Here is a 1,153,433-nt window from a genome sequence, read left to right as displayed (position 1 = left end):
CAGTTTTATGAGATCCCATTTGTCGATTCTTGATCTTAGAGCATAAGCCATTGGTGTTTTGTTCAGGAAATTTTTTCCAGTGCCCATGTGTTCGAAATGCTTCCCCAGTTTTTCTTCTACTAGTTTGAGTGTATCTGGTTTGATGTGGAGGTCCTTGATCCACTTGGACTTAAGCTTTGTACAGGGTGATAAGCATGGATCGATCTGCATTCTTCTACATGTTGACCTCCAGTTGAACATGCTGAAAATGCTATCTTTTTTCCATTGGATGGTTTTGGCTCCTTTGCCAAAAATCAAGTTACCATAGGCGTGTGGGTTCATTTCTGGGTCTTCAATTCTATTCCATTGGTCTATCTGTCTGTCTCTGTACCAATACCATGCAGTTTTTATCATGGCCTGGAACATTCTTAAGAGAAAGGGTTAATGCCAGTGCCCAGTAAGGGGGAGGGAGTGGATGAGGAGGTGGGCAGCTAGCTCAGTAGCACACAGCACACTCTTGCTGACTACTTCCCTCTGCCCAGTGTCCACACTTGAAAACACCTTGCCCTTTAGTAACTTTTAGCTTCATTGAAGCTTTTTTGAGAGAGACTTACAAGAGGTCTTAAGAATAACAGTGCATCTCCTACTGAGACTGATCGACAGAAAGTAGGGATCTGGGCCAGCTTTGAGTATGAGAGTGTTCAATCAGGCTCGCTGTTATCATTAACCTTAAATGTAGACCTCAAGCAATGGCACGTAGGCTGTTTCCTCTTAGTTTCAGTGTACGTTGCAGGTGGACATATCAAAATGTAATGACGTCCTAAAGCCCCCGGGAGCCTCGGACCACACCGAGCCGGATGCACAAAGGAGTTCAGACTTGGAAGCAGGTTGATGGGTGCTGACACCAATGCGGTGCCTTCTTTCATAGGAAGTTTACAAGAACTGTGTTCTTGCACCTCGTGTTTGCCAGCTCTGAGACGTTTATATGTTTGAGAAGTTGGGTATCAAATGCCACAGATGGTTTTTAATAAGGCCCAGCAGGAAATGTGCAGTAATTCTTTAAAATGCACACGTTTTCGATCATGGGCTCTGGACTCCCCAGCCTCTTATGCCGTACCTGCGCTACAAGACATCCTTGCAAACACTGCTCCCCAGAGAGAGGGGTTGTCATTACAAAAGGGGTTCTTTACTTCTCATTCATTCTTGCGGCCTTCCACTCCTGCATGCTCACGGACTTGTCCCTCAGCTCCCCTCGTACAAATGAGGGGATACAAATGAGGAATTTAGCATGGGAAGAGAACCAGACACATAGAACACTCTGAACAGAGTAGTATTGAACCAGTAATCAGAAACTTCCTGATAAAGTAACTCCAGGGTAGGTAACTCAAATACAGGACCTTGTACATGTTAGGCAAGCACTCTGCCACTGAGTTATAATCAAACACTAAGTTTACTTTGATACTTAGTTTCAATAAACTGCCCAGACTAAACTCACCCTGTAGCTCAGATAGGTCTTGAATTTATAATTCTCCTGCCTAGGTCTCTTAAGTAGCCTATACCAAACCAAACCAAACCAAACCAAACCAAACCAAACCAAACCAAACCAAACAAACAAATGAAAACATCTAAGATCTAAATCTTCAGTAGTGGGTAAACGAATAAATAAAATTCATGTTATAGAATATTTTAAAGCCATTAAGATGATGGTTAACAAGGTGATAGATAGTATTAAATAAGGCAATCAGTGTTCTATACTGTGCAATGTTTTGCATAGTATCTACTCACTTATTTTTCTAACCATCCTGCAACTCAAAATAAGAAGTGTTCATCTTTTGACAGTGAGGGAGTAGGAGGAGGCTAGATATGCTTCTCTATACTTTATTTTCCAAATGTTCTGTAATAAACATACTATTTCACAGAACATATATTTTAGAAGTCACAGAAAGTGGGGCTGGAGAGAGCGCTCACCAGTTAGGAGTACTCACTGCTCTTGCAGAGGATCTGGGCTCAGGTCCCAGCACCCACATGGTGGCTCACAACTGTCTGTAACTCCAGTCCTAGTGGATCTGATGTCCTCTTTTGATCTCCACAGGTATCAGCCACACATGTGATGTACACTCATATGTTCAAGTAAAATACACACATAAAATAAAATTAAATTAACAAATATTTTTAAAAAGCATAGAAGGACTAAGAAAAAAGTTTCCAGACCCTCCTTTCTGTGTGGAAAACCCGGCACACAATGGGACTTCAGTTGCAGCTGCAGCCTTCCCAAGGCTCTGATCCTTTTAGGAACAACTGGGAAGCCAGTAACAGGGTGCACACCCGACTCGTTTAGTTGCCAACTGGGCATCTGTGAGAACTGGCAAAGAACCAGCACGTTTGAACAGTTCTTTCTAAGTGCCTGTTAAAATTATATTCATCAACAAATGCAAACAGACTCGTGTTTCCAGATAAGAATAGTACAGAATCCCAGAAAGAAAATGTCTTGAAGGTTGTCTTAGTTTCTTTTCCTGTTGCTGTGATAAAATGTACTCAAACAAAAGCCATGTAAGAGAGAAAAGGTCTATTCTGCCTCATATTTCGAGGGTCCAGTCCACTGCACAGGAGTCAAGACAGTAGGAGCGTGAAGCAGTTTATCATGTGACATCCACAATCAGGAAGCAAGGAGTAATGGATACCGGATGCTGCTCACCAGTCTCCCTTTATACCTTCCATAACCCCACCAGGAAGTGTGCCACCCACAATGGGTACAACTCCCTGCCTCAATTAATCAAAATCATCTCCGACGGGCATGCCCAAAGGCCCTCGTCACAAGTGACTCTAGGTTCTGTCTAATTGATAATTAACACTAAGTAGGACAAAGATCAAGACAACCACAGTGCTCCGTTCTTGTGTGGTGGTGGTGGTGGTTCTCGGTCTCTTGTTTTAGAGTTTTAGAATTTCCTGGAGGTCTGTGAAACCAGGCTGGTGTGCCCCATCTCAGAGAATCTGGCTTAGTAGATGGGGATGTGGAACTTCCAGTTCTGCCAAGATCCCAGATGTCCCTGCTGGCTTGGTAGCCACACACTCCTGGCAGAACCACATGAGAAGGAAATGAGAGGACCTGTGGCCTTGAGACTCACAGCTTATAACACAGGAAGTTTTGACTCATGTTTTCCCTCCCTTTATTTAGCCTAATTACTCTTTCTTTATTGCTCTATTTAAAAGATGTTTATTTACTCATTCAGCAGAGTAGAGCACTCCTCACCCAACAGAGTCCTAAGATGGGTCAATGAATGGGCTAGGCAAGGTCTTGAGGGAAGCTTTGCATTAACCCAATTGTAATGTCCATTTCCAGAATTATTTATGGACATCTAATTCTACTGTAGAAGACATGAAAGGCATGAGATGTGCTAACAAGAGGTAATAAGCCATTTAATATTCACATATGCTAATTTGGCCTTCCATTGGCCATATCTACTCTGACCCACCACATGTATTCTGGCTAGGAAAGCACAAACTGCAAAGCTTCTGGCCACACCACTATGCCAGTTACAGCTGGGCCAGTGAGTCTATGCCTGCGTCTTTCCCATTGAAGAAGTGTGTAATTTGGTCCCCATTGTTTTTTGCTTTTGGGACCTGCTTGCTACACCTCAACTCTGGACTTTATGATACCCTGTGAGGAAGTCTGTTGTGTCAGACTTTACCTATAAGCATGCTGATGGTGTTGTGGTCAACCATCATGGCTGTACCTTTACATGTATGCTGTCCTGTCCCAGAGTTCTGACTTCTGGGTCTGTGTTGCTTTGACTTCAAGACTCTCTGTCTTGTCCATGAGACTCTGTTCTGTGATGTGTAGAATAGTTCACCTCTCAGCATATAGGAAATTTACCCTTGGCTTCTAGGTATTTTTCCTACAGGGCCATAATAGTCAAGCAGACAAACGGCAGACCATGATGTCTATTAACACTTCTTTTCTTTCTATCATATCTTGCCTTCGCCCCAGTTTAACCAAGGGACACAGAACAAAGCTGAATAATACCTGTCTGGTAGGCTTCTGTGAAAATCAGAATAAGGACGTGTGGCGTGTGCAGCAGAGTCTGGAGGGGATCATAGCTCTTCTGTTGCCCAAAAGACAATAGCACATCAATGTGAACAATTCAAAAATCAAAGGCCTCCTTCATCAATTAAAAGAAAATTCTTTTTTAGCTGGCAACTAAGTTACATGTCAAGCTTATACCATCTAGTGTGCATGGACAATGGCTTGTTTCTGTTGCTCTCCCCAGAGCAAAGGGTTTTCCTTGCTCTCTAGTTATTTTAAGGGACAGTTTCTCAGATTACATTGGAATAATTAGTGTGTAAGCCACAAAGCAAGGATCATGTCTGGGTTCATCTCTTAACACTATTCCCCTTGGTCCTAATCGTTATTGCTTAACATATATGACATATATGGTGTACATGTATACACACACACACACTTGCACTCTCTCTCTCTCTCACACACACACACACTTGCTCTCTCTCTCACACACACACCACACACACACACTTGCTCTCTCTCTCTCACACACACACACACTTGCTCTCTCTCTCACACACACACCACACACACACACTTGCTCTCTCTCACACACACACAAACTCACACATACACACACACTTGCTCTCTCTCTCACACACACCACACACACACACTCACACATACACACACACTTGCTCTCTCTATCTCTCTCACACACGTACACACCACACACACATACACACCACACACACATGCGCACACACACTTGCTCTCTCTCTCACACATACACTTGCTCTCTATCTCTCTCACACACACACCACACACACACACTCACACATACACACACACTCGCTCTCTCTCTCTCACACACACTCACACATACACACACACTCGCTCTCTCTCCCACACACACACACACTCACACACACACACTTGCTCTCTCTATCTCTCTCTCACACACACACACATACCACACACACGCACACACACACACTTGCTCTCTCTCACACACACATACACACTCACACACACACTTGCTCTCTCTATCTCTCTCTCACACACACACACATACACACACACATACACACCACACACACATATGCACACACACATGTACACACACACATACACACCACACACACATATGTGCACGCACACACATGCACACACACACACACAGTCTCTCTCTCTCTCTCTCTCTCTCTCTCACACACACCACACACACACACTCACACATACACACACACTTGCTCTCTCTATCTCTCTCACACACGTACACACCACACACACATACACACCACACACACATGCGCACACACACTTGCTCTCTCTCTCACACATACACTTGCTCTCTCTCTTTCTCACACACACATACCACACACACACTCACACATACACACACACTTGATCTCTCTATCTCTCTCACACACACACACCACACACACACACTCACACATACACACACACTCGCTCTCTCTCACACACACACTCACACATACACACACACTCGCTCTCTCTCCCACACACACACACACTCACACACACACACTTGCTCTCTCTATCTCTCTCTCACACACACACACACCACACACACGCACACACACACACTTGCTCTCTCTCACACACACATACACACTCACACACACACTTGCTCTCTCTATCTCTCTCTCTCTCTCACACACACATACACACACACATACACACCACACACACATATGCACACACACATGTACACACACACATACACACCACACACACATATGTGCACGCACACACATGCACACACACACACACACACACAGTCTCTCTCTCTCTCTCTCTCACACACACACACACACACACACTAACCCTTCATGATGCCCCACCAAAAGGTGAGCTCCTACTGAGAACTGGGTGGATCCATCTTTTTCTTTGAAATATCTGCACCCATCTGTACCAGGGCCAACAAAGCTGGATTACATCTAACATGGCTTTGTTTTGGATTCTGAGGCTGCAGCCTGGTGGGATCCTTCCCCCTTTTGTAGCTCAGAAACTGACTGAAGGCAGCGACCCCAGCAGCAGCCGCGTGTTATTTCACCATGAAGTGTCCTTGACAGCCTCCTGCTGTCCCATGTGGTCTCTGGGCCACATGCTGGGCTGCAGGAAGCCAGCTCCCTCTCCCACTGCCACTTGAATTACTTATGATCCCAGCATGTGTGCTTGAGAGGCAGTTGCACAGAAAGGACCCCGGACTCTGCGGACTTTTCTTCCTTATTAACTTTTATTTGGATAACTCACAGCACTGTGATTTAATGTATTTATCTTGTGTACGGGTTCTCCATCCATTGAGGCTGCAGGATAACTTGAATCTAGAGCAGCTCAAAGAAACAAATGGAATTGCTACCCTTGAAGAGCCAGTCGTTAACAGCAAGCAGTTCAGTGGCCGCTGCACATGCAATGGACTAGTTGATGGCTCACACACAACCGCTATTTAAACTTACAGTCCAAGGGCTGGCAGTCTGGGGCCTGGGTGGGACGTGATTAGGTTCTGGTGAGATCACTTCTTCGGGATTCAGACTGATGACTTGTCCCTGTGACTTCCCACAATTCAAAGAGGGTCAGAGAGCTCCCCGAGAAGACCCTTTTCATGATGGCATTAACCCCTCTCATGAGGGCTCACTGGACAATAAGCCTAACCTACTTGAAAAGTTCACAGACCCAGCAGTCAGTGTCTGAAAACACCAAGCTGGAGAGCATCTGAAGAATAGCAACAGAGACTGTCCTCTGAGCTCCACACGTGCACCTGCATCCACACACATAGATTACATGCAGACAGTCCATGTGTCTCCCACATTACTGAGCACATAGCTGGCAGGAGAAAACTCTGCCTTAGTTAGGTACTGAGGAGCTGAACTGTCTACATACAATGTCTGAGGGTTAGCGTTTGCAGAGCCCAGCATCCAGCCCCGTGCTGAGGAACTGAGCCAGCGTCTAGATCCAGACACTGAAAACTGATTTCTTCCCCTCCATCCGTGTATTTCCAGTGTTGATGTTATAGGAGATCTCTCATCAAAGTAAGGCCTGTCCTGAATGTTCCTTTGGGCCCCAACCCCACAGTGGTCACAAAGACACTCCTCAGCTTTTCCAAACAGGAGTGACCAGCAAGAACTTCATTATATCTGAGAATGCAGTAAAACCATGAAACCAAAACTACACATTCACTTTATTTCTCTAATTGGGATTCTTAAAACCCTCCGGGCTATCTCCTTGCTGGGGCATGTGTTTGAGTACTTGGTTCTCAGATGGCGGCACTCTTTTGGAAGGTTGTGGAAGCTTTAAGAGGTGGAGTCCTGCAGGGGAAAATGAGTCTCTAGGGACAAGCTCTGTGGTACGATACCTGGGCCTTTTTTCCTACCTTCTTTCTGCTTTCTGAGAAAGGATACAATGAGACCCACTGCCTATGCCCCAGCCCCCCATGTCTTCCTCACCAAGAGTGTCTGGATCCCTTCTTAACATACGAGCCAAGTTAAACCCTCACTTCCAGAGGTTGCTTCTTGGTTTCTGGTCACAGCAGTGAGAAAAGTGAACTGTAGAGTAAGCGTGGGCAGGTGGAAGGCAGCGTGTAAAGATGTGCTTAAGCAGCTGCTGTTAAAACCTTACTGTTTTCAGGAATTAAGTGCTATGATCATGGGAACATGACACTTGGGCTCTTGCCAGTTTTGTCAGATTCCTACATGGGAAAATGTCTCATGAACCAAGATCAGAGAGATGTACAGTGACTCTACTCTTTGTCTCGTCCTGTGTGTGCCTGACAAGCTTAATAAAGCCCTTAATGATAACTGGATACACGTATACCCAACTGATTTCATGCCATGTCTCTTCAATTCCCATTCATACATTTCCATAGCACATGTTATGTAGTATGTTTCTAACCCATGTTTACTGAGTGCCTAGAAATAAATAAAGCAGTGGACAGGCATGATTACAGCCGTGTTACTTGTGTGGTCACTGTGATCTAGGCTAACTAACTTTCTCAGTCCCGCTGAGTCAGAAAATGCCTCAGTGCTAGGAACACATAACACATCTGGTTCTCAGAAGGGATTTACGGTTTCCCTCCCTCATTGGCCTTGGTTTATTAGGATGAGCATTTAGACAAAGACCAAGCCTTGGAATGCCCATGTATTTTGAGAGACATAATCTCACAATTATTTCAATATAGAGTTTGTACTTTTTCAAATTTATTTGAAGGGAAAGCAATGTTCTCTTGAGTTTGAGCACTTAACCTACAAAGGAACTTCAAACAAGAACAAATAAGGTAGCCCAGAAGGATGTAAGTGTGAAAACAGCCATTTGCCTTTATGTGTCTGTGCTTACGTAAAAGTGTTCCGTGGATATGTGGGGGCACATGCATGTGTGTGTGTGTGTGTGTGTGTGTGTGTGTGTGTGTTACAATATCCCTATAGACGAGATGAAGCTTATTGGTGAGAAGACTAATGAATGAGACACAGTTTGTCTGGTTTTCAAAGCCAATTGCTATTTATGTCTTTTTCCTCTGTGACCCAACAAAAGCTTACGATGTGAGGTTAAGATGGCTGAGGGTTGCTGAGCAAACCAGCAGGACCGCTGCAGAGAGAGTAATGAACTTCAACCCTAGCGATAGTAAAACAGAGCACTCAGCTGGAAAGGATTTTCATCCTCTCTAGAGTAACCCAATAATGAAAGAGTCTGGATTCCTTGCCCCCAGGTCAATCTGTCCCAACCTTCCAAGCACTTGGGGGCCCTGGTGATGCCAGGCAGATGGAGTTACAGAAATAATCACCCAGCCAGAGCACTCTGCCATGTGGCAGTGGATTTGCTGGGATTCTGCTTGCCCAAACAGGATGGAGTGCTTTAGTGGCTTCCACTTGGTTCCATATGGCCACTCAATGCGCATTCTCCCGGTGGTGGGCTTTTCTTGGCCGAACTTCTTTCTATGAAATTTATTAAGAGGGGAAAAAATGAGTAACGATGAAACCCCAAACCCTCACTCGCTAGAATCTGGCTGAAGAAGGGAAAATCCTATTTAAAAATTATGGAAAGACCAGACGAAGGGAAACTGTAGCACCTTTCCAGCCCTTGACCATAACCTCAATAAATGATCATTCCTTGAAGCCATTTGCACAGCACTCTGTGTTTCCATTAATTCAGCTGAAAAACAAAACAAAACAAAACATGTCCACGGACATAAAGATTACTTTGTACTGTAACAAAGGACCCAAGAATGGGTAATTTATAAAGGAAATGAGTTGATTCCTTGTATCTCTGGAGTTCAGTAAGTTCCAGTGCACTGATTTGGGCCATTTTTGCTGAGTCTTGTTTGAGGCATCCCATAATGAGATCGTAAAATCACAGAAATGGGATCTCTCTTATCTTCGTATGAAATCACTATCACAGATGATGCAGCCTCATAACCCCAACTAATCATTATTTCCTTCCAAAGTAACATTAACATACAAAGTTAGGGCTACTTCTAATACATAAACTTTAGGAGGAATGCATTCAAACCATAGTTAAAACAGAAACACAAATATTAATTCTATTTGAAATGTTCATTACGTCAGTTCGAGGTTCGCTGCATGGCTGTTGTGTTATTGGTTCACAACTTCCTGGCCGTGGAACCTTGAGCACAGCACTCAACAGAATCGATTAGTTTCCTTAGTGTTAAAACTCTGGTCTGCAAATCTCAGTGTGTAAGGAGAAGAGTAAAGCACATTATCCAAAGTAGATAGAAAACTTGCAAAAGTAACTGTTAGAAGCTAAACTAATAGTGTATCAACTCTTAGCAGAACAGAAAGAAGAGGCAGCATTAAATACTAATCTTTCTAACTGAAAGATTAACAGATATTATCTGTGGGTGGTAGATTTAAAAGGGAAATGTATGTATTATTCAAGTTTGGTGGGTTCTAATATAAATATAAAAATAAAAAGTAGTTTAAAATTAATAATGAAACAAAGTGAAAAGAATAAATAATCTTGTAAAAAGTTTACAAATGGTTACATTTTAGTAAAAGAGAACTATGTGTGGCCCACGGCGCCGGCTGTGCCTAAGCTGAACCAGGGTGTCTGGAGCGCCTATGATTCCCTCTGCTGATTCCCAGCCTGTGGGCATGGGCAGAGCTCCTGTGGTTTCCTGAGTGGGAAGGCTTTATACAGTAAGCAGTGTTTCCTGTACTTGGACTCCGACAAAACAGAATACCTGGATAGAAGATGTAGAAAATTTTCTCTGGAATAATTTCAAAGAACCATAACATAAGGAAGCTTATCACAAGATCCTCTTGTCCCAGGCCAGCCGAGCTGAGAGAAGGACCATGGGGGAGGAGCTTGTTGCCCCTCCCATTCCGCCTCCTGTATCCAGTTTGGGAAACAACAGAAGCCCTGGCAGTTTTTCAGTTTGAAGAGCACCAGGGGGCCATGCCCCAAGAGGGAGAGTGATAATCTGGAGACCACACTGCAGTAGCCTTGATATGGGGATGTCCCTCCAGGCCATAGATCTCAGTGGCTTACATGGGACACCACTCTGCCTTCCTTGAATGCTGGGGCGACTTTAATGCTGGACTGAGATTCTGAAGTATTAGTGATAGGGCCTGAAATGAAAATTAGGCTACCACGTACGACCTTTTGATTCTCAAATATCCCCAGGAGTATTGAAGACTTTGTCCTTGGCTCGGTGCCTTTGGGAAGGTGTAGACTCTTTAAGAGGCGGTGCTTAGACGGAGTCTTAGGTGTGGCTGTGGGTGTGTTCTTGAAGGAGATTATGGGATTGCTGCCTTGTTCTCTCTCTCTCTCTCTCTCTCTCTCTCTCTCTCTCTCTCTCTCTCTCCCTCTCTCATTGGTTTCTCTGCCACACTCTCTCCCTCCAATATATCTTTCCCAAAGCAACCAGCCAACCAACACACTGAGACCTCTGATACTATGAGCCCAGGTGAACTCACATTAACATAACCCTGTCAACTGTCCTGGGGCTAAAATAGGTGCATTCTTGAGAGGGGTGCTGGGAAATTCCATGGAGTCTGACAGCCCCAAATCTCCAATTGTTCACACTTTACAATCTTCTGGCAATTCCTTATCTTACTTACTAGCTTCTTTAACATATTCTGTCTGGGTTAGGTTCTATGAAATGCTTACAACTGTTGATCTAACGAGTGCTTTTGGCAACCCTAACTATTCATGCCCAACTATTAATTGCAATAAATCTGCATGGATCAAGAGTCAATAATGCATGGTTACTTGGCTTTTGTTTTTCATTTTGTTTTGAGTGCTGGGGATTTCTGAGCACCATGTAAGCTAAGTGGTTGGTATGCTAATGAACTATATGTCTAGCACTCACAGTTCCATTTTAAACCCTGAAGGATGAGGTAAACTTTGTCTCCTTCTTTATGTATAACAGCTTACTTGGGGAATTCTAATGTAGTATTTGTTAAGATTCAGAAGAACCTACCAAAATCTTAGATGGTGTCACTTTGGAAGACAGAAAATGTGATTCTATTGATAGAAATTATCTTAATTCACATTCCAAATTCCTAATAAGAAAATGGTGACCATGGTGACCATGATAATGATGGCGGTGGTGGTGGCTTTGATAACCGTGGTGATGATGATGGTGACGATAATAGTGGTGATGATGATGACTAGGATAACGATGAAATTGAAAGTGATAATTAATTTGGACTTTCCAGGCAACTTCTACCAGAGGTATAAATATACCTACAGTCTATATATTCTTCAAAATGTGAAAAAAAATCTGATGTGTGGTTTAAGTAAGTTTCTTACTTTAGGTAAGTTTTTTGGAGGGAGGAGGGAAGAGAGTGGCTGAGTTGGACATGCAGGTTTGTGGCTCACTGATTTGGGAGAACCTGGAATCCAATCACTGAGATGGAGGAAAGTGGAAGCAACACAGATGTGGTAAGAGTCAAGCCTTCCGCTGAGGGTCAGCACAGTTTGAGAAGTTCATCGGATCACAAAGACTGTAGACAAGAACCGGGAGTTCAGGAGAAATAGTCCGAGAACAAGTATGTGTTGCCGTTAATACAGAGCTAAACAATTCAATGTCAAGTTTAGGGACTTAGTAAATGCGGGCTGTACTCTTCTTGACTGATTAGCCTCCCCGTGGCCCTTCAGCAATCCCTTGTGGTTTTAGGGTCTTTGAGTGCAATTCTGCAGCTCTTCACACCCTCATGGGGGTTTCTCAGCCGTCCCCACAATCTGACTTTTAGCACTCATCAGAGAGAAACACTAGTACATCAGCAGCCATCCACTTTCTTCTAAGCTGTTGTGATAAACGTTCTGACCATTGGGGAGGGGAGGGTTTATTTGGCTTACACTTACAGGTCTCAACGAATGTCGGGAGAAGCCAGTGTGGGGACATAAGCGGAAACCGGAAGCAGAAGTCATAAAGGAACACTTCTTACTGGCTTGTGTTCAGCTAGCTTTTTTTTTTTTTATCTAATATTTCTTTGTAAGGCAATGCATACGGTACTGTTTCTGGGTCTTGTTACTTCACGTAGGGTGATAAGTGATCTTCTTACTAGTTGCATCAATTCTACTGTAGGTTATATTTCCTTTTTCTTTCTTTTTTTGACATTTTTTCTTTTTTGGATTTTTTTAATTTATATTTCAAATGTTATCCCCTTTCCCAGTTTCCCTCCAGAAACCCCCTATCCCATCCCTCTCCCCCTGCTTCTATGAAGGTGCTCTCCCACCCACCTTCCCACTCCCTCCCACCTCCCCACCCTGACGTTCCCCTACAATGGGGCATCAAACCCTGACAGGACCAAGGGCCTCTCCTCCCATTCATGCCCAACAAGGCCATCCTCTGCTACATATGTGGCTGGAGTCATGGGTCCATCCCTGTGTACTCTTTGATTTGTGGTTTAGTCCCTGGGAGCTCTGGGGGGTCTGGTTGGCCGATATTGTTGTTCTTCTTATGGGGTTGCAAACCCATTCAGCTCCTTCAGCTAGCTTTCTTATACTAAGAAGAGAGCCAAGCAGGCTCTCTAATGGTGATGTCAACCCAGGTCAATCATCATTCACAAACAGTCTCTACACAGACATGACCACAGGCCAGTCTGATCACAACCAATTCTTCTACTGAGGTTCCCTCTTTTCAGGTTACTCTAGGTCGTAAAGTTTAGGATCACGCTGATATTAACATTTACTAGGATATCCATAGCCACCCTTCCATTGTCCCTCCAAGGCCTAGTAACCAGGATCTGTTGCTATGGGTTTGCCTATCCTGGATATTTTGCACAAATTAAGACTGCAATAGGTAGGCTGTCTTCTTCCTCCTGGTATAAGGTTTATAGGCAAAGTATGAACTCGTGCCGAGTATCAATGCCTCATTCATTTTGTATGGGAATATCATTCCACCGCTCGGGTACACAATTAAGTTCACTCACACTTAGGCCACAGTAACTGCAGTCACTGTGCAGTAGCCATTGAATTGTGCATCTCTGAATGTTTGTCTACATGTTTTCAATGCATCCAAGATTTTTCTCTTGGATAGATACTGGAGAAGGAGATTTCTAGGACACAAATGAAGTTTGATTGGCCATTCAGAAACTGGACAAATTTTTACCAAAGTGGCTATGCCCTTTCACACCTCACCCACCACATCTCATAGCAGGACTCTCTTGGTGTCTTAATGGCATTAAATATCTTTCCATGTGTTCTGACAATCTTTACATGTCCTTTGAAGCAATGTCTGTACAAATACTTTCCCCATTTACTGAATCACTTGTCTTGTTATCGTTGAATGACACATTCTTTACATATTCTACAAAAAAGTCTGTTTTATGAGATATGTGATCTGACATATTTTCTCTCATTCTGTGTATTATCCTTTTACTTTCATGATGCTCCCCTGGAAACAGAAAAGCCTTACTTTTGTTATTTGGTTACTTTTGCTTTTGTTGTCGTTACTAAGAAACCATTGCCTAACTCTAAGTCACAAAAGTTCAACCTCATGCTTTCTTTTAAGAGCTTATGGTTTTCTTTAAAAAAAATAATTTATTGATTCTTTGTGACTTTCACATCATGTGCCCCAGCCCTGCTCACCTCTCCATCCCCTCGTAAGAAACCATCCTTCATCTTTACAACTCCCCCCCCCGAAATAAAACACACACACACACACACACACACACACACACACACACACACGAACAAAAATATCGCATTGTGGAAAGTGTAGTACACCACAATATGTCCCACAGTAGATCTCTCTGTCCACACATCTTCACTTGTAAATGTTCATTGCCATGAGTCATGGGTCTTGGTTTGAGGTCTTTGGCTTCTGTGACCCCATTAATATTGGGACTCCCCCCAGCTATCCCGTGTTACACTGTGTCATGGAGATTATAACGCTTTGGATCAGGAGGACTGGCCCTTCACATGTCCCAACCATTTCTGTGGATTTTGGGGTGGGCCAACTCAAGAGTCCTAGATCTGGCCTGGGTAGAAGCTGAGCTGGTCAGCTCTCCCCTATCCAGACCAGCAGATCGAGCTCTCTGAGCTCTCCAGCACGAATCTGACTAGGCCGCCCAATGCCCCATCTGCAGAAAGGAGGTCAGCTCTCCTGCGCTCTCCTGCAGGAGACTGGCTCACCCGTGCCCCCCCCCCCCCCCGCACACAGGCTCCACTGTATTGCCCAGGCAAGGTGCAGGGCCTGCTCTTCCGAGTGCTGTACCTGGTGACAGGCAGGGCCAGCTCACTGGCACTCATAACTGCTACAGGCAGTGAGAGATGAGGGTGGGGTGCATCACTTCTGCACCCATGCCACTGCACAGCAGACAAGTGGCACAGCCGGCTCTCCCATGGTCTCACCCTTGGGACCACCTCACCTGTGCCCCCTGCCCAAACAGGGATCAGTTTTGCTGTGGTGTTCAGGCAAGACCCTCTCTGCTGAGCAAAGTAGGGTGAGGGGGCAGGACCAGTGCTCCCACATTCATGACCCTGTGGGCAGCTTTCCTGACTTACAGACTCAGGAGTCAGCTCTCCCACATTCTCCCCGTCCGGGCTGGCTCACCCACACCCCTGCTGCTATGGCTAGCTCTACTGTGCTGCCCGGGTGAGGCACGGGGGCCTGCTCTCCCAAGTGCAGAAGCTGGTGAGAGGTGGTTCCAACTTACCAGCGAGGAGTAGGGCCAGCCCCTTCCACTGCACTGCCAGGGACCCAGATAGGACTCTCAACCTCACCTTGGGCTGGGTTCTCACAACAGGTTACTCCTCTCCACCCTCCAGTCTCCAGCTCCACCTCGTGAGTGTGAGGAAGGGCTGTCCGCTAGGAAGCACGCAACTTTCCCCATCCCGATAAGCCTCATTTTTGATGAGGCCCACAGTTTCTTCCACTCTGCCTGAGACATGAGCAATAAAGAGAGTTGAGCATAAGGAAGATTGGGGAGGTTTCAGAATTCCTGAATGAAACTTATTTACTATCACCATGTGGATCTTACATGATCAAACGCACCAGAGCCTGGCCTCTTATGTTTATATATAAATATAATGGTTTGAATGAGAATGGTACCATAGGATCCCATATTTGCTTGCCCAGTCAGTCCCCAGTTGATTATCTGTTTGGAAGGGTTAAGGGGGTGTGGCCTCATGGGAGAAGGTGTGGCCTTGTGGGAGGAGGTGTGGCTTCGTTGGAGGACATGTGCGGCTAGGGGCGAGGGAGTGAAAGGAGGTATAAGATAAATTGTAAAGGTCATTATTACAGCCACTGATCAGCTTCCAGACTCGAGCCTTTATGGATTGTAAATCTCTCAAATGAAGGGGATTCTAGGTTCTCTTAAGGACCCCAGCTTGCCCCAAATTTATGCTGTCTTTTCTCCTAGCATCCCCACAGCAATTCTAAAATCTTTACAAGGATAACCATGCTTTGCAGAAAGGGAGGCAATGAAAGCTTTGGCAAACTGCAGGACATTGACTCTGAGCTGACAGGGTTCCAGAGAAACAGTGCATCACTGTGGTTCACCAATGAGAGAGGTTAAGCGGTCCATGGGTCTTGGAGAATGACAGAATATTATCATAAGCTCAGCCAGGAAGCAACTCCAGTTGTATCTGCTATACCAGACACAGCTTCATTGTCTGAGCAGCTCAACTCACCCCTGGTGTCTGATATGAACCTATTGACCCAATGGATGTCTTTCTGCATCCCAGACAAAGAGATGCACAAGAAAACTTGGCAAGGCCAGCAATACCTCACTACCTAACTCCAACCCTGTGTCATATAATTGTTAATGGGGACTTGACTACCTTTCTTTCCCATAAGACAGATATTTTAATGAGAAGCTGGAGAAATGGTTCCATGGACAACATTATTTGCTGGGAAAGCACGAAGACCTGAGTTCAAATCTCCAGCATCAACATGAGCCAGGCAGATCTGCCTATGCTTGTGGGCCTAGTGATGGGGAAGGCAGGGATATGTGGATCCTGGGAACTTTCTGGCCAGCTAGCCTAGCCTGAAGGATGAGCTTCAGGGTCAGTGAGAGAACCCAGCCCCAAAACCGTAAGGTGTGGAGAGCAACAGAGGATGGAACATAGAGTTCTCTGGCAGTTACACACACATGTGTGAATATAGCACACGCAGGAGGTGTAACAACACTGTGGGCAGCACACTTGCATGCCAGAACGTAGGAAACAACTCTAACACACTTGGCGAGCTTTCTCCTGTACATGAAAATTCAATGGATCTGCTGTTGTCGGCCATGTTAAAATGTCCCCCTAGGCTGAAGATAAGCTGTGGCATCCCGCTCTTCCTATGTGATATGGTGACAACTGGATGTCTATGGCCTACCTGTGCTGTGCACTGCAGGACAGGTCTGTAGGTGGCTCGGCAGTCTGCAGGTCTGTCTGTCTTCCTCCCTCCCCGTGTTGCCTGGATTGGATTTGACTTGATTTTTATGTGTCCCAGGCATAAACACTTCTGGCCACCAAGCCGGGCATCACGCTGGAATGAACAAAGGACTGTCCTCAGCTCGTGAGTTTTCATGTGTGGAGAAAGTCCCCCAAGTTTGTTGGGGCTGTTTCCTACCTTCTGACTGGCACGCATGTCACCAACAGTGTTGTGACAACTTGTCTGGGTGAGCTATATTCACATGTGCACACGTTAGTGCCAGAGGACGTTAGGTGCCATCTGCTTACGCCTGACTGATACAGGACACCACCGACAAGGTGTTTGTTGAGGTGGTTTTATTTTCTATATAAGTGAGGTAGGGATCAATTTCTATTGCTCTTCACAGGAGTGTCCAAACATGGTGTCATTATCAGAAACATGGCATCATTAGTTTAAATTTTATCCTTTCTCCATTTCCTGTTGTAGCACCCTTGCTAAAAGTCAGCTGATCACACTGGATGCAGTGCTGAATGCCTTTAAACTCAGGAGGCAGAGGCAGGCAGATCTCTGTGAGCTGAAGGCTGGCCAAATCTACACACTGAGCTCCAGGCCAGCCAGGGTTTAAACCTGTTTAAACCTGTTAAACAGATAAACAAATACAAATGTTATCACAAGTAGTAAAAATTCCCCAAATTCTGGTGTGTTTTCAACTACTAATTTTATTTCATGTGCATGAATGTTTTTGCCTGCATGTGTATCTGTGTACTGTGTAGGTGCCTGGTGCCCCTGGAGGTTTGAAGAAGGTACCAGATACCCTAGATAGATCTGGAGTGACCGACAGCTGTGAGCTAACTTGAGGGTGCTGGGGATTGAACCTGTGAAAGAGCAGCCAGTGTCCTCAACTGTTGAGCTCACAGCTTTTACTTTTAAGCCACCGATCCTGCAGAGGCAGGGGATAGTATTATTCTGATATGAATAATTCACCATGGTAACACTGTCAAGCTTTTAATCCTCACACAAAGCCTCACAACCATTTGTCTTTGAAATTTGCTTTCACCTGTGCTGGGTTTCACTCACATGTCTCAAATTTGTTCAGTTTATTCTGAATTACTTTATATTTTTGGCATCCTTACAAATGGAATTATCTTATTAGTTTTCTTTTTAGTTTTTTGTTACTGCTAGTAAATAGAAACAAATGTATTATGTTATGATCTTCTATCTTGCAATCTTACAGAGGTAATAAGAGCATTTTTGTGGGTTTCTTAGGATTTTTACACACACACACACACACACACACACACACACACACACATACACACACACACACACACAAATGTCACCTGAGAATAGTAGGGACTTTCAACATGGCTAAGCAAGAGTGGGCAGGGAAGACATCCTTGTTTATTTCAGGTCTTGGGCAGAAATAAGTTTTTTGTGTTGTTTTGGGTTTTTTTTTTTTTTTTTTTTTTGGTTGTTGTTGTTTTGCTTTTGTCTTGCTTTTTGAGACAGGTTTCTTTAAGTAGACCTGGCTATTGTGGAACTTGCTATGTAGACCAAACTGGCCTCAAACCTACAGAGATCTACTTGCCTCTGCCTTCCAAGTACCAGAATTAAAGGTGTGTGCCAACAGAAGCCGATTTTAAATACTGTACTATAGATGCTAGTTGTCCATTTTTCACATTTGTTTTATTATATTAAACATTTCATTGTTTTAGCCAGAGAGTATATATCTCAGGATGACCTTGAACTCACTTCTTGACCAAGACTTGCCTTAAATTCCCAATCCTCTTGCTTCAGCTTTCCTAGAGCTGGGGTTGCAGGCATGAGCCAGCCTAGTCCTCACTCTCGAAAGTCTTCACCCTGTGTCAGTCTTTTCAAAGAACCAGTATTCATCTATGTAGGTATTTCTTCTCATCTCCGCTTTAATTGTTCATCCCCTGGAATAGACTTGGAGACTGCCAATCCTGCTCTCCAGCAGAGATCTAAACTTGTAGCCTCCAGATGTGTAAATGGGAGTGTAGCAGTGCTGATTCGTCTTTCAGGAGTTTCTCTGCTCAGCCTCACTAGGAGATTGGAGCCAGAGAACGTTCTGTGATCTGCTGCAGAGTCCCGAACTGAAAACCAAAACAAAGCAAAAAACGAAGTCAAGGAAGAGAAACGGGTCCTCCAGTCCTTGCATCCTGGATGTTCCCAGCGTGTAACAACAAACAAACAACAAATCGTTTCTTCTGGGGATCCCAGGTCACGGCAAAAACATGATCAGCACTCTAGACAATGCCCATAAACTTCCCTCAAGCAAATCATGGCTCCTTCCAACACTTAAGGTGGCTCCCAGTTGGACACCAAATTTTTTACTTAAGATTTACGGGTCTGCATTTTAAGATTAGAAGCCTATGCAAATAAATAAATACATAATATAAATATATAACATATAAGTAAAACAAAATACACATACACACACGTGGTGTTGGGAAAATGACTGAAGTTGTAATTGTCATTGAGAAAAACAACATTAGCATGGTCACGCCTGTTTTGGATACCAGGTGCTTTCAATAACCTCACTCATTCATCCCCAGACCTGGTCTCTCAGTGGGATTCTCTTTTTCCCACTGAGGGATTAGTTAGGAGAGTGTGTTATTATATGCACACCTGAAACTCTGAGTTTGCCATTCCTCTCTCCCGGAACTTCTGAAATGCTCATTAAAGTCTCGAGATCTTGTGAGGTACCTAGAACACTACTGAGTGTTTACTCTTTGCCTGCAGGAAGGACATTGGGTGGGGCACAAGAGAAGTAAATCTCAAAGAAACAGATGCTTGAAAACCTAATTTAATGTCTGAGGAGATGGCATTTTGGAGGATGGTTTTCACACTGCCTTTCTCTAGGTACAGGAGAAGGAAAACTATGTAATACTTATGATAGAACCATTCAAAGTAACTTTAATTTCTGCTTATGCTAAGACAAGTCAGAGCTGGTTTTACATGTTATTTCAGCAATGAAAAACTGATGTATTGGTCATGGAAACTGAACAAGGAAAATACACTTTGGTATGATGACTAATAATCCTGCTTCTATTGACATATGCTGTGAGAAGGGTTGGAGAAATGGCTCAGTGTTCAGAGAGATTGGCACTCTTCCAGAGGACCTGAGTTTGGTTCCCAGCACAATATGACTCCAGCTCCTTGGGACCCAATGCCCTTTACTGGTCCCTGGTGCCCCACACATGGGGCATACACTCAGTGAGACATATACACATACACATAAACAAAATATTTTAAATATATGCCAGGAATATAACTATTACTACAACTTCTGATTAGTCTATGGCCCTCAAGAATATGACCAAAGGCTTGTCTGATTTTCCCAGATCTAGGCACAGGCTTTACTAGAAACATACATTCCTGGAAGGGCTTAAACAACCAAGATGGTTTCTCTTCAATTCCATTGATATAGCATAGATCCTGGCTACACTCTAAACAAGTGTTCACATGGTCTGGTACTGGTGAACGGGAAAAGCACACCTTGGGAAAAGCATCCTCCCTGAGTTCCTGTCTGGGCAGAGAAGGTTAAAATGATGTAGCTACAGAGCCAAAGCACAGTTACAAAATAAACATTGATTAAATAACCAATTCACCTAATCAACCAAATGTATCAACCACTCAACATCTAGTAGTTCATCTGACCAAACAAACAAAAAACAATGTACTAAAATTAGACTTTCTTCAACTTAGTTGGGCTGAGGTCTAGAGTCAGAGATTACACATTCCAAAGAGATATGTGAAACCATAGGGCAGAACTTGTCACCAGGATTTCCTCAACTGACCCTCAGTCTCTAGCCTTTAGACTGAGGAAAGAGTGCAGGTATAACAAAGACTGTGAAAGAAGAATGGATAGGTGTAAGTCCTACCTTCTCCCTGAGAAAGAGATGGACATTTCCCCCTTCGGGAATGATGCTGGCTAGTTTTATGTCATCTTGCCACAGCTAGAGTCTATTGGGAGGAGGAATTCTCAGTTGAGAAAATGTCCTCATAGGAGCTACCTATAGGAAAGTCTGCAGTGATTTATCATCAGTGGGGGAGGTCCCAACTTACTGCGTGTGGTGTCATCCCTGGGTATAAGCAAGAAGGCTGAGCAATCCACTGAGAGCAAGCCAATAGGGAGCCCATCCCCATACCCTCTGCAGCAGCTCCTGCTTCCGGGTTCCTGCCCTGACTTCCCTGGACGGTGAACTGTAGGCTATAAAATGAAATAAATCCTTTCCTCCCTAAGTTAGTTTTGAGCATGGCATTCTATCACAGAAATAGAAACTTAAGGCAGACATGTTTATCTTTCTCTAAGCCATCAGTAGGGAGGGGCTCTCAGGATTGTTGTTGGGGTTTCCTATGTCTGGAGACAAAACAAATAGGTCCTGACTGATGCTAGGGGTTGAAAGGATGGTTGGGAGTGACTGGAGGGGGTTTTCTGTCTGTGGCTGAGCCTTTTATACCAAAGGGCTTTTTCTCTCCTGCCCTTGTTTCATGAAGAAGAAACACATGCCACAAAGTGATTAATTGTTGAACTTCTGGATACCCTGATGAGGTAGTTGGGTATCATTATCGCCAACATCCAGCTGCACAAACAGGGAAGGTTGGCCATGTTGACCTGAGTCCCACAGCGGTAGCTCTGAGGAGAGAATGGGCCATTGCCTCCCCCAGTCAGAGTGAAAACTTTGGTCATATCCCCAAGGGAAGGTTTTCAAGTACAAGGCCAGAACTTGGAGCATGCCCCCTTCAAGTGTGACAATGCATGGGACATTTTGCAACTGTCAGAGTATGTGAGTACCATGGTCACGAAATCTGGCGAAAGCTGTTTTGTTTTGTTTTTAATTTAAAAATATCCTGCTTCTGAATTACACCCAATTAACAATCAGAAAATCATGCTGTTTTATAAATTGGTAATTATATACACATCAGCACATGAACTCTCTCGCACACACACACACACACACACACACACACACACACACACATGAGTATTATCTACTTTAGTAAAGTTTTAGCAGCAGCAAGAGCAGCATCCCCTGAGCCCTGTAGAAATGCGAACCTATGCATTTCTAAGTACGATCCCAAAAGAGAAGATCAATACCTACAAAAATAATTCCACAAGGAAGCTGCATCACAGTGTCTCTGCAGTCAGGACACAGAAGAAGAAGATGGCTCACGTTCAGTACAGTTTCTCCTTTTCACACAGCCCAGGATGCCAACTTGGGATGGGAAGATGCCACCCACATGTAGGCAGGCTCGACCTATCCAGTTAACATAATTTAGATGGTGCCTCCCATACACATCCAGAAGCTTGTTTCCATGGCAAGTCTAGATACTGTTAAGTTGACCATCAAGAGGAACCAAGCTCCAGTCTCCTGCAAGAGCAGAATGACCTCTTTTTCACTGAGTAATCTCTCCAGCTCCTCCATTGATTTTACTTTTCTTTTCTAACAGAACTAGAAGCAATCCCAAAATTCATATTCAAACATAAAAAGGCCAAGATAATGGATTCAATCCTTAAAAGAAAGAGAGAAAATCTAGAAGAATCACAAAACCCAGTCTCAGATTATATTATCGAGCCATAGTAGCAGGGATTAACAATGTACTGCCAAAAAGAAAAGAAAGAAAGAAAAAAAAAAAAGACATGCAGACCAATGGAATAGAACAGAGGGCACTGAATCAGACAGTTATAACAACCTAATTTTTGACAAAATATTAACATACATTGGAGAAAAGACTGTTTTTCCAACAGTCCCGGAAAAACTAGGTATCTACATGTAGATGAATGAAATTCTATTCATATCTCCCACCCTCTAAAAAAATTAATCTAAAACAGATCAAAGACTTTACTATAAGATCTGAAATTTTGAAACAGTCGGAGGAAATCAGGTGAAACCCTTCAAGATGCAGGCGTGAGCAATGAAAGCAACCATAAGAATTGGTAAATGGAATGACAAGAAATTAAGAACCATTTGTGCAGACGAGGAAACCTTCAGCACAGGGCTAACTTACTTTTACTGACTTATCCTTATACCCACGGCTTAGTGCCTCTCTCAGGCCCCGTTAGAGAAGAGTTTGTGGCATTAGATGGTGATTAACCCAGAGTTCCACAACTGGTCAAGGTGCAGAGAATAAGTACCCAGCCCTAAATAAGACATCTAGCTCATATCCTCTCCTCCCAAGGTTCAGGGGTCATTGTGGAAGATGGGACAGAAATATTGTAAGAGCTAAAGATGGTGGATCACTACAAGGAAGTGCTGTCTTATGTTCATAACAAAAACAGTTGAACATGCAAGCTCACAGTGGTTGTGACAGTATGCACAGATATGGTCAAGCTCAAGCCAGACCTTCAATGTGGATCAGGGCATGAATGCCAACGACTGTCCTCATCTTGGAGAGGGGTTCCTGAGAGAAGAGGTGTTTGAGAGTGGTGGAAAAATGACTTGAAGTCAATGGTGGGGTACAAGCTGATGGCCTGTGTTCTGCTTGAGACAGTTTTCTCTGGAGAGCTCCAGACAGTTCATCCAAATACCTCCTCTCTCACAGAACAAGGCCCAGTCTTTTACTTACATATCAATTCAATCATTTGCTCTACGTTCTTTTTTGATTATTCCATGAATCAGCCCCCCTTATTTTTAGAAAAAGACATCAAGCACATTTTTCTAAAATATTGCAAGTGAATTCAGAGATCTGTCTTTGCAAGCACAAACTATAAACTTAGCTGGGAAAGATTGCCCTGTGATCTCCACTCCCCGAATTTCTTTTCTCTCCTTCCTTAATACCGTTCTGACAGCATGGCTCATATGGAAGTTGCTTTTGTTCTTTTAGGTCTATGAAGCACCTCATATAATTCACACTGCATTCTAATATTTTGAATTATACATTTTTGAAGTCATGTTGTTGGGGTAGAAATCTTGGCTTATATCCAGACAAACCATACCAGGTCAACATGGTTCCACATGGAAAGGTTTAATGAAAGGATGAGAGAAGAGAGAAGGACAAGAGAGAGGAGAGTAGAAGAGAAGAGGAGTACAGAACAGCCATGAGCATGTGGAGGGAAGGGGGGATGGGGAGAGAAGGGGCAAAGGGAAAAGAGGGAAAGAGCAAGAGAGCAAGAGCAAGAGAATGAGGAGGGGGCAAGCAGCCCCTTTAATAGTGTCAGGCACACCTGGCTATTGCCAGGTAACTGTGGGGGTGGAGCTTAGACAGAATGCTAACACATGTTTTCAGAGTTCTTTCCCACAGCCTTAAGGGCTCTCCTAAATGTCGTAACATTTACCATTTTTGCTAAGGACATAAACACATCCTCACCTCCCTGACTTGTGCTGTCTCTGATTATCATGCAGTCACTGACTTGGCAGAGAGGACATTCCCCAATAACCTTGGCAGGGAGATTATTTCCCGAAGGAGGAACATGAAGTAAAATACATACATACATACATACATACATACATACATACATACATACACACACACATACATACACATACATACACATACATACACACATACATACACATACATACATACATACACACACATACATACACACATACATACACATACATACATACATACACACACATACATACATACATACACACATACATACACACATACATACATACATACATACACACATACATACACACATACATACACATACATACATACATACACACACATACACATACATACATACATACATACACACATACATACATACACACATACATACACACATACATACACATACATACATACATACATACATACATACACATACATACATACACACACACACACACATACACCCACACCTCATGACCAGCAACTGTCCACGCTTGTGGAGGCCCACACCCTGCTGGCTTTGTTCCAGGGGCAGGAAACAATACCACATCCTCCCTTCCGCGTGGTCATGCAGGACACAGCACATGAAGTCCCAGCTCTTGCTGAAGAATTATGGGTAACTGGTAGCTATCAGGAGAGGGAGAGTTAGTTTTCTTTAAGAATGTGGTCCTGTGTATAGTACACTCTAGAGGATGGCCATGTACCTAAGAATATATAGACAGCGCTGATTGGATTCAGTGGGTATTCTTTTTTATTGTATGTGTGTGTGCATATGCCTGCAAGTGTGTGTGTGTGTGTGCATGTGTGTGTATGTGTGTGTGCATGTGTGTGTGTGTGTGTGATGTGTGTTTCATCTATATGTTTATCTGTGCGTGCATACTTGGTGACCATAGAGGCCAGAAGGGGGCATCAGATGACCTGGAACTAGTTAGAGATTCCTGTGAGCCACCATGAGGGTGCTAGAGAGAAAATCCACATCTTCTGTAAGAACAACTGGTCCTTTTTACCACTGAGCCATCTCTCCATCCCGGACTCTATGGATTAAAAAATATTGATAGGTGAATATATATTGTGGGGGAACAGATCTGGGTAAATATGATGAAAATAGAGTCTGGAGTCAACAGATTTCAAAAAAATAAAAAGAGCACACTTTGGGGCACAAGTTGGGTAGAATGGGAGGGGATGGATCTGGATGAATATGATAAAAACAATGTATGAAGTCCTCAAAGAATTCGTAAAAATATTTTTCAAAGCAAAGCCAGTAAAATTAGCAATAAGAAACGATGTTGGGAAAAAGGCACGCTGAAGTCCTGCTCTTGGCCAACTAAAATTGGCTCATCCCATTGGCTCAGGCAGCCAGAGAGGCTCTCCAGACTGTCCAAAAGTAACACGTGACTCATTATAATGCTAAAACCACACCCCTGGGTGGAGATTTAAATACAAACGAGATGTGTGAAACATGAAGTTCTGTGTAGAACTAAATGTACCAGAGTATTCCCAGAAAGCCCGTGATATGCAAATGAGACCAAAAGCCGGTACATGCAACCAAGCCCTAAATCTGTGACACGTGACACAACGCTGTCAAGCCTAGTGTGGCAAAACCATCCAGTTGGTGATCTTTGTCTTTGCTCCAACCACTTCCTTCCTAACAAATGTTTCGGGGACACAAGATCCAAGAACCCCTCTGGAAGTGCCCTCTACATATGTCATCCAGGGGACAGGAACCCTGCTATTTTGGAAACACGCCACCAGATCTGACCCCCAAGGATTTCTAAGAAAGTTTAAAGGGGAGGATAGCAGTGCGAGCAGATTTATCTGGTTCTGTGGGCGATGCTCCGTCTAATAGTGGAGATGGATATGAGGTAGAGAAGAGGTCCAAGAAGAGAGCCAGGTCAGAGATCAGAGTCACGGTCAGATGGACCGCCTAAAGGTTAGTCTTGAAGGAAGGGCTCTAGCTCCAGCACGAGATAGTGGTGAGCTCTCAGCAAATCCAGGCAGAAGCTTGACTACAAGCAGGATATGGGATAATGAACCATTCTGAGCAGAATGGGACTGTACTGATAAAAGTTTAAAGGGACACAAGGCCAAAGGAAGCTTAGTTCAGCACCGAAGCAATCATGCTTAACTGATTGAGTGGAGACTGTCGGACCCTGGAAAAGGCTGATGTCAGTTCAAAGATGCTCATGAAAACCGAGAAAGACAAAAGTATGGCGATAAGAGAAATGCTCACCAACACCTCAAAATGATTTCTAACATTCAGAGGGGTGATGCTTGACACCATAAACATTATCTTTTAAAGGATTGGGAACGTGTGGTTTTATTTATAGATTGATGCAGTGTTTACTCTGAATAGAAACATGAGTTCCACATGTGGTTAGTGTCTGATGACATCATCATTGCCTTTTCCCTCTCTCAGGTTTGATACCTGGTCTGTCTCTTTCTGTGTGAGGTCCAGGTCCCATTAGCAGCTTAAAGCATTTGTCTTATCAGGACAAAGTGCAAAAGAGTTACATCCTCAGGGAGAATCTAGACATTGAGCGTCACAATCTGTGTCCCATATTACAGATCAAGTGGGACCCACATCAACTTTCCCAAGCCTCCCAGTGAAGGGGAACCCTGCTATTTTGGAAATGTGCCTTGTGCTCTATAATCAAAAATAATGAATACCTTCTGTGTATTCATTCTCAGTGTATTTTAATCTTAGTGAATATGTGTGTGTATGTATATGTGTGTGCATTTATTTTGATCTGAAGTTTTTCCCTGAGAGCTTAGCCATAGAACCAAGGACATAGCAGTTTGAGCTAAACAGAAAATAACTTTTCTACTTCTCTGAAGGATTGTAAAAATTATTTTATGTGTGTTTGTTCGCCTGCATAATGCACCACATATGTGCAGAGTCTGAAGATGCCATAAAAGGACATCAGATCTCCTGCAACTGGGATTCCAAGCTGCTGTAAGCCACCATGTGGGTGCTGGGAATTGAACCAGGGTCCTCTGGAAGAGCAAGCAGCACTCTTAACCTTAGCTAGTCACCTCTCTAGTCCTCTACATGGGCTTTAGCGCTAAAGTGTTTGGCTCGAGACCCCATATGAACAACAATGCCAAGCAACCAGAGCTTCCAGGGACTAAGCCACTACCTAAAGACTATACATGGACTGACCCTGGACTCTGACCTCATAGGTAGCAATGAATATCCTAGTAAGAGCACCAGTGGAAGGGGAAGCCCTGGGTCCTGCTAAGACTGAACGTGATTGTTGGGGGGAGGGCGGCAATGGGGGGAGGATGGGGAGGGGAACACCCATAAAGAAGGGGAGGGGGAGGGGTTGGGGGATGTTTGCCCGGAAACCGGGAGAGGGAATAACACTCGAAATGTATATAAGAAATACTCAAGTTAATAAAAAAAAATTATGTTAGCAAAGAACCAACGCAGAAGATAGCAACCCTAACTAGTCTTTCTTCATAGTGAGTTCTGCCCAGAAATGTTAAAAAGAAACACTTTTGAAAAGGAATCTATAGTAAATAAGATAGAAAGTGTCTAAGGAATTAAGTTAATGCAAATATAAATCAATAAGGCTATTAAAAAGGGGTTGATACAAAAATAAATTTAGAAATACAGTAAAAACATTTCATTTGACAACATTTAGACAATATTTCTAATTATAAAAGTGATGATGATAATGATGAGATAATAACCAAATAGTACATCTCTCAAAGTTACCAGAACCAGGTGGTTTAATTGGTGACATTTATTTTAAAAGTTCAAAGAATATACAATTCCTATGTCTGAAAAGTTCTTCTGCAATATGAAAACAAGAGGAAACAAGAGGAAAGCAAGCTCTATACTGATTTTAAAACCAGGTAATAAAAAACCACTCTCACTTTCAGCACAGAGACAAAGATCCTAAATGAGATGTCAACCAGCCTTACTGAAATGTTAGTAAGCTTCACCAAGCGTGCACTGGAGGAATATTGTGACACAACTCGGGAGATTTTCACCTACAAACACCGTGGCACTGTTCCCTTCCATACAGTCAATCAGTATTTATTCTGCTATAATAAGTTGCACACAAGTGTCCTTGTAATTTCTAAGAAGAATGTGCTAAAATACAGAACTATTCCTTGTTAAAGCAACAGCAAAATGTCCGGGTACAAACCTGAGGTAAGAGTGACTAAAAAAATGGCAGAGGGGAGCATGATAAAGTGCAGAGTTCACAAGCCAATGATTCTCCACAGAGGTACGCATTCAGACAGGAAACGATCCTAATAATAATAAAATGTGCAAGAGTATAGAAGGAAATCATCCCAAGTCTGGAAGCCTAGATGACTGATCAGCATACTATGTTTCCAGGACAGAGTATGTAAACTATAAATATGTCGGTCGTCTTGAGTTTGCAAATTTAGTGCATTTCCATTGGGAAAACGAGCAGAACCTTTCATGGCTATTGAGCACTGACTCTAAAATTCACCTGGAACTATAATAGATACCAGATCTTTAAGAAATAGTAATTCCAGAGACCAAACACTAGCAGATACTGAAATATTCAAAACCAAGACGAGATTTAAGAGATGAAAACACAAGTAGATCAATGTCAAGAAATTACAAAAGAGATTTGCATATATGCAAATATAGTAAACAATGAACACATCATTTTTATTTGGACTTTTCAATGGGTAGTGCAGTGAAAATTGGCTGTCCTACCCCTGCCCCCAAAGCAAACTGGATGCTTAACTCGCCCTACATAAAAAGTAGACTACAGATAGCTATTCATTCAAGGTGTCCATTACGTTAGTAAATCAGACCCCTACAGAGGAATCCAAAGCCAAAGGCATCATGTGGCTGTTGGGCCAGATTCCGTTTACTGCAGGCTTTTGGACTGAGGTCTGCAACTTATGTTGGATGCATTCGTCCCTTGGGGCTCACCATGTTGGCGTTCTCAATATGGCAACAGACTTCATCGAAATTTACAAACGAGAGCCAGAAATGAGTCCAAGGAGGCAGAGGAAACAGTGTTTCATGATCTAACTGCAGAAGCAAAGTCCCATCTGCTTAGCAATGCTCTGTTTGCCAGACGTAAATTAATTGAGGTCCAGCTCACATCCTAAGGGAGGTGATTATATAAGATGTAGACACTGGGAGGAGGTCGCTCAATTGATCCTAGGAGGCTGCTTACCACAGGAAGCCGTGGTTCCAAATTTAAGTAATGAAAGAGGGAAATAAAGGCCAGCAACCCCAAACTAAGAGGGATCATCCCATACAGACCGGTGTAATTCAGTCAGAACCAATATTCCATTATCTCCTGTTTGATATAAGCCAAGCCCTTGGGGTCATGTTGCCTGGGTGAGTGAGTATCCAGCCTCACCTTTTACTAACTGTGACTTTAGGCATTGTTTTTTTTTTTCTGACTTCTGTTTTCTCAACCATGAGTAGAAGATAGTTATAGAATTCTGCACAATTCATACAGCACTATTGAATTGTGGTTATGTTGAAATGCACAGAGCACGCAATGCCTAAGACACGGCGAGTGTTCAGTAAGTGGTTTAAAGTGGTTGCTATTTAAGATGTGAGGCAGCTAGATATAACCCCAGAAGGTGAACTGGTGGTTTTGTCTATTATTGGAAGGACTTTTATTATTTATACATCCCTTTCCACTCAGCAAATCTACTTGTCTAGGACCCACCTTTTTAAATTATGTATTGTGACATAGGTCACATAACTGTGAAGACTGAAAAACTGACAACAGTAAAAGGTTTCCGAATGCTCAAAGACAAAAACTAACTTAAAATAACGCACAATGAGTCTTAAATATTTCTGGAGTCCTTGTTTTTGTCAGATTGTATGACTGCACTGCAATTACATGCATGCACACACATATAAACACACACATATAACTTAAAAACAAACGGTTGTCTATTTTTAAAGAAAAATAATGATTTAACTATGATAATCAAAGACTTTTACTATTTCCCTACCGTCATTCTTTGGTGCATAAGTGTCAACATATTTGTGGAATGTACTACGTTAGAATGTCTGCCTTGAAAAGAAACCTGTCGTTTGGGGATACCTGGTGCATCAGTTTTTGTCTTGTGAAGTTGGTGCAGTGGTGACAATGATGTCCTGAGATAGGCAGGCTGACGTGGCAGGCATCCCAGGAGTGGGGGTAGAAGAGATAGGTATATGAGTTTCCTGAAAGCAGAGAGCAGTTGTTGCTATGCTCTGACCATTGAGGCAGTATGCAGCCACAATGTTACCTTTGGTGTGTATGTGGGGCAGACACAGCCAGTGGTTTGCGAGATCACCACTGAGTATTCTGTAAATGGCCTGCTAACCACCATGTCACGGGGTGCAGGCAGAAAAGACGCTCACAGACGCACCCTCCAACACACAGCACAGAGCCCTGCCCGCCGCAATGCCATGAAGCATAGGAGAAAGACATCCAGAGACCCGCCCACTGCCATGCTTCGCTTCAAGGACTGTAGATACCCAGAGATCCTTTTGATGTCGTAGTGCAGAGGTCACCCAGAGGCCTGCCTGCAGCAGGAGCCACTAAAATGTGCAAGTACGTGATGGGCAGATGGGAGAGAAAGAGAAGTGAAACAGCTTGAGCATTGTGAAGAGGGATGGAGCTGGAGACGTAAGGGCGGAGAGAAACAGCCCGTTGTGGATGGCCAGCCTCACACCTGAGGCCACGGTGAAGTCACCACTCACACTACTGCTGAGGGCCACGGCTGGGTCAGTGGCTATGCAGCTACAACATTTGTGTAGCTCATTACCGCTAGAAAACATGGGATGTTCCTGATTTGGGACCACGAAGATGTCCAAAGACTGGAAAGAACTGGCCCCGCCCCTCACCAGTTCCTCACCAGCGGAAGCACTAAGGAGAGCAGGTCGGGGCAGCACAGTGGAGCTAGTCCTGGTGGCCAAGGTGGGGGTGAGCCAACCCTGAGGGAAAGAATGTGGAATGGCTGACCGCACCACTGCTCTGTAGGGTTAGGGTGAAGTTGCATATATGTGGGGGTAGGGGACTGGGCAGGGTAATGTCCTCCTATCCCTCACCCTTGCCACCTGCAGTAGTCAGTAATTGAGAGAACTGGCACGAGGTCATGAGAGTTGACGAGCTGGCCCTGTACCTCACCTGGGCAGCACAGTGGAGATGGCCCTGATGGTGAAGACACAGGTGAGCCAGACCCTAAAATGTGAGGACCAGAGAGCTGGCCAAGCCCCTGTGAGCTGCAGCCCCTGGGAAAATAGGTCCTAAGATTTGATTGGGCACCACAGTAGAACTGACTCTGGAGGCATGGGACCAGGTAAGCCGGGCCAAGGGCATGAGAGCAAGCGAGCTGTGTCTCCTGCAGATGGAGACATTGGATGACCTCGCTGGATAAGGGAGAGTGGACAGCGTGCTGACCAGCTCAGGGGCCATGCGCACCTAGATCCAGGGTTTTGAATTGGCCCATCCCAAAATCTACATCATCTGTGACTGTCGGGCACGTGAAAGGGCCAGTCCAGCTGATTCAAAGCTGTAGGATCTCCTTGACACAGGGCAATGACAGGATAACTGAGAGGAGTCCTGGTGAGAATCCAGTACTGATGGTGTCACAGAAGCCAGAGACCTTGAACCAGCCCAATGACTCGTTGCAATGAACGATTGCAAGTACTGTGGGACAGACACACTGTGACACACTACAGCTTTGATAACACGATGTTTTCTATGCTTCTGGGTGTGTGTGTGTGTGTGTGTGTGTGTGGTTGCAGTGGCAGAATACAGATATAAGGGGATGGGGAGATGAGTGGGACTGGGGTACATGATATAAAACTCACAAAGAATCAATAAAAAGTAAAAAAAAATGATTTTTTTTTGCCTAGAATTAGAACAGAATTTTCAACAGGTTCCGAAATGTCCCTTAATATAGTTTTCCCGTTCTAGAATATGTATCAGTGTGACAATTATAATTCAAAATATCTTACAACTCTAAAAGGTGCTGAAGATGTTCGTGTCCTACCATAACAAATACTCAAGTAATAAATGTGATTTTTGCTTGTAATACATGGTAAAAATCATATACAAAAGAATTATTTAAAATAAAAATTCTTGAGCTGGAGAGATGGCTCAGAGGTTAAGAGCACTATCTGCTCTTTCAGAGGTCCTGAGTTCGATTTCCAGCAACCACATGGTGGCTCACAACCATCTGTAAATGAGGTCTGGTGCCCTCTTCTGGCCTGCAGGCATACATGCAGGCAGAATGCTGTATACATAATAAATAAATCTTTAAAAAAAATAGAAAAGAAAATGTCTTATTTATTAGCAGCATGTTTGAATTTTATGCCTGTTTTATAAAATTCTACACCCAGACCAAGCAAAAAAAAATTCCAGCTGAAACTTAAGGAGCTTCAAGAAGTTCTGATCTAGCATTGTCCTCACACAGTAGCTGCCTTGGTACATTAATGAATTACTGGACCATGCCTGGAGCTGAAATCACAAAGACTGTATCCGATCCATTTCCCAGGATACACTAGGTGAGTTCCTCTTCTTTGAAGACCATAGTATAGGGTGTTGGCAACTGATGGTGCCCAAACTTCTCATTGCAAAGGGCTTAGGGGATCAAAAGACCAGAAAGGTCAAAGTCATTGCGTGAGGCAGGTCAGCAAAGCTTCAAAGCCTACAAGCGAGTTTTAGTTAATTGTTTGAAACCTACATCCTGTTGTTCTTCACAAAGAGAAAGTTATGTGAAATTTTGGAAATCAAATAAGACAAAACACATTTTTCCCACCTATAAAGTGTTCAATCACAGGATTCTTCAGAATATCATGTTTCGTGTGCATTCTCAGTAATGTCTTAGCTCATAAAATCAGTTCAAGAACAGTATATAACTGTAGTGCCAAGACTGGAAGGGAGGGGAACAGAAGTAGATAAAAGGTACCATTATTTTACCTGACCTTGAAATTCAGCATTTTTCCAGCTCAGATTGCTATGTTTTGTTTTGTTTGTCGCCCGTGGGATTATTTTCTGGCAATCATACATATACAGTGTATTACAATCATATTCATCTTGTTACTCTCTCTTAGGTCCCTCCCGCTTTCTCTGAATCCTTTCCTCTCAACTAGACTACCCTCATACCTTTAAGACCACACACACACACACACACACACACACACACACACACACACACACACACACACATATTGGGGTTTAGTCATGGTTGCTTGCATAAGCACAGGTAGGGAACTCTTTGTGGAGCATGGGCAACCCACCAGTGGCTACACTCTCAACTGCCAAAAATACCTCCTGAAGAGGTAGAGCCTTGTAGACACTTCCCCTACCTAAGATGGATGCCAAAGGGTACAGTCTTTGCAGGTCCTGGGAATAGCTGCTCTGTTTATGATGTCTGTGGCCCATGCTGTACACAGATGTCATCGTCACATACCATTCCTCTATATCCTTCAGGTCTCATGTTCTATCCACCTCCCATTCTGGGACTTGGTGGGGGTGATATAGGTTTATAGCTGAGCAGTCAACAGCCAATAATTCTTGCACACTGGCCAGATAGATGCAAGTTTCTGCCTTAGCTTTTTCCCTCTGCAAATCGACTATCTCTGCCGAAGGTTGAGAGCCACACTGGTCTATGGGTATAAATGTATGTATTTAGAAGGCAGTTTGAAAGCATGTCCACCTAAGAAAACAGCAGTCATAGGTGCTCCTTTTGAGCCCGTAATATCCCAACCCGTAAGATTTTGGTTTAAGGGGATGGAGAGGTGGCTCAGCAGTTAAGAGCCCTGATTGCTGTTCCAAAGGTTCTGAGTTCAATTCCCAACAACCACATGGTGGCTTGCAACCATCTGTAATGGGATCTGATGCCCTCTTCTGGTGTGTCTGAAGATAGCTACAGTGTAGTTGTATACATTAAATAAATAAATAATTCTTTTTTTAAAAAAAATTATTTTCATTTAACTTCCAGCACCAGTTGTGTATTCCCTCCCAGGAAGCAGTCCCGAATGCAATCAGAAAGCGGTTGGTTACTCCCCAGTTCTGCCACCATTATTGCAAGAGTAAGTATATCCTAGCAGGCTGGTATGCAGGCTCCACAGCTGGGTGAGATAGTTGAGGACTTTTCTCCCTGTACAGCCAAAATAGCACCTTCTGGCTCTGTGTGCTCTAGTCAGCAGGGAGGAAGCTTCCGGCTTGATTTCTCTGTAAACAAAGCATGTGGCGTCTTCAGCAATAGGCTCTTACCATCTACTGCTAATAGGCAGCCAGCGGTGAAGGCAAAGGCCTGTATGGCTTTGGGAGCCCGTGGGACCTCTGTACCCAAAAGCAGAGGAAGGTGTCCTACATCTACTATGAAGACTGTGACTTCTTAAGGAACAACTTGTAAGGAATTAAGCCATGTCAGGTGTGAGAACTCATGATCTCTGGAAACGATATCATCCACACATACAAAGAAATTAATGACACGATGTTTCCAGCCATTAATAGACCCCAAAGGCATCTCAGTTTTGTAAGGAAGAGACTGTTACTACCAACTCCACCACTAATCCTGTTGGCAGATTGTCACTCATCATGAAAAGGCCAAGTGTAGACGTGAGTCACGCCTGAACCTCACCTTAAAAATCTGTTTAAGAGTTTTGCTGTGAAGGGGATCCACCCTCTCTGCTCCACATCATGCAGTGTGAAAAGAGGTGGGTCAGAAGGTCTGGGAGTTAGGCTGAACAGAAGCTGAAGAAATCTGCATCAGTTTTGGCAATGAGTCCCGGTGTCCAGCAAGCTGGGTGTAACCACAGAGGATGGTGGCAGACCTTTAAAATTGATGACAACATGTCTCCCAAGAACACGAGCGGCCAAAGGGGGAAACAACCTGTCCCGCAACCCAGGCAGGGACTGAAAGTGATGCAGTTGATGAGCTCTCTGCAGAGAACGAGTTTTCTCCACCCCTGTGGCTTCGCCAATGTTTGTTTTTCGGAGCACAGCAGCGTACAGAGCAGAGAAGCAGGGAGCTCTGGGAGATATGGAAACCAGCACAGGTCATTGTCCATGGGGTGAAGAGAGTGTTAGCATCTCTCTGATGGGATTGCACGAGTTGATCTGGCATCCTGCCAGATGACCTATCAGAGGGGCACTGCTAAGGTGGTACCTAACTTAGGTGGGCGAGCACAGAGATCAACTCCCTTGTTCCATGTCTCATGCTGGCCACATTCACTGGCTGTTCCCAGAGGCCCTGCGTCTGTCTCAGCAGGCACTTGGATGGAATGGGCCTTGTGATAACTGGATCCAAGATCAGGTGGTGCTGTGCGGAGAGCAATTGATATGCAGAGACTCTGAAAGGAACTTGGGGAATGAAACATCTGGTTGGAAGGTGGCCTTGTAACTCAAGTCCCGAGAGACCAGGGTAGGAGAGGAAAACAGGAAATTTTATTCATCTTCTTTCTTGGTTTGTCAAGTTACAGCCTCCAGCTGTGTACATCAACTTTGTCCTGAAGCAAGGGAGATAGGGAACAGAAAGCTCAGCGAGCCACACTCCATGAAGTGCGCCTTTGTGGAAAGTCCGAGTGACCCTTTGACCTGGTTTGCACATTTCGGTGTGTCTCTTCTTCTCCCAGAGCAAATGCTTTTTTTTTCCTGGCTCCTTTTCAGATCTGAGTAAGTTGTGGAGAAGAGGAAAGAGATGAGCTGAGGAGAGACAACTCGAGTAGAGAGGAAGGGAATAGGAGAAAATTCCCAGAGAGAACAGAAGGATGGAGAGGTTACAGCCTCCACATTAAGATTCAGATGGGTTTGCAAGGCTGCAGGTTCTGCCAGGTGCATATGGGCCAGACAGGGCACTCAGGTGGGCAGTCACCCAAGGGGCTGAAGGAAAATAGAGAGAAGGCTGAAATCAAAAGCTGGATGGGAACCACAACAATACCTGAAAATATGCGGTGTTGTTCAATATTACAGAAAATACATGATATCATTAATCCTTCGTGGTTCTCATATCCCTTCTCTCCCAAGAAGGGGTAAGATAACAGAATGTGCTAAGTTACAGGAGCTCAGACCCCAGATGAGATACTTGGCATGTAGGTGACCATGGGCAAGGCACTTAACCCTTGGCTTCAGGTTCCTTAGTGTAGAATGGAGAGAAGGAAAAGTGGGGGGAGGGGGGAGAAGACGAAAAGGAGGGAGAAGGGAAGAGGAGAATTCAATTGCAACTTAGGCTACTAAGAGGGCCAAATGGATATGTATGTATGTCTTGGCCATACAGTAAATGCTTTAAGAATGTGTGTGTGTGTGTGTGTGTGTGTGTGTGTGTGTGTGTGTGTGTGTGTGTGTGTTTGTGTGCATGTGCATGCATTGCTGTGTTTTGTCTGCATGTATGTCTTTGTGAGGGTGTCAGCTCCTCTGGAACTGGAGTTACAGATAGACAGTTATGAACTGCCACATGGGTGCTGGGAATTGAACCTGGGTCCCCTGAGAGAGCAACCAGTGCTCTTAACTGCTGAGCCATCTCTCCAGATTCCTCCCACCCCCCCCCAATGCTTTAAGGCTTTAACTACTCTTGTCCTAGCTCACACTTAGTGAGTTGTTTCAATTCTATACCATGAAGTAGAATGAGTCGCTTCTCTGCCGTTTTTCTACCTGCAGGCATGGGTATGTGCACATAACATGTGAGGAACCATGCCTGACAGCACAGGTGCACTATTATTCCCCATATGGTACATGGAGAATCTGAGTAATAAAGAGGTTACATTACTTTTTAACGTCGCATATTGGAATACTGTTAGGACTGACCAGAAGTCCAGGTAGGTTAGTTCTAGAACAAAAGTCAGCAAACTAGCGCCCACCAACTGTATGTGCTAGTAAAGTTTTATTGGGTGGCATCTGTGACTACATTCACTATCACCCATGACTGCCTTACACTACATTGATGAACTCAGAAGAATCTCTTACCTGACATTTTTATAGTAAATGTTTGCTGACATCTACTCTGTCTACAGTCTTAACCACTGATGTCAATGTGATGGATAACATCAGTTGTCAGCCTGATGAAGCCTCGGGCTGTGATTCTGGAGGATAATCTTTGACTAGATTAGTTGAGGCAAGAAGACAAACTCACTGTGGATGGCACCATCCTCCGGGCTAGGATCCTGGACCATAAAAAAAAAGAAGCGATGAGCTAAGCGTAAGCACTCATTACTTTCTGCTTCCTGGCTGTGGATATAATGTAACCAGCTGCTTTTAGCTCCGGACTCACTCATGATAGGTTAAACCCTTTAACTGTGAACCAGATACACCCTTTCCCCTTAAGTTGCTAAGTGCTTACATCCCCTGCTGCAAACACAATGCAGAGGGAGAGAACAGAAAGTGGGATGGGGTTATATAATCTCAAAGCCTGCCCCTAGTGATGTTTTCCTCCAGCATGGCTGCACCATCAACTACAAAGCAAGTGTCGAGATACCCAAGCCTTTGGGGAACATTCTTCATTCCAAGTGCTGCAGCGTCTGAATCATACTGGGGTCTGAGGCAGTGTATGTGACTTGTTCGGAGTTAGCTCAAGACCTAATGACAGTGCTGGGTACAGTCACCTTCTTATATGACATGTGGCCTTGTTAAAGTTTAAATTGTGATTGTTCTAATTTTCTTTCTGTTGCTGTGATAAAAAATATTGACCACAGAGAACGTAAGGGAGGAAAGAACTTGTTTGGTTTATATTTGTAGGCCACAGTCCATTGTTGAGAGAAATCAGGGCAGGAATGCTTAAGGCAGACCTGCTTGCTATTCCAAGCAGTATTACACACAATCAGGGAACTTACAGCCAAGGAGGTATAGCAGAAAACCATGGAGGAACACTGCTTGCTGTCTTGCTGGTACTTAACTAGTATTCTCTTATATCCCAGAACCGCCTACCTAGGGAATGGTGCTGCCCACAGTAGACCATGCCTGCCTACACCAATTAACAACTAAGACAATATCTCACAGCTATGTCCATAAGTCAGTCTGTCAGTCTGATCTAGGCAATCCCTGAGTTGAGACTCTCTTCTCAAATGGCCGAACCTTTAAAAAAAATAGTGCAATACAGAAAGATATCTCAGTGACTTCATGACTACTGGCTACCTCCCCATCCTTCTCCCATCAGTAGATCTGATATATATATATATATATATATATATATATATATATATATATATATATATATCCAATTGACCAATTGACTTTCCTTCAAACCATTGTAACTGTCTTTTTCAGTCTTGTGTAATAAAATTAGTAGCCTCCTGATTGAGTGAGAATTATGGAAAAGTAATTCACAGGCATGGAATTATCTATTGGATGAGGTAAGCAAAAAAAGGACCTCGAGTGAAAAAACTGTTTCATCATATTGGCTTGTGGGCAAGCCTGTGGTGCATGTATAATTGATGTGGGAGGACCTCACTGACAGTCACTCCTGGGCTGGTGGTTCTGGGTGCTACATGAAAACAGGCTGAGGAAAGCCATGGGAAGCAAATCCAGCAAGCAACATTCTTCCATGCTCTACATCAGCTTCCTAACTCCAGGTTTCTGCCCTGGTTGAGTTCCTGCTCTGACTTCCTTCAATAATGGAGCATGATGTGGCAGTGCAAGCAAACCCAATCCTCCCTTCCTCCAGTTGCTTACGGTCATGGTGTTTTAGCATAGCCATAGAATGGCTAAGGAAGACGGGAAGGGAAACTGCAAGGCATCCGGACTAGAAAGGGAAGGCGGATGCTCTAATCAGCAGGGTGAAAGTGCAAACCGAGGGAATGAAGATCGGACAGACCCCTACGCTCGATGATTTTTCTCCCTCCCCCATGTCTACACAACCCTGAAGCTACTGCCCAGCCTGCCAGCATGCGGGTGTTCCTCCAGGGGTGAGCATGCGGGTGTTCCTCCAGGGGTGAGCATGAGGGTGTTCCTCCAGGGGTGAGCATGCCGGCGTTCCTCCGGGGGTGAGTGGCTATTTTGCTGTTGAGCAGCAAGCAAGGTGATCTTTTAAAGTCTTTTTTTATTTCACATTCTCCTCTTTAGGAAATTAAAGTCACAAATCCTAGGTCATGAGAGGAAGAGTCCGACTTGTTGGTTAAATTACCAACCTACGCTGGTGTCCTGAGAATAAAGTTGCTTTGGTCTCTTCTGGGTGTTTAAAAATCTTCATGTACACCAAATAAGATAAATTCACCTAGTTTTATGGCCACAAACTCTCTAATATTACTCCCATCAAGAGGCAGAGGAGAGCCATTCCTCACTCATTGGGGTGCCGCTATGTCTGCCTTTGCTGCTAGATGAGGTCGTAAAGTTTTGCGATTTCCAAGATCATTCACTAACATGCTCACACTGAGAGCCGTGCAACACTACGTAAGGAACTCAATAACCCCTAGATGCCCTAAAGCAGCGATTCTCAACCTGTGATTCTCATGACCCCTTTGGGGTCACAAATCAGGCACCCTGCACACCAGATATTTACATTAGGGTTCACAACAGTAGAAAACTTACAGTTAAGAAGTAGTGAGAAATAATCGTGTGGTTGGGAGGTGACCTCAACGTGAGGAACTGTTTTCAAAGGTCACAGAGTTAGGAAAGTTGAGAATCACTGCCCTAGAACAAGGAAGATTACCTCACGGATCACATATGTGCACGCTCAGGGAGAAAGCTCAGCTGACCTTGTACTTGCAGAAGGCTCCCTACACACCAGCACCCGAATAGTCACATGACCTCAAACTGCTGAAGTCCTTCACGTTGACACCACGAGGCCACCGAATATGATAAGCCAGCACTTACTTCACGTCTGACCCAAACTCCCGATCAACAGACCTACAAATGTTACGCCATAGTCCTTGTTGGATGTCATTCATTTGAAGTAATTTGTGAGACAGCAATAGGATTTAGAGCAGACCAGCTATTGGCTAAGATAGAGGACAGCTAAACAGTCAGGCAGACAGACAGATGGACAGAAGTGTCCACATAACACTATAGTATAGGCATTTGGGGAAGTTCCACATTAAAACTTGTATTTTGAGGAACATGAAGAGAGAAGAGAAACGAATGAGGCTGACCACTGAGCGTGTAAAAACGATTTGCACCACTTCGAATGGCTCATCCAAAATTCTCCTGGGAGAGGCCTGCCTGAGGAGGACCGGCCAGCTCGGAAGAACTTGTTCCTGAACAGGCAGCATCCTGGGAGTTGAGCAAGCAGATGCTCCTCAAGAAGACTGATTTGACCTTACTTCCCCAGAGGTTCTACCTGACCCATGTCCCTACCACCACTCCCAGTTATTCTGTCGTTCTTCCTTCCTGCTCATGACCCTTCAGCATGGGGTCAGACTCTGTTTCACAGACATGGGAGAAAGAACGACCAAGGGAAAAACTTGGATCTGAAGCAGTTCAGAAAGAGAGAGAGAGAGAGAGAGAGAGAGAGAGAGAGAGAGAGAGAGAGAGAGAGCCTTGTAACTAGGAAAGGTGCCATTTGCATGTTTACTTTATGTACGATTTTGAATTCTTCAGGATCCTCGAGGACTATGGTTTGGCAGACTAGGGACAAGAGTCCGTCTACGTGCCCCAGAGCTTAGTTAGCCCTGTCTTTGGAGCTAGGCTTTGCCCCTGCCTCAGGTCATGCTTTTTGTTAGAAACAAGCACAATTGGCACTTGAGAATCTAGACTGGGGGAGGAGCAGAGGAATTAGGAGAAAATTAGAATACAGCAGGAGTTGAAGCTCTGAGTGATCCGGACTGGTGGCAGGCATACAAGCTCACGAAAGAAGAAAGCACTGCACCTGTGAAACCACCCTTTCCCAAGGATTAAACTAAGTCAAAACACAACCGCTTCTTAAAATGGGGACGATCATAGGAAGAGGCTTGGAATGTTTCCTATGCTACAAACGATCTGATTTTTGGCATCAGTCACGTAACCGGAGAGTTTGGGGTGTCTCTGAAGGCTCCTTTTCCCCCTAAAACTTTTCTGCGTGTGGTCATTATGTTTGTCTCCTCGCAAGCTAGCTTCATCTTTGTGAGCCAGAGAATCTTTTTTTTTTTTTTTCAACCATTCTGTCTTGGATGAGCAACGCTGAAAGCTGCAGAGACAATTTAGCCAAGGCACGCCACGGCATCCGGAGCAAGAGGCAGCTCATAGCATCTCCAAGGAAACTACGGACTCCCAGAGAGGGAGATGGTGAGAGCTGTAAAGAGTGAGTTAGCTCAGGAGGAGCCAGACCCCACGGGCTGCTGTACCCTCCCTGGATCTGGTGTGACCAGACGCCCCTCCAGCCTCTCACTCAACGTACGCACATGCGCATAAGGCTCTGAAGCCTTTGGGGATGTACTGGGTGCGGGAATGTTCAGGATTATAGTTCCTGCCTCTCTGCCCACTCTAATATGCAAGGACAAACAGGATTGTCTAGGAAATGACCATAAGGCTCCCTCTTAGGTTTTTCAAATAGCCTATCTAGGACAGCATTAGATGTCACAAAAGCTTTGTCCCCATTCTAAACTTCCTACGTGCCTGGGCCTCTGCTCCTCTGTCCCCCCCGGGCCTTCATTTTCCAGCCTCGTGTGAGCATCTGGCCATCATCTCAGACAGTGGGTTCGCTCACTCAGGCTAACCAGGCTCATCTGCGAGCTCAGGTTCACAATGGTTGGACCGAGGGAGGGAGGGTAGAGTGCTCCACCACAGTGCAGCCTGTGTGTTCAGCAGGCTGGCCTGGCACTGAGCAGAATAAAAATGAGACAATTGGGAGCTTCAGCTCGCTCACCTTTAACCTCTAATACTCCTGTGTTTTTGATTCCCTCTGTGGCATTGTGGGATTCACCTTCTCTGACATTGCTATGGCAATTCAAATCTAACCAGTCTCTTGCTGACTTAGAACCTCCCACGCCTCTGACTGAAAGGCCCTAAGCAGAGCTCTGAGTTACTTTCAGCTCTCTTCCTGCTGGGGATTAGAGATGCTCACAATCCTGGCGCCCATTACAGCAATGAGGAGTTCTTTAATTGAACAGGTACTGGGTGCCGGACCCTCAAGTTTTTCATTTAATCCCATGCAACCTTTTTGTAGGTACTGTTGTTATCTATGCTTCATTGCACAGTGCATGAAATGAGAGTTGCTGCATTCCTAAACGTTCAGGGACGGGACAGTGTCCCATCTTATCACCCCCCACGTCCCCACTCTTCACAATGGTTTCTTTTGGTTTCTTAAGTTGCTCTGGGAGCTGGGTTCTAGAGATAGGAACTACAGATGAGAGAGAACAGAGGACATTTCCTTTCTGCATCCGGGTGACCTTACCCAATATGCTCTTTATTTCTTTACAGCTGAATAGTATCCCATGGTGTAGACACACCATATTTTCTATATCTATTTGTCAGTTGAAGGGCATGTAGGTTGCTGTTTCAGTTAGAAAGTGAAGGAGATGAAAGCCGGGTCTGTTTCCCTCTTAAGTACATCAAAGAAGATAATGGATACACAGAAAGGAAGAAAGGAAAAAGAAATATGATAGAACAATAAATGATAGGTAGGTAGGTAAGTAGATGGATAGATAGATAGATGATAGGTAGAGATAGATAAATGATAGATAGGTGATAGGTAGATAGATGATAAGTAGATAGATATATAGATGACAGATAGATGAATAGACGACAGGTAGATAGATGATAGGTAGATAGACAGATGATAGACAGATAAATAGACAGATAGATAGATGATAGATAGATGATAGATAGATAGATAGATAGATAGATAGATAGATAGATAGATAGATGATAGATAAATGATAGATGATAGGCAGATGGATAGATGATAGGTAGATAGATGATAGGTAGATAGACAGATGATAGATAGATGATAGATAAATGATAGATAGATGATAGATAGATAGGTAGATGATAGATAGATGATAGATAGATAGGTAGATGATAGATGATAGATGAATGATAGATGATAGATAAATGATAGGTAGATGATAGACAGATGATAGGTAGATGATAGATAGATGATAAATAAATGATAGATAATAGGTAGATGATAGAGAGATGATAGATGAATGATAGATGATAGATAGATAGATAGATAGATAGACAGACAGACAGACAGACAGATGATAGACATACAGGCGAACAGATAGCTGATGGATGACAGATAGTAGAGAGAGCCAGCTCCTTATTATGCAAAGTAATGCTATAACATTTCTGGAAATCATCTTTAAATTTAATATAAACAACTTTCTAGTCTTCTTTTACAGTTTCACTGAAAAACATCTGTCCTCTCCAGAGGCCCATGCTTATCAGAAGTCTGTTGAATATTCTCAGAATTGCACTTGGCACTTTTAGGTAAGTATGTCTATGCATTAGTTACAGAGTTTCCCATGCTTACGGATCACATCTCCAAAGATGTAGCGCCCGACACCTGTGCTATTAATCTCCGTTCTTACCAGCTATCACCTGTGTTCCCTTAATACAACACAGCCATTATGGGGGCCAAGACTAACTGGGGTTGAATTTTTACCTTCCCCTCCTTTTACAGTGGACAAAATCACACTTTTAGTGCAAAATGCCCTTCATCTGGAACCCTTGATTTCTGGATCAGCAAGGCCCTCAAACAGAAGCACATATGCAGGGGCATTGAATCTTGAGTGCCTCCTCAAACACCAATGTGTTAAAATCCTGGTTCCCAGCCTGTGGTGCTATTTGAAGGTGGTTGAACCTGTGAGAGGCAGATTACAGTGGGAGGATATTAGGTCCTCACACAAAACTGGAGGCATCCAACACACTTGGAATCTTAGCCTTTTCCCCATCTCTCCCTGCTTCCAGGCAGCCATAAAGTGAACACCTTCTTCGATCACATGCTCCCATCACCATGTTACAGATCTGTAGGGAAGGTGACCAAACAAGCAACCATGGGCTGAAACCTCTAAACCATGAAATAGAGCAAGCCTTTCTCCTTTATAAATAGTTTACCTTGAGCATTTTGACACAGTGGTAGAAAGCCAACTGACACAGCAGTGTTTGTGTGGCAGTGGTTTGGGGATTTCTGATTAAAGGATAGAATTTTCAATCAAATGCTTTGGCAAAACCTTGGTATTTACTCTAGGATCGTCTTGTGCTACAAGCTCTTGGGGAATTAAGCTTCCACATGAGCTTGGCTTTATTATTCTGGGGTGGGTCCTGTTATACTAGAACCATTGGGGGTATCTGCCTCATGGAGAAACCTGCACTCTGCTCCAATGAATAAACTCCTTTACCCTTTCAACACGACTGGTGTTTTGGGCTGTGTAATCGCTGGGATAGGGGTACAGTTCTTACAGGTAATTTGTAGCTTTTATCTGTAATGTTAGTGCCATGACTAATAAAATAACCAGGTAAGATCCCGAGTTCCAGTAAGCAAGCATACACAAAAAAGCAACAGCCAGCCTTGTAAAAATATATACCTTATCCATATCCTATATTCATCCGTAAGTTCAAGGTACATTTCCCAGAGTCACTTGCCCCCCCACTCCCAAGCAATTCTTCAATGACTTTTTATTGACAAAAGAGAAAGAGCCAACTGCCAGAGCATGTAGATAACCTTTGTAGTTTATAGAAAACAGCAGTGGGAAGCTCTGGCCTGACTAAGTAGGACAGTGCTCGCTGGGCACGTATGTTAGGTCATGGCATAAGCCAGAATGAGCTATGAATTTCCCTTGGAGGAGTTTCTCTTTATTATTATTACTGCAAAGTCCACTAAAAACAAAGTTATATTAACTTGTTTTCCCCTTCTCATCTAGAACTAATTACAGTTAACATATTAGGTGTATCCATCAGCAACTTAACATTCACCGTGCGTGTGCTTGCAGATCACAGAAAATGTAAAATTACCCACAACGGAATTACTCTAGACTGGAGCCAGACTTTTAAATCAGTACTAATGGGAACCACAGAAAGCCAGGTTCTCCCTGGAACCTCTTAAAATTGCCTCTAAGTACAGCATAGAAATAAGAAACTCAAAAATGTTAACAGCACACTTGTGGCACTCTTCTTTTTCTAAAATAGAAAAAGAGAAACAAAAAAACCAACAAGTTTAGCACAGTGGGCATGAATAAAATAGACAGACTTGCTCTACAAGTGTAGAGGCAGGAGAATCATATTCGCTCACACAGGAATGAACATCTGTGTGGTCCATTGGTATTCTCAGTGGTTCTTTGTGGACCCCCTGAGGACGCTGGGTAAAATCCAGAGACATCATTTTATTGCCGTGGCTGGGACTAGAGCTCCAACTTGGCAGCTAGGAAGACATGTTAAATAGTCTGTGATGATGAACCGAACAGCACTCCTTCTGCCTACCCCAGTAAACAATCACACAACTCAAAGTGTCACTAGTGCTGACAAGGAAAGGGGGTTTATTCATTAGAGCAGACTTGTCAGTGTTACAGAGACCTTCAGTGGTTCCAGTGTGAACCCCCCACCAACCCTCCAGAAAAATGAAGCCAAGCGAGTGCTGAAGCTTAATTCCCCCAATATGGCAAGGTGAGGAGTTGGGACCTTCGGCAGATGGTGGGCAATGGTCCTTACGAATGGATTATGCTTTTTTCAAAAACCCCAGTGGTCTCTCAGGGATGGATTAAGGTTGGCCATGGTGGTGAAACCTGTTTGAGCCTAGCCTGGGCCGAATAAAGGATTTGTCTCAACAATCAACAGGCCAGGAGGATGGCTACATTGGCAAAGCGCATGCTGAGCAAACATGAGGGCCCAAGTTCAGTCTCCAAGGTCTCCAGAACTAAATAGCCTCATTTTGAAGTCTAACATTTACGTGGGTGAAAGGTGGCACTTGGTTGTTTTCTGAATTTGCATTTATGTAACTCCTGATGAGGAGAGCAATTGAAATGTATATACCAATGTGATGGTTTGCATATGCTTGGCCCAGGGACTGGCACTATTAGAAGGTGTGGCCTTGTTGGAGGAAGTGCGTCACTGTGGTGTGGGCTTGGAGACCCTCCTCTTAGCTCCTCCTAGGATGCTGTGTCTGTTCCTGGCTTCCTTCAGGTTAAGATGTAGAACTCAGCTCCTCCTGCACCATGCCTGCCTGGATGCTGCCATGTTCCTGCCTTGATGATAATGGACCTGTAAGCCCAGCCCCAGTTAAATGTTGTCTTTATAAAACTTACATTGGTCACGGTGTCTGTTCACAGCAACAAGACCCTAAGGCAACCAGTCACTATGCTCCATCTTGCTTATTTTCTAGCTCCCCTTTGTTCATCTGGTCTCTTCATAAAATTTATCCTTTCATATGCTTTTTAAAAAACACATTTTAGTGATTCTTTGTGAATTTCACGTCCTGCACCTTAATCCCACTCATCTCCCCGTCCCTTTGTATCTGTCCCCAACCCTTACAACTCCCCAAAGAAAATAAACAACAACAACAATAATAAAGCATAGATAACATTTTATCATAGACGCTCTAGTGTGTCAGTGTGTCCCACTGTAAACCCCTCTGTCCATATATTTTCACATGCAAATGTTCATTGCAATGAGTCATTGGTCTGGTTCAAGGCCTCTGGCTTCTGCTACACTGTCAATATTGGATCCTTACTGAGTGGGACTCCTCTCAAACATCCCGTTGTTGTCCTGTGTCATGGAGATTCTGCAACTTTGGATCTGCAGGACCAGCCCTTTCACACACTCCAGCCATAGATTTCCGGGTGAGCCAACTCAAAACCCGGTGGTAGCTGAGTTGTCAGCCTGCCAGCTCTCCCACACCTACACCACCAGGGGGAGCTCTTCAGCACTGCCCTGGCTAGCTTACCCAATTTGGCATCTGGCAAGGGGGCAGGGTTATTTTTCCTGGCTCTCATGCCCTCTGGCCCACCTTACTTCCTTAGTAGGTGAGGTGGGAGAAGGGTATCTAGACTGTCTAAAACATATACTTTCTTTATATGCATGCATGCATGCATGCATGCATGCATGCATGTATGTATGTATGTATGTATGTATGTATGTATGTATGTATGTCCGTATGTGAATGCATGTATTCTGTTCATGGGGAAAACACGTAGCATTTGTCTTTGTGAGCCTGATTATTTTGCTCAACCTACTGATCTCTGATTCCATACATTTTCCTGCAGGTGTCACAACTTTGTCTTTTGTTATGACTGTGTAAGATTTCTCCATCAAATACACATATCCCGTTTTCTTTAAGCATTTGTCTACACAAATGGACATCCAGGCTGATTCTATTTTCTGTGAATAGGGCAGCAATACGTATCTCTGATGTTGGCTTAGAGGAATATTGGTAAGTCATATATTAGTTCTGTTTTTAGTTTCTTTCTTTTTTTTTTTTAAAGAAGGCTCCATACTGACGTCAAAAGTGGGAGTGAGAGGCCAAACCTACTCCATCTTGGAACCAGCGTCCATCTTAAAAGGAAAAAAACTTGATCCACAGCTGAACCCAAGATGCACCCAAGTACCAGAAAGGACCCCACAGCCTTTCCTTTGCCCAGAGTTACTCCTTAGCTGCTTCCTAGCAACAGTTAGTCAATGATTAATCTGTTTCAGATGTACATTCAGAGCGTTCATGATTGTATATGGACAGAGCACCCACCTGTTGGCTCACAATGGCCATCAGATGCTTGCCAGGCTGGACCCCCCTCACTTGCTTCCATTTTCTATAAAACCTTGTCCCAATGAGAGTTCAGGGCTGCTTCACCAAACTGTCCTGTGGGTTGACATTGAATAAGCCCAAACTTCAGTTTGTAATAACGAGACCCTAATGTAATTACATGCAAAATGGCTCCTTGGTAGTCTTTTGGGGCTCACAAACGTTTCCTGGCATAGCCTTAGCAAGGCTACTTCAGCAGAGGTTTCTTCCCATCCCTGTCCTCTTTAACCACAGAACACACAGACACACACACACACACACACACACAATTACACACACACACATAATTAAAAATAAAAAATCAAGTCAAAAAGTCAGGGTCATGAAAGCCGAGGCTAGAATAGCAGTCTTCAGGGAATGGAAGGAAGGTGTGTGGGGAAACAGTAGAAGGGGTCAGTGCTGCAGGGCAGGAAAGATCTACACAACCCCAGGTCGACAGTCAAAAGCACTGACGTTGAGAGTTGATCTTAAGTGTTCTCAACACACACAACAAATGATCATAACTCACTGTGGCAGTGGATGTGTAGACTCAAATGCTGTCATTGTCTAATGACATAGATCTATCTCAAAATATCAACGTTGGATCTGTGAAATACATACGATTTTTGTCAAGTAGGTCTCAATAAACCCAGGGGGATTGAGGGATGTTGTGAGAGTAGAAAAAAAAAAAGTCTTCATTAGCCTTTCCCTCACCAGAGACAGTCTTGGCCCCAGGGCCCCGCTGTTTGTGAGTCCAACAGAATGAAACCTCAGAGCCCCACTGAAGCTGGCTTACAGAAAATGTCCAGTTATTTTTATGCCAAGGTTAGTGAAAGAAGATTCACATATTCAAAAACCCTGACTCTTGATGGTGCTTTAGAACCCACTAGGACAACTGTTCTCATTCGATTTAACAAGGGAATGTTCCTCCTCTGAAATGGGACATCTTCAAAGACCAGCAATTCTGCTAAAGCCTTTGCTTAATTGAATCTCCTTCTCCTATGCTTGATGCAAAGAAGAAACACATGTTCCAGAGAAAGACATATTTTACAAGGCGTTACACTGGGTCTCCAGCCAAGAGCTTGTGGCAAGATGTGAGATTATAGCTGGCTTGCCAGTGCTGGGCCCTCAGCTCGCACCAGTCACTTACACGCCTTCCCAGCATCTGCTTCAAGCCTACATGGAAGCCCTGTGCCAAGCATTGAAAAGAGAGGGAGAGAAATAACACTTTTTCCATCATCTCCTTTGCTTACAACTGAACTCACTTAGCAAACAATGGAAAAATAGACGGAACAACCTTAGCCCGTTTTAATAGCTGACATTGCTATTTTGATCTTTTTCCATACAATAGTAGCAATGCTAGTGCCAGTAATGGAGTTGACTCCCGTCAGTGACATTTTCTTGAAGAACTCCCAAGTTTAAGAAAGTGGAGAAACACTTCTCCCAATCGACATAGAGCTCTGTGTCCACAAAATCTGGAAGAAAACTCCACTGATATTTAGTCTAATGTTGCTGTTTCCCCCAGGGTGGTTAACTAACAAACACACGGACAAGCAATAAAAATTCGGCTGTGTGTCTGCCAAGAAGGGAAAGGCTATTGTTAAATCTGCTGTAGTAAGTAATTAATATGAGACAAACAATGGGATTAGAGGGAGGGGACTTTAGATGTCCTTTGTGTGTACTTACAGAGGTTTACATGTTCAAGTGGATTACACCAGACAAGTTACCTTTCACAGCTGTGTAATTATCCACAGAATCCGATGCCTATACCTTGGCTAACCTCTTCTGAGCTCACCAAGGTGAAAGCCAAAAGGGGCTAGGGCTTGGCCAAGAAAGAGACATTCTCTGTTCCTTGCAGCCTCTGTCTTTGTCATGAGGGAGCTCTCCGCTGGCTTTCAGGAGGTGCACGTGCAGAGGACAACGATCCTTGCTAGACATGGTGGCTCTTTCTTCTTCCTATGGGGACAGCCCAACCTCGGCTCTCTTTCCTAAGCCCACAATCTTCCTTTGATGGGACTTTGATGATTCCTAACGCTGGAGAGGAGCTCCTGCTTTATTGCATTGGGTGGCCAACCTTTGAGCATAGTTATGGAATTCATCTCCCTTTGCTATCTTTGCAAACAACTGGGTAAGCAAGTGATGGGGGGGGGTGGCTACTCCAGTCAAATTTCATCCATGTGTATCATCCCAAGGCCTGCATTTCAAAATGATTAGGACAAACGACACTTTCTGGCTCTCAGAACCCTACCCCTCCTCTCGTATGTGGAGGAACAGACATGCTTGGTATACACACGAAGAACAGAGGACCACAGATCTCTCACTGGCTCAGAACTTTGCCCACGGGCCAGGTAAGCTGGTTCCTGAGCTGGTCCCTGTCTCCGCCTCCCATCTTGCTATCACTGGGACTGTACATGCATGACACCACATCCACCTTTTTCCATAGGTTCTAGGTAAATGGGGAGAGAGAGAGAGAGAGCGAGCGAGCGAGAGAGAGAGAGAGAGAGAGAGAGAGAGAGAGAGAGAACAAGAAAACATGAGTCATTACAGTACCAGCTCTTTGATGGTTTGTTGTTCTTGTTTTATTCAAGTTTATATCTCTAATTCTAACCACAATCTAGCCTTAATATTTCTAATTCTAGCACATAATGGATACCCATAAAATGCTTAGTTCAAGTGATTTTTTTTACTCATTCTTCTAACCAATAGAAATTATGATGTGTCCAGCACCAGCAATCATTTGATCAATGTATAAAGAAATATATCAGCAAATGATTCTGATAAACTACATGCTTTGTGGTTGTGATATACCTTCATTATACAGTATACATTACATGCTCTTATATTTCATACTCAAGAATACATAGTAATATACAACACCCCCAACACACACCAGCCCTCATAGTTGGTAGCAGTCAGTATCATTAATGTCAAGGGCAAACTCCTTTTCAAGCAATGGTGAGTACATGTAGCTCCGTGATTATTCATGGTTTACCAAAGTGCTTTATGAATTTGCAATTTTTAGTGTATTCTTATACGTTCAACTAAGCCTTGACTCTCGATACTGCTTGAGGTTTATACGTTGTTTCTTACGTACTTCTCACAACAATCCTTTAAGGTTTATCTTACCATCATCCCCATTCCAGCAGAGGAACCGAGATGCAGAGAGCTAAGTTGCCCAGGTTTGCACAGCTCGCCAGTGAGGGGCTCGACATCAGCAGTGCGGTTGGACTCCAGCCACCAGCTTGTCAGTATGCTACACTCACTCCCGCCTGCACAGTTTCACTGCCCACTCCGTGCACGTCCCAGACGCCTCAGGAATCCCTACTTCCTCACAGCAGGTTCCTTTTATTACCCACACTCACAAGAGCTTCAGTAAGGAATGGAGACAGCAGATTGGGCTTGACTGCCTTCAACACTGTTCTCCTCAGTGACTGTGTCCTTAGGTCCTGCTCACTGACTAACAAACAAGAGCTTTTGGAGTCACTGTGCATGTGTGTGTTTTCACACATGCATACATGTGTGCATGCGTGCTGATCACATGTGTGGAGGCCAGAGGACAACTTGCAGGCAGGAGTCAGTACTCTCCTTCCCACCCAGGGATTGAACCTGGGTCATCAGGCTCAACTGCAAGTGTCCTTCCCTGCTGAGCCATATTGCTAGACTATCTTATCTGAAAGTAAGAACTCTAATAAATATCAATGTCTAATGTCACAGAGCATTGGTTTTTGCCCCCTCCCACCACCAAGGCGGAAGACCATGGCTGTCGCTACTAAGTCCTGAGCTTTGTGACTATGGGTACAAGTCTGGTCTTCCCCAATCCATTATCACTGTCCGAGTGTCATGTGACAAAGGCTGTCACCATGAAGCAGAGACACAGGAGAAGCTCTCCAATGAAAGCCCTGAGCAGGGAACAGCAGGGAGTGGCTGTGTGGACTGCATACGTTTCTTCAGATTATAAATACTTCTAAAGAGACTGTGCAAAAGGATGCCCAGAATCAAGACAGGGCTATGGGTCATTTGCCCTGAAACAAAGAACCTCGGTCACAGGTCCTTACCACAGGAGCGGGTTTATTAATGGTTTCAGTGTGTCAGGCAGCAGTTGTAAGCCAGCAGCCAGGTGTTCTTGGTTGGCTGGCTATCATGTGACTTGAGTAGCAATCTGTAGTTTGAAAGGGGAAAAAAATCCATGTAGGATTTTTGTTATTGTTTTTATGCAAGGGGAGCTAGCCCAGCAGGGCTTTGCGCATGCTTTGTGAAACCCACCTGAGGTCCTTTTTGGTACAGACCTAGCACTGAGCATGACTGTTCGGGGTGATTTCCTAGCACCACTTCTTTTGGGTAAGATAGGACTTCATCTGAGCACTGAGGACTTTCATGGGGTGCTTTACCACGGCGTACATTCTGAATCTCTGAAACCCAATTCTCTTGATATATGAGTCTCCAACCCCAATATCATTAACAGCCCTCCAACTCTGCTACACGTTACAATCATCAGGAGAGCTTTAAAAAATGCCTACTGCTAGACTCATACTCCACATAATTTAAACTAAAGTCCCTAGAGTGGAATCCAGGCACCATTAATTTTTCAGTTCCCCAGATGATCCCAATCTGTAGCCAAGTCTCCAAAGGAATGGTCTGGCGAATGTTTCTCAGTATTCCCCTGGGTAGCATTTCCTGAGGGGTGTTGAAAATGTCCCCCATTACCTACTGACTCAGAACTTGTTGGGTCCTGTGCCTCAAGCTGCACTTAGGATTATCAAGGCCCCCTGGGTGACTTTGCTGCACCACCAGGTTAAAAGAACTCAGGACTAAATCACTCTCTTGGGGTTATAGTTTAGGCATGCTAAGATTTCCTCTTTCTGGTCACTTCTTTAGAAAAGTTTAATTCTTACCATTAATGGCCATCTGCAAATTTCTAATAGAGAACTGTTCATGTGTTCTGGGATGACTTTCAAATAAGCTTTATATTCTAGCATACTCAAGTATAAAGTGGTCCAGTATTCCTGAAGGCCTAAATTATCTATGGAATTACTTTTTCTCAATTAGATTATGTTTCCTTCATTTAAAAAAGGCAAGTCTGGGAAGTCCCACACCCGCGGATCCCGGCCTGCAGCAGCTCTCTGCTCCCAAACCCCGTGGGAGAGAGACCTCACCGCCTGATCAGGAGGGCACTCCTGAGGCTGCAGAGCGGAGGAGACCACCAACACTGCCCACCCCTGCCCACATCCCTGGCCCAAGAGGAAACTGTATAAGGCCTCTGGGTTCCCGTAGGGGAGGGCCCAGGAGCGGCAGGACCCCTGCGCCTGAGACACCGCCGGAACCTGAAGGAAACAGACCGGATAAACAGTTCTCTGCACCCAAATCCCATGGGAGGGAGAGCTAAACCTTCAGAGAGGCAGACACGCCTGGGAAACCAGAAGAGACTGCACTCTGTGCACATCCAGACGCCAGAGGAAAACACCAAACGTCATCTGGAACCCTGGTGCACGGAGGCTCCCGGAAAGAGCGGCGCAGATCTTCCCGGTTGCTGCCACAGCGGAGAGGACTTAGGCAGTACCCCACGAGCAAACTTGAGCCTTGGAACCACAGGTAGGACCAACTTTTCCCCTGCAAGAAACCTGCCTGGTGAACTCAAGACACAGGCCCACAGGAACAGCTGAAGACCTGTAGAGAGGAAAAACTACACGCCCGAAAGCAGAACACTCTGTCCCCATAACTGGCTGAAAGAAAACAGGAAAACAGGTCTACAGCACTCCTGACACACAGGCTTATAGGACAGTCTAGCCACGGTCAGAAATAGCAGAACAAAGTAACACTAGAGATAATCTGATGGCGAGAGGCAAGCGCAGGAACCCAAGCAACAGAAACCAAGACTACATGGCATCATCGGAGCCCAATTCTCCCACCAAAGCAAACACGGAATATCCAAACACACCAGAAAAGCAAGATCTAGTTTCAAAATCATATTTGATCATGATGCTGGAGGACTTCAAGAAAGACATAAAGAACTCCCTTAGAGAACAAGTAGAAGCCTACAGAGAGGAATCGCAAAAAATCCCTGAAAGAATTCCAGGAAAACACAATCAAACAGTTGAAGGAATTAAAAATGGAAATAGAAGCAATCAAGAAAGAACACATGGAAACAACCCTGGACATAGAAAATCAAAAGAAAAGACAAGGAGCTGTAGATACAAGCTTCACCAACAGAATACAAGAGATGGAAGAGAGAATCTCGGGAGCAGAAGATTCCATAGAAATCATTGACTCAACTGTCAAAGATAATGTAAAGCAGAAAAAGCTACTGGTCCAAAACATACAGGAAATCCAGGACTCAATGAGAAGATCAAACCTAAGGATAATAGGTATAGAAGAGAGTGAAGACTCCCAGCTCAAAGGACCAGTAAATATCTTCAACAAAATCATAGAAGAAAACTTCCCTAACCTAAAAAAAGAGATACCCATAGGCATACAAGAAGCCTACAGAACTCCAAATAGATTGGACCAGAAAAGAAACACCTCCCGTCACATAATTGTCAAAACACCAAACGCACAAAATAAAGAAAGAATATTAAAAGCAGTAAGGGAAAAAGGTCAAGTAACATATAAAGGCAGACCTATCAGAATCACACCAGACTTTTCGCCAGAAACTATGAAGGCCAGAAGATCCTGGACAGATGTCATACAGACCCTAAGAGACCACAAATGCCAGCCCAGGTTACTGTATCCTGCAAAACTCTCAATTAACATAGATGGAGAAACCAAGATATTCCATGACAAAACCAAATTTACACAATATCTTTCTACAAATCCAGCACTACAAAGGATAATAAAGGGTAAAGCCCAACATAAGGAGGCAAGCTATACCCTAGAAGAAGCAAGAAACTAATCATCTTGGCAACAAAACAAAGAGAAGAAAAGCACACAAACATAACCTCACATCCAAATATGAATATAACAGGAAGCAATAATCACTATTCCTTAATATCTCTCAACATCAATGGCCTCAACTCCCCAATAAAAAGACATAGATTAACAAACTGGATACGCAATGAGGACCCTGCATTCTGCTGCCTACAGGAAACACACCTCAGAGACAAAGACAGACACTACCTCAGAGTGAAAGGCTGGAAAACAACTTTCCAAGCAAATGGTCAGAAGAAGCAAGCTGGAGTAGCCATTCTAATATCAAATAAAATCAATTTTCAATTAAAAGTCATCAAAAAAGATAAGGAAGGACACTTCATATTCATCAAAGGAAAAATCCACCAAGATGAACTCTCAATCCTCATCTTCGGTTGGTTTATATACAAGTGTGCAATTTCTAGGCTTGAAAGTAAAATGATGCTATCTGGTGCTGGATAGAGGAGCCTTATTTTTTATTATGGCAGCTTGCTATTTTTGTAACATGGTGATTTGGTTGAACACAATAAAGTACAGTAGTAACTGATCTCCCCTTCTTCCTGGATGAGTGAGGAGATGATTAAATGTTGATGTCAGCATCCGTGAGCATATTCAGATGAGCTTCTGCTTCTGTTGAAAAGGATGCTGTGTTTGTGGTCCGAAGCTTTGAAGCACTACTTGGCATCTCCTTCCTTGGAGGTCTCACTGTTTAAACATAACAGATTTGATAGCTTGTTGGTAAGGTGAGGTCCAGCTTGTCTCCACTAGGTCATCTTCATGTGAATCCGGTGGTTATACGGTTTTGTTCTAGGGATATTTCATTTTTTTAATAATGGTTTTAGCTGACATTCATGGAGAGAATGAATCCTTAGAACTGTGCCACTAGTGAAAGGAAATCCTGTCTAGAGTATGTTTCTTTACAAAGCTGTGTCACACCATCCTTTGGGCCCTCTGCTGGAAAAGTAGAATCAAGTCTCAAATAATGCCTTTTAAATTGTATCCTCTAGTATTATAGATGTAGGACAGTACTGTATCATACCTCTGTGGATGTAAAATAGCTTGTACCTGCTTTATGATACGTAGTAGTGACCGTGCTTTATCAGAGCTGTTTTTAATGATGTTGCTCAGAATGTTTTCTTTCCAGATGATGATTGAGAAGCTAATTTAAAAAAAATGGTGCCAGGTACCACAAGAGTAACAGAACTGTGCTGTTTTCTCGGGTTTTGTTTTTTTACTTTTTTTTTTTAATGGAGTGTGCTGGATGTCTCTACAGTTTTGTTCAGATGACTGCAGAACCTGGAAAAGCTGTTGCTGCTGTTGATGCATAACACACTGCTATTATTGGTCTTTTTATATAAATATAAATATATATATAGATATATAATTTGAATTTTTTGAAACTTTAGCTGTGCTGTCAACTTTGGAAAAAAGTATCCCCGTTTACTGTGTTGAGTTGGCACTGTACAGAAATTAACAGCCATATTGGTCTAGAAATGTTGAACTTAAGTTTTTTCCATTTGTACAGGGGTAACGCACTGTATTAAATTTGTAAGGTCTTACCTAAGTGGGTTTGATTACAAAAACTAATAAAGTATTCTCTAAATTTAAAAAAAATAAAAAAATAAAAAAGGCAAGTCTGAGGTAGAGAGTCGGCTCAGTAGTTAAGAGCACTGGCTGCTCTTGCAGAGGACCCTGGTTTGGTTCCCAGTACCCGCACTGTGATTTCCCACTGTCTGTAAATGAGATGAAAGGGATCCAACGCCCTCTTCTGGCCTCCGTGGACTCTAGGCATGCATGTGGTTCACGTGCACAGACAGGCAAGTCCTTGTATGTCCACAACATAAATAGATGAGACTTTTTTCAAAGTCGAACCCAAATTGCTGAGATGATAAAACCGTAAGTCTTAATCTGAGATGTGAATTACGAAACACATCCATTTCTTCTCTCACGCAGTCATTTCATACACACAGTCTCGTGATACCCTGTCCATCCCCTGGCAGTAGCCAGGGATCCAAGGGGCAGGAAGAGGCTTACACTCGAACAGGAGAGGTATATGAGCTGCTGTGTTGTTTGACCCAGAGCAGCAGACCCCAGGCAAGGGAGTTATCTGTAACCTTGCCAGTGTGAGAGAGGATTAAATAGACCCGCCTTCCCTGCCAGCTTCTGCCAAGCAGTAGAATGGGAGAAATGGCGGTGAATCTGGAGTCCTAAGTTCTATCAATGATTTCACGGTTGTTCGTTTCTTTACTGCCATTGGCACTGTCCTGGCAGGGACCACTTGGAGTTCTTCCAATACCATCACCCACGTGACCCTTGTAAACTCAAAGAAGGATTTTGTTTGTTTTCATCCAGTCCTAAAGAGGGCACCTTCCAGAAATCCGGAAAGCAACAGTTGTGGTGAGTTTGAGCCACAGGTTTCCTTCTCTAGCCTATAAAGCAAAGCAGAACTCTGGGATTTTAGGTCCTCACATAAGAAAATCAGAGGTCATTCTATAAATGTTGTGCTGAGACTGGGGGAAGGGGGGGCTCAGTGTGAAAAGTATTTGCCTTGTGAGCATGAACTTGGATCCTCAGAATCCACAGAAAGCCAGATAAGATAGCATATGTCCATAACCCCACATTCCTATAGCAAGATTATGGTGGAAGACAGGACAATTCCTGGAAGCTCACAAGCTAGCTGGCTTGGTGTACACAGTGGTGAACAAGACACTGTCTTAAACAAGGGGAGAGCAAGAACCAAGGCTGACCACTACATACACACTCATACACACACACACACACTCATACACACACACATACACACACACACATGAGCGTGCACGCACACGTACATACACATCACAACACAGATACCCACACATACATATACATCATACACACATACACACACAGAGACACACAAATATACATACACATTATACACACACCACATCCCCCAATACACACAGCACACAGACCACACACACATAGACATACAGATTACAAAAACATGTATACATACACAGCACACAGACCACACAGATAAAATACACATCACACACACACACATATATACATACACACCACAGCACATACATATTGCTCTGCTAAGTAAGGTCGAAGAAGTCTGACATTACCAGAAAGCCCAGAGCTCAGGGCAAAATGGCATGCTTCCTTTGTCAGCAGGGTTTCTCCTTCTCTAACCTTGTCTGGGGAGCTCACTTTAGTGAGATTAAAGGTTCAGCTTTCTCTCTCCAGATAAGAAGTCATTCAGCAAACACCTGATTCCTGGAGTGTCTCCCCACGCTAATGAGACATCTCAGTACCTGAGCCTTCAGCCAATGACCTTCGCCCACCCTGGATATTCCTTCCTGCTTCCACAACACTATATAACCCTTGATTCACCTTGATTAAAGTTGATCTATCTCCCAGAAGATGATCCTGGAGTGATATCATTTCTGTTAGTACTTACCGGCCATCCAAAACCCTGTTTGTCAACCTGGGGAGAAGGGAGACACCCTCTCTCTCTCTCTCTCTCTCTCTCTCTCTCTCTCTCTCTCTCTCTCACACACACACACACACACACACACACACACAGGTTTAAAAGAAAAATGCTATATCTATTCTCTTTATGATATGCTGTTTGCCATTCTTAAAGGGACATAGTACTGAGCATCCAATCGCCTTCCATGAAGGGCCCACTAAGGGAGCAACAGGCAACTTCCTAATGAAGTGTGCACCATATCTCATGCAGTAAATGCCTAAAGACACAGAGGGTTGTAGGAGCTTAGGAAGAAGAAAATGAAACCCAGGTTCAGAAGTAATGGCTCATGGTAATCAATGTTATCGTCAATAAACTAAAACAATACAACTTGGAGGTCCAGGCAGATAGCTCTTACCACAGTCTCACTTCAGCCCAGTGGGAGGCAAGGCTGAGCTGGGACCAGCAGGGGTTACCACGAGTTAGGGAAGAGGGAAGGGGATTCAGTCAGGTGTGGATGCTGGGACCTAAAGCATGACCCTTAGGAATGACATAAGGGCTCAGTGTGGCTGAAACACACACCAGCACTCGTTTGCTTGTTTTAGAGCTTTGGATTTTCCAGGACCACTGAGGAATCTTTGGAGGGCTTTCAAACAGGGAACAGTCACGGTCAGATTTGAGTTTTAGAAAGACGTTCTGGCTGCCGCCTGGAAAATGAATTATGTTTCAATGGTTTCTGATCAGAGACAGGAAGACCTTACCTGGAACCAGTCTGTGTTGAGTCTGGATTTGTGCTCATCCAGAATGAGTGCGAGGTAGACCAGGTAGCCTTCTGGTGGGTGAAGGACTAAGTGGCCAAGTACACAGACAACCGAGTTGTTCCCGAGTCGCTCGGACTGTGCATGTGAAGAATTCCTGACCTATATGTGATCCCCATGGTGTTGTTCTGTCCCCCTGCTCACCTGAGTTTGCCTGTAGTTCAGGTGGCTTCTAGTCCACTGACCTTGGACGTATACAGTGCAGCAAAGCCAGACTACAATATGATTCTCCATGCTTACTCTCTTCTTTCTCAAACGGGACGTCTTGTGGCACTTTTCCTGAAATACTGGAGAAGTGGCATGGGTTAGTCAAGACTTTATTATCAAATAGACTTTGTGTTACAGTGGTGTCTGCCAAATCCTGTGGATGCAAGTGTTCAAGGTAAAGTGGGAAGGGCTACTTGGCAGATTATACCTGTGTAGTAAATACTTGCTTGGCATGCTATCCTTTCTGCCTTCTGATGGATTCACGGGAACATAACTCCATAGGAAATCTCTACCAGAACTCCAAGTGCATCTCTGGACTCTTGTGTGTTTAGATAGACTAACCAGCTAAATATAAACAAGTATTGAGTACCACAATTGTATTTCTTTATTTAAAAAAAAAACTAATGAAATAAGAAAACACTATTGTCTTTGCTCCCAGGCACTTTGTTTCTCCCTCACACAGCCAATGCTCGGGAACTAGCTGTTCATTTCCTTGTTTAAAAAGAAAGATGGAGAAGCCAAGGAGCCAGTTCAGTCTGTAATGCATTCACCACAACATAAGGACTGGAGTCCATCCAGTGGCATAGACATACATACGGGTGACACAGTCTTCCAGTGGTACCTGGGAAGCAGAGATCGGTAGATTCCTAGAGCTCACTGCCAGCCAGTGACTTTCAGGTCCTAGGAAGGAACCCTGTCTCAAAACAAAGGGCGGTGACACTCAATGAAGGACTTGTATCCATATGTGTGTGTGTGTGTGTGTGTGTGTGTGTGTGTGTGTGTGTGTGTGTGTGTGTGTGTGATTAAAGGGGGAAGAAAGAAGGAAAGAACAAAAAATGGAAACCTAGCAGAGATGTAAAGAGCTGATTCAAACAGCAGGAGGCAGCAAGAGACAAAGAATGCAAGGCTGGACTTGGCTTCCCCAGCCCCCCATCCGTGTCTGGCTTAGAAGAGTATGAAGTGGGGAGAGGCCGGTGGAGGGGCAGGAATGGAATCCAAACCACAAAATCCCAATTCACAAAGATAAGTGGATGCAGACCTTGCTGGAGCAAGATTTACTGAAGACAATAGCCAGACTGGAGTTTCTCTGAAGAAACCACGCCGTGGAATTCTTAAAGAAACCAGGCTTTCTTAGGTGGTATCCGCTGCGTTGTTTGGGAAATATCCCCATACATAAGACAACAGAATGTAGTTTTCTTTGAATAAAATTCGGTGACCTCAAGTTTTTCTGCTGTGAGTGAGAAGCATAGGTCTCAGAAGCCAGAGGTACCTGGGCATCTAGGGGTGCCTGGCATCTAGCACTGGACCACTCTGGACTCAGCTGGTCTGATGGGACCATGTGTGAAATACTGGGTCTGGAGGGGAGTGGTTTTAGTGTCTCACATGCCTCAAGAATCCTTGTCATATGTGAAAATCCGAGCCTTAATGCAGGATTCTCCGAGCCAAAGTAAAAACTTAATCAGGAAAAGGATAGATTGCCAAATGTTTTTATGGAGTCCTGGACTGGAATGGCGGAATTAGAAGTCCTGGCATAGCTTCGAGGATCCTGTCACGGCCTGAGCATTTCGGCTAGGCACGAGTGTGGAAGCAGCTAGGGATTGGCACCAGTCCTGTTCCGACTTTGAATAGTTGATGCACTGTGGACTAAAGCCACAGAGTGTGGTACTCAAATTCCCACGGGATTTTTCCCTTCACCGTCTCCCCAAACTCTGGCTTTCTCGTCGGTAAAATAACATACTTAATAGGGATCTTGGGTGGATGGGAAATGGAACTGGGACGCAACTGTGGTCCAGGCTGAGCTGGATGGAAGCTCCTCTCCCCTGCTCACAGGAAGCCCCACCGGGTTTACCCAGACCTCCAGGAGATTTCCAGGCACCCAGCCAACTCTTCCTTAAATCTTATCCTCTGGAGTGTTGTCTATCCCGGTTCAGTTTGAAATACGATATATAAATTTTTTTTACTTATAAGTCGCTATAAGTCTTCTTTCAAGTGAGATGTACTTGAAAGGCAGTGTCCTCTACTTTGAATCTGTCTTAGCGATCATGAATAGTGCTATGCCTTTTACAGACGGCTGCAGCACGGCCAGAGAGAAGCAGGCTTTAGAGCTGGGTACAGCCCACGATGACAGGGTCAGTCCTGACTGTAGCCCGGCTTCATTTTAGAAATTTGGTACCGACTTTCCAAATCCTAGCAGGAGAGGCAGGGTCAGAGACATCAAGAAAGCTGCAGTGGAGGCTTGTTGTGGAATATTTAGCATATTTACTGTATCCGGTGACCCTCTCTTTGAATCCGATACAGATTCTCTACCTATAACTCAGGGTCTACAGTCAGCGTCTGCACCAGACACATTGTAATAGATGGCTGCAGATGGCTCTCTGTTTTGATCTTGGCATGTACCTGCTTATTAGTGTGAGATCTGTGTTATGACTCTGAAAAAGCCCATTGCTTCTGAATGGAGTTTTGAATTTTTGTTTTTTGTTTTTTTGTTTTTTGTTGTTGTTGTTTTGGGTTTTTTGTTTTTTGTTTTTTGTATTTGTTTTGTTTTGTTTTGGTTTCTGGTTTTTGTTTTTTGGGTTTTTTTTGTTTGTTTGTTTTTGTTTTTAAATTGGTAACAATTTCTTTGGCTTAATTAAAGCTTTTTGGTGAGGAGTAGTGTTCACTACGTCACTATGCAACTTGGGCTGGCCTGGAACTCACTATGTAGACCGGGCTAGTCTTGAACTTGTAGACATCTGTCTGCTTCTACCTTGGAAGTGCCTAGGATTCAATGTTGACCTCACCAGGCTCAAGGTCATTTTTCTATGTACTCAGAAGTTTAATACATTCTATCTTCTTTGGGGAGGCCGTCATAGCTTAGGTAATTCTTAACCTCTATAGCTACATGGACAGGATCCAAGGAGACACAAACCAGCAACCTGAGGAAGGATCCTCCTGTGCCCTGGTGAGTCCACAAAGATAAAAACACCCAACTGCAGCAGTAGCCTGTCATCGTGGGACCCTCAATAAAGTGTGCTTGGTCTGTGTTTAGCTAGACAAATGGCCATGTGGTTGGCTCAGACTGTACTCACAGCTCTTCACCCAGTCAGCAGATACCCAGGCACCATGTTGAGGCAGCTTCATGACTGGAGTGGTCCTCATAGGCTCACATATTTGATTGCTTGGTCATTAGGGAGTGGCGCTACTTGACAAGAATTAGGGGGTGTAGCCTTGATGAAGTAGGGGTGGTCTGGTTAGAGGAAGTATGTCACTGGGGGTAGGCTTTGAGGGCCAGCAGATCTGGATATAGAGCTCTTGCTACTTCTCCAGCACCATGTATGTCTGCCATGCTTCTGGCCATGCTGATAATGGACTAAACCTCTGGAAGTGGAAGTCAGTCCCTATTAAGTGTTTTCCTTTATAAGAATTGCTGTGGTCTACCTGACATGACCCCTAGCCAGGCACCATGTGGCCCAGGTGAGCAAAGGAAGCCTGAGATCACCCTGAGCTGGGTATTACCTAGCACAGGCAGGGAATAGCACTCCTGAGGTGACCCCAGCTACCCAGAGGCTCTAAGTGGCACTAAGATGTAAAAGTAAGTGGTGGAGAGAGGGACGAGCAGAAGAATGTGTGCACAATGAAGAGAGACAGAACTGGAGGTTCAAGGGATGTGAGTAGCCACCTACGGCCATGATGAAGTCCTGACCTGTCCATCTCTGTCCATGACCCTGCAGCAAAGGGGAGTCTTACCACCAAAGACCAGGCATTCATCCTTGGTCTGAGCTACCTGCTGGGGTCATATTAATGTCTGATGTGCCCAGCTGTCCCCACCCCTCACCAGCTGAGGCCCCCAGGAGAGCGGGCTCTGCACCTCACCTGGGCAGCAGAGTAGAGCTGACCCCAGTGGTGAGGCAGCAGGTAAGCAGGCCTCGGGGACATAAGTATGGGAGAGCTGGCCCCACTATTTGTCTGCTGTGTGGTGGCACGGGCAAGGAACAGGTGCTGCCCACAGCCCTCGCAACTCACCACCTATGGCAGGGGAGAGAGCTGGGAGAGCGAGCCCTGCCCCTTACTTGAGTAGCACAACAGAGCTGATTTAGTCTGGGTTTCCTGGCATGCACACGAGTGGGCGGCTATTCACATTGTCTTGTGGAATTGTGGAAGCTCGTAGGGATTTCTGTTGCTGTTGTTTCTTAAGAACTGGTTCATTTTATCTAAATTTATTAGCCTCTGTCCACAGAATGTCAAATGTGTTATCAGTAAACATCAAATTTATATATGTGGTGATATTCAAAGTGTTCCTTTATCATCTTTATGACGTCTGTGGAGTCTACAGGGACAAGCCGTCCCTCATTCCTCATGTTTCATTTCTCTTTGTTTGTCATTCTTGCTGAGGGTTCCTGATTCAATTGATCTTTTAAAAACAAAATCCACTTTCTTCCACTGACTTTATGTATTGAGTTTCTTCAGCCTTGGGCTCTTATCTCTGCTATGCCCTTCTATTTGCCTCGAGTTTACGGAACTCTGGTTTTCTAAGTCTTCAAGGTGAGAGCTGTATTACTTCTTCATAACCTTTCTCCCTTTCTACTGTGCACTTTTACTGTAGCAAATTTCTTAGGGCTGCTGCACAATGCCATCCATAAATATTTAGGGATAATTTATTTTCCGTTCAGCTCAACATGTTTTGTTTCTCTTCAGAATTTCTCTTTGGTTTGTAAATAATTTAGAAGTATACCATTCCCATGTTTTTCGAGACAGTCCTGTTATATTTTTGTTACGGACTTTCAGTTTGAGTCTCTTGTGCTCGAAACAACATATTCAATATGTTGTTTACAGTTCTCTTTAAAATGTTTAAGGTTTACTTCATGGCCCAGGTTGGGGGCAGGGGTGTTCTGCTATTGACAGTTGGAATATTTGATCTTGCTGATTGATGTTACCATAAAGTTATTCTATATCCGCAGTGATTTCAAGTCTATTAAAGGCATTATTTTGAGAGGCGGCTGAAGCTACCAAGTATAATAAAGGATTTGTCTATTTCTTCTTTCGTCTGAGGCTTTTTTGCTTCACCAGCTTTATAGCTTTATTGAATTACATTTTGGTTATCTGCTCTTGTGGAGTGCCTTTAATTTTTATACTACATTAATTGTCTTCTCTTACACTCACTTTGTGACACACTAGAGTGTCTATTTGTGCTCCCCTCTGATTGAAGTCTGTAGGCTTTCTCCATCCTTCCGCTTCCCGCTGAACCGTATCGTCACGTTTGAAGTGAGTTCTGCATAGTTTCACAACGATTAGATGAGTTATAGTTTTCACTCTCTGCTAATATCTCTTTTAACAGGAACAGTTATAATTGATGCAAGTTTGCTATTGTGTTAATAAGTTATTTTCTTTTATTTGTCCTGCTTTTCTGTGACCTAGTACATTTTTCCCAATTCAATTTTGATTTATTTGAAGTATGTTGAATTGTAACTTACCAGAGCTTTTTATAGTGGTTATTCTAGATACCATTTTATATATGTGTGTGTCTTAACGTAAGTGTCTTAGTATTTTATTGCTGTGAAGAAAGGCCATTACCAAGGGAACTCTTATAAAGAAAAACATTTAATTGGGGCTGGCTTACAGTTTTAGAGGTTCTGTCCATTTTCATCATGACAGGAAGCATGGCAGTGTGCCAGCAGACATGGTGCTAGAGGAGCCAAGAGTTCTACATCTTGATCCAGAGGCAGCAGCAGGAGACTGGCTTCTGCAGGCAGCCAAGAGGAAGCTTTCTTCCACACTGGGCGGAGCTTGGGCATAGCCCCTCAAATGCCACCCCCACAATGAGTCAAAACCTCCTTCAGTAAGGCCACGCCTCCTAAAGGTGCCTTCCTGTGGTTCAAGCATATTCGAACCAGTACGATAACCTACCAGGGCTATTGTTTTATCGATTTGAGTAAAGGACAGAAACTTGATTCTTTTTGTGTTTATTTTTCTTCCATTTATAATATATAACTATCCTAACATTTCCCCTACACATATTCACACCCACATGTTATCTTTTTCATTTCTACCATCAAATATATTTTCAAAACTCAAGAGAAGGAGACATCTCATATATACATATTTCATTGGTTCACTAAATTGGACTTTGGTGGTATCCATGCTGTGGTCCGTTGTGGGTTCCCTATCGGGTGGAGAGACGTGTGTGCATCTCTCCAGGGGTTGCGTCTTCTCAGTACACGGATGTATCCTTGCTCACCAAACAGATGCCCTGAGACCATCCTCTTGGGGCTTTATGGGGTCTTGATGATGTAGGCATCATTTTCATTGCTGCTGTGCTTGGGAAAGAGCGTACAAGTTCCAGGTCATGGAGGTTCCACGAGTAACCAGATCCCACTTCCAAAGGCCCAGCCAGGTGACACAGCTCGGATATGCTGGCAAGGGGTTGCCTCTAGGCAACAATGGCGAGTATTTCTTATCAGCCAAAAGGCTAAAAATTTAGCCAAAGATAAAAATATTATTCTAAATCAGCTTAGGAAATTGCAAGGGTTTTAGGAACTGTGAGCCTTGAACAAACGCTAGAAGAGACATGTTCTGTTCTTCCACAATCTTTTGCTTACTGTGTTAAAAGGAGCATGGGACGGAACCATTGTTCTTCCTTTTACTGTTTTATTTGGGGTTAGAGGACTTCAGGTTACCCTTCCTATAGGGCAGGAAAACATCTAAAGGCAAATCGTCTTACTTTCCTTTGTCTGAGAGTGTCTTGATTTGTCCTTACTCCTGAAGAGTCCTGTTGCTGGGCTGGTCCTTCTTTCCTGTCAGTCGTGAAGGCTTTGCTTTCACAGCTTCCTGGCTGACAGACGTCCACTTACTGAATTTGTTGTCCACTTTGGCTGAGGCTTTGCTGTTCTCACTACTTCCAAGTGTTTAGCTTTGTCTTTAATGTTCATGAGTTTGAGCCTCTATGTCCTGGGAGTTTTACCTAGTCCCTTTCATCTTTAGACAGTGGGTCGTTTATCAAATGTGCCCACTTTTCAGTCACTCCTGCAAGACATCTTTCAGCCCCCCCCCCTCCCGGATCTCTCTTTAGGACGCAGATGACATCAACCATGGGCACTTTTGTTTTATCTCCTTCTCAGACTCTGATAGTGTAAGAAACATCATTCTGCGTATGCGTATAGATGGCACATACCATTTTTCTTATATCCACAGCCACACATTTATTTCTGCCACCTATACAGAAGAGAAGCCAAGCCAACTGTGAATCCATTTCTCTCACAGTGCAGTGGTGACCTTCAACTAAGGCTTCTACTAAACATTCCTCCCGTGGAGAAGGCAGGTGTGAACTGCACAGCATTTAATGGGCGCTTTATATCTTAAAGGAAATTTTACAGAGAAGGCATAGAAAAGGCAAAATGAAACTTGCAATAACAAAAGTCAATTTTTTTAGAGAAAAAGATCAAAGTGGCAACAGATGCGGTATGGTGCTTTGTATAAAGGCTGCCCAGAACATAAGACTCCATCAAAAAGGCTCGAGAAGAAACAAGACTGTGCACGAAATTCCAAAAACAACCTTCACCACTTGATTAGCAGCAGGGAAGCCCCTTGGTGAGAGGGCATGGAGTTGCCACTATTGAATGAAGGTGCTCAGAGCTGATTGGCGCTTATAAAGATGACTTCCCTCCCCCTTTCACTATGGTCCCTGCATCATTGGCTTCCAGGCCAAACTGAACCTTTAACTGACAGGTTGAGGGTCGAACTGAAGTAGGACAGAGAGATGGTGAAATTACAGGACGTAGGCAGGGAAAGAACTCTTCACGCCTTTTGGGTAGGAGTCAAAATTCAGCAAACAACACTGAAAACCATGTTTGTAGTCAATATTCACAGGTTGGTTTCTTTCTAATAAGGATTTCTTTGGCCTTTTGACCTATGCTTTTCCCTTAGCCTATAATCCTGTGCAGTGCCCCTCAGAAGCCACTCAGAATCCACTTACTAAAGGAAAGTTCCCAAGCTAAGAAAAAAATACACAAAACACTTTTACTGAATTCTTATATCCTTCGGACAATGTAATTTCAAAATCATGCACCAAAACCACGCACGCACGCACGCACGCACGCACGCACGCACTAGATCTGGATCTGGTTTATTCCCTTTGTCAGTTAAAGAAGGCGGGAGAAATCTCAAGAGTGACAGGTAGCAGTGAAGAAATCTCAAACACAGAAAACAGGAGCAGACAGAATTTACAGTTGAAGAAAGGGGATGAGGAAACATGCGTGCAGTGGACGCACAGAGGGGATAAAACCCTCTGCTAAACAGAGAGGACTCGGGAACCTCCCCTAATTTAGGGTTGGTTGGTTTGAAAAACAGCTAGGACAGTTGTTGATGTAACTTGTCAGACCTTGAATTTGTCGAGCCAGTCCATCAGCAGAGGGTGCTGCTGAGAGACAGCAGTTAGCAAGCCTTTGTTTTAAACTGTCTGGCTTTTGTGGAAGGTCAGGAAGGTAAGGAAGGAGCCATCTTGGAAGTTCACCACCTTTAGTACCTAGCCAAGGCCTTCCTGTCTGTCTTGTGAGTCTAACTCCTAGTCTCTCTCTCTCTCTCTCTCTCTCTCTCTCTCTCTCTCTCTCTCTCTCTCTCTCTCTCTCAGAATTTCTCTGCTTCTATCGGTATTAATAAACTCTGACTGTCTCATAGATACTTATCCTGGAATGTCTTTTTGCTGTGTAAATCAAGAATACTGGCTTCTCTGAGTAGAAATGTCAGAAAAAGACACCTTAGGCTGCTACAGAGGACAAGGTAGGGTTTCACACTGCTGCTGTTGTGACCGTTGTGTTTTATGACCGTTGTGGTGGTATAATGCAGTAGGCCCATGCTGGGGTGTCCCCCTGAGGAATCAATCAGCTCAGCGGTCTGGCAGGCCTAATATAAAAGGAAGTTTATTTGGGGAAGAGAGCCAGGGAGCAGAGTGGAGACCTGGGAAGGGGTAGCGAAGGGGGTGGGGGTGGGGCAGAGAGAGGAAGAGAGGAAGAAGCCAGCTGGGAACACATGGGGAAAGGAAGAAGGAGAGGGAGATGGAGGGCAGAGGAGGACAGAGACAAAGAGACAGACAAAAGGTGAGAGGGGGAGGCACGGGGTGGGGGAGGTGAGGAGGGGAAGAGAAGCGCAGAGCACAGAGTGGTCCTTTTAATATGGGCCAGGTTGGCTAGCACCTGGCAGGTGGCTATGCTAGCCATTGCTAGGTAGCTGTTGGTCAGAGTCTAAAGAAATCCAACATTCCTCCATTTTTGTTTAATTAAAAAACGAGGAACTGAAAAGGAGTGATGGTGGGGCAGGAATGAGGTTGTCCTGTTCTTTTAAGTACTTCCTGCTGACTTTGGGGTGAGGATTCTTCTGGGAACCTAAGAAAATTGAGATGGGATGTTGGTCAAGTCCTGGCAGCTCTGTTTCTTTTATTGCTATCCAGGGTCTGTGGGACCATTTGTGGTTAGGAAAGTGCAGGCCCAGAGAAGTGCCTGTGAGGGGAGAGTGGAGCCTCTGTAGGCTGTTTCTCTGGAGCTGTCCTGCGTAGAGATTTTGAGTAAGAGCCTGGACTTGGCAGGATACTGAAACACATACATGTTAGAGACAGAAAATAAAGTTAAGTGGGTTTGGGGAAAAAACCTTTTTCTTAAGTGTACATTTGAAACCTTTAGGCTCATGGTCTTGGTGGTTGAAGAGGAGAGTCCCAGAAACAAAGAACAGGAAGGAGTCCCTCCCCCTGGAACAGGCAACAGGTGGGAAACTTAGGCTACTGATTGACAGCTGTCCTTATCCAGATGGAGTCCACTTGACACACAGAGAGGTAGAGCTGAATGGGTTTCCTGGAGCTTCACACAATCTTTTTAAGTTTACAAAAGAGATAAATTTGTTAACAGTGTGGACATTCTTTAAGGTGAGCTCTGGGAAGACAAAAACCTTTTGTGGAGCAGAAGGGGAAGAAGGGCTTTTCCCCTCTATTTAGAATGTATATAAATTTAGCATAATGAGAAATATCTTTAAGTCTATATTGGAAGGACAGCCAAAGGAAATTTAAAATTGTGAGCTGGTGACTATGACAGCTGACTGTATAGATTTGGCATGAGAAGTATCTTTATGTCTATATTTAAAAGACAACTAAATTGGAAACTTTAAATCTTGATCTTGTGATTATGAAAATGGATTGCACAGTGGAATGTCTTTTTTAAATCAGAGTTAGGTTAATAATTTATCAGAACTCCACTGATTAATGTTAGAACTCTGAACTTTCAAAGTCCTAATATAACAGCAGTAGAAGGAAAGGAAGAAATGTGAAGCATTTTGTATGTTAAATCATTTTTCTGTTCTCACCCAAGTTTTTTTTATGTCCTCTAACCTTTATGTCTTGCAATTACCAACCTCAAAAATGCCTTCCTAGACCTTTAAATATTTTCTTAGATCCTCCTACCTTAAGCTTTCATGTCCTCAGAACTTACATAAGTTTTACATCTTTTTCTATCCAATTATTTACCATGAGACCCAGGTGGCTGGTCACTGGGGAACAGCCACTACATACTATTTCTCTGGATGACGGAGTAGCAAAATGTTATAAATGTTACGAAACTTGTGCATCTTTTATCACGAAGCCTGGGCAAGGGAAACCTGTTTGTCTTTTTAATAAGACGTCTGGTAGTTAATGAGCTGGTGGACTAATGAGCTAACCCAGAAGTGGATTCCTTTGGAGTAAGGAGCTAGTCGCCTGTTCTCTAGCTGTCAAGCTAGAGTTGGCTTAGCTGTCAACCAGAGACCTGAGAAGGAGAAAAGATAACCTAGATGTCATTAAGTGAAATGAGAGAGTTTAGTCTATAGTCCACTGTCTAAACAGCTCTTCCAGGTTCCTGTGGTCTCTGTCGCAATGCAGGCAGAGGCAGTCTGGCCCTCAGGCCCAGAAGATGAGGGCCTTATTTCCCATGAAGGAGAAACATGGGGGAAATGATCTCACCTTGTTTCAGATAACATAAGACATTCAACTTTTCAGGTGTCCTTTGTTTATCCACAGTTCAAGCTGGGTACTGGCAGCAGGCAAGGTACTGGGGCAGATTTTCCCAGTGGTTGGTGTACCACAATCCAAGTAAAGTCCTTTGTCGCTATACACATATCTTCCTGGAGACCTTGGAGTGGGGGAGGGGGGAGTCACTGTTAGTATTTGGGGATCTCTATCTTAGTAAGTTAAACATTTAATGCCATATTCATTGGATCTCTGATAGGATTGAGAGCTAGTATCTATTAAGGATATATGAGTTAGACAATCTGTGTCTGTATCTAATTATCTGCCCTGGCTGTAACTAGCATGCATAAAGCAGGAAGATAAAGCTTACTATTATAATTAACTACATAGGTTCTAAGCATGGCTTTAAATATTTCTGAACATATTAAAGGACATCGCCATTCATAAGATTACTGGCTATCAGTTTGCATCTTTAATTATAATAGCTTTTATGAGACTAGAACTGTTATAGTGGCTTTTGAGAGTAAAGTCTGTTAGGGCTGATCCTTAAAAATCATGATTTTGAACTGAAACTCTTTTAGTATTACAGCAAAAGGTTTAAAATCTATAAGCATAGTTCATAAAAAAGACATTGGGAACCTTTGAATTTTATGTGGTGTATCATTATAAAAATCTATAGTTTATAAAAATATAAGGCTATATTATAACTTGATAATATTAGCAGAAACAAGACTAAACATATCTCTCAGGTAGTGATCTTTGAACTTTTTAAGGTTGTAAACCTCTAAAATGATATCAAAAAAACCCCATCATTCAAAAATGAAAACATAGAATATTTTGCCAATTTACTAAGACAGGATAGAAACCATATTATCATTTTATCTCAATTGAAAATTATCTTTAGAGCTCTGCTTTTTTGGTGTGCTCAAGTCACATGTTATTGCCCTGTTGCTGAAGGGACTGAGGTAGCAGAATAAACTCCATTTTGTTTTTAAGATTCCATTCTAAGTTAACTTGACCTTAGAGAGGCATGGCCCCCACCCTTGAGGTCTGAGAAAAATCACAAAATGTTCCTAGCAGTTTCAAAATAGACACAGAAGCTGCAGCTAGCTGATAACAACAGAATGGCCTAAGAAAACCCTTCTTGTGGTTTAACCAGGTGCTGTAAACCTATTAACTTAGAGGTCAACATTCCTCTCAGGTAATGCTGAGGCTTGGAAACTCCCCCCTCCCCCAGCCCCCACTTGCCTTTTTTTCCTTTATAAATATCCTTCTCCTAGACTTTGGGGCACTCTCCTATCCTGTTCCATCAGGAAGGTTTGTGGACCGCTTGAGCTTGAATAAAGACTCTCAGGTGCTTGCATCAAAGCTGTAGTTCCTGATGGTCTCTTTTGGGTTTTCTTCCAGATCTGGGCACAACAGTTGCAAGCACCAAGCAAGATGGTGGTAAAGCCAGGACTTTCCATAACAAAGATGGCTGCCTGTCACATGACTACACTTAACCAAGATGGCAACTACAGTTCTACCTTTTCCAGCCCTTAGCAAAGATGGCGATGAGCCATGTGTTGGTTATATCCCAGGATGTAATGTCATGTGATTAAAAATTACCTGAGCATAGACTTTTAATTACTATTTTCAGCCATGAACTTTAAAAACATGCCTGAGTCTGAAAAGGATGAGCAATAAAACATTTTAGACCCAGCCATAAGGAAAATCATCAGAAAATAGCAGTAGAGTATAGTCTGAAATAACTTTAAACTTATATATATATATTTAAATAAGAAAACCAAGGGATAGATTGAGCCTGTGGCTAATGAAAGGAGAAAAAAACAACATCCTTCGCACAAGCATGCAGTAGCTATGTATCAGCAAAGAGACAAATGGTTAGATGCACATTTTGCCTGGTGGGCATGGTAGGTCTGGGACATACAGGAGGGCATTTGCGCACAAGGTGTTGCTAGGTAGCTGTTGGGTAGAGCCTAGAGGAATTGCTAACAATGACGACTGGACCCTGCCAGAGAGTGCCTCTATAGACTATGAAGCCCTTTTGTGCCAGCCCCTTTTGGACTTTGCTGATACTGGCTCTGACTCTCTGCTTCCCTAACTATACACTGTGCTCAGTGAGGGCTGAAGCAAATCCCACTGTCTTTACTTCACTCCAGGATGTGAGACTTAAAGGACACTCAGTAGATGCCTGCCTAAAGACATCTGAGTGAACTATGAATCTCTCTGGAGGTATGGAAAAAAGATCTTCCTATTCCAAATGCAATATTCATTCAGTTACCAACTCCAAAAGATTTTACTGAGTGTCTACAGAAATAGAAGCTCTGACTTCTTTTCTATCCACAAGCTTCCATGGAAGTGCCATGTCAGAGTTGTGATCTCACATGTTGGTTGTGGCTTCCACATTGAGGCTAGAAAATAAGTAATGAGTCAAGTCTAGCCACACCCCCTTTTTTGCAACACAGTCTTATCGGGACACAGTCATACTCACTTATTTATACATTGTCTACAACTGTGTCCATGTTAAAATGACCTGAAATTTAATATCTGGCCACACATAGTAAAGTGGGAGATCCTGACAGAGGGATGTCTACATAACATCTGATACTCACCTGGCAATAGCTACAGTATCAAGCAGGCAGACCACAGATTGATCCCTCAGCTAACACTCACAGCCAAAGGGATGGATATTAAGTTAACAGACAAAAATATAAATACTTGTCCACTGAAAGCTTCAAACATATTAGTGACAAAAAACTTCCTATTTTCATTGCAACTGGGTTGTTTGTTTTGTTTTGTTTTTTGTTTTGATCTCTCTGGGGTTTTTGTTTTTTGTTTGTTTTGTTTTTGTCTACATTAAAACCTACATGCAGAACAGAGGCAACCAGAGGGGTCATTGCAGACAACGCAGAAATATTATGTTTAGGCATATGTATAACTCGTGTGTCATTGACTCTGAGGATTTCGCCTATTTAGTATGTTTAAGGGAAAAGCTGGGAGCTCACTGTGGCTAGAGAGTCACACACACACACACACACACACACACACACACACACACACACAAGTAAATATTTAAAGATAGACAATGAATGGAATTCCCTAAGAATATTCTCATGTTTTAGTAATTACATAAGGAGTTCCCAAGAAGGACCTTTGAAAGATAGCTCTTGGTTGGAAGTAGAAACTCCAGTGTGTCTGTTAGAAGCCTGACTCCAGCTTTATAGTAACTTCAATGTGTATGTGATGCAAAACTCAGAGAAGAGGGAGTCCCTGGTACCAACGTGAGAATTCCCTGAATCAGAGCAAAGGCATTTTGTTTCAGAAAGCTCCAATCAAGGTGATCTTGCACTGCATTTTCTCCACATGAGCAGTCTGTCAGGACACCTCAGTGACTACCTTTCTATTCTGTCCAAGGTCCTGCCTGCATTGTGGACTGTCTAGTCCCCACCCCTATGAGCAGTTGGTACAGGCTCCATAACAAGGTGAGCTTCCCTAGACCTCCATCTGACTGCGAAATAGCAAAGAAACTTCTGCCAAGCAGTGTCCTATTGCTGCAGCAGGAGCTACGGATAAATGCTGGCATCTACACCTGTGACTGCCTCTGAGGAAGTAACCAGAATAATCCAGATTCTGCATATGGGAGAAGTGACTCTCAGCAATGTGACCTAAAGATAATAAAAACACAAGAATTGCAATGACTGCACAATAGTGTGGGGATTGGCCCACAGGATGTACAATGCTGTGTGGACATTTTGGACATTTTAAATAGAAAGCTTTTACATTTAAAAAAAATGCTTCCAATGCTACAAAGTAAACGCCTCACTGTGGCTGCGTATAAAATGTCTGTGGATAGGAAACCATGGGCAGATGATGGGCAAAGGTTAAAATGATCACTTGAAAGCATTGGAAATAGCATTTTTCCCCTTCAAGATAGTTGCTATGACAACTTTCCATTTTTAAAAAGTGTTTAAAATAATTGAGTAAGCCCAAAGCACCATAGAACTCCCCTAAGCTGGATGAGGTGGCACTCTCTCATACACACCACTTACAAAATGTTTTCTTCTCCCGTTGCTTAGTCATGGGTTATAGATTGCCCACTGACATGCATCTTTTCTCTTGAGGCAGGAGACCACCACTGCGGACTGATAAGTCTTTCTATGTGACTCACAGGCATCAAAACCTCAGCCCTACACAGCCAGCACTATAAACAAAGATTCCACCCAGGGAGCAATGCTGATTGATTTCCTGTCTAGAGAAATTGACTTTGAGTGGAAGAAAACGTTTGACTTCTAGCCCTAGTATCTGTAAGAAGCATCTGGTCTATACTTCAGAATTAGTCCCTAGACCAGGATAAGCTTAAAAACAAACTCATTTCTCCCGCCTCATCGAAATCCATTTGCTAGTTTATTCACTCACCAAACCTTTATGGAATATCTTCTATTAATCCAGCAACTTCTCTGCACAAAATACTAAAAGGTATAAAAGACAATCTATTTGTGGGGCTCAAAAACCTAATCAAGAAGGATAGACGAATCTTGAACTCGCTCTGCACAAAGCTCTTGTTTTCACCATCTGTGCCACAGACAAAGGAAGTCCTACCTCACAGCAGAGGGAAGATTTGGTGAGACAACCTATGCAAAGAAAATTGAAATTACTCAAAAAAAAAAAAAACAAAAACAAAAACAAAAAAACCCTGCTCTTTTATTCCCTGTGGACATTGTATGCTGGCTGCTATGGGCATCCCAACAGGAGCAAGGATGAAATTCCCTGGATTTTGCATGTAAAAGGCAGGGTAGGCTCTTAAGAAGCAGGAACCTGGAAGGGATGGATTACTCCAGGGAAGGGAGAAGAGAATAGAATCCTTCCAGGGGAAAGAACTCAGTGTATGGCATACAAGGTGGGAATCACACACACACACACACACACACACACACACATACACACATACACACACATACACACACACATACACACACACATATATATACACACACATACACACACATACACATATATACATACTCACATACACACATATACACACATACACATACACACACACATATATATACACACATACACACACACATACACACACATACACATGTATACATACTCACATCCACACACATATACACACATACACATACACACACATATATATACACACATACACACACATACACACACATACACATGTATACATACTCACATCCACACACATACAGACACATACACATACACACACACATATATATATACACACATACATACAGACACATACACATACACACACACATATATACATACACATACACACATACATATATACATACACACACATACACACATACATACACACACATACACACATACACACATGCACACACACATATATATACACACATACACACACATACACACACATATATACACACATACATACACACACATATATACACACACACATCCACACACATATACACACTACACATACACACACATATGTACACACATACACACACATACACACATACATACACACATACACATATACACACATGCACACACATACATATATATACACACATACATACACACACATACACATATACACACACGCACACACATACATATATATACACACATACACACACATACACACACATACACACATACATACACACACATACACATATACACACATGCACACACATACATATATATACACACATACACACATACACACACACATATATACACACATACATACACACACATACACATATACACACATGCACACACATACATATATATACACACATACACACACATACACACACACACATATATACACACATACATACACACACATACACACACATATACACAGATACACATACACACAAACATATATACACACATACACACACACACACACACACACCTTTCTGTGTACATACCACCATGCTTTAGTAGCTTGGAGTTCAAGGTTATGTTGCATTACTTACAACATCCTCATGAAAACGAAGGAAGACCCATCCAATGAGAGTCAACAAATTCTAAGATTGCTGCAATGGGGAAGCTACCACTGTTACTGGTTTTCAGCAGACGCAGGCAGAAGGGTAGAAAAGCCCCATGGCAGAACACAGGAGGCACTGCCTGGGTATATTGGTCCAAATGAAGCTGCAGTTGAAAAGCTAGAGGTGGAGCACCCATTCCTGTAGTTGGTTGGTGTGTACTTTGGGCTTTCTCTGGTTGCCCTAAGTTGGAAGCAGCAGCATTGAGAAAGGTGTCCATTACTTATCAAGTCTAAGCCATTCAAGCCAATTCTTTTTGGGCAGCTGCCTACAAGTCTGGCATGGCTGACTGGCTTCCTAAGATGGCCATTACAGATGATTAGCTGGTTCCCCAGGGCTGGGCACTGCTGATTGAGACAGAGTTCTCATTTTCTACATGATCTGGCCATTGTTTTCTATCTCTCTGTTCAAAGTAAACACCTTGGGTTGCCATCTCATTTATAGTGAAATGTCTTTCCTTTCTCCCTATGCTTAACATGTCTGAAAAATGTGTGGACTGTGAAGAAAGTCACAGCATGAATGCATCTCTCTAGATGAGGGATGACACCCCTCAGTATCCTTTCTTACTCTAGAGCACACTCCTTTCCTCGGCACCCCATCGTCATGACATCCTGGAAGCCTAGGGAGTTATGAACCCTTCCCTCTGGCACTCACGGTGCTGGGTTGGGCACTGGCCCATACTTGGTCTGAAGATTCATCCTGGCTTCTCCTGCCTGAAACCAGACTCCAACTCTTTCTTAGAACTTGACGCTGCATTATAACCCACAGCATCTTTGGCTGTGAATTTACAAAGACAGCTCTTTTTCTCCCAGATGGATGTGTCATGTATGTCACTCTTCGGAGAGAAAGAGCGAAATTGCTGCCCAAAGTGTTTCTATGAAATGTCTGTATAATAATAGAGGCTGGACCAAACCCGTTGCTTCCTGATGAGCTGACATTGTGCAGAGCCTAGCAAAAAGGAAGTCAATACTCCTCTTAGACAGCTTGTCTGAGAAATCAGATGTCTTGATCACACTTCTGGCAAATCCAGGGCTGCAATCAATTCTTGGATGGGTCCTCTGACCGGCGCTCATGCTGGCACTATTCTATGCTGTTGATTAAAGAAGGATCCATATGCTTTAGACACCAGATGTGTGAGGAGCACACAGTTAGCCAAGAAAAGTGGAGAAGCCTGACTGAAGTTTTCTCCAGATGGACCACAGGGGTGTCTGAAGTAAGTAAACTATTTTTAGTAGGTTAGGTCACCAAGGTCGAAAGAAAAAGAAAGGGCATTCAGAAATCATGTTTAATCTGCTTGGATGCCCATGAGTTTATTTCTTAAACTTATTATTTCTTATTATTTCTTATTATTCTTATCTATATCTTAAACTTCTTATTTCTTAAGAAATTTAGTGTATACCAAATGCCTGTTATAATACATGATGCTTACTGAAGAAACACTTTAAAAAGAAGAATAAAAAAAGTTAGGTCACCCCTCTTTGCTTTTTGTAGCATCACTCCAAGTCAGGGCAGGACCATTGACTAATGAAAAAGATACTGTGGGTTCAAAGGAGATGTATCATCGTATTGGTCAAAGAACCGTGACATGTAAAACTCTATGCTAAATTCTGTGTGAGAAGTAATCAAGGCTACGTCTGCTTGATGCTGTTTTCAACCAGAGCCATTCCACACCACCCCCCAAGGAATATGAGATGAGATCTGGACACAATTCCCCAGTGTCCAGAATTTAGAAGAGATGCTACTGTGACCTAGGGAGAAGCCAGGGATGATGTCCACCATTGTAAAATGCACAGGACAGCCTCATCATCAAAGAACTATATAGCTGGAAATGTCAATTTTCCAGGGAAGCTAAGAAGCCCTGTCCTCACATGAGTCATCTACTCCCCTCTCTCAGGAAGTGGGAGTAGAGAAACAGCTTGAGACTGAGAGTTCTGAAGAGAAATATATTATAAGTTACCATTTTTCTCCATCCTCCTCCTCACTATCAACTTGCCATCAAAGACCTGCTCACCTTTCGAAGTACCTCTGTGTCCAGCAGTAAACTCTTTGCCAGTTGCTCCATGGGTAATCCATGGTTCTTGACCATCATATGTTAACCCCTGGTTAGCTATTTTTAATGCCATGACAAAATACATAATAAAAAAGCAACTTAAGTAAAGAAGGATTTATTATGTTTGAGGGGATATCATGGTAGGGAAGACATGACAGAAGAAACATGAGGCGACTGGTCGCGCTGTATTCTGCAGACAGGAAGCAAAGGGAGATGAATGGCGGTACTCAGGTGACATCTTCCATTTTCCTTTCGTGTTTAGCCTGGAAGCTGGGCTCTGGATTGGTGCAGTCCACATTCAAGTTGGGTTTTCCCACTTCTGTTAAACCTCTCTGGAAACCACCTCTAGAAGTGTGTCTCCTAGGTGGTTCCAAATCCAGTCAGGTTGACAGTGAAGGTTAACCATCTCGAGCCCAACTGCCCCCTTTTCTCTGGCAAACTACTTGTTAAGACCCCACTCAGATGTTCACTCTGTCTTCCTATCCCTGCCCCTCTCAGCAGAGAAAAATCCTCCCTCCCTCTACCTCCAGCACAACATTCATCTCACTGGTGTGATGGTTCTTTTGTGTTTTAGAAAAGCTAAGCTTCCCAGGCATGAAGTCTTTCCCATGCCTGTGCCCCTCAGTTCTGACAGTATGTCTATCACTCAGTAGGTGAACAACTATTTTATATCGAATTCCTGATATAAAATATATCCCGAATTCTGGTGCTTCTCCCACAGAGAATTCAGATTTCATAAACAGAGACAGCTTTTGTTGTGACTCAGAGAGAACATGTGTTGTCTAGGTTATATGGAAATCACTCAGCACAATGGCTGACACATAAATTTTTAGTAAATGAGGATCATTTTCGTTGAATTTTCCTTCAAAGCACCTCAGCAAAATGCAGGTCACAGCTACCAGGAATATGCAGGTAGGAAGCTGTCATCCACCCTGCTGTCATGAAGACTTATGATTATCATTGAGCGAAGCACAATTCTGCCTGGTACTTATCATTGCCTAGTACCTGTACTCTGGGGCTGGACATGTCATATGAGGTAGACCAGATGGCAAAACTGATTTACCCTTCACTCTATCCCATGGAGTCATAGCTGGGAAGTGGCTACCTGGACTGGGACTGGCTCCTTGGATCTCCCATGAGAATAGGACTTGCTCTCAGTCCCCAACAGTAGCAAAGCAGATGTATGCTGCTGAGCCAAAGCTCTTAAGAGGCAAATACGTCTCCTCCATGCTCTCTCCTCATCCACTGCCTATGAACAGATCCTAGGAGGCCCAGGGTCCTAGATTCACTGAGGAGAGCCACTTCCAGAAATCTTGAATCATTGCACCAATTCAAACCACATTATTATAGCTGATGTGTTTGGGTCACATCATTACAGTTTATCCTAGTTTAATGCACACACTATGGGTTTGCAATGAAAATAAATGGAGCTGTGTTCAAAGTAAAAATTGAAACATGACGTTTAGTCTTTCTTCCTTCTAGAATAACATCGATATGATGCTAAGGAACAACAACCTGGGCAGAAGAGATTCACAAGAGTATGGAGATACTAACAAGTTTCTGGGAGGTAGGAAGCAATATAGAAGACAATTGGCTGAGCTGGGATAGACAGTGCAGAATCCTACTCCAGACTAGCTTCACATGGAAAAAGCTAGGTGTCTGCCTAGAGGAATTGTGCAGCCATGCAGCTAGGGAAACTCCAGTGGAGGGCAGGAGTGGGAAGTAAAGTAGAACTTGCAGGTTCAAGAGAAAAATATTTTCTAGTGACTCCCAGTCAGTGCTCAGAACAAAACAGGCAGGCATCTGGCTCCCTCGTTACTGCAAATGGAAAGAGAATGTTTCTCTAAATGACCAGACAATCTGTCCAGAATAAAGCAGGCTAATTAGAGATGATGTCAGTGTCTCTGATAAACCTCCTTGTGTTATGATATCTGGAGGGCTGCCAGCATCGAGAATGGCACCATCCCACTCATCAAAAGTAAGATTTGTGGAAGAGCAGCTTGGCTCCTATCAACAGAGATCCTCACCTCCCATTGGTTGATGTATGTAGGAAGATCAAGTAGCCAAGCATCTTCTCAACTTTAAAAACAAAATAGGAAGCATCAGAGAAGATTCAGATAGAGAGACTCCTGAAGAAACAGGGAAATATAAAGAATTGACAAGACCATCTCTGCCAAAACCCTAGAAAAAGTATAGAAGACACAGCATCTATGAATCACCAGGCACAAGAAAGGGTCAGGCAGAGCAGGCGTGGACTATGGGGAACTAAAAAGGTGGTTACTGGTGGTTGCATGCAGATTGCAAGTAAGTTTTTCAGATACTCCTATTTGATTTGGAGATATGGTAGTTAATATAGATTGTAAACGTAACAGGGTCTGGAATCACATAAGAGACAGGTCAAATGTTGTCCGTAAGTCCTGAGAATGACTTTGTTCTCCTAGCACCTCGACTGATGCGCTCGAGAAATTCAAATTGCTTTGGGTTGGCAGAACATTAGATCAAATGATGGGCTCATAGAGAACCCCTTGCCTCCTCTCTGCTTACCTAGGTTCCCTGTGGTTTTCTTGCTTTGTCTCTCAGGAGGGAAAAAAAAAGAATAACCTAAAGAATGCAGGACACTAATGCTGTTGAAAACTAACTAAGTCTCCTGGAGGTCGAGTCAGACTCAGATTCCAAAGTCCGACTTTACCAAAGACTTTGTAACGAGAGGACAGAAAGAACTTCCATATATTTGTATATGTGCTACCTAGAAAATATGCTGGTGAGGATTTTTAAATAGTCTATGATATCTAATCTTCACAATAACATCTTATAATCCTCTAATTTTCAAATGAGGAAATTAAATTCAGACATATTGGTGACCCAGGGAAGACCACACATCTGGTCAGAATTTGAAAGCAGGTCTAACCATGAAACGTAATTGTCGGAGACTTCTGAGAACAAAGATAAACAAATATTAAGAACCCACTGCCATCCTGAGGATTCAGTGATTGGAGAATGTATAGATGGATGTAAAGGAGTTGTTTGAATTCTAACAGATACTGGTAACCAATTCAAATCATTAGTATAATCTCAAAGTTTACAAGACAAAGGGCAGTTGGAATTTAAAGTTTCTGAATAATGTGGGCTGTGTCCAGTACTGAAACTCAGGGGGTCTGAGTGAATCAAAATAGATGCCTTCTAACTAATTAAAACCAAATGCAAGTCTTTGACAAACATGATTAGTGCAAGTTACACTCGATAGACCGACAGATCATCTGAGATTGTGTGAGGGCAAACATCTGGACATGCAGATGGGTGAGAGGCTGAGCTGAATCGCCCATGTTTGGACAGCTGGATCATATCATATTTAGGGCAATATCTTCTCACCCCTACACCCTTGCTTCCCACCAAACAAAATAAGTTACTTCTCCGAAGTAGCTCCAGGTCACGTACCTGACCTCTGCTGGTATACAGAGTTGGGGCCAGTGGCTGCCACTTCATCAAACTGTTAACCTGCAGTCTGGGGACTACTGGGGTTCTGCAGGAAGCTGGAAGTCTTCCAATCACAATTTCAGCATTCATGAGGCTTTGGCAGGGACTGTCTCTCTTGGCCTATGAAAGGGCAAATGCATGTCATCTTGCTGCTGTTCTAATTTTTCTTGCTCTTGGCTCATAGGTGAGATGACCTGAGGAAATATCTGTTTTATTGACAGGATCTTACCGTGTTGCAGCATGTCAGGGTCTGAGTACTAGAAAGGTGCTTAACACCACACCCAAATGTGGTGTTTTGTATTTACAATTGAAGGTCTCTGTTTAAAGTGACATTCTAGAATGCTTTTGTTTTCCTTATGCCTTACTCGATTCCTATTTGTTTAGTTTGTTGCAAGGTAGGAAAGTAGGAAAGAGATACATGGTAATCGGATGAATATTCATTTATGGCATCGTTCACTGTATATTTCATATACATGCTGCACGACTGTGGGGTTGTTCGTTAACATTTTCATTATAGTGTTCATCATTATAATGAGTAAATAGACATGGATAAAATATCTCATAAGAGGTGATTAAATAAATCATGGGATATCCATAACTACATACTATCAAAACCTGAACTGATAGAGAAACTATGGAGAACTAAATGGGGAAAAGGAATGTTCTAGAGAGAAAATGGAAAGGGGGAATGTTGTAATGTGATTTTCGTGAGTCCCTCAAAGCTTGATGCATTGCAATTTCTCCATTATGGATATTGCCTAATAATTATGAGGGTGGTGACTTACTCCACTTACCTGTTTGCCAAATGTCCTTTGGGAAGAGACTAGGGCATCAGCAATACTGGTGACTTTATAAGAAGGGGAGGAGAGACCAGAAGAGACAGACAGGAATAGACACACCCTCCTTTGTGTTTGGCATGCTCTGCCCTGGACCCTGCCAGTAAGAAGATAATCCTCAAATTTGGGCCCTTGAAATTCTAGAACTATGAGCTAAGTGGATATATTTCTTTATAAGGTTTTTACAGTTGTTTGAATAGAAATGCCCCCTATAGGTTCCTAGTTTCCATGTTTGGTCACCAGAGAGTGGCACCATTAGGAGACAGGACCTTGCTGGAGGAAGTGTGTCACTTGGAGTGGGTTTTGAGTTTCAAAAGCTCAAGTCAGGCCCAGTGTCTTCTCTTCCTGTTTTATGTAGATCTGGATGTAGAACTCTCAGCTACTCCCCAGGAGTAGCTGCCTGTGTGCCATCAATGCCCCCCACCATGACGAAAATGAACTAAACCTCTGGAACTGTAAGCCAGCCCCAAGTAATTAAATGTTTTCCTTTATAAGAGTTGCTGTGGTCATGGTGTCTCTTCACAGGGTTAGTAGAACCCTGCCTAAGACAGTTCTCAGTCCCAGAGCTTTCACAATGATACTGAGCAATGGGATAATAACAGGAGCCATAAAGGAGAGATGAAAAAATCATGAAATGGCAGACAGAAAAATTTAGATGTGACCAGGTGTTTCGGTGGGAAGCACCGTTAAGTCCTCAGTAAGAAGCTGATAGAAGTAAAGTCTTATGTGTGTGTACATACTTCATATGCATGTACTGTATATGAATATACAGAAACTTTAGCCGTGTTAGCTCTACCCGCAAGTTTTAGCATATTTGTGTGTTTTCCGTACCCTTGTCTCTTCAGCTTTTGCTTTTCAACTCAAAGAATTTTGTTATTAAAGAGAGACATTTTTAGAGGGTTATTTATTATTAAAAATAAAAGTGGTATGTTATTTGGCATAAGCTAAAAAAAGTTAAAACCCTTGACAATAAAACTTTATTATTAGATTCATACTGTCAAAAGTCTGGACCTGAAATCTGTTCTAAAAATGTTATTTAGCCAACAGCTAAATTGTGCTGACAAGAAACATTCTGATAATTTCTAGAATCAAAGGGACTAGAAGCAAATTGAAAAAGGAACAGTGGTGTTCTCCAGATGTCATGAGATGTCACTTACAGAAATATTTGTGTGTCCCTTAAAATCACATAAGTCAGAACCTCGATTTGGTAAACACTGTTCTAGGAAAGAGCCTTCTTTCTGTCCAGAACACTGGAAATTTCTGCACTCCCCTCTTGGATAGGGGGATCCAGTGGCTACAGAGACAGAAGGAAAAGCAGAGGCATGTAATAGGGTCTGCCCAAGAATAAAGCCACTGTGGTTGAGGCTGGGTGATCAGTAAACACACAACACAGAAAACAAACCATTGGCGAGAGCAAAACCGTAAATAATCGCATATGTACGTCAATGCCCTGAGAGGGTAAAAGAAATCTGATGCCCACAGGAACAAACAAATGCACACGCAGGACCACCTGGGGAGCAATGCTGGGTAAGGTGAGGTCAGCTATGAAATGTAAGTGCACCGTATTTCTTTTCTATCTGAGAAAGGCAAACCAAAATCTAGACATGGATCTCTCAATTTATGTGGTTGATTTCTTGGTCTTTGGGGATACATTTCCCCTTAGCAGTTGGTGGAAGAATGGACCGATATCTTCTTGTCCTCTCTACTATCCTACACATATTTGCAAAAATTGCTTTACTTTCACAGCAACCCTGAATTTATTAATGGTACCTCACTTGTACAGAGGCACCTAGAAGCAATGGTAGTGACAGGCCACTCAGCCAGAACATGACAACCACACCTTGCCACTGGTCCTCTGGCTCTTAAATCAAGCAACATGATCTTTGGTGATCTTAAAACACAAAAGGAATCATTTAAAAAAACTTTCCTGTTTGTATCACTATTGGGTGGTACAAAAGCATCTCTCAGCAAGTTTCTGGTTATGAAATACTTAATTATTATGCTTCTTGGACTCCAGACAGCCCATGGACCTCTAAATTAGATCCAAGTCATCTTCAGAAATCCTACTTAATTCCTAAGACAGGAATTTTCACATTCCATGGCTACTTCTCTTTTAAAGGAGCTACAATTTGGGAGTTGGGCTATGTCTTCTGGGTTGATGGGTAGATATTAGCATCCTTAAATAGCATTTCTCTAGTGCCCACACAAGTCTGAAAAATGCAAGGGTTGTTTGGTATCCTGCAAATTAATGAGTGTCTTGAATACTAATAAGTATGTTAAGAGCCCCTCCAAGAGAAGATGCAGGATGAGTATTTGCTGTTGGTGTATGGGAAGGTCATGAGGTCTTTGTTTGTTATCAGAGGGCTGCGGCTGTAAGGTCTTCTTGTTTCTAAAGAGGCCACAGAGCTGGAGGATTTAGTTACTGACTTTAGTGTCAGCTCAGGAGCCCATGCTTTGGGACTAGTTGTGTTCTCAGAGTACAAAGTGTGGGTGGACAGAGAGAGAGCTAAGCAGAGGCATTGCTCATGGTGTGTGGGGACCAGGAAAGACCCGGTCTTGATTTCTTGCTAGGCTTTGGCTTATGTCCTGCATATTACCCCTGTAGAATGAGAAAAATTGTGTAGGGTCTTCAGGAATGAACCATCAGGTCAGGGGTGGTGCTCATGTGTATAATCCCAGCCCTTGGGCTACAAAGGCAGGAAGATCACTGCCAGGTGTCATAGTTCCACGACAGCCTGGGTTACCCTGTCTTAACTCTAATGACATAAATTAACTACTTTTTAAATAAAAATAAACGAACATGCATCTGTGATTTGGTCCTCTGGAGCTTGAGCATTGATGTAGGAAAGACTATGAAGTCCAGTCAAAGCCAGAATGCTAAGCTCTTGTGGCTTACTGGATTTGCAGGAAGCTGTAGAAACGTTTCCACACCACTAATCATACATGGCCTCTGCCTGTCCACTGAAGGGTTCTTAAAGCAGGAAGAAACAAGGTGGGGCCTGGTTCTTCCAGCTCATCTCTCCTGTAAGCACTGATGGTGCAGGGAGAGGCATGGGGGGGGGGAGTTGAGGGGGAGGAGGTGGAGTCCCTGCAGGCTTCGTGGCCAGCAGCAAAACAACAATCAGCAACTAGAAAACTAAGAAAGGAAACTAGGCTCAGCCAGACTTAGTCAGTCAGGCTGGGTCAAACTTCTGAAGTTTGATGCTGTGCAGTTTATTCTGAGTATTGTTAAACAAAATACAACTTGGAAAAGGTTTCCTGGTGTAATAGAATCCCCAGTGGACAAGGAGACAGGATTACATTGAAACGCAATTCAAAGTACATGTCACTTCTTCCAAAAAGAGGGGCTCTAGAGATGGCCACGTGAATTAGTGTAAGGTCCTAGCGAAGGATCAGTCATGGTGTCAGTCACATATACAGAGACTGTAGAGGTCGTTTGGGTTATTAGCCACCTTGAGTCCTGGTTGTTGGATCAGGGGTTCCCCCAAGATCCAACATCATATCCAATCATATAAGGTCATCTAGATTATGAAGTTTCTCTGGTCCTGGTCATGGGAGCTTGATATGGCCTGTCCCTTTAGATAATAAAACAGGTCGCCTAGACTATTAACCACCACTGGGGCTGGTTGTGGGAGCTTGATATGGCCTGGCTCTTCAGATAGCCCAGATCTCCAAGCTATTAATCACCTGTTTCTGGGTGGAAAAGCAGGCTATACATCTTGTTCTCTGAAAGCACAACCCTGCATGCTTAACATTCCTGGTTCCCCTGGTGGTTTGTAGGCTCAAGGACCTCTGTGCTTCCAATGCGATGGGTCAGTCAGTGGACCAGTGAGACTTAGGAACAGAAGCCCTTGTAAGTGGATACTACCTGCTGTCTACATAGGATTTGAAAATAAGAAACATGTTGTCAGATCAGCATGTGTCCATCTGCTCAGAGTGACTACCACCATTGTAAAACTGGACACTAAGATTGAATTCTGCCTGTGGTCAAGCCTAAGAAGAAGGACTGCCTTTTGATGCACTTAGCTTTGGTTAAGAGAGAAGAACAAAGCCTAGAGAAACAGTGCCTTACACATGCTTGAAGTTGTTTTTTTTTTCGCCCTTTGAGATAAATCTAGAGTAGTCCTGTGCAGAAGAATTAACAAAACAGATCTGGTAGGAAAAGGTTGGCACCATGCTGACTCTTAGCTGAACTTTGGTTCTTGAAATGTCCCCAGTCAACAATTAAATAACATTGAGGGTGTTTAGAAAGATGGCTCTGTAGTTAAGAGCTGTTCTTCTGGAGGCCCCAAGTTCAATTCCCAGCACCCACATGACCACCCCCAGTTGTCTATAACCCCAACCTTCAGGAGATGCAAAGCCCTCTTTAGGCCTCCAAGGCACCAGGTAGGCAAGTGATACACAGACACACAAGCAGCGAAAATACTTATACCATAAAACTAAATAATAAAAATTAAAAATAATAATGTTGGGAAACAATTAGCACTTTCTGCCCTCAAATGCAAGAAGAAAATGCAGTTATATTTTCATTGACTCAAGAGCCTTAAACACTTAAGTCTGCGGCTGGATCATCTGTCTGCTTTTCTTGTCGGAGTATGGAATTATAGAAAATGATAGCCAGAGGGGGTCTAGCATGACCAGCTTCCTTGGGGGCTTCCCTGCTTGCAAACATCACACTCCGTGCTTCTACTAGTGGGGTAGTGGCCTCACAGAAGGAAGAGAGGCCAAAGAGTCCTGCGAAATGAATCTCCACAGACTCTGCCTGACGTTTTCCCTGATGATAGGGCTGGTATGCTTGCTAGATGACTGAGGGAAGTGGCGGCCATGTCTACCTTCGAGTCCTCCTAGCAAACTTCTGGGTGTATAAGTGGTCCAGAGGAGACTGTAACGGTCTGGACCAGGAACGAAGGAAATTCACCACCAATCAGGAACCCAGGATCCTGCTAGCTTTTGGATAGCTGCCCTCAAATGTGCCTAAATGTTATCCAGGGTGGCTCGTCCTTCTGCCTTTGTTTTAACAGTCAGGATGGAGGAAAGGCGAGGAATGGCCAGCTCTCTCTCTCTCTCATCACCATTCTGCATCTTCCTCTGCAAGGGACGTGTTCCCAGCCCCGTCCCCATCCCTCACCCCACCGCCCCGCCCCAGCGGCATAGTGCTGAGTTCTCTATATACTGTGGCTTTTTTCCCTATGCATATATACCTATAACAAGATGTACTGAATAAACTAGGAAAGTAACAATAATAAGGAACTATAACAACCGTCAGTAGAACCACCAAACAGGCCACGGTTAAAAAAATAAATGTCACAATGCAACAACCTTGCAACTATGAGTCTGGTAAGAAGCCAGTCTCTGACAAGTGAGTGTGGTTTGCGGTGTGAGTGCCGATCACTAACGGATACTTCCTGTCCAGGACAGAAAGGGGCGGAGCAGGGTGCATTTCATCGCATCACTCAAATCTATACACCTTTAAGCCATATGTGTTCTTTACTTCAGGAATATTCCACATGTGATGTTTAGATGGCAACTGAAACCACAGAAAGCAACATTATGCATAAGGCGGGAACTATTGTGGTTATTATGATGTAACTGTTGTACTAATCAAGTTCTATCAAATTCATCAGAATTTTATCAAATAGCCACACCCAGCTTTGGGGGTGGGGAGACGGGAGGGTGTCCTTTTTCTTCTTTCAATCTTGTGTTCCCCTGGCAGTCTGGAGTTCTCCACTGAGGAGGGAGAAGGTTGGTCCCGAGGAACAGCTGACAGACTTTGTCACAAAAGTAAGAAAAAAGAATGAGTGCAATTTGTTTTAGATCGAATCAAGGACCTTGAAACAGAATTAAGCAGGTCAAAGTCTTACATTAGCTTTAGGCTGAATTTTAAATGGGAAAGGGACAGGCTGCTTGCCCGTAAGAAAATTTATTCTGGGACCAGTGACCAGCTGCTGTGTCCGTAGCACACCATTAAATGATTACACATGGCTAGAATTGAGAATTGCCTTGACATTAGATCCCTGAGACTCTCTCTCTCACCTCATCCTCAAAAAGTTTCTAAAAATACAACATTTTCACCGGGAACTCTTTAAAGCAAATGGAAAAATCAAGACAGAGATACTTGGTTCTCTACACAACTCAGAAACTACCTATTCACAGGGAGGGGCCAGCGAATTAGAACTCTGTCCTCAAACGACTCGCTTGGCCCATGACCACACGTTTGAACTCTATGTGGCATGGATGCCCTGCCTCTTCAAGCTCTAGTTAGAAAAGCTTCACACATCACACACAAATCAATCAATGGTTGCTAAATAAGTAAGTGAAGAAAATCCTTCTTGGCCACCACAACTCAATGGTGCAACCACTACATATTCTGAAGAACAATTTAGTAATTGTCTGGTAAAGAAACATGTTGTGGATTAGAGAACAAATTACTGAAGGCCTAATTGTTCTAAGGAAGTCAGAAAATATTAGGTTGCATTGAGAAATCTTGGCCTTCTCCATGAGTCAGGGCCCTCTTTGCTTTATTTATCTTATATGTCGATTAACCTCATGACTCCTCATTCTTCCTAGGCCCAGTGAGAATAATTGTTGTCCTGCCTACCGTTCGTGGTTGCTGTGAGATGCTAATGCTTCTTCAGGATGTAGATGAAATCACTAAATCACTGTGAGAGATGAGCTCAGAGTTCTAGTAGGAACTTGTCATTTTATGGAACATAAAAGTTAAGCTTCCAGTTTTGACCTCCTGACCCCATAGCCATATAATCCTTTATGGCCCAGACTAGCATTTCTTGTTTTGGAGTGGTGATCTATCATCTCTCATAGATCAGAAGTCTCGAGTCTGAGAGGTCACTTAATAAAGAATTATGAGTTCACTCAGTAAATCAAAGAATTCCATGATCTGACCTGGCCTCTTGTGTACTGAAGACACCACGTCTGCCTTTCCCTTTTCTTTTGTATTAAGAATGAAGTTTTCTGTCTTAACTTCTGTCCTAGATTGTACAGTAATCTACCATCTCAGAAAGAAATTCTAGAAAAATAACATTCAGCAGAAATGATGGATGAAGGCCACCACCCCCTGTGAGAAGATGTAAGGGTTCCACAGAACAGAGTATAAATTGAAACCTAATCAGGTAGCACCGATATGCCATGCAGTCTGCTTCCCTAAGGTTACAATCTACAAACATTACAAAGGGAGTTTGATTGAAGACAGTCTTAAAATTATGCCAAAGTGGAAGAAGAAAAGCCCAAAATCCTACAGGAGACAGGCCAGGGTTTGGGAGATGAAAGGCCCTTATTCCCAAGGTAAACTTCCATTATTCTAATGGTCCTTCCTAGGGAACCAAAGCTTCCTGAGGAAGCACAGCAGATAAGCAGAATTTGAATATGGAAGGCCTCCTCCTGTGTGCAAATGGAATACAGAGCAGTAATTGAGCAGAGAGAGTTGCTGTTCGTTGGGGATGCAGGGTGGATGGTACTCCAAACTAGGAGAGCTTGGGAATGTGGTGCGTTTAGAGTTTTCCCCTTGTGTGTGCACCGCTGTTCTCAATGTATACATTTTAATATGAGAGAGAGAGAGAGAGAGAGAGAGAGAGAGAGAGAGAGAGAGAGACACGTTCCGAATGTGGCTGAAGAATGCCACATTGCCTGTTTATTTTATAGAGATATAAATGGAGTAGGAAAACTGATGAGGGACGAGGGATCAGATTCTCTGATAGGCAGAGAGAGAGAGAGAGGCGCCATGGCCAACTAGATAATCAAGATGATGAACTCCCAAGACATCAGCTCCTTCCTCATCCTCCTGACCTGAAACAAAAGCCCAGCATCTTAAAACAAAGGCCTTGTGGGCTCCTTTCTCCTTGCAGTAGGACCCTGCTATTGGAACAGCTCAACAAGTTCAAGGACAGACATGCTTACACAGCAATTGGGAGCCATCCTCCTGTCTTTCTTCAAACTTATCAGTTCTAACTTAGGGGAGGAAGACCCTTCAGAGACTTAAAAAACTCAGGCCTTAAAATGAGACAGAATTTTTTTTTTTTTAGCTTCCTGGGTCCCTCCTCCACTTTGCAGAGTATCTCGTTCTCTGTATGTCCACTAGATGTCTTTGCTTCCTCACCTCCAATAAACGCCTTGCTTTAACTACTGGTTCTATCTGCCCTGTTACGTTAGAGATTTCTCCACTACTACTTGTCAAGCTTTGAGACTTTTTTTCCTGCTTTTTAATTCCTTAATTGTCAGAAGAAACAAACACAATCATCACCCTTAGATGGTGACATAGTTCAAGCTACCAGGCTTTTCCGTCTCAGGTTAGGAGGATGAGGAAGAAGGTAGCCATCTCGGAAGGTTACCATCTTGATTTCTTAGTCATGGCCTGTCTCCCTATCTGCCTGCCTGTTGGGACTCTGTATAACATTCTAAGTTAACTTGCCAGTAGAGAGGCACGGCTCCCTCCCTTGAAGTCTGAGAAAAATCACAAAATGTCCCTGGCAGTTGCAAAATAGACACAGCAGCTGCAGCTGGCAGATAAGAACAGAGTGGGCTAAGAAAACGTAAGTTGTTCCCAGGTCAAGATGCTCTTTTTTGATATGTACTCCCTCCTTGTAGTTTAATCAGGTGCTATAAACCAATTAGCTTAAAGACCAACATTCCTTTACCCTCCCATGTAATGCCAAGGCTTGGAAACCCCCCTCTTGGAGTTTTTTTCCTTTATAAACCCCCTTCACTTAGACCTGGAGGTTCACTCTCCTTCCTGTTCTGTCAGGAAGGTTGGTGGCCCAAGCTTGAGCTTGAATAAAGACGCTCATGTGCTTACATTGACACTGTGATTCCAAGTGGTCTCTGGGGATTTTACACTCTGGCACAACTGAGTCTCTGAAGGGTCTTCCTCCCCTAAGTTAGAATTGGTGAATTTGAAGAAGACCATGCCCCTGTAGGAGGAAGCCACTATAATTGGAAGGAACTATAGGTAGAGACCAGGTGTTATAGCTTATATCTAAAATGTCCATCTAAGCTTAGAGTCTAAGTCCATGTTAAAAGCATGGTCTTCCATCAATGGTCCGATTGAGATGTAATGGATCCTTTAGATAGGGCCAAGTAAGAGGAAGTTACCTCTTTACCAGTATGACTTTGAAGAGGATAAAGATTTTCAGCTCTTTTCTGTCTATTTCCCAGCTACCACAGGGGAATGAACACCTTCCTCTACTTCTAAGATGCACTATCTCACCACAGGGCCAAAGGAATGGGTCCAAGTAACCACTGATCAAAACTACTGAGGCTGTAACCATGAATCAAAACACATGTGGATTTTTCCTTCTCAGCTGATTATCCCATCCAAGTACATTGTCAGAACAATGGAAAGCTGACTGACAGGGAAAGTAACAGATGAATTTCAGAGGCATAGTGGTCATACTTATCACCCCTGTAGATATCTGTGTGAGTGTTTGGGAGAGAGAGAGACTAAGATGCTTTTCAGGCCCAAGATGGTGACCGGATGGTTTATTGGAAGACCCACCCCAGATGTGGACTACATAGTCTGGTAACAGATCAGATGAGAAAAGGCTCAGTAGAAGGAAGAATATTCATTCACCTTCTATTTGCTTGGTCTTTCCTGTTGCCATGGAGCTGATTTACCTTGCTGCTGATATACCACACTCTTTCCCTGACCTCAGAACCAGTACTCCTAAACTTCCGTCATTCCCTAAAGACCAATGGCTCTCCAGGAACACTTTTGACACCCATTTGGAACTATGGAGGCTCAGGAACTGCATTCTCCGCCTCTCGGATATGATTTCAGCTGTCATTACTTAAAAGAGGTTCAGATATTATTGAAACTTGTACTTTCTAAACTTAAGTTGGGTCAAATGGCTAGAGAGCAGAGTAACGCCATCATTGCCTGCCGGGAATGCAGACTGAAGAATCAATAGCCACCCCTCAGTGGGAGGACCAGGTGCAGGGTTGACTCCTCCTGGATGCTGTAATCAGAGAGGGTGCGGCCATCTTCCAGCTGCTTGCCGGCAAAAATGAGCCTCTGCTGGTCAGGGGGGATGCTCTCCTTATCCTGGATCTTGGCCTTCACATTCTCGATGGTGTCACTGGGCTCCACCTCTAGGGTGATGGTCTTGCCGGTCAGGGTCTTCACGAAGATTTGCATTTTGACCTGTTAACGAATGCAATGAAGGCACAAACCAACCAGCGCACCGAAGCACCCTCACAGAAGGACCTCGGAACCAGACAAAGCCTCTCGTCACTGTCGGTACTCTTTTAACATTAGCTTATTCAAGAAATTATATAGGCATATATAATTTATGTATATTTATATTGATATGTCTATACATTTATATAGATTCCCATTCATATATATTCCCATATATATGTATCTTATCAGTTATGTTCCTCTAGAAAACCCTGTCTCCTAGGGAGGGCATTTTAGATTACGAGACAAACATGAGACTTTGAGGACAAGAGATAAAATGTTGTATGGACATGACAAAGGGAGAGTTGTGGTGGTTGACATACCTGTCACTGTGACCCAGTGACTCAGCTGGGAAGGAGATTCAATAAGGAAGTAGACTAGATTAAGTCTGCCTGCAGACACCACATCAGGGCTTTCTTTTCTTCATTGAGATAATGACGGTGGGAAACCCCATATTGAATACGGTGGCACCATTCCATGGGCTGAACCCAGGCCTGCATCAGAGGGGAGAAAGTGAGCTGAATATTGTTACCCATGAACACACACTCTCTCTGCTCTTGACTGTGGACATGATGTGACTAGCTGCTTCAAGCTCTTGACCCTTGACTTCTCCACATTGGTGGACTGTAATCTGAAATTGTGTGTTAAAAGAAACTCTTCCCCAAGTTCTTTTATCAGGGTGTTTTATCACAGCAACAGAAACAAAACTGAAGCGATAACTAAGGCAGTATTTATCTAAGGCAGTCTTTATTTTCTGAGTCTTAACCTTAAAATCACTGAATTCATTCCAATGGTATCTATGACTAATTTTTATCCAGATTCCAGGGCTTTATTTTCCTACTTAAACATTGTAATAACTTATTTTTATGGCTTACTTATTTGTTGCTGGCTTTGTTTGTTTGTTTTTGAGATTGGTTCTCTCCGGGTAGCTTATGTAGCCTCAGGTAGCCTCTAACTTGAAGTCTTCCTGTCTTAAAGGCCTGGGTTCAGGTATTGCAGATATGTACATAATGCCCGGTTCCATGATTTTTGATTTCTTTTCTACTACAATCATTTTATAAAGCAATTTATATAATACATCCTAGAGAATGTTAGAGGAGGTGTGTGACGATATTTGCAACTTCTTTTGAAATGTATCAAATGGCTGAATAGGTACTGGCATTTGCTGTTAAGCTTGATGACCTGAGTTTGGACCCCAGTAACCATGGATATCTTCCATCCCCAGAGGACGGTAGAAGGAAAAACTGACACCTGCAAGTTCTCCTTTGACTTTCATACATGTACCATAGCATGCACACACACACACAAACACACACACACACAAACACACACACACAAACACACACACAAACACACACACACACAAACACACACACACATACTCACATTCAAACACACATAAACACACACATCATATACTCACATTCAAACACACACACACACACACACACACACACACACACACACACACACCTCTAATCGTAGCAGCCACAAGACTGAGACAGGAGGATTGTTGTGAGCTCAAGGCCATCCTGGATTATACAGTGATTCCTATACTAGCTAGGTCTGTATAGTAAGATCCTATCTCAATAAAAAACAAATTAAAAAAATCTTTTTACAAATTAAGTTTTAAGACCCTTTATAACCTGTTGCAAATTTAAAGATTATATGTTTATGAAAGATGAACATTTTATAAATAATTAACAGACCATAATTTTTATTCCAATAACATTTTGTTATTACTCCTTTCAACCTAAAAGATCATAAGAATCTCAGTTGAATAGAGATGTATAAAAGGACAGTCATTTTAAATTCTCTACAAACTTTCCTTGTAAAACTTAGACACAATAGACTAATTGAGTCCTCTCCCTCACCCCAGTGAATTTCTATGAATTGTTAAATGTATGATTGCTTGATAATTTTCCCCTTTCAAATAGCCTTAAACTAATTCAGCCTGCCTATTTAAAACTCTGATTCAAGGTAAAAATACAATTCAAAAAAGAACACATTTTCTTTGGCTCAAACTTATCAACATACAATTAATGTATTTTTGTTACAGCACAGACTTCTCTTTTTAAAAGATGGGTTCCGATTCAACAATTGACTGGAGAGAAAATTACCTTACTTAAATATCTGGCCTATTCGAGTCGACAAGAAGAGTTAGCCAAAAGGGAAACTCTGACACTGCAGACCTTAATGCGTTTATTGACGTGTCTTTCATTAAGGAAAGTGTTTTGGATGAGAGATGCCCCTCGCCCCTCTCACCCTTGTCCCCCGCCCCCAGGCTCAGGCAATTGAGTCCCGGGTTCCCATTTAGTGGCACTATTTAGGAAGGTTGAGCTGGTTCACCCTTTGTGGAAGAAAGGGGCGAGCGTCAATATTACACACCCTCCCTCTACTTCGTTTTCTCTCTACCTCATGCTTGCCTTTAGAAGAAAGATGTGAGTTCTCAGCTTCCTGCTTTCTTATCCATCAGGAAACATGTAAGGAGTTCTAACAGGTATCTACCTGCTTGGCACTCCGTTCCTTGGCTCTGATAAGCCTTTCTTATCCATCAGGATCTTTAAGTCAAGTGAGCAGCTTTCTGATACCACAGAGTTTGTAGTGACTGCATGTGGCAACAGGAGCGAACCCAGTACATGTCCCCATGAACAGTCACCTTATGTCCAGGTCTACCAAGGCATCCTGAGAAAGGGAAGTACATAGTTGCTGTAAGTATAGAGAATAAATACCATTCACTAGTACTAGGCTACTATCTGGCTACACAAATAGCACGCATGGGCTAACAAGAAATGCGATGTTTGCTCCATCTTTATAGCGTGAACACAGTTCAGTCATTCCCTTTGTATTGATTTCCTATCACAGAACGTAAAGGTCCGCTGCATTTGCGCTCGACAGGTAAGGAGTTCTAATAGGTATTTATCTGCCCGGCACTCCGTTTCTTGGCTCTGACATTTCCTACACAAAGCCTACGATGGTATCTGCTACCTTTCATAACACCCTTTGCTTTTCAAGGAAGCTTTGCCGAAAGCAAGCTTTGTGCTTGTGAGGCCCCATGGGGAGCACAGTTAACTTCTCAGTACATAAACAGAGTCTTGTCTTCCAGAGGAAAGAAAATGACTTGTGAGCTGGCCAAGACAAGACTGGGGTTCTCTCTGTTCCTTCCAGCGTAATACCAGTGCCTCACAATCCTGCCTTCTGTGAAGTAATTGCAGGCACTGCCCTTGTGGCCACTTAGGACCAAGTAAAGGAAAGCTACCCCAGTAACTGCTATAAAGCCTGAAGAAAGAACGTCACCGCTGTGCTTCAGTAAGGGGCTCTTACACAGCATTTAGCCTTGTTTCTCTGCTAGACTGGCTTCCGCACACAAGGGCTGACCTGCAGCAAGCAGGTAGCTGTGACTTACCTCCATGCCTGACAAAACAACGCTCCTTCTGGTGGGAGCAATCAATTCACAAGAAATTACAAGGAGTTCAGCTTGCCATGTACCGGCTTAGTGCCAGTGTCCATAACAAGTTGGTTTCTATTAGCGGAAAGCAACTTTGAAGAGAGAAAACACTTTCAAATCCTCTAGCTTTACATGCCTTCACCTGCTAAGGCTCACAAAACTACCTGAGTGGCAAAGCAGACTGTTTGCCATAATTAGTCTACGGCAGGACAACACCGCTCCTTCCAAGGAGTCGGTTAAAATAAATAGAACGTCGTCTTGCACTAACTCCAGTCTGGAAGATTCTCCCCATTTGCCTTCTTCTTCATAATCAGTCATCCATCAACTTCATTTTCTCAGACAAGGGGCCATAAATCAAAACGGGAGCTTCAGCACAGATTCAGGGCAATCCGTGCTCTCTGTATATAAAAGCAACATTGGCCCCGGCCAATGGCACTGAGATACTGCTCACTAATAGACTGAAAATGCTAAACGCATGGACCGACATGAGACATGAGCTTCAGCAGCAAGTGGTTCTTCTTTAACAGGGGAAAACAACCCTGGCTTCCAAACCCTAGTCTGCTCGGACTTAACCAAATGGGGCTTTCAACGCCGAGCTCTCCAATGCAGCAAGCATTTGCTGTAAGAAAGTTTGGAATGGCAAATGGCACGAGGACACTGCCCAGGTCTCGGCCGATGTGAAGTGGAAGGCCTGGAGGTGGACGCAGGATTTGCCAGATATGTTATATTTGTTTTATCTCACTCTGGTCCTTTATGCTTCATCTTCAGCGATGCTTTTCTGCATTTTCCTTAGCGCTATGGCTTGGTGTGCAAAACGGTTCCTCTAGGAGTGGAAGGAGGAAGGAAGACAGCAGAGATCAGGGGTGAGGTGTGGATTTCCTCTGATGGGATAGGATGGGATTGGGCTGCTCAGGGGAATTGCTGCCACAAAACAGATTCAGAGACACTTCGGCAGGATGGAGCCCTCGTAATTCAGAGGTTTCTGCAGCTTGCTTCTAGCAAAGGTGTTCCAGCAATCCCATCTGAGGCTCTAAGTCTTAAGGAATTGCTAAGAATACGTTTAAAACCTGTTTTTAAATTTTAAATACAATAAAGTCCCTTACGCTTACAGCTCTGTGCGATTTTTGTTTGTTTGCTTTGGTGCATGAATCAGTGAAACTATCTTCTCAGTCATTCCCCTCCTGAGAGACATTTAGCAGCCATATGTTCTACCTCTTACTCCTAACCACTTACAACAAGCATGCGTCCTCCACTTTGGGCTCTTCTTGGACACCATGTAAGTAGATAGAGATCTTAGCTTCCGCAGTCAGCTTGCCACACAGTTTAGAGTCATCTGATGGAGTCTCAATTGAGGAGTTTCCCAGATCAGATTGGCCTGTGGCCATCTCTGTGAGACACTGATGATTGACATGGGAGGACCCAGCCCACCATGGGTGACACCATCCTTAGGCAGGTAGAGACCTATGCTGAATAAGAAAGCTAGCTGAGTAAGAGCCAGCGACGAAGCCAGTAAAAGCACCTCCATGGTTTGTGCTTTCGTTATTGTCCTGACTTCTCTCAGCGATGGACTATGACCCAGAAGTGGAAGCCAAATAAACCCTTTGCTCCCCAAGCTGCTTTTAGCTAAAGTATTTTATCCAGCAACAGAAGGGAAGTGAGAAGACTAGAATAATGTTTGGGTTAATGTTTGGGGTTCTCTCATTTAGAAAAGTCTGTGTGAGATTTATCCACACCATCTACAGTATCCCAAGTTCATTCCTCCATATTACTAGGTAGTATTACCCTATACCGATACAGTGTATCCACACATTTGCCTGTGGCAGGCTGTGGAGGATTGCTTCTAAGTGACTATAAATAAATGCTACTGTGAGCATTTTACAGATTTTTATGTGAGCATAAAAAGTCATTTCCCATTGCTGGGCCATATGGTAGATGGTTGTGTAAGCTTATAAAAACTGATAATAGATTTTCTAGATTGGAAAATCAGCCACTCAGCCCCCTCCTTTCCCTTCCTTCCCCCCCTTTCTCCATTACTTCTCCAGGTTTGTGCTCAAATTATACGGAGCACACAGAATGGATGAGAACATGTACAATTGATAATCCATCATCCTATAATATCTGATATAATCCCCACACCTCACAGGCTGCATCCATCCTCAGGGCAAAGCAACCAGAAGCCATAGGGTCCATGAGTTAGGGAGGAAGATCCTGTCATAGGTGCCCACTGCCCCACAGCATCTGCGGCTACTGTGGAGGTACAGCTTCTCACATGACCTTGCGCCGGAGCAAGACTGGGCGAGTAGAAATAGAACATCACAGGAAGAGGACATTTCTACTAACCCTTGTCCTCCAAGGCCCCACTTCCTGCTTCTTTCTTCTGCCAAAAAGCTGAGGGTTTACCTTGAAGCTGTCTACTCATAACTACGGAGGTCCAGTGCTGTGCTGCCTTTAAGTGTCAGCCAGAAGATAGGGTGAACCATCAAAAGAAGAAAGCAACCGGCCCCATAGCAGTCCCTCTTCACCATTTTGGTTCCCTTTGTAACCTGTCTACTCTCAGTTGTCAGACAGGAGCTTTCTGTGTTCTGTGAGGATTTTAGTTGTCATAGGGAGATAGAGTGAGGCACACTCAACCTATCACAGACCTTCAAGGTCCAGTTCCTGTGTGAACTGCTTTTGTTTTATAAGCCCTTTTGTTTTAGAACAGAAATCCAAATTCATGTTTCCTTCAGCGTGTGTTGAGGTATTTTGACATCTTGAGAATTGAGTGGTTTCAGTTTGTTCCTTTTGTAATACAAAAGTACTTGAAGCTCATAGGTTATCGAACATGTTAAATCAAACATCAGGTGTGCAGACTCTGCCTATAGTAAGCTTTCTAGAAAGGAGAACTGCTTTTGTAATTAGAATCCTTTACACTGATGATATTCTCTTAGACCATTGGAGCCAGCTGCAGTAACCATTAGACCTCAATAACAGACAGCTGTTAAAGGATTCACAAGTATCTGAGAATGAAGGCCTGTTAGCAATCCTGTCCCTGTGCTCCTCTCTCTCTCTCTCTCTCTCTCTCTCTCTCTCTCTCTCTCTCTCTCTGTGTGTGTGTGTGTGTGTGTCTGTATGTATGTGTCTGTGTGTGTATGTGTGTGTGTGTGTGTGTGTGTGTTCAGAATGTGGTTATGGAACAGGACATAAACCTCAATGACATGCAATAAAAACAAGCCTGTTGTGGAGACACGGCGACCAGGGGTCTGACTACCCAGAAGTCAGGAATCAAGTGATCGCGGAAGCACTAAGAAGGGCTGTAGAGGGGTTTTTGTTGTCATTGGTGGTGGTGGTGGTGGTAGTGGGTATTCATTTTGATTTTTAGTTCAGAAACATAAAAACATAAAACATAAACTAAAATATAAAACATAAAATAAAAACATAGCTGGGGCCCATTTATTTCTTTGTTCCATAAAATATGTCTGTTTTCTAATCATCAACCTTTCACATTAAAAACTTGTCAGTGCCTGGAACTTCTTTGAGAAAACCAAAGTAGCGTTCTTAGTTCAGCTGTCTTTGAGGTCTGATAGTCTCTTCTCTTTCCCACTGGCTAATTTACGGTGGTCGTTACTGTGGTTCCCCCACCCCTCGCCAGCTTCCTGTTCCCTTTCTATTATCAGGCGGGTTATAACTTGTGTGAACATTCCCTGCTTGATATATATTTTTCCTCTCCAGCTTTCTTGTGTCTATGCTTACAATGCTTGCCTAGGACTTTTTAATTGCAGCCTATTTGAACACAAATGGCTTGTGAACTTTTCATCCTTCGCATTCCTGCGACAGTAAAAGGCAATAGAGTCAAATTTAACTACAGAGGACAATTGTGGAAGGTTCTCTGGAGCAGAACACAGAATAATAAGAATGTTTCATTAGCTTCTGCGCCCCACAGAGCACTCGTGACTGTTCTTTTCCATCCCTGCTCCTGTTACTGCACTTACAATGTCTGCCGTTCTCTCTCAAGGGCCAAAATAAAGAGATGATTTCTTCTTCAGGCTAAAAATGAGCTGACTGTTAATGAGGGAGAAGTGGCAGCTACACTGACTATGAAATTCCACATCACCCAAAAACCAAGTGTCTGCTCACTGTCAATTGTACGCCTACCTAGTGCCAGATGAAAATGAAAGATGTGGAAAGCAGCTCCCTTCTTATCCTCCCATTCTCCCCCATCACCTAAGTGTATCAGAGGTCAAACCCAGATCCCCTTATTTACACATCAAGCGCCCCTACCCATGGAGCTATCTCCCCAGCCTCTGTGTCTTAGTTAGGGTCTTACTGCTGTGAACAGACACCATGACCAAGGCAACTCCTACAAAGGACAACATTTAATTGGCACTGACTTACTGACTTGAAGGTTCAGAAGTTCAGTCCATTATCATCAAGGCAGGAACATGGCAGCATCCAGGCAGGCATAGTGCAGGAGGAGCTGAGAGTTCTACATCTTCATCTGAAGGCTGCTAGCAGAATAGTGGCTTCCAGGCAGCTAGGGTGAGAGTCTTATAGCCAGTACCCACAGTGACCCACCTACTTCGGCAGAGCCATATCTTCTAATAGTGTCACTCCCTGGGCCAAGTATATATAAACCATCACACTCTGATTCCTGAATTCTAATTAACCCCATTTTCCTTCTGATATTTTTTCTTGGAAAATATAACCATTGATTTAACTTACCAATACCCAGAACATACATTTATGCTGAAATCTTAATCCTTCTGGTGATAGTCTTAGGAGATGGAATTTGGGAAGAGGTGATTGGTTATAGGCAGAGAAGCCTCATAAATGGGATTATGGTTGGCATAAACAGGACCCCAGAGAGCCCTGTCTGTCCTACTGTGTGAGCAAATAGCAAGAAGACAGGCATCTGTTATCTAGGGAGGGAGCCCTCACTCCCAAATCTGCCAGCTCCTGCTTCTAATAAGTACAACCTCTAGAACTGTAAGGGATAAATGGTATTTCTGCTACAGCAGCCCAAACAAGGTAAGACAGTGTCCAAAGAACAGAGAATGGGACGCACATGGTTATAGATATGTATACGAAGTTGTTATTGATGTAGTCTGGGAGCAGAGTGAAACAAGGCACAATAGGACTCTTCTGGTTTAAACTGTGGGCTCTGAAACCCTGTTTGTGCAATGTATTTTTTTTTTTTTTTGTAAACGGATATTGCTGAGATGATGAGAGCAGGTGTGTGTTAAGTTAGGACTTACCTCAGCAACTATTCCAACAGGGGGCTTACCGCCATCTTTTGCACTTCCATGATTTTAAAATTCTGGCTTGCTAACGACAAATATATCTTAAAATTATAACGCTATGTCAGAAGTGAATTTCTAGGCGAGACAATGGGAGTGATGTCTGCGTGAATGGCTGAGAAAAAGACAGCAAATTGAAAGCTTTCTCTTTCTTTCTTTTTCCTCCTCCTTCCACTAAGGGAGAAACTGGTCTTGGCCCAGAGGTGACAATGCAAACAGCCATAAGACTGGGAAGGAGAAAGGAACTCAGAGAACAACAAAGAGGAAGGCCTTTGGCTCAGAGACATGACAGAAGACAGAAGTGACCACAGGCTCGCCACATGTCTGGATGGGGCAAGGTGGTCAGAGTCTGCCTGGCTAAGGTCTAAGTTGTGTGAATATTTGGGGAGCTTGCCGGTCAAGGAATAACTGCCGCCATATTGATTTCCAGCATTAATATATACAGAATATTAATAATCATCTTTTACAGAGTCATTACACAATTGTATCCGTTTGTTGAATGACAATGTTGTCCCTCATAAATATGCATAACATCTGATTTAAAATGCTAAACAAGGGGTTACTATGTGGCCCAGAAATTCTTACAATGGCGATATACCCATGAGAACTGAAAACATAGCATCCCAAAATGGAAACCAACCAAGCCATCAGTTTATTAACTAATGAATTATTGATAGGTAAAATATGGTTTCCATATTTTTTGGATATTATTTGGCCATGAGAAAAAAATGGTGTTCTGATACATGATAAAGCAGAAGAACCCAAATGAAAAGATTATGTCATCTAATTTTTTTTTGTTTTTGCTTTGTTTTAGTTTGGTTTTTTGTTTGGTTGGTTTTGGCTTTGTTTGTTTTGTTTTTGGTTTGCTTGAGACAGTCTCTCTACACAGACCTGACTGTCTTGCCACTTGCTATATAAACCAGGCTGACCTGGAAGTCACAGAGATCTGCCTGCCTCTGCCTCCCATGCTATGTAGCACCATGCCCACTTAACCAACAGATTGGAAAAAGATCTTTACCAATTCTACATCCAATAGAGGGCTAATATCCAATATACACAAGGAACTCAAGAAGTTAGACTCCAGAGAATCAAATAACCCTATTTAAAAATGTAGTACAGAGCTAAACAAAGAATTCTCAACAGAGGAATATCGAATGGCTGAGAAGCACCTAAAGAAATGTTCAACATCCTTAGTCATCAGGGAAATGCAAATCAAAACAACACTGAGATTCCACCTCATACCAGTCAGGATGGCTAAGATCAAAAACTCAGGTGACAGCAGATGCTGGCGAGGATGTGGAGAAAGAGGAACACTCCTCCATTGTTGGTGGGATTGCAGACTGGTAAAACCATTCTGGAAATCAGTCTGGAGGTTCCTCAGAAAATTGGACATTGAACTACCTGAGGACCCAGCTATACCTCTCCTGCTCCAACATACAACAAAGACACATGCTCCACTATGTTCATAGCAGCCTTATTTATAATAGCCAGAAGCTGGAAAGAACCTGGATATTCTTCAAAAGAGGAATGGAAACAGAAAATGTGGTACATCTACACAGTGGGATACTACTCAGCTATTAAAAACAATGACTTCATGAAATTTGTAGGCAAATGGATGGAACTAGAAAGTATCATCCTGAGTGAGGTAACCCCCAAACACACAAGAACGCACATGGTATGCACTCACTGAAAAGTGGATATTAGCCCAAAAGGTTAGAATACCCAAGATACAATTCACAAACCACACAAAGCTCAAGAAGAAGGGAGACCAAAGTGTGGATGCTTCAGACCTTCTTAGAAGGGGGAACAAAAATATTCACAGGAAGAAATACAGAGACAAAGTGTGGGGCAGAAACTTTAGAAAAGGTCATCCAGAGCCTGCCCCACCTGGGAGATTCATCCCATATACACCCACCAAACCTAGACAATATTGCAGATGCCAAGAAGTGCATGCTGACAGGAGCCTGATAGAGCTGTTTCCTGAGAGACTCTGCCAGAGCCTTACAAATACAGAGGTGGATGCTCGAAGCCAACCATTGGACAAGGTACACAATGGAGGAGATAGAGAAAAGACTGAAGTAGCTGAATGAGTCTGCAACCCCTTAAGAAGAACAATGTCAACCAACCAAATACTCCAGAACTCCCAAGGACTAAACCACCAACCAAAGAATACACATGGAGCATCCCATGACTCCATCTGCATATGTAGCAGAGAATGGCCTTGTTGGGCATGAATGGGAGAAGAGACCCTTGGTCCTGTCAAGTCTTGATGCCCCAGTGTAGGGAAATGGCAGGGCGAGGAGGTGGGAAGGGGTGGGTGGGTGGGTGAGGAAGCACCCTCATAGAAGTAGGGGGGGGTGGATGGGATAGCAGGTTTCTGAAGAGGAAACCTGGAAAGGGGATAACATTTAAAATGTATAAAAAATACTCAATAAAAAGAAAAATAATATTTTAAAAATAATTTATTTGACGCAAGGTTTCAAGATAGTGGCCCCTGGGTGCTTGGCCCAGAAGCAGAGGTGAAGGTCCCTTCGCAGAAAGTAACCTGGGAGCTGCCCGCTAGTCTCTTTTGCAGTCCCAGGAACCTTGCAGTCCTGTGAGTGTGTGAGTCCTAGGTGCTCCGTTTCTGCGACCCTCCCCAGAACCTGAGAAGTCACCTCAAAAACACCAGGCCCAGGGGCCATGCTCTTCCTCCTCTGGGTCCTGGTCACAGGAACCACAGACTTCAGATTTCCGGGGCTGCCATGACGCTGCCTCCGACAGGTCCTGTGCCAATCATGCCAGCTGAGCTAGGTCCATCTCCTGAGCTTGTGTCAGCATCAATCGTTGCTATGGTTTCAGCAGGTGCTGTTGAGGCCTCCTTCAGTGGACCTGGACCGCTCGGGTTGCATTTGTGTTGTCTGGGTTCCCTTGGTCTTTTGACCTCTCCCAACTACTTTTTTTTTTTTTTTTTTGGAGTTTCTTTTGTAGACGAAGGCACTATGGTCTTGTAAAAATTCCCCTTGACTCATGACTGATGTGTTTTTAGTTGAGGGGGTGGGTGGTGGCGTCAAAACGTGAGCCTGAGGCAGGTTTAAAAAGGGAAACACTAAAGATATCATCAAAAAGAGAAAAGGTCGAATCCATGCCTTTTTCTAGTTCTCTATAATCAGTACGCTTTCCTTCCTCCCAAACTCCTGCCCCTCTGTTTTCTGATGAACATTTATAATGAAATAATGGACACTGATCAGTTCTGAAACATCTGGGAAATAGCAGGGAGCTGGGCAGTTGAACGCTTGATGAAAGAACCATTAACTAAAACAACTTACAAAGTCTCCACCAAGGAGCCAAGAGAATCACAGTTGTAGAGTCTTACATTTACCTCGGGATCTTCCCATTCCCAACCTAGAAAGAAAGTAGATTTATTTACTGCTCAAAGTGAGTGACAAGAGGGGCAGCCTATAGGAAAATGTCATGCACTTTCAACTGGAAACATTTGTTCCTTTTTTTACTATGGGCAAGGTTAAATTTTGAAAGTTTCATTCATTTGAAATGGAAGAGAAACAAGTGATACTAATGAAAGCAGGGCTTGAAAATATTTCCCTACAGTGACTACCACTTTTAATTACCTTAAAATATATAAATCAGGAGTCATATGTGCTAGTAAGAAAAATATATATCTTAATTATTAAGTCTGGGGAGCTCTAAAACTTCATTTTTTTTTTGTTCTTTTTTTCGGAGCTGGGGACCGAACCCAGGGCCTTGCGCTTCCTAGGCAAGCGCTCTACCACTGAGCTAAATCCCCAACCCCTTCATTTTTTATATTTGTTTTGTTTGAGGGTCACGAATCATTTGACTTGGTATTAAATTAAAATAAATATGTTTGAATGAATTGCTTTCTGCCCTCAGGGTTGTTGAATAGTACACATCCAGGGAGAAAAGTAAAGAGCATGTGTTTGTCTTTGAACCTAGATTCATTATCCCCGCTCCTGTTTCATTTACCGTGTGATGCATGTGATGGCTATTCTTGGTTGTCAATTGACTACAACTGGAATGAACTACAACCAGGAATGAGGGCTCACCTGTGATCCAGATCCTAAGCCTAGAAGACACAGGTGTCTGACCAGTATCTTATCATGGAGATCTTGAGGCATAGGGGCCATGAAAGGCTTAGGCCTGGGCAAGGTAGGGCAGGCCTTCAATCTCAGGAGACTGAGGCCATCAGACCTCTGGGACAAAGCAAGTTCTAGATCCAGACCTGGTGGCATACACCTTTCATCTGGGCCATGCCTTCTGCCAGAGGCCTACATAAGGATATTGGAAGAAGGGGAACCCACTCTTCTTGACTAGTTGCACTTACCTGACAGCACATCTGTTGGAACCGACTTCTTCAGGATTCCAGTTTATACAGAAGACCAGCTGAAACCACGAGCCTCGTGGGACTGAACAACTACTAGACTCTTGGACTTCCCATTCACTGCTGACCACTGTTGACTTAGTTGGACTGTAGACTGTTTTTTAAATGAAGAAGTAAATCATATAAATTGTCAATATGGGATGAAGATCAACATCCTCACCAAGAGTGGAAAGTTGATGAATCCCACAGACCAAGCCCAAAAGGAAGCCCGGAAAATAGAATTGGAAAAGAACAAAGACGGTCGACGGTCGCATGACGGTCCGAGCTGTGGCTTTGAAGATGAAAGACCCCAAACGGATTATCCGGGACAGGGAGAAACTGCATGAACTGGGGTTTAACCCAGTGCACAGCCACAGTTGAGTGAGAAAGTACTGAAAGACAAGCAGAAAAAGCTGTGGGAAAGCTTTGAACAAATTTTACAACTTGATGAGAAAGAAAACCCAGATACTTACAAAGAATTGAGAAAGCTAGAAGTAGCATATAAACAGAAGAGAACTCAACCGAGCCAGTGCTTTGATGCGGTCAAGAACGCTCAGCATGCGGAAGTTGAGCACTTCCCTTTGCCAGACATGCTGCATGCTCCTTCCAACATCTTGATCCAGAACATTCCTCTTCCTGGTGCCAGCTACCCTCCATCCTGAAGAAAACTGAGCATATGGGCCTCCAACACGAGCAATTTCGATCCTTCCTCCCCTGGGACATGGTGTGCCACATTTGCCCCCTGGCAGAAACCTACCGGGCCCTCCACCTGGCCCACCTCCTCCTCAAGCTCTGCAGATGTGTGGCCGTAAAGTGGGCTTTGCTCTACATCTTCCCCCTCAGAGGCGAGATGAAGACATGCTGTACAGCCCAGAGCTTGCTCAACAGGGTCATGATGGTGACATGTCCAGCGCTAGCGAAGACGATGGTTATCCCGAGTACATGGATCAGGATAAGCAGGATGACAGGACTGAGGACAGTGACACTGACAGATCAGATGCGTTCAGTCACCGCTATGACAGTGAGCACACAACGCTGAGGAGAAGTCAGGTCTGAGCATCCGACTTGCCGATGTGACTGGGAAATCAAGGAAGGAGAGGAACATGAGGGAGCTGACTCCTCTTCAAGCCATGATGCTGCGAATGGCAGGTCAGGAAATCCCTGAGGAAGGATGGGAAGTAGAGGAGTTTTCAGAGGAGGATGACGACGACGACTGACGATTCTGAAGCAGAGAAGGAATCGCAGAGCAGCATATAGAGGATTCCCACTCTGGTGGCTCGTCTGAAGCCTCTCCACAGCAGCAGGCTCCTCCACAGTCCGTTCCTCCTCCTCCGATACAAGCCCCGCCCACCCATGGCAGGACCGCCGCCTCTTGGGCCACCACCTGCCCCACCCTTAGGGCCTCCTGGACCACCTACAGGCCTTCCTCCTGGGCCATCACCAGGGGCTGCTCCATTCCTGAGACCAACTGGAATGCCAGGAATCTGAGAGCCTTTACCATGATTTTTACCTCCAGGACTACCACTGGGCCAACCTCTTGGCCCTTTCCCAGGCCCACCTCCAGGTCTGCCCCCTGAACCTCCTCCTCCAGGACCCGCACCAAGGCTACCTCCTCCTGGCATGATGCGCCCACCTTTGGTGCCTCCTCTTGGACCTGCTCCACCTGGTCTTTTCCCACCAGCTCCCTTGCCCGACCCAGGGGTGTTGAGCGACTGAAGGCGGTTGATGCAAGTGCAGCCACCATCCAGATGAAAGCCACAGCGACCATCAGTGCCAAGCCCCAGATCACCAATCCCAAGGCAGAGGTCACACGATTTGTGCCCACTGCACTGAGGGTGTGCCCAGAGAATAAGGGGCTACTGCTGTTTCCCGAAGAAGGACAGAGGAGGACTCTGCAGCCCCCAGATCTGGTCCTTCAGTTCCTGTATCGGTACAAACTAAGGACGATGTTTATGAAGCATTTATGGAAGAGTTGGAAGGGCTGCTGTGACAGCTTCTCTTGTTAAACTTAGATCCAGACTAGCCTGATAAAAAGGAAGGAACAAAGGACAGTGGGGGGAAAAGGAAAGTTAAGCAAAGCCATACTTGGTGCAAGTCAGTAATCCCAGCTCTCAGATAGGAGCTGAAGTAGGAAGATTACAAATACAAAGACAGCCTGGGCTACACTGTGAGTTATAGACCAAGCTAGGAAGTGAGACTGCATCTCAAAATAGAATTTATGCTAAGTAGAGTGTGGTGTTCAGTGGCTATAAACCCAAATGATGCAGGAGGATGGAGAACTTGAATTAAGCCTGGGCTAAGAGAAAAATTACTTGGAAACGATCCAAAATAAAAATTCCAGAGAAGAGCACCTCTGTCACTCATACCGTACTCGTGCAGTTAGGATCTCCAATGTATCCAAGGGGACATCCAAATCGGTAATTATCTGACTCCAAGGTCTGCGCTTGTGAGTGTCACAGATCTTCCAGCTCAACTACAGCTTACTGGGTGAATTCTGCCTGCCTAGAACAAGGCAGATCCCCCACTCCTTTACACACCCACCTGGAGAGCTGACTGTAAAAGAGGATTTGGGGGTTTTCTGTTTGTTTCTGTTTTCTTGAGTCTTTCTTTGTGTAGCCCTGGCTGTCCTGGAACTCACTATGTAGACCAGGCTAGCCTTGAACTCAGAGATCTGCCTGCCTCCCTAGTGCTGGGCTTAAAGTTGTATGAAACCACCACTTGGGACAAAAGCTGGTTCTTCAGCCTGTCCTACCTAAACCACAGGAGGCTGGTCCTTGAACACTGTTGCTCACGGGGACAGTTCTTTCCTTCTCAGGGTCTCACAGCCACAGTCACAGACTAGGCAGGAATGCTGTCCTTGTGGATAGCATGGATGAACCTGATAAGGAATTACTCTGTTCTAGGACTATGTATGAGCTGGAGAGGAACCACTGGGTTCCAGAGGTGAGGACCCTTTGCCTCTGCTCGCCTGCTATGGGTCATCACTTGGTGCTCCATCAAGACTTTAGATTGCTCTTAGGCTCAGACACTGGAGGAAGAATGCCTCAGCTTGTTCTTACATATTCAAATTATAGGCCCGTGGCATTTGAAACAAAACAAGGCGTTTTCCCCCACTGGTTTACTTGGGTACTTCAATTTACCAGATTTCTAAAATTACACAACCAAGTGATGTAAAACGGTGATTAAATGTCATATACGTTTTATATACATTTAATTAAAAGATCATAAATTTAAAAAATTTATCTTTTTAAATTTTAATTTGTGTATGGGTAATTTGCAGACATGTATGTCTGTGTGCCATGTGCATGCAGTGCCCACGGATGCCAGAAGAGGGTAGGCTCTCCTTGGACTGAAATTAGAAACTGTCGTGATTCTCCAAGTGGGCGATGGGAATGGAAGAATGGTCAGGTCTCTTAACACCCAGCTTCTCACTATTCCCCGAAGCTTCGTTTTTATTGAATGTCTGTAATGGGCAAATTTACACATGCAGAAAGTAGGTTAGTGGGATCTGGGGATTGAGAAGTGAGAAACAACGGCTGCTGTTAGTGGTTAAGGTTTATTTGGGGGTGATAGAATTAGAGATGGTGGTTAAACGCTAGAATGTACTGAAAAACAGTAACTTGTCCACTTTAAATGAGATGTGTGAAAAACTAAGATGAAGACTGCTGGAGAGACAGCTCGCTGACTGAGAACTTGTGATTTTGCAGAAGACCCAGCTTTAGTTCCCAGCACCTACAGGGAGACTCACCATTGTCTATAACTCCAGTTCCAGGGGATCCAGGTCCTTTTACTGACCTTTGCAAGTTCTTCTGCACACAAATGGTGCACAGACAGACATGTGGGCAAAACAGCATTACAGATAAAATAAATAAGTCTTTAAATATATATATATATATTTATATATATATATATATATATGAGACACCTAACATTGACTTCTGATCTACAACACACACACATATACACACACACTCACAGAGAGAGACAGCCCTGAGCAAGCCCACCTGAAAGTGAACACTCACACACATACACATAAATATATAATGATCAGTTTTTTGCAGTCATAAAAACAAAATTTGTGTTAATTTGTTCCTAAAAGTCACTGTTGACTGAACCTAATTCTCATTGTCTCAGTGAAGTGAGCAGGTCTATCTTACCTGCACAGGCATCGGACATGACACACTCATATTAACTCTGCCATGGCAAGAGCTTTCCTTATGTCTGAGCCTGACAACGCAAACCAAGAACCTAGTCTAAGAGGCAGACTGCTCACGACACTTCCTGGTTCCAGGGCTTTGCTTGGACCATGTTGATAACTGGTCCATTTGAAGTCTGTCTTCATTGCTTTAAAGAGACACCACGACCACAGAAACTCTTATAAATAAAAACATTATTGGAGCTGGCTTACAGTTTCAGAGGTTTAGTCCGTTATCATCATGGCAGGAAGCATGGCAGTGTGCAGGCAGACATTCACTGGACACTGGAGGAGCTGAGGGTTCTACACCTTGATCTGAAGACAGCAGAAGGAGACAACTGTGCATGGCACTGGGTGTAACTCGGGCCTCAGAAACCTCAAAGCCCAGTCCATAGTGACACGCTTCCTCCAACAAGGCCACACCTCTCATTAGAGCCACTCCCTATGGCCAACCATTCAAACACGTGAATCTACAGGTGCTGTTCCTCTTCAAACCACCCTGGTGGCTAAGCTCTAAAGGGTACTCTCAATCAGCACGCAAAAAGCAATATATTGTGGTTTCTATGGAGACTGGAAAAGTCACAGGAAACGAGATCAAATGTACTGCATTACAAGCAGCTGACTGCAACTTTGAGTCAAAAACAGTGTTTTCTCATCTGCATTATGACCTGGAGGATACCATGGCCCTGAAGATCTAGATCCCATCCTAGATTAGTCACCCTCCAATCTGTAGGAGACATATCATGGCTGCCAGCACCAACTGCCTCCATTTGTCATAAACAGGGACAAAGCCAACAGCTCCTAATCTGTGTTTCCTTTTAACTAAAATATATCTCAGGATATGCAGTGACGGAACCCCGCCCCCTCACTTATGTGTCTATTCTAACAAACTGGCTGATGCAGTCCTAGAAGCTGACGAGTCTCAATGTTCCAACATCTGTGGTCAGTAAGCTGTTGACCCGAGAGAGCTAACTGTATTTCCATTCAACTCTGAAGGCAGGAATATGCTAGCATCCTAGCTCCAGTTGGCTGGGCAGGAGTGCCCCCTCAATGTGTGTATTTGGGTGTGTTGGGGTATTGGGGGGAAGTTCGGTCTTTTGGCTCTAGGTCTTTAATGAATTAGAGAAAGACCACTCACATGGTGGTTGGCAATCTGCTTGATTCATCCTATCAATCCAAATGGTCACTTCATCCAAACTATGCCACGGACAAATTTAAAATGATGCCCAACCAAGTAATGCACACCCAAGGGCCAAGAAGTTGACATACAAGATTAATCACCACAACCAGGTAAGCTAAATTCAAGCAGTATCTTAGAGACAAGCCTGAGTTGTGCTGGCTGGCCATTACCATATCTCTTTCCCAGACCAATGGTGATCCAGAGATAGATGCAAAGTGACAGGCAGGCCATCTATAGGCCAAGGCCATCCATAGGCCCAAGGCCATCCATGGATGCCTAAACTATGCCAAAAGAGAGGGTGTGGTGAAGGCTCACTGCTCTCTCTGCCTTCGAGCCCAAATGCTCGTTATTTTCGTTCTTAGCATAAAGCCATTCTGCATATGCACCCTTGTAACTGTAGGGCCAAGTTCTGGCCAAAGGCTTTAGAATAGAGAGATATATGCCATTCTAGGCCCTGCCCTTACAGGAAACAAACACACCTGCATCTTTCTCAAGCACACTAGAATTCAGACATACAGATGCATCATCTCAGGCCCGGTGGGTGATGACATCACTGTATGGTTGGCAGGTCAAAAAAGAGAGATCCTGGGCTCCCAGTAATCATGCAGACTATAGCTTTTATAGTATTACAAATTTTTGTGTGAGAGAAAAATCTAATTTCTCATCTATGGTTGACTTTGACATCTATATCTCTCAAATATTACTGACTTTGTGTCTGTTATATGGAGCTGTAACCTAATAGAAAACACATTCATCAGAATTTTTATGGGGGAGAATAGTGGGTTAAATAAATGGAGTGGCAAACACCCGTTAATGTGTCACCACGTCTCAGCGTTCAGTGTGACTATTCACTGCCCACTCCACATTTCCATTAAACGTTTTCTTGAGCCATATATGCCTCTCTTGATCAATTGACAACTTAGTATTTTTAGTAACTCTTTTTTAACATTGTTCTTCTTCAGTATTATTTCCTTCAAGACACAGGCCATTTCTGAGTTTCCCACTACTGTATTTGTCAGTTTAAGATGCTGATCACTCTCATAGACAAAATCTGACAATTTGTAGAACTCAAGCCACAAGCCCATCTTTGTCGTCTCCTCTCCCCCACATTCTCCTGCTCCCTCTTCTTCCCTCTCCCTCTCTCTGACAGAGTTAAGAAGTCATGATATGTTGTGACCTTCCAGCTCTTGCCCCTCAAACTGTGAGAGGAATGTTTGACTCAACTCAATACCTAGCTCCTTGGCCTGTAGGCTATGTTGAATTAAGTCACATGATATAAAACTTCCCATGAAAGTCAGATATTACCTTTGTCCTAGGGCTTCCTCTGGAGCCGTGTCCCCACTGTGCTGCTTGTGAAGCTCCTCTCTTGGACTATCTGTCTGTCTGTCTGTCTATCTATCTATCTATCTATCTATCTATCTATCTATCTATCTCTATCTGTGTGTGTGTCTGTCTGTCTCAGCAATCTTTCTACATGATTTTGTTTCCTTTTAATTTTTGTTTTTTATATAAAAATTTACTTAACTATTTTACATACAATATATTTTGATCATATTCCCCCAACGCCTCCAGACCCTTTTTAACCCTACCCACCCACCCAACTCCATGTTCTCTCAAATAAAAACATAGAACAAAGGTCAAAACAAATAAACCAACAAAAATGAAAGATAAAAGAAGTATCAAAACAAAGCAAAGGGCTAGAGAGATGGCTCAGTGGTTAAGAGCACTGATTGCTCTTCCAGAGGTCCTGAGTTCAATTCCCAGCAACCACATGGTGGCTCACAACCATCTGTAAATGAGGTCTGAGGCCCTGTTCTGGTGTGTCTAAAGACAGCTACAGTGTACTCATATAAACAAAATAAATATAAATCTTTTAAAAACACATGGAGTCCATTTTATATTGACCAATTGCTCCTGGGCCTGGGGATCTGGGCCTGGGGCTCTGGAATGTGGCTGATATACCTGGTGATATTTTATTGGAGAAAATTGATTTTCCTTTTGCCAGTTGGCATCAACTGCAAATAGCTTCTTGGTTAGGGGTGGGACCCTGTGTCTACTTTCCCTTCTTAGTGCTAGAACTCTATCTGGCTTGAACTGCATAGGCCCTGTGCATACTGCCACTCTCTCTACGATTTCATGTGTGTGCAGTCCTGTTGTATCTGGAATAAGCTGTTTTCTTGGAATAACTCACCACGTCTGGCTCTTAGAATCCTTCCATCTCTTCTTCCACATAGCTGCCTGAGTCTTGAGGGGAGGGATTTAATAAACACATACCATTTGGTACTGAGAACGCCAAAGTCTCTGTCTCTCTGCTCATTGACAACTGCGGGCCTCTGTGTTAGTTGCTATCCATTGCAAAAAGAAGCTTCTCTGGTGAGCATCGAGTGGTCATCTGTAGATGTAACCGTATGTCATTAGAAGTTATGCTGTTGCTATGCTCCTTTAGCAGATCCTGTAGTAGGATCCTGTGTATGTCATCTACCTAGTCTCGGGTGTTTGGCCACTTTATCAGTGTCAAGCATGGGTTCCATCACATGCAGTGGCCCTTAAATCCAGGTTTTAAAAAGGGGTTGGTTATTCCTATAACATATGTGCCACTATGCACCAGTACATCTCTTGCAGAGCCTCTCTCTCATACTCATTTTCTTTAAGCTCTCTTTCTTAGTGAGGCTCCTACACAGGTTTTAAAGGGAAGCTTCTCTTTCCCCCCAAGGCCTTATCGTGTTGTCCTGAGATGGTGTTCTATCCCTCCTAATTGCCTTCTTACCTTAAGTCCTGGTCATGGCCCCCACCTTAGTGAGATCTCTTCATTACATGTCAGATCTTTTTCCAAAACTGCCACTCTCTGTTTATCTGTTATAACGGTATTCTCTGGGTCCAGAATAGCATATGACATAGAAGAAGAACTCAACTAACATTTATTGCATCAATATATTTACTCATCAGTGAAACCTGTCTTAGGAACTGGAACACGGAGAAATTTCTTTGCTCCTTTCAATATAAGCACTGTCCCTACCTGGGGATTGTAATATATTTTGACTGCAACAACTCATTACACTCTTAAGCTATAGAATCCCACAAAGTTTTGTAGACACTCACTTAGAACCACAAAACTTAGAAGGAAGCCAGATCTTCAGTAGCTCTAATCTTCAATGGTTCTAATCCAAACTATGGAATATTTTTTCATTTATAAAAAGATATGAGCGATCAGGTCATTAAAGGACAAAGCAATATATTTCTAAGTAAATAAAAATCATCACAAAAGGTTACATCATATACATATACATATATATACATATACATACATATACATATGTGATATATATACATATGTGATATATATATATATATATATATATATATATATATATATATATATAGAGAGAGAGAGAGAGAGAGAGAGAGAGGGAGGGAGATAGATTCTGGGAAAATAAAACCATGGAAACAATGAAAAGATCTGTGATTGCTAGGGATTTAGCGGGAAGAAAGGATGAGAAGAAGACAGATTTCTACATCCAAGATACAATTGCATCACAAAAGGTTACATCATATATATACATACATATACATACATATACATATGTATGTACATACATACATATACATATCATATACATAATGAGATTTACCGTCAGATATTTGTCAAGACACATGGACTTACAACAAAGAGTGGAAAGTCTAAAGAAAACTATGACTGTCAGACTGTTTCATAAGTTGCCACAAATGCATTGAAATTTAAAATAAAGGCACATGGTAACAGTACATGAGCTAAGAAGGAGTAGGAGAAACCTTAATATCAGGAATATTAAGACAAAGATCAAAGTCTAGAGCAACTACTGAACTAACACAGACACAAATTCTGATTGGAGGGATGAGGATATGGCTCAATGATTAAGATCACTTACTTGTCGTCCAGAGGTCCTGAGTTCAGTTCCCAGCACCCATGTGAGGCAGCTCACAAGCACTTGTAGTCCAGCCTCATGTGTATGATGGCTTCTTCTGGCCTTTGAGGACACCTGCATACACACATGGCACACATACATACATAAAAATAAATATTTTTACATTGTAATTAAAAACATGTAAATGAAATTTTTATAATGGTATTATAAAAACTTACCCTGGGGTGGATAAGTAAACAGGAAATAAAGGCAAAGAATAAATTTAAAGCAAATAGCAAAATGTTAATTTAACTATGTCCATACAGTAGAATATTCAATAATAAAAATGAACTTTGTGTACATGAAAAAGAATGAATGAATCTCAAAATAATTATGTCACAAAAAAGAAACTAAGCAAGTGCACATAATGTATCACATATTTATAAAATTCTGGAAATGCAAACTGAAATGGAGCGACAGAAAGACTGTTGACTTTGTAGAGTACCTGTCCTCATCTCGTGATATCTGACAGAAGTAACTTAGAGATGGAAATGTTTGTTTTGGCTCAGTCTTTGGAGAAACTCAGCCTATCACATGGAGAAGGCAAGGGGTGGGCTTAGTCCCAGAAAACATGGTCAACAAAAAAGAGAGAGCTTGGGTAGAAGCAGGTTGACTCAGATCCCCAATGTCTACCCCGTTCATGCCTCTCTTCCTCTAGCTGTGGTCCACTGCCTAAAAGTTTCACTGCCTCTCCAAATAGCACAATCAGCTAGGGACTGAGCATACAAACCCATGAGCCTGTGAGGACATTTTTCATCTGAACACGACACCTAGAAATCAGAGTGGGAAGAAGAGAGAGGTAGAATAGGAAGGTAAAAGGAAGAGAATGTGGCCATATTCATGAACTAAAGCCAAGCTTTCACAGATGTATTCCCATGTCAAAATTTATCAAATTGTACACCTTAAGCATGTGGTTTATTGTATTTCAATTATACTATAATAGGGGCATTTAAAGAAATAACTATATTTTCTGAAACAAATTAGTGAGACAAGTGTCATTACTTGATGTTATTGAACATCTGTTTTGTGTCACAGTTAATAAAAGACAGCTGGATTCCCATCTCCATCTCCTGCATTCAAAGTGCTGCATTATGTTGTTTTAGCCTAAGAATATAAATAAAACCTACCCCCCGATAAGTACAGCGTTAGAAGATGGAAGAATAGCTCAGTCGTCTTCAGATCTTTGTAGATGTGTCTGATACCACAGCAGAACTTGACAAGCGGTAGTTTGTTGAAGTTACAGTTTGAATCTGAGAGGAAATTAATATGCCTTTTGATACTGATGTGTTTATCTCCCTTGCTTCATTGTGTATTGAATAAAATGTGTTACAGATCATTTTGTGTGTATGGCTTTTTAATGGCATGATGATTTGGAAAATATTGATGCCCTGAGTTGTGTAGATCTTCTTAAATGTAATAGTGCTTCATTATACATACATATATATACATATATATATGTGTGTGTATATATATATATATAGAGAGAGAGAAGTACATGAATATATATACTATAAAATGTGCCTGTGGGAATATAACTACTATAACATCTTAGTAGTTTCATAGAAGTATTCGAGTATATAATATACACCTGTGGAAATATAACTACTCAAGATAAAGATATGAGCAATGGTTTCTTTATTTTTTTAAAAGATTGATTTATTTATTTATTTTATGTACATGAGGACACTGTAGCTATCTTCAGACACACCAGAAGAGGGCATCAGATCCCCATTACAGATGCTTGTGAGCCACCATGTGGTCACTGGGAATTGAGCTCAGGACCTCTGGAAGAGCAGTCAGTGCTTGCTCTTAAACACTGAGCCATCTCTCCAGCCTGCAATGGTTTCTTTAATGTGTGTGTGTGTGTGTGTGTGTGTGTGTGTGTGTGTGTGTGTGTGTGTGTGTATATATAATATTTTTTTCAATGCATATCAATAAATTATGTGAATATACACACATAGCAGTAGGAGACTACTGACAGCATCAAAATGTCTTCAATTTTTAAAGAGTTGTCAAACTCTAATTAAGTATAAGATCTCAGAAATTCTAATTTTCACTTGAAAGCTCAAATTTTATTATTTGGCAAGTGCTGTCTGCTGTTTTTCTTGAAATGACAACCTCATTTTATTCATTTTCTAAAAAGAGTGCCCATCAAGTACTCAAATCTGAGTCACTTCAAATTCTAAACCAGAAGTCTGAATGCCTGTGTCTCACAAAAGCCCGAGTGTCAAGACCTGAGCCTGTGTGGCATTAGCAATGAGACCCTTGGGAGATGGTGAGAATATGAAGGCAGAGCCCTTGGGAATGGCACAGTGTACTTAACAGAGCACCATGAGCACCACCTTCTGTCTTCCCTCCATGGGAGGATGATGGAAATGGGCCCTCACCAAGCACAGGACCTGAGGAAGCTTTGATGGTGGGCTTCCAGCTGTTTTCAAAGTTCATGACCCATGATCTCTTCAACTAAGACCATCAACAGCTGTGCAGCTCACTCAAAGTTACATTCCTCTCAACAGCCTATGAATCCTCCCCTCCCCTGCCCGTCTTTCCCTTCTCCTTCTGCTGCTGCTTACTGCCCTCTCCTGCCTCAGCCCTACTGGCTCCCTATCTCTCCTACATGTTCCTCAAGACGTTTGTACCAAGTATACCACTCCCTAAAATCTCCTCCCCCCCACTTCTCCACAGGTGCTGGTAAAGTGACTTTCTCAGTGACGTCTCTCCACGCCATCCTATACAACCATTAAGTTGTTCATTTCCTGGGATCCTTTTTCCTTCTCTACCCCATTTCTCTTCATCATTTATACAATTGTCTGACATAAGTTACAGTCCTCTCCAGCCTTTATTTGCTGTCTGTCTCTAGCAAATAGAGTGAAGTCTCCATAGAGACTTTTAGAAAAAAAGTTTTGTGTATTTTAGAAAAATGGTAGCCCCTAAATCCATTAATAATAGCTTGCCTTACAGTGAGTGTTAAGAAAATAAAGGAATAAATATGTTGGCTGCTCTAACTCTTACTTGAGCTCTTGTCCTATAATCACATCTGTTTATTACATGTTCTCCATAGCCCACTCCATAGCGCCTCGTCTCGGCAGCCGGCATGGCACATGAAGTACATGGAGCCTGGGAAAGTACCGCCTATCGTCGGAGACCTTCCAGGACAACACACGCTACTCTTTATCTGCTTTGCACCCAACTGTTCCTGTCATCATTCATACATTTGGAATGGATACTGACAAAGCAAAGTTTGACTCAGGCTGTGAAGCAGATAGAACTAGAAGGGGACCTCCCATGACCCTATCCGGGGTCCAGTTGGACTCTGGCAAAATCCCCAGAATTCATGGATGCTTCCTCACCAGAAATGCCAATCCTACTATGTTAGGCCACTCTCCAGAGAAATTCGTGTCAAGCATCAACAGTGACCATTGTGCTAACACGAGGCCAATGCCCCTACGATCCCTACAATATTTATTTACACCAACTATCTAATGGTTTTTAGATTAAAACAATGATCTTGGTGTGTGCTGTGCCTCTGTCCATTCCACAGGCTAATAGCAGACTTCCACATGCTTTCTGTGAGAACTGGGGACATTTTATAATGAAAAAACCAACTTTGCATGTTTGCTTAGTCAAGGTGCTTGGATGAGTCACTCTAATATTCAATGTCTTCTTTATTATAACTCACCTAAATAGTGGAAGGATTAGACATCTTGATGCTTTGATAGGACAGATTTCAACATATATAATAGATGAGTTGTGTCCTCTTTACATTTCTATCTTGAAGTCCTAAACCCTCAGAAGACCAGAATGTGACCTTATTTAGAAATATGGCTTTCAAGAGATAATGCAGAAAAAAAATGCTAGTGTAAACCTCTCATTCAATATGACCCATAAGAAGAAGGAGGTGAAGATTTAGTGTATGGTAGAATATTTGCTTATCAAGAACAAGGTCTTGAACTCACTCCTCATATCTAGAAAAAAAATGAAGAAGAGGAGGAGGAAGGGAAGGACAAGAGGAAAAAGGAGGAGGAGAAAAGGAACGGGAGGAATAGGACTATGCAGAGAAGGCCAACCATGTAGCAGAGTAGTAAGAAGGTAACCATCTTGATTTAGCTCTCCCTGTGTTCAAAACTACAGGAGTATGCATTTCTGGGTATGAACCAGTCAATATGTGGTATTTTATTATGGCTGCCTAACATACTACTTCATTTCTTATATTGTATTTATGTTCCCATTCCATAGATGCACATCTATTTACATGCTCTATCACAAATCACAGAAAATCTTCTGAAGATGCAAATGTCTTCCAACGCAAAAGAATTTTGAGAGAGCCTGCTACAAAGGTCTTGTAAATGTCTTAACAAATTATCACCCACAAAGCAATGCTCAGACAGGGCTGAGAGAGTTTTTATTCCTTCATGAAAACAAGAGATGAATTAGGGGCTACCATAAAGCTGGTTTACAGAATGCCAGCCAGAATCTCGTATTTCACTTTCCTGTGGTACCAGGATTGGGTTAGCACAAGAGCTGTGGGGCCAGCAGTTAAAGTAGTTGCTCCTCTTGAGGTGACTCAAAGCTCAGTTACCAGCCCCCACTTCACACAATTGCCCATAGCTCCACAGGGAAGATCCAACACCCGTCTCTGGTTTCCACCGGCCCATGCCCTTACATGCAGATACCCACCCACATACAGACATATACTCATAATTAAAAAGAAACATTTTTTTAAAAAAGAAAACTGGATTTTTGCCAGTCAGCCTTGCTGAATTATATAAACTAGACACCAAATGTATTTCTTTACAGTGAAAGATACTACTTCCTAATATGTGAGAAATTTTTATTCCTTTCCAAACCAGGGTCTTTTCCCTAGCAAACTGTTGGGAAAGATATATTGGTTACAAACAAGCGGAAGTGACAAGGGATTGAGGCACTCATGAAAGGAAGAGAGCTGCAGGAGGTTATCAAAGACTGAGCACCATGGGTGCTCCTGGCCCCCACAGAAGCCAGAAGGAAATACAGGCACCCTAACCTCAAGCAGCTGAGAGCAGCTTAGTGGACGCAGGAACTGAACCTGGTCCTCTACGAGACTGTCAGTCTAGCCCCTCAGAGTTTTGCAGTCTTCCTGCCTCTGTCATCTCATCTAATATTCCATTTCCTCCCACCATGCCTTTCTCATCAGTTCCCCAGAAGCTGGGTACCGTTTGACTATGTTGACAGGCGTGAGTAGATTTGATCAAACTGACTAAAGGATGAATACAGGTCACATACAAGCTTGACAGGACACACATGGCAAACAGACCAATAGATCTCTGGTCACCGTTCTTCTTCATTACCCAGCTCTCCCCTGCTTTGGAAGCCAGGGCTCCTGATGTTCAACCCAATGCCACAGTCGATGGAATGTTTTTAATATCTACACTGACAGTGAATTTTCTGTGTCGAGGAATATACCCAACACGTGTGCAGTCTTGGTTTATGACTGAGATAGCATTCCAGGCAGAAAGGACAAAGTCTTCTATAAGTAGTGTGGTAATTGCATATCCACATTACTTCATATCGCACTCGAAAGTTCATTGAGGATGAAATCCAGATAGATATAAAAAGCTAAAATGATCAACTGTCTATTACATACATCTATTCCACAGAGGGCTGGCACGGCATGAGCAGGCCCTGATGTCGGCCACATGGACTGTGACGCAGGAGGAAACTGGCATGGAAACTGGCGAGGTAAAGCATGTTCAAACCCCAGAAATCTCAAAACTTGAGACCTGAAGGAGTAGATCTAGCTCCCTTCCTGTTTCCATGCTTGCCCTGGAGCCTGTAACCTGGAGACCCCCCAACCAGGTGGTCACAGTCAGTCACCTAGCACAGCACCTGGAATTCTTCCCCATGCAAATGAAGCATCTCCGTTATCTTATGCCTTCACCCAATGAGTGACCTTTTCCCCTTCCTGGATGGTCTCACAACCCTCCCAAAAACTATAAGCCCTTGATTCACCCTGAATAAAGTGTATGTGTTCAAACCCACCGCCAATAAAGAAATACAAACCAGATAAGATTCTCTCGGAAAGCTGCTTGCTTCATTAAAGATCTTCAGAGAAGGCCCTCGCCTAAAAGAGCCCTAACACTAAGATTCTCAGAGAAGGCCTCTTCTCTCCCCTCCATCCCAGGCACTTGCTCCCAACCAGACCCAGATCCTGCCCATTCGAGGCTCTGCTTCGTCATTTCAGCTCAGTATGCAGTGGCATCTGAACACCCTGAGAGGGAGAAAGTCTGTTTCACTCTTCTGGCCTGGCATGCAATGGTATCTGACGACCCAGAAGCACTTTGCCCTGTCCTCTCCAAGCTGGCACTGGCACGCAAACACCCAGAGAGAAGAGGCAGACCCCAGAACCACACCCTAAAGTTGATCCCGAATAAATAAGTAAATAGATCTTATGAGAGTATTTTCTGTGGCTAGGCGAATAGTTTTCTCAACAGTATATTACAAAGCCACAAACTACAACACTGTAAAAATTTTTAATAGATTGGGACTCAAGAAAATTAAGATCTCTCATTCTTTATTATCATGATAAACAGAAGCCCCAGAATAAGGGAAAATATAATACATAATACAAGATAGAACATATGAAGAATATAGAAAGAATGTAGTACTACTTGGAGGCTTACGAAAGAAAGAAAATTGCTTTAATATATCATGGTATGACTTTGGTTATGGGAAGTCCTCCGCAATGCCTCTTAGAGAAAGACCAGTTTTAATTCCATAGAACCTTTAGGTTCATCTTTCTTGCTTTACAACCCCAAAACAAATAGTCTACCAAGTCCAAACTAGAAAGGATGTCACATTAAAAAGTATGGAACTGCCTACGATCGTATAAAATATTGTTAATATCCCAACTCTCCGGGGAAATGCAAATGGAAACCATGGGTTACAACAATATACTCAACAGAATGGATAAACTAAAAGAGACAGAGGCACCAAACTCTCAAAGGGACACGAAGCAACTAATAAGGACTTGAACAACTCTCATTCATTGTTGCTGGGAGTCTAGGCACCACAGTAAAATATCATTTGTCAATGAACACTAGAGAGAAATGTACACCTGTACTCCCCAGTGTAGTCTAAATAAAGATGAGTACTTGGAGGAACTCTGAGGCATAAGCCAATGCTTCTGTAGTTACTTATAACTGGGTGCTAAAAACAACCATAAGCCCATCAACTGAAGGATGAGGAACTTCTCATATCCTTATGATTGATATGAACAAGTTTTAAAAGGAAAGACTATACATGTAAGTATCAAAATGAATGAATCTTTAAGCCATGCTGGAGCAAAAGAAGACAGACAACAAAAGAAAATTGTTGTGTGAATCCATTAAAAGGAAGTTTGTGAGGAGACAAATCTAATGAGAAAAACAACAGAAGAGTAGTTAATTCAGTCAGGGGCTGGGTATGGACAGGACAGGACAGGACATGAGGAAATTCTCCAAGACTCTGTAGATGTTTATATATTAAAGCAGATGGTAATTACACAGCTTTCTCTCCATGTGTATGTATGCACACATGTGGGCATGTGTGTTTGTTCAGGTGTGTGCATGTGTGTTTGTGTAGGTGTACATTGTGTGTGCTAGTGTGTGTGCATGTGTGTGCATGTGTGTAAATATATTGTGTCCCATATCTGTATCATGTTATAAATTTGTGCATTTTGATTTAGTGCCTCAGTAAAAAATTGAGTAAAATACATTCTAAGTAAGTGACCAAATGGGCAATGGTAATAAACTTTTGCAATTTTTTTTTGCCTTTTCTAGACTATGTTTGGAGCCACGATGAAATCGAAACTAAAATTAATAGCACTGATAAGATATTGGCCACAGAGTTCCCAGAGGCACCCAAAACAGCATAGGCAATGCCACTGCTCTTGGTTACTCTATATAACTAGATGGCAAGATCCCTATTGTGGAACACACTACACACTGTAGTCAGAGAACACAGAGAAGTCAGTCTCAAACTGACCTCCCTTCTGGTTGGCTTTCTTGAGTCCAAAAGGTGTCATGGAGGCTCCTGAATGAAAAAGGACATATTTCTTAGAGACATTGTAGTAGTAGCATGTTGTCTTATCCAGCAAGATGCCCACTGGTACAATAGTGGCAAAATTGTTGGCCAACTGCTGTCTTGATTGGTTCAAAGCCTGCTTCAGGAAGTGACTTCATGCCTGATACTGTTAACATGGTCAAAAACCATGGCTAGGAAAGTCTTGATCTCTAGGAAAGAACCTATTGATTGTTGTTTTTCTAAATGGCCATGTTGTCAAAGTGACCTCTAAATATTTATGTTTATACCCTTAGATATAAGTCATAGACCCAACCTTGGTAGAGAAACTTCTTATTGAAACATGCTGGTGCAGAGATGCTCTACTGTTCGACATTGCTTTAAATAAGTGCTGGCAGACTACTCAGCCTTTGACGGGACATCTATTTCTCCCCACACAGCTCAGAGAACTTCTCTGAAGATGATATAGAAGAATATAAGAACCAGAGGATGGGAGGGGTGAGGTGAAACATTATCCTCTGGGCATCACATGACTGTCACTAATGAATTCATAACAGTGATGATTGAAGACTTCCATATGATCAAGTAAATTAAAAATCCCAGCATGGAGCTGGGGAGGTGTTCTCTAGGCCCTGCCCCTAACTGTGGAGTTACTAGCAGTTGATGGTTGATTGGGGAAGGAGAGTCACCTTAAGAATGTAGCTAGTCAGGCTAAAGAGATGGCCCAGTGGTGTAAGCACTGTCTGCTCTTCCAGAAGTCCTAAGATCAGTTCCCAGTTACCTCATGGTGGCTCACAACCATCTATCCTAGGATCTGATGCCCTCTTCTGGCATGCAGGTGTATATGCAGATAGAGCAGTCGTATACACAAAATAAGTAAATAAATAAATCTTAAAAATAAAACAAACATCAAAAACAAAACAAAATAAAGCAAAAACCCAAATGTAGCTAGTAACCTGGATCCATCGGGGCTTACAGAGACTGAACCATCAACCAAAGAGCATGCCTTTGACTGCCTCCTTACATGTATGTAACAGAAGTGCAGCTTGGTCTTCACACAGGACCCCAAAACCAGAGCTCGGACTGTTTCTGACTCTGTTCCCTGCCTTTGGATCCTTTTCGACTAACTTGGCTCCCTTGTAATGGCTCAGTTGGAGAAGCTGTACCTAGTCCTACTACTGCAACTTGATGTGCCAAGGCTGGTCGATAACCATGGGAGGCCTCCCCTTCTCTAAGGAAAGAGAGGGTTGGGGGAGGGAAGGTAAAAGGGAGGGACTGGGAGGAGAGAAGGGAGGGGAAGTTGGGAAGGAGATGAAGGAAATGTGAAGAAAGAGTGGATACAATCAAGATACATTGTGTGTGTGTGTATGTGTGTTAGTGTGTGTGTGTGTTAATGTGTGTGTGAAATTTTAAAAAATAAATAGAAGTTGACATTGTAAAAAGAACCTAATAGCATTGAACCAGTAGTGATTCAAAGTGACTTTAACATCACATTATTTAAGCTTCTAAAGTTATCTTTCAAGTAAAATCCATGTGTCCATAAGTAGAAAATATCAAGTTCTGGAGTTTTGATTTTTCTCACAGTTTGCTGTCTAATATTGTCTAACAACCTAACAGCTGTTGCAACATCTGGCCCTAAGCCATTCTTGAAACCATTATTAGGTGAAGGCCAGTAAACCAAGGAAGTAGTTTTATCTTCTCCAATTGGGAAAAAATGCTAAATGTGCTTATGCAAAGAACGAATTTAAAGGACTTGTTAGTGCTGCTGAATGGGACCCTTCTCTGGTGGCAAAGCCACCTCAGTAAATCACCTTTGACCTGGGGGGGGGGTCTTGTTTGTTAGGAGGGGAAATCATGAGCAGAGGTCTCTACCAGAGCAGCCACCAACATTGCCTGAAGAGGAGAGGGGGAAGATGTGTCCATTCAGGTAAAATCTAGGCTTTTCTGGAAGCAACATTCAGGAAAGCAGATATAAATTTGCACAGAAGGCAGCCCTTGAGTCCTTGGCGCTCTCTTGCTGACCTACAAAATAAATTTCCCTCCAAGGAAAAGCAATGTCTTTTCTTAGTCATCCTTTACTTACAAATCATATCAGATAAGGAAATAAGATTTAAAAGGCAAGATGGAACATAGGAAGTGTCTATTTCAGGCCTAGTTCTACCCCAAATGGTAGAGCTCCCAACTTCCCACAGTTGTAAAATGGGTTAAGTCAGCTAACTGATGTCAGCTCTCCCCACCATAACAGTACATTGTGGTCCACATTCTCTAGTGTAAAAACTTGAGGACCGTAAAGTTGGCTCAGAAGATACAGAGATCGGGCCTGAGGCCCTGAACTGAGTCCCCAGAACCCACCTAATGTACTGAGAGAACTGACTCCTGCAAGATGTCCACACACGGGGTTGGGGATTTAGCTCAGTGGTAGAGCGCTTGCCTAGGAAGCGCAAGGCCCTGGGTTCGGTCCCCAGCTCCGAAAAAAAGAACCAAAAAAAAAAAAAGATGTCCATACACTCACAGTGGCACACACGTGCCCCAATACCACACACACACATACACACACACACAAACACACACACACACACACAAACACACACACACACAAACACACACACACACAAACACACACACACAAACACACACACACACACACACTGAGAGAGAGTGAGAGAAAATTTTAAAATTAAAATGTAATTTAAAATTTGTAAAGGTTTTTTAAAAAGTTTTTTAACCTTGTAATAAAGTTTTAAAGATTTTCATTAACTGTGCTTTTTTAAAAATGAAACATTGTTGCCTGAGGGGTGACAGGACAGTAACAGGACATTTCGTTGTCTCTGCATCTCTCCTGGTGCTGTGTCTTCAGGGCGTTCCCTTTCTTCTAAAATTTTGTTCCTGGAGTAGCATCAGCCTGGAGTCAGACTGCCAACCGCCCCTGTGCTATTTCCCCTCCAGGACTCTCTCCGGAGCGCCAAATAGAATGCCACTTAAGAACAATCATTTTGTCTATTCACACACAGAGAAAGGAAGAAAGGCCACAATCACAGCCCAGATCCTTCCTCCAAACTCAGGAAATGTAGCAGCTTTCCTCGCAGGACTTCACTGACCTTCAAGGGCAGATCCTGTGGGATCCGAAAAGGTTGACAGATCACTCACCAGGAAAGAGCTGCAGCCTTCTTCTCGCTCACAGTGTGTTAGATGTTGATGTCATGCTGCTCTTAAGCCTAGATCAGATCTGTAAAATAACTTGGAAAAAAATCAGTTGATAAATGTATTATTGCCAAATGCCCTTAACTGTGCATTAATCTAACAGGGATACAACTCACCTTGCATCGCTTTGAGGTGAGATCACCTTTTCTCCTAAACATCCTGGCTGAAGTTCATCACTCAAGTGCAACAGAAAGACGTGGTATACAGGTTTCAAGATTGAGAAATTAAAAATCCTCTTGATCAGAAAAATGCTCTTTCTTTCCAAGGGGGACCAATAGAGTTTGAAGACAGTTGACCTCAAAGACGGCTACTCAGTTGACTTCGAATGGGGCTAATATAAATACAACATTCAACAGAATTCAAAAGAAGGAAAAATCTACACGTCTAAAGTCACATTCATCTTGATAATGTCTGTGGCGGGAACCTCTTCTTATCTTTTGCTGCTTCTGAAGCTTAGGTTTTTTAATTCCCTAACTACAGCCATAAAAGGTTATTTTGAATGTAATCCCCCAAACTTGATTTGAGAACAACCAGCATAAACATCTTCAAGTGGGAGGGAAGAGGGAGGAGCATGAGGTCCATATTAAAATACTGAGTGGTGGGTCCATCCAACCCTGAGGTACTAAATCAGGATCTCTGGAAATGAGAGTGGTGATACATACATATATATACATATACATATATGTATATGTATTTATATATATCAATAAATCCTAGGACAAACAGTCCTAGGCAGCAACACTGAAGGTAAAGAGTTTCCTATTTAGTTTCAACATCTACTAAAACCAAAAGAGCCCCTTAAAACAGAAGTCTAAACAAACTGGAGAACTTGTGAAAATGCAGGTGGGGTTTGGGGCATCCTGTGTAGATTCAGGAGTCCTCACAAGCTCTGGGGTGGCTGATGCAGCAGACCCGAGAGCCACTCTCACTAGGCACAGAGCCTTTGGGAGAATTCTAAGTTCCACATTTGCCTCATGGCCAAGGGGCCTGGTCTCCGCCACTCTGAAATACTTTGAGGTGACTTTGCTGGCAACAGTAGTATCTAAAACCAGCTGTTAGAGTTGGGCTCCACATCTAGCCTCCTCTCCCCAAGCCCATTTTCCCCATGTGTAATCCTGGGCCGGATGTGTGATCACTTCTGCCTCAGTGTCTGCACTCATAAAATAGTTACATTACTAATGAGCAGGCCCGACGGCATGTTTGGAGACTAGGGAGACGTAATGGAAGGAACAGAAAACTGGATGTCTGATCATAGTAGTTCCCGGGGATCCAATACCCTTCCTCCTCAGACAATGCACACCTGTGAGGCACGTGCATCCATGCAGGCAAACACCTGCACATTTTAAAGACTGGTCAATGCACAGTCCTACTTCCATCCAAACAACTTAATGGGAGGGAGGAGGGGACGCCTTCGTATGAACAACGTAATGGAATGTGAAGTTCAGAGCGACCAGCCAGTCATCACCCTGCTGTCTGGCAGGCTCGGGGGGACCGGGCTGCTTTATAGTGAGATAGAGAGAATAATATCCCCATAGCCAACACCAACAATGTCCATGTTCTAGTTCTTAGAATCTGAGTATGACAAAAGGCCCCTGGCAGATAGGACTCTAGAGCAGGCCCTGGATAGGGAGATTGGCCTGGGTGATCCAGCCAAACCCATCGCAGTCACAAAAATCCCCATTAGAGAGAACCACAGCGTGACGTGTGTGGTAACGAAAGGGAGAGGCTGGAATGGTGTGGAGAAGAGACCACAGCCAAGGAATGCCTACTGCTTCTAGAATCTGGTAATGGCAAGGAGGCAGAGCCTCCCCGGGAGCCGCCAGGAAGAATGCGGGCCCATAAACATCTGGATTTGGGGCTTCTGAAATCAGATCAGCAAGAAGAAAAACATGTTAAAAGGGTGAAATTGGTGGTGACTTGTTCCAGCAGCCATAGTGAAGGAATGGGGGTGTGGGTGTGGGTGTGGGTGATATTCTGGTGTTGAGAGCCAACAGGCCTCAAGGAGAAGATCAAGGTGGGTCTCTGAGTACAATGTGGGTATAGAGCTTAACTGAAAGAATGTGGACTCTGGTTTAAAATGACCTCCCTTAGGACCTCCTCCCATGTAAGGAAGTGGTGTCACATTTGTGATTGACTAAGAGGCAGCCACGTACTCTGGGAGAGTAGGTCTGTCTGTTACAACGTCAAAGTTGCAGCTTATTAGTTATAGAGACACCTTAGGCCAAGTTTAAGTATATAAATGTAGCTGTCAGCCAAAAAATTCACTTCACCAGGAGGAAACCCTGACATAGGGAACCAGAAGAGCTCCAGTCACTAAAAGAACCCACTTATCAACCAACTGGCAGCGGATGTGAGAACACCACTCTTGACGGAGTGTGGTGCACATCTACATTTGTTGCTCTTGGAAACAGCAGTAATTGCAAACCACAAACAAGACCATGGGCCTTGGCCTAGGAGTAAGAAGATGCCAGAATAAACCATATCGGCCCACTCAGCCTGGGCGGCCTGCAGCTGTGCTCCAGCTGACGTAGAGGTGGTCCTCCCACAGAGTGCTTAGATGGAGTATAGGGAAGATGGAGGGATCAGAAATAACCTTAGCTTAGATAGCATTTCAGGACTGATATACATCAGTGTGCATCTTTTAAGGGATTTCTGAAAATAGCCCATTAAGACTGAGTCATGGAGGTAACAAGAAGTAAGATGGCCAGGTGCAACCATCAGCTTGCACACTCACTACCCTGCTTCCCTCTGGCTCTTGTCCGTCTTTCTGTTTCCCTCACCTTTCAGAATTAGGGAGTTCTACCACTTATAAAAGATCTCAGAATATACTTCCCCAATAACAACAAATATCTAAAATATCCAGCACTCATCATTAACTTGTTTCCCACACAACACACACACACACACACACACACACACACACACACACACACACACACACACACCCCTTACCTCTATATGACCTCTATAGCAAAACACAGCCTTCCATGGAAAAATCAGTTCCTCATCTGACTGGCAGTCAGGAGGGCATGTGCAAAACTGTGCATGGACCTCTGGGAATCATGGTGGGTCAGACAAACAGGGAGGAAAAGCTTAGAGAGCCCGTCAAACTCTACTACAGAATGTTTTAGAGATTCATTCGAACAGTCTAGGGAAATCTGTTTTTAAAAAATCAAAAGTTTTGGGGTGGAGAGATGGCTCAGCGGTTAAGAGCACTGATTGCTCTTCCAGAAGTCCTGAGTTCAAATCCCAGCAACCACATGGTGGCTCAGAGCCATCCGTAATGGGATCTGGCGCCCTCTTCTGTTATGCAGGCAAATATAGAGGCAGAACACTACATACATAGTAAATAAATAAATCTTTTTTAAAAAAAAAGTCAAAGGTTTCATTAGCAGAGATGTTGGGACAGTGGTCAACTCTAGGGTGAAGGGAAGGTGTTGTCACCAAGGACCACACTGAAAACCTCTGGGCTTTGGGTAGGGATTATTTCCTGGCCCATGTTGTGGATAACTACATGCCACATACTGTTCTTCAGCGTTCTACACATAAGCTTTGAACATTCTTGTACGCCCAGGCTCCTCACCGCCTTGGTTTTCATCTTCTGTACGGCACACTATAGAAAGGAGTCAGCCTCCTGTCTGATGCCTCCTCTCCTCACACCCTGACTCCCCACCCCCAACTGCTTGCCCTCTGTTGTTCCGCTTAACTCATCTTCTTCACAACACGAGGCGTGGCTTCCTAGAGAGTGCCTTCCGCTTGTGTGAGGCCCTGGGTTCAATCTCCACCATCAATACTCAAAGTAAAATGAACCGAGGACCACAGAGGTATTATCTGAATGCATAATAAAGGGAATATCAGAATAAATATTTAATATAAAATATCAAGACTGTAAATGGTAAGGTCAATAAACAGATCGAGGGTGCCTAATGATATTATTTAACACTGCCCGGCTTTTATACTTCAGTAGAGTTAAACCCAGCTGGAACTGTGGCTCTGCCCCCTGGGCATCCACTTCATTTTGCTCACACTTTTTATTCATACATTCATTTGGTATGGATGAGAACTCAGCTCCCTCTCTCTGTCCAGCCGACATCATCTGCATCTTTATATTCCAAGGCTTGAAAGCACTACTAACTCCAAGTCAGAGCTTGCTAACACATAGAAAACAACCCGACTGTTGGCTTTCCATGTTTCCCTTTAGAAAGGAAGACAAGTGAAATTTTGCTTGCAGTCATAGAATAATAAGATTTTTCTGAAACAGCGAAGCAATCTTCCTCTCTTCATGATGCAGTTGCAATTTTACGTCCTTTCTTTTCCTTCTGCTGTTAAAGCCAGACTTGGGGAGGGAACTTGATTCCACCTATAAAAAAGTAGACACCATGGAGCTTAGCATTGCAGAGTTGACTTCTTACTTAAGGAAGTGGAAAGAAAGCCTTTTCTCTTTTATCTATGTGTGTGTTCATGAGTGTACCCGTGTAATATACTCATGTGTGCACTCATGTGTTTTCCTGTGTGCCTGTGTATGTGATTCATGTGTGTGCCTGTGTATGTATTCATGTGCATGCCTGTGTGTGTGGTTTATGTATGTGTTCATATGTGCACCTGTGCATGTTCTCATGTCTGTATATGTTCACATGTATATGTTCATGTGAGTGCGTACATGAGGAGACCAGATGTTAAGTACATGCTCCTACCTCTGTCCATTTTAATCGTTGAGACAGGGTTTCTCTCTGAAACTGGGGTTCACTGATCAAGACTAGCTAGCGGGCCAGGGACTGTCCTATCTCTTCCTTCCCAGTGCTAGATGTGTAGGCGTGACCAACCACACCTAACTGTTTCTTATGGAGATGCTGGAGAGCCAAACTCAAATCCTCATGCTTGGGCACCTTTGCAAATGACCCGTCTGTCCTACCCCTCAAAGAAAAGCTTGAAATGTAACAGATCATTGGGGATGGGGAGATATTGGCGGGAAGCCTTGCTACCCCTAGAAGAGGAGACCCTCCCCATGCTGAGGCAGAGTCAGATTTCCTACTTTGTAATAATAACCCAAATTGCAGGGTTATTATTACATAAAGGAGTCGGGAACTAGGCTCAGCATAACTAGATTCACAACAATGGCTGGTGCGGGAAGCTGCAAGTACAATAGAACATAAAACTAAACTGCACCTAGGGAGCCAAACTTTCCGGGAAGGGGTCATTCACTGACTGACATTACCAGAACGGTAAAACTCAGGCTTGCTATTGAGTCCATTATCAAAAGCCTAAGATTTTTTCTCTCACTTGTAGAGTTTCCAACTTAAATTCTCTTTAAATGTGTGGCATACCTAGGTTAGCACCGCTCTGGCAATAAGAGTTTCAGGTACCATCAGGGCCAGATGACTAGCTAAAGTTGCGGGTATCTGGCACCTGGCACTGATGCGTTTCCAAATCCTGGACTGAGGTTCTGGTGCTCTGAGTCAGAGTGTTCTTTCTCTAAGAGCAACCTGTGGCAGCCAAGTGACCCACTTACTTACTTGGTAAACAGCTTAGCAAACAGAATTCAAAGCCAGGGAAGATGGTGGTCAGGATGGACCATTCTGTCAACTTGGCCCAATCTAGACTCACTCAGGAAGAGAGTCCCAATGAAGGGCTATCAAGATCCAGTTAATCTGGATGGTTGTCTTAATTATGTTAAATGATGTGGGAAGACCCAGCCTGAAAGGAGGTGACATGATTCTCTGGGTTTGGGTCCTGAGTTGTATGAAAGTCTAGTATTAAAAGCAAGCTGGCAATAGGCGTTCAGACATACACACACAGACATAGACACACACACACACACACACACACACACACACACACACACAATCTCTCTCTCTCTCTCTGCTCTTGACTGTGGGTGTGACCAGCTGTTTCCAGTTTCTGCCTTGACTTGCTGGCAATGATGGACTATAATCTGGAATTCTGGGCCAAATAAGGCCTTTCTCCCTGAGCTTCTTTTTGCCTGGAAATTTTTATCACAGAAACAGACTCAAAACTAGAACAACGAGCCCACTGGTTGCTCTTGCTCAGCCAGTCCTCAACCTAGCAGACTGTGGAGCATCTTCGAACTCACAGTAGAACTCCTCGTGAAAGCAGAATTCTTGCTGATAGAAACAGCTTTGTGTACACTCACCTCCAGCCCCCCTTCTTCTTCCTGGGCACAAGCCTAGCCTCATTTCCCAGCCTTCTTTGCAGTTAAACAAATCAAATGGCCGAGCTTCAGCCAGAGCAATTTGAATAGGAGCAATGCGTGTCCTCCTGAGTCTGGCCAAGAGAAAAGCCTTGTGCAGAGCCAGCTCTCCAGGCCTCGAGAGACCTGAAGCCATGCGAAGGTCTTAGAATCACAGCTCTTCAGATGTCTGTTCATAAGTCATGCAGTTATTGTCTGGATATAAAATGCCTTCCATGGGCTCACTTGCCACAGCTTAGGTCCCCAAATGGTGGTACTATTTTGAGAGGTTCTAGAAATTTTAGGAGGTTGGCCCTAGCTGAAGGAAATGAGTCTCTGGAGACATGTTCTTGGAGTCTCCATCTTGACATGGTCCTCTCTCTCTTCCTGGTCACCGAGATATGAGCTTCTCTATCTCACCTTTCTTTAACCTGTGATGGGCTGAAACCTCCAAATTTATGAGCAATAATATCTCTTGCCTACCACAAGTTGTCAGGTGATGAAAAGCTCATGAACAACGCTTCAACTCAGCAGTACTGCCTACCACAGCTTCTATATTTTTGATCCATGTATCCGTGAATTTCTTACAAATTCAAGAATCACCCTAACAGCCACATCTGTCCCAATCATTATAAACTTGTCCTTCCTAGAATATGATATTCCTCAATATTCCGAGAACACAATATTCCTTAGTATAATGACCTCAATAGAAACCCAGGGTTTTATTAGGAAACAGAATCAGTGGTTGAAACACACTAATGGTCACCATCTCCACTCAGGTGGCAGACCCAGAACTTTGCAAAAGAGTTCAGCCATTTACATTTGTGAAATCGGAATATGGAGCTAGGAAGAAATGTAAGCCAAGTTCGTAGCTCTCAGATTTCATCAGTCAGACCCACCAGATGCAGAATTACCTGATGCTATTTCATTCAGAGACCGTGGAAAACAGAGCACTGGAGTCTACAGGAAGCAATTACACTGTGAGAAGACTCTGAATAACACAATCATGGGCAGCTATTTAAAGAGAGTAGGCCATGGGGATTGCAGAGGATATTAGGTTTGCACAAATGGACTCAATTATAAACTGAAGGAGCAGAGTGGCCCCAGAGATGGTCTTGTCCTGAGACAAGAGGGTTCACAATAAGAGAACAAACAATAGTAACCAGAAAACAAGCGAATGGCTTTGTGGCAGGATGGAGCATCCTTTGAGTATATCCCATGGTATACATCTCTATTTGTGTGCATCCGGGGCCAGAGATTGGCATCATGTGTCTTCCTCAGTCACCGTCCATCTTATTTTCTACTGACAAGGTCTCTCAATGAACCTGAAGCCCATTTGAGAAGAGGGAGGCTCAATGAAGAAAAATGCTCCCACCAGACTGGTCTGTGGGCAGGCCTTGTGATGCGTTTTTCTTAACTGATGATTGCTGTGGGAGGGCTCATCTCACCTTGGGCTGGTGATCCTGAGTACTATAAGAACTCAGGGCGAGCAAGCCATGAGGAGCAAGCTAGTAAGCAACATTCTTCCAGGTCACCTGCAGCAGTTGCTGTCTCTAGGTTTGCCCTGACTATTCTGTGTGATGGACTCTAAGCTATAAGATGAAATAAACATTTTCCTTCTCAAGTTGCTTTTGCCCATGGTGTTTTAACACAGTAATGGAAACCCTAAGTCACGGAGTAAGCTGCCTCTCCAGCCGCTCCAAACGACTTTGTTTCCCCTCAAAAGTTCTTCACAGCAACTTGCAGTCGCCACCAAGGGCACATCAAGTTGCAGATCACTAAAAACATCTATATATTTCCCACTCTCTTTTCTAAACAATGAAGCAAATTAACAAGTCTCCCCACCTCATAGTTGACTCTCTGTTAAAGAGAAAAGCAGTCTAACCAAAGCAGGTGGCAGCCTAAAAATGTGTTCTTGGACCAGAAGATCATCAACAGGAGAATGGCGTTGGAGGTGAGGACTGAAGGCAGCATGAAGATGTATGTGGCATAGTTTGGAATCTGGTGCACCCATGGGCCCCACATAAAGGGAGATACTCACAGTGTTTCTCTACACGTCTGCCCTACAACACTACGTTCTGTGTATTGTGACCCTACTCTGGTGGTTGGACAGATGCAGACATAGAACCTCAGGGTATTCCACTTAGAGGGAGCCATCAGGTGACCTGGTGAAAAGTCTCTGCCCTGTGGCAATAGTGGGAGTTAGGCCTTCAGAACCTACTCCTCAGGGAGATGGCGTGACAGTCTCAAGAATGAGAAACACGTAGAGAAAGCGTCTATGTCTGGTAGCAAGAGAAAGGGTCATGGAGAAAAAGCAGGCATGTTAGATTTTAAGTGGTCAAGGAAGGCAGACAGTATGAAACAGAAGGCACTAGAGGGCAGATGACAAAATGCATGATATATACTGGGAATGACAGGCTTAGAGCAGGCTTGAGATAAGAATAGAGGCAGTCCGTAATAGCTGACCATTAGAAAGTCAACACATTGAAGTTTCGGAATGAGGCAAATACTAGAGGAGGCCTGGGGAGCCGGATGATTTGTGGCCCTGTGTCCTGGGACAGTGAGGTTACTCGGTGGCTCTCCAGGTCCTATCATTTATTCTGAACTCTGGTTTGTTGCCTTGGGGTATCTTTCTCTTCTATGGATGTCAGGTGGCTTTCCATTTGAAAGTTCAGAGAGCAGCTCTGAGAAGCCTGTTTACATTATTTCCAAATATTTCTAGTGGTTCTCCTTTCCTGGAAGTAACACAAAAGAGTCAGCCCCTCGTTTACAAGAAATGGCGTGAGTGTGTATATGAGTGTGTGTGGTGTGTACATGCATTTGTACATTTTCACAATGTACATGTGTTTTATAGAAGGTTGGATAAGAGTCCAAACAATGTAGAGGTCAAAACATCCATGATACATTTGAGAGGATGGGTAAGCACCAGAGTGTGGGAGTCTGGGCATGCACTTCATGTTTGGGACATCTTCTTGTTTGCATAGAGTACCTGGTCTGTGGTTTCCCTCAGATTATCCTCTCATAAATACACTTAGTGTTAAATAGACAGTAAAGGGTATGTGTATGTCCCTTCTGCCTCTACCATAAACCATTTTGGATTTATTCAGAAACTTGTTTCATCTTCTATAAAAAATGAATAGGCTGGAGAGATGAATCAGTGGTTAAGAGCACCAACTGCTCTAACTGAGGACTCACATGGCCTCCCCAGCCTCGCCCCCCAACATCCTGAGAGCAGCTGCTCTGCCATCTTCCCCATATCCTGCTGCTGCACCGTTAGGCCAGTGGGAGGCAGCATTGACCCTCCTTGCCTGCTCAATGTCTGGTTACCTTGACTCCTGGCTTCTAGATAAACAGGAGAAGGGTTGGTAAAAAAAAAAAAAAAAAAAAAAAAAGATTTTTGTCTTCACAAAATTCTATCATTTCTCAACTGCCAAAAATTTCCCAGATTCTACTAGATCTTCCTTCTCTTTTCGAACCTCAAATTTTAAGAAAGAATCATAAAATCCTTAAGCCAGAAAGAACTTCTGGCTTACCAGAGCCAGCCCTGGTTTGAAGATGAATGGTCCATGGGAAGTGCTACTCATAGAGAGTGTGGTCTTGTACGGATAGCTGTGTCCTTGTTGGAATAGGTGTGTCTCTGTTGGAAGAAGTGCCACTGTGGGAGTGGGCTTTGAGGACTCCTAGCGCTTAAGCTCTGCCCTCTACAGGACACAGTCTCTGCTGGCTGCTTACAGAGAACAGAGTCTCCTGGTTGCCTTTGGATCAAGACGTAGAACTGTTTCTTCTCCAGCATCATGCTTCCTGCCGGGAGGATAACAGACTGAACCTCTGAACCTGTAAGCAACCCCAACTAAACGTTGTCCTTTCTAAGAGTAGTCTTGGTCATGTTCTGTTCACAGCAATGGAAACCCTAAGATACCTCCTTACTTGCTGCACGTAATAAATCTTTCTCCACTCTCAGAAAAACAAAACAAAACAAAGCAAGAACCAAGTACCCTTTAAGAAGAAACATTTGAAAAACATAGCTGGACCAACTCTGAACGATAGAAACACAACAGAAGTCACAGCTGCAGGTCAGAGATGTAATTTAAAGTGGCTAACAAAAATGCTTTATATAAAAAGAAACAGAAGAAAGGCCATCAAAGATGGCTCAGTGGGTAAAGGTGCTAACCCCAAGACTGATGACCAGCGATTGCTCTCTCTGTCCCACATAGTGGAAAGAGAACGAACACTTGAAAGTTGTCCTCTGACCTCCACAAGCACACAGTGGTGGTACATGAGTACACACACACACACACACACACACACACACACACACACACACACACACTAAGTAAAATGAAAGAAGGAAGAGAAGAAGAGAAACAGGAGAGGCAAGGGGAGAACAGAATACACGGTGCTTTCTTATTTAACCATAGACCAAATATATATTATTTCACCAAGTAACATTTTTTTTCTGTTTTAGGTGTTTGGCAACTGGAGTGCTCTTTGCATTTTCTGTACATTTGAACCTAGACTAGCCACATTTTATGTGCTTTGTGACATGCCACCGGGACTACAAAATAGGACAGGGCATCATCAAGCAAAGGGTCTGTGCTGAAAGAACCTGGCAGAACCTTCAGAACAGACTGCAGCAGACACCTCAGCTCCAGACAGCCCTCTGGAGAAGTGTCTTGCACAAATAGAACATGATGAGCTGGTGCGTTTTTACTTCAAAGTTTGCTATTCCAAAACCACAAACTTAACTCGGTGTCCCTTCTCAAGTCAACTCCTGAGAATGACAATGGTACCATCGTACTTCTTAAACAACGACCTATAGCAATGGTTCTCAACCTCTGAGTCACACCCCTTTGGGGGTCAAGTGACCTTCTCACAGGGGTCACCTGAGACCACTGGGAAACACAGATGTTTACATTATAATTCAGAACAGCAGCAAAACTACAGTTGTGAAGTAGCAATGAAAATAATCTTATGGTTTGGGGTCACTACAATGTGAGGACCCTGTATTAAAGGGTCACGTCATTTGAAAGGTTGAGAACCACTGGCCAACAGGGACACGGGCAAAGAGCCATGTCTGGAGTGCGTGGAAGAGGTTGCTCCGTCCTGAGTGGGGCCGGAGCGTGTTTGAACCAGTAGTGCTATGTACAGAGTCAGCGTGCTCACTGAGAGCAAGTAAGTGCCTTTGCCCCAGTATGAAAAGTGGAGCTTGAAGGGAGAGGCAGGCTGTAATCACAGAGTGCTAACTGAGGACAAAGTAGAGTACACCAGGCAGATTGGTCTTTCTTGACAACAACTGGCCAAAACAAACACAGCTTTGAGATTCCAAGTAGCTTTTAAGTATTTCAGAAAACAAGTAAACAAATAAAACCCCCATAGCAGCTCCCAGCTCAAATCCAAGATCATTCCGGGTCCCTTAAGAAGCAGATTAACAGGGACACCCACTTGTGTCCCTAAGCCTGTCCCCTACAACTTACATCAGTGTTCCTCTTGGGTGGTGTTTCACACTGTTCTTGGCAGCCTTTGGGGTCTGCTATGGGTATAGCTATACAGGGAAGGCTTGTTCATGTCCCTAAGGTACCCTAAGGACTGCTGTTTCTCTCTTGGCAGTGTAACCCTTAACAGTGGGGGCTTCTCCAAACAATGAACAGTCCCACGGGCACATTTTGGTTTGCTCTTACGCATTTGAGCAGCCCAGACTCCGTTTGGTGGTAGATCCCCTGTCTTTGCAAGAATCTATGGTAATCATATTTACTCTTCAGAGATTTTGTTCTAAAAATAAAGGCTGGCATTTACTGACAGTTCAGTAGAGGCTCCATCTATTCATATATAATTTACTTAATGCTCAGCAAGAAACAGTGATGCTAAACTGCACTCTACAGAATGCATATATAGTATGAGTTAGCTAGGGCTGCCATAACAAAAGAGCACCAACTAAGTAGCTTAAACCAGGGCTTCCTATTTGATGTGCATTTACTGGGGACACCATAACAAAGCAGCACTGACTGAGACTTTCCCCTTTCAAGGTTTCTTTTTCCCTGTCCTCACTAATGTCAATACTCTCTCTCACATCCAGTCTGCTTCTTTTTCTCTCTGATTTGGACTCTTCCAGATGCCTTTGGATGTTCTCTCTCTTATAATAAAACCTTCTCCTCATTCTTGGAGTGGCCATTTTGAAGTGTGTGTGTGTGTGTGTGTGTGTGTGTGTGTGTGTGTGTGTATGTGTGTCTGCCTTCAGTTACATATAGTTGTGTAAAGTAGACTTACATAGGTAACAGTTTTACTGATAACAAATTATCTTAGGGTTTTATTGCTGTGAAGAGATACCATGACCACAGCAACTCTTAAAAGATAACCTTTAGCTAAAACTGGCTTAAACTTCAGAGGTTTGGTCCATATCATCATGGTAGAAGCTTGGTGGCATGTAGGCAGACATGGTGCTATAGAGTAGGTAAGAGTTGTAAATCTACAAGAAGAGTAAATGTCACTGGAGCTGGCATGAGCTCTGGAAACCTCAAAGCCTACCCCCTGTGACACACTTTCTCTAACAAGGCCACACCTCCTAATCTGCTACTCCCTATGGGCCTATGGGGCTATTTTTATTCAAACCATCACACAAATCATAAATAAATATATTTTAAGATGAATTTGGTGGGGATGGTAAGTATTTGAACTCCATCCTGAACATGTGCTTGGCCACAGGGGAGGCCTGATAGAGGTGAGAGCTACCGGAGGCTACCGTGGCTAAATGAAGAGAGATCTGTAAGTGAATGTATTTCAAAGAAGCCCATCATAGAGACTTCCTTCTCTTTTTCCTCCATTCCTCCTTATGTTCTAGGGAAAGCCACTGAGTTCGAACCCCCAGCTCCCCAACCTTGCCAAGGCCATTGGTAGGTTGTTGTTTGAAAGAACTTCGGCTGCTCTCCACACACATTTACCTGGAATCCTGCGTGCTCTTAAGTATAATGCCACACCAGCTTTTATGTGATTGATTCTAAGAGATATTGTCTATTGTTTGTTCAGTACTCCAAATGCATCAATTTTCTTCATAGTCATCATGTAAAATTCACCAGGGCAGTAATTACATTTTCTCGTTCACTCCTGTATCCTGAGGCCTGTATACTGTATCCTGTTTACTGATCATATTATATAATAATAATGTCCCATCTTAACTTGAAGGCATATGTCCCAAATGTTTGCTGTTGCTTATCCCTATAGCACGAAGAGTGTTGGCATTTATTGTATCCTGAGGCAGAAGACAGACTCTTGTATCGACATAAGGGATTCCAAGCAGGATAAAAAGCAATTCTCCACCCATGCGTATATGGAATAATGCCAGGAATCAGGCACCACCCAGCATGAATTAAATCTGCCTGCTGTGAAGGGCCTGCAGTACAACCCTCATATCTCTCTCTTTTTAATCTCCGACTCACAGCATGGCCACTGTTTCCTGCACGATAGGCACGCATGATCCAGTTAATCTTTAAACACCTATTTTGCACCATGGATTCCAAATATGGTATTTCACATGGTGGACATTCAGATGTGGGGAGGGTGTGTGGATAAAGTCTAAGGTGTCCTAATACAGGCAGATAAGAGGAATAAACTAGGGGCCGGAGAAATGGCTCAGCAGTTAAGAGCACTTGCTGCTGAGGAACTGGGTTCAGTTCTGAGCACCCACAGAGCAACTAACGACCATCTATCACTCCAGTTCTAGGGGATGTGATACCCTCTTCTGACCTCTTCGGGCACCAAGTACGCATGTGGTATACATACATACAGGCATGCATGTTAAAAATAAGACATGTATAAAAAGAGAAAAGGAACCTCTGATGTTCTGACCCATGATAGGAAGCTTGTAGTTCGTGACTATTTACTGTAATATTTTCTGGCTATCTAGAAGAGGGAAGTTTGAACACGAAGAATTAACAAATGTTTAAGACTGTGGGAATGTTAACTACCCTAGTTTGCCCGTTATACATTCTATAAATGGAATCAACTTATCACTACACCGAGCAAATATGAACATTTATTCTATGTCATCAAAAGATGCCACAAGTTACATTATTTTCCTAGTTAAGGTGTGAAAGTGGAAGCTAATACATTTTTATTTCTGCTCTGGCTAGTTTTCTATCATCCGACAGAAGCTGGAGTCATCTGAGAGGAGGGAAGCCTAGTTGAGGAAAATGCATCCATATGACAGAGAGGTAGGCAGACAGCCTGCAGGGAATTGTCTTCATTAGTAATTGATGGGGAAGGGCCCAGCCGCTGTGAGTGGGGACACCTCCGAGATGGTGCTCTTGAGTTCTATAAGAAAGCAGGCTGAGCAAGCCACAAGGAGCAAGCCAGGAAGCAGCACCCCTCCATGGCTCAGCTCCTGCCTCCAGGTTCCTGCCCTGTGTGAGTTTTTGTTTCCAAGTAGACTGTGACTTGGGCCATGCTGAGTAAATAAACCCCTTCCTCCCCAAGTGGTGTCATATCAATAGAAACCTGAACTAACAATTCCCTTCACTGCACAATGGGGATTAACACAATAGGCTCTTTTTAAGATCCCTTCTGTAATACAGCCTGATGCCTGAGCCTTGACCCACTGCATTGTCTATTTAGATTTGGGTGTGTGTCACTTCTGCAATGTCAAACCAATGATTTGAGATTTTGATGGCAAAATTGAAGTACAGAAGTTCTGATTAATGGCAGCTTGGCATAAACATTGTGGAGTGAGAAGAGGATTATAGGCCAAACTCTTGGAGTCTAGAAATTGCAATAGGATGATGGAGACATCAGAAAACAGAGGAGATGTTTTATGGATAGCTTTTATCAGAGATTTCGTTTCCTCGGAGTCTTACATCACTTCTGAAGTGTTTTCTCTTTCCTTCCACAGAAAAGCACATTTTATGAGGACAGAATGTATTGCTCAGTATTGTATATTCAGGCCCTGGCATACAGCATACTTTTTAATATGTACTTGTTGAATGAATGAAATAAACAACAAGAGAAAAAGATTGAGGCAACCCTTGCCTTCCTACTATTTCCAGTCTGTGATTGTCCTTCTGATGTCTTGACCAACTCTTCCACAGAGGAGAATTATACAGAAACGTTACTACAAGGAAGTGAGGCTCTTTTGGACCCATCTTGGAAGTCACCTACCCACAGCACTTAGATACATTTTCTGAGATGAGAATGGATTGTTCGGATCCCCCGTGAGCACTCTGAACTCAATCCACTTGGAACCTATCATGAGAAGCTCAATACCTAGCAATGTCACTTTATAACCATTAGTGTTTTCACTCTGGGGGACAGTAGATGAAAATATTCTACTTCTATTGTATCTCAAGTCTTAATATGGGTTTTGTAAAATAACTATGAAATTAAGTAATTTTAGGACCATGGAGAACATGTGTAACTAAAACTCTCCCACGGGGTCAGCCCCCAAGCAAAATCGTGGATCTGAAAAAGTTTCTTATTTCTTACTTGCCCCTGCAGCCCTCCCCTGCTCCCTTGCCCTGTGTGTGCACTATTCAGCTCAATAGGGAGAGACACTTACTGTGCAGGGTGTACTTACATACCCTGAAAGTGTCAGTTGGAAATAACAATCATGTACAAATGAATATCTCATTCAATGTCAATAAAAGCAAAAAAACATTTCGCCCTCACTCTAAAAATACATCACGAAAATTTTGGTTGAGCATATGGTAAAAATTGTTTTCTAATAAGGAGCTGAGATGTATGAAAATCCTTAAGGCTGGAATATTTGCTGTGGAGAGATTATTGGGTATCTAGATACCCCCGAGAGGCGGTAGATTCCCGTGCCTCAACATCAACTCACCTGAAGAGTGCGTACTGAGTGGAAGGACACTCAGAGCTTGCTTGTGCATTTAGCTCATGTTTTCTGAGCCCTGCCTTTGTGCCAGACTTGGTGAGTGATGTTAACCTATCTTTATACCTCAGGGGATTTGCTCAAATATCTTCTTCATTTCGGTGAAGGTTAGGCTGATGTCGTATAAAAACCTGCAGTGAAATACTGAAATAAACTAAAGCCCTAGCAGCTGGGCACTCATGTGAGAAATTTTTTAAAACAGATCACTTGAGATGAAAAGACCTGCTCTAAATCTTGACTATCTGAGGTCATAAGACCCGCCCTAAATCTGGGCCACACCTTCCAGTGGCAGCTTGTCCAGTGAAATTGCAATAGGATGACGGAAACATTAGAAATGACTATCTGGTTCTTGGGTTTTCCATTGGGAGATAAATCATTATTGGACTAGCCAGATTGTAGACTGTAAGCCACTCTAATAAATTCCCTTGTATATATGTATAGTTGTATATAAATATATATGTTAATATTTGTATATCATATATATTATATATTCATTTTATCAGTTATGTTCCTCTAGAGAACATGGACTTATACACATGTGTTAATTACCAATACATTACGGTTTATTTCTCTATTGCCTTTTATGTTGTTGTTTTCTCCAACCCCAAATGATACTAAAATTTCAACTCTATGATTACAGGAATCTGTTTTCTTCATTGGTACAATGCTTGGTTCTTAAGTGATATTGAACCCCCACATAAAGTGAGTGAGTACTACTGGCAGTACAAGAAAGAGTAAGAGGGGCTGGAGAGATGGCTCAGCGGTTAGAGCACTGACTGCTCTTCCAGAGGTCCTGAGTTCAATTCCCAGCAACCGCATGGTGGCTCACAACCATCTGTAATGGGATCTGGTGCCCTCTTCTGGTGTATCTGAAGACAGCTACAGTGTACTTATATATAATAAATAAATACATCTTTTTAAAAAAAGAGTAAGAAAGATAGCATTATCTGTCTTGTGAAAACTTCCCATGTTGCAGGATATTTGATCATACTGTGCCCTGAGATTGTGTTGTTTACTGGAAAAACCTTTTCTAGTTGTGGTGCAGCTCAGCCTTGACTCACACCTTTAATCCTAAACAAGGAAGGTAAAGTTAGTCTATAGAAGGAAGCATCCATGTTTGAAAGTAATGTCTAACTGAGTGGCAGACAAAGCGATGAATCAGAGAAAGATTTGACAGAAAAAGGCTACACCCAACTCTCATAAGAACAGAGAGAAAAGAGAGCGGAACATGGAGAGAGGAAGCAGTCTTACCAGGAGAGTTTTACAGAGACAGGTTGAAGTGAGAACAAGTTAGACACTGGTGAAAGACAGAACAGCCAGAGAATGAGAAAGCACCAAGAGATTAGAACAGATCGCCAAAGTTAGAACGAGACCAGTAGAGTAACTCAGTGAGAAACTGAGAGAAGCCAGACTGAACCAGTCAGTTTGGAGAGGAATTTTGAGCTAGAACAGCTGAGCTGACCAACCAGCCAAAGATCAGAAAAAAACTAGGAAGTGGGGAGTCATTCAATAGTAGGTCTCGGAGGTTGAGAACATTCTAGGCCTGGATAACATTGTACAGAGGCTAGAGGTTTCCAGGACTAGGCCTAGACTAGCAGATGGTGACAATAAACCTCTGAGATGACAGTTACATTAGGAGAATAAAAGATGCTTTTACATTACACTCCCCATACACACATTCATACAGATGCTACTCATGGCTTGGTAGTCATGGTGTTGCTGCGATGTTCTTAACTTTAGGTTGTTTCCTACAAATGTCCTTGGAGCAGAGTGTGGTAGGTAACACCTATAACCCCAGCACTTGAAAGACAGAGGTAGGAGGAGTGCCATGAGTTTGTATCTAGCCTGGGTTACATATTATTTCTAGGCCATCCTGGGCTATAGAATAAGACTGTCTTGCAAATAAATAAAGGGATAGAGAGATGGCTCAGTGGTTAAAGGCACTTACTGTTCTTGCAAGGGACCTCGTTCAGTTCCCAGCATTCACGTGGCCTCTCACAATGGTCTCTAACTGCAGTCCTAGGTAACCCAGTGCTGTCTGTAGCCTCCAGAGATTCCTGTACACACAGGCACTCAGGCACATAGATGCACATAAAATTAACCCAGTAAAACTTTAAAAATAAACAAGAATATAAAAACAAATGCCCCAGCCAGACTATGACTTTCCTCGGGACACTCTCCATGTCTTGTGACAAAGCCTAGATTCTCAAGGCGCTGGGCCTTCCAATTTCACACTCTTTTTTTGTGTGAAAATATAGTTTTCCTTTCAAATGTAAATGTTCTTGAACCACAGCCATGCTCTCTTTACTCTGCCAGTCAACATCTCTGAGGAAGAAAGCATGCTTGTTTTTGTCTCAAGCCAGGTCAAACCAGGCCACGCAGCTACTACTTAACTCCTGTCAGTAAAGTTGAGATGACCAGAGCCCCTTCCCCAACGAGGAAGAAGACAAACCTTGTTACCCTCCAAAGGCCACAGAAAAGCAAGTACATTCCACAGACAGTTTTACTAAAGCAGGACAGGCGTTGGCGTCGCAGGAAGCACAGAGCGTGACAGCTGGAAGGGAGCTGCAGAAGACGGATTAAACAGCCTCAATGCACACAATCAATGGGTGTTTAAAAGACTTTTAATTAAAGTGTGTGAAATTGGCAACTGACTTACGGCAGCATCTACACGATCCCAGCAGAGGTCACTACGCTTGTCTGTACGATGAAGGGAGACATAAGGAGCTATTTTTTTCTGGATAGAAAACAGAGTGGGAACAAAAAGCATTATATATCAAGACCGGCCCTGCCACAGCCAGAAACAGAATGAAGACAAGGAGAAGGGGGTGGGGGGAAGTCCTGAAACCAGCAATTAAGAGCTGTCTCGGGAAGTAAAGGAATGGTTTTGGTGGGAGGGACATGCACACGCAAAAGCAAACCTTTGTGGTTTTGTTTCTTGTGCTGAAGGAAGAAAGCAGTAATTGGCCTTGCAACATGAGACAAGATTATCAGACCTGGTTGAGAAAACAAGCAGCTGCTGGCCATACAGATGGTTTCCGCCCAAAACCCAATTACCTTATAAGTAAAGAACTTGACTTCTCCAGTCACATTAGTGAAGTCCTCAGTAGTAGCCACATGTGACCCAGGCATAGGACATTTTCATCAAGGCAGAACGCTTTAGAAGACAGCATTGCCCTGAGATAGACCAGCAAATTCCAGTCAGGGTCTACAACAGTGGACCTAGTGTTCCCTATCGAAAAGAGAAGCAGGAGAGACTTTGAATGTGAAGATCACCAAAACCTTGGCAACTGAGGTCAGAATTCTCAGCACTGCTCCTTTCTTAACTGTATATCAGTTAGATGTGATGGATTCTACGGTGGCATTTCTATATCTGTACATAATGCATTTTGATAATACCCAATCCCCTTTGCCCTTTCACTCCTGATGATCCCCTTTCTCTTCCTAACTGCTCTCCAGGTACTTTCTTGTCTTGTTTTGCTGCTCCGTTTATTTTTGTTGTTGTTGTTGTTGTTGTTGTTATTGTTGTTATTTTTGTGTTTGTTGTGGTGGTTGGTTTGTTGGGGGGCTGGCTGGCTGCTTGCTTGCTTGCTGGTTGCTTTCTTGACTGGTTGGCTGGTTGGCTGGTTGACTGGTTGGTTGGTTAGTTGCCTGACTAGCTGGATGTTTGGGTGAGTGTTTGGTTGGGTAGTTGGTTAGCTGGTTGGCTTGTTGGCTGGTTGGTTGACTGTTTTTTGTGAGACACAGTTTTTCTATGTTGCCCTGTCTATCCTAGAACTTGCCCTGTAGACGAAGCTGACCTCAACCTGTGTTCTTCTGCCTCCGTAGTGCTGGGATTAAAGGTATGCACTACCACAGCCAGCTTTTCTTGTTTGTTTTGTTGACCCAGTGAGTTAGGATACAGTTGCTTACAGGAACATAGGCATGTCACAAAGAAAGAAAGAAAGAAAGAAAGAAAGAAAGAAAGAAAGAAAGAAAGAGAGAGAGAGGAGGAGAAGGAGAAGGAGGAGGAGAAGAAGAAGGAGGAAGAGGAGGAGGAGGAGGAGAAGGAGGAGGAGGAGGAGAAGAAGAAGAGGAAGAAGAAGAAGAAGAAGAAGAAGAAGAGGAAGAGGAAGAGGAAGAGGAAGAGGAAGAGGAAGAGGAAGAGGAAGAGGAAGAGGAAGAAGAAGAAGAAGAAGAAGAAGAAGAAGAAGAAGAAGAAGAAGAAGAAGAAGAAGAAGAAGAAGAAGAAGAAGAAGAAGAAGAAGAAGAAAAGAGAAAAATGCTCGCCCTCCCCCGGTATCCATTACCTATAAACTTCTCAGGGAGGGATGAAAACTCATAAGCCCTACCTCACTCTGTGGCAGGAGCTGCTGAGCACAGCCTTGTGAGGACCTTGTACAGCTGATCACAGCTACTGTGAGCTCTAGGGTAAAAGCACAACATATCAAAAAGTTGAGTCCTATCTATAACCATCCCATCTCGACTTCCACCATTCTTTCATTCTTTCCACCTGTCCTTCCACTCCTCTGAGCCTTGTGCAGGAGATTCAATACTTCTCCAGACAAGAAGCATCCCCATGCAGATGACTGTGAGGTCATTTTGGAGCACTGAAGTGCATATTCATACTAATGTGAATAGAATGCAGTCTGAATCCTGTAGTCATCCACATACTTTGTCAAGGATTAATGTAAATCAATGTTGTAGCAGAGATGGGATCTAGAAACGAATCCATGGTTAAGATCATGTCACATACTGTTCTTACAGAGGACCTGCATTAAGTTGTCAGCAGCCATGTCAGGCAACACACCACTGTCTGTAATTCCAGCTCCAAGGGATCTGACACCTCTGGTCTCCATGGAAACCTGCACTCTCTCGTACACACAAACACATGTGCATTTATAGAATGAAATTATTTTTCAAAGTAAATATCACAGATGTTTACCACTGTACAGCAGATCGGTATTCCAAAGCTCACCAAGAAGAGTGAATCAGGTTTCTGTCACCAAATGTAACAAAATACCTCAGATTCACCTTGGGAGAGCAAAGCTTTATTTTTGGTTTAACATTTTAAAAGTTTTAGATCATGATCACTGGGCCCTATCATTTTGGAGCTTGTCGAGAGCTTTTGGTGCCACTTCTAGGAATTTGGTATTTGTCACTGGGCTCGGACAAGGAAGTAGGCTCAGATAAGAATACCAGAAACAGTGACTGTGGGGCTTTCTTTTCCACTTTGCTGAATTACGACCTTCTGTGATCTCTTTGTTGCTACTTTACTTGATTCCTATCCTGTGTGATCTCCTCATTTACTATTTCCCTTGATTCCTTTGTCTTTGCTCTAAGAACTGACCATATGGTTTTTTGGATGTACCTAGAATGACATAAAAGCAGGCTGGAGAAAAATAAACCTCCTTCAGCCTCAGCACTGGCTAGAGTCATTTTATAATTTTGTCTAATTATTTTTTTGTCTTTTACAATCCTCATTCCCTCCCTTGAGACCCAGTTGACTGACTGAGCTGGCTTGGTCAGGAGCTATAGTATACTTCTTTGGGTTCAAAGAACTTTCCAGTGCATTAAAAAGGAGCACATGGACTTAGCAATGCAAAGCTGAGTTGTGTCCAAGCAATGCACCTAATCCTGGCGGAGAAAGTGCTAGAGTTTTGTTCATTGAACCATCAAGCTAACATTCTCTCTTATCCAGTCCAGCCCTGGGCTGGGCTGCTAGTGGGTATTTCAAACAGATGAAAAATGCTTCTAACATGATAATAAAACTATATACATAACTCCTGTCAATTAGGAAGGTCTAATTGTCCTGTAGCCTCGTAGAATAAGAAATGCCCATCATGTCTGTAGACTTTATATATTAATACCAGAAAGACATATTGAGAGTGTAAATTAGCCTTGAAAGATGATCTATGTAAGGAAACAAAACAAATAAAAGATTTGACTGCTAGATCTTTCTTTTGTCTCAAACAATACTTAATCAGGAGATTTGAAGCATCCAGAGATGAAAATGGAAAATGTCTAACTGGCTCTGTGGATGACTTTTGGAAAAGGTTTGTACCACTTCTTGGTTCAAGTAGGAATGGAGAGGGAAGAAAAGGACCAGGATGACTGCATCTAAGATGCTGAACTCTCTCAGTCACATTTATCCCAGGGTGGAATGAAAAGCAAGACAACACCTGAGGAAACCAGCAAGAGTTGGGCTATGCCGTACAGAATCTTGTAGAACCAAACTTAACTCCCTCTCTAGAAGTAGCATCCGTCCGATACTGATCTGATGGGGTCAAGCTTTAAGAGCCTACTCACCTGGCTTCCAGTAGACGACTGTAGGAAGAATGGAGGGATGTTGTTACACTAGATATTCTCCTGGGCTCAGCAGCAACCTTCCTTACCACTCTTCTCTCTAGCCACACCTACTTCATTCAGTACTACCCCTGTATGTAATGATGGTAAGAGCACTGCTCCCAGCCCTGATCTTACCTCCGGTGTGCAAATTTTACTTCAAAGTTCATTTGGTAGGAACCCCCACAGTGGCTTCACTCACCTCCATGACTCTCATTAACATCAGCCATATTCTGGATATAGATTTCCTCAAAGATCTCACCCAGTGGTACAATTAGTTGTCTTGATTACATATCCCTATAAGCACAGCACCAGAGAGGTTGCTGTAACTGACACCATCTTTAAACTGGTGTCTTAAACCTTCAGAGCGCTAGCTTCAACATTTTCTAAGTCCCCCTCTGGGACCAATGAGAGACAGCAAAGTCATCCAGGTGGGACACACAAACCTAAATCAAGACCTACCTGCCCCTGAGCCCCCTTCCTCTCCTTTCAGACATTCTCTGATGCCCCTCTATATGGATGAAGACCACCAAGATGCCCTGAGAGATCACAGAACTCTCCCTTCTGTGAGTGCTGTTTCTCTGTGGCTAGCACCAGTTCTAAATGGGTATCTGGCAAGCAGACAGCTCCTCCCAGCCAGAACATGTCTCTCTTAGGATCACATAAGACAGGGCTGACAGATGGTACCAACACGACACCCTGATTTGGACCAACATATCATACACAGGAAGAATTCTAGGCTCTGGGCTATCACTCTTACCCTACTTCTAGGCTTGAATTCTGTACATAGAAGGTAATAAGAATGCTAATGACATTTATTGCATGTTACCAGCACACACACACACACACACACACACAGACATACACACACACACACACACACACACACACACACACACACACACACGTCACCTTGAATCTCTACAAGCTACTTGATATGTCCAGCTGCCTTCTGTGCAACTATGCCTGTGTTACTCAGATATTTTGAGACCTTTACTCTGAATGGGTCCTCTGATTGATTTCCCCCTTACCTTCAGTTTATATTGTCCCATGTTTGCACCTCACACTGGGAAAGGGACAGACCTTCTTTGTGTATACTACACTGATCTTCAAAAGCACCTCATCTCTCTCGCCTTTGAATGGCCACATGGAGAGGTTGAGGTATGATCTGCACCACAAGAGGTCACACTCTAGGATTGCACCAGTAATACACTAAAGAGTTCAGGAGAGGGAGAGGCCTCAGTGATTAAGAATTCACAACTGCCGGCAACTCCTCCAGGGGATACAACACTTCTGAATTATTCAGGCACCTATGCTCACATGCATATACCCACACATAATTAATTAAAAATAAAATAAGTCTTTTCAAAAAAATCAGTTCAAGAATAGCCATATTAAGAGATATACTTACTAGTCTATATTTATGGAAAAAAACCCATGACCCCTCAGTAAAGGGCATTAGCATCCACATCTCCCAGCATTCCAGGTTGCTTGTGTGGTCCTCACCAACGAAGTTCAGGTACAGCGTTTAAGGGAATTTGAGAAGGCCAATAATCACAGTCGGTTTGATGGGTGACTTGGTGTTACGCATAAATGATGTAATAAGCTTTGTGTAAATGGAAATTTGGGGTTGGAGAGACAAGAAACCCATACCACTTCAGTAAGAAAATGTTTACAAAATACTAACGCATAATGGACAGTCATAGCATATGCTGTCATCATAGAGTTGCCACACAGGACCTGTGACGTTACCTGGGATGGCATTTAACAATGAAGAAGACAAAGCAATGGTTTCTGAACCTAGCCAGAAACGGTCGCTAAATTACATGACAAGCCTTCTCATGCACTGATTTCGCAATACATGAAGATGTAACTTTTTCTTTTTGTCTCAGTTGGGGTTTTTATTGCTGTGAAGAGACACCATGACCATGACAACTTTTATAAAGGAAAAGAATTAATTAGGGCTGGCTTACAGGTTCAGAGGTTTAGTCCATAGTCATCATAGTGGGAAGTTTGGCAGCATCCAGGCAGATGTGATGCTGGAGCAGCTGAGAGTTCTACTTCTGGATCCGCATGCACCAGAAGGAGACTGCCACATTAGGCTTAGCTTGAGCATATAAGACCTCTAACCCCACCTCCACAGTGACACTCTTCCTCAAACAAGACCACACCTCCTAATAGTGCCACTCCTTATGAGTCAAGCACACAAACATATGAGACTATGGGGGCCATTCCCATTCAAACCAACACACTTTTCTACTCACATTCTAAATCTCCATAGATAATCACTATACATTACATGGGCCCATGAACTGTGCAGTGTAGCTAACTGAGGATGACCCTAGTGATGGCTAGCTGACTCCGGTATCCATCCTCTTGGGCAACCCCAATGCTTTTGGTTCAGGAGCTGGATTCTCAGAGTCTCTACTTTACTGAACACGACAGACATGAAGGGAATCACTTTTGAAATTGTGTTGTAAAATAACTGGCTTTCAATTTAAGGACTTCTCTTGTACTCTTAATCCTGTCTGTTTCACATTCTCTCAAGTTCAGGGATACGCACTACCATGTTGTAGACTACCCTAAGCAGACACAAGAGGGTGAAGAACTGAGATCTCTAGCCAGCACCCAGAAATCTTAGCCATCTGAGCTAGGTAGAAGCAGACACTCTGTTGCTTTCCAACAGCGACCCGAGTGAGGTAAAAGCAAGGTCTTCTCTAGCCCTTAGCAGCTCCACTCCTAGTCTGATGGAGACCTGAGCAAGGGACCCTCAGCTAAGTATCAATGAAGTTCTTAACCCAAAGAATTGGGAAATGATAAGAATGTTAAAGCTATTTTGAGGTTATTTGTTTTAAGTGATGAATGATCCATACATTGTTGGCGAAGAACATTGCAGCCTCAGCTAACAGGAGGAGAGATACAAGGGCCTTCAAACCAGAAGTTTTAATATTGTAATGAGTAGTTATCAGAATTGTTGGTCACCAAATTCCCTTTGAGCTTGTCTTCCATTTATCAAATCGGCCACCTGCCCCTCTTCCCTCCCTAGACAGAAGTCAGCTACCTCTTTTTTAGGTCTTTTGCTCCTAAAATACATACTTTACCCCGTAAATCAGTGACTTTCAATGAAACAAGCAATGGTTGGTCACAGGCAATCAAGGAGGCTGTACAGAATTCCCCAAACCTAGACATGGGATCGGTCCCTCCCTCCCTTCATCTTACTCTGTGCAACCCTGTCTTCCTCCCTATATTACGTATTCCTGGATAATCAACTACCCCATACTACAGCAACTTAAAGCCTGTATTATTTCAACTTCCATGAGTTACAAGTCTGGCTGGGGGCCCGCCATGATTAGATCAAGCTGCTGGTCATGGCTGATGTCTCAATTGAAAGCTTTGTAGGAGAATACATTATCCGTCCAGCCCATCTTCTAAGATCACAATTCAGACTGTGAGCTCTCTCAAGTAAGGACTTGATACAGGTCTCTTTGAAGAACAAATCCGGTCTTTTTTCAGAGCAGGATACTGAGAAGATGAGCTACACAGAAATACTTGCCTCTGTGTAGCTTAATCCCAGAAGTGATATGCCATCGCTTTGCCTTCCTGCTTGTTAGAAGCAAAGTTGCCAAGTTCAGCCTACACCCAAGTGAGAGGATTGTGTGAGTATGAGAATGCCATGGAGCCAAAGAATACTTGGGAGCTACTGAGGGACTGACTGCCAAACTTCTGAACTCATTCACTGTCACCAAAGTCAGCTCAGGATAAGTTCTGAGTGCTGGTACCATACACTTGAGGCCACCTCTCTTCAAAACCTGTTCATCTGGTGCCATGTAGGTTTTCTTAGTGTTTTGTTTGGAGACAAGATCTCCCTGGGTAGCCCTGGCTGGTCTGGAGCTTGTTATGTAGACAAAGCTGTCCTCAAACTCACAGAAATCCACCTGCCTATCCCTGAATTGCTGGGATTAAAGATATGCACCACCAGCGCATTTGTGTTTACATGTTTAGCTATGGTATACACAATCTTGGTGTTTCAGTCCCAGTGTCCTTACCTTGCTTTACCATCTTGCAAGAGAAACATCAACTCCCAAGTAAATCTGCCTAGGACGTCCAGTTATGAACTCACTCCTGGTTCCCGGGCAGCTTGTGAATGCCCTTTAGAGCTTACACCCCTAGCTGTGCATATGTCTGAACTCCTGAAGAGTTGCCTGTAGAACCATGTTCATCCCTGTTCACTGTGAAGAGTGATGCTTTTATTTTCATTTTCTATTGGCAATTACACGCTAGCCAGAGATTCCGGGCAAAAGTCGATCCCTGTGGACTTAGGGTCCCCCTACTGATCTCTACTCCGATTTTCCCATCATCATCATTATCATCACTATTGACAAGCACCTTCACTCATAATTTACTGTGTGTACTGGGCTCAAACATTGTCATTTGTGTTACATTTCTCTGCAAAACAACCTGTGAGTTAGTTGTTATTTTAATTCCACATGGTAAGTTTTAAACCAATAACCTGGAGTAGTTAGGTAGTTCAGCTACAGGCAGACAGCGTACAGTGATGCAGCAGGCAGGAGTCAGTTCTACAGACTTGGAGGCTAGAGCCTCTCACCGGGGTGCTCCCCATGGCTTGGTGCAGTCTTCCCTCTGGATGCTTTTCTCTCTAGACCATGGATGTAACAGAAGATAACAATTAAAAATAATAAAGAGGCAAATTTCTGCTCTGCTGGGAGTAAGAAAACACAGATTTACCCACACTGTGCTATTAAATGGTTTGATATATTGATATATTTTGGGTGACATCAGAAAGAAATCCTCTCAGGATTCAGAAGAAAAGATAATTTTTCCACTTCAAACACGGTGAGTTTATGGAGTCCATGGCAGCCCCCGAGTTGTTTGATCGCATGATTGCTTCCTTATGGAGAATCTGACCCCTGGTGCCTACAGAGTGTGAATAACCTCTGCGCCTCCACAGAGCCACCGTGGCAAAACAGACATCTAAGCCAATATTCCTCCTGGGGTGGGAACACTTTAAAGTCGACCCTTGCAGCGAAATTTTTCTCATATTTTTGTTTTTCAAACTAATCTCCATTGTCTCTTAAATTTCTTTTTTTAAAAGAGAATCAATAGATTGTTGAGTTAGAAGTCAGGAGTCATGAGAATATTTACCCACGAAGTAGCTTGATCAACTTTAAGAGAACAGGACCGTGTCAGCCGTGGTAACATACATCAGGGCAATGTCAGTGAGGGAAAAGCAAACGAAGCTTCTTGGAAGGCTGTGGAGATGCCCTGGAGGAGAGGCAATCTACAGAGGTGGAGTTCTAATGGGGATTCCATGGCAACCATCACTGAGGGATATGGCTGTAATAAGAGAAGGCATAGAATTAGCCTTTATCTTGCAGATGCTGCAAATCCTCTCACAGCTCTCAGCTCTCTTTGGGGGTTGCCTGTTGGAAGAGCCAGCCAAATTGGTGACCCATCTTCCAGAGTGTCACATAGCCTCTTTGCTGACATCATCCTACATCTCTACCTACCTTTAAAATGCCTCATGAACTAGCTCAGGAACCAAGTTAGGGATGGTGGGGACGCCTTTGCTCGGGCCCTGTGGACTGGTGGGTCCTGGGTCTGGGATGTCAGGAAAGCTATTATTAAGTCTTATGCACCACAGGCTTCATTACTGAGGGCTCTAGTGGAGCTCCACACTCCATGTTGCTACTGGGCTCTCTGTCATCTGTAGGGGACACTACAGCCTTGGAACACACTGCTCTAGCGGTACGGGTACAGTCGAGGCCACTTCCGCACTGAACTCCCCCTGATGAATTTGCACCCATCAGACTAGTAAGCCAGTGTCTTCCCCTGTGATTATTCTCTCCAGAGAGTTTGTTCTCCAGATGACATCCAGCAGGTTTGAACCCAGGAGGACTGAGAAGCTGACAGATCGGGCGAAGCTGTTCATTCTGAACTGGGCACTCTCTCCTGATACTCTGAGGGCACAATATAGTGAAGAACCAGGAGAAATCTTTGCTTTCTTGACACTTCCATCCTGCTGGGAATGTTACATTTAAACATAGCAAGGCTAATTTTAGGAAAAAACCTATCCATTTGCTTTAACATAGTAAGAAAAAAAACTGTTATACAATTAGATATCTACACCCTAGCAAGCTCAGAAGAATGGACACACTGGCCATGGAATGGTGGCAGTTGGAATGATTACCCACCATGGAGGGTCTCGACTAGCTGTCACCGACCTCTCGCTGATAGGTTAAAGATCTAATGTTCCAACTTTTAATGTCTACTCCTTCTGTACTGGGCCCAGAAACAAGTGTAAGTGCAGAGGTTAAACATCAATGCTATGGCGCTGGCACTAGGAGCCCTCCCTTCTCCTCCTGTTGGTCAAGGTCTAGAGTATTCCTATGTGTTTCCAATAATATTTCCTCTATCAGAAAACTCATTCTCCAAAGGATACTTTGGATTTACACTCTAGATAGCGTTCATCACAGAACCCCATAGTTAGCAGTATTGGAGAGCTCTTTTACTGTGCAGGGTATCAAACACATCATGTTATCAAGGCAGAGGGCACAGGTTTAAACAAGACTGTTAACAGGTATCTGCTGGTCTGGGTCATCCAGTGTCCTTTCCCCTCCTTCCATGAACAGACGCTGTTGGCGTTTCCTCTCGGAAATCCATTGCTCCCTGATTTCCTCACAGGATCCAAGTGCATGCTACACCCCAAAAAATGGCTTTGCAGAATGCATGTGACCTCAGACAAGCTGTGCATTCAAAACTTTCACACACAGGAACTGGCTTGAGTTCCAAGGACGTTCTTTCATCAGGACTAATGAAACTCAATGGGGTCTTCAGCAGAAAATCTAGGGTAAGCAGCAGGTATTATTAATGAGTTTAAAACCTTAGACCATGGAAGACCTTTGAACCTGATGGACCCAAAGCATAAAGAGAATAAATGGAATTAGGGAAAGAAGAAATAAAAGATAGATGTCATCACAGAAAAGAGAGAAGATCCTGGGATGTTATTACAGCACTGAATCAAACCACACTGGAAGGCAGAAGCAGAGCTTCCCAGCTAGGAGAATGGGTAAGCTGTCAGCTCCACATCGCTACAGCAAGTGCCTGAGACAACTTTATAGGAAAGGTTTACGCTCACTCACAGTTTCGGAAGTGTCGGTCCATTGTTGACTGCTCCTTTTGCTTTTGAAGCAACCATGGCAGGGAGCATGTAGCAGAACTAAACTGCTTACCTCAGAGGGTATCTGGGAGAGGATGGGGACCAACAGGAGGGGACGGAATGGTCAAGGGATGTGAAGAGTCGGTAGATGCATGCAAAGTATAATGATTGAGTTACATATGACAAAATATATGATATATATTGTGATATATATGATACATATGACATATGAGGCAAGAACAATAATTGAGATATATATGTGAAAATCTCACAATGAAACCCACTATTTTGTACACTATAATATTCGGGCATGGGTATGAGTGCTGGGACTATGGCTCAGTGGTGAAGAGCACTGCTTTTGCAGAAGCTCCATCTGCATCTCCAGTTCCAGATCTGACGCCCTCTTCTGGCCTCAATGAACCCTGCACTCATGAGGTGCACAAAGTCACGTGTAGGCAAAACACTCATATACATAAAAATAACTAAGTCTTCTAAAAAAAAGTTATTTTTTAAAAAAGAATTCCCTGCAATCTAGAAATTCCCTCTGGGTATGTACCCTAAAGTACCTGTCCAGATGTGCAAAGACAAAAACGTGCTTGTATTTTAGTGGTGTGGGTTAGGTGAGAAGCAACCACAATGTGATTTACAGGAGAATTAGCTAAACACACAGTTTTCCAATAGAATATTATTCTGCATGTTACCGCAAATTAATTTTCAGAGACAGCAACATGAGTGAATCTCACAGAGTTTAAAGAAGAGTTGATTGGGAATGCATAGAGTATTTATCAATGTACGCTTTTTTTTTAGCATATGAGAATGCTAACTGCTAAATTCTGAAGAACAGTTGTCTCTGGATGTTGGTGAAGGAGATCAGTCAAAAGCTTCACAGGAGTCCTGCTGGGCTCTGATCTCGGCTTCATAGGGCAACCTGGAGCGCTCACTGTTCCTTACATTCTACACCTCTTGCCTGGCTACAAAATGTTTCACAATGCATTAAAATGTGCTTACTGGAAAGGAAGAAAGGAAGGAAGGAAGGAAGGAAGGAAGGAAGGAAGGAAGGAAGGAAGGAAGGAAGAAAGAAGGAGAAAGACAAATGAACAAAGGAGCAAAGAAGGAAGAAAGTTGCTTATATCATTACAGGAAGTGACAACAAAGATGAGAATGGGGCCAGGATCCACTGTCCCCTTGGAAAGCATGCTCCCCAGTGATCTGAAGACCTGTCACTAGGTCTCATCTTACAGTATGATGATGAACCAAGGACCACGTCTACAACAGACACACCCTAGACTCCTCTGTTTTTTGGGTTTTTTTTTTTTACTTCAATCTGTTTATATTAAAGTTACAACTTCTTCCAAAGCCAGAGCCCAGATATTAAGCTGATGTGGTTACCATCACAAGCAAGAAAGGAATTCCCACTGATTTGAAGGAAAGCAGGTCCCTCTCTAACTGCCAACCAGAAGGCTTGTTGGGAGAGATGTACAAACAACAGACCCCGGCCACCTGGAGCTTAGAAAAGGGATGCCACTCCATCAGAGAGGGTGATGCCTCTGTTTATAAACTGAGGGAGTGTCTGTGACGTAAGGGTTTACAATTGGGGGGCCAACAGGCTGCCTTGTTAAGATAGACTCCCAGGTCTTCCAGACCCCGTTAGGGAATGTGACTTTCACAGGGTGCTACCTGGATTGCCCCTCCCCAGTCAGTCACTTCTAAACCCCAGAATCCCTTTTTGAAGCTGGCGTGTGAAGTAAACCACAGGATGCTGTAGGGGCTCAGAGCAGTCCTGACACATTTACATCTCCAGCTGGTCATAAAGCTGGTGTGGCTTTTCAAGGCTGCTCTAGCAATTAGACTCTTGACCCAGAGCGTTGGCCTACTTCCCAAAGTGCCCTGTTTTTACAGAGTGCATAGGGTTTGTGCTGTATTTTTCTTCCATCCAAGCCTGAGCCTGCTTTCTAAAATGGATACGCTGCCCTTGGCAGCTGACCAGACTGATCTTCTAAAGACTCAGTCAAGAGAAGTAATTCTGTCCCTCATATGAAAGACCCCTGCTGCTCAGGCTTACCTGAGACCACATTCCACACACCACACCGCCCCAGGAAAGCCTTCTCCCCAAATGCGGGATTGCTCTTGAATGTTTTTCCAGTAGCTCAAGGCTCTGTAAATCTTATGAGGGCTTCTCCATGGGATAATGAGATTTGGGAATAGGATTAATACCAGAGCATGTGTTCCTGAAATTTCAAAGAATTCATATTCTTTAAGCCTGCTTCTCAGTTTGTTAGAAAATGAAGTAAAAGGGACATCAAATTATTCCTTGCCTTGATGTTTAATTAAATGAACAGAGAGCAAAAATGCTATCTTTGGTCCACTGAAAGAAAGGAAGAAAGAAAGGGGGGAGGAAAGGAGAGAGGAGAGAAAGAGGAAGAGAGAGAGACAGAGAGAGAGAAGGGAGGGAGAGAGGGAAGGAGGGAGGGAAAAAGGAAGGAAGAAGGAAGGAAGGAAGAAGGACATTCACTACCTAACTGGTTGAAGGTCTCTGTCTGGCTAGAAATAAAACAAAACAAAACAGAAATATGAGTATTGTCGCCTGCTCTCACTATACACACATTATTAAGGCAAATAACCCGATCCCAATGGCTTATCCCAATCAGTTGGACTGCTGCCACTGCTGTACTTGTTAATGGAGAGCTCTGTGGCTACTGGGGAGGCTCCCTAATGGATCTATCATAGTTTATCTTGCAGGTGTCCGGGGAGCCCCTTCTTTAGCAGTAGAGAAGGAGAGCAGACAGAACATGCAAGAGAACACACGGGCCAGCTGTTAGTCCTGGTCCTCTGTGCTGTGGTTTAATGTAAAATGTTGCCGATAGGCCATGTTTTGTATGTTAGGCCCCTAGCTTGTGATGACATTTTGGAAAGCTGTAGAACCTTTGGGAGGTAAGACCTGGCTGGAGAAAGTAGGCCACTGGGCTAATCCCTGAAAGTTCTACTGAGGTTCAGCGCTGTTCATTTCCTCTACTTCCTGTCAGCCATGATGGGAAGTGTCCAGCATGCCTTCCCCATGAAAATACAGCCAAGTGGCTGAAGCACTGAGCCCGTGCCATTCTTCCCACCTCACATTGTTATTTGGGCTAAAATCATGCAAAGGTAACTAACGTGTTGGTTAATATGTTTCTCCACCAACATAATAAGCCAAATTAAAAGTATAAAAGCTTACTTAGAAACAGCTCCCGAGAGAGTTCACCAGACTCAGAGACCATGGCCAGAGCAGCTGCACCCAGGCCACGGCATGCACAGACGTTTTTATGGATTGTAGGAGAGGAAAATGACTGCTCTTGCACCCACTTTGGCAGAGGTCTAGGTGGCGGGTGACATCAGGGGAAGAGGTTGTGACAGCTGTCAATAATGCAGAACTGGCTTCTGTCATCTCTGTTCAGAGGCTTACTACACAGGCAGGGTTTACTAGACTATGGGGGGGGAGCCTGAGGCTCCAACCAAACAACCCTTGCTTGGGTAATCAACCCTTGGGCCAGAACTCAGTGTGGCATCCCTACTAACTACAAGGGAGGCTGGGAAATGCTTTTCCACTCTGCTCCCAGAAAGAGGACAGTGTTGGGTATTTCAACTGTCACCTGTGCTATGACAATCATTCATCATAGTCCTTATCAAAACCAAGGCCTGTTTCTTAATTTACATTTTATAAAATACTTCAACGCCACTTATTCCAAACGATCCTTGGAAACGCCCCGAGAACCATCTAACCTCTACTCTGAAGATGAACAGAGTGAAGCGAGAGAGAGAGAGAGAGAGAGAGAGAGAGAGAGAGAGAGAGAGAGAGAACTGACAGCAAGGCTGAAACCTTAGCCCAGTGACTATAGTGGGTGCAGGGAGGTGTCCAAGAAGCCAGCCTGTGCCATGGCTCTGTTAAGTGACAACAGCCCATGGCACTTTGTTAAGAAGACTCACTCTCAAGAATTCAGCATGAGGCCGTCTTTGATCAGGAAACTCTACCACAACAAACTCTTCAACACCATGGTAAATTTATAGTTATAACGACACCATACTTCCAAGGACTCCATAACTTATGGGAGCCCAGCAAACAGGACTGGGTGTGGAGGGGTGTGCCTTTAATCTGGCGGTAGATGCAGTAAGATGGCGTATAGCAAACAAAGATCTAGGCTATGGGACCTGGAGGACAGTGGGCTGTAGGGCTCTGAAACACAGGGTTCTATTCAAGCATTATTTTCTTTCTTAGGATGGTCCTCAGGGTCTCGGTAGGAGTTCATGAGAAACAGACTACATATAAAGTATTCATTTTCGAGGCTGTCTTAGAAAGTGAGAGGAAAGAGGGAATTTACACTATAGAGCAAGTTATCCTGTGGATAATTGAGGCTCATCTTCTGGGGAACTCCTAGAGGCACTGTCACCAAGTTCCAGTTACTGATTGACAGCTGGCCCCAGAGCCATTAGCCAATCAGCTCAGAGCCACTCTTGTGTGGAGCCTCCTTGGGAGTTTACAGTAAAAATTTGTCCATTTGTTTTTTAAGATGGTCTCACCATGTTGCCCCAGGAGGCCTGGGATTCTGTACGTACAGCCAGTAAGATTCTTCTGGGAGAGAGAAAGTGGCTTTTCTCTGACAGTGTAGCCTTGGTAATTTGACCACGTGGCAGTGGAAGGCCACATAGCCAAGAGTATTTGGGCCATACAAACTGGTCTTGGTGGGGGAGAGGGGGGACACAAGGTTGGGTGGGAGGGGAGTAAGGGAATGAATCTGAGAGGGACTTGGGAGAAAAGGTGAATAAGATCAGAATATGTTATACGAAAGTCTCAAAGAACTGAGACTATAGACAGAAAGAGCAGATTCTTTTACAACAGAGGTTCTCAGCCTTCTTTTTTTTTTTTTTCTTTTTTCTTTTTTTCGGAGCTGAGGACCGAACCCAGGGCCTTGCGCTTGCTAGGCAAGCGCTCTACCACTGAGCTAAATCCCCAACCCCGGTTCTCAGCCTTCTTAATGCTGGGACGCTTTAATACTGTGACCTCATGCTGTAGTGACCCCCAACCATAAAACTATTTGTCCTGCTACTTCATAAAGTAATTTTGTTACTGCTATGAATTGTAATGTGAATTACGATATGCAGGAGAGCTGATGTGCAACTCCTATGAAAGAGTTGTTTGATCCCCAAAGGCATCACAGCCCACAGGTTGAGGACCACTGTTCTACAGGACTAGGAGAATAAAAGAGATACGTTGTGGACCAACAGCATTTTCTAGGCGACTGTGTTAGACTGGAAGCCTCTTGTCCCTGCTCCTCCCCCCTCAACCCTATCCCATTCTCGTGGTTCCTCCGCTGTCTGTAGACACTTGACTTTCTCAAGCGTTGCCCAGGACGTCATACATTTCCTGGTGCTGAATGTTATGCTTAGAACACACGTGTGGGCATCCGAGTGGATGATTGGACGTAGGCAGGCTGGAGGGAGGAGTACCCGCGTACCTAGCAAAAATCCCTGGACTCCAAACGGCTCTCATCAACGTTGGCTCTCATCTGGCCTTCGCATTTCTGTGCCCTGGTGATAGACTACATTAACTGCCAAGTCAGAATCAAATAAAAACTGTATGCATTGATAAATGTCATTTCATTTTACAGGGGAACCATGAAGTACAAAGCTAGAAAAATACCCTTCCCCCTCCCTCGTAGCTTAGTGTCTACTGTAGCTTGTAGCTATGACTCACTGTCTAGACTTCCTTCTGTCCTTTCCTGGCCTGGTCTTGCTGTTCCCCCTTTTGATCATACTGGCGATTTACCTGTCCAGAGCACAGGGCAGCTCACAGCTCTGCTTGGCTTTCTCTTCACAGCATACGGCCAACTACACATTACCTCCACCTACCTCCCACCTTGGGTCTGAGGAATGTCACAGAAGATTTCTAAACCCTAACTATCATGAGCCTTATGGTCTGAAAGCACATCCCTTTCAGTAAAAAAAGAGACATGACTTACTACATGCATGGTCATAGACAAGGTTGGAGGCTACAGTTCAGTGGTAGAATATAAGATCCTGGGTTCAATCTCCCTCTGGTACACATGCCTAACACACACACACACACACACACACACACACCATGTCAATGCCAAAACACCACAGAGGAATTCACTTACTCCAAAAAACTTTTAAAACTTTTCTAAAGATATTTTTTTAAAGTTTGTTTAATTTCAACTACACAAAAGGTGTGCTTTGTAAGAGAGAGAAAGAGAGTGCAGATTTTATTAGCAGAAATAAAATTTCTAGGCCAACTTCTACTTTCCACAGTTTTGATTAAAAGCTCTTTATTACTAAGAGAGGTCAACCGTGCCCTAAGGTGGCCATACCAAACCACCATACATTTCACAGCTTGAAACAACAAATACCTTCTCTGTTCTGGCAGAAGACAGCGACCAAGGTGTTGATAGAGCTGGTTCCCTCTAAAGACTCGGAGAATCTAATCGGTTTCTCAGATCACCTGGTCTTGCCTTTGGCAGTGGCCACCATCTTTGTCCCATGTTCTTGGTTCCTGGCGCATCACTCCATCCTCCAGCTAGCTCATTCCCTGGCTTCCCCTGGACTCTGTGCCAATTGCCTTTCCTTTCTGTGGAGACCAGTGTTTTTATGCAGGACCTCCGCTAAGTTTATAGCGGTCTCATCTGAGAGCCTTTACTAATTGTGTCTACCTCTTTACTATGACTTCACATTCACAGGTATCGGGAGTTAGGACTTGAACACAGTGTTCCAGAGGCTAAGACTGAACCCACCATATATATATATATATATATATATATATATATATATATATATATATATATATATATATGTGTGTGTGTGTGTGTGTGTGTGTGTGTGTGTGTGTGTGTGTATGTATGTATATATATATGTATATGTATATTAGAAAATTAATTGCACATGCAGGAGAGTCAGGGAGAGGGGAGGGAAGAGAGTTTACAAGTTTTAAGGATGTATAGAAAAACATCTGCTTCCTCTTCCCTGCCAAACATTAATTTACTGTAGTTGTTTGGGGTTTTTGTCTTCCTAAGATGCCCCAGAGGAAAGCAGGGTTTTCAGTAGTTACCCTGAAGTTTATGCGTAAACACAGGAAACAAAGAATTTGTTCCATGGTTCATGGCCTTGGAGATGTATACAAGTTCTTTCAAGCTAGGACTAATTATTTAGTTTAAAGGCTGATAATTTATTTGCCAAAGAGTCAGAAAATAACCAGAGATTAAAGAGCAGCTGTGGATGAATTAATTTTATCCTGTCACATGAATGAGAGCTGGAAATGTACCAGGAACAAAACGAGTAAAAGAGTTGGAAACCCCGAGCATAGACATGAGACTTAAGCTGATTATTTTTCTGTCTGTGTTTCGCAACAGAGAAAACTCAAAATATGGAGTTTTCGTTCCATGCTTACACTTGCCATGTTTCCTCTCATTTCCTCCTCACAACAGCCTGTGAGGGTGACCATCCCAAAGCCACTACATGGGGAGACTAAACCTTAAAGAGAGGCAAGATACCAGAAGGCCTACTTCCAATGCCTACTGTTTTAAAAGATTTTCTTATTATTACTTAAAACTACATAGAAAGCAGAGATTTCATTTCGCTCTTACAAAAGACCAAAGTATTGGGTGGAATCTTTATTTCCAGGCTTCATCTTCCTACCTTCAAATTGCTTGATCCATTGTATATCTTTCTCCAGATGAAATAAGAGGTGAAAATATGCTTCTGAGAACAGTGTCGCCACTGTCTATCCATTCAGCTCTGAACTCTAGGCACTGCAGACAAGGCTCACACAGAAGATGCTCTGGTAGTTTGACTAAGAATGGACCCCACATGCTAGTGTTTGAATGCTTGGTCCTTAGTGGAACTGTTTAGGAAGGATTGGGAGGTATGGCACTGTTGGAATAGATATGGCCTTGTTGATTGGGCTTTGAGGTTTCAAAATCCCTCAACAGGCATGGTGTCTGCCTGCCCCCGCCCTTTCTCTCTCTCTCCCTTCCTCCCTCCCCCCTATGGATCAGGATGTAAAGCTCTCAGCTGTCACTCAAGCACCGTGCCTATCTGCTTCCCACTGTGATGGTCCTGGATCAGCCCTCTAAAACTGTAAGCAAGCCCCCAACCAAACGCTTTCTTCTGTAACTTCCTTTGGTTATGGCGTTTCATCCCAACAAAAGAACAGTGACTAAGACATGCCTTCCAATATCAAAGCCAAGACAGTCCAGACTACAGACTGTATAAAAATTTTTAAAAGGGGGGTTGGGGATTTAGCTCAGTGGTAGAGCGCTTGCCTAGGAAGCGCAAGGCCCTGGGTTCGGTCCCCAGCTCCGAAAAACAGAACCAAAAAAAAAAAAAAATTTTAAAAGGTAACAAAAGAGAATTAAGAAAAAATTATAAGAAAAAATTGAATTGAATGATTGTGTTCAACAATGTGTACTAAGAACAACGTGTACTAGGAACAGTGTGTATTAGAAACAATGTGTACTAGCAACGATGTGTACTAAGAACTATGTGTACTAGGAACGATGTGTACTAGGAACAATGTGTACTAGGAACTATGTGTACTAGGAACAATGTATACTAGGAACAGTGTGTACTAGGAACGATGTATATTAGAAACGATGTGTACTAGCAACGATGTGTACTAGGAACAATGTGTACTAGGAACGATGTGTACTAGGAACAATGTGTACTAGGAACGATGTGTACTAGGAACGATGTGTACTAGGAACTATGTGTACTAGGAACAATGTATACTAGGAACAGTGTGTACTAGGAACGATGTGTATTAGAAACGATGTGTACTAGCAACGATGTGTACTAGGAACAATGTGTACTAGGAACGATGTGTACTAGGAACGATGTGTACTAGGAACAATGTGTACTAAGAACAACGTGTACTAGGAACAGTGTGTATTAGAAACAATGTGTACTAGCAACGATGTGTACTAAGAACTATGTGTACTAGGAACGATGTGTACTAGGAACTATGTGTACTAGGAACGATGTGTACTAGGAACTATGTGTACTAGGAACAATGTATACTAGGAACAGTGTGTACTAGGAACGATGTGTATTAGAAACGATGTGTACTAGCAACGATGTGTACTAGGAACAATGTGTACTAGGAACGATGTGTACTAGGAACAATGTGTACTAGGAACGATGTGTACTAGAAACAATGTATACTAGAAACAATGTATACTAGGAACAGTGTGTACTAGGAACGATGTGTATTAGAAACAATGTGTACTAGCAACGATGTGTACTAGGAACAATGTGTACTAGGAACGATGTGTACTAGGAACGATGTGTACTAGAAACAATGTGTACTAGGAACAGTGTGTACTAGAAACAATGTATACTAGGAACAGTGTATACTAGGAACAATGTGTACTAGGTAGCAAAATTATTTTTAAAGACCCACGAAAGTGATAGCTATGCAAGTGAGGGGAGTGGTTGCTCTTGATTAGTGCAGGACATGTGGGAAACCTTCCTGAAGGATCTACCAGCATTCTGTTTCTTGGCATGTAGTAACTACCAGAGTGTTCGATCAGAGTGTTAACCCCTGGCTTTGTGTGCTCTTCTGGGTCTGCTTTATTTTACCTTAGACACACTAAAATCTTTTCAATAACACTTCAACTTTAAAACAATTTATATTATTCATAAATGCAGAGCAATGATCATACAAAATAACCAGAATAGCTAAGGATGGTTCTTCTGTGCTACTACATATCTAAGAGTGATAGTTGTCTGGGTTCTGTACTGCATATCTAAGAATGATGAATGCCTGTATTCTGTCAGGAATCTTTTGGTGCTGTTTGGGTTTTTAACTTACACACGTATGAGGTACAGATTTACAAAGCAATTCTAACATAAGATAATCTAGGGATAATAATGATTTACTTGCAGAACTCCAAGGATGATTTATTGATGAACACAGGCCACCCAGCCTTGCATTCAGCTGGCGGTAGATTCTTGGTAAATGGTTGGTTGTGCTCATATTTATTCTCTGTAAGATGAGGACATCAGTCCACAGATTCCCCAGCACTGCATAACATATGCTGTACACTCACTCAACAAATATGTATTTATTAAACAAGCAAGTGAATAGAGTCTTTTTACATCAAATCCAAAATAGCTTCAACATTAATGAGTTTCCCAGCCTGTCCTTTACCACTGTGAACTAGTTAGGAAATGTGACATCACACGGAGGCACTTGCTATCAGTATTAGGGAGATATTCAGGCTAGAGTTGATACGATTCAAAAGAATACAGCCACTCCATCCCAAAGTGATTGAAAAGAGAAAAAACCCAAAGTTTACAATCATAAAATGAATACATATACTAAAAACCATTAAGGTTGTTAGGCTTATCTCCACTCCTTACCCACATATGGGCTAGACTCCGTGATTTATTTCTGAAAACTGAACATGGAGTAAGAAATATAAAAACCTGTGTAGGGTTTAATGTTGTACGCCTTTAATCCCAGCACTTGGGAGGTAGAGGTAGGCAGATCTCTGTGAGCGAGCTCAAGTCCAGCCTGGACTACATGGCAAGTACCAGGCAAGCCAATGCTCCAGACTCAATTAACTGGTCATCAGTGGTGCCGTGTTGAAAGGAACCCCTCCTGATTCAGTGCCGTGAGGAGAGCACCTTGCATCTGTGGAATTACCAAAATCCACAACCCAACTTCATCAGGAAAACAGAAACAAAAATGAAGAAGCCCAAACTGAAGGATAAAATTTCCAAATAATATTCCTCAAAACTGTCAAAAGTATGACATACAAGGAAAGAAATGCAGAGCCATCTCAGACTAGACGAGACGAGGGAGACATGGCCACTAAATGGAACGCTGTTTCCTGGATTACATCATCAGACAGAGAGGGCTCATTAGTGGGAAGGTCGGAATGAAGTCTGCAGTTTAGTTAATAGTAAAAAGATGGCAATGTTGGTTTCCCAGTGTTAACAAATGAATAGACTGAGTCTACGGTGGATAGTGATAGCTGAGACTGGATGAAGAACGCAAGAGACATCTGCAATATCTTGTCAAGTTTTCTGTACATCTGTTCTAAAATTATAATTCCTATATGCCCTCCAAGTGTCTGAGAACACTTCTGTACACAGAAAGTGGGAGCCATATAGGACCAGGCTCTCATCTCCCAGCTCACTGACTGTGGACATCTTTGGACTCCAACGCTATTCCTTTGTAAACAGCTTCCCCTATACCCATCTCTCCATCTCCAGAGCACCAGGCATGTAGGGTCTACTGTGAATCAAGGTGTTCAATCTGGAGTGGGCTTATAGCACATATTACAAGTAGTAGCTTACCATCTTTACCAAGAATTCTAAGTGGAATTATTTAACCCTCTCTCTAGCTTTATAAATATTAGCACACTTACTTCCTACTCCTATGAGACCAAGAATGTTTTGAGTAAAAACACAAAATATCTTAAAGGTTTTGGGAAGCTACAACAAGATCCTCTTGTCCCTCCCCCCCCCAACCATCCAAAATCTTAAAACACAAAACAAGGAAATGCTGGAGTTATGTGGGGTTAGTGTACTGGCTTAGTTATGCTCTGATTGCTGTTATAAAACATCATGACCAAGAGTAAGTTAGGGAGGAAAGGGTCTATTTCACCTTAGACCTTAGAAGTCCATTATTGAGAGAAGCCAGGGCAGGAACCTGGAGGCAGGAACTACAGCAGAAGCCATTGAGGGATGGTGATTACTGATCCCCTGCTCATGGCTTCCTCAGCCTGCTTCCTTACACAACCAGAACCATCTGCCCAGGAGTGTCGCCAACTGGGCCGTCCCACCTCTAGCATTAATCAAGACAACACTCCATTAGACTTACTGACTGGCCAATCCAGTGGAGGCATTTTCTCAGTTGAAGTTCACTCTTCTCAGATGACTCTCGCTTGTGTCAAGTTGTCATAAAACAGCCAAGTACAGATGCTCTGCCTGTAATTGTTTGGTTATTCTAGCTCTACAAATATGTGAGAGAAACTAAGGAAATATATTTAGCTCACAGATTCAGATGTTTCCATCCAGGGTCATTTGCCCTCCATTATTTCTGGACCAAGTGAGGCAGAATGTTATGGTAGAAGGGCTTGGTACAGCCAAGACACTTACCTCATGATGGCCACGAGGCAGAAAGCAAGCAGGTCTTCGTTACATGGCTTTCATCCTCCCCCTTCTGATATATCTAGGACCAGCCTATTGCATGGTACTGCCCACATTCAGGGTGGCTTCCCACACATACTTAATGGATGGTAGAAACACTCTTCAGACTCACCAGAAGGGTGCTTTAATAATCTAGGTGTTTCTTATCTCAAATCAACTGCCAATCCAGATTAATTCTGTCTTAGTGTCTTATTGCTGTGAACAGACACCATGACCAATGTAAGTTTATAGATAACATTTAATTAGGGCTGGCTTACAGGTTCAGAGGTTCAGTCCATTATCATCAAGGCAGGAACATGGCAGCATTCAAGCAGGCATGGTGCAGTAGGAGCTGAGTTCTACATCTTCACTGAGGGAAGCCAGGAGCAGACAGCATCTTCAGACAGCTAGGAAGAGGGTCTCCAAGCCCACCCCCACAGTGACACACATCTTCCAACAAAGCCACACCTTCTAATAGTGCCACTCCCTGGGCCAAGCATATGCAAACCATCATGACCCCAATTACTGCTTCTTACTCAAAAGTTGAAAGTGAAAGCTAAAGGTTGTAAAAAACAAAAACAAAAACAAAAAACAAAAACAAACTCGTGTACAGACACTTCCTTTCTCTTGTCCATAGCTAAATTCTTGCGATGAATGGGTTAAATAGTGGGAATCAGAACAGAGTGGAGAAGCTTTTAGGGAAGATGCTTGACTTGGTGGAGAACTTGGACACAGCCAACAATGGCCAGGACTTAATGAAAGGAAAATAGGACAGGATAGGAGCAGACTAGTGGTAAGCCCTCGCCGACCAAGGCCCAGAACTTTAACCCAGGGAGATGCCCCTGGAGCTTACAAAGCTTGGCAGAGAAACCATCTACCTCTGTGGTTTAAAGGACCCTCTGCTCTACCCTACCAATGGTCTGCTCCAGGGGAATCCTGCAGCAAACGCAAATGGAACAGCCATCTGTTAGTGGTCAGCACCCCCTAAAGTCCTGACTGAGGAGGCAGAGCAAGCCTTAAAACGGCTGAAGATACATAAGGAAATATACAGATCTTCCCCATCTAGAGGGAAGAAATTACTGCACATGCTGCCTTCTAGACCAACTGATAAAATGTGCATGAGGACTGTTTATAAGATAATAGTCGTGACTCAGTGAACAATTTCTTGAATTTTATCCTAGTGCTATGGGATGGAATAAGAAAATGCCCGCTAAGGAGGTCACAAATTCAAGTGTTTAACGACAAAGCATCATGCTGTCTTCAACATAGCAATGGGCCAACAGTTACAAAAGACCACATGTATGTAGATATAAGTACAAAGATACTTATATCTACATATCTAGTTATATCTATGTATCTATATATATGTAGATATAAGACGACAGTGTTATTAAAAATCAGAAAATCTACACAAAGAGTAAATACGCTTATTACTCTACTACAACTTTTTGGTATGGTTGATGATCTTTCAACGTGAAATATTAAAGAAATCTCCCAAAGCTGTTATTGTGGGAGTATACTGGATTGAGAAAGAAAGAAAGTCAGAGCCAGGAAGAGTGAAAGGTTGGACTTGGGCTCAGAGGTTGGTGGTGGGTATGGAGGAATCCTGTTGTTGACAAGTCTTGAACGGTAGAGGGATAGCCCTGGGGGATGAAAGAAAGACTATGTTTTATGTATGCATGTCAACAGAACTGCACTAGTTAGTTTATAACAATTGATCTAGTAATGTAATGCTAATTTCCTAGGTATCATGTCGTTAAGATCACCACCAATGTGCTAAATGTCACATCGTCATTGTGACTATTATCAACTTCATAATAACTTGTCTCCATTGTTGTAATAAATTATCACGAATGAATATGCCAAAACTCCAGCCAAATGCATCTGGGTCCAGGAGATGTTGAGAGAGGCAGTGATGGCGTGATGCTGGTGGTGGTGGTGGTGGTGGTGGTGGTGGAGGAGGAGGAGGAGGAGGAGGTGGCATTAGTGGTACTGGGTTATGTTAATATTCTTGGTAATGATGATTGTTGGTGATGGTGGTATTGCTGTTTGTGCTATTGTCATTGGTGTTGGTGGTCTTAATGATGTTGGTGATATTGATTATTGTAGATAGTGTTGGAATTGGGGGTGATTGTACCGGTGGTCATGAGATGTTTGCTGTGGGTGATGGTGGTGGCAATGGTAAAAGCCTCCCACGATTCTGAGGTACAGTCAGGTCAGTTATTCATTGCCTTGGTCATAGTCTATTTAAATTCTAGACAGATAATGGTGCCTTTGGCTTCTCTCAGTGTTTCAGGCTACAACAGCACAAAGGTTGTCTGACAGACAAACAAAATTATGTAAGAGACCTTAAAGTTAAAGTGAGGCAAGGTGTCATCTTTCATAGAGGGCTTGGAGTCAGTAGTCCACTGAGCCTTCTTTACAAACCCCAACCTTCAACTTTTATTTATATATATATATATATATATATATATATATATATATGTATATATGTATATATATATACTTTTTATCTAAAAAAACAGGCACACAAAGAAGTGAAAGTAAATTTTGTTTCATTTAAATGCCCATGGCGTGACTTTGGCAATGATTACAAAATAACTACAAATCAAGGAGACAAGTGTCCCAGTTACACTCACTGGAAACTCTAGACCCTGTTGAAAGGGCAATAATGGAAAAATACACTATCAACTTTCAAGCCTCTCTCAGGCTTAGGAAACTTGAGAAGAAAAAAATTCCACACATCAGAAGAGGACAGACATTAAACAAATGATACCGTCTTCTAGCAAACTCGAAATCGTGTCTCAGTTTACCACACTCGGATGATGGCGGTGCGTATCAACAAACATGAACTTCACATAAGGCTCTCTTGGCTCTAAAACCAGGTGGTGCTGGGTTTCCATGTTCTCTCTTGGTCCAAAAGATTTCATGAGTCTGTCTGATATATTCAGTTACATTCTCTGGGCTAATTTGACATTCACACATGAATACAGCCTTCCCTTCTAGGCCTGCTAGTGTAAATCCTTCATGCTTAGTAGAAAAGATTCCAAGTTAAAACAAAAAACCCTGTTCATTCAAAGATAGGTACAAAGATATTCACAGCAAGGCTGCTGATAACAGCAGAACACAAAACACGAGAGTTACAAATGATCTTTAAATAAATCACACACATCCATATTTTGAAAATATATGTGATGGTTTTAATGAAAGAGCTTCAAAACTATCAATCTTGGGGGGGAAGCAAGCTGCAGAATAAAATTTAATAGTGTTAATTTTTAGAAGTCAGTGTATTTGTTGTGTGGTACACACGCCAATATGTATGTTCAAGGAAGGAAGTTCAGTAAGGGCCTTCTGCAAACATTCATTTGTGAGAGAAATGTAGGTGGATTAAGTAAAGAGGACTTTTCTGCTTTTTTTTTTCTATTTAACAGAGTAGTCTAAAATTTTAACTATAGTCGATATTGGTATTCATTTTTATAATTTTACCAAGAATACATGTATTTAAGTCAATGGCAATAAAATGAGAGAAGAATTTTTAAAAAGATTTAAGGTTGTTCTGTAATTTATTTCTTAATTGTCAACTCTCATTTATTTATGTAAGAATGTATTTATTTGGTTTTGTTGAGACAGGGTTTCTCTGTGAAGCCCTGGCTGTCCTGGAACTTGCTCTGTTGAACAGTCTGGCGTCTCCGAGATCCATCTTTGTCCAGAGTGCTAGAATTAAAAGTGTGTGCTACCATCACTTGATTCAACACTTACTTTTTTTTTTCTTTTTCTTTTTTTTTTTTTTTTTTTTTTTTGGAGCTGGGGACCGAACCCAGGGCCTTGCGCTTGCTAGGAAAGCACTCTACCACTGAGCTAAATCCCCAACCCCAACACTTACTTTTAAAATACAGTGTCTTGTCTGTGAGTAGTGATGCTGCTTAGGAAGCTGAGGCAGGAGGATAATTGGACTCAAGAGTTCAGCATAGGGAGAATCTGTCTCAAAAAAATAATAGACCAGAAACCCCAGCACTTACGAAATTGAGATAGGAGGATTATGAATTTGAGATAAGCTTGGGCAACAGTGAATTCCAGGCCAGCCTGGGCTACATAACAAGTGCTAACTGAAGTTTTCAGAGAAAGCTCATACCCATGTTAAAGACTACACAATGCTGATCAACTGCTTAGGACTTCACTGACTGAGGACGATGGGACAGACAACACTACAATTACAAGCCCAGAGCCTACTTATCTTGAGCTTCTTAGTTCCCAAGTTTGCTGCCTGACTCTGCTTGATCAAACATCTTATGACTGTTAGGTAAATCCCTCTGAAATGTCCAAACGGACCTGAGCTTTCACCAGCCCAGAAACTAAGAATGCCGTGAGGTAGGACCTGCGGCTATAGCTGAGAGTTCCCTACTTTATAGCCTGCCTACCTACAGTTTATACACACACACACACACACACACACACACACACACACACTCCCCACACACCTCAAACACACATACCACACATTCCACACACATACATACCACATACACACCAAACACACAAACACCACCATATCACATACACATACACACCACACACCACACACACACACATACACACATACACACACACCATCATACCACATACACACCACACACACATGCAACACACTCCACACATGCCACACATACCACATACACCACACACGAACACACACACCACACCACACCACACACACACACACACCACACACCACCATTACACATACACATACACACACATGCCACACATACCACACCTCACCACAACACACACACACACACACACACACACACACACACACACACACACACACAGAGGAGAGACAGAGAGAGACAGAGACAGAGAAAGAAGAAGAAAATGTTTTAGTTTATTACCTTCTTTGTTCTGTTACTATAAAAACTTCATGAAACTGTTGCCACCTTGGAGCATGGAATTTAAGGTGACCTAAATCTGTGTCCCTAGGCCATGACCACTCACATTTGGCTCCAGAATAAACTCTCTCTTAGCCTGTTTGAATGAGAGCTGCTTTTCACATTGACTAGCTCATGTGTCTCAAACAAAAGTAAACAGAACGTAAAGTGTTTGGAAACAAAATTATTAATAAGTTTCCATACTGAGATGTGGAGACCGGAAGGCAGTTCCACATAGAAGAGCCCAGAAGGAGACACCTGAGTGTCCATGGGTGGCTACAACTTCAAAGCAGTCTGTGTTCTCAGGGCAACTTTAGGCGATGCTTCTGAACTTCGAAGGGTCTGCTGATTGGCCTTCAGGTAGCATGTGCCTGTGTGAGGATAGATGCCCTTCGCCCAGCCCCATGCACAATAGCGTAAGAGCTATGGCCGGCAAGGCTCTGCCTTCCAGGAAGTGCAGAAGCAGCCCTTCTAGAGAAAACACTGACTTAACCACACACCCCTGGTAAGACAAGCTCCTGGGCCAACGCTCCCTCAAAGCTAAAGGGTGAGAGGTAAAATCTGAGGGTACCCCCAATCTCTTTCCTTGCTTGGCCACCAAAGCACCCATCTTTGTCCCAGGTCCTAATGTGTAGAGTGTACTGACCTAAAAGATGCTAAACAGCTACGTTTAGAATCAGGCCACAGTGCAAAACACACACTGATGACCCAGACAAACAAAACAAAACAAAACAAAAACAAAACATAAAAATATTGCCTTCAACATATAAAATCATTAAGCTAAATTATACTAGTCTCATTTTCTTTCAAATTAACAGAATTTCAGCTACTATTTTAAGTATGTACTTACTCAGAAGATTTGATGGTACCACACCTTCAAGTAAAAATAATGAAAAAAACTCATCACTTACATTGTTTTGGTCACATGGTCACATACGTCATTGTAGGAGCTGGATGTGCTTTCCCCATTCCACCCCTGTGATAGTGAGATGCGGGTGTGTCATTATCCCTATTTTGCTCGTAAACAAACTGGAGCTGATCGACATACCCTACAAGCTCATTTGTGTTTCTGGTTTCGGAGCCTGCACTTTGATCAGCTATGTTATTGCGAAAGGAAAGCAAGAACTCTAGTCTTTTGAAGAGAGTAAACTGTTGCCTCTAAATGATCTCATCATTTGGGTTTGGGGAGACTCTTGAGCAAAACTCTCCCAATGGTCTCAGAAATGTGAGAAAGATTGTAAGAGAACCTTATATCTCATTGTAACTACGAAAAGGTTTCTTGATGGTTCTTAATGTTTAGACAAGGGACACACACACACACACAGAGACAGACAGACAGACAGACAGACAGAGACAGAGACACAGAGAGGCAGAGACAAGACAGAGACAAAGACAGAGAGATTGGAGTAGACTGAGCCAAAGGGGCATATAGCAACCTCTTGATCCCCTAAGTTGTTATGAACACTCATGGTGGCAAGGTAACCTTTCCCCTTTCAAGTAGACCAGATCTTCCATCATGAAAAGCCCACAAAGGGTTTCAAAACCACAATGTAAATGGTATTATAATGAAGCCAGGGTCTTTGGAGGACATAGGGGACACAGGCCCCCCATGAGTGTGCATGTGAAACTTGCAAAGGTCTCTTGGATGTAGTCAGAAAGAGCCTACCTCATCTTCAACGTTGTTTAACCACATGGCATTCTGACCACTGGAAGTTACAATATAGCAGCAATGCCATTGAGCAAACAGCCTGTCTTACCATAAGACACATCTACCAAGACACAACTGTAGATTCATGGCTTCCTTCACACTTAATCCTTCCCTAGGGAGTTCTCACCAGGCTGTTATGGAAGCCCAGTGAGCTCACCAGAAGGAAACCCAATAAACTAACTCATGCTGAGTGCTGCGACGGTTAATCACGATTGTCAACTTCGTTGTATTAAAAGGCACGTGGGTGTGCAGAACGCACATCTCTGTGTCAGCGAGGAGGGTTCCAGAGACAATTAGATCAGGAGGGTTCTAAAATGAATTTTGTTTATATTTATTTTTAAATTTTATGCGCGTGATATTCACTTGTATGTACATGTGTATATCATGCATGTGCCCAGTGCCCACGGAGGCAAGAGGAGAGCATCGGATTCCCTAGAACTGAACTTACAGGCGGTTAAGAACGACCAGATCTGTGCTGGGAACCGTACCTCAGTCCTCTGTGAGTGCAACAAGTGCTCTTAACATTGGGCCTTTTCTCCGCCCACGTTGTCAATGGTTCAAACCACTGATCGATAGGTTTCGAATGAATCGCTGGTGTGTGGTGGAGCAGTGGGTGGTGTCACGTAGTTACAGGACGTGGGTAACTGGGGATGTAACTTTGAAGGGTACATTTTGTCCCAGGCTCCTTCCTGTTATATACCCCTGTGTTTCATGACTTCCCTGTGGCAGGTGACTTTATTTCACCACACCCTCTTTGTCATGACCCCCAAAACAATGGAGCCAGCCAGCATGGCCTAAGACTGATAAACTCATAGCTAAGATAAGTCCTTCTGTGAAGTATTTGTCACAGTGACAGAGTCTGAGGAAGGCAGTTGCTTAGCTTACCTGGCACAAGATAATTGCTCAGTGAATATGTGATAGGAATAATTTATATTTGCAAACAAAAAGTACCAGCCAAGATATCTGCCCCAGTAGTCTATTGGTTCAACTGGAAATATTTAGTGTGGGCACAGTCTGGGTCATAGGTCACTGAATGAGGAATTCTCAATGGAAGATAAGACGAAAAGTAAAAAGTCTAAGGCCTCAGGGACACGGTGTATGTTGGGGCAGGAAAGCAGGAGGCATAAAACATACAAAATAAGAGCAAATGCACCCCTACCAAAGACGTCCTCCTGTGCGGGGACTGAACTTGGCTCTGGCTCGGACCTCACTCGTGATGCAAGAGGGGACAAGGCGATGGTGAGATGTGAACGCAGGGACTCGGGAACATGCTGCTGCTCCTGTGTCTTCCCATGCTCACTGAAATTGAGTCAAAATGAGTTCACCTCTCTGGGGAAATGAGCCATATGTGGGAAGTGCAAAGGCTGAACAATGTCTCAGGGAAGAACAGAAGGGTAGCCGTACCTTTTAAAATGTCAGGTTGATGGCTTTCGAACTGTGTTACATCAAACCCTGCTCTAGGAGTTCTGCAAATCTCCTCATTAGAATTTCATTTTTACAAAACATCTGGACTCAGCAATCCACCAACCCCCCTCGGATGTCTTATAAATTAAGTTTGAACTCAGTAGAGACTTGATGTCACCTGGGAGGTTAACTCATTTCTATGAAGAGCCCTGAAATGAAAGCTCTCCCACTATTCTTGCTTCTTTGAGTAGAATTCCAGATGTTGCAAAGCAGCTGTTAAAAACAGAACAACCCAATGCACTACTGAAAACGATACCTCTGTGCATTTTTGAATAATCAAAATAACAAAACAAAATTCCAATATCAACTGGGTACGAGGAGTATTCCTAGCACCAATTATCCCTGACTTCAAACATTCATTGAAAAGCTTGCTATTTCCTTTAACTAACTCTATATCTTAATTGACTCACATGCCACAGCAGCACACATGCACATACATGCATGCCCACATGCACAGTTCTATACCATTTGGAAGATATGGAAGGTGAAGCCCTACATGTAAGGCTCTAATTCTGAGCCCCACTTAACTACTAAGACCACATCTTCTTTCTTCCTCTCCAGACCCTGCAGCAAGGGCTCCCACATGCTTCCCTGGGGTGATGTATGCAGAACTCAGGAGAGATGCTATTGCAGAATTAAAATGGAGTTCCCAGAGATGGGAGATGGGCCAGTTAACAACATGCTTGCTGTCCTGAGTTCAGATTCCCAGTGCCCAAGCGCCCAGTAATCCTAGAGTAACCCAATGCATCTGTAACCAACATAGAGCAGGAGACAGAGACAAGAGGATTCCTGGGGCTTTCTTTCTGTCCAGCCAGTCTAGCCAAACACATGAACTCCAAGTCCAAAGAGACCCTGTCTCGAAAAAAAACAAAAAACAAAAACAAAAAAACAAACAAACAAAAAAAAAAAAAACCCAAACAGGTGGAGAGAGATTGAGCGTCAATCTCTGGCCTCCACAAAGGTGTGCATACACATGCATGCACACCAGTGCACATGTACAAGCACACATGTACAACAGAAGTCACTATGGATTATTGCCACAGTGTGGGAATGTTGCGTGGGTGAGGGGACCCTCCACCTGGCCCTCCTTGTTACTCTATGTGATACCAACTTGGAAAACCTCCCTAGCAAGTCTGGCTGTGAATGACGTCAGGACTTCCTTTGGAAAGTCTGGCCCATTATCAAAAGCCTCCTTCTGTTCTGGCATTTTTCAACATCATCCAGGGACCTATGAAATCTGCGGATGATGTGCTACAAGGCAAAACGGCACAGGAAAGGGGCAGGACAGATGGAAACATCAAGTCTGGTTCCTTTTGTTTCAATTGAAAATAAAAATTTTAATACAATATATCTGATCGTGGTGTCCCCTCCCCAATCTCCTCCCAGACCCTACCTACCTACCCAATTCCACAGTAGTCTCCCTACCCCTCTCTGAAAAAAAATCCACAAACAAACCAGAATTAGAAAAAGAAAAAAGAAGAAACACACACCACACACATCCCCCCACACCATAAAACTACAAAATTAAAAACCATTAATATACAAGAAAAAATTTCAGTGATTAGAAGGAAGGAAGGAAGAAAGGAAGAGAGGGAGGGAGGGAGGGAGGGAGGGAGGGAGGGAGGGAGGGAGGGAGGGAAGGAAGGAAGGGAAGGGGAGGGAGGGAGGGAGGGAGGAATGGGAAAAGTCCAAACAAAGCAATATGAGGCAAATACCAAACAAAAACAAAATCTTCAAAACTACCAGAGTCCTTTTGTGCTGGTCATCTCCTGCCCAGCATGGGGTCTACCCTTAAGTGTCTTTTCTATACCCAGTGAGACTCACTAGGCAAAACTACTTTTTTCTTTGCAAGTGGTTGTCTACTGGGATAGCTTCTTAATTAGAATTTGAACCAGAGTTACTTTCCTTCTTGGGCGGACCCCATCTTCTTGGACCTGTGCATGCCCTGAGCACAGTGCCGTAGTGTTTGTGAGCTCAAATGTGCTTCAGTCCTGTTGTATCTGGAAGACACTACTTCCTTGGTGTCCCCCTATCTATAGGCTTAGATTTCTCAAAACCTACTTTATTGAGGGTTCTTAAATGCTTCAACCTCCCTTCTAGTCCACTGACCAGAGAGGGAAGGGAGAAAGACCGTTAAGAGGAGAAGGGGGTTGTAGGCCTGTTTAGAAAGAGTTCCTTGGATTGATTGTACTCTTTTGTCTTCAGGATATCAGAGTGCAGTTCAATAGCACCAAACACATGTCAATAAGGACCCAGAAAGTCCAGGATCAGATGGACTACCACACGAAACTCTTTGGCAAATGTCTATCTTTGAAGTAAAGACCAGCAAAGACTAGTGAAGACCAGCAATGCAAATTGTCCTCTCACTGATTGTGGGGTTCCATATATATTCTTTCTAAAGATCATGCACCCTCTCCAGTGTCTGTTTTCAGCTAAACATCACTTGCCGTCTCACAAGACAGCTTCCAGGAAAACATCACGTGACACAGCTGAGGTGTTAAAGAAACCAGAAATTTCCACTTCACCCCACCCCACTGGCTCTTACAATGTTTCCTCCTCCCTGAGCCCTGCGGGGAGAGGTCTGATGAAGACATCCCTTTTAGGGCAAAGTGTCCCAAGATCTCACTCTCTGTGCATTTTTCAGTTGTGTGACCCAACCTGAAAAGAATTTCAGAAAAGTAAGGGGTAATAAGAAAATGTTAAAAAAAAAAAAAAAAAAACCTAGAAGAGGGTCATGTTTTATGCAAAAGTGTCATGTTTATACAAACATATGTAAAAGCTATTTTCATAACTATTTCACTTTAATTTTTCAAATATACATCACCACTTCCATTCCCTGCAGCTGCGCTTAAGAGAGATGGCAGGTTAAGTGGCGAGTCCTCTAGAGTCCAGACCACGTTCACACCTTCTGCATTCATCTGAACAGGGCTCAAAAGCCTGAGTTGTTGAGGCTTGGTATTGGGTGACTTTCCAGTCCTTATTGATCATCGTGTTTTCAGTGTGTGGGAAGGTAGGCCTGTGCTCCTGTGTGCTGCTGTAACCTCCTAGCAGGATGGACGATAAAGGAGAAACATTTATGCTATCAGACTATTGGGGAACAAATGGACCAAGGAACTAAATTCCACCCCCACCCTTCCTTCCCCAAGAATGCAGTGCTGGGGAAAGAGAATGACTAAAGTCCCAACCCCAGGAGGAACTCGCCTCCTTAGAAGACCTTCACATGGCTCTGACAGCTTAGCAGAGCCGAGACAATGATGGCTGGCCCACACTTGGACTATGACTGCTTATGTACACATGATTCCTGCATATATTAAACCTACCCATGAAGTCAGCATGTTGGAAGAAAGACTTGGGGGTCACTAGACTCTTTTATTTATTCTCCTTCCAGATCTGGTCACACTGAGTAGTCAGTCACCTTTCACTCCTCTTTAATTAGTGCAGTGGAAACTGGTGCTGGAGCAGAGTTTTATGAGCCTTCCAGAGCATGGCCTTTGACGCTAGCAAGAGCTTCAGTAACTGTGGGTTCAGCCTCATTCCATAGTCTATTCTACCTTGGTGCATTTTTAATTCCCCAAAATAAAGTTTTCTTATAAATAAAACATGCCTGCCTTCTCTGAACTTTCTTTCTAAAGTAAATTCCATGAGGCAGCTTCCTCTGAATCTAGAATGTGACAAAAGTCACTCAGTAGTCAGCCTTGGAAGAAGAGCGAGATCTTTCCCCCTGATCCCTTCAGCTTCCCAAGTCTTTAGGAGCTATTCTCACACTTCCACCGTTCACTTCTTCACAGCTCTTGTTCCCAGAATGTCACCGCAGACTTTCTGTCGGACGCCTCACTCCCCCATCGTGTCTGCTCATGGAGTTCTGAGTCTCATGTAGTCAGCATCCTTTTATATGACTTAGGCTTGGGGATCAGCAGATACAAAGACAAACATCTCTGGCAAAAATAATCTAGGAGGGTTCTAAGGTGCAAACCAGCTTGCCGGAAGTTCTTCAACAGTAAATGGGTTCTCCTGTACCATTTTATGGATGTGTGTGTGCATCTGTGTACACGTCCATGTCTATGTGTGTGCACTTGTGTCACATGTGTGTACCCATGCGTGTAGTGTGTGTGCATGTGTGCATCTGTGTGCATGTGCATGTTTATGTGTGTGCACTCGTGTCTGTGTATATATGTGTGCATGCATGTGTGTCTGTGTGCATGTGCATGTTTGTTGTGTGCATTCATGTCACATGTGTGAACCCATGTATGTGTGTGCATGTGTGTGTCTGTGTTCATATGCATGTTTATATGTGTGCAGTCATGTCTATGCACATGTGTGCATGTGTGTGTCTGTGTTCATGTGCATGTTTATGTGTGTGCACTTGTGTCTGTGTACACACATGTGTACGCGTGTGTATGCATGTGTGTGTGTGTAGGTCAGAAGACAACGCAGAGCAGTCAGTTCTCTCCTATCATATGGGTCCTGGGGATGTACTAGGGTTGTAAGGCTTAAAGGTAAGCACTTTTACCCAGCAAGCAATTTCACTGGCTCATCTTGTAATGTCTGTTAGCAAGGCTCCATAGGTTGTGAAGCATTGCATCAAGAGGTCAAACGGAAGGCCAGCTATTGCCTTGGGCAGGACACTGAGGATTGTGGTTGTCCTTTACAAGCTTACTTTGGGCTGTTTGTCAACACTTCCTGAAATAAGAGAGTGGCTCCTAGGTCTTCGATGTAAGCCTTCCATCCATTTCTTCTTTTCCTCCCTTCTCTCCTTTCCTCCCCTCCTTCCCCTATGGGGAGGTTGTTTCTCTTAGCATTAACAAGTTCAGTGAGAGAGGAATCAATGTCTCTCGTGTCTCTCTCAGGTCCCTGTCATGCAGACCCATTTGTATCATGGATGTGTTTCACTCAACGGCTTTTAGAGACACAAGGTTTGAGAGACAAGCAGCACACTGACTCCATAAACCCACTTTCTCCATGAGGAGACCTTCCTGAGGTCTGTGGCTTTATTCTGCAGAAAGACGAGAGCGCCCTGACTTCAGCCTTGGCTTGCTTTCACAGCAGCGGTCATTGGTTTGATGTTTTAGTTTAGGGTTTTGTTTAGTAGGAAACCCATAGACTGTGCCACAGCTCTTCTAAGAAAGCTCGGAAGTGTTTTGGGCAGTTCTCACTAGAGGGCGCCAGACCCTACAGTTGTGTCCTGGGTCACCTCTCCATCCAGGGCATGTACTTGGTACAAATCCAAGCTTAGGGTTGTGGAAAGCTTTTGAATGTACAAAATAAGATGCAGAGAGACTGGGACCATCTCTATTAAGGCCGAGTGGGTTTTCCAGACCTCTACTGGGAAGGCTCTCAAGTCCCTCCAGTGGGGATTCCGGTGCCCCGCAAATTCAAAGGCTCTGGAGATAGACACAGCTGAGTCACAGGGACTTCAAGAGTGGGTATGGAGGGTTGGGGATTTAGCTCAGCGGTAGAGCGCTTGCCTAGCGAGCGCAAGGCCCTGGGTTCGGTCCCCAGCTCCGAAAAAAAGAAAAAAAAAAGAGTGGGTATGGAGGCTCACACCAATGTGCTTTATAGAAATATTTTTCTACACATCATAACTCTGCTCCTTTGACCCTCCTGCTATAATGTAGGGAAGTCCAAAGTCATTATTTACTCAAAGTTGGAAGACTTGGCATCGGGACCAATGCAACCGACCCCTCAGAGAAAAATCACTGTATTCACGGTATATTCTGCATCTTTTTCCCTTCCCGCTCTTAGACCAGCAAGGCACAGGAAGTGACTTACCTTTTCTTCCGCTAGACTACCCACGTGGTTATGGTGTTGAGCTGAGTCAAGCTGGGACCATGTGTTATACAGAACCCTAAGCCTCTTCTAAAGGGGTTTTAAAGCTTAAAGAGCCAGACCCTCCATCTGGGACCATGGAGGAGGGCAACATGGCTTTTCAGGATCCCACACCATCAGTAAGTGGAGTGGCTCTCCCAGATATCTAGATATCTGGGTCAGATGCAAGAGAAGATAGAGTGGGAATTAGTAAACAGCACGCACCCCCTCACTCAGACTCCGGGGAGCAACACTAGCTGGCATTTTACCATTTACACAGCGACCTTGTTCTAGCCTGCGCCTAGAGAAAATTATGAAGTAGACATGTTTCTTGTCTGACTTCATCATAGTCACAGCATGACCTTGTCTAAGGCTGCTGTTCTGTGAGATTGCTTATGGCAGGCAAGAAGACCCATGGCCTAGCTCTGAGCAGCAAGCCAGCTCCTGTCAGCATCCAAAGTGAAGCTTTCTCAGGCTAGCTCCTAGCTGTCTCCAAGGATCTTCCCTTTCTTGCCTGTGCTGTTTCCCTGCCTAGGAGTTCTCATAAGAAAGGTCTCTGCTCTGCATGTTAGAGATCATCTATCTCCACATGGAGAATTGCTGCTTATCCACATAGAAGTGTGTATGTGTATGTGGTTGTGTGGTATGTGTGTATGTGTGTGTGAATGTGTGGTGTGTGTGTGTGGATGTGTGGTGTGTGCATGTGTGTGAATGTGTGTGTGTTGTGTGTGTGTGAATGTGTGGTGTGTTCATGTGTGTGAATGTGTGTGTGTGTGTGTATGTAGTGTGTATGGTATGAGTGTGTGAATGTGTGGTGTGTGTAGATGCCAGAGGTCCTTGAGGCCTGACTTCTTTGAACAGCTAGCTATTACATCATTTTGTTACTTTACAGCTGTGTTTGGTGTCCTTTAAGCATTTGTGTCCTGAGCCCCATCTGACTTTTCAGGGCAGGGATGGGATGTAGCTCAGTGGTGCATTAACTACCTAGGATGCATGAGATCTGAGTTCAGTCCTGGTCCCTTAAAGGTGAGGGCACCATAGCCAAATTGTGGTAGGGTACCCCGAGGCTAGAAATTATGAGTCTTATTATTAAGAAATTATGAGTCTTAACCTTGTTCCCAAATCTTTACCAAAACCTAAGTCTACACAGGCCCTTGCCCCAGGACAGGTTCTTCAGAATGTTCCTGCTTTATAGACATCATAGGCTTCAGAGGAGACGTATCTCCTAAAGTCCCAGCTTTTGGGTAAACATCCTGATGGGATCTACAGGATCCCCACAATGTCCAAAGCAAAGTCTTCTATGTCCAACCAGGCACTGACATCACCACATCCAGGCTAATAGCTTATATTGTTGTCCCCTGGGAACTGGGAGTAGTGGGTGGAGAAATACGTAGGAAGCTCTTTGTTTCTAAGGAGTTTTGAAACCAAAAATCTTTCAACAATTGATTCTCTGAGTAAATGGGGAGGGAAGCTCAGTGCCTGATCATACAGGTCTAACTTACTAAGAAAGTTCTCAGGATTGGGAGGTCGTGAGACCCTGGAGTTTGATCCCCAGAACCTACATAGAAAACCAGGTATGGTAGGACACACTTGAGACTGCAGTCCTGGGGAGGCAGAGACTGGAAAATCTTGGGCACTCACTGGCCAGTCAGCCTAGCCTAACTCCCAGCGGGAAGACCCTGCCTCAAAAAGCAAGGTGGACAACTCCTGAGCACAACATGCAAGGTTAACAACTCTCTCTCTCTCTCTCTCTCTTTCTCTCTCTCTCTCTCTCTCTCTCTCTCTCTCTCTCTCTCTCACACACACACACACACACACACACACACACACACACACACACGAGGGAGGGGATTCTTCAGCTAGAGAATGAACTCTAATATGTGTAGACCAAGCTTTCTGCATGCCTCAACTGGACCCCATCCTCCAATTCTTCAAGTGGTCATCTTTAGTTGGTCAACACACAGAATCTCTCCAGCAAGGAGCATTAAGACAGTCATTGAGTCATTTTGCTTCCAACCAAGGCAGATTCAAATCTCCATCTTAATTTCCAAATCCCCACTGTCACAAGGAGAAGAAATCAAACAGGAGCCCAGCCTATGACACCTGCCTGCCTTTCTGATTCCCATCCAACCCGTATGCTCACTCTTGAGAGATGAAAAGCAAAAGACGAACCCGCGTTCTATTATACCATGATGTCCGAGGTAACGACTGTAGCAAATGAACATGGAATTAGGCAACCTTTTCCTACATATCCTCATGTCATTTCTGATCACCAAAATGAAGTTAATCTTTATTCATTTATAAGTTCCTCATGTGTAGTCCAAAAGCACTGTATTTTAGATGGGCACCTAAAAATACCAACACTTGTTAGAAAGCCAATAAAACTACTGATCACACAACTTCAAGACTCTCATGCATTGACTTGATCTGGTAAGTTTGGATAGAGTCTAATGAGTTGGTAATAATGTAAACACGTTGGTTAGAATACATAGATACTTTTCACAAGAGGCATCATCTGGACTTTCAAAAGAATGACTTTTGAAAGGATCTATTTTTAATCATGTGTGCACACACATATGGGTGAGGATGCCCACGGAGGCTGAAGGCACCAGATGTCCCCAAAGCTGGATTCACAGCATCTGTAAGCTGCCAGACATGGTTTCTAGGAACCATCGCAGGTCCGTTTGAAAGCAGCACACACTCTCCCACTGAGCCTTCTCATCAAGCCCCAGAAAGTCGATTCTTTCTGTCAAAAGATTAAACCGCAAAATACTCCAATCCATTAGTGAAACATAATGGGTTTGTACTTTGTTTAAATTTTTGCAGTTGGTAGTAGGAGCTGGGAAGGAAGCTAATTCAACCCTAAAAGTAGCGACGAAAAAGTGGGTCCCAAGGAAGAGAACAAGAGTGCTTGGTGTCACCTGTGCAGAGCACTTGAGCCAAGCGCCACTGCCTACCCCATAGGAGGTAGTTCTAGAACTTAAAGTTTCAACTTTTTTACACAGATTTTATTTCTGAAGTAAGAAATAGGAGGGACCCCCTTTGTCTCATCTTTCTATATCTCCACAAGTGTTAAATAATTAAGCATCCTTCCACCCGGGGTCTCCTCTGCTTTGAGTTCTGCCCTGGAAATCAAAGTTTACCCTTAGGAAAAGTGACTGAGCCAATGTTTTCACACTCGTGTAAGAACAAAGCCATGGACATGGGATTCCCTATTGGTGTGGGTTGTCTGCTTGCCTAAGATTTATTTTATTATGGGTGTTTTTCCTGAATGTGTGTATGTGCACCAGATGCATGCCTGGTACCCACAGAGGTCAAAAGTGGGCGTTGGATCCCTGGAACTGAAGCTATGAATGGCTGTGAGCCATCATGTGGCCAGAGCTTCTGGGAGAGCAGCTCCTAATGGAGCCATATCTCCAGCCCTGTTTTTGTTCTGGGCATCCATGAGAACAGAAGAACATTGGATGAAGAGGCTGACTTCTCATTCTCCAGAAATAGTTCTCTGAGTGGCCTACATCTGAAGTCCATTTCACAGAGAAAGAAAACAGCCTAGGAAAGAAAATCTTATTCCCAAGAAGGTCTTCTGTTCCTTTGGTTGTCCTGAACCCAACTAAAGGTTCAAGAACAAAGAACTTGCAGTTACCTGCCCAGTCCCTGCTCCCAGCCTGTAGGGTTGTCTTTCGATGCCAAGGTCTAGTCATGGACTCAAGTCACAATTTCCAGTCCTGTGACAACTGTGGGCTTTGCTCTTGACCACGAGGCAGATCCTACACTCATGGATGTGGGTGGAAAGTGGGCTGCCTCTAGCTTAGATTTTTTGAGGGCAGGGTCCCCACAAATCAGACCAGGAACACACGCCTGCTCCTGAAAACCAGTGCTCATGGGACCCCAGAGCTTGAAGCCACGCCCTTATTTTAGGAATCGTATGCTATAACTAGTAAGCTCCCACACAAGGAATGTATTGTGATGTCTAACTAGCTGGTGCCCCATTCTTGTCTCTGATTTTTTTTTCAATGTTTTGTTTCCCCAACAGCAGTTTCTGGATTCTCTTCCACAGGGTGAAGTATATTATCAGCAGGACACAGGTTTTGCCAGCCTCGACTGTGCCTTTCCATAATCTGATAAACAGAATCTTCTTCATGTTTTCAGAATTCAGTTCAGAACGATGCCCTGCTCAGGAAGTCCCCACCGGCTCCCATGTGACATCAAGAACTTGAAGGTCCCACATGTGACAGTGTGTAGATATGGTTCTCCAGGAAGACAATCCCTATTCTATCAGTTTTTCTGACAAACACTTCTAGAGGCAGAGTGCTAAAGTGAGTGAAATTTCATGAGATTGACAGGATTGCTTAAAGTGTTTGAATTGATTACATTAAAAAAAAACAAACAAACAAAAACCAAAACCAAAGATACTGATTTTAAATAAAAACTACAGGCTTTTTTTTTCTTTTTTAAGTGACAAAATCAAGTGAATGCCACACACATACAGTAACTATTTTGGTTACAGAAATAGGAGTCAAAAATAAATTAATGTAATACTAGAAAACAGAAATTTAATTAGGCAGAAAAATAGGCAATAATTTTCTCTGGCCCATGCCATTTACATGAGCTAATCACATCGGTGCTGGCAAATGCCCTGACCAGATACAGCAAACTGGGGGATGGGGTGGGGGACATTTAGTGCACGATATTTTAATACACATGAATATACAAAGTTGATCAAAATGAAATGTTTAAAAGATAGACTCCATCCATAATAAAGCTACACTCCAGTATCTAAAATAAGCCTTAAGCGCCAGTTAGAACAGACTTTCAAGTTAGGCATGCCCATTAGATTAAGGGTTCCCGTGAAAACAACGCACAGGGACCATTTCTATCATTTCCCATCTTACGTCAAGCCCAAAATATAATCAGGACACAAAGCCATGTGGGAATGGCTTCCTATTCTGACTGACACCCTGATTGTATTCCTGGCTCTCCTCAAGTCAGTCTACCTGATGATGCCTTGGAATGGAAAAAGCTGCATCAATGTAGTAAGACTATGCACACCACCATTTGACTAACGTTTGCTTTGAAACAAAAGATTTACCATTCTGCACCATACTCTAGACGTTAAAGTAGCAAATAACCGATAAAAGAAACATTTTGTTTTTTTAAAAAATTTTTAGTCTCTTGAAAGACACTTTTCTTTTTAAATACCCAGCTTTTACAGAAATTAAGAAAAATTCAGCAGGCTTACTCACTCCTGCTGGAGAAAGGGCATATGAACCCCCCTTGGGGACTGTTGCTGGGTCTTTGTGCTATCTCTGTGACCTGGAATTGGTCTCCTATGTCCCACAGCCTCTGTCATTCCCTGCTTAATGCTAGGAACCAGGGATAGTAAGTTAGAATATGACTTCTCTATGGAAAAAAAAAAAAGAAGATGGGGGTTGGGACAGAGCTGCCTGGTGTTTTCTTTACTGACAAAGAGATAAGTCATTACCAGATAGTTCTACGTTTGAAAAACCAATGGAGTGTTGATAGAGTCTTGGTCTTCTCCAGGCTTCTATTCAGGCACCAAACAACCAACTGAATGTCAGTGCAATAGCCTCACCCTCATCTCCTTCTGTTCCAAAACCTCTTCGTGAATTCTGAATTTTAACTTACTTTTTCCATTAAAAGCAATGACTTTGGTTATGTTGCTGGGGAAAACTTTACATGCTCACAGAATCAAGAGGAAGGAAGAAAAAGAAAGAAAAGAACCTTAAAATAGCATTTGGACTTCCAATGGAAACATTTTTCTTTGTCTAATAAATTAGCTGCGAGAGTTGTTTCAAAGATAGTTTTAATAGGTTTTGTTCTATGATCAGTTCCAAATATATTAGAAACCAGTAGCCATTTTCTTAACCTTTGTAACTCACAGTCAAGTATATGGCTGTATGTGTCCGAACACCTCAGGCCATCAATCACTTATACTTGAAAAGTGCCTCTCCTCGAAGAATGAAGGTTCACCTCCAACGTAAGTGATTAATAAATATGCTCCATGGAGGGGAAAAAAAGACAAAATATTTATAAATATGCATTGCCTCTAACCAAGGCAAGGTCCGTTTTCGTCACTTGCATAAGAGAGTAACATGACATAACCCTGTTTTGTCTGCTCCAATGAAGAATGAAACATGTCCCTTCAAGCATGAACGAAGGAAGCGTCAGCATGCTTAAGTTCTGAGTCACAAACAATTCAAGATATTTCAGAAATGAGAAGTCCAGTTTTCACCTAGATAAAGTGCTATCCTCTTCGTTGCTGCAAAATGGCCACTGACATTTTCAACTGCAGTTTCAGTTCACATTACGCCAAGAGTTTGCATGTTCATTCGCCGACGTATTACGTCACAACGTAACACGTTCACAGTATATTATAGTGTGTGGAAGTCAACTGACGTCCCAAAGGAAGCTAAGGACTATGACTCATAGTATTTGTAGGAAAACCAAGATCCATTCGATGGCAAGACACCAAATCAACCCTTTTAATAAAAGGTGCCAATATGCAAATGCTCTAATAAATACACATATAACAAAAGGGGAAAATGGTAAGACGAGGTTCTTCCAGGAAACTGTCTTGTCAAGCATTCTAGGAATCTGAGCCAGAGAAACAGCCGCCATCTTAGCCCTCCGCCCACCTCCTAACACTTCCTGTGATCCACCACACACTCCACTAACTCCAGCATTCCCTTCAGGGAGAGTAATGTTTCATCCCTGGGACTCACCAGTGCCTCCTTAAACAGACTGAATGTGAAGAAAGAGGAGGAGGAAGAGGAGGAGGAAGAGAAAGGAGGAGAGGAGGAGGAAGAGGAGGAGGAAGCAGTATAATCTGCTGAACAGAGTTTTTTGATTCATCTTCCTCATCTAGGGCAGATGTTGGTGTTGACTGGCTAGAGAGAGACCTGCCAGAGGCAGTCAGCTGGTGTCTCAGCCCTGGTACCACTCAATGCAAAACATCCACAGTACAGGAAATGCAGCTTGAAAAGCCTAGTGGTACCAAATAGGAGAAAAATACAACTACAGGACCCAATGGAAGAAAAGTATTACTAAAAATGAACAGCATTGCGCTCTTTTCCTGAAATGTGGCTTTTGGTAGAAAGATAAGTAACTTTTCACTGACCACAAAAACATCTTCCTCTTGGCTTTGCCTGCCCTGAGCTCCACAGTGCCTTAGCCCCTGGGATTCTACCAGCTAGGTAAGCACAGCTGGGTGCAAACACCGGCCACCAATGACAGCCCTACCTCACCTTGCTCCAATGTGGAGGATGATTTCGGCATCTAGGCCACTCACTTTAAAACATTTTCACTAGCACAAACTTAAAGCTATGGTTGCAGCCCTAACAGATGAATATCTATCTACCCAACTCCTCCCATCAGAGGAGACAGGCATGCTAACAACGGTAGCAATGCTTCCAGGGACCTATCGAAGGAATGCATGGAAAGGAGGCCCCAGAAACCATTCAGGAAGCCTACCAAACACTCAGTATGGACCATGACATTTACAGGCGATATCACTCTAGTTTAGTCAGACATGACAAACGGCATAACATTCACCCCAATCTTAAAATTAGCAACAGTTACAAATCCAACTATAATCTGACCGCAGTTAACTCTACCTCAGACCAAAACAGAACCAGGAGTAGTGCTGCATGTAAAAACACGAAGGAAGGAAGTTTAACACTGCCAGAACAGTGGGCATCAGAGTGATAACATCAGTGGGCCGCTGGGGGGAAGGGAGGTCTGCAGAGAAACAAGGCTCTAGTGCTTTGAGTATCTCCCTGCTTGAATTAGTCTCACGCTCCACCAAGTTATTCTCTTGATTGATAGAATAAAATATATCCAGATTCTGAATTTTTTGATATGTCTGACGTTAGACCATAGAATTCCTCAATGGCTTGAGCATCTATTTTCTGCAACGAAGAAGAAAAAAAAAAAGTAATTATTTACTATGCTTCCTGGGCAAGCAAAGTTTAAACTGTAAGATACATGAGTTGGTATAAAAATGCAATTAGGAACCTTTGATGGTAAATGGTTCATTCTATACAGTTCACGGATGCAAGCTTCCCTCTAACAGTAACCATACAGAGATGCCCTAGGAAACTTAGGAAGTCTGTCTTTCAGGTAGTGATGAGACGGGTCTGTGAACAACCTCAGTTCTTTCAATTTATCAGAACTCGTTTCCTTCAGTGTCTACTAAAACAGCTAGGCTAATGGGTTAAAACAGATTCCGCCCTTGAGAGTAGAATTTATAATATTCCTTTATAATGCATAAAGAATGAACCTGCAATCTACATAGTTCACACCACTGGAAAGAAGCTCTCTTTAGGTAACATTTGCAAGAGTTGCCCCACCCCAAATCCCTTCTTTACCCTATGCCCATGAGAGAGTAACCTGTATGCTTACCTCTACGATGTCGTCATCAAACAATAGCCAAAAGCCATGACTTTTCACGATGGTGATGTAATGCCCACGGTTAGGACCACTGGGGAAGAACGAAGAGGGGGAAGTCACCAGGAAAGCATGTACTTCTTTATAACATTCCAATTATCGATGCAAAAATCTAACGTCATCAAGTATGGCCACCACAGTGACAGAGAACTGTACACTCAGCTACTTGGAGGCTGGAGCAGGAGGTCAAATCCAGCCTGGGCACCACAGCGATATGCTGTTTCCAAATTAAAAGAACTGTGGACTAGTTTTTGTCTAAGTCAAAGCACCTGGCTGCTGGCACCATGCTGGCCATGAGGGCGTGCAGAGACCCAGTGGGGAAAACAGGAATTCAAATTCAGTTAACATTAGGAATCACTGTATCCCTACGACCTGCCAGAAAGCCAGATAAAGCACGTCTCCCAGCCCACATTCACCTTCCACAGTGAACGACGACAGCAACCAGGTCATACATGCGGTCCAGGTTGACAGCATCGCTGGAGGTGTTGAAGAGCCGGAGCTCCAGAGGGAAGACCACCCGGTAAGACAGCTTGGTGTACCTGTGGAGCTGCTCCATGTACTTGAACCTCTTTAGGTGCAGGGCCAAAATCATGGGCAGCTTTTTTACCCTCATCCTGAGAAAGCACGAAACAGAAAACCAATGACACCCAACGCCCATTAGAAGAAAACACACTATTGCCTACACAAACAAGAGCAGGAGGGGCCCAGCAGGTACCCAGACTTTTCACAAGCAGAAAGATGTGCCCACGTATAGAGACTGGTGCATCCTGCATCCTTAGCTAACACAGTAAGAGAAGGTCACAACCACACACCTCCATTTGGTCATGGCAGATGTTCCCTCACTGTGCCTCTGCTTGCGGAATGGGATGTGTTTGGACAGTCTGCTCCCCAGTATATGGGCAGGAGGGCAGACAAATCAAGAAAAGAAAGCTGGGGAAAGGAACAGACAGAACTTGGGGTGCCAAAGACTGTCAGAAGGAATCTTCTGGCACAAGCCTGGGCACCAAACACCAAGGCTTTCAGGCTCATGCCCACTCCTTACTCTTGTGATTTCATGCCACGTGGGTCCCCTCCCACAGTTCTCACTCTGGGTGTTCATGAAATGCAGGGGTTATCTTGGGGCTATTTTGACAAACATTAGGGAATCGAGGGGCAGGGGCTATCGTCCAGGCTGAGCCAGGCTTCATCCCATTTTTGAAGCTTCCACATGTGGTAACGCATTGAAGGTTTTGAGAAATACTGCCCTGGAGGAATTGATCTGGTCCCCTACTATCTGACCGTCCACTAGCGTTCCTGGGTAACGTGTCTGTCACACAGTAACGGCTGTGTAGATAGCACGGCTGGAGCTCAGCACCCAGCTCTCCTCCTCCTACCCCGACCCAACCCCCACTGACAAGAGTGCTGAAATTAGCACCAACACTGCTGGACCTGTGCACACCTCAGTGTGTCCTTTTCTAAAAGGACTGATTCTGAGAGAATGTTTATTGAGGAGCCTCCTAAGGTTAAAAACCCTCTTCATAAAAACAAACAAAATAAAAACATCAGATGAGACAAGCATGATGGCACCCGCCTCATAACCCCATGCTGGAGGGAGGTGCAGACAGGAAGAGGCAGGTTCTAAGGCAGCCTGGGGCTATACAGTCAGACCCTGGATGGAAAAACAATAATTATAGGAGACCTTCCTATTTCCCAGGAACAGGTGTCATTTTAATTCATAAAACATCCAGGGTTGAGCAGAAAACCACACGTGCCACACAGGTAGACCCGGCTGCCTGAGGTAAAGCGAGATCCTCAGGATAGGAAGCAGAGACAACGCACACTACATAAATACAGCTCCTGCTGCCTGCTATAGGGGTTGGCCTTCTCATGTCAAGGCTATGAAGAAAGATATCCATGGGCAGGGTTAGGGTGAAGGAGGCAGAAAAAAAAAAAGCATTGCAACTCCAGGTCTAGATCCTCAGCTCCAGAGGGCACCACTGGGTATCTGTGAGCTACCTTGAAATCTCCAGAACCAAGGAGACAAACTTATCCCAAGTGGGAGTTCACAGGAAGATTAAACGTTCAAGTTTCTTGGTTTCTGGGTTTGGGACAGTGGTAAACGAGTTAACTCAGAGTATCCAAGAGCTGTCACTAGAAGGGACTGGTAAAAAGATGGTGGACTCCAGATAGGATGCCAAGTGAGAACAGGGTAGCTTTCTTCAAGACGGTTCTTTGTGTAGCCCTGTCCTCTTAAGGTCTTTATCCCGTATTCCTGCAACTGGTGTGTCCTTGGTTCATAGCTCCTTATGAAATAACGAGTGGTTTTAAAAATCTCTGACTGGAAATAAGAAGCCCAAAGGCTACAGGAAAAGCAGCAATGCTGTGTATACTGTGTGCGGAGTACCGCGATAACTCACACATGTGCCTTATATGACTTAGCCTTACTCCTAAGAGGGTAGTGAGGATGTTCAATCCCCACTGTTTACCAGCATCCAGCACACGCTAATACCTGCTACTTATTGATGATAGAAAACATGAACAGACAGACATAGGACAGTTCTCTGAGGGTAGCATTTTTAGCCAGTGTGGTGGTTTCTCTATGCTTAGGCCAGGGAGCAGCACTATCAGGAGGTGTGGCCCTGTTGGAGTAAGTGTGTCACTGTGGCTGTGGGCTTTAAGACCCTCATCCTAGCTGCATGGAAGCCAGTCTCCTGTTTGCCTTCAGAACCAGATGTTGGTGGAACTCTCAGCTCCTCCTGCATCATTCCTGCCTGGGTGCTGCCATGCTCTGCCATGATGATAATGGACTGAACCTCGGAACCTGTAAGCCAGCCCCAGTTAGATGTTGTCCTTCTAAGAGTCGCCATGGTTATGGTGTCTGTTCACAGCAGTAAAACCCTAACCAAGACAGCCAGGTTATCTGGATGAGGTCGCTGACTCTGTGGAGCTTAGAACACAGACCCAAGGAGCCCTTCAGACACGAGTCCCCCTCCCTGCTTGGTCCTTCACGCACCTCTTCTGAGCCTCCTGTTTGCTGCAGCATGTTTCACAATAGTACTTTTGCTCACTACACAGCGTTTCTGTGTTGCTGAAGTCTCTGTGGAGAAAAATAGTTTCACCTTTTACAAAGCAGCCAGACACACCTCATACACCGCATGTGAACCCCTCTATTACCTGGAAGGCAATTCCCAAGGGAAACTGGGGAAAACAATAATCACAGAAGAGCCTTCTTAAGACTGGACTGTTAACGCCATTAGAGCATGTCTACAGGACCGGGCTGCGGCTTCACTGTGAGAGTCGGAAAAACAGTCTGATTTAAGCAATCCCAGCACTCCGGAGGTGAAGGCAGGAGGATGGGAAGTTTAGAGCCAGCATAAGCTACACGGTGAGTTCAAAAGCAGCCCCCGTCCCCTAACAAAACAAAATTTTATTTAAGGAGACCCAGACAGATACAAACTACACTTTCTAACAGATTCAGAAGGGAAAGGGGCAGTACTTAATAATAATAATAATAATAATAATAATAATAATAATAATAGGAGATGGGGAAGAGGAGGAGGAGGAAGAAGAAGAAGAGGAGGAGGAAAAGGGGAGGAGGAAGAGGAAGAAGAGGAAGAAGGAGGAGGAGGAGGAAGAAGAGAAGGAGAAGGAGAAGAGGAGGAGGAGAAGGAGAAGGAGAAGAGGAGGAGGAGGAAGAGGAGGAGAAGGAGAAGAGGAGGAGGAGGGGGAGGAGGAGGAAGGGGAGGAGAAAGAAGGGGAGGAGGAGGAAGGGGAGGAGGAAGGGGAGGAGGAGGAGGAGGAGGAGGAGGAGGAGGAGGAGGAGGAGGAGGAGAGGAGGAGGAGGAAATAGTAGTGGTGGTAGCAGCAGTAGCAGCAGCAGTAGTTAGAAAACTACCAAGCCTGGTCCCAAAAAGGCAATCATAAAATCCAAAGTGGGATTTCTACATTAATTAAAAATGGCATCTCAGAGGTTCCATTTTTCAAAGACCACAAGAGTTGAAGATACTGAAATCAGAACTGCATACTACTGTCTTATGTCCGGCTTAAACCTGAGGACGGGGGAGGGTGGAGCTCAGGTAGTAGAGGGCTTGCCCCAGCCCATGCCTGGGGCCCTGGGTTCCATCTTCCATGCTGCATTAACTGGCTGTGGTGAGGCAAACGCATAATGTTCTCACTAGGGAGGTGGAAGCAAGATCAGGAGTCCGAGGTTACCTGCCATCACCTAGGTGAGTTTGAGGCCAGCCTAGGCTACAAGAGATGCTGCCTCTCTGTCTCTCTCTGTATCTCTGTCTGTCTCTGTCTGTCTCTGTCTCTGTCTGTCTCATAAACACACACACACACACACACACACACACGTCTCTATGTCTCTCTGTCTGCCTCTCTCTCTCTAACACACACACACACTTGAGTCATCAAGAGGTGGTGGCCTATCCACCACTGCTCTCCCACACACCACAGGATAAGCACTTTAGTCTGTCTTATTTTAAAAACAAAGGCCATTGTGGCTGTGTTGGATATAATCTTATCAGAAGGCTCTGCCTGCTATTTAGAGCTTTCACTTTCTAAATATCATGGCCTTTCAGTCTTTCCTGGATTCAACTCTGCATTTCTGTGGTCAGCTTCAAACACATTTAGAAAACAACATTTAGAATCTACTACTCTGGAATTTCAAAAATGCCTGCTGACACTTCCCTTCTTCACATCATCTCCCAGCAGCAGAATGATCAGGGTTGTATTAAACAGAAAAAAAAAATGGTATCAATGAACTGTCGCTTACAGAGAACTCATCAAAGGAACGCATTGTCCATTTGCTCAATCCTCAGAATGGCACTAGGTCCTGGGGACCTGGAGATGACTATCCTCATATAAAGACAAGTACAAATGTGCCCCTGAGGATACCTTACCCTTAAACCACTAGAGGTGACTCCCCTGACTAAGATCATGTACTCAGGAGAAATAGTCAGACTCCCACAGCCCCAGGTCCTGGGCCTCAGACCCTACCAATCGTCTAACCTGGCCTCCTACTCTACTCTGCTGCTTCCTGATGCAGACTCTCCTGCATGGGCTGTATCCTCCTCTGTTAACTTCTCAGCAATGGGAGAGCTTTTCAGAGTCCCACCATGGCTGGGAAGCCTGGCTACTCAGAACACAGGGAACCACCCCTCTCCAGGGTGTCCAGGGTGGGTTTCCCTAGGGAGCCCCCAGGCTCAGATCCCACTGTGGTAGATTTTGTTTGTTTTGTTCTTAAGGGTGTATGTGTGAGAGAGAGAGTGTATGTGTGTAAGAGTGTGAGTGTGTCTGTAAATGTGACGTTCAAATGAGTGTGTGACTGTGTGCATGTCTGTGTGTGTTGTGTGAATGTGTGTGTGTGACTATGTGTGTGTCTGTGCCTGTGAGTATGTGTATCTGTGTGTGAATATGTGTGAATGTGTACGTGTGTATGTCTATGTGTGTCTGTGCATGCATCTGTACATGTGAGCAATGTATGTACATGTGTGTAAATGTATGTGTTGTGTGAGTGTGTTGTATGACTGTGAGTATGTGTGCATGTGTCTGTGTGTGTGAATATGTATATGTGTGTGCGTCTATGTGAATGTATGTGAGTGTGTGTATGTGTGTAAGCGTGTGTGTGTGAATGCATGTGTATGTGTATGAGTGTGTGTATGTGTGTATGCATGTATGTGTGTGAATGCATGTGTATGTGTATGAGTGTGTGTATGTGTGTAAGTATGTATGTGAATGTATGTATGTATATGAGTGTGTATATGATTTTGTGTATGTGTGACTGCGTGACTGTATGTATATCTGTAAGTGTGTATATGTATGTAAATATGTGTTTGTATGTATGTATCTGTGTATAAGCGTGTGTATGTGTGTGAATGCATATGTGTGTATGTATATGAGTGTGTGTATGTGTATGATTATGTATATGTGTGTGTGACTGTATGTGTATCTGTGTGTAAGTGTGTATATATGTGTGAATGTGTATTGTATGTATGTGTGTTTATGTGTGTGTGTATCTGTGTGTAAGTGTGCATATGTATGTGAATGTGTATTTGTATATATGTGTGTATCTGTGTATAAGTGTGTGTATGTGTGTGTGAATGCATATGTATGTGTATATGTATGATTATGTGTATGTGTGTGTGACTGTGTATGACTATATGTGTATCTGTGTGTAAGTGTGTATATGTATGTGAATGTGTGTTTGTATGCATGTTTGTGTGTATCTGTGTATAAGTGTATGTGTTTGAATGCATATGTATATATATGTGTATGAGTGTGTGTAGGTGTATAATTATGTGTATGTGTGACTGTGTATTTATCTATGTGTAAATGTGTATATGTGTGTGAATGTGTTTGTGTGTATGTGTGTGTGTGCGCGCGCGCCCACGCATTATGTACAGAGGCCAGAAGAAAGCATCATCTGTCCCCCTCTGTCACTCTCTTCCTATCCTTTGAGGAAGTCCTCTACCCAAACCTGACTCTTATTTTCTCAGACAGTCCTAGGACCCAACCATCCTCCTGCCTCCACAGACCTCAGAACTTATTTACACACATGCACAAGGTGCCTGACTTGTTACATGAACTCAGAACCCTGAACTTTGTTCCTCTGGATTATATGTCAAGGATTCTTAAAAGAACAGGGAGAGATCTTGTGTGTTTCAATCACTGATATATAACCAGCCTGACCATGCTGAATGAATGAATGAATGAAGACAGACAGTTAGATAGATAGATAGATAGATAGATAGATAGATAGATAGATAGATAGAAGAATAAAGTCCAGGGGGAAAGCAGAGAGAAAAGAAAAAAGTGTCCTGGAATAATCAGGGTATTTTCCTAAGAGGCAATGTCAGGTGGACTGAAGGAAGCTGCTGGGGAAATAGAGTCACAGAGGAAAGGCACAGCAGCAGGGAGAGCCACCATTGCAGGGAGCAGCACAAGCTCAGATATGACTAAGAAGCTTGCATGGTCCCTGCAGCTCAGTGGTTCCTGAACAGCGTGGGGAAGACATGAGTAGACAGTGTTCCTGAGAACCGCTACTCTCAATAGCTCCACAGAAAGGCTGAGAGGGCATCGGGAGGCAAGGAAACCCTTGACAAGCAATCACGCTCAACTCTCTGATTTCAGCCCTTACTGCGCAATCACACTCACCCACAACGGAATGCAGACCCAGGGACTAACTGCTCTGCAGTATTGTTTGGGACTGGTTCCCTGATCAGAGCAATCAAGGAAACCACAGCCAAGAGGAAGGAGCCAAATAGGCAACCTTAAAAGCTATGAGTGCTCTTTGTAGGCTGGGATAGGATAAAACACAGCGAGAGTTTTCAATCGTTGATCATTTCGAGTCTCAAAATCCAAAATGCTAGTCCCAAGCAGTTAGATAAGGGATACTCAATCTGTATTAATTTAAAAGCCCCATTTTTTCTTTTTTTTTTAAAGATTTTTATTTATGTATGAGTACACTTGTAGCTGTCTTCAGACACACCAGAAGACGTCACTGGATCCCATTGCAGATGGTTGTGAGCCACCATGTGGTTGCTGGGAATTGAACTCAGGGCCTCTGGAAACACAGCCAGTGCTCTTAACCTCTGAGCCATCTCTCCAGCCCTAAACGCCACATTTTAAAAGGCCACCATCCTCCTTAGTCCCAGCAGGTCAGAAGTACAATGCCACCAAGTGGTGGTGGCATACACCTTTAATCCCAGCACTTGGGAGGCAGAGGTAGGAGAATCTCTGGGTTAGAGGCCAGCCTGGTCTACATAGTGGGTTCCATGACAGAGCTACAGACAGAAACCCTGTCTCAAAGAGAGAGGGGTATGGAGGAGGGGGAGGGGGAGCATAATGCCATAATAAAAAGTATGTAGCTGTCAAGACAATGAACCTGAGAAATGGGACCAGAGGGTAGGCTAGTGGGCGGCTGGTCCAGCAATGGAAGCAGAGCAGGTCACACTGGTGGTTCGTAGAACAAAAGGGAATGAGGTAGTACACCTGTAAGCATAGCACTCAAAGGCTTAGGTAAAGAAGATCGGGGCCAGCCTGGGCTACATGAGGAGGTGCCCTCTCTCACAACAACATCAAAATAATAATAATAATAATAATAATAATAATAATAATAATAATAATAAAGTGAGCAAGAAAGGTTGGAGGAGTTTTTCAAAGCCATGTTAAAATAAGCAGGAGGCAGCAGAGAGATCTTTCTGGAACGTAGGATAAATTACTAATGCACAGAGAAGGCTGGGGAAGCACGGAGCTCTCTGTCTTGCCTTCAGGAGGGTAGTAGCGGCAATCAAGCATTATTTTCAGATTCACCATGGGAACAAATCTAATAAGAAATGCATGCCTTTATAAAGAAACGTAAAAGCTTTTCGGAGACAGAGCCAGCCTGAGTAAGTGGGGCTGAGGGTGGGGACCAGATGTTCCAGTTCCATCCAGATGTCAGCCTGCAAATGAAGCACCTAAGGAGTTCGGTCAAAATACAGACTCTGATTCTAAAGACATTAAATCATTTCTAGTGACATCCCGAGCAGTGTCAACGGTGCTGGCTCACTGACCTGAGCAAGACAGTACAGAGAGGGCGCTGAGTTTCTCAAGGCTCGGTGCTCCCAGAATCACCAGAGCATACACTACAGACCAAAGCCCAGACTCACGGACGCTCTTCATGTGTGCAATGCTTCACTTCCTCAGCATCCCAGGTGTCTCTAACATATGACCAAAGCCTGAGAACCACTGACTCGAGTGTTAAAGAAAGGGGGTGAGGACAGAGGAAGGGGTGCACAGGGTGGGGTGGGGGTATATACTATGGAAATCAGTATTGTGGTTACACACACACACACACACACACACACACACACACACACACACACACACGACCCAGCTTAGGTTGTGCTTGAAGGATTCTTAAGTCCGAATACCTGAGACTTAAGAGTCAGGATACCTCAGAGACACGTGAATATCCATGCCACTTGCTACACAATTCACAACACACAGAACCAGCCTAATGTCTGTGGACAGGCGAATGGATAAAGACAATGCAGTCCACATGTACAATGGTCTTTTATTTAGACACGAATAAGAATATGATCACAGGGGTTGGGGATTTAGCTCAGTGGTAGAGCGCTTGCCTAGGAAGCGCAAGGCCCTGGGTTCGGTCCCCAGCTCCGAAAAAAAAAAAAAAAAGAATATGATCACAATGCACAGGAAAAGGAATGGAACGGACATCACTACGTTAAGCAAAATAAGCCAGATTCAGAAAGATAGCCCCCCCCCCGGGTGTGTGTGTGTGTGTGTGTGTTTGCCTCTCCCTCTCTGTCTCTCTCTATCTCAGTCCCTGTGTGTGTGCCTCTGTCTCTGTCTCTGTCTCTGTTTCTCTCTCTCTCTGTGTATGTGTGTGTGAGTGCTTCTGTGTGTGTGCCTCTCTCTGTCTCTCTCTGTGTGTCTCTCTCTGTGTGTCTCTCTCTCTCTCTCTCTCTCTCTCTCTCTCTCTCTCTCTGTTTGTCTCTCCCCTGCCGTGTGTGTGTGCCTGTGCAAGTGCTTCTGTGTGTGTGTCTCTCTCTGTCTCTCTGTCTCTGTCTCTTTGTCTCTGTCTCTCTGTCTCTGTCTGTCTCTGTGTGTGTGTGTGTGTGTGTGTGTGTGTGTGTGTGTGTGTGTGTGTGTAGGGCATGTAAATAAAGGTCTATGAAGGGAGGAAGAACTTTAACAGAAAATGAGGAGTCGATGAGATATGAATGTAGAGGGGAGGACTGTTTGAGGAGAGAAAGGAACCAAGAAAAGAAAGTGGGTGAGAAGGCAGGGGGAGTGGTGTAAGAACAAACTGTAATGTCTGAGAACGTCACATGAAACGCATTCCTTAGTACGCCAACTGAAAAATTAATTTAAAAAAATCTGTGAGTGTCACACTCCAGAAAATGTCCCATGTCAGAAATGACCAAAACTAAGACAACATAGGAGAAGGATTTGGGTGACATTCAGTAGGGTGACAATGTGTACAAACTCAGGATATAAATTGAGTGTCTTTAAACAGGTAGAAACAGGATCCCTAAAGATCAGTTTGCACATACAGAGAGCTCTGAGAGGACTCAGAGGCCACAGGGACGCCTGGCTGACCGCCTGGGCCACTAGGGTTTCAAGCGAGGGGAAGAAGAAAGCCTTTCACACCTACACTCTTCAAGGTGAAGAGCCACAGGGAGAGCAAAGGAGCTGAGGGGGAGAGAAAACACCAGAAAGGCTTGAGAAGGACAACCAGGACAAACTGCACTAAGTCTTTGCCTGAGGGCATCTCTGAGCTTTGCAAAGGAGGGGGAGGGGGGAAGCACCCTCTTTCTTAGAATCCGCTGTCACAGGCGCTCAGCCTGCCTAGGATGCAATTCTGAGGTCTGAAGCATGAGTTTTTGGCTCAGAGAACAGTGTGGGCTCATGGTTTCTTTCCAGCTGTCTTCTGAATTTTAATGTTATTTATATCATGTCTCTGGGGCGAGAGTTTGGTGGGAATACACTGGAATCTGTCACGCAAAACCCCTCTGGAAGGAGGAGGCTAGACACTTACTTCAGGGCCCCCGATTTCAGCATGAGTCCCTAACAGTCATTAAGAGAGATGACAGACAGAAACCTCACATCATAAACCCTAATACAGGGGATGTTAAAGAGCTCCTAACTGAAAAACAAAATGAATCCAACCCGAATTGAGCCAGGGAGGCTAGTGTCACAGCCACTGCATCTCCAGACTCAAAGACTTTATTATTTGTTTATTTATTTATATTTATCTGAGCCCTGGCTATCATGGAAGTCACTATGTAAATCAGGCTGGCCTCGAACTCAGAAAAGTCAGCCTGCCTCTACTTCCCGCGTGCTGAACTTTAATGTATGTGGCATTACAACCACCTTAATCTGAAGATTTTATTTGGCAGGAAGAAAAAAAAAACAGCCAATGGGTTTGCTGGAGTTAGCCACCCTGAGTCTCCTGCATTCTGACAGAAGAAACTGAAGGTTTGGGCCCCGTCAGGCAGACGCTGACTGACTTCTCTTTATGACGTACGAGGGCAGGTGTTAGTGAGCTGGCCAAGATCTAATTTAGGGGTGACCTAAAGTTGTGGAGTACTTCTCAGGAACGCTGATTGGCCTGGACTGTCCAGTCAGAGAGTAATAATCTGAGGGATCTAAAAGGCCAGTGTGGAAGCTATGATGGTTAATCCTCATTGTCATTTTGACTGGATTTAGACATACCTAAGAATATGCTTCTGGGGGTAGCTGGGGTTGTGTTTCCAGAGAGGATAACAGGGAACGAATGACCCACACTGAATGTTGACAGCATCATCCCATGCACTGGGGTCCAGGACTGAATAAAAATGGGACAGAAGGGAGGGAGGAGCATTCACCTCGATGGTTCCTAACTATAGACTCGGTACGACCGACCAGCTGCCCTGTGTTCTGGCCGCCATGCCTTCTCCACTGTGATGGACTGTACCCTCAAACTGTGAGCCAAAATCAACCCTTCTCCCGCTCAGTTGTCTCATCTGTTGGGCATTTTATCACAGTAATGAGAAAGGTGACTCACGCAAGAGCAGTCACACACCGCCCTTCCCCATCTTTGCCATTTCCAACCACCTCTACCTTTCCATGGGGAATTCCTCCGTGAAAACTGAATCCATGATTCAGTTCTCCACGACACGTCTGGAGTCGGAACTAAGCACTCAGTGCTGTGTCTGCTTCAGTGCTACAATCACCACAACCTTCCTTCTAACAGCCAGGGATTCCGTCAGACCTCCTCAAACCCCAACACCTACCCCATGAGGGGACAGCAACATCCTTCCCCCACAGGACAACGCTGAGACAACTTTCTCTTTTTCCAGTCAAGTACATCGGTCCATATAGTCATGAGCGCAAAGGAGACCCAAATATGGTCTGTTTTTACAGGAGGGTCGCCCAGTCCCTTAACAGAACCAAGCTGAAGAAAGAGGCCGGCCTGAAAAACATACTTTAAACTTTCCTCATTTGCTCCATGCTGAGAGTGGAGAGGGAAGAACTGGGAAATGAACGGAAAAGCAATCAGCCCCCAAGTCGTACAACCTACCATACCAAGAAGCTCTTCCAGCAAGCTCCAGTCTGCTGATTCTTACTGATGCAAACAGACAGCGCCTTGTTATGATACTGTAAGATGCCCACAGCTGTGGCAACTGTTTGTTGGGGCAGCCCACCCTACTGCTGAGCTGCATCAGCTTCTTCACCATTGGCCACTCTGTAGGGCAGCCTTATCCCTATGCTCTGGGGATCATCTGTGTAGCCCGACTTGACTGGAAATAGCCAGCTTGGTGATTTGTGACATTCGTTCTGTAGCCTATGTCTAGGACAGGATTAGGAAAATTATAAGCACCTATTTCCTTGCTGAAAGGGAGTAGGGATGGGGAATCTTGTCCTTGCAACAGTTCTAAACATTTTCTTTCCTTCAAAAGGAAAAGATTTAAAGGACTTCCTTTCCTTTAAAAAGATTTATTTCACTATGTATGCATATGAGAACGGAGGCCGTAGGATTGGATCTCCCCAAAACTGGAATTGGCTGACGTGGGTGTTGAGAACTGAATTCAGGTCCTTCGGTCAAACACTGTCACCACAAAATGACTGAGTCATCTCCCCAGCCTCTCTGAGCACTGTTTCAATGCATATGCGAATGTGTTCTATCTGCAGTGATCCTGGCCACATGTTGTTAAACTCTGGCTCATTACTGTCTCTTGACGCTAATGAGGAATCTCTACAGAACATCAAAGCCATGCAGAAAAGGCAATTCCATCACTGGTTCTCAAGGCATATAAATGTTCATGTACAAACTTACCTCAGAGCAGCGGTTCTCAGTCTTCCTGATGTTGCGATCCTTTAATACAGTTCCTCACATTGTGGTGACCCCCAACCATAAAATTACTTTCACTGCCACTTCATAACTGCAATTTTCCTACCATTATGAATCATAATGTAAGTATCTGCATTTTCCAATGGTCTTAGGAGACCCCTGGGAAAGGGTCATTCAACCCCCAAAGGGGCTTGTGCCCCGCAGGTTGATAACTGCTACCTTAGAAAATAAGTCATGGCTGGCATCTGTATCACTTATTAACTTAATACGTGAGTGAGTTTATGCAGGCAGATACACACATGCATATGCACGCGCGCACACGCGCACACACACACACACAGAGAGAGAGAGAGAGCGCTAATACACATCTGCATTGCAGATTAAAGGTTTATTTTTAACTACAGTGATGAATTACTTCCACCTGATCCTCTCTGCTCAAAAAGACCTGACTCCAGACCACATTTACTTTTCATCTCTTGGGGAAGAATAGAAAATAAAATAAGATAATAAGGCTACATTGGTTTAAAAGCAGGGGATGGTTCTGTGGGATTTGAGTCTCCTTATGTGCTTACGAGCCAGGTCAAAAGCTCGAACCCCAGGCAGAGTGCGAGCAGTTACCTCAGACAATGGGTGATGGAGGTGTTCTGTTCCACATCAACAGAGAGGTCAAGAAAATCTTCGTCTTTGCTACTCACCTGAGGCAAAAAAAAGGGGGGCGGAGGAGTTAGGTACAAAATACACAACAGACACTGTAGCTAAGACTTTGAGTGTTTATAGGTGGCCCAACATGTGGCAGCAGTAAAGTCGCATGTGGCTATGAATACCCACCAGAGTTAGTTCAGAACTTCCCAACCCAATCCCAATTCAACTTCGTTCCTTCACAATTCTGATTCTACATGTGGTAACTAAAACTCAACCAGGTTTCTCTCCCTCTTCATCCATATTCCTCATCCTGGCTACCCATGAGCATCAGACAGGCATCTGTGTAGCCCATATTGGGAGAGGACAGGGACAGAAAAAGTCCAGGAGATAAGAAGCCTCCACCCACATGGTGGCCTTTCACCAAGTTCAGTCCCTGAAGCCCCTTCTCCAGTGCCCATTCAAGCCCTGTGGACTGTCGGGCTAATCCCCATTGAGCTGTCCTTAGGAAAGAGGTTCCCATCTGCAGAGTCCTGTGCTGTCACTCGTGAGCTGGTCACACAGCCCATCCTGATACAGACCACTATCCGCTAACCCAGCTCACTGCCCCAGCCCTTCACATGTCAGTCAAAGCTCCCGGAGTGACTGCTGCTTTCCACTCACTCACCAACAACCCTGAGGTTTTACAGTTTTGCTAGTGGACTGGGAGGGATGAGCTGACCCAGCCACAAACTTGAATGTTCAGTCTGCTGGCAGGAAAGTGAAGGCCGCACTCACTTAAAAGGTAATGTGCACCCACACTCCAGTGAGTATATGGGCAACATAAGCTAGACTTGGCTGGTTCTCCTCCTCCTCCTCCTCCTCCTCTTCCTCCTCCTCTTCCTCCTCCTCTTCTTCTTCCTCTTTTCTTCTTCCTCTTCCTCTCCTCCTCCTCTTTCTCTTCCTCATCATCCTCCCCTTCCTCCTCCTTTGCCTTTCAGGGGGCAGAGCTGGGAGTTTTGGGAAGTACACTATGTGAAATTCCCAAATAATAAAAACATTCTGTTGGGGAAAGGGGGGCAGCAGTGACCCTATAACTGCAGACTCTAGAAAAATGACCTAGAGAAACACGCAAGAGCTACAGACACATTCTCTGATGCTATGACAGTAAACATAACAGTGTGGGCTGCCCCTGCTGACTCTGAAGAATATGAATTAAGGTCAGTTACTCAGCCTCTCTATACCTCTGTCTCCTCACTGGGCTAGGAAAAGCATCTCCTATGACTGCTGTGAGGTAAGATGACCTATGCAGAGAGCCTTATCAAGTAAGTGTTAACTGATAAGTGGAGCCCGACTATAATCCCAGGACTTGAGCGGATGAGGCAGGCAGACCTCTCAGAGTTTGAATCCACGTAGTAGGTTCAAGACCGGCTAGGATCATGCAGTCTTTAATAAAAAACAAACAATAACAAAGCCACTGGGTGTAGTGGTGTGCACCTTGAATCCTAGCACTTAGGAGGCAGACTGGCGGAATTTGAGGTCATGCTAGTCTAAATAGTAAGTTCCTGGACACTCAGCGTTAATACACAGGGAGACCTAGCTCAAAAATGAAGTGTTCAGGAAGTGTTCACAAAGCTAGAAATGGTTTGCTACATGGTAGTTACATTAAATGAAAAGATATGATACATATCTTTTACATATGATATACACTAACTCTTTAAAAGGTATGGCCTACCTAGATGAACGGTCCTATGCTGTACTTTCTCTTGTTATTGGTGAAGCCATCTTAGCTCCAAGTCTATGACTGACTACAGGTCATCTCATCAAGAGGACATTGCCATCACCACACCCTACAGCCGAGAGGGAGGGAGGGAGGGAGAGAGAGAGAGACAGAGACAGAGACAGAGACAGAGACAGAGACAGAGACAGAGACAGAGACAGAGAGAGCACGTGCGTGCATGTGTGCATGTGTGTAATATTTTGAGACAGTGATTCACTATGCAGTCAAGCCTGGCCTTGAATTGAATCCTTGATCCTCATGCCTCAGCCCTGTGAGTCTTTGAATTCCAGGTGACTATAGACAGACGGGCATATGCCAGAGCACCCAGCTCTTTCCCCATTCTTAAATCCAAGTGAGCCCCAGAACTTGTCTCAGCCAGGGGAGACTCTAGAAGACACATTATCAGCAAATGAGCACTGGTAAACTGCTTTTCCTTTTCTAAAAATTATATCACATGTATGTATGTGCATTACATGTGTTTCTGTTGCCTCTATACAGACTAGAAGAGGGGCTAGGGTCCCCTGGAACTGGAGTTACAGAGAGTTGTAAGCAACCATGTAGAAGCTGGGAACCGAACCTGGGTCTTCTAAAGAGTAGCTAGTGTTCTAAGCTGCTGATCCATCTCTCCAGACCATGTAGCCTCTTTCTGGCACTTCTGCCATCACTGTAAGAATGCTAAGCCCAGGGGTTGGGGATTTAGCTCAGTGGTAGAGCGCTTGCCTAACAAGCGCAAGGCCCTGGGTTCGGTCCCCAGCAAGAAAAAGAATGCTAAGCCCACCTGACCCTGCATTCAGGAAGAAAATACAAGACTTCAGGAATGTGGTCTCAACTTAGACACCCACCTAAAGCGAATGCCCTGGCCAGCCTATGGACAGGGGCATAAGCCAGCAGACCACAAACACACATTTTCAGCCAGAGCCAGCCTAAGTCACCTAGCCCTAAGCCAACACACTTTGCAGAGGTTATAACAACACGTGACAGTTGCACTCGAGCCTCAGAGCTTCGACAGTAGCTGGTAGCCAACACTGGAGAACTGATACAAACACACGGCATAATATATTTTCTGTTGGGGCTGGGGATTTAGCTCAGTGGTAGAGCGCTTACCTAGGAAGCGCAAGGCCCTGGGTTCGGTCCCCAGCTCCGAAAAAAAAAAAGAACCAAAAAAAAAAAAAAAAAAAAAATATATATATATATATATATATATATATATATATTTTCTGTTTTCCTTACTAAAGCTCAGAAGGTTGGCTTTGGCAGTAAGTAACTAAGATCCCGGTTTATTAATATGTGCACACTCGGCTCTGCGTCTGCCCTTGGGGTACCGAGACGGTTTTCAGTGTGACAGCTCTTCTCTGTTCTGGGAAGTGAAACAGCTCTCTTTCATTCGGGGGTAGAAAGGGGATATATAAATCTTGGGGAGTGGGAAGGGGTTTTCAGGGGGATTGTACATTATGGGCTGGGACTGCACTGTTGGGAATGCTTCATTTGCATGAAGAGGAATTCCAGGTGCTTAAACCTGTAATTTGACCATCTGGGGGATGTGACAACTTCAAAGCGGGCTGTAAGGCTAAGTGCCCTGGGGTATGCAGGCCCACAACAGGGACTGAGCAATCCTTATGCCTGTTAGTCTCCTGCTGAGATTTTCAGGGTTTGGATAAGTCTCAGCCTTGCTCTTGCTCCAGGCCTGCTCCACCGTGTCCCACATTCTGCTCTGCTCCCCGACCCATCCCATCATGCTTGCCCCTGCCACACCCTCCCCTACCACACTCACCCCTACCACACCCTCCCCTACCACACCCGCCTCTACCACACTTGCCTCTACCACACCTGCTCCCACATCTCCCCCTTTCTGTTTTATTTGAACTCAGAGATTGGCCTGCCTCTGCTTCCGAAGTGCTGAGAAGAAGATTCATTAAGCCAAAGAGAAATCCCGTGAAAATCCAGATCAACAACAATGGTGAATATCTGTATGAATAAGGATGTGATTGATGGCCATTCTTGGTTTGCCTCTCGAAATACTACTCATGCCTGGTAGCGGTGCTGGTGCTGCTGGTCGTTCGTGGTGGTGCTGGTGACTGTGGTGGTGCTGGTGACTGTGGTGGTGCTGGTGACTGTGGTGGTGCTGGTGACTGTGGTGGTGCTAGTGACTGTGGTGGTGCTGGTGGTGGTGACTATGGTGATGGTTGTGGTGCTGGTGACTGTGGTGGTGCTGGTGACTGTGGTGGTGCTGGTGACTGTGGTGGTGCTTGTGGTGGTGGTAGTGGTAGTGGAGGTGGTGGTACTGCTGCTGCTGCTGCTACAATTAAAGGGGAATGCACAGGTTAAACATGCACATCAGTAGACAGAAGCTTAAGGACCACCTTTTGCAAGTGCTATGCTTGGTAACTGACATAAGCTCTAGTATGTGAGAGATACATAATAACTACATGGATTGCCCAATTGAAGCAGAGCTGAATGAAGATTAAGATACCTAAGTCAGTGCCCTCTCACAGGCAGAAATATGATTCATTTTCTTTTTAACACATATTTCCCTTTTTACATTTGCTCACAAATATTATATATTTAAATTGATAAAGTGTTCTCTTAACTGAAACAGCTCCTCCCTGGGAGAAAACTAAAAGAATTATGACCAAGTAGAATCACACAAAAATTATAGACGGTGGGGTACAAAGAGGCACCCAAGCAAACTATTCTATGAGATCTGATGCAACTCTTTTTCAATTTAACGGTTTCAGGAGAAAGGTGGGATTCTCATTATGAAACAGAAGAAAGTTGCTACATTGTTCTCAGTTCTGAAGACAAAGAGCTCTCAGGATGAGAGTGATAAAGCTCTGCTGGGTAAGTCCACCTTTCGGGGAGATCAAAGTCCTATCAGGAATTTTTCTGTCCCCACCCTTAGAAGTCACAGTGCTAAGGAGGCTCGGTCAAGAACTATACTGCAGAAGTATTTGAATTTTTGACAAGGAGAAGCTGCTTTTGTTTGTTGGTTGGTGGAGGTGGTTAGAGGATTTTTGAGGGAGGGGGTTCTTTTCTTTCAAGCAAGCTGCCAAGAAAGCATATTCTTCCCCCACACAAGGATCTGGTCTAAAGAAAAATACAGCTTGTCTCCAAGGAAACACATTACTAAAAGATTCCAGCACTCTCAGCGTGAACAGCCTACAATCACTTCTCCTTTCTTCCCTTAATTCTGAGCCTGGTATCCTTCCCTCAAAAAAAGAAAGAAAAAAAAAAAAACCAGCCCTCCCTCCTTAAAAAGAAGAGAAATAGACCCTACTTGCTCAGTTTTAAATAACTGTAACTCATAAATAGATAAAATCAGCCTAAAGATGATATTTACATTATGAGCAAAGGAGGCCATCTTTAAATGTGTGCCTACCTCCCCTGATTCCTTTTCTGAATTCGTAGGAAAGGTAAGGGTATCTTAGGATTCCACGATGATGATGGTGCCCTTGCTGGAACCCAAGAATAAACTTGGGAATGGAGCACCTGCTGCCCATCTGAAAGCCGAGCCTCAGAATCTCCACTGAGTGCATGAGCCTGCCTCAGCCAGCTCCACACTCTATCTGCGTGGGTCTCAGAGGCTCTGCTGGAGCAGTATGACCCTCTGAGAACTAAGCAAAAAGATTTGCAGAATTGGTTCTGTTAATACAACAGTTCTTTGCGTATTAGTTTGACTCCAGCAACAAAGATAAAATCTTAAAGCCACAGAGAATCCCTGAAAAGCCACAGATCTTGCAAGGCAAAAGCTCAGTTTTACAAAGAAAGAGGAATTAAAATAAGCAAACGCGAGCGAGATTAAGCTCCAGCTGACCTAATAAATCTTGGGACGCAACAAAGGAACAAGCAGTCAGATGCCAATGGAAACCCTGACACCCCAATTCAGAAGCGCCCTCATCAAGGTTGTGTGGACAAGTGAGCTCTGATTACCCCTTAAAATAGACCCTCCAGACCCACGGCAAAGGAGACCATTTGTCTCCATAAATCCTCCCTTTGGCATCTGGGCTGCAATCATACGCAACACTTTACCAAGAGAAAGTCAGGAAGTCAGCCGCTGTCTTCGGAACTTGAAGACTCGTACAGAGGTTTTCCGAAACTGGAGCAACAAGAAGAGGCTGAAGTAGGGCAAAGGCAAGGTACCCCAGGGGCTAATTTGCTACTCAGGACCAAGGACAGCTTAATCCACTGTGAGATTTCACAAATGGGGGCTTGGGCAATTCTGACTAAAGTGAGCAGACAGCCTGTCCTATGACAGTCCTCCGAGGGGTCCCCAAAGGAAAGTTCGATTCATGGGTTTTATTAAATCCCAGTCCTGCATAGTCAACAAGCAGGAAGTCCAGAGGTCATGCACTTTCTTAGAAAGCCCAAGGCTTTCTAACAATTAAGGCTGGCTAAAAATGGAATGCATCCTTGGGAGATTGGGTTCCCTGCCTCTGGCCGGTGTCCATTGGATGATGGTGACCAATTGGCTGGGACACCATAGAACATACCCAGGCATGGGTAAAACAAGGATTAAATGATTCCTAGGAGTCTGTCCAGCTCTGGGATATAGGAAAATAGAGAAGACTATTCAAGAAAGAAATATATATTTTTTCCTTATCTCGTGTGCGTGCATGTGTGTGTGTGTATCTCAAATGAGGGAGGGTTAAAGTTTTCTCTATCTGGATTCCAAATGACTCACCACACAGAAATGATAAGTACCATAGTGGATATAATATATTAATTATTCACACTTGCTTCATATAATGTATTCAGTTTCAAAACATCATATTATGGTCTAATTTATACATTGCATATCACTTTAAAATAATAAACATGTAAGTCTTTAATTCTGTTTTCATTTTCTGCTTTATTTCATGTTCTATGGGTGTTTTGCATTCATGTCTGACTAGGCATAACATTCGTGCTTGGTGCCTACAGAAGCCAGAAGAGGGCTTTAGATCCACCAGAACTGGAGTTACAGGTAGTTCTCAGCAAGGGCAGTAACTACTGTTAATCTCTAAGCCATTTCTCGTATTTACTCTTATTTTATGACTGTTCGTCCACATGTATGTATCATGTGCATGCAGTGTCTACTGAGGACAGAAGAGTGTGTTAGATCCCCTGGAATTGGAGCTCTGGATGGATGTGAGCAGCCATGTGGGTGCTGGGACCAAACCTGGGTCCTCTGCCAGAGCACCAAGTGTTCTGACCACTGAGCATCTCTCCAGCCCCAGTATGTGCACATAAAATCAATATAAAGAGATTGTTCGATCCTCCGGAAAGAAGCACTACAACATATAAACAGTTCCTTTAGAACAAATACTTTCATATGATTGAAGAATTGGGGAGGATTATTTAGATGCAGGTTCCTGTCTGACCTAACCCTTCAGGAAACAAGGTTACACGGCAACTTCTGCAGGGTGAATTCTGAATGCAATATTTGCATGTGAGGGATCATTTGTTCTGTTTGTAGGGTTTTTTTGCTTTTTTTTAAGCTATAAATATGGCTGAGCCTATTATCAGAGTCATCCTGAAAATCCATGCAGCACGCTGCCAAGGTGGATTTACTAACAATGTTCAATTAACAAGCCCAAAGGAGGGGCCAGCCGCAGATGTGCTGCAGGCTTCCCAGCTGCGAATCCAGAACACAATGCCACATGGCTCTGCTCTCTGCCTCGTAAGCACATGGAATCGTCCTCACTTCCTTCACGGGGCTTGGTTTTGAGATTGTAATTACATAACTGATTATTCATCTTGTCCTTCAGATCGGCGTGTATGGTGGAAATCGGAGAAACAAGGCGAGCACGCATCCCCTGTCTCCATCTCTCCACACAGTGATGTATGTGTTGGGAAACCAGTCACTGAATAGAAGAATACTTACCCGGCCATTAGATAGCAAAGGTGATGTGGGGGTCGGCCGCTAAGAGTGTCCACACTCGTGCTGAGGAGAGGGCTCAGTGGGCGAGAGCTCCTCCTTGGAAGCACAAAGACCTCTCTTCAGAACTCTAGCATCCACATAAAAAGCAGGTATGGCCATATGCTGTATGTACCCCATATATGTACCCCAGTACTAAGTGATCATTGCAGCTTGCTAGCCACAGCCTAGGGAAGAAACAACAGGCTCCTGGCTCAGTAAGAGACTCTTTCTCAAGGGACCAAGGCACAGAGCAATAGAGGATGACACCCGGCATCCTCCTGTGGTCTCCATGTGTACGCATGCCTGCCTGCACACACATGCATAGACACTATACAAAAGTAAACAAAGAGAGACAGATGGACAGAGACACAGAAAGAAATAGAATGCTCACATATAAAATGCTCACATAGGGTACAAACTGGTATAGTGTTGTGGGGACTGGACACATTCTAATGATATGAATGATAAACAAAATCTCATACATCTACTTTCAGGAGACCGAGGATAATCTCCTAGAGAAATATGGATTCTGCGGCTAGATATTATTACAATATCCACGGCAGCATGGTTCACAGTACTTGCCCCAAAGTAAAAGTGAACAGAGAGAGTCATCAACCATAAACTTGGTGAATGCATGTCATCATTCATCCACTAAGTCACCACATGGCAGTGACAAAGAGTGAGCTAACACATCACATCAAAGACATAGTGACCCTCACCAGGGATGCTAATCAAAGGAGCCGGGATACAAAAGGCTACGTGACTGTTCGTGTGAACAGCAACAACAACGCAAACCAAACCATGAATCTTAAGGATATGGAGAAAAGCAGCGAGTCCCAGCAGACATGCACGGGACGGAGAGCTCAGAATGAATGCAAAATCTTTCACAGAAACATGGTTTTACAAATATGTTGACTGCCAAATAGACAAGCAAAGGAGAGAGTCGAGTCAATTTCATTAAAAAACTAGTGGGGAAAGTATGTTACAAGATAATTACAAATAAAAATCCAAGAGACAAAGAGGAAGCTACTTGGTTACTACAAAAACACAAAGCGGAGACCAACACAAGTAACTAACTCTACTAAGCTAACTGCCACCTCGCCAGAACCAACTGCTTTACCTAGACCGCCTGAAGATGAGCAGGTTCCATGACAGCAATCCTGTGCCTGAGGGGTACCCTAGAAAGAAGTTACACACACACACACACACACACACACACACACACACACACACACACACCAGACGTGTGTGAGAGCGTTTCCAGCGCTGTTGTCTCAGAGAAAGCTAAAAACACCAGACTGTCATCAAAGAATGGGAAAATAAGCTGTGGTATATTCCTGAAATAAAATACTACACAACGATAAAACAAACAAACAAACAAAAAAACAAAACAAAACAAAAAACAATGAACCGCACTGTACACAATCAAATGGCTGAATCTTAAAAGCAGGAGAAAAACAAGTTCATGAAGGTGCAGAATTGACTACATATCTAGGAATAAGCACGCAGAGATACTGTCCCTAAAACAAGGCGGTGGGCTAGAGAGCAGGCCCAGCAGCTAAGGCACCGGCTGCCCTTTCAAAGGACCCCAGGTTCAGATCACACCGTCAGACAGCTCACTTCTCCAGCTCCAGGGCACCAGATGCCTCAAGCCTCCATGGGCACCTGCGCCCACATGCCGACCCATACACCTACACACAACTAAAAATAAAAATAAACATTCTCAAAAGCTGCAAAGCAAGAGCTAAGAATATATAAAGCTAAAAGTAATGATGAACTTGGAGGCAGGGGGTGAGAGGAGGAGAAAAGTGAGATTGGTCAGAGGCACTCTGGTGGGCGATAGAGTGAGGGATATGGCGACGTGCGCAAGGTTTTGTTTTTAAGATGCTGCTCCAAAATCAGCTTTTTCCCAAGGAGAAGCACTGAGCGTTTCAGCCATAATCCAGTAGGCCCCACGCCCAACATATTCATGGCGTTGTTCTATGGCTGTTGTTGGTCTTGGTGTGGGGTGTTTGTTTGCTTGTTTGTTTGTTTGGTTTGGTCTTGTGGGCTTTTTGTTTCCTCTTGGTTTTCTGTTTGTTCTGATAGTCAGTCTTTGTTATGTTGTGTTTTAGGAGAGAGAAAGAAAGAACATGGACAGGGAGATGGGAATGATCTGGGAGAAGGTGGTGGAGGAGAAAAAGATGATCAAAATATACAATGGGAGAAAAAATTAGATAAAATACTGTTCCAAGCCTTCCTCTGCAAGTAAGTCTTTCAGTGTATATGAACAAAAGTCTTTTGGGGACTTCTCAGAAGCAGACCTACGAGAGAACTGCTGGTATTTTATTGCAAAGGTTGCATGAATGGGGAGCCAGTGAGATGGCTCAGGATGGGTGACAGGGACAACAGGACAACAGTGGTAAAGGCTCTTCTACCAAGCCCGATGGCCTAAGTTCAAATCCCAGGAACCACAAGATAGAAGGAGAGAGCTGACACTTGGAAGCTGTCCTCTGACCTCCCACCACTACCTTGGCATTTGCACATGCATGCATGTGCGCGCGCACACCCACCCTACCATACATATCATAAACACTCCACACCCTCACATGCATACACCCCACACACACCCAACACACACACCACATACCCTCACACCCCCACACTATACATACCATACACGCCATACACACACATACACACACACACATACACACAAACCCCACAGCCTAACACACACCCCACACACCCATAACATACATACACACCACCCCATACACTATACATCATATACACCACACACCCCTACATGCACACCACACACACACACACACACACAAACCCCACAGCCTAACACACACCACACACACCCATAACATGCACACTACACATACCCATAACATACATACACACCACCCCATACACTATACATCATATACACCACACACCCCTACATGCACACCACACACACACACACACACACACACACACACACACACACACACAGAGCATACACACATTCCACACATACACATTCCTAATTTTTAATTAGGTAAATAACATCACAAAAAAGTTTTCAAAATGTAGAAAATACTATATAGGACAAACAACCTGATTTCTTCAACAAATGAATCAAAAGAAGGGAAAGGGAGGGTGGGGGATAAATTATAAATTAACACAAATACTGGTATTTGGACCATAAATATCCAACATTTGAACTGGGGAGAGGGCTCGGTGGTTAATCACTTGCTGCGTAAGCAGGACTCAGAGTCTGGACTCCCAGAACTCACGTAAGTGCTGAGTGGACATGCTAACCCACTTAAATCTCTGCCCAGGAAAACAAGACAGTGGGGATCCCCAAAGCAAGCTGGCCCTGGAGATCAGCCGTATCAGTGAGCTCTGGGCTTTAGGAAGAGACGGGGAAGAGTGATGAAGGATGATTCTGACATCAAGGTTATGCCTCCACATGTATGTGCACTCGCATACACTCACCCCGGCCACACGTATACATGTGAAAATAGAAAATTAAAAAACATAATTAAACAGCTGCTATAAGAGGACACAACCAGGCAGACTTCAACAACTGAGTGAAAAATAGCAGAATTCTTTTGAGGTGTGAAAATAGTATTGTGCTGTTTTAAAAGACTCAATTTTTAGTGACGTACACAGATGATAAGTAAATGCAAATGAAATGATATCTGGTGTGTGCTTATAAAATAAACCAGGCTGAGGGAGGAGAGGGGCGGAAGGAGGGGAGAGCTAGTTAGCGCTCTTCATTCCTCGAGCTCACACACACACCTTGCATGGTACTGTGTTCAGTTTTTGCATCCACTTGGACTTTACTGAAAAAGGAAGCATAAAAGATCAGAAAGCAGGGAGGGGAGGAAGGAAGGCAGAGACCCAGATAAATAGGATTATGCCAAATGCTGATCTCTAGACTTATATAACCGCAATATTATTTTGGAAAAAAATGTTATAAATTTATCATCTCCAGATGGAAAGGATACTTGTAATTTTTAGTCTCCTTCTTTCAAATATTGCTAAATGGGGGCCAGAGAGGTGGCTCAGAAGCTGACTGGGGTATGTTCTGAAAACACACCGCTCTTGTTCAGAACCTGGATTTGGGTCCCGACACCTACATAGGGCAGATCCTGTAACCCCAGCTCCTGGGGATCCAACAGTCTCTCGCATCCTACGTGAGCATCTGCATGAATGTGGAACACATAAGTTCACACAGGCACACACACATACATGCACATACAATAAAAATAAATAAAAACATCTTTTAAAAGCACAAATACAAAAACTGGGAAATTAGTTTTTGTCATGGGATCAGGATAGGATGTCCAACACTTTATGAAATGGCCCTAAACACGCTCCTGCCATTTTTCTCCTAAGTGTTTATGTGCAGCAGGGTTCTCAGCACTAATGATTATAAAAATCAAAATATTGATCACCTCTGAAAAACCCAAAGGGTGTTCTGTATACCGCAGCATCAAAGAGTCAGCCATGATTGACTTCTTTGTGTAAAGATAAACAAGTACACACATCTCACTAGGATGCAAATATGGTTTCAAGCGTAATACATGGTAAATTTATATGGACCCCAGAGAACGACTGTAAAATAAATTTACGATTATTGTAAATGTTTGGTTTTTATGCCTACTTTATAAACCAGTCATATAAAATTTCTTGGGCTAAAAAGAGGTCACAAGTAGAAAAAAAAAAAAAAAGCTAAGAAGGCCTGGTTTAAATCACCCAAGAGGGTTGGCCCCATTAACAGCAGTGGGGCAGACCGTGACGAGGCAGATTCTGTTAAAAGCTGCTTATCTCTTCTCCCCAGAAAAATGTATATTCAGCCGGGTCTGTCTGAACCAAGAAATCCGAGAGTTGTAAAGAGACACAGACTTGCTAAGGGTTTAGCAGTCAGGATAACTGACAAATGGCATTCATTACAAACTTTGCTATGTGTCAAGCACAGCGTGCATTAAACAGACGCCACCAAATCCACTCTTCCCAGACACCAATGGAATAACGTGCTCACCATCCTTGTTTTACAGATGAGGACAGAAGACAGAGAAGAAAACTGCAGTGTCACAGGAAGGTTGGAAATGTCTGTGCGAGTCGGGGCTAGCATTGAAACTCAGGCAGCTGGGCTCTTAACCTAGCAAAATATGAAGTCACTCTCAAAGTTTAAATATAACAAGCAAATAATGTCACTCTGAGTCACTCCCTAGAGAAGATTGCCTTAAATCCAAATGGCCAGATACAACCAACTACACAGGATCACTCCATAGCTAAATGAATGCTGAGATGGGCCTCTCACCTACCCAGCTGACTACAAATAGAAGTGAATTTTCCCTTCCCTCTAAGTAAGATACACCACCTTAGACTCCCAGAAGTCATGGCAATAGTCTCTACATCACTCATGACCTCTTTATGATGAGAACCTTATTAAGTGGGTCACGGTCTAGTCCAATAAGTTTAGCCCTAAAATCCATCCATGGAGTGTAGTAACCCAACATCTCAGGGCATTTGTCTCCAACACTCTACTCCCGCCAGCTGAGTCAGACATCACGATGAACCCACACTTCCAAGAATTTGCGCCTGAGCTTCTGAGGCATAGTAAAACAGGCTAGCCCCACATGTACTGCAGGCAACAGTAAGCGTGAGATATCTTAATACACACATACAAGGAAGAAGGATGCCCCCGCCCAGTACTCACAGTTTCACAGTTCAAGCATCGAGTTTCGTTAGTGAGTGTTCCCTGAAAAATCTCGTGGACCCAGGTGAGTTCTGGCTTACTATTCTCTGCCGGCTCATTCATGTTGCCATTTTTTAATTTCCCGTTTTGTTTTTCCTGTTTCTTCTCTTCCTGCAGGATGTCCGCAATAGTGTTTAGCAAATAATTTAAAAATTCATGAGCATCCTGCTGCATGTAGTTATCAAAGAGATCTGGAAAGGAGAAGGTCATCATTTCACACTCTGCATCTTCAAGAGCGAGAAGACATATTTAGTTCTCCGTGCCAAGCTTCAGTAACTATATCCAAAGACTGGACAGCCGTGGCACAGAAATGTATTTCATCTCTACTGTGCAATTACAAATGAGTAACTTCTCAAAGACTCATTCCTTTCCATTTCCTACCACCCACCAAAAACTAATATCCGGTATTTCCCTACAGTCATCTATAACAACGATCCAAGGTTTAATTCATTCTAGAAAAGAACCAAAATTACGAAACAAAAACCTTGATTAAATATCTCTTGGTTTTGTCTGTATGCATGCAGTGTGGGTGGAGGAGCACACACGCGAGCAGGTACACACTTGTACATGCGTATTAAGAGGGCAGAGGCTGACACAGGAACCTTCCTCAGTCACCCACACACTATCTGTTAAGAAAGGGTCTCTCCCTAACTCGCTGACTCTGGTATTCACTTATTGGCTAACCAGCTGGCTCCACCCACCCCTTTCCCCGCCTCCTCTTGCTGGGATTACAAATAGGCTACCACACCTGCCCGGCTTTCAGCTCTGGGGATCTGAACACTAATCCTCTTACTTGCTTGAGTACCTTATCTACTGAACCCCTAAATAGCGATTCTTAACATGTGACCCCCCCCCAATGACTAATTAGTCATTGAGTCATTTTGCCATAGCAACTACATTCTCTTCCTGTGAGCCATATTAAACCTAAGGTCAGCCTGGAAAACTCTTACATGAAAGATGAAAGAAATATGAAGTATATGTGAACAGACAATTTTCCCATAGTGCTCCTAAAACAAACACAAATGCCCTAAGCCCACTGCTGCCCCTGCTGTCAGGACAAGCAAGCAGCTAGAAGCCCCTACTGCTAGTCCAACTACTCACAGCTACACTGGGATGGTTGGCTTCTTTCTTTATTCAAATCACATTTATTCTAGCATACATAAATATTACGACTTCTAAAAGCTTGCTATCAAACTAAACAAAACTTTGTAAAAGAAACACTGGGTGAACTGTGTAAGTTCATTGGAGTAAAGTGGAATTTAGAGAAGATACAAGTTGTCCCATTAAATAGTTCAATAATCAGAAAAATCAGTGTAAAACTTCTGGAATATACAATATATTTCTATCACCATTTACCCTCCAAAAAACAAACAAAAAAAAAAATGCTGACTGGAAACCTCGCCACTGACTTTTGTAGTGTTCTGGCCTCAGCACTGACAAAACACACAACCAAATTATCTCAGAAGAGGAAGGATGTGTTTGGACTCGAGGTTCCAGAGGGTTCTACCCTTACTTGCTCAGCCCCAGACACGGGAGCAATGGGGTGCACCTCACAGTGCACAGGAGACACAGAATAGGAGATAGACTACGAACCAGGTGTCCCCTTCAAAGGCTCACTCCTGTGATCTACTTCAAAGCTATGTCCCAAATCCTAAGGTTTCCATGATCTCCTGCAACAACACCACTGTCAGAGAATCAGCAAGCCCAGATGGGACATGTCACATCCAAACTAGAGCACGTTACTTCAAACACACCAGCGCCTCTTTGGGTAACCTGTGCTACATTCACAGTTCATGAGGTAGTGCTGTTGTGCTCAGTGAGTGCATCAACACGTCTAACCCTAGGTGTACAGCACTCAAACTTCTGCCATGAACAATGTATTTGATCCTTACACTGATCCTTTCCCAGAGTGTGGCATGTTAAAGAAAGAAAGAAAGAAAGAAAGAAAGAAAGAAAGAAAGAAAGAAAGAAAGACAGACAGACAGAAAAAAGATAGAAGAAAAGAGAAAGAAATCATTCTAAGTAGGATGTCAAATATCAGTTTTTAAATTTATATTCTGTTTTTTTGTTTGTTTGTTTCATGTATAATGGGAAAAGAAGAAATGTCTTCTACTGAGCAGTGGTGGGGCACTCCTTTATTCCCAGCACTGCAGAGGCAGATGGGCTCTCTCTGAGTTCAAGGCCAGCCTGGTCCACAAATCAAGTTCTAAGATAGCCAGGACTATAAAGAGAAACCCTGTCTTTTCCTTATCCTTTTCATTTTCTAATTTAATTAATTATTAACTAATTAAATTATAAAAGGAGAGGATAAATTAATTAACTGATTAAGTTTCAAGTTTGCAACAGGGTCTAAACATGTAGGTGGCCTGGTTTAGGTGTCATGGAACTCACAGTAATGTCCTGTCTCTGTTTCCTGAGGTTTAACATTACACACTAGGACACCTGCCCCCTGTCTCTCTCTCTCTCTCTCTCTCTCTCTCTCTCTCTCTCTCTCTCTCTCTCTCTCTCTCTTATTCATGTGTGTGGGGTAGCTATGTAATTGTATGTAATATGTAGGGTATTAGATCTTCTGGAACTGGAGTTACAGGGCTCAGTATGGGTCCTGAGAACCGAACTCAAGTCCTCTAGGAGAGTTCACTCCTGAAATGTTCACTCTTAACCGCTGAGCTCCAGTCCCTGAAACATCTTTTCTTAAAAAAAAAAAAACACTGTGGCTGATCATACTTACTGTCCCTTACAAAAATTAAATAAGCTTTTCATTTTCTGGCTACACAGAACCGCTGCTGTTCCCCATTCCAGAGCCTCGAACCCAGGATGACTGCAGCAGGACCGCTGCTGGTCCCCTTCCGGTTCCCTTGCCTGGAGCCACTAACCCGCGATGACCGCAGCACTCACCGTTCTCTTTCCTCAGCCTTGAAATGAACTTCTTTGGTGGGATGACGCCAACCTTCTTCTTCTGCGTGGCAATGCTGTGGAAAAGGTCTGCCAGGCACGTCAACAGGTTTTCCTTCTTTTTCTGCTGGGCCTTGTATGCCAACACATTCTCCCGGAACGGCCGGCAGAAGTACAATGCTTGGAGCACGGAGTTACAGTAGCATGTGTTCCCAAACTGCCAAAGCACAAGAGGAGTGACTGGAATCACATACATATATGTGTGTGCACCTCTGGGTAGGGGAGGAGAAGGAGATGCCAGGATCCAGGAACCTTCCCATCCCTACGTTCCCATATCAGCGCCCAACAGGGACAAAAGGTACAGCAGTGGTTCTCACCTTTCCTAATGCTGCAACCCGCTTATGTGGTGTCCCCCGACCCCCGACGATAAAACGATTTCTTTTGCTATTTCATTACTGTAATTTTGCTATTTTTATGAATTGTTATATAAATAGCTGTGTTTTCCGACCATCTTAGACGACCCCTGTGAAAGAATAGTTGGAACCCCAGAGGGGTCGGGACCCACAGGTTGAGAACCACTGGGGTAGCGTCATATATATACACACACACACACACACACACACACACACACACACACACACACACCCTTAGCTGTAGTTTTACTTGCTATGCTTTCAGTTATGGGGAGTCAACCCCAGTCTATGAACATTAAATGGAAAATAAGTCACCTGTAATTTTCTATTGTACACCATTCTGAGCGCTGTGATGGATTCTCACACCATCCTACATCAGCCTGCCAGGGATGCAAATCACCCCTCAGTCTCCTAAATCCACAATATATATGGTACCTGCCCACTAGTCACTTGGTAGATATCCCAGGTATCACAAGTAACCTTTATATTACTTAACAATGGCCCCAACCTAGTCTTAAGAAACAAACTAATACTGATAATTTACTGTAATTATTCTATTTTATTAGAACATAATTTCATCTCTTGTGCCTAGTGCATAAATTAAACTTTATCACCAGTGTACATGTATAGAAAAAAACAGTCTATATAAAGTCTATATAAAACCATTCAGTTTTAGGCATTCATTTGGGGTCCTGGAATGCGCCCCCCATAGACAAGAGAAGACTATTAACTCTAGTGCTTTTCTGATCCATCAAAGTCTATAAACTTATAATAAGCACTCTGTTTAGGAATCTAATGAGCTCTGGTGCTCAGAAAAAGACAAGGAAGAAAAGGCACACAGCACGGAGACTCAGAAAAGCAGCTGGCTGAAGAAAAGACACAAAGTGATATAAACACGCTCCCCTGACCTCAGGCGTGGTGATGCACATTGCGGTCCCCACTCTTGGGAGGCTGAAGCAAGAGGACCATTGCAAATCAGAAGGCAGCCTGTATTACCCAATAAGTTCCAGGCAGCTTGAGATATATAGGGAGAACCTGTCTCAAAAAACAAACACCCTCCCATGACTGTAAAAATAAAAATCCAAATCAAAAAGAAACTGAAGCTCAAGAGGAGATGTATGTATGTGTATGTATATATACATATATATGTGTGTGTGTATATATATATACATGTATACATAGGTATGTATGTATGCATGTATGTATACATGTATGTATACATACATATGCACACTCACATACAATGCAGGGAGGTGGGTATTTAAGGAGTTAAGAACCGCTTGCTCAACCAAAGCCTTTAAGGAACAGAGCTTGTTTCCCTCTGTCAGGACTGCAGTGGCTGCCACCCCACAGTACAAAATCTCATGGACTCCAACGCAATGTAGCGAGAAGTGTCTCCATTGACCACCCTCCCTTCTTCTGAGTTACCCTGCCTCGTGTTTCGTCCAAGGTGGCAATTGTCCCAATATGTATGGTATCACACAAGCCCCTGGTCCCTCTGTAATCAGATTAGGGACCACACAGCAACACTCTATCCCTCTCCAGTCAGACACTGAGATTTTGACTTTGGAGGGAACGTCATTATCTCCCTGGTTTCTAAGTGACTGAAGCCTAACTCTGTTGGAGGCCCTAGCTGAGACCTGTACTTTAAGGCTGTTCACACTCAGTCAATAAACAGGAAGAAATTCCAAAGAAATAACAAGAGTCGTAGCCTAGATCACAAAATCTAGGCTGTAGAAGTCAATTGGAGCACAGACACCTCCGAATGGCTTTGCGGCTAGGACATCCTAGACACAGTCATGTAGCAGGTGACAAACCCTTTCACACAGAGGCTGGTGCTGTCATAAATTACCAGGTAAGGAATCATAATTGAAGCTATTAATAAATACAACTCTCATAATTTTGCCACGAGGAAAGCAGCAGCCTTAATTCTCTCTCTATAGTCTGCATTGGTATTTTCCTTAACTAGGGAAAAATTCTCATGAATTGAAAAACTCTTTTCAGAAAGGTAAGTGGAGGCCCATGCATAGTGGCTAAAGTAAACTGTATTTAAAAACATTGGGTTTTGCCATTATGATACCCTGTATTTCTAGGTCCTAATGTAGCCTTCCTCTGTCCAGTCTTCTCTCTGTTTCTCAATATCTTTTACCCAGACACCCTTCAGTCACTATTGGCCTGGTCTAGTAGTCAACTCTGAAGAAATAAAAGGAATATTTTCCAAATGTCTACAATATGCCCCAACTTCATCAGAACCTCACATAGTGCCCCTCCCTCTCCTTCTCTCTCTCTCCTTCTCTCTCTTTCCCTCTCCCTCTCCTGTTCATCTTTCACAATTAGTAAATGCAGAAATGGAGGACCAGAAAGGCCAAGTTCCTTGCCTGGGATCACACCACCACTTAACAGTACTGGGAGAATTCAAATGTAGCGCTTTCCTTTATACCCAATGTAGCATTTACTTGCAAAGAATGTGTCCAACTTCTTTCTCTAAGCCCACCTCACAGCAAGACACTGGCAGGCTAGCAGAGCAACTGCTCCAGAAACCCACATGTCTGGAGCTAACACACTTAGCACCTAAAACTTCTATTCAATAAAGACACAGTAACATAGAAAACTCATAGGGGTAATGGGCACCCACTCTAGCACATGGTTCTGCCACCAAGGAAGCAGAGCAGTAAGTAAGGAACAGTTTCCTCCAGGATTGAAACCCTCCATCTAGCAGAGAAAGAAGCTCCTTACATAGGAAAGTGAAAAACTCAAAATAGTTTCAGGAAGTCCCTGAAACTGACCAGATTCACTAGACCCTGCCAACAGAGCTAAACTACAAAGAAGACTCTGATGGAAGAAGCAGAAACCAGTCGCAGTGCTTGGAGGAGGTGTAGTAGACCAGAGTCACTTGGAAAGGACACTCTCCACCCCGCTGAGCTGCCTACAGGCTGTGCAGTGTGCACCAGGTCCCCAGCTTTGTGAGCTGTCACCATGCTAGGGTGGGCCTTGCTGATGCAGCTGCCTTTGAGTCATTTCTGCTCCTGTAACTCCTCTCCAGTACTCCTGTAAGTAAGCCCAATAAAATTCATTGGTTCACCAAACTAAACTTTGGTGGTACCTGTAATTTGGCCCGTAGTGAGCTCCCTATCTGGGATGACTAATGTGTGGGTTGCATCTCCCTAGGAAAAGTTTTGTCACACAATAATTGGGGCCAAGTAATTCCGGGATAATTGACTCTTGGTTCTTAATTGACAGTCCTCTCCTACCTCAAGTGGAGAGTCTACTTCTCTATCTATAGATCTCTAATATAAGCTATATTATTAGCCAAGCACAGGTAGCCAGCCACCAAGTCTTAAAACTCAAAGTGTACTGACAAAGACTGAGAGGTTCACGCTGTGAAAAAGGGAGAAAATAAAGCAGGTGTGGCCACACAGCTAACGAAATCACTCGGAGGTCACAGATACAAAGGGAAGACCTTGAGGCATGTGAGAAAGGGATGCAAATTCAATCAATAATGTAGCAATTAAGTCCTTTGCTGGGGACAACTACTAGAACATTTTTTTAAAGTAGATTAAAATGCCCTTCTTCAGCATTTGACTCCACTACTAATTAAAGTACTTTGAATAGAGATTAAAGTCATTTGAATAGAGATGACAATGGTGACGGAGAATCGGGCGTGCTCAGAGGGAGGCAAGAAACACTGTAAGTTCAAGGCCAGCCAGGTCTACAAAATGAGTTCAGGACCAACAAAGCTACACAGCTAGATCTTATCCCCCTAAACAAACAACAAACAAACAAACAAACAAAAGTCCGCAAACAAAAGTCAAATACCCTAAAACATTGGAAACACTAACTACTTACATTGGAAACAATAAATACTTACATTGGAAACAATAAATACTTACATTGACCAATCCGAAGTAGTGTTCATTGATCGGAAACTGCTCTGGTCCAATGTCTTTTTCCAGAGCAGAGGCATTGGTGCCCTACAAGAAAACACAACAACAGTTCTGTGGCATGAAAACAGATGGGGAAGTGGGGTGATGGGAGCTGCTCCACTCCTCAAACAAGCATCCCTTGTCAGCAGCGTATGCCGGATGCGAGACACTACAAGTAAACCAGGAGACTCACTAGCAAGCCTCTCACTGGATTCCTTACCCAAAGTACTTGTTGCCCCAGCCCTGAGCTGTGTGGTTTTAGTCAGCGCCCATTAGGTATGGATATTTGAGAGAGATACATAAATAACAAGATGACCTTCTGAATAAGACACTCCAAACAGCTGCAGCAGCTGGCTGCAGAGACAGAGGGCCTGGAAGATGGGACCATTTTCCAAGTTGATATCTTCATTCTGCTAAGGAATCCCTGACATCGGTTCAGCCAGGCACTAATCTGTAGGCCCAGGCAGTAATGAGAATGGTGAAGATTCAGATGTACATGCCAGCTCTCGGGGGGGGGGGGGGGGGGGGGGTCCCATCTTCATACATGAAGACGGCCCGAAGCACAAAGCAGGCCTACCAGACAATACACCGGGAGCTGGTTACCACAGTGAAGAGAAGTAAGCTCAAGAGATGGGCTGGGGCCAGCGGGGACGCTACAGCTGAGGGGTGTGTGAGCGTGTGAGCTGTGAAGGCTGTGCACCTGCACCTTTGAGCAGAGAACTCGGGGAACGTCTTACTGAGAAGGCTCTATGTCCAGAGAAGGTTGCTGATAATGGAGGATCCCATGTGAGTCCTGACAGCTGCCGGTTGCATCGGATTGCTAAGCACAGCGATGATGCAGCACAGTAAGTAAGACTAACAGTCCTGTGGCAAGGACTGCGGTTTGCCCTCATGATGCTCAGAAAAATGAAGAACTATCTGTAATGTAAAGACTACTCTCAGTTGTCTACATCTGGAAGTAACTTAAAACCCCCAGAGGCGGGGTATACTTAGGAGGGATTTTTCATAATTAAACCATTTGCAATGGGAAGACCCATTTGAATCCAGATCTTGGGAGGTGGGAAGATCCACCTTTAATCTGAGCCAGGCCTGCTGGCAGTCTATCAAAAGAACATGGAGGAAGGAAGCTTGCTTTCTCCACCTGCTTGTTCTCGTTCTCGCTGGCAAGTCCATTCCATCACCAGCAGTAGAGCCTACTTCTTCATTCTAGCTGAAGACCAGCTGAGCTATGAGTGCAGCCTCATGAACTGAACAACTCCTGGATTTCCAGGCCTTCGCCTGGGAGACAGCCATTGTTGAACCTGCTAAACCGCAGACTGTAACCAACTCCCCAAGGCTGAACTCAGGAATCTGTTTCAATCTTACCAAATGTTGCACAAAGCCATCCATCAAAGCAGTGATGAAGCCCGCACCTGGGGCCAGTCACTGGTGATGGATGGTCATTTCTCTCTGAGATCTGAATGAGCTGGCTGTAAGGGGAAAAAAGTTCACTCCAGCCAGGGATCCGGTCATCCCTGGGAACAGGTTCCAGATACCGAGAAAGACACTCAGTCCCCTTACACAAATGGTAGAGCTTATAAGCCATGCATATCCTCCTCAGTGCTTTACGGCTTTTGCATTACTTACTATACCCAATATAATATGAATGCTATGTAAACTGTTGGTATGCTGTATAGTTTACGGAATAAAGACAAAGTCTGAAAGCTCAGTACAGACGAAATGTTTAAAACGTTTCTGATCTGTGGCTATGGAGTGCACACATGTAGGGGGAGCAGTCAGTAGGATCAGAGTCCTTTGCTGATGTTGTCCCCGACCATGTACAGCCTTCTATTTCTCAGGCTATCACAGAAGACTCATAGCTCACAGAAACATGTGGGTTTGGGAGACAGAGAACAGAAAGCTAAGTGTTTTATATTCAGAAAGTAACACCACTGGGCCTGGGGGTGAGGGATGGTGTATTGATTTAAGAGTATATACTGTTCCTGCACAGCGCCTGAGTTTGATCCTCTGACACCTAAGTCAGAAGGCTTACAACCTATAACTCCAGCTCCAGGGGATCTGGTGCCCTCTTAATTCCACCGACACCTGCACACACATATACAGGCAGACAGACAGACAGACAGACAAGACAAGACACACACACACACACACACACACACACACACACACACTCACATTCCCACACGCACACATGCATGCATGCACCCATGCATGCATGCACGCACGCACGCACACACACACCCGAAAATAAAACTTTAAGAGATTTCTAATGTTGTATGTTCTTTCGTTTACTCTTTATGTGTATGAATGTTTTGCCTGCATGTATATAAGTGTGATCTGTGCATACCTGCTACCTGAAGAAGGTGTGAGATCCCCATAGGACTGGAGTTACAAATGGTTGTGAGCCACCACATTGTTGCTGGGCTAAACCCAGGTCCTCTACAAGAGTAACAGTGGCTCTAAACCATTAAGCCATCTCTTAAGCCCCCGGTGCTGTATTTTAATTCATATAGCAATCATCCCCTCCTCAAGAAAGACACAGCCATGAAGTAGACTGGGAACCAGGCAAAATGGTCACTTGCCACAAAGCACAAGTTAAATAGAAAATAACTCAAATCCAAGTGACCAGAACAGCAGTATGACAGGGTCTTTCCCCCACGCTCACATTTCTGTGTGATGTTTCCCTCTCTTTCTGCTATGCCGCCATTGTAGACTCCTTTACCCACCATCTGAGTGAAGATTCAGTGCTCAGATAGAAGCCAGTCTCAGTGCCCTTTCCTCAGTGTTGTGAAAACCATTGTCTCCTCGATAACATGGCTTTACTGTAGCCAACCTTTTGAAATAACGGATCAAATTATGGCAGGATTTTGTGGTACAGACAAAGAACAACTTTTTTTTAATAATGTTATTTCTAAATCATAAAAAAATGGATATTAAATAGACCTATATCTATTTTTTTCAAGCAAAATTAGAATATTTGCCAGTGAGAGCAGGATTAATGGAAGATACGATGTATCAGTGGTTGGAACCAGATCTCCCTAGATCTTTCTTTATGAAAGAAGGCAATGTAGAGAAGTTAACACTTGGTTTTTGCTAGTTAATTCTTTGATTGAACATGGCCTCGCCTGTCTTAGCACCAATTTTGCCATTTGTGGAAAGGAAGCCTGGAAGTGAGGGTGAAGATTTGTACTAAGGACAGAGAGATCCTGTGGTCACACAGTATCCACTTGCACAGATGGAAGGGTCACCATACACATAGGGCAGGTGACAATTCTGTAGCTGGTGAGAGCCGGCTTGTCTCTGTTATCCACACCTCCTGACTTCTCCTCAGTTCAGACTTGCTCACTCTCTGACCCTACACACAAGATTGTGAAGGGGCCAGGGGGAGAAGCTGCCTGGGGCTCTACAACTTCACTCACTTGTCAAACACTCTCCTTTCTGAAGTCAGCAGCCAAAGTCCTTCTCTCCTCTCCTCAGTGACCCCCAGTCACAGACGACTCACCATAGGCCTCAGGTTTTGCCATTATCCTGTGTGGTTTCAGCATCCAAATGGAGAGGCCGCATGGCAGAGCTGCTCTCCCAAAATCCTGACATCCTCTTTCCTCGCTATCTTTTATTCCACTGTATTCAACTCCAGACACCAAGCACAGCCCTGCCCACTCTGTCTTGAAGTCTCCCATCATAGATATACCTACACTGTGCTAAAATTGTACTGCTTTAGATATAAGCTAGTGTGGGAGCCTTGGTCCCCAGGCGGAGGCACGCTGTAGGCTGGGTTACTGTGTAGTTCTGGGACGTTAGGAGGTGGGGTCTAGCTGGAGAAGTCAGGTAACTGAGAGCATATCCTTGAGGGCTGCATCGTGTCCTGGCCACTGTCTGCACTCCCTTTTCTCCATTTTCTGGCAACCACAGTGTGAACTGTTCTGCTCAGACACACCCACGTTCTAACACTGCTGAAGCTATGATCCAAACAAGCAACTCCTTCCTTGAAATTGTTCTTCGGTAACGAGTACAGTGCTGAAGAGGTAACTGCTCCACTCTTCTGCTTTCTTATTTATCATAGGATCTACAGGCCATAACTTCAATTAGCCTTCCACCCCCTTACCCTGCCCACTAGACCTCCCACCCAGCAAAGTAGGAACCCATTATGAACCAAATTCGCCATCTTTTTCTGAATATACACCCAGACAGGCATGCAGTACTCAAGGGAAAGAGAGGTCAGACAACCATATCAACTAGATTCACCCAAATTACTCCAGCTCTGGAGGCCTTATAAATAGCATTCAAGCTGGATACGGTGAATCACACCTTTAGTCCCAACACTGAGGAGGCAGAAGCAGGCAGATCTCTGTGAGTTCAATGCCAACCTGGTCTACAGAGTGAGTTTCAGGACAGCTGGGGCTACACAGAGAAACTCTGACTTCAATGAATAGATAGATAGATAGATAGATAGATAGATACATACATACATACATACATACATACATACATACATACATATACACATATATACATACATAGTTACATAGTTATATAGATACATACATACATACATACATACATACATAAATACATACACACATATATACATACATACATACATAGTTACATAGATACATACATACATAGTTACATAGATAGATAGATACTACATATATACATACATAGTTACATAGATATATACATACATTCATACATACATACATACATAGAACAAAGATACTGCATTCCAATATCATAGAGTGAAATTGTTTCTCACATCACAGTGACTGTTTCCAAATTTCTCGAGACTCTGACACATTAGCATCCCCTTCACCCCTCTCTAGCTTAATAGGGGAAAAAATGCACCAGAAATCAGTGACTCCCACTGGCTACTCAGAAGCCTATGTGTCCCTCTGTTGTAAACAGTGACTATGCTTCCATGATCAAAGTGTCTGTCCTCCTCGGCCCCAGGATGATAAGCTCAGCACCCTTCAGCATCCCTATACCTCACGTACTCTCTCCTCTCTCCCCACACTTACCACCTCACTCTACATCTCCTTCAGAGTGTAATATTTTTGAAGTGTTTCTGCCAAAACACAGATGAAGCGGAGGTTTCCTGAAATGGGTGAAGGAAGGAACGGGACTGAAGGTGGTAAGGTCATGTGTGGGAAGCTGAGTGACAGGTGTGGGTGGGCTCCCTGGGTTATTCCGTTTATACGTTTATACCTATAGTCAGTCAGTAATGCATCTCTTAACTGTGAGGACACGTAGTGAGAAAAGAGTTATTTGGGCCATTTTATCATTAATTGACATCATAGAGAATACATACACAAAGTACATACATGCAAAGTACAGCCTACCACCTACATAGGCTATATGAAGTACGTATTGTGTGTGTGAATGTGCATGTGCGTGTGCATGTGTGTGTATGGAATATATATATATATTTGTATATATATGTATATATATATGTATATATATATATATATATATATCCAAGAATCTCCTCTATCCAAGGGCAGAGTGTATATGTATGTATATATATATATATATATATATATATATATATATATATATATATATATATATATATATATGGTGAGATGAAGGAGGCGCATAGAAAGCTGCCGCAATGCCTCAGTGGTTATGAGCACCTCCTGCTCTTGCAGAGGGTGCAGGTTCAGTTCCCATCACCCACAGAGTAGCTCACAACCATCTATGGTTCCAGTCCCAGGGAGCGCACATGGAGCACATGAACTCCCTCAAGTACATGTGCATGCACATAAAAATAAACAGATGAAATTAAGGAGACACATCAGGAACTGTATGAAGCTGCCTCTGGAATTACACAGCACTGTACAGGAAACGTTTTACAAGTGGTGTGCGTTCTGAGAAAGCCCAAGCACAGTGAGATAAATCCACAATGCAGGTACTTAACTGCTTATTATCATCACCAAGGGTGGTGTGCCCTGCATAATGGTGTGTGCTGTACGTTCACGCAACAGCAACAGGTCTGTTTCTGCATGTCACCACAGAGACGCAGAGTGTGTCACACTGAGGAACAGCTCACATTACCCTGTTACAACTATGGCATCGCTTGAGATAGTGCAACAGTGCCCTCCAAGTTCAAATGTTCCAGAAGAGAGTGCAGAGGCTCAGGAGACTCAGGGGTAAACAAACTTCACACGCCTGGGAAAGTTGAAACTTGCAAGATTCCATGAAGGCCCCATTCCAGAGCTCTGGAAGCAGAAAACTGCTCAGGGAGGAGTCTGTGACCAGTGTAAGGGCAGAGAGAAGATTCTTGGACCTGTTGAGCTGCCAGCCAGGCCCAGGACTGCAGCTCCCATGAGGCCTCAGCCTTTCCCAGATGCAGCTGCTTTTGAGTCACACTTGCTCACCCAGCTCTAGTTAAGAACCAAAGTAAAATTTCATTCGTTCACCAAGTTAGACTTTTTTACAATCATTACTTTGGTCTGGCCTGGGGGAAAATACACACAACAGGTGTACACACACACACACACACACACACACACACTCACACAACACACACACTCACACAGATGAAAGGAAGAAGAGAGGGGAGGGAAAGAAAGGGAGGGAGGGAGGGAGGGAGAGAGAGAGAGAGAAAGAGAGAATTATGCCTTCTCTGGAAAAGTCCCATATACCTCTCTCTATATATATATCTATATATCTATATATAGATATAGATATAATAAAGCAGCATATATAAATATATATAAAATCAATCAATAATAAATTGTGTTTATATATAATATACATACATATACATATATACTGCTGTATATAAAGGTAGAATCCCAGTCCACCAAGGACACACTTGTTCTAATTCCCCAAACTGATAAATACAACCCCTCACACGCAAAGGAAACGTGAGGCAGTATTAATCCACACATCTGCTGGCCAAACAGCATGGGGCTTGCTCTGAATTAATCCAGTGGGCTCGGAATGCTCACAACTGGCCTCAAAGCAGGGGCATGGGCAGCATGGGCAGCATGGGCACGGTAGAGTGAAGGGATGCTGTGTGACAACCTCGGATGCTGTGCAGATGCAGGAAGAGACAGGGCCACAGCGTGGTCCAGTCTCCACCCTGGAAACGCCTGCAGCTCCAACACAAATGCAGCCCTCCATCAACTGGGCTTTGGCCCAGTGGAACCTGCTTTGGATTTCAGAACTATAAGAAAGTCAGTGAACCCAGCAGGATGACTCGGCAGGTAAAGGTCTTTCCGTGTAGGGCTGGTGACATGAGTTTGATCCCCAGGACCCATGTGAATATGGACGTAGAGAACCAACCTCAGAAAAGTTGTCCTCTGGCTTCCACTCAGGCATTCAGTTACGTATATACCTCTCCATATACGGAACAATCATAAACCAACCAATAATAAATTTGGGTTTTTTTTGAAGATAGTAATATGGATTTTTTAAATTTTTTTTATCTTTATTAACTTGAGTATTTCTTATTTACATTTCAATTGTTATTCCCCTTCCCAGTTTCCGGGCCAACATCTCCCTAACCCCTGCCCCTCCCCTTCTATATGGGTGTTCCCCTCCCCATCCTCCCCCCCCATTACCGCCCTCCCCCCAAAAATCACGCTCACTGGGGTTTCAGTCTTGGCAGGACCAAGGGCTTCCCCTTCCACTGATGCTCTTACTAGGCTATTCATTGCTACCTATGAGGTCAGAGTCCAGGGTCAGTCCATGTATAGTCTTTGGGTAGTGGCTTAGTCCCTGGAAGCTCTGGTTGGTTGGCATTGTTGTTCATATGGGATCTCGAGCCCCTTCAAGCTCTTCCAATCCTTTCTCTGATTCCTTCAACGGGGGTCCCATTCTCAGTTCAATGGTTTGCTGCTGGCATTCGCCTATGTATTTGCTGTACTCTGGCTGTGTCTCTCAGGAGAGATCTACATTCGGTTCCTGTCGGCCTGCACTTCTTTGCTTCATCCATCTTGTCTAATTGGGTGGCTGTATATGTATGGGCCACATGTGGGGCAGGCTCTGAATGGGTGTACCTTCTGCCTCTGTTCTAAACTTTGCCTCCCTATTCCCTGCCAAGGGTATTCTTGTTCCCTTTTTAAAGAAGGCGTGAAGCATTCGCATTTTGGTCATCCTTCTTGAGTTTCATGTGTTCTATGCATCTAGGGTAATTCAAGCGTAATGTGGATTGTTTAAGCCACTCGGATAATGTGAATGGCACAGCAGCCTAGGAAACTAGCACTGTGTTGAATGGCTCCTGTCTGTAAGGACTGTCTGTCCTTCCTCACCTTCATACCTCACCCAGCATTTGCAAGGTCCTTAGACTCAACCCCAACACCCAAAAGGAAAAAGAAAGTCTCCTTCTGGAGCTCACCCCCGCATCACCCTGAGAAGCTACAAATATAGCCGGCTCCCCAGAGGGAGACTTGTAGACAGCTGGCTTTTCCCAGAGGTGGCCTGAAGCCTCCCCTAGGCCTCTTTCCAGGGTTGCAGCAGAAGCCTCTGCATGGTTTCAGTCAGGAGCCGCAAGCCGTTTCTAACTTTCTGTACCTTGCAGGCTCCCCTTGGAGCTCCACGTGCATTAGTACAGGCTTTCCCACTCACCTACCCACCGGCCCTTAACGTTATCTACTTAAATGGGACATCTCGCTCCTCTGGTGCTTTCCCTCCTTAGTAGATGGTCCCGCTTTCTCCAGGCTGGACCCTCCACATCACACCCAACATCCCTGCTGCACTGCTGACGAACTCCTTCAATCTCTCCACTCCATGCACTTCTTTTTCAGCTGCAGCTAGACAAGAAGGCAGGCTCTCCCATCCAACTCACCAACAACTCCTACTATAGCCTGTGCTGTCCCCTTTAGCCAGCCCTAACAGCGGCAGGAAAAAGTGTTCTTTTTAAACACAGAATTGTTTTGGAATTCCCCCTGGTGGCATTCAGGGCTGTCACTAAGCTATCTCGTCACTCATCCTCTGTACACCCTGCCTAGACCAATGGCCACCTTTCAGTCCCCAGAGCACACTCTTTCCTGGTCCCTTTCCCCTGCCTGGGCCTCAGAAGACTAATTGAAAGGCCAACTCTTCTGGGGATTCTCACAGAGCAGCCTCTCTCTGTTAAACCAGGCCTGTGGCAGGCAGGATGACATCCCTCCCCAGTTGTCCTATCCCTGGACTCCATCAAGTTACCATGCATGGCAAAAGGGACTTGGCAGGATGCTCTGTGTCCCCAGAGGTCAAAATAAGTGAAGATAGGTGATGGTGGAAACACAGCTCAGAGACACTCAGACCACTACAGTTCTGGCCCTGGAGGCGGAAGGGCCTGTGAGTCAAGAAACAAAGGCAGCCTACAGAAATCCCAACAGCCAGGAAGCAGGTGCACTCTAGGGTGAGCAATCTGGCCACCCTGCTTTTTATGAGCTGCTAGTTTAGGGTGTGTGTGTGTGTGTGTGTGTGTGTGTGTGTGCATGTGTATGTGTGCATGTGTATGTGCATGCATGTGTGTGGCATTTGTGTGTGTGCACATGTATGTGTGCATGCATGTATGTGTGATATTTGCACATGTGTGTGCAGGTACACATACTTCTGTGCATGCATGTGGAAGCCAAAGGAGGACACTGGGTGTCATCGTCTATCACTCTCTACATTGCTCCATTGAAGCAGAGTCTCTCCCTGAACCTAGAGTGAGGCTGGCAGCTAGTAAGTCCTAGTGATACTCCTGTTTCTGCCTCACCCTTCAACATTGGAATAACAAACTGTCACACTTGTGTTCTTACCAAGATGCTAGGATGAGAGCTGAGGTCTTGCACACTTGTCCAGCAGGTACTCCTGCCTACTGAGCCATTTCTCTAGCCATTAGGGCAATTTTTTTATACCGGAAAGAAGAAACTGATACACCTATTCCACATCTCTTCATACTCATTGTCTCCCCCAAATATGACAGTCATTATCATTATTATCATTATAATCATTATAATTTGATTTAATCCATAAGAACATATGACGTTGTAACCTTCCTGATACCACATTCTCAGTTAAGAGCACATAGTAGGTCCACAATACCTGCAGGATGGATGAATGGTCAGGTGGCTGGGCACAGGCAGGGATGGTTAGGGATGTCTGTGATGCAACTGTGTGTGTGACAGTGTAGACCCAGGTCTGTATAGTCTCCCCGTGTGCTATTCAAGGAAGCATAAGTGGTATCCTCCATCACTTCCCCATCCTCCCATTCCCTTCATAGACACACGGGAATTGGTTTCCATGGATACAGAATGTAACACACATTGACATTTGGAACTAAAGTCTTGCTTTTACCTTCTAACGTTTTCTTTTGGTAACATGAATCTTTGTATCTCTTCAACAGAGTAAGGGGTTATCTCCATTAAACGTAAATGCATCCATGGTATGGTGGCACACACAAAGGCACCTAACATGATAGAGTGACGGTGGGTCCTTAAAGGTTAATTAGGCAGGAGCAACAGAGAATTTAAACAACCATGTCCCTCAATCCTGCAAATCTACTTAGACATACATAGACGTACTCATGCAGGTGGATACAGAGCGTAACGAAGACCTAACTCATATGTGCGACTTCACAGAATGGAAATCCATTTGACTCTTTCATATCAGTGTCCAAGATGGTGCAGTGCAGGTCTGGTGCAACAACCCACAGTGCTGTGGCCACAGAGTCTTCCTAACTTGTCACTTTGCTGTGAGCAAGAGCCAGATGACTAATCTAGCTCCTGCCACTGAATAATCCCTGTCACAGCAAAGGGGGGAAATGAATGGGTGGCTCCCCTTACCAGGAGGCTCTTAAGAACTACAAAGGATATTTTTGCTTATAATCCCTCTGGCCAAAATGAAAGTCATGGAGCCACATAGCTGCAAGGGAGCCTGGCAAATGCAGCCATTACATAAGCATGTGAGGCCAGTTAGAAGTTTCTCGTACCTAGAAATAGAAAGTAGATATTAAAGGGACAATCAACAGGCAGTATCTCAGATGGTCCTTGCAGCAACAGGAAATTAGAAGTACCTCAAACTGATTAAATAATTATGATAATCTATGAAACAAAAACCATGTCAGTGCTTTTATTTTGTAATATGGGGATTGAACTCATGACCTCCTGCATGCCAGGCAAATGCCCTACCAACTAAAATATATATATATATATATATATATATATATATATATATATACACACACACACACACACACACACACACACACACACACACACACACACATATATATATGTTTCTTTTCAGGTACTGCTGTGTAAAAGACCAATGATGAGCGAACTGCAGTATAGTGACAGTGTACCTAGGACATCCCTGGAAATGTCATTTCTTCAGTCAACAGAACACGTGCCCCTGTTTGTGCCTGCTATGTGCTCCCACTCTTCTCCTTCTGAAGACAGGGTGAATGAAGTCCGTCGAGCCCTTGTATTCAATACCTGCATTTTAGAGAAAATTGCCAGAATTCTTGAGGGTTCCTTTTGGCTTGAGGGTTTGTTTTGTTTGTAAGGTTTTCATCCGTTTGGTTTTTGGTTTTTGTTTTTGTCTTTGAGACAGGCTCTCCCTGTGTTGTCCTAAGTGAAGCTCAACTCCTAGATTCATCCTCCTGCCTCAGCCTCCAGAGCAGCTGGGGTTACAGATGCAGACCACTGCATCTGACTAACAGTCAAGAAAATACCAGTGATATTGCCTGAGGGTAGGGCTGAGGGGTGAGCCGGTCACGGAGAGGTTTCCTTCCTTTTTCTAAAGATTTATTCATTTTATGTATATGTGTGTTTTGCCTGTATGTTTGTATGTGCACTTGTTGGTGTCTGCTGACCACAGGGATTAGAAGAGGATGTCAGGGGTTGGGGATTTAGCTCAGTGGTAGAGCGCTTGCCTAGCAAGCGCAAGGCCCTGGGTTCAGTCCCCAGCTCCAGAAAAAAAAAAAAAAAAAAAAAAAAGAAGAGGACGTCAGATCCCCTAGAACTGAAGTTACAGATGGCTGAAAACCACCATATGGCTGCTGAAAGCTGAACCTGGGTCCTCTGGAAGAGCAACACCTACTCTTAACCACTGAACCATCTCTCCAGCTCCAAGAGATTTTCTTTTTATCCTTTTAACTCTGAAGTTTTTACTATGAAAATGTATTATTTTGGAACTTACATTTAATATGTTTAATAAACGTTTAGTAAGCTAATCCTCTACACTAGAGAGCTAAGGTTACCTCCGTCACTGGCACCTGCCTTTTCTTACCAGTGTTTGTCTGTCTTTGAGTTCTGTCCCTTCACCTCTCTTGGGAGCTCAGAGGTCCTGGTGCTGGATGTCCAGCCTGCCTATTCTTCAGAACAACAGAGAAGTGACGCAACCGTGAAGGTTATCAGTATTGCTTCAATCGTGAAGCTCATTACCCACACAAAGCCTAGCCTCCTGTTGCAAGTGCCCAGTACAATGGCACAAAAGGCAATCGGAGGCCCTGAAAATATGAATGTTGCATGACCAGAGGCTGAACAAAGAGCCGATCCCTGTGGGAAAAATCACAGGATCCGAAAGCATAAGAAACAAAATTCTTACTTCAGTCAGTGAGAGAAAGTGGGAACCTTTTGAAAAACAATACAAAGAATCTTATTAAAAATAGAATCGGAGCTGGGACCAGTTCCAAGAAGACCATAATGTTAGCTTTTCAAAGCATCTCCGGAGACTACCGAGGGTGCTTCCAACACACACAACAAAAACTCCTGGAAGATGAATCATGAGTGCATAGGATGGCACAGAAAGAAATGTCTTTTTAAAATCATTTTTAAAAGCGATTTATAAGGAAAACAAGTTAGGCTTTCTCCAGGGGAGGGAGGTTGCCAGAGAGAAAGAAATAATTAGCACGCAACATCATGAGAAGGTCAAGGTCTGTAAGAAGTGCTGAGAACATTCCTGTAATGTGTGAGCCAAAACCAGAGAGGCCAGGAGGCATCTGTGGAAGAGAGCTAGACCACACCACGGGTGTAAAGACCAGTGCCAGAGAAACAAATGCCCTTGCCCTGGATCTCTGAGAGGCAGCTCACATACGTTAGGACATGCTGCCTCTCTTTCAATTTTGTACAAAGTAGAAAGGGGACCCAGGGAGGGCCCAAGATTATATCTAAATACATACAGAGGGAGTCATTGGTTATAGAGAGTGAATTAAAACAGATGACAGGAGCAGTGGAGGTTGCCAGTAAAACCCTAGTTCTACGTTCAAAGAGCTACTCTACCAATTAGATGTCTGGAGAGAAATGAAACATTCAAAAAGACAGTCTCCCTGGACTTCCAGTGACAAAGATCATCCCACAGACCAGTGACAGGATGCAGCTGGCGATTTTAGAATGAGTCCAGAGCCTCCAGTAAGGCCCAGGAGGAATAAGGAACCTGGTGCCTTAGTAATCAAGACAGCAGTAAGTGGGAAGGAGCATTAACCATGTAGGTACTACTTTGAGGGTTTTCTGTGTACCCACTGCAATCCTTACAACAATCATTCTTCTCTCTCTCTCTCTCTCTCTCTCTCTCTCTCTCTCTCTCTCTCTCTGTGTGTGTGTGCGTGTGTGTGTGTGCGTGTGTGTGTGTGTGTGTGTGTGTGTGTGTGTGTGTGCCAACCTATGGAAGTTAGAGGATAATGGTGGGTGTCTAGCTCAGTCACTCTCCCCCATATTTTTTGAGACCAGACCTATCACTGAGTCAGAGATCATTCATTGGGGTAGACATCGGTGTGATACAGGAGCACCCCTATGTCAGAGGCATCCTCTGAATTAGAAAACATCCCAGTCCTCTTCTACAAAATGTTCATCAAGGGATGGAGAGATGGCTTAGCGGTTGAGAGCCCTGGCTGCTCTTTCAAGAGGAGTAGTCTTTGATTTCCTGCAGCCATAGGGAGGCTCACAACTGTCTGTGACTCCAATCCCAGGGGATACAACTCCCTGTTCTGGCTTCCTTAGGAACCAGGCACGTACCTGGTGCAGACGTACATGCTAGCACACAACCATACACCTGGGTAAAATGAAATAAAGAAAATTGTTATAGGACACACAACCTGCTTCAAAGAAACGAACCCATGGAGCTGACAGGAACAGGACATCAGAGGAAAAATAGGCTTTCCATCATTTGTATCCGAGCCTTTACCCAAGTAATAAAATTATGTTAAATTTTCAAAGGCAAAATGAGAACTGATTTTTAAGGAGCGGATCAGTGAACAGTAAATAATAGAATAAGATGCAGTCCTACCCACTCCAACTTCTAAATTCCTGCCTAGCTATTATAAGCAATGTGACAAAGAAGGGAACACAGAGCTCAAGGGTGTGGTGACCAGGGGTAGGAAGAACACAAGTGTCTTAGTCTGTCTATACAGCTCACCTCTCTGTGATGGCACTAGGAGGGAAGAAGGGGTCAGGGGAACCTGGAGTTGGTTTAGAGAGAACAAAGGCATATGCAAACTGAAGTGCATCTACTGTGCCTTCAAACCATGCAAGAGCAGATGGGGCTGAGACCCTGGCAGGGAACTGTCTAGGCCATGGTCCCATCCCTGTCTTTCCCTCTCCAGCTGTCTCCACCTCACTCTGTGGATTCAACGTCACTTATTCCTTGACCTTCCTCCTCACAGACTGTCATGGTTTGAATATGCTTGGCTCAGGGAATGGCACTATTTGGAGGTGTGGCCTTGTTGAAGTAGGTGTGTCACTGTGGGCTTGGGCTTTAAGACCCTCATACCTGGTAGCCAGCCTGCTTTCAATCCATTGGCCTTCAGAACAAGATGTTGAACTGTCAGCTCCTCCTGCATCATGCCTGCCTGGATGCTGCCATGTTCCTGCCTTAATGACAATGGACTGAACCTTTGAACCTGTAAGCCAGAGGGTTGCCTTGGTCGTGACAACTTACTCTTCCCAGCAGTAAGACCCTAACTGAGACCACAGACCTTTCCTGTATGTTTCCTTTTGACATTTATCCCGATTTGTAACAGAGTAACTTATTAGTTGACACGTCACCCTACTAGGTGCATGTGTGCAAATTACAGCCCTCAGACCTGCTCTGTGCTTCCAGATGTTTTTTAATAAACTTTAACTGGAATACAGCTGTGACCGGTCGGGTGTTCATGGCAATTACGTTCCAAGAGAACAATTGGATCATGGACTTGTTTGCAGAGATGTGACCCACAAAATCTAAACTGTTTACTATCTAATCCTCTACAGAAAAACCCACCAGCGCTACAGATCCAGAGTCTCCTCAGGAAGTGATTATGTCTGAGCCGTATGCTATACCGTAGCAGCACCTTCTGTGAAAAGAACTTGACACAGCTGCCCACTGAACAAACCTGGGGAAATGGTGAAGGCTGGCAAATGGTACGTATGTACTTAGGTCTCCAAGATGCACGTCTGCGTGCTCATGTAATCTCACCCACAGACCCAAAGCAAAGTCCTTCTATCTTACACAGGGAGATGTTGAGGGAGGACTGCCAAGCTCACTGAGCCAGTAAGGGCAGAGCCAGGGACCCAAACATCTGTCTCCAGAATCAGCCGCAGACCGCGAGTCAGGCCAGAGAGTGCTTCGTTCACATTTTTAGTAACTCCTTAGCTGTGAGTGGAGGGAGCAGGCAGATAGCCAGGAGTGTTTTCTGGCTGCTGACTGGGCATATCCGGCATATCCCTGAGAGTTATGAATGGCCGTCCTGGTTATGAGCTAGCAAACATCACCACAGAGCTCCCGTACCCCTGAGCAACACTGAACCTGACTCTCCCTGCCAATAAATCACCAATGGGCATGCCCTGTCCCCGCCTCACAGGCGAAGGAAGGGTGAGCGGGATGAAGCCAGATGAGGTCTGAGCTGAGGCAGAGCTCAGTGACCGCCAAACTCCTCAACCCCAGCTCCGGGTCAGAGAACCATTTCTCAGCACTTCTCTGGGCTTCAACAGGAAGCCAGCCATGCACAAGAAGGCACAGCATGACAGATGCATGACAGCATGAGTTCCTGTCAGTTATGTGACTCTGGAAGGGGTGAGGTTACTCAGAAGCCTAGCATGGTCTCATGTAACGCTGTTCAGCGAAAGCCCAGCGTCCACTCCCAGGACAGCTGGCTACTCAGCGGCACGGAGCGCCCATACCCAGTGAAGGACACTTGCTGGGTGCCCTGGCTGATGAAAGTCAAAAACAGCTCTACAAAGCCCTCACGCAGAAGTGAACTTCAATTCAGGAGCATAGGGGAAACGGCAGAGTCCATGTCTGTTTTGCAGCCAAGAGTGGAGGAGGAGGACAAAACAGCCACCCAGCCACTGACTGCAGGGAACCAGAAACAAGAACGGCACTGGCGATCCACAGCCCCGAGATCCCTCCACAGGATGAGGCTCCTTTGGCTCCGACTTTCCCCATCTGCTCTCATCTCATTTCTTTCCCAAGAGGTGGTATTAGGGACGGGGTCCTCGCCACGCCTCGAAGGCGGCTCCACACAACTTTAGCGCACGGCCATATCATCTTCCCTCGATGTCAGCCTGTCGTCCCGCTCTCCCCTCCTCCCAGCGTCAGGAGGAGAGAGTCACTATGCTGAGTATTAGCTGCCTTCCCACCTCTAGGAACCACATACTTCCAGAGCAAGGTGGTACCATTAGAGACATTAAATATGGCAAAAGAAAACCAGCAATGTGTGGATTGTAAAAGAAATCTAAGGCTCTGCGTCGGCTCCCCTCATGCCAAGGATCATGGTGGTGGAGAAGAAAGGGAAGGAGGAGTGAGTGGTACTTTAATGTCACTTGAAAGCCTTAGCGCCAGCCCAGCTCAGGAGACGCAAACGCATATCTACAAGTGGCCAGAGCAATTTTGTATCTGTCAGGCTGAGTCATAAAGAAAACTGAGGCTTCTGTTTTACGTATCTTTGGGTTTTTATTTCATTTCGCTAGTGATCCTTTTTTTTTTTTTTTATTGTATTTTACTAAAAAAGATATGGCTCTGAGACAGATTGAAAATTAGAATAAAGCACGTTCTTTCCTGTAGACTTTGAAAATAATTGCCCAAAGCAAGCCACTGAAATGAGATTGAGTTGTCTTACATGTCTGAACAGCTCCTCCGGCACACTTCTTGTAAAAGAGATGCAAGCTAAAAAAAGAAAAAAAAAGAAAAAGAAAACCACCAAGACGTCATTTGCCCCCAACCGGCCAAGCGTAAGAGGTTTCTATGTGACAACTGCTAGGGCCCAACTCCCTGCAAAACAAGCTGCACCTGTGGCTAGTGGAAGGCTGGCAAAATCTCTCATGGCTACCATTTTGTTGGTAAACTACAAAGATTAAAAAACTGCTAGCCACTAGGCATGGTGACACACACCTCTGATCCCAGCACTCAGAAGGCAGAAGTGAGTAGATCTCTGAGTTGGAGGTCAGCCTGGTCTACATTGTGCATTCCAGGACAGCCAGAACTACACAGAGAAACTCTGCCTCCAAAATAAATAATAAGTTAAATAATAAAATAAAAGGAGGAGGAGGGAGAGGAAGAGGAGGAGGAGGAAGTGGAAGAGAAAAAAAGTGCTAGTTAGTGGAGGCCTAGATAATGAGGGTGCTTTTTACAGAGTACAGGGTATAAATGAAAAGGGCAGGTGGGACAACCCATGTGTACTGAATAGACTGTGTTTTTAAAACCTAGAAGGAAGAGACTGAAGGTGAAGGCTTAGACGTTAACCATACCCATCGCTCTTGCAGAGGACCTGGGTTCAGTTCCCAGCATTCACATGGTGGTTCATAACCGCCCTGCCCTCCAGTTCCAGAGGATCTGATGCCCTTTTCTGACCTCCAAAGATGCCAGACACACACATGGTGCACATATGTATATACAGGCAGAGCACACACATACATAAAGATGCCAGGCACACACATGGTGCACATATGTATATATAGGCAGAGCACACACATTCATAAAGATGCCAGGCACACACATGGTCATATGTATATACGGGCAGAGCATACACATACATAAAGGAAAATAAAACAAAATAGATGAACCCAAAATAAAAAGTTTTAATAAATAAAATAAAGATTAAGACTAGGAGTAAAAACATACTTGACTGTGTACACAAGCTGCCTCAGGAGAACACAGAAGCTATAAATACTGACAGCCATCAAGGCAGGAACCGGAGGGTACTGGGACTTTTGAACACTTTCCTTTTATACACTTTGAAATTTTCTCCACATGGATGCAAATCACACACTCGAGGGCTTGATTTAAAAACTTAGAGGAACTGTGGTCGGCACTGCATGGATCTTCCCAGTCACCGACACCTACCAGTGCACACCAAATAACCCGAGATGGTGGCATGCACTCTGGATGACTAGACCTCCGTGGACCACGGGCAGCCATTATCAGGAGATGAAAGCACAATGCATCCTAACTGAAGATTCCAAGGCGTGGCTACATGCAGTCAGCCTGGGCATCCCCAGGACAGGTCAGTCTGATGCCTCAGCCCCTTCTGCTCGCTGCCTTCCCTTACTAAAGCCAACGTTAGGTTCCAACAAGCTTGCCTTTGCACCATCATTCCTGCAGCAAAGGTGCTCTCAGTTTAGGCCCGAATAGTCAAGGAGACCTGCCTGACATTGCTGAACTAGAAAGAGACTGGATCCTGGGATCTCCACTGGATCCTGGGATCTCCAGTGTGTCACTCCAGGCTCCAGACCTGCAACCTGGACTCCTCTGCTTATGGACAAAGGAGGCACAAAATGTATGGGTGCCACGTGAAGCACTAGGCATAATTGGTTCCATCTGAGCCCCACGGTAGACCGGGGTAAGTTCATTCCTCGCCCAGGCAATATTGGATGAGGAGGGAGTCTGTGAGAGGTAGGGACACTGGGCTCTCAGACCTCAGCCACAGGGCTGTCTGCCCTCAGGAAGCTCTCTGAGGTTCAACTGAGATGGACAGATTTAAAGAAAATGATTAGAAAAGCTTGGGTGACAATCAGCAGGAAGACACTGACCAGGGCTGGAGAGACAGCTCAGCACTCACGAGCGCTGGTTGCTCTTGAACAGGACTCAGGTTTGGTTCACGGAACCTACATGGCAGCTCAGAACCAACTCCAACAGCCCCAGCTCTGGGGACCTGAGGCTCTGTTTTGGCTTTCACAGGCTACAAGTCATTCACAGATATCCATGCAGCCAAAACATCCACTCATATAAGATAAAATTAAATAGAGTCACCGACCTAAGCAATTAGATCTACTCCACTGGTGTTTTCTAGAGAAAGATGAATGAGTATAGAAGGCACCTCACCTCCAGTGTATACCCATGCACACACACACACACACACACACACACACACACACATACACACACACACACACATACACACACGCACACACACACATACACACACGCACACGCACACACATACACACACACATACACACATACACACACACATACACATACACACAGACAGACACACACACACACACATACACGCAGACACACACACACATACACGCAGACACACACACACATACACACATACACATACACGCAGACCGACACACACACACATACACACATACACGCAGACACACACACACAGACATACAGAGACACACAGACATACACACAGATGTGAACCCACATATACACACACATACACACATACACACACATATACATATAGACATGTACACACAGACATACATGTATACATATGAACACATACATGCAGACACAGACACACACAGACATAAACACATTCATGAACCCAGACACATACACACACATATATATGCACAGACATGTACACATATACATATGTACACATGCATACACACACATAAATACACACACATACACACAAATGTTTCTGAATGCCACTGAACTAACATTTTCTATTTGCCCTCATTTCCCCACACAATATGCATTCTCCCTGACCAATGAGCCAGAGTCCCCTCTACTTACCAAAGTGCCCTGGAGCCTGGCATTTAAATGGCACTCACTTTCTGGGCATCTCTGTGAATAGCTCGAACTCCAGGCAGAGTGGAGTGACCAACGCCGTACAGCCATCTCCAGCGTGGCATTCACTTTCAGAGGTCTGGCTTGCAGAATAAACTACAGTCTGCTGTTATAGTACAAGGCTGATTAGGAGAGAGCTGTGAGCATCTCTCTAGCTGTTTCTCTGACAACAGAGGCAACAAGACAGGGCCCCTCCATCTCTGATGCACCCACAGTTAGAATGAAGGCAAGGGATTTATTTATTTATTTATTTTAGAACTTCATACATGAGCGCTGGATTTATATCATTTCTATCCCTCCCTCTTCCCTCCAACTCCTCACATGTCACTTCCACTCACTCTCAAGTTCATGGCCTCTTATTCGATAACTGTTGTTGCACATATAAACAGACACGCACATACAACCTATGAGTTGATTTAATGTTACTTTTAAGTACATGTGCCTTAGAGCTGACAACTAGGGATCGGATAATCAGGGGGCCAAGACTAACTCTTCCCGTCTCAGCAACCAATGACTGCCTGTAGCTCTTCCTCTAGGGGTGAGGCCTCAGGAAATTCCCACAGGAGCACATCTCCATCCACAGGAGAATGCCTGTTACATGGCGTTCTCATTGACCAGGACACCTGCTGCTACATAGTGTCTTAGAGACAGGCAGATGCTGCACCCGAGGAATCTCAACAAGGAATAGAGTTGGCTTCTGTACCCCGAGTGTCACTATTCCCAAAGCCAGATGAAGTGTCCCACGAACCACAGGTGGCACATCCAAAGGAGAGTGAAGTTTCTTGGGCCTTGAGAAATTAAGAGTTTTGTGCTGAGCTGAGTGTGGTGATGCTTAACCCCACAGACAGATCTCTGCGTTCAAGGCCAGCCTTGCCTACAGAGTGAGTTTCAGGACAGCCAGGGCTATACACAGAAAACCTATCATAAGGCCCCACCCCCCACACCACCCCCCGAAAAAACCAACAAGCAAACAAACAACAACAACAACAACAACAACAACAAAAGAGGTTTGTGCTTTTGGCAAACACTAAGTCACTATCAGAAGGGGGTAATTAGAAAAAGCAGCTTGCCCAGGTCAGCACAGCTTGCAAGTGCTTCCGCAGGGGAATGCCTTCGATGCCCAAGAAAGCGGGGAGGCACTTGGCTGTTTGCTTTTGTGGAAAGGATGAGGAAACGGGCTCTGAGATTTACCAAGGATATTCCGATATCAAGCCTGACCCCATAACTACCCAGCGGAGAGTCATCCTCCTAAGATCTTGTCGCTCTGACTGTGCTCCCACCAGAAGCACCCACTTCCCCAGAAAGGGGGTTGTCACACAGCAGAATCTCATTCCAGACCTGCCTGTCAGACAGAATCAACATTTTCACAATTATAAACTCAGAGGAACACTGATTTTTTTTTTAACAAAAAAAATTTTTTTAAGGTAAGCTGGCTTTGAACTTGGAACCCCCAGTCTTCTAGTCTCCACCTCCCAAGTACTAGAATTACAAGTGTCTCCCACTACACCTGCTACAATGTAATTGTCCCATTCTACCAAGTTAGATATCCTTATTTATTTATCAAAATTATTTGTTAAACACCCATCACCTAAACATGCTAGGCACTGCGCTAACAGGTGGGGAACCACTGTGCTGACAGCCTAGCTCCTGCCCTAGAGGGCTATCGAAACCATGGTTTAAGGCCACTGAGATGTCCCAATGGGTAAAGTGCTTGCTGGACAAGCCTAATGACACGAGTTCAATCCCAGGTTCCCTCATCAGGAGAGAATAAAGACCTGAAAGGTGTGGTGTTCTCCATATATACACACAGTACCTTAAAAAAATAACATTTTCGATTTGTAAAATATGGTGGTTTAACAACCCCAGTAGCTCATCAAAATTAACCATGATACTTAAAACAACACACACACACACACACACACACACACACACACACACACATACATGACCAATCTAGACTGTATACTTTATACAGTCAGAAACTCTGAGTACAAGGCCCTTTTGCAGCTGAATATCAAATTCCTACCAACAGAATCACTTTGACAATACTTCATGTATTGACTCCATTTTCCACTACTGTAACAGAATGCCCCAAAGGCCAAGTCTCATGAAGAAAAGAGAGCCAGGCACGGTGGTGCACACCTTTAATCCCAGCACTTGGGAGATCGTGAGGGGTGTGGGGGGTGGGAGGGGAAGGACGGGGACAGGACATGGCAGGGGAGGGGTCTCTAGGTTCGAGACCATTCTGGTCTGCAAGGCAAGTTCCCGAACAGCCAGGGTAACAAACAGAAACCCTGCCTTGAAAACCAAAAAGAAAGAATGAAAGAATGAGTGAAAGTCAGGCAGGAAAGATGATTTATTTAGCTTATACTTTTAAAGTTAAATCGTACATATGCTATAATTGTATAACATATTTTTATATATTCTACTACCCACTTTGTGGGTGTTCACATGCATGAACATACACATGTATGGGAGCCCAAGTGCTACCAGGAGCTTGTGGAATCAGAGGGCAATTTGTGGGAATTGGTTTTCTCTTTCCACCATATGGGTCTCGGGGATCCAACGCAAGCCATCAAGCTTGGCAGTGAACGCCTTCACCCGCTGAGCCATCTCTCTGGCCCTAAGCTAACAGTGTTAGAGGCTGAACGTCAAATGGCATATGGCAGGGGCTCTGGAGAAAGCCTCTGTACATGGCTCACAATGACAGGAGCACATGTGGCCAGAAGTGATCAAGCTGTGAGGCAGGATGAGACAGAGCGCAGAGAAGGGCTGGGCTTGCTCCATCGAGACCCCTCTTACGACAACTCATGTAACTGTTCAGCAGAATCCGAGAAATACAACATCAGCCCCTTCCTAGGGCATGTTGTAATGACCTAACATCTCCCTCTTAGGTTCCCCCTCTTGAAGGCCCCACCATCCTATTGGGGAACCAAGCTTCCAACACATGAACCCTCAAGAAACACAGGAGACCTGTATCCAAAGCACAGCACCTTGTAAAGCTGCAGGTGACACATCCTAAGAGAGGACGATCTACTGCAGGACTGTAGGACGAAGAAATGAAGGCCCAGGTACGAAGACAGCAGACACATCCACTGCATCGCTCTTTTCAACACAGAGTATTTTAGAAGCTACTGAACCTGCCCTTGAAGAACCAACAATGGACCCATGGCCAAGTCGAAGAGCAATGTCACTAAGCAATGGACGAGTAAACTGGATTTCTGAGTCAACCTATGTGCAGCACTAATTGTTGAGCAAAGCCAAAGAGTTGCAAAAGGCTGGACAGTCTTGCACACAAACATTGACAGACACAGCCTAGGGAATCACAAAGAAAAGGCATGCATGGTGAATGCCAGCCACATCAACTCCAGAAATGGTTTGTCCTAGCAGGAGAGGTGAAGCAAAGAGAAAGGGTGTTGAGAGTTGGTTTCTAAGCATTATGTCTGAAAAGCAAACAAACAAAAAACAACTAAATATGGCTACATTTTGTTATCTATTAACTCTGAAAAGTAGAAACCTAGATATATGACATATGTTACATTTCTTCTTACTTTTGTTGATGTTTTATGATTTCATTTCTTAAAGTTTCTTTTAAAGGCTACACAAGTGATACATAACCAGTACTCAAGAAACCTCTGTGAGAGAAGAAGAAAATTAAGAAACAAGAACAAGAAAACAGAAAGCCTAATTGTTTAATGTCAAGAAACGCTACAGGAAAACAGCAACACTCTCTGGTTTTTGAGGTTAAATCACTGCCTTAAATAATTTTACATTGATTTTTAAAAACCTCTCACATGGCAGGTAATTCCTCTAAACAATATTTTTAAGAGCTTGGGGCTATCACCTAGGAAGCTGGTATTTCTCAAATCATGGTCCTTGGGAGTGTGTGTGGAGTGGAAGTAAGGATTAGGCACTTTAAAATGCAGGTTCCAGGGCCCCACCTGAGATCTGCTTACTCAAAATCTCTCCCGAGTCTGAACTCTTAATAAGAGAACACACAAGTGCACTCCATTCTTTGGTACACAAAGAACCCCTGGATTATAGGTTGTTTTGGCACCTATTGTGCTCAGTGAGGGGACTAAGCTCATTGGGCTTCACAGAGCTTCAGAGTAGGGGTGAAGGGAATGTTTTCTGGTAGTGAACACGACACTTGCATTCAACACGAATGACACGAGCATTCAAGACAGACCTGATGAACGCTGGCTTCCTGTGCACAAAACCTACCCCAAAGGACAAAGAAATGTGCTTTTAGAATAAGACCAGTTTCTAAAAGATCTTTAAACAGCAACTGGGTCAACAGGAAAACTCAAGTCCGGCCCTACAGCTGTGCGCGCCAGAAGAGGCCTGACATGATTTTTACCAAGGCCAATCTCATTCAAAAGAAACATGGACTCGCATCCGAATGGGGCTCAGGACATCTCCACTGGTGTCCACTACCACCGAGCTGCCACGGTCCCACCACCCCCACCCCCACTTTCCCTGACTTTTGCTTTGGTCTCCCTGATCTTCCTCTTCACTATCCCATGCCCTGTGTTCAGACAACGCCAACCCTGATCATGAATTAGAAACGTTGCATGGCGGTACACACATGAGCTGTTCAGCCTCACTAGTGGAGAATAAAGTGCAAGTTTAAACCACAGAGATGCAATTTCACACCCATCAAGATTGGCAAAATGCCATATCTAACAATATCGAGTGTCAGCAAGCATACGGAGCCACTAGGCCCCCTCCCCCAACCACCACTGGCTAGAACTCGGATTGGTGCAACTGCTTCAGAGAGCAACCTGGCAATGTATTACAGCGGAAGATGTCCGTTTCCTTTGACCCAGCTATCCCCTTCTAGACGGTTACCACGGAGAGACTACAAACATTTCCACAGGAAGAAGAGTCTAAGGCTGTTTATAACATTGAAGTACACTGATCAAAAAAGTAAGCCCTGCAACTATTAATAAACTAAATATATGGCTGCACATTCATCTGAAGGACTATGATACAGCAGATAAACGAGAATTAGTAGTATCTTGGTGAATAAAACTCAGAATTATTTAATTAATATTAGAGAACTGGAATAAGCTCGGATTTACAGGGTTCGTTTAAAACACACGTATCAGTACTGTATCTGGTTTGTCGGTGCACACATATCTGGTAAAAGTCTGAAACACAGGATAAATTGTCAAATTTGGGATAATGGCCACTGTGTCTGGGGAGAGGAGCAGTGACCTGGAGATGCTCATAAGGTTTTAACTGGGTTCGGCATAGCTCGTTTCTTCCCTGGGTGGGGAGTGCTGGCTATTTGCGCTATTATTTCACATACCTTTCTGGATGTCTAAAGTTCACCTCCGCCCTAAGAAGGAATCCCAGGACTGAGTTTATTTACTCTGCGAATTCTGAAAGGGAGCAGGGTGGCTTGAGGGGTGCTGGACCAATGGACTGCAAGACAAGCATCAGGAACCAACAGGTCCCCAGCCCTTGATCTGTATAAGGAATGCATAGCGAATAATCACACCCACCACCATGGCAAACATGGGATTTATAATGTCCATTAGTTAACCCGTAATCCCAGGACAGCAACAGTGCATATAGCCCATAGAACCATCGAGAGCAAATGATAAGTCTGTGCTGGTTTATTTGGGGGCATTTTCTCTGCAAAGGCTATCAAGGCCTTGCAAACCCCTAAGCAAGCATTGATATCACGACAAATGGCACTTAACTGTTAACAACTTGCAAGAAAGTATTTAGACCATACAAATTAGCCAGATTAAAAGATACCACTGTTCACAGCTCCTCCGGTCAGCTTGCTTTGGACTAGCTTCATGGGGAGAGCAGAGCTCAGACCAGAAAGAGGTATCTTTCTGTTGATACCATTGAGCTTAATGGCATCAGAAAACCTCAACTAATTGCAAAGACCAGGCTCAGATACTAGCGGGCAAGAGACCCACATCTAACCAGAGAAAGTGCTCTTAACTGTAAAGGCAATGAAAGTTCAAAATTCCTCTCGGCTTAACCCAAACACATTAACCCTCACACTAGTGAAGATGAATAAGTGTGTGGTTAAGTAGAACACCAGGCTTCTTACTCAGAAAAGGTCTAACAATTCTAGCCAAATATTGGTGTTCAAATTTGTCTTCTCCCAGGAGTGCAAGGAAAACAGAAAATTCTGCAGACTTAATTGTCAGGTTCTGACCTAAAATGAACTACAACATATTAGACCTGAAAGGTCAGGAGAGCAGAATTCTTCTTTTCTCCTTAAACATTAACCCACTTCACCTCAGGCTGCATTTATTAAACACCTAACAACTATCAGAATGGACCCTCATTCATAACTGTAACCTTTTCTCACTGATACAGTAAATTCCACATCCAGCGGCCAGTTATCTTCGCAAACAGAAAGCATGAGTCATGAAAATAAGTTATCTCTTCAGGCGCATTGAGAGACTGGCCTCTTTATTTTCATTAAAACAGAGTTCTGATCATCCTCAAACCACTTTCTTTAGGGACGTTGATGTATTAAGATTAAATGATCCTTATAAAAATTCTCAGTTTGGGGACTGAGAGGACTGCTCAGTAGCTGTTCTTAGAGAGGACCTGGGTTCAGTTCCCAGCACCCAGAGCAGCTCACAACTGCGGGTACCTCTGGTTCCAGGATCCAACACCTTCTTGTGAGCATCAGGCACCCACAGTGTACAGACACACAGATTATGCACATAAGATCAAGTCGCCAGTTTGGCCACCAATGTTTATTGTTTATCCTCATTTGGAGGCAACTCCACCCACAAAAGGGTTCAAATCTGGCACACAAATGGGCCTGGGAAAACATCCTAGGGTGATCCCTGTTAAACCACCAATATCTGCTAAGTTCAACAAGGTTTGACACAGGGAGTTAGGAACCGAAGTGACAGAGCCAGTTAAGAGAGGAGAGACTTTAAGAAATACTATCCACTAAGAAACATCTAAGGACCAAAACTGTATTGCGCAGGATGAGAAAAATTAAGGTCCCAGATGTATAGTTTTCCAAAGGCTACCAATACCATACTGGCTAGGTGCAGGTTAACACGGGATGGAATGAACCCAGTCCCACAGGGCCAGTTCCGACTAGTGTTGACTACGATCACGTGCTCATGAAAAGTAGGAACCCCACACAGAAAGTGTGCGGCTCTTACAGGACGAGTCTGAGAGTACTCATCGGGGCAACCACTTCCCTGCGTCTAAGATCCGGTTCACACCCGTCTCTGCGGTTATCACACTGTATTGGAACTGTTTCGTCTTTTCCAACGTGAGGCCACCAGCTAAGGACCGAGCTCCTAGGGGTGCGGACTTATATCCTCATCCATTAAACACCTGCAAATAGTATGTATGTGCCAGCACTAACACTGTGTGTCATTCATCAGTACAATATCACACACACACACACACACACACACACACACACACACACACACACTGCTGGAGACTCAAGCCTCCCACCGGCTAAGCAAAGCATTCTACCCCTAAATTACATGTTCCACCGCCCCTCACAAAACCTACTACTTCATACAAGCATCCCCCACCCCCAAATACATCTTAACAGCACTATTAACAAATGAAATGAAGAAGAGAATGACTTAGGCAAGTTCACACCAGCACAAGTCACACTTGCTCCTTTTTTTTTTTTTTTTTCACTTTTTGAAAATTCCTCAATTCAAACAGGGAACAAAACAGCACATAAGCACAAGTGATACCTTCCATTTGTAGGATGGTGAAACACAGAGAGTGAGCAGAATACATGGCTCTAAACAACCGAGGATTATCAGCAGGGGACATCTCCTTGGGCCTGGTAGCAGCTGAGGCATTTTCAAAAATTACAACACACCAGCCAAACGAGCTTTTCCATCTCCAACCACACACGGCCATGTGGTCAGATCGACTCACCCCAAGGGAGCTGATAGGGCATTGCTAAGGGAGGGCATTTACAAGAACTAAATGTGAACCAGGTCTAAACTTTCAAAGCACCTCAGTGTGTGTGTGGAGGGGGGGGGGTAAGAAGAAGGAAGGGGGTGTTTAGACCTTACTGAAGGAACGACTTGCTTCCAGGATTATTTAAGCTCTCCTGGGAGCTCCTTCAATAGAGGAAAAGAGACAGTCTCTCAGGGCTAGATCTTGGTCTATCTTGGTTTGTGTTCCCCAAGAAGAGAATACCTTTAAACACTCTTTCGGAACATACACCAGAAGATGTTTAAAATAGACCAAATATCTACTTTTCTAAAGGCAGCCTGGGTATATTGCTCGGTGGGAGAGTACATGAAGCCGGGTTGTGAGCCACCCAGTGTCAAGTAAATAAATATAAGCAAACGACAAGCAAACAAGCGGTCCCAGCCTGTACTCCCCGCTCCTCATACCAGCTGGGGCAAAGGGAGAAAGTTGTAAAGCTCAAGAAAGAGGCTCAGCGAGAAACCCAGTGACAGAGAGACTCGGAAGACACCTACCTGGAAACAGTTCATGCTCAAGTAAGGCTTTATCCCGCTGTGCACAGACAGACAGCAGTCTCCTGAGCACCAGCCTGCTCCTCTGGGAAATGCCAATGGGAGGGGCAGAAGTGACCTGAGCGGCTTTTATAAGGGGCGGGATTTCCAGTTCCCACCCCAGCTCCTCCACAGAGTCATTCAGCTTGCTCTGCCTAAGTGACCCAATGGGTTGTTTATACTCAAGTAGGAGAAGAAGACAAATTCTCACAGCCCCTAAAACAGACTGGAAGGTAAGAGAAAGAAGGTACTGACCACAGCCGCTGCCACTCACTGAGAAGTTATCACGTACCGGGCCCAGAACCCCAGGAACTCCCCCCTGGGTTGCAGCCATTATGGGCCCATTTTTACAAATGAAAGCTGAGGCAAAGACTATCAAAGTGCTCAAGGGCACGAGGCAGCGGTGTTGGAGGTGGGACTTGAAAGCTGGATGGAGCAGAACACCTCTGTCTGTCATCTAGTGCTTACAGGCGATGTCATGCTGGAGGTCTACCTGGGCTAAGGAGCCCCACAAATAAGTACAAAAACAGGAGCGAACCTAGAGTCTCACATTAGAATGCAAACATTTCTCCATTTGCCCAAGACAGTGTCTACACAGAAACATATTAGGTTTACTTCACAATTGGACATGGGGTGGGTGGGTGGGGTGGGTGAGAATTAACTTGGTCACCAGAAGTGTTTATTCTACTGACACAATATTGGCCCATTCCTCTCCTGTCCTCCCAGAAGCCTGTCTCCCTGGCTGAGTGTCACTGAAAACAGGTTGTGACATTCTGTCCAGGTGTGCCAAGAAGTCCTAGCCACAGTAAGGACAAGAACAAGCCGGAGGCAGACTTCCTCTTGGGACAGGCTTGCTCTCCGGTTTCCACTCGGCTTCAATACTGAGAGGTGTCATTGAAAGCAAACCGGACAAGAGCAGAACCAGGAGCAGGCACTGAGCCCCCGGGAGGCTGTAGGCCTGCGGCCACCCCCACAGGCAGGAGATACAGCATTGAAACTACTGTGGTATCCTAGTTCTCCACATGAGCTTGGTTACGGCGGAGACACGGAGAAGAAATGCACTGTCTTCTCAGGGCATCCAGCCACGTTAATGTCACCGGACAGGAAGAAGCAGGAAACCTGTGTCTTCAAGCAGAAAGGGGAGATGGCAAGGTGACAGGCCCCGTCATCTAAGGAGACCTGTACCAAGCCGGCAGTTACCATCACTCTTGGCGACCAGCGCAGAAAGCTGGAGCCAGCCCCAGCAGGTCTCAACTCCACCTGAGCTAACACATGGCTCCTTCATGCTCTGTGCCATGTGTTGATCTTGCAACAGAATGTGGGACAGAAGATTTAAAGAGCTGTGTGATGGGGGAAGGGCAGCCAGATCACCTTACCTAAGGCCTACTTAATCAGACCTCCTCAGATTCCCTTTGTATGCTAGGATGACTATCTAACTTGGTGGCAGGGTGTTCTCCAAAATGGCAAAAACAAACAAACAAAACCCAACAGCCAGCAGTGTTCCAGTTTGGAGGGGCTCGAAGCGGGAGGGAGAGGAGGATCCAGAGAGTACAGGCAGAGCACACACCCTCAAGCCCCACACCAAAGGTAATGCTGACCCCAAACTGACCTCCCTGAGGCTCTCACAAGTGGGGGTGCCAGCTGAGTACGCTCAGGGGACCCAAAGGTTGGAACTGGTCCCTAGGAAACTAAACAGAACGGGAAGGTAGTTGGGGGGGGGGGGGACTCCAAATTAAAGTGACCGCTGGGTAACACTCCCCGCCCCCCCACCCGCCCCCCTCAGACAGGCGAGGCAGTGCCCAAGCTAAATGGAGAGGAGGCGGGGCAGGATGACCCCTGCAGACTTCCTCACACCCACAGTCACCTCACTCCTAGGGCCTGCAAACGTTAACTGCCGCCTTACAATCTCCTGCATGCAGGTGGGGAAACTGAGGCCTCCAGAACAAATTGCTGTGCTTTCCAGGTTTTAGTTCGCTTCTCTAGCCAGATTCTTCACTTGGATTTTTTTATGTCTATCCGATTTCTCCTGGTAAGAACACTGCTATTGCAAAGTGAATCTTAAATACAATCGAGGCTGAACTCCAAAAAGGAGCAGAGGACAGTCCGTGAGTCCAGGAAGGGTTTATTTACTGCACCAGGAGGATCTACTTCCTCCCACTCCAGGCTTGCACCCTCATGGTCCTCCCTCGGGACAGCGGTGTGCGGCACCTCGCACCCTCCACCCCCACCCACCGCCCGCACCACAACTCGAGGGCGGGGGCATGGGGCTGCCCTGGGGATCCCTGGGATCCCTTCAGGGTCCCCGGCTGGGACAGAGGCGGGGGACTGCGGTCAGCTGGCCCAGCCTCAGAGCCGGGAACTTCTGACCGCGCGGCCCCCACGACCGCGGCGCGCGAGCAGCTCCAGCCCGGGGTTCCCTTTCTTTGCCTGGCTCGCTGCGGGCGCGACCCCCGGAGGCTCGGCGGCCACTCACCATATTACAGATGGAGGCGATGTTTCGGACAGTCATTAGTCTAAAGGTTGCAGCGATCGCGCACCGCCATCTTTACCAGGGGAAAACGGGACTGTCCATGGTGGCGCGCAGCGAGGCCGGGTGGCGGCGAGGCGGCCTGGGGCCGGCTTGCAGTGGGGTTGGGCGAGCGAGGCCGGGCGGCGGCGAGGGCGGGGCGGCGGCGCGGGGCGGGGAGTGGCGGAGCGACGCAGCCGGGGCCGCGGCCGGCGGGAGGAGGAGCCCAGAGCCGGGAGGCGCCGAACCGGGCCGCTCCTACGTTCCCGTGTCCGCCAGGACTCGGTCGCCCAACCCGGCTGAAAGCTGTTCTTGCTCCCCTGCCCTGGGGTACCGCTCCGTGCCAGCTGCATCGCTAGGTCAGTCCCCAACGAACCCAGCACCGCGGCCTTCACACTGGACCCAGGACACTGGACCCTGGCCGATCGTAGGCTGGGGACCTACACCAGGGGGACACAGGCATGCTCGTTTCCCGATTTCCCTCTGCCTGTTCCTGGTGGTCTCCAACCAGTCAGGGCTTTTAGAGATTAGCTAGGGGAGCTGATGAGTACGGGTGTAAGGGAGTAAGGGTAACCCTAGTCCAACTTTAAAGTTTCTCTCCAGGGTTCTAGCCAGATGGCATCCACCGGAACCCAAAAAGTAAAATGAGACCAGGACATGGGCGTGGCCAGAGAGCCCTGACCAGCAGTAACCCAGCTGCTTGGGAAAGGGTTCCCAGAAAGGAAAGTATTCCGGGTCTAGGAAAGCCCCACTCGGGAGATTTGTGACATTAGAAGGTACAGAGGAAATGGCCAGGTTCTGGGCGGTGCTAGAGGCTGTCCAGGAAATACCAAAACAAAACTTTTGTATCCTCCATCCAGGGAGCTCCTGATCTCAGTTTTGTGAGATTGGGTGCTGTTTGAGTTTTCACACATTCCCACAGAGGCCAAAACTGCAGGCTCAGGGTGCACATTGTACACCGCTTGAAGGATACATTCATGAGAATTGAAAAGGTCCATTTCAAACATGGGGAATAACTGTGCGTCTGCCGTCCCATGGTTTTTGCAGGGAAGCTGTGCATGTGAAACGTGATAAATTCCTGAACCAATGTATTTTGTGGGAAATTAAATTAGGAGAGAAATTAATATAATTGAAGACATCTTTATGTAGCCAAGAGTAACATACTGGTGGTGGGGAGGAGGGCGCAGAGTTTTATACATAACATGTGAGAGCCATCCATTGGTAATTCTTCTAGGACCTGGGGTGGAAATAGAAGACGAACACTACTGACTGAAGGGGGGAGTCACGTGGATACTGTATTTTTCAGTGTGTAGAAGGATTAATATGTCTGCTCACGATGAGTCATTCTACCAAAATTTTATTTTCATTTTTTTTACTGCTGCCAGTTATAGTTCTTTCAGCTTCTACACAATCTATTAGTTAACAGACAGTTAGCTCCACAAGGCTTACAGAGAGAGCAGGTGTCCAACTCAGCTCTGTGTTACCCACATAGTACAGATAAAGGCTAAACTTAGGTTGGGTACCTTTGGGGGAGGGGAACCATTGATAAAACACCCAAACCATGACTGGCCAGAACAGTAAGGTCCAGAAAAGCTTATAAAGATTACGGAATGTCACAAGCTGAAGGCCTGAGCTTTATGAGTGGTTAAAGTTTTAAATTTCCATGTTTTCGGGGTTGGGGATTTAGCTCAGCAGTAGAGCGCTTGCCTAGCAAGCACAAGGCCCTGGGTTCGATCCCCAGCTCCGAAAAAAAAAATTTCCATGTTTTCTGATGATGAACTCCATGATTTCTTCCAATATGAATACACTGATACAAGGCCTACAGGAGTTAAAACACAAGTGAGAGCTGGGGAGATGTGCCAGTCAATAAAGTGCTTACAGCACAAGCATGGGTTCCGAAGTTCAATCCTTCCCCCAGAGTTCACACCCACAAGTAATGAAACATGGTCACTGTGTGTAACTATCCCGCTGCTAGAGAGGCAGACAGAATCCCTGGGGCTTGTGCTGGCTGGCCAGCCAGACTAGCCAAATCACAAGTTACAGATTCAGGCACAGACCCTCTCTGTCTCAAACAAGAAAAGTGGAAGGGATAGAGAGATGGCTGGATGGTTAAGAGTACGTACTGTGGGCTGGAGAGATGGCTCAGCGGTTAGGAGCACTGACTGCTCTTCCAGAGGTCCTGAGTTCAGTTCCCAGAAACCACATGGTGGCTCACAACCATCTGTAATGGGATCCAATGCCCTCTTCTGGTGTGTCTGAAGACAGCTACAGTGTACTTATATAAATTAAAAAAAAAAAAAAAAAAAAAAAAAAAAGACTGCATACTTCCAGAGGACCTGACTTCAATTCCTATCACCCACGTGGGGTGGCTCACAAACACCTATAACTTTAGCTCCAAGGGATCCATGACACTTGCATCATATGCACATACCCACCCACACACATGCATGCACACACACACACCCTTACACATCCACACAATTAAAAATAAAATAAATCTTTAGACAAAAATTAAGGCAGAGAGGGAGACATCTAACATCAACCTCAGGCTTTGACACACACAATGTACTCACACATGAACATACACATGTTTACACACACAAACACCACTGGCACAGCAAAAAAACAACCAGCACCTGACTCTGGGTGTTGTGCCAACAAGAAAAAGGATTCCTTGCATGCCCTCTAAATACCTAAAACTAAGTAGGCAGTGTGGACAGACAGGTTGAAATCTGAATGTGGTATGGTATAATCCAGCACCCCGGAGGCTGAGGCAGAGGGACTGCCACAAGTTCACAGCCCACCTGGGCTATATAGTGAGTACCAGGCCAGTCAGGGAGAGGTGGGAAGACCCTGTCTACCTTTGGGGATTAAAAAAAAAAAAAGTTGAAAGTCAGGCTGTGGGTTAGTCAGCAAATCCATTGAACATAGCAGAGTTTACCCAACTCATGAATGATTAAGTGTGTTTTACAATTCAGCAAGCTTGATATTCACGAGTCTCAATTACAGAAGGCTCTTGGATTAGAAAATTGGAACCTCGGCTTCATTGAGTGAGGAAATATCACAGGTAGGAAGAGGTAAAATCTCACACATGGTGCCTAGCTAATGAGGGGATTTTGAGGGAAAATATTTCTACATATAGACTACAGCTGATGTGAGATCTATGACGAGGAAAGGACTAGCCAGAAGATGGAAAAATGGTTTCTAGGCCAGCAGCAACCTAAGTGGAGCAGAGGGAGGCAGCCACTCCAGGTAGTGTACTCCCTGCTGTAAATTGTGACCCATGGATGAGCACTGGCATCTCCTAGGATGTGGTAACTTGCGCCCATCTCCGAGCAGGTCTAACTCTGCCTCAGCCAATCCCTGTGCTGGAATTTACCATGTGCCCGCCTGCCCTGGGATCATTCTGTTTCTTCCAGTAGCCACCGCCAAACCTACTCTGGGAAGGTTCCCTCTCCCATGCTGTCTTAGTTAGGGTTTCTATTCCTGCACAAAACATCATAATCAAGAAGCAAGTTGGAGAGGAAAGGGTTTATTCAGCTTACACTTCCACATTGCTGTCCATCACCAAAGGGAGTCAGGACTGGAATTCAAGCAGGTCAGGTAGCAAGAGTGATGCAGAGGCCATGGAGGGATGCTGCTTACTGACTTGTTTCCCCTGGCTTGCTCAGCTTGCTTTCTTATAGAACCCAAGACCACCAGCCCAGGGATGGCACCACCCACCATGGGTCCTCCCATGCTTGATCACTGATTGAGAAAATGCCTTACAGGTGGATCTCACAGAGGCATTTCCTCAAGGGAGGCTCCCTTTTCTGTGATAACTCCAACTTGTGACACATCAACACAAAACCAGCCAGTACACATACTTAAACCCTAGGATTCAAGTGCGTCTTACCTAGCACCTGGAGTCAGAACAAGGCCTCATGGCCCAGCCACAGAGACCGATTTGTCCAGTAAAGTCAGCCCTGGGACTCCATGTGCACGTGTGAGTGTTGTGTGTGTGTGTGTGTGTGTGTGTGTGTGTGTGTGTGTATGTATGTGTGTGTGTGTGCGCGCGTGCGCGCGTGTGCAGGCAAGGTTAAATAGTGAGTGACTTTGGGGGCTGGAGAGATGGCTCAGTGGTTAAGAACACTGACTTGAGTTCAATTCCCAGCAACCACATGGTGGCTCACAACCATCCGTAATGAGATCTGATGCCCTCTTCTGGTGTATCTGAGGACAGCTACAGTGTACACACATACATAAAAATAAATAAATAATTCTTTTAACAACAACAAAATATTGGGTGTCTTCCTCAATTAGTCTCTCTTTACCTTAGTTTTTGAGGCAACTCATCTCACTGAAACTGGAGCTCACTGGTTTAGCTAGGCTGGTTGGGCAGTGAGCCCTAGGGACCCTCCTATCTTTGCCTCTCCAGTGCTAGTGTGGCAACATGCTCATCTTTGCTACTGATCCAAACTCAGGCCCTCATGCTTCTGTTGCAAGGCCCTTCTTTACCCACTGTTCCCCAGATACATTTCAGGGTCTTTCTCTGTGGACCAGGCTGGCCTCAAATTCCAGGCAGCTCTCCTACCCCCAACCTTCCAAGTGCTGGGACTACAGGTGTGAGCCACCATCATATCCAGCTTTCATCCCAGAGACTTTAGTGAGAAAACAAGTCCTGTCTCCACTCCTGATTCTGGAAAGCTGATCCAACATGGATCTAGAGCCAACTTCTTACCCGTGACCCAGATGAAGCCAACACAGGAAAATGGCCCTGAGGCATGGAGGAAAGATTCTATTGTTGCTCATTCTACCCCTGCCAGATCTAACTCCCAGACTTTTTGGTAATCCAGAGCAGTGAAATTCTTCCTCTCCCTGACCAGTTCAAACTGAGTGCCTACCACTGAAGACTCAAAGAATCCTAGTGTACCAGTGTCTCCCAGCTCACAGAACTCAGGAAGCTCGTTCTGGAGACACAATGTTCCTGTCTCTTCTTTGCTCTCTAACCAGACAGCTCAAGGGCTGCCTCCTGGATTGGTCTCACACATTCACTGCTCTCCAGCCCTCATTAGACATGAAGGGGTGGGCAGTCTGGTGTGTTTTGCCCCTGTGTGACACTTGAGGAACCAGTGCTTTGTCCATTGCAGCCATTATCCCTCAATCACCATGCAGCCAACACTAGACACTGCATTCTGGCCCGAGCAGCTCCAGTGACTTGGGACAAACCCAGAGGGTGAGTGCTGGAGCTGTTCCGATGCTAACGGCATTTGTGAGCACTGTTTAAGAGAGTCTCTGCCACTTTGGGGTACTGTTAGTATAAAGTAAGGCCAGCTTTGGAGGGAGCATGACATCAGAATTCCTCTAATGCAATAGTTCTCAACTTGGAGCCAAACAACCCTTTCACAGGGGCTGCCCGAGACTATTAGAAAACACAGATATTTACATTACAATTCATACCAGAAGCGTGATTATAGTTAGGAAGTAGCAATGAAATAATTGTCTGGCTAGGGTCACCATAACATGAGGAACTGTATTAAAGGGTTGAAGCATTAGGAAGCTTGAGAACCACTGCTCTAATGGGATAACTGCATCTAACATCATGTTGTAGTTTCATTCTTGTATTTCCTGGTACTGCAGGTTTTCTAAGTCCTAAGAACAATCAGCCTATTTCAATGGCCACCATAGGACTTTTGAGCTAGAGTGAGCCATGATTAGACTTTGATAATACATTGTAACTGAAAAAGCATTATTCTGGTTGGCTACCCTGGGTGAAGGAAAGTTAAAGGACAGTGGAGATGCTTCAGGTGAACCCAGTTTGAAATCCAGGAAGCCTTGGGAGATGGCTGGCAAGTGTGAGGACCAAGAGTTTGGATCCCCAGAGTCCGTGTGAATTCCACATGAGCACAGCAGCCGGTCTGTGATCAGCACTCAGAAGACAGACACAGTGGAAGGCTAGACTAACCAAATCACTGAGCTGAGTTCAGCTGAGATGCCCTGCTTTAAAGAATTAGATAATCAGGGAATACTCCTGATATCAACATTGGCCGACACACACACACACACACACACACACATACACACACACACGCACACACGCACACACGCACGGAAACGTACACAGGCAGGTGCCCATTCAAACACTACGTAAATAAAGTAGGCATCTGAGAGAGTCCCAGGGTTGATGATATAACCTGTCAGGGGAGTGACAACAGAGAGAAAGAGAGAGAGAGGTGGACAGAAGGAAAATTGGCTTTTGTGGTTGACAGGGATAGAAGCTAGGGACCAGAACCAGATTTCTGACTAGACTGAAACACGTGCCCCTTTTCTTTTTAATGTGTGTATGGACATTTTGCTTGCATGTATGCGTGTCTACCATGTGCGTGCCTGGTGCCCACTGAGGCCAGAAGAGACATTAGATCCCCTAGAACTAGAGTTCCCACCAGTTGTCAGCCGCCATGTGGATGCTTAGAGCCGAACCCAGGTCCTCTGGAAGAGCAGCCAGTGCTCTTAACAGCTGAGCCGTCTGACGGCCTTCCCAGAACACTTTTATTTTTAACAGGAAGAAATGCTAAAGATTAGATTTAGGTGAGCATGACTAAGACTTGAGGGTGGCTCAGAGGTGTGGACTTTGAGACACTAAGCACTTGAATAATTAATCAATTAAGCTCTTAACTATGGAAGTCTTAGGTTAAGAAACTTTTTCACTGGAGAAATAAATCTGAGTAATTAATGGATACATTATAATGGAGCACATGCAGCTGTGGAGGAGTTTGCCCCAGCAGAAGGTAGGACGAGAGACAAGGGGGTCGTCAGAGAATGCCACTGTACAAGGCAGTGGTGGGAGAAGAAAAGCCAAGGGAAACTGGGAGAGCCTCTGAAATAGAGAAGAGAAAGACTGGTGTGGTGATGGAAACAGTAGCTAGAGACAGAGGAATATGTATCAAGTACAGCTACAAAATCAACATATCCTATCACCCAGCACATGCTACCACAGCCAGCAGCTACAGAGTAATGCCAGAGAGATAATAATAAATAATTATGATCTCTTTCAGGCCAGGCTCTAAGATATGTGTCAGCCTCACAGCTCTTTGAGAAAGGTGGTATTAGCTTCTGTGTTTGGAAAGAAAGAGAACTAAGGCCTTGGGAATTTAAAAATTTCCCAGAGCGTGGGTGTGTGGCAGCCTACGCCTTTTTAATCAAGGCACTTCCAAAGCAGAGACAGGTGGATCTCTATGACTTCCAGGACAGCCTGGTCTACAGTGAGTTCGAGGTCATCCCAAGCTACACGGTGAGGGGAAAGGGGAAAGGGGAGGAGAAAGAGGAAGGGGGAGGGGGAGAGAGAGAGACCTAGAGTCAGGTGGGGGATGACTTAGTGGATAAAGGTACCCTCTGCTGAGCCTGACCACCTAATTTCTATCCCCGAGATCCACATGGTGTAAAGAGAAACTGACTCCATAAGTTATCCTTTGACTCCCAAAGGCATACCAAAAAAAAGGGGAGGAGTAGGGGAGTGAACACAGGGAGAGGAAGCACCACCTCTGAGAGGTACTCTGCTTCTCTCTCTAGGGTAGTTTGGGTGGGAAGCTATGGCAGAATCTATGTGGGAAATGGATGGTTTTAAGATAAAGGGAGAGGAGACAACAAAAGGCTTTGATGGTGTTTGCTGTGAAGGGAAGGAGAGGGTGGTACTATAAACAATGGAAGAAGTCAAAATGCCTTCTTTGAGGCTTTTCCTCCCTTGACCACGTGACCTGGCTCCGCCCACTTTGTTCAATTGTCCCTTCAAGCTGACCACCAGCACTCCATGCTTCCAGGCCCGCAGCCCAGGCCTGCCCCTACCGGCTTACCTGAAGCAGAATGCTTCAGGTCCACTCAGTGATTCCTCAAAGTTCCATTTTCCAGGAAGTCTCCCTGGCTTAAATTTCTCCAGGAAAAGTTCTCGTCAAAGATCATTGGTTTAAAAATCTTATTAGAAATCTAAACTACCTGGTCCAGTGGCCAGCGCCTTCACGGATGCCTCAGATGCTTCTCAGACCCTTGTCTACACTCAGCCCTCCATCTTAACCATAGCACTCACCATCTCGCTGTCCTGAAGGGTCTCTCTCTTCCACACTCCGGTCTGAATTAAGTAGAACCGGAGGTTCTGGTAGAGGTAGGAAGGGGTTTGACCGGTGAGTCTGCCGGAAGAAAGTTGAAACAACCTGGCTTCCATAGAAGTCAGGCATCCTAAAGAAGTTCGGCCATCAAATGAGGCGAACTCTCAGGTGAAAGCTGGAGAAAGGCAAGGGAACCAGGGGCAGTTCCTATTTATTTGTTTCTTTTGTCAAGATTATCAGTGCGGGAGCCCATCAATGCGTTTCTCATCTGAAGGTAAAGGGTGTCAGGCCAGGCAGCAAGGATCTATAATTCCACACACTTAGGAGACTGAGGCAGAAAGGTTGCAAGTCCAAGGCTTACCTGGGCTACATTGTAAATTCAAGGCCAATCTGGGCAATTTAGCAAGAATGCTGAATCAGAAGAAGAAAAAAGTCATGGAGGTAGGGAAGCAGGCAGAGTGTGGAATACAGCTCAGTGCTGGAGTTGTATGCTTGCCTGGGCTCACTCCCAGAAAAAAAAGTGACGGGCTAGTAAACAGTGAAGCTTTATGACAGAATTATTACAAGAGATTAGTTAGCATCGAGACAGATCAAAAGCCCCACCCAGGAAAGAGGAAGCCCTTCCACTAGAAGGAGAAAAGTCTTAAGAAATGGTCTCCATCTTCTCCGGCCAGTAGACGGATAGTCTCAAAGAAGTCTGATGACTGTTCACAGTTGGAGCCTTCGGACTTGTAGGCACACAGTAGGCTTTCAGTGATTACTCATCGAATGAGCATCTGACTGAAAGAGGGTAGCCTGGAAGGAGGCTAAACCGCCACTAGAGCCGAGTGGTTCCGAAGCTGGATTAGACTTCGAACAGGCTTTCCTTGGGGCCGCCATGGGCTCTCCAGTCCGCAAGCCCAAGACGGCGAAGGAAAAATAACCACTTCCTGTGTCACACCCAGCGTTTCTCCAGTTCCTTTGGAGTTATTTCCATTTTAACAACCCACCACCCTCACCGACTGCTAGGAGGCCAAGCTCAGAGAAGTGGCACCTGAGACATCTTCCCTCAGAAGGGCATCGCCCACAATTCTTTGTCCCTGTCTAGGAAGCTACAACTAAACCACATGGCCCACAGAAAACAAGATGGGGACTGTCCTGAATTCCCATACTAGGTTTTATTTCATTTAGTATTATAGAGGGGGAGAGGGTGTCAGAGGGCAACTATGAGGAGCTAGTTCTCCCCTTCCACCTTTCCTTGGGTTCTGTAGCTTTATCTTTGGTGGTTTAAATATGCTTGGTGTCGGGAGGGACGCTATTAGGAGGCATGGTTTTATTGGGGAAGGTGTGGCCTTGCTGAGGGGTGTGGCCTTGTTGGAGGAAGCGTGTCTGAGGGAGTTTGTCACTGTAGGTATGGGCTTTGAGACCCTCCTCCTAGCTTCTTGAAAGACTGTCTTCGATCAAGATGTAGAACTCTTGGCTCCTCCAGTGCCAGGCCTACCTGCATACTGACTTGCCTTCAGCCTGGGTGGTAACGAACTGAACCTCTGAACCTGTAAGCCAGCCCTGATTAAATGGTTTCCTTTATAAGAGTTGCTGTAGTCGTCATCTCTCTCCACAGCAATGGAAAACCCCAGCTAAGACGTACCGCAAGTACACTGACTCCTACTGAGATATCTTACAGGCCTTCCACTGCCTCTTTGTCAAGACTGAAAGCGCTTCATCTCTTCTCAGAAAACAGAGCAGACAGACAGACCGACAGATGACTTGAGGCCTGTCCTTTCAGGACCTGTGGGTCTCATCCTCCTAGGACCAGCTTTGTTACTCTGTTCCCTGTGGACATCTCCGCAAATGCTGGCCACCGATCACCGTCACGATGGCCGATAAAGAGGTGGCCCCTGAGGACATGCTCCGAGGGCTACTTTCTGTTACTGAGCCTTTTAAGGTCATGGGAGCTGGTAAGTGGCTGCAAGGGTCTCAAGAGAACTGATTGGTTCAAAGGTTTTAAATAAAATTCTGGTTCAGTTGCAGCCTTGTGGGGCGTATGTGGGAAGCTGCTACGCAGGGTAGAGACGTCCATCATAATCCCGCTCCCTGCCGTGAGGACCGGTTAAATAAAAGAACAGTCCAACATGCCAGAGGTCATAGTGCTTAGGGCGCAGAGGCTAGAGGATCGAGAGTTCAAGGACGTCTTTGGTTATATAATTAGTTCCACGTCAACCTGGGCTCCATGAGATCTTGTCTCAAAACAAACCAAACAGACTGTGGGCAGTGGTGGTTGTCGTTGTTGTTGAAGAGTGCAGACGGTTGGAGGTGGCTAAGGAGTTAAAGGCTCCAGTTTCAAAGGCTGACGACCTGAGTTCAATCCCCGACCCTTACGACCCTTACGGCAAAATTGGAAGACCAGTTCCTACAAGTTGTTCTCCAACCTTCACACATGAGCAGTGGATTATGCACGTGATCACCACCCCAAACATACATAATATATAAACAAATAAATAATATTTTTTAAAAAGACTGTAGACAGTTTTGTTCAGATGACTGCAGAACCTGGAAAAGCTGTTGCTGCTGTTGATGCAGAACACACTGCTATTATTGGTCTTTTTATATAAATATAAATATATATATACAGATATATAATTTGAATTTTTTGAAACTTTACCTGTGCTGTCAACTTGCGAAAAAAGTATCCACGTTTACTGTGTTGAGTTGGCACTGTACAGAAATTAACAGCCATATTGGTCTAGAAATGTTGAACTTAAGTTTTTTCCATTTGTACAGGGGTAACACACTGTATTAAATATGTAAGGTCTTATATACGTGGGTTTGATTACAAAAACTAATAAAGTATTCTCTAAATTAAAAAAATAGCATAAAAAAAGAAATGTAAATAAAGAATATATCCAATAAAAGAAAAGGAAAAAAAAAAAAAAAGACTGTAGACATCTGCAGCGGCTTCCACTACTCACTTTACTGAGCATTCGAGTTGGGACTCAGAAAAATATGTTTTTCTTTTCTTTTTTTTTTTTCCTTTTTTTTAAAAACTTGTTTGTTTGGTTTAGGTTTGGGGGTGTTATTTGTTTGGGTTTTTTTTTTTTTTTGAGACAAGGTCTCTCTGTTGTAGTCCTGACCATAGATTTACTTTCTTTTTTTTTTCCTAAGATTGATTGATTGATTATATATAAGTACACTGTAGTTGTCTTCAGACACACCAGAAGAGGGCATCAGGTCCCATTACAGATGGTTGTGAGCCACCATGTGGTTACTGGGAATTGAACTCAGGACCTCTGGAAGAGCAGTGAGTGCTCCTAACCACTGAGCCATCTCTCCAGCCCTTTCTTTTACTTGATCTTTTTGTCATGTATTGACCAAAAAGGCTAAGCACACTCTCCCTGGCACTGTGGGCTCTTTTTCCTCTGAGGATATCTTTCCATTCGTTTTCACCGTGTGGAAACTTGTTGGCCTCCACTGTAAGCAGCATGGTTTTCTTTCTTCTTCTCCATCTCACTTACGGAAGCTGCCAGAACTTACAGCCTGCCTGCCCTGTTGTTTCTCTAACACTGCTAAAAATATTTTTGAGCTTCAATGACTGATGATGATGATGATATTATAACAATAACAACAACAACAACAACAACAACAATAATAATAATAATAATAATAATAATAATAATAATAATAATGAACTCAGGTTGTGGCTCAGTGGTATTTGCCTTACCTAGCACCTGGCATGAAAAAAATTGATAAATAATTGCAAAGTCACATTAATTATGTACTAGGAGATGGCAATCGTGAGCCATATGATAGAAGCCCTACAAAAGCAATGAGCTTTAATTCCCAAATAGGGTGGAGTCTTACAGGTTACTACGACATTAAGAGACTTGTATCTAAATAAAAAGACGGAGTCTGGTGCTTTAGTCTGTCGAGTTAAGACACGACGTACAGGAAATCACATAAAACTTAAGTGAGTGAGGATACAGCAGACACACCTGGCGATGACGGCCCAGGTGAGGGCACAGACCAGTGCGGACCACTAGGCCGTCTGTCCCCTTCCCCCCAGGTGCCCCTCCCCTCCACGTTCCGCTGGAACGCCTTTTTAACACCGTAATGTGGTTTTGCGTGGGCTTTTGTTTGCATACATTTCTATAACTAAAACCATGCAGTATACACTTTGGCTTCTTTTCCCTCCATATATTTATGAGATTCATCCATGTTGTTCAGAAAAGCTGCAACTCTGGGCTAAGCCTCGGCGGTAGAGCGCTTGCCGACCATACTGCAAGGTGCAGAGTTCCTCCACTCCTAGCATCAAAACAGTGTTTTTTAAAAAGTGCTCTGATTCATTTGTTTTCGTCGCTGCAAAACAGTCTAGTCTGTTAAATGCAAATCTCCAAATGCATCTACAGTCGATAAGGGTTCGTTTGCTCGTTCTAGTTCGACCTCTTTACCAAAACTGTTTCTGGAACTTTGTATGTCCAGCGTACATGCACATATTTCTGCTTGCTGTCCGCCTCATGAGTGCTTTAGGAGACAATGCCAATCGGTGTTTGAGAGGATCATAGCAACCTCCCCTCCAACAGAATGTCAGAATTTTCTGCTCCACGGTCTCCCAGGACTTAGATAATAGGCTCCTTAATGTTAGTCTTACTAATGAATCATAATGTAGTTATACTTACCTTGTTTTAAATATGCATTTTAATAAAACAATTGTGGTTTGTTTACAGCACAAAACCATAGGTAACTTCATAATGATCCTGAATGTATATTTTGGTCAGCACACAGAAAGCTAAGGCAGGAAGGTTTTGAGTTCCAGGCCAGCTTGGAGCATTGGCAATGATGTTGTAGCATCCTATTTCCTTTCAGCATGGTCTCGATGCAAAAACTCCAGCACAGACATGAAGCCCCTAGTAAGCCCAAGGACTCATCTACCGTCTCCTTGGAACTAAGTGAGATGGACGGGTAGGGATGTAGCCCAGTGGTAGAGAGCCGCTTGTAGGCTATGGGTTCTGTCCCCAGCACTGAAAGCCAGAGCAACAAAATAGAGGTTAGAAAACATATACAGTGGTGGAAAAATAATTAACTTTTAAGAAATCTAATAAAGAGGACTGGAGAGATGGGTAAGTGACTAAGACCACTGGCTGCTCTTCCAGAGGACCTGGGTTCGATTCTCAGCGCATACATGGTGGCTCACAACTGTCTGTAATTCCAGTCCTGGGGCCCTGACACCCTCCTCTGGTTCTGCAGGCACCAGGCACACAAGTAGTGCACACACATACATGCAGACAGATCGCCCATACATTTACACTTAAATTTAAATTTAAAAGTAAAATTTAAAAAGTCTACTAGAATAACTGGATATGACATTGTGGTTTTGTAATTCAACCTAATTCAATCAAGTTAGAAGCAAAAGCAACAGAGTATCCAAGGCTCTGCAGCTGCAGGCTGGGCCAGTTAGGCATCCACACACTACAGCCCCCCAGAATTATTCCCTGAAATGACTTTCCTTGAGTCTAAAGTTTCTCCTGAAACCCAATTTCACTTCTCAAAGTTTGGATTCCTTTCTAAAATGTACTTGGCTAACCATGAAGAAGACTGGTCTTTCTGTACACTGTAACTGTATAGCTATGCTCTCCCTCTAGATAATTAGTAGACAACTTTAGGCTGAAATCCAATCCCAATAGAACATACTAACTGCCCATCACTCCTCAGAAAGGCAAGACCAGTCTGTCTAAATTCCTCCTGTTTTCACTCGCCAGCAAGACAAGCCTCACAGCAGCAACCCTCGACCTTCCTAATGCCGTGACCCTCGTACGGTTCCTCATGCTGCGAGGACCCTCAAACCCTAGAATTATTTCCCTTGCTACTTCATAACTGTAGTTTTGCTACTGTTGTGCATAGTGATGCAAATGTCTGATATGCTGCCCCGGTGACCGACCCACAGGTTGAGAACCTCTGGCTTAGAGTCTCGTAAACCGGTCTTTGTAAATAACAATGCCCCTTTCCTTTGATGAGTGATTACCTCATAGCAGGACAGCCTTCTCGCAGACCGGCCATACCACAGGCCCACAGTCCTCAGTGTGTGTGCTCTGGGTGACTGGTTTGCACCTATCAGTTTTATCCTCAGCTTCCGGGTGACAATGGCTCCCGTCCGCAGAAGCCTCGCCTCCAGTTCCTACCCACAGCACATTTAACTTATCCCTTCAAGGTCCATCGTTCAAGTCTCCACTAATGGCCTTAACAAAGCAGGTATAACTCCGTCTCATTCATCTCTAATCTAATTCTCTTCTACTAGTTTCTGGTATTAATTTAAAGTATTTATGTCCCCTAAATCCCAAGTTCTACAGTGACAGCCCACAGGCAGATCCCGTTTAACCCCTGTTTTGTTTAAATCCACTTGAATCGATGCCGATGCCTGAGATACAAAGAGTTCCCATGAAGCTTCAGATTGTCACAGCCAAGAATGCCAGTGCACACCTGTAATCCCCGCACTTGGGGAAAGGAGGCAGGAGGATCGGGCAGCTTAGGGCCAGCCTTGGCTACATGATGAGTTTGAGGCTAGACTGAACAACAGGATCCACTACTTCAGAGGAAAATGTAAAGAGAAAAGAACAATCCATCAAAAACTCAGATTAGCAGAACCAAGGAGGCTGTGTTGGTTAGTAAAGCATTTGTCCTGCAAGCATGAGGGTCTAAGTCCAATCCGCAGAACTCATAAAATAAGAACAAAAAAAAGCCTGCCACCATGGAGAGCCCCTGTATCCCTAGTACTAGGGAATCAGAGACGAGAAGAACCTGGCGGCACACTGAACAGCCAGCCCAGCCTACTCCGTGAGCTCCAGGCTAATGGCAGACTGCCTCAAAGTTCAAGAGGACAGCGCCTGAGGTGCCTAATCCACAGGTGCCTGAGGAATGGCATCGGAAGTTGATTTACATCTTCCACATGCTCACATGCATCGACACAAATGTGTGCACATATGCACAAAACACACACATACAATAAGGAAACAAAAGAATAAATTCACATTGTCAGTGTCTTTGAACTACCAAAAGCTTTAGCCATTTGGGGTCCACATTCCTGGCTGTGGTCAGAAGTGGCTGAGTGGAGTAGCCTCCTTTAAGGGGGCATGGCCTCCTCACTGGCCACAGTCTTCTGTCCAGGCCTCCTTCCCTTTTATTCTACTTTCCTGGCAACAATGGCATTAGGGTTTCCACACCCTGACCTAAGCCCATTCTCCTAAGGCCAGGTTTCTGCCTGGACACAGCCTTATCAAGGCACTGGCACCAACAGAAGACTTTTTTCAAACAGGGTAGATGTGTGTAACTGTGCCCACTACAAGGCCCTGGTGGAATGCCCAATCCTTTGGTTGCCGAGCCCTTTCAGTGTGCTGGATATTGGCAGGACTTCTCCGGCACACACAGGGACTGCGCCCGTGGGGGAGTGTCAGGATCGCCACATCCCCACATCCTTCTTTTGAAGCACATGCTGAGAACATCCCTGGGAGATGTGATCTAGTGCTCTCTGATCAGCAAGAATCACATCTGACAAGAAGATCTGTTCATCTGAATCTTTATTTTTTTTCCTTAAGCATCTCATTTCCCCTCTGCGAGTCAGTGCATTCAACAATGCTATTTAAAATTCGATAACTAAAGGCAAACGAATCTGTAAAAAAACGGAACATCTTTTATGAAGATCCGACTAAATACGTGTTCTGTTCGAAATGTCAAGCACCAGAAGACTTAAATAAAACATGGAAGTTGTGTTCCTTCGGGGAGATGAGCCAGGCAGAGCTAGAGTGGACCGCAGTGCTAATTCACATTTCAGATACAAACGGAAGAGGGAGAATTTGCTACCTGGTGAGATGACATAAGCCAAGAACGGGGCAGGGCAGGGACACCTCTGGGGATAGAGGAAGAACAGTGGGATGTGAGGAGGGATATTGCCACACTGTATCCCTGATGGTCCACAGGGGAAATTAGTTCTTTGTCATGTAGAACCACGTTATACAGGATGTGTGTGTGTGTGTGTGTGTGTGTGTGTGTGTGTGTGTATGTGTGTTATACAGGGTGTGTGTGTGTGTATGTGTGTGTGTGTGTGTGTGTGTGTGTGTGTGTGTGTTGGGGAAGAGGGTTCCTAGAGTTCTAAGAAGCCCAATCAGGACTCAGCCCGCCAGGATTCCAGGACTAACAGCCCTGCTCTTGTCTGCTGGGCCCTATCAAAGGAACTAGGCCATCTGCCCTGCCTTCCTGATCTCTTGTAAACCTAGTTAGAATAACTGTAGAGTGCACCCCCAACTCTTTGTCCTTTACTCCTAGTGTCTGAGAGGATTGCCCAAATGAAGCTATGCATGATATAGCCATTTTCAAAACCCCCAGAGAGTCACCAATACAGATTCCAGGGCTCTGCTCCCAAAGAACCTAACCTTGTTAGTCCTGGGCGTGCTTGGGGGTGGGAAGGCAGGAACCGACATATCACATAGGCTCCAGGAGCTTCTGATATAAGTGTCCTGCATCCAGACTTTCAGAAACACTGTCTCAGAAAGCCCATGTCAGAAAATCAATTTGAAGAACACATTTGCCATCGAAACATTTAACACATAAAAATTCTGAGTTCAGGCTGGAGAGACGGCTCAGCAGTTAAGAGCACCGACTGCTCATCCAGAGGTCCTGAGTTCAATTCCCAGCAACCACATGGTGGCTCACAACCATCTGTAATGGGATCTGATGCCCTCTTCTGGTGTGTCTGAGGACAGCTACAGTATACAATATAAAAAAAAAAAACCTTTAAAAAAAGAAAGAAAGAAAATTCTGAGTTTGTAATAAACAATACAGATTTTTTGTTTGTTTGTTTTTTGTTTTTTCTTTTTGCGGAGCTGGGGACCGAACCCAGGGCCTTGCACTTGCTAGGCAAGCTCTCTACCACTGAGCTAAATCCCCAACCCCACAGAATTTATCTCATTGTAGTTGAAAGCTTTTCTGCTAAACTTCATAGTGGAAAGAAAAAAAATTGGGTTGCTGTTCCTACATGAACTGGTTTCCATGGGACCAAACAGTTAGAGAGAAAGCTTTTTCCTCTAGAGAAGCCCAGTTACTAACGCAAAAGGATTGATGCATCTTGAAAAGGGGAAAAAAAATGGCTAAGGAGGCAGGTAGAGACTTGCCTGGCATCTGCAAGGCTATTGGTTTGATCCACAGCACTGCAACATAAGTAAGTAAATAAATAAGTTACTATTTCACAGCTACTGATTATATAAAATGTGTAAAGAATAAACACGGATGGCTATAAAGTCCCTTTAGTTAAAAGGTGAAAAGAGGGAGCCAGACGTGGTGGTTAATGCCTATAAACCCAGCACTTGGGATATAAGTGGAGATGGAAAGATCCGAAGTTCAAGGCTATCCTTGGCTACAGTGTGAGTTTGAGGCCAGCTTGGGCTACCTGAAATTCTGTCTGAAAAACAAAGCAAACACAGGAGTGATGGGGGTCAACTGCAGGGATTAGATAGACATTCTGAGCACACTAAGGAGGTCTAAAGAATGCGGGCCCAAGTGTCTATAGGAACCTTGTGATGGGAGGTACTAAGAAGCAGAAGTCTTCTTGCCCCAAAATTCAGTCTCATGCTCATTAAGCCAGGAAATAAGAAAACATGGGCAATAAAGAAACAGCAGAAGGAATTATAGAACAAATCTGGATCGAAGGTCACTTTGCAGGACCATAGCAGATCAGGAACTGAATGAGGACAGATGGATGCTACACCAGATGCTACACTGTGAGTCTTCTTCAGACTTTCTCCCTCTCCTCCCTCTCCCTCTCCTTCTCCCCCTTCCCTTCCTCCTCTCTTCTCTCTCTCTCCTCCCCTTCTTCCTCTCTTCTCTCTCCCCCTCCCCTTCTTCCTCTCTTCTCTCTCCCCCTCCCCTTCTTCCTCTCTTCTCTCTCTCCCCCTCCCCTTCTTCCTCTCTTCCCTCCCTCTCCTCCCCTCTTCCTCTTTCATTGTTTTGAGGCAGGATCTCACTATGTATAGCCTTGGCTAGCCCCGGAACTCCCAATGTAGACCAGACTGGCTTTAAACTCATAGAGATCCACCTGCCTCTACTTCCCAAGTACTAGGATTAAAGGCATGCATCATCATGTCTGGCTTCTAGTTCATATTCTAACTAAAAGAAAGTGACTATAAAAGACAAATTTGTATCCCCAAATAGATGGGATAGGTAGGTACTCTCCAGGTCCCACCTCTCCAGAGGAACCCCTGGCTGTCCTAGAACTCCCTCTGTAGATCAGGCTGGCCTACAACTCACTGTTTAGATCAGGCTGACCCAGATCCACCTGCCTCTGCCTTGAATGCTGAGATTAAAAGAGTGTGTGCCACCCCTGCCTGCGTATCTTACCATTTCTTTAACAGCTTAAGAAATCAGAGTAAATGAAACGCCATATGCAGCTTGGGGGAGGGGCACATAAATACCCTAAAAAGCACCACTTATCTACTAAGGGATCATAAGCACAATTCCAGGAACTTAAGGGAAAACAATTCTTTTCTGTTGTAAAACGCATTGTTTCCAGAGTGACAATATTGTGCGAGCAGTAATGGCTGTTGCCCTTTGCGATGGCCCACTTCTAGGGTAAATATGACAACTGCATTGCAACAGTCATAACTTGATTTGCTCTGGGCCAACTAAAGGAAAGTGGTATCGGCGTCAACATTTCGGTTTCCTCATATCTGTGCTGAAGAGAAAGGCTCGGCAAGCACAGCTCTTGTAGGCAAGTCTGGTGAGCGGAGTTGGGTCCCTGAAACCCAAAGTGGGAGAGGAGAACCAACTCCCCAAAGTTGCCTCCTCTGACATACACAGGTGCACTGTAGCTCCCGCCCCAATAAAATCAATTTCCCCTATCTAATTAATTAATCACAGTGCATTTGTAAATCTAGAGGTCAGTGCTGTAAAGACCTGTACAACAAGTTAGTTATTAGAGGCCAGCTGGCTTTCATCACCTGTAAACCTAACTTGGTTCAGAGCAGGGAGGTTAATAAACACCACACATAATTCTCATGGCCATCATTCTTTTAATGCCCAGAGCTTAGGCCCTTTTTAGTCATTCTAAAAGTGGTATTGGCAAATTTATGTTTTAAAAGTATTAGAAACCTGACAGATGTTTGTGTGGCATTTCCTGTGTAATGCCAAATTCTGCGAATCTCAAGATTTAGGAACACATAGGATCTTTTTTAAATAGTGTTTTTATATGTGTCCAAATTATGTTCAGTATCTGAGAAGCAAGCAACTGGTATGTTAAAGATGCAGAATACTAGGCTCCCCCAGAGAGCATTTAAAATCATTTCTCTGGGACTTGAGAAATGGCTCAACACTTAAGAGCACTGGCTGCTCTTCCAGAAAACCCAAGGTTCCACCCAGCACCCGTATGATAATCTGACACCTTCTTCTGGCCTCCTTGCCACCAGGCACACTCATGGTACACAGACGTAAATGCAGGCAAAATGTCCACACATAAAAAATAAAAATAAATCTATTTTTTTCTGTTTACTACTCTCTGGTAATATGGCCTGGAACTCTGTACCTCTAGCAAGCAGGGGATTTATTTCATGCACTAAAGTTTGACAATCAAACCTTCAAGAACATGACATTTCTCTCAAGTTTATGTGAAAAACAGAAATAATAACACCAGAAATAAATAATCAGTCAAACTCTGACAAGAGGACAAATTTAAGGAAGTGCTCTGGTCTCTAGAGTTAAAAACTAGAGTGTGGTTGCCCGTGCCTGCCTGTAATCCCTGCAAGCACAAAAAAAAAAAAAAAAAAAAAAAAAAAATCAGGAGGTTAAAGTTCGCTGTGGCTACGTACAAGGGATTCAAGGTTACCCAGGACTGCGGGATCCAGAAAACAGACTACACAAAGCCTGAAGAATGGCCAAACAGATTGCTGTCCCTTGTAAGACATGATACCTGATATGAATGAAGAAAGCTGGAAAACAAGTTTCAAAGGAAAAAAAGTCTAGTTTTTAAAGGACTAAGTATGGTCAGGCGGTCGTTAGGCACGCCTTTAATCTCAGCCCTCGGGAGGCAAAGGCCCGAGGATCTCTGTGAGTTCAAGGACAGCCAGGGCTACACAGAGAAACCCTGTCTCAAAATAACAACAAAAAAGTCACATGTGTGAGTCCATTTCTATGAAGAATCTAGAAGAGACTGTTTCCAATTTTTAAAAATATATCATTTACTCTTATGTGTAAGGGTGTGAGTTTGTGTGAACTTGTGGATGTCCAAAGAGGACTGTGGAGCTGGAGGCTGGAGTTACGGGTAATGGGTGCTAGAAACCTGCGAGAGAAGAGCTCTTAACTGCTGAGCCATCTCTCCAGCCCCACCGGCCTGCCTTTTCCAATAAAACACTGTGCAAAGGATCTAGGAGTAGACAATGGAGATGATCATAAGACCTTTTTGAGTGTTAAAAACACTGATTTGTACACTTAGAAGGGTGACTTAGAACACTTGTGTTCAATCTCAAAGAGTTACCTACAAAGTCAAGGGCATTACAAAGTAGGTCATCATTTTTTCTAGACTGAAAGAAGCTTTAAAGAAACACAACAGAGCATGATGAATAGACTTTGAGTCCTTATTGAAAGGAACACACTGCAAAGTAACATTGTATCACCATAATCTCGGTGTGAACTCCGAGCCTCTGTTTGTTTTAGCAATCACATTGGCATTGTCCTCCCGCATGATTGCCTCTCTTCTTTTGAAATAAATACTGAAATATTAAGAGGTGAAATAAATGAGGCTTGAGATTTGCTTTAAAATATGCCCCCTCCCCCAAACACACAAAGCTGATAGGTGAGTATGGGAAGCCAGTGGTCTGGGATGAATGGCTGGCTTTTAGCTGAGAGAAGAATAAGAACGAACGAGCGTGGCTCTTTGAACTTTTTTAGTTTTAATACATAAAGTTCAGAAATTTACTTTCTTCGGATTTAAAAAAATATTACTTTATTTTTAAAACCTTGCAAATAAAAATCATCTCACACGGTGGAAATTCTCATTAAAACGAGTTAAGCATACATCCAGGCCTGCTGGTGAAGAGTTGTAGTCCCTAGGGCTGAGGCAGGAGGATGGAAAGTTCCAGCCTTGCCAGGGAAATTTAGTGAGACATTGTTTCAAAGTAATAAAAGGGTTTGGGATCAGAGATGCCAGGCCAGGCTCTACGTTCTGCATAGGACCACTATAAACACAGAAATAGCCAAGGGGTAGAGTGGCATGCATGCCTGCAATCCCAGCACTAAGCGCCAAGGGTAACAAGTTTGAAGCATCCCCTGAGCTACACAGAACTTTAAAAAGCAACCTGGGCACCTAGGAGAGGCCCTGTCTCAAACTTAAGGAAAAGGACTGAGGAAGCTCTGTGGTAGAGCAGAACAAGAGAACTACCTCATCTCTCCTCCAACCCTTCTCCTTGATTATTCTTCATGAACACTGAAAAACGCAGATCCTTCCAGGGCTAAGAGGGGCCCTGGGAGTGAACTAGCGGAATAAATCCGGATCTAAGTCGGAACACACCTAGCAACCGCATAGCTTTAGAAAAGGAAAAGAATGATTTTGACTCAGAGCAGCCACAAAGGCTCCTGAGCGCTCCAGAGACCAGCAGACCACCCTAAAGACGACACTTCAACCGGGGTCACCTCCAACACCGCAGTAAGTAGAGAACTCTCTGCTGGAAGTCAATGGCCCCACCCTACCTGTTCCAAAAGGTCCCGACGATTGGCTTCTCATACCAGCCACGCCTGCAGTCTTTCTGAGGATTGGCTGCTCTCTTTTTCCTGTCCTGCCCCCTGCAAGCGGCCCGCCGGTTGGCTGCGGGTTTCGTGCCAGCTCCTCCCCTCTCTCTGGTGGTTGTATCAGCGCAGCGCGCACCGGCTTGGCCTTTCTGTTCCCGGCGTTGCGGTGAGTGTCCACTCTGCAGGGTGTCAGGATGTCCCCGTGTCCCCTCGAGCTTTGCCCGCCCCGAGCTCAGCTGCTCCCGGCGGCCAGAACAGAGGGGTAGAGCAGTTCTCCGCGGCCCGGGGGACGGCGGCCGTGCCCAGCCCGGGGCTGCGCGAGAGACAAAGCCCTCTCTGCTGTCCGACCCGGGCGCCCTGATCGCCTCCCTTTTCCCTCCGCAGGTCGACCCACCGGAACCGATCTCCACTGCCCAAGCTGTGCTGCTGCTGCCTCGGATAGAAGCGCAGGTACGTGCCGGCATTGATCGAAGGAAGGCCCAGGGCACGTGGTCGAGAAGATCTAGGTTCCAGGCCTGTGTTTGTTGAGCTGCGTAGATCCGCCCCAGTCGCCCTTTCATGTGCCCTTTTAAGGTTGTCGCAGTACTTTAAGAGGCTAACACAGAAGGGTAAAGGAAGTCTCCATAAAACCCAGAGAGGGAAAATGCACCTCCTCTTTGGATCCTGTCTGGAGTCACAGATGAACCAGAAAGCTTCACTCGAGTGTGCTCATTTTACTTCTGGCGATTACTAACTAGGTAGTGATGTAGGACTGGAACAAAGTAGCAAGAGTGCACTTACTTTCCTAGAAATGAGATTTTAGGTCAGCTGAAAAGGATATACTTGAGCGTTTTTCCACTTATCTGAAGCATCTTTTTTCATTTTATAGGTTGAAAACTGCGGGAAAGAAACTCGCGAGCTGAATGGCTCCAAGGTGAAGTAGTCGCACATTTAATGACCCCGCTTGCCTGGATCCCACCCTAGGCTTAGTGAACTGAAGTAGGTGAAGTCCATTTTACAGATTGAGATTGGGGGCCATGTGAGAGTATCCTTGAATGGCCTTGAAGTAATTGATTAAACTGAAGGTAATTTCCTAAAATTTTTACCAAGGTACTAGGATCCGGTCTCCCCCCAACCCCTTCTCTATTTCTGGGTGTCCTGGAATCAGATCCACCTGACTATGACATGGGGTTTTAAAGGTGCAAACAGGGTATTTTAAGGATGTTCATGCTAGATCGTTAGAATGTTTGAATCTGGCCTGCGTGTTTGGACAAGTTCTTTGCTAGTAGGTCATGTGCTGGTAGTCACCGTGTTTTAACTTGTACATTGTTTCCCATGAGTAATTTTCCATAATCTTCAATAAAGGCTTTTCCTATGTCAATTCCATGATGGTCTTTTTCTTATTTCAAGTAGTTACTTGTTATTACTGGAGTGTGGAGACATTACAACTTGGTGCAGTCTGTCCTACCATGTGGAACCTAGGATCAGACTCAGGATGTCAGGCCTGGTGCCAGCCACCATTAACTGTGATTATTCTTTCTCAGCAGTGATTTTGGCTTTGGCCTTTCCAAACTTCTGTATAGTGGCTGTTGAACCCACGATTTATATTCCTCTAGACCGAGTGTATGTGATGCTGGGGATCTAACTTGTCCTTGGGCTGCGTGGCACCTTCACCTGTGCCTTTTAAAAGCAGCCGCCTTCAAGGATACAAGGTTGAGAGTTTGGAGAGAGACTACGGGGTCAAGATACAAAGTATGAAGTTATCCAGTCTTTTAGTAACTGTTGCAACTGTGTCTTAAGTATTGTTTCTATTTATACAATAGCTTTAAAGTTTAATAAAAGTTCTCTGACCAAAGTAGATAAAATTTGGCCACACTGACCAGAGCACTCAATGCTCACAGGTGGCCAGGGTAGCACAGTATAGAGTTCCACTTCTATAGGGTTGCTGGTAGCTGTTACAAAAATCCATTCTGCAACCACCTTGTTTTATTTTTTAATGGGCAGCCTATAGATATGCCTCGACAATCACAAGATCTTAAGCTGGGTGTGGGCAGAGGAAGCTGGAGGATGGGACATTACCACCAGCCTGCCTTGAACTGGGCCAGTGAAAATAATAAGGTGTGCAGGAGACTAAAACTACCTGGTGGCATGTGTCTTAACACCAGTTTAAACTGGGATCCCTGGGAAGCTAAACATTTTTCGAAAGTTCTAAAACAGGCTGGAGAGCTGCCTCACCATATAAGACCACTTGTTATTGCAGAAGACCTGGGTTTGTTCCCAGCACCCATATGGAGGCTCACAACCTCTAGGGGTCGGACACATCTGGAAAACTTGGGATTTACCTGCATACATGTAGACAGTCTAAAAATAAATGCCAAAACTACCTCATGTGTGCTTTTATGTTGTAATTTCAATGCTTAGGTTGCAAAATGAAACAAAGATGGGAAAGGAAATAAGTATTTGTTGGGGTCTGAGTATGTACTTGATGAAATCAAAATAAGTCCATTTAAAGTAGAAATTTAAGTACAAACAAGTTGTAATGGTTTGCAGGACATAAGGAAGCAGAGTAATTTTAGTCTTAAATTGCTCACCATTCCTCAGACCTTCCCCACCTGTTTTTAAAGTAGTTCTACCTGCCCTCAAGCTCAAATTTACGATTAAAGGCATGTGCTAGAATGCATGTTTTTTTATTTAAAGACTCAAAGAGTTTCAGTGTCAATCTGAGTATCTCTGCCTGCCAGGACCCACTCACTCCTTTGGAGACATTAATCTAGCTTTGCTTTGGAGGTTTACAGATTGCAAGTATCTGGGTGAGCTTGAACATGGGAGATCTATTAGTTTCTCACCCTGAGCTAGCTTGCTAGGCTCTGGATTAACAGCTCGTGCTGCATTATATTAAGACTGACAGTTTCACAGGCCACATAGATCGTGCACCCAGGAAACAAGTGGAAGATGTTCAATATGTATAATATGCCAACATCTCCCCAAGACCAATGCAAAAGCAACTGCTCTGAATGTATGCCCAAGTTACAGCTTCTTGTATTTGCTTTGGCCTCTGCAAGAGCATCAGCCATGGTAACCATGAGGAACAGCTTCACCAGAAGTGAGTTTAACTTTGCAGCTACTCTTGCCTGTTGGCACGCCTCAGGTTTCAGGCCCCTAGTCATTTTATGAATTCTGTTGTTTGACTGGATGAGGACTCTTCAGATTTAAGTTATCAAGTAACTATCAGTGATTCTCACCCTGGTCAATGCATCCACCCCTTTAATACAGTTCCTGATGTTGTGACCCCCCCAACCATAAAATTATTTCATTGCTACTTAATGACTTTGTTACTGTTATAATTGCAATGTAAATAGCTTATATGCAAGATATGATCTGACCTCAGAGGGATCTCGACCCACTGTTAGATGATCCAAGTTACAGCCAATACTAGCAATGGTTAATTTCTCAAGCTACTCATGAAGGGTTCGAGCCAACAAAGGATAAATAGCCTGTGAGAAGTTGCAGGCTTAGGGACCCTGCCACCTCGACCTTCATTTCCCCACCCGAAGGATGTCTATAGTTCCCTAATTTTGCAGTGAATAGGAGTGATGATTGAAGTACCTTGTGGCAGACAGCACCACAAACCACACAAAATCTAAACAGTGTTCTAAAAGCTGACCTTGGGCTATATATTAGAATGAGCTAGTTTTGAGCCAGATGTGTCTGCACATGCCTTTAGTTCTAACCCTTAGGCAGAGGCAGGCAGATCTGTGAGCTCAAGGACAGCCAGGGTAAAAACAACTAGCACAAACACGTAATGAGCTAGTTTGAAGTTAATAGTTTTTGCAGTAGGAACTCTGGGAACCTCAAATGCAAGAAATTGGTAAGAATTGGTTTTAAAATAAAATGGATGTTGATATCTCCATTCTATGTGTGGCTGGGTATCTATAATCCTAGTTCCCTGTGAAACCCATACTGCAAATACTAATTTTTGGAGTTCAATGTAACAAACTTAAATCAATATTTTGTAAGCTTTAAATGTTTTACTTAGTTCTCAGGTCAGTCTGTAAATTATTATTATTATTATTTTTTTTTTGTATGTGTAGGCTTGTTTTTCCAAGGGCACTAGATCTCCTGGAACTGATCAGTTGTAAGCAGCCATGTGGGTGCTTTAACCAAAGCAGTGTCCCCTTGCCATCAGCAAACATTTAGCCATCAACCTATTTCCAGGCCCCATCTCACTTTTGTTTTCGTCTACTGTTGAGACAGAATCTCACGTCACCCTGCCGGGCCTTGAACTCTAGCTGAGGCTAACCTTGAACTTCTGATCCTCCTACTTGCAACCTCCCTGATTTACAAGGTGATTGGGATCAAATCCAGGGCTTACATCCTAGGCGCTCTGTCAGCGGAGCTCCTGCCCTAGCTCTCAGAGCATGTTTTTACAATCCATCCATACAGTAATACTGCCCAAAGAATGAATAATGCTCTATTGTATGCATATGCAACAGATGAATATTGTTTGAAATTTGCTCTTCCGTTGGACATTTGGACTGGCTCCTTTTGGCTATCGTGAATGCTAATCGATGCATTGATGTCAAGTATCTGTTTGCGTCTTGCAGTATTTACTGAGAAGTAACTTGACTTACACAGTATTTCTACTTTTAATCTCCGTGGAGCCATCCAGCTTTCTCCGCTGCAGCAACCCCACCGTCTCACTAGGAGAGTATAAGGACTTGGAAACATTTCTCATTTCTTATGAACCTCCTCCCTTACTCAAGGTTTACGGGATTAAGTATCAGGTTCTTTAAGATAATTTGGGATTACTTGCTAAGTGAAGGAATTTGAAGGGATCGAATTACCTTTGGGGGAAGGGGATAAGGACTTTGGTAAGCGTTTGCATAGGAAAGGTACTTCAAACTATAAATGTCGCCTTATTCCACTTCAGAAATATGAGCTAGAAAATGACTGGGAACATCAGGAGCAGTTAATTCCCCTACCCAGGGTACCAAGCCCTGCCTCAGGCACTAAACAATGCTCCAATAGGAACAAAGCTCCCTTTTCACCACACGGGTAGGCAGACGGGCAGCCATGCTTTAGGTTCCGGTGCCTTAGGTTCCGTAGCTGGGATTAGTTGCTTAGCAGGAGTGACTCCTACTGAGAGATGAAACACCACCCGACCAACAAAAGCAGCAAGGGTTCGCGGGACGAGACAACACTGGTAGACACATCTGCCAATCACCGGTTGGGGAGACTGGTGCATGTGATTGGTTACACCCAGGTTCCAACTTCAGCCCCTCTGCCTGCATCCCGCCCGCCCATAGTTCGGGTCCCCTGCTGTGGCTGGGTCTGAGTTTACTTTTGGAATCCAGGATACAGTAAAGTTCTGGTTCCTTAGGCACATTTCACACAAATCTGACGTCCTGTCTCCTCCTCCCATTCAGTCTTGTGCCCGGTTTCCTACTCTCACACAGTACAAAGCACGGAGGGGTTTACCTGTGCTTGGGGAAGATGGGGCGCCTTGTCAACTCATTTCTCTCGAAGCCTTAGCTCTTTTTATACATCAAGTTCTGTATGGTTGTACAAGGAGAATTGATCCTGTGGGCGGCGGTATGCGGGGGAGATATGGGCAATTACGACTAAACATTAAATCATCAGAATAGCACCCACCAGAGAGTTATTTACATGTTTCAAGAAAGAGCTCCGAAGACAGTAGGACAATTTCCAACATTCGGGCTGTCTCTCCACCCACGGTAGTCTTTCTTTTTCTTCCGGGTTGTTCTTGCTTTACGCCCAGCCGGAATTACTCTTGCTAGCAGCCTGGCGAGGCTTCAGGACTAATCTCATTAATGCAAATCTGATCATGTCTCCCAAATCTGTCTTGAGTTTCTCAAATGTCAAATCCTGTGATCCCTCGTTGCTTATAGGTTCCCACAGACGGTTTTTATTCCACTGTAACAGATGACAGGTAAATGCACCGACAATTAATGAAGTCAGTATGTTAAAGTTTCACAAATAAATCACACTCAGGATCGAATAGAACCAACGTCCTGGAACATTTCTCCCCAGATGGGACCACACCCTGCTTTCTGCTGGTAGACTACTAGCTTTGTGTTTATCGGGCCAAGGCATGTCAACATGCATTTTGTTCCTGGTTTCTTTAACTCAATATTTCGAGGTTCACCCATATTTTTTTTTGGAGTTTGATTATGTGGCTGCTTTGCATTCCACTGTGTGAATACAGTAAAATGTATCCAGATAAACTTTGACAGTAATTGGAGTCGTTTGCATTTTAAGGCTATTAGAACATTGCTTCTGTGGCCGTCGTGATGACATCGTTAGAAGCAGGAGACATAGTGAGCGTATCTCTTGGTCCAGGGCCAACAGACAGAAGCCTTGAATCAAGGTTACAGCCATGTTCACATTCACTGGATATACTTAATGTTTTCCAAAGTGTTTGTGTTTTTACACTCTCATTAGCAACATATGGGAGTTGAAGTTCAGTGTTCCCATCAACACCTTTTTTTCCATTTTGGTGGGTGATAATGGAGTTGCCCATGTTTCTAATTTGCATCTCTATGATAATTAAGTTGAGCACTTGTTTTGTTCACTTGTTTAGTTTGAGACTGTCAGATATAGTCCAGGCTGGTCTGGAATGCATCATGTAGCTGAGGATGACTTTAAAAAAAACCAACAAACAAGCAAACAAACAAACCATTTACTTATGGGGGAGGGGAGGTTGTGCTACAGTGCAGATGTGGAAGTCAGAGGGCAGCCCCAGGGAGTCAGCTCTATCCTTCTGTGGGTTCTGGGAGTGGATTCAGGTCTTCAGGCTTGAGGCAAAGGTGTTTTCTGCTGACCCACAAGCCGGGACGATTTAGATCCGTTGATGCTTCTCTACACAGAATTTACTACCACCCTAGCCCGTTGACACCCGTCTTTTCTGCTTGTCAGCTACTCAGAAATAACTCTGAGAAGCAATTGCTAAAGTTCCTTTTTGTACCCCCCTCCCATTTTTCCTGCCACTTGACTATGGAGCATTGGGAGTATTCAACAAATTGTAAATACTTTTATAAATTAAATCCCTTAAACTGTCCACATACACTCTGTCACCGATACTTTACAAAACTGGTTATATGATACAGTCACCCCTCCCTCTATTCACCTAACGCTTGCATTTCAAAGAATGCTGGTAGTAATATATGCTAAGTCTTGTAAATACTTCTCTGTGTGTGTGCATTTTTTTTTCTTTTTTCTTTCTTTTTTTTTTTTCCGGAGCTGGGGACCGAACCCAGGGCCTTGCGCATGCTAGGCAAGCACTCTACCACTGAGTTAAATCCCCAACCCCTGTGTGTGCATTTTTTAACTAGGGCCAGAGTAAGGTCTCTTTCAATGTAAAATGCACAGAACATTCACAAATTGTTAGTGTGCCAAATTTTGAAAATTGTGAAACCGACATTTCTTATCAAATGTATAGCATCCTGCTGCCCTACAGATTCCTTCATAGCCCCTCCCATTACCACCTGCCCAGAATGAGTCACGTGCCAACTAGCAGCCTCATTGCGGGCTATTTATGCCAATTCCAGAGTTTGGCATAAGTGGAAATGTGCAATCTGTTCTTTACTCTATGGCTTTCTCAACTCTGCAAACTTACTTGAGGTTTACCCACGCAGCTGCACAGCAAACATTTTTTTCCTTTTGAAGTTTTCAGAGTTAGAAGTAGACATCCACTTGATGAAGCAGATTATTATAAGTATGTGGGTTTTTTAAAAAGATATTTTTATTTTATATATGTGAGTACACTGTTGCTATCTTCAGACACACCAGAAGAGGGCGTTGGGTTCCATTACAGATGGTTGTGAGCCACCGTGTGGTTGCTGGGAATTGAACTCAGGACCTCTGGAAGAGCACTCAGTTCTCTTGACTGCTGAGCCATCTCTCCAGCCCCAGTATGTGGGTTTTTATTTTTAATGTAGTGTATGCATGTTGACTGTATGTATGCCATGTGAGCACGGTGCCTATGGAGGCCAAACAAGGGTGTTGGATTCTTCGGGAGCTAGAGTTGCAGGAAGTTGTGTACCCCTGACATGGGTGCCGGGGACTGACCATGGGTCTTCTGGAAAACAGCTATATGCTCCTAACCACTGAGCCATCCCTCCTGATCCATAAGCATAAATCTATTTATTGCGTCATGGGGAGTTTGGGGATTTAGCTCAGTGGTAGAGCGTTTGCCTAGCAAGCGCAAGGCCCTGGGTTCGGTCCTCAGCTCTGGAAAAGAGAGTCATGGGTACACTACATTTTTATATAGTCAACCTTTGCAACATGATGGGTTTGGAAGTGAGTGATTTTATGCTTTTCAGACCATCAGCACGACCAATGCCTTAAACATATCAATCACTCCCAGGTCCTCTCCCTGCCACCCTTTTTATTATCACCATCGTAACGATTCAGATCTTGTCCCTCAGCAACATTTTAAGTGCATAGCACTGCAAAGCTTTTCTCTCTTCAAGACAGGGTCTCTCATTGTATCCCAGGCAGGCTTCGAACTCTCGGTGACCCTGCCTTAGCTTCCTGAGAGCTAGGGTGGTAGGTGAGAACTGCCTTGCCTGGCTCGGTAATGCTTTTAGAACATGGACAAGCCCTGGTTCAGTGATGTAAGCTTGGAACCTCAGTGCTGGGTGGCTGAAGAAGAGGAATCTCAAATCTGAGGTCAGAGAGAGATACATAGTGAGCGCCTCAAACCCAGAATGTCAAAAGGTCGATGGGATGGCTCAGCAGGGAGGCATTTGGTGCCAAGCTTGACAACCTGACTGATCCAGGGGACCCACATGGTAGGGGGGAGGAACTGACTTCTGAAAGTTGTCCTTGGACAGTCAGTCACATTTGCTCTGTGCAGGACAAGCACAGACCTGAGTCTGCATGCAGGCCTACACACACCAAATAAATGAATAGATAAATGTAATTAAAATATCACTTAAAACAAAAGTGCTGCGACAGATATAGTGGAACACGCCTTTAATCCCAGCACTTGGGAGGCAGTAGCAGGCAGATCTCTGAGTTTGAGGCTAGCCTGGTCTACAGAATGAGTTCCAGGATAGCCTGAGAGACAGAGTAAGTCCCTGTCACAAATAAAGACAAAAACAAAACAAAACAAACAAATAAAAAACTAGTGTTATATTTTGGGGTCTTGTTATCCCGAATATTTCTCTGCATATACTGAAAATGTCTCTTCCTATTCCAAGTTCCTTTTGATTCTTTTAATGATGTCCTTTGAAGAAAAATGTCCTTGACATTAAGACAATCTTGGTTTTTTTTTTGTTTTGTTTTGTTTTTGTTTTATTGTACGGCTAGCTTTCTGCTCTATGTGAGGATTTTCTGCCTTCTCCAAGCTTTAGTTTGCTTCATTATTCACTGAGAGTTGAAGGTTGGGTGCTGGCTGTCCCAGCCAGTTTCATCTCAATGTGACACAAATTAGTCATCTGAGAGGAGGGAAACCTCAGCGGAAAACCACGCCTCCATAAGATCCGGCTGTAGCAAGTCTATAGGGCTTCTCTTAATTAGTGACTGACGGGCCAGGGCCCAGTCCATTGTCATTAGGAACAACCCTGGGCTGGTGGTTCTGGGTTCTGTAGGAAAGCAGGACTGAACAAGCCATGAGGAGCAAACCATTAAGCAGCACCCTGCAGTACCCTTCTGCATCAGCGCCTGCCTCCGGATTCCCACCCCGGTGTGAGCTCCAGCCTTGGCTTCCCTCCAGGGACTGTGACTAGTCACAGGTAAACCAAATAAATCCTTTCTTCCTCAAGTTGCTTTTGGTCCTGCTGCTTCATCACGGTTATAGAAACCAAACCCAGACAGTGGGATAACAGAAGTAAGCTCACATACCATTTCTCTGTATGTTTAATGCGAAAGATCACCTCCCTTGGAATTGTCACAAGGCAAATAGTCATACGAACGGAGTTCATTCCCCAACTCTAGTTCAGTCTGTTACTTGGTCTATGTGTCTTTGTGCCAATACCAAATCTCCACGACCATTGTTTTTAGGACAAGCCTTGATGGTGAATCTTGGGACTTGATTACAAATTCAATTAAATGACTCTGCAGTTATTGGCTGCACAGAAGCGGCATAGACAGAGTACACTTCAGGTTTCTCTGGAAGCTTTTGAGAGTAGCCATGCTCTAGTAGCCAAAATCTAGAGGTTTTGTTTCACAGCTGCCTGCTTCTGAGGTGCTCTTCAAGATATCTATACAGGGGCTCAGCGGTTGAGAGGCACTAGTGCACTTCCAGAGGACCCTGGTTTGGTTCACAGATCCAACATCCTCTTCTGACTTCCAGGCACCATATATGTGTGTAGTACACATATATTCATGTAGGCAAAACAGTCATGTCATGGAATAAATAAATCTTAAAATTCAGAACATTTATGTTAAAGTCATTCTTACAAGAAACTCATAGTTTCTTGGCGAACAGAAGACTCTAGCGTCACGCTGGTTGAAGGCACGCCATACCAACATAGCTTTTGCCACAAACGGTAGTAATTCTCACGGCTGCTGCAATGTGTGTGCCTTGAAGCAGTGTGTATGTATTATTCTACAGTAACAGATAGATGATAAGATATCAAATTCTTTTGCACTTGTACTTTCAGAAATGGAAATACCAGTGGGTGGTGGTGGTGCATGACTTTAATCCAACCCTCGGGAGGCGCAGGCAGATGGATCTCTGAGATTAAGGCCAACCTGCTCTACAAAGTGCGTTCCTGGGCAGCCAAAGCTACAGAAAAACCCTGTCTTAAAGAGGAAGAGAAAAACAAAACGAAATAAAACAAACAAACGGGATTCCTGTTGAGATAGTTGCTACTAGCCATGGGTTGAACTACTCAGTTTGTTCAAGTAGGAGACTAAATGTTGGTATGTAAATAGGCTCACACGCTAATCCTGACGCCTTATATGGCAAAGAGCTTGGCGGAAGCAGTTCAACTCAGGAGCCTGAGATGGGACAGCTGCCTTCAATTACCTATAAGAAGGTGTAAAAGTAGCTTCATTCCCCAGATGTAATTGCCATTTCAGAGGCTTACTGCTGAGTAAGCTCTTTCTGAATTCTGGCTGGCTGGTTTAACGCAGCTGTTCTAGGTCAAACCCCTCTCCAAGCTGCTTGATTCAAATTGGCTTCTCTTGGCTTCTGGCTGAGTTGCTCTGCTTGGAAAAACTGCCTCTGCATTCCGCAAACGGAGCCACTCTGAACTACACCGAGCTCAGCTGCACCCAACTGAACTCGACTAAACTCCGCTGTGTTGCCTGAACTCAACTGAACTGCACTCACCCAAACTGCCCTCCATCCTGACTCAATCGATGCTGCCTTAGGTAGCCTCTCTTCCTGTTTGTTCTTGCGAAGATTAGCTATCTTCTATCTCTGACTTATTCTGTCAAATCTTTCTCTGAGTCATCACTTTGTCAGCCCCTCGGTTAGTGTCACTTTCAAACATGACTGCTTCCCTCTACAAACTAACTTTACCTTCATTGCTTTCGATTAAGGGTGAGTCTGCATTCCAGTCAGAGGGATTAAAGGTATGTTAGTGTAGTGGGATCACACAAACCTAGAAGGTTTTTGGCTATGATCCCTTGCCAAAGCAGCCATGTTGTTTGATTAAAATTCCTTTACAAGAAGATCTGACCACAGGACAGAAGGTAGCACAGGACAATGACTAAGGTAAGGGGCTGTGGGCTCTGCTGGTGGCTTCAAAACTGGAAGAAGGAACACTTAACCAAGAAACACAAAGACCACAGCTCTTAAAGCTGGGGCAGGTAAAGAAACCTTTTCCCCTAGTACTTCTTCAGAGTATGTACCTTGATGTTGGCTCAGTTAAGCTGATTTCAGACTCCTGGTTTTCAGGCTGTAAAATAATGGAATATACTGCTTTAAGGAACATGCATGTTACAGCGGCCATGGGAATTAATGCTGTCTGTGGCAGCAGCTACACTGGTATGACACACCTCAAAGCAGTGTGGCTCTAGAGTCTTCTGATTGTCAAGGAAACATATGTGGCAAATCTCACGAACAATGTTTCTTTACGTGTAGACGCACCTACATTGTGTCCAACAGCAACTTATCACGCAGTGCGTTGTGAAGGACAACCACTCCTGCTGACAGCATCCACCATAGCAGAAACCCAGAACCACAGTCCATGAAGGCTTCCCTGACAGAACCCCGTCATCCATTGCTTTTCAGTCAAGACCACACATAAACGGCCTCACTTCTTTTCACAGAATCTGACACCAAAGAGAGAGGTTTCAGTTCGGTTCATCTTTCTTTTGGGGATACCAGAAACATCAAGTCAGATGCAATTCACACTTCTCTTGGTAACTCTGAGTCACTTAAGAACTAGTGACTCGGTAGTGGCACAAATCTTTAATCCCAGCACTCAGGAGGCAAAGGCAGGTTGATCTCTGAGTTCTCTGTAGGGCAGCCTGGTCTACAGAGCAAGTTCCAGGAAAGCCAGAGCTATGCAGGGAAACATCATCTTGGGGGAGGAGGAGGAGGAGGAGGAGGAGGAAGAGGGTGGGGGAGGAGGGGGGAGGAGGAAATAGTGACTCAGAGATAAACACAAGCCCTTCTGTCATTCTTCTTCCTAAGCGCCCCTAAGTGTAGAATCCAAGCAGCTCTGCCGCTGCTCATTAAATCTCACTGGACGTTCAGAAAAGGAAAGAAATCGAGGTGAGATGACTCACTCTGTTTACATCTGTGTGCAGCTAGGCCGGCCTGCATCAAAGGTGCCGGGGTGATTGAGACACCTTTAATCTCGCCTTCAAAAGGCTCTCTCCCCACAAGAGTCTTTACAGCAGCAGAGCTCTGCGGGTTTCAGCTCCAGGCCCCACGTGTCTACACATGTGCGAGGGTGTAAGAGCAGCTACCAGTTGTTAGCAAGGTGTAAAGACTGCTTCCTCTGACAGTGGTGTGAGGATCTGGGTGTGGTGCTGTGCACGTCAATCCCTGCACATTTAAAACGCCGGCGCTGCCATGGCTGAGAGAGGTGGTTGCTGAAGATCTGAGGCCACCCTGGGCTTCACAGCGAGTTCAAGGCACAGTGAGACACTGTCTCTAAAAGACCCAAATGAACAACCATACAAACAAATTAATTCTGAAAATGCAAGTATGGGCTAGAGAAATGGCTTAAGATCATTGTCTGTTCTTCCATAGGACCTGAGCTTGGTGCCTAGTACCCATGTTAGTTAGACACCTTACAACCACCACTAGCTATAGTTTCAGAGGGTCTGATGGCCTCTTCTAGTCTTCACAGGCACCATCTTCATGTGCACAAGTACACACACACACACACACACACACACACACACACACACACACACACAATCTAAATACATGTTGTGGTGCTTTGACTAGGAATGACCCCATAGGCTCATATATTTGACCGCTTGGTCATTGGGAAGTAGCACCACTTGACAGGGATTAAGAGGCGTGGCCTCGGTGGAGGCGTGGCCTCGGTGGAGGCGTGGCCTCGGTGGAGGCGTGGCCTCGGTGGAGGCGTGGCCTCGGTGGAGGCGTGGCCTCGGTGGAGGCGTGGCCTCGGTGGAGGCGTGGCCTCGGTGGAGGCGTGGCCTCGGTGGAGGCGTGGCCTCGGTGGAGGCGTGGCCTCGGTGGAGGCGTGGCCTCGGTGGAGGCGTGGCCTCGGTGGAGGCGTGGCCTCGGTGGAGGCGTGGCCTCGGTGGAGGCGTGGCCTCGGTGGAGGCGTGGCCTCGGTGGAGGCGTGGCCTCGGTGGAGGCGTGGCCTCGGTGGAGGCGTGGCCTCGGTGGAGGCGTGGCCTCGGTGGAGGCGTGGCCTCGGTGGAGGCGTGGCCTCGGTGGAGGCGTGGCCTCGGTGGAGGCGTGGCCTCGGTGGAGGCGTGGCCTCGGTGGAGGCGTGGCCTCGGTGGAGGCGCCATGCCAGGGGTGGGCTTTGGGGTCCTGCAGATCCAGATGTAGAACTCTCAGCTCCTTCTCCAGCAGCACGTCTGTCTGTGTGCTTATCGTCTTGCTGCCCACAAGGATGACAACGTATTAGACCTCTGAACTATGAGGCAGTCCCAGGTAAATGTTTCCTTTATAAGAGTTGCTGTGGTCACAGTGTCTCTTCACAGCAAAAGAACACTGGCTAAGAGAGGATAATGTTCTAAGGAAAACAATCGGCAGTGAGCAAACGATTAGTCTTTGCTAAAATAAAACATCCTACGCTTTTCTCCTGACACTCTGAATCTGACTGGGAAAGGAAGTTTCCAGATACCCAATGGCTGCGTGTGTGTGTGTGTGTGTGTGCGCGCGTGTGTGTGTGTGTGATATGTATGTGTGTGATGCAATGTGTATGTGAGGGGAGGAGGTGTGGTATGGGGTGTGTGTGTAATGTATGTGTGTGGTGGGGTATGTGTGTGTGGTGGGGGGAGTTTGGTATGTGGTGTGCATGTGTGTTAATGTGTGTAGTGTGTATGTGTGTGTGGGGGGAATGTGGTATGTGGTGTGTGTGTGTGGTGTGTGTGTGTGTTAATGCATGTGTGGTGTGTGTGTGTTAGTGTGTGTGTGGTATGTGTTTGTGTGTGTGTGTGTGTGTGTGGTATGTGGTGTGTGTGTGTTAATGCATGTGTGGTGTGTGTGTGTGTGTATGTGTTAAAATGGGTGTGACACTGGCACTGTGGAGGTGGCAGAGGAAGGATGGGAAGTTCAAGGACATTGTTGGCTATCTGGGGAGTTTGAGGCTCGGGTTTCATGAAACGCTGTCTCAAGGAAATAAGTGTTATATAATAAAAACATATCCTTTTTGCCATTACACGCACACAATTCTGCAGCATTAAATATACACACAATGTCATGCAACTACTACTCATTTCCAGAAGGTTTTCAACCTTCTACATTGTACACTCTGCACCCATGAACCAAATCTTCCCAGGTCCCCTTAACCTAACTGTTGACTTCCTGTCCCCAAGAGTTGGACCATGCTCACTGCAGGGTCACGTGGTTTGTTCTTCTCTACCATATTTCACGTAGCCAAGGTTTACCCATGCTGGGACATGTGGCAGCATTCTCTTCCTTGTCAAGGCTAGATAATATCCCACTGTGTTGCACACACCACGTTTTGTCTACTCGTCTGTCTGTTGATGGGTATTGGGAGTTCCTCCTTTGGGCTAGTGAACGATGCTGTGACGAATGTTGTTTATATTCGCTTGCATAATGCACACTTGTTTATTGTGTTGTGTGTATTTATGACTTATTGTAGGTTACACAAACCACTAGTCTGGAATTTGTATAATATAGGTGATAGGTTGGTTTTTGTGTTTCTGTTTGTGTCCTTGCTTTTCATGGAGACATGGTCTTACAAAGTTACTCTGTCTGGAAGCCCACTCTGTAGACTAGGCTGGCCTCGAACTTACAGAGATCTGTTTGCTTCTGCCTCTCAAGTGCATCTCTATACACAGAAGGAACTAGCTTTAAGGCTCCTTTAAGTTACCGGTTATAAAGCCTGGACATACCTTTGAATTCCCTGGGTCTTGAAATTCTCACCCTTTTATGCCACAATCCAGATCAACTGTGTCAGAGTCCTGGGAAGTGGGACTCAGGCATTAGTGTCAGCTGTAAATCTTACCAAGTGATTCAAATGTCCAGCTGAGTTTGAGAATTACTGCCCTAAAAAATTAATTAGTGAACACTAGTCATGGTTGAAATACAAAATGTTCCCCCACAGGCTCCTTGGTGAATGCTTGGTCCCTGGTCGTTGGCAATATTCTAGAAAGTTCTGAATCTGTTAGGTGGTGGGGGCTGGGTAAAGCAGGTTGCTCGGGTGAGCCTCTGGGGAAACTTGTCCCTGTCTCTTCCTTCCTCCCTCGCTCCTTTCCCTCCCTTCCTTTGCTCCCTCTCTGCTTCCTGTTAGTCAGGAGGTAAAGAGGCTCCTCTGTCATGAGTTCCAGTTTCCAGAATGTTCTGTCCAGGCGCATGGAACTAGGGAAGCACAGAGTGAACGCTCTGAATCTGTGAGCTAAATAAGCCTTCTCTCCTTTCCGTTGGGTATTTTGGTCACTGAAATGCAGAAGTAACATGATACTGTCTCACCTGCTGCTTGCATTCTCCTTCCCTTCTGTTAGTGACAGGCAGTTCCACTGACCTGCTCTCAGGGACCTAGCAACTGCCACTCACTTCCCGGTGTGCAGGTGTGTGCTGCAGATAAAAAGGACTGCCAGCCACCCAGGGTAAGCTCTCCTTGCCTCTTCCCTGCTGCACACACCTCCTTTCCCTCCCCTCCTGGCTCTGCTTCTGTCCGTCCATCTGTCTACAAGCCCACTTGCCTCTCTCTAACCTTTTCCTAGGCCCTCAATCCTCTTTTCCTCCCCAAAAAATTTCTTTAATACCAGGCTTGTTGCATGGTGTAATTGCTCAGGGGCACCGCTTGGCATGGACCCATCGAAGGTACCCCCTTTCCACATTATATTTCATAACGCCTACACATTTCATGGTATACCACAGACTTCCAAACCTTCCGATCCAATTTAGTTGAATTGACTTCACTTTCTTACCTCTAAGACCCTCCAGCCAAAAGTACTTAACACCTATCATTTAGGATCAGAGAAGTTGATATGGTGGCATATGCCTGCAATCCCAGCCACTGGGGAGGCTGAGGTAGGGAGATTATGAGTTCAAGACCAGCCTGGGATAGACAGTATGACAATGTCTCATCTGTCAAAACCCACCATCACCACCAAAGAAGAACCATGTGGCAAGTTTCTGAGCAGCCTGGCGTTCATGATGAAGGAAACAGGCTCTGTCAGAGGGTTGATGGATCCTGCATGCTGAAATGTGTATAACAAAGCAGGAATGAGACTCTGGATATGTTGATGCCAGCACTAAAAATTAATTCTAATAAATCAGTATCTACTATTGCTTGCCTTTATGTAAAGTATTCAGAACACTTCCTGTCACACAGCAAATGCCATCTCAGTTCTAGCTTTTAGATGCACTAATGGCAGTCTTCAAGAAGGGAATTGATTCCGTGGGCATTGTTTCTTGGCCTTTGGCTAAGCTCTAATGCGAATATTTGCAGAGCATGCTCTTCAGCACAGTGAGACTGTCTTAGCTAAGGTTTCTGTTGCTTGTGAAGAAACGACGTGACCACTGCAACTCTTATGAAGAAAAACATTTAACTGGGGCTGGCTTAGTTTCAGAGGCTTAGTCCATAATCATCATGGTGGCAGCGTCCTGGCACAAATGGTGCTGGAGAAGTAGCTGGGAGTTCTACATCCAGATCAGCAGGCAGCAGGAAGTGAACTGGCTTGAGCTTCCAGGATTTCAACACCACTCTCAGAATGACCCATTTCCTCCAACAAGGCCACACCTGTAATAGTGCCAAAACTTAGGGGCCAAGCATCCAAACACATGAGTCTATGGAGGTCAAACCTGCTCAGATCACCAGAGACTAGATGGTACAAAGGATGAAGTAAAAGAGAGCCATTGAATGGCAAGATGCATTAGGAGTTCTGAAGTCCAAGACTAAATATTTTATATCCCTGTTTATATGTGAATTCATATAAAATGGGTATGCTAGTACAATGCTAAACACAAATATAGAGAAGATGTCTATTAAAAAGCCGTGAGAAGGAGTGAGATAAGTAGATTGGTTAGAGGCTTCCATAGTACATAGTAGGGCCTGGGTCTGAGCCACAGCACTGTGGAGGAAAAAATATCCTTATGTAAAAATAATTGAACTTTGGGCTGAAGAGATGGCTCAGTGGTTAAGAGCACTGACTTCTCTTCCAGAGGTCCTGAGTTCAAATCCCAGAAACCACATGGTGGGTCACAACCATCTGTAATTAGATCTGATGCCCTTTTCTGGTGTGTCTGAAAACAGCTACAGTGTACTCATATATAATAAATAAATCTTAAAAAACAAGTGAATTTTATTATAAAAGAACATACAAAAAAGAAAGGCTATTATTAGTTTTTAGAGTCAATTACACAAGAAATTAGAGAATTTCAGTGGCTTCATAAAATTTTACTACAGTAAATTAAAATATAGAAACACACACTGTTATGTTGTTCCAAGCTTTAAAAGAGAGTGAAACAACTTCAGTGGATGAAAAGTTGTTAGGGAATGATTGTTTTGAGCTTCCTTTGCTTGTTTGTTTTCAGTCAGGCTCCTGGCCCGCCTGGAGCCCACAGACCCACCTGCCCCTGGCGGGATTAAGTTATGAGCCAGCTGCTCAGCAGAAACAATTTTTATACCACAGTTGGAAGAAAGTAATTTTCTATCCACTTTGAGGAATTCAGTGGAAAGATACTGAAGGATCTGAGTAGGTGTCTTATGATTTTAATTGTCTCCAAATGAAAACAAAGTAACCAATAAGAACATATGAGGGGGCAGCAAGGTAGCTCAGCTGGTAAAATGCTTGCCTTCCAGCCTGCAGACCTGAGTCTGACCCCGGGTACTCACGTGATGAAAGGGGAAAGTAACCCCCGGTTCATCCTCTGATCTCCGCCCATGTCTGTCCGTGCGTAAACACACAAAGAAACCTAATCACAACAATTCTTAAAGTGTACACGATGTTTGAAAACTCAAGGTATAGTCTCAGAGATGACTTAGTGGGTTCAGAGCTCATGCTGCACATGGATGAGAACCTGAGTTCTAATAACCAGCACCCAGGACTAGGAATAGCTCTTTGCACCCATAATCCCATGGCTGGAAGCAGAGACTGCTGGGACTTGCCGGTGGCCAGCCTCTCCAAAATTTAACACAAAATGCTGAGTGCTGGGTTTAGTGAGAGACCCTGTTTCAAGGGATTAAAAGCAGGGGATCTTAAGACCTCCTTTTACATTCCCACCCACCCATCGCACACCACACACTACATATCACGTATCACACACCATACACCATGCACACACATATACATACCACATATCACCCATCACATACCACACACCACATATACATACCACATATCACATGTCACATATCACACACCATATATCATACACATATACATCACAAACCACACATCACACACACATAACACACACAATACATCACATATCACATATCACACACTATATACCACACACACACACATCACAAACTACACATCACACACCATCCACCATGCATACACTACACACACAGGCAAGTACTCACATACACCAAAACAAAACCAAAAATAACCTCCCCCACCCAAACCAAACCAAACAATCCCCTTAAATATCCCGGTGGAGTCTCTGAACTTCCTAACTGGCCCTCTCTCTGACCAGGCCTGCTCTCTGGCTTTTCTGGAAGCCCATCCCGGAGCCTGGTAGAGTGAGGTCCTTTTAGGACCATGACAACTCTCACCGTGTCACACTCCAGATCCCCTTCCCATCCTGCTTACACAAAATCCAAATCCCTAGGGGGGTCTACTCAACCCCACGAGACGCCCTCATCTCCCCAGAGCCAGCATCAGTCTTTGGCCCACCTGGTCCCTCTGCCACACAATATTCATCCTCAGCCCACATCACAAGACTGGATCCTTTTTATCCATTAAATCTCAGCTTAAATGGTTCTTCCTCCTAAAAGCCATATGTAAGTTCCACATTTAAATTAGACAAAGACACTCAGTGCTGTTCTGTGCGGCAGCCACGGATGCTTGTTATTCAGTGCACACTCAAGGAGAGGAGGCTCGATTACCATCGTGTTCGTCTGTAGCAAATTAACTGAGTCCCAAGACTTAGGTAAAGACTCCAGCAGGCCTCAGGGAAGGGGCTTAACAGAGCTGTCACTGGATTTTCCGCCCTGCTGTCTGCTGCACAGCTTGCTAGTGACCCCAGTCACATGATCTGCTGGTTTTCACTCCAGCGCATTGTGAGGTGCTGCTTCTTTGAGAATTATCCCTTCTTGACAGACTATAAGATGATGTTTTGCCTGCTGTCTGTGTCTAGCACCTAGAATACGTGTGGCATATGCTACGGACTCTGTGCCTTTGTTCTGGTCGGGCCTTCAGAGAATTGGCTGAGGTCTCTCCACAGCAGAGAGAAACCTGCTTTTACCGTCAGTGTTGAGTACAGAGTTAAATGTCAGTCTCAGCTAAAAACTGTCCTCACAGAAACATCCAGAACACTTGAACCATTTCCTGGGTACCCCCAAGCCCAGTCAGGTAGACACATAAAATACTCTCAGTGTGACTCAGGGGAGGCATATAGAGTGGCCAACTGTGCAGAATGCAGCCATAGATTCCATTAAGAACTTTATGGGGAGAGGGGTTAGAGAGACCGCTCTGCCGTTAAGAGCACTGACTGTTCTTCCAGAGGTCCTGAGTTCAATTCCCAGCAACACATGGTGGCTCACAACCACCTGCAATGAGATACAATGCCCTCTTCTGGTGCGTCTGAAGACAGCAACTGTGAACTCATATAAATAAAATAAATAAATCTTTAAAAAATAAAAAGAACCCAAGTTCACTTCCCAGCTCCTTTAACTCCAGCCCAGGAGATCTGAAGCCTTCTCTGGCCTCTGTGGGAACTCACATATATGTGGCACACAGATATGTACACATAAATAAAACTAAAAAAAAATCTTAATAAGGTCATTTGGCAAGATGGAGGCCATGGGGGTCTCGATGAGCAGACGGTTTGGTGATGACATTGAGGGTGAGGAGGTGGCAAGAATGTGAGTTGTTCAAGGGCACTTCATGGAAAGAGGGAGAACATCGAGGAGACCGAACTGGGTAGGTTGAAGAGAAGAGAATATAATTGCTTCTATTTCTCAGTGAATGGGATGCAAGCTCGTCCGATAGAGGAGGCAGCCTAAGAATGTTCTGAGAAAAACCACAAAGTTTAACACTGGCTTGCTCGAGGGTTTGCTTGCTTGATTTTGAGATTTTGAGACAGGGTCTCATGGAGCCCAGGGTGGCCTCAAATTTGCTTTATAACTAAGGATGACCTCATACCTCTGGCCTTTTTGCCTCTCTACCTTTGGAAGTTCTGACTTTATAGGCATATACCACCACCCAGGGCTATGTCCATGATGTCAGAGAGCACAAACTAGAATTGTGAGACAGGCGGGCACAATTGATCTTGGATTTATGATCCTGAACTTGAAAAGGTGAATGGTTCACATTTAGGCATTAAATTTTAGCCAAGCACAGGCCAGGACTAGGTAGTTACTGAAAGCCAACCGGAGTTGCCCTTATCAGGTCAGTACAGCGGGGTAAAGGAGGTAGGGAAGGGAAAAATTATCAATATTGATTATTGTTTAAATATTTTTGTTAAGTATTTTTGTTCAGATTCTTTGAGTTTCTTTGTAGAGATTCTTCACTGAGAAGACAAATGGGGAAGATATTTTTCTATTATTAGAAAGGCATGAGAGGGTGGACTATTTCCTTAAGATACACTCTCAGTAAAATTACTCAGCCAAAGAGAACAGGATTTTAAATATTCTATTATACATGTAACAAGTAATGTGATCTCGCTTGAGGATTTACTATGACTGTAATACAGAAAAAAGTTAAGACAATTACGTTTTAATATACACACATTTAAGTTGAATTAGAAGCTTTAAATGTCACTTTAAAAACGTTTTGTTGTGAATTATAGTTTCACAGAAACTTGCAAAAACAATACAGGGGTTCATGAAAACTTCATCCAGATTCCTCACACTGCTTGTCACCAGAGCAGGACACGACGCCAGTGTCCCATGGTTCCAAGCCATTGTGCCCCCAATCAGTGAAATTGATACAAAATTGGGTCCTCAGAAAGATCTCAAAAGTCAGTCAGAACATCCCACAGCATTTGGTTGAGAATACACAAAGTATCAGGGCCAGTTTCCTGAGACAATTGCATTAGTAAGCCTTTCTCCGGTTGCAACAATGTGCACAATGTTTTTGTTCAGCCGCCCACTTCCTTCACCTTTTATTTTGCAGACCTCTAGCTCTCACTAGTAAATCGTGAATTACAGAGCTATTGCCGGGAAATTGCTTTCCCTGGCTTTTGGTTAAGATTACTACATTCAATCTTACTCTAATACACTCAAGTATTATTTTATAAAGTTGCAAGGAAGTAGCCAGGATAGTCAGTCCATCTATGTAACATTAAAACTGAGCAAGGAGAGGGCTGGAGAAATGACTCAGAGGTTAAAAGCACTGGCTGCACTTCCGGAGGACCCAGGTTTAATTCCCAGCTCTCACAGAGCATCTGACCACTGTAGCCCCAGGCTCAGTGGATTTGACATCCTCTTCTGGCTGCCCTGGGCATTAGGCACATACACTTTACCCATACACATAGAAATACATTTTAAAAAATTCAAGAGCGGAAACTATCTCAAAGCAAATTATCTGGGTTTTTTGATTGCTTGCTTCTACTTTGTACCTAGACCATCTAACTTTCAAAAATAATGAATCAATTTTTTAAGAAGCAACTATGTATGCACATATGCAAATCTGAGAGCAGACTCAACTTTTATTCTTCCCTGGTCTTAGGGATAGAATCCAGGCATGTGCGCTCTTTGCCCAGCCTTTTCTTATTTTGAGGGACAAAAGTCTCACTAAGTTGCACAGCCAGCCTTTGAACCAACTCTTCACAGTCAGGCTTTGAACTTGGCGTCCTTGTCTCCAAAGCAGCACAGACTACACAGTTTCAGACGTTGATCTAACTCTCGTTTCTGTGGTTTGAGAACCAGCGTCACTCTGTAGGCCAGAGCGGCCTTGACTTCATAGCAATCTTCCCTCATCTTCTTAACTTTTGAAAACAATGCTTAGACTAAGCGCTGTAAAGCAGAGGAGAAAGGCAAACTCTGTATCTGGAGTAGGAAATTTCTCAAGGGATACAACTTGGCCATCTGAATTTTGTAGGAGTCTAAGCACAGTTGCATTGAAGATAATAAATTTCAGGTGATAGGAAACAGGGCTGTCTGTCACAGAAATGAAGCTACAAATAATAAAGGGCAAGAAGGAAGGTCACTGTGCTGACCCAAGGTGGGGGGATCTAGATATGCAGAATCTGTACGTGTAAGGATTAACTTTTGTACATCTGTGCCCTAGTTATGTCCCTGAAGGAAGTGATGCAGATTTTGGTTTAAGAGATGGCTCAGTGGTTAAGAGCACTGCCTGCTCTTCCAGAGGTCCTGAGTTCAAATCCCAGTAACCATATGGTGGTTCATAGCCATCTGTAATGAGATCTGATGCCCTCTTCTGGTGTGTCTGAAAACAGCTACAGTGTACTCACATACATGAAATAATAAATAAAACTTAAAAAAAAACAATTTTTGAGGGGGAGACTGTGGATTTCTTGGAGGTCGTTGTTGTGCAAGAAAAATACAAGATGAGGGGCTGGAGAGATGGCTCAGAGGTTAAGAGCACTGATTTCTTCCAGAGGTCCTGAGTTCAATTTCCAGCACCCACATGCTGGCTCACAACCATCTGTAATGGGATCTGGTTCTAGTGTGTCTGAAGACAGCGACAGTGTAGTAATATACATAAAAATAAACAAATCTTTTTCAAAGACGCAAGATGAGTCTGGAAGTACTAGAAAATTTGTGCTGAACCCTCAAAACAAAGCCAAGGTGGTCTACAGCATGTCATAAGCACTCAGTAATCAACTTTAAAATCTTAAAGGCCAAAGCTGGAGAACTTAGACAAATGTATCAAAGGACAGAATTACACGACAAAGTGTATATATGGAAACACACACATGTACATATACATATACATATACACACATATACACATACACATACACATACACACATACATATACATAATACATTTTATATACATATGACACAACAGTATACATATATACATATAGGGAGGGAAATAGAAAGGCCTGCCAGCTGGCTGATAATCTTGTCAACCAGTGTACTTGAGTTTCTTCTGAAGCATATGTATTAAAAAATCCAAACTCCCTCATCATGAAAGCTGAGTGTTGGGGCTGGAGTCAACATTAGTACTGGATGCTCTTGCAGAGGACCTGGTTTTAGTTCCTGGCACCCACATAGCAGCTTACAATGGTCTGCCACTTCAGTTCCAGGAATTCCACAACAGACACAGCAGAGACCTTAAGTCACACACACACACACACACACACACACACACACACACACACACACTTTTAAATATTGACTAGATAAGATTGGCCTACGGCCTATGTCTGGAAGAGGGCTGTACTGAATGTTAGTTGATGCAGGAGGATCCGCCCGTCTGTAAGTGGCACTGTTTCTAGGTAGGAGCGTCTGGACTGTATCATAAGGTAGCAAAGCATTAGCCTGCAATCAAGTCATCAAGCACAGCTCTCCTCAAGGCTTCTGCTTCAAATTCCTGCTCTGACTCCCTCAGTGATCGTTCATGACCTGGAATTCTCAACCAAATAAAATAAATCCCATCCCTTGTCTCGATGGCTATTCCCATCGTCAGCGTGACTATTTTCAGAATGGAGGCACACCTGTGATCCAGATCTCCAGGAGTTGGAAGACAGAGACTCTTGTTCCAGATCTTGATGTGGGATGGCACAAGCTTGTGATCCAGACCTGAGACACAGTGACCTTGTAAAGATTAGGCCCAGGCAAGGTGGTACACATATTTAATTCCAGGAGACAGAGGCAAACCGTCTGAGGCCAGCTCAGGTCCAGGCGCTGTGGGACACACCTTTAATCAGGCCATACCTTCTGCTGGAGGCCTACATAAGGACAATGGAAGAAGGAAATATTCATTCTGCATTTCCTGCTCATCCTTACTTGTCAGTACATCTGGTGGAACCTACTTCTTCAGGATTCCAACTTATACAGACCATCCGAGCCACGCAGTCTCGTGGACTGAGCAATGACTAGATTCTTGGACTCACATTCACAGTTGGCCATTGTTGAGTGAGTGGGCTACAGCCTGTAAATCTGTAATTTTGATAAATTACACACACACACGCACACACACACACACACACGGAAAATATTTATATATATTAATATACATGTGCCAGTCTGTGTACCGGGCTTTGTCCTTGGGGACTGGCCGGGCTCTGGCCTGGCTGGAGCAGCCAAGAGTTACAACTCTTCTCTGAGAAGCAGCCAGAGCAATGCAGGCTGCTGGGCCTCTTCTGTCAGGTGGCTGCAGGAAAGCTTTGGGAGAGAAAACCCTTCCCTGGAGTGCTACAGCTCAGTAAGACAGGGACCTCAGACGACGGTCTAACTCGTGCATGTTATTCCTTGTGGACAGGACTTTGAAACATTCGGGGGGTGAGCTGGGGACCGAACCCAGGGCCTTGCGCTTCCTAGGCAAGCGCTCTACCACTGAGCTAAATCCCCAACCCCGAGACAGAGGCTTTCTATTGGCTTGATGTGAGATGTTAGGGACGCCTCATCTGCATGAGGAAGGATTTCAGGTTGTCCCAACCTCACTGATTGTCACAGTCCTCTCCGTGAGGGGTCATGGTCACGTGTTCTAGGACAGGAACCTGGATTGGGAGTAAATTTACCCATCTTCCATTCTGAATTAAGAGAATTGCCAGGGTAATCTGCTTGATCTTACCAGGTTTTCTGTCTGATGGCGTGGTTCACTGCAGTGTGTGTGGGTGTGTGCGTGCATGTAAGGCTGTAGAAGGTATAATAAGGCCTGTTTAGGCAACCCAGGCCCTCTCCTGTCACTCTGTCTCCCTCCTTTCCGGAGGCTTTGCAGGGGGGTTGTAGCAGCTGCATTTGCAGAAAGATCTGCACAGCTCATCAAAGGGAGTTTAGACGAGGCTTTTCCCTGCAGCTGCTCTTTGCTCGGTTCAGCCTCAGTGAGGTTTTCAGGCCATCCCGATGGGCTGTCAGGCCCTTCACTGGCCCATTTGAAAACTGACAAGAAGTTGCATTGGCAAACAGCTGGCTCGGTGGCTGCGCAGACAAGACATGGGTGAAAGGTCAGGTGTTAGAGCTCTGTGGAAGGCAAGAACACAGATCAGAACAGAGTTGAAAAAAGCTCCCAAGATCAAAGGGAACCGTGCAGCCCCGCGTTCCACTAACACAGGCTCCCACTCCTTCGAGCAGGTCAGTCCAATTAAATGACGGCACCGCCTTTATTTGATGTTGGGCATTGACCTGTTCAAGTCTACACCGTAGATCAGACATTACTTCTTATTTGCACAGAGGTAGTGCCAACAGCTGCACAAGCATTTGCCAGTTGTCTGCTCAGTGTGTGCGGGACAGAGTTTGGGAGTTCAGAGGCAGTACCGCATAATGGCATAATGGCAGGGAGTGTTGGAAAGACTCAGATCTGCTTTTTTCTAGACAATAAGTTCTCAAACTTGAGCAAAGGGCCTACGTTGCTAAACGAGTCTGTGGTATTTGGGTAGATTGTCTAGGAGTCGTTGGTTGCATCTAAGTGGTGTTCCATGAAGGACCTCAAGTTTGCAACCTGCTTCACAGTGAGCTGGGATCCCAGACAAGACTGTAGGGGGACTAGAGAGATGGCTCAGTGGTTAAGAGCACTGACTGTTCTTCCAGAAGTCCTGAGTTCAATTCCCAGCAACCACATGGTGGCTCACAACCATCTGTAATGGGATCTGATGCCCTCTTCTGGTGTGTCTGAAGATAGCTACAGTGCACTTATATAAAATAAATAAATCTTAAAAAAAGAAAAAGACTGTAGTGGGTCAGTAAACGAACGGTGTGGAGATGAACCCGTCCTAGTGTTGCCATGAACATCTATTTATGGAGTAGAAGTCTATCAACTGTGGTTGGTTTGCACATGACCTTAGATTGGGCAGCTGCTCATGCTGCCTCAGGGTTCAGTCCTCTGACTTCTGGGAATACTCAGGGGCATGGAGTGCCTCACTTCATACGTAGCAGCGTGGTATGCCAGGTAGGCTGGCCACCAGGTCATGTGTGCATTTTCTCCTACAGGGCTGGTTTCTAGGAAGGTCCACATAGCCAAATCCACATTATCTTGATCATTGGTTCTTTGTATAATCTTCATACAGAAATTAAACAGACCGGGGCCATTTTCAGACAAAGTCGGAGTGGTACCTGAGAGACACAGGTTGGGGTATGATGCCTCTGTGACCTTTGTTACTAGTCATGTTGGACTTCATGCATCTCGTTTCCCATGTGCCTCTGTTGGCCTCTAAGACCAAAACCAGGCAAAATACAAGGGGAAATCAAGGGCTGTCCTACTTTGCTGCTATTATGATAAAGATTATGACCAAAAGCAACACAAGGTGGGGGGCATTGTTGGCTTTTACATCCCTATCCTAATCCAACATTGATGGAAGCAGGAATTCAAGAAGGGCAGGAATCTGGAAAGACAAGAACTGGTGGAATACTGTTTACTAACTTGTTTCGAATTGCTCAATCAGCCCGATGTCGTCAGATTGTCGTCGTCGTCTTCACCATCATCATCACCATCACTTTTAAATACAACTGTGGTGATTTGACTGAGAATGGCCCCTATAGGCTTGAACATTTGAATACATGTTCCAAAGTTGGTAGAATTCTTTAAGAAGGATTGGGAGGTATGACCTCATTGGAGGACGTATGTCACTGGGAGTGGGTTTTGAGGATTCAAAAGCCCATGCTAGTGTTCCCTCTCCCTCTCTCAGCTTGAAGATCTCTTCAACAACCAGGGAGGCCACTTGCCGAGGGAATGGTACCACCCACAGTGGAACAGGGTCCCCCCTACAACAACCATTAATCAATAAAATGCCTCACAGATCTGTCTACAGGCCAATCTGTTGGCGTTGTTTCTCTTTTGCCAGATGTGATATCGACAAAAAACAAAACAAACAAACAAAAACCCTAAGCAGTCATGGTGTAATTAGCTACTGGGGTCCATGAGAAGACTCTAGAAAGTTTTAGTTTGAGGTAATTCACAGGATCACCTTGTGGTTATCATACGATGACCTGGATCTGGCTTGGCTGTCCTGAGCCAAGGGATTTCATTTTGATGACCATGTAAGTGCTTAGCCATACCTTGTAAGAGTCCTACCAGATAGATGACAATGTTCTTCAAGACAGTAATGGATAACTACTTGAGCCCTTGGAGGAAACAGATGGCAGGGACAGTCGGTGAAGACCACACACTGAAGGAATGCTTCAAGTATAGCAACTCTTCATAACTTTTTACTCTTCAGTGCTGGGAACCAAACCCAGGGCTAGCACTCACAGGTTAAGTGAGCACTTTGTCACTGAGCCATACCTCAGCACAATTCCTCCATATGGCAGCCTATTGTCCAGCAGCATTTGCTTGTGTTACCGTACGTAGCCCAGGATAGTCTTGAATTCAATAGGTAACTGAGCTTAGTCTCAAATTTGCAGCAGTCTCCTGTCTGAGCTTCCCCAGGGCTGGGAGGGCAAGCAGGTGGCACCATTCTTGGCTTCCAAAGCTTACTTTAAAAAGGGATGTTTTGCTGGGTGTGTAGCGGTATATGCCTATAATCCCAGTACTTGGGAGATGTATGCCAAAAGATTGGGAGTTCAAAGCTAGACTGGCTACAGAAGACCCTGACTCAAAAAAAAAAAAAAGAAGGTAAGTAAGGACCAAAACTCCAAAGATCTTTGTTTCTGTGGGAAAAGTCTAGATTTGGGGAGTATGGGTGGGGTAGGGTGTTGAGACAGGGTTCCTCTGTGTAGCCCTGGTTATCTGGCTAGCCTGAAACTTGCTCTGCAAACCAAGCAGGCCTCGAACTCACAGAGATCTGCCTGCCTTTGCCTCCTGAGTGCCGGGGCTTAAAGGCATGCGACACTATTGCCTGAATAGATTTAAGAGACAAAGTTCAGGCCGAGAGTCATTAGAGTATAGTATTTGTCCCCCGCCACCCACCCCCCCCCCCGAGTTCTTTCTGTTTCCTTTGTCCAAGGATTAAGAAAAGTAGAGGGGATGGAAGTTGAATGACCTGTGTCTTTGCCTTGCTAAATTTGCTATACTGAGCGTGGAGGGTCAGAACTGGAAATGGACAATGCCAACTTCAGTGTTTTAAGATGCCAAGACACCAGGGAGGTTTCCATGGCCCTCACTGAGCTAAGATCGGGACTCCATTGGCTGTAAGTTCATACAATCTTTTGCTCTTGGAGAAAGGATAAACAACTTGAGGCATTTGTGGGGTGGGAATTCCATGCTCTATTTTACACCCTAATGAAGAGCTAAGCACACTCACTGTCTCAGTCAGCCAGTGCCAATGACTACAGAGTACAAAAAGGTATTTTTTATATGGTTCTGGTGGTTGGGCAGGGTTAGTGTGAATTTATCACTTGTGCTATGACTTCGGAAAAAGCTATCCCAAGGGTGCTTACATTGGATGGAAGTTTCTTCTAGTTCAGCTGTGACTTCTTCCAAAGAGTTTTGCAATGGATTTCTGTGTCAGCCCTAAAGGGCATAGGAACAGGTGATTTGGGTGTTTTTCTTTTCTTTTTGTTCGTTTGGTTTTGTCTTTGTAAATAGGTTGTCTCTGTGCAGCCCTGGTTGTTCTGGAGCTCGCTCTGTAGACGAGGCTAGCCTCGAATTCTCAGAGGTTCACCTGCCTCTTGCCTCCTGAGCGCTTGGATTAAAGGAGTGCATATGCCACCACTGCCCTGTTGGGGGTGTTTTCCTTTGATTTCTTTTAAAGCGAATGTCAGCTCCAGTCGCTGAAGCAGACGTGCTCAAGAACCCTCCAGATGTATCGGTGTCCACACATGCTCAGGGCTTGGGCCATTCCATTCGCTCCAGGCCAGGAAAATACCCGCTCCTTGGAGCCCGCTGTGATATTGAGGACAGCCCTGGGGGATCGGCGCTGCTGTGGCCAAGCGTCAGCGTGCCAAGGGTGCCCTGCTCCTTCGTTCTGACCGCAGAGCTCTGATCCGGGCGAACAAAGATCACGGGGACAAGGAGCCGTCCTGATGCCCAAACCAGGGGGTACTCCCTGCCCAGGACCCTAAACCCAGGTTGCAACCACACTTTGACCCGAAGCCGGCAGGGCGACTGGGCGGGGCGTAAAAAGGTAACCAATCAAGGTAGAGCACAGCGAGCATCTGGCCAATCCCAGAGGTGACTCAGGGCGTGGCCTGCGTACGTTATAGTCAGTTCTGAGGCCTGACTATTGGCTGCTAGGGTTGTTCTTTCTGGCCCCCTCCAGCTCTGGATCTGAAGAAGCCTTGGAGCATTTCGAGTGCCCTTCTCTGAATGCCAGGCCACCAAACCGAACCCAACAGGCTCCCACCACACTTTGGTCCTGGAAGATCTGGCGCTCTCCGTGGGTTTTCGCGATTGCTCTGTTTGTACCTGTGCGTCTGGGGAAGGCTTTGAGTCCCGGCTTCCCAGCTTCTAGAGCTACTGTAGTTCACAAAGCTCTGGGCTCCACCCCTAACATCACATAAACTAGTGGTAGTGATGCAAGCCTGTAACCCCAGCATTCAGTGGACAGTGGGAGGGAGATCCTGGTTTAAAACAGGCTGGCTTGACAGACGCTTGTCTTTTTGTTTGTAAGCCTAGTTTCAATGGCTAAGCCATCTCTCTAGCGCCCCCCTCAATGGAGTGACCAAAGAAGACACCCACTATCAAGAGTCTCTGGCTTCTATATAAACATGCGCATATGTGAGCCCCAACACATGTGAACACGCACACACACAACACACACACAAGCAAAAAAAGAAAAAAAAAAAAAGCCCCTTCGGTAGAAGTGACAGCATTGTGTGGTGACGTTGTCCGACCATGATGCGATCAGAGATCATGTCGAAGCACTGCAAATCAACCTGGGAGCAAACAGTGAAAACAGTGAACAGTAAAGACAGTAAAAAGTCCAACGCTTTGACCCTGGGCTGTGGAACTGCTAGCTTAGCGGACAGGTGTGAATGTAAAACCCTTTTTAAGGATGTAAAACTATCACTCAACAAGAGACATTATGGGACAATGGAGGGATGGCTCTGTGGTTAAGAGCATTGGTTGCTCACGTAGGCTCACTTCCCAGCACCACAAGGCTGCTCTCAACCATCAATAACTCTAGTCCCAGGATCTAATGCCCTCTTCTGGCCTCCTCAGGCATCAGGGCACTCACATACTTACTGTGCAGACATATAGACGTGGAGGCGAAACACTCATGTAAGGTTTGTTAAGAGGTGTCATGGTGAAGGTGAGTGGCACCCCCATGAGACTGAGGAAGGGATGACAAAGTGGAAAACTGAAGATGAGTCTGCCAGGCAAAGGAGAAGAGCCTGTGAATCTCTGTTCCCGGAGCGGGAAGACCAACACAGAGCATGCTCCAGCAAAGAGTTCCTGTGCATTCATGGAGGTGTAGAACAGCTTCTGGAACTTCTGCACAAACAGCCAAGGGCTAGGGTGACTGAGATGTGATGTAGTGAGAGGAAATCAACTAGGCTGCAGGGATAGGTGCTGCCGGAGTCGCTGGGGCTGCCGGACTAGCCTCGACACGGTTGAGCATATTTAAAAAGTCTTCAGAAGCAAAGCTGGTCGTGGCAGAACACTCCTATATGTAATCCCATCCCCTGAGAGACTGAGGTAGTAGGACTGATACTAGTTCAGGCCAGCCTGGTCTACCCAAGGAGTTCCCAGCCAGCCAGGGCTACTACATACTGAGGCTCTGCTTCAAACAAAACAACAAAATGCCCTTAAATAATAGCTTGTGGCATAAATGCAGGTCAATCAAGCACTGGCATTTACAAGACACGACCAGCGTGGGCCCAGGCATGCACGTTAGACAATAGTAGCTGATCTTGAGTGCGTGTTTATCACACTCTATGGCTGCTCTATGCAGAGGAGCAGGAGCTGGACCTGGGGTCAAACACCAACCCAGCGGCTATGAAAACTGAATGGGGAGAATGGAGAGCTCCAGGCCACTCTGCAGTCCTTAAGGAAAATTTGTCTCAACAACAAAAACCAATCAAGGGCAATGCCCGTGCCTGTCATCCTCATGAGGCCTACAGACGGAGACAGGAGCTGGAGCTCTAAGTCACCTCCCATCTTTCAGGTCAGCCTGTGCTACAGAGGACCTTGCTTCAAAGCAAAGTAAGAGCAAAATGCCCAGTGCTGGTCCCATTTTTCCCACCAGTTCCTCTAGCCAGCAGGATGCTTGAGCTCCTCATTCAACCCGAGGACCTGTGCTCCACTATTTTGAGAAAGCTATTTGACTGCCCAGTTTAGGGGAGCAGCTACTCACTCTGGTCTCACCTTTACACTTGCACACTCATGTGCACAAAAACGGGCTTAGGAACCCTGCAATGGCAAGAAGGTAGACATAAGGTGGAAGGCAGACAGCATGGACATTTCCATTCTTTTTTTTTTTTTTTAAGATTTATTTATTATATATAACTACACTGTAGCTGTTCAGACACACCAGAAGAGGGCATTACAGACCTCATGACAGATGGTTGTGAGTCACCATGTGGTTGCTGGGATTTGAACTCAGGACCTCTGGAAGAGCAGTCAATGCTCTTAACCACTGAGCTATCTCTCCAGCCCCAGAAATTTCTATTCTTATCTTATCTGTATTGGTATACGCCATCATTTCTCTGTTGGTACAATCGAACACCACAGCAAAGGCAACTTATAGAAGAGTTTATTTGGGGCTTACGGATGCAGTAGGTAAGAGTCTGTTACGGCAGAGTGGAGGGAGCAGGTGGCAGACAGGTGTGGTGGCTGCAATAGCAGCTGAGAGCTCATATCTTGAACCCCAAACAGGAAGCAGGGAGAAGGCACTCAAAATAGCATGAGTATTTTGAAACCTTGAAGAGTGTCCCCCAGTGACACACTTCCACAAGCAAGGTCATACTTCCTAAGCTTCCTCACTGAGAGCCACGTATCCAAATACCTGGAACTTGTGAAGGACCGCTCATTCAAATCATCTCAAATAATTCTTCCTAAGGTTGATTTTTCTAATGATTGTAGGGTAGAAATTAGACTCTCCTAAAATTAAGAATTCTACAAGGGTAGTTATGTTAGAAGTTGCCGGTTGACCAGATGGACATTAGTCACACAGTTTCCTCTCTTACACTGTTCAATTATATATTGAACTTAAGTCTTGTTTATGTTTTTGAAGATTTTTCCCTAAAATTATTACAGACTGTCCTCTATGCCTAGGGCCCAGTGTACTTGGTGGCATTCTATGTTATATTTGACTGTCTATATATTAGACTAATTAGCATAAATAACTTTGATTAGACATAAAACATTTTTGCCGTTACTGTTGCTACTTAGCTGGAGATGACCTTGAACTCCTGATCTTACTTTTTCCCCTGAATGCTGAGATTATGGACGTGCACCATCACACCTGGCTGAACTGCTTAATTCTATTAAAGAAATCTGAGTGACAGGAGCCATCTGACTCTTCTATCACATGATTTAATGAGGCTGCTTGAGCGGAGAGCTGTTCCTCATCAAACAAGGAACACAAGTCCCCTGGGGTTCTATTTCTGACTCCACTGCAGATTTTGCTGTTGTACCCAGAGCAAGATGGAACCTGTTAGCTCTTTTCCACCAGGCAATGCTTTTAGTCCTTTTCATGGAGAAGCAGAATAAACGAGCACCATGAGTGACCTTGACCTGTTTTGTAACTGCAAATACATCTTTATTCTTGTAATTTCACAAGAAATGAAAATCATCTCTTAAAGGCAGCGGGGGGGATGCGTCTGACAAGTTAATACGAAGCTAAGTCTCTAAAATCTAGACCAGCTGCTCTTTAAAATTCCAGTTTCCAAATTTGAATAAGAAAGATAAATATAGCTTTTAAATAATAATGAAACTAAGAGGGGAGCAAAAAGACGCCTTCTAACTTGTGGTCAACTTGTTTGGGAACCGTGTTCTATTTTCAGTAAGATTAGTAAGAGCATCTGAAATATATTATTAAACTTTAAATCAAACGGGGCCCACTTGTTGGAAAAAAGCTATGTCCAAGTGAATTTCTGTGTCCATAGGAATGGACGTGCATAGGAAGTCAGGAAGTTAATTTCTCATCTCAGCACTTGGGAGGCAGAGGCAGGCAGGTCTCTGTGAGTGAGAGGCCAGCCTGATCTACTCTGTGAGTTCCAGGCCAGTCATGGCTACATAGAGAGCCTCTGTCTCAGAAAGTAAGTTAGCTGAGAAGCCTGCGGCAACGTGTTTTAGGATGGCTTGATCCCTGTGGGATCTCTTCAGCAATCCCCGTCCTGAACTGGGTAGTGGTAGCCCAAGACTCCATCTAAGCTCTTAGAAGCTGTGGCAGGACGATCACTGTGAGTTCTGAGCTGGCCTGAGCTCTAGAGTATTTCCAGCCCCGTGTAGGCTATAGAGTGAGACCCACCTCAACAAAGCAACAGCAAACAACCACAACAAAACAGCCACTACCACCAGCACAACAATTGCAGCCCTCCCTGGAGAAGACCAAAGCCCATCTTCAGGTATGTCTCATTCTTCCCTGGAGAGCCTCTCAGCTGTTTATGTTGTTGTTTGTTGGTTTGGTCTCTCTCTGCATAGCTGTCTGTTACTCACTGTTACTCCCTGGCTGTCTTGTCACTCACGCGTTAGACAGGTTGGCTTCAGACTCAGAGAGACACTCCCGCCTCTGCCTCTCAATGTTGGGATTAAACATGCACAGACACATACAGCCCTTGTTCTGAAATTTGCTTAAATATGTATTTTAGTGAACTTCAGTTCTGAAAAAAATCCTAGTGTAATTTTTATGCTGAGGATCCAGGTATGAGAAGTAAGCAATGTTCTTAAATTGATCCATTTTATAGGGCTTGATTGGGTCTTGGTTCTGGAGTCCAGAAAGGCATTGATATTTGTTCAGTTTCTGGCGGGAGCACCACACTGCTTCCTTTGTGGTGGAGGGAAATGGGTGAAGGCACAGGGCATCAGTGCATGAAAGCAACTGATGCCCTGAGAGAGGATGCCTGTGTGCTTGGGAGACAGCTAACTCAGTCTCTCCTTTAAAGAGTCTTATTACTTTTACTTATGTGCGTGTGTGTCTGTGTGGATGCATGACACAAGTTTGTGCTCTTGGAGGGCAGAAGAGGAATCAGATGCTCTGGCACTGAAGTTAATAGTGAGCTATCTGACTTGAGCAGTAAGCATCACACACACACACATACACACACGCACACACACTTATACACACACACTCACACAATCACACACACTCACTCACACACACACACACTCCACACTCACAGACACACAGACACACACACAGACACACACACACACACACACACACACACACACACACACACACACACACCATATGTACTCCCAGTTGGCTTAAAACTCCCAGAGATCCATCTGCTTCTACCTTCACAGTGCTGACATTAAAGGCATTCCCCACCATCCCAGGCTCTAAGTCTGTCTCTAGATAAAGACTTTAGTCCATTCCTGAGAGTACTGCCCCTGACCAGGTCACCCAAAGAATACCACCAGCCGAGAGTCCATTTTCCACATGAGTATGGCAGAGCCCAAGCAGAATCATTCCGAGTGACTGATGGACCATATTGGTGAGAGAAGCTCCACCATTATGTCACCTGTGTGGTCTGATGCACAAGGTAAGTTGGCTTATTCTTTTGAAAGACAGCTTGGGTTAGAATCTAAAGGGATTATGTCGAGTCCTTTAAAATGTGGAGTATTGTGTTGCAGAGCTGGACAGATGGCTCAGTGGTTAAGAGCACTTGTCCCTCTTACAGAGCATCTGGGTTCTGTTCCCGGTACCTACATGATGGCTTGAAACTATCTACAACTGGTTCCAGAGGATCCAGCCAAGCATATGCCAACATACAAATTGTCTTCTAAAGAAGAGAGTTTGAGAATCTGAAACAGTGAGTGGGTGGTGCCACCTTCCTTGCCTGTGTGGAGTTCAAGAGTGGATTCCAGCAGGTCCAAGTAAGTATTCCCCTGCACCCTTCCAGCTTCTTCCTCAGGGAGGAGGAGGGGAGCAGGAGGCAGCCTCCTTCCTTCCCCTTCCCATCTCTGAGACCGCTGACCAGCGACAGCTAGTGTGAACTGTTCTCTGCCTGAGGCAGAGCCGTCTCATGTTTGATGCCCTGCCATAGCCTCGATGCTGTTAGCATTCATTGTTTGGACCCTGGGATTCAGTTATAAAGAGTGAAGATGGTGCTGTAGAGATGGCTGTGTGGTTAAGAGTGCTTGTTCTCACAGGAGACCTGGATTTGGTTCCCAGCACACTCTCGGGGGCTCACAACTATCCATAATTTCAGTTCCAGGGGCTCTGACACCTTCTACTCACCTTCAAGAGCACCGAACACGCACATGGTGCACAGAACGCACACACGTGCAGGCAAAACACGCACATGCATAAAATACATGTTTAAAAAGAATGAAGGTGATCTATAAGCATACGGCCCCTCAAATCAGCACACTTTTATTCACTGACACAAAGGGAAGATCACCCTTTCCTGTATGCCGCAATTCTGATGAAATTGGAAAAACAGGTATCTGTCTTTTGATTTTGCTTACATTCTCCCTTACTGTTGTTGTTGTTGTGGAGGTGGTGGTGGTGGTGGTGGTGGTGGTGGTGGTGGTGGTGGTGGTGGTGGTGGTTATAGTTTTGATTTTGTTTTTTTTTTTTTTGAGACAGAGTTTCTCTGTAGTCCTGGCTGTTCTGGAACTTGCTCTGTAGACAAGTCTGGCCTTGAACTCTAAGATCTTTCTGCCTCTGCCTCCCTGGTGCTGAGATTAAAGGCAGGCGCCATCACTGTCCAGCCTCCATACTTTCAAAGACAGATTCTCTCCACTGTAGGCCAGACTAGCCTCAGACTAATAGTCCTCTTGTTTCAGGGTTCCTCTGCACTCTAAGTAGCATTGTTTCAGAGGTCAGAGGTCAGAGAAAAGCATACCTTTTGGAATGTAAAAAATATGTGTTGATTCTGAATTATTAAATTCAAGTTTAAATAACAATCATTTATTTTTTATTTTTTTGAGACAGGTTCTCACTGTGTAGCTTTGGCTGACCTGGAACTCACTATAATGTTATGGAGTTCGTGACCCCTGGGAAAAGACCATAGACTAAATGCAATTATAAATAAAATATTTATTGATTAGCTGCTAGCAGGATGAATAATCTCTGAGCCAAGTTTGAGATCGACAAGAAGGAAGGGTATGGGGAAGGCCTTTTAAAGGGAGAAGCCACACGAAGACCTTCGATATCTAGGCAAGCAAGTAAAAGCTGGTCTGTTCTGCCCAGTTAAGTGGCTAAGACAACTCAGAAACAGTCTTTAGGTGAAAGTTATAGGTTAAAGTTACAGAAGCAGAAAGCTGGTAGTTATAACTGGTAGGCAATCATGGCAGTTATTTTCAGTAGTCACTGAATCAGTTACCGGAAACTTATCTTCCAGAGACTGGAGTCGGAGACAAGCGGCTGTTGGGTACCAAGATGGATGCCAAGCATAAAATGGAGCTTCTGTAGCCATCACAGCAGACCAGGCTGCCCATGAACTCACAGAGACCCACCTGCCTCTGCCTCCAGAGTGCTGGGATTAAAGGCCATACCCAGCTTCACAAGTCACTTCAAGGCATTTCATTATGACCTTAATCAGACTGCAGAGGCAGAGTTCCAACTCCCAGACGGCCCACGTCCGACGACCCTGCCTTCATAGCAAGGTGGCACCAAGCACTGCGGGACACAGAAGCGAGGCATCAGGCTAGCTTGTGACAGGCCCAGAGGTAAGGCTTCCTTCCCTGGGTTGCTGGGTTCTAGAAGAATATCAATACGTCTTAGACTCTGGCTTTGCAAGATCACCCATTCCTGAGTGAGGCAGGGGTACAGTGGGGCCGTGGAGTTCCGTGTGGGGTCTGGAGAGGAAGGACAGTTCTTCAGACATCACAAAGAAGTCAAGTGATGACAAGCAGAGAAACATTATTCAGATGCTTCAGGATTCAGTGTCCCTTTAAAATCAGTCTAAGAAAATTCTGGTGGTGGCAGCAGGGTGGGGAATGGGGTAGGATGTTCATTAGCTAAAATATCTTATAACACATGAGGATATTGTCCTCATGTGTTATAAGATATTTGGGGTGTGTGTGTGTGTGTGTGTGTGTGTGTGTGTGTGTGTGTGTGTGTGTGGTGACTATTTTTATGTTACTTTAGAGGAGACCTGTGGCTTCCTCACAAGTTTTCAGCATCACAAAGCACACACCTGTTTAGACAGGTTGAGGGAAAAGCCTGATTGACATTAATCGCAAACTACGGCTGGGAAGGTGTTTTCCTTTGGTGGCTTTGAAGTACAGATCAGAGGTGCCTTCTTTGTCACCCACAAAACTTTGATGTATTTGTGAAGCTGCTGTTCACAGCCAAGGGGTAAAGCCAACACGCACCATCATTTCATGATTCGGTGGGAGATTTGTCAGGGAGAGCACAATTTGTTAATGCTTAGTTTTGACTTTGAAATGCCCGTGGGATTTCTGGACGGAAGCTAGCTCTGGATCAGGTTCATCCACACCATTTAGTAAAAGACTGCAAATGCGTGTAACCAGCTGCCAATGAAAGCACTTGCCTTGGGCTGCAGGGGGAGCAGGGATAAGCCTGGGGCTTGGAAATGCAAGGGCCCAGCTTTGAATCCTGACTTTGGTGTTCACTCTGTGCCCTCAAGCACACTTATCCTTCCAAGCCTCTTCCTAAATGACAAGAGGGTAATACTAGTCTTATTCAGGGGAAGCACAGTCACATACTTAAGGTGTCCAGTATGGAAGTGACAGTAGGTATAATATTAATCTTGAGTGGAACTCTCGTTTCTTAAAATCACTACGAAGTCTCAAATGAAAAGGTTTAAGTTTTGCTTTCGTTATTAATATGGATTTGTATGTTGGTTTGTTTTGCTACTGGAGATTGAATCTAGGAGCTCTGAAGCTCTGGACCACTGAGTTTTCATCCGTCTTGTTTCCACTTAAAGGCGTTTTTTGAGAGTGATTCACCAATTTACCAGACTGGCTTTGAACTCACTCTGTAGCCCAAACAGGACTTGGATTTGATTCTCCTGCCTTAGTCTCACAGGTAGTTGGGACTACAGAGCTGCCCTGCCAAAACCAGCTGAATTTTAACTGTAATTACTCAGACAGACAGACAGACAGACAGACAGACACACACACACACACACACACACACACACACACACACACACCATTTCTGTCCTCATGTGTTATAAGATATTTTAGCTAATGAACATCCTACCCCATTACCCACCCTGCTGCTACCACCAGAATTTTCTTAGACTGATTTTAAAGGGATACTGAATCCTGAAGCATCTGAATAATTACACACACACACACACACACACACACACACACACACACACACACACACAAAGAGAGAGAGAGAGAGAGAGAGAGAGAGAGAGAGAGAGAACCCTCTTTGCCCAACTCTTCAAAGGATACCTATGAGATAGGAAAGCAGAGAAAAGTCCTTAGGCATTCTGTTCAAAGCTACAAGTCTCTCATTTCTACTAATACAGCAATCTATGGTTACTGTTGACTACCTCTCCTTAATTCATTTAGCTTGCTATACATAAAAGGATGAAAAAGTAGTGCTATAATTTAATTAGTAATATGATCTCCATGCAGCTCCTATAGAAAACATGTTGGTTGATTAAGTAAGGAAGCCTGTGCTCGCTCCACTTGCACAACCAAGTCCATCCATCCACCCATCCATCTTCCCATCTCTTCATCTATCTGCCCATCTACCCACCCATCCATCTTTCCATCCACGTACCACCCACCCACCTGCCCACCGTTACAGTCTTAGGATCTTGATGAGGTCCATGGGTTTTCTTGACAGTTAAAGAATTAAAAAGCAGGATACATTTTGTTGTGCAACAATTAGCAGTAGGGAAAAACTCAGACACAGAAAACGGAACAGTGAAGAAAGACTTTCACTAGGGCTTTCACACAGCAAAGGGCACAGAGAGAAAGAACTCAGAAAAGCAGAGTGGAGAGCTCAGGAGTCCAGGGTTCAGTTCTCCTTCAGGACTGGGTACTTTAAAGGCCTTTGAGAGATCTTTGGGCAGTCTGAAGAGAGACAAGGACATTGATAGGCCTGCAGCTTTGTGGTAAATATGCGTGGAACTGGCCTTGAACTTGTGTGAATGGACTCATTGGCAAGGGGCCTACTCGCAGGAGAAAAAGCTCGCCAGGTCTTGGTCTTTGGTCAGGAGTGAGAGGAAGAAGCCAGAAGTTTGCCTGTCTTATTATCTACTTTTGTGGCCCTTCTTGTCTCACTGTCTACTAAGATCTATCTAATTCCTAGTCTCTCAAACCTACTCATCCACCTGTTCCTTACACCCTCCTCCCATCCACACATCGTCCCATCCATCTACCCACCCAACCTCCTGTCCATCTATCCGTCCATCCGTCTGTCTGTCCATCCATCCATCCATCTATCCATCCATCCATCCATCCACCCATCCACCCTCCCATCTACCCATCCACCCTCCCATCCATCCATTCACCCACCCACCCTCCTGTCTGTCTGTCCATCCATCCATCCATCCATCCATCCATCCATCCATCCATCCATCCATCCATCTATCCAATCAGGTTTCCATCCACACATCCTTTATTGAAGCTAAGCAGTGAAGTCCCAATGTTAAACAGAGACTTGTCCTCAAAGTTCATAGCTTATAGATCTACAAGAAAGAAAGGTTAACATTCAGCAATGCCCCTCCTGGTGAGGTGGGGCTACAGTTTCTCCAGTCCCTGCTACAGAACCACTTGGAACCAATTGCTTCAGCCCTTTGAGTGATTTGCTTAGTTTTTAAGGGTTTCCCCACAGAGCCTCATTCTGGTAAAGGCTTGATGCTGAGGACGTGCTCTTGGGAGATGGCGAATCCTGCAGGAAGTAGGGCTTCATTTAGAGAGGACTTCAAAGTCATTGGGAGTGTGAGCTTGAAGGAGACACGTCCCAGCATCACAGGAGTGGTTTAGGTCTGCCAGCATCTACCATGTGTTCTTGCCCTATGTGTGCCATGGAGCCAAAGCAACAGGGTCAATGAATCTCCTGCAGAAAACTTTCACCTCCTTCCTGGCATATAAATGACAGGTGTCCTACCAAAGCCACCAAATGCCTTTCTATCTCTGTGCTCTTATTTCCAATAAAGTTTCATCATAGCAGTGTTTATACACGTTAGATATTACATAATCACAAATGCATATTCAACATTTATTTCTAATTACCTTATTTATACACCTTATTACATACCTAATTACAGTGAGATCATTATGATCATATAACACTTAATCAACACTTATAAATCAAGTGATTTATGATGATTGGGATTTTTTTTTTGCTGTACTTTTTTTTTTAACAAAACAATTATTTATTTATTTTATGTGTAGGAGTACACTGTGGCTGTCTTCAGACACACCAGAAGAGGGCATCGGATCTCATTACGGATGGTTGTGAGCCACCATGGGCTTGCTGGAAATTGAACCCTGCTCCATGTTTACGTTTCTCAGGCCTCCTTCTGTTTCTCTCAAGCCCTCCGGGAGTGAAGTCGCTGAGTTAGAAGCCAGGAACCTCAACAATTGGAAGTCAGGGAAGACAGGGACTGACGTTTTGGGGCTGAGACTGAAAATACTTATCTTTGTTTTTGATTCTAACACTGTACTGAGTGGGAAAACATTTTCTTACGTAAAATTACAGTACCTCAACTCATGGCCGCTGCAATGGAAAATTGTGTAACTAGGGCAAATCCAAGTTGAATGTTTAAAAGAGTTTACACTGGTCACACTCTAAATGTCTCTGACTCTCAGTAAAAAAAATAAAGTCACTCAGGAGGAAAATATCCAACTCGGGTCAGACAGGGTTTCTGAGGATCAACAATAACAGACTACACACACACACACACACACACACACACACACACACACACACACACATTAGCAAACACAAGAAAATGCCCTTTTATGAATGAAAGCCAGGATAAAAAGTACTGACGAAGAGTTATACATACAGACCAGTGAGCTGCCTCAAGGGGAGAGCTCTTGTCTCATGCTCTGTTCTGTTGCCCTGATAAGAAACCATGGCCAAGGCAACTCATAGAAGAACACATTCAGTGGTGGGGGCTTTCATGGAGGGGTGAGTCCACTCCCATCATCTCAGGAAACAGTGCAGGCAGGCAGGCACTGAAGCAGTAGCTGAGAGATCCCATTTTGAAACAACAGCCAAGAGGCAGAGAAAAAGACAGAGAGCTCTAACTAAGAATAGTGTGGGCTTTTGAAATGTCAAAGCTCACTCTCGGTGACACACTTCCTCCAAGGCCCAAACAGTCCTATCAACTGGGAACCAAATATTCAGACATACAAGCCCACGGAGGCCGTTATCATTCAAACCACCACGCCATGCAAGCCACAAGTCCTGGGGTGGATCCTGAACCCATGTGGTGGAAGGAAAAATAGCCACAAAGTTACCATCTGACCTTTACATGTGGACTGTGACATTCACGCATGTGTGTGTGTGTGTGTGTGTGTGTGTGTGTGTGTGTGTGTGTGTAAGAACCAAAAAGAAGTCCCCAAAGAAAAATACAATCATGAAATGATGCCCAATCTCTTCTTTGATACTGGCCATCTTCTGCCTCTGTTGATGTACACTGTCATTGATGGCACCCATTGTCCTGGCATCGATGCAGGGCAGGCTCCGTCTTCCTGCTGCTTCTTCTCTCTCTGAGCTTGTAGATGTATGCCTGGTGTTTGTGTTACTGGTGATATCACTTATGGAAAGCGTTGAGGTAGATCTCCTGGGACCTTGGCTGGTTCTCAAAAGAAAGAGGTGTTACAACGATCCTGACTGTGCCCTCTGCTTTCTGGTTTCTTGGTCCTGTGATCACTCCCTCTCGTGAGTATCTTTGCTGCAATGTCATCCACCATGTTGTGATCAGCCAGGGAGATCTTCCCCAGAGCCTGTGCCACGGTGACTAAATATTCAGCCTCCAAAACTGTGACAACATAGACCAGTCTTCTGTAATTTCTTTTTTTTTCTTTTTTTCTTTTTTTTTTTTGGAGCTGGGGACTGAACCCAGGGCCTTGCGCTTGCTAGGCAAGCGCTCTACCACTGAGCTAAATCCCCAAACCCCCTGTAATTTCTTATTCCTGCAGAAGATAGCCTAATACAATGTCTTCTACTCAATCCCAGATTCATTTTATTTTTCATTCTAAAGCATTTTAGCTCCCAATTTGTAGGTATCTCTCCAGCACCATTCTTGTCTTAATTCATAGATCATGAATATTTATTTCACCCATCATTTCTACATCCTAAACTATCAGTTCTTTTTCTTTTAAGGTACTTTTAAAAATTAGGTATATATGTATGTGTCTGTATGTCAGGTGCTGTGCATATGTGAGTGTAGGTGCCTCAGAGACCAGAAAAGGGCTTTAGATCCCTTGGAGCTGGTTTACAGATGACTCTGAGCCATCCAACCTGAGTACCGGGTCCTCTGTAAGGTGTGTACTCTTAACCACCCATCCCTCCAGCCACTCCCCAGTGACCCCTCTCTCTGTCTTTGTCTCTCTGTCTCCATCTCCCCCTCACCTTCTCTGACAGAGGTCACAGAGCCCAGGCTGGTCGCAAACTCACTCTGTAACCAAGGATAGCTTTGCAATCCTGATCTTCCTGCCCTATCTTCTAAGTGGTGCTGGGATTACGGTCTGAACCACCATACTCAGTCAGTGGCTGGCTTCATTTGATTGCGGAGTGGGATTTCACTATATGTCTTTATCAAGTCACATACCAGCGAACCTTCAGGCTGCTGCCAGTTTGTCGACGTTGTTGTTGTTGTTGTTGTTGTTGTTGTTGTTGTTGTTGTTTCTCCATTTTTAACGAAGCTGCTATAGGCATTCATGTTGGTCTTGGTGGTTAACTGCAGTGTCCAACAGCCTCAGAGGTATCTAGTAGATCCTGCTTTTCCTTTGCTCTTTGCTCTGCTTCTAGCTCCTGATTTGATACCCAGCCCTGCTGACCACCAGTCTCTCTCTAGTCCCACTCCAGTAGGCATGGTGGTTACATTAGAGAGCAGTTTCCTGTGTCTCCCTGAACTCTATACAGGGTCTTATTTCCATAGCTGAGAATGCCTAGCTTCTCAGGCTTCCAACATGTGTCACCCACACCTGGGAGCACGTTTGCCACAGGGAACTTCCCTCTGATCACCAGCTCCACCTTTAGTCTCTTCTCACCAAGCTTCCCCAAGTTCTGAAGAACTAAATCCTACAGCAAGTCTTGGTCCCCTAGCACTTATGAGTTGTTTCCCTGACTGACCCTCTCAATAAAACTGAAAGGAACATTGTTTCTTTGGAGTGATGTTTATCCACACAGTGGAAGGAGACAGCTGACTCCCACAGGCTGTCTTCTGATCTCTGCGTGTGTGTCATGGCATATGCGTGTTATGGTACATGTGTGTGCATGTGTGTGGGCACACACAGTAAATTCTTAAAAGTCTAAAAATAAAATAAACTAAATCAGGCCTTGGAATGCCATCAAAATAATGACTTATCTAAATTAATGGCTGCTGGTGAGACTGACCAGCAGATTAAAGGCTGCTGCCAAACCAGGACCCACATGGTAGGAGAGAACCCACTCTTGAAATCCACCATGCATGAATGCTCACACACACACACACACACACACACACACACACACACACACACACGACACAAAAATGTAATCAAAACAAATGAAGGCTTATATTAAGATCAAATCATAGTTGACAAACTAACTTTAAAACCCGCCCATACCCTTGGCTCCGCCTGGGGTGCACACCCAGACCTGAGCTCTGCACATGGCTTACCGAGCAGGTCTGACAACTTTTGGTCTAGACTGTGGTCACTGAGATTTGCCCTCAGAGCTGTCACAGCGATCTCAAACTCTTATCAAATTTCTAAGTGCTTGCTCTTTGTCCCGGGACTGGTATGACCCAGGGCTGGTTGATGAGTGACCATGTAAGTAGCCCTCCTCAAAAAGGCTGCTGGTTTTGATGGCAGAGAGCAGTGTAGGCCATGGCTGGAACATGCAGTGTCAACTATGTGTGTGGCTACTGTGGTAGACACGTGGGGACCATTCGTTCTCTCAGTCTCTCTCCCTCTCTCTCTCCCCCCCCCCTCTCTCCCTCTCTCTCTCTGAGATTTCTTTCTTTACTTCTTTCTTTCTGAGATTGTTTTCTTCCTCTCTTTCTTTCTTTCTTTCTTTCTTTCTTTCTTTCTTTCTGAGATTTCTTTCTTTTGCTTATTACCCTGTTTTTGAACTATGATTTTATAATTGTGTGTGTGTGTGTGTGTGTGTGTGTGTGTGCGCGTGTGCACATGTTCCTGTGCATACACGTATGTGTGTATTGGATCCCCTAGAGCTGCAGCTCTGAGTCACCCACCTTGGGTGCTTGAAGCTGAACTTTGATCCCCTGCAAGAGCAACTTAAGCTCTTAAGTGGTGAGCTGTGTCTTAAAGTTCTTTCTGTGTTTACCCACCATATCGATGTCTTTGAACCTGGACTAATGCCAAGTTCATGAACTTAGACAAATCTGTTAGCTCAGTAGCCAGATTGCCTAGGTTTTCTTAGACATTTCAAGAATGTATCTGAGCAGATAAAGGTTCATGAACCATGCCTCGCTGGACAGAAGGGGCTTCGGTTCCACCCAGTGGAGCATGCGCAGAGGGGAAGTGGCAATCGATAGATTGATAAGACATCTGTGTAAATGAAAGGAAGAAAACGTGTAATCATTTAAGGAGGTGACTTCCTAATTAGCCTGATTAATTAAGCTTAAGCTTTATTTTACCGCTAACACTGGTAATGATTAAGTAGCATTGGGCTTGGTTTACTTCAGCAGGTGTCTTAGTTAAGGCTGCTTTTGCTGTGATGAAATACTGTGACCAAAGCAAGTTGGGGAGGAAAGGGTTTATTCAGCTGACACTTCCACACCACTGTCCATCATCAAAGAAACAGGACAGGAACTGGAGCAAGGCAGGGACTTGGAGACAGGAGCTGATACAGAGGTCATGGAGGGGTGCTGCTTACTGGCTTGTTCCTCATCCTTGCTCAGCCTGCTGTCTTAGAGAAGCCAGGACCACCAGCCCAGGGATGGCACCACCACAATGGGCTGGACCCTCCCCCGTCAATCACTAATGAAGACAATGCCCTACAGGCTTGCGTGCAGCCCAATCTTCTGGAGGCATTATTAATCTTTTGGTTTTTTTTTTTCTTTTCTTTTTTTCGGAGCTGGGGACCGAACCCAGGGCCTTGCACGGCATTATTAATCTTAATCGAAGTTCCCTCCACTCAGGTGACTTTAGCTCGTGTTGATAGAAACTATCACACACTGCAGAAACCCAAGGCCCCAGAGCTTGCTCAGGATCCTGGCTTCCCAATTAATACTGCCAGAAGCTCCAAGCTGATGATTCTCCATGGATCTGGGCAGGATCCACTAGCGCTACATAGCCTGTGCTATTCGTTGACAGAACGGGGAGAATAGCAGTTACATCTGCTAATGAGACATCTAACACCAAACGTATGGCCTGGGTCACATGGAAGGTGTTTGGAGCAGAGTTCAGCACATCATTAGCATTCAATAAATATTGAGGTTTTATCATGACTGCAGCATCAAGATGCTCTTTCTTGACTTGTGTGGTTAGTTTTGATTGGCAACTTGTCACAATCTCGAATCACCGGGGGAGGAAGTTTCAAACGAGGACATAAATGTATAGATTAGGTTGGCCTGTGGGGGATTTTCTTAGTTGGGTTAAGTGAGGTTGGAAGACCCACTCTAAGTGTGGGTAGTGCCAGCCATCTAACGGGCTGGTGCTGGACGGAATGAGGAGAGGTAAGCTGGGCACTAGCTTTTGTGGATTACTTCTCTGAGTATGGATGTAACGTATGACTAGCCGCTCCAGGCATTCTGACTTCTCTGCAACGATGGACTGTGAGACCTGGAATTATGAGCTAAACGAGTTGCTTTTTCTCAGGATATTTTATCACAGCAACGGGGGGAGGGGGAGGGGCTAAGAACCTACGATAGGGATTGCATTTTAAAAGTTGATTTGGTATGCATCTCTGATCTGAATCAAATTCTTCCTTTCCCAGGAAACAGTGCATGTGTAGGTGGGTGTGTTGCTTTCTAGGGGTTGGGGAAGAACCGTGAAGCATCTGACAGCCAAGGACTTGGGGAGCAATATCATATAGATTTAATATCTCATGACAGATCATCCTTTGGGGCTAGTGAGCTGTCTCAGTGGGCCACAGCACCTGCGGTCAAGCCAGACAGCCTGAGTTCAATCCCTGAAACCCACAGGGTAGAATGAGCACCAACTTGCAAAGATCGCCCTCTGACCTCTACATCCCACCCCCCTCACCGCAGAAGGAACACGTAAGTGTAAACAGCCTTAAAGAAAGGCTACCTCCCTTGGTTTGCTCATTTATGATGAGGCCGTCTTAACCTTTTTGGCAATAAAGAATTTTAGCAAAACATTGCTTTAATTTTTGTGTTTACTTATTTTCTGTGGCACTAGAGGCTGAACTCAGGGAGGACCTCATGCACTCCAGGTGAGCATTCACCCGGCTGAGCTAGGCCCAGTCCCCACATGTGAGATGGATAACAGTGTAAGGAAAGCCTCTGGCTCTGACTCCAACTAGGGCCACTTGGAAATGAGAAGGCTACTGCTGGGGTATTTACTAGAGGAGGTTACTCAGATGTCAGTGTGGAGACGTGCCTTTTTCTGGTGTTGTGAGCCTCCGCTCCTCCACGGAACAAGGCCTGCCACTTACCAAAGAGCTTCCAACGTCAAAATTTCCTTAATAGGATTTCCCTGTGAAGCTTCTGGATGGGTTCCTAGCTCACATCAGAGCTCTCATCTACATACTGTCTGTTCCTTGGCCCTAAGTTTTAAGAACGTGGCATTCATTCTGACCTCCCTCTTTTAATGGATTATTGTTAATTTTCTTTACTCTACGTTGAGACTGTCTTCAGTTACTTAGTGTATTCTGGTGAGACCATAAGTGTGTCTCACTGTGATACACACTCCACCAAGGGTCTCAATGAATCATTATTCACTTTTAATTAGGTGGTTTTTACTTTGTTCTTTGGGGAACGAGAGAGAGAGAGAGAGAGAGAGAGAGAGAGAGAGAGAGAGAGAGAGAAAGCGAGAGAGAGGGAGAGGGAGAGACAGAGAGACAGAGAGACAGAGAAAGAGAGACAAAGAGACAGAGACAGTGGGGCTGGGGATTTAGCTCAGTGGTAGAGCACTTGCCTAGGAAGCGCAAAGCCCTGGGTTCGGTCCCTAGCTCCGAAAAAAAAAGAACCAAAAAAAAAAAAAAAAGAGAGAGAAAGAGAGAGAGAGAGAGACAGAGACAGAGACAGAGAGAGACAGAGTCAGAGAGAAACTTTATGTAGCCCCTGCCTGTCCTTGAACTCAATATACAGACCCGGGTGCCCTTGAACTGACAGAGATCCCCTTGCCTCTACTTGCTGTTAGGATTAAAGGTAGGAGCCACCACTCCTTTTTGCTTTATATTTATGTGGTGGAGTAAATAACTCGAGTTTCATACTATGCCTGTATATATTAAACTCTTGTTATTTAACAGGAAAAACTCTGAGTTATTCTTTCAAATACACATATATAGGAAGAATTTTCTATGGGTTCATGTTAGAGGTGATTCTTTTTCTCTTTTTCTTTGAAACAGTCTGCTAGGTTACCTAGGCTGACCAGTAACTCCATGTGCCCTGGCTAACCTTGAACTTGAAGCAATCCTCCTGGCTCGGATGCTGGGGTTACAAGCATGAATTGCCAATCCAGGCCTAGAGATAACTTTTGACTTTGAGGCACTGTGGAAAATGTGCTTGATTATTTTTTCTTTATTTTATGTGAACATGTGTATGTGTGGAGGCTGGAGGACAACTTAGCTTGATGGACTGGTTTTCTCCTTCCACTGTGTGGGTCCCCAGGAAGACACTCAGTTGTCAGCCTATTGGCAGGTGCCTTTACCTGTTGCCCTAGCTAGACACCCCCTTCCGCGTTCATTGAATCTCCCACGCTCATCGAATACCTTCTTAGGGCTCTCATTGGAGGGTAGACAGACAGCCTCTTATGTTCTGAGTTCTTGGAGAAGTGTGGCTCTCCTCAGAAGATTTTTCTGGTGTCCTTGTCCCCAGTGAACATGACACAGACCAGAGGTGTCTCTCCTCATCTTTCCTTTTATGAAGTCATCTTTTCAAATACTGACCGATTGACTATACTGCTGGGATCAAATCAGGGCATTATGCATGCTGGGTAATAGTTCTGCTAATGAGTTATATCCCAGCCCTCCTGCACACTCTGTGTGTGTGTGTGTGTGTGTGTGTGTATGTGTGTGTGTATGTATGGTGTATGTGTGCGATGTGTATGTGTGTGTGTATGAGTGTGTGTGTATGTATGTGTGTATGTGTTGTGTGTGTGTTTGAGTGTGTGTGTATTATGGTGTGTGTGTATGTATGGTGTGTGTGTTTGAGTGTGTGCATGGTATGTGTGTGGTGTGTATGTGTGTGTGTATATATATGGTGTATGTGTTTGAGTGTGTGTGTATGTGTGGTGCGTGTGTTTGAGTGTGTGTGTATGTGTCTGTGTGTGTGTATGTATGGTGTGTGTGTTTGAGTGTGTGTGTATGGTGTGTGTCTGTGTGTGTGTATGTATGGTGAGTGTGTTTGAGTGTGTGTGTATGGTGTGTCTGTGTGTGTGTATGTATGGTGAGTGTGTTTGAGTGTGTGTGTATGGTGTGTCTGTGTGTGTGTATGTATGGTGTGTGTGTTTGAGTGTGTGTGTATGGTGTGTCTGTGTGTGTGTATGTATGGTGAGTGTGTTTGAGTGTGTGTGTATGGTGTGTGTGTGCATATGTATGGTGAGTGTGTTTGAGTGTGTGTGTATGTGTGTGTGGATGAATTGTCTATCAGCTTTCCCAGAAAGCCTAATTAGCAGTGAGACTGAGATGATGCTGACCATTTAGATTAATGTGATGATCAGAAACCCTCCGAACAATGTTGTAATTGATGTTTCGGCAAAAACTGCCCATAGAGACATCTAAATGTGATGCTTTTTGTGGAAGGCGGAGATTTTAAATTTTTTAAAAAAGATTTACCTGTTACGTGTATGTCTGAGCGTGTCGTTTGCTTGTGTGTGTGTGTGCGCTGTGACTGAGTACCTGCAGTACCTGGAGCTCACAGAGGCCAGGTTAGGGGGTCAGAGTTCCAGAAGGTCCTGAGCCGCTGCGTGGGTGCAGGGACAGCACTCGGAACTGCAAAGCCGTCTCTCCTGCTCCAGAAGGAGAGATTTAAAAAATTCTTTCAGTATTTATAAGCCATGGTGGATTTTGCCCTGTGTTTTATTGTCCAGGATCTAAACCACCTTCCTGTTTCGGGAATTCCTTCTTTTATGACTCTTGGCCCACAGGAGAGCCTGTGTCCCACTGTGGTGACGGCAAAGATCAAATGTGGTTATCTCTGCCTGCCTGAGTGCACAGCACAGGGGAACATTCTGTCGGCTTTGGTTCAGCTAATGAGATTTTCTCTTGTAGAATTGAAGGCTGGAGCATAGTAACAGAGATTCAAGAACATTATAGATTCTTGTGTTTGGTTCCATTTTTACGCCGAGTGATGTTGTAAGAAATAGCATTATGAGAAGACAGCGGTGTCTAGCGGCTTCACGGTGTCCTCCAGTTATGACATCATCTCTTTTCAACAATTACAAAAATTACCCCTCGTTCCCTAAGCTCACACGTCATTATTTTGTCTACTCCCATATATGCTCACCAGACGACTGATGCCTTCAGTCGTTTTTTACCAAGCCACGACAGACTGTTACAGCCTGGGTGGTTTAGAAACGATACATGTTTATGTGGTACGTGGTTTCTGAGGCTGAAAGATCCGGGACCATGACATCAGAATCTGGCAAGATCTTTCCTGTTGCATCATAACTGGGCAGAGGGACAATTAAGGACGTGTGAGGCACACTTAGAAGAAATTAGGCTAACCTCCCCCTTAGTATCATAAGGCCACCCCTGGGATAACTAACTCACTCTTGATATGGCAACCTCAGTGTGGGCCTGAGAGCAGGACCGACAGCCTCCACAAAGCAGTAACTCTGCATGCACTGTGGTTTTCCCTGGGTTTGTGAAAGAAGTCCAAGTACTGATGGTTCAGGGGAAGACCCGTGGCCAGTGCAGAGCACGCTGCGTGGACTTCTCGTTTTGGAAAGAGGTCAAACATTTTAAGTATATGTTCACATGGGGGAGGCCCATAAAGAGATACGTCTCCAGGCAGTGTCAGCCGAGTTTAAAGCTTATTTTCAGTACCTTAACTAGAGTAGAGGCCAGGGGCTTCCAGGTAAATTTTAATTCTCTGTGTTCTCCAGGAAACCTATCCCACATCACACAAGCGTTCTGGTTTATTGGTACAACTTTGTTCCTAGAATCCTTCCCTGCCCCGTCTAGTGTGGCTATAGTTAAGATGTCTTCCCAGCCCAATATTTCTTATTTATGCTTCCGTGGGCTTATTCCTGCTATGTGTCTTTTCTAAAACATGCGTGGGCTTGGGTCCTGCTCTTACTGGTTTAAGTTTCTTGGTCTGGCTGCTTGTTTCCATTCCCAATGTAACCATTATTTCCTGCTGCCATTGTTCTGGGCAATACGGACTCACTTACCTCACTCACACTCAACCTCTGAGGGGCTAGAAGGGAAGCCTCTAATCCAGACTTCACCTGACGAAACAGGGCTAGCTCCTGCTCGTGTCTGTGGCTATGAAAGACCATGTTTGCCTCCTAGAGTCCTCTTTCCTGCTTTCGACTATGGGCATGTGCTTTAGATGGCTTTTTAGAAGGCATTTTTGTCCATTGTAAACCTGCCAAGTTGGATGACCTGAGTTCAGTTCCTGGGATCCATACGGAAGAAGAGAACCAAGTCCCACACACGTGCCACACCACATATGCCACTCCCTCATAGACACAGAGAAAATAATATCAGATTGGGAGTTTTTAAAATTTATTTATTTTATTTAAATTAAAAAGATTTATTTTATTTTTTTAAAGATATATTTATTTATTTCATGTATGTGAGTACACTGTTGCTCTCTTCAGACACACCAGAAGAGGGCATCGGATCCCATTACAGATGGTTGTGAGCCACCATGTGGTTGCTGGGAATTGAACTCAGGACCTCTGGAAGAGCAGTCAGTGCTCTTAACCCCTGAGCCTCTTTCCAGTCCCCAAAAAGATTTATTTTTATCTTAATAAATAAATGTCTGTGCACCATGTGTGTGCCTGTTGTCCTTAGAGGGCTGAAGCAGTTGTCCAATTTCTGAGACAGTTGTGAGAGGCCATGTGGGTACTGGGAATTGAACTTTGGTCCTCTGGAGGAGCAGACAGCGGTCTTAACTACTGAGTCATCTCTCCAGCTATCCTCCAGGATTTTGTTTTTCTGTCATCTTGACAACTGTGGTGATATGCCTCTCTCAGTATATGTTTGTAGAAGTGTGTGTAAACATGTGTTGGTGTATAATTGTCTATGTGGAAGTATGTATGCTTACGTGTACTTGTGCATCTGTATATGTGAACATATATGTGAACATGCATATGGGCATGTATGTTCAGATATGAGTTTGTGTATATGCTTATATCTTAATAGTGTGCATGTGTATGTATGTGTGTAAGTATGATTATGTGACTGTGATCTGTGAGTATCTGTGAGTATGAGGGTGTAAGAGTATGTTTGAGTGTGTGTGCATACATATATGTTTATGTCTGTGTTCATGTTTGTGGTTATGTGTGTTATTAATAGACTAAGACCTTATCCCGACTTTCATTTTTCAGAATTCACTTGATAAAAAAAATTAATTCATGAGCCAGGCATGGTGACACTCACCTTTACCTGGGAGGCAGAAGGAGGCAGATCTCTGTGAGTTTGAGGCCAGCCTGGTCTTTAGAGATAGTTCTAGGACAGCCAGGGATACACAGAAAAACCCTGTCTCAAACAACAACAAAATTAATTCATGCTTTAATTCTGAAGAGAAGATAGATTTTTGTCTATTTGTTGGTGTACGACTGTGAGCCCAGCTACCCAAGAGACTGTAAGAGGACCGATACTTTGCAGGTCTGCCTGGGCAGCTTAGCAAGGCTGCTTCACAATTAGAATTTGAAGGCAGGCCGATGCTGTGCAGTACGTGGAAAAAACAACACGCAAAACAATAAATTGCATAGGTTTTTTGTTTTGTTTTGAAACAGGGTCTCCTTGCATTTACCAGGCTGGTCCCAAACCTACCACGCTCCTGCATCAACTTTCCTAGCCTCTGGGGTTACAGGCTCTGCCACATGCCCAGCTCAGATAGATGTTATGGGTGGTTAGCCTTTTGCCTGTGATTCCCAGCTACCCACAATGCCCTTCACCAGGCAGAGATCCTCACAGGGAGCTATGAAGTGCTCTGGCTTTAAGCCTCAGGATGCTTCCCTGGGAAGCCTCCTATCACATGGTCACAACTCCCAGCAGTCCTGGGGCCTCCCTGGAGAGGACACTGGAGTTCTCTGTGGTCACCTGACTCTCGAGTGTGTGTTACAGAGAGACTCGCCCAGCCAGTCACCTTTTTCCTTTCCAGCCTTTTCTTTGCCTAAGTTTCCACTGTTCTCCTTTCTCTGGCTCCAAGAAACTTTGGTGTTCAAAAATGGGTGTGAGTGGCAGGGCAGAAGGGGGAAAGTAGAAAACACAGGCTTCCAAGAAGGATAACACCGAGTTTCAGACAAGCTGAAGTACTGTTCCAACATCAGGAGCCTGAGACCACAGAGAAGCATTGACACAGGGTGTACATATACCAGATTACCTTACACTTTCGCCGACATACAAATCATGACTAGATTAATTTTTAACTACTGTTCTTTTAAACTTCTATTTGAATTTGTTTAATGCTTAATTCAGCAGTGGGCCCAGCTTCTATCTAGTTTACACTTGGGTCAGCACCTCCCCTTTTTGCTTGGATCACTGATTCCTTATCTATGCCTAGCTGGGTTTCTTCTCTCTCCCACACAGGGGACTTGCTGCAGTTTGGGGGCTGGGCGGTACACTTTGAAGGGACTCATAGCCTCTAACTGGGTGACACTTTTGATCTTTATCTTAGGCCAGGCTCAAAACTTGCTCAGCACAGGGCTCGGGGAGTCGTTCAGCAGGGAGCACTTGCTTGGAGTGCAAACAAAAAAGGTCAGGTAATTATGGGAATGGTGGTCCCTCCTAGCCAAGGGGGTTCAGTTCTAGGAGTCTGTGGCTAGCAGAACTTTCCTTATGGAAAACTGGAAAAATATTAGTGTATAACCCTGCAGGCCCTCAAGTATACGTCCAGTCTTCTCTTGGTTATTTATAATAGCAGCTCATACAACAATTGGCTAGACCGGGAGTCCAGGAATTCTGGGAATCTCTTGGTCTCTGAGTGATCCTTGTCCCAGGGTATAGACCCCATCCCAGGTTATAGACCCTTGTCCCAGACATGGTGGGTTTTTACACAGGTTCTGGGGTCTGAACTCAGGTCCTTGTGCATGCACAGCAAGGGGTTCAGCCCTAGCCATTTTCCCAGCCTTTAGTGTGAGTTCTTGCGAAGCATGCAGCTACCTTGTTCACCTGGCCCAGTTCCCACTGAATTTGTGCAAATGAATTTTTATTTTGCTGGCTACTGGTTCTGTTTGGTTTTGATCTCAGAGGCAGCTGGATTTTGTCCTAAAGATAAATGTTGCCAAATATGCAAATATGTATTGTTCTGAAATGTTACATTTTGTTTGCTGGGCACACTCTTTGACCATGTGACATTCAAAGAATGTGGGAACATAGTTGCAGACTGAGTCATCAGATAAGTGCATAAGAGAAGAGCTGTGATTAGTGCTAGTGAGAAAGAGTCCATTGCTCCAGTAGAAACTGGACACACACTAGTAGTAGCTACTTTTCTATTGTTGTGATAAAACGCCATGACCAACTTCTATGATTTTAATTGGGCTTACTGTTCCAGAGGGTTAGAGTCCATGATGGTGCAGTGAAGGCAAGTCAGCAGCTGGTTAGAGAAGCAACTGAGACTTTTCTGTATGTCTGTGTGGCAGCAACCAGAAACAGACACATCACAGACATGCCCAAAGCTGTGACAAGAGCCGCCAGGCCCACACAATTTGTCCACACAAATTATGCAGATGACATGTGTGTTTCAATACTATGCAAATCAAATAATATCCCCTTAGTAAAGTGCCATTTATAGTATGATTCCATTTATCAGTTATGGCTATAACTAATGTTGTTATTATTATTATTATTATTATTATTATTATTATTATTATTATCATGGTTTCTTTGAGACAAGTCCTCCCTATAGAACCCAAACTGGCCTTGAATTTGGTACTTTCTAGGCTCTGCATACCAAATATTGAGATTACAGGCATGTGCCTCTATACTCAGCTCAAAATGTGTATGTTTAAATGAATTCCATGGCATGATATGGCATAAGCATGTAAATGTAATAGGCTAAAACTCACAGTTCTCCACATCTGAGCCTGGAGTTACACCTGGAACATAGTCACCCAATGGTGGCCAGCTGACGCTTGGCTGGGGACACTTGGTTGATACCAGTGGAATAAGACAAAACGAGCACACCACTTCTGGAATAAGGCTTTCAGGAAAGGACACGCTCACTTCTGTGTTCTCCTGGGACCTCGGTTAGCGAGGAGCAGAAAACTGTGTGGCAGCAAGGGCTGTGGAAAGCATGGCTTGGAAGGGTCACAGGCAGAGACAATGGGGGAGGCACAGTCACTGGCTGTCACACTATCACACGAGCAGCTGCACAAGTGAGATGTGAACTCTGCTGAGTCACATCATAGAAATTGGGATGTCACGGCCTCTAGTATTCCTATCTTTGTTTGGGTTTCCATTGCTGGGCAGGGACACCATGACCAAGGCAACTCTTATAAAGGACAACATTTAATTGGGGGAGGCTTACAGGTTCTGAGGTTCAGTCCATTATCATCATGGTGGGATCATGGCAGCGTCCAGGCCGACATGGTGCTGGAGAAGGAGCTGGGAGTTCTACATCTTGATCTGAAGGCAGCAACAGGAGACTGTCTACCATAGTGGTCACAGTTTATGTGTAGGAGACCTCAAAGCCCGCCCCAACAGTGACACACTTCCTCCAACAAGGCCATACCTCCTAACAGTGCCACTCCTTATGGGCCAAGCATTCATACAGGTGAGACTGTGGGGGGCCATTCCTGGCCAAACCATCACAGTTACCCCACCTGGCACCAACGCTGTGCACCTTGGTTTCCTTTTTATAGCTGTGTGATTTAGTTAAATAATTTAATGACAGCTGTTGGAATCAGAGCTGCCTGACAAGGAACTTCTTTACAGCGTTAGAATTCCTCAAATCTCCAAGACCTACAGAAGCATGCAGAGCTCCACAGAGGAGAAGGCAGTGGCCAGTCAACTGATAAACTACCTCAGAGCAGTTCTTCTTATGACAGAATAAGACCAGTGTAGACTGTCACCCGAACACACCTACATTATTACTGTGCTAGAGAAAGATCTGGGGGCCAGCTGCTAGGAATTTTGCTTTTCTTGAATTGAGTAGTGTTTTATGTTCAATAATTATGGGCAAGCATGGGACGGCAGATGGCTAAATGCTCAATAAGGGCATAAAGAGGCTGAATAAAGGCCTGTCCACCCTTCATCACGTTACCTTACGTAAATACGGGAAGCTGAGTCGAATGGTGCATGGCCTATCAGAAATCGCAGGCTTTTAGAAAAGTTGATTGGTTCTCTGGGCTTAATTTCCGGTGAGCCATGGCGATATACCAAATCCATCAACTCAAAATGAATTAGAGTAGCTCAATCCAGAGGTATTGGGAGGCCAGCTGAGTGAACCATGAGGCTGGGTAAGAACCCGGAAGCATGCACGTCAGCTCTGGGGAAAGACTTAGTAGGCTGTATAGAGGTACTCCTGTAACACCAGCAGTCAGGAAGCCAAGGCAAAAGAATCATGAATGTAAGGCCAGCGTAAACTACATAGCAAGGTCTAAGGAGCTGTAGAAAATACCATTTCTTTAAAAAGGAAAAGAAAAAAAAAACAAGATTGGGAATAATTACTTGAAAAAAATCAAAATAGCTTAATTGCTTGAGAATGAGCTGTGAAACGGCAGACACACCTGGTTTCTCGTGGCTCACGCTCAGTTCTTTTATTTAGTGTCTGTGTGGTGACTGGACCAGAACTCTGTGCATAAAGGCTTTATTTCAAACAAGCCAGTCACACACTGCCAGATTATGTCCACACAAAACCAAGCATCTCCGTAAGGACGATATATAATGCCAGATGAAACGGAGGAATCTGATGTCTCCAAAGGCCTGAGTGCTCATACTGACGTGTCCAAATATGTAGAAGTGGACGTCAGTTCAGTTGACAAATCTCAGATAAGTACCAGGATTTTTATTTTTAGGCTAGCTATTTTTAGGACAAAACTCCACCGGCATTCAGGAATAGACGATGGGGCAACTGCTTCAAATTCTTGACCCTGGGAAGGGCCCACATACGCTGAGAGTTCTTTCAAGAGCACTCTATCTTTCAGGCATCCACAGTGCCAGCTCTCTTGTCACGTGAAACCTACTCACTCCTAACAGCAGTTCTGAGCTATAGCTGCACCAGACAAGGATGGTCACATGAAAGAAAGACAGAGAGAAGCTGGTATGGGCTCACGGGCAGCTCAGAGTACAGAAGCCATTTGTAGACTCCCTTACTACATTTACTGCATGCCGGTATTCACATGCTCTGGGAAGCCATGTCTTAATACAGCATGGTCTGCCTGGCTCTGGTGAGGGCCTCAGATGGGTGGTACCTCTACAGTGGCAGCTGGTGAAGATGAGACCACAGGATGAGGTAGAAAGCAAAAGACCCGAGAGGGGCTCAGACCCCACCCCCTTTTAAGTTACTACCCATTCATGCAGGAAAAATTAACTCTGCAAGGTCAGCGTTAATCCCTCCTAGGTACAGAGTCTGCACGACCCTCACTCTAGGCACTGCCTTTAAGAGCTCATCACCTCTCCACACCACATAGGGGGAACAAAGGTTCCAAGCCTTTAAGATGTCTGTGAAGGTAGCAAGCAACGTATCTGCTGGTACCTTAATCTCAAACTTCCATTGTTGACTATGTGGGAAAAAAATGGCATTATGTGGTTTGCTGTGAGGCATTTTACCATAGCAATCTGAGGAGACTGAGCCTTACAGATTTAAAACAGCCATGTTTATGCCAGTGACGACCGGAGATATGACTTCATTCAAACCCTGTCTCAGACTCAGGAGACTTGTCATCTACGAAGGGTTTGTTGTGGCATTCGGTGCAGGGGATACGGTATATCCTGGAGGGGATGTGGGATGGCTGGATGGGTATAGCCAGAAGTCAGGTAGCAGAGATTGGGACAATCGCCCCCTCCAACCTGCATGACCTGGAAACACTTTCTCCACCTGGAAATCCCTTCCAAAAGAAGGATTCCACGACCTCTCAAAATGATGCTAACCCCTAAGCTGAAGGGGAACAGGTCACAATCAAACGGAAACCTCTCATTCCTCCAGCAACTGCGTCTGGAGCCAGCCATGGGGGTGCATAACTTTAGTCCCAGCACTAAGGAGGCAGGGGGAGGCAGATCTCTGTGAGTCTGAAGCCAGCCAGGGCTACATCATGAGATCCTGCCTCAGACACACATGCGCACTCGCGCACACACACACACACACACACACACACACACGCACGCACGCACGCACGCACGCACGCACACACACACACACACACACACACACACACACTTGAGGCAACGCCTAGACCCCTGATCCTCTCACACCCACATCCGCTTCCCAGTCACAGAAATCCTACTGAAGCTATTGCAGAGCGTATCTGGCATGAGACAGCTTTTGCCATCTCCACAGCTCTGCCTCAGTTAGGCCGATGTCACCCTCCTCCTGGAGGCCCCGGGCAGGCTCTCAGTTCTAACCCTTGCTTCCTGCAGTCTATCATAGCACACACACCAGAGGGAGTCTTAGAGAACCTAAGTCAGGTCATGTTACCCACCTGCTCTGACCCACAAGAGTGCTCCACTCCACAGTGTTTTCTGTTGTTTCCCCTCCATGTGTTCTGTTCCCTCCTCTACCTGCACAGTCCTTGTACCCCCCAGAGGTTCACGACCGCTCTCCCCTCTCCCTGCACCCTTGCTCCGGTCTCACTGTCCCTGCCTGCCTCTGAGGCTCCAGACTAAGCCCTGCTTACTGCCCTCCAGCTACCTAGTACCCCACTCTGTCACCCCTTCATTCTGGCACCTCTTCCGATTGTCCATCCTCAACTCCACCCTGTGCCCCTGGCATCCTTGGTACCTCCGCAGGTGGATATGTTCACCCTCTTTATCCAGAGGAACTAAAATGGCTGCATATAGGTCTGTCAAGACATCTGTGCCGTTTGCTCTTTTTGTTATTGCGGTAATGCTACTTAGGGGAGAGCCTATGGCCTTACATCCTTTCTAGCAAGTTCTGTGTCACTGAGAAACACCCCCAGCCTCTTTTAAATTTGCAATCTGAACAGCCTCACTAAGTTCTCCAGGCATGCCTCGAGCTGCCTCTCCAGTAACTGGGCTCACAGGCGTGTGCCTACCTTGTCTGGCTGTGGGGCTGTCTCCATTGCCAGGTTGAGCTATGCCTAGGGGATTCGTCAAGCACAATTTGGAGTCTGTCTGTGAAGAAGTTTCCAGAGGTGATTAATATGTGACTGACAACTGAGGGTGCGGGCCTACTCTGAGTGTGGGCGGCACATTCAACACGCCGAGGCCCTGGATATGCCCAAAGTAGTTGTTAAGTTCTGCTTGCGTTTGGAGCACATTATGTTTGGTTCTCTTAACGAGGGAGCAAATACCTCATTCCACAGCACACAGTACCCCAGAAGTTGTTTGAAGAACACTGCAGATGAGATCCCTTTACACTGTGTCGTCTCATTGAGAAGTCGCTCTGTGAAGTGGCACATTCCTAAGCAGTCACTTACGTTAAGTTTCTCTTTTAACTCCGTTCCTGGAGAATTATCTTCTTTACTTGGAAAACATTGCTCTTTATTTTTTCTAACCCCCCAATTATCAGCCTTTCTGAGAAGTGTCAGAGACCTATGCAGTACAAATAAAAACAGTGGGGGTTTCTGATCACATCCAAAATAAGGACAATGCCATAAAGATTAATTAACTTACTAAACAAAGAAAGAATGGGACACATTTAACTCTGCCCATGGAACAACTTGGCAGATTAGAAAGGTTAGTGCTCCTAGATTTGTAGTCCTGAAGTGACTTTTAAAGTGTATAATTCCTCAAGTCCAGATAGAATCTTAGAACACATTCTTGTGGGTTTAAAAGAAAAGGCTTCTAGGCCAGAGAGAGTTCAGCCGCCAAGAGCATGTACTATTTTTGCACAAGGCCCTTGTTGGGTCGCTCACAGTCATGTGCAACTCCAGCTCCAGTGGAGACATCACTTCCTTTCTGCCTTCTCAGAGACCACACACACACACACACACGCACGCACGCACGCACGCACACATACACATTAACTAGAAGGAAGATATGTTTTTAAAGACTGTCGATAAATTTATTCACAGACAGGATTCGAGGAGAGAGCACAGCTGACAGAAGGCGATGCATACGTGGGAGGGGAGCATGCAGGCGCACACACTTGTGCACGCTCACAAAACTGTGCTCAGGCATACAAGTGGTCAGAGTGTGTGTGCTCACCCAGTTGTTCTCGCAGGCCCTGCAGTAACCTGGGTGGCACGCAGACCATGAGGGGTCTCTTTGGTCACGGAAGTTAGCTCAGTACAGAGACGGTGGTGGGGACTGAAGACCCGCCCACTCGAATGGCGCAGACCTGGCTTATCTAATGTCTATCATATAAGATGTAAGTGTTGGAGAAGTGTGTTGCCGTCTAGGGCGTCATAGGGCTGTAATACGATATGGTACTCTTCGCTGTCATCTCCACAGGATTTACAGTCCTGTGGTAGACACGTTTTGGGTGTGTCTAAAGGTTTAATGGAGAAAGGAAAGCTCTTCCTGGATCTGAGTGGCGATCCCCATGGAGTCCAGGACTGAATTAGGAGGAGAAAAGAACTAAGTTCTGGCATTCATTTCTCTGCTTCCTGACTGCAGGTGTCACGTGACCAGCAGCTTCTTGCTCCTGCCATCTTGCCTTCTGGGCCTCAAAACTTGGGTCAGTCTCTCTATCCCTCCATCAGCAGTAAAATGCCCTTCTCCCATTATGTCCTGGAAGCTATTGAGCCAGGCCGTGATTTTCTAATCCCATTAGGGGCAGAAGGCCCACCAGGTATCCTGGACAGCCCCAGGTGGGAGCCTACTCTGGATGTGGGGTATTTTTTACCTCATACCCATTGCTACACAGGAGTAATCCAAGGCCTGTCTTTGACCACACGGCTAAGACATGGTGGCAACACAATCTGAAATCACCCTGCTTCTTTCCCCCAAGCGCAGATTCTTTTAACTGCACCACAACTCAGCAGGACAGATCCCAGGCTCACGGCTTAAATATTCTCACCAACTGTGGACCTTTAAAATGGCAGTGAGAACTTGTGACAAAAGTCACCTTTAGGAACCCCTTTTCTTAGGTTTCCTCTTTCTGTATAGCTTGTCTCTCCCCTTCCTCGCCCTCTCTATTCACTTGTCCTATCTCTATCTTTTTTTCTCTCAGTTTAAGGCAAAGCTCTAGTCCTGACCCTAGTTATTCAGCCAGCTACCGCTTTTGATGTGCACAATAGAATTTTGACCTATCTTATCAACACTGGTTTTCCGGGCCCCTACTTTAGCCCTTGATCAGCCTCGAGGCAGTGATATCCTTGGGGAAGTTCTACACCCGGATAGAGGTGGTTTGTGTACATGTGTTGAAGGCCATCTAAATATCTGACGTGCCAGGCCACTGCAGACAGCAGCTCCGGAGGTCCTCTCCCACCCTGTGCTTCTGTGGTCTGCCATGCATGGGTAGAGATCCTGGTTTCCCTTTCTTCTCGCCCTCTACAGAGAGAAAGATTAAGAAGGTCTAGATGGACATGGGATGTGGATCTTCCACCTGAGACTCTGGAAAGGGCTGGAAATGGAACACATGCTTTGATTTCTTTCTTTTCTTGTTTTTTCTTTTTTCAGCGTCAAGCCTCAAGTTTTCCAAGAGAATACAAATGTGACCTGTGGCTCTTTTACTAACAAGTGTTAGCATAACAAGAAGGAGGGGAGGAAGGTCCCAGCAGGCCTGCAGGGAAGCAGAACAGACTTGGAACCAGGGGATGGTCGTAGTGGCCTCTGGTCTCTCTCATACCCCAGTGCTGTGTGCTTGCATATGACCCCAGACACCCCGAGACACCTTAGCCTTAAAACTGGAAGGCCCAGCCAACCACTCTTACAAGGGTTACAGGGGCTGTAATCAGGAGGGTTCTACGGATGGGCCGGAAGCCACATGCACTTGTGTATGAAGTGTGCTTGCTAGTCATGACCATCTTCCCATGGCTGGAACCAAGGCCATTAGATTCTGCCCAGCAGCACCTTCTCTGAGCCTTCTCTGATTGCTTCTGCAGAGGGTGGGCCTTCCTTGCTCAGCATGCCTCAGCCTGCTAGCTGTACATGTATTCACGTAGCCAGCCCAAGTTATTGTCCCATCTTTCCAGGAGCCTCTGAGTTCCTTGATAACAATCAACATCCAGTCCACAGCCTGGGGTGCCATAGGTATTTAAGAACCATGTCCAGTTCTGGAAGTGAAGCACGGAAGGTTTGGGGCAGGCGGAGGCAGAATATATATTCAAGGGCGAGGGAGTCAGGTCTTAGGATTGAATCCTGCCACCAACCTGGAGTAGCTGCGAGCTCTGGAGCCTCTTTTGTCATCTGAACACCTACCCGTTCAGGCTTTGGAGCACTGAATCAGACAACCAAAGGCTTTAGTCAGTGCCACTCAACTCAGGAGGGCATCTGTACACAAGAACCTGTCAGTGCTAGGACTGATACCCGATAATTTGGATAGCACCAGTCCTGTCTATCCACTGAAACCCCGGGGACATCATCTACTGTCTATCCACTTGCAGCTGCTTGCTGTGTTACAGGGGGAGCATAGGAAGAGAGTTTGGTGTTTTTTGGTACTTCCAAATCTCTGAATCGCCCTCAGGATGAACTACCTCTCTACAATGAATGGCTGACCCTCTACCCCTGCTGATGGCTTGGTATCCTCTTAGTTTGACTGACCCCTTCCCCTGCTAATGGCTTGGTATCCTCTTAGTTTTTCAGTTCAAACTCTGCTGATAAGATGGAGAAAATGTCTTCCTCAAGACAGGACCTGGGACCCAGGAGAAGTTACACAAGTTAGCAAAATTACCCAGAGAGGAGTAAGGTGTGTGTGACTTACTGTGCAACACCGATGATGGAATCAATATTCTATTTAGCAATATGTTCTGGACTTCTGCATCCCATGCCCATTGTGAAAGAATTCACAGTAACCAAGGTGTGGAAACCACCTAACCGGTGCACATCGATAGGCAAATGGTAAGGAAAACACGATATAGATCCATACCGAGGAGCACCAGGCAGTCATCTGGAGGAAGGGTTTCTGTGACTTTGAACATGGGTGACCCTGGAGGACATTGTGCTCTGCAAACCCAGCCAGGCCCAGGAAGATGAATACTCACACGTGGGACGTAAGAGAACATGTTCCCAGCAGCAGAGAGAAGCTGCTGGGTCATGAGTGCTGGTGATGGCAGTGACGGGTAAGGAAAGACCAAATGGTTCCCTCTGAGTGAGATGGAGGAGTAAGCTTTCAAAAGGGAACACCGGGACAGTAACCGTATCTCACTGTACATTTCAAAATGCCCAAAAGTAGATTTAATGTTCTGACAGAGAAACATCAAGTATGAAAAGTGAGAGGCAGGCACGTTGGAGTGTTTACTGTTCCAACACTTGGCCTTATGGCCTGGCAGTGTATCCCTTACACACAGAAAATTCTCTTTTAGTTAACATGAAACAATAAAAAAATTAAAGATAACACTTCACTAGTTTTTGCAGGTTTTTATTTGGAGGAGGGGGAGGTAGTAGATAAGGTCTCACTTTGCAGCCTGGGCTGTGAAATCAAGCAAGAGAGAGCCCTGGAAGACACCGGAAGCCCTGGAAGTCTGTTGGAACTATTGAATCTGCTTTTCTCAGCTGCTCGTTTTTAATTTGTATTTTTATTTTGAGCTTACGTGTAGGCCAAGCTATCGTTAAGTTCATGGTGTTCTCTCCCTGCCTCAGCCTCCTAAATTCTGGGATTACAGGTTTAAGACACCCTCCATGAACTTATTCAATTCTGAAGGTTAACATTTTAAAAGGAGAGGGGGGAAGGGGAGAGGTTGAAAGGGGAGGGAGGGGAGGAGAGAGGAAAGAAACCATGTACCCCAAACATTTGCTGGGCAAAAGAACTTATAAACACCACAGTAGGCATCGTCAGGGGCTGGCATCTGTCTGCCAGCCAGGGCTCCCATCTTTGCTTGTCCCTACAGTGTCTTGGGCTCACCACCGTCTGATAACTGTCAGCGTCAAGCCATTCTTTAGAGACAGAGTGTAGGCACCCTCGTTGATATGATTAATTATACCTCATTAAGAGGCCAGTGTGAGCTCTGTGCAAGAGTAAGCGTTTTAATTTGGAGGTAGAAATGTTCCCTCTGCTGGCTTAGGAACTATTTGACACCACATCAACCATCAGGATGCTCCTAGTGTGGGCAGCTCAGAATTTGGAAATCTGATTGCGGCAGTGGGGGTGGAGGGCAGAAAGAAAAATAAAATGAGAAAGGAGTAACTCTGGCTCTCCAATGGGGAGCTCTCAAAGGTGTGCTGACAACCCTATCATGTCATGTGATCCACCGGATTTTTTTTTTGCCCCCCGGAGCTGGGGACCGAACCCAGGGCCTTGCGCTTGCTAGGCAAGCGCTCTACCACTGAGCTAAATCCCCAACCCCCCACCAGATGTTCTTGACTTCTGCTTGTCAGGAGCCTTTTGGGGCCTGGAACCTCTAACACGGGACATGAATCCATTCAGCAAGAATGTAGTGAACATCTGTTACTCACCTACCATTGTTCTAGGTGAACTGATTCCTGTGTGTGGCCAAGCAGAAAACGAAGCTTATGTTCTAATGGAATATACAACAACAATAGACCCTCATGCGAAGCTAAGTAGAGTAAGAGCCAAAGAGGGCAGGCTAGATGGTGTGTGTGTATGTGTGTGTGTGTGTGTGTGTGTGTGTGGTGTGTGTGTGTGTTGTGTGTGCGTGTGTTGTGTGTGTTGTGTGTGTGTGTTGTGTGTGTGTGCTGTGTGTATGTGGTATGTGTGTGTTGTGTGTGCGTGTGTTGTGTGTGTTCTGTGTGTGTGTGTTGTGTGTGTGTGGTATATGTGCGTGTTGTGTGTATGTCGTGTGTGTGTGGTGTGTGTGTATGTGTGTGTGTGTGTGTGTGGTGTGTGTGTGTTGTGTGTGCGTGTGTTGTGTGTGTTGTGTGTGTTGTGTGTGTGTGTTGTGTGTGTGTGCTGTGTGTATGTGGTATGTGTGTGTTGTGTGTGCGTGTGTTGTGTGTGTTCTGTGTGTGTGTGTTGTGTGTGTGTGGTATATGTGCGTGTTGTGTGTATGTCGTGTGTGTGTGGTGTGTGTGTATGTGTGTTGTGTGTGTTGTGTATGTGTGTTGTGTGTGTATGTGTGTTGTGTGTGTTGTGTATGTGTGTTGTGTGTATGTGGTATGTGTGTGTGTGGTATGTGTGTGGTATGTGTGTGTTGTGTGTGTGTGTTGTGTGTGTGTTGTATGTATGTGGTATGTGCGTGTGTTGTGTGTGTGTTGTATGTATGTGGTATGTGCGTGTGTTGTGTGTGTGTGTTGTGTGTGTTGTGTGTGTGTGTTGTGTGTGTTGTGTGTGTATGGTGTGGTGTGGTGTGGTGTGTGTGTGTGTGTGTGTGTGTGTGTGTGTGTAACTGTCCCCCACACTCTCCCTGCATACAGATCCCTGGACCTGTACAGGTATGCTTATTTGGAAGTCGGGTCCTGGAAGACACCATCAAAGTTCTGAAAATGAGGTCATCTTGAATCTTCCAACTGTCTCTGCATCCAATGGCAATTGTCCTTTCTAAAGAAAAGGCAGAGGAGTGTGATCCTGCGAAATGAACGGTGTGTGACAGGCAGGCATGGCTGGAGCAGGAGGAGCCCAGGACATAGACATTCAGAAGGAGGTACAAGAGGAAGTGGCCAGATGAGCAGGTCCTCTCCGGGCAGAGAAGGGCTTGTAGAGCCATGTTACTGGGCTTCTGCTCCATGTCTAGTTTCGGATGTGGGGGCCTCTCCTTACCTATACATCTCAGCCAGTTTCCAAAGACAGCTCGTAGAACGAGAAACCAGACCTTGGGTTTAGACTCCATCTTATCGACCCCGACTTAAGGTTGAACTCAAGTTAACTACAAGCTGGCATCTAGCAGCAGTTTCCAGGCTACTCCCCAACAAACTGCTCCTCCAGGTTCCCACCCTGCCCCTGGCATTTCACTTCCTAACAACCACCAATCAGGAGGAAAGCAGAAGTTAAGTTTATGGTTCCGCTCCAAGCGCCAGCCAATTATGGAAAAGGGCAACAAAGTTCCATAATGGCCCCCAATCGGATGTGAGCCAGGCTAGAAACCCCTTTGTTTGTTTACCATTTCCTATAAAACTTTGTCCCTCTGAGAGCTTGGGATGCACCCTCCCATTCTGCTATGTCAGAGACAGTGATATGTACCAAGCTTGAGCTTGAAATAGAAAGACTCTAGTGCGATTGCATCGGAATGGCGCCTTGGTGGTTTCCTGGGTTCACGAAACAGGTACAACAGAAAACACTTAATTTTCCTCACTTCATAGGGGCACAATTTTGAGCCTCGTGCCTTGAGCTGCACCTCTGTTTGTAAGCAATTTTGAGTGTGAATTTCAGTTGCTCGCCTCCTAGCTTGGTCAGGTCTGTGAACCTACGATGTGTGTCTCAGCGAAAAACTGGGCGCACAGACACAGACATTACAAGTGCAAGCGTAAGTGGCTCTATTCCCATTTGTGGAAACTGATCTGAATTTCTTATTTGGAAAATAGGGAGCAAAGGTGGCTTCCAGACGTCATCACCCCTGTCAAACGAACCCCAGGACCCCCAGGAGCCCACAGTGTGTCAACAAACCAACAACACACACAGGGCTTGTTTTTAGCACCCATCGGCCTAGGTAGAGAGAGCAGCAGAGGCTGGGAAAGGACACATGGGAGTGGTTAGAGGGGACAGGTGGTTAGAGCAGGTCCTAGGAGGTGGTTCGTGAAAGAGGTCCTAAGATTCGTACCTTGGCTACGCTTGAACGCTAGGCCCTAGTGCAGCCTGCACACCAGAGAGGCTGAATACCTGGCAGCTGCTCACTTCCTCAGCCAGGCCCAGTCTGCGGCTGAAGCCCTGGAGGGTGCCAGGTCTTCAGTTCGGACCGGAAGGCTGAGCAGAGTAGACTCTGATGCAAGTGAAGGACGTCACTGAAGCAGCAGCGGCATGAACATACTCCCCAGAGGCCACCCAAGGCCGGAGGTGAGCTGGGGGGCTAGCTTTTAAAGGTAGGAACCTTGTAGCATTCCTAGGCAGCACAGTGACTCTGTATTTGAGTCCCTCACTATTCTAAATGTTCCCAGGAGCTATGTCCTACTCTTCTTCCTGATACAAATGTGTGACTGGTGGGTCTTGTTGAGCTTTGTCAGCCTCCAACTTACGGGACACATTTGCTGGTTTAGCTATGTGATGGTACTGTCCCCTACCAAGACTTTGTCTTTGTCCCCAGGGCCGAGAGTAGCCCTGTCACAGGAGGAGGTGGGAGGTGGCATGTGCCTTGCTGTTTGCATTTTTATTAACTTATCTATTTGCATAGTTTTGTTAGAGTCTCTCTGTGTATCCTTTGGTGGCCCGGAACCCACAGCGATCTGCCCACTTCTGTGGTTCCCATTTACCTCACCGAACAGAACGTTAACCATGTTCTACTGGTTACCACACAGGGGACTCTCGGGCAGCTTGTGGCATTACTCAGTCCCTCCAGAAGCAAAGGCAGGAAAAATCAACCTTCGTCACAATGACTGTGCCTTGGTCATGCAGGTAAATATTATTCTGGAAGTTTCTGTGAGGGTGCTCTGGGCTGAGATTAGCCCCTAGACTTCTGATAAAGAATTCCTTAATGTGGGCCTCACCCAACCACTTGAAGGCCTGCATAGAAGAAAAGACTGATCCCTGTCAAACAGGAGGGACTTCTCTCTCTAATGGCCATCAAACCTGAACTGAAGCTTAGGTTTCTTTCTGGCCCTCCAGCTTGCTAGCACATCCTGCAGATTGGAAATATCCAGGCTCTGTGGTTGTGCGATCTCTGAGTCTTCCCTTCCCACTTTATAACTTTACACGTTAAGGTTGTATTCTGAGGTCCCAGTGGAACACAGGAGAGCATTGAACACTGTGTGTGAACGTATGCCTCAGTGTCCAAAGCGGGTTCCTTCCAGGACCCTCGTGGACACTAAAGCCATGTAGTCTGTGCCCTTTATATAAAATGATGCCTTCTATACACAACCTAGGCATATCTTCCTGTGTTTTTAAATCACCTCTAAACTCCTTATAATGCTCAAAGGAAATCCTATGTAGATAGTTGCACTGTTATTTAGGAGATAATGAAAAAGGTCTACACAGTAAGTGCAGACAAAATTCTCCATACACACCCCAAATATTTTAAATCTCCAGTTGGCTTCATCTATGGATGTGGGACTTATTAAAATAAAGAGCTAACTGGAAAAACATGCCTGATGGTTTATGTATATGTATATGATAACATATATATAATGCATAGTAAGATATTAATATAACAAACAGCACAACTATAGAAAACTATAGTAGAAGTTATATGAATATAGTCTTTCCCTAACCATAACCTTCTGCAGTGTGGTCACCTTTGCAGTGTGATGCTTTGAGATGACGTAATACCTACATTAGACAGAGTGAGGTAAGTAATGGAGACATTGTGAGCAGCGGTGTGTAGTATGTAAAGGTTGCTTAAATGTCGTGCTGTGACAATTGTTCTGAAAACCAAGATGGCTACCAGGTGGTCAGCACATACAATATGGATACACTGGACTGTGAGACGACCTGTGTCCTGGGCTGGACAGAGAACAGTGAGATTTCAGGAGGTGTATGATTGTAAACTGAAGAGTTACTATGTCTTGAATTGTCCATTTCCTAGTTTTGTACCACAGTTAACTTGTGGGTAACTCAATTTTTGGAAAGAGGGCTCAAATCATGGATAAAGAGGTCTACTATATATGAATATTTTATTTATCTGGAAAATCTTGATAATCACAATGACATAAACTAATTTTATGTCTTTTGAGGCTCTGTATTATAGCAATTTGTAAGCGATACTAAAAGAGACAAAGTAATATAAACCCTCACATTTTCAGTACTTAGCTTCAACAATAATTAACCTGTGACCTCGAAGTTTTATGATGCGTCTACCCATTTAATTACCTCCTGTATTATTTTAAGACAACCCTAGACACGCCACCATTTCATCCAGACCCATTTCAGTGCGCATCTGTCCATGATAATGACTTAAAAACATAACCGCAAGACCATTAGCAAACTTAAAAATAAAACTGATTCCCTAATATCCTCAAAGATTCAGTACTAGCCAATTTTCCAGTACTTATCTTTTGAAATTGGATTATTTTTATGAGTCCTTTAAAGATTAACACAAACATAGCACATACTATGGAAAATGCAGGAAAACACATAGAACAGAAATCAGAGTCAGCCACATTGCTGGGGTGGTTGCCAGCCTATATGGTGCCATTTCATAAATAGAAAAAAAAACTTAATTCAGGAAGGCAGCCTGTGCCAAAATGCCTGCCACCCCTCTTCTCTCCAGGATGCCCATGTGCTGTACACAAATTGAGCATTGTACGCTCAAGCCCCTGAGGGTTCCCTCCGTGTTTACATTTTGGAGAAAAGCCTTCCAGATTTTCTATGGATATATACATAATCTTTGCATAATTGTTTTCATATGGTACACGCAGTTTTGCAAGCAGCCTTTTTCCTCCCACTTCATAGCAAACCATGAACACTTTCCCATGTTGTGAAATTTGTTTCTCAAAGCTGACTTTCTATGGTTACACAGAGTGCATTGTACGACTGTCTTGTATGGGTTCAGCAATGGTCAGTTGTTTAGATCTACAGACCTTAGAGTACACAGCCTGTCTTTGGAAGATAGAACACAGGCAGTAACAGTATGTCCTTCATGGTAGGAACATGATACGCTGGGGCATTTCTGCACACGCATTTGCGTGATCACTAGGTTGTGAATTGGTTCCCCGTGGTTGGTTTGGAAAGACAGCTAAGGTATGGTTCTATTTAGTTCAACTCATGCCTTGGAGGGCAGGAAGAGCTGTCCCTCGACATGTGTAAGCTCTTAGCTCTTTTCATAGCAAACAAGAAACTTTAGCAAAAAGCTGGGGGGCAAGGAAGTGTGGAGCATGGTTACAGTTATTCCCAGAGTTATGCAAGCAAGAGATATGGGTTTTGGAAACCAACTTCTACTGGTGTGTGAGGCCAACAGAAGACAGCTGGGTTGTGTGTGTGTGTGTGTGTGTGTGTGTGTGTGTGTGTGTGTGTGTGTGTGGTGTGTGTATGTTCCATGGGCTGGCCTTATTTGGTGTTAGGGCACAAGCATAGCCATTTCTAGATGTAAAAAACACCTAACAGCCTGGTAAGAAACACTATCACAGACTCAGGAGGAGTTGGTTAATGGAGTCTCAGAAAATCGCCCGCACACAATCTCCATCTCTTGAGCACTGGGATAAACATTGAGGTCAACGGCAAAGTACCCATTTGCTAAAACCCGCAGCCCACAGTCGGCCCAGAGCTTGAGTGGGTGTTTTCTGTGCCAGCCCTTATCATTTGCACGGAGTCCTCAGGACTAAATGACTCAGTTTAATGGAGTCATTGCAACAGGGTGAGGTCACAGGGCAGATGTTGACCAGGAATCCCTGACTTCAGAGGCTACGCTGAAGGGTAGAATTTCCATGCTGCCAAGCCTTACTGAGTGAGAAGGTCTAGGGACCACCTAAAAAGTGGAAATTGCACTGGGATTTTATTGATCCATAAATGAAAGTTCAAAAGTTGATGATAAGCCCCTGTCGTTGGTAGAGGGTTTTTCTCTGGGTGAGAGGAGCCTGGGTTTTCTCTGGTGTTTTTGTTTTTGTTTTTGGTTTTGGTTTTGGTTTTTTTTTTTTTTTCCTCTGAAGAACACAGTGACTTATGCATTCAACCAGGACCAGGGAAGTGGCTTGAATCCCCAGGCTGCCACAAGCCACCTCTCCTCATTGCCCCAACCAGCATTTTTGTATCAGTTCCACCCAAGATCGTATCAGCAGCATTACTGGGTGGCAGATGAGATTCCTAGGATTGTGGTCACACAGCATGGGTGGCACCAACCACAGAGACTTTCTTGGATCTAGAGGTTAGGAACGTGAAGTCGGGATACTGGCTGGTCCCTCCACGTACTCTGGGTGAGGAACTTTTCTTACCACCTTCAGAAGAAAGTGGCTTTGTCTAGGTGGCCCTTGGCTGTGTGATTGATCTCTGCCCCTTCGTTCTCATGACTTTCTCCTTTTTACAAGGACACTAGCTTTTCTGGATCAGAGCCATCCTAATAGCCTCATCTTGACATCACTGTATCTTTAATAACCACCGTTACAGGTCATGTTTGAAAGGGGTAGGACTTTCTCATATCTTTGGGGGAGACATAATAAAACACCATAATTAGTAAAGAAATTTGAGTTGGATCCACATGATGGGATATGTTTTTAATCCTGGTACTGGGGAGGTAGAGGCAGGCAGATCTCTGAGTTCAGGGCAAGCCATTTGTACATAGATCTAGGCAGGTTAGGGCCACATAGTGAGATTTTTTTTTTTTTTAAACAGGGGGAAAAAAAAGTCTGGAATCATATATCCAAGTGCTTCACTGATTCTGTGTGATCTCCAACCACTATCAACCATGGGTTCTAAGTCCATGCCCCTGTCTCCACAGGAACTTCAGGCTCAATCCTTCTCCTACCTATTTAGTCTCTGAAATACTGAGACTGAAGTAAGGAGAAATGCCTTATTACCTAAGGCCCCCAGCACTGGAGTTATAGGCAGAGCTTGACTTTTAGCAATAACTAGGCTATATGTTTATAGCCTAGACTTAAGAGCAGCCAGACCAGTTGCTCAATTCTTTTTCCCAGCTCCCCAGGTTACAACACCCAGGGACAGTACCCTGAACAAGTTCCAGGGCTCACTGTATATATTCAAGGACTCTTGGCTCTCTCCGTGGAGCTGGTTTTTGGCAGGTGGAAACCAATTGGCCCAGGCTGATCATGGCTGCACTCAACCCAGCTTCAATATTTGGACAGGAGCAAGGCATGTGTGCAGAGGCAGCAAGAGAGTTGAGAGGGTTTTAGCTCTGAGTGAGACTGAAGGGATTTGACATGTTATTGAATCCTGGTGCAAGAGGTGAACTCTGGGCCGCCACGCATCCCAGGAATGCGGATGTAGCGCTCTCAGCGCATATCTGAAGCTGACAGGGGTTGACAGTCCCCATCTGGGAACAATAACCCAAGCTGCACGCCCGCCCGCCCGTCCGCCTGGCCTGGGCAGGGGCTGCTCCCTGACCCCGCCCCTTTCCACCTCCGGAGCCCTGACTCTAACGTGGTGCGCACAAGAAGGGAGTTTCGCCTCTCTTGCAGTCTCCTGAGTCCTGGGGACCGCTGAGCAGGGCAGGTTGTGGGATACTTGTCATTCCAGGAGCAGCAGGCTGCGACATGGTCCATTTCTCCTCTGGGAGACCTGAGTGGAACGCTGCGGGGAGGCAATTTGGGATGCCAACTGATCACCCAGCCGGCTGTGGGTCTCCTCGCTTCAGGGAAGCCAGGGTAGTGATGTATTTGTGTCCCGGTGAATACCTCGGGCATTCTTTGTTCCCTTGGGGAGGCGCTTCCATAGTGAAGTTCAAAGCACCCGCTCACAAGCCACGTACCCTAATCCTCTCTCTGATCTGGATTTTGTTGTGTAACTAAACTGATTACAAGACTTTGGCTGGCACTTGGGCTAGGCTGTGTCTTTGGGATAGCCTCTCACAGGCTTCGTTGCCACGTGGTGATACACCAGCTGAGGGCCCTGTGACGATGTGGGGGAGTTTGTGAAGCAGCAAGAAATCTGGGGCTGGGACCTCACAATGGCATTAGCCTACCTCACCCTTGCTATGCACTGTGGCTTCTCTCTTCTTCCCTAGTCCTTGACGAGCATCTCAGACCATACGCGATGCCATTCCTGAGCCAGCCTTGTCCAACAACACTGTTCTTCCCACTCCTGTGTCTTTGATTTCTGGTCTTCTCCATAGTGGCAGCTCCTACCAATGCCCATATTGTCCCAGCAATCAGGCTTCTGTCCGAGAACCCAGAATTCCATGCCTCTACTGGGTAACTGTCCATAAATCACCACACCGCAGAGGTCCTTGGAGGCCCTGTGCAGGTTGGAGAGCTCTGCATGAAGCTCGGGTAGAGGGCGTTGCTTTGAACTAACTGGTCTTTCCCAGGGCCAAACTCTTGGGTTTTGGTCTATTTTCCTGCCTGATGCTTCTCCGTGATACCTTGCCACACAGTAAGAAAACCAGAAACGTCTCCATCTTGGCTACTTAAGCACCAAGTTCCCTTGTGATCTTTATGCTAACCCTGTGTGCATTTCCCTCTCCCTACACGAACTGCCTTTTGCTTTCCTGGGGAAAGCAACAGTTTCCTTGGGGCCCACCTGTGTTCCTCTCCCCCGAGTCTACAGGGCATGCTCTGTACTGGAGCTAGAATTATCTTAGACTTCTTAACATCTGAATAAGTTCCACTTGACTTTCAGCTCTCAACTTATAGGTCAAGAATCTGCCAGCAAACGGCTGAGGAGCCTCATGCTTGGTCCACTCTTGCCCTTCCACTGCAAACATGCTATTCCTATGCTCTCTACCAGCACCAATGGTTCTGCCCCCGGGATGATGAGCGAGCAGAATATTGGACAGACCAGAAGCAGGGCAAGTTCTTGCTGCATAAAGGATCTAACAGACAGTCTCCTGTGAGAATAGAAGCTACGTCTTAAACTACATCAGAGGCAAACGTGAGTGGTTCAGACAGGAACTGCTCAGACCACCAGCCTTTGGAGACTTTGGACTCTATGGTGAAGGTAAAGCACCCTGGAAAATGTGCCAGCATGACACTCTGCCAGAATGTCCCCTAAGGGGACTATAAGGCACCACTGTGGGAGATGTAGTTGATCATATTCACACCCTGTTACTTTGTTACCCTCTTACTTCCAACAAGCCCCCTCCTGCTTTCTTGTTTTTTTCTTTTCTTTCTTTTTTCTGTTGAATGTTGAGTTTAATTAGGATTATTTGTGTGCACATGGGGGAGGGTTGTATCCTCAGCAACACAGGCAACCTCCAGTTGAAGAAAATAAGGGTGGGTTTTTCAGCATTCTGCTGGAACATTTTAGTAATAGAAGCACATGGCTATACAAGGCTCCTCCTCCTCCTCTCCCTCCTCCTCCTCCTCCCCCTCCTCTTCCACCTCATCCCCTTCCCCTTCCCTTTCCCCTTCCTCCTCCTCCTCTTCCTCCTCCTCTTCCTCTACCTCCTCTTCCACCTCCTCCCCTTTCCCTTCCCTTTCCCCTTCTTCCCCCTCCTCTTCCTTTTCCCCCTCCTCTTCCTTTTCCTCCTCCTCCTCCCCCTTCTCCCCCTCCTCCTCCTCCTTTTCTTCTTCTTCTTCTTCTTCTTCTTCTTCTTCTTCTTCTTCTTCTTCTTCTTCTTCTTCTTCTCCTTCTCCTTCTCCTTCTCCTTCTCCTTCTCCTCCTCCTCCTCCTCCTTCTTCTTCTTCATCCTCTTCCTCTTCCCCTTCCCCTTCCCCCTTCCCTTTCCCCTTCCTCCTCCTCCTCCTCTTCTTTTTCTTCTTTTTTTCTCAGAGGGCACAAGAAGACTCAGTAGCAGAGCAGAACTGAGCAACATGGAGCCCATACTGCTCCTTATATGCCGAGTCCCCTCCCCTTTCTCAGATCCCTCTTGGCACACCCACACTTGTCTAGTTTTCTCTGCACCATGGGCCTCTACAGAGCTTGGTTCCCTGATGAATTTACAGAGACACTCTGGATTGGTTTAGGAGGATGGGGAGAAGAAGTCTACCACAGGTATGATTCTTATACTAGCGAACGAATACAATCCCCTAGCTCGAGGGCCAAGTGAGTAGCTTGCCTGGGGTCTTACATGCCACAGGATGGGGAATCTGTCGTGGCCCTTAACCCAGGTCTCTTGTTTTCCTTCCTTTTTCTCAGCTTCTCTTTTCCTGTGCTGGCACAGCTGGAGCACCCAATGTCCTCTGCAAGCTGCTCATGAGAACCTGCCTCCCATGTTGACAAGATGTACCCAGTCCTGCACAGTGATGGTACAGGGAATTCAAAGCTAAGCAAGACCCTGCTGGTGCCGGACGCACAGACATTCCTTCTCAGAAGTGTGAGCAGTTGTGCTTGGCCTGGAGCTTGTTCCTAGAAAAAGTTAATGAAATGTGATGGTTTTCTTGAAATTCTACCCACAGGTGTCAGCAGCATAGGGTGTTCAGAGCACTCTGTACAGTTCTCCTAGGATCTAGGGTGGTATAGTTCTTCCTTGGAAAGAAGAACACAGGGCAGGAGAAGCAAAGGCCAATTCCTCTATTGCAATCTGTTTCTGACCATGCTATCCTGCCTCTCCTTGGGTGACTTTGTCTATTGGCAGGGGCCGTAGCCCCCTGAATGGGCTCCTGTAGATTTGTGCCCCATCTTTAAGTCAGAGACAGAAAAGTCACTCGGCTCAACCATCATGATTCCACTAATGCACCTCAGAGGGCAGGGGCCATCACCTCTGAGGTCCAGAGAACCATCTGTAACAATTTGTAGCAATAACAGTAACAGCTAAGAACCACTGCATCCTTACTGCAAGAGCCTTACTTTGTGACAGACATTCTCTTTGGCTTACACATTCCAGCTCTTTGGCATTCCAACCTCTATGTTGTACGTGAAGAGACCAAGGCACATGTAGGTTAAACACATGCCCCAAGTCACTTCAGGGTCATGGTAGCACTCAGCGGGAATCCTTTTGAAAGGACATGCTTATCTTTCATGTCTTTCCATGTGTTTCCTCCTTTCTGCGTGTCATCAGAAGGGAAAAGCGTTAATGTTTGGCCAAAGTCACATGCACTGTTGGAGCTTATGGTTCTAGAAGCGGAGGATGCTTCTGTCCCTTCCCTCCCTCTCTTCTTCCCTCCTTCCCTCCCACCATCTCCATATATTTCCAGGGCAGGGAGACTTCTATGGTGATGGAGGAGGTAGGGGTGTGAGCAGATGACTCTGGTGTTTAAGTCTGGAGACAGGTGAACTATAAGCAGCAGGTACATTGTTAGAAAGCTGGATCCTGAAGAAAAGACCAAATGGTCACATGTGGAGCCCAGCTCATGACAGGGCCATGGAGACTCATTTCCAAACCTCACGGCGACCTATCCTTCCTGCCTCATTCTCGAAAATGTTCTCTCACAACTCTTGTTTAATGTGAACATGTCTGTGTTTATGACCCTGAAATATCACCCGATGTTCCAAAGCTAGGGCTGCTTTCTATCTGACATAACACCATTGGTTCTCGAGGGCTCTGGGGACACAGAGGAGGGTCTGGAAAGGCCAATAGGAAGATGTCCTCACAGTTGGTGGGTTGGTCGAGCCCCAGCATTGCACTACCAGATCCCATTTCTCCCTGTCTTTATAATATCCACCCATTCATTCTGTGTTCTCAGATTCTCAGCTGCACCTGTTTATTAATCTCACACTTACGTTCAGATGCCTCTTGGCGTTTCTACTTCAATGCTCAACGAGTGTGCCAAGTTTGCCAGATCCAACTGGAACTTTTTTTTTAAGATTTATTTATTTTATTTATATGTGAGTACACTGTAGGTGTCTTCAGACACTTCACAAGAGAAGTGTCCCATTGCAGATGGTTATGAGCCACCATGTGGTTGCTGGGATTTGAACTCAGGACCTCTGAAGAGCAGTCAGTGCTCTTAACCACTGAGCCATCTCTCCAGCCCCCAACTGGAACTTCTGAGCACCTGCCAAGCTCCCCCAAGACCCTAGCTTCCTTGTCAGTATCCTTCTCAGCCTCAAGCCCCAGTCCTTGGAGCCATCCGTGATTTCTTGTTCTCATCCTCAACATTGGACACTCAGGAGATCCTGTGGGTTTAACTTGCACCACATATCCAGCACGTGACCATTCCTTGATCTGGGTCACTACTTGTCACGGTGCTAATCTCACACATCCACTCAGACTACAAGACCATGTTTGTGTATGACGACATGGCAGCCAGCATAAGTGAGTGAAATCAAAAGTTATGTCAGCTCTCTGTCCAGAACATTCCAGTGGTCTCCACAGTCCTGGTTACAAGAAACTGTGTGAATGACACCATTCTGTCCCAGTACAAGGCCCACCGCATCTTCTGTCTCTTGCACAGCTCAAGCCTCCTTCTCCTCTCTCTCTCTCTCTCTCTCTCTCTCTCTCTCTCTCTCTCTCTCTCCCTCCCTCCTTCTGTCTTGATTAGTCTTGATTAAAAAATGTGTATTTTATGTGCATGTATGTTTTGTATGTATATGTATTGTGTTTGTGCTTCGTGTCCACAGGGGTCAGAAGAGGGCACTGGACACCCTAGAACAGGAGTTACCGATAGTTGTGTGCTGTCATGCAGACACTGAAAGCTGGACCTGGTCCCTTGCAATAGCAACCAGGCTCTTAACCACTGATCCATCTCCCAGCCTTCCTCCTTGCCTGTCTTATACGTATCAAACCTGTGCCATGTCTAGGATTCCACACCTGCTATTTCCACTTCCTGATTCTGCCCCCACATCCTCTCCCTCCCTCAGTCGATCACCCAAGCAGCCCCTACTTCCTTTACATGATTTCTGAAGAGCCGCAGTCTCAGGCTTCCCTGGGCACTCTAACCAAAACATCACTTCCTACCAACTGTCTATAGTCCTTCCTCCCAAAGTAGACATGGCTGGTGATCTTTCTAGATCATTTTCCAGTCAATACATCCACTCTGATTTCTATGTCTATCTGCTATCCATACCCCGGACACCCCCACTACCCTGGAGAATTGGCCCTGACTCAGAAACACTGTCTGGTCAGTTGGGAAATCATATTCCCTTCCTCATGAGTCTGAAAGATATGAGGACACAAACGGTTGGCTTTGTTGCCTCAAAGTGGGGTTAAATTTAGCAATTCCATGGAACATTCCAGAGTCTCTTAAAGCTCAGACCTAAGGCTACTTTTTGCTTGACTTTTTTTTTCATTGAAGTTTTCTTTTATTCCCTTTCTTTTGAGAACTCTTGCAGACAAAAATGAAACAAAAATCAAATAAAAAACCACTGATATGGAACCCCCACCTGAAGCTCTGCTTCTACAACACATAACTGTAAACTCCTTGGTTTTCTTCTTAGTACCTTGCCAAATATAATACATAGTATTGAGCTTTGTCAATCTCTCCCACTAAAATCCCAGCCACCAGTCTGTTTATTGTAGCATTCTCGATATTTGATTTATATAATAGCTGCTCAGTAAATCTGTTTTTCAAAATATATATTTAGAAGTGTGTGTGTGTGTGTGTGTGTGTATGTGTGTGTGTGTATGTATTTGTGTGTGTGTGAATGACTGAGGAAAAGGAGGCCATGAATTTAAAACCAAGATGTGGTGGGATGGGTTGGAGGAAAGAAAGGCAAGAGGACAGTAATATAATTTTGAAAAAATATTAAAATAAGTAATGGGAGTGTATCCCTTGGAGTCCTGGGGTTATATAGACTCTGATTTTGTTGGTGAGGCTGGGGTCCATGATTCCTAGCCCTGTTGCTCACAAACCCACCAGCGTCCTCTGCCGTCTCTTCCAGTCCACCGAGGAGCCTTTGCTCCTTCTCGTCTGCTTTTCTGTGTCCTGGGTAATTTCCCAGGAACACATACTACCTGCCCGTTTGTGCAAAAGCACTGACCAGCCTCCCTTCTGGATACTTGTCCTGTGCACCCCAGGCTCAGTAAACTGGTGAAGTGAGCACTGGGCTCTGTCTTTATTCAGGCATGATGTGCAAACGAGGAAGGGCAGTGGGTGGAATGTGCCAGGGTGCTGGTGCTGGTGCTGGTGCTGGTGCTGGTGCTGGTGCTGGTGCTGGTTCTGGTGCTGGTGCTGGTGCTGAGATCAGTATATACGGTAAAGACAGGGATGACCACAGACAAAGAAATCCTTTTTTTCTTTCAGTTGCACCCTAACAAAGCAAATACAAGAAAAAAGGGCTATTACATGACTCATTCTTAAGTCTGACTTTGCTCCACAAGGTTCACCATGTGTCTTAAGGCTGCCTCCGGCAGGGCTGGACCAAATCACTTGGGGTTAAATATGTGGGCTCAGACCACACACAGAGCCAAAACCTTGCAGGTTACTGGGAACTGGTTAGATGGCAAAGCATGTAGACACACTTGCTACACAAGACTGACCACTCCAGTTCCACCACTGGGACCCACAGTGGAGAGAGAACAGACTCTCAGAGCTCTCTGACCCCTGCACATAGGCTGGCTGTCAATAATAGTCAACTTCTAACACTGTACTTTAAACACGAAAAGCTCAGCTTCTCCATAAAGACTTGATGGACATGACTTCAGGCCACCTGCTTGGTTATGCACACTCCCATAGAGGGGGGAAGATGGGGTGGGGACTTCAGAAACTTGCCTAGCACCCCAAAACTATTTAGGGGTGGAACTGGGCTTTGGATCCAGTCTTTTTGCCCCAATGTGTGCCTCATAGAAGCAAAGGGAACCTCTGAAGGGTGTTTGGTGCTTTCCCACTTCTTAGGATCCAGGAACATGAGACTCCAAGACAGGCAGGCTGAGAACTGAGCTGCACGAGTCTCCAGTTGACCATGGAGCCACATCTGTGACAGATGAGCCTAGGCCTTCTCACTTTGATTGGCTTGGCTCTGGTCACATTCCTCTCGGCAACTCAAGAGAAGAACGGCAACTCCTTGTCTTTCTCTATTTGTGTATAACAAAATATCCCAAAATGTAGTTTCTTACGAAGAGAGCAAATAGTTATGTGGTGGCTTCCATGGCTCGGGGACTTAGGACAACAATTCTGGGCTTGAGGCTTCTGTGAGGTCACAAGCTGCTCACGGTAGCCAGTTACCTGGTGACTTGACCGAGTTTCTTGCTACTTCCTTTGTCCTCTGCTTCCAGTGGGGTCTACTTTTTGCCATACACTGCTGGCTGTCAGCCAGAGGCCTCGGCTCCACTTCTGCATAGGTTTCTTGAGATCCTTCTGACAGGACAGCCTCCTCAGGACGAGCAGTCCAAAGGAGGGCAAGTGGACGCTGCCTTAGCTATTAGGATATATGCCCTTAATTCCTCAGTTTCCTTTTGTTGTCTAGGTCATCCCTGTTTGTGGATGGGGCTATAAAATGTGGTCTGCCTTAGAACCCCAATACCACATTCCCCTAAAGGAACCTAGAAAGTAGCTGGGTTGGTGAAAAGTATACACACATGCACACACACAGAGGAGATGGGCACCTACTAGGTTTCTGCAGCTAAAATAGAAAACAATACTATTTCACAGGGTTGTCCTGGCTGGACACTTTCCCCATCATAAGCGAGAGGCAGACGGTAACTGTTGAGGTTGTCTACTGTCGTTAACTTGCTGGTTGCCTTCTGGGCTCATAAGATGCACCTGGGCGAGTTCCAATGGCTGTTTGCTGGCTCGTGGTGAGCGGCCTCCAGTTCTTCCCACTGCCTTCCTCTGGCCTGTCCCCTTCTGCTCTCTCCTTCCTGGGGACTCAAGAGCTGCTTCACGATGTCTTTGCTTCCTTCTGTGTGACTTTGTGTCATCTTCAGTTTCCCTTCTGGCGATTTGACAGCTTACATTGTCACCTGGAAATGTGACCTGTGCCCAGATGTAAATGGGCCAAGCAAAGAATGGACCCCAAGATCCTCTCCTGCAGATGATGAGCTCATCTGACCCGAGTGTAATCGGCGCTACCACAGTCTCTGACATGAATATGTCATTCTGCAGTTGACAAAATACTTCCATATATTATCAAGTGGCAGACCCCTGCCCTGGTCATCAGATAAAATCTGTGTAAGTTCTAGATGCTACCGTGGCTGCACGAAGCATCACTTGTAGAAGATCCTGGCTTACCTCCTGTTCTCCCTAGATCTCAACTTCAACATGTCCCACTCTAAGAATCCCTTGCTTACAAGAAGGGCAGTGCAGTTTTTTATTTTTTTCTCCTCTGTATGTTGTGTACATGCATGCATGCATGTGTGGGTGTTAAGACTTCATGTATGTGCATGTTGAGGGCAGAGGAGAAGGTCAGGGGTCAATCACTCTCTGCCTTGTTCTCCTAAGACAGGATATCGAAATGAATCTCCAGCTTGATTAGCAGTCAACATATCCCAGCAATCCTTCTGCTTCTGACCCTATAGAATGTATGAGGCAGGTAAGCATAGAGAATAGTTTAGCAACTTAGGACTCCACTTGGCTTGGGCTGTGCACACACTTCTTTTAGAACAATGCATCTAGCGATCTTTTTGTTGCCCTAGAACTTCCACTGCACCAGGGTGCACCCACATTCTCCTCTGAACAGTGGAATACATTTCTCTTCCCCTTAGGGACAATCAAACCTGGATGAATTTCAAACAAGTTCTCAAAATGTCCTGGTCGGAGGGTAGGAGGGCTGATCTTGTCTGAACTGGTTTTGGGTGCATGGTCAGTCAATAAAAGTAAAACATATCCTCAAGTGCACTTTTAGGAGGACTCCCTTATTTCCTGTCTTAGTTGGATGCAAAGTTAGGTAGGCATATGATTAAAATCTGATGCAGTATGGGAATAATGTGCACAGCAGAAAGAGGATCACATGATCTCACCTACCAATCAAAGCAGCCATTCTCACTGTACCCTTTAGAAACCAAACTTCTCGGACCCCAGCTCCGAAAAAAAGAAAAAAGAAAAAAAAAAGAAACCAAACTTCTTCTCTTGAAACCCCAAAATAATCGGGGTGCTTGGGTATCTTCCATCATGTGGTCCACTGCTCTCCTTGCAGGATACTCAGTTCTATAGCTTTGCTTTAAATATTCCCTTCACCACTTTTGCAAATCTCTGTGAACCTTTGCTTCAGTTCCTTGAAGAAAGGTTAAGAACCTGGAAACACCTGGCTCAGGCTCCTAACATCTGTACATCTGTAACATTAGAATTGCAGGTGAGTGTGTGTGTGTGTGTGTGTGTGTGTGCCCACCCCTGGCTTTTTATTTAGGAATTAGGAATTCAAACTTTCGTCTTCCTGTTTGCACAGCAAGAGAATTGCCTAACAAGCCATTCTTGCCCCTCCCCATTCAATTATTTTCAACAAATATTTCTATCAAACGTACATACTCTATGCTTTCTTCGTTTTTGCATCGTGCCGGGAATGGAACCCAGGACTTTGCAAATGCTGGACAAAGTGCTTTAGTACTGAGTTTCATCCCCAGTCCTTTAAACACATATTTCTAAAGAATCATCAATAAATCAAGCAGACCCTACCCCTGCCCTAATGGAACTTAGAGTTTTCAGGGCAGAGGGAATAGTTGGGACCGTAAAAGAACCGTTAAACAAACAGTCATTTTAAGAAAATGTCGTCCTGTGATGGGACTCCTGTTGTTGCAGAGGAGTGCCAGGAGAGTGTTTTGTAGAGTTTGTGGCCTGATCTCTCAGAATCACTTGCCTCAGCTTGTCCAGACAGACGGACAGATTAGCCAGTTTCCCCGGTTCTTGCAGCAGCCACGTGATTCAGCCTATGGGGCTCAGCCAATGGGAGTCACTGACCGGCCACTGGAAGGCGGGACAAAGAGAGAAAAGCAAAGGTCAATTAATTCCCTGCCCACCCAGCGCTGGATAGCCTGAGGCCTGCTTGGATCAGATCCGGGTGTTCTTTGTTTTTGTGTTTTTGTCCTTCCAGTGCCCCACCGCATTGTTATGTCCCAGCTCTTCTATCACCTGGTTACAGTCCCTGGATTAGATTCCCCGTTGTAAAGCCAGCTGACTCTGTTTCCCTAGTTGGCCTGGGATGGTTGTAATCATCCTTTGCCTTTTTAAGCCCCAACCACTGCCTTTGCCCATGGCTTGTTCCTGTTACTGAGCTGGGCTGTGACCTCCTATCAGACAGCGTCTAGCTGTTCCCTGTCTTAGATCATTGCAAAACTATGCAGCCTAAGGCTGAAGGCATTGGTGGCTGACAGCATGAAACACAGGGGACTCAAGAGAGGTAATGACACGGAGAGCTTTTGACAGAGGCCTTTCTCTAAGAACCTCATGGTTCTGATTCTGAGCTCACTTCCTTTCCGCACTAGCCTGTCATCCCCAGAGTCCCGCCTATTACCAGAGCTCTTGGAGTCCCCTACTCCATGGTCACCTTGCTTCAGGGCCACCCTAGGAAGAAGGGTGACCCCTGCCATAGTTTCCATCCCTGAAGTGCTGTAGCAACCAAGAGCCCTAGATGGGCTGAGGAGACTTAGGTGAACTGTTCTAACACTAAAGCAGATTTTTCCAAACTGGGGAATGGGCATCAGAGTGCTCACAGAGCAAGCTGAGGCTGAAATGGGAGGACCAGAGGAGGAGAGGATGGTCCCAGAACTACCCTATTCTAGAGACTTCCTCCATCTCTGAGGCCCTGATGGTCCATCTCTCGTCAAATAGTGTATGCCTTTAATTCTAGCATTCGGGAAGCTGAGAAAGGTAGATCTCTAAGAATTCAAGGCCAGCCTGGTCTACAGAGTGAGTTCCAAGAAAAACAGAAACCCTATCTCAAAAAAAAAAAAAACAAAAAAAAAAAAACCAAAAAAACAAAACAAAAACAAAAACAAAAAAAAACCAAAAAACAAACAAACAAAAATTCTTATTTTTAAAATAAATTTTATATTAAAAATATTGCAAATGAGTAAAAACCCCACACTCTGAATGAACCCGAGTCAAAGTTTATGCGTCATCCATTTATCCAGATCGGCGATGTCATCCATTTATCCAGATCGGCGACGTCATCCATTTATCCAGATCGGCGACTCTGCGTTTTAGTGCCTGGGTCTGGCGCGGTGCGGTGTGTTCCCTCCAAGCAGGATTAGGACCAGTCAGCATTTTCAATGGAAACAAATGTTACTCTCCTCTAGCCCTCTTCACAGAAAGCCCAGCCTCCTTAGAATGGCAGCCAGGAAACTCCACACTCTCCTAATCCTACCGTTCCCCGCTAATCAGACGTCTAGACAAGAAGGTCTCTGCTCCCTTTCCTGTTAGCAAATCTGCCCTGACAAGTCACATCCTCCGCCCGCCGATGCCATTGAAATGTTCTCCGTTTGCTCGGCGGGCCTTCTGAGACTTGGCTCTGGAAATGCTATCAGTTCCTGGATCAGCTCGATTCTCTTAAAAATCACGGTTGGATATTCCTCCACTTAAATTTCACTCTCTGGAGAGGAGCTCTCTGTTCACAGGGCAGTTCGCACTGCGTTGAAGTGGAGCACTATGGGGCTTGTGGGTGCTTGCTTGGTCAGAGAGCCATCCTTCATTCATGGGTCCAGTGACTGGAGAGAACCATTTAGCATGGGCCCATTTAGACACCAATGTGCTGCTTTAATCTGGCTTGGAAAACGGGATGGAGATGTTTCTGTTCCACCCGTCTACTGGAGATGGGACTGATTACTGCTTGTTTTCTCCCTATGCCCAGCTATATCTCGCAAGGGTTGCAAAACCATACCAAAGAGGCTTAAAGTAAATGTTAATTTGTATATTTTAAAATGAGCACCGAAATAATGGGAACCAAAGGCTGGAACTCCAAGGAGGAGTTAGGGAGCCTGGACATCGGTTACAGAGATCTTTCCGTTCCGCAGCCCACCCCCACGGAGCATCATTCGGACCAGGCTTGCCTATTTGAAAGACGACCTGTTCTGAAAAAGTAGTGCGTGTGTCTGACGCAGTTGCTTCCCCCATCTGGGGTTCTCATTCCCACTCTTGCCCTTTTCCATGGTCAACTTTTGTCTGAAAATATTAAACGGAAAAATAGTCCCCCAAATAAAATAATGTATACATTTTACCACATTGATCACAACATGTTATAACAGGTCTATTTTATTGTTAGTTGTTGTCATTAATCTCTTACTATGCATAATTTATAAATGACTTTATCTGGACACAAATGTACAGGAAACACATAGTAAATATAGGGTCTATATTACTATAGTACTATATTATGATAGTATATATTATATACTATATATCATAGTCCTACCACATAGTGGAGTATTGGGAAATGTATTCCCTACATTGGGAAGGGGCTGTCACACTGACAAGATATATTATAGGTCAGAACATAATAAAAATGTGCTTCACCAATCCCTAGGGGCACAGTTCTTTCTTAGTGCCATTAGGTGTGGGTACCAAGTGACTTCTGCCATTGTCTAAGAGGGGACTTTGCTTCCTGCCCCTGGGCTGCCTTCTTCTATTTGCTGCTGCTTGTCTCTTATCTGCGGGATGGTAAGGTTTCGTCTAGCCCCCTGCCAGTGAGAGCGCACGCCCCCTTTACTCATCACTAGACAGCTCCTTCAGAGCCCCAAAGCAACTCAGGAAGTGCCTTGTAGCAGACAGAGCCGGATAAGAGCCCTGAAGTCCATAAAAGAACGCAAGTCAGCACACTTGAGCCCACGGGGCTGACTGCACCAACGTTTTATTGAGTTTGCCTATGCTGTTCAGGTATCCTAGGGGGGGTTAGAAGCCATTCCGAGACGATGAGTCTCCATGCATAGGTTACAGACACAGGCTGGCTTGCGGAAGCATTTGCTGATCGAGCATGCTCTTTCCAGTCTTTGGAAACAGGATAAGCCGCTAGAACTACAAAGCCCGAGCTATCATTTATCTGATTTCTCTTTTCCCTTTTTTCTTTTTTTAAAAGCTATTCTAACAATTGTTATCTTTTAGCACCACAGTGATGATCATTCTGGAACACAGTCATCCTCCACACCCAGCCGGTCTTGAACTATACAGTATTTTCAGGTAGGAGCAATGACGACACCCTAGAATATTGTCTGTCATTTCAGCAGTGTCACCAAGGGAGAGTTGTGTCTCAGTCTCTCTCTCTATAATGGGAAAGTAAGCTGCAGGCAAAGTTTGGAATATTACTAAATTTGTTTGAAATGATCCAAGGGTTACCTGGGAGGCAGCTTTGCAATGATCAAGTGTTTGGGTAAATAATAAAAAAACTGAACTCCAACCCATGCTTTTGCCGGTGCCAGTGGCATCTGCGAGGTATTTTCGTCTTAATCAGCAAAGTGTCTCGACCTGGCCCACTAAGTTCCCAGTCCCCATCCCACACTGCTGCTTCCGGCTACTCTCTGGGCCTAGGGCCATCTCTCCACCCCCATGACTGGCCACGTCAGGGGCCATCGTCTAGGTGGGTCTCTGCCACCTCAGTCCCATACGGAGACCGCCTAGCTCTCGGCTCTCTTGCTGTGGACTCTGCTCACGTTCCCAGCATCTTTCCCCCTGTGTTTATAGTCACAACTCCCAATAACCCATTCAAATCAAAACTCAATAAGCTTATAATTTACAATCAGGTTTATATCAGTAAATTCTCACTCCACAAAACATCCACATGATAAACTCACAACCAATTGCTGACGATACAAACTGCACACCTAGACAAGACCAATTGTCCTGTAACAATCCATCCCTTACAGGGTTTTCATAGCTACGTATAGCCATTTAAGGCCACATGGGTCATCCTTCTCTGCCTCTGTCTTGGTTCTTCTTTCCTTCTCTCTCCCACTTTACAAAACCTCTGTCCCTGCCTTTCTTTTTCACTGCCCAATCACAGGCCTTGCCTTATCTCGTGCCTGCCATCCCTGAATATAGACTTCAATCCACAATCAAGGTCAAGGTGCTCATTTATATTCTCTTATGTTTGATACTACACTGGTGGAAAAACCAGTTATCAGTAGTGTCTGGTGAGCTCCATCAGCCTCAGTGCCTCTGAAATGGGGGTAAGCTATGCCATGAGGACTGAGGGATAGAAATGAAGGTCCCAGGAACAAGGCTCGCAGCAGTTGCCCAATGCACGCTTACCCCTCACGGAGCCTAATGCCACTCAAGTCCCGAGCCTGTGGAAACACATGGCTGTCGGGAAAAGGGCTGGCTGCCTTCCTTGTCTCTCCTTTTTCATTTTGTCTCCACAGAATGGGGGAGAGGGAGGGGGAGCCAGGTCTCCAGCCTCACAAAAGGCCAGTGTCTGTGGGCCTGCAATGTCTGCGAGACCCATTAGGCGAAAAGGCAGCCCTGCCAAGTTTACATATGGTTTTCATATCACCAGGCTTCTTGTTTTGACTCCTGTGAGCTTTCTCTTCAACAGCTCCTCTGGAGGAAAGGAAGTGCAGGCGATCTGAAGGCCGGGGCTGCAATTGGGAGGCAACTGAGGTACAAAGCAAATAAAACACCTCTGGGGCCGTGCGCAGTCCCTGAGATCTGTCCCCGTGGTGGCTACCTCCTTGCTCGCTTTCCAAGGCTTCCAGTATCTGGTATGTTCTGGCTTCCAGAGGACTCAGTCATGTCTGAGCTTTCTTCCCAGAGGACGGCAGGCAGGCAGAAGAATTTGGCAGACGAACAAAAGCCATTAGCAGCGTCTGGTCTGGTGTAGGTGGCAGTATTTGGAGTCCATAGGCTCTGGTGAACCAGTGTGGACGGATCCTTCCGTTAGCTGCCCTTCCACAAGTACACGCTAGCTTAACTGGTCGGAAACAAAGATGAGCTAAACAAACCAGCTCTTTCGAGGCATTGCTCAGAGTGGGCTTTCGATGGAGTGTGGGTGCACAATGGCGCTGCAATGATAATGTATTGAATTGTGTTCATCTGTGTGTGTGTGTGTGTGTGTGTGTGTGTGTGTGTGTGTGTGTGTGTGTACATATATGCACAGCACACATATAGAGGTCAGAAAACAACATCGGATGCTATTTCCTTTTCTACCTTTAGAGGTATTTAAAAAAAAATTTATACACGAATACAATGTATTCATCCCTCTCCAATTCCTCATCTCCCCACACTTTTCCCTCTCAACTCCTCTCTCTCTCTCTCTCTCTCTCTCTCTCTCTCTCTCTCTCTCTCTCTCAATGTAGTGCCTATGGTGTCCATTTAATGTTGTCATTTTCTTAGCCTGATGATAATTTTCATTTGACAACTATTTCTTGAGAGCCTACCATACACCTAGCACTGTATTATTCCTGAGCAAAACCAGCAAGAGCGGCTGCAGACTATCACATCCCTATAGCATATACCATGTTTATCTTAATTCATTCCCTCGTTTGCCCCATGAAGTAAATGTTGTAATTACCCCCATTCTTCAAACCAGGAAGCTGAACCCCAGAAAGGTTAAGCACACTTCTAATCGTGTTTTGTTTTGAGATAGGATCTTGCTATTCAGCTCAGTCTGATCTAGACTATCTAGACTTACCATCCTCCTGCTGTAGCTCTTGAGCACTGTGATTATAGGTGTGGATCAATCCAGCTAACATTCAGCTCTAGATAACACTACTAGACTAGGAGCCACACTTAGAGCTGCCATATGTAAGTGGCGCCAGGTCAGGACAACATTGTGTATACCCTGACCGCAGCCTGAGTCTTCCACCACAAGACTTTGGTTGTGCAAAGCTGTGTCTAACATTAATGAATGGTTTGTCCAGCTCCAGCTTGCTGGGAGATCCTGACTACGAACATAACATCTTGCAAGGCTCTCAAACTGTGGCCCTGTAACCTTTGTGCTTTTAGTTTTACCTCCACCAGAGCTTTCCCCTGGCCGAGAAAAGGAAAGGGGTCTCCAGGTCTCCAGATCACAGTACCCCTGAGCCAGAGAGCCACTGGTCTCATCACCAAGCCCCTATCTCTTCTGAGACTTAAGTCACCACCCTTCTGCCTTGCTTGTCTGGCTTATCTGGTTTCTCGACACTTCCTGCATGGAGACTCCCTCTAGGGATAGGGAAGGAAGAAGATAAACTATGACGTTAGGGATCCCATTGCTCCAGTGACTCCCTCCAATGGGCAAGCATGCAGGCAACCGAAGGAGAGGACAGTGGAGGTCCTGGCCTCAGGTCTGTTATCTTAGTTTTAGTAGCACTTTGCCCCCCACCCCATTGTCTACTGGGCCTTTGCATTCTTATTATCTGATAATCATTATGACAATTCATGTCACAATCACATCTGCAACATTTGCATTCCAACTTAGACTCAGTTTCACACCTCCTCCCCTCACACTAGTGCCTTTGGGCTTTCCCAACTCCAAGGGAAAGCTTGGGGAGCTCAACCCAAGGCATCCTCCATTCAGCGTTGGCCAGTAAAACCCATCAAGACTAGTTCCAGTTCTCCTGACCCAACCTTCTCACCTCTAGGACCACAAGCCCGTGTCTAGACTCTCTTCTTTACAAAGAACTTCCACCTCTTTGTCCCTCATCCTCCGCTGACAATGCTTTCCAGGAAGAACACAAAACCACTCATCCCATTCTATGCATACCTGCAGGCTGACACAGAAAACAAGAGACCCAGTTCTGGAGCCAGCCTCATTTTCTCTTGACTACCGCTGTCAGCTCAGTTGTGAATAGGCTTCATGATCTCCGTGTATGTCCCTGATACCTTTCCTGTCCCCAACTCAGCTGCTGGCCTGAGTGAGTAAGGCAATTGGATGAGAAATGCTACAGCTTCCCAGAATGCACTTCTCGCCTCAGTGTACCCACACTGATCTTGTCTCTTAGTAGGGTAGCACTGGCTTTTGCTAAAGCCCCTTCTTAGTGAATGTCCACTGTCCTGTTTTGTTGCCTAGAAAGGTGTTTCCAGCCACTCCTTGGGAAGTAAGACTAGGAATCGACAACTCACTTGAGGTGCATCAAGACCAGGGTTGGCTGTCGGATCACACAGGCAATAGTGTCTGCCACAAACAGCCTCATTCATTCATGTCAATAATCTGGTCTCCATATTTTTATGCTGTACTCCTGGGGTTCCCTACCATGTCAAAGTGTGGGACCCCTGAACACCTAAATGTCCTGGGATACTCTTCAGTCAAACTAAGGGGAAGGATACCGTTGTTCATTGTTCTAAACCTTTTGACTCCTTCTACCTCCAACTCCCATTTTATTTTGAGGTAAGTCTCTATATACACAGGATGGCACTGGGTTCCTTCTGAAGATGATCTTGAACTTATCCTCCTGCCTCCACCTCCTGATTACTGGAGTTACGGGTTCGAGCCACCATACCTGGTTTTATGTAGTGTTGGAGATCATATCCAGGGCCTCCTGCATGCCAGACGAATACTCTATCAGCTGAGCCATACCCCCAGGGTCCCACCCCCGACCCCTCAACTCTAATACGTTCACTGTAGTGAAGGAGTCAGACACAATTCCATAACCTAAGCGTGACAGTGTGGTTGAGGGTTAATATTTCTTGCCTAAGAATTTGTAGATATTTCCTTTTCATTGCTCCAGTTCTTCATTTATGTTGAGAATTGGGACTGGTTTAGAAAGAATCAGTTGTATTGAAACTGTGCACTAAAAATGATTTGAAAAAACAATAAAAACAAAAACAAACAAAACCCCAAAGCTTTAGTGCAATGAGTGTGAAATGATCACTCCAGACTATGCAAACTAAGGAATGTGCATTCAGCAAGGCATGAACTAGATGTTGAGTTTCATGGGAAATGGCCTGTATATGCTTGTGGTGGTTCGAATGAGAAGTGGTCTCCACAGTCTCAGGCATGTGAATGCTTGGTCCCCAGTTGGTGGCACTGTCTGGGAAGGCTCAGGAGGTGTGGCCCTTTTTGAGGAAGTATGTCACGGAAAGCAGGCTTTACAGATGAGTTGAGAGAGTTGTTCAAATTCTCTGCTTCCTGTTTGTGTTTTAGGATATGAATTCTTGGCTGTTGCTCTGGCCACCATGCCTTTGTTCAACTACCATATACTTCTGGAAACATAAGCCTAAAGAAACCCTTTCTCCTATAAGTTGCCTTGGTCATTTGCTTTGTCACAGGAATAGAAAAGTAACTACTATGGTATGAGACCAATGGGAAAGAATGCAAGATGTCTCACCAGTCTCTTAACCTGCATCCTAAAATAAGCAACTGAGGATCTGGGTCCTGGTTAGCTCCTTTCTGTCCCAGCACATGGAGAATTGTGCTTTGCTTCTTTGTTTTCCTATTGAAGGCACATGTACTCTAAAGACCATACTCCGTGAACCTCCCCCACCTTGTAAAACTCTTGTTTACACAAAGCTCCCCCCACCATCTACTTGATGACCTGACACAACCAATCTCTTTCCCCCTTTGCTTCATTTTTTTTTAACTAGCCAATCTTGAAAGACTGTGATGTTGCACCAGTCAATGGGAGAAAGAAACAGTCATTATCACTGGGGTTAGAATAAAAGCCAGATGGACTTCCTGCCTTGGTGTGCTCTCTAGCCTGTTTTGAGTTCTGGCACATCCTTTTAGCAAAAAGAAATTGCTTTTCTGAATTACTTTTTCTTTATGTGTTCCTTTGTACAACACAAAGATTACCCTTTGTTTATAACACCTGCAAGGGTCTCTCTACCATGTCTGTTCTGGATGTGGAAATCCAATGTTTGGGAAGGCTGCTCACTGGATGGATCCTTGAGCTTGAAAGTGACCAGTTATAGGCTGTGGCGCCATCGTGAACAGCCAGGAATGCTTATCAGTATCAGGCATGGGAAGTTACAAACACCAAGAACTCCCAGAGATGCTGCATTTACCACTGATGCACATGATGGTGGCTGAGAAAGTGAGTGGAGATTGTAATGATGTGAGTGGCTCATCTGTGTCACTGTGGACAAAACAGAAGTAGTCACAGATGCAAAGCCACACACGGTAGATGAACAGAAAACCTTATATAAGTGGCACTCAACTTTGCCAATGCCATGACCCTTGAATACACAGTTCCTCATGTTCTGGTGAGGCCCAACTGAAACATTATTTCATTGCTACTTCATAACTGCAATATTGGTACTGTGATGAATTGTAATGTAAATATGTGATATGCAGGATATCTGATATGCAACCCCTCAAAGGGTCATGACCTATGTATGGGTTGAGAACCACTGTCTTAGAGTAGAATAATGAAGGCCATCTCAAGATGGCAGTCTCCAAGGCAAATACCCGGGTAAAGGTCTTGGCTAAGAAACACACCAAAGAATATCTTTCAAGAGGTTATGCTGAGCACCAGGAAAGGCTCACAGAGATGAGGTCCTGACAGAGACATAGTTTGGTGACCTTCAGCGATGAAGCCTCTGTGAATACAATTGCTACTCATGAAGGCAACCAGAGCCTCTGAGTGACAGAAACATTGTGGAACTTCTCATCCAGCCCAAGGCGGCTCTTTGGTGGTGGGTGATATTTGGTCAATGGTATCCACCTGGCTGGTTGGCAAATGTTTTAGCAGTTATGGTGGCACCAATGGCAAAGATAAGACATGGTGGTAGAGGAGGTATGAGAATGATGGATGTAGCAATTACAAAATATTAATCTGAAAGTTTGTTTGAGTTGGGCCTGTAGAGATGAATCAGAGGTTAAAAGTACTTGATGTTCTTGCATAGGACCCATGTTCAGTTTTCCAGCACATAGGACCCACAATGGTCTTTAACCCCAGTTTCAGGGGATCTGACACTCTCTCTGCCCTTTTGAGGCACCAGCCATACATGTACATACATTCATGTAGACCAACATGTAAATTAAAATAAGTAATTTTTTTTTCCTTGAAGAAAGGACCGAAGTGTTGGAGTCAGACGATTTGGATTTCATGGAGGCAGAGGCCATTCTTGGGCAAACCACAGACCAACGTGGTACTGGTGGCTCCAGGAAGCAGGGGCAGCTTCAAGAGCTTTAACCAACACTGGACAGGGTGAGTGGAGTTGTGACAGGGAGGCTACAGCCACACCCATAAAGATCTGAGTTCAAATCCTAGCTCTGCTTCTTGCCAGCAAGATGACTGGGGCTGGTTCCTTAGTTTCTTCTGGACTTGGTTCCATCAACACTAAAACAGGAGTCATGTGAACATGTATGTACTAGCCAGCCCACAGGAGGGGCTTAGTAAATTATAGAATTTATATAAATATAAATTATATAGTTATTCCCATAACAAACCATCCAGTCCTTCCATTCCAAGCATTCGGAGCCTTACCAGTCATAGAGTTGGGAAGCACACTGTATTTATGTCTCACATACAGAATTTCAGGAAAATTAGCTTGGTGCAAAGACCATATGTGAAGCAAGTGGTAGAGTGTGGAACTCAGAGAAAAGGGCACAAACATCTCGGTTCTACTCCACTGCTCCAGAAAGTGTGGTGTGCAGCCATTGCAGATGGAAATTCCATTTTTTCTTGGTCTTCCAGAAAAACAAAAAGAAATTCAGTGAGAACCGAGGAGCTCTCCTAAGTCCTCCCAGGCTAGGAACCCTGCTGTATATCAGCATTCTGAGCCCAGACCATCAAGGAGCTTGGTCATTGCTTTAGTTACTTTTCTAGTTGCTGAGACAAAATAAATTGAGAAAGGATTTATCTGTGCTCACATTTTGAGGGGACAGAGTCTATCATGGTGGAGAAACTATGTTGGACTTTGCACTTGACATCTTCTCATATCTCTGGGAACAAGAAGCAAAGACCAGAAGGTTACTGGTCTGAGCTATAAAGCTCAAGGCCATCCTCCAATGGCCTACTTCTTCTAGTAATGCTCCACCCATTGGAAACCATATGTACGGGAGCCTGCAGAGGACATTTCACTTTAAACCACAGCATTCATTTCCATGTGGAGGGGATTTAAGCTAGAGATCTGCTCGTTCACCAGTCTGCCTTCCATTTCTCATTTATAAGTATCTCGTTCTCATTCTTAGTCCAAGTTCATCAGTAAAGTATCCCTCACCTCTCCCCAGAGACTGGGCATGCGATGAAGAATTTTTCTATCCTTTTGGCCAAAAGATTGTCTATATTTGGGAATATACATACCACTCAACCAGGGCTAACCAGAGTGGTTCTGAAACTTTAGGTAGAGCAACTGGGAAAGAGGACTTGCCTTCTCTTTGAGCTGGGGATTGTTGCCTCTGAGACTGATACAATTCTGGAGCTTCTGGGGAAATAACTTGACTGGAGAAAAAGACAGATAAAAAGTGAACAGGATGATGGCCTGTAGACCTGTGGATGTCACTGTGGTTTGTAGACCCAGCCATGTCTGAAGCCAGCAACTCCACTTTTCCCATTAAACAAGTCCAGAGATTCATCTTGATCCTCAAGTCACGTCTAATTAGGCGGCTGTCACTCCCACCCCACCCCCAGAAGCATCTCATCTCATTTGAAAAGAGACTCTGCTCCTATCTTGCCTAGAAAGCCTTTTGTCTACTTGGTAAAATGGAAATTGCTCCAACCATCCTTCTCCCTTAGCTAATGGAACTGTGCATTTGTGTTAAGCACCAAAGGCTGGCACTGTGGTGGACACCGTCTCCAACAATAACCTAGGATTTAGGGATTTACGTTTGAGTGGGAGAGGGCAGTGAGTAGAGCTGCTGTCTGATTCAGCCTTTCCATGGAGACAGCTATTCATGTTCTGGAACAGTTAGGCATCTACTGTGACGTCATGGACAGCTTAATGCCATAAAGCCACTGACGTGACATTTATAAGGACTTCCCCCGAGCACCCTGGGCTCAATGGACTTCATGGTTGTTTTAACTGTTGGATCATCTTCCAAATGTCATGCACACAATAAGACAAACTAGTACAGAATTTGGGGCAAGTCAGTCTAAAAATTCTTACTGATTTCACCTCTCTCACCCAAGTAAGTGTTGGATGAGGTCAGGCGGAAGGTGTCGTTACAGTTTTGAAATAATTCTCCTCTGCCAACTTCCGGAGAGAGCACAGCAGTTTATTTACATATTTCCTCCCACGAGGTTCTGAATCTCAGCCACTTCAGATGTCCAGCTTGTCTCCAAAAGGGACAATCTCTTCTCCTGGATGGCATGCCACCCCCCCCCCCAGGACTGGATAGAGGATGCTCTGAAAACCAACTCAGTCTCTGCCTGCACTTCGGTTTCTAGCTCCCTGCCAGTACAAAAGTCCTCACATAAGTTCCGGCCAGGTCCCCGGTGGCCGCCAAATTTGGGGACCTTGTGCATGCACATCTCATTCTTTGGTTTTTCTACACTCTTCTCCCTCCCAACCTTGTCTATTTGGCTATCTCTTAGCCCTGGCCTCGGCTGAACTGATACTCAACTGAATCATAAGAGTATCTGGTTCATATGGCATCTACTCTGGGCCTTTTTGAAATACAGCTCCAAGAGCCCTGCTCGTGTCTACGTGATGCACCAGAGTGATCCTTTATGGAGAGAAACAGTATAATTGAGGGCAACTAGAAGTGGTGATTTTGTGAATAGATGAGCACATGAAAGAAAGAAAGAAAGAAAGAAAGAAAGAAAGGAAGGAAGAAAGAAAGAAAGAAAAAAGAAAATAAGAAAGAAAGGAAGAATGAATGAATGAATGTTGAATGAGTCAGTCTAGGCAATCTTGAATGAATGTGCGTTCTCTCCAAGTAATTCAGATTTCTCCCTTTCTGTGGGCTGTCTGTTACTGCCTGTCTTTTCTAACATAACCGTAGCACATAGCTGGTAGTCCACAGATATTGCCTGGACTTGTACTGGCCTCTGGATTAGTTCTATTACCATGACTATCTACTTCCTACCTGGGCAAATTTTACACTTACTTTGGCTGGTACATACAGTGTGCTCAGAGAGACAGTTCATTAGTGTTCCTTCCCTTCCTTTGTCCTTCATATCTTTGGTTACCTGCATTTGGTCCTTCACCTTCTCATCCCATCTCTCTCCTTGCTCCTGCTAGATTCCACACGGGACTTGTGTTTCTGGAATAATCCTGTGCCTTGTGTCTTTTGAAGCTCCTATTGATTGTGTTCCAAGTGTGGTGGCATTGAGAGCTGGGAAAAGGTGGGGGCTTGAGGGAAGACTTGGGTAATAATGAGGGATGGGTTTCTATCTCGTAGGACTTCTCATTCTCTGGATCCATTAGCATCAGCGACAGCAGGGTGTCACACAGTGAACACGCATTCTTCTTTGGGCTCCCTTGCATCCATCTGCTTGACTGTCTGTTTTTCCATCATGTTATGAGCATCACGAGACCCTTGAGAATTGCTGCACCACACCCTTCAATGTCTCAGGTAGACTTGGGTGGCATCATTTCTTTGGTCTGTCGTTGATGCTCTATTCGTGGTGAATGAACATTTATGTCTCTCCAGGATCATACTGCAAGTCAAGACCACAGCGTTTCCTTCCTGACTCTGTTTGCCCCTTCTCACTTTCTACTTCAAGCAGACCTTTGGTTTGGGTTTTAAGACAGGCTCTGACTCCACAGACCAAGCTGGCTTTGAACCCATAGAGATTAGCCTACCTCTGTCTCCTGAGCACTGGGATTAAAGGCGTGCTCTGTAGTACTCAATACTTCTAATACATACTGAAGTGGATCTGTCTTGCCAACTGGCTCCAGAAGAGTGAGGCCTTTCACATGGGTTGGAATCTTGGGGTTTCCAACTATGTCTGAGTAGTAGTAATCATCAAGGCTCAAGTCTGAGGCGATTTCCTCTAGATCCTTCCATAACGGAGTAATATCATAGGTATTGGGTCCAAAGTTCACACTCCATCCAGCACCATTCCCCTGCCACCCATTTCCAGAATGCCTCCCCCACCCACACTTCCTTCAAATACTCCCTCCACCCAAACCTTAGCAGCCCTTCAGGATCAGGTTTGATTTTTAAAAAGATTTATTTTTATGCATGCCTATGTGCCTATGTGTCTGTATGAATGTTTGCCATGCGCTCAGGTTCGGGTGGAGAGACTCCTGGAGCTGGAGTCACAGGTGGCTGTGAGCTGTCTAACATGGACACTGGGAACCCACCTCAGATCCCCGGAAAAGGAGCACATGCTGAGCTGTCTTTCTGGATCCTTGAAAAAGCATCCCGAGGTCACTGCGCAGTACGGACCCTTATCTCTCCTTAAGTCTGTCACTTTAGGAAGCACAGTGTGTACTGCTGATTCTTCCTATGTCATTCTCGCCCGCCTTAAACTGTAACTTCCCTAGGGATGGGGGACCTGTCAGGCTTTTGTTTGTTTGTTTTTCAGTGACCTGCATAGTTGGCATACCGGGTGCATGGCGACGGAAACACAAAAGCTTTACTGCCTCTACATCAGAGCTAAATACATAGTACTTGGGGGAAATTATTTTTTTAATATTTGAAAAGAGTCAGCGACCTTTCAACTTTGGAGGATCATTATTGACGAGTACACTTATAGAAAAACGTGTTTGCCAGAATATGAACTTTCTGCCCCAAACACTGTAAGAACTTGCCTTCCAAGAAGAAGGACTAGGAACAGAGGCAGATTTCCGTGCTCTCCGTTGCTGATGCGGCCTGCCATCTGTACGTACTTATCACATGGGCAGGACATATGAAGCAATCACAGGTTCCGTTGATGATTAAAGCCTGAAGCGCAGCGGTGGCATTTGTCAATAGTTGCCTGTGTGCAGCAAATGTGCGCCACGTCACTGGGCACCGTCACTGGGCACCCGGCCCATTGTGAGGCATTGTTTCTGATTTGAATGGGGCTGGCATTATGTAACAGAAGGACGGAAGGCACAAAAAAGCAACACAAGAACTAGATTAATGCCACCTTTCCCTTTTTAAGGACCTTGTTGAGTGCCTGGCTAGGAGTTGGATTAAATTGAATTCCATCCCTCAGACTCAGCTCTGAGTGGGTGCCTTTTTAGACCTTGGGATTTCAGCGCCAAACGGGGAACCAAACAAATGTTTAAGTTACATACAAGACCTTATATTCTTTATGAAACCTGTCTTAAAGTGTGTGTGTGTGTGTGTGTGTGTGTGTGTGTGTGTTTGGATGTATGTTTACATATGTGTGTGGAGGTGAAAGGTCAACATCAATGCTGTTCCTCAGAACCACTGTCCATCTTGTTCGAGGCAGGGTCCTCCACTGGCTTGGAACTTGCAGATTTTCTAGATAGAGCTTCCTGTTTGCAGGCAAGTCCTCTATTGAATGCTCCATCTCCCCAGCTCTAGCCTGTGCTAAAGCATGTATACCGTGAGCCTTGACAAGCAGAAATAACAATATGGCTCAACACTCTGTTTCAGGTCCACGTGGCTCAAGAAGGATACACATGAGAAGTCCTTTTTAAAAAATAGCTGCGTCCTGTGCTACACACATACACATGCACACACACATACATGCACGAACACAGATACACACAGACATATGCATATATACAGACACACACAGACATAGACATACAGACATATGTAGATACACATACACATGCACATACACACACAGACACACAGACATACTCAGGTATACTCAGACACACAGACATACTCAGGCATACTCAGACACACAGACATACTCAGATGCATATAGACACACATATACAGAAACACACAGACACACACACACATACTCAGACACACAGAACACACATATACACAGTCACAGTCACAAATAGAGAAACACATACAGACACGCACACACAGACACACAGACACACACACACACACATATAGACACACAGAGATATACTCAGGCACACATAGACACATAAACACATAGACACAGAAACACACACACATATACATAGACACACATAGACATATGCACATAAATAGAAACAGACACACACACACATATAGACACACAGAGATATACTCAGGCACACACAGACACATAAACACATAGACACAGAAACACACAGACACACACATATACATAGACACACATAGACATATGCACATACATAGAAACAGACACACACACACACACACACACACACACACACACACACACACACATAGACACCCAGAGATATACTCAGGCACACAGACACATAAACACATAGACACAGAAACACACAGACACACACACATATACATAGACACACATAGACATATGCACATACATAGAAACAGACACACACACACACACACATAGACACACAGAGATATACTCAGGCACACAGACACATAAACACATAGACACAGAAACACACAGACACACACACATATACATAGACACACATAGACATATGCACATACATAGAAACAGACACACACACACACACACACACACACACACACACACACGAGTCGCCTGCCCTTTCGCTAACCTATCTTTCCCCTTGCATTTCACACATTCCATTCAGACACATGCCTCCCCTATCCCGAGCTGAAGAAAAGATAAAAGGGGAGATAAAGACTGAGGATAAAGGGCCCTTTACCCTGGGAGGCTACACAGTAGCGTCTATTGAGAGGTGGGCCACAAGTTCTGAGTTCTGAGTCTCTGGAGCCAAACTGTCTGCATTCAGAAGCTGCTGCCTTCCTGTGTCCCAGCTGTGTCACCTTGAGTGGACCGCCTAACTCTTGTGGCCTAGATCTGTTAGCAGGAAGAACATCTAATCAACACTGACCTGTCGTGTGGGTTGTGTGACAGTGTCATGAGTCAATATGCCTGGAGGCCATGGATGGGGGCTGGCACATGGCCCGCGGTCAGCCGGTGAGTTACTATTGTGGGTAGAGACAGGTAGGTCCTGTAAGGACTCAGGACAAGGAACCCAGGAGAAAGTACGGAAGAGAAAGCAAGGACGTGAACACTACTTTTCATCTGCCACTGTTTAGTGAGGGTCTCGTGTGTGTCAGGCAGCTGCTGCAGTGGGGAATACAGATGTGAAAAGCCCCGTGTCCTCTCTGTCCCCAGAGTTTGCAGACTAGCAGGGAAGTCCATTCCCGGCCTCCCTCTGTACGAGATGCTCGTCTGCAGGTCTACCGTGCCTGGCCTCCGGGAGAGCACTAGTTACTGCTGTGGATCTTTGGGTGTGTGTGGTCCACATGGGTATTCTTGATTCACAACTTATTTTAATTCTGTATCAGCCACTCACTTACATCCTAGGCCAACTCACCGCCTGGCTGTCTGGGACGCCCTTGTTCCTGGCTTCTTTGTGGAAAACCACACACACTGGGCTCTCACTGTCTGCTGCTTTCCACTATCTTGGTTTTGTTGTTGTTGTTGTATTACTAGCAGGTGCTGCCTGCCTCTCCAACTGCCCAGCCAATCCCTTCTTTAGTCTCCCATTCTGCACCAATAACCTTGACTCCCTCCCTGAGACCCAAGCTGACCACTGTCAGGATTCTCCAAATCTTCTACAATCTCTACAGACTTCAAACCACCCTCTTCCTCCTTCTGGAAGGAAGGTAGAGTGAGCCAAGGCTGAGTAAGGGACTAGAGCGGCTGGGGACCTGACTCACCTCAGAGCCAGTCTCTACAGGTCTCTCTCATCCTCCACTCCCGTGCCTGTCAGCTATTCCTATGAGTCTAACTTCCTCAGACTCTATCTGACGTCTCTTTTCCTTAGTATGCTAAGAAGGTACGGGTCCATCTGCCCACCTGCCCATAAACATAGCCATTATTCGATAGCATGGGCTCTGTGGCCAGCATGTCCCTGGGTTTGGGGGATAGAGCAGTGAATTCACAGAGCTTACATTCTAGAGCTGAGAGCCTACAATACACAAACAAATAGAAAGTGGTACATACACGGCAAAATCCTCCACAGCTGAGGGTTCAAGTAACCAAGGCTTGAAAATACTCAGGAAAAAAAAATGCCTCTAACTAAAAATATCCAGACCTTTTTTGGGTCACTATTACCTAAATAATAATACAGGTAAGTAACTACTTACACTGTATTGATATTCTTTTAGGGATCACATGCAATCTAGAGATGGCTGAAAGTCTGTGAGAAGGTACATTCCGGCTACATGCAAATGACAGGCCATTTCACGTAAGAGACTTCAGTGGCTAAGGAATTGGGGAATGTATGGGGTGTCCTGGAACTGCAGGTGCTGAAGGCCAGAGAGACAACAAGCTTGGACCATGAATCTAAGCGGTTCGGAGCATGGAACTGAACAAAGGATTCAGGGAGGTAAGGCGTGCCGTGGAAAGAGGCTACTTTGGGTTCACGCTGTCTTGTTACGTGAGAGAGAAGCTGCTGAGGGTCCCTGTGCGGGATAAGCTGTTGAGAAACTTCCAGGGCCCATCTGAGCAGCAATGTGCACATTGTTCTCCCTAGTGTTCTCGGGCTGGCATATGCTGCATCTACAAGAAGCCAATCCTAAACTCACAAAAGGCCCGCGTGGCAGTCCAATGCAATAGCAATCTTCCCATCTTTCACTTGGGGACAGAGAACAGAGGAATGTCTTGACTCTTGGCTGCACGGCAGCCCCAGCCAATGAACACAAGAACGGCTTTCGCACGAGCTGTCCTTCTGTCTCCTTATCTGAGCCTCCTAATTCCTCCTAATGAGGAATCCGGGAGATAATTTGACAAGTTATAAGTAATTCCCTCTCGACCATGGACAAAAAGGACAACGCAGGCCTGAGGAGTTGCTCTCTGTTTCACCCTCGTCATGAAAATACAAGATTAAACATATATGTTGTCAGTCTCTCTTATACAACGTTCTCACTAGATATTAGATACATCGCTGGGATGCCAAGTCAGCCGTAACTTATTTACTGTCGAGCTACAAATACATCCTGCAGTTTAGCACATGGGGTTACACCGACATTAAAAAAAAAAATAAAAGTTTGGCTTTTGCTTGCCTTAGGGGTCAGCTGAGAATCAGCTTGGACAACCCTGGAGTTTTCCTACCGTGTAACACTTCAAATCTAGGGTAGATGGCTTTGCATTCCCGGTGAATTAGCAAGAATAAAGCTTCGCACAAAATTCCCGGCAGAGACAGCCCAGCATTCCAACCCCTCTACTCCTTGGAATGTACGGTTCTTCTCTCAGCTCCGTTCTGCTGCTCACAGCTTCTACCGTGGAGCTAAGTTATTTCTTTATATAGAAGCCAGGGCCCTTGTTAAATCGAGCCCATGAGTCATTTGTACATTTCCTAAAAACCCACCCCATCTCACCCCTCCCGTCTGCTAGCCATTTTCTTTTGCAATCAGGAGAAACAGGCATCGGTAACGAGGACGTCCTGGTGAAAAGCTGAAATGTTCTCGGACGAGGTCAAGGGACATGTTTCCTTGGGGTGACTGAATCTTAAGCTTGTCATGTCTCCATTTGCATCCTCACCAACTAGGTAACTCCTCCTGTGAGTTTGGATGTGAGCTCGTACTCTGACTTCATTGTACCTGCGAGAGTAGAGGGTCGAGTGAGGGATCGGAAGAGTTGGATGGGTCCTATAATCTTACAATCTTGATAATGCAGGAAGAGTCAATGCCTTGGGGCCCCCACATGGCTTACTAGTTCATCCTGCAGAAGAAGTGAGAAATGGGGTGCAGGCTTGCTATTTCCCGGGTTCACAGGCAGGTACAAAGGCTTCCATTCCATTTTTTAGCATGCTCTTGCTTAGGAGCTGAGGGTCTGATGAAAGAAAAGTCATTGGTTTCTATGCAAAGACAACGAGGAAGCCTAACATGTCCTTAGGAGGTTTTGTAGCTCCCAGAAGCAGGAGGAGGGCAAATATTAGGTATATCCAATCCATTTAGGAATTTGAGGCCAACAGGATAAACAATCACTTCAATTGTCTGTATCGTTCTTCCGGGGTGAGTGTATTCTGATCATAAAATCCTGTCAGGTGTCAGTGAAGCTCTTGTTCCCGGGGACCCAAGGCCGACACTCATTCCTTTTTGTTTTGTAATCTTCTAAATAAATGATGTGTTATCAAGACAAGGGTGGATGGACATGCTCAGAGGACCCTTCCTGCCAGAGAAGGGACGGAAAGGGTCTAAAGGGCATTGTCACTTTCTGTGTGCCTCGTTATCGCCCTTTTCAATTCACTAAAGGAACTCCTAAAAATGGCCCTGTTAATGTTAGTGGGCCCGTCAGTTCCCAGTACTGAATACTCCCACAGACTTGGAACTCCTCCTACTCCCCGGGAAAGCACAGCAGGAACTCACTGTCCCAAGTAACCTTTAAAGCTTGAGTTGATTCTCAACTGTTATCATCAGACTGCTTGTCAAATGGGTGTTCTCTGTTCCTGGGGTTAGGGGTAGGGGCGTGGGTGGCGTGGGTAGCAGTGGGAGCAGGGGTGGGGGTGGGGCAGGGTAGGGGTGGGAGTAGAGGTGGGGGTAAAAGTCTTGGGCTATGGTAGCAGAAATTATTGGTAGAGCAGAAGACAAATTTCAGATGCCTAAGTGAAAAGGGCTACTTCTACCTTTCATTCAAGCATCATATTGAAGAGGAAGAGGAAATCTCCCAGAAGAGAGACAAAAAAATCTGACAGTGCATTCAGAGACTGAAGTCGTAGAATACTATTTAAAGAGGAAAACGCAGCTCATTCTGCTGCCATAGAAACCAGCAAAGGTATGAGCAGAGGGAAGAGCCTCTTCCAGGCCAGTCCTTCCGTTTAGAATTTCAGACTCTTTTTTTTTTAAGTTACAGATTTCTGGAAGGAGTGCACATGTGTATGCTTGTGCATGCATGTAGGGCGAGTCCCGTTGTCTTTAATTGAGATCCCCGTTTGCCTTTGTCCCTAATTGGTATTTTTTTTTTCACTCTAGGGAATCTGGCTGTCTTTCAGTTGTGATTAAATCAAAAGGAAGGCTGGGGTCTTAAAGGGGAAAGTCCCCATTGATACCTCCCCATGTGCCAGCATAGTTCTCCAGTGTGGTGCACGGGCCTGTGTGCACCTGCACAAACCTGGTGGATTATCACTGGGTAAAATCCCTGTGCCCTGCTTCACTGTGTCTGTCCTGTCCCTATTTGCTTGTTTAAACATCTCTCAGAAGCTCCAAAGTGGCAGGAGAAACTTTCTGACCACCTTAATCCAAGGGCTGTTCACCTTAGTAGAACATTTGAATATATGAACTCTGACTGAGAATCGTGCTGCCCCAGTCCTGGTGCTGGAGACATGACCGACCACACTTGCTGACTCTTCAGGATGGCGTGTCACCGGGAGCCACCGCTACTGGGTCGCAGGATTTCGCAAACAATGTGGAAATGAAAGGCAAGACTGTCCAGACATTCGGAAAGTTGGTGAGCATGCCAAAGCCTGTCTTTCTAGGAGGAGGCTACAGGCAGGAAGGCACCAAGTCAGTGTAACGGACGTGGATGCCGGGGGCGGGTGTGTGTGTGGGGGAGTTAGGACTTAAGGTTCAGTTGGAATGTCGTAGAGGAGGCATTTTACAAAGGATTGGGGACCCCAAACCACAGGCAGGAGTGGGACTTACACCCTCTAACATCCTTTTATCCCCTAATAAGAGAGAATGGACTGGGTTCCTTTGTGATGGCTTTCCTTTTCAGTTTATTATCTATCTATCTATCTATCTATCTATCTATCTATCTATCTATCTATCTATCGGCTATACTCTATTGTATGCAGTGATGGGCCTCATGAAAGCATTTTCATTCACATATGACTTGTACTTTGACTGTGTTCACCTCCATCTCTTCCCTAGATTTAGGTTTACAATAAAGAGGGATGGGGAGGGGAGAGAGAGAGAGAGAAAGAGAGAAAGGAAATTGTAGGTTCAGGCCCTGAATGTTTGACTGCAGCCCTTCCCCTAACATTGAAAACGGGGTGCGCTCTCTCTCTCCCTCCCCCTTTCTCTCTCTCTCTCTCAAAATTCATTAAATCATATTTCACTTATGATAGCCAAATATATCTCTATTTTTTTGGGTCCGCATAGATGGTGGGAGTTGAAATAAGCCTCAAAATAAGTATTAACAAAAACGCACCTCCTGGCCATGGCCCGTGTACTCCGACACACACCAGTCTGGGAGCAGCCCTTGGCGATGCGGGGAAAGCAGCATTCCTCTGACCGCTATGGACTTTGAATGGAAGACCGGGAGCACCTCAGTGTCTCTTGCTGATCAGTATGGGGAGGAGTCCTTGGAGTTCTCCTGTGCTGTTCTCTGTCATCTCTGATCTGATTCGTCCTCCTCAGCGGGAGCAAGCCCTTTGTCTTATCTTCTGGTTCTTTTATTTCACCACCCACAGATATTTCCTGGCTTGCTCTGCCTAGGGGCAAATGCTTGTTCCCTAACCCCCCTCCCCTCCCCTGGCCACATCCGTACACACACATGTACACACACATGTGAGCTGGTATCCAATACAAAGCTGGGCAACCCTCCAGCCCTGCTATTCCTAGTCTAGGTCTTTGGTTTTATTGTGTGCCCCTGTAACGCCCGGGTTTCTTTTGTCAAGTCATTTTCTCACCTTGTATTGAAATTGCTTGGCCACAACTCAGCTTCTCATACTAAATGTGACTGTGTTCGCCCACGTAAGCCCAGGCTCCAACACAGCCTGCTAGACTCACAGCCCAGACGCTAAATGCATATTCACTAAACTCACATTCGGGGATCCTGAGGATTGCCAGACTCCGAATTATCTCTGAAATCTCTCAGGTCAAAGATTGACTTTAAAGATCCAAGAGAGGGGTAGAAACTCCAGATGCTGAGGCAAAATCACAACTTAGCAAAAATATTTCGGTCCTTACCCTATCCCCCGCCCCTCATATTTTAATCTCCCATCCTCTTATCTTTATTTAAGAAATAGAAATGGCAGGAGGAGAGGGGGAAAGAGTGTGTGTGCGTCACTTGGCAACAGACTTTCATCAGGCTATTTGTGTATGCCATGTGTTTATGTGCAGATGCATATATGTATGTGAGTATTTATGTAAAGATACATATATGTATGTGAGTATTTATGTGCAGATGCATGTGCATATGTATTTATGTACAGATGCATATATGCATGTGTGTATTTATGTACAGATGCATATATGCATGTGTGTATTTATGTGCAGATGCATATATGTATGTACTTATGTACAGATGCATATATGCATGTGTGTATTTATGTGCAGATGCATATATGTATCTGCAGGTGTATGTGCTTACTCTCGGGTGCATGTAAGTGAGCGAATGCACACGTTTGAGCAACCTCATGGCAGTCAGAAATCTATGTTGGGCGTCTCCCTCAATCATTCTCTATCTCATTTAGTTTTAGACATAATATCTCACTGAACAGCAGCTAATTCTCTTAGACTATTTGGCCAACAAGTCCCAAGATGGAGCCCCCCCAACCCTAACACCCACACCCACTCCCCACTCCCCGTCTTCATCTCTCGAGGCCTGGATTGAAGCTGTGTGCCATGGTGCCTGGGTTTATCTTTTGTTTGTTGGGGATTGAACTCGGGTCTCCTTCTCATTCACAAAGCACTTTACCAACCGAGCCATCTCCACGGCCCTCATTCGATTGGTTTTAAGTATCGACGATCACCTGCCGATTTGTGGTTCTGCCCACTATGGGCCTGTGGGCTTTGGTGTGCGGAACTCTGTTCTCTCATTTTTAAAGAAAAGATGGTCTCGGATTCTAGTGTGCCTTGTCTTCCCTTTTGGGTCTGTGTGAGTTCTGTGCGCTGGGCCATTAGCACATGAGAGAGCCTTGTCAGACTCCATACACAAGCTTTAAGAGATGGGGTCCTATTTCCTGTCTTCAGAGTGTTCTCTTCCGGGAAGTCATCGAGCTACGCCCAGCTCTTCCCACCTTTCTGATTGAAATGCAGACGTGCGAATGAAGAAGCCACACTGGATGGCCAGCCAGAACTTCCATGGTACCTGACTTGGCTGTCATCCGACTGCCTTCTTTCAGCAGGAGAGAGTCCGGGGAAGAACTGTGCCATTGTCTGGACAAGGACTGTGAATAGTTTGTGGTAATTTATGGAGCCGCAGGGGGAATGGCTCCTAGAGGTAACGACAGCATCTGTCTGGTAGTCAGTCATGGAGTAATATTGCAGAGTCATCCTGCTTCAGGCTTCCGAGTGAAGGGATTACATGGTTCTTGATAAATTTAGATGTAAAAACTGAAATTCCTTTCCTACAGTCTGGAATAAAGCAGATTATCATGTCTCCTTCTCTGATCCAACCTCTTCCCTCCTCCCCCCTACTAATTTGGTCTCTCTTTTCCCTACAAATTTGGGTTTCCAAGAGGTGATCTGCAGGCTAACCAGATGCAGGTGGGGGCTGCTGGGTAGATGGTTTTAAGTAACCAACACCCATTCCTTTTCTCATTTCCCTCCCCCCACCTCTCTGTCTCTCCCCCTCCCCCTCCTCCACCTCTGTCTGTGTTTTAAGTACAGCCAGTTCACTTTGACTTAAAGTAAGTATACTAAATTCAGCCTTCATGATGCAGACAGAAAAAAATCACCGGTCTGGTTCATCCTGTGGTAATGAAACGCAAACACGCGAAGCTGAAATGATTCAAAGCAAAATTCCCTTTGAGAACTTTTATCACGTCTGTGTGTACAAAAAGCAGCCGAACAAATACTGTAGACTACGTAATTATTTCCCATGTAAACACTATAGAATTGCAGGCTAGAGGGCCGGGGGCTGAAGGTGCACGGTACCTTAATTATAGCTTTGCTAAGTTTGATTTTATAGACTGGCAAAACTCAAGTTTGATTTAAACCACACAGAAAGACATGATGCAAATTGGACATGCCCTTTGTCCCTGACTCAGACGGCTGACCTTGCTTCATTCCAGAGTTCTCCCTAGAAGGCAGCCTTTTACTACGGCTATTGGTCAGCCCGTTTGCCTCACTGATTCCGTTCTTCATCCTAGAAGACTTAACAAGGCCAGTCGCCACGATCTTCCTAGTTCCTCTCCCATTTCTTCACCCCTTCAAACTGTTAATAGATACAGAGTTTGTCACGTTTGCCCTGGGTAGGATGGTTAATTCTCTTCTAATACCTGGTGAATAAAGTCCAGAGCGGGAGGTGATCAAACAAGAAGCTGTGTGTAGAAACTGGAATTAGCTTCTTTTAACCTTTCTACCTTTAATGAGGGTGTACAAAATGTCACTGGCTTTGCTGTATTAGGCACCAAGATAAATGGCCTTGAAGGTTGTAAGGGCGTGGCAGTGGCGATAAAGTAGGTTGCTGAAGTTGGGATCTGGCCAGCAGTTGACTGTGGGGTTCTCTGATGAGAACACCGGGATACTAGGTATTTTATGAGGGCTAGACCCCTCATCTTCCTTGGCATCAAGCCATATTTAACTAACTCTTGCCTTATGACTAGACTAAACGTGGGGCCCCTCTGCCTCGCTGTGAATCCAATCCACGCTGCACTGACTGCTTTTCTTACCTTTCACAGCTCTGGGAGGAGGCATGACTGAATTAGAGATGCACGCTTGTTCTAGGGACGATTTGGTTTGGCTTGGCTTCGCCTCTAAGGATGCAGCACTTGCTTTCCACGTTTGTGCTTTCTTGTGGACTGGCACTATTGGCAAGAACTAGAGCAAAATGGGTATTTTGCCCCCAAGACAAATGCCACATTTTAGGCCAGGGAGGGCTATCTCTTTGTTTATGAATATAGTGATGGGAAAATTGTATAATGCAGGAAAATACTTTGTATGTGGCCAAGCCAGTGCAATGGTGTCTCCAGCGCAGGAGCACAGGACAGGGTCAAATAAGTCAGGGACCTGTGGGATTCTCCGGCAGGTTCCTTGGGTCAGAGATGGAGAAGCCAGTCGGATGTTGGCAGTGGTCAGAGAAGTTAGGGGACCTGGGACCAAATAAGGAGAATGCCTCCGGACTGACCTATGGAGGCCCAGCAGCGAGGTGGGCAGACAAGGATGGGTGAATCTGAGACCACCGCGGATCTGAGACCCCGCAGACAGGACAAGTCTCCCACGAAGGCAAGGACAGATTCCCCCCACGCGGACCTGAGACCCAGCAGACACGGACAGATCCCCCACGCGGATCTGAGACCCCGTGGCCCCACAGCCACCGGTGCGGCCGCGTGCTAGCGCAGCGGGAGCCGGATGGGTCCAGCACGTTGCCACCCTCGCGCCAGCCGCCCTGTTTTCCGTGGATCTCACGGGGCTCCGCACTCGCTTTGGGCCCTCGTGGGGGCGCCGCCTCTTTGTGCAGGCCGTGGGCGGGGCGTGGAGCGGGGCGGCCGGGGATTGGCTGATGGAATGGAGGCGGGGCCTGGGCCAGAGAAAATCCGCGCCCGGGCCGCTGCCAGCCCAGCCGCGAATTGGAACTGCTGAGCCCTTCGTCTAGTCGCTTTCTCCCCGGGGGTTCTTTCCAGTCTCTGCCCGCGCGGCGTCCGACCGGGTGCCCTTCTCTCTTTGCAACGCGAGCCGTCTCCTGTCCTCAACTTCCCTCCCCGCGCGGTGAAGCCCGGCCGGAGCGGCGATGCGTCTCATCCAGAACATGTGTACCATCGCAGAGTACCCCGCCCCGGGCAGCACCGCTGCCGACTGCTGCCTGGGGGCTGCAGGCCGCCGGCTCGTCAAGATCGCCGTGGTGGGGGCCAGTGGCGTGGGCAAGACCGGTGAGTCCAAGCGAGGAACCCGCTTGGCCGAGGGGCGGGACGGGACGGGACCTGGCGACCCGGGCCCGGACTGGAGATGAGAGAGGTGGGCGTTGCAGCGGGATCCTCCGCCCCTTCATGTCCCTGCTTCAGCGGAAGAGGGTCACTGGGGCCCTGAGCGGGCCGCAGACTTTCGGGCCGGAGTAGAACTTTAGGGCTTCTGGCAGGATCTGGGGCGGGATGGGGAGATAGTGACTGTAACCCGTCCTGGAGTTCTGTAAGGTTAGGAAGAAGTTCGCCTGCTGGAAGGTTTAGGTGTGGCCCAAGGAGGGGGCTGGGCCACGAGACCCTTCCCGCTGGCAGAGCCGTAATTCACTCGGCTTCTTCCTCCTCGTGTCTGGCAGAGGGTCAAGGAGCTACAGGATAGGAATTTCCCTCGGTGGCCGGCTGTGACTTTCTTTGGAAGAGTTGTTTTCCAGGTGGGGGTGGGGCGGAGACCCATCTAACTTAGGGGGTTAATGATCAGTCTTTTTTTTTTTTTTTTTTTTTCCTGAATTGCAGCTTTGGTGGTCCGGTTCCTCACTAAACGATTCATCGGGGACTATGAACGAAATGCAGGTGAGGAAACGCACCGAGACAAAGCCTGTTGGGATAGCTGCCTTCATTTCTCAGTGCCTTCAAGGACACTTCCTTCAGAGTGACAGTGTTTAGCATCAGGATTCTGCCACTTCCAATTCTGCACGCCCCCCCCCCCCCCAACCCCCAGCTGCCATCTGGCCTCATTCCATTCCTGGCCCATTCATCATTTTATCAAGTGCCCGAAAGTATCCCTGTGGTATGTTTTTAACTATAGGGACCCCAGTTGGAAACACCCTTTGTACTCCAAGGCCTTTTCCTTTAAAAAAAAAGGGGGGGGGGGCTGCAAAAGTCATAAAAAAAAAAAACCAAACAAACAAAAAACCCAGCCTCGAGCTCCTCCCCCACCCTCTCCCTCTGCTGGCTGCCTTTCAGGGGCGACCTTTCAAAGCAAAGGCCAAAGCAGAACAGTTGTAAGCCTAAACTTCTCTCCTTAACAAAGAAAAATAACTATGATTCTAGTGGGGAGAGCTCCTGAACAATGAGAAGACACATATTTCATTCTCAATGATTGAGAATAGTCACTGCCCCGGAAGGCTTCAGTCCTTTCCGAGTGTGCCCCTTAACGAATTGCTTACATACAGAGACTGTGTGAAGTACCTCTTGGGCATTAATTGAAGTGAACCATATAAGCTGTCCTGAGATATGACATGGCGGCCTTCTGCTTTGATACACAGCTGATCAACACCATGGCACACTTTCATGCTACAGATGCGAACTGTGCATTTACTAACCATATTTGCTAATGAAACTGTTACATCCAGCGGGCAAAATCTTTGGAGAGTGATAATATGAAAAAATAAAAACAGAAACCCTGCATCTACTGAGTCAGAGACTGCCCTCCAAGGAACTACTCTAAACATGGAAACTTAGTTTAAAATTAGACCAGCAAGTTTCTAAAAACCAACAAACTTTGACCTACTTCTGATAAATCTACTAGCAGGGGCTTAAGACTGTGCTTGGCCTTTAAACAATATCTGAATTAAGTGCATTAAATAGAAGCGAAGTACACCTTTTTCTTTTTCTTGTGTGCATTGGTTCAAGCTGTGGCACATTAAAAACAAACAGAAAACCAAACCAAATGTGAGGCTGCATCTCCTTTCTTTGTCTTCATAGGTAACCTCTACACAAGACAAGTTCACATAGAAGGAGAAACCCTGGCCATTCAGGTCCAGGACACTCCAGGCATCCAGGTGAGAAGCTGATGGGGACACGGGTGGCTGTGGGATTGTCCACTTGTTCTTAAGTCGAAGGGACACGAGATGTGGGGAGTCAGGTCTAGACTTTACTTGTGGTTTGACAGTTTAATTGTACCTGGCTGCAGGTCAGCCTTGGCCTGGTTTAGCTTGGGGAACTGGGAGAAGGAAAAGAGCCCCTCCTGTGGGAGGGGTCAACAGAGGTGGGGGGGAACGACCAAACCAACTCTGGGAATTGGCAGTGTCTCCTTCCTTTGGTTTTATTTATGTGCCTTTGGCATTGAAACCCAAATATTCGGGTTCAGTCTCCAACACCCGGAATCACTTTTATGTTGTGGAAAGTTTCTCTGTAGACAAAAGAGCTCCGCTAGTATTTTTTTTTCCCTTCCCCGTCCTGAACTGGGCAGTTATCCAGGTTTAAATGCTTCCAGCTCCTATCTTCCCCAGACTTACTGTCTAGCCAGTTAATTTCCCATTTTGTGCAACTACAAAGTCGCTCTGCATGGAGTTCCTGCAGGTCCATTCCGCACTTGAGTGCGGTGAGCTGCCCTGTTATTTATTCCCTCGGAGCAGCTGGATCAACATGTTGTTAAGAAAGCCGAAGCTCGTGGGGCTAGAATACGACCCGTAACCCACCATCACGACGAAGGCTCCTTTTGAATTGAGGATGTGCGGTAGCTGGAGCTCTGTGCAGGGCCCACTGTTCACCATGCTCTCCCACTTCCTCAGGTGCACGAGAATGGCTTGAGCTGCAATGAGCAGTTGAACCGCTGCATTCGCTGGGCGGATGCCGTCGTCATCGTTTTCTCCATCACCGACCACAAGAGCTATGAACTCATTAGCCAGCTCCACCAGCACGTGCAGCAGCTCCACCCGGGCACTCGGCTGCCTGTGGTGGTGGTGGCCAACAAAGCCGACCTCTTGCACGTCAAGCAGGTTGACCCTCAGCTTGGTCTGCAGCTGGCCAGCATGCTCGGCTGCTCCTTCTATGAAGTGTCTGTCAGTGAAAACTACAACGACGTCTACAGTGCTTTCCATGTCCTGTGCAAAGAAGTGAGCCCCAAACAGCAGGCCAGTGGCACTCCCGAGAAGCGCAGAACCTCGCTCATCCCCAGACCCAAGTCGCCCAACATGCAAGACCTGAAGAGGAGGTTTAAGCAAGCTCTGTCTGCCAAAGTGAGGACTGTCACATCTGTCTGAGGCACGACTCCTGGAGGGGGTTTGGTCTTCTGGGCAGAGGGCCCGAGGTTCTTCTTAGATGGGACCATTGCAGGCGGATGTCAGATCATGGTTCCAGAAAGAGCAGAGGCAGAGGGGCCTAAGGGGCCTTTGGAATTCTGCAACACTGGGAGTAAGGGCAGATGGACAGACGTGGGACTGACCTGCCAATCCTTTAGGTGGGGATGGGGCATGCTTTTGTTCCTCACTGCCTTCTAAGTGATGGTCAGGTGCACCAGAGCATGTATGTGGATTGGGGTGGGGAGAACCAGTGAGCATTTACGAGGCTTTCTCTCCCTCCTTCATTGTTTTTTTTCCCAAGAGGAGGGGGTTTGCTTTTCTCAGTGCCTCCAACATGCTTTCTCTATAGGATGCCTTTCCGACTTGAAGGATATCCAGGTTTAAGAACAAAGAGGGACTCTCCCCATCCCATAAAGGTCAAATTTTAGACCAAAATATTCAGTGTACAGGCACCTGTGAGCTGCAGTCTGTGGCAAGGTGCTGGATCTCCTGACGCAGGATGGGTACCTTTGTGGAGTAGCTGTGGAAACCTCACCCATGGGCTGCCCAACTGTGATGATGTATAGTCGTGTGTTGGTGTTTTGTTTTGTTTTGTTTTTTCTTTAAACTGTGGCATCAGGTACAGAAAAAAGTGTTAATTGATGCTGGTGTGGTTTGTGTAAACGACCCATAGCAATGACGTTGGGTTGCTTCCTGGGCCCGGCTGAGTTGTGGCTGGGTGGCTGAGATAGTAAAATGCTGTCTTCAAGAGTGACCAGACTGCAGGCTACCTGCCAAATCCCCTACACAGATGCACTTTAAGAAGCCGTTTATGCTTTGGCTCAAACTGTCATTAATTTATTTTATGTACAATAAATCTCTCATTTGATAAGAGCAGACATCTGACTGGGTCTTTATTGAAATGTTTACCTTCTGTCTTCCAGGAAGTGACTTTTAGAACCCTGTGTTTATTGAGCAAGTTGAGTCAGGGAATATGCCTTCCAGGAGCTAATCTCTTATGCCTCACAGCATGTGATCAGCGAGGTACATTTTATTGTCCACATTTTACACAGTACAAAACATCCTGGCAGAGCAAATTCAATAGCGTGAGGTCTACAACCTGCAAACATGGTCACTTGTAATTTGGCCTTTCTCTTCCAGAGTTGTATGTCTCCGTTTCTTCATGGTCTTCTGGGTGAACCTAAGAGAGCTGTCTGTCTGTCTGCACATCACAGCAGAGTTGTGAGGGCATGAAGCCTCTCCACAGAAGCAGTGCCACTTCATGCGTGACGCACTTACTGAAGCTTTTGGGGGCATGCTGTGTCCGCAAGCTACACTTTATTCTCATAGTAAGAGCTTAGAGCTGTGGGTCTGGAGCTGTTCAGGGGCTGTTCCCATGGAGCTATTGTCACACACGTGTGCCACAGCTGGCAGACCTCTCTTCTGCTGCCACTGGAGCCTGGAAGACGTTGCCTGCAAACTCAGGAGTCTCCATCTCTGTGGGCAGGGTATCGTTCTTCCATTTGAGCGGCACCCTTCATACTGCTCTTGGCTAGTTCTCCAGATAACCCTGCAAGGTGGTGTGTGGGAGGGCTGACAGGATTTCATAAATAAAGAAAAGCAGGGTTTAGGTTTCCACATAAAGTCAGTGTCTTGAATATTCAGTGTTACTTCTTCATCATGCCTCATATATAAGATGTATCCTGCCACATAGGCAAAGCAGTGGGGTGTGCTGGGAGTCTGGTGATAGGGGCTGGGCTATTTAAGCTCACTTTTTTCCCAGGGGACCATCTGACTGCTCTTGACAGTGACCTTCTGAGAGCTTTGCTCTGTTATATGTAGAACTTGAGGCTTTCTTTTTTAAACCTCTTCAAAGCTAACCTAAGCTCACCCCTGAGAAGGGTGTGTGTTGGCAGCATGGTGGGAAATGGTGCCTACAGACAATGGAGACAGTACAAGGGCAGAGACAGGCTACCCACTCAGCTTGTCTTCCTCCTGTGTGGTTGTTAGCACTGCACAAGTGAGCAGTTCTTTGCTCACTTACCCTCGGCTACCCCGTGCTCCGCAATAAAGACAAGAAACTCTGGACAGGGTTGATTTTTGTAGCACAAGACTGAGAGGAACTAGACTTCCATTTCTTACTGCCCCCTGCTTCCTCTTCCCTACCATTCAGCCACAAGGATCTCTGTAGGACTCTGTCCAGCCTCTGCAGCCTGGTGGGTGTGCCTGGGCCCTCTCATCTCCTGCCCTTGGCACTAATGACTGCCTCTCATCTCCTGACCTCTGAGTAGACTCAGCCTTTCACTTCACCTAGGCAGGTCTTTCTGCTACAGAGGGATGAAGTGGAGAAGGCAGAGGGAGTGATCTCTGGGAATCTCAGGCGGGAACCACCCCAGTCTAATCTAGGCTGCCGTCTTGGGCGAGCTTGACCTTCTCAGGTGGGACTGACTATTTGTAATTCAGGAGCAGCTGTGTTCTCAGCATAGGCTTGGTGCAAGGTTTCATTAATCTCATCTGTCTCAATACTAGCATCTCTCTACTTACCCTCCCCAGTGGATGTCTCTGGCCTGAGAAACAATCTCCTCTCCCTCTAGGCCGGGCTATGGCGGCGGAGGAGAGGGTTTATTGAGTAGTTACAACATTCAGGTTGCACATGCCCTCCTTCATCTTTCGGAGACTCCTGAGGGAGGCTATATCACTGCTATTTTAAGATGAGGAAACCAAGGCCTTGAGATTATGCTAGCTTAGGGCCAGCCAGTAACAGCACCCTACTTCACTTACTGACTGACTGATTGGGCGCCAGAAATAGATGTTTGAAACAAGGACATTCTGTACACCAACTCCACCCTCTCTTTAGTATTCTATACACAGAAGGAAGGAATTGGCTGGGCTCTTAAGAAGCCAATCCTGGACCCTACTGATGCCAGTTTATGCCCCGCCCCCCATCGCAGACCCAGTAGCTCTGGGCCTTCTCAGACCAACCTACCTCCCTGGCCCCATTCACCCAGCTTCCCCCACCTCCCTTCTGCTACCGGTTGAGTTACTGCGTGGCCCCAGGACTCCTGGCAACTGGTCCACATCTGCTGTTACCATTAGCCTGAGGCTGCTGGCTGCTTTGGCCTCCAGCCCCCTTCGGTAATAAAGATGCCCAGGTTGGAGGGGCTGCCTCCCAGCCGGTCTGTCTCAGAGCCCAACCCACGTCTGTCTTGATGTCTGGCTCTCTAGTTTCCTCCCAGCCTCAAATCAAAACCATTTGCAGCCCTAGGCTGGGCCTGGCCTGGTTGCATAGTGGCAGAGGGGGTGGGAGGGAGGGAGGGAGGGGAGCTGTAAAACTGCCTTCAACCAGCTCCAGAAGGTTTGCCTGTCCAGCAGCCCAGAACCCCAAGCTTTAGGGGCTATCGCTGTGTTTATAGAGAGCCCCTTATTTATAAAAAACATGGAGGGGGGCAGAGATTTCAGCGTCGATCTTTTATCCCAAGAGGGAAAAGATCAATCTGGGCAAGGGAGCGGCTGTGGGCGGATCCCCACAGTGGGGCGGTTGGCGCATGGTCTTGCTTAGTGGAGTAGATGGCAAGCACCCAGCTGTGGAGAACTCCCAGAACCTCCGGTAGGGTAACAGCCCAGCAGGGAAGCACTTGCCTGTTTACAGTAAAGAACCCAGAAAGCTGTCTGGTACTTCTCTGGAAGTCTAAAGAAAGACGGTTTCAGCAAGTTCTTATTGCCCTCATGTGTTCCTGAACTGGAGAAGAGAATGGGACTAACGTTATTTGTTAAAAGCCCCCGCTCTTTCTGACAGGGCCTGTGCCCTCCACCATCTGGTTTTCAGAAGTTCCTTTAAGAGCAGTGACAGAGCGTTTTGATGTTTCTTGGGCAAGCTAACAGACGACATTTGTAATATTGGACTATTTGTTGTTGAGATTCCATGTCTGGTAACCAGGGTAAGAAGAAACAATAGTGGTCTGGGGGACAGGGTATGGAATTCTTTGCTAGGGAAATGCCACTGTAACTGTAGGGGCCTTGGCACAAACAGCTAACTGCGTAGGGCCGGACCCTCTGCGTGGAGTACTTCCAAACACCGACTGCACTCTATGTTTACAGGGACAGGATTCCAAAAGGAGCAGACCTCAGTTGCCACAAAGCATTTACCCTGCTCTCAACTGTTTATATAAAAAGTAGCTGCAGGGCCCGAGGCCGGAGAGTGGTCTGTGTATGCTTGCTTTGGTTTGGCCAGCAGGTTTAGGTGGTAAATAGACTCAGGTCTGTGAGGCGCTGGCGCTCAGCTCCTCAGCTGGGCCTTTCAGGTGGCTACATTTCCCAAGTCTGGTAGTTCATTTGTCTGGTCTTGGCTGACCATGATTAGATGCCAGGAGGCCATGCTACTCTGGGTGACAGTGCAAATTAAGAGTGACTACGCATCTAATATTGAGGAGGTCCCTTTAAAAGGCAGACACCTAGACACTGTGAAAATGGTGAACAGTAACTGAGGATAACAGAACTGATGAGGAAAACATAACTGTTTTCTGGTTGGCATTAATGACATTCTCCGACATTCAACACTAGTAGTGATGCTTCTTAGACATTGTTATATTTAGATACAAAACCTCTTCCGAAGGCTCATGGGTTGAGAATTTGGTCTTCAATGCAGCAGCACACAGAGGAGGGGTTCCAGGGAGGAGGTAACTGGACCACGAGTGGCTTGATTTCACTAATGGATTAAGCTATTGAGCGACTCCCTCCATACTACAACACTGGGATGCAGTGAGAACTGGACTTTTCAGAGGAAGTAGGTCACTGGGCTGCATCCTAAGTATGAACTTTCTCCTTCCTCCAAATCCTCCTCAAGCTCCCGGCTCTCATGAGTCAAACAGGTCTTCCCTTCTACATATTCTCTGCCATGGATGCTGTTCTGTCTCTCACGGGCACAGAAACGTCAGAGCCAAGTGCCTGTGAACTGACACCCCCAAGACTGTGAGCTAAGATCAGTTTTCCTCCTGTGAGCTGACATTCTCAGGTATTTTGTCTCGGTGACAGAATGCTGGCGAACAAGGGGCCATTCACTGAGCAGCATACCCTGGTCCATATTCGAAGTATTAGATGCATAGTCACTCTTAATTTGCACTGTCACCCAGAGTAGCATGGCCTCCTGGCATCTAATCATGGTCAGCCAAGACCAGACAAATGAACTACCAGACTTGGGAAATGTGTTCCTGACTGGCCTTCTGCTTGAATGGCCTGGGCTGAAGGAGACTTTATTTCCTCTCCATTTTTCTTCTTTGCAGAAATGCCTCTGCCGTCACTCTTCACTCTGCTGTCACTTTTTGCTCTGACATCACTCTTCGCTCTGACATCACTCTTCGCTCTGACGTCACTCTTCGCTCTGACATCACTCTTCGCTCTGACGTCACTCTTCGCTTACTCCCCTTGCCGTGCCGATGCATTGTCACTCTGTGAGGTAACTGACTGGTGCCCTCAGCAGGAGCATCCATGCTTCCTAGGGCTATGGACCAGCCATCCTAGTAGACTCCCTGGCAGCCCTCTGGGAAGGAGGCACCGGCACCATCTAGTTCACAAATGTTGGTGCATGGTTGGATAACCACAGTGCTCTGAGAGGTGCAACTGGAACATAAAGTCAGAGAGAGCCCCACAGCCCTGGCCCATGGTTCCTGCGCATGGGCAGGGGCCTTCTTAGCACCCTCCTAATCCTTCCCTCATCTAGAAATCGAGCACAAACCTGAGAGTGCCCCAGACTGGCACAGGCTCCACTGCCCGCGTCCTCCACGTTCTCTTTCTTGTTGATGGCCACTGGTGGGACCAAAACCAAGTTTTCCTCAAGTCTTCTTCAAACCAGACTGGTTATCGCCGACTTCCTCCAGCTCACTGATGTCCAAAGCTTTCTATCCCCTGACTGTCCCACTGGCCCAGCTCTTCCAACCAGCAGCTGCAGACATGGGGAACTAAACTTTTCATGCTTCTCCCAGCTACCCAGACATCAGCTATGGTCCTACTTACTGCTGTGTCAGAATATTCTAGAACGCTAACATAACCAGTAACTTTATCCTATTATGGTAATAGTGGACACCTCTGAATACGCTTTTACTAGGTAAGAAACAACTTGCCAAGATAAACTACTAAACTCACAAAACCTATACACTAACAGACCCTTGGGGTAAAAAGCTGAAAGTACCCGCCCCCTTCCTAACTTCCCACTTGATGTGTCTTCCAGAGGCAACCACTAGTTAGCAGTTTGGTTCTATGTTCTCAGACTTCTTTTGCATGTAGACACATGATGAGAAACTTAACCAGGAGAAGAAATCCACAAGAGACCCAGGCCTGAGGCAAAGCAGAGGCTGTTCATCCTGAGAGTGCCACGGAGCCACAGTAGTGGCTGGCTCGCCATGAGCCTGGCTCAGAATCTGGAATGTTCTCCTGGGTTCCCACTCAAATTTGAGAATGGATGGTTGGATGAATATGGTTTTGAGTCATACTGACACTTTCAATTTCTTTATTTTAGGAAGTGCTTATCTCTCCTTATAGATAATTTGTTTACATTTTCCCCTTATTCAAATATAAGACTTTTAGATTCGTGGGATTGAAAAAGGAGCCGCCTCGCAGTCAGCAGCGGCAGAGACTTGGTGCAGGTATAGAACGACTGGGCATGAGCACGAACATCTGGTCTCTAAAACTGAGCTGCAGCATCTGAAAATGATTCCAAGTTCAGTCGTTTTTTTTCTTCTCCCCTAAAATGACAGCATTTAATAGAGAAGTAAAATGTATAGCCATGCCTTGGTTACATTTTATTTCATCTTCCTGTTAGTCCAAGCTAGAAACTGGTTTTCTGCTTTGTCCCGTTTCAGACACCCATTACTCAAGTTGGGAGGCCCGGCCACATGCTGGACGTCTAAGCAGCTCTTTCTTTCTTTCTCCCTAGAGTTCTCATATAATTTCAGTAGGTGCATCTGGGTTTTTCTGCTCTGACTAAAAGAAAATTTAAACTCCCAGAAGAAAGCTTTCTATTTCAGTAGGAATTTGAAATCACAAAGGCCATGTAGGGGGTGTGGTTACACTTAGGTCCCGGGGAGGAGACCCCTTCTACACGGGCTTCCTCTGGACAGCGTGAAACCATCGGTAGCCAGGACAGCTCTCCAGGCACCCACTTGTCCCTCCTACTGCTGTTCCCAGTAGCAGGCTGCCCCATCCTTGCACCAGCTGGAACAAAGCAGTCCTTTGTCAGTCATAGGGTGATTTACCACTCATGGAGGCCACCAGCCCAGTGCTACCCAGGCCACCCCACCCCACCCTCTCCTTGACTTTCAGAAATGTTTTGGAGACAAAGAGAAACAAAGTTTCAGGCTCTGTTTGTGACATCCCTGTCCCACTTGCATAATCACAAGGACACTGTAGCCTTCCTCCAGCGGGGAGTCCTCAGTACACTGCACTTTTCCTTGGCTAGCTCATGTCTGCCACCACTGCCAACGAACTGTTACCTACAGCTAGGACTTTCAGGTAGCTTCGGGAAGGTCACAACAGTGGCTAAGGGTATAGGAAAGCGATGGCTGGTGAGGTCAGCTAATGACAGCCTGGCACCTTTAGAAGAAGAATGAGAACACAAGTCTTTATTTTGCTTTTGAAGAACGGGAGCAGTCCAAACAAACTGCCTTCCATGCAGTTATGCAGATCTCTGGTAGAATTAAGTCATACCTATAATTAGTAACCGGGACACAGCCTTTGGAGGCATATCTGGAGCGGTGACCAATGGGTATTGGTATTTCCAGCTCAAACAGGTCTAATCTTCTCTTAGATGTCAGAAGCCAAGGTCTGGGTGTAGCCGGTCAGTTGCAAAGAGCAGCTCAGGAATGTTAAGTGGCTTCAGGAGTCTTGTGGACAGCACCATCACCTGTGACAGGAGGGGCAAGCACAGGGCAGTTAGGGAAGTCAGCTACCAGGGTGTCTTAGAGGGAGGCAGCGTGGAGAAAAGCAGACAGGACACAGGGCCCCTCATCTGACCTGGGTCCTAAGTGAGGCTCTGCTGACTCACCTAGTCCATGGGCCTTTGGCTGATTCTGGGCAACTCTTCCTACAGCTTGGACTTCAGTGTGAGGCTGATTTCCCTCTAGAACACCTAGAGAGCTTGTTCCAGGACTTGCCTAGGTACATTATATGCTTTATAAGGGCCAGGGAAAGGCCTTCCCAAGCAGGCATTAGGCATCTCTTGCTAACAAACTGCCTGTGGGAAATCAGGGAGGTGTTCCTGGAAGGAATTCCATAGGCCAGCATCAGAGTGTGGCATGACTGGGCTTCACTGGGCCATGCTACATTGGACAGGTGCAGGGAGGACGCCTCCCTGTCCTCTTGCCTGGCCCACAGTTATCCCAGGTGTAATGAAATCAGTGAAGTAATCAACATCAAATTCAACCAGCTCATTGGTGCAAATCAGAGGCCACATTCCCACTCAAGGTTAACAGGGCAGGGTCATGGTCAAGGAAGGGAGTAGAAAAATTTTAGAATTTCTATTTTTTTTTTGTAAATAACTTTTTAACAACCGTGTTGAAGTTCCCTCTTCTTCAAGAGCATTGCCTTTAAAACACTTGTTCTGGAAAGTGCTACCAAGAAACACATGGCTAACGCCAGCCAAACTGTATTTTTGGAAGGTTAAAAAGAACGACTGCAATCTGGGTTTCTCATTTCCCGTGAAACCTATGCAAAGGAGGTTTGGGGGCAGTGATGAATATGGCATGTCCCTGCCACCCGAGCTTGTGGGTTCAAGCAACACATGCTGCACCAAGCCAAGGAGGTGATGGCAACGGTGGCTTCCAGGCCAGAGCTGCCAGCCATGGCTGGGGAGACCTCAGTTCCCCTGCTGGCTGCTGAATTCCCTCTGGAAAGTCACTTTCCTTGGAGCCTCACTCTCCCACCTCATAAGTCCCAGGAAAAAGAGAACAGTGAGCTTGCAGCAGCGTCACCAGGATTGTGTAAGTTCCTCTGCTGAGGGCCTGGGAAGAGCTCGATTGACTACCGTAGGCTACCGCTTCACTGGGATTAGGTGATGTTTGTGATAGGTTTGCAGACTCCCCTTGGAATCATTTGAAAGTACAGGATTGTCTAGAGAAATACACATAGGTTGATATAGTTTTAGGGGAGATTTATGGACTTACACACACACACACACACACACACACACACACACACACACACACACACACACACTTTGCCCAGTCTCTGGATGCAGACCCCTGTGAGTAGAAGAGTCCAGTAATGGCAAATATACTGAAGACTCTCTGTCACCATGACTTGTCAGTCCCTGCCATACTGCCAGGGACTCAGACACTATGTAAAGTCAGTAGATGCCTCTTCAGCTGAGGTGAGTGAGGGGCAGGAGTGAGGATGAAGTGTGTCTCTGAAGAAGCTTACATCTTGGTGTCAGGTTTGATTAACTTGGTGGGGGTATGCCGTCTACAGAGCCAGCCGATGTCAACACTGAGAGCAGCTAATGCAGCCCAAGGAGTCTCTCTGGTTCAGGTCCTACGCTGGGCTCACAGCCATGGCTAACAGAGAATGGATCAGTTTTCTCTGAGTGGGAACACAAAGACCAGGCTCGTCTGATCTAAACAAGAAGAAGGCCCATGAGGTGACAGCCTCCTGAGTCCTTAGCTGAGGATGTCTGGGGCCTGCTCTGGATCAGGTAGAAACAAACACTAGGAAGCAGAGGTGGTGTGTGAAGTAGGTTAAGGGGCCTGTGAGGGAGGGAGGAAGAGTCCAAGAACTCGTCTAGAGAACCGTGAGGAAGAGTGCAGGCTTAGACGTGTCCAGCTTGAGCTGGACCAGCTAAGGCTGCTTACCCTGGAGCGCTGCTTAATCACTCCAAGTCGCAGGTTGCCCATCTTTAAGGTATGACTAACACTGTCTGCCCACGACCACTGTGAGGAATGTGGAGCACAAGGCATGCTTCAGCGGGGATGGCTGCCATTGCTCCCTCTGCTGCTGTCCCTCTTTGCAGCTTACTGCTGTCCTTAAGTGAGGAAGGGCAGGTGACGTTGACAGACAGTGCTTTCCATGCAATGTCTCTTACTCATAGGATTCCAAGCTTTGCTTCCCTCTCACCGCTATTTGATAAGCCCAGGCCCCAGGACAACATTCCAGGCCGATAGAGTCTGCTTCCTGCTGGGCTCTAACAGTTCTTTCTTCCACCACCCTTTATGGTCAGTCCCATGTGTCAGCTAACCTCAGGTATCTGCAGCTACACAACTGGATCTTTGGAATGTTCCTTTTTAGGCAGAGTCCCTCTACTCTTTCCATGGCCTTTCAAATACTAAGATGTCTCCACCTCCAGCAAGCCTTCCTGGATTACCCTTCCCACTGCCAGCCTGAGTGTGTCTTGGGGCTGTTTGTTACTTCTCATTGTTCCTTTAGCACCGTGTCTGGTACAGAGCAGGGACTAACGGAGCAAAAGAACTGAATGGGCAGAAGAGAGTGTGGGGTCCCCTGGGACTGGAGTCACAGGTGGCTCTTGGGGGTGCTGGGAAGTGTATCTGAGTTCTGTGCAAGAGCAACAAGTGCTCTTACCTGCTGAGCCCATGGTCCCTACTCCGCCTTATTCCTCCTTTATTTATTTATAGCCCTGGCACTTTGGACAAGTAGACTGCTTTAGATTGTTTTTAATTTTTTTTAAAGTTAATTCAAACAAGACCATGTCTGCATTATTTGGCTAAAATAATCATTCTAAAAACTTGGCTCCACGTAGGAGGAAAAAGCCGAGACTAGCTTGACACGGGTCTATCGGGTGAAAGAGAAATGCAGCCGGTGTGGAGGCTGATTAACATTGGAGACTATCTTCCAGAGAGCTGGCTAGCCTGTCTTGGAGATCTGGGGAACAGACAAAACTCCCAGGGCTACCTGGTCCTTACACAAAGGGTCCTTGCTCTCTGCCTTCTGGTCCTCCTCCCCCTAGTTACAGTTTTCCCCTCTTTCCTCTCCTTGCCATACAACTCTCTCATCGGCTGCTGTTGCTTTTCCTGCCCCTCAGCGCAGGCCTGGCATCATTCAAGTTTAAGCAGAGTTTAACCCTGACTCCCCAGTTCCTGACTGTCTCATCTCTACCTGTCAGTTGCTACATGTGAGACTCAGAGAAGAGAGATTCTTCCTCAGGACACCGCCATCTGCACTGTGCACCACCACTGACCAGAACACTTCCCACAAGGCCCACCTGTTGCCGACTGCAGATAGATTTGACCGTCGAACTGAGAAATGACATTTAGCAGAGAAGAAGTCTATGAAGACCCCGCCCAAGCACAGAGAGCTACAGCAACTGTGGTTTAGGTGTGAGCGAGTGTGGCTAACGGTGCAGGTCCTACCACGGCTGTCAGCAGATGGAGTTTACTCGCATGCTGGCTGACAGTGCATGGCATGGAGCAGCTTAGGGTCCCCAGAGCCCTCTGCTTGGCATGCTCTGCATTTGGCTGGGGAAGCCTGGTCCTTGGCGGCTGCTGGCTGGCATTAGTCTCCCCAGCCACACTGTTCTTTGCAGGTGCCAGCACGTCTCCATTCTATTTCTGCTGAGTTTGGAGGTGGGAGTTAGTATCTAGGATTTGGAGAGTGGGGCCTTCTGATTTCCAATACCGAGAATCAAAAAGACCAGACAGTATTCTCCTCTCTCTTTCTCCTAAATCCAATGCTTCTGCCCCCTCCACCTAAATGACCACACAGCACAGGTCATCCATCAGCAGCAATGGTTTTGCACACATGTATTAGTGCTACAATCTAACCCTGCTTGTCTACCAGCTACATGGGACACATTACCCCACTGAGCCCAAAACATAAAATGCTCAGCTGGTTAATCCAGGCAGACAGCTATTCTTTCTGGAACACTTGGTCCCAGATCTCAGTGCTGGTTGTCAGCTCTCCTGCAGAGCTCGCACCATGACAGTCCATCATCTTCATGCTTCACCCCTTCTGCTTTTCTGTTAATGTTGCAGATTTTAACCTTCTTGGGGTTCCCCACCAATTTTACAATGATGTGGAACAGGCTATATTACTCTGAACCCCCAAAAATGTATGTAGAATTGTGTATGGCCAGATTTCTGGGCCTATCTATCCATCTATCTATCTACCTACCTATCATCTATCTATTATCTATCATCTATTTATGTACCATCTATCTATCTATCTATCTATCTATCTATCTATCTATCTATCTATCTATTATCTACCTATTATCTATCATCCATTATCTATCTATTATCTATTTATTATCTATCTATCATCTGTCTACTAGCTATCATCTATTATCTATCTATCTATCTATCTATCTATAATCTATCATTTGTCTATTAGCTATCATCTATCAAATGTCTATTAGCTATCATCTATTATTTGTCTGTCTATCTATCTATCATCTATCTATCATCTATTTATTATCTATCTCTCTATCATCTCTCTATCATCTGTCTATTAGTTATCATCTATTATCTGTCTGTCTGTCTATTATCTATCTATCATCTATCTATCTATCTATCTATCTATCTATCTATCTATCTATCTATCTATCTATCACTTGTGTTTCTCACCTTTCTCACTATACATTCTGTTTCAGAAGTTGGAAGTGTATGGAAGTGTGGCATCTACACCCATCCATGAAAGCAGCAGAGAGCTGGGAGCTCCCATGCTTGACCTCTCTTTCTTTTCCTGACCTGGCTGTTTTCTGTGAGGATAACTCACACCTCATGGCCACCATGCAGCAGCAACAGAGTTGAGCTGGCTGAAGCATCTGGCCTCAGGGTCCCATGCCATAGAGCAGAGTGACAAGACAGTACCCAGCACAAGCACTCTGAGGAAAGGAATGTAAGAATACTCCTGTCCTGTGCCTGTCTGTGGTGGGTTGGTAAGGGAAGAAGAGAGGCTTCCGTTACATAGGTGGGCATTGCTCACACATGGTCAGGCTAGCTGTGCCTTTGATACACCACGTCTATGGAACCTTCTCTTTCAGTGGGGTTCACACTCTCCCAACTGCTGTGTGAGCATAAGCAGAGAAGGGAACTGACCCACACACTGTCTTGGGAACACTCAGCAGCAAGGTCTGGTTCCCAGGGCACTTCTAACATCTGGAGCTGAGCTTTCATTAGCCGCTGGCTAGGGCAGCTACCTGCCAGGCGGAAGGAAGGGCTGTGGTCCTCAGGGATGTCACTCCAGCAGCACCCAGACAATCTCCCCACTCTCACAAGCTTGGAGACCAAAGGGCCATTTCTGTTTTCCCAGATGCCCAGAGAGTTTCTGCATAAAGGACAAGGAGTAGTCAAGCCTGTCCCTAAGCCCTCAATACTCTGGAATGCTCTGTCTGCAGATGAGTAGGTACAGGGTTAGACTAGCCTGCTGATTCTGGCCTCCACCGCAATACTGTCAATGGACTTTGAAAGCTTCTGCACCCTATCCTTTTAGAGAAGGGATTGCAGTGTCTCGCAGGCTGTTTCAATGCACAGGCATTCTAGAGAATTAGGAATGTGGTTCCTATATAAAAGGTGCTTGATTGAAAGAAGTTTCATTAACAGATTCTTAATTCTGCTGGTACAGGGTACAAAATGAGGATACAAGTATTAGTTTTGCAGAAATTTATCAACTCTGACAATAATTGGTGACAATTATAGCAGAGAGGGTCATAGAAAATGACTGCAGTTTCCTACATCTGGGCCTGCTCCTACATAGCTTCCATCCCATCCCACCCCATCCCACCCCACCCCACCCCATCTCAAGCCACCCCACCCCATCCCATCCCATCCCATCCCATCCCTTGGGTGTCTTGATAGGAAGAGAGATTGGGGATCCTTCATTTCGTCAGTAGGTTCAGGCACTCAGCATCACAGATAGTTTTTACCGAATTCTCCTGGAATCAATAAATCCACCAAAACACCAGGCCTACTAAGCTCCTGCCACACGCTCAGGTCTAGGCCTTTGTCCTCAAAGAGCTTATGTGTGGTGGAAGGGACTACGCTAACAAATATGGAGCAGACAGTGAGTAGGCAAGGGCTTTACTGAATAACATTGGTTCAGAGGCTAGGAGAGACTCAGGAAGCATTCAGAGCAACCGGCAGGATGTCAGGGAAAGAGAGAAGGCTGGCTGTATAGATACACAGAGCGTGGTGGAATCAGAAGGAGGCCACAACACCACCTAGATAGGCAGGACCGGGCTAGAATGCTACCTGCCATTCCTGCCGAGTGGTTTTCTGTGCCGCTGTGTGGGCAGTATGAGCTAGTGTCTTGAATGAGGTTTTGAACCTCTGACACCACTCTTTCCCCCTGACTACCACAGGTGGGAAGAGGCCCCTGAATCCCTCAGTGCAGTTTAGAAGTGAACTCACACATGACCTCCACTGGAGGTTTTGGGAGGTGGTAGAACTTTTAGCAGGCGGACAAGCTGGAGGACACAGATGCTGGGGATTGGAGGTCTGAGGGTTTTGAGGGCTATAGCCTTGGCCTGCTGCTGGACCCATACTTGCTTTACTTCCTGGCTGGCACCACTTACTGTGCAAAACAGGGATCCCTCTGCTTGGTGAGGGAATTTAACCAGTTATGATGAAGGCTGCCCAAGTGGTAGGTCCTTAACCATAAGGAAGAAAATGCTCTCCAGGGAAGTGTGAGTGGATTGGTCTGGAAAGGACGATGACTGTGGGGGAGTGGCCAGGAGGAGAACATGGTAGGATGATAGGATATGGGTAGAAGGAGTGGAGAGAGGAGTGCAAGCCGGAAGAGGGGTAAGGAAGCCCACACCACCTCCCACTGCTGTTCGTCTCACCCATGACTCAGTACCTGGGTTCCTGGCTTCAGAGATGCTACAAGGTCTTTGACCATTTTGGCTTCAGCAACTGTGACGCCGCCCACCACAAAGAGGATCAAGAGGGGATGGTCACTGGGATGGGGCCGGCTCACCTGCAAAACAGAACATCAGGTCAGATGGCAGCAATGGCCACCGCTTTCCTCCTGCTGGGGGACAGTGATGACTTACTTACAACCAGATGAGCTGATGCCTTGTGACTCTGTTGGCCAGGACTGCACAACATGGCACCTTAGTACATCCTTACATAAAGGCTTTATCAAAAGGAGAGCTAGGGGCGCAGGAGTCATGAAGTAGGAGAAGGGCTGAGTGACACCTTCCTGCTCGTCTTTGTTCAGGACTCAGAACACCGCTGTCCTTTGTCTCACAGCTCTGCCTCAGCTGCCTCTCTGGCCATGTGTTTGTTCCTCTACTCCACAGGAGCAGGGATGCCTTAGATTCCTGCCGTGCTTACCCTCTGTAAGCAGACTTGGTGTCTGTCACTATCTGCGGAACTAACCCAGTTGGTTCTTGTGGTGGGATGGAGGTTTACAGAAATATACAGGTATACAGAAACAGGTCACCCTCCTAGAGCCTGCATGATTTAGAACCAGACACTTCACCAAACTGGCCACGGCCAAGACCTACTCTGTGAGAACGTCACATTAACTGCTCAGTAGATCCCTTCTCTTGGTTTTTATGATTTTACCCATGAGTAGTATTATATACTAAAATGAGAAACTCACCCAGCGATGAAGGCCTCAGGAGAACAGGAGAGGGCTGCTGAAGGCAGTAGGTGTCAGACCGCTGTCCTCCTCAGGAGAGCAGGACAAATGGCCTGAGTCAAGTTCTATACCTAAGCAGCCGGCAGCTGTGTGGAGCAGGCAGGACCCAGCACCCACGACATTGCCCAGGAAGGTGCTGTCACCTGCCTGAATGGCCACCAAAGTCATGGGTGAGGTGAAGCTACCTAAACACCTGGGAGTTTTCCAGGTCAGGAGGAAAGCTGTGTGGCCTGTGGGCCCTGGTGGGCCACAGAATGGGCTTTGTCCTAGGTCAGTGCCATGATATTCAGTTCCCAAGTGCTGTCTGTAAGCTGCATTCAGTCTTCCCTGTGGGCAGTGTCCTCACCTCCCCCCCATTGTCCCCCTCTTATGCTTTCTGTCCCCAGGCCTCCTCGTCCTCCTGTCCCATGGTGGCTGTCCATCAAGATCTTCCATCCTGACCTTGGCAAACCCGATCACAGCTCCGCCTTCTCCCTGACTCTTGAGCATCTACCTTGGCGATTTGGTGCTGAGCACAGTGTCACACACAGTGAGCCCTCATGGATAAGAGAGCTAAGCCAGGCAGGCGAGGGGGCTCAACAGGTAAAGGCTCGCCACACAATCCTGACAGCCTGTGTCTGACCTCTGGAATCCACACAAAGGGGGAGCAGACTCCACACACAGGCTGTGGCAAATGTGTCACACATTACAAGCACACAACAACAACAACAACAACAACAACAACAACAACAACAACAACAACAACAACAATGAATTAAATAAATAACAGAGAGCAAATGTATAGGCTGTGCAAGCTCACAGACAATTCCTGATTCCTGTTATCTTAGACTTTAATAAATTTAATTTGTTTTTCTTTTTGAGGCAGAGTTTCCTGTGCAGCCCTGGAAGTCACTATGTAGACCAGGCTGGACGCAAACTCAGAGATCAACCTGCCTATGCCCTCTAAATGCTGGGATTAAAGACATACATCACTCTCAGGTGGTTTTATTTTTAAAATACTATTTTCCTCCTTCCCTCTCCATTTTCTAATCCATCCCACACATGTATTCTCCCTCCTGTTCTCTCTCGATATCCATATTTATATCTACATCTATTCCTAAATATAAATGTAACCTTCCTGGACTGTAGAACATTACTTGCATGTGTATGATTTCAGGGCTGGCCACTTGGTGCTAGATAATAACTGGGAACTCTTTCCCAGGGAAAACTTTCACTCTGGGGGTTCCTGAGCTGCATGTGGTACCCCACAAGGTCTCCCCCTTCACGTTACCATGTCTGTTGGTGCCATGTCCCCTAGGCAGGCATGCTAACGAGACTTCATGGGAGTATCTCTCTGACACTCCTGACTTCCTGTTTCTTTGGCTCTTACCATCTTCCAACCCCCTCTTTCCTGGTGATCCCTGAACCTCAGGAGGAAAATGAGCAGGAGGAGGAGGAAGAGTTGTGTTGTAGATGTACCATTTGGGGCGGCGTGCTGCTTGGTCCCCTGCTCTCTGCATTTTGATGGGTTGTAGTTTCCTGTGATGGCCTCTTCTTAGAGATGTCTCAGAACCACTTCGTCTGGTTTATGCATGGTTTTGTCTGAGTAACCAGACCCCAGGAAACCTCCCAGTCTCACAAACAACTGCTGTTTCCCACTTAATCCTGGGACAGAAATACAACTGGCTCTGAAACTTTAGCATGGCACAGTATGTTCCTCAAGACATGCTTTGCATAAGAGAGTTTGGAATCTGAAGCACATGCTGAGAATCTTGGAAGGACACAGTAGAAGATGAAAAGGGGGAAGAAAATGAAAGGCAGCAACACCAAAGAGCAATTCCCTGGGGCTAAGGAGAGGGGTGGTGTGTGCGCGCCTGTGTGTGTGTGTGTGTGTGTGTGTGTGTGTGTGTGTGTGTGTGTGTATGTAAAAAGCAGGGATGGGGCTAAGGGGCCTAAGGAGCGAGGGGGAGCACTGGGTGGGGGGGGCTAAGGAACGAGGGTGGGGCTGTGGGCTAAGGAGTGGGGGGGCGGGCTGGGGAGTAAGGGGTGGGGGCAGGGCTGGGGAAATGCTGGTCTAGGCACAAACACATGGTCCAATGATGCATGCTGGTGTTTGCTATTTTGGTTTTGGTTTAGATTTGTATGTTGATACCAAGGTTTCTCTGCAGAGCGTGCCAGGCCAGCAGGCTGCTGGGAAGTGGAGCCTTTCTCATCCCAATCCCAAATTCCTCACAAGCAGCCATACATGACTTCACCGTCTGTGTAAGTCTGCGGGGTGACAATCTAAAGATGAAAGCTTGACACAGCATGTCACTGCACACAGGGCGTAATAAAGCAGGCAAAGTCTCTGCTCTCTGTCACTTGATGAGCCCTGGAGGGCTGGGACTGAGGATGTCGGCTCTGGTCAGGGTATATGGCTTCCTCCCTACACTATACCAGGATCTCAGTGCAGGCTCTGGGGCTCTGCAGGTGTGGGCTCTGGGAATATCCAATGTCTGGATTGACTTCTATGATGTCACGGTGAGGATCCTGCTGCTTCCAGTGCTTGAACTTTTGAGGAATTCTGGGACTGCTGCTGCAGACTGCTGCTCCCAGTTCTCCCTGAGATATGGTCCTTCACTCAGTTTCCCTTCATCTGTGGCTCACTTATCCTCAGAATAGGTACAATCAGGATCCCCATTCTCCATTAGTGCTTTACAGAGGCAGTGAGAGAGGCTCAGGCCTTAAGAAGAGACCAGGCCATGGAAAGACCCATGCTAACTCTGAAAATGGCCATCAGGAGTCACAAATACCATTACCACTGCCTCCAAACACTTCTTTACCCAGTCATCGTTCAGTGAATATTTATTGAACAACTTCTATGAGAGGCACTGCTTGAGGTGCCATACTCAACCAATCCCCATCTGTGGAAGCTAGTGACTCTTCCTGGTCCCCATGTCCTCAGCCTTATTGAAGAGTCTCATCTTTCCTCTTTCTTGCCTTATCTAGTTCCAGGCCCACCCTGGCTTCCCATCACTCAGTGCTGCCAGGGCAATAAGCCCATCATTAAGGGGAGACTGGGTGGGAACTCACATGGGAGCAGAGTCAGAAACCATAGCTGAATGCTGTCTGTTGGTCTGTTCCCATGACTTTCTCATACAACCAGGACCAGCTCCCTAGGGTGGCAAATGCTTCCTGCACTGGGCTGGGACCCCACATAGAAAACATTACCAATCTGATGGGGACAATATTTTAATTGAGGTTCCTTCTTTCCAGGAGTCTCCAGTTTGTGACTATGACAGAAATTAACAAGTACAGGGAATTTTTTAATACATTAACTAGCACAGGGAATGCTTGTTTTTTGATACAATTTGGTAAAAACATACATTTCCAGCCCTTGTTGATGTAGCTCCAGCTTCCATTTATCCATCCTTGTATTCTCTCTCCACTGGCAACGTTTGCCCCAGCCCCCCGGAGTGACAAGAAGCCCTCCATAGAGCATACAACTCAGCCTTCTGTGTGGGCTCTACTGCCCTGACAATACCTATCCTCCTGGCGTGCAGGTAGATGCTGTATGCAGGCGAGGGCTGGCACAAGTTAGGTCAAGGCCCATCATTAGACAGTGAAAGGTAATATAGGGACAAAGTTTTGGTAAGGAGGGAGAGAGAAAAGGGAGAGAGGAGAGATACCAAGATGGAGGACAGGCAGAGAAGGACAATCCAGATCTGGGTGGCCTTAAATGGCCATAGGTAGTTATGAATATTTCTTTTTTTTTGGTTTTCTTTCCATCTATGTTAAATTGGGTATTTATTTACATTTCAAATGTTATTCCCCTCCCATTCTATATGGGTGTTACCCTCCCAATCCTCCCCCCATTACCACCTTCCCCCCAAGAATCCCATTCACTGGGGGTTCAGTCTTGGCAGGACCAAGGACTTCCCCTTCCACTAGTGATCTTACTAGGCTATTCATTGCTACCTATGAGGTCAGAGTCCAGGGTCAGTCCATGTATAGTCTTTGGGTAGTGGCTTAGTCCCTGGAAGCTCTGGTTGGTTGGCACTGTTGTTCATATGGGGTCTCGAGCCCCTTCAAGCTCTTTCAGTCCTTCTCTGATTCCTTCAATGGGAGTCCTGTTCTCAGTTCAGTGGTTTAATGATGGCATTCGCCTATGTATTTGCTGTATTCTGGCTGTGTCTCTCAGGAGAGATCTACATTCGGTTCCTGTCGGCCTGCACTTCTTTGCTTCATCCATCTTGTCTAATTGGGTGGCTGTATATGTATGGGCCACATGTGGGGCAGGCTCTGAATGGGTGTTTCTTCAGCCTCTGTTCTAAACTTTGCCTCCCTATTCCCTCCCAAGGGTATTCTTGTTCCCCTTCTAAAGAAGGAGTGAAGCACCCACACTTTGATTATCCTTCTTGAGTTTCATGTGTTCTGTGCATCTAGGGTAATTCGAGCATGTGGGCTAATATCCACTTATCAATGAGTGCATACCATGTGTGTTTTTCTGTGATTGGGTTACCTCACTCAGGATGATATTTTCCAGTTCCATCCATTTGCCTATGAATTTCATAAAGTCATTGTTTTTGATAGCTGAGTAATATTCCATTGTGTAGATGTACCACATTTTCTGTATCTATTCCTCTGTGGAAGGGCATCTGGGTTCTTTCCAGCTTCTGGCTATTATAAATAAGGCTGCTATGAACATAGTGGAGCATGTGCCTTTGTTATATGTTGGGGCATCTTTTGGGTATATGCCCAAGAGAGGTATAGCTGGGTCCTCAGGTAGTTCAATGTCCAATTTTGTGAGGAACCTCCAGACTGATTTCCAGAATGGTTTTACCAGTCTGCAATCCCACCAACAATGGAGGAGTGTTCCTTTTTCTCCACGTCCTCGCCAGCATCTGCTGTCACCAGAGTTTTTGATCTTAGCCATTCTGACTGATGTGCGGTGGAATCTCAGGGTTGTTTTGATTTGCATTTCCCTTATGACTAAAGATGTTGAACATTTCTTTAGGTGTTTCTCAGCCATTCGGCATTCCTCAGCTGTGAATTCTTTGTTTAGCTCTGAACCCAACATTTTAATAGGGTTATTTGTCTCCCTGCAGTCTAACTTCTTGAGTTCTTTGTATATTTTGGATATAAGCCCTCTATCAGTTGTAGGATTGGTAAAGATCTTTTCCTGATCTGTTGGTTGCTGTTTTGTCCTAACAACAGTGTCCTTTGCCTTATAGAAGCTTTGCAGTTTTATGAGATCCCATTTGTCGATTCTTGATCTTAGAGCATAAGCCATTGGTGTTTTGGTCAGGAAATTTTCTCCAGTGCCCGTGTGTTCGAGATTCTTCCCCACTTTTTCTTCTATTAGTTTGAGTGTATCTGGTTTGATGTGGAGGTCCTTGATCCACTTGGACTTAAGCTTTGTACAGGGTGATAAGAATGGATCGATCTGCATTCTTCTACATGCTGACCTCCAGTTGAACCAGCACCATTTGCTGAAAATGCTAGCTATCTTTTTTCCATTGGATAGTTTTGGCTCCTTTGTCAAAAATCAAGTGACCATAGGTGTGTGGGTTCATTTCTGGGTCTTTAATTCTATTCCACTTGTCTATCTGCCTGTCTCTGTACCAATACCATACAGTTTTTATCACCATTGCTCTATAATACTGTTTGAGTTCAGGTATAGTGATTCCCCCAGAAGTCCTTTTATTGTTGAGGATAGTTTTAGCTGTCCTGGGTTTTTTGTTATTCCAGATGAATTTGAAAATTGTTCTAACTCTATGAAGAATTAGATTGGAATTTTGATGGGGATTGCATTGAATCTGTAGATCACTTTTGGTAAAATGGCCATTTTTACTATATTAATCCTGCCAATCCATGAGCATGGGAGATCTTTCCATCTTCTGAGATCTTCAATTTCTTTCTTCAACGGCTTGAAGTTCTTATCATACAGATCTTTCACTTGCTTGGTTAAAGTCACACCGAGGTATTTTATATTATTTGGGACTATTATGAAGGGTGTCGTTCCCCTAATTTCTTTCTCAGCTTGCTTCTCTTTTGTGTAGAGGAAGGCTACTGATTTATTTAGGTTAATTTTATACCCAGCCACTTTGCAGAAGGTGTTTATCAGGTTTAGTAGTTCTCTGGTAGAACTTTTGGGATCACTTAAATATACTATCATACCATCTGCAAATAGTGGTATTTTGACTTCTTCCTTTCCAATCTGTATCCCTTTGATCTCCTTTTGTTGTCTGATTGCTCTGGCTAGGAATTCGAGAACTATATTGAATAAGTAGGGAGATAGTGGGCAGCCTTGTCTAGTCCCTGATTTTGGTGGGATGGCTTCAAGTTTCTCTCCATTTTGTTTAATGTTAGCAACTGGTTTGCTGTATATGGCCTTTACTATGTTAAGTATGGTCCTTGAATTCCTGTTCTTTCCAGGACTTTTATCATGAAGGGGTGTTGAATTTTGTCAAATGCTTTCTCAGCATCTAATGAAATGATCATGTGGTTCTGTTCTTTCAGTTTGTTTATATAATGGATCACGTTGATGGTTTTCCGTATATTAAACCATCCCTGCATGCCTGGGATGAAGCCTACTTGATCATGGTGGATGATTGTTTTGATGTGCTCTTGAATTCGGTTTGCAAGAATTCTACTGAGTATTTTTGCATCGATATTCATAAGGGAAATTGGTCTGAAGTTCTCTTTCTTTGTTGGGTCTTTGTGTGGTTTAGGTATAAGAGTAATTGTGGCTTCATAGAAGGAATTTGGTAGTGCTCCGTCTGTTTTAATTTTGTGGAATAGTTTGGATAGTATTGGTATGAGGTCTTCTTTGAAGGTCTGATAGAATTCTGCACTGAACCCATCTGGACCTGGGCTCTTTTTGGTTGGGAGACTTTTTTTTTTTTTTTTTTTTGAGCTGGGGACCGAACCCAGGGCCTTGCGCTTCCTAGGTAAGCGCTCTACCACTGAGCTAAATCCCCAGCCCTGGTTGGGAGACTTTTAATGACTGCTTCTATTTCTTTAGGAATTATGAGGTTGTTTACATGGTTTTTCTGTTCCTGATTTAACTTTGGTACCTGGTATCTGTCTAGGAAATTATCTATTTCCTCCAGATTTTCAAGTTTTATTGAATGTTAATTTGGACACACTCTCTTTGTCCTCTGGTTAGTCTGGCTAAGGGTTTATCTATTTTGTTGATTTTCTCAAACAATCAGCTTTTGGTCCTGTTAATTCTTTGTATAGTCCTTTTTGTTTCTACTCGGTTGATTTCAGCTCTGAGTTTGATTATTTCCTGCCTTCTACTCCTCCTGGGTGTATTTGCTTCTTTTTGTTCTAGAGTTTTTAGGTGTGCTGTCAAGCTGCTGCTATATCTTCTCTTCTGTTTCTTTCTGCAGGCACTCAGAGCTATGAGGTTTCCTCTTAGCACAGCTTTCATTGTGTCCCATAAGTTTGGGTATGTTGTACCTTCATTTTCATTAAATTCTAAGAAGTCTTTAATTTCTTTCTTTATTTCTTCCTTGACCAGGTCATCAATTAGTAGAGCATTGTTCAACTTCCATGTATATGTGGGCATTCTTTCCTTATTGTTTTTGAAGACCAGTTTTATCCTGTGGTGGTCTGATAGGATGCATGGGATTATTTCTATCTTTCTGTATCTGTTGAGGCCTGTTTTGTGACCAATTATATGGTCAATTTTGGAGAAAGTACCATGAGGTGGTGATACGAAGGTATATCCTTTTGTTTTAGGATAGAATGTTCTATAAATACCTGTTAAGTCCATTTGGTTCATGGCTTCTCTTAGTCTGTCTATGTCTCTGTTTAATTTCTGTTTCCATGATCTGTTCAGTGATGAGAGTGGGGTGTTGAAATCTCCTACTATTATTGTGTGAGGTTCAATGTGTGCTTTGAGCTTTAGTAAGGTTTCTTTCATGTATATAGGTGCTCTTGTATTTGGAGCATAGATATTTAGGATTGAGAGTTCGTCTTGGTGAATTTCTCCTTTGATGAATATGAAGTGTCCTTCCTTAACTTTTTTGATGACTTTTGGTTGAAAATAAATTTTATTCGATATTAGAATGGCTACTCCACCTTGCTTCTTTGGACCATTTGCTTGGAAAGTTGTTTTCTAACCTTTTACTCTGAGGTAGTGTCGTCTTTGTCTCCGAGGTTGTGTTTCCTGTAGGCAGCAAAATGCTGGGTCCTTATTACATATCCAGTTTGTTAATCTGTGTCTTTATATTGGGGAATTGAGTCCATTGATGTTCAGAGATATTAAGGAATAGTGACTGTTGTTTCCTGTTATCTTCATATTTGGAGGTGAGATTATGTTTGTGTGCTTGTCTTCTCTTTGTTTTGTTGCAAAACGATTAGTTTCTTGCTTTTTCTAGGGTGTAGCTTGCCTCCTTATGTTGGGCTTTACCATTTATTATCCTTTGTAGGGCTGGATTTGTAGAAAGATATTGTGTAAATTTGGTTTTGTCATGGAATATCTTGGTTTCTCCATCTATGTTAATTGAGAGTTATGCTGGATACAGTAACCTGGGCTGGCATTTGTGTTCTTTTAGGGTCCGTATGACATCTGTCCAGGATCTTCTGGCTTTCATAGTCTCTGGTGAGAAGTCTGGTGTGATTCTGATAGATCTGCCTTTATATGTTACTTGACCTTTTTCCCTTACTGCTTTTAATATTCTTTCTTTGTTTTGTGCATTTGGTGTTTTGACTATTATGTGATGGGAGGAGTTTCTTTTCTGGTCCAATCTATTAAGAGTTCTGTAGGCTTCTTGTATGTTTATGGGCATCTCTTTTTTTAGGTTAGGGAAGTTTTCTTCTATGATTTTGTTGAAGGTATTTACTGGTCCTTTGAGTTGGGAGTCTTCACTCTCTTCTATACCTATTATCCTTAGGTTTGATCTTCTCATTGTGTCCTGGATTTCCTGTATGTTTTAGGCCAGTAGCTTTTTCTGTTTTATATTATCTTTGACAGTTGTGTCAATGATTTCTATGGAATCCTCTGCTCCTGAGATTCTCTCTTCTATCTCTTGTATTCTGTTGGTGATGCTTGTATCTACGGCTCCTTGTCTCTTCCTTTGGTTTTCTATGGGGTTGTGTCCCTTTGTGCTTTCTTTATTGCTTCTATTTCCATTTTTAATTCCTTCACCCATTTGATTGTGTTTTCCTGTAATTCTTTCAGGAATTTTTGTGTTTCCTCTTTAAGGGCTTCTACTTGTTTACTTGTGTTTTCCTGCATTTCTCTAAGGGACTTCTTTATGTCTTGCTTAAAGTCCTCTATCATCATGATCAAATGTGATTTTAAATCTAGATCTTGCTTTTCTGGTGTGTTTGGATATTTAGTGTTTGCTTTGGTGCGAGAATTGGGCTCCGATGATGCCATGTAGTCTTGCTTTCTGTTGCTTGGGTTCCTGCGCTTGCCTCTAGCCATCAGGTTGTCTCTGGTGTTACCTTGTTCTGCTATTTCTGGCAGTGGCTTGACTGTCCTATAGGCCTGTGTGTCAGGAGTGCTGTAGACCTGTTTTCCTGTTCTCTTTCAGCCAGTTATGGGAACAAAGGGTTCTGCTTTCAGGCGTGTAGTCGTTCCTGTCTACTGACTTTCAGCTGTTCCTGTGGGCCTGTGTCCTGAGTCCACCAGGCAGGTCACTTGGAGCAGAAAAGTTGGTCTTACCTCTGGTCTTGGGCCTGAAGTCACTCCTCAGGGCTGGGTTTCAGCTCCCCATGAGGGCAGCAACCAGAAGGGTCTGCCTCTACTTCTGGGTCCCTGTGCGCAGGGGGCCCTGATGGGGCTAGGTGTTTCCCTCTAGAGTCAGAAATGTGGACAGAGAGTATTCTCTTCTGGTTTCCCAGCTGTGTCTGCCCCTCTGAAGGTCTAGCTCTCCCTCCCATGGGATTTGAGTGCAGGGAGCTGTTTTCCCTGGTCCCTTCAGATCCAGGTGCAGTCTGGATCGCAGGGCTCCTGAAGCTTGAGTGCCCCTATCTTCCTGTACAGTTTCCTCTTGGGCCAGGGATGTGGGCAAAGGTGAGCAGAATTGGCGGTCTCTCCTGCCCTGCAGTCTCAGGAGTGCCCACATGTCTGGGCGATGAGCTCTCTCTTCCACGGGATTTGGGAGCAGGGACCCGTGGGCCAGGATCAACGAGGTTCAGGCGCTAGCTAGAAACTGGAAGTCTGAATATTTCTTAAGGGATGGATTTTATAGGTCAATGTATCTTATCTAGGTGGGCAGTTTATATCTTTATCAATTGGTTGTGAGTTTATTGTGTGGACATATTGTGGATTGAGAATTTAACATATAAATCTGAGTGCTGCATTACAGCTTATTGAGTCTTGATTTTAATGGGTTTTGGGGAGTTTATACTATAACTACCAGGGGTGGTTGCTGGGAGTGTGGGCAGAGTTCACGATAGGCCTGCCGCTACCAGACCTTCTCTAGAGACCTGATTTTACTGGGTAGCTGGGACCAGAGAGTTCCTGGCTGGCAGCCAGCCAGCCAGGAGAGGACAGCTAGCAATGGGGGCCAAGAGTCTGCTGGGGCTAGAGGACAGTAAGAAATAACGGCGTGAGCCACACTAGAGCCGGCCACCACTGAGATGAAGGCATGGTACACTGCAGATACCATGTGGCCCTATGGTGCCGACACTAGTGTGGGATAAAAGATGCCATTTATTTAATAATTACCGAAACACGGGGACCTCCTTTGTGCTCCTCCACCCACTCCTCACATCAAGGCTCTCTCTTCCTTGTAGCACCCCTCAACATACTCAGAGCCGCATAGGGGAATCTGTGCTATAGCGAGCAGGTGTCTATTACATCTATGTCTCCCTTACCAACAGCAGCCATTGCTCCCTGTCAGACAAAGTATGAAGACTGCCACAGTTCAGGTTTTGCTTTTGTCAAGATATCCTACCAAAGTCCACTTCATTAGAACTCTTGCAATAGGTTTAGCTAAGATTAGATATAAATCAAAGCCTGCCTCACAGTAGCATCATAATTTAGAAGACTTTACACAATGGTTATAAATGGCTGCACAGAGCAACCACAGGACTTGTACTCATTTGACCAAGCTCAAGGCTGACATTTTCTTCTAATCGTAAATGCCATTAAGCTCGGTGGATTCCATCCAACAGTGTCTCTCTCCAAATTGTTTTTCTTATATGAGTAATAAGGAGTGGGTCTAGATGACCTCTGAGGTATGCTCAGCTCTCACAGCCGAAGGCTCTGACATCATCCTCACATGAAGCCCAGCACTCCTAGCCTACCTCAGTGAAGCCTCCTTTGCATGATGGTCATATCTATAATCCAATCATCTGCCTTCAGCTCAGAATGGCTGTGGCAGCCATATCATTATAGTATGCCTTTGCTGTTCAATCTGGTCATGGAATGAGATCCTGAGCCTGGCTTGTCATTTCCAGACAGATGAGGCTCTGTGAACATTCACTGGCTACCAAGGAGAACCAAAAGCTATGGTTGGACATTCAACCAGGCACTCACCTAGCATCCCTTGAACACCTACAATACGCTCCTCTGCAGAGCACGGCGACTCTCATCGACTGATTGCTTCCCAGCTGGCTTTCCAGGTTTTGGTTCTAATTCTTCTGCATTGCTGTTTTTGGGTCCCTGGACATCCTTTGTTCTTAAATAAATGAGCCTTTCTTTAATTAAGTTGCTGAGACTTGCTGGAATCCTACCGCACAGCTTTGACTGTTTCTAAGGCCTGTGTGAGTGCCATTTCTTCATGTGGGCTTTTTCCAGTTTCCAGGCCACAAGGCTGTCACATTAACTCAGACACAGCGCCCAGAGGCAGGCACTGGGGCTTGAATCTTTGCCGTGAATCTTTTTCCAATCAAGCAGGGCCACCTAAGAAATGGAAGAACTACAGCAAACACAAACTTAAAGCACACAGAGGAGGGAGAAGGGCCTCGTGCCATCTCATTAGACAAAGCCCACCCTCTCCACACCAATTCCAGCAGAGAAAACATCTTGACAGATCATGTTCCTTAGTCAAAACAAGCTGAGGGTCAAACACATGGAGTAGATATAAAGTGTATGAGTCTCAGGAGACTCAAATCCAAACCACAGATTTCAGAAACGCACTTCTAAAGTGCTGCCTATTAGATGTGCCAGTTTTAAATTAAATTTCCACTGCAGTGAGAGGGGAAGTCTGTTTTGATTGAGTCATTAGGTCATTATCAAGCTTTTGTCAGAGGACCTCAAGGTGCTGTGTATGGAGTCCAGTGAGGGCGCTGGGTTTTTCCTATCCAGCTTACACCCATGTTGTTCCTCTTAGCTCAGCGGACCTCCCTCACTGAGTTGTCTGTCCTAGGAGGAGGACAGCCTTGGTGGCTAGTCACAAGTCCTCTGGCTGCCTTGAGAGTCTGCCTTAGGTAGCAGGGCATGCTTGCTCTCCTCAGCTTCTCATCCAGGAAGTCATTTTTAATAGATTGTTTTAACAATTGGACAACTAGTGTCTTAGTCAGGGTTTGTATTCCTGCACAAAATATCATGACCAAAAAACAAGTTGGGGAGGAAAGGATTTATTTAGCTTACACTTCCACATTGCTGCTCATTACCAAAGGAAGTCAGGACTGGAACTCACACAGGGCAGGAACTTGGAGGCAGGAGCAGATGCAGAAGTCATGGAGGGGTGCTGCTTATTGGATTGCTTCCCCTGACTTGCTCAGCCTGTTTTCTTATAGAACCCAGGACCACCAGCCCAGGGTTTGCACTACCCACAATGGGCTGGGTCCTCCCCCCTTGATCACTAATTGAGAAAATGCTTTACAGCTGGGTCTCATGGCGGCATCTCCACAACTGAGGCTCCTTTTCTCTGTGATAACCCCAGCTTGTGGTTGACACACAAAATCAGCCAGTGCAACTAGCAAGTGACATTCATTTATTCCATTACAGCCTTCCTGGTATCACTGACTTGAACACAGGTCAGAAGTATGAACGGTTTCAATGTCTTCTAAGAGGAAAGGAAACCCAGGGTCAGTTAGTGTTGCCCTTAATGCCCTAGAAAGCCAGGATTTCCCTGAGTACAGAGTGCATTTATTGAAAGTATCCAGGCAATACTTCCTCTCCTCATGCTCTTGGTCCCTTTTCAAGAGGAAGGACTCATGCTTTCATTCTGTGGATGGGACTGCCTTGACATGTGGAGTGCTGGGCAAGCGATGTTACCTTTCAGGCCATGGCACCAATGCAGTCCCCTTGCTGCCCCACTTATAGCACGCGCATCATGCAGAAGAGCTGAGGACCTGGACCACAAGCCCTTGAGTTCTAAGCTCAGCGTCAGCTCAGTGACTGTGTGGAAGGGCCAGGGAAGCAAATTCTGCCATGTGGAGTTCTGGTCTGAGTGCAACCTTCTGAGAAGAATGAATGGTTAGTACTCTTATGAGTCACTAGTTCAGGATGACTGCTAACTTGATACTGGACAAGCATAACCAATGGAAATGAAAGACTTCTGTGGTTTCTGATTTGTAGAGCAGAGTCCTGTGAAGAACAGGCAGCTATAGAATTGTGTCCACACTATGACAATGATGCTGAGTCCCGGGAGCCAAGACTGTGCTATCAGAACCTCCCTTCCCACAGAGATTCTGTCAGACTCAGAGTATCAGACAGATACACGCACTTTAACTCTCTTGGCTAACAGAAATGTATGGACACAAGCAAAACTGGGCTGAGGGGGCCACGTCCAAGTATCTGCAGGGGGGCTAACACTTGCCACAACACTGAGCCATAGAAAATCCTTACAGAGTGCTCTTACTGTCTCCCGGAGTGAGGAGATGGTGTGGGGAGCTCAGCGACAGACAGGACCTTAGACGTCCTGGGTTCAGCCTACGTCCAGCATGGCCATGGCATCCATATCCTGTTGGCCCTTCACAGTTTGCTCAAAGAGAGACAAGTTCTGTCACTAAGACTATGGAGATCAATGAATCAGGCTGACAGTGGAGAGACATGGGGGCTGGAAAAGAACATCACAGCCCATGAACATGGCTCTGGAGACACGCAGGTCACCCAACTGCTTGTCCTCTGGCAAGAGTGAACTTCGAGAAATTTGCAATGCTGTGACTTTTGTGGGCAGTGTGTCTAGTCTTTTCTTTGTCTTCATTTTAAAATCAGACTTTTATCCTTTCTTACTTCTCCTTCTACTTGATTATGCTATTTTAATTTTTTGAGATAGTGTCTTACAGTGCAGCCTAGGCTGACCTGAAGCTTGTTATGTAGCCCAGGTTGGCCTTGAATTCACAAGCTCTTCACCTTTATCCCCCAGTGCTAGGATTACAAGCATATACCACCATACCCAACTCCTTTCCTCTTCATTCTCAAAGATAGGTTCTTGCTAGTAGGCCAGGCTTCAAACTCATAATGTTCCAGCCTTACCTGTGTGTACACCCAAACATTAGCTCTATATAGGGTCTAACCATACTGAATGTGGCTCTTTCCTGGTGCTCGGTACTGAGCATGCCCTTATACATCTCACAACAGTTCCACGATCAGATGAGAAAATGGAGGCATAGAGGGGCTGAGTGGTTCTTGTCAGTATGACTGCAAGTTTGGGACTCTGGTGTGTGCCACCTCCGTTGCTGACAGACCCTGGGAGGATGCTCATAGAGCATGGACTATGGTGCACAGTGGGGGTGGGTGGGTACAGATAGGAGCGTCATCCGTTGTTCAGCCAATCTAGCTACAGACAAATGTGAAGTGGAGAGGACACCCCAAGCATCCCCAGCATCTGTTCCCCATATCCACACTCCTGACAGACACGCTGACTCTTGTGTTCTATAACATCAGCAGCCTCTTTGCTTATCTTCTTCACCTCTAGGAAGGTGAAGCATGAGGGAAACAAACAGCGCTGTGCTGTGGAAAGGAGACAGTGGAGGTGGACTGGGAGGGTGCAGGCTGAAGCTGCCTTGCTCAGCAGCTGCTGTCCCAGAGAATGAGGGCAGCTGATGAGGCTCACTGGAGTTGGCTAATAGCACCGGAAATAGTTGGGAAAAGTTTGAATGAAGCCTCGGGCTTAAGGTTTTGTGTTCCAGTTTCAGTTATTCACAATACGAGAACAAACGTCTAGAAACCAAACGGTTCTGAGAAGCCTCATGAAATTTGCCCTGCTCTCTCCTGCCCAGAAATGAAGAGAACCCATACTGCACATGGACCTCCTCTTTCGTCACTCAGGCCACCTGGGCTATAAACCGATCTTGGCGGCATCAAAGCGTTGTGTTCAAGCACCCCTTAATTTCCTTGATTATGCCCCCAAAGTGCAAATTATGTCCCAACAGCAGGGTGCTGGCAAATCTGATAAGCCATAGAAAAGGTATAAAGTGCTTCCCTTAAGTGGGAAGATGAAAGTTCGTGACTTGATGAGGAAATACATAATTGTCTGTGGAGGTTGCTCAGATGTATGTATGAACAAGTCTTCAGCCACTGAAGTGTGAAGAAGGGAAAGGGAACAGCACTAGGTTCAGTGTCATGCTTGCAAAGTGCACATGCCATGACCTGAACATGTGCCATTTGCTTAGCAAAAAAGGTATCGCATGTGTGTGTCTATGGTAAAAAAACATCGGCATTGACAGGGTGTGTGCCTACGGTTTCGGGTTTTCAATGGGAGTCCTGGAAGGTGTACCCTACACTCAGTGGGACTAGTATAGTTGGAAGGAGAAATCAATGGCTTCAAGCTATGCTGAATGAGCTTTGTAACCTGAATTTTCTGATCGCCTCCCCCCAGCACCTGCTGTATGCAGAAAGCCATATGCTGAGGATCTGGAAGATAAAAGCATCCACTCTCCAGGCTCTAGCTATAGCTTTCCCAGTCTTTTCTGTCAGATCTGTAGTGAGGAAAATGTTCAAGTCATGCATGTGTAGATGTGAGAGGCGGGCTGTGCTGTTTGACTTAACTTGATGTAATGAGTTCTAGTCTCATTGGTTCCCCTATGCAGAGTTTACTATAGTGATTTAAACTGTCTTGACCTACCAACACCCAATGGGTTATGTGATATATTTAGAAAAACACTGCTCTGAAGGACATCAGCCTGGAAGAAGACAACTAAGACACACAGTTATAAAAACAATTTATAAAGACAGCCACAAAGTATGTACAAAAGATACAGCGCCCCGAGGGGGACACAGAGGGCTGGAACCATCCTCGTCTGCTTGCTATGTGGCTCGCACCATGTTTCTTGTGGTGTGACTGTGGCCCTGACTCTGTGTATTTCTTGTCATGTCTCCAATCTACTCTCATCTTCTACATCATAGGCAGATGGCCTCTGGGTCACCCCAAGTCAACAGGAAACCATCTGAGTGTAGAGAAAGGACTCACTAGGGGCAGACCATTCCTACTGAAGTTCAAATTTGAGAGTGGCTCCATTTATAGAACAGCAGTCAGCAAAGGAAGGATTCCCCACGGAAATTCTTTATTTCATCAAGTTCTGCCTCTGTTCCTTTCTGGCTCAGCTACCGAGTGGCCAGAGACAGGAGCAGTAGTGTCCCCGAGGAGTCAGAGCGAAGACTTAATGTGTAGGGGTGACACATCTGCCAATACATGATTTTACTGTTCCCATGAGTCCTGGGCCCAAGCCCCCAGAAAAGCAGTCTGAGGAATGGGGGTGAGCCCTGCACGATCTCACTTACATCAGCGGCTCCATGACCAATGCAGTCAGAGACCTTCTGGAGCTGCACAGACTCAGGAGAGGGAAGGCAGTTGGCTGAGTTACCCCAGAGAGCAGCAGCAGCAACAAGGCAGAGCACTTCACTTCCAAAAGCACACCTGACAGGCATGGGCCAGGGAATGCTGTGGACAGGCCAGTGATCCAGGGTGGGGATGACTATGGGACACAGGTCAGAGTTGCCATTTATGGTGTGCTCTTTGGAAATCACATGAGAATAGGAAAGAATGAGATGGAATCCTAGGCTTTTGGAAATTTGCATTCCCTGCTTAGCCATGTGGGGCCTCAGTTTCCTCACTGGGTGAAATGGGGGTAAGAATAGGACCTATCTGCTGAGGGTGCCGTGAGGGTGGCCAGGACATGGATGGAAGCATGCTGGCTGACTGCTCCCCATGGACTGCCACTGCAGCTGTGGCTGGGAAGCCTGCACACGGTTCGCATGAGCTGCGAGTCCATCTGCATCCCACCTCCTTCCCTTTCAACAAAAACTGGGGCAGAAAGGATGGCCTTCTGTCTAGTTTCACCATTTACAATGTGGTCTTTCGAGATATTATGGCACCTGGGGGAACACAATTCTTCCTGTAAATCTACTCCCAGGAGCCTTCGCTCTGAGGTCAGCTGGCTGAGGAAAAGGGGTTCCCTATTACCCATGCTGACCCATCAGGGTTCCAAGCTCCCCAGGCAAGGCCACACAGGAGGTGGATGGCTGAACACTGGAAGAGAGGAGGAAATACTCTAACACTTATGGGGTAACTTTCAAGTGTGACAGACAGCTCTTGATTCATGGGACAGTGACAGAAAATGTACCTGGGGAGTCAAGTGACAACATCCTAATACAGTCCATGGTTACCACTGGGTGTCCAAGTTTGTAGAGGAAGCACTGAAGTGCAGAGGGTTGGAAACCATGTCTATTCCAGAAGTTATGCTCTGCTTTGCTGTCCTCTCCTCTCCCTTCCTTCCTTCCTTCCTTCCTTCCTTCCTTCCTTCCTTCCTTCCTTCCTTCCTTCCATTGCAAATGGCCACAAGGAAGAGCTACCTCAGGACAGAGGGGCAGAGAATGACCCAACAACTCTGGGCTTAGACTCAGCACAGGAGCCCTGGACACATTAGGAAGTTGAGCTGCATTGCTTTATTGAGAGGAGGGGAGAGGAAAGGAGAGGAGAAGAGAGGAGGAGGGGAGAGGAGAGGAGGGGAGGGGAGAGGAGGAGAGGGGAGGGGAGAGGAGGGGAGAGGAGGAGAGGAGAGGAGAGGAGAGAGGAGAGAGAGTAGAGGAGGAGGGGAGGGGAGGAGAGGAGGGGAGGGGAGAGGAGGAGAGGAGAGAGAGGAGAGGAGAGGAGGGGAGGGGAGGAGAGAGGAGGGGAGAGGAGAGGAGAGAGGAGAGAGAGGAGAGGAGAGGAGAGGAGAGGAGGGGAGGGGAGGGGAGAGGAGGAGAGGAGAGAGAGGAGAGGAGAGGAGGGGAGGAGAGAGGAGGGGAGAGGAGAGGAGGGGAGGGGAGGGGAGGAGAGGAGAGAGAGGAGAGGAGAGGAGAGGAGGGGAGGAGAGAGGAGGGGAGAGGAGAGGAGAGGAGAGAGGAGGGGAGGAGAGAGGAGGAGAGGAGAGGAGAGGAGAGGAGAGGAGAGAGAGGAGATGAGAGGAGAGAGGAGAGGAGGAGAGAGGAGGAGAGGAGAGGAGAGGAGAGGAGAGAGAGGAGATGAGAGGAGAGAGGAGAGGAGAGGAGAGGAGAGAGGAGAGAGAGGAGAGGAGGGGAGGGGAGGGGAGGGGAGAAGAGAGGAGAGGAGAGGGGAGAGAGGAGAGGAGAGGAGGGGAGGGGAGGGGAGAGGAGAGAGAGGAGATGAGAGGAGAGAGGAGAGAGGAGAGAGGGGAGGGGAGGGGAGAGGAGAGGAGGAGAGGAGAGGAGAGGAGAGAGGAGGGGAGGGGAGAGGAGGAGAGGAGAGAGAGGAGAGGAGAGGAGGGGAGGGGAGGGGAGGGGAGAAGAGAGGAGAGGAGAGGGGAGAGAGGAGAGGAGAGGAGGGGAGGGGAGGGGAGAGGAGAGAGAGGAGATGAGAGGAGAGAGGAGAGAGGAGAGAGGGGAGGGGAGGGGAGAGGAGAGGAGGAGAGGAGAGGAGAGGAGAGGAGAGGAGAGGAGAGGAGAGGAGAGGAGAGGAGAGGAGAGGAGAGGAGAGGAGAGGAGAGAGATTGAGGACCCAGGCATTGCATAAGAAGCTGCTGGAACTGGAGAACAGGAGAACAAAGGGTCGAAGGCCACTCCAGCCAACTTACTGCTCAGTTTCCAGTCTGATGTCTGGCGTCTGTCCTCTCTGGCTTTTGGAAAGGGCTGGTTTTCCTGGAATATGCTTTTATTGAACTCTGAAAGGCTGGATCTTTTATGCAGATTAACTCACTATTTCAAAGACTCTTTGAAGTTGGCAAAACATTCTGTTATTTCCAAGAGTTATTACCGCTGAAATACGGGCATAGCCTGGGAGGTCAGTCTGCAATCTTGTTTAGAGCCTTTTAAATTTAGAAACTTTACAGTGGCTTAAAAATAGATGGTGTTTGTGTACTTTCTCCTGCTTTCATCCCTACTTCAAGGGTTACTCAGTCATTCTGACCCACCCCAGACATGAGCCAGAGAAATCCAAGGAGTCTGCTGGACCATACAAGAAGCATCTCTAGATGAGTCTTGGGATGACACTCGGAGGACGCAGAGTTGCTCATTAACCCACAGAGTAAGTTCTGGTGAACAGTAAGTAGAATATGTGCTCCTGTGGGCAACCCACGATCTTGAGTGTAAGCGGTTTCCAGTGGTGCTCTTGAGGACCACACTTAGGGTGTATGTGTTGTTGGGGAAAGATCATAAGACTCAGGTCCAAAGAGTCATAGGAGGCTATGAGCCCAGGCTACACACCACCAAATGGTCAGAAAAAAGTCTGAATCGTATACCACTGTCTCCCAGCAGGACTAAGGATGAGCCAGCATTCCCATGCTCAGCAAAGGGAACATGAGACACTCAAGATGACCCTCCCATGGGTCCTTACCTCCATGAACACTCATGATGACGCTCTCATGGGTCCTTACCTCCATGAACACTCATGATGACGCTCTCATGGGTCCTTACCTCCATGAACACTCATGATGACGCTCTCATGGGTCCTTACCTCCATGAACACTCATGATGATGCTCTCATGGGTCCTTACCTCCATGAACACTCATGATGACGCTCTCATGGGTCCTTACCTTCATGAACATGCTGAATCCAGTTTTAAGGAGATCAGTGAGGCCTGAGGACATATGTTCAATGTCAATGGGATCTGGCTTCTCAGGATTAAATATTTCTTCCACAACCTGCTTCAACAGTGGCTTATAGGCTGCCTGGAAAGACAGAACACTGCTATGAGTAAATGCCCGTGTTTGCTGTGTCTGGAGACAGTTCTATTGACATTCAAGGAAGTAAAGCCAGTTTAACTTGACTCTGAGCAATGGCTATGATTTTTGTATGTACATGCAAGATTAGAATATGGAAAAATAACTTAAAAATAAACAATCTTGAGACTTTAAAATATATGTATTGATTTTTTGTGAATTTTATACAATGTATTTTGATCATATTTACCCCAACTCCTCCCCTTAACTTCTTTCATATTCGCTCCCATCTCCTTACTTCTCTATCCTTTTTATCCTTTGTATCCTTTAAACATTTTTTAATACCACATGATTCCAGCATTTACTCAGTCAATGCTCTATTTTCTTCTATGACCAAATGTCCCTTACCAGAGCTATAGTCACAGTAGGACCAAATGCTCAATCTAGATTTAAAGTGATAATTTTATGTAGGGAGACTGGTAGGAAACAAAGTCTTGTCTTTTATATAAACAAGAAGATGGTCTCTAAACACTCTTAGACTCATCCCCTCCACTAGGAATGTGAGTGTTTATTTGCAATGACTGTCAACATCCAAGCCCATCCTTCCTTCCCCCCCAGAGCTCAGCTCTATGTATGACTATTCAGAAAAAGAAGCTAGGGTGACAGAGGAATCTGACCCAGGTCGATGTGGGAACCAGGTCACAGAGCACTGTAGGTTTCTCTCTGTCAAATAAGGGTAACGTTAGATTATGACACCTCCGCCTGGATGGATGGTGCTGAGCACTTTTCTGTGACCTAAATACCCTGCAGGCCTATATTTAGGTCTGCCTGGAGGCGGCTGTCTTACTGACCTCTTTCCTGAGTTCTTGCTAAAAGTCCTTCCTGAATCTTCTTTTCCCACAGACTGGCCACCCCGCCCCCAACCCACTGCTGTCTCTGCTGCCCCAAACTTATCTGGCGGTGCATATGGGGTGCTCAGTGCAAAGGCACACGTGGCATCTCCCCTCCCCACACTGTCTGGTTCATATCACTCCAGAAAGCCAGGTTCTAGCAGGGTTCTGCCGAGGGGCAGCTCATCTTGAGCTCTGTGTAGCTCTTTACATGGGTAAACACAAGGTGCTATAGCCATGGTTTCAGATATGTTAGAGTACTGACTTTATATCTAGCTTGTTTTTGCTTTTCTTAGAGGTTACTTTTCCATATTCTAAGTCCCTTAAAATATTTCAGAAATGCAGTAGTGTATAGACTATCAATGTCATGTCTCACCACACATCTGGGAGGGCTAGTGTTTGCTCAGTGCAGGATCCCAGTTTCTTGATACTTACTGGTGAGACCACTGTACATGGAGAAATTTCATGACTAATGATCCTCCTGAGTGAGCACTGGCTAGGATCATTGATGAGGGAGAGACAAAGCCACCAGCCAACCTTGCTTATGACCAGAGGAAATCAGATTAAAGTTACATCGAGATAGCTTTTTGTGTATGTGCTTCAGAGGCTAGGGTGTGTGTGTGTGTGTGTGTGTGTGTGTGTGTGTGTGTGTGTGTGTGTGTGTATGTGTGTGTGTGTGATTCCTTGGAGTTACAGGCACCTTGTGAGTCAACTAACCAAGACAAGTTTTTAAAGACTCAGACTGAAAAAACAAACTGAAAATTTCTGAAAACATGTACATTTGCCTTTGCCCTGGTACCAGGCACTCTTGAGGCTGGCTGGAGAGGAAACTGTTTCAGTCAATGCAGTGTGATTTGGTAGTCCTTACCAAAGCTCAAACTGCATCCAACACAGCAATTCCACTCTTATCAGTTTATTTTTGATTATGTTCATGCATAGAGATCCATTCAGAAAGAGCCATTTATTACTTGAAGTAAGGAAAGATTAGAAACTACTGCCTTAGTCACTGTTCCATTACTGTGAAGAGACACTGTGACCATGACAACTCTTAGAAAAAGGCATTTAGTTGGGGCTTGCTTATAGTTTCAGAGGTTTAGTCCATTATTATCATGAGGGCATGGTAGCATGCAAGCTGACTTGGTAGCTGAGAGTTCTACATCTGTATCTACGGGCAGCAGGAAGAAAGAGATAGATAGATAGATAGATAGATAGATAGATAGATAGATAGATAGATAGATAGATAGATAGATAGATAGATAGGCAGGCAGGCAGACAGACAGACAGACAGACAGACAGACAGGACAAGACACTGTTCTTAGATTGGGCACTCCAAACTCCAAAACCCATCTCTAGAGACACACTTCCTCCAACAAGGGCACAACTCCTAATCCCTGTAAGTAGGGAGTGTAGCACTGCTCCTTAATGATCAAGCATTCAGAGTCTTTGGGGGCCATTCCTATCCAAACTACCACAGGCATTCACGTGCCCATGGCTGGGAGCTGTTCAGTAAGTAAGGAGCATCTACAGGGAGGAATGTTGGGAACGTGACAAGGGAGGGTCTGTGGTGACAGGTTTAAAAACAGGGTGCAGCCTGGCATGTGAGTGAACAGTGTGAGGTGAGAAATGGGGGTGATAGGCTGGCCATTATACAAAGTGGCAGGGAGAACCTGACAGCCTGTAGCTGCTGAGTATGGGAAAGCGAGCTGTGATATACACACCCATCTCCAGCGTTACTGAAGGGCGGGTGCCAGGCTAGGAGAGGCAGGTGGACTATTGTGCTTGTTGCTTTCTGTTTTTCCTGAAGCAGATCATCAATACAAACAGATCCCTTTTTGCTCATGAAAGTTAATAAATTATTCATGCATGGAAATAAGACTGTGGAGAAGCACACTAAAACACTAACCCTGGGCTTAGGAGGGAGCAGGTATTTGTTTTCTTTCTACATTTTACAAATTAATAAATTTGGTATGATGATCCAATAAACATTTTAAGTAAATTAAAAAAGGCCTTGGGTTTTATAGACAAGTAAAGGGTCTGCAGGGCTCACTTGTCTACCATCAGGGCCCTTCTGGATACTTCCTCTCTTAGATGCTAAATCCTTAAAGCCCATCCCTCAGGAGAGTCTGTTGACCAATACTCTACCTCATCAGTGCTGTCATCTGAAAGGACATGACCTCTTCCTCAGTGAGAGAATTAGTTGTGTTTTCTTTTGCTATGACCAAAGACCCAGCAAGAAGCAGCTTCTGGGAGGAAAGGTTGACTCTGGTGATCTAGTCCACCTTGCAGGCAGAGAGGCACATGGGTCACTGAGAAACAGTGGCAGCAACTGGAGGCCCTGGGCAGGCTTCCCACTCCCCCCACTTACTCCACCTGGGACCCCAGTCCACAGGATTGTGCCACCAGCATTCAGGTGGGTCTTCCCTACTACTTAGCTCCTCTCTAGAAAAACCATCACAGACACAGCCATAGGTGTGCCTCATTAATGCAGAATGCTTATTAATCCAACCAAGGTGACTGTCACATTTTGTTTATCATTACTGTAGTAGACCCAGTCTTCAGTTAAGCATGTTATCAACTGAGCCTCCTCCTGGCTGCTATACAGCTCTGGGCATCTATATTTCTTTTTATTTTTTATTTATTTGTTTTTATTAACTTGAGTATTTCTTATATACATTTCAAGTGTTATTCCCTTTCCCGGTTCCCGGACAAACATCACCCTCCCCCCTCCCCTTCCTTATGGGTGTTCCCCTCCCAAACCTCCCCCCATTGCCACCCTCCCCCCATAGTCTAGTTCACTGGGGGTTCAGTCTTAGCAGGACCCAGGGCTTCCCCTTCCACTGGTGCACTTACTAGGATATTCATTGCTACCTATGGGGTCAGAGTCCAGGGTGAGTCCATGTATAGTCTTTAGGTAGTGGCTTAGTCCCTGGAAGCTCTGGTTGCTTGACACTGTTGTACTTTTGGGGTCTCGAGCACCTTCAAGCTCTTCCAGTTCTTTCTCTGGTTCCTTCAACGGGGGACCTATTCTCAGTTCAGTGGTTTGCTGCTGGCATTCGACTCTGTATTTGCTGTATTCTGGCTGTGTCTCTCAGGAGCGATCTACATCCGGCTCCTGTCGGTCTGCACTTCTTTGCTTCATCCATCTTGTCTAATTGGGTGGCTGTATATGTATGGGCCACATGTGGGGCAGGCTCTGAATGGGTTTTCCTTCAGTCTCTGTTTTAATCTTTGCCTCTCCCTTCCCTGCCAGGGTATTCTTTTTCCTCATTTAAAGAAGGAGTGAAGCATTCACATTTTGATCATCCGTCTTGAGTTTCCTTTGTTCTAGGGATCTAGGGTAATTCAACCATTTGGGCTAATAGCCACTGATCAATGAGTGCATACCATGTATGTCTTTCTGTGATTGGGTTAGCTCACTCAGGATGATATTTTCCAGTTCCAACCATTTGCCTACGAATTTCATAAACTCGTTGTTTTTGATAGCTGAGTAATATTCCATTGTGTCGATGTACCACATTTTCTGTATCCATTCCTCTGTTGAAGGGCATCTGGGTTCTTTCCAGTTTCTGGCTATTATAAATAAGGCTGCGATGAACATAGTGGAGCATGTGTCTCTTTTATATGTTGAGGCATCTTTTGGGTATATGCCCAAGAGAGGTATGGCTGGATCCTCAGGCAGTTCAATGTCCAATTTTCTGAGGAACCTCCAGACTGATTTCCAGAATGGTTTTACCAGTCTGCAATCCCACCAACAATGGAGGAGTGTTCCTCTTTCTCCACATCCTCACCAGCATCTGCTGTCACCTGAGTTTTTGATCTTAGCCATTCTCACTGGTGTGAGGTGAAATCTCAGGGTTGTTTTGATTTGCATTTCCCTTATGACTAAAGATGTTGAACATTTCTTTAGGTGTTTCTCAGCCATTCGGCATTCCTCAGCTGTGAATTCTTTGTTTAGCTCTGAACCCCATTTTTTAATAGGGTTATTTGTTTCCCTGCGGTCTAACTTCTTGAGTTCTTTGTATATTTTGGATATAAGGTCTCTCTCTGTTATAGGATTGGTAAAGATCTTTTCCCAATCTGTTGGTTGCCGTTTTGTCCTAACCACAGTGTCCTTTGCCTTACAGAAGCTTTGCAGTTTTATGAGATCCCATTTGTCGATTCTTGATCTTAGAGCATAAGCCATTGGTGTTTTGTTCAGGAAATTTTTTCCAGTGCCCATGTGTTCCAGATGCTTCCCTAGTTTTTCTTCTATTAGTTTGAGTGTGTCTGGTTTGATGTGGAGGTCCTTGATCCACTTGGACTTAAGCTTTGTACAGGGTGATAAGGATGGATCGATCTGCATTCTTCTACATGTTGCCCTCCAGTTGAACCAGCACCATTTGCTGAAAATGCTATCTTTTTTCCATCGGATGGTTTTGGCTCCTTTGTCAAAAATCAAGTGACCATAGGTGTGTGGGTTCATTTCTGGGTCTTCAATTCTATTCCATTGGTCTATCTGTCTGTCTCTGTACCAATACCATGCAGTTTTTATCACTATTGCTCTGTAATACTGCTTGAGTTCAGGGATAGTGATTCCCCCTGAAGTCCTTTTATTGTTGAGGATAGCTTTAGCTATCCTGGGTTTTTTGTTATTCCAGATGAATTTGCAAATTGTTCTGTCTAACTCTTTGAAGAATTGGATTGGTATTTTGATGGGGATTGCATTGAATCTGTAGATTGCTTTTGGTAAAATGGCCATTTTTACTATATTAATCCTGCCAATCCATGAGCATGGGAGATCTTTCCATCTTCTGAGGTCTTCTTCAATTTCTTTCCTCAGTGTCTTGAAGTTCTTATTGTACAGATCTTTTACTTGCTTGGTTAAAGTCACACCGAGGTACTTTATATTATTTGGGTCTATTATGAAGGGTGTCGTTTCCCTAATTTCTTTCTCGGCTTGTTTCTCTTTTGTATAGAGGAAGGCAACTGATTTATTTGAGTTAATTTTATACCCAGCCACTTTGCTGAAGTTGTTTATCAGCTTTAGTAGTTCTCTGGTGGAACTTTTGGGATCACTTAAATATACTATCATGTCGTCTGCAAATAGTGATATTTTGACCTCTTCTTTTCCGATCTGTATCCCCTTGATCTCCTTTTGTTGTCTGATTGCTCTGGCTAGAACTTCAAGAACTATATTGAATAAGTAGGGAGAGAGTGGGCAGCCTTGTCTAGTCCCTGATTTTAGTGGGATTGCTTCAAGTTTCTCTCCATTTAGTTTAATGTTAGCAACTGGTTTGCTGTATATGACTTTTACTATGTTTAGGTATGGGCCTTGAATTCCTATTCTTTCCAGGACTTTTATCATGAAGGGGTGTTGAATTTTGTCAAATGCTTTCTCAGCATCTAATGAAATGATCATGTGGTTCTGTTCTTTCAGTTTGTTTATATGATGGATCACGTTGATGGTTTTCCGTATATTAAACCATCCCTGCATGCCTGGGATGAAGCCTACTTGATCATGGTGGATGATTGTTTTGATGTGCTCTTGAATTTGGTTTGCCAGAATTTTACTGAGTATTTTTGCGTCGATATTCATAAGGGAAATTGGTCTGAAGTTCTCTTTCTTTGTTGGGTCTTTGTGTGGTTTAGGTATAAGAGTAATTGTGGCTTCGTAGAAGGAATTCGGTAGGGCTCCATCTGTTTCAATTTTGTGGAATAGTTTGGATAATATTGGTATGAGGTCTTCTATGAAGGTTTGATAGAATTCTGCGCTAAACCCGTCTGGACCTGGGCTCTTTTTGGTTGGGAGACCTTTAATGACTGCTTCTATTTCCTTAGGAGTTATGGGGTTGTTTAACTGGTTTATCTGTTCCTGATTTAACTTCGATACCTGGTATCTGTCTAGGAAATTGTCCATTTCCTGAAGATTTTCAAGTTTTGTTGAATATAGGTTTTTATAGTAAGATCTGATGATTTTTTGAATTTCCTCTGAATCTGTGGTTATGTCTCCCTTTTCATTTCTGATTTTGTTAATTTGGACTCACTCTCTGTGTCCTCTCGTTAGTCTGGCTAAGGGTTTATCTATCTTGTTGATTTTCTCAAAGAACCAACTTTTGGTTCTGTTGATTCTTTCTATGGTCCTTTTTGTTTCTACTTGGTTGATTTCAGCTCTGAGTTTGATTATTTCCTGCCTTCTACTCCTCCTGGGTGTATTTGCTTCTTTTTGTTCTAGAGCTTTTAGGTGTGCTGTCAAGCTGCTGACATATGCTCTTTCCTGTTTCTTTCTGCAGGCACTCAGCGCTATGAGTTTTCCTCTTAGCACAGCTTTCATTGTGTCCCATAAGTTTGGGTATGTTGTACCTTCATTTTCATTAAATTCTAAAAAGTTTTTAATTTCTTTCTTTATTTCTTCCTTGACCAGGTTATCATTGAGTAGAGCATTGTTCAATTTCCACGTATATGTGGGCATTCTTCCCTTATTGTTATTGAAGACCAGTTTTAGGCCGTGGTGGTCCGATAGCACGCATGGGATTATTTCTATCTTTCTGTACCTGTTGAGGCCTGTTTTTTGACCAATTATATGGTCAATTTTGGAGAAAGTACCATGAGGAGCTGAGAAGAAGGTATATCCTTTTGCTTTAGGATAGAATGTTCTATAAATATCCGTTAAGTCCATTTGGCTCATGACTTCTCTTAGTCTGTCTACATCTCTGTTTAATTTCTGTTTCCATGATCTGTCCATTGATGAGAGTGGGGTGTTGAAATCTCCCACTATTATTGTGTGAGGTGCAATGTGTGTTTTGAGCTTTAGCAAGGTTTCTTTTACATATGTAGGTGCCCTTGTATTTGGGGCATAGATATTTAGGATTGAGAGTTCATCTTGATGGATTTTTCCTTTGATGAATATGAAGTGTCCTTCCTTATCTTTTTTGATGACTTTTAGTTGAAAATTGATTTTATTTGATATTAGAATGGCTACTCCAGCTTGCTTCTTCTGACCATTTGCTTGGAAAATTGTTTTCCAGTCTTTCACTCTGAGGTAGTGTCTGTCTTTGTCTCTGAGGTGTGTTTCCTGTAGGCAGCAGAATGCAGGGTCCTCGTTGCGTATCCAGTTTGTTAATCTATGTCTTTTTATTGGGGAGTTGAGGCCATTGATATTGAGAGATATTAAGGAATAGTGATTATTGCTTCCCGTTATATTCATATTTGGAAGTGAGGTTATGTTTGTGTGCTTTCATTCTCTTTGTTTTGTTGCCAAGATGATTAGTTTCTTGCTTCTTCTAGGGTATAGCTTGCCTCCTTATGTTGGGCTTTACCCTTTATTATCCTTTGTAGTGCTGGACTTGTAGAAAGATATTGTGTAAATTTGGTTTTGTCATGGAATATCTTGGTTTCTCCATCTATGTTAATTGAGAGTTTTGCAGGATACAGTAACCTGGGCTGGCATTTGTGTTCTCTTAGGGTCTGTATGACATCTGTCCAGGATCTTCTGGCCTTCATAGTTTCTGGCGAAAAGTCTGGTGTGATTCTGATAGGTCTGCCTTTATATGTTACTTGACCTTTTTCCCTTACTGCTTTTAATATTCTTTCTTTATTTTGTGCGTTTGGTGTTTTGACAATTATGTGACGGGAGGTGTTTCTTTTCTGGTCCAATCTATTTGGAGTTCTGTAGGCTTCTTGTATGCCTATGGGTATCTCTTTTTTTAGGTTAGGGAAGTTTTCTTCTATGATTTTGTTGAAGATATTTACTGGTCCTTTGAGCTGGGAGTCTTCACTCTCTTCTATACCTATTATCCTTAGGTTTGATCTTCTCATTGAGTCCTGGATTTCCTGTATGTTTTGGACCAGTAGCTTTTTCTGCTTTACATTATCTTTGACAGTTGAGTCAATGATTTCTATGGAATCTTCTGCTCCCGAGATTCTCTCTTCCATCTCTTGTATTCTGTTGGTGAAGCTTGTATCTACAGCTCCTTGTCTTTTCTTTTGATTTTCTATGTTCAGGGTTGTTTCCATGTGTTCTTTCTTGATTGCTTCTATTTCCATTTTTAATTCCTTCAACTGTTTGATTGTATTTTCCTGGAATTCTTTCAGGGATTTTTGCGATTCCTCTCTGTAGGCTTCTACTTGTTCTCTAAGGGAGTTCTCTATGTCTTTCTTGAAGTCCTCCAGCATCATGATCAAATATGATTTTGAAACTAGGTCTTGCTTTTCTGGTGTGTTTGGATATTCCGTGTTTGCTTTGGTGGGAGAATTGGGCTCCGATGATGCCATGTAGTCTTGGTTTCTGTTGCTTGGGTTCCTGCGCTTGCCTCTCGCCATCAGATTATCTCTAGTGTTACTTTGTTCTGCTATTTCTGACAGTGCCTAGACTGTCCTATAACCTGTGTGTCAGGAGTGCTGTAGACCTGTTTTCCTGTTTTCTTTCAGCCAGTTATGGGGACAGAGTGTTCTGCTTTCGGGCGTGTAGTTTTTCCTCTCTACAGGTCTTCAGCTGTTCCTGTGGGCCTGTGTCTTGAGTTCACCAGGCAGGTTTCTTGCAGGGGAAAAGTTGGTCCTACCTGTGGTTCCAAGGCTCAAGTTTGCTCGTGGGGTACTGCCTAAGTCCTCTCCGCTGTGGCAGCAACCGGGAAAATCTGCGCCGCTCCTTCAGGGAGCCTCTGTGCACCAGGGTTCCAGATGACGTTTGGTGTTTTCCTCTGGCGCCTGGATGTGCACAGAGTGCAGTCTCTTCTGGTTTCCCAGGCGTGTCTGCCTCTCTGAAGGTTCAGCTCTCCCTCCCACGGGATTTGGGTGCGGAGAACTGTTTATCCGGTCTGTTTCCTTCAGGTTCCGGCAGTGTCTCAGGCGCAGGGGTCCTGCCGCTCCCGGGCCCTCCCCTACGGGAACCCAGAGGCCTTATACAGTTTCCTCTTGGGCCAGGGATGTGGGCAGGGGTGGGCAGTGTTGGTGGTCTCCTCCGCTCTGCAGCCTCAGGAGTGCCCACCTGATCAGGCGGTGAGGTCTCTCTCCCACGGGGTTTGGGAGCAGAGAGCTGCTCGCATCTATATTTCTAATTTGTGGGCAATGAGACATATGCAGAAGGATGAGGTGGGGCTTTCAGAAACCTGTTTTTTTAAAAATGGAAGCATCCTTCTTTTTGGTTTCTCAGTTGTGCTGCATAGATCATGGAAGCAATGTCAAGCTGCAGCAGCTATCTTGGAAGGCGAGGATATTCTTAAGGCCACAGGGCAGACAGGAGAAGCTGTGGTGAGGCCTGCAGAGCTGTGATAACCATGGCACAGTTTAGCAGGGACCATTCACAGGAAAAATAACCTTGCATATTTAAGCCACTAGTCTCCAGCTCACTGCTACTTGCAACGGAATGAAATGATGACAGACAGGATGAGGGAATTCAAGACAGAAAGGCATTCCTTCCTTTGAGAAACTAGTAGATATTGTTTGGTTGGTTTATATAAAACTGGCTATATAAGGCAACATCACCCAGAACAACTGAGAAATATATATAGGCTGCCAGAAGCGGGGAGGGAGGAGGAAGGGAGGGAAAAAGAGGGGAGGGCATACTCTACGATCCATACAGAATGCAGCAAGGTTGTTGCCATCACAGGGTCTGCCAACCACAGAAGGGAAGAGCAGTGGTTCAGGGCTGGTCTCAGACCTGGGTCGGGTGGCTCTAACCCCAAGTGGAAGCACGACACTGCGTTCCTCTCTCCAAGGCTTGGTATGCTAGGGGTGACGGGATTGTTCTCAGTACTCTAGGGATCCTAGCATGAGTTGGGGGATTGGTAGGAGGCACAGAGGGTTTAGGGAAGGACGGATGCTCATGGTTGGATGCCTCTCCATTCCCTCCCCCTCTATTCTCTCCTTGGTCTCCTTCCTGCTGTGCTGAAGCTGAGCATTGCCAGCTGGGCTGGGCTCCTTGAAGCAGAGGTTTGAAGGCACCATATTCAATACTGGGACTTTGTGATGGTCTTGTGTTACAGGGGAAGGCTAAAATCTCTTAGGTAAGCCAAGGAGTCAGCAATATTTAGAATGTAGAAATAAACCATAATTGAAAGTACACAAATCCAGAACAGTTACACATCTTCTCTACCATCTGACACACTCTTAGGACATGAGTTTCATATGCCTTTTGGCTCCAATCATTCTATTTTCATATGACAATGCTTTGGACTCAGTGTGTCATTTTAGAGATGTGACAGCTATCCTCCTGGATGTAGTAGTGTGAGGCTAACCTATGACTCTGCCAGCACCATTCAGGCTTTGGCAGCTGAGTCTGTGTGACTCTGCCACAGGGGTGATGGGAGGGCTGGCAAGGCAGGAGAAACCAGCAGGGACTTGCTCTACCTTGGGGCTCTGCTACTGCTAACAGACTTTCTCTCTTTAGGCTGACTTCCAGGCTTTTGTTGTGAGATCCAACATATTATCTCTCCAGTATAAGCCATTTATGACATTCTTCTTTTTTTCCATTTTTACTTATAGCCAAACTTATAGTAAATCATAGAAACATTGATTATTTAAAAAGTAAGTTCATAAGCATTGCTATATAAATAACAGATAGGAAAACTCTGAAATTTCTTATTGAACACAATAAAGTACCAAACCCCTAATGCTTGCTGGTGTAAAGAGATACTTTAGGAGCACTGTTTTGGGTAGAGCGCAGTGCCTGTTCTTCACCTCCCTGGAGAGCACGTGTCAAGTCTCCCAACATGGGCTTTGCAGATGAGAACTTGCCACCTTCCTCCTTGCCACACCGGTGATTTCATGTTTTGGCTGGCGTGGGACTTTGTACTTTGTGAGGCAGCATGCACTTCTCAGGGAAGGAGCAGAAGGGACAGACAGGGCTTCTCTGGAGTGCCACCACATCTTTCTTAGGGTCACCCAGAGTAGAACAGCTACGCAGGCTGCTTCAGTATTAAGCAGGTCCCTACTTTTGGCATTTAAGCTTTGCTTCTGTCACAACTCCTAGGAGCTCCAGGGGTAGGGTGGGGTCTGGCTTTGGCAATCTCCTCACTCAGAGACCTCACAGTGAGTGAGTTCAGAATCCCCAGGGCATTGTAGCCTTGTACTGGAGAAGACAACTTCATCTGAGGTCAAGTCAAAGAGAAAGGGGGCAGGATGTGCAGAAAGATGTCACCGCCCTGCATGAGAATGTATCACTTCCACCCATAGTTTACCGACCAGGGTTGGTCACAGGTTCACAGTTACCTGCAAGGGAATCTAGACCATGTACTCTTGCTTGTTCTCAGGAGGTAAAGGAAATAGGGTTCAAGAACACAGAGCATTGTCTCAGTCATGAACGCACTTGGGACTACGATGAAGCAGTCATTTCACTCTTTCCTCACTTGCCAGTGTGCGCAGAGGGCTATTAAACCCTTCGTGCCCTCTGCAGAGGGATTCGACTTTTGCTTAACTTCCCAGGTCTGTTTCCCTGGCAACCTGATAAAGAAAGAATGTCAAGCCAGGAGACAGGCAAGACTACTAATGGCAGGAATGACCCCTGCATGGTGCACTGCTCTAGACAGGGAGAACTACAAATATTTGACAGACAGCTAGAGCTTTGGGCTTCTCCAGGTCTCACAGCTCTTGAATAATAATTGGGAGTGTCCCTTTGAGGAATGCTGGATCTGTGGAGTTATGCCTTATGGTGCTCACAAGGACTGTCCCGGGGAAGTGAAGTGGCCTCTGCTCCACTGACTGTCTTCTGGTTCTGGGCAGGCTGGCACCACAGAGCTAGCCTTGATGCTAGGCCCAGAATGCACCGCACCCATGTTATGAGTAAGGACTTATGAAGATGTCATCATTTTAAAAAATATCAGATGGAAAAAAGTAAATTGGGTCAGAATAATGTTTGGTATATGAGTGTATCTGCCTTTATACCAATTGAGGAATAAAAGAATAAAAATAGTAAAAAAATTAAAAAATAGGTATCTATAATGGAATATAAATATATAAAATAAAACCATAAATATAATACAAATGAGTATAAAAAGTTGGAATCCGTTTTCCCCGATGGGTTTCCCCTCTCCCAGCAGGCATCAACTGCAAACAGCTTCTTGGTTAGGGATGGAACTTTGTGTCCACTGCAGAGTGTTTTCAAGAACAAACTGGGCCTAAAAATATCATACTCAAGGAAGCTATGAAAAACAAAATATCCATGTGTGTCCCTCAGAAGTTCTGTGTAGAGATAAGGTGTGGCTGTGACTGCAAGCTCGAGCTGAGCTCCTGAGGAAGGAGCCAGGTGCTCAGCGACTTCTGACATTAAATATCATGGTAACGGCAGGGTTTTTGGAGATATCTGTTGCCCAGGAGACCTGACCTGGTGCCCAGGCCCTGCCCACCAAGGATTTTGCTCTGCTGGCTGGTTCTGGGGAGCCAGAGCCCTAGGCTCTGCTTATTTCTACACACGGTTCCATGCACCAATATCTTAGGAGAACGGCTCACAGAGGGGTACAGCTTGCCTCAATCCACACTGCACAGGAAAGCATCTGTTTGAAATGCTGTTGGTTTCATGTGGCAATTCTATGTTTCGTTCCTTTGCTTTTTGTCATACTATGATTTTTTTCCTCCTTTTATCTCCTCAAGTCGTTTGTTTGAAGATTAAAAAAGTGTTTCAATTTATCTCTTAATCTATCCATCCATCCATCCATCCATCTTTCCTTCTATCCTGAAGCAAACTATTCCTTAAAACATTAAATGAAATCTTTTCAATGTCAATATGAAGAAATGGAAGCCAGGCTCACTAAAGAATTTCCTGGAAATCATACCACAGTTAGAAGTGTCTTTGGGACAATATCAAATTTTCTGGTCCTCAGTTCTAGTTCTGTCCTCTGCTATTTTTTTCCTCCCCAAAAGGTAGTTGAGCAGGTCCGGGGTTAGGTAATTATTAATACAATTAGGAGGGAGAACAGAGGTTGACTTAGCTCTGTTGACCTGAGCTAGGGAGTGCTGACAAAGGAAATGGGACCCAGAGACTCTTCAGAGAGCCTCGTTTCCTCAGGCATGAGATGAATTGAGCCTCCTTGGGTACAGAGGTTCTAGACACTCTTGTTCAGCCATCAGGTGCATCAAAGAAGGCTCACATCTGGGCTTCACTGGCTCCAAAGCCTCTGTCCTAGAGACTTATGCACCAACTGTCATCGTTCTGGGGACAGATGACACTTGACTGGAAAGGCCTGTGAGCTCCTTGCCCCTGAGACACTGCTAATGTTCTCCTGGTGCTGCAGCTGAGGCATGAGGCACATCAAACATGGTGACGTGGGGGGGTGCCTGGGGGGCTACGAAAGATACAGTGAAAAATGGGAGGGTACGAAGACCCAGGCCCAGGCACCTGAAAGGTTTCTGGTCTACAGGGACAACCCCTAAACCCTAACTTACCACACAAGCAAATGTTAGCACTGAATTTCCTAAGGGTCACAGTCCTGTTCTCAGCAGGCTGGTGTTAGAGGTCTATGACTACAGAGCCAGTATATTCTTTAGGCACCAGACAGATAGTGTCATAGGCCCATGTCACTTTTAGGAGCCCATGAAAAAGGTCTTCATTGTTATTTGGTAACAGGAAGAAAAAGTGAGCTAAAGCTCAGAGTAATGTTTTGACATCAAAATGTCACTTTTATGGGTGGCTCTTTATTTTCCTGATGTTATTACCTCAAGTCCCTACAGTAAGTCTGAGGCCATCACAAGAATCGGACGGGATTAATTCTCCAAATTCTTAGGGCATCTGTGAGGGAGTGTCCTTCTTACAGAGGAGGAACTGGCCACAGAGAGGTGGAGTAACTTGCTCATCCTCACACCGTAAGAGGCATAGCTGGGCCGTGAACCCAGGTTCTAACATTTACCATGCTGCCTTTCTGTCCACCCAGAATGGGCAAGTGCAAGGAATACCATGAGCGAGAGGCTGCTTCTGACGACATGCTATGTTCTTCAAGTCAGGGGCCTCCCTGTCCCTTAGCAGTCGCCTCCTTGTCCCCATTTCCCATACTGTCCTAACTAGATAAGTCCTGGCTCCTTGGGACCTCCAGACGTCCAGTGCAGATCTCAGTCCTCTGCTTCCTCCAGACCTTTGATCATTTCTTTAACACATCACCTTCAAATGAGGGGAGCGTGACCTGCATTTCACAGAGGCGGCACCGCTGAGCTAAGGGAGCGGATAAGTAAGAAGTAAAAGGTGCTTCCAGTGCCAGCCGGGAAACGAGTGAGTGACTCAGAGTTCGCGCGCATGTGCCTGAGCAAGGGAGAAGGCATGAAGAGGGAACCTGGGACTGCAGGACCTCTAGACCCAAGGCAGAGGGGCACGAGAACAGTGCAGAGCAGAGGGGAGCAGGAACCCAGGCAAGACCAGGGTTCACCCTGTCCACTGTGTGCTGGGATATCTCAGCTAGGTTCTGTGTTGTGACAACACATTCCTGGTGGAAAGCATACATTTCTCGTGAAGCTATGGGAACAAAGACCAAAGTGGAAGAAGTGACAGGCCTAGTGTGCCACATGGTTTCCTGTGTGAGCACCTGAGGGAAGCCAGCCTGCAGGGGGAAAGCTTCCGTTTGGCACATGGCTTCTGAGGGCCATGGCTATTTATTCTCTGGCTTGTGGTCAAGTGGATCATTATGGCAGGTGTGTGTGGTGGAAGAGACACTGAGTTTTTGGTGTCCAGAAAGAGGGGGTGGGGTGGGGCACATTCCCAGTGGACTACTTCCCTCAGTGAGGCCTCACTTCCTAAAGTTCTCTCAGTGGCACCATCAGCAGAAGACCGAGTCTACAGCACATCTGGGGACATGAAAGTCCAAACCATAAACCCTGCCAAGTCCTACCTTCAGGGCCCACACAGCTTGCCTCAGACTCTAGTCTATCCCAGTACTCTCCCACTTCGCCCTCTCTGTATTCAGACATAGCCTCTGACCTGTAACAGAGTTCCGCGGGAGATGCACTCCACGAATGTCTAATGAGCATCTCCTGTGCATAACCCGCACCTGTCTACCCCAGGGATGTGACAGCGGACAAAACACACCAGAGTCCTTTGCCCCCATTGGACGCACAGCTGTACCTTTAACATTCTTTAAATTAAGAATAGTTTGGAAAACCAAAATACCAGAGAAAATGATCCACAGTCCTGCTGGCAGGGTGTGCTCCCTCCTGGCAAACAAAGGGGGATCTGGTCTGGGAGATGTGGGGTGACTTGGCAAGTGCCCCGCCGTAGGAGGCACAGCACCTTTCTTGTCCTTTACTCTTCCCACCTCCCACAAATCTGTTTATTTCATTCTCCCCTAAAACTTTTAAACATCAACTTCTATGTGTGTTTTATTATAAAATTTGCTATATCTTTTAGGAAATTAGACTAGCTTCCTAGAGATCCACATGTTTTGTTTTCCCCAAAGCGGAAACTCCCCATCAAGTGGAGCCCGAGACACGGATTCAGAGGCAGCCATGCACGGCAAGCCTGACTCTGCTTCATTCCCTTTTCTTTGTACTGTGGAACGTTTCTCTACGTTTATATTATTCCTAACTTTGACTTCACAGTGTGCACTCCACGCCCCTCCTCCCCATTTGTCAGTTGCCGACATTGGGGAGTTCTGCTTAGCGTGTTGATGTCACTGGCTTACACGAGGGGAAGCATATGCAACATGGAAAACCTTTCCTGAAAGTCATGACTGTAGGACACTCCTGAGGCCAGAGGCATTGCTGTGGGGAGCTAGGGTCCAGGTAGCTCATCAGCGTCCTTATCATGCCCATGGTTTCTAGCTAACGTGTGTTTATGTGAAGCCAGACAAATCAGTGCCCTGTGATGGTCATGAAATGATAAAGACCTCATTAATTGTGTGGTTTCCTTTCTCTGCCAACTAGTGCATCCATTTGCCTTTGACAGTCGCTGGTTTACATGTCGTCACATATCACCAGCCTCAACAAGCCTTTGTAACTAGTCTACAACGCACACTTAGAATTGTTGATTTTTTGGAATGATAAATGTACACGTTTGGTGATCTGACTGACTTTATGTTCTGCGGTGGTACTGGCCTGATTTAAAAACTACAGGAAGAGAAACGCTGCTTTAACATCCAGGGCAAGCTCTGTGGTCTTGATAGCCTTGTGGGTGATTCTGGATGATTGTCAGCACCATTGGTCAATGCTTCTAGAACCTCTCTGAGAACCAAGGTACGTAGAGGTGTTTGTGTAGGTTGCAAAGATGCCACCTGCCCATGGCTACTATGTATATGTGACAGGTAACTTCCTTTTGGAACTTGGTTCTCTGGCCTCCTTGCTGTGGGAAGGGAAGGGGAGACTAAGGCCAGGAGTGCTCAAGTGTACCGTAGAAGCAGACAGGAGGAACCAGGGTTCTGCTGGGCTCTCATGGGGACACTGGCTTATCTATACATACACTTAAAGTCCTCACCCTATGATGAGTTCCTCACTCTGTCCCTGCTTCCTACTGTGGTGCATTAAAGTCACTGAGAAGCCTCAGATGATTCGACCAGAGACCTCATGGAGAGAGAGGAGTCCCATCGCCATGCTCAGTAATCTTTCCTATCAGAAATACTTGTTCTGTGGATGCTTGTGTTTGCCATCAGGATTCCTAGTTCTGACTCTACACTGCCCATGAGAAACTCCCAGGTTCCACAGCACCTGTCTCATCCCTTGTACTTCCCTGGGAATTCCTCCATGGTCTCCCATTCAGGGTTTCACAGAGCCTCCTCTTTTAATCTTGGATTGTCGCATCTTTCTACTCAAGGTCAGTCAAAGCATTTCCTGTAGGTTCTCCCACTGTCCTTAGAAAGCTGCAGGGGAATTTTACTAACAGATGTTTCCCTGGTCACAAACTCCCTTTCTGCAGTCTGACAAATACTTGCTTTGTCATCACTTACCATGTTGATGAACTGCTAGAGGAATAAAATTGGGACTGTGTACAGCAGTCTCTCGCTTGGAATGAATGGCATCTGGACCCTAAGGAAGCACCTTGCTTTGGGCTATAGTCTACAGCCGAGAAGGACCCATGGTTATAAGCAGGGTGATTTCCAATCTACTTTTCACAAGCTACATTGTCTGAGGCTGAAATGAACTGAGGCACTTTCTGACCTAGTGGAACCCAGGTGCTCCATTAAGAGGGGACTTGGGAGTCCATCCAGAATGAACTCCTTATTCTACCAGGCTGAGGGGAAATCCTCAGAATCCTAAAGCACAGCAGACAGACAGGTACTGAAGTCACGCACACTCACCTGATGGGTACTATTTCCAGGAACATACACCGATTTGAACTGTCTCAGGAGATTCCTAGCTCCAGCGATCTCCCGGAGAGCCGTGAAGACATCATTCACAGCAGTTTGGGATTTGGGCAATGTCAGGTCGATTGCAGAGTCACAGCCTGAAACAGTCCAGAGATATTTTCATAAGTGAGCAAGTCTTTAAACTAAGTTTTCCCTTGAAAGTGTGAGCTCAATGCAATGGTCTGGAATTCCTATAACCCTATTTTCCCTGGCTGTTCACTCACTGGGCTGTTTCCATCACCCATGAGTAACGGGACATCATGAATGTGGATGCTTTTGACAGAAGTGGGACTCAGAATTGTCACCAGCCCCAATCACTGGCCTGAGGCTTCACAGGGAAACTGGCTCCCTGGGGGCTTCGATCCTCAGACACAGCCTTGGCAAATCGAGAGGAGCACCAAGGAGCATGGTTGAGTGCTGGGATGAAGCTTTTGTCTGGACTCCACTGACATCTTCTAGAAGGTCAGAAGGCAAGATGGAGAGAGATGTCAGAGGGAGTGTGTGACAGAGCCACACCGTTGGGATGGGCAGGTTCAAAGTGGTTGACCGTGCTAAACAAGTGGCTGACCATTAAAAGGGAAGCAGCTTAAGATGATGATGATGATGATGATGATGATGATGATGATGGTGGTGGTGGTGGTGGTGGTGGTGGTGGTGGTGGTGATGGTGATGGTGGTGATGGTGGTGGTGGTGATGATGATGATGATGATGGTAATAGTAGTAATACTAATAATGATAATAATAAAGTGGCAATCACTCTCACTACTCTTCTGTTAGGCATCCATTCAGAAGAGAAATGATTAAAGATTAGACAGAGGTTCATAAACTACAGACATATTGAGAACATTCATGCACAATTCTTAGATACACCTCGAGTGTCAACTCTCCACCTCTCATGTGGCCCCTCTGTTACAGGTACAACCTCTCCTGCAGAGCATGAGGACATGGACACGCAGGTTAGGTACTCCTGGGAGTAGGCAGTCACCCAGGTTAACAGTGCTGTGAGCTCTGCTGTCCACCTGGAGCACCTGCCCTTCTGTCCATCACTGTCACCATCTCTTCCTGTCTGAACTCTCTTGGGCTGTAGCAGCTTGTTGGACCTTTCCATGGGCAGGCTAGACGTGTTGGGCGCCACATATTTACAGAAACAAAGCCTGCTTTCTCTTGCCTCATGGGACAATTCTGAGTGATGTCCTCTACTGCCATGCTAGGGGGCTCAGGAGCCTGAGCACCAGCTGCCACACAGGAACCTGTTCATTAACATCTTCCTTCCTGTATCAGAGTGGTCAGTGACCCCCACCTAGTCCGTAACTCTGACAGCAACTTTACCGACATGTAATCCACATACCATTTAAAGTGTCCATTTAAAGTGTCCATCATGGAATAACTTTCTGTATATTCACAGACCCCAACCAAAACTCCACAGCCAAGTATTGAACATCCTCATCACCCCAACAGGAACCCCAAATCAGCCAACAGGGGCCTTTAATTCTTCCCATGGCAACCAGCAGTCTCCTCCCTGTCTCTGTGGATCCACTGACTGGGCATTCCATCTGAATACGCCCTAGAACAGCTGGCTTCCTCCTGTATTTGCCTCGTTCTCAGGGTTCATCCAGGCTGCAGCACAGCACGACTTCATTTCTGTTTAGCACCTGGCTGTAGTGCATGATTGTATGGATACACTACAATCATGTGTCCGCTCAGGTACCCAGACTTCCAAAGGCTGTCGCTCAGCTGGCGGGCATCTGGGTTGCTCCTGTCTCTTGATGATGCTGGTAGTTTTGCATGCACATGTCTTCAGGTGAATGTGCACTTTCATTTCTCTGAAGAATGCCAGCTCCATTCTGCCTCCTTAAGGACTCTACATCCTCACCAACACCCTGAGGGTTTCAGTTCCTCCACATCCTTGTCAACGTTTACTAATGTCTATTTTTCTAACCATAGCTATTCTAATGCCTATGAAATGAGGAGAAACTTTTCAAGGTTGATAATCAAGGAAACCATTTTTGGGAGGAAGAGGTAGAATCAAACAAGTTTAGACTAAACAGGGATGTATCCAGCATACACAAAAGGATTCAAAGGACTCCAGCTGCATTCACAGAGAGAGGTGGCATGTGAATGGCTGAACCCATACTCTTAATTAATGTGTCACACTGTATGTAATAACTCTCAGGGGTGGAGAGAATTACCTAATAAATCTTTCCTGGTTTCCAAAACTATCCGACTTGTTGCCATTAAAACAAAACAAAACAAAATGCTGAACTGTGTGTGTCACTGTGGTTTGAATGAGAAATGTCCCTCATAGGCTTTGGTATTTGAACAACTGGCCCTCTACCAGTGGCACTGCTTGGGGGAGAAATGGAACTTTCAGGACACAGAACCTTGCTGGAGAAAGTATGTCACTGTGGGGGAGGGGTGAGCTAGCTTGATGAAAATGTGAGCAGTGAGCTTCTTGTTCCAGAACCGTACCTGTTCTCCCTGCCTGCCATTACGGACTCCACCCCTTTGTAATCCTAAGTCAAAGAAACCCCTTCCTCCCTAAGTTGCTTTTGAGCCATGGCATTGTCTTTGTGTTCAGTAGGTTTTGTGTGCAAGGAGAACTTCAATGTGGTTGGGGTTGGGGGTGAGGGTAGTAGGAAGCTGATGGAGAGAAACCAGGAGTCCACACAAACTCCTTGGAAGCCTTCCATCCCAAACGTTGTGGAAAGGGGAAAATGTGTAGTTTTCTGAGGCACATGCATATAACCTCCCTGAATCCTGAAAAGTTTCAAAGCTAGGAAACACTGGGATGCAGACAGCCAGAGTGTGGAATAGACTCATGCCCTGTCTGGCTTGGCATGGCAGCTCTAACCAAGACAGTTGTGTGTCTCAACAAAGGAAAAAAGGCAAAGGATGTGGGTTTTCACTCATTAATGAGGGTTCTTTATGTAAAATTATGTCAGGAATTATGTCTGTCTGTCTGTCTGTCTGTCTATCTATCTATCTATCTATCTATCTATCTATCTATCTATCTATCTATCATGTATCAAATATATCATTTTAAATTATTCATTACCTCGTCAAGAAATGATGGCACAAAGACAAGGAGAAACATCCTTAGCGTAGCACTAGCTGTCCTGGAACTCACTCTGTAGACAAGGCTACCCTTAAACTCAGAGATATACTTGCCTCTGCTTCCTGAATGCTGGAATTAAAGGCATGTGCCACCATTGCCCAGGGATGGAAGGTATTTTAATTCTTCTAAAAACCTTGCTAGTAGACTAATACTTTATGTTAAAAAAAAAACCCCATGCTCTATAGAAGCAAAACAGTCATTTAGTTTTCCAAACGACCCATTTTAGTTTCAGGGAAGAATACAGAGAAAGCCATTTCTCTATTAGGTATGACATCATCTACTAGATTGAAGATTATTTACTATAAAGTCTAGACTATTTGAGGAACTTGTGCATCATACATCAAAATTGAGAAAAAAAGCTGTGAAATCACATGGGTGGAGGTCAACTACAGAGCAGGTTGTTTAACGACATGTGCATGGGTTACTGCTAACCTGAATGAACCCTACTGAGCAGCAGAAGCTGCTGGACGAGAGACAAGGTCCAACAACTGACAAACTGTCTACTGTTCAAACCACTCACCCAGGTGACTCCTGTTAAACTGCTAACCCTCGACAGCTTTCTTGTCTCCCAGGATACATGTGCTCTGCAGACAGTCAAAGGGAGTCACTTCTAGTCAGTCTTCAGACACTTTTCATAATTTCCTTAATTTTCACTAAGTTTTTATACTTATTTATCTAAGACATGTAGTAAAAGTTGCACACATCTTATCTTTCCAAATCAGGTGAAACAAATAAGCAGAAAAAAGCCTTTTATCTCCTCTTCCCCCTCTTCTTCCTCCTCTTCCTCCTCTCCCCTCCCCCTCCTCTCCCCTCCTTCTCCTCCCCCTCCCCCTCCTCCCCCTTCTCCCCCTCCCCCTCCTCCCCCTCCTCCTCCTTCTCCTCCCCCTCCTCCTCCTCCCCCTCCTCCTTCTCCCCCTCCCCCTCCTCCCCCTCCTCCTCCTTCTCCTCCCCCCCTCCTCCTCCCCCTCCTCCTTCTCCCCCTCCCCCTCCTCCCCCTCCTCCTCCTTCTCCCCCTCCCCCTCTTCTTCCTCCTCCTTCCCCTCCTCCCCCTCCTCCTCCTTCTCCTCCCCCTCCTCCTCCTCCCCCTCCCCCTCCTCCCCCTCCCCCTCCTCCTCCTCCTCATCCCCTAGGTTAAGAGCAGTCTCCATGCTCTCTGATGCTCACTCAAGTTGGTAACCGCACGAAGCAGTTCACGGACAAAGGCACATTTAATCTCTACAGAAAGCCAGTGTGGTAGCCAGGTGGACTTTATTTCCATTCTCCCTTTGAGGATGTGAGCCGCTGAAAAGTAATGCTGGTCACCCCAGCAACCAGTGACAAGGACAGGGACCAAGCTCGTAGCTTACCAGACACTGCATGTTTCCATTCATGTTAAGACTGTGCGACTGACTAAAAAATTAAAAATGCAATTATCTCATCCTTAGACTTCCATAATAGAGTGTGCCTTTCTTATTGGGGAGACCCAGGCCTGTCCAGGAGTAGATATTGGCTGGTTTGCAGCTAGACCCAGGTCCTTCCTTTTCGGCCACACAGGGTGTGAGTCTTTCCCAGGCCTGCAGTACAGCCTTCTTTGAATCTGTGCTCTGTCAGGTGACATATTCAGTTACTTCTAACACTCCCTGGACAGTCTGATCCATTAAGTCAGCTCACTTGATAACAGGTTTTTTTAAGAGGCAACTCAAGTGTACAATTCCAGGCAATTCTCATTTAAACTCCTTAGTTAGCTAGATAATAACATAGTCTGATGCCAACCTTTAGCTGAGCATAGTCTGCACACTTCAGAGGTCCACCTCTTGATAAGGGAGGCTCCCAAACCCCTAGGGCACCACTGTGTTCTTCTAAGATGGGGGATGACTCACGCCTCTGCAATGTCGTTCTGCAGAGGGAGGTCTGCGGTCCCTTGGGCAGTGTCTGTTACTCCTTGGAGTAGCTACACAAAGCTCCTGTGTTGGAACCCCTCCTGCAGCCCTCCTCCCACCCGTCTCACTTACTCAAGCCTCTTCTCTGCAGCAAAGGGAGAACAGTGGTTTCCATAGCCGCAAACCCTGCAATGACGGACTTTTGCAGCCATAACACTGTTCAAATGGAGGGAGGCTCAGACGGCTTAGTATTCTCCCGGGAGGGCTGAAATCCTGCACCACTCCTTGTTTGGTGTGGCTGAATTCTCTCTAGTTTTCCCAGGGATCGTGCTTCCAGCTCCCTGGTTCTTGGAACACCTTTTCACAAGATACTGGCGTTCACATGTTTGCCCTTATTCTTCAGGTAGTTGAGAAGTTGAAGCACCTCAGATTGGAGGGTGGGCCAATCTTGGCTGGTCCTGAAGTGGTCCTTATGTAAGGCCTTGAACGTACCCTCGCACACCTGTGCGCACACACACTTATGCTGATCAAACGTAAGGCATAGGGACTTGTGCAGTTAGACACTGAGGAGAAGGGGCATGGGTACAACTGGATCTGAAACTGCTCCCTCTTTACTGATACCATTCTCCTTAGAGGTCTAAAATTCCCTCAGACCCTTGAAATCTATCTGGGAAATATGAGAGTCAAAAATATACATTCAGCCCGACCAACAGTTAGTTCATTTTCAGGTCTAAGCAGTTCTCCTCATCCTGTCCAGCCCTGGAGTTTTGAACACCCAGCTCACTTTCCTGTTTGCATCCCAACTACTGGACACTCAGCAGGCTCTAAACAGCAGGGGCTGCCTCTGGGAGGCAGTCAGAGGAAAAGTCATCTCAGGTCTGACAGGGTCAAAGAGGTCAGAGCACCGAGAGGTCACCACTCCCTCATCCATCCAGCAGGCTGACACTGGAGAGAAAAGGGAGCTTTTCTCTCCTTTGAAATGATTGCTTTTTAAAGTGGACTCTTTTCTTGGGGCAGTCACTATAATTCTTGGTAAATAAGAACGAAGTTAACAAACGAAAATCAAATAAGCTTTGAAAGTGACGTGACATCTGAAATCTTCTAGAAGTCTGAACTGTATAAAACAAGCCCCAGGAGGGAGATCCTAGGAAACAGGCAAGACAAGAGACAGCATGAACCTCATCTCTAGGCATCTTAGAATGGCCAAAAGAATGGGAGATTGCTTAAAATGGGAATCGTGTGCACAATTTCTCACACAGACATCAGTACTTACACACATATCTACATACATCCACCCAAACACAAATGTATACACGCACATGTCCACATACATCCACCCAAACACAAATGTATACACACACACATCCACATACATCCACCCAAACACAAATGTATACACACACACATCCACATACATCCACCCAAACACAAATGTATATACACACATGTCCACATACATCCACCCAAACACGAATGTATACACACATGTCCATGTCCATGCACCCAAATATATATACTCAGATATTTCTATCCATATGTCTACCTGCTCACATATATACAGTTATAATTTTGTTTTAAATTAAAATCCAACTGGCCCACTTACTAATCTTTCAATGTCCTTCCTTTAGACAATGTCTGCGGCACAGAGGTCTTTTCTCACAAACCACTGTCTGACTACCATGTAGTCCACTTAAAGTAGACTATAAGCTAAAGAAACCCACGGCACAGTTGGAAGACAGGATTCTTCTGGATTTCAATGTCTTATCCCCTGTTCCACAAACCTTTTGCAGTTGCCTTGTTCAAATTGCAAAAGCACTGTTTAAAAGTGACTCATCTTTAGAGTCCTTTGAAAGCATTCAATTAGATTTGTCACTGAAGACAGCTTTTTAAAAAATTTATGTTTCATCAGTATGTGAAAACATTTAATTAAATCTTGCAGTTTAGTAACAAGTCCAATTGGCAGAAGCAGGCTTGAGGACACACACAGTCTGACTTTCCAGAAGCACACAGCTTTGCCACCAACAGCGGTCCTGTGCAGACAACGGAAGCAGCTTTAGAAATGGGTGGCTGGAGTCTTGGCTTCCATTACAGTTTATACAGGTCATTCTGGAGATGGAGTCCTGTGGAGGCTGGTTAAGGATGTATGAAATACATGTATATATACAGCCACGTCCACATTTACTATCAATGAAAAAATCTATATACATGTCCAAGGTCCAGCAGTTATACCACCCAGGCATTCTATCTGTGTAATCAATCTCATGTTTAATGATCTAGGGTGGCTTTTAAGCTCTTCTCACACATAAAATTGTAATCTATCAGGCTGCAGGCCTTACAGGGCCACTTTCCTCCTTCATTGCTTAATCCTGGAACTATATGTGTGTCAGGGACTCCTGCCTAAGTGAATGGCAATACACAATACGTTTGTATGTGCAAATGAGGTTGCCTAATAAAGTTCAAGCCAGAAATACCAATGTTGAGGTCACAAGGGGCTCATAGAATAGTTAGTCACCCCAAGAGGCTGGCTTTCTAGAAGGTCTTCCACAACCTAACCCTGCCATTGCCCTCAATCATAACAGTGGAGGGCAGGGGAAGGAGGTTGGAGACAAGCTCCCATGGGAGTAGGGTGCCGTATTCTCTTTGCTTCTCTGCTGGTCTAGCATGGTGCCGGCTCATGGACAACACTTCTTGGGTAAGTGAACGTGGAAAACAGAGAGATTAGTGGGGAACGTTTTAAATCGGACCAAGCACGCCTTAAAGGAACAGCACTGCTTTTGTTGCTGATAATAAACTCTGCAGGACATTTCAAACCAAGAGCTCCCAGCTGCTTCTGAGCAACCGAAGGCTACGGGGGAGGAGGAGCAACCCCCTAAAAGCTACTGCAGAAGAGCAAGTTCAACTGGCTGAGAACTTCTGTTTGTCCATCACAGGAACTAAACTGCACGTCTCTGAAGCATACACACATATCGGGCAAAAGTGTTTTGAAAAGGAAAGAGAATGATAACTATGGATCTCAGGGAACTGGCTATCTCTGGGGAAGGGGGAGGGGAAGGGAAGGTAGCAAGGTGGGTAGTGAGCAAGGAACAGGACAGGAGGATGGAGCTGTGAGTATTATTTAATTCTGCTCTGTAGAATGAATACACACACACACACACACACACATGTACATCATTATATCTATCTACCTCATATAAACGTTTACATGTACCAACAACTATCATCTTTGAAAGGATAACAAAAACCAGTTTGACTACTTTTTAAGCCTCCAGCAAATTCGGCTTTTAAAAATAGCTGATTGAAGAAATAAATGACAGCTGAACTCTGTTATTATTAGGCAGGTCTGGGATGCTGGTAGACAAGGGAAGACTTGTATATTCGGATCGGAAGATGGAATAATTGCACATGGCTGCCCAGAATCCTATCCCCAGTTCTGAGGCTTTTACTGTATGGAGGAGAAGGACAGCTAGCAGCAATATTCTGCATAACTTGCAGATTCAAAAAACTTATTTGAGTGGTGTGTGTGTGTGTGTGTGTGTGTGTGTGTGTGTGTGTGTGTGTGTGTGTATGGGTATCTGCTATCATGCCCCACTTTAGTTTTTAAGATGGAGTTTCTTACTAACCTTGTATTAGCTACACTTGGTAGATGTGGATGGTGAGACACCAGGATCAGCCTGCTCTAACCCTGGGGTTACAGGCACATGACACTTTTACATGGGTGCCAGGGATTTGAATATCAGGTCACCATGCTCACACAGCAAGTGCTTTAGCCATTTAAAGACAACTTTGCTTGGTAGGACACAAAGTCAAATTGCCAGAGTGGCCCATTGTGTCTGATGTAGGAAGGGGGATTAGCATCCCTCAACCCTGACACCCACAATGCTTCAGGAATGCTTAGCCACAGCAGAATTCTAGACTATCATAAATACAGTCAAGTACACCCAGCTACTTCTAAAGCTGGCCTCCAAGATGCCTCTGAGAAACCTCTCCAAAGCGACTCCAGTGAAGCCATGACTGACAAGATGTTCTGTGGCTGAATAAGGGAAGGGCTGAGAACCTCAGACCACGTGATACAGCATCATCCGCATGATCTCACATAGTTGTTGCACTGTCTGTTAAATTGTCTTAAGGCACCCTGAAGGGATCTGGACTTCTCATTAGAAGCGAGTGGAGAAGCAGTGTTTGAGTGTGCGTCTTTAAGGAGGTGAGTGTGTGTCTTTAAGGAGGTGAGCGTCAAGCTTCAGGTCACACGTGCCACCTGTCACACCGGTACCACAGCAAAGCCAGGTCTCTTCCAGATCATGTTGACCTGGCCCCTTCCCCAGTCACAAAACTTTCTGTGAGTGGGAAAATGCTGCACAACTGCTTACCTCAGAGCTCATGTTTACCAACTCTGACATCCCCACAGGCAGCTGGCACACAGGCCCCCACACAGCCAAGGGTTCAAACTGGCAGATCTCACTGTGAGACGACCTAAGTGGGGGCTTGTTTCTATTTCACAGAGCTAATTCTATTGGATTACAAACTTGCGGCTTGAACTCTTTAATAGGTGCCCTTTCAACCTGAGTGGTCATTTCTGGTGGCTCTGAATAGCATCACGTGGTTTGCTGTGTCTCAGAGCTGACTTTGGGAGGGTCTCTGCATTCTCAGATGCAGGGAACTGGGTGAGGCCAAACCTTCTGACAATTTTGTTGGTTGTACTTTCTGCACCACTGTGAGGAACTCACAAAGGACTCACCGCGACACGCCCATGAACGAAGCTCAGCTGGTAGCTTCTCATTACAACCTGCTTACTTCTTAGGGTTGCTGGGGCTGGGCTGGGCTGAGGTAGTCAAGCTAATGCAGGATGAATGTAGACCTGCGGATGGGACTTGCTTATATACTTTTGCATGAGTTGAAAAGAATTTGCCATTGTTGGATTTTATAAAGAAAACGTTCTCTGTGCAGAACCAGTGTTCCAGGCCAGCGAGTTATAGGGAGAGGGGCCCAGAGACTCCTTCCACAGATATTTCCCTCCCTGGCTTGGAACAAATGAATCCTGCATGGTCTCCAGGGGATGGGGTACCCTATGGACCATTTTCTTTGATCGGTCCTGAACCACATTTCCCTCCAGATCCTGTCCTTTCCCATTCTCCATCACAGGCCATGCATGGGGGGAGTGTGTGGTGGGGACTGTGGAGTCTCTCTTAACGGAAGAATGCAAGGACTCCCTCCCCAAGAGACGACCTGAACGGTCGGTCTCCTGGGCTTGTGGCCATAAGGACCTTTGGAAGACCACCTAGGCAGTCGTTTCTCCTCCATTCTGAAGCTCAGCTCCGCCCAAGCTGTTTGCTGATTTCAACAGTGCTCTGAATTTTTTCCCCAGGAGATAAGGTTGTACTTATTTTATAAATGGCAATGAAATAGTGTGGGGAGGGAAGAGAATGGGGCTGGTACACTGTGTCCTTTCTAGCCATGTTCTTATCCAGGTTTCAGTGAGTATTTACTGGTCTTAGGGTAATGCATGCCCAATACTTACATAACCCTGTGCTACAACTAATTGTTCATTTACAGAAGAGGATAAATCCCATGTTCTGAATGAGCCATATTTAAAAGCCTTCCAAGGGCTGCCTGGCTCTTTAGCCTCTTGCTCTCAGTCACTTAGAAGCCTGCTTTGAAAGGTTTCCATTATGTTTTGTGAGCCCAGAGTCATTGAGTTGACTGTAGAAGATTCTGTGAGCAGGGGGTGCCCTGTGGGGCTGGTGGGGGTGGGAGTGTCTCCCATACCAGATTTGGGGGCAAGAAGACCTGGGATCATTTTCTAATCTATTTGAGAGATCAGAAGAATAGATGGGAAGGTGGTTGGCTTAAAGTTTCTTTCAACCCCTTTGTCTCTTTTAAGAACAGAAGTGCAAATGGAGTTTATTTTTCTTCCAGTAGCAGACAGATCAAATGTGCCTGGGCCTCTGCCCTCCCCCAACATGCACACAGATTACTCTCTGCCCCCCAGTGAAGGTCCCTGCACCTGCTGTTGTAAATCTCCATTGACCTGAGCCAGCATTGCTATACTTGAAATTTAAGCTTCTACTAAATGAGGCCCTTTATCTATTGCTTTTCTGTACTTCCTTCTGGAGGTAGTGTGGAGTCATGTGTGGGTTGGTCATGCCTGATTCAGAGATGGGATGTGGGCCAGAAAGACTGCTAATGGGCCTGGGGCAAGAAAGAGAGAGAAAGGCGTAAGCAGTGCCCTGCGCCCCACCCTCTGTGATGCAGGACGCCATGAGGGTGGAGGGCAGAGGAATTCAGCAAGCCTTCAAGCAGGTGTCTGCCTCCAAAGTCTGAAAGTCCAGGTTCCAAGCACATCCAGGTCTTGCTCCAGGGAGAGCTGGGATGTAGAAGGGGCAGGATGGAGCTGGGCTGCCAGAGGACGGATGGAGGACCTACTGTACTGGGAGGATGGATGCAGCTTTCTAGATGCACCTTCCTGGTCCAAGCCCACACTAACTTAGGCTCCTACACAGCTGCTTATCACTACCTTCCTGTCTAGTAGAGAACACAAGATGACTGGCAATGCCTAGAATGTGTCTTAAACTCCGTCAGCAAAAGTAAATGGTTACAAAGGCCAAGGGTATCCAGGCTTTCGGTTGTGTCTGAGCAGGGTCAGTTTTAAGCCAGCAGCTGTCTTCGGAATTACTCTGTCTCTGCTGTGACGGAGGGTGACTGTGTGAAGGGCAGGGCCTCAGAGTTCTTTTCTGTAAGGATGGGGATCCAAACCAGGGAATCAGATTGAACCCTGTGTCCCGCAGGCTGAGAAGAGCTGTAGGGACGAGCAGGAGAGGCTTACGTAGTCTAGAAATAAAGACACTAACATGATTAGAATTCCTTTTGGGCCTCCATTAAGGAGCAAAAGCAATCAGCCCTGATGGGCCAGGTTGATAAACTTGAACTCTCTTCATACTCCAGCGCACAACTGCCTTCATTTCTGCAGACTTTCTGCCTCCTTCCCAGGGAAGCACCATGCCCAGAGCTGGGGACCAGGCCTAATGACAGCCATGTGTCTCCTGCTCGCCCTCCTAGGCTACGAGGGTTCCCTTGTAAACTCATATAATGGACATGGCACCTTCTGAAAGCCAGGTACCCAGGAGGTAGTCAATAAAACTACCATGAGCTGTGTGTGTGCACTGTGTGTGTGCACTGTGTGTGTATGTGTACATGCCTTCGTGGGTGTGTTTATTTGGGGGGGTGTGGCACAAACAAACAAACTGAAACAATCCTCCTTAGAGTGAATGGCTGTGACTTTGGGGCTCTACATGTCCAGGTGGTAAAGGGGGCGGATGGAGGCAGGATGCTCTGGAGACTAGGACAGAGATGTGTGCTTTTGGACATCTGTGAAGGCCTCATGAGAGTGCTGAGTATGCTTGGCCTTCTGGCTGTCACCTCACTGGACATCCCTGGTAAGAGAGGGCTAGAGAGCCAGATTTAAGTGACAACAACAATCACATAATAGTCAAACTTCAACACCAGCCAAATACCCATCACTAGGAGAGAGAATGAATGTGCTTGTCTGTTACTGACTAAAAAAAATAAGATGTCCATGCCGGAGTAAGTGACAAAAGTAGGTTCCTGAACAGATATGCAGCAGATATGGTAAACTGTTCCGGTCTACCAGGTAGAGGCATGCATGTACATAAATAAACACAGAATAACATGGTACCAACTGTAAGCAGTCATTACAGAAATGTGGTTCTCAACCTGTGGGTCGCAAGCCCTTTAAGTGTCACATATCAGATACCCTGCATATTGGATATTTATATTACGATTCATTCAGTAGCAAATTTACAGTTATGAGGTAGCAATGAAATCATTTTATGGTCGTGGTTACCACTAACATGAGGAACTGAATTAAAAGCTCACAGCATTAGGATGGTTGGGAATCACTGCTCTAGAACATCATTGTCCAATAGGACTTTCTTCAGGGATGGAAAATCTGGATCTGTTGCCTGACAATAGCCACCAGCTAAAGATGTCAACTGAGCCCCTGGAATTCTACCACTGTGGCTGAGGCATCTCAATTTAAGTCGTATTTACTCTTAAGTGGTGTGAATGGCCGTCTGTGGCTGGTGGTGACTGTGTAATATAGCAGTACAGGATATGGCCAGGAAAGACTAAGGCCTGTTTTAATAACTGATACTTTTCAAAGTCCTACCATAGTGTCTGTGCTGTGCACATGTAGGTGCTCAGTGTGTAGTTGTATGAAATATACAATTACCTATCTAGGGTTGTTTTATCTGGAATTATGGGAGACTTCTGCTTTAAGACTCTGTCCATAGTCACCGACAGTCAACCATCAGAGCTGAATTTTTATAAGGATGTATCTTAGGCATTTATTAAAAAACAACATCCCTTAAACCCTGACATTCCAGTTTTGAACAGCATCATGTCAATTTTATTCCTTTAAAAAACATTTGAGAATTTCTCTCATTATTGCACGGCTTTCTTGCCTTTCTACAACCCCCTTCTAACTCCTCCCATGTCTGCTCAAAGTTGTTTTCTGTTTGTCTGGAGGATGATTTTGGGGAGGCATGGCTTCTTCCTAGGTACTCAGTTGACCCTCACCAGATGAACACTCCTGGCAGAAGTCACAGTGAACAATTCATTCAGTGTGGGCCCAGGGGTCCTGTAGCTCTAGTGAGGGCAATAGCAGTGAATGTTTCTGAGGGAAGAACTACCCAGCAGGAGATACTGTTCCACCTCTGAATATCTGGGTGAGCCACCGGTCTGACTGATCATCCTGGGAAGTTAACTGGACCTCAGTGGCAAGACCTGCTTCTCTGCCTGTACTCCTGTCTAGTATTCTACTAGTCTGAGTCCTGCCCACCTGCCAAGGCTCCCTGTCCCAGCTTTGGAGAATGCCACTGTGGGATGTCAGTGTCAGGCTAGCCCTTAACCTCAGCCTACAGTCACCTTCCAAGCAGCGCCTGCTCCCCTTGTGCAGTGGACAGGCACTGCCTGCTACATCTGCTTCCGTACCACCATGCACCCCTGTTCACATTCTTTCCTGCAGTGCTGGTGGATCCATTCCCTGAAAGCCTGACGTGTTTGTAGGTTGATCCCTTCTTTCTAGCACATATTTATGGAGTACAAAATGTCCCAGGCACTGGAGGAATAGTTCTTGCACTTGGTAGACTCTACCACCCGGGAGGAAAGACAGCAACATAAGCAAACAAGTGAACCAAACTATATCACGGCAAGTTTGCACCTAAAGTAGTAGAGGTAGAAGAGAGAAGATGAGGCTTCAAAGGGTCTCTTGGAGGAAGAGTTTCGGAAAGACCTTTGTTCAGTGAGTAGACACATGCTGCAGACAGCCATAAGGAAAGTTTCTAGACAGACAGGCAGCAAGTGCGAAGGTAAGATGATCCCTTGGGCTTCCAGGGGAGTGAGAGCTTAAATGGCTGGCTGAGAGGGACAGAGCAGCCAGGGCTTTGCCACCAGGGGACCTAGTATACAAAGTCCCTAGAGAGAGAGAGAGAGGAAAGAAAGGGCAGAACTCAGAGGGAAGATGACTGCATAGCCCAAGGCTGCCTGTGCTGGTGAGTGGATGGCCCTGGAATGTGTGGGCTGGAAAGCAGTCGTTCACCCAACAGGTTGCTGACCAGGTCTGCATTTCACAGATTGTTAGCATCTCTGAGCCCTCTGGTCCCTTCCTGACAGTAGGAACAGAGTGAGATACAGGGAGGCCAAAGCCATGTTAAATAAAATCCTGTGCTCGCTTCAGCAGCACATATACTAAAATTGGAACGACACAGAAAAGATTAACACTGTCCCTGCGCAAGGATGACACGCAAACTCACGAAGCATTCCATATTTTTAAACGCAAATGCTTCACTCCTTCTTTAAAAGGGGAACAAGAACACCCTTGGGAGGGAATAGGGAGGCAAAGTTTAGAACAGAGGCAGAAGGAACACCCATTCAGTGCCTGCCCCACATGTGTCCCATACATATACAGCCACCAAACTAGATAAGATGGATGAAGCAAAGAAGTGCAGGCCGACAGGAGCCGGATGTAGATCTCTCCTGAGAGACACAGCCAGAATACGGCAAATACAGAGGCGAATGCCAGCAGCAAACCACTGAACTGAGAATAGGACCCCCGTTGAAGGAATCAGAGAAAGAACTGGAAGAGCTTGAAGGGGCTCGAGACCCCATATGTACAACAATGCCAAGCAACCAGAGCTTCCAGGGACTAAGCCACTACCCAAAGACTGTACATGGACTGACCCTGGACTCTGACCTCATAGGTAGCAATGAATAGCCTAGTAAGAGCACCAGTGGAAGGGGAAGCCATGGGTCCTGCCAAGACTGAACCCCCAGTGAACGTGGTTGTTGGGGGGAGGGCGGTAATGGGGGAAGGATGGGGAGGGGAAAACCCATATAGAAGGAGAGGGGGAGGGGTTAGGCGAATGTTGGCCTGGAAACTGGGAAAGGGAATAACAATCGAAATGTAAATAAGAAATACCCAAGTTAATGAAAATGAAAAAAAAAAAAAGGAAAAAAAATTAAAATCCTGATCATGCCAAACCATCAAAGGAAGTTGGCACATTACCCTTGGCTATATTGTCATCGGTCCCTACTGAGCTTTGATTTTGTCATGCCAGAGTCACCAACCAAAGGGAGCGCAGAAGCCAGGCTCCAGAAAGCACCAGCAAGAGAAGAGGCCATGAAAACCCTTCACCACTGACTTAACCGCTGTCCCCTCTGACTCTGAGGATTCTAGATTGGTCAACTTTCTGGGAAGGAAGGTTTTTATTACTTTGGAAAAGAATTGAGGATTAAGCTGCCTTTTAAACTTCCCATCCTGTTCAAATATTTACCCAGTCCTTGCCCTGGGTCATGGCTCTGAGAAAAACAAAACAAAACAAAACAAAACCAGCCAAACACTGTGCCTGCTTAGAACTCCCTCTGTAGCCTCAGGAGCCTAAGCAGGTTACACAGAGCCTCACTGTATGGAGGCACTGCTCTAATTTCCCCAAAGGGTCCATTCATTTACCCTTCAGAACTGTGGCGGGCAGGAGAACTGCCAATCCTCTCCACACAATGAGACTTAGAGAAGCCGAGTAACTCTCCCATTATTTTAAGGTAGCCAGCTAGAGCCAGAACCCAAGCTCTCCAGTGGCAGTTTTTATTGGCATATTTAGGGTCATGATAGCAAGCACAGCATAGACATAGTGAAATGGTCCCAATTTACACAGTAGCAGGAGGAAGATACGTCTAAGCTGTGCTGAGCCTACATGATGGGCTATTTGGAGACTTACACATTTTTTATTGCCGGCAAGCACACACTGATAGGGGACTGAGCTGTGAGACACTAACCACAGCCTAGACTGGATTGTCTAGGAGCAGGCAGCTCACCCAGCCTCAGGACTCAGCATGCTTACAGCACAGGAAGGACTATGGAGATGTGGCCTGACTCTTCCACTCAATCGTCTCATGTTCAGGTGACAGTGACGTTAATTAGTGAGCTTCACTGTGAGAAACAGAATGCCCTCTAGGCCTCTGCATCTTCAGCACCGCTGGGCAGTCCCTGGTGGCTGGCACTGCCCCTAGTCTCTTCTTTCTGGCACAGGCCAGATTTCGTGCTTCCCTGAGGGGGACCCAGAACAGAGAAGACGCTAATCATCATTGTGAACTGCAATCACCTGATGGTTCTGCATCTGCGGACTGAACCGACTGTGGATAGAAGATAGTCTGGAAAATAACTCATCCATACTGAACATGTATAATGTGCGGGCTTTTCTTACTCCCTAAAAGTTGAGTGTAACAACTGTCTGCATAGCATTTACATTAGCCTGGGTTTAAGGAGTAATCTAGAGATTACTTAAAATATGCAGGCAGCTAGCCATATGTAGGCTGTATGCAAACAGTGTATCACTTTATATAGGATAATTAATTGGGCATTTGAGAGGCTAGACATTTCTGTGTATCTGAACAGAGGACTGTCCTGAGCTTCTAGGGCTGTTTTCTGTTCACTTTATCTAGCTGCTCTAAATACTGGCCCTCCAACTTAAGGTTAAAAAATAAATAAAGAATCTATATAGTCAACTAGACAGAAAGCGACAGCAGACACTAACTGGCCATCAGTGAACCTTAGGTAAGAGTTATTCATCCTAATCGTGGTAATCCTGAGAAATAGGTACTATCTCCACTTTATACCCATGGAAACTGAGGTTAGAGAGGGAAGGCATTTTAAGTTAGAAAGCAACAAGTGGGAGCAGTTTCTGCATCATGTAGCTATATGATACTGTCTGTAAAAAGAATGTATAGCTAGATAACTATGTAGGCCAAATGGGGTCCCAGGAGAGGAAGACTAGGAAGGAAGGGCATGTACTAGGTGTTTACAGCATGTGCTCGAGTGTCAGGACTGGGTGGGACCAGAGTATGTCAGTGCTGGTGATGGGATGACAGCTGATGGAGGACCCAGAAGTCCACTCAAAGGCATGAAGGGAAGAAAGAAAAATGAGCACAGAAGTGTAAGCTGGGAAGACAGCAAGGAGCAATGGCCAAATAAGGAAGTACCAGCGAAGAGCTTCTCTTCCTATCCAGATCTACACACATTTGGTAAAATACGCCATATGTCTCACCCTGGCGCACACAGATAGTGAGGCATGCTGCCATTGGTGGGTGGCATTAAAGATATCCCCAGGAGCCAAAAAAGAGGCCACTCTGCTCTCCTGTAACAGCAGCCCCCAGCCCAGCTGGCCCAGGAATTCAAACTCAACCAGGCAAGACACATTCCAACCCAAGAAAGGCCGCCATCCACTGGTTTTCTCCATGAGGACTCCCTGGGCAGCGTGAGTGGCAGTGGCATTAGCACAGTGGGGAAGGAAGCTGAAAAGAGTTCATCAGTCTGTCAGAGGACTCCACGATGGCTCCTACTCACTCTCGTTACACTCAGCCACATACCAAGTCCTAACCCTCAGGGACAGATTCCGCCGATTCACAGATTAAGAAATGGGTTGCTCTGGGGCTGGAGAGGTAGCTAGCTGGCCATACAGCACGAGGACCTGAGTTCTGTGTGCTCAGCACCCAGGGAAAGCTGGCTGCAGTGGTTCACATTGTAATCCCGGTGCTGGGAAGGGGAGACAGGAAGTTTAGTAAGAAAAGACGTAAAGGAAGATGCCCAGCATCAACCTCTGCCCTCTATATAATGAATGTGTGTGACCCCAGACTCCCAGAAATAGGTAGCTCTCCAGAGTGGCAGTGTCTCAGGTCGGGGGCTACAAGACCCCATATCTGGGCTCATGGGATCCTGGCAGAGAAACTTAACCCTAAATAAAGGCCCAGGCCCTGTTTGCCGACTGTCTAATGTTCTCACTGTAGAAAGGGTAAACTTCAAGTTGATCTGAAGAAGACCAGGAAGGGCTCTCATGACCTGGGCTTCTAATTGCAGCTAAAAAGAGGCATGTGGTTGAAATGACATGAGACAGGAAGTGCTGCTATGCGAGTTCAGATTTCAGAAGGGATGCTCGGAGTCCCTAGGTGGAGGCCTTAGCCAGGAACTGGTCAGTGTGGCACTGGGAAGAGGGGCTTCCTATAGGAATAAGAAGCAGACCGGGGCTGAGAAAGACAGGGACAGAGGGCCCTGGGTTATGGGAAGAGTGCACAGCACAATACAGGCACAGGCATGAGCATGCTTTCCCATGGAGGAGTGGTCAAGACCAGGCTCTCAGTTCCTATTCTTGGAAATGCTTTTTCTTGTTAGACCAGCTCATATGTCACTGGCCCCATGAAATCTCTTCCCTTTAGCCCCTCTGGTGCTAGATGATAGGTCTGTAGCACTGGCGCTCAGCTCCTCTCTTCAAGCACATGAGGAACACTGCCAGATCCTGGAGCTTCAGTAGAGGTGGCAGCTGCTTCACTCTGCTCACAATGAGCTGGATGTGACATCTGTGCCCGAGAGTCCTGTGTGAGAGGCTTCGTTCCCCATGAGCCGATGTTCGTAGGTGTGGAGCCTTTAAGAGGCAGGGCCTTAATTAGGACCTGAGGCACTGCCTTCTGAAGGGATAAAGGAAGGCGTGTGGAGTCAGCTGGTTATGCACAAGCAAGTTGTTTTAACAGAGCAGGATGGACATGGTTTCTGGCCTTGCTTTGTAACTGCTGCTGTATGCCTGTGACTGATACTAAGCTCTCATCCAATCTAAGAAGATGCATTTCCAGAAATGTGAGTGAAATAAAACTCAGCTTTATTAGGTGTCCAGCATGGAGTACTTCGTTATAGCAAGGAAAACTGGCTATGCACCCTTCTCAATATAGTTTCAATACAGAAAAAAAAAAAGCTTTCTGCTAGCCGAATTCAAACATATTGTGTCTCCCCTAGTAGTGGATATAGTTTCTTAATCTGGAACTATGAACCGGGTAGCATTCTTCCTTAGTGAGCAGAAAGTTGCCTTTAGTTGACTGTTAGAGCCACACCTCAGGCTAGAACAGAGGAGCAGGAGACTGAGGGCCTAGGAGAGAGCATTTCACTCTAATGAACATGACTCAAGACAAGTGGATGGGGTCATTCTTGGAACTGTGTTCGCCACTCTGAGCGTTTTGACCTGAGAATACTCTTCACTAAGTGGGATGTGTCTATCTCACCAAGCTTTCTAAACAGCTAAGGAAACAATTCATTTTATAAAGTCATAATGCAAGAGAAATGTGATGGGGGAGCAGAAGGGAATTTGGCATTATCTAAATAGACTAAAGACATTTTCTAAAATGGTACAGAAAGAATTAAAAGATGTGAGAGTATGTCAGTGAGTCAGTCAGTGTGGCTGATGCAGGAGGCTGGCTGCTCCCACTGCCAGTGCTGGTGACAGGACAGAGCCTTTGGCAACACTGTATCTAAACAGCTGGCATTTAAAACCTGCTTGGTTTGAAACAAAAGCCTCAGCCCTTAGGGTTGTGGTATCCTTTCTGCCTCTGAGCATGATATGATGCCACCTTGGAGGAGAGATTAAGGTGACACAGTAACCACTACAGCTAATAAGCAGAATAACACTTGGGTAACCAGGTCTAGTGGCAATAAACCGTTGACATGCTCTAGTAGATGGGGAAGGGGAAGGTCTTAGTATCTGGCTATTAGTCCCCATAGTATCCCTCGCTGCAAAGGATCCTGAGAACTGTTGGATTGGATACAACAGAGGTTAATTGAAAGGAGTCTGTGGTGCAGCTTGGAGAAGTCACCATTCATGACGGTTGAGACTTTGAGATGCACAGTTTGGAACTTACTCAGTGTCCTAGTTAGGGTTACTACTGCTGTGACGAGACGCCAAAGACAACTTGGGGAAGAAAGGTATAATTTGGCTTACACTTTGACATCATAGTCCACCACTGAAGGAAGTCAGATCAGGAACTCACACAGGGAGGGAAACTGGAAGGGTGCTGCTTACTGGCTTGCTCCTCCTGGCTTGTTCAGTTTGCCCAGCCCAGGGATGGCTCCTCCCACAATGGGCTGGGCCCTCCCCCATCAGTCACTAATTAAGAAAATGCTCTACAGGTCTGCCTACAGCCCAATCTTATGGAAGTGTTTTCTCAGTTGGGGTTCCCTCCTCTTGGGTGTTGAAGCCTGTGTCAAGTTGACAAACAATTAGCCAGCACACTCAGGTTCTTGTAGGTAATTCTTCATCATTGATCTATAAATAAACCAATAAAATTATCCATTCACCAAGAGATAAACTCATTGGTTTGCCAAGTTGGACTTGAGTAGACTCTCGATTTGGTTTGTCATTATGCCATGTTTAGAGGGAGTGGACATCAATTTACATCTCCCCAGGAAAAGATCACGCAATGATGTGGCTCAACCCATTTTGTACAGTTCTAATGTCTGAGAGTGTTATTTATGAAGATCAGAAACTCCCTCCCTCACAGTTCCAAAGGCTGGGAAGCCCAAGATCAAGGGGCCAGCATGTGGTACAGGCCTTTTTTCTATGTTCTTACAGAGAGAACCAACTGCCCTGCTCACACCCTTTATAAGGACTTTAATCCTGATTCATCAAAGAAAAGGCCTTCTATGTTCTTTCTTTGAGGTTCCTGATCTTAATATGATTCACTGATCCCAGCTCTTAATATGATCTACTGGCAACTCCAATCAGCCCACACTCGTGTGAAAAACAGACCTTCAAGCTTACGATGCAGTGCAGAGGATCTGTGTGACCTATCTCTGCTTCCTTGTACTTCCAGCCCCTCAATGCATCTAAAATAGAATCATGTAGGAGGGCTGAGCTAAGACTCGTGGGAGGCTTTTATTTTTAGCTCAGTGAGAACATTTTATTTATCAAACAAACTAATGAAATGAAAGCCTAGTACCCCAAAATACCTAAATGTCCAAATGTTAATGGCACAGCAGATAAACCGTTAGCCGTTAACAAAGATAATAAGCACTAAAAATATTCCCAGTAGGCCTTATTTAATGGTAGACAATGCATGCAATTTTAAGCCCATCTGTATCATTAAATTGTGATTAATATAATTATAGATCAATAGCTATAAGTACTACCCCTCGATACTTAGGTCAGTGTAGAGCAAGAGTAAGAATTCTTTGATTTCTCTGTTTCTAAAAATAACATATTACTTTAAAAATATCTTCATGCTGTGACAACATTACACAAGTCTGTGACTGGGGAGGGGCACAGGGAATGTTACCCAGGTCTGTGACTGGGGAGGGAGCATCAGGAATGTCTGTGACTGGGGAGGGGCACTGGGAATGTTATAGCTTTCCTAACAAGTATATAGGTTAGAGATGTTCAGGTCCTTCCTACGCCCAGAAACCTGGGACTTGGGAGGAGCATTCTGGCCAGTAGTGCTACACTAGAAGGAGACCCCAGGATGAAAAACAGGAGCTATACTGCTGTAGCTCTTTTAAACACTGTTTAGTTTGCGATTCCCTCCTCCCCACCTCTCCAGGGCTTATTATCTGGCCAAGGCTGGCCCAAACCCATGAGCCTACTGTCTTTGCCTCCCAAGAAATGAGACTATGGGCCAGTCCCACCTGCCTAGCTTGGGGTGATTCTTTTATTAACCTCAAACTAAGGGTTTTTGTTGTTTGTTTGTTTTAGTCTGTTCTCCATACTTTTAGTTTTGAAAAGACTCATGAGAATTGCAATTCCCCTTTTCTTTCTTAAGAATACTGAATGTGGGATTTGTATAGCAAACCTTGGGGGTGTGCTTATTCTTCTATTTTTACATTAGCTGGGTTTTAAAGGCAAACCATAACCTTTTAAAATTGTTGTCTTGCTCTCAGAGAGGAGAAAATAAAAGCTTGCAGACTTGGAATGATTCATAATGGTGCTAAAATGAAATAAACTACCAGGAAAAAAATAAAAATAAGATGCTTGACTTGAAAGCACAGTAAAGTGTCCTAAGGCGATCCAGAGTCTCTGGAAGAGATGCCTTAGACATCTCCACGCCCTGGTGGGCACGATGCTCGTCAGTTGTAGTAGTGCCTCCTTTGTCTAAAGCCGTCTTTGATTATGAGCCGGAGACTACATGGGCTTATCTCAGAAGGTCAAATCCTTTATCTGACAATAAAGGATTTTAAAAGTTTCTCCTTAAAAACACATGGCCTTCTGGTTATGCTTGTTGGGGATTGACCTGAATATATGTGAATCTAAAACTCCTCTCTTGATGTGTCCTGTTAGGATTCACTATTCTTTCTTGAACACAGACAAGTATTATAATTCTCATAGGTCTTCTACAATTGGAGGTAGAAACGATTTTACCGTGACAATGCTTGTAAGTCTATGAACAACCACTGGAGTGTTGAATTTCTCCAACCGAAATTATCATTTACATTTCTGTAGTTTCCCAAAATACAGCCATGCATTTTAAATTCTAGAAAATTATAAGAAGCAAAAAAAAAAAAATATATATATATGCCCTACCTTTTAGACACTCTTGTTTTTCAGCATCGAGGCCTATTGAACAGAAACTGGGTATTACTAATTACCACTCAGAATCTAGGGGCTGTTTTTCTTTGACTTTTAGGTATTTATGGTAGGAAAACTGGAACAGACCAGTGCATATTGGAAGAAAAGGGTAATGATCTCGAGAATGGAGTTGGCTGTTCCCTGGAACTCAGCAGGCTAGAACACACTGTTGTCTTTTGAGCCCTGCTTGCTGCAGCTCCCAGAGTGCTCTCATCCCCACCACCCTAGGGTTCCAGCTGGCAGAGTCGCGTTGGCCCTTACCCTGTTCTCGAAGGCTTTCTTCTCATGTATTTGATCACTCAGCTAGAAAAACATCTTGGCAAATCACACTACGTAATCATTTCCCTCTTCTGCTCACCATTGAGAAAACCATCTGTTGTAATGAAGCCAAGGTTCAGCCAGGGATGGTCATTCAGAGAATCTTCCATTGCAGAGAAGCTGCAAGACAGAGGATGCTGACTTTTCACACTCATGACTGAGCCTGAGCCTTGGCCTTCAGACATCTGTGGCACAGAAACTCGAGTTCCATCAGGGTGGCATCAGTTCCCTCCAACTGAAGCTGTAAGTTCAGTACAATCTCAATGGAAATGACCAGGTCTGCGTGTGTGCGTGCCATATAAATGATTCTAAAATGTCTACAGGAGAGCACAGAGCTGGAACGGCCAAGGGAACTTTGAAGATGAGCAGGTACCATGCCTGTGTAGTAATTAGGACAGCATGGAGCTGACCTGCAGACTGACAAATAGATGTGGAAAGGCAGACACAGTCCTATCCATTCCAGGCATGGATGGAAATGGAATGTGGCTGTGATGGCACTGAAATTCCACAGGAAAGTGTGAAATATTTAGTAAGTGGCCTTTACAAAATTAATATAAAATTTCACTCACACTCTCATTACAAAGTGTGGGGGTTGTGGATGCAGGTGTATAAAGATTAAAAAAAAAATCAAACCCAATTCTTTAAAAGTTAAAAAAATAAAAATTTCATAAATAATGTGAACAGACAAGACTTAAACTTGTATATGGCATTTGTAACAATAGAACAAGCAAAATCAGTAAGAAAAATCAACATGCAAAAGTCAAATATTCAGGGTGGAAACTAGGCACAGAGTATGAACATGTGGATCAGAGAAGGAGCCCTGTGAACAAGACTTACACAAAGGGGCCTTGCCCAGAATAATCATGGAAGTGAGAAGGGTGCATATTTAGAAGGCAGGATCCACCCTAGCTCCCCAGGGACACAGCAGGTGAGCCGATGCAGCTTCCTGAACAAAACTGGGAGATAAGAGGAGCAGGGTGGGGGTTTGCCAGGAAGCTAGCAAGTGCTTCCCAAACATGCCCTGGCCTCTTCCCTGTGTCTCCCCGGCACATGGCTCTGTATCAGAGGAGTCACTGGGATCCTAATACGTACACAAAGGCCTGTCATCCTCACAAGACTGTGGTGCCAGGGAAGACACAGTCACTGAATCTGAGGGTCTGGGTGTACCAGCTGAGGGGCTTTGGATAGAGCTTTGAACTCTGAATCCCACTTTCCACAAAGGCAGAGAGGACAGGGCAGATGAGCTGGACAGGGTGTGGCAGCAATGTGCAGGCTCACTCAGATCAAGCTGGTGCATTTGTTTGCTTCTAGTGACAGTTTGCAAAGTCTCTTCACTATAACTGAAGGTTCTCGTGAGGAAGTACCTGAGTGAGTTCAAACCCCTTCCTCCTAGTGAGAAGTGTGGACCCCAGAGGACGCAGCAGCAGAGTGAGTTCCCAGAGGAGCAGGCAGAGCCTCTCTTTCTCCTGCCGGGGTGTGGTGTCAGGGGGTGGACAGGCTGCACTGAAATCAATAGGCGGGGTGATTCTTTTTCTGTATCTGTTTCTAGGGCTGTAATATATATTCTCTATCTCCCACATCCTGCCTGCTATTTTGTTCTCCCTCCACAGGCGCTTTAAATACAGAATAAAACTAGGCATCTTAAGAGACAGATTAAAAAGACTCTTGCCTCATTAGACTGAGTTAGTGTTCTGAACATGAAGACTTTTGGAGAAGAAAACCGGGATGGAGAGTTAGAGGATGGGTCACCTTCTCTCTGTGGGGCTCAGTTACATGGATATCTTCAACATAAGTTTTTAAAAGATAGTAAAATGGTCCTAGAACACGTGTTTCCTTCACGTACACTTCCATGCTCATCCTGAAGTGGCAGAATTTTTTCCAGTAAGCACACTGGGTTCAGAGCTCAGCGTGAGTTCAGGGCCTCTTTATAGCACATTGTACACATTCATTTCTGAGGAGTGCTCACAGCTGCAGCTGTCTCTGAGAGCGCCATCTTCCCTTTGATGTCAGCTTCATCACTTTCAGTGTTGGCTCATCTAACAGGTGTTCCCTCACCAGCTCTGTTCTACACCAGCTGTCTTCCCTCGAGGTCCCCAGCAGAGAGGCACAGAGACACACAGACCCCCTCCCACTTCCCACCCCTTCCCTCCATCATGCCACCTACAACCCGCTTGCCGGCCAGAGGTCCAATTCCCAACTATAGCCTGCTACCCGCCCTGAAAGTCACCTCCTTCCCCACATCATGGAATATGCAGTTACTGGGAGAACCACAGAACATAGCCAGACAGGAATTCCACAGAAACAATGGCAATTACCATCATTTATTCACTGACAAAGGAGAGGGTCATGATTGTACCAAGAAGACATCAGACTGGGCCACACAGTTTAAACCTCAGTGCAGAAACAAAGAGCTTAGAGAGCCATTGCTTCTGGGCACGCATTCCCAGGCAGGGTACAGAAAGTTGCAATGTGTATGTTGAATGCGTATGTAAAGCTGCTACTGGTCTGCTCTGGGCAGAGAGGATGGGGGCATGGACTAGCAAACAGATGTGGATCCCCATAGAACTATACACATTAGTGACAGAGGTCATGGCAGATGCTGCTGCCCACAGTTTAAATCTAGGGACAAAAAAAAAAGGGGTCACCTTGAGAATGGCAGCAGCACAGCAGGATAACATGTTTTTAAAAATAACTTTGTTAGAAAGGGGAGGGGGAAGGGTTAGGGGGATGTTGGCCCGGAAACCGGGAAAGGGAATAACAATTGAAATGTAAATAAGAAATACCCAAGTTAATAAAGATGGAGGAAAAATATTTTATGTGTATGAGTGTTTTGTTTGTAAGTATATGTCTGTGTACCATGTGTGTGCAGGACCTGCAGAGACCAGAGAGGGCATCAGATCTCCTGGGCCTGAAGTTACAGGGAGCTATGATCCACTATGTGGGTGCTGGGAATCGAACCCAGGTCTTCTGGGGAAACAGCCAGTGCTCTTAGCTATCCAGCCCAGGCAGGATACTATATAGAGCACAAACAAGCACTGAGTCACATTTCTTTTGACTTTATGACCTATCTCTTCTGTGAAGACGACCTATTCAAGCTGGGCCCTGAGAAAACAGGGAGGACGGATGGAGGTAAGGCACCAGAGGAGAGAAAGGTCCCTGGACTGTGGTGGTGTGGACCTGAGTGCTGTTCAGGGAAGAGGAAAACTGCTGGCAAATCTGTGGCTCTAAAGAAGGGCACGTTTACTCCATAACCATCCATACACCAAAGTTAGATGCATGTCTATGCATGCGTGCCTATGTGTATGTGTTTCTGTGTGAGCCCCTCAGACACACACATGTATAGAACAAAGGGGCTCTATGTTCTTGGGTTGCTTCACCTTGAAGGAGTTCATGAAAACCAACAAGTGAGAAGAAATGTGTCACATGACAGACCACAGTACCGAGCGGTCAGAATGGAATGGTTATAGTAGGACCTGACACAGATCCTGAGGGCTCTGAACTCCTCTTGCTCAAGGGCCACAGAGCCTAATGGGGTTCAAAGACACCACACACACACACACACACACACACACACACACACACACACACACACACACACACACAAGGTAGTTATTTAAGTGGCATTTGTACTGGGGCTTGAATATGAAATGTCTCCTGACTTGTGAACTGAAAGCTTGGTCTTCAAGGGATTGGAGGTGTGGCCTCGGGGGTGATTGGAGCACAGGGCTCAGAATTCATAGAGGAAATGCACATTGGGAGGCGGCGCTTAACTGAGGGAGCAGCTCACTAGGGTGTGCCCTTGGAGGCTGTAACTTAGTCTCTTCCTCTCTTCTGCCTCCTGGCTACCATTAGACAAGCAGTTCTCCTCTGCCTATCTACAGTGATGTTCTGCTAAACCACAGGCCCAAGCTGATGGGGCCAAGTGAATGTGCTTGCCCAAACCCATGGCCTGTTCATGGTCTATACCTCAGTACTCCACCCCAGCAACAGCGAACGGAAGTCTAGCTTTGACTCACTAGTCCAGCCAACGCTGTCCCTGCTGAACTTTGCCTTCCCAGACCACATTAGGCAGATTTGTCAGTTGGTTCCTGCCTCTCTCTGCCTTCACCTTCCTAGGTAAACTTGGGCTTCAGGACTTGGTTTGTTGCAATACTGCTAGCACTCAGCAGAAGACCCACTGTTTGCTAGGTCTGAGAGGAATACGAGCAAGGACGGAGAAAAGGAAAAATACTGGCCAGGGAGGAGTAAAGTTCAGCAAGAACAGCATTGAGGCAGGGGCAGAGGAGAGGAGTGCTTGCTAAGCTGAGACTGGTCTGAGGCCCCAGGGAGCCTGGTAATATAGGTGTTACCTGTAAGTGGCTGCCATCCATTTCAAAAGGCATTTTAAAGCAATCCGCAGCAGTAATAATGGGAATGCCTTCAAAGTCTATATTTAGTATCTGTGAAAGGGAGACGATAAAACTTTGTTCTAGAATAAAATTAAACCAGCCAAGCTTAACTTCTTCACTTTGTTTCTCTCAGGATTTGTCAGATTTTTCCAGTGCAAGGCCTGAGCTTGTGTGTTCCCTTTAAGCCAAATGTAGGGGTAACAGAGAGGAGAACAGATGCCTGAGATTGTTCCTAAAAAGATCCCCAAGTGGTACGTGCCACTCTCTGCTTACCGAATGGACCTCACCTGCAGAAGGTCATGGCAAGGAAGGGAGCCAGGGATGGCAGGAACCGCGGCGGCGTTCTCGCTCCCGTCCCTGGTTCTTTCCAGCCGGGCATCTGAAGCCCGCTCTGGTCCTGTGTCTATTTGTAGCTCTTACCCAACCACCCTCCACTCCCATCATCACCTCAGGACTCATGCATGTGTTTCTGTGGTACGGAGAGCCATGTAAGCCATGATTAATTTATTTACTCCTCTGCTCCCTCAGATAGGCAGGGACTGAGTCCCTTTGCCACTGGTAGCCATGAGGAGGAATCAGAGCAGGGGTGGGCATAAAGCAGCACAGTGAGCTGTCCTCCCAGCCCTTCTCCTTCCTGACAGATTTCTGTGGCCACCAGTTTACCATTTGGTGGCCAAGACTCGACAGGTGGCTATGGTTCCATCTCTGGAGAATTTATCGTTAATATCTAAACTTGGAAATATTTGTTTGAACAATGTAAAATTGTTTGGGTACATAAAATAAATGACTGGAAAGTCAGAAAATTCATATACTTCAGCCCAATGCACAGGCAAAGCTCAGAAATGCAGCAAAAAAGAGGAACAAGAGGTCTAGCAAGACCCATCAAGAGTTTGAAGAGCAAACAGAACAACCATGGCTTACACAGCTGCGTCCATATCAAAGAAATATACAAATTAAGCCCAGATGTGGCCTCCAAACACAAATAACATCTCTCAGACTGGCAGGACCTCGGATGTAAACAACAGGCTAAGGAATGGGTTGGGGTGTTTTGTGGAGCCCTCCTCCCCAGGGGCCCTTCTCGGGGGCGGGGCATCCTATCTGCAGGGCTGCACAGCCCTCTCTTATCTGTGGCTTTCCTATCCTGGTCCATCTGATAACAGAAGACCTCGCCTCCCCTCCCCTTCCGGCCAGGCCTTCTCTCGCACTGGGCCTGGGTCAGTCTCTTCTTGCTCCATTTGGGGGTGATGTTCCTTTTCCCTTTGAATGTCAGGTTCAAACCCCTCTCTTACAAAGGCAGTGGAGGGCAGGGTGGCTGGTGTCCCCCGCTGTTTCCTGTTCCCCTAGCCTTAGGTTGGAGGTAGGGTGTACTGCATGGGTGCTCAGACTGTGCTCTGCATGGGACCATGAGAAGGAACCACACTGGCATCCTTTCCTTCCTGCATTCTTTTGCCTAAGTCCTATTTCCAGAAGAAAAACTAGTACCAATAATCCAAGAAACCAGACCCCAAAGGCTCCATGTGGATCAATTATATATTGTTAATATTTATTAAAGGGTCATAGTTCTTTATGTCTTCTCTAATTTTCACTCTTCACAATGGCTCTACAAAGCAGGTACTATTTTCATCCTGTCCGAAGGGGCTTCAGCATGTATTTCAGGTGATGGCATTGGCTGGTGACAGAACTACAATCCAGCTGGGGGGCAGGGGCAGATCCCAGAGTCCAGTGCTTACCTGCCTTTAAACAGTTCAGGGCAATACTTCTCAGCTTCCCCTAACATTACAGGACATCCACAAAAAGACTCTGGTGGCACATTCTACACAAACAAACAAAGAAGTCTGATATATTTATACAAAGAAATAGAAAAACATGCCTCTCCACAAGGGTTACTGAAGGGTAAAAGCTGTGGTCAACAGAGGATGAGAGAAAGATTCTGAGTGCTGGCAGAGACAGGATGCTGGCATTCAAAGAAGAGCTGCTATGCGGTTATGGAAATACTTCTCTCTCAAGAACAGAAAAGACTTATTATTTCCACCTGGGGTCCCACAATCAGTTCTGTGAGGCTGAGAGAGCTGTGAGGTGTGATGCTACTGACACTTTACCATGGGCACTTGAGGCTTGTCGGTAGGTGAAGGCTATGAGGAGTCCCAACCTCTTCCGAGTTTCAGGGTTCTGAGATGTCCCGTGAGGGTTCTGAAATCAGGTTCTTCACAGGCGCCCTTGGAACTGCCTCTCCACAGCACGGAACTCACTCCTGACCACTGAAAGGAAACCTTGGGGGACCAGGAGGGAATGTGGGACTGAATGGAGTGGCTTCATAAAAGAGACCACGGCCAAGGGCACAGGACAGTATTAAAGAAGACTCGTGTGAGTTACAGAAATCAGCTCAGGTAACCTTAAGGCCAAGAGGGGATTGTGTTGGTTCATGTAACCCAGCCAACCTGGGATACAGAGGAACAGCTTACTTTTCTTACAGACTGGTGTCTCCTGTACAATATAAAATATGTCAATCATGAGCAATTGTCCCAGCCTTGTGGTTAAGAAGCAACACACACCTTTTCCTTCTGTTAGTAAAAGCCTTGAAATCTATGAGGTCCATTATTGTGGCCAAAAAGCTGAAGTCCTATGATCGACAACCCCCCACTACAATCTAGCGAGGTGCATGGAGAATGGCTTCCCAGAGGATTCTCAGGAGAAGGACTGAATAAGAGGTGACTGTCACCAGACTTGCAGTCTCTGCAGTACAGTGGAGCCCTGCCCCTGGAGGAGTGGCCATGAGAGCACCATGGTGATTGAGACCAAGGAGCTGGAGTTGTTGAAAATCAGGTCAGGATGAAATGCTTTTCATAACCCAGGTCTTTTATATTTGGGGGAATTCCTATGACCTTTCAGACTAATGTCCCACAAGGGAGGAGGGCAAGAGGATCAAGGCATGTATATAATTCCAGAAACTTCTCTGAGCTTTAAAATCAAATGTGGCATTCCAGAAGAAAGGGCTTGTCCATATAAGGGTTGGGGAATGCAGGACGCCTCACCTGAACAGGACGGAGCTACTGTGCCAGCAGGGCCAGGGTGGGCACTGCAGGGGTGGCAAATAGTGTGTGCACAATCTATTTCCATCAATAACCCTGGCCCAGCAGATAAGCAGCAGAGAAACGTGGAAGTGGCAACATCTGGGGAACTCTCACTATGCTGCTCCAAGAGGTGATGTCAAGAAACGGCAGAGAGGAGCACTGGGTTTAAAAACAAACAAACAACAAAAACCATTGGCAGCTGGCAGCCATCAGCTGCTGAGACTAGCAGTGGTTCTTCCTGACATGGCACTTTGTGGGCTCTTCCAAATCCCGGGTGACCCCTCACAAAGCCCCTGAATACCACGGGGCTCCAATGGCCAGCTCTCAACAAGGCTTTGTTTCTATTCCACCCATGGCCTTACAATGGCGTGTGCAGCCTGGACTCCAAAACCAGAAAAAGAATGGGGAGGCTGCCCCACCCCAAAAAGGCTGTCCTGCATCCATTTTCTCCCACTCAGTCTCCATCTGATTCTCCACAGCACTAAGATTTCCAGCTCTCTGCTAGGCCTGTGTCCTCACCTGACAGGGCTATGCTCACATTTTCAGTTGTTATTATAAACCTAAGCTAGCAGCACTCAGCAATGGCCATTTTAAATTAAAGACCCAGTGGGTACTGTTTTAAAAGGAGTTCCATTAAAGTTGACATTGAGTCTCCTTGAGTAGCTAGCTCAACAGTAGAGGTGATTATGAGCCAGTGGCCATCTCCAGGCCCCCTCAGAACACAGGTTCATTGTACATGAGGAATCAAGTCAACAAAGAAACAAGGCTCATTTTTTTCTTATTGCATCCAAATTGTTCCTTCAGACTAGGCAGGGCTATTTTTACTCCCCAAGCTGGGAGGGGAACAATGACACTGTAAGTCTAACTATGAAGCACACCTATGTGTTCACATTTGATTCCCCCTTTTATTACAAGGTCATGAACTTGGGCTTACATATTAAAGTCCACCTGGACTGTGAGGCCCTTTGTTAATATTATGAGGCAGGCTCTGCATGTTTGTTTATTTCTGGCCAGGAAGGGAATTAACTGGGCTCTTATCCCAGCCCTGTCTCCAGCCAGTCTTTCTCTCACCTCTTAATGGTGGGAGGAAGGGGTCTGGACCAGATGACTTCTGAGGTTCCTTCCACCACTAATATTCTCCCCATGGTGGTGCTTTCTACAGGATCCAGGAGTCTGACTGTTGACCTTCCCTTAGGGTTCCCTCCTCCAACCTCTCAAACAGAGTGTGTCCATAGACAGATGGATTTACTCATCCCCACCACAGGCACCAGAGGAAACGTTCCCAAGCAGCAGGAATTTAAGTCTCCCCATCAGTCACAGGCCATCAGAACTTCAGGTCAGGGCTAAGAAAAAGGTCCTTACACAGTTCTGGAGGACTCATTGCTTCCAAGGACATGAGGACCTTCTAGAAAATTCTATGGGTAGAAACAGTTCAACCTGGGAGCTAGTTCACCATTAATGATAACCATAAACTGTTATACTTAAGTTATTAGCCTAAACTAATTTTCATTAGGCTGAAGTGATTTGCATGTATTAGCATATGGTATCCTGTCTATACTCCTCAGTAACAGGTAGTGGTATTAGTTCAACTTTACTAGGATCCCAAGGCATAAAGAGGCTAAGAATCCTGTGTGAGGTCTTATTTCCGGCGGACAGCTGGCACCAGAAAGTAGACGGCCTGACTCTCAGCCTCTTCTAGGAAAGGCAAGGGGACACCTGTGGGACAGAGTCAGGACGCCTGCTTCAGGCTAGTGGCTGCATGGATTTCAACAGGTTCCTTCACAGTCACTAGGTGCAGTCTCTTTGCACCAAGCAGCTGGGTTAGTGTCCCAGTGATAACGTGAGGAGCTCCCGCACCAGAATCACCCTGTGTAATCTGGGCACCATTCCAGAGCTAAAGAATATAAACCCTTGGGACAAGGCCCAGCAATTTATCTGTTCCCAAGAACCCAAGCTAATTTATAAGTATGTTTAAGCCTGAGATACCAATATTCATGAATCTAAAGTCTCCTATAGCTCTTAGACTGGCCCATGGCTTTCTTCAGTAAAAAACCCTTCGGGAACGCAAGGTTAACCCTAAAATCCAAAATACCTTCTTTTTAGATCAGCCTTATCCTATATAATAATCTTGCATCCTAAAAAAAAAAGCTCTTTGTCCTCTAAAAGGGATTCCAAACAAATTCCTGCATTTGCTGAGCAAGGTGACGTGACCTCGGCTAAAAGAGTTTCCTTAGAGCTGTTTTACAAGTGGAAGTGAACAGGCATATGAACTAGTTACTAAGGAAAGGTCACTAGATCAGAGACACTCAGAGCACACAGCGAGGGAGGGGATTCAGAGCTGTAACACTCAAGGAGAAAACAGCAAGAATCTAGCTATCCAGCAACCGGAGAGCAACAGGCTTATTTTCACTCTGAACAAGTAGGCCTCATTACCTTTGGCCACAGTCTTGACTTGACTTCCTCTCAATTTAGGCCATTCCTTTCCACTAAAAACAAAACAAACAAAAAACCCTTTCGTCTCTATTCTTTCGCTTTGACTCACCAACGTTTGTCTTTTCTTGTTGAAACTGAAGTTAGAGTGACAAGCCAATCTGCCTTCTGGGTACCAACCAAGGAATGTCATCATCTTACTCCCAGCATAGAAAGACACACAAGGTTTCCTAACCCAAGCCTGCATCTAGTTAACAACAAGGCCAGAGGCTGCCATCGTCACACAGCATGCAGGCTAGAGACTGTTTGCAGACATGTTTCTATGAAGGTATGTACTTCCCCAATGCACAGTCCCTCTCTCTTACACACACACACACTTACCTTTTACCAACAAGACTTCATTGTGTTAATTATGCAAAGCACCATCCCAGATGTTCATAGAAAAACAAAGATGTAAGGTGGGAAGGTGTCGACTTTAGCATTTGTTTAGAGGCCAGGAGTTAAAAAAACAAAAAGCCATAGCAAGAGGTCTGAAGAAAGAAAGAAAGAAAGAAAGAAAGAAAGAAAGAAAGAAAGAAAGAAAGAAAGGAAGGAAGGAAGAAAGAAAGGCAGGCAGGCAGGCAGGCAGGCAGAGAGAGAGAGAGAGAGAGAGAGAGAGAGAGAGAGAGAGAGAGAGAGAGAAAGAAAGAAGGCAGGCAGGCAGGAGACAGGCAGGCAGGCAGGCAGGCAGGCAGGCAGGCAGGCAGGCAGGCAGGAGACAGGCAGGCAGGCAGGCAGGCAGGCAGGAGACAGGCAGGCAGGCAGGCAGGCAGGCAGGCAGGAGACAGGCAGGCAGGCAGGCAGGAGACAGGCAGGCGGGCAGGAGACAGGCAGGCAGGCAGGCAGGAGACAGGCAGGCGGGCAGGAGACAGGCAGGCAGGCAGGCAGGCAGGAGACAGGCAGGCAGGCAGGCAGGAGACAGGCAGGCGGGCAGGAGACAGGCAGGAGGCAGGCAGGCAGGCAGGCAGGCAGGAGACAGGCAGGCGGGCAGGAGACAGGCAGGCAGGCAGGCAGGCAGGCAGGCAGGCAGGCAGGCAGGCAGGCAGGCAGGTAGGCATCCTAGGGGAAGTGTATGTGATACAGGCCTTGGAGGAGAGGCTGAGGATGGGGGTGAGGGAACAACTGCATCTCCAGGCCATTCCCTTTGTTTCCATTGCTCTGATTTTCCTTAAAGTGTCTTCAGGTGGAACCAAGCTTGACCATGCAAACCTAAGCACACTATCTGCCTGGTCACTTAACAGGCCACTGACCAAGACCAAGCCAATCAGATGGCTGGAGCTGTGGTCAAAGGAAAGCTGTCCTGGAGATGCATGCTCAGCGGGTAGAACTGATGTTACGGTGGCTGTTTGAGCTACCACATGGATGGGGACGCTGAGCATGACGGCAGTATAGGGAAGTTAACCAAGATAAAGTCAGACTCCTGAGAACAGAGACAATGGGAACGGGACCTGACCCAAGCCCTTTACTTGATATGAACCAGTGACTTTAGTTTACTTTAGTGAGCTAGTTTGGGCTAGTTAAGAGCTATTTGTAACTTGGAGGCAGAGGCCCTGGGAGGGTGTTCATGAGACAGTGGAAAGACCAGCCATATCTGCTGGTGATGAAAGATCAGAGGGGGATGGGCCAGACTCTGGCCGAGGACAGGGACAGATGTAAAGCCAAGCAGTTGTTTATAGCTATCGGGAGGGAGAAACTACTGGCACCTTTTAAGTAAAAAAGTAGAAATGGAAGAGGAGGTTCTCTAGCAGGGCTCATGTGTGATGGAGCAGAGCAAGACAACTCCTGAGTTTCTCTCCACCTGAAGCTTCTGCACAGAGGGCAGGAGCTGGGCATGTGTGCAGCATGTGTTTAGAAGAGGGGAGACTGAGAAACAGCCATAGTCAAAGCAGTTAGACAGGCTGGGGGCGATGATGAGAACAGGGAGGGGAACTGGCAATGATAGATTTGAAGAATGGGCAGCGTGTTAGTGAACAGATGTAAGGGGTACAGGAAAAAGAAAGATGGTGTCGAGTCTGTGTCACTCAGAATGAAGAGGAGGGTTGCTCCACTGGTGGAAATGAGGTGTGGAACAAGTTTAGGAGAGGATGGGTTTTTCCTGAGACTTCTGGAGGAGTGTGTAGGGGGCTGGACAAGAAAACTCACATTACTAAACGAGCTAAGAAGGGACCTAACACAAGATCACCCCATGGCAGAAATGACCTTTCCTGATGTTCCCTTTCATCCTGAACACTATTTGTCCCTGACACCTTACATCTCCTGAGGCCATCAGCAGTGTCCCCTGGCAGTGCTAACATAAAAGATTCCCTTTTATAGAGGTGAAGTAGTTTTCTCTGATGAACTTAATCTATAGGTCATAGCATTTCCTTCTGAAGATGACAGAGCTGGGCTGTGGAGTACAGTGGAAGTCATTTTCTTTAAGCACACTCTTGGGAAGCTGAGGTAGGTAACATGTCAATCGATAGTTGTTCTGATGCTGTGAGAACAGTTTAGGGGAAGAAGCAAGCCCATGAGACAGGCTAATACAGTGTCTCAGCTGCACCCCACACCCCATAGGCATAGGAAAAACAGCCTCAACCCTGGCTCTCCTGGTAGAATTGGCTCTGTGAAATCTAATCCCTTTCCCTACGACAGTGTATCCAGTGTTTTACTATCAAGTTCATTCTGAACCTTTCTTTTCCGCTTTCCCTATCTCCATGGACAACACGGCTAAAGCTCTGCCCTTGGCTGGGATAGTCCACAACAGGATAGACTAGAAAGAATGGCCACTGTGCAAAACCACACCAGAGACCTATCGATACACAGTTCATGGACAGCTCTTTCTCCTCCCACAGCTCAACCCATGAACACTGGCTTTGTTTAAATCAACAAGTTCCTAAACAAACACAAGTTTTACGAACCTGATGTCTCCAAAAGTACTCCATCACCAGTAAGGCATTTTAATTACCCTCCACTGAAAGGGAAAAAAGAAAGGTAACTTCCTAATTTTGCAAATTGTCATCAGAAATGTTCAGGTCAATAATTAAGCAAACTTAGTAACAATAACACAAGTGAAATTATTATTGGAACTATCTGGGTTCTTCAAGTGTTTTTACTGAAACAATTAATTTCCTCTGTTACTGTCCCTACCATTGGCTGTTTGGTTTCTGTCTTTCGTTTTATTCCTGAGGCAGTTTGAGACTGTGGAACAATGAGACTATTGGTCTCACTGAGCCTACTTCTTTGAAAATGTTTATGTTATGTGTTCTTCCTTCTTTTGCATCTAAAATAGAATTAACTCAAATATAAATGTCTAAGGCACAGTTACAAACTCAACCATCTTCTAAAGACTCTCTGAGGGGCTGAGGGGAAAACAGCTTGGTGTCAGAGTCCTCATTTTGTACGCACAAACTTCTAGGTTTAATCTTCAACAGCATAAGGAAAAGAAAGGTTTTCCTGGCAGTCTATGGCTGTCTCTCAGCCTCAGTTTTCCAAGCACAAAGCACATGGTTAATAAGCAAGAGGTGGGACAGGAGGAAATCTTTGAATTTCACCATCAGTTGGGCGAGAAGTGCAAGTGCAGTAACTATGGGATTTTAGAGTTCCACACTGAGTTGTTTTGTAAATGGCTAATCAAATACAGGAAAGCCAAGAGATGCTGCAAAAAAACTGGACCCAGGCATGAAGGATTCGTCGGTCATAGAGCTGTCCTTCCTGACTGCACTATTCTGTTGTAATTGAGAGAAAGAATAATACACAGATTTTATTCAATTATTTCCATTGAAACTCTCAACAATAGATTAATGAAACCAACATCTCTTTCCCTAGAGCGAGCCACTTTCTAATGATCTGCATGCAGATTTTAGAGATGGTGAGAGCCTCCAAGCTATTCTGTTCCAAGACTTTAAATTAATTAGTACAGAGAAATTATTTTTATCTATGCATCATGTAAGGATTCAAAACCAGGTCAGGTACTCCTCAGCCTGCTAGTTAACCTCTGCCCTGGGGAAGGATACAGGAACCGAGCAGGAGGTGGAAGCAGATGGGATCTAGGCCACTGCTAAGTCACTAGTTAATGGTAAGTCCTAATTGCTTTAACTAGCATGTCCAAACTTTCCAAATTAGGAAAGGGCGACATTTGCTTATAGTCTGAATGGCTTCCATTTTCAGGAAGGCAGTGTCTTCTTTAGTGGCCCCTGCAAGAACTCTGCCTCCATCCGTATGCCTAGGCATGTTTTATTAGAGCTGTAAGCTAACTGGCTTGAGTTTTCACACTACTCAATGAAAAGCTCAGACTCAACAAAATTGCCTTGCAATGTGAAGACAATGCATTCGGCTACTGTAATCCTCATCTATTGCCAAGAGAATTAGAGGTTACAAATAAATGGACTGACTCAGAGTCGGAAGGGACCCTTGATCCTAATCACAAACTCCCAGCCTATGTGGCTGGTTGTTCATCTTTTACTTGAATACTTCTAAGGGTAGTCCAGCATTTAACAAGATAATCTAAGATAGGTTTCTTAAATAAAATAACAGCACTATGGTAATTAGTATGCAGTTTAGAAAACTACCATACTTTAGGCCATCCCACAAGGCAAAAGGTCTCACACAAGTTGTGAAGAGTTACAAAATGATGTTAATTATGGATTCAAAGCAGAATACATGGTGACAGATACAAAGACCAAAAGACTTACATAATAACCAAAGCAAAACAAACACTTGAGCACGCACACAAGTATTTATTCCATGATGCAACCTTTCATTCTAAAACACGTGCCACAACTCTCATTTGGTAGTGGCTGAGCTGAAGAATATCAGAGGTTCATGTTAATCCTCTCATTTCTATGTCCTAGTGTATATTTTGTCCTTTTTCTGTTTTCAAAAACGCTCTAGGAAATTAAGTGGATTCTGGAAGTCCACACCTCCCAGGTCTGGTACCGCCATCTTTCTCGGCATAATCTCCAAAGAGTTAGAGTGCAGGTACTGTTCATTGACTTCCTGACAACCCAGGTCACACTGCTCTTGAGGTATCCCATCCTGACACTCACATTCATTGGCTTAGCTTCCAACTGTGTATTCTCTGAGCCATGTCCCTGGCACACTAATATTTACTCTGTCCCCACTGTGGAGTGCCCCTGCATCACCACAGCTTCCTTCTATGAAGATATTCTCAATAGTGTCTATGCTGCTGCCAGTTCAGGGCCCCCAGCAGCATGAGCAGAGCACACGCTAAGGCTGGCCTGTGCCCACCTCAGCGCTGCATTCTTCCTCTCCCACCTTCTGCCGTCAGTACCATGTCTGCCTGGAGATCACCAGACTTTACCACCACACACTTGACCCAAATCTCTGTGCTTTGATTCCATCTGGTTTGACAGTTGTTATAAGAGAAGCTTAAACGTTTTACAGGTCATTCTTCCATAGTTTGATTGTCATTATTATGCATGTGGCTTTATTTGCTCTTTATGCTACTGTGGCAATAATATTAGTTATTATGATAATTAAAGCAACATTCAAATATACCCAAACTAGAATTTTGTGGGTGGTAAAAATGTGTTGTATTTGAATCTGATTAACAAAGACTTCTAAAGACAAAAGTCTTTAGAACAAGGGACAAGAACAAGACAAGATTTAAGATGCAAAATCCTATAAAGCTGGTTGGCTTGCTCTATCAACACTTGCAAGTAGAGTACAGAAAGTTTGCATCTGCAGCAGAGCACCTGGCCTGCAGCCCGCACACTGGGTCTGCAGCAGAGCACCTGGCCTGCAGCCTACACATTGGGTCTGCAGCAGACCACCTGGCCTGCAGCCCGCACCTCATGCTCTGGGCTGTGCATTCTCTCTATGTCTCCCTGTCAGTGTCCTGCTCTGTTCTAGCACAGTGTGCAAGGTTGTAGGTGGAGTAACTCTCCTATGACATGTAGGCGCAGGACTGCTCAGTGTGTCTGCTCTCGTGGCTTCCTGCTACACAGGGGCAGTGTGAGAAGAATGGGACACTTGCTCGCTGGGTGACCTGACCCTTGTCAGCCAGGCCAGTGGGCACCATGAGCCCATGACTGTGACCAGTCATCCAAGTTTTGAACTTCCTCTCTTCCCTCCACACTACTGTTCAGACAACATGTGCAACCTGCTTTCCGGCTAAGGTCTTTCTAGCAGAACCACTGTCCACTACTGCTGTGCACCACTGTCCACTACTGTCCACCACTGTCCACTATGGTTGTCCACCATTGTCCTCCACTGTCCACCACTGCCCACTGCTGTCCAGTACTGTTGTTCACTACTGTCTACTACTGTTGTCCACGACCTTCCACCACAGTCCACCACTGTCCACTACTGTTGTCCACCACTGTCTACTACTGTTGTCCACCACTGACTATCACTGTCCACTACTGTTGTCCACCACTGACTATCACTGTCCACTACTGTTGTCCACCACTGTCTACTACTGTTGTCCACCACTGACTATCACTGTCCACTACTGTTGTCCACCACTGCCCACCACTGTCCACCACAGTCCACCACTGTCCACTACTGTTGTCCACCACTGTCTACTACTGTTGTCCACCACTGACTATCACTGTCCACTACTGTTGTCCACCACTGTCTACTACTGTTGTCCACCACTGCCCACCACTGCCCACCACTGCCCACTCCTGTCCACTACTGTTGTTCACCACTGTCCACTACTGTTGTCCACCACTGCCCACCACTGCCCACCACTGCCCACCACTGTCCACCACTGTCCACCACTGCCCACTCCTGTCCACTACTGTTGTTCACCACTGTCCACTACTGTTGTTCACCACTGTCCACTACTGTCCACATTTCTTACTCTACCCAGCTCCTCATTGTATCTGTAAAAAATAACCTTCAGGGGCTGGAGAGATGACTTGATGTGTAAGAGCACTGGCTGCTCTCTTGGGAGACCCAGGTTCAATTCCCAGCACCCACATGGCAGCTCACGTTTCTCTGTAACTCCTGATCCAGAGGATCTGACACCCTCACACAGACATACATGCGGGCAAAATACCAAATGGGCATAAAAAAAATAAATCTTTAAAAATAACCTTTAGGAAACAGTTTTAGATTTACTAAGAATACTGTAATTAGGAAGATTCTAAACGTTGGTCAAAACATAGCATAGACAGACACATGGGCGGGATGGAATAGTTTAAGAGATTACTGTACAAGATAGGGACTACAGTTAATAACAATGTACTGCACACTTGGACATTGCTCCTAGCGTAGATTCCAAATTAAATCTACCTATGAGAAGCAAATGGATATGCCAGTCTAATATAATTACTTTATAAGTACTCTCATTACAAGCAGAACAGCACATGTTGTCCACTATAAATATAATTTTGCTTTCCAGGAATTAGTAAAGATTTAAAGTATGAAGATGTCCCAGGGTCTCACATATATTTCTGCATGCCCTTTTTCTTACTGTTTACATCTGATGTCAACATGGCACAGCACATTGTAACTGTACGCCTCACAGAGTGCCTTTCCAACATTGAAATTAGCTATCTTAGCATGTCTTCGTTTAAGCACCCTTAAGGTTGTAACTCATGGTTGAGGGCTTATCTAGCATGTGGAGGTCCTGTATTAAACCAGTTTGGGGGTGAGGGGCAGCCAGTGTGTGGTTCACTGCAGTAAGTACATCCCACTACTGTGTAGTTATTAGCACTGTCTGTGCAGAGACAAAGCTTGCAAACATGAAACTTTGTATCCACTAAACAAGAACTCCTGACCCACCCACCCCCAGCTCCTGTCAATCCCATATCTCTATGAGCCTGAGTACCGGGGCGACCTGGTAAGTGGAGAACCATACAGTGCTTTGTCCTTTAGTGACCAGCATAAAGTGCTCAAGGCTTCCTGTGTTGTCTGTGGTCAGCATCTTCAACCACCGTACAAAGGACCAGATGTCACATCCCAGGCATGCTGGGCTTCATTCTTGCTTCCCTGACTCTCCATTGCAGTGGTTTCCACTCCTGGGACCTCATCTTCAAATCCTTAGCACCTGAAATCCAAGACTCTTCAGGAGACATTTTACAAAGCCTAACTGCTGGCAGGCCCTGTCCTGAGCATTTTACATACCTTATTTCACTTTCACAACTTCTTTGCTTATGTGATTCCACAGTCCCAGAAGGCGCAGTGACTTTCAGAGGGACTCCAGTTACCACAAGGCAGTCCTGGAATTAGAACCTCTGAAGTCCCAAACATCCTGTGGTGTCCCCGAGTTCCTGCCTGGCCTGGCTCTCCTTCAGTGAGGTAGCTGTTAGTCCTAATACTTCCACAAATAAACACATTTATTCGCTGAACTACAGCTGTGGTTATTTCCTCTTGGATTCTCTCTCCACTGCACTGTTTGTCAGTTTGAGACTCATGGTACCAGCACTTCTGAGCTGTGTCTGAGTTTGGAGGCTCCCGTTCCTCACGTACTGACCATGTAGGCTCAAGAGCCCCTGCTTCTTGGCTGGCCAGCATTGAGTCTAGCCCTTCTCCTCTTCCTTTCATCATGTGTCAGAAAGGATCTGTTTTTCAGTTTCAACTTAACTTCTGCTAGTCGGCTCAGTCATTACTGTTTTAGCTAATCACAATGATCCAAGACAACTAACACTTTACTTTGTTGGAAGGTTGGAAGTACACAATAATTCAATGTCTAAACTACCATATTCCTTTGCCTTGGATTAACAGAAGGCATTTTATGTTGGGAAAACCACCACTGCTCCAAGAGCAGCACAAATGCCAGGGTGTCCTCTCTTCACTTTTGAAGTCATCTTGGTCTCAGTGGGACATGGGCTTCTGTGTGCCAGGCATAGGGGTGGGGTGCTGGCATTTGGCTGTGCAGAGGGAACTGCTGGCATTGTAGGTGTTGGGTGTAAAAGGCATTCTCAGTGAAAGAGTTGACGGCTGAGGAGGGAGAAGGCAGGAGCCTAGGATGGCACGTTCACCTGAAAAGCATGACCATCTGAACACACAGGTGCCTTTGGTTGTCTCACACAGCTGGGTTTTAGTCTGATTCCATCGCTGCTGTGGGGCGAACAGGTGACGGCTGCGAGTGCATGGGATGTGTTCAGCATGTGTGCTCTGTGACTGGCTGCCTTAGAAGACAGATGCTCTACACTTTCTTTACTGGGAAACAGGAAGCTCCCACAGAGGTGGTCAGGACCCTGAAGTAACGTGACAAGATGTCTGATTTACAGTCCCTTCACTGTGAGAACTAGTGTGAGGAGGGAGCAGCTGCCATAGGGGCTGACAGCAGACTGTGTAGGGGGATGTACATGCATATCTATACAAGAGAGAGGTAGAGACCTGCACACACTGGGTAGCTCATGTTCAAACAATCAACTGTTACTTGGAGTGAGATCATAAAACACATCCAAATGTAAGTTCTAAATCTCATAGCTTGCTGCTTCTACCCAAGAACAGGAAAATGGCTTGCAAATTATAGTTCATGATAGAACATGACATTTTGGAGTTATAAAGGCCATTCTCAAATATTCCATTTTGTCTTTCAGGCACACAGGATACTGTGCATATGTATAACTACCCGTGAACTCGGCTGTGGTCTGACTGCCTCTGGCTGGTGGAAAGCAAGCTGAGGTCACGGCACTCCTTCCAGGAAGAGTATTAACAGCCAGCCTGTAATTTGTGGCTCTTCTCAGGAGCTGCAGCAATTTCAGATGCCCTCCCTGCCTGATCTCAAGTCCAGAAGAGACTATGGTGAGCAGAGCCCTCTGCTGGCTAGAGTCAGGAATGCAGTGAGTGAGGCCAGACAGGTTTCTTAAGGCCCCTGTATGGAAGGAAGGGCTGTGTCACTGAAGCAACAGCTAGTTTCTAGTGACGACATAGGTGACAGCACAACTCAAAAAAAAAAAAAAATATGAGTAGCTGGGAGCCTGGGGCTGAAGATGACACGCTAAAGTGAAAATGAGTGGGAATAACAACGGAGTTTCTCGGGTCATACTCAGGTTCAAGCTTGGACGCGCAAAGGCATTGCTGAGATGTGGCAGGGGTTTGTTGGGCTCCTTACACTCTCACCTGCTGGGTCAGGATGGGGGAAGGGGAGGAAGAGGAGGAGGGGGGAGGGGAGGGAGGGGAGGAGGGGGAGAAAATAGCCACAGGACAATCATATAGCACTGAGGCTGTCCTTGCCTGTCCGTACCCTCTGTATCCCCGTGTCTCCTTTTAAATGAAAAGTAGCATCTCTGAACTCAGCAAGCTGCTACCCAGGACCATCCAGGGAAGGGCGACTGCAGCACCTACTGGACACACAGAGCCAGGGACTTACAACAGGACTGGGATGAGTCAAGTCAGAGCCAGGAGGCCCCTGGAAAGAAAACACCCTCCATGTGGCAGCTGGCTTCCCTGTGGCTATCAGGGGCGAGAACAGCATTCATAGGGGAGTAGGCCTCTCCAGCTGCCAACAGCTTCACCGTTCCCACCTCTCCAGAGAGGGTGCAGACAGGTTTCAGCATGGACTCTGGTTGCAGGTGGTTGAGGTCCTGCCTGAGCTTGGTAACCTCGGCAAACGATCATGTACTTTTCTTTTCTCATGGAGGGTCCTGAGAGGGAGTGGCAGTATCGAGAATGACCTCCAATCAGTAGAGTCCAAGGTAAAAGCTCTTACCATGAGCCTTGTACACGCCACTTCTGAGGTTGTTTTCATTCTTCCCAGATCCCTTAGCTCCTCCAAGGCATGAAGGGGGGGGCTCTCTGCTTCTATATTGAGTGACTCACAGCATTGCTAAGGGTCTGAAAGGGCTGTGTACACCCGATTAGCCTCTGGAGGACAGGCTGGAAGTGCCATTCATGGGATGGAATACTTGCTCAGGGCTTGGGGTCTATCAGTGTTATGTGTCCATCATATTGTACCCTACGGTGGATGGGGAAGGTTTGAATCCTAGAGGGCACTGAATTTCAAAATAAGTTGCAGTGTGGTATTTACCTATATTCTGTCTGCACCCACTGGTGATGAAAATGACCTATACAGAACAAACTCTTTGGTTCACCACTATGTAGTTCTTACAGCAGTAGTTAGGTGCAGAAGATGCCTAATAATTCTTCATGGAGATGCTGGGTGAAGGACTAGCAAAGTGTTAGGAGGGCAGTGGGGGAGAGCAAACAGTCACCAAAGGTGAGGGAGAAAGGCTTGAGGCTACCATGCCAAGGCAAGGGGGGTGGTCCAGAAGCTGCAAGGGTCATGGCTGAGACAACAATGAATACCCTGGAGCAGGAGTGTCCTCACTGATCAGACATGTTTCTGCAGAGTTTTGTCACTGCTCTCTCTGGCACTGGACCCAATGTTCAGACAAGAGTCAAGGAACTGGCAGCATTCTCGTCAGGACGGGGACCAGGAAGAGGCCCCAGTTTTCTCCTTCCCACACGGAAAATGGCTGTCTCAGAGTGCTGTGAGGGTTAAGTGCAAGGGTGAACCGGATGTGATGGCACGTGCCTATGATCCTAGCACTGGGGGAAGGTAAGTACCGAGGCAAGGGGATTGTGAGTTCGAGGGAGGCCTGTGAAACATAGAGTTCTGAGCCAGACTGGACTGCACAGAGAGAACTTGTCTCAACAAACAGAACAAAACAAAACTCAGGAAACAGTAGGCAGCACACCATGGGCATACGACCAACACTCAGCACACAGTAGGTACGTTTTGAAGGTATCAAATCGGCAGGTGGTGCATTTTCAAGTTTGTTTTTAGGTTGTCTTTCTAGTTATTGGGTGCTTATTACCATTACTTTTGGATATTTAACAACACATACTCTGCTCTAAAAGGAGCAAACAAACTAGCAGAGGCAGCAGCGCCAGGTAGACATGGCCGGAATCTGAACCTCAGCACTGTGTGCTTGAAGAGTGAGCCCCAGAATCCGAGCAAGGCCCCCAGAGCACTCTGCCTCTGGCCCTCGAGAGAACAAGCAATGAGAGGTGGAAGGTTTGGTGAGTATCCTGTGGGGGAATGGACTCAATTCTTGATGGAATAGTTAAAAGTAAGATAATATAGAAATGGCATTATTAAGTTTAAAAGTGCTGGGAAATCTAATGTTCCACTTATCTGCTCCTGGGTGAAGGGGACGTCTCTGGAGCAGATGGGTGTGACGAATGCCCAGCTGTATATGCTTGCCAGGGGCTTGGGCAGTGACACAGTCCTTATTTCCTCTGGCTCCTCTACCTCCAGGATATTCGGGGCTTATTTTTATAGAAAAGGATACACAATTGGATCATTTTTTTCTGTCATTAGAATTTCATACATACATGAAGTTTTCTACATGTCATCGTTTCAAATGCACACAGATACAGTGAGGGATATCCCAGTCAGTCGAAGACTTTATTTACATGCATGCCATTTTCCTTCACTGGAAAGGTGCCTTAAGCAATTCAAACAAGGTCAGCCTTTTCAGACAGCACACTGCTACAGAGAACCCAAACAGGGTTCTGGCATTTGTCCTGCAGCTGAACCTCATCACTGGGAAATGGCCAATATCAATTATTTCACACGCAAGTGAAGACACACATACTTTGTGAATCTAAAATGTGTTTACTTTCCTTTGGAAGGAAGTTGGAGACACACATTTCAAGATATTCAACCATATCTGTTTATTGTCAGACCTCACATCACTCTTCAGCACACCCACCCAATCAAAAGCTTCCCCTCCTACCATCCTCCCCCAATCATTCTTGGTTCCCCAGCATCTTGGTTCCCCTCTAGGTTTTCATTATCCTGCATGAATTCTTCTTATATTCTATCTAGGGCAGTATACAGCCTAGGGCTCAGGGTCCCATTTACAGTGCCTACCTGAGGTAGGCTGTCTTCTGGGGATAAAAGCACAGCCCATCTCCACCCCCTCCACCCCCTCTCAGAATACAAACATGATTACTTCTTAGGACCATGAACTCTGATAACAATGATGACACTGAACATGGCAGGTCCCAGCCCCAAGCCAGTGTTGGATATGATCCTTTCCATTTCATAGCTGAAGGTTCAAAGCCATCTGCCAAGGTCACAATTCACATGTTCTCCTTCTCTTGGAGACAGAATTGGCTCTTGGAGCAGTGCTCAAAGAGGGGCTACTGGGCTCGAGAACTGAATGACTACTGTTACGTGAAGTGGTCTGGTGGGGTGCAACAAAGCAGTGTGTAACTATGTTCTTTGGGATTGAGTGCCCAGGAGGAATACAGCAGACTCTTCATACTGTGCTCAGTTTCCCCCAAACCCAGCCACATGCCGAGGCCCACGAGATCTACTTCCACATCTGTGCACACCTGATTCCCTCCGCCTTCCGTGGCAGGCGCATAGCTCTGTTACTCTGGAGGTCACGCACCTTCTGTTGCCCTTCACCCAGATCCCGACATCCTTCTACACGTGCTGCACTGGGGGCCTTTGCAAGCTCAGCTCAGGGTCCACTCAGTTCCTAGCCTGTGCCTGGAACAGGGCCCAGCACCCGGAAGGCATTTAGCTGAAGTCTGCAGAAAATGGACTGAATTGACATGGAGTTGGCTCAGTTTATAACTAGACATGGCTTAAAACTTCACCTCCATTTTCTACAGCATGCTTGTTTAAGAGTATCTTACTAGTCAATGAAAGAATTCTGGTTTGGGTGCCTGACAGTCTAACTGGAAACTTGGAACCACTGCTGTGCCTGTGAGAACAGCATCGCACTTTACTGTAAAAGACTTTCGAATTCCAACCTAGATAAAAACCCACAAGAAAATGGCGTGTTCAGATAGAAATTGGTGAGGGTCAGAGTCGCCTTCACTTTGAAGTGGTTCTCAACCTTCCTAATGCTGCGACCCCTTAATCCAGTTCCTCATGGTGTGGTGACCTCTAACTATAAAATTATTTTCATTACTACTTCATAACTAATTTTACTACTGTTGTGATTCACAGATATATGATATGCAGATGCTCTTACAATCCATAGGCTGAGAACAGTTGCTTTAAGGCATCTTACAAAGTAGAAAAGTCCCTATATTAGTTGAAACCATCACTGTTAGCATATAAATCTCATTTCAAAGCTTGCATATTACTGTCCTAGGAAATATTTTCCAGCGAGCCTGTGGCTAACCTCTTCTATTATTTCAGGATCAGCTCTGGTAGAGATTTATTGAAAGACAAATTCAAGAGAGTCACTGTCTTTCCAAAGGAAATAAGAAGAGCACAGCTAGAAAGAAACACATTCCTTTGAATGCATGGGCAAAATCAAAGATCCAGAGGGTCAGCAACATCAAATCACATGGCCCTCCGAAGAGACAGTGGCATGAAGGAGAGCTCTGAGCAGGGAGCAGGGACAGTGTGAGGCAGTGACAGGCTTGGGGGACCACCATCATAGCCTCAGTAGCAGCCCAAGATTAAAACAAAGTAGTGGAGGGTGCCACACAGGGAAGTTCTCCACTCTGATCTGTTTTTGAGTCCCACAGGAGCTGGAAGGAGAAAGGCAGCAAGTGAAGGAGCTTAAACAATGCAGGCTACAGAGCACAGCTAGAGTGATGTGTGTGGGGAGAACGTGGTGCTGGGGACCAAACCCTGATCGCAGGGAGAGCAATGACTGCTCTTAACTGCTGACCATCTCTCCAAATCCCCAAAACCCTTTTAGAGGGCAGGTCCTGTTTAGCTCGGGCTGACCTTGACTTGCTATGTAGAACTGGGATTACAAGCACATGCCATTGTACTTACTATGACACATAGGTCAGCACTGCAACCATGAAGACTTGGCGGTAAGGACTTGGAGGTAAGGAGGAGGGAGGGATCAGAGATGACTTCTGGGTAGATGGTGGTATCGTTTACCCATGGGACAATGTGAGTACAAGGAGCCAGCAGACTGGCTTCAGACACATTGCCACATGAGACTAGAAACAGAGCAGTGGCTGTCAACAAGGTGTGGCACTGAGAGGCACTGAGAAGGCACGGCTGCCATTGTTAGGATCACAGCCCCTATCACTACAACCACAGAGAGCTGTCAGGACCAGGGGAAGCAGAGCAGAATGGGGATACTGGTTTGCCTCCGCTGTGAGTGCCAAACACATTTACTGGTAAGTTGGTTTAAATGCCATGAACGTTGATGATAGACTGGTGTGATACTGGTTTGATGGCTCGCTCCATAACCCCATGGAGGCCTGCTTTGGAATAATGCTGCCACAGAATTGTTGAATGTTTCCGTCCTTCTAAAGAGTTTTACTGCATAATAAATAAACAGAGCTTATCAGTGTAAGCAGCAGCCTTCCTGCTAGAGCATTTCCTATATGGACAGTTTGTATGCCTTAGATGGATGCATTTACCAGGAGCAAAGCCTGCTAGCCACTAGTGGACGCAGGGTCATCTAAGTGAGCAAAGCTTATCTTGATTTTCTTTCTTCTGCTGTGCAGTGAGCTCTCATACTCCTCTACTGCCCTCCACTGTTCAAGATGAGTCAGGAGCAGCTACGAGGCATCACAGCCAGTGTGGGGTGGAGGGTGGGGGAGCAGCGAGCTTTAGGGTCTCTGTCACTGCTTCATCCAGATTTATTTCAGGGAGATACACAAGACAGACACAGTTTAAAATAATGATCCACATGGGGAAACAAATATCTTTAAAAAAACACATTGTGGGCATGATTTATCATTACCATTCCTTGCTCTCCCATTGAGGCCATTTTAATTGCATTCCAATGGATCTACTGGATCCCTTACTTTACTGCGATGGCTTTTGACAGTGACATAATTCAGCTCACACAAGGTATGTGTCTTCCCCCTGCAACCTGGACACTGGCCAAACAAGTCTTCAAAGGCGAATGAGTAAAGGGACAGGCACGTGTGATAAGGACAGCAGACCCGCAAACCAAAATCACTGCGCCACTCACTTCCCACATCACTGCTAACACGGTGGATCTGGTTTTCGTGATGGACACACCCAGTCTACATCGGACAGTGATCTGTAGTGAGTACCATCTATGACTCTTTTTTTCTGCTACGGTGAAGAAAAGCCACATTGTAAAGCTAACAAAATAACTGTATGATTGTAGTTGAGTATGTGTTCAAAAAAGATGCATTTACTTTACCTCAGTGAGCACTCATCTGAAATCCCAATATTTAAACTAAAATGTTTCCCTAACACCGTATTGTCTAGACAACTGCTAGCTTCTTCATGTGTAGAATTCTGGAGGCCTATAGAGGGTCTCTTCCCACCAATACCTTGTCAGTCTTAACTTATAGAATCCATTAGTTGCTATATGCAAGACTGGAGACCCATTCAGAGGATGAACATGTGACCTCTGTTGACCAAGGGATGCTAGTCACGAGCGGCGAGTGTCCCATCCTCTGAGCCCAGCCTCTTAAACCAAGGGTCGCAGCCCCATGTGGGGCCTGTACCTGAACTGTGGGTTACAGGAAAGCTGGCAACACCAAAAAGGTTTCAGAATGTACAAGAACCAAAAATGAATGTAAACGAAAATGTCTGAATCCAGGGTGTCTCTGACAGTGCTTCTTGGAGTTGTATTTTTAAGCAACTTCCCTGCAGCCTTGGTTCTGAATGCTCTGCACACATGGTTACTATGTGTGCTTTCACACTGCACGATGCCAGGAAGGAAAACAGAGAAACAGTGGGCAGTCACGGAAGCAGGTCTTGCTCATGTCAGAGCCTGGGTCCCAAACAGGAAGTCAGTGATGCCACTCTGCCTAGTCCGGAATTAAGCCAAAGGTGCTTTGTGTCAGAATCTTTATATTGAAACAAAGGAGGGAAGATATGATACTAAAACCACTTCTAACAAGTTGGGGAATTTGAGTGCAGGTTTAACTTTAAAAGTAACCTTTTCTACTGCTCCAAAAAATCCCTTCAATACCAGGCCAAGAAACTATCGCAGACAAAGGGGATCTACAAACACTGCTCTGAGAACTCAAGCTGTTCTTTAAGTCTTTCTCAGGGAAGCAAAACGCGTCCCAAGGTGACTGAACTGTGTCCCAAGGTGACTGAACTGGCGTCAAAACACAACCCCAGGGGGAATGCACTTGGAAAAAGCTCACAAAGTTAAGTTTCTCTGGGACAAGGGTCCTTTGGGTGGGTGGGTGAGTGTACAAAACCTACAAGAGGCTGAACTGAGACAAGGTGAACGGCAAGTAGTCTACACAGCAGGATCCCTGAGCAGGATATGGTAATTCTCGCTGAGTCAGAGGGCCACACACAGCCATATGCACGCTTAACCCCACGATCTGAGCAGTTGATTTTGAATCTTTTTTTGTTTTGTGGTCTGCCTTCGCTTTCCCCAGCCCACTGTAAAACAATGAGGGTTTGTACCTTCCCCAACAATGGCGAGAGTGGAAATGATTCTGCTTCCCTGCCTGTTTATCCTTTATAAACCAACCTGTGAATAAGCACCAAACCCTTCTGAAACCCAGTAAGCTGACTTCTGTAGCCTAGAGCACTTTTTTTTAAATAACTAAATAAAAAAAGCTATGGAGAGTTTTGAGAAGACATGGGTATTTAAACACAGAACTTATTTAATTGGGATGTAATTAAGTCTCAGACAGTTTATGCTTTCCAATTTCTCCAGGGTCTTAGACAGTATTGATCGTAACATCCTCATTTAATACTGTCTGACTGCGTGACTGTTCCTGGTAAGGGGAGATCCTGGCCGCGCTGCTCTGGAAAGCTGGGTAAAGCACTCAGCGTGTATTAGTGAAAACAGACGACGAGCATGCTCGGCATTCTTCAGAGGTCTGGAGACGGCCCTTCCTACTGCAGCAAAATCATCTTGGGTATTTCCAATAAAAATCTCTTTCATTTGGCACACAGCTTTGCACCATGTTTTATTAATTAGCCTTATGTTTCATCCTCAATGCTAAAATAGAAGCTTTTCAAGTTCCTCTGGATCTGAGATGCATTCTCAGTGGCATGCTAATATCACCTTGGGGACTTTGGGGACTTGAGTGGTGACACTGGATGCGTATCTAGTGGCATACAAAACCACCATACAAAACAACGTTTTATTAATAAATCACACCCCAAAGGTGTTTGCGAAACTTCCTTTAGATTGCAAAACAGCAGATGTAATTTTTTGTTGTTAATGGTTTAACTATTAGCTTAGAAACACAGATATTGGGTGTTTATGGTTTTAGGAGACTGGAGAGTCTCTCTGGAATTCTGGGTCAAAGACACATTAGGGTCAAGTTAGGCTTAAAACTGTTTTTCAAAATATGCAACAGATGTCACCACAATACCACTTATGTTCCCCCACTCCACAAAGAATACCTCAACACACCAGGAAATGTCCTCAGATAAGGAAAAGAATCAGGGAAGCTGAGGCTACTTAAAATGGGGCAGAAATTGCCAAGATATAACTTCTATGACACCAAGGGGGTAGGAGTGTCAGGCCATCCCCCACACTCTGTTTTGCTTGTTCTCTCAGTCTCTCAAATTTGGAAGCTGTCAGGGCTGCAGGCGCATCTACTTTTAACTGCATAGAAGGCCATACCCTCCAGCTTCCCTTTCCCTGGTGACTAGAAAAGAAAATTCCTATCAGGTTTTCTTAAAGCTGTTGATCACGTGTAAGACTTTGGAGCTCCTCTCCCCAACATCCCGCTTTGTCCCAGAGAGAATCTTACTCCGCAAACTTGAAGCTGACAATGAAGCGTACGTTCAAGTCCTGTGCTACCTAAGAGGAGAGGGATCTGCGTCGTCAGGTATGGTATGCTAATGCTCTGTGTGCTGTGGGGATACCCACACCCCTCATCCCACAAAATGAGGATTTGTCAAGATGTACTGAGAAAAACACCTAACTTGAAATCTAAAATTTCTAGACTACAAGAAAGAACTTGTGATGGAAATAGAAAACAAAGGTCTAAAACACATGAAATGTTACATTGGCGGTTTTTAAGGTTTCTAGTAGAAATTTCATATAAGAAATTCACCTAACATTTTGTGAGTAGATAGAGTTCTGGACATGATACTTTGTGGATTTCTGTCTAAAAACAGGTACATTTGGGGAGGATTTTGTGTTGGGCAATCACTGTTCTACCCCTCCCCGCTTATTGAGGTTGGCATTTCTTAAGAGTTGAACAAATTAATTTTCTGTTGGCCTTTCCTTGCCACAAGTATTTCTCCTCAGGATGTTTCTCCAAGCACACAATGCTCTAACCAAGCTATGGAACAGGATGTGTTTTTCTAGGTCCCACTCTAGGTCTCTAGAGGATGGATTCTTACATAGTTTCTCTTTAAACAGGGTTTACAGAAAGGTGGGTTTACAGAGAGCTGCCACCATCCACGTGTACTCTCAAAAGCCAGAATAACTGAAAAGTCTGTCATTGCCCTGACTCCAGGCTGTAGAACTTTACAATGCCTGGACAGACAGAATAACATGCCTTCAGTTGAGGGAACAGCAAGATAGAAATCAGGACCTGGGCGAGGGCTGGCTCCTAAGACCCCCTCCCAGGTTCAGGAAAGGAAGATCCAGGTCGGAGGACCTATTGGGACCAAGGAGTGAGATGTCAACATATGACAAGTTCTGGAGATGAGCCTTGCAGTCTTCTCCTCCTTCACAGAAGGTCAGCTGTATGAAGGGGGGGGGGGGGTATAGAAGGTGTCAGCCATAGCTTTCACCTGCACTGCAGCAGGCAGCACTGGGAAACAGACAGCCTTAACCTTAAGTGACGCTCAAAGCCTCGGTGCTGTCAGGGTTGGCCATGAAAAGGACTGGATTGAAGTGTTAGTGCATTCTGAGTGTGGCTAGACAACTGAGGCCTGGCCAGGTCAAATCTCCTTGCTGGAGAAAGGAAAGAACCAGAACCACGGAGCAGCCTAAGTCAGTGAGGGACAGAGCAACGTGCTCTGCAGTTTTGCCTCCTCAGCCATGCTTGCCTGAGGTACAATGCTTGCCTTTGGGGACAGAAAAGACTTGAGACTGGAGGATGCACTGCAGGAGAATGGCTGCATCTGATACCCAGGTTTCTAAATATTAAAAAAAAATCAGAAAAAAACAAGACGGGCTTCAATTGATGGCACACATTGCCTTTGTTTTTGTTTAATAGACCAACGTCCTCCTAGACTGCACTAGCACCTTGAAGTAGAAATTTCATCCCTGAGGGATGCCATACCATTTTGATAGCATTTCCTTGGAGTGTGTGGCAGAATTTATTCTATTTCTGTACCAGTTTCACTTTCCATAAACCAACTCAGAGACAATGAGGCTCCACTTTCTTTTTCTCACATGATGAGTGTACCCCAGAGTGGTTTCTCACTTGGTTATTTTTCCTAATTTACCTCGCCATCTCTTTCCCCCACGTTGGATAATGCAATGGTGCCTCTCCCTCCCTGTTCCTTTTTATTTTTAAAAGACGGTCTCACTATGGAGCTCACCTATCCTGCAGCTCACTCACTCTGCAGTCCAGGCTAGACTCCTGAGATGGCATGCTTCTGCCTCCCGCTGCAATTAAAGGTGTGCAGCACCAGGCCCAGTCTACTTTTCTAGACCAGAGAGATATTTAGCATCATTTTATGCCACATGAAAACAAAGGCTCTTGGCTGTCTTCTTCTTCTAAAAACGGGTGGCTCCTGACTTGCTTGGCTTGATGGCTTAGTTCCTAATTTTACAAAGGTGCAAGAATGAGACTGAGTCAGTAGGAATGTTCTTGTTTTTGTTGCCCCTTTCTGGTGCCAGGCATCCACAGCAGTGCACTCTTGTGTGATGCTGGCAACAAGCGCAGCTCCTGGGTAGCCATGTGACCCTGACGGGAAACAGTGGAGCTCCACAATGCTGTATCCCAGCTGTGGAAGATGATAGTGGGCTGTGTAATAAATGCAGCTCCATCACTCTGGTTTCTCTTTATAGAACACAGCTCGTTCATCCCAAACGCGGTTTCAAGGTAAGGTATGTTCACTTTATGATGTGCTTCTCAGGCTGTAACCTGCTGTAAGCTGAAGAGCCCGTGTGCTGCATACATTTCATTTCTAGTAGTCCCAGAATCTTGGGAGGATCATAGCAGCTGTATGAAGGGGGGGAGGGTATGGCTAAGCAATCTCTCTAGCCTCCCAAATCCCCCTTTAAAGCAAGCAAATAGCAGGGGTATGTTAGTTCACCCCAACACATCTATCTTTGTCCTTCTTGTCAAGAGTGTGTTAGAACAGATGACGAGACAGTTTTAGAGTGCATGAGAAGAGAGTCATGAAACATCTTGTTTTGGTCAGAGCTCTCTAGAGAAACAGGACTGATGGCAAGTCCTTCTTCCTCATCCATAGGCTGCCACCAGAAGGTGTGGCCCCCATTAAAAGTGGGCCTTCCCACTTGATTCAAATGATTCTATCAAGGAGAACCCCTTGCAGATGTATCCAGTCGTTGGTGTTTAGTTAATTCCACATATAGTCAAGTTGACAACTATGAACAGTCATCACACATCTAAAGGATCGATCTCCAGCCCCAACAAAGAAAAACATGGCAATCTTTTTACCCATAATTTACTTTTTTTTGCTCATATTACATCCCAATCTCAGCCCCTCCATCCTCCCAGTCTCTCTCTTACAAATCCCTCTTCCCATTACCCCATCCCCTTCTTGAAGACAGCAGCCATTGCTGTAGCTCTTCAGAATTCATTTCAAGGTCATTTATTTTTAGGATTTATTTATTCTTAGTTCATGTGCATTGGTGTTTTGCCTACATGTAGGTCTGTGTGAGAGTGCTAGATCCTTTGGAACTAGAATTACAGACAGTTGTGAGCTGCCTTGTGGGTGCTGGGAATTGAACCCAGATTCTCTAGAAGAGCAGCCAGTACTCTTAACTGCTGAGCCATCTCTCCAGCCCCATTCACTTCTGTCAGAACCAGGGCTGAGGGAAAGGACAGGTAAGTCTAGGCAGACACACAGGAAGCTGGAGCAGCCTGGGCTGCAGGTGGGCTACTGTGTGGAATATCAGGAGAGTGGGCTGAGAAGGAATAGACAACAGGAACTGGGGCAGGGGTTGAGCAGGGGCTGTGGTGAGCCACCCTGGAGAGCTCCTGGTCAGAAGCAGAGCTGACCTGCAGGAAAGCCAGTCCTGGGAGCAGAACGGCTGCTATTGTTGGGCTCCAGGAGAGATGTGTTCTCGGAGATGGTAGCCTTGCAGGGTTGATGAAGTCGCATCTGAAGCACTCTGTGGGCACTATGCCACTCTACCCTGAGGCACATGGATCTCTGAGGCTGGTACAGCTACTCCTCCCATTTAAAGATAGGCAAACAAATGGTAGCAAGTAAGTTGTGAAGCTTTCTTGTTTCAAGGGTTATGGTAAAAAGGCAGACTTCCCAAATCTACTGAATTCAAAATTCCCGTTCTTGTCCTTCTACTGTAAGAGAAGGACCTAGAGAGGACCACAGTGAAGACAGGTCACTGAGCCTGGAAGAACGGGGAAATAAATATTTTGATGAAGAGCCAAAGGTTTGGGAGCAAGACTGAACTGGTTCTGAGGAATGAGGCTGGGGTGATGTGACCCTAGATATAGACTGCAGCCTAGAGCCCTACCTAGAGTCTCCTCTGAGCCAAAGGGCCTTTAGCTATTTATCCACTGCTGAGCAAGGGGTAAGCTCTCTCCTCTAAGAGGAAGTATTGATTCTAAGACCCCAGGCAGGGCCAGAGCTGCTCAAGGCAGGACACTGTGCAGGCAGGAAGCCATTCGACCAGTAAAAATTTGAAATCTAGTCTTCGTATCTGCTAATATTTTCTCTGAAAGTAATCCCAAATTCTTTTGGGATGAGCTAGGGTATAAACCTGAAACATGTACACATCTGTATAACAGAGATTTCCCCTAAGCAGCCTTGAAAAGTCTGTTTTTGTTAACTGGATGCTACAACTGAGTTGTCCCCATGCCTTCTGTGGTTCTCTGCAAAGTGTGAATCTGAGTGGCTCCATGTCTTGGTCTCCGAGTTTGGAGTCTTCATGTAATGTTTTACATGTGCTGTCTCTCTCCTCCAATGCCTAGTCTTAGTGAAGATGAAAAAGATGGCTGGCACGCAAAGAGCCTGCAGTGAAAACAAATGCCATTCACGGGTGCCAGGGAAAGTTATAGCGTTGCTGGAGTTCTACCTCAGGTCTCCAAACTGTTCTGAGAAATTCAGCCACAAGCCTAATTGAAATCAGTGTGACTGTCTCAGACAGGCACTTTCTTCCTGACACTGAGATTTTGACCTGAGAAAAGAGCTGGAGACAGAGGCAGTACGGAAGATTGGGGGTATCAAACAAATGATAGGGGGTTAGGGGTAGGGGAGTTGTCCTGACGTGCAGGCCTTCGTGGCCGTACCATAGAGTGCAGAGGCACCTTGCCTGGCCTTTAGGCATCCTCCCAAGGCTGCTCCATAACAGACAACTACAGCCAGGACCGGACAGCACAAGGGGTGACTCCGAGGTGCAGTTTCCAGCAGCCAGGAGTAAGGCCAACCCAGGACACCACTGGCCAGCAGCTCCCAAGGGAGAGATGAAGAAATATTGCAATAGCTAAGGAGCAGAGAAGGGGATGCCCAAATATTCTAGACCTGATCGGTCCTATGAAAGAAGTAGCTGTACTCCCTGCCATAGCAGACAGACCCCACTGCCACAGCTTCCTGCCAGGATGGACCCTCTCCTTTCAAACGGTGAGCCCAAATAAATCCTTCTCCCTTGATAGAGAGAAGTAGCTAATACAGAACCTGTAGCCGTCAATCTCTTCCCACTGTTCTGTTGAGGCTTGCTAGTTGTTGGAACATTGTTTAGATGACATAATTCCTCTCAAAAATATTTCCAAAGAAAGAAGTAAGGGACAAGGGGAGAGGGAAAGAGCTGGAAAAAGTCTCAGCCAGGTGGCAGGTGTTGTAAGTGGACCACTGTGGTGTTCCACATGCCTTCTACTGCATTTTCTCCATGAGCTCAGTCAGTGGTTCCCCATGCCCTCCTGCACTCGAGGCACTGAACATACTGAGCTAGGCTGACTCTCAATGCCAGGTCTAGCCAGCTGGACACCGCATCTAAATAGCACTGAAGCAGTGACTGAAATCCTGGACTGTCTTTTGAGTCAGTCCTGTACCTAGTTTAAAAGAGCATAAAGCACAGACAGAAGTTCAGCTTGACAGTGAGAGTGCTAGCTGACACACTCCTGTCCCAAGTCAGAAAAGCACAGAACTTACTTGGAATCTGAAATGCTGTAGGAGACAGAGAGGTGCACAGGGTCATGGCGACATTCCAAGCCTCTCTCTGTTAGGACCCCTTGTCTCCTGGCTGCAACAAGGACTCAGAGATGCAATGTGTATCTGGAGCAGATACCCGAGTCTCAGTGGACCCTCACCCTTGCTTCCTATGCAGTGCATGTGGAAACACACAGGAGTCATTCTCCCTTCAAAACTGTTCTTTATAAGGTTCATCCAGCTTTCGAAATATCCCTGATTCTGCACCAGTCTCCTCACATACCATGTTCCCATGGCCATAGCTTTCCTTCCCATCCCTTTTGAGAAATGGAAAGAAACATCTTGATGTCTGGACGAGCAGTTGTAGAGGTATGTGGGTTTAAGGCGAGAAGACAAAGAGCATGGACTATGCAGTTGAGCCCGTCAGGTCTCAGAAACGCCGAGCTGTACGGTTTACACTCTCATGGCCTCAGAGCCATACATGTGTGGGCTAGTGCTCCTCCCAATCTAGAAAACATCCTCATGGGGAAGAAGCAAGGTCAGCCAGAGAGAGGAAACGGAGGACTGTACTCCAGGCTTCCACTGAAACTGCTCACTGAAGCCCAAGCTAATCTTGTCTCAAACCTAAGAGGAGCTCTCAAATGCACCCACAGGGTTACGGTGCTCAGAATGGTGGCGGCATCAGGCAGCTTTCAAGTGTTGAACTTTCGTTTTACTTTGGCGGCATGCACAACTTCATACAGGCTACAGACGTGGTTTGATTCCAGGAAACATGACCTGTTAGCCCCAAACCCTGGGTCCCTCCCTGAGATGCTGGCTGGAATACTCGGGACTATATGAGCGGATGGATCCCCTCCCATCGGGCTCTGCCTTTGTGCAGTGAGCTGTTATTGTTGGCTCCATATGTAGCTTTTGAAGGGAGCTCCAGGCTGCTTCCCTCTCCCTCAGCCATCCAAAGAGAGGCCCTCTAGAGTGGATCAAGGGCTTAAAAGAGCTCTTGGGAAAACACAGGTGGCCTGGCCACTGAGGCTTTCTGTGGTAGGAATGAGAGGCACACAAAGCCTTTAGTGTGGGTTCTCTCATCTTCCCCAGGGGCAGGTGCAGAAAGAGAGCCCTGCTTATGGACAGCCCACTTCAGAGTAGAACCAGGGTGTGGGAGGTCTGCTGAGGCTGTGCCAGGCAAGCACTGGTCTAGCTTTCAGACACTTGGAAACAGCTTTTCATGTGCTTGTGGGCCTTAGGAATATAAGAGCATCCAAAAGGACAACTTAGCTGGGTGTGGTTTAACTCCAGCACTCAGCAAGCTAAGGCAGGAAGATTGGCAGTTCAAGACCATCCTGGGTTACCAGTGAGATCCTCTTTCAGAAAGCCAGTGAGGAAGGGTTTGGACCTGGAGAAAGAAGTCCTTTGCCTTCCTGGGAATAGATCTTAAGCAGTAGGAGCTTTAAAGACATGTATGTAGCATAACCCTTCAGTGTAGACAGGTCAATGATTGGGTCTTCCACCTATAACATCAGTGCTGTGAGTGGCTCAGTCTTACAGTCACAAGATGACAGAGAATGGTGTCATGAGGACAGATCCTCGCCTAGAACAAGAATCGTCTATCCTAAGGATGAGTAGTGCTTAGAGGTTCCTTTCTCATCACACCGCAGGATGTGATTTTGTTCCTCTTGCATAAATAAAATGGCAGTGAGAGGTAGCAGCAATCTGAAGGAATTGTGGGTGATGGCTACATGAATGGAGACATCATTTTAATTTGGTTTCTCACTTGAAAAATTTTGAAAACACACTGGAGTCATAAGATGAGGATGCTCGCACTGAAGCTGACGTGTCTGACAGCAAGTGCCGTGTGTGTGTGTGTGCACGTGTGTGTGTGTGTGTGTGTGTGACTGTGTGAGTGTGCGTGTGTGAGTGTGTGAGTGTGTGAGTGTGTGTGTGTGTGTGCGCGCGCGCGCGCATTTGTGTTTATAGTCTAGGCTCTGAAGTGTGATGAAGGGTCGTGCTTCCCAGCCAGAACTGACTAAGTGCAGTGCTGTGACCTAGCTGCAGGAGAGACAGGCAGCTTCGGGCATGGCCAGAGTGTCACTGTGATCCTTTATAGTTTCTTCCTCATCACCCTCCCAGCTTCACTCCTGTGTACAGCTGGGATATTTCTGAGCTTTCTTCCCTCTAGGCCTTTCTGAGCTATTTCCCCTATCCAGAACATTCTTTTCCCTATCTCTATCTTTCGAACTTCTCCTTACCTACTAGGATCAACCTTGGGCATCACTTCCTCCAGGATGCCTCTGTGGGGTTTAGCTGTGCTGAATTTTGAACTCGGCTGAGCCTATGGAAAAAGTCTTAAGCTCAGCTTTCTGACCTGCACCGGACAAAGCAGCTGCAGTGGTAATGTTGAGGCTTCTCTGACAAATGTCCTGAATCTCGATCCTGCTGGAGAAGGCGGGGGTTGTTCCCAGACCTGCACACAGTGATGGTCTTCAGGAAATGCAGACAATGAACTGCAAAAGGCCTGTTTCTCAGACTGGCACACTTGGACGTCAGTGAGGAAAGCCGCCCTCTCCTCTCTGCACAGTGCGCCTCACTGTAGCTGGCTCTGGCTGAGAAAGTTAGCTGCGTGCCTCATCTGGCCACCAGGCCCGCTGCTGCTCAATCTGGCATCCACCTGTGCAAATCAAAGGCTCCAAAGGCTCCAATGTTAGGTTCTGAGGAGCCTGGCATTTAGATGGTCAGGTGGCCCTGAGGCAGTACCACAGGAGTGTTTTCTCATCCATGTCCTATCATATAGGAGGAGGGAAAGATCTTTTCCCTGAGGCACCAGCTATACAAAGACATCTCCTCAGTTCTTTTCATTGTTATCTAAATCTGGAAGTCTCCATGCCATATTCATGCCCATTTGATTTCTAGGTTTACTCAGGTCATTCCAGAGCAAGCTATGACATTCTGAAGTCACCTGATCATGCCTGTTAAGTTCCTGTGGAGGACAGCTGCCTTGTGCTCTGAGCCCTCTGGGACTGCTGTGAGCTGAGAGAGGACTCCGGGATCCCGGGTAGCCTGTCTCCACCAGCATCTCATCAGCCTACTTGTGTGTTCCTCGGGGCTGCCTGGGGCTGTATGGTCCTAAGCTCTGCTGCTCCACATCCTCCAGCACCATGCACAGAGCATGGAGCACGCGAGTGCGTGCACACACACACAGACACACACAGACACACACACACACAGACACACACACACAGACACACACACACACAGACACACACAGACACACAGACACACACAGACACACACAGACACACACACAGACACACACACAGACACACACACACACAGACACACACACACAGACACACACACACAGACACACACAGACACACACAGACACACACACACACACAGAGTATGTGTACATGGCAGGTGGAGATACTGGGTCCTGGAGGCCACCTACTGTCACAGGTGGCTCCCTCTGATCATCAGGCACTAGAGAGTCGAGGTGAATGGCAAACACCCTCCCAGTGGGGAGGCTTACAGGCAGTCCAGTGACAGCATACAGCTGAGCTCTGTCAGAGCCTCTGCTCTCATTTTTCTAACCTCTTGAAAAATCCTGTCTTGCAGTCCTGAGCCCACATTCCAACTTGGCACTGACTGGGATGGCAATTGTTCTTTTAGGGGTGATTTGGTCCCTTGCTATCCACATTGTGCACGTATATTACCTGTGTGACTACCAGCCCTGTGAGTCTCCAAGGTCGCAGGACAAAGCAGAAAGGACCTCAGCATCCAGTCCTGGCCTGTCTTCCACTGCACTTCTGGCCACCTGTAGCCTTTGAACCATTCCTGTTTCTACAGCTTGGCATGGTAGTATACACTTGGAACCCTAATACTCCAGACGCAGAGGCAGGGGGCCAGCCTGGGCTACCTTTGAGACCCTATCTTACACCTTTATGATTGATAACTATCTCCTTGTGTGCTAAAACAATCAAAACTGCATATATCGATGACTCGATTTACAAGAGAGAAGCTATATCAGGGCAGTAAGTCTGAGATTTAATCAGATCTGAAGAGAACATGTTTCTCCTTGAGTCAAAACGCTGAAGACTCTTCAAAAAGTAAAGTACATGAATGCTAGACAGAAAAGCTGTGCTGTCTACTAGTCCCCAGTATCTGGTTAGATTTTTCCTCTAGTGGAAAGCCATAGGCAGTTCCCCACTGCTTCCAGATAAGGTTCTCAATCTGAGACATAAGGTCTTTTGAGACCAGCCCCAACCAATGTTTTGAGCACATATGTCCTATTCCTACACTAACATCTTCCCCTCCCTCCCTCCCTCCCTCCCTCCTTCCCCCCTCCCTCCCCATCTCCACCTCTATCATCCCTCCATCCCATTCAGCCACTGATAGCCCTGCATGTGCGATGGTCTCTGCTATCTCTGTGTCTTTCTCACCTAGAAAACTATTCACTGCTCAAGCCCACTCACCCAAGCCAGCACTGCTGCTTCTAGGGAGGCTTGGTGCAAGGCTAGAACATTTGCTGCCCCCTTGTCCTGGTGTGTGAGTCTGTTGAAGACAGGCATGTGCTTCCCCAGTGCTTGGTACTGTCATCCCACAGTTGGGAATCTTTCTATTCTACACGTGTTTGTACTGTATTAGTATTATAAGAATCCATTAAAAAAAAAACCCTGAAGTTCTATGAAAGGTTTGAAGTGAGATTAAAAGTTGTGAGGTGCATCTGGTCGGGAGAGACAGCATGTTGCAGCCTCAGGGCAAGAAAAGGCCCCTCTTGGGTAAAAAGGTCAAATGACAACATAGTGGCAGGCCTCTTCAGGTCTTCTGCATGGATAATCTGGAGGGGAACACACCTCCAGAAATGGGCACAAGAGCACTTTCAACCCCAGGGGGATTCTCATTAGCAAGAAGTAAACAAGAAGTATGCTCTGATTTTAGAAAATAGAGAGTCTCCAATAAATGTCTGAAATAGTCCTGGTTCCTAAGTATCATTATGCCCTTCGAAATGAATGCTCCAGGAGGCCTGCCTTCTAATCAGCAAACGTGCTTACAGAGCTGGCTATAAAAAGAAGCAGTACTTAGGTGTCCATTCCTCCACCACAGAAGGAAACTGAATAACAACATACACACGCTATGTGGCCAGTGAGGGAGACCTTTGGGCTCTGCTTCAGAATAGCTCTTGTCCTGAGCAGTCCAATCTGCTGGGCACCTAGCAACCTGAGACTACAAGACTGGAGAGTGTGCAGTGGAGACGTAAACAAGTGTTGCAGGGAAACCAGGGTGGGAGCCCTGCGGACCAGTGTCTGCTGACCAGGGAAACAGGAGGGCAATTATCTATCCACCCACTGCCACTGTCACCAGAGTACATCCCATAACTATCATTTAAATGCTACATGCCCAATGCCATTTTCTAAGTTTAATCCCTGCCACCCTACAAGTTAGGTTGTATTCTGATTCCTTTTGACAGACAAGAAAACTGTTACAGAGGGTGACTTGTTGAAGGCCACACAGTTAAGCAAGAAGGAGCCTGACAGAATGGGACAGAGAGACCTAAGAAGGGCTGGAGAGTAGGTAACAAGGATTAGTATTTGCAAATACTCTTGGAGAAAACATACTGGAGACTATTCAGAGCAATCCCCTCGGGGTAAGCCTCTGAGGACAGGCAATGAACCACTGAAGGGAAGGGAGTAGATAATCAAGAAGCCTTCTCATAGCTGGTGGGTATTTTGGGGTTAAACACCTGCTTCCCTGACCAGCAAAGATGATCTTGGGCAAGACAGGGATTTCCACTCTAAGGCAAAGCAAATTGATGAGATCTACAAATCCTGTACTTTTCCAAAATTCTACGGGGAATGAACATTGGTTGGCCACAACTGCTGATTTCTGATGTTGGGAAAGCCCCTGGCTGGCTTTCTGGGGGTCAAACATCTGACCCTGCTCAACAGCCCAAACCTTGGCCAGCTCTGTACCCACAGTCACAGTGTTTCCTAAAGATGTGTTTGTGAGGTCGCCTCCCTCATTCATGAAACAGCAGCAGCTCTTTGTCGGCAGGATTATGAAATATAAATTCACCAGCCCCTCTGTTAGGAAAGATGATTTCTTTTCTCGTTTGAATCTATACTCCAAAGCCCCTTGTTTCCATTAAGGTAAATAAGATAAATAATAAAACTTTCACCAGACTATCTTGCTTACAAAGATGCGCGCGCGCGCGCACATGTGTGTGTGTGTGTGTGTGTACTTAGTGGGGATGAAGCAAGCCTTAGTTCTTAGATTATAGAAACTTCCAGACTCTCCTGAAATCATCTCCATGGTGTGTATTCACGAGTGCCAAGGGCATCATTCACCATGAGAACATTCTGCTACATACCACAGGAACAATAGCAGCATTTGTCTTTAAACACGCACTACAGCATGCTCAGCACTCTACCCTAAACTCCAAGTGAGGAGGAGAAGGGGCCAGAGACCTGCCTGCTGCCGGCAGAATTCCCTATGCCTGCCTCCCCTCCAGTGCTCACTGCCACATTGGCCTGCGCACCAGCAGGCCTTGCCTGCCACATCCTATGGCTGCCTTCTGCAAACCTGCCACCCAAGGCTATTGGTCATTCCTCACCACTCTGCCTCTCAATTTGTTTCCAAACATGTTGGCTCTGGCTGTTTGTCCCCTGCACAACTCCCAGATCTCTGTCCTTTCTGGGATTCATGTCACCCACAGACTCTTTGTTCTCAATTTCTCTGATTTCCTTTGTATTTTCATAATCCACTTAGATGCAAGCTTTCTTCTTTCTTTTTCCCACAATGGTAGCTTTCTCTCCCCTAAACCTCACACCCTTGAGACTGGAAGAAGGAGACAGCCTTCATTAATAGTGATGTTACCAGAAGTTTCGAGGAAACTCCCTGATTTTAGACAGGGGCATTAGAAGTCAACTGTTTCAAAGAACAAAGCACAACTCAAGAACAAGGATGCACCTCATCTGGGTGGAGTTACGTTACAAAAGGTGCCTTTTCAGGCACTGTCTGGTCTAGAATGATCTAGTTTGTGGAGGGGATTGAGGCATGTTTACAACCTGGACTCGAGTTCACACAGAAATGATTAAGGACATGTAAGCACTTCCAAAAGCTATCACACAAAACCCACTCTCCTGCATGAGCCCCAAACATGCTGATGAGCGTTAGGAAGGTGCAGACACAGGGACAGGGAAAGGCTGGTGGAAGCCCTGAGATGTGAAGTGCATACAATACTAGGAGGAGTCAGATGCCAGATCATGTATCTTTTTTGTACCACTAAGGGGAAGTACACTGAGGCCACTCATTTAACTTTTAATGACATCAGTAGACAGTTCTACATAAGATTATGATATGGAGCTGAAAATATTTCTCTTGGACTTTGAAGCCAGTCATAGTGCACTGAGTTTGTGCCCATTACAATACTATTAGCTGCTAGCTGCTGTCTATTGTGTACCTTCAAAACTTGTCTAGGCATGCAAGTTCAGCATTTTTGTAGACCTGTCTTAGTCTCCTCTCTCCTCTGGACACCTTTCACTATTTTGGAAAAAAATGTTTCCCATGAGCTTCTCTCCATTAGCTGACTTCTCCATCCTTCTCTCCCGTGCCTATCTCACCAAGGGTGCCTGCATAGCTACAGTGTCCTTTCAACGCTATCTAGATCTTCAGCTTTGTACAGTGCTCAGTCATTCATCTGCTACACTTTAGGGAGAGCAAACGGCTTGACTTAACAACATTCTCATGAGCCACCACATTTACATCTGTTCTTTGTTGCTGCTGCTTTCTTAGCTCCTTCTTCTTTCATAAACTCCATTGTGCTGATATAGAGACGAGATGGGGACAGGAGAAAAGCTGGCATCCTGTGTGGACTGCACAGTGCTCTCTCTGGCCCTGTGGCTTCTGCTTGAATTCTAATTCTCACTGTAGCATGTAGAAGGGAATAAGGCACCATTTCCACTGAGCTCCATTGTGTTTTGGATATGCACTAAGCCATCATGAGGACCATCATACGCTCCCCTTGCATAGTCATCCTGTCCCCCACTTACCATCATCACCTACAAATATCCGGGGGCTTCTCCTCTTGGGAAACTATCATTTTCTTCCAGCACTGGCTCTGGAAGTGACAGATTTCATAGCTGTCTGTAGCACGTTCCCTGTCTCAGGGACCTTAAAACAATCTGAACCCAGTCTTTGCTAATGTCATGTCTAAAGTCCTTAAAGGAACTAAGTGAATAAAGGAGTCCATGGCTAGTGACCTTGGGAAACCCTGGTTGCACAAATTAATTGTTCTTTTTTTTCTTTTCTTTTTTTTTTCGGAGCTGGGGACCGAACCCAGGGCCCTGTGCTTGCTAGGCAAGCGCTCTACCACTGAGCTAAATCTCCAACCAAATTAATTGTTCTTAAGAGAGTTTTTGCTATTAAATGTGAAGAGTGAGTGTCCTGAAGAAAACATGGTATACATTGATTTTCAAATTCACGGGGTGAAAAAATACATTTTTGCAACAGGCACTTTGTAGGACAGAGGCATTGCTGGATACTAGGGTCCAAGAAGTACAATGCCATCCTCCAGGCCTCATACCTGACAAGGCTTTTTCTGGGTCTATAAAATTGAAATTTAATTCTGACCTTACATATAATCTTTTTAATAGATTACCTCACCCTCCATTTCTACAAACCGAAGGGTTCCAACCATTATGTTGTTTCCAACAATGTATCTGACCTCACTCCTGAACTTTGCTAGTGACTTTTCTGGTCATTGTGAGAAAATACTGACAGAAACAATGTCCAAGAGAGGGTTTCTTCTGTCTCCGGGTTTATAGAGGTGTAAGTCCATCATGGGAAGGGCATGGCAGCTCAGCTTCGTGGTTGTGGGGGTACATGGCTTCTCCTACCAAGAAGCGGAGAGATCAGATTGGAAACAGAGGTAAGCTATGAACAGCCAAAGGCCCCGGTGACCCTCTTATACCTACTCTGCAAAACAAACAACAAACCAAATACCACCCCAAACAGCACCCCCAGCTGGGATCAAACGCTCAAACCATGTGCCTGTGGGGGACATTTCGGAACTAACACATAACAATTTGAGGCCACCTTTCTTGAGGAATGAGGGCAGGAACAGCACATGCTCTCCTGGCGGAACACGGGACGGCTACACTCGTCCTGTATCCTTCCCAGTGATGCTATCATCCCCTGGGCCTCTGGACTGCAGGATCTCATTTCTCCCTGTGTTTTGAGGGCTGTGTTGATAGCTTAGAGCATCTCACCTTCTAAGTCCAGGGCTTATGTTCATTTCCTCTCTGGCTTAGGTTGGAGATGATGTTTTCCAGCCTCCTATTTCCCACGGTGTCCACTGCCTCCACACTCACTAGAAGTTTCCAAATGTCTTATTTGTGCTTGACCAAGTTGATATTTTAGAAGTTTCTTCCCCAATTCCTACCTTGCTCTGGCCTCTAGAATAATATATTTGCCACATTTCTGTAGCTTTTGAAATATCTTGGTGTTTATACCTGACAGTTAACTTTAGATTTCCTTAAAATTTATAGATTCTTTCTTTAGGTTACTTAATGATCACTCTTTTTATACCGATTACGGGCCTAGTACCACTTTCTATGATGTCACAGAGAGGTGCATCCAATTGGAAGACTGCTCTAGGATGGATAGCTTTTGCACAACACCAAAGATGCTGACAGTGAAAAGAGCAGCTCAGTGCACATGGGTTTGTGCTTTGAGATGCAGACATCCAGACTTCTGCTGAGTGTCAAGGCTGCCTGGGGAGTTCAGCTGCTCCTTATACTACAGCCATGAGGACAGGACATTCTTGGCGGGAATCCCTGTCCTTGTGGGCAAGTTGCCTGTAACTAGACCTCCCAGTACCTGGCACGAGCACGAGGTTCAGTCAATGCTCAATAAACATGCCTTAACAGACTATTGATTGAAGGAAGGAAGGAACGGGAGAACAAAGAGACAACATGGAAACAAAGTATTGCAGCCACAGGCTTGGCCTTGGCGCTTAAGCAAAGCTTTAGTTCTCTGTGCTCATGTTCCACAATTTGGGACCCAGCCCTTCTCACACGTGTTTTTATATTCTGCAGACACTCCTCCATTACAAACAGTGGGAGCAGTCTAGTCAGCCACAGCCTTAGAAAAATGAAAATTTATAACTTTTTCACCTCTTTTGTTCCAAGAATAATTAATGTCATAAGACATTAATGAGAAACCCTGCAAAGCGCCTTCAAGGAATGAAGACTGTTTTCCCCAGTGCATCCTGAGAAAACAGTCCGTTCAAACACTTGCAAAGCACTATCGATGCCTGACTTCATACCTTACACTTGGACTTGAGTTTTTCCCTAGAAAAGCAGGCAAAGCCAGCAGCATGCTGCTGCCTGTGATTCACAGAGCAGTTGTTACTGTTGTATTGTACTGATTGTATCGACTGCAATGAGGACACTGCTCCCAGCTGGGTCTGAACCCCTGCACACCTCATACCTTTCTCTCCATCTTAGCCCCCCCCCTGAAGCAGTCACTCAGGTTCCAGTCCCGAGAAGCAAACTGCCCCAGCCTTCCACAGCTGCAGAGGCTTATGTCCTGAGAGATTTTCTATGTTACAATTCATGCTTCCAATCAAAACAGTGCCACAGTTGACATGATTTAGTGAGAAGAAGGACTTGATTAGGGTCCAGCACATTACCAAGCAAATATTAAACAACAGGGGATTTTTAATATGCAATAGTTGCTCTGTTCGCAACAAAAACAAGCCAGAAACAATTTCCTGCTGCAGGCTCCGTGAAATGGGAGCTTGTTTTTAGGCAGCTGCTATGTGCTACGCCCAGCTCAGGGGAGCAGGCACACCTAGGAGAGGAGGTGCTGCTGCCGCTCACGGCTCTAACGTACTTGAAGGGGGACCAACTGTCCTTCCAAATGATACCAAGGACACCTAAGGTCAGCGCTGTGCCTCCCTGTGACTCTCCAAGCTTCTTTCTTGGGGCTCTAAGTTGTTAGGAACAACCTGTGGCTGGGAATTCAATTCTTTGATGATTTTAAAACACTGTTGTTTTTGCTTCTCTCTCTCTCTCTCTCTCTCTCTCTCTCTCTCTCTCTCTCTCTCTCTCTCCCTCTCTCTCTCTCTCTCTCTCTCTCTCTCTCTCTCTCTTTCTAGAAATAGAAATGGTATGCTATGAATCAGAGCCTGAAGTGCATACTCACTTGAGGGACAGCGAGAAGGATTTTGGAAAGAATTTACATATTATCTGTAGAGAAAAAGCGACTTTCTTTGCTGTGAGTTGAGAAGAGTCCATCTTTTCATACCCAGAATGTAGTAGTAAAAAGAAAACAAAAAAAAAAAAACCAAACAAACAAATAAAAAAAAAAACCAAAACCAACCACCCCCCAAAAAACCCAAAACCAAAAAACAAAACACCACCACCACCACCACAAAACAAAACCAAAAAAACCAAACCCCCAAATCTCCACCAAAAGGAAAGCACAGCAAAGGAGCCGAGCTGAAGTCAACAGAACATCAACAGCACTCAAGATTGGGTATGGTTTTGACACTGACAAAAAGCCTACCCCTGCTATCATGAGCCACTCCATAGCAAGAGCTCCAAACTGCACAGGAACAGCCCCACACTCAGCCCTCTGCAGGAGTGTGGCCACATGTGTGGCTGGGAAAGACTGGTGATGCTTTTTAGTATGTGGCCTGGCAGGTACTGCTCACAAGGCTACTCCAGCCAACTGTGCGACGCTGCCTCCGCATTTACGGAGCTAACTGGCGTCTCACTAATTCTCCTCAGATTCGCCTCTGCAGCCACTTTCTTTCTTTCTTTTTTTAAAGAAAGAGAAAGCTAATGAAAACCATGTTTGTGTGCTCAAAGGCACACTGGAAAGTCTACTCCGAAGGACAGCACGCTCTACAAGTGAAATGAACATAGTCTTTTTATGATAGGAAAGGCGACACTGGACTGAAGTGCACCATGTTCACACAGGAACAGTGCTGTAGAGGTGCAGAGTCCCTCTCCAATCCAGATAGTGACCCCCACACACCAACAAACCCAGACAGCTCCATGTTCAAAATCTGGTAGGAGCTCAAAGGGAGGGTAGAGAGTGCATCTTCCTAGGACTTTTCATTACTAACCCTCCAAATGGTATAGTTACGCCCTATCGTTGGTCCTTGACATTTATCCAGTATTGGCCTGTAAATGAAGCTGTGCAATACTCATGGCTTTAATCTCCCCTTAGACATACATTTACTATAGAGTCATGGGGCCTTTTGTGTGCCAAAAATACTAGAAATGCTTAAATAACTCTTCAACAGAGAATGTCACTTGTCTCCTTATAGACCTTTACCTGTAATTCATGAAATGAATTTCATTCATGAAATCCAACAACAAGGAGGACATTTCTCTTCCTACTATTTGGATCTATTCAGTTGCTACTTTACAATTTTCATTCTTTTATGTAGACATCAGAAGTCCCTTAGCTCTTGTGTGCAAAAGCTGGGAGACAGCACTTTTCCTTCTAGACCACTCACAAAGACTGCATAGAATTCCCATTAATATTATGTGGGATTTTGGCCATAATACAAGAGTTTTTTAGTATTTAAGTTGCAGCTCCCAAGAACAACATCTGCCTCAGCAAACATCCATGACTTAGACCCTCCTCCATGTGCTGATAAGGGTGTAGGTTTGAGAGTAGGCCCTAAATTGCACATCTTCTTGTTATTTCCAAGAATACAATTCTTTGGGCCAGCAAGATGGCTTAGCAGGCACAAGCACTTGCTTACTACTGTAGAAAGGACATGTTGGCTTGAATTCTACATAGGGAGGCCTTCCGTATTCCTCTCATTGTAGCAATAAATAAAAAGGGTAAACTCACAAATATCCAGGATCCTGAAGTTACATACAGAGATGTGTTGCCAGAGAGCCATTAGGAATTAATCATTTGATCTGATCAATGCGTCTATTAAGCCCTAAATACCAAAAAAGGACTAGGTACTGACAAACAGTATGTTCTTCATATATGTAAAGGAAAACACTTCTCCTCTGTATAGAGGAGATGGGGACATGCTATGTCCTAGAATAGTATGGTAGGCATGGTGGGCACACTGTCGCATAGACTAGTGTGGAAGGCACTGTGGACACACTGTGTGATACGGTAGTGTGGCAGGCACTGTGGACACACTGTGTGATATGGTAGGGTGGCAGGCACTGTGGACACACTGTGTGATACAGTAGTGTGGCAGGCACTGTGGACACACTGTGTGATACAGTAGTGTGGCAGGCACTGTGGACACACTGTGTGATACAGGTGTGGCAGGCACTGTGGACACACTGTGTGATACAGTAGTGTGGTAGGCACTGATATGAGAATGCACTGGCTGCTGGGAGAGACTAACATAGACTTCCTGTAGGATGAAAGGAGGTTAGACCTGATACCAGGGCTGTGATGTTCCAGGCATGAGAAACGCCTGACGTGAAGACCTGATTCACAGAGTTCAGCAAACATGCTGAAGGAAGGAATCAGAGGGATTACAGGCAGAATCTGTTTTTATCCACCACACCTACAATCCACACGTTCCTTCCTTGCCTTGCCCATGTGAGCATTCTATGTGTGGAATGCAGTGTTATTTGTGTAGCTATTCTCTACTCCAAGACACTACTCCCAGACAGAGGTGGTTCACTTGCCTTGATAAAGCTCTGCATTCAATCCATGCATACACACCACTGTGCTGTCCTAGCCCTCACAGTGATATGATAGCCCAGAGTGCACTTAGAGAGCCTGGGGCTCCTCATAAGACTTGAGAAAGAGAGACACTCTTATCCACTTCTGTGCCCTACACAATGCCAAGTACATGGTGGGAAATCAATAAAATTTGTTGAACACACATATGAGTTCATTGGGACACAGCTCAATTTTCAAACATGGTCAGATATATCTTTTTAGAAATTCTACATAGCATGTCCTGATACAATTGGTTAGGAAACAATCAGACATAGTTAGGGATCTTGAGTCTGTGAAAGCCAGTGTAATTCAACATTCCCTGCTGTTAGGAGATAGAGGACTAACTGCATTTACTGTAAGCTAGTTTCCACTAGAAATGTTTCTGATGAAGTATTCTAGCAGATGTTTTGAATAAAAACTGACATTGCAAGGTAATGATTTAGCAGAGAACTAAAAGTTAGAAAGTCAGAAGGGAGAAGTGGAGGGATGCCATTCAAATGCCTAGCTTCCTTACAAGAGGTGGGAGCTGCTATTTTCTACCTAGGTTTCTCATTAAGCATAAATCACTATATTTAAGGCAATTTAACAAGAGTAAATACAGAGAAGCACAGTAATGAAAACTAAGAATATGCCTGATGGTTAGGGGTAGTCCACAATTACGAGTTTCATGTCTTGGATGCATCATGATTGGTTCTTAGACACTTCCTATTCATCCAGTAGAGACCCAGGCTTTGGGCTGCGTGTCTGGGATACAGAGGTGGGGAAGACAACAGCTCTCCTCGTAAGGAAGTGACAGTAAAGAATGCAAGAATGTCAATGATGAAAGTCCCAGCTATAATTTAATCCCCATGCATGGAAGAAGGAACAGGAGAGCTGGGAGTAGACTTGGCAGGAACATTTCAGTCTCTTGAGTGATGCTGTCAATCAGGCAGACCAGAGAAGACTGACAGTGGTCAGTATGAGCCTTTTCCCATCTTCATTACAGCATCAGCCCAGTGGAAGTTTCCACCCATGGCCATGCTTTAGTATAAGGGCCCAGCTCTTGTGCTTCCCATAGCTTCTTGAGAATGTATTTCGCACTGTGCCTGTATTAAAACATGGCTCTGTCTCTAAGAACTTAGTAAGCTTGGGAGAGGGAGGATGCTGCATTTTCTTTCTGCAGTAACCTATGTTGGCCACCAAGAGGCACTATGGATTAACAAATGAGTGTGCACTGCTCTGTGAGGGCCTCTGAAGTGCACACATAGCATCGAAGGCCAGCTACTCTTGCAGAAGACCGATGTTTGTCCAACAGAGTACAGATGTTTTTGACCCAAGTTCCAAAATAAATCTTTCTTGTAAAGTATAGTTTGAAGGCAAAGACTGTTTCTTACAGAGGTTTCTAAAACTAAAAATAAGCTACCTTCTCAGTGGGTCACCCTGGATAGGGAGATAAAAAGGCAAACAAAACATTAAATAACAACAACAATGGACAAGATAAGCTCTTACAAGTTCAAATGAAGCTCTGGGGACGATGAGAACATCTTTTTGAAAGGATACATGCTGGGAGCGGCTCTGATAATGTCACTGTCTGCTTCAGTTTTGAATGACCCCATTCCAACAGGAACTGTCCTGAACCTCCAGGCAGAACTGGCCAACATTCATGTTTGCAACATTGCAGTCCGCTGCCATGGGAAGTAATGTACTGCCACGGACATCTTTTGGGTTAGCACTCCTGGGTCATACAGAGGCAAAAGCCAAGTAAATGGTGCATCTTTTCTGTGCCACTGTGTTCTTTTCAGGGCTTAGTAAGATTCAGAAAAACCGGGCAAAACTGTTATAGTATGAAATTTTTAAAAAATCATCTAAATACTTGTGCAGAATTCTGGAAATGAAATTTCCATTGATCCAGACTACGTTGAATGCACTAGTCATGGGCAGGTCTCCCGTTTTCTTGTACTAGACAGTTTAAGGCTGGCACTGCATGTGACTCGCTCTAATAGGATAAAAGTGAAAGAGACTTAGCTCCCCAAGGTTTTGAATATTTAGTTTCAAATTAGCTGTGTAAGTATTTTTCAAAGGCCTCCTAGAGGACCTGAAAACACAAATATTTCCCAAGGCTTCTTAAGTATTTAACGGCATTAAAAAACACTCAAAATATTACCCAGCCTTTTCCTCCCACCCACATGCTCTCCCCAAGAAGAGAGAAGAAGCCAACGTCCTTGGCATAACAATCATATCTGGGTGGGCACCACTGGCTAATTATAACACAATGGGCTATTTCCAGCTTCCTAAAAATAAGGGAAGACTCATCAAGTGCTGGGAATGGTTGTGCAAGGGTACCACATGCACCATATGACACCCACAAGAAATACACGTGGAAAACATTTCAATCACACAGAAAGCGGAGAGGACGAGGACAAACAAGTTAAATAGAAGTGTGCGCGGGAGTGACCTAACTCGCCCTAACTTCCAATGATGCTGGTGTGACCTCTTCTGTGTCAGTTCATCTTGAAGGAGACAATGTCAGGCAGGCTTGTACATGGACAAAGACAATAAACAGACAGACAGACAAACAAAAGTTTTAAACAAGTACTCAATATGTAGTCCAAGCTGGCCTTGAACTCTGCATCCTTCTGCATCTGCCTCCCAAGCTCTGGGAGCATGCATGCTATGCCTGGGCCCTAAATAACATCCTTTTAAAAAGTGTTTGATAAAACATGGTTGTATCCTTTAAATTGAAGCCATTTGGATTTCATCAAAGTATGAGGCTCAAAAATATCCAATGGTAGGGACAAAAAGCTATTTTAAAATCAATTCTGGAGTTAAAAATAAGTTTTACTTGTGGTAAAACATGGGATACGGAGAGGAATGAGGAGACAGGACTTAGAGCAGCCAGGGACTGTGTGAGTGGAGAGGCTACTGTGCCTCTCTGGTGGGAATCAGACTCTTCCCATAAACTGAAGGGTGCCGTCAGATGGTTTCTCAGGCCTTCTGTAGCTCTATCAGCTCAGGATTCTTGTTACAACTAAACGCTTCGAGCCATACTGTACTGTACCAACACAGAGAACCTCACCGGTACCTGCTGGCTACAGGTAGAAAAGGCTGGAGCGGCAGCTGCCTAATCCCTTGACAATTTCACTGGTAAGCTTCATCCACTAGTCCCTGATTCATGTAACCCTAGCATTCATAACCACAGATTCTCACTCCTCCTGCCTTCTCTGGGCCCGTCAGCTCCCACTCTCCCTCTCCTCAGTCTTCCTCTGACCTCTTTCTAGCTGCCTGGCTGGCTGGCTGGCTCACTGCTATGCAACATGCAGATGGCATCGGGTGGAGCCTTCTCACCGCTCTTCTCCCAAAGTCTGTGCCAACATACTCCTCTCCTCCATGTCTGTAGCAACCTGACTCTTCTGCCAACCCAAATCAACATCAAATAATGCCACGTCTCTGCTCAAATCCCTGTGAGCCTCTTTCCACACAGGGACAAAGTCCACATGGGAGTCATGGAGGTCCTCCCTGTCCTGATTTCTGTCTCCTCACCACCCATTCCTCCTTGCTTCTTCTGATGTTCTTGGCGGAGATCTGAGAAGAGACCCAGCAAGCCACAATATCAGGACTTGGCGTTGGTATTACGTGCAGCTGGTAGGTCATTTCCCACGTCCGAAGGCACCCTACTTTGCTCCATTCAAGTCTGTTCAGAATCTTCTTCAAAGAGCCCCTCTTTAGCTACGCCATATAAAATCACACATCTGCAAACCACGCTGTACTCTCCTCACATCATGCCCCCCATTCTCCAAAGCGATTATTAACCCGTGAGAGACCACCTATGCACTCACTGTCACCCTGCATTATACTGCAAGTCCACAATGGTGGGACTTCATAGGTTCTGTGCACTGCTTCAGTCAACCCTGGGGTCTTTGACAGGTGTAGGTACACATCTATTCAATGTTCTGAGTCATTTCTCTGTTGTTAACCACTTAAGGAAAAGTTGGTGAAAATTTGGTATCATTAAGGAACAAATTAAGCATTATAAATATAAGTGGTCTATATACCCTTGCCAGCTGTGGATGGCTCAATTGGGAAGTGAAGGCAGAGGCACATATGGCCAGAGAAAGGTAGGTAGAAACCGAAGAGCAGCCCAAACCCAGGCAGAGATGCTGTATTTCTGACAGGCATTGCCCCTGACGGCAATAATCCAATGCTCTCACACTTCAGAGGCCAATTTCCTTCTGGTGATTTCTCCCTATTCATCCTGAGTGGGCAGACTCACATAAGTCATGGTGATTTAGATTCAGTCAATCAGTTTTCTGTTAGCAGGACAACTCCAGTGGGCCCATGAAGGGCCGTTTTCATGCTTGGGGTTCCATTTACTGTTGGACAATTATGGGAAAGAGAACCAGCATTCCGACCCTGGAGACTAAACACAACCTCCTAAAGGATGCTAAGGACACACACGTTTAGCAAAACTCACAGCAGAGAATCTTGTTTATGAGGAACAATGTCAGAATGTGCTCCTGTGGGTCACGTCTTAAGTGGCCATGTCTTCTCTTATTAGTCTCTATGTGAGGAGAGCCACACTAATCTTTGTTATAAATGTATTTGAAGTGAACAGTATTAAGCAGGGCAGAACGTAGAGCATTAGAGGCCATGGCACATCCTCTTTCTGTTTGGTAAGCGATGAGCACTGCCCCAGGCTAGGATGACTGCAGTGAGGCAGGTCCTCCTTCCACACGGTTGATGGGAATGAACCTCGGCAAATCTCCTGGGGGTGCAGGTGACCCAAAGTTATCAGGAGACTGAGGAGTGATGATAACCTGTGACCTAGTGATTCCAGTTCTAGGACTTTATCCTAAGGAAGTAATCAAAGATAAGAACAAAGATTTATAACAAGGATGTTCAAAATTTGGAAACAAATATACAAAAATAGAAAAGTGCCTAAATAAATAATAGTAAGTCTTAGAATATAACTTATATGCTAAAATAAATTCTTATAAACAAATTCTGACATAAAGGTTAATTTGTATCTGAACCCATGTGTTTATTTGTATATATGTATTTATTATATATCTATTTATGGTGACTCTCTTTGGGTGATGGGATTAAATAGCTGAAGTTGATTAAAAGTTTTATCTGCATGATTTCTACCATAAACAGGTACTTCTTAACATGGAACAGTTATGTCGGTTTAAGTATAAATGGACGAGTCACAGGATCAGGAGAAGGCCAGGACTCACAATCCCATTTGGATTCAAAGAGGCTGCAAGACCTCGCTGCTGCTAAATGTGACTGTACCCGTGTCACTAAGACCCTCTTCCTATCAGGCACAGAGTTCTTACCAAGAGGCCAGTCTGAGAGATGTACAGCATGCAGAGGTGCCCCGAGGCACAGCCCCATCTTCCTGGTGGTTTTCTGGTCATCGTTCTAATTTAATTTAGATGGATATGGTAGGACTTCCCTTGGCATCCCAAGCAATCCCCATTACTGCTCTGAGGAACAAGCTGCTCAGAGACTAAAGGTTCAGGCACAGAGAGCTCTGCTGCATTTTTGTTATTTGGCTCATGAAACTATAAAAGTCTGGTGAGTCAACAGAGAGGCTCCAAACACAGAGGTCAGTGCTGGGCTACTGATCTTGCTGACCCCACCTCAGAGCCAAGAACTGCAGTGCAGCCTTCTCCTCCCACACTAAAACCATTAGCCAGCAGCTCCTCCTGCCTCATTCTTTTACAGCTCTGTTTTGAATAGGTAATGGCTCTTCCGGTGCCCACACACTAAATTAGCATGTCACTCCATGACGTTTCTTTACTGTAAAGGCCTTTCATGTATCTGCAACAGTGCCCTGCTTGTTAGTGCTAATTCACATTAATTGGATGATACCCTCTTTGAAATCAGACTGTGATCCCTGAAAGTCCTAAGGTCTAGTGTGGTTGTGGAAGCCAGTTTATACACATCTGGTGACTTAATAGGTCCCTGTTTTAGGCAACAGGCAAGCTACTCTAAGCCTTGCTCAGCCACGTTTTATAAATGTTTTCAGACACAGGGCAAGCTTAGGGAACTGTCAGTACTGCTCTGTCTTTTTCTTTTCCCTTGTCTCAAGTTTATTTGTAAAAACAGCATAGGACACTGGCCATCTGCACATAGTGTGTAGGTAGGTGTGTCACAGCAGTCCGTCTGTCTTCACACTAGCAGGAGCCTGTTCTATGGGGCCTTCCCAGGGGCCTGGGCACCCTTGGGAGCCTGAGCTGGAGCTGAAGCCTGGGCCTTAGCTGGAGCTGTGGCCTCTGCCTTGGTTTGAACCTTGGGCTTTGGTTGGCAGAGCTTTGAGCCTTGGCCATGTGGCTTCGAATAGGCTTCCCAAGCTTGGGGTAAGCAATGAAAGCCAGATGGCTGAGTTTGTAGCTGGAGCCCTTTGGCATCTTAGGCTTGATGGCCTGAGGCTTCATAAGGGCCTTGATGGCCTCTGCTCGTGCACTCACGGCCTTGGCATTGTTGGCCTGGATCTTCTTCAGGCCTTTCCTTGTACTTCCTGGCAAAGCGCATGTTCCTCAGTCAGGAACTTGGGGTCAACCCCTTAAGAGATTTGTATCTTTGTGATCAGGGTTTCTTGATGTCATTTCTGGACCATTTGTGGGACTGGCTGTATGTAGTGTGTTTCTTAGACTGTCTTTGTAATTCCCCATCTACAAGCTACTAAATCTGCTGACTCCAATATGCTTTACAGGCTGAGGTAGTAATGTGCTTGTTGGTGTGTTTAAAGACCCGAACTCAAATCCTAGCATGGGAAAAAGAGAAAACAGAAACAAAGCAAAGCCCCAAGAGCAATGTGCATGTCTTTTGATAAATTCCTATAGCTCCTGGCCTGAAACAAGGCTCTCCGGGAGATGCCTCCAGATCTCTAGAAACCAGGTAGCTGTTCCACAGGGTGCTACAGTTCTCCTCCTCCTGAGCCCCCTGGGAGACCATGGATCCCAGCCAGTTTTACTTATATATTATGTACATATATACTACATTATGTATGTACACACATATATGTAACAATAACAGTTAAAGAAAATGAAGCTATGAATTTGAGGTTGAGTAAGTAGGTGGGAAACACAGGAGAAGAGGGAAGAGGGGAAATAATGTAATTTCTATATAATATAAATTATATAAATTATATTTTAATAAAAATAAAATAAAAATTTTACATACACACACACACACACACACACACACACACACACATACGAGAAATGGCTTAGCACTTAAGAACACTGGCTGCTTTCCCAGAGATCATGGGTTTAAGTCCTAGAACCCACATGGTAGCTCACAATTGTCTGTGATTCTAGTCCTAGAGTAGTTGACACCCTTTTCTGGCTGCTACAGGCAATAACTATACAAGTGTTGAACAGAGAAACATACAGGTAAAAGAATTATACACATAAAAATAAATAATTAAAACTATGTATATATGTGTGCTTATGTACAGCCATGTACAAATGTATACAGGTATTACTGGAAGCCAGAGGCGTTACCCAGGAGCTGCAGTTTCTGCCACAGGTACTGGAAACCAAAATCAGAAGTATGATCTTAAGAACCAAGCCATATCTACAGTCCTATGATAGAGGTTTTTTAAAAGTCCTATATATAGTGCTTAGATCAGTGGCTCTCAATCTGTGGGTCATGACCCATCTAGGGGTTGAACAACCTTTTTACAGGGGTTGTCAAGGGAGGGAAGTAACCACAGATACATTACAATTCATAACAGTAGGAAAATTAGGGGTTGGGGATTTAGCTCAGTGGTAGAGTGCTTGCCTAGCAAGTGCAAGGCCATGGGTTCGGTCCCCAGCTCTGAAAAAAAAAAAAGAAACAGTAGGAAAATTAGTTATAAAGTAGCAATGAAGATAATTTTATAGTTGGGGTCACCATAACATGAGGAACTGTATTAAAAGGTCACAGCAGTAGAAAGGTCGAGAACCACAGCCTTAGATGATGATGACGATGTACAAATAATATGAGAATTTCAATAAAGCAGAAATCCATTTTAGGATGAGCACTAACTTAAAAGTCATTTAATTGGTGAATTTCAGCAACTAATGTCTGAGGTCAAATTTAAACGATATTGAATAGTTTCAAATATCCTGTCAGTTTTCAACAAAAAAATTAAATTGTTTTCATTTTTCCTTACAAAATATCTAAGTCTCTCAAACTTTAACTTCCTATTCCTAATATTTTATTTGAAAGAGAAGCCACTTTTAACCATTGTGTTTTAATAACAGCAACTTGAGCCCTGTAGGTTTAGTTTACAACTAACACAGATTATTAATTTTCTCTAAACTTGCAAATCGTTTCCTGAACGGAAACCCACTGTATGTTAGGAACTTTAGAGGATGCAATGTCTCCTGTCCTTTGAAGAGTTTGTAGTCCAGTGGGAGAGAGATTCAAATAAATAATAGCAACGCCCGAGTATGAAGTGGGTTCTCGAGGGGCTCCCACAGGACTGACAGCGTTGGGAAATGCTCCTTACAGAACGGGACATTGACATTTGAGATCTGTCGGGATTCGAAGACAGAGGATAAAGAGAGGAGAGAGAGGTGATAAGGAAAAGCCTTTTGACTGGGACATTTTCTCAGTAAATTTCTCTTATGCTACAGAACAATCTTGTTTTGTACACACACACACACACACACACACACACACACACACACACACACACACACCCCAACCACAGTAAACTGCAGACAGATGGATTTGGTAGTCGTCCTGCGGAGCCTGTGCCGTGGCCCTGGAGACCACAAGACAAAACCCAGGTGATGTTCTGTGATGACTTGGACAAGACGACCGCAGATGGAAAGCATTATTGAGCCAATTCTACCCCAGTGACTGGATGCCAGCGTGCCTGTGAAAAATGAGGAGTGGGTCACAGGTCCATGCACCACAGAGCATGATGGCTAATGCCCCGGGGATGCTCTCAAGCCATTCGTGTGGTTTTCGGAACCCTCTCCTTCTCCCCTCTCCTTCTCTAGTTTCCTGTTACTGAGAGTGGGCAGTGTTCTGTTAGGTTTGGAAAGGAAGGTGGGCTCCAGAAGGCCAGCAAGTGTGAGCTGCCAATGGATTGCTGCGTGGGACATGGAGGAACAAGGAAACACACAGCGTGCTTTTCTTACTGTGGGATCAGAATGTTTAAAGGTTGTTAGTGACAAGCATTAAAAACAGTGCTCTGTTCTGTGTCTGTAAGCCAACCCTGAAAATATGCCTAAATCCATAAGTTCAGGTCCTCGGAGGCTTCTTGAAGCCAACATTAAATCAGGTGGGGTGGGGGTGGGGCTAAAAGTAAACTGTTTAGACTACTCCTCCCCACCCACCCTTTAAAATGTTTAAAATGTGCTGCTCAGGCTTATGGGTTGAGTGCATGGCTCCTAGCTGGTTGCGTTGCTTTGGGAAGCTGAAGGAGGTCTGAGACGTGGACCCTAGTCTGCCAGAGGTAGGCCTTGAAGAGCTTGCTCCCTTGGGCTCTGCACTAGTGTGTCTGTTTTCTCTCTGCTCAACCGTCCACCACTGTGACTGACACAGCCCCAGATGCCTTGTCTTCCCTGCCAGGACAGGCTGTGCCCTCCCCCACTAACACACACACATGAGGTAAAGATGGCACATGCCTTTATTCTGAGCACTTGGGAAGCAGAGGTGCATCTCTGTGAGTTCAAAGTCAGCCTGGTCTACAGTGTGAGTTCCAGAATAGCTGGGGCTACAGAGAAACCCTACCTTAAAAACAAACAAACAAATCACTAACTAACCAGCTACTCGCCCAAAGCACAAACATAAACAAGCTAACCTGTGACTAGAAGTGAGCAACAGTATATGCCTTTGCACCTGTTACGTCATAAAGCTACCAAATCTTTCCACACAGAAAATTGAAGGCAGGCAAAGGAAGCACAAACACAGAGTTGGGAGAGCAAGCTACTGAGAGAGCGCCGAGTACTGGTGTTAGGAGACCTGGTCTGCAACTCAGCTCTGCAGGGCCGTGATGCACTTAAAACCTCTCTTCATCCCTCTGGAAGGCTTTTATTCCTGCCAAACTTCTCAAGTCAGAGAAGGAGGGGAAAGGGGGACACTATGTTTAGCTAAAAAAAAAAAAAAGAAAAAAAAGAATTGTTTATCTTCTAACCTCTAGAAAACAACGAAGTAATAATTATAAACTGTATAGAAACTTTGATAATTTTATTCACTGTTTTATTCCTAGTGCCTGGCAAAACTGGACTATAAAATTAATTTATTATATAATCGAAGGAATGAATCTAGATAAAACTAGAGATGAAGTGTTTCTTACAGAATTTTGAAAGCAATCCAAAAAGCTAAAGCAAGCCACCCTGTACCTCCTTGGTAAACCATAGGTAACGGACTGAATTTATATTCCCAGCTCCATTCTCTTGAAAACTCTGGTGCACAGAGAGCTCAGTAACCATTTGGACACACAGGTGCACGGTCTGAATGCTGGAGTAGCTGAAGCACGGGCTTCAGTGCTCCTCCATCTCACTTTGAGCCCTTCTCTCATGGAAGACAGGTATGTTAGGATGACAGACTGAAATCTGTCACTGACTTGTGACTCCTCAATAAACTATGGACACTGGAGGTTGAACCTGTGATCTTGCGCATGCTAGACAAGTACCCTAACGCCAAGCTTCATCCTCAGCCCAGCTCAGTGAGTCCTTGACTCCAGCGCTGTACAAAGGCAAAGGAACAGCAGGGCGTAGGAAAAGAGCAATGAGCAGACGTGAACTGGATGTGAACTGTGACACCTGCAGGAGGCACCGAGAACCCAGGAAACTCAGGCCCTCTGTGGGGGTGTGGCCTGAGTGGGCATGATGCTGCGACAGGAGTCTCTTCTCCCTTTCCATCATCCTCAATCTAATCAATTGATTAATCTCCCCCTTTTTCTGTGTTTTCCAGGGGGAGTGGAGTTTCTAAGCAGGTTTTTGTTTTATTTTGACTTAGACCAATCACCACTGACTCTAGATTAATCACCATTGAGGATCTGATGGCTTTTCTCTCTTACTGTATATTTCAGCATCACATTCAGAATGTTTCTTTATATATAAGCCTTCAGCTCGCTTCACTCCCTTTTCTAATCTACTTTTTGCTCTGATATGGAATTTAAAATAAAAAATGGATCTGTATATGTGAATTCATACACAGATGAATATGTCTAAATTCATATGCATGGGGTGTGCATTAATTTAAGGGGTCAACACTGTGTGTCTTACTGTGATCACTCTACCTTATTTTGAGACAGAGTTTCTCATTGGATGCAGAGCTCCCAGACTGCCTAGGTCAGCAAACTCCAGTGATCATCCTATGCCTGCATCCCCAGCACTGGGCTTTACAGAGCTGGACACTGATGTGCCCGGAATTTTTTCTTTTTCCTTTTTCTCCAAAGAATCAAGGAAGTTTTGTCAAAGCACAGTGACTGTGCAGGTTGGGAAGAAACAGCCACTGGGCTGACCATCGGTCACACGAGTGAAGGGAGCGGAGAGCCCGTGTTGCTGCTTAGGGCTTTTTATGGGGTCAAAGGAGGGAGGCGTTTGGTTACTAGGTTGTATTTTGGACAGTTTGAAATGGCAGGCTTTGGCTAAAGCAGGCTACTGCTCACATGTTTCTTAGCACAGTGCATCTGATTTTGATCAAGCATTCACACAGACATAAGAAGCTGAGTAGAAGAGTCACCCTACTTTGAGGACAGTTTGCCCTATTGTATGTGTACCCCAAACCAGCTCAGGTCAGATCTGCCTTCCTGCTCTACCTGGACATAAGCACGGGAGGAACGGTCCTTAGGAGGATGACCCCATTGTTTAACGGGGTTGATAGCAGGTTGCTGGCTGCACTGTACAGAAAAGGTGCAGGCAAGTGTCCCAGGCTGCCCAGCGCATCATCAGAAGGGGGTATGCAGAGCCCAAAACAGCTGAGTCCTGAAACTCCCCATGCACGCTGACAGTACTTCCTGTGAGTCACATTTTGACAGCATTTCACAGGCTTTTGTTTGGTTGTTTGTTTGTTTTGTTTGACATAAAGTCTCTATGAATTCCAGATGGCCTGGAACTCACAGAGAGCTACCTGCCTCTGGCTTCTGAGTGCCGGGATGAAAGGGGTGTGCACTGTGGATGGCCTAACATAGATTCACAAGTTTTTGGAAGAAGTATGGAGTAGGGTTACTGTCAATCAAATGCTGAATAACTTGCACAGTGATTTAGTCCTTATGCATGTAGTTTAGAAATGGGATTTAATATTTTTCATTGTCATTGTATGATGGATTTCTTATTAAAATATTTTTATTAGTTGAATTTCATACAGTGGATTTTGATCATTTTTAACCCCTACTTCGTTTCTTAACATTCCTCAGATCTACTTCCCCCTCCAACCACTCATCTCCAATGTCCTTTAAAAATTGTTATTTTAAACTTTATTCTAAAAAGTATGCAAATGGAAAACATCACAAATCAAAAGTTATGCAGATCCAAAATCTATCATCTCAATGGACTTGCACAGTTAAAAGAGCCACTGTGGAGCTGTGTGGAGCTTCTCTTCGTGCAGCTGAGAGCTTCGCTGTGGGTCTCCACTTGCACTGTCTGACGTATTTCTATGCAAAATCATCACCTTACCCATGAACACCACCTTCAAAGTGAACAACCCATGTCAGAGTCAGAGGCTGGGAAACAACTGGCTCGTAGCCTCCCTTATGACACATCAATTGCCAGCCCCAAGTTCTTCCTCACCTGCTAATGCTTAGAATTTATGTTCTCTTTTCTAAGTGCCATATTGTGTTCCCATGGACATTCGTTTACAAATATAGACATATTGTTGGCTTTGCTCTGCATATGAGGGAGATCCTGGGTTTTCCTCTTTTTAGACACTGTATGACTTTAACATTATACATTCTAAGTTTGATATTTTTCTGCAAATTTTGTGATCAGTTTTCTTTAGAGCTGAATAGTATTCATACACACATTCGCACATATCAAATTTTCATTACCTACACTCATTTGTGATGGGTAACTAGACGGACAATTATTTGCCACAGGAAAATGTAGGCAGCGCCATTGCATGGGCTGGGATTCTCGACTGGGGAAAAGAACAGAGAGAAGCCGAGTTGGGTACCAGCGCTCGTCTTCCTTTGTTTCCAGAGTGTGGGTTATTTAACGTGGTCAGCTGCTTCCACTTTCTGACACAGTGCCTGACATACTTTCCCCAGCACAATGAACTTATGTCCTAGAACAAGAAGGCCAAATAAGCCTTTCCTCTCTCAGAAAAGGGGGTGGGGGAGAGAGAGGTAACACAGATGTGGCTTCAATCCTTAGCATTCTCTACTCCACATCGAGTCAATGATTGACTCCTTTATTCAGCATAAACCGCTAGTGAAAACAAAAAAATCAAGAGCGCTCTTCTAATTTGTTATGAGTGAACAAGACACAGCATGATTGACTTGGGGTAAGATGCTGAAGATAACTTGAGGAGGGTCGAAGGCTGAGGGGCAGCAACAGGAAGAAGGTAGCGATTACGCGCTGAATTAACAGCTGTACAGGTGGCTAAGGCGGGTCCAGTTCTTTACGGGTGTTTTGGGTTGACCTGTTTTGAAGACTGTTATATATACTGAGTTGGGATCACTAAAATATTTCAGTAGTGAAATATTTTAAATATTTTAAAGCCCGTGCAGTTCTACAGCAGTCATGGGGATGGGCTTCTTAAAAGGCTGCTTGTAAGGCTGTTAGCCATTTCCTTTGGCTTCAGCCCCTATGAAAGATTTTCACTCGACCCATATGATATCACCATGAGAGTTACACGGTCCCTTTAACTCCGACTGTCCTCATCTCAATTATCACACTTTGGTCTGCAAGGCAGAGGCAGTTAAAAGGAAGTCCTTGGTAACCTGGGAACACTGGCGGCTCCTAAGGCACATCCCCCACCTGCAGAATATCAGGCTCCACTGTATTCTATTTGGAACGATGCATGTGATTAATACAACCTGGGAGTCCTCCCCCGCCCTGCTGTGTGGCTCGTCTAGAAGCTTCTATTATTAAAGGAATAAATGGAAAGGAAGAAGAGAAGAAGCGGGTAGGACAGAGAAGGAAGGTGGCGGAGGCCTTCTGGGTGGCCACCTCTAAAGTGGAATTCTACACTTGCACATATAAATAGCACACTAAGTTGGCCAAATTCTCAAATCATATTTGTGCACTTAAAAATATCTTTATATCCAAGTGTAGATGAAGCACAGATGGGGACATTCATTTTATAACAAAAATGAGAAAATCAACACTAAAGCAAACATTTCTGTTCATCCATAAAAACATATTTACTTTAATTGATACCAAATAGCATAGATACTTCCAAACCAAGGAACATCAAAGAAGCAAACATACCCTACGCCACTGGAGTGTCTAGTAAGCACAAGTTGGACGAATGAGCTCACAAAAGGCAGACAGCTCTTTCCCAATCATCCCAAACACAGCTCCTCACTGCTGACACACAGGGATTTTTCAATGTCTTCTAGTATATTCCATCAGGATGTCATTCATTACTCAAGAACAAAGTATTTCCATGAGACATGCTAGTAAGTCAGATTAAAAATGAAATAAAAAGCCACTCAATTCAGGAGAAACTGTCACACTGTGGACTCCTTAAACACAATGACCATGCCACATTCACCTCTGATAATGACTCCACATAGGAAACTTCCATAAAAATTCCCCCCCAAGGAAATAAGGGTTTTTATTAGGAGGAAAGAAATCCTTCCGTAAAAGCTATTGCTGATTCCCTCCTGCCCTGCATGAGGCTTGTTTGCCCCCAGGCTTTCCTTGCCATACCAGGCACCTTCCGGCTTTCAGGATCAGCCCATGCCTGTGGTTCTGGCTTCCCAAGGATGCCAGTCTTCATGACGTAAAAGGAAAAGTCACTCAGAGCTAGAGACACTGATGCTCTTACCAGGGTCGGAGCTAGCACAATGTCTAGTGCATAAAGACATCAGTAAATGTTTGCTGGATAAACAGATGGCTTAGCATGGACTTCAAATGCTGCTGGGTTTCCCCAGCAGACCTTCGACAGCATGATGGAAGGCACCAGGCAGCTCTGCAGTGATGAACTGGAAGGGAAATCAAGCCACAAGGTCCCATTTTCGTTATCTTTGTTGCAAATAAAAGACTAGTGAGAATGCCACAAACCCACATCTGATTTGTGTCATGTTGCCATTTCCTCGCCTCTACCAATCACAGTTGGAGCCAGAACCTTCTGGATGCCTGCATACAAGCTATGGAGAATGACAGTTCCCAAATCGTTCAGATTTTCCCTACTAGTAAACATGTGCAACTATCCTGTCTGGTCAAGAAAGCCATGCATGCTCCACTACTAGCAATAGCAGTGAATCAACGTCAACCTAAAAATAGGATGGATTCTTGCTCTGCTAGAACAGATTCCTTCAGTTCCCAGCTGATTGCACTGTGTCTAACTGAGAAGAGCCTCACCAGAGCCACAGACTTGTTTCCCTGGCCGGCTGGAAAGTCAAGAGCTCTGTGCACACATGCTCTCAAGCATTCCCAGCTCGCCGTTCTTCTGATCCCTTCTGCTTTGTCACTATGGCCTTCGTGCTTACCTGGTCCACACATACATTGTCCTTGCTACTCAGGAAGCAGTCTCAGGAGACTTTACATGAAAGAGCTGGTCCTGAACTTGGTGTGGTAGCACATGCTTGTGAACTCAGCAAGGTAAAGATAAATTGAAAAGGTAAGGATAGCCTAGACCACATGCTAAGACCCTGTCTCAGAAAACTGAGAGGAAGGGCTGGGAAAATGGTTCAGCTCTGAAGTGCCCTGGGCAGTGTCCTTGCTTTCCTGACAGGCATGGACAGGGTGATTAAAGAGGTTCCCTAGCCCCATTGTCTATAATTTATATATCTTACATTTATCACTGTGACAAGGCAAATTCCTTTCCTGAAAGTCTGGTGGTGATTTGCAGATGAGTACCAACAATTAACACACACACAAACATACCCACACACACACACACAGAGAGAGAGAGAGAGAGAGAGAGAGACAGAGAGAGAGAGACAGAGAGAGAGAGAGACAGAGAGAGAGACAGAGACAGAGAGAGAGACAGAGACAGAGAGAGACAGAGACAGAGACAGACACAGAGAGAGAGAGACAGAGACAGAGACAGAGAGACACACACAGAGAAATATAAGTACATTTTTGAGTTAATACAAACTTCATTATTTTCTCCTTTCTGGGCTACATTGCTAATAGCAAGAATTAAAGTATTTTTTTAAAAAAACTGGGTCTCATTATGGGTTGTCCTTGAATTCTCTAAAGGTATGTGCCACCTTTAATCTGGCAAGTATCAAAGTTTTCAGAAAAATGTATGAAAGAAATGCTTAAAAATTTTATACACATTTGGTAAACATTTTGGTAAATTAGACAAAATTATTTTGTGTTATTAATTTTAAGAAGTACAGCCTGGTAAAGGTAGGTTTTATAGGATACTTCTTTGTGAATCACACTATAAATACTATTTACGTCCAGATGGGAGGTGTTCTCTGCCCAACAAAGAGGGACTGCTGTGAGTTTCCCTTCTGTGGGTGTTCACGAGTGGACCTCAGTACCACTTTTTTTTTTTGGGTTCTTTTTTTCGGAGCTGGGGACCGAACCCAGGGCCTTGCGCTTCCTAGGTAAGCGCTCTACCACTGAGCTAAATCCCCAGCCCCCCTCAGTACCACTTATTGACCATGGGTGAACAAAAGAAGGAAGTAGAGGAAAGAGGAAGGGATGAAGGGGGGAGAGAGAAAGCTCTCCTCTTGTCTTGGTCAGACATTTCATGAGTTGTTACTCTAAATGGGCAATGACTGCATAGCTCTTTTCAAGTTTGGGATAAAGACTTTCCTCTGAATTGTCGTATGACTGGGTTACTTGATTAAATGTCTCCAGGGTTTAGAGACTTGGCTAGGGCCAGTGTATAGTCAGTTGACAGACAGTAAGGGAGGTAGAGGTGAGAAGGCAGGCTACTTCCTGAGCTGCTGCCTTGGTCACTGTGTGCTACACATATTGTATGCTGACTGTCAGATCCTTTGGGCTGTGATTTTTAGTACTTTGTTCTAATATAAGAAAACAGGAAAGTTCTTAGTAACCAAAAGAACCCAATTATTCTCAGCTCAAACAAATATCAAAAGTTTCCAAGCTATAAATTTTTCCTTCTGATGTGGGGTGTGTGTGTGTGTGTGTGTGTATGTGTGTGTGTGTGTGTGTGTGTGTGTGTGTGTGTGTGTGTGCATGTGTGTGTGTGTTAAGAAAAAAATCATTCTGTAATTTCACACTTTCCCTATTAGAAAGAATCTGGAAAAGTTTAACACCAATTTTCATATTTGGAAAACTCCTACCAAAAGATTTAGCCCTCAGAGTGCTCGTACTGTGTTTCACTCTTTATTCTGTATTATTTCTCTCTGTCCAGAGCGAAAGAGGACCACATCCTATTCATTTGCCCTAAGAGGCAAAAAAAAGGAACAAGGCACAGCCTTTTGTAAGTTTGTACTCAGAGGCCCAGAGAACAGAAAGATGCCCTAAGGTTTACTTTCATGCTCCTTTGCCTGCTCTCCACTGTAGAGATCTACTCCTCAGTAGTGAAATGTACTCACTCTGACTTCATTAATCCACAAACAGCAGCATAGTCTACATGTAATACATAGGTGTGCATGAAAAACTTCAACAATAGATTTACAATCTATAACTTTAGAACATACTGAGGTGAAATATATGTGCATGTGTATGATAGCGACAGGCATGTAAAGGCAGTTCAATGGAGAAATAATAAACGTTGCAAGGAATGGTGCTGATATGGTTGTGAGTGTATAAGCAAAGGGAAATACACCTTAATTGCTACCATGCATGAAAATTAACTGAATAGGCCATAGATTTGAGTGCGAAGGTTAAAAACAAAATTTAAAGGAGAAACTACAAGAGAAAATTTTTGAGGCTTTAGGTTAGGCAAACATAGATATGACACCAAATTCATATTCTACCTAAGAAGAAATTGTGTTTTCACTGGAGTTTAAAACTTTTAGTTGGTAAAGAGTTGAAAGAACAAAATGACAAGCATGCTCTGCAAGAAAATATTTGGAAATCAATGCCACATAAAGTTATTGTTTATAAACTAGAAATAATTCTCAAAACAAATTACAAATAACTCAAGACTCAGAAGAGAACAACCGATAAAGAAAGAGAGATAAGACTTGAGCACGGGTTAGCTTAGCACGTGTGCCACAGAGAGTGAACACACGAAAGGGGACTCAACATCACCAGTCACGATGCATCTACAGACTAGGGCCATAATGAGACACTGCTGCACACCTCTGCGAATGCTAAACAAAAAACCAAACCGCTGGCAACGCTACATGCTGGTGAGATATTCAGAAGTGGGACCGTCACACGGAAGGTTTATAAAGTCAAACATACACTTGCCATGTGATGCACCAGTGACATGGAAGCGTATGTCCACAAAGCCTAACTTGTTTATATGGCTGTATTAATAATTCCCCAAACTGGAAACAACCGGAATGTCCTTTCACTAGTGATAGATAGATATACTCGGTGTTCACACGCAATAAAAGACTGGTCAGCAATACAAATAGATGAACGGGTGACACAGTCCTTATCTGTGGACTCCGCTCACTACGCTAAGTGAAGGAAGCCATATTCCAAACACTATATCCCGCACCACCCCATTTTCAGACAGTCTATAAAAGGAAAAGATGCATGAACAGAAGCAGTACAGTGATGGCTATGATTTGTGGGAGACAAGGGGTTGGCAACAAAGGGTCAGAATGAAATAATAATGGGGTGAAGGACAGTTCTGTACCCCAACTGTACTGGTTACATGACTGTGCTCACTAGCAAAACCCATAGAACTTACCAGCAGAAAGTAATGCTTGCTACATGCAAGTTAAAGGAGGAATAAAATCAACATCTCAAATGATGTCGCCCCACAGAGGACCCTCCACACAAAATACAGGAAATAAAGTAACATATTTCCTTTTAAAAGAGTATCAATTTGTTGATAATTGCAGGATTAATATGTAGGTAAAAAGGTGAGTTACTGAATTTGGCATTTGGTGATATCAGACGGTTAAGAAACCTGTAGGGGTTGGGGATTGGCTCTGTTGTTGGCAAAGTGCTTGCCTAGCACCTGCGATTAATCCATAGCTCATGGATGGACTCGCATGCTTGGAATTCCAGTGCTCAGAAGGCAGAAACAAGCAGATCCTTTGACCTCACTGCTGGGCAAGACTAGCCTACTTGTGAGCTCTACGTGATTAAGAGGCCCTGTCTTAAAAAAAAAAAATCAATCAATTTATCAGTCAATCAGCAAAGGTGGATGAGGACTAAAGGACATCTGAGGTTGTCTTCTGATTGCCACCAGAGTGCGTTTTTCCAAAAGTTGGATAAGACTTTAATTTCATATGATTTATCTATAAAAATATTAAATAAAATCCAAATTACTTTCATAACAAAAAGTATGATATAACATATGTCAAACTAAAAGGCATGCACATATTTTCCAATAAAAGCACAAAATTTAAATTATTCCATACCAAACACTTAAAATTGGGTTTTAGCAATAATTTGACATGGAGCCTGACTGAGTTTAGATTGAGATTTGGAAGTGAATCTGGGAGCTTCCCCTAATAAACTAACATTTGCATGTCACTGAATACAGCCCAGCCCAAAAGCACACCACAGAGGCATTTGAGGTTGCCAATCAGCAAGTGTCTGCCAAGCTTAAAGGGATGCCCTTCTATTGCCAGTGTAATAACAGCATGGTTTGCACAAGAATCCTTAGGTGTAGATCTAAAGAGTTAAAGAGGGACCACGTCTTAGAAGTTAATGAATGAAAAAAAGTTAATTTTACTTCATAGCAAATCAAATGTGGGATTTTAACAGTAAAGAACAGTTAATGCATTAAAATATCACATTAATCATTAAAAGTTTACTATGGAGAATGTAATTTAAATTGACATTATTAAGTCTTAACAGTATGGTTGAAGACTGGAAAGAGAAAATATAAACGAATGCTCTATGTATTCAGTGAAAAATGCAAACCCACATGAGACATACCTGTGGGCATGGTTCACACAAAGGTTCAGCCTCCAGGAGCCTCCTAGCCTTATATCTCAGACTTAAGGCTGCCTTTCCACAGAAAAATGTCTAATCGGTGTAAAGCCATGCTTACGCACTGTAGGCTGAAGAACACATCCCATCCAAGCCAGGCCATGGGGGAAGGTCCACGATAAACATGACAGCAATCCAGCAAGAGAATGTCACAGTCCAAGCAAACCCTGGGAAATATAGATCTTGGATATTTTCTTGGAACATTACACCTAATCGTAAGCCAGAATATTGAAATTTTATGAAGATTGCATTCAGTGAAAATAAAATGATTTTTGCCATGGATTTTTGAAAGAGTGCTGGCCAACACCAGGCTGTAAATGTAATGCTTTTTGAGAATTAATTGGAAACATAAATTGACTTAGAAGAGCAGCATGATTCCCAGAATTTCTCTTAATAAGAACAATATGTGGAGGAGATAGTTCTGAAAAGAAAAATGAACACAAGTCTAGAAAAGCGGGGTTTTCTGAGCGGTGTTTACTAAGCTATTTACTGGCACCCACTGGAATCTAGCTCTGTGCCACAGGCAAGCCCTCCGGAGTCTGAAGAGGACTGCACAGAGCAGCAGTCTCTGCCGATGGCTCTGCCTTACCTTGGCTCAGCCTCAACTGTAAAGGCGACTGCGCTTTCTCAGATCCTTTTCTGATTGATAATTGGGCTCCTGTATTTTACTTTACAGATGTTCAAATGTTCACACAGGGTGGATTTCAATCCCTCTCACTGTAGCAGTCTGGTTTCAATGAAAAATAGATTTGCAAGGAGAATTTTGCATAGCAGTCAAGCCTCTGTCTGAAGTGTGTGAGCCTTCCCATTAGGAATTCACTATATGCACAACAGGTGGGGGGCACAGAAACACACACACACACACACACACACACACACACACACACACATACACACACACAGTGTATGTGGCAGGTGTAAGTACAAGAGTATTAGGTGAGATAACAAAAATACCTCATCCTGGGGTTGGGGATTTAGCTCAGCGGTAGAGCACTTGCCTAGCGAGCACAAGGCCCTGGGTTCGGTCCCCAGCTCCGAAGGAAAAAAAAAAAAAACCTCATCCATTCCCCCCACATCCTCCATACATACATACCATTATAATGCTAAGAAAAATTCTTGTATAGCTTCTCAATGTACTTTGACTAAAATTCAACTATTTCCCCTCTATATCTCAACCTCACAAGAAGGTTCATTCAAACCAATTTAACTTCCTATACTGCAATAAAGTGAAAAGTGAAACGAAACAATCTGTCACTCTATGGTTTCGTCATGACAGCTTGTTAGCGCCTGAGAAGTAAGTTGCTGTATAACAGAAATGTACTGGCTGCTTTGACCGAGGAACTGGATGAAAGTGTCTGTGAGTGCTTAGAGCTACAGGAGGATGCATCTGTTCTTTGGGTCTCCCATCTCCTGTTCCCCTCAGTCACATGTGTCTTCTCACCTCCTGTCAGTGGCAGGTTCATACCCCTTCCCACATTGCCAGTGGATGTCTTTGTTTAGTCTGAAATCTTAATAATTTTGAGAAGAGCTCTACCAGCAATGAAGGGGAACTGACCTTGAAAACAGCTGAATGGTTCTAAACTTGCTGATATAAAACCTAGATAAAATCCTTGCTGAATTATTTGCTTTTAGCTATTAGCTGACCTGCTTGGGGAAGTGGGGTGCAGAAAACCATGGGGACTATTCAAGCTATAAATCTGCCACCAGACATGTGCTATGCATATCTTCATAAAGGCTTTTATTATGTGGTCCTTGAGTAGCATATACGTGCCAGATGGGTAGACCGGAGTATAAAACACTTCTCAGAAGAAGCTATTATTGGGTTGGTAATATGCTAATTAAAAGGGCGTATGCAACCATCTGGGAGAGCCGCAATGGCAAAAGCTTATTTCTAGAACCTTACTGTGGCTGCTCTCTATATTGCCTCCTATAGAGTTAGGGGTGCCTGAGAAATTATCACTGTTGGTTCTGGGGCAGAGTGGGGGGATGAGGCCTTGGTGAACCAACTGCATTCATAATGTGTTTCGGGTTTGACAGGGATTTGCAATTACTACATAACTTGGTAGACACAGTTTTAATGGTCAAATTTCAGTAACAACTCTCTGCAAATTACATCACCATCTCACTACATTTGTGGGCACACCACCCCTGAGCACAGGAAAACGATATTTAAGTTAAGAGATGAAATTTACAGTGTGAATCATCAAGAGAGGAACTGTAAACCCAAGGGCCTAGGTTGAGGGCATTGTAAGAGTAGCACTGGGTGGGGACAAAGACAACAAATGAACCACATTGTTTGTGTCCTCATAAATGCCGGTGAGGGCCAGTCTGATGTTCTCTCAGGAGATACATAAATGGCTGTTTCAAACACTTACTCAATCCTGAGCATGCTAAGAGTTTACTCTCTATCCAGCCCAACTTTTCAGGGCTTATGAAGCTTTCGTTTTATCATCTGCTGTCTCTATGACTTATTTTCATATTCATCCTCTTTGTTAGTATAACAGTGTGGCACATAAATATTCCCTTTGTTAAGACAAGTGGCAGGAGGAACAGGCTCTGTCACAGGGATAAAACATGTCTCACCTATACTCAGGAGTAAAGAGCTAGTCCCATGGGTCAGAAGAAAACATACTCATGTTCTGCTGGACTAGCAAAGCCATTCTTGACAGGAAAGTCTAGATGGTTTTCTTTTCATCCTCTGTTTGTTATGGAAGCCCTATTTCCCCAACCCAAATCTGGAAGTACATAACGTCACTCACTGTTTTGGCTTCAAGAATCCAGTGCCACAGACAGCTGTTTTTATGTAGGAAACATACAGCTTCTCCTTAAAAAGACCAAATCACATATTTTGACTACCCAGGGCCTTCCTTTCCTAGGCTCAACTCAGCTAGAGCTAACCAATGGGGCAGGATCTTGTATCTGACTCAGCCTGGTCCAATAAGCCATGCTCTTTAGCTTTCTTGGAACAAAAAAAATAAAGAAATGAACATTCAACTTCCCCAAATCTAGAATTTTAAGGCAGGATCCAATATCTAAATAAACAAAATAACATATCTAGGAAAACATACTTGGAAAAGCTCTGGCTTTAGACAAATGCTCTTTAAAAAGTCCTTCATTTATTAAGACAGTTTTAACTTTATTTTGTCCCAGCCCATTTCTCCCCAGCAGAATGTTACGATTCTATCTTACTTTTCCTCAACATATACAGATGTGATGTTGCTCTAAATGGGGCTAACAGAGGCCCTCGATCACTCTGCAAACCTCCTTCTCAGAGCAGCCTCCACACGTTCTGTTGGAAATGCGCTGACTGTTATCAAAGTGAGAGCCCTGGTTATCACAGCTAGAGGGATGGGCTTTTTCTGGCTTTGGTCATTTGGACATCGTGAGTTAGAATGGTTGTGGGGCCAGAGGGACTCTTTCCAAAAGAAAATGTCGCTTCAGCATTTGTAACCAAGGCACCATATGTGGCCATCAACAAACACTATGATATCACACATTAGCCAAGTGACTTCTCGTTAAATAAGGGAAGGTGGCTAGGGAACCACCTCAGTAAGGCTTTACTTCAAAACGCCTGAGGAGGCCGTCTTTCAGATGGAGCTGAGGAAGGCACCATGAGGAGTCATCAGAGGAAGCCTCCATCAGGGAAGAGTGAAGTCAGAGAAATGGCTTCCCGCCAAAAGAACTCAGGAAGCAGATGGCAGCCAAATTAAAGTGTCATGATTAGGCTAGAGATCTCAGGTGGCTGTCAACTAGCAAATATAAATGCGTCAGGGGGACTCAGCGTTGAGAGAAGAATGCAGCCATGCACAACACTAAATGATTGCTGTGGAACTCTATGCCTGTGTAAATAAAAATTAAGTCAAACAGAAAAGGAAAATAGAATAAGCATCTGGAACAAAATGTCTAGCTAATTACAACAGAACTTGAGGCTGGGGCAGGAGAGACGTCACTGGGCTGAGGGCCTTATGGTGCTGCATACACAAGAACGAGCAAAATACAATTATCTTCCGCATTCTTCCATGTCTGAATATTACATACATTATATACATATAAAACAGTACAAAAAAGAAAAAGCTTTCTTAGAACACATACCAGATTTTTCAGTGGTAACTGGGAGTAAAACGGAGACATTTGAGTCTTTCTACATTGTTTATGCTTTTTAAAACCTGAAAAGTTCTTTTTTAAAAACTTAGAAATATTTCAAAATGATTAAACATTTGCAAAGAACAGAATGTCTCTTATTCATGGACACCGACATGTTGATTACACGTACTGTGTTTGATAAGCAAAGTATGTCACAATTAATTACAGAAGTTTGGCAGCTCTGCCATTCATTGTCCAAACTCCTTTGAGAATGGCCTCGTCTTTGAGTGTTGGCAAGAAGCACAGTCCCCATGGCCAAGCCACTGCACCAGGCTCAGCTTCTGAGTCCTGGCCAGTCCCTCAGCAGTTCAGCGCAGTGACTGAAGATGGTTGTGTACTGGTCTTGTCTGCTTCTCTACACCCATTGTCCTTGTGCTGCTCGTGCCTCGCTCAGACTTTATCCATGTGGTTTCTAGTTCTGGCTTTGCTTTGTCCTGCCCCAAGCGTCAAACTGACACTGCAGAGGGGTCTCTGCGCTCTCCCCCTACCATCAAGGCCCTAATGAAGCTCTTGACCTTTCAGTTCTGTCCCACTTCTGCTCCCTGGGGACCCAAGCAAAACAAACAGAGGTGGTCCTACACTCGCCACAGGCACTCTCCTTCTGCACCTCACCCTGGAATCCTTTGTCAAACCGGATGATTCTATTGTTTTTTACTATATGACTCCACCTTGACATTATTGGTTATATAGGAAGCAACATATAATCCAAGATGCCCCATCACTGTAATCTTTAATAAATCGCCCATCCCCTCTTCATGTTCTGCTTACTGGATCACGGACAACCATGACATAGGAGTACATTTTCTGTTTTTAAAAACGTATTATTTATGTGTGTGCATGCTGTGTGTGTGTGTGTGTGCGTACGTGTGTGTGCGTGTGCATGGAGATCAGAGGAAACTTGTGGAGCTGGTTTGCTCTTTCTACATGAGCCCTATGAACTGAGTTTGTCAGGCTCTGTCACAGCTATCTTTACACGCTGAATCATCTTACTAGTCCGTAACTGCCTTTTCTAAGTATTAGAAATCTAAGTACTTAGAGAGCAGGTGTCTCACTTATAGCACACTCTTACTGTGCTGACTTTATGGAGATTCCTTTAGAGGAATCACCATATTTCACTGGATTTTTATTATGAAGTGATAAGTTTATACATTTGATCCCATAAATATGAACAGTGTGACATTTGTTGTGGAGCACCGAGCTGGGTTGGAAGACCTAATTTTGATTCCCAGCTTTGCTACTGACGGATTACATAATTCTGGGCAAGCCACTTTCCTTCTCTGTGTCTTGATTTTTATGGTTTAGAATGTGAACATTTTAAGTTAGCTTATTTATCATGGTTTATTCTAAGTATGGGACTGGCTGGTATAGAGAGGTAAAGACGGGCTTTGAAATGGGCATAGGGGATGCCAAGAGAAGGAAGGGTACTGGTGATCTTTGTTTGTTTGGTTTGGTTTGGTTTGGTTTTTTGTTTCTATGATGTGGTACTGGTGACCTTAAGTGGGTAGGAGGCAATCTGGAAAAAACTTGGACAGGTAAAGGAGGGAGCATGTTTTTCGCTTAATGTGGTCTTTGTCCCCTGCTCTTGGCTTGAGCCAAAACCAACTCACTACCAGCACCACCACCACCACCACCACCACCACCACCACCACCACCACCACCAGCACCACCTCCACCACCACCACCACCACCACCACCTCCACCACCACCACCACCTCCACCACCACCTCCTCCACCACCTCCACCACCTCCACCACCTCCACCACAACCACCACCTCCACTACCTATTGCAGAGAGATTAGCAAGCTGAGAGACTGGGACACAGTATGTCTGGTTGATCTGAGGAGCTTACAGAGGTAGAGTGGCTATCATGGGACAGGAGAGATGGAAAGTGAAGTCAGCAAGGTTTGTGATATCTAGTAGGCCCCAGAGACCCCTGCAGACACTTTAGCTTCTTACCTAACTATGAAGGGAGCCTCTGAAGTGGTGTTTGAGAGATGGCTAATGATGTTTGGAAGAGACAATTTGGTTGCTATGATAACAAAGATTACAGTAAGGGCAGGAACATGGAGAGCCCTTTGCCTCTTGGAGTGGTAAGTATACAGACATCTGCCCAGCACTGAGCCCTCTGTGTCCTTTCCAGATGTACTTCTTTAGTTACTCGTTCTGTCTTCAAACTGCTACCACATGACCACTGGTATCCAAACCAGAAACCTTTCACAAATGAGCCACCAACTGTCTTGCAGCACCTCATAGAAGCTGTTCCGTCCCTTCTGTCCACTCCAGTGACTGTCATCATCACTTTCCTAGGCAATGCTGGCATTCTCCTAACAGAGTCCTTATGTCCAATGTCACCTCAACCGGTGACATTGCCAAAACCCAACTGTGTTTGTGGTTGTCTTCAGTTCCTCCTCTTCTTCTTCCTCCTTCTCTCATCTAAGTGGATGTTAACTTTTAGCTTTCGATGTGTTTGTCACAATCCAAATAAGCACAGAGATTAGGTACCTACTAAGGGATGAAATGGAAGAAGGGGATCTCTGACGGAGGGAAATAGAACACCTTGTTATGACGAGACAGGAGATTGGAGTGGGGATCAAATAAAGAGGGTGTGGTGGCTTGAATGAACATGTCCTCCATAGGTTCATAGAAAGTGACACTACTAGGAGTTGTGGCCTTGTTGGAGGAAGTGTGCCACTTGGGGTGCACTTAGAGGTTTCAGATGCTGAAGTCAGGTCTAGTGTCACTTTCTTCCTGCTGTCTGTTGACCCAGAGAACTCTTAGCTACTCTCCAGCACCATGCCGATATGCTGCCAAGTTGTCCACCATGATGATAATGGACTAAGCCTCTGAACTGTAAGCCAGCCCAATTAAATGCTTTCCTTTATAAGAGTTTCCACAGTCATGGTGTCTCTTCACAGCAACAGAAACCCTAACTAAGACAGAGGAGGATGGGAAAGAAGAGTAAATGAGGGAATATGGGGAGGGACAATTAACGCTAAGGGATATATATATATATGAAAGGAATCTAAATGGACTCACCAAATAGTGGAAAATGCCTCAACTAAACATTTTATGCCCCCAAGTAAATCCTCTAATGCCAGGAATAAGTTACATCTTGTTGAATTAGTGGTCAAAAGGTCCCCACGGAAACCCTCAGACATCGCAGGCTAGTGCCAAAGCTACTGGCTGCTCTACATAATCTGATGGTGGGCCCTATTACTAAGGATAACACTTACTTATGTCATCGAACAGAGAAGGTGAACTAGTGCTTAACTTCACTTGTACTGACTAGTGTCCATGGTAGCAGAAGGTATTCTGCATGCTAGTGGAAGAGAAAGGTTCATAAATATCACCCCACTGCAAACCCTGCCACCTACAACAGTCACCTACAAGACATACTGGTGTGACAGTGGCACAAATGTTACAGGAGTGACCAACTGGTTTTTGAGTGAATTTAGGACCTCCTTTATCAATGGAACTCATACCTGACACTGCTAAAGTGGCCAAGATCCTGAGTCTAGACAGGCCATGGACATCGGTGCAGACCTACTATTGTTCTGCTAAAGCCATAAAATGACTCCTAATGGTGCACTGCTGTGCCCATAGATCGGTGCCTTACTCAACCCACAGCAGATGCTTCTTGCAGTGGGTGGTAAGTAACACAGAGACCCACAACTGTAACAGTGGACAGAGAGCAAGAAGACTGAAGTACTCAGTCCTTAATAGAATTTTTATATCAAACCCCATCTCTCAAGGTTGAGGAATCCACACAGAAGAGGAGACAGTATCAGGGTGTGAGAGCCAGAGAAGATGGGTAACTCCAAGGAAACAGTGTCTTCCTTACACAACAGGAACGATGCGCACTTGAGCTCACAGACACTGTGGCACCATGTGCAGAGCATGCACAACCTAACAAGGCTCCAGCACTGAGAGGAGAAAGCAGACATAGCTCCTACCCCTAACCAAGAAGCTATCGCTAATGGAGTTCCAGGGGCGTATCACCCGTACTTCAGGGCAGGCCACACACTGAGGAGCAGATGGACAACACAGGGTGAGCTAATGGTACTTTAGTCGACTTTTACTCCATTTTTGTGTTTCTTGTTCTTTGTCTCTTTTTGAGATAGAGAGACAGAGGGAGAAGGAGAGGGAGAGGGAGAGGGAGAGGGAGACGGGGAGAGAGAGAGAGAGAACTGCACACATAAAGTTGGATGAGTAGAAAAGTAAGAAGGATTGGGTGCGATGGGGCGGGGGAAGGGAAGGCATATCAGAATATACTGAATGAAAAAATTCAATTAAAAGGACATTGATCTTGGAGATTTTTGTTTTTAATTTAAATAGTAAATCAGATGAAGACTGAAATTAGAAAGGATATGCAACAGACTAAGTATAATGGATGTGTGCCTACTCTTAGGCCTAGCCTGCCTAATTGTTTATTTGCATGTGGAAAGGTGTTTTCTTCTGGGAAACAACTTAACCTGTGAGTCTGATTTGTCAGTAAGGGACAATGGCATATATGATGCTAAGTTATGTCCAGTATGGCCACTCTAAGTGTGCACAGCAGAACCCTGGCAGTACACTCAGGTCTTCACGTGGGTGGCTGAGAAGGAATTCTCAGTGATCCTGGGAATAGATTATCAGCAGTACCAGCAGCAAAAGCAATGACAAACATGCACATACATGCCACATACATGCACATACAACATGCCTCAGGCTGTGAAATGCTCCAACACAAGCCCTTCACAGGACTGAGTCCTTCCATTAGAGACAGAGGAGGGACTTGAGAGGCCCTCCCCTCTACTGCAATTTTTACCTAACGGTTTTCAGGGAAGGGACTGTTTTTTCTTCAGTGGTGTAGCCAGTGGTAGGCTGCCCATGCCCCAGTAAATAACTCCCTGCCTGTGCTCATGCAAGAACTAATTAAACTCTCTCTATACATATTAAACTCAATATAGCTCTATACATCTATATAAATATACATATTTCTAAATATATATAAATATATAGATATCAAATATATATGTACATATATAACATACTAAACTCTATACATATATTGAGTTTGACTAGAGTTACTTAGAATGGAGGACAGAAGAAGGGGTTCAGAGGATGTGAGAGAATAACATGAAAAAAGGTCTGTTCAGAGCAATTTGGTCCCAATCACCCCTTCTGGTGCTCAGGCTATGGGGTTCTTCATTCTCCTGCTTTCTTTTCACTCAGTTTTTTTCTTTAGGCTTTTCATTTTTTAAAATTGTTATTCAGTTGATGTGAGTTCTTCTAACAATCATTTACTCAGCAAATATTTATTTATTTACTTATTTATGTATTTACTTATTTATTTATGTATTTCAGAGTTTACAGTGGACAGAAAGTACAACTTCGAAGCTACTTAGACATGTGTAGCTAAGCACACAAATGCTCTTTGTGAAAGCAGTTATGTAATGGAGGGAAGCCATGGTTTCTCTTCCAGAGTCTGTGTGTACTATTGCTGCCATGAAACTTCTGAAATAAAAGCACAGTTCATCCAAGTCCTTCTGAGCACTAAGAAGAATGGGGACTGTCCAGAGGTGGGAATCAGACCAGGGTCTTTACCTTATGCAAATGCTCTAAAATTGAGAGACATGGCCAGCCCTGAGAAGCAAATCATGGAGGCGACATTTATCTGCACTGATAATGTGGGAGAAATGAGGTGCTGATTAAATGTTTTCAGAATGATGTAAGAGGAAGGCAGAGACTCAGAGTCCTATGAGCTGTAAATGAAGTGGCAGCCCAACTTCACGAGAAACAGTCTGGGTGAAAAACTGATGTGATTAATGAATCAAGGCCAATAGCAGAGAGGCCATGAGGAACACTTCAAGATGATGAAGAACCCAGAGCTGGATTTACTTTTTTATTTGGTTTCAACAACAGAGATAGCATTTCTGTCTGGAACTGAAAAGACAGCAGCCCATTGGAGCCTGAGAGCTTTGCACACAGTGGCAGTAGGCCACAGGCAAAGAATAAAACATAGGGACATGGTTGAGATGACAAACCTTAATATTTTTGTACCCTAACTATTATTTCTGTGGCCTAGCAGACACTGGGTCATCTGATTTTGTCCTTCCTTCTTTCTGGGCTTTAACCATGGTTAAATCTGAATTGAGAAATCCTCTCTTCTGTCTTAATAGTATCACAGGCTGTGGACTAGGCCTTTGGGGACACCAGGAAACTGTGACCCTTGCCCCCTGTCTTAGTTAGGGTTTCATTGCTGTGAAGAGACGCCATGACCAAGGCAACTCTTATGAAGGACAGCATTTAATTGAGGCTGGCTTACAGGTTCAGAGGTTCAATCCATTATCAAGGTGGGAGCCTGGCATCTTACAGGTAGGCCTGGTGCAGGAGGAGCTGAGAGTTCTACATCTTCATCTGAAGGCTGCTAGCAGAATAGTGGCTTCCAGGCAGCTAGGGTGAGAGTCTTAAAGCCCACGCACACAGTGACACACCCACTCCAACAAGGCCATACATCCTAATAGTGCCACTGCCTGGGCCAAGCTACTGAAACTCTCACACTCCCCTGGTGAATCCCCTGCTTCCCTCTGGCTGAGCTAGGAACATCTCTTTTCCCTGTGTATTTTCACCATTCACATAATTTGTGATAAAAACATTGGGCTGTTTATGTGGCTTTTTGTACTTGCTTCCCTAGTGCACTAAAAGTTTCTTAAGAATAAAATCATGTATTAACCAGCAGAAAATTTAATACAAGACTATCTTAGCACCTTGCATGGTGCCCATAGGGTAGTGGGTAATTTATTTACTTGCTGTATTTGGAAAATCCACAGCAAAGCATATAACAGGTATGCATTTGAATGAGTGTCTACCATAAAGAAACTAACTCCTTTGGGGGTTAAGAAACCAAACATAGGGAAGTAAAACATCACAACAGATTTCTTAGGGTGCTAGACAGAGCTCAGTGGCTAAGAGCACTTTCCAGCACCCACATGGTGGCTCACAAGAGTTTCTTACTCTTGTTCCAGGGTATATGATGCCCTTTTCTGACCTCTGTGGCACTGCACACATGCGAGTCACAAGTCACATACAGTTATGCAGACAAAACACTCATATACATAAATACATCTAAACAAAGAAAAGTTACTAAAAAGTTTTGTTTTAAAGCTATACTGTAAAGAAACCAATGTTTACTGGGTTAAGATATAAAAACTAGCACTGCCAATCATTGGAGGGTTCTCACTTGCAGATAGATGTAGGGCACAAGCTGGGAGCCACAGCAGAAGCAAAAATAAGTCAAGCGCAGCACCTGGCGTTTATTCAATACTCCCTACTTATGAGGGAGTTTGGAGCCATCATCCACTTCATCTTCACAGGTACTCGCTGAGGGCTGACATTATTCTTTCTTTAATATACGGGAACATTCATATTCCAAAAGGTACCATGACAGAGGTTTGAAACGCCCACAAGATGTGGCAGGATTCAGATTCCAAGCTGGGCCTGCAAGACTCTTGAGCCTGAGGCAGGGGGATCATCACCAGCTATTTCTTCAGATTCTAACCCAAGCCTATGAGACTCCAGAGCCTGAGGCCACAGTCCCAGAAGAGCTCCTTGGAAACTCACAACCCAGTGGTGACTGGCAGAAAACCACTCTGGGCATCCTCTCTGGGCCTACCTTCTGCATTTCAGCTCCAAGGCTGCTTGGGAGCTGTTCCTGGGGAAGAGGAGTGTGAGCCCCATAGCTTTGGAAAGCAGTCCCAACCAGGCCTGGTTCATGGCACATGTGGTGCTGTGGTGGCTGTGTTAACTTCCTGTAAGGTATTCATCCCAGTATCCACTAAAATGAACAGAACTACCCTGAACCCACAGACTAACAGATCTTAAATATATATACATATATATATACATATATATATATGTATCTATGTATATATACATATATAGTTACACACACACACACACACACACACACACACACACACACACACACACACACATATATATATATACCTGAAACAGCTACCAATGTCTTAAGGCAGGTGGGTGGCTGGGTGGCCGGGTGACCCGGGGAGGCGGGGTGGGGGAATGGCAGGAGGGAAGGAGGGGGTGAGGGAGGGAGGGACGGAGGGGACGACAGCCCCTCCAAACAGCCTTTTCACAGACCTGCAGCAACCCACAATAAACAGTTTATGCTGTAAACGCCCTGGACATCATATGTCTTTTGGTTTATTTTGGGCAAATCTTGGACACAGTATATTTAGTGGCTTCCTAAGGCTTTGGCATTTGAGTGGATGCCCATTTTTCTTGGCCTGTCTTCTACTGACTTCAGCAAGTCACCAGTCTGCCCATAGCAGACCACCCTCGGCAGAACCACCAGCTCTAGAGAGATGCTTCATGTGGCTCCCCATCCCCGGCCCTTTCCTGGGAAGGAGGAAGACTGCAGTGCTCCAAAGAGCATGTGCATCCCTGGCACTAGGGCCAAAGCATGTGGCCAGACATTTTTATGCCACTCCTCAAGGTTCCTTCCAACACTAACATTTTCAGGGTGTCCTGCTGCTCTGTAATGTAGCTAATTTTTTTCCAAGTCATAAGGGAAGGCAAACGGATACTAAAAAAAAAAAAAAAAAAAAAAAAAACAAGGACAGCCTAAAACCTTACAATGAATTGCCTGTACTATATATACAATAGGCCCTTGTATTTTTACAGCTAAAGTGCATTAAAATACAGCCAGTGGACTTAAACTAAATCAATTAAATGACCTCAGGTGAAGACCCCTGGGAAGTCTGCTCTTATAGCAAATCCCTACCCTTGCATCTCGGCCACAATTTAGCAACATCACTATAATGTTAATGAAATATATAAGCCCTTTCTTCTTAAAGAGAGGACAGCTCCTGCACTGAGGGTACATTTTACACAGAAATGTTAATTCTGTTTTACCTACTACAAATGGGCCGGCATCTGCATGTTTCTAAGTGTGATGTAATTAGATAGCCCAATGTAGCATGCTGGACAATTTTTTTCTTAGGTAGTATGAACTATCATGTCAGAACTTTTAAACTGGATTTTCTATTTATACATTGTATACCATTCAGCCTCCTTCATAAAGAAAAGAACCCTAATTAGCTACCAAAACTCGGGTTCCCCCACCTTTTCCTCTATCTCCCACAGTTTTATGGTTTTTATAAACTGGAACTGTGATGACAAGGGAGGACAAGGCACTCAGAGGAGACCATAAGAGACAGAGAAAGACAAGGAGGATATGGAAGGAAATACGGAGGAGAGAGAAACCTCGAGTCAGCCTACCTGCCATACCATGGTCTGGGTGCTGGCTCATGACAGCCACGGGCATGATGTGTCTGAGGTTGGAAGGCAGGGACCCTAGAGACCTGAGCTTGTTCTTCACAAGTGATAGCTGTGTGCCATGTTAGCAGCCAGAAAGCTAAGTTACCCACATCAGTGCTGAGCAGCCACAGGGCAGGCAAAGCCTAGGAAGAAGCTGATGTCGGCTTTTAAAAGGGAGACTGCTCACAGGTAGAAAAGCACTCACCACTCACAACATGAATCATCTCAGAAATTCAGTGGAAGGGCATCCTGCCTTCAGCATATAATTCCCCAGATAAGCAATATGATCACACTAAATCTGGTCATGAAATTGGCGGTTGAAATCATTACCAATGAAGCTAATTACAAACAAGGTAGTTTTTTTTTTTTAAAACACTATTTCTTAAGTCAATGAAGATGAGACAAAGGTAATTAATTTTGGTACTTCATGCTATTTCAAATACCATTTGAACAGGAATCCTATTTCATTTATAACTCTTCATTTATAGCTCTTTACTAGTATATTTACGTATAGTTGTGGGGGCACAATAAAAGATTCATTCATGTTAAAAATATAAATTAATGTTAAATTTATCAAGACAAAAATATTCTAATAAACCAATCATATACCTTCATAGAGAGTAGAATACCTTAGTTCCAATATATACAGCAAAATTGGCTATTTCAAAAAAGATGCAAAATTTTAGGTTCAAAGCAGTATACTAGTGTAGTCCAGATACACGGTATTGTTCTTGAAGTTAACAAGAAAAAGCAAAAGTCCCAGGCACACTTAAGGCCAATGACATCATATCCCTAGAGGCAAGCCAGACATCAAAACCATGTAGCTCTCTATTTAAATCTTCTACACTGTCAACTCAACTACATCTGAAATTAAATAACATCCAAAAGTCTGGGTACAAGTGAGGAATTTATTTCTTAATTAAGTCACTTGAGGGGGAAGATAAACCTTTAATGCAGACCTTTTGAGGTAGGAAGATCCCACTTTTATCTGGGCCACACTGCTGGCAGCCTATATATGGGCATGAGAGAAGGAAGCTTGCTCTCTTCTCCTGCTTGTTCTTACTCTCCCTGGCAAGCCCACTCCTTCATTGGCATTAGAGTCTGCTTCTTTGGGGCTCTGTCACATAGTGGGGACCAGCTGAGACACAGTCTTGTGGACTGAACAACTGATTCTTGGACCCTCTGTCGGTAAACAGTCATTGTTGGACTAGATGGACTATAGTCTGTGAGTAATTCTATTAAAATCTTCTGTGTGTGTGTGTGTGTGTGTGTGTGTGTCTACCACAGTACAACTTGCTCCTCTAAAGCAGCCTGGTTTAGTAACATTGTATTGCAAATGCCTTTAGCTAAAATTTTTCCCTTTTCCTGATCACAGCTGAAAATGTATAGCCTGGAGGCTGCCTCTTTCAGACAAATTTCGAAATTAAATTCCGCACAATGCAGCTCATTCAAGACCCTTCACTTTGGTAGAAGGGTGTCTGAGGTAGAGTTCAGTCACTCGCAGAACTGACATTTTGCTTGTAGCAATTTCAAGCAATAGGAAATATTTACAAGCTGTAATAATTAGATCTAAATTTTCCCTCCATTCTTCCCTTCCTTCTTTCCTTTCTTTGTCCCTCCTTCCTTCCTTTTCTTTTTGGAGACAGGGCCTCACTTTGTAGACAGGTTGGCCTCAGACTCACAGAAATCCTCCTGATGACTTAGCCTCTTTGATGTTGGGTTATAGATATGAACCACCAGACAGCTTTTTTCTTTCATTTTAATTAATAATTTTTCCATGTTTATTGGGAAGAATAGTATCTTGGTATGGAAAACTCAGGCCCACTGGTTCTAGTTTCTAACTAAGGTTTAGAAAAATGATCTCTTCTGCAGTAGTTACTTTTCTGTTGCTGTGACAAAATGCCAGACCAAGACAGCTTAGAGAAGTGGTGTGCTTGGGCTTACAGTTCCAGAGCCCACAACCAACACAGCAGACAAGCATGGCAACTGGAGCAGAATGTTGAGGGCTCACATCTTGAACCTTAAGCCCAAAGCAGGGAGAGAACACTGGAAATGGATGAGACCTCAAAGTCCATCCTCTGGGGTACACCGCTTCCTCCAACAAGACCACTCCTACACCTTTTCAAACAGCGCCACCAACTGGAGACCACATGCTCAAATACATGCGCCTATGGGAAACATTCTCATTAAGCCCACCAAACGCTCACAAGAGGAAAAATATTTTCCATAGTACCCAGATGATAGGCCCTGCTCATTGTCTGTGGGATGAATGAAGAATAGAGAGGAAATGGGGGGAGGGGAGAAGATAAGTTGTAGGATTCGGTTCAAGGTACTAAGAAACAAGAAACCATGCTAATTTCACTTCCTCTAAGGAAAAAAACTACACTCCATATTACTCAGAAAGTCACCATACAGGCCTTTGACACAGGATCGAAATGTAAGTATGTGGCATGATGAACAAACACACAGCTGTCCTCATGAGACTGGGGCTCTTTTGCCTATGATATGCAACACATGGCTCTCGTGTATATAGAAGTCCTGCGGCTATAAACACACTCACTGCACTGCCAGTCATAAAAAGCACAGGGCACCACTACTGATGAGAAGGACTAACAAGTACACCACAGTTTCAATTGTTCTCTCGTGTATTTAAACGGACATGGCTATGCTTCCATGCCGGAAGCAGCTTCATACGATCCATGTTTACAGAGACTCTTGATTACATGGATGTCCAATGAAGAGGCTGACCACATGGCCCAGGGCTGTGGAGTACACTTGGGTGTTCACGAGATGACATGGTTTCCTAAGGATGCATTTTCAGGGTGTGTCCCCACAGTCAGGGTGGCATGGCTGTAGGCTGCCTGCCTCGTTTCTTCTCACTCTCTTATGTGAACACAGTGGCTGCTGGCTACCTGAGGTATGACCCCACTGCTAGCCACTGAGTCAAAAGGAGGAGAGTCTCTACCTGTGTTCTGTTGAGTAAGAGATACAAGGATTTATAAAAACTTAAAATATCAATCAATGTAAATATATATGTTTGTCATTATTGAAAATACAATTTTTTAAAACTAATGACAGGTTGCGATAGTACCATGAGATGAGTTTATTATTTTCAGGTCTAAATTCAAACCGATGAAGAGCATCAGCTAAGCCCTGTGTGGACAAAGCCTCTGGAGGTCTCACTCTCTATGCAAGTTTTAGAAAGACAAGATCCTCATGAGACCTAAGAACTGCTGCTGTACTGGATCACAACACCCACAAGAGACTGTGAGTTCAGGACCGATCTTGTAATTATTGTTAGAAAATGTGTTGTACTACAGTTCTGGTTAAAAGTATTAAGTACATTTTAAAATGTGCTAAGAATTTCTTTAAAATCAAAATCGTCTTTAATTTTGTACTTCTGTTACTAATGACAAACCAAGGTCAAGTGCTCCATCTTGCCATTGTCAGTATAAGTAGCGAGTATTCGCTGAGCTCTTTCTCCATGCCAGGCCTGCTCTCAGTGCTCCCCACTTGCTCCCCATTAAGCCTACAATTCCCAGAGCTCCAGTGAGGCCTGCACAGCCTCAATTATGTTTTCCCCAAATGCTAGTGAGTAGGAAAGCCAGCATTTGATCCTTGGCAGTCTTACTCCAGGAACCACGTGGTCCACTGCAAACCATGTAGGAGACAACCAAGACTCAGCCAATGCTCTGCCTTCAGAATCCCCCACCCTGGTTGCCAGAGCAGAAGACACTGAAGTACAGATGAGAAGAGGAGACAAACAAATCAGAGGGCTCTCAAGAGGCAGGGATGCTGATGGTCTGAGTCTGCCTTCTGTTCTTTTACACAGTAGTTCCTTCAGGGCAGAGCTCTGCTTCTGTCCTTGCCTTATCTATTCATTGGAAAACCACCCTATGTGTGAAATGCTTCAGGGATAGGCAATCAGATGGTAGCTTTAAAGGATCCTTCCCATGGGAAGTATGTTGCATCAAATTCTCATAAAGGCAACATGTCCCCTACTTTCATTATGTAAATACCACTGCAGATACAGACCTCTTCCAGCCTATAAAGGAACAGGACACTAGCACATAAGTTGGTACAAAAGCATGAGAGGGGTTGGCCTGATGCTGTTCTATATTGATGTGCCAGCCTTCAGTCCAGAGGGGGAACAAGCTGCTTTTTGGTGATTTGAAATTCACATCTGACTATCAATACACTTGTAAGTTAGGCAGCACTGTAATGCGGTGTTAATAGTGACCAGCCTGGTCCTCCACGTGACCTCTACACAGCAGCTGACTAGGACACTTTCCTCTGCATTTTTTCTAAAACATGGATCCTCATCACCAAAGAAGGAAACAAAGAATCACAGGTGTTTTTGTGAAAGTGTTGTGACAGTTAATCGTCATCGTCTCCTGGATCAGATTTAAAATCACTTAGAAGACACACCATGAAAATAGCTGGAAGGTAGTTTAACTGGGGAGAAAGGATCTGCCTTAAATGTAGTAGCCTCTTCCCATTTGTTGGGGTCCTGGGTGGAATAAAAAGGGACACCAGAGAACATACCGATATTCACCTCTCTTGGCCTCCTGACCTGAGATATCATGTGACTCGCCACCTTGCGCTCCTGACATAATGATAGAATGCCCTCAAACTGAGACAAAATCAATCCTTCCTTCCTTCATTTCATTTAAAAAATACTTGATTTTTAATTATGTGACTAGGTGAAAGCAGGCTATGTGTAGTGAGTGCAGGTGGCTGAAGCCAGTGGCCACAGATCTTTTGAAGCCCGGTGTGGGTGCTGGAAACTGAACTCAGTCCTCCCCAAGAGCATCTTCATCACCCCGAGCCCTTGACCTTTCTGCTCTTCTGTCATTTTTGCCACAATGGCAAGAAAAGTAACTAAGCTTAGCACACCGTGGTGCACATGCCTACGGTAAGAACATCGTTTCTCAGTAGCTGAAGTACTCAAGGGTCAAGAGTCCAAAGTAAGTCCTTCTCACTGGTGTAGCCTTTCAATGATTTACTCAGATCTACAACAAATTCCATCATAATTATACATAATACTGGGATAAACCATAAATTATTGGCAGCAGACAGAAACTAATATATTTTCACTTCAAGTGAAAGAGAGCCAGATCATACTTGCAATTCAATTGTATGTAGCTTCCTGCAATTTAGTCTCTGTTGTAATAAAGCTGGTGTTATTACATGGAAGTGACAGAATTATAGACACACAGTAATATAGAACCAACATAATAAATGTAAGATGACTATGCCTTACCCAAAACATATCATGCCCTACCAACATATTCTTCACTGACCTGCATTTCCTTATCTGAAGATACAGGAATAAACAAAGCCGTTGGCTCCCAGGGCTGGTGGAGCTAAGTCACAGAAAGGACTCTCTAGACGAGCAATGGCGCACAGAGGGACTCAGTCACTCACAATTGTCACTAGCATTGCTCTTAGCATTTTCTTTTGGGACGTTGTTAATTTCCCAATAGTATAATTCTAGAGGCTTATTTATGGAAAAACATGCTTGGTTTTAGAAAAAAAGAAACCAGTAACCTTTATCCAACAGTTACAAAAGGGCATAAGGAGAACTTTAATTGTTAAAAGTGCAGAAATGACCTCAAGAATGCCAGGGGTACCTTAAAAAGGAGTTCATCTCAGTAGAAAATTGCTACAAGAATGATGGGCATTGACCTAGCAGCGGTCACAGGTCATTATACTGGTCAGCACAGTAAACAGTAAGTGAAGGTATTTCTACCACATACCTTAGACTATGGCAAAGTCATAGACCAGGGAAATGGTCTGGCAAGAGGATGCAGATACAAAGAGGTGTAAATTTGGTGAGAAATCTAGGAAGAAAATGAATACTTCTATTGTAGGAACACTCAGAACACAAATACCAAAATGTCCAACTGGGAGAAAGCCTGGATCTCTGCAATTGTGCTAAGGCTGCCTTTGCCTACCTGTCAACAATGGCCTGCTTCATGGAGAGCATTTACTGCTTCGTGAGCTACAGTCACTTTTAAGGACAAATACCACTCTGTTTTTACATTAACAATATCATACTTCAAAGTATGTCATAGTATCTTTTACGTCAACATTATTGAACATGCATTATTATTCTATCCCACAAAAGTTTTATATTAAAAAATTATAATAACTGTCTTTATATTTTGGTATCTATTTTCACACTATATCAAAGTAAAAGCTCGGTTTCTTTTTTAACTTAAAAGTTAAATACACACAATGCTCTCTATTGCCCTTAGACTGACAACCATCATTTATCATTTCCAGCCATTTCTACACATGCACAGCATGATTCTATATCATGGAGAAATAAATATGATCGATAAGTGAAATTTAAAAAAGAAAATAAGGAACTTCGTCCCTTCTAGCAACACCATCTGTTTTCCATCCATTCTCTTGCCACCGAACTCACTAAATGTACAAGAATGAAATTTAAAGGAACATGAGCTCATGGCAAGACCAGACAGAAAATTCTGGAACTGTGCTTTGATGTAAAATTATTCCCTTAACATCAGGAGATTTAATACCACCATTTCACCATGAAAATAATCACAGATGAGAGCTCTGACCAGGACTAATTGTCTTTGAAGTACTCCAACTTTAAGTATTCAAAACAGGGCTTGACAAACTCTTTACCTTATCAAAAAGTTACTTACAAAGAAAACAACTGTGGGCAAGACCCAGTCCTGTGGGCTGTATATCTAGAGATCAAAGCCGGAACCTTGAGCAAAATTAAAAGGCATATAAGAACATGTCATTAAGACCGTCTAAATTCAAGTGTTTGACCTTCTGTCCTTATTTGACAGTTACCATGGTGATGAAATAACTGTTGAGTGACAGTGTGCATCTAGTAAACACCGTCAGAACATCTACTGTGTGCTCTTTCCTTGTGACTGCTTTATGACACACATTCAAATTCTGTACCAAAAGGTACAGCTGTAAAAACAAGTCCTACAGCCAGTAGGGAAAAACACAGAAAGTAAATGTAATAGGTTCACAGAACATTCCCTTCTACCTGGGTATGTCCAGTAGGGTTTCAGAGGTTGCAATCTTAAAATCTGAAGGTTAACCGTGATCACTTTTAGTGCTCATCCAAGCATCAGTATTAGGCAAAGCTACAGCACACACTGTTCCTTCTGCCTAGGAAAGCTTTCGCTCTTCCTGGTCCTGGCCAAACTATCCTTCGGAGCTTAATCCAAGTGCCATTTTCCTGGGAAATCTCTTGCTAGTGTGTGTGTGTGTGTGTGTGTGTGTGTGTGTGTGTGTGTGTGTTTCACACATAGCACTTTTATATCACAATATGTCACAGCTGCAATTTTATATTATTATGTGCTATTTGATCCGTTCTCTCACATTAGACTATAGTAAGTCTCTAAGGACTCATGGGTGTCTGTTCCTATCATTATAGTTCCTGATGCGAGAGCAAAGCTAGGCAAACATCTAACCTGTGTTTAGGGAAAGAGAGAAGAGAAAACCAGTAAGACCGAGTAATGACAGTAAACTAGTTAACTGGTTACTGGCCACTACTAGACAATAACAATGGTTAGAATTCTACATAAGGCCAAACACAAAGAGGGGGTATATCATCCATCCATTTTACTGAGATCTTAAGCTCCAATCTCCTGAGTGGACCTGAGTGGAGGGAGGCATGGAGTGAGGCAGTCTTGCAGTGCTCAGGCATAGAGCTCCTGCACTTACCTCACATATGCGTCCTTATCCTGGACCCCGCACCTTGCTTAGGGAAAACGTGGTTAGGATTTACACCACCTTCCAATAAGGGCTTTCTGTGGGCATAGGCATAATCAGAAAAGCACAAGTCATGCTACTGTGCCGCCTTTCACACAAGCATGTGCATGGAACACAGGGGTGTCTCTGAGGACTGCGTCTGCACCAACGCAGGCACTGAGGCAGTCTGTCTGGATTATGCTCAGGAGAGGGTGAGGCTGGTCAAGAGGCCTAGAGGGGCCGGCCAGAAGAGGAACACCGGCTGACAACAGTTTCTATAGTATTCAGTGAGTACCTCTTTCTAGATGACAGCCAGGGTGTCTGCTCACAAGCACTGCTTCTGTGGCTTGTTGAAGCTCAAGAGCGCCATGTTTCTCCCAATACAGAGAAAATAAAATCCTGCCTAAGCCGTGTGCGTGCACATAAAGGCCCTCTAGAAACTCACATACACCACTTTTAGATGTGATTTAGGCATAAAGTCAGCTCCTCCATGAGTACCACAGCGTCCTCTAAAAGTGTAAATATAACTGTAGAGAAAGTGTTCTGACGTCCATCCCCTTCACTTCCGTTTTCAATTGGAAAGTTCTTAGTTTAGTGAAGCTCTAACACTAATTATTTTAAACGATTTCAATGTTCATTTTTTCAAGAGTAGAACATGTAATAAATACTGATGAAAGAGAGAGGAAAGGATGCTAAAGTCACATGTAATCCTTTATTGAAAGTTGACTACAAGAAGTGTGTTGGAGGATACTTTCAATATTTTTCCTTTGTAAATGTATTAAAAAACAAATCTGAAATATATAGTACATACGCTATTTTGTTTAAACAGTTGGAAAGGATCCAAATAATGAACTATCTTAGCCACCTCTGCACTTTATTAAGTATTCTCCACAGCTGCTTATTGGGGTAGAATAATATCCCATTCATGGAAAACTGCAATCTATTTCATCGGAATCTCTTATTTTCAGACAACCGATATTTACTTATGAAACTGCAAGTTATCTTTTCCCCAATTTATTCTTTAACACATCGTTAAAGAACGGTACTTTGTAGGGTGGGAAAATGAAGGCAGGGAAACACTAGATAATTGATTTTCATCTTCACACAGGATCCTAGTGTTGCTGAGGAGGGAGAGAACAGCTCTCCCTGTGACCCTTATTTAACTGTGGACGGATGTGCATGGTCCAAGGGCAGCAAAGTGATAAATAGGTTTTGGCAGCTCATTCTCCTACCTTGAGTAGTATTACAGTGTGTCATTGGAGTGGGTCATTTAGAACAGGAAGCCAGGGACACTATGTGGTGTTCTCCCAGGGTAAATCCACAGATACCGCATAGAAAGCTTTGGCAGGGTTCTCAGCAGGCACAGAGAGGCATAGAAAGTGGCTTTATTTTTAAGACTCAAATTCAGATGAAAGATTCAAGGGAATCCAGCAAAAGGGAATGCCCGGTCTTGGGCTAAAACAGCCAGTTTATTCTGCTTTCACAGAGCACAGAAGCTCTACTGATCTGCCCAGTCGTCATCTGCTGATCTCCCACCTAAGGATAAGTCACACACACACACACACACACACACACACACACACACACACACACACACACACCCTTATTAACAGAGTCCTCCATTTGATAGGAAAGACAGCCAAGAGATCAGACTTGTAAATACACATCATTTTATTTTTCACATTTTACTGCAATTCAGTCCACTATAGGCAAAGCAAGGACACACATATCTATCAGTCGAATTTCTCAGATGCTCTGCTCTAGAGTCGCAGTAAGCAGTCACAAGGCCCAACCCTAACCACTACACGCCAATATTTACAGACTAGAGCTGGGGTGGGGCTGGGGGATGCTGCTTTGCTAATTAATTTTCTGGTAACTTAATTCTTCTCCAAAGTGAAAATAGTTCACTAGAAGTCATGTTCTACCTCTTACCCCCTCTCTCTGCCTCCTAGCAATAGAAATAATAAAACAGAATACTATAAAAATCCATGACTACAGAAGAAACTCTCAAAAGTAAAAAAAGAAAAAAAAAATTCCATGAATCCCATAGTCCAAAGGCAAGTGTTATTAAATCGTCTGCTAGGTGATGTACAGTGTTAGAGATATCTTCTCCCTGGTACATAACCATTTGTAGAAACACTGGGCAAGCTTACAGTTTGACAAATATACATATATATCTTTGTGTTGATTCATATTGGTTTTACAACTAGATAATTATTTTTAATGCTTTTAATGTCCTGACATAATTTTAACTTTGATATTAAATTAGTAAGACCATTGGAATGATGTGTTTCAATGCTGACACGTGGCTGCTTTTGAAAGAGGGAGCCTGTTTAGTAGACATTAATTAAATAACCTAGCCATTTATAGCTATAAAGTTCAAAATAAGCACAGAGAGTATGCACAATAAAAACAGAAACAAAGCCATTAAACCGTCTAAAGAACAGTTTGCTTTCTTAGAGCCGGCTTATCAGCTGTTTACTTTCAAACCCAATTAAATTATAATTTTTGACATTTTATGTGTTGCTCAACATGTGTTACTTAATGTGAAAGTAAAAAGCTCAGATGATTTGTACAAAGCAAAAACATTAACAGCAAAAATTGAATTAAACTAAGAAAGCTGTTTACTAGACTTTGTTAATTAGAAATTAAATTACGAAAGGCAAAAGGCAATTAATGCTCAAAAGGAATCTTGATTCGTATCCGAAAGGATGAAAGGATGGGGTGTAAACCAGTTTGTTTGAGACCCTTTCCCCGTCATAAGGAGACGCATGAAAAAGAGCCCACTGGTTTCTGATGTGTCAAGTGTCACTATGAGATGACAGCACCTACTCGGCTCTGTGACTGGCTAGTCATATGTTCACAACACAGATAAGAATGACTAGGAAGATACATGCAATCTATAGGTTTCCATAACAACAACAACCAAAATTTTGGAGTGGTGAGATGCTTTTTAAGTGTTTATATCTTACATGTCTCTGAGATGACAGCTGCCGATTCTTTCTTTACACAGACACTTGCCCATATCACTGCAGACAACTTATGGTCTTCCCATTAAGCATTCTCCCTTCTTGTTTAATTACTAAATGCTCAGAATAAAGACTACATACTTTAGTTCTTTTAGCTGTATAAGTCATGTAAGCAAATTTTGGTCAATAGGACAAAAAATACAAGAACCATGTTCAACTTCCAGGATTGTTTTAAAATTAGAGTACAAGGCCTGCAAATGTAACGTCTCGCTGTGCTGTTTTCATACATGTATAGGATGCATTTTCATCATGTTTATCTTCATCATCATCTTATCAATATAATTCATAAATCTCAGGGTGAATAAAATTATAATGGGGTCAGAGGAAGAAGGCCACGGGTGTTCAGGGTCAGTGAGGGTTACACCGGGGCTGGAGAAGAGAAGCGCCCTTCTTCTCACATCCTACCCACCACAGTCCTCCACAGGAAAATCTTCAGGGCCTAGACTCCTGCTTTCATGAAGGAGTGAACTGTGTTTTGCCTCTGGTCCCTGACTTCTTGTGAGCTCTCTCATTTCTCCACCTTAAACATGGTGTCATACTCTCCAGGCCTGCCTGCTGGCCCGTGACAAGGACAAGGCAGCCATCGTCCACGGTGCACACCAAACAGAACTTATCATCAGCTCCACACAGCTCTAGTTCCATGCAGGGAGCAGGGTTGCTCACCACCAGTTCTGGTCTGCACTTGAAGACTGTGATGGTGACACTGGATTGGGTTGCTTCTTGGAGTGGAAGCTGATGAGGAAGCTGCTGACTAGAAGAGTCAATGTGTGTGCCTATCTGCTGTCATCTCATCTCACTGGGCACAGACCCGTCAACTGCCTCATATCTAATTTACCACCACATTATCTCCTCTCTTGACACCCTTCCCAAACTCCATCTGGTCCCTTCCTCATCATAGTAACGCCCTGTCACTTCCATGCTTGCTTGTGGTTCTATATTCCTTTCACATGTGAGATCGACAGTATTCATGTTTCTGGTTCTGGCTTATCTGACTTCTCAAGATGATCTTTAATGGGGCCACATTCTCAGGAATAGGTGGCATGGCCTCCTATTCCTTCCACTCGCTCACCTTTATTGGTGAGGTGCATACAGACAGGAAACTGCAATGTGAGAAAGAAGCCCTATAAAACAAAAGGAGAAAGAAGGAGCCTGGGCCCTCACAAACTAAAGAACCGCCATGCTTGTCCTGGATGGCTTCTCTCTGGCACCTAAATGCTTAAGAGGGCAATGAACTCAAACTTGTTAAGACGAAGTTATTCAGCTGTTCTGTCCTCATACTGAACCTAGTACTGACTGACAGAGGTGTCTCCAGATCGCAAATTTATACGATCCCACTAGAAATACAGAAGATAGAGTAAGCACTTAACGCTTATACTCTACAATTAAGTTTTAGGTTTACTCGGTTTTCTAATAAGTATTGCTCTTAATTCTATCTGCTTGATTTAAATATAAACAAATAAAATCTTGAAGCGTAAGGTATACCTGATGTCCAAAAGAAAAAAATGAGTGAAACATAATTCAAATCTCACGTTCTTCTCACTTCCTGTAACTGTAGTACATGCACAGCATGCTCTACTTAAACAGAGAGGAATCCCCCAGACATGCAAGACAGACAACATCTACATCTCATGTAAGAACCTGGCCTGTGGGCTGAATTAACCCTTCCTCCCTTCCGTTGCTCCCATCAGGGTGTGTTATCACAGAAGTGGGGAAGGAACTAAGACAGTTGTTAGAGGGCTCTACAACTCAAAACTCAATCCAACTACGAGCTCAAACCTCACAAGGCTTGATATGTATGTATGTGGTATGTAGCCATCCACTTGATATGTATGATGTGGTATGTAGCCATCCACTTGATATGTATGCATGTGGTATGTAGTCATCCACTTGATATGTATGCATGTGGTATGTAGTCATCCACTTGATATGTATGCATGTGGCATGTAGCCATCCACTTGATATGTATGCATGTGGTATGTAGTCATCCACTTGATATGTATGCATGTGGTATGTAGCCATCCACTTGATATGTATGCATGTGGTATGTAGCCATCCACTTGATATGCATGTATGTGGTATGTAGCCATCCACTTGGGACTAGAGCCTAAAGAAGCAATAGTGCACAAATGTTAATACAGCATAATTTGTAGTGGGGATGAACAACGAGAAATGACTGTCATTTCTGACATGGGGGTACAGGAGAGTGAAAGCCGTGTCTGTAACTTCTGACTGTGCAGCCATACTTCCTGCCCCTGAGCCTGCTGTAGCAGCCCCTTCCTTCCCATTGCAAGAGGATGGATGTGACACACCAGGAAAAAGAGCAATAAACATACAAAAACCTTACAGACTTTGAGTTGCCTGAACTTGAGAGAAGTCTCTGCTGGCATAAGCCCCTGTTGGAGAACGGAAACCTGCAGCGATGGATGGCAGTAGAACCTGGTGCAGTTGCTTTTGCCCTGAATTTGTTTTATTGGGGTTGGGGGTGTGGTTGGATACAGACGTTGTATTGCACACATATATTAGAATATTATATCCCACAATGAAAATAATTTTACCAAAATCAAATAATGTAGCTTCTTTTAAAAATGAGCTAGAGTTATGCCAATTTGATAGAAAGTGACCTTGATTAGGTACACAGGTATGTGATAAATGAATAACACAAATTTTGAAAAGAAAAGAAAATCAAATATCAAAATTCTGTACATGTCAATATTCAGATGATAGCAGGGAAAAGTACACAAGGGTATACTAATTACCACAGAAACACTGGACATTTGGGAAACGAGCTCAATCAGGGATAATTAAATATTATATTTAATAATTGCATAGCAACTTTACAACTGACAATGTCAGCTATATAAAACTCAAGCTCAGTTACATAATTTAAATGTTAAAAGTTAATACTGGGTACGAATCATGATAGTGCTTTAAACGACATAAAGAGAAATCAAAGAGTGGGGTGGTAGTGGTGGTGCATGTCTTTAATCCCAGCACTCAGGAGGCAGAGGCAGGCTGATCTCAGTGAGTTCAAATCCAGCCTGGTCAATAGAGTGCGTTCCAAGACAGGCAGGGTTACACAGAGGTCGTAAAACCAAAACCAACCAACCAACCAAGCAGCCATTGGTGTCAGGCTTCTCTGGTCATATTCCCATCTATTGATTTCTTTAGTTTTTTTACATTAAGAATTTCAAATCTATATAAACCTTGAAATAAAAGTATTCCTTTCCTCACTAGAAGGCTATGAACAGTTGAAATTACTCCTTTTTCTTGGATAAAAACAACTTCAGGGGTCTAAGGAGGTTGATTGAGCCTCTTTAATTTACTGCTCCACTTTAGTATCCTGCAGTGAAGAGTCTTGAATGAGGTTAGCAGACCAGCATCCCAAGCACCGCTCACCCCAAGAGCTACATTTGCATCCTTTTGTAAATAAGATCAAGATGCTAAAAAGGTAGCTGACATTACTTTTTCTGCCAAAAGATTTGTAGATATTAAGTGGGCAAAATGACATCTATGTGCAGGGATTGTGTACAAAACTACAAGAGAAGCTGCTGTCCATCCAGCTAAGGGTGCAGCTTCCTAATGACATTAGATGAGGGAAGTGTTGCTCTCCTCAGCCTAAAGTCATTACCAGAGGAGGCACCTATCCCAGTTACAGCTCTGTACTTGGATGCCTGGCTGGTTGCTCAATCCCGTTAGTCTTTTCTAAGAAACCTTTTATATATAAAACCTTTAGTTATTTTCTTTTGGCTGAAAAAAAAATCCTATCTTATAAAGGAGGTGTTCTCTAAATCATGAAGGTTGATGAAAACCATACCCTTGAACAGGAAGTTCAAAAGACAGAATGGCAGGCAAGAGTTGACCCATCTGTATGGAAACAAGTTACCATCCTTCGTGGGCCAGAACTGCTGACAAGAACACACCATTATTTATGAAAAGTCTCTGCTCCCTGGCTCTTGTCAGACTCGTTCCCAAGCCACTGCTGGGCTAAGCGGGTGTGCTGATATCTGCCTGGCCTTGTGTCCTCAGAGCTGTCAAGCACAGAGGTGCTGGTGACATGTGAAGAGGAAAATGTGGTGGGTTAACCAATCGGTGGCAGAAGAAGGAATTTAAAAGGCTGTGAGGGGGAAAAAGGACCTGCCAACACTGAACATTTAAATATGACTCTCCATCAAACTTAATGAACCTTTAAATGGTGATGAGCAAGGGGAGGGGACTTCTTGGCAGCATTTTCTATATTGGCTCAGAGGAGGTGTCTGGCCACATTTGGATCTATCTAACACTTTTCCCATATGCCTTTTCTCTTCTCTTTTCTTTTCTTTTTTCTTTTCTTTCTCTTCCTTTCCTTTCCTTTCCTCCCCCCTCTCAATTTTGGAAAACAAATTACTTCACCATCCAGCAGCGGTGCCATAGGCACCAGAAGTCACCCTGTATCCTGACACAGTATGCTGAGAAAATCCTAGCTACTCAGTCTAGCTACATGGTGCACCCTCACTTTCACACCCAGTGGCATCCTTGTAGAACCTACTCTGTGTCTGCCTTTAAGGAGGACTTTGCCCTTCTAAGAGAATCAAGCCTATGAATACATACATGTATGCACACATGCTTACATACACACACACACACACACACACACACACACATATTCTACCTAAGTGTGACCATGTTTAATATTAAAATCTCAGTTTGTCAGGAAACCACAACGAACAGTAGTTTTCTGCATGCAGTTGTTTCAGCAGGGGTCAGCATTCTCCAAACTTTATTGATGATTCTATTAAATGTTTGAATGGGTTAGACAAGAAAGACGCTCATCTCTTTCTTGTAGAATCTAAGTTTCACTTCTCCTATCCATGAGCTTTCATAACAAATCATGGGAAAGTTCGGTAACACCCAACTCTGACAGGTACTCAACTCTTTCCATAGCATTACAAGCCATTCCTGAACTCATGGACAATTCTTTCTATATATGAATGAGCCATTATATAGTCATCTTGGCCAATCCCCCAAATTAAAAACAATGAAATCATAGCTTACACAAAGAAGCTGTTGTCCCTAGTTTGCTGGGTTGTACATAAAAAATGTGTATGACTTTTCTTTGCAATAAACTGTCTTGCTTTTAGTCTAAAAATTTACAAGGGAACTTGGTATGCCATGATTGCTCTTAATTTTTAGCATATTTAAGAGCATCACAAGACCAACACCAGCAGAACTATGTTTGTATGATGGTTTGGACACAAAGTATCCTTCAAAGGGTCTCATTTGGTAGGGACTTGGTTGTCAGCTGATGGTCTTCTGGGAACTGAGTAGCTGAGTCCGGTTGAGGAATATGTTGTTGGCTGCATGATACCCTGTCACTGGCCCTTCCCTGTTTCGCAACTGTTAGAAGAGGCCTAGCCTCTGTCACAGCCCCTGCTGCTGAGCTATTTTTCCCTAACCAAGGCCCAAGGCAAGGATTCACTATGGTCGGCCTGCAATCTATGAAGATGTAAGCCAAAATAAACTTAGCCCCCACAGTTGTCTATCAGGCACTTCCTCACAGCTTGTTCTGATTTTCTAAATCTCTTCCAGGTCAATAGGAAGTAGCATTGTTAAATTACAGGGGTCAGTTGGGAATGCCATCGTTCGCCTTCTGCTGTGACAGGTCAGTTGCTGTTTCAGTGTCACGTTACACATCACAATGTGTGAGGTTCACAGCTATCTGCCTGAGATCAGAAATCAGAAAATAACAGACCAGGACGTAACGCTCCAAACTGAAAACCCTACTCCATTGAGCTGCTTATAATCTAAATTTGTCCTCTTGCTTACTTAGTTTTCTATCTATGTGTATGGCAAGTTGTGTGCACGTTTATATGTATCTGTGTGTATGATGTGTGTGAGTGCAGATGTGCATGAATAAATGTGTGTCGGGGTCAGAGGGTAGCTCTGGAGATCAATCCTTCCCTTCTACCATGGTTTCTGAGGTTGGACTTGTACAATAAGCAGTCTTATCCATGATCCCATCTTGATGACCCTCGGTTTGTTCTTTTTTTGTAGCAAATAATTCAGAAGAAATGCATTCATTGGTCAGAAATCTATTTTAGTTTTAAAAGTGGGAAAGGAACCACCATAATTAATTAATTAGTTAATTAATAATTTGAAGCAAAATCCAATTCTAAGTTCATTTTGATCGACAATTCATAATTTTTAAAGTTACTAAAGTCTTTTTTATTTGGGTGAAATATATTCTCAGTATTCCCAGTTTTGTGTGTCATATGCTCTTCTAAACAACAGAGTCTAAATTAGTGGGGCTATATTCTATAACAAACCATGAATCATGTTTTAAGTGGTTCATGTATAGAAAGTCACTTATAAGAATAATGCTGGGGCTGGGGATTTAGCTCAGTGGTAGAGCGCTTACCTAGGAAGCGCAAGGCCCGGGGTTCGGTCCCCAGCTCCGAAAAAAAGAACAACAACAACAAAAAATAATGCTAAAATCAGGTTGAAAGGCTAGTTTCAAATTACAGACTTGCCCAAGGGAACAGCTAATAAGCAGTGAGATTAGGGTATGAGCCCATGGAATCCGATTTCAGTATCCACAGGGTTATGTACAATGTTGCACTCGTATTCAAATTAAAGCACATGTTTATCTGTCAAATGGCTATTAGCTGTCTTTTTGTCATACTCACATAGTGTATGTCAGTTCTCCAAAGAAAAGGAACAGAAAGGGGTGTGTGTGTAAATAAATGTATATGTATCTATAAATGTATATGTATCTATAAATGTATATGTGTGTAAATAAATGTATGTGTATATATAAATGTATATGTGTGTAAATAAAGCTTTAAAGACAGAATCCGGAGCCGGAGCATCCACCTTGGAGAGCCTGTTCTAGTCAGGCCTTGGTGCCTGGGTGAAGGCTGCCTCTATTATCCTTACCTTACCCTCTAGTGAGGGTAAGTATGGTCTTTGTCATATATCTAACACTGAATCTGAAAACAACCTTATCTAGATGCACTCAAATAACAATTGGTCACTTCTCTGGGCATCATTCAGTCAATTTGACACATGAAATTAATCGTCAGACTGGGTTAAAGTGGAACAGACACCATTTAAACTAAGGAAGACCAAACATTCTTTCTGATCTGAAAGATTATGGGGTTTCACGGGGTGTCCCACAATTACCCTACAGTCCTATCCTAGAAGGGGGAGGGGCACAGGTAAACGTATCACTAGAGTTTATTGCTGTCTTTGTGGCATGTCCAGAAAAGGCAGCAATGAGTGAGAGATTATCCAATTCATGGGGTCATCCTAGTGCCTTCATAAAATGGAAACTTTCAGGAACCAGAGATTGTGGTGCCTTCTCACATTCCACCCAGGAAGTCGGTGCTACAGCACCCGTCCTCCATGAACACATTTAGCAGTGCAAGCACACATCCCTTTGTGCTTTCGTGCGCTGTACTCACTGTGTGAAAGCAGCTTGCAGACGCCTCAGTGTTCCATCGTCTTCTGTTTCATGAGAGACGTTAGTATGTGATAACTCTTTCATTCACTATCAACATACTGTTCTGTAATCTTCTTAATGATAATAATTCAAATCAGTAATTATTACTCTATGGTCCCTGGCATGTGATTACTGGCTTCCTCCTGGCTGTCTATGCTTTGTTTACACTGTGCTTTGCCACTTGGATTAATCTAAATTCAAATCAGAGGATTGGGGAGAGAATGAAAATGGCTCTCCCTATCATAAATCACTGCTGAGCAAAACCCCTAGGGAATGTGTGATGGCCACATGGTCTTTCTATGCTATAAAAAACACAAATATAGAAGATTTGTGTGCTCGAATATATATACTTCAGCATGTACATGAGGAAATTTCTTTCTCCACATGAGAAGCCGTGGCCTGGGAAGGCCGCCATCACACAGACCAGGTGCTCTAAGAAGGAAAATCTAGCTTTCCTCTCAAAAATCGCTTCTCCATATGTCTGCTCAGTGCTCATGACATCTTTAGAATTTTAAGAAGTCTGGCACTTATAGTAACCATGTTCAGTCTGTAGTTGAGGGTAACACAAATATTCTGAAAATGGTAATTTATAATACAATCCTTGTTTTTAGCCAAGAACCTAAGACTTTCTGGTTTAAATGCCTTAGAGAAGTCATGGGCAAAACATCGTAGGCTATTTTAATATTATTACAATGTTATGTCAATAAAAATTAAATGAAGAATACTCCCTCCCCTCAGGATAGTTTCTTACGCCATCCAGGCCAGCCTTCAATGCCAAATCCTCTAGTCATTCCTGTGCTGGCACTACAAGTCTACGTGACCATGACCAGAAGAAACAGGATTCTGAAAGGCCTGATTAAGGTTCCTTTGTCCTTGAATTGCAGCTGAGACACATCAATAGGTCTTTTTCTTTCTGCTTAACAAAAATGAAGGAAGGCATCATTAATTTAAATTTTTGTGTACACACGGTATATGCATGGAGGTCAGAGGCCCAGTCAGTTCCTTCCTCTGACTCAGGCCCTCAGGCTCAAGCTCAGGTCCCTTTATTTGCTGAGTCATTTCCATGGCCTGAAGGCCATCATTCTTCATTGATAACATGGAATGACAGGGAGGGGGTGTGGGAAGCCTTTATGTAACCCCTGAGAACTATTTTTGTGCAATTAGGAGATGTGTCAACAGCCAGTTGTAAAGCCTGAAAGCAGGAATACATGCTGGCAGGGTCATTTGATACAAATAGCCCATCAGGGACGACATAATTAATCTGTTATGGCTAACTACCCCACAAAGGTATTTAAAACAACACACAATATATAACTAATGTGTTTCATCACATCAAGAACCATTCAAACCCAGAGACACTGAGATTTAAAACAAGCAGACTCTGTGCGTGTCCTGGAGCAGCTGAAATGCATGTGTGACACAGCAGCCTCAGGTATTATCTGGTGCATTGTCCCAAGTTACGATCTGCTTGCAATGCCCCATGACGCAGCACCAGTCGTGCCTGTGGTGGAACTCATCTGAAGCATCAGTTCAGCAGGCATTTCATGAGACACTGCCTGCCTGCAGGATCTCGGTACTGTAGGAATGTGGTATGTAATACATAATTGTCATAGGTAATTCATATTCCTAAGCATTTCACCTTAATAAGATCTCAGATGAGAAACAGAACGCTAGAGAGAACAGTCACTTCTGGGTGGTTATAAGTTAATATGTTTTCTGGGTTGAACATTCTATTTTCTTTGTTTCCCCTTTTCTAAGTATTTTTTCTCTTTTGATTTGGTTTTGTTTGTCCTGAGATGATTTTTAAAAATTTTTTTAAATTTTATCATGCTAAAGTGCCTTAATTTACAAACTTTGCAATTCAGTGGGCTTGTCATACCATCAACGTGTACAATGGTAACTACTGTCTAATTCCAGGACATTTAGATAACCCTTTGAAGAAACACAGACCCATTAGACCTCATTCCTCTTCACTCCCCTTTCTTACTCCCCCTGTATCCCCTGGCTGGCAACTACCTCTCATCTTTAGTCTCTGTAATATAAAAATCAGCTCATGCAACATGGGGCTCCTGGTCTCTTGCTTTTCACTTCAAGGCCCATCCACGTGGTGGTATACATTGGTACTTCATCTGTTTCAGGACTGAAGTCTGAATACACATCTTACTAAACCATCTGTTGTGGCCATACTGGGTTGCGTGTAATTTGAGGTTATTGTGATTAATAATAACTGAACATTGATGTACCAGATTTGTGTGTTCATCCTCCATGCTCTAGTGGGTAAGTGTAGAACTGCTAGGTTAACAATTGAAGTAGAATTGGGAACCTTAGGTTCAACTTTTACAGGCTGCTAAAGCATTTTTCAAAACGTTATTATTTTATCAATATTTGTCTTTTCCCTTTGTTTTGGGACCTCTATCTTCTGTCCCTGGACAATGGGGCTGCTGGTTCTTGGGCCTTCAGAAGTAAACTAGACTTTCTTCACCACTGGCTGTTCTGAGCCTTCAGCTTTCAGAAAGTAGGATGTAGGATTCCTCAACAACTAGAGACACATAAGCCAAACTTATAACAAGTAACTATATCTCTCAACTCACAACTCTTATTATTCTATTTTTCTGGAGACCTCTGACAAATATAGATTTTGAACTAGGAGTGGGATGTTACTATGTATTATGACTAAAATATTGAAATAGCTTTGCAATTGGATAAAGGATGAAGACTGGAAAGAATATTGGGGTGCATGCCAGAAAAATCTGAATTGGTGTAAATAAAATTTGAAAAGTGATTCTAGTAAGGACTCAGAAGAGAAGAAGAATGGAGAAAACCCCAGCCTCTTAAGGAAAACCTTAGGGTTACTTTGCAAAATGTTGGTAAAAATATGGATTGGTAGAGCTTAGAGTAAAATGAGTATGTTAGTGATCATTGTAGGGAAGTCAGTTTTGTTCTAAAATGACAATGGATTTCATAACCTGTACTCCTGGTACAGTGAAACTCTGAAGAATGTGCAGGCATGCCCACACTGACTGCGCTCTCCCTGATGGCACGTCACAGACGCTGCTCTCTTTCCTTCATAACCAGGTTTGTAGCAAGCTTTTGCTGGACATGTCTATCTGTCAGTGCTGTTTTTTCAACAGTATGTGCCCATTTTCTGTCCTTGTGTTATAGTTTGGTGATTCTCACAATATCACATTATTTATATAAGTATGACAGTCATCTATTACTATAATTGTACATAATTGTATAATAGACATGCCAACAGAAAATGAAACACTTTACTGATAAAGTGTGTATTCTGTCTATCCTATCAACCAGCCCTTCCACATCTCTTCTTAGATAGCTCTATTCTCCCAGACATACAAGTCTTCAAATTAGACTAAAATGGCCTCTACCTGTTGCAGAAGAAAGGATAACTGTACACTGTTCCCTTTAATAAAAGCTAGACATGATTACTGTATGGAAGAAGTTATGTCAAAAGCCAACAGGCTGAAAGCTGGGCCTAGTGTAAAAGACCTGGCCAAGTAGTAAGGGAAAAGAAAAGTTCTTACAGAAAAACTCTACTCCTAAATTAGGGACCTAGACTGGCACTCCAGGGTTTGGAAGCCAGTGAGGCTGGACCCTTTCCTTCAACTTTGGGTCCCACTTCCTGTTTCTTTGGTAACACTTAAAAAGCTTGTCCTTGGGATTTAAATTACCAGAAGAAAAGTAGGGATATCTGGGCTTTGTTGACCCCACTAAGGAATCTACTTTCTCTTGGTCAAAAGCTACAGTCAAGGTTTTACTTTTATCCCTGGGTGAAGACCTGTCATTCTAAGCTTCCCCAGTCACTAAGAACTCTATTGTCTCCTTTTATGAATTAATTAAGCTGAGATAATTCATTGTCTGGTCAAGAGTGTACACACACACACACACACACACACACACACACACACACACACATTCACGCACAAGTACATATGTACATGCTGCCTAATTTCCTCAAAAGTTTGTCTGAAGACCTGCTGAAAAGAGGGGGGGCTGAGTAGCCTCTTGAGGGTGTAATATCCTTATATTTCCCAGAAGCCCCTCCCCGGGTACAGCGGACTCAACACTTCGAACATGGTAAAGCCTATCTATCAGAAAGCATTCTTTCCATTAAACTTTTTTTCTTTTGGTTATTAGACAAATGTCTAAGCAGGCTTTCCTTGGCACTCTGGACTTTTCTCTCTCCTTCTCCATCTCCCTCCTTTGTGAATCTGTTCTGTTGCTTTTCTCTTAAATTTTAGTAAAATTGTCCTTGAGCTTCTTTTATTAATGAGACTAAGAACTTAGGGGGAAAAGTTAATTTTGGTTTCCCTGGTAACATTGTGAACACATGAATGACAGCAAGAAAGTGAGACAGCCTTAGTGCTGACATGGGGAAAATTGTAATGATCTGAGTAGATGATCAAACTAGCCTCAGCTTTCTCCTAGGCCGAAGCCTAATAGACCAGGCCTGGACCCTTCGAGAGAGGCAGGATGTTTAAAGCCTACAAAGGGGGCTTCACAGGGTTTAAAGAAAGCTGTCTCCAAGAAACAAAAGTGGTAATGAAGTCAGTACTCCATTGAAATTTCCAGATCTGCGCAGACCTGAAGGAGGTGTCTACATCAACTGTAAGATGTGTTACATGGTTCTTTCTGTCAAGTGCTGTAAGCATTGTGTTTATGAAAGTCAAATCTACTCTTTCCCACCTTGTATGCGAATGTTTTAACCGCCCCTATTACACTCTTAGAATTTAGAAAAACTCCTAAGGTGGCCAACCCCTCACCTGTTTTCCTTCACTCCCTTTGCACCATTTCTTTGAAAATTAGCCAGTCTCTGAAGACTGTGAGGTGAGGCCCAGACAGTGTGGGAAAGACCCGATTACCACTCCCACTGGGATAACATTAAGTGCACTTCCTGGACCAGAGTTCACTCTTTCCAGATCTTCAGCCTCCTGACTGAATGTCAAGTCTTGCCACGCCTGGACACTCTGAAGTGCTAGTCTCTTTCTTTGCATTCCTGAACTTAGTTCTAACACAGCTAACCCATTCTCCATCAACAAACGGATTTCTCAACCAATCATCATTGTACTTTATCTAAGGTTTTCATAGCTAGAGAGAAGTCAATGCCTGGATTCAAAACTTTGAAGATTCTGTTATTAGAACCCAAGAAACTGAATTTAGTGCTTCTTTCCATTTGCAAAAGCCCTGGGGTCCTTAAGAAGGACGTTAAGCTTGCTCCGTGCTTGTGCTTTGAGAATGGGAAAGCCCGCGTGGCAGTAGCACATCTGCTCACAACATGGCTTACTTGATAGTTTAAGCTCCTACTGTTGAGGAGGTGTCTTTTCAGAGTATTATTGACCTTGCCAATGTATCTGGCCCCCCAGGACCTTTAAAGGAGATATACAGTGAGAAACACATTGTTTCTACAGTTCAGCCCATGGGTCAAGGAGAGCTTTTGTCTTTCGAGTCTTCTTAGTTATAAGACATACTCATTATAGGGCTATGGCTGCCATAGGTAATACTTCTTTTGTTGGACTGGGGCAGAGTACATTGAAAAATCTTCTAGAAAAGATTCATCACTCTAGACTCTATTAAAAATGCTGGGAATTTATAGGAGGATGTCAAAACATATCACCATTAATGATTTGGAGAAGTAGACTCCAAGTGCAATGGATAATTTTTACCAGTGCAAGACTTCAGTGAGGGAACTAAAATGCAGATGTGTTGGAAACAGCAAAAGAACATTAGAATTAGCAGTGGTCTGAAGATGTATCACATGACCATTAACATTTTGCATTAATTCCTTTAATTATTTAATTAATTAATTTAATGCATTTGTCTTAATTCTTTAAGACATAGACATTGGTAAAGAGCTGGTGTTAGTGGATATTCAGTAGAATAAAATATAAAATAAACAGCTTTTGTAAGCCTTGGGAAACACACACACACACACACACACACACACACACACACACACCCCTAACTTCTCTGCAATATTCTCATTCATTCTGGAACTGAGCCGGTACTGTCTCCTAAGTGCTTATGTTTACTTAAAGATATTTCAAAAGAAAACCCTGAAAGTGAGTTTTGATTACTTCTCATCATTTAGCGTAAAACCAGAGATGAGAAGAATGCTAAAGGCTGAACTTTTAAAAACAAAAGTATTAATCGAATATTAATTTAAGATTGACAAAATACTTGATATTCAGATTACAGGGGGAGATGAAGGGTTTGTCCAAGGAACAAACTGATAAGGACATCACAGCGCTCTTACCACAATGGACAACTAAGGACTGACACTGAGGATGGATGGTGCTGAGTCCTGAATGGAGGACGAGTAGCACCTTATTTTCAACAGCATAATGGTGTCTGCCCAGATGTATAAGGAGAAGGCTACCCCAAAGCATGGAAGCAAGCCCTCCTAGATCCCTGGCTCAAGCTCTGTTTGGCAAAGTCGTCCAGGCAGAATCTCTACTCACTCACCAGGTCTAGAGCACAGGACCCCTTTCCAGTGAGCATAGAAAACAGGGCAAAAGCAAAGAAAAGGCTTCTTAGAAGCCCCAAGAGCTTGTGGAATTTATTTAGGCTCCTTTGCTTCTCTCCTTATTCCCACTTCTGCCTTTTGGAATGGAGACATCTATTCTTTATCCACCCTACCATCCTGCTTTGGAAGCATATGATTTGTTTGGTTTCACAAGTTTACAGCTAGAGACTATGGCCTGGAAGGCATAACTAGCCACATGGGGCTTGGTGGTCTGGTGTAGCGAGTATCACTATGTCCCGATTGCTGTGCATAACTGAGATAGCCATACTCAGATGACACTTCAGATTTTAGGCTTCAAAGTTGATGCAGGAATTAGTGGTGAATTTGGGGACACAGAATGCAATGAATACTTTTGCATGTAAGAAAGACATAAAATGAGAGAATTTTAGACCATTTTTAAGCCAAAAGGAAACAGAACAACAGGTAAAATTTACAAAATCCTCAGTCTACCCTTGTTGTTCAAAAAACAGAAAATTAGGGCATAGATGAAGGACAAGTTAGTGAAGACATCATTATGAGTCTCTGCATTCCCCAGATCCATAAACTGAGATTTCAATCGCAGTGTGATGCGGTAGGAGGTGGGTTTGGTAGGAAATGGGGAGGACTAATGCTCCGTAGGGCTCTGCATGCCTTACACCACGCAGGGCATGGCAAGAAGAGAAGGGGCCATGTGGCACATGTGGTAACTGAAGCAGGCCCTGAGCATGGCTGAGTCTTCGAGTGCTTTGAGTTGAGAAATCCCAGCCTCCACACCTGAGACAAAGAGTTCCCATTTATCAGACACCCGGCCATGGCAGTTTGTGTCAGCAATAAGAGACCGGGATGAAAATGTATACAAATATTTGCTTATACTTAAATAACTGTATCACTTATTTTTGTTTGAGTTATGAGCAATTTTAATTAACACCTAATACTAGACTATTATCAAACATGATTTACAGTGTTTTTCTGATTCGTTGAACTGTCCTTTTTTTTTTGTTAGTGTCCTACAAAGCAAAATATGTTACTAGAATGTCAAACTATGTATTTTTTTAACTATAAAAATTCTTAAAATTTACTTTTTGATAACAGTGACTAAACTGAAAATGCATTTTATTGTTAGTCATTTACAACAGAACAAAAAAGCAGCTTATAAGCCCTCTGTTAACATAGAAATCAAATTTTCTCTCTATTCTAAAGTCACAAGAGAGATATTTATGAAGTGGGAGGATTAAATATGTCACAGGAGCTACAAGTTCATTTTGTCATGATACATGTATTACCATAGTTTTGATGTTTTCTAATATAACTCCAGGGAAATTGTTTAGAAAGGCTCTGAAGTGATCTGACAAGTTTAAGTCACAGCTGTCTCTAGATAGCCTGTCTGCTTAGAGAGTTCCCATACTTAAATGTTCTCTTAAGCCTCTCAAGATGTTGGTTTGAATAGGCATGACTCCCATAACCTCATGTGTTTGAAGGCTTAGCGCATACAGAATGGCACTATTAGAAGGTATGGACTTGTAGTAGGGGTGGCCTTGTTTGAAGAAGTGTGTCACTGGGGGGCGGCCTTTGAGTCTCCTAGGCTGAAGCTATGCCCACTGTGGCACACAGTCCCCTTCTGCTGCCTGTAGATCAGGATGTAGACCTCTGCTCCTTCTCCAGCACCATGTCTGCCTGCACACTGCCATGATTCTCACCATGATGATAATGGACTAACCATCCATGTTGGGGTTGGTCTGGTGCTGTATGTATTCAAATCTGAATTCTGTACAACAAGATCTGGTTACTGCAAGATGAGTAAATTCTCATATGCACTAGCTTTCTGTTGTTTAAATCTTGCTTCCCACGTTAATTGATCAATAAAAATCTAAAGCCTATGATTGGGCAATAGAAGAAGGCAGGACTTCCTGGTAGGAAGAAAGGAACTCTGGGAAAAACAAAGAGGAAGGCCTTTCCCAGGAGACATGACAGGAGAAGGATGTGCCTATGGCCTGGAAGGTATAACTAGCCACATGGGGCTTGGAGGTTGGGTTAGCTTAGGTAAACTAATTTAGAGTCTGCCAGCTAAGGCCTAAGCTTTGAAATAATGAAAAGGTCTCTGGGTTGTTATTTGGGGAACTAGCTGGTTCAGGAATAATTGCACTGTATTAATTTCCAGCATTAATTAATATATATAGAATACTAATAATAATCATTTTGTTCCTCTGAAATTGTAAGCCAGCCACAATTAAATGCTTTTCTTTATAAGGATTGCCATTGTCATGGTGTCTCTTCACAGCAATGAACTCCTAAAACAGGCTAGAAAGGTAGTTAAGAGCACCAGGATGAAAATGTACACAAATATTTGCTCATACTTAAATAACTATCGCTTATTTTTGTTTGCGTTATGAGTATTTTTAATTAACACCTAATACTAGACTATTATCAAACATGATTTGCAGTGTTTTTCTGATTCGTTGAATTGTCCTTTTTTGAAAGTGTCCTACAAAGCAAAATGTTCTCTCCCAGAGAACTTGGGTTTAATTCCTAGCCCCCACATAGTGGTTCACAACCATTTGTAACTTCAGTTTCAGGGTCTCTGATACCCTCTTCTGGCTTGCACAGGCATAAGACACAATAAGATCCCCAGAAAATCTTTGCCATCTATAGTTGTAAAGCTATAAAAACATATTTGCTCTCTAACATTTCACAACATGCTCAGCCATTAAGATAAAAGTAATTTTCAGCATGCATGTCAAAATATATGATATATTTGCTTCTTTTAGACAGAGCTCCAACAGCAAGCACTTCCCTTTGGTAATAATGAAATAGCTATGGTGATTTCTAAGCTCCATATAGTTTTGCAATGGAAAACAAACTAGGGAAGCTTTGAAAGCTGGGTGGCAAGTGGGATTTTACCAGGCCCAGGGGACTTTGCAAAACAGTCTTCCTCACCATCTGTTGCTTTGTATCTGCAATTCTTCTGGAAGCCAGTCCAAAAGAAAAGAATGACAGTGAAAATATTTGGCAAGCAAACAAAAAATAAGACATTCAAAACAAACATCTCCCCACAAAGAGTTGGGCTTTCTATTGGACCAATCAAGCATGGCTATGCGTTAACAAATGCACAGGCTCTACTCATTGAGCATACTGAACTACGATGGAGAAGAAAGAGTGGCTAGGGAGGGTGCCTCATCAGGAGCAACTGGTTTGGTTTTCCTCAGAAGACAGAAGCTCTTTCAGGGCAAAGTGTGTGCTCATTCTGCATCCTCAGTACCTCAGTGCTGGGCAGGTAAATCCAAGAAGACATGAACAGCAAGGAGCCTGAAGACTGACTGGAGAGAAATGGGTTTGAAGGACGATTTCTAGTGCTTATGCCTCAAGTGAGAAAAGATTAGTAACAATGCCATGGCATCTTAAGAGAGGATTCAGTACCCACTCATTAGCTTACTCAAAAGGTAATTGGGAATCTGCAATGAACACTGTCTTAGGCACTAATACACTGATACACAACAGATTAAGTCCCTGGCCTCATCAAACTTGCAATCAAATACCTCTTACCCTCACATCAGCCTCCAAATAAGCTTTAAACCTAGTCTCATTATAGAAAGTCCAGGTAGAGACTTGTGATGGCCTAAAAATTGGTGACCCAAGCACAAGCCTGCCCAGCACTAAGCCTCTGTCTTACTCCTGCACAACCCCATCACCAACTCATCATGTGCATATACTTTCATAATCACTGCCTGGACTGCTTAGTTTGGGGCAGTAATTATGCACATTCGTGTTATGCCATCTAGGTCTGCATTATACCATTTCAGCTGTTTGTAGATGATGGGAAAAGTCCTTAGATTTGTGAAATTTAAGTCCATCGGCCCAAGAAGATCAACTTTGTTCTTCTGACAGTAGCTGAATGGGCAGGGAATGGAATTGGGATATTCCCAGTTTCAGATGCACACTGTAAGCCGCTCTAAGACAGAAGGGAACTCTCCCCTTGCTCCACTCCTGCAAACACAAGAGGGGAATTGGGTGGCAAGGACAATGCCAAACTAGTTATTTTAAAAGATATTCAAAATAAAAGACATTAGAATATTTGCTGTCTCCAATGATCTTCCCTAATTCAGAGTCTAGCCAATGACTTAGAAGCCATTTGTACAAGCCTCCAGGATTGACATAAATACTATTGCTAAGTAAATTTAACTATCACTCACTGTTCCATAAAATGACCATTTAGGTTTAACCCTCAAAAGTCCAAATTTCCAGTACATAAATCCATTCCTAAGATGTGTTGTAAGAGATTCATAAAAACTCTCAAGTGACCCCTATATTCACAGTTTGCAGGACGATTTCCCAAGGAAGGGATGCCATATGGCACAGGACTATGGAGTCTGGTACCAAATCCAACTTTGCAATGCCTCATCTCTTTGCAATGCCTCATCTCTGTCGGGACACTATAGGTCATGTTCATTTACCTCTTACAAAGCAGAATTTGCCTCTTAAAGCACTTCTTTTAACTTACATTCTGTTGTGATATGAAGAATCTTAAGAATATAATGATTTAACAAATAATGAAATGTGAGGAGGGGCTAAGGATACAGCTCAGTGTAGAGTACATGCCCAGCAGTTATGACGCTCTGAATTCAACCCCCAGTAGGGGAAGAGAGGAAAGGAATGGAGAGTTGGGGAGAAGGAAGAAAGGAAGGAGCACGGGATGATCTTCTAGAGTCAAATCAAGCATCCCTGGAGAGTCTTAGATTAGTGTGGCAGAAAGCAGACATTAAAATTATCACAATGCTTTTTACAGGAATACTTTCATTGAGTAAAAGCTAAACTAGGAGTTAGATGACAGTTATAACACATGTATGCTTCATATAACCAATATTTGCAGATTATAATAGGGTTTATGTTATGTATGATATCAAAGAGCTCCTATTTTTTTCCAGTATCTTAAAGGGGAAATGCTTTTAATCTCATGAGCTGAAATGTAAAATGATACAGCTACTCTAGGAAACAATCTGACAATTTCTTTGAAAGTTGATTATATCTACCACTCAGAATTTCCACTTTCATGTATGTAACCTAAAAGACTGAAACTTTACATGCACACAAAACCCTGTACATGTTCGTGAAGGCTTTATTTGTAATGGGCAAGATCCAGTCATAAAACATGGCACGGATAGATGAAAGCTCAATTAACTGTGGTGCGTATTTACCATGGGCCTCTACGCAGTGGTACACAGGACACACACAGGGTGCCAAAGGACTGCAGACACATGGAAGAGCAAGGAGGGTGGGAGAAGAGAAAGAGAGGGCAAGGAAGAAGAGTAAGGTGGAGAGAGGAAAGGAAGGAGGATGTGTGAGAAAATATGACTAGGAATGGACCTGCCATGCCCTCTCCTACTTTAATTCCATCTGCTCTCCCAGCTCACTGGATGGTGCTAACCACATTCGAGGCAGGACTTTCTTCCTCATTTGCTTTCCCGTATGTCAATCATCTCTGGAAAGATACTTACAGACAACTAAAGAGAGCTTTACTAATCCCCGAGACATCTCTCAATCCAGTCAAGCTGACAACCAACATTAAGCATCACACTATGCTACACAACCAGTTTTAGAGTAGTCTGGAATATTGTAGTAAGACCCTTTCTCAAGTACATACAGAGGTTGGAGATCAGGAGGGAGGGGGAGAATTAAAAGTCTTCACCAGCCTTCCAAATCACTCAGGTCAAACCACATAATATTGTTTCAGCAATCTCTTTTTTTTCCATAGAGGTTCACAAAATTTCACAAACCAGAAACTTCAAATAGAAAAGAATAAGTTGCTGGCCAGTAGTGCCATTCTATGAGCTTGAGACCAGGTTGGTCTACAGGGCAAGTTTCAGGACAGCCAGCGCTACTGTTAAGACTTAGAGATGCAGCTCCCAGGCAGGGTCAAATAAGGACTGGTGACAGGTACAAGTAGGGGCTGGAATGCTGCCCTTGAGAAGAAAATGTTTTTCTCACTTGGCTTTAAACTATGTTCTGCTGTGTCCTGTTTCTGTGGAAGTAGCTCTCATGTTCACTTGGTTATGGCAAGTGTACTTTGATAATAAGAAGAGGGGAGTGCTGGAAGAGAAATGGGGTGTGTGTGTGTGTGTGTGTGTGTGTGTGTGTAGGAATGCTGGCTTGTGCATACACATGGAGGTCAGAGGTCAGCATCAAGTTTCATCTTCTGTTGCTCTCTACCTTACTCTTTGAGGCGGAGTCTCTCTTTGTATTGCTAGCTCACCTTTGCAGGGACACTTCTGCCCACCCCAACTCTCCATGTTGCTCCACGCTGAAGTATGCCACTGTGACTAGGTCTTATATGTGCACTAGCAATCTGAATTCAGGTCCTCATGGTTTTGAGACATACACACTGAGCCACTGGATAGCCTAAGAGATGGTTTCTTAAAATTGTTACTTAGTTATCCATGACACCGTTTATCCATCCCTGTTTGATAGCAATGTTTAATAACCTTTGTTAAATTAGGTGCTGAAAAGTTATTGGGTTTACATATCCCATTATTTAGAGGACAGTTTTATAGGCATTCTGGCAAGGCATCCAATGAGAATCTTATCCGGATGAGGGATGAGTAAACAGATCCAGATGACCAGGCCAAACCCAGCAGTTATCAAGAGTGAGTTTCTGGGTTTACTCCAAGATTTCTCGGGGTCTTGAAATTTTACTTTTTAAAAAGGTACTTTTTAGTGTTTATCTTTATAAGTATATGCAAGATATACCAAAGTTGAAAGAATCATAAAGAAAACAACTGCAAGTATCAGTAACATTTTCATGGCTCTGCAACTATCATAATTTTTACATATGTAATCACTACTTCTAAACTGTGTTTCAGAATAAATCACGCAAGCCCACAGCTGTAAGATTAACTGGAGAAGAGAAAAATCCCCATTTCTGGCACAACTTCAAATGCCTCAAGGAAGACAGAAAATGTCAAACACAAAGATTACATTGAAGCACTGCAGCTCCCACGGCAGTAGGGAACTAGCAATGCTTTCCGTATGCTACCGTACTTAAGACACTCGCCTCTGATGTGCTATGAGAAAGCCAGGCTAATGGAAACTCAGGACTTGCGGGTCACACCAGTCACTCCTGTGCTCTGCCTCCAAGTGCTGATGTGCCTGTCCTGAGGACACTGGAGCCTCTCTCTGACCCTTTCCCTCACTCTGACTTACAACATTCCCCTTGCACTGATCTAAGGTAAACCTGGTTTTCAGCATGCAATCTTCATTTGGTAGTAATTGGGCTTTGAAATCTACAGATGCAGGGCTCCATTAGATCACAATTCACCAAACACATGTGGGCTTTTACACTTATCTGTTGATACTGAGGAAGTTACTCATGCAAGAAGTTTCTGTAGTCCTTGAAGATAGGCAGGCTATGCTGAGATGGTTGCTTGAAATAAAACGAAACCAGAAATAAAAATAACACAGTAGTGTATTAAGCAAATTTTTAAACTAAAATTTTAAGAACGTACAAGGAGTGAGAAACCTCCATTGGAGTAACTGTAGAGGAAATGTCCTTCTTAGAAAGGAACTGGGAGTCGGTACAGGAACAAAGAAACAGCTGCAGACATGAACAGTCCAGCCAGCTCCAATTCCTGCTTACGATGATTCTGTGCCATCAAGAGATAGATTATCTTATTACACCCATAAATAATCATTAAAAATCATTGTTGAAATTACTTTTCTCCTGGACAAATTGACTTTACTACATAGAATTTCACATGAAAAGAAAAACCAAAGAATGTCAGGTGACCGGGAAGAATCATGAAGAGGTATGGCCAAGCCAGGGATATTGAGACCCTCTTTGAAACCTCCACAGGACCATGACATCCTGAAACAAAATGAGACACACAGACCAGTGCAACAGGATAGCAAACCCACAAGGAGACCCAACCAATGGGAATATTCTAATATACAATACAGGTATGTCAGCTCTTTGCTGGCCAAAAATATAGCTAAAAATGATCTATCTCTCTTTTGGGGTGACAGAACCATTTATGGAGTCAGACCTCCCCTCCCACTTTGTGAGTCCTGGGGACTGAACTCAGGTCATCAGGCTTGGCACCAGGTGTCTTTATCCTCTAGGCCATCTCATTAGCTCCCAATTAGGCATTTTAGCAGATAATGATAGGAAGACTGGATAACAACTTGTCAGAGAAAGTTTGATGTATTCCTCATGTCAACTATAAACAAAATTTCCAAACTGATCCAATATTAAAAAGAACTACATAATTACCTTTTGACAGGGTAAGTTCTTCTAGGCATGAGAGTAGAAGGAGACTTTAATTATCTCAAAATCCATATGTAATTTAAAAGGGAAACCAATGTTTGATTATTAAAGAAAATTAAGCAGCAAAACACCATAAACAAATTATACGCAAACAGATACCTTAAAGTAATTTATAAATAAGTAAATTTTTGATAAAAGGACAATAAAAATGCTATATTTTTTTTAAAGGGGAGCAAAAAGCAAGCTAGCATAAACAATCCACACAAAGATAAAAAGTTAAATTGAAATGTGAAAATACCTTCAACTTCACTCACTTAAAGGAAGAAATATCAAAGTGAAATGATTTCTGATACCAAAATTGCATTTATCACCTCAAAGACTGGCAAAATTTTGGAAGCTTAACAGCATGGTGTGTTGGTGAGGCTTAAGGAAAGTGTGCTCTCACACAGACAACTGGTAGGAAGGCAGCAGGTTAGGACTTGGCAGGAGTGTTGGTAACTTTGAATATTAATGAATCTGTATGCTGGAGGGACAGGGAACTTCCTGTGAGACTGTGTCTCCTAGGAATGTCAGAGGTACACTCTTCCCAACTTACTGCCTACATGTGGGAAACACAAGCACCAACAGACATGCATGGGCAAAGTCCAGGAGACCTAAAACCTACACAGAGAACTACAGTCAACTGAGTCCTGAGACTGGGAGTCACAGTCTGTACTACTGAAGAGCACTGTTTATCCAATACCAAATGGTCAGCCCTGAAAATATATACATACGAGTAACATAATACAGACTGAGAAGATTGTATTTGTGTGTTTAGGAATTCTCAGTGAAAAGAGAGGCAATGCAGGAATTTAAAAGATAGTAAGGAGAAGCCTTTGGGAGGTGTGAAGGGAGGAAAAGGAAAGGGAAATGATGTAATTCTATTATTATCTCAAAAAAGAATATTGATTGGATTTCTATTTATTGAGGTCATATTGAGCCATGCACTTGCTAATACGTGAATGAAACCTTCCACAATTTACTTTGAGCAGTGATTTTGAGTTATATTAATGATGCCTTTTAAAAATTAAGCTGTTTAAATTAAAACTAAAAGTAAGAACCTAAAAATAAACAAAGCCCCTAGTAACCCTGGGACAAATGAGGTGCCTTTTAACATATCAAAGCAGGCCCTGGCCACTAGCGGTCGGGCTTCCTCTAGGCATCACAAGTATTTGATTACAAAGTCCTGGCTCCTCTCAGAGCTCCTCACCCAGGCCCTACCTTAAACCCTTCCGGCCTCAGAGCTTTGCTTTCCTTCCCCAGCTTCTCTTTTCCACACAACTCAGCCATTTTGGCTAAGTGCTCACTCTCTCTTGGCCCTTGGCTCCTTCCTTTGTCTCTTTGCCCTCTCTTTCCTTCCTTCTCTCTTCTCTTCTCTCATGGCCTGGTCTGTTCTGCTGGCCATGTTCAGTCTAGATTCTTCCAGATGCCTCTGGGTGTTCTTTCCCTCATATCTACAATATAAATCTTCTCTTCAACCAGGACTGGGCATATTCTCAGTTTTATTCAGGGTTAACCAAGGTGGAATTTAATAAAACAATAGAAGAAAGAGAGACCATATAAACAAATAAAACATCATGACAAAAGAGCACTTTATTGGAAAAGGCTTGTATTTATTCCTTTTCCTTTAGCGCACACCGGATTTCCTTTCAGAAGAGTTACATTTGGTGTATAACAAACACACTTGAAGCACTTACTGCATATCAGGTACTATGCCACGGGAGAGGAACATAAATATGAGTAAAAAGGATGTTACCGTCCAGGCATAAGCTCTGAAGGCACAGGTCTTCCCTAGCTTGCCTACAGCATCTCCAGAACTAAACTAAGTCTTGTCTGGTACATAGCAAGTGCCCAGTACCCAGAGGCAGCTGATGAAATGACCATTTCCAGAAGTTCATAGTTTCCTGGGAATTAAAAGTTAATCATCTCAGTCCTAATGAAGAGCACGTCACCACCTTTGTTGGCTAGTTGTTGTTTTTTTTTTTCTTCTACTCTTCTCTTCCCTCTCTCCCCCCTCTTTCAGTTTAACAGAGTCTAGGGTCATCAGAGAAGAGGGAAATGCCTCCATCCAGGCAAGCCTAGGAGGCATCTTTCTTGTCTAATGATTAATGTGGGAGGGCCCAACCCACTATGGTATGCCTCTGAGTATGTAGTCCAGAGTTGTACAAAAACAGCAGTCCTTCTCTGTGGTTCCTGCCCTGCTTTAATTCCTGCCACCAATCCCCTCAGTGCTGGATTGTCACGTGGACATATAAGATGAAATAAACACTTTCCTATCCAAGTTACTTTTGGTTGTGGTGTTTTATCACAACAATAGAAATGCTAACCAAGATCCACCTAGAAGTAACTACAGACTAGGTCAAGAGGCTGCAGCAATCAATACAATTTGAAAGGAAATATTAGCACAAAAATTTCATCCAAACTTTTCTATCAGGGAAAAGGTGTTTCCAAAGAGCTTTAAGAACACATATCTTACTTACAGCTGGAGTAGACTATTCTTCCAGGTTGCATGTAGAACAAGGCACACTAAGAGCTCCAGCAATAACAGCAGTGTGCTATTGGCCATGATCAGGTAGAACATGCTCTTCCACCACTCATTTTTCTCACACATATGACCAACACAATAGAACTGAGAGGTCAGAACTAGCCACAGCCACAGGCTGACTGGAGCCAGATATACTCAACTGGGCTGCCAGGAGGTCCCATCCTGATGCTCTCTTCTACCTTTAAACCCCACATTGCATTTCTTCTTGGAAAGCTAATGTTTCAGTGGTATCCATCATTGGGGGAAGAGTACAAAAGGCCTGATGGATATCGAGCCTACCTCTGAGTGAAGTTATTGTTTCATGGGAGACATCCACAGTGAGTCTTGAAGAAACTGAGAAGGGTCTGACATAAGTGTTTGCCTTACATCATCACTCACTTCTCCAATCAAGACTGAGAAGGGGTAGGTATAAGAAATACAGCACGGAAAACAAGGTTGAATGGTTATAACTATGTCCTAGCTCCCTCAAGATTAGCATGCATGGTTCAGCTTGCAGGACTGCCTATGTTTGGAAAAGGCTAGGCTTACGAAGCATGCCTTCTTATTTGAACCTGTGGAGACACAACAGTCCTCTGGGAAACAGATACACTGTGATATACTCCAGTCACACAGAGGAAATCCAGAACCTTGCACCGAAGAACAATGACCTCAAACTGCATTCCAAAGCCAGCCTCTTCCTAGAAAGAGCTGGAGAAGCGAGTGGCTCATTTTCCTTCAGCAGTCATGGATAAGAGAGCACTGGATTATTAGAGATAAATGACAGTAGGAAAAAAAATCACTGCCCCTCAAGAAGTCTCTTATAATCTGATGACAAGAAGAAATTAGCAATGTTTAAAGTAATACATGCATTTAAAGGAAAGGATAACTAAAATACATATACTTTTATTTACATTTCTTTTGTTTGCCAACTACACCCCAATAATGCTAGGAAAAGGGGAGACAAAAACAATTCCAAAAATGAGCATAGTGCTGCGTTTCTATAATTGAAGGCAGACAGCAGGGCTACCCCACTAGAGCATCAGCTGCCATTTGATGGGAGACACCCACATACCACATCTTGTTGATGTCATGATTCAGGCACACTAGTTCAGAACACTAACACACCAGATGATTTGGGTATCCACTCCTGAGATTCTGTGGAAAAGGGATGGCTAACCTGTACTTTGTCTAGAAGGGCAGAGCCTGGTGTTAACAAAATTGGTCTTGTTAACTCAGACATAGCCTACATGGGAGAAAGAGCGCTAGGTTACAGACAGTCTGGCTTGATTGAACTCAAGAGGACTTTTTTTTTTTGAATGAAAAGAAAGTGTGTTGCAATTCATAAGGTCATCAAAGTTCGGTACTCTCAAAACAGCCTTTGACAGACAGTAGCCAAGGTAACCTTTCACAGATAAAAATAAAAGCCTAGATTTTCTGCAAATGGAAAATTGCTGGTCACCATCCAAAGTCTGCAGATATTTAAGGATGCAACTAACATTCCCAAGCCACCTCTTCATGTCCTCTTCCAACCAAGCCAATGACCCCAGGTCCCCTAGCACTTGGGACCCCAGTGGCAATTTACACAGTTACAAGAGTTGCCAAGTTCTGCTGCGTTCTGTGCCTGATGCACTTCTGGATCTCTGAGGACATTTGTGCCTGTGGGGTCTCGAGTCCCTTCTCAAGTTTACCATGATGTGACAGACTGAGGGTGCCATTTCTGAATAGATCCCACATGCTGCCACTGCTGGGAGGTGACCATGAGCACTGCAGTGGCAGGGCAGCAGTATGGCACACACCATGGCATTTGTGGGTATAGGTAATACACAGTGAAGCAAGGAACAGATCTGGAGGAGCATAAGTCCCTGAGGAGCAGCCACCACTCAGTTCCAACTGTTCCTTCAATTCTTTATATTTTTTCAAAAAGAAAACTAAAACCAAGCAATCTAGTTAGCTAGTTATTCAGATGAAATCTGCTTCTCAAGTTGGCTTTGGATCCAAAGTTCTCACAAGCACTGAGTAGACCAAGCTAAATAGGGACTGTCCTCTGCAGGCAGCCATGAGCAGGGTCTGATTCTACACTGGCAGAGCTTGAGCTCAAAGCCCCAACCCTCCCCACCCCCAGCCACACCCCAACCCCCTGCCCTAGCTATCCACTTCCTCAAACACCTACTCCAACAAGGAGGCAAATCTATTCAAATCACCACAGACAGCAAGGCAAGAAAGATGAGGAAATCAGAACTGGGGGAAGACACAGCTAACTGAACCAAAAGTCCCCAGAATCTACATAGTTCGGTTGTATGAGAACAACAGAATGCAAAACAGGATTGGCACTGACAGCTGCTGTTACCTGTTCTCACTGCACAGAATGTTTTCCTGACAATATCCCCACTGTGATATGTCAAGACTCCTGCTCCCTTTGATACTCTGCCTGTTCTGACACCATCCTGCCATCCAAAAGAGATTCTCCTGAACTTGCCCCTCATTTGTACTTTTGCAAAGTTACAGGAAACTCTGAGATAGAATAACGGCTTCCTTCTTTGTTAGTCTTTTATCATTCAGTTAACATTAACAAGAGCCTACTATGTGCCTGCAGATAAGATTAGCACTTGAGGTACAGGGGTGTGCAGAATTTATGGTCTAGAAGGGAATGCCAGATACTACTGAAATTATCACACAGCTAAATAACAAACCATGCTCACATAAAACACACAGTCAGATGGGGTGCACTGAGGTAATCGGGAGGGTTGAGGAAGGCGGACCTCAGGCTCTGTGGATTGGAATGAGCTCTAAAGGAGTTAACTGTACTGCCCTGGGAAAACAGTTAGAGGGTTCTGGTACAGAGGGAGTATAACACATTGAAGTAAGCACATGGCCTGTGGTAGAACACAGAGGATGAGAGAAGAAAACGGCCCCATAGGGAGGTGACCATGGAAAATTATCCAGAGCTCTGCAAGGCCCGGCCCTGAGGGGTGTGCCGCTGTCCAGACACAGAGCACGCCAGGGGTGCAGCACACTGTTTGGGAACTGTTTGAGGCTCCTCCCTACCCTAGAGAATAATGATCCACATTTTTTTCAGCCTGATCATGTGTACTTTTGCTATTCTATTATTTTTGGGAAAATGTTGATTTTTTTTCCACTATCAAATAGAAAGAAAAACAAGAGCCAATCAAAATCCCAAAATATGGTGCTGGGTATACAGCTCAGCACTGGAATGTAGAGGAGCACAATCAAGATCCTAAGCTTGGTGCCCACACTCAGAGGCACACACATAGGGCAGGGAAACCTATATGGACATTTTTATCCTCAGAAATATTTTCCTGATTTTTTTTCACATGTTAAATCTGTGTTTAAAATAATTTGAGCATGATTTGGCTCAAGTAAGAGCTGACAAGTTAATAACAAGAAGGAGAGCTAAGAGTGGGTTAGTGCTAGTTTCCTTTGCACGTGCACCACTCAAAAACCTCCAACACACACAGCCCAGATGGCTTTTGTTCTGCTGGAGGCTGAGGACGGCTGTCCAGACTCCTAACAGCTCCCACACCTCCAGCCTGGTACCTGGCAATCCTGCCTCTCTGAAATGCTATAATCACCCTAGTCAAAAGCCATTACAAATGCCTGTTTCTAAAGAAGATTGTACTCGCACAGATGATGTCATTCTTGTCTGGATTCCTGTTCTCTAGGAGAACAACGTGAAATAATCAAGAGAAGTGTGCTAACTCCCCATGCCCCCGGTCACCAAGATGCTCTGTGCCTGCTTTCTGAGTTCTCTTTGAGAGGTGTGAGATGAGGAACAGGAAGGGGTAAAGGTGTAAGCAGGACAGAGAGGAATTTTAAAAATTATTGAAAATATAATTACACACTATGGAGACCAGATTCTTAGAACATGATATAAAGCACTCTGCATTTATTAATTATGAACAAACACGCTACTTCACTTCTTACAAAACAAGGAGGGGACAGAACGAGTAGCCGTAACTATAGTTAGCCCATCTTTGGTTTCCATACTCATAAAAAGGATATGCACTCCCAACCAAAAAAGTATCCAAACACTTTTAATGGGGAAGAAATCTCAAACCCTACACCAGTATGTGAAAAGAATTATTCAGATTAAATTATTTGTCTTCACCAGCATGACGCAGATAAAGAAATAAAATGTCCACTCATTTTAGTGAATGGTTTGGATAAAACCACGGCGTCTAAAACGTAACACACGAACTCTTGCTGCATTAGAAAATGTGAATTGCTAATGAGCACTGCACCGTATCCTGTTCCAGCTGGCTCTCTGTCGGCTTGGCAACAAGTCAAGAGCCTGAAGAAGAGGTGCGGCCATGTGGTTTGCTTTAAAAAGTAAAGACTAAAAAGGAGGAGGGGCTTCGTTTCATACATGCCTCAGTGAAAATCACCACCCCGCTTGGGACCAAGTCAGGCCAGGTGCCAAGGACAGAATAAACAGGCAACACATACAGACAAATCAGCTTCTATAAGAATTATATTTCTGGTTACTTTTATAGTTATGTCTCAAAACACAGTATCACTGTGCTTACACACGTACATACCCTTTTTGGCCTCCAACATGTTAGTCTTTCACTTTCCCATCATCAAATGAGTCTCAGCCTAAAGTCTGTTGTATCTCTTTCTTATCATCCACCTATTCATCCATCCACCTATCCACCCATCCATCCACCCACCCACCCATCCATCCATCCATCTATCCATCAGCCATCCATCTTGGCCACTCTATCATCTGTCTATGTATCTATCTATGTATCTATCTATGTATCCATCCATCCATCCATCCATCCATCCATCCATCCATCCATCCATCTATGCACCTATCCATCTATCATCCATCTGTCCATCTATCTTATAAAACAGCATCAAAGCAGGCATTGATTGAAACACTTCCTAAAACTAATGCCAGGTGTGGCGGCACAGGCTCCTGATCCAGCACTCAGTGGGCTGAGATAGGAAAATCAGGAGTTTAAGGCCAGCCTGGGCCACACAGTGAGTTCCACCTTTGCTACAATTTTAGGTTGGAATGTTTTGCTTCACTGTCAGGATCCTAATAATTTCATTTGAGGGATAGAAGGTCCTTCTTATTTTCTAATTAAGGGTGGCTTTTCTCTGAAGGAGTATTGCATCCTAGAATTGAGGACATAAATATTAAGACACTAATATTCTCAAGATCTTCCTTCACAACATCACTCAACATTATTTTTAATACATTTATGATGCTATATGCCTGTGATTTTATTCTAGGCACTATGACTACAATAGACCAATTCCAAAACATATAAAACAAAGCCTTGCCTGTCATGTCACTAGGGATTTATCCCATGTCTATTTACTGATTGATTTGTGTACCAATACTTATCAAAATGTTAGAATATTTTCTCTGGACAGTGAGTTTGCAAGTGATTTTTAAGTTCTATTGTGATTATTAGGGAGCAAAATTAATATCATTTTTGTATTCAAGAAAAGTCCGATTATAAATCATGTTAAGAAAACTTAAGTAATTTTATTTTATCCAAATGACAATCTTTGCCCTCCAAAAGTTTATATTTAAAGAATTATAAATAATAAAAAACAATCACAATTATTATAGCTAATTGAATGTGGAGGGGCAATTACAAGGAGAAAGAGCTTAGCCTTTGTCCCTCCTCTTGTTCCTCCTTCTTTTCCTCCTCTTCCTATTCCTCCTCTTTCTTTTCCTTTTGAAACAGGGACTCATTTCACAGCCGAGGCCTGGAACTCACTGTGTGGCCCAGGCTGGCCTTAAACTCCTGATTTTCCTATCTCAGCCCACCGAGTGCTGGATCAGGAGCCTGTGCCACCACGCCTGGCATTAGTTTTAGGAATTGTTTCAGTCAATGCCTGCTTTGATGCTATTTTATAAGACATTAGAGAAGTCCTTCTCAACCTGTGGGTCATGACTCCTTTGGAGGTCACACATCAGATAAGCTGCATATCAGATACTTACATTACAATTCATAATAGTAGCAAAATAACAGGAAGTAGCAACAAGGTAATTGTATGGTTGGGGGCCACCACAACCTGAGGAACGGTTTTAACAGGTCTGAGCATTAGGAAGGGTGAGAAGCTCTGCATTAGAGACGTTCAGGTTGCATGTAATGGGCATGGTGAGGAGGGAGGTCCCTCCCCATCGTGCTACATGTGGCCATGCCTAGCCCCAAGCATAGCACTGTTTTTAAAACAACTACCGTTTAAGTCACACATTGTTTTCTGTGTTATTGGGAAATTTATACTATATCTATTAATAATAAAGCCTAGTTTAAAAGCCTCTTAATTGTCAAATCATATATATATAATTATAGTCATTTGCTGGCTGACAATGGGGATGCGTTCTGAGAAACACATCATCAAGTGATTACAGTATAATGTGAGCATCAGAGTTGATTACACTAATCTAGATGGCATAAGTATCCATCTATATGGCCTTTTGCTGCAATCAAGAAACATGGTGAACATGTGGACCTTTGTGGACCCACTGTCTCAGCTGTCCGTGGAGAACTGAAATGTCATATTTTGGTGTCTGACAGCACTCCAGTTCATAATGTATGCAGCTATAAACACTGGTGATATAGATGAGATGATCCATGCATTTATACACATGTAAGTATCAGCATGAGAAGATCTGTCCTGGTGTTATAATTAATAATGGATGCTGTATATGATGTGTCAGGGAAAAGAGAAGCATTTGCAGACGTAACGTGTAGAGAGCCCTTGCATTGGTGAGGCTGCTTTGCTGGTTAGCTGCCTTAGCAGGCTGCTCCGCAGGTCTTTCTGCACAGCTTGTGATGTATTTTAAATATGCAGTAAACATTTTAAACTTCACTTGATAGGGCTATTTGGTAATATGTGCTTGTGGTTAACTGTTTTAATATGTCGGATAGTAAAACCAAATGTAACAGCTCCAACGTTTCTCGGGGGAGTGATCTGGGAGCAGACATATGTTCTTCATCAGAATCTGCAGCAGAAATCTTAGAAATCAAGAGAAGGGCCAAGGTAGAGCAACGGGGTGGAAGAAAACAGCTCAATAAAGCTCCCTGTTTCACTCTGCTGGCCTGCCACAATCAGTCTGACACACAAAAAAGAAAAGCGCAATCCTTGTGGAAACGTCTGATACCTGCATGTCAGAATACACGAGGTTCCATAGGTCAGGACCGACAGATGAGATGAACCTTTGCACAGATTGTTCTATTAATCCCGAGGAGTTGCTTTAGCTTCGTGTGTTGACTCTGTGGGTCTGGGTTGGTGCACTGTCATCTACTCTAATGAGCCAACATTCTTACTCGAGTGTGGGTGATGCAAGGGCTGATGCTGGACCCACAGAATTACTCTTAGGGTTACCATAGCAATACTTTATTATTACCAAGCCAGAAAGGCATGCTCAAGGAAAAGATTGTTTAAGTCTTGCAGTGTTTTTTAAAACTGAAAAAGTATCCATAGGGACAGAAATACACAGAAATGCATCATCTAAAATGTAATGTATTACTAAGAGAAAACTATGAGATGAAGAAAGGATACAGATGTGACAGTAAAAGAAATCTCAAAGGCAAAATTCATACTACCTCTTATTTTTCTTTTACAATTCTCTGCTTGAAAATGCGTCATGTTTTGTAAGAATATCCTTCCATAAACCTGAGGAAAAGCTTTAATAAATCACAGTAGACCTGCAAATATTCATGTGTTCATAGGCAAGAAGTAGCACCATTTCTAGATGATTCCTGAAGAAGTCTATCTACAAGTCCTGTGTTTCTGCAGGGACCTGCTGAGAACAGACCCCTTCCCAAAGCACAGTGATAGATACTGTGCCTTCTGAACCCAAGGCATAAAAAGCCAGGCACTACAAACCGCCCAAGAGTGTGGGACTTACTGGTGAAAGCAGCTCTCTTGGTTACTTTTCCATTGCTGTGGTAAAACTCCATGACTAAAGCACTTATAGAAGAGAAGGTTCATTTGGGTTTAAGGTACCAGAGTTATAAAAGTCTATTACCATTACAGCCAGGAGCCAGGGCAGCAGGTAGGCATGGCAGATGGGACAGAATGCTAAGCGCTCCCTGAGGCATTGAAACCTCAAAGGCCGTCCCCAGCAATAAACTTCCTGCAGCAAGGGCACACCTTTACAAACTTCCCAGACAGGGCCACCAACTGGGGACCCTAGGGTTCCAACACATAAACCTCGGGAGGACAGTCACATTCACACCTGCACAGCAGTTGAACTGACTGTGAGAACTGAAGCTCTGTTGTTTTTGCTTTTGGATATAATTTTGTCTTCTGTCCCAAAGCATATTTGAAAAACTGGTAGTGTTTGTGTACCAACTGTCAAGGGGAAGTTAGCATCGTGGGTGTACTTCACTGAAGCTGAGGGTGTGGTTATTAGACGGGCAAGTTTATAGACTCTTCCTTTCGCATCCTGTGCTATCCCAGAGAGATACTTGAGAGCCATACAACACTACACTTTCATTACCTAGATTATCAGGCCTCACACTGCTGCCACTGTGACACCCGAATTCTCTCTCTAAGAACTCCTATTTGGTTACTCAAATTAGCAATGGAATCAATTATTCATACACAATGGTGATGGCACATTCTCCACTAGGCTCCGTGTCAGGCACTTTAGCCACTTCAGTGCACAGGCTCTGACTGCCACCACTCTCCATGCCTTACTTACGAAGAGACTGAGAACCTGAAGGTTAAATTATCCGCTTTACGTCCACAAGTATTAAGAATCAGAAAACCAACATCTTTGTACCAAGTTCTGTGTTCAGAGCCTCAACAGAGCCTTAATGCCTTCTTAATGGTTTCTATGTTTGAAGAACTTAGAATAATGCTAAATAAAAAGATGTGTTCAATCAATACTTATAAATTAAAATAGTATATAAACCCAATCCTCTCAGCACATGAAAATACATTATTTCAGCATCTGCAATAAAAACTAATTTCAATATCCTAAGACTAACACAGGGTCATTTAGGTTACTACTTTACATTAAAGCACATCATCCTGCTTTACAATTTCCTGCCAGGAATGTCTACAAGTGGAAGTGTGGCAAATGCAGGCTTCTACCCACTGTCCTTCCCACATTTCTTCTAAGAGAAAACTTGGATGTTTTTGGGTGAAGCTTTCAAGAAAACCATTGCTTCCCTGATGGAATGATGGGGGGAACAGACTCACCTACTACACGCCTTTCCTGTTATCTTTCTTTTGTCCTTTTCTAAACCCTTAGACAGACTGTCTCTGCAGACGCTCCTATCTCAACACTACAGTGACAGAACTGCAGCTTCAGGACACTCAAGGAGGACATCCCTAATCTTTCAGAGAAAAGCAAATCCCCCTTCGTTAGGTTCTCCTAGTGCAGCATACATGGAGGCAATGACGCCAAGCCCATAATCTCACAGTATCACAGGGCAGTAAAATAAGCTTAACTGTAAATTACTGTTTCTACAGTTTCGCCATCCCTCAAGCCTGAACCGCAGACTTTTGACATATTCTGAATTAGTCACTCTCTCACATCGCAGTAACTGAACTGAACAGAGCTACTGCCCTGACAAACTTGCCTTTAAAGGCGCCATAAGAACTCAGGGGAAAATAAATGAATAAGCAGTAATGATAACTGCTTAATCAAAGAATTTATCCAAATTAGTTCTGTGTATAAAAATCCAACATGTTAATTTGCAGGAAAATAAGTGAAAGTCAACAACATTGTGTTAAATAAGCCAAGCACATAAAGAAAGAAGCTGAAAACAGGGGAGGAATTAGTGTGGAGAAGTGCAGTGGGCAGGGTGAGGAGGAGGGTAAACTTCCAGGGGAGGAGAGAGGAATGCAAAGGAGGAGGCAGAAACCACATCAAATCTCATTTAATAAGCACAGTCAATGTGTCTTCATCTTTTTAAATGCTGTTTACTCTAAAAGAATATACAGGTCTCGTCTTTCTTTTTTCCTCAGTGCTTTCTAACCGATGCCCCTGTTCTAATACTGCTGTGCTCCTAACAGGCAGAGGCTATATCGAGCTGCACCTCACACTGGTCCATCCACTACTATAAAGGTTTGAGGCGCTCAACCCTATGTGACAGATGCTATGGAAATTATTTGTTTACAACCCAAATACTATTTCTCATAAAGAATGTCATTTATGCTCAGCAGGTGAGCACTAAGGGCAGTGCTGTTCAGTGGTAAGGCCCAAGGACCGGGAGCTTCCAGGCCACACACCACACTGCTGGGATGTGGCCGGGCCAGAGCTTTAAACCATGCAGTTCTGCATCCTCCCACCTCTCTGTAGGATGGCATTCCAAGCATGCAGTTTGAAATCTGCATTAGATTTCATTCTCTGAAGACAGTTCAAATGGCTCTCCTTTATTTTTCTTGCGGCTGGCAGGCAAACACGGAGTATACAGAAACTCACGCTCTCTTTGAACTTAGCAGGACGGAGGAAGCATAACACCAACCAGCATAAACAGGCCAGCCAGTTCTCAACTCACAGCTCCCCACCCCCAACACTCAAAAGCCACTCCCAGTTATTGTGCACAAATAGAAAGGCTCTGCCCGCCACTCTAGAGCCGTCCGGGGAAGTATCTATTAAAAGGAGAGAGATAAAAAAGAAAATAGTATGCTGCCACTGACCGACACACTCAGCTTTTGTTTTGTTTTACCAACCACAGGTTCTTATTATCCTTCCCACACAAAGGAAGAATAGAAATGCATAAAGGAAACTGTCAAAAATAAATTTCATAATGAATAGATAAAAGAAAATATGGATTTGAAACATGGCCAATTACTGTCAAGAGGTATTAATGAAATAAGCAGAATTAAAGTTTGTTACTCTTGCTTCCAAAAGACAGGCAACCAGTAGACTTCTATGGCTATAATATTATTTTAATTTATTACAATGCAGAGAAAAGAGGATGCATACATAAAATAGGGGGCTATGGCAAACGTGTTACCACTCGGTGGGACAGGTAGATAAAAGCAAGGGCAATAGCTAACCACAGCTTGGTTTTCTTTCCAGACTGAGTACACGATGGGCATGCAGGGCACAAAGCACGGCGGAGAGCAAGTCTAAGCTACCGCATGTAACAGGAGCAGCAGCTACATGGGCTTGAAGCAGGTTTTGTATCTCATGGCTGAAGACATGGGCTTCATCCACAGAACCTAGAGTCATATGCTAGTTCTGTCAATTAGCAATTGAGAAAAGACAGCTTGGCGAAGCCCTTAACAGAGAAGGGGATTGGTCATTTTGTTATTCTGTCAACAGATATGACAGTAAACTAGTTGCTACAGAATTCTTTTGTCAATTACTTATTTTCCAAATTATTTTTAAAACTATTTGACTAATCATAGAATACGTACCAGGAATCAAATAAATTCTGCTACTCAGTGGTATAAAAGCGAAGACTGGACCTTGGAATGACATAAACTCAGAACAAAGAACAGACTTTCCTGTGAAAGCCAGTGGCTTTGCTACAAGATACTAAGTGTATTTGAAAGATAATTCATTCTTTGGATACAGGTTGAAGTAGCCCCTCCTTACAGAAGTGAGTCACCACTACCCCAACACTATGAGTGTTCACTCTGAGAGATAAATGACTCATTTCCCTTAGCAGCAGCTCTAAATATAAACCCTTCTTTCAATGCATTTGAGTTCTCAACATAATTAATAAATATATGTCCACACTAATCAACTACAAGTCTATCTTGAGAACATAGTTCTTTGAATAGCTATAGAAGCTGAGAGAGGGAGAGAGGGAGAGAGGGAGAGAGGGAGAGAGGGAGAGAGGGAGAAGGAGAGAGAGAGGGAGAGAGGGAGAGAAGGAGAGAAGGAGAGAGAGGGAGGGAGAGGGAGAGGGAGGGAGGGAGAGGGAGGGAGGGAGAGAGAGGGAATCTGTGTATGGTGTTTGTGTGTAATTGTGTGTGCATGTTTTTCAGTGATTAGTTAACATATGCCAAAGTAACATCCTAAATACCAATTCTACTATATATCCCAAGTTAATATTGGTAAAAAAGGTATGCTTGATGCTGTAAAATAAAAGTTTGGACATAACTTAGAATTTCCACAATTTATTATTTTTTGACTTTTAAATTTTGAGCTAACACTTTTTTCCTATACAAATATGAATTCACAGAAGTGTTTTCAAAGCACAAAAATGTAATATCCTGAGCAAGCGTAAGAAACTAACAAAAACTGACCTGCGGGTTCATGAGCACCTTGAGTGAGAGCATTCCTAGAGCATTTCGAACATCCAGATGTTATAAAGCTCACCCAGACAACCATGGCTGGAACACACACACTAGCCTTGCTGTCTGTCTGGGGAACTGGAGAAATTTCAACATAATTTCCAATGAAATTCTCCTAGCATCCAACTTTACTTTAAATCAAAGCTCTGTTCTAAGCATTGTATAAACCATATTAAACCATTCTAAGTCAATATTTATTTCTAGTGAAATAAACACGTGTAATGGCAGAGAGTGCTGTGCTTAAAATGGCAACAGATCCCACACGTTCCACTTCAGTGGATCACAGGCTGGCAAACAGGTTCCACGCTATGCAAGGAAATGCTTCCTGTCTGTGGAGAGTGCAGGAGGCGTCCATCTCTCATGGGGGTTAGTCTCCATAACAGCGACAGCAGAGTTCAGAAGTAGGCACAAAATAAAACACACATGCACCAGACACTAAGATCTCCAGCACCATGGCCTGGATCAGAGAAGTCTCCATACTCCCCACAACAAAGAGCCACAGGGGTCGAGAGGATGTATGTCCTGCCTCACTCGAGCGTCCCTGACCAGGGCTATCTACATACATCAAACCCACATGCACACATGGCACGCACCAGTCTCCACAGAACCCGCGCATTCCCAGGGCGTGATCTACCGAAGGGCGTGTTCTACAGCGATGCTCCGCCTCACCTGTGATCTTCTGCAGCAAAGGGGACAGCTCAGACTCCTCAGAGAAGACACTGGCCAGTGCTCTCCTCACCTTCTCTTCCACGTCTCCCAGGTCTGTGTCCCGCGTGCATTCCCCAGTGACCGAGTAGATGTATATGAGGAGGATTAGCAGCTCCTCGGGGCTGTAGTCGTCCCTGGTTCTCTGGCTTGAGGACTTAATCAAGGGTAGCAGCTGATTTAGCACACCAGCCATGGTTGAATCCCCAAGACTCTGAAATGGAAGCAAGGACAGGAAGACCCGTCAGCCCACACAGTCATAACTTGGGATGGACACTGGGGCGAAGGTGGCTTGCAAAGTCTGTATGGACTGGCTGACCACATTCTCTCAGGTCCGTGTTTATCAATCCTGGACAGAATGCTGTAAAAAGTCTGGCATTAGACCTTTTATTCTGAAAAACCCATTTGACAAAATGGCAGGTGAAGTTCCAGGCCCTTTGATAAAGATCTTATTGTGACTTGAGCAAACAAGATTATAATTTTGTTTTATTTTAATAAAATGCAAGTGGTTCAACAGGCTGGGCTGTAACTCAGAGGCAGAATGCTGACCTAGCACAAGCAAAACCCTTGTTTGATCTCCAGCTCTGAAAAGAATGTAAACACTTTGAAAACTTGAAATGTTAAACAAAAAAAGTAAAGTAATATAATTAAAAAAACCTGGCGGATTATCTATTGAAACAAATACTCGTGTTCTTTTAACAGAATCTACAAACTCAATGAATGGTAATCTTCTTTAACACAATCTACATATTCAAATGAGTGATGGTGCTCTTTTAAAGGAATCTCATCTTTCAGGACATCCTTTTCTGATGTGTGCTATGTTGACAAACATAGGTCAGAATATTTTATAGCATAAAGGCCATTTCCTGCTAAACCTGGCAAGTAGAATAATGGCTTAACTTGGGTAACTTCACCAAGGATAGGTTTGAGATTTCTTTTGGTGAATTTGAAGGTAATTCACCTCAATTTTTAAATTTATAATTTAAAATTTTTCATTTCTTCTTCTGTGTGTAATGTTTTGATGAATGTCTATGTACCATGTGCATGCAGAGGCCAGCTTTTCATCTGCAGGGACTGCAGTGATAGACTGTTGTAAGCCTCCATGTGGGTGCCGGGAATCAAACCAGATCCTTTGGGAGAGCAGCCAATGCTCTAAACACTGAGCCATCTCTCCAGTCTACCAAGTTAGCAGCAGCAGCAGCAGGGGGAGGGGGAGGGGGAGGGGGAAAAGAAGGAGAAGGGGAAGGGGAAGGGGAAGGGGAGGAAGAAGAAGAAGAAGAAGAAGAAGAAGAAGAAGAAGAAGAAGAAGAAGAAGAAGAAGAAGAAGAAGAAGAAGAAGAAGAAGAGGAAGAGGAAGAGGAAGAGGAAGAGGAAGAGGAAGAGGAAGAGGAAGAGGAAGAAGAATGGTTTTAGCTCTTCCACCAACTTCTTAAGTGACACTCAGAAGAGATTTCAGGATTCTTTCCATGTGGGAAGAGCACTGCCTCACTGGAATGACCAGGGACTGGAGTATACCAAAAACTACATACATCAACAGCACAAACCTTGCAGTTTTAGGTAAAAAAGACACTAGTATTCATATTCTAACTAAAGGCAAGTTATCTGAACTTGAAACTGACATCATCCATTTATAAGTGTTCCCTGAACACCTACTGTGCCCCATGATTCTAGGCCTGGGAACAGAGCAGACAAATCCTCTACTCTCAAAGTTTATGCCACAGGGGAAAACTGGGCTGAAAAGCTGAGGATGCAAATGCTGTAGACAAGGAGGTAAGTGCTACAGAAGAAAGGGGAACAGGAAAGGGAGATGGGGGAATGGGACTTTAGGAAGTGCACATGTTTGTATAGGTGGCTTCTCACTCTTTTACATGGGAGAAGCCTTGTTAGCAAGAGGACCAGGGACCGAGAATGCTTTAGAAATGCTTCCTTTAAATGTAATGAAGCAAACAGCTGAAGGTTATTGCAAGAAAGTAGCCACTGCAAAAGAGCTCTTGGCACCACATCCATTCAAGGAGGGTCACCCCTAAAGCACCAGCTTCTTGGATGATAAGAAGCAGATGGTGGGGCATCCCCCCAATTCCAGTCCCTAACAACCAGGTAAATATACAACATGTCTACCCTGGAGGAGCCTATGATTCTTCCCTTAGAGCAGCTTTTTAAAAGACAAGTCTAAAAAAATGGATCCGGCAGGAGGCTCATTTGTCAAGTGCACTTGCTGGCACCTGCTCCTCATGCCTGCATCCCTAAGTCTCTGGTCTGTAATGCATGCTAGAGGGAAAAACATCTCATTAGAGACACAACACAACTTCCATTGTATATACCAATAAAATTATATTCAAAATATGCTTCAAGCATCATAAGAAGTCAATAGTTGACTTTGACACAAAGTCAAGGACAGTAGATAGGTACAATGATGTGAGAATTATGGGAAAATAAAAATACACCATTGTGGGATGAAGAGATTGCTCAGCGGTTAAGAACACTGAGCGCTCTTCCAGAGGTCCTGAGTTCAATTCCCAGTAACCATATGGTGGCTCACAACCATCTGTAATGGGATCAGATGCCCTCTTCTGCATCTTCAGCTGTGTGTGAAGACGGCTACAGTATACTCATATAAATAAAAATAAATAAATCTTTTTAAAAGATACCCCATTGTGAAAGCCTAATTGCAATTCTAATTGTCCCTGTCTATAGTTAGCACCTTAGGAAACCTTCATGTCCAAACGACACAATCTGACTAGAGTATGCAGAGCAGGAAGCCACACTGTGCCAGGCTCTCCTTTTACTTTACTACTGAGAGCAAAAGGCAGCAAGGCCTACTCTTATTGTTACCTACTCGGAAAAATACAGACTGCTTTATCATAGTTAGGCAGAAAAGTCCAGAAGCAATGAGATGCTGAGATGATCTAAAGCCATGACATCTCAGTGACAATGAGCACACCAAGATCCTAGTCTCTGACATCTTTCTTTACTTAAAAAATCCAGGAATCTCCAAAGAGATGGCTGATGCCTAAGATATGGAAGGAAACTACAAGAGGGCTGGAAAGTCTTATAGTGCCTAAAATAAAGACATGCAAGGGAGGGGGATGAGGAAATGAGAGAGGAGAGGAGGGAGGGGGAGGGGAAGAAGGAGGAAGGGAGGGGAGGGGAAGGGAGAGGGGAGGGGAGGAGAAGGAGGAATATGTCAAAAGGACTCAAGAGCCAACTGCAAGACTTTCTAGTTGACCACAGATGGAAAAATTTTAAAAACAACATAAAGTCATATTTTCATATAACCTAAAGTACCCAAGAAATGTCCATCAGTTCAAATTGATGGAAATGTGACTGAACTAGGGCAAAGGGATGGCTCAGTCAATAAAGTGCTTGCCTTGCAAACACAAGGGGCCGAGTTCAATCCCTAGCTGGAGTGAGCGGTGACTGGGAACCACCTGATGTGGCTGCTAGGAACAGAGCTTAAGTCTCCCAGAAGAGCAGCCAGCACTTTTAACCACGGAGCCATCTCTCCTGGCCTGTTGGTTATTTTCTGATGCCTGTTTCTCCTCATGAGAAGAAAGAAAAGATCAGAGTTCCTAGACTGAAGTCTTTTTAAAGCAAAAGAAAGTATTTCAGCAGGAGTAACAAGGTGTGTGTGTGGATAAGGTGGTATTTGAAAAGATCTGTGCCACAAGCTGTATGATCTTGGAGAAACTGCCTAACATCCCAAATATCAACTTCCCATTTATGAAACAAAAATGCCTGACTATTAGGCAGCCCCATTACACAGGCATACATTCATGTATTGTACTGCGAGTTACACTGTACTACACTGCGAATCACACTGTGCATCACACTGTACTACACTGCGAATCACACTGTATTACACTGTGTATCACGCTGTACTACACTGCGAATCACACTGTATTACACTGTGTATCACGCTGTACTACACTGCGAATCACACTGTATTACACTGTGTATCACGCTGTACTACACTGCGAATCACACTGTATTACACTGTATATCACGCTGTACTACACTGTGTATTACACTGTATTACACTGTGTATCACGCTGTACTATACTGTGTATTACACTGTATTACTCTGTGTATCACGCTGTACTACACTGCGAATCACACTGTATTACACTGTGTATCACGCTGTACTATACTGTGTATTACACTGTATTACTCTGTGTATCACGCTGTACTATACTGTGTATTACACTGTATTACTCTGTGTATCACGCTGTACTATACTGTGTATTACACTGTATTACTCTGTGTATCACGCTGTACTATACTGTGTATTACACTGTATTACTCTGTGTATCACGCTGTACTATACTGTGTATTACACTGTATTACTCTGTGTATCACGCTGTACTATATTGTGTATTACACTGTATTACTCTGTGTATCACGCTGTACTATACTGTGTATTACACTGTATTACTCTGTGTATCACGCTGTACTATACTGTGTATTACACTGTATTACACTGTGTATCACGCTGTACTATACTGCGTATTACACTGTATTACACTGTGTATCACGCTGTACTATACTGTGTATTACACTGAATGGCACAACCACTTCTCAGAATGCTTCAACCACTCTGCTTTAAATAAATGAAGTCACCCCACAATAGGATAGCCTTCATATAGACTCAAACCCAAGGTGATTCTGTTTTCTGAGGGCTAATTTTTCAGAACACGCTTGAAAGCATTTAGGATAGACAACAGAGGTCGTACTTCCCCAGGTTGTTCCAGCCACACAGCGGCATCTGACACGAGACCTTTAGTTCTGTTGCCACCACTCAGGGCCCTGTGTTCTTTTCTCCTGGAGGACTAGTTAAGAAAGCTGGTGTGGGAATGGCACAAATTTTAGGAAGACCTCTTTGGCAGTCTCAGAGGAGGGAGGGGCAGCCTACAGACACCGAATATAAAACCCAATCACAGGGCTTTACTGCAACAGTCAGTGAAAGGCCAAAGAAAATCAAATGTTACTAAATGCTGCTATTGAAGAGAGGAGCACAGCCAACCAGGGCTGAAGAGAGTTTTTAAAAAATGGCTTCTTTGTAAAGTGACTGGGATTGAGTTTTCCATTCCTTTTTACACAAGCAGATCTATGAGCAGGAGGTAGAGGGCCTGAGCTGTGTCTAGGGTGACAAAGCATTTTGTTATTGCTGCAGTCTGGACCTTGTTATTCTTGAATCAGCCTCCAGTAACTCCGTACAAAGGCCCTCTTTAAAAGTTATGTTGTCCTTAGGAAAGCTGACTGTGAAGTCAAGAGCTGGTCTCTGTTCTGGCATGAGGACCGTATTCCATACGGCAGCCGGCTGATCCAGGCCGGCCCCACCTGCTCATCTGGGAGCAGAACCTGCAGGCTCTCAATAAACCCCAAGCCCCTAGCAGAGAACTCTTCACAGCAGTCCTGTCAGCCAGCGTGTGCAGGTTGGAGAGATGGCAATGGGAGTCTCTGAAGAATGCCCAAGACTCTGGCTCCACACGGTACCTGCCATGATTAAAACCTGTTATTTCTAATCCTTTTTGAAGGAATATGAATTTCCTTTTGTACACCCAAGGCAGAATGCAAAACTGTAAACTAATTCATTGATACACCCAAGTATCAACACATGTACAATAGATACTACACATACCAAAGACATACATCATTTAATAAACTGTAAAAATATTTTTAACTAACAAAGAACAAAGCAAGACCCAGGATACAAGGAGCTCAGAGGTGAGTGGGAGGAGGAATGAACTGCCATGTCTTAGGAAAGTGCTTATAAGATATTGGTATTTGCAATCCAATTCTTCAAAGAGTTAGACAAAACAATTTGCAAATTCATCTGGAATAACAAAAAACCCAGGATAGCTAAAACTATCCTCAACAATAAAAGGACTTCAGGGGGAATCACTATCCCTGAACTCAAGAAGTATTACAGAGCAATAGTGATAAAAACTGCATGGTATTGGTACAGAGACAGACAGATAGACCAATGGAATAGAATTGAAGACCCAGAAATGAACCCACACACCTATGGTCACTTGATTTTTGACAAAGGAGCCAAAATGGAAAAAAAGATAGCATTTTCAGCAAATGGTGCTGGTTCAACTGGAGGGCAACATGTAGAAGAATGCAGATCAATCCATGCTTATCACCCTGTACAAAGCTTAAGTCCAAGTGAATCAAGGACCTCCATATCAAACCACATACACTCAAACTAATAGAAGAAAAACTAGGGAAGCATCTGGAACACATGGGCACTGGAAAAAATTTCCTGAACAAAACACCAATGGCTTATGCTCTAAGATCAAGAATCGACAAATGGGATCTCATAAAACTGCAAAGCTTCTGTAAGGCAAAGGACACTGTGGTTAGGACAAAACGGCAACCAACAGATTGGGAAAAGATCTTTACCAATCCTACAACAGATAGAGGCCTTATATCCAAAATATACAAAGAACTCAAGAAGTTAGACCGCAGGGAGACAAATAACCCTATTAAAAAATGGGGTTCAGAGCTAAACAAACAATTCACAGCTGAGGAATGCCAAATGGCTGAGAAACACCTAAAGAAATGTTCAACATCTTTAGTCATAAGGGAAATGCAAATCAAAACAACCCTGAGATTTCACCTCACACCAGTGAGAATGGCTAAGATCAAAAACTCAGGTGACAGCAAATGCTGGCGAGGATGCGGAGAAAGAGGAACACTCCTCCATTGTTGGTGGGATTTCAGACTGGTAAAACCATTCTGGAAATCAGTCTGGAGGTTCCTCAGAAAATTGGACATTGAACTGCCTGAGGATCCAGCTATACCTCTCTTGGGCATATACCCAAAAGATGCCCCAACATATAAAAAAGACACGTGCTCCACTATGTTCATTGCAGCCTTATTTATAATAGCCAGAAGCTGGAAAGAACCCAGATGCCCTTCAACAGAGGAATGGATACAGAAAATGTGGTACATCTACACAATGGAATATTACTCAGCTATCAAAAACAATGACTTTATGAAATTCGTAGGCAAATGGTTGGAACTAGAAAATATCATCCTGAGTGAGCTAACCCAATCACAGAAAAACACACATGGTATGCACTCATTGATAAGTGGCTATTAGCCCAAATGCTTGAATTACCCTAGATGCCTAGAACAAATGCAACTCAAGACGGATGATCAAAATGTGAATGCTTCACTCCTTCTTTAAAAGGGGAACAAGAATACCCTTGGCAGGGAATAGAGAGGCAAAGATTAAAACAGACACAGAAGAAACACCCATTCAGAGCCTGCCCCACATGTGTGGCCCATACATATACAGCCATCCAATTAGACAAGATGGATGAAGCAAAGAAGTGCAGGCCGACAGGAGCCGGATATAGATCGCTCCTGAGAGACACGGCCAGAATACAGCAAATACAGAGGCGAATGCCAGCAGCAAACCACTGAACTGAGAATAGGACCCCCCATTGAAGGAATCAGAGAAAGAACTGGAAGAGCTCGAAGGAGCTCGAGACCCCTTATGAACAACAATGCCAAGCAACCAGAGCTTCCAGGGACTAAGCCACTACCTAAAGACTATACATGGACTGACCCTGTACTCTGACCTCATAGGTAGCAATGAATATTCTAGTAAGATCACCAGTGGAAGGGGAAGCCCTTGGTCCTGCTAAGACTGAACCCCCAGTGAACGTGATTGTTGTGGGGAGGGTGGCAATGGGGTGAGGATGGGGAGGGGAACACCCATAAAGGAGGGGAGGGGGAGGGGTTAGGGGGATGCTTGCCCGGAAACCGGGAAAGGCAATAACACTTGAAATGTAAATAAGAAATACTCAAGTTAATTAAAAAAAAAAAGATATTGGTATTTGCATTGGAAACACCCAAATCCTGATACAGGCCCATGCCACCTGGGTTGTAAAGAGCCAATGTGCACTGCGAGGGAGGAGCAAAGCTCTAAGTAAATACTTATAAATGAATCATAGGTAGGATCCGCCCTCCAGTAGGTGTTTTGTGTACATCCACCAAGAGGTAGGAGAGGTAGGAAAATGTCCACTTCCTGTAGTCTGTGGCTGTTGTCACATGTGGTACAGAGGCTTTCCGGATGTGATGAAGAGTGTCCATCCTTTCATCACTGCAATCACAACACCTTGCAAAAACAGCATAAAAGGACAGCTATTTCAGTTAATAGTTGTAGAAAGATCTCAGGGTCTGAGAGAGCAAGACAGCCGGGACAGCTCAAACCCTGGCAGCAGCCCGAGGCAAAGGCTGTTCACATTGTGGCAGACAAGAAGGAGGAACTCAGGCCAGAACACAGACAGAAAAAACCTATTCCTAGTGAGCAATCTCTGCTAAGGAGGCCTCCCCCACCCAACCCTCCACTGTCTTCAGAACAGTCTCATAAGCTGAAGATCTAGATGTAAAGCACAAGTCTGTTGGGGACTTTCTGAGTCAAACCGTAAACATTTCTGCCTGACTCCCAAAGGAAAAGGCTTCCCAGAGAACAGTTTCCAAGGTCCAGATGCTCAAGCACTCAGCAGCCTGGGGCTTTCGATCTCTGAGGTCTTGCCTTTAAGAAACATTTCCTATCCCCCAGTGCAAAGTGTGCACTTCTCTGCAATGGACTAAAGCCTCGCAGTCACCTCACAGGTATCACCTGTGCCCACCCTGCCCACAACTGTAACTATGTCTACCTTCCTCGGCTGACCGGGTGCCATGTTTTCAAACCTTTCCGCTCTGCTTTTGCTCTGGACTCTTGCTGTAAGTCAGGCATAAGTAGGAAATAATAACCATGCCACAATATAAATATTGTATTTTGAGAATTTTATCTGCCAAATAAATTAGTCCATTATTTTTCAATGTGGTTTTATTCAAACTTTCAGGAATCAGCAAAATATAGGCAGATTATTTGCCAGAAGGTATCAGGGCTTCAAGCCCAGTTCCCACTGAAAGCTCATGAGCAGTCCTCACTCCCTGCAATTGTATTGGTGATCAGCTCTTCTCGGCACCCTCCAGAGTAGCCCTTAAGAAAAGCCCCTAGATGGGGTTGGGGATTTAGCTCAGTGGTAGAGCGCTTGCCTAGGAAGCGCAAGGCCCTGGGTTCGGTCCCCAGCTCCGGGGAAAAAAAAAAAAAAAAAAAAGAAAAGCCCCTAGGGCCAGAGAGGCTGTGGTTTAACAACACTTACTGCTCTTCCAGAAAACCAGAGTTTGGTTTCCAGCACCCATATCAGATGGCTCACAACCACCCATAACTCCAGCTTTAGTGAATGTGGTATCATCTTATGGCTTGTTCAGGCACTGACACACACACACACACACACACACACACACACACACCTTTTTTTAACATGTATACAATTCTGTCCCACACACATACACACAGTCTCACACACATATAACTCTTTTACACACACAAGTATCCCTCTCCCCTCTCTCTCTTACACACACACACACACACACACACACACACACACACACACACCCCTTAACAAAAGGAAAACAAAAAAGTTATAGCACTCTGGAAAGCTTCTGTAACTCCCATACTTCCAAACTATTCCATACTTGCCCTGAGAGCCAGGTCAAAGGCCTAACTAGAACCACGTGATCAAGTTTATCCTAGCAGCAGCCCTACTTTCCTGGTACCAATTTTCTATAGTAACCACCTTGCATGTTGCCGTGACAAAAGCAACTCAAGGCTGTAAACATTCCTTCTAGCCGGTGGTTTTAAAGCATCTCTGTTTATCATATTGGAGAAGGCGTGGCAGCAGAAACAGGCCACCCTGTGACAGTGGAAACGTGTGTTACAGGAACCCATGGTAGTTATTACCTCAGGGGTCCACACCTAGTGACTTTTGCAGACCAGGCTCTATCTCCTAAAGCAGTGGTTCTCAATCTTCTGTGACCTGTGAATACAGTGTGTCATGTTGTAGAGACACACACCTCCCTGCAACCATAAAATTATTTCCACTGCTACTTCATAACTGTAATTTTGCTACTGTTATAAACTATAAGGTAAATATCTGATATGCAGGATATCTGATAGTCCACCCCCAGAGGGGTCATGACCCCACAGGTCAAAAACTGCTGTCCTAAGCTGAGGCCTCATGAAAGACAAAAGCACTGTACAATGGATGGCACTGTAAGGCCAAGCTCTAACACTGCAGATCTAGAGACGAGGCAATGAGTCTACATTGAGTAGGACTGACCTAATCATGGGAGTTCTTAAAGGTGAGGACTTTCCCAGCTGTGCCCATGGGTGAGATGCTGCAGAGGTGCAGCAGTCCTGTCCCTGAAGACTGAAGAGAGAAAGCACAGGCCAGTGAAGACAGAGGCCATGGAAGCGGAACACCCAAGGGAACAAATCCATCTCTACCATCTCTGGAGAAGACGCTGTTCCTCATAACGTGGAATGCTGACTCGGCAGTTCTACAGAGTGTAAAGTAATAAGTGTGTGTGTTGAAGTTTGTGGTCCTCTGCTCCAGAAGCAAGAGGGAATTAATGAAGCAGTCTGTGAGGTAGAGAACTAGAAGCTCCACATTAGAGCATGTAGGCCTCACTGAGAGAGAGCAGGTGCTTGTGACAGGGTGTGACATTTTAAATGTTTGTCCTCTCTAAAACTCATGCTGGAATTTAACTGTCAGTATATGAGCACTAGGCAGAGAGGTGTCGTAACAGGTTTTGTTGTAAAGACAGACAGATCCCTCAGGACTGAGACTGACCCCATGAGTTCATGTATTTGCATCCTTTCTCCCCAGTTGGTGAACTGTTTGAGAAGGATTAGAAGGTGTAGCCCTGTTGGAGGAGGGGTGCTGCTAGGAGATGGGTTTATAAATTTCAGAACCTCACATGAGCCCCCTTTCTTTCTCTGCCTGCTGCCCTCTGCCCTGTGTGTTGCTCCTGCAGTGATGAAAACAGACTAACCCTCTGGAACTCTAAGCAAGCCAATTAAATGCTTTCTTTCCTCAGAGTTGCCTTAGTCATGCAGTCTCTTCACAGCAACAGAACAGTGACCAAGACAGTCACTATGCTGTTTGCCACCAGGCTGTGTACTGATAGTTGGGGTTAAAAACAAAAGAAAAGGGCAAGGTGTGCAGCTTGTGGTGGAGCTCTTAAGACTCAGGTTTTAACTCTAGCCCTGAAAACAAGAACAAAAACAGTTTCACTTAAGGATTCCCTTGATGTCATTGGGCTGAGTACAAACACCTGCAATTTCAGTTCTAAAGAGACTCAAGCAGGAAGTAGGGGATAGAGGAGAAAGAAGAGGAGAGACTTCAGCTCTATTTTTAATAGTGTATATGACAAAATGAAAATGTGCGTAAGCCAGTCAGTCCATCTTCTGTACAGTGATATCTCTCTAGGAGCAGCACTCGCAAATGATCAAGAGGAATCTGAACTAACTGCTGGTCTTGTGTAATGTCATTGATCCTTGAAATAATGACAGAGAAATGGCAGTTAGCAACAAATACCTAAGTGAGGTGCTGGGTGTGGTGGTAAGGTCCTGGGTATGGTGGTGAGGTCCTGGGTGTGGTGGTGAGGTCCTGGGTATGGTGGTGAGGTCCTGGGTATGGTGGTGAGGTCCTGGTTACGGTAGTGAGGTCCTGGGTGTGGTGGTGAGGCCCTGGGTATGGTGGTGAGGTCCTGGGTGTAGTGGTGAGGTCCTGGGTATGCTGGTGAGGTGCTGGGTACAGTGGTGAGGTCCTGGGTGTGGTGGTGAGGTCCTGGGTGTGGTGGTGAGGTCCTGGGTGTGGTGGTGAGGCCCTGGGTATGGTGGTGAGGTCCTGGGTATGGTGGTGAGGTCCTGGGTGTGGTGGTGAGGCCCTGGGTATGGTGGTGAGGTCCTGGGTATGGTGGTGAGGTCCTGGGTATGGTGGTGAGGTCCTGGGTACAGTGGTGAGGTCCTGGGTGTGGTGGTGAGGCCCTGGGTATGGTGGTGAGGTCCTGGGTACGGTAGTGAGGTCCTGGGTACGGTGGTGAGGTCCTGGGTACGGTGGTGAGGTCCTGGGTGTAGTGGTGAGGTCCTGGGTACAGTGGTGAGGTCCTGGGTGTAGTGGTGAGGTCCTGGGTATGGTGGTGAGGTGCTGGGTGTGGTGGTGAGATCCTGGGTGTGGTAGTGAGGTCCTGGGTACGGTAGTGAGGTCCTGGGTGTGGTGGTGAGGTCCTGGGTATGGTGGTGAGGTCCTGGGTGTGGTGGTGAGGTCCTGGGTACGGTGGTGAGGTCCTGGGTGTGGTGGTGAAGTCCTAGGTATGGTGGTGAGGTCCTGGGTATGGTGGCAGATGCCTATCATTTCAGCACCCGTGACACTGAGGCAGGAGGAATCTAATCTAACACCAGCCTAGGATACACAGCAAGCACCAGCCCAGCCTGGGCTACACAGCGAGACCTTGTATTAAGGGGAAAAACAACAATAACAACAAAATGAGCATGGTTATTCCAGGAAAACTACTGATAAGACATTGACTTCTAAGCAAAACTTCAAGTTTTGAAAACTGTTTCTTTGCTATTGCCAGATTCTCTATTCTTACAGATTTTTCTAATAGGACTAATAGTGACATTAAAATGTGAATTTGTTTTTTCAAAATTGCACAATAAAATGTATGAATATTTGTAAGATCTGTGACTTTTAGTGATTCGAAGCTCCTAAAATCAGGCATGGGGGGAAACAAGTCCATCTAAAATAAAGGCCAATGGTTTCAATGTTAGAAAAACAAAACAAAAAACAACAAACCCCCCCAAACTTCATAGAGCTCATTGATATGATTTCTAACTCTACATTATGACTTTAAGAAGCCAGTACTTGCAGAGTATAAACATGGTATCAAAAATAATCTCCACAAACATCTGGAGGAACTGTCAAGACATTCCTCCTCCAAGGATTCTCTTCTGATGTCCGCTCTAAACCAGCATCTGGCAGCCAGCGAGCAGGGACAAACGTGAGTCTGCTGGTTTCTGTCAGCAAAGATGTAAAGACTCAGAACACAACTGATGCCACTCTCACTCACTCATTCACTCTCTTCTTGTTTAAAAAAAGTACTTACACTCGATGAAGTTCCCGTGTATACTAGTATGTTACACTCGATGAAGTTCCCGGGTATACTAGTATGTTACACTTGATGAAGTGCCCGTGTATACTAGTATGTTACACTCGATGAAGTTCCCGTGTATACTAGTATGTTACACTCGATGAAGTGCCTGTGTATACTAGTATGTTACACTCGATGAAGTGCCTGTGTATACTAATATGTTACACTCGATGAAGTGCCTGTGTATACTAGTATGTTACACTCGATGAAGTGCCTGTGTATACTAGTATGTTACACTTGATGAAGTGCCTGTGTATACTAATATGTTACACTTGATGAAGTGCCTGTGTATACTAGTATGTTACACTCGATGAAGTGCCTGTGTATACTAGTATGTTACACTTGATGAAGTGCCTGTGTATACTAATATGTTACACTTGATGAAGTGCCTGTGTATACTAGTATGTTACACTCGATGAAGTGCCTGTGTATACTAGTATGTTACACTCGATGAAGTTCCTGTGTATACTAGTATGTTACACTCAATGAAGTCACTATCTATGCTAGTATGTGATGGAGTTTTTTCCTTGTGACAGGGTTTCTCTATTATGTAACCCTTACTGTCCTGGAATTCACTGTGTACATTAGGCTGGCCTCGGACCACCTGTCTCTGCCTCCCAAATACTGGGATAAAAGGTTTGCACTACCACATGTGACTGGATTTCTAATCTTAAAGTAACAAATGAAATTTTTAAACTTTCAGTTTTAACAACTAACATAGCTAGCATTATACTTAATAATCTGGGAAACATCATAAAGAAAATTCATTCTTTTCTATTCTTTTCCCTTCCCCATAGCTTAAATGGTATGATCTTAAGAGAGGAGGGCCAAGCAATAAGATAAAAAGAAGATGAATTTCCTCAGCTAGAGTTTCTCAAATACAGCATGGATATGACTGACTTGAGTCTCCCACTGAGTCCAGCAGGTCTGAGATGGAGCCTGCTGAGGCTGTCTCTATGGAGCTTGCTGAGGTTGTCTCTATAGAGCCTGCTGAGGCTGTCTCTCTTACAAGTTTCCAAATTGATTTCAATACTGTCTGTTAATCCATGCGTCCCACCAGTTAAGTGGTGTCTAGAAAGGGCAACTCAAAGATTTCTATATTATAGTAGAAAGTGAAATAAAGAACTCTGCTAAAGTCACTGTATGAAACGCTCTACTTGACTGATAACTGTTAAAATTGACAAATACATCAGCTCTACTCAAATTTCTCTCCCTTGTTCCAAACCCACCAAGAGCCTATTGAACTTCTCCAATCAGACATGCAAACTAACTCAATAGAACTACAGCTAGAATCTTTTCCTCATAGACTGTAGTTGAACCTTCTAAGCCATTTTATTTGTCTCTGTGTGCTTGCACATAGCTATCTCTTTGCATAGAACGCACTTTTCCCTTTTCTCCATTCGGTCTCAAGATCCAACTCAAGTGTTGGCTTCTCTGACATCTGGTTACCATCTGAGTCAAATGTGCCTCTAACTCTGCTCTCCCTGCTCTGGATCCACACTGTTGTGTGCTGTCATCCTCCATCCACTGGGCTGAGTAGAGATTTCGACTGTACTGGAGTCCTCCGAATCAATCATGAAGCCCTGATGGTCCTGCATACACATCCTATCTTCTCTATACTTCGGCCACTGCCTATTATTACTTCCGGCCATGATCTGACTCATGCTAGAATTTAAAAAACAAAAACAAAACAAAACAAAAAACCAAAACTTAATGGCAGGTATGACTTTTACCTTCTTGGCCTACCAATTGTTCAGTCCTATCCATCATAATTCTTTTCCCACACATTGTGGTTAAACCTTCTGCACCATTTCACCGTTTACACATGTTTCTCTCTGTATAAAATGTACTTTCCTTCACTCGAATATTGTCTTCTCTAACCTCTGGTTTTGAGTTAAATGTGGTCAGATTTTGATCCAGGGGAGCTATTTTGTCTTCTTCTCCTTTCACCCAGAATTTCATTACCCATCTTCAATTCCCTTCTAAGAGGGGAAAATCATAAAGTCAGCAACAGTTATAGACCATCTTATGCCTCCCAATACTCAACATCATATATGCTATCATTTCAGAAGCAATTCAAGCTGAGAAAGTTACTTGTCCAGGAGGTCAGGTGGTGAATGAATGAGCTGGTGTGCTGGTGTGTGATGGGCACATGTGTGTGTGTATATCCATGTGTGCACATGTATGGTGCTGGTGCATGTGTACTTGGAGGCAAGAAGTGGACATTATCTTCCTCAATTATTCCTGTCCTTTCATTTTCTTCCTTCCTTCCTTCCTTTCTTTCTTTTTTCTTCCTTCTTTCCTTCCTTCCTTCCTTCCTTCCTTCCTTCCTTCCTTCCTTCCTTTCTTTCTTTCTTTTTTGAACAGGGTGGCTCACTTAACTTGGAGGTTGTTGACTGACCAGACTGACTAACTAGCAAACCTCTAGGGATGTTATTGTTTCTGCCTCCCCAGCAGTGGAATTAGAAGAATGGCCAGCTTTTTACATGAGTCATGGGGATCCTAACTCAAATCCTCATGTTTGTGTAGCAAGCACTATACTGACTGGGCCCTCCTCCCAGCCCTGAACTAGGATTTGACAAACAGTTGTCTAGCACATATTTCTTCTCCAGTGCTTCCTGGTCAGGAGAGAGCAAAAAGCTTTTTTGTGTGTTCGGAAAAGGAGAATCTAGTCCTTTGTGGGGTCTACCAATGATGTTAGTAGCTAAAACAAATAGTCATGGAGTCCAACTCATGAGATAATAGATAAACCATAAACATAAATGTGGCAGTGGATGACTGTAACCCACCAGGGGTATAGGCTGACCTACAGCTCCTGACAGCCCTTTGGCAAGGTGCATGACTAGCTATAGAACCTCAATCTGGGTAGTTCCAGCACAAACATTAAGCCAGACTGTGTGTCTGCCTCGCTCACCTCACTCCCTAGCCCTAGTTACAGGCAGATAGTGTCATACAAAAGTACTTTAGACATAAGACAAAACTGGTCTACCCCACTGCAGCATACAGCATGTGTGGTACAAACAGCACAGTGTTCTATGTGTCACGTTAGCTAGATGACTCAGTATATGAAGACACTTGCTACCAAGCCTGATGGCCCAAGGCTGATCCCTACGAGGAGTGCCCTGTTCTCTATAAGTATGCCATGGTACATGCCCTCCTTCCCTCCCTCCCTCTCTCCCTGTACCCCTCTCTCTCTCTCTCTGACCATCTCGCTTTTTCTCTACAGAGAAAATACATCTCATTTGCATCACAATGAAATAAATAAATGGATGAATAAATGCATGGTGTCCACTGGATGCTTACCTCCAAGGGGAAAAGAATGTAATGCACTGAAGAGATATGCACAGAAAGGAACCGAATTCTGAAGTCAGAAAGCAGGATAGCAGCGGTCTCTAAAAGCAGCCAACTTAGATGTGGTAGACTGGGACTACGGCATGGACTTGGATGGGAAGTAGCAGCATGACAGAGTCATCCTAACAAGGCAAAAGCTGTCTGGAAAGGCTCAGTGCTCTCAGGCAGGGAAATGGAAGGATGGTGAGGGATGAGGCGGTTCCAGCTGGTTGCTGGAACATTTGCTTTTCTTCTGAGATAGAATTCCCAGGTATTTTGCCTAGAGAATTGCTGTGACCTGATCTGTTTTTGAGAATATCACTCAGGCTGTAGTGATGAGAACAGAGCATGGAGAGTTGGTAGAAGCAGGATGATGGGAAGAAATTCAAGAATGCAAATGAGAAAACACTGAGGCTTGAGGCTTGAGCCAAGCCAAAAGTATTATCGCCATTGGACTGGGAACACAGTGACACTGACGCCAGCCCAATGTACTGATGGGCTGAAAAATGTAGACGGCTTCAGAATTATTTTAAGATTTTCACACAATAGATCATAGAAAGAGGTGGGTCAGAGGAAATGGCAGACAGGAAAGAATGTTTAGAGAGGAAGTTGTTTAAGTCCAGGACTACAAAAGTAACAGAATGAGCAACAGAAAGTCACCAGCGGTGCACAGAAGATGCACCAGAGTGAAGACAGGTGATCTCATAGCATGAGTGTTTGCTGCCTAAATTACTCTCTATTGGGGGACTTGGAACTCACTGGCTTCTAGGCCTGCAGAATGGATGACTCTGAGCAACTGAGGAATAGTGTTGTCTCCGTGGCTTTAAAGATATGGTCTACAAGCTTTCTCTTCTATTAAAAATGCCCAGAGCTGAGCATGGTGACATACACCTCAATTCCCCATGCTTCAGGCGAAGCAGATGCAGGAGCGTCTCTGTGAGTTTGAGGCTACCCAGCTCTACATAGAGTTTTAGGGCAGTCAGGGAGACATAGTGAGATCCTGTCTCAAAAAATAAAACAACTCATCCCAAAATATGTCCCTAAGGAAAAAAATCTAAGATAGTCTGATTTAAAAGAGCAGTGAGAAAGAATGATTCATATTATAAAGCCAAGTTAAATCTCAAAACATAATGTTGCATAAAAAGTCAGAAAAGGGGGTTGGGGATTTAGCTCAGTGGTAGAGCGCTTGCCTAGGAAGCGCAAGGCCCTGGGTTCGGTCCCCAGCTCCGAAAAAAAGAACCAAAAAAAAAAAAAAAAAAAAAGTCAGAAAAGCAACACTGTATTTTCCCCTTTATGTGAATTACAGAAACCATGGAAAAGGAATCTGTTTTTAGCAGTCCCTTCCCCATGATAAGAAGTGGGGTCAGGCAGAATAAGCAGGCCTTCTAGGACTGCTGATCATCTTTCAGGCCGATCTGGGTAGTGATTACACAGCTGTCTTTGCTTAGTAAGAATTCTTCAAGCTGTACATTTCAATATTACATTTTACCTCAATACGTTTTTAAAATGCCATTACACCCAGCCACACTTCCTGCATCCTGGGAAGAACAGAGACATCCACTTAGAGTTCTTGTTACAAATTAGCATTTATCCAAAGCAAGAGCAGGAAACATAAAAGGTTTGCAGGTTTCATCAAGTAACCTCACTGGAACACTTGTCCCTTTAGCTAAGGGGACAGGGAAAGGCGCTGATTTGGGGAAAAGCTACTTCAATGGCTGTTCAGCTTAAAACACAGATGTTGGGGGTGGGGTGGGGAGACACGTTTTGTAATGTTTATTCCACCTTGGGAACTGATGTGATGCTGCGCTTCAGACAGAGCTGTCCTGTCTCCTATAAACGGGCCAGTAGGGTCTTAAGTTGCATGAAATGAGGGGCAAGTGACTTCTGAGAGCACCACAGAGCACCACAGGGAGTTGGGAAGTGTGCGGCCAACAACACCGCCAGCCATTCTGGCCCCCTTTAATGATTTACGAGCTCTGTGTCCTGATAGCACCAATCTGTTACAGAGACGGAGCAGCAGAAGAACTGGAGTTTTTAAAATGCAACTCTCCGTGACCTAAATTTCCTGCTGGTCCTGCTGGCCCCAGGTCAGGCCTGTTTGTCTATCAACAAGGGAACCAGTATAAATAATAGAAACAGATTAGTGCTGAGGTCTCCAAAGCCTCGATAAGAAAAAATGAATGACACTCCTGCAATGGGTCCAACTCAATGTGTCAATGCTTGGCTTGAACTATTGGTGCTTCTGCCCATTATAAAATACCCCTCAGTATGACGACTTTAGCTTAAAGCCTGTAATTTTCTTCTTTTCTTACTTGCCTTTCATTTTTTTTTCCTCTTTTATGTGTATGGGTGTTTTCCTTGCATGCATATCTGTATACCATACCGACAGAGGCCAGAGAGGGCCATTGGACTTCCTGATATTAGAGTTACAGATAATTTGTGAGCCACCATGTAGGTGCTGGGAATCAAATCTGGGTCCTCTGGAATATCGGCCAGTACTCTTAACCACTGAGCCATCTCTCCATGACCCTGCTTGCTTTTTGATGTAGCCATGCAACAATCCCATAACTCTTTGTGAGTAGTAGAAATGATAGGACTTTTAGTTCTGATAACTTAAAAGAGATATTTAAGAAAGACATAAATGTTAGCTGCTATCTCTATGAAGAACACAATATTAACTTCCTCAGTCTGTGTAGAATCTGACTTCCAGGATTCTCAGAGCAGAGCTAAGAGGTCAAATGCTTGGAGAAGATGGGAAATGGCTGTCAGAGAGGGCAATGGGAAAGCTGTTACCTTGACAACTGTTCCAACTCATCTCACAGCCCACACTAGAAGCAAGGAGACTGGCCCTTCAGTGGCCAAGCCTCAGGCCAGGGGAGTGACTTCTCAGTAATAGAGCATTGCTCCTCATAGTCACAACATCCAGTGTGTGAGGACGAGGTCTTGGTATCTTCCAGCAACAGTGTGGTCAGTAGTGCTGTAGACGAGATCGGTGTAAGAAACTGTTTTGGAACGTTCCCTACTGAATGATGGGACAGAGGCAGAAGTAAGCATGAAGTCGGTGGATGTGCCTGGGCTCTCTGGTCTCCAGTCTGACTCTGCTTCTCCATTCTCACTAGCTTCTTCTTGGATTCAGCAAATCAAGAAATTCCTCCTTTAAGATAAGAATGTCTAGAAGGCAGAACTCTTCCAAGAGAAAACTACATTTAAAAAGAGAAATGACCTGAGAGGAAGCAAGAGGGCTCCTCGGTGGCTGAGTTTCTGATTTAATGGTAGCTGCAAAGCACTTTGGCATCAAAAATATTCCTGGGTTTCCTCAAATTAGATTTTACAGAAATTAACTGAAGGCTCTTAGTATTATTCTCCTAGTTGTAAGGTACACTGGTGTAAATTTAGATGATAGATTTCCTATTTTTGTAAAGAAATGGCACAAAATGCTATAATCTATCACAAAGCATTTAAATCTCAGAGTCTCGAGTTCCCATACAGTACCCTACACCTTACCAGGCTCTTAGGGAAAACAAATAAGATGAGCCCTCAACATTAAAGTGTGTGTGTGCTTACCTTAGCACTGCTTTTATTGCTGTTTTTATTACCTTCCTCTCTAAAGGGAGGCTTCTCTTTAGAAAGGGCTGGTGGACTGGACATATTACACACTCCTAGTGACGTACCCACCCGCTGCTCCCCAGCTACCAGCCAAGCCTGGTCATTTGTTAATGGGATACCTGAGCCAATGAGGTGCTGCCTTGCCACATTCCAGCACTGTCCCCTTTCAGACTGCCTGGGGGACAGCTTTGACAGGAATGTATGACATCCCGCACAGTGCAAACCAAGAAGCTCCGTGCCTGTGTCTAACCCAACTGATCCCATGAGGTCTCTGGCTTTACTCGTGGGCACATAGACACCAGAAGATCCAGATGCAGGTAAGGATGGTGACTATTCTTGTGACAAACAGTGAGGTAGACCTTGGGGAGACAGGCATGATCTGGATGATAAATTCCCAGCACAGCCTCTGCCCCTGCAAACAGCAGGGACAGCAACATGAAGAGTCTCTTCACATTTCCTTCATGGTTGAACAACTAACTAGCAGTGTTCTCTTCCCTTTAGAGGTACCGCCATTTTCTTTAAAGTAGTCCCATATAAATTCTGCCCTAGACTCTATTTCCTGAGAAAATGAGAAAAGATACAGCGAGAGGCCACAAAGGTGACTTAGATAAGAAGGATGCCAGGACCCCAGAATTATTTGATTTATAGTTATTTATTGTTATAAAATTTCTTCTTAGAACTGCTTTTGCTGTATCTTGAAATTTTATTATGTTCTTTGTCTCAAAATGTTTTTCTTGCCCATTCACTGTTTGGAGCACATTGCCTAATTTCCACATATTTGTTAATTTTCCAAAATGTCTTCTGTTATTGATTATCATGTCATTGCGACTTTTAAATCTTTTAAACTTTATTCAGATTTTTCTGTGGCCTTTTAAGTGACTTATCCAACTGAGCCAGCATGCCAATATTAAAATATATTCTCATTGGAGTTCCAGAATTTAAAAAATAGAGAAGAAACATATCGAGGGGGAAGAGGAACAAAGGATCACACACACGAAAGTCTGAAAAGGAACAGTAATCACACACAAGGAAATTAGCATCACAATGGAACGATGAGCATGCCCTAAAAATAGAAGGAAGGACTCGGTAGAAATCAACAGTCAGTGGACTGGGAAGATGGCTCAGAAGATAAAGATTGCTGAGCAAGTGTGAGGGCCAAAGCTCGCCATGTAAGTCTAGATGTGCCAGCATGCATCTGTAACTGCACTCCTATTACACGGTGAGGAGTGGATGTAGGAGGATCCACAACAGCACAGGAGCCAGACAGTTTGCTGTGTGAACAACCGGAGATCCTGGCTCAGCCAAGGTGGAAGGTACAGCTAATACCCAAGCTTATCCTAGGACTTCCATACATGTGCCACAGTATACCTCACACACACACACACACACACACACACACACACACACACACACAGAGAGAGAGAGAGAGAGAGAGAGAGAGCAAGAAAACTGTCAAAGCAGCTGTCGTCTTTGAGTCCTTAGCTTCTACTATAATGCTAAGTATAGCCTAGCATACACTGAAAACACTGGTGGACGAAACCAACTGTATTCCCCATCTCTATTTCAGTCAAATGATTAAACCAGACACTTGGAAAAATAAAGTGAAACTCACGTTAATGAAGTCTGAAACTGTTCTATTTCCTCAGTTTGTTAGAGTGCCGGGATTTAGACGGTAGTGTGCAGAAAACTCACCACAAAGTCAGAAACATCTGCTGGCATGAAACAGTGAGTCCCCACAACTATGTCTCACCCTATGTCCTCTGTCAAAAGAAGTGCCTTTCAGTCAGTAACGTTAGCATGCAGAGTTTCGTGTGTAATGAAGATCCCTGTCAGCCATGCACGTGTTATTGCTTATGCAGCACAGCACAGACAGCCACTGTGCACGTTTGCTACAGACCATGTTGACTACATCAGGCTTAGCTCCAATTCCGAATGACTCTGGTGTTTCACACTCTACTGACTGCAGGTAAAACCTCCCTCCACAATGGCTGCACACTTTAGTCATCTCCATGGCTAAATTTGAATGAAATACAGAAATGCATAGGATGCCCAAGCAAACAGAAACACATAAATCACTTTTAGAGTTAATAACTTTTCTAACAAAGAGCAAATATTAGAAAATAAATAAATTTTATTTCTTAAAACAATAATATAGGCAGCTCTCTGCTCCCAGACCCGGTGAGAGAGAGACCCAACCGCCTGGTCAGGTGGGCACTCCTGAGGCTGCAGAGCGGAAGAGACCACCAACACTGCTCACCCCTGCCCACATCCCTGGCCCAAGAGGAAACTGTATAAGGCCTCTGGGCTCCCGTGGGGGAGGGCCCAGGAGCGGCAGGACACCTGCCAGAGACACCGCCGGAACCTGAAAGAAACAGACCGGATAAACAGTTCTCTGCACCCAAATCCCGTGGGAGGGAGAGCTAAACCTTCAGAGAGGCAGACAAGCCTGGGAAACCAGAAGAGACTGCTCCCTGCACACACATCTCGGACGCCAGAGGAAAAAGCCAAAGACCATCTGGAACCCTGGTGCACTGAAGCTCCCGGAAGGGGCGGCACAGGTCTTCCTGGTTGCTGCCGCTGCAGAGAGCCCCTGGGCAGCACCCCACGAGCGAACCTGAGCCTCGGGACCACAGGTAAGACCAACTTTTCTGCTGCAAAAAAGCTGCCTGGTGAACTCAAGACACAGGCCCACAGGAACAGCTGAAGACCTGTAGAGAGGAAAAACTACACGCCCGAAAGCAGAACACTCTGTCCCCATAACTGACTGAAAGAGAGGAAAACAGGTCTACAGCACTCCTGACACACAGGATTATAGGACAGTCTAGCCACTGTCAGAAATAGCAGAACAAAGTAACACTAGAGATAATCTGATGGTGAGAGGCAAGCGCTGGAACCCAAGCAACAGAAACCAAGACTACATGCCATCATCGGAGCCCAATTCTCCCACCAAAACAAACATGGAATATCCAAACACACCAGAAAAGCAAGATCTAGTTTCAAAATCATATTTGATCATGATGCTGGAGGACTTCAAGAAAGACATGAACACACTTAGGGAAACACAGGAAAACATTAATAAACAAGTAGAAGCCTACAGAGAGGAATCGCAAAAATCCCTGAAAGAATTCCAGGAAAACACAATCAAACAGTTGAAGGAATTAAAAAATGGAAATAGAAGCAATCAAGAAAGAACACATGGAAACAACCCTGGATATAGAAAACCAAAAGAAGAGACAAGGAGCTGTAGATACAAGCTTCACCAACAGAATACAAGAGATGGAAGAGAGAATCTCAGGAGCAGAAGATTCCATAGAAATCATTGATTCAACTGTCAAAGATAATGTAAAGCGGAAAAAGCTACTGGTCCAAAACATACAGGAAATCCAGGACTCAATGAGAAGATCAAACCTAAGGATAATAGGTATAGAAGAGAGTGAAGACTCCCAGCTCAAAGGACCAGTAAATATCTTCAACAAAATCATAGAAGAAAACTTCCCTAACCTAAAAAAAGAGATACCCATAGACATACAAGAAGCCTACAGAACTCCAAATAGATTGGACCAGAAAAGAAACACCTCCCGTCACATAATTGTCAAAACACCAAACGCACAAAATAAAGAAAGAATATTAAAAGCAGTAAGGGAAAAAGGCCAAGTAACATATAAAGGGAGACCTATCAGAATCACACCAGACTTCTCGCCAGAAACTATGAAGGCCAGAAGATCCTGGACTGATGTCATACAGACCCTAAGAGAACACAAATGCCAGCCCAGGTTACTGTATCCAGCAAAACTCTCAATTAACATTGATGGAGAAACCAAGATATTCCATGACAAAACCAAATTTACACAATATCTTTCTACAAATCCAGCACTACAAAGGATAATAAATGGTAAAGCCCAACATAAGGAGGCAAGCTATACCCTAGAAGAAGCAAGAAACTAATCGTCTTGGCAACAAAACAAAGAGAATGAAAGCACACAAACATAACCTCACATCCAAATATGAATATAATGGGAAGCAATAATCACTATTCCTTAATATCTCTCAATATCAATGGCCTCAACTCCCCAATAAAAATACATAGATTAACAAACTGGATACGCAACGAGGACCCTGCATTCTGCTGCCTACAGGAAACACACCTCAGAGACAAAGACAGACACTACCTCAGAGTGAAAGGCTGGAAAACAACTTTCCAAGCAAATGGTCAGAAGAAGCAAGCTGGAGTAGCCATTCTAATATCAAATAAAATCAATTTCCAACTAAAAGTCATCAAAAAAGATAAGGAAGGACACTTCATATTCATCAAAGGAAAAATCCACCAAGATGAACTCTCAATCCTAAATATCTATGCTCCAAATACAAGGGCACCTACATACGTAAAAGAAACCTTACTAAAGCTCAAAACACACATTGCACCTCACACAATAATAGTGGGAGATTTTAACACCCCACTCTCATCAATGGACAGATCATGGAAACAGAAATTAAACAGTGATGTTGACAGACTAAGAGAAGTCATGAGCCAAATGGACTTAACGGATATTTATAGAACATTCTATCCTAAAGCAAAAGGATATACCTTCTTCTCAGCTCCTCATGGTACTTTCTCCAAAATTGACCATATAATTGGTCAAAAAACGGGCCTCAACAGGTACAGAAAGATAGAAATAATCCCATGCGTGCTATCGGACCACCACGGCCTAAAACTGGTCTTCAATAACAATAAGGGAAGAATGCCCACATATACGTGGAAATTGAACAATGCTCTACTCAATGATAACCTGGTCAAGGAAGAAATAAAGAAAGAAATTAAAAACTTTTTAGAATTTAATGAAAATGAAGATACAACATACTCAAACTTATGGGACACAATGAAAGCTGTGCTAAGAGGAAAACTCATAGCGCTGAGTGCCTGCAGAAAGAAACAGGAAAGAGCATATGTCAGCAGCTTGACAGCACACCTAAAAGCTCTAGAACAAAAAGAAGCAAATACACCCAGGAGGAGTAGAAGGCAGGAAATAATCAAACTCAGAGCTGAAATCAACCAAGTAGAAACAAAAAGGACCATAGAAAGAATCAACAGAACCAAAAGTTGGTTCTTTGAGAAAATCAACAAGATAGATAAACCCTTAGCCAGACTAACGAGAGGACACAGAGAGTGCGTCCAAATTAACAAAATCAGAAATGAAAAGGGAGACATAACTACAGATTCAGAGGAAATTCAAAAAATCATCAGATCTTACTATAAAAACCTATATTCAACAAAATTTGAAAATCTTCAGGAAATGGACAATTTCCTAGACAGATACCAGGTATCGAAGTTAAATCAGGAACAGATAAACCAGTTAAACAACCCCATAACTCCTAAGGAAATAGAAGCAGTCATTAAAGGTCTCCCAACCAAAAAGAGCCCAGGTCCAGACGGGTTTAGTGCAGAATTCTATCAAACCTTCATAGAAGACCTCATACCAATATTATCCAAACTATTCCACAAAATTGAAACAGATGGAGCCCTACCGAATTCCTTCTACGAAGCCACAATTACTCTTATACCTAAACCACACAAAGACACAACAAAGAAAGAGAACTTCAGACCAATTTCCCTTATGAATATCGACGCAAAAATACTCAATAAAATTCTGGCAAACCGAATTCAAGAGCACATCAAAACAATCATCCACCATGATCAAGTAGGCTTCATCCCAGGCATGCAGGGATGGTTTAATATACGGAAAACCATCAACGTGATCCATTATATAAACAAACTGAAAGAACAGAACCACATGATCATTTCATTAGATGCTGAGAAAGCATTTGACAAAATTCAACACCCCTTCATGATAAAAGTCCTGGAAAGAATAGGAATTCAAGGCCCATACCTAAACATAGTAAAAGCCATATACAGCAAACCAGTTGCTAACATTAAACTAAATGGAGAGAAACTTGAAGCAATCCCACTAAAATCAGGGACTAGACAAGGCTGCCCACTCTCTCCCTACTTATTCAATATAGTTCTTGAAGTTCTAGCCAGAGCAATCAGACAACAAAAGGAGATCAAAGGGATACAGATCGGAAAAGAAGAGGTCAAAATATCACTATTTGCAGATGACATGATAGTATATTTAAGTGATCCCAAAAGTTCCACCAGAGAACTACTAAAGCTGATAAACAACTTCAGCAAAGTGGCTGGGTATAAAATTAACTCAAATAAATCAGTTGCCTTCCTCTATACAAAAGAGAAACAAGCCGAGAAAGAAATTAGGGAAACGACACCCTTCATAATAGACCCAAATAATATAAAGTACCTCGGTGTGACTTTAACCAAGCAAGTAAAAGATCTGTACAATAAGAACTTCAAGACACTGAGGAAAGAAATTGAAGAAGACCTCAGAAGATGGAAAGATCTCCCATGCTCATGGATTGGCAGGATTAATATAGTAAAAATGGCCATTTTACCAAAAGCAATCTACAGATTCAATGCAATCCCCATCAAAATACCAATCCAATTCTTCAAAGAGTTAGACAGAACAATTTGCAAATTCATCTGGAATAACAAAAAACCCAGGATAGCTAAAGCTATCCTCAACAATAAAAGGACTTCAGGGGGAATCACTATCCCTGAACTCAAGCAGTATTACAGAGCAATAGTGATAAAAACTGCATGGTATTGGTACAGAGACAGACAGATAGACCAATGGAATAGAATTGAAGACCCAGAAATGAACCCACACACCTATGGTCACTTGATTTTTGACAAAGGAGCCAAAACCATCCAATGGAAAAAAGATAGCATTTTCAGCAAATGGTGCTGGTTCAACTGGAGGGCAACATGTAGAAGAATGCAGATCGATCCATGCTTATCACCCTGTACAAAGCTTAAGTCCAAGTGGATCAAGGACCTCCACATCAAACCAGACACACTCAAACTAATAGAAGAAAAACTAGGGAAGCATCTGGAACACATGGGCACTGGAAAAAATTTCCTGAACAAAACACCAATGGCTTATGCTCTAAGATCAAGAATCGACAAATGGGATCTCATAAAACTGCAAAGCTTCTGTAAGGCAAAGGACACTGTGGTTAGGACAAAACGGCAACCAACAGATTGGGAAAAGATCTTTACCAATCCTACCACAGATAGAGGCCTTATATCCAAAATATACAAAGAACTCAAGAAGTTAGACCGCAGGGAAACAAATAACCCTATTAAAAAATGGGGTTCAGAGCTAAACAAAGAATTCACAGCTGAGGAATGCCGAATGGCTGAGAAACACCTAAAGAAATGTTCAACATCTTTAGTCATAAGGGAAATGCAAATCAAAACAACCCTGAGATTTCACCTCACACCAGTGCGATTGGCTAAGATCAAAAACTCAGGTGACGGCAGATGCTGGTGAGGATGTGGAGAAAGAGGAACACTCCTCCATTGTTGGTGGGATTTCAGACTGGTAAAACCATTCTGGAAATCAGTCTGGAGGTTCCTCAGAAAATTGGACATTGAACTGCCTGAGGATCCAGCTATACCTCTCTTGGGCATATACCCAAAAGATGCCTCAACATATAAAAGAGACACGTGCTCCACTATGTTCATCGCAGCCTTATTTATAATAGCCAGAAGCTGGAAAGAACCCAGATGCCCTTCAACAGAGGAATGGATACAGAAAATGTGGTACATCTACACAATGGAATATTACTCAGCTATCAAAAACAACGAGTTTATGAAATTCGTAGGCAAATGGTTGGAACTGGAAAATATCATCCTGAGTGAGCTAACCCAATCACAGAAAGACATACATGGTATGCACTCATTGATAAGTGGCTATTAGCCCAAATGCTTGAATTACCCTAGATCCCTAGAACAGACGAAACTCAAGACGGATGATCAAAATGTGAATGCTTCACTCCTTCTTTAAATGAGGAAAAAGAATACCCTTGGCAGGGAAGGGAGAGGCAAAGATTAAAACAGAGACTGAAGGAACACCCATTCAGAGCCTGCCCCACATGTGGCCCATACATATACAGCCACCCAATTAGACAAGATGGATGAAGCAAAGAAGTGCAGACCGACAGGAGCCGGATGTAGATCGCTCCTGAGAGACACAGCCAGAATACAGCAAATACAGAGGCGAATGCCAGCAGCAAACCACTGAACTGAGAATAGGTCCCCTATTGAAGGAATCAGAGAAAGAACTGGAAGAGCTTGAAGGGGCTCGAGACCCCAAAAGTACAACAATGCCAAGCAACCAGAGCTTCCAGGGACTAAGCCACTACCTAAAGACTATACATGGACTGACCCTGGACTCTGACCCCATAGGTAGCAATGAATATCCTAGTAAGAGCACCAGTGGAAGGGGAAGCCCTGGGTCCTGCTAAGACTGAACCCCCAGTGAACTAGTCTATGGGGGGAGGGCGGCAATGGGGGGAGGGTTGGGAGGGGAACACCCATAAGGAAGGGGAGGGGGGAGGGGGATGTTTGCCCGGAAACCGGGAAAGGGAATAACACTCGAAATGTATATAAGAAATACTCAAGTTAATAAAAAAAAAAAAAAACAATAATATAATAAGACAGAGTTGTGCTTGTTTCAAATTTTTGAGTTTCCTTTCTTTAGAGATGAAAAATCCTACAAAACAGCAATGTTTTCCAAATTGCTCGATGTAATTAAAATACCACTAAATTTACTTTCTCCTGTACACCTACGGGACAGATGAGTGTTTTAACGTGCAAGTAATCTGGGGAGTTTGTACAACTATGTACTAATGACTACTTCACTTTCTCCAGAGCTGGCTCTGTGAGTCAGTCCTGTGCTGACTGAACACATGCTCTGAACAGTCTTGTCAGTTCGTCCATGCTTGTCTTCCTTCCCTCTCAGAATACGTGAGACGAGAAAGATCAGTGACAGGTCAGAACACTGGCGGTGTCGTTCCCTTTGCAACCATGGATGGGGAAATCACAGTCTGCCAAAGCTCTTAACCAGCATGTGAGATACTGTTACTCACGGTGACTCGGGATCTGTCAGCCAGGTTTCTCTCTATTCAATGGGAGCACTGCCATAGAGGATTTCAAGGTCTCTTTAGTTCTTGCTTTACAGCTCTCAGCATATATGGAGTCCTTCTAAGCTCAAACGTCTTCCTTTGGTGACTAAGTATCTAGCAATGAGACTGTGGGTTATAATAGCGGTTTTCTCTACTGTCCTCTGCTCACATCTCTGCACAGCATTTACCTGCCCCTTCTGGTTCTTCTGTCCACTGAAATGTCACCTTTGCATTCATTCACAGAGCAGGATTGTTCAGAGGGGAATGAGTCACCAGGGCTGAAGAGAAAACTGAATACACCATAATGAAAATGTGCTATCTTGGGGCAGGAGAAATGATTCAGAAGTTAGAGACGTAGAGGACCCAAGATCACGAACCCTTGAACCCATACTGTGGCTCATAGACACCTGTAGCTCCAGCCCTAGGGAGATCAATGGCGCTCAACTCTGTAAGCTCTGTACTCATGTGCACACATTCACACACAGAACTATATGCATACACATAAGTAACAATAAATCTAAATATAAAAAGTGTCATTTAATGTTTAATCTTAAACTAAGTCAAATGAAAACATGCTTAATTATAAACATCTTTCAAAAATCTACAACTTAAAGCATAAGCAGAGTATATTTTGTCTAATAATACTGAATTGGGTTTTGTTGTTTTTTTCCTCAAGAAACATTGCTCAATCTCTCCCTACGCCTCCTGGAGCTCTCCAGGTCAGCTCTGAACTGATGAGATATCTTGGGAAGGAAATGTCACCTTATCAATACCCCCGCAAGCCAGTACAGAATTGTTCTCACATCCATTATACCTTGGTCTCCTCTGCTTCCTATAATAAGCTTGTCAGGACTTAAATATGCAGAAGGAATATGGTAAGCAAGTAGGAACTAGAGAGACAAAGCCTTCTTCAGAGTAGACCCCTACTTGGAAGGCTCTGGCATTTGGGTAGGTCAGACAGCATTATAACTGACCAACTTAATGAAATTAAATGGGCATCTACCTCTTCCCCTCCCCCACTACTTCGTTTTAGAACTAGTCTGGTCTAGGTGTCCCTTGAAATCTTAGCTGCAACAATCCTCCTACCTTACCCTCTCAGGCAGCTATGAGTATGGCCCTTGCAGTCACTCCAGCTTTCCTATTACTTTGTTGCCAGTTCTCCCTCCCTTTGATTACACCCATTAATTCTCATATTTGTTGATTTAACAAGTGCATATCCAAGCATTATATAAAGAGGCGTATCTGGTAAATGGTTACTGTCCATCTCCTTTCACAGATAAGAGACTAGTGCAGACAGTAACAAATACAACAACTATAACCGTAACTTAAGGGAATATGCTATAGTTACCAATTTCTCTCTGTAACTATTTAGGAACTCTAGAATAAGAAAAATTCTTGCAAATTAGACTAGCTATGTAGACCCCAAAATGCTAATAGTATCTGTATGAGAACACTGGTACCCAGAATGCTACCACCAAGAAACTAAACTGCTATTATCTCTAGACTGCTAAGGGTGTTGAAATATGAAAGAAAACGAACGTCCATCATTCTTGTGTCTACTTTATGACAGCAGCCTGAGATATACTCAGCTAAGAGCCCATCGCCTGCTCTGTACCCAGAGGCTTTCCAGACAGCTGGAGGATTACTTGTAAGCCATCTTACTGCTTTAGGTGGCAACAAGCATGAAGATTTTGACCTGGAATAATATTTTGCACAAGAAAATTAATAGCTTGGCATTCTTGAAAATGCTGGTCTCAAGATGAAACAAAGAGACTATATATATTATAAAACAACCCCCAACTAATGTGAATGATAGTTACCTATATAGTTAGCCACCTAATTTCAAGTGCCCTTTCATTGTGCAAAATGCCTTAACAAAATAAAGTGAGTTTTTAAGATTTAAAATTACTCTGTAGAGGAGGAAAGAAAACTTTCCTGGGAAGATCTGCACTAGACCCTGTAGAGACCATGAAGAATATATGTGTCATTCTTATCTAAAAGAGTTCAAAACCTAGTTGAAGGGGCACAGGAGACAGCTTTCAAACCAAACCACAATGTACCTCTATTAACAGGTGCCATGTGGCAGCACAAAGGAAGAAATAGATTATAGATGTAAGTCAGAATCTTCAGAGAAGGTCATTCAGAACTTAGGTCTCAAAGGAGGAGTCTCTATACATTGCATCTTCAAGGAAAGATTAGTACTGGGCTATCAGAGTAGAGCTCTTCTACTGGGAGATACTGACACTTTGGGAATATCGGGACATGGAAGTCGTTTTGGCTGGGATGGAGAATGAGGAATGGAACAGTAATATTAGCACTGCAGTTAGAAGGTGGGCCCAGCACAATCCTGAACAAAAGCTATGTTGTCCAAAACACTGACTGTATCTCTCCAGGAGGATAGGGTGGCAAGGCTGTCTTCACTCAAGAGAATCCTCCACATACCCAAACCAGCAATGTCAAAACATCAAGGATGCTTCTTTAAAAGCCCATTCACAGTCTGAAATAAAATGGAATTACCCCAATATATTATTTTAATTCCCTATTTTGGAGTAATGAAAGACACACGCTTGTGTACACATGCACATACACACCCTACTATTTGAATTATTTCAATTTAACTGTGATTACAATCTACAACTGAGATTATCAGGCTTTCTTAATTAAACTTCTTTCTAAGGTTAATCCACAACAAATGAACAATTTTCAAAATAAAAGCATTATATAAAGAATTCAATAAAACCGGCTCCAAGTTAATTAAGTTTATTTCCTTCAGTGATATCCTGACCTCCTTCAAACACAGCATGAGCAGCTCTGAGAAAGCACAAAACTGCAAACCAGCTACTAACACAAAAACATCAAGAGAGAGTGTGCTAGACAATAAGTTCACAAGGTGGGACTCCTCTACGGTCAGCATGTTCCCATTTTAACTGTGTGGTGACTGCATGCTAGGCATGTTGTACACAACACACACGTGCGCGTGCGTGCGTGCACATGCATGCGCGCGTGCACACACACACACACACACACACACACACACACACACACAATCTCATTTGATCTCTACTCAGCTCTGTGAGTGGCTCTATGGTTATCCCACTTTACAGTCTGAGTTCCCTTCCTCCAGCCCCTACACCTCACTCCCCTACCAGCCCTTCATTACTGAATCACCTGCCCCTTCCCCATCAGCTCTATCCTCTGTCCCCAGTCCCATTCTAGTCCATATGGCTTTCGTCATCATCATAGTTCGTGCTGAAGTTCCCTCTGCAGGTTTCTCTTTAGGTTACCTCACCTTTTCTCTAAAGATTGACTGCATCTCACCCATGCAGTGCCCAGCAGAGATTCTTATACACAGAACAAGCTGAGCAGACGTTTGTTGAATTAGCAGTATTACAATGGGCTTTGGAGGGGGAGGAAGAATAGAGCAACACTGAAAACAAAATAAAAAGCAACAAGCCGTCATTCTGTATCTGCAGATGAGGAAAGAAGTGATCTCAGAAATTATGGGATAGATATGAGTTAAGCCCTAAGTCATAATTATACTGAAAGACAATGCAGGTGAGTGTCCCATCAAAATCGAGTAGAGCTAAGCAGGAGAAAGCTTGCTCATTGAAAGGCTGCAGGAACTCAGCTCCATCTTGCTCCAGAAGGAGGCTGTCGCCTTACCTACAGAGTGAGGGAACAATAACTACCGCACACAGACGCAGGCATAAATGGATGATGTAAACAGGCCCCCCACAGCATTGTCCATACAATTTCAAGAAACAAACCAAGGAAAGAAGAAACAGTTTTGACTGCTTAAAAATACCATCCATACTTAAAAAATATCAATTGTTAAACAACATCAAATATCAAACATAATAGATTTTAAATACCGCTAGTGCATTAACATATCATTCACAAAGTAGTTAAATGAAAACTTCAATAGGAAAATGAAAGATAAAGGAAAGCCCACTCCCCCAAAGTCTAACATCTCAAAGCACATTAGTGTATGCAACCAGATCAACCAGGCAGGAACAATATCTACCGGACTTAAGTAATTACAATATTAGATTGATTTGGTTTTTGATTTTGCTTATTAAATCAGCAGCACCAAGAATGGTACAGTGCAAACAGCAACTTCTGGAACTTTGAACAGCACGTAAGTTGGCATATTGCTCTTGACCATTTGTTAGTAGTGAAGTCCTTAAAGTGTGTCAAAACTTACAAAAAGCAGGCATTTATGCTAAGGGAATAATTATTGATGTGTACCAAGACAAACCGGAGCCTTATTTATAAGGCGAAGTCTGGGCATGAGCTACTGATCCAATCGAATGATTAGTAAAGGCTGTGATCCTAAGAGCTGTGATCTTATGGAAGACATACAACAGCATGAGAAAATGAGAAACTATAGATGGGCAGTGCTGTGTGGGTCTGTCTTCAGGAAAGGAACAGTAGCGAACTGTAAGTGTGTGTAGAAAGGACACGGATATAAACATGCCAATATACCAACGGGATCCCTAGAGAATGAAGCCATGGGTTGCTTTGCTGAGCTATAACATCTTCATTTTATATGGTGAGCATAATTTCATGTTGAGAAACTAGTAATTTTCCTGAAAGGAGAGGACTGAATGCCCTGACAATGGAACCTGTCCTTATGGTGGCTGCCCTGTGCTCCTTGGGAAAAGCATGCAATGCTGAGCTCCTACTGGCTACAGGAGCAGTTGACACCATGCAGTGATAAAGTTCAACTGATGCTAGAAGAGCTGAGGGAGTATGTCATGCTTAATGCTCAGAGGGCAGAAGGGAAGCTAACGCCACGGTCTCATGCTTACTCAGCAGCAGAAGGACAAAATGAAAGCAAACATTAATGATGGACGATTTAGTGTTCTGTATGTCACACTTGCAGAAATGCTCCTGCTGTGTTTATCTATGCTGTAACTCATTGCTTTCTGCACATCTGAAGAAAGTCCTTGGCACTCAGTGCAAATCCTTTGTTAGAGCAAAGGGGGAAAATTAGTTCATGCTTAAAAACTTGGAAGAGGCACACAACATGTTTGTGTATTGCTGAAGGTGTGTGCCAGTGTATACACCAGTATGTGAACATATTGTGTGGCTTTCCAAGTTCATAATAAAAACAGCCTAATTCATAACAAAGCCAACGTGCAATAAGATACATGCAGCCCCGCCCTCTTCGGTTGGCAAAGAACCGAGCAGAGCACTGCCTACTGACAAGTGCATCCACCGTTCCTGATAATCCTTCCCAAACAAAGCCCAAAGGGCAAAGCGATTGAGAGCCTGGGCCTCTGCACAGAGAGCAGCCAACTAATCAGTATTCTCAAACTAGTCAGAGCAGGATTATCTGGTACAACAAACTGAAAATCTAGACCAGGGGTCAAGTTAACATCGTCTACGCTGCTTGCACTGCCCATCCTTACACAACGCCACTCGGTTTTCTCTTGGGTGGCTACCGATCATATTGCTGCTCCTACAGTTTTCCACCTCATTGCCCAACTTCAGGAACTGACAAGCAGTCCAGGAATGGCCTATGTTAGGTCCACTGGAAACAGGGACAGGGAGACTTTTACTTCCCTTAAGCTCTTGGGAAAGAAGCATGCTCTTTCTGCCTGACCTCACATTTCTCACTGCAGCAACACTTCTGCTACTGCTTGTAAGAGCCTCTCCTTGCAAAGAAAAGCAGCAAAGAAGCAAGTGAAACTACAAAACACACTCCTGATAAACCAAATTTAACTGGCCTGAAACCATCAATTACCAATTGGTACAATGTTTTGTCATAGAAAATCAAAAGGAGTCGATAAATGTGGGGGCTAGATGGCTGCCTCTTTTCCCCAACTGAGCTGCCTATCTTAGTCACCACAGGCTGCTGTAACAAAATACTCCAGCCTGGGTAGCTTCTGAAACAGACATGATGTCTCATAGTTCTCAGGTCTAGGGGAAGCTGAGGTTACGGTGGCAGCAAAGTAGGTTCTGACTAGGCTCTCTTTCGGGCCTGTGGACACTGCTACTTTCTTATTTCATTCTCAGGTGTGTGTGCATAAAACAGAGAAAGAAATAAGACACAGAGGTGGAGTGAGATGATATATACATAAATGCATACATCATACATACATACATACATACATACATACATACATACATACATACATGAAGATTGAGGAGGAGACAAAAGAGATGCTCTGGTTTCTTTTTATAAAGACATTAATTCCTAAATGAGGTTCTCACCTTCATGGCCTCATCTAAATGTAATTACCTCTCAAAGACCTCTAGTTTACTTCTTAATTATAAATTTCCTCCAAATACCTTCAAATGGAGAAATAAGTGGGCAACACAGGAATTTACACATCCAGTCCATTTTGCTTTTCAACACAAAACACAGGCTGGAGAGGTGTGGACTGGCACACACCACTAGAATGTTGGCTATACCCCAGGTACACAGCATTCTTACCTCAGACTAGCATCCTGCTGGAACAGAGCATCATTCAGTGAATACTGATAGAGCAGTAAGGAGGAGAGAGGAGGAAGAGTGGGTGAGTGGGTGACCAGCCAGTACCATGCATGGCTGCACCCCCCACCCACACACTAAAGACAGAGGAAGGGGAGCCTAAAGAGCCAAGGGAAGGATGAGCACTGAGAAGACCCGAAGGCTCTTGCTAACCTGCGTCTCCACAGTCAGAAGCCAAGTCTGCAACACATCTTCAAGGGCGGGAGGTGGGGGGATACCCAAAGGTTGCTGCTGGGAAGAATGGGAGAAGACTGCAGAAAGAAGAGATGCCCAAACAGAGTGGGCAGAAAAGTAGGAGTGCTGGAGATGACAAGGGAAATGTGGACATTTTTGATGGCTGTGTCCTTTAAAACACTATTTTTACCAAGTTTCATAAAAACGCTGGATTTTGTTTTACTCTACCTGAACTATGTAATTAACACACACACTACTCATTGTTTCCCAGGGAAGGAACTTGTATTCCCAACAAAATGTCTCCCAGGATGGATTAACGTGGGGAAAACACCTTACCCTGAGCTTTGAAAGGCTCTTCTTGGCTCCCAGTGTGGATTACCTCATGTTGACACAAAATGGCTTGTGGTATGGGAAAACATGAAATTCACTTTTACATCCTCTGCCCTCTCGACCACCAACACATCCTTAATTCCCTTAAAACCAGAGACCTGTTGGGACCTGACGGCCTAACACTGGTGTTGACAGGATGTCAGGAGATCTGCACTTTGCAGCGACATCACTGAGATTGTTTTCCTCAAAAGAGCAGCAGTTTCTTTTATCTTCAGATTGATAATTCTGCCATTTCCTGAAAGTCAGGGTCAGTGTGTGAAAAGGTGTTCGACACCTTGTTCCCACCTCTCAATCCCACTCTCCCCTCTTCTCAGCACGCCATGAAGATGCCATGGGGTTTGACAGTGGCTTTCTGACATTGGTACTCTACCCAGAAGAGAGTTTGGAAGCTCTTGTATGCCTTTAACAATTTCTGGCCCATTTCCTGCTTGAAATACCATAAAAAATTATGAAAAGTATCTTTAATAAAACTCAATACAGTTCAACTTAGAAAAAATTAGATAATTGCTAAAGGAAAAAGTCTATATAGGATACTTCAAGAAACAGGCAGGGGTGAGGAGTTTCTGAGCAGGACCCCAGGTGCTTAAGAAACAAGTTAAATAATTAACAAATAGGACTTCATGAAGTTGAAAAGTTTCTGTACGATAAAGAAAGAAATCAAATAAGTGAAAGTCAGTTATAGAACAGGTCAAAAATATTTTCCAGATATACACCCAATAGAGGATAAGTATCTAGACCATTTAATTAACACAAGAAATTAAACATCAAGAAAAGTAATAGCCCAATCAAAACCAAGCTATGAGGCTGAGGTTAAGGGCACTCACTGGCTGCTCTTGCAGAGGTGCTGAGTTCAATTCCCAGAAACCATATGGTGGCTCACAGCCATCTATAATGAGACCTGGTGCTCTCTTCTGCTGTGCAGGTATACACGCAGATAGATCACTCCTACATAAAATAAGAAAGTCGTTTTTAAAAATGGGTTATGAAACTAAATATAGAGAGCCTGAAGAGAAGAGAAGAGAAGAGGAGAGGAGAGGAGAGGAGAGGAGAGGAGAGGAGAGGAGAGGAGAGGAGAGGAGAGAAGAGAAGAGAAGAGAAGAGAAGAGAAGAGAAGAGAAGAGAAGAGAAGAGGAAGATCAGACAGACAGACAGACAGACAGGCAGGCAGGCAGCTAGTAAACCTTTAAGAAGGCATTCAACATCATTACTGTCAGGGAAATGCAAACAACAGTTACTTTGAGATCCCACTTCAGCCAGTCATTAAGAAACCATGACAACAGAAGCTGGGGAGGATGTGGGGAAGGAGAATGCCTGTGCACCATTGGTAGAAGTACAGGATGTGGGGAAGGAGAATGCCTGTGCACTTTTGGTGAAGTACAGGATGTGGGGAAGGAGAATGCCTGTGCACTGTTGGTGAAGTACAGGATGTGGGAAGGAGAATGCCTGTGCACCGTTGGTAGAAGTACAGGATGTGGGGAAGGAGAATGCCTGTGCACTGTTGGTAGAAGTACAGGATGTGGGGAAGGAGAATGCCTGTGCACCGTTGGTAGAAGTACAGGATGTGGGGAAGGAGAATGCCTGTGCACTGTTGGTGAAGTACAGGATGTGGGAAGGAGAATGCCTGTACACTGTTGGTGAAGTACAGGATGTGGGGAAGGAGAATGCCTGTGCACTGTTGGTAGAAGTACAGGATGTGGGGAAGGAGAATGCCTGTGCACCGTTGGTAGAAGTACAGGATGTGGGGAAGGAGAATGCCTGTGCACCGTTGGTAGAAGTACAGGATGTGGGAAGGAGAATGCCTGTGCACCGTTGGTAGAAGTACAGGATGTGGGAAGGAGAATGCCTGTGCACTGTTGGTGAAGTACAGGATGTGGGAAGGAGAATGCGTGTGCACCGTTGGTAGAAGTACAGGATATGGGGAAGGAGAATGCCTGTGCACTGTTGGTGAAGTACAGGATGTGGGAAGGAGAATGCCTGTGCACTGTTGGTGAAGTACAGGATGTGGGAAGGAGAATGCCTGTGCACTGTTGGTAGAAGTACAGGATGTGGGGAAGGAGAATGCCTGTGCACTGTTGGTGAAGTACAGGATGTGGGGAAGGAGAATGCCTGTGCACTGTTGGTGAAGTACAGGATGTGGGAAGGAGAATGCCTGTGCACTGTTGGTAGAAGTACAGGATGTGGGGAAGGAGAATGCCTGTGCACTGTTGGTGAAGTACAGGATGTGGGAAGGAGAATGCCTGTGCACTGTTGGTGAAATACAGGATGTGGGGAAGGAGAATGCCTGTGCACCGTTGGTAGAAGTACAGGATGTGGGAAAGGAGAATGCCTGTGCACCGTTGGTGAAGTACAGGATGTGGGGAAGGAGAATGCCTGTGCACTGTTGGTGAAGTACAGGATGTGGGGAAGGAGAATGCCTGTGCACCGTTGGTAGAAGTACAGGATGTGGGAAGGAGAATGCCTGTGCACCGTTGGTGAAGTACAGGATGTGGGAAGGAGAATGCCTGTGCACCGTTGGTAGAAGTACAGGATGTGGGAAGGAGAATGCCTGTGCACTGTTGGTGAAGTACAGGATGTGGGGAAGGAGAATGCCTGTGCACCGTTGGTAGAAGTACAGGATGTGGGAAGGAGAATGCCTGTGCACTGTTGGTAGAAGTACAGGATGGCGGTTTCTCCAAAAGCTAAATAGAAAGCACAAAGGCACTCACATAGCCGTGTTCTTTGCTGCTCTGCTCATCATAGCTGGGAAATGGAATCGGCATCAACTAATGAATGCATAAAGTGTCTTAATTGAAAAGAAAAAATGAAATCATGACATTTGAAAGAAAATAGATTGAACTGGAAAATATTATGCTAAGTGAGGTAACACATACCAGAAAGATAAACATTACATGTTCTCTCACATTAAAGCCTGCTTTTGGATTTTATGTTTAACTTGGAGTGCCCATAGGAGTCAGGAAGCTATAAAGAGTGCATGGGAGGAGAACTTATTGGGAGAAGGGAAGTGAGACAGGCAACATGAAGAAAGGGGCTTTGCTGGGCTAAGGGTGTTGAACAAGGATAGGTAGTGAAGAGGCTCAACTTAAAGAAAACATTGAAGGAACCAGGCTGGTCAAACACTTGGGTAGGGAGAGGAAATAGTGGATTAACCAAAACTCAGGCCTATGATGAAGCCTTATAGTTTACTACTTTGTAAACTAAATATAAAGCAGAATTCATAAAAGGGAGGTTTAGGGGTTTAGGTTAGGTTAAGATGACTCCGCTCTTCCAGAGGACTCTAGTTCAACTCCCAGAACCTACATGGTAGTTCATAGCCATTGTAACTTTAGTACCTCTGTGAGCACTGTATGCACACGATGCACAGATATACATACAGACAAAATGCATATACATTAAATAAACAAAATTCAAAATGAATAGATAAGTAAATAACATTTTGAAGAAGAGTTGGAATAGAAGTGCGCTGTATGGGTAGACAAGGCATAGAAGACATGAGTTATTAAATGAAAATTTCAGTGCCTGGCATGAGATACCTCACTATGAGTGATTCATCAACGAGCCTCCCCCCCCCCTCAAAAATCCCTCAAGACAACACAGGCAATTGCTATTGCTCTTAGGTGCCCACCATAACTGAACTGTGGCAGTTCGAAAGAAAATGGTCCCATGGGCTCATAGGGAGTGTCACTATTAGGAGATGTGGCCTTAATGGAATAGGTGTGGCTTATTGCAGGACATGGGTCTGAGCTTTAAGAGCTCAGACACTCAAGCTGGACAGTGGCTTGTGGTCTCTTCCTGCTGCCTGTAGATTCCAGATTCTCAAGCTCCTTCTCCAACACCATGTCTGCCTGCATGCCACAATGCAGGTCATAATGATGATATGACTAATGGTGATAATGGACTAAAACTCTGACATTGTAAGTCAGCCCCAATTAAGTGTGTTCTTTTAGAAGAGTTGCTATGGTCATGGTGTCTGTTCACACTAATGGAAACCCTAACTAAGACATGCATGTAAGACCTGTTTGCTGAAGGCAATGCACACTGCAATTGTGGGAAAATCAAGTTGGAACTGACCTGAAATTTTCTTCTATGTCGGGTAGCTTTTACAATGATAGAAGGTATCTAAGTTAGAGTTTCTGTTGCTGCGATGAAATACCATGACAAAAGCAAGTCGAGAGGAAAAGGGTTTATTCAACTTATGCTCCTATACCACAGTTCATCATCAAAGGAAATCAAGACAGGAACTCAAGCAGGACAAGAACCTGAAGGCCTGATGTAGAGGACATGGAGGGGTGCTGCTTACTGGCTTGTTCCTCATGGTCTGGTCATCCTGCTTTCTTATAGAACTCAGGAACACCAGCTCAGGGATGGCACCATCCACAATGATTATGTAAACTCTTACAACTGGATCTTATAAGGCATTTTCTCAATTAAGGCTCCCCCATCTCTGATGACTCTATCTGTGTCAAGTTGACAACGACAACAAAAAAATAGTACAGCTGACCCCTTATCAACTTGGCACACAAACACATTACTGCTGAGCCACAACCTTTCCTTTCTTACTCATCTTCATGATGACACGTTAATATGAATACCACAATATAGAACATTTTATAAACTTAAGTCCCACAGTCTTTACAGATTCAAACACTTTAAAATTCTGTGTTTTTAAAATTCAAAGTCTATTTTAAAACTCAAAATCTCTTTCAAAATTCAGTCTCTCAACCATAAAATCAAAAGTAAATTAACTAATCCTTACTTCAAGAGGGAAGAACCAGAGCACGGTCACAATCTGAACAAAACTGTACCCCCAAGGGTAAGTCGCTCAATGTCCAATGTCCGAGATTCACTCATGGTCATCTGTGCTCCTTCAAAGGTCACTTCTTCACTTTCTGCCCTCTGAAGCACAGACTGTCTTCTAGCTCTAGCTGGCCCCACTCCACTGCTGCTCTTGGTGTCATCCATAGTTGGGTCATCTCCAAAACTTTGGGATCTTCTGCAGCAGCTGGGCTGCACTTTTACCCATAGCCTCCCCTAGGATCTCTTTAATGGTGCCAAGCTTCAACTTCTCTGCACGGCCCCTTCAACTCTTGGCCTTCAACTGCCACTGAGGCTGCACTTTCATCAATGGCCTCTTCTGGCCTCTCACAGTACCAAGCCTCAGTTGCTCTTCCACAACCCCTTCATGCCTTACAATCCAGTACCACCTGGGTGACTCTTATGCTATCAAGTTCAGCTACCAGCAAGAGATAGAACTGTTCCTACCTCCGGAACTCAGCTTCTATGTCTTGACCTCAAGAAAACACTTCCCAGATTTCATCTGAGTGATGCTGGTCTCTTGGCAATCATCACTAATTTCTTGGTTCCAGCTAACCAGCATCAATTGTCCCAATAACTCAAAGGTTTCACTTCCTTCCTTCCTTCCTTCCTTCCTTCCTTCCTTCCTTCCTTCCTTCTTCCTTCCTTCCTTTCTTCTCTCTCTCTCTCTCTCTCTCTCTTTCTTTCTTTCTTTTTAATGATTCTGCATGGAAAGGTTTAATGAGAGAAAAAGAGAAGAGGAGAGGAATAAAGGCCGGCCATGAGCATGTGGAGGGAAGTGGGGAAGGAAATGGGGGGAGAAGGGACAGAGGGGAAGAGGGGAAGAGCGAGAGCAAGAAAGCAAGTGAGCAAGAGAAGAGCAAGGTTTCACTTTCATGGTGCTGTTCTCTTGTTAATCATGGCTGACTCTTAATCTCAAGTTGAACAGACCAACAGAATCTTAATTCAAAATAGCGAACAGCTATTTAAATTTCTCACTGGAACTTCACAAGCCAGGCTTCCACCTCAACATTCTTATTTTCCAAGTTCCTGTAGAACATCCCACTGAGCTCTCAACACTCAATAGCTTTTCTAGCCCAAAGTTCTAAAGTCCTTCCTTAGTCCTCCCCAAAACATGTCAGGCCTGTCATAGCAATACCCCATTCCTGGTACCAACTCGTCTTAGTTTTCTATTGCTATGATGAAACACCACATTTGATAATGTTCTTGTCTACTTGTTGGTAAATTTCAATGCTACTGCAGATTAACATGAAAGCAGGGCCCCTGGACAGAGTGACTACACATGTCACTCATCTCTTTCCCCTATCTGAACTGTGGTTACGAGGTCTTTTATCCTCTTCAGTTTTTCTGGGATGAGAAAATGGATAATGGATATTAAAAATGTATTAGCACATAGTAAATGCTCATGTTTGGGTGTGACTATCCTTAAAATATTATAAAAAACTGGGAGTATAGTCCAGATAAAACTGTCTGGCTAAATGTAAGACTATAGCTCTGATTCCCAACATCATAAAAACATTGTAAAACAACTGATCTATGAGGATATTTAAGGGTGATGCACTGAGAAAGTTTGATTATTCAATATTCTAGCATGAAACGAAGTAAGCCTATGATTACACACCCAGGAATTGAAGAAATATACATGTTGAAAGTGATCTTGTTATTAAAGGAAACCATGAGTATGAATGACATTAAACTTGTTCCAGTGCTGAACTGGGAAGTGACTGGGTTTCCTGAGAAGGAAGAATAAGCTTAAAGTCAAAGACGTTCAACCAAATAGGTTTTTTGGAAAAAATAGACATGACCAGAAAAAGTTGTATCTAGGAATGACAATGTAAGAGATGAGCAAAAATCAGTCTGCAAAGGAAACCAAGAGAAATGCTGGTGTTAAGACGTATGTGGTGGACTGGGACAACCACTGCTTCCAAAGAGAACTCACAGGGTTTCCCCAAGTGCTTAACCAGTTTAAAATTCCAGACACTCAAGGCTGATGTGCATATTTGTTATACAGAAACAGACCTATAGGATAAGGGCACACCGTGGGAGCAAAACAAAATGAAAAAATGCTCTAAGAAGAGAGGTGTTGTGGTCCTACATCCATCATTTAAACGTATGCAGTTCACTAACTTGGATTGAAGATTAATCAAAATAGTCTATAGGTCAATGGTCAGGGTTATTTAATCATCAAGAAAAACTGGCTTAATTAGCCATATAGATTGTCTTTTCTGGAAACCCTCACATTGCCCGTGAAGGGAACTTTAGAGACTAAACAACCAAGAACAGTTACTTTTGTGCTGCGTGGGACTTAGTTTCTCGGCTCTCAGCTCAAGCGGAAAAGAGAAGTAAAGTAAGCGCAGAGCAGGACACTCCTGATGACAGAATGAGAGGCTGAGCGTCCTTTAACTCCACTGAGCCGGCTTGAAGTAAATATTCTTACAGACTCCATTCTATAGCACTGAGTAGCTCATAGTGAAAATTAACAGTGTTGCCCGCTCCCCAACCCCCCACCAAACCCCTTTCTTCTTGAGTGGGTTCCCACTTCACAGAGGAAACTGCTGTCTGCTGGGCATTGGTTTTGGCTGCTTTTGGAAGCTCCTTATCAAGTCATTTGATAACATGCCATACTGCTTCTGTGGCAAACAACTTTCTTTTGCCTTTATCTTTCTTTCCTCTGTACTAGGTAAGAATACAACAGCCGGACAGACACAACACACGCATAGCACACTTCAAACACCGACCCCAGCTGGACCTTTGTTTCTTCTTTCATCAGCTACAGAGTACAACTCTGGTGTCACGGGTGTGGAGAGCGCTTCCCTTTCCCTTCCTCTCTCCTCCTCAGTTCTTCCACCACCAGGTTTCCCTACGCCTTTGGGATTTTTTGTTGTTGTGTTCAGTGTTTACCTCGATTATGTAAGCAAAGAAGAACTCACTCCTGTCAATCACAACCTCTTCAGACCTTATAGATATACAAGTTACTGCCAGTGGTACACTGCTGCTTGCTTTAGAGACCATTATTCATTATAAAATCCATGGTAACTTCATAGATTTTCTTTCCCACATATATCAATGGGCATGGGTCAAATTTCTCAAATTACTAAATTTTACTCAATTAAGAAATTAGTAGCAATAAGCAGTTAAGATTTGTTTCCTTCAGTACAAGTTCAGTTTATATTCAAAACTGGAGGCCTTTCATGGTAGGACTCCATAGTGGCAGTATGGGAACATACCAGGAAGTATCAAAAAGACGCAGGGCATTTCAGTCACATGAAGGGACAGATAATAAACTACCTTTGGATGACAGGACCCATCCATATTCTTACGTCTTCCAGTCTGGGTATCAGCCTCCCAGACCAAAGATTATAGGTCAATTCCCTACCTGAATGACCGGTGCACAAGTAGCCTTGCTTCCCATCCTCAGAGACCAAGAGTTCATCTTGTGTTCCGAACCTCTCATCTGTGCAGAGAGAGCTGCTGAGGAAAAAGTCCAAGGCTCTCATGAGAGCAGGCTAGACACTCATGGGTTTACGGGTAGTGCTTTAGAAGATTCCAGATGGCGTTAGAAGTGAAAGGCTCAACATGGACTGTGTGGTGGTTGAGCAGGTATGGAGCTTGGGCTCAGGAGCCAGAAGAGCTGGCCCCAGTAATCAGTGCCACTCGCAGTGGCTGAGCATATACCTGAACTCGGAACCTCAGCTTCATCATTCCAAAACTGGGGTTGCTGCACCGTAAAGACATGCATAAGACACCTCGTCTGATACAGTGTATATAAGCTGGATATATGAGGTCAATAATACGACCAACATACACTGCACAGGTGTATGAAATTCTCAAAAACAATAAGAATGTTATAATAAAAATTTCAAAGATGATACCCAGTAAACTTCTCATTAGTATTAGTGGCGTGGTACTGCTCAGAGCCTCCCTTTGAGTCCGCCTGCTCTCTGATGTTAGACCTGACCAGAATTTTCATTTCTGCTCACCGGCTGAAGTCAGAGGAGTGGCTTCTTGCCATCAAAGTCAACAACAGGCCTGGTAGACAAAGAGAACGGGAGGACCCTTCTATGGGTGTGCAGTCTATGGCATTCAACTCCACACTCTTGTGGGTCCTGGTTTCATGTTTTGTCAGTCACAACCTTTCACTGTGTTCCTTCTTATAGCAGCCCCTATTTTAAAGGTGCTTTCCAAATAACCTTATGTTTGGACTGAGCTAAAAATGGTAAAAACAGATGTGCTAGCTGTCTTCCAGGAAGGCTGGAGAGATCCTAAGGAGAGTGGATTCAGCGTCACCTGGATTGGACCCATAAAACAGTAGCTACTATTAACAAGCCCAAAAGAAAAAAGAAAATTTGATTTTTAGGGCCCTGTTGGAGATATTTAGGCAAAGGAAAGTGTATTTATGTGGAAAGTTTCAAGGCATTCCAAATGAGATAAAGCGAAATGAGAAGAACACAGACGTGCAGCTCCTGGACCTCAGCTCGCCATATGTGAAGTATCAAATAAATAGCTTTCTAATCTCAAATGCTAATCTCTCCTTTCAGCCTTCCTCATTTTATGGGACCAAATATTTCAAGCCTCATCTGGGTTCTATTACAATCTCAAAGACAACATGATATCTAGGAAAGCGTTTGTATGTAAAAATCATTTAAACTCAGGCAGTGGTGTAAGTTGATGTGGACTCCATTACCCTAGATTTCATATAATTATATTCCTTTTCCTTTAACTCCAAAAATGATCATTTTCTCCTTTGGCACAGAGTTTCCTTGGCTCTAGGTTTGATGCCAATGGAGTCTCACTGTGAAAACAGATTAGAAGTAGGAGGTCTGGTCAGTCTTCACAATGCTACATTCTAATCAGGCCGAGCCGCGGAGAGGGCCGCTGTGGGCACGCTGGCTGCTCTTCAAACAACAGCGCATGCTGTCCATTTCACTCACAATGAAAAAGCTCTTCGGGAGATTTCGATAACGGCTCCCCTCCTACTCAGAGCCCACATTTGTAATGTTTATATAAGTGGGGGTTATAAATCTTTCTCCAATAGACCCCATGGTTTCTAAGGCAGACTTCTTGTTATAAACTGCCTGTTTCCGGTTTGCCTGCCTAAGCAAGGCAGGCAAAGCCAGTTTGCCAGAGACTGGAACTAATTTAATGTGCTCCAGGTTTAAGCCCCTAGCCTGTGTGCCTTTACAGGGAGATTTTACACAGTGGATTACAGCTGACTTTAACAATGATTCATACGATAAGTGGCTTTCGATTTGTTTTTTAATGTCCGAAAGTATGCATTTGCAGAGGACATGTCATCAAAATTATTAAGGGAAAAAAAAGGAATTCAACTTTTCATCAAAATAAAAAGTGTAAATGGTATTGGTGCCAAGGGCTCCTGCACGTGAATTTGTGTTCTACTACAGAAAATAAGACAAAGTTGGTTATAGACAGTTAAGCCTGGGTGAGTTCCAAGATAGGATGATTGGTTAAATTGATACATTTTACCTCAAGGTTTGGTCCTGTTATTAAAAATACTAAAGCTACCATGAAAATGGACAAATGCCCTGTTCTATCCAGCCTCAAAGATATCCTGTGTGCTTTTTTTCAAAGATGCAACATTCCTTGAGACAAGCGCTAATTGAAACAAAAGCACATTCACAAACCTCCAGGACCATCCATCAGGGGAAAAAAACCGTGTCATCTGTTAACTCAGCAGCAGCCCCAGCTTAAGAAAGCAAACTGCAGCACAGAAGGCATGGTTATACTATTGTTTGAGTGTTTGTGCTGAGGGGCCCACACTGCTCTCCACGATACTTTTAAAATATCAAATGTAAGAAGATAGGCTCGTCCCCAAGCTGTTGGTTTCTTCCATCCCCCACTCCCGCCGCCCCCAAGTTCCTTTCAAAGGGATCGGCAACGTCGTACAGTAGGGGGCAGTGTTGCACCACCTTGCTCTCACTTGGACAGCATCAAGGCCAGACCAAAGGAAAACAGCCCATTATTCTTCATTATGCCTTAACCACCCCGGCCTAATTACCCTAATTTATTACAAAATTTCAGAGTTTTCCCTTGTAGCCTAACCTGCTTTCTCACCACCTACATACCATATTGAGATGTTTTAAATGATAGAAAAACTAATGTTTTTAATAACAAAACCAAATCTACCCAAATATCCGAGACAAGGCTGATTGCTGTTTAGCCGTTGTTGATGGAGAACTATTTGTTGAATGTCATATTTCAAAAGCATGAAGACTTTTACAATTGCAAATATCCAGATGTTCTTTATTGAAAATATAATATCACATTGGGAGATGGCTAAAAAAAAAAGAATGAATATTTTATCTTGGTCTAAAATGAAATGCAGAGTTGGTTTATAAAACACAAGTCAATGCGACCCATGCTAATTACATAATATTTAAAATATGGAATAAGAAAATATTTACAAGTACAAAAATGTCTTCATATCTTCCAGAAATAACCTTTGTCTTTCCATCTGCCTGGATGGCTCTCACTGGCCTGCTGGGAACTAACGCCCACACTGCACGCTGGCTTCCCGCTCGCTTCCCGGCGCTTACACTGCTTTGGAGCTGTGAGTGGGTGCGAGGAGAGGCTAAGCCTTTCCTGGGTCCCAAATAAAACGTGTCCATATATCATAGCAATTTTATCTACATACACAGTGGTGATCCAAGTACATTTCAAGGTTAATAAAATAATAATTCATTATTTGACTTAAAAAGAGAGAAAGAGCAGGAGCTAGAAAGGCGGCTCAGCCGTTGAGAGAACTCACTGCTCTCACAGAGGACCCAAGTTCCTCCCTCTGCATCTGCATCAGCCATCTCAAAACCACCTGCACCTCTAGTGTCGGGTGGGGCCGCGCCCTCTTCTGCGCTTTGCAGGCAACTGCGAGCATGTAGAACATAAACTCATGCAGACTATACACAGACAGACAGAGAAGGTTTAAACAAATAAAATAGAATCAAGACTCCCAGTCTTTGCGATTCTTTATCTTTGTCTTCAATTTCAACTTGTTTTTTTTCCACTTGTGTTAAGAAATGTTAAATTTAAAAAAACTTTTACAATTTCACAATTCCACTGGAAAACATTAAAATCATGCCTTTAGAGACATACAAATTAATGGTTTAAAATGTACAAAGGGACTGTAAGAATACAAAATATTTTTTGAAATTCCGTAAGCCAGCAAAAGTCCATAGAATCATATTTAAATGCAATAGATTTTAAGCTTTGGTACTTTGTTACGTTGTGGTTCATTACGCAGCTCATTTCTTTGTTTTATGCTCTCCAGGCGTGTGCGTGTGTGTGTGTGTGTGTACGTGTACGTGCATACACAGTGTGTGCTTAGTGCTTCTATGAGACCCTCCTCCATGTGTGCTGTACCTTTCACCAAAGCTTTTGCAGTGGGGAGGGGCTCGTTTTCAAGACTTAACAGAAACACTGCCCCTATAATTACAACAAAATTTCCTTCAAATTGAGCTAAACATTTGAGCTGCCAGATGGGACATAATTCTTCATAATTATTGCAAAAAGAGGGCCTGTGACAGTTGCAACAGAGTAATTGGCTAATGGGAGAGCAGCAGGTATGCATTTTCCCAAAACATCTGTTTGAAACTCTGGGCCATTTGGAGAGTACCTAGAAAGTCCCATCTTCTAATTAGTTTCTCGCCAACCCGAACCTCACTGGCACGGCTGTTGGAGTAGGTGAGGGTCAGGTTCTCCTGTAGTCAGGCTGATGAAAGCACCCCACCCTCTAAAAGCATGGGCTGATTTCATCTCGCAGTATGGGCTCTGAGATGGAAAAGGAGAGAGCATTTTCTCCTAAGAAGAGCGCGCTTTCTTCATTATTTCAGCCATTCCCTGTCAAAAGCATCGCTGCATACTACAGTGCTCACTTCTCGTCTCTCTTCCTTTATACTTATGATGACAAATGAAGAGATGACGAGAAACAATAAGGAATGAACTTGGCGTCGTGGGATACAATAACAAATATATTTTGGTTTTGTCCCTGATTCCTAACGAAGAGCGCCTAGAACACCTTAGGACTCCATGCAATAGATTGTCTTCGGGGGCAAGAGCGATGGCTTCGTGATAAACATCACTTGCTTCCTTGCCTTGCAGAGGACCCTGCAGTTCCAAGCCCCCACATGGCAGCCAACAACCATCTGTAACCCTAGCTACAGATCTGATGCCCTCTTCTGACCTTCACGGGTACCAGGCACACAAATGTCATGTATACATACATACAAGCAAAACATTGATACACAAAATGAATAAGTGTTAAATGTTTTTAAAGTGCATTCTGTTAGCCCCATAAGCCCCATATGAATGCATGTATTCTTATACTAATGAAGGACCTACTGTGTGACCACAAATGATAGCATGATGAGGTCAGTCATCAAAAAGACCAAGTAATTAAAGTCCCAGATCTCTCTATCCACCAATCTAAGGGAACATGTGGAGCTGGCAGCTGGGCTCTCCAGAGGCTGGAACACAGGGGCTTTCTGGGGCAGGTGACTATTGGGAGAGGGCACGGAAACTAGACCCTTTGCCTTCTTTTCTCTTGAGTTGCATTCTTTAAAACAATTAATAAGCATACACCTTTTCTTCTCTTCTAAGATTTATACCAACACATTATTGAACATAAAGACAGTGTTCTGGGTAACTGTTACTTTTTGTGCAGCCTGTGGGCTTATACCAGGCATCTGAAAGGTTCTGCAGGCTAAGTCCTTGTAAATTGTTAGATCAGACACCCATGCCAACTAGAATAGACAGTTGGTATCCAGAGAACTGAAGACTAGTCTAGTGTGAGAAAATAGCCCCAAGATACAGTTCCAGAGGACCAATGGCCTGAATTGTCAGTGACAGGATATCTGAATAATCACTTTGGCTTTCACATCAAAATACTGTAGATCTGGTGGCTTTAAGAACACACACTATATTTCCTCACAGTTCTAGAGACAGAACATCTAGATTAGCTTTCCAGCACAGTCAGGTATGAGGGCTCGTGCTTTTCATGTCCCCACGGGAGGAAGAGAGGGAGAACTGCTGCCTCTTTGGACAGGAGTACTAATCTTGCCACAGTAAAAATCCCATTCATGTCATGACTTCATCTAAACCTAACGACCTCTTGAAAGCCCCGTGTCATCATAAGAACTTACCATGGCAGTTTTGGCAGGACACAGGCCAGACCACAGCATAGTGCCCACCGGACAAAACAAAAACAACAACAACAACAAAATCTGCTCATAGTGAAGGTTAAGCCTCCCTCCTGGGATAGGTAATTCCTCTTCTGTATCTCAGTGCTTCACTTCAGAGTATTAGAAAGTACATGAACACACACCCACCCCCATTCTTGTGATACGTGCTGGCTTTATTCCCCATCTAGCAACGTCTGTTCTCTTCCAGTCTTGCAACCTCTAAACTCACCTTCAAAATACAAGACATGTCAGAAGAGGGAACTCTGAAAATTACAAACTATTAAAGTGGGTTGCAAATGGGAAAAAAAAAACCCAAAAACCTCTGGCACCCTGATTTAATCAAAGTTGAAATGAAAGCACTGTGTTCATGACTAATAATAGCAGAGCTTCTCTACTCACAGAGAAAGCAGTAATCTGTTCCTGGAAAAAGCCTGCAGCTTCCTGTTTGGAAAATCAGAAGGCAGGACAAACACTGTGCTAATGACCAAAGGAGTCTCCTCCATCACAAGCAGTCTCTGCTTTAGGCTAAGTGCACTCAGACCAAATCCTAACTACATATTTATTACTGAAAGATAAATGGAATTAAAAGTACAGTCTGTCTTAACAATATAAATTTAATCTACATTGCGCCCTGCATAGCTTCTAATAGACTCAACCTCTCAGTTCTAAATCAACAAAGGAATGCACATGCACATCCCCACATGCTCAAGGGCCTAACAGCACTCCGCCATTCCGCACTTAGTTTTTCCACTGAGAACTTGCTAGAATAATGCAAATTTGCTGTCTATGTCAAAACTTTAAAAATTCAGTAAAGTTCTGGGGATTACGAGAAAACAAAGTGTGTACGGTCATTTACCATTACTGTGGGCTTGGATCTTAGAGTCAGTGTGGTCAGAGAGTCCTTGAGGTTATTAGTTGACTCCAGTGAGATAACCAAGAGAAATTAAGGTTTGTAAGTACTATATCAATTTTAAAAAGATCAAGGAATTCGGGTTTGTGGGGACAAAATAAATGTGCATGTAAGGATACTACCTCAGACTCTACTAAGAACAACAGAAAGAAAACCAAGGATTCATCTAGTGTTTAGTAACTCATCCTGTGATTATAAGTGCAGAAGAAATGATAGCAGGAAAATTTCTGAAACTAAAAGCAAATAGACACGACATGTTGAGAAACCGACCTGCTGACACGAGAGGAGCCTCATGAGGCTTAGGGCTGGTGGGTGGCAGCACCTCAGAAACAGGGAGGGCGCTGAGGAAATACTGTGGGAGTAAAGTCCAGAGCAAGTACCCCAGCTTTCTGGTCCATACCCTCATCAGAAGGGCGCTCTTTGGAGGATATGCCTAGGTCAAGACTGGTTTCATGCTGGCTTTATGGCTAACAACAGCTCGCCCACCTCTGATCAATCTCAAACCCACAAGCACACCAAAGCCTTGTCATGTTCAACCAGCTTCGCTAAATCTCGGCTCTCAGTGCTCACACCTAGGAAGAGCCTACATCTGAGAAAAGCTTCTAACAGGCAAGATGGAGAACAAAGCATTGTTTAAAAATTTTTAAAAAAGTGAAAAAACACACAGGGAAAAAAATGTCAAAAAATTACATTTGAAGATGAAGAGGAAATACTGTATCCATAACAAAGGAGTTTAAAGGAGCAGCCCTTCCTCCCTTCTGTGTCTGATGCATGCCAGAGCACTGAACCACAATGGCTACCGAAAGATGTACAAAATAGTAACATATACAACAAAACCCTACCAAACTTAAAATGTTTATTAAGGAAAACAGAAGATAACTTTTAAAAAGTGTGGTGGGGGGTAGAGAGATGGATCAGAGGTTAAGAGTACTTCCTACTCCTCCAGAAGACTGTGTTGTCTTCCGAGCACTCACAGTGGGCAGCTCACAACCACCAGCAACTCACAATGACATCTATTCACACACACACACACACACACACACACACACACACACACACACACACACACACAGTCCCTACCTCCACAGCTCCCCACACACAGTCCCCACCTCCACAACTCTCCACACACACAGTCCCTCCTCCACATCTCCCCACACACAGTCCCCACCTCCACATCTCTCCACACACAGTCCCCACCTCCACAACTCTCCACACACAGTCCCCACCTCCACATCTCTCCACACACAGTCCCCACCTCCACAACTCTCCACACACAGTCCCCACCTCCACATCTCCCACACACACACAGTCCCCCCTCCACATCTCTCCCCACCTCCACATCTCTCCCCACCTCCACATCTCCCCCCACACACAGTCCCCACCTCCACATCTCCCCACACACACACAGTCCCCCACCTTTACCCCCACCATCTTTCCAGATGCACATTGTTTACATTACTCTACTACCAAAACTCATAATAATTTGTGAAATGATTCATCTATTTTTATGTACATGAGTGCTTGGCAGACATATATGCCTACGTACTACTTATATACATTGCCCAAGGAGGTCAGAAGAAAAGGTCAGACACCTTGCAACTGGAGTTACAGATGGTTGAGAGCCGCCATGTGGTGCTGGGAATTAAATCTGGCCTCTGGAAGAGTGGTCAGGGCTGTTAACTGCTGGGCTGTCTCTCCAGCCCAAACTATTAATCCTTAATACCCAGAAAAAGTAAACTCTATAAAGATCATGGATCAAGAAAGGAAAAAGAATATGTGAGTAGTTTTTAAAACTTAGTATTAGCAGCCTATGTACTTACATTTGTGGAGAACTAAAAAAAAACTTGACAAGAGAACAATAAACGAGCTCATTGAGGAGTGATAACTGGGTCTGTCCTCTCTCATCAATAATGCTCTAGGGACATGTACTGAACACACTGTGCAGCACACACTTAATACAAACTCTTTATGCTAATACAATATATTCCGGCACAGCCACGACACAGCCAGCTCTCCACCCACACATTCTGAATTCAGTCAACTACAGGAGCAAAATATTCAGAAAGCAATTCTAGAAAGTTCCAAAAAAGTAAACTTTGAAATTGCTGCATATTAACACTGTGAAGAATCCATACCAATAAAGTTATGTGTTGGCACTTTGTGGGTAGTTTTCCACCATTTCACAGATCTCAGGTCACATGCCTTGTACATTGTTCATGTATTAAGTAGTTAGGCAAAGATGATCATGTCTGTACTGAACACACAGAATTTCCCTGTCTTGTATTATTCTCTGAAAGTACAGCAAAATTATTTGTATATAACTTACTTTATAATTCAATAGACATAATCCAGAGACAATTTAAAGCATGCAAGAGGATGCATGTAGGTTACATGTGAATGTCATAGTATTTTATGTAAGGAACTCGAGTGGCCAGGGTTGGAAGGCTGAGCAGCTGGAAGCACCCCTCACGGACAGAAAGACAGGTACACTCCAAATGAAGCAAGGGACCCCAGCACTGCTTGCGTGCTGAGAACAGTCAGCCTCCTGCCTAATCTTGCATTCACTGTATTCCTGATGCAAATGTCTGCCTGGCCCACTCCTTGTACTGCTGACAGAGTAATAAGGTATCATTTATAAAGAAAGAATTTCATTACATAATCTCTGGATCATGCCCTCAAGCATGCATGCCCTCATTCACTGTGCTGATTAATAAACTCACATATATCAGTTATTGACTATGACCAGCCCCAGCTTAGGACTAGGGACATGGCAGGACTCGGCTCTCTGCCCTACAGAAACTCAGCATAAGCCAATAACCCAGTAGAAGAGCCGTGCTTCAGCACTCACATGGTCTCCAACAGCGTCCCTCATTTCTCAAAACATAGGAAATTGGAAAAAGCAGATAATACTGGTTTGTTTGTTTTTTGTTTCTCTGTGTGGTCCTGGCTGTCTTGGAACTCCCTTTGTAGACCAGGCTGTCCTTGAACTCACAGAGATCTGCCAGCCTCTGCCTCCTGAATTCTGGGACAAAAGGCGTGCACCACCACTGCCTGGCTTAGATTACATTTTTAATGAGACTCATAGAAAGAAGTGGGAGAACTCCAGTTAGCATCCTGACTGAAGACAAGACTTGGGACCTGGATAGAGTCCCACAGTGGCAACAAATTATACTTTATAAATTCTGAAATGATGACCTATGTACCTTTTTACAATTCTCTTTTGAACCGTTGTTTACTTAGGCATTCACCTCCCTGCCCTGTCACTGTGGAAAAGATTTCAACTCTAATTTTTAACTACAGAAAGCAAGACCACTTGTTCTGAATTTCCTTGTTTAAAGGAAAGAGAGAAAGAACTTCCAACAACGGACATCTGTCCTGTAGACCATACCTAACTCTATGTTCAAGACCCTGCTCCCTACACTACAGGATACCTGGAAAAGCAAGTAGGAGAGAGGAGCTGGTGTGGACTAGGAGGGACTCTGTGGAAGGACGTGTAATGGATCGTTTCTAAAGACGTGTTTAGACCAAGAGTTCTGTGGTCAGGGAACTCTTACAGGACTTTTCCAGAGGGTCTGTGAGGTCAAAATTATTTTTATAATGGTGTGACTACATTATTTGCCTTTTCCATCCTCATTTTCTCATCAGCACCCAGTGAAGTCTTCCAGAAGCCCTGTGATGTGAGATCTGAAGGAGACTGAAGGCAGAAGTGTGCAGGAGAACACAGCTGCCTTTTATTAAGCCAGACATTAGATTTGTAAAGTCCAAAACAATGTTATTCATCTTACTAAATATTTCTGATTTGAAAAAACAGAATTATTTTCATAAAAGATATATTTCTGATAACAAACATACAATTACTTTAACAAATAACATTTATTCTTATAATACTTAATTAGTACTTTTAACTGTTGTTTTAATTTCTAAGGTGGCTAGCATCAATAAATATCTTTAATCTAGAAAAACTCCTTGACATCTAGGACAATGTCCAAGAGAGCAAGAGAGGGGGGTTGGGGATTTAGCTCAGTGGTAGAGCGCTTGCCTAGGAAGCACAAGGCCCTGGGTTCGGTCCCCAGCTCCGAAAAAAAGAAAGAAGAAGAAGAAGGAGGAGGAGGAGGAGGAGGAGGAAGAGGAGGAAGAGGAGGAGGAGGAGGAGGAAGAAGAAGAAGAAGAAGAAGAAGAAGAAGAAGAAGAAGAAGAAGAAGAAGAAGAAGAGAGCAAAAGAGTACGTTGACCAAATGATGGTGGTCCACTTAGACACAGACGTTAAGACCAAAGGTGTGGCAGGAGTCTGAATGTCAGGCTTAACACGCTGATGCCACCTGCTCTTTTGCTGCTTCCTGTCTGTTCTCCTTCCCTCGTCAGCTGCCTGATAGTGCTGTATCCTCTCCAGCAGCAGCCTCTCCAGCTAGGTTTAAAGGATGCAGACAAAGCATGTTTGTTCGAAGCTTCACAGAATTCACTGTTAGGAAACCTCTGTCCCTTGAAAACAAATGTTCCTTTTCCTCCCCCAAACCAGTAAAGTGAACTACGGATCACAACCTTGCAAGAGTCAAGCAGCAATGGTGAAAAGTCTGTTCTGGTTGGTTCACCCTTAACACATGCAGGCTGGCATAACCACTATAAAAGCAATTACCAAATCAGTAATTAACTTGCCCATCTCACATCTCAAACTGCAAACATCAGGCAGGACAGGGAGAGTGCTCAGGAAGTAGAGAAGTACAAGAAAAGGAAACAGAACTATGACGAGATGGGGGCAGGGAATAGAGATTGAGTAGAATTACAGACAAATGACTAACTTTAGAATACAGGAAGAACTATTGATATTACAAATGGAGCTTTAGAGCAGCGATTTTCAACAATCACCTGGAATGATCTTTCCTTCTTGACATGATCATAGCAATGAAAGGCAGATGGAGCCTCTAAATTCTGCTCCCCGTGACCCTAACTTTGTGAAATGACCATACCAGTAACCTTTAAGTAGTGCACTTCCTTGTCCCATCTTGTTAGAAAATAGAATCAAGTCAAGCTTGGCATCATTCTCAAGACAGTAGCAGGTGGACTTCTGTGAGTCTGAGGCAGCCTGCTTGACACAGTGCGTTCTATACAGTCCACCCAGGGATACGTGGTGAGACACTGTCTCAAAAATAAAAGAAAGAAAGTAGGAGCTAGAGAGATGGCTCAACAATTAAGAGCACTGGTTACTTTTCCAGAGAACTTGGACCCAATTCCCAGCACTAATATGGTAGCTTAAAATTGCCTATGACTCCAGTTCCAGGGGATCTGACACCCTTTTCTGGCCTCTGAGGGCAAGAAGCACACACGTGGTGCACAGATATACACAGAGGCAAAACATCTGTGCACATTTATTTTTTAAAAAGAAAGAAAAGAGGTCCCCAGCTCCGAAAAAAAGAACCAAAAAAAAAAAGAAAGAAAAAGAAAGAAAAGAGTTGATTTAAAAAAAATAAAACAAAACAATTCTACATAGAGAAAATTAAATAGTTAACCTGGTGCGGGTACTCAGGTGGCCAAGGCAAGTGTGCAGTCTGTGTATATTATCAGAGCTTCTCTAGTTATTAAAATATAGAAACACTTCAGTAATAATGATAAATGAGGTGTGTGTGACACACATGGTCCTAATAAAAACTTTCCAGCTATGACAATTACACTAAAACTATTTAGTAGGCTTTGTGCAAGATGCACTAAGTTGACATCTAAAGATGACCCAACTGCATATAAAACTCTAGATGTGGCTGTCTCGGCATAGGCAGAAAGAGATTAGTGAAGGCAGAACTCAAGATCACTAGCCATCATATTTTACTGCTGCAGGTGTATGAGGAGAAAATTCCCCTGGAGATGTGCAGTGCCAAAATAAAAACTCCAAGGCCTGCTCTGGGATAGAGAAAGAAAGGAAGAAGAAAAACTGTCTCCAAGTTAATTCATTCCCCTTCAGAAATGTGACATTTGACAAAGAGAGGCTTGAAATTAAAACCAGACTGAGCATAGCCTTCAAAGCCCTACCTGCTTTCAGTCAGGCCCTGTAAAAGGAAAATTAAAAAAAAAAAAAGAGTCCATACACAAAAGCTTCATGCTAATTCAGGCTAAAAGAATTAAGATGTATAGTCAAATAACATCATAAAAGAGTCTCCTCAGAGAAATTTTAGATCAAAGAGTTCTTCAGACTTTCTTGCTCATTAAGCTAATAATGCATATGGTCCCTACTGCTTACTGTTATTCTATACATACAAAGAACAAAAGGTAGGTGGCAATGATAACGATTTTTACCTTTACCAGAGCCACAAGTCTTCAAATTGGCCAAAGCGCTCTGCCACCACACAGCTGGGCCCTTCTGGTCAGTCCAGCACTCTGCATCCTGCAAGGACCTCCAAACTGCTCCAGTCTCCTGCCCTTACCCTGCCTCTGCCTAGAGCTCTAACGTCCCACTCTCGCCCTTCTTCAGGCCTCCGCTCAACTGTCACTTCTTGAGAAATACGTCATCCAAATTCTACCAAACATTATGGTCTGGATATGAAGTGTCCCCAAAAGATCATGTTTAAGGCTTATTCCCCAGCTAGTGACATTATTTTTGGAAGTTCTGGGAACTTCAGGAGTTATAGACCATTGAGTATCCTTATGGACTGTATCCTGGTTATGAATCACTCTCTCTTCTCTTCTCTCCTGCCCTCCCCTCCCCTCTTATTTTCTCTCCTGTTCTCTATCTCCTCTCCTTCCCCTCCTCTCCTTCATCCTCTCTCCTTTCTGCCTTTTTCCTGTCTTCTCCTCTCCTCCCCCCTCCTCTCCTGTTCCCAACTACCTTGTCCCTCCCACCCACACAGACAAGGAACCTTCTCTGCCACAGGTTCCTACCCAAGTGCATGGGCCAAATGACTACAGACAGACCCCTCTGAAACCGTGCGCAAAACACATCTTCCCTCCCTGAAAGTCACTTTCTTAGGTAATTTGTCACTGAGACAGTCTGTCTGATGGCTCATATATAATGCTTTTTCCAGCTCTTATTCCTTCTTATTTTCAACTTTACTTGCCATCATTGAAATTCTCACCAATGGCATCAAGCGCTTTAAGGGCCAGTACAGCAAGGGCACCAGCCACAGAAGGCTCTATTACCATGTGTGCTTCCTCCTGTGACACAGTTCACATATGTGTGGTTCATCTACTGTTTCCTCTCACTGCTCTATCCCAACCACACAGAACAGTGATTACAAGGCACACACAAGGTGGTCAACATCACTGACATTAGCTTTTCTGGGTGTCTATGTGCTAAAATATTCTAAAAACTCATCAGAAACTCAAGAAACATTATTATATGAAACATGGCCAGGTTTTATGTTATCTGGATCTTATAAATTCATATGCAAATATGGTCTTATAGGCTTTGCATATTAATACCCCACTAACAATAATTCAATATATTAATGATTTGGAGGCCATAGGAAGCCTTCGCATGCATGATGAGGACCCCACGGATGCCAGTTAAGATTGACTGTGCTGCCCAGAGAATCAGAGGAAAAGGAGTTCCTATGAGAAGTGAATCTGCTGTGCAGGCTTGAGTACGCAAAGTGCTTTCATATCCTCTCAATAAAGTACAAAAGAGTTTTTTGTGGAGAATATTGTGGTTCTGCGTTCCTCCTCACTGCTGGGGTGCAGGATGCTGAAGTGAAAGATGGGCAGTAGGCTACACTCCTTCCTCACCACGATGGGGTGCTGGCTCTTGTGATTCTGACACCTGCTCAGAGGAGATGAAATGCAGCCTAAAGTAGGGGCCCCAGCCAGTGTCTCTCCTGGTGAGAACGGGTGCAGTGGGCAGAGGCACCTAGACTCCCCTGGGAGCCTAAAGGAGTTGGGGGTGGCACTGAGATGAGCCGGGGTAGGGGGAGGCGATCCAACTTAGTTCAGGGTGAGTGTCAGGAGCACAGAGAGGCCTTCTGTGGGAGACTTAGGCATGGCTCTGTATGAAGAAGCCACCCCCCCCCGCCCTTTACAGTGGGTGGTCCTTGAGAAAGCAGACAGTCCTTGCTGGTCCAAACCATTAATTCGTGATGGAAAAGATGCATAGGACGTACTCAGGGTTGACCAAAGATCAAAATATGGAAGGAATGTCCCAGAAGGGAAGCTTATTGACTAAAGCCTCAGGCAGGCCCATCTAGATACCTTATTAGCATGGAGAACTCTGGGCTCTATGTTACATACATAACCAGTTGCCATGGTCCTCTTAGTGGGGTGTCGTGGTCACATGCTCCAAGTACAGTTCGCCCCACAGAATGTGGCAGAAATTCACTGCAATGGTATCATGGTGCTTATTGGAATGGCAGAAAATCCTAGCACTATTAACATACTGGCTAATAGCAAGGCGGTGGGCAGCTGAAGGTAAGACAAACAGCAGCGACTGCAATGAACAAGAATCTGCTTAAGCAGCATACAGCGCCTTACATGGAACCACACAACCCTACCCTGATTCCACAAGTGTGGAAAGCGTTTTGAAAAGTCAAGCAACTCTCCTTTGAGTCCTGTAAGTGAAATAATCCTGACCATTCAGACTATCATTAAGAAAATATGGAAGGAAAATAGCATCTTATTTCATTAAAGAAAAAACTATGGATAAAAGTATTTTAAAATTGAAGATAATATCCTTCAAGGGACTGCGGATATGGCTCAGCTGGTAGAGTGAATACAGAGCAAGATTGAGGTCCTGAGTTCAGATCTCCAGCACCCTTGTAACACTAAAAAGCCAGGTATGGCAGTGCACAGGGGCAGATGGATCCTCCGGCTCACTGCCCAGCTAGCCTAGGTTAATACAAAAGCTCCAGTCTCAGAGAATCTCTCAAAAATAAGGTAGAGAGGTACTGAAGATATCCTGATACCATCCTCTTGAATAAAAGTATATGCAGATCTGTACACACACACACACACACACACACACACACACACAGAGAGAGAGAGAGAGAGAGAGAGAGAGAGAGAGAGAGAGAGAGAGAGAGAGAGAGTACTGAAGCTACAGAGCTTTTACTGGCTGCTGGTGCCCTGCTCTGGTCTTCATTCTTGCAAGGCAGAAACTGTTACATTGTGCCCCAGCCCCAGCCCCTCAACACAAATCTTACCAATTAAAAGAATTTACTAGTAATCTGGCCACAGCAATGCTCCTGCAATCTGCGTGGCAATCTCTCCTCACGGCTCACTCCTCCGAGGGTGGGCCAACAGGAATCTCATCCAATGGCTCTTATCTAGATTTCAGGTTAAGGTTCTGTCATTGTCACCGTGATTTCTCCACTCAACTACCCACAAGCATTTCAAATCAAGAGGTAGTGTAGGAGGAGAGAATAATCAGGTAAAGATTAAAACCTGTTTCCAGGAGGCCACCAGGATGAAAGTGAGACCAGATGCATTTGCAAGGGGATGGTAATGAAGTGAGGAGCAAGAAGGCTGGTGACACCTGGCCTTGGATGTGACCATACAGTAGGGTGGCTCCCAGAAGAGCACCAGAAGAATGACAAAAAGAACTGCTTAGTAAGAGGCGGAGCTCACTCGCTGCCTGCACTGTATCCTGTGTTCCTAGTGCACCTGACACACTTTCAAAGAGTCACATTCCAACAGTGGGGAGTCCTGGCCCTGTTGTTTCCCATCAGGCTTTGCAGGCTGGGTAACACTTGGAAAACATTTTCCAGCACAACCAGCTCTTCCGGATAAGTCTTTCCCTTTAGTCCCACTTTGTTTCTTTTCCACAAAGAAATGATACAAATTGCAACTGTGTTCTAAAACAGGGAGAGAAGCAACAATGATGGGTTAAGAATACAAATGTCGCAGTTGGAACACATAATTGGATTTAAATCACCAAGACAGTCCTCAGCGCCTGCCAGGAAACACCACACACGTATGTGCTCTGTCAGGTCTCAAGGCTCTGATTGCAAAGATGCCTTTCAAGTGACTGTAAACAGACTGCTAAGAGTGTTTGCCAGAAAAGCCTGTCACTTCTACAAATGAGACCGTGGATGTCTATGATAAATTGGAAAAACATTGAGTGACAAACATTCACTAATAGTATCTTGGACTTACTATTTTATTTGAAGTTTATATTTAGTTTAATAACAGATCATGATAACTTTTCTAATGACAGATCTGGAAGAAGTGAAGAAAAAAAAGATTTGAAACTTCAGCACCACTTAATTCATTGAAAGTAGAAGTGCCTTTCCAAGCGGCATTTTCCTCTCAGTATTGATTCCAAATGATTGTCCGAGCGCAAGTCAGAACTAGCTTTGGTGACCATACTTAATCATGATTTCAGAGATATGTCAAGACATCAAAGAGATATCACCGTAAGTCATGTACTAAGAGAAAACTGGTGCCCAACAGTTTAAAGCCCAATTTGTACTGTGTCTCGTTTAGTTACTGTGAGCTCTGAAGAAGATAACTTCACTGCTATGGATTTGACCAGGGGCCAGATACTTGCAGAAAAGGGCAATACTGGGCTCTGTGGCAATGTATCTATGTTGCTCCTCAAAGCAAGTTTTGGGTATTGTCCCACACAAAAAAAGAAACATGGACTGGTCACCAGATGTGGAGCCCATATGGCACAAGCACACAAGACTTAATAAGCCCAGCAGGCAGGAGCAACTCTGAAATGACTGACAATGTTCGGTGCTATTGACTTTCTTGGTTTTAAAAGACAACATAAATCACTATTTAAACCTAGAAATATGATTTGGTCAATTTTCTACAAATCTTTTATTTTCTTAAAACTTTCACCTTGAAAGGAAATGTACCCATATGTAGTTCATTACTTGGTCTGAATTAAGACATAAGTTCATGTGAACACTAAAAGAAAGAACTCTGACTGAGGAAGAGACTGCTTTAGCTGTACTATTAAGCTGTTCACCTTACCTCTTAACTCTGTCACAGCAAATCAGTGGCCAAAGCCAGTGTACTGTGTCCAGGTCATCTCTTGGACTTCATCCTTTCCTCCCTGAGTGTCATCCCCTTCTCCACAGATGTGTACCCAACATGCAGCCCTTCCAAATAAGTGATCCCATGGTGTGCCACATATTACTAAATAAATACTTCCCAGCCTTGCCAGTCTCTTGCCTTCCCTGCTAGGGTATTTCCTTATTTTGACACACAGTCTAAATGCCAGTTGCCCATGGAAAAGCGTTTGGATAGCCTAGTCAACAGTATGTCTTTGTGGGCTGGAAGGCCAGGGGTTGAGCTTGCTGCTCTTTCTGAGAACCTGAGTTTGGTTCCCAGCATCTGAGGTGGCTCACAGCTGTCTGTAGCTCCAGACACTGTCTTCTGGCCTCCACAGATACATGTACATATGTGGCAGACACGCACACACACACACACACACACACACACACACACACACAAGTGTTTACAGGATTACACACACAGCAATAGTCAAGACTGTGTTAGCTGTCCTTGGGTGTTGCCATTTTGTTTGGTTGTTGTGTTGTCACCATATAAAATTTGAGATTATTTTTTCTATGTCTGTGAAGAATAGATTTTGAGAAGCTGGGTTTGATTCCCAGCATTCACATGGTGGTTCATAACCATCTATATCTTTAATCCCAGGGGATAGACTCCCAGGGCACCAGGCTCGTGGATAAAAAATTCATCCATATATATAAAATCATATTATGTTTTTTTTAAAGTATGATGGGGATGATGGCACATGCTAAGGTGGTGAAGGAGGAGGAGAAGGCGAGGGAGTAAAAGAAAAAGAAGACAATGACTGTGTGAGGAACTGCCCCAGTACATAGTTCAACATACAGAAAAATGAAATTGGGCCCCTATCACTCATCGTGCACAAAAAACTGCAGATGGACAGAAGGCTTCAACACAAGTCATGTAGTGTCAAACTACTAGAGGATAAAGCAGGAAGTATGCTTCAATTTAAAGACACAGGTATCGACTTTTGAATAGTATTACAAGAAGTAAAGGTAACAATTCACTGGGATCCCATGAAGGTAGAAGAGCCTGGAGTTGGGAAGAGCGTTGGGCAATGCTGACTTCCAGGCATGGCATGGCTGTCACTCTCATCAACTCACAGCAGCCACAGTTATGTGCACTAAATCAAGGCAGTCAAAATTCAAGCACAGATGGGGAGAGGTTCCCAATCAAAGGAGCTACTGACACGGGATGGCTGCTGAGGGAAGGAAAGTTGTCCTTTGAGGATGTCACTGCTGGTCGACTGCTCGTGCACCACTGGATGGCTACACACTCATGTACATATGGGCAGCAGTAACTGAACTCAATTGGTTTATCAACAACAATAAAATGTACATGCCTCTCAAGGGAGATAAGGGAAGGAGTACTGGCAGCAACTGGAGATAACAGGGATGGAGATGATCAATATATTGTATAAACGAGACAATACTGGGCCCACACTTGGGTCCCCACGAGAACCAGGCATGCAAGGAAGTAGCAAACCAAGACCTCAGCCCTGAGCTTGGCCAGGCTCAGCAGGAAATGAGTAAGTAGGTGGTGGAGAGATGGAAGTGTCTGCAGAATGGAGACCCACACTGAGGGCTTGTCCTGCTGTGCTTACTTCTCAACACTGGTCTGTCTGCTGATCTCTTTAGTTGGTGGTGGTGGTGGTTCAACCATGAGACTGGATGCCTATGTTGAATTAAAGTTTTACTTTTCTTTGCTTAACTTTGGTCAGAGATTTGTTTCCTTTGGAATCTTTGGACTGGACAAACAGTTGAAGACAGACAGAGGCCCCACTTACCACTATGCAGATGGGTGGGAGGATGACACCAGGTAGCCCACCCACTGCATGGCCCACCACTGTGTGCAAGCATGTAGTGGAGAGATGAGAAAGAGGCAAAATGGTCTGAGCACTATAAAGAGAAGCGGATATTCGGAAGTGAGGGCAGAGAGGAACAGCCACCTGAGGTCATGGTTAAGTCCCAGCAGGCACTGCCACTAAGGACCATGTCTGGGGTCATGACATGGAGCAGCAGGACTGTGTCCAGGTCCATTGCTGGTATTACCACCAAAGGCCAGGCAGGCATCCCTGGTTTAGGCTGTCACCTGGGACCATGTTGGTATCCAAGGGCTTCACAGAGCTGGCCCAGGTGGTGTGGGCACAAGTGAGCCAGCCGCAGGGGCATGAGAAATGGAGTACTTGCCCTGGCCTTGCTGGCTGCAGCATTGGGTGAGCTAGCTGGAGCAGTGCTGAAGAACTTACCTTAGTGGTGTGGGTGCAATTGAGCTGGCAGACTGACCAACTCAGCCCAGGCCCAGGCCCAGGACTCTGAGGTGGCTCACCCCATCTACCCCGTCAGTGGGCTGCTGGAGCTCATGAATGGGAATGCCCTGCATATCCAAAACTGAAGAACAACAACAGGATATCCTAGAGGATCCAGTGCAGATCCAGTATTGATATTGTAGCAGAATCCAGAGGCCCCGAACCAATGAACATCTGGAAATAAAGATGTGTGGATAGGGCTGGGGATTTAGCTCAGTGGTAGAGCGCTTACCTAGGAAGCGCAAGGCCCTGGGTTCGGTCCCCAGCTCCGAAAAAAAAGAACCAACAATCTATAAAATGTTAAATATATATTATACAAATATATGGAACTTTCGAAGCACAAATATTATTTTAAAAAGAAAACCATGTCTTTAAGTTATATCTAAGATGTCCTACAAATGGACATGAGCAAGTGTCATAATGTAAAAGAAATTTCATTACATAATGTTATTATTTCTTTTCATTTTTAGACATCAATATGTTATACCTAAGAGTGTGGCCCAGGGGTAAAGTCCTTGTCTAGCACGTGCAAGGTATTGAGTTTGATTCGTAGTACTCCTCAAAAAATTATAGATGCTTAAAAAGAAAAAGGAAAATAATAATCCTATCCACTTCTGGCATAGCCAGCACGGAGTTAGGACCAGAGCTAAGGACAGAGGAGTCTGTGGAGTGAGACACACATCATTATTATTTTCTTTTGGTCAAGCAAACCAGAATAAGGTTGTGTGTTGGGAATTGGTTCTAGTGCTTTGTCTTAATGGCTCCCAAAAGCCACACTTCCAGACACCGAGGGTCCCTGCCCCCAGCTGGCTTCGATTGACAATGAAGAGATGGGGCTGGACTCTGAGACTGGGCAGGCAAGGGACGGAGAGAGAGGGGAAGAGGGGGAATCACTATGACTCTGAAGCAGAGGGATCAGATTTAAGAGCTGTAGGAGAGAAACCATCCAGCAATGTAGGTAGAAAGGGAATGCAGCCCTACTGGGGGCACTGGGGGCTGCTCAAAAGGTAACAAGGCAGCAAAGATAAAATATAGAGTTAGAAGGTGTTACGCCAGGAATACTGGAGGGGAGTGTGTGCTAGTCAGGGGGAGGTTTTGTTTTTTTTTTTTTTTTTATTAACTTGAGTATTTCTTATATACATTTCGAGTGTTATTCCCTTTCCCGGTATCCGGGCAAACATTCCCCTCCCCCCTCCCCTTCCTTATGGGTGTTCCCCTCCCAACCCTCCCCCCATTGCCGCCCTCCCCCCACCAGTCTAGTTCACTGGGGGTTCAGTCTTAGCAGGACCCAGGGCTTCCCCTTCCACTGGTGCTCTTACTAGGATATTCATTGCTACCTATAAGGTCAGAGTCCAGGGTCAGTCCATGTATAGTCTTTGGGTAGTGGCTTAGTCCCTGGAAGCTCTGGTTGCTTGGCATTGTTGTACATATGGGGTCTCGAGCCCCTTCAAGCTCTTCCAGTTCTTTCTCTGATTCCTTCAACGGGGGTCCTATTCTCAGTTCAGTGGTTTGCTGCTGGCATTCGCCTATGTATTTGCTATATTCTGGCTGTGTCTCTCAGGAGAGATCTACATCCGGCTCCTGTCGGTCTGCACTTCTTTGCTTCATCCATCTTGTCTAATTGGGTGGCTGTATATGTATGGGCCACATGTGGGGCAGGCTCTGAATGGGTGTTCCTTCAGTCTCTGTTTTAATCTTTGCCTCTCCCCTGCCAAGGGTATTCTTGTTCCTCTTTTAAAGAAGGAGTGAAGCATTCACATTTTGATCATCCGTCTTGAGTTTCATTTCTTCTAGGCATCTAGGGTAATTCAAGCATTTGGGCTAATAGCCACTTATCAATGAGTACATACCATGTATGTCTTTCTGTGATTGGGTTAGCTCACTCAGGATGATATTTTCCAGTTCCAACCATTTGCCTACGAATTTCATAAAGTCGTTGTTTTTGATAGCTGAGTAATATTCCATTGTGTAGATGTACCACATTTTCTGTATCCATTCCTCTGTTGAAGGGCATCTGGGTTCTTTCCAGCTTCTGGCTATTATAAATAAGGCTGCAATGAACATAGTGGAGCACGTGTCTTTTTTATATGTTGGGGCATCTTTTGGGTATATGCCCAAGAGAGGTATAGCTGGATCCTCAGGCAGTTCAATGTCCAATTTTCTGAGGATCCTCCAGACTGATTTCCAGAATGGTTGTACCAGTATGCAATCCATGGGGAGGTTTATAAATGCCCAGCTAGTCTCTTTCATTTCTGAATCAAGAGAACAGAGAACTCTTGGGCATGCGCGTGGCCCACTGGGAGCCAAAGCAGTTTAAAGAATTCACTGCTACAGTTATGTTACTCCTGTTTTTCACTCAATGAAGACCCTCCCACATGTGTGCACCTTTGACTACTAGCATAAAGACAAACATTTTTGGTAGGCCCTTAACACACTAAGAACTAAAATTGTCAGTCTTAAACTTACTTTGCCTGATTACTAACTCTGGCTAACATATGATATCATCACGTTTGAGACAAGTCTAGTTTCAGAGCAATAGTTTGCACGATCTACATTGTGAGTCCTGTCCTAATCAGGTGCTTGGCACAAATTCACTCACTCTTAACCTGGCAATGCCCTCATGCTCAATAAATACACAAGAAGTTCATGAAAATTGTTTCATATTTTTCTCTCTCCTCCTCCCTCTCCCCTCAATGTTCAAAATTATAATGCCTTAATGAGTCCATATCAAGAACATTAAAATAAGATATTCTGTTTTTAAAAAGGTGAAGTCAAGGTGATAAACATCCTTGTCGTCAAATGAGTTAAGTCACATAGGTCCAATCAAAGGCTTATGAGGGGGTGAACACTAAGGTAAAGTGTAAGTTGAGAGCCGGAAGAGACATCTCCACGCATGTAAGCGAGGTAGTGGGTAAAGCTATGTTGGATCATGGGTAAACTCCACTGTGCAAGCACAAGGACCTGATTCAGATCCCAGAGCCCATGTAAAGCCCAGGTGTGGTGGCACGGATCAGTAACCCAGAACTGGGAGGTAGAAACAGGTAGATCTCAGCAGGCTCTCTGAGCAGCCAGCCTAGCCGAAATGGTGAGGTCCAGGTTCAGTGAGAGACAGTGTTCCCAAAAATAAGGTGGGGAGCTGATAGAGGAAAACACTCAGTGTTGACATATGGCCTCCACATGCACATGCACACAAGCATCATACACACACACACACACACACACACACACACACACACCATATATCCAGTATCAAAGAGAAATTAGTTGGAAATGGTGGATTTTAGTGACTCTGATATTCACAGAGAAAGTTACTGATTTATAGGAACTAGGCATCTTATTAGCAGGATATATAGACTATTATATTCTGAAAACTCCTGTTCTCAAGTATGGAGGGATGCCAGAAAAATTATCAAAGTCATTCTGATACCTTACAAAGGCTCCAGAAATACATAGTTAAAGGGAGTTTCAGTATCAAACAGACTGGCTTGCAACTCAGCTTTCATAATCACCAGCAGTAAGATCACAGTCAAACTCAGCCTAACCATTCTCAAACACACAATTAGTTTAAATCAATAGTTCATGAAATTCACTTATAATCTGCTTGGTTGGAATCTAGGGTGTATTTACAGGGGAATACTAACACAACACTGAGACACTTGAGCTAGCCTAGGAAACCCTGTTAAGGCTGTGTTCCTAGAGAGGCTACCACAGTGCTGATAACAGTGATGTCTAATGCCCATTACAGAGTAGAGTATGCAAAGTCAAGGAATCATGTAGTTCCTTGGTTTCACTGCTTCCCTGTCTGCAGATCTCATGTACTCAAGAAATAGCTAATGCATGTAATGAAATCATTATTTTGGAAACAGCTTTTCAGGTTGGTTTTTCCTTCTATGATTGGGAGTTCTCTTCTCTCAGCAAAGAACCTGAAGTAAAGCGCTTCCCTAGAGAGAGGAAAAAGTGACAGAGAAAAGGCATGCTTTTCACGCCCGTCAACTTTAAAGGTGACCTCCAGTGAATCAGGAGTTCTGAACTGAAGAGAAAAGAAAGTCACAGGTTGTGTCAATTAAGATATGTGCCACTGGTTGGTGGTTTAGTCCCTGGGGGCTCTGGTGGGGTCTAGTTGGCTAATACTGTTGTTCCTCCTATGATATTGCAAACCCCTTCAGTTCCCTCAGTCCTTTCTCTAACTCCTCCATTGGGTTCCCCTTGTTCAGTCCAATGGGTAGGTGTACCCATCCTTATCTGTATCAGTAGGGCTCTGGCACAGCCTCTCAGGGGACACCTATATCTGGCTCCTGTCAGCAAGCACTTGACATCAGCAATAGTGACTGGGTTTGGTAGCTGCATATGGGATGGATCCCCAGATGGGACAGTCTCTGGATGACCTTTTCTTCAGTCCCTGCTCCACTCTTTGTCCCTGTATTTCCTTCCATGAGTATTTTGTTTTCCCTTCTAAGAAGAAATGAAGCATCCACATTTTGGTTTTCCTTCTTCTTGGGCTTCATATGATCTGTGAATATTTTCTTAGGGATTCCAAGCTTTTAGGCTAATAGCCACTTATCAGTAAGTGCATACCATGTGTGTTCTTTTGTAACTGGGTTCCCTCACTCAGGATGATATTTTCCAGTTCCATCCATTTGCCTATGAATTTCATGAAGTCATTGTAATAGCTGAGTAATATTCCATTGTGTAGATGTACCACATTTTCTATATCATTCCTGTGTTCTTGTTGAGGGGCACAAAGCTCTGCTGCACCCTCTGGGGAAGGACCGTCCAAGAGGAAAACGGAGCATCAGTGCTAGTAGCAGACAATAGGGAGACTGAAAGAGAGACCAAGCGGAGACTACGAGGATGACGTCCGTCTGCTCTGCCTCACTGCCTCTCTCTGGGATGATTTTCTTTCCTTTTCAGTGTCTTATATGTTATTTTTATGTGCACAGGTGTTTTGCCCATATATTCATCTTCATACCACATGCAAGCACAGCCGAAGGGGGCCAGAAGAGGGCATCACATATCCTGGGATTGAAGTTACAGACAGTTGTACACTGCCATGTGGGCACTGGGATGCAAACCCGGGTCCTCTGGAAGAGCAGCCAGGCGCCCGTGTCTGCTGAGCCATCGCTCCAGCCCTGGGATTATTTTCAGTGTATTTTTGTGAAAAGCACACTCTACCACTGTCCTCAGAAAAAAATGCTATATGAATTCCTCGTCTCTGGAACAGCACCAAGGACGAGTTATAGGATCACTGTTTTCTACTTCCTCGCTCCGTCTTTACTCAGTGTCATCATCCATGGCTTGCAAATGGGAGCAATGTTGTGGGACATAAGGACTCTGCTACCATGGCCTTTGGCCAAAGAAAAGGAGGCTGGTGGGAACTTCTTCCCAGAAAAGCTCACTCTTAATTATTATAAATGGCTGAAAACAGGCATAATAAAACAGGACCTCCCAAGGTGACAGCCAGTCAAGAGCAGTGCAGTAATGAGCATTATATACATTGCCAAGCCATGTGGCTTGAAAGCTAATACAAGCATCAGGGAATTCAGAAGGCAAAGTCGCCAATGTTGCAAGACTGGCAGATATACTACTATTTAGTACTAAACGTAGTTTGTTTTAGAAACGGGTAATCTAAAATTTAATAGATTCAGAAACCAAGTCTTACCCTTAAAAAACTACTTTGGCAACTTTAAAAATCGTGTGCTTATTTTTCATTGACTGCAAAGACAGATACAATTTAAGCTAAGGCAATATTATACCTGCATAAGCTTGAGTTGATTTATAATTCATTTAGTTTTTCATTTAAAAACTATTTTCCAAATTGGATAGTTGTATATAAAGCAAGAGCAAAAGTAGAGTGAGACATATATTTACAAAGTGTGTGCTATAGGAAGTATAAACACAGCTGCTTCCTCTACTCCATAGCTTGCTAGCATTTTATAACCACTGTAAATTATATTATGCCCAATAAAAGCCTTTTCCGGTGACAATTAGCATAAAAACATCAACTGTATACCGAGGACTTAAGAAAATTGCCGTTGAGCATTATCAAACAGTAACTCAGCATGCTACATTTTTCTGAGTGGCACTCACTTTTCTTCAATAAATTTTAACTTAGGAAAACAGAGTACAGGAGAGAATATATAAAGCATGACATGAGTGACAGACATTTTAAGCAGTTTGCTCACTGAAAGAGCACATGGCAGTTCCTACTGACTGAGCACTTGCTACGTGCAACCTCAGTGACGTGTGCCTCTAGTTCCATTCAGTGCTACAGCAACACAAGACACCGCACTCACACCTCAGGTTCGCTTGCTTCCCTACATTTTCTTGCTATTTTATAAAAATGGGAAATTCCACATCCTGAGTGCCAAGCTCAGTAAGTGCAGGTTTTATTTAAGAAGGAGACTAACCCTACGGTCCTACTGTGCTGGGGCTGCACGGCACAGCTGCTCTAGGGAACGGCCGCAGACCACACATTTCAAACAGCCTGTCAAAGGACATGCGAAGTTTTTATCATGAAAAGTAAGTCAGGGCTATGTTTATCTGCCTTGAACACTACACAACATACACATAAATCAAAACATCATGGTATTCTATCATATGCACAATGGTTGGTGTTTGACACATCAGTTAAAACTAAATTTAACACATTAAAATAAATTAGTGCAAGTGCTGGAGAGACGGCCCAGCAGTTGAGAGCACTGGCTGCTCTCTGGGTTTCATTCCCAGCACCAATACAATGGCTCACAAAGGTGCAACTTCAGCTCCCGGGATCCAACACCCAATTCTGGGCTCAAATATATGTACATAAAATACCCACACATAGAAAATAAAATCATAAAGTAATTTTTAGAAAATCAATGCCCCAGTTGAAAACTGAAAAAATTTAATTTAAAATAATACAATTCCTTAAGAAAAGAAAGTTGCTTTATGATCACACCCATGATTAGTATCACAAGTCTCTGTGTCTGGGTTCAGCCTGTGCCATTTGTAAACAGAATAATTTGACAATTACTATAAATACACGTAAAACACTGCTGTGGACTCTGGGGATGAGGAGGAGAGAGTTATAAAAACCTTCCATCACCTATTTTTTAAAATTATAATCACTGTTGGTAAATAAGAGTTTATTTTGAATAAACTCCTAGTTAAAAGCCTGATTCAGTAGCTTTGTATTCCAGAGCCCAAGTTGAATTTTTCACAGCAGGCTGTGAATTTGATCAGGGGAGAGAGTGGGTATCAGGTGACAACACATGTTGGTGAGGATGTGAAGAAAGAGGAACACTCCTCCATTGCTGGTAGGATTGCAAGCTAGTACAACCACTCTGAAAATCAATTTGGAGGTTCCTCAGAAAATTGGAAATAGACCTACCTAAAGACCCAGCAACACCACTCTTGGGAATATACCTAATATCCCACCATGCCGCAGGGGCACAGGTTCCACAATGTTCATAGCAGCCTACCTGTGATAGCCAGAAGCTGGAAATAAACCAGATGCCCCATGACTGAAGAATGGACACAGAAAATGTGGTTCATTTACACAACAGAATACTACTTTGCTATAAGAATGAGGATGTCCTGAATTTTGCAGGCAAATGGATGCAACTAGAAAATGTCATCCTGAGTGAGGTAACTCAGACCCAAAAGGACATGCACGGTATGTTCTCACTAATAAGTAGATATTAGCCATAATAATAATTTTTTTAAAAAGTACAGAATATCCAAGATTCAGTCCACAGAACTCAAAAAGGTCAACGAGCTGAAGGGCCCAAGTGAGGATGCCTCAGTTCCATTTGGGAGGGAGAGAAAAGCAACTACAAGGGGGTAAGGAGGGAGGGATAAGGGAGGGAAAGTGAATGGGGGTGAGGGGAGGGGTAAACATGATTTGGTATTGGGCGGGGGGGAAAAGAACTGAAGTCTGAGGGCCAGCAGAAAAAATGGAAACAGGTGACCTTGGGAGGAAGGAGGAAGGAGGATGCTCTAGAATGTACCAGAGACCTGGGAAGTGAGATGCCCTCAGGACTCAAAGGGCAACCCTAGATGAAAAGCCATACAGTGTGGAGAGGGAACTTGTTGACCCCACCTCCAGCAGAAAGACAGGGCATCAATTGAGGGATGGGGTTGCTATCCTACAGTCAAAGCTCTGACCCATAATTCTTCCTGTCTGAAAGAAGTACAGGGATGGAAAGGGAAAAGAGTCTGAGAAAAAGAAGATCCAGCAACAGGCTGGGATCCAGCTCAAGGGAGGCCCCAAGACCTGACACCATTACTGAAGCTATGGGGCATTCACAAAAAGGGTCCTATCATGACTGCTCTCCGAAAGACCCAACAAGGAGCTAAAAGGGTCAGATACAGATATGTGTACCCAATCAAGGAACAGAAACTGCTGACCCTGTGGTTGAATTAGGGAAAAGCTGGAGGAAGCTGAGGAGGGCGACCCTGTAGGAGGACCAGCAGTCTCAATTAATCTGGACTCCCGAGATCTCTCAGACACAGAGCCACCAACCAGGCATCATCACCAGCTGAGATGAGGCCTCCAACACATACAGCAGAGGACTGCTGGATCTGGGTTCAGTCAGAGAAGATGCACCTAACCCTCAAGAGACCCTGCTTAAAAAAACAAAAGTACAACAACAACAAGATTTTTTAAATCAAATTTCAAAATAAAAGTTATTTTTTAGTAAAAAAAAAAGACTCTAAAAGGATTAATAACATACACAAACCATATAGGATAGTATTTATTAACTAGATTATATAAACAGGAATCAATATCAAAAGACAAGCCACAAACTGGGTGAAATATTTTTAGCATATAACTTTTAAAAGCCTAATATCTAGATTTTGTTAAAAAAATTAATAAAAAGTGAGCAAAACAAAAAAATAAATAAATAAAAGAAGAGGAAAGATGAATAGCCAGTAACTCTAAGCTATTCTTATCTACTATTATTGTAAATTTACACAAAAGGCAGCCACGGACTACTCTAAGATATGGGTAACTTGTATAATATAAAATACTGGACACCATACTGAGAAGAGTGTTCTAGGAACAGACATCATTCTCAGAAACATCCCCTACTGAAACTTGAGTATACAAAGTAAACTCAATACTGTGAGTTTACTAAGCAGTCTGTGACTGAATGAGCTCCCCAAACAACACGCCCTAGAGAAATTCCTCCTGTGGGCTTCTGAAGACATGGTCCAGGATACTCACGCCTGCTTTGTACGCTCTCTTAAGTGATCCGTCCCAGAAGGACATCGCTATGTTTTATAGAGATGGCATTTAGAGGACCTGATACAGAGCACACGTATTAGTTGGTTTCCTACTGCTGTGATAACGACATCATAACCAAGGTTTTCTTTGTGCTTATGGTTCCAGAGGAATAAGAGTCCATCACCTTCACAACAGGGAAGTGAAGCAGCAGTCATGCCTGCTCACACCTTAAACCACAAGCACAAAGGAGAGAAAGCAAACTGGGACTTGTCCTGTCCACAGTGTCTTACTTCCTCCATCAAGACCCCCTCTCCTAAACCTATCCAAATAGCGCCACCAACCAGGAACCAAGTATTCAAATACCTGACCCCACAGGGAACATTCTCATCCAAACTACAATCGTACGTGTCAACAATGTGATTACTCAGATTATAACAGACATCAAAGTGTATTCCTGGAAGTCAAAACTTCAATTAGTAACATATTGTTAAGTTTACACAGCAACATACCTGTAGAAGAAGCCTTTCAAATGCCAGGAAGTTATCCCACTTGGCAGTCTGTGGGTGCTTCAGAGTTTGAACTGTGGCCATCCCTAGCTGTAGAAGCCCACAATGATTTGTAAGAGCTCTGAGGTTGTTCTTGAAGAGCTGAATATAGGACATGAGCTGCCCTGGAGTGACTCTCCCTGGAGAAACATAAAAATTTATCAGTGTACTCTCTTCCCTTTGACTAACTAATGACAAAGAGGTCCTGAACAAAGCCAGTGTCTTATGCCCACAGAACTCCAGAGCTGATCAATCTTTCCTAATGATTCTTCCAGAAACACAAAGACCACAGCAATGCTGATCATATTTGCTGCTTTTACAAGAAAGAAAATAAGAAGTAAGCCAACTGGCCAAAGCCATATTGCTAGTAGAACTCATTAGATAATTTCCTAATATCCTGAAAAGAGTTTTCAAATCAAGGCACACAAATATTTGTTGATCTCAATATAGAGTATGTATGCATGACATATGATACAAGAATCAAAGAATAAATGGAAAGCTCTTTAACTGTGTGTACATGTATAAAGAACATGTTAGAATCATGTGTACATGTGAAAGAACATGTTAGAACATGTGTAAACATATAAAGAACATGTAAGAATCGTGGCTGAAACCTTCAGCACTGGCATCAGGGACTCCACAACTGTATTCCTGAGGATCAAGGCTGTATGCTGCATGGGACAAGTTTTCAGCAAATGAGAGTGAACTGCTAGTGAATGTACGAAGTACATGTGAAGAAGTGCTCTCTGGGCTGATATACTCCTTCAGGGTCCCTTGATGGGCTCATCTTCCACTCCTGATTTGTTAAACTTCATAACTGAAGTCATCGGTGTCTAACACAAGGCTCCTACACACCAAATTCTCTTCATCAGACAAAAAGAAGGCACTGAGTCGAACAGAACTGTAAGTCAATGCATCATTCCTATAGAACTCACCGATGCCTTGCTTGTGGACTGTTCTCTGGAACTGAACTTCAACTGTTTACTGCTATACTTAGTTATTTTCATTGTTAATAAACCATCCTGTGTTAACTCAATACATGCAGGTGCTTAAAGAAACATGGCCTCTTCTGATTCTCAGAGCAACTATAGGAAGCAGCAAACTAGGTCGTCCCTGTGGCATCTGTTAGCCTCACCCAAGATACTCAGAACTGAGTGTCTGTTAGTCAGCAAACACCACCTAATACGTAGCTTTTGCTGTAGATTATGATACACACAAAACAGACCTGGCCACGAGAAACTTAAAACCTGAATCACATCTACCTTTTAAACAAACGTTTGTGAAGAGATTACAAGTACTATGCAGATTGCTGTCTGTAAGCAGGTAAGGGCAGGTGAAAGAGAAGGCGAGAGCCTGTGATTGGGCAGTGGTAAAAGAAGGCGGGCTCAGAGTTTTAGAGATGAGTACAGAGACAGAGGGACAGAGGGGGAGAAGGAGAGGAATCTACAAGAGAGGAAGAGGAGCCAGAACCACACAGTCCTGGGAGCCATAAGTATTGAGGATTTCTTAGATAGATGATGAAATAACAAATGGGGTGTGTTTGCCCCATCAGGTGTGTAGCCTGTGTTTACATCAATGGAGTTTTGAGTTCACTCTATGGGCATTTTGTGGGTTGGGAATTTACTAATATAAATCTGGTAAATTTCAGCCTCTAGAGTTTCTTTTAATTGGATATTTTATTTATTTACATTTCAAATGTTATCCCTTTCCAACCCCTTCCAAGTCCCCTATCCCATCCCCCTTACCCTGACTCTATGCAGGTGCTCCCCCACCTACCCACATTCCAGCCTTACTGCCTTAGCATTACTCTACACGGGGGCATCAAGCCTTCACAGGACCAAGGCTCTCCCCTCCTATTAATGCCAGGTAAGGCCCCATCAACCTGCAGTCCTTCCCCTAACTCCTCCATTGGGGTCCCTGTGATCAGTCCAATGGTTGGCTTTGAGCATCGGCATCTGTATTGGTCAGGATCTGTCAGAGCCTCTCAGAAGACAGCTATATCATGCTCCTGTCAGCAAGCTCTTGGCATCAGCAATAGTGCCTGGTTTGGGTGTCTGCATATGGGGTGGACCCCAGATGGAACAGTATCTGGATGGTCTTCCCTTTAGTCTCTGTATTTCCTTCAGACGGGAGCGATTCTGGCTTAAAATTTTGGAGATCGTTGGATGGCCCTATCCATCAACCGGGGGATCATGCCTAACCTCTGGACGTGGTCTCCACAGGTTCTCCCTCCCCTAGGTAGGGTATTTCAGCTAATGCCGTCCCTGTGGGGTCCTGGGAGCCTCTTGCTTTCCTGGCATCTGGAACTTTCCTGTTGCTACCCCCAGTCCTCCATCCCCCACTACTGTGCACCTCTGTTCACTTTCCAGAACCCCTCTCCGTACATCTCCTCCATCTCCTGCCATACCTGATTCTGCCCCTTCCCCTCCCCCTCCTCTCTTCCTTCCAAGTCCCTCTCATCCTCTACTTCCCTTGATTATTTTGTCCCCCCTTCTAAGTAGGACTGAAGAATCCACTCTTTAGTCTTCCTTCTCTTGAACTCCATGTGGTCCATGAATTGTATCATGGGTATTCCAAGCACTTTGTCCAATATCCACTTATCAGTGAGTACATATCATGTGTGTACTTTTGTGACTGAGTTACCTCACTCAGGATATTTTCTAGATCCATCCATTTGCCTGAGAATTTATGAAGTATTGTTAGTATTCCATACAATTAGTGTCCAATTCATTGAATAGTATTCCACTGTGTAGATGTACCACATTTTCTGTATCCATTCTGGGTTCTTTCCAGCTTCTGGCTATTATAAATAAGGCTGCTATGAACATAGTGGAGCATGTGTCCTTGTTATATGTTGGAACATCTTTTGGGTATAAGCCTAGGAGAGGTATAGCTTGGTCCTCAGGTAGTACTATCTCCAATTTTCTGAGGAAACTCCAGACTGATTTCCAGAATGGTTGCACCAACTTTCAATCCCACCAAAAATGGAGGAGTGTTCCTCTTTCTCCACATCCTCGCCAGCATCTGCTGTCACCTGAGTTTTTGATCTTAGCCATTCTGACTGGTGTGAGGTGGAATCTCAGGGTTGTTTTGATTTGCATTTCCCTGATGACAAGGATGTTGAACATTTCTTTAGGTACTTTTCAGTCATTCGATATTCCTCAGCTGAGAATTTTTTTTAGCTCTGTACCCCAGTTTTTAATAGGGTTATTTGGTTCTCTGGAATTTAACTTCTTAAGTTTTTTGTATATATTGGATATTAGCCCTCTATCCGATGTAGAATTGGTAAAGATTTTTTCCCAATCTGTTGGTGGTCATTTTGTCCTAATGACAGTGTTCTTTGCCTTACAGAAGCTTTGCAATTTTGTGAGGCCCCCTTTGTCAATTCTCGATCTTAGAGCATAAGCCATTGGTGTTCTGTTCAGGAAATTTTCCCCAGTGCCCGTGTGTTCGAGGCTCTTCCCACTTTCTCTTCTGTTAGTTTGAGTGTATCTAGTTTGATTTGAAGGTCCTTGATCCACTTGGACTTGAGCTTTGTACAAGGAGATAAGAATGGATCAATTTGCAATCTTCTACAAGCTGACTGCCAGTTGAACCACCACCATTTGTTGGAAAAGCTGTATTTTTTCCACTATATGTTTTTACCTCCTTTCTCAAAGATCAAATGGCCATTTCTGGGTCTTCCTGTCTGTCTCTGTACCAATACCATACAGTTTTTATCATTATTGCTCTGCAATACAGCTTGAGGTCAGGAATGGTGATTCGCCCAGATGTTCTTTTATTGTTGAGAATAGTTTTCGGGCTGGAGAGATGGCTCAGCCGTTAAAGGCTAGGCTCACAACCAAATATATGAGAATAGTTTTCACTATCCTGAGTTTTTTGTTATTCTAGATGAATTTGAGAATTTCTCTCTAACTCTATGAAGAATTGAGTTGAAATTTTGATGGGGATTACATTGAACCTATAGATTGCTTACAGCAAGATGGCCATTTTACTACATTAATCCTGCCAAGCCATGAACATGGGAAATCTTTCTATCTTCTGAGGTTTTCTTTGATTTCTTTCTTCAAAGACTTGAAGTTCTTGTCATACAGATATTTCACTTATTTGGTTAGAGTCACACCGAGGTATTTTATATTATTTGTGACTATTGTGAAGGGTGTCATTTCCCTAATTTCATTGTTAGCCCATTTATCCTTTGAATAGAGGGGCTACTGATTTGTTTAAGTTAATTTTATATCCAGCCACTTTGCTGAAGTTGTTTATCAGCTGTAGGAATTCTCCGGTGGAATTCTGGGGGTAGCTTAAGTATACTCTCATATCATCTGCAGATAGTGATATTTTCACTTCTTTCCAATTTGTATCCTTTTGACCTCCTTTTGTTGTCTAATTACTCTCGCTAGAACTTCAAATACTATATTGAATAGGTAGAGAGAGAGTGGGCAGCAAAACCACACAAAGGCCCAACAAAGAAAGATAACTTCAGACCAATTTCCCTTATGAATTTTGATGCAAAGATACTCACTAAAATTCTCCCAAACTGAACTCAAGAACACGTCAAAACAATCATCCATCATGATCAAGTAGGCTTCATCCCAAGGATGCAGGGATGATTCAATATATGGAAATCCATCAACATAATCCACCACATAAACTCGAAGACAAAAACTACAAGATCATTTCATTAGATGCTGAAAAGCATTTGACAAAATTCAGCACCCCTTCATGTTAAACATCTTGGAAAGATCAGGAATTCAAGGCCCATACCTAAACATAGTAAAAGCAATACACAGCAAACCAGTAGCCAACATCAAACTAAATGGAGAGAAACTTGAAGTAATCCCACTAAAGTCAGGGACTAGACAAGGCTGCCCACTCTCTGCCTCTAGAGTTTTGCTTTTATTGGGTTATGGTGATTTGTGACAGCTAACCACAGGGGGCAGATGGCTGGGAATGTGAGTAGGATCCAGAGCATGGTTGGGGACCATAGAGATCCTGGCAGAGGGGAAACCACATTACTAGGAATTAGCTGGCACTAGCGTGGGTGCCTTTTCTTTTCACGCAACAATACTAAGGTGCCTTCTTATCAGTGTATGATGGTAAGCATCTAAGACAAAGAACAGGAATGACTATGCCTCATACATTTCTCTGGTTCTTTACCAAGGTTCAGACTCACTCTGATAGATAGATAGATAGATAGATAGATAGATAGATAGATAGATAGATAGATAGATAGATAGATAGATATCACCTATCTATGTATCTATCATCTATATATCTATCTGTATGCATCTATCTTCTCTCTAGAGTATACAAAATCAAAGGTTTTGTTTATGACATCTTCATTTCATATACCATTCACCTCCTCAGCTACCTGCTCCCATTCTTAGTTTTTTTTTCATCTTTATTAACTTGGGTATTTCTTATTTACATTTCGATTGTTATTCCCTTTCCCAGTTTCCGGACCAACATTCCCCAGCCTCTCCCCTCCCCTTCTATATGGGTGTTCCCTCCCCACTCTCCCCCCATTACTGCTCTCCCCCCAACAATCCTGTTCACTGGGGGATCAGTCTTGGCAGGACCAAGGGCTTCCCCTTCCACTGGTGCTCTTACTAAGATATTCATTGCTACCTATGAGGTTGGAGCCCAGGGTCAGTCCATGTATAGTCTTTAGGTAGTGGCTTAGTCCCTGGAAGCTCTGGTTGGTTGGCATTGTTGTTCATATGGGGTCTCGAGCCCCTTCAAGCTCTTCCAGTCCTTTCTCTGATTCTTTCAATGGGGGTCCCGTTCTCAGTTCAGTGGTTTGCTGCTGGCATTCGCCTATGTATTTGCCATATTCTGGCTGTGTCTCTCAGGAGAGATCTACATCTGGTTCCTGTCGGCCTGCACTTCTTTGCTTCATCCATCTTATCTAGTTTGGTGGCTGTATATGTATGGGCCACATGTGGGGCAGGCTCTGAATGGGTGTTCCTTCAGTCTCTGTTTTAATCTTTGCCTCTCTCTTCCCTGCCAAGGGTATTCTTGTTCCCCTTTTAAAGAAGGAGTGAAGCATTCACATTTTGGTCATCCTTCTCGAGTTTCATGTGTTCTGTGCATCTAGGGTAATTCAAGCATTTGGGCTAATATACACTTATCAATGAGTGCATACCATGTGTGTTTTTCTGTGACTGGGTTACCTCACTCAGGATGATATTTTCTACTTTCATCCATTTGCCTGTGAATTTCATAAAGTCATTGTTTTTTATAGCTGAGTAGTATTCTATTGTGTAGATGTACCACATTTTCTGTATCCATTCCTCTGTTGAAGGGCATCTGGATTCTTTCTAGCTTCTGGCTATTATAAATAAGGCTGCTATGAACATAGTGGAGCATGTGTCTTTGTTATATGTTGGGGCATCTTTTGGGTCTATGCCCAAGAGAGGTATAGCTGGGTCCTCAGGTAGTTCAATGTCCAATTTTCTGAGGAACCTCCAGACTGATTTCCAGAATGGTTGTACCAGTCTGCAATCCCACCAACAATGGAGGAGTGTTCCTCTTTCTCCACATCCTCGCCAGCATCTGCTGTCACCTGAGTTTTTGATCTTAGCTATTCTCGCTGGTGTGAAGTGAAATCTCAGGGTTGTTTTGATTTGCATTTCCCTTATGACTAAAGATGTTGCACATTTCTTTAGGTGTTTCTCAGCCATTCGGCATTCCTCAGCTGTGAATTATTTGTTTAGCTCTGAACCCCATTTTTTAATAGGGTTATTTGTCTCCCTGTAGTCTAACTTCTTGAGTTCTTTGTATATTTTGGATATAAGCCCTCTATCAGTTGTAGGATTAGTAAAGATTTTTACCATTCTTAATTTTCAAAGTACAACTTGACAATTCACTTGTTCATGACTAATGAGAGAGAGAGAGAGAGAGAGAGAGAGAGAGAGAGAGAGAACTCATACTTCTTCCCTTATTCTCCTAGCCAGGTTTATGAAGATGTTATTTCTATACAGTTAAAATCCACCCTTTCCTGGTATGGAGTTCCATGGGTTTTGACAAATATCTGCAGCATGTATGTTGAGTTGCAGGGATCTGAGGGAGCCTAGTGAGGAAGAAGTGTAAGGGAATGCAAGACCACATGGACTCCTGCACATGCTCCAGAAATCCTCATCAGGATGTATACAACCTGAGATCTAAAGTGACACCCAGCAAACCAGTCAGACAGAACAAAAGACCCAGGCCCAGTGTGATGGCCGCTTCCTCTGCCTCCACAGAAATCCTCCTGGGTGATGGGCCTTCTTCCCTACAGAGTCATGGGCAAGCAAATTAGATTCAGCAAGACAGCAGAGCGTGTAATGCCCAGCTTGGCCCTTGATTGAATAGCCACACTTTTATGGCTGAAAAGTTGTATGTAGGCCTTGAACTGAGCAATAAAAATTAGATCTGCACCCTGATGATGGTCTCTGGGGTCCGAAATCTCTGTGGGCTCTGTCTCCACTTTTCCCCCATTTCTCCATTCCAGTTCTGACAACTATGTTGAGTGACCATCACCACAACCTAGACGCAGAGCATTTCTCTCAGTCTAACACACGGCCTCCTTTTTGTCATCAATTCCATGGCTCCAACTCTACACCTTGATAAATACTGAAGTGCCATTGTCTGACCTCCCTCTAGATAGTTTCTCCCTTCTAGAATGTCATATACACCAACCACAGATGTAACATATTTGAGTCTGGCTTTTTTCACATCAGCATAGTGTATATGAGATTCATCCATGTTCTTAATAGAAATAATAGCTTTCTTCTTTTCCTTTCTGAATATTACTTCACTGTATTAGGCATACTATAGCTTAGGTATCTAGTTATCTCAGCCCAATTACAAGATCATGAGGGTTATCTTCAATTCTTAAAACTGTAAGCAAAGCCTTACAGGTTTTCATGTGTCTCTATGCACCTATGTTTTCATTGTTCTTTGGTAAATTTCCAAGAGTGAGCAGTTAGGGTCATACGCTAAGTGCATTTTATTATAAGACTGGCAACCTAAGGCAAAACGAGCCATCCCACAGCGACATGGGAGAGGTTCTAGTTGCTTCACATCCTCGCCAGCACTTGATTCTGTCAGTTACACTGACTTTAGCTTTTCTAACACGTGTGTGATGATAGCTCCTTATGGTTTCAATCTGCATTTTTCTATGGACACGTCTAGTTGATCATCTTTTCAGGTGCACATCTGATATCCAATACTTCTTTGAGTAAAGTGTCCATTCAAGCCTTTCCCCTGTCTTAGTTGGTTTCCTTATTATTAATTTGTACCATAACTTTCAACTATCCATTAATTTGATATGCATTTTCACACCAGCAACAGAAATAAAACACATTGTTGCTGAAATAAACATACAGACAAATGTCTCCTTGATGCCCTCTTGATTAACTCAGCCTATCTCACAAATTACATGTAATATTCTTTTAACATACTTCTTGTATAAATTATTATCATTTGTGCCACAATATGCTGATACTTACTGTATTAAATATGTGAAAACAAACATTGACCAAAGTGTTCAGATCCCAAGATTGGTGTGAGCTCTGTGGGGTCGGTCCCCCACCATTTGCACATTATGTTGACTACATCCTCAGCTTTCTCCATGTGCTTCCTTATGTGTCACACTACGGATGACAGCAGCATAGAGACTGAAAGACAGTTTCCAGTTACTCTAAAGAGACAGCCAAGCCTGCTGAGCACATACAAGGCTCTTGGTTCAATCTTCAGTGCTGGGCGAGGGTAGAATGCGCTGAGGCTCCGTGGTCGAGGGCCTTCCTATTTGCAGAAAATCTTGGGCTCAATCACTAGCACCAAATGAGAGTGAGGGGTGGGGTGTGGTGCAGTGGGATGGGGGGGTAGGTAGGAGATCCACTTAACTGTCATACAAATCTTATTCATCATGACTGTAGCAATAAAGAAAAGTAAGTCCCCAGAGTGTCAAAGGCTCCATGTGTGTCATGGGACTCTGTTTTAGAGAAACGTTTCAGAGGAAATGAGAATCACCAAAGCCACCACCAGGAGTTTTATTGTAAAAGCTCTAAGATCTGCTTTTGTATCACCCACTCTAGGCAGATGGTCTTCTACTGAGACATACCCCAGCTTCAGCATGTGTTTATTTTAAAGATCAGGGTATTGTCAATTAGAAAAAATTTAAGGTTTTTTTATTCTTAGCATTACTCAGATTTGTACTTAGTATTTAGGACATGCCTCCTTCTCACTTAAGACATGTGACCTAAAGAAACAAAATATCTCCTAATAAGAAATACCAACCAAACCCAGGCCATGAGCTAACAATCACCAAGCATCACTTTCTCTAGCCCACAGTAAATTCGCTTCTTCCATTAGCTATGTCACGAAGCAGGCCACTTCTCTAACTAGAACAACACTCCAACTGGAAGGTGACAGAAGAGTAGCTTACATAAATGCTCTAAAATAGGCTTGTGACATTTTTAGAATTTAACCACAACCATATATAAAAAGGAACAAACAAACAAAATAAAACAAAAAACAAATGCAATCCAACCAATTGACTGAAAAAAAAAAAAAAGCTTAGAGGATCAGTGAGTGCACATGCCTCTGTCAGTGAGCTACGATACAAGTAGGATTTCCCTTCTTTCCCTTCTATCTGTAAACTGTTTTTACTATGGTGCTTTATGCATTTGAAAGCATTGCATTTACAAAAGGAAAATGCTATAAACATTGTATATTTTGTGTGTTTTGAATAAACTACAGGTAATTAGACAGGGGTGATTTTTCACCATTATGTCAAGTAAAATCATCAGTCCAAAAAAAAATGCTACCATAAAAATTTAAATAATGCTCCCCAGTTCCCATCAACTAAGCAAGCAATAAGAGCAGGCACTGAAAAAGTAATAGAACAGTTAGCCATACTTCACTTTATGAAAGAGAAGCAGACACACCTGTCAGGCAGATTTACATGGTGATTTAAAAACCTCAACCCAGAAGGCTCTGCAAGATACTTTTAAGGACCACAAAAGAAAGGTTACTTTATATCAAGGTCACAATGATATACAGCAACTGTTTGGAAAGTGACACTTTGACACTGGAAAAGTGACTTTTAAGTCTTTAAACTACTAATGCAGTTCACTGAAGCAAGCTCATTAAACTACAATTATCTCTTGGAGAAAACAAACTACATGGGCAGCACTGAGCAGCGCAGCTACAGAAGAGCTGGAAGCTAAGGAAGCAGCGCTCACCTCCAGCCCTGCCTCTCAGCTCTGCCATCAGGCCTGGCCTCACTTGCCATCCTGCTCAGTGGCCACCATCTTTAGTGTGCTTCCCTTTGCTTCCAATGCCAAATGGCCTCCACCTCTCAACTACAGCACAAGGAGCCAACTTCAACACTTTATATCAAGTCCATATTTGCTACAAACTGATGTGTACAAATTAACTGTCTTTTTAACTGTCCCAGTATTTTATTCAAGATCTTTATTCTTTTTGTTAATGCTTTGATTACAAAGTTATAATGAATGTATGTGTGTATAGATATGTATATTTGTGTATATGTGAAAATAAATTCTACATATGAAAGAGATAGATAGATAGATAGATAGATAGATAGATAGATAGATAGATAGATAGATAGAAAAATAAATAGATAAATAGATAGAATGGAATGTTCCAGAAGGTAAATTTTCCTTTCACAATGAGCTCTGATGCCTAAAATAATCTTTGCAAAACACAAGGTTTTTTCAGGAGTACAGATAAATAACATACAGGCCAAAGAGTCAGGTCTGCTGAGTGTAAATACTCATGGCAGACGGCATTATTAGGGCAAACAGAATGCTGACTCAGTGCTCAGCATGAAAGCCAAATGTTACAGACTGACAGCAGGCAATGTACAAAGGGGACCTGAAAAGGGGTCTCAACTGGGAGATAAGAGAGGATAATGAGGAGGATATAATCAGAGTACATTGTAAATATCAAGCTGTGAAACAACAAATTTTGTTTTAGAAAGCAGTGGCAATTTTTGTAAATAATGTACGAAGGCTGAATGCCTACCCTATATGCAGGGGCTTCTCAAGGGACTCACAGAATGATGGGAAGCAACCAGAAGAGTCACGATGTAGTTTACAGACAGACAAAAGCATTCGATACTCCCATCGGTGGCTATGCTACTTGCATTATATGCCGAAGCTGTCTTATTTGTCGCCACCTTCAACAGGTGACACATTATTCAAGTTCTAAAAAGACACTAAGTCCTTCTCCCTTCTTTTTACTCCTTATGTCCCTGCCTTTTACCCTTTAAATCATCTGTCCCTTTGTTTTTGCCTGGTCAAAATTTATTGGTATTTATATTTCATTCCATAAGCACAGTTTTAGCATTACATTCTTTTTCCATAGGTTACATCTGAATGTTCAAAATCAATCGATACTGCTTACATCAATATGAACTATATCACTATTCATAGCAGAGCTCAGTTACATACTGTAGTTATACTGCCTCATTCACACGCTCCTCTGAGAAGCAGATGGTGAAGTTAAGGGACGGAGGAGAATACTAATGCTTTATTTTATGTACGCAGTCATCTCGACTCCCCATAAGCTCAGATGAGTGTCTCTTCCTTAATACTCACTTGATTCTGAGACAAAGTAATGTCTGTTTCATGTACAATGGACAGATGTTTATTTTTCTCTGGGAAATCTGACTTTATTACTACCACTGATTTGTACAATGGGTAAAGCTCTGTCTTTCAACAGCCACAGAAGTGAGGAGCAATAGTAACTGCCCGCTTCCCACCTCAACCGAGGTCAAGGGTAAAGAAATATGGTTGAGATGCAGATGGGAGATTTAAGCTACACATGAGAAAAACATTTCCTGATGGTGATGACTATGAGACACAGAAACAAATTATTAAAAGGGAGAGACCGAGAGAGGGGGAGAAGACCATATAAATCTTCCTCCACAGGGATGTCAAGGGCAGTATATACAGCCATCTGTACAGTGAAGCTTGGATAAAGCACAGCTGCAAACTGATGTCCACTTTATAACACCGTAAATATTCAAGAAGGTTTGAGAGGCAGGCTTTAAGAGTGTGAGTTCTGGTTACACACACTTTTTTAGCCCTGTGTCACAGTAGAAAACAAACTAATTTGAAAGAGTGTTCAGTTCTATGAAGAGAATCAATTCAATGGGTCCAAAGAAATCAGTCAGAGGGCCTTTTCTGGGCTGATCTGGAGTAAAGCACAACCATCACAGAATCACAGGTCCCAGAGAGAAAGGCAGCAGCTCTCGCTGAAGTGACACAAAAGGGTGTAATAGGAAACCACAAGAAACACAGCTTGCTTTTCTATGTAGCTCCTGCATTCCCAGGGCTAACCCTACCTCAGTAGAGAGCAAAAGACTTCGCTATCCAGGCAGAGAAACCAGGAATGTGCCAAAGGAACATTGGTGGGTCCACTCTAATGCAAAGGACCTCTCCAATAAACAGACAGCTACGTTTAGACGAGGGCAAGTGAAGGAGAGCTCTGAAGACACTACAACCAAGTCTGGATGAACACATAGACCAAAAGGAAGAATCTGGCTCTGCTGTCCCTGCTGCCATTAAAAAAGAAAAGAGAGTGAGGGGAGGGGAAGGGAGGGGAATAGAAGAGATGGGAGGAAAGGAGAGGGAAGGGGAGGGGAGGGGAAGGAAAGGAAGTGAAGAAAACCAGGAAGGTGGGCTGGAGGACTAGACCAGCAGTTAAGAGTGCCTGCTGCTTTGGCAATAGTTTCCAGGACCCACGAAATAAATAAAATAAATCTTGAAGACAAAAACCTCAGGAGGGACTTCTCCCTGAAATGAAGTCATACAGGACTCCAGTGGCTGCACCGCTGTGCCAGGACTCCTTCTCTGGAATCATGCATGGCACAGTTCCAGACCTCAGCTCAGGGCGCGGCCTGGAGCTAACTATGTAGAAATTCACCTTGTCTGATTCCAGCAAAGAACTGACAGCGTGTCTTAACACACAGTGGAGCGCGATGCTGTACTGTGTCATCTTGAAACAAGGGCTACTTCTAGGGTGTGTCCCTAGTAAAGGAGCTGACAATGACCAGGAACCGAGCATCTCTTTGACTGTCATCCTGTACCACAGTCTTATAGGATAGGACACCATTCTCGAGCCAAGCTGGTACAGCTCACTGCCCTGTGGCAACAAACCTCACAGGAGGCACTGCCCAGACCCCTCCTCTGCCTTTTTATTGCTTGGAGCCTGAGCTCAACTATGAAGATGCACCCCTACCCCTAAGCCACTATAAACACAGGGAAGCCCTCAGTCCCAGCCCTGCACAGCCGTGCCCCAGCCACAAGCTTGTCCTCTGGGTAAGTCATCCATTTCACTTACTTGCTGTTTTCTCTCTTTCCCATCCCCCATGTTCACTGGCATCTCCATCCCTTCGGGCTTTTTGTATCCAACTGTACTTTCTGTAGTGTTTGCACTTTATCTTACTGTTTTTATTGCTGTTAGTGTTCTTTACATTTAAAACTTGCATTTTTCTATTCACCTTCATACATTTATCTAATCTGAGCTTGGTTTTTTGTTTTTACATTTTATTTTACATTTTATTTTATTTTGGCCTGTGTGTGTGTGTGTGTGTGTTGTGTGTGTGTGTTGTGTGTGTATGTGTTGTGTGTGTATGTGTGTGTGTGTTGTGTGTGTACATACCATGTGCATGCCTGATTCCAAATGAGGTCAATAGAGGGCAGAAGGTCCCTGGGACTGGAGGAACAGATGGTTGTGGACATGTGTGTGCTGGGAATGAAACTCGGGTCCCCTGTAGGACAGATCCTCAATAGAGCAGAAGGCAAGAACTGACTTACAAATGTGTCCTATGACCTCCATGCATACCCTTACTCACATGCTCATACATACATATGCACACACATGGTAAATAACTAAAATAATATTAAAATAGAAGCTGCCATATGATCTATCCATGTCACCCTGGGTGTACATCCATAGAGCGCTGAGTCAGCAGGCCACAGAGACCCCAGCTCGCCCACACTTCCCACTGCAGTATTCGCGATAGCTAAGAATGGAACTATGTCTACCTATCGACCAACAAGAGATAGATAAAGAAGATGTACAAACATACAGTGGAATCTTACTCAGTTTTAAAGAAAGGTGAAGGCATGGCTTGGAGCTAAAGGGCATTATGTTAACTGAAACACTTCCAGATGTGGAGTCTCCATTTAAATGTGTCTGTGCATGTGTGTGCATAAAAGTAAAAAGGAGACCTTGACATGAGCAGATGCTCTCTCAAGGAGAGGGTAAGGAGGAGTAGAAGTGGACTGTGGGAGAGACAGCCCATGAGGAATGAAGGGAGGATCTGCCACTTGATACTATAATGCTCAGCAAAGCTTTACTTCAGAAATGGAGAAAGACACTCTTGCCTAGGCAAGCAAATTTAGGAAATTGACCCCCACAGGGTGTAGCCCAGGAACCCTGCTCGACTGTTTGAGGCAGGGCCTCTCTCCTTACATGGCCCAGACAGGTTTAGAACTTACTGTCTAGCTCAGGTTGGTCCCAAATTCATGGCAATCCTGGTCCAGTTTCCAAACTGATCTGTCTTAAGAGGATTTTTTTTCTAGTCAGAGTGACTTCTACATGAACTTCTGATCCTCGTGCCTCTACCCACTCAGTGCTGAGATTACAGCCATGTACCACCAAGCCAAGTTTATACAGTGCTGGGGACTGAACCTAGGGTTTCATCCATGCTAGACAAAATTCTGCTACAGCCCCAGCCTTCATTAGAAATTCCTCAAGGAAAGTCTTCATTTAGAAAGGAAATGATGGCAGTTACTATCAGGTAAGTCTCCAAAACCATAAAACTCACACTTAGAGATGAATACATTGTCAAAGTCAGAATACTTCACTACTGCAATAGCAGTATGAAAATCTCTTAAGTCTCTAGTATGAACACCACAAGTTAAATTCTTCAAAAAAAAAAAAAACTGTAGTTACAGTAAGTTAGAGAAATATACAAAAATATGTTGGCTGTAAACACAAAAATATAAATTTAGGAAAAGGGGTAAAAGCCTAGGCATTTGTCTGTGATCAAAGCTGTCACGAGCTTAAAATAGTCTATTATAACAATATGTCTTCTGGGAGCCTCATGGTAACCACAGAACAGAAGACTGCAGCAGATGCACAAACAGGAAAAGACAGGAATTAGAGCTTCACGCTGCAGAGAAAACCATAGCACAAAGGTATACAACAAGCAAGGAGTAATGAACCAGAAAACAAGTTTTCACCCAGTAGGAACCTAAATAGGAAGGGTTACAGTGGCCGATAGGAGATTCCTTCTGACTTAAATGACACACATGGACTTAAAATGGAAAGATGAAAAAAGAGCTCATATACATACTGGAAAACAGAAAACAAAAGTGGTCTATATTTTATATGACAAAATAGTATTCACACCAAGACTGTTGAAAGAAGTGAATATAGGTAGTGTAAATACATCAAGAAGATGAGAGACAGCTCGGTGGTTGAGGGCACTTTCTCTTGCAGAGGACTTGGGTTTGGTTCCCAAAACTCACAGGGCAGTTCACAGCAATTCAAACTGAAGTTCCTCTTCCGAACTCCATGGGGACCAGGTACATGGAGTGGTGCACATACGTGCAAGCAAGATATTCATACACATAAAGTAAACCAATCTTTAAAATGTAGGTATAAATATATAGCAAAACATTAACTAGTTAAAGCAAATATTAATAAATCTAAAAAAAGATTATTAGGCTCTAGTTTAATAATAGAAGACTTCAGCAGTCTTCCAGCTCTACCCAGTTGCCACCTGGATAAAACCTAAATGTCCTTGATCCTCTTGTGTGATCCCAGGACTTGCTAAAAGTGGCCTCCGCAACCCCACATGCACTCAACATATGCACAAGACTAGTGCACAAGGCTCCATTTGAGAGCTGGGATGCACCCAGGCCTCAGGCCTCCTGCTTCATACAGGCACCTTGCTTTTGCATCTGTCTCTTCCCAGTGGAAGAACTCTCCCTATAGCAGCTGTAGACAGTATCTCCTGTGGCTGCCCCTTGAGGGACAAGAACTAGGAAGGGAAGGGATGATCTGGTAGTCTTTCCTTTTCTATAATGATAAAACCAGGATTTTTATTATATAATTAATAATTTTATTATTGAGAAGAGGAAACCTAGCACTGCCAGCAAGTGACTCCTATAGCTATAATACTTGGAATTTTGAGGTTCAGGGGATTCAGACTTTGGTGGCCCAGTGCATCAGGAGAAAGAGGCACCATAACCATATGCTGTGCTTCTGTGGGCAGGCAGGTAGCTACCGAGCATGGACTCCTCCAGTGATGGTGGGAAAGGTATTCTTCCATTGGCTGCACTTCTGTCAGCATCTTTACCCTGGGGAGAAGCACTGTGGTGGGCAGAGGGTGAGCCTCAGCGCTGCGCCAGTCACCTGAGGTTCCATCCCTACACCATCAACAAAATTATGAAAAAGAATAATAATTTTGATTAAGTCACAAGATAGACTTAAGAAATGCTGGATTTAAAGATAATTGTTTATTGTGGCTTGTTGGTCTTTTTCTCCCTCAATGACCTGCTTCCACCTCACTGCAGTGTTAGTGTGAACTGGGGATGAATCACGAGTGCACACTCACAAGTATCGACCATGCTCTAAGGACAAAGCAAGTCCTGATGTCTGCTAAGGGATTAAGTATTTGTTTTCTGAAAAATTATTTTGCATTTTGTTTTCTATTAAAATGCATTTAGTTTCAAAAACTAATAGACTTCAATGCCCTATTTAGTCCAGTTAGACCTAGTGGACATATATAAAACCATTTGTTCAGTAGTGGTGAAATATGTGTGCTTCTCTAGCATGCAAGGAACACTCTGGTAAGAAACATTCTCTCAGAGAGGCACAATATTATAGCACAAAACAAGTCTTAATGAATTCAAGATTGGAATGGTTTGGTGTATGTTTTCCAGCTACAGCAGTGTGACTTACAATCAACAACAGAAGGAATCTTAGAACATTCACAAACATGCAGAAGTTAAACACCACACTCCTCCCAAGAAGCCAATAGATAAACCCAAAAGGGAAATTTAGACATAACTTGGCTCAGAAGTAAGAGCATTTACTGCTCTTCAGTAGATGAGAGTTTAGTTTACAACCTCCTGTAACGCTAGTTCCAGGAAGTGCAACACCGCTGGTCTGCTCTCCATAGGCACCACAAGTGCACACACATGCATGTGAGCATGTGTGCACATGCGCGCGCACACACACACACACACACAATATAGTAGTTTGAATAAGAAATACCATATAGAGACACTAACATTCAACACTAACATTCAACACTTGGTGCTGAGTTGACAGTGATGTCTGGGAAGGTCTAGGAGGTGTGTGCTTGGTAGAAGAGAAAAAGCCCTGAGAGGAGGCTTTGAAGGTTCAAATCTGGTACCATTCGAAGTACGTATCCCTCTCTGTCTCTCTGTCTCTCTCTCTTTTGTGTGTGTGTGTGTGTGTGTGTGTGTGTGTGTGTGTGTGTGTGTGTGTGTCTGTGTATGTGTGTGTCTCTGTGTGTGTGTGTCTGTGTTTCTGTGCATGTGTGTCCCTCTATGTGTCTCTGTGCATATGTCCATCTCTCTGTGTCACTAATACACACACAATAAAAATAAAAACTCCTTAGGAAAAATAAGCAAAACTGATCAAAATCTCTGGGATGCAACATTCTAAATGGTAAATTACACCAATAAAACTTAGAGATCCCAGGGGCTGGAGAGATGGCTCAGCGGTTAAGAGCACCTGATTACTCTTCCAGAGGTCCTGAGTTCAATTCCCAGCAACCACGTGGTGGCTCACAACCATCTGTAAAGAGATTCGATGCCCTCTTCTGGTGTGTCTGAAGACAGCTACAGTGTACTTATATATAATAAATGAATAAATCTTTAAAAAAAAAAAACTTAGAGATCCCAAATAGTCTATCATTGAGTCTCAAGGAACTAGAAAAAGAACAAACCTTAAGTTAGCAGAAAGAAGAATAAAAACGAGCCCGGTAAACAGAAAACCCACTTTTTAAAAAAATGAATAAATTCAAGAGTTTCCCATAAGTCAAATTGAACTGACAGAGAGAGAGAGAGAGAGAGAGAGAGAGAGAGAGGGAGGGAGGGAGGGAGAGAGGGCACTCCTCAAGGCACGTAGACATGGCTGAGAATGAGGTACAGAGCTTGTTCTCCACACAAAGCTGGCCTGGATGAGGAACAATGCAAAAAGGCAGGAGCCTGGTGTCCGACTCAAGACCCAAAGACCAGCAGGTGCCCGTTGTCCTTGTCCTGGGATGCCTGCTCGGCGGGGGTGAAAGCGGTGTGGCTGCACTGATGTGACCGAGGTGCCTCAGCCACTGCTCATATGTAAGCTGTGCTCAGTAAGGTCCCAGGCCTGCTTTTCTAACATGACTGTAATACTCATGTATCTGGGTGGTGGTGAGTTACTTTGATAAGCTCATAGGTGCTAATGAATTACTTGTATAAATAACTCCTTTGTTGGTCTCCAGCTCGTTGTTTGTGCTGGACACACAATTATTGTTTACTTATACAAATATGTTCAATCATTCAAAATGAAGCCTGATAGCTGGGATTTTATATGATACGGAATAATTTTGAATAGTCTGCAGCCTGATCTATAAACCCTGCAAGAACTTTAAAAAATATACATAATAACTATGGTGCATGTTTTAAATTTAGTTTCCTGAAACAAGGTCTAGCTCATGATGGCTTGGAATTCTCTACTTCCCCGAGGCTGTCCTCTAATTACTGTTCGTCCTTCACCAGCCTACCAGGCTTGGAGATTCCAGGGTGTATGCACCACCACACCCGGCTTACAGTTATGTTTTCAATAAATAAAAATGGTATTTTTATCTTGAACTCTGTATAGTCTCTAGAAAAAATTCACTGAGTTCTACTTCCACTTTTAATTTAAGTGTTTTACTTCTTTGAGAATTTCATACATGAGTGCTGTATTTATATAACTTCTACTCCATTCCTCCTGTTCATACTCATTCCCTCCCAAATTCAAGACCCCTTCTACTTTAATTACTATTGTTTTTCACTTTACATCCCAATATCTGCCCCCTCTTCCCAGTTCCCCCTCCTATAGTCCTTCCCCCATTTCCTCTTCCCTTCTCTTCTGGGAAGAGCGAGGTCCCCCTGGGTCACCCTACCCTGGCACATCAAGTCTCTGCAGGATGAGACTCTCCCACTGAGGTAGGCAATACAGTCCAACAGATTCAAGGACAGCTCCCTCTCTGCTGTTGGGGGCCTACACGAAGACCGAGCTGTATGTGTGCTGCATATGGGCAGGGGCCTGGGTACAGCCCGTGCTCGCTCTTTGGTTCAGTCTCGGGGAGCCCCAAGGGTCCAGGTGAGTTGACTCTATTGATCTTCCTGGGGAGTCTCTATCCTCTTCAGGTCCCTCAGTCCTTCCCCCAACTCTCCCACAGGACTCCCCAAGCTCCACTCAGGGTGTGACTGTGGGTTTGACTGCTGCTGTTACATACACAAAGTCTCCCTGTCCATCCAGCTCTCCTCCTAAGTCTGTTTGTCCCTCATATGCTCAAGTGTCTCAGGCTAACCACATGGCATTTGCTGACCTGTCAGGATTGCCTCATTTTTAACATCTAACAGTGACTCCACTGATCTCTAAGGAATTGTGTCAATTTAAATCCCATAGAGTATGGCATCTTTAGAATATGATTGTAAACCACATCAGAGATGTGCCCACAAACCCATGTTCCTGACCCACTGTCAGGCATGGTCAAAACTACATCGATGATGCTGAAGTTCTGCTACTTTACTGTGTTTGCACTGATGACATACAAATGATGGTGGTCACAAGTGTTGGGGTGACCCAACTAGTATTGGGGCCTTAACACCAATCAGACAACAGCATGGAATTATACAGGTAGTCAGCTTCACTTCAGAATGGCCATGATGCAAATGTTACCAACCTTAGGAACTGACCAAGAGGAGGCAGTAAGTTGGAGGGACAGAAGCATCCTTTGTGCACCTCTACAAAAGCCGGGCAACAAGGAGAAACTGGAGGACCTTCATAGAAGACCTCATACCAATATTATCCAAACTATTCCACAAAATTGAAACAGATGGAGCACTACCGAATTCCTTCTATGAAGCCACAATTACTCTTATACCTAAACCACACAAAGACCCAACAAAGAAAGAGAACTTCAGACCAATTTTCCTTATGAATATCGACGCAAAAATATTCAATAAAATTCTGGCAAACCGAATCCAAGAGCACATCAAAACAATCATCCACCATGATCAAGTAAGCTTGATCCCAGGCATGCAGGGATGGTTTAATATACGAAAAACCATCAACGTGATCCATTATATAAACAAACTGAAAGAACAGAACCACATGATCATTTCATTAGATGCTGAGAAAGCATTTGACAAAATTCAACACCCCTTCATGATAAAAGTCCTGGAAAGAATAGGAATAGGCCCATACCTAAACATAGTAAAAGCCATTTACAGCAAACCAGTTGCTAACATTAAACTAAATGGAGAGAAACTTGAAGCAATCCCACTAAAATCAGGGACTAAACAAGGCTGCCCACTCTCTCCCTACTTATTCAATATAGTTCTTGAAGTTCTAGCCAGAGCAATCAGACAACAAAAGGAGATCAAGGGGATACAGATTGGAAAAGAAGAAGTGAAAATATCACTATTTGCAGATGATATGATAGTATATTTAAGTGATCTCAAAAGTTCCACCAGAGAACTACTAAACCTGATAAACAACTTCAGCAAAGTGGCTGGGTATAAAATTAACTCAAATAAATCAGTAGCCTTCCTCTACACAAAGGAGAAACAAGCCAAGAAAGAAATTAGGGAAACGACACCCTTCATAATAGTCCCAAATAATATAAAATACCTCGGTGTGACTTTAACCAAGCAAGTAAAAGATCTGTACAATAAGAACTTCAAGACTCTGAAGAAAGAAATTGAAGAAGACCTCAGAAGATGGAAAGATCTCCCATGCTCATGGATTGGCAGGATTGATATAGTAAAAATGGCCATTTTACCAAAAGCAATCTACAGATTCAATGCAATCCCCATCAAAATACCAATCCAATTCTTCAAAGAGTTAGACAGAACAATTTGCAAATTCATCTGGAATAACAAAAAACCCAGGATAGCTAAAACTATCCTCAACAGTAAAAGGACTTCAGGGGGAATCACTATCCCTGAACTCAAGCAGTATTATAGAGCAATAGTGATAAAAACTGCATGGTATTGGTACAGAGACAGACAGATAGACCAATGGAATAGAATTGAAGACCCAGAAATGAACCCACACACCTATGGTCACTTGATTTTTGACAAAGGAGCCAAAACCATTCAATGGAAAAAAGATAGCATTTTCAGCAAATGGTGCTGGTTCAACTGGAGGTCAACATGTTGAAGAATGCAGATCGATCCATGCTTATCACCCTGTACAAAGCTTAAGTCCAAGTGGATCAAGGACCTCCACATCAAACCAGATACACTCAAACTAATAGAAGAAAAAGTGGGGAAGCAACTTGAACACATGGGCACTGGAGAAAATTTCCTGAACAAAACACCAATGGCTTATGCTCTAAGATCAAGAATCGACAAATGGGATCTCATAAAACTGCAAAGCTTCTGTAAGGCAAAGGACACTGTGGTTAGGACAAAACGGCAACCAACAGATTGGGAAAAGATCTTTACCAATCCTACAACAGATAGAGGAATTATATCCAAAATATACAAAGAACTCAAGAAGTTAGACTGCAGGGAGACAAATAACCCTATTAAAAATGGGGTTCAGAGCTAAACAAAGAATTCACAGCTGAGGAATGCCGAATGGCTGAGAAACACCTAAAGAAATGTGCAACATCTTTAGTCATAAGGGAAATGCAAATCAAAACAACCCTGAGATTTCACTTCACACCAGTCAGAATGGCTAAGATCAAAACCTCAGGTGACAGCAGATGCTGGTGAGGATGTGGAGAAGGAGGAACACTCCTCCATTGTTAGTGGGATTGCAGACTGGTACAACCACTCTGGAAATCAGTCTGGATGTTCCTCAGAAAATTGGACATTGAACTACCTGAAGACCCAGCTATACCACTCTTGGGCATATACCCAAAAGATGCCCCAATATATAACAAAGATACATGCTCCACTATGTTCATAGCAGCCTTATTTATAATAGCCAGAAGCTGGAAAGAACCCAGATGCCCTTCAACAGAGGAATGGATGCAGAAAATGTGGTACATCTACACAATGGAATATTACACAGCTTTCAAAAACAATGACTTTATGAAATTCATAGGCAAATGGATGGAACTGGAAAATATCATCCTGAGTGAGGTAACCCAATCACAGAAAAACACACATGGTATGCACTCACTGATAAGTGGCTATTAGCCCAAATGCTTGAATTGCCCTAGATGCACAGAACACATGAAACTCAAGAGGGATGATCAAAATGCGAATGCTTCACTCCTTCTTTAAAAGGGGAACAAGAACACCCTTGGCAAAGAATAGGGAGGCAAAGTTTAGAACAGAGGCAGAAGGAACACCCATTAAGAGCCTGCCCCACATGTGGCACATACATATACAGCCACCCAATTAGACAAGATGGATGAAGCAAAGAAGTGCAGGCCGACAGGAACCAGATGTAGATCTCTCCTGAGAGACACAGCCAGAATATGGCAAATACATAGGCGAATGCCAGCAGCAAACCACTGAACTGAGAACGGGACCCCCATTGAACGAATCAGAGAAAGGACTGGAAGAGCTTGAAGGGGCTCGAGACCCCATATGAACAACAATGCCAAGCAACCAGAGCTTCCAGGGACTAAGCCACTCCTCAAAGACTACACATGGACTGACCCTGGACTCTGACCTCATAGGTAGCAATGAATAGCCTAGTAAGAGCACCAGTGGAAGGGGAAGTCCTTGATCTTACCAAGTCTGAACCCCCCAGTGAACATGATTGTTGGGAGGAGGGTGGTAATTGGGGGAGGATGGGGAGGGAAACACCCATATAGAAGGGGAGGGGGAGGGGCTAGGGGTATGTTGGCCTGGAAACCAGGAAAGGGAATAACAATCGAAATGTAAATAAGAAATACTCAAGTTAATAACGATTAAAAAAATAATAAACAAATACATTTAAAAAAGAAAAAAGAAAAAGAAAAACACAGCCCCAAACTAATAAGCAGAGGTCTCAGGCTTGCATGCACGGAGGTGAAAGAAAGGACACTAATGTTTCACTGCACTCTAATGGGGTGTTCCTGCCACAAGTACAACACTGGAGAGCACATCCCTTCTGCAAAGAGCAAGGATCAGGCCCTGAAGACCCTTTAGCCACAGTGGACCTCTGGAGAGAGGCATGCTGGGAAACCTGCCATAGGAATTTCTATGGCCTTTGTGGGTTGAAACGAATGTATTTCTTAGGGTCTATTTGTTTTCTTACTTTTAGAAGACATTTTTTCCTTGTATGAAAATCACAGAAAAAAATACAATTCCCTTTCTAGTGTTTTAGAAATCACTTCTCTGGAATGTATCTACTTAACTGACAATTTAATAACAAACTCTCAGTGAGATGACAGATATTTAGATATAGAATGATAAAATGAAGTTTTTTCTTTGTTTTAGCAATTACTTTTATCATTGAAGAAAACACAGTTTAGATCTATTAGTGTTCATACTGCAGGGGGTGGGGGATTTTATATTGATCTGAGGATTCCAGCAGGTAAAACCATCTCATAAATTTAAATACTGAGGAATCCTTGTTCTAGAATCAAAAGCTGTTTAATGTCTCAAAAAACACACACCACAAGCTTTGATTGAAGGCAGAAAAGTTCATATTTAGTAACCTTTGCAGCAGAGGCCAGGGAGTCCTGGGGGCGTTTACTTTCTTTCTGACTGCTGCAGTTCAAATCCCCACCACTGACCCAGTATGACCAGTACGTAACTATGAATAAGCCGGCTGAAAGGCAGTTTTCAAATACTGATGCCTCGATGTGTTGGAAACTTCCAGTTCTTTTCCTAACTTCTCATGGTTCTAGGTCTGTATGTGGGAATGAGGCCCACAAGAAATCCTGCCTGGTGACAGTAAGCAGAAGTGGATCACCGCACTGCCTTATCTGACTAGACGGACTTGGCACAGGCACGGAGCATGAGCTGACCCTGCTAACAATCCACTGTCTCTTTCTTCCCCACAACCCCCACCTCCTCTGTCTGGAGTTTGGGGATAAAGAAAAGTATGTTATCTTTTTTTGGGGGTTGTGGGAGTTGATAAATTTGAATTCTTTGTGGAATTACTCAGGATGCTTTGCTGGATGTTTTTAAAATTTCTGGCTTTGGTTATTTTCAAAGACAGAGCTCTTGAGAAAAGTAAAGTTTATTGATCTTTAAAGAGTCTAGTGTTGAGATATAAAATTTGATTTATGTTCTATGATAAACATCATAAGGTTTGCCACTAAAACACAGTATAAATCATCATCAGGATCTTCTAAGCACTCTGCCCTTTCTTAATTCACAATAGGAATCAGTCCTTGTTTCGCTGTACTTCTGAGTATGGAACTCCAAGCTAAACAAACGTACAGGATTGTGGTGAGGAAGGTGGCAACGAGCCCAGCACAGCAGTTCATCCCAGTGCTGGGGAGCTAAGGAAAGAGGAGTCTGTGTTGAGACCAGTCAAGGGGAAGGGGGCAGGATGGTGGGCTACCGGATAAGCTGGACTTGTACAGAGTGAACTGTGCATCCCTAGTCCCACATAAAAGTCTGGCATGTGATCTCCATGCTCAAGAAGTAGAGCTAAGGGATTTCTATCCAACCTGCCTCTGTAAATAGGATGGGAAGTTCTGAAGTAAGATAGCCATTGACGTCAACCTTTGATCTTCATGTGCATGTGTACCTATACATATACATATGCCAATGTAGTCAAACACTGCACATAAATAGACACATACCACAGTTAAAAACAACAAAGAGAAAGAATAAAAGGAAGCAGGAACAAGAACAAGTCTGAGTGAGAGTTTTGACTGTGGGCTGGCAATCCCATCCCTCACTTGATGCCCTGTCTTTCTGCTGGAGTTTGACTCTACAAGTTCCCTCTCCCCACTGTTACTCATTTCATCTAAGGTCCCTCCATCTGAGTCCTGAGCGTCTCTCACCTCCCAGGTCTCTGGTTCATTCTAGATGGTCCCCCTACCTCTACCTCCCAAGGTTGCCTCTTTTCATTCTTTCTGCTGGCCCTTTTCCTCTCCCTGTCCCCTCTCCCACCCAGGTCCCTCCCTCCCTGTCCCCCAAGTGAGACTGAAACATTCTCACTTGGGCCCTAGAGAAGAGTCTGAGGGAAAGGAGGTCCAGTGACTGACCCAAATTGGGATCCAGCTCAAGGGGAGGCTCCAAGACCTGACACTATTACTGATAATATGCTTATAGACAGGAGTCTAACATGGCTGTCCTCTGAGAGGCCCAAGAAGCAGCTGACTGAGACAGATGCCAATACTTACAACCAACCAATGACAGAAGCCAGGGATCCCTGTGGTTGAATTAGGGAAAGGCTGGAAGAAGCTGAGGAGGAGGGCGACCCCATAGGAAGCAGTCTCAATTAACCTGGCTCCTCAAGGTCTCTCAGACACTGGGCCACCAACCAGGCAGCACACACCAGCCGGTCTGAGGCCCCTGACACATACAGAGCAGAGGACTGGCAGGTCTGGCCTCAGTGAGAGAAGATGCCCTTAACCCTCAGGAGACCTGAAGCCCCAGGGAGTGTGGAGGCCAGGCAGGATGTGTGGTGGTGGCCTGGAGTGGGGTGGGGGATTGGGGACATCCTCTTGGAGACAGGGGAGGAAGAATGGGATGAGGACCTGTGGGAGGGCAGACAGGGAGAAGGATAATGACAACTGGACTGTTAAAAAAAAAATTAAAGATAGTTTTTAAAAAAGGGAAGCAGGGAAAAGAGAAGATAGAACGGCAGGAAGGCAGGAACCGGAATGGACAAACACCAGGATGGGCTCGAAGCTACAGCCTTGCTTCTACTGAAAACAGGCAGGATTTCTGCTGCCTACAAGGAGGTAAGGCTTACCCATACTCATCTTGATGGGCAGGTTCTCTCTGCTGGCTGCTTCCACTAGATGTCTCCGGACTTCCATCACCGCCTCTTTGTGCTTGGTGTTCAGTAAGGCTTCCCAGAGGGCCTTGGCTGAGGCATCACTGCAGTGGAAACACAAAACAGCTTAGAGTCAATTCCTACTGGGAAATGCGAAGGACTGGAAGAAATGAAAACCTCCAGCATTTCCTTGTGAGTGCTAATACCATCGCTCCCACTGGTAAGTATTAACCAGATACAGGATATCCAATTCATTTAATGAGCAGAGTATTGAGGAATTAAGGAGACAACATAATCAGGATAAAAAGGAGAAGAAAGGCTACATTGTTCCATCAAAGTATGAGAAAATAAATCTACGTATTATATATACTTTTGGAGACTTTTCACTTGAAAGTAGCTCACGGTGCAATTTATTGCTAAAGAAACATGAATGTCACAAAAGACAAAATTGAATGTAAGGCTAAAAACAACCTATTAGTAACATCAATTGACATGGCATAGTGTCTGAGAAACACAGAGAAATCCTCACTGAGAATTCTTGTACAGAGTTTCAATGCACTTCCTAGCCGCCGACTTCCGGGTGAGTAAGAATGAGGGCTAGCACGCGGTAGCAGGCACTGAAGTATCCCACTCCAGGCACTCAGTAGGAAGGAAGGAAGCCCTGTGGATGCCTTTACAATCATCTGTTGATAGCAGCGCCAAGCACTGCAGTATGCAGGCTCTCATCTGCGTTCACTCCCCAGTAGCTCTCTGTGTCATCTGCCATGCCTGTCCCCGTTATAAATGGGCACAGTGTTCATTCCGGAAGGCCGTTGCCATGAAGCCAAGTATACGCATTTGTAATAACGTTTTCAGCGCTCAATATACAGGAAACAAGGGTGACTTTTGTCCTTTCCTAAAGACATCTTCTACCCAAAAAGCCCCCTAACTCACACTAACCTCTCAGTAGAGAGTAATCGCTTTTACTATCACTACTGTTCCACAGTGAAGGAACATCTTATATTCAAAACTGTAACTTCTCTGACGGTCAGCTTAGCTACCAACATGACAGACTAAGAGATACAGAAAATCAGAAAAGAACATTTTTCCATGTATCTGTGAGGATGTTTCTAGAGGGTCAGTGAGCTGAGCAGGGAAAACCTGACTTGCTTGTGGGCTCCACTGCCCAATATGTTGGGCGCTGGACAGAACTAGAAATGAAAGGAAGAGGGGGCGCTCAGGCCTCGGCTTGAGCCCTGGTGTGGCATTCTGCTGCTCTTGCCATCGCTTACAGGTAATACGTTCTAATCCAGCTCTTGAATGCTCACTCACATCAGCGTCTTACAGGGAGCTCTGAAGCCTCCATCCTTGGCCTGGACTAGACCTTGCCTCTAACTCCTCCCCCACTTTGTTCTGAGGCACCCAGCTTCCTCAACAGAGGGAGCAGCCATTGCAGAACTCCCAGTCTACAACTGTAGAAGTCCTTTTTCTAATTACATACTGGGTTTTGGTGTTCCTCTAAAGGACCCTAACAGAATCCTGCATTTATTATCTTTAGATTTAATTACATGAGCATGTAAATTACATGTCATGCCCTATATGTAATACCATACAGATCAAATAAACTTTCAGTGACTTAAAATATGGAAGCTTACATATTTATAACACATAAGCAAAGACATTCCAAAACTCATTCAAAAATGAATAAGTAGACTCTATCTAATTTAATGCTATCTGGGAGGACAGTGACTGAGAGTAGCTTCTTCTGCAAACAAGCTAGTACAAAGGAACTACAGCTCTAACTGCAGCCAAAGGAAGGCATCACGCCTCTGCTCAGAGGGGAATGCGTATTATGGCAGAGCTACAAAGAGGGGAAAGGAGCATTTTGGAACATTCAAGCAGATATGTAAGAGACCTAAGACGGTTTTGCTCCTTCCAAGGGGTGAGACGAAGACAGTCCACCATAATTCAAAAGTATGTTTCTTTGCTTTGGGGTTTTCCAGAAGACACCCAATTCCTCTAAAGAGTGGAATGCAATCGGGAACCACTGAAGAGAGCTGAGCAGCCCCTTTACACAGTCAGCCTCCCAAACTCGCGGTCCACAATAGCACCTATCTTTCCCGTCAGAAGTACTCTCTCCAGATCCAGGTCTCAACACAGGAGCTCCAGAGTAGAGCACCACTACCCTCTTCCTTTCCCTCAGAATATTCATCTCCAAGTGCATCTCCAAGGTCGCAGTAGACCGATGCTGAGACTGCCCAGTAGCTTACAGAAGTCATTAAGACGCATGCTCCAGAGTCAAAAAGGGTGTGTGGAAACTCCAAATATTGTCCCCACTACCCAACCCAGACATATGGCCTGTGGTGCCATCCTCTTAAGCACAGGACTTCTTTCTCTTCTTTTCCAAGAACTTTCTTCCTCAAACAGTGCCTACCTCACAGGTCTTCTAAAATGAAATCTTATCAGAGAGAGAGCACAACGAGGAAGTCATCCAGGCCTTATGTGAGCCCTCTCACCTCCTCCCTCAGCCATACTGACCCCTTGATCTCTATACTGCCGTTAGACTTGGTGTATCTTCCCATGTTTAATTGTCCCATAGCTTGCTCATGAAAGAAGTACTTCTATGAAACCAGGGACTCTGTCTGACTCACTGCCTCATCACCTTAAAATGGGGCCAAGTCTGTGGTAGGTCTCTCAATAAATATTAAGTAAATTAAACCGTAAGTAGCATAAGCTGGTGCATCTAATTAATTCTCTACTTCCCTCATCTCTCTCCTCTAAAAGGAAAGCAGTATGAATGATTTCACAGATTCAATACGAGAATATGTACACACAGCTCTTCTCACTTCCCAGACTAAGCTGGGCTGCTGCTGCTGCCGCCGCCATTACTACTGTGACTGGCTTACAGTGGGGCTTAATACACATGGCAAATCACTTAATTATCAAATATTTTCATTCATAATTCCTAGCTGTGTACAGTCACTCACTCCAGATTTATACTCTATGACTCTTGTGTACTAAAATACCTTAGAAAAACATAGATTTTTCTGAGATTCCTAACATTGACACATAGGTATGTTTCCTTAAAATCAATTTCGTTGATACAGTTTTGTCTGATTTCAGAATGTGTGCTTCCTGTGCTAAGAGTTTGTTTGTTTTCTCCCATGATTATTCTGTGTGTGTGTGTTATGCGCATGTGCTGTGTATAGATGCAGGCACATGCTTGAAAGTTAGAAGACAACTTTTAAAGAGTTGGTGTTCTCCTTCCTCTGATGTGGGTATAACTTAGGGCATCAGACCATACAGCAAACGCCTTTAACTGCTGAGCCATCTTGCCAGCTCTTAAAAAGTTTCTTTTTTAAATAATTTTATTTATGTGTATGGGTGTTTCACCTACATGTATGTCTATGTACCGTGTGCATGCAGTGCCTGCAGAGGTGAGAAGAGGGCATTGGAGCCGCTGGGACTGGAATTACAAACCATCGCTACCTACCATGTGGATGCAGAAAATGGAGTCTGACAGAGCAGCCAGCGCTCTTCCATCTCCCCACACACTCTGAAACCTTCTACACTCCCACGCTATCCAAGATGGACATCCCAAGTTTCCCAAGCAAATATCCATCAGCTAATTTGGGTGGTATGAATAAATGCTGAGGACAATCGAGCTGTACAACATTAGTAACTGTTTTTTACTGCTGTGACCAGCTATGTGACAGGACGTAACTTGGAAGAGGCTTTATTTTGGATTAGCGATTAGGGGAATACATCACTTCAGGGGAGACATATCACTGGGAACTTGAAGTACCTGGTTAGATTATGTCTCAGTCAGGAAACAGATTCAGTTCAATGTCTTTTGTTTTCTTAAGTGTGGGATCTGGCCCATAGGAAGCTGCCATGCACATTCAGATGGACTTCCCTCCTAAGTTACCCTTGTCTGAAACACCAACACATATATCTCTGTGTATGACTCCAAACCTCACCAAGTTGAGGACCAAGAATAACCATACAAATCTACTCCTTAGCAACTCAATCCCCAAATATATTTAAACCTTAGCAGCTTAACTCTGTCCTCAAATGTTCATTAACATCCTACAATGCACAATACATTTAGTTCATCTGTAAAGTCTTTCAAATGTTAACAGTTCTAATATTGTTCCAATGCCCAAAGTCTCTTCTGTGACTTAAGGCATCATAAGATCCTCTAAAATCAAAGGCCAGTTAAATATTTCTATTATATAATGGCACATTCCAACGAGGAAGAATGCAGGCATAGCAAGGAAATATTAAACCTAAGAATGACCAAAAACCAGCAGAGCAAATACCAAACCCTGCAGCTCCATGTCTACTCTCTGGGTTTGTGGTTGCACCACCTGGACTCCAGCGAACTTGAGCAGCCCCACCCCTCTAATTTTGCTGTCTATAACACAGTCTGCAACACATGTGCTCCTCTCTTGGGCTGGCTCTCTTCTGCTTCCTCAGTGTATGGCTCATGGTCCTGGCACCTTCAACATCCTGGGATCTCCATAGTAACATAGGCTTCCTGGTCAGTTTGATGTAATGACCCCTTAGAACCTCCTTACAGAGAACCCAATCCTATTAGGGAATCCAATTCTCTTACACATAGACAGGCCTCAGCAGCTTCCTAGAATTTTGGTGAAAGTCTCTATGACCCTAAATGCCTTGTATGCCTAAAAACTAGCACTATTAGAGGACACTGCCAAGTAAAGATATCTGATAGCCACTCATCCCACACATGCACTTCTATTACAGCACTACACTCTCTGGGCCTTAGAAGCTAAACTTGGAAATATGGAGAAATCAAGTTGCTATTAATCAGAAAACTTCCTTCCTCCCTGCTAGCTAGCTTCCATAGTATTAGAAGGTACTCTACATGTTGCAGAGGGCAGAGAATAACCAAAGTCTTACTCAGCTGTTCCCCCAGGAGCTACAGAAATGATCGGTGTGACAAGACATGAAAAACACGGGTACAATGGTCGCAAGGATGCTATGAGAGTGGCCAACTGCTTTCTGAGTGAATTTAAAGCCTCCTCCACAGGAGGAAATACATTCCTGATACTATAAATCTGGCCAAAATGGGAGCTGGGGGAGCAAGGGCCCCAGAGGTACGCTCTTTACTATTATTGTGGTAAATGGGCATATTACCAAACAGCCCTCTAGATTCACTCTTTAGAAGCCTGGATTAGTGCAGCTCTCAAACCTTATCAGGTAAGTTTCTTTGTGCAATGGATGGTGGTCATTGGCACAAGTCTCCAGCAATTACAGCTACTTTGTCTGCACTTGCTCTGTTAGGAACTTTACACTCACTCAAGGCTTCTTTCATCAACAAGCTGTACAGCGCTCACCCGCAGTCTCCTGCTGTATAACTAAGAACAGGAAACGGTAATCACACAACAACCTGGATGCTAAGTTGTCTTAAAAGGTCCTGCCAAAGGCAAATGTGTTCATTACTTTTAACTCAGCCTCACTCAGATTCTCAGGACCAAAGCGGAATGTAGCCAGCTTATTTGCCAAGATGTAACACTACTGATCTCCACAAAGACTCCCCAGCAGAGTCCTTACTGCCTTCTGGGACCACATGACCCAGACCTCCACTGTCACATTCCCAGCAGAATGTCCCTTTAAGCAATGCTACTACAACCTCAAATGAAGCACCTACTAGTAGACCCTATTTACACCTAATCTAGGCCCTTCACGTCCTATTTTAAACTTACTTCATCTTGCTCAGTCTTTTCTCTTAAGTTCTAGAACAGCTAATCAACATCTTTCTAATAAGTCTGACCTGAAAAAGCTTTTTTTTCATTACTACATAAGATTTCTATGGAGCTGAAGAAATGGCTCAGCAGTTAAGAGGACCTGCTGCTCTCCACAGTGCCAAAGTTCAGCTCCCAACACCTAAGTGACAGTTCACAACCGTCTGTAACTCTAGCTCCCTCATGACCTCTGTGGACACACCCTACACACACACACACACACACACACACACACACACACACACACACACACACCCTTTTTAAATCTTTTTTAAGGATTTTTGAAACATAAATAAAACATAGTTTTAAAGTATATTTTCAAGTACTACCATGACATTCTATTTTGAAAGCACTTTAGAATTTATTAAAGCCTATTTCTTTAGTCTTCTCTTCAGAAGATCATGGCCACTAACTCAATCTAAAGAGCCACAGAGACACCAATCGCCTGACTAACCACACTCAGTCTGAAAATGGTGAAATTGGGGATCATGTTCAGGAAACGAACTTCTAAATTCAGTGAGAAAACTATCAAAGAGAGTCCACTAGGCAGAATGTGAATTATTTTCAATAGTTTATGCTGTATTCTTTTCAAATCCTTAACTTCCTCAATATCCACTACTCTCCCTTTAAATTGGCACATGGGCCTTATACAGGACGGAATACACAAATGAAGACTGAAGTAACGTGTGTGTTTACAAGGCACGGGCACCCCAGGCAACCAGGCCCTAAGCAAGGGACTGGGAGCAAACAAGAACACATCCAAATGCCCCACCACCATCTAACAGACAGCCTGACCACTGTCACATATGGGTCACATGTAAACCAGCCCCCACTGCCCTACCCACAGCCTGCCATTGCTGTGCTGTGCTGCCCGGATGCTGGCTAATAAATCTCTTGCTTGAAGGACAATTTAATTCAGCTCCTCTCTTCTCACCCTCTCTTCTTCTTCCTACTGCTACATAAGCATATGAAGAAGATAAACTCTCAAGGTCCTGCATTTCTTTTGTTTTGTTTCGTTTAATACCATATTGTTCCCCTCGAAGTCATTAGTCACTGACAGTCATGTTGTTACACAATGCTAATTATTTTCCACTTCAATCATATTGTACAAATCCCCCCTAAAAAAACAACAGGAGTAAGCTGCCTGCCACAAAAGTATAAGCCCATGAAAAGAGGAGAACATACATCTCTAATCCCAGTGTTCTTATGGCAAGGTGGGAGGCAGAGTCAGAGAAGCCCCAGGAGATCCGGGCTCAGCTAGGCTGATATACACAGTGACAAGAAACTGTGTCTCAAACAAGGTGGAAGGTGAGGGCAACACTCATGTTGTCGTCTGGCCTGCATACACGCCATGGGTACATGCACTCGCACGTGAACATGCAGAGAAGGAGGCTTTGTTATGTTCTTTCTGAATTCTCAAGTGTTCCAAATGTATGCACATACTCATTATATAGTATATATGATCTTTTTAAGATAGAAAGACAAAGAACCTCAGTTGCTCAGACAGATCATTTCTAATGTTGCTCATATCTATGTTCATTACATCCTTAGGAAAGGCAGGGAAAGTACCCTTTAATTATCTTCTAACCCCAAAGCTAGCAGAGTTAAACCACTTGCCTCACATAGGACCAGAACCTCTGACTTACACAGGAACAGCAGGGCTCTCTACTGAGCCATGTCCACAACCCTGTATATACCATATTCTGGTTATCCATAGTACCAATGTGTTATCTGTGACTGATCTTCCTGGGATGCTATATTTCTATGCCATGTAATGTTATTTTCATTTATTGAGAACAATGTCACAGAAGTATGACTATCTTATCTCACTGAATAACATTTCATAAATGCAGAAGGATATTCTTTAAGGTATTAGTGTGGAGTCTCTCCAAGGCTTCGTAAGATTCTGCCTGCCTTTTGACCCCTGACTCACAAGGTATAACTTTTCTTTCTTCTTCCTTTCCGTCTCTTTCTTTTGGATGCTGGTCAAAGCCTAAGGACACTTGAGGGGAGGTGGATCCTGGGAGGATGCTTTGGGCTTTCTTACTCTTTCCCTAAAGATCTCCTCCCCACAACACGGCCACTTTTCTGTTGTGTGGCTGGCCTCCATGCCCCTAACTCAATGGCATACCTCTTCTCTCCATTGTCCTCCTCCAAGCACTGCTGAGAATAACGGCTAGTCCATTTGGAGAGTTCTTCTTTTAAACTATGACAAAATTGTCCTTGAGTTTAAAAGGGGGGAGGAATAGTGTGCCCAAGTTATATAGTCAACACACTGACTGTCATTTAAGTTCATATCCCTGTAGGCTGCACACAGGAAGTTTAATTGTATATAATTATGTCAAGAAAGGGACCTAGAAAGCCAGCACCTGAGGACAAATCCCCCCCGTGTTTGGTCCTCTAGCTTCACATGAGCAGATATGATTTATTTTCCAAAGTGCATCAACAGATGCGTGACTATCCCATACTGTTATTTCTTTTATTAAAACTATTTTCCCTTTCAGAAATCTACTGACAAAGAACTAACAAGAACACATCTGGAAAGCTGTAGAATATGAATTAAGCATTTTTCTGCCATCTTCTCTTTCCCAGACATAAGTTTTACTATATTGCAGTTACTGGAAGACAATTTTGTTACAATTCATCCTTTGAAGTATATGATAAAATAGTAGTACATTTGTCATGGGCTGGAGAGAGGGCTCAGTGGTTAAGAGCACTGACTGCTCTTCCAGAGGTCCTGAGTTCAAATGCCAGCAACCGGTATATTTATACTTAATAAATAAATCTTTAAAAACAAAAGTAGTATGCTTGTCTTATGAAAAGATCCATTGTGTTGCTATGAAATGTAATGAGCTTCTAAACCATCAGTAACTATATAATATGCCACATACATACAAACATCTGTTCTTTTTCTTCCTTTGTTTTAAAGATTTACTTATTCAGTTTATATATATGAGTATACTGTCACTGTCATCAGACACACCAGAAGAGGGCATCAGATGCATTATGGATGGTTGTGAGCCACCATGGGGTTGCTGGGAATTGAACTCAGGACCTCTAGAAAATTAATCAGTGCTCTTAATTGCTGAGCCATTTCTCCAGCCCTGTTCTTTTCCTTAATTAGCTATCTTGTATCCCTAAAACTACATTGATTTGACAAGTGACCACATCTTAAGACTACAATCTAACAATTAGAACCTGCTACAGACCCTGTCTTGACGTCTTTCCAGAGCCGGGTTGCAGGAAGACATGGTCCTTTCTTTTCACTCCTTGCTCTTTATTTATCATAGTCACTCAGCTCTTAGTGGAATTTTAGAAGTTGCTGTGGCTTGGCAAGTATGAAATGTCAGATTCGGTCTACTAGAAGTAAACAGGAAATATTCATTCACCACCAAGTAAAACGCAAAGACGGCAGCGTTAATTTCTTAAAGGTGCTCGAGTGTTGACTCACAGTGCTCCTTCAGTCAAGCGGAAGGCATGTAATTAAGAGGCTGATGTTGAACCATGCATGCACACTTGCGTCTATGAGTAAACCTGGGCAAATGCAGGAAAGCTGAGCTTACTCACAGGATCTGTGTCAGCAGTCTTGGCATTCCAACAGTAACTAGAGCAGCAGTGAGAAACCCAGCAAACATGTTAACTTGTCTTCAGTAGAGCAGGCTGAACATAGCTTGTTACTTGGAGGAATAATGACTTCCATCAGTGTGATCTTAATGAGCTAAATAAATTAGTCAGACTTCTGTGGTCATCTTTCCTCTTGACTGGTATTTTTAAACAATTCAGCTATGCGAAAAATATCCATTAACCTTGATCTCCAAAAAGGTGAAAGAAGTATAATATATGAATCAGATAAACCTGGAAACCAGTCTGTCCTTCACTGTTCTTTGAAAATACCAGCACTTCCTGCAGCTGCACAACCCCAGCCTCTGGAGCCAGATCTAGCAGAGAAGCCAGAATGGAGCATGCTCCTTCAGGGACACAGACAGCAGCTCTGGGGGAGCAAACACTAGTCTAAGTGTGGAGTCGAGGTCAAGCTGAGGCAGTGACCAGCAGAGCGGAAGCAGCTAAACAATGGCATTACAGTAGACTGAGCTGGAGTAGCCATCTGGGCAACCGGCCCACGAGAAAGCCTCTCAAGAAAATGAAGGAAGACGGATGCAGCCAATTAACCCACTTTGTCAGCACCCCCACCCCATCCCCATCCCCAACCCAGCAAATACCAAGCCATCAGGCCTAGTGACTCATCTCGGAGTGCTGGCTTCCTCTATGGGCAACTGGAGGGTCTTTAACAACAGACTGGTGCGAGCAGATCTTCACTGTTGAACCAGCACTTAGAATGTGCAGTGATGAATGGAGCTGAGGACTGGACTGGATGACGTCCTCTGTCACTGAGCTATCCCTATCACTCTTTTGACTTCTTATTTTGAAACTGGGTCTCACTAAACTGCCCAGGCTAGCCCTGAATTCACTTAGTAGCCTAGGCAGGTCTTGAAATTTGCCATCTCCTTAACTCAGCCTCATGAGTACATAGGAACAGCTAGGACACCATCACTAAGCCTGCTTCACAATACAATGTTCCAGGTTCAAATCAATGGTGGTCCTCATGGACCCCCTAGCAACTGTGGCCCTGTTACAAACCCCTCTTTCTATTTCACATTCATAATACTTGTTACTAACAGGAAATTGTATTAGTAAGTTTGGAGTAAAGGTAGCAATGGAACATTAAGAACAGAAATACTCTAGCTTTAACAGAATGTCACCATCCTAGACCAATGGGGTGGTCATATTCTGCCACCAACACCTTCTGGGCTCTGCAGTATCATTTGATAGCACACAAGCGTAAAGAGGTTATGTATAAAGTTTCTCTCACAAGCATCTGGTCAGAGGAAAAAAAGACAACCAACTCGCGATTATGAATCATCCAGTATGAGGAGGCCATCTGCCTTTAACTCTGGAGGCTGAGGCAGGAAGGTGGCTGAGAATTTCAGGCCCACCTGGTCTATACAGTGAGACCCTGTCCCAATATAAACAAACAAATCATCCAGTCTGAACTAAGGCAGAAAATGGAGGGTAGTATTTACTAGAAACAGTTATAAAGGAAGAAGCAGCTTGTACAAGGCCAACAGGGGAAAGTCCAAAGACTGAGAATCTGAAAGACATTAAACTTAAGCTGCAATCCAAAGAATGGGCATGTGGGGAGGAAGGAAAGGGGAGATGAAGAGAGGGCTGAAAGAGTAAGGACAGAGCAGAGCTATTGATTTTCTCAAACCCCACAGGTAAGTGTTTACCCAAAGGACAAAAGAGAGCCACTGAGAGAGCTTACAGGATACTGACTCAAACTTAGCACTAACTGCGGATGGAGTAAATGTGCTTCCTTGTCTGTGTGTGCAATCACATTGCTTATACTAGAAGGAGTTTTCATTGTTTCCTATTGAATGTTCTTATTTGGGAATTTAATCACATTTATTCACATTAGTCAACACATTTTTTAGTGTCTACTATACATTCTGAGTGCCTACTATGTACCAAGCACTTCTCTTGACACTTGGAATTTTAGACCATTCCTTAGAAATCATCCCACCTACTTTCTTCACAAAGAAGAAAACTATCCTGATGATAAACCAAAAAGACCTTGGTCAAACCATGCATGGTGGCACATACCTTTAACCCCAGCATTCCAAAGGCAGAGGCAGAGGCAGAAGCAAGGATCTCTGTGAGTCTGAGTTCAAGGCCAGCATGGTCTGTGTAGCAAGTTCTAGGACAGCCAGTATTACATAGAGAGACCTTGTCTCAAGAACACAAAAACAAAATAGCAAAAGCAGACCCTTACAAGTCATAAAGATTTGATCAAAAAACCACTGAACAGAAAGGAAAGACATCAAAATCAAACAAAAAACCAACACCCATAGCAACAGACACAACCTCTCACACAGGGCTCAGTACTTGAAATGATCACTTTTTTAAGGAATCTCTGTCCACTCTCATTTTTACTTTCAAAAAAACCCCAATTTTATATGTGTGTGTTTGTGTATTCATTGTGTATGTGTGTATACATATGTATACGTACTATATATACATATCTCATATACACATGCATACATACATACATACACATGTACATATACAGCACGGCTGGAGAGATGGCACTCTGGTTAACAGCATTTGTTGATTATCCAGAAATCACCAGTACAAAGGACCCAGCACAATCCTTTGGTCTCTGAAGGCATCTACCAATAAATCTTTCACACACACCAATCTTGTTAATTAACTCTATAGCTATCAAATACTGGAAAAGGCCCACTAGCAGGAATGGCACCAAGCGTTAAGAGGAAGTGCAGTAAACACAGATACAGGACCACCTGGACAGTCTGCTGAATAACCCTGGTCTCTACATCATGAGATTTAGACACACCCCAATACAGTCTGCAGCTGGTTAAGTCCCCAAGAGTCAGCTTCTCAGAACAGATACCTAATCTTACTTGGCTGTGAACACAGCCCATTAGGACCAGCAATCACTTGTCACTCACATGCGGGTAAGTCTTTCCATTCCTCCTTTTCCCACCGTAGCTAACGTCAGAGGACTCCTGACTTTGTTTAAAGGAGCCATCGTTTCCACTTAAACAATGAATCCCAAAGCTACAAAGACCTGGAGTTCAGTCTTCTCACAACACAGAGACGTTTCAATTCTTCAACATGGAAGAAGTGTAGGGTATGGATGTGCATCCCTTATGCCAAAGAGACAGCGCCCCAGCAGTTACACACGAGAGCGTGTACCTGCAGGCCCTCTCTGTTTCATGTGTCGTTCAGACAGAACTCTGAAAGTATAAGTGTTAAACCTAATTCTCCATCACGAAACAGCTTACAATGGCTCTGTTATTTTTAATCATTTCAGTACTTATTCTGGGCACTTTCACTCTTTAATTTTTACAGAGGAGTCCATAAATTATTCATAAATTCTGCTTTCTATAGCTGTAGCTGAGCCCAGAGAAAAGTAAATAACCAAGGACTAATACCAACCATGTAGAGTTGCTTTTGAATAAAATGCGACAATGCATCTTAAACAAAACTGCGGCGGGGAGTGCTGGGTTTGTTTTTGTTTCTTCTTTCAAAAAAGGAAGAATACTTGTTAAAAGCCAACAAAAATCCCAACCAAGAAACACACACATGCATGAATGCACCAGTCCAAGCTGGGGCATAGCACAGTGGTCAAGTCCTGGCATGCGCCATGCATTAGGTCAACCCTCGGCATCAAAATAACAAGTCTCAGTCAGAGGCTTTGAAACAAATCAGAGAGACACAAGGCATAGACCGACACAGTCAACATGAACCACGTTCAAGACAGTGTCTGTATAAAGCGACATTTTATACGACCCTCATTCTCACCGTTGTGCTGATGCTGGATGACGCTGTGCTGTCAGTCACAGGAAAGTACAGTGCACGCACTTATGCACACTCCCTGATTCTTGATGACCACGGTAAGCACTGTTAGTGGTTTAATTTTCTTTTATAGTAATTTACTTTTATTTTTTCAGACTATATGCCTTGTTTTTAATTTATTCTTGGTGGGGTGCACACATTTGCTATGGCACTTACGTGGGGGTCAGAGGTCAGAGGACATTTCAGCTTGCAGAAATCCGTTCTTCACCTCGAACATTCGGGTTGTCAGGCATAGGAGCAAGCATCTTTCCCATCTCTCTTCTCTTTCTGACCCTCCCTTTTACAACATCTTGTTAACACAATGACTATGTTTTAAATACTCAACACGTATAATCTAGAATGCCCATGTTGTTTGGCTTGACTTTCTCTAAGGCCACAGCTCACCCTATCCCCAGGTACTGCTCTGGGTGTATAAATGCAGCAGCCACCACCATTCATTCATTCATTTGTTCATTCGTCCGTTCATGCATGCATTCACTCGTTTGGTTTTCACTCCATATCTTAGTCCAGGTAACAGTTCATATCTCTACTAATAGAGGATCTCTCTACCAGAGAATTCTCTCTATCTCTCTCTAGTACAGAAACAGACTGAAATAGAGCGTAGACAACTATAATAGAAAGAGAAGTGCTGAAGAAGAAAAACACAAGTGAGACAGCAAATACAAAGGGATAAGCCAGACAGCAAAGGACTTGCTGAAATGAAGAAAATGTTGAGGCTCATGTATGAGGAAAGGGTTCAGGAGCAGAGACCATCAGAGCCGAGCACTGGAGGCAGGACACTGCACTGCCTATGCAAAGAACTGTAAGAAAGCCAGTGCAGTTGGAAAGGGGCAGTCAGGGGGTCAGACAGAGAGGACCTACAAGTAGCCAGGTAGCCCACAGTCTGGAATCCACTGCAAGTCCTTGGCTCTCACTAGGAAGAAGAGGAGAAACAGGCACAAAAGGAAGAACAGGAGTGATGGGCACTGGACCAGAACCAGGTGGAAAGTCAGGGAAAGGTTGCTGAAGATGCTAAAAGACTAAGAGATTAGAAAGAGCAGGGCTTGGAGCCAAGAACAGAAACCCACTTCGATACAAACAGGATTCTGCCTCCTTCTTGCCAAAAATATTTCATATAATCCAGGGAAGGGTGGACAGGGACAGTAACGCCATGCTGTAATGTATTTATGTTCTCCATTTCTCATTTGCATTGGCAGGAACTTCAATGGCTGTAATTGCAAACAGCCTATTATGAAAATTGTATTACCAATAAACTTTTATTATAAAGGCTTATGTCATACTTAGAAACTTGATTTTTAAATACTATTCCATTGCAGGCACATTTGTTGCCAAGTACCCATCTGTTCTGCATTTATCCTCACTCTCCTTTCGGTGAGAAGCTTCTGGAGAGCTGTCAGAGGTAGTAGTGGCTGTTGCTACTGTGATGGACATGTGATGCATGCTAAGAAAACTGGTTTACTTCAATTCCTCCTTTGTGGACAAACCACTCCATATAACTTCTTCACTTGCCCAAGCAGTTGAAACAAAGCTCCCATTTCTCTCCCAGCGGTTGCTTATACCGTTCTCAGTGTGCATCTATGTGTGCATCTTTACCACACACTTCCACTGTCATCTTTTCTCCAGCCCTCCCCTCACTAAAAGGTTCTGCTTTGGCTGGAGATGGCTCAGCAGTTAAAAGCACTGACTGCTTTCCCAGAAGTCCTGAGTTCAATTCCCAGCAACCACATGGTGGCTCAGAGTCATCTGTAATGGGATCCAATGCCCTCTTCTGGTGTGTCTGAAGACAGCTACAGTGTACTCACGTACATAAAATAAGTAATTTTTAAAACTGGGGTTCTGCTTTACTCAGATCCCTCTAGAAGTCCTCTTTGACATTTGGGGACACAATGTCATCTTTGGATGGCACTTACTCATTTTCATAGTGTAATGAGAAGAAGAAAAGGACACCAATGAAGGCAAAGACCATGTAAATGGACACAGCCTGAATAGGTGTGCAGAGGTAGGGCTAAGCCACAGTGGAAGCTTAGGTAGAAAGACTTTGTTAAAATGCAAGAGGAGGCTTGGGATTCATTTACAGCAATGTCCTCATTTTATAGATGAAATAATAAGGTGCAGAAAACGTGTCAGCATGGCTTTGGTTCTGAGTGCCTGAAGACAGTCGAGACTCAATCCCTGTATGGAGATCTGAGGACTGCTCTTCCTTACAACAGTCCTCCTCGCTAACCTCCCTGCTGCAGTAGTTTGAGGACTCCTGGAGTCAGGAGAAAAGAGTGCTAGAGAAGGAGCCAGAGTTTAACTTTAGTTAAAGACCTACCTAAGCAGGAAGATATTCCTTCCTACCCATTTCTCAAGTTGATCTCTGGTAAGGGAAAAGGCATTTCAGGACGGCCCAGTTAAAGCCCTAAACTAAGCCTGCAGTAGAATGAATGCTAGAGAGTGGAGACTAACGATGCTGGCCACAATCGCTACGAATCTGAGGTGCTCTCATCCCTGTAGCTGTCCTGACACATGTATAAGGACTCGCAGGCTTTCATATACTCTAATCAACTCCTCTAATCTCACATCCTTTTCTCAGGAACTTACTTGCCCTTTTCTTGTGACTTTAGGCTTCTACAAAAGAAGCATGGGGTAACTGTGAGCACTGACTTAGAGCCCGATCTTCACTACTCCAACTACACATGCTACCTTAAGGTACAGGACAAATTCACTTGGGATTAGAATGGGGATGATGGAATCTATCTCAGAGATTTGAGAGCCATTAAATCAGTTAATGTATCTTAAGTGTTCAGACCCTACATGACAAGTCCTCTCTTAAATGTGTTCTAGGAAGAAAGGGCATCTCCTGTCTCCTCTCAAGTACAAACTCCAGCTGTCTATAGAGAACACCCTCCCTGCCATCCCACACGATCCTAGCATAGCTCTTAGCATGAAGAGTTCCCAGCCCACACTGGGCAAACTGGGGACAAAGGCAAGGTAGAGCCACCTGCCCACCAGTTTCTGGACCCTAAAACCTAAGCAGAATAATGAAAAGACAGACATACGTTAAAGCCCAATCTTTCTGATGCCTTAGCCTTAGAGGCTTCTCCTGAGTTTCTGCTCCCTAGACTCCAACTATTTGCACTTTCAAAACCTTAACTACATTCTTTCTTTGACTTGCTTAGCTGTTAAACACCCTTAACAACTCCCTCTTTTACTGAAACATGACAATAATTTTTCAGTTCTTCCAGAAAAATTATCATGGACAAACAGGACTTCTTGGAATAAATAATGAAATCGCTTTATTTTTGTGTCTTATGGAGTCCCCAAATCTGGTCAAGAACCGAACTCTTCTCTGAGCCTGGTATGGACAGCATAGAAGGAAAGACAGTGGCTCTGAAATCAGACACAATGGTCGATTTTCTAGTTCCACATCTATGTAATTTACTGCCTCATTACCTCAATTACTGTACCTCAAAAATGAGGAAATCTCCCTCATTGATTGACTGTAAAACTTAAAATGACTCCTCTTAGGGACGAGCTTGACACAATGGAAAATGGGAAATGTTAAGCGAGCTGACGGCAGTGGTGCCTGCAAGAATGCCTCTCTTCCTCAGGCCCCTCCCTCACATCTTGTTTCCACATCCTTTTCATTAGACCTCACTTCCAAACTTCCAGACTCAATCAACTCAAGGTACGGGCTTCCAGGAAATAAAACTCTTTGCAGGAATGGCCACGGGAGGCAGCTCAGGTCATGGCTTTGCTTTTCTACTGTGTATAACTCATAACATCACCATCACCACAACACACATGTTCCATGACGTCAGCAATGCTGGTTTACCTTCTTCTGTGTCCTCATATTTCTTAGCTCACAGAAACACCTTACCTGTTAGCCTCTGAAGGTCCTCCAACCACAAGGACCTTGGGAAGAGCTTCGAGCTCTTCTCTAATTCCTCACTGGTTTATAGGCACAGAGAGAAGACAAAGTCCCAATCTTTCCGTTTTCTTCCCACCCTAGGCACCAGCAAAAAAGCTGAAAACTTCAGATGTCACAAATTAATTCCAAAATGACAGGAAATTCCAAATGCATCTTTTACCATTTAGATTTTAAACTACAATGCCAAACTCTTATAAAACGCCATACTCTTTGGCCTACTGTGCTTGGTAGGTATGATTATTTATATATTTAAAGGTGGAATTTTTCCTAAATATTGACAGTTATGAATTTTTCTACTGGAGTAGTCTTTCTTCCTTCCTTCCTCCTTCCTTCCTTCCTTCCTTCCTTTCTTTCTTTCTTTCTTTATTCCTTTATTTCTTCTTTTAAAAATAGGGTCTCCTGTAGCCCAGGATGGCCTTGAACTGGCTAACCAGCCAATGACAATCATGAACTCCTGATTCCTCCGCCTTCATCTCCTAAGTGCTGGAATTAAAAGTTCACTTCTTTTCTACAACGACAGTCTTAGTTAAGGAAAAGGGAAGAGGAAGGAGGAGAGAAAGACAAAGCAAAGGCACACGTCTTACTTGGATGGCGCAAGGCAGCCTGGTGCAATCACGGTCTGGTTTTCCTCCACAGCCTGGACAGCCGTGAGCTCTGCCATGTTGACCATCACGTCGTTGGTGTGGCCCGGAAGCTGTGGAAGTGCTGAAATGATCTTCTCTACTAAGTTGTCTCCATGGTGTCCAACCGCTCCTGTTTAACCACACAAGCAAAGGTGAACTCAAAGTGGACATTAACCATTAACTGGATGCAGGTTTTATAATGCATGCGCCCCTTCTACCAAAAATGACAGATGTTTAGTAACACCAACCTAGAAGTTTGCTCTTTGTCATATAAATTATGTTCTCAACTACCTAGCAAATCAACCTTATCTCTGTGATGACTAAGGTATACGCTGACTAAGGAACACGCCCTCTAGTTCACCTGGAACCCACCATCTCTACCATAGAAAGGCAACCATGGGCTCCCACTACATATCTGTTTAAGGAGGGCACGAGTAAGAGGACATATGGTATCAGCCATTTGCCAGGGTTTACTGAATACTTTCTATATACCAAGCATTGCTCCAAGACCTGTAATTATACATGCAACTCCAGGGATGACAGATGAACGATGGGCCGGGGACGTAGTTTAACTGGTAGATGAAGGCATAAAACCCTGGTGGTCTCCAAGACCACATAAAACTGAGTGGTGGTGGCCCATGCCTGAAATCCTAGCATTTGGGAGGTGGAGGCAGGACATTCAGAAATTCAAGATCATATTCAGCTACACAGTGAGTTTGAGACCAGTCTAGACTACATAAGTGAGCATCTATCTGAATACTAATATTAAAATTATAATAATAAATGTACTCTAACTGAAATTCAACACAATGATACAGTTCAATGCTTCTTCAATGAAATGAAGTTATATGTCTAAAACCCATCAGTGCTTAGAAGGCATTGCTCCAACCATGGATGGGACTTGGTATAGCTACAAGTGTGATCCATTTCCAGTCTGCTTGCTCATACGTTGCCTCTCTGCCAATCTGTGTTCTGCCATATGATATCAATGATACAGAAGAACTAATTAAGAAAGCCAAGTAAGGGGTTGGGGATTTAGCTCAGTGGTAGAGCGCTTGCCTAGCAAGCGCAAGGTCCTGGGTTCGGTCCCCAGCTCCGAAAAAAAGAAAAGGAAAAAAAAAAAAAAAAGAAAGCCAAGTAAGGAGTCTAAGCACTCATCCTCACTCACTGGAGCAACTATTACCTATCCAGGGCTCACGATGCAGCACCGTGTACCAAATCCTCTGCCATGAATAATGATTTATAATTAATTGTAACAGCAAATCTTTCTTGTGAATTACTATGCTCATTCACACAGTAAAGGTTTCATTTAAATCACCTGTTCAAGCCAACAATTTACCTATTAATTACAAAGTGTAATGACTATTCTTCGTTGTCTACTACATCTGAGATTAACTAAAATCGACAGATGGAGGGCACACCTAGGAGGGGGTTTTGCTTAATTTGAAATAGATCCACTTCTAATTCAAATCTTTGAAATAGGTAGACATTCCCATTTAATTTCGACCTTGAGGTGGACAGACACACCTCTAATCTAGGTCATGCCTCCTACTGGAAGCCTGTAGAAGGACATGGAAGAAGGAAGCTTTTGTTCTTTGCCTGCTTGCTCTCACTGGCATTGACCTAATTCAGAAATACCAGCACATACTGAAGGCCAGATGAGATATCCAGCCTCATGGACTAAGCAACTTCTGGATTCTTAGACTTTCTGTTCATAAAGCCTGTAAATCATTCTAATAAATCCCCTTTCCATATAGAGACATTTATTCTGTAAGTTCTGTTACTCTAGAGAACCCCGACTAACACACAGAGCAGTAATTCAAGCCAGGTGACTGGGTTAGGGGAAAAGAAACCCTCAGACTCCCCCACAGTGAGCCGAGGCAGAGCTGGTGTGAGTGTCTCTGGTAATTTCTAATGTTAAAGAAGAATGTTCTTGTGCTGCAAGAAAATTACCCTTCACTATGAGAATAAACCACGTTTATCCATGCTGTCTGTAGTTTACAGATGTCTTGGAGCTGCTTGTTGAATACCAAATGGATGGCCAGGAAGCAGAAGAGTACCAGCTAACCAGAACAGGTCAGAAGAGTAAGTGAACTGTACCTGTACACTAAGCCAGGATCCTAGGATACCCCCTTGCATCACAAATATATTTCTTTCTCTATCGGTACCCTCCTCACTAAGTTAAAACTTTTATATATCTCCACTTACTACCAGAATAACTCTTCTTTGAACATGATGCTCAAATTCTGATCTCTTCCCTGAGTTTTTCTTATTTTTCCTGTCATTCATAATTATTTGCCACAAACAAGTGTCTCTGTAGCTGTGAGTGGTACATGGCTGCTTCTCGCTGCTCCATCTAACCCATATACAGGGGTCTTTGGAAAGCTACATTTCATTAAATTCCCTGCAAACTGAAACAAATGACATGCCTCTTAAAATTATCAAAACAGTCCATATTTAAAATGGCTGTTATTTTTGTAGAACTAAAGTAGCATTTGTTTTATTAAAATATTATATACTAATATCCCAAACGCTCAAAGTAAAGAAATGATTCTTTGTTTAGTTTGGGTTTTTTTGTTTTTGTTTGTTTGTTTGTTTGCTGGTATAGGATCATATTATGTAGCCAACGCTAGTCTTGAACTAGCAATCCTCTGTCTCGACTCCAAGTACTGGGATTGCATGCATGTGGCATCCCTTCAGCCACGGGAATAGTATTGCTTTGCTTTTTCAACCTGTGATATATGCATTGAAGCAGTTCTCTAAATCATTGTCTTCTAGAATTTCTAAACTTCTATAGTGAATACATATCCTTTCAATAATAACTGAAAATGCAATTCATTCTCCCTCATCTTCCCGTATTTGCTCTCTTCCTCATTTTCCTTCTTCCCTCTCTTCCCTCCCTTTCTCTCTCTTTTTTTTTTTTTTTTGCTCTTTCTTACACGTACATGCACCTAATTCTGAAATATTTCACGTAGTCTATATTTTTTAACCCTCAGAGCTTATCAAGTGCCTCTTGAGGGCAATGCATTTTCTATCTTAGTCATCACTGTCTCACTAGCACCTGCAACAGTGCGGAACACAGTGGACTCCAAATAAAGGTTTACTGGAGAAAGTATAAGGTGAAGCCATTTTCAACAAGGTGATGGCAGAATGATAAGAAAACCATCTGTGATACAAACACACTATTAACTATCAAATACTTGATCAAGCATGGTGACACACATATTTAAGTAATCCCAGACCTTGGAGATGGAGACAGGAAGATCAAAGTTCAAGGTCATTTCAGTTACATAACAAGTTCAAATCCATATGAACTGCTAAAAAAGTCATACGCAATGTTCCCTTTATTTTTGAAACATAATTTCACATATCAGTTCGTAACTCATCTAATGGTAAATTATTAATAGACTCCAAAACATTACTAGTTTATCATATAAATTGTATATAAATTAATACCCAAATCAAATATTAAAAGTATATTTTGTTTTGCTCTCTATATAAAATACTGATAGAGTAATTTAAATTGAAATCTAAATCACTTAAGTCATTCCAATAATTTCCAAATCACCTCTTAATCTTTTGAAGCTTTTAGCATAATCTTTTTTTGGCTGCAGCTCTCACGAGCTATACCCCAGTGTAAGCCACAATTTAATTTAGGAAACCTCAACAAATTCTGGTAACCATTATTTCATTACATCAACAAGCAAGACGTCCCCAGTTCCCCAAACTTGTTGCATACAGAAGGATAAATCAGTAAATTCGCAATAAGCCTTGGCCACATAGTAAGTTCAAAGGCAGTGGTAGCTACTTAGTGGGATCCTGTCTCAAAACACCAGGGCCTGGGAAGCTGCTCAATGGAAGAGCATTTGCCTAGCATGCAAAAGGTCCTGAACTCAATACCCAGCAATACATTTCATCAGTCAGCAGATACATATTGTTTTAAGTAACTGTTCCAACTGCTAGAAAATACATAGTAAAGTAGAATGAACACACACACACACACACACACACACACACACACACACACACACGCATTCATTCTCATGAAAGGAGGACGAGAAGCAACCAATTATTAGTTCTGGGTAGTGGTCAACATTATGTGCACAAGGCAGGATCGGGGGTAAGACAGTAGTAGGGAAGATCTCTCTTGGGAGTGAGAGAGAAAGACATATGGAGTGAGTGAACATTCACTGGGAGAAGGCTGGAGTGTTTGAGGTACTGTGTGAGAGGAGATAAGCCAGAGAGATCATGTGTACTGCTGGTTAGTCCTTGTCAACTTGACAAACTATAGTTCTGGGAAAAGAGGAAACATCAATTAAGGAATAGGCTGGATTGTCTTATGACATTCTAATGGGGCATTTTCCCGATTAATGATTGATAAAGAGGCCACCCCCTGGCAGGTTGTCCTGGACTGTACAAGAAAGCAAGCCCATTACGAGCATTACCCCATAGTCTCCGTTCCAGGCTCCTGCTTGAGTTCCTGCACTGACTTCACTCAGGGATGAACCTGGAAACTGAAACCAAATAAAGCCTCCCTCACCAAGTTGCCAGTGGTCATGAAGCCTAGTACAGCAGCCGAAAGCAAACTAGAGCGTGAAAACCATGACAGGAGGACAGAGGGGGAGCCAGCATGCTAAATGTATGGCTGATAAACCACACCGTACATCACTGAGTGCTAGCTACCTTTTGTACTTTCTATTTTTAATCAGGGGTGTGCATATATAATTCACCCTTGCATGTGCTGTGGGAGGCAGAGGTGGACAAGCATGTCTTTCTTTGTGGCTCCCCATCTTTTTGGGGGGGGGGATTTTTTTGTTTTGTTTTGTTTTGATTGGTTGGTTTTGGGGTTATTTTGTTTTAAGAGTCTTGCTGACCCTGGAGCTGATTGGCTAGATCTGCCTCTCCACGCCACCAGGACTGCTGACCTGAACTGGTTTAAAGATACTCTCACGCCCAGGCCAGCACAGCCAGCTTTTACATGTGTGTCCAAACACAGGTATGCATGCTTGTAGTAAGCATTTTCCCGGCTAAATCACCTCCCTATCCCTAAATTTCCTTTTACTCTTTGCTTTACTCTATTGTACTAAAGAATATTCTGAGGTTCAGGAGGCAAAAAAAGAGTGCTGTGACTCAATTGTAGCTTTGGTAACACAGAAGTCACTGGGGAAGCCAGGATCTCAGAAGTTTTGAAATATAAAAGCATAAAGGACTAGAAGTCAAGAGAAAACTGACGTAGGTGACTGTGGAAACAACAAGTATAAAGAGCTCTCCCAAGTCGACTACCAAATAAGGCAAATAAAAGGGACCTGAAGTCGGGTGATCACAATGACTCAAGAAAGGACTCCATTCTGCCTTCATGCCAACGATGAGAATCTAAGGAAAATGATCTGTATAGGGGAGCTCAGCAGAAGTGAGTCCATGAGAAGTGAGGAGAGAGAGCACTAAGCTAGTCGGCATAGGTAGAAGTGTTAGGATGGATGGAGTGTTCCTGTAATATGAAGGAAGGAGGAAAATGTACACAGTGTGTAATAGATTTGGTGATGAGGAGGTATGGAAACCTGACGGCTTATGTTTTCTGCTTTGTGAAATTCTGCCCTCTATGCATGACGTGGCCACTGCTGCCCTCTTGAAATTAATTATCATTATCCTCAGGACACCCTCAAAAGATTGAACCCGCCAGCATCTCCTCAGAACTACCATTTAGTTTACTCTCTATTTTATCAGCTTAAAACTCATCCAATTAAGATAAAATTCCAAATATACCTCTTATTGGATTTATAACATCACTCTACATGTTTTTCTAGCCTGAAAAGGGAATGCTTACTGATACCAGTGTTCTGATTGTTCTCAGGGACCTTGAGTGTCTAGCATGTACTATCATTGAGTTACATCTACTTAACTATAGAACAAAGCTGACCTCTGAAAATACGTACTCACACCGTGTATCACAAAGCATCTTTTCTTCGCCTATTTTAAGGTTAGGTTTTCATTCCTGGCACATATGAATAATTATTACATTGCTGCAATTTGAGATTGCTATACAAACCTCAAAAGAATGAGAGCTAAGAATAAAACAATGCACCTTGGAAAATATTTCCTACGATTCTTTTTTCCATCTTCTCACATGTACATTCAGTTTCACTTTTTACGTTTACCTTTTTTTATTTGCATATGTGTGTGGGACAGTGCATGCGTGTACAAGCCACATTGTGTGTGTGGCAATCGGAGGGCAACTGGAGGAAGTCAGTTCTCTCCTTGTAGGTACTAGGGAGCAAACTAAGGTCATCCCCTAAGCAAACCATGTGGAGCAAGCCAATATGCAGCAGCCCCTCCATAACCTCTACATTAGCTCCTGCCTCCAGGTTCCTGCCATGTTTGAGTTCCTGTTGATTTCCTTCAATGATCGACTATGGTGTAGAAGTGTAAGCCAAATAAACCTATCCTCCCCAAGTTGTTTTTGGCCATGGTGTTTCATTACAGCAATAGAAACCCTAATTAAGACAATCAGTATCTGGAAATGTCTACGAGTGATGTCAATTTCCTCCATGTCAAGGTCATCTCATTTTCCCAGTCTCTTGGACTAAGCATGGTTGTTTTTTCAAAAGCAATGCACACTAAAGCCATATTTGGCCAGTTAACAGCATTTAACAAATAAAATTGTGCTTTATCTATGTCCACCCTCCACCAGACAAAACTAAACTCCAGACGCTGTCAAATTAGGGACTGATTCGTTTAGTTCATCTTTATATTGTCAACCTCAATATGAAGCCAATAAAACATACACGCTGAATCAATGAAAAGGTCCTCTAGCTGGGAGAGTAAAGATAAAAAGCTCCCAGAAATCCCACTTACCCGTGAGATCCAGAGTTCTATCCACAAAGACCACGGAAGCCCTGCCTGTAGCAGTCTTTCTCCTGTTCTTGGCAGGGGCATAATTTGCCAGATCTGTAGCGATGACCCGACTGAGGGAACCCACAGCGAAACACTCCTCTCGTACCCCTAGATGTTCACACAGAGAACTGAGGCCTGACACGAGGCATCTAATGTACAGCAGCAGCTCTGGGGTTAGGGCAGTGGCATCCACCTCACCCAAGCTGTTCAGTCTCCTCTTGTCGGGTCTGGCATTATTAAGAACATGCACATCCTGAGGTAGCAGTGGGAAAAGGGTAGCAAAGGCTGGAGTAAAGGCAAGGTGGGGAGCAGCAGGGGCGAGCAACAACGGGACGTGGAGCACCTCAGCTGTGTAGTTCATGTTGCCCATCCACTCACAGAGCTTCTCCTCCAGCTGTTCGAACACCGGCTGCTGCCCCTCTAGCTCGGCCGCTGCAGCTGCTGGTACATGGTTAGCAGTGAGGTGGACTGGGTGGCTCACGGCTGTGACCACCACACAGTGCTGAAAGTGACTGCGGCAAATGATGTCTTGTAGAGTGTCTACTATGCGGCCTTTCAGCAGGCTGCTCAAAACGAACACCGCCCGGGGCTGCTTGGCCCCACCGCCTATTGCATGGGGTTCAAATTCCCTCAGGTTGCACGCAGGACCCTTCACCGCCTCCAGAAGCCTGCTTGAACCGCAGCTCCAGTGCAGGCTCTCCGCGCAGGCAGCGTCCAGGTAGACCACGGACCACTTCACTTTGGCCAGCACCTGCTCCCAGCCTTGCTGGGCAAAAGACAGTACGCCCACGGCACTCATGATTCGGTAGGCGCAGTCTGGCCAGGAGTCTCACCGGCGGATGCGCAGGAACCTCGGTCAGAACGCAGGGCTTCCGGATACTGAGTACTTTGAGACTTTGACAGTCAACACAGTACACGTGGGCCGGTCTCCAATGCTTGGCGTATGCCTGCGCGCGTTGATGACGTCCAGGGCGCTGATTGGCTGATCAGGCGCGTGGGCTGGCGGGAGGAACATCTACACTGGGAGTGGAGAGGGGAAGTGCTTAGAAGGTCAGTAACCCTGAGAAGCTGAGCTTAGCACCTTTCTAGGAAAGAATTGAAATGGGTTATGTTCGTTCCTCTCTGTCAGCTCACGTCACCTTTTCCTCCCAGTTAAGAATTCTCGGGAATAATAAAACCTAGACTGAAGTTTAATATCCTCAGCACACTTACCCATCTCAACTTTGAGAAGCCAGAGAAATGACTGCTGCTACATAATAATTGGCCGCGTGAAGGTTATCTTCTTCGTTAATGCACACAGTCATCATGAAATGGGTATTGGGACCAGCAAGATGGCTCAGAAACTAAAAGCGGTTGCAACGCAAGTCATTTGACCTGAGTTTGATTACCTGCTCTCCGTGGCAAAAGCACTATCCCCCGTCCCCAACACACACACACACACACACACACACACACACACAGAGAGAGAGAGAGAGAGAGAGAGAGAGAATATCAAAAAAGGCTTTTTGGGTTTGTTTCACAACTACTGAGACTTAGCAAACTGCAGGAGAATCGGATTGAGCAATAAATATACTGATCTCAGCTTGGAACCTTTTTTTATTATTTAATTGTAGAAACATGAAGGAGATAAAAAAAATTAGTAAGTTACTGTTCTTTTTTTTTTTTTTTCCGGAGCTGGGGACCGAACCCAGGGCCTTGCGCTTGCTAGGCAAGCGCTCTACCACTGAGCTAAATCCCCAACCCCATAATTTACTGTTCTAATTGTGCATGTGTGCGTGTGCGTGTGCGTGTGCGTGTGCGTGTGCGTGTGTAGACAGGATCTCACTGTGCAGCCCTGGCTGTCCTGGAACTCATTATATGGATCAGGTTGGCTTCAAACTCACAGAGATCTGCCTGCCTCTGCCTTCCTAGTGCTAGGATTAAAGGCGTGTACTACCATGCCCATCATTAGTCATTTTAAAATATACAGTTCAGCAACATTAAAAACATTCATGCTGGGCTGGAGAGATGGCTCAGAGGTTAAGAGCATTGACTGCTCTTCCACAGGTCCTGAGTTCAATTCCCAGCAACCACATGGTGGCTCACAACCACCTATAATCAGGTCTGGTGCCCTCTTCTGGCCTGTAGTTGCATACATGCAGGCAGAAAGCTGTATGATGTATACATAATAAATAAATAGATTTAAAAAAAAAATTCATGCTGTTGTACAACCAATCTCTGGAACTTTTTATTTTGCAAAATCAAAATAGTTTCAAAACTATACCCTTTAAGTAACAATCCCCATCCTCACCCCAGCTTCTGACCCCTGCCCCCAACCCCGCAACCCCCAGCATCTGGCAGCCTCTAATTTAATCCTGTTCTCTTTGAATTGACTACCGTAGGTCATATAACTGGATCCCTATAGTACCTGCTTTATTGTGATTGACTTACTTCACTTAACATAATGTCCTCATGTTCATTGAGTGGTCACACATGCCCATTGCTTTTATTTTAAAGTTGTATTTGTGTGTGTGTGTGTGTGTGTGTGTGTGTGTGTGTGTGTGTGTGTGTAGTTGGGATTTGAACCCACTACAGCTGGAATTACATGGGCTTGTGAGACACCAAATACGGGTGCTAAGAACTGAACTCAGGCCTGCTTTGAGAACACCAAGAGCTCTAAATTATTTTGCCACCTCCCCAGTCCCAGTTTTTGTTTACTTGGTTTGTTTTTTTTTTTCATTCTAAAAGCTGAATAATAGTTTGTAGTATGCATACAGCACATTGTGTCTATTCATCCACCTCTCAATGGACATTTGAGTTTTTCTGCTTTAGGGCCTTATGGATAATAATACTCTAGACATAGCTACACAGGTATCATATGAATTTTTCTTTCTATCCTTTCGATTGAAATTGCTAGATCATATCATAAATATTTTTAGCTTTTCTAAGGAACCAATTGTTCTTCACAGAAGCCAATGAATAAGGGTCCAAGTTTTTCTACATCCTTCCAAACATTTTATATATTCTCATTCACTGTAGCTATCTAATAGGTGAAGACAGATAGTGTTGTAAAGGACACTTGGGAATATCCAGTTATAAATGACTACTACAGCCAGGCTAGTAGTGAACATCTTAATCCCCGTACTTGGCAGGCAGAGGAAGGTGGATCTTGCAGAGTTCAAAGCCAGTCCATTCTACAAGGCAAGTTTCAGGATAATCATGGCTATGATACTGAGAAACCCAATCTCAGGAAAAGAAAAAGGGAAAGAAAGAGAAACAAATAAGTACTAGGTGGTTGGACATACGATGACATATGATTCTAGCTTGTAGAAAGAAGTCTGGTGATTTGGTAATCATTAGTACAGGTGTGCTTAGACTGCTTTAAGAGAAAATATAGAAGAAAAGGAAGTGATGGAGAAACTTCTGAGCAACCTTGGGGGAAATATGCAGTGGAGCCAGTGCGTAAAGTCACAGGGGAAGTGTGTTTCAATAGTTGATTGGCCAACAGTAACCAGTGCAAAGGAAGGAAACAGTAGAGTCTACAAAGATTCTATTGTATTTGAACCCATGCAAAAAGACAGGTTTGCAGGACAGGTGGATTAACAGATGGAATGGAGGTAGGGAGTGGACCTAAGGGCCCTAGGAACTATTTTCACGATGCTGGAGAAAAATAGGGTGTTAAAGGAATGAGGAAGAAAGTTGGAAGAGTACAAGATTAAGGTCAAAAAATACCAAGCCTCTACATTTCCTGATAAACAATTGCAGAGTTTAATAAAATCTGTGCAAAAGGCATGAATGTGGACTTCTGGAAGGTAGTAAATTGTGAAGATGTTGAATAGATTTCAGACTGTTTAAAAAAGAAGAACACAAAACAAATAGAACATATGTGATGGTTTGTATGAAAATGGCCACGATGGACCCCTAAGGAGTGGCACTATTAGGAGGTATTGCCTTGTTGGAGACAGCGTGTCACTGGGGCGTGGGCTTTGAGGACTCAGATGCTCAATCAAGACAGGACTAGTCTCATATTCTCTCTCTCTCTCTCTCTCTCTCTCTCTCTCTCTCTCTCTCTCTCTCTCTCTCTCTCTTCCTGCTGCCTCCAGTTCCAGATGAGGAACTCTAGGCTATTTCTCTAGCACCATGTCTGCCTGCATACTGCCAGGCTTCCTATCATGATGACAATGAACTAATCCTATTTTCATCCCAGTTCCAGTTAAATATTTTCCTTTGTAAGAGTTGCCATGGTCATGGTGTCTCTTCACAGCAAGTGTTCTATTGCTAAGACAGTGCTCTAGTCCTTCATTGTGATGCTGAGTAATGGGGAGAAGACTTTGTCCCATGCCAAATCCTGACATCATCTGTGAAGAGAAGCAGGGTAGATGTTTAAGATGAGTGGTATGAGGAGGAGAATTTTCACTGAAAATGGGACCACAGTGCCCTGGTATCAATGTACAAGAGCTGATAAGAAATGACAATGTTATCTCCAGACTCCACAGATAGCCCTCCTTTCTCTTCTCTTCTTATTTCTGTTTCATTAAGAAGAACCTAATTCTTTCCTAGAGGCCATTCTCTAAGTACCATTGCAGACGAGATTTTAGGTTTTTCGCATAGGAATGACTAAAACCATTTCTATGATGGAGAATTGTAGCACAAACATTCAGTCAGTAGCAGCAATATGGGGAACGAAAGTATTTTAAAATCTAAAATATACGCAGTGTACAGCCCAGGTGCTCCATGCTGTGCATGGAGCTGTCAGGCTACAGGTGAGGAAGCTTAGATTTCAACTTACCCTAAGAAACAGCCATTGAAGGGTTTCGTGTGACTTTTATTGTTGTAGCAGTGGAGAGGGAGAAAAGTGGGCAGCTTTGGGGTACATTTTATAGAAGGTGCTAGTAGATGTTGGTAGTGGGTTTTTAAAGGCCTGAGAAGCATCATTGAGAGGAAATGGAGAATCAGAGGTTTAGGGGCTGTGAGCAGTTTGGATGTGGTCACTAACAGTAAGATGCCTACAACCTGGGAAAGTGTGAGAACGGACAGAGCATGTTTGAAAGCGTGAGTTACTTGTTCTACTTTTGGAACTAGTTTGAAATATCTACTAGCTATTCAAGGGGGTTGCTAGGTAAAGAAGGAAAAAAAGGAGCCAGGTAAAAGCCCTGTCTCTCATGGTCATAGTTGCAGTAATGGACTTCTGATCAGACAGGCTGTTTAAAATCACCACAGTTAGCTTCTTAAGCTGTAGTGTGTATTTCTCTACAGAAAGGGCTGCTATGTTGCCTTCCTTATGAAACCATGTCTAGGTCCTCCAGAGAAGTGGTTAGACTTCAGCTTTAGGATTCAGTGATGGCTTCCACTGTACGCAGTGATTTATTTATGAGACAGGATCCAGTAAGCACAGAGATCAAAAATAATTTGTTCTTATCATTAAAAGGTATAAGAAAGCTGGCCTGCCAGCAGAGGAGTGAATAGGGGATTGTGCAATTTTTCAGAAACAGCTCGCAACACAACATCCCATGTCTGAGGACGTTAAGATACAGAAAGTAGGAGAGTAGATGGGGTGATTTCTCAGAAGAGTATCTAAAAGTAGGAAGGCTCTACAGGTCACCGTTATTCTGGCACCACGGAGGAGAAAGGGTGAGCAACAGGACACCAGCTGGTCTGTCTAGTCAAACGTTTCCTTTTCCCATTTTCCAGGCCAGTGTGTCAAGCATGTACGTGCATGTATGAGGGTGCACATATATGCACATGTGTGTGTATGTGTGCATATGTGTGTACATACATGTGGAGGCCTGAGGTCAATGTTGGGACTCTCATCTTCGATTGCTGTTCCACCTTTCTCATGGATTTAGGGTGTCTCAATCAAACCCAGAACTTGCGAGCCAGCCTGCTCTGGGGATCCCAGAGGCTGGAATTACAGGTGGGCTGATGCGCTCACCCAGCACGTATGTGGGTTCTGGGCATCTGAACTCTGGTCTTCACGTCACCCTGGCAATTACTTCACCAGTGAGCCATCTCCCCAGTCCCTACCTATATGTTTCTATGTTTGAAGCCTCCATTTTATCTACTTCCCTTCCAATAAGTGGACGTAACACACATTAATTAAGATATAGACTTACTGATGTGTAAATTAGAAAACAGTGAAACGTTAAGTAACATGTAGGCAAGGAAGTGACACATTGACACAATAGATTTGTTTAAAATATATGGTACTACCACATACTAATCACTGAACATTACACTTTAAATTTTAGCTCTTACCATCATTGCTTTTGTTATTTATTTATTTATTTATTTATTTATTTATTTATTTATTTATTTATGTAGCTGGCCTCAAACTCACAGAGCTCTACCTACTTTGCCTCCGGAGTGCCAGGTTTCTTGGCATCATTTTATCGGTAATTTATTCATTGTCCAATCTTACAACTAAGCACTCCTTTTCAGTACTTCTCAAGAGTATATTTCATGTTAAATTATAACATTATTTCTGACATCATTTGAAGACGGAGTCTTATTCTGTTAGCCTGAATCAACCTCTAGCCTCAGCCTCCAGAGGACCTGGAAGGACCGGGTGCACTACCAGGCCCAGGTTGTAGTCATCGTTGTCGCCACCACCATCATCATCACCACCATCACCACCACCATCACCATTGCTTAGAATAGATGGCAATAAACAATGAAGTGGCAAATGAGTATACCCAGGATAAATGTGATATTGTAGTGAGATGAGTTCATAAGATAAGAGGCAGGAGATGGTGTATAAAATCGTCAAATTACCCAATGGCAATGTTTCCCATCGCAAATGGAGAGATTAATCGTAACCAAGGAAGCATATTTATACCAGGAATTTGGTGTAGGAGGAAGGCAGGCAGGCAGGAAGGGGCCCTTTAAGGATGGTTATTAGTGGTTTATGAGCTTCTCTGCTTATGGAAATCATGTTCAAAGCTCAGCTCAAGTACTACCTCCACCACGCAGGCCTCCTACCGCGCATTCCCCGCCGGTCACTGATTCTTTGTATTAGTCTAAACAGTGCTTTGACAGACGAACTCTTTTCCACACTGGAAGGAAAAGCAATCCACTCTGCGAAAGACAATCAACCCTCTCCTGAAACCATCCAATTTTATTTTAGATGCACGAAACTGTAAAATGGAGCTAACCACGGAGAGTGCCTGCCTGCGGTACTCTCAAGCACACAGTAAACCTTCTTTCTGTTTCTTGTATCAAGGGCCAAAAAGATATGGTGCACCATACAACAGATGGAAGGAAAGACGAACAAGCTACGTAGTCAAATAACACAGCAGCATGTGGTCTAAAAGAGAGTTAGCTCTACTCTAGTCCCCTCCCCCACCCCCCAATCCTGCTGACCTACATTCTGCCTCTTGCTCTATTCCAAATACAGTTTGGTGCCTGGAACTCCTAGGTCTCTGCTTCTTTGCCTGTTCCTAATCTCCTTGCCAAGTGCCCCAATCCAGAAACTTCTCCATGTAGGGATCTATTTTTTTTTAACCACCTGATATAACACCTCCTCCCCTTTAATCACTTGGCTTCAGGTCTTTTTCAGCTACTATTATTTTTAAATCATTATCAATAAGATGGTCTGCATTCTATGTGTCGCTCTTCCATTAGAATAAAATCTTCGTGAAAGAAAGATTTTTTTTTTTTTTTTTTTTTTTTTTTTTTTTACTGCCCAACCTATATAGTCTTGAAGAGTTTCTGACACTGGGCAGACTTTCATACGCGTTGGTTGAATACAGGGAGGATTTTACAGAGGAGATTGTACTTAAAAGTTGAAACAATACGAGAATTTCCTACAGGGGAACAGGGCATAGCAAACAAGAGTGAGCGCAAAACTAAGAATTAAAACCCACACGATCTAGTCAGAAGGTCGGCTCTCCCCCATCAATCACTAATTAAGAAAACGCCCTGCAAGTTTGTCTACAGCTTGATATTATGGAGGCATTTTTTCAACTGAGGTTCCCTCCACTCAGATGACCAGTTTGAGTTACATTAACATAAATAAAACTTTCAGGCCACAGAGTCTCCCAATGTAGCCTGAAACTCACTAAGTAGTCCAGGTAACCTGTCTCTGCCTACCAAGTGCTGGAATTAAAGGCATACTCCACTATGCCGGACACTAATAATTTTTTAAACAAAGAGAATGCATCCTGTATATATTAATTTTTTCTTTTGTTGGTTGTTAAAATTCGGACGAATTGACAAGTATGATTGTGGGTCAAGCAAACACGTGCGGGATGATGGCCTTCCGGATTTTAAAACGAACAAATAGTGGAGGGAGAAAAGCAAGGACAGAAAAGAACAATGGTGTAGCAAAGGGAACTTGGGATTGGAAGGAAGGTTGGGGGAAGGGAACTTCAAAGAACACCAGAAGGCAGAGAGAAAGCTACTGCGAGAAGCAAAGCTGGAATCCTAGGGGTGGGGTGGGAGGGGGAGGAGCCAGTGCGCGGCGCCTGCGCAGCGAGAGGCCCAGGTGCTTGCCGCCGCGGAAGCGAATCCACCTAGAGACGCCGCGCCGCTTGGATACTGCTGCGCATGCGCAGGCGGACCAGTTGCTGAATATTCACGGTCGCCGCCTCCGCCGAGGTCGACCCTGGATTTGAGTCTCGCGCTCTCTTCGTTCGCTTACCAGCGGGTTCCCTCCCCTTCTCGCGCCCTGAGACGGCGAGGCTGGGGAAGGGGTTGAAAGGGGCTGTTGATCGTCGCCTTTAACTTGTTCGAGGGGCGGCCATGTCGGCCGGCGAGGTGGAGCGTCTGGTGGAGCTGAGCGGCGGGACCGGAGGGGATGAGGAGGAAGAGTGGCTGTATGGCGGTACGGAACTTCCTGTCTGTCTCCCGGGTTCTCTCTGGCCTTCCTCCCGGCGTTTCAGGCCCGGGCGTCCGAGGCCTCTCGTACTAGCCCTGGCAGGCCTGCGTTAGGCCGAGTGCGGCCTGCTCCGGGCCCTCGCCCGGACCCGCAGGCACTCACCGCGCGGTGGACGCGGGCCAAGGAGGCCGGGCAGCCCTGCTTCGCCCTCCTCCCCACCGTCCCGGCCTCCTCGCTTCTGCGCTCTCTATTCATGCTCTTTCTATCGATCCTGAGCTGCTTCGGTGTCTCTTGCTATTGGGTGCTCCTCCTCGTCCCTTTCTTTCAGAAACAGTCATTCTGTAATAACAGCTAAATAAAGTCAATGCTATTAAACTAATGTCTTGTTTCTTGATGGTCAGTTTGTATGGAATGCACCTGCAAGGGTACCTCCTTGTCTGAAAGTCGTGCTTTAAAAATATTAATTAAGAGAGACAGAGGTGGAGAATACACTATGGTCAACCCTGAGTTGTCTCCTGTATTAAGGTGAAGTTTTTATTTATTTATTTTTTTAGAGACTGCTCTATAGTCCACGTCATAGTTGTACCTCGTGACTCTTCCCGTAGGCTTGTATTCAGTGTTTTGTATTTGTGTCCCCAAATTGAATGCATCATGTACTTTGTTTTTGTAGAGGACATGTTTGATGTTTAAGTCGTAATCCGCCTTGGCTCTTTGTTACACCAGATTTGAAAGTATTTTGTTATTTCCCAGAACATACATTCTTGACATAAATTGTCATAGATTACATAAAAGTGAACGTTGGAGTCTAAGCAGCCTTTTAGTGATGTAACTCCGATCAAATTGTAAAGTCGATTATGTCTTTAATAATGGAAAGACAGCATTGGTACTACCCTTAAAACGTGAAAGTGTGAGGTTTCTTTTACGATGATGTGTAAATCCTCATCGCCTCTTAAATTAAGTTTACATTAATAGCAGTAAAGTCGTGTTTTTTTTTTTTTTCCATAAGAGATGTGTCTTGTTTATAAAGTGATCTAACTTTGGCTATGCTCGCAGGCCCGTGGGACGTGCATGTGCACAGTGATTTGGCAAAGGATCTAGGTTAGTGCTCATGCTCTTCCCTTCAGATTTTTCTACTTGTTGCTTAAGCTTGGTTTCCTCATTTACTTTATTTTATTTTATTTGGTAGATGAAAATGAAGTTGAAAGGCCAGAAGAAGAAAATGCCAGGTTGGTGAACTCTCCTGTTGATGCCCTACACAGATGGTGATTCTAGGATGCCGTCAGTAGTTTTATTATAATCCTTGGTGGGATTGCATTTTGACCAAAGGTTAAAGGACCTTTCCTATTTCAGGATCAATTCTGTCTTGCTTTCTAGCAGCTTATAGGACGGTTCTTGGAGTTAGGTATTTATTTGCCAACCTCTCCCCCTTGAGTAACTTTCACCCTTAACTGGGCTTAGCAGTATATACAGTGGAGTTGGGTTTTTGTTTTGTTTTTCAAGACAAAGTTCTCAGTGTAGTGTGTCTACCCCTGGCTGTTCTGGAACTCACTTTGTAGACCAGGCTGGCCTTGAACTCAGAGATCCACCTGCCTCTGCCTCCCAAGTGCTGGGATTAAAGGCAGAGCAACTACGCCTGGCTGAATATGGTTGTTAAATTACTAAGAAAAAAAATAATTTTCTGTAAGAAATAAAATAACTGAAAGTTGTTGCTTTCATAATTTATTAGTGTTTTTATAGTATCCTTTACTTTTGGTATAGTTTTTTTTTTTCTTTTCTTAGAAACAGGCTCTTAGTGACAGGCCTGGAATTCCCTTTGTAGACTAGGCTGGCCTTGAACTCAAAGACATCTGTCTGTCTCTAGAGTGCTGAGATTAAAGGCATGTGCCACAGTGCCTATGCTTGGCGTGGCTTTAGTGCTTTGTATTTTAAATTCATAATGGAACTAGTTTTTTGGAAGGAAACTATGCTTACTACTATACCATGAACAGAATAGATTTTTTTAAGTTGGTTGTTATTATGCAAAACAGTATTTTTACAGTGTCCAGGGAGCCAAACATTCACTCAAAATTCCACAACTAATGCATATAAGCACATGGCTAAATTGGCTTGCGTTTGATCAGGTGACTGTCTGAAATAATGAGGGAGGAGTGGTCTTAGAGCAATTAAGGGCTGGAGAAATGGCTCAGTTGGGGACATGCATGTGGCATAAGCATGTGGACATGAATGACTACATCCTAGGAGAGATTAGACAGGATGATCTCTAGTACTCACTAGTTCCTCTATACTGTTAAACTCCAGGTTCAATCCGAGACTGTCTCAGAAAAGAAAGAAGAAGAGGGATTGGGAAGATACCTGATGTCTCTGGCTTCCACATGTATTATATATACAAAACATTTAAAGAATATTAAGATTTTCAAAGTGGAGGGGTTAATGCTTCATACCAAGCATGATAGCTATAAACCAAAAGGCAAAAGAGCTATAATGAAGATATGGAGAACCTGGACTGTTTGTACACTGCTGCTGCTATTGTAAAGCGGTGTCTCCTCTTGGGAGCTTCCTCAAATGTTTAAACAGTTAATAATTAATTAAGCAGTCCTACTCACTTTAAATCAGAGAAGTGGAAGCTCACATGAACACAAGTATTTGAACATTACTGTTCTTAGCATCAGTCATAGCTAGTCCATAAAATGGAAATGACCTGCCTGTCTACCAAAACAAAATAATAGGTTCAATGTAATGCACCTTTAAGGAAGTGTCTCCTGGAAGGAAGAAAATTGAGTACCGACTTGCTATGGTATGAGTGAACACCTGAGCGTGTGTTAAAGCAAAGAAGCAGCTACAAAGGACACAGTTTGATTCATAAAGTTTCCAGGATAAGCAAATCCATAGAGAAGGAAAGATCAGTATGTGAGATAGGAGAAAACGGGGATGACTGGTGATATATACTTCTTTTGGGAGGCTATGTACATAGTCTAGGATGTCATAGCATAATTATTACACTGTGAGCAAAGTATATCCCTTTAAGTATAGTCTTTAAATGTATGGGCAAATTATGTCTTAATGGAGTTTCTAAAATGAACACTGGTGGTGAAAATCCATTACAAGTAACTTCTTTTGTGTCAAAAATTTTAAAAAAGGAATTAAACCCTAGAACAAAGGATACATGGAAGGGAGTAAAAGGAGAAATAGCCTCCAAAGAGCTGAGATTTTTGTGAGCTGATCCCTAGTACTAAATTTTATTATTTAACTATAATTCTAACTTTACTTTGTGGTTTTGTTGTTTGTTTTGTTTTTAACTGTATATGTCCATGCACCATGTTCATGCCTGTGGAGCACAGAAGAAGGCATGGGATCCCCTGGGACTGTGGTTCAGGATCGATTGTTGTGAGCTCCCCATGTGGGTGCTGGGACTCAAACCCACAATCTGGAAGAGCAACAGGAGCTCTGAGCCGCTGAGCCAGCTCTCCTTCCTCACAGTTCCCTTTCTCATTGCTCTTTCTTGAGTTCTCTGGGACACAGTAGTAGTTGATTGGAGTTAACCCTTAACCCATCTCTGCCTTCTCCAAGTACTGCTGCCTATGTCTGTTGTTTATTTCTTTTGAAGTTCTGTGTGTGTCTCATCCCATCAAGCATTTGCGCTTATATTTTTACTTTTTTAGAAAAAGCTTAACAATTTATTGTTCTTGTATTTTAATGGTGATGAGGAACTAAAAGTTCTAAAGCATTATGTCTAATAGAAAAAGGAGTTCAGACAAAACTAGGATATAGCTTGGTACATATCATTGCATTGCCCTGCCTAGGACCTGCTGTTGAAATTGTCCATCTTCCTTGTGACTGGTTCATTGCTGAAGCCTCTGTCCTTAAGCATGGAATTGCACTGACCTCACTGCTGTCTGTCATGCTTTATGTGTCTGGGTTTAACTGAATGTAGTATACTGTCCTGTGACATAGAAATCATACTGAGGGTTCATTTCATTGCCTGTAGGCGTGTGCACACAAGCAAGCAAAACGTGTTTCTTGGTCTCTGGAAGTTTATTTAAGCAAAGTATAAATGAAGAAGAATTATAGTAGTACATTTATCTTGAGTCCTGTGGTAGGACAGGAAAAAATTGAAGTTTGTATCTGTAAAATAGCTAACCCTTTTAATGTCAAGAAGCTATCTATGCTGTAGTTCTGGAAGTACTATTTTTTGGCTATTGGCTTGTCACATGGCAAGCAAGTCAAAATTGCCTTCTAAAAGTGATTAGTGTTTTAAAAGTTTTTATTAGATATATTTCTTTACTTACATTTCAAATGTTATTCCCCTTCCCGGTTTTCTGTCCATAGACCCCTATCTACTCCCCTCCCCCATACGGGTATTCCCCCGATACATCCCCCTTACTGCCCCACCCCACCCCCATATTCCCCTGCACTAGGTCCAACCTTGGCAGGACCAAGGGCTTCCCCTTCCACTGGTGCCCCAACAAGTCTGTTCTCTGCTACATATGCAGTTAGAGCCCTGGGTCAGTCCGTGTATAGTCTTTTTGGTTGTGGTTTAGTCCCTGGAAGCTCTGGTTGGTTGGCATTGTTGTTCTTATGGGGTTGCAAGCTCCTTCAATTCTTTCATTACTTCCTCTAATTCCCCCAAAGGGGGTCCTGTTCTCAGTTTGGTGGTTTGCTGCTAGCATTAACCTCTGTATTGGACGTGCTCTGGATGTGTCTCTTAGAACAGATATATAACTGGTCCCTTTCAGCATGTGTTTTTTTAGCTTCATCAATCTTACCTAGTTTTGGTGGCTATATATATATATATATATGGGCCACATGTGGGGCAGGCTCTGAATGGCCGTTCCTTCAGTCACTGCTCTAAACTTTGCTTCCATATCCTCTCCTATGGATATTTTTTCCCCTTTTAAGAAGGAGTAGGAGCATCTGCATTTTGGTCATCCTTCTTGAGTTTCCTGTGGTCTGTGGATTGCATCTTTGGTAATTTGAGCTTTTTGGCTAATATCCACTTATCAATACCAAGTGTGTTTTTCTGTGATTGAGTTACCTCACTGAGGATGATATTTTCTAGTTCATTCCATTTGCCTATGAATTTCATGAGGTCATTGTTTTTGATAGCTGTGTAGATGTACCACATTTTCTGTATCCATTCCTCTGTTCAAGGGCATCTGGGTTCTTTCCAGCTTCTGGCTATTATAAATAAGGCTGCTATGAACATAGTGGCGCATGTGTGTTTGTTATATGTTGGAACATCTTTTGGGTATATGCCCAGGAGAGGTATAGCTGGGTCCTCAGGTAGTGGAATGTGATTAGTTTTAAAATTCCTCAAAATTAGGTCTTGAGCTCCTTATTACTGTAAGCTAGAGGACAGACTGCCATGAAGATATATATATATAGTGAAACCATGTTATGTAGTCCTTGGCTGTATAGTAATAGTCCTGGCACACAGCAGATATCCAGTAAAGATTCAGAGGTAAACATGGTATAATGTGTGTTACATTTTAGAAACATGAAAAGCCTGAATTATGTCCTTCTATCAAATTGTATGTCATTAAGAAATTGTTGGGCAAGCCAAATAGTGGTGGCACACACCTTTAACCACTTGGGAGACAGAAGCAAGTGGATCTCTGTAGGTTCAAAGCCAGCCTGGTCTATAAAGTAAGTTCTACGCCAGCCAGGGCTGTTATACAGAGAAACCTTGTTTTAAAAAACAGGAAAAAGCTATTAGCAGAGAGTGAGGGGTAGTGCATGCCTTTAATCCCAGCATTTAGGAGGCAGAGGCAATTGGATCTCAGAGTTTGAGGTCAGCTTGGTCTACAAGATGAATTGAAAGCCATCCAGGGCTATGCAGACTGACCAAAGAAACCCAGAAAACCCAACCCTTGCTTCCGTCTGAGTACTTGTATGCAACTAGCAGGAAACCAACAGATTCCTAGCCCTGTTCTTGTCACCCAGTAGAGATCATAACTTTAGAAAATCCTAGCAGCGACAGCTTGAAATCGTAGTATAATCTATGTCCTTGTAGCAGCAGCAGCCAACCTGTCTGCTGCTTTCTTTCTTTGCAGTGCTAATCCTCCTTCTGGAATTGAAGAGGAAGCTGCTGAAAATGGCGTGGCGAAACCGGTAACATACATATCAGGCTTTGAAACCCAGTGTCTCTGGTGTTTGAAATTGTAAAGAACTTCACAGTTCATTTACAAGTAAAATCAGCATTTAACATAACCTTCAGCATCCTGTATGACTTGACCCCTTATGTCAACTGATACATCTGATATCACGAAAAATAATAATAATGGGAAGAATCGAGGTGACATACAATATACACACAAGCTTGCTGCTTAGTGTTTCAAAGAACTAAATAGTTGTAGATCAACTGGCTATGGTAAGTGAGCTTGGTTTCCAAAGCCAACACTAAGTCTATAACCTAAAGCTGACAGTTTTCTTAGGAATGAGCCCTGAATATGATAGTCACTGACTCCGTGGCAATTAAAATGGTGCTTTGTTGTGCCCTCTGATGATTTTAGCCCTGAACAGAGAAGGAAACTTGCTTTTGTTTCAGACTTGAACTTAAAATCAAAAAAGCATTTTGCCTAGATGATGTGATTATCTACCACTATGTAATTAAAATATAGTAGCCTTTTAGAGCCATACTAAAACCATTGTAAGCAGATCCATTTTTGTTTGAAGAGATACATGATGTCATTTACATGTATAGTCTCTTCATATTATAATTGATGACCTCGAAAAAAAAATGAATCTGAGGCATTGTAGTAGCTATAAGGTAAAATTATTTAAAAGGAAGTACTTGAGAAGTTCTTATGAGTAAACATTTGTAAGGTTTAATGACAGTATTAACAATTACCAAATAGTTAACAGAGTATTGAAAACATGAAGCATGCATTGTTCTCTGGAAACATGGCATTAAAAGTTCTATTTCTTACTCATAAGCTTAGAAACTATTGTAGACCATCAAAATTGGGATAACAACTTTATAAGCTTGTAATTTTTATTCTAAAACAGTTTCAAAACCCCAAAGTAATTATTTATCACTATTGAATGTTGAATTGGATTATTTACTGCGTTTTGTAATTGTTTCTATCGGTGTAGAAAGTGACCGAGACTGAAGACGACAGTGATAGTGACAGTGACGATGATGAAGATGACGTTCACGTTACTATTGGAGACATCAAAACGGGAGCTCCACAGTATGGGTAAGTGGTTTAATTCGATTTGGCAGGGGGCATGTGTGCCGTGGCTTGCATGTGTAGGCCAGAGGATTCCTTGTAAGAGTCACATTCTGTTTCCAGTCTGATGTTGGGGCTTGGCCTTTAGTCTGCGGCACCTTGCTGCCCTGAGTTATACTTGTATGAATATACATTTATAAACATACCATGCTTTGATCATCAGTGGGTGATTCTTTGGTTTTGAATTCTTTTTCTTCCCACGATTTGAAAGAACTTATTACTATGGTCTCTGTAGATAGTGATTGCTTTCTCCCTGCAGTTACTTCCAAAGGTTCATGAAGCAGCAGCGTCTGGTTGCTGCCTTTAAAGCATCTTTGCTAGAGCACTGGCTAGTGTTCGTTCTTTGGTTAGAATTGGAACACTGAACGTGTAATTTGCATTTGCGATTCTTTTGTCTTATTATACAAACCTTAATTTAGGTCTTTAATTTTTATTTCCAACTCAAGCTAGCATATGTCTTCTTGGCTGCCATCTTTTTATTTTGCTTGTTGTTTTTTGAGTTAAATTATCTATTGGGCCTTCTAGGCCAGTGTGCTGATAACAAGATTTATGTTCGATGAACTGGACCAAATAAATAGACTATTGCCAACTCACTGAACACAGGGATATTAAAGGATTGGAAGAAAATACATTAAAATAGGGATTGTGGTTTTGTTACGGTAGAATTAAGAGGATTTTGGGTTTTCAAATTAGCTGTATATAAGGTAACTACTAAAACTTTATTTTTTATCTTTGGGAGGTTTGCTTGTTTTGAAAATCATTAATCATTTTGATTGGGATGAAGAGGAATTTCAGTGTTGTTCCTGATGGCTGGGAATGTTGAACTTTTAAAAGTGTTTATTGATGATATGGGACCTTGTGTTCAGTTGTTGATTAGTCTTCTTATGGAGTGGGTCGTATGGGGTTTTAATGTTTGGTTGGCTATAGAATCCTCCTCTTCCTCCCCTTCTCCTTCCTCCTTCCTTCTTTTTCTTTTTCCTTTTCTCTTCTTGTTCTCAGACAGGGTTTCTCTGTGTAGCAGCCCTAGCTGTCCTGAGATTTAGGCTGGCCTTGAACTCATAAAGGTCTGCCTGCCTTTGCCTCCTGAGTGCTGGGAGTAAAGGTATGTGCCACCATGCCCCTTCTTCAGTTCTTTATCTATTCTGCATGCTAATCCTCTGCCATTGCCAGTGTGTCTGTCTTCACTCAGCTCTTTGGAATTTCGTGTAATTCCATGTTTTCATTCTTGTTTTTACTTACTAAACTATTGGATTCATTTTTAGCTGGAACTTGCTACATGCCTCTTGGATTGTTTTCCATAGCACAGCAGTTCTGCCTTTGACCAGTTTGAGTATAGACTTTTGTTCAGGGTGAGATGTAAGGATTTCGTTTCCTTTTTCTGTAGGTGGACATTTGTTGTAGTGTTGATGTCTTTGTTGACGCTCAGGTGACTATAATTGTGTGAGGTTATTTTGTATGACTCCTATTCTGTTGGTCCAATGTCTGTCTGTGCTGGTGCTGTGCTTTTGTTCTTGGCTGTGTAGTATATTTACAGTTAGGTATAGGACACTTCTGGCATTGCTACCAAAGTCCATATAAATTGTAGGATTTTCCTTCTTTTTATGAAGAATGTCACTGTTATTTTGATGGGATTTTATCTAATCAAATCTATAGATTGTTTTTGATACTATTGCCATTTTTACAATAACATTTTTACTGAAGTGGTCCTTTTCTTCTTAGGTTTTCTCTTTTGTTACTTGACTGAGGTTGATTTCCTGATTTCTTTCTTACTACATTCCTTATTAGTATATAGATATGATACTAATTTTAAAAAATTAATATTAATAAATTTTGTTTTTTGACAATTTCATGCATTTATATATAGTACATTCTGGCTAGGATTCCTGGTGGAGTCCTTAGGGTCTCCTACAAACAATCATTATTTGCTAATAGAGATAATTTAACTTCCTCCTGCCTTCCATTTCTAAAGCTAAAACTTAAAGCACTGTACTGAGTACAAGTGGAAAGTGTGGGCATGCTGGTTTCATGACTGCCTGTAGTAGGACCATTGTCACATACAGTGTTGGCTGTGTCTGAGTGTCATGCTGCTTTGCCAGTCTAAGATAGTTTCCATGCATTTCTGATTTCTTCAGAATTTTTATTGAAGGGATGTTGGTCTGTATCAAAGATTAAATTATAAGTAATAACCTTATTTGGCGATGGTGGAAGGACCACAGTGGAGCAATGGCATGTGGCAGTGTGGCAGGGAGGACCTCAGTTGGGTAATGGTATGTAGCAGGGAGGACCTCAGTGGGGCGATGGCATGTGGCAGGAAGGACCTCAGTGGGGTGATGGTGTGTGCTACAGTAGCATATTGAGTTTAGTACCTGGGAGATTTTTGACATGGAAAAATGTCAGACCTTTAAAAAAAATTAGTTCTTGGGGCTGGAGAGATGGCTTAGCACTTGTTTTTGCAGAGGACCTGGGTTCAGTGTGCCCAGCACTCACATGGTGGCTCACAACCACCTGTAACTTTAGTTCCAAGGGACCCAGTGCCCTCTTTTGATGTCTTTGGGCACCAAGTATGTTTGTGATGTACATACATGTAGGCAAAACAGTCATATACATAAAATAATATAAAAACTTAAGAATTATTTTTTTATCCTGTAATAAGTAAATAACAAACTAAACATCAGTGTGAAATCTGTATGTGCCTATTCATTCACTTTCTGTGTTGAATAGCTTCCTGTTTTGTTATTGTATGTTTTTGAAGTTAATTTTTATTCTATTTTAGGAGTTATGGAACAGCACCAGTAAATCTTAATATCAAGGCAGGGGGAAGAGTTTATGGAAATACAGGTAAAATTTGTATTTGCAGCTTCATCAGTATGAAAGTAGGTCCTGACTAGAATGTATTAGCTCTTTTCACAAGCTGTCTGTGATATACACTAGCAGACTCCTCCTGGGAAAGACATCTCAAGCAGCAGACATTTGACCTGTTCTCGTTGTGTTACTTTGCTTGTTTTATAACACTTTAAGAGGAACCTTTCTTTGTTCACAAATTATATAAAATGACAATTTAACACATTGGTATTAGCAGCTCCATTGATGTTGTAACCTTTTGCTTTTGTTTTTTGAGGTAGTATCTCATGTAGCCTAGGCTATCCTTGACCTAGCTGTATACCCAAAGCTTGCCTCGAATTCCTGGCCCTCCCCTCTTCATTTCCCAAGTGCATGCATGATAGGCATGTGCTACCATGCTGGGCCATAATGCCTAAGTCCCTAACTATTTCATGCTGCTCATCTTGAAAGTTTCATCACCAGGTTTGATTTTGTCTAGTTTTATCAAGGGGAAGGATAGATGATAAAGGGTGATTTATGTTTTCTCTTTTTGTCTTCTAGCTTCTTGCTAATATAGCTTCTTTGCCATTTTGCATTTCTGTAAAATAGGAACCAAAGTCAAAGGAGTAGACCTCGATGCCCCTGGCAGCATTAATGGAGTTCCACTCTTGGAAGTAGATTTGGATTCTTTTGAAGATAAACCATGGCGGAAACCTGGTAAGATTGTGTGGTTCTATTTTAATATCAAAAAAGGTTTTTAACATAAAATGATTTTTAAAAAGTATTTGTAAGCAGCAGTATAAAATAGTGTCTTTTACAGTATCTTGTTTATTGTCCTAAGCAAATAATCAGTACTCAGGACTTGAATTATTAAATTTTATTAGTCCCTGGAATTAGCATAAAAAGGGACTCACACATCACACATCAATTATACCATTTTTAAAGAAAATCATTTTGATCAAAATGTTTTTCAGTCTTGGCTTCATTGTAGTAGTTTTAAGAACTGGTAAAAAATTCAAGGGTATTATGATAAGTGTCAGAAGATATGCTCATGTTCTCTTACATATAAATTATTCATAACAGTGGGTTTCATTATCATGTTTTCATACGTGTGTATAATGTCTTTCAGTCATGCCTACCCCATATGTCCTCCAGCCTCTAAGTCCCCATTGACCCCTTCCTCTTCCATCTCTCTCTCCTGCTTTCATAGCTTCTCTAGATGTACATTTTATAGTCACACTGTAGCTTTGATGCTGCCATAGAGGTAAAATCTTTGCATCTTAAAAGTATGTTTTATCTTTAGGTGCTGATCTTTCCGATTATTTTAATTATGGCTTTAATGAAGATACTTGGAAAGCTTACTGTGAAAAACAAAAGAGGATCCGAATGGGACTGGAAGTTATACCCGTTACTTCAACGACAAACAAGATTACGGTAATTAGGAAATCTTCCAGAGTAACCCTGCCTCTTCTACTGTACCACTCTGACTCCCCAAATAAGTCACTTTCCCCCTAATAAGGTGATGAAATGCTCTACGGCAGTTTAATATTTTTGTTCTCGTGGCTGTGTTTACTTATGTTCCCTTCCTTCCCCTTGAGTTTCATGTTGATGATTACTGTATGTTCTTAGTTCAATTCAGACTAGCCACAGCTAGTTACTCTTGTGGCCTGTCAATTAAAAGTTGTGTGGTTTCTTAATGGGGATATGTCATTTAACTTAGGCCGAAGACTGTACTATGGAAGTCACACCAGGTGCAGAGATCCAAGATGGCAGATTCAATCTTTTTAAGGTGAATTTTAGTAAATTATCCTTGGTTGCTCTCATTTTTTGTTCTTGAGTCTGCTCCCATCCCACTGTTCAGGGGAGAAAATTGAAGTAGAAACAGCGACATTTTTTCCAAACTTTGAGCTTCCTGGTGACTTACACGTTGGCTTATTGTTGTTTCCTGTACTTTTGCAAGCATGTGACTCTATAGCCTGTCACACTAACACCTGCCAAGGAAGACTGTTGTCTGCTATGTGCTTTGACTATAGGTGGTACACGCTTATAGAAGGCGACGGTCATGGCTGCAGGCGCTGCATTCGTGCCTCCTTCTTATCCTTAGCAGCAGAATTGGAAGCGTTTTGTTTTTCCAGTTCTTAAAAAAGTAGAGGGATGGTGACAGTTATTATCTCTGATACTAAAATCATCGGTGTAATAGCTCTCAGTGAAGGTGTTTTCAAGAATTTGAGGTGTTCTCTGACAACTTCTTAAGCCTTGAGCAGAGCTGCTGAGTTTTAATATTTCAAAAGAATAGGTTCCTGTGAGTGATACGAGAGGATCGCGTGACACCAACATTCTCATTGCTGCTTCTCCTCAGGTTTGGTTGGGTAATCTTTCCTCCCTTGGTTTTAATTCTTTTGTCAGGGACCTTTTATATACCTCAGGGCCTGGTTATAGAACTCTGTGCCCCCTTTTGGGACACCAGAATTCTGAGGTAGCTGCTGTCTGGATACAGTTCTGTGTAGACTTTAATTTTAATTTACATCCTAATATAGGTAAGTATTTGGCCCTTGTTTTGTTAACATTTTCAGAATACTTGATGATGTATACTCCATTTTAAATGATCATCAATCTTTTAGATGTTGGTTTTCTATTTTCATTCTGTTATTAGAACAAATTCATAGTCAAGTTTAATAATGAGCTGGTTCATGTCATTGGTAGGTTTTGTTTTATCTTGTTTTCCTAAGAAGAATGAGAATGGCCATTATAAACCATCAGCTAATACATAATTTTGTTAATCTTAGATTTGTAAACAGTGAAATAAGGAAATACTAGTAGCTGGCCTCTCCTGAAAGTTGTGGATATATATTTTACATTTATGTGTGTGTGTATGTATATGTATACTCACACACATATATACTTACACCCATACACAGAGAGAGTTATTAGGTTCCTTTTGATTGTTTGAGAGGAAGTCTTTGTGTTTTCCATTTCTGGTTGATTAATTTATTCTGAGTGAGTTTTAAGGTTGTTGTCCAGTGGTTTTCATGCCTTGATCAGGTGTTTAAATGCTAGTAAATCTGTTAGAAATACTGATTTGGGGATGATTAATTTTAGTGATTTTAATTAGGCAAACATTTCTCCCACTTTGGTTATATTGTAGTCTGTAGGAAATGGTGGAAATAAAGCCATATAAAAGATATACTCATCTTAAGCCATCATGCAAACATTTATGTCAATAGCAGGCTACCATTAGAAGGTTCTTGAACTGTAGAGATTGTGCACATCTGGATTTTGGTAAAGAAATGACAGCTGAGTGGACTGTAAGAGAGATCAAAGGTCAGATGGGAGTTGATGTGATAAGTAGTGTACCAGTGAAACAGACAGGGCTGCTCCCATGGTGACTGGGCCAAGGATGCAAAGTCACAGTTGAACTTCTTTTCCTGTCTGCTACAAAGATAGTCAAAGTCAAGTGAGAAACAGCCCAGCAGCCTTTTGAAGGCATTGGTTCATCCCCCTTATGTTATGTACACTGTAGTAACACTTCCAGTGAGTGTCAGCAGGAGCCTTTACACTCTGTGCCATCTTGCCAGCCTTTAGTGTCTCAAGTTTATAAATTGTTGTTAAATTTTGTTTGGCCCTGTAGGATCTGATGTTAACTTGGATTTAGTAAATCAAACCTATACGACTATTTCTTAAATGCTAGGTTGTATGAAGTGACAGCTTCTTGTTCTGGCTAGGCAGATTTTGAGGGCAGCATCTGCTGACACGGATTCAGTGTGGTGAGAAAGGTTGCTAGGATAGTAAACGTTTTCAGGATTGCTTTGTTTAAGTATGTTTTAAAGAAATTAAGTATGAAAGTTAGGAAACAAACAGTTTGTACACATTTAATATCTACCCTGTCTTTTCTCTTTTCGTTTCCTTCCCTGTTGTAGAGATGCACACACATTTCTTTCCCACTTCCGTTTTCAGCTTTCTCTCTTTACAGCTTTTAGTTGCCTATGTAGAACAATGTGTTAGGTTGGCTGGGAAGGAAGATGAACGTAATAGACATGGACTTCAACCTGCCGTGATAGGAAAGCTAGGTATTCAGTAAGTAACAGTAAATAGCAATTGCCTATTTAGACACTCCATGGTATTTGAAAGACAGAAGAAGTAACATTAAAGCAGAGTCTCAAAGTCAATTAAATTTAAGAAAAAATGTGTTTGTTGGTTTGTCCACAGCCTCTTTTCCAGACTCGTAGGGTACAGATTTTTACATGTAGCTAGAATCATCAAAGGTCTTGCTATAGTGACAATAGGCAGATAGTATCATAAACAAACTACTCAGATAATGAGAAATTTTAAGAAGAAAGTAGAAAGTCACAGGAGAGAGACTGGTAATGATGAAGTCTGCACTACTCCAAGGTATAATCTGAATGACACAGTAGTCCTCTAATGGCCACTGAAGTATACGCTGAGATTCCTTGTAGATGCTTGAAACTGTGGTTAGTACTAAACCCTGTGTACTCTGTTTTCTTCTCCCACGTACATTTGCATAATAAAGTATAACTTTTAAATTAGTCACAGTAAGTGACTAACAGAAACAATACAGAGCAATATACTAATAATAATTACGTGAATACGCTCAATAATATTTGTACAAAGGTCCTACAATCTTAGCATGTAGTGGCTTTTCTTTTGATGCTAAGTCAATAACTTTACTGAGAGAAAGAGCTTAATGGCTTGTCTTGAGCTTTAGGACATTTTTAAGTAAAGTAAGGGTTAGTAAGCATCAGCGCCCTGCTACCCTCACAGCCCTTTTAGGGGCCACAGAGCTGAGTGGTTGGTAGGATGCTGAAGTACACATACGGATGGAGAGACAAAGGGAGGATTCACGTCCCAGGTGAGATGCAGTTGGGAAGAGGCAGGAATTTACTATACTACTCAGACTCTGCCTGGCTAAACTACCGACTGTCAGTTCTGGGAATTAACCATTTAAGTTATTTTAGTCTGGTTTTGATCCACAATTGAAACTACAGAAAGCAATAGGTTGAGGTTGGGAAGGCTACTGTATTCAATTAGATGAATCTATGAAAAGATCTGGAGAAAGGATATTCTTTTTTTTCCAATTATTTTTATTGGATTTTTTTATTTACATTTCATATGTTAATCCCCTTTACCGGTTTCCTGTCCATAAACACCCTATCCCATCCCCGCTCCCCCTGCTTCTGTAAGGGTGCTCCCCCACCCACCCACCCCTTCCCTCCTCCCTGCCCTGACATCCTCCTACACTGGGCCATTGATCCTTGGCAGGACCAAGGGCTTCTCCTCCTATCGTTGCCCAACAAGGCCATCCTCTGCTACATATGTGGCTGGAGCCATGGGTCTGTCCTTATGTACTCTTTGGAGGGTGGTTTAGTCTCTGGGACCTCTGGTTGGTTGGTATTGTAGTTCTTATGGGGTTGCAAACCTCTTAATTTTCTTAAATCCTTTAACTCCTCCGATGGGGATCCCATTCTCAGTTCAATGGTTGACTGCAAGCATCTGCCTCTCTATTTGCCAGGCTCTGGCAGAGCCTCAGGAAACAGCTATATCAGGCTCCTGTCAGCATGCACTGCTTGGCATCAGCAATATTGTCTGGGTTTGGTGGCTGTATGTATATGAACTGGATCCCCAGGTGGGGCAGGCTCTGGATGGCCTGAGAAAGGATATTCTAAACAAAAAAGATAGTTAATGCAGAAATCCTGACAAGAGGAGCTTACGTGGTTTTTGTTTGTTTGCTTTTTCGTTTTTTAAAAAAAAGGACAAGAGAAAAGGCTATCGTAAGTGGGTGTGGGTGGAGGAAGAATAGAAAGAAGCAAGTTTGCAAGTGTACAGTACACAGGCCGTCCAGGCCTTGTCAAGAAGGTGGTCTTACTGTGCTTGATTTGGGAGGCAGCTGGAGAGCCTTGACCAGAGAGAGACCTGAACTGGTACATGTGGAAGACTATTTTGTCTCTGTCTAGAGGTTAGAATGTAGAGTTCAGAGCAGAAGTAGATAATACCTGTCACAGTAGCTGCTATACCCTGATGGGTTTGACTTGAGGAGTGTCATCCTGTCAGCTGATGGGTTTTGGTAATGCTATAAAGGTAACGTTGACATCCTGTCTGTCAGCGGGTGTTAGACAATACCTTTGTGCTTTGTTCTCTGAGAAGTTGGGTAGGGGGAAATTCCACTTTATTAATATGAGGATAATATGGAGAAGAGGAAATGAAGAGTTCAGTTTAAGCCACGATGAGTTTGAGGTATCAGTTTGATGTGCTAAGAAATCGAATATAAATTGCTGGTATTCATGGGGACAGCTGATAATGTTAACTATATTCCCATTCCTTTAGGTAGAGTAATGTGTTTCTTTTTTGTTTCACCTTTTACTCTTACCCTGTTTTTAATGTGTGCACATGCACGTGTGTGTGTGTGTCTCTGTGTGTGTATGTGTGTGCACGCACACACAAACAGCTGTATGCACACAGCTGTATGCACACAGCTGTGTTGACTCACATGCCATGGTGCCTTCTGAGAGCGGAGGACAGCTTTCGGGAGTTGGAGCTTTCCCTTCCCATGTGCCTCAGGAACCCACTTGCAAGGTTTGAATGTCAGAGCCCTTATATGTGAACAGCCTCCCTGCTCCTCCTCCCCTCTGTTTTCGTAGCATTCGCTGTATTGTGCTCACTCACATTGCTGTTCTCGCTGAGACTTTTTCTTTCAGTATTCTGAGCTTTTAGTACAGAGTGGATAGTGAATAAATGTTTACTAAATGAACGGTTCACTTCCTGTCACCACATCCTGGCAGTTTATGTGTCCAATGTGCATCAAATCCATTTCACTTTATTTTTGTCTAAGTGATGATCCTCATATCCTAATAGGATCTATACATTTTTTTTAAAATGAATTTGATTTTAGTAAGCAGTAGAACTCATTTTCAAATAAACTCAGTTTTAAGGCCTAATTAATTATAGGTAGGTGCCACTGGGTAAAAGAAATAACTAGTTAGTAGATATCTGCCTCTTTTTAGGTTAATAAATACTTAGCTTTATTTTATTAAAAATTTGTTTAATGGTGATTTTTTAATATTTTGACTTATAATTTCATTAGTGCCCCCTTTCCATTCTTTCTTCTAACCCCTCCCACAATCCTTGTTCTCAAATACATGGCCTCTTTTTTTAAAAGTGTTGTTATATATATGTATACACACACACACACACACACAAACACACATTCCTAAATATAACCCACTCAGCCTGTATTATATTACTATATGTATATGATGTCAGTACTTGTTATTTGGCAGTGGATAACCAGTTATGGGGCTCTGCTTTGGAAAAGACCATTTCTCCACTCAGCATTTCCCGGTTGCCCGTAATTCTTAGGCTAAGGCTGAAGCCCCTAGAGCTTCACTCCTTCCATGTTTGCATGCCCATAGGTGTGGTCATTGTTCAGGCAGAGACAGAGTTTCACTGCAGACTTCTTGTTCCTCTGTCTTTTTCTGCCTTCCTCACCCTCACGGACCCTCAAGCCTTACTTGCAGGAATCGTGTTGAGGATGTATCAAGTGGGACCGGGCACCACATGATCTTTTGCTTACTGCATTTGAACTGTTGTAATTTTCTATAATTGTCTGCTGTTGTTGAGAGAAGTTTCTTTGGAAGGGAGTGAAAACTATTCTGATCTATGGACATAAGAATAAATATCAGTAAGTAGTATATCGGTTATGCTGCAGGCTAGGCCTCATGACCAGAAGTTGACCAATACAAAATGGACTACATGGTTTTTGGTCCACATTTTTGTTTTGGTATTCCTGTCTTTAGGAGTTGTTTGTTTTTGTTAAGATAGAGTTAGGACGTAGTTAGGAATTATGCTGACTTAGTAGAAGGTTTCCCCTCCAAGACTGATAGCCTCACTAGCCCTGTGTAGCCAGATTTATTTCCAGTACCAGGCATTGATTCCCACTTGTTGAACGGCTTTACCTCCAGGTAGACACGGCTTCCATGCTGTGCTACACCCGTACAGTTCTCATGCCATTGCAGACATCATAGCTGGCCAGGGCTAGTCTTTGTTTCCCTCCGGTGGCTTCAGTTAATAAGAGGAGGGAGAGATAGTAAGGAGACAGACAACTGAGTTCAGGTGCCTAAGCACGTGGAACTGGCATCATGGCTGCTGGTACTATTGATAAGGATGTGCAGGGGCAGATTCTCTTCTCATTAAAAAATGCTTCTCATACAATATTGAAACATATTCTCTGCACCTCCAACTAACTCTGAGATCCTTCTATTCACCCAACTTCATGTTCTGTTTCTTTCTCCCCTCTATCTTAACAAAGGAACAGAACTCCTGAAGACAAAAATACCAAAACAAAAATGTGTAGCAGAAACCATGTAATCCATTTTGGTCAATTTCTGATCATGGGACCTACCCGATAGTATAGTTGAAATATCCAGTGACACTCCATTGGAGAAAAGTGATTTTCCTGTTCTCAGCAGTCATCAGTTGTAAATAGCTCTTGTTTATGTTTGGAACTTTTTGTCTACTTTCTCTTCTCTGTGCTGGGATTTGCCTGGTTTGAATTTGTGCTGGTCTCATGCATGTTCTCACAGTCTCCATGGGTTCATATGTGCATCGGTCCTGCTGTGTCTGATGCTCTTTCCTTGGAAGCATTCATGACCTCTGGCTCTCACAGAGTCGGTTTTCTGTTTCTGTTCTTCTGCATAGGTTCCTGAGCCTTGAGGGGAGGGGTTTGATAAAGACTGAGTGTTCCAAAGTCTCTTACGCTCGCCACATTATTCATTCGTGGGTCTCTGCCTTAACTACCATCTCTACAGTCAGATCCTTACGAACATGGCAGCAATATGTTGGTGGAGTAATTTTATTGCTATGTTCTTTTAGCAACATAAGGAGTAGTAAGTTTCCCCCTAGAGCCCACGATCTAGCAAGTTCTAGGTCCTTGCCACCTTTAATGGTATCAGATAGAGGTTCCATCTCCTGGAATAGGCCTTAAGTATAGTAAAAAGAAGGGGTTGGTTATTGCCATAACATGTATACCACTAATACACCAGTATATCTTGTAGATTGAGAGTACAGAAGGGGAAATTCTTCAAGGCCTTCCTTCCATGGACTCAGCCATGGAGTCATAACCATGCATAGCCTACACTCATTTACTTTACTCATGAGCAGTTTATGAGTCTCCAGGAGTCTCCAGTTTATTGAGGCTTCTAAGTGACAAACTGAACTTTTTATTTAGTAAATGGAACATTTTGATCCCTTTCACCTAAAGCTAAACTCAATAGATATCCAGGCTTGACACCTTCTTCATATTTAACTGCAGAACAGATGTTACAGGCTTAGAAGTGCCTCATGCTCGATGGTCTGTTAAATTAAGCAAAGTAGTAACCCCCATTTTCTTTTTGAAGGTACAGCAAGGGAGAACTGGAAATTCAGAGAAAGAAGCAGCACTTCCATCTACAAAAGCTGAGTTTACTTCTCCGCCATCATTGTTCAAGACTGGTCTGCCACCAAGCAGGTTAGTTAGATAGTCATGTCCCAGCTTTGGGATCTTGGTGCTGTATCTGTGCTCTAACGCTGTGCTGACTATGAAGGCTTCCAGTGTTCTACCAGTACAAACTAGAACAGTCGACTTTTAGTTGGAAATCATTATTTAAAAACTCTTCAGGATGCTTACTCCACCTTGAAAAACTCAGACACCTGAGTCTGCAACAAGTGAAGCATGGTGTATAGGTACAGTGTCCTCCATACACGCTGGACGAATCACGGTGTTCGCTGTGTATAGCATCCTTACCCAAGAGCTGTTGTGCTTCTAGGTCAAGCTCTATGCACTTAAAGGTATTTTTGTAAAAGAAGTGATAGAAATGTCATCTGTAAAAGGTTCATGGCTTTCTTTGCTTTCACAAAACACCCAGTTTTGTGTTTGTAAAATACTAGGTAGGAGTAATTGCGCAGGAAAAAAACAGTGTTCTTTTCACTCAAATGTGCCAGTTGTTTCTTTTGTGACAATGGAAATGTGGCCAGTAAACTAAAGAATAAGTGAAGCCCAGGGAAGGCGGATGTCTTGGTTTTAGATCCAGGTAACAGACTGGGTCTGAAGTAAGTAAGCTCAGCCGTTACAAAGTCTCCCCCAGCCTGTTTATCTTGTTGACTGCTTAGATTTACATTCTCCTTTTCTCTTCATTTGATCTACAGTTTGTCACTATTATGAGAAATTGTATTTCATAGGATACTAATGGAGAAAGAGCCTAATGGAGAAGCATAAGACTCATTCCTAATTAAAATGGTCATTTGTTTGTTTGTCACAGAGTTCTATTGTAGCCCTGGCTGGCCTAGACCTTGTTGTATAGACTGGGCTGTTCTCAAACAGAGATCTGCCTGGCTCTGTCTCCCAGGTGCTGGTATTGATGGCTTGTGGTCCCAGGACCAGCCAAAACCAAGATTCTTAAAGCTTTAATCCAAAAGGAAACATTTAAAAAGAGAGCCAAGATTTTTATGGATTGATATGGAAATATTTCAAATGTTATTTGAACTAAATGAAATATAAAACATTTGGTTAAATAGTTTATAGACACTAAGGAACACTGATCTCTTAATAAATAGCATTCTCTTGAATTTGGGTCTTTTTTTATAAAAGGTCAACTTTGATTCATCAGTTTTCTGTGTCTTTCTGCTTTAGAGTTTTGCTATGAGGTTGAAATCTTGACTTAGATTTCAGGGGTTTAAATTCTAACTCAGCGGTTTACTAGTGAGTGTCCTTGGACAGATTCTCTGATCTTTGTTAGTAGATTTCCTAATTGATGAAATGTAATAATAGCACTTCCATTATACTCGAGCCACGTGTGTGCTGTGGATTAAGGTCTGTAAAGTGTACAGCAGTTTTCTTAACATAAAAACATTCTCTAGGATTTACTGTTAGAGCGAAGCTGTTTAAAAGTTGATAGAATCTTTTTGCTTTCTCCTCTTTTGTGGGAGACATGCTGGATTGTATCGGATCTTGAGGTGATATAAAACTTTGTGTTTTCCTTTTTTTTAAATGAATGGGGAGCCACAGTGGGATTTTCAGGCCAATACAATTAATCTGACTGAGGTTTCCATGTCTCAGTTTAGCTGCTTTACTTAGAACAGCTTACAGTGTGAACAGTGATGGGAACAGGGGTCAGGGGTCAGAGATTGCACCAGATATCCAGGCAAGAGATAATGGTGTCCTGGACCAAGGTAATGGTAGAGTGGTCAGAATTGTTAGCCACTGGGTGTATTGCAAAGGTTTGTAATGGCTTGTCTGGGTTGATTAGTTATAGATTGTAGAGAAAAGTTTTCCTCAATGAATTCAAGGATTTTTGTCTTGGTCAACAAAAGTGTAATGACTGGGATGTCATTTAAGAGAGGAGAAGTAATTACTAGAGGAATGGATTTTGGAGAGAAAAAAGAAAACATTCAGTTGAGGGATTAGAAGTTGAGGTGCCTATTCATTAGGGAAATGGAAATTGGAAAGTTGGATATGTGGCTATGGGATGAGGAAAAGAGAATTAGGCAGAGACAGAAACTTGAGCTAATGATCATTGTTCAAATGGTATCCAAAGTGAGGCTGTGAAATTTAATTAAACCATCAAAAAATAGTAATCAAGTGGTAAGAGGACAGAGCCTCTAAAGAAATGAATGGAAACTACTGAAAGGTACCAATAAGGAGGCATGAGATGAAATCTAGCATGTGGAGGAATCAGCTGTCAAACAGAAGATGAAAACCAAATGCCTATGAGACCTTCAGGTGTGAAAGGCATTGACGATCCTGACCAAAATCATGTAAATTGAAAAGGTACAGGTAAATTAAAAAGACTTTTGAATAGCTTCAATAGAAACGAGAGATCCACCTATAATTCCAGCACTCGGCAGGCAGAGAGAGGCAGGTGGATTTCTGTGAGTTTGACGCCAGTCTAGTCTGTGTTGTGAGCTCCAGAAACATCCAGGATTACATAGAAAGAGACTGTTTCAAAAACAAACAAATACATGAAAGGGGTTGAAAAGTAAAAGTAGGGACAGTTTTTAAAGACTTTCTTTTGTCTGTGGGGCCAGAACCAGGAAAATGGGGGAGTGTGAGGTCAGATTTTTTAAGGTAAAAGAAGTTGCAATGTTTTATATATCTGCGAGTGAGTGAGTTAACTAGAATGTTAATGATTGAAGAAGTGAGGAAGGGAACAGTTGTGAATCAGTGATCTTAGTGAAGCCAAAGGGAACAGGGTGCATGGCCAGCACAGAACTCAGTAACTGAGAGAATGTGGGGTACATGGGGTTTTCAAGTCTCGATTTAGTTTCTTTGCTAAGAACAATGAGTAAAGGTCGGAACGGGGGCCTTTGTAGGAGATCACAGCAAGTGCCTCGGCAAAAATAATGGTAGGCGGTGGGTGGATATGAGGACAGTGAGACATTCTCTTCAGATTGCTAACATTTTTTCCTAGCAAAATAAAATACAGATTTACTAGGAGTTACTGAAGATGGTACAACGAAGTGCTAATGTCTGAGAAGAGCGGAGACGCCGAGGTGGTCTGAGGAGTGCATAAACTAGCAGGAAAGAAGAGGGATCGCTTGGCCAGAGCTGGGGCCAGCAGGGCACAGGGGCTTCTTTCATAACGGGAGGGAGAGCGTATGCTTTTATATGCCCGTGGGGATGGGCTAGGAAAGTGAAGCCAGTGACTAAAGAGAGATGGTCTAGGTTTCCAGTTGGTTAGAATGATGACGTGGTTTAAATCAGCCAGGTCAGCTGTGCTTGAGATGAGTTCATGAAGCACGGCTACCAATGTATTCAGAGTGATGGAGGTTATGCCAGGTTGACTGTGGGATAACTGAGGGACAGAGGGGCCCAAAACCGAGTGTGTTCTGATTCAAGTAGACGTGAAGAGATGGAAGATAGGCATGAGAGTTGGTGTAAAAAAGATGGTAACTGACAGAAAAAAGATGATGTGAAAGGAGGATAGGAAAATGAGCAGGCCCTCGGTCCCTAGCAGGTACAGTGGTGGCCCTGCAGCCAATGGAAGCACACTTAGTGTCAGCTCGCCCTAGTACGGAGGACAGTGCACACGAAGGACAGCGCACTCACAGCTCCTTAGGGAATTCCTTTTCTGGATTCACCTTCAGCTAATCAAACAGAGGCTTTTGTAGTTATTATATAACATGTATATGGAGATTGGATCAAACCTTTGGAAATAATTCATTGAGTTTATAGGGAAGATAGTATTGTCAGGACATAAAACAGAGATTTAAGAGTAGTGATCTGTGATACTGGCCTAAGCAGTGGCTGTCCATTGCTAAAGTTTTAGATGCCCTTACTGCTATATAGATCAATGTTGGCAGAGAACTTAAATTTGGTGTTGCTAGAAATGGTGTTTGTAACTTGTATACTGCCCAGCAGGTTTGAATACTACTACTTTTTTTCTTTTTTTTTAAAGAAAATGTCTCTTTATCGGCATAGTGACTGCAGAGGGATTGGGGGTCTTTAGGTGGCAGCAATTGTGTCCTGAATCCAGTCCACATAGTTGAAGAGCTAGGTGTGCACACCAGGGTTATCTGGCAGGACACAGCCATGGCCCCAGGAGACAATGCCTGGAGCTCTCCATTACAGACCACAGGGCCCCAGAGTCACCTGCAGGAACCTTTGCCTCTCTAGGAAGCCAGCACTGGCCATGCTGTCAGGGATCTTTCCAGGGTAGGAAGCTTCAGTCAGCCTGAGGCAGCAGTGGGGCATCCAGGTACTGGAGCAGGTCTGGGTCATTGACACTGAAGCTGAGGGTGTTGCCCACGGTTTGCATACTTAAGGAATGTTCTGTGTTTGCTGTAACAGATTGCTTTGCTTCATCTTTCTTTATAAGTTTCATATTATTTATTTTCTTTTGAAGTACATATCTCCAGAAGAGTAACATGAATTATATCTTGATAAGGCTTTCCAAACTTATTACTTCCTTGGTGTTTTCATTTTTTACTACTTTGACAAGTATTCAAACTTAAGAGTTATAAGTAAAGTGTATAGAACTTCATCTACACAGCTCCCTGGGGTCCTAATGTGTTACGTTTGTTTCTTAAATACAGCGTTCTCTTAACTGTTTGGATGCTAATTCGGATGGTAACCATTGGATGCACTGTTTTCTTAACCTAAACACTTCACCTTGTATTTCTTAGGAACACGGGCAAACTTTTTATTATGTAACTGTGAATAGGGCAGAGTTACCAATGTCAGGAAAATTTAATACTGAATCAATACTTTTATTTAATGCACCCCAGTCATCAGTTTTGCCAGTTAACGCAATATTGTTCTTTATTGAAGTTTTCTTCTTGACCTTGGACTCAGTCCAGGGTCATTCATTTGAGCTCTCTCCTTAGCTGTTTATCATCTAGAGCAGCCTCTGGGCCTTCTGTTGTATTTTCTGATGCTGGATTTTGAAAGGGTGTGATCCAGTTGATTTACAGATAGTTCCTTAGTCTGACTTTGCCAGCTCCTGCTTAATACTTGCTGTGCTTTGAGAATACTGTGTGAATGAAGCTGGGTCTTCTCTTCAGTGCACCAGCCTTGATAAGTAATTCCAGTCTGCCCCACTATATTGATGATGATAAATCTAGTCAGTTACTTGGGCTGATGCCTTTCTGGTTCTGGATCAAGTTCTGTGTCCCCCTTTGTATTTAATAAATAATTTTTGCACTGGGGATGTTTCTCTGTTTAATAAAAACTGCTTGTCCTAGCATGCACAAGGTCCTGAGGTTGATCCCTAGTACCATTTTTAGAAAAATAATTTTGCAAAGAAACAAAAGTCCTAACCCCATAGGAAATTCAGCACCGACTGGTGATTTTTATAATGACCAAGTTGCTGCTACAATGTCTGAAAAATCTTGATTAACTTCGAAATTTTTGTTTTGGCTGTTTTGTCTGCACGTAAGTTTGTGTGCTACATGTGTGCATGACGCCCACAGAGGCCAGAAAAAAGTGTTGGATGCTCTGGAACAGACAAAGTTGTGTGCTGCCATGTGGGGGCTGAGACTCGAACCTAAATCCCCTACAAGAAGCGAACTGTCAGTGCTCTTAACTACTGAACCATCTACCCAGTCTTACTTGCTTTTATTTTATGATAGTTTTGCCAGCATGTCTGTACGTGTACCATGTGTATATCTGGTTCTGAGGAAGTAGGACGAGGGTGCCCCACCCCTTGGAATGGAGTTGTAGGTGGGAGTAAGCAGTCATGGATGCTAGGGACCAAACCTGGGTTATCCGAAAGAAATTCCTAATCGACTATGATTGTATTTGATTATCAGTCAAATGAGTATTATTCTGAAGCTACTGGAACTTTAACTGGAAGTACTTTAACCACTGAGCCGTCTCTCCATCTCCTGCTTTTCAATTTTTTGAGGAAAGATTTTGCTAGGTTGCTTAGACTAGCCCTAAACTCAAAATCCTTCTAACTCACCCTCTAGTGCTGGTATTGCCAACATGCCTCACTAACTGCATTCTTATATGTGAAAGAGCGTGGCTTATTAAGTATGACACATTTGTGTTTATGGTGTGTGAATCCTGTGTGTGATTTTTATACTACAGTTTGTTTTGGTGTGTTAAATTTCCCAAGTTTGGCCAGTTGGAGTCTCTTTTGGTGTGTGTGTGTGTGTGTGTGTGTGTGTGTGTGTGTGTGTGTGTGTGTGTGTGTTATTTACTTTTTGGCATGAGCAAGACGTTCCAAGATCATGTTATACTTTTTTGGTTTCTTCTCAAGCCATTTATTCCTTTTAGGAGAAAATATTGATTTAAAATCTGAATCAGGCTGGTGGCTGTGCTCATGGTACTGGGGGGGGTCACTGTTTATTTCTAGGGACTCCTTAGCATTATACAGCTGGGCGAAAGATAGCAATCTCAATGAAAGTGTCACTTTTCATATTTTTAAATAAAATTTTGATTATGAAATCTGGTTCCTTTTGCAGCCAATTTGCTTTCTTTCTTAGGACTAGTCCATATCATGTCTCCTTTTTTCTCATAATGAGAATCTGGCTTCCAGTAGCTTCAGAATAACACTCATTTGATTGATAATCAAATACAGTCTTAATTGACTGGGAATTTCCACGTAGCCACACAGTTAAATAGAGTTCAGGATTTGTTAGCAGTTCTTTCTGTTCTGTTTTAGACTAAGGAAGAAGGGCAAAAGCTTTGATTCCTGTGCTCTCTGTGCAGTGTCTGTATCAGTCAGTTAATGTATTACTTGGTTCCTTTGGTCTGTTCACTTTGAGCATTTCTTTTCCTCCATGACAACTAAATACAGTTTCTCTTTATGTATGTATAAAATATTGAACACAGAGCCAAAGGCAGGGCCTCCAATGGTATGTGTGGAGCTGTCACTGGTACTGCCTTAGCAGTAGTGACAGCCACTTCAGTCCTTTGCATTCATTCTTCCAGTTTCCTGTGTGTCTGTTTTCATACATAGACTTAGAAACAGGCATACTTTTAGTAGCTTTGAAAGAACACTGATCTTTTATAGAATTGGCAAGAATAAAAATAGCTGAACTTATTTGTGGCAGGGTCTTGCTATGTACCCAATTCTGATTTCCTGTCCTCAGTGCTCTGAGTGCGGCTTACAGGCTCATGGTATTGTGCCCTGAACTTCACATAGAGCACGTTGCTGGAGATAAAGTAGCTTGGGGAATTACTTGGGAAGAACTGTTACTTTGACATTAAATTTTATCATTTCTTTAAAGAAACATATCATGAATCTTCCTGTTAACCAGCTGAACTGACAATACTTTTATATGGTTTTGAGAAGCAAAGGAGAAAGCACTTCAGTTTTGAATGAGATTTTGTGAAATGGCAGAGATTCTTATTAATTCGTAAAGGTACAGAAATTTGTTCCTTGATAATTATTTGGACATACCCTTGGTTCTTTTTTCATCTCTGCATCTTGACTCCATACTCTGTTGATAAAAGTACCCTTGAGTTACTAGGGTGTGGACAACATCTAAACTGAGTGCCTCCAGCAGTCAGGTTCACAGCAAGTACAGCCTTGAAAAGAGTGGTACTTGTAGTAGGAACATGTCAAAGCACTTTAGAGAAAGCATGCCAAGGAAAAATAAACAGAAAGGGGGGATTAGAGACAATAAGAAAAAACACAGAAAATTTATCTCACCAGAAACAGCACCTCTTCTCAGTCTCAGACAAGTACTGCCTCCAGAAAAGCCAGTTCAAGCGTTGGGAAGTGGCAGGATCGATATGGGAGGGCCGAGTCACCTGATCTAAGGTAAGGCTGTTTCAAACCTTGGCTACTTCCTCATGTTTAGATCTTTGGTGTTCTTTGTCTCTTAGTATGTAATAAGATAACAAGTTGTGAGACTCCCATATCCTCAATGATGCTCTTTCCCAGTGCACTGAGGCGTCTCGCCGAGACCTAGCATGTGGCTTAGTCATCCTTTTGGCCTTTGCTAGGTGATTGTTACGTTGAACCACACTCATGGGTGCCCTAAACCTATTTTTCTCTCCCCTTTTTGCATGTTAATTCTTTGTTTCTATACATCCTTTTATGATGTTCCCAGCTATTTTTCACTGCTTATGTAACTTTTCTGAACTTTGGGGACTTCTAAGTTTAACTCCACAGAATCTTTCCAATCCTGTCCAGCCACGGGGTGGGTCTAAGTAAGGCTGCTCCTTTAGTAAGTAGGTCTATCAGCTTCTACTGTTTTCTCTTAATAATGGGTTGGTTAATAGTCCCAGCATTTTGATTTTTGTACTCACAATGTGTACACTGACAGACACAAACTATAATGTCTCTGAGCCTATGCAATGGGACTACTGTCATTCCCAGAGGATACAGTGAGCAGTGTTACCCACATAGAATGCATTGCCAATAGCAGTTAGTATGAGAGTCGGCATTCTAACGCATGACTTGGAAGTATGGACCAGGATGACTTTAACATGCCCTTTGAGACTTTAAATATTACAACCAAACCAGGACTGCTTTTCTTGTTTTGTGTTGTTATTGAATTTTATGCTTTCTTCCTGTGTCTAAATCATGTGCTAATGATCTTGTGGTTTGTTTTTAATCATTTATTAGATCTTCAAATTATGGCAGATGCTTTTGATTGTAGCATTTTATGAAAAGCAAAGGGGGCAATGCTATCAAAAGAAAGCTTGATTTGAATTTTTTTTTTCTTGTAGAGGCTTAATTGTATATTCTTAGTTCTAAGACTTTCTAGCCGATTTGAGATTTGCTGTTAGAAAAGAATAAGTTATTATGTCAAGAAAAAAGTAGACATTTGTGGGCTGGAGAGATGGCTCAGTGGTTAAGAGCACTGACTGCTCTTCCAGAGGTCCTGAGTTCAGTTCCCAGTAACCCCATGGTGGCTCACAACCATCTGTAATGGGATCCATGCCTTCTTCTGGTGTGGCTGAAGACAGCTACAGTGTACTCATCATGTATGTGAAATAAATAAATCTTAAAAAAAAAAGTAGGCATCATATCAAAGACAATATTTTAGCTTTTTAAAAACAATCCTATCAGTCTAGTAACTATTAGGGTAAAGTTTTTCAGAATAGTTTTTGTTTTTGCAGATTAAGAATTTGAAAAAAAAAAGTGGGGGTGGGAGGAGATGGCTCACTGATTAAGATCACTGACTGATCTTGTTGGGGCCTGGGTTTCACTTCCAGCACATCTGTTACCTATGACTTCAGTTCCAGGCTCTTGATGCCTTCTTCTGACCTCCATTGGTGCCAGGCATCCATGTAGTACACATGTGCACACAAAACACTCATGCACATTAAATAAGTACATAAAGCCCATTACCAGCAAAATACACAGTAGCTTTTTAAAAAATTTAAAAAAAATTATCTTAATAGTCTTGATTGGCAGGTTTTAATTATATTTAAATGATACCAAAACTTTATATATAGACTCAAGAGAAATTTGAAAATATTTTAAGAAAGCTAGATCTGATATGTAGAGTCAAATAAGATGAATTTTTTCATATTAGCAATTACATGTAATTCAAAATTTTAATACTTGTGCCAATGGTACTTCTGTATAACACATAATTTGATTAAATGAATAATTATTGAATTAATATTTATCCTGACCAGCAACATTGCTATCCAAATTGACCTAGAGGCTTAATTTTGGGTTGGCTAAAAGATTCAAATTAAATGCTAGCTTATCTTGAAGTTTTATAGAACTCTAGATGTTGCTATACTGAAAACTCACATTGGTTAACGTTTATAGCCTCAGAGTCCTATATATTATGTTTACTATTCATTTAATTTATAGTTTCTGCCTCTTGATTGATAACCAGCCACTTTGAGAGGGTTTTATGCATCTTCCTTTCCAAGCTGAATGATAGGTGCATTTGCAGTAGGCATCCTATGCAATGCTTTCTCTACATTCCTTCTCTTGGTTTATGCCTGTCACACCATTTAGAATGTCCCTTGTTTCCCGTTTGTGTACTTAAGATGATCTTGTGTGTTGTTACGTCTGCATGACCTGACTGAGACCCCTCACAGGCCAGCTCTGTCTTTAACTTGGGAATATGAACATTTCAATGGTGGGGCTGGAGAGAGGGCTCAGTGGTTAAGCTCATTTACTGCCCTTGCAGAGACTCAGGCTCAGTTCCCAGCACACACTGGAGGGCTCACAACTATTTAATTCCAGTTCCAGGGGATCAGACCCCCCTCTTGTGATCATTATAAACGTCAAACATGCACATGGTGTACAAACAAGCATGCAGAAAAACATTTGTACGTATAAAATAAATATACCTAATTTTTTAATATAAGAAAAATTCAAATACTTTGTTTTAGAGACTAAATCTTGAAATGTCTCCTTTTTTTGTTTTTATTAGAAACTGTGCTATGAAAAAGAAAACACCTCAGAAATATAAAGCTAGGAGGTGTGGTGGTTTCTCTTTGCAGTAATAATTCATTTGTAAACTTGATTTGCACAGTGGCCTCTTGTCTCATTATACGTATATACACTTCTATCTACTTATGTTTGGGACGTCGTGGTCCTTCCTAGAAAGCCCTGCATGTGCTAGTTAAGAACACGTGCTCTTCGTGAGTGGAGCGCATCTCTGTGGGACTCCCCCATTTGATCGGCTCATGCTGTTGAACTTCACATGGCGGCGTTGGATGTCTGAGAATGGGTCTGTGAAGGCCCCTTCTATTTTTGTTGTGCTGATACTGCAAATTTCATCTGGTTTTGGTGCTTTCAAAGCATATGGTTGTAATTTCTGAGTTACAGTCAATTTGGTGGTTCTAAATATTGTTGATTTTGTGTCATTTACGCTTTTTATAAGGAATCACGTCTGATTTTAATATCTGTACCTTTATAGTAGACATCATTTTACAAAACTATTTTTAATATGTGTGTTCTGGGTTGCTTAGGCAAGACATATTTTTTGTGTGTTTCATTGCTAATAAAATTTAACAGTTACAATCTATCATACTTTCTTCCAAAAATAATTCACAGGGTACAATTTTGCTCCGTATTCTCTCGTATGTAAAAATGTGAATAATAATAGTTGACGTGTCATACATAAGTTATGAGTTAAAAATGTAAGTAATATACTCAGTTAATACAAGTTTTAGAATTACCATCAAGCAATCTGCAAACCAATGCTTTATTTTTGTCATACACCCTAAAGAGTTGTGCACTTGGGATGCCTTTGCCTTGCTTGCTAAAAGTGGGTAGCTTAGACATAAAATTCTGATGATGGTTAGCAAGCAACCTTTGACCCCTAGTTGCCATTGAGAAATTCCAGTTGTATCTTTGTTAGCAGCCTTTCAGTTCTTTCTGGGACATCGAATCATCAAAATACAACATTTTAATTTGACTCCATAGATGTTTTCATATCTGTAGAAATTTACAAGATAGAAACTTCTTACAAACAAGAACCTGTTTAAGCTAGAAAAGTCAGATATCTAGAGTGGTTAGTTTCTTTCTGTTTTTTACAATATAGTTGAGTCTAATATTAAGAATTAGGAGAATGTCAGTAGCCGACTCAGCCTTACTGAGGAGGTTTGGAAGCCCAGGTAGCCTAGCTGTACTGTGTTGACATCTGAGGTAGCAGTAGCTCTCCCATAGTGGAGCACTGCTCTCCCGCAGTGGAGCACTGCTCTCCCGCAGTGGAGCACTGCTCTCCCGCAGGGAAGCACTCATGCTGCATGTTTTCAAGCAACATACCTAGCATACATGAGGCCCTAGGTTTAATCCTCACTATGGTAGAGTGGGGAACTTGGTGGGAACACATTTAGGGACTAATATGATTCAATATATTTCCATAATGTGAATCAGGACTAATGGAGTTTTAACTTATTTCGTTGTGTTTTATGTTAAGTACTATTGTGTACTTTGATACACCTATGATTATGTCATAATCCACTTGTGAACACTGTGGCAAATTCATTCTGATAAAAGTGAGTTAGTTGGTGTGGCTTTTTTAAAGAACCTAAGCAAGGAGTCTTAGGAATGGAGGTGACTGCTGTGATGTGTTGTGAAGACTGATTCTCAGCTGCATAGCTTTATAAACATAGTGTATGCCATCTTGTTCTTACTCCACTGAGAAAACTAATCAGTGCTCCTCCTTTGAGGTAAAGTTGAAAGGGCTGCATACCTCCTGTCCCAGAAGTCCATAACTGAAAGTTCTTGTGATCATTGCTAAGGGACAGTTTATTGAACATCTTCCTTACCACAGAAAAGGTAGTCTTCTCTTGAGGCCTGCTTCTCAGTGAGTCAGACAGTCTGCAGTCTACACTGCAGATCCAAACAAGAGAGTTTCGGGTGGGAACAATGAGCATTAAAACTGGGGACGGGAACCAAGCTGCAGTGGGAGTAGAGGAGGAGTGGAAGTAGCAGGTTGTGGTGTTGAGCTTTTGGTCCTATAGATGGTGAGGAGAGTACGCACCGTGTCTGGCAGGGTGTTGGAGCGTGTGCCTTGGGAAGCAGTCAGTGATCAGCATAGTTTTGGATTAGAGTACAAACTGGAGGACTATTTGCTTCCCCATATTTGGATTGTCTCCTATGTATCAAAATTTGGGTATTTCCGCAATTATACTGGAGGAATTGATGAATTGCTGGCTGGAAAGCTAGCTCAGTGCTTAAGAAAGCAAGCTTGCTGCTCTTGAAATGGACTGGTGTCTGAGTTCCAGCACCTACACTCTGTGGCTGAGCTGCCTGTAACTCCAGCTCCCTGGGCGTTGATCTGTCTTTCATGGGCTCCTGCACACACTTGAATAAATATGAAAATAAATATTTAAGCCAAACATAACTCTAAGTTGTGTGCGTCACTCTTGCTCTTGACTTTTTGTAGGATACTAAAAAGTGGATAATCTGCATAAAATTAGAAAGGCCGGAACATTGTTTTATTGTATTAAAAGTGTACAAAAGCGCGTTAGTAAGACATGGTCATTGTTGACATTAGATTGTATCCGAGTTTTTTGCTAGACTGTTGAGTCTGCCGTAGAAGACAATGAAGGATGTCAGCTTGTACTTTGGATGGCATCTCTGTATACTGTTAGTGATGGGCTCTCTTTATTTTTATAGCTATAAACATGATTACCGGAAACAAACTTGCTAATGCATTATTTCCAGGAAAGTCCTAAATGCTTTCAAAAGTGAATTAATTACCTTGTTGGAAGGAAGTTCATGAATTAATTTCCTTATTGGAAGTTAGGTTTCAGGCATAAAAATTGGCTTTGTGATCCAATTATTATGTCAATTAGCTGTACTCTGCTCTTTGATCTTACTATATAAAAATACACACTTCTTTGTTTTGTTTTTCATTTAAGCTTTAATAGATTTCTTTGAAGGATTTTTGTTTATTTGTTTTGGCTTAGGTATAGCACCATAAGCATCTTAAAAAATAGCAGGCATTGTTATTCCTCTGTTCATTGTTTAAGAACTTGACTCGTTAGCTGGAACATCTGCTATATTCCATTATTATACTTGGGTGGCATTTTAAAGTGACATTTTAAAGTTAGGACTGGAAGGGGGGATAATTCTTCTGTCTACTTTTCATAGCCTCTTTCTGTAAGTGGTTTCTCTTTCTTGTCAGTTTGGGCATAGAGATGCGTTTAAAAGTCCTTCTGCAACTCATAATAGTGCTTAGAAAGAACAAAGGAATGTAACCTCCTGAGTCTTCCTGCCAAGTCTGTAGAGTGGTTTATGGTAGACCGTGTGTCCTCAGCGTCTCTAACTGCGAGGGGTTGTAACTACCCAACTGCAAGTGAGCCGGTCTATCCCTGTTTGCCAGGAGCCACTAGAGAGGAAAACGTGGCTTGCTTTCTCCCTTTGATGTTTCAAAGCCTGGAATACATTGCTAAAGAGCATGGTGTATGGGGTGTATTTGTGTGTGAAAATAACCGTTATTTCTCTCCAAGCCTTTTTTGAGAACTTTAAGTGAGGAATGGTAGTGGCTAACATTTTATTTCAGTTTGTCTAGCATTTACTATCCGATTCTATTCCATGAAGATAAATTGTTTACAAAGTAGGAGACTCTACTTTAGAGAAATTCTTTCACTCTATTTTTATTTTAAAAATACATCATAAAAAGTTTATTTCTTAATGTTTTATTGTTTTTCAGTCATCTAATTAGAGGAAATAGAATTGATTCAACTTTTGTGTTTCAGGAGATTACCTGGAGCAATCGATGTCATTGGTCAAACAATAACCATCAGCCGAGTAGAAGGAAGACGGCGTGCAAATGAGAACAGCAATATACAGGTTTCGTATCTGAAAACTAACTGTCCTGCATCGTGTGTGTGTGTGTGTGTGTGTGTGTGTGTGTGTGTGTCTACTCCTATTGCTAGGCTGTGTCGGTTGCTTTCTGTGCTAGAGATGGATTTTAAACGCAAAACCATTGGCTTTATATTAATTAGAAAAATTTCCCATAATCTCTAATTTCTGTGGTTTTCCTTTGTTTGTTATAAACATACTATATAAGCTCATTGAAAAGTAAGAGGGAAATCACCTGGACTTCTACCACCTGGATGTTGCTTGTCAGTAAAGTATACAACATATGCTTTTTAGCATTTTTATGCTTCTTAGCATAAATTATTTTTATATTAGAATAAATTATCTTTAAAGGTAATTATTTTATAAAAGTAGAAGATAGTTCTTTTTGTTCCTACCATTACAAATGTCATAACTTCTAAATCAATTCCAGTATTAATATGTTATGAGTAGACTACTCTAAAAATTATTGTACTCAAACTAGAAAAACTTAGATAAAAGAATTATATATTTAAATGATATGTTTTAGTAAGAATTCAAGAATCTCACTGCCCATTGAATACATCACGTAACCAGTAGAAGTGCCAATCTATGGTAGTCACATTCGTGCATTGCTCTAGTGAGCTTGGGTTGTCCTGTGGTGTGTGTTCTTAGCTGGTCACACAGACAACAACTGTACTACTATTTCCATGTGAAACCTTTGCTTTCAGCAGAAGTCATGTGAAAAGTTAATTGCATTTTATAACTGCTTATTTTCTACCTGTTACCACATGCTTACCACTTTTCTGGGTGGTGAAATTAGGTCCTCAAATGCCTGGCCTGAGGCACGTGAATTTCTCAGAGCTGGATCTATACTGGTCATTGCTGTAACTGACTCCAGTGCGTGAACCTTGTGTGAGATGAATTGCTGTGTTGTGTTTGTTTCTAACTTGGAATGTTGTCATTTGTTCTTACTGAAGATCTTTTGGTAGTCTAGTTCTTTGTCTTCGGCTTTGAGTATGAGCCTTTTTAACAGTAGGCGAGTGAGTATATAGTCATGTAATGTACTTAGTTAGGACACCATCACAGTCACCTAGAAATACTACCCCCTAAAAGTGTGAGAATTAAAACCATTCTCTTTCACTTTTTAGGTTAGAGAAGGTGAACTAACAAGATTCAATTAGATAAGAACACTTACTTATCTTTCTAATTAATTATGCTTTACTTTTAGGTTCTTTCTGACAGATCTGCCACTGAAGTAGACAACAATTTCAGCAAACCACCTCCATTTTTCCCTCCAGGGGCTCCTCCTACTCACCTTCCTCCTCCTCCATTTCTTCCACCTCCTCCAACTGTCAGCACTGCTCCACCTTTGATTCCACCACCAGGTAAGACATGGGGAGAGGCCTTTGCTTAACTAGCGTTTCTTAAACTTGGAGCTGAAAGGTGACATATATATTTAGAAGTACCACTATGATTAATTATGCTGCACTAAAAGTAGCATCGTATCTTCAGTAGACCACATTGAATCTTATTTATTCTTGTATTATTGTTTTTATTATTATATCATGTGATTTCACCATAGCAGAAATAATATTTTAAAGTAGAGAAGAATAAACAGATGATAATGTTGACCTCAAAATAATCGTAACTACAAACTGAGTTTGCTAGTAGTGTGTGGAGAAACCCTTACTAAATTAGAAACTATATGCTGACTTGTATTGATTTTAAAGTCACTTTATAAGATTTTAAAGTCACTTTTCAAATTAAAATAGGTTCAGGGGCTGGGGATTTAGCTCAGTGGTAGAGCGCTTACCTAGGAAGCGCAAGGCCCGGGGTTCGGTCCCCAGCTCCGAAAAAAAGAACCAAAAAAAAAAAAAAAAAAAAAAATAGGTTCAAAACAATGATACCTTGTGAAATTGGAATCAGTCTGGTGGTCATTGTTTCTGTGTGATGGTTTCTGTTTAGGAGATGACCACTGAGTGCTGGTTTTTTAATGTGTCTTTCTTTTAAACAAAAAGAATAAATCTTAACACGTTTTTTACTACTAACAAGGGTTAGAAAGTCTGCAAGCTGTCTCTACAGATCTCCCGGTGGTCTTTCTCAGCTTCCTTTGGCAAGTTTTCAATGCTTCTCACCTCTAACCAGCTTTTTACAACACTGGCAGGTTGATTGAGATTTAAATTCTTTTCTTCCTAGGGAGAGGGCCAACAGTAAATGGTGAATGTTAGCTTCAGGTCCTAGTCTAATTATCTGGAAACCTGCTCCAGAATATTCCTTCTCTTAGTGAAATTACTCCTTACTGAAGACCCAGGGCTCCTACTCTGGCTTTGGGAACAAGATGTCCTGCAGGTGTGATCACAGAGTCCAGAGCCAGATTGCTTCTTCTCCAATGCTTGTTCTGACCTACAAATGTTGCCTACTCCATCTGTCCTGTGTCCTTAGTACTTTAGAGTCCTTTACTGTCACTTCAATTCTCAACGATGAGAAATAGTCGGTGGCTTTAGAAAAATCTGTCATGTTAGACTAGAAGGAAATGCAGTATGACAGATGTTCCTCTCAGATTATGTCTCTAGACAAATGAAACACAGACATTTCCCAGTCCAGTTACACTGGACCTGGAACTCTTGAGTCTTGTTGATAATTAATCAGATGAAAGGGACTTGGGTGATTCATAGTGAAGATACAGTGTGATTCCTTAGTCTCTGAAAAAAAGATGATAAGATGTAGAAATAATTAATTTTTTTAATATGTTCAACTTTTCTGGTACTAAAGTTCTTGAAGTTTCTTTTGAAACTTTAAAAATCTTTTTAAATTTTTACTTTTAACCAACAAATATTGTATTTGTTTATGGAGTATGATGTGTTCTCATGTATGTATGTATTTGTATTATGGAATGATTTTGAGCTTATTAACATAATCATTTCACACTCAACCTATTTTGTGGTGAGATGTCTTAAAATCTATCCGTTCTTTAAAGATTTTAAGTTTAATTATATGTGAGAGAGAGAGAGAGAGTGTGTGTGTGTGTGTGTGTGTGTGTGTGTGTGTGTGAGAGAGAGAGAGAGTGTGTGAGAGAGAGCGTGTGAGTGTGAGAGAGTGTGTGTGCGTGCGTGCGTGCGTGCGTGCGTGTGTGTGTGTGTGTGTGTATGTGTGTGTATATTCCGATGTGCACAGTGTGTGATAAAGGCTGGAGTTTTGCACTATTGTGAGCTGCCTGATGTGGGTGCTGGGAGCTGAGCTGAGATCTCTGGAAGAGCAGTGTGTCCTCTTAACAGCTGAGCTACCACTCTAGCCTCAAAATCCATCCTGTAGCTATTTTGAAATTAGTGGTTATGACTGACTGTGGTCAGTGCTCTACAGTGAGTATCTAAGACTGAAACTGCTCCCTAGAACACACAGCATTTTCCATTGCCAACTCCATCCCAGCTGCTGCCAACTTCCATTCTTCTCTGCATTTCTCTGAGTTTGTCTCCTAGGTTTCTCTTGTGAGTTCATTCATTCAGTGTTGACTCCTTGTGTCTGTTTTGATTCTCCTAGCATGATGTTTTCCAGATGCATGCAAATTTTTGCAAGAAAATGGGGGGGGAAAGGTCCTCATTTACTCATCAAGCAATATCTTCATAAGGCTAACTTTTTTTATGTCTCTAAGACTAGTTGGCCAGTGAAAACAATGAGGGGAAAGGTATGAATTAATAAAGACTACTTCGCTGTTACAGAATACTAGGAGACTGTAGGACATTACCAATAGGCAATGACATTATATGGAAATTTATTTGTTATCAAATAACAGAATTTCTCTCATTTCTTTGCCATATTGCCCTCGTTTATAAAATAATAATCTTAGGCTGGAAGAATGAGTCACTGTATGGAGGCACTTGTTACTAATACTAATAAGCCTGATGACTTGAATTTGATTCTCAGGATTCATGTTTGAAAGGGGAGAGCTGACTACTGACCTCCCTCCACATGACTCTACCACCCTGTCCCATACACAACATAAAATGTAAAACACACACGTATCTATGTATCTATGTAATTTTCATAAAGATAACAAGTCCTTGAATAATATTTAGGTTATCTGTGACATTGTAATATATAGTACCATTTATTTTTCTGTAGATTAGCCTAATTTTATATATATATAATTAATGCTCAGCTCCCCACTTCTTAATCCAGATTTAAGAGATATCTAACCATAGCATGTTTGCTGTCTGGAGTTATCAATTCATACTACATTATTTGTTAGTTGAGAACATCTGAATTACCCCTTATTTTTATTGTTATTGTCAGGACAATGTATGTCCGTCTGTCTCCCACAGTGCTAGGCTTGTGTACACTTGGCATTCCCTGAGCACATTAGCTGATTAAACTATAAACTAGCTGTGTTTGTGTTTCCATTCTGCAGGGGGTGACTTTCAGATTGCCAGGTAGTACACTCACTCAGCCTTGCGCCACCTGAACAGCTAAGCTGAGCGGTATTGCCAGGTGCCATTTGCTGTAGACCCAGAAGCACCCTGTCCTGTCCCCGCTCTAGTTTAAAGCACTGTAGGATCACAGGCACCTTGGGAAGGAAGCTGTGTGGGTACCGTTTCTTTTAAGTATCACCTGTTGGAAGATGCTATGTATTTCTTAAACATTTTTTAGAAGCACTGTCTTTAGAAATTTTAAAACATAAAGGGGGAAAACCTTTTTGAGACTTTCTTGAAATATATTAAGAGTATAAACTTTTCTTAAAATTAATTTTCTCAAAATATAATGAAATATAAACTAATGATATGTCCATATATTTTGAATGTTAATAGTTTTTCTGCTTAAGAAAATAGACTGCATATCTAGATTTGCTTCGAACAGACCTAACTTACACCTTTTATCACAGCATAACTATACTTTTAGCTATTCTTTGCTTTGGAAGTAAATATTTGTGGTCATCTCTGTGTGGAATTTCATAGATAGGACTCACCGTGTAAGTGAGTATTCTTAAATAGTTCTGGATAGACTCAACTGTTCAGCAGTGAGAATACTGGCTGCTCTTGCAGAAGACCTGATTTCGGTTCCCAGCTCCCATGTGGTGGGTCACAACCATCTGTGACTCCAGTTCCAAGGTATCTGGTGCTCTCATCTGACCCCCAGTGGCAGTGGGTATGCATGTGGTATGCACACATATATTTAGATAGAACACCCTTACACATAAATAAATCTGAAAATTTTTTTCAAAAAATATAAGCTGACAGAAACAGTTCTCTCCCAAGACATGGTCAAATAGTTGGCAGGAGGTATACTGTTCCTCTTTTCCTCAAACATCCATCAGAAGACATGGGTGAACCTCCTCAGGAACAGAGGGGTCCGAATCCTTCATCCTAGAATGGAGTAGAGGAGGCTACTTCAGACAAAGATGGCAGAGACTCCTGGGAATGCTAACTAACGGATTTAATTCAACCACATTAGTAGTAACTTGAAAACAAATAGTGATAGTCATGGCTTCTGTAACGATGTTCACTGTCTCATGAGTCAAAATGCTGTTCTGTTCAGTTGCTCCAGGGACACGTTAGTATGATTCCATGCCTTCCCTGTAAGAGCAGACCCACTAACCAGTGTCTAACATGTCACCTGCTTCCTCCTTAAGACACTGTTGAGTTCAGTCTGCCTGTGAACTCATGTCGTGTTAGAACGACACTTGAAGTGGATACTATACTGTGAGGTTTCAGTATTTAACCAGTTAACTGGAAAATAGCGGAACTGCATGGTGCTAGACACCTTTCTGGTCTGTTTTCTTTGTCAGGCAGGTTGAAGTGGGTCTGTACCTGCTGAGGGGGCTGAGCCACAGGACTGTGTGCATGCATAACAGCACCTCAGCAGACTCCCTCCCACTGTGAGGCGCAGAGGTCAGGGAGCTGATCAGAGCAGAGTTGGATGCTCTGTAATCCATTCAACTAAGGTATCACTTACTGGGTTGCATCATCTTATGCCTAACTGACAGGTTTGAAGTAATTGAAAATTAGAATAAGATACTGTAAAATTACAAGAATTGGTATTGTTGACTAGTATTTTTGTATGTCAGTTATTGTTGTCATTATTCTAACCAGTTGTGACTCATTTATCTAGTAGCACTGCTATACCTAAAACCTTCCCATCTCCCCGTCTCTACCTTTTCAAGAGTCACTGCATCTATCCCCAGCTGTTGGCCAGCTATGTTCTGCTTTCCTTCTCTGAGTTTGCCTTTTCTAGGTAGTGTATAGAGGTAATCTTATAACACATCCAGCAGTGGTTAGCACAGTTCTTCTAAAACAGAAGAATTTGATAGTGGGAGCTAATTTTAAGGAAAGCTCATGATTTACACTTTTAAATGTTAATTTGCTTTAATGTTGTATTTTGCTTTATGTATATTTCATAGATATTAAAAGCTTAAGATGGGTTTTTAATGTCCTTTTTTATATGGATGCTCAAATCATAATGTCTGTGTGTATACTTGCCTGCTTGTAATCTATGAAAGGTTAACTTCAGGTCTCTTTCTGTTGTCCTCTGCCTTATCCGTTGAGACAGTGTCTCGCCTCTCACTGAGTGAACCTGGAGCTTGAGCGCTCTGCTAGGCTGGCTAAGCCGGTGAGCCTCTGGGATCTGCCTCAATGGTCTCCTTCCACCCTAACTACAAATGCAACTTTTATTCTCCGCTTTTATATGGCTATAATCTCAGCTCTCATGCTTGCACAGCAAGCGCTTTAACTACTAGCCCTGCCTATAACAAAGAGTTTGGAGGGATAATGAGTTGAGTGTTGGCCTCAGACTCCTTGCAGTCCTCAGCCTCCCCAGGTATTTAGATTTTAGGTGTGAGTTCCACAACTGGTTGGTTGGTTGGTTGGGGTTTTTTTGTTTGTTTGTTTTTTAAGACAGGGCATGAGTAGCAAAGGGTGACTTTAAACTTCTGGTCCTCTTGTTTCCACCTTCAGAGTGCTGAGATTTCAAATATATTGTATCTTACTCCCAGTTTCTGGGTTCTGGTCACCAAATCCAAGCTTTATGCAGGTACTGTGTCACGTGAGCTCTGTCCTCAGCCTGGATTGTTACGTTCAGTGTAGTTGGCACGGCAGTTTGTAGAGTTTAAGGCACGGTTTTAATATCTGCCTTTCTTTTATTCTGTTCTTCCAGTAACAGCATGAGTGTAGAAGAGCTGATAATAAGTTTTCTCTAAAGTACTGACATTTGTGGGGCGGTAGTGGTTTAATCCCTGCACTTAGGAGGCAGAGGCAGGCAGATCTCTGAGTTCAAGACCAGTCTTATTTACAGAGAGAGTTCCAGGACGTCCAGGGCTATATGGAGAAACCCTGTTGCAAAAACCCAAAAATAAATAAAACAGTGGTCTTTTATCAATTTGAGTTGGAGATAGAATTTTATTTTCTGCAGGAATTAAATTTTCTAAGTTTAATGATTGAATGATCCTGAAAAATACAAAGCCTTGTGTTTTTTAACAGTGTTTTAGATAAGATATGCTAGAAACTTCCTCATTTAAATCTTGTCGTCATAGCATTTTAACACATTCATTTTCCCATGACTTACTTACGCAGTTTAGATGGTTTACTCATGAGAAACAGTTCCTAGCTCACTAGCTTCTGCAGTAGTTAGTGTATATGTGTGCTCATATTCTAATTTGTAAGCATTTCCGTTAAATTATATTCAAAACAGTATGTACATTTGACTTACTGTCTTTATCCAAGCCTCTAACTTTGGCTTCAAGTAGAAGCATGGGACTTAAGTCAGGACTTTCTAGCCTGACTTACATTAGAGCATTGCTGGGATTTGGAATTAGTGAGATACAGGAAGCAGAACTCACATAGTGCTGCCAGTTTTTTATCTTTGTTTTGGACTTTTAAAAGATAAAAGATAGGTATGTATTATGTGTTCTTTACTATGTTACAAATTATCCTAGAATCTTCTATCTTAAAATGGCATATTGTTTTTGTCTCGGTTAGGAATCTAACAGTGGCTTAGTCAAGTTCTTTACTTGAAGCTTTCTCTCAGACTTTGAAGTCATTTCTAAGGGCTTCACTGAGTAGGTGTTAGTCTCTAACCTCACTCGCTTTGAATAAGATGTATTTGTTTTATGTATATGAGGATTTTACATGCATATATGCCATATGCATACCTGGTACCTGCCAAGATCAGACTAGCGTGTCGATGCCCTGGAAGGGTATTAGAGATGGTTGTGAATCCCCATGTGGGCACTGGGAGTCAAGAGCTGGGGGTCTAAACTGCTGCGTCCTCTCCAGCTCGCCCTCCAGCTCGCCCTTCTTTGTTCAGTTGTGGGCCAGAGGGGCTTGAGTTACTGGCTGTGGTGCTCAACCTCTGAGGTGGCAATAGAAAGAGTGCCAGCACACATCTCTGCCTTTGTAGCCCAGCTATGGCTATGGCCTTGTTGTTTTTTGTTTTTTTTGTTTTTTGTTGTTTTTGTTTCTTTGTTTTTTTGCTGGTTTTATGTTGTGCCTATGTAATGATGACCCTCTCACTTAGAAGAGGATTCAAATGCCAGAAGTGTGTGAAGGCGTTTGTACCAGGAGGAAGGAACTGTAGGACCGTGCCAAAAGCTGCCTAGCATGTTTCTACAAATCGCCAGTGGAAATGAATTTACCTTACAGATAATTGTTGTTCAAGCTTTTTTTTTTTTTTTTTTTTGTTTTTGTTTTAATGTGTATCTTCAGAGTATTTTGTGGGAATTCCTGGCACACATCATTTTGTCATTTTTAATATTTAGCAGGAGTATTTAGCCTCTCTATTTACCTCTATTCTCCTGGTTGAATTTTAGGTCCCTCCCTGACCTTCTTTTACATTTAGGAATAGTCACGACATATTGGAAAAGCTACTAAATATTCTTTCTGTGTATCTCTCTTTATCGCATAAACCCCATCCCCCACCCCCACCATTTCTGCTGAGTGCCTAACCATAGTATAAGTTGTCATTATACTTTGCTGTCGTGTGTCAATACCTTTGTTTCATAACAATTTGAAGTTGATTTTAGTTTTCAACTGTATAACTGAGTCTCTCAGAAGTTAAGATTAGTAGAAGTGGGGGTGATAATCCAGTGTCTGGTCCCAGCATAACAATCTCATCTAAGGATTTCTTGGGAATGCAGTTTTGGGTTTTTTTTGTTTTTGTTTTTTGTCTTAGACATCTTGAATGAGAAAGTCTAGAACGTCCCAGCAGTCACAAACTGTAGGTGATTCTGATCAAGAAGTGCACGAAAGTGGATAGATAATCACTTTGCTGAAGGTTTTAATATGCTACTGTTAGAGAAGACTTTCAGGCAAATAATCATTTTTTTCAGATAATTAATAAAGGCTAGAGTGTCATGGGCTTTTAATCTCAGCCATTGGAAGTCAAATACAGGTAGGTAACTATGAGTTGGAGGCCAGTCTGTTTCCCTAGAGAGTTTCAGGCTAGCCAGGGCTACATTGTCTCAAAGCAAAATGAGACAGACACATGAAAATATGTATACATACATACATACATACATACATACATACATACATACATAAAACAGAAGAAGCAAAGTACTTTTTCTATGTTTTTTTTGTTTGTTTCTTTTTTATGGTATTTTATTTCTCATTTACAACTTCCACATAATAGAAAAAGACTTTTTGATAAGATATTGTTATCTTTGCTGAAAACAATCATATAATCATTTTAAACAACACAAATGTGTACATACATGGCTGAGGCAGCCTATAAACACCTCTGTGGGTTTTAAAAGGAAGAAACATTTGTATGTTTAAGTCTACTAGAATTGTCCAGGGAAGAAAAAGGGACTTTTGGAATGAATTTTCTGCTACTTATCTTATTTTGGTTTTGTTTTTTAAAAAGTTAAATACTAGAGATCTTTAAGTTAAAATGTAGGTTTCCATTGTATTGTTTATTAAACTTCCTTAATTATTGTTTGGAAATGTTTCTGGATTGTCAAGGAACTGGCTGTACCTTTCATCAGCTTTCTAGTCCTTTCCCACAAAGAGCTGTTTACACTTAAGTGAAATCTTAGATAAATAAAGGTCTCCCTTGGAAGAGCCCTTTCTAGCATGCAAGCTTTCTATTGTAGAAGCACCAGTTGGAAAGACAACTGGATATAACATGTTTTTTTTTGCCTCTGTTCTTAGTTCCAGGTGATTTTTAAAGATTTGTTCTAGGATATTCCTATAGTAAGATTACAAATTCCAATGCTTTGATAGAGCGCTATGACCAAAATCAACACGAGGAGGATAGTGTTTATTTGGCTTACACTTCTGCGACACAGTCCATCACCAAAGGAAGTCAGGACAGGAACTCAAGGCAGGAGCTGAAGCAGAAGACTTCACTGGCTTGTCCCTCCTGGTTTGCTCAGCCTTCTTTTTGACACAGCTCAGGACCCTCTTCAGGGTTGCCCCTCCCTCTCCCACCATGAGCTGGGTCACTTGCCAATCTTAGTGAGGCACTTTCTCAGTTGAGGCTGTCTTCTCAAATGATACCAGCTTGCGTCGATTTGACATAAAACTAACCAACACGGTAATTTTAACTGCATTTGGAGAAAAATTGATTTGATCATGTGCCTTCTGTGTTTGTTTTCACAGTTTAAATACTTTGAGAACTAAGTTTTGAAGATCCTTGATTTGTAATTGTGTCTCCCCACCCTTTCTTTTGCACAACTTCTCATTTTAGTAGGTTTAGCTAAAGTAGTGCTGCTTGCTCCTCCTAAACATGGTTGGGGACGTTACTTGAGTAAAAGTAGCACAGACAGAACTCATCTAGCCCTGGTCTACATACTAGAAACAGCACATACTTTCATGCATTGAAGGTGAAAACAAACTCAGATAGTAAGGTTCAGTAGAGTCATTTGTACTGTTGTAAAGAATATATATATATTATTTACTCTTCTCCCCTTCCCTCATTTAACTTCACTTGGTTTTCTGTTAGATCCTTAACATCAGTGACATGAGAAGCATCAAGATAAGACCTTGGGGTAGATGAAAATGTGTCTGCTGGGGGTTAGCTTTGTGGGTTGTGATTGCTGTGGCTGCCTTCCACACCTTCTCACCCTGCAGGTCCCATAACCCTCTATTTCACGGTGATTGATCAGATACTTGAGTCTGGGGTGCAAGGCCCTGTGTTGTCTAAGCTCTTACTCATGAAAGCCTCACGCCAATATAACATGTCTGCCAGTGCGGTTAAAATACGCCAGCAGCAGCCTTCTCTGGTCAAGAAAACCTTTGAAAGTGCTTCTGTTCACTTACATGCAGCTAGTAAATGAGTTTGATTGCCCTTTGCTTTGAGCTAATTTTGAGGCTGATAGGATTTAATAAACTGAACAATGTAATTTATTTATAATATAGAACTTTTAATGAAAAAGTTTCAAAATTTTCTTGTTTTATTATTTGAGATCATTTTTTCAACTAAAAATAGTTCTGGTTTGCATGTTATACAGTACTTTCATGTATTTCTTAAATTTTGGATTTAATTTTATATGCCTAGGGGGACATTTGGCCAGTGCAAATTTAGAATGTTCATGTATAGTTTATTTCTTAAAGGTTATAATGTTTATACATAATAGAGAGATACTCAAATTTTATTTTGCTAACACCTCTAAAAGGCAGTCATCTATGCTTACGTTAGTGTGTGTGTGTTTGTGTATGTGTCTGTCTGTCCATATTTATACATAATGGAGAGATTCTCAAATTTTATTTTGTTAACACCTCTAAAAGGCAGTCATTTATGCCTACGTTAGTGTGTGTGTTTGTGTGTGTATGTATCTGTCTGTCTGTCCATATAAGTTTCCTATACCCTTTCTACTTCCACAAGCAAAGAAAGTGTGGACTGTTGGCTCTTGGTAACAGTAAGACAGCTTTCACACCTGAGTGGCCCACACTGGCCTTTTCAGAAATGGATGATAGCCTGAATCTTTCCTTCCCTGCAGGATTCCCACCAAAGCGTTGAACTGACAAAACCAGATTCTTGTGACCAAATTTAGTGAGCTTTTCACCGTTACGGAGTTTGATACTGTGTATCACAAAGTGTGCTTTTTTAAAGTGATGTGCTTCTAACTGCCTTTGTGATTCCTACTAGCGGGACAGTCACAGTCGTGTCAGGGAGTTGTCAGACTGGCTTTTCCTCAGGGGAGTTGGATGCTGATTGAATTGTTGGCTCACAAGAAAACAGAGCGCTTCTCTTGAGTGCTAAGCCAGGACCCTGAGTCAGGGGGTTTATGTCAAAGTTTGTTTTGGTGATGGCATAAAAACATAACAGGTTCTGAAATCCAGTTACTATATTAAATTTCATCACTTGTTTTTTAGGTATTCCAATAACTGTACCACCTCCAGGTAAAACTTTTTTCATGTTTTCTCCATCGTTGTTAATGAACATGAAATCTCAAGCTTGTAGTTCCAGGAGGGCCGGTGTTGATATGGTTAGAATGTAATGGCTCACCAGGATTTCAAGGTCCTATTTTCAGCTCTGCCTTCGCTTCATTCCAGCATTAAGACAATTTAGTCTTCTTAAACTTGTCTTACCCATTTCTACAGAAACAGAAATTCTCACCTTAACAATTTGTGAGGAAAACAGTAGAAGGTGCAAAGTAAAATCACTGTTTGAAAAGCTTTTTAGAGATGCAAAGAGAAAAGAAAAATAATTTATCTTGACTTTCTCATGGTTTCTGATTGTTTACCCACTGTCATAATTCGTTGTCATGAGAAGATGTGTTCTAGACCACACAGCAATTACATGGCTTAATAACTAGCGGAGCACTTGTTCCTAGAGTGGTGATTAATTGGGCCTTGGGATGGTGTAGTCAGTAGGAGCGTTTGTGTAGTCCAGCCTTGTCCTTTCCGTTTCTGTCAGTCACTTCTTACTGTGTAATGGGGAACACAGTGGACAGATTAGTTACTGAGTTCAGTGTACAAACCAAGGAGTGAAGAAAGTCACTAGGGATTTGGCTGAGGAGAGTGGGTCTCAAGTCAGAATGTGAATTTAGGTTGCAGAGGTTAGTGTTCATGCTTAGCCAGGAATATAGTCACTGACTGTCGAGGTGGCTGAGGAAGGGCTAAGCAGAGCAAGTCTAAAGGACTGCTGTGTCTCTTTAGTCTGAAAGACAGTGTGGCTGTGAACCTGTGTCGTGCAGGATGTGGACTAGATAGAGTACTACTGTTGTAACTGCTGAACGGGGCTTGTCTTGATGTTAGCAGAAGAGTTACAGAGGCTAAACCTGGACAGAGTGACAAGCATAGTAAACTTAAAGTAATTTGAAACAAGACTAAAGATTGATTTAATGAAACTCTGAGAAGAATGAGAGACCTGGGATTCGTGTTTCCCAGAGAACACTGAGAAGGCGGCATTTAAGTCATCAGGAAAGTTGCCATTAAGTAGAAGATAGTTGGGGTACAATAATGGACGTGTCTCCATCAGGATGTGAACCTGAGGGCAGAGGATTGAAACTTGAATTTGATGCATTTGCTAGTAGTGAAGGTTGTTAAAACGTGGAAAAAAAAAATTGGTCTGTGAAGTCGTGCTTGGGCTGTGGTGCTCTGTCACAGTCTGGATGTATAGGGGAGACAACGTGCTGAGTGAGGCCCCTTAGCCGTGCTGTTCTGTGGGGTTTCACGTAGTGAGTGAGAATGCTGACTGCATAAGACAGGGTATACACTGTTTGCCTCCAGACTGATCCAAAAATCCCACTATGTGCTTGCTTTATAAAGTAGTCTGCTGGGGTGTGTTATTTAAAGAACATTTCATGGCAGACGTTCTTGTTGTGAACACATATATTTACTGGCTAGATTTTATTTACAAATTACATGCTTTAAAGATTCTATAAATCTGAAACTCAATATTTTTAAAGGACGTAAATGCTATTTTATTTGTGTTTCTTCAAAACATAATCTGATGGCAACACTGCTGCTATATATTTTATGTGGAAAAGGTAAGGCATTGAGACTTAACTTTCTTAGACACACAAAATGGGCTGTGTGTGGTGCTGAAAATAAGACCAGGTGTCCTGACAGTTGTGCTATGTGTTAGACCAGACTGTTAATTAACAACGTTATTGCTCTAAAACCCTTTGTAAGTTTCAGCTTTATTTTTCCTGTTCGTTATGATGTAGAGAAGCACGTTTGTGTCCTCAGAAAATATTAGTGATAATCAGCAACTGTATTTCACTCTTGCTATTTCGTATGCAGCCTGTTAATATCTTGTCTTTGGTTGGATGTTTCAGGTTTCCCCCCTCCACCAGGCGCTCCACCTCCATCTCTTATACCGACAATAGAAAGGTAAAGCAGGGCGCTACTCTGCGCTGTTATCATGGACAGCCCTGCAGCAGAACCCTACACATATGTCTTTGCTTGCATTCTTTAATAGATGTAGCACCTGTCCATGCATAAGTTTAATCTGTATTAATTACTTTTATGGAACTATAGCCTAATATCAAAACAGGGAAAAGAAAAATAAAAATTGTTAGAAAGTATTAATAATGAATTTTTTTTCTACTGGAAAGAAGAAAGAACAACTGTTACTGTACCTTAATAAAAAGAAAAATGGTTTTCTTCCTGCTACCCTGCTGGATCTCTGCTCCTTCTGGAACGACCTAGCTGCAGTGACTGTTTTCTTACGTCTGTACTTAAGTTTCTTAGCCTCTTGTATTGAAGAATATCCCCAGCAGTCGTATTGTGTCTAAAGCCCCTTAGAATTTCTCACCCGTGTGGCTAGCTTACTGTCTCTCTAGACTTCATCGTGAAGATTAGGACAGTGCACATCTCAGCAGGCAGAACTGGCTAGTAAACAGGAGCTGTTCCATTACTTTACTCTGACTGGAGATAGTCTAAAAAGTCATAGTCAAATTATGTAAAAGCAAAAGGAAATGGGGCTCACTTAGCATGGTGGCATCAAGCCATCCGTGTAGTTTTCAAAGTGCTGCTCCAGAAAGCAGATTGTGAGAGGGGAGGATTTGGTGTTCACTGCGTTCTTGTTGAGTGTATACTTGTTTCTCAGTCAGAGCGGCCTGTCTGGGGTACTAATTACTGATGATTTAGAGCTAACTCAGAGCCACTAAATCCAGTGTTTTAGGATTAATTTTAAGCCTCAAACATCTTTTCAGTCTCAGATTTTCTCTATCTCACTGAGCAAGTGAACGTGATTGCCTGAGTTACGCTGAGCAGCAGCAGCAAGTAGCTCCTGGGTCTGAGACTTGAGGTGAAAAGTCCATGTCACCAAATTGAAAAATAGCAAGACCATGTAACACATTTTCAGACTTGTCTCCACTGAACTGTTCAGATTGAGTACACATTTGCGTCAGATATAAAGATGCTTCTTTCCTCCACAGTGGCCATTCCTCTGGTTACGACAGCCGTTCTGCACGGGCGTTTCCATATGGCAATGGTAAGTTACTCACCCTCCCCCCGCCCCAGACCCACTGTGAATCAGCAAAGTACAGCTCGGTAAAGAAATAGAAACATGTTTTCATGGGCTAAGTTAGCGGAGCAACTAAGAAAAGCAATTGAAAGAATTAAGTCTGTAAGTCTGCTGTCTGACTGCTTTAGAAAAGATATTTTATTTATCAGTTGACGCTTTTAAAAAAGTATGTCACAACAGGTATAGCGAGTCCAGCCTCTCCTGAAGCTGGTTGGGATTTACCACAGTCTCAGTGTCCATGAGTCCTGGCATCCAGGTAGCCTTAGATTTTTTCTTTTTGTAAGCTATGCGTATGCCACCGTCATCCACCCCTACCACCCGCTGTTTTTCACTTCTAACAACTTTATGCACACCAAAAGCTTCTGATGCTCCTTTATTTATAATGCTGTACATTGTACTAACTCACAGATGTGGTGAGTTATACTGGTCATCGTTATTAAATTCATTGGTCAGTAGTGAGATAGCCAGTGACTGGAGAGAAAAAACGTTATCCTGAGGACTGAGTGAGAGGAGTCTCTCCTAACTCAGAGTAGGACAGTGGGTGACAGCATGTGTGCTGTGCAGAAGCGTGCATAAGGGGAACAGGAAGCGTGGGAACTGCAGGTGCGGTGTGGCTGGACCCGAGGGAGCTTGGGCTCACACCCGGCAGTGTAGGCTTGCTTTGGAGACAGAATGGGTTAGGTTTCCAGACTGGCACAATAAAGCAAACGTGGTGAGACACATTTTCCCAGCAGAGGAAAATAACGTTTGTCTATATTATGCTTTATAAATGTTCAGAAATGTGTTTCAAGGAGCATATGACCCTTAATTTTAACAACATTGATTTGTTGTTGTTGCTAAGAAGTGTTCTCTCTGTGAGAGTCAGCCCTCTCACAGAGTGCCACTGCTTCAGGAACTAAAGTCGTGAGCTATTCCGGCTCCACTTGAGTTCTCTTGCCATACTCCGTTCTGAGGGTTCTTTCTCCACTGAGGTCCTGGGTCTCTGCACAGGATAGTGAGCATGTCAGTGGGTGGAAGAAAAGTCTGTACAGTTGTTAGGGGTAACCCCCTCCAGAGACGCACAGCAAGAGAAAGGCCTGGGCATCAGGAGCTTGTCTCACCGTGTGCCATGGAAGAGAGAGTCTTAGAAGAGTCTGGACTAGTTAGCATCTGCAACAAAGATGGTAAATGAGAGATCCAAACCGGTGCAATGCCCAATCCTAAACGGACATCTGTATCACCCTTGGAAGGTTCACACAACGTTGAAGTTGGTAGGGTGGAATGTTGTAAAATGCTGTCTGTCTTCTAAGTCTGACATGGCCTTTGCACTCACACATGTCCTTTGATAAAAGCCAGTAACTGGGGCTGGAGAGATGGCTCAGCGGTTAAGAGCACCCGACTGCTCTTCCAGAGGTCATGAGTTCAAATCCCAGCAACCACATGGTGGCTCACAAACCATCTGTAAAGAGATCCGATGCCCTCTTCTGGTGTATATGAAGACAGCTACAGTGTACTTATATATAATAAATAAATAAATTAATTAAAAAAAAAAAGCCAGTAACTGGGCCTATCAACATTCCACATGAGCCCCACCTTTCCCTAAGGGTATGTATGCAGCTGCTTACTTAGGTAGGGAGAGGCATTTCATAGCCATCAGTAAATTGTCCACTTGCCTATGTGCCTGTAAATAACACCCCATCCATGTTCCTGTAAGAAAATCTAGTTAAACTCATTGGTTCTAATTGACTGGATTAATAGCTCAGGCTGTGTTCTGTGATAGAGTGTATGAGTGTATGATTGAGGGCCTGGGTTCAGTCCCCACTGCTGAAAGGATAATGAAATAAAGCCAGTAATAAAGAAAAGAGCTAGTGCTGGGTCTCCAGGCTAAAGGTCTCCTGTGGCAGTTTCCATTCTTATTAGTAAAGAGAACAAGAGATGTCTCTGAGCCTCTGTGATTTGATTTCCTGCTTGTGGGCATGTGGGAGAGGGTGAGAACTTTTCTTAGCTGTGGCTGCTCAGTGGCTCTGCCTCATCATCTTTCTTGGGGCCTGTGTTTCAGAGCAGCTTGTCCTGGTCTCTCTGCAGCACTAATCCAGAGGTGGACATTAATGCTGTCCTGTTTCCTCCACTGAAGGTAGAAGAAATATTAATGGACTTAAAGGGCATTTCTGTGGTAGAATCTATGTCCTGGTGCCATGCTTAGTCATTAAACTGAAAGTAATACATTCCCCCTACTGCTGTGGGATGAGCACCTGTCTGCTCTTGGCCAAGTGTCCCAGTGTTAGCCACCATTTTCACAATCTCCTCCATCTCCAGGGGTGTACAAACTCCCTCCCTCTTCTGTCCCCTAGGTAGCAATACAAAGTAATTGTTGAATCATGGGTTCTGTGGTTGCCTGTGCTTGGATCTTGGGGCCAGCTTATCTTAGGTAACCGTGGATGAATTAGATCTTTCCCTCATGTAAACTGGAGCTAGAGTTCAGGTTTACACAGTCCCTATAATGTGTAAGCATTCTCTACGCATCACACATTGAGTTTGTCTGCTTGGGTTTACCTTTCTTATGGCATTGTGAGTTTCTGTCACTCTGTCCCATGTTTGCTTCTGTGCAGGTGAACCAGTGGCTAGCCCGTATTGGACAGTCATTCGTGAGAGTGCTGACCCAGCCTTGTCCAATGGTTTTAAATGGCTGATTAAGAGCTTAACTTTTGCTGGGGATTTAGCTCAGTGGTAGAGCGCTTGCCTAGGAAGCGCAAGGCCCTGGGTTCGGTCCCCAGCTCCGAAAAAAAGAACCCCAAAAAAAAAAAAAAAAAAAAAGAGCTTAACTTTTTCTCAGAGTAACAGGAGTTTGTTTACTTTTAGGAAGCAGGAATCCCGCACTTCGTCTGTATAGCTCCCAACTTCCCTCCCAGAGACCAGCCTTTAATTAAACGTGAAAGTAGAAAGGGGGAGAGGAGAGGAAGGGATCGTCCTCACCCCGGCCAAGCGAAGCTTTACAACAAGGACAGCAGACAGCTTCTGTGCTTTCTGTTTACCTTCATTTTGTTTATTTAGAATTTATCATCTGTCCTCACACCCCTGAGCAACATAAAGTAATGACTTTTCTGGATATGTCTGAAGACAGCTTATGAAGTGAAACCTAGTTTAAAAATAAATTTTTCAGGAATATTAAGAGACAAGCTTTTTTTTTAAATCATTATTTTGGCTCACAGATTTAAAGGTTCACATCCATAACTTAGACAAACCCATGACTCTTAAACCTTGTGTGGTGGTGGTGTGTAATGAAGCCATGCTTCATGATGGCCAGGACAGAACAATGAAAGAGGAAGAGATTTATGACCCACAGTGCTGCTGGGGAGCATGCTTCCTGACCCAAAACTTCATAATAGGTCCAGTTTATTTACAGAAATATTTAAAATTTATTTTACATTTTGAGTATGAGTGTTTTGCCTGTATGTCTGTCTGTGCATCAACCACAAGCATCTTTGGTGCCCAGAGAAAACAGAAGAGTAGTCAGAGCCCCTGGAACAGGAGTTAATGGTTGTGAGCTGCCATGTGGGTGCTGGGAATCAAACTTGGGTCCTCTGGAATGATAACCAGTGCTTGGAACCCCTTCACCTTCATGAAGCCTTTCCTCTCAAATCCCTTCCCTTGTGTTTTTTTATCATGTACTCATGTGTTAAGAGTATGCACCATGTGCATATATGCAGTGCCCATAGATGCCAGATGTCATCTGATCTCCCTGGAACTGGAACTACAGACAGTTGTGAGCTGCCGAATGAACAGTGTCTTCTTGTTTCTGTTTTTCACATTAGAAAGTCTGTTGTTTCTTATTCTTGGCAAATAGAGTGCAATACCAAGTACCATAACCTTTGCTTTTAATGTGCTTTTCCCTCTAGTTGCCTTTCCCCACCTTACCAGTTCCGCTCCCTCATGGCCTAGCCTTGTGGATACCACTAAGCAGTGGGACTATTATGCACGGAGAGAAAAAGATCGAGATCGAGACCGAGAGAGAGACCGAGACAGAGAAAGGGAGAGAGACCGGGACAGAGAAAGGGAGCGCACCCGGGAGCGAGAGCGGGAGCGGGACCACAGCCCCACCCCAAGTGTTTTCAACAGGTTTGTTGGGTGTGCAGGGCTCTGAGCACACTTCATTTTTACTCAGTTTTATTTGATGTGAGGAGATGGATTGCAGTTCACTGGGAAAGGAATACTCAAGGTATGGCTAGAAAAGCCATTTTGAAATCATACTCACTTTGTTCTTGAGGATTCGAAGTACTGTAAGCAACAATTTTCAAGCCATGTTGTTCACTTGGCCCTTAAAGAAATTTATATCCCCTCACAAATTCTGTCTTGTCATCTAAACATAATTTCTTTCTCTTTTTTTTTTTTTCTTTTCTTTTTTTTTCCGGAGCTGGGGACCAAACCCAGGGCCTTGCGTTTGTTAGGCAAGGACTCTACCACTGAGCTAAATCCCCAACTAAACATAATTTCTTAATGATTGATTATGGTTAGGCGGCATGGAGAATTGAGTGCTGACAGTCATGCTCTCACATGCCAGTCTTGATCCTGTTTCTTAGATACAAGTTTAATTAGTTGGTAATTCATATACATTCCTAATGTATATTATTTTAAAATAAGATTGCCACCTTAAATATGTATTGAGTTAAAAACTGATTTACTGAGTGTCCCATCTATTTTTCTAATGTTTCATTCATGTGAATGACATTTTGAGTCCTGTTCTAAGCCAGAAATAATGCTGTATCCTAAAATGCATAAATATTCATATTGTGTACACATTAAATTCATAGTACTGTTAAGCTGACTCAGTCAAAGAGTGTGTGACCAAGAACTGGAAAAGATGATGAAAATACCTCTTCTCCCACCCAGTTTGAGCATGACTTAACACATAGTAGGTAATTAATACAATTTTATTGATCACATAGGTAAATGGCGGTGTGGCATATACATGTAAGTGGGCCATAAAGTGCCAGCCACAGCCACCCAAGTGCACAGTTCTGCTTAAGTTCAAGGACAGGGTTGTTTTGTTTTGTTTTGTTTTCAGGAAGTTGACTAGTTTCTAATGTGCTTGAAATGTACCTTTGAAGTAACATATTGTCTATAAAATGTATGTGTCACAGTCAAGGATTTTAGTGAACACACGTACAGGGGCTACTGAGTTTCTGCTAAATTGAAAAATGTTAGTGTTTAAACCATGTTTTCATTTTCAGGTTGCTGAGTTTTAGGGCATTAAATAAATTGGAGGAAAAGCTAAAGGTCAGAAAAATGAAAGGTCAAGGAATTCTGACTAGTCCTAGGAAAACTGTACTGTGAATGCAAACGGAAAGTAAAATCTGTCTGTTTCTAAAGACTGACAAAAATAGTCTAAAAGCAAGACATATATAGTACGTGTTGCATTACAAATTGCAGGGTCACTGTTTTGAAAATTAGAGAGCAGTTTTAACATCTGTTTTTAAGGCAGTTTAATTGAGGGCCTGAAAGAAGGCTGGTTGCTATAGGATGTTAGAAAATGTGCTTTAATGAGATGCAGGCCTGGAGCAACCTTTGCACTGTGCTGTGTGTCAGAAGGGATGGGAAGCTGCTGCAGTTTCATGAAGGCCAACTCCCCAACAGTCTGTTGTTCATGTGACTGCTGACAGACAGCATTTAAGGGCCCCAAGAATTGGCTCTAGGGCAAAGGGGCTACACATGAGGAAACTGTGAGGTAACTGGCCTTGGTTACTTTATGCAAGCTTAGTTGGAGTCATCACCAGGAACACTGCATTTGCTGATGGAGGCAATTGCAATGTCCCTTTATCCCTGAGCTGGAGAGAGTTATCAGAGGCCCTTTATAGGAAATAGTCTGCTTCTGAGAATGTAAGCACTAAATTCCTTGAAAAATTCCATTTCTTTTAATCAAGTTCTGTGTGTGTGCACATGCTTGTCCCCTATCGCCCCTTAGAGCTCAGAGGATAATTTGCAGGAGGAGTCAATTCAGTCGTCCTACAGTATGGGCACTGGGGATCAAACTTAGGTTGCCAGGCTTGGCAGCAAGCACCTTTGCCCACTGAGCCATCCCATCAGGGCAGGGACTGCACTCACTGATAGCCTGCTCTCACCAGGCACTCTGTAAACGTTACCGCCGGTTTCACGGACACCTTGAGATTTAAGGAGTGATCCTGCATTCCCAGTGGCACAGGCTTAGAAGGAATGTGCTGCGTGTTTGTGTGCACGCGGCCACTCTGCACTGCCTGTCAGTGACATACTCCTTAGGAAAGAGCATGGCTGTACTCATGCATGTGCATGTGTGTGTTAAAACACGTTTTCATAAAGCATTTGACAGTCTTACTATATCCCAGGTCACTGTGTGCAGCAGTGTGTTCTGACACTGACCACCCCTTTCGCTAGGCAGTCACAGGCTGCTGGTCTGCTCCTCTCTGTGTGTAGCTTATGCTTCCCCTGAGCCTGTCATCCCAGGCACGTTCCTGAGCACCTTGTTGTTGCATACAGATCCTAATTATTTTTATTGAACATATTTTTTAAAACTAAAGCTTTTGACAGTATTCTGAAAGATGTTTATTTTAAATAACAGAATTGTCCGATACTGCGTTTTAAAATCTTGACTTTCGTGTCAGATAGAAAGAGGAAAAAGCCAGGCATGGTAGTAATGTGTGACCCCAGGAAGTAGAGGTGTCATTTGTATCCGTGCCTTTGGAGGCTTTAGCCACATGTCATCGTTAATGTACACACTAGACAGGGACAGAGGCAGGTGTGGGTGACGGAGCAGAGATGGCCGGGTTGTATGGGCTGTGTGTGAATGTAGGTGTGACTCTCTCTTTCATGTTCATTCTTCTGCACTTGGTAGAAGTTGTACTATTTCTGCTAGTAAAAAGCAAACACTTAAAAATAAATTAACCTCTTTTATCTGCCTTTTACTGCAGAAGCCACTCTGAGCCATATGCTCTTGGATTTTTTTTTTTTTTTTTTTTTTTTCCGGAGCTGGGGACCGAACCCAGGGCCTTGCGCTTGCTAGGCAAGCGCTCTACCACTGAGCCAAATCCCCAACCCCTGCTCTTGGATTCTTTACTACATGGCCAGTGCTTTGCAGTTAAGATCCCCCTCCCCCTATATCTGAGATATATAAATATATAATTATAAAATGAGAGCAAAAAAGAAATATCTGTTGATTAAAATTTAAATCAACTACAGGTCACTTTTTCCAGAAATAAAATGTGACCTAATATGAAACCTCTGTCATTCAAACAGATATAACAGGATGGCATTATTTAGTGCGCTGCCTTAAGTGAGATGTGTCACTGATCTGTGACTTGTCCAGCAATTTCAAGCTCATGTGCTGGCTTATGTTGGGCTTCAGAAGCTCTTCCTTTTCAGTCAGCTAACTTAATAGTCCTGGTGTCAGCGTTTGCACTTCCGTTGCAGTGATGAAGAGCGATACAGATACAGGGAGTATGCAGAGAGAGGCTATGAGCGCCACAGAGCTAGTCGGGAGAAAGAAGAGCGGCACAGAGAACGACGGCACAGAGAGAAGGAGGAAACAAGACACAAGTCCTCTCGCAGGTTTGCTCTTTAATACTGGCCCAGGTCCAAATAGCTCACTGTAGACTATTCTTAACTAAAAGACCAAGAGCAACCTGGTGAAGCTCCTTCCTCACGAGCATCAAAAACAATCTTAAAATCTAACAAGGTTGCATTTCTTTTAATATCTTCCAGATAAAATTAGCATGGGATAAAAATAAGATGTCTGGTGGTTTTTGTTTGTTTTACATTATCTATTTGATATTGGGCATATGACCCAATCTTTACAATAAATATTAAAATGCTCTTTGACTTAAGGAAAAAGTTGGGGGGGGGGGCCTGTGGTCTTAAAATACATTAGAATCAATTTTAATTAATGCCCATTGTGCCTGAAAATTCACCCTATAAAACAGTATTTCCTGTCCCAGTTGTAAAAAGACTTGCATAAAGTCTTTCAGAACAAAGGGATGGGTACTGGAAGTCTGGGGTGATATGGGTGGTGTGGATGAAGGGCACCCCAATGTAATCCATGTAAAATCTCATGCAGAATAATGCCAACATCAGAACGCAAGTCCATCCGAAATCCAGGCTTGCATTGGTTGGTGAGACCAGACTGATTTTGTCCCCGTTGTTAAACACAATTCCTTTCCCTGCAGTAATAGTAGACGTCGTCATGAAAGTGAAGAAGGGGACAGTCACAGAAGACACAAGCACAAAAAGTCTAAAAGGAGCAAAGAAGGAAAAGAGGCTGGCAGCGAGCCGGTCCCTGAGCAGGAGAGCACGGAAGCTGCCCCTGCCGAGTAGGCGCCACCTCTTATGTACGTCAGCCCCAGAAATAGATGCTATAAATCTCCTTATTTTTCTGGATAATGTTTAAGAAATGTACCTTTAATCTTGTTCTGTTAGAATGAAACGTTAACTTTTTCTTTTCCAAAATAAAAGTGTGCATTTTTTTGTGTTAAGTTAAAAATCTTTGTCTTGTAATATTTAAAGAATAAAAGACAAAAATTACTTTATATCTAAGAAAGTAATGTGAATAAGTCAGCAGGGGACTTAGTGCTAAGTTGGCCGTGTGTGCAGTGTGGTGAGGATCAAGGACTCACTAGCTTTCTAGTGAGCGGGACGCTGTCGGCAGGAGAGGTGCTGTGGTGCAGAAGCCCCTCTCATGTGACGTCAGGCTTCCTCTTACTGCTGTCACACTCCTGCATCTTTAAGAACTTGGACACATTCTTGTTATCACAGTTTTGATAGCAGGTTTTCAGTGGTCCATAGTAACTAAATGGACTGTTTGAATCTCTGACTTTAGAGATGGTCTGAGGCACTTGGGTGGCCCTATGATGGAACTTGTGTGCTTCCCAGCAGGCACATGGACTGGCACAGCGTCAAACCACTTCATGGCCATCTGTTTGAACAAGGGTCAAGGGCTTCAGCTGCTGCTAACGTGTTTTCCAAGGCTCATTGGTAGCATAGAACGTGGGGTATTTTTTGTAATACCAGGTCCATATTAATAAAAAATAAACTCAGTGAGAGTAGTGTCAGATCAGTCATTCTTACTAAAACCAGAACTCCAGGTTAAAATCTGGACTAACCCCAAGAAGGTTCCAGAGCAGCGGTGGGGCTGGGAATGTGTGTGAAAGGACGAGGCAGTTAGAGCCACCAGTAAGAGGACTGCGGTCACTTAGAAGAAGATATTCATCTCTTGTTCAAATCCTCCGCCATTAAACTGAAATGGCCATAATGTGCTGTGTCTTCAACTCCACTTCTACCACATTTGACGTTGCCTTGAATTAAGTGTGGCATACAAACCATGTAAGTTTTTATGGGCTTTTTATTGAATTAAAAAAATAGAAACTTAAAAGATTTGGAGTGATGAGAAATCCTCCACACCAAATAAAAATTAACATTAGTTTTTATTTTTGAGAACATTCTCTGATGTGTAACTTGTTTTCATAAGTCATACTTTTTCTGGCTTTTTTTTTTTACAATATATTCTTTAAATATAAAAATCGACAAGATAAATACAATTTTATCTAGCCTATTTGTGGTTTTTCTAAGATCCATCATTGGTTTTATAAAAAAGTACCAGGCCAGGAAGCAATGGTGAGAGTAATTTTCCCTTTGAGTTCTTTGAGCATCCTCGCTAAGCAGGCGTGCATCATCCCCGACGTGCTTCTGCCGTTGACAGCAAGAAGAATGTCACCACATCTGAAAAGATACGGCATTGTGATCAGAACTGCTTCAAGCCTGAAGCGCCTCAAAGTGGACTTGGGTGGCCCTAGGGCTGCCATATTTGTCCTTTTTAGTTCTGATTTGATTTCCCTCTTCCCATAAATTCTCCAAGCTCCACGCAGCGTGCATCAAAGGTATAGGAAATTGCAAGGTGGGACCAAGGCCGGTTCTAGTTTTGGATTTCTCTCTACCTAGCTAGTGCTCTCGTGTCTTAATTTCTCACTCTTTAGGAAAGTATAAGCTGCGCTTTCTTCCAAGTGGGGCCAAGTTTTACATGTAGAAAGCAAAATACTTGAATATTAGTTTTCTGAGTAATCATTACCTAATTCTTCCATCATTATACGCGGGTGTTCCCTCGACGATGGATTTGATAAAAAAAGGTTGGTTACCACTGTATTCTTCATAACCTCCCACAATGCAGAAGCCCAGGCTTCCCGCTGTGTTCCTTCGTAGTATCACATCCTTACAGTTATATAAGTACCTGAAACAGAATGTAATTAGTGGATGTACAGTTGAGTTTACTAGTTGTGACTCCTTTCATTCATTTTTTTGGGGGACACTTTTAAAATGAAAAATACTGCATATGTCTCCATCAGAAGTGACAGCAACTTTTTATGCTCTTAGTCAGCTTTTGCATTTGATCTCTCTTTTCCATAGCCAAATACCCTTTCAACAAAAGGAGTTAGTATTATGTTCTATTCATGTCTCTGCTGAGAAAAATGGCCACATATTTTGGTTAAGGCGCAGTAATGAATGCATGAGCCAAAAGTTGGATGTGTCTCAGTACTTCTTATTCCCCACAGTAGAACATACTGAGGGAATATCATTTTTATATTCTTGGGGGCTTACATAATTTGTAAAGAAGACAAACATTCTCTGAATTAGCGATTAATCGCAAGGACAATAATTTTAACTTATGCTAATGAACTTATACTCACACAGACTTAGAGAAGACTAGAGAAAGTGAATGGAAATTGGGCCATAAAATAGTGGAGCAGTTGTCGGACAGTAAGTGGCATAGCTGAAGCAGTCAGGGGAAGGGAAGGAGCACAGCTGGCCTGAGAGCCAGTACAGCCTTCAGCTGGGATAGCCGCGGCTAAGTGTGAGCAGCTGCACTACAGTAGACTGTCGGAAGATGGGGTCGCTCTGGGACCCCTTGTCTGCCGCATGTGTCTAGGAACTGCTTTTGACTGGAAGATAGTATTTTTTGTTGTTAGAATTGAAGATGTCTTGTTTATAGACTGTACCTTAAAATAATCAGTTGCTTTTTGATAATCAATAAAAATGATCTTGTGAAATATTAAGCAGTGAAGTTTGGTCATTAACACTGATTGCTGGCCTTTCTCGTTATTTAACAACTGTGATGGCTGTTCTTGGTTGCAGCTTGACTGCATCTGGAATTAACTAAAATTCAAGTGGCTGGGTTCACCTATGAGGGATTCTTTTTTCTTAATCATTTGAAGTGGGAAGACCCACTTCTAATCCAGATCTTCTGTGGAGATAGGAAGATCTACCCTTAATCTGAGCCACACTGCTGGCAGCCTATACAAGGACAGGAAGAAGGAAGCTTTCCTCTGTTTGCCTGCTTGCTCTTGCTCTCCTTTGCAAGTCCATTCCTTCACTGGCGCTGGAGACTACTTTGGGATTCCAGCGTATACTGAAGACCTTCTGAGGCTCCAGCCGCACGGACTGAGCGACTACTGGATTCTTAGACCTTTCATTGGCAGACGCCATTGCTGGACCAGCTGAACCACACAGCCTGTAAACCAGTCTAATAAATCAAACATATATATATATATATATATATATATATATATATATATATATATATATATATATTATTCATTCTATCAGTTCCTCTAGAGAACCCTGACTAATGCAATAGCCTTTTTCATACTGTTCCTTTCATTTGAAATAAACTCATTTTTTTGTTTTAGAAGCATTGATGTACCATACAGTTTTTTCATTGAAATGATAAAAAAGAAAAACATAAATTTTACTTAGTGAAAACTCATTTCTACTCTTAAGTACTTGTACTTAATTCCCATAAACCTTCTGTGAGTAGCACACACATCCTGTAGGAGCTGAGCGTAGATGCCACACTGTTCAGTTCCAGTTTATCTGACTATAATAAAAGCATCACACATTCCCACCTTGGTTGACGTGTGCCCCTCACCCTTTTTTGGTAGGAAAGTAGTGATTAGATGATAGTAACTGTCCAGAGGTATGATCCACTCTTCCAGTCATAATGCTTTAGAACATATAAATACATAACTGGGTATATAGAGCAATCTCTGAAGCTGAGTTGCTTCTCAGTCTTGGACCATGGTTTTTGGGGGCGTTGTTTTATGGGGTTTTTTGTTTTTGCTTTGTTTTTCAGTATTTCTGTGGGCCCTATTTGACCAAGTATGTTGACCAGCTGTAAACACAACTATGTAAACGTGCAAAACTGTAGTCAACTTAATATTAAATTACAAGTCTATCTGTTTGCTTGACTCTTCGTAGTGAGAAGGGCATTGGCTTAGGTCGACTTTTAGATACTTGAGTATGTGCCATGCTCTTGATCTTGGAGAATGAAATGCAAGGTCCTTGTCCTCCTGTAGCACCTACCCTTTTGTTTTGTTGTAGCAGCAAAACCTCATTATTTTAAACTCTGTCAGCATCAGACTGGTGAGTTGGGACCGATGACCGTTTTTTTCCCCTAGCATCACTTCATCGTTCACTGGGAAACCTGGCAGCTGGTTCAGATTGGTGACCTTTCAGATTGAGTGACTTTGCCCTCTGGATGTGAGTGTGAGCTTTTTCCTCCTCTGAGCTCATTCTTTTAAGTCTAATTGAGAAAGGTTTGGCATGGTATAAGGAATAGCAAGGACTTTGGTCATTTTTCCGGTAAGATTATGGTTAGGCTCATGGAAATTTAACTCAAGTGAGCAAATTAAGTATGAGAAGCCTTGAGATGCTCAAGAAATGAAGGTTTGGAGCTAGAATGATTCCTCCGCAGTGAAGGGTACTTGTTGCTCTTCCAGAAGACCTGGGTTCCGTTCCCAGCACCCACATGATGACTTATAGTTATGTATAACTACAGTTCCAAGGAATCCAGATACCCTTCTCGACCCCTCCAGGCACCAGGTTTAAATGTGCCATACATACCCACATGTAGGCAAGACACTTAGAAATTATTTTTTAATTTCCTCTATTTTTCCTCCTATACCAATTTACTCAACTAAGTATTGCAACGTTGCCTAGATTTAAGTCAGGCTTACTAAGACACGGGAGGCATTGCCTCTTAAAAAACAAAAATCCAAAACAGAAGTTTAACGTTAGAATGTAAACTGTCTATTAGCCAAGACAGTTTCAAGCCCATGTCTCTGACCGGATTGGATCATAAGGTCCTTCCCATGGTGTGGAAGTAGCAGACATCATGAATTGATTCTCCATACTTTGGAATATTGCATTATGTTAGCCATCGAGAATTTAATAATTTTGCATACTGTGGTCTTAATTTGACCTATTGTCTCTTTAAAAAAAAAAAGTTCTCATCATCTTTATATTGGAAATCCAAAACACAAATCCAAAAAACCACGTCTGTATATTAGTGTATTTATAGAAGAAAAACAATGGCCAAGTTTGGAAAACAATAGATTGGACTTATCTTGAGAACAGAAAGTTGATCACATAGCCAGTTTCTGTCCTTTTTCAAAATGTCATCTCGATTTTGTTAGCCCTGTCTGCATAGTTCAGCTAACTTACTTGTAAACATTACCATTGTAAACTCTGGGTAGAATCTAGAGATCCTTCCTCGTGAGTAACTCCTGGATTAGGGATCCTGTGTCATTCCTTGCTCTCTGCTAGCACTCTGCTACTGGGAGCCATTCAGCTCATGAACAAAGTGTCTGTCTTTAGTTGATGCTTAACCACCTGGGCAAAGAACTCATCCAATCCAGGTGGGATAAAAACATCTGCTCAAATGGTGCTCTAAGTCAGTGGTCTGCAGAGCTTTCTACGGTAACCTTTTACTTTATAGTTCGTGATAGTAGGCACTTTTCTAAGGACATCTTGTCCTCTAGATTCCGAAGTCAATAAAAGGCTTTTCTCAGTACATAAGGGATTCATTGTTTCATCAGTAAATGTCTACTGACCAGCAGTTCCAGATCTTCTGAAATAGTTATTTTTGGAAGGGTCCCACCATTGTTATAGTAAACATTAAAATGCATCATTTTACATGATTAAATATAGGTAGGCTTGGGGGCAAGTGTTCAATACGTTTTTGAAAATAACTTTTCTCTTGAAATGCTGTGGCCATTTGGTTTTTGATGGATGGGAGTTTCCAGTCTCATAGGGAAGGTGATTGGAAAAATGATGGGAAATAAGGTAGCAAGCAGTAGTGAAAGCTTTCTGTGCCATCCTGGTGCAGGGCTCTGTTACGTGAACTCCTCCAGAACACTTTCTGGGAGAAAACAAAAAAAAAAAAAAAAAAACAAAGACATAAACCAGCTAAAGCTAAATATAGGCATTTAATTTAGCATTCTTTTGGGGATACTTCCAACTTACTAATGCATCGTGATTAAAATCATAGCCTAAGTCGGGAGTGGGAGGCTCGGCTCAGAGCTCAGCCATGCAGCATGAGCAGGTCATCTGGCAGCTCTGAACCTTAGTTTTCTTCTGAGTCACAGAGCATGTGATTCTTGACTGCAAAACACATGTGAAGCTCCCAGAAGCAGCTCTGGTCTTACTCGGGACTCATATGCATTAGAGCCTTCGTAGCTGCCCTTACATTGCATGTCTTAGATAAATCAACACCAGGGGCCTAGCTCACGTTCTAAGTGTCAACGTTTTTAACTTGGGGAAGAAAAAAAATACTGATGCCTGTTTCTTTCCCAAATAAAGTATGTCCGGGGCTTCAGGAGAGGAAAGGGTTAAATTCTTAAGCAAGAAGAGAACTGAGTTAATGCGTATTTCTATCATGCTAGTCCAGATGAGAACATGCTTTGAAGAACTTCCAGATGTGGAATGTGGGCCCTGAGAGTCAACAAAGTAAAATGTTACCAGTGGTCTCTGAATGGCTGGTGATAACTGGATAGCTGGCAGAAAGTCCAGCTGCTACAGGGGTCCCGCAGCAGACGGTGCTATCAAGGAGCGCACAACTACTAACACTCTTATCTGGTTTTCTATCACCTACTCTTACTCCTGGCTGTTTGGTTCCACACAGGAAATGCTAGCGAGGCATAGTAAGGCTACCCATGGTTTTCTTGATTCTAAGCCGGCTGCTGACACATGCTTCTTCATTGGGTCCTAGAGGTCTTTAGGTAACTGGCAAGATTGTATATTTGGACAAATATCCTTTCTCATGCTTTGATGAGTGAAAGGTAAAATGTATTTGCAAATTAGACATTTCTGGGCATGTATCGTAAAGGTTTAATTGTAGTCTAAATCTAACATAGAATTAATTATGCCAAGGTGTGGTTTGGAATCTCTTACTCTAGCACTTCCCTTCTGTGTCTGGAGACATGTAGGATAATGCTGACGTGTAGGTAAGGGCTTTGAGAACTCAAGATGACAGCTGTGAGAGGATGCCCACCCCCACCTCACCCCAGTCCCCACCCCCACCCCATAGAAACTGATGCTGTACCCCTGAGATGAGGCTAGGACAGGACTGAGACCTGAACAGGGTCAGTGTCGTCATATTCAGTTTCGTCTGGCAGAATGAAGTAGATATGGTTTCCTTTGTGTTAAATTCACTATCAAATCAACCAGGAAACCTGGAAGCAGAGGCCATCATCATAAGCAAAATTGAGTTACCACGTGTGAGGGAGAGCTGGCAGAGGGCCAAGAACAACAGGAAATTCAGCAGAAAGAACCCTGTAGCCCACGCTAACCACGCCAGAAGTGGGCAGGCAGGTTTCCTCAGGTTCAGCTTAGCAGAGAAGAAAGATGTGCAAAGCAGTGAGAACCCAAGCAGATACCCACATGAGAAAGAGGAGCCTAAGTATGGCAGGGCATCATGAGTGGCCTGCTAGGCTGACCTCAGATGGTTATGGAGAACTCAGACACCCTATACCTGGAATATGGCTCTGACCCTTTCTCTCACCATCCTTCAGGAGACAGCTGCCCAGGAGGAAAAAAAAGTTCCACTAAAAGATATTTGAACCAACCGAGCTAATAATGCTACATAAGAGAGCAGGTGGGGAGAGGTAACGGGAAAGAGATAAGGAAAGCCACTCCCTAGAAAACTGTTACACAGTGAAATGCCTCTATGGGCTATGAAATCGATAATTAATCACACCACTGTGATTTAAAATACCATGCAGCAATTGCTCTGAGTGAAGAGCAAGAACCCAGTGTGAATGAGATTTCAAAGATGATGCTAGGCATGGTCATGCATGCCTATAGTCCTCATACGTGGAAGGCAGAGACAAGAGCATGGCTGTAATTTTGATGGCAGCCTGGGCTGTGTACCAAGGCTTTGTCTCACAAGGAGTGGAGGGTAGAGGGACGAAGGAAGGAAAGAAGAAAATCAAAGACAACACGCTGAGGAAAGCCTCTCAAATGAAAGTAGTCACAAAGGAGCAGCCATTCAACGGAGTGACAGGGAGTGGGGCAGGTGAGGAGCACAAGCCAAGCAGGCAAACAGAACCAAGAAAGTCGAGAAAACAACCAAGAGCCGATATCCAGGGCACACATCTGGGGTCCCCAGAGAGCTGAAAGAACTGGACAGCTCTTCTCAACACTAAGGACAGGTCACGTGTGGAGGGAAGGGCATGAGACAGCTTTGTCTTCACACAGCTTGACCCTGATCATCACAGGTGCCACCCCTAAAGAACCAAATGTGACACAATAGTGTGATATCCACCTAACCTGCCACCTGCCATCACAGATGTGGCTCGTTTAACCCATCCGTGCCAGCAGTGGACACAGGTGGTGCACTGACTATCGTGACACCCCAAGTCAATTTTTGGGTTTAATTTTCAAGCTTTGGATCATAAGAGCTCACAGGTCACTGCTGTGTTTGAGTGAATACACTGATACCTAGGCTGGGGCCTCGAACTACAGCCAAGCCCGGAAGCTTTTGTTCACGGATGGCCTATGGCTGTCTTTATGCTACAGCAGCAGAGTGAGCAGTTGCCAAGGCCCTGTGCCCTATAAGCCCAAGCCCAAGCATTTTGCAGAAACAATCAACTTCTGACATAGACAGACTTTCCCTGGACACAAACTCAGGACCTGGGTAATGCTGGTTACTTCTGAGTGGACTAAATAAAGGCCCAGGAAGGAGAGCTACTTCCCGCTCCCTCTGCTCTGGTACCTCTGACCAGAAAGGCTCCAAGGGTCTGAAGTCCCTGTCATCTCATGTCCTTTCACTCTTCCCGACAAGTGCAGAGAATTGCTGCAAACGCCAGGTGGCCTGCAGGGGAAGAGAGGAGCCATGGGCCCAATGCTCTATGCCTCACGCAAAGGAACACTGAAGAGCCTAACAAGGGAGCTTTCAAACAAAAGCTATAAACAGACTTGGGATTATAGTTCCAAAATTTCATTTAAAGGAAGTTTACTCAATATAATAGTCTCCTGTTTGGCTATAACAGCTATAATTTGCCTCAATACTCAGTGTTCTAAGGACTTTTAAAAGACCTACTTATGCAGAAAGTAATGTTAGGAACTTGCGGAAACCCCAAAGGGAATCCAGGCCAGCTTGTAGCTACTAAATAAATAAGAACCATTTCTACCTTCAAGAAAATGTTTTAAAACCAAGTAAATACCTTGCTTCCATTATTTCACCTGTTCTGAGGGACCTAACACTGGCGACACCCATTTTGAACGTTTAAGCTGCGTACTTGCAGACAACAATCTAAAGGCCAGCAGATCTTCGCTCTGTTCCAAGGAAGCAAACGTTAAATTTACCCGTCCTTTAGTCAATTCATGTACAGAGCCATTTTGTGGAGATCTCTCCAAATCCTCTGAATCCATCGTGTCAGATAAGTTTATAGCTCATTGCAAGGCTCCCATTATACCTCAGAAAAATGGCAACCTAGTTGCCCGCTAAAGAACTTTCCAGACGAGTCACTGAAAAGAGATGTTCTGAGAAACATCACCAGCTAGCAGACTCTTAACTCTCTGAAGCCACGGTGTTCCGCTGTGCTGCTGTGTGTCTAGTCAGAGCTTCTAGAAGCTTCAGAGCAGGGCCACAGCTGGCCTGCAGCTCCCACTCATACCCGTGCGAAGAAGAAGCTTGGCGTGAGCAGATGCAATCAGTTCATGAGTGTGGAAACACAGGCTGAACTTCTGTCAGCCAGCTGACCCCCCCTGCTCCATGAACCATCTGATAAGTACAAACACTTCAAGAATACCTAGAAGTTTCTCTGTCTAGACTTTCACCTCCACCCTGAGATTTCTATATGGATTTTCATTTGCCCGAAGAAGACAGTTATTTCAGACAGCCCCACAGAGAAGACTGGGTCTTAGCAAGATGCTAGTGCCCATGAATCAGCCCAAGACAGTGAAAGAGTGGCTTAAGAAATAGAATCCGTAGGGGTGTTGAAGTGGGACTCACTGTGGTAATTCCAGCCACATGACCCAGGATGGGGACCAGTCACCAGGCGGGGTCACGTTGTGGTTGGAGTCCAGGGCTGCTGGGCTGCAGTCTTCCTGGGTCTCCTGTTCCTTGACTTCCAAGGCTTTGAGTACCACTGAGGAGGGTGTGCTCTTCAGTATGGCAACGGCCTCTGTCCGGCTGACCTCTGTGAGCTCAATCCCATTCACATTCAATAAAATGTCACCTGAGGCCAGAGAAGCAAAAGCAACCTCACTGAGTGCAAATGGGATTCTGCTCGGTGTGACGGGACAGAGGCTGACCCGGGCGCATGGGCAGGGTGAGGAGAGGTGCATATCTTCAGCTCACAGAAACCCGAAGCTGGGTCCCATTTAGCAGATGGCAGAGCATGTGGGACTGGCTTGTTGGGAGTCTCTAAGGATGGCCTAACATCCTTAAATAGCTTCCTTTACTACTTAACCCCAGGCAATCTGCAGTTTCACTCTTTTAGTTTCCATTTTCTTTAGCACACAATGAGAGCACTTGACAAAAGGCTCCAGTACCTGTACAGTCTAGCATGTAGGACACTACCAACAAACAGGGACCGGAGCAGGAGTTTAGTGTCTGGCACAAGAGCCCAGAGCTTTCACAGAGGTGGGGTACAGTCACCATTTCTAGTCAATGCATCTCTGTGCATGGCAATAGCTAAGCACGACTCCTATGGGTGACGTGCTACAAGGAATCTCACTAAGTCACTTCTTGTCTGAGGTCATTCTTCACCCCGGTGCTCGCTGAGCTGCAGGAGAAATTAAGATGGATCTCCCTGCCCTTGCTCCCTAATCTTTCAATTGAATCTCCGGTTTTTTGTTTTGCTTCTTATACAACTTTTTTTTCATACAGAATAATTGAAGACAGGAGGAAAATAACAAGGGATGTCCTCAAATGCTTGCAGACTTAAAAAAAAAAAAGAGAGAGCAACACCTTTTGATTGTCTGCTTAATTCCTGTACTATGCCACACTCAAGGGAACATATTTGAGAAACTTTTTTCTGTCGAATCTGAGCCCTTAAGAAGCACAATTGTTCCTCTCCGTAAGTGACCTCTTCATGTGCTTGAACAGCGTTATTAAGAACACATACCTGCGGAGGTAAACTGGATACCTTCCTGTATGTAGAGGAGCCCAGAACATGAGTGGAAAGATCCATTTCTCACCAATGGGCAAAGTGATATTTAATTATACCATTGAATCGAGATCTATCAACACATTCATCCCATTTAGCCCACAAAACTGTACAATTCGTAAATCAGTTTCACTATTGGAGCATTCCGTAGAATCCATAGGGGCGTTAGATTGCATGGATCTAAATTGTGCTTTAGAATTGTGCAATTGTGTGCAACTTGCTCACAGGTGTAGCGGCTGTCAATTCAGCCAAGAAAGAAAGTCTAGAGGCGCTACCTTTCCTAGCAAAGCTGCCTCCTCCCCTCTCCCGTGCACTAAGAGAGGCAAGCCTAGACTACAGCATGCTCACCCTGCCCAAAGGAGCGTAGCAATCATGGCCAGCTCCCTCTCACATGCTCTCCTTGACTCTGGGAGAGCAGTTAGCGAACCCAGCAGGCTGCTAACTCCGCCCAGGCTCTGCCACCCCATGCCTTTATTCTCTTTGATTTTTGTACCTGTTTTTATTCTTCCGTCTCTGCTTATGACTCCTCCGGGCTCAACACTGATGACATAGATGGGCAAGTCCCATTCTCTGTGTGATGCTCCCCCTCCAACGGTCATGCCGAGAGATTCGTTGGGGTCTTTTTGGACACTTACAACCTTCTCATGACAAGTGGCTGCAGGCTGAAGGCACAGACACAAAGAACATGGTGCATGCATTCACCAGGCCCATTTACTCACACATATCCGCGCACTCGCATCAAAAGAGTTATTAGCATCACGAATTCCAGCACCGCAGATACAGCATCGCAGATTCTAAGGGTTGACTCTGAGAGGTTTGCATTGCAGAACGGAATACTAAACACAGAAAGGCCACAGCCTGGGGACCGTGGTAGAAATCTGGATCGTATACATTTGGCTGCATCCCGAATCTCTCAAGGAAGCCACCCACTTCTGATTACAGTAGGCCAACTTCTCAGAACACTCACTGTCCCTGTCAGTACATCTTTCATATTTAAAAATCATATTTATTAGCGGAATGTGTGGAAGCTGAGAAGCACATGCTACAGCATGCATGTGACATGTAATTGTCAGAGGACAATTTACAAAAGCTGATTCTTTCACTCCACCGTGTGGGTCCCGGGGATCAAACACACTCTGGTAAGGCTTGACAGCCAAATACCTTTACCTACTGAGCAATTCTGCCAGCCCAGCAAGCTTCTCTAGGTTTACATTTTTTTCTGACGTAATGGACCTCATATAAACGCCAGCCATATAAAATGGTGGCTAATGTGTAATCCAGAGTTCGGGGATCCACAGAGAGAGAAGGCTGGTTAAGACTAGTCAAATACGCAAGCTTGGCTTAGGCGGGAAGCAATCTCAGTAAAGATGTAGAGAGCAACCAAGAAAGATACCCGGTGTCATGCTCTGGCATCTACATGCACACGCTCACACATGCGCATGCTGTCACGTATTTGTCAATGCCCATATGCACGTGCACGCAAACCATACAGAGGCACACATTGGGCCTATACGTTTTCCCCATTTTTGGTACTTTCCAAACCGCTGAACCAAGTGGCCGAGCACCAGGACTGCGCTTGGCCTGTGTCCCTGATGGCCGTTTGCCTTCCCCACCAGTGGGAGAGAGAACGTGAGAGAGAGACAGATGGTAGTGATGGAGAAACTCGAATCTCTGAGTTAATTCCTCATGCTGACTTGCTGGGTTTGGGGCAGGAGGAGGAACCTTTGGCGGACAAAACTCTTTCTGTCTGACCTGCTCACTCTACTTTAAAAAGCTGACTTATGGGTTGGGGATTTAGCTCAGTGGTAGAGCGCTTGCCTAGGAAGCGCAAGGCCCTGGGTTCGGTCCCCAGCTCCGAAAAAAAAAGAACCAAAAAAAAAAAAAAAGCTGACTTATGGTGAAATAGTTCATATTGATTAAACCATATGGGCACTTAAGTCTATGGAGCATTTATGTTTTAGAATGTTTACCCGGGATTTGGAAGAATAAGACATTCTAAACGTCTAAAAAGCATCAGGACCCTGTAGCTTGATAATCAGTGCCAGGGTTAGTAACTGTCTCTGTGACATGGAGCTGGTCAGATTCCCCTTCTTCTTTCATGATGGTGAACACAGGCCTAAAGATGGCGCCTGTTGGTACCTAACTCTTCACCGGGGTAGAAGCTTTCCTGTCCCACAAACTATGGCTTGCTTTCTTTGGTACTTCTTGGGAGCACTTAAACTCCTATTTTCAAACGCCACATTGTTTTCCTAAATCAGTTTAAAACGTAATCATCAACAGCCAGGTAGATCCCTTTATGGGTGTGGCAGGGGTGTGTAAGGGGCAGGTAGAAGTATGATTGGAAAGAACTTCGTTCCCGGTGGGCCAGCATGTTTCCTGGAATTCAGACACATGACACAAGGTTGTAACAAAGATCTCATTAGACCATCCTGGCTTCCCCATGGCTCATGGTAGGCAGGTAGAAGGAGTTACAGAGTCTCATTGGGGTTTCTGAGATAGCTTCATGGTTTCCAGCACTGACTGCTCTTCCAAAGGTCTTGAGTTCAATTCCCAGCAACCACATGGTGGCTCACAACCATCTGTAATGATATGTGATGCCCTCTTCTAGTGTGTGTGAAGACAGACACAGTACTCATATACATAAAATATATAGCCTTTCTGTGGTATAGGTCTCATTTCTATGTTTAATGAATGAAAATATAACACATTCTACTTAATACAGCTGGTTAGATACAAGCTTCAGGCAAGATTTTTAAAAAATCTCACATATATTTTGACATCAATGAATACTATCAGATAACTTTAAAACACTAACAGTATTTATTATTGGGTAGAAAGTATCAGGGAGTCCTTGTGCATAAAACTTTTTAGCAGGGTACACTTAGCTTATCTAGATTGCTTCCCATACAAAAACATGGAACTCGAGGATTTATCTAGATGCCATTGGCTGGAGATTTTGAATGAAGGTGATCACAGGCTCCTGATTATAAAGCAGAGATGTTTTCTGCAATTATTACTCAAAAAGACCCTCAACCTTTGGCCCGATATGGAAAGAAAAATATGTTCATTCATTCCATCATCTCCGTTTTGGAAACAGGCTACATATAAAGGCGTTAGGTTGTATCCAAACATCGATTTATATCTTTATGGGCATGGCTGTTTTGCCTACTACATGTATGTACACCACCAGGTGTGTGCAGTGCCCTTAGAGACAGAAGAGAGCATCAGATTCCCCGGAAGTAGCGTCATAGAGAGTTGTGAGCTGCTGTGTGGGTGCTGGGAACAACTGGGGGGGTCCTTTGCAAGAGGAACAAGTGGTCAAAACGATTGAACCCCGTTCCAGCCCTGCTTATCTTTAGTAACAAGTACCACGATGACACAAGCTACCAGAAAGAGGAAGCTGTCCATCTTCGTGACAGAGCCAAGGTCAGAGGACTTGATCTGGACTGGACAATGTGTTGATAAGACACCATCAAAATGAACTGCATACTTGCATCTCATAGAAGCCACAGACAAGAACGTACTGGACTGCATCTCCTGGGGCCACTGAGATGGCTCAGTGGGCAAAAGAGCTTGTCACCAAGCCTGCTGATCTTAGTTTAAGCCCTGGGACCAACATGGTGGGAGGGAGGAAGAGAACCAATTGCCACGAGTTATCCTCTGACCTCTACACATACACCATAGCACATGTGTGTCTACGTGTACATGTGTGTATACCTCGCCCTACAAAATAAATGAATAATTTAATATTTTTTTTAATTTCTGGATTTAAATGATGTAAGATAAGACATGTGCTCCTGCCTTGTCTGAGGCCCCGCTCCCCTTAATGCTCCATGCTCTTCAAGTATGACCAGTGTCTTCCTTGTCTTTCGTACAAACACAAACATTAAAAATAGCAGGGGGCGGGGAATAGCAAGGGAATCAGAGTTTCCAGGCAGGTTGGGAAACTCAAAAACCACGAAATCAAGCAAACTGCTTGCCGCCTTTGAAAGCGAATGGAAAACAGTCCTTATGAGGAAGGATTCTTGGTCAAAAGTAGGACATGCATTTGGCTTACACTAGAAAGCAGGTCCCTTAGAAGGCTTGCAAGCTGGGATCTAACACTCCCCCAGCACCTTCCTCCTCACTCCTGCTTGGACGGGAGACACCTGTCACCTTCCAAGTATGAAGACAGGACTTTGGCCTTCTAGTTTCAGGAGTAGTGTTTCTTGAAACGACAAAGTCCAGAGACAGCCCTTAGACACATTAGAGTATACGGCTTTCCCAAGAAATAGCCCCTCACAGGAAGGAGCTGCCGACACGCCTGGCTGGCCCTCACCTTAGAAGATGTGCTCCTCTCCCCTGAGACAGGAGACTGCTGGCCGTTGCTGATGCAGCCAGCTTCTTGAAAGATGTCTGGGCTGGGCTGTCGAACCTGGCGGGACACGACGAGGTGAACACGTCTTTCACTGGCCTGGACAAGAGGACATTCAATTAGCCATGTGCACATGGCCCTACCAGGAGAGCACTTTCGTTTTGATTTTTATTGAATGGAATTAAAGTTTCTAAATTTCTTTTCTTATGAAATGCTGGAGACTCAGCCCCAGGGCTTTTGTGTATGCATCGTCTACCCCCGACCCTCTAGATTTTTTCTTTTTTTTAAAATTGTGGTCCAAGCTGAAAGGACATACTTTTAAAAGATTTGTTTTTAATTATGCATATGTGTGCATGTATGTGGGTATGCGCATGGGAATGCAGGTGTCCTCAGAGGCCAGCAGGGGGGATTGGATTTCCCTGAAGCTGGTGCACAGGTAGTTGTGAGCCACAGGGTGTGGGGGCTGGGAACTGAACTCAGGTCCTCTGCAAAAACAGTGTGCACGCTTAGTCACTGAACCATCACTCCAGGCCAGAAAACTCTAGATTTTTTTATGTCAGTGTCCAGCTTGCACTTCAGCAGAAAGGCCTGACTCAGGCAAGTCTTTGAAGACACACCATTCGATCTTGTTAATGTATGTTTAATGACAAGGTCAGCTGCAGGCTGAAAGGCTTTCTGAATAGAGCAAGGTGCATGGTGTGAAGCAGTCCACACCACGTGGCAGTTCCAGATAAAAGGGCAGCGGTGAAGAAAGAGAAGCAAGGTAAGAGGCAGCGACTGTGACACTGGGGAAACGGAAATGCCGTGACTACCGCTGACTCAGATCCTTCTGCACACAGGTACTGGGCAGAAGATTTGGAGGAACAAAGGTATCGCTTACTGCAAGGGTTCCTAACACGTGGTAAATCGCTGATTAGCTTTCTGCCATGGGTCACTTTCCTGTATCTCTGACTGCAAGTGTCAACCTAGACGTGCCAACCCCCAAGGCATCAGATTTGCGGGGAGGATAGGCAAGACCCTAGGGCTGCAGATCTCAAAGAAACAACGTTGATTCCCCAAACTGAAATGGCACATGGATCCTCCATTACTTCAGTGAGAAATGCAACAAGAGGCATGGTTAGAAAGGCACCTGGGGGAAGATGAAGAAATGTAAGGTCTGGTAGTTCCTCCCCTCCTTCTAGTTCTTGACCACTCACCACAGCAGAGACAGACACTGATACGCACACACTTGCCTTCATGCGTAGCGTTAAAGGGCCTTGGAGAAATCGGGTCACAACAGAGGGCCCGTACTGTGTATCTCCATTAGCTTAGACAGTGGGCACTGAGATGTTTGCCTTTTGCTGGCTATGGTTTGAATGTATGTGTTCCTCATGTGTGGAAATCCTAACCCCCAAGGCAATGGTTTGAATGTATGTGTCCCTCATGTGGAAATCCTAACCCCCATGGCGATGGTATTACCAGGCAGGTCTTTGACTTGGTCCCCATGAATGGGATCGGTGCCCTTACAACAGAGCTTGCCCCTTTCAGCACGAGAGGATACAAGAAGATACCACATATAAGAGAGTCATTTGGGGATGGAGCTGTTCATTCCATGCTCAATCAGAAAATGCTACTGAACGGCCCAACAAAGGAAGCTTGAGCTCTGCCTGCTTTCCTTTGTGCACAGCCCTAACTCACTGAGTCAGTGCTTACGTGTTCTTCCTTCGCTAGCCTATCCAGAATTCCTTGGGTTACCACATCTGAGGCTTGCATTAGAACAGCTCGGGTAACCCATCAAGAAGAAAGCTGACACAGAGCTCTGGACCTGGCCAACAGTTCCGTTTCTGGAAGAGAGTGTTGTAATAATGTATCTTTTCCTCTGGATTGCAAGTCTCACTTACCCTACGAGGTTATCTTCAAGAACTCTCTGAAGTAAAACTCGTGGGAAGATAAGTAGCAATAAAGAATCAGGTCAAAACCTCAATCACTGAGCCCAGTTTGCTCTCTTATCTTGGAGGGAAACTCCGCACTGTTGAGAAGGCTGTTGGCAGTGCTTTTGCTCTGGGCTGGAATTGTATCCTGCTTGTCTTGGCCAGTGAGCAGAGCATGTTCTGAGCAACACCTTATAAGAAATATAAACGCTGGAGAATCCCACATGGCTCAACTCACCAGGCAAAGTCCAAATTGCCAAGGAGCAGAGTTCACGAGCTGTTTGCTTCACGTTTTTTAGCACAGATTTCTCATCGGGCTTTCAAATGCTGGCTCGAGAATGAAGCGTTGGCAGGATCGGCACCCCGATCAATAACATGGGTATCAATTTCCTCGCAAATAAATTCTCTGCAGGGTTGGATCTGGGGCTCTTACCAGCCACCTCGTGAATTGTTCACAGGAAGGCCATTCCGTGCACTTTCTTTCCTAGCCCTCAAGATATGAAGTAGGCTAATGTGTTTGTCCTGGCGCTAACTCTCAGGAGCAGCTGCAGGCAGACTTGAGAAACAGGCCCAGGCACTAGGGTCTTTCTCTCCACGGGTGTGACTGTGCTATGTGAAAGGGGAGACACAGCAGAGGCACAGAAAGGGTGAAAGCAGTGCTCCTTGATTTCACACCTACGGATATGCAGGACATCGTGCACAGCAAAGTTGGTGTTTTAATGGCAAATGGTGGCTAAGAGGGCAATGGTAACTACAGGCAGAGCATAAGTTGACAGAGAACCTGTACATAACAGTGCAAGCCTCTCTCCCAGCCAGGGAACTCCCCTAATTGTAAGGGAAGTTGAATACACCATTTGTGCTGTTTTGGGGACATGAACACGGACAAATACGTGTGTATACAAACTATATGCTTTTTCTTTTTTTTGAGACGGGGTCTCCCTATGTAGCTCTGACTGGCCTGAAACTCACGGCCTCAGCCTCCTGGGTGCTGGGATCAAAGCTGTGCACTAAGTGAGCGGTAGCCAGCCCCATGGTTTACCTGCTGTCTTCCTTATCCTGGCTTTCCAGACTTCCAGGTTAAGAATTCGTCATCTCTGCCATGCAGTGTTATTCTCTACAAACCCATGAAACGAGGGAAGGGAACCAAACTGACTGCTGGGTATCACAATTGTGCTCTGCGGAATGGACCCTAAACATGATCTAGGTCTGCAAGAGAGGCATATTTGAAAGGGCAGTCCCTTGACACAGGCAGAGGAGAATCAGCTGTCAGGAGAGATGCTCTCTGCTCAGCCTTCCAGCCACTCATAAGACTTTTTCCTGATCATCATTTCCTCCCCTTTAAGAAGGGGATGTAGCTCACGTGTAGAACCTAACATCTTTCTGTCTCGGTGTCCTAAATGCTGGGACTATAAACCTATACCACCATGCCCCACTCAACGATTTCCGCAAAATCAAACAAAACAGAACAAAAATCCAAATTCATGGGGCATGAGACATGTTATCTTTAGCAAGAATGCTCAAAAGTCTGAACTTCTCCCCCAGGACCCATATGATGGACAGAGAGATGTGATCTCTCCTACAAGTTGTCTTCTGTCCCTGGCTGCACATTTGTGTGTACGTTTATGCGTGCTTTTGTGGGTGCATACACCAAGCAAAACGAATGCAATTAAAACTGTTTCTTAACAAAATTCATCCTACACATCTAACTCTTTAAAAGTCCCCAGAAGGAAGCAGCATTCTAGCGTTAACTGATCTTCAGTTGACACTTGCGGAACAGGTGTTTCTACAATGCTTGGTGACCTCACTTCTTCGACAGTTAAATATCATTCTTGCTTCATCCATCTTATGCTAACTAAGTCCTGGGCTCTGCGGAGCTCTGGTTGCCTTGATGCAGAAGGTCAAAGATATGTAAGAGCCGCCAGACAGCCTCAATCCTACATTTCTCTCTGTGGGCCCTGGTTCAATTCCACTATGACATGCTGTCAATCAACTCATGTGCCCATCCTTCCAGCCAGGTTACAGAACTTTCCTAGGTAGAATGTGGCAGCTAAATATAGCACTAATTAAAAAGCCTGTCTTTAAATGGAACTCCAGTCAATTCTAGCCATGTCTTTCCATCACGCTTTTTTCTTTTCTGGGGTAGCTATTCTTACTCAGTATCAGTGTGGGCCCTGGTGCCACTCTAGTGATGCTGAGTATGGCTGAGGTATGGAATTGGAGCAAGACAATACATTCTAGTCCAGCCATCTTGGTAGAGTGTTCTTGCTAAGTGGACCAACGACACAGAGGCCATCAGGATGCAATCCCATTCTGTTATTTCACGCAAAAGACTATTGTTCCTATGTTCTAGGGGCCAGGAGGTACAGACATCTGTTTCATTATTAACAATTCATTGGAAGGTGGAAGGAAGGTTGTCAGGCCTTCAGGACAGCACAGCCTGTCTCTGAAACTGTATGACAGAACACAGACCCTCCTTAGCGGTACCGATATTAGAACCAATTGCTAAGCAAGAAACATGCCAAGGCCACCAGTCGTCCTTGTTGACTATATGGATATGACAAATGAAGTAACAAGGTCAGGAACAAAGTTCTCACCTTCACCCTCCTTCTAGTGAGGAAAAGAACTTCTTGGGGAAAATTATTCCCACAGAACCAGAAACTGCAGGCTTCGGGAGTATGTCTAGAAGAAGCTAATAGTGCTTGGAAGTTGATGTATGATCTTGGTGAAAGCAAATCTCGAATTTGCCCATTTGAGATTTTAGTACTGAGCACAATGCCTGGTATATTACTTTAAAAAATATCATGACTCTCTTCTTCTATGGAGCAGAACCTCTTCCATCAGTTAAACAGCATCAGAGACCGGGTCATAGAGGCAGGAAATTGAGGACCTTTTGAGGAAAGGTGGTGGGATGATCTGAGCATTCCACCAGAGCCAGAGAGGAGACTTAGATCAGACACTGGCTCTGCTTTTCTTAGTAGAGCGTAGCTCCGTATACAGCTTCACGTTCTCAGCAGCCCAATATCTTGTAGAAATAAGAGACCAAGAGATGAAGGAAATACAGCTGGTGACTTATGCATGGCCATGCAGATGTCAATGACATAGTCAACGATCCCTGAACCTGCTGACTGATAGACAAAAGGACAAAGGTGGTATTCCCCTGCCTCAGCACCACCTCTCTTCCAGGAGCTGGAAGTTACTATTCCCTGGATTCTCTTCCACGGTAAAGGAATAAGTATGTGGGGGAGGGAAGGGGTGTTTGTTTGCTGGAGAAAGGACAGCAGGATTTGCAGACCCTTTAACACTTGCATGTAAAGTACAGTTCTACGTAAGTCATTCTCATGAAATGTTATACAGGGTTCTTAGTCCCGCTTTCTCAAGAAAATGGGGGAATTTCGAGTCCTATTTAGTAATCATCTGGGCTTTGAGAATTGAGCATAAGCAGATTTAAGTTTAGTCTATGCACACTAAATTTACTACGGGAGCCTGGCAAGGCAATTTATGTAAGCAGGGCTTGGATTCCACATGAGCTGGGCTGATCTGTAGAAACACACACAGACCCAACAGGTCCTATTTCACTGGTGGTTCTTATGGGCTCCTAGGGACTTGAATGTTTAAATTCCCACAAAAGGTCTGCCTTTTTCTTCCCAGGTACGAAATACAACTCAAGACCTGGAACGCTGTCTTTAGAGTAAACGCAGGCAACACGAGCAGAGCATTGCTTACTTTCGGGTCTGTCAGAAGTCCTATCACATTCTTGTTAAAGGCTTAACAGGCATCTGACTTTCAGATCTTTGATGAAATAACTGCATATTCAAACATTATTTTATTCAAGGAACAAAAATCACACATATGGTGGTGAGTGCCCCCACTTACTCCCGCCCACCTCTGTACATTGATTTGATTTTTTTCAGTTTCTGGAGTTGCTTAAGAAAGAAAGAAAAAAAGGAAGGAAGGGAGGAAGAAAGAGAGAGAGAGGAAGAAAGAGAGGGAGGGAGGAAGGGAGGGAAAGAAGAAAAGCGCATGGAAAGTTACTCGATTTGAAATCCACACTTGCTTTCTTGGTCGTCTGTATATATTTGAACTCCTAAACAAACAGAACTCATTAGTCTAGAATTGGGTATGGATGGGAAACCCTCATATTCATACAACTCCCAGGTTCTCGTGCTGGTAACTGAGTGGGATAAATTGACCCTCTGGGATACACATAGCTCTGAAAGGTTTGTCTTCCATATTGTTACTCCAACAAGGATGCTCAGAAAGCCCGAGAAATCAACAATGGTGAAGCCCTGCGTGGTCCTTACTAAGCTGCGGAGTCAATTGTTCTTCTCCTTTAAGGTTTTCCTTCTTAAAGGGCCTCAGCTCTCCGGGTGTCTTAACACTGGGGACAGGTCTGCCCTGGCAGCCTCTGAACACGCTGAGGTTAGGGCAGAGTTGGTCCAATTTAAAATCGCTGTGGTTTGTTATGTAGGAAAAAACATTGTGTGTTGGGAAAGAACATGACCAACAGGACTGTTGTCTGGAAATTCCTTTGTGAGGTAAATGTGATTCATGGGGGAGACACATGGGCAGCACAGCCAAGGCCCCTGGGGAATCAGAGTTTCAATCTTTGAAAGGTATTTAGCTTAATCCCCCCCCTGCCTGGTGTGTGTTACAGGTATCACATAAATAAAATCCACTTTTCTGAGACAGCAAGCTATTGCTTAGTGGTGAGTGTGTGTGTGTGTGTGTGTGTGTGTGTGTGTGTTACAGAATCCACGTTTAAAAATTTCTTTCCCAACTAGCTTGACCCTAGCCTTTATGAAAAATAAAAAAAATTCTTTCTGCTTATAAAGCAGATTGGCTTTGTTTAGTAAGCAAAGGGATTTTTTTTTTAAAGGAATTCCCACTGTTAGGCAAGATTTTATTTCATACATTCTCAGGGAAAAATATACTCTTCTGTTATTAATCTTCAAGAGTAAAATGCCACATGTAATCAAGATTTTTCCAAATAACATGAGTTAAGAGTTTTTCTTTTGCCTGTTGCGAAAGTTGCAGTTGGCAAAGAGGAGCTCCAGGACGGGACTTACACGAGGTGACCTGCAGAGGGCGCTAACAAGTGTATCACGAAAAAACTACTGACAAGCCCTTAGAGTCTAATTTTTGAGGGTGAAAAAAAGATTAAGCTAAGATAGCTTCTTCCTAAGGGGGGGAAAAATTTTATTTCATGTATGACTACTTCACCTGGTCTGTTTTTCTAGTCTAGCTCTGCCTTCTGCCTTCTTGGTTGTACAAAATCAGAAACAGGATGTTTTTCGAACTCTGAGAAGCAAGCAACCATGGCCGCCTCATTCATCACTGACACTGCTTGGTATATAGAAGCGCGCATGCGCAACTAGTGACAACTCAGCAAAGTCAAGGGGATAAAAAGTAGAGATTACATCATAGGGTCAAAGCATGTAAAAACAAAAAGTAGGTGATGAACGGTTTGATTAAAAAAAATCTCAGGGAACAGATTAACGAGAAAAATGTATCACACATATATTTACCTGTTTATAACTTGACTAATTTATGAATTAAATATTTACATATAATAAACACTTATTCACTGAATCCTTAACCTTGATGGACATTGATCTAGGTATGTGTAATCTAGGGGGGTACATAACACCATAATACTATCATAACACTATCAGTAAAGGTCACAGCACCATATGTGTACATTGGGTTCTTCCTTGTTTGTGGAAAACGCCAGTCCCACCCCCTGACGTCCTTACAGGAAGGTTCTCACAGCACACGTGGTAAGGGGGCTGACGTTCCTGCTCATGTGGGCATTTCTGCCTGAGATCCTAGGATGACTTCCGACCCACCTGAATCAGATGAGCTGCGCTCTCTGGACTGCCAAATCGAAGGTCATGTCCGTTGATGGCCAACACACGATCATTCTCCTCCAGCTGGCCGTGTCGGTCGGCAACACCGCCATTCAGCACGTTGAAGATGAACACCCCGGGCTCATCCACCCTGCGCACCAGCTTTATGCCAAGCTGCTCCTCAGGGCTGCTTTTGTTGAGGATTACATGGAAGCTGTCATCCCGAGGTCCGTAGGAGTCCGGCGCAGGAGCATTGCTTCTGCTACGGAACTTCTGTTCCCGCAGCACCGTTAGCCGTAGCACCTGGCAGGGCTGCCGCAGGAGCCGCACGGCATAGTTATGAGGGACATTGCTGATGTCCATGCCATTGACCTGGGGGTGGTACCATGTCAGAGTGAGTAAACCTATTATAAGCCTTCTGGAAACGCCCAGGCCAGCTCAGGTCAAGAATCAAATGTCTACAAGCCCAAGCCAACAGAGTAAGCAAGAAATCGTTCCCTAGCCTGCTGTGCTACCTCCTTTTATCCTGCATACAAATAGCCTGATCTTCCACAGTCATTTTCTAGCCTCTATGACTGACTCCACACTGCCTTCCTTCACCCTAGTCCTTACCTCAGCTCGTTTATCTATTCACAGAATCCTGACTGTTCTTCATGTTGCCTATCAATTTCCTTTTTTCTTAGTTCACAGGGAAGGAAGGATGGTAGAAAAAGATGTAATTATATGAAAGAAAACCCCCAGACATTTCCTATGTCAAGCACTGGTGGTACCTTCAATCCCAGCACTCCAGAAGCAGAGGCAGGTGGATCTCTTTGAGCTAGAGGCCAGCCTGGTCTACAGAATGAGTTCCAGGACAGCCAAGGCTATACAGAGAAACCCCTGTCTTGAAAAAAAAAAGTCACTTCCCCATTTAACTCCAATTTGCATTCTTAAAGTGTAGTGCACAAGAAGCACTGGCTTGGTCACTGATCTGCACTCCAACATATTACTTTGGTAATATCCAATGCCATCTAGAACAAAACAAGTTGCCATTTTCTTTCCAAAACTCAACAAATTTTATCTTACAGGGTTACCCATATTTTCACTTCCAGATCATCCATGTGGGGAGTGTGTGTGTGTGTGTGTGTGTGAGAGAGAGAGAGAGAGAGCGAGAGAGACAGACAGAGACAGTGAGACAGAGACAGCGAGACAGAGACAGACAGAGACAGAGACAGACAGAGACAGACAGACAGACAGACAGACAGACAGAGAGAGAGAGAGAGGAGAATATGTACTTAATTGTGTGACTGTGTAGAGTATCTGTGTGAATGAGCCTGACCATGTGTAGGTGTGTTTGTTTGTTATGGTATGCATGTGAATGTGTGTGTGGTGTGTATGTGTGTGTGCTCTGACATGTTAGAGTATGAATGTGAATGTGCCTGAATGTGTGTTTGCATGTTAGGGTATCTGTGTGAATGGGCTGTATATGTGTGTGTGTTGTATGACACAGTACGTGTGAGTGGACCTGAGACATGTATGTTGTTATATGATATAGCACTTATGAGCTGACCTGTGTGTGTGAGGGTACTGTTGTACTCTTGGGTGTGCTTGCATGTGTATTTGCAGGTGTGAGTGTGACAGTGTATATAGGAATGCCAGGTACACAATCAAGGTGACTGTCTGCAAGGTTCGTTGCCTGTGTTCTAACTATAAAGGGATGTGTGGGGCTTGAATAATTCTAAACAAATTAATGCAAAAGAAACTTTCTAGGCTATTACTGAAAGGCTGATCCCTCTATAGTACCCCTTAAACACCCCAAAGCTAGGCCTCTCATTCGGGGGCAATAACCTACAGGGCTGCTTCTGCATCTGGCTTTCTGGCTTTAATTATCCTGGCTCCACAGGCCCAGCTTGGAGGCTGTAGCCCCAGTGTTTGTCACTGCTCTGGAAGAAAACAGTTCCCAGCAGCCCTGCACTCTGCTTAGGGAAGGGGCCCCACAATGAGCAAGATGATTCTTCAATTTCTAGAGTTTGCTACGCTTTCTTGTACTTGAAGCCAATCATTGGAGACACATTGGACTGAGCTCTGAAACGGCCTTATTTGAGGTCAACCACCTCCTGCTACAGCTCAGGGGTGGATGGGGCTCCTTCAGTGAAGACAAGGTACTCCCTTGTCCAAATACATGGGAACATTACCAGGAAGGTGGCAGAGCCTGCCATCCCATTATCCCCAGGGCCAAGAGAAGTCAGGGTCACCTGGTGAAAGCCCCTGGCATTCCTTTTATCTGCAAGTGCCTCCAGCTCAGAGCCAACACAGAGAATTTTCTTCTACAGCCCTCCCAGGCAGTAGTCCCCACCGGGAGCAGGGAGAAAGCCCCCCAACTGTGACTGGGGTCCTGATGATTGTGGCCCACTGAAGTGATGGCCCTGCTTGTCCCACACCCCAGAGACCAGTGGGAATGTCGACATTTCTGCAGTAACTGGTTTCAATTATTTCTGCTCTTATTCCAATTAGTTTGCCAAACAAACAGCTCATGCTGAGACAGGAATTGTCCCTCTTCTGCCTGCAAAGGGTGGGACGGAACTGTTATCTGAGTATTAGATAAGAAGTAGATGCTTAGAGAGGGAATTCTAGTCCTGCTGGCTCACATTTAACATCTGTCTGATAAACAGTCCGTCCCCCACCCCTCCAGAAAATTCTTCTGGAAAGTCTCTTTTCTCAACCATGCCTCAGAGGACAGTATGCCCAAGCCAGGTCATTCCACTCTTGCCTTCCCAGGAATGCCTCTGGGTCATGAGACTTCTGTGGTCATTAAGACAGAGGAGATTTTCTGCAGAAGGGCATCTGAACACAATTAGACCAAATACAACAGTTCCCATTAATCTGCTTTACAATTTAAGAAAGAATATATGCGCCAGTCTTGTTTTCTCCTAATATATCTTTTAAAAGGAAAGACCACAGAAAGATCAAGAAGAGGAAGAGAAGAATGAGTAAATGGGAAAAGAAAAGAGGGGCCATGGAAACCAAGCAGTGGGGAAACAGGGCAGAGAAGACAGAAAAGGACACAGTAACAAAGAGAAGGGAGATATAATGTAACAAGGAGAAGTGTTTATAAGGAACCAGGAAAGAGAAGACAGAAAAGGATACAGTAACAAAGAGAAGGGAGATACAATGTAACAAAGAGAGGTGTTTATAAATAAAGAGAAGGGGGAAGAAAGACCCTTCTTGGATATACTAGAGCTTCATAGGAGATTTACATCAATATAACTGTGCAAAGTGAGCGTCTTTATTCCACTCTATTTACCCTGTTTGTCATCTACCCATCCACTTATCTACCCACCTACGCATCCATTCATCCACCCACTGATCCACCCATCCATCTAACCATCCATTTACCTATCTACCATTATTGGCTTGGAAGGATTTCACTTAGTCACCCACCCATCCACTTTTCCATCCATCTTCCTGACCAGCCAGCCATCTCTCCTTCCACCTACCCATCCGAACTTTAGGGACTTAAATTATGTGCCATGTCACAACCTAACAGCCCACGATCTTGTAGCCTATGGTTACAAGATCACGCCTCATGGGCACCTTGAGAATGATGTCTCCTGGCAGCAGTCGTCCATCTCTGGCAATCACTCCATCACGATAAATATGCTGGATGATGATGTGGACCAGCGGGGTCTCGCTGCCTCCCACAAGCCTTATGGAGAGGCTTTCATTGGGATCCACTCTATTGATCTTGATGCTTGTAATTTCACCATCTGGAATCAGGTGAAACAACCTTGGGAAGACTGAAATGGACAGAAATAGTATTTGTTTCAGACATCTACTCAACGGGCATCTCCAGCCGTTCTGGATGCCAAACTAAACTGTTGACTGTTCCTTGTGTGTGGCACCACTTTCCTGCCTTGGTGCCAGTATACATTTCTCTACTGGAATGTTTTTCATCCTGGGCCGAAACCCAATATTTCCTTCAAGGCATGCATGAAATAATCCAATTCCAATTCATTTATCCCAATCTCTCTTTTCCTCATTGTCGCTAAACATGTGATTCCTATAAGCCTGTTCTTGTGGCATCTAGCCTTCCATTACCGCTCTCTGTTCTCATCTCTTATGTCACGATCTGTACTCTACAATCTGTCAATTGGCTTCACTATTGGACTCAAGTAGCTGCCTTAACCTGGCTGTTCCCCATGTTAATTTGACAGACTGCTTCAATTAAAGTTTAAACTACTCTGATGACATTGTGGAGGCAGCAATTTCTGGCTGTCCCAGTGGTTTTGGGCACAGATCCCTCTGTACACAGGAGCCTTCGGCTGGTGCTTACTGCTTGAATAGGAACAAACTAATGAACGGATGTCTTCAGGGAATGAACTGTGATTTCATTACTTTCTTATCGAGGAGCAAAAATAGAATCTGCTCTTCTGTTCTCTTAGGTCATTTTGGAAGATCTCGGAGACTGTTTTTCAGGCTCCAGCAGTCATCAGCCCTGTAGCATATACTGCTGTCAATAACAGCAGTAATAAAAGGCCTGGTTTCATAGGCACAGAGAGGCCAAGGTCATGGTCTTATGGCTGCCTTCTGAAGGATTGTTCCTCATCTACCTGGATCACTGACCTCAGTACTAGAGAAAGTATCAAAGATCAGGGGAGCCACTGTTTCCTAACTTTAGTATAACTAAAGCTTTCCCCAGAAACATTTCTTAGCTCCCTCCTTGATCCTGTCTGGCTGTGCCAAACACAGAGTAACTGTCTGGGTCACTCTAGCTACACAGTGACAGGCAGCCCTTTATTTGTGTGTGTGTGTGTGTGTGTGTGTGTGTGTGTGTGTGTGTGTATGTGTGTGTGTTTGTCTGTCTGTCTGTTTCTCTTTCTCTCTCTCTCTCTCTGTGTGTGTGTGTGTGTGTGTGTGTGTGTGTGTGTGTCTGTGTGTCTGTGTGTGCACAGAGAGGAAGCTATGGAGTAAGATGGCCTCAGGGTCAGGTGAGGGTTGGCACACTCATGGCCTCAAGAGTTCCCCAGGAGTCAGGTGTTCACAGACACATCAAAGTCCACAAGGACAGGCCCTAGTGACCAAGAATGCAGAAGCACTGATTGACACTTTTCCCACTTTGGTTGGAATAGAAGTATCCAGAGGGGACACCAACTGCTGAGAATGAGTCATGCCTAGTCTATCTCGGAAGTGGCTCCTTTTGTGTAGCTTGAACACTTAGGATACAGAAGGAAGAGATGTTTGAGTCTTAGTCCTTGGAGTCCCCTTTAGTTCTGTCAGCTGGGAAGACATATTGTAAGCCTGGTTCTGCATGCATCACTCTTTACGACTATTTTTAAAACCTATAACCACAATCCACTTGTTTAAATGAACTCAACTCTCTACAAAAAGTATGCAGAAAAATTAAGTTATTTGCCATTACTATATGGCACAACTAGGGAGGTAACGCAGTGGCTAGAGGAAGCCTGTGGCATTGTAAATGTGGGTCTTGCATTCCATCCAGACTTAATTTCATGTCGGCAAATGGCTTCTGTGAGGTTCTGAGTAGCTGCCTCAATCTGTCAGCTCCTGGTGCTATGGGGGTGAGTGAGTTCAATTAATGCTTAAACTGCTATGATTGCATTCAGTAGGCTTTACCGCATGCATGTGTCAGAACATGCTGGTATCATAATGGAAACTCATTGAAAAGTCATTTTAAGCAAAAAATGTTTTGGAGATAACATTTCCAGATAATCAAAGATCCTCCCTCTTCCTTCCCTCCTTCCTTTCTCCCTCTACCTTTACCACAGACACAAACATTGGCCTCCTTAAACAACTGGAGGATATCTGGTCCCATGATTTGAAAGGACCCGCCCAGCCTCAAACTCTTAAATGATGTCCCTTAGAGCCAGACCAACGAGATCCTTGTAACATTGAAGGGTTAAAACCCTTTTTAGGCTGTCAAAATTGTTCTAGTCTGGACCTAAAAGAATTTGATCAAAATTCTTTGTCTAAAGGTTATAGGATCTAAGAGTATTCTCCTCCGTACACTGGACTAAGAAATTGGGATGCTTGTCTTCTGTTCTCACTGACTGACAAAGGTGAATTCTTATCCCTGTTTCCAGGTGAAGAGTTAGATTGGCAGTGAGAAGGAGATGGAGGGTGCAGGTTGGCCAGCAGCTGGGAGGCACTAGAAGCCACACAGGCATGTGAGGAGAGAGCATGGAGGGCAAGTGATGAGGGGCAGCATACCCAGGCCAGAGTCTCACAGGGTGCACGTGAATTTTCCAAAGCCATAGTAAATGAAGCATCTGGGGCTTTAACCTTCAACCCTGGAGTGTTTTGGAAGGTGTTAAAAGTCAGAGGAATGAAAATCCTGATGTCTGCCTGCCTGCCTGCCTGTCTGTCTGTCTGCCTGTCTGTCTGTCTGTGTCTCTCTCCTCTCTCTGCCCCCCCGTGTGTGTGTGTGTGTGTGTGTGTATGTGTGTGTGTGTGTGTGTGTCGAGGTTTGTGGAGGTGGTTTAACTGTGTGACTTTAGACTACTTACCTAACCGCTCTAAATCGCTCTCCTGATCTGTGAACTAGGATTAGCAATCCTTATTGCTTATCATTCTTTTGACATATGCACGGCTCTCGAGAGCACTAGCTAGTACACGAAGAGCTGCTTCTTATGTTATTGTTTTACTGTGTAGTTTAATGCAGACCAGATGTGCTGCACACTTACACGCCCAATACTCTTAAGAGGCAAAATGTAGGAGGATCACTGCAAGTTTGAGGTCAGCCTGGTCTACACAGTAAGTTCTAAGGTTAGCCAAGACTACAAAGGCGGAATCTGTTTTTGAACAAATGTTAATTTAACCTAAAAGCTTCAATGTGAAATGAACAGAATGATAGAAAACGGTGTCTCCTTAGCTCCACTGATATTGGGGAAACATATACCATATCCACATACTAAGATACGACAGCTTTCTCTGTGTGGCCCCAAAGGTCAACAGGGCCATTTGGAACAAGTTGAGTGACCTCTATATGTCTCAGTATATGTTCCTGAAAACAGGGCTGACAGTGGATCATCCTGAGAGCTACACAGTGAGATGCCAGTGACCTTGAAATGTGTCCTGGTCATGGGGTGCTTGTGAGGATCAAATGAGAAAAGGCACACGGAACACTTAGAGCACCCGGTGTGTGTGTGTGTGTGTGTGTGTGTGTGTGTGTGCGCGCCCGCGCACGCACGCTAAGAATACTAGTCTATCCAATGTGCCAGCCCAGTCTAAGATGCTTTTCATGGGCCCTCGAGATGGGTCAGTGGCTCAAGACGCTCGATGACCTGACCAGTCCTAGGACCCTCATGGCAGAGGGGGGAAACCCACCATTACAAGTTGTCCTTCGACAGTCACGTGAGTCACATGCACTATGACATGTGAGCACACATGTGTGTGGGTGTGCACAGACACCTCTACCCACACACTATAAACAAATTAGCATAGAGAAACAAAACAAAGGAACTAACTTGCTATCAGTTTATGTAGAACTTGCAGGTCTATGACTTTTCTGTTTCAACGGAGAGCCTGTGCATGGTGCCATGTGGTGAGAACGAAATAAAATGCTTTTCACTCTCTAACTATAATCATTATTTTCATGGGCGTAAGCCAGCACCTGGAGCCCAGCAACAGATGAATTTTTCCTCACCTGTGTAAAAGATGACAAAGAAAAGTCCCTGTCCTTACTCAGGTGAGGAGGCTACTCACGGCTATATATCCTTGGAAAGACAGAGGTCACAGAGAATGGGAGTCGGGCAGACTGCCATCATCCCTCAATGACTCTGGAAAACCAGCTTACAGCTCGCCTTGGGGTGGGGTGGAGATTTCGTTTACCTTCGGGGACAGTGTCGTTCTCAGAGTTGTCCCTGCCCTGGTCAGCGTGGTTGGCAACAGCACTTCCACTCTTCGTCCTTCGGAGAGCACTCAGGGCTCGGTTGATCTTTTTGAAAGAGCGGCTTCTCATAGTGGAGCGCTCAAAGGGCCGTGCTGAGGAAAGAGAGATCAATGGAGGTGAGATCACAGGCCCACAGCAGCTTTCCTTTAGCCAAGCGTGTTGCTCTGTGCCGGTGATCTCAGCACTCAGGAGGTTAGCCAGGAAGCTCAGGAGGCCAGAGCCAGCCCTGGTGCAGAGCGCGGTGTTGCTTCAAAACAAGCGAGAAGGAAACCTTTCAGGTATAAAACACACGAACAGGATGACAGGATATTAAGACAGTGATCGCTTAATGATAACAGTTTATTTATCTGTATTTCTCAATGTTTTATGTAGTGAAATAATGTATCTCACTTATTTAAGAAATCTGCTTTCCTCCTTTGGGTGAGAGTCACTTCGAGAGCAGTCATATCACACGGTCGATTACAGTTTCATTTCCCCTTGGAGAACTGGACATTGAGTGGCTGCCAAAACTACCAGAACCCATTTGCCCTTTAAAAAACATTTCTAGAACTTTCCACCACGAGTATTTACAGAGGGCAATCCCAGGGAAAACCAAGTGTCCAATTCCCAGACACCCTCCCATTTGACTCACCCCTGGTTCGGTTGCTCCGGCCAGTGTCTGAGGGGTTGGTTACCGGTTCACCATCCTCCACTGAGGACGTGTAGGCAGGATTGTCTAGGCCAGGCTCGTCTGTCATTAAAGAGATGGTGGCAGCAGCAGAAACCTCTGGGGAGAGCGTCGTTGCCGTGAGGCTGGCGCAACCATCAGGGCAGCCATCTTGTGAGCGTCTTTTCCTGTCTTTGGTCAGGCCATAGTGGGAGGCCCCTTTGCAGCTGGAACAAAGACAGAGGGGCACTTAGAATGTTTAACGACTTCCCCAATACATATGCTTGTCCCTGTACACCCCTCCCTTTTCACACATAAGAATTCAATATTTGCTTGCCAGCCAAATGCATTAATGACTTGTGAAGTAATTTTAAAAATTTCCTATTACATTTTCCTAGCATAATCTCCACTGTTGAGCAGTAGGAAGTCAAATCTACCTGAGTGGAGTTGAGGATGGGATCTCTTACATTTGGACTTGGTGACTGCTTCTTACTGCTGTTTATTTTGACTACGAAAACCCCTAATCACACTCTCACCCCTTTCTTTTGGGTTAGATCCAACAGCATTGGACATAAATACAAGCGGCCACTCCCAGATCCTGTATTTAGCTGCCCATGGAAACAGAGTCACACAGCCACAAAGCCACAAGCTTTACTGGGAACTGCTCTCCTCTAGGCGGTGGGAGTGATGGCTCCCATTCCTGTTGCTAGGTTGGTCTGGTAGTGCCTTGCATGCTCTTCAGAGGAATCAGGGCCAGGGACTCTCACACATGGGGAAATGTCACATCTCATAGCACTGGGGGAGAAAAATATCTGATTTTTTTTCTTACTGACAACAGAAACCTTCCTGTTCATTTTCTTGTTTCCATCCATTTTACTCACTGCATTTCCCTCAAACTCAAACATCGTCTGTACATTAGGGACAGGGAAGAATGTCCAGAGCTTCGAAAACTGGCGTTTGAGCCATTCTGGATCCTTCTTTTCCCGAATGTGTTTCCTTGCCACTGGGCCAATCGTTTCAGTTTGTTGACAAAGGTTTGGATCAGAAACTGGTGATGCTTTAACTAACCCACTGTACTGCTGGAGAGGGTATCAAATGGTACAGCCTCTGTTCCAACAGAAATCATTCTAACGGACTCCTTTGAATGTCCATTGGCCTAACATAGGTGTGCTGGTCATGTTATTCTGAATGACATTTTCATGAGGGTTGCCTCAGACCATCAGTAAACACAGATGTTTACATTTTGATTCATAACAGTAGCAAAATTACAGTTATGAACTAGCAATAAAAATAATTTAGGGTTGGGAGGGTCACTGCATCATGAGGAACTGTATTAAAGGGTCGCAACGTTAGGAAGGTTGAGGACCAACTGCCATGCGTGACTGATGTCTTTATTTTCTATTTATTTATTTTTCCTTTTTACACTCAGTGTGTGTGTGTGTGTGTGTGTGTGTGTGAACTATTTACATGCCTGGTGTTGGCAGAGGCCAGAAAAGGGCATCAGATCCCCAAAAACTGGAGTTATAGACAGTTCCGAGCTTGCATGTGGGTGCTCGAAAGAGAACCCAGGTCATCTAGAAGAACACCCAGTGCTCTTAACTGCTGAGCTCTCTCTCTCTCTGGCCCCTAAATGCCCCAAGGGTTGGAGAGATGGCTCACTGGTTAAGAGCACATACTGTTCTTGCACAGGCCACTTCGCTGAAGCTCAAGCTCCAAAGGGATCTGACTCCTCTGGCTTTCATGAACATTCCTCTTGTAACCCCCCTACACCCCCACACACAGACCCCACACTCAGAGACACATACATATACACAGTCTAGAAATGATATAACGAAAAAATGTTTTCTTTCATTAAAAAGACACACCCAAGGGGACGAAAGGCAATGCTGTACTTTTCATGGAAAAGGGTCGCTTGTTTCACACTGAGCAATTCAACCCAGGCCAGAGGGAGTTGCCAGGTTCACCTAAGCGCATTTTGAAGCCACGAGCGTCTGGTGTGAGCAACCTAGCCATGTTTAATGGCGTTTGGGGTAATTTAACTGGAGGCACAGGTAAAGATTCCCTTTCCTTGTCAGCAAACACAATACAACTCTTCTAAGAATCTGTAGTATCCTAAATGGGATGAAATGTGGCGCTCCTCTCAGTAGAAAGGGCCTGTGATTACACAACTTTACACCCTCATTTTCTAGAAGATGGACAGGCCTGTACAAGCCACAGCTTGTACTTTTGAGCTGCCCAACACCTCCCCTGGGAAGCCTACCATCCCTTCTGAGTTAGTGAGTTTTTTGTTTTTTGTTTTTTTTTTCTTCTCTCTTTGTCAGATACTTTGACTCAGAGTGATTCTGCTTCAGAAGAGAAAAGTCGTTGCTATGGGAAATTTAAAAGTTGGAAGAAATACTGTGTGATGGAAAAAATCGGAGCTGGGATGCATCGGAGAGCGCCAAAGCTGTAATTGGAGAGCGGAACACTTCCCCCGTGGGCCAGCAGCATTTGGTCTGCAGTGCATGGAAAGGAAGTTCATGACTTGTTAGTGGATTTGGAGACAGCCTCTCTTTGCAGGCAGGGGTGCCCTTGACCATGTGCTCAGCCAGAACACAGGTGTCTGGAATGGTTGCTATGGAGAGCCATGGCTTTCTTTGGAGACATAGCTTGTCCCAGAGAGACAGCTGAATCTCATTCTGGTGCCTTTAGAGCACTGAACAGGGTAAATTCCAAGATCACTCCATTAAGACACACCACTGCTGCCTCCGATTCCTGGGGCTCTAAAGACATATTTTTGAGTCCAGAAAAGGAAAACAGCATAAAATAAGTGACTTCTCTCTCCTTGGCCCCTACTCTCAGCTGTAGCTATAATAGCTGGGGGGTTGCAGAACCTACAATGGAGAAATGTTCAGATTCACAAGCTTTAAAGAAGAAGCGATAAAGGATAACGGCGACCCATTCTTTTGTAACATTGCCTTTCTTCATCTCCTTGGCTTAGCCTGGATCTGAGGCACAGAGTGATGGATGAAAGTAATGGCTTGTACTTACTAATTATCGCTTCTGCAGTGACTAATACTGGGGGCTCTTGATTTACAGGCCCAAACAGGGGAAGCAGAGGAGGAAGAGTTGATTAATGTTGGCCAGGGCAGGAAGATAGGATGTACCCTGGGCTGTATTCAAAGCAAGCAGGATTTATGCTCCCTTCAGTTACCCCAAGCCTAAGTACTCTCAGGTGGTGATGGCTATGAACTTGAAGGATGAGAAGAAGGAACACAGAAAACCATTTTTTTCCAACCCAAACCACAAACTTTGGATATGCTGTCTGCAGAAACAAGTATCCTAGGATCATTTTTTCTTAATACTGATATAGTCGGGTCCTGGGCTCCTTCACGGAAGTCAGCTACAGATCAGTCTGCTTCAGAAGGCACCAGCACCAGGTGCCCTGAAAATTTGGGAGGAGGGGATTGAGTGGGTGTAGAGAAAACGAAACCTTTTTCCTATGAAATTTCCAAGTCCTTGGTGTGAGTTGCTAATGGGAGCTGGAGAGGAGGCTCCGGATGGACCTCAGCCATGGTTTGCAAAGGTCCCAAAGGAGGGACCTCCACAGACTTCAGCCTGCTGGGTGGGGGTTGCTCATCTGCAGGGGAGGGCTCCTAGCTGTCTGTGACCTGACCCACTTATGACAGCACTCGAGCTGCCCTCAAGAAAGCGAACCTCCATTCTCTCATCATTGCTGGAATAACAATGCCGCCCTCCTTTGAGCTAATCTCCTCACTACCTCTCTCAGTTCACTTCTGATACGCTCGTGACTCGGCTCCTCATGGAGAATTCATTAACTGCCCAGCCTGCTCTCACATTAACCCAGGGATTGAACTTAACAGCTTAGGGAAGCAAGGAAGAGATGGAGTGAGGGCAGTAAACCAGGCAGGAACCACGGTGAGCAGTGTTGCCTGAGGTGTGGACCAGGCAGAACCGTGGTGAACAGTGTTGACTGAAGTATGAACTCAGTTACCGTCACAGAGCCTTGCTGAGGAAGGCTAGTCTGGTGTTGTCAGAAGCAAGCAATCTGGATACTAGACCCCACATTTGAATGTAAAACCTTTTGATTTTTTTTAAGAGTTGGCACCAAATCGTGCTTAAAACACCGTGTGGTCCAATCAAAACACAGACACACATGCAGCCCACGTCTATCTCAAAGCAAAGCACATTCCAAGCTCTGGTAAGGAGAACTGCAAATGCAGGAGACCTGGGCCTGCTTGCCTCCTTTCAGTCCTGTGAGAAGCAATATAAACCAGACGGTGGGGCGCACCCACCCTTCATCCCGGGAGTTGGGAGGCAGAGGTAGGCAGACCTCTCAGTTTGAGGTCAACCCAGTCTACAAAGCAAGTTCTAGGACCTGCAGGAGCCCTTCCCGGTCTCAAAACAATGAAGGGATAAAGAGGAAAAAGAAACAGAAATACAGCAGCAGCAATGTGACTCTCCTGGTATAAATATATTTTTATTGAGAGTTTTCTGCCCTATTCTTTTCCCGTCTAGCTCCCTAATAAGAGACAGGAAACTTGGTATTTTATGTACAAGCCGTAAGCCTAGGCTGGGCAGATGCTGAGCTATTCTAACTTACGGCCCAGCCATACGCCCCTGCTACTTGCTGTTTCTGCTCCATCAGTCTATCCTCAAAATGGACTCCCTCCGGCTACATGTTCATGATCCCGTCTGGCCTCATGCCCCCCCTCCCCGTGGTTTCTCTCAAGACCCCTCACTCGATTTTCAAGTGAGAATCTGGATGGCAACCAGATATTGGGGCTCAGAATTTAGCATTTGCAACAGACCAACCCCAATATCCTGGCATTCTGCTTTCTGCTACCGATATAAGATGTGAGACGCATGTGTACACGGAACCAAGATAGGTGCCTAAGAGGGCTCCCCTTTCAGCTACCTGTCCCAGCCACTTTTCTGATCAAGTCGAGAGTTAATTCTCAGCTGTTCCTCTTTCAAAAGACCCAATAGTTTGCCTGAAACTAAACAGTTTACCTAGACAGGAGCCATCCAAACCTATCATATATACCTATTATTTCTCCCACAGTGGGGGATTCTGGAGAGAAGCCAGTTTCCTGCCACCAGCTGGCTCTGAGGCTTTTGATGCTCCATCGTCTATCTCCATAGCACAGGACTAGTGACCCTGTGCCCCAGGTGGAGGCCCTAGCTCCAGAACAAAGCAGAGGCTGTCCCTTGTGGAGGCCACTAGGAAACAAGTCACAGGGATCCCCACAGTGCTCTCTGTCAGGCTGCTGGTGACCCTCAAGGGTGGGGCATTGCTCCTGTGTGTCCATCCCTAACTCCTCTGGGCTGCCACCCTTGCCCTGCTCACCCTCTATGACTTGGTACATGTACTAGCCTGCTTTCCTTCCTCTGGTTTTCAGTCTCTTGCCCTCTAATCCACCTTAACCACACAGAAACGTTTCCTTTTTATTCAGAAACTCATTGGGAAAATGTTCTCCTTTGTTAGCAGGATGGAGTCAGAGCTCTTACTGATTCCCGGACTTCCTGGGTTCATACGTCTCAAAAGGGGGCTGGCCAGAGTAGGCAAACGGCCACCAGCCCGTTGCTATGTCCGAGGTGCTGTTTTATAAATGTGACCTCCTTTAACTCTCCCAACTGCTCAGAGACATTAGGTCTCATATATCACCTCCTCGATAAAGATGAGGATGGTCGAAGGGAGAAACCCCTTGGTCAAGGTCACAGCGAGAAGCGGAGAGGGGGTGGAGGGTGGGTCCTGAATCTAGGTTATGACTTTCATGTTTTCTCCCCTCACACAGCCTAGGCTCCAGCACAGGTCTTTCCAGCTTCCCTGAGCTCCAGACTCACTGATCAAATGACGCACTCCACAGCCTCACTTTGACATCTAATACATGCTCGACATGACATCCACACATCTGATTCTACCTGGGCAGTCAGTCTTCCCGGATCCTTCTCATTGTGTTAACCGCTTCCTGTATGCATCATCTCTGTTCAGGCCAAAGACCTTAGACTCATTCTTAGGTTCCTTGCTTTCCTTTGACATCCCATGTACAGTCCAATCCAGAAAGAAAAAAAAAACAGTCTGGAAAACAACAGCTTCTTACCACCACTGCCGCCCTGGTCTGCCCCCTCTCTGAGTGATTGCCTAACCTCCCAACAGGGTTCTATGCTCCTCACTTGTTTCTCCTCATTTATCCTCAGCACAGCATCTGCTAGGGTTTTGACATGGTTTGAATGCGTCCCTCAAGGGTTTGTGTGTTGAAACTTAATCCTCCCGTGGTATTAAGATTATGGAATTTTAATCTGAGCATGGTGTTTGGAGATGGGGGTCTCTGGGAGGTGATCAGGATTAGACAAGGCCATGGGATAGAACCCCTAGGATCGAATGGCTGGTGATCTTCTAAGAGAGACAACAGTTTCCCCTCTTTGCCATGTGATGCCCTGTGTTCCCTACAGCATTGTGCTGTCTCAGCACAGAGGCTAGGCCTCACCACCTTCACACTCGGACTCTTCAAGATAAGGGTCTGAACCCCTTAAAAAAAAACCATGAAAAATACTTGTATGCAATGACCTCTGAGAAGGTGACCTTCACAGGGAAACATTTACCCAAATTGTTACTTAGTTAAGGCACGATTTTAAAATTTTTATTGCAATTATTTACTTATGAGGTGAGGACACTCAGAGCACATGTGTGTGGAGGTCAGAGGCCAACTTGTAGAAACTGGCTCTCTCCTTCCATATATGAGTCTGGGAGTCATCAGGCTTGGGGGCAAATGCCTTTACCTGCTGAGTTGTTTGACCAGTACGAGGTCAAACAAATTCTAAAACCTAAATAACCATCCAAATTACTCAACCAATGAATTTAAGTTCTAAACGCAGTGACAGTTTCTCCATTAGAAAGCTGTGCTATGGACAGGTGTGGTAGGATGTGTGGTAGCATTTAGGATGGTACAGAAGCACTTGAGTTCAAGGTCAGCCTGGGCTACAGAGGAAGACTTTGAGTGCCACAATTAATCTAATAGGATGAACCAATGGTCATCCTCCTCTAAGACAGAGAGAACACTTCCCTTTCTCCTTCTGGGGCTTGGGAGGGGCTGGCTCACAGATTCCCGTATCTTCTATGGCCAGTGGTAGAGCCACCAGTTTGACCTCCGCTAACTGGTTAGCTCTGGGCAACCACAGGGCTGTGAATAAACATTTGCTGAGGTGAACTGAGTAACAACCACCCTTTCAGTGTGACAGAAACACTGTGTTGGGAATTTGCAGGATGTGCCCATACAACCCTGATAGTGTATAGTTACCGTGGTTGACCATGATATGGGACCCCTTTCCCTCAGAAAGCTCATCATATCCCTTTTTAGTGCCACATATTCCAAAACCAAAATGATGGGGGAAGGAGACAGGAGAAGATGCTTTCAACTGACCTTTGTTTCCCTCACAGACTTTTCTACGCAACCGGGAAGTTTTATTGCTTTGTTTTGTTTTGGGGGGAAAAAGATTCTCACTACAATGTAGCTCAGATGGTAAGCTGGTCTTGGCTTTATAATTCTCCTGCTTTGGCCCCTTGCATGTTGGGATTATAGACCAGTGTCTCACACTTAGCTTCAGTGCATGTTTTAAAAATCTTTATGCCTCATGCAATGTGCTCAAAGTAATGAGTGCTTTTGACCACATACCTTCTTTTGATGCATGACGCTGATGCAGTGGGGGACTTTTTAAAGTGGTATTAAAATACATGTTTTTAAATTCGTAGAAGGCCATGTGTTATGGTTTGTATATGCTTAGCCCAGGGAGTGGCACTGTTTCGAGGTGTGGCCTTGTTGGAGTAGGTGTGTCACTGTGGGCATGGGCTTAAGACCTTCACCCTAGCTGCCTGGAAGTCAGTCTTCTAGCAGCCTTCAGATGAAGATGCAGAACTCTCATCTCTGCCGGCACCATGCCTGCCTGGACACTGCCATGCTCTCACATTGATGATAATGGACTGAACCTCTGAACCTGTAAGCCAGCCCCAATATATGTTGTCCTTTATAAGACTTGTCTTGGTCATGGTGTCTGTTCACAGCTGTAAAACCCTAACTAAGATACCATGTGAGAAAAACAGGGTGGTGAAAGAAAGTTAGACTCTCTGGTTGAAAATACCTAGCTGGCAAGTATAGGTCTTCCACCTTACTACTCTGCAAATCTACTCACCCCCCTCAGTCAGTTTCCCCGACTCATCCCATGTGTCAAATGGGCCTAGGGCTGTTCATTTACTATGTCTATTTACTATGTGGTGTAGATATTCATGTGGAGTGTCCAGTACAGCCTGGAACTCGATAGTGAGGCCGGGAACAATAAGCAGTGTGGTTAGTATACCTCAGGGTGAACAGTAGACACAGCGGATGCAAGGAAAAATATTGTACAGTGTATACACACGGGAGACTTACACACGAATAGGAAAAACATCAGGCCTTGCTCATGGAGAGATGCTAGTAGAGACTAGTGTTGGGGGAGCTCACAGCGGGAGAGCACTCACTCTGCTGAGGGGCATAGGGGAAGGTTTTTCAGGATAGGTGAGTCCAGAGCAATGAGGCCCAACGGCTAATAGCCAAGGTGTAGATGCTCCATTCAAAGCCCCGAGAATGTAAGCACATGCTGAGTGCTGGGAATGGTAGATTCCACACAGTGTCCGTCCCTTCCTCCCTCCCTCTCTCCCTCTCTCACTCCCTCCCTTCTTTCCCTTCCTTGATGTTTTTGAGATAGATTCTCACTATGTAGCCCAGGCTAGTCTAGATCCTGCAATCCTCCTGCCTCAGCATCCTATGTGCTAGGCTTACATGTGTATGTGCTGCCACATTTAGTGTTTCCCTTTTGAACGACTATTCCTTCTCTCTCAGAGATCATAGCTTTCCAGAGAGCAAACTAGTGCTCATCCTGGTCACCCCTAAGCCCTCTTTCGAGTGTGTAATGTGCAGGCAGACAGGGCGTCACAGGCTGTGTTAAAACAGCTCAGAGGTCCGAGAGCAGCTAATTTTTTTTCTTCCTTCTGTTTTTAGATACTTTCTGTTTATGCTTCTAATTGTGCTGACTAGACACGGTTTAATAGCTGCAAGCTGCCTTAATCCTTTTAGGAGTGGGGGAGGAGGCAGGCTATATTTTAAATATATGGCAATATTTCACAAGTCCTGGAATGTAAAGCACTAGACATCTCTACTGTGTTTGAGATAAAAATATATGCGTCAGTCATCCTCTTCCGAACACTCCCACGGAGGCTCCTGAGGCTCCTCCCCCACTGTCCCTGCCAGTCAGTTCTCATCATGATATTTGGAAGAGACTCAAGGGACAGTGCAGTTTCTACTCCTAGGACTGCTTTACTTCCCAAGTTTTCTGGTCCTGAACACAAGTCCCCTTCTAGGAACTTTCTGGAAATCACTCTTCCATTCTCTTGATCCCCCCTTCTAAGTTAAAAGCCATGCTTTCTGGGATGGGACCCCCGGGTCACTTGCTTAGCTACCAAAAACCAGGCCAGTACTAAACACCAGTGCTTATGTGTAGTCTTGGGTGAGGCTGGCATGAATTAATGAGTCGAGGAGGTCACCCAGTGGGCAAGCACACCCTCTGGTAGTCAGGTTAGAGGCAGAGAATGCATCTGAGCCTGGATGGGGCTCATCTTAAAGAGCCGACAGACTTCCCAACACCCCACCAGCCACACACTGCTCTCCTTATTACTTCCTCTCTTCTGCCTCCAAACCGCTGGGGGAAATGTCCCCAGTTCTCCAGCCACCCAGTCCCCTTGTTAATCAACACCAGAAAGGAAAATTTTCAAACAAGCAGAGAAGCCACATGAAATGAGAACTGGCATTCTAGTCGCCTGGGGCTCTCAGGTCATCATGGTGTGTGAGGAGGGACAATGTGTCCTCAGGATAGAGTTCACACAGGTAATAAACACTCCAATGCCAACCTCAGTCAGCACGCATGACTCAGTTTACCCAAAGGGCTGGCTTGTATTTGAGGGGAGGGGCGAGATGGAAAGGAAACACAGAGAGGAAGTGGATCTCTGCTCTCTTCATATACAAGTCTCTCTATTTTTTTTTCTATTAATTCTTCTGTAAGAATCTGGTTCTGTGTTTTCATCCTTCAAACCTCAACTCACAAGGCATCATCAATAGTTGGGGCAACTCACACTGGCAGCTATGCCACATACTATGTACTATGGGCCAGGCATGGTATGGAACATGTATCATACCAATCCTCACACCAGCTCTATGAGGAAAATACTGGTATATTCCAGGCACAGAGAACCTTCCCAGTCTCACACCACTGGTACCTGGAGAGGATGGTGGGATTCAAGCTGAGGTATGCACGGTAGGGCTGTAGGATGCCATGCACATTGGTGGCAGATAAATGAATAGTGCTTGCAACACGAGAAGCAGAGGAGACACAAGGAAAACTTGAAGCAGCCTTTGGGCATATTCTACTCTTTACTACCGTATCATCCGCTGCGGCTACTGGGTAGCTGCTGTGAAGAACTCAGGCAGTATGATCTGCCCAGTGTAGCCTGTTCTAATCAAGCCCAGGCCTTCAGGCCTGCAGCTGAGAGACAGGAGCCACAAGCATCACACAGCTTGTGTCCTTGCCTCTGCCCTATCACCAGGGCCATTTGCCAGCAGAGTGCACATCCTAGGTCCCTGCATGCCCTTGGGCTTCCTGTTTCACTGCCAATCTTCATCTCCAGAAATAACCTAATTATCTCTGGGAATAGCTTTGGCCTCCTCGTCCTAGAAGCAAAAGTTTAAAAGGATCCTATTCTGGGCTTTATGGGCACTGCTAGTGCGTTATTTATTCTGCCTCTAGAGGGAGCTCTTTAGTTCCAGACTTCATACTCTTGTGTGGATAAGGCAGGGTATTTGCTGTTGAAAGCAGGCTTTCTCAAGAGAAGGGGCACTGCAAGTAGCCCGTGCTGGCCAGTGTGCCTTTCTTGCTATTGTTCGTGACAATGCTTATGACAGTCATTAGATTGGTGCTTTTAATAGCAGGCACAGAGCTGGGGCTTAGCCTATTCGACATTGTCCTAACTAGGGGATGTTATACCCCTACTTTACAGGTACAGACAATGGGATTCAACACAGAGTCAAGAGCTGGAAGCCAGACACAGTGTTGGGATTCTTATGTTGACCTAAATCCTCTGCAAATCCGTCTCATGGTGATGCAAGCAATATTCATTGTCCTGAAGACGGCTCAGTTCTGAGCACTTACGTCCAACCTATTTACCCCTGCTATAACCTATCGGGCGAGCGAATCCAATCTCTCCCTTTTGCAGATTTGGAAACCATATACAGCTTAACTTGCCCAAGGTCACGGTCAACCTCTAGTGACTATTGGTCTGTTTGCCTGGGACTAACCTGGTTCTGAGACACAGAATTTCCACATAAAAACTGGTCAGTCCTAGGCATACCAGATGAGCTGGCCACCCTGCTGGTGGCAGACAGTGTGAAATCAAGGCTGTGACTCCCAAAAGGATGCTTCTCCCAGTGACAGTAGTACATCACCCCCCACCCCATGTTTTGGCCCAAAGATTTAGTGGAAGCTAGTTGAGGGATGAGGTGGGGGATTTCATGATTTCAGGTGCTTCTGCATGTATGCTCGCTTGGATGCTATTCTCTTAGACTGATGTCCGAAATGTCCCTCCTTCCAATGGATGCTTGAAAATGTTTCTTTACAGCAACCCTAGCAGATCTAAGCTGCATGCAATTCCAATACTTCTCGGAAACTTGAAGAATCAACTCCCCGGTTAGTTTAGACAAAGCCTAGCAGATAGCCAGGGGAGTCTGATAAATATGTGTGCTGCTCCCTGGGGTGCCTCAGAAGAATTCCAAAGCTCAAACCAGATGTGCAATTGACAGAGGTTGATGAGGGATGGTGGAGGCTTTGGGCACAGTCCACATGCCAGGTTAATTCTTCATAGAGACGTCAAGACAGTTTATCCATCCTATGACTCTCTGGCCTCTTTGAGGTCATCAACTTCTTTTCCTGGACATTTTGGGGGAGGGGAGCTGTCAATTCTCAAGCTACAGACAATGAGGGTTTTCTGTCAACTGTTCAGGGGTTGTGATATCACAGGGGTGATGAAGGAGGCCAGATTTTGTTCAACTTTTAGTCTCTGCTATTTTTGGTTCCATTGAGAATTGTTCTACTTACTTTTAAAACACTTGGTCATGAGTCTACCCTGGAGGCATAGGTCTGTGATGTCTGCTACACAGAAGGCTGAGGCAGGAGGATGATAGGTTTTGCTTTATCTAAGAGTGAGCCCAAACTGGCCTGGCTAACAGAGTGAGACTCTATATCAAAGTAAACAATAAATAAAAACAAAATAAAATGCAAAGATGGTTGGAGATGTGGCTCAGTGGCAGAGAGATGACATAACATGTAAACGGGCCTATGTTTAATTCCTAATACTGTAGCATGCATAAGCACGTGCATGTATGTGCACGCATGCACACACATACACACACACACATACATAAACAGCCCATTTTTGGGAGCTGGGCTATGGATCAAATGCTTTTTACTTCAGGGTTGATGGGAAATGGCTTTTGGGGTAATGGGAATCAAGGCAGCCTGACCACTGTGGTTTTCTGATGTGCTTTCCAAATTGCCTGGGCACCCAGATGTCGGCAAGAGTCTGTTTTCCAGTCTTTGTGCTTTTGTGAAGTCCGTTCAACCCCAGGGGCTGTGCAGAGGGGTCACAGCTCCGTGTGGAGATAGCATGGGAGAAGGTGACATGGCATTCAAGTGGAAATTATTTCCAGATGACATTTCAAAACCATTTCTCCATCCCCTCACACCCATTACGTGGCACTCCTTGGGTAACTATGAAAATGCCTCACATCTGTCTAAACCCTTTCCAGGCTGGAAGTCACAGACCCTCCAAAAGCACAGGACTTGACGTTTGGATATTGAGAAATTGCGTTCTTCCTCCCCGTTTGCCAATGTGTCACACGAAGACATTTGGTTCCTTTGTGCTAAAATCCTTTTTGCAAAAACCAAATAAAAAAAGTCCATCTTCCCAAACAGTTTCTATGTTTGCTAAATGAACTTCCTTTCTTTTTTTAACATTCTTAACGGAAACAATAGTACTCTCTCCACAAATTACATTTCGTGACCTCAAAATTAGGTTATGTAAATGTGGAGGACAGAGCGGATGCTGCTCCTGACTGCAGGATTTCCAATGCTGTTAGGTCCCTGGGTTCTCTTGTCAGAGTCACCCCTTAGCTTGAGTTCATTCACTGGGCACAGTGGCTGCACTAGGCCAGGCCTCTTGCAGTCGGATCCATTAACGACTGTCCCTCCTCATGGCACCCACTTTGGCTGCAGGGTTGTGCCCCAAGTTGGCCTCTCCTCTGTGGCCATTGGTCAAACAAATCCTGATTGTTTAATTCAACAGTTGCTTCTAACCTCACGTGGATGCTTCCCTGTATAGTATAGGAATGGGAAGATACCCAAGGCCATCAGTGGGTGCCTGAAATCAGAGAGGACCAAAGCTTATGTTGTCCTAAACATACATGTGTGTGATAAAGTTAATATACAAAGCAGGTACAGTAAGGGACTACGACAAGACCGTGTACGAAACCCATGTTATTGTGGTCCTCAAAGCATCTTTTTGTACCACATTCTCTACCACAAATAAAGAACTATGCAAATCTACAACCTCATTTGTTCATTCGTTCATTCATTCATTTCATAGACATTTAGGTGGATATAATAACGGTCAGGTAGAAGATTAGGCACTGTTAATACAGCCCCGTGGTAGCTGGCCATTTCACACAGGAATAAGAAAGGCACACCAAGACCAGTCTGAGCTACACAGCCATCCCTCCACATCCTTCAGGGTTCACTTCCATGTATCCAACCAAACATGCATAGCATACATCTAATTCCAGAAGGTTCTAAATGTAATGTAAATGTAAAACATGAATCTGCTGAAGAACAGAAGAACAGAGGACCTCAGTGTTGTTCTCTTGTCACTTCAGACATTCCTTGGCACCATGCTCTTGTCTCCCATGGCTTTCGTATCTTCCAGCTTGTATATAAAACTGCAGTTATGACCTCTATTCATGAATGCCTCCTTAGGTTTTATTAGAGTTGAATAGAAATAGTTCTCTTTTCTGACTTAAACTCAAAAGTTAACTGTCTGGGGCTGGGAGCACGCTTCAGTAGATTAAGCACTTGGTATGCAGTGTTTGGCTCCGATTGCGGGAACCCAGGGGAGTGGGTGTGGCAGTCCACCTGGAATTCCAGCATTGAGAATATGAAAGGCAGAGACAGGATCTCCAGAGCAGGCTGGATAGCTAGAACACATCTTCTCAGTGAGCCCTATGAGAGACTCCACCTCAATGAATAAGGTAGAGTGTAACCAAGGAGGCCTCCTGATGTCGACCTCAGGCCCCCATGTGTGAAGGTACATGTGCATACTCCACACATACACACACATGTGAAACAAAGTAACAGACTCAGGAAAGAAAATTGAAAAATAAGGAACAAAAATAACCAATGACTTTACCTGTCCGATTCTGCTGTTAACCTGATTTCTTTCATGCGTACACATGCATATGTGCCTGTACTGTTTGTCCATAATCAGACCAAACAAGGTGCACACTCTTAGAGATGGTATATTCTGAGACATACCGTCGAATCATTCCACCGTCAACACAGCAACGCAACATGTCTTTTCTGCTCAGCAGCTACCGGGCATCAGAACCACGGGACTCCGGCCTCAGATACTTGACCTATCAAGGTGAGTTGAGAGCCACTTCTGCAACCTGCATCTCACCAGCTATTTCTCTGACTGGATTACATGCTTGAGTATCCCTGGCTTCCCACTGACCAATGACTGCCATGGGAACAATTAGAACCACCGTTTCGTTTCCATGGTGGTGGCTGAGGTAGATAGATACTCCGTCCCTTCCTTTATTCTACCCCACACTATGTAAGGCTGAAGTCTGGGGGAACCTACATGTGCTGATCCCTACAGGAAAGAGAATAAGGGTTTCCTTGGCTATGGAATTATTTCAGTTTGACAAAGAAGTATCCACTTTGCCCATCTTTCTGCTGAATCAGATTGTACTCTCCTAACATGATAAGGGCACTTCCTAAAGTTTCATTTGCTTATGTGATATCATTAAAATATGACCAGGCAAACGACCCATAACAGGGTGGCCCATATGATCATAAACTATTCTAAAAAGGTATGCTTTTGTTATTTTTAGGTGTGTGTGTGTGTGTGTGTGTGTGTGTGTGTGTCTGCTGTCTGTGTGTCTGTGCAAGTGAGTGCAGATGCTCTCGAAGGCCAGAGGCATCTGACCCCAAGGTGCTGGAGTTACAGGTGGTCATAAGACACCTAATGTGGGTGCTGGGAACCAAAATGGGGTCCACTGTAAGAGTGGCAAGTGCTCTTAACTCCTGAGCCATCTTTAAAGCCCCTATTTCTGAAACTTCTATGTATTTCAAGGGCTACATTGAAAGGTCATCTTAGTAAATCCAGGGACACTTCTGGGCTTAAAATAAATCACCTTAAAGGGTTTTCGATTTTATCTTGAATGACCGAACCCTTGGAATCTGTGGAATCTTCTTTCAGTCTGAGCGATAAGCCCGAGATCTGTGAGAGGAATGCCATCAGGCATTAGCAAGCCCTAGCTCTCATACCTCAGTTGCTGAAGCACTTGTCGAAGGGTGATGTGAGATATTGTAGTAATTAGCAGTGATTAGAATCTTGACTGTAATTAGCTATGTGAAAACTAGTCATCCTAGTCCTTGTTCAAAAACTGTATGAAAAATTAAAATAACATTCTAAATAGCCTCTACTTTTCCATTAACTTAATTTCTTCATTTATTTCTCGATGCATATGGTCGTGTACATGTGCGCGTGCACATACACACACTACACACACGCACACACGCGCACACACACTACACACACGCACACACGCACGCACACACGCACACACACTACTCACACGCACACACGCACACACACACGCACACACACACACGCACACACACACACACACACGCACACACACACACACGCATACACTAAAATCCTTGAAGGAGTAAATGTCATAAAGCCCCACATGTTCAGCACACGTTCTCAAAAATCACTTTTGTTAAACAGAAGTTTTGTGTGTATGTTAAAAGGTTGGCCTTTCCTATTGACACTTGATTAATACTCCAGTGCTTAGTCCCCCCCCCCATGTTTCTTAGCTGGGTTTGAATTTTGTACATCACATTTTGGTCATAGTTACCTTCTCCCCTACTTCTCTTACACCCATTCCTATCTTCCTTACCTATCCAACTTCGTGTCCTTTATGTTTTAAGCCCACCGAGTCCAGCATATGCTGCCCACATATTCTTGGTTATGTGGCTGTCACTCGGGGTGATCTACCTGCCATGGTGCCCACTGTTGAAGACACAGATCCCCCCTTTTCCATCAGCCTTCAGCTGCCAACAGCTCCTCAGCTGTTGTTAGGGGTGGGACTTGAGGTTACCTCCTCACTCCATGCTGGAATTTTGTCTGGCCTGAGCCTGCACAGTTTCAGCCTGCTGTCTCAAATGCATGTGTGCAATTCATATGTTCAATTATCATGTTGTGTTCAGAAAACACCCAGGGCTTAAAACATTACCCAGATCCATCCCTAACTATGGCTTCTATTTTTACTGAGCTTGCCCTTTAAGCTTTAATCCATTTGATTTTATTTCTTTGTTTCTTTTCAATTTTTTTAAGGGATTCCATAACCCAAGGGAGAAAACAGCAATGGACACTGAAAGACACACAAGTGAAACTTGTCCTTTTACCAATCTCCCAACTATTAACCTTTTTCATGACCAAAGTCTGTCACCAGAAACTACAGTGAAATCAATGGGGTTAAATATTTTAACCGGCCCAGGAGGAAACAGAGTCCCTAGATTTATTGGGACATCATGGGCTTCTGGGTTGCTCAAGTGAAGTTTTAGCTCATTTTTTTTTTTTTTGGTTCTTTTTTTCGGAGCTGGGGATCGAACCCAGGGCCTTGTGCTTCCTAGGCAAGCGCTCTACCACCGAGCTAAATCCCCAACCCCTTAGCTCATTTTTGAATGGAAACAGGAGACTCTGTGAAGCTACAGGGCACAGTGAAGTTGCATGGTATTAACACAGCCAGAGACGCAGGTCTTCCCAAGAAGGAACTTGGTGTTAGCATCCTTTGGATCTGAACTCGACCAGATATCATTTTTATGAATGTTAGTCATTTCTTTTATTGTGAGTTGTTCGTTATAAAGGCAGATGATTAGCTGTGGTGATCTCCTACTAAAGGACAGGACTCTTGACAAAAATTAAGGAAGGATCGCAACAGACACTGCATGCTATATTGCTAACTCTGAATGTGGCTTATATAAAGTCAGATGGTGTGGGCACATGAGCAGATCATGGCTTTTCTGTGTCAGTGTTGACCCTGGAAGATGACCCAGGTACTTTACAAGAAACACAGTGTTCAGGTGCTTTTAGACATGTAGGGCAATCCGCTGCCTTCTTGACTTTGATGATCACCCTAAAGTACTCAACGAGAACTCTGCTCAAAGCCCTCCCTATCCTCCTGCTTGCCTGTCGGTAATAGAGGATCTAAATAATTACAGGAGAGGATCTGGCTAATTACAGTGCTGAGAACTGACATCCAGAAGACGGCTTTCTTTTCCGTGGACTTAATTACAATCTGGCTGCTTGGCCTTACTCTTAAATTGACCATCAATTGGATTACATAAAACTGACATTTTGGATAAAGGTCTTCGTTCCACCAGAAATCCAAGAGGTTGTGACTCACTGCTGCTCTTTTAATGTGAACAGTCTTCTGAAAAAGATATAGCTGGATAAACAGTCCCTGAAACTTGAGAGAGAGAGAGAGAGAGAGAGAGAGAGAGAGAGAGAGAGAGAGAGAATGTATGTGTGTGTATGTTTAATAGCATTCAATAGGCTTTCTCTTGACTACGCTATCACTGCGGTCACTATTAAGGTTTGACTATGAGGTGTTCTCCCATAGGCTTGGTTCCCTGCTGCTGACACTATTTTGGGAGGGGTTGAAAGCTTTAGGAGATGGGACTTGGTTGAAGAAAGCGAGTCCTTGGCGTGCCTATGACTTTTTAACCCAGTTTCTAGTCCCTTCCTTGCTCTTTGCTTTCCATTAGGCAGAACCTCCCCATCATGTATGTCCACCGACATGACATCCTGTTCAAGTGCATGGGGCCAAACAATCATAGACTGAACTCTGAAGTGGAGTGAAATGAGTTGTTCCTCTTTCTAGGTGTTCTCTTAGGCATTTTGGCCACAGCTGTACAAAAGTAACTGCTATGGTGCTCTTGTTGACACTGTGGTGGATGTGAAGAACCACTGATGGAGAGGTAGGGGTTTCCTGCCCTAGAAATAAGTGAAGAGCCGAGCTTGAAGTACCAGCAACTCTCAGAGAAACAATGTACGGTATTTGCCAAATTCTATAATCATTGCCCAACCTGAGACCAAGCCAGGGCTCTTCTCCATTTTAGAGATATATCTCTGACCCAACGTCATGTAGCAGGGGGATTTTCCTTGGAGATTTAGATCTAATACAATTAGTGGCAAATGAGAAACAGCTCTGTATGGCTTCGAACCCACACTCTTCTCTATCAGTCAATGTTACCTCCAGGACCAATTAATTCAACTCCTAGAAAGTCAACAGCACTTCTGAGAGTCAACTAGATAGAGACAAAATACACAACCAAGCCATTGTGTCCTGCACACCTGACCAGGCATGCTGTGGGGTCTGGGCTGTCATCCAGGTAGTGTTCTGCTTCTCAAACTATGTACCAAGAGGAAGAACTCCTTCATTTACAAAGCAGCTCCTCCCATGTCAAAGGATGCTCATTTCTAATGAGCACTGGATCTGAAGGCCGACTCACAAGGAGGGTGGGAGCCCCAGAGTTCACGCGTGGAGTCTGCATGACTTGAAGCTTTTGTGTACTGGGAAAATAGTTCACCCTTCTTAGCCTTGAAGACCCAGCCCTTCACATAACTCACCCAATCTCATGCTGCTTTCTTAGCCTCAGAGCTCCCTAAGCTACCCAGTGTACCCTATGACCCCTCTTCTTATTTTCCCAATTCCACAAAAGCTTTGTCATGATTCAAACTTAAAGAGCTGTGTATCTGCTTGTGTTCTCATGCTAATTATGCTACCCAGAAACCTGTTTGCAGTGTCCCTTAAAGAGGACTAAAGGCAGCTTGTCTCCAGTTGGTTTTTGACTAGTCAATAAAGTTGCCAGCGGCCAATGGCTGGGCAGAGAGACAGAGGCAGGACTTTTGGGATTCCCAAGAAGGAACTGAGGAAGGAGAGGAGGCGATTCAGCCATGAGGAGGGTTGTAGGAGGCAGACCACACAGGGAAGGTGAGACAGCCAACATGTAGGTGCAGGGGAAAGTGGCCCCAGGAGGGCTGCCCAGCAGAGTCCAGGGCCACAAAGATGAAATATAGATTTAGTATTAACTCGGGAATATCAGAAGGAAGTGTGTGTTAGCCATGTGGAGTTAGGGAGTGGCCCACCCATTGAGCTGTTTAAGGCATTTAAAATATAAGGCTGTTAATGTGTGCCTTTCTTTCGGGAATCCAGAACATTGAGGCAATAGTGAGAAGTTCATGCACCCGCTGGCTGGGGAATTTAGAGCAGATTAATAAAATACTGCAACAGAGTTGGGAAATCCAGAGGACTCAAGCCTAAGACTTACCACTTCTCTCTCTCTCTCTCTCTCTCTCTCTCTCTCTCTCTCTCTCTCTCTCTCTCCCTTCCTTCCTTCCTTTCTTTCTTTCTTCCTCCCTCCCTCCCTCCCTCCCTCCCTCTCACCTTTCCTCCCTTCCCTCCTTTTCCCCTTCCCTTCCCTTCCCTTTCCCTTCCTTCTTTCCTTCTTTCCTTCCTTCCTTCTTTCCCTTCTCTTCCCCTTCCTTCCTTCCTTCCTTTTCTTTATTTTGCCATTTTATACTTCATCCTACCCCAGCTTATCTGACCGCCCACACAGATCAAAGATTCTGATGTCTTGGCTACAAGGCTAGCCTTATTACGACTTTGACAGATCCCAGAAAAGTTTGTCCCTTGTCAACAAAGTCCACTGGCCATCATCAACTCTGTGGTGAGACTTATCAACCCAGCTGGCAGATGGTCAGAGACTAAAGCTGCTATTTTGGGAGCTCAAAATTGCTTAGCCCTCCTGTGGACCAGGTCACTTGAAGGTTTGTCTTGGATGGAATCATGGCAGGCTGTGCTCCTGCCTGGGATGGTGCTGGGGGAGGGACGGGAGGGGTGAGAGGAGCTGTGGGGTTGGGAAGGCAGGGGCACTGCTGGTCCTGAGAATGAACTTCTTTGTGAGCTCACACCCACTTTCTGGAAATACTACCTGAGCAGTGCCAGTCTGTGCCCTGTCACTTGATAGAAGAAGCAATTTGCAAATTGCAGGCTGCAAATTGCCGGTACCCATCTAATTATTGTTTAATCAACATAATCACTTGGTGATTGGCATTCCACGTTTTGCAAAATGGATGCTATTTGTCTGGAAGCTACCTAAGGAGACATGATAACAGTTGATTCCCGACTTGGATAGGGCAACTTAGATTTCTGGGTTCTGGGTGGCAGGAAGACAATCTGTATTTGCCAGGCTTTGAATTTTGATCTTTTCCCAGACACTCAGTGTGGTGCCATCCTGTCTCATAATGCAAGGCGGCGGCGGCAGCAGCAGCCAGCCCCCGATTCCAGGCAGACATATGACCTCGAAGGAGAACAGTCAACCTCAACAATTATGCCGTGAGGCGAAGCAGTCAATCGGTCACAGAGTATGCTGCCAACCTAAGATGTGTGCCCATCCAATGCAGTCATTAGATAGAAACCCAGCATAAGCTGGCAAGCGTATTGGTTCCATGTTATTTTGGGGGTGAGGAAGGCAAGGCAAACTCTGGTGTAGTCCGGGCTGTATTCAAACTTGCTATGTAACCAAGGCTGACCTTGAACTCTCCCTGCCTTTACCTCTCAAGTGCTGGGATTACAGACGTGCGTCATCACGCTCAGGTTATATATTGTTACTGATGAAAGCAGGGCTCCCTACCGGCTAGACAAACTCTCTACAAACTGGGCTACACCCCCAGCCCACCTGTATATCGTGCTTTAAAGTCCTTTTAAGAAAGAAATTCTGAGTAACACCCATCAAAATCTCTTGTTATCACTGGAATGATGAACAAACCGGATGCACTGCTCCCTGGACACGTCCACGAGCGTTCGCTTCCCATGTTTATATCAGAAATTAAGTTTAGGGAACTTACACATGTTGATGTAAAGTGAATCACGGTTCCTAGATCAGTGAACATGGCATTTACTTATGAATTAGTTCAATAATTCTGAGCTCCTGCATCGGAATTACCAACCAATCAAGCCATCCATCCCTGGTGTGGAGTAAAGACACCAACAGCTGTGGATTATAACATCAGAATGGCTACCTTGGGAAGAGACCGTGAGGCTGACCAAGAAACTGGTGATGGTAGTGGGGACTAACCCCCAACTTTGTAGCTGCCATGATGAGACACATTTCTCTGCTCACATGGGCCCACCTGTCCCACTTTGTTCACCCAAAGCTACTCTCTGGATGCAGAAGAACTGTGAGGAATGCACTGTCCCTTTTAATTGCTCAACAAAATTTTACTGCCTTTCAAGCTTCAAGATCATGTTCTAAAAGTTTCACTCTAGGCAAAAGACGGTGGACCCTCCACATCAGCGGTCCAGCTAAGCAGACATAAAAAAATACACAGAGAAGTAGTTGCACCTGGACTGAGTGTGTGTGTGTGTGTGTGTCTGCACACTCGTGTGCATGTGTGTTTTTTTCCCTGATGTGTCATCATTCTCTCATTAATATACTGCAAAATTATTCCCATAGTATTTACATTGTGTCAGACACAATCAGTAATCCACAGATGTGTTTACAGTAGTACATGGGAAGATGTCTATAGGTGATATGGAAACATTATCACATTTCATATAAGGATCTTGGGCATTCTCAGGCTTTCTTATGCTGCATGAATATGTGTGGTGTCTGTGTGTATTTGTATCTGTATGTATACATGTAGGTGCTTGAGTATACGTATGTGTCTGCGTTTATGTTTGTCTAAGTGTGTCTGTATGTATGCATGTGTGTGCATGTGTGCATATGGGTGCACATGTGTGTGTGCTAGAACCAATTCCCTGCAGATACTCAGAGATCACTGCTTTCCTTTCGTCATTTCTTTCGAACTTCAGTAGCTTATCGTTCCAAGCCAGCCAAAGTCACATGGCAAGACCCTGTCTTCAAACCAAACAAAACAGCACCAGCAGCAAGACCAACCCAACAAACACCCACCCAACAAACAAACAACTCTACCCACACTGAGTGTACAGATGTCACACATTTATCAGGGCTCAACGCACTAAGCTCTATGCTGTCGACACCGACTTTCTCTCTTTGTGAATCAAGACTGCGTATGACCCCAAATACAAGAATTTTAGGTGGAGGGCGTTGTATCTATATGTTCAGAGAACTTGGTCATTCTGAGGTTGTGAAGTTATAAGTTGTGTTTTCTAAGTTTTAGTTTTCAGTGATGCTCATTAACTGATAACTACAAATTCCCCCAGAAGAAGAATGTGGTATATCTGCACATATAAAATGTATATGAAATGATATTCAGCTAAAAGCAGAATGAAGTTGGTCATTGGTAATGATGTGGATGGTACCAATGTTATGTTAAGTGAGACAAGCCAAACAGAAAAAACAAAACAAAAACAAAGTAAAAAACCCCGCACGGTTGCAACCAATAAGCTGTCCCTGGAGAAGGGATTGGAGTAATGTCCACTAGAGGGTAGGAAGGGCGAAGGGTAGAAAGTGTCACGCAGGCCAGAGACTCAGACACATAAAAGAAACATGAATATATACATATACAGAGAATCGTTAACGAAATTAAAAGAAAAATGGCAATAATGGACATAATAAATAAAACCAAAGCACTGCCTTGTCTGGCTCACTTGCGACCAAAGCAGTGTGACATTGGAATTAATGACACTGAGGACATCCTTCCACGTATGAAGTCAGCAGTGGTCATATCTGTGAACGGAGCAGGCGTCTCCACTGAAACACTTCTCATAAACCTCAAAAGAGCAGCATGCAGTTTGGGAAGAAACATATATATGCTAATATGTATATTTTTAAATTTTTCTATTTGAATCAATAATTTATTTTAAAAATCAAGCCTAAAAATTGAACGGTTTGAAAAAAGCTTACTATTTAAAAATACTAAAAATGACAGCCGCATGTCTAAAGGATTGTTGCTAGGCCTAGGGTTATGCTACAGGCCTGTTAGTTATGAACCCTGAAGGATGATCACTACTGCACCAGGCTAAAAAGAGGTATTTTTTTCCTTCTGTTTTTTTTTTTCAAGACAGGGTTTCTCTATTTAGGCCTGGTTGTTCTAGAACTCACTTTATATACCTCTGCCTCCCAAGTGCTGACATTAATGTGCATTTTTTGGTTAAAGTGTTTGGAGTAAAGTTATATAGAATCTGGAATGTGTTATAAAATGCTACAGCAAAAACGCAGGACAAGGGGTCCATTAAAATTATAAAATGATGATAGTTATTAGAACGGGACATTGGGAGTTCTTTATATGGTTCTTTAAATAACATTTGAAAAATTCTATGCTAATAAATTAAGATCATATTTAGAAATAGCATGAAATGAGGTCACAATGCTTAGCAATAAATAGGAATTGTAAGACACAAAGATGCATTCAAGATCACCGTTGGCCACACAGCAAGTTCAAAGCCATCCTGGACTATAAGACACCCTGTCTCGAAAACTCCCAAAATAAAAGATATAGAGAAGGTATGCTCCCTGTCCCTTTCCTGCCTCTCTGGTTGTATTCTCTTAACCACTTAATTTAAATTTGCTCTAGACAGTCTTTACTGCCCCTAATAATGACAGGATTGTATGACTCAGCCTGGTTCAGCCCGTGTGCCCCTTCCACACTTGTCACCACGGTCCTCTTGATGAGGAACACAATGGCCGTGGTTAGGACAATATTTAGCTTAGGGAATGTTTTCTGTGTAAAGTATTTCAGCTGCCAACTAGCTGTTAGGTTCTGCCTGCTCTGATGCGTCTCCACCTTGTAAACATATAAACTTGGGGAGAGAGGGGGTAAGCAATGAACTCATATCGTCCTGTAAACTGGGAACAGGATCCAGCGTGTGACTGAGAAGCCCCACATTTGCTGTACATCTGAGCCACGCCGTGGGTAAGCCACAATTTCTGCACTTCATTTTTCTTGACGTTCAGCCACAATTAGCACTCAGAGTTCTAAGAGGGATCTTAGGACCCTGAGATCTTAGGGTGATGGTGTTCTCTGTTCCATCACAACACTCTGGGGTTCTGTTTATTTCTCTCCAGGAACATTGAAGGGGGGCGAGAAACACAAAGTGATTGCTTGGCAGAATAGAAAACACTTTTTGCCTCGGTTTCTCTTTTGGATAAAGAAGGGTTGCTATTATAAAGAAGTAGACAAGACAGAAGCCGTCTTCCCAAGGGGACTATTTACTCCTCTAGTAAGAATCAAATAATGGTAGCATCATTTCTTAATATAATTTTAACTCAGTGGCTTGAGTGCTTAAGAAAGGGGTGAGCTGAAGACAAGCATAGCATCATCAACACATCCAGTGTTTCCGTCAGGAAAGCACCCAGTGCCACTAAGATTGCTACCTCCACAAGCTGGAAGGGTCAAGGGGCCCCCACAGAACTGAAGACTTGCAGCCAAGGTACTTATAAACAAAATATTCGTATTTCGTGAAGGGTGGCAGGGACCACGCTTCTTGCTGAATGGAACAGCCTTTCTAACTCCAGCACTTTGTGAGGCCCAGTAGGAAATTCTACTCATGCCAGTTGGAAAAGAATGTTCCCAGTACGTACACTTGGGGAGGAAGTTGCAACCACAGGAGACAGACTAAACAACGGAATTCCCGAAAGCGTTTGAGTCACACGTGTGTGTGTGTACATCACATTCCACTTCCCTAAGGCCTGAGTGCCGAAGGACCGCAGGGTGCTGGGGAACAGTTCGGACAGCCTCTTCATCCCTGGGCCAGACAGATACTCTGCCACTTCAAGGCCAAAAGTCCCAGAAGGGGAGCTGATACCTGCTGTTCTCCTGAGGACACACAATGTCAACTGGGATGACATTACCACCATGTCATTAAGCACCTGTGTTTTCTAGCTACAAGAGACTTGGCCACGTGAGCAGACTGCCTGGTGTTGTTTACTGGTTTAATGGCCTTTTAGCCAGCACAGAGGACCTGGGCTCGGGAGGGAAGAACTGTACTGTGTACCTCTTAGGACAGCTGTTGACTCTCTAGGCTATGGAAACCGGGTTGGGGTGTGAGTGCTGTTGAGAGGGAAGGAAAAACCTTCATTGGATGCTCAGAGGAGCCAGATTTGCTGGAAAGCTTGTGAAAATAGAAGCCAGGCCCCTACTTGCACCTACTTTCTTTTTAGGAATTAGAATTTCAAAGACAGTGGTTCCCAACCAAGGCACTATTTCCTCCAAAGGACATCTGACAGTGTCTGGGGACAGTTTTTGATTTGTCACAACTCGGAGAATAGTGGATAGGGGCCAGGGTCGCTCTGCATCATCCACAGGTCCACCCCACAGCAAAAGAGCATCAGGACCAAAATGGCGGTAGTTCAGCAGACAGCTTCTCCGTGGAAGATATCATCTGCAATCCGTGGTTTTCTGTTTTTGTATGGTACGTGTGTTTGAGTCTATTCACGTTCGTGTGCTGCATGTGGAAACCTGAAGTTGATATCAGGGTCTTGATCACTCTCCACTTATTTATTGATCCCTCACAACTGAACCCAGAGCACACAGATCAGACCAGTCATAACTAGCCGCCTTGCTCTGGCGATCCCGTCTCTGCCTCCCAAACACTCTGCTTATGAAGGCCACCATGGCTGCCTGGTCTTTGCATAGATCCTTGGGATTCAAGCTTCAGTCCTCATAATTGTGCTGCAGATCTATGTCCCCAGAGTCACCTCCTAGTATTTGTATTTTTAACAAGTTCCCCAGAAAAATCTTGACGGACACCGACTTGAGAACTCTGTACGTGTCTTGGTAACCACGTCAAGAGATCAGGCAGGAAGGTGGGAAGGGCGGGGGAAACGGATATGCTTGCAGAGCTACCAAAAGCATCATACATGCAGACAGGTCCAGCACCTCTTCATAAAGTCACCATGGAGCTCTGGGACTGGGCCAGTGAATGAGCCACCCAGAACAGAAAGGTCAGAGAGAGCTCAGACATGTCACCCTCACAGCCAATTATGCTGCCAGAGCTGGGGCAGCCTTGCTGATACAGCTAGGAAGAGTTTAAAGACTCCTCTCGTGGGCACCGTGTCTTCAGACGTGATTGTTGTAAGCTGATAATGGTTAGGAAGTGGGAGATTTGTAGGCATGAATTTCTACTCCATGGTGCGCAATGGAACAGAACATGTGACAGGATTTAGCAGATCCTGGTCTGTCTGTCTGTCTCTGTCTCTGTCTTTCTGTGTCTCTGTCTCTGTCTCTCTGTCTCTCTCTGTCTCTCTCCTCTCTCTCCTCACAAGCTGGGTATTTGCAGGTCCCTGATGTCTTTGCTCATCGCTGCACAGGACCTGTGTACCTCAGCACCTTTGAGAGATGCTGGAGAAAGGGCCTTTTAAGGAGCTGCCAAGGAAAGGATCAAATAGAAGAAGGAAAACCAGAAGCAGGAGCCCGAGCAGGTAAGAATGTTTCCTTGTTGTTCCAGGCCAGTGGGGGTGGGGACTGCTTATCATTTTCTTGAACCAGTTGTAAAAATACATAGGAAGAAATAGGAAGAGACTCCGAGTAAACTTTCCTTCATGCTTCGGAATGTAAGATTTTTTTTTTTATTTTTAAGGCACACGAATTTTGGGTTGATCTTTTTTGCTGGTTCCTTTTGATATTTTTACAAATTCTACTGTAATCACAGCCTTCCTCCTGAAGTGTTGTATTTCTAAGACATTTAACCTACATGCTAATGTTGCTACAGTGATTAAATGTTGAGCAAACTATTCCAGTCTTTTTATTTACAAGGACATATGAGATACTGAGCTAGTCAAACAAATTTTACTATCCTGACATGAATTTGAAGATTATCTTATATTTTATCATTATAATCCACTAACAAGTACTCTACCACTCTGTTGGTGTTCTGAGACATCAGTGCTACCATCACTTATGAAAGCTACTGCAATTGCTTATACTGGTTGTAATGAAGTGTGTGTGTGTGTGTGTGTGTGTGTGTGTGTGTGTGTGTGTGTAAGGGAAATGAACCAGGGACATGAAGGGTGTGTGTGTGTGTGTGTGTGTGTGTGTGTGTGTGTGTGTGTATAATGGGAATGGACCAGGGACATGAGGGGTGTGTGTGTGTGTGTGTGTGTGTGTGTGTGTGTGTGTGTGTGTGTATGTATGTGTGTATAAGGGGAATGGACCAGGGACATGAGTTCTGTTTAGGGGTTAGGGGATGAACTAGGGACATGAGTCAGGTATCTTTAGATAATTGGTTTTGGATCCCGAGACAGGGTTCTAAACCCAGTTTTACATACAAGCCAAGTCCTTCCTACCCTCTCTCACTTCCCAAGCTCTTCCTGGCTTTTTCTTCTATTCTAGCACACTCACTTGCTGCTGCCTCACTCCCACAGGACTGGGACTACCTGGTCTTTGGTGTCACAGCATCTGAAAAACTATTGCTAAGGGAACCGTCACTCCATTTTCCATACGGGAGAGCTATAGTGTTATATCCAGTGAGGGTCAATATTCCTGAGGTTTTTAGAACCACACCAATTGCAAGCCTTATGAGTTAACCACTTGATCCAGACCTGAAGTCTTCCTCCCCAACTTTAAAAAGCATTTTCATTGCTCCGTTGTTGCCTTATCATGTGTTTTATTGGTCGTACCATAATAACAGAATGGTTGGTTTTCCTTGCCTAACCATGAAGAATCGGATGCCCATGGTCAGGTCCAAGTCAAACAAGTGTTTACTGACAATCCCCAGGGAAATGACAACCACAGAGCACCTTCCTATGACTGAGGCCACCTCCCACCAACACGGATTCCATGTCTCATTCTGAAGAAGACTCTGACACAAAGGCCACAGCCATCGATCCTATCCCCCAAGGAACAGCAGAGTATCTAGGAGCACTGAGTGGAATAGTACCCAGTTCTTACAACAAGGCTTTCATCGTTCTCCCTGACCTTTACCCTGGAACACAATGTGCTATATAGAAGCAGCAAATTATAAAAATGTGTTTGGCGGCCCAGATGTACCAGTGCTGGATCAAATCTCAAGGCTGCTCCATTTCCAGTCTGGGGCTCCCATTCCCACGCAAACGTTTTTGTAAAGTCATCTACAAAAGCTTTTGTGACTGGTGTCCTTGAGCGAGTGTTCTCAATGCCTCTCCTGAGCCACATGGAGGACCTGCATGCTCGAAATAAATCTTTCCTTTGGGTCTCCATCCGTTGGCTCTAATCCTCCTAATTCTGCACCTAACGAGGCACTGACTTGGCTAAACAACAACACGAAACCTGGGACAAATTACATTTATTATAGTTTGATATGGAGACCAACATCTGTGTGGAATTTCTGCTCAGGCTACACGGTCTTGATGTGGAGAGTATAGATAATATATATTCTCCCGTGGTGGCAAAATCCAAATATCTTTAACATGCAGCTAGTAGTCATTTTCTAATTACTCAGGAAAATCCACTTTTTTGCTCATGACTTCACTAAACAATGCCAGGCATGCTATTGGGTGAAGACTTTCCTCTCATCTTGGGTCTAGGGTGGTGAATAGAGAAGGTAAACTGAGTCTCAGGTCAAAGTAGATTTGTCTTTAAAATGGACGCTAAAGGTAGAAGTTTAAATTTAAAAAGGCAGTCGGTTTGTATAATTCTCTGCCTGTTTTTATGGAGTGCGGTGTTCTGAAGGAGCATGGCCCCCCTGGGCTCACAGATCTGAATATTTGGTCACCAGGAAGTGGCTCTATTTGAAAGGATAGGGAAGGGTGGCCTTGTTGGAGGAAGTGTGTCACTGGGGTCACTTTGAGGTTTTCAGAAGCACAAACCAGGCCCAGGGGCTCTCTCTTCTGCTACCTGTGGATCCCGATCCAGAACCCTCAGCTCCTTCCCTTCCACGTCTGCCTGCAAGCCGCGTGCTTCCCACCATGATGATGACGGACTTAACCTATAAAACCGTACGCCAGCTCCATTAAATCCTTTCCTTTACAACGGCTGCCATGGTCGTGGTGTCTCTTCAGAGCACTAGAACACTGAGGCATGGAGTTAAATCTCAGATGAACTACAGAGTAATTATCAACATTCCTGTGATTCCAAACAGCACCCTGGATGCCCAAGTATGAGATTGCCTTGGGTCTAGCAGTTTTTAATCCGACTGGCTCCTGCCATCTGAGGGGGAGGGAGGGAGGGAGGGAGGGAGGGAGGGGCTACTGTGCTTCGCTCAATGAACCCAGAACACAGCTTCAGAAACATTGGTATTATTAGTCCTTTTATCTTAAGCAATTGCAGAGTGGGCTGGCTTGCTATATATGTTTGGTTTTTTTGTGTTTTGTTTTTTTTTTAGCATTCTTTCCTTCCATCCCTCCGCTTACGCTAGCCTAATTGTGTATTAATCATTGGGCCCTTGGGCCAGACTCATGAGGCTCCAGATGGGCAGCTCAGTGGTCAGCTCTGAGCACCCCCCCACCCCATCTATCTCTCTACCTGTCTCTGGTCTACACCCTAAGTTCCACCAGAACCAATCCACCATACCCTGTAATCCAGCCAGGAAAAGGAACGGGCATGATTGGCAACAGAGAATATAAATTTCATTGCCTATCACTGCTCCTTGATAAATACCCGATCTTCTCCCTCAACTATGTCTTTCTAACAGGTAGTATAGAAAGGCTGGGACTGGGATAAACTGGTTCCATGCAACCCAGACAAGGACCTATTGTCCTAAGGCTGGGCAGTTCGCCTACTGACAATACCTGCTTTTTTTTTTAATCCGTCTCGTGTTGAAAATGAAATAGAAGACCAAAGTAGGCTGGGGATTTAGCTCAGTGGTAGAGCGCTTACCTAGGAAGCGCAAGGCCCTGGGTTCGGTCCCCAGCTCCGAAAAAAAAAAAAAAAAAAAAAAAAAAAAAAAAAAAAAGAAGACCAAAGTACATAAAGAAATGTATACAACAATTCCGTCTGCCACTGGCTAAATGCTAACATCTTATTTTTATAAGACTGACAATAACAAAAACACTAAAAATCATTCCCAAGCAAAGCACCCAGAAGACAGGAAGGGAACACATGTCACACACTAGGCAGGGCAGAGGGACAGTTCCTGGGGATGGGTAGTGTCTCTTCTACTAGGCTGGCCAGGAGAGCCCTCTGCTCGGTGGGACCTCTTTGGCAAGTCTGAGGGCCAGGTTTGCACACACACACACACACACACACACACACACTACTCTGGCAGAGACTTTTGCTACAGTTTTCCTCACGGAAACCTGCCATGTTCAGGCTTCACAGACTCCAAGAGAAGTCAGGGAGGAGGCAGGCATGATGCAACTGGGGCAAGTGACCCCCTCACTCTTCTGAATGAATCAGGGTTCATCTCTGTAAAAACAAACACTTAGCTGCACTTCAGGTCCAATTAATCTTGAGTTAGCTCTACATTTAATAAAAATCAGAGTCAATTACCCTGTTCTGTCAGAGGCTCCAGACAACGACATGGTATGTGGTGGTTTGGTTAAAACCTCTTCCCCCCACGCCGTCCTGGTCTCCCTTGATGAATCTGTGACCCAAAGGCTATGATTGAATGAGCCTGCAGATGCACAGGTGTTCAGCTCACTGGGGACACCACACAAAGATTCAAACGCAGCAGCCATTAATGTCCAATCGCATTCTTTCGACGGTCGGGAAAGGTGAAACAAGAACACTTTGGGACAAGAGCCCTTTTGGAGTGGAGTGGGAGGGAAGAAAAGGTCATTGAAGACCCTGAACAGGGACAACGTGTGCTGTAACTTCTGGAAGTAATCAGGAGGAGTGAGCCAAACAGCCGATTAGTATTCAAGTACAGACAGTCTTACGGGCCAAGTCCAGGAGATCTGACTGGTTGAAACAGGTCCAGGAAGGAGACTAAATCAACCTGGTCCCATCGAAAGCATGGGGAGGTCCAAGGGCATAATAAGCTTTAAGGTTTGTTTTTTTGTTTTTTCTTTAGTAAGTTAGATTCCCCGATTACAATCTGGTCAGCACGCAGTCAAATGCTACATCAAAGGAGAGATGGTGATTTACGGCAAACACACCAATCAAGGGTTCCACTGGGTACCAACAAACCGACACGGGCTCCTGACAAATGAAGCCACCTAATGCCGGAGGTTGTGTGACCTGAACTAGGCAAATGTCCCCTTCCCAGCCGATTGCCACAATGTTTTCTAGGCTTCTAGTCTTTGACAAGTATGAAGGTTTTTTTTTTTTTTAAAGCATTTTTCAATAAAAAAGAATAGAGGAGTTTATAGGTATTTGCTCATTGGATTATCTATGGGTGATAAGTGGCTCAGATGTTCTCTAAGGTCTTCCTTTCAAGTGATTCGCTTATGCATATTATTTTTAAGACTTTGAAAACTAAGGTTTTAGAACTCTGAAATCTCTTCTTTACTTACATGAGGACAATTCCTGAGTAATCCTTTATCTGCAGGAAGTAATTCAGCTCTAATTCGAGTTTAACCTCTGTTCTGATATATTCCAAGCGCGTGCACGTGCACACACACACACACACACACACACACACACACACACACACACATCCCAGAACTGTTGGCATCAACTGTTGGCTAGGGTGCCCAGCACAACAAGGCCCCTCTTCTCCTCCTTCATGACCGACTGTAATGAGTATTTAAGTTTTCCTGTCCCTGTATGAGACAACACTGTACAAGTTACCTTGGCCTCATAGTTAGAGACAGACATGTAGTACTTTCCTTTGCTCCAACAACTTTTACTCAGGGCAGTAACACTAAATCAAAGGCTATTTAAATAAAGTAAAACCAAGTACTGAATGCTCTATTCTTGTTAATGATTAGTGACGATGAACTCTCATCTAGACACACACCCACACCAAACCCTAAGTCAAGGGCCACTCCACCTAACCCGCCTTTTCAGAGCAGCCCGTTAGGCTTATGAGTTACTGCCCTGTAAACGAAGCTGACTACGGGAGGGGTCCCTGGGAGGAGCAGCTACAGACTGGAGTGTCCTCGTGTGATGGGGTCAAACATTTGTCTTGAGTAAAGTAAGAGCATTGGACTTGATTCTAAAAATAAACGTCAAGAGTATGTTCTATGATTTCAGGATTCCCTGGTTGGGGGTGGGGGGGACGTGGAGGCATCAAGCCCGTTCATGCACCATTAGCAACTGGGTCAAGTTCAGCAAAGTGCTCTCTAAATCCATGCTGACTTGGTCAGGCCATGTTAAAAACAAACAAACAAAAAAACCCCTCAAAACCAAGGTTGGGTTGAATAGTTACTTCTGTGAGGAAGGGTAAACATGAGTGCCAAGCTATCCCCCTGGTGGAATGGTTTGCTTTGAGAGACTTAGTAGTTTCTGTGAAGCAGATCTGATCAGCAAATTCCATTGCCGTTTCTTTGCAAAAAGAAATTTATAGCTCATGTTTCTAGTTTCATTCTGGTTTTTGAAGTGTTTATATCAAGTGCAAAAAGCAGGCACCTCTCCAGTCATGTGTCAGAAGCCGTTAGCATCACCAAATGTTTTGGCAAACTAGAGGTAAGGGGAGCAAGAAGCCAGGACCGTGGCCTGCATCAATGAAGCTCTGCAGAGAAAAAGAAAACAGAAAAGAAAAGAAAACAAACAAACAAACAAACAACCCCCCCCCAAAACAAAAGAAAACAAAACCAAGGGTAGAGAAAAAGCATCACTTTAGGAATAGCTCAAAAAATTGGTAAGCTCACTCAAGTCAGAAACAAATTAGGTCAAGCAGCTTGAGAGGACAACAATTTACAAGTAAAAGGGACAAATATTGAAATGAAAATTTATTTCTCCCTGCTCCTTCCCCCCAAAATAAACTCCTTAGAAGTACACATAAGAGAAATCAGGGAGACTTAGGAAACCATTTAGATAAGTTTGGACTAAACCCTAGGTAAAGAAATATTTGGCAAGTATGAGGACACATAAATCAGCTGGACCAGATGACACAGTGCCCCCAGGGAATGCAGGAATTTAACTAATACACTTACCGAACAATGGTGTAGTAAAAATGAATAATTATTTCTGAAAAATTACCTTGCACTCTAGGGGATGTCAGACAACTGGAAAAAGGCCCAACAACATATGCTATTGATACAGAAAGAAACAAAAGGGAAGAGTAGTTTAAAAAAAAAAAAACAAACGGAGACTGATGTATGTCGTGGTGGGTTTAAAAATTGGGGGGACAACGTTAGGGAAGTAAAATTTCAAAAGTTAAAAAACACCAAGGATGAATAAATGGAGAAAAAGCTACAGGTCACTGGTTCACTGAAATGTCTAGGGGAGTGTCGTGAAGATTTCAGTGCTGTGCTGGGTGTTATTAAGACTACAAGGGTAGGGAGGGAGCGTCTCAGGAGAGAGTTCACCATCATCATCAGTCTGAAGATTCAGCATTAGGGGAGGGGGCAGATGAAAATTATGGAATCACAAATACAGTATTGAGCTGCCTAGCTGTCCTGAGGTTTCTGCAACCTGCCATCACGCAGATATAACCCAAAAGGTGGATGATCCTTGGGTGTTAGAAAATTTATGGATGACACTCAGGTGGGGAATTCCCCCAAAGACTTGAGAGGGAGGCGGAGGAGGGAAACTTGGCTACATTTGGACAAGCTGTGAGCCAAGAGAACGCGCTAGAAATAGATATGACCGGGCTGGGGGAAATTGAAAGCAGTGCCATTTGGAAAGGAGAGTGCTAGCCATGAACTCCCACCAAGCAGGTACGAGACGGACGAGACAGAAGACAGGCTTCAGCATCCATGACTCTGTCAAAATCTGTGTTTAGAGCGCGTGACCCCAGAAGGATGCTTAGCCAAGGGAAAACACCATGCTCCTCTCATCTCCTTGGAGAATGATCCAGCAAAGGTGAAAACAAGGAGAAGTGGAAGGGACCAACACTCGGGACCACCCTTGGCACCGCTTGCTTTTACTCATGGGAACGTGGGATGATGGAGTCATCTTGCGTGCATACGTGCATACTTTATAGATGTGGACTTAGGAATCTGGTTGTCCAGAAGACCCAACTGTGTGTCCGTCCATTCCTCTTGACGGTAGATGTTGCTTCTGATCCCTCTTCTTCCTTCTAGCATCTGCTCGAATATTCCTTTTTTTCCCCCGACGTCTCCTTGAGGAAAGGACTTTCTTTTCCCAATGTTCTGTGTGCTTGGTCTTTATTACTGAGTGATCCCCAGAGTCCAGAGCAGGCCTGATGGTTCACAAGTATTTAATAATACTTATTACTAAATCGTCCTCTTCCTCGGAGTGAGTGACTCCTTTTTACCAAGTGCAGACTCTGTATTCATCTATAAGGGTTGGGGGTGGTGCTTAGGTTGGAAAAGAACACTTAGAAAACATTTAACAACAAACAGACCCAGAATTTCTGAGAAAAGCAATAGGAAGCAACTTGTTGATTTGTTTTCTAGAACATTCCTTTACATCTACTAGCTAAGAAAAGCCCGTTTTTTAATTGATAAACACTCCTTGTCCTTGCTGAATGTCTAGCAGATGTTAAAGAAATCAACCTCAAGTGCTAGAGAGTGCGAAGGGAAATGAATTGGACTCCTCGGTCTAATGCTGCCGACCTCTCCAGGGAAGAAAGAGGTGTGAGAGAGACTGTTCTGACGAGCCATCTGGAAAGCAATCAGTCACCCTCGGGCTTTCTTTATGTGACATCGAGCGACTGAATGAAAGACTGGGGGAAAAAACAAAAACATAAACAAACAAACCACATCTCCGGTTATCATGTGATCTAAGAGGCACTGTCTGATTTGGAAGAACACACTGTTTTCCCTCACCTCTCCAGACCTATTTTTAAGCCCTAGACATCATTTCTCAAGATTCCAAAGCAGATGGTGAGTGTCTAGAGACCCTTCACTGGGGGGAGTCAGCGTCTCTCACTGAGTTCAGAATCCTTCTGTGATGTCTAGAGGAATTCTGGTTCCCCGATGAGTGGAACCCAAAGACATCAGGGAAGACTTGTCAGGAAGAGCCTCGAGTCAGAAGATACCAACACTGATGTGCTTTTCTAAAAAAAAAAATAAATAAGGGGCTGGGGATTTAGCTCAGTGGTAGAGCGCTTACCTAGGAAGCGCAAGGCCCTGGGTTCGGTCCCCAGCTCCAAAAAAAAGAACCAAAAAAAAAAAAAATCCTCAGGGAGTGAAAGAAGGAGTTGGCTTACAATGTAGTAAGGATGGAGACACAAACAGCTGGTACCCAAGGATGATGCCCACATGTAGGCAGTGAGGCTTCATGCCACCTCTGGGTCCTCACAACTCTCACCAGTACAATAGTCATCACAGATCATCCAAGGACATGTCCCTAAAACATGGCAGAGCCTCTCTGCCAAGCTTCAGTTTAATGTGAGTGTTCATTCTAGAGAGCTACACAGTTATCATCAAGGTCTGTGTCACAGGGAAGATAGACCTCTATCCTGGCATGCATGCACACACACACACACACACACACACACACACACACACACACACACACACGCGCATGCACACACATGTGCACACACATGCATGCACATATGCAGGCACATGTATAGAGACCTCACATGTTTCTCAGGAGCCTTTTACCTTGAATTTTGAAATGGTCTCTTGCTGTTAACTGGCTAACGAATTAGGCTAAACTGGCTGTCCACAAAAGTGCCAGGGGTCCTCCTGTCTCTGCCTTTCCAGAACCAGTTTATAGAAGTAAATGCAAGGAAGCCCAGCTTCTCACGTGGGTGCTGGGGCTTGAACTAAGGTCCTCACATCTAGCCCTACCAGATGTACTTGCCACAAAAACTGTGGTGACATCTTCTAAGAGTGAGGGATGATTCCAACACATGTTCAATAGAGGTTGATCCTCGTTAATCTATCATCAATGAGCTCATAAACCCAAAAATGTTTGTGGCTGACCACTTTAATGAATGTCACTGGGACTAAGGCATGATGAAAAGACATGGAAATTTTTGAGGGAGCATGGGAAGAGAAAGGAATCATTTTAGAGAAGTCTTTTGCTAGCTAAGAATCAAGAACCCCAGCATATAGAGGTGTTGGCTATTCACCGCTCACAGAAGGCACTCCCTGCCCTGGATGCCCTGTGTAAACCCTCAAGGCAGGAAAGTGGCCAGGCCCCTCCTCCAGACTTCCGTAACTGTCATAATGCCATTTCCAGTAACTGTCACTGAAGTCATCTCCAGCCCCTCAATAGGGCCCTTCCCAGATTATGCTAATTTGGGGTGAAAAGTCTAAACAGGAAAACCTACCAATCGCTGAGCTCCCCTCAAGCCCAGGACTTGAAATCCCACCAATCCTCACTTTGAAAATCTTGGCCCTAGAAAGCCCCGCCCCTGCTCTGCCCCCGCCCCTGCTCTGCCCCCGCCCCTGCTCTGCCCCCGCCCCTGCTCTGCTCTGCCCCCGCCCCTGCTCTGCCCCCGCCCCTGCTCTGCCCCCGCCCCTGCTCTGCCCCCGCCTATATAAAAGCTGTGTCTGCTCAGTTCTCTGCAGTCCACTCAGGGAGGAGAGGCAGTTTGCTGCTTGGTATGACTCTCTCATGGGAAGAAGTGCAGAAGCAATGAAGAGAGGGCAGGAAGAAGGGAGAAATGGAGCAGGGCTGAGGCTCCTGAGCGCCTGAGCTGGGCTGGGGAGCCCCTCCCCTGGGAGCTGCATGTTCTCTGTTGAGGAGATTTCCTCTCAGAGCTCTGAGGTTCCTGGGCTCCTTTGTCTCAGGATGCTCTTCCACTGGGACCCTGTCCCACCTCAGAGCTGACTAGTGCCCGGGCGTCTGAGTCCCAGGCACCTTCCCTTCTAAACAGGAAGTCCAACAATGTTAATTTTATATAGAGACACTTTCAAATAGTAACATTAAAACGGAGACAAAACCAGATGCATGCCCCAAGCATATATGACCTGAGTTTTCTGGGAATCTCACAAAAAAGACTGGTTAAGATCACATACACACACACACACACACACACACACACACACACACACACACACACACACACACACCCTGTTCCATGCACCTTGAAACCAGTTTTTAAATTTTGTTTAAATTCCACAGTGATCCTTTGGAGACAAATCACCTCAGAACTCACCATATGTGACATGAAAGTGTGACTCTCGTGAGTCACCTACCCACATAGAGCTGCCTTATTCTTTCCATAAGTGCCTCACTGTGATTCCTTGCTGCTTAAAGCTGTGTTAAAATTCCCTTTAACAAACGTCTGACTCTGCTTTAATGCACGATCCTGAAATTTCTTTTCCCTGTGAAGTTAAGGAACTGCCTTGATATTTTCCTAAATGGGAGGGACACTCCTTAGGTTGTTACAAGTGACAGACAGCACAGAGCGGCGTCCCTATCCCTGCCACCTGTGACAGAGCATCTCGAAGCTGCTCTCTTGACCATTTCAACTATAAGAACTCATCTTCCTCATCACTTTGACAGGCCAGAGGAACTATCTCCATGTTCCACCCGGAGAACATTAATCCAGAAAGCCCCTCATCAGAATCCATCCTCATCCTTCAACCCGGCTTGGACTGGTGTGAATTACAGGCCTGAAGTAACATGAACTTGAAGACATGTGCTAGCCATGCTATTTTCATGGCAACCAAGGGGGATGAAGGGTACTGGGGGGGATCATCTGCTGGAGTCCCTACAGAGGAGTCTTCCTAAAGCTCAGGACAGCTCACTGCTTTGCTGCGGAGAGCCCTCTGCCCTTGCTTCACAGGTCAGGCGAGCCTGCTAATGTTTACACACAGTCACAGGGCTGCGGGTGAGCAAGTCCTTCGTGTGTGTGCACTCTGAGTCTTGATCCCAGGGGGCAAGCGCTATAACGATGAGAGGCTTGGGGCTCAATAATCTGCTGAAGGTGACGTGGCTGTTAAGGCCCAGTCGGTGTGTGAATTCAGGTCTAAGTGGCGTCAGAGGCCACACTTTCTTCTTTGCCTTCTCAAACAGCTTTATATTCGTGCATAGCACTTATATTAAAAACGAGTTTCACTAGGACATTTTCATACACAGCCATAATATATTTAGATTGTAATTTCCGCCCCATTAGTTATGCTCTCTTGTCCCCCTCTAAGTCCTGCTAACCTCCTTCTTCCAAAGCAGCCATTTCTCCTTTCGTGTCTGGATTTGTCCATGCGTGCGTGCGTGCGTGCATGCGTGTCCCCATGAGTTTCATCAAGGTTGTTTATAAGAGCGGGGATGACAGTTAGTTCTCAGGACACAGGTACCATAGCAGTGTACACCGCCAAAGAGGCCACCAAAGGGCGGCAAACTGCCGCTTGTAGTTTGCTGAATATGAGAGCCTTAGGGTCCTGAAAGACCTCGGAATGCAGCCTTCAACCCCACAGATTCAACATCACTTTAACAGGCCATCGAATGGCCCCAGGTTGTATTTGTACAGAATTGGACAGGGAATTCCCATGATGCCATTTTCGGAGCATGCCCAGGAAGTCCGACTCAAGTTTGTCATGGGTTATGTGTGTCACACCTGTGGTGTGATGTTGCCCAAAGCTGTTAGCTGAAAAATGCTAACAACTCATTTTATTGCTCCCGAGGATGTATGTCATACAATAACAAATGCATCGTATGCAGCGAAATGTCCTGACTTCTTCGGGGCCACATAGCCTGCTGCTGAGAGGACTGAGTCATCTGGGTAAACTATGATGCCTCAGTTTCTCTATTTAGAAAACACATTGTTGAGTTGCTTCCAAGATCCCCGGAGGCTCTAAATAGCTACAGTGCTGGGCCATAGGTGTCACTAGACTCCACCAGACAAGGAATGCGCTGGCTTGAGTCATTGTCTTCTAATTGAGGAAGGGGCAGACGGATGGGGATGAGGAAGCAGATGCTGTAGTGTCTAGGTAACCAGAAGGAAACTGAGTAGCTGAGGAGTGACTCCTGAGGAGGAAGGGAGAGGTGTGGTCCAGGATCCACAACAGAGCAGCTAGGCAAGCTGACAAACAGCCCAGGCATCTCTAAATATGTCACCCTGTCTCAGCTCCAGAAGTCATGCCTCTCTAGTAAAGCAGGGAAGGAGGGGCCTTGTCACCAATCCCTCTCCTCTGATCTCTGTTTACCTATGCTCAATAGGGACAAGGCTGCGTTCCAGGTGTCACCAAATCCGAGACTTTGTTATTTGTGAAATGTGCTGTTATTTTACGTCAAGGGCCACTTTTCTTTGTTTCAGAGGTATTTAGATGTCTTAGGGTTGTATGGTTTGGGCTTTCAAAATCCACAGCATAAGCGCTTCCTTCCTCTGTACCAGGCCCTGTATTCAATACTTCATGTTTTATTCAGTGCTCGCAACAATCTGTGAGGTAGGTGTTGTTACCTCCCTCTCTTTGTGAGAAAAGCTGAGAGAGGCTAAGTAACTTGCCCCAAATTTCCCAAAGAGTATTTCTGGCACCCATTCATCAAACTGTCTGTCTCCCTTGCCTCTTCTCATTAGGACCACTTGGTTACAATGTCCGGGTGATGAACAGACTCTCCCTGTCTTGAAGTATGGCTTCTTCCTTTCTCATTGTTTGGGTAGAATTACTTAGTGACAGGAGAGGCTTGGGAAGGGTGCCCAAGGAAAATAAGCAAGCGTGAAACAGGAGAAATGGGCCTGAAGGAACCGCCAAGCCCACCTCTCTGAAAGGATGCAGGAGAATAAGAAAGCTGGAGTCGGGAGGAGTTTCCTATGCCCAGAGCGGGAATACCGAGACTGGCCGTGGCTCAGGGTTCTTGGTACAAGGTACAAGAGCCCAGCTGAGCTTAGCGGTCTTATCCCTTTCTTGCTTGCTTAAATACATTTCAGTCTCAGCACAGCTGGCTCAGCCACAGCCACTTTGGATGTCTCTGAAGCAGTATGGACCACGGAGGGCTCCAGGGGAGAGAGGCCATGGAGCACATAGAAGACAGTCCTTTTCCTTTCAACAAAAAGGGACAATGACCAAAAAGAAAGGATGTCTGCTGGTTTAGTCTGGAAGTTTTATTTGGCCTGCAAAATCGGGCCATTTCCTGCCTGCTCCTTCCAAGACCCACCCCAGATTGTCAGGAAGAAACTGTCCTCTGTTAACTTGAGGGTGTTGTGTTCTTATGCCAAGGAGTCCAGAGAACTTCTTTCTCAAGGAGCAGTCACCAAAGTGTGAGTGAGGAACTGGGAGCAGGGTGAGGGGAGGCTGCACTAAAACCCTAGCAACTTCTTTCGCCTTTTAAAATGGTTTTTCCCCACGTTCAATAATGTATTTATTAATGTAGGAGATGTGCAAAGCTTATAGACTCCTATAGCATGATGATACATATTAACTATGTACAGATTATCTGTATTACTAGTTATATAAATATATATCTGTGATGGTAAATATGGAAATATATGCATATGTCCATGAAGCTATACATAGCTCCGTATAGAGATAACTATACGCGACAGGCATATGAATATATTCTTTCCTGATATAAGCCCATGATTTAAAAGTTAGGAAACTGTTATCCTGGGTGAAAGGCACTTCTGTCTTTGTGCCCTTTAAGGTCTCTCTAAATATCTTGGGTGACTTTGTCACCAACAAGTCGAACTCAGATAAAATGGCAGGTAGATTCATAAAGACTTTAGCACGCAATGCTTTGGGTCTTTCCTTAAGATTTCTTCTGCTTGGATGGCAACTCACAATCTAGATTAGTCTGGCATCTGTACTTTATCAAAGCTATGTTTCTCTAAATTCGCTTTAACAACACTTCCCCATCCACGCAGTGTGAATGAGAAGGAGAGGGGGGAGGAGGAAAAAGAGTAAAAGACAAATATGGTAACAAGTTGCAAACAGATAGTCATAAGAAATACAATGCAATGGTAAGGAGAATTGAAAACCTGCTGGCTGTTTGATTGTGAAGGAATCCCAGGTACTTGTCTGGTGTGTAATATCAGTATGTTGTGGACACATTTCTTCCCAGTTGACCCTTTTCTTGGGAGTGGTAGCACAGGGCCACAACCCAAGAACTAGGGAGGTGAGGTAGGAGGAGCCCGAGTCCAAGGCCAGCCTGGGCTACATAGTGATATTTTCTCTTAGAAAATAAAACCAGCAACAACAAAAGTACAAAACAAAACAAAAACCATCTTTAAAGATGATGTGCTGAAATATTTACAGATTAAAAATGAGAATCATGTCTAAGATTTGCTGCCAACAATTCAAGGGCATAGAGATGAAAGAGATCTGACCACGGACTGAGGAAGATGGATATGAGAGACCCAGAGGTTCTTTATTCTCTTCTCTCCTTTTCTTGTCCAAAATTTTCCACCATAGCAAGTTAAAACAAAGATAGAAAAAAATATGAAGCAAACCGGAACCGATAGGACTATTAAAGCTGTCCTAACTTCGCTTGACAAAGCCTCGTGACTAGAAAGATGAGCACAGTTGGCCCAGTCTTGAGTAGAATCTTGAAACTGCTGGGTTTGGATGGAGTAGAGGTTTTTCAAGAAGAGCATTTTATACCAGACGGTGAAGAATTACAAAACAGAATTGCTTCACTACTCACAAAAGAGAACTTGTGGATTACCAAGGAGAAAAAAATAAATCAATCAAACCATGGACCAAGGTCGCCATGCTCTGTGGACATCAAAGAATCAGTACAAAGAAGCCTTCAATGAGCCTAGTGTAGATGGACCAGAAACATACAGCTTCCACTTCCGTCCAAATCTGTGAGGCTAAAGTTTAACAAATGGGAAAGAATTTGTGGAAGGCTGGGCACAGAGTGCAGTGGAGGGACACTTGCCTAACGTGGGAGGCCTTGGTTCCATCAAAATTGATCTTTCCCCTTGTTGGAATATGATTGCCCCCACCTCAGATCCTATTTTATCTGTAAACTTTATCTCTTTCCATTTGGGTTCCATCAAAACTTGATCTCGGCCGACCTCAAAACATGTGGCAAGAAAAATCCAGATAACTTTTTCCCCCTCCCCTTTCAAGATCTGTGAAAAAGAAACAAATTTTTGAAATTCAGTTTGGACAATATTTGCTAGCAAATTCATAAAGCCAAGCCAGTTAGTGTAGACTTCAAATGTGTTAGGAGCCAGTAACACAGTGGCAATGAGGAAGAGAAGGATGCTGAAGTCATTCCTCTTGTCCCTTATTTTCCTCCTACATCCAACAGCAGAATCCAACTGCGGTAATCTACATACAGTCAGATGGATCTCTATTCACACAAAGCTCTGAAGAGGATGCTTCCCTGCTCTCTATAGTCCACAGACCAACAGCTGATGTCAGCAAGGGAGGAAAAAGAAACACAGTGATTACTGCTGTAAGACCTTGACCTAGAAAAGGGAAAGCCAGTAGATAGACCACCTAGTGAGCGACAGACAAAACTAAGGCAAGCAGTTTTCTCATTTCCAAGCCCAGAATGCCCAACTGTATTTGACTGACAGCTCTTTGGCTCATGAGCCCCAAAGTAACGTCTCTTGTGCAGAAGAAAGTCAGTGTGACTTGTCAGAAGTGTGCTTGGCAGATTGCCTTGAGAAAGTTCTTCTGGGGAGCTGGTGGGTGTTTAGTGTCCTTGGTCCTAAGACACTTGGTGGGCAAGCTGCGTCCCTGTGTCCTTGACTTCTGGACTGGAGCCAGTTTTCAAGGACGCACACAGCGCTCCCACCTCTCTTGCTGTTCTCAGCACTTTCTCCAGGAGGCCTTGCCCCTCCACAACCCTAAATGACTGGAGCAGCAAATTTAGAGTAACTCAACTTCTCTAGTGTACAGTTCTGGTGGATCAGGGCCACTCTCTTGTAGAACAACCAGAATCTCACAGGGGACTAGAGCATAACTTCTTTCTCTACATGGAAATGGGTACATTGAATAGTGACTCTCCTTACAAATAAAACATATTTATCTGACTCCAAGGTAGGGAGAGATGGTGCTCTTTGGCTTCCCGAGAGGCTTGCAGGGCTAAGCAGTACCATTTATTTCATGGACATGTGTTCTAGTAGCCATGCTGAACTGCCCCCCTGAGAACTCCCCACAGTGGAGAGTTAACGTGCGTTGAGAAGGAACTTTGAAGGTAGAAGAAGCCTTTCAATTTTCAGTGCATTTTCTTAAGTCTTTGCTGTGGGCGATGAGATGCATGCTGTACCCCAAGCATCAATGTTCTTCCCTGGGGTTCTTGCTAAACCAAAGAATTGCTATGAATGCCACAGTAGGTGAGCAGGCGATGTCTACTTCAGTTCTGCAAGTTCAGAGCCGTGCTCTGGAACATCTGACAGGAGCCTAGCTTGGGTTATTGTGACCAATTTACAACTTGTTCGTAAATCTTTATTGCAGCGTGTCTTGATAATGGATGGGCCAAGACAGGGAAACCACCCCATTCAGTTTCGGTCCAGTTTTTCAGAAGGTGGGCATGGGGACGTTCATCAGTCTCCCTCAACCACAACCTGGTGAGTAGAACTCTAGTCCTCAGTGATGCCCAGAGAGGAGGTCACAGACACACAGAGCAGAGAGATGGCTTCCACCAGAAAAGTCAGGAGCTGGTGGCTCCTAGCCAGGACGAAGGGCTACAAAGGGTGCCACAGAATCACCCGAGAAAGCTTGCTGCCTACAGAAACGAAGATGGTGGCCCACAAGGGCTATCTGGACAACTCAAGAAGGAAAATGGTACCTCCACCCCAAAAAGGGCAAGTCTTATTAGGGTTGAGTTAAAGCAGAGAATCATGAACTTTAAAATGCACTCTAGGGTCCTGAGAGCCCATCTGTTCTCGGGCCCTTGTGTGCATACATGTCTCTACATGCCTCCTTTCCACATACAGCAAGTGCCCCCTCACAGCCCTACATCTCCAGCCCTCAGTACTCGTTTCCACAGTACACACTCTGAGAGTGCCCCAGGTTCCCTGTCTCCAATTACAGGTTGGCACCCACTACCTTGGTTTTGGGATTCTTCTGCTGGGTTCCCTCACCTGTAAGCCAAGGCAACAAGTGACTGTGGTTGTGCTTCAAGAAGGACCTAGCTGCCAGTCAGAAACTCTCGGCCCTTGGCGGTCAAACTGAACGTACATAAGTAATCTGCTGGGTGGGATTAAATTAGTTTTAAATTAAGTTTGAATGTCATTAGGTAATAAAGCCTAGATGAGAGGGAAGGGAAGCCAGCAAACCCCCATGGTTCCGTCTCTGAGGTCTGGGTGCCCATGATAGAGAGGAGATAAAACTTCTTCATCTCAAGGACACATAGTCACCCCCGCTGCCTCTGCTCTGGGGTATTAAACACTGAGCACCTCCCCTCATGGTTTGGAATTAAATTGTCAAAGTTTTGCAATAACCAAGGTTTGATAATAACCGCGGCTACTTGCTATTTGGAACTGCTCTCTGGACCCTGATTGAGCCTAATTCCTGCTTATACTTCAAGGTCCAGCTCACGCCCAAAAGTTCTCTGAAAACCAGAGGTGGACAGTTCTTGCCTCCTCAGTAACTGGAAACTTCTAACAAGTTTTGACCAAAATGCCTTTAGAAACGCTATCCATCCTAGACATTCTGTAGTGTAGACACACTTTCTGGGGAGCTTCAGAGTGACCCTCTATGTCCACTCAGAGCACTTGAGAGACTTTGCCTCAGGGCTCATACACTTACAGACAGAATATTTTTACACTAAAATCAAAAGCCTTCCTTTAACAAGACGGAGAGTGGCTAAATGGAGGGGCTCTTCTGTAGCAGCTAAAGTAGGCCAAAGGGTGACACCCAAAGAAAACTCCACTCAGGATTGTGAGCGTGACCCTATTTAGATGAAATGCCTTAGGGCGGAAATTTAAACTAGGCTAAGGGTCTCAAGGTATGGCCATGCTGACTATCCAACTGGGTCTGAGCATGGTGGCAGTATCCTTGTGAGAGGAGGGGGAGGGAGGCTGGGAAGCTGCTCTGTGGCTTCCTAGCATGGTCCAGGTCCCAGTGTGGTACCCAGTACTGCAGGAAAGTTTTTTAAAAAAGGAGGAGGAGGAAGAGGGAAAGAGACACAAGCAGAGTTGGACCAGATGCAGAGGAGAGGGTCTTATGCAGACAAGGAGACCAGAGCCACAGAGCTGAAGGAAAAAATGCTTAGGGACAGCAGACGCAGGACTATGGGGAAGGATTTCCCCACAGCTTGACAGTGGGTGTGGACTTACATCCTGATTTCAAGGATGCGTACTTCAAAACAGTGAAGAAATAAGAATCCAGATGCCCAGCTTGTGGACATTCCTGCCAGCAGTCATGGGAAACTAAGGAAGTGACTGCCAAGGGTGCAGGAAAGATCAATGTGGCCCTGGATTCCAGGGACCCCAACCTCAGCCACTGTCTGGAGGGGGAGGGGATCTCTGCCACCCTACAGTTTCAAGAGAGGCTTTTGCAATGTCATAACCTCCCCAGAGGCCCTCACAACTGAAGATAAGGCCACACACTTTCTCTTCGAGCCTTCTGGTCTCAGGTGAACTTGCGTTACTTTTCAGTTAAGTAGACCAGACACTCCCGGAGGGCAGCATCTGTAAAATAAATGACTTGCCTTCATGCGTCTTGTTCTGTTTGTCAAGCATGTACTGAGTAGCTACTGCCCTTGACAGACTGATTAGCCCAAATAAGTACAAAAGCAACTGTCTCCACACATCCATGAGTGGTGTCACAACTTAGGTAAGCGTTTCTAACCAGAGCTCTACGAACCCTGATCAGATTCTCTTGTTCTCTGTCCTGGAAGGACACGCCTGACATTTCAGCACTTAGGGAACTGAGGCAGAAGAATGGGAGTTCCGGGGCAGCCTGGTCTACACTGAAAGATCCCATCCCTGAAAAGAAAAATCATTCTTGCTGTAGTTTCCTGTCTGGTTACCAAGGAGGAATTTTGTAAATACTGTAAACTGAGCAACATACCTTCTGTGTCTGGTGGAAACCAGCCACACTAGCCTGCAATTCTGTCAGCAAAGGAGCCAGAAAAATACTTAAAGTTATGGGCCTAAGTCATTTCCTCTCATAAAATAGATCCTTGTCATGTTGGAAAGTATATTTATATTCTAGAAGTACACTGGGAAATAGTTGAGGGTGAAATTTTATGACAGCTACAATTTATCCAAGACTATTTTAAAGATATACATATACATGTATATGTGTTTGTCTTTATATGTGTATGTGTGTGTATGTTTGCATGTATTTTTGAGGCAGGGTCCTGCTATGACGTTACATATCCTTGGATGGCCTGCAGCTTGCTAAAATAGTAGTCTTGAGCTTGTTATGATGGGAATACAGGCATCGGTGGCACAGTTCTTTATTTTCTATATGTTTAAAAATGATCAAAAATAAAACTTAACACTTTTAAATGCATACGATTGTCTTTCTCTCTTACTGACAGGTCTGATGGCAGTAAAGTCATTAGAAATCCCTTATACAAGATACACGCGTCTGCTGGCAAGCTCTGGTCTTAATTGCTCTCTTAGTTCTTTTTATGGAAAGGGAAAGAAGTCACATCTATCAAGAAAAGGCTAAGTGTGTGCGAGCACGCATGCGTGGGTGCACACACACACACACACACACACACACACACACACACACACGCCAAGCAGCTTTAGCACAGAAGTGGGGGGATACATGTTGGAGAAGCAGCACAGCCATTAAAATGATGTTTTCTATTAAGTCACAAAGCACGAAGCTTGCTGCTTCAACTGCCGTGAGGCATTTTATCCAAGCATATGCACTGTATGTAGAATTACTGCCAGAAACAAAATAAACAAACCAGCTGGGAAAGTGACTCAGAAACTATCTCCATCCATTCAGCACACACACACACACACACACACACACACACACACACACACACACACACACACACATACACACACACACACACACAGAGTTGTGGGCACGGAGAGGGACTCACAGTTCCGAGTACAGGAAGTGCAGGTTGCCCACATTGTCAATGTAGTTAGCTGGACTCAGCCAGGGCAGGACCAGCAGCAGCAGCGCCTTCATTTTCCGAGCCGTCTGCCGCCTTCCTCCTGACCACCTCCTGCCAGCCCAGTGGAGCCCGTTTAAGCAAATCTGTTCATCTCCCCACAATCAGGAGATAACAATGAATCTGACTTGGAGCCTGTAGATTAAGGCATACTATAAATCATGAGCCTGTAAGAGGATTAGTTCTGGGCGTCTCCGATAAAGTGATGGGAGACCGGAGAGACCCACCATGGTTGGCAAGAGGGCTTAGGCTGAAGGCAGCAGGCTGCTGCTTGGGAGAGGGATGGGCCCCTCCTGCAGGATTCGGACTGGCTCTTGGGAAGCAGCTGGTACATTTACATCACTGGCTAGGAGCAGCCTGGCTAGGATTGAAGCCTTGTTGGAAGAGGGCACGGGCATGGTACATTTCAGCTCCACTCCACACGGGTGAATGCGCGAATAATCAAAAGCCGTTCTGCAGCCTGCTGCGGACAGACGCTCAAAATAGCATCACGGGAGCCAAGCCCGGAGTCTCTCAGCTGTGTGATGCTGATTCACGGGAGGTGCAGAAAAGGAACCACCCCTCCCGAGTGGACGCTTTACCCACTATCCTGACACAGGTGATGCTTGTGTGCTGAAGACAGGCTCTCCCGGAGACCAGGCTGTTTCCTTTGCGAATACTAATGAGCCCAAATAGACAGCGGAGCTGTGTAAACGGGGTCCTGTCTACGAGAAGGGAGTCACACTTGCTCTTCCCTGGACTGAGCTCTGGCATTTGTTACAGTGCCTGAACCTCAGTTACTGAAATGAAGTTAACACGCATCTTTGCTTGTGGGGACCCGACCCCATTATTTCTTCCAGCTTAAAATTAGATAGGGATTGTGTGCCCTAGCTCTGATGGCCGAGGCACACCCAAGACTGCATGTTCAAGAAGTGTTTGCGCATCTCACCAACTCAAGGGGCTAAGTCGTCAAAAAGGCTCAAAGGGACAGTTAACTTCTCGGTTAACAGGCTGCCCTTGCAAGGGAGAGGAGGAAGAAGAGCCCTGGAGTGTCTATGTAGGGGTGAGGCAGGGGAACTACAATCAGCTCTATAGTGTCTGAGAGTTTGACATGTGGATTGGGCATCAAGGCAAGGCAGGCTGAGAGCATTTAAACAGAGCCAAGCTTTGCCCGTGCACTGGACTTGCATGGTCTGGATCAGACATATGCACTCCTGAGAGAGCCTGACATACTCAAGGCTAATTCTGCTGAGGCCCAAACTCAATCGTCTGTCAGGGAATCCTGTTAGGCAGGAGTGAGTCAGAGCTGGTGGACAGCAGTAAAGAGGAAGCTGGAGTTGGTACTAGCTGCTGAGGTGACCAGCTTGAGATTTGAATCCCAGCTCTGTGTCATGCTGGGCGTCAGAGTCACACTGCTTACCCTCTCTGAACTTCCTCCCCTCTGAGAGAGCAACAGTCATAACAGCATTTTACCTCAGAGTCTTGTTATGGAGGCACAACGAAACTATGCCTGCATCAGTCAGTAGTTTCTGATGACTACTAGCGATTGTGGCTTGCTTATCCTGGTCTCATTTCTTTTCCTCCCTCCTAGACTGAGAAGGAAGGCATGCCGCCATCTTTTTCTAAATGTGGGTTTTAGCAAGTTCTGGTGCGATCTCTTCTTAGACACGCATGCCCTAGAGGATAAACCCTAACTCACACGTAGCATGCTGTATCCACCATGACTTGGTAATGATGGCATGGCAGGGTGCTGCTGACAGCTCAGTAGGTGTTCTGGGAAAAATAGAGGGGGGCTCATCCGTTGGTCTCCTTGCCTTTCAGGATGGACAGATGAGGGAATGAGAACGTAACATAAAAATGAACACATCCTTCCTGTTGTTCCCTTGTCACGTTGTGGCCACCCACCAGATATCCAATCTTTCTTCTAACAGAACCCATGTTTATTTGTGACAGTAACCCACTTGGACTCTCTTGCAGATGGGTGGCCCTGGATTCACACCAATAAAGCTTAAGCAAATCTCACTGGTAGAGACATTCCGGAAAGGGCTTTAAAGGAAACAGTCTTGGCTCCCTCCCTGCCAGAAATCTTGATGAGATCCTATGTCGAGCAGCCATTTTGGGAACACTCGGTGACAAGCTTGAGGGTGGACACTAAACTGAAGAGCGGAAGGAAGTCTTGACGCCTGATGGCATCAGGGTGACATCATCTGGGTCCCAGCCTTGCTACCTGAGACTTTGTGTTCCATGAGAAAAAAGAGAACTTCCAACTCCTTATTCCTGCACCACGTGATGTCCTCCTGCCCGCCAGACGTAATCCCAATCAGAATAACTCCCTTGGGGATCAGGGCTCTCACTAGGAATAACCACGCATTGTTCTACAGCTTCCTTCAGAGTAAACAGCCCTAACCCCAATCCTTGTCTGTCCTCTATGTCCTGCAAGGCCCCCAGCTACCCCCCACTGCTTCTCATTTTCCTTTCTCTTTGCAAAACAGAGATGAGGTGAGCCCCCAGTTGGGCTCAGGGTTAGAGAGTCACGATAATGGGAGGCATGGGAGGCAATGTGGTGGTGTATAACTTTAATCTCAGCTCTTAGAGAGCAGAGACAGGTGGATCTCTACTGAGTTCAAGGCCAGCCTGGCCTACATAAGCAAGATCCAGGACAGCCAGGGTTAGACCCTACGTCAAAACAACAAAACTCTAGAAAGTCACTCTAAGAAGGGATACCAGTGTGGATATTCAGCCAACCAGAAATGGCCAAGCAGACAGGTCCCAAAGTGACACCCTGGGTTCCTTCTTCCTGAAGTGAAATCCTGCCTAGACTGTGAACAGCCAGCTAAGTCTGTATTGTACTGAAAACAACAGAAAAGGGTCTCTGATAGAGGCAAGAGCTGCAGAGGGCCTGGGGCAGAACTTTGAAGACGAAAGTCCCAGGACATTGGCCAGACTTAATCAAGACCCTCTTCTGAGAACCTGCAGTGAGGTGGGGCTTGAGCCAATCGAACCATGTTTTCATTCTAGCCTCTTTCAATCACTGAGTGATGATTTCTTTTTCCTTGCCAGTAGGTGCTTAGGTAGGGTCCGCTCTATTACCTACCACTTTTAAAGAGTAAGAGACATGGGGCTAGAAAGTCAGCTCAGCCACTGAAGGCTAAGGCTCAGAACCAAACGTCAGGACAGTAAGAGAGACAGAGAGCTTGTCCCGTGAAGCAACTCCGAGTGGGATGCTTTTGGCACCTCTTCTTAAGTCTTCCAAGATTAGTTTCCTCAGAAGCAGAAATCCCAGCCTCTTTCATTAGGACTTAGGCTATTATGGTTCTTGGTAAATGTCACACATGCCAATGAGGTTGTCATATAGTGAAGATATGACAAATTGACTTAAGTCCTCCTCTGAAGCAAAGGCTATCAGGCTGGTTCTATTCACTCACAACAACAGGAGATATGGAGAGATACTTCCCAGCCAGGCCCTTTACTGAAGCCTCCTGACATCGCCTGTCATTATACTTTGGTTAAGAAAGCTGCCATCCAACTCAACCAGCCCTGTCCTCCTAACTGGGATCCCTCAGCAGACACATGTGACATCATCTAAAGGCATAGAAAAAGGCAGAAATCAAGAGAATCAATCAAATTCCACACACTGGGTCCCCAGCTCCCAAAACTCCCTGAGTGCTCTAGTCTGAGGTTGAGTATCAGCAATGGGCCAGTAACTCTAAGCCACAGTTCATCCTGTGTGTTTTACCAATGCTTTCCCTAGCATAGGTACTGAAGGCCACCGTGTGAAGATGGCTGGAATCCTGAAGGACACAGCATCTGCTTGCAGATGTTATGCAGCTGTACCCCAGACACAAGTCTGCCATTCATTGAAGATGTGAAATTCAGTGGCACAGGCAGGAGAGGTTCACGAGCCCTACTCTCTGACATCATCAGTTTACAATGGACCACGTACATGGTAGACTTAAGAGTTTTCATTACCACAAACTTGGTATGCATAGTGCACGCTAAATACACCCCCATTAATCCACTCCACAATGCACTGATAGTTAAAGCACGATGCTGTGCACCATGAATATATTATTGGAGACAGGGCATTAGGTACCCATACTAGCCTTGGACTCCCTATAGAGTTAAGAGTGACCTTGAACTCATGATCCTCCCGCCTCTATCATTCGAGTGCTGGATAACAGATGTGCACCACTGCCCCTGGTTGATGCGACGCTGGAGATCACACCCAAGGCTTTGTGCATGGTAGTCAAGCGCTCTACCAACTGAGCTATATTCTCAGCTCAGCAATTCTCAATTTAAAGAGAGTTTCTATGTATATCTACCAAAGAAAGAGACAAAAAGAATGATCAACAATGCTAAATTGTTGGATATGGTGGTCAGGAGATGGGGACAGGAAGATCAAGATTTTAAAGTCATCCTTAGCTACAATATAGAGGTCCAGGCCAATTTCCTCTTCATGAAAAGTCATGTCAAAAATTGAGAAAAAAAAAAGATCAAAATGTCTTCACAAAAGCTCTCCTCAGAATATCCACAGGGCCATGGTCTCAACCGTCAGTCCCATCACATCCTTGAGGTAAAGAGACACTTGTCTTCTGGTCATCTGAATCTTCCAGTTCAACAGATACCTAAAACAATGGCTACTGGGTCTTCTTAATATTCCATTCAAAAGAAAGAAAAGGTGGTCTACTGACCAGTAATGGCCAAGGCTTATGAAGGATAAGAAGGCAGGCCCAGGGTTAGCTCTGAATTTTTAAGTTTTTGCAAACAAATACTTGGGGCTGGTGATGGAGGGTGTCTGTGCATATATTAAGCACTTCATGACTAATATGTATTTTGGGAAATGCTGGTGTCGATCTACTTAGGCAGCTCTAGTGTGGAGGGAGAGGTGCAAAGGCAGGTGTTGAGGCCCATGCTTCCTTGAAGTGGGGGTTTCCTCCCCAGAGAGCCACAGCTTGAAGAGGTAGCTGAATTTCTGTCAGTCTGGGGTTCCTCCCTCACAGCTCTTTCCCAAGTGTGCATCATTACCAATTGTGTGACTGCCAACACTTTTCCCAGCTTCCTTGAGATGTTCTAGTCACGGGGTAGCGTGGGCAGGTGGATGAATGAAAGTTCTGTTGGGGCAGCTAAGTATGGATTCCTTTCCCTGTAGCCCCATAGGGTCTTCCCCAGCTTGCTATCCCCTATCACTGCTTGGTCATGCTCAAGGAGGAAGCATCTAGAAGCTGAAAGGGTGAGAAACAAGAGCCTCCCTTACAGCCCCAAAGGAATTCAGCCCAGACACCCCATGATGTCTGTTGGGTGAGTCCCAGCTGGATTGAATTTACTGGATTTCTAACCCTTTAGACAACTCTGAGATAACAAATTTGAGTTATGCAAAGTCAGAAAGTGTGCGATTAGTTGTTACAGCAGCAACAGGAAATTAATACATCCCAAGTAGAAAAAAAAAAGATGGAAATATGGCAATGGCACACGTTCAGATTCCTGCCAGGGCCATTTCTCTTTAGGCCTCCTATATTCCCTACCCAGCATGCTCACTGGTCTTGGCATAATTGTACAGAACCTACTTTACCTTTGACCTTGGGCTTACTTTCCTTTTCACAATGCCTCTGATAGCAAGACAATATTATCAGCAAAGGTCACCAACATGCTCCTTCCCCACCACATCCTCTTTGGGGAAAGCCTTGAAGTGGGTCTCCATGTCTGAAGGCAGCATTTACTGCAAACCTACACTGGAAACATCTGGATGGACATCTTGAGTTCGCTGGCTTAACCAGCATGGTAAACATGTGCTAAACATTGCATGCAGGCCTTGTATGAGAAAAGCTTTCATGTTTGAGAATGAACTCATGTCTCAGAAGATAAAGCCACAGATTCATGACCTAAGGTATGTGACCTTTAAAAAAGCTACCTGCACCTCCTCTTGCCCTGGCCATGACAGGAACCAAGGTAAACACAAGCCTGTGGATTTCCTCTTACAAAATGACTGTGGTATTATTGTTCACAGTTGATTAAGCACCTTAAGTATACTGAGAAGAGCTCCTCATGGGGAGTAGGCCCAGAGCTACCAGTGAGGCCATCCACACAGGAATACCCAGGCACAGAACAGCAAGAAGGGACAAACTGAGAAGCAGATGGGAGAGCGGGGGATGCCAGTCACCAGCAGCAGGTAGCATATCTCCTTTCTGCCACCAATGTGTGTACCTTGGCCAAAAGAGAAACAGAAAGTCACTCAGAGGGTGTTCTGGCTGAGTTTGTGTCACCTCGACATGCCTACAGTCATCTGGGAAGATAGGACCTCAGTGGAGAAGACGCCTCCATCAGATTGTCAGGAGGCAAGTCTGTGGGACGTTTTCTTGATTAATGACTGATGTGGGAGGAGAGCCCAGCCCAGTGGGGGTGATACCACCCTTGTCCTGGATGCTCTAAGAAAGGAAACTGAGTAAGCCAGGAATCGTCGTTCCTCTATGACCTCTGCTTCAGCTCCTACCTCAGATCCCTGCCTCGACTTCCTCTCGTGATGGACAGTGATTGGGATGTGTAGGCCAAAGAAACCGTTTTCTTCCCAAGCTGCTTTTGGTCATGGTGCTTATCACAGCAATAGCAAGCACACTAGAATGAAGGGTGATGCTTTTCTGATTTTCTCACTTAAAAATTCAGTTGATTTATTGAAAAGAACTTGTTATTATAGAACCCAACTCTCTATATGATGAACGTATGTTAATAAAAGAATTAAGTAAATGGATGAATGTAGAGCCTACATTAATTAAAGAGAGAGATGGTTTGTTTATGGAAGGATTTCTTTGGGTTCATAGTTTCAGAATTTCTGTTCATCCTGGTGAAGAGGACATCCAGGAAAAAGAGAGAAAAGAAGGAAACGTGGACCTCAGAGGTAGGCCCTGGTGAGCTATTTCTTCCAGCGAGGCCCCATCTCTTCAAGCTTCTGCTCCCTCCACAAAAAACACTGCTGGCTGAACATGGAGCATTTTGAAACATGACCTGGTGGTGGTATTTGATATGTAAGCCCTAGCATTCACACCACCAGTTTTCCGAACCATAAACACATGAGCGCATGCCCACGACTCAGTCCTACTTAGTGACACTTCCTCACATTAGTTCACAGCCATAAACACCTAGCATGTGTCGTATTGGAACAGATCTCTTCACTGGTTCCAAAGTACAGGCACTCTACAGAGTGCCAGGGCACTGGGAATGAGTCCTTGCTGCACGCTTGTGGATGTCTTTCTAGCTGGCCCCAGGAAAGGAGAAAGAGAAGGGCTCCTACCTGGTCTGGAAATGATACTGGAGATTGCAGCGCTGGAGCACCTCGGAGCAGTGCTCTGTGAATGGGCAGTTGACCAACAGCTTGTTGAGAAGCTTGTTGACCAAGATGTTGGATTTCTTGCAGTGCTGCAGAACCACAGGCTTTCGATCCACAGGGCAGAAGTCCTTCTCCACCAGGAAGTTGGTGAGACACAGGGTACAGTAGGTGTGTCCACACGGAGTGTCCAGAGGGTCCAGCAATGCTTGTAGGCAGATGTGGCATACGAGGTCGTCGTCTACATCTTCTGTGTATGTGTAGAAGTGGTTTTCCTCTGGGGAGTGGTTTTGGCCACACACTACGCACAGGGGCTCGGGGCTGGGATCTGGGTCGTCAGCAAGGTCTGGTTGGTTCATGGCTGAGTAGGGATTAGGAAACCCAGGAGAGCAGACTTTCCTCAGGGGCAGGTCAAGATATTCTAAGAGTCACCCACATGCAAACCTACAAAAGAACAAGGTAGCTCATGTTCACACCACAGCCTGAGGAGGGGAGCAGAGCTTCTGTGAGTGTGGCTGAGGTGACTGTGAGTGAGGGACTGAGAAGGCCAGGCCCGAGAACCTACTCTAAAATGCTCAGGTGACTAGTTTTGTCTTACCCTACCTCTCTGTTTTGTATTATAGGAATAATGCGTGCCAACAATAGCCCTATCTTAGTGGGTTAATAATCACTTGGGACCTGTCCACTGGTAAACTGTGTAGCTCACACACAAGAGATATAATTTGTTAAGAAAATTGAATCAGATGACTCCTCATTACCTTTCTCATCAGTCTGGTTATCACTAGTGAAGTAGCCTCTGAGTTCAAACTTTCCATTACTGTGCAAGGATGAGTTGACCAGCGAAGGGTAGAGTAGCCATAGTCCACCTTATCGGGTGATGTGAGGATGAAGTAAGTTTGCTGAAGATGTTTGATTTTTCATAAGGCATACACAACAAAGTATCGATTAACTACTAGTAATTTTCTTACGTGCGTTTTGGAATTGATTTTGTCTTTGGTCTATCTCTGTTGGCCTAGAAAATGGAGCTCCCGTTCCTACAAGAGGATCTTTCTGATTTGTCATAACAGGAGACTTTGATGGCAGTAGTCTTTGATTCAATTACATATTGATACTTTCCCCAGAAGAATACCACGGCAGTATGTCTTTTCCTTTGATACGGAAAGAGTTCCCAAAGAATGGGATTTTCCCCTGACTTTAGACCTTGGAAGTTTCTTAGACAATCAATAAAGACTCCCAATTACCAACTCTAAGTCAGGCTGTGAGCTGACAGGGAGACATCAGGGACTTATGTGAAGGATACAATTTTAGGAGTCCTCAGTTCAGAGAGGAGGTGGGCATTCACATAACTTGGCAGAGACCATGCAACCATTGTCTGCCGGGACTCTGCCATTGTTTATGGAAAGGGCCCATTTAGCCTCCTGTCCAACCCTCCCCTCCCTTCCCCTCCAACACAACCCTTTTTTCTTTTCAAAAATAAGTCAAGACTTCCTACAAGGACATGAAAACACATGAAGTAGACAGAAGGTATGAGCATATAGAAGGGGCATGGCTGTCACGGACTGAACCACATCTTCTTTTCCAAACCTTCTGAGCTCGTTTGCCTCTAAACACAACTTTACCTCAGGAAAATACATGCCTTCCCGCTTGCACTGAGTTTACTTTTCTAAACTCAGCTAGGAAACCTGAAATGTCAGAGCCCAGCATTTTACTTCTCTCTTCATGAGACCACAGAATGCATATGGTAGAGGGGAGAAGCTACTGTCAGTCAAGAGCAAGGAAACCCCATAGCTGCTATATGTCCTCGGGACTCTGAGAAGGCACCGGAAGTTCAAAGGAAGTGCTTTCAGGGAGACCGGAAACAATTAAAATAAATGTGAGAATGGGAATGGGCCGCCCAAAAAGTTGTCATCTTACTGTAAGGAAAAAGATGCGGAAAGGTAAAGGGAGGCTCTAGGTCTTTGGAGATTCTTCTAGCCTTGTGGCATACGCCCCCACATGCTCTGGTCTTCCCCTTTCTCATTCTGCTGTAAGGAGACAGCCTAACAGAAAGCCAGGCAGCAGCTGCAGGCACCAATGAAAAGGTAACTGCTTTGAGTGCCATTCCTTTCTCAGCAACATGAAGGGTGATTTGTAAAGTGTGTTCCCAGAAGAGCCTTACTCAGGATCTTCTGGAGGAAAGATAATGGGAGAAGACACGGAGAAACCATGTCTCCCTTGCTGTGGTCTGGGAAGAAATATCTCCCAAAGGTCCACCTGTTATAGGCTTGGTCCCCAGGCTGCTGCTACTGGGAGGAGAGGGTGTGGAGCCTTTGAGAGGTGAGGTACAGGGCTGGTCATACAGTCGTTGGGATGTGCCTTTAACGTTTTATTGTTATTATAAAGGATCGCATAAGGGTGTCTCAAGCATATATACAATGTACGTTAAACATATTCCAGTGCACACCCCCCACTGCTCTCTTCCTCTTAGCCAATCCAGATGGATGTTTTTATAACTTTGCTTCTAAACGAGTTTAGCATTTCCCATGTGCTAGGCCCTGTGCTGAGGACATTATTAGATTGTGTCATTTTATCCTCTCAAGACCTCATGACATTTTGTTTTGTTTTTAATTAAACTGATCAGGAAACTGGAGCATAGCACCTAAGTGACTGGCCAGACACACCCGAAAGGAAACTAGGCAGGCCGAGCTGCCAGACTCTCCTCCTCCTCCTAACCTTCCCACCCTCTGTCTCCCAGTCTTCCTCCAGCACGAAATGGTCAGAACTCCATTTATACTCTAATAATGTAACTACTTCCCTATGAAAAAAAGACCTAGGAAACCAGAAGGATTTAAATCTCTTTAGGTCTCACTGCAAAGGCTCTGAGGAGATGGAGTCCTTGCCCCTAAGGAGAATGGCAGTGCCCCAGGGTCACAATTACCCACAAGGTTAGCAAGCATAGCAGGGTTCAGCTCCAGTGCCCCCTGCCCTTCACGTCCCTACTTCCTCCCCTCTCCCAACCTCGCCTCCAGCCGCCCTTCCCTTTCTCCCACTCCTACTCCCCTTTCCTTCCCTCTCAGAGCAATGACTCGCTGGCTCTTGGCCAGATGGTAAACCAACTTCTTAATGTAATGTTAATGTAAACACCACTTATATTTTTTGTATGAATTTACTTTAGACTAAATAAAGTCTACATAAATAAAAAACGGGCCACGGGAGCATTGGCTGAACAAGCAGTTTGGGCTTTACAGCAATGAACTAGGTAGACCTTAGAAAATAACATTCCCCCCCCCCCCCCCATTTACATGGCAGTTCTTTTTGTGTTTCTATCTTGTGAACATGTAACACATATCACCTTGCTATAACATAGAACATATCCTGTTTCTAGACATACATGAGCCTAGCTATTGGGGTGAGAGGACTCATTTATATCAAGAATCATTTCATCTAACAGAGAAACATGTTTCTCCCCTAAAAAGTAGAGTCCAAGTCTGACATAGGTAGAGAATGTTTGTTTAAATCTGTTCAGCATGGTAGGCCTGTCTTTTTGACCCTAGCTGAGGAGGGCAAAGAGATGCAAGATGTGGCTTTCATACAGTTTAGAATGGGAAAACAGAAAGCAGAAGTCTTGGTTGGAGATCTTAGTCTCCCACATTGAACAACAATCCCTCCCCTTTTCTTTTCACTTATAAGAAAAATGTACCTTTCAGACGTTGTCACAACCTAGAATCAACTGGAGGAAGAGTCTCAATGAAGGATTGATTTTCTCCTTTGGGTCAACCCTGGAGCATGTCTGGGGTGGGACTGTCTCAATTACGTCAATTGATGTGGAGAGATCCAAGCCACTGTGGGTAACACCATTCCTTAGGTGAGGGAGAGCCCCTGAACTGTACAGAAGTGGAGAAGCATGCATTGCTCTTTTCTCTCTAAGGTGGATGTAATGGGCCCATTTCTCTACAGCCCCAGCCACAGTGCACAGTGATGGACTGTAATCTGGAGACATCAGCTGCAACACACCCCTTTCTCCTCTAATTAGCTTTGTCAGGGTATTTTTATCTTGGTAACAGCAATGAAACTCTAACAGGAGCCCACTGTAACAACATGGCCCTGGTGTGCTGCAGACACCCTCTTTTTCCTTCCGGGACACCCTTAAAGCTCATAGAAAGCAAATGAATAAATACATCACTGGGCTCCACTGAGAAGGTTGCATTCTTCTATTGAAAGGACCAATTTCGGCCTAAAGCATCCCTTAAACTGAATCCTGAATCCCTGTTTCGTACAGTAATGAGGAGATTCTGTGTTATTCCAGGAATTGAAGGATTATTCCAGCTGGCACATAGAGCTCAGGGGTTGAGTTCTTGCCTAACACGCACAAGGCCCAGAACACCAAAACCAAACAAGGAAATAAATAAGGAGAAAATTAAGATGTCCCCATCCCCCGACATAGAGGGTTGGTAGTGTCTTGCGTTGGTATCCTTTCAAAGCTGACACATAGACACTGCATTGAAAGGAAGTTTTGAGAGTTGATCTTAGATCAGATATTAATGACTTTATAAAATAAATCATTCCACCCTCGGGTAGGGAAATGTTCACACACTGAGGGATTTGTCTCCCTGTGACTCCTCTCCTCTCGAGGATACACAGAATTATCCATGGAGTTCTTTAGTGTGTCAGTATTTGAAGACATGTCTTTCTCTAGACTGAACTGGATTCACCCAGTATTTCTTCAGGTTTCTGGTCTCAGTGAGGCTATTTATCTCTCATCAGCAAGCACCCTAACTTGTCTGTGGATCTCCTACAATGCCTGGAAAGAGCAAGCTCCAAAACTCCAGAATAGAAAGGAGCCAGTGACTGTGCCTGTGATCTGACCCGCAGCCAGCATAGGATGCTTCACCTGCAGCCAGCATAGGATGCTTCACCTGCAGCCAGCATAGGATGCTTCCTTGCTGCTGCCGGGCGGCCACACAGGAGATGCTGCCCTGAGGGACTGGTCAGAATAGTGTGTGTGTGTGTGTGTGTGTGTGTGTGTGTGTGTGTGCGCATACCTCTTTGTGTGTGTGTGTGCATGCCTGTGTGTGTGTGTGTGTGTGCATGCCTCTGTGTGTGTGTGTGTGTGCATGCCTCTGTGTGTGTGTGTGTGTGCATGCCTCTGTGTGTGTGTGTGTGTGTGTGTGTGTGTGTGTGTGTGTGAGAGAGAGAGAGAGAGAGAGAGAGAGAGAGAGAGAGAGAGAGAGAGCGCTCCAGATGTGAGCATTTAATGGATTCAGCCAACCACAGGTCAGGGGAAAAGGAAGCCATCTATGCTAAATATGTAGCCTTTATCATTTTCCTAAAGCTCCAGCATGGCACTACTCCTACATCATATTAGATATTTTAAGTAATATGAACAAGATTTAGGGTACGTTGGAGGATGAGTGATTATTAAATGTAAACACAGCTCCATTTTGTGGAAGAAACAAGCCATCTGTGGATTTGGGTGTCTGTGGGTGGGAAGGGATTTCTAGAAGCTTCTACACTGCAGAGGGACAGCAATCTCTCCAAAGGTAGGCAGGCAGACAGATGGAGTATCTCTGGTTATAAGAGATCTAGGGTTATAAGGAAAAGCATGGAGCTTGTAAAGGCATAAACAAGGTCTGTGGACACGGTTGAGAAGATGCAAAGCTATTTTGTGGCTCTGTATAAACAGAAAGAGGCCTTCAACACCTAAACATCTGGCATTAGAGTCCACAGTTTTCCATTACTCTCTAGGACCGATGGCATTTGGGGACGCTTATGGCTATTTCATTCATCTCATTTTTAAATGATGTATGAACAACACATAATGCAAGAAAACAGAACTGGAAAGCAATTAAACAGTCAGTCGGTGACATTTTGTCACCCAAAGCATAAATATTAAAATTTGGCAGCACGTGAAAAGGCAGAGGTGATAAGCAGAGAGAAGCCCAAGGGAGAGGGACCTGACCTTCCAGCTCTACCCACCCGAATCACCCACAAAAGACACCCGGTACTGAAAACAGAAGTGTCGGGGGAGAATGCTTGTCACCCTAGAGGGTGACAGTCGTCCCAACCCAGGGAAAAGGCGTTGCTGGACAGCCTTGGCTGCTGGAAACTCCTCACTATCACGCTACCTTGAGAAAGCCCCCATCGAATCCATCTCTAAATAACAGACACACTTATCCCACAGGCGCTGTGCTGGCGCCGTCACAGCCTGAGGTGAGAAACAAATGGGAATTCCCAAATAACCAGATTCCTAACCTGATCTTTAAGAGTAGTTCCCGTCCTTCATCATAGTCTGTAGCCTTGCTTTTGGTGTTTAAAAAGCTTCACTGTCACCATGGTAACACACCCAGGTGTTTCCAAAGAGGTTTAACTGAGGCACGAAGCCCCATTGCCAACGTGGGCAGTGCCAGTCTAAGGTTGGAGCCCTGGACTGACTACAGTGGGGGAGAGGGGAGATGGAGCTGGGCTCTAGTACCCAATTCTCTCTGCTTCCTGACTGAATATAGGGGGCCAGCAGATCCTATCTTCCCTCCTCCATGGACCGTATCCTTCAATGCATGAGCAGAAACGAACCCTTACCTGGATTTCGTCATGTTTTCCATCACAACAAGGGGGAGACTAATGTAAAGATTATTAAAGTCGTGGTTGCTGAGCTTTCTTTGCACCTCAAGGCGAGCGCCTTGTTTGCTTTCCCTGTAACCAAGGCCTTATCGGTATTTATTTCTTAGAAGTTCAAGTAGAGAAAGTGGGGCGTCAACCCTGTGGCTCAGACCCGGCCCTGATATTAACTGCCTTGGTGAGCCTTCACATTTCCCATGCATCACCCCTGGTAGCCAGCCAGCAGCAATGAGGAAATGGTGGACTCGGTCCAGTGCCTCAGAGGTGTGCCGCTAAACTAAGCAAGCTCTGAAGTGATTGCAGCTCCACCTCACTTCGTGCTTGGTAGAGACGCCAGGTGCACAACTGGCCGCCGGGTTCATAAGAGGGAAGGGTGGAGCTCCATTCCCAGAGATAAAGCCCCTGGGTCCTGTGGGAGCTTCACTGTGTGAGCACAAACAAGTAACAGTTTTCTGTGTCCAGGACATTGCCCAGAGTGTGGCAAACAGCAGGAGGCTCTGCCCTACTGAGAGGCAGTCATCTCATGATTCAGGGGAGGGTGGGGACAAGATCCCTGAGGTGTAGGTCACCCCATCCCCCTGCCTCAGGCTCCTGAGTACTGAGGTTACAAGTGTCTTCCACCGCTCTGGGCGTCGTTTGGTAACGGTGACTTAAAGTTGTGTGTGTCCCTCAACCCAACCCTTATGTTTTACAAATATATATAGACCACACCCACACCAAGTGGTCATACAGGTAATTTGGCTCCAAGAAATAGAGACTGGGGAGCAGGGTTTGGGGAGATAGCTCAGCTGGTGAGGTGTTTATTTGAAACCACAGGAACCTGAATTAGATTTCCAGATCCCACAAAGCAAAACAAAACACACACACACACACACACACACACACACACACACACACACACACCAAACAAACAAGCAAACAGCCAGGCAAACAAAAGCCATGCCCATGGCATGAGCTTTAATCCAGCACTGAGGAGACAGATTCCTGAGCCAACCTAGCAGATGGGAAAACTAGAGGTCAAATGAGAGCCTCTGCCTCAAAAAGCCAGGTGGATGGTGGCTGAGGAATGACACCCAAGGTTGTCCTCTGGTCCTCTATCCTCCACATACACATGTGTGTAGCCACATCTACATGTACACCCTGCATGAACCTAAACACCCATGAAGGGTGTAAAACCTGAATCTGGTCTGGTGGTGTAGGCTCAGTGATAACATGCTTCCCTCCCTGGGATGTGTGAGGCCCTGGGTTCAGTCTCCAGCATCACAGAACACCAGAACAAAAAAGACACCTACAAAGCCCCTAGGTGTAGGGTTTTTGTTGATAATGCTTTAAAACTTAAGGGGAGAGTGCTGTTGGACAACATGGTGACTTAGCATTTTGAACTGGCCTGGGAGGGGGCGGGTGTTGCATGGCTGGGGGCGGGGGGGGGGAGGCACACCAACCATAGCCGGTCACTCATTCCTCTGCAGAAGCTTAACCATGGAGAAGCCCAGTGGACTGGTGCCAATGACTGCTTCCCACAGTGGCCCTGGCCACCTGCTCTCCCTCTCTAAGGAATCTGCCTGGCAGGCATGTTTGTCTCAGTAGTGCTCTGGTCTGGGCTAAACCTCATAAAATAGGTTATTTGTAGGAAAGGCAGTTCCCAAAGTTGAAATAAGATCCATCTCTCTTCCTTGACCTTATTTATGCCTTAAGTCTCAGATTCATTCAGTGACGGCTCTGATAATTTGTGATCATTTTAATAAGTACTGATTATGAATGGAGATACATTATTCCTTGCCTCACAGAATTGTATATAATTCAATGACCTGAATACAAAGAGTCAGTCACTTATGGGATAAAAACCTATCTTTGAACTAGGAAGGAGAGTCGGAGGAGGAGTCTGTGTGTGCACAGGGGAGGGACCCGCCTTCACCTTGGGAGAAGGAGGCAGGTACTCACAGCCTGCTATGAGGGTTGGAGGGTTGTGGTTAGATCTGCTTCTCCTTAACTTCTAAATCGCTGGTCTCAAAGAGGGAGCAAGAGACTCATTAATGAAATCTGCAAATGACATTCGCCTGCAAAGTGTTTCAAACACCAGAAAGAACAGAAAAATATAAAGGGTCTCTACAGAGGTCAGAATCTGCCAGGAAATGACAGAACTGAACAAGGAGAGACGGCAGAACACATCTGGAGTGAATAACCAGGAACGCAGACACTCAGAAAGTGGGAAAGCCAAGGGAAGTGGTTGATGGAGCAGAGTCCCCGGGGGTTAGCCAATTGCATATGAGTTCTAGACTCCGGGGGATGGCTTTTCACAGCCTTCCAGAAAAAAGTATCATCACCCTTGACGGGAGACCTCACCAGGCTTCCCCTGGATGTCATGGTGCACCTGCCATGGGTTGGTCTGTAAGTGTTCTGTCTCAAATAAGATACCCTCTAACATCCTAGCCTATAAACATGGAGTCCTGCAAACCATACACAGTTAAGGCAAAGTATTTCATCTGAGCAAGGACTCTATTACAGCTGAGCGTCAACACTGACTCCTGGGAAGAGCTGACTTTAGGGGAGTGAAAGAACCTGGAAGCAGCTGTCCTCCCTCTTAAAGACCACCATAGCAGGAAGTGACCTTTCCTTCCTCCTTTCCTTCCTTCCTTCCTTCCTTCCTTCCTTCCTTCCTTTGAAAAGATATTCTTCTTGTATTTATTGAAAGGTAAGTACAAGAAGAAATATATTTGAATTCTTAACATTTTTCAACTATTTCGGTTCCGTAGATGTGTGCTAACTGCCCTGTCCATGATCCCTATTTGTCTTGAACTCTGGGGACTCCCAGAAAATTTCATGCCATCTTCATGTCCTTCAAGTTAATTAGGAAAATAGAGGTAGATGAATGGTATGACACAGGGGGCAAACACAGTTGATGGTGCTGAAGCTTTGAAGGACAAGAAACAAGGGAACCACCTAGTCAGGCCCGGGAAACTTAATGGACCACCTGGTTCCTCAGAAGGATCACAAAAGGCGACTGCGGTTGAGATGCAGAGCACACGTGTGCTGGGGGTCAACCTTCTGCACCACACATACTGGGCACTGGTGGTGCATGCCTTAGTCCTAGCACTCAGGAAGTAGAGATAGGAGGAGTAGAAGTTCATCCTCACCTATAGAGGGAGCTCAAGGCCATCCTGGGCTCCATGAGACCCTGCCTTAAAAAAGTTTAACAAAACCCAAAGACAAACAAAATGGAGCAGGATTTTGTAAGTCCTGAGGGGAAAGAGCCTGGCCAGACACTGCCATCAAGGACGGAGAGTCACAGGTTGGTGGCTCTACGTGATTTTAAAACATTCTTTAATGTTTTATATAGAAGTCATAGTTTTTTGTTTTTGTTTTTGCTTTTTTGTTTTTTTAAGTCAGGCCCTTACTATATATGTAGTGCAGATACTTACAGTGTAACCCAGGCTGTCCTCAGACTCATGAGCCTCCCTCAGCCTCCCAAGGGCTGGGACTACTGGTGTGAGCACAACATGTAGCTTAGAAATTATATGATTTGGAGTTGGGCAAGGACCGTAGCTTCTCACCACAGGGGGAAATGGTGTTTCGACATATCTAGGGGTGACATGCCTGCTACTATTCCAAATCCGTCCAGTGACAGAGGCCTGGGTAGTTTTCAAAGATCCACAGTCTTTGTGACTTTGGCTGTTGGCTCCTGTTCTGTCTTTCAGTGCTTGGCATATGCCACATGACTCCTTCAGAGCATGATGCCCAACCCCCAAATTAAGGACAGCATTGCTGGTTCTCCCTTGTCTTCTCTCTGTCTCTGGTCCTTCCTAGTGTCTTCGTAAGCAGTCCAGGTGATGTCAAAGATTCTCCTAGGACACTTTTTAATTTGTGAAGGTCCCTTGACACAATGGTACTTGCAAGTAGACATTTATCTGTTTATCCCAGTGTGGGAGGGGTCAAGATTCATTTGCAAGATAACCTCCAAGAATATGGCTTCCACTGTAATCTATGTTGGCTTCTACGGCTGTCTTCCTGTAGATTTGTCACGGTGTGGATGGGAAGAACACACTAGGTCTTTAGTGCACAAAACCCTTACTAGTGTGCTTGAACACAGGGACTAAGGATGGAAGTGTCAAAGGCTGCCAACTCTCTTTGTTGCTTATACTGCACTCAGTAGGTCTGCACCAGTGGTTCTCAATCTGTGGGTCGAGACCCCTTTGGGGTTGAATGACCCTTTCACAGGAATGGGATATCAGATATCCTGCACTTCAAATATTTGCATTACGATTCCTAACAGCAGCAAAATTACAGTTATGAAGTATCAATGAAATAATGTTATGGTTAGGGGTTACCACAACGTGAGATATATTAAAGGGTCAGAGCATTAGGAAGGTTTAGAACCACCGGTCTACTCGAAGATTTCTCTGTGAACAGAGATGGCTGTGTGTGTGAACGTCGGCTATAGAGTGAGTGAAGAGAGTAAAGTGATGTCCCACTTGAGAACATGGCCGTGGTTATCCCCAGACCTAGGAAGCTGACCCAATTGGGAAACTTGTTTTTTAAATATGTCATCAAGTATTGGATCTTGAGATGAGAGCATCTTGGATTACCTGAGTGATCTCTAAATCTAGTATCTTTAGGAGAGAGAGAAGAGAAGGGAGACTTAGGAGGCAAAGTGAAGACTTAGGAGGTCACCAAGTGACCTCAGGACCCAATGGACAAGGCAAAGGTAGATTCTCTCTGGCCTAGCTCCCTCAAAGATGGGAATGTGCCCCTGCTGATGTCTCCATTTCAAACATCTACACACTCTAGAACTGAAAAAATAAATGAAATTGTTTAAAACTTCCGAGTTTAAGGTCATCAGCTGTGGCAATCCCAAGAGACTAATCCAGGAGATTATACAACCCTAGAGGTGAGTCCTACAGGAATGTGGTAAATCTTCCCCATGGCCCACTCTAGCCCTTCTCCACATGGCTAAGTGACAGGGTAAACATTTTGAGATGGCAGCCACTAAGACTCCTGTATACTTAGAACAGCAATCCTTCCCCAGTGTAAAAATCTAATGATTTGCTTTTAGTTCAGTAATAGGTTACAATGCAGAGGTCTTGAGAGGTGACTGTGAAAGCAATTTACAAGGGCCCCCAGGGGCTACCAGTGGAATGGCTGAGCATGTGTATACTGATGAAGATGTCATACAAGTATGACCATGATTCTTAACGAGGAGTTTGAAAACACAAGGTGACTCATGTGTTAATGTGAGGATGTGTGCGCCTAAGCATGCTGTGTTCTAGTCAAAAGAGGTCACGTGACTGACAGACTGTAGTCACAAGCAAGCTATACAAATCATCTCAACAGATAGCAATGACATAGCTGAGCTTCCTAGCATGCGTGTGATGTTGCCATGCTGTGTGCCAAGAAGCTATTAAAGGAATTCCTAGAGAGCTTCCACTGTGCTGCTGGTGAAGTCTTTCGTGTCACTGTGACAAATGAATGCATCGAGCACAAGAAGCAAATCCGAGTCACCGGGAGGCAACGGTGACAATGGTGGCATTTAAATGTGGGTGCTCCAGGATAAAACTCTGGGTCAAGCAAACAATATTTGAGATGAAACTTGTGGCACGTGTTTGAAGTGCACTGGTCAACCCACAAACAACCAAGGGGAATGTGGCCCCCTAGGCAGGAGCAGGATTTCTTTGAGAGAGGTAGAAGAAGCAGAGAGGGATAAGAAAGAAGAAAACGCTCATTGTAAAGCCTGTGTGTGTCTAGTTGGGGAGTCATCTGCTTTGTCTGAAGTGGGAATGCCTCTGCTTCTTTCCATTTGAAAATATAAACATTGGAAATTTGTTGCTATGACTTTCAATAAGCCATTTGCCACAAGTTAGGGGATATGCTGGTACTAGACATGCATTTTTTCTCATGTAATACTTAGGACAATTGATTTTACATTATGTAATTTCATGTGAAGAAACATCTCAGCTGAAGAAACACAAATAATCGTTGGTCATCCATCCATCCATCCATCCATCCATCCATCCATCCATCCATCCATCCGTCCATCCACCAATCATCATTCATTCATCTGTCTACCATCCATCCACCATCCATCCACACATCTATCCATCATCCATCGATACAACTATCCTTTATCATCCATTTATCTATCATCCTTCCATACATTCATGCACCCATCATCCACACATCCATCTGTCTGTCAACCCCGCCACCCGGTTGCCAAACATCCCAGGGGCTACATATGTGGGATAATTCTCACTGTCAGTGACAATACACTCAGCTCCCCCCACCCCCCAGTCCCCCAGGAAACCTACTGCATTCTTGGAAACACCAATTCTCAGGAGGTGCTTTCTCTCCTTGATTTGAAGTCTGCATCTGGGTTGCTAAGCAGTAGGTCACCACAGTTTCCAGAGAACACAGAGTAAGGAGGGAATGATCGCAGGTGGGAAGTTAGAGGAGAGAGCCAACATTCTATGATGGTGATCTCAGCCCCCTGTAGTCTCTGTTCCCAGTGATTTCTATGGTTTTCATATCCATCCTCGTTCTTAGGAGACAGCACCTACTTAAAACCTAATTCCCCCAGGAAGAATGACACAGTCAATTGTTTGGGAACACTGTCAGAGAGCAGTCAATTTGCCACCCACATGAAAGCGAGTCTGTGATGCCGTCACATAAATATCAAGAATGGTTTCATGCTGCCAGGAAGTCCAGAGATACCCAGATAGGGAGGACCTACTTGAGAGCCTCTGTAGCCCTAAGCAAAGCAGATACTGAGAGGTGCAGCCGTGAGTTCCCTGCTGCAGGAAGATGTTTGGATTGGTCGTCTTGTACCCCAGATTGCTACACCTGCTGGTCTTTAAACAACCAGCCACCACACTGGCAAGCGCTCTACCTTAGAAGGCCAAGATTAACAACATGCTCTTGGTTAACAGGCTTTCCTTCTAAGCCTATGGGGATCTTTCCAGAATTATGCAGTGTTCAGTCGGGGCCTGTTTCTACCATTATGTCCAGGCTGACGCATGAGCTAAGCCATCTAACTGTAGTAGTCAATATAACATATCCATTCTAGAATTACATAGTGCTTAAACTGAACACCTAGCATGCGTCAGGCACCCCACATACGAACCCTGCATCTGTTCTCACAGAAATCCTGGGTACTTAAGTACCCAGCTTCCCGGACAATCAGACTGAGGCAAAGATATTAAGCTACCTCGTGCAGTCTAGCAATTGTGTGACAGAACTTGGTCTGTCTGATCCCCATGACCGTGCCTTCTTTTCAAGGACATCACAAGAGGACTAGCTAACACGGTGCCAGGGCCATTCCAAACAGGTTAAAAGGTTTGTCTAGCGCATAAAGAAGTCACATGATTAAGCTGGGCTTTGAGCCTAGACAGTCTGATGCCAAAGACCAGCTCTATTCTAGGATGTCAGCACCACCTCACCGGGGATTAAATGAATAAGACCATCATGCCCCAGTGAGAGGCACTGCCCACCCCTGCTCTTCGTTACTCTGACCCATACATTTAGGTAGAGGCTCTCTGTGTTCTATTGTAGGATGCAACGGTTTCAAATTGGGGGGTGGGGATGGGCAAGGAGTTCAAGGTTCTTCCTTAAAGTCCCCTTAGCAAGCTATAGTTTTTTTGAGGTTAGAATCCATAGTCCTCACTTCACTGGGCCCTTGCTCTTGAAGGGCAGAGACGTGTGTTACACTTTGAGAAAAAGGTGGGACCAGAAGAAGCTGGCAGTGGGTCTGGGCCCACATCTGCTCTGATGCAATGATTCAAGGTCACTGACAGGTTCAACATATTCTACTTGGGGGCTGGAGAGATGGTTCAGTGGTTAAGAGCACTGACTGCTCTTCCAGAGGTCCTGAGTTCAAATCCCAGCAACCATATGGTAGCTCACAACCATCTGTAATGAGATCTGAAGCCCTTTTCTGCTGTGGGCTAATATATAATAAATAGATCAATCTTTAAAAAAATCTCTACTTAAATGTGTGGATCTTATCCAAAGGACCCACGAGCCTTCCCCCTCCACAGAATGGTACAGGTTGCAAATTATCTGTCACCTCTCACACTGGCTTGGCCAAGTGCTCATGGAGTCTGAGGTGGAAGATGTTTACCTACAAGATTAGAGGGGACCAAGTACCCAAGGCCACTCAGGGTAGTAGCATGATTAAAACAGTCTGGGCTCCCTGCCCTCCAAACAACGATGACCTCTCCTGACAGCCTTTAAGAACTCACACTTTGTGGATGTGTCAAGAGATCACAAGAAGGAAGAGAGACCACTCCAGAGTTTGCTTCACCAAGGGCCAAGGGGGCTGGCAGGCACACGCTGCCTGGCTCAGGGAATGACAGCCCGTTCATTCTCCTCCCTCTGGACTGTTGTGTTTCTCCAAACTGTTAGCAGTGGGGTTAATTACTGACAATTAATTACAGTAATAAGAGCCGGGTCCTGAACCATTGCAGCCACAGGAGAGCTACATGGGCTCACACAAGTCCTCTAAGCTCCCAGGAAATTTCTTCCAGCAGAGAGGAACTTGTCTTTTATTTGTCCCTGACTCCAAGCTCACCTATACTCAGAGAACCACATTATAGCACATGGTACTTATCTCTCGTCCTACTGAGAAAGGAATGGCGGTTCAGAGAAGTCCAGTAATTTGCTAAGGAAATACATATTGTTTCCTTTAGCACTTTGTATACACCCAAATTAGTGGAGATGTCACAGCAACTTCTCAAGGACACATGCACGTTATCCAACGAGCTGCCTCGACCCCTATGCTAGACACTGGGACTCTGGTTTCTGTCCCCTTTTTTCTCTTTCTTGAATTGGGGGGGGGATTTTATATATATACATATATAATATATATTATATATAATATTTTTCTAAGCAGTTAGAGACAATGACAAAATAGTTTGTTATTTAATCATAGGTCCATTGTTGTAAAAATGACTAATTAACCAGGTATAAAAGAGGGGTGTGTGTGAAAGTTTGCAGAGGTTTGGAACATCAAGGACAAATTTACACCTACAAAACTCCAGGCTATGAGGAATCTTTTTCTCACTTTGCTCACAAACCTCTGAATCAACCGAGAATGTTACTAAGGCATCAACAACAGTTACTCTGCAAACACAGGAGCTTAGAGGACAATATAAGGCACAAAGGTCAACTAGAGAAGAGACTATGAGCTTCCCAAGAATCAGAAAGAAACTGGCAACAAGCAGGAGGCAGATGCTTACCAGGAAGAAAGAAGCAGCCGTTCAAGGGCGATACTTTTTAGTTGTTTCCGTTCATACACTCTTGGACAGTTGGCAGGTTCTTTTAACTTCTAGAGGGCTGTATATGGGCTTAACTCCTAGTAGATGATTTCCTTACAAAGCCATCTGCTAACTTAACTAATGCAACTAACGAAGGCCTATGAAATGAAAAGACTCGTTCATTTATTTCTCTCCCCGAGTTTCCCAGATAAGTTGATAAGGAGATGGACTGGGGATTTATTCCTCTGCTCTTGTTAATCATATTAGCTGGTGGGGGTGCCTGCCCATTGAGAACAGGTTACACGATCAGGATTAGAAAAACGAATATGGGTCCTTGAGGTACAATTACTTTTATAGTCAGGTCCTGGCAGAACAGTCTCCTCCATATATTTACTATATTAAGAGCAAGGTAGAAACAACAGAAGAGTTTCAAACCCAGACCTGGGGCTACATTCTTGTGGCCTTGAAGGGTAATCTTTACTTTAACCAAAGGTCAGCAGGCAGCCTGTCGGGCCTGAAAGTAGGTAAACAGAGTTCTAATCCAGACTGCTAAATGTTTTCCACAAGTAAAGGAAACTGAAGGCTTTTGAGAGAGAGAGAGAGAGAGAGAGAGAGAGAGAGAGAGAGAGAGAGAGAACTTATAAACAGGGAGCCAGAATTTATCAGCTTTAGTACTGACTTTCTGTTGTAAACAACAACAAAACCTAGGGAAGTATTACAGCTTTTCAGATGAGATGAATGCAGAAGGCAAGAAAAAAAAAAGACAATCTGAATTTTGTGAGTGTCCCCAGCACCCCCACCCCCACCACACACACACACACACACACACAAAACAGGCTGGACTGGTCTGCACATTTGAACTAACTTTCAAAGAGCATCTCATCTCACTTTTCTCTGGGGTTTTAAAAAGAATCAAATCAACTTCACAACAAGCAGAGGCTGGATTAGTAATCAGGAAACAAAAATGATTAAATATCTGGCCGAGACAACACTGCTGGTCACAAATAAGACTGTTACAGACATCTTTACTCTCAGAGTGTTACTCTGGACTGAGCCATTCAGTGAGCTCGCTCTCTCTCTCTCTCTCTCTCTCTCTCTCTCTTTCTTTTTCTTTTTTCTTTTGTAATTTTCATTCAGATTCCTCATTTAGATCCCTTCTGGGTCAGGGGTCTAAAAACCAAGAGAGGAAAAAATAGTTCCTGCTCACCTGTTCAAAGATGTCTGGGGCTTTCAAAGCAGCAGTCACCAGCCCGCCTCCATCCCTGTGCCAGAAGCTTCTAGGGCTGCCTGAGCTGTGACTGGTCTCAACTTCGGTGTACAGGTGGCTGGAGGAAGAAGGAGGGCATTGGTTGGCTCAGAACAGGAAATCTGTGACATCACGGAAGTCTGGCTGAGACTTTAGGGACTAAAACAGCCCAGGAGGCCCCGCCCCCTGTCAATTACCTGAATACCTTGGAGCAGGTAGGTGGCGTCTCTCAGAGGACAAATGAATCAGTTAGAGCAATTTGCTGGTCGGAATTTACTTTCCTTCCTGAGCAGAGCACGTGTCTAGCCCCGTGTACAGATCTGAATGGGTATGCCTGACTGTTTCCCAGGCCCTTTTCGTCTGCCTGATATTCTTTCCGAGGGCTCTCACAGGCCCACACAGCTGCCAACACCAGAATTAAAAGGGAAGTTTAAACACAGGGATTTTTGTAGGTGCAAAAAAAGAAAAAGGTTGAGAAGACTTAGCTATATCTGGGATTTACCCCCCTAATGCCTTTCTGAATCGCATCCCTTTGAGTTCCTAGTGTTTTTTTTTTTCTGTTCCAATATTATAACAAAACTGGAGGTGACATGACAAGCCTTAAAAATCTAAGTTCGATGCCTGTCAGCATCATTTCCCAAACTCCCTCGCAGTCCCCAGTGTATTATATTAATAATAGATTTGGCCATTGGTAAAACTTCAGTCATTCCTACCTCTCGGTCTGTCTGTCACCTGGTGGTTACAGTCCACAGTAGGCCTGCAATTAGGGGTACTTTAAATGATTCAGGTTAGAATGATAGCGCCTTACTAAGGCGCTGTTGTCTGCTGTGAGAGCTAGGGAAGAGGAGTCAGAGTTATTTTGGTCCCAAGCTTGGTGTGTGACCCTGGATAAGTCACGCTTGCTTCAGCTTTTCCAGCAGGAAAGAGAGGCTAATGGCAGGACTCAGCTGGCACTTGAGTGACAGCTAAGAGGATTCCTGCCTGCTGGTTAAGGCCTATGGCATCTTGTCCCATCAGCCTGTTGAATTGCTGTGCGCCTGTGGCCCGCAGCCAGCCTCCCTCGCAGACTTATTCACTCTCCGGAATGTGCTACCTGAGGACACTGGGGAGTTCTCTCTCCTAGGTTGGTCCAGCCACACTTTTGTCCCTTAAGGAAGAAAACACCTGCTGAAAAACACCTTCCCCCTTCTGATCTCAAAACTGTAAGCTTTACCTGTTCTAATACCTTGCCACTTAGCAGTGGTTTGTGAGCTGGACCGGGGTGGGGGGTGGGGGTGGGGCAGTTGAAGAAAGAAATAGAAAAAAACACCTCATCCCTGAGTGTCCACATTGGTAGCTGGCTCCCTGTCGGTCACTCAGTACCTTGTAAAGCAAATGGGGAGGGAAGAAGAAGGAAGATGAATCTAGTGCAGGAGGCAACTTCCAAACACTGGCTCGCCCCAGGCAGGCCTAAGCAGCCTCTCCATCTGGGACCGAGCAACTTGGGAAGCTTTAAAACAAACACACATCCAATAGAAACTAAGGGAGGTGTGGCTACTCTGTATTGATAAAAGCAAAAGGTTTGAAACGGAGTGGGAGTGCGGTGGACGTGAGGGGGATAGAGGCGGCTGAACCTTTCACGTGCAGGGTTTTCGGGGGGCGGGGGGTACTATTAGCCCACCAAGACAAAAGCTTCTCTTTCCTGAGACAGTGTCCCCGGGAATAGGAGGAGACTGAGGCTAGCCAGGTTGCAGAAAGCCACGCCCCTCGTTGAGTCCCGCCCTATGTGTGCTGTCTGTCAGTCAGGCTTCGCCTTGCCCAAGAGGGATTGCCTCTGACTTGGAGAGGCATTTAGAGTTCCTGGCCCCGAAACCCCTGGACTGAGGTGCACCAGAAATATATCTGCATAAAATGTGCAATAAACGAACCCGCACAGAACTTCGTTGACGGCCTTTAGACTGTGGGAATTTTTCTGGTTATGTTCACAAACTCGCAGTCACTTGCTTGCACAGATAGCCTGGTGAAAGAAAGACAAGCTTGGAAGAGAGAGGGGAAATAGAGAAAGTGGATCAGCATTAAACTGGGAGTGGAGCTAAGGCTCAGGTGCTGTTTATAAGAGAAGAGAAACTCCTGGCTATTTCATATGGTCAGCCAAGAGAAGGGCTTCTCCACGCCGCTGGATGTAGTCTATTCTTTAAAGACTAAAAACAAATTCAGTATAAACTCCACTGTCTTATTCCGGCTGGTGCAGTTGCACAAAGCCTTAGATTCTATGGTAGTGGGGAGGAGACAGAAATAATGACCACCAAAGCAAACGGAGTAAGAGCTTGCCAGGCCTGCTTACTCTCTCCAAGCCCTTTCTACCAGAACCCCTATGTCAGCTCCTAGCGCTATTTACATGGACCAGGAACAGGTCAAGGAACCAGGACACAGAGCCAGTGGCAAGCAGCAGAATCGAGCAGTTTGTAACCATGGCCTTTCCTAAACTGTGAAAAGAAATTGGGGAGATTCTAACTGTATGTTCACTGGGTGAGGTCCTAAATGTGAATCTATTTCTCTCCTCCTCCTCCTCCTCCTCCTCTTCCTCCTCCTCCTCCCTCTCCCTCTTCCTCTTTCTCCTCCTCTTCCTCTTCCTCTTTCTCCTCCTCTTCCTCCTCCTCTTCCTCCCCCTCTTCCTCCTCCTCTTCCTCCTCCTCCTCTTCCTCCTCCTCCCTCTCCCTCTCCCTCTTCCTCTTTCTCCTCCTCCTCCTCTTCCTCTTCCTCCTCCTCTTCCTCCTCCTCCTCCTCTTCTTCCTCCCTCTCCCTCTCCCTCTCCCTCTTCTTCTTCCTCCTCCCTCTCCCTCTCCCTCTCCCTCTTCTTCTTCTTCCTCCTCTTCCTCCACCTCTTCCTCCTCCTCTTCCTCCTCCTGCTCTTCTTCCTCCTCTTCCTCCTCCTTCTCCCCAACCTCCCCATTCCCCCTTCTCCCTCTAGACAGGGTCGCTAATGCAGTCTGGTTTCAAACTCCCTATATCTACGAGGACGGCCTTTGACTGGATTCTTTGGCCTGAGTGCTGGGGTACAGGTGTGACCCTCCACATCTGGTTTTATTCTGTGCTGGTGTTTGAACCCAGGACTTCCTGGAACAAGCATTGTGTGCAACTGAGCCGTATTCCCAGTCCTGCCGCACCCCCTCCTTTTTTTTTTTTTTTTGGTTCTTTTTTTTTTTTTTCAGAGCTGGGGACCGAACCCAGGGCCTTGCGCTTCCTAGGCAAGCGTTCTACCGCTGAGCTAAATCCCCAAACCCCTGCGCCCCCTCCTTTTGAGACAGTATCTCCTAGCCCAGGCTGATTTCGAACTGTTGATTCTCCTGCCTTCCTTCCCAAGGGCTGGCATTCCAATCACGCTTCACCATGACAGGCTTACTTCAGCTTCTTCCCTGTGCATTATTCTGAAGGGAGAGCCGGGTTGAAGCAAGAGTGTGGGCTGAGGAAGAACTTCAGGGGGGAAATCAACTAGCAACCTGGCTTACATATGAAAGGGAGGGGTGTAAGCCGCTCACTCTCATGTATGCGTATATATGGGTATATGACAGGTTAGAGAAAGTCATATCACTTCAGGGCTGCTCTGGAACTTATCTTTCGGAGGCATGTCAACCCAAACCCAAGAATGAAGGAGAGCTTGGGAGGTCCCCTTGGGATGACAAGTGAGTCCCTGGGCTATCTTCCATGGTCATTTCTATCCGGAATCTCTTTGAAAACCTAGTACGATCTGCACGCAGCTGAATGAAATGAGGTAATGTAAAATGATATAATGAGTTTGCGTTATCTGCTACTTCAAGGCGAGTGGTTTAGACCAGCGTCAGCAAATAGTAGACCCATACTGCTTCTCTCAGCTGCTTCCCCACCGCCATTTCGTTGTCCTTTCTGAAATGCTAAGATGCGCTGGAGCTCAGAGGCAACCCCGTGCCATACAGGACTATCACAAACTGCCGCCATCTCCATGAGTTCAGCCGTGTTGGGATGCGAAGGGTCACTGCAGTTTGGCTTGTTGACTGTGATGTTCTGTCATAGGAGGAGGGCAGGGGGGAGGGAATCTCCAGAGTGTGAACCTCCTCTACACAGCTGTATGGTGCTCCAATTGCACGCGACATCAGAGAGGGGCTGGAAGTGCATGGGCTGGAAAGGTCTAGGAAGGGGGAGTCTCATCGATTGGTCCATTGGGAAGACCTCATCCATGACAGTAGACCTCTACTGCGTTAAGGCCACCCACACTCCTGCCCATACCCCCCACAGCCCTGTGAGTAAGCCCATTAAACTCATTGACTCCAAAGTGAAGACTGGTGGAATCTTACCTCACTTTGCCATCGAGACCTTAGGAGGAGGGACTGGCTTTTTTACATCTCCCTAAGCAAAAACAAATTAACAAATTGGATTATACCAACTACATCTCTGGGTACACTAGCAGCTGATGTTAACCCTCTTCCTCAAGGACAAATCATTTCTAGCCCAATTTTGACAGCACACTAGAGGAAGGGGTAGGTGGTGTTTCCAGGGCTGCTGGGAAAATCATCGTGTCAAAAGGAACATGGATTGGACCCCAAAAGAGAGATGGTGGCAAGGACAACTCACACAGGGCTGGAGGCAGGAATGGTAGGTCGCATGTGGCGAGGACCCGTGTGGAAGGGCAGCAGTACAAAGTGATATAGAGGAGCCACCAGACAGGTGAGATGGGGTCGGCTCAGGACAGGAGGCTGGCTGGCGGATAGCAGGTGATTCTTAGACAGTGGCAGCGTTCACAGTGTTGGGCTACTACTCTACGGGTTTCTTACTCTTTGGGAGCTGGGGTCTTCTGCTGTGATTGGATCCTGGGACTTTTATTTTCTGCAGAGACAGGTGGGAAGCATTAGGAAGCTCACAGAACTCAAGGCTGGGACTTTTCTGGTTATTCAGCCAGCTTATGTGAGCATTGTGATTCCATTGAACTCTTATATGTCTTGACACAGCAATGTAAGCAGGAGAGGAGGTCTGTTCTCCAAGCTCTTTACTTCTCGATCCTGACAATGAAGGCTAGCATTCTCAAGGCTTCCTTGTGGAAAGGAACCTACGACTAAAGCATTCCTTTTGACTCAGAATTACCCTGCCCCTGCTTGTATCCCTCTTTGACCCCCCCAGCATATTTGTAGGGGTTTTTAAGATGTCCGAATGCCACAATAGGGAACAGATTTCATCTGATTTTAATAAAATCACCTCTAGAAAAGGCCTCAGCTACATAATTACTAAAGGGATTCTGCATTATGAGATGAAATTGCTATATACATTACATCACGTTGGCCTCGGTTGTTTTTAAAACTAGCTCGGTTCTAAGTCTTTCATTAGCTAAGTACAAGCGTTTAGCATGATGTGTGTAAGTAGGTCTCCAGAGGGCAATTCTTGGTAGAGATCAAAGTTCTCCAGCCCTGTCATGTGGGAGAAGTGCCATCTCTCTCCCCACTCAGCCATGCTCTGCTTTCTTTACAGATGTTCCACTAGGCACCCCATGCACGGCATAGGAGACTCTCGTCCTCTGGTTCGTTTGCTTTCTGCAGGGAGAAGGAAGATCTCGGGGAAGTTAGGATTATACCAGTCATGGATGAGAACACACACTTTATAAAGGTTTGCTAGGCAAACTGTGGCCAGCACACCCTTATTTAAGAAAAGGGAGACAATGACCATGCTTTCTTTGCAGTTGTCATGTGTACAGTGTGGGATATCTCCATGGTGACACAGTGTCATCCCTGCCTAAACCAGAAACCACGTGAGCTCTTCTCCAGCAACTGCCAGTGGTGGTGATGGCTGCTATGACAACGATGATGTTTGCCCCGCTCTTCTGGAAGCATCCATCTTCAGGCTTACCGCTTGGGCCTCGTTATCTGCCTTTCTGTCTCAATCTGCTTCACATTGTCGTTCTTCCTATGCACAGAGCAACGGCTGCTCCCTACCCTGTGTTAGCAGAGAGCAGGCTCTCTCATGGCCTTATTACCCCAGGAACAAGGTTTCCTAAAGCACACACCCTTTTTTTTAAATTTGCATTTTAAATGTTATTCCCTTTCCTTGTTTCACATCCATAATCTCCCTACCCCAAACTCCTTCCCCCATTCTTCTATGAGGATGTTCCCCCTCCCCAATCACCCACCTCTTCCTACCTCCCTACCCTGACAATCCCCTACACTGGGGCATCCAACCTTGGCAGGACCAAGGGCTTCTCCTCCCATTGGCATCCAACAAGGCCATTCTCTGCTACATGTGCAGCCGGAGCCATGGGTCTGTCCGTGTGTACTCTTTGGGTGGTGGTTTAGTCCCTGGGAGCTCTGGTTGGTTGGTATTGTAGTTTTATGGGGTTGCAAACCCATCCAGCTCCTTCAATCCTTTAACTCCTCCTATGAGGACCCCATTAGTTCAATGGTTTGCTGCTAGCATTTGCCTCTGTATTTGTCATGCTCTGGCAGAGCCTCTCAGGAGACAGCTATATCAGGCTCCTGTCAGCATGCACTTCTCGGCACCAATATTGCCTGGATTTGGTGGCTGTATGTATATGGGTTGGATCCCCAGGTGGGGCAGTCTCTGAATGGCCATTCCTTCAGTCTCTGCTCCAAACTTTGCCTCCATATCCCCTCCTATGAATATTTTTGTTCCCCCTTCTAAGAAGGACTGAAGCATTCACACTTTGGTCGTCCTTCTTCTTGAGCTTCCTGTGGTGAGCACACACCTGGCCAACTGTATTCCATCTTTTACTCCTCGGCCCATGGGAGTCTCAGAAAGAACAGTGGGTAGGCTCGGATCCGCTCCTCGAAAGAACAGTGGGTAGGCTCGGATCCGCTCCTCGAAAGAACAGTGGGTAGGCTCGGATCTGCTCCTCGAAAGAACAGTGGGAAGGCTCAGATCTGCTCCTCCTCTATCTCAGAGGGAGTCCAACTTCTCCTAGGTTGCTCCAGGCCCCAGATGTCCCTGTTTGTGAATACGCCATACCCAGGTCTTCCCAGCTAGATACCGTCTGGAGCTGACGTCCCAGTTCTACGTTTAGCCTTCGATCTCATCTCTGTCACTTCAAAAGTGACACAATCAGCTTCCATAATGACTTAAATTTTTCTTATTTTTCCTGCACACCAGTGAAAAACAGGGCCCTTGTTCAATGGGGCGTCTCTAATACATGCCCGAACCTGATTGTTCCTAGCTCCCATAATGATCTGTCCCCATCCATTTTCCCATTGCTTGCATCCACGTGATGCGCCCATGTCACCGCGCTGAGCCCTGGCAGAAGCCCATATGCTAACTGTACTTGACAAGCAAAATCCAAGCCAGAGCACAAAGCGACTTGTCCAACAAGCCTAGCAGGTTACAGCAGATCCTCCGCCCCACTGCGAGTTACCTAGGGGATCACTCTGAGAAGCCCCGAAGCACTTCTCTTTCCACCCAACCTTTTCTAACATCCCCCAAGCAGACAGTTGTAGGCCCTCTCTGCAGACTCTAGTCCAGTCCTTCACTGTGTGTAGTTTTTAGATTGTCTTCTCAAAAGATGGATGGAGGATTTTCCTATAAACCCAGGGCTCCTCCCAGAGTCCGAAAGGAACACAGTAAATTGAACGTTAAAGATCAAAAGAGATCAGGGAAGGGATGGGGGAAGGGGAGACACATCGCTAAGTTGGATCGAGCCAACCCTTCCTTCCCCATTAGCTTTGAGGAGTTGGCTACCATATTTAGTTTTCACACCAATGGATAACAATGTAATCACTCATTATCCATTCATCCGCCATTTATAGACCACGTTTATTGAATACTTTCAATACCGCAGTCCGTGCCTAAGAGAAGAGTTCCCAGCTTTTCCGTATTTACGATCAACGGGAGACAGGGTTTAAACAAAATGCAAAGTAGAAATTGTTCTAAAGAAAAATGCTATAGATGCAGTTATCCAAGAGAAGGAGGCTAGCCAGGGCTAATTCAGAGTCTTCAAATTCTCTGCTACTGAGTAGAAGAGCTAGCCTCAGAGTGCTGTAGTTCCCATGACAACCTCAGACCCTAGCAATGCCTCCTTGGTCCAAACTATGCATGTCCCCAGATGACCTAAACCTTACAGCGTTTTCTTCTACTAATATGATAAGTGGACGTTCTCAGCAGGTAGAAAGACTAGCTGTGTCTCAATTTTAGCCACTGTCTCATGGCCATAGTCAGGGATGGCTGGTATCCAGGCAAGAACGTGGGAACGCTCTGGGCCCTGCCTGCGATGGTAACATCTGTAGACACCGAGATGAATTTCAATTCCTTTAAGGTGGTGTTGGCAACCTAGCAGACCTTTTAAAAAGATCCTACTTCAAGCATCATCTTCTAAAGCATTTCCTAGCTTGCACACATGTCTCTAGATTGTACCTGTGCATGCTCAGTCATCAGGGGAAACAAACAAATTGTCGTCTGCCTCACCTCAACCTGCCATGCACTTGCTGGCTTGGTCTATGAGTCTAGGAAGTGACTCTAGATCTATGAGACCAAATTCTTCAAACTCTTTTCCCAAGGAAGTTTAAAATTCATAATCGTCAGTGACACTAGGTGACTTAAGGACACACATACAAATGTTCTGCTGGGGAATTAGCAGAAAGGGCAAGAGCGGTAGAGGAACTGTGTTGCTGGCCAGATGGGGTGTGTAAAGTCCTGGAGAAGCCAAATTCCTAGGTGGAGAGGCTTTTTCCTTCCTAATGAACTTTTGCTTCCATCCAACAAAGGGCAGGTCCTGTAAGACCAGGATCATAGCCAGGGAGCCATCCCTCTGGACCTTCTAAGTCAAAAACTAAGAAAGTCCATGAACATTACTCACCATCAATGGAGAGACGGCCTTGGCCAGATTTTGAACAACGGGGTGTTCAAAAACAGGGATCCTCACTTCACTTCTCTCAAATCCTGAGTGTGAAGGCACTCCCTTTTACTTTGCTTAGGGAATTTGGGTGAGGTGTCTGATCTTCTAGGACCTTCTTCCAGCTGAGTTCCCTATGGGTGACTGTCACCAATCCACAGCGAGGTAGCTGGAGCCAACAAGACTAGGCTTCCTGGTGAACCACAAGCCATAGTACCTAGAACGTCAGGTTTGGAATTGGGTGATGTGGAGGGAGGACCTGTCCGTGTCCTCTTCTGATGACTCTGGCCCGAGGTGCAGCCATCTTGCCCTCATATGGAGGCTGAAGATCCATCCAGAGTTCAGATTATCCACCGAGTAATGAGCACTTTTCTCCTGATCTCCTTCGTCCATTGTAAGAGTATGGGGTGCTGCTATGAGACTTCTCTGAAGTCCCCCATTCCTAAGTAGTCCAATTAACCATCAGTTGGAAGCATTGACTTCGGCTGTAATCCAGGGACCCAAGGACAGGTGAGAGCAGGAACTCACTTCTCCGAGGATGTAAACATGTCTGAGAAGAGCCTTGTGTGCTGTGTTCTGGTCTGCTTACCTCATCCAGGTGAGCTGCATGAAGGTTAGGAGCTGGGAATATGTTATTAACCAGTCTGGGTACTTAGGGGCCCCGGATCTCAAAGTTTCCTGTTTGTGGTGCCTTAATTTGAGTCTTTGACTTTATCGGTATCAGTCATCAACTCAGGCTGGCCAGACTGGTTTTCCTAGTAGCTGTGTCCCCTGAGATAACAAAGTCCCCTTCCTACTCACTTTGTAGGAGTTTGTTTTCCAAGGAGATGGACCAGAATTGTAGCCCTGAGATCTCCATACTGTGTGACTTTCACTAAAATGTCTCCCAGGGAGACCAGTCCTTCCAAGTGATTAGCCTGCCCCTGGATTAACACTATTTTTCCCCTTACCTGATCATCAGTCACAGCAGCCGTGGTAGCACATGGGTGGCAGCAAGAGGCCATCCTGGGGTTTTCCTCTTTGGTGCTATTTAGCCACTGGATTGGGGACAGAGCAGACAGCAGTTGTGCTAAAGGATGCCTACGAGGACCAAGTGTACTGTCATCTACCTGCGAGTGTAGGGAGAAGATTCCACAATTCTCCTGGTTTTCCTTCAAATTGTCTTAAAGGATGTCTTTTCTAATGTGCCAGTGAAGGAGAAATAGGAACGGCTAGGTGTTAAGTGTGCTCGGGACAGAAGGCTGTCATACCTGTCTGTGATGGGTCACAGTTCTCTACTTGACGCCAGGCTCCTTTCTGCAGAGGGTAACTTCAGACCGACTGCTCTGGGCATATACCGAAGGATCCTTGCTTCTCCTACTGTCGGTTCCTTAGGAACCATGTCTCCTGTCTACAAAATTAAATGACGGTCTGAGCCATGAGGTTGCTAATGATGGACAAAGTTTCTACGGAAGGGCACCACGTTTAGACAGCAAAGGAGGCAAATCAGTCCTGAGGACTTCGGGGTTGTGCAGGACGCCAAGGAGCTCTGGGGCTGCCTGAGGACCAGAGGATCCTTACTGCATTTAAGACCGACTCATTTTTATACTCACTGTGCCTAGTAAATGGAGAAATGACCCCCTGTTACGGATGCACAGATAAAGTTCAGCTTGGGAAGAGAAAGAGAAAAGGGATTGGATACGAAATGAAACGAGTCAGCAAGTTGGGTTAGGCAGGGTATGTGAACCCCATAGGACTGCACCGCACCTTCACCCCTGAGCTCCGTTCTGAATGGTTGATACTATGCTCTAACCATTGCTGCACCTGCAGACGGGGCAACCATAATGCTTGCATTATCGGAAGCTGTCCTTTTCAAGTGGAAAACAACTTACTTCTGAGGGCCAACCCCGTTATCACATTCTCCAATCATTTGAACAATTCTTGTAGATTGGGGTGGACAAGGGGAGCTGTCAAAAGCAATTTGTCAAGCCAGGCATGTAAATTCTTTACTTGCATAGCTGAGGCAGGAGGTGTGGTGGTTTGTATATGCTTGGTCCAGGGAGTGACACTGTTCAGAGGTGTAGCCTTGTTGGAGTACGTGTGTCACTGTGGGTGTGGGCTTTAAGACCTTCGTCCTAGCTGCCGGGAAGCCAGGTAAAGGCGTAGAACCCTCAGCTCCTTCAGCGCCGCCTGCCTTGACGCTTTGGTATTTCCACCTTGCTGATAATAGACTGAACCTGTAAGCCAGCGTATGGTTAATTTCTGAACCTAATTAAATGCTGTCTTAGTCATGGTGTCTGTTCACAGCAGTAAAACCCTAACAGGAGGGTTTCTGTGAGTTTGAAGCAGCCTGGATTATACTGAGTTCCAGGCCAGCCTGTGCTATACAGCTAGTTTCTCCTCCCCCACCTTCTTCTTCTCCTGCTCCTTCTCCCCTCTGCCAAAGAAAAGAAACAGCTTAGTTTATTATTATGCGAACCTGATGGGGGCTGATTTTTCAAACAGACAGTATATTTATTCAGCATGGCTGCCAATCTTGGTCCAGTCCATCACAGGAGAGAATCGGTGCTATTGTTTGCTCACTGCCCTGCTCAGCTACGCTCACAGCTAAAGGTGGCACATTCCTTACTGTCCTTATGCTCTGACCACAAGAAAGGGTTTTTTCCTTAAGTTTGAAGGAAATGCTGAAGTAAGGCCGAGGGAAAAGTAACCGGACAAGGTATAAAGTGCTTGAATTCACAAGGGCTCGAGGCATAGGATGCTGGAAGAAAACAGTGGAAGCTCCAGGCTTAAGAGCTGGTTGCATAAGATATAGAATGGATCGATCCCGTATGAAGGCAGAAGAAGCCCGGGACCTAACAGCAAAGTGACGGCTGAATTCTACTGAGTTCAGGTCGAGTGCTTTGTTGTTATTGTTTTAAAACCTTTATTGTTATTATTTGATATGCAGGACTAGTTCACTCCTGTGTATGTCTGGTGCCTGTGGAGGCCAGAATTGGGCATCAGTGCCCCGGGCCTGGAGTTACAAATGCTTGTGAGCAGATGTGGGTCCGTGGACTTTGAGCCCTCCAAAGGGTGTGCAAGGGCAGAGCTGACACCGGAACTGTGCTTGGGCTCTATTTGGTTCTTGCAACTGAAAAGGCATGGCAATACCATTAAGAGTCAGACATGGATTTAATTCTCTTTTACGTAATGAACCGTTCTCATAGCAGGATTACTCCTGGGTGGGATGGCAGGTCATAGGCTGCATGAGGGTGCTAACGCAGGAAACTGGAAGTTCTGTGCACACATAGATTCTTGAGATGAATGATAAGCTGTCTCAGAAGTGTCAGAACTTCCCTTCCAGGGGCAGTTCAACGCCCTGTGTGCCAGCACCTGTGTGCCAGCTCACAACTGGCACAGTTGTAGCTCCAGTTCCAGGGGATCTACTGCCCTCTTCTGGCCTCCTTGGGAACTGCATACACCCAGAGCGCAGACATACATGCAAGCAGAAGACCTGGACACAAAAAATAAAGTAAAATGTAAAGAACAAGCCTCTCACACTAAACGAGTATTTGAGGTCCTGACAAAGGGCATATACTTTTGCACAGAAATGGGTCTACCCACCCCCTTCTGGGACACACACTGTCACTATCATCTGCCTCAGCACATTTCCTTGGGGCTATTCTGTATCCTGAATGCACAAATGGCCCCAATTGTAAACTGTTTTCAGTGACCTGGCTTGACAATGGAGCTTGTTTCTTGCCCAAAGACGTGCATGACCCTCTTCCACTTTGGCTGACTTGCACACTCTGCAGAGAACTTCAGAATACAGGAGACATTACAAAGTCACAGCAAGATCTGAGGGCCCCGTTAGCATAGAGAGGGGATTAAATACCTGGCACAATTTCTCCATATTTTTGTCATTAAAGGGGTAGCAGGGATTGGCCACTGGGAAGTCAGCAGATCCTGACAAAATGAAGTGTTTTACATAGCACCTCTTGCCCTGTTGTGTCATTTTCTGGGAACTTGGATGTGTCCCAAATGTGACCCGTAGTCCTTTAGATTAGCTATCCACCTTTGCAGATGTCCCCACAATGCTACACTTCCCCTCAGAGTTGGTTTTGCAGAGAGACTAACTGATTGAGGACTGGGCTCCTTGGTAAAGGGCACAGTGGTTAGAAGTGATTCACTGGTGGCCACAGCGGCTAAGCTTTATTGAAAACATATCAAGATGCTGACCGTGGGGCCACGTACTTTGATGGACTTCCTTCTTTATCATTTCCGCAAGGAAACTGAGGCACAGCTGGGTTTATTGATTGTTCCCAGCTTAGGTAGGTAACTGGCAAAGCCTCAACTCCTAGCAGACACCTGGCTCTAAGTGCGGCTAGTGGTGTACTTGGCGTTTACACTAAGGAATGGTAAATACAGCTACCTATAAAAATTGCCCAACTGGAAATCTCCTATAAACTACAGTCACCAAAACTTTAAATGTCATTTACATTTATTGTGTATCAAAAAGCAAGCATGACTGAGAGTGTAATATGTCCTTGGTTGTATCAGTTATTGTAGAAAATGATACAATATATGTGTTATAATAAAAAAATAGCATTTGAAAATCTTGGCTCTAAAGGGGCTTATACTATTCTGAAGATACCAGGCTTTTACAGTGAAAAAACTGTGGAACAAGACAGGATGTAATAATTTTTTAAGAGTAGAGGAATTCAGAACCCTCATCCTTGCCGGAAGGCTGTGGGTTATATCTCAGGTCTCTCTCTTCCTCAGAGTGAAATCCCAGCTTTCACTTTTGGATGTCATGGCACTAAAAGATAGTTCAATAGGCCAGACTAACCTGCGCTACCAACTGGAGTAATTTCCAGAAAAGAAAATTTACTTTGGGGTTTAAGATGATCAAAACTGATTACTTCTCAAGAGGCTTAGAAACCCAGCGCTGTAAACACAGCTGGAGAAGCACTTGAATGCGAGTCCATAAAACCCCAGTGAAGAATCTACCCTTCCCTCCCAACAGATCCCACACTCTATACCCGAGTCCACAGAAAAGCAGTGGAGATTTTTAGACAAACTTGTTGGTAGGAAGAAAAGAAAAATGTATAGAGACATGCTCACTTCTCCTTGGAATACACTGTAAATGACTTCCTTATTTTGATGAGATAAAGGCAAAAAACATTTATTCTCAACTAATCTGGGGATGTTATACAAACCATCCTATGCAAATGGAAGTCTTCTCCAAAGGTAAAGTGCTGACAGAATTATTTTTAATTTGCGTTAGATTTATTTCCCATGCGCAGACATTCTGATTGTGTGTGTGTGCACTGCCCATGTGTCTGGTGCTCATGGAGGTCAGAAGAGGGCATTGGATTACCTCAGACTGTAGTTATGGATGGTTGTGAACTACCCTGTGGGTGCTGAGAACCAAACCTGGTTCCTTTGTAAGAGCAACAAATGTTAACCACTGAGCCATCTCTCCAGCCCCTAGAGTTATTTTTGAATGTATGAGAAGAAAATTGATTTGTCGAGGAAGAGCCTACAACAGAAAGGAAGTTGGTTTCCTTGACTCAGGGACATTCTTCACTGGGCAAACCTTCTGTTCTGTCAGGAGAATGAGCAACTCTAATATAAATTCTACACACAGCCACCAAATCTCTGCAAAGGGATTAAAAATATTAATAGTTACTTCTCGGTGCTTATTGGCTTTTTGAACATTTTCAAAATGACACTTATTGTTTTTATCATCAAAAGATGCTGCGACTTCTAAAAAACAATCGGTCTACTTAATTTTCTTCTTGAAAGACACTCAGTCATTATTCAAATAAAAGTTCCTGGAATATTTAGCCTGTCAAGTAAAGCATTGTGTCTAACTCATTCTAAAACGACTTTTCTCTCTGGGGGCAGTTCTTATAATTAATTTTTATCCCTTTGTAGATACAGGCTGAAGTTAATGGTGTTTCAATGTAGGATTTGAGCCTTGGTGGGGAAAGAAGCTAGTGTGAGGAGAAAAGAAATTTTAGTCTTAAGAACGTATTTCACAGCTGTCTCACTGTGTTGCTCATTAGCAAGAAACACACAAAGTACTTTCTGAAATAATAATGCCTCAGAATCTCGTGCTTGAAGATAACAGGGCTCTGTTAGTGCAGGTGGCCTTCTGCTCAAAAAAAAAAAAAAAACAAAAAACAAAAAACAACAAAAAAAAAAAACAAAGCCGGAAACATCCATTGAATTAGCCTGTTTACAGGGGTTGAGCCATGCTAATGAAACTGAGCCATCAAGTGCCCGGTGCAGTGCCCTTATGTAAGGCGAAGCCTGCCGGATGGATGTCACTAGCCCCAGATGTACAGGCTGTCCTTCATCCCTACAAAGACACATGACACATTGTGTAGCTACTTATCAATTGACAGCCCCCCCTTTTGTGTGCTCCAAACAATGCTTCTACCGACATTCATGTGTGTTTTGAAAGAACGTATCTTTCGATTCTATTGGGCATAAATCTAAGCAGGGGGCAGGGGGGGATAGCTAAGTCATATGGTAATTTTATGTTTAATTTTTGATGAAGACCGGGCTACTTTCCAAAGAGACTTAGCTAACGTAACCTTTGTACAAGCCCACCAACTATGTAACCTTTGTATGAGCCCACCAACTATGTAGGAAAGCTTTAATTTCTGCGTAGTCTCTCTGACTTTTGTTTTCCCTGTGCTACCTCATCTAGCTATCCAGAGACTGTGACAAAACAAGAGTCATCCGGGGCTCTCATGAATTAAAATTGTAGTCACAAAGTGCAACAGAAACTGTGGTGTTCTTACAGTCCTAAAATGACTGAGGAAGCCGATGAGGTAGCTCCTAGTACTTGGAAGGCAAAAGCAAGTGGATCTCTATAGCAGAATATGGAAAGATTCCTCCCATGCCCATGGATTGCAGGATTAAAGTTGTGAAAAATAGCTATAAGCATTCTATGCATTCAGTGCATTTGCCTTGAAAAGTCCAATGCAATTTTACACAGAAATTAAGAATTATTCTCGAATAGTGGAAATACAAATGACGGAGGATACCCAGAACAAAACTAAATATTAAGCATCATCATCAACAACAAACCTGCAGGAAATATCACCATACCAAACTTCAAGTTATGCTGCAGTGCAGTAATAAATTCAAAACTTGTATTGGCATAAAAATAGTCACTTATCCTCTGATCTGCACAGCAAGTTCTAGGCCAGCTAGGGCTACACAGCGAGACTCTGCCTTTTAAGGGAGTAGGAAAGTGCTAGAGAAATGGCTCAACAATTAAGAGCACTCACTGGGTTCCCAGCACCCACATGGTGACTTACAGTTGCCCCTAACTCCAGTTCTAGGGCAGGTAGCCCCTTTTTGGAGGCCTCTTTGGGCACTGGGCATACACAAGATGCCCTTACGCACATGCTGACAAAATACTCCTGGAATAAAAATAATTTTTTTTTTAAAAAAAACCTAAAGGCTAATGTTAATCCAAAAGATATGAGAAGACATGTCTCTGATTCAAATTATCATGACCAAACTAATTAAACCAAGCAATTAATTAAAGCAAGCTTTGAATATTTGTGTACATGGCTGCCTCCCCCTAAGGTGGGGTTTGAGAGGTCAGCATTGGATGTGAGGAAGACAACGTTTTTATAGCTCAGGAGCGGAGAGTTTCCAAATGAGGGATTTGCCAAAATAGATGGGGTTCCAGGAGCAGAACTTAAGGATAAGGAGTTAGTGAAGGGCCTCCTGAAACAAAGACACAATTTCAGGGTAGTTGGAACAAGGTCGTCACAACAATCTTTTTGAAACAAAGGTAGGGTCGCAAGATGGATATTAACTTTTTGAAGCAAAGGTATGATTGCCATTTCTGGAACAGACAGTACAGAACCATTTGTCGTTAAGGTTATAGGTGAGGCATAGCCCTATCCTTGAGAAGCAGAGGTTTAATCATGAACAGGAATGAACCTGGTTTGTCTTTACTATAAAATGGCCTTTACATCTAAGACGGAGGCCTGCTTGTTCCTCACTAGGGGATAGACACATGATTCAGTGGGAAAGGGTACGTTCTGTGCAAGGATGGAGGCCAAGCAAGCTCGTAACCCTAGCTCTAGGGGGAGGGGCCAAGAGAGAGGGGCGGAGCCAGGAGCTCTACAACAAACCAGTCATTCTAGCTAAACTGTGAGCTTCCGGTTCAGTGAGAGACCCTGTCTCAAAAGAAGGAGACGGAGACTGAGAAAGTAAGACAGACAACGTTCTCTGCTGGTCTCCTGTATGGACACACGCGCGTGTGCACACACACACACACGCACACGCACATGCGTGCGCGCGCGCACACACACACACACACACACACACACACACACGCATTAAGTTCACATTTGCTCAGTCTAATGGTAAATAAACACACAGAACCTAAATTCATGTTTAAAGGGTGTTTTATTTGGTGCTTTCAACTGGCGAGGTGAGTCCTTGGGTGATGACAGCCCTGACTTTCGATTAGCAGTTCCTCCACCTACATCAATACAAGCCAACTTTCCATTGCATGTAGGGGACCAGTACTGTGACTGCTTCTGCAGCTGATGGCTTGTATGCTGTATGGCTTGGAGACACTAAGCAGCCATGTAGAACCTCTTTATCTCTTTTCCCATTTGTTAAGGATTGGTAAGAGGACTGTTTTTTCTAGACCATTATTTGCCAAAGTGAGGTCCGAGGCCATCAGCCACTCTATCGTTTGTGAACAGAATCGAAAAGAAAATCCTCTAGCACCCTTCCCCTCCTAACACACAAAGCTGTGGGCCAGACCCAGTGCAAGATGGTAGGGACATTCAGTTGGAGAATTCGGAGACAAAATTGTTCACCGTGTTAGACTCCAAGTGGAGTTAGCAGAAGAGCAAAGTATGCTTCCTTGCAGTGAAGGGCAGTCAGGCTGTGCGAGGCTGAGGAAGTTTCCCTGCAGAGTTGATCTGTGAGGATCCAAAGCACACAACTGCTCAAAGCAGCCACTAGATAGAGAGTTCACTTGTATCCCTTCACGTACACATGTACTTCCTAGACAGTCCCAATTCCATGGCACGGTTTTCCAAACATGGCTGGCCTCTGGCTCCGCACTCATTTCCCTGCAGTTCCTTGTTTCTCCGTAGTGTCCCAGAGAGGGCATTAACATCACCAGTCACCAAGGGCTTGGGGCCAGGGAGACTTCCAATCTCTTTTCTGACCTCCAGCATTGGGATCTGCATTTGAACAAGGCCAAATGACGTGTGTTTGTGTGTGTGAAAGTTCCACAAATTCTGCTCTAGGTACTGGGAAGAACTCAGCTCTCCAAACCTGCCAAATTCCATTCCCTGTGTGACGCCCTCGGCCTGGGATGCCCTTTCCTCTGAGTGCAGAGAAGTTGGACATCACTCAAGCTGTAGTTTGTTTCTCTATTATGTTTGTCTCTAACACTACAGTTGAGATTCTCTAGAGTCTGCAAAAGCCGGTCCCACTTACTGCCTTGCAGATAAGAGCAGCTCAGTCAGTGTGCCCTCAACAAAGCAGCGGGTGGATGAGTGAGATGCACCTCGTGCAGACACATCGGTGGTCACCTTTTCTAAAAGCTCACTCTGCTCTTTCTTCTGACTTAAGTCTAGTCTGCTCGCCCATTCGTTAGCGTTAAATGGAGATTTAAAGAGACCGAGAAGGAACTGAGGTGAAGGGGGAATATTGTTTCCAATGTCCTGACACATCCTTGAGTTCTCAATATACTTCTGTTTATGAGATCCTACATCAAAGGCAGAGACACTGTCTGAACTGAACACTGGGCTGCAGTCTTGGCCTCCAGTCTGACACTGATCTAAGGTGGGGACGCTTTGGGGTCTTGGCATTTGGACCTCTGGCTTCAATGTATCCTGACTCCTGAGTGAGCAACATTGCAAAGCTCCCCATGTCCTCATTGTGTGTGTGTGTGTGTGTGTGTGTGTGTGTGTGTGTATGTGTGTATGTGTGTGTATGTGTGTGGCTGTGTATATATGTATGTGTATGTTTGCGTGTGTGTGCATGTGTGTGTGTTTGTTTGTGTTTGTGTGTTTGTTTGTGTTTGTGTGTTTGTTTGTGTTTGTGTGTGTGTATGTGTGTGTATGTGTGTGTGTATGTGTGTGTATGTGTGTGGCTGTGTATATATGTATGTGTATGTTTGCGTGTGTGTGCATGTGTGTGTGTGTTTGTTTGTGTTTGTGTGTGTATGTGTGTGTTTGTGTGTGTATGTGTGTGTTTGTGTGTGTATGTGTGTGTTTGTGTGTGTATGTGTGTATGTGTGTATGTGTGTATGTGTGAGTATGTGTGTGGCTGTGTATATATGTATGTGTATGTTTGTGTGGGTGTGCATTGTGTGTGTTTGTGTGTGTATGTGTGTGTATGTGTGTGTTTGTGTGTGTATGTGTGTGTTTGTGTGTGTCTGTCTGTGTGTGTATATGTGTGTGTCTGTGTGTGTATATGTGTGTGTATGTCTGTGTGTGTTTGTGTGTGTATGTGTGTGTATGTGTGTGTGTATGTGTGTATGTGTGTATGTGTGTGTATGTGTGTGTGTATGTGTGTATGTGTGTATGTGTGTGTATGTGTGTGGCTGTGTATATATGTATGTGTATGTTTGTGTGTATGTGTGTGTTTGTGTGTGTATGTGTGTGTTTGTGTGTGTATGTGTGTGTTTGTTTGTGTCTGTCTGTGTGTGTATATGTGTGTGTGTCTGTGTGTGTATGTCTGTGTGTGTTTGTGTGTGTATGTGTGTGTATGTGTGTGTTTGTGTGTGTATGTCTGTGTGTGTTTGTGTGTGTATGTCTGTGTGTGTTTGTGTGTGTCTGTCTGTGTGTGTTTGTGTGTGTCTGTCTGTGTGTATATGTGTGTGTATGTGTGTGTATGTGTGTGTATGTGTGTGTATGTGTGTGTATGTGTGTGTGTATGTGTGTGTGTATGTATGTGTATATGTGTGTATGCATATGTGTGTGTTTGTGTATGTATGTGTGTGTTTGTGTGTGTATGTGTGTGTTTGTGTGTGTATGTGTGTGTGTTTGTGTGTGTATGTCTGTGTGTATATGTGTGTGTGTATGTGCGTGTTTGTGTGTGTATGTGTGTGTGTTTGTGTGTATGTCTGTGTGTGTATATGTGTGTGTCTGTGTGTGTATATGTGTGTGTATGTTTGTGTATGTATGTGTATGTGTGTGTGTTTGTGTGTGTATGTGTGTGTGTTTGTGTGTATGTCTGTGTGTGTGTATGTGTGTGTCTGTGTGTGTATGTGTGTGTGTATGTGTTTATGTGTCTGTGTTTATGTGTCTGTGTGTGTCTGTGTGTGTCTGTGTGTGTGTATGTGTGTGTGTATGTGTGTGTATGTGTGTGTGTATGTGTGTGTATGTGTATATGTGTGTATTGTGTATGTGTGTGTTTGTGTATGTGTGTATGTGTGTGTGTTTGTGTGTGTATGTGTATATGTGTATATGTGTGCATGTGTGTGTCTGTGTGTGTCTGTGTGTGTTTGTGTGTGTGTATGCGTGTGTATGTATGTGTATGTGTGTGTGTTTGTGTGTATGTATGTGTATGTGTGTGTGTTTGTGTGTATGTATGTGTATGTGTGTGTGTTTGTGTGTGTGTATGTGTGTGTTTGTGTGTGTGTATGTGTGTGTGTTTGTGTATGTGTGTGTATGTGTGTATGTGTGTGTGTTTGTGTGTGTATGTGTGTGTTTGTGTGTGTATATGTGTGTGTGTTTGTGTGGGTGTATATATGTGTGTATGTGTGTGTGTTTGTGTGTGTTTATATGTGTGTGTCTGTGTGTGTCTGTGTGTATATGTGTGATGTGTGTTTGTGTGTGTTTGACTCTTTCTGTCTCTGCCTTCTTAGCTTTGTAAACACAAGCATGGCTCACAGCATCTGGCTGTATTTTTTTTAAAAGGTTTATTCATTGTTACCTTACAAGAATGAATGTTTTGCCTGAGTGTATATGTGTACTCTGTGGATGCCTGGTACCTGAGGAAGTCAGAGGCGCATGAAAGTCTCGGGAGCTGGAATTATGGGTAGTTGAAAGGCACCACATGGGTGCTTGGACTTGAACCCCAGTTCTCTGCAAGAGCTACAAATGATCTGAACTCGGGTCTCCATGCTTGTGTGTCAGGCACTTTACCAGCTGAGCCATTTCTCCAGCTCCCTATAAGTCTTCTCAAGGACAAAGATTCTGATTTTTATTGGCATGCAGACTATGTTGGAAATTAAGGTTTTATTTAAACAAGCCTCCGGAGGTTAATAATCCTTTCTCATGATCTGTTTTACAGGCAAGTTACACTAAGATACATGGGTCTCTTACTTCCCTAGAGATGTCTGCAAACATTGTTTATATCTTTAGTATCCGAAGACAAGGAGGCAATTGAACAAACCCTGACTTGGGAAGATGTGGATGTGCAATAACCCAAGAGAAGTGGATTCTGGTCAAGGAAATTGGCATTGCTCACAATCCAACTCTGTTCGAACAATTACGTTCTTTAGAAAACCCACTGGTTTGTCAAAAAGAGTGCATGGGTTAGAAAATCCTGACAGGTTTGAAAGCACGACCCTCGCATGTTAATGCCTGAGTGTTGCAGGAATGAACAGTGCAGCCACTGTTGACACACACTGGATCACTCAGGGTTCGTGAAGTGTATGGGAGCTGGCCCACACGGGGAGACCACAGCTCCCCTGTTCCTCAATGCCCCTCCCTGCAGCCAGCAATGGGCCATTATCTCTCGTTATGACATTTGAAGATGAAATCTCAATGCCAGGCAGGAAGTTTTCCAAATCAGTTTAAGGAACAAAATCCTCTTATTACAACAGGATCCAGTAAAGAAAACAAGGAGGGGATTCACGAGAGGAAGAGGACGACAAACATAAACAGAAAAATCCATCAGAGGAAAACGAGCCGCCCAGAGAATATACTGCTGTTACATGTGCTTGCTAAGAGGGCCAAGGGTGTGGGAAGAAGGCTAACCCACATGTCAGAACCTGTTCACTGTTCTCTGTCACAGAAGAACATCGGCCCCACGTCGCTCGGAGATGTGAGCGTTTTCTTTCACAACTGCATTGCTCTGGTAATCAAAACATTGTTCTTTGGGAAGGGAGTTTTAATGAGTTTTACTTTGTATTGTGAAGATAGAGACAGATTGCCCTGTCATTACCCCGTATAATGAAAGGATACTCAGAGATGGCTGGAGGCTGAAAATGTTGCAAAGTGGGGCTCTGATCCCATTGCTGGGGTCCAGGATCCCTTAGAAGCCTTTGTGTGGCTAGAATGGGTGTGTGCTAACCATGTCTATGCCAGACGAATAGAAATAAGACTATGATAGAAGAAACTGTAATTTCAGCCAACTCTAATCTGAAGATACTTGGGTATTTTTGTTCTTGTTACAGCTGCTAAGAATTCTCAGCTATCAATAATTCAAGATCTGGTGCCGGAAGTTCCTCATGGGGATTGTTACTCCTTGAAGGGACAGAATTTTCTTTCTTCCTTCCTTTTTTCTTCCTTCCTTCCTTCCTTCCTTCCTTCCTTCCTTCCTTCCTTTCTTTTTTCTTTCTTCCTTCCTTCCTTCCTTTCTTTCTTTTTTTAAAAATCATTTATTTGCTTTATTTATATGAGTACATTGCCATTTTCTTCAGACCCACCAGAAGAAGGCATCAGATCCCATTACAGATGGTTGTAAGCCACCATGTGGTTGCTTGGAATTGAACTCAGGACCTCTGGAAGAGCAGTCAGTGCTCTTAACCGCTGAGCCATCTCTCCAGCTCCGGGGAGTTTCTGATGGCTGAGTTATGTGTAGCTCAAGTTCCCACCGTGGTTGTTCTGCCTTCCTCTGAGAGGCAGGTCTGTTACTCTTCCTGGAGCAACTTCAGGCTGTCCTTCTTTCCTGCTCCTGTTCCTCGCCTCAGTCATGCTCGGGTTTCCCCTGTGTGGGATAGTTCTATGACTCCTTTGTACCTAGAATCACTATCCAATTTCTCTAATTTTCACAACAAATAGTCTCTCTAGTGGCAACCTCTCCACATCCCTGGCTGTCTGCCCACCAGGCCGCAATAGCACATTGCAGAATGCTCTTGTTCCAACCAGCACAGTGAGGGCCTTTCCCAGGTGCCTTCACCTTGACCTTTCGGCAGCATTTGACCTTTCAGATCACCCACTCTTTGGAAGACTGTACTTGTACATTAGGCACAAAACTATTAGATGGCCAGTTAGATAATATTCTAGTATTTTCTGAATTAATATACAATTAGCACATGAGTAAAACCAGAAAAATTATATATAAACAACTTTCTCTGTATTTTTAAAGGATTTTATTTTTTTAAATTACACGTAGGTGTATGCATGTGTGTGCATGTGCACATGTGAGTGTGGGTGACTTTGAAGGACAGGAAAGGGCAGCAGATCCCCTGGAGTGGTTTTCTAGGTGGTGGTGAACCCCCTGCAGCAGTCCTAGGAACTGAAGACAGACCATCTGCAAAACAGCACACACTTACAACCGCTGAAACATCTCTCCATCCACAACCTTCTATATTTTAAATATTTATAGGAAAAAATGGTTAAACTACTAAACATTGTAGCAACAGACACCCCACCCCCACCCCTGTTTTTTTCAGAGTAAGGAATAAATTCAGTCTAATTTTTAAAAAATTATTTATTTTTATTTAATGTACATTGGTGTTTTACTACATGCATGTTTGTATGAGGACGTCAGATCCCCTGAAACAGGTGTTAAAGACAGCTGTGAGCTGCCATGTGGGTGCTGGGCATGGAGTCCGGGTCCTCTGGAAGAGCAGCCAGTGCTCTTAACTATTGAGCCATCTCTTCAGCCCTCAGTATAATTATATATATATATATATATAATGAAAATGCAATAGCTTCTTAGCACACAAAGGACACACACAGACACATATACTCACATACATGCACACGCATGCCCACATCATGTTACACATACACGTGCACAGAAAATAAATTGGTCTTTATCAAAATAATGAAATCTTGTGCTAGAGGACACGATTAAGAAAATAAAGTGTCCTCAGGAAGCTTCGTGTAGCTATCGTTGAGCTGTTTGTCAGGTTGGTTTGAATTGTGCGATGGATTCCTTCTCTGGAGAACTTCTCTGTGATTCCTAGCCAAAATTCACTGAACATCAAAGACTACATTTCAGTACAGATCCGGCCTTGCTTTAATGTTGCCCACTTAATTTTGTCAGAATGCTTACAAGTTTGCTGTACTTTCTGTTTGTGTGTGTTGTGGGTGGGGGGTTTGGGAGATGGAACTTAGGTCCTTGTTTATACACACCCCAATTATAACTGTAAAAGTTCCTTTGGTAAGTAAGCCTAATATATCTTTATTACTATTTAAAGCTATATTAAAAGTCAAAATTACCTTCAGTACCTCTGACAACTTTTAACATCTGTGACCAACGTTAATGATATTTTTTAATAGCACATTACTTTAACATGACTTTAAAAAACTATTATGTTGGAAAAATAAATTTGAACCTTTTTACTTTTTAATGCTTCATTAAAATATTTAACTTAAATTATTTGACCACTTCAGCCCATGCACTGTTCTAACCCCTCACTGTAGAGACTAAATTTCCTGTCAGAGTCTACATGTCTTGTTCCCTGGATTTCATTTTTCGCACAGTAGCTAAAGGCAAAAAATTAGCTGCATTAGTATATAAAGAGGTCACCGGACTGTGCCCTACTGCACTTAAATGATTGCACAGACTCATGACCATTTACATTTTTTCTTTTGCAAAGTAAATATCTCAAACAAGTAAACAAATAAAAGACCAAAATGAAACAAAAAGCAGCCAGTGAGATGGCTCAGTTGGTTAAGATCCTTTCCACCAAGACTGATGGTGTGAGTTTAATACCAGAGAAGAATGAGTTCCTTTACACGTGTACACAGTATACACACACACACACACACACACACACACACACACACACACACACACCCTATGCATATAATTATAGTAAAGAAAAACCTTAAATAATAAAATAAGAATAAAATCACAAGGAATATGAGAATATTTTTTAAATCATATATCAGATAGGGGATTTATATTCAGGATATATAAAGAAACCACATAACTCAATACTAAAAGTTAAGCTGTCACCCACTTTCTTTTTCTATGGTAAAGTACCTGCGGGGTAGTAATATATAAAAGAAAAGGGGTGGGGAATATAGTTTATAGTTTGGAAGGCTACTCTGAAAAACCAAACAGCCACATGGACTTAGTTTCTGGGGAGTGTCCTCTTTGCTTTTGTGTAAGTTATTTTTCTGTTGCTATGATAAAATACTATAACCAAGATGTCTTATAGAAGGAAGAGTTTATTTGTGCTTATAACTCCAAAGGGATAAAAGTCCATCATGACACACAGAGACATGGAAACCAGCAACATGATAGTAGGAACAAATGGTGAGAGAGATCACATCTTCAACCATGTGTACAAAGCAGAGAGAGTGAACTGGAAGTGGGGTGAGGTGATGAGCTCTTAAGGCCCACCCCCAGTAACTGACTTCCAACAAGACCATACCTTCTAAACCTCCCTAAACAAAGCCATCAACTCAGAACTAAGTTTTCAAATTTCAAGACAATGGGAGTTTGTCTTGTTCAAATCACCACGTTCTATTTCCTGAATTCCATCAGTTTGTGGCCATATCATAAGGCAAAATGTCCAACATAGTCCAGTTTCAAAAGTCCCACTAGTTTTCTATAGTCTCAGCACTGCTTACAAGTTCAAATTTTTTTGACAGACGAGGCAAACTTCTTGACTTTAACCCCCTATAAAATCAAAATGCAAACTATACTTTCTGGCAGATGCCTCACAGCTCTGACATTTCCAACAACTTAGGGGTTCACTGTGACCCATGTTTCCACTCTCACAGCTTCATGAAATGGCCTCTCACAGCTTTGCAGAAGGCCACCAACCATACATTGCCTGGCTTCAGCAGCTCTCTGAAATTTTGAAGGACCCGTGACCTTCTCTCTTGAACCATTTAGGCCTTTAAAGCCAGCACAATGTCCATGGCACTACACAGTTTTGCTGCCATCCTGAGACAGGCCCCACCTCCCCCTTGAATCATATTAGCAGCAGCACTTTAATTTCATTCCTTCCTAGGAGCAGTGAACTCTGGATGCTTTCTTTCACAAACTGCAAGTTTAGCAGGGTGAGGTCTTGCCCTGAAGATGTCCTTTGTTCCAATGCAGAGTAGGAAGCTAACTCCTTAATAATTACAGTTTCCCTTTCAGACAAATCTTGGCTACACATTAAGCTTCCTAGCGCTCCTTTTCTCTTCAAACTACATTTTGTATTTCTGTACCATTTGTTTTTTTCATTGTAACTTCGTATAATACTATGCTGCCTTGGGATTTCCTCCACCAAAGAAATTAAACTATCACTCTTAAATTTGGCCTTAGACAAGTTCTAAGGATACAGGCAGAAGGCAGCCAGATAATGACAAAATATCATAGGAATGGCCTCTAGCCCTGTTGATAATATTCCTCTCTGAAACCTCTTGAGCTGGATCTCCACAATCATACTTCTCTCAGCTGTGCTGTCTCCCAGGGGCCTACTAAAACGACTCTTTAAGCTCTGCTTACAGCATTCAACCACCTGTGTAGTCCAAAGTTCCTAAGCCTTCTGTAGTCCTCAAAACGAACAGCAATAGAAATCGCAGTAATCTTCACGGCATCATTCAACCCCTAGTGCCAACGTCTGTATTGGTTACTTTTCTGTTGTCTGTAATAAAATACCATCACTAAAAAAGGAAGGGTTTACTTGGGTTTATGGTTCCAGAGGGATCCACTGTCTTAGGGAGGCATGAGAGCAGGAAACTGAGGGGTCACATGTTCACCTACGAGCATGAAGCAAAGAAAGAGGACAGGAAGTAGAGCAGTGCTATGCAATTTCAAAGCCCACCCCCAGTGATATACTGTCAGCAAGACCGTACCTCCTAAACCTACCCAAACAGTGCCACTGACTGGGAAACAACTGTTTAAATATCTGGGCCTCTGAAGGACATTTCTCATGACACGTGGCACCATGGTGCGATGATGAGGGAGAGGGATAAGTTAAATGGTAAAATAGAAAGGCAGGAGGAATACAGGAGCCAGTTTTGTTCTTTTGAAACAAGACTCACAGGAAATGACTGCAGTCTTCCTTCTGACAGCAGCGTCCCAGTGGTCTAACCATTCTCCAAAACCTTCACTGTCTGAAGGCTCGGCCACCTCCCAGTATCACCAGACCGAGGGCCGATCATCCAGCCTAAGACCTTTTTGAAGACACACTCACACCACAGTAAAAGCCAATTAAAAACCAGGCACTGTGTATGAATAGCCATTACTTCAAAGTGAAATATACAGATAGTGAATAAACCCAAGAAAACATGTTTAGCATTATAGGGAAGTGAAAAGTCAAAACTACATGAGGACTTGGAGATAGTACAGTGACTAGGTAAATATCTAGCACCCAGGAGGACCCAGGTTCAAATCCCAGCATCATCACCAAAAACTATTTGTAAGGACATATTAATTACCATTAGAGGGCCTACTTAAAAGGGGAACTAAAAGCAACCAGTGTTGGCCAGGGCATGAAGATGCTGGATTCTCCATAGGTAAGGATGTAGAATGGCACAGCTAGCATGGGAATTATGTGATGGAGGGTCCTCTAAAATTAAACAGAATTACCATCGGATCCAGCACACCCATTTCTGGGTATTTACCCCCAAAGGCTCAAAGCAGAAACCCAAACATGCTTGCACATCATCGTTCATGGACTTGTCATCCATGATGGCTGCAATTTCACACTCAGCAGTATACTGAGGCTGAGAGCAGCGGGAGCTCCCCTAAGACTGATGCTGTCTCATTCCACTCACAAGACTCCTAGCACAGTCAAACCTGTAGAGAATGAAATAGAACAGGAATATCGGGCACCAGGGGCCAGACAGCTGGGACAAGGTGAACATTCCTCATGCCACCGAACTGTGTACTTTAAGGTGGTCAGAATTAAAGAAAAAAAATCAGTGCTGACAAAACAGAAAACTCGGAGCCCACACCCATCCCTGAGTTTGTAAAATGTCACAGGTATGTTTGGCATTTTATTATATTAAACACAAATCCCATCTATCATTCAATCGCATCCCTGAAGGTGTGTGTGTTCTCAAGAAAGCTAAAGCTTTCATGATGCTGCAAAATATGTGCATAAATATTTATAGCATTGTTCTTCATAATAGCTACCCCCTGAGACAGTCCAAATTTTCACCAACTAGTGAATAGATAGATAAAATGTTTATATGCACACAATGGAATATAATTCACTGATAAAAACGAATGAACACTGACTTATTTTACAACACAGACATACTTTAAAAACGCTGCACGTGTGCAAGAGGTCTAACCTGAAACGTGTCATTTGATTTCTTTTAAAAGACACATCCAGAACAGATAAATTCATAAAGATATAAAACATATTAGTGATTTTTAGGAAAAGTATTGACAGTAATTGAGGAGGATAGGTAGGTCTAAGGTCTCCTGTAGGGGGTGATGGCATGCTCTGACATTTCACAGTGTTGATTGCTAAACAGTTTTTTGCACAAGGGGCTATCTAAAGGTATGAAAAATGTGTTTATTCAACAAAGCCCAGCACACCCACAAACCAATTAATTAAAAAGCAAGGCTTCACTACCTGAAGGCTAGAATTCATTTTGTCAGTCACTGATTTGCTAAGTTTTTGTTGAACACACTGAACCAGAGGAGCTACGGGAGGTCCTGGGTGTAACTGAGCTTCGAAAAGATCACGTGGTCTTGGTGTGGAGAGCAGGAGGGGAGAGCTCCCAAAGCCATGTGGACAGCCAACAAAGTTGGGAGCTGGCCAAGACCAAAACGCCTGCTCAGTTAAACGTCAGTTCTTTATATTCTTCTTACTATAAGCAGGCAAATGACAAGATGTGTCTTCAGTGCGAAGAAAGGCTCCAGCTTTCCCTCGCAGGGGTCTCGGAAGGGCCTTTGTAATAATGAGAAACAAAGACCTGAAGTCTAAGGAGGACCATCCTGTGCCCATCTCTGACAGCGGCTGCAGTGGAGTGGAGAGCATAGAGGGGACCCTGTAAAACTGAGCCTTCGCCCCTCAGGCATCTTTGAGAGCGAGTGGCCAGGGATCTGAGGAGGCTAGCATGGATCCTGTCCCCTTCAGCTTCAGGGACATAGCTAACGGGGCCATGGCTCGGGACATTTCAAACTGTCCCCTGGTTTTTGTTTCACAGACTATGGTGTGTGTGTGTGTGTGTGTGTGTGTGTGTGTGTGTGTGTGTGTGTGTGTGTGAGAGAGAGAGAGAGAGAGAGAGAGAGAGAGAGAGAGAGAGAGAGAGAGAGGCTTAGTAAGTAAAGTAAGACTTTTCAATGGTATGGTGGGCCAATGTGGAATTTTTTGATTACTAAGGAGTTTCTCCATCCACTTACCCACCTTGCCACATCCTTGAGGGTCCTGAGTGGCCCCACAGTGCTCTTACCATGTTTCCCAAGTAACTGGCTACTAGTCATTATGATAAAAGCCCAGTCATGTGTTGGCAACCTGATCCCACCAGAATTGAGCGACGTTGTTGAAACGCGCAGACTCCCACATTATTTCCAGAAGTCTTCCTGCTGACCCCGGAGCCTAAAAGCATGCCAAGGCCCCATCAACAAGGAGGCTCTGCTTTGAATGGATCCTCTCCTCTAGAAGAGGTAAATAACCCAAATACATTGAGAGGAACATGGGGGGGGGGGGCACAGGATCAAAGCACTGTTAAATGAATACACAGGCATGAAGCCTTTTCCCCCTTTACATGGCTGTCAGGTTAGTTTTGGGTCAGAACTCTGAAGTGGAGAACCATATTTGTTCACATCGTGAGATAGGAACCTCCATGACCACCATGACACCTGTAGAACAGTCTAGACACGATCGAGTCAGGTCCCCACGCACGCCTTCTTAGCAATGCCTTCCAGGAAGACCGGATACTCCATCTTTAGTGGGAGCCCTAAGCTTCGGGTCACGTGGACCCAGAACTTATATAATCATGAAATCACTCTCCCACCTCACACCCACAACACACCAAGGAAAACTATTTAAGACGCAGCCAAAAGAGAAAACCCTTGGTATCCACTTACAAACCTCCAGCTCACCAGTGTTCCGTTAGCCTCTCTTCAAGTTTTCAACTAGGAGTAAAAGTGAAATTCACTAAAATAATAATAATAATAATAATAATAATAATAATAATAATGGTGGTGATGATGGTGATGGTGGTGGTGGTGGTGATGATGATGGTGATGGTGATGGTAATGGTGATGGTGATGGTGATGGTGATGATGATGATATTTTCCATTTTCCAAAGTTTCTGTAAGGCCAAACTCAGAAACAGCCTTTTTGAGTGGAAGGTTGTGGGTGTCAGACTTCCAGAAACTCCCTACATGCTGTGTACAAGAAAAGCGATGCTTCGCCAGGCCAATGTGGAAGCTGCTTGAAGTGGGACTGGTGCCCTAAACCCCCTTCTTTCTGTCCCCAGTCACCTTCCTGTCCCCAGGAACTGAGAATAGCAGCAAAGTGCCCCTGGACCCTGTGGTATCCTAATAAGCAAGGAACAGATTGAGTTTGGGACGACATTGAAAGGACAGAACTTGAGAGCTGAGAGCTCCCAGTGGCTCTCTCCACCGTTTCTGTAGCTCTCTTTATCAAGTGTCCCAGGCGATGCCAACGCTTGGCTTCACTCCAGTACCTGGAAAGAAGGTGAGTTCTGGCAGTCTGTCTTCCAAATGGTTTGCAAATGACTGGTCTGCACCACAAGCCACTGGCTTGCCCAAAGGGCTCTAAACCAACAGCCAAGCCATTTGTCTAGTGAGTGAGGCAACGGAGTTGAAGTGAAGGGAGAAATTCAGGGCTGGAGCCTGGGAAAAAAAGCACCCATCTCAGGGTTTGCTCAGTCCTTGGAAGAGGAATGGTGTGGTGCTAGCCCATACCTTTTCCTGGCAGATATCCCCTGTAAAACATTAAGCCAATGCCCTGATTTGCATGTGGCCTTCTTTTTGATTATAGGCATCACAGGTACACCTTGGCTTGATATTTAAAAACATATATATATGTATATATACATATGTATATATATGTGTGTGTGTATATATATATTTATATGCATGTACACATACATACATATACCATACTCATCCTCTTTATTTTTGTCTGGATTCTGGGCTAATCGATTCTTTCTTGAGGATATAGCCCAGGTGTTATTATCGTTGTTTTGAGGCCTTGATCTTTGACATGGTGAGATCCACAGTTACAGAATGTTAACAACATTTAAATAAAGTCTGCCAGAGAATGGCAAAGATGGCGGAGTAGAGGAGGAATTGTTAGGAACATCTGAATGTAGTGAGGCCGAGACCAAAGGTCTTGTGGTCCTAACCTACTGTGTTCCCCTAGGACTTCCAGAAATGAGGACTTCACCTCATTCTTTACACGGGCCCTCATTTCCTTTGGTCATGAGAATCAGATCCCCCTTCTGCGGGTTGCAGCCAGAGAAGCTGCAAGGAGGTTATCGGTTTTTGTCAGCTCAGCAGAGTTAGGTTGGGTTCATTTCTGTAAACAGGACTCGGGAGGCTGGTTTGTGGCTTTTCCTGAAACAGTGTTTAGCCAAGGAAGGCCATGTTATTTTCCTCACATTGAAATAAAGGTCATTAAAAACCAATCAGAGTAGGACTTGACATAAGAGCCTCATCCATCTCCCCCTATCTGAGGCAAACGGGCCTCCCCACAACAGGAACAGATCCCGGCAGTTGGGATAGGAGATGAGTTTACAGGCTTAGCTACAGACTTGTCTTAGGGCCCTGGGGAGATTTCGTAAGCTCCTCACAGTCCAGTTTCTCCATGATCAGAAAGGTGCTGCAGTGACACATGTCCAGCCACCTCGCAAGGGACTCAAGAGAACTCATAACAGTACTGGGGAAGCTCTGAAACTCTGTTCAGAACTTATAAACAATATGTCTCATACTAATACTGCTAATAACTCCACGGAACCATTGCAAATCCGGTGGCCCCTGGCATGACATATTTTGCAGTCTGCATCGTTGTGGCAGCACTCTACACAGAGAGAATCAGGAACCAGGAAGTCAGGCACCAGCCTGGACCAGTTCTCATCAGCAACTCAACTGGATTTTTGCTGTGCCCATCCTATCACACTTTCAGTGGAGCAGGCTGAGAGAAATCAACACTTCATCTGCTTGGGTCCGCTTTTCATACGTGCTTTTCTCTGTTGGATTGTTCCTTCTCCACCTTGATCCTAGGGAGGCTGTAGTCACGATACGATATTGGCCACTCACCTTCCACGTATGGGGAGTTGGGTCCAGGACCCAGTCACAGGGGTCCACAGCCCATCGTGAGGATTGGCCTGGAGGGCCGCTCATTCACTGAGTCCATCAAAGCCCTTCCCCAGGGAGGAGTGGAGTAGGAGGTCAATTCCTCTGCTTTTTGAAGACAAGTAGTTAAGGTATTTCCAAACACGTGAGGTAGGAGCAAAGAAGAAGGATACCAGGATACTCCAGAGCAGGGCAGTGCAGTGGCCAGATGTGGGGAAAGACAGCTCCAGCATGACAGGAACCAGATCCAGCTCTCTTGTTGCCCCTGATGTGTGAGCCCGCAAAGACCCTCTTTCTTAGGTTTGCATTAACTTAGCCTCGCTCGATGTACCACAGAGTGTAAAAGGATATATTGTTTTGGGGTTGGGGATTTAGCTCAGTGGTAGAGCACTTGCCTAGCAAGTATAAGACTCTGGGTTCGGTCCCCAGCTCTGGTAAAAAAAAAAAGAAGAAGAAAAGGATATATTGTTTTGGAAAAAAAATTGTACTTCTATGGACATTCTTTTTGTGAACTATCTTCTATCAAGCCACACTTGTTATTAATACTTCATTTAGTACTTGTCTATTGTAATTACTCAATGTTATTACAAAGGAAGATAAGACTTATACCTTATGATCATCATTTATTTTATGTAATGGTCATTTAGGAACTAAATTTGATCCCTGTTCCAACCAATTCATAAAGCTTCCTCAATACAAAGCCTCAAAAGAACATCCACAGGATAGAAAGGGACAAATACTAAGTCAAAGCTGACTTTGTTGGGCTTAACTTTGTGTTTTTATGTCTATATATAACTGTGTCTAGGGCCAGAGAGATGGCTCAGCAGTTAAGAGAACTGACTGCTCTTCCAGAGGTCCTGAGTTCAAATCCCAGCAACCACATGGTGGCTCACAGCCATCTGTAATGGGATCTGATGCCCTCTTCTGGTGTGTCTGAAGACAGCTACAGTGAACTTATATATAATAGATAACTAAATCTTAAAAAAAAAAAAAACTGTGTCCGTATAATTCAAGTTTACATTTTCACTGTTTTGTATGCATGTATTTGCATGCATGTATACGAGAGTGTTTCTTGTCCTGAATGCAGCTGGGAAGGTACTTAAAGGTGTAAATATTTACCAAGTGTGCAACAAACAGCGCTGTGGGCTTATTCTGCCGGTGACTGGGAAGAGAGGCTGAGAACTGTTTGACGATGGACTCCAGCTGGGCCTGTGGCTGCTTCCTTGGGCAGGTCAGCTAACAGCTCTGAGTCCTAGCACTTGAAGATGATAGCCTTTACTGTGGGGTATTCCAGAAGCAGTAACTACTGAGAGCAATGGCTGCCGCTCAGAGTGGAAATCACAGAGGAGTCTCATAGACACTGTAATCTACTACCTTTTCTATTTTTTAAATGGAGGCTGGATGGAGGTGAAGGACTCTTGGTTTAAGGAAAGAGTAATTTAAATGTCTCAAAAAATTAGTATGTGGCTGTGTACACATGCCCTTCCGGTAGGAAGAACAGGCCTGAACAGTGCAGCTAGGTTTGAATGGCCCTCAGAACACATCACGGCTGACACCATAAGCCAGGAAATGGGATGGAGTCTCTTGACTCTGGTTTGATCTTCCTGTTCATTAGAAAGTAGATTGGGGAGTGTTTTAAGCAAGGCATTTCACCTTCAAATTTCTACAACTTTTAAGTGGAAATAGTGACACACAGAACACACATATGAGAACAGTTCACACTGACAAAGGATCTTAGAAAACAGAGGAGATACTCTCCCCTGCTCCCTGCCTCTCCTCCCCCAAGTCCCCTCTAGTCATTGAGTCACATGCAACCTCGTGGTCACACACGGCAGGCATGGCTGCCCTAGCTTTGAGAAGCTTAGGTCTCTAAGTTGTTTTTGGAATCTCTTTCCAGAGTCAAAACAAATGTTAGAATCCACTAAGATAATTTGTTTGAAGCAATCATTACTCAAGCCAGGTTCGGTTGCCTCACAGGGGTCATGACATAGCTTTTATTAAGTTTCTCAAACAGCCTGACGAGAAAAGAAACGACCTGCGTCGGAAGCAAGACAATACGGTCGTGGCGATGGGAGTTTCTCGGCCACAGTGCTTACACTGTGTGCATGTCTTTCTACACGTTCACCTTTCACAACCCAGTGGAGGTGTAGCGAGCGCGTCTCTGTCCTTAGGATACCATGTGGTAGGCATCGTTATTACTGTTTCGTCATTTCTCAGAGGCCAATGGGTGGAACGTATACCCTGATCTCGTGTGCCACCCAGAAAGAAAACAGAGCACTACCAATTAAACTGCAGCGCACTGACAATTATAAAATCAAACACACAGTCTCAGGGATGCTATGAAATAAATAATGGCTGCCCTGTCCTGTTGAGACATGGACTTTCCCTTTCGCCGGTGAGAACATTTGTGCTGTGTACCAGAGCTGGTCACAGATGGGAGTCCCGGCCATTACTGGACCTTCTGACTTTAGTGCAAATGGACTCCACTCAAGAGGACCTAGCAGTCTTGAAGCAAGAAAGGAGGCTTCCACCACTTATTCCTAAAGCGAGCACTGCAGGAGAAAGCTTTGTCGTGGATTATGGCAACACTCTAGTAGTGTCTTTAATGGGAAATTGAAGTAACTGTCTGTTTTCTATCTCCCCGATAACAATGCATGAATACGACAGAGGTTCTTAGTGGTCTTCATAGTTGCAACTTTTCCTGCTTAGATAAAACATCATTATAATGGGAAATCAATACCTACTGGCGCTTTTGTGTGCACCTGTAGACGTGCACAGAACAGCGAACACTCGAGGGGGCAGATGCACTTGTTCCCAGAAAAGGCACGTTTACCTCCTTGTTCCAGCTCTCACACTGCAAACGAGTGCCTTTTAAGCTGTCTTCAAGGGCCCTGTTGTCCTCATTTTGTGCCTTTCCCTGTTTCCAGTGGCCCTTGAGCACAGCTCTGAGGGGCTGTCTAGTGTTCTCAACTTGAGAAGGCTGTGTGTGATGTAGGAAAATGCTTGCATTAGGTAAGTCCCATTCATGCTCGAGTCGGACATGAGTTTAATGTTAAAGAATCAACAATACGAATTAAATTAGATCTCTTTAAACAAAAACACACAGGATACAAAGTTACACATGATCACGAGATGAAAATGTGACCACAGGCTTACAGAGTAATCTGACCTAATTCTCACTAATAAGAACTCACAGCTTTGAGGTGCCAATGTGTCAAAAGGGCCTTTTCTTCTATGGACAACCTATCTGCCATTCCTATCCCGAAACTGCAAATCCTGAGGGGAGGTCAAGTCAGAGAACAGTCAGAAGTCTGGGGGCTGAAGAGATGGCTCAGTGGTGAGAGCATCTGCTACATTAAGAACAGCAGCACGGTACAAATCCTCAGTACCCACTTAAAAAGCTGGCTTTGCATGCACGAACTTCTGAAACCGCTGGGCTGTGGGGATTGCTGGGGCTCGGTGAATGCTGTTTGCCTCTGGGTTAGTAACCTAACCCAGAGAGTCTGAGAACCTGAGAGGTGGCTGGGGGGGGGGGGGACTTTCTTCCGCTGTGCCTTTATGGCCATGGAACAGAAGTAAGGGGTAATCTGTGAGTGACAGAGCCTGATCTGAGAAGTCAGTGGGGGAAATGAGAAAAGAGGTGCAGAGAGAGAGAGAGAGACAGAGACAGAGACACAGAGAGAGAGAGACAGAGACTGACAGAGAGAGACAGAGACAGAGAGACAGAGAAAGAGACACACACAGAGAGAGACAGAGAGAGAGACAGAGACTGACAGAGAGAGACAGAGACAGAGAGACAGAGAAAGAGACACACACAGAGAGAGTGAGACAGAGAGACAGACACAGAGAGAGACAGAGGGAGAGAGAGAGACAGAGACAGAGACTGACAGAGAGAGGCAGAGACAGAGACTGACAGAGAGAGACAGAGACAGAGAGACAGAGACAGAGAGAGAGAGAGAGAGAGAGAGAGAGAGAGAGAGAGAGAGAGAGAGCGCGCCCAGGGCCTCTGTGCACTCCTGCAGAGCATGAAGGGTCAGCACAGCAGGCTCAGCAGCCACACATCCCTTCACTAAGTCCCAGGGTCCCGGGTGCTTCGTTTCCAGCCTGGATGTGATATTAGCAATAAGGAGCCACCAGTTACCATCACCCTGTAGAACACATCAGGGTACGGGGGGGGGGGGGCTGTTGTCTACTATGACAACAGCCATCAAGACTGCACTGTTGGCAGAACACCTGCCCCTGTTTTGCAAGGTGTTTGGCTTCCTTGGGGCCACTCACTAATTTCCCACAAAGCTGTGCACTGGACAGTTCTCACAAGAGGTTTTGAAAATGAAGTTGGATTTCAGGTCTGACTCACACAAGCGACGTTTGGACAGGCTTTGTTCTCCACAGTCTGCTTGGCTCTCCTTCCGGGGCCCTTCTTCCATCCCGGCTGTGGCTGTTGTTGAGGATGAAAAGGTACTGGGAGTCTGGCTGCTGTAATTGGAGCTTGCACCTGCAGACCCCAGGCCTGGGAGGAGGCTCAGCGTGGCCGCTCTGTGTGCAAGTGTTTATGGGTGCGTATTTTATTTCCTCCGTTGAACCCTGGGATACTGCACAGTTTGTTTGGGGCTCGAATATGCTGGAGGGAAGCCAAGTTGCTCAGCCACTTTCTCTGTTCTGAGAAAGTGGGGGTCGCCCCTCCAGTCTCTAAGAAGGAGGATATCTTTTCTAAGCCATGGAAAAACGTACCCAGTGTACTTGGGTCTAATGGCTCCTTGCCCCACAAGGGGACTTAGCAGATAAATGGTGCCTTCTGAGAGTGAGTGGACACCAATAAGTGGGTGATTTTTTTTTCTTGCTTTTAGTAATGTTATCCAGGCAGTGGTGAGGACCAATACCCACAGCCTCTGAATCCAGCCCCAGAAGCAAGAGATGGAGACATCTCTCAAGTGAGCCATATGGTTATGCCTCTGCCCTTGGCCCAACGACACCCATGGGTCCAAATTTACCCTTATAATATTTCAGTCTCTCATGTCTCAGTCCTTTCTCCTTGGTCCCCCACAACATTCCAGGCAAACACCCATCTGTTCTCTGTAACTATAGAGTGTTTACATCTTCTGAGATTTTATGTAATTTAATTCCACGTGGCTTCTATCCCTCAATACGATAATTTGGGGATTCATTCATATTGTGTGTCAACGGCTCGTTCTTTTGTAGCTTTCTTTTGTATTACACAGTCACAGCTCAGACTGTTGTTTATTTTTTTACCTCCGTGGGAGAGGGAGGCCAAAGGTCAACCATGGGTGTGGTTTCCCAGGTGACAATCATTCTTGCTTTTAGAGTTAGGGTCTTTCACTGGGTAAATAAGCCTCAGGGACCACCAGCCTGCCTCTCCACACCAAGCACACAGTAACATGTAGGAGAGTTTTACATGAATTCCAGGGCTTGAATTCAGGTCTTCATGCTTGTGCAAACACACACTTTTCTGACTGAGCCGTCTTCTCTCTCTCTCTCTCTCTCTCTCTCTCTCTCTCTCTCTCCCTCCCTCCCCTCTCCTCTCATTGTTTGTTGGTTCTTGGTGGTGCTTTCGCTCTGATTGGCTTTGAGATAGAATCTCGTTATGTAGTGTAGTCCAGGCTGGCCTTGAGGTCCAGCTCCTCAGAATTACAGACATGTGTGCTCCACCCCCCAACTAATCGTTCACCTCTTGATGGGTGTTTTAGTCATAATTTCTCACTGAGATAAAAACACCTGACAGGGGCTGGGCTATTTATTTTAGACTCAGAGATTCAGGGCCTTCAGTCCATCATGGCTGGGAGAGCATGAAGCTGCAGAGATGTTTACGTCATGACAGCCAGGAAAATTCCATACCTGTCCTTGTGTGATGGGTCATAGTCAAAACAGAGGCATGCCAAAAGTATTACATGAGATTACCTTCAGGTAATGCATATAAAGTATGTGGAAAACTTAAATGCAATTTGTGTTTAGACCTGGCTCTCATCCTCACAAGGTTAGTACTTCCTGTTCTAAAGCTTCCAGCTAAGGAATAGTCAGCCTGTACTGAATCTTGAGGCCTTTATACATTCTGCTATTGTATATATTATTCAAAGAATTACCCTGAATCCTAACATATTACCTGAAAAATCCTTATGAAATTTGTCAGCACCAGCCAGAACACGAGTAATTGGGGATTTGGGGCTTTCTGGCCGTGGAGATCATGTTCTCTGTCTGACTTTGTGTCTTTCATGATGAAGGCAGGCATCAAAGTCAAAATAGACCCAGGTCACTTCCACCCGTTGGAGCCCCTGGAATATTAAAAATGAAAGAAATTTCACAATTGACATATTTAGGTTCTGTGAATTAATGTATATATGGATCAAATTAGTGATTTTAGATATACATTAAAAATCTGTCGTGTAACATTGGCCGTGATGTTATGATTTTAAAGCTAAGCCTGTGGTGGAGATTGGGACATAGGGTTCTCTCGGCCACTGGCCACCTTGTCATAGGCAGGGAGAGGACAGCATCAGTTTGAAGCCTTCCTCATGTACCCTTTACCATCTAAATTTAGATCTTCCATGGTTCCCCTTTAACACTTTTGCCTAGGAGAATCAGTCAAATGAATGCTACAAGGATAACTGTGGAAGAGAGGACCATTTCCTTCTTGTACGTTCACCAACTCCTTCCAACTAGCAAAACTGGGAAGGCTCTATCCCTGTGGAGGAACACCGTACCCCACAAGCTGGGGCTGAGGGAGGGTAGGACACTGACACTTCCATTGCCTCTTCTTTTGAGTGCGAGGCAAACAGAACAACAAAACCCTTATCATGGCTGTGAAAAGGCTCCTCTACTTGAAGAATCCCATGTCTTTCTGCCCATGGGAATTCCCACCATCACCTCTGTGGAGAGTTTGCCCTCCCCTGCCTCTGTGTAGCTGGCATGGTGGGGGTGACTTCATGTGGAGTGACATCTTCAGAAGACACTGGCATTGTCTGGAGGCAGCACAGCTCATCACAGCCTTGCAGATGCTACTGAGCCTGGGGTGTAGTGGCCGAGGGTGTGGCTGAACCTCTTGCAACACAGGGCTAGAAATAGCTCAGCCCCAAACACCTGGATGGCAGAGCCAGAAACATTTATGATGACATTTATGATGCAGTCAGCAGTCACCCAGAACGGACAGAGTGTGGCTGGTGCAGAGAAGGGGTCTGGTTCCTTAATCACACTGTAACTGAGGTATAGCCATGGCTCATGGGTCACAAGGCTTGCTATCACTAGAGAGCTGGCTATCCAGGTCTCTCTCTCTCTCTCTGTCTGTGTCTCTGTGTCTCTGTCTGTGTCTCTGTCTGTGTCTCTGTCTGTGTCTCTGTCTGTGTCTCTGTCTCTGTCTCTGTCTCTGTCTCTCTCTCTCCTTTCCCCTTTCTTGTCTGCCTCTGTTGGTTTGAATGAGAATGTACTTTTTTAGGCTCACACTCTTTTTAAAGATATATATATATATATATATATATATATCATATATATATGTATATATATATATATATATGAGTACATTGTCGCTGTCTTCAGACACACCATTACAAATGGTTGTGAGCCGCCATGTGGTTGCTGGGAATTGAACTCAGGACCTCTGGAAGAGCAGTTAGTGCTCTTAACCGCTGAGCCATCTCTCCAGCCCTGCGTTTGAACTCTTGATCCTCAGTTTGTGAAACTGTTAGGGAGAGATTGTAGAACCTTTAGGACCTGGAGTCTTACTAAAGGAAGTGCATCACGAGGGGTGGGCTTTGAGACGTCATAGCTTTACCATACTTCCAGGTTGCTCCTCCTTCCTCCTTTACCTGGTTGAAGATGTGATCTCTCAGCTTTCTACTGCAGGCACCTCTGAAACCATAATCCCCAAGTGAGCCCGCTCTTCCATTAACTTGCTATTGGTTGTTGTGTTTTATCACAGCAACAAGAAAATTTACTAGACACAAGGCATCTTGTGTCTCCTAGCCATGCAACACCAACTGGGGACCATTTGTTTTCAATCTTCGAAACATGAGCACGGTGATGAGGCGTCTCAGAACCCACATAAAAAACTGCATGTGACAGCTCATGCTTATAACTCCAGCCCCTGCGGGCCAGCAAAGACAAGTAGCCTCGGGGGCTTGCTGGTCAGCTACTATGCTTGAAAGAGTGAATTTCAGGTTCTGTGAGAGGCTCTGTCTCAAAAAAAAAAAAAAAAGTAGATGACAAGCAATGAAGGAAGATATCTAAAGTTGAATTCCACATGTACATGCACAGACAACTGCACCGGCACACATATGCATGTACCACAACCACATGTGCATGGACACACACACACACACACGCACACACACTCACACATGTTCTAAAAGTCTTAAAAACAATGACCTCGCCCTTCAAAAACAAAGCTCAGTTGAACTGTCTTTTGCATTTGCTTTAGTGATGAAAGGCGTATGTGGAAGGTAGTAACTCAGAAGCAATAGTCTACTGTCTGATAGCAAATTGGGTGATGAAGTAGCTTGTCTTAAAACCCAGTGTTGGGCTGGGGCTCCGTAGGCAGGGGACTTGCCCAGTGGGCACGAAACTCTGGTTTCATTCCCAGCACTGCATCAGCTTGGTATGTTAGTCTATACAAAACGCAGGAGGTGGAGGCAGGAGAATGATTTCAAGGCTGTTCTCAGCTAGTCATGGAGTTCAAGGTGAGCTTGGGCTAAACGAGACCACGTCTTAAAAAAACAAAACAAAGTTCCAGTGTTAGCTGGGACTTTCGCAGCAAACCCTCAGATGTTCCTGGTAGCCTCACTCCTGGATAGGGCTGGATCCCATGTCGGGTGAGTTGGGAATCTCTATGGTGAAGTGGGTTAATTGGATACCTGGAGGGCCCAGTGCCAGACGGCCAAGCAGACACTGAGAGACTCTGACTAGAGGGAGCTCTGGGCACACCTGGGAGGACCTCGATCCAAACTCAGAGAACCAGTTCTGCAAGGTTAGCTCAGAGGACACACTGAGTCAAAGGGACAGGGAGGTGTGGCCCCAGGGTGGAGGAAGCCACACTGAGTGCTCTACTCAGGTTTCAAAAGAGGGAGGGACAGCAAAGTGGCTGGGTATAAAATTAACTCAAATAAATCAGTTGCCTTCCTCTATACAAAAGAGAAACAAGCCGAGAAAGAAATTAGGGAAACGACACCCTTCATAATAGACCCAAATAATATAAAGTACCTCGGTGTGACTTTAACCAAGCAAGTAAAAGATCTGTACAATAAGAACTTCAAGACACTGAGGAAAGAAATTGAAGAAGACTTCAGAAGATGGAAAGATCTCCCATGCTCATGGATTGGCAGGATTAATATAGTAAAAATGGCCATTTTACCAAAAGCAATCTACAGATTCAATGCAATCCCCATCAAAATACCAATCCAATTCTTCAAAGAGTTAGACAGAACAATTTGCAAATTCATCTGGAATAACAAAAAACCCAGGATAGCTAAAGCTATCCTCAACAATAAAAGGACTTCAGGGGGAATCACTATCCCTGAACTCAAGCAGTATTACAGAGCAATAGTGATAAAAACTGCATGGTATTGGTACAGAGACAGACAGATAGACCAATGGAATAGAATTGAAGACCCAGAAATGAACCCACACACCTATGGTCACTTGATTTTTGACAAAGGAGCCAAAACCATCCAATGGAAAAAAGATAGCATTTTCAGCAAATGGTGCTGGTTCAACTGGAGGGCAACATGTAGAAGAATGCAGATCGATCCATGCTTATCACTCTGTACAAAGCTTAAGTCCAAGTGGATCAAGGACCTCTACATCAAACCAGATACACTCAAACTAATAGAAGAAAAACTAGGGAAGCATCTTGAACACATGGGCACTGGAAAAAATTTCCTGAACAAAACACCAATGGCTTATGCTCTAAGATCAAGAATCGACAAATGGGATCTCATAAAACTGCAAAGCTTCTGTAAGGCAAAGGACACTGTGGTTAGGACAAAACGGCAACCAACAGATTGGGAAAAGATCCTTACCAATCCTACAACAGATAGAGGCCTTATATCCAAAATATACAAAGAACTCAAGAAGTTAGACCGCAGGGAAACAAATAACCCTATTAAAAAATGGGGTTCAGAGCTAAACAAAGAATTCACAGCTGAGGAATGCCGAATGGCTGAGAAACACCTAAAGAAATGTTCAACATCTTTAGTCATAAGGGAAATGCAAATCAAAACAACCCTGAGATTTCACCTCACACCAGTGAGAATGGCTAAGATCAAAAACTCAGGTGACAGCAGATGCTGGCGAGGATGTGGAGAAAGAGGAACACTCCTCCATTGTTGGTGGGATTGCAGACTGGTAAAACCATTCTGGAAATCAGTCTGGAGGTTCCTCAGAAAATTGGACATTGAACTGCCTGAGGATCCAGCTATACCTCTCTTGGGCATATACCCAAAAGATGCCTCAACATATAAAAGAGACACGTGCTCCACTATGTTCATCGCAGCCTTATTTATAATAGCCAGAAGCTGGAAAGAACCCAGATGCCCTTCAACAGAGGAATGGATACAGAAAATGTGGTACATCTACACAATGGAATATTACTCAGCTATCAAAAACAACGAGTTTATGAAATTCGTAGGCAAATGGTTGGAACTGGAAAATATCATCCTGAGTGAACTAACCCAATCACAGAAAGACATACATGGTATGCACTCATTGATAAGTGGCTATTAGCCCAAATGCTTGAATTACCCTAGATGCCTAGAACAAATGCAACTCAAGACGGATGATCAAAATGTGAATGCTTCACTCCTTCTTTAAATGAGGAAAAAGAATACCCTTGGCAGGGAAGGGAGAGGCAAAGATTAAAACAGAGACTGAAGGAACACCCATTCAGAGCCTGCCCCACATGTGGCCCATACATATACAGCCACCCAATTAGACAAGATGGATGAAGCAAAGAAGTGCAGACTGACAGGAGCCGGATGTAGATCGCTCCTGAGAGACACAGCCAGAATACAGCAAATACAGAGGCGAATGCCAGCAGCAAACCACTGAACTGAGAATAGGTCCCCTGTTGAAGGAATCAGAGAAAGAACTGGAAGAGCTTGAAGGGGCTCGAGACCCCAAAAGTACAACAATGCCAAGCAACCAGAGCTTCCAGGGACTAAGCCACTACCTAAAGACTATACATGGACTGACCCTGGACTCTGACCCCATAGGTAGCAATGAATATCCTAGTAAGAGCACCAGTGGAAGGGGAAGCCCTGGGTCCTGCTAAGACTGAACCCCCAGTGAACTAGTCTATGGGGGGAGGGCGGCAATGGGGGGAGGGTTGGGAAGGGAACACCCATAAGGAAGGGGAGGGGAGGGGGATGTTTGCCCGGAAACCGGGAAAGGGAATAACACTCGAAATGTATATAAGAAATACTCAAGTTAATAAAAAAAAAAAAAAAAAAAAAAAGAGGGAGGGACAAATAATGCCCCAGCCTGGCTCTCAGATTGCTGCTCCACTCCTGCCAACAGGAGGCGAGTGTGTCCACAAAGCCCTAGTAAACCAGATAATCCCATAATCCAGGCAGGAAGAGCTTGGCCAGGCGCAAACAGAAGGATGGACTTTTGGGTTGATTCTGATTTGCTTGTTATGTTTTTTCCTGGGGCAGAAGCACTTTGGAAGCCCACATACAATGTCCACTTGGGGGTACAGATAGGCAGTAACACAGAGAGAGAGCCCAAAGGAGAGGGTTTCTTCAGCAAGGGAACCCTTCGGAGACTAGGCAATTAGACCATGATGAAGTTTCTTTGGAGTGTTCTAGAAGGTGAGCAGCACTTCCTGGCCTGTGGTCACTGGCAAGGCAGTGTGGCATAGTTCTCTTCTGCAGAGAATGAATGAGAAGATTAAGTAATTTCCCCCCTTAGGTGGACTAGTCTCGGCATTTATACAACAGCAGGCACAAGCTTTAGTGTTTCTCTCTGGGACTATTCCAGAAAGGAAGGGAAGTATTTCCCACTGCTACCAAATACACAAGAGCTGTAGAAGATGCCTTTAGGAAGGGGACTGACCTGCACAGAGGCCCATCACAAGGAACTTTAATCTTCTCTCTGTTTAGGCAGCCTACAAAAAAGAAAGATTTGGGGAAGGAAGAAATTCGACTGACTGCAATTCTGTTCCCTTTTCCCTGAGAATTGCTCTCAGTGGGAACTCCTGGTCTGCTGCTGCCTTATCTTTGCCTTGTGTGCACAATGCCCACCGGGCTGAGGTTAGAGGGCATACGCCCTCATCTCTCACCTATGGACATTAGAGAGCGAGCGTTTCATTTTTGGATCTCTGGTGCTCATTTTAGTATTTCAGTAAAGACGTCCCGAGGAGTGTTCACAGTGATGAACATTACACTCCTGGCTGTGTCTCAGGAGGAAGCTCAGCCCTGTTTCACTGTGCTCCCTACCGAGCCCGACAGAATCGATTTCTACTCCAAGGCTGGGGAAGGAAAGCCTTATGTCTATAAAAGCCTGGCTTTACTGCTTCCTTTTTGAAATGAGCATGATGTCACTAGAGATATTTCCCTTTGGCTCTGGTTGCCAGGAAGCTGAATAAAATCTGATACCCAATACTGACGATCAGGGAGACTCTAAAGTTGTCTGTGTTCACTTCTTATTTCCTCCAGGATCATCATTTCTCTTACTCTGTGCCGATCCTGTTCCCCAAAGTCTGGTTCGCATTTGCCATCATTTGCAGCTCCAGATTCCATTAGCGGCCAGGTACCAATAGCAGTAAATGACCAGAGTGAATCTGGATAGGGCTTGGTGAAACCTGAGGCAAACTGAGGCTAAGTCTTCCCTGAGTATGCCAGTAAACCACATTGCCTCATGGGCCACTGCCAGTCTCTATTCCTTATCCCTGATTTATTCATAACATTTATAATTTTGTATAGCTATTTTATGCAAGTTTGTGTGTATGTGTGTGCATGTGTGTACGTGTGTTTGTGTGTGCAGGTGTGCATGTATGTTCATGATTCTCTCCATTAGAGCACATCCTGACTTATGTTAGAATGACTTGCCAAATACCGTCTCCCTCTGCTTCTCCATGGGGAAGAACTGGCTTTGTCCCAGCACCATTTGCCTGGTACATCACAGCTGTGCTTTGTGTCAGTGATGGATAAAAGTGAATATATGTGTGTGCCTCTTTGTGTAGACATGTGGGTTTGTTTGTATGTGGGGGTGCATGTGCATGTATGGGGGCACCCAGGGGTCAGCCTTGGGTGGTATTTTTTGAGACAGGGCTTCTCATTCTTCTCATTGGTCTGTATAACCAGTCTTGCTGTCCCGTAAGCCCAGGACTCCACAATGCTGGGATTACAAGTGTGTTGGTCTCCTGGTTAGGCATTCGGGAAGGAGAGACAGAAGGCTCTCCTGGCTCCATTGCCCATGTCCTTCTGTCCAGATGTTATGTGGACATTTCCCCTACCACAGGCTGTGCCCTTCAATTTACGTTTAGCCTCATGCTGGCTCTATTTCTATAAATTTTGATGGAGATCTAAGCTGCCATGGTGTGTGTTTCTTTAAATCCTCTCATATACCAAACCCTAGGTCTCAGTGGCTACCTGTTAAGAACTGAAAACCTAAAATATGTTTGATGCCGGTGCACTAGCACTGCACTGACTAATACCTAGTGTTGCATCTTCTTTTGTTGTTTTCGGTATATAATGGCGATCTTACTTGTTTGTTTGAGGAGATGATTTTTCTCATGGGCCCCAGTGTCAAGCTGGTGAGCTTCGTCCTTTTACAGAGTCTACACCAACTTACTGTGGACAGCATCACCGAGCTCCAACTAAGACTTCTTTCCCTATGCATTTTTATTAGAGCAGAGCAGAGCCTTGGCACACACCAAAGAACTAGCTCTTAGCCAAAAGGCCGAGAAGCAATACGCCAAAGAACTAGAACTTATGTCTTTACCAGTCCTGTGGAAAATCTCTCAACAAATTCCAGGACCCCTCCCGCACTCTCCCGTTTCTCTCCATCTCTCCCCCTTTCTGTTTTTGAGGCAGGGTTTCTGTTTATGTACTCCAGGAAGCTCTCAACCTGCTTATGGTGGAGCAGAGGGCAGCCTGATTTGGATCCTCCTGTGTCCACCTCCCGAGTCCTGAGATCACAGATGCACATACTACACTTGGCTAGGACCTTCCCCTCCACCCACAGTTTGTTTTCTCATTTTTGTCCATATCCAATCATTAGGGCATATAAGTAGATATAGAACTCACTGACGTTTTAGAAATAAGATAAGATAGACATTAACACGAAATGTAATACCTTAATCCCTTTTGTTCCACAGTGCTGGGAACTGAACCCGACTTTTTACTAATGGTATGTAGACACTATGCCAATGAAACTGTGATGGTTTGCGTATGCTTGGCCTAGGGGGTGGCTCTATTAGGAGGTGTGGCCTTGTTGGAACAGGACTGTCACTGTGGGCGTGGGCTTTAAGACCCTTGTCCCAGCTGCCTGGAATCTGCTAGTAGCCTCCGGATGAAGATGAGGAACTCTCAGCTCCTCCAGCACCATGCTTGCCTGGACACCGTCATGTTCCTGCCTTGATGAAAATGGATTGAACCTCTAAACCTGTAAGGCAGCCCCAATTAAATATTTTTATAAGAGTTGCCTCGGTCATGGTGTCTGTTCACAGCAGTAAAACCCTGACTAACACAGAAGTCAACCCCAACTCATCTTAACTATTACCAAATGCAGACACACACTGTTCACCGTCACTGCTGTCTCCACAATGTCAGACCATCCTTCTGCTTTTGAGCCTCTGGGGTGATGACCTCTCTAGTACTTCGTACAAGTGGAGACATCTATTATGTGTCCTTTTGCAACTGCCTTTATTTTCCTTACTGTGGCACCCTTGAGTTTCAATCATGTGGCATGTGCTACAATTCCCTTCCCTTTGAAAATTGAATTGTGTTAGCCCACAGACTACCCGATAGTTTGCTTGTCCGTTCATCTCCCAGTGGACAAGTGGGGTCCTGTCATTTTCTGCCAACAGTGAACAATGTTGTTACATAAGTAGATATAGAAACGTTAGCTCAAGTTCCTGCTTTCAAATATCAGGGATAGGGAAGTGTGTGATAGCTAATTTGCATTGTTAACTTGACTAGATTTGGAATCATCTAGAACATTTCAACCTTCCTAACACTGCGACCCTTTAATACAGTTCCTCATATTGCAATGACCCCCAAGCATAAAATTATTTTTAACTGCTACTTCATAACTACTTTTGCTACATTATGAATCATAATGTAAGTATTTTTGGAGAGAGAAGTTCACCAAAGAGATCGTGACCCTTTGGTCGTCAGCCCTTCTCAGGTTGAGAACCACTGACCTAGAGGGTTAATGTACAGGTGCTCCTCTGTGAGGACATTTCCAGGGATGAAGAAATGAGAGGGAAAGACCTGACCTACATCCCGAGGGCTGCGAGCTTAATAGAATAAAATGAGAGAGGACCAGTTGCGTACCAGCTCTTACAGCTCTCTGCCCCATGTCTTTCCTACACTCCTGTTGCCTCAGCTCCCTGCCCTGAGAAGGGAAGGACAGCTTCCACCGCAGGCTTCTGCTGCTGACATGCAATGGCTCTGCCGTGCCGTCCGTACTATGGCAGACTATGCACGTCTGCTGCCACGATGCCCGCTGCTCCTCCGCTCTCTCCACCACCATAGACTGAGTCCTCTGAACTGTGAGCCCAGTTAACTCACCCTTCCCTTGAGGGTTGTATTTATATTTTTTCCTGACAAGTATTTAGTCCCAGCAATGAAAACGTGGCAAATACACCCCAGAGGTGAGATTGCCAGATCACACGGCAACTGCGTGCTTATTTTTAATATTTTGATGAACTCTTCTTTTCTCCACAGTAGCTGTGGTGTTCACCACTCCCATCATCCTCTGGGTGGGGTTCAGCTTCTCCGCACCCTCGGTACCATTTGCTAAGTTTTTGTTGCTTGTTTGTTTTCAGTTTGGGGGACGTGGGGTGCTATTTCACTGTGGTTCTGGTTTGTATTTTCCTATAACTTGTGAGGTCCTTGTTGTTTCGTGTGCTTCTTGGCCATTCATACTTCTTCTTCTCAGAAGTGTTTATTCAACTGGTTTTGCTCATTTTGAATCACTTATGCCGTTGAGTTATAGGGATTATTTATAGTCTAGACCTTATCACACACACATGACTCGCTTACATTTCTCTCCACCTTTGCGGGTTATCTTCCCACATTATTGGCTCTTTTATCTGATGCAAAGAAAAAAAATTTCATTTATTTTTTTAACTTAAAACTTGTTTTTCAAATACAACGTATTTTTTGCTTATGTTTTCCTTCCCCCAACTCCTAGACCCTCCCACTCCCTACCCACACAGCCTCTTGCTCTCCCTCTCTATCAAAGCAAACGCAAAAACACAAAAAAGTCAAAATCAAAATCAAGAAATAGACAAATAACAAATATGACAAAAAGTGCCAAAATGGAATTCAAACCCCACCCCAAACAAACAAACAAACAAACAAACAATGGAGTTGTTTTTGGTGTTGGCCAAGTACTCCTGGGCATAGGGCCTGCCCTGGGGTGTGCTTGACACACCCGGTGACACTCCATTAGAGGACCCTGACTTTCCCTTCGACAGTAGGTATCAATTGCAAACAGCTCCTTGTTTAGGCTGGGACCCCGTCTGGCTTGGACCTGTGCAGGCCCTGTCCTTGCCCTTCACAGTCTCTGTGAGCTCATGTGGTCATCAGTGCTGCTGTGTCTGTTTTCTTGGCTCGTTCAGCCTTTCTGGCTCTCACAAACTTTCTGCCTCCTCTTTCTTGAGAGAAGCTCCCTGATAGGCAAATGCCTGAGCCTTGAGGGAGGGATTTCATGGTGACATCCTATGTAGGGCTGAGTGCCCCCAAGTCTCTCACTCTCTGCACACTGTCCCGTTGTGAGTCTCTGTTAATTCCCGTCTGCTGCAACGAGAAGCTTCTCTGGTGAGGGCTAAGTGAGGCATTGATCTGTAGACACAACAATATGTCATTAGGAGCCATTTTATTGCTGTCTTCCTTTAGAAGAGTATTAGTAGTGGGTTTCCCCTAGGCCCGTGACCTGTGTAGTCTTAGATTCTTGACCATATTAGCATCATCAGGTATTTTAAACCCATTGAGTGTAAACTGTGTTACCAGCATAGTCTTGTGAATGGGGCCACACCCTCAAACTCAATTCTCTCAGCATTGCTAACAGCTCTTCAGCTGGTCATAGGGCTTTGTGTGCCAGCATCCCTGCTTCTGCTTGAGTTTTTCTGGCTTGAGCTTTGCAAGGTCTTGTGCACACCATCATAACCACTGTGAGTTTGATGTATCCAGAAAACCCTGTTTTCTCATAGTCATCTACTGTCTTCGGCAAGGCCATCTTTCTTCTCTTCCCACTCCATGATGATTCCTGAGCCTTTCAGGGAAGGGTATGCTATAGATGTTCTGTTTAGAGCTGGGAATCCAAAAATCCCTTATTGTCTGCATGATGATCCGTTGTGGGTCTCTGTGTTAATCCCCACCTACTGACGATAGTGGACGATTGCACTGCTCTATGGGAATAGCATTGAATACTATGTCCATTTAACTGGATGACAGCACAGCCTCTCCCAAAGCCTATAACCTTCTAAGCACAGGTTCTTGGGCTCAGTAACCGGGCCAGGTGTGGATTACATCATGCGGAGTGGGCCTTAAGACAAGTCAGAGAGCATTTGGTTATTTTCATAACATTTGTGTCACCAGCGGGCATACCTTGCCAGGCCAGTTGTCACCCTGGCTCCTAGGATTTACAGCTGGTTAAGAATCTTGACCAGCCTCGCATCTCACAGAGGATCAGTAGCTCGAATATACGAAGAACTCAAGAGTAGACATCAAGAAAATAAGCAACCCAACTGAAAGTTGGAACATGGAACTAAACGGAGTTCTCAAAAGACAAAATGCAAATAGATGAGAAATGAGTGTTTTTTAATACTCAATATTTTTGGCCATTGTAGAAATGCAAATCGAAGCTATTTAAGATTTCATCTTGCCTCAATCAAAATGGCTAAGATTTTAAAAATGGCCACAAATGCTGGTAAGAATGTGGAGAAATAGAAACAATTATTTACCGCTATGGGAATCAATGTGCTGTTTTCTCAAAAAGCTAGATATAGATCTTATCCCACGATGACATAAACGAGCCCATAGGTTCATATATTTGTATGCCTTGTCCCAGTTTAGAAAGATTAGGAGTCTGACCTTGTCAGAATTGATACTGCATGAGGTATGGTCTTAGGGGTGGGCTTTGAGGTTCCAGGCCCAGTTGCTCTCTCTCTCTCCCTGTCCCTGTCCCTGTCCCTCCCCTCCCCAATCCTCCTCTCCCCCTACCCCTCTCCCTCTCCATCTCTCTTTTCCCAGTCCAGTCTGCTGGCCATGTTCAGTTTACTACTTTCTCTCTTTGCTCTGGTCTCTTCCAGATGCCTCTGACTGTACTCTCCCTAATATCTATAATAAAAACCTTCCCCTCGGCCATACCTTGGAGCAATCATGTGCTTGCTTTATACACCTGATAAATTCACTGTAAATTGAACTCTTACAAGTCAAAAATACATTTAATACCCCTAACCTTAAGCCTTAGGCCAGCCTACCTCTAGCCCACTAGAAACACTTCAGTTAGCCTACAGTTGGGCAGAATTATGAACACAGTCCATTTTCTAGAAGGTGTTGGCTATCCCCAGGGATTTGTCAGCTGTGGTACTGTGAAAGCAGGGTTTTCTCTTTCCAAATGACTGTAGCTTGAGTCTAGAGCCCCAGAAACCTAACTGACATACCCATCTAGCTAAGCACCAACATGGTGTGTCTAGGAGTATGCTCTTCCAAACCTGGCCTCCCTTATTAGTTGGTTTAGCTTCTTCTGTGAGCTGACAGCTTTGGTGGGTAAAACTTTTGCTTCCATAAATGCTTTGGGAAAAGAGTTCCAAAGAGAAATGCTGGTCTTCATTAGTGACTCTAGGTGGCTGCCGGCCTAAGTAGTGTCTTAATACCATCTATGAATGGATCTCTGAGAAGAGAATTCTGGTTGTTTCTGAGAATACAAGAGTCTTGTGACCTCAATTTCTTCAAAACGCAGACTTGTGGTGGTTTCAATATGTCTGGTCCATAGGAAGTGGCACTATTAGGAGGTGTGGCCTTGTTAGGGTGGGTGTGGCCTTGATGGAGGAAGTGCATCACTACAGGGATGGGGTTTGAAGTTCTCTGCCCAGCGAGGAAGAGGCTCCCCTCGTAGCTGCTGGTAAGACAGGCTCCTCCTGACTGCCTTGGGATCAAGTTGTAGAATTCCTGGCTCCTTCTCCAGACCGTGTCTGCCTGAATGCTGCCATGCTTCCTGCTATATGCCAATGGACTAAAACTTTGAATGTATAAGCCAGCCCCAATTAAATGCTGTCCTTTATAAAAGTTGCCTTGGTTATGGTCTCTTCTTAGCAATGGGAACCCCGAGGCTTGTTCTTGTGTTTTCATGCTCTGCCCAGGTGTGTGAATAAGTGACTTTACTTCAGATTATTCATTATAACAGGCTGTTATTTTATATGCCTCTGTAGAAAAACGTTTTTGCCACATGAAGCTTGTGTGACACGTATGTCTTTGTGATTGGACACTTTACTCATGTGATTCCTTTTAACCCTCTGTGTGTAAATTGTCTGATGCTCTGAATAAAGTTGACTATCCTGTGAGACCTTCGTCTGTGTCATTTTTAGGAACTACTCTCCCTGGTCCCACCTCCAATCAGAGTGCTATAAAATATGGCAAATAATAATAACCTTTGTATTCTCTCCCTGTTCCCAGGTGACAGTCTGCTGCAACTCCTATTTACAAACAAGAAAGCTGTGGCCAATGGCTACTTTGTCCTTTTGACTATGGGAACCTATTTGCTAGTGGCTTCTTTCAGTACGTAGCCCATGGAGTGGTTGACACTGACTTCCTGTTTTGAGAAGGAAAGTCAGCATCTGTATTCTTAGCCCAAGGTCTTCACTTTTTCTATCTGTGTCTTCGTCTTTACTTCCAGTTGTGAGCCCTCCTGTGTCATGGTCCTTATCCAGGCCATCTGGCTGCTGGAGAAAGAGATGGAAGGCAGCTAATAATAACATCTTCCTGCAAGACCTAAACTGTCTGCACAAAGATGAGACTTGAGACATCTGGGCAGTTGCTCCTCCTGTCACCTTGGATTCTGTGGATGGAACCTGTGGCATTTTCTTCTGAAGACACACCAGGCTCTAACCCAGAGGCTGCTCAGCCTTTTGCTCTCACCGAGACTGAAGACAGATTTACTGGATGCGCTGTGATGGAGAGGGTGGTTGGAAAGAGGCTGGCATTTAGTTTAGATGTCATTGCGCCGTTCTTTCCCAGAGGTTTAGTTTGATGTAGAGTCTGGTACAGCCAACCTTGTTGGAGGAAATAATAACACGTTGGGAAGGAAAGGGCTGGCATCACCACACAGGCTTTCGAGGTCGCCATCCACTTTCCCGCTCTCCAGCTTCTCACCGCCAGGAGAAAACGAGAAGAGATTTGAGGACTCTTGGGCATTTTTCGGTTTCCCCAGAAAGGTAAGGAAAATGATTTTCTCTCTTTCCTCTGACTGAGTTGGTTCCAAGGTTGAGCCCATTCTGTGATTGACAACACACACACACACACACACACACACACACACACACACACACACTTCCCAACACACACTTTCCAACACACACACACACACTTCCCAACACACACACACACACACACACATACACACACTTCCCAACACACACACACATACATACACTTCCCAACACACACACACTCACACACACACACACACTTCCCAACACACACTTTCCAACACACACACACACACACACTTCCCAACACACACATTTCCCAACACACACACTCACACACACACACACACACACACACACACACACACACACTCACACGCACACACACCAGAACAAGCTTTCTCACATGGTCCTGTAACCAAAGCAGCTGACTGCTTTCAAGTGGAAACAAAGAGAAGCCATGGATGAGAAACAGGACATATTAATTTAGCCTTACAAATGTGCCCTTCCCAAGGCCAGCATTACTCACTCTTGGCGTTGACTGCATGAGGCCTGAGTTTGCTCAAACACCGTGGCTCGGAACTGTCCTCTCCATTAGCGGAGGGCCTTCCAGCTAGTGACACGCTCCAACTCTGCAGAGATATCCAGATGTAATCCAAATCCTAACGGTTACGGGACAGCAAGCAGCTCACCATAGAAGTGGTGCATTCTTGACGGTGTCAGCAAAGTAACATGCCCAGTTACACATGGGGAGGATCTTATGCTTGGTGCATGTTGAGGGAGGGGCCTTTAAGCTGGGAAGTGGAAAATCATATGCAACCATTTCTTCTAACCGTGATGAGGTTGGAACCTTTCCTTGGGCTCTTTTCCCACTCAAAAATGTTCCGATTGTAATATGAGGTAGAAAATAGTTTTTTTAAGGCCATGGACTAATAATGCCTTTCACCATCTCTGCCATGTCTAATCTACCTTGGGTTACCCACTTGGTGCAAACAGGAGAGGCAGGGGAGAGTCCAGAGTCTCCGGTGGCTTCCATACTGTCTCTCCAGCAATAACTGCCACCTTTTAATCTCTGAGAGGCGGGGATTCCTTGCTGACTTTGAACTGTGTCCTCCTGTCTCACAGCTACCTTGAACCTAAACCTCAAAGCCAACTCTCACTTTCCCTCCCACCTTCTCCCTGTACGCCATCTCAGCCTGTGGCTCTTCTATCCAGTTCATTCTGGACGCCACCTCAGTTTCCCCCTCTGATTCCCACTTTTGTTGCCATCCCCAAGGAGAATAGCATCTCTGGGCTCTGCCTTCTTCCCACCATGTAATTGGCTATGCGGCTGCTCAACTCACTGACGTTCTGTACATGGTCTACTGGTGGGGTCTTGCTTCCTGCTTTGCTCCTGGAGTCCTCCCGCATCTACACTCCCAATTCCAAAAGACAGACTTTCTAGAATGTAAAATTCAGAATCTGCCATGGTCCTGTCTGTAAGCCTCGGGGTGAGTTATGAGACCTCTCACTTGGCCCTGGGGGTTTGGCACGACAGAATGAGTAGCTCACTTCTTTGGCGTTACCAGAGGGTACATTAGCTTGCTGGCAGTTCCTTGGATGCCCCCAGCTCTCTTCATCTCTCAGCTTTTGTTCTCGCAGGGATGTTCTGGTCTGACCTTTCCTCATTCACGTACAAACTCCCTGTCCCTGACTCTCTCGCATCTTTCAGATCTCAGCTCAAGTGACATTTGAGCCTAGAGACATTTAATATGTAATGGTATGATATTTAATATGTAATAGTATGATATTTAACATGTAATAGTATGATATTTAATATGATTTGGCTGTGTGTATTCTTTGTGTGCACACACAGGCACCCACGTGTGTGTGGTTCATGATAAGAGAAGCCAGAGTTCATCCTCAGGTGTTGCAGCTTGGGTACCATCCATCTTGGTTTTGTTTGTGAGGTAGAACGTCTCACTGACCTGGAGCTCACAATTCGGCTGGACTGACTAGCCCAGGAGTGCCAGGATCCAGTCCATCTTCATCTTCCAGTTCTGCCATTACAGGAGTGTAGCACCGTTCTTGGAGCTTCTGAGGGGGTCCTGGTGATCAAACTCAGGTCCTTATGCCCTCATGGCCCGCACCTTTCTGGTTGAGCGGTCACCTGGCCCATGTGCATTCTGTATCTATTTGCCTAATATATCTATGGTTTCCCTTCCCACATCCACGTCTCTGCCCACAGCGGGGTTACTTTCATGACAGCAGGAGTGGGCTCTATTGTGTCCTGGTACATAGCAAGTCCTGAAAAGACTTAATCCAGTAAAGAGCCGCGTGAATACAAAAAAGGTATTTCCTCTTAATTTAGGCCACTTAATGAAATTGACTTTCTTTTCATTTTTAAATGTAACTCATTATTGGTTATGAGTGGGGGATTATTTTGGTTGGGTGGACACAGCATGAACTGTGGTGTTCAGAGGATTACCTTGTAGAGTTGGTTTTCTCTTGGCCTCTGCTAGGTCTCCAGTGTCTGTACTTGTCTGATTGTGCCAGGCTTGACGGACAAATATCCTTGCTAAGTTACCTTGCCAGCCTGAGTTTCTCAATATCTGCAGAGGGAGCTTACTGTTCTCACGCAGATGCAGGTACACACTTCCCAGGCAGACCAGACAGTTAGTGCCTGTGGCCCTAGGATCTACACGTGCCCTCTCTCTCCCAGCACCCATTCTTCTCAAACTGCCTCAGACAGTTATTTCCGAGCACAGGGAAGGGTCAGGCTGAGCTCCAGGAATGCCAGTTGAATGCATTTCTGACTTCCCATGTTAGGTTTTGTAATACACTCCTCATGAAGCTAACAGTCAAGAGGGAATATTGTACTGCTATAAAAAATTTCGGTGACTAGCTTTGGGAAAGCAAGCACCATTTAACTTCAGAACATCAATTTAAGGGGTGTGTGTGTGCGTGTGTGTTCCAAATTCTAATAGCCAACATATTTGCCTAAAGTCTCTCAGAACTAAACCCTAAGCTGAGAGTTCATCTGTTTTTGGTTTTATATGAATTTGGGAAGCTATGGTGACTCACCCCCCAGCCACACCCTCATATTCTCCTCTTGAGTCCTGGCTAGCACGTGTTAGACAATGCTGGAGTACCAACTGGACTATTTATTCATACAGGGATTGTATTTATTTGCATCGAGGTGGAACCAGGAAACGACTCCTGCCCATATTTGGAAGAGACTTCCTGTCTCCCAGGAAACAACTAGGTAAATAGAATGGAACCGTACTCCATGGCTTTCCCTAGACTTCCGGGCTATTCCTTGGGAAAGGAGCAGTAATGGGAGACCTGCATGGCACAATCAGGAGTCATTGGCCAATCTGAGGTTAGGGAGCTGAACTAGAAAAGTTAGTCCCCTTTCTTCTGCCTCTTAGGTCTTATACTGAAGATGCTTGTGTAGTCTCTCTCTCTCTCTCTCTCTCTCTCTCTCTCTCTCTCCTCTCTCTAAGACAGGGCTTGTTTGTGCAACAGCCCTGGCAGCCCTAGAACTTGCTTTGTAGACCAGGCTGGTCACAAACTTACAGAGGTCCACCTGCCTCTCGAGTACTAGGATCGAAGGTGTGTGCTACCCTACCCAGCCCCTTGTGCAGCCTCTAAGCTCCCTGTTTTAGGCGAGCTATGCTTTACACTTGCACAGGGATGCCAGGCCAGCGAGACAAGTTGTTCTCTTGCTTCCATTTCCCCCCGTCACTCTTTAGTGGGTGGCTTAGTCAGGGGCTTGTGGGTCTCATGGTTCATGAATCACTCACTATCCACTTGGCTCCACAGAAAGCCAGAGAACCACTTAAGGCTCCTGGTTGGCTCTTCATTTGGTTCCCACCAGAGCCTCCTCTTCAAGGGTCAGGCATTGATATCATACTCTACATCATTTCTTTTTTTCTTTTCTTTTCTTTTCTTTTTTTTTTTTTTTTGGTTCTTTTTTTCAGAGCTGGGGACCGAACCCAGGACCTTGCGCTTCCTAGGTAAGCGCTCTACCACTGAGCTAAATCCCCAGCCCCTCTACATCATTTCTTTATTTCCCCTTTCTTTCCCTTCCCTTTTCTCTCTCTCTCTTTCTTTCTTTCTTTCTTTTCTTCTCTTTCTTTTGTTCTTTTTTTCTTTCTCTTTCTCTTGTTCTTTCTTTCTCTTTCTTTCTCTCCCCTTCCTTTCTTTCTTTCTTTCTTTCTTCCTTTCTTTGTTTATTTTTTTGTTTTAAAATTTATTATATGTATAAGTACACTGTAGTTGTCTTCAGACACACCAGAAGAGGGCATCAGATCCCATGGCAGATGGTTGTGAGCCACCATGTGGTTGCTGGGAAGTGAACTCTGCTGGAAACTGCTCTGGAAGAGCAGTCAGTACTCCAAGCCATCTCTCCAGCCCTCTGTGTTTATTTTTATTGAGTCAGATTCTCATCATGTAGCTCACTATTTACTCCACGATAACCTCAAACTGGTGTTTTGCCTGCCTCAGCCAACCAAGTGCTGGGTGACAGATGTGTGCCAACGGGCCCTGCTTCAAGGGTTTCTTTCATAACCAACTTCGGATATGCCCATGCATAACATGTTTGTAAAATAAATATCACACTGGAATCACAAAGATTTAAGTCATTGTTTGCCTTATCTGAGAAAACTAGTGTTTCCCACGTCCTAGATGTTTTGAGGAATTTTACTGAACAGTTTCATCCTAAGTCAGGTGGGTCAGAGCAGGGCCCTGCATTCTATCTCTGTAGCTGGGGTCTTGTTTCTTTCTTGGTCACCATTCTAGTAATTCCATGGTATTTTGCTCTCAAAAGTGTATTCCGTTCTTGTCACAGAAGGAAAGCAGGCCTGGAAGGACTGGGTGGTTTCTAAGAATCCTGGGGAGTCTCAGAGTCGGCAGTAGGAACATGTATCTCTTCCTCCTGCCCTCCTAAATTGCTCACAGAGCCCACAGCTTCCCTGCTGAGAGGGTCAAGTTCTTGTGCAGTCTTTTCCACTCTTTCTGTGCTTACAGATTCCCACCTGATTCTCCTGAGTAGGATTCAGGCTCAGAGACTGCAGAGGAGAGAGAGAAAATAAATTGAGTTATTACATTAAGAAAGTGCAGGTTTTTAGAAGCAATGGTTAAAGTCAAAACTCCTCATTAAATTCCAAATTGCAGAAAGTTTGAGCGATCTGCCCAGGACGCTAGAATGAGGATGATGTCAACACCCCAGGACATGTTTTTGTTTTATGTTTTTTTGGACCCCCACTCCCTCACTGTTATTGTTTGTTTGTTTGTTTGTTTGTTTTGCCTTCTGTAAGTTAAAGACATTCTCTTTGGAGGGAAATCACTTTTTTCTGGGTTCTGTGCAGGGCCAGACTAAATGTGTCATATTCTGGGATAGTGGCAGAGAAGTGATACATCTTGAACTCCATTAGACAAAGTCTCCAGCTTCCAGGAGTTTTTTTTTCCAACTCTGGTCAAAGGACTGGCATTTACTAAAAGCAGTGAAAGCAGCAACAAGAAACATCCTGAAGGGAAAGAACAACCCGCGGTGTCATAGATGTCATAGACGGCTTAAAAGAAGAGATTCGCGATGCTATTTCAGACTTTGGGAAAGCCAAGACACAACAACAGCACCCCAAAGCAAACAAACACCTCAAAAGCCTTTAAACCTTTAATTTAAGAAGCTCTGATCAACTGTTCTGATTAATTGATCAGAACAGTTCAAAACCGCATTGTAATGAAAAGTGATATTTCCTAAACTGCTTCAGGCAGCTGGGTCCCATTTTGTGTTTGTTTTTTTCAAACAGGTTCTCCGTGTTCCAAACCAGCTGCAGCTGCACGTCCTAATTGTATGTCAGAGCCCGTGTGTCTTTTGGGGGGAACACTGTGGGAGAAGAAATGCTGAAATCTCTGTTTTACAGTTGTCATTTGTTTTTGTTTTCACGGCCTTACTATCCTTTACCTGAGTGTTCGTCTCTGGAAACCGAGACTAAGCGTGTGCTCCAGGCCTGTCGTGCAGTCATGACTAGGACACGCATGCCAGATGCCCTCAAATAACTTCAGCCGGTTCAGACTCCTTCCCACCACCACTTGGTACAGCTCATGCTGTATAAATGTCTCTTTAATACGGTCAGATTACTGTTTTATTTTTAAAAATTACAGAACTAGCGCTGGTGCCGCAAGCCTTTGATCCCAGCACTCTGGGAAGCAGAGGCAGGTGGATCTTGAGGCTAGCCTGGTCTACAGAGTGAGTTCCAGGACAGCCAGAGCTACACAGAGAAACCCTGTCTCAGAAAACAAAACAACAACTACAACAAAACAAGCAAACAGAACTAATGCTGGCCTTGGTAGCTCAGACCCAGAATTCCAACAATCAAGATAATAGTGCTTAGAAGATCAATACCGAGTGAGGTAGGCGTGCGTGCGTGTGTGTGTGTGTGTGTGTGTGTGTGTGTGTGTGTGTGTGTGTACCCTTGCCACACACTCTCTCTTTCACATGGTGTTTTAACTTGCCTTTTTAACCAGCCAGGACACACACTCCTGTGTTGCCCCTCGGTGTTACAAACTTAGGTCAAACAAAGGGTTTCTCTCCAGTGTCTCAGCTCCTTTTGATCCTCACCATGAGTGGATCTGGCTGAGCTGGTAACACGGAGACAGGATAGTAGGAATGGCAGCAGCAGGATAGAGGAGAGAGCAGCTGAGAGGGTCAACAGAACAGTAACCCTGCGAGCAGAGATGACCAGGACAGGAAGGGCTGTGAAGAGCTGAAGATGAAAAGTTGTGGTCCTGGTTACTGGAAGGGTCCCAGGAAATGGCCAAAGATCGAAGACTGCAGACACCTTAGACCAAGAGCTGTCACAGAGCTGCTGTCTTGAGTCTCTGCCCCTGTAGCCCTTGTAAGTTGTAGCTGCAGAGGGCTCTGCCTGCTGATCACCAGTTCTTAGCAACTACAACCCACTTGTTCTGGGAGCTTTGTATGACAACAGTTTGAGTTCAGTGGAACTCAAGTTGTGTGGAAAAACCACGAGCCAATAAGGTTTGCTGTTATAAGGCATGTGAGTGTTGGGGGATGGTTTGTTGCACAGCGAGAGAGAGAGGGAATGCATTGTGATGAACAGCATCTGTGTTGTGTACATTTCTCTCAATATGGATACTTTGTAGTTGGCAAACGCTGTAATTATTTGACATACTTGTTATCACTGGACACTTAACTTACTCCTAAAATTATTGCTAATGCATGCAACACATGCAAACACACACACACACACACACACACACACACACACACAGAGTTTCTAATTCCTTTGACTCAGCGATTCTACCCTCATAAAGTGTTGCTAGGAAACATGCACGGAGTGTAGAGTGGTTTGTGGGAGATGGCTCTCTTCTTCCACCATGTGGGTTCTGGAGACCAAACTCTGATCATTAGGCTTGGTGGCAGGGTACCCACTGAGCCACCTCACCAGCTCTCAGTGTCTAATTGCAAAGGAAAATCCTAATAGCTCATTTATGCCCTCCTTTTAAATTTGCCTCAACTTGAAGTCAGGCAATTAAGATAAGATTGAACCATGTTAAGGACGGTGGAACAGGAAGTCGTGTGCAAGAATAGGGTGAGTCCATGAGAGACACAGGGAAGGCTTGGAGGAGCTCGCTGCTTCGTAGAGTCTGAAGAGATTTCTCCGTATCCGAAGGCCTTTCTAGAAATAAGTGTAATGGACAAAACGGACAAATATAATTACTAAAACAGTATGAAAATACGGAGGGGGCTTGGCTGTAAGAAGGCCAACTAGACACTCACCCGGGGAAGCGGCTGTACATGAGAATATAGGCCGTTCCAAAGGGTCTCAGAAATTCACACGGGGAGAGGGTGACAGGACACCTGAACACAGCGGATCATGACTACATCCAGCTGGAAGAAGAACGCAGAGCACAGCTTCAGCCATGAGGACCAGGATGGGTTCTTCCGGATGGGTCAGCAAGAGAGAGGAATCTTATTTGCTCCCTCAGGCACCTTGAGAGGGCACCTACTGTTTAAAACTATGCTCTGGGGACCTGAGGTACCCATTTTAACCTGCTCAGGTTTACAGTCTGGCTGCAGTTCCTGCTTACTCTCTCTGCTTCCTGTACACAGTGGAGATGTGATCACCCAGCTTCCTGCTCAGGTCACCCACTGCCCTATCCACCTTCTATTACCGGTGCTAACTCCCTGGAACTGTGTGGTGGTTTGAACGTAATTGGCCCTCACAGGTTCACAGGAAGTGGCACTATGAGGAGGTGTGGCTTTGTTGCAGGAAGTGTGTCACTAGGGGGCAGGCTTTGGGGGTCTTAGATGGTCAAGCCAGACTTAGTGTGGCACTCTCTTCCTGCTGTCTACTGACCTCGATGGAGAATTCTCAGCCACCTCTCCAGGAGGAAGGTGAAACACGTGGCTGTTTCCTGCCCTTATTCAAAAAATATGCATGGGGCTAGATGGAAGAGTTTTGGATTACTTGCCTTTGCAGAGTGTAGGTTGATGTCATTATGCAGGTGAAGGCCAGTAGAGGATAGAACGAGGCCTGTCATTGGATGAGAAGGAAGGGTGGGTGGGAGAAAAGTTTTAGAGGCCGGAGTGAGGCAGAGGCAGCCGAAAGAACATGGCAGCAGATGTTAAGATTCCTCTCTGCACAGATTACAGGTTGTTATGACTATTCTTAAGGGATGGATGTGTACAGGATCTAGTGCTGTCTAGATTGGCAAATTATATCTTATCAATTGGATCAGGGGATATATTGTGTGATGTGTTCTTTCATGTGGCAACTTAATTGAGTTTGAGAGTGTGTAAGGTGGCAGGATTCACCAAGCCCGTCACAGAATTGGGATGTGTATGCCTGGCATGGTGGAAACCAGCCAAGAGAGCTGTGAGTGAGGGTGGGGCGGCCTGACAGGGTGCCGGTGTTGGAATGGGTCTCAGACAGCGAGTCAGAAAGTAGATGGGGGCAGTGTGGAGCTGCTGAGATAAATTAGGGCTAGTTCCAATGGCTCGCCAGAGACAGAACTAGCGAGAGAGAGTGACTGCCATAGTACGCGGGAACCCGTTCCACCATTTATCATTATTATTATTATTATTATTATTATTATTATTATTATTATTATTTTACCACAACAGCAAAGGAGATTTCAAAACAACCCGGTACAGACTGTGTGGGGTGGGTATCAGTGCCCAAGCTTATGCAGCTCTATAATAAGAGCTGAACAAGGAAAGTTGCAAAATGTACAATTTGAGGAGGAGAACCTGGGGGGAGGGTACTAGGAAGTGGAATGGAGTCAAGTTCTGTGTTCAAGGAGATAAACGGATTGAAGAACTCCCCAGTGTTAAATGGAAAAAAGGGAGTGGTGACCTCAAGGCAGCATCCTACCCAGCCAAGTCTAAAGTTTAGGGCTGGGTGTGGGGGCACATGTCTTTAAGCTCAGCACTCTAGAGGCAGAGACAGGCAGATTGCTGACTTTGAGGCTAGCCTGGTCTACAGATGGAGTTTCAGGACAGCCAAGATCAGACAGTGAAGGAAACGATCAAAAACAGAGACTTGGTGAAGATGCAGCTGAACGAGGGGCCATGTTTCAGCCCCAGCAAGAAGCAGAATGTGGCAGCTTCAGCCAGGTACTTCTGGCTTTAGAGTCAAGGAGAGAAGAAAGGGATTGTGGAATCTTTCTCCGTGACTAAGAAAAGCCACTGAGGCCAGGCATGCTGCAGGGGTCTCTGAATGGAGTTCCGGAGAAGCCATTGTGTGAACCACGATGCCTGAAATGCCTTGGAGACACCAAAATGTTGGGGATGCTAGAACCACAGGATGCTGGCCAAGGAAATCTGCTAACAGGGGGTGGAACCAGCCCAAGAAGTGCGTTGCCTCAGCAAAGATGTAAGGACTTGGAGATCTGAAGAGCATTGTGACAGGAAAGAGAAGCAAGGGCTGGACCCCTCACCTGCACACAGTTAATTCACAATGCATCTGAGGTCCTGATGTAAAAGCCCAAACTTTGAACGTGCTGGAGGCAAATGTAAGCACAGCACCTCAGGCTACAGGTTAGGCAGAAACTGTCCCATGAAGGCTCTAATAGGACAGAAAGCCATCCTAGGACTGAAGAGTGGGATCACATGAAACTGAACAGCTACCATGCAGCAAAGGAGACAACAGAGTAAAGGGACGGATTAAGAATGACAATGACAAAAGTAAAAACTCGGCCAGTTATGCAGCCAATAGGGTTAACAGCTATAATCAACAAAGTACACTAAAAACTTAAATACTAAAACCACTAATGAATGAACAGAGGAAATAGCTCTCGGAGAAGAAATGTGAATGGCATATTAATATTTGAAAAAACATTCAACATCCTCAGCCAACAGGAAAAAGAAAATTAAAAGGAGATTCCAACATATCCCAGGCAGAACTGCTCTCAGTAAGAGACCACGTGGCTATGAGGGCCAGCTAGGATGTGGGGAGAACGGAACACTTACTCACTGCTGGTGGGCATATAAGTTGGGGCCACCACTGAGGAAATCAGCATGAAGGTTCCGAGAGAGAGAGAGAGAGAGAGAGAGAGAGAGAGAGAGAGAGAGAGAGCGAGCGCCATATGACCTGGTTATACACTTTTGAATGTACACCCAAAGGACCCCAAGTCAGCACGCTACCAAGACACTTATAAAATATGTTCATTCTGCAGTGTTCGTCATAGCCAAGATGGCTTAGGGGTGCACTAACAGGCAGACAGCTAAAGAAAGTGTGGCACACAGGCAGAATGGAATTGTATCCATCTGTGGGAGTGACATTATGACATTTACAGGAAAATGGACGGAATCAGAGATGACCATGTTAGAGGAAGTAAGCCAGACTCAAAGTGACAAATGTGGAATCTATGTTCCTATACCATATGTACTAATATGTTCCTATACCATATGTACTAATATGTTCCTATACCATATGTCCTAATATGTGATGTGAACGGTATATGACATGAATGTACAAAGACAACTACAGGAGAGGAAGAAGACAGGAAAGCAGAAGAAAGGACTTTTGAGGGCTGTAAGGGAGCCAGCAAAAGGGGAAGGAGAGGACTGGAGAGGTGGCTCAGTGGTTAGAGCACTGACTTCTCTTCCAGAGGTCCTGAGTTCAAATCCCAGCAACCCCAATCTGTACTGGGATCTGATGCCCTCTCCTGGCATGTCTGAAGACATCTATAGTATACTCATAAATAAAATATCATTTATGACATATTTTTTTCATGTATGACAGCACAGCCTTACTTTGTACACTAACTGACAATTAACTTAAAAGAAGTCTGCTGTTTGGAATTCATATTTAATTGCTTTTGGGGGTGCTGGAGTGGAGTTGAAGCTACGTTGTACAAATGTGACATATTGAAACACCCAGATTTGTTAAGCAAAGGAAAGATAACTATCCACTTAGGAAAAAGGAAAAACGATCCCCATTAGGTCTTAACCGGTTCCACATGAAGGCCTTGGATCCAGTTTGCCAATCAGTTATTTTAACTGGCTCATTTTGGCTGATCCCCCTGACCCTGTGACTTTAGATACGAGGACAGTGAAGATGCCAAACCCTCATCATGTGACAGATCCTGTTGAAAAGATGTTACGTTAGCTTGCACTTAAGTCCCACAGCAGAAGAACGCAAGAGGTTGAGTGACAATAAGCTGCAGACTCAGAGTCGATCGCCTGGGTCCCAGTCTGACCTGTTTCAGTGCGTACCTGCCCATGGTCAGTCTAAGCAAGCCCAGTGTCTCTGAAGTTGACTACTTTGAGGATAAGGGTGGGGCAAGTTCAAAGCCAGCCATGTGGTAGTTTGAAAATGGCAAGGCAGCTGCCAATATCGTGAGGCAAGCCCTGTGGCAGGGGGTGGCATTGCCAGCTGTGCAGAGAGGCCCAGCGCGGGGCAGGTGAAGCAGATAAGACTTCTGCCCAAACAGGTGTTTCTGATTCCCCCAATCTTTGGTCTTAGAGGGGGGAAAAAAGATCAGATAGGATTTTAGAACAGTCTGGCTGTGTGCTTGCTTATTTAAAGTTTCTTTATATTGCTTTTCTCACTTTAAAAATGAAAACATTTGGGCTGGAGAAATGGCTCAGCCATTGAGAGTGCATACTGCTCTTTTAGAAGACTCAAATTGGATTCCTAGCACCTATTCGAGTCAGCTCACAACTGCCTGGGACTTCAGCCCCACGGGAATCTGATATCTGTGTTCTCCATGAGCACCAGGATGTACACATGATTAAAACAAAATAAATATTTTTGGGGAGGAAGGGAGGGAGAGGGAGAGAGAGAGAGAGAGAGAGAGAGAGAGAGAGAGAGAGAGAGAGAGAGAGAGAGACCTCAAAAGAGAGAGACCTCAAAAAATGTTTCCCCATCCAGAAATAACAAGTGTGTCACTATGATTTACTGGAGACAAAACCTAAACACCTCTCTGTAGACACACACACACACACACACACACACACACACACACACACACACACACATACACACACACACAGACACACACACATACAGACACACACACATACAGACACACACACATACACATACAGACACACAGACACACACACACATACAGACACACACACACATACACATACAGACACACACACACATACAGACACATACACACACATACAGACACATACAGACACATACACACACATACAGACACACACACACACACACACACACACACACACACCAGGCTATTTTAAAGAAAACTATTCCCATGTTCTAGAAGTTAACAGTTAAACATTTTTAAATTGCATTTATATTTAATTATGTTCTATTTCTCTCACTTTGCATACAGATGCACACGTTGGTGTCAGAGCACAACTTAGAGGCTCCATTTCTCCCGTGGATCCTGGGATCCATCTTGGATTGTCATGTTTGGTTTTGTGTGCCTTTGGCTCAGCCATTTCCATGGCCCTGATTGCTACTGCTTATTACCATTCTAGACCATTCTAGAAAGAATCTAGGTAGGAGCTGGTCCACTTAAGATTGCATTCCTGTGTTCTATGGAGACTTTCATAACTAATTTAAATTAATTAAAATCTGTGTGCCGTTCGTGGGCACTGGCTACTTGCTGGGCAGCATGGCTCAGGGAAGAAAGTATTTCTCCATCAACACCCAGTGAAAGAAATTTGTTCCCATGTTTTCCCACTGAGTGGCTCTTTCTGTGCTCTAAGTTCCATGGGAGAACTTGGGACACTGAAGATAAAAAGACTATGTAACATTATTCTAAATGTCTGCACTGAGGAGAACACAGCCCACAGAATCAACTGAGCGGGGCTCACAAAGACTGAAGTGGCAGTCCCAGAGTCATACAGTGGATCCCAACCTGTTTCCCTCTCCCTTCTCTCCTCCCACTATCCCCTCCACCTCTCCTCTTCCCAGGATCCACTCCTCATCCATTTCTCTTCGTAAAAGAACAAGCCTAACACAAGATGTTAACAGAACACAGCATAACAAGATACAATAAGACCAGACACAACCCTCATATCAAGACTGGGCAAAGCAACTCAGTAGGAGGGGTTTTGTTGGCTTGATGTAATTGTCATCTCCAAGGCTCACTGCCTCTGCTCACCTAGACCCAGTCCTGGAAACTTCTAGCCTCCCTACAATCTACTCTAGGCCTGGAATGTTTTCAGCCTCTGAGACTCACTGCTGAATAAGCTCACTCTTTCTAGTTCTTTCTGAGCTCTGGCTGGTTCAACTCCCCAGTTCTGGCTTAAATTCTTCTCCAAGCTGACTGATTCAATCTGTCTTCTCTCTCTTAGCTTCTCCTGAATTGCTGTTCTTGGCTTCAACTCTGGACATCTGTTCTAATCTTCTGGTTCCTTCTCATTCTCTGGCTTCTTCTGTCCTCACCTGTGTCTAGCTTGTTCTCGCTGCAACCTGTCTCTGTTAAACTCTCCGTAAGACAGCTTCCTTTTTATCTGCCCTGCTCTTCTAAGTAGCTTCCCTTTCCTCTCTCTTCTCGTGAGAGTTGGGCATATCCTATCCTGTCAAATCTTTTTCTGATTTATCACTTTGCCCCTCAATTACACATCACTTTCAAACATGGGTGCTTCCTTCTACAAACTAACTTTATCCTCATTGTTTAGATTGGGGGGTAGGTGTACTGCAGAGGGATCTAAGGTGAGTCTAAGGGCTGAGCTATGCCACAACTAGAAATAACCCCCCTGCCCCCAATCTTGGGGTTTACAGTGTGATCAAATTTCCTGCAACATTATGTTGCTTATTGTTCTTGAGGGACTCCTAATGGTGAGAATGGGGTTGCCTCTGATCCTTTTGCCTGCTCTTGGAACTCCTTTTTCTCCTCCTGAGTTACCTTGCCCAGATTTGAAATAAGGATTTGTGTCTGGACTTATTGTATCTTGTTATGCTGTGTTCTGTTGACATCTTGTGTTAGGCTTGTTCTTTTATGAAGAGAAATGGAGGAGTGGATCTTGGGAAGAGGGGAGGTGGGAAGGGGAAGGGGAGGAGAGGAGGAAGAGGGAAATGGTTTGGGATATACAGTATGAGAAAAGAATTTAAAAAAAAATGTCCACACTAGCAGGAGGTCATGGTGAAGGGGGGGGTTTATATTGATCACCAGTTGCCATTTTACTCTGGGAATAGAAGAAAATACAGTCTGTGTAACCCCAGTCTGAGGAAATTGAGTCTACTTCCTTGCATTTGTGAGGACAATCACATAACTCAGTCCTATCTGGTGTCACAAGTCACTTGAAAAGAGTCCTCCAAAGAAGGAAACTAGTACGGTTTGAATGCAGAATGCCCTCCATAGGCTCACGTGTTTGGACACTTGCTCCCTGTTTGGGAAGGATGTTGAGTCCTGAAGAGGTGGAACATTGCTGGAGGAAGTGGGTCATGGGGGGCCAGCCTTAGGGCTTCCCTATGGCCTCCAGTGTCCTGGGTATGGATGTGTTGTGACCAGCCAGTCTTCTGCTCACTCTATCATGCCTACACTGTCATTACAGAAGGATGTCTTTTGAACTGTGAGCTTCCCTTCATCCCTGTGTCTTCCCTTCATCCGTTTCCTATTAGTTACTGGGTCACAGCAGAAACGCAAGGCTGCCTCATCTCTTCCAGGCAAATATTAAATTGCATCCCTTTAAGTCATTCAGGACCATTTTGATCCTTTTCTCTTCCTGGCAGCCATGAAGGACTAATGGCCATCATTGTATTGTTTGCCTTGGCCTGCACCCCTCCTCCAGTTCTGTTATTTGCTCGTTTGTTGTTTTTTAATAGGGCTGGGAACTAAACCCAGGGCCTCATGTACCTTAAACATGTACTGCATCACTAAGTCACACTTAAAAACACAAAAACAGAGTCACTAAGTCTCCACACTTGTTTCACGAGCATCTCAAACCAGGCCCCAGGTAATCATTATCATCCGTAAATAGCTTCCTTTGCTCAAAGTGGCTGCAACCCAACACTTGGAAAAGTCCAAGATGACACTGTACAGAGCCAAGGAAAATGTGAGCCTGTTGGAACCTTCTAGAGAGGGTATGATTATTAGCTAGCCCTCCACACCCTGAACTGGCTAAGATTCTTCCAGCTATTCTCAAATTGCTTGTGAAGCCAAGGATGCCCTGGTGAGCAGTCATGCTGAAACTTCCAAGCGTCTTTTAGGCAGTAATCATATCTGAAGGGAGCAGATGTACATGACAGTGCTTTATAGTTTACAAAATAAAAAAAACTAACTAAAAAGGAATTTCAGCTCATTAAAACAGAAAATATAAAGAACCAAAGCCTTCAATCGATGATCATAACTACTGGTGTTTGCATGTGAGTTCTTTCATACACTTCTCACTGTGTAGATATAGATGTATGACTATGGAATTTTGTCTTTAGTACTGCAACATCTGGAAAGGTACGAAGGCCAAGTCCAGATTCTAGGAAGGAGAGATGGAGGGTTAGTAACATGTGGGTCTGGATAATGCTACAGAGCATGGCCTTCCTTGTGGACACCACCCCGGGCCCTCGGCCCCCTCTGCTTTCTCACCTTCTCTTCTCTATCCCCCACTACAGTGCCCACACTCTCTTCTATCCCTTCCTATTCCCAAGGACGCAGCCATTTCAGGGGGGTGGGAGCATCTCTCAGCTCATCCAAGAGCACTTTTCTTCTCTCAGCAGAGAAGGGGGCTGCTGTGAGGGAAAGCACCCAGAATCATATTCATCCTCAAGGTGACACCTGCCCACTCGAATGTCTGCATCGGTCAGCCTTCCAATACTGTGATAAGATACCAGAGGCACACAACTTAAAAGAAGGAAAAGTTCGTTCTGGCGCATGGTTTCAGGGTTTGGGTGCTGCTTGGCCATATTATTTTGAGTCTGTGTCAGGGCAGAGCATCATGGGAAGAGTACAGAGCAGAGGAAAGATTCTGGAGGCTGAGACGCATCGAGAGGAAGAGTTAACCTGAAATGGCTAACTTCATCCTAGTAGGTCCTACTTTTAAAATGTGTGTGTGTGTGTGTGTGTGTGTGTGTGTGTGTGTGTGTGTGTGTATTTTGCTTGCATGTATCTCTATGTACCATATAAATGCCTGATAAAGAGGCCAAAAAGAGGGCATTGGATTCCCCTGGAACTGATATCACAGATTAGTGGGTGCTGAAAATCAAACCTAGGACATCTGGAAGAGCATCCAGTACTCTTAACTGCTGAGCCATCTCCCCAGCCTCTAGACCCCACTTTTTTTAAAAGCTCATTCTGATAGTGTTATAGGCCAAGGATCAAGCTGCATATGGGCCTTCGAGAGACATTTAAAGTCTATATTAAACCCGTGCCTCTGCTCCCAACCATCTACCATCTACACTGGGAAGGTGGGAGGCAACTCAGGGACTCATTCTTGTACTATGGGGATGAGGGAAAGCATTAATAAAACTGAGTTTCATCATCTCCCATCACCCCCATCACCTCCCCGCCCCCCCGACCCTCGAGTTCATCAGGACAGAATCATTTCAGAGATATTTCCTTCCCTTGAAGCCTCGATGTTTTTGTCTTTAAACTGGGAATAATGCTACCTTCTTCACACTGTCATTGGGGTGATGAAGGGAATTGTGTGTAGCAGTGCGGAAAGGATGCTTCGCTGCTGTCCGACAGTTCCCAGAGAACTCTAGGGGTATCAGCCTTGTGATGTTCCTGGACCTGGTCCTTTGCTTCCCAATAGTTCACTTAGCCCCTTGTCAAAAACTCTTCAGAGAAATGAGCCAAAAATGTAGTTTATAAACAAGAACTGTTACATGCCCTGCTGATTGCCAAGTCTGCAGGGAAGTTAAGTTACAGGGCAATGACTCCTGGGTGAACTGCAAAGGCAGGAATTTGGTGGGCCAGTGACTGATGGTATCTCATTGTGACAGTTCATGGCTCTCTCTGTAGGGACAGCAGGCTGGAAGCATTAGATTACTGCAGCTTACATTTCTTCAATTTTCCTCCTTCTGGCTACCACAGTGACTTCCATGATGGCAGGAACACTTCTCACTAAGGGGCACCTGCGCTTCGAGTTACACTATCTAGTAGAAATCTGTACCATTGAAAGTGGACTGGTGCTCCTATAAGGCAGCAGGCTGTAGTCTAAAAAACAAAAGTCGAGATTGCACTCAATTCAGTAGGTTTAAAAGGTAAGCCGGAGCTGGGGAGATGGCTCAACTGGTAAAGGGCTTGTCGTATAAGCACTAAGAGCCAAACATGGCTCTAGCACCCCATATAGGTGCCCCCTAGGGTTATTTCAGGGAGCAAAGGAGTTAATGTGTCTGACATTCTTGGGACAGTGCCTCTCTCTGTGCTGGGCTTGCTGTTCTCATCAGTAGAGTAGGTTTGGTATCTTTAACTTCTATACTTGTCTATGCTGTCACTACATATGGTGTGTGCATCCAGACACACAGGGGCTACTATTTGGGGCATTTTAGAATTTTGAATACATGGAGTCATTGCGAACTATCCCTTTCCAGTGCGCCTTCCCCAGTTCACGTGAAATCCATCCATGCGTGTCTTCCCCGTCTGTTCACTTGGATTACTGTGCAAGATGGTTTCTATTGTAGGAAGAATACAATATGGCTAACTACTCTCCTTTTGTTGGGCATCTGTTGTTAGTCTTTGGTATTATAAATAATTATTATACAATATGATCGTGCACAGCTCCTTATAGACTTTGTCTAGCTACATTTTGTGGTTTTCTTTCAGGCAACTCTTCACTGTGGGATACTGTTATTAAGTTCTTAGAGGGATAGGACCGATTACAAAACATGCTCCAAACACAATACACGGCTCAGAGAAATGCCCCCCATGGTTCCATACCCTCTTTCATTTCTCTAATAAAGCATAAGTCCTGACGAGGACAGGAAATGGGAAAGTCAATAGCCTTCTAAACAACCTCATGACCTGCAGGGAAGTGGCTGGCTCTTTGGATCTCCATTTGCTCATAAGGAAAACAGTAGTCATCACTCTGGGTTGTTTTAGACCTGGGAGTCTACTCTCTGTCAGATCCAGAAGTGTGTCAGGCAGAGACAGCATCCTATGAATCCTTGTTGATTGAAATGGGCCAATGTGACAAGATGCACTTTTAAATAGCTGTTTGCTGATTGCCAGAACACAGTGTTTCCCACAAAAGAGTGGATGAGAATGGGATGAATAGAAAGCCTTTCGGGAAACCTAAGACACGGGGAAAGTCCCCCCCCCCCACCTCAATAAAAATTGGCCAGATTATCATAGGAGGAGTCTCAGGAAATTGCACAATTTTGTAGGAATGAGATTAAAAACATTAATGGAATGAGACATTCCACTTTCAAGAGACAGAGCCGGAAGCCAGACCCAGTTGTGGCTCAGCAAGAAATTGCACTGGAAGTGGACAGCGCTAAACATCCCCTCTCCGCAAAAGGGCTGCCGCGCTGGAAGATTTTAAACACAGGGTGGAAGGTTATCACTCCCAGCGCAGACAGAATGCTGTGTTCTCTGTTTTGACCTTGAATTGTCCTCTAATTATCTTCTGGTGGCTTGCATTACTTCCTCCCAAAGTCTTCATTCTTAGAGAGGGAAGGGGTCTCTGGGTGAGATAATACATCCAAGCCTTCTACCGATGCCATCCATAAAGTAACTTTTGATGTAAGCGTGTGCCATATTCCTCCCAGGATGCAAAGCAGAGCTCGCATGGCAGGGGAAGTGAGAAGAAACAAAGAGGCACAAAGACCACAGTGGAGATGTGGACACGACTGCACCAGAAGACGGGACATTGCCAAAATGGTGCTCAATAGGGCGCTTGCTCCTGACCCTGCTCTCCCAACTCCTCAATAGGAACCTAAACCAGGTCCATGGGTGCTTGGCCACAGAACCTGTCTCCCAACCTACTTTGCCACTGGATGTGACTGTATGATAAAGATGTGGCTAGCTGAAGTTCTTATTGGCCCTGATGGGGACGATATATCTTCAGATGATCTCCTTTCTGCTTGTGGGTGTAATTGGGAGCGTTAGACGTGGCCACCATAGTAGTTCTGAGATATGTTATTCACTGAATTGTCCCCAAATTCATAACCCCTGCTGTTGTGTCTTTGGAGATGGTGCCAATGAGAGGATGTTTACAGTTAAGTGAGGTTGTGAGGTTTAAAGTTAGAGTTTTACTGTGTAGCCTTTGTTGACCAGGACTGACTATGTAAACCAGGCTGTCCTCAAACATACAGAGTTCCACCTGCCTCTGCCTCCCCCAAGAACACTGTGTCTAAAGTCGAGTGCCACTATATTCACTTCCCAGTGACCCTTCGAAGAGGAGAAGCAAGTTCCATTAATGTGTGCAGAGCAATTCTCATGTTTGGACATGGTAAGATGATGGCCCTTCTGCAAGGCAGGAAACGAGGCCTCGCTGGAAACGGACTCTCCTGGTCCTACACAGAACCACAAGAAAATAAAAATTGGCTGTTTAATCCACCAAGTCATGGAGACAGGCATGAACTTGGAGTCAGGCATCAAGGAGACAGGATTAGAACACAAGGAGTCTGGGTTCATGGTGGAGGGGAAACTGGCTGCTCTCAACATCCACAAGGACACGAACCAAGCTCTAATATGTCTTCTGTTATTTGGGAATCTTTGCTGAAGCTGGGTAATTTATTTTCTTTTCTTCTATAGATTTTTTATTTACTTAATTTGAATATAATATTTCATTTTACATAAGGCTTTTTTCATACAATATATGTTTGATTAACTTGATTAACTAAGATCTAGCATACTTATGAGGTAGACATTTGGGCTTACCTATAATCATTACAAAGATTAATCAACTCAAGAGAGAAAATACATCCTGAATGGGCTGCTGTCATGGACTGAATTAAAAGGAAAGAATAGAGAACGTAGACAAAAATAGATCTGAGCTCCAGCATTCATCTCTCCGTGTGCTCCCTGACTGCGGTCACCGTGTGACCGAGCACATGTATCTGTGCCCAGGCCTTCCACTGTGCTGGGCTATGTCCCTTCCTAAGCCAGGAGCCACAGCAAATCAGCCTTTCTCTCCTAAGTTGCTTTGTCCAGGTGTTTTGTAACGGCAAGGAGAAAGGTTGCTAATAAAACCACTGTTTAATTTAACTGGCTGATATTCGTTAATAGTTCAACTGTGGTGGTGAAGCGAGCTACTTCTAAACATATCATTTTCATCCACGTAGCCTAACTAGAATCCCTAGCTGGGTACTATTGGTTGCATAAGTGTGGATCTGTACCAAGGTTTGCTCCAGTGAATGCCCACTGTCTGAACTGGAGCACCCCACAAGGACACGTTGGTACTTTTGTTGCAGTTGCCTGTTCCTTCGTCTTCCACAGGAGACAAGAGAAGGTTGTGCTGGGGATTCAGAGTGTCTATCTGGAGCTAAGATCCACGGGCCAAAGACCCATGTCCTGAATGGAGCTCTGGTAGTCAGTCAGGTTGTGGAACCTGTAATAGGTTAGACCTATTGAAAGGAAGTTATGTCATTGGGGTGTGCTTTTAATGGGGATATTTGAGTCTCTCTCCCTCTCCCTCTCCCTCTCCCTCTATCTCCTGTCTCTGTTTCTTGGACACAATGAAGCCAGGATCTGTCTTCCACTACACCCTCTCTGCCATGACATTCAGTTTTGCTCTGGTTGCCTTTACCTAAGTGACCTCAGAATATCACCCTCCCCAACTTCAGGGTGATTGCCTCAGGGGTTTGTCACTGTGCTGGCAGAGCTAACACAGGCATCTGGGCCTTGTGTCTGTGCTTCAGACTTGACACCTCAAACATCCTTGAGGAATTAAGCTCTGGGGTGAAAATGGTGGTACCAAACTGTTACCAGAAGCCCCAGAAAAGTGAAAACAAACAAAACAAACAAGCAACAACAACAAAAAAACCCAACTAAACAAAAACAAAGCCTGCAAGTCGTCTGGGCGATGCTTACATTCATTATACGTTTTGTTATCTTTGATCAAGAACTAGGGTGTGGGTGTCTTCTTCTCTCCACATAGACTGTGGAAACAGATGTTAAAATTTGTCCTTAAAATTTCCTAAAAGCAACAAAGCTCTTACAAGTGAAATGACTTTTTGAAGTTGATAGAAGGGATATGCTGAAGTCAGTTACATTTAGGTAGATGAAAACCGTTCCCATTTCTCCTGGCTAAACAATGCCTTGGTAGGCTGGGAGCTGTTTATACAATGCACATGTGTGTGCGGCACACTCACACTCTGAATGCTATCTGTCTTCCACCTCTTCAGGCCCGGGGTTACCTCTGCCTTTGTTTATCCCCAGTGACAGTCGCTATTTCTCTGCATCTGGCAGAGCCCCTTCCCTTCCAGTTTGTATTAACCAGTGCGCCTGTTAGAGATACCGGGAGACCGAGCCCTGACTGTCAAGAGTGCTCTGAAAATGGATGGCAGTGTCTTTGCTAAGTATTTCGAGAATTTACAACATCAAATATAAACGTTCCATTTGTCAGTCCTGGAGTGTGGGAACCTGACCTTGGATCTACAGGCCATTTCTCGCCTCTGTTTCAGAGAAACCCCTTTTCTTTAGCTATGGAACTCCAGGCTACAGTTACTGAGCATCCTCGCTGTGCCAGCTGTGACATCTGTCTCTTTTGCATAAACTCTCAGTTCTCCTCCTGTCATCTAGCCAGGGTTATGTACTCCACTATCCCTTATGTACAGAGCCTAGATCCTACTTGAAGGAGAAATGGACCCAGAGATGGGCTGCGTTCCTCACCTGCCCTTGACCTGACTGGGAGTGATCAGATGGCCACCTATCAGAACTATACTGATGATAAGGGAGCTTCTGGAACTGCTTCTGTTTCCCCATAAAGGGGACAGAGGCACGAGGCACTACCTCACCTTGCTCTCTCCTTCGTTGTACCTGACATCCTGATGTGGTGAGCAGAGCTATAGAGACAATCTTGCAGTAGTTATGCCCCCCATTCATTTACTCCTTTACACTGATGCCATTTGCCTCTCCTTAGTCCCCTTCTTATATCCTTTTTCTAGTTCTTTTAGTTTTTTTGAGGCTTTCCTCTGGTTTGCATCCTTCCTGGCATCTAATGGGTCCTGTCTGTCACTGTAATGATGAGCTCTAACCCAGCCCAAGGGGTAATGCTTTGGTGTCATTGCCCACTGGTTCTTCCCTCCCTTCTTCTCACCTTTCCTCACAATGTTGCTGATGGCTGTCAACCCCATAATCCTTCACTCATATTCCTTGGCAGTAGCAGCCATCTATCTTTCTGAAGAGATGGAACTGTTGGTGTGGATGTAATGAAGGTTTGTCTTCTGTCATAAGAAATGACTTATGTGTTTAAACTCCATATCTGTTCATGCATATGGCCCACCTTTTCCATGAGGTCTTTTAATATACAAAATCATAGTTATCTTGATGACCCTTTTGATCCTTTCAGCATCTCTGGGAGAGTTCTGTTGGTTGATTTATCTCTTAACAGTTGGTGTCCTCTCTTCTTGCTTTCTTCGTGCCTCAATTTATAATTGAATGCCAAGCATTGTGTTTGAAGGACAGTGGTGACTGAGCCAACTGGTCTTTATATACAGAAATGAGCCTGTCTTTTTCTGATAGGCCCCTGGAGTGGAGGCATTAAACTAGGTTTGAGTTTTGCTATTTTTAGACTTTGCTCAGTGGGAGGCCTTCCTCTCCTTGCTCTACTTTCAGATCTCAGGTTTCCCTACTTGTTTGTACCTCAAAGAGTTTCCTTCCTACAGCAGACACCTTGGCATTTCAGCATGCCTACTCCTTCTCCCCATTTACTACCTATAGCTCTAACTTTTTCTCAGGTGGTATATATTCTTGGGAAGTAAAGATTTTCCTGTGCCTTCCCAGTGGCAATAAAATAAGGTTTTGGGTGTATAAAACATCTCAAGGCTCAGAGGGCCCCTCATTCTTTTCCTAGGGAGCGATGGTGTTTCTTTCAACCCATTCCCTGGAAATGGTAGATCTTTGTTCCAATATTATTTACTGCTGACTCAGATGGAAATAGGTCTCTTTGCATCCACCCTCCTCAAAGCTGCACTTCTTCCCTTTGTAGACCACAGCTGGGAGAGTAGAAAGTATTTTCCAGGTTTCCCAGCAGCATCTGGCCCGTTCTTTCACACCAAGCCCACCAAGGGCTGATTTGGTTCCCTGCCCTGCCTTTAGTCTTCATGAACACCTGTGGGGAGGATCTAGGGGGTGGGGTGTCCCCTGTGTCTGGTTCCTGGTATGCTAACCCACACCAAGTCTTCAGGGATGTCCAATACTTTTAACTCCTTTCTTCTTGCTCACTCTTTGGCAGCCATCTTTTCTTTCTCTGCCTTGCCAAAGCCCAACGGCCAGTGTGTCTCATCTCTCTTGAGAGAGTCCTGAATCTTCTTGGAATTCAGCTTCGTTGGTTGCCTTGAGCCCTCTGTTCTCTGATGGGCTCAAGAACAGAAAAGATTTTGTAGATTATCCAGATTATTCTCATTGTTAGTATGAGAACAATGCACTTTTGTGGTTTTTACATCCTAAGTAGAAGCAGAACTTGCAGCAAACTTACCAGTTTTGAATCTAAAATTCATCTGACATGTAAGGAGAAAGGGGACTGTGCTGAGGAAACAGAAATGTTCTACAGGAAAGAGGAGGGAAACAGGAGAAAGCCATGGGGTGGCAAAGACTGATATCTAGTTTTTCATACTAGATATCTGTTGTGGTTTGCCCTGAAGTTATCTGTATTTTGATGCTAATTCCACTGCCCCAAGGATAGCTGCCTAGTCACATACTCAGGAATCAGGTGACTTCACCAGAACCTTCTCCCCATTGAATTTGTAAAGTACAGGTGAGGGGCAGGTACAGGATAGAAGGAGGCCTGTCGTTGGAGGAGAAGGAAGGATGGGCAGGAGAGAAGTTTGAAGGAAGAGGAGGAGACTAGAAGAGTAAGGAAGAGACAGGAGAGAAAACAGGAGGGAGAAGCCATGGCAGGACAATATGGCAGGTGACGTTAAGATTCTACTCTGCGTGTTTACAGGTTGTTATCAATGTTCCTACCGGGCTTTGTATGTTTAAGTGGGCAATTATATCTTATCAATTGGATCTAAGATTATTGTGTTGTGTGTTCTTTTATGTGATGGTTTGAGTGTAGGAAAGTAGGCGGTGGCAAGAGACACTGGGCTGCCTTGGAGTCGGGATGTGTTTCCGCTAAGAGATCTTAGCAGATATCTTGGGGCACTGCGGTGCGGACCTAGTGGGGTAAAAGACGCCATACCTTTTTTATTTTTATATTTTTACAACAACAGATATCACACACACACACACACACACACACACACACACACACACACGAATGCACACATGCACGCATGTACGTAGAAGAGGCAGTATTTACCGGGACAACAGAGACTAGAATTTGGGAAGAAGGCCAAAAGAACAATAGTATATATGTGTGAAAATGTAATAAAGAAATCAATTATTTTGTATGCTTGAGCATAAATGGTGACAGTTTTTTAAACTAGTGCTGTTCTATAAACTAAAAAAAAAAAGATTTGTCTAGCATCTGACCACTCCTCATCATCCTGATGCTTCCTATAGATGTTTGAATGAGAATGGCCCCCACAGGTCATCTGTTTGAATACTGGCTCCCAGTTGGCAGAACTCTTTGGGAAGGATTAGGATGTGAGCTTTGTTGAAACAGGTCTTTCACTGTGGGGGAGGGCTTGAGGGTTTCAGAAGAATCACATCACTCCCAGTGTGCCCTCCACCTTCTGCTTGTGGATCAAGATGTGAGCTCTCAGCTCGTCCTGCCACAGCGCCTTTGCTCCACCATCGTGGACTCCGACCTCTGAAACCATAAACACAGTTAAACATTATCATTTTGTCACAGTAGAAGCGACTGAGGTAACTCCAAACCTGGTCGTCTAGACCATCACATCTCACTCGGTTTACCAGAAAACATTCTGGGTGGAGTCTTGGCTTCTAGCCTCACTTTTAACACAGTCTCTTCCCGACATGTCAGTCAGAGTGATCTTCTGAAAACATCCATCACATTGGGACACTCCTTGGCTGACTTTCCAGTAATTCCCCATGTGATAGGAAAGCCAAATCCTTCAAATCCTCTTAGTGGCTGTCCTTTATCTGCCGTGTCCCTGGCTCCCTCTGCTCAACTGGCCTGCTTACTGCACCCCGCCCTTGAACCCCTCCATACCCACCCACAATGGGGGCGTTCTGCTCTTAGGGCTTTGCAGTGACTGTCCCTGTTCTCCAGAACTCTCCTCCCTAGGTCACTGCATAAATACCCTATGCTTGACCCTTCAGGTCCAAGTCTGCATGACACTCTTGTCACTCCACTTAAACTGCAGCCCACTCTACCCACAATGCCTTTTCCTGCTTGGTTTTTCCATATCATACCTACCTAAAAGATCTAAAATATCTAAAGATCTTTGTGCTAAAAGATCACAAAATATATTGTTTTTAATAAACATTTTGATTATAGTCTACCTTCGTCTCTGCTAGTTGCAGTGACTAGCAAAAATATAGTAACCTTCTCTCTCTCTCTCTCTCTCTCTCTCTCTCCTCCCTTCCTTCTCTTTGTAGTGCTAGGTAGGGATGGAACCTAGGGCTTTGCATATATCATACAAGCATATATCACGCTGAGACCCTTGTAGGGACAGACACTTTCTTTGTAGCCCAGGCTAGCCTTGAACTTCCAATCCTATCTCTACCTCACAAACACCACAATCACGGATGTATACGATCAGCTGAGACCTTATTTGCTTTGTTTCAAGATTTAACTTAAATGCTAGAGCCATACCTGGAACACAGGGACTCGCCTACAAACACTTCTAAGATTCATGCTGAGAGCCGTTGTTTTGTAGGTGATAATTGATGAGGCATTCCCGGGGCGGTGGTGACTAAATGTTGAAATTGTTTCATGATGTCTACCCCATAGTATGCAGATATTAAAAATACCCAGGCAAAGAGGAGCCTTGTGTATTCTTGAAATTATGTATAGAATCAAAAGTGTGTGACATTAGGATGGGAGGTGGTAGGTAAGGACAAGGGGGTGGGAGATGAAAGAAAAGAAATAAAGAAGAAAGTAAAAAGAAAGGAAGAAAGGCAGGGGCTCCAAGGGACAAACCAAAGTACTGGGCACAACATGGAACTGAGTTAATTCAACACTAGCCGGGAGACTTTAGAAAACATGCCTTGTGGAGCTTTCACTAACTCAGCTGCTCCTCCCTCAGTGGCTCAGAGCGGAGCTTATTGTGGTTTCCTGACACAGGTGTGTGCGTGTGCGTGCGTGCGTGCGTGCGTGCGTGCGTGCGTGCGTGCGTGCGTGTGTGTGTGTGTGTGTGTGTGTGGTGTGCATGTTGGGCTGGGGTCAGACTGCTGTGGTTCAGGTGGGATAAATTACGCAGGGCAAACCCGAGAATCTGTGCCCCCTGTGCCCAAGGGAGGGGCCCCATGATGCCTTGGTCTAGGAGTGATTTATCTGTGGCCCAGGCAGCTGAGTCTGCAGTGTGTTGAGTTGTATTTCCAGAAAGCCCCAAGTTTCTGTCTCAAACATTAACCCCTTCTTTCCTTCCTTTCTGGCATCCCCACCAGTAAACTGTTTTCAGTCCAAGGACAAGCTCACAGCACTTTCTGTTTTCGGCTCAGGATCAGGTTGGGCTTTTGGAACGCTTCTGCAATTACTGACATATATAAGCTATGAACAAATGAAATAAAATAAATCTCAGAGTCACTAGGCACTGAATGGGAGGGGCCCCGTCCCATGTGGTTCATATATTCTGCTGTTTTCCTGGAACCGAGGTTCACATTTTTCTGAACAGGAGACACATGAGTATTTATTGTGAAACTCTCCTCTGAGCTGCGGGGGGCAGACATTTTGTTCCTAAGGGCACTGAGTAGACCCTTCCCTCAACCACCTCAGTGGGGTAAACTGCATTTGTGTCAGAGACATGATTTAGTAACTTTCTTTAAAAGATGCTTCAGTACAGGATGGAGAAAGGGAAGCAAGTTCGTGCTGTGCAGACTGGAGGGGCCTGGCCAAGGCTGGCTGTCACCCATGCATAAGTAGCATGCAAGGCCTGGCTGAGAGAATTGAGGCTGTGTATGTATAGGTTAGATGTGGTTTGCAAATATCTGTGTGTTGGAAGCCTGGTCTTTGGTATGTTGGTTAGCAGGTTGGGGGAGTTCTAAGAGATGAGACCTAGAGGGAAATCCTCATTTGGCCCTACCCTGGTATCTCTGTCCCTTCCTGTCTCTCTGGGTGATCTCTCTTCTTACTGTGTACTTTTAGTATAATACCTCAGCAGAGTCTAAACCAGCAACTTGTCCTTTGACCTCTAGAACTGAGGCCACCTTTCTTTATGAGTTCCTGGCCTCGGGCATTTCATTATAGTAACAGCAAACTGACCAGGAGAGAGTGGGCAACAGAAACAACCTTAAAGGTCTTGCTGAGTATCAGGTAACAGGTTAGAATGGGACGGAAGTTGAATGTTTGGGTGAAGTTTGAAAAAGACGTTTACTCAAAAAGAGTGGGCCTGAAAGGCCTCCAGCCTTCCTCTTTCATGGTGCTTACCAAGCAAGTCTTCCTGGGGTTTTCAGGACAAACAGGCTGAAACAGAGGATTGTATTTCCCCAGAAACTTAGGTGTCTTTCACAATGAAGGAGCGGGGTCTACTCTCTGAAACCCCAGAGGTTCTCCCAGCTCTCAAAAATCTTCAAATATGCTTAAACTATTTTTTGCTGATTTCAGAAAACGAAATCAATTTATACTCATGAATGCTCTTAGCTTGAATAATAAATAGTAGACTTTCCACTTTCCTAGGCAGATTTCCCCTAAGGTAGCTGGCCTGGCCAAGACCCTCACATCCGCAGCCAGGAGAGTTTCTGGGAAATGTAGCTGCTGGCAGCCGCTCTCCTTGCCTTCAAGACTCTCCTGCCTGCCTTGTTCCCTAGCTCAATTTGCACCAGGCACTGCTTATGACAGAGGGGGAAATGCTGAAGGCAGAGGAAGTGAGGGGTGACTCATCTGCTCGAAGCCATGTCTTCATGCATTCAGTCATTCATCCAAAAAGTATTCATCAACCACTGAGAGTGTGCCAGGTACTTCTGTATGACACAGGCTGGATGAGCATGCTGGGGCAGCCAAAACAGCCCCCAGTGGGTAGCTTAGACAGCAACAGTGTGTTGTTTCACTGCTCTAAAGGTTGGAAGACCAACATAGAGGTGTTGGCAAGTTTGGGTCCTGCTGAGGGATGAAGAGATGCTCTCCCATGCCTCTCCCCAACTCTGGTGTCTTTCAGGCTTGTTCCTTGATTTATAGACACATCACCCCAGGTTCTGCCTCCATTTCTTCAAGATATTTTTCCTGTGTGTACTGCCTACATAGTTCTTTTCCAATAGTCACACTAGTCACAGAGGGTTAAGATCCACCTTAATGCCTCCATTTGAACTTTACTGTCTCCGTAAAAACCCCGCAGAGCGCCTTCACATTACAATGGTTCCTTTAAGATTTTCCACCTTATGATAATGATGCAAAGGCAAATTGCATTTAGTAGAACAGGGCTTTGAGTCCCAGTCTTTCCCCTGGGCTAGCAACACATGGTGTGATACTTGCTCATAATGGTGGGCAGGGCAGTGAGCACAGCCCCCAGGTGGACCATGGTCGTGGGAGAGTGACCAACATTGTGCACTGTGAGCAGAGGTAGGGTGCTCTGTATGGTGTACTAAAGGCAGTTTGACTGATACTTTGAACTTGATATTCTTACATATCTAACCCACTATAAGTCAAGGAACACTCATGGCCCCAACTATAGTCATGTTCTGAATTTAGGCATTAGAGATTCGAGTTATGAATTTAGAAGGCACACACTGCAGTCCATACCGTGGTAGCGACCTTTCTTTCCTGCCATTAGGATAAATTGACCAAAGCAATGTAAGGAAGGCATGGTTGGCTTTGACTCTGAGTCTCTTTGGCACAGCCTGTCATGGTGAAGAAGACAGGGCAGCAGGATATTGAGGTAACTACAGTCAGTAAATGAGGGAGATGAATGCTGGTCCTCGGTTCAAGCTCTCCTTTTTATCTAGAAGAACTAATCAATCCACCCCTCACAGGCATGCCTGAGGATGTCTCCAATGTGATTCTACATCCTGTCAACTTGTGTGAGAGAGTGAGTGAGGGAGGGAGGGAAGGAGGGGGAAGAGAGGGAGGGAGGGAGGGAGGGAGGGAGGGAGGGAGAGAGAGAGAGAGAGAGAGAGAGAGAGAGAGAGAGAGAGAGAGAGAGCTTATTATGTAGCCCTGGCTGGTTCAGAATTCTCCTTGTAGACTAGGCTGACCTCAAACTTGTAGAAGTCTGCTTGTCTCTAACTCTCAAGAGTTGGCACTAAAGGTGGGGGCACCACACCCCAGCTCCTGACATGTGCTGGGCAGGTTACTTCCTTTTACTCATCCTCCTGAGCTAGAGTGGCCAGGGCCATCTACACAGGCATCTTCTTCCAAACCTGGGAGCCAAGAGTCTCCAGAGATGAGTCAAGAAGGAGAAATTCTAACTAGGTGGTATATTAGGCCTTTGCACCTAGGGATCCCTGTGATAGCATCCTCAGAAGAGTACAAATGCCATGGTGGTACCCAACTTTAATCCCTGCACTGGAGAAGCAGAGACAGGAAGATCTCTGTGAGTTCAAGGGCAGCCTGGTCTACACAGTAAATCCCAGGATTAAAAAAGAGAATTTAGAAAGGACTAGCAAAATCCCATTTCTGATTTGATTCAGAAAATTAAGGTGTTACACTAGGCCCCCACTTCTCTGGTAAGACTGTAATTGGGCAGACACATTATTCTAAGTGCTTGAGGCTAACATCCATGCTTTCTTTGTTTTGTATCCCACAAATTGTGATTGGAATAAACTTCTTTTTCTTTCACCAGAAAATTATTGCAATTTGGTACAGGGGAATCTAAAACAAATTTAACAGATTAATGTTATTTAATGGAAAAGATACTTTACCATGATTGTTTTAAGATGTCTTTTGCCAATGTTGGACAGTTATTTTAGATTCTACAGAACTGGGGAGTCAGGGAGAGTGGGAGGTGAAAATGCCTTTAGAAATTAACTCCACTGTTACCCCAAAAGAAATCAACCCTCTACACCATTATGTTGAACTTGGGAGGCTGTTGGCTTGGAGAGAAACCTCACTGAAGCCAACAGCCAAGTCAACCACCCATGTGTCTTGCCAGATAAGCATTGTGTGGGTCATCTCAGTTTTGTTTCGTTTTGGTTTTGTTTGTTTGTTTGTTTATTTGTTTGTTTTTGAGACAGGGCCTCACAAAGTAGCTTTGGCTAACCTGGAACTCGATATCTACATCAGACTGTCCTGGAGCATACAAAGATTTTCCTGCCTCTGCCTCCTTGGTGACGGAATAAAAGGCCTGAGCTACAGTGTCTGGCCAGGTCATCTCAGTCTTATCTGTTGTCGGGGTTTGGTAATTGTTGCACAAACCACTCAGCCACAATTTCAGACAAACAGGGATGGTTTATTGAATGCACACCCCCAAACTGATTGGACAGGGACACAGGTCACACTCAGGAGCTGACCTTGAGTTACAGGGCTTTTCAAAGCCTGAGATCTACAAACATCTATGCCAAATTATTCCACTAATCAGGATTTAGTCTAACTTGTCAACGAGGATGGGACTTGTCTTGTTTGACATTCATGTCTTAACTTGCCGGCCATGATGTCAGTTACCTACAGAAATGTCTCTTTCTGTCAAGTAGGATGCCAGTTTCCAGGGAGGTCTTGGGAACTTAAAGCTTCACTCGATCCCTACACAAAATGGAAGTCTTATTCTGAATAGTTTATACTGGTGCGGGTGTCTCTCATGTTGGGGTCCGTCCCAGGGGCAGTTATAAAGGCATATACCATAGCAGCTCACACATAGCATATACCATAGCAGCTCACACATAGGTGCAGAAAGTGCTGCTGGGTGGTTGGTTTGGGTCCCAGCTCACTGTGGGTAACTACACAAAGCAGTTCTACTGATCTCTATCATGACTGGTCCCCAAGGGCACAGAACATAACAGAATATGTAGTCAACTTGGGCATGAGAAAGTTTCCTAGTAACAGCAGAAACAACACATGAGAAAGCTTCCTTATAATAATAGTAACAGCACAAAATGGCAGGCTAGCCAGGTGACAGTTACCTAGGCCTTAACATTTTACCTGTGCCTTAACAGCAGTGGCCAGTGACACTGAGCTGGGCTGAAAGGCAAGGACTGTGGCTTCAGATGTACGCTTGTATGTCTGTGATGGGCTTTACAGTGAAGCCTCCGGAGTCCAGTCAGTGTTTCCTCCTAGTGCGAAACCCTGACACCAGACTAAACACCATGACAAAAAGTACCGTTCTTATTACAGTGTCACCACATGACCTGGGAAATTCTTCAGCCCAACTCAGCCAGGAGCTCATCTCTGAAGAAAGCTGTCTCATCATCTTTTGTTGGCGTGGTTCTTCATTTCCTCTAGAATAGTCTAGAAAGTCTTCTCTGTGGTTTTTCTTTTATTTCTAATGGATGTTTTCCCCCTTTTCCCTCCTTTTAGAAACAGAATGTGCACAAAGACATTTCCCAGCCTCTGTCATGACTTGCTGTGCTCACGGAGCCCATTCTGGCCAAAGTTCTGTGAGCAGGATTCATGAGTGCCACGACCAGGCCAGCTTTACGGGGACAAAGAGACCTTTTCCTTCTCCCTCCATCTGGATGCCATGCAGAGCCAGTGGACACTGAGAGGTCGCCATGCTTGTCACTTCCTGATGGGGAAGTAACATTTTAGGAAGCTGTGGAACTTTACCTTAGAAGGTGAATCTGGCAAAAAAGAGAGACTAGCCCTTCGTTCCTGACATGCTGTCTGCTTCCTAATCTGGTATGATACGAATGGCCCCTACCACAGGTTCATACCACCTTTCCCCAGTCTGATGGACAGAAACCGTCTAGAACTGCGAGTTAGCATACATCTTCCCTCTTTAAGCTCTTCTACTGGGTGTCAAGGTCACAGCCACACAAAAGCAGCCATACAGCGGCAGAGCCAGGAGTTAGAGGGAACTCCGAGAATTATGTGTGAGAGAGAACTCCAGCGTGGTGTGGCAGCAACATGTTTATAGTCCCATCTCCGGAGACCCAGATCAGGGGGATCAGGAATTCAAAGGCATCCTCTGATACATAGTAAGTTCCGGGCTAGCCTGAGCTACATACCACCCTGCCTCAAAACAAAACAAAATAGAACAAAATAAAAACTCTTATCTTACTAAACCTCTGATTTGCTTTTGACAATTCTCAGCTCTCTTTGTCACATCAGACTGTGCCTTCCAGATGGATATTTGCTGGACTTCTTCAAGCCCACCGTCTCTCTCTAAGGTGTGTGGAATAGTAAGCACAGGGTTTGAAGTTAGTCGTCCTGGCTTTGGGCTCTACTCCCACCATTTCTCAGCTGGTTGACTCTGAGTTTCTCACCGGCCCTCTCTGAACTTCAGTTTCCTCATCTATAAATACTGGAGACAACCACACACAGAACACCTTTCCACCGTTAGGAATGGCCTCTTGGAGGTTTCTCATCTTGCTTTCTGCTCTGTTTGTTTTGAGATAGGGTCTCCCTTTACAAGCTGGCCTTACCCTCATCCTCCTAAATTCTGGGGTTATACACTCATGAGCTACCATGCCTGGTTTCTTTCTCCTGCTGATTTTCCTCATGTTATGGGGACCTCATGAATCACTATAGGAAAATAACCAACCACAGAAAACACATGGTCACATCTGCTACTCAGGCACCCCAGTCTGAGAACTGGAAATGCTGACACATCCCCCTCTGCCCCCACACCCTGGCTCTCTCTTCCCTGTAATCTGAGCAGCCATTGCCCTCGGTAGAGTCAAGGCTGTGTGACTCACCCTTCTCCAGTCCAACTCTGCAGAAGGAGACCATTAGAGTTCTAAGTTCCCAGCTCATTCTTACATACTCACAGATGCTTAAAGTTACAAATACTCAGTTGCTATGTGGTCCGATCTTCCTTAGGAAGTGAGTTCAGACCTGGTGAGGATGTCCCTCCATGGCTGGTGTCACCAATGGGCACCTGGCTTCTCTCGAGTGTTTCCATGTGGTCCCACGGCAGACTGCTGGGTTTTGACAGCCCAGTCATTACGGTCTTTACAATGACTTTATCTCGTTTCCCGAGGGCTCACCACTTAGGCATTTTTCATTCCCGACGGAGGACGGGATAACTCGGGGTCTGCACCTCTGCAGAGTGGGCTAATTCTTTATTAACTTCTCTGACTATGTCCCATGTGAGGGTTTGCTACAGTATCCTCTTCTGCTCTCTCTGTGTGGTTAGTGGTTTCCAAATGTTCTCAGTCAAGCATTTCCGTCGGTAAACAAATATCCTGCAAACACCTCTCAACATACACATTTTATCAATATACATATATATGTGTTCTCAATATACATCTAGTAACATACTGTAAAACTAGGGACATTAAAACAGATGTTGAAGATAAAAAAAATTCTGAGTGGAGGTTCTTCTGCTTTCAACTGGGGTCCCAGACAATGCTGCAGCCCTTCCCCTGAGCGCACAGCTCCATCCTTCGAAACCGCTGATCTACCCACGACTTTCCTTGACAGCTCTGAGCACAGAGACTTCCTACTGCTCACTGCTCTGCGGCTGTGTTTAGGGTGGCGTCGGTCACAGTGTCGGTCACAGCGGACACCTAGGACACACTTCCGGAATCAAAGTTATTCCTGATCAGAGGCTCGCCTCTCCCCAGCTAGTACCCCCATGCTGTTGTCACACAGACTGATCCCACCAGGCCTCTGCACCTGGATCTCCTTAGTTGTCAACCCAGCACTTGCCACACCAATCTTTGTGTATAACCCCACAATGTCTTCCTTCACAAAAGCATCATTTCCTCTCGCTTGCTTCATTCAGTTAAACTGGCCAGAGTCACATGCACATCAGGTAGGCACATCGAACTCTACTCACTTTTAATTTATTCATTATATTTGAGAGAGGGTCTTTCCGGCTGTGTAGACCAGCCTAGCCTCGAACTTGTGATCCTTCTGCCTCACCTCCTGAGTGCTTTGTGACAGGTGTGTCTTACCACACCTGGTTCTATCCTCACTCTAAATTAAGCACTTTGTATCTCAGGTGGCCGTCGGCTGCTGCCAGTGGCATACACTCTCCACCCTTGACCCCTGAGTTGTATGTACCTCTTCATACCTTCTTCCTCTCTCGTGTCTGGCGCTCTTCCTGCTCCCTCATTTGTACTGAACAATTTTGCCGAGTAAAACAACCAGAGAAAATGGCTCTCCATAGAGCAGAATCTACCACACTTCCACCCCAGGTCCTGTACAATGCTGTCCCCTTACAGTGAGTGGCATTGTACCTGCTCCAAGTAGCAATCCCTCCAGTGGTACACTGTGGGGCAGTGGACCGTGCCACCAGGCAGGTAAGGTCGAGCAGATTAAGGAACCTCAGCAGTTCTCATAACGGAGAACGGTAGGTGTTTAAATGTATTCCAGGATAGGTTCCTGTCCTGGAGCACTTGACTTAGACCACTGAGAGGACAGTGACACCCGGTCATGTAGCATAGAAACCCAGAGTTCTCCATGCTAGTGAGATATCTAGATGTGCCCCCAAGGGTTTAGTCAATAAGCTTCCCTTCCCAAGCTTCCCTTCCTACAAAAGATATCTCTGGTTCACCCTGAGTAATAGTGTGCATCTTTTTCCACCACGAATAAAGTAGTTTGGACAAGCAAGGACTGTCTCGGTCATCAAGGACCGCTATTGAGGGAGGCCTTTATCACATGGGGTCATGCCTTCCTGCAGAAGGCCTCTCTGCACACCTAGCACCCACCCTGAGCTAAGCTGGACTCCCCTCCCCCATCCCAGGTCCTTGGCCCCTGTTCTCAACTCTTTGAGATTCTCAGCAGCCTCTGGGTGCTCAGGAGTTTGAGAACCACAGTCTCTGCCCCACCCCTTGCCATTTCTCACCCAAAGAACATGGCCTGGGGCTTCTATCTTAGGCTGCGATTCATCTCCCCTGAGCAACTCATCAGCATCTCATGAGCCCGGCGCCCCAACAGCCAAGTGAAATGCAGAACCACAGTACACCATTTCCTCCACCCAGCACGCAAGGTGTTGATACCAACAATCACCCCTTTCTTTGTCTTTCACCAGTCATGCTCTTTCCACAGAGTAATTACCATCTGTGTATATGTTCACTATAATTCCCCACAATTACCATCTATGTATGTTTGCTATGAGTCCCCTTGGTCTCGCTCCCCTCCATTCCCTGCCTCATTTCTCTGTGATCTCTGTACTGTGTAAATCAATCACTCTAGTCTAACTGACACTTTCTTGCTTCCGGTTCTTTCTTGCATTTTGCTGTCCCCAATTTGCTGGAGCTGCTCTTACTGGGGTTTCTGAAGATTTGACATGCAAGACACCCCAAATACCTCGCCTTGCCACGTCCACCCTCTGAGCTCCTTTGCTGGACGTCAAAGCAGCAAGTCAGCTGAGAAAATGCTTCAGTGAGATAGGCTAAAGGCAGGTGTAGGGCATTTTCTTAACTAGTGATTCAAGTGGGCGGGTTCAGCCCCTAGTGGGTGGAGCCACTGCTGGGCTGGCGGTTTTGGAGTCTATGAGAAAACAGGCTGAGCAAGCTATGGGAAGCAAGCCAGTACGCAGCATGCAGCCATGGTCTGGCGTCAGCTCCTGTCTCCAGGTTCCTTCCCTTCCTGAGTTTCTGGCCTGACAATAATGGTTTTGAAGCATAAGCCAAATGAACCTTTCCTCCCAAGTTACTTTTGGTAGTTGTGTTTCATCGGAACAATGTAATGCTGAGACAATTGAGTAATCTCACCAGTGTTGCTGTGTCAAAAAGGCCTTTCAATTCTATTTCTACAGGACCATAGCCTTCAACTCCAGAACCCTACCACCAACTGTAGTTCTACTGGAGTGTGATACGGCCTTCCAGTTTGAATGTATCAAAAATAAAAATTGATCCTCTCTAGCCATCTCAAAGCCTATTTTCCTTCCACATTTCTCAGTAAAAGACATCAACTTTCATTTGTTCACTCAGGATAAAAACGTAAGAGGAATTCTTGGTTTTGTTTGTTTCTTTGAGAAAAGAGTTTCTTTATATAGCCCTGGCTAGCATGGAACTTGCTAGATAGACCAGGCTAGCCTGAAACTTGCAGCCATACTTCTGCCTCCCCTGTCCCCAAGTTTTGAAGTTACAGGCATGTGGCACCTTGTCCTAATTAGGAGAGAGTTTTAATATATTTTATTAATTCTTTGAGAATTTCTTACATGCATATAACATATTTTTAATGACACTCATTCCCTACCTCTTCCTCCTAATCCCCTTGTATCTACCCCTCATCCCTCACACCCACATCCTAACTTCGTGTCCTCTTTGTGGGTGTGTAAGAAATCCAGTGAGTTCATTTTGTGCTTGCCCAAATACACAAGGATAAGTAGCCAAGTACAGGATCATGTTCAACCTCCCAGGAGCCACACCCTTAAAGAAAACTGACTCTTTCTCCCATCAGAGCATAAACTGTCAATAGGATCTCTGTGTGGGTAGCTTATGAGCCCCCTCAGGGTCGATTCATGAATCCTACTTACTCCTCTTCATTTACCCCCCAAGTCTTCAAAAGGACAAGAAGGTGGTGGGTATAATGGCTCATGTCTTTAATCCCAGCACACAGGAGGCAGAGACAAGTGGATCTCCATGAGTTTGAGGCCAATCTGGTTTACATAGTGAGTACCAGGGAAGCCAGACTGTGGGAAGGAAGGAAGGGAGGAAGGAAGGAAGGAAGGAAGGAAGGAAGGAAGGAAGGAAGGAAGGAAGGAAGGAGAGAGACAAGAAAGCTGCTGCCTCCAACAGGCTCACTCTTACAGTAGCCCCAGCCTCTGTTGCCCAGACTGTTGCTTCTATCCCTGCACTTCTGAAACAGGCTTTAGAGTCTCAATCTAACATCACCTCAGAGAATTCCCTGACTTCCTAGTAAATCAAATGGGACCCCTCCATTCATCATAGTCTGGTCCCTCCATCAAGCTTGCCACAGCTAAGATGGTATTATTCGCTGATTTACTTTCTGACAGTCTCATCTACTGGTTATAGGCTTCCCAAATTAGGACTTTCCTGTTTCCTTTGAAGCTGCTGTCTCCCTAGTGCCGAGATTAGTGAAGCATACTTGGTTCCCAATCAATGGCTATTGGCTGGTGAGATTATATATTTACCTCATTAATTACGATGATACTTGGGGAGACTCTTCCTACCTTTTCATCTGCTCCAGCCAGCCCCATCTCTCCATCAGTGACCCATTTAGTCTGTGATGCTGACAACTTTGAAGCACTGTCTCTCAGGCCACACCCACAGTCGCACCTGCTCGGCTGTAGTTGCTACATAGTATTAGTGCGGCTACTTGGGAAGCTTTTCCTCCTGCTGCCCACCCCTACAGCTCTAATACTTTTTTATTAGGACTTCCAACAAGGTTGCCTTAAAACATGAATCCAGTTGATTCTCTCTTCTGCTTCTAACTGCCACCTGAACAAGGAGAGACTCCATACTTACACAGGAGTGGTCCTCTGACCACTGCCACCCTGGCTTTGGTCCCCACCTTTTTCTGCACCCATTCTTGTAGCTCCCCAAGAAACACTCTTTAGCTGTACTGTTTGGCCTCCACTCAATGGACTCTTTCTTTCTTTTAAAGAGAAAGAATATTCCCAAGTGCCACTACCCTGGGAAACTAATTATCAAATCCTCCAAAGAGTCACCTGGGTTCCTGTCACCAAAGATCTGCCTTCTGTCTCTCCCAAACCATTCCTGCACGGTATATTCTGGCTTGTTTCATAAGTATCCCATTCAGCCAATTGTTTGTTTTAACAATGTTAGTTAGCATTGGTTCTTACTGAGCGACTACTATTCTCTGGGCTTTTGAGGTACTAGGGCACAGAGTTGGAAACAAACCAGACAAAAGAAAAGTTGTTCTCAAGAAGTGAAGTGGGAGATGGCCGATGAAAAGTAGGTAAGCTGTGTGATACACTTAGAGGTTAAGAACGCAGTGGGGGGGGGGGCTCAGCGGTTAAGAGCACCCGACTGTTCTTCCAGAGGTCATGAGTTCAATTCCCAGCAACCACATGGTGGCTCACAACCATCTGTAAAGAGATCCGATGCCTTCTTCTGGTGTATCTGAAGACAGCTACAGTGTACTTATATATAATAAATGAATAAATCTTTAAAAAAAAGAACACAGTGGGGTCAGCGATCTTGGGAGAGATGAGTATGGAGGCTCAATGGTGGGAGCAGAGCTGCTGTGTAGTCGGGGAAGGCATCACGTCGAGACATTTAGGTCAAACAGAAAGAAGCAAGGACAAAGACGTGTGGACGCCGGGGATGAGCCTGAAGGGATAGCGCATAGAGAACTCTTGATGTTGGGATGTGCTTGGCCAGTTTATAGGAAGCACATGAGAAGCAGGAGACAGAACAGAAGAGCAGAGCCATGGGGTTATGACACGTACTTGGCTTTGCTTAGAGTGAGATGGGCAGTCAGGGGTGCTGAGAAGAAGAGACGTACAACTGGACACATGGATCTCTGAGGCCTCTGTGGCAGTCCTTTGAGAGCTTAGGCCAAGATGGCTGCCCTCACTAGTTTAAGAGTGACAAGTACAAGACTGGATCCCTCTCAACACCCAGTATAGTGACTGACCCCCCACAGCAGTGTTTGAAGGAGAAGCCAGAACCTGTGCAGCACTGTTTTTCTGGGACAGATGGAGCAGGACCGTTTCCAGTGGGCAAGCTCTGTCTTCTGGTTTTCCTAATTGAACTTCCCTGGGGCCACATTCTGAAGACAGCGTGGGTGTGTTGGCACAGAGGCCAACATAATCAAGTCTGATTGTGAAATGTGCTTTTAAATGACCTCTGCACACATGAAACGTGTTTAAAAAATAAAAACCACATGTTTCTTTAAGGCACGTTGCCCTAGGTAATCATGACCTCAAGACCACAGGTGCATCTTAGAACACAGTTAGAACGTTCTGGAAGCTAAAACAGGTCTATGACTGTCAGGATCTATCTTTCTGGTTCTTATTTATTTATTGAACAGCACTGGGGCTTGATTCCAGGGTCTGCTACATTCTTAGCAATTGCTCTACCAGTGAGCTATATCCTCAGCCCACTGGTTCTCATTTGAGGGAAAAACTAAGAAAGGAGTGGTGGCTTCTATACCTATAATGCCAACTCCTGTGTGGCTGAAACAGGAGAATCAAGAGTTCAAGATTAGCCTGGGTCACATAGTGAGAACTTCTCTTGAATGAATGAATGAATGAATGAATGAATGAGAGGAGAAGAAAGCATTTGGAGAAGGTAATTAAAAATGATCTCTCTATCTCTCGGGGTGTGTGTGTGTGTGTGTGTGTATGTGTGTGTGGTGCATGTGTGTGTGTGGTGCATGTGTGTGTGTGTGTTCATACATCCATGCATCCATGTGGAAGTCAGAGGTCAGTGTCGGGTGGGGTGTTTTTTCTATCTCTTTTAACTTTATATATAGAATACAGATCTCTCTTGAATCCAGTTTGCAAATTTGGATAATCTTGTCAGCCATCTTGTTCTGGGGATTCCGTGTCTGCCTGCTGTGCAGGCTGCCACACCCACCTGGCATTTACATGGGTACCCATTAACACAGGACTGGAACCTCAGTCCATATGTTTGTGTGGCAAACACTTTAATCAATTAGCCATCTCCCTGGCCCCATCACTGAGTTCTTTTTAATAAAGGGAGATATTGAAGGATGTAGACTTGGAAGTGGAGAATAGTCCTTAAACTCCGTCAATTTGTGCAATTATGTGGGTTTCTGGAGTCTTTGAAAGTCTCATCAAAATGAGATAATATGCTTAAAAAAGGGGCAGTAAGTGAGGAACGTTAGCTCCCTGAGCTTTTGCTGGAACTGTGCACACTAACCAGTAAGGTCATGCTTCTTACCTAGTGGCATCAGGGATATCATGTGAGTTTCGTGGACCATCCTCTCCGTAAAATGTTGACATCAACATTCCTTTGGCAAACTTTAATCACTTCAACATTACATTTAGTTTTGATTTGGGGGAAATCTAATAGATTTTTATACACACTAAAACATTTGTTTCTGGACTAAGACAAAATAAAAACATTTGAGAACCTAAACATTTCCTTTTCCCTTTTTTCCCTAATGCCTTCTAAAGAGTTAACACCCCTTTAACTCCTAAGTATGGCAGGCATCCCCAAACATGGTAGGCCTGGGGCATGATGGGTAAGTGATGGCCAGGGAGCTAAAAAAAAAAAAAAAAAAAACCAGAATGTGAACTGTCAACTTGAAGCTGTTTGAGAAACAGGTCCCAGTGACAAGGGAAGTTTTCTCTCTGATGGGATTTCTCTCTAATGGGATTTCTTCCTTTACTGAGTAGGGTCTTTCCAGAAAGAGAGAGAGGTAACAAGTAACTGCCTTGAAACTTAAGGCAGATATAGCCAGCAAGGTGGGGCCTGGTGCTGAGAAACAGGGCAGAGACCTTGTATGACACCTGACACTGGACCCCAAGACTGTCAGAGAGTCCACCTTCTCTCCCTTCCACCCTTAGCTTCCTCAAGCCAATCCATCAGAAACAGGAGGTACCCACTCTTGAGGGACTCAGGATGCTTTGAGGACAGGTAAACCTGCATGCCTAGGGGTACCCCCCTGGGACTAGGGTGGACACTTTTACTACAGGGCAGGGCAACTTCAGCATCTCAGTAACATTTTCTGAATGAATGAATGAATGAGGCTGGTCTGTCAGCGGTAAGGCTTCATGGACCAAAGCTGCTGGGACTGAGGTAACCATGAGAATTGTCTGTGGTCTTTTCTGGGTTGTTGTAATTTTTGCTTATTTTATTGTTTGTTTGTTTGTCTTGGTGCTGGTATTGAACGCAAACCCTCATGTACCTTAACTACATGTTCTACACTGAACTCCATCCCAGCCCCCTGTCTCCTGGAAGCCTGCCTTCCCTGGGGGATGAGCAGAGGAGCCCCCGCCAAGGCTGTCCATTAGTAGGAATCCTGGGAAAGAAGAGGTAAAAAACAGATTCCTTTTCCATTTGAAGAACCAAAGCATCCATCTGTTTCATCATCAGTTGATTGACAATAGGCATGGAATGAATTCATTCATTCAGCAAATGTTTGTTGAGAAGCTATTGTGTGCTGGCACCATTCTACATGGTTGGAATGTAGCGGTAGAGAAAATTCAGATTCCTCTGTTTGTAAAGGAGACATTCTAGGGGGGTGGGGGTGGGGGGAGAATGGATAAGAAACAATATCACAATGTCATCTCTAAAACGACAGTGACAGAAAACTGTAATTCTCTGTGCCACTAAGAAAAAAAACATTTATTTCCTGTTTCGCTTTTGTGTGTGTGTGTGTGTGTGTGTGTGTGTGTGTGTGTGTGTGTGTGTGTGTGTTACTATCGCATTTCCCTGAGGGATGGTTAGTTATGTGGAGCATCTTTTTAGACGCTCAGTGGAGTGCTGACTATTGGTCAGGCATGAGCTCCTGAAGGGAGAACGTCACTTGTCTGTGTTATGTTCTCATTGCTACACCATCTAATACAAACATACTTGTTAAAAGTGGAGGGGCGGGCTGGAGAGATGGCTCAGTGGTTAAGAGCACCCGACTGCTCTTCCAGAGGTCCTGAGTTCAATTCCCAGCAACCACATGGTGGCTCACAACCATCTGTAATGAGATCCGATTCCCTCTTCTGGTGTATCTGAAGACAGTGACAATGTACTCATCATATATAAAATGAATAAATATAATCTTAAAAAAAAAGTGGAGGGGCATTTTATCCCAGCACCCCACAGGTATGTTTCTGGATTCTTATCAAATACTCAGAGGTCAGCATTACTGTACCCATTTTATGAACGGTGGCACTGATGGTTGACTCTCCCTCATGTAGCTCTGGCTTCTCTGTTTCTGACTCATTTAATATTCTTTCATTGAGAACTGGAGTATCAGGTGAGTGAGGCCCATGTACAAAAGCCGGATTTCCACAAACCAGAGCGGAGCGTCTGTGAGGGGAAGATGGATGGGAAGAACTACCTGGAGTAATGCCACGTTTTACGGAGCTGCAAGCACTTTGGCTTGTTAGTGGAGCGTTCATGTCTTAACTGCTTTTGTTTCCAAGTCTATTATTTGAGTGAATGAAGGCTCCTTCCCACGACAGAAATGAGTTTTATAAAAATCCTTTTCTCTGAATCCAGTGACTTGGCAGTACAACCATCAAAAACAAGCTTGCCTTGATGCTTTACAAAGCGTGAGGCCAAATATCGATCTCTGTAGGACTTAGGGAAATATCTTGTGTATAGGAAAATATCTAAGTTGAAATGTATTAAGCCGATGTTGACTGAATTCAAAATTACACCTAATTTGAAACAACTGTTTTCCCTTGGTCAACTGGCTAGTCTATTGGGTTTTAGTGAGGATAAGAGAGTTCAAAATCAGAGTTGAGTTCTCCCCATCCCGCAAAAGCTATGCTTCATATTAACTAGGCTCTGGTGGGAGGCAGAGCTGCTAGGAGCTGGCGCCTTTCTCTACCCCAGAGAAGATTATCAGCAGTTAGGCAAGGTTTTAGACACTTGAAAATTCTCCTTCAAACATGAGGAAAAAATTAAGTTTTTCCTAAAGTTGTTCCTATTGGCAAATATGTCACTCATATCCAGCTCATACAGGCACAGGCTCCTAGGGTTACAGATGTGGGCGTGGTTACAGATGTGGGCGTGGGTACAGATATGGGCGTGGTTACAGATGTGGGCGTGGGTACATGTATGGGTGTGGGTACAGATGTGGGCATGGGTACATATATGGGCGTGGGTACAGATGTGGGCGTGGGTACAGATATGGGTGTGGGTGACCCATTCTTTTCTGTGAGACAGGGTATTCTGTATGAGTGTTTGGGACATTGTATGTATCTGTTTTCCAATTTTGAGACACTGAAAACGAGGCGGTAGCTTCAGCCACCGGCTAGGGCAGTGGGACATTCACACAGTGCTATGCCCTGTGTGTATCCACACATGCAGTATGAGAGTCCTAACCACTGATAGTCCAGGATCGTGATGAGCATGACCAAGGTGAGTTGAGGCCAGTAAGTCAGAGTCCTGGTCTAATAGGACTAGCGTGCTTTCAATAATGAATCCAAGAGCTTGCCCCTTTCTTTCCTTGTGCGTACTTGTGCTTACAATGGTCGATCATCCACAAGCCAGGAGGAGCCCTCCCTCATCACACCTCAGCCATACTATACCCTGTTCTTGTTTGTCTGCTCTGCAGAGTTGGGAGACATCTACTTCTGTTGATTAAGTCTTCCAGTGGATGGCATTTTGTTTTGCCAACCCTATTCACATTTGACCTTACAGAGACAAGAGGAGACATAAGTAAAGTGGAAATATTTTATGCCTCGATCTATTTATATCATGGCTATGAAGCTAAGCAAGATGGTCAAGCTGTGCCCTTAAGATGTGTAAGTTTTTGTGTATGTAAATCCTATCTAAACATATAAAAGTTTATATAAACATATAAACATATGACTCTAATATTTCCCAATGGATATGCTTTTTAAAAAGATGTAACCCTATTGCACACTCTGGCTGTAGGATGCAGAATTTTTCCCTGCCAGTTAGTATTCATAGGACTAGAAGGCACTGTGCAGTCTTACCCAGCTATGCACCCTGCATGCTACAATACTAACCTTCAAGGCAAGCTCTGCCCACTTGGGTAACAGTGGCATGACTGCTCTGGGGGCGATCAGCTGCTCTGAGATTGCTTGAGGTTCCCTCCAAAAGAGCAGACTCATGTCTTGGGCTGTAAGCCTAGTCAAAAGCCAATGGCTGAAGAAGGCCATCGCTCTCTCAGGGAATCAACTACAACTGTCTTGTTAAATGACCACGTTGCTTTCTAAATACTTATTTTTATATCCATAGAATAATGCCGCTCTCAGTCTCAGGCAGAGAACGTTTTTTGGTTGTTGTTGTTGTTTTGTTTTGTTTTAACCTCCAGTGGGTAATGGTCAAGGCAGAGATTCAAACAGGACAAAGTGCTGAGTAAGTAACTCTGAATACTCAGCACTAGACCCAAAGAACATCGTGGAGGTAGGAAGAGAAAGAATGAAAGTCAGAAGATGAGGAAGAGTTCAGGATGTATGGCCACTGTACTCACTAGTAAACCGGTAGCCATGGTTACCTGCATCTGAGAGGACCCACCAATGGTCCAGCATTTGTGAGGGAGGGCCTCCTGAGGCCTAGCCTTTCTTGCAGAGCTCTTGGCAGTTAGGAGGCATCAGGGGAGAAGTCATTTTCCTCCTGGCAACAGGTAAGTTGTGCAAACGTTGGTAAGTAATCTCTCTCTAAGCTCATCTAAGCAATGCCAGTTAAACTCAGTAGGTCATAAGTGGGGGTTGAGGGGGAGAAAAGAAAAAAATGTCAGGAAAGTAGGAGAGGGACTGGTTAGAAGGAATCTAGAGTTCAGCAAGAGGGGGACAAGAAAGAATGTGGGAGGGTAAGTCTAGTCAAAATGTATTATATAATACGTATACATACCTATATCTGCATACAAATATATAATTGTCACACACAGACATACAAAGAGTTCATGATAAAATACAAAGTGCCTATATTATCTGGATTTTTGAAAAGCTATAGTCTCCATGCCCTTGAGTAGGCCCAAAACAAAGAAAATTGCCATATATTATATGTACAGTCACTGGCTGTATATGTCCTTCTGCCTTCATGGAGTCAAGCAAACACAGACAAAAACGTTTATGAAAACCAACTGCATCTGTCCTGAACATGTATACGCGTTTTCCTGGTCATTTTCCCTTAAGCAGTAACTACTCACAGCACTTGCATTGGTTTGTGTGCTACAAGTAATCAGGAGATCGTGTGGGTTTGATGCAAACACTGTCCGTTTCATAGAAGGTACCTGAGCATCCTAACATCCCGGTATCCACTGGGGACTGGAGTCAATCTCAGGAGGACACCAAGAAACAGTCCTGTTTACATGCTTCTCAGGTAAGGACAATTCCAGGTAGCAACGGTCAGGTGCGGATCACGATTCAGATCCGTACTTGCAGAATGCAGAACAGAATCGTTTATCTGGCATTCCCGACCTGTCTTGAAAGCTGCTCAACTAAGAGGATGTGTAGGGGGCGGGGGACACCACGGAGCAGGAGGAGGCTGACAAGGGGCCAGGAAGCAACTCTCTGGAGCGTAGTGCCTGGGGTACCATCTCCTCTAGCTTCATGGCTACTTACAGGCTATCCTGACCCTAGAAAGGGATCTGAAGAGAGGGCTACTGCGTTGAGCCTAGGAGGCAGCAAACAGCCCCGGAGAGGAGCCACAACAGCAGGGAAGCAGCGCCAAGAACAACAGGAAGCTCGAAGCCACGCCCCTGCTCGTTGAGCGAGCGCAGGCCTGGAAGCCCGGGTTATTTGCTCCAAAGAGTCTTGAGCAGATGTTACATAAACAAAATCTCCACTGACTCCAATTCTGGATCTGGCCTAAAATAGCCCCGAGGCTAGACTCTGTCATTCTTAGTGGTTCCGCATGTGTTCAAACTACTGCCCTCACTGAACCACGTTTGTAGACACACTGCAGCCTCCTCAGGGGACTGCTTCCCCTAGGACCAAAAAGCAAGGCTCCGTGGCTGCCCATGGTAGCCCAGACACAAGGCATCCCTCTAAGACCTCATGATGGCTGCTGACTAAGGGACGTGTCTCCTCTCTCCAGGAGACAGGAAGTTGGGGTAGGAATGTTTAAAGAGTTCCTCCCCCTACCTCCTTCTTCCCTCTTTCCTCCATCTTCCCTTTTTTGTCTCTCTCTCCTCTTCCTCTTCCTCCTTCCTTCTCCTCTCCTCCCCTTTCCCCACTTCTTCCTTTTCCTACTCCTTTGTGTAAGGTGGAGAAACCCGAAGCAAGCTTTCTAGGGTTACAGCGGGAGATTTCCCTGGGTTTTTATTTGCAATGATTTAAGACCGATGCCAGCACTCTTGACTGACTGTGCTTGTACAAGTTTCCCAGACCCTGTTTGGGTTTCAGCTCCTTCGTGCGACAGAAAACCAGTCTAGCGTGAACATCTGGAGGCTCGAACATCTGTGCCCCAGTAAGGGGCCACTCCAGCTATACCACTTCAGCATGGGTCCCTGGAAACTGTTAATCATCTTTTTCTCCTTGGCCACTTGCCTCTCTCTAGAATCTTACAAACAAATCTAAAAAAAAAAAAAAAAAAAAAAAAACCCAAAAACCAGTAAAGCAATATCTACGATTCAGAAATCCTGGTGCCGGATACTGACTATATGCTTAGGTACTATAGAAATCATTTGATGTGTTTCCTTTTGTTTAATCTGATAGGACTAGTCAGAATTGCTACAGCAGTGGGATGGTGGGGGTGGAACCCTGGGATGAGGCTGAGCTGGGAGTAACTGATGGCTCAGAGAACATCTGCCAGAGCTCATAGCTCCTCCTCTTGGTTTTCTTTCTACTCACAGTCCAAGCTACTCTATCTTTTGCCCTCCTAATTAAACACAGCATCCAGTGTTCATCCTAATGTGGTCTTTGAGACCCCAAATGGCCAACATGCTATTGACAACAGGAAAAAAAAAAAAAGTATGACTAATACTGGGGGAATGATGAGATTATATTTTTTTCAATACTTTGAAAGAGGTCTTTGTGTTTCTCTGGGTTAGAGCCTCCCAGATGTAGTCTTTAGCCCTGAGCCTAAGACTAAGAGGAGGGTTGAAATCATAAAGAGATAAGAAGAGGCCTGTGAGAGGCCAGCACTCGGGCTAGGGCCAGTGCCAGGCTGCAGGGAGCAGGGAGGGCTCACGTCACTTGGGAACTCTTAGCTTTCTGAAGATTTTTGTTCCGATCTCAATTGTACTTTGAGTCCCTCTGGGATGTTGGATTTAGGATGGCACACTCCTGCCCTTAGAACTGAAGCAACTTTACCATTAGACAGAGTCAAATGTCATATATGGGTGGGAGTGGGGGGACCTATGTGTTAGAACTTTTGGTGCCATAACCAGAATACCTTAGGGAAACATTGCAATGGAAGGATTCTTTTGGCTCATGGTTTCGAAGGGTTCAGTCCATGGTTACTTGGCTCTGTGTTTTATGGGCCTATGGTGAAATGGGTATCATGGTGGCAGACACCTGCAACCAGAAAGCAGCAGAAGTGAGGAGGGAGCTGGGAACTCGTCACAGCTCTCATGAGCTTGCCCATCTGACCCACTTCTTCCAGACAGGTTCTGCTTCCTAAGGTTTCTAGAACCTACCAGAATGCACGACCAGCTGAGCTCCAAGCCTTCAGTGCATGAACCTCTTTGCGGGACACTTCATGCTCAAACTCTCGCAGCCTACTTGTATGGGATTCTGTTCTTTCATTCTTTACTCATTCATATATTCCCAACAGTCCTGAGAGATCCACTGTGTGTTGATCCTAGGCTCTGGGGATGCAGAAGTGAATTTTAAAATAGTGGCTATGGTCCCTGACTTTTGGGAGCTCGAATTCTATAGTGGGAGATGAAGAGAAAGCAGCCATGATGAAGGCTGGGGCAGATGCACCTAGGAGCTTTGAAAACCCAACTGAAGTGTTGCTTTGGTCTGGGTGCTGAGTATTGGGGGCTATCTGTGTTGTGGCTGAGGGAAGGGGCATAAATGTATATACAGTGGTTTCCCAGGAGAGATTGCCGCGTTCTTTTTCTTCTCTGGAAACCCCACGAATGCAAGGCTTAAGCTACAGTACCTAATACCATGCCTGGCCTCCCCCCCTGCTCTTTACTCATGTCTCCCCCAGAGAGCAGGCATGATTTATCTGATTGGAGAGTCAGGAGTTCAGAAGGGGAAACTGGGACAGGGTGAGTCAGCTGCTTCTCTGGGGCGGGTCACTCCCTTCTGAGCCTGAGTGTAGTTTATTGAAGATGGCTGTTGCCCAGAAGGTGCTGACTGTGTAGCTGCGGGAGTGACTTCAGGCTGGGGAGGGATAGTGCAAAGCCCATTTGGTTAATATATTTAAAACTATATTTGACAGCTTAGCTGTCCTTAGTGTTTCCTGTTTTGATCTCCCTTTTGCCCGATGCTCGTGGTAAGGAGGAAAGTAACTGGACTCATTTGAATCGTAACACAGATGATGCTTAAGTGCGGTTCATAAGTGGATGGCGGGCATGCAGTCACCACACTGGCCTGACTGACAGGAGTGTGCATCCCATGTCTAAGACTGCCTCTGCCTCCCAGGTGTTGGGATTAAAAGCCTGTGCCACCACACCCAGCATCATTATGGCATTTTCAAAACAATTGGTATTTGTTTTTCTTTTTTTACTTTTTGTTTCTTCCCTCTTGTTGCCCATTGCCTGACTTCCCTTGCACCCGTCCACCCACTTCCCATAACCCCTTTCTGTTCTGTGTCTAATGCTTTCTGCTTACTTCTTTCTGCTCACTCCTTCCTCAGCACCCCCCCCCCACTGCTTGTGGTCTCTTGTTTCAGTCACTCTATCCACACTCACCCTCATTTCTATACGTATACACACATAAACAATATAAGCTAGGATCTGAGAGAGAGAGAGAGAGAGAGAGAGAGAGAGAGAGGTCGTGTGATTTCTGTCTTTCTGACTCTTTTACTTAACTTAGTGTAATACTTTCCAGATCTGTCTATTTTCCTCCAAAGCTGACACAGAAAGCGTTAAGAGGCAGTAGGAGCCCAGTAGAGGGAGCTGTTTCAAACAAATTCCACAAGCTGGTGGCCAGTGGACAACCAACCAAGCAGGTGGTCCTGTGTATGCTTTGCAAACTCCAACTGTAACAGAGTAGCTGGATGTTCAAACTCTGAGCCAGGCCAAAGCTTATGCAAGGTAGTAGTCTGGGTTTTGTGGGCTGCCCAGGATTTTACACCCTGCTTCATCAGCAGAGCTTAGTCTGAACCCAGTGTGGCCCTTTCCAGTTTATGCCTTTTGAATTCCTCAGGCAGATCCTGCCTCAGTATGGTATGGGAGCTGGCAAATTCCGCTGACCTTGCACACATACACACTAACCAGTGTGCTATTGACTGAAGTCTTTAGGGAGAGACCCTGGGTCAGAGAAATCCACAACTCAGGTTGACATCAGCGGGGATGGGCTTTGGAAACAGTGGCTAGGAAGGTGACACAATAAAGGAGAGAAAGGGGGAGGGGGCTTCGAGGGCTGGAGAGAAGGCCCTGCAGGTAAAGTTCTTGTACAAGTTTGAGAAGCTGAGTTCTGATTTGAAGCATCCACTCCAAAGGCCCAGTCAGGCCAAGTGCATCGGCAATTCTAACTCTGGGGAGTTGGAAACAGAAGGACCCTGGACATTTCTGGCCAACCAGCCTAGCTGAACTGGTGAACTCGGGGTTCAGTGAGAGACCCTCTCTTGAAAAATAAGGTAGGGGATGATTGAGGAAGACACCTGGTATTGACCCTCTGGCTTTGACATTTACAAACACACATGTACACATGCTTCTCCCAACACACACACACACACACACACACACACACACACACACACACACACACACACAATGGAGCCTGAACTCAGTGAAATGTGTCTACTTCCCTGTGGACCTTTGCACTGGACTAAGTCTAAGTTTAAATTTTGAATCATCACAGGTGTGATAAGACTTGCTAGATAAATTTCATGATTAGGACAACTGAAATGTGGAATAAATACATCAAGCGGAAGCACTCAAAATCTGCGTGATTGAGTAGGCATGTGATCTAGAATGTAGATTTGTCTTGAAGAGGAATATATATTTACATATGTACATATATAGGATACATATACATATATGGCATACATATATACATACATATATATTAGATTATATATTATTTTAATTGTGTGTGCAGACATGTATACACCTGCCCACAGAGGTCAAAAGTACTATATCCCCCTAAACTGGACTGGGACCAGAACTCAGGTCCTCTAGAAGAACAGTATTGCCCCCTTAATTGATGTCCTCTCTCCAGTCCCAGGTGTCTGTCTGTGTGTGTGTGTGTGTGTGTGTGTGTGTGTGTGTGTGTGTGTGTGTGTGTAAAAGGCATTCAACTGTTAGCAGCCCTGATCCAATGAGGCCGGGGTGGATCATATCCAATTACATTGCAACAGCAAAAGGTAGTTTTCTGTGATCACCTGGAGGAGCAGAGCTTGGGAAATGTAGTTTATGCCAAAGCCTGGGAAAGGAATGGAGGGTTTGGCAAACATTAGTTTTCGTAGTCAGTCTCAGCTAGAAATATGATCCAGTTACTCTGTGGATATAGTCACTAGATCAGTGGTTCTCAACTCTTCTAATCCTACTCACGTGTGGTGATTGCCAACCATAAAGCTACTTCATGGCTACTCCATAACCATAATTTTGCTACTGTTACGGATGTTATGAATGTCTGATGTGAGCCCCATAGGGGTTGCGACTCACAGGTTGAGAACTACTGCTGTACACAGGCAAGAAAATGTGCTTGAAGATAAAGATGCCATGGAGCTCCTAAATTTCCAAAATCATAATGAACCTTGATAACTATTTTTTCAAATCCTATTTTTAATGATGGTTCTTAAATGCTTTAACCTCCCTTGTAGCCCACCACCCACCAGAGGCAGTGGAAAAGAAAGGACACGGGGGAAGTTGACCTGTTTAGAAAGATTCTTTGGAGCAGCTCCTGTGTGTGTTATGTGGAAATCAGCAGGTCAGTTGACAGATTAGCAGGCAGCAGCTCGATCCACTCACAAACACCTCACAGATACACCAGCAGTCCAGTTCAGTAGACTCGGGTTAGCAACAGTGGTGACACACCTAGCAGAGACAGCCAGACCTCAGTCTCAGCTCGAGTCAGCAGGAGGGACCAACAGCAACACCAGGAGAAGTTCTTAGCTGTGCCTCTCTTGGGGAAGCAAAGATCAGCAAAGACTCAAGACCAGACAAGCATTACCCAGCTAGCTGTACCAGCAAGCCAGGCTCTGTCTCTGTCACCATTCGAGTCCTATTTATGCCCTCCAAACACAATGTGTCCTCCATGTGCCTTACCTCAGCACGTGCATCCTATCAGCCAGAATCTAACAAATGTAGCTTAACTACTAAATGTAAGGCAGACCAATACATGGTGTGTCATTAGCAAAGAACCTTCATCACATGACTTTTCATGTGCTTGGTTTTTTTAGCAGAATATCCTTTCTCCTGTGTCTGCTTCAGGAAAATACTCCTTCACGTGTTTGCCCCAGAAAAACACCATCCAACCAACTTTCCAAGAGCCCTTAAGTTTCCACTTCACCTTGGTCCCCAAGAGGAGTAATACTCTCCTACCAGATTACGTCACAGAACACATAGAAAAAGACAATTCGGGGTTGGGGATTTAGCTCAGTGGTAGAGCGCTTGCCTAGGAAGCGCAAGACCCTGGGTTCGGTCCCCAGCTCCAAAAAAAAGAACCAAAAAAAAAAAAAAAAAGAAAGAAAGAAAAAAGAAAAAGACAATTCTTTCGCTGTACACTAGACTCTGTAGACAAAGCTCTTTGAGGCCAGGTGTCTCTCTGGCTACTGGGGAGACTGGGACCATTTGTGAGAACCACGGGTTGCAGCACACAGGTATAGGGAGGTTGTCAGAGGTGTGGTGGGGGTGGGGTGAGGAATGACATGTGGGTAAGACGGGATTCCAGTCAGACTAAACACATTGCTTCACCATATAACAAAACAGAACAGGAAAATCGAGGCCTTTAAAGGCCGTGCAAAGCCAAGTGACCCTAGGGGATTACAGAATGCTAAGGCATTGAGACCATAGATTCTCCCTCCATCCGGAATCCATACCCAGTGTGAAAAGGCCACCAGCGAGGGGGGTCTAGTGACAAGCTCTCCACCGTGTTCTGCGTGGAGAGTGTCTTCCTTTTCTCTCCTGGATAATCATCCGGGAGGGAATTAGAAAGAGAACCTGACAGGGACATTAGTTACCATCAGAGAATGCGACGAACAGGGAAACAGGATGTTGGATGTGGACATTTTCCCATAGGTTCAGGATTTCTATAATGTACACATGCATCTTTCTATAACGTACACATGCGTCTTCGCTTTGGTTTATCTTATCTACTTTGAACTCATAAATATTTAGCTTCATCTATAAATAACTCATCTAAGGCTTACCAACCCCAGGAAAGTAGTTCCACGACAGCAGAGAAGGATGGGGAACCAATTGTAAAAAGCTAACATGCTTTTTATAAGAAGCACTTTACAAAAAAAAAAAAAAGGCAGTTTGCAGCCCTGTGATTCCTGCCCCACCAGAGAACCTATACAGGGTTGACTCTGGACATTTTAAATCACGTCTTATAGCACTTAAAGCTGGGTTATGGTGTATTTTGAAATTAAACGACATTTTTGCCTAAAACCGACTCTTTCACAGTTGTTCTTGGTTTCCACAAAGTTATGAGAAATGAATTGGAGGAATCTTCTATGAAGATTTTAAAAGCAAGCAAATAAAGCTAAGGATGATATCCAAATCCTTTGTCGTTTCTTCTCTCCGTTCTCATCCAATATGGGAACACTTAACCACACAGGAAGAGGTGGGTGGACTTGGAAAGTTGCTGAATTCTCTAATTTGAATCAATCCGAATTAAACACAAGCCGCTGTTGTATTAGCAAGTGAAGGACAAACACAACTTATACGGAGTGGAGGTGGATGAGAAGTCGGCTCTGTGTTGCTCAGAAACCCAAGGAGAGAGGGAGTTTTCTGAGACGGAGAAGACCTGAGCCATTCATGGTTCCAGTCCTTGCTCCTCACAGCATCCTGCCTCACAGCCCCTGCCTCACAGCATCCTGCACCACAGCTCCTGCCTCACAGCCCCTGCCTCACAGCCCCTGCCTCACAGCCCCTGCATCCCAGCATCCTGCATCCCAACATCCTGCATCCCAGCATCCTGCATCCCAACATCCTGCATCCCAGCATCCTGCATCCCAACATCCTGTTTCCCAACATCCTGCATCCCAGCATCCTGCATCACAGCCTCTACATCACAGCTCCTGCATCACAGCCTCTGCATCACAGCCCCTGTATCACAGCCCCTGCACCACAGCTCCTGCCTCACAGCCCCTGCCTCACAGCCCCTGCATCCCAACATCCTGCATCCCAACATCCTGCATCCCAACATCCTGCATCACAGCCTCTGCATCACAGCTCCTGCATCACAGCCTCTGCATCACAGCCCCTGCATCACAGCATCCTGCACCACAGCTCCTGCCTCACAGCCCCTGCATCCCAGCATCCTGCATCCCAACATCCTGCACCGCAGCCCCTGTATCACAGCCCCTGCCTCACAGCATCCTGCACCACAGCTCCTGCCTCACAGCCCTTGCCTCACAGCCCCTGCATCCCAACATCCTGCATCCCAGCATCCTGCATCCCAACATCCTGCATCCCAACATCCTGCATCCCAACATCCTGCATCCCAGCATCCTGCATCCCAACATCCTGCATCCCAACATCCTGCATCCCAGCATCCTGCATCACAGCCTCTGCATCACAGCTCCTGCATCACAGCCTCTGCATCACAGCCTCTGCATCACAGCCCCTGCATCACAGCATCCTGCACCACAGCCCCTGCCTCACAGCCCCTGCATCCCAACATCCTGCATCCCAGCATCCTGCATCCCAACATCCTGCATCCTAACATCCTGCATCCCAGCATCCTGCATCCCAACATCCTGCATCCCAACATCCTGCATCCCAGCATCCTGCATCACAGCCTCTGCATCACAGCTCCTGCATCACAGCCTCTGCATCACAGCTCCTGCATCACAGCCCCTGCATCACAGCATCCTGCCTTAGAGGGCGTTGGTTCTTCATACCTCTGCAACACATGGTCCAACAGACAGTTCTCTAACTGCCCGTCTCCGCTCCCATACTGTAAATACTGCTTGAATGAGGTCTATTGAGTGCCTGTCTTTTCCCACCTTTTGGCTGTTGGCTCGCCCCACTACAGCTCTTAAGAGCTGGCTATTGTTCTTAATCACAAGGAAGTGGACAAGCTTCATTAAGATGTGAAATATGGTGCAATTGCCCACGAGTTCAAGGCTAGTAAATCAACAGTATGCACTAAGTAAGGTTAAGTAAGATACAAGGTTAAGCGCTGACTGATGAAGATGTTATGATCAGAGGCTCACAGGAACAGAGCTTTATGTTATCCTAGAAGAAATGGTCCAGTATCACCGATTCAGTGTTTTCAGAGACACTGCAAACACAAATAACAGCCCAGATCATACCACTCAGATCGCCCAAGGAAGGCTTGGCTACGTAGCCATGGGAAATGGGGTTGACAGGCAGGCTCTGACAGAGTCCCCCTTAGCCAGAGAGTCAGCCTGGCCCCAAGCCATGCTCTTCCCTGATGATGGACCCTCTCAAAGTGTCTGGCGGTGCTCCTTCCTCACAATATCCGGCGATATTTTGTCAGACTCCCGTGGCAGTTTGACTTCCTCTCTGTTCCCCAGTGCTAGGTCCTGGGAAACACCTTGTAACCCCTCTGTCACCCAGTCCCAGAGTCTGAAAGTCCTGCTGCGCATGGCAGCTTGTACACGTGGCAAAGTAGGGAGGAGCTCTTGGAGGTCTCCCGTCTCCATCTCCTACCCTCCTCAGGTTGGCTTTTTCACTCCTCAGCCCTCACTCTCCTGGTCCCAGGGTCTTAATGCACATGGCAACAACCATTGCTAAGCTCACAGACACGCTGACTTCCCACCCAGAGACCCACTGAAGATGTACCCGAGTCAGCCTCACACCAATAATCACAAGGAGGGAGTGTGTTGCTTGGTGGCGTTTTCTCCTCACCAACTCCCAGCAGGTGATTGTCTAAGTGTGGAGGTGGATGTGTCCCCTTCATCCCTGTATGGCCTCTCCCACTTCTGCTCTCTGGACCTCGATTGCCCTGGAGGAGGCTGGCCCTTGTTCTCACCTCCTGCCTCAGCATTCGTGGAATGGGCTCTTTCCTTGGGTTCTCTCACTCCCACCTCCTTCAGGAAGAGAGAAAAGTGCAAACCCGCTTCCATTTATTTCTAAGCCACCTGCAACGGTTTCCCCTGAAGGTGCACTGTTTTTACCAGAGAGAGCTCTACCAGAGACAGCTCGTATTCCTATTCATCCTTCGTCTCTCTCCATCAGATGTGTATTTTGTACACATCTGCAAGAATGACTGCAGGATGTCTTACTGGATGTGCTTCCAAGGAGCTGAGAGAAATTTATGGAGGAAAAAAAAAAAAGAGCTAGCATTCACTGGGACTTACTCTGTGTCAAACATCCTGCTGAGTGCTTTACATATTTATCTCATTTAATCCTTATAACACCCTTAAGAGGTTGGTATGAATGGCTGTATTGAGCAAGTGAGGAAACCCAGGCTTAGGGAGGTAAGCGATGTGGTTCAGCAGAGGGAAGTTCAGATGCTGTCTTACTCCAGAGCTTGATGGAGCATCTCCTAATGAGAGAGAGAGAGAGAGAGAGAGAGAGAGAGAGAGAGAGAGAGAGAGAGAGAGAGAGAGAGAGACTCTCAGCCCACAGAACTGACTGCTGTTACCAGAAACAGCAGGACAGACATCAAGAATGGACAGATGAACTCAGGGGAGAAAGATGCTCTCTTTTCTCTCTTTCAAGGATTCAACCACAGCTCCAAATTGAACTGGGAAGCAGATCTGAACACTTGAGGTTGGTTGGCCTCATTCTAATCATGCACCTAATAATCTGTCATCATTTAAAGGCCATTTCCTCTACACCTGCACCCAGAGTGCATCCAGAGGCTGAGGCTTCGAGGGAGAATCACACAGAGTCCCTGCTCTGCTGCTTCTCAGCCACGTGTCCACTTGCAGCCATGCACGGCTTGCAGGGACTGTGGCTTCTGCAAGGTGCAAGGTGGGAACGGGAAGAGGGGAAACAACCACTCTCTGCCTATTGGCTTTCCTGGCATGACAGAGATAGAAATAACAAAAACAGCTGAACTGTGGGTCCGGTGTAATTCGTTTCATTTAATGTGGGAGAGACAAGGATGGACAGTTTCCATGGCTCTCTGCTTGGATGTGTTTCTATTCTTTGAAGAAATTCACAGACATCAAATCTCATACCCAGATGTTTAGCACTGACTCTTGCTCTGACAGGTTAGTGACAGGCAGGATTTTTCTTCGTTCCTATTGTCCCAGTGTTTTTCAGGGAAAGCATTATATAAGTAAGGTGATTTAGTTAAATAATTTAATATATGCATCTACATGGCTCTATATTGGGTCATAAATCAAAAACCTAAAGAAGGGGGCAATGACATTCCAAGATTCCCATTTGCTTATCCTGTATGCTGGGAGCCAGGCTCATTCTCCTTAGAGGTCCTGGGGTTTCTGAGGCTCCAGGTACCGCGCTGTCTTCCCTAAGCCGCCTCTGGGAACTGGGGACTTGCATTTGCTTTCAAGTGTCTTTAGGGTTCCTGCCTGCTTGTTCAGAATACCGGGCTGGCAAAGAGCAAAATCTAAATCTATCTTTTAAGACTCCTCACAGTGCAGTCTGGAGTCCAGCAGACGTGGATGAAATCCCGACGCCCCCCGCCTGATAGCTGTTTCCCCTTGGATACATTTTGCTTTTCGCTGTGAGCCTCAGTCACTCATCTGTAAAATGGATGTTGTCATGTGTGCTCATGCTACTCGGGATGAAGTGGAGTTGGGCATGCAGAGCCCTTCAGCGTGGGGAAATGTCCGTTACAGGACCAGTTGGTACTATTAGGAGAAAAGACAACAAATGCATCAGTGCAGACTCACATCTAGAGTCCTAAAAACACTGTTAGGTGAAAGGAAGCCATAGGCAAACCTCACTTGTTATTTAATCCCTTTTATAGAAAATGCTAGAACAATCAAAGCTTCAGAGACAGAAAAGCCTCTACAGAAAAGCAACTGCAGAGGGTTGGAGGTCTGAGGCCTGGGGCTGACTACCAGTGAGCATGTCATGTACTTGGGAGTGACAATCATTCTGGAAATAAACAGCCATAAGGGTTGTAGAAACATATGAATATACCAAAAGCCCACAGACTGTATAGTTTGGACAGTTGAATTTTATGTATGTGAGGTTACATCTTTAAGAATTTTTAATAGAAATTTATTATGCATCTAAAAGCTTGAACTCTGAAGCCAATTCATCTTGTGGAATCTCTCCCCCTCTCTGGCTCTGCAAGGAGAAGAAGAAGGAAATGTCATCTTGCTGGAAGCCTGCATGGCTTTCTAGGTAAATCATTTGTTCTGCAAAGACTGCACAATAAATGACAGCTCAGTGCAGTTTTGGCGCTCGTAGGAGCTGTAACACACAGCCCTCATCTTTCTGCGTGGGGAGACTGAGCAGTGTGGATTTATGGACAGAAAGAACCGAGCAAGCTTCTCTAAGTCCAGCGTTTCTCTGTATCTTAGCTTGTCTGGGAGGCCGTCCAGGTGGTGAGTGAGATATCTTCCCTCCATCTGCAATGGGAGAACGGGAGCCACAAATGGGAAAAGTCAATCAGTTTAGCTGTGACTATGTTGATGTGTCATAGTCATTGGTTCAGGCTGAAAACGAGGACCAGGGTGTCAGGGCACGCATGTGCATGTGTCTATATCCTGATTACTCACATCATGGGAGGATGAGGACTTTACTGAAGGGAAAACAGGGGACTTCGGGCTGAGTCAGTGAGTACTCTGAGACTGGAATGTATTAATTCTGGAATCCCATTGAGTTCATTCATTGCTTCCCAAGCATGATTGAAAAAAAATACACAGTTTTCAGGCACAGTCTCGGACAATGCTGTCACCACCACTTAGGGACAGTTTCAGCATGAGTAGGCTACAAGAGTCTCATAAAAAATGATATCTTCACTGTTTGAGATGTCTGTGTAGATTTGTGGCCTTTTGCTTTGTTTTTTTGAATTGATTAAATACGTGTGTTTTAAAAAAAATCAAAGACTTTTGCCTTTGGTTTTTAATTTCTTAATTTCTTCCAGATTTATGTCTGGCCGGTATTCTATATGCACCCACTGCGTTCTTTGGAGGCTTGGAGCTCAACTAATGTCAAGTGAGGAGGGAAAAAAAAATCTCTTTTTCTACCACATTAAAACACCAAGGAATTTATCAAATTATTTACTAGAAAAAAATGTGAGGGGTGTGTATGTGTGTGTACACGCTAGTGAAAGGTACACATATGTGTACCCATGTCAGTCTATATCCAGATCAGAAGTTAGCCTCCAGCTCCATTCCTCAGGCACCACCACCATTTTCCTTTCTATTTTAGTTGAGACAGGGTTTCTCCTGGCTTCGAACTCCCAAGTGGGCTAGACTGGCTGGCTATCAAATCCCAGAATTCACCTGTCTCCCAGTCCCCAGCACTGAGATTCATACACTCAGCTTTTTAACAAGTGTCCTGGAGCTCAAAATGCAGGTCTTTGTGCTCGCAAAGCAAGCCCTTTACTGACTAAGCCATCCCACCCCCTACTCAGAAACGCTATTTTTAAAACCCACACTTTGGATTTGTTTATTTGTTTTGACAGACAAAAACATAAACTAATTGACTTTGTTCAAATTTCACAGAGATCTTTGCTTGACTTTGGGCTCCATGACATTTTTTTCCTCCTAGCCCTTCGGTTTCTTTCACTAACTCAACCAGAAAGACTAGATTTGGGGACAAATAACAATATGCTAGCTTTTGACTTGGTAAATAGTTGGCATGTGGTGGCTGTTAAGTGCTGCTTGACTGAGTGTTTAGGTCACACGCAGGAGTGTTTCCCCTGGGATGGCACAGCACGGATTGCATGTAGTCTTTATTGAGTCTCACTGGGTGATACTTCTCAAAGCAAGCTCAGAGAACAAGCCCAAAACCCAACCAAAACAAACAAACAAACAAACAAACAAACACTGTCTGTTAAACTTGCAGTTTATAACTGGTTTAATACCATGTTTCTAGAACCTTCCTTTGCATGGCTTCTCTGTGTTTAGAAGTGCTATCCCATTTTCAGCCTAGTAGATAACGTTCTCTAATGCCTTCCTCTTGTGACTGATGCCATTGGCCAAGTGAAAATAGAGAGCGACTCCAGGCTCACCCTTTCCCTCACCAGCACCTTAATGAATCAAACCCTGAAGCAGTGGTTCCCAACCTTCCAAGGCTGTGACCTTTTAACACAGTTCCTCATGTTGTGGTGACCCCCAACCGTAAAATCATTTTGCTGCTACCTCTTTAACTTTAACTTTGCTACTGTTGTGCATTGTGATGTAAATATCTGATATGCAGGGTCTCTGATATGTGGCCCCCAAAGGGGTCATGACCTTCGGTGGAGAACTGCTGTTCCAGAGTCTCCCTGCCATCAGCTTCCCTCCCTGACTCCATGCTTGCTGCAGTAGCTCAGAAGCTCGTCCATTTTCCTTTGGTATCTCTAACAAGTGGAAAGCCAGCTAACATTCACAGTCTTTCCAGTCCACCCTTCCCTAGAACCATTTCTGCTCCAAAGAATGAGAATGTTTTTTAAACAGTGAAACTTCTTCTACTCATTCACTAATGAGGGAGTGTTCTCTTCTTTTCCACTGCTACAAGAAGATGCTTCATCTTCTTAAGATTCCTTAAAATGGCTTTACTGGTTAGGATCATCTTTGCCAATATGTTCCCCATGGAAAACTCCCTAACTAGATCAGGATTGGATTTAGTTGCAAATGAAATTAAGTTCAAAATCACAATGGTGTTTATGATGGAAAAACTGATTCTTTTCCCTTCACATATGGCAAATGACTTCTGGACTTTGAGACCCAAGTCATTCTGTATCATTATTCAAATTCTCTCTACCATATAACTTGCACATCACTGGCCAAGACGGCTGGTTGAGATCCAGCTCTTGAATCCCCATTTTCACCCATAGAAAAGAAGGAAGCCCAAAGATCTCATCCTTCCTGTTGTGAATCCTTCCACTCAAGAATTCCTGTGGAGTCCACATGTAGCCCTGTCAACGGACAGACACATCCATGGCTAAACACAACGGGAAATGCAGTCACAGGTTTGGACAACATTTGTCCAGTAAAACTAAAAACAGAACAAATAAGCAAGCAAACGAAAAACAGATATCCTGTTACCAAGGCAATAAAAGAAACTGGAGCCATCTCATAGTTGACCCTGAGTAATGGCAGTAGACAGTGGAACCTCCAGAAATGGTTCTTTCTTCCCTAGGGATGAATGCACCTACAACTTTGGCCAAGCTTGTGTTTCTGCCATTAGAGAAGTGTCAAGGTGAAGGTAACTACCAAGCACTGAAGTTCTAGGTTTCTCTCCTTCTTCCTTTAAATAGACCATTGTGTTTAACTCTAGTGTGAGAGACTAGCTGTAGACATCAGAGACTATGACCTCACTTATAATTCTGTACGAGAAACACATTCTGCAAGAGTTCCCCAATGGCTGACACAGGGTGGTCCACTGAGGGGAACTCTGACTCTGACCTAAGAGAGAATCAAAAGGGAGAGCAAGCCAACAAAGCATTCAGGAATCTGAGGGAAGAGCCTCTTGGTCAGAGTTCAGTTAGTACCACTGTCTTGAGGAGGGAAGGAGTTTAGCATTCTCAATGACGGAAGAAACCATTCTGACTAGGGAGTTGCCACTGAGGGAGCGCGAGGAGCATGGTGAACATGGTGGATCAGAACTCATGAAGACAGCACTATGGGGAGGTCACAGTAGGACCTGGAGTAGAGCCTGTGGATGACCTCTGGTTCCAGCAGTTCCTACGAAAGGCTTGAATAAGAGTCTAGGGCTGGCCATGGCACTCACACTGGGGCACCTGCCCAGTCTGAGGTCCGAGCCTGGTCTCCATAGCACGGTTGTTAGATTTCACGAGTTGACATGTGTAAAACACCTCAAACAGTGCCCAAGGCAGGGTAAGCAGTAGCACTTTGGTGCCTTCATGCCTGTCCTTCAGTGTGTCTAGCTTTCTGTTATGCTCACCTTTCCTTATGTTGGACTCTTCTTCCCTCCCTCTCTCAATACGCCCCAGGGCTTCCCACATGCTCTATGGCAGTCCCAGATTTCTAATATCTCATGCCAAACCTTAACTCTTATTGTACTCTACTCTATACATTCAGTTATTTGGGTTAGATGTGACTCTGTGTGTCAGAAAACTCTAAATGTAGCAGAGTGTAAATATGAAACCTTCCCTCCTTTCAAATAGAAACTGAAATGCTGACTCCATGGCTATGAAAGACCCCACCCTTCCATCTCAGGCCGCAAGGTCGTTACCCTCTCTGCTCAACTCTGCCACTGACTAGGAAAAGTAACTGATATATAAGTTATATATAACTTACAACTGATAAGACATGAAGGATTTAGGGGGTGGGATATGCTCACAGGCCAGTGTGCCACGAGCTGCACTGGGTCTGAGATGACTGCTGCTGCTGACTGACCTAGACAGGGAATGAACTCCCTACTCCTTAAAGAGCTTGCAGCAGAGCAAGAGAAACATGAAGATGTCATTACTATTTCAGTAGATAAATCTTAAGTTCCAGATAAGCAGCTCAGATCACCCACGTTGAGATTCTAATTAACCCCCCCTTCCCGTCTCCTTCCCTTCTTTCCTGCCTTCTCTATATTCTTCCATGCAAACGGGTGGTGCTGTGTACTCCGGGTTGCCCTTGAACTCACTCTTCTTGCCTCACCTATCAAGTGCTGGGCTTGCAGATGTGTTCCACCACGCTCAGTCAAAGATCTCTTAGTGCAACATTGATGGAGCACAAAGGCTTTTGGGTATTATTTGGAGATCTCTTTGGCTGGTTAAGCTCATCTGTAGTAAAGATAGAAGTCTAGAAGGACAGATGTCAGTGTTCCATGGCATCTGACCAAATCTTACCCACCATTTGTTTTGTTTGGTGTGTGTGTATGGTGTGTGGTGTGTGTGTGCATGTCAGTGTGTATTGTGTGTGTGGTGTGTACTGTGTGTGCATGTCTGTGTGGGGTGTGTGTGTATGTCTATGTCTGTGTGTCTGTATGTGTATGTATTTTGTGTGTCTGTGTGCATGTGTGTGTGTTATGTGTGTGTCCGTGTATGTGTGTATGTGTGTGTGTATTATGTGTGTCTGTGTGCATGTGTTTGTGTGTGTGTCTGTGTATATGTGTGTTTGTAATGTATATTGTGTGCATGTCTATGTGTGTTGTGTGTGTCTGTGTGTGTTGTGTGTGTGTCTGTGTGTATGTATGTGTGTATTTTATGTGTGTCTGTGTGCATGTGTGTATTGAGTGTGTTGTGTGTGTGTCTGTGTATGTGTGTGTTTGTGGTGTATATTGTGTGCATGTCTGTGTGTGTGTTCTCTCTCTCTCTCTCTCTCTGTGTGTGTGTGTGTGTGTGTGTGTGTGTGTGTGTGTGCGTGTATGTACATTCAGAGGCCTGAGGAGTGTGTCATGTGTTCCCCTTTACCACTCTTGCTCCCTTAGACAGGATCTCTCCTTGAATCTGAAGCTCACCGTCTCAGGTAGACCAGCTGACCAGTGAGCTCCTGCATCTGCTTGTTTCTGATGGCTAGTGCAGGGGTTACAGGCATGTCTATAAGTTATCAGCCATGTCTAGTTTTTATGTGGACCTTCGGGTTTCACATTCAAGATCTTACAACTATACAGCAAGTTCTTTTACCCACTGAACTTCTCCATAGGCACCTTGTTTCTGTAAGTAATGTTTCATCTGAAGATAGCCCCAACTGCTCCTTTCCATGTCAAGAGTCTACTTGGTGTAGTCAGGTTATTTTAACAGAGACGATATGTAGCCAACAGAACCAAAAATATTTACTATCTTGACCTTTGTGGAAAAGTTTGTTGATCCCAGGGCATTTGCAATGTGTGGTTTGCATGAACACAGACTGCGGTGGTAAATCCAAGACCAGCCATCACTTTCCACAAGTGCAGTTGGACTATTACCTCAGCCCTCACAGATGGGCTAAGGCTGATATCACAAAGCTACTGTGACTCATTTTTAAGGCAGAGTTTTGCTGTGTAGCTCAGGCTGGCATCTAACCCACAGTCCTCCTGCCAAGTACTGGGATTACAGGGTATGAACTACCACATCTAGTTCCCATTATGATTATTCAAGAAGACATGTAAAACTCTCAACACAGTGCTTGGCATAGCGAGTTATTATTCCCCTCTCCCATTGTTCTCTCTGCTCAGTGCCTGATTAGAAAATAATATGGATTTATTTGGGCTTATGTATTGAGTAATTCCTGAGCGATAATAGCATTTGTAGTTTAGATACAATCTAGGCAGGAAGACTATTACGCACGAAGGGTTTCAAGATTCTTCGAGCACGGTTGCCAGTTTTGCATGCTGTTTATTTTATTCGAAAGTGACATAAAGCCAAAGCAAAGTGACTTTTGGAGTAAAAACATCTAAACTAAACAGTCGCTGGGTTAAATCTTTGTTACGTGGTGAGCTCAGACATGCAAACTACGTCAAGAAGAATCTGTCTCTGTCTCTGTCTATCTCTCTGTCTCTCTGCCTCTCTCTGTCTCTCTGTGTCTCTCTCTGTCTGCCTCTCTCTCTCTCTCTGTGCATGTGTGTGTGTGTGTGTGTGTGTGTGTGTGTGTGTGTGTGTTGTGCCAGTGAGCCAAAATGTAGCCCTTGGGGCAAATCCTAGCTGTGACCAGTTTCAATGCAGTCTGTGGGTTAAAGAACATGTCTATATTTCTCTATCTCACATCTGAGTTTGAGAAGACAGATCCGTTGACAAATCTATCTTCTGTGATGTTTGATCTACTGGAATCCTGCGTCTCCTGGATCGAGGGCTCTCTAGTGCTTCTTCTATCCAGAACCCTGGGGACACCTGAGAACTGTTTCTATGCTAATTTAATACCTAAGGGCTTTGCCATGTAGGAATGGTGACTTTGAACCCCCAGAGTAGTTCTGGGGTTCAAAAAGTTTCTCCACTCACAGCTCATGTCAAGGGCACAAGCTTCCTCATCATTTCCTTTTCTGTTTGTTTTTGCTTTTGCTTTTTGTTTTTTTATTTTTCTGAGGGAGGGTAGACTCATTTCCCTTCCCACTGTCACTAAAGGTAGCGGCGTCATGCCGGGTATCAACTTTTCCTTCTGTGCTGGACTAACCATTAAATCTCAGACAGCTTGGCTTGTGAGATCATCTAATACCCCGGGCAGCCCCAAACTTGAGTCTGCAAGTTATACTCTGGTCTCCAGTTTCATTTCATTTTCGGCTCATGGGATTTCCTCTTCATTCTTTGGAGCTCAACTGGACACTTAGAGGGATGCTAGCTGGATTTTATACTGCTTTTACAGGTGCCTTCTAGCAGGAGGGTCTGTATCCTGCACTCACCATATTGTCCCAAATGGAAATCCCATTAGGTCTAAGGAATCCCACATGGGGATCATTCGACCTTCATGGCCACTCAGGCTAGCAGACACTGAATGAGGTGCCCACAAGGTGTGTGTAGAGATATTACCTGGGTGAGTGTCCAGGAGGACACAGGCCAGCCTGTTGCCAGCAGGATTTAAGCATAAGGAGTCAATCCATTCCTTCTGTGTTGGAAAAGCAATGGGTACAGCAAGTTAGATCTGTGCTGGAGAGTTATAGTCACTAAGAGTCATGGTCATTAATGAGAATCATAGTCACTAACAAGAGTCATGGTCACTAACTTTAAACGTGAGTTCCTTTATCTTCTAAGCCAACAGCTCTGAGTTTATAATTTAACCCTTCTTTTATCAAGAAGCAAAACAGGAAGCCACTGGGAGATAGGCAACATGTGCAAAGGGCTGGCCCCGTGCAGTGTGCTCTATGCATGCCAGCCCTGAGCAGAGTTGATTTAGAGAAAGGACCAGGGCTTATACCCCGGACTCTGTACGTGTCAGTCCAGGTGGAGTTAGAGAAAGGACCAGGCCAACTCTATGCTCTCCATAGTCTTGCACAAGATTGGGGCTAGGAGTAGGAATGTCCTTCAGGATAATCAGACACCTTCCCTGAACTGGAAAAGGAAAAGAGAAGTGAAGGGGGAATTCAAAGCCTAAGGTTTCTACCTTCTCAATTGAGGATAATTTTGACCCATACTTTGCAGAGAGGAAAGCTGTAAAATTCTAAGAAAGGCTCTCTGAGCTGCAGGATGAAATAGGGACGAATTAAGTGTGTTGGTCTGTAAAGGAGACCTTTCAAGGGGGTCTTAAGGGTGGTACTGGGGCCAGTGGAGCTCTAGTTTGAAAGGGTGTGGGAAATTGAGCGAAGGACCTCGGACTTCAACCTCAGTAAAGACAGCAAAAGGAGACAGGCAAGGGTCTCTAACCCTGGCCGCCTGAGAGCTACGCACACCATTACTCCTCTATCTAATTCCGTAGATGGCAGTATTGGAACGCCGAACACTTTCCTTTTTAGCTTTCAAAGCCAGGATATCAGCTCTGGAATGGAGATCAAACAAAAAGACAACAGGAGCTGATGTAACTTTGCAAAGAATAGACAGGTTTCTTTTACAGGCTGGAATAAGATTGTAAAACCTTGAACATAATTTTTTAAAGTGTTTCTCAAACGGCCAGCAAGAACAGGGTGGCAATTCCGAATAGGGTGGTTGCAGGGCGTGGTCGGCAGGGTGCTCTGCACTCTGCTTCCTTCCCAGAAGGGTCTGGGCCCTGGGAAGTGTGGCCCTCACTCAGCAGCCTGAGAGGCACAAAGGTGATGACGGCCAGCTCTCAGCAACCCTCCACTTAATTTTTTGAAAGATCGCCAACATTGGCAGGAGCAATTATCTCTGAGCTTTGGACGAGGGCTGCTTAGGGTTCCATTGCACTCTAATTGAAAGCTCGCTGCAGAGTTAAGCTGGGATTTCCACAACTCAATCCCCCCACTCCCGCCCACCCCCACACCGCTCTATTTGGGCACAGGTAGAAAATCCATTATTACGACCTATGCTTTCATGTTTAACACAGCAAATCTTCTAGCTTAATTTTCTTCTTTGCAAGATGCTAGCATCCCTACTTTGTGACAATGTTGAAGAATGGCCACTGGGAAGTTCAGCAAGTTGAAAAAAAGAGTAGCACGTTTTGCCTAAATATAGGCAGATAAACCTGAGAGCTTTGCCCGGGAGTGAGCTCCCCATCACGGAAGGTGCAAGGGCCATCTTCAGAGTTTTCTTTATGAGACAACCACACAATTCTAGACCCATTGCAACTTTAAGATTTATGACTTAAACAAACCATTTGAAACCAGCCATGTTGCTTACAACTTTAATCCTGCTTTGTATCCTGGGCTACAAAATGAATTCCTAAGCCAACTGGGCTACAAGGTTAGGCTCCATCTCAAAAAAAAAAAAAAAAAAAAAGTTTGTGCAGTGCAGTTCAAATTTCTAAGTGAACTTTGCATATATAAACTCATTTTTTTTTTAAAAATGGAAGTCAATTTCTTGACTGTGGTAGAGAAAAACAAATACAAACAATAAAACTCCTGAGGAACTGTGGCAGAATAAAAGAAGGACAGGGATTCTCCTCCGTAGAGTCTAGAACATAGGTGAAAATAGGTCAAGCAGGAAAACAGAAAGTGGGCAAAGAACAGGAAATAGTACAGAGTCATATCCTGTGAGGATCGAAAGTTGAGGAACGAAGGGGGAGACTTTGTAAATGATGCTTTTATTAATTAGTTGAGGTTTTTTAAGATGTATTTATTTATTTCATTTATATGAGTACATTGCAGCTGTCTTCAGACACACCAGAAGAGGGCATCAGATCCCTTTACAGATGGTTGTGAGCCACCATGTGGTTGCTGGGAACTGAACTCAGGACCTCTAGATGGCAGTCAGTGCTCTTAACCACTGAGCCATCTCTCCAGCCCCTAGTTGAGAATTTTAAACAATGTATTTTGCATATATTCATCTCCCTCCCCCAAATCCACACAGATCCCACCTCTCTACCTACTCAACACTCTGTCCAGTTAGCGATGACGTTGATAGTAATTGATTGAGAATGAGCTGGTGCACAAGGGAGCTTATCACCAGCACATAGTCTATTTGATTCTAGAGCTGACTGATGGTAAACAATCATGGAAGAAATCTCCCCACAGCCACATGTGAACATTACATGTAGTAAATATGTAAAATTAGCAAACTCGGGAGGTGAGAGACAGAGAAGCACAAGTTGGAAAATTTTCTCCTCCTTCATAGCCCAAGCCATTCAATATGGTGTGAAATTGAAACACGTTCGTTCCTAAGAAAATAATGACTCTAACCTTTTCACATTTTCCATGGCTTCTTTTCTTAACCTTTTCCCCCAAGAGAGAGGTTTAAGGAAATAACATCTCTTGTGTTAAAGAGCACCGAACAAAAGGGCAACAACTTTTTTCAACTTCCTAATGTTAAATTCAATAATTTTAGTGTGCACAAATATGCTCATATTTCTGTAGCTATTCTGCTAGAGTCTTTCTTTCACACTCTCAGTAGCATATGTATGTATCTGTATATCTCTATACACACCACACACATGCATACACACACACATACACACACATATCTGTCTGTCTATCTATCTATCGATCTATCTATCTATCTATCTATCTATCTATCTATCTATCTATCTATCATGTAGTATATACAGAGATAGAGAGATTCTCTCCCCACCCACCGTCTTCCAAGTTTATTGTCATCATCCCATTTAATTTTTACAACACACCCATGAACTAGGTAACATTGTTGCCATCCTAAAGACAAATGCATTTCATTCTGAAATTTCTTTGGGAAGAGACAGAGGTTTTAACAGTAACAAGGCCAAAGATTTGCAAAGCACACATGATGAAAACAATTGAAATGGATATCAATAATGTCTCTGAAAGTGTAACCAAGGGCAGGGGCAGACCCTCCTATAGTTCAGTAGGCTGGGGCCCCAGAAAGCTGGAAGGCACAGGCTCCTAGAAGTTAGGAATGCCTTACCAGAAGGTGATACAGAATCCACCCTGCAGGAGAGAAAGACAGAAGAACAAGGTTCAGACAGCCCCAGGCCAAACCCTACAACATTAGCATATTAAAAACAAGTTGGCAGAGAAAAGGTTTGAAAACTCTCAGCAGGGGCAGCCAACTCCAGCCGGTGCAGGTGCCACTGCTGATGGTACAGAGCCACTCCAGAGTGTAGCAAACAATCAGGCTCATTAGGACACCAAAACACACACCTGGGGCAGAGCTTTACCAAGCTAATGAGTCATGTGACAGAGATATCCAGAACTCAGGAAACAGATAGCACACGTATGAAAAAGGAGGCAGAGGCGCCTGTGCAAATGCTGAAAACCTTGAGCTGAAGGATCATAAGCTCCCACAGACTTAGTGTGGCCTCTGAGCTGCCAAGTTTCACCTTCTGTGCCTATCGTCATCTGCCTCTTGCCAGGGTGTTTCTTCTCGACAAACTGTCCCTGCTTCCTTTGCAATCATGTGCCTGTTCATTTCTTTGTTCTGGGACACAAGAGCCTGAACCCCCCCCCTCTCTCTTTTTCTCTCTGGAGATGCCTTCTGAACCCCAACTAGCTTACAATATCACTGGGACCAGGCACCATCTAAAGTTGGGCCTCTGACATTTTAAAAACAAGAACACTCTAAGAAGGATAAACTCGGGGAAGGAGAAAACTATATGGACTTTTTCAGTGTCGAGTTCCTGACAGTCAACGTCACATCTCTGGTGTTCAGTGGGTGGCAATGAAGGAGAAGAAAAGGATGACTAAAGGAAGGGGAGAAAGGTAGGAAGGGAAGGAAAGAAGAGAGGGAAGGAGGGAGGGAGGGAAGGAGGGGGAAAGGAAGAGAGGGAGGGAGGGAAGGAGGGGAGAAAGGAAGAGAGGGAGGGAGGAAGAGAGGGAGGAAAAGCTTTTGTAGCCTCTTTTTTTTTTACAGGCTTTTCCTGCAAGCCAGTAGCATCTTTGGACCATTCATACACCTTTCCCCCTTGACATGAGACACATGAAGCAGGAGGTTGAACCCCCTACTGGATCCATGGCAAAGAGGCTGTTCTCTGTGAATGATGAAGTAAGAGGACAGAATTCTGTTTAAGCCACAGTCAAGGTTCTAGCTGGCCTCCTAGACTTCTCCGTGGCAGAGAAATGCCCAGCATGTTTAAGCAGTTGTATATTGAGGTCTATGACACAGCAGCCTGGCTCTTGACTAGTTCCAGCTGACCAAACATGTTCAAATAGAAGCCGTAACTGTCAGGACACCGAAACCACTGACATTTCTGCAGTGTTGTCTTCGTTATTTTATGACACCATAGTTCTAGAAGCTGGACTGGCTTGGTGGGGTTGTTGGATTGAACGACTACCAGTTCCAAAGGGATTTTGGATCCTATGGTTAGACTATCAAGGGTTAGGGCATGGGCTTTGGTCCCTTCTCTTCTCCCTTCTCTTGGCTCTGTTTTCCCTGTTTTGAGTTGATTCTGAGGCAAGTCCTTTCTATGAACTGAACATCAGAAATTCCTGGCTTCCACAACCCTTAGAGACAGCAGGGAAACGCCTTACTACTAGGGCTCTTCTGGAAGCCTCAGAACTGATGTCTATTGGATTATCTCTCTGTCTCTAGCCAGCCATCTTCACGGGAGAGAATATGCTCTGAAGTAGGAAGAGAAGCTCCCCAAAGAACGTTCTTGACACTTTGGTTTTCTTTTGCTTTGTTTTTGAAACAGGGTCTTACTCAGTCACCCAGTCTGGCCTGGAACTCAGAATGCAATTGGCCTCAAACTTGCAGTGGTCTTTTCCTCAGCCCCTGGTGGTTACAGATGTCAATCATGACTCTGACTTCTAGGTGGACTTACCAGAAGGCGTTAAACAATGCACCAGGTACTATCTGAGGTCTGTCATGATTCTTACAAAAATTGTTTTTGATTCAACAAATATTCATTGAGCACAAGAGCATCTGGTTTGTCTTGGGTGCTGGGGCTGCTGTGAGGCAAAAGATACAACTTTGTGCCCTCTATTTCACTAACATTAACAAAATGACATAGGCGTGGGAGGTGGTGGGAGGAATTCAGAGTCAGCAGAAATTTCCTGCCCAAAAGCTCTGGAGTCTCCAGAGTTTAAGATCTGCCAATGCTGTACCTGGTGAGAGTGAGAGCTGGCTTCCTGGTTCAAAGGCAGGACCTTAACTGTGTTTCCACCCAGGGAAACGACAAGACCACTCTTTCTGGTTCTTTTGATTTCAGTTCCTTGTGGTTTATTTGTGGTGTGTGTGCGTGTGTGTGTGTGTGTGTGTGTGTGTGTGTGTGTGTGAGGTAAGGCCTTACTAATCCTATTGACACACAGCCATAACCCCATGATCTGGGAAACTGAGGCAGGGAGATTATGAATTGAATGAAGGCCAGTCCTAGTTTCCCAGATCATGGGATTGTGGCTGTGTGTCATTATGATTAGCCGGGGGGAGGGGGAGAGGAGGACCGTTTGTGTGTGCTGTTATCCCCGAAAGTCTTGCTTTTTGAGGTTTTCATTGTCCTGGAGCTCACCCAGTGGGCCAGGCTGGCTTGGAACTCTGGGTAGGATGGCTGGATGGCTGGCGAGCTTTGGGAGTCTGTGAGTTCCTACCCCCTCCCATTCTGGGATTATGAACGTGCGGCCCCAAGCTCAACTTTTTACATCAGTTCTAGGGGTCCTCATACTTGCATTGAAGTCCTTTACTAACGAAGCCCCAGTTCCAGGGGACCATTTTCTTAAGTTACCATTAGCCTTGTTCAGAAGGGCTCCACCATCATGATTTAATCAGCTCCCCCAGTGGTTCCTCCTCTCAATACTCTCACCTGGGGAAAGGAATTCAACCTGTGAGTTTGAGGAAGAAACTTACATTCAGGTCACTTCACCCTTCCGAACATAGGTCTTTACCACACGTTGTTATTTTATTTCATTAAATAATGAAGTTGCTTCTCATGCCCACTTAAAAAACATGGCTACCATCTTCAGGGCTATTCCAAAGCTATTGTGAGGAGGTCTAGGACAAGCTTCAGGCTCACCGGAAGTCACTTGCACTTGTACCTTGTGAGAGAGCATGCAAAGGCTGGGCGAGGCTTGGTTGCTGGACAGAGGCACTCACCCAGGACATGAGGAAAAGCAGAGGTAACATCCTGAGGGTTTCCACATGTGGCCATTGCATTCAGTGGTGAGAGAGAACTCAGTTATTGTCTTGCTGCTCATCGGACGGAGCCTGCAGCAGACTTTAAAGGCTGGAGGCCAGGGGGAGTTTCTAGTCTGACATATGGGCACCAATTAGGCTTTTATGGGTCTAAGACGTAAAATACTCACTTCGAGAGTTGGTTCCAAGTGGGGAGAAAGGCAGCATAATTTGTCTCTGAAGAAATGTGGGAGCGTTTGCCACCACATCCTGTTTTGCACACTGCCCTGTGCCATGCCAGCTTGCTGTCTGGACAAATTTATTCTCAACAGTGGAGGGACATATGCTTGTAATTTTAGGGGAGGGAGGTACAGAGATAAGGTAGAAACTGTCACTTCAAAATGAGCCTGGGGAGGCTGTCTCCCAGTCCCACTGTCCAAGACAGAGCCATCCCCCTCCCCCACCCAAGCTACCAGCCTCACAAAATGGATTAGAAGTCTGTCCGATCACATTTCAAGGGACACATCAACATTTGCTTTGTGCCTGTCCCTTCAGCTGCCCTGACTGACCATCCAGAGGGTTTTATCTACTTGAGTAAATAAGTAGCTGGGGAAGAGAGGGCAGAATTGATCTCATGGTGGCAGTAGTCTGGTCCAGTGGTCAGCAGAGAGAATTGTGAGGAAGAACTGAAAGCCCAGAATGGTTTTCATCCTCTTCCACTACCTACTCAGGTTGGGGATCACCTGCTTGGGCCTTGCCAACCAACACACTGGCTTCAGGCAAAGAAAATTTTTGTGACAATCCTTTGGATCATTTGACTCAACTCAGCCCACTCCCCACACTCCCCACCCCATGCTAAGGACTGAATTCAGGCTTCGTACAGAGTGGGCAAGTGTTCTATAGTCCATCCCTAGCCTAAACTTACATCCCTAAGTCCACTGACTTAACTCTTTAAACCAGTGGTTCTCATCCTTCCCAATGCTGCAACCCTTTAATACAGTTCCTCAGGTTGTGGTGAACCTCAACCATAAAATTATTTCATTAGTACTCCATAACTGTAATTTTGCTACTGTTAAGAATTGTGGTGTAAAATATCTGTGCTTTCTCATGGTCTTAGGCCACTGTTGCAAAAGGGTCATTTGTTCCTTGAGGGGTCACAACCTACAGATTAAGTAACACTGCTTTAAACTCTTACTCGAATTCTTTAAACATGTGACCATAGGTGTCTTTCTCGCTATTAACTCTCAGTTTTCCTCATCTGTGAAATGGGATTAGTAACACAGAGCTTTGGGGATTGAGAGAGATAAAATAATGTAGCTCGTGGACAACAGGCAGTGCGCTGGCAGGAGAAGGGGGTACTAGGGAAATGTGGGCGGTCACGTGTACACACAAACACAGTATCATGTTTGTAGAATCATGCTGTGTGCACTTCAGTGGCCCTTCCAGAGTTAGGTGCTCAGGCCTGCAGTGTCTCTACTCAACTTAGGAGCTACCCAGGTGTCGGGTGACAAGACTATTTGGAGCCACTTTAAATCCAGACATAGAAAGCTCTCCCTGATGGCCAATCTGTTTCTCAGCCACAAAGAGGCCATTTAGATAACAAAGGCAAGCCCTGAGATGCAGGATGGCTGATAGCGGTCCAGATGAGGCAGATTGGAAGGTGAAATAAAAGCCCTGTGCTGCCCATTCATGTCAGGGACACCTTCCAGTGAGAGGTGAGGTGGGCCTCACACCCGCTCCCAAAATAAGGCAGCGGCTGGTCCCTGAGGCAAGGAGGGGCAGGGGAATGTGGAGACCTCCCTTGGGTCTGCAGCCTCACTTTGCAGATGAAGACACCCAGGTTGAGAGAGGTTGGCTCCTCCATGATCCCACTGTGAGATGGAGATTGAACTCAGTATAAAAACTCTTGAGTCTTCTACCTCGGAGCCCCACAGTACTTTCTCCAGTGTTTCTTGGGGTCTGTGAACGCGGCTGGAGCCTGAGGTCAGTAATGTCGTACAAGTCCCAGAGCAAAGAAGTTTCTGGAAGCAGGAATTCCTCAAGGAAGAAAGAAAGAAAAAGAACGTTCCTGTTTTGTTTTAAGTGAAATGAAATGTAATTTCAAACACAACTTTGGTATGTGTTTATTAAAAGGAAATGTAGCACTTATAAACTAAACAAAATGAAAATTAAGAAGCCCAGGTCTCATCAAATGGAGCCTCTTCCCTTCTCCCATTCACCTAGAGGTGAACCTGTTAGTCCCCGGGGCATCCAGGTATCGAAGTATAGGTGTGAGCTTTTGTCCCCAACGCGTGTCACTGCATCCATACTGTTTATCTAGATGTTTCTCTGTTTACTGAATGATATGCTGCGTGCATCCTCTGGCTTCCACACACGTAGCTCTCTCTCATGGCTGTAAGTGGCTCTGTCAGCTGAGCGTGCTACTGCACACTAGAAATTCCATCACTGAAGAGGCTGATGCAGGAGGATCTTGAGTTCAAAACAAGCCCAGACTACTCAGTGGGTCCCAGACCAGTGTGGGCTACATTGAAAGCCTTGTTTGTTTTAAAAAACAAACAAACAACATTAAATATTAAATTGAGTGGCTCTGCCACATTTGACTAGATCAGCAATTTTCAGTCGTGGATCCTGATCTCTTTGGGGGTCCAAGGACCCTTTCACAGGGGTTGCCTGAGGCCATCTGCATATCGGATATTACATTGTGACTCACAACGGTGGCAAACTGTTACGTTACGAAGTGGCAACAAAAACAATTTTGTTATTGGAGGTGGTCACATCATGAGGAACTGTATTAAAGGGCCACAGCATTAGGAAGGTTGAGAACCACTGGACTAAACAACTTTCTAACCAGCTCTCTAAAATGGGCATACACCACTTCCTGCATTTCTACACGAATCTAAACAAACCAAACATCATGTTCCAACGCTCTGCGCACCTGTGTGAGCGCACCTTCCACGAATAGTCTAGCACTGGGTCACAGGACATGTACGTTTCAAATCCTGATAGATTTAATTGACTCTACCTTCAAAGCCCGAGTATTTTTTCCACCGGGCAAGCAGGCCAGGCTCCTTCTCCCTCACGCCTGTCAGCATTGTCAACCATACCGGCCCTGTTCTTGGCGTGCTGTTTCCTGTATCCTCGTGAATTCAGAATAACATTGAGCATCCATTTGTTTGCCGAATTGTCAGCCTGATCGTGACCCAGTTGCTTGTGTATTTTGTCTCTTTTTCTGCCCCATTGTTGCTTCTTTTTCCTTCTGGCTCGAAGCAGTTCTTTATAAATTAAATTGTTAGGTTTTGCCTACAGTATGAGTACCAGCTACATATTTCCTATAACCACTTATTTATTCCCATAAAATAAATTTCTACTCACATTGGGAGAGTTTTCAGGACCCTATCTTATCTTGTTCCATTGACCTGTGTGTTCACTCATGTGCTAGCATAACTTTGCATTAGTGCTATAATACAGGCTTGCATTACATCCTAAGGAAGCAAACTCACAAACAAATCCACAAATAAAGCTGGTTTGTTTGCTTGTTTGTTTGTTTTAAAGGGAGCCTCAGTTGAGGTCTCATAGAGACCTCCTTTCAATAGAGACATAAAGTCTGGCAATGTACATCCCCAGTTATTCTAAATCCAAATGTGTCCCTGAGTTTAGGAACATATTGTCAGTCTAGTGACAACATGGTGGGGACTATGGGCTACTATGGTGGGGACTGGGGAAAGTGGGGAAAGTGAGCAACTCCTTGCAAACCTCCAGTCCCAGGAAATGTTACTACTGTTTTTTTAGTCAAAGAAAAGCTGATCTCTTTCAACATGAAAGGACAAACGAGGGAGGCTCAGACTAGTGAGACTATCTACCAGTCAGCTCCTACATGATCCACTGTGGGTCTCTGTCTCATTCTTTGGCTTCAGTTTCCTAACTTTTACATGAGAAGCCCAGTAAGGCTGTGAACTCAGCTAACCCCGATGCTGCAAGACTCCCAATTCAATTTCACACTTGAGTTTTAATTATATCAGCCTCTGGTCACAATAAAAATTGTCTTAGGACAGCCATGGAAATTTCTGATTCTCAGATCATGACTTGAACGGAAAATTAAGGATTTTTTTTTGCTTCCTAAATATGCTTCAGTGCACTCCAGAGCATCCAGCCAACACCACAGGGCACTACCGAGGGACATGTGCTTCTTTTCAGATTCAACCCAATTCCCAGAGCGTGATTAATTGCAAAGCTACTGGATGGCATGGATGCTTAGTGTCCACTTCCTGTTGGCAAAGAGTTCCTCGCTGCGCTTAAGACAAAAGCCATAGTCACTCTCGTACCTAGACTCATGTTTGAGGGTCTATCGTCTGGGACCACGCTCCTGATTTCTATTCTATGCCACCAAACATACACATCAGTATTTGAATCAAGAAACCTTAATATACAGAATGATTAGCTATCAAAAGGCAGTTAGTTATCAAAACAGGAGGAATCTAAGCCTAAGAAAAAGAGGTTCCTCCTGGAGAGGAGAGAATTATAGAAGGCAGGATTGGGAAGATACAGGAGGGCCCTTTTCCAGGCTGAAGGGTAGCCTTTACAAGGGGGCTGCAGAGATGTATGTGCATAAGCTTTCCGTAGTGAAGCAGAGTGGGGCCCATCTTGTCTGAAGAACATCTTGCTAGGTGGTGAGGAACTCACTTCAGGGGGCAGGTAAACTGGAGCAGATCTGAAGGAACTGCAAAGCTTGAGTGTGGGGGTGGAAATTCCCTGGAGGATGCTGATGGATAAGTAAGCAGTCAACTGGGGAGTCATGGGACCCAGGCTGATCTACAGGAAGCCACCTGCAGCCATGCTGGCTTGTTAGAGCTTGCTGTGGTCAGTTTTAATTATCAGTTTGACACAGTCTAAAATCACCTGAAGAGAGGATCTCAATGAAGGGTTGTCTACATTGGATTGGCCCTTGGGCACGTCTATGAGCAGAGCATCTCTTGATTAAGTTTACTGATGTGGGAAGATCTAGTCCACTCTGGGCAACACCATTCCCTAAACGGAGGGTCCTGAACTGTGTAAGAATGGAGAAATCCAGCAAGCGAGTGAGCATGCATGCATTCGTTGCTCTCTGCTTTCGCCTGGGATGGGATGGGATGTGACTTAGGTTCCTGCTAGCTTGCCTATCCTGCAAGTATCCTCTCCTGGAAGTAGGAATGAAAATACACCTTCCTCCCCCAGGTTGTATTTTGTCTGCACATTTTATTCCAGCAACAGAATCCAGAACAAAGCTGGTGTGGAAAAAGTGGTCTGGTAGCTGTGGGAGATACTCACTCCAAGTGAGCTACTCCAGGCAGCTAAGTGCTGGCAGCCTACACTCTGGAGCTCTGGAGATAAATAAGCCTCTTCCTTGCGGATAACTTTCCAGCTTCATATGTCAAAGCACTCTCTGTTGATAAAAGCTAGCAATGAAGCATCAAGGAAGGAAATGCTTGCAGGGCCCAGGAGAACAGTGGACGGGAGTGAAAGGCATGAGTTGGTTTTCTTTAGGCTAAGAGGAAACAAGGTAGCAACTGGCACCTGTACCAATTGTGTCTTTCAGATTCAGAAACCTTATTCTAGGAACATTCCAGGTTGGATAAAGATCTAGTAGCAACAAAGGAAATAGCCAATCCCCTTCCTGCCTAACACCCAATGGATGCTCCATGTTTTAGGTCCCCTCTGCCTCTCCACAAAGTGGCTTTGACATCTGCCATGTTATCAGCACATCCTTGCTGATTGACACATATCATATTGACATCCTTGTGCAGAAAAAGCTCATGGGATATATGAGCTGTATGGAAGATATTCACCACCACTATCACCACCACCACCATCACCATCACCACCACCACCACCACCACCACCACCATCATCATCATCATCTTAACAACTTCACTTCTTATACACAGAGTCAGGGTTTGGGGGTCTGTTTTACTGGGTGTGAGAGTAGAAGGGACCTGAAAAACCTTTAAGCAGCAAACAGAGTTCTGCTCCAGGTCACAATTTTTTTTTACAAAATTAAATGTAAGACCCCTACTGAAGGATTTTGACTACTATAAGAATAGAGCAACCCTATCCCTAGGTCTCTGGACACAGTTCAGAAATACACGTCCCCAGTGCCCCTCCCAAGACTTACAGAGTCCAGTGCTATCCTGGGCCCAGGACTTGCAGTTTAGCAGATCCTTAGCTATCAGAGGAGCTCACATACGAGAACCACAGGGTGAGTCTCACGTGAAGTGAGGCTTCCCACCCTCAGCCAAACACATTGAGCCCCAGCCTCAGCTTCTCTGTCACTAGACTAACATACAAAACTTATAAAGTACCTACCACTGAGTGCTCGAAAACGGTTTTATTTTGTTCTTTTCTCAGCCACCACTCAAGACCTAGTGATTAAGTGGACTAGGGCGTTTGTTTGTTGCCTTGTGTCCTGCTTCCTTACCCAAGCCAGCCTTGAACACCTGGGCTCGATGATCCGGAGACGTCAGCCTCCAGAGCAGCTGGGTTTATAGATGCTCACCTCCACATCCAGCTTGTGTGGGCTAGAGTTTCTAAAGAGCTTGAAATAGCAAACACCAGACTCACAGGAAATAGTCACTGACAGTCATAGCAGTGATATTTCTCCTAACACCCACACTGTGCCAACCTTATACCACGCATGGGCATGAGTGCTCTGCACAGGACACCTTAATACCCAATCCCACTGCAGGAGATGAGCGTGATGTATAATCGTTGCTTCAGAAATGAGGGAACCAAAGTTCAGAGAACTTAACTGTCCTCTCCAGATTGGGACAGAACATAGGTTTAGACCGAGTTTTTCAATTCCTAGAGTCAGAATTCTTAGGTAGCAATCATGTAGGCTTCAGGAGGGTAAGGGACAGAATACGACATCATGTATTACACATTTTAGAGAGAAGGTCTTGGTTCGGAAAACAGGAACCACCGTCTTGCACAATTTGCAACCAAAACATGATGCTAAATTGCCTTGCCTCCAGCCTGAGGTTCAAGGCCCAGAAAAGGAGACCTCAAACACTCAGCAGAGGCCCAGGGATGGGTGTTGACTCTGTCTCCATCCTTCTCAGGGGTAACAACCTGGGAGGCAGAAACGATCACCTGTCAGTGTCACCAGACCTGGTACTCTTGGGAGGTGCCCAAGACATATGACTGAGTCATAGAGGATAGAGAGAGTCATAGAAAATAATCCCAAATAGCCCCAGAGGAAGGGCGAGCAGAGGCCAGTGAGACACAGGTCCTTTGTGCCTGCTGGCATGGAAAGAACAGTGACAGTGTGTTCTCCTCGAGAGCCAAAGCCACAGGAGCAGAAAGAGAAGCAGTCGCCTGAAGGCTGAGGACAACTATGGGTCTCAACCTGGAGCGTAGCCTTTGACAGGCACAGGGAGACATCAAAGGTTACATTTATCCATATATAGATATACATGGATATATCTTTAAAAAGAAATATATCTTTAAAAAAATCAATAGCCTTACACGATAAAGGATTATCTGTTATCACTTGTAACTCAGAATCTGGAATCCACTGGGTGGTCAGAGGCTGGACAAGGCTATCAGGGCTGAGTTTCTTGCCACCCTCTATACAATAGCTGTGCTCCCCTCCCTCATGGAACCAAATGCCCGCAGAGACCCCAGCGCTCATGTCCTGACACATCCTCGACAAGAGGAGGATGGTGCTACTCATTCTGTTAGCTTCTCTCCAAAGTAAACTTTTTCCAGAAGCCTCCTCTCCAACGTGATATCTGATTATTCCTTGTGGTCCTTCATGCTCATATCTAAGCCAGTTCTGGAATAGGAGGTAGATGAAACCACCATAATTAATGCAAACCACCAGATCCACCAACCAGGAGAAAATCTGGAACCCAAAGCCAGAAAAGGCCAGGTTGTGAAGATGTCGCACAGACTCAGATTAACAGGGCAGGCATATATAATGGCACCCCTTTCCCTTTCTTTAATACCCTTATTCACATATAACTGACATATTCAAATCTTTCACAGGTCTAAAGTGTGCAATTTGGTGAGTTTTGATTGAGTAGCTATACTTCCAAAACCGTCATTACAATCACCAATAAAAACAACCATGACCCCCCAAACCCATGCTTCACGTAACTGACTGACTTCTCATAGATTAGCTGGCGTCTCCTGGAATTACGTAAGTGAATACGGCATGTGGGGTATGTTTACCCTTTCTTTTTGTCTCTCTGCTTTCACTCAGCAAAACCGTTTTAATATTTGCTCATGTTTGGGGGTCCTGACAGTTCATTGTTGTTACTGCACAGTGGTGCCCTGATGTGTGGCTGTGATACAATTTATCCATTCACCTGGACACTTGACTTGTTTCTAGAGTTGGAAACCAAAGCGAAAAACAAAAATCTTACACGAACATTCAAGTGGAGCCTGCGTGAACATGACACGTGGGAAGATGCCCCTGGCGTCCTTGACTGTACCTCTTGGAGGAATGTCTGGGTTCACTGTGGGAATAGCTTCAACCTTGTCAGAAACGGTTACACCAGCTTTCCCAGGTTGTCACACCATTTACGTCACACCAGCTGTGTACTAGTCTTCCAGCTGTTCAGTATCCCGACTTGGCAGGGCAGGTGTCTTAGTTCATATCCGTATGGGTCAACAAGTCCCTTTAGTAACAAATACCTTGTGGCATTCCCTCCAGCATCCAAAAACAAAATTGAATATTATCCGTGCCTATAATGTATCTTTCTTTTTAAGAGCCAACCCAACATAATGCATGCCCTAACTGTGAAATAAAAGAAAAACAGAATTAAGACTGTTTCTAAGGGTGTATGTCTTAGTTTTTGCCTAAGTAGACCTAAGTTAGAGCCCTCGGAGAGGAGTCACTGCTGGCACCTGTAGTAGAATGGCTGTGAGGCCCGGGGACAGTGCAGATCGACACATGCACACTTGGTCACAGACACCAGAGGCAGCCTTCCCACCAGCAATGTGATTTTCCCAGACAGTGACAGTCAGTACCCAACCCCAGACAAAAGACCATGCAGCTCAATGGACCTTGACTGCCCCAGTAACTGCACTTAAATAAAACGTAATGTCTATTGAAACTGTAGAAAATTGGTTTGTGTTTATTTTTAAAACCAAGTGAGGGTCTCATCTCAGAAGAAAAGAGATTTATTTGTGTGTTTCCTCTCATGAACGTCCACTGGGGCATTAGGAAGTCATGGGGGTGGGGTGGGGGGAGAGCTTTGATTGCATTTGAGGGGAAGAAATCTCCGAAGGCTATTATTGGCACCGTTTGGAAGGTTTATAAACGCAGGCTATAAATTCTCAATGTAAATCAGAGCTATTTCCATGCTAGACTCCCTGTGTGTTGCTTCTGTGGTTGTGTAGGAGAATGTCCTTGGGACTAGGAAAGATAAATTGAAATAATGAGAGGTAAATTATTATGGTGACTGTAATTAAATCTCAAATGCCTCAGCCAGACAGAGAGAGAGAGAGAGAGAGAGAGAGAGAGAGAGAGAGAGAGAGACTGACTGAAGGACAGAGAGACAAGAGAAGAGAACAATCTGCCCCTTTGTTGTGTCCTGACTCGTTGGGATCCAACCCAGATGGGAAGTTACACAGTCACAGTTCCTTGCTAGGGGGTCAGGAGAACAGTCAGGCCTTCTCCCTGTGTCTCCTCTGCTTCCCTCCTCCTGGCGGCTGCCGGGATCTACACCTTGCCTGCCTGTGAGTTTACTCTCCAACTAACCAAGTGGGCATCCAGCTTCTGGGTCAGTTTTTAAATCCTTTTATCAATGAGACTAATAACTCACAAAGGGGAACTCCTCTGGTGTTCTCTCCAGTGCCCGTTTTACCAAAGAAGAACAGTGCCGCACACGGGATGTCTGCAGAGGTCAGGAAGCAGCCGTTGCTCTAGATCCTGAGAACTGCCTTTCTTCACATTCAGGGTCTCAGCAGCACTGTGTGGGCAGCCATGGCTTTTGTCCCTAAGTCCCGTGGCACACAGCTTGCCCTCGGGCTACTGGGGGTGGTGGTGACCAGGTTCTGGGAATTATATTGTTGGAAAACACCTCTACCAGCATCTGTAATATGCTAAACTCTCCCCAAACATTACCGGGATACAGAAAGTTCCAGAATCTGTAATGAGGCAAAGTGCAGTTGGAAGAAGTCTCTCCTTACTCTGCTGCAAGGTGAAGCTGTTTCTCTAGGGTGCTAACACCAGGCAAGCGGGCAGATGTAAAGGTGACACGAGAATCCTCACAGATCTCTTCTGGACTGGATTTACTGACTGGAGCTAGACTGCTCAGGGAGGCTGGCTGGACAGTGAGGCAGACTTCCCAAGAGAGGGGACGACCACACTGGGCTGGGCTTGGTGGGCCTGCCAGTTCCTGAGAGGCAACACTAGTACACAAAGTTTGGGGACAGTTGCTGGATGAGGTTTGTAGAGGTCTATCTTAATCAGTGGTTCTCAACCTTTCTAGTGCTATGACACTTTAATACAGCTCCTCAAGTTGTGGTGACCCCCACAGCCATAACATTATTTTCATTGCTACTTCATAACTGTAATTTTGCTACTATTATGAATTGTAATCTAAATATTTTTGGAGACAGAGGTTTGCCGAAGGGGTTTGTGACCCACAGTTTGAGAACCACTAATCTAAATCCTGTGCTCTCTCTCTCTGAGAAGTTTTGTGTTTTCTCAGACCCACTGCATATCAGGTACCAATCTGCCAAGCCTACACTCCTAATGACAGCTGTTCTCTCTTCTCTTCTTTTGTCTTCTCTTGTCTTCTCTCCTCTCCTTTCTCTCCTTCTGTCCTTCCATACACCTGTGGTCTCTATGCCTTGTGCAAGCACATGCACGCAATGGCCTGTTCGTAGTCAGAGGACAACTTGTGGGAGTTGGTTCTCTCTTTCCACTATGTTGTTTCTGGGAACGCACCTCTCTGGCGGCGACAGCACTTCCCATGGGGTCATCTTGCTGGCCCACATTTCATCGCGCTTCCTTGCAAGAACAAATACTGAGAAGTTGGCTCAGATCAGCTTCTTATGAAAGCCCCAGTTCACCATTTCCCTGACATCACTACAAACCATCCCTGCCTAAACACTGCACAGGACAAAATCAAGTCTTCACTCTGGTTTAAACTGGAGGTCACTATACAATCTGTTAATTTTCTTACCATATAGAACACATGGGCTGTCATAGCCATGAATTCCATCACATTGACTGCCCCAGGGCTGCCCTAGACACTTTGCCTGCAACAGCCTTTACAAATGATCATTTACCCCTTAGACAAGCTGTCTTGATTAATTTATGATCTGAGACGTTATTAATTTATTGCTTAGCTCTGTGTAGTGACTTGTCTTAATAAGGCCAGCAATTAATCACGGCTCTCTGCTCTGAGTCCTAATTTAACTGCCTTTTATGGTTTTACACATATGCATGAATTCGAAACAATGGAACAACCTAAAAGGATATATGAAACCTCAAATTGGTCTTTTATATGTTCAAAGAGGGCAACAAACTCAATTTAAAAGGGAATCTTTTCATCTAATTAGAAATAGCTGCGGCTAAGCTCTATGTATTTGCATGCAATGGGGCTGGCTGGCTTGCAGCATGTACAAGGAGAGGCAGGGAAGCCAAGAATGGAGACCAACCCATTGAGTAGGCTGATCCTGAACCTAGTTCCAGCTGACAAATAAACAAAAAGCCAACGAAGGCACAAAAGTTAAAGGACATCAACAAAGGCACACACGTTAAAGAGCAGGATGCCAACTGGATATTCTTTCTCGTACATTTTCTGCTTTGGTTACAAAGTTGAGGGAAGGGAACATTGGCAAGCCCACTCATTTCAATCTCAAATGACTTTTTAAAAACCCTTGAAACCGGCTCTAGATGCACTGTGATCGATGTGAGATCATTATGTGGACTAAATAAAACATTCAGGGGGCTGATGGCCTCTTAGAAGATGCCAAGAACCTTGCTATGGAGTCAAACCACAGAAACTCCTGTGCCTGTCTCAGGCACACAGGCAGGCACAGCGCCCAAGTACAGTAACGCTTGGGCTTCGTTTTCCACTCGTTCTGGGTTTTACAGAGGGCAGAGCTGTGTCTCCCTACAATTTGTATACGGAAGTTCCAACTCTCAGTACCCGAAATCAAGGCTATACTTGGAGCCAGGATCTTGATGGAGATAATTAAGGTAACAAGCAATCATTAGCACAAGCCCTGGTCTACAATGGCCTGCCCTTCTCCAAGGAGAGGGAAGCTGGAACGATCCTGTAGCCTCAGAAATCACACTAATCTTGGACATCCAGCATCCAGAGCCACGGGAAATGAATTTTTGCTTATGCAATTTTGTTATGGAATCCCTGGCGAAGTAAAGTATCTTGTTTCATATGCATCTTATATTTATGAGTGAAACTCAGGAGGACTATGGGTAGAGGTGGGACAGCATATATGTTTATGCTGAGTAGGTGTCATTGGAGGAGACACAGGGAGCTCACTCCTAGGTATCATGTAGTTAATATTGCCTACGGCGGCTCAGTCAATGGCCAGGGGAAGTCAGACCCTTAAGTTGGGCTTTCCCTTTATAGGTCAAGAGGAACAAACCATGTTTGGATTAGACACTCCTCTCAATTTCCTACCCAGAAAAACTGAATCAGCACAATGAAAATGAACTCCTGGGGGGGAAATGTAACTTGATGATCTGAACAAAATATATATATATGTGTTTTGATCTTGGGTCTATTTTGATAGTTAATAATGCACCGTCATAATGATCATTCTTCACAGTATCCATGTCTTTAAAGGGAAAACTTAATGGGCCTTTACATAAAATCCAGCACGACTTTTTCTCCAAGAGAGAGAGAGAGAGAGAGAGAGAGATGAATGCCCCAGTTTTTAATTGCCCTAGCACCAAGGGAAACCAGGAGACGGCTTGGAGCCCATGGGCGTTCTAATGGCTTAGATGGCCTCTGCCACATCTTGTACATTTTCACTCCTCACCAAACCCCATGAAAAGAACTTGCATAGCACATCTTGTTTTAGTTTTGTTTTCTACCTATAGAGACTGAAATTTGGGGGTCTCGTGGCTCACACTCCTTGGTACGTAAATGATAGAACCAGCTGGGAATTTTGATTTGCTCTCCGATATCTAGATTTGGTGGGGAATTTTCACCCTCAAAACTCCCTACCTTTAATTTTATTTGACTTCTGAATCACTCTGAAAACCAAGAGAAGAAAGAGTGGTCAGCGCCCTGTAACCCTTGAAGAGATTCCCTAGAGGTACAGACGTCTGGTTTTAAGATGTGGCATCAGACTCATTTTAAAGTTAAAATACTATGAAGGTGGACCTTGCTTGGCGTCTGCTCTGCCTAAGAGGAAGATGCACCTCACATACCTCAGATTTCCTACAAATTTCAACGGAGCAAATGATGAAATAAAGTGAAAAATCACACAACTTTCCTGGTGGAATTTTTACAAACACCCCAGAAAAGAAGACACTGCATCCAAGTTAAAATGTGGCTCATAAACTCTGGACTGTGTGATGCTCGATGGTCAGCACAGGTCTGCAAAAATACTGGAGCCAGGAAAGGTCAATGACCCCAAACAAATCAGAGCCTGGCCTTTCCCTCATGGCTGACACTGCTTCTCTGGCCCAATTGCACTGTGATGGATGAACATTTTTAAATCATTACTATCTCTGAAATACACTCTCTGGTTAGGGCCCAAGACCTACTCAGCCCTTTGGTTTAAACACTCAATAGCATCAGCATCACAGGGACTTGACTTTGCAAGAATTATTGAGAGGCACGTTCAGGGGACTCAGTGCACAGCACTCCTGACCTGGGCAACTCGCCCTTGCTTTGACCTTGTCTTCAAGAAGCTTCCCAGAGACAATAGGGAGACCTCAAATATTTAGACTAATTGTGTGGTGGGGACGGATAGAAACCAGATGAAAGTAATGGAAAGTCTGAGTTATAAAAGAGAGTAATAAAGACCATCCCATTTTCTCCAGCTGCATTCAAACTGGGAGCGTCACATTAAAAGGCAAAGGCTAGATGCATCCTTGCAAGCACCCATCGTTATATTGGTGCCAGTCAGTGTTGAGGTCTTATTTGCAGTGATTTGAAGGAAAATGAGAGCAGTCAGAAGGGTGGGTGATTGGTTCACGGGGTCAGATGTATTTAGCTCTTACTGCTTTAATTATTTCATTCCTACGCTTTTAGTTCATCTTTCTTTAGTAAAATGACGGGGAGCTGTATCACTTGACTGGAATATTTTTAAGTATTTCACTCATCTTGAAATCTAACAGTGTAGGGCTACTGTCTCTAGAGACTTATGATTCCTAGTCAGAAAGGCATGGGTTGCTAATTACTTGTATATTACTGTCTGATGCCCTGGAGGTTGTAGGGGACTTTAAAGGCCTCAAGGGTGTGATCGATCAGACTTCAATTCCAAACCTGGTCACACCACAGCAGTGTGAGAACTTGGACAAGTCACATGACATCTCTGCATATCTCTCTCTCCGCTCTCCCCTCTCCCCTCTCCCCCCTCCCTCGCTCTTTATAAATAGAAGGGGCACAACCCCATTTCTTAAATCTGTGTAAGTGTGTGTATGAGAGTGAGAACATGCAAAGAGGTCGATGTGCAAGTTCAGGAGTCTGTCCTTACCTGCCTTGCTTGAGATAAGGTCTTTTGCAGTTTGTTCCACTTAACCCAGGCTAGCTGGCCCAAACCTTTCTGGGCATTCCCCTGCTTCCACAGGACAGATGGGATCACGAATGCATACTTCCTCAGCCTCCTTTATGTAGGCTCAGATGATCTGAACTCAGGTGCTCACACATGCATGCAAGCCTCCCACCAACCCATGTTTCCTGAAGTTAATGTAGTATGTGAGATGTAAAAATGAGGTGATTAGCACAGAATGCAAGCTCAGGGAGCATTGGTTATTAACATCATCGATGCTATCATTAGGAAGTGAATAACCGACTACCTTCTGGAACTGACCTGGCCCTGTTAAGTGAGGCCAGCTTTTAGATTGTCCCATGCAAAGTGTTGGGATGTTTTGCCTGGTTTTATATTCTGCAAAAGCTGAGGGAGGGAAGCTTTCTGGGCCTCCCAATGCTGTCTTGGGTCTGAACGATGCCATACGGGCGATCTTCACAGAGCTCAACACATAGCAGAAACACTTGGAAAATTGCAGACAGATGGGAAATGCAGAATATTCTCATATCTCAGCTATCAGCAGACTCTCAAGGGAACTTAGACACTGTCCGGCATTATTCTATCCGTGAGGAAATTAATGTCTAACTAGCTGAAGTGACAGGAGACAATGGAGTTAAGGAAGAGAAGGGTCAAGTGAAGATTGAACCTGTGTTCAAGGCTATAAATCTTTGTAATTCTTCACCTTTAAGAAACAACACAATGAATGGACAAGCTAATGCTCTTCCCATGACTGTAACGCATAAGCACCTATCTGCCATTAAACGTGGAGTAGAGTTCAACTTGGGGATGCAGTTGGGTTTTCTGTGGTGCTTAGCACTGTTAGCCACACAGACACCCCCCCCATGCTCTTTTAGCATCTTTCTTCCTCCACCATCCCCCAACCATTAGTGACCTCAGATCATGTATTGCCAGGCTCTGAGACATACACTCCTAGCTCTTGATGCTCCTCTACCAAGTTTCACTTCTTCCCTTACTATTGTTGTTGTTGGTTTTTATTGTTGTTGTTGGTTTTTATTGTTGTTGTTGTTGTTTGGAAGTTTCTACCCCACCTTTGATCATTCAGTTCCCAGATAAAAGACATGAAACCTTTACATTTATAATAAAGCCTTAAACAGCAGTAAGAGCTGGGCAGACATCAACCCTCTATGGCTGTTCTGTCCACTTCCCTGTGAAAAACCTTGAGTTGTAATTTGCCACATTCTGTTCTTACTCCAATTAGTCAGCCCTCGTGGCTGTGTTTTCATGATTCCATAGCATCCTCTTCTCTCCACCTTCTCTTTCTTTTTGTTGTCTCTGATTCAGACCCCAAGCCTGAGAATTAAAGCTCTACGTACCTCTCTTCTGCCCAGCTATAGGCTGTTGGCATCTTTATTGACCAATCAGGGATAACTTAGGGGGCAAGGCTACTTACATAACATCTCTTGGTGTCTGTGAGGATTTCTTTGTCTCTGAGGCAACCAGGGCAAGACACAGCAACAGACCAAATCTCAGCATTCCCTTCTAGAGCAGAGGAACTCAACCTCCATACTGTACCCCAGATCTTGGCACAATACCGTGAAACATCACAGGCCTCCAATAAATCATTCAAATAAAGGCATGATAGATGGATGGATGAGGCACCTATACTATTAACTTCATCCATGAAATCCCAGGATTAGGGTCTGTGATGGTTAACAGTGATTATTAACTCCACAGGATCTAGAATCACATGGGAGAAAGGCTTCTGGGAGATCCTGTGAAGGATGATGTAGATGAGGTTAGCCTCTGGATTCCTCTATGAAAGGCTATCTAGATGATGTTAGTGGAGGTGGGAAGACCTACCCTGAATGTAAATGGTGCCATTCTCTGCAATGGGGTCTTGGAATTCATTTTATAAAAAAAAAAAAAAGGAGAAAGGTATCTGGGCATAAACATTCATTGTTCTCTGCTTTTTGACTACAGACACTGTGTGAACTCCTCAAGCTCCAGTCGCCATGGCTTCCCTGGGATGGTAGACTGTGCCCTTGAACTGTGAGCCCGAAAGGAAATCCTTCTACCTTAAATCGCTTGCTTTCACAGACATTTTACTGCAGTAGTTAGACAAGTATCTAATAAAGGGCCCTTTACGTTGGTGACATTTCTATATTCCAGTCCCTTACTCACTGAGCTTGGCCTGGCACGGTGAAGCTGCCATTCTGTACCAAGCTCCACCTTCTTTGCCAACCCCAATCACATTCACGGGAAGACCGTGTACCCTGTTGATCACATGTAAGTACAGCACTACTTTCACCATCCCACCAGCTATATAAACATTGACACAGTCTTATTAATGTTTAAAGTTTAGGCATTTAGCTCGGGCTACCTTCCAACTACTCTAACCCAACTAATTCTGGCCCGAATCCTGCCATGAGGTCAGGTCTACCTCTCTGCTTAGCTCTGAATTGTCCCTTCACCTCCATGTCTGCTGGTGAATCTCCTGCTTCAGATTTCTTCTCCCAGAAACCCTCTCTCTCCTAGAAGTCACACTCCCCCTACTTCCTGCTTCAGGTATTGGCTATCAGATCTTTATTTCTGATAGGAAAGGAAGGAAGAATGTTTACACAATATGAGGCCAGTGATGGGACACAGAGATAACAATGTCAAGATCCAGCCAGTACTCAGCTCTCTGCTGGTTTAGCAATCAACTATTGAGTATACAGAGACAATCTTCACACAATATACAAAACATTACCACAACACGTAACACCTGAGCCAAGCGCCATCCATCACTGAGATGATTCACAAGGCTTCTGCTGTGTTTGAGGTCTGTTCTTCCACAGAACCAGTCCAGAGTGGCCTTCAGCCTGTGGACAAGATAACTCTCTCCACCTAGGGTGGCAGGCTTGAGAGGAGAATACCCAGTGTTGGGAAGTATAAATTCTGGGACACACAGGGTTTGCTGTTACTGTTGTTTATTTGTAGTGGTCTATACAAGGATACATGTTTTGCTAAGCTGAAGTCGATGTAGTGCAGAGATGTTGTAGTAAAAATATAAAAAATAAAAAAGTAAGGTTGTCTTTTATACAACTGGACCCCTAGGTCTGGCACCTCTGTGCCCCAAGATATCTGCTGGATATCTTGCCAGAAGCACACATTCTAATTCCATGGTGGCCCAGACTAGCCACTCCACACTCCATTACACTTAAATCTACACATGAAAGAACACACAACACAATAACCTTAGATCCAATTGATAAGATATAATTGCCCACCTAAACATACAAAGCCCAGTACCATCCATCCCTTAAGAACATTAATAACAACCTGTAAATACACAGAGCAGAATCTTAACATCACCTGCCATATTGTCCTGCCACAGCTTTTCTCCCTCTCCCTCCTGTCTCTTCTCTCTTTCTGTTCCAGTCTCCTCCTCAAACTTTTCTCCTGCCCATCCCTCCTTCTCATCCAATGACAGGCCTCCTTCTATCTTGTACCTGCCTCACCTGTGACATTATCCCACATAGAGACAGAGGGCAGACAAAGCCTTGTCAACCTGCATTTTCTTCAGCTTGGACATGGAGACCTATTCCTAAGGCAACATTAGCATCACACCTCATTGTTTGCTCCAGGATCACCAACAAGCTATATACTCTTGTCTCTGTCATATCCCAGAATGCCCCACTTCTCCTATCTTAGAACGTGTGGTGGTTTGTATGTGCTTGGCCCAGGGAGTGGCCCTATTAGAAGGTGTGGCCTTGTTGGAGTAGGTGTGGCCTATTGGAGAAAGTGTGACACTGTGGAGGTGAGCTTGGAGACCCTTCTCTACTAGCCATGTGTGAGCCAGTCTTCTCCTGTTTGCCTTCTGAACAAGATGTAGAACTCTGGAGGCAGCACCATACCTGCCTGGATTGCCATGCTTCCCACCATGATGATAATAGATTGAACCAGTAGGCCAGCCCCAGTGAAATGTTGTCCTTTATAAGAGTTGCCTTGGTCATGGTGTCGGTTCACAGCAGTTAAAACCTTAACTAAGACAGAGTGTTTACCTTCAGGAAAAGTGCTTCTCTCAGCACCAATGGAGACGCCATCATGTGGGCCAATTGTGTTTTCCACTTTGTTTGATAAGATTTCAACTCCATTAAGTTCCTTGAACAATAATGTCCAATGGACTGTGGCTCACACCCTGGGTCTATTCCCCCAAAAGGTGCTGTTTGTATGTAAAATGTAGGAGCATATAACAATAAAAGGTAAAATCCCAGGGCACAGATATGAAAGTGGTGACCAGGAGCTGCAACAGCCACAGAACAGCAGCAGTGTCACCTCAGCCTAAAGTCTGGTGGCCCTGAAGACCCATTGAGGACATTTAGTAAATTGGGAGCAGGACAGAGCAAAATGTAGCCCGAATTTCCAAATTTCATGGTAATAATTATCTTAGATCTTTTAAGAAAAAAGAAATGGTTCTGTTCTTAGGAAAGCACCAGCCATCGGTGTGTGTGATATAGACATACCAGATATCACTCAACTGACACTGGCCCAAAGAACAGATGACATGAGAGCTCCAGGTTGCCATGAGAAGGTGTCAGTGTCTTAGCTGGGGTTTCTATTGCTACAATTAAACACCGCGACCAAAAGCGAGTTGGGGCAGGGGAGGAAGATTCTTTTGGCTTACACTTCCACATTACTATTCATCGTTGAAGGAAATCAGGACAGGGAACTCAAGCAGGGCAGGGACCTTGAGGCAGCAGCTGATACAGAGGCCATGGAGGGATGCTGCTTACTGGCTTGCTCCCCATGGCTTGCTCAGCCTGCTCTTATAGAACCCAGGACCACCAGCCCAGGGATTGCACCACCCACAATGGGCTGGGCCCTCTCCCATCAATCACTAAATAAGACAATGCTCTTCAGTCTGGTTTACGGCCTGATCTTATGGAGGTTTAGTCAGCTAGAGTCTGCCTGCAGCAGAAATGGTGAGGCAGGAAGATGGTGAGCTTTGTCCTCACTATGTACCTCAAGCTGACTTTGAATACCTAGATTCACCACCGCCCCCCAACCATCTCTCTCCTGAGTTCCAGGACCACAAACATGTGCTACCACTCCTGGCTCATCTCTCTGTCTCTGTCTCTGTCTCTCTGTCTCTCTCTCTCTCTCCCCCCCCGTCCCCCCCCCCATATGTGTATTTGTTTGTTTATTTTGACAGGGTTTCACCTTGTAACATTGGATGGCCTGGAACTCACCGAGATCCACCCGCCTCTGCCTCCCAAACACTGGGATTGGAGATGTTTACCCTCATGCCCCAGTCGTTTTCCTCATTTTTAAGGAGTTCTCAAGCTCTTTCCCGAGTCTCTCTATTGTGGAGCAAGTTTTAGCAGCTGCTTGATGATAAGTTGTACTTCACTAATGCCTTAAACCTGGGAGGCACTTGGGAAACAAGAATGAATGGATAACCCATTTTCTGAGAGTATTGATTACTTATTTAAATCCCATCCCCTCCTTTTTTTTTCTTTTTTTCTTTTTTTTATTTTATTTTATTTTTTTATTAACTTGCATAATTCTTATTTACATTTTGAATGTTATTCCCTTTCCCAGTTTCCAGGCAAACATCCCCCTAATCCCTCCCCCTCCCATTTGTTATGGGTGTTCCCCTCCCCACCCTCCCCCCATTGCCGCCCTCCCCCAACAATCACGTTCACTGGGGGTTCAGTCTTAGCTGGACCAAGGGCTTCCCCTTCCACTGGTGATCTTACTAGGATATTCATTGCTACCTATGAGTTCACAGTCCAGGGTCAGTCCATGTATAGCCTTACGTAGTGGCTTACTCCCTGGAAGCTCTAGTTGCTTGGCATTGTTGTTCATAAGGGGTCATCCATCCCCTCCTTTTATAGCCTCTTTTATTCCTATTTCCTCGTTTTGTCCTCAGAACAACTGTCTTGGGTTTGCCACTATCAGGAGCAAGGCATGATGGGACACTAGAATCACAGTCTGTCAGGTGGGGAGAAAATGGGATTTGTTTGGATGAGGTCTCCTGGACAAAGATTGGAGAACAAGGTGAGCGCTGGGGCTTCTGCTACTTTTCCAGTTCTCTTCCAGGAGGGCCCACTCTTAGGACCTCAGCTTCCACTACTGGAGAGTAAGCCATGAACCAACAACTATCAGGCTAGGAGAGAGAGGCCAGAAGATCAAGGAATGGTATGCATGCATTTGACCCCACCATCATCCTCCTCGCTTCACAGAAGAGGAAAATAAGGACCACAGAAAGGAGGGAAGGAAGGAGGTAAATCAAAGCTATGGCCAGGATCGGATCTCAGACTGTCAGGCTCAAATCCATGCATTTGGTCACCATACAATTACTGCCATAAGATACAAGCAATGCAATCAGTATTATTCCCCCAGAGAACAGCCCCAGTGTTGCAAAACACTAAAATCAGTAAAATAAAATCATAAAGGAAAAAATAATATTTCCTGAGTATGCTGATAGGTAAATTTCTTGATACACATAACTAGTAAAAGTAGGAACTGGGTGGACCTGAGACACCTTTCAAAACTGAAGGCTGGCCTCTGCTGTCTCTCAACCTTCTCCTTTGTCCCTGTCACCCACCACTTCCCTCTGGCCTCTCCATTCCCCATTACGGTCACCACAGGGAGCACAGAGTAAGTGGAGCATGGACTCAGCTTCAGGTGTATCATTCCTAGTGAAAATTTCCGAAGAAACCGGAGTCTTTACTCTCTGAGCATATAAATGAGTAACCTCAAAGAAGGATCCTGATTGGTTCCAGTTGTTCACATGCTCAATGCTGGGTCAATCGAGTTTCAGTGGGCAGGTCTCAGATGGTCCAAGTGCAGGGCACACTTTCATTCCTGTGGTTGGGTAAACATTGTAACATGGCACAGCTCCCCACACGGTACTGGAAGGTGTAAATGACAGGCTGGTGTGATGAGGCACAGCCCATGGTTCTGGTGGAACAGAAACTTCATGTCAGAGTCAACTCTGATCCAGTCTTAAGTTAAACAGACCTTTTCTTCTGGTTGCTCTCTCTCTCTCTCTCTCTCTCTCTCTCTCTCTCTCTCTCTCTCTCACACACACACACACACACACACACACACACACGGGGTGGGGAGGGAGATGGAGAGAGGGGGGGAGAGGGAGAAAGAGTGAGAGTCGAGGGTGAGAGAGCGAGAGCGAGCGAGCGAGCGAGAGAGAGAGAGAGAGAGAGAGAGAGAGAGAGAGAACTGGCTAAACTCATCCTAGTAAGACACAAAGACACATACTATGTTATGTTTGCGAATCACGGACTCTCGTTTGTCAAGTATGTGTCCTTAGGGTCCTTCTGTTTTCTCCGGTGGCCTCATCTTCAGTGGACACAAAGGCGTGCGACGTCCCGTAGGCGCACCGACACGTCTAAAGCAGACAACAGAGCCTGTGGCACAAAGCATATGTTTCACCATATTTATTGCTGTTGTTGCTGTCACACGACCTCAGCGTGTTGTAGTTCATATCATCTTGTCCTTCTGTAAAGCAGGAAGAAGACACCTGCTTCAGAGTGTGAGGTTAACACTGACTCAGAGTACATTGCAAGCCAGCAAGTCGGGCTGTGATAAGGTGGAAACTGCACTTGCTTTGTTAGCCCGCTCCATTTTTAAGCCTTCTCCGTGGAAAAACAATATATACCCGGTGGGTCCCCTGCTCCTGCTGGTACCTCCCTGCTGCCCCTCATGTAAGCTACTGGGCTTCCTTCAACATTTACTTCAAACTTTATATCCATGAATAGTTTTCACATTATTTAAGGGCTCTAGCAAAACGCAAGAAAGTGAAAAAGTGAAAGAAGTTTGTTCTTCTTCGGTTGTGAAAGAAGTGATTTCTCACTGTTCGAATGACAGTTACCTCTTTTGTGGCCTCCTCTGCTGTTTCAATCCACAGACACTTTTTGAAATGTTAGCCTTAAGAAACAGCCCATACATTGCACTTAAATCACAGGCCGTGAGAACAGCAGACAACTGAACCTTCTGGTAACTGGTGATGGTGATACCATGAGATGCCTTCAAGCTGAGGAGGTTTCTCAAGGGAGGGTACACCCCTGTCTCCTGGATCCATCCTCTTCTTAAATAATTTCTAGCATAGAGTTTTATCAATATCTCCTCTCACGCAGACTGGCCTCATTAGATCTTTATTAGATCGCTGAAGTGGAATCTGGCTTTAGGGTCCTAGATTACGAGAGTCGCCAAAGTAATGAGATAAAACAAGACCCTTGGGAAGTTTGTTTGGAGACTGTCTTCAGCTTTACCCAATTTAGTAACAATAGTACTAGGCAACGGAATAGACTCTCGGCGGGGGGATGAGGATGGACAAAGGGGTTCGTTTTGTCTACCAGTTTTACTGAGGGAATATTGGCCTGAAGTCACAGGTACACACGTAGAGCATCACCTTGATAAGTCCTGAGGTGTGCATACCTCCTTGAGACCGTCGCCGCAGTCAGTGAAAAGCGACTTGGTCCCAGAATTTCCTGATGGATTTTTAATGCCCCCTTTATCCCAGTCTGCAAACATGCGGCTCCTTCCAACACAAACAAAGGCAGTGTTTATAATTAGAAATGAAGACTCTAATACACGTGAGGGAGGAGAGATGAGCTGGGTGGTGGGGGTGGGGGAGCAGCTTTTTCGAAAGCCTGACTTTTGGAGCTGAGAAGGTCTAACCACCCCATCATGCAGGATACCTGGTTTCCAAGTTTGCGGGTCTGCTAACCATGAGGAGACTCGGGGCAAGGGATGAATATTCTTTGAGGATTTCTGAGCACTTCATAAAACAGGCTCATCCCATTAGGAGGGGGCCCTATAGATCTTTATATTATAAACAGATGGGGAGGCAGCGTATCTGGGCTTCCCAGCCACTTTGGGCAGTCCCCCAAAAAACGTACAGGAAAGGGGAGTTATAAAGATACACTATCCTTGATTTCTGACTTCGACAGGACTTAACCTGTCCTGATAAAGCTCAAAAACATGCACTTAGAAATCAAAGCGGGGAGGGGCTGGATCTAAGAAACCATCCATCCTCTTCGGAGTCCGAGGCTTCTGCGCGCTGGCTCAGTCCTGAAGGACTGAAAGCTTCTAAAGGTCTTGGCTCCTTGGGAGGAAGGAGTGTTCGCCAGATTGTCTTGCGGCATGCAACGCAGGAAATTATCCATCAGGTGGGAGAGGATGACGTGGCAATTCCATCCAGATGAGCCCTGATCAGAAGAATGAAGCAAAGCAAGCTGCAAACAAGTGGAATGGGATGGGTCTGAGGAGGAGGACTGATCGCAAGAGCTAGGAAAAAAATAGGTCGACGCCATGCATACCTGAACCGCAGGTTTGAATTTTTTTTTTGTCTTATTTTGTTTTGCTTTCTGTAAATCTACCACAAAGCACTGGTTCCCACTCATAAATTCCTCAGAAATCTTGAGGTGGACTTAATAGGAGGGAGGAAGACAGCGACGGACGATCTCTCGATCGGGATAGGGGCATAATATGCACGCATTGAAACGGATGCAGTGTGACAGAATTGAAATGAGCATAGGCTCTGTCGGTCAGGCAGAAAGGGCTCTGCAGACTTGGAGCCTCTTCCCCTGGATAGCAGAGGTGGCAGCAGGGACTCTCGGCGTGAGGTTTAGAATGAAGTGGACAGACAGCAGCAGACATGCAACACACACCAGATAGCATCCTGAGACAAATCCGGCTATCTGGTACCCATTCCCCTTTCTTTCCATTTTTCCTTTTGTCCATAAAAGCTCAGAGGTGTCTGTGGGTAAAGACAATGGGGAATTTTAAAAACACTAAAATGAAAGGAAAATTTGCAACATATATATATATATATATATATATATATATATATATATATATATATATGCCTTTTTATTTCCCTAACACTGACACAGAAACTAGACTCAGCTCAACCTGGCCCAATTTCTGGCCCAGACCTAAAGATCAAAAGCCTCCTATTTGGTGCAAGCTTGCTTATCATTGTGTCAGGAGTTCTTTTAGACATGGAGAAGTAGGGAGCCAGGCATGGACACCTACCAGGGGGACATTGGAGTCCTGATGGCTGAGAGTATGTATAGTCACATCCCATTTTCTCCCAGAGGGGAGGAAGGACGCATAGGGAAGCGCCCTGGGAAATGTCCAGTTTACCATCCTTTCTCATAACACTCCATGCTTTGTGACAAATGGTGAGTGCCTTGAAATGTAGTCAGCCAACCCTTCTGCATCGGATAGCTTAGCGCTGGTCTCTTGTTATCACGGACAGCCTGCAGCTGCACCTCCCCCAGCTCAATGCTTTAGAGCTATTGAGTCAAAGGTATGTTCACCCATGGCTTCTTAGAAAGGCTCCTGACAAGCTGAGGCCTCTCTCTCTCTCACCCAATGCCACCACCCCGAAAGCCCTGGCTAACTCTCAGCTGGCGTGTCGAGGGCTGAGCTAGATACCGTCCATCTTTTCTTCAGCTCACCTGCTGCTGTGAACGTGGTTTCTCTTTGTTCTTCTCACCCGAGTTCTCTAGTTACAGGACAGCAGAGTTTCACACGGGTATGGTTTTAATTTTTTATTTGTTTGTTGTGCATGCAGTTGGACTGTTATTCATGGTGGTTCTTATCTTTCTCCTCCTTAAGAACCCTTAAAATAAAATATGTTTGGTCATCTTTGAATACGAGTTGTTCAAAGTTTGCCCTATTTTCCTTCGTAGTTTTTCAGAACACCGTTCATGTGTATGTGTTCATGCATGCATATGTGTCTGGTAGGGGGTGTGTCTGCAAATGTGTGCATGTGAAGGCCTGAGGTGGACCTTGAGTATCAATCCCTCTGGCATTCTTCACCTTGTGTCTTGAGACAGGCTCTCCCACTGAACCCAGAGCTCGCTGGTTAGACTGGCCTTGCTGGCCAGTGGACCGCTGAGATCCACCTGTCCTTGCCTCCCCAGCAGTGGGATTCCAAGTTCATACTCACATGCCTCTTTCTTTTGTTTTACAAGGCTCTGGGGATCAAGCTCAGGCCCTCACACTTACACAGCAAATACTCTACTGACTGATCTATATCCGTACTGCCTACAGAAGTGGATACTCGCAGCCAACCATTGGACTGAGAGCGGGAGGAGTTAGAGAAAGGACTGAAGGAGCTGAGGGGGTTTGCAACCCCATAGGAAGAACAATAATATCAACCAACCAGACAACCCTCACCCCCACCCCCGCTCCAGAGCCCCCCCAGGGACTAAACCACCAACCAAAGAGTACACAAGGAGGGACTCATGGCTCCAGCTGCATATGTAGCAGAGGATGGCCTTGTCAGGCACCGAAGGTAAAAGACCTTGGTCCTCCCAGTATAGGAGAATGTCAGGCTGGGAAGGGATGGGTGTGGTTGGGTGGGTGAGCACCTTCATAGAGACAGGGGAAGTGGGGGTGGGGTAGGGGGTTGCTCCAGGGGAAACCAAGAAAAGGAATAACATTTGAAATGTAAATTTTAAAAAATCCATTAAAAAAGAAAAAGAAAACAAGGTTTTTGACTTTGTAATCGTGCTTACAAAGTCCCCTTTATCTGTGTGTCCCTCAGGAGGAGGTGGTGGCTTTTAAATGAAACAGTGAGTGTGGTTTAATCAAGCTCCAGGTCTGGCTTTTGTTGCTGTTGTTTTGAGTTCCAGGACTGGTGACAGAAGCTGGAGCCCCACAAGCTGAGCAAATGCTCCCTCATTGAGCTATGTATCTCCCAGGACCTCTTTAAAAACTTAAAGAAGCTTCCTATGCTGGCTTTGGTCTCACTCTATAGCCCAGGCAGCCCTCAAGATCACAATCCTCCTGCCTCAGTCTTCTGGGTATCTGGAATTACAGGCTGCACCACCAGACCTGGCCTCGTGGGTGTTTTTGATACAAACGGAGCAGGCACAGTGAAGAGCAGTAGCAGCACTGACATGGTGATGTAAGATCCCATAATGCTTTGCTACTAAAGTTGACTGACTATTGCCAGACAAGTCCAGTGAAGCCCAAGCACATAGTGATGCTCAAATGCCTGCTGCTGCTGCTGCTGCTGCTGCTGCTGCTGCTGCTGCTGCTGCTGCTGCTGCTACTGCTGCTGCCATTTCAGTGTACTCGTTCTTTTGGATCTGTTCACTGGGAACAGGCAGGGTTGTAAGACAAATTCACTATCCAAGGTCCTCCCTCACCCTTCAGTACCTGATCTACCTGTGTTGTTTTGTTTTTACTTTAAGACAATGTAGTCCTGCAGCCCAGACTGTACCCAAGCTTACAATCCTCCTGCCTCAGCTTCCTGAGTGCTAGAATTCCAAGACTGTGCCTCCAACCCATCTTTGTGTAGGTACGGTCCCAATGATATTTGTAGAGTGATGAATGCAGAATGTGGAATAATGAATTGTCTAATGACATATTTCTCAGAATACACCCCCCTCACTGAGCAGTGCAGAAGCATATGTTTTGTTGATGGACACAATATACATAATTTATGATACTTATATAAATAAAATAATGATTGGGTAGACTTGGCCAATTAATAATCCATTCATCTATGATACAGTAATTGGTTCATCAATGGGTATCTGAGCTGAAGTCAACCAATACAACGCAGTTCCTAAACTTCTACTGTTATTGGAAGAACAGCATTCACTGTTTCCACTAGGGAGACATCAGGGACAGGTAAGCTGGGACTTTCGGTTGTCCTCTTATATTTCCATGAATAGAGCACACCTGAATGAAATTAACCCAGGAAATAACCAAAGAGTCAGAAGTGACTGAGTCCTGATGACAAGACAGACTGCCTCTTAACTGACACTGGCTTCCTTATGAACTATTTCTGTAGCCAATAAAATTCTTTTTTTTTCTACCAGAGTCCATGGGAGACCTCACCACCTGGCCAGTACTTCTGAGACTGACAACTTCCTATGAGCTCTGGACACCTTGGCAGTGAGCCAAGAGTGGAAGTCTTAGGGTCTTCCCGGTGTGGAAATCTTAGTCTTCGCATCTGGGTTGAGCTTCTCTTTCCAGTAACTGCTTTCAGATCTGCGGGCTAGTCACCTTGCCTGTGTGGGTTCACTTGTCTTGCTGATAGAAGAGTCTATTGGAGAGAGAAACTCTAAATTTGTCTTCTAAGGCTCTGTCTTGGCTCTGTGATAGCATTGTGTCAACACGTCAAGATAATCTCAGGGTCTGTCTCCAACTGCCACCTCCACCACCTCATGACAAATGACACTAATTTATTTTAGAAGTTGAAAGGCAAATTCGAAGAACTACAGTATGCAAAAAGGAACCGGGGGGAGTAGGCAAGACTATCTGAAACATTGCAAGGATATGGATTCTTCCGGAAGTGCGTTAATGGGGTGAGTGATGTATTGATTCATCAACCACTGTAGTCATTGTATAGATTAGTAACAAATATTTTGTTGTAAAAAGGTCTGCTCCTCCAGTTTTGCTGAGCTAAAGTAAACGAAGACCCTCGTTATATCAACAGATGACAGTGCTCAGAAGTGATGTTGCTGGCTGAGAGGAGAAGGCCAGAGAGGTTGGCCCCGCCCCTATTCTCCTTCATCTCCATTATTTACCTTGATGAGTTAGCAAATTTTGGAACATCAGACAAGGTCATGGAATGACCCGTCAAAAACATCAATCAACTGTTCCATTCTCCCTCCAATTCTTCATGGACCCCCTGACAGGGGGAGTCTCCAGGACAAAGTTCAAAGTCATTGGCATGGCAGGAAAGTTCTTTGTGGTGTGAGCCTTCATCTCCTTCCTCCTTGGTACACGAACCTTCTGTCTACTGGGCTCTAGGGGAACACTGTACAGTAGTTGTATTACAGTTTCCTAAGGTCCTGAGGTGCTGCCCCTGAGTCCATCCTCACCCTTCCTTGACTCTGTTCATTCCTCTTGGCTAGCCCTTGCTGGATTCATTTCACAGGCTCCTGGGTTGTCAGCTGGTTGAGTGAGACCAACAGGAAGCATGGGTAAAATCACAGTAGCAGTGGGGTGGGTAAAAAGAAAGGAGACAGCAGGCTATTTTTTCTCTGTTCTGCCTTGAGTGGCTTCTACAGTATGCATATATCTACAGGAGTATTAGTTCTTGTCAAGCAGCCCCACTGTGGCTTCTGGGCACTTCTTTCCCCCTCTAGAAGGGTGGCAACTTCCTGCCGATGTTAATCTTTGTGTGGCCTCATTACCCTGTGTTTCAATTCCAGCATCTCTCTCTAGCACGTGGTCTTATCAATCCCTTATTTTTAAATTCTTTGTACTGTGGACAACTGAAGAGGTATCTGCAGAGACCTGCATTCATGCACATACTGTATATGGCTTTCCCTAAAGCTTTGAGACCAGCTCTTAGCCATAGATTAGAATGCTGTTCCACCATTACCTCCTCTTTGAAGTTGTCTGAGTTTCTCCACTCACCTCATCTTGAAAGGTAAAGAAGTCACCCCTATACATCTTCCATGTTTTGAGACAGGGTCTCTCTAGGCAGCCCTCTATGTCCTGGAACTCTATGTAGACTAGGCCAGCCTCAGAGATCTTCCTGCCTCTGCCTCTTGATCAAAGGTGTCTGCCACACACAGCTAATTCTTAGTGTTTGGTTTTATGTCACTTGTGGCTAAATACATTTCTACTGAACAGAGTATGCTATTTGGGGATAATCTATTTCTTGGATTTTATCACCCTACACAAAGAATGGCATAGTCATAATAAGATCATCTAATATCTGTGACTAATCCAGTGAGCCCAAAGAAAAAACAGGAGACTACTGACTAGGATAGTCAAGTCTGTGTGTCAGTTGAGTTAGTCCGTAGTACCCAACTGTGGAACAAAACACCATTGTTGGAGAAGTATTTTTGGAGGGCACTCAATTTTAAGTCCATGGGCTTTAAGTAAAGCAAATTATTTCATATTATTAGAATAGTAATTAAAGCATGTGGGTGGGCCTCATTTAATCACTTAGAGACTGGAGGAAGAAAAAAAACTTGGCAGTTTCTAAGGAAACTCTGTCTGCACCCCAACTTTGGACTTAAGTGACATTGTGATCTCTCCCCTAGATTTCTGACTTGTGAGCCTGTCCCAAGGATTTTAGACTAACCAGCACCACAGTCACGTGAGCCAGTTCCTTAGCGTAAGTCCATCATGGGCTGCCACACACATATCTGTTGGCTACACTGACTGGGTTAAGGGAACTCAAAGAAAGAATGAGCTCTTAACAGGAAGTAAAGACCCATTACAATGTGTCTTTGTGGAAACAATTAAGGATTAGCATTTCAACTTTCATTACACGCGCTTATAATTATTCTTTGGCTATCTTGGATAGAGACTCTGACAATAATCCCTCTTCTCTTTTGAGCAAGGAGCAACCTATATTTCTTCCAGGGTTGAATTTACTCCCCTTTAGCTCTAGGCTTCCTGTGCCCATGAATCTCCTGGGTTGTTTCTTCACAGCCAGGTTTCTTCTAGATGCAGACGGGATTCTTTAAGCCATAGGAAACTCAGTTAACAGATCCTATTCCCTCACCCAGGGGTTTCTTTGGTGTTATCAGTAAAACTGGTGCCCTGCACTCTGCAGCCTAGAATAAAAAGCTGGGGTGGAGAATCCCAGGAAGGAGTTAATTTATTATTAAATGCTGAAATGGGAGTTCAGCATTTAGCTTCTGAGTATCTTGCTGGATTAAACTACAGGCATTCAACATTGTTTCTCTGAGTTGTTGAACAAAAGCTACGTGGAAAACACAAGCATCTACCTGGTTCCCATGGGCTCCTCGCTGGTGACTGCAGGCCTTGGCAGGAGCTGCCTCAGGCAGAGGCAGTGTGTGGAGAAGGCCCTTTGGCTCCATTTTATGTCCTTCAGTCACAAATCCCTTCAGTTCATCCTCACCTCCTCTCCTGAGAGGGAGTCAGACAGACAGAAACTGCCTTCGTTCTCAGGTCTCCTTGTTTATGCAGATGGGGGATCTGTTTTGAGGAACTCCATCTGTTTAAATTTCCATCTAGCAGGCATGGCAAACACTGAAGCCAAATCTGTCCTCCATCAACCCCTTAAACTATTTTTCTACAGTTAAAAGTGCAGGGCAAGGCTGGGTGCTATAACACAGCAGCAGAGTATTCCCTCAGTGTGCATATGGGTCTTGGGCCCCATCTCTGGTGTTGGAGAAGGAATAATGCATCAGAAAGATTTGCGTGAGGGAGCTGGAAATGAGAAAGGTAGTGCCTAGAACCCCAGGACTCAGAAGGCAGAGGCAGGGGCGTATCTGAGTTTGAAGCAAGCCTTGTCTATATAGAGTTCCAAGTCAGCCAGAAGTACATAGTAAGACTCTGTCACAAAATAAATAAAAATAAGTAAATAAATAAATAAAATAGGCTAGGAACATTTGGGAGCCCACGTGGATCACTCTCTGTATCTTTGCAGACGGTTTGCTGAGCTCTCTAAACTCTAACAGAAAGGACTCGTCAGTGGGATCGTAGGTGTGAGTGGGAGAGCAGGGTCATTGTAGTATAGGTATTGCCTTCCCTGTATGAAAACAGAAAGAAAACAAAACTCCAGGATGGCAGAGATCCGCTGCGATTGAGTGACTTGTGTATAGAATGTGGATGTAATGTTGATGACGCCTGTCCTGTATTATTATAGAATCTGTTGAAAGTAAAGTGATGGATGGGTGTGGCAATGCGTGTTTGTAATGCATCCTCCCAGGACACAGAAGCAGGGGGATTGAGAATTCAAGGCGGCTTAGGTTATATCGCATAACTTGCTACTAAATACACACAGGCACAGCACAAATATATGTGTGTGCATGTATACATAGCCAGGTGCATGAGATTGCCTGTAGAAGATTCTCTAGTTCTCTTGCTCAGACAGTTGTACCCTCCTGCTTCCCATCTCCTGGCTTCCGGCCTCCCCCAGCTCACTTCCTAACTCTTTACGTAGACCCATGTGGTGGAGAGGGAACAAGTAGGCAGGAGATCCAAAGAGCTGTGTTACATAACCGTGTAATATAGCCCAGGCTTTGGGAAGTTTGACAAACTGGGATCTGTGTTTAGATTCCTAACCTTGCAGACATTTCAGAGCAAGAAGGACCTGGACATGTCCCCCAGATGGTTACAAATGGTTTCACTCGTGTTTGGTAAGGTTGCAGCTGCCACTGGAATACAGCTGTTTACAGAGTCTGGGAAGTGGAATGTGTGGGGAATGTCAATGTCAGGGGGCCTGCTTCTTTCTCACTCAGGAAAGGAGAACAAACAGCATGGACTAATGGGAGAACACATCTTCAGGTTCAAAAAGAATTCATTGAGGAATTGTAGGAAATTCAAGGCATCGATCCTACTCAGGGTGGGCCTAAGATGCCATGTGTAATGGACACACTGGAGGGTCTCTTAGTTGTTATAACAAGTGACACAAAGACTAAGCACAGTGGCTCTCAACCTTCCTAATGCTGAGACCCTTTAATATAGTTCCTCATGTTGTGGTCACCCCAACCATAAAATTATTTTGTTGCTACTTTACAACTGTAACTTTGCTACCGTTATGAATTGTGATGCAACTATTTTTAGAGATAGTGGTTTGAAAAGGGGGGTCACGACCCACAGGTTGAGAACCAGTGGCTTAGAGCATCAGGTATGCAGTCCTCACTGTGCTGGAAGCCAGAAGCTTAAATTCAAGATGGCAGCAAAACCACTCAATGTGAAGACTGTAGGGGAGAATCCAGTCTTTAACCTTCCAGCTTCTGGGGGTTGTGACGTTCCTGTGCCCATAACTGTGTCACCTATCTCTGTTCCATGATCAATTCCTCCTCCTCTGTCTCAATGTTTCTTTCCCAACTCCCACAGGGCCAACTATTGCTGTTAGACTTAGGGTCTGTCCAGAAGATGCATGAGGTATAGTCTTCATTCCCAATTTGTTAACTCAACTATGTCTACAAAGACCTTTTCCTCAGATAAATTTGCATTCACAGGTTCCAGGAATTAAGATGTGGGCATACATTTTGGGAGCCCCACTGAGCCGGTTGGAGAGAAAGAGAGAGAGACAGAGAGAGACAGAGAGAGACAGAGAGAGAGAGAGAGAGAGAGAGAGAGAGAGAGAGAGAGAGAAGAGAAGAGAAGAGAAGAGAAGAGAAGAAAAGAGAAGAGAAGAGAAGAGGAGAGAAAGACCAGATCAGAGTAGGAACCAGTTGCCATCACCTAGTCAGCTCAGCTCCTAACCAAACTTCTGGGTCAAGGAAAAACGCATCATTTCCAATTTGCAATCTGTGTGATTATCAAAGACATGACTTTCACAGTGTGGGTAGTTATGGTTATCGTGTAAAAAGAAAAGATCGAGAGGCAGACAGCCTGAGACTCTTACAGTACTGTTCCTTCTTTATGTGAAACTCAGTTATCATCTGTCCAGAATCCACTCTTACGGGCACCACATGCAGAAATCAGGATGCTGAAGCATCAGCCTTTAAATGCGCGCGTCAGGCAGGAAGAAGTAGAGAAGTGTTATGACAAATGCTCTGTGCCTGCCGGGCTGCTTCATCTCTGTGGTGAGGACATAGCTCCTCGCTGCTAGGGAAGCTGGAAAAACGCATGCCAACATACAACACATCTATGTGATGCTCTATTAGATAAACAAGGAGTTTTATTAATGAAAAGGAGATGACGATGGTATGGTGTTGGCAACTACACTCTCTATCACAGGTTTTAGCATCCATGTGGCAATCAGAGAACACAGTTAGTACCTCTGATCTTGTAGCAGAAATAAGAACAACTGGCATTGGATGACGGCTTATCGTGTGTCTGGTGCTAGGCATTGCCCGTTATAGGTTCCCCAACCCTTACAACCATCCTTTGAGGTTGGGCTTGTTTTATCATTGCCCTTCATAGATAAGGCTTGGGGGAGTCAAGTCATTTGCTGAGAACCCCATGTCTAGAAAGTGGCAGAGCTGGATGTCCATAGCCTGAGCCCTGTGATTACTATACTACATGGCCGCACTGCAGTGAGACATTGACAAGACCTGAGGGGGCGTCAGCTCTCTGTATGCCCCAGTACATGGGCATGAGTACAAGAAGCCCATTTCTCCTCTTCCTACTCCCATTAGACACGAGTATTAACTCCGTACTTCATCAACTAGTCTATTAAGGTGTTCCTTACTCTTCCCACCATCCATTGCTCACAGCCTCCCAGACACTGACACTGGGCCAGAAGCTCCCCATTGGTCACTATGAGAGCTGGCACACAGATGGTGAGCAGTCTGCATTAGTTAGGTCTCTCAATACTGTGACCAAATATCTAACAGAAGCAAGCCAAAAAGGAATTTACTTCAGCTAACAGTTCTAGAAAGTTTAGCCCTGCAGGCGAGAAAGGTGTGGTGGTGGGATCCTGTCACATGACAGAGTGGTGATGGTAGCCTATCACTCAGGGGGCTGCTCTGTAGTGATAGACTGTGTCACTCACCTCTCTGCCTTTTCTGTTGCCTTCCTCAACTCTTGCTGTGCTTTTTAGGGTCTGCCTACTCAGCGTTGGTCTGCCTCATACTTTTGTCTTTTGTCCTACACAAGGCAATGTATCTTTTAGGACATGCCTATTTTAAAGACCACCAATACATTTTTATAGCTCCTTATGTACCCCAAGGCACTGCACACACTCTTATGCCCACTCTTCCACACCTATAACATGGTCACAGAACTTTTTAGTGCCAACTGCACAAACACCTTGTCCCACAGAAGGTTCTGTCTCTGACATGTACACATTTGTATTGCACACAAATAGACACGCCACAGTCCTGGCCAGTTGCCTGGGGTAGACTGGGCAGAGAACAGGTATGGCCCAGACAGCCAGAAGCAGGTACAATGCATCTTAATGTATTTTCTCCTCTGCTCTGGGTCCCTGTAGTGAGCCGCTATTGGCAGTATCCATGAAGATGGAGTCTTCCAGAAGTGAGAAGGCAACACTGGTTTTAATCACCCATTGTCCTCTTGGCCTCAGCTCCAACCAACAGGAAGAACTTCCATTAAGAATGTGCATGCTGGGTTGGGGATTTAGCTCAGTGGTAGAGCGCTTACCTAGGAAGCGCAAGGCCCTGGGTTCGGTCCCCAGCTCCGAAAAAAAAGAAAAGAAAAAAAAAAAAAAGAATGTGCATGCTTCCCCATAAGGAGATGTTTATGAACATCGGCTCCCCTAGATCTAACAGGGCTTGGCACCAGTAAGACTCCATCCTCCAGTAGGAGAAGGAAGGCTAGTGTCCACTGGACCTGAGACAGCTCTCCTTCAAGTTCTACAGCACCCCTGGAGCCCTTTTGCCTGCACATCCCCAGGTTCTCATCACCTATGGAAAGGAGCCCTTCAGAGAGGAGCCAGAGCAGACACGAGGCCATCGACAAAGCATGAGTGCATGCTCCTCCCCCTATCTGATGCCAACCCGGAAAGCCTCTATGTGGCAGCCTTTCATTACCTGTTGGCTGATGGCTGACTCAGCCTTGCCCCATTTCCTTTCGATGCCTGGCAGACTATTATTTATCCCAGTACTTTTTCTACCTGCTGACTGCTGGTCTTTCTATTTGATTTCTGTCTGTGTGCCTCCTGGTGTGATTCAAAAAGGAAGCAATTGTATCCCCTCTCGATCTTGAAATGTGACAAATTGAATCAGATTCATTATTTACCCAAAGCTAGATGGGTATGACTTCATCTTTTGGATGTCAGACAGTAACTTGTGTCACCACAGAATACAGATCCTGGACCATAGAATAAACCTAGGCCTGGGCCACCAGAAACACTGCCTTCTTTGTCAGACCAGAAGCAGAAGTCTCACACCTTCTGTAGGATGCCCTGAAGGGAAGGGCTGGGATTCTGGCTCCTTTCCAAGGAACATACCAGAAATGGCAGCATTCTCCTTCACCCAGAATAAGCACTCTGAAGGAAATGCTGTTTCATAATTCCCTTCCTTTGCTTTCTACTCCAGAAATACCATTTCTCTAATGATCTGAAGATCAACCCTTGTTCCTGTCTCAAAAGCAAAAAGGTATGAGTAACAACGCCTGTGTGGGAGCTAACTATCATGTATGTTTATGAAGTTTTGGCATGACTGGGAGGAAAAAGAAAAATGGGGTTCTGTTTTGGGGGTTGGTTTTGTATAATATATAAAGCCAACTTAGAATTTTAATTTAGTGTGAATCTCACTGAGAAGGGGAAATAGAATAGACATGGTGGGTGGGGGTGGGGGGTGGGGGTGGGGGTGAATGGGGGTGGGCATGGGAACAGGAGTGATCAGGTCAGGAGAGGACAGAGGGGGAGAGTCCTGGGAGAGACAACTAGAATCACAGTGGGGTGGAGGTGAGGCATCTCTAGGATGAACTAGAAACCTAGATCGATGGCAACTCCCAGGATTCTACAATGGTGACCCGGGTTTAACGTGCCTAGGAGTGGGTGCTATGGAGCCTGAATTGGCCATCACCTGTAACCAGGCAAGACTTCCAATAAAGAGATTGGGATATCGGGGTTGGGGATTTAGCTCAGTGGTAGAGTGCTTGCCTAGCAAGCACAAGGCCCTGGGTTAGGTCCCCAGCTCTGAAAAAAAAGAAAAAGAGAAAAAAAAAAGAAAAAAAAGAGAGATTGGGATATCAACCCAGCTGCAAAACCTTAGACCCACAATTTGTTCTTTCTACAAGATGTGCAGAGACAGGAGCCTAGCATAGCTTTTATCAGAGAGGCTTCACCTAGCAACTGATGGAAACAGACTGAGAGACCCACAGCCAAACATCAGGGTTAGCTTGGGAAATCCTGCTGAAGAGGGGAGAAAAGAATTATAGGAACCAGAGGGGTCAAGGACACCACAAGAAAACCTACAGAATCCACTAACCTGGGCCCATAGTGGGGCAACAGAGACTGACCCTCTAACCAGGGAGCATTCATGGGACTGACATGTTACACACATGGCCCTCTGCACATGTTACAGTTGTGTAGTTTGGTCTTCTTGTGGGACTCCTAACAGAGGGACTGGAGCTGTCTCTGACTCTTGCCTAACTTTGGGACCCTTTCCCCCTGCTGGGCTGCCTTATCTAGCCTCAAGGATAGATAGGTGAGGGGTGAGTCTAATGTTACTGCATCTTGATGTGCCAAAGTTGGTTGATATCCATGGGAGTTTTGATGAGAAAGGGAGGAGTAGAGGAGGGTGGGAGTAGGGGGTGGGGGGTGGGGGTGGGAGGACTTGGAGAAGAGGAGGGAGAGAGAAGAAACTACTGTTGGGATGCAAAGTAAATATGAATTAATTAAAACATTTTAAATTTAGTTTTTACAGAATATATATCGACATATAGCCCAGAGGGGATGCATTGATTACAGTCGGTGAACCAACATGGACACAACGCAGCCAATCAAGTTCAATAATTTGCAGTGGGGCTCACTCTTGGTGGTGAACTAAGGTTCTAAACCTAAAAATGTGTATATCATTCTATGACCATACTGCATACAGAACACCACCTATTCACCATCCCCATCCCCTCAACTTCTATCAGTCACTGATATTTTAATAGCCCCATAGTTTTGCCTTTCCCAGAATGTCATATAATTGGTATCATAATATATATAACATTTTGTTTAGTGATGCATTCATATTTCCTCCACATCTTTTCATGAGTTAATAGCTCTTTTTCCATGGTGCATAATATTCTATCCTATACATATACTACAGTTTGTCTGCTCAACTTTTGAAAGACCCAATTGTCTCCAAGTGTTGGCAGTTGTGGGAAGGCACTCCATCCATTTGAACGTGTAGGTATTTGTATAGGTCTAAGTATAAAATCCCTTATGTATTTAAATTATATCCTCATGTTGCTGTTATTTTCCTTGAGACAGGGTCTTTCTGGGTAACCCAGGCTGGCTGTGAATTCACAGCAATCCTCTTCCCTCAGATTCTCAAGGGCTAAAATAACTGCAGTGAACCACTGTGGCCAGGTAGATGGTTGTTTTTAAAACAAACCTGACACGCCGTCTGTGACACCCGGGATTATAAACACAGCTCAGCATGGTTGGAGTGATTATATGCTCTGGGAGATTCTTCAGTGTGTTTACAGGAAAGGATACCAGGATCTTAGGAGCTTCTGTGCTTAGTTTACAGCATGGAAGAAATCAACATGTAAACCCACTGAGAGAATAGAAACTGATTCCAGGGGAGAAATTCCAGAACAGAGAGCTGGAAGCTTCAAAAAAATATTAATTTTAAGTACACTCCACTCTGTCAGCACCTGCCACCCCGATCCCTTAGCAACTTGTCCAAGCCAGTGGAGACCACACTGTCTGTCTTGAGCATCATCACCAAAGGCAGGGAAGGCTTAAGGAACCTAACTACATGAACAAGGTAATGATCCTATGATAAATGAAAGTGGACTGGACTGTCATGGCCCTCAAAGAGAAATCTCTGTCCTGAAACGTGTACTATGACCTCACGAGGAAAGCATCAGCAAATGAATACTGTCAGTGATTTGGGCATGAGAAGACCATCCTGTATCATCTGGACAGGTCCTCATCCAGTGACAAGTGTCTTTTTAAGAAATCCAAAGAGACAGTGAACAGGAGAGGGAGGAATGGTTTGACCACAGAGACAGAGACTGGAGTCTGGCATCCAGAGAGGTCAGTGGGCACCAGTCGTTAGACAAGGCAAGGATCTCCTTTTTCCCAGAGCCTCCAGGGAGAGGGGGACTTCTTGCCAACACCTTAGACTTCTGGCTTCTCGTTGTCTAAACTGTTTAGTTAGCTGTCACCTGTTTCTGTACCATAAGACAGGAACATCTGCTTCTCAGAACATTTTCCACTTAATATTGGTTGCTAATAATTGTTTATTGGAAGTTGTAACTTTGGAGGGCACCCAGGATCTGAACCCCATTCCTATGCTTAGCACAGGTATCATAAGTTTCCTTTAAGAACAACTATTCAATATAAGGAGCTCCATCCTATCACATTTTGTTGAAGACCCGGGGTGACCTTGGAAGTTCTGCTCAAGCTCTTTTCCATTATCCTTGTCTTCTCCCATCAACCCAAGAGTTCCTCGAGTGCTGAATGGGTGCAGAGTGTCAGGAAGTATAGCACCAATAGCGGCTGTATAGGTCAAACATCTGACCTTAATGGATGGAACTAGAAAATACCATCATGAGTAACACAGACCCAAAAGGACATGTATGGTATGTACTCACTTATAAGTGGATATTAGTCATAAAGTACAGGTTAACTATCCTGTAGTCAACAAACCCAAAGAAGCCAAATAACAAGGAGGGCTCAAGGGAGGATGGTTCAATCTTTCTCAGAAGGGGAAACAAAATAGATATCGAGGATCAGTGGAATGAGGGGATTGGATGGAAGAAGGGATGGGGAGGGAGAGGGAGATCATGTGTAGGGAGAGCAGGAGAGAGAGAAAGAATATCAATGAGGGGAGGGGAACAATGTCTAGGATGTGCCAGAGACCTGGGATAGAGAAAGAGAGGCCACAGAGCATCTAAGGGAGCAAATCTAACGGAGATTCCTAGCAGTGGGGAATATGGATCCTGTAGCCACACAGAACTCCCAATGGAAGGATAGGGACAGCAACCCACCCACAAAACCTTTGACCCAAAATGTGTCTCACTCGTAAGATGTGTAGGAACAAAGATAGAGCAAAGACTAAGGGGGTGGTCAACCAATGACTTACCCAAGTTGAGACCCATCCTGGGGTAAGAACCAGTCCCTGACACTATTAATGATATTCTGTTATGCTTGCTGACAGGAGTCTAGCATAGCTGTCTTCTGAGAGGCTCCACCCAGCAACCAATGGAAAGATATGCAGAGACTCACACCCAAAGGTTAGATAGAGCTCGAAGAAGAGTCTTATGGAAGAGTTGGGAGAAAGATTAAGGGACACGAAGAGGACAGGGACTCCACAGGAAGACAGAGACCACTAACTTGGACCCTTGGGAGCTCCCAGAGAATGAATCACCAACCAATGAGTGGTCACAGGCTGGACCTAAGCCTTCTGTACACACACAGTAGATGAGCAGCTTGGTCTTCATGCTGGCCTCCCAAACAACTGGATCATGGCTGTCCCTGTTGCCTGCCTGTAGATTCTGGGCCCCTAAATGGACAGCCTTGTCTGGCCTCAGTGGGAGAGGATGTGCCTAGTCCTACAGTGACTTGATAAATGTGGGTGGGGATGGGGGTGGAGAAATGTGAGTGGGGGTGAGGTGTTGACACCCAGAAGAGGGCTTACCTTTCTCTTTTGAGAAAGGGAAGGGAGATTGGGGAAGGACTTGCATAAAGGATACTAAGAAGAGAGGAAGGGCTAATAGTGGGTTGTAAAAGGGAATAAATAAATAAATTTAATTAAAAAAATCATCTGCCCTTAAAGACCTTAAATGCACTAATGAATCAAGGAGATGCTAATCATGCTTCTAGAGAGATAGATTCCTAACCAATTCCCTTCCTTCCAGTTTCTCTCTCTCTAGCCTGTCCTACAAATAGACTTTTCTAACATGTAAGTGTAATGATCATTACATATTTAATGGAACACCAAAGAGGCTCTATAGCAGTGTTCCTTAACCTGTGGATTGAGACCCCTTCGTGAGGTCAAATGACTGCATATCAGATATCCTATATATCAGATATTAACATTTCAATTCATAACAGCAGCAAAATTACAGTTAGGAAATAACAACAAAAATAAGTTTATGATTATGGGGTCACCACGAAATGAGGAATTGTATTAAAGGATTGTAGCATTAGAAAGATTGAAAATCACTATTCCAAACCTCCCTGTGGGCTCATATATCATTGGCATTCTCAACCCCATTTCTCATCTCACACACACACACACACACACACACACACACACACACACACGCTTGCATATAGCCCTGTGCCAAAGTCACCCTCCAGTTCTTCAAAGACATTATGTTCTAAAACAGACACAAAAATAGGCTTCAACTGATTCAAACTAGGATGTTCAATAGCACAATACGCTGCCTCTTTCCCCAACTGCCCACTTCTCCCTACGATGTACAACTAACATGTTGTGGCATAAATGGTGGTTTGTATCTACCGTGCTATCTCATTATCTGGTCCTCATATGCCCAGTTCCTGTCTAGCTCTCTTAAGTGTTGCGGGCTGGGAGTAATACACATCGCTCTTTTGATGGCTTCCAAAGTGCCCCATGGATATTTCCCCATGCCCCGTTTCTCCTTCTCACCATCTGATAGCCAGATGTGGAAGATCTCACTTTCCCAGAGGACCGTGGAGCCATGAGTCTAATCCCAAATCCCAGAATCACCATCTGGTAAACCACGAATCCAACACTAAATTGTAAGTGAGAAGAAAAGGCTTAACCTGTAGGTCTGGAAAGGGCTGCTTGTTACAGCATTAGCCTGTCCTGGCTAACACACTTATCCTTATATTGTAGCTGAGTGGCATATTTTTGTGAGTTTTTATAATTAGTACTATCAAAAATTTAATCTTTTCATTTTTAACTTCATTTTTCAAGGGAAAATAAAACCTCAGAGAAGAGTTTATTGGTACTGATATTTTATGGGTCTTGTATTATTTCCTAATTGCTTTTTGAAAAGAATTAGATATGCCTATAATGGTAGAATCAAAGATTCGGGATGATCACATTACAACATCCCCCAGCTTGCTTTTCTCTTTTGTATGTGGTGGGGCCTGGGGCTGCGGCTGGAGTCAACTCACATACAGAGGTCATAGGACATCCTTGGGAATGGGTCCTTGGGTCCCACCGTGTGTGACAGGATCTCTCTTACTCACTATGAATATGCCAAGCTAGCTGGGCTGGTAACCTCCTGCAGTCCTTTTGTGGTATGCCCCATCTCCCAGGAGAAGCTGTGAGGCCAGGAGGAAGATCAGGTGACCAGACCCAGGAGTGGTTTCTCATGTCAGGAAATAGCTATTTAAGATTATTTTCTCTATTGTCTTTTGTAAGTAGGACCCCTCCATCCAAATTTTTCCTAGAGAGCTCTTGACATCAATGTGCAGAAGTCTAGCACCAGTATTTCATGGAAGGAATCATTCTCCATAGACACAGTTTAGTCCTGAAAGCCACAAAAATGAAGCCCTTGAGCATAGGATCTCTGTTCTATCACCATGTCCCCAGAGCCTAGTCCCAAGTCTGGAGATGCTTGTTATAGCACTTAGGATATCCTGACTGATCTACTCCTTTGAATCTTTGTGAAGATGTCTGATTTTCCCAGGAATAAATGAAGTCATCCCCAACCAGGCAGTTTTCCATTTCGCATTTGTCATTCCCAGAGACAAGAAAATGCTGTGACCTAAACTGCATTGGTTGAGGACACTTCTTGCTGGCATCATCCTTGGGCTGCCATGCTTAGGCAGATGTGTCCCACTGGCTGTCTAAGGAGGCAAGCACGACCGACCCCGAGTCATCCGAGGCTATGGCAGGAGCAGGAGTGGGATTTCCCGTAGGACCCATTTAACCAAATGGTTTTGAATGGAGATGAATGCTGAGTGGGGATATTGTGAACAGTCCATCTGGTTTAAATTCATACACTGAAAGAAAGGATAAATGCCACCCTTCAAAGTCGTCATCATCTTCTCTTCCACCCCTAAATAATATAGATCCCAACTCCACATTCCTTTTGTTCTCTTTAAGAGTGTTCAGACCAGGAGGGCTCATTATACACCAGGACAAAGACAGTTTTTACATGGAACCTGGATGGCTACTTCTGTGAGTCAGTCCGTATTGCTGTCTTAAATGTTGGGAATGTTTGCATAGTTAACATGTACTGGAAATGAAACCTCAGACAGTAACAGTAATATGAACACAGCCAGCACTTAGGGTCCATTTGGTGTCTACATATGGGACAAGGATTTGAAAATCTCAATGCTCTATCACAGCAGCAAGTGAGGAATGCTTCTTGGATTTAAAAAGTAATTCAACTGTGTTTTTAAAAGAAAACAAAATAGCACAGGGGTGTAACAGGCAACCAGGAGCTTGTTTGTGACTTGATCCATGTGAAGAGACGCTAGTCGTTGTTGGTGGCTTTCCCCTTAGGGACTCATGTCTGGCTCTTTTGAAAAGAGCCAAGAGGAAGTCAACTGGCATCCCTACTACTTTGCACGGGCAGAGATCCATCTCTTGGCCTCGTAGCCTCAGTCAACAACTGAAGTTACCATATTAGTTTTAATAAAGGAGAAATGCCCAGGGTAGTCAATGTCCTTTCTACTTCTGTTTCCAGTACTTTCTACGATGCCCATCATGTGGTAGGTCACTAAGAATATGTCTTTAGTTTCTGGTCGGACGTGAGATTCATCATGCCCCGAAGGGTCATATTCATGTGCTGATTTGCATTTTTCAAACTCAAAAGAATTCTGTTTATCCTCCAGGCTCAGGCTCCTCTGCAGGACTTTGAGCTGTTAAGAAACCCTGGAATTCCTGCACATACTGGTTGATGTGTTCCGATATATTTTAAGAAAATATCCAGCCACCAGCTGTGCCGAGTGAGTGACATCTAAAAGGGGCATTTGGATGGGATGCAATAAACAGCTTTAGGGAAGGGACGGGGTTATCTTGAATTTATGTCTTGCAAATATTTATTCAAGGTGCTAAAAAGTAGCATCTCTCCCTCTTAAAACTATTGGCCAGAGTAGGTCTAGGACATTACTCTGTGAGTAAATAGTGCTACGCCATTCTAAACAGCTTTATTAGGTCTGTCACCAACAGCCAAATATTTATGTAAGCTCTGTGGGTTGGAAAGGTAGTTTTAAAAGGCTGTTTTAACCACAGCTCTGTAAATGTTTAAGGTAACATCCTGTCTCTTTGAAACCGTCCCACCTAGCCATACTGTCGTATTTATAATAAAAAGGGCAGCATGCTCAAAGTGATGCATGACTTCCTGTCACCCATCCTCAGACTTCTATGTTTTCATCATAGCCAGGAAGAAACAAGAGATAATGTCAGCGAGCGCCCTATTGATACCTGCGCAGAAGTCACTGGAGTTAATCGTGGGTGCTGGAACGGGGAAGAAATACAACTTTTGCAGCAGCGGGTAGAAGTCAGAAGAAGTAGTATTCAAGAACGCGATTGGACCTTGCTTAGAACACACAAACGGAGCTAATGGCTGTAGCTATTTTTTTAATTGATTCATTTTTCTAGAGGAGTGCCTCAGGAGTAGTGGAGCTGTGGGGCCCCAGGCCTGGAATGGTTGTTAGAATAAACGCTGTGTCTTGCTGAGCAAATCCTTAGCTTTGCAAAGCTCTGATCAGTCCCACCTGCTTGTGGTCGAGCTGGTCTCAATATCAGATGATGAAATACTGGCCAGGGCTCTTACGGTTGTAGGTAAAAGAAACCAAACTCCTGTGAGCTTAAACATTGTGAGCATCTGCTTCTCTGGTGGAGAGAGCCAGACCATCCATCTTCAGGCCCAGCTGGACTCCTGTGTTGAACATTCTTGCCAAAACCCTTTGTTGTCCTTTCCTGTCCTTTATTTTTAGGCAGCTTTAGCTACTGTGATGGACGCAATGAGCACCCACATCCCCAGGCTTCTATAAAACCAGCTGAACACACCGCAGACAGACAGAGGCTTGGTCCAGACTCAGATACAAGGCTCTTCTCAGCAACCGTGTGATTTATGGAATTTAACCCAGAACCGGAGATAATGATTGGTGGTTGATGTCAGCTAGAATTTACCTCATCAATTAAGAGGAAAGATGTGGTTATCTGGGAGGAGGAACTTCAAGTGAAGTATTTAAAAAAAAATAAAGCCTTTGTCTAATGAGTAGTGGGAAATGATCAATGTCTTGTAGAGTTAAGCAAGACAAATGTTCAGTTTCTAAACATGACATTAAGGTCTACGTGTTTAGTTATTTTCTAGAGACCAGAGACAATCTGCAAAACTCAGGGGCATCACCAAGACCTTGACTAATGTAGAAATGGAGATGGTGTGGGGAGGTTAGTGAGGGTGGGGTCGGAAAAGCCATTCATTTGTACACAGGTTTACAAATGCATCTCTAAGAACCAAATCTGCTAGCATCATTGATTATTAGCCTAGCAATTGTTAAGGACCAGGAGAGTTTCCTACCTCAGACCCCTCTCTTCTGAGTTGCTGTACAATACTGAGTTCCTGGACCCTGGATCTCCCTGTCATTCTACCTGGGAATTGATACCTGCATTTTAATATGCTCCCTAGGAGATACTTTATGACCTGGCTTCCACTATAAAATTCTTGGGTTTTATAATGGACATGAGATATACTTCTATACAATTCCATTGATAATTGCTTGGTGCTTGGTAGATGTTAAATAAGTAAGAGACAACGAACCCTGTTGTGATTTGAATCCCAAATGTTCCTCACAGGCTCATGTTCTGAGCTCTCAGTCCTCAGCTCGTGGTATTATTTTGAAAGCTGTGGAATCTAGGAAGTGGCACATAGCTATTGGAAACAAGCTACTAGGGGATGAGCCTTTGAAGGAACCTGTCCCTGGTTCCTCTCTCACTTCCTGTTCCTGGTCTGTACAACATGAAGAGGCTGCTATTCTGGCATTAATACTGCCAGGCCTTCCCTGCAGTGAGTGGGGAACTGACATGAAATGTTAAGCCAGCATAAGTTCTCTGTTGAGTTGTTTCTGTCAGGAATTTTGTCCAGTGATAAGATTAACTGCCACAGTTCTGAGAATGACTAGACTGTAGCTGAGGCCCTGGAGCACAGAGGTAGAGTGGTGGACTTAGTTACTACCTTCAGCTCTTCACCCCTACATCTACCTTCTTGACTTAGTATTGGCAGAGAGGATGCATCTCTTAGAGTTTAGCCCTGTGAGTTGCTTTAGGCAATGCACTGTGGACAGACACAGTAGTATCCAACCTCAGTGTAGACCTCACGATGCCTCTGCCTCTCCATTTGTCCACAGCCTTGACATAAGCTTGCTCTGCATTGATGCAACACTCCACTCCAGACCCGAAGTGAACACATGGGGTGCAAGAGTCCCCAAGTATAATGGAGCCAGGTAGACCCACAACTTGAAGCAAAGCTCCTCTCATAAGCCAACCCCACGGTCATTAACAGATTCATAAGAAAAGTGCTTGTCCAGGCAGTGTTGGCAAACTCCTTTAATCCCAGCACTTGGGACGCAGAGGCAGGCAGATCTCTGAGTTGAAGGCCAGCCTGGTCTACAGAGTGAGTTCCAGGATAATCAGGGCTGTGGGGCTACACAGAGAAACCCTGTCTCAAAACACTGAGATAAAATGTCTTCTGTGCATGTGTGTGTGTGTGTGTGTGTGTGTGTGTGTGTGTGTGTGTGTGTGTGAGAGAGAGAGAGAGAGAGAGAGAGAGAGAAAGAGAGAGAGAGACAGAGACAGAGACAGAGAGACAGAGAGAGACAGAGACAGAGAGGACAGAGAGAGACAGAGAGAGAAGAAAGAAAGAAAGAGAGAGAGAGAGAAAGAAAGAAAGAAAGAAAGAAAGAAAGAAAGAAAGAAAGAAAGAAAGAAAGAAAGAAAATGAATCAAGAAGACCAGTCCAGAAAATGACCACAGTTTTTCACTACCATCTTCCTCAGGCACTGTGGTACTGTGGAGAGGTCAACTAATGGTCAACCTCGAGAAGAAGGACCTGCTACTTTCAGCCCAGGAACTCTAGGTTCCTGGACCAGTGACCAGGTGGCTACAGGACAGACTGAGAACCATTCTTCAGCCCTCAGCATCCTACCAGCTGGCCCTTCTTCACCATGATTCATAAACCATTTCTGAGAGCACCCCCTCCATCCCCGCCCCCACACGGAGTGCTTTAGACACAGCCCAGACCTGGCTGTAGTTTGAGTGAGCACAGCTGTACTGAGAAGGTTGCACAAGAGGCTCACAGTGGGTTTTCCGCAGTCACGAGATCTTGCCCTGGGCTCGGGACAGCAAGCAAATGCCTGTACAAGTTCACCAAGGTGAGAGATTCGCCCTGAAGCCTCAAATGCCCCAGCGGGCTCCCACCAAGCTGCAGTTGCACGTCATACAAAGACATATGGAAAATAGGCCTTGCTTGGAGCTGCAAGGGTGGGGTGCACTCTCCTGCTGGGATGAAGGGCCACTGCTGGAAGAAGTGTTGGACAAGGCTGCCCAGCTCTTCCCTGAAGGCCGAGAGCAGCCCTCGTTGCCTGTAGAATTATAGCCTCTGAAACCAATGCCAACTTATAATGACCCGTCTTTTTGTCATCTGCCTGATGTGGTGACCTGTGCCTCTAATCTCTCTGGCGATCAAGGACAGCCTGGGTTATTTAGTGAAACCTTAACTCAAACTACAAAGAGAAGGAAAAAGAATTCAGGTCCGTACTTAAGATCAAGAGAAGGGTCTGTTGCTTCCTATTTTTCTCTTGAAGCAACTAAGGCGATGTGGTATAGATCAGTATCAGCAAAACCTATTAGACATGAGCTTCTTGAATGCCTTCGCCTCATTTTGGAACCGTATCTACTGATTTCACTTACAGTGGGTGTGCTCCAAGGAGAGTGACCACTAGATCCATATGCTTGGTTTTCACTGGCCAATTTTCTGGAGAACCTCCTTCCTTGTTTTCCAACTTAATGTTCCCGACACCAGCAGGGACCAGGGGTCCCCGTTTCCCACACCCTCCCTATACCTGGTCTTTCCAGCCAGTTGATGTTCTGTCTGTTTGTTGTGCTGCTGGGAATCCAAGCCAGGAGCTTTTCTGTGCCGAGCTGTCCTCGATGAGCTATGCGCTCACTCTCCAGTGTCTCCCACAGGCCCCAGCCTAACTGGTGTGCAGTGATGGCTGTCTGTGCTGTAGATTTGAATTCCCCAGACAGCCTTGGATGTCAGCTGCTTCCCATGCACATACACATTGCCCTTCTATGCCTTCTTTGGCAATATGTCCGATCAGGTTCTTTGCCCATTTTTAACACTGGGTTACTTGGTGCTTTACTATCAAGGTGTGTGTGTCCCTCCTATACCCAGATAAATAGTCTGCGGAGAGCTTTCCCATGCTGTTAACTGTTCATGCTCGGCAGCTCCTGGCTTGATGGAGCCTTGCTTGCCTACTTGGCTTTATTGCTTGAGAGTGTGCTCTGATGCCCAAAACATTACTTCCTAGATTGATAAGAGGTCTTGGAGTTTTATAATTCCAGGTCTTACCCTTGGCTCTTAAACCCATTCTGAGATGATGCTGGATATGGTATGATGTAATAATCCAATTTTATTGTTTCCCATTTAAGTACCCAGTTTCCCCAACACCATTTTAAAAAGAATACCCCCCTATTATTTTCTTGGTGCCCTCATCAAAAAATGACTTGGTTTCCAGGGTTCCCGTTCAACTCCAAGTGTGCTTGCTTTTTGAGCGACTTCTGTGAGACTAGTTGCCTTTGACTTCTTGTAAAGATGATCTGTGAGTGGGAATTGAGAAAAAATAAAAACAATGAAAAATGAAAAAAAATAAAATGCCAAGAGGAAAGATAGACCAAGGCAACACTCCATCTCGCTGCGCTTTGGCGACGCCATGAGTTTATTGGGCTCAGTGGCACAGCATTGTGAGGGGTTACTTACAGGTTCCTGGGTGACCCCAAAGTAGCCACACCACCAAAAGGTCTCACCCAAGCATGGATATCTACTTTTCTAAAAACCACATGGACAGAACACCCCCTTCCAGCAAACTGTCCCCACTCTACAGTGTACCACCTCCGAGGAGCACAAGAACACATGTAGCTTAGGCAGGATGGCCTACAGAGTATTACCCTGTGTAATTCTCCAAGGGGTGGCTGGAACCTCAGGTGAGGGTCTAATGACCTACCCCACCCACTTCTCCTAGAAAAATAAATATCAAAGGCCTGATGCCAGCCTCTCTTTTGATCAGTCACAGCCGTTTGGATGGAGACGTGCTGGCCTCCATGCTCAGAGGCAGCATTCTACAACACCAGCTACTTTGCTCTCTCAAACCAAAACAGTCCCCTTGCCATCCGTTAAGGCTGTGACAGGAAAAAAAAATTGTTATGTGTCTATTGACTAGTTATCACTTTTTTTTTTTTTTGAACACTGGAAGAAAATACAACTCAAATTAAGGCTAATTGCACCGGCTTTCCGCCGGCTTTCAACCTGTGTGTTAATTTAACAGGACCCAATCACAAGATAAATACACACTCTCTTACCCACAGAGATGGTGAAAAGTAAGTCAGGACCTCCCTTGAGCAACCCCACGGTCATCGTTGAAGCTTAAAGTGGTAAAGCTAACACCGGTGGCGAACTTCCAAGAGGAGTGGAGCTAGTTGTAAGGAAGTTAACTTCCAAGAATCTAGAGTAGGAAATACTCTGAAGATAGGTTAAACTGTCAAGCCAAGTGGTTCCCTAGGCTGGAGAGACTCAGCCTCCCAGATTGTCAGGTACCAGGATGGGTGACCTTCCAGCAATTCCACTCAGGAGAAATGCTAGGAGATGTGTTTCCTCCGAGCGGATTGCTGCCACTCTCCCACTGTGGGTCCCTAAAATAAAGCCGCTGAGCCTTTACAGGACCCGACTGGGACAGTGTGTGCATGAAGTAACAGGTTCAGTAGGTATCACACACCTATGGCCCTCCAGCAACCACACTGATCATCCTAATCCAGCCACGTCAGACCCAGGACCACAATTTGGTAAGATGCCATCCAAAGCAGGAAACCAGTGAAAGGTGGAGCCATCGCTCTCCTGTATCCTCAGCTCCCACCTGTTGGGATGTCTCTGTGTGTCAGGCTCCATTCTGAGCACACAGGTCACAAACCTACTGCTCTGTAGAGGAACAGTAACAAATCGTGGTTAACTAAGCCTTGCTTGCTCCAGGCTATTTTGCAAGAAACCGATTAGTTCCAGAATTCCTATTTAGTTAGCAAGGCTCCGAAACCAGGGCCCTTAACTAGAGCTCTTTTTCCTCTCAAACACAGCCTGGGAAAAGGTGAGCACACAGTGTCTTCTCCACCCCTGCAGCCAACAGAAAGCAGGATCTGGGAAAGGGCACAGGTCTTAGGAGGTTTAGTTCTTGGCTGTTGAAGAACCCTGCTAGGAAGGTCACTGTCCCCGGTGACAGGATGGCTTTCTGAGATCACAGCAAAATGGAGGACTCCCTTTCTTGCAGGGCTTCCCTGTCTCTGCCTGGTTTTGTCTGGAGAGTGTCCCTTGAGCAAGGTCTTAACTGAAAAAATGACCTTGTGCAAAAAATCTCTGAAAATGCTGCATAATTCGGCACATGAGACTCACTCTGGCTTCCTGCCCACACAATGATTCCATACTATATCATGACCATCAGTCCTTCCCGCCGCCATGATAGATGCTTTGTTATGGTCAATTAACCCTTTCCACCCGTTCCCCTAAAAGCCCTTGTATACCCCATCTGTGGAACGATAAAGTGGACCTGTCTCACTGCAGAGGTCTCCAGAAGTTCTTTCGTTATCCTCACAGGTTTCCGAATCCTGCTCTCTGCTTCTGCTCCCTTTGTCCACACAGGCTGGTGGCCAACAGCCTCTGAGGAGAAAACAGGGCCACATTTGGCCACAACCCAGAGAAGGTGTTAGTATCAAGAGATGAAATAACCAACATTTGTAGGAGAGAAAAACGTTTACAAGTTTATTCAAGAAATAAATAGATACTGAATCAATAGGCTTCGATTAAATGTATGTTCAGCTTGCTGGGAATCTGGTGAGCCATAACTCAGAAGCCCCAGTGCTTCCGTGGGCCCTGTCTTCTGGATTCTGCTTGGACCACCCCCAACCTAGGCCACAGTTGTGTGAAAGTGAGGTTCTCACCCACAGGACTCCCAGGGACTGGCTCAGTGCCTGCTTGTTCCAAAGTGCTAGCAGGTCTCAACGGTACCTGGGAGGCCTCTGAATGTATACCTGCCCTGCTCCATGATCCCATGCAACTGACAACAAGGCTGCTGACCGATATCCTAAAGGACTCCCCAACTGACAAAAGAAACACTTTAGGGCCATGGCCTTGGTGAGGAGTTTGGAGGGCAATAAGGACTTCTGCAGAAAGAAATTAGCAGGGAGTCAGAGGCCCAGGCTGGGAGGCAGGATTGGTGGCACATCTCAGCCAGGTCCCCTTGCATGAAGTGAAACAGTCAAGGAAGACTCCCTTGCGGTGACCTTAAACTGACCCACTGACAGAACCTCTTTCCTGGAATCCTGGGAGACGGATGTTCCCTCCTGCTGTGTCTAGGTCACAGCACGTTGTGTAAACTAGCATCTGCTGGAGCGAGGCCACCGTCTCCGGGCTTGAAACAGCAGGCAATGGTCCAAATGTTGGTTCTGAGGTAAAGAATGCGGGTGGTGGGTCATTTCCAATGGGATGCGGCACAAGAGGGCCTCCAGGAGGCCAGAGGTGACTCTAAGAAGCATTCATGCACTACCAACTCTGGCAGGGCCAGCCATAGCTACCTAGATGAGGCCCTGAGTCAGTGGGACCTCAGATGGGAAGTCGTCAGGGCTGAAGGCTCCCAGGAACCCAGCAGCTTTGGGCACAGAGCCTATCGAGACCCCGAGGCTTAACTGCCGCAGCATGGTCTGTATTCTCTACCTCCCTCCACCTCCACCATGACATCCCATCCTGACCATGGGGGTTGTTGGGGGAATGGCCTACAAATAGGGAGGAGACAGTGAGGAGGAGAGAAGAAGTGACTGTATTCTCTCCTGCTGGGGCCGTTTGTCTGAGAGGAAAGGGAGATTAGGGTCTCACTGGATGATAGCTCACAGTTTTAACATGGTAGGTAACACACTGGACTTGGGATGTGTGAGACTGACAGGGTTAATCTTTGCCATGTGTCAGAACTTCACCTAATAGACATCAAAGAATAATTCAAATCCTCCAATATGTCTGACAGGAAACGATGAGAAAGGAAAGGGTGGCTTTCTCATTAGAAACATCTCCGATGTTTAATACATTCACTTTCTGTTTCCTTTTGTCTTTCTGTCTCCATTTCTATCTGTACCTCTCTTTCCATGTTTCTCTCTGACTCTCTGTGTGTCTTTGTCTCTCTCTGCATCTATCTCTCTGTGTATGTCTCTCTGTATCTCTGTGTGTCTCTCTGTGCCTGTTTCTTCCTGCCAGTCTCTCTCTCTGTCTCTCTGTCTCTCTCTCTGTCTCTCTGTCTCTCTCTGTCTCTCTGTCTCTCTGTCTCTCTCTCTCTCTCTCTCTCTCTCTCTCTCTCACACACACACACACACACACACACACACACCCCTCCTCATGTAGTTCAGAAGTATGAAGAAGTTCAAGGTGCAGGCTGGTGCTACATGGATCAAAGACAATGTGGCATTCCCATAGCTGAAGGAGTCGGAATGAGAAAAATACCAGGTTACTTCCTAGGTTCTTTGGAGAGAAATCATGACCAAATGTCAAGGGTTTATCTTTTAAAAGATAAATATTTAAATGCAACATATTTGAGTTGAAATTGTAGCTTAGTAGTGAAGACCTCGCCTGGCATGCGTGAAAGCCTGGCACTGCCAAAGCAGAGCAGGGAGCCTATACAGGACAAGAACACAGAAGACAGGACAGCGCTGTTTGTAGGTTTCCAGACAAACAAGCCACTGCGGAGAATGCAGGGTGACATGTCCACTCTGTGTGAGGGCATACATTATTCTGCTTCCTTCGGTTAGCATTTTCTGGATTCTCCATAATGGCCTTAGAACAGTAGGGATTACAGGTGATATTTTAAAATGATGTGCATTTCTACTGCTGGGCTGAAATTTCTTCCATTCTTGACTCGTAAACTACAACTTGACCACCTTCTCCCAAACAGCCTGGGCATCACAGAAAACACGTTCTGTATAACTGCTGGCGCCCTTTTATTTTTTTAATAGTGTCTCTTTTCTCACAGAGTCTGTTCTGTATTTTAAGAAAGTGTGGAATCGCAGTTGACAGCTAACGAAGCTGAATCGAGGCTCTTGTCTGGAGACAGCGTCCTCTACTGGGTGGCGGACTGTCCTTCTCTCTGTTAGCAATCACTTTGAGGATTTTAATGGCTAGCTCTGAAAATACTTTGTACAACTTAATTAATATTAAGCATTCTAAGATTGGTCATACAGCTCCAGAAAAAGAAAAAACCTTAAAATAGTTGACTAACAGCGCCTCCAACTCACCAAGACGCCAAACAGTGATGACGGTTTAAGTCCTGCAGAGAGACTTCAGCTGCAAAGCCTTAAGCAAGATGGGAGCTGGTTTCTCTCAAGTAAAAAGTCCAAGTGTGGGCTGGAGAAATGGCTCTGTGGTTAAGAACATCTTTGTTGCTCTTGCAGAAGACCTGGCTTCCGGTTCCCAACACCCACACGGCAGCCTACAGCTGTCTGTAATTCCAGTCCCAATCTGTAATTCGGACGCCCCCTCTGGCCTCCACAGACACCAGGCACACATGCGGTGCACACACAGACATGTAGTACACAGAAATGATAAGGTAAACACACATGCACACAAAATTTAAGTCCCGGGTAATGGGCAGATGGCATCAATCTACCAGCCCATCCAGTCTTGAGACTTGGCTTCTCTATCCTTCTCGCTTCTGAGCACAAGAATATTGTTGCTTGCCTCTGCTGCCATTGCCTAGTGACCAGTAGATGAGCCAGATGTTGTGGGTGCCACTTGATTTTACACTCCATTGGTCAAGTATGGACACGAGGCTGAATCCAGCTACACATAAGACTGGGAAAGATGGTCTCTCACAAATAACCCATGTGCCAGGCTGAAAGACAGGGGTCTTACTTCTACGTGAGAAATGGGAGGCTGGGTGTAGAGCATGAATGGATAGGCTCGTCAAGAATCGCCCCTGTGCCTTGGTCATGACTGGGATGGAACTGCAACTATGTTAAACATTTACTCCTGCCTGCTAGTGTTCTAGCTCATCCAGAGGTAATCTTCCGAGAAAAGGGACTTGGTTAAAGGAAAAATAATCCCAACATATCAGTAAACAAACAACACTGAAGCGTAAGACCATTCTTCACGTGTTTCTTTCCTTGTGTGAAATTGCAGCAAAGTCTTTCTCTTTCCCTGAGAGGAAGCCAATCGAATTCAGAAGTTTGGGGCAGCCCAGGATGACAAGGCACTGATGAGCCCGTTGTGACACAAGGCTGCCGTAACTCTCACGAGGGTCTCCAAAACAAACCGTTTTGGCAAGGAAAGTAATGCCAGGACTGCGTGTGATTGTCACGAGGGCTTTGCTGTGTGTCATTCTCTCCTCATTCTCATACTTCACATTTAGTCCTGCCCAAAATAAATGTTCTACATTTGCCCTCTACCAACAGAGCTCTGGGAGAGGAGGCAGAAACCAAGGGTGACACTGGCTGCATCGCTGATGAAATCACACACACACACACACACACACACACACACACACACACACTCACTCACTCACTCACACACAGGGTTGTGGCTCCTGGCTCCTTAAGAAGTCCACAAATCTGCAATAGTCACCTGCCATGCTGGCTCAGTGCTAAGTCTATATGGTTTCTTCTGTAACTTATCTTCTTCCTTTCTTTCATTGTTTTTTTTTCTTCTTTCTCTTTTTCTTTCTTTCCCTTAAGGTTATATATACATGAATGCAAGTCACCACAAAGGCATTGGAAGTCCTGGAGCTGGGCTTACAGGCAGTTGTGAGCCACCTGACCTGAGTGTTAGGGACTGAACTTGGGGCCTCTGGAAGAGCATTACCTACTCTAAGTCACTAAGCCATTTGTCTCACCCGTGTTTTGAGACCCAGTCTTACTATGAAGCCCTGGCTGACTTTGAACTCATAGAGATCTGCCTGCCTTTGCTTCCCAGGGGCTGGGATTAAAGGTATATGCCCAGCATTTGTGTGTGTGTGTGTGTGTGTGTGTGTGTGTGTGTGTGTGTGTGTATAGTATATAGGCTAAGGGTCAGCATTAGGAACTTTTCCTCAGATATCGACCATTTGCTTCAATAAGAAATCTCTCATTGGTCTAGAACTCACCAATTGAGCTAGGCTGACGAACAGCAAGCCCCAAGAATATTCTTGTTTCTGCCTCCCCAACACTGTGATTTCAAGCTTGTGTCACCAATCTTGGCTTTTATTTGAGGACTCTGGGGCTTGAACTTAGAACCTCATGCTTACATAGTAAGTAAGTAGGTAGGTAGGTAGGTAGGTAGGTAGGCAGGCAAAAGGCAGGCAGGAGACAGGCAAGCAGGCAAGAGACAGGCAGGCAGGAGATAGGCAGGCAGGAGGCAGGAGGCAGGCAGGCAGGAGGCAGGAGGCAGGCAGGCAGGCAGGCAGGAGGCAGGCAGGCTGGCTGGCAGATGTTTTACATAATAAACCCTTTATACATTTAGTTATCTTCCCAGCCCCTGAGTCTCATCTTCTTTGACTTCACTAAGCTCCAGGTGTCTGTATTTCCTACTCTATAGCCCATGAACGTAGTGTGCACAAGGTAAGCACGGGGGCTATCAGTGTTTGTGGCAGAAACTGCTCATTTTTCCCTGGGATTCCCCTGGAATAAAATCTCTGATTTTCAGTTGAGCACAACCTTGCCCCTTCCCCCCTTCTTAGGAGCTATGGACAGTCATGTAGCTAAGTTCTGGCCAGTAGCTTGTGAATGGCGACATTATATACAGCTTCCAATTTTCCTCTGGATAAATATCAGCTATGCTTTTTCCATTCCCAATCCTTTCTGCTGCTGGCTGGGGAGCAGGAGTGGTGGCGGTGAGTCATTTGGACCATGGGAAGTAGGGTGACACCCAAAGATGCAGAGGAACAAGATGGAGGACGCCTGCTATGCTACTCCTTTCTTACCCAAACTGTGGTGCCTTACGCAACCTTTATAAACCCACGTTCCCTTCTAGTCAGTAGTAAAAACACACCTCTGCAGGCCCCTCCTTGGATCAGGGTGTCTCTGGAGGTTTAAGTATGGTTCTAGCTAGGACTTCTGCATCTCTGTGCTCAACTACAAAAAGGGTCATTTATGTGGCTGTTGGTAGCCCCCAGGTCTCAGTCGACTGTTGGTCCCAGTCATGCGTTCTTTGCCACATGAATGCCACCTCAGAAGTAACATCCCCTTACCTGAGACCGACCAGAAACCTCAGCCATATGCTACAGTGTGTGTGTGTGTGTGTGTGTGTGTGTGTGTGTGTGTGTGTGTGTTAGGGCAAGGCATCTTATCCCACCCAAAAAGAATTGAGTATGCAAGTCACGAGTGCCAGGAGACCATGGGAGCCATTGTGTACTATAGATCTGCCACTGAGAAGTTGCTGTAGCTAGACCGTTGATGCTACAACCTTAATATGCAGTGGAAATAAAACAACCATTTTTTGAAGATGTTTCTTTATTCTTGAGAATTTTATACAGATTTTCATATCTAACCCCAACTTTCATCTTCCAAGGCCCCCCAAATCCTGGGACTACAACAACCACCCTCATCATATCGTTTTCTTAAATGACCCATTAGCTCTAACTAATGTTGCCCACATGTGCCATCCTGGAACACAGGAATCTTCCCAATGACCACATCTCCCCCAACTGAATGTTTCCTCATCTGCCTCTACCAACTGCCAAGAGCTTCTTAGTAAGAGGGAGGATGCACTATTTTGAAGCTCAGTTTGCGCTCGAGTGCCAACGTGTATTCTGATCAATAGCGCTGAGTTTGTTTCTCACTCAAGATTTCCTTTAGTGAGAGCTGTTCGATAAGCATTTTCCGGAATGGAGTCCCAGAAAGACCTCTGTTGTGTAGCAGTTTCTTCAAAGATTAAAACTTCCCATCTGGGAGGGAAGCTTCTTAAGACTCAGGATGTTCCAGAAGAAGAGAGACAACGAACTGTTGGAAGGAGATTAGACATTCTGCCCTCCAGCAAAGCTCTTTAAGCTCGGGAAGTAAATAACTCAATAGCTTCAGGAAGTCACTGAAACTGACCAGATTCTCCAGGCCCCGCTGTCCCCGAGTGTGTGTAAGCAGCCAAGATGGGTGAGAGATCTTCTCAAACTGAGCTGACCAACCAAAAGAAACGGAGACCAGCTGAGAAAAGAACCATGCGAGGAAGGACATTATGTGACATTGTCTAGAAGAAGCAGAAACCCGTCTGAGTGGCCTGGAAGAGGCTCACACAGACTGAGCCCACCCAGAGAGGACACTGTCCAACCTGTTGATCTGCTTGCAGGCTGTACAGTGTGCTCCTGCTTTCCCAGCTTTGGTGGATGGTTGCCCATGCTGGAGCGGGGCTTTGGTGATACCTCGGAGAGTCATTTCTGTTCCTGTAGACAGTTCCTTACCCATACTCCTATGAGTAACTCACTGGCTACTTATAAATAAAGCCCACTGATTTGCTAGGTTGGTCTTTGGTGGTACCCTCGCTTTGACCGGTTGCTGCTTCCCTGTCTGGGAAGTTTGTTCATGTATCCCCAAGAATAACATCACAAGGCCTTCACCTACAGCTTCCTTTCCAAAAACCTCCAGGACTAGTTTGTGAGAATCCTTTGGTCCTACCTATTCTGAGATAACGTGGTGTGCCATGTCTGTCCACAGGAAGTTGGAGTCCAGGAGTCAGTCAATGTTTCCTGAGAACTGGACCCATAAGAAACAAGAGCAGGTCTGTATGGACGTGTAAAAGTAAGGAAGCCAGCTTGCAAGGGAGAACAGGCTGAGGTAGCTATGCAGAGACGAGCCTGCAGAGGGGGCTCAGTCCCAGGGTTCCTGTCCCAGGCCTTCTGAAGCCGGCTGGGTCCTCACCCCCAGGTATATGAGATGCTTCTGTGTGTGGTTCCAGAAATATGCCCTTCTCTTCCCATCACCAAAAAGTCTCCACCAGCTGAAATGGATTTCAGTTCTCATGACTAAACAATCCCTAACTAGGAAAGGCCTTTACCATTTGTGATCTTTTGGTATCCAGACTAGCATTGTCTCGACCAGCTCTCAAAGACTCAGCGTCGTTTTCACCAGCTCCCAGAAGCTCACCACTGTCTTAATCAGCTCACAGCACCCTTTCCTATACTCCACCAGAAAAACAATGAAGTCTTTCTAGAAAACACATAGGGAGGGGACAAGCAGACCCACTGGAAAAGAACCAGGCAAACAAAGGACATTGCATGACATGTGTGTGCCTGTGATGTGGGTCATTGTTGTATTGGAGGTCAACAAATGGTTCCTTAGTTGTCAGGGATCAAAGGACTCTTGCCTTTCCCGGCCCCCATGAGCTCACACAGTGCTGTATTCACTGAGTTATCTTTGCTACTGGGTTGATAGGAATTGACCCAGGCCTCATCCCTGAAGTGGCTTTGCTCCTGCTCCCTCGGAATCCCCTAACGGCTCTGGGGTCTTGTCTGTCGCCACACTCCCTCTGTGAGCTACTTTCTGTCCAGCTTGTTTACTTGGGAATCCAGGCCAGGGTGCTGGGATGTTGTATTTTCCTTTCAGCAGAATTCTGCGCTCCCTTTCTTGAGTCACAGTCCACATTCCTTCGATGCCTCTTTTGAGCTCATGGGGTGTTTTGCTGCAAGGCCATTGGCTGCATAAGCCCAGGAAGGCTTTGTCCTCAACCTTGTTCTAGGAGTTGACCCCCTGGAACAGAGGGGGCAAAGTGAGAATGGTAAACAGGAAGCCAGCAGGCCTGGCTTAGCCTGGGGATCAGAAAACAGCAGATACCGCACTTGGGCCCGGAGCCGGATCATAACCGTCTGGAGTCACAGCATCTTCCAGGCTGGTTCAGGCTGTGTTCTTAGCAGTTTGGGATTGTCAGTCCCACAGGAAGAATCTGTCCTAAGACACTGCTGACTCAAGAATGTTGTGGTTTCAAAGGTTACTGTGTTAGACAAACAGATCAAGGAAGGCAGGGAGACTTAGATCGTGAGACTGGCCAAGAGATGGGCCTGCCCATCACCACCTGTATCAACTGCTGCCTTCTCGGCTGCCTCACAACCCCAGTCCTCCTGCCCTCCTCAGCTCTAACTGCTCCCCTCTTTCAGCATCAGTATCCCCATGGCAAAAACAAAGTGCTTGAGGATAGGTCCCCTCTGTCCGCAAGAGTTTATGACCCTGAGTGGCTGACACACAGCAGGAGTTGAACAACTATTTGCTGAATGAATGAATGAATGAGTGAATGAATGAATGAGTGAGTGAATGAATGAATGAGTGAATGAATGAATGACTTTCTCTAAGGCTGACTGTTCTCCTATCGTATTTCTTTTTCAATTGCCTGCGGCTCACGATGGGAATGTTCTCTTCCAGTTGTGCCCACCGATTCCTTTTGAGTATCAGGTCCAAGGCCACGTCTGCAGCCAGGCATTGTGGAACAGAGCTGAGCTTCCTAGGAATCCAGAAGTGCCCTTTTGTAAGGAACAGGCCAGCGGGTATAATAGATTATATGGAAGACAAGAGTTGAGAGATGGAATGTTGAGAACAGAAAGGCTTAAGCAGAGAGGGTCATGGGAATATAGCGGAAGCCATCAGATGTGAGGGAGGACTAGATGCCAAGGGAGGATGACTGGAGAGCCACACGGAAACCTACTATCCCACAATCCAATTGTAAAAATAATTGAAGGGATAGTACACAACACATGAAAGGTTTCAGGGAATACTGGCTGTTAAAGGATTAAGTGGCCCCGCAGGTTTCAGTCCTAGGTCACCCTCTGAAACTACAATGGAAAGACCCGATTGCTGAAGAAACCATGCACTTTGACTGCAGAATCTAGAAAAGCCAACGTCAAACTGGTCAGGATGCTTCTTCATTGCCAGCTAGCTTTCATCGTGCCCAAAAATGCTATAAGGACTGCAGAAGGAGGTCATCAATGGTCTGGCCCTGCGTGTTGCAGCCCTGGCCTGTCAGGCAAGCTTGGCCCACTGGTACAATAGTACTTGAGTCTTACGGAGTTACTAACAGATTTCAGATTGGATCTGAGGTCTGCTCCACAGAAGGAAGTTTCATGCTTAATTTTTATAATCCTACTCAAAGCCCATAGCTGGGGATTTTGCTACATGGTCATGCTGTCAAAAATGCTTTCTAGATGTTTGTGTTTATGCCCATTAATCTGGGCTGCTCTTGGCCTTGGTCAGAGAAGGTTTTCTGCAGTGGTCAGAGGCAATGGAGGGACGGAGCACTGCTGCAAGTGCTGAGGCTGAGAGGCTGAGCATGCAGCCCTAAGGGCTCATATGGCAACACCCCCTCACCCTCACTAAGGCTCTGGAACATCTCAGAGGGAGAACGACTTTAAGAGGCACAGGATGGGGCAGAACGAAGCACTGTCACACCCATGGACACGGCACAGCTGTCACACTCACAACAGTTGAGCTTACCTGCACAAGATCTCCACGAAATCAAGCCAGCCAAATGCTGGGATCATGGATAGGTGGTCTCCAGACTCCACCCCTATCTGAAGAGTTGTTGGCAGTTGATAGCGGCTGGGGACAATGTGGCTACAGGTAGGATTTCATGTTCACATGGCTTGGTCCCACACCCAAGCATATACGGGCAGCACTGACAGCACCTAGTGGGGGAGGGGATCATGAAGCTGGGGCGGTACATTTTTAGGAAGGTTATAGAGAAATTATAGGAAGGAAGTGAGGGAGATATATGATTATGATTATATTTAATTGTATGTGTGTGTTTATTATCGAGAGGTGTGTATTTAACATTGTGTGTTTGTTCTTAAGAATAAATAAGAATCTTTAAAAATAGCCAGGTTATATGTGCAAATCCTGGAAGCCCCAGAGTCAGGATCCAGCATCCTCCCATGCCCACTCAGTCCCCTCACCTGCTATATTTTGAAGGTGAAATGATGTAACCAGACACTTGTTGAGTTCACACACAGCCCCTGATGCTCCTGAATGGGGGTGCCTTCTCGCCCTCTCTTGAGCACCCACATTTCATTGCATCTCTTTAGAAACTTCAAGTTGTTTCGAGCATTCTTGCCGTGCTTGCACGGGTGGTGTTTTCCTGTGCAGAGTCTCCATCAACTCAGCGCTTTACAAATACAAACTCTGAAGAGCCTTTGTGGGGTACTTCTGTGCACAGTACTCGGATGAAGAAAGGTTACACACAGGAGAGAAAGCTGTGACACGGAAACACACAGGTGACGAAAAAAATCCATTTCAGCATCTCACATCCTGAGATGCTGCTTCCTGCTAGAATGAGCTATCTTCTGTGAATCAGAAGCTCAGTTCAAGGGCAGCTGGCGGAGGGGCACAAGGCAACCCCAGGCAGCAGAGTTGGCACAGGAAGAAAAGGACCTGCCCCTTCCTGGGACAGGGACCCCCAGGAAAGACGTGCGTGATAAACACTAGTGTGTGTCTGCAATCTGGCTTTTATCCCTTCAAAGGCTCCTGGGCTGAGGGCAATTAACAGTGCTGGGGTAGCCAAGAAACTGCCCTGTGAGGATAAACAGGCTGACAGGACATTTATACAGCAGCCTCAGCAGAGTCCTGGTTCTCAAGCACGGAATCGAGGAATCGTCTAGAAGGAAGCACGGACTGCAGGAGGTGCCTATTGTCCTCTATCTAGGCTGCCTTTCTTCTGCACGTGGCATCCTGGTTCCATTTAAGGAAGGGCTGGATGATTCTTTGGGACCTCAGGGCAGCAGTGACAGAAGGACCGTCACAGTGTCCCCACCAAGGCTCTTTTATAGGAAGCAGAAGCAGTGGTCGAAATTTCCCCCCTCGACTTTTTGAAGATGCAGTTGACAATCCCCAGCCCTGGGTGACCATTATTCTCCTCTGGTTGTATAGACTCAGCCAGTCACAGTATACATAGACGTGAGATTGTGCAGCCTCTGGGCTTCTGCATCTGGCTTACTTCACTTAGCATAATATACTCCAGGTTCATCACACATCCAGGTTCATCACACGAATGGCTGTGATCCCCTCTTCTATTTTTTTTTCTTTTTCTCCAGAGCTGGGGACCGAACCCAGGGCCTTGTGCTTGCTAGGCAAGCGCTCTACTACTGAGCTAAATCCCCAACTCCGATCCCCTCTTCTATTAAAGGCCAAATAATATCCCAGTGTGTGTGTGTGTGTGTGTGTGTGTGTGTGTGTGTGTGTGTGTATGTGCACGCAGGTGTATGTCTGTGTCTGTGCATGCGTGTGTGTGTCTCTCTCTGTGTCTGTGTGTGTGCATGTGTGTGTGCATGTGTGTGTATGTGCACGCACGTGTGTGTTTGTGTCTGCACATGCATGTGTGTGTCTATGTGTGTGTATTGCACGCATGTGTGTGTCTGTGTCTGCGCATGTGTGTGTGTGTGTGTGTGTGTCTGTGTCTGTGTCTGTGTCTGTGTCTATGTGTGTGTGTGCCCATGGTCAGGATTCCATGGGGAGCCAGCTGATCCTTCCCTGGGTGCCAGGCAGGCAGATCCTGGCCCTGGAATGCTCAGCACCTGAGAGAACTCAGTTCTTGCAGAGGACCAGAGTCCTCTTATGATGGTTTTCAGCAGCCTCTAACCCCAGTTCCAGGGGAGCCAACTCTCTCTTCTGACCTCCATGGGTTCCTACACGCACATGTGTGTGGTGCACATACTCAGTCAGGCACACATACAAGCATACACATACATTTTGAGGAAACCAAACAAATCACTATTTTAAGGCAGGCTGACTTGCGGTGCAGCAGTGGCACCCCCACCTACCAACTGTCATAGGTGACAAGTGTCTGACCTGTCTAAGGCTCGCCTTACCTTCTCTGGAATGGGTTTAAGGTCACAGGGTTCCCTTGCTGGGATTCTCATTAGGATCAGCAGCCTGAGCACACGTCCACCTGTCAAGTACTGTCAGTGAAGGCGGCTGGCGTGGCCATCACTAAAGCCTGAGGCTGAGCGTTGTGGGGGCACACTCCTGCAGTGCCCGTGCTCAGAAGAATGGAACAGACAGATTCAAGTTCAAAGCCACCCTATCTCCAAGAGACAGACAGGCAGGCAGAAAGAGGGAGAGAGGGAGAAAGAAAGAGGAAGTGGAAGAGAAAGAGAAAAGAGAGCCCCTCCCTCCTGAAAAAGAAAGTGAAACCTATGTTCTGTAGTTCTTTCCCTGAGAAAGGAAAAGGGTCACTCTTTAGAGCCCCAGAGAGGGGGTATCCCGAGGCCACGCAGCTGCCTTTCCTATGTGACAAGGCTATAACTCTCCAGGGGTGGACAGACAGTTACTACACTGACTACGGCGATATCCAGGCTTCAATGCGGGTCAAGACCTATTACAGGGTGTGTGTTACATGTGACTTATTGTAGTTTGGTTATATTCAGACAAAGCTGTGTAAAAAAAGATACAATGAAAAGAATACATTTTTAGAAGCGAAAAGGCAAAAACGGACAGTGATGTCTAGGCAGATGAGCACAGTAGACAGATACAGGTGGGCAGAGACTCCCAAGTGAGGCAGCCCTGTTCACACACAGCTCTGGTGCTATCAGCCCCCCCCCATCTACCCAGAGTCTTTGTTCTGTAACCCCCATGCCAAATCCCATCTCCTTTCAGAAGTCTCTGTGGACTCCTTGACCTCTCTGCAGTGGAACCCACTTGGGACACTAAAGTATCACGGCACGCACCATAGTTTCTCAGATGATGCCTGTGACCTCTTATGTTCTTTTGATTTATTATTTAAACTGCTAAGCTTATAGATTTGTGGTTACGCTAAGCCTCTAAAAAGCATGACGCACGTTCCTTGTATCTTTGAGCCTACGCTGTGTGGTGGCTACCCCTTTGGTGCAGAACAAGTTCTAAGCCCAGGCTTGACTCTTATCACCACAAACTCCTGGTCAAACGCTGTCAAACGCTTCTTGATGTGGCCAGACTATCAGCCGCACTTTGCTGTAGGTTCCACAGAAGGATTCCATTCCTGCTATCTCCCTTGCGTACCTCAGGGATGGCTTTCCATGAGTCCATAAAGACTCTGAGACTTGAGAGACCCACATGCTAACATGAGTACAGTAGAATTTCAAACACTTGTTCCAGTTCTTTCTATATATCAACAATATATTCCTAAGTCCCAGCCGAGCACGGGCCTTGGAATGCAAGGTGCTTGGAAACAGCTCTGAGACAACAGCGAGTGAAGCCAGTACCACCCATTTCCTTAAGCCCTTTCATTCCTGTTTGCTTCTTTTTAGTTTTCCCAGAAGCCCACTGGTGTCTAATAACTCATCTCCCAGAAAAGGATTGACATTTATAACCGCACCCCGTCCTGAAAATGGAGGCGCTATCTGGGGTCTAGGGACATGCTCCTTACACGCTGACGTCTCAGACAGCGAGCGGCCTCAGCTTGCTGCCTGGGAGTCAGCTGCACGCATCTCCGCCTCTGAGCGAGAGCTGAGGCGGAGAGTCAGTAGGACAACTCCAAGTGTCCTCTTCCTGTTTGAGAGAGTCCTGGCAGGTCTCTGAAGACCTGCAGCTTGTTTATGTCCTCAGTCTCGGGCTCCCTGCCACTATCCATTTCAGAACCAGAGCTGCCCTGTTTAGTATTAAGCTCTTCCCACCCCGCCACCACCCCAGTGAACGGAGGGCCAGGGATGGGCTCCATCGTGGTTGCTGCCTGCCAGGGAAGCAGGGACTGGGATGACCACAGGGACCATCCCTAGGGAAGCAGGGAGGGGCATCGTGTTTTCTGCTTATCTGATGTTTAATATAAGACAGAGCAGGGCTTTTTGAGTAGGAATTAAAAATACAGGAACATTTAGGGGAAAGCGCTCTTTCCCCCAAACGATCTTTGTGGCTTTGTTTCTCTTTCTAGATGGCAATTTAAGGCTGAATGGATGTTATCATCCTAGCCTGTTTTCATGCCATGAGTGTATTTCTTTAGAGAAGTGAGTGTTTGGGAGGACAGAGGCAAAGAACGAGTGCCTTGTGGACAATGTCAGGAACTGTTAGAGAGAATGTACAGTAACCAAAGAGCGACGGAGGAAGGTCTGAATTACAGAGGGCGGCGGTGAGTCCTCCAGAAGCACCAACATGTTGGGAGGCCTCTGGCTTGGGAAGTTCAGTGCAGATTCATTAGTTTTAGTTTAATTGCATGAAAACCTTGTCATTGCCCTCAGGGCAGATAGTACACACGATACACACATGGTACATACATTACACAGTACACACACAGCACACACACACAGTGTATATACAGTACACACAGTACATACGCACTACACACAGTACACACACATGGTACACACAGTACGCACATGGTACATACATTACACACAGTGTATACACAGTATACACAGTACATACACACACTACACACAGTACATATACATAGTACACACCGTATACACACATAGTACACACAGTATACACAAGATACCTACATTAAACACAGTGTATTCACAGTACATACACAGTACACACACACTATACACAGTAGAAACATAGCCCACACACACAGTACACAGAGTACATACACATAGTACATATACGGTACACACAGTACACACACACTATACACAGTACATACATAGCCCCCACACACTGTACACAGAGTACATACACATAGTACACACACAGTACATATACGGTACATACAGTACAAACAGCACACACACAGTACACACAGTAATAGAGTACACACACAGTACACACACAGTATATACACACAGTACACACATACATAATACACAGTACACACACAACACACAGTACACACAGAATACATAGCATCCTCTTCTGTCCAGAGGCTCATCCTACACATTCACATACACAGTGGTCACATACATCTTTCTTGGTATCAGTCTCAGTTTTGCTCTGGCAGCCTGTGTCCCCCCCCAACTCCCAGCACATACACAGTATACACAGTACACACATAGCATACACACAGTACACATAATATACACACAGTATGCATACAGTATATACACATGGTTCACAGACACAGTATAGACACACAGTACACACAGTAATATAGGTACACACAGTACAAACAGCACACACAAAATACACAAAATACACAGTACACACACATAGTACAAACACACAATATATACAGTACACACACACATAATACATACACACAGTATACACAGTACACACACACAGTATACACAGTACACACACACAGTATACACAGTACACACACACAGTACATTCACACAGTATACACGGTACACACACACACACAGTACATGCACACAGTACATACACACAGTATACACAGCACACACACATAGTATATACACGCAGTATACACAGTACCCACACACAGTACATATACACAGTATACACAGTACACACACACACAGTACATGCACACAGTACATACACACAGTATACACAGCACACACACACATAGTACATACACGCAGTATACACAGTACCCACACACAGTACATACACACAGTATTCACAGTACACACACACAGTACATGCACACAGTACATACACACAGTATACACAGCACACACACACATAGTACATACACGCAGTATACACAGTACCCACACACAGTACATACACACAGTATACACAGTACACACACACACACACACATACACTATACACACATAGTACACGCACATAGAACACACAGCTTCCTCTTCTGCCCAGAAGCCCATCCTCCACACACACATACACAGGAATCATATACATTTTTCTCGATATCAGTCTCAGTTTTGCTCTGGCAGCCTGTGTCCCCCACAACTCCCAGCACATACACACCATTTAGGGAAAAAGACCCCTCGCTCAGGTCCAAGTAGGCAATACTGCTTCTTAATTGAAGCTAATCATCCTGCAGTTGTCATACTTATCATCCACAGGTCTCATATTTGTGAATATAACAGCTGCGGACTAAAAATAATTTGGAAAACACTTGCCTCCAACCTGACCATGCGTAGACTTTTTCTTCCTTGTTATTGTTACCTCAGCAGTATAGTACAGCCATTGCATACACAGTATTTCCTATTTGGTATTATAAGTAGTTGAGAGATAATGTGAAGTTTGCAGAAGATATGAAAATACAATATTATTTTATACGAGGGACCTGAAAACTTGTGGATTTGGGTATCTGAAAACTTGTGGTTTGAGTAGGAATGGCCCCCATAGGCTCATATATTTGAATGCTTGGTCATTAGTTGTGGTCTGGTTGAAGGGAGTGTGTCACTATGGGTGGGCTTTGGAGTTTCTAATGCTCAAGTCAGGCCCAGTGTTCCTCACTCCTTCCTGCTACCTGCAGATCTGGATGTAGAACTCTCAGCTCCTCTCCAGCATGTTTGTTACTGTGCTTCCTGCCATGATAGTAATGGACTAAACCTATGAAACTATAATCAAGCCCCAATTAGATGCTTCCTTTTATAAGAGTTGCTGTGGTCATGGTGCCTCTTGATAGCAACAGAACACTGACTAAGACAGTATCCAAGAGAAATCTCAGTACCAATCCCTTACAGATTCGGGGAGAAGTTAATTCCTTTCCTGTGCTATAGACTGTATGTGGCCACATCTCCAAAACTAATAGCTGGAACCTTGAAGACAATTTGCTGGGGATTCCAGAAAATGTTTCCCCTAGACTCTGTAGACACGGGTACACAGGGGGAAACATGCTGGCTGGGCATGTGTTTTCTACATGAAATTCTGACAGCTTCCTCAACCCCTGTGCCACTCAGAGAGGAAATTGTGGGCACTGTGATTAGAACAGAATGAAAGGCTATGAAATAACCCAGTCCTCATGACAGACCGGTAGCTAAATGCGTCCTGCAACCTTCCCTATCAGAGTGTTGTGTTTAGTGAGGTAGTAACTCCCTGTCCATTCGCCAGTTCCAGCTGACTCTTCAGTCTCTTGCAGTTAGATGTCTAATGGTAAGAGATTACACACACACACACTCACACACGCACTCACACACACTCACACACACACTCACACACATACTCACACACACTCAAATACACACACTCACACACTCACATACACACACACTTACACTCACACACACTCACACACACATACTCACACACACTCATATACACACACTCACACACACATGCACACACTCACACACACTCACACACACTCACACACACTCCACACATACTCACACACACTCACACACTCACACACACTCACACTCACACACACACTCACACGCACACACGCACACACCTAACAGACTATATCTAACAACCTGACCCATCACATGACTGCCTGCATACTTGGTCAAACTCTGCTTTGTCACTTCCAAATGTCCTTTTGGCCCCCATCAAGCCATGCTTCCTCCGTGTCCCAACTTAACTCCCACTAACTCTAACCACATGCTTGCCAAGGGGCACAGGTCATTGTCCCACAGACATGTCTCAGTTCCACATTTGCCAAAGGCTATAGGTCCACGGAGCCTGTGTTTCCATCTCAGCTCTGTCACACATACAATAGTCTTTATAAAAGTAATTTCACTCCTCTAAATTTTGGCATTCTCACATGTAAATCAGGGGGAATGTCTCATCTCTTAGAAGACTTTAAAAACGAAAGATCTATGTGTGCTGGCACACGCCTGGATTCCCAGCGCTCAGAAGGACGAGGCAGGAGAACCAACAGTTCAGGTGCAGCCTGGTCTGTGTTAAAAGACCCCGTCTCAAAGAAAAGGAAGAAAATAATAATTTAAATGAGGCAATGTCGCAAAGAGCAAAAGCCAGTGTTTGATGTATAGTAAGTGACCTGTAGCCCCAGCCTAAACAAGTAATAAGTATTGAATTGAAATTAGTAATTACTTTGGGTTGATTGGGTTGTTCAAATAGCAGTGGGGCATCGATGCCACCACATCAGTGCAGCTGCAAGGACACATGGTAATAACTAGCCCACTGCCCTATAATCGGATGCTTTGTACAACATATTTCTTACTCCACAAAGAATGCTTGATATTTTTTTTTCTTTTTCTTGTGCTGGGGTGGAATCCAGACCTTCAAGTATTCTACCACTGAGCCACATGGCCAGCCCAAAAGAACCTTCTTAAAATGTCAACATAATTCCCATTTTCCTGAAGCAACTGAGGAAAGAGAGCCTTGATCAGTACCTGGGCTTGAAAACCAGGCCACCGAGATCCAAGTCCTAACGGCAGGCACCATCTCTCAATCACATCCCTCCAGCCCACTGCTCCTCACTGCTCTCTGCTGCCCACGTTTTGTGAATAGCTTGGTGACTAGCTTGGTGGCTTGATTTCTCTCCATGCAAACGGTCCGTGTTTCTGAAAGCATTTCTACGTTGGGGAGAGGAGAGGACAACCAGCCTGGTGGTGCAGTGTGCCTTCTGTGGGTGACTGGCTTTGTGCAGCACCAATAGAAACAGCTCCCAGACTTGTTAGTAAGCTTAGCATCCATGCCACTTCTTAGCCTTTCATTGTTCAGCCAGAGGTGAGAGCCTGTGATAAGGCCTCGTTGATGAGGTTTGTGTGACTAGAAGTGGACATGTGTTATTGACACTGTTTACCACTTACCGAGTGTCAACGGGGGCTCATTAGGTGACTGTCAAAAGATGCTCGTTCAAACAGAGAAGCAAGGAGTGGGTGGTTCTGGTTCAGAAAAATAGAAATAGACCAAAAAATAAATAGGAAAATCTCCTGGAGTGTCAACACCAAAGAAACGGCTGAGTTTAGCGATGAGTTTTAAGGCTTAAAAACCTTTATCCAGATCAGCTCTTACTAACATTCTTACATGATAGCCCAAGCTTTCATTGTCAACTCGCAGATTAAGAAATGCTAAGAAGTTGGTGCCAGTAGGATTGACTGAAGGAGCTGGGAGCAGGAAGATCACAAGTTCAAGGCTAGCCTGGGCCACGTGCTTTTATACCTGACATGATTCCATCCTGCCAGTCTGTTCTGAGGAATGGTGGGCAGTTTTCCCTGCCCGGCTTCTCTCACGCTGAGGTGCACACCTCCACATCAAGGAAACCTAAGCATAAACAAGCTGTTGTTTTCTTAAGATACATATATTGGGTATTATGATAGCAGCAATGCAAATTTCAGTCACGTGCAACCAAGTGTTTAAGAATCTCTTCCTTCTGCTCTAGCATCTACCATGGTCAACCACAGGGCTACTCGAACACAAAGGCTGGGTTCTTTGGGGTGGGCCAACACAGCACCCTGGATCCTTTCAGGTGGTCACACTTTAAGGATTTCTGGGCTAAACAGAGCTAATTAACTTGATTTAACTCAGTTACTGCCTCTTCATTTTTCTCATCATTGTGAGAAACCCAACCAGAACCTTAAGACAGGATGGATTTTGCCTCACAGTCCAAGGGAATACAGCCCATCATGTTGGAGAAGGCACAGCAAAAGCACTTCTCTGGCTTCTCCTTTTTTCCTTTTTTCCTTTTAAATCCATCCGTTCAGGACCCCAGTCCATTGATTAACATCAGATACATTCAGGTTGAGTCTTGGGTTAAAATTCTCAGAAAACTCCCACAGACACGCCCAGAGATGTGTCTCCCAGGTGGTTCCAAATCCACTCATGTTAACAGTGCTTCCGTGGCTCCTCACGGAGGACACTTTCTGGTGCTCATTTTCTTATTTCTTTTTTAACTTTTTATTGACTCTGTGAATTTCGCAGCCTGTGCCCCAATCCAACCTCATCTCCCTGTCCCTTCATATCCACCCTCTGCCCTTGCAACCTCCCTCCCAAAAGAAAACAAAAAATAAAAAACTAAATAAACAAACTGCATCTTGCTGTGGAAGCTGCAGTGTATCATGGTGTGTCACACCTTTTTGCCCAAACAGCTTTACTTCTAAATGTCTATTGCAATAAGCCATTGGTCTGGTTTGAGACCTCTAACTTTCTGCTTCTAGAAAGCTGAGACAGGTTTTACCTAAAAGGTCAAGACTCCGGATGCCGCCAGGGCCTCTCAGCAGCACAAGCTGGAAGACAGTGCATCGATTCCTTGAAAGTTCTGAAGAAAAATGATTGTTACCATAGTGACAACTCCATAAAATAGAGTGACACAGTGACACTCCGGCAATCCCAGCACCTGGAAAGCTGAGGCTTCATGAGTTCAAGGCCACCTTAGATACCCGGTGAGAATATATCTCAAAAAAAACTAAAATTACTGTACTGGCTGGTTTTATGTGTCAACCTGACATAAGCTGGACTTATCACAGAGAAAGGAGCCTCAGTTGAGGAAAAGCCTCCATGAGATCCAGCTGTAAGTCATTTGCTCAAGGAGGGCGAGAGCGCAGTCGATTGTAGGTGGTGCCATCCCTGAGCTGGTAGTCTTGGGTTCTATAAGAAAGCAAGCTGAGCAAGCCAGGGGAAGCAAGCCAGTTAAGCAGCACCCCTCCATGGCCTCTGCATCAGCTCCTGCCTCCAAGTGCCTGCCCTGTGTGAGTTCCTGTCCTGACTTCCTTTGGCGATGAACAGCAATGTGGAAGTGTAAGCTGAATAAACTCTTTCCTCCCCAACTTGCCTCTTGGTCATGGTGTTTGTGCAGGAATAGAAACTCTGACTAAGACAAATTGGTACCAGCATAGTGGGGTATTCCCGTGACAACCTGACCATGTTTTGGGGAGGACTGTGGAAGGACTTTGGAAGGACTTTGGAACTTTGGGCTAGAAGAGCCATTGGGTGTTAAGAGCTCTGTGGGATGTTCTGTGGGAGCTTGGAAGATAATATTGAGAACAGTGCAGAAGATGGAGGCCTGGCTTGTGAAATTTCAGAGGGAAGATTAAAGAGTCTTTTTGGGGCTGTTGCTGTTTTGATTGTGAAGATTCTGTGGTTTTGGTCAGCTGGGGCTGAAGAATCAGCTGTGATTAATAAGATATCAGCTGTGATTGATAAGATATCAGCTGTGATTGATAAGATATCAGAACTACTGAAGCGAAATCTTTGCTTTACTGGGATTAATGACGTTGGTCAGCTGGAGCTAAGAAATTAGCAGTAATTAAGAAGAGAGCAGCATCACTAAGGTGAAATCATCTGGGAAGTGTTTCCTGAGAGCTCATAGAAGCTGTGTTCCAGAGGCAGCCAAGGCTGTACCTCATGTTGGCAGCCAGACTCAGTCATGTATAAGAGTCACCCAGGTGGCACTGCTTTTGAAACATGAAGGGGTAGCAGCTGATGCTAGCCACTGTGAGAGACCAAGAGAGGTCATTGGTGAAGGTGCAGCCTCTGTGGTGGTTGAAGGCCCAGGACTGAAGGGTCACACAGAGAAGTTGAGGCTTAGCACCGTGAAAAGAGCCTATGAGAGGCTGTTTGTGAAAGTGCAGCCCAGTTGCAGCAGAAGACAGCAGAGTTTTGGAGATGCCAGTACCATGAGATGACCACCAAGAGCAGCAGCAGCAGTGGAGAAGAGGCAGCTGCAGCCTAGAAGACAGTGTATGCTACAAAGGGCAGAGCTGGAGACGTGACCCAAGCCCTTGGAGGAACCGAGAAGATTGTGAATGGATCCGAGACATTGGACAGTTAGAGTTTGATTTTGCTTGTGACTGTGACTGTGACCTGATATTTTTCCATCTTGGAGGAAGAAAGTACTTTAGTAGAGCCCACAGTTGAGAGACATTGAATTGTAAAAAGACTTTGAATTTTAAAAGTCTTGGATATTTTAAAGGGATTGAAATTTTAATATGCAAAGACTGTGGAACTTTTAAAGTTATTTAGATCCTGGGGATCATAAGAAAGTAAGGGTTGAGGCTTCATAGTGATGTGTTTGTGTGTCAAGTTGACAAGGGGTCAGTTGTAATGGCTGGTTTTGTGTGTCAACTTCACACAAGCTGGATTTATCATAGAGACTGAGCCTCCCTTGAGGAAATGCCTCCATGAGATCCAGCTGTAAGGCATTTTCTCAATTAGTGATCAAGGGGGAGGGTCCAGCCCATTGTAGGTGGTTCCATCCCTGGGTTGATGGTCCTAGGTTCTATAAGAAAGCAAGCTGAGCAAGCCAGGGGAAGCAATCCAATAAACAGCACCCTCCACGGCTTCTGCATCAGCTCCTGCCTCCAAGTTCCTGCCCTGTGTGAGTTCCAGTCCTGACTTCCTTTGGTAATGAGCAGCAATGTAGAAGTGTAAGCTGAGTAAACCCTTTCCTCCCCAACTTGCCTCTTGGTCATTATATTTTGTGCAGGAATAGAAACCCTGGCTAAGACAATTACCAAGCAAACAAAATATTGTCAAGGTAGAATTCCATGTTGAGCACCTGAGAGGCTTTTTGGAATTCAAATTCTCAAAGAATGTTCCTGTGTGTACTCTTCTCCTCGGGGAGCCTTGGCAAACCAGGAGAGTAAAGCAAGAGAGGGACACGTGTGAACAGAAGGAGAAATGCCAAGAAGACGAGGTAAGGGTATGGGGGAAATGGTGAGGAGATGCCAAGGGCCAGGAAGGACGGGACCTTTGGGTCGTGCTCAGGGCTCTGTACAAGCAAAGAAAGTGGGGAACACCCAGAGTTGGACAAGATAAAGACAGGCAGCTGGAGAAAGATTTAAGAACATGATGGTTTCCGGGCAGTGGTGGTGCACACCTTTAATGCCAGCATTCAGGAGGCAGGAGGATCTCAAAGAGCTCAAGGCCAGGCCAGCCTGGTCTGTAGAGTAAGTTCCAGAACAGCCAGGGCTACACAGAAACAAAACAAAACAAAAAACAAAACAAAACAAAACAAAACAGAGAAACATGATAGTGACCTTGGGCAGTTCCGTGACCTCACTGGTTCCAGTTTCCACATGTAAATAAGAAGAATAGTCATTATTTTCTCATAGGGGTTTAAAGAGTTAATAAATTTCACAAAACACAAAACGACTGGCACAGAGTGAGCCTGTGCTGTGCTGTTTTAGGCTGGCTGAGAAAAAGCTTAAATCTACCATAAGTGGGTGTGGCTCACCATATGTGAGTGTGGCTTGCCAATCATGCAGAAGGCTCAGTCTGTGGGCAATTTTTTTTTTTTTTGGTTCTTTTTTTTGGAGCTGGGGACCGAACCCAGGGCCTTGCGCTTCCTAGGTAAGCGCTCTACCACTGAGCTAAATCCCCAGCCCCCAATTTTTTTTGTCTACCCCTTTAATTTTTGTATTTAAAATATAATTTTGTGTTTTAGAGGAATGCATACATAGCTGCTTGTTCCCACTCAGATTTTATCAAACTCACATTTTTTTCAGTCCTTTTAAAACTTACTTCAGTCTTCCCTCCCCTACTCCCTTCCTTCCTTCTTCTTTTCCTCTAGTCCTCCCTCTCTTCCTGCCTCCCTTCCTCTCTTCCTTTCTTCCTCCCCCTTTCTTCCTCCTTCCATCTCATCCATCCATCCATTCATACAGCCTTTCTTCCTTCCTTCCTTTCCTCCTTCCTCTTCCTTCCTTCCGTCCTCTCTTCCTTCCTTCCTCTCTTCCTTCCTCTCTTCCTTCCTTCCCCTTCCTTCCGTCCTCTCTTCCTTCCTCTCTTCCTTCCTTCCTCTCTTCCTTCCTCTCTTCCTTCCTTCCTCTCTTCCTTCCTCTCTTCCTTCCTTCCTCTCTTCCTTCCTTCCTCTCTTCCTTCCTTCCTCTCTTCCTTCCTTCCTCTCCTCCTTCCTTCCTCTCTTCCTTCCTTCCTCTCTTCCTTCCTTCCTCTCTTCCTTCCTTCCTCTCTTCCTTCCTTCCTCTCTTCTTCCCTCCCTTCTCCTCCCTCCCTCCTCTCTTCCTTTCTCTGTTCCTCTCTCCCTTTATTTTTTTCTTCCTTCCTTTTCCCTCCCTCCCCCTCCCCCTTCCTTCCTCCTTCCTTCCTTCCTTCTTCCTTCCCCCCATCCCCCTCTGTCCCTTCTTCCTCCCTTCCTTCTTTCCCTACTACTCAGTTTGATAACTCAGCCTTCAGAGCCAAAGGAGAGCCTACTCCATGGTTCACATACCTCTCATTGAAAGCCACACTTGGAAGAACAGGAAACACCACAAAATGTTTTACAAGTCCATGGAGCTACTAAATGCAGTTTGTTTGTTTGTTTGTTTGTTTGTTTGTTTGTTTGTTTGTTCGTTTAATCTGGAAAGTCATACAATATGTTCTGATCACAGATCCCTTCCCTTCCTCCATCTTCTCCCAGATCCTCCCACATCCCCACCCATTCAAGTCTGCTCACTCTTTGTCTCTTTAGAAAACAAACAGGCAAACAAAAAACAAAAAAACAAAAAAAAAAAAAACAAAACACCTCAAGAAACACACAGAGAGACACATGTTAAACAAACAGAAAGGGGTTTGATTTCCAACAGGGGAACAGTGAATTAAATTAAAAGATACATCAGGGAATAAAACCAGTGATATAAAAACATGTAGTAACAGCACAAGATGTTCTGGAAGAAACCTAAATATTTCAGTGGATCTTGAAGCAGTGTTTAAGGTGTGTGAGAGAGAGGTGGCCTCTTCTCTCAGTCAGTCTGTCCCCTTACCCCACTTACCCCTGCCTTTCTTGGAACTTCTAGCGTGCTCCAAACCCGGCAACACTGTGGCTAGACTTTGCCTCATGGGAGCTGGCTTCTAAGCATGAGCGCTAGACTCTGGGGGAGACCCAAGCCCAGCCTTTTCACACGGCACGATGGCCACTGCCTCAGCGCCATCATCTTGTGTGTTCCAGGCTACGGTAAGGCCAGCCAAGCCCGCACTTGGAGTGAAGCTGGAGAAATTTATGCTGACACTTGGTTCCACATCTGGAAATGCTGAGAGGAAGCTACGGCCTGAACATCGTGGCCATTCCCTTCTCCAACCAAGGTTCCACACACCTTGCAGGCAAATGCTTGTACTTTACAGCTGCCTGGTGAACATTCAAAACTCTCTTACCCAAAGCTGAGCTGGTTTAAACATTCAGGACACAAAGTTAAATTTTTCAGGCCATCACTTGGAAAACTCCAAATCTGGGCAGGTCTGCTCTGTGTGACGTTGTAGCCGTAAGTTGTACTTCAAATAACGCCCCTTGGTTTAAAGACACCATTTAAGATTTTGTTTCCACCAGAGCCTTCTTTTAGGAACTGATTAAATCTACAGTTAGGTGCCACAACTTAGCCCTTTCTGAGGAGAAATTGTTAAATTCTTTTACAAAAAGGAATAAAGGAAAATTCTTCATAAAGTTGGAAAACCAGTGGGAAATGGGTTAAATTAAAAGAAATTTTCATGATTCTATTTCACATAAAGGAAACTGATCGGCTAAAGGAAAGAGAAATCGACTTTATGATTTAGAGAATTTTAAATATATGTTTTTCTTTTCTTAACTTTAAAACTTCTCAAGAGGAAAATATTGTTTTTTATTTTTTATTTGCTTGTTTGTTTTGGCCCTGACCTAACTAGAGAAAAAGGAACAGGGTGAGAGTATTTTATGAATAGGGAGGGTGAACAAGTTACAGGAGCTAATAGGTCACGGGAGAAGGAAGGTCCATAGTATCATGTTGGGCACTTGTGCACAGGATCTGCATAGCTTCAAGCCAGACATCGTCCCAACGCTCAGACTGGGAAGTAGACGTGAGTCCCATCCCTACCAAGAGCTACCTGCAAGTGACATCTGCTTTCAAAGGAAGAATTCATTCTCTCTGTGAGAGTCTCACTGGTTATGCTAACCACACTTCAGGGCAGGCCAGCAGAAGCTTGCCCACACAAAACCAACTCAATGGTACTCCCGTGGACTTCATGTCTCAGGCTGTTTTGTTTGGGCATATCTTTGCCTTACTGGTCTTTTGCTCGCACGCAGAATCATATTCTGATTTTGTGTTTTTATGGTTTTGCATGTGCATACATATTTCTTTCTTTGTTATTTTTTTAACTCTGGTTTCTTTGAGTTTTTTTTTGGGTTTTTTTTGTTGTTTTTTTTTGTTTGTTTGCTTGTTTTCTTGCTTTTTTGTTTTCTAGAGAGAAAAAGAAATAGCTTGGAGTTGAGGTGGGGAGCTAGGGAGGGTCTGGGAGAAGCTGGGGGAGGGGAAATTGTGATAAGAATATATTGTATGAAAAATGACTTTCAATAAAGATATAGACGTGCCTTTTTTTTTTCCAAAAGCCTGTATTGTGTTGGGGACTTTGTCAGGTAGATTTTTAACTGCTCTAGTTAAAAAATAAAGAAGTACCACACTCCATGGGAGAGCTGCCATTGTTAACAACAGTGTCCCAATCTATGTGTCCCCTAGCACCGTGTTGTAAAGCCCAGAGACACACAGTAAAATTTACTGTTTTTTAAGTACTTTGTCCCACCATAAACCTCCATTCAAAGGTGCTCTACCACATCTCCTCCCTAGCCTTGTGTTTCAAGGTTGTGATTTATAGGGTCAGCTGCAACCTCCCCTCTACCAGAGCTGTTTCTTCACGGGCCCTCAGCCCTGATCCTAAGCCCGGCAGTGCCCCACAGGCCTCTGTACAAATGATTGTTCATGGAGACTCTGCCTCTGCTGGGAACTTGTGTGTGTGTGTGTGTGTATGGTATGTGTGTGTATATATATATATATGGTGTATGGGTGTGTGGGGGTGGTATGGGTATGTGGTGTGGTGTATGTGTGCATGTGTGGTGTGGGTATGTGTGGTATGTATATATATATGTGGTGTGTGGGATGTGTGTGTATATATATATAATATATATATATGTATATATATATGGTATGTAGTGTGTGTGTGTCTGTGTGTGTGGTGTCCCAATGTGTGTGATATGTGTATATATGTGTATGTATGGGAGTGGAGATGGACGTACTATATTGAATGTGTGCATATTTGTGGTATGTGTGTGTGATATGTATATATATGTGGTATGTGGTGTGTGTGTATATATATGGTATACAGTGTTTGTGTGTGGTGTGTCATTGTGAGTGTGTGTGATGTGTGTGTATGTGTGGGAGTGGAAACGGGGGTGGTGTATGTGTGCATGTGTGTGGTATGTATATACATGTGGTGTGTATGTGTATGTATGTGGTGTCCCAGTGTATGTGATGTGTATATATATATGTATGTATGTGTGGAAGTAGAGATGAAGTGGTGTATTGTATGTGTGCATGTATATAGTATATGGTATGTGTGTGATATATATATATATATATATATACACACACACACATACACACACACATACATGTAGTAGGGTGTGTGTGTGTGTGTGTGTGTACTGAATCATCTTACTCTTAAGGATGTTTTTCTTGGGCTGGGGATTTAGCTCAGTGGTAGAGCGCTTACCTAGGAAGCGCAAGGCCCTGGGTTCGGTCCCCAGCTCCGAAAAAAAAAGAACCAAAAAAAAAAAAAAAAAAGGATGTTTTTCTTTTCTAGAACATGTAGTGTGCTTTGTGACTGCCCACGGTACAAGGAGAATTCCTTTTTGCCTCCCTGAGCCAGTAAGATAGACCGATGCTTCAGGCAAAACCAGCCCCCACTCACCATCCACCAGAAGAAGCCAGTAGGGGGTCGATTTGCCATGGCGGATGAAATCGGACCACCCCTGAGCAGAGAGCATGTGGGTATAGGGGTCACTGGAACCCTATCAGATGTGGTCATCTAGACCTCCTGGTCTGGGCATGCAGTACAGGCCGGCTTTGAAAATCTGCTCTTGCTAAGTGTGTGTGACCCAAGGTAAGTAAAAGCACCATAAAACCTGAACTCCTGACTTGGTGCCTTCCTGTGGCATCTCCTTAGGCCCTGAGTCATTTCATCAAAGAAGTCATGTAGCCTGCAGTTTTGAAACATGCCCTGGAGCCTGCCTTTCTGGATCTGGTTCCCTCTGCCTTCCCACTTCCCAGCTGGGTAACTTCAGGCAAGTTACTTAGCTTCTCTGTAAAAGGGAGATGCCCACAAGGTGAGATTGCCAGGAAAAATCCACATTTGCTAAGTACTTAATTAATCCCATCCCTGGGGAGTGGGGGAGAGTAGGGAGATATTTGCTTCATTTGCACACACACACACACACACACACACACACAGGCACACACACTCATGCACACACATGCTCACCCACACATGTGCACACACACACACATACACATGCACTCAAATCAATAAGTAGAAACTAATAGGCACTCATTCTGTGGGAAGACCTCTTGGGAATCAAGTTCTGTCTTCTGGCTTTAACCTCCCTGCATGCATCTGGTTATCTTAGAGTTTCTGTGTTTGTGTTTTTCCCAAGACAGTCTCAGGACTGGTAACCTAGACTGGCTTAGAACTCATTCTCCTCTTGCTTTGGCCTCCAATTCACTTAGAGTCATGGAAACCCTCCCTGGCTCACAGATTCATAGCAGACGTTAGATATTTTTTTCTGATGTGAACGGCTTTTATCATTTGTTGATTCCCTCCACGTGAGCCACCCATCCTATCCTTGTGGGATCCAAAGTGGGTAGAAACAGGTGACTGGTAAGAATGTCTTGACAATAAAACATTTCAGGAGTCTTCCATGCTTTTCCCCCAAAGCCCCGGGTACCAAGACAAACAGGCCCAGAGCTGTTTCTGCACAGCCCTTTGAGAGGTACACAGTAAGAGTTTTACTATCTCATCTTTTTTTCTGCCAAAAGATGATCACTTAATGAGCCAGCAAGATGGCTCAATGGGCAAAGGCACCTGTCCCTGGCACACATGGTGGATGGAGAAACCCAGTTCCCATAAGCTGCTCTCTGCCCTCTACATACATGCCATGGTCTGCATGTAACACACACACACACACACACACACACACACACACCGCAATTTTAAGTTTTCCATTTAAAGTGTGTCACAATCACTCGTGATTTTAAGATATTCAAGGTCTATCCTACATATGTCCTGTGAACAGTAATTTCTGAGAAGGATCAAAAACGACCGATGGACTGGTTAGAACTGAAGTGACGTGGGGAGGTTGGAATGTTGCAGGTCCAGAGCCTAATTATAACTTATCTTACGTTAGCTTTATCCCCCTAATAGACATTCCTTGCCCATCTCTGTGTCTGGAACTATCATCCTGTGGACAGATAAAAACCTTTGAAATTTATTTACTGAGCAGACCACTAGCCTCCACCAATCCAACAGCTAAGAGATAGCATCTCAGGGCTCAGGAGATTTTCCCTGAACCACCTGCCTCTGTGATGTTTCCAACAAAGTATGTTTTAAGTTTCTTTGTTTGTAACTCTTTGTTCTGCTATTATAAAACTTCAGGAGAAGTTGATACAGGAGCTCTGTAGTTCCCAGGCTATGGTTACTTAAACTTGGCTCAGCATAAACTAGTCTTTTATTCCCCTTGAGGTAAGAACTATGTCATTTTGCATCAACAGTCTCTTCTTTTTTTTTTTTTTAAGATTTATTTATTGTATGTGAGTACACTGTCGCTGTCTTCAGACACACCAGAAGAGGGCATCAGATCCCATTACAGATGGTTGTGAGCCACCATGTGGTCGCTGGGATTTGAACTCAGGACCTCTGCAAGAGCAGCCAGTGCTCTTTTTTTTTTTTTTTTTTGGTTCTTTTTTTCGGAGCTGGGGACCGAACCCAGGGCCTTGTGCTTCCTAGGTAAGCGCTCTACCACTGAGCTAAATCCCCAGCCCCGCAGCCAGTGCTCTTAACCACTGAGCCATCTCTCCAGCCCAGTTTCTTCTTAACATATATAACATATCTCTCTAATGGCAAGATTAAGACCTCAACTATTCCTTCAAGACCCACTTAAACTATTGAGCAAGTTCCTGTCCGTGGGGCTTGCTAGCTCAGGGCTACTGTTTGCTTTTACAGATACATGACTGTTCCCGGGGTGCTGTTACATCACTCTGCATAGTTCCTCGAAGAGCTTACCAAATTCTGGATCAAAGACCCCAGTAACTGTCCATGAGTGTGTCAGAGTCCAACAGTTGACAGGGCACTTACATAAATCACCAATTTGGGGGCTCTCATGGCCTCCTACTTCTCCCAGAAGTGCTTGTAGCCACACAGACACCAATATCCTCTCTCTAAACAGCTTACAGCTTAGTCCTTGTTGAAGGGTACCCACAAATACACTCAGGTACAACACTCTGTCCTCACTTTGTGTGACTGCACCCACGGGTTACAGAGGTGGGAAGTGGTGAGGATGTTCCATAGAAGCTTGTAGAAGAACTTCAGACCACTTGACATTCCTCAAAGGGGACAATAGGGCCCTACGCCCATCCGTCCCCCCCACCCCACCCTGGCTTCCTTTTACCCTTACCAGTTAAGTGGCTTGACTCCACCACATCCTCCCCACAGGCTCAGAAGCAGCTGGATCAATCTATCCCAGCACGAAGCATCCTCAGGTATTAGCCGATTATCTCAGGCATTTGTTATAGAATAGGTATTTTGGGACACACACACACACACACACACACGCACATGTGAACACACATGCGCGCATGCACACACACTACTTGTTTCTATGACACTGTATCAGTCAGGGTTCTCTAGAGTAACAGAATTTACATGATGAATCGCTCGGTGTAGAAAGGGAATTTATTAGAATGACTTCTAGGCTACGGTCCAGCTAGTTCAATGATGGCTGCCTTTGAACTGAAGGTCCAAGAATCCAGTGGTTGCTCAGTCCATGCGGCTGGAGTCTCAGCTGGTCTTCCGTCTACACCAGCATGTAGAAGTAGGCTCTAGTGATAGTCAAAGACTGGGCCTGCTAGCAAGTAGAGAACAAGCAGGCAAAGAGCGGAAGCTTCTCTCTTCTATGTCCTTATAACGGCTGCCATCAAAAGCCAAGGCCATTGGAGAGGTGAGTCTTCCCACCTCAAAAGATTTAGATTAAATGTGTATTCTTTCTTACTCGCAGATTCAATTAGAAGTAGATCTTCCCACTTCAAATTAAGCAAACATCCCCCACAGGCGTGCCCCTCCATTTGGGAGTTCTAGTTGACAGCCAAGAATAGATCCATCACAGTCACCTTCCCCAAACAAGTGACTGGTTCACGATCACCCATCTCCAGGTCTAATTAAGAATCCAGCCATTTTCAGGCAGCCTCAGTAGCTCCCATTTCTCTCTAACGAAAATGCTGCCTCCATGAAAGTGCACCGTGAGGGTCTGCAAGACCTGCCTTTGCTCAGCCTCACCTGCAACTTGTGGTGAGCAGCCTTACCTTGTCCTTTGTAGTTACTTACCCAGAACCCACAGCACTCTCTACTCCAACCCTCCTCTGACTAAACCCTTCCTACCCTCACCCACAGCTTCTGCCTACTTGGTTGCCTCTCATCTTCTTATGTTACGGGCTACATAGACATCTAGGCTTCTAGGAAGCCTCCCCTGGACCTTCCAGGCGGCTGCATTGTGACTAACCCTTGTCTGTCTTCTCTTAGCAATTCTACTATGATTTTTTCAGAGCTCCCTGCCGGACTGTGAGGCAAGCCCTTGGGAGCGAGCACTCCCTTTATTAACCACGATCTCCTGCCCCAGAACCTTCAAGATATCACACACTTATTGGGTGAATAGGCCAGCTGTTGGTCATCCTCACCCTCATAATGTGTAGCAGTGGGATGTCATTGCCAGACCCCAAACCTCCAATTCCTGTGCCTTTGACTCTCTAATGGATGTTGTACCACAACTGGGATATCGTTTTCTTTGCTGCTAAGACAGTATAGCTGACAAGATGCTACACTACGTTGCTAACAAGGGACAAAGGGTTAATTCCAGCCCACAGTTTGAGGGGATAAAGCCTTCATGGTGGGGAAGGCAGGACAGCAGGAGTGAGAGTCAGCTGGTCACACTATGTTGTAGTCAGGAAGCAGAGAGAATAGGAGTTGGTGGGGCCAGGCTACAGAATGCCCGTCCCACTCCCAGTGGTCCACCTCCTTCAGCAAAGCTCCACCTCTCAAAGGCTGCACAAGCTCAACATCAGCAGCTAGAGACTAAGCATTGTACATGTCACGCTCAAGTCACCATAGCAACTTGACCGCAAGGTCTGTCAAACTATCTCTCTTATAAGTCTGCACTGGACAGGGGATCCCTCTGAGTGACAACAAACCCAGAATGTTCTCACACAGCCTGCTCCTGTTTGCCAGGGACTTGGGTGTGGTCCTGTCGTTTGGCCCCTTCAGACTTTATGCCTGACTCCACAGACCGAGAACAGCAAGGACGGGGCCAGAGAGGGAAGGAGACGGTGGGAGAGGTGGTGCAATACAAATATAGTGACATATGTGTCCAAAATGACACAATTAAATCATCACTTGGTATGCTAACTTCAACTTTTTAATTAAAAAATACATTAATAAAGAACAGCTTAACCAAGACCTCGATATATCCTTACCTGCAAACTGGCTTCCCATTCTCATAAATTTTTCATGCTTGGGCCTCTGAGAACAAGGTGTCCTTGACAGTTCTTAGTCTCCTAGCATAATAAAAGAGACACAAAATAGAGCACTTGGGAAGCAGAGGCGGGAGGATTATGAGGTCAAGGCCAGCCAGGACTCCATGCAAGACACTGTCCCTAAACAAAACGAATGAAAGAAATATAGATATTTCCACCCTCGGGTTTAACGACGTGAGTGTTTCCACTGGGCTTTTACAAACCCAGCTGAAATCTGACCCCTGCTACCAGATTCATATTCTAATAAAATATCAAGGAGCCATTTCCCTGGAGCAATAATGAATCAGCGTGTGTCAGACAGGACTGAGCCGCACCACCCTTCCTGACTGGAAAGCAAGCTGGACGCTTCAGACCAAGATTGTTCTTGGCTGCAGAAGGAGATGACTGAGCAGTTAACCAAGAAAAGCACCCATAGGAGATGAAGTGCTTGAGAGCAGGAGGTCTGCATTCCTAGGGGTCAATAGGAAACCATTTCACCCGTGAAGGCATGATACTGGTATTACTCAGACATTTCCAGGATCTGGGCTTTGTGGGGAAATGTGCTGACCTTAGAGTCCTGCCCTAAGAGAGGCCCGTGAGCATTCCTTGGCATGATGAAGCTTTGAGTCTTATAAAGACAGGATCTCTCCATGACCCCTGCAACTCTTCTGTTATGGAATTAGGAACTTTTTACAGCAGTGAGGGTGACTCAGGAATGGGTTTGTAAAAGCCCAGACCCTCTACCCAGAACTGCAGAGTGCTCAGTGACCACAGGCTTACCCCTTTTGTGTCACAAGGCTATCCCAAAATGAACTGTTTTTACAACCACACACTGTCCAGCTGTCAAAACTCACTCCGTGGGCTGGAGATGGCTCAGTGGTTAAGAACACTGACTGCTCTTCCAGAGGTCCTGAGTTCAATCCCAGCAACCACATGGTGGCTCACAACCATCTGTAATGAGATTTGATGCCCTCTTCTGGTGTGTCTGAAGACAGCAGCAGTGTAGTCACATAAATAAATAATCTTAAAACAAACAAACAAACAAAAAAAACCCCAAAACTTCAATCCATGCTCTCTATGCCATAGATAACAGCTTGGAGGTATTGAGGAACAGGATGTAGGACTGACTCATAGGAAATGCTTGTATGTTATAGAATTATTAATCTATCTGCCTTTATAATGAGTGATTAGGAAGTCTCCATCCTGAGTCCCAGGCTGGTGGGCCCAGGTTGGTTTCCTAAGTCACTCTAATCCCCTGAGAATAGATTAGATTATGAACTTTTAGCGAAGTGAGGGTGACTCAGGAATGGGATTGTAAAGGACCCTCTAATCCCCTAAGGACAGTGATGGAACATAGAAATCATGGGAGAGGGTTCGTGTCTCTCTCTGGCTGCATGTGTAATAGAGTCAACAGAGGCTGCATAACTCAGCCGCCTTGTCTTCCCTGCCAAGATGGACTGTAAAGCCTGAAACCAAGAGCCAAATAAACGCACCCTTCCTTAACTTCCTTCTGTGGGGTATTGGGTCACAGCAGTGGAAAGGTAGTAACACACCGAGGAGGGGGCCCACAGTTCCTGTCTATCCTTCTATGGATGGCAAATTGCTCCATCTGTCACTTCCGCATCCTTACAGTAAATTACCTGTGAACTAAACTTACTCAGGTATGGCGATGCCTCTGGCATTATTCTTTATGTGCAGAGTTGTTTTGGGAATACGGGATTAAGTTCCCTATTTCTATGAAGAGTGGCATTATATTTTGAGTGGTGATTTCACTGAATTGGTAGATTGCTTTTAATAAGATGCCCATTTTTACAACATTAATTCTTCCAATCCCTGAGCACAAGAGGTCTCTCTGTCTTCTAGTATCTTCTTCAACTTCTTTCTTCCGTGTTTTAAAGTTTTTATTACAGAGATCTCTCAGTTATTTAATTAGAGGCTTGTGTCCTGATTTCTTACTCAACATGTCTTTTAATGATATATAGGAAAGATACCTTGTGCCCCAGCCCTTTGCTGAAAGTGTTTATTGAATCAAGAGTTTTGTGTATGGGTACACGCATGTGTGCATGTGTGCATGTGTGCATGTGTGCATGTGTGCATGTGTGCATGTGTGCATGTGTGCATGTGTGCATGTATGCATGGGGAGGGGGTGCAGGGAGTGCATTGTGGGGGCCAGAACAATGTTGGATTACCTGGAGCTGGAGCGTCATCAGTTGCAAGCCCCCTGACCTGGGTGCTGGAGAACAAACTCACTCTCTGAAGGAACGGTGTTCTCACTTAACCAAAAGCAGCTCCCCTGTCCCTAACAGAGTCTTTACAGTCATCGTTGTATATAATCCTACTTGCAAAAAAGGACAGCTTGACTTAGTTATTTCTATCCCTCTTATTTCCTGCTTTTGTTTACAAGAGAAGCAGTAGGTAAGACTTCAAGCATTATATTGGATAACCTTGGACAAAGTGGTTTGAGTAGAAATACTTGGAGTTTTTTCTCATTGAACATGATGCTTATCATATTTAGCCTTTCTGTGTTGAGATACATTTCTTCTACTCCCAGTTTCTTGGGGGTGGGGATTTTATCATAAGAGAGATAGGACTTGGTAAATGGCTTTTTCTATATCCATTGAGATGATCCTTAAGTCCATTTATATAATACATTTACATTTATTGATTTATAATTGTCAATCCCTCCGTTCATCTCTGAAATGAAGCTAACTCGATCATACAAAACTTCATTATTTTGGTGGCAGTATAGAATTCTGTTATGTGTGAAAGAGATGGAGACAGAGACATACGGAGACAGAGAGACAGAGACAGAGAACATCAGCAGAGATTCTCACCTTTTGTCCCCCCGGGATGCACACCATCCATTGTACCGTCTCTACTATTTGGTTCCCCCATGTGGAGAATGTGTTTTGTCCATGGAACAGTTGCTGCCAGGAAAGCAGCTAGAGCATGTTCAGCTCTTGACCCCAGGACCCTTTCCAGAAAGGGACCCAAAACCATGCGCCAGTGGCATCTCTGGGTATCAGTGCTTTACTCCTCCCAACACAGAGCATATCTCGGCAGCCCTGGCCATCCTGTTGCAGCCCAATGTCTCCTATGATCTCTGTCACAGTTCAGATGCTCGGGGACTCTCTCCTTTTCACCAGACAGACAGTCACACACTCTCAGCTGGCCCTTCTTTTCCTACCCATGTCAGGAACAAGTGTTCATGTGAAGGACTCTTATCTGTGAACCACCAACTACTACTGTTCAACACACGGTTTTACCTGGGGCCTCTAGGGGTTGTACAGGCGTAGTGTTTTCTTTCTATTCCCGGGTTTGGTTATAAGTCTCTCATGTAGACACCCTTGGGAATGTAATCCATTCAGCTACAAAAGGTTCAGAATTTAATGAAACTTGAACCCACCACCAGACTTCCTGGCGAATGAGACACTAGAACTATATACAATGTATCTGTTGCTTGTAGCCAGAGCATTTGAACCCGCACACACTGAAGCACAGCAAGGCACTATGGGAAATGAGGTCCCAGAAGCCTGCAAACAGAAGTGCCGAGCTCTTTCTGTCAGGGAAATAGTAGAGAAGAGAGGGGAAAATCATTAAGAGTTGGCAATCACTTCAGAGTAGATCTCATTCCAAACAAACTCGTCTGTCTCTTGCATCTATGCTTGGCGCTGTGGCCACAGGAAAGGCCAATTGCAACAATGTATGCATCACCTTGCGGAGAGCTCTGCCTCTGGATTCCCAGGCTGCAGGAAATGGGCTGGAAGGAGCAGCTGAGGCATTATGAAATAAGAAGGCAAACAGGAAGCTGCCGGAAGTCACAGGTCTGAGGCCAGCAGTGTCTCATGGCTTGACTCATTAGACTGACTGCATGTCACCTTTGCCTCATTTATTCCACAGGAGACTAGAAATGGCAGCCAGGAGGCTGTAGGTCCCATGCTGTCTTTATAGACTGTATCCTCTTGTGTCTACTTGCAGGTGTAACTGGCACACTACTAACCCATTCTCAGTCTCATATTCTGGCCTTAGAAGACACAGAACATGTGAGGAGATAAGAGTATGTATGGTGTGTGTGTGTGTGTGTGTGTGTGTGTGTGTGTGTGTGTGTTGTATGTGTGTGCGCACGTGAGCAAGCATGCATGGATGCCGTGTGTGTACATATGTATAATTTAACCTGGCCTGGAACTCACTATGTAGCCAAAAGCTAACCTTGTCCTTGAACTTATGACAATCCTCCTAGTACTCAACCTCTCTAGTACTGGAATGACAAGCATAAGCCCCCATACTCAGCTTCAAAATGTCTTTAATTGGCATTTGGGGACGTGTCTCAGCAGTTAAGAATGTATACCTCACTTTCAGAGGACCTGAGTTCTACTCCCAGCACCTCTGTCAGGCCGTGTCACAGCTGCCTGTAACTCCAGCCCCAGGGGCTCTGGTGCCCTCTCCTTGCCTCTGTGGACACACAAATGCATGCGCAGATATAAACACATTCAACACACATAGTTAAAACCAAGCTTTTAGAGATATTCTTGAGTGCCCAGTCCCCGGGGTTGCGTTTGAATATTGAGAAGGCAATGGATCTTTAGCAATAAAGGTAAAAGGATTTTCCTGAAACTTTCACATTTTTTAACGACAGCTTTAAAATCAACAAGTGACTTCAAGAGTGCTTTTACTTAATGGAAGGACTTGCATGCCTGCCTTCAGCACAGCCACAAGCACTTAGTGAAGACGTCTGACAATAGCAGCATTAAGCTGAGCAGTTAATGGCATCTCTTATAAACACCACGGCGACCCTGCTAGGTTAGTTTTGGCTGGCCCTTAGTAACAAAATGGCGTTTTTTAGGGATTCAAAGAATTTAGATTAAATAATTCACCAAAAATTCGCCCAGCAAGATAGGACTAAAAGAAGCAACAGTTCAACTGTAGGGAAAGGCACTACAATAAACAACACAGTGGCCACAGAACATCGTGTGGTGGGGACAGTGGACACCAATCGATCTGCTCTCCTTTGAGGGAGGCCAGCATCTTTTAAGTCCCCATCGCTGTGAGGGAACACAGGCCTCTTGACTTCAGATCTCTAGTTTTTTATTTATTGTTTGCTCCAGAAGGCAGAAGGAATTTGAACTTTTATGTGAAGCTGAAATCTTATTGTTAAACACTGGCAACCGCTACAAAGTTGTCCCTCTCTCCACAGCCAAACAAAATACAGCTGTGAGCTGGACTCGGCCCATGGGCCGCCTGTTTGCAAACTCCATCCCCTGGCCCGGGCAACTGGGGAACCATTTCAGATTCTTCTGTTCTCTTAAAGAAACATGGCTCCTTCAAGCAGGCTCAGAGGGCTTTAAATTATCATTAATGGTTCAGTACTAGGGGCTTGCTTACTGCCCACCCACTGGCCCTCAGAAATAAAATGTCCATCACTTTATTCCTGGCGACACTGGTGTGGAACTTGTGAAATCATTAGTCTGTGAGACTTGAGGAAGCTCTGTAGACCTCAGGGTGCTAAGGAGAGCAATGGGGGAGGGGAGATAAGACAACAGGAGTCCCTGCTGAGCACTGTTCACCCTCTAGGTCCCCTTGGGCCTCCCATCACTGCCTCTTATCTGTTTTAACCATTCAGACCCCCGAAGGCCAGCACTCTGAGGCCCAGCCCACCATTCCTCATTTCTGATTTCTCTCCTCAGAGGAGATAAGGGGGTCCCAGGGCCTCTCAGTGTGTTTTACATCAAAGGCCACTGAAGGGTCCTGACAGGCTGGATGTCAGTGCTGTAAACAAACCATTAATCACTCTGCCATTTCATGGACACGCTCTTCCCAGAGGGCATGAACTTTCTCCAGGGCACTAATATAAACCACATCTCCCCCTGTCCCCGGCCAATGGAGGAGGCAGGATGGGATGTCTGACTCAACGGTTTGTAAATAGCCAATTAAAAGAGAGATGGTTGAAATGAATGAACCTGAGTCCCAGCTTCTGGGGACTGTGTATACTGTTCCCACCCCTTTGCATGCTCCACCTTTAAATCAGGAAAGCCACGGGGAAACAGCAGGATACTGATGACTTGGGCACTGCATCCTTTGGGCAAACCTCCATTGTCTGAGTTGTAAGGATTGGAGCCCAGGGAAAAGCCTTTCTGGGACAGGGTCTGTCCTTTGTGAGGTGATGCAGGAATCTCCCGACTGGTGGCTCTAGCTTGGCCAGTATTAGCCACTGGAGGCCAAGTCTTTGGTGTAGAGCATCTGTCCATTGAGCTTCTGCTATGGGCAACCTCCAAGCTCAGTAAAAAGACTGGAGATGTCCTTGTTCTTATGGTTCCTCCTCCCTGTTGGGGAAGGCAACCACCGAACAACCAAATTCAGGTAGCAATGAAGCCATAAAAACATGGAAAGGGAGGATAATGGCTTGAATTGGAAGAAAAGAGCCATTCATTGGCTCAGCCAGTAACCATTGATGCTGGAGTGCCGAGTAGGGTGCATAGCAAAGAAAGAGAAAGATTGGTGCCTGTGTGTGGAGGACCCTGTAGCCCCACCTGGGGGAGTGGGTCCATCAGGTGAAGTGTCTTAGAAGTGACAGCATCCTCACCCATCCCCGCCAAAAGCCAAACTATACCGATTATTGCCATCACCCTTGATTCTTTCATAGAACTTGATGGGGATGGCCTAGTACTGAAGACACTATAGACATTGGTCACTGGACAAGGAGAAATCACCAACTGGGAAGTCTTGACTCTGCTGGCCAGCTTTCATAGTACTGGAAGGTATTATGCAGGTCACTGGGAGAAAAAAGGTCATCAGCAGTGTCACCCCACCATGAATGCCATGAACCACAATAATGGGCATAGCAAGGTATGCCCACGGGTACAGTAGTGGTGTATATGTTATAATGACAACCAATCACTTCCTTGATTTAAGGCCTAATCCACAGGAAGAAACACATGCCTGGTACCGTAAATCTGGTCAAGAATCTAACTAGGGTAGCTGAGCTCACAAGCCTCAGAGGTTAAACCTGCTATTACTATTCTGGTAAAGGAAAAATAGAGTCAAACTGCCCTTGAAATTTGCATCTCCCTACCCATAGGTCAGTAGAGCTCTTGGACCTCATAAGAAAGGTGTCTTTGTGCAGCAGACGGCAGATGAAGCAGAGATTCACATAGTCGGGGAGCAGAGAATACTGTGGAGTGCTCAGCCACAATTGGAGCATCTCTACCACCCATACTCTCATCCAGAAGACGGCCATGGAGGACAGCAAGAGCCAGAGGCTGGGGAGTGCCCAACCGAAGTGGTGTCTTCTGGACATCATAGGACCACCACACTCATAACGTACAGCATCTGCATGTCTGCACACAACCGGCACCCAGCATGCTCACAAGCCCCTACTGAGAAACTATGAGTAATAATGGTTTGTGGGAGAGGAAGAGTCTCTTTCACTTTGTTTGACCAATTGATTGACTGACTGACTGATTGATTGGCTGATTGGTTGATTGATTAATGATTGACTGGTTTGAAACAGAGTCTCACTATGGAGCCCACCATGGCCACACATATTGTGTAAACAATATTGACCACTCACTGTGTAAACCAAGCTGGTCTTAAACTCAGAGATATCCACCTGCCTCATTAAAGGTATACACCATCAAGCCTGGATTTGGTTTCCTTTAAAGGTAGACCATATTCCAGTGGATGGCACAAACTATACTCAGTAGGTAATCTTTTTTAAGAGCTTATGTAGTTGGGAAGGATAAGGAAGTGGGGGTGGGTTGAATTAGGAATAGGAGTGAGATGGTCAGAATCATATACAGTGTGTGAAATTCTCAAGTCATTAATACAACTATATTAAAGCTCATAATTTAGTCACAAATGAGACACCTGTATCATACTCCACTCTAGCTAAGGCTCCAGGAACAACATAGGAGAGGGACAGAAAGAGTACAAAAGCCCAAGGTCAGAGAGGATCAGAGGGAAGCAGTGTCTTCTGGACATAAGCAGACCACTGCGTTTGCAGTGTGAGTTGCGTACATAAGATTTGCACAGGTCAAGCAGGTCACCATGCAGGCCTGGAAATGGAAGGAGCTGCTGGCTCCTCCCCTAGCTAATGAGCTCTTTTAACAAAAGAAAAAAAATGATCTTTATTCAAACCAAGAAGCCAGAAGTGATCTTTATTCAAAGACTGCACACAAACCAAGAAACCAGGTGGCTGAAGTCCAGACAACAAGGCAGGAAGCAGGGCAGCTAAAGTAAGGCAGGCAGGTTTCTCAGAGGGTCCGAGCAATAGGAAATACACCGTGTGTCTAGGTTGCATTAGGGAAAGAACTCAGATTCTCCCCCATTGAGAAACTGGGAACTGGTCCAGGGCTGAGCTCCCTTGCTGGACTTTCAGGCAGAAGAATGAAGTATCATCCCAAGGTCAGATTTGGAAAGGTCAGAGAGATGTGGAAAAGGACGTTGTACCTTCTGGTTCCTCTGCTTAGAAGGGTCTTCTTTGAACTGAGCCTTGAGGGGTATACTTGTATTCCCAGCACTCTGAAGCCAGTGCTGGGAGAATTACAATGAGTTTGAGATCCAGCCTGAGTTGTACAGTGAGTTCCAAACCAGGAAAGGATACATAGTAAGACCTCGTCTAAATCAACAGCAGAAACAAAGGTTAGAAGGAATCAGGAAGTAAATTATAGTTTAGTACCAAGACTAATGTGCTTTCCTAGAGTATAGGCATAGCCTGTAGATGTTGATGATGTCATTGCCACCAACTTCTGTTCTAGTTCCTTTCCTGTCACTAGTTATCTATCCTTGAAATGATGTATTACAAGTTAAGTATCATCTTTGTCTTGGACAAAAGAAGGAGAGTATGTGCCTTCTTCGCATGATCGCTGGTTCGAATCTTCATGAAATCTTCACTAGGCCTTGACTCCTTTCTTTCCCTGGGACGCCTTAGCTGAGGATGTCCCTCAGAGAGTTACTTCCACCATCAATCAGGCTTCTCCCAAAACCAGGCTCCTCCCAACACCTCTCCGAGATAGGTCCTTCAGTCCACTATCAGACTTCATTGTCCCTTGGATTGTTTAACTGTCTATTGTCTGGACTCCCTGTTCAGAAAGTAATCTGTACTGACAGAGCTGTATCCCTGGTTCCCTGCTATGTCTTCATTCCTAAGATGCCACCTTGCATGTGGCAGAATCTGAATACGAAAGGATGTCACCTACAGAGAGATTGGTGTCATAGTTTGACTTTTAACACATGCCCTGGACCCTTAAAAGCTTGATTGGATAGGGGGAATTCTAACTTCATCGATGCAGTAACCAAGTGATAAGCTGCTAGCCAAGTGGACTAGTAGGAGGTAGACGGGTTGGAGGCAGTGGTGACTGGATTTACCCATCTGTTGGGTAGATCTTATCTCCAACCCATCCTCTTGCTCTCTGTGCTTCCCAGCTGCCCATGATGTGGCAGCTTTCTTCCGTCATGCCTTTCTATCATGACTCTCTTCTTTACCATACGTAGGCCCTAAAGCATGAGGGCCAAGACACTTCGTGTTGAAACCTCAGAAACAGTGAGCCCAAATCCACTCATGACCCATTAATCCTCTCTGTCTGATGTTTTGTTATAGTGATGGGAAAGTAACCCAAAGACCGATGAGCTCTCATATGCTTAGCTTCCCATGATGCTAAGTCAGTCAAGTGCATCTCTGGGGATGTTGCTTGATGTGGTCCCAACACTGGCTCCCCCAGTGCTCCAGCCAACAGAGAAGCAAAGCACTATAACTGGGATGACGTTCAACATTGAAGCTTTGCAGCATCAAAGGCCAATGCCTTATCCCAACAATAGAAGGCTTTAAAGTGTCTGAGTGATGTACAACCTTGTAAGCAAAGCAGACCCGGGATGGTCTGCTCCATCGTGTCCCAAATAGGAATGGCAATTATGGGTCCTTGCTGGTGGCACACTAGACTGCAGAAGTGATTCTTGAGAAGGACTCAAGGTCACAAATGTTTGTCAAGGTGAAGGTGTGAGAGGACTGTCCTGTGCACTGGGCATTTGCCATCTCACTGTGGGCTCACACTTGGCTTCTGTCCAAGTGAACTTGCTGCCATGGCTGCACAGACAGCGCTGACCCTCAGCCTCTGGGCATGGGGCAGGACATTTGAATCATAAGCAATGCAAAAAAAAATAAATAAATGAATGAATCAAATCCTCACGATGCTAAAATATCTTGTGACAACCATGCCTGAATATCACATGCCTGGTGTCTCGAGACAATTTGTGTTAGCTACAATTCATGACATGATGTCACTTTATAAATAAGGAAATTCAGGTTCAAAGAGGTTAGTGAAATGGTCCAAAGCCACAGAAGATGAAGACAAGATTAATATTCATATAGAATTCTAGTATTCACTCCTCTACCATAGCAGCAGTGACCAGACTTCAGCCCACACACCTGACCCACTTGCATTAGTTCATGAACAAAATGAGAAAAGTAAGAATGGTACAATGGTTTCCTTAATTCTGCATTATTTACTGTTGAAGATAGAATGTAAATAATAGGGGAGAGTATCTTATCATGTGTGTATATATTTATCTTTTTGAATTAAGATTAGCTCGTGTCCTAGTAAACTTTGACTATGAACGTAACATGGCCTCGATCATTTGAGAAGGAAATGGCAATGGAAGGATTACCTAGATCAAGTTGATCTCTAAGTGTGTCTGTGGGGAGGGTGGTTGTCATATTATTAATAGGTGTAGATGAGTCCAGCTTACCACATGCAGTGCCATCCCTGGGCAGGCGGTGGACCTGAAGTATACAAGAGAGTTCACGCATGACGCGTAAGTCTGAGAGCCGGTCAGCAGTGTTTTCCCATGTTTTCTTCTCCAAGTTCCTGCTTGAGCTCCTGCCCAGACTCTCTTCAATGCTGGACCATGACTGGAAGTGAACGTTGCTTTTGGTTTAAAGCATCTCATCACAGTAGCAGAGAAGAACCTAGAGTAGATGATGACCTCAAACATTAGTAATAAAATAATAAAGCCCATGTGTTATGTCAAAGAAAGAAAGCGCATGCTGGTGCAAGAGTCATTAAGCTATGCATTTACAGCGAATGTATGTAATTTCTCAGGCTTTTGAGTAGGATCCGTATAATGGTTAATTTTTATCGTCAACTTGATTGAGTGGAGAACACTGAGGGTGTTAGAGAAACGTAGCTTTGAGTGTGTCTGGACATATTTCCAGAGACTTGGGAAGAAGGGCCCACCTGGAATGTGTTCGGCAGCATTGCGTGAGCCGGGGTACAGACTCAATAAAGAGGAAAATGGAGGAAACCAACTGTCCCAACATTCCCCTTCCTCTACTTGCCAATCTGTCAAGTAAGTGAGCAATCTGCCAGCACCATGCCTGCCCCACCTCGAGAAACAGCATCTCCTGAAATGTGAATCAAAGCAAGACCCTCCTCCCCTAAACTGCTTTTGTTGGGTATTTGTTCAAAGCAACGAGAGAATCTGTTTAAATAAATTTAATATTTTGAGTCTGTGGTGTTGATATGTTTTGGATGTTTGACTCTTTTTATTCTAAAATCCTAGAATTATAAAGTTGCTTTGAAAAAAATACTTAGTTGGCACAATTCAAACCTGCCATCGTCTCTGTCACTGTTTGTACTTTGTAGAATTCCAAATGTTTAAGAGCTGGCTGGTGGCAGATGTAAGATTGTGGGCTCCTATTGAGCCCACACGGCCAGCTTTTCTTTGAAGTGCAGAGTTGGGTCAGGCTGAACCTATCTCCATTCCCTCATGGGATCCAGAGTTGGGTATCTTCGGCTACCTGTAGAAGAGGAGACCATCCAGTGCTCGTGGGCTCTGCCACTTCTTATTAGAGGACATCTGGGTAGGGTGCAGCAGAGAAGGCTTCAGTGAGGCCATACTCTTGTTATTCGTGCCCTTTGGGTGGTCCTCTCCACGCTCCCATGCCACTGAACTGGCCCGTGTTACCCTCTTTGGTCAGTGAGACACATAAAAGCAGGAGCTTGACAAATGCTTGCACATGAGGCTTTGTCGTCTTCGGCTCCTGAGAACCCTGCGACCACCACGCAGCAAAACAAGCTTGTCACCTCAGGTCACCAGGAAGAGCAACAGCAGTTTGGCAGACTGGAGTGACTGCAGATGGTGAAGACTTTTTAGGCCATGTAGTTCAACTGATGACTAAAGCCACATGAACAAGCCCAGGTAAGAATAGGAAGGACCAGCAAGCTACACTCAACCCAATTCCACTATTCAAATGAGCATAATTTTAACTCACAACCAAGCAAGTCCGAAATAAACTTTAGAATGTCACTCACCCACCCTTTATCCTGGAATATAGAGTCATTTAACTTTGTGACTCCTGCCTTAACAAACTGCCAGCCTTCACATGTGTGTGCATATGCGTGTGTGCTCATACACACACACACACACACACACACACACACACACACACACACACACAGCGCTAAAAGCATACAAGTATTAATTAAGAGATTAGAATTTAAATTGTCCTCTTAGTCCCTGTGAATAGAACCCATTATGTAGTGAGCAGGGAATATCTTTAAATGAATCAAATGACTCCATAGACATTTTATAAAGTAACTTATGGTGTGTCCTGGAAATGGTCTCCACTCCCAAGACTGTGCCTTAAAGGAATCTCTGAGATAATTTCCAGATGACTTGGCAAAGCATTAAAGACCCACTCCAGCTGGGCCCATTGGCATCCCTGACCCCATGCTGCATCTACTAAGACACTGAGTTTAGAAAATCGGCACACAGGGACCAACCTCAGAGCCTACCTAGATAGAGGAACCTACCTGTCCTCTGCTGTGACAGAGGCTAAATGTCAAGTGGCTTTCCCTACCAGGGCTGTGGGTATGAGCTGAGGGGACGCCAGAACGAGAGTTAGATCCTACTTTCCAGAGCCAGTTGTGACAACAAGGGATTGAAAACAATGAATACCATGTTAAGGAAAACATAAAATACTCCAAACGCCCTGAAGTAAACACACGTGCCACAGTTACCCTGGAGATGATTGAGTAAAGTGACTGTGTTTGCGGTGCTGGAGGTGGAAGATTACACGCTCGACTCAGCTCAGTCATGATGGCATACACCTGTAATCACAGCCCTTCGGAGCCCACCGCAGGAGAATTACAAGCTTGAAAACAGTGTGGTCTACATAGCCAGAATCTGTCAGTAAGGGAAAGAAGGGAAGAAGCCTGGAGTGACAAAAAGAGAGAGAGAAAAAGGTGACAATTTACATAGCCAACACTCCACTGGGCATTCTGAAGAATTCCAGAAACGTAACAGTAGAAATAGAGTTTGGAAGGGCCACCAGATGGAGAGCTGGGTTCAGCTGAATCCCACTTACCACAGAAAATGGCAAGTGTTGTTCTGGAGCATTAACAAAATGGTAGCCGCAGGTTTTAGTGCAACAACCTGTTTCCTAGTCACTTTGTGACTGAGCTGACCTACACCCCAGCTTGCTCATCTGGAGGATGGCAGAAACAACATTCACACGGCCTACTTCATGGTATCTTTAAAATTTAAAGAAGGGTTTTTTTTTAAAGGTGTCCTTCGAGCCTTTGTGATCATAAAATGAAGTGGGACCAAACTCAGGAAGAGAAATAAAATCCACATGACAGCTCATTGACAGGTCCCAAGACAGAAGGTAACAGCATCAACCCCAGACCATCAGGATTGAAAAGACATGAATCGGGATCAGATAAACAGGTGCGGTCCAAACAAAAAGTGGGCCTCGAAGTTTGGTGCATCAGCAGTGGAACACAGCCATGCTGGTCTGCCATGAGAGCCCAGGCGTTGAGTAAATGATGCTATGTTTGCTGCCCACCACCCTTTCCTCCTTCCTGGGTTCTGGAGAGTCACCTTTATGGAGGTTCTTCCCATTTCCACAACCCGAGCAGGCCCTGGGATCAATCAGGTTTTCTTGGTGGGGAGTGAAAGTCTACCATGTAACTCAAGAGATCAGAAATGCTAGAACCTCCATATAGACAAGAAACCCCCAAAACTGGGTGTTTGTCCAAAGAGGGGGGCAGGGAATCAAGTATGTAAAAAAAAAATCAAACCACCTCCTTCTTCAGTTTATTCAGTTTATTTCCTGTCTCATTTAAAATAAGAGAGGAAATCAACATGAGTTTTCATCAGTAAATAAATGAATACAGCAAACGTGACTTACATAGGACAAGGAATACTAATGGGCCATCAATTTAATGAGATCCTGGAGTTCATCTAGTGAAAGTGGAGAATCAAAGTGTGGTTGCCATGACAACCCAGAGAGACCTGGGGAAAGCAGAGGAAGAGCAGTGAATGGGTGCTAGGGTACAGCTGGATTGGAGAATCGTCCTAGTGTTCTGTAGCCCAGCCAGGTAATTAGGATCGGCGTTGAGAAACTCTCAAAATAGCCAGAAGAGAGGATGTTAAGTGCTGCCCAAACAAAGACAGGACACATGTCTAAGGTGATGAATACAACAGGGACACTAGTCTGGTCACTGCATGGTGCACACATGCATACGTGTCCCAGTGAGTACCATGAATGTGTGTTAATGAAGGAAAGTCAAACAATGTAAAAGGTAAAAATGTCTGGAGTGAGTATATTCTTTAGAAGTATTTAAAAGGGCTGGTCATGAAGCCTGCTGCTGAGATCTCTGAAGTTGCTTCCTTTCCAGTGGCCTTTTCTCCCCTCCTATTTAAATTGTTTTGAGAATTTTGTAAATGAATACTGTATCTCATCATTCCCATTCCTCCCACTCCTCCCACTCCTCCCAATAACTCCTCCCACTCCTCCCAATAACTCCTCCCACTCCTCCCAATAACTCCTCCCACTCCTCCCAATAACTCCTGCCACATACTCCCCCCTCTCTCTCCAATTCTCAACCTCTTCTTTATTATGTACATACACACACACTCACACACAGAGTCACATATGACCTGACCTGCTCAGTCCATTTAATGTTATTTATGTGTGTGTTTTTAGGGCTGACCATTTGGGATCTTCATCTAGGGGTGGCCCTGAGATTTTCCCCACCCACATTGGCATACCAGCTCGTATTGTCATTGTTCCAGTCTTATTTAGGCAGTCATATTATTAAGGTTACATGGATACAATTTCCCTATCATTCGTGTGTGTGTCTGTGAGAGAGAGAGAGAGAGAGAGAGAGAGAGAGAGAGAGAGAGAGAGAGACTATCTAACTGTAGACTTCCTGGTCCTCTGGCTTTTACAATTTTACAATTTTCTGCCCCCTCTGTCAAAATGTTCTTTGAGCCTTAGGTACAGAGGTTGTATTGTTGATACATCAATTATGGTTGGACACCCATGATTGATTGTTCTCTGCATTTGACCAGTTTTGAAATTCTGTAATGGTCTCCATCTACTGCAAAAAGAAGCTTCTTTGATAGGGGTTGAGATCTACACTTACCTGACAATATAAGGATAAGTATTTAGAATGCAATTGTGAATTATACTAGCTTAGAAAAGAGGCTATGATAGGCTCTCCTTGAGGGTCCATGACCCACCAGCCAACCACAGGGAGTTGGCTACACTTAGAGTACCAGCTTGAATTTCTTCCCAGTGAGCAAGCTTTAAGTACAATTACACACTTGTTGGTTACTCCCATGACAGAAGTACCACTAGTGCAGCCTTGAGTACATCTCTGCGTGCTGGCCTTGCTGTGGTTCATACGCTTCACAGCTGGAGAGGACAACTGATTGCTCCTCTCCCTTGACAGTTTGCACAGCCCCTTCAGATCCTATGAGAGTCAGCCCTAAGGGAGGAGGGAAGTTCCAACTTGACTCCTCCAGTCCTGCATCCAAGGTGTGATACCTTTATCAACAGAGTCTTAAGTTCACGTTCTGAGGAGCAGCCAAGGGCAACATCAATAACCTGTATTATTTTGGGAGTCGCTTGGATTTCTCTGACAACAACTCAAAAGGAGGTTTTCCATGCCTGGCCCTGGGATCTTGTTAAATAGTCCATGGATCTTGTGGAGAACATGATCGCCCCAGGTGCCATAAATTTATTTAAATTATACATTATCTGTTGCTTCATCTTCCTGCTTCTCTCTTATCCCTTCAGTAAAAAGAAGATGACAGAAACACAGGTGACAGTCTGCTGGCCTTTGATGATGAGTACTTGGTTTCATATTGGGAAATACCCATGCTTTGCATGTAACAAGAATTATATATGGGTTTGTTCAAAAGAAAAACACATGAAAATCCTTCTCAACATGCTGGCTTTTAAGGTGAATTTTGCTGAACTAACCACAAGCCATTTGAGGCTGAGAACGAGATCAAAAGAACTCAACAAATGGGTCCTTTGTGTCATGTGGGCTTGGGGTCAGTTATATTAATTGACCCTCAGTTATTTTGTCTGAGAAGAGGAGACTAAGAGTGCCCCAGAGAGTAATAATCCAGTGGTTCACATTGGCAAAAGATCTTAGAAGAGATAGAAAGGATGCCCCACCTCTCAGGTTGGAGATCAGGGTTAGAGATTTTTTTTTTCCGTGTTTGTTGCTTGGTAGAATCAGTATCTTGACATCTGAGGTCTTTACCCTTCTGACTCACGGAGCCCAGCCTAGCCTTGAACTTCTGATCCATGGTGAAATGTTGAATGTTTTGCCTTCTCGGTAAAATCCATATTGAAACTTAAGTCCTACCAGAACAGTATTGGGAGGTGTGGCTCTGAGCACAAGACTGAGTCATGAGCCCTCCACCTCCACCTTCACAAATGGGACAGACTGCCCTATGAAAGGCATTGGTGAAGGACTCTTCCCTTTTGGCCTGTTGTGAGGACTCAGCTTCCTTTTCAGGAATGACATTCAGGATGCCTTTTCTTGCAAGCAGAGAAAAATTCTCAACAGACATCGGCTTCCTAGGGCCTGGGCCTGGGACTTGATGGACTCCAGAGCTTTTCCTTATATAATAAGTAGGTGACCGATGTGTGGTATTCAGCCCTGAGTCCCCCCCCTTACCAGGCAGTAAAAGCCCATTTCCCTGGGTGATGGACAGGCAGTGGCAAGAACAAGAGGTGGACAGCGGTCACCAACTTGACCTACTGCTGGGGAGATCTCACTTTCCCCTAAGTTTCTCTTACCCCCTTGTGGTGGTTTGAAAGAAAATGGCTCCCATAGGCCCATAGAGTGTGTCACAATTAGGAGGTGTGGCTTTGTTGGAGTGAGTGTGGCTTTGCTGGAGGAAGTGAGTCACTTGGGGTAGGCTTTGAGTTTTCAGAAGCTCAAGCCATGACAGAGTTGCTGTGATCATGGTGTCTTCACAGCAATAAAATCCTAAGATACCCCTTTTTTTTGTCTATACTGTATCTCCAAGAACTTCCTGGTCTCAGCACACTCCACAGGTTCAATGGCTCAGGCCTTGCATATCCACCCAGGGAACTCTGCAATCCACTCTCAAAATCTTATCAGGGGGCCTCATCCTGGACCTGTGTGCATCCCGCCTTTGTTGTAGTTCTTTTAAACTCTTCATATGCTTTCAACATTTTTACCTTGAAGACATCCTTTCCCCACAAGACAAACACACACACACACACACACACACACACACACACACACTCACACACACGCACACACCCTGTAAAGTGTGTCCATCATCAGACATAGTTTCCATGCAATAGCAGCCGAGTTCAGTCACAATTTCGCTGGTATGTGAGTGCTTTGTTAGATATTTAGATAGACGTTTTAGAGATATCTAATCAGACTCTATCAGACTGCTTTAGAGTAGAATTAGCATTTAAATCAGTAAATGGAATAAAGCAGTCTTTATTTCTGCCCTCCCTAAAGTGGAAGAGCCCTGACTAATCAGTTGAAGACCTAAACACTGAAGAGAAACTGATTTTCCCCCAAGACAGCTTGAACTGAGATAGAAAGACAGACACATGGACAGACAGACATAACCTTGGACTCAGAACTGAGACTTCAGCTCTTCTGAGGCCTCGAAGCTGGTAGCTTTGGACTGGAAACTAAACAGTGGGTCTCCTGTGTCTCCAGCCATGGAGTTCTCAGCCTTCACAGTCATATGAGCCAATTTTTAGAGCAATTATCCATCTTATCTTTCTCTCTCATATCTGCCTCTGCGGTTTGTCAGTTGGACCTTGACTAACATAGCCATCTCTCTGGAACATACCAGAAAGTGATATCGACAAGCATGGCATGTCAGGCAGAGCACAGGTCTCCAAGTACTCCTTCTTTCTCTTCTTTGAAAAACCAATGAGGCACCGGCCGCCATGTTATTATTTTACCTTATTGTAAGTGAACAAAGATATGTTTCACCTAAACTGTAAACAACAGAATTTGAAGAGCTTCAAGGCAGCCTGCCCACAGTTGACAAACAGGACAGTTGCTCTGCCTTGCATCTTGGAATTTGCATCTGCTTTGGGAACTGTCATTTCCTTTGCTGTGTGGAGGATAATGTCCTACAGGAAATGTTAGGTAGGGCTAGTACACTGGTCAGACAGAATTCCTTTAGGGACACCTCAAACTCTACCCATATCTGTCATCCAATATAGTTTATATGCAATGTGATGATGTAATTGATGAGTTAAGTCACGACTAGCCGGCATGCTATTATGCTATATTATTTAATTTAATGTATTTAATTGCGATTTTCAGTTCTCTAACCAGTAAAGGATAGGTATGTGGCTTGGGACCACAGAGAACTGCTCTGTTTATGTGGAGTGGAGACACCCAGCCTTGCAAGTGTAGAGTGAGAGGGATGAAGGCACCTTGATCATCAGGAAGCTGTGGACTACTAGGGAGCAAGTTAGAGCCTTTGTCCCTAGAGGATAGCCCTGGGCTTGCACCTAAAGTGGAAATGGATTCATGTGGTGCACAGGACTAGGGCCTTGGCTTTGCTACCCTGAGACAACAAAATTCAAGCATAGAAAAAAAGGCAGCTTGCTCAAAGTCATCCAGTGCTGCAGAAGGCAGGCAGGAAGACTTTATGGCCAGCTCCTGATGCCAGAAGGAACCTCACCTATGCAAGCCATATATGTGCATATATATATATATGTTTGGGGGTAAAATGACTAACTGGACTCCAGTCACAGTTTCTAGTGCTTGAGATAAGATTACTGTTCATAGTTCCTTAAATCCAGTCATCAGCACCCCTAACTTATTTTGACTTATGGAGGAGGCTGGGGTCTTTTCCTCTGTTACATTTTCCCTTGACATCAATGAGAGATGCCTACTCTAACCAGTCCTACCGCTCAGCCTCATCCAGGGTGTCCTGGGTTACATTTCACTGAGTCACTTACTGGTGGACAGACATGCTTTAAGATCTTCCGTTTTTCCCTCCCGCTGCCATGATCATTGGCCCTAGCTTGGTGTTTGTAACACAGCCTTCATTGGTTTAACTGTGGGGAACCTTGACCTCACTCTCCACTCCTCCCGAAGCCTTTATGCTTGGCTTATGAGTGGAGGCCTGAATTTCCCTTGCTCCTCCCTGTGTCCTGCATTTCCTGTCCCATGGCCCAGCTGGAAATGCCATGTTTTTAAACAGTTTTGCCTTCAGACTGCCTTTATCTTGTTCTGTTTGGCCAGGCCAAACTAAGGCCACAGTTGTATATAATTAGTTAACTTCGCTCACTGTCTCCTGTGTTTATGGTTTCCTGCCCAATCCCGAGTGACAAATGACTATCCAAAGCCATGGGCTTGACCCCAGATGACCTCATGCCTGATTGCCTTCATCCCAGTGCAGGGGTCACTACTCAGACACCCCCAGAGCTCTTGCTCAGCTGGTAATTGATTGTGTGTGAATTCACGGGCCACTTGGTAGACCTGGGTCCTGGACATGGTGGGAACCCAGCAGAAAGCAGCGGGGGACAGCCACTGGCTCCATGCGAGGCCATCAGATATCTAGTTCAAATGAAGGCCTGAGTGTGAAGAACCTTGCCACCCAGGGTGAGGAAGGGCCGGTGACCTAAGAGGATGTTCTGTCCCAGGGCAGCAAGGACAATGACTGGTTTCAAGCCAGACTTTCCCCTATAGCTGTGTTATTTTCCTTTGGCTTCTTTGCTGACTGATGCCACTCAACTGTCAACAAATGCAGCCCAGAAACTAGGTCAGTCTTCTGCCTTCCACCTCGTGGTCTGTTTATTTATGCGCCATGCATACTCTGTCCATTTAAGGGTTATTTCTACATCAAAGTATGGGAGTTATGTCGCATCTGTTCAAGCGTGGTAAGTTGTGGCAAAGGACAAACAATCCCAGCTAAGGAGGTTGACATCCAGGATAGCAGGGCAGAGATCCCATTCGATGCATGGCTCAGCAGTTGTGTCACCTCCTAGCCTGGTTCCTCCGTTTGCAGAAGGAAGGAAGGAAGGAGAAAGCAAAAGAGAAAGAACAAAAAGAAGAGTCAAGGTGCTGGACAGAGAGCCCCGTTCTTAAGCGAGCTTTCTATCCTTCCACGAGGCCCAGGTTCAGTTGCCAGGACCTATGTCTTGGGGCTCGCAGTTGCTTGAAACTCCAGCTCCAGTGGATCAAATAAATGCCCTCTTCTGCTCTCCCTGGGTACTGAGCATGTGCATTGGTGTGTGTGTGTGTGTGTGTGTGTGTGTGTGTGTGTATGTGTGTGTATGTGTGTATGTGTGTATGTGTGTGTATGTGTGTGTATGTGTGTGTATGTGTGTATGTGTGTGTCTGTGTGTATGTGTGTGTATGTGTGTGTATGTGTGTGTATGTGTGTATGTGTGTATGTGTGTATGTGTGTATGTGTGTATGTGTGTGTATGTGTGTGTATGTGTGTGTGTATGTGTGTATGTGTGTGCATGTGTGTGTATGTGTGTATGTGTGTGTATGTGTGTATGTGTGTGTATGTGTGTATGTGTGTGTATATGTGTGTGTTTGTATGTGTGTGTATGTGTGTGTATGTGTGTGTATGTGTGTATGTGTGTGTATGTGTGTGTATGTGTGTATGTGTGTGTATGTGTGTGTATATGTGTGTGTATGTGTGTGTGTATGTGTGTATGTGTGTGTATGTGTGTGTATGTATGTGTGTGTATGTGTGTGTATGTGTGTGTATGTGTGTGTATGTGTGTGTACATGTGTGTGTGTGTGTGTGTGTGTGTGTATGCATACCATGTGTGTGCAGCGGTCCAAGGAGGTCAGAAGAGGGAAACAAAACAAAACTCAGAGCAGGCACTCTGAGTTCCCGTGTAGGTTCTGGAAAACACACCAAGCTCTCTGCAAGAGAAGTAAGTGCTTTTAACTGCTGTGCCGTTTTTTCCAGCCCCATCCTTCTTCCCTCATGATAGTCTTTGACCTCTCTTCCCATCTTCCTTCTGGGAGGGAGAAACAGGAGGAGTGCCAAGTGTTTGAGGACTTTCTTGTCCAAATGAGATCCTATATCAAAAATAAAATAAATAGTAAACAAACAACAAGAGGTACTCCTTATAGGACAGACTTTCTGCTGCGCTATCTATCTATCTATCTATCTATCTATCTACCTACCTATTATTTATCCTTTACTCTTTCAAAGATTCGTAGATGTGTGTGATGAATCTTACTCATACTACCTCTGGCCCCTTCCCTTCTACTACCCTTAGCTCTCTCCACAGCATACCTCCTTCTAGCTTCAAGTTCCCTCGGTGTTTTTGTTGTTTTGTTTTATAATCCATCAATGACAATTAAGTCTCCCCATCCATATGCAAATGGATGTGACACCATCCACTGGGATATGGGCAACAACCTGTCAGTAGCCAATCCTCAAAGAAAAAATGACTCACTCTCTCCCAGCAGCTATCAACTGCCTATAGCCCCTGACCTAGGGGTGAGCATCTCAGGGGCCCCACCATGTTCCGTGCTGGGATTTCTAACTGCTTTGATCTCGCACAGGTAACCACAGTTGCTTTGCATTCTAGCATGCCATGCTCAGAGGAAGCATTTCCCGGCACTCCTCCCAATCCTCTGATTCCTGCCTTCTCTCTGTCTTCGTCTGCAATGTCCCCTGATCCTTCCGGGTGGTAAGGCCTCAATATAGAAATTCCATCTAGAGCCAAGCACTCAGTCACATATCCTCAGCTCTTTGAACAGTTCTGCGTCGCTACATTAACCACTGCCCACAGCAATAAGAAACTTCGCTCTCGCGGGTCACGGTTGGGAACAGCACGAATATATGGACATTAATATTTAGAAGGCTGTTTAGCAACATCACCATTCAGCAAGACAGCATCAGTGGGCTAGTCATGAGTCTTGACTGTGTTTGCGGTACCAAGCATGAATTCCTTCCTGTGGAATGGGACTCAGATCTGATCAGGAGAACAGCTGGTTGTCCCCATAACAGCTTTACCACTGCTACCTTAGTACATTGGCACTAGTGATGCAGGTCAGGCAGCATGCAGGGTCCAGCACCATTGGATAAGACCATTGAGATCCTTTCTCCCCAGCAGCCTGCATAGCACCTTCTAACCCTAAGAAAGCTGGCCAGCTGCTGACTTCTTTGGTTTTTACAACCCTTCAAAAGTGCACATCCCACCTTTGGTTTTGAAATGTTTTTCTGGGTACAGAATTCTGGAACCAAGCACAGAGCCCCACTATGACCTGAGAACCTAGTAAGATCAGTGAACAGCGCAGAAGGAACTGACAAGCCCATGAATCCCTTCCTGGTGTTCTGACCACACCGAGAAAGACTGAGCATTCCAGGGAGAAGCAACTTAGGAGTATTGAGAGGTGGGACTGGTGGCAGAGTGACAGGGGCCATGTCGGGGCTTAGGGTACCAGCCTGCACTGGAAGGGCTTACCTATTAAGGTACCTCTCTCCTGGAGACTTGGAGAAACCCCCCTGCCCCCGCCCTGAAAGTCTGGCAATAACATCCAACTTCGCTTCTAGACAGTCCACAGTTAGTGTTTTCCTGGCTGGCTGGCAGAACCCTAGCCAAGAAAGGGTTGCTTGGGGACAGATCTCTGGAGTCTAGACAGAAGGTGGGAGGGGGGCTTCCACCTCCTGTGAAAGGGGTCAGAGGGGGACTGTCATCTAAGGATAACAACATGCACAACCCAGTGTTATTTTTGGAGCTCTGGATCAAACCAACTTAAATGAAAATAAAATAAAATAAAATAAGCTACCTGTCCCGTCACTAGACTTGGAATTTAAGAGCACACTGTACTCAGGACTGAGCGCTTGTCTGGGAGAATCACAGGTTCTCACCATTCAAATGACCTGCGATCTGTTTGCATTTTGTCTGGGAGTTTAGTTACTTGATTTTTAGGGGCAGGGTCTCATTCTCCTGCCTCTGCCTTCCAAGTGCTGAGACCACAGGTATACAGCACCACACCCTATCTGTGATCCCTGGTATGCCTGCCAGTTCTGCCTCAAATCCTCTCACAGTGTCACCCTGTCACCCTGTCACCAACCCGACCTCCAAAGGCTCCTCACTCGTGCTCCAGTTTAAATAGACAACATCCACACTTTCCAACACTTGTATTACCTCGATTGGAACTGATTCAAACACTCTAAGTTCAGAGCCTCTACTAAAATTAAATAAAAGAACCCAAAGGGAAGCAACCCAGCAGCACGCGTTGGTCCCTGCAGCAGAGCCTGACAAGCCGAGGCCTGAGGCTGACGCGGCTGGAGCTCTCTGGGTGAGAGTGGATCTCTCCACACATCCAGGAAGTTCCTTTCCCAGCAGGCAGTGAGAAGGGAATCTCGGCTTGAGTTCCTTGCTGCACAAACTGGCTCCCCAACCCCAGCACCTGGGACCTTGAGAAATGAAGAATCTCTGTGACTCTCGATAAGGGAGCGATCTCTAGTGCAGAGCAACAATGCACAAGCATCAGAGGAAAACAGACAGACATCAAATAGAACCCAAGTCTGCTTCAAAGGAGCTTCTTTGTGAAGAGCTGAGGGTCCAGCTCAGGGGAAGAGTGCTTGCCTAGTCCACACAAGGCCTTGTGTTCAGTACCCAGCAACACACACACACACATACACACACACACACACACTTATACACACACACTCACCCACACATTCACACACATACTCACACACACACACTTATACACACACACTTATACACACACACTCACCCACACATTCACACACATACTCACACACACTTATACACACACTCACCCACACATTTACTCACACACACACACACACACTGATACACACACACTCACCCACACATTCACACACATACACACACACTTATACACACACACACTCACCCATACATTTACTCACACACACACACTTACACACACACACTGATACACACACTCACCCACACATTTATTCACACACTCACATACACACATACACACACAAACACACACACTTACACACATACTTATACACACACACTCACCCACACATTTACTCACACATTCACACACATACTCACACACACACTTACTCACACACACTTATACAGACACACTCACATACACACATACTCACACACACACACTGATACACACACATTTACTCACACACTCACATACACACATACTCACACACACACACTGATACACACACATTTACTCACACACTCACATACACACACTCACCCACACATTCACACACATACTCACACACACACTTATACACACACACTCACCCACACATTTACTCACACACTCACATACACATTTACTCACACACTCACATACACACATACTCACACACTCACACAGTCACACACATTCATGTGTGCAGATCATAAACCAGTTTGGGAACTTTTCGAAATAGAAGTGTGTGATCAGCAGCCATCATCACAGGAATGAAAATGGCACCGTGAGTCATGATCTTTGTACAGTTATCACACTCTAAGAACGTGCTTTGTGACATTTAAAAATGTCTGTAGCTCAGAGGCAGAGCAGTTGCTCCCACACGTGACACCTGCCCTAGGTACCATCCCCAATTCTACGAAGAAGGGGGTGACCTGTTCTGTTTTGTTTTAAGCCAGGAACAATGGTTCTGCTAGTAGGACCTGCAGTTCTGGCTACCTGAGAACGAGAGGTAGGAGGATCGCTTGATCAAACCAACCTAGCAAATGTAGTGAGAGCCATCTGAAGGAATGGGAAGTGGGAAGAAGGGAGAGAGGGGGAGCAGAGTTATCATGTGACCTGGCAATGCTGCTTAGCATTGTACACAGCAACAGAATTGAACAGGTCCGCTCCTTAGTCCCAGAACTTGGAAACAAGAGGATCAGGAGTTCAAGACCAACCTTAGCTATACAGTGAGTAATGAGTTTGAAGAGCCATCCTGGGCTACATGAGTCTGGGTCTCAAAAAAAAGGGGGGAGGGGGAAACATACATGTGCATTCACACACACACACACACACACAGAAAGAGAGAGAGAGAGAGAGAGAGAGAGAGAGAGAGCGCCAACAACATTCCTTAGCTGCTAGAGGCTTACAAGCCTGACAATCTGAGTTCAGTTCTCTGAGTCTGAAGGGAGAGAGTTAGCTTCACAGTGTTGTCCTCTGACGTCCACACAGGTGCTATGGCACACATATGCCTGCCTCTCTTCTCAGCCACACACATTATATGCATACATATACATACAACAAAGATATTCTTTTAAATAAAGTAGAAGGAGACAAAGAAAGTATGTTTGGAGACTGGAGCACTGGCTCGGCAGCTAAGAGCACTTGTTGCTCTTGCACAGGACTGGGTTTCAGGTCTCCACACGGTGACTCACAGCCATCTATCTGGTGCTCCAATTCTAGGGCATTTAACACCCTATTTTGAGCTCAGCAAGCATCAGGTGTGCGTGTGGTACACATCCATGCATGCAGGTAAAACACTTCATATACAGGGAGAGAGAGAGAGAGAGAGAGAGAGAGAGAGACAGAGACAGAGACAGAGACAGAGACAGAGACAGACAGAGAGAGACAGAGAGACAGAGAAACAGAGAGACAGAGAGAGAAGGGGAGAGGGAGAGGTATGTTTACGCAAGAATTCATGCACAGATATTCTTAATAGCAGCCCAGAGGTCTTGGCAACCTCACGCCTGTCCACGGCGGAGTGGATAAACAAAATGCAGTATTTTGAGCATTAGGCGATGGCTCAGTGCTTAAGAGCACCAATGAAGTCCCCATATCAGGCTGGTCACAAACCACTGTCACTCCAGCTCCAGAGGATCCAGCACTCTCTTTCAGGGGGCACTGAACTCTCTCACACGTGTACTCATACATATACAAGCAACTTTAAACTATGCAAATAAATGTTTAATGTATTTTCACCCAACACAGCCTAAAGGAATGAGTGTTAACTGATAGGCAGTACAGTGCAGATGACCCTGAAAGCACCAGAGTCAGTGAGAGAGCCCCACACACGGGAGACGTACACTGAGCCATTCTGTTTGGCTTTTGTGTTTCTGCAGTTTTGGCTGGATGATTTTAGGATAGGGTTTCGTTAGGTAGTCCCTGTTGTCCTGACACTCACTATATGGCCCGGACTGACCTCCACCTCACGAGATCCTGCTCTCTTAAGACCCCGCCCCCGGAGCGTGCAATACCACATTGGGTATATGATTGTATTTGTGCAAAACCATAGACACACAAGTTGGTTTTCATGGCTAAAAGAAAGGCCAATGGTGAGGACCACTGGTACGTACGAGATTTCTTGTGGGAGTGACGAAGACATTCTGGAATTAGAGTGACTCCACTCTATGCAGTTCCAGTTACCCAGGGTCAATTGTAGGGTAAAATTGTCAATTGAAAAGTTACAGAATCAGACAACGGGTATGTTTCTAAGTGTGCTCCGAGCCATATGATGCAATGCCACAGGCTTACCCTGTGTCGCAGGGTGTGAGTCATCTTCCTTTAGCACACCCGAATGACCACACCACCTACCCACCCACTAGCCACTGAGGGTCAGTCTTGGTTTGCAGACCAAAGCATCATGCTTTTGTCACATTGGCAGTATGTCATTTTGAGAGAGTGAGAGACACCACACTCACAGATTAATTATATTATATTGTGATTTACTTTCTTTCCATGTGTACTAGCATTTCTGCCTGCATGTGTGTGCATGCACCATGCACATGCTGGTGCCCAGAGAGGGCAGAAGAGGGCACCAGAGGCTGCTGGAGTTACAGGCAGTTGTGAGCTGCCGAGAGGGTTCTAGAAACTGAATCTGGGTCCTTTGCAAGATCAGTAAGAGCTCTTAATCACAGGGTTAAGTTAACCACAACTCTCCAGCCCTTATTAAAGCGAATTGTTATAATTTTTCTGTTTTATCCTTGTTGATGCATTAATGTGCCTAATTGGTAAATAAAACCTTTCCATATGCATTTATGTTGAAGGAAAACACAGAAGAAATAGAACAACCTTTAGGGCACTTTGGCTCTATCCTTCAGTGATGAGTGAGCCACAAGAGATGGCCATGATGGTCGGACAACCTTACCAATCCATTAAAAAACAATCTGAACTTTATTTTAAAGGGGCGACTCTTGTGATGAGTGAACATCAAAATAAAAATAATAAAGATATAAAAAAAATTTTCAGGCCCTCAGCCAGGCTCACTGCGCAAACATCTGCATCTTGCCAGGACCCTGAAGTGACGGCCGAATCATTCAGGCTTGAGAAATACCGTCCCGGGTGCGGCTTCCCACGCTCAGCCACAGGTTGGACTCACATAGGCAAAATTGTCTCTGGCAGAGTTAGCTGTTTGTCGTGTTGTCTGCTCAACTAACGTGTGAGTTCTTAGGGCATCTGGCATGGCCCCCCAGATCGTCAGAGCTTTCACTCTGCTGCCTCACCTCTTGGCTCTCCCAAACTGCATCTCTGGCTGTACAAATGGGGGCTCTGGACCTGGTTGCTTGATTGTAATTGCTACGGTATTGGCCATGAGCCCTTGGACAAATCAGCAAAGACCTCGTGCCTCGGTTTCCTGAGAAAATAACAGTTTATACTTTAGAGAGTTTCGGGAAGGAATGCATTCACGTAAACAGAACACATGGCATAATATTTATACAGAGTATCATTTTAAAAAGTGACTCTATCAGGTATTAGTATGCAAGCAAATATTATGTTCCCTTGTATTACTATGTTATTATGTGATAGTTAGCAATTATGGAGCCCTGACCATGTGCTAGGCATTGAGTTGAGGTTTCTATTAGGTCATGTAATTCTACCCTTAATCCTAAGAGGTGGGAATTCATACAGCAAAGACGTGGTGAGCATTATGTGACCTCAATGAGAAAATGAAGTCCAGATATGCTCAGTGACCTGCCCAGGCACAGCGCCAATAGCAGAGGAGCCCCACCCAGTTCTAGAACTACTGCTCCTGCCCACCAACTTCTGGAGTCATCCACACAAAAGCAAGTATCTAGCTAGGGTAAGGGGACTTGGGATCCCAAGCAAGGAGTAGTCCTAATGGACCAGGACTGGTCCTCTATGAGGTGGACATAGTTATAGCCTTGTACAGTCAGGAGTGCGGGAAAGTAAAGAGTCCTAGGTGCAAAAGGCTTGGTGAGCATTATGTGACCTCAATGAGAACCTGAAGTCCATGGATGCTCAGTGACAAGGAGCACAGTGGCCCAGCCTGCAGCATCCTTGGTTATCCCAGATGCCAGCCATTCATGAACGCCATCCCCATAATGCAGGAGGGGACAGCCCCAAGACTACAGGATCAGCAAAGGAAGCTTATCACGGGTGTCTAAACCTCTGGATCCAAAGCAGAACTCCACAGTCCCTCTGGGCTTTCCTGAGAACTCCATGCTCAGAAGTTGTTAGAAGCAGGAAAAGAGAAAAATTTACCAATCTCAGGATGGCCATCAAGGGTTGCTAAGCCTCTGGGTATAGTTAATTTTGGTTGTGCTGCTTTTATTAGCAGCTTTTTAATAAGTAAAGTTTATTTCAAAGAATTTTAAAACAGTTGCTCAGACCTACAATGCCCCATGCCTCCCAGAAGACCCCAGCCTAGACTCCGAACTCTTCTCTGTCCAACGATCCTCATATCTCCTCCAAAAACCCAAAACCCAGCAACTTCCACAGGCTCTGCCTCCACCATCATCAAGCAGCAGATATTTAGCAAGCACTGCCACTCTATATTTGGATTTCCAAGTGATCTGTTCCCAGCCTGCTGTCGTCATGAGGTGACTGTCCTCAGTCAGAACCCGCTGAGCTCCTCGTGGTGCTGTGCTCCCTAACTCACCGCTGCTCAGCTGCTGTTTCCAAAAACAGACTGTTTTTGATGGAAAACACAGCTACATTCAGAATCATGGCTTTCCTCCCCGCTGAACTGTCTTCTCCTTAACCAACCCCGGCCAGAAGGCTCTTTCCTAATGGAAATGCTGGAACCACTTACAGCAGTGAAGATGCTAAGCTGCTGGGAGAGTGCATCTCGGAAGACAGCTGAGGGAGCGAACGGACGCAGACAGGATGGGAGACGATGGCACTGGTGTGATGTGTGTGCATGTGCATGTGCATGTGTATGATATATGCATGGCATGTGTGTGATGTGTATGTGAGTGTGTGATGTGTGTGCATGTGTATGTGTATGTGTATGATATATGCGTGGCATGTGTGTGATGTGTGTGTGAGTGTGTGTTGTGTGATGTGTGTTGTATGTGTGAGTGTGTCTGTGTGGTAGTGTGTCTGTGTAAAAGATGTATGTGTGTGATGTATGTATTGTATGTGTGGTGTGTATGTGTCATGTTTGTGTATTGTGTATGACTGTGTGGTAGTGTGTGTCTGTGTGTGTGGGTGTATGTGTGTATGAGTGTGTGTTGTGTGATGTGTGTGTGATTATGTATGTATATGTGTATGTGTATATATATGATATGTGTGTGGTGTGTGTGATGTGTGTGTATGAGTGTGGAATGTATGTGGGGGAATGTATGTGTATGATGTGTATTGTGGTATGTGATATGTGTGTATATCTCTGTGTGTGATACATATGTGTGGTTTTGTGTAATGTGTATGTGTGTGATGTATGTGTATGGGTGTGTGTGTGTGTGTGTGTGTGTGTGTGTTGCATGGTGGATCGTGCTTGCTTCTACAAATAAAAGTGAGAATTATGAGTCTGGCCATTTAAATCATTATCGATTTTTATTTTAATTTCATTTTCACTTTCACAGATTTGAGAGAGCACTAAGATCGAACGTCACTGAGACATAACTATGAGTCCATGATCCTTTGGGGGCAGCAAAGAGTTAATAAGAATCGATCGCCTTTGGAATTTTGTAAAAAATTAAAAATTTTAAGTGAGCGCAAATCATCTCATCACTTGAATGTCCCAATCCTCCTTTATTTCATTTTATTTTATTCTGGGATGGAAGCTTGCTATGAAGTCCAGACTGGCTTCACATTCATGGTCCTCCTGCCTCAGATTCCTGACTGCTGCTGGGATGACTAGCACACACCATCACCCAAGTCCTTTGCCTGTGGGTCTGCTCGTTGCTTACACACAGAGTGGACTCTGACTTCAGATGTGGGAGGCAGACCTGTTTAGGTCTAGGAGGGCCTATCACCAGGGAGAGGGCAGACCTCAGACGCCATGCTCCTAGTGGTTCGTAGTCAACACATCTGGACAGAGTGCAGTGTGGCTTGTACTCACCGGGGCTTGATTCCCAGCACCGCACAGAAGAGGAAAGAAAGCCAGGGCTATAGTTGGCCTTGATCACTTCTCTACCTAATTATCATTTGGATAAGCCTGTGAACTTAGCCTTTCTCCTCCTTAAGGGACCCCCAAACCCTCTCTTTGGGATGGAGGATGCAGGGAAGCGTGTGGCCCCACGTCAGAGCTTTCCTCCTCAGTGTCTGGATGAGCACGCAGTCAGTCGGCTTGCTTTTCTGCTCTGCCTAGCTGTCTGGGTAAATGCATGCACCGTTTCCCAGTGTTCGCATCTTTGTAGGATTCTAGCCCGTGTCTCCTATGGAAAGGCTCGATTCTTTCTTTTATTTTTCCTAAAAGCGATAGTGAGCATTTGCCCTGACAAGAAGCAGACACTTAGAGAAGAATCACATTATTCTTCTGCACAGGGCCAAGCGCTATTGCTGGCTTCTCAGTTCCAGCACCGTCCACATTCGGGGCTAACTCTGTGATGAGCAGTATCCCAGGCCTCTCCCTGCTAGATATCGGTTTAAACCCTTCACCCAGGGTCTGTCCCGTCTCAGCCTCCCACCCTGCTGTAGGAACACTAAGGTTACAGCTGTGCTCTGTCATCTGCTGTACATAGGTTTGAGGAATACAAACTCCGGTTGTGCAGCAGTCACATTACCCACCAGGTCATCTCCTTGCCCTGTCCTGTACATCTTAAATCTACCCTTTCAGATAATATCCCCGTGTACCCTGAGTTGGAATTATATTGTTTACTGCACAGTAGATTGTGGCTTTCCAGGGATTCTCTCATGTCTAAAGGCACTTGGAGCTCAACCTGGAGACAAGGGTGAAGACAGAGGGCACTGTCTTGCTATGCTAAACCATGGGCAGCAATTTAAATAATTTAAGAATAAAGTAAGACCACATATCCAGCCATAAGAAACTGTTTCCAAATAAAGAAACCATCTAAAGAATATAGTAACACATGGACATTTGTAGACTTTGGGGTCTTTTTATAGAAGCTGATATATTGAAAATGAATAATGAATTTTTAAAAAATGGTATATACTCTGGGCATCACGGCGCAGGCCTATAATCCCTTGGGAGGTCGAAGCAGGAGGATTGCCTCATGTTTGAGGCCAGCCTGGGCTATAGGGTATAACATACTAAGTAGCTTTAGTTAGCCAGCTTTCTGCTCCCGTAATGAAATACCAGAGATAAGCCACTCACAAGGAGGGACATTTATTTGGGCTGACAGTTTTAGAGGTTTCCTTGTATGGTCTGTTGATCCTGTTGGCTTTGGATCTGTGGCCAGGCAAGAGCGTGGCAGAACAAGGCCACCTTCCTCCCAGTAGCCAGGAAGTAAGTAGACACTCATCCACATAAAAATGACGATGGCGAATCAGACAAAGCCGGGATAAGCCACTTACCTGCCTCACTGAGTTGCCTTGTGGATAAAGGGAGGGAATGCTTGCAATGAGCTGTCGGAGGCAAAAATGGCGCTCACACTCAGCTTTGCACATGGGCTCTGGGGATGAAGCTAACCCTGGTCCTCAGGTTTACACAGTGAGTGCACTTACCCACTGAGCTGTCTCCCCAGCCCTGCTATTTGAGCTCTCTAGGTTCCGTGAGACTTTTCATCAAACAAACAACTTAACATGAAAAGTGTTATTTATTATACGCGCACATTGGTCAATTTGAAAGTCACATCCTAGGTACATTTCTAAGATGGATTTATTTAATCATGATAACAAACATACAAAACCCCACCATCATCACCATTATTTAACAATAACAATAACAAATAAAGACCTAAGGCATAGAAAGTGAAATAATTAAAACCATACCGGGAAAAGCAGACCTAGGATTTGAACTCAGGTCTGCCTGATGCCAGAGACCATGCTCTTTTTATCATGACTAGGTGTTTTGGGATTTGGTGGGAAGGTTGTTTTGTTTTATGGTTTTTACTCTGTGTGTAAGTGCCAGTACACCCATGCCACAGTGCTCACGTAGAGATTATCAGAAAACTATTAGGGGACAATTCTCCCCTTCCTCCATCTAGAGGCTAGCACAAACACCATTTTATACCCACTGAGACATCTCGTCGGCCCCAGAGACCATGCTTCAATTGCTGTGTTGTAGGTGGGTACTTATGCACAGTACACAGGAGTGCATGAGCAAAGAGCCCGGAGAGAGTGGGGAAAGACGCTCGGCAGCCCCCACCTGGTTTCCCAAACTTACACAGTCCGAATCCTGTCTCTCCCTTACTGAGTTTTCTTCCAAACGACTCCCTCCATCAATCTGCGTCCAGAGAAAACAGCGGTCTCGCCTTGTGCTTTTGGCGCCACCAGAGAGATGAAAGTGTAAAGAGAGATGGAGGTAGAAGACCCCGTGTCCACTTTATTGAGACAAAAAGTAAGTTTCCAGTGAAGGTGGGAAGACATATGGGATAGCAAGTGGCTTTCCGTGTAAGAACCAGGGCCAAACCGCTGGAGGGAATGAGCAAGCTAGAAGCCTGGAATCGGGGTTGGGGATTTAGCTCAGTGGTAGAGCGCTTGCCTAGCAAGCACAAGGCCCTGGGTTCGGTCCCCAGCTCCGAAAAAAGAAAAAAGAAAAAAAAAAAAAAAAAAAGAAGCCTGGAATCTTGGAGGTCATTCTGCGCATGCGTATACCCTTGGGCGGTACCTGACAACCGTCTGGATCTCAATGTCCTTGTAGCTCAATGGACCAGCATAAAAACTTCTTGTATTTACTCTGTAAATGTCTGCTATCTTGTCTTAAATTGTGGTAAACAAACAAACAAACAAACAAAAAAACAAACAGTACTCTCGAAACTTCTCGGAAGAAGTTCAAGCTGTCTTTCCAATGATTTCACCTGTGAGAGTGTCAGAACAAGAGGGATATGATCTCTACCGGGGCAAAGACACAGGGAGACAGACTCAGAGGGGTTCCAGGCACGTGACCTGTCCCTCCGTTCTAAAAAGGAGTCTGCTGGTGGCTTTTAAATCAGGGACACGCCTTCTCCTTCATTCAGCGTCTCCACTTCTGGAGAACACCCTCCTTCAAGACTATGGTAGCACTCGAACCTGTAGATGCCATCAGCAGGGCAAAAATGATGTATACAACCCACTTCCACGGAGCCAAAGTCGTGTCCACAATGTGTTCGATAGAAGAGAAAAACAAAAATGCAGAAAAATAGACACAGAGAACATTAGGTAAAATGAAAATCTGAAACATTGTGGAATCTAAGCTATAAATATAGGCTCAATGCCAGGAAGATGGTTCAGGGGGTAAAGGTGCCTACTACCATGGTTGGGACCCATGTGGTGGAAGGGAAGAACCGACTTCCACAGCTGTCCTCTGACCTCCACATGTGCACATGTGCATGCACACACACTTACACACACATACACATACGTATACGTAGTTGTCAGATGTTTAAACACTATCTAGATAATACAACCCCTCCATTTCTTTGTGTATAAAACAAACCTAGCAATAAAGCCTGCATCTGAGAGGTACGGAGAGAATTAAATGAACTGATAATGGTTTAAACGGCTTAGGACAAAGCCTCGCACTCAAGAATGCTGATTGAGCATCTTTACAATCCACTGATGGACTGGAGCGATGTCTCAGCTGTTAAGAGCACTCGATGCTCTTACGGAGGACACAAGTTGTCCAGTTCCCACCACCCACATAGTGCCTCAGCAGCCTCTAACTCCAGTTTCAGGCTATCTTACGCCCTCTTCTGGTATCCACAGGAACTGCAGGCACGTGTTGCCCTTACACAAAGGCCAACACTCGTAAAATAAAAATACAGCTTTCTTTAAAAATACTCTTTTTTTCCGAATTTTATTTATCTATCTATCTATCTATCTATCTATCTATCTATCTATCTATCTATCTATCTATCTATCTATCTATCTATATGAGTACATTGTAGCTGTCTTCAAACACACCAGAAAAGGGCATCAGATCCCATTACAGATAGTTGTGAGCCACACATGGTTGCTGGGAGTTGAACTCAGGACCTCTGAAAGAGCAGTCAGTGCTCTTAACCACGTGCCATCTCTCCAGCCCACAAACACATCTTTTAAAATTAAACAAAATAAAAATTCCATTGATAACATTACTACAAAAATGCACTTATCTACGTAAATGTAAAGCACTGTTCTGATTAAATCGTATTGTCAACCATCTGTGGGTTTGTTTGGGGTTTTGAGGGGCTAATGGTAACTTTTGCCATAGACTAATGTTACTATGGAGTGCATAATTTTACCTCAAATCTCCTCAGTTGAGGGCAGGATGTGCTTTTCATAAAGTCAAGGGGTTGCTGTGTTGATCGACCTTTAATGCCACAACAAAATAATTGGCAAAAAAAAAAAAAAACCCAAAAAACAAAAACAAAAAAAACCCCTTCTTTTCCTTTTGAGACAGGGTCTCACTGTGTATCCCTGACTGGCCTGGAACTCACAGAGATCCCGGTGCCTCTGCCTCCCAAGGACTGGGATGGAAGGGCTATAATACCACATCTGTCAAGAGAAACCATCTTATAGGTTTAGTCTAGTCCATGCTTTCAAAGTCCATCTCTTTGGGTCTAAAGTGAGGCAGAATTTCCTAATAACAGCAGGAGTGTGTGGCAGAGAAGCCAGGAAGTAGAGAAAAACAGGAAGGGCCTGGGGCAAGACAGACCTTGAAAAGCATGCCTCCTCAGTGACCCACTTCTTCCAACTATGCCCCAGCACTGCAGACAGCTACCAACACACTAGAGAGCTAATCCTCTGACATTAGTGCCCTTGTGATCTGATAACCTCTCAGTAATGCCACCAACTGGTGGCCATGTCTTCACCTCATGAGCCTTCGGAGCCATTTTATGTCCAAACCACAACAAGTCTATTTTCCTTTTTTTTTTTTTCTCTAAAAAAGTTTATTTTATGTCAATGGCTGTCTTGCCTACATGTATGCCTGAACACTACATATGTGCCTGCTTCCCATAGAGGCCAGAAGAGGGCGTCAGATCCCCTGGAACTGGAGTTACAAACAGATGTGGGTGCTGAGAACCAAACCTCAGTCCTCTGAGAGAGCAGCCAGGGTTCTTAGCCACTGAGCCAGCTCTCCTTACTTGTACCAATTAAAGTGCCTTTGGTATTGTATTCTTTGGTGTAATTTACCTTAGGGCAATTCCCCTTGGCTGTAGTCATCATATATTCAGAATCTAATGTAAAGACACAGCCAAGGATTTTCTGAACACTCTTACAAAAATTATTTTAAAACACATGTATACAGGTAATGGTAATAAATTACCTCTTTATTAAAGATTTATTTTTATTATTTTTAATTATGTGTATGAAAGGTCTGAGTGTGGATGTGTGCATGTAAGTGCAGGTGCTCAAGAAAGCCAGAGAAGCCAGAGGACCCAGAGAAGCCAGCTTTCCCCTGGAGTTACAAGTGGTTGTGAGCTTGTCACCATGGGTACTGAGTACCAAACTCGGGCTCCTAAAAGAACAGTATGTGCTCTTAACCACTGAGCCATCCTCTCCAAACCCATAGTAAAAAATTACTCTCAGGTTGGAGAGATGGCTTAGTGGTTAAGAGCACTTGTTCTTGCAGAGCTCCCAGGATCAATTCCTAGCACTCGCATGGTGGCTCAAAAACCATTCATAACTATAGATCCTGGGGAACTCATGTCCTTTTCTGACCTCTTCAGACACCAAGTACACATGTGGTCCATGCATATACATGCAGGCAAAACTCTCACACATAAAATAAAAAAGAATACTTTTTTACAGTACTTTCATTGAAAAGAATGATCTTGCCTGTATCTTTGGACCACAAAGATAAAGAATGGACACTATCTGGGCATGCCTGCCCACACAGCCCGTTTGGAGTCTCTTAGATGTGCTTGGGAACCTTCTGTTCACAGATCTCAATATATTTGAGAATCCTTCAATTTTATCTTTAGACAAAGTGAGTCACATTCTGCTGACGCAGCTCTGACTCATTGGAGACCCGTTCTGGACAAGACATTTAGAGAAGGGCCTTTTGGATTCAAAGTCTAGACCTGGATCCTTTCCCAAGGGTCTGATGCTAGGCGTGTCAGAGGAAGGGCTCACACAGCTGGCCCTCTGAAAGGAATTTTTAAGTCCCGGCGCTCAGAGGAAACCGAAGAGTTAAGATTGTTTGCTCATGGCAGAATTGGCTCTAGAACCAGAAAGGTTAAATTATAAATCTTCGACAAAACACAAGTTTCTTCTCTACATCATTTTCCTCTGGAACTAGATGAGAAACAGCTGGACGCTGGAAGAGAAAACCACTGGAAAGACTCGATGGGGGCCAACAGTGCTTGTCCCGGCCCTTCCTGGATCCAGACTCAGCTCAACTGTCCGATTCCCCAGAATCCCTTCCAGAACATTCAACCTCTTGCTTCCTCCCAAGCTCACCACCCGTTTCCTCACGGCACTCTAGCTACCGGGAAGTAGCTTACCTGTTTGTCATCATTAATCTTGCCACTCTGTGTCATGAGAGAAGCAACCTCTCCTGGCTGTGTGTCAGGGTCATGGTCACATCCCACTCGAAGAACAGGGCAGGCACACGCAGGTGCTCAGCTGCTGAGGGATGGCAGACTCTCATGTGACTGATGTACCACTGCGCTCCTATTTCTTGTGCAGCCAGAGATGAGACGCACAAGAATATTTATCTGAATATAGAGAGCCTCGGCTCCAGTCTGACTTCAAAGTCCACTTGAGATACCTAGAAAATCTACCCGGCGCAGATTTCCGTAAGCTCGGGAAGACAACTTGTTTTTCTCACCTCGGTATCCTTAGCCTCCAGAACTCTGCTTGGCATATAAAGGACATTCAATAAATGGGTAGATCGTTACCAGTTGCGTGCCCAGGGTCATGCTACCCACCATTACTAGCTATCTAGCTCATCTAATCGCCACTACAACAGGATGGAGCTAAGCTGTAAGTCACATTTTATAGATGAGAAAACAGAGCTTTGGAATTCTCTTCAGTTAAACAATGTAACACAAAGTCAGCAGTTTTCTTTTTTAGGGCGTCTAGTGGGATCAAAGCTGCACCATACTATAATCCTCTGAACCAAAATATGACCTGATTACCACGTTATCCAGGCCAGGGCCTGGCATAGAGTGGGTGTTGCTGAGCGTTACTAAGTAATTGTCTGAAGAGAAGAACTAAGGGAAACAGGAGGGGAGGGAAAGGAAGGATAGGTAGAGGGATCTCTGGAGACTCTCGGGGAAAGGCCAGCAGTCCTGGGCTTTCTGAGACATGTCAGAAGCAGCATACAAGTGTAGACTCTGTCCCTGACTTTGTGATAGAAGCTGCTGGCAGCCTAGGAAGCCCCACGTGCTTCCCTACCCCACCTGCAGTGTCTCCAGACCTATCCGCATCTCTGACTGGCATCTGAGTCCTCTCATGGAGGACCAGTCCTGCCTGGGTTGACCCTGTGACCTTCTGGGAGGGAAGGAACAAAGAAACACTGTCTGGGAAGTGAATTCCTATCTCCCACCCCGGTTCCTCCATCACATTAAGGGATACACTTTAAGGCCAGGTTCCTGGGGTGAATGCAGCTGGGTAGAGGAGCCTTGAATGGACAAGGTCCTGGATTGTGGTCTTCAATAAAAGAGAGCGGGGCTGGCAAATTGGCTCTGTGGGTATTTGGCCTGATAATCTGAGTTTGATTCTAGAACTCACATAGTAGGAGAGAAACAAGTTACTCTCTGACCTTTACGTGCGTGCGCGCACACACACACACACACACACACACACACACACACACACACACACGACGATAACAAATAAACAGATGTAATTTTCAAATTTTTAAGAAAGAGAAAAGAACTCCAAAAGCCCAGTGCCAGCTTCATTTGAAACAAAGATGAGCTGAGTTGGTTCTGAGGCTTAATAAACTTCTTTGATGACTATGAGGCTGCAGGCTCACTTCCTTGGGCAAAGGCATCTCATTTGAAATGTGGAACTCCATTGCTATTATCTGCCTGTGTTCTGTGCAGATAGGAGTTCTAATGACCGTGTCTGCTTTATTTCAATGTAGAGCCAGTCCCACCACAGGACATGGGCCCTGGTCACAGTTTTTAATTTATGCATTCAACACATGCTAATTGGACACAGGTCTGCTCCAAGAAGTTCTGAAATCCAGCTTTTTCTGGAAGTTGGCACAACAAGCTCTTCAGACAAGACTCCTGGCTTGATCAAATGTGAGACTATCTGAAGTCCTGCTCTCTCTCTCCCTTTCTCTCTGAAAATATTCATTTACTCCTCATACTCTACAGAGAAGGGCAAGGGTTCTTGGATATGGTATACTCAAGACTCAAGTGAGCATTCTAACAATCTAAATACCACCCATGACCTTTTAAATTCTGAAACATTCTCCATCCCCCCAAACACTTGGCCCCACATGCTTCGGCTGAGACGTGAGCTATGTGGCTGTTTGTGGTGAGCATTGTTACAGCTGCTGAGTTGAATAAGCTCACCAGGGATTTTGCTCTCATACAGTTTGCTCTCCGGTGAATGGGAAACACAATGTCCAAGTGAGAAAAGGGTTAAGCAACCAAGTCGGGAGAGTGGGATGGAGAGATGTTGGGGAGTAGAGACGCTTTGCTACAGAACCTAAATGAAGAGAAGGAAGTCGTCCAAAGATCTCATTTCAGGCCATCCTCTTGGATTCGCAAACAGAACATAAGCTGCCCACACTCATTCCTGCCCCAGGATCTTGGCTTATGCTAGCCCTTCTGCAGGAAGAGAGGCATTTAACCTTTTGAACCAGTTTTGCTATCCATCTCGTTTTTTAAAAGATTTGTTATATATAAGTGTTGTTATACACACATACACACACACACACACACACACACACACACACACACGCATACACTGTCACTGTCTTCAGACACACCAGAAGAGGGCATCAGATCTCATTTACAGATGGTTGTGAGCCACCATGTGGTTGCTGGGAATTGAACTCAGGACCTCTAGAAGAGCAGTCAGTGCTCTTAACCTCTGAGCCATTGCTCCAGCCCCCAACTATGCATATCTTTAACATGCCAAGTAAGTATGGAGACTTCATGATGCAGATGTACTTTGGAAGTTTATAAGGGAAATGCCCGTCTGTGGAAAGAACTAATGACTGGAAAGAAACCTTCCATGAACTTCAGTGAGTCCCAACTGCAGCCATCACAGCACAGTTTAATGCCCTGGAAATGAAGTCAGACCAAGACTATGTCTCTCTGATCCAGGGGCGGGGGTTATCCCAAAGCTCAGCTCTGGCCAGCACGTCTTGAAATTACCCTTTCTAGGGCCCACACCCTTATTATTTGGGGTATGGGTGTCTACAGATCGGCAGACGTGTGTCATCACAAGCATCCGGGGCATCCAATTGTCTCTCCAGTAACTGTGGCATCACGGAAGACTGTTCCTGCCTGGCAGCCTGAACCTGCCACCGTAGGCCATTTTGCTCCAGCTAGAGGCACAGCTGGGAATGCCAGTCCTGACTGTTTTGTCCTGATTGCTGCTATTAGTGTTGGCTTCCCTGGGTCTTCTTGTTAGAGGGACAGTGGAGACTGCAAAGGGGGTGGTACTTATGTCTGGAATGAATGCGCCTTTATGGTGGGAATGCCGAGTGAGTCTGGAGGTAAGGCTGAGCAAAAGCCAGGCAGGATACGAAGGAGCATGACCAATCACCAAATAGGGGGTTATTGGCCACACACTTTATTAGGCCATAACATCCCCCCTTTCTGTTTTAGATGTTAGCGGCTGCTCACAAGCTTGAAGGCAATGCGTGCAGGAGGCAGCAAAGATTCATTCCTCGACTTCACTCTCCCTAAAGCTATGTCTCCCCTCCCCGGCCATCTTCTCAAATGAATACACACGCTCGAGAAGCAAGGGCTTGCCTGGACACCAACCTTCAGCAGGACCTTCCGCATCTTCCCTACTTCAGCAACAATATTTATTTTCTCCAATTTTAAAAAGCTGGTGGTCTGACCGAGGAGAAAGAGGAGACACAAACAAATGGGGCCAGGAGAGAAGAGTGTTTGAAACAGCCAGGTCTCCGGTTTGATTGCTACAGACCTGTATCTGCCCCTGCTGGGGCAGACTGTATATCCTTAACCATTCTGGCTCCCTCCAGCCCCCTTCCCAAGATCCCTCAAAGAGAATAGGTCTCTTTGTGCTCCTGGAACGGATTGGTCGGGGCCTCTGCAGATCTGATGCTCTTAGCAGCTTTCACTGCCTTGCAGGGCATCAGCTTAGGGTTGGAGATGTAGCCGGCTTGGCAGAGTGCTTCCTTGTGTGGCAAGCATGAAATGATGGGTCCCCGTCCCTAGCATGGCATCACCCAGAGTGCTAGGATACACCTGTAATAGGCTAGCCTTCATACACACGTCCTGGCTCAAAGGAGGAAGAAGAGGAAGGAGAGGAGGAGGGTGTTAGCTTAATAACTCCCATTTGTGAAGAGCTCCCCAGTTAAGACACACTTGTACTGTGGAGGAACTGGAGGAGATTGGAAAGATAAACTATCAAGGCCCTGGGGAAAGCTCATGTCCTGGCACTAAGAAGGAAGCTTACAGCAACACCATCGCCTTGAGTCTGAGGCCAGCCTAGGATTCACAGTAAAATCTTGTCAAAAAAAAAAAACAAAAAACAAAAAACAAAAAACAAAAAAAAAGCAAAAAAACAAACAAAAAAAAACAAAACAACAAAAAAAAAAACCCAACAACAACAACAACCACAACAAACTCTCCTTGGTTCACAAAAGTCTCTGAGTTCTCCTTTCTGGAGACCACATTTACCACACACTTTTCATTCAATGTTCAAAGCCAAACTAGAAAATGCGGTCTGTCAGACAATGGCTCAGGCAGAGTTTCCCTGTCTCGCTCACTGCTCACTTCACTGCCCACTGCATAGAACCTGCTGTCCCTGACACAGCACAACTCTGAGCTCTCCGTTTATTTGTTTAGTGCTGCAGAGTCTTAAGCCAGGCTGTAAAGAACATCTCAAAACACTGGGACCCCAGACCAGGGTGGATTCCTAGACCAGTTTTAAATCAGCGTTTGTGTTTGGCAGACTCCAGATCTCCATGGAAAGGCCAACCAAACAGTTGTTATCCTTTATGGGGCCTGGGAATGCTGGCGCCAGAGCATGGTAGTCTGGCCCTGAGAGTCAAGGACGGAGGAGGCAATATCAGGAGAAATACGGTAACGTTTCCATCACCAGCTCCGATTCCAGGATGAGCCCCTGGGACGCAGCCTCGCCAAGGCGCGGGTCCCAAGCCTGTGGCAGCCCTGCCCCGCTGAGACTGCGAGTGATTGAAATGCAATCGACCTATGGTGGAGAAAGAAGCGTGGGGGTGAAAAGAAGAGAGATAAGTCTTTAATCAAGGTGCCTGTCCATCACCTAACACTCTCCAGACGGTTTGCCAAACACCAGACTTACCCGAGTGAAAGAAATAACTCTCTTTAGTTTCTGTTCTCAGTCTACTCTATAAATTAACTGTAGACTGGCTTTTTCCCTACTCGTGTCCACACAGCTCCGCTCTAATCCCAACCATCCCTACCCAGGAGAAAAAGCTTGGACAAATACTGGGCTACAGAAATCCAAGAAGTTAGTAGTCAGTATATCATGACTGATTAAATAAACTGGCTAAGAAGCTAGAGAGAGAGACTTGAAAGAGCTTCACACACACACACACACACACACACACACACACACACACACTACACTACACTACACAAGTGTGCAAACATATACACAAACACATACACACACACACAAATTTAAGTTTTAAATATTTACCCATTAATGCTGGGTATGAGGCAGGAGGATCTCTGTTAATCTGAGGATAGTCCAGTCCACAGAGTGAGTTCTGGGTCAGCCAGAGCTACAAAGTTAAGTCTCAAAACAACAAACAAAAATGGCCCCTTAGCCCCTTAGTGGAGGGGCGTCTTCTTCCCTTGGCCTGCCCGAAACCCCATCTTTCTGAGGAAGGCACACTGACTGACTCGGCACTGCCTTTTTCTTCAGGAGCCACCGAATGTTTAAGTATTGAGCTCTATAACCAACCCTGAGGATAACAGCGTCTCTATAACTTGCTTCCTTTCGGTTTTATCATAATTTTTCAGCATAAAATCTCGTGTATGTATCGTGTGTGTGTTTGTGTGTGTGTGTGTGTGATGCCTGTGTATGTCGATGTAGTCATATGTTTGTAGTGCCCATGTAGTGTGTTTAGTGTGTATAAAAGCCATAAGGTGTCCTCAGTCACTCTCCACCTTATGTTTTGAGACAGTCTCCCAGGGAAACTGACGTTCATCACTTAGCTAGGCCTGCAAGCATCAGGGAGCCTCCTGTTTTGGCCTCCCCGACTCTCCTAGCATACATTTCACTGAATGGGCCATCTTTCCAACCCCCAGGCCTTTTCACCCAGTGCAGACCAGGATTGAGTTCTGTCCAATTACCAGATAGATCGTCAGCCTTCGGACTTCAACCCCAGGTATCCGGCTGGCTTCTCTTACAGGAATGAGCCTTCTAGGCAACCCTTTGTTGGAAATTTCCGTTATCTGCCTGGTCTGTGCACTCGGACAGAAGCCTGTGTAAATGCCCCCATCAAAAGCCCTTACTGAGAACAAACGGATCTATCTCTTGGCTTTGTTCCCTGATGTTTTCTTCTTAAATAGACTACACTCTGATAGTTTAGAGATCTGCTGGTGGTGAGAGGGTATTGGAGATCAGAAGAGCCAGTCAGCACTCCTTCTGTGACAGTGACACTCCTGCAATGTGCAGTAGCACCCCTGCAGGCTTTCCACTGGGCAGCAGACACCCAGGTCCCCAAGGACCCAGCCCTTGAGGTAGCTTTATGTCTCTGAGACTGTATCTAAGATTTCCCAAGCTACCAATCAAAGCACTCTGAAAAGCCTAAGTTCCTTGCTGGGCACAGTGGAACCAAATATCTGTCTCCAGAGCTGTCCTGGGAAGTCAAGGACTTAGAGTCACTGGAACTTGGGCTAACTAAAGCTTAGGAACAAAATTCACACATGGCTGATTCCACACGCTATTCCTACCTGGATCATTCTCTTCCTAAGTGACACAGCCCTTCCTCTGACTCTTCACCCGTGGTCCTTGCACTCCTCAAACCCTAAGAAATAGGTGAGAAGCATGATTCAAGTCAACCAAAAAAATGAAGTCATACCGATCTTTAATTTCTAGTTGTGATTCATAGTTATATTCAAATAAAAAACAAAAACAAAACAAAAAAAAAAAAAACCACCAAAAACCTGTGTAAATCAAATTGGCCTACAAGCATGTCTTTCTCTTGCTGGCCTTGCAGCAACAGATTGCCTCAACAGATCCGATCAAACACTGTAGCACTATTTGGGGGCCGCACAGAACATCCCCCACACAACATACAGATGAGCATCGTGATCAAATTATGCGGAAAGAATTCCACAAGCCACAAAGAGAAAGCCCTTCTCTTCCAAATGAGTGGTTGGAACCATAAGAGAGATCCTCGCTGTGGCTGCTGACGTGTCACTTTCTGCTGGGGTTTTATCTTGAGCTCAGCGCTCAATCCAAGCAGAGCTGGGAGACCTCAAACAATGAAGCCTCTTTTTCGGCTTCACACCCACTCTTTCCGAGCTCAGTACTGAGCAAGCGTCAGGCAAGAGTGACTGGCGCAGTGTGGCAGCCTTGGATACGTTCAGATATTTGTGACACCAGAATAAAGATGTTCCCCGTCGCGGAGGCCCTCGCAGTCACACAGAGAAACCACGGAGATGGAAAGACCAGTAAAGGCTCTCTCAGTGTTTCTAAGCTTCCTTTGCCTGCCTGGCCCGCGGAGAAGCTGCAGAGACGCAAACGGACGAAAGAGGGCAGTGTTTGCTGTGGCTTTTGTCCCACTCTTGGCTCTAGCTCAATACAAGCGAGCCAAGACAGAACTATGCCCAGCATTTCATAACACAGGAAGTGGGGAGTAGATTAGATACCGGGCGCCGCAGTCCCCACAAGGGAGCAGTGAGAGAGTCTGTAAAAATCACTCGTTTCCCTATACAAAACCTAGCTATTCCAGAGGCTTCGGTTTTGGTGGGGTTTTTTGGTCTGCTCGGCTAAATTTCTCAGAGAACTTAAGAGAATGTGTAATATTCTCAAACCATCCCAAGTTCGATGGATCCTTTAGTTGAAACCATTCGTTCTGCAGATGGGAGCCAGATTTCTCCATTTATCTTCCATTTCTCTTTGTGCTAAGATTTTATCACTCTGTGAGGAGGGAAAGGCAGGCAGATTTCCCTACAGGAGGTATTTAGAGAATGTGCAGTCATTTCAAAGTAACACACACACACACACACACACACACACACACACACACACACACACACACACACACACGAGGTCCTAGCAAGAGATCCTATCCTGAGCTCTCCATGTCATCTGTCTGTTCTCAGCTGAAATCTTCTCTGCTGACAAGGAAAAATACTCACTTCTACAGAGTAATTCCTTCCTATGAATATGTTTGAGCCCAGCTATGTGTAAGATTACTTTGGTTTGTTTGTTCATGTGTTTGTTTTGAGACAGGATCTAATCGTCACTGCAGCCCAGAATTAACCTCAAACTCCTGGGAGTCCTCCTGCCTCAGCTTCCCAAGTGCCGGGATTACAGGTGTCAGTCACTAACACCTAACTAACTCAATTAAACCTGGCGCAACATATAAATTTCTACTGTAAGACACAAAAATGCTGACAAGGACATAATGTTAGCCTTTAAGAAAGGAAGCACCAAATAAGACACAGGACTGGGTTGTAACTCATAGGTGGAACTCAAGGCCATGGGTTCAATCCCAAGCATAGCCAAGAGCTTTAAAGGAAGGGTCAGACAAAACTATTAATAGTTGTAATACAAGACAGAGCAGAGTCCACAGGGGGAAAGTATTAATTGCAAAAGTAGAGATGGTTTGCATCTGGATTAGAGGATGAAGGAAGGAAGGCACATGGAAGAGAAACTTGCGCTTGAGCTCAGAAGAACCAGTGGGCTTTAAGAAACTCACAGATGACAGATGGTGGGAAAGAGGCTCCCAGGCCTAGAAAAAGCCAGACTCCGAGAGCCAAGCATGGTAGTGCATGCCGGTAAACCCAGCACACCAGAAGCTCAGACAGGAAGGTTGAAAGTTTAGGACTAGCCTCGGCTACATGGAGGGACCCTGTCTCCATCAGGAAGTCAAGCTGTAAGAGCTTGGGCCAGTTAAGAGTCAGCTGGCAAGTGCAAGTCTGTAGCTCCTACTAAAGGGAGGGGAAGAGTCTGGAACGGCTGCTTAGACTTCTCTCCAGACACTGCAACAGAACGGCGGCCGGTGTGGTCCAAAGCCATGGGGAGGAGCGCACTGGGGTCTCTGGGGAGGGCTCAGGGGACAGGCACAAAATAAAAGTAGAGAAGGTGCAGTGACTTAACAGCCAAGTGAATGACAGGGGAGGGAATGGGGGCCCGAGGTGTCGCCAGCAAAAGGTGAAGGAAGGTTAGAGGAAGAGAGTCAGAGTTCTGGAGTTGACATGTTTGCTGACTCAGACGCTGCTATAAGTGATCAATACGGATTTAGCCAAAGCACCGGTGAGAACCAGGGCTGGAAAGGGAGGGGCGCGTTTCAGATGAAGCCTGGTGCATCTGACAAGGACCCTTCAGGAAGGTCATCTTGCTATCCCAAGCCACAGCCTCATAGTCCTCATCTAGAGGCCGGGTGGCTGGGCGGCTGGGTGGCTGGGCAGCCGGGCGACCGGGCTCTGGGCTTGGCACGGGGGGCTTGCCTGGACCTTGCCTGTTTGTCACTGGTTTGACCACTTACCCAAGAAAGCCTGATATTACAATAAGGACCGATATGAAGGTGAGCGAGTCCTGGGAGGAGAGCAAGAGGATGCTCATTTGCTGTGTACCGGGATTATTCCTGTAAGGAAAATCACCTCGTCCAAGAGCCTCATCGAAGGCCTCTGAGAGTGCTCTGAAGCTCTGTGCTCTGGATGTGGGGGCAAGAAGGTCTCGCATCTGAGGTCAGTTACAGCTGAAGAATTCAAGACCTCGTCTCAAAAACGTGGAAACACGGACTCTGAAGACATATTCAAAATGTGTTCTGGCTTTTAGATAGTCAGTCGAAACAACTTTCTGGGCAAACTTCCACTGAAAAGCAAACCATGAAAAAAAAGAGAGAGAGAAGAGAAGGAAGGAGGAAGGAAGGAAGGGAGGAAGGAGGGAGGGAGGGAGGGAGGGAGGGAGGAAGGAGGGAGGGAAGAAGGAAGGAAGGAAGGAAGGAAGGAGGGAGGGAGGGAGGAAGGAAGGAAGGAAGGAGGGAGGGAGGGAGGGAGGGAGGGAGGGAGGAAGGAAGGGGGGAGGGAGGGAGGAAGGAAGGAAGGAAGGAGGGAGGGAGGGAGGGAGGGAGGAAGGAAGGAAGGAGGGAGGGAGGGAGGAGGGAGGGAGGGAGGAAGGAAGGGGGGAGGGAGGGAGGAAGGAAGGAAGGAAGGAGGGAGGGAGGGAGGGAGGGAGGAAGGAAGGAAGGAGGGAGGGAGGGAGGAGGGAGGGAGGGAGGAGGGAGGGAGGAAGGAAGGAAGGAAGGAAAGAGGGAGGGAGGAAGGAAGGGGAAGAAAGATGAGTTTCAACACTTCCATAAATGTTGTTGGAAGACAAATGGGACATTAGGCAGGACTATGGAACAGTGGAAGGATCAGGAAGGAAGTTTGAATCCTGCTGTACTTTAATAACCTGGGTGAGCATGAATCTGTCCCTTCACCATTTTGAGTCACAGTTTCCATGCACGAAAGTGATAGAGTGTTCTATGTAACATTATCTTATGACAGGGTAACAGGGATCCTGCTCTGCATGCCTCTCAGAACATGCAGCTTAATGAAGTCACTGCTTCCCCTACTGTGGGCCACTCTGGCCCTCTACAGTCTCTGATGAACCACTCCCACCTTGGCCCCTGCCCTTGGCATCATCCTAACTGTGAGCGTCATGGAGTCCCCATGTCCACAGGCCATGATTTGTTCTCAGAGCTCTGGACTCTTGCCAGTGTTATTTATCTACATAACATCTTGGCCATCAGAAACATGGTCCCTGCCCTTTAACTAGAAGACAAAGCATTTCAGACTTCAGTCAAGCCCACTTACCTCAAGGGGATTCCGAGTCCCAAAAAAAGAACCCATTCTTTTTGCATCACTCCAGAACCAGAAGGTGCTGTCCCTGGCTCGGATCCTCTTGGCTATAGGGAAGTGTCACGCAGTCTTCCAATAATGACATCACTGAGCTCAGTCCATCTGTGTAGCACTCCTCCCTGCCCTCCACCGGAAAGCATCCATTTACAACACTTTCCTCCATCCCCATTCCCCCAGACAAAGCTTTGGGGAAACAAACAAGACAGTTATAGGCGCAGGCCAGTGGCTTCACACCTCAGCTCCATCACTGTGTCAGCTAGACAATGACTCAGTCCCTCTGTGCCTCAGTAGCTTCCTCTGCAAAATGGGACAGCAGCTCCAGCCTTCCAAAGAGTGGCCACAGAGCTTGCTTGAGCTAATGGAGCTGTGAGGGCTCTAAGAACCTGATTCGTAGCAAATACTTCTATTTCTACTGGGAATGGAGCCCTGACCCTTGTGCAAACGAAGCTTACAGTCTATGACTGGGTCTCACCCTCACCCCGGCCCACAGCCAACCCTTTAAATATCCTCTACTTATCCTTTCTCTTCGAATGGGCACACTGGGGCCCCCAAAACAGTGAGCTCTGAAAGGACAGAGCAACAGCTTAAATGGGGAACTAGATCCATGGCCAAGTCACACATAATTAGATCATGACAGCCTCCCTTCCCCTTCATTTTACACACACACACCACCACCACCACCACCATGAAGACCACCTCTGTCTGGTTCAGTCCTCTCTTCCCCTTCACCTCCCAAAAGGCTAAAGATCAGCTGTGTCAAAAAAAAAAAAAAATTGTGGATTGGTTCACTCTGGTGTTTCCTACCCTCCCCTGCTGAATCCCTGAGCTGAATCATTCGCCTTCAGTCAAGTGCCCTGATCTCGTTAGCAAACAGCAGTGAGTGGGCATCCAATTAGTAACGGAGATGAAAAGATAAGTCCACACCTCATTTGCCAGCTCCAGCTTCCCAGGAGCTAGGAAGTTACCAAAGCAGTTACAAAAGAGCTCTTCTCTTGAAAAACAGGACTGTTTCTTAATCCTTGTCTGGCTGCCTATCCTACCTGCAAAACAAGAGAGGTGTGAGACTTCATCTGGCCCGGAGAGGAGGGAGCTGCGGAAAGTCCCAGCCTCCATCCAGATAAAGTAACCCACAGCAAGATAGGGAAGAGCCCAGGTCGGCAGCCCAGCTCTGCCCCGTGGAGGGTGCAAAGTGGATAATGTCCTTAGAGCTCTGAGCTTCTGCAGACATGCAAAGGAGACAGGAGTTCAGGAGCCCTTGATGTGGAGTTCGACCCGTACAAGATGCTGAAGGCCGGAGTGGAGGGCACTTAGCACATAGTCTGCCCAATAGTAAACACTATTCCCCAACAGAGACTTCCTCTGGGACCTAAAAGTAAGAGTACTACAGCAGGCCTCACCCACCTAGCCTGTTCTAATCGACCTCTGATGTGCTGAGGCACAGTTCCAGGAAGTTGGGCCCAAGCTGGCAGTGCCCTCAAGTCATTTGCACAACGACTTTCTGCCCTGCTGATTTTACCTTTGACCCCTATTGTCCAGTCCTCTTACCATATCCAAAGAGGAAGTCAGACGGCTAGCATCCTTAGCCCCGTGAGTTTTAATAATACCTCATCCTCACAGAATCCTCACAGAATAAGCAAAAGCCGTTCAATTTAGAAGGGAGCTCGTCGCCCACTCTCTGATGTTCCCTCTCTGAGCAGGCGAAGCTCTGCATGGAGGATGCAAAGCTTCTTGAGCACAACTGTCCTCCTGGGGTGAGTAGTCGGCCCAACTGCAGCCTCCCACAGGCCCCCTCATCTCTCCCTGCATGTGCACATCCTCACTGAACCAACCGTGCTGAGGTCATCAGTTCCCCCGCTGTGGGAGCTTCTACCCCAGGGCCTGTCCTCCTGACACCCCTTGTGTGGAAGTCTCCTCCCCAGATTCCCTTTGCCTTTCTCCCTCCCTTCATTTCCTTCCTGTTTTGCCATGAGTTTGAGTGACATCTTCACCCATCTCTCAGCGTGAAGTTTCAGTGTCTCATGGATTTGGCCATCCTATTCTGGAAGGATTGACCATCGACGAGCACAGACACTGCGTGCATACATTGTGCTTACCGTGCAATCAGTGAGCGGCAGAAGGCAGGGAACGTGAACCACTGCCCCTGGCTACAGTAGCTGAGGATGTTTCAGACGCATTAGAGGGTGTCCGGCAGTTACAGACACCCTCTGTCCAGTAGCTGAAGATGCCAACTTCCCTCTCGTGTATAAATTCATACCCATTTGACAGCTGCTGCGAACACAAGGGAGGTAGAACACGCTGTGCCACTGAGACTCAACCATAAACCTAGCCTTCTCCAGAAGCACCAAGCCAGAGAGGCAGCACCTGGTTAGCAGGTCCCCAGCAGGCCTTGGCGCATGGCAGAAAGTGAGGAGTGGACAGTGGACTTAAAGCCACTTCTTCTGTTACCGTGATGCAGGAGACCCCTCCTCTTTTTTTTTTTTTTTGATGTTTTTTATTACTTATTTTATTTACATTCCAAATGTTGCCCCGTTTCCCGGTCTCCCCTCCACTACTTCTTCACCCCTCCCTTCCTCCCTCCCTTCATCCTCCCTCCCTTTTACTTCTGAGAGGGTGCTCCCTCACCCACCCACCCACTCCTACCTTACCGGCTTCTCTGAGGCATCAAGTTTCTACAGGATTAAATGATGCATCCTTTCCCCCTGAGGCCAGGCAAGGCAGTCCTCTGCTACATGTATAGCTGGAGTCCACAGACCAACCCATGTATGCTCCTTGGTCGATGGCTTGGCCTCTGGAAGCTCTGAGGGGTCCAGGTTAGTTGATACTATTGACCTTCCCATGGGGATGCCATCCCCTTCAGCTCCTCTGTCCTTCCCCTAAGTCTTCCATAGGGGTCCCTGACCTCATTCCAATTGGCTGTAAGTATCTGCATCTGTCTCAGTCAGGCACTGGTAGAGCCCCTCAGAGGTCAGCCATGCTAGGCTCTGGTCTACAAGCACAACATGGCATCGGTAATAGTGTCATGGCTTGGTGCCTGTGCATGGGATGGGTCCCAAGTTGGATCAGAGACCCCTCCTCTTATCCAAACATCAGCTGTGGTCAACAGCAGCAGCACACGACCAAGGATGAAAGTGTACATTCGTAAGCTCAGCTGCCCACTGGCATTCATCCAGGTGTCTATTGCCACCACATCCCAGACACTGTTCTAGACACTACTCAGTGAGACACAGAAGATCTGTTCTCAAAGATCTCAAAAACCACAGTCACCCAAAGAAATCAACTTCGATTAACTTTGACTGGCTTTATAGCCAGTTCTAGACTCGACCAGCACTGCGAATCATAGAGCAGCACAATGTGTTTCTAGTGGGACAGGCAGAAGAGGGGGGTTCGGAAAAAGAACTACTTGGTTGCCTTCTTTTATGTACAGATGGAAACACACAGTGCAGTTGAAGCCGGGCTTCCGGGGACACCTGGCTGCTGTACGGCTCTGGTGCTGTACCTACGGCTCACTCTGGCTACTGGGAAGGTCAGACGGCAGCTTGGTTTGGTTTAGTGGCTTGTGACCACCGCATGAGTGAGTCCTCATCATTAATTACTCTTACTCCTCTTCCCTCAGATCATCTGTCACGGAGCAGTCACTAAAGTCAGTTCAAGTCCCAAATCGGACCGTGGTGGCTATGCCATCTCCTTTTTGAGAGACTTCTAAACATCCTCTGGGGGAAAAGTCACGACGACTGATGACCTGGTCTCTCCTCCATCCGTACACTCCAGACTTTCGCCACACTGACTTTCAGATCGCAGGGCCTTTGCATCAGACCTGCCTCTGCCCTCTACACAAACCATCCTTCCTCCATGATCTGTATCAATACAGTGGGGTCCTGAACGGTCCCTACGAAGTGATCTGTAATGGCTTAGGACCCTAAGACCAAGTTCTCAGCCCAGTGGAAAGTTATTTGCCCCAGGGGAACAGAGGACACGGAATAAGAGACAAAGACAGGAGATAGGGGAAGAGGGAGAAGGGAGAAAGGAACAAGGGAGAGAGAGCAGGAGTATCTGTCCTGGGGAAGAAGGACTGCCTCTGGATAGAGAGGAGACAGACATGGCCTATAGGAAAATGGCCATTTATAGAGGTAAAAGGGGAACCCTGTGTCAGGAGGAGGAGTTTAATTTTAATTGGGCATGTTGATTAGGTGAGCCAAAGGGGGCTTTTGATTGTTGGAGTTCAATTCTTTGATAGCTGGGCCTTGGTAATCAACCTCAGGAGGAGGAGGAAATGGCCAAATAAGGGAATAGACTTTGGCAACTAAGTTTAAGAATGTAATCAAATGGTGTTTAGCAAGGCACAGGCAATGGGGGAGAAGAACAGAGTGGTACTCACCACACTGGAGCTGGTCAGAGTCCTTTACCGCACACTTCTCAGGATCATCTAGTCCAACACAGGTGCTGGTCCCAGCAAACCCACCATTCTGTAGCGTCTAGAACCTGCCACAAATCATTTTAGGTACAAAGATGAATCATTGACTTCGTTGTTTATATAACATATGTTAAATAAAAAATATGGTAAACCATTGTTCTGGACTGAGTTCCTGACCGAGATCCCAACAAAACCATACTAAAAATCAAAATGGAGTCACTCGTGCTAACTGCATCACCAAAGTGAAGAAATCAAGTTGTTGGTGGGCCTGCCCAGCAACCAGGCTATGGAGAGCTGACAAAGACAGTCTCTGAAAGGCCAACTTTAGATAGCACAATAGTGGCGTTTCCTCTCCATCTCCATTTATCTAGCCGGCTGTTTATTTGGGGAAGGAGTTGAGACAGGGTCTCTCTCACAGTTCGGTTCTACACTAACCTCATTATGTATTCCAAACCGGAGTCAAGATAGAGGCAATCCTGTTGCCTTGGCTTCCAGGGTGGGTTTCCAGCTGCTGGGCCCACTTACTTATCTTTTATCTGTTTCCTTGACCTGATGTTACAGGGAAAGTGACCCTTTGTTCTCTGTCTCTGCTCTCAGCAGGTCATCCATAAAACCCTCCTGGCCCACTCTTTGTGCTAGTCAATGAGGAAAAAGTTGTCAAGATAAAACCAACCAAGATCTTACAAGAACAGGGAGGGCATGGTAGCACACTTCTGTAATACCAGCACTCGGGAGGCCGAGGCAGGAGGATTGCTGCCAAGCTGGAGGCCAGCCTGTGATAGATACAGCAATCTTGTTTTGAAAGGCTGTCTTTCCTCATCCTCTGGGGCCTGAGGAGATGGGAATGGAAGCCATGTTCCACTTGTTTAGTCTGGGGCTGGGATCCAGGGCTGGGGTTTCAACAAGATGGGAGCTTTGAGAAACCAAGGCTTCGGCTTCCCTTCCAATATTCTAGGAAGCTTCTGGAAGCCTCTATCTCTTCATCCCAGCCCTTTAGCCATTCTCTCTACAGCCCAAGTTACAGCCACCAGAGACTCTCAGGCTTCCCCAGTGGGGGTTCCCCTTGCGCTCAGGTGGCGCTCTGACCACTTCACAACGCTTCTGCCTCACACCCACCTGAGAGTGGTCCTCTGCCTGCTCACCGCTCAGCATCCAGGTGACCTTCTCCAATTTGGGGGCAAATGTCACTCTTTGCAGGAAAATCTATCCTGGCCACCACTTCAGACAATAGCAAACTCCTACCTCCACACGGCATTGTTCCCTGCGGCTTGCTAGTTTTTTTTTTTACCACATCCTAGCACACCACCACCTGCACTTCATTTACATATGGTCATCCCTTCCTCCTCAAAGGTCACATCCTAGGGCAGAGATTTCCATATGCTTCGTTTGCTGTCCCAAGAGTCAAAACGGGGCTTAGCACATAGTAGGTGCTTGATAAACGCACTTTAGGGAAAGTTGGATGAATTTTGCTCTTTCAGTAAGGGGGTTGCTGTCAGCCACAGTTTGTTTCAGTATGAAGGAAAAGGAAATCCGAGTTCTATACATTCATCCGATTGACTGGTTGCCCAGGAACCCTGGGCAGTGACTCACTTCATTTGATCACTTACAACATAGTCTTTGTAAGAGCCCGAGATTCATCAAGGATTAGTAGTGCCCTGGTTTTCCTAGAGAGAATGTGGGGCAAACAGAAAAATTCACCTAGTTAGTCACCCAGCCTAACTAGTCGGGCAGGGTAAAGTCCAGTGTGCTTATCTCATCTGCATGTGTGGGCTGGACCCTGGGTGAACACAGATCTGGGAAGCTGAATCATCCCGAGAATGTAACATCTGTGTGGGCTCCTGTGGGGGTAGGGAACCTTCTAGTCAGCAGTGTCGGGTCCCAAGCCTCACCTAGTTCCTTCACGTCTAAGCATGCACTCCACACTACCCACAAGAGCCATCGATCGGTTGATGCAGCCCAAATACCCCTCAACAGCCAACAGTGCGTGCATATAATATATACTATATAATACATATTATATACATATAAAGTAATTAATAGACATATAATATATGTGTGTATAATGTCATATCATGTAATATAGCATCAATTATAAAATGAGAAGAAGCCATGAGATGGTTGTGGTGCAGACCTATATTTCTACCATTAGGGAAATATTGGGATTACGGGAACAGTCACAGGCATGCATGGGAGGAAGGTTGAGGTGTGGGGAACTTGAATTGTAAATGGGGTTACTTGATGCTGTGATGTCTCCACAGTCCTGGCTCCTGCCTTCCGGCAAACTATTTCCAGAGATTCAAGGCCGGCCCTGACTAACATAGTAGTTTGAAGCCAGCCTGGGCTACATGAGACACTGTCTCCATAGTTTGAGGCCAGCCTGGGCTACATGAGACACTGTCCCCAAAAGTGTCAGCGGGGAGGAAGGATAAAATCCAGTTAGCTTCATAAGTCTCCTGTCTTGACGGCCTCCTTCCGGAATGGATTATTTCAATCCTGAGGAGATAGCTGTACAGTATTACCTATTCGGTTGAATTAGAGATCAAGCCCGCAGCCCTTCTTCATGGCAGCCAAGTGCTCTAACATCAGCTGGCACCCCCAGAGCAGGTATTCATCTGTTTGTTCACTATCTGGTAGGGGTCTTTCAGGGGAAGGTGTTTGTTCCGAAGCCCTGCCTCCATTGGTGGGGCCTCATTGGCACGTTCTGCGTGCCTAGTTTTCTCTTGTTTCATTTTGTCTTACAAGATAGCATCTCACAGTATGACCCAGGCTGGCCAGAAACTCACTATGTAGTTTAGGCTAGCCTCAAACTCAGCAATCCTCCTGCCTCAGCCTCCCAAGTACTGGGATTATAGGTGTGTGTTACTCTGCCTCACTGGTTGTTTGCTTTAAAATGGTTCGTTTTATAGCGGATGAAGTTCATCTTAGTCTCTCTTTTAAAATCTGTGCATGTGTTTGTCTATGTGACTGTCACATGAGTGTATAGGGCAGACATTGTCTGCTGTGGGGTAACTGAGCTTAAGACGACAAAAGCCTGGCCAAGGGCCCAAGGTAGACTCCGATTGACTCCACGGCCTTGCTGCCCCTGAGCCACCAACCACTGGACCCTGGAGAACCTCGGAGTGTCTTAGGGGATGGAGGGATAGTGGGATTGGA

General features: G+C 44.5%; 7 protein-coding genes, 6 long non-coding RNA genes, 2 other non-coding genes and 1 pseudogene across 40 annotated transcripts; 10 read left to right on the top strand and 6 right to left on the bottom strand.

Annotated features, from left to right (window-relative positions):
- The first annotated feature begins 67,246 nt into the window (after nt 1–67,246).
- Nucleotides 67,247–71,827, top strand: LOC108352851 (uncharacterized). 2 transcript variants are annotated; one of them, XR_001841246.3, is made up of 4 exons: nt 67,247–67,615; nt 67,809–67,910; nt 68,807–68,887; nt 71,524–71,827. It is a non-coding gene; the product is annotated as an uncharacterized LOC108352851 (long non-coding RNA). The 2 variants fall into 2 exon arrangements; XR_005493041.2 differs by having other exon boundaries at nt 67,247–67,682.
- Nucleotides 71,828–92,428: 20,601 nt separating this feature from the next.
- Ubbl1 (ubiquitin B like 1) lies at nt 92,429–92,748 on the bottom strand. Its single transcript, XM_002728110.5, has one exon. The coding sequence runs from the start codon at nt 92,701–92,703 to the stop codon at nt 92,470–92,472; it is 234 nt and encodes a 77-aa protein (XP_002728156.1). The 5' UTR covers nt 92,704–92,748; the 3' UTR covers nt 92,429–92,469.
- Nucleotides 92,749–105,814: 13,066 nt separating this feature from the next.
- Nucleotides 105,815–108,109, top strand: Wbp11-ps2 (WW domain binding protein 11, pseudogene 2; annotated as a pseudogene).
- Nucleotides 108,110–186,454: 78,345 nt separating this feature from the next.
- Usp46 (ubiquitin specific peptidase 46) lies at nt 186,455–255,699 on the bottom strand. Of its 3 annotated transcripts, none has more exons than NM_001191596.1 (9): nt 255,512–255,623; nt 224,567–224,647; nt 220,267–220,480; nt 217,333–217,562; nt 203,953–204,029; nt 193,504–193,587; nt 190,928–191,125; nt 190,467–190,545; nt 186,455–189,973 (listed from the first exon to the last, which is right to left on the bottom strand). In NM_001191596.1, exons 1-9 carry the CDS (start codon nt 255,545–255,547, stop codon nt 189,872–189,874), a joined length of 1,101 nt encoding a protein of 366 aa, NP_001178525.1. In that variant the 5' UTR covers nt 255,548–255,623; the 3' UTR covers nt 186,455–189,871. The 3 variants fall into 3 exon arrangements, 2 of the variants coding, with proteins under 2 accessions (NP_001178525.1, XP_006250951.1); XM_006250889.5 differs by lacking the exon at nt 255,512–255,623 and adding an exon at nt 253,003–253,182 and having other exon boundaries at nt 186,462–189,973; XR_010057350.1 differs by lacking the exons at nt 186,455–189,973; nt 190,467–190,545; nt 190,928–191,125 and adding an exon at nt 193,665–193,778 and having other exon boundaries at nt 255,512–255,699.
- Nucleotides 255,700–277,740: 22,041 nt separating this feature from the next.
- On the top strand, nt 277,741–278,721 carry Dancr (differentiation antagonizing non-protein coding RNA). The gene is made up of 2 exons (NR_130115.2): nt 277,741–277,806; nt 278,225–278,721. It is a non-coding gene; the product is annotated as a differentiation antagonizing non-protein coding RNA (long non-coding RNA).
- Nucleotides 277,917–278,037, top strand: LOC134478784 (small nucleolar RNA SNORA26). Its single transcript, XR_005493660.1, has one exon. It is a non-coding gene; the product is annotated as a small nucleolar RNA SNORA26 (small nucleolar RNA).
- Nucleotides 278,722–348,717: 69,996 nt separating the features above from the next.
- On the top strand, nt 348,718–352,916 carry LOC102554412 (uncharacterized). Of its 3 annotated transcripts, none has more exons than XR_595775.4 (3): nt 348,718–350,779; nt 351,221–351,524; nt 352,665–352,916. It is a non-coding gene; the product is annotated as an uncharacterized LOC102554412 (long non-coding RNA). The 3 variants fall into 3 exon arrangements; XR_005493225.2 differs by having other exon boundaries at nt 348,718–350,831; XR_010057508.1 differs by having other exon boundaries at nt 348,718–350,857.
- A 17,701-nt stretch (nt 352,917–370,617) lies between these two features.
- On the bottom strand, nt 370,618–371,487 carry LOC134481840 (uncharacterized). Its single transcript, XR_010057698.1, has 2 exons — nt 370,998–371,487; nt 370,618–370,814 (listed from the first exon to the last, which is right to left on the bottom strand). It is a non-coding gene; the product is annotated as an uncharacterized LOC134481840 (long non-coding RNA).
- A 15,035-nt stretch (nt 371,488–386,522) lies between these two features.
- Nucleotides 386,523–390,744, top strand: Rasl11b (RAS-like family 11 member B). The gene is made up of 4 exons (NM_001002830.2): nt 386,523–386,821; nt 387,362–387,418; nt 388,553–388,629; nt 389,362–390,744. Exons 1-4 carry the CDS (start codon nt 386,683–386,685, stop codon nt 389,830–389,832), a joined length of 744 nt encoding a protein of 247 aa, NP_001002830.1. The 5' UTR covers nt 386,523–386,682; the 3' UTR covers nt 389,833–390,744.
- On the bottom strand, nt 390,350–722,381 carry Scfd2 (sec1 family domain containing 2). 2 transcript variants are annotated; one of them, XR_010057401.1, is made up of 10 exons: nt 721,390–722,381; nt 714,499–714,667; nt 696,791–696,918; nt 670,616–670,791; nt 596,592–596,841; nt 443,478–443,623; nt 425,282–425,416; nt 404,644–404,763; nt 397,549–397,744; nt 390,350–396,587 (listed from the first exon to the last, which is right to left on the bottom strand). XR_010057401.1 is itself a non-coding variant. In NM_001017499.1 (9 exons), the coding sequence occupies exons 1-9, from the start codon at nt 722,225–722,227 to the stop codon at nt 397,652–397,654; spliced, it is 2,055 nt and encodes a 684-aa protein (NP_001017499.1). In that variant the 5' UTR covers nt 722,228–722,294; the 3' UTR covers nt 397,436–397,651. The 2 variants fall into 2 exon arrangements, 1 of the variants encoding a protein (NP_001017499.1); NM_001017499.1 differs by lacking the exon at nt 390,350–396,587 and having other exon boundaries at nt 397,436–397,744; nt 721,390–722,294.
- LOC120096744 (U6 spliceosomal RNA) lies at nt 458,238–458,344 on the top strand. Its single transcript, XR_005493583.1, has one exon. It is a non-coding gene; the product is annotated as a U6 spliceosomal RNA (small nuclear RNA).
- Nucleotides 722,382–728,901: 6,520 nt separating the features above from the next.
- Fip1l1 (factor interacting with PAPOLA and CPSF1) lies at nt 728,902–790,432 on the top strand. Of its 15 annotated transcripts, XM_006250882.5 has the most exons (19): nt 728,902–730,228; nt 731,276–731,320; nt 731,409–731,448; nt 736,273–736,330; nt 737,315–737,418; nt 740,225–740,289; nt 740,881–740,988; nt 741,575–741,705; nt 741,992–742,060; nt 749,679–749,788; nt 757,419–757,526; nt 763,898–763,991; nt 765,211–765,367; nt 776,285–776,311; nt 778,195–778,249; nt 779,299–779,354; nt 783,263–783,482; nt 786,804–786,941; nt 787,556–790,432. In XM_006250882.5, exons 1-19 carry the CDS (start codon nt 730,147–730,149, stop codon nt 787,701–787,703), a joined length of 1,815 nt encoding a protein of 604 aa, XP_006250944.1. In that variant the 5' UTR covers nt 728,902–730,146; the 3' UTR covers nt 787,704–790,432. The 15 variants fall into 15 exon arrangements, with proteins under 15 accessions (XP_006250944.1, XP_063128978.1, XP_006250946.1 ...); XM_063272908.1 differs by lacking the exon at nt 741,992–742,060 and having other exon boundaries at nt 783,306–783,491; XM_006250884.5 differs by lacking the exon at nt 741,992–742,060.
- Lnx1 (ligand of numb-protein X 1) lies at nt 788,556–891,256 on the bottom strand. Of its 5 annotated transcripts, none has more exon segments than NM_001108358.1 (11): nt 788,556–789,104; nt 789,451–789,609; nt 797,671–797,896; nt 799,323–799,491; nt 803,148–803,282; nt 810,940–811,311; nt 814,513–814,715; nt 818,767–818,919; nt 819,459–819,700; nt 874,022–874,498; nt 891,098–891,202. In NM_001108358.1, coding segments are annotated over 10 exon segments (2,187 nt in total). In that variant the 5' UTR covers nt 874,414–874,498; nt 891,098–891,202; the 3' UTR covers nt 788,556–788,968.
- LOC134481839 (uncharacterized) lies at nt 846,171–848,054 on the top strand. The gene is made up of 2 exons (XR_010057697.1): nt 846,171–846,308; nt 847,604–848,054. It is a non-coding gene; the product is annotated as an uncharacterized LOC134481839 (long non-coding RNA).
- A 179,830-nt stretch (nt 891,257–1,071,086) lies between the features above and the next one.
- LOC134481742 (uncharacterized) lies at nt 1,071,087–1,086,932 on the bottom strand. 2 transcript variants are annotated; one of them, XM_063273756.1, is made up of 6 exons: nt 1,085,817–1,086,932; nt 1,084,802–1,084,903; nt 1,084,450–1,084,524; nt 1,075,837–1,083,590; nt 1,075,379–1,075,569; nt 1,071,087–1,073,647 (listed from the first exon to the last, which is right to left on the bottom strand). In XM_063273756.1, exon 4 carries the CDS (start codon nt 1,081,691–1,081,693, stop codon nt 1,080,716–1,080,718), a length of 978 nt encoding a protein of 325 aa, XP_063129826.1. In that variant the 5' UTR covers nt 1,081,694–1,083,590; nt 1,084,450–1,084,524; nt 1,084,802–1,084,903; nt 1,085,817–1,086,932; the 3' UTR covers nt 1,071,087–1,073,647; nt 1,075,379–1,075,569; nt 1,075,837–1,080,715. The 2 variants fall into 2 exon arrangements, with proteins under 2 accessions (XP_063129826.1, XP_063129825.1); XM_063273755.1 differs by lacking the exon at nt 1,085,817–1,086,932 and having other exon boundaries at nt 1,075,837–1,085,449.
- Nucleotides 1,086,933–1,127,155: 40,223 nt separating this feature from the next.
- On the top strand, nt 1,127,156–1,128,333 carry LOC120096595 (uncharacterized). Its single transcript, XR_005493223.2, has 2 exons — nt 1,127,156–1,127,517; nt 1,128,197–1,128,333. It is a non-coding gene; the product is annotated as an uncharacterized LOC120096595 (long non-coding RNA).
- The last annotated feature ends 25,100 nt before the right edge of the window (nt 1,128,334–1,153,433 follow it).

Source organism: Rattus norvegicus, chromosome 14 (assembly GCF_036323735.1).
Source record: "Rattus norvegicus strain BN/NHsdMcwi chromosome 14, GRCr8, whole genome shotgun sequence".
NCBI lineage: Eukaryota > Metazoa > Chordata > Mammalia > Rodentia > Muridae > Rattus > Rattus norvegicus.
This window is presented reverse-complemented; position numbering and strand designations above follow the sequence as displayed.

What these genes read in the sequence shown, in the direction of transcription:
- Scfd2 (NM_001017499.1), bottom strand. Translation starts at nt 722,227, where the DNA reads ATGAGTGCCGTGGGCGTACTGTCTTTTGCCCAGCAAGGCTGGGAGCAG. An exon ending in TTGAAAGGCTTCTTCTACAG is followed by an intron (nt 596,842 to 670,615) that starts GTATGTTGCTGT and finishes CTTCCATTTCAG; the next exon opens with AGTCTTGGGGATTCAACCAT. An exon ending in CTGGAAATAGTACCCATCAG is followed by an intron (nt 425,417 to 443,477) that starts GTGAGTGTGCGT and finishes CTGTCTTTCCAG; the next exon opens with GCAGCCTATAAGCCACTGTT.
- Lnx1 (XM_006250902.5), bottom strand. Translation starts at nt 874,413, where the DNA reads ATGAACCAACCAGACCTTGCTGACGACCCAGATCCCAGCCCCGAGCCC. An exon ending in CCGGAGCAACCGAACCAGGG is followed by an intron (nt 818,920 to 819,458) that starts GTGAGTCAAATG and finishes CTCTTTCCTCAG; the next exon opens with CACGGCCCTTTGAGCGCTCC. An exon ending in TATAATGATGGAAGAATTAG is followed by an intron (nt 789,105 to 789,450) that starts GTAATGATTACT and finishes GTATCTTTTCAG; the next exon opens with ATGTGGTGACATTCTTCTTG.
- LOC134481742 (XM_063273756.1), bottom strand. Translation starts at nt 1,081,693, where the DNA reads ATGGTGTGTATGTGCTGGGAGTTGTGGGGGACACAGGCTGCCAGAGCA.
- Rasl11b (NM_001002830.2), top strand. Translation starts at nt 386,683, where the DNA reads ATGCGTCTCATCCAGAACATGTGTACCATCGCAGAGTACCCCGCCCCG. An exon ending in CAGTGGCGTGGGCAAGACCG is followed by an intron (nt 386,822 to 387,361) that starts GTGAGTCCAAGC and finishes CCTGAATTGCAG; the next exon opens with CTTTGGTGGTCCGGTTCCTC. An exon ending in AGGACACTCCAGGCATCCAG is followed by an intron (nt 388,630 to 389,361) that starts GTGAGAAGCTGA and finishes CCACTTCCTCAG; the next exon opens with GTGCACGAGAATGGCTTGAG.
- Usp46 (NM_001191596.1), bottom strand. Translation starts at nt 255,547, where the DNA reads ATGACTGTCCGAAACATCGCCTCCATCTGTAATATG. An exon ending in TCGCCTCCATCTGTAATATG is followed by an intron (nt 224,648 to 255,511) that starts GTGAGTGGCCGC and finishes GTTTTCTTGTAG; the next exon opens with GGCACCAATGCCTCTGCTCT. An exon ending in TCCATCACCCATTGTCTGAG is followed by an intron (nt 193,588 to 203,952) that starts GTAACTGCTCGC and finishes TTTTCTCCACAG; the next exon opens with AGACTTCAGCAACACAGAAA.
- Fip1l1 (XM_006250882.5), top strand. Translation starts at nt 730,147, where the DNA reads ATGTCGGCCGGCGAGGTGGAGCGTCTGGTGGAGCTGAGCGGCGGGACC. An exon ending in GGAAGAGTGGCTGTATGGCG is followed by an intron (nt 730,229 to 731,275) that starts GTACGGAACTTC and finishes CTATGCTCGCAG; the next exon opens with GCCCGTGGGACGTGCATGTG. An exon ending in ACCCCAAGTGTTTTCAACAG is followed by an intron (nt 783,483 to 786,803) that starts GTTTGTTGGGTG and finishes CTTCCGTTGCAG; the next exon opens with TGATGAAGAGCGATACAGAT.
- Ubbl1 (XM_002728110.5), bottom strand. Translation starts at nt 92,703, where the DNA reads ATGCAAATCTTCGTGAAGACCCTGACCGGCAAGACCATCACCCTAGAG.